Here is a 1,153,433-nt window from a genome sequence, read left to right as displayed (position 1 = left end):
CCTTCAAGATTTATTTATTTTTACTACAACTCCTATCAGCGCCAGTCGGCACAGCTGTGTTGGCTGGGGCTGACAGGAGATGTAGTACAAAACATCTAGAAGGCATTACATTGAGGAAGGTATTGAAAGGAGGAAAGAGTTTTGAAAGTTTTCATAATTCTGCAGACATAGCAGACCCTGACTTCAACTTCACACAAGTCCTTCTGATGCTATTCCCCCCCCCTCCCCATATGTTCAAAAGAAGGGTTGAGAAGCAAACGTTACGGAGAAAAGTCTACTTCTAGTAACTACATCTAAATACATATGGTGTGGTGCCAGTGAGGTGTAGTGATTAGGGTGTTAGACTAGGACCTGGGGAACAAGGGTTCAATTTGTCACTCAGTCATGAAGTTTGCTGGATTATCTGGGGCCAGTCACAGTCTCTCAGCTTAATCTACCTCACAGGGTTGTTTTGAGGATAAAATGGAGAGGAAGGAGAACCATGTACCTTGAGGAAGAAGAACCCTGAGCTTCTTGGAGGGAAGGTGGGATATAAATATAATATATATAATCTTGGGGAAATATAATCTTGGGGGAAAGCAGTATGCTATCAAACCCATTCCACAAGGCAGAATTATCCTTGCATACATACTGACACCTCCCACCAGAACCTGACTGCTTTGACAGAAATACTAAAAGCTATCAAAGCCACATGAAAGCTACAGAGGTAAGCTAACTGTAAAACTGTAAGCCAGTACAGAATTAGAAACGCTATTGGTGGCAGGCCACACAGGCATCCCAAGGCTTTGTCGATCAGTAAATTGCTTAGTTGTTTCGTGCAAGATTGGTGAGAAGGGGTGATGGGGAATGACAGCTACACAGTGCTCAGGGCAATGATAAATTTCCCACTGCAGGAAGCAGGGAAGTACAGACACCACTGACTTCTTAAAACAAAAAAACAAAACAAAAAACCCTGAATACATTTTCATTGTGGGTGAAATTGCAGAGTGAATGTCACAGAGAAAAATGACTGGGATTTTCAGACAAAGGCAGTTAGACATCTACTTAAATTTCAACCAGAGTTTCCCTGCACCAGCTTCCCCACACACAATCACCCCGTCTAGAAATACAAGGTTTCTCACAGCAGGTTTATCACTTCAAGAACTTTGGTTTGTAGGAAGCGTATATTTTCAAAATAAATATAGAAATTTATATAAATATTCTATTTGAAAATTGCTAATAATCACACATTTTTTATAACATTAGGATATTTTATTATCTCCCCCACCACACACACACTTTCCCCCCTTCAAAAAGTGGCTGTAATTATCTGGTAACACCACTAAAATTAACATTTTTTAATCCATTGTCTCTCCCTTCCCACAAGATGGCTTCTGGAATCATTGTTCCATACTAGTATTTTCTTCCTGCCTCCCACAAACACTCACATAAACTGTCAAAAAAGCATGAATATTTGCCAATAATGCTTTGTAAGTTGTTCTTTGTTATCCTCTAAGCCTTTTAAACATTCTCTTCAAGCCATCTCTATTCCAACACAAATAGCAGACACAATGGTTTTATCATTGTTTTGCAAATTGTGTTGAACTAATTCTATTTTATTAGAACCATGCTGTTGTGAACTTATTAAATTCCCAAAAGCAGATACACATATGCAATGTAAGTTGAGCTGTTAATATGCATAATAGTTGGCCAATGTGCATATTCACCTCAGGATCATGGAGAATATGCACATAATCTGTCAAAGAAGAGGGTATTGTGCACATTTCATGGTCAATGTGCATAATCTCCAACAGACTTTGGGGAAACAAAAAAATTTTTTCCTTCCAGTAGCACCTTAAAGACCAACTAAGTTAGTTCTTGGTATGAGCTTTCGTGTGCATGCACACTTCTTCAGATATCTGAAGAAGTGTGCATGCACACGAAAGCTCATACCAAGAACTAACTTAGTTGGTCTTTAAGGTGCTACTGGAAGGAAAAAAAAAAATTGTTTTGACTATGGCAGACCAACACGGCTACCTATCTGTAACTGAGACTTTGGGGAATGTACATTAGAGCTTATTCACAATTACCTTTTGCTAGGGCATTTTTTCAGGGGGAACTCACCAGAAATCAGTTCCGGAACCTCTCAGGTGAGTTCCGGCACCTCTCTGGTGGGCCTGAGATAGGCCCACCTGAGAGGGAGGCATTCATGATGAGTTCCGGCACTTTCCCCCCAGAAAAATAGCACTGGCTTTAGCTCAATCGGAGCAAACATCAGTTCAGGTTTTCCATAGATTGCCATTTGCCCCAGTTGAGCTTTAAAGAGCGGGTTTTCACAGGGAAAGCTCCAGAGCAAAAAATAAAAATAAATCCTTGGACGCTGAGCTTGGAAAGAGTGGAGGAAAGGTAATCTTTAATTTTGGATCTTGTGTTGAAGGCTTCTATGTGATTACGCTGTCTTACTGCAACGGTATGTAGTATTTTACTTTACCTTCATTAATAGTTAAGAGTTTTCCAGCTGTGCTCTAGAGATTCCTGGGAAGCTTTGCAGAGTGATCAGTAATGGAAGACAAGCTTCTTGGTGAGGCAGCTTGTCTCCCACTACCAAAAATTGGTGCAACCTCCAACTGCATGGGGCAAACAATAGTGAAGTTAGACCAGGCTGGTGTTCTTCAACAATGATGATCCTTCGCACGCCCTCCCCCCCAATACATTGTGGTTCTGTGTCAAATGTGGAAAGTTTATTTGATTGACTGAACATTATAGAAACAGTTCTCTGAAGATAAGAAGTCTGAAAACCATTGGATTATAGCTTGTCATGTCAGAGTTAGAGAGCACACCAATCATGAAACAGGAGAACTTCACCCTCTCTTCCCAACAAGAAGAGAACAGACACAGGAAACACCTGATTGAAAACAGAAACAACTAAGTTCAGAGCAAGCTACTGAATAAACTACATAAAGGGACTGTCCACACAGGCTTTGATCTCTAAACAGTTTCTCCTTACTTTCTCTGGAAATGCAGACAGTTCCAAAGAGCAACTCAAGGGCTCTGTGATAGTCTTCTTGGAACAAGCGATATTACTTTCTTAGCTGGCTATGAGCCCTCCAGCACTGTGCTTGGGACCAGCGGTGCACCCCCCCCCTTTTTATTGTGTAAATGCTTGCTTCTCATGGTCCTTCCATGTGATCTCTCTCTCAGAGCCTCAGGCAAAAGCAAGTGTTTTCTTTTATTTCTGCAGAGGGTAAGAGCTAACATTTCAGATGGGTTTTGCATGTTTTAAGGACGTGTCTAAGAGATAAAGTCTTTCCTATTTTTCACACCTGCTAGCTATACTGCATGGGACTCTTATGAAATGCTATTAATTAAGACAAACAGAAATTGTCTTAGACCCCAGGGCATTCTGTCATACCTCAGAAAGGTGCCGGCCAGTCTGTAGCTGTAGAAGGAAGTGATTCTTATAATATAGACACTAGATAGCTCATATATCTGGATGCTGGGGTGTCACTGACACAATTTAAAATGCAGTAACCACCTGATTTATGATACACTGCTGGTGACAACCACTCCACATCACCCTGTTTTACAGTTCTTTTAGAACATATTCTACATGATGCCATGTGAAAACAAGTGGCACATTTTATATGTCCAAAGCCTACTTTTCACATTACTTCCAAACAATAAAAAGCAAGGCAGCTAGTCAAAATATACAAGCAAACAACAGGTTAGGAATAGGCTATAAATGCCTATAACTTATTTTTCATTGCAGCAGATTTGCTTCCATATAACCATGATAGCAGTAATAATAGCAATTAGATATCACATCAGTTCTATTTATTCCACAATTCAAGTTTGCATCCAAAAGCACCATTGGAAATTCACACTGCCATTTCCTTGATGTTGTCCTCACCACCAGGAACAACAAAATAGTCATGGATTTTTACACCAAACCTACTAATATACCTAACTAAATGGAAATCCTGCTTCTCAAACATCTCAAGAGAAGCAAATGAAATGCATATGGAAGAACAAAGAAAATTGCAAAAGAGGAACCAGAAAACTTAAAGAATAACTTCAGCACAGTGGGTATCCTCCACATATCAATGATTGAAACACCCCGGGCATACATCTTTTTCTAAAGAGGTTCTTCTTCATGAAAGTGAGGCATCAATCAACAAGGAACCATATCCCATGCATGAGATATTTTCATTCAGCACCTCCTGTCACCTAGCAATAACAGAAAGCTACTCACTGAACATCTTGCTAATGTAATCAGCAAATCTCCTGTTATAGCATTCTGCAGATGACCAACTGAAAATCACGTTTTTTGTCTGGTTTTGACAAATTTGTGGCAGATAAAGTAGCAAGATTTGCAGTTGCCGTCCAAAAATTGAGGAGAATGTTCATTGGTGCACTGTAAAGATTTAATTGGGAACAAAATATAAAAACCTATTTGTATTCGTTTATGTCCATCTATCTATCATCTATCGATCTATCAATCAATCAATCTAGGTTGATATTGTGTTTTAATGTTATATCGATGTATATATTGTATAGGATGTATTTTCTTTTTTCGGTGGTTGATAAGACCATGATGGTTGAAACAACAACAAACAATAGACAAGACAAACAGAAAGCTACTCACTGATGGTGAGCACTGAACATCTTGCTAATGTAATCAGCAAACCTCCTGTCATAGCATTATGCCAGCCTTCAAATCTATGCAGGCCGTTCAAGACAGCTGTACTTAAACCATCAATCAGAAACACTGGCTCACATCTACCATCTGATCTAAGTAAACTGGAAACAATAGAAAACTTCTTCATCTATAGACTTGACATTTTACCACATAACTTCAACTAGGAGGATACTTGACATCATTCAGCTATAGTAAATGCAACACACCTGAATACTCCATTCTCAGTGCTCTGAAAGTGCCATCTTCAATATACCAGCCTTTAATTAACAGCAGAAAAGCTGAAAAAGCCAGAAGCCAAAACAGTTTGCTATAAGAAATTAAAAACTTTGTTTTGTTAGTCACTAGAACACATGTGTTTTCTGCAAAGTTCACGTTTTCAGCGTAGACATTTAATTACATTTGAATCGATATAGTAAGCCCACATGCAAACTTTTAAAGTGTATTCCCTTTCTGAAGCTACACATTTTAATCATCCTTGTTACAGACAAGGAAAAATATCTCTGAGACACACAGAGGAAAATTGGCTATTAGCCAATGAATGTTCCTCAGAGAGTGGATAAGAGATAGACAATCAGAGTTAAAGGTTTGGCATTAGAAGCAGGTGCTTACTAACGGAGGAGTACATATTTCTTCTAATGCATTTGTAATCAATTTTTTGCCATGATGAAGTCCTCCTTTGCAGCAGCAAAGAATTGATGGGGGGATGTGGTTTTCATATGGAGATAAACTGAAATCCTTTCAGACTAATAGCTGGCTTAAAATGAGCATCTGTTATAAAATGGGAAGGCACAGCTCTGAACATATCAGTTGTAGTAAGGTGGGTGGAACTTCATATAATAAACACTAACATGTGGATTGGGCCCACAGGGAGATGGACAGTGGTCATGGTGGCAAGAAGGAGAGGGACTTAATGAGATAAGCCCAATCCCCTCTCCAGCTCGGGAACCAAGATTGCCCAGGCACCAAGCCATTTGTGGCCTTAAAAGTGACCATCAGCACCTTGAATTAAATCTAGAAATTCTTCCCATTGGACCTATCTCAGATAAGAAATCAACAGTTTGGCCCAACCAAAATTTGCAGATGCTTTGGCTACAGATTGCAGTAGTCTGGAGGTAGTCTGGAAGATGAAAGACCACAGCCAGATCTACTTTCTCAAAAAAAAAAGAAAGAAAAAGGACCGTGTTTTAGCCAAGCTGGTGAAAAAAATAAATCAAGTCCAGTCACCATTAACCCTTTGTGTTATAGGGAGACTTTGAAATGAACGGCTTTGGCTAGATCTTGCTCTAGTGACCAGGAAAATAGCTAATCCCTTGTATGCGACAGAGTTACAATGCCAATGGCTCTGTGAAAGAACACCCCCACCAAAAAAATGTTAGAAAAAAGTATAGAATTTTTGAAATAAATGCAACAAACCTATGGATGGTAGATGCAGGTTTCAGAAAACATTTTGTCTCCTTTATTTACAGTTGTGGCAATATCAAGTTAAAGTGAATTTGCAAGGTATTGTGAGGCATGTTGTACCATTCTTGTCAAGATTGTACAGCCCAGGGTATGTGTCCAGTCCAAACCTCTAAAGTCAATGGACAGTAAGTCTAGTTAGGCCTCAACAGTTCCATAGTTATAAGAGACAATTATTTACTTTAATGTATTTTTCATCTTCTGTTGGAAGCCGCCCAGAGTGGGTAACCCAGCCAGATGGGTGAGGTATAAATAAATATAATGATAATGATAATGATAATGATAATGATAATGATAATAATAATAATATTGAAGTAGCATTGAGATTCACAAAAAGAGGAGGGCACAATGGAGGTAAAACTTGCCTCTTGGTGGACAGCTACATCCTGTAGTAGTGTTTCGATTGCTATGGTTCAGGTAGAACAGGGTTTGGGTTTGGTTTTGCATTACCACATCTGGCCAAGAGCCATCTGATCTGATGAACACTGGTTTCCTGATATCTCAGGCAAAGGTCTTTGTTCCAGCCCAGCTGAGCATCTTTCAAATGGATGGAACCCAGGAGCTTCTAAGTGAAATTTGTAGCTGCTGTAAGGCGAAGTGACACAAAAGTCTAGAAAAGTGGGGGCAGAGACACCTAGCTCTGTGGAACCTTCTATTTGAAGTTCTCTGGAATCACCATCATCATCACCCCACTTTTCTTCAAAAGCACACAAGGCAAACTTAGACAAAATTGACACAGTACAAAATAAAAATATAGCCTTAAAAAAGACAAACTAGCAAGCAGAGCCAATAGCAGTTATAAAAGCAGAGTCACACATAATGTGGGACTGTATGTGTGAAAGCTGGTGATGCTGCAACCCTCTTGGTGTGTGCAGTATTAGAGAGAGAAGTGTGATGCCAAGGACTATAAAAGTGTACACATAAACTATTGTGGCATCTTAAAGACTAACAAATTTATAATGGCATAAGCTTTTGTGGACCACTTCATCAGATGCATGGAGTGCAGTCCTGAGTGGAATAAGTGAAATAAGAAGTAAAATGAAAAACAGGGTTTATGGAATGCACTCCCCAGGGATATCTCTCTGACCTTCTTTACTGCTTGCCTAATGGTGAGAAATGAAAACTTTTTCACATGAGTAGTGCTATGGCCACTGGTAGATAAATTGAAGCGCTTGATAAAAGGCCTTTAAATAAACAGGTTTCATCTTGGTCATTTTTACTCACCATATATTAAGCTAAGAGTGATAAACACCTACCCCTCTTGAGTACTGCCAGGGTTACCCTGTCAGAATCCACACCTCAGCAGTGGGTGGGGGCAAAGCCAGTGGTGGGCAGGGCAAGAGCAAAAAGTGAGTGGCAACCAAAATCGAGCATGACGTCTTTCCCCTCTCTGTTTTTGCCACCCACTCTTCTCTGTGTGTGCCACCCCATTCTTTTTCCGCCATTCCTTTTCCCTCTGTTTCCCCCTCTTTGCCACTACCTTGTAAGTAGGCTGAGAGTCAACTCATTTGATCCTGGTTTAAGCAAACCACAATTTTCCAAGTCTGGATATTACAAAGAATTGTGGCTTGTTTAAAACCAGAAGTAGATGCTTCCAGTTTCATCTGGCAGGCAGAAGAAGAGAGAAGGAGCATGCAGGAAACTGTGGTTTGTTATATCTGAAGCAGCCCTTTGCACTTGACTATATTAACTCATGTGTTTTAGTTGCTGAAGCATGACGTGACGTGACTCTTACAAGGTAGCAAACAGGGCTTTTTAAATGTATCAGATTGGTTGCACACAGAACTTGTGCCCTTATTATGGGACTTCTTTATGAACAGCACAGCGTAAGTGGTTTCAGCTCCTCTGCTGGAGGCTGTCTATCTTTATCTGTGGTCTGACTCTTTTCCTAGAAATACAGTGGCCCTGGACTCAGGGAGATAGTTCACGGTGAGTGGCTGAAGAGCATTCAGTATGGAAATAAACAAATCCATTTTCTTTAAAAAATAATAATAGGGAACTAATTTGGTGAAGAATTATTCCCTTATGAAAGGGCACACCATCACACGAAAACACCATGAAAGTTCAGCAACATAATAAACATTATGACACATGGTTAAAGCAGGACCTCTCCATCTGTGGTTGCCCTACCTGTCACCTCTACAGCTAGGCTGTGCCTTAACAGGCAACTTCTGGCCTTTAGTGAACGAATCTTATTAAAGAATCCTCTTTTAACGAACCCATTTAAAGCCTAATGACTGCTGGCTGGCTTCACTTCCACTGCCCTCCTCCCCTACCTGTCACCTGCTCAGTGAATGGATGTTGGAGTCAGCTTTGTCTGTGCCTGCCACTCGCTCTTTATAAACACACATAATTGTGTGTAATAAGCCCATAATTCAGCAGGCACAGTCTCTGCCTGCCAAATCCCTGCCAAGACAAACTGTTTGTTTTACACCAGAGCCAGTAAACCCTTATCACTGCAGCTGTCCTCTCCACTGAGCACCTTACTGTAAAAATTTGGGGGGTTTACCCCATCTTAAAATCCCTTTGATGACTGAATATCTTTTTGAATATTGTTATTTTGGGTCTTTATCCCACTGCTAACTATCAAACAATGGTAACCTGAAGTGGGACACAGGAGGATTGGTTCCATCAGCAACAAAAAAAGGTTACAAGGGAATGATTTTGATGGCTGGGATTGTTAGACATAGATGTGGTATCATGGCCGGTTTTCTGAGGCCTCAGTGAGAGTTTCAGGGGCTCCCCTGGGAAGGGGTTCCATAAGTGAAGCGCCACCAGGAGTGATAGAATCTCCGTTTCTCACATTTCCAGTCCTAAACTCATTTCCCCAGATTTCTTCTGCAATTCGTGAATTTATTTTTTTTAAAAAATATATAATGGAAAATCTTTGGCATTTCACACAGGCACAATTTTTCATGCAATTGTAACCAATCTAAGCATTTTCACATAATATGATGTATTTTCCTGCTATTTTCAGAAAAATATTGATTTTTATGCACACTTTTGGCTACAATGTGCATCTTTTTGTAAATATTATCTGACTGGAGAGGTGCATTGCAAAATTCTGATATGTGCTATTTTGATGAATGGCTGAATGTCAGTTCTCATATTAATTTGGAAATTGCAAATTGGAAAGATTTGGTGGGGCACTACTGCTCTCCCAGCTTCCAAGCATTGTGTGTTACTGGCACTTACTGATGGGAGAGGTGAGACATGGGAGGTTTGCTGCTGTGCAGTGCAGCACGGCAGAGCTAATTCTGGCTATTATGTGCCTGTACAACATCAAGTTCCCCATGCCTGTTCCCAGTAAGTTTCAGGGCATGTTGTATTTGGAAGCTGGGAGAGCTGCGTTGTCCTGCCTCTGCCACCCTACCAGCCACTACTGGAACCTGGTCCTGAACCTATCCTAGCAAAGTAATCATTTTGGCCTACCAAGGAACATGAAGGAGTGGTGCGGATTTCTATCATGAGATAAGGCGAGCCTCTTGCAATTGTAACAAATTAAATTCTAACCTTTATAGGAGACAGTATAATACTCTTGATGGGTACTTGTCTGAACCAGTATAAAATGAGTAGGCAATAGCTTTGGATTATTACATTGGCATCAACCTCTGTTGAATTCCACAGTGCAGCGAAGTGTCATCTTAACTATTGGGAGTTTCGAAGATTGGTAATGGCTTCAAAGGGAAGGTAAAGTGTGTATAATTCAGTCTTTTGTAACCAAACGTATTAAAAGCAATTATTCCAAAATTATATCTGCAGTCTCTTTCCAATCTGTCTTTGAAAACAAATGGAACTTACTCAAAAGAGAGAGAGAGAGAGAGAGAGAGAGAGAGAGAGAGAGAGAAATAGGTAGGCCATTTTTATACTTGTGAAATGGAGAAAGTGTCACTCTTCAAAGCAATTTATTCCTAATTACAAAATTACTTTATAAAGAGGCCCTCTTGGGAAGAATACAAGGTATAGAACCAGGGTTTCAAAGGAGGATGTGAATCAAATCATCTTTTGTTTAAAACACAGATGAGCCAAAAGCATTTAAAGTATTTTATTGCTCTGGTGCTTGATAAAATTAATTTATATTGTGTAAATTAATTTTCTAATTAGTAATTAACTTTTTTGTAGAATAAATCTCTTTTAAATCCTCCAGCAGGTTATTAAAATCTAACGTATTTGAAAACCAAAAAAGTCCATATTCTCCTAGAGATTTTAAAGAAACTGGAATTAAATGCAGTTTGATCAAATGAGCTGAGGTGAGTGGAAATTAGGCAAGGTGGAGATGAATGGGCACCCAAACTATCATCAACACAACAAAAAGCTTCTTTGAGAATTAGACTAATTGCAGTCGGTATCCTGAATTTGGAAGTTTAGCAACTTAGTGGGGGGGGGGGAGAAATCTACTCTTCAGATTTGCAAACCTTTTCAATTATATTATGAAACTCAAATACCCAATGCCAACCAGGTCACTGTCTCCAAGGCTTCATAAGCTATAGTACCATATCATTCTTCATTTATATTATGTTCAGTTGTGAGCATTACAGTCACATACCCTCCAAGTGTACTTATTTTCCAGGGACAGTCCTGGAATTACAAAATCCATCCCGGCTTCCAATTTGATCTTGGAATGTCCTGATTTCGCCCACCAGTGCCGCCGCCGAGCTCATGGAGGAGGATGAGCTGGCACTAGTTCTGAGAAGCAGCAGCAGCGGCAGCAGCTGTGAGAGAGCATCCTGTTGCCTCTCTGTGGCCTTGTTAGTATCTCATGCAGCCGATGCTGCAAAAGTGACTGGTGTGAATCACACACCTGTCTGAGAAGACTGTGGGAACAGAAGACAACCTTATCTCTCTTCCTCTGTATATACTTTGTAACGTACTTTCACTTTGATTGTTCTCTCGGAGCTGAAGAGAACGGGCGCAATTATGCTGTAGTCCAGGGGTAGGCAACCTGAGGCCCAGAGCCCAGATGCGGCCCATTCGCCTTCTCAATCTAGCCCGTGGATGGTCCGAGAATCAGCATTTTTTACACAAGCAGAATGTGTGCTTTTATTTAAAATGCATTTCTGGGTTATTTGTGGGGCATAGGAATTCTTTCACATATATTTTTCAAAATATAGTCCGGCCCACCACATGGTCTGAGGGACGGTGGACTGGCCCATGGCTGAAAAAGGTTGCTGACCTCTGCTGTAGTCTGTATATAGTATGTAAATAAATAATAGCTTAGATCTACGATGTCTCACTCTTCTTGCTGTGTTATGCCAGAAGATTAGCGTGCCTATATCAAGCTGATATATGTCGCTGAGCGCCCTGGAGAAGAAGGGAGATGCCTTTTCCAGTGCTGCACACATCGGAGGACACTTGGAGTTCTGGAGGTTTGCAGGCGACCCCAGGGCGTTTTCCAGCAGGCCTCTCCACGACTGTCGCCGCTGGCCTCCTCCCTTGGGCAGCTTGTAGTGGCTGCTGGAGAACAGATGAGGAGGAGAGGCTGCTGCTATTGAGGACCAGCCTCGCATGATGCAACAGCCCTGAGGTGCAGGGACACCCTGGGCAGGAAGAAAGGAGGAACAGAATGGAGTCTTGGTGTGTGTGCGTGTACACACACACACACACACACACACACACACACATATATTGCACATTCAGTCTAATCTTGCCTCTTTCTAAAAATGCATTTATCGGCATGTGTGTTTCTTCTTGTAAACATACCAAAGAATTAAATAAAATCTGGATTAAGGGCTTTTCTCAGGACTGTGGAGTGTGTGTGTCCTGTTTCCTGTTGGTGTAGTGGTGGTGGAAATGCTCAGTGGGGAGGAGACAAAAAATGGGGGGTCAAGGAGGATCAATTGGGGGGGGTAAGAAATGTCCCTATTTCCATCTGAGGAATTTTGGAGGGTATGCAGTTGAAAAGAAAATGCTGACAAACTGGGAGGCATTAGCTAGAGAGTTACCAATGAATAATAAAAAATTGATAGCAATGTACGGGGGGTGGGGGTGGGAATGGTATGAGTACAAGCTGAAGAACGTGCCCATATTTTGCATTGCCAGAAGATTAATCATAGGTTTACTGACAGCTAATTCAAATGCCTCAAAGATGTTAGATAAATCAGGAAATATTTGTTCAACCTATCTTTCCAGTGTGGACAGGATAAGAAGCAATAGTTACAACCTACACAGAAAGAGATGGCCCATCTCTGACATACATCCTAGAGTCTTTCATCTTAGATTACAAAAACAGAAAATAGCTGTAAAATGAGGCGATTGTCCTGATCTGATTATTCATCATAATAAAAAATGAGATGGAATATTCCAGTAATTATTTACACAGTGCATGACAGGTACCCTGCATGGAAGCATGTATTTTTCCTTGTCAAGTTACAAGTTTATTTGTATATGGCACATACATTTGGGCAGTGCATTTATCTCTTTTTTAAATGCATATTTGTTTTATTAAAACATTTATATCCCACACTTCTGAGGTAAAAATATAGGTGCGGTCACTGAGAAGGTGCTCTCTCTTGTCCCACCCAGCCATGTTTCCACCCATTTGATCTTAGGGAGCTTTTGGTGTTTCAAAGATAATCACCAACAGTTTGAATTGTATATTAGTAACCAAATGAAGTTTCCAAAGACCTTCAAAGGTAGCCCCATACAGAGTATGCTACTGTAGTCCAACTTGGTTGTAACTAAGGCATATATTATTATGTGGATCCAGAGCAAGTAGTAGCTCTTAGGTCCCACAGAAATCAATGAGAACTGGTAGTCGTGAGTATATGTTTCTGCTTTTATCAGTGACAACAGATTATTCTTTATGAGGATTTAGGTGTTATGTTTTTGCTTCCTTATTCATTTCTTACCTTTTGTATTATTTGTGTGCTGTTACCTACATCTCTTTATTTGCCAAACACCCTTTATATGCTTACTTTGAGCATCAGCCAAATATACATAACATGATAGCTTTTATGCAAAGATATTTTTTAATACCAACCAGGAGGATTGTCCCAGGGAGATGAAATAGTTTAGTAACCAGTACAGACCTTTAATTCTCTATTTCTGCATAAAGTTTGCTGATTTTCATGCAGGCAATGGATCTTGCTGTGAACAAGGAAAGCATTCACTTTTCAAAATCGTTTCTGCTTACTACTAATTCCAGATGCTTCCTCCACCACACTTTAAAACCTGTTCTAAAACATTTACACACCCTTCTTTCCATCCATCTGCAGGTTGGACAGAGAGCTGTCAGGGAAGAATAAAGAAGATATGTGCCAACATCTCTAGAACAGGAACTGATTCACAAAACCATCTTTGAGCTGGTAAAAATTGGAATGAGGTGACTTCTGACTTGCATTTTAGTCCTCTTCATGTGTTCAGAAAACTTGGTTAAAATAGCAGGTGCAGGGAGCGATGCAGGAATACTCTGCCCTTTGTCCTTGCCAACCCCTCATGAGTTGAAGGGCAACATTCTGAAGTGAGGAATTGCTTCAACTCATATAGGCTTCCTGTGTGATGCAGAAGGTAAGTACTGATCTAAAAAACATGGGCATATCTCCCTATATACCACGTGCAGCCATCCAACTGAACAGAGAGGATGAACAAAAAAGATAAAAGAGAAATCCCTACAAATATCTTGTAGCAGGATTACCAAGGGAATGAAAAGAGCAAATATGTCAGATGATCATAATCGTGTGCAATCTTCATAGCTACAAACCATAAAGAACTTCTAAAGGAGCCACATTTGGAACATGGAATAATGATGAAAAGGGGAACATGGGAGGCTGCTATGTGATTTGGCTTCTGCATGTCCTCCTCTGGCAGCACCAGATACTCATGATGTCTCCATTGCAATCAGTGCTGTGGCTGATGCACCATTGCTTTGGAGATGTCATCAGCTCTCGTAGGAAGTTATGCTTCCAGATAGATAGATAGATAGATAGATAGATAGATAATTTATTACGGTCGGAGACCAGCTTATAAAACACACTTGGGGGTACAATCCCAGAAGGAAAACAAACATTTAAAACAATGTACAACAATATATACACTTAAAACTTTAATATAAGCTACCGCAGAGAGATGACACAGATTCACTCATGGGACCGAGTTTGGGGATTTTCTTAGCGAACTAGTTTGGGTCGGGGGATGGTCTGCACCTACAGATCTGTACACATGTATGCTTCTAAGTCATTGCTAAAGCTTAAAAATATCAACCCTGCCAGGTTTGAATTCTAGAATGAAGTCTGAATCTTTGACATGTGTGTTTTATGTCTAGAAGGTGGACTGTGAAACTATCGTGCAACTGACAGTTTTTTTTAAGAATATATATTTAAAGGAATATTTGCTTCTTCCCCACTTTATCTCCCCTTCAGCTATAAAACAGATTCAAAAAAATTCAAGGAGGTATTTAATGAAATAGTTGTAGAGGCACAAGAATTAGCATTAGAACAAATGGATTTCCCCTCCCCTCTCCTCCCCAGGGAGGCAAAATGGGAAGGTGCCACCCTGTGGATACACCACACACCTGTCCTTGCTACCCCCCACCGAAGCCTTGCTTACTGGAGTCACATATCTGTGGCTTCCAGGTTCATGTGAACTTCCCAAGACCCCAGTAAGCGAGGTAGAGTTCCTTGCTTACCAGCAAGGTAAGGTCATGTGAGGCCTCCAGAAGTCTCCACGTAATCTCGTTGGAACCTGGAAGCTGCCACAGCTGCTTCTCACTTTTTTGATGGTTGCAGGAATGTGTGAGCATCTGTTCATACACATTGTGGACAAAGCCCCTATTTTTCTTTTAGCAGAGTCTTGTACTGTATCTCACAAAATAGAAATCAGTCCTTAACTAGAGAGCTGACTTTGAGCTACCACAAAGATCCCTTTTTTTCTGAGCAACTATTAATTTGCAGGGTCTGAATCTATATTCGAATTCTGAAAAGCAATATGCAAAACCGTTGTAATAGAATGAGACAAGATAATCTGCTCCCCAGAGGCCTGATCCTAATACCTCATATGAAATGATTCGTTTCAGCCCTGCAGTAGAATCTTTTGTACCCCTTCCACAAATGTCATAGCATTGACTCCTGCATTCATATGCTCTTGCCATTCTTAGGGACGACCAATCTGTCATTGAGCAGATCTACATAATCAACCAGCCATCATTTTGAGTTGTGATACTATTCTTCCCTCCTAGATAAACGTAATGACTATGTAAATAACATCACCCAGGCCATTAAATGTATAATAAATATTTGGATGGGTATCCATCCAACATACAGAGGGAACTGAAAGCCTTGTTAATCCTTATCAAGCATGGATCTTCTGTTCCATTATGCTTATTCGGAGAAATCTTTAATTCCATTGAGAATATTGCTTGCATAAGGAATTCAGGACTGAGCCCTGTTGTGTGGAAATATGAAATTTAAATGCAGGGCATATTTGAGAAACTTAATTTTAATCTCTTCTTAAACCATGTATGTGGCTAGTGTGATTAGAGCTTCATTTCAGATAAAATCCCGTAGGTAAACGACCAGTAGCTAATCTTGAGATCAAAGGGCCTTGGTTAATTTGTTTTCTTACTCAATATACTGGTAAGATACACACTGGATGGTTTCCCACTGTGTATCTGTGCAGCTCACATTTTAATGGGAGAGAGTTACAAAAAGAAGCCTACAGATAACTACATGCATAAAGGACAACAAAGGGGATTGTGGCAGTTCATGAAACCTTCTATTATAATAAATTTGTTAGTCTTTAAGTCAGGGGTGGGGAACCTCTGGCCCTCTAGATGCTCCTAAACTACAAGTCTAATCTCCTGTGACTGTTGATCCTGCTGGCTGGGCTGCCTGGAGTTGGAGTCCAACAACATGTGGAGGATCTCAAGTTTCTCACCCCTTATTTAAGGTTACGCAATACTCTTTGTTGTTTTTTGCTTCAACAGACTTAGGTTGCATGCACATAGCAGTTTATTTCATTTCCACAATGTTTCTCTCACTATTAATATCTACCTTATAGCTGAGCTTTCACACCATGTAAAGCTAATGGAATATAGTGCATTTTAGCACTCATTTCAACATTATTTAATTCAGCCATATATCTTCACAATTACTAAAACAAAGGCATCACAACTAGTAGCCTTATCACATTTCATAGCCTTTACTTCTATGAATTCATCTAATCCGCTTTTAAAGCCATCAGAGTTGGTGGTCATCGCTACATTTTATGGTAACATATTCCATTGTGTGGTCCTTTTGTTTTGCATGCATGCATTGTATAAAGGAGTACTTCCTCTGGTCTGAACTGAGTCTCCCAGTATTCAGCTTCATTTGGTGACCCCTTGCTCTAAAATATTATGGTGGGGATGACTTTTCCCTTTCAGCTTTTTCCATAACATGCCTAATTTTGTACATCCTAAGTTTCCCTTCCTCTACTTTCCTGTTTTCTAAACTGAAATTCTTCCTTAAGTTTAATTCACTGCGTTTTAAATAAACCACAAGATTCTGATACTGCAGTGTTATTTCTCCCTCCTCCCAGATAATCAGATGCCCTTTTAAACTCAGGTATATTGGCATTGGTGTGTGATTAATTGGCACTGGACAGGATTGCTGTCTAATCTCATTAGCTAATAGAGTTTCTGGTTGACTAGCCTGGTGTGCATAATTATCATTAGATTTCATTTTTATGGTAGCCTCTGTGTCTACCATGATATGTTTTAGCCTTCTTAGTAATCTAATAATGTTTGCAAAGTCCAAAAAGCCACTTGACTGATATCGAGAACCTGAATAGGTAATGAAAATATTCACAGTCTTTACCCTCAATTTCATTAATCATCACTGGCCCACACAAGGTTGTGCAAAAAGTTGTCTAGTTCCACAGCATCTGCTTCCTCATCACAGCTGGGATTTTCTTTCGGACATGGTAGAGCCAGGAAAACTTTTCAGTCCCTATAGCAAGTAAAAATCTACAAGTTTTATTTCAAAAAGGTGAAACTAACATGTGTTTAAAACATAACGTAATTAAATCTTTACAAATACAGACATCACCATGATAAATGAGGCTTTGAAGTTCATTTCTCTTTATCTTGGAGAGTTGTTGAAAATGAGTTTCATTAGCATCCCACTCCTCCTTATTGGAACAAAAATTCCCACTATTTTGGAAGTGGGAGGACATTCTGGCACCAACAGCAGGCATGTAGAAGAAGATAGCATCAGGCAACACTTACTAAAAAATAAAAAAAAAATCAAGCAGGACTTGTAATCCAGCTTTCACCTAGGATAAAAACTCACCACTCTGTCACCTGCCTCCCACCTAGCAAGGCCACTGTTCCATGCAATATTAGACTCTCACTTCAGTGGCATGAAACCACTTTCTATTAACACACATAATCATGGGTGGACATCTGTGGACATACAGCGCCTTGAATAAGGCTAAATGTAGTGCCCCAAAATGAAACTTCTCAGTTATGGATGTTCTCAGTTTTGTGCCCCATTGGCATGACACCCTGTGGGGGGGGGGGCCATTGCCACCCTAAATCTGGTGCTGACGCCACTTCAGACCATGTCCAGCCTCTCACACTAGAAGCGGCCTTGAGAAAAACACAACCCCACAGGGAAAGATACAATGCCAAATAAAAAACCATGCCCAATGCAGCTATGAAAAGGGGGTGGGTCCTTGCCTTTGCCCTTCTTTGGCATTGCTCCTTCAGGACCACCAGCACCCCCTGCCCCAGGCAGGCTTGTCTTACATCCTGCCTTCCCAGCACCAATGCAAAGTGTGCTGGTTTGGAATGTGTCCTGAGCAGCAGATGCCACTTAGCCAGATAGTGTACAGCCTTGACAAGGCCTAGATCTGATATTAAATTCCTTTCAGAACAGCCTCTTAGACATAGCTGCTTCTGCAGGGGGCCTGATGTTAACCTGTACCTTTCCCCACTCTTTCAGCTAGCTGTTTTTTCTTCCACTTCCTTCCATCTGCTGCTGCCTTATGTACACTAGAAGGAGGAAAGAGAATGGAAAGATGTGGCAAGTTCAGACCCTCCAAGTGTCCCTAATTTCCAGGGACAGTCCTGGATTTACAGAAGCTGTCCTGGTTTCTGATTTGATCCCGGAATGCCCCACTTTTCCTTAGGATGTCCCTATTTTCATTGGAGAAATGTTAGCGGGTATGGAGTTATCCAACCCCCGCACCATTCAAAGGCAGCCCTTCATAGGGAAGTGTTTTTTTAAATGTTTAATGTTTTATTATTTTCTTATATTTGTTGGAAGCTGCCCAGAGTGCTTGGGGCAACCCAATCAGATGGGTATGGTATAAATAATAAAATTATTATTATAGGAATAGGACGCCCCCTATTTTCATTGGAGAAATGTTGGATTGGTATGCAAATTGCTTTCACCACTGCTGAAGTTTATTTTAGAATTCTTCTATAGAGCTATGAACAAATGAACTTTTGAAATTGTCCATTCTATTTGTGAGGAGAATTTTTCTTTTCATTGGTGTTGGGAAAATGGTGGAGAATATTTGGAATGAATTTGTCTCATTTTTCTGGGACAAGGGGTGTGAGAAAGAAAAATCTCCAAAATCATTGCTCCAGGAATTGGTCTTTTTTCAAAATGTTGACTCAGCTCTAGAACAGGAATCTGTGAGGAGTGGGACAAAAGCAAAACTTACACAACAACCAAGGAACAGGCTGAAAAGGGTGAAATGCCCTCATCTCTAGCTGTAAGTCCCTCAGTGTCATGCAGATGTGGAAAGCAGACCCTGAATAGGTCTAATCTTCATGCCTAATATTGCTAAAGCATAATGAATCAGACTTTTTCATTCTCTACCCCAAATTGGTACTATTAATGAGTCCTCAGCTATTATTGTCATCCAAAATTCCCCAATTGTTTTTTGTCAAATTTATTGCCTCTGCCACTTCCTGTGACAGTGAATTCAACAATCTAATTACACATATGGAAGGGAATTTTCCCTTGAAGTGGCTGGCTTTTCAGTTTTATCAAGAATCCCATTGTTCTTGTCTTCAAACTAGAGGCAAGAGTAGCTTCCAAATTGCCTTTCTTCCTTTAAAACGTCTGCCTGGGTGCATGTAGACTGTCATTTTACAAAGCTGTGAGTGTTTTATGGTGCAGTTCATTTTGAGAAACAGATCTCTCATTAGATTATTTCAAAACTTTGAAGTATTTGTAGCTGATTTCAGATTGAAGTGGTTTTGATACAAAACAGAACTTTCTGACCACTGGAAGTGACCCATTATCAGTCAGAAATGTACTCTAGCTGAAATACTGCAGGCACATCTATCTCATCACATTTAGTTTTCTTTTCTTTTCTATTTTCTAGCTCACTAGGCTCAGTCCTATGAATTAAGACCAATTAAGGAGCTTGTATGACTCTTCTTTCACACTTTTTTGCTGCTGCAGCCACACAAAAATTGCCTATGAAGCTCCAAAAAGTTCTTGTGAACTTTTCAAACAAAACTAAATAAAATATATTTTTTAAAAAACAAAATCCAATTAAATTCATTTCCTAGTGTGATTTTCTCTTGCAGGTTTTAGCCTGAAGAGACAGTGCACAGAAAGGAGTCATAACTTGCAGGCATCAGTTATCAGACAGGCACATTGAGTGTCCTTTTTGGAACCAGTTTGAAACATTTTTGTTTAGGCTAGCCTATCCAGACATGTAGAAGTTATATCTCCTTTTATCGCTTTTTAGCTTTGGTTGATTTTAATTATCTTTTGAGAGTTTTCAAATACCTGTTTTAAACTGTTTCTATCAATCATTTAAATGCTTTGTTTTATATTTTTGTAAATTGTTGCAAGGGTTGTTGTTGTTTTACAATCAAGCAGTATATAAATTTGATTAAATAAATAAATGTGTCGCAGGAGCTTTGAGAGACAGTGCCTTTTATACTTTTACTCAAGAAAGCAGGGCACCATGGATTTGGTCAAGTAAGTGATTAGGTCAATGTAAGGTAAAGGTAAAGGATCCCTGGGCAGTTAGGTCCAGTCAAAGGCAACTATGGGGTGCAGCGCTCATCAGTGGAGAAGAACACCATGTTACAGTGTACAACATAAATTCCACAACCAGGGCCTTTTTCAGATGGAACTCCCTGGAACTCAGCACCAGCACCTCTCAGGTGGGTACCATTGCCATTTTAAAAGAACAAAGAAGGTATTCATGGTGAGTTCCAGCACCTCTTTTTCTAGAAAAATAGCCCTGTTCACAGCCATCTTCAGAAAGATTACTTTATGCTAGCTGGTGAATCTTCATGCATTTAGCTTGTCTTGTGGTATATCTAGAGCATCAGTTATGGTCTGTTCAGTGCAGAAATTTCTGGAACCAAATGAAGAATCTGTGGCCCTCCATCTGCTCTTGGACTGCAACAGTCATCATGCCTCATTGCTGATGATACTGAATTGTTCAGGGTTGTTAAAACAAGCAAACTGAGTGAATGGGTGGTAAAATTGCAAATGCAATTCAGAGTAAACAATGGGACCTTGAAGTCATAATAGCTCATGGAAGATGCTGATCCAATGTGATGCAGTGGTGAAGAAAAGAAATTCCATGTTGGGATCATTAAAAAAGGAATTGAAAATGAAACTGCTGATAGCATAATGTGATAATGCCATCATATACATCTATGCTGTGATAGAATCTATGGTAGCATGAGACTGATGTTTAAAAATAAAATAAAAATGGCCTCATTATAGTACTTTTATTTACAAAGACCTAAGAGGGGACACTCTTAAATGCAAGACTTATACTAAGTATGAATCTGACATAATACTATGCATTTACAGCAATAAAATGTTACAATGAAGATATAGCAGACAGTGTTTCAAACTAATCATTCCATTTGCAGACATGTGCAGGTCATGAATAGGCTCAAAATATTATCTATCCACATATTCAACTCTTTTGTTCAGCACTGCATGTTGGGTTGTAATTCATTGTGCCTGTAGTTTATTTTAGTATTTGTATACAGAATAACTCATTAGCACTGAAGTAAATGTTACCATTAGCACACTTTATTCAAAAATAACAAACTACCATAGAGAAGCTTAACAGCAGGTGTGCGAACAACCACCAATTTTTTTCATGTTAAATATATTGTCAACTTGAATACCTTCATTTGTTGCTGTGGTGTCCTCCTAGTAGAATTAATGACACAATGTGCCTTCATCATCACCAGTGTTGCCCCCCACCTCCACTCCAGTATCACTGTCATTACTGGAAGCATGTCTGGTAAAGTTCCATGCCGCCGCCGCTGCCACCGCCTTCTTCTTCTTCTTCTTCTTCTTCTTCTTCTTCTTCTTCTTCTCCTTCTCCTTCTCCTTCTCCTTCTCCTCCTCCTCCTCCTCCTCCTCCTCCTCCTCCTCCTCCTCTGGTATTAGTTGAAGTTTGTCTGGAATCCATGTATACATCAAGTATGAATTAGTATTCTGGTAGGCCATTTCATACCTGGATTGCTCTTATGGTCTCCATTGCAGCCTGCAGCTATCTAAAGTGCACACAGATTATTCTTGCTAGCTTTGTTCTTGCTAGCTAACCAGTACTTTTCTCACTCTTACAGAGGCAAAGCAGAATGAACACCCAGAAGTGGGCAGTGTTCAATGCATTGCACATGATTCGTGCTGCTTAGTCTCACAGGTTTAAAGAAATTGCAACCATTATCGGTAGCAATACAGCCCTTCACTAAAATCAATGAAGTCACCCAGTCATCTATCACTTCCTGCAACTGTCTGGATATATTGTCACCATCGTGTGTTGCAGAAAACAATCCAAATGTCACCGTTGCAATTTTGTTTTTGGTTTTTTGTTAATAATGACAGGAATCAATGAAGTTGCACTCCAATGCAGAGGTATGATTTCATCTGGTTACCAATCCAAAAGTCACTTGTGAAGTAGACTGCTTTCTCAACTGATTTCCTTAATGCATTTTCTGTTCCTCTTTTGTTCTGTGCTCTGTGACAGGGCCAGCAATATACTGACTGCTTAGTAGTTATATGAAATTGGAGCCAGGGTGTGCTTACAAACTTCTTAAAACCTTTGCTTTCCACAATGTTGAAGGGCAACATTGAACTAGCAATGCATTCTTTTCAGTTTTGCGGCTTCCAGGCTGTGTGGCTTATCTATTTTTTTCTGCTTCAAATATATATATGATTGCTGATCTGCTGGTTGCTGCTTTTGTGTTCTTATTCATTGATAACATCTCTGATTGTTTCAATCTTATCCACACTAGAACATGATCAGGGAGTCAGCCCTGCTGTAGTTGATTTGGTGAAGGGGCAATCATTGGCAATTTACTATGCAGCTTAACCAGAATCCAGTTGCATTTATCTTCACTGGACCTAGACTTCTTGTCATTAGTTATACTGGAATTTCCCATGACCCAGGTCTCTGAATTTGGAAGCACCTCTGGCAGGTTGTCACTGATGGTTTCATCTGTCTACATTCCATTAACTGTTCCTCTGTGGTCAAAGTATCCAGTGTCTTCACTATTCCTCCTCTGGGCCTTTTCGTTTGGCTGGTTTTATGACATCCTGTTAGCTTCTTCAGTGCCTGTTGGTTTTTTCACTGGTAGCACAACTTTTAATCTCTTCTTTAGCCTTATTAAATAAAAGATCGTGCTCACCCAGCCACACCACATTTTGTTACAATATTTTCTCATGGTGATAGAGAACGCTTGCAGAGAACATGACTACACAGTTGCTTGGCAAGGTCCCGACCCCCCCCCCCCCCGAGGTTGAATAAAGACACTTGACACCAGTATTTTAGGTTAATGGGCTTAAAAAGGCCACAACTTTATTGGTTGCAGATTGTGAGTGGTATTGGCTTAGGCTAACCGACAATATCTGACTCCCGCCCATCTGCACGGAGTCTGTGAAGGGTTAACCACCAGTAGGGGGAGTCCTGTTGATGCACATCAACTAGGAGCTCCCTTGGGGCCACCGATAGGGGTCGTGCCTTAGGTCCTAGCCTCCCCAGGCTTCAGACAGGGCCACACTCCCAGAATCCTTTAACAGAATACCCTTCAATGTGCGGTGGAGGTGATGGCACTAACTCCCCTCCTCTCTTCTCCAGCAATATTCCAATGCCTAACTGCCAAACCTTACAAAGTTGTGACAATTTGCTATGTGGTTGGCGAAAACCAAGTGGTAGAGCCAATTTGCCAAGTGGAAAAAGTCCTACCAGGCCCCTCAACGGCGACCAACCAGAGTCCATAACAAGGTCAAGAGATGAAATAAAGGGTGGGAGGGTGGGAAAACCAGAGCAGCTGGAAGCGTGAAAAGAGGTGAGATTTCCGCCGCGTCCTGCTTAAGTCAAGCAAGCCGCACCCCCAGGGCAATCGGCTTGGTTGCCTGGGCAGTGACGCAGGCAGGAATACCCCCAATCACGCAGCGCTGACCACACGCCTGTGCACTTGAAGGGGTCGTGAGTGCCCACAACTCCATCTCCTCCTAAGGCAGAAGTGGCTTTGAAGAACCGCCCAGCAAAACAAGGTGAGGCAGTGCATACACACATGAACTGAGTGCAAGTTGAAGTTAGATCTATTTGCTTTATCTGTTTAACTGTGGAATGGGAAAAATTGGATTAAATGAGAGAAAGTGATCAGGCAACACAGCTTCATTTGTTGTTAATATTTATGCTTTGGTGCAACAATGAAGATGTGGGATGGGACATGGAGCTTTGCAAAAAATGTATAATGCTCTTATCCATTTTTCTGTATACAGCCATGCAAAAATGTTTGTAACACGCTAAAGACATTATTGATGATCTGTCAGATGTCTGTGCACTGAGATCTTTTGGTTCTAATAATTAATATTAACTTAATATTAAGTTTAAAATCATGTGAGCTCAACAAAGGGCCACAAAGGGCCAATGTGAGCATCCCTCACACACAAGAACAGTCACCATGTAAACTGGTCAAGGGGTGCGCATGAAAAACATATTGAAAGCCAATCATGTACTATTGATTAAAGGAAACATGTCCAAATAAAATATTATGGGTAGAATTCAATGTAGTGCTAAGGAGATCACTCCATCATTCTGCTTGCCTGATGTGAAAAGGCCTGTTGTGTTAGTGGGAGTCCTGGTGCGAGCTTCCACTAGCAGGACTCATTACTTGAATCTGGCCATATGTACTGTGAAAAAGAATTCCTGGCTATTTACAATAATATGTTTCCCAGCGTGAAAGAAAAGGTGTACTTTTCATACTGCAGTAAGACGCTTCAGGGAAGACAAGGGTGAAATAAAGGCAAGAAAAAGGAGTTTAGGTTGCAGAACAAAGAATCAAAAGGGGTGAGAAACAGACACAATGACTGTATCAGCAGGAGGACTAGCCAACAGCCATGAGTTGTGCAGTGGTGCTGTTGCACATCTGGCTTCCCAATGCAGAGCATGACTGTTGGTTACTGAGAGGGACACTGGAAGAGGCAAGGCACAGGGAGCTCAGCCCAGGTGCAATGGCACATACAACCAGATGCTCCTGCCACTATGCTTGCATCATGCTGAGCTCCCCATGCCTTGCCCCTCCACCCCTCAGTGACCAGCAGTGACACTCAGCATTGGGAAACCAAGTGTGCAGTGCCAACGTGCCTGCACCACCCTAACCATTGCTGGGCAGAGCTAACTCTGGAAAGCAATCTTTACAATATTTTTTGATAGGACAGAGTCTACCACATAGGAAAGATCACACAGTGGAAACAGCCAGTGAGAGAATGGATGGGAACGTGAATGATGCATAACATCTTGCTGTACATTATGATGCTACAACTTGTTCCCAGCATTAAACTTGTAAATGTGCACATGCAGGAATTTATTCTTGCATGAAACTAAATCATTTATATGTCATTCTGCATGTTATGAACAACATAGAGTAATTTCTTCATGAACATTGTTTTGTCATCACAAAGAACCCACAAAGGACCTCGTCCAAACATTAATTTAATCGGACATGCTCTAAAAATGTACATACAACTTCATTTTGGCACATTATGTGCAATGTATAGCAAGGTATAATTCACCAACCAGGAAATTTATCAGTCAGTTCACAAAAAAATGATTTCCCACTTCCAAGACACAGCAAAGTATAGAGAATTTCAGTTGACTGATGGGACAGCACAGGACTGATCTGCCCATCATTACTTTTTTATATCTCAAAACTCAATTTACTTCATCCACATCTATACATAAAGCATACCAGAGAGGCAGTAGAGACATCCTGTCAAATTCAACTCCTCAAATAAAACGTACTAGACGATGAACCATTAATGGCTGCATTAGCTTCTGGTGAGATAAAATTCATTCCAATCAATCTCCTAATGAGACCAATCTCAAAAACATTTACAGTATAATCAATATATTTCCAATTTAATCTATCAATAGCCCTTTTTTTTTTTAACTTAACAGAAAAGACCAAGATCTGGAAATGGAATAGCTTTGAATTTGACTATAAAATGGTTTCAGTAACTCACCTAATATTAATCAGTCATTCCCTTGACCAAAATAAATCCGTCTGATTGACATAATTATAATTAGCTATGAAAGAGTTTAGATGATTAGGAAAAATAATTAACTTTGAAATGCTGTTTCAATAATAAAAGAATCCAATAGGATGATTCTCATCTGATAGGATAGTGGGTGCTTACCAGGCTATTCAACAGAAAGTTTATGTTCAGGAGTGAATTAAAGCACCTTCATGTTATTTGAGAAAAGATATAGAAACACATGATTTACGAATACTTAGCAAAGTTGGCTTTAGGAGTTTGCATAACCAGGTGTCTGCCAAGGCCCTTGCTGATGCCACCGGGCCCTTTGCTCCTTCTCAGGCCACTGCAGTGGGAGTCTTGTTAGAATAAAGTTATATACTGAAACAAAAAAGTAGCCAGCTTAACCATCTGAGTTCCTGGCCTGCCTCCCCCCCCCCCCCGCTGCCACTGCACAGGCTTGCTCCTTCCCCTTGCTGTCATTTATAGCTCTGAGTGAGCAATCAAGGAGATAAGAACAGGATCAAGGAGAAGCAGCAGCAGCAGCCCCCACTTTCCTGGCTCCTTCCCTATACACACTGGTGTGGAATGGGACCAGAGCACCTGGGCAGGTACTGATGAGAACCCACTGAGGCAGACACATCTCAGCAGGTGGGGTTGAGCCACTATACTAGGTTCTCAGCAGGTGGGTTGCTGCTGCTTACCAGGAGGGAGAGGAGTAGAGGCAAACTGGCAAGGAGGTTGGCTCAGGCACACCAGCAGGAATGCCAGATTGGCTCCACCGGTGCATTTGCACTGTGCCAATCTTCCCTACTACCTCCCACACTCACTCCCAGTAAGCATCAGTGACCCACCTATGGGAAACTGGCACAGCAACTCTGCCCCACCCAACGAGCCACTTCTGCACTGAGGACATCTTGCCAAGAGACCCCTAAATCAGGTGCTGGCTCTGTCTGGTAAATAGAATTGTTGATGATACATCTTAAACTCTGAAGCAATTTTCAGTTACATGGTAGCTAATGGTTTCCAATTTTTTTCTTTTTTAAAAATTGGAGATATACAATGTTCAAATTTTAACTTTACTAGCAGATTAAAAACATTTAAAAATATTTCATTGAAATTCTCAAAAAAGGGTGTGTGTGGGAGGGTGGGTGGGTGTGTAGCACAGCCTCTTTCTGTGCCCTAAAATGCTTCATGCTTCCACTTTAGTTTATATTTTTCTTCCAGTTTCTTGGTTTCTTTTAGGCAATTGCTTCTATTTCTTTAACAAAATTCCTATTTGGTTGAGGTCTTTTCTGCCTCCCTCCCAAACTTTGGACCTTGTGTGTTGTTATTATGAAAATCTTAACCTCTTTGATAATTCTCCTTCTGAAAGATTGTCATTTAAAATATTGTTTGTCATTTAAATATTGTCATTTAAATATTTTCATTTAAATATTGTTTGTCATTTAAAATATTTTCATTTAAAATATTGATATTGTTCAATCACCATGGGATCTTCTCAACCTATTATTTTCATACTGGCACCAATGACAACAGAAAACACAAAAGAAGACCTTGGTTATTTTTCAGGTTTCTCATTTTCCAGATCTAGCCTTGCTGGTGTCTTAAACATCCATAAAAAAGTTTATTCTTGAAAAAGAAGAATGATCCTGATGAGTAAAAAGTATAATCATTGAGTTATGGATATAGCTGCGCATATCTTTTCTGTTATACTCAGTTATCTAACTTGTTTTCAAAAAGAATTAGGTAATAAAAGTGCTAAATAGACCCAGTTCCATAAAATTTACTTTGTTCTTCATTCTAAACAGCACTGGAGCCCTCCACTAATATGATTGTTTCATCAAAGAATTCCTCAAGCTCCTTAAATAATGCTTTATAAAAAGCATGCAGACCAAAATCTGAGGCATCAGTGGATCCAAGTATGATTAATATGAGCACAAGATTAGAAGTATGAGTAGAAGTTAATACCAGTTCCCTTTTGCTTCTCAAAATTCATCCCTTATTGAAAAGAAGAAACTTGAACTGATAATTGCCACTCCACAATTCCTTTTATTCAGCTGAGAGGAGAAACAGTAACAAGTCCTTGAATGCTTAAACATATTTTCCATCTTTTTGATAACAAATGTGTCTCCTACAAAGTACAGACAAATTATACCGCAGATAAGATCTCAGTTCAGCGCTACACAAATTATACTAAATAGTTATGTATTAACTGTAAATAAGTAATTCTACAGGTAACGTTTCAATCAATAAATGGCTTTTGCTTGAGAACATGCAATACGGTCCTGATCCAGATCTGGTGCTCTGCGCTTGCTATTTGCATCAGAAGGAAAGCATCCATTGCAGCAAAAGAGATATTTCCTTCCATTTCAAATAGCAGACATAGGACAAGGGTTGTCCTCTCCAGCCTTCCTATCCAAATCACCCCCATGTGCCTGCTATTTACTTTTCAAAAACCCAATCACAAAAAAATTAATTGCATGACTGGTATCCATGTTTACTTTGGCTCATAAAGAGTCTGCCTTAGTATTAGGGAAAGGTAGCATCTGCAGTGGGAATTTGTTTCATCTTTCTTCTGATAGAGCTTTTTTGCTCACAGCTTCAGACCCTTTCACAAAGGGGTGTGGAAAACAGATCAATGGATGAGATTGTTGAAACAACAGAACCACCACTTCACTGACCACCACTTCGGTTTCACTTATCACCACCGATCTGAAACTTAGTTACCTTGGAATCTTCTCATCCCACGTTTCCCCCCCTCTCCCCCCACCACTAGTTTTCTTTTGAAACTCATAGCAGTAAAGGTTGGGGGAGTTTCTCTATATCATTCCTAGAAGCTCATTTTCCAGTCCAATGTTTGTGGGTCTGCACAACTTCGTCCCAGCTCCTGCAGCATAATATGTGAGATTTGGATAGCTTTGTCCTATCTAGATCACCAGCTACAGTGAAAGAAAACATCATTGGCAGACCTTTGGACGAGCAGCAAAGAAAAGCATGAATATGATGCTTGAAGCAAGGGTGATCTTGACCATTTTGAAGAAGTCAGTGCCCTCCTAGTTATTGTGTCCAGAACTACCTTTCCCAGAGATAGTTAAGATCTACGTGCTATGAGGGAAGCCAAAAGCCAGGAAGCCTAGACCATAGTTTTCATGCCATATCACCTGCCATTAGCCTGAAAGAAATCTTTTGTTCTATATTTTTGTTCCATTTGCTGTTTTAGTGTTTTAAAATTGCAAACCTGCCTTGAATGCCTTGCTTGAAAGGTGATTTAGATAATAAATATTGGAATAAACAATAAAATTGTGACCCTTTATTCATTCCATATATGCTTTGATCTTCATTCCAGGGTGTTTGTGTGAATGAAGGGGCGTATTTAAGGTGTAGGCCTTCATGTTTATTGCTCTCACAGGCTTAGTAAGAAATGCAATGTACCAAAATTATCAGAAGACAAAGAACATAAAGAATAAAGTACCACATTTTTCTTTATCCCATTGACAATTTAAATATACATTTCCGGGGGGCACCAAACAAAATTGGACTCCTTCACAATGAGCCGTAAATCCTGAGACCCAAGAGCTGCTTGGTGGCCTGGAAGGGCCCTTTATATGCTCAATATGCAAGGGCTGAATAATGGTGGGAAATTATTCAAAGGATAATTATAGCTGTTGGTCTCAAGATGTTTTGTGGCATCTTTCATATATCATTCTTCAAAGCTCTTTCTGAGGAATGGTTTCTTATTGAGCTCGCTGGAGGCAAAGAAATTTGCTCATCATAATTAAAGACAAATAATTCACCCAGTTCTGCAGTGGGATTTTATGAATAGGGCAGTGCTGAATATTTTCCCATTTGATCCTGGGACCAAAAATAGTTATTTCTTTCAAGTGAGTAGGAAATATCCCCCCACCCAAATGTTTGAACTGTTAGAGTATTCAACTTTTTAAAGAATCCTGTCTCCCACTGCAGATACGAAGTCCCTTCATTCAAAAGGCATTCTCATTCGTTTGAATGGAGAAGAAAGGTCAACCTACAGAAAGGAATACATTCCAGACTGGCATGTTAGGGTGGTGCTGCAGAGGCACTCTATTGACACTGGCATAGCTGCCAATTACCAGGGTGGCAGCAATGTCGGGGCTGCATGGGCACACCAGTTGAGCTATCTGGCACTCTTGCCAGTGTGCCTGCACAGTCCAACCTGGCTGCCACCCTGCTTTGCCCCCACAATGTCCTGTTGTGTGGAAGCAAGGCTAGTGTGGGAGGATGGCTCTATGACACCACACCACCAGTCCTGATAAATGCAGACCGGTTTGTTTCATTTTTACATTATTTTTATTGCAAAATCATGAAGAAGCGGGGGGGGGGGAGGAAGTAAGTAAGAAGAAAAACACAAGTAGAAGAAAAAAGAAGGGTAAAATACCTGCCCACCAGCTCACATTAGCAATGCTTTCAACACCAGTGCATCAATCTCAGCTTACACATCTAGATCAGTACGTGCCATTTAAATGTCCATATGTGTATCGAAGTGAAGTCAGTATTCATAGAAAGTATGTTCATATGCAGCAAGGGCATTAATGTTTTGGGACTATTGCATGATAGACAGCATAGATTTATCCAACCAACCAGACTTATGCTTTACGTCTCTTTGTGACCATTATGACACACAAGACTCATTCTTGTTATCCTGCCATCTACTCCTGAAAAGGGAAATCTGGGGTACCCCATAAATTTATCTTAGGATAAGCAGATGGATCAAATTATAACTGAAAATATGCTTGGGGTGGACAGCTACCAAGGACTCAGCTACATTGACAAAGAAAAAGGGCTTTATATGTGTTGTTTATATATTCTAACACTGTGACATCAGATGGTGCTGTGGAGTTTCATTTTTGTCAACCCAATTTCTCATACAAAATTTGCAACACGTTTAACTGAAACCCTTCTTTGATATGTCTAGATCCAGTTCAGGTGCCCTCTAGCATCTACTACATTTTACAGTTAGGAATACTGGGCCTTTGTTGAAAATCAACATAGCAGAATTTAGAGACAGAAAGAAGTGTTATAGTGAAAAAGAGCAAGAATGTCAGGTTTCATATCAATCCTAACATGTAATAATTCCCATATCATGCTGAATAATTATTTTGCATGTGTGAAAGACATGGCTTTAAGCTATGAATGAAATTACAGATCTGAGGGTGATGTGCTTTGGTCAGTATATCAGACTTGTTGAAACTTCATCAAACTAAAATGGTGTGTTTGGACTAGAGATGAAGGGGGAATTAATTCACTTTGCATTTAATACAAATGTACCTAATTCACATATACCAAACCAACCAAAAGACAGCTATTATTTGAATTTTACAGCGCAATTTTTGCAAGCAAAAATGAGTGCAGAAAAACATGTATTAGGAAAAAGCATGCACCGAAATGATTATATTAGTGAAAATAATGGATCATTAGGAAAGGATTGCTAGAAAAAATGTATTTTAGGTGAAAAGCATGGAAATATGCGTACACATTTTCATGCAGGCTTTAAAAAACACACGAGCTGATGTGGAAATGAAGTGAACTGAATTTAAGAGTGAAAAAATGAGAAACTGAGAGAAACTGAAATTATGTAACAGATTCATCCATCCCTAGTTTGACAATGCATGGAGCCCATCTCCTCTATGAGGTATAAAGACATGTGAATAACATTTGTTGAATGTTGAATATTCCAATCTTAAAACTAGGACTAAGAAGCTAAAGAAAGATATGAGGAAGAGCAACACAGAGAGAGATGTATAGAGCAAAGGTAAAAAAGGAGGTGCATTAAAAGCTGTTTCAATTTAGAGAGCATATCAAATGTAAAAATAAATATGAAACCTGCTAGAATACATGTTTATAAATGGAATTGTAGCCTGTTGTAGGGTTAGTGAAGTCACTTTGAGTAAGGCTCAAACGATGCTGGCTTAGATCTCCCCCAACTTCTTCTGCAATAAAATTTCACGGCACAACAGACGAAGCTAGGGGGACTCATCTCTTTATTTAGTGATTCCTCAAGAAAAGATTTGCCTCATGGAACCTTTCCCCTCAAGAAAACTGAGTAGAGTAGAACCCGAAGCCCTCAATCATTTCCCATCTCCATCTTTTTTATTTCTCTAGGAGGCAAAAAAAGAAAAAGAAAATCATCATGCAAAAAGCTTTGGCTATATTTCCATACAGAAATAGAATTAGGAGCTGATAGGAATGAGAAATATTAGCCTATAACACTGAGTGCTTCATCAAAAGCCCAGCCTTGAGAAATGACAGCAGACATCAGTAATTGCCAAAACACAAGACTTATTTATAGATTGGGGGAAGAGATAAATACAGTACATACAAATTCCAATTAAGGATAAACCATCCCAGCTTACAGAGCTACTGCATCTCATTTACAGCTGGCAGAAATATGGTCCTTTGAATATTCTTTCTGACTTGCTCGAGATACTTAAAAATAACGCAGTGAGGGAAGGTGAGATATTAATATAACAAGCAATATTGTTGTCTCATCTTCAAATATGTTGATCAATTAGAACCCGACCATGAAAGTCACGGAGCCTGTGTTATATAGCTTCTTTTTGACATTGTGGCTATCATTGTTGCTTCAGAATGGAAGAGTTTTATGGGTAAAGCTGCTCCATGTCCTGTCCACAAATAGATTCTTACGGATTAATACTATTCACAGAATATTTTCCATAAATCCAGATGGCATCTTAATGATGCTGGTTTTGGGAAATATTAATATATTTTAGACTTCAAATAACTATCAATATGTGTCTCTTTGAACTCAAAAACACAGGAAGGGACCCAGGCTATAATATAGATAAAGCCAGCACTTCCTGTGTTTTTGAGTTCAAAGAGACACAAATCTTAGGTCAACATCACATTGTTAGGCCTAAAGAAGTTATAACTAGATAGGTCTACTTGGTGGGGAAAAGCACAGATGAGTTTGAAGCAGCTAATGAATTAAATCATTATTTAGCTGCTAGTACATTAAGCATTAAAATGACCAAGCTGCATTAAAATGCAAAAGACTATGAGGCAGTACTTATAAAAAGAACATATTATTCAGGTCTGGCTATTTTATAACTGGTTGTTATCATTAGAATTGAGACTACATCACTATCAAAATTATATGGTGCACAAAACTCTTATCAGTTTATAGCAGTGGAAATCACAGATGAAAGGTACTGGATGCATATTAGCTCATAAAGGGTATCTAGTGCCTACAATCAGAACTTTAAAACTGCCCTGTAGAAAATCTATGGAAGTTTTTAAAAATAGTTTCAGCTACTAGACTTATGAAAATGAAACCAATCCTTAGAATCAACGATGAGTAAAGATTTAAAGACTGGAAGTAGGACTCTTAAGTTTTAAATATTAGTCATGCATTCTTTCAATGTCTCTATTGTGGCCTAATAAAATAAAAAATTGGCTATGGACAATGACGTGATTGCCCTGGCAGATGCATTCTCTAACCTGGGCAAGCTGTGAAATAACTGAAACAGGAATTGCTTGTTAGTTGAAATTCAGGCCAAATCTTTATTGACTACAATAGGTAAAGCAGGGTTGGCATGGCAGTAGGGCAAGGATCAGTTCATCATTCCCCTCAGCCCCCTACTGCTGAACTGAAATTTGCTGGGGATGGGAAGCGACAAACTCCTTCCATGGAAATTGCCCAGTGTTGAACCTTTTCATGGTGCAAACCAAGCTCCCGGGGTCACACTGGGTGACTAGGGTGAAGATTCCAGCCAGGCAGAGACCTCAACATGAGCTTAGGGCATGCCATAGCCAATCATCCCCTGAGACCCCTGAAGGGTTGGCCCTTCACTCTGTTGATCTTGTCCAATGTCATTTCCACCTTATCCATAACAAACATTATTGATGCCTAACAATATAAAGACATACGCTTCACTGAGGGAAAGCTGAAAAAACCCAACCAAGGGCCAATTAAGATTGAGAGGGAAAAAATCTAACCCAAGTGTGGGTGGAAATAAATAGCCTTGAACTTCTGCCCACCTTCCCTCTCTTCTGAGATCTCATGGAAAGGACTCCTCTGTGGGAGGTAAAAGCCTAGACATGGGGAATGAACTCTGCTCTCCCTTGCCACTCTCCAAGTCACATGCCACTGGACAAAGTCACCCTGTGTTTAATGTGCCCAGAACTCGACTTACAGCAGTATGGCTGCTTTGATAAATACTAATGGATCCCATTATATGACAGAGGATGAGATGGTTGGACAGTGTTCTCGAAGCTACTAACATGAGTTTGACCAAACTGCGGAGGCAGTGGAAGACAGGAGTGCCTGGCGTGTTCTGGTCCATGGGTCACAAAGAGTTGGACACAACTAAACGACCAAACAACAACAATCAGATTGTTACACAATATACAGTTCATGCATGCATATGCACACACACTTCTTTGACTAAAAAACCCCTGAATTTAAATTCTAAATTCCTGATGTTAACTTTGAAAAATTAAAAATTCTGATTTGCTTTTGAGTTCTTCTGTGCTCCCCTCACTTTGATTTGTAATTCAGGCACCAAGTCACTCTGTTTATAATGAAGCTCCATGTTTCCTCATTCTCTGCAACAGGGAAGCGATAACTTTGTCCCCCTTTGGCCATGCAGATGAAATGTAGTAGTCCAGGAGGCCCCCTAGAGTGGATGAAGCCTATCAAACTGCAGACAAATAGGTCTTGCCAACATACTGGGAAGATGACTCAGCATTATAGGAATAGCTTACATTTATAAAATATAACAAATTAGAGAATTTGCAAGCCAGTCTAATTAAGCCAAATCAACCAAATCAAAAATATGGTGAAGTGAAATATATGAGGGGATTCCATCCCTGCCGTCTTCTGGGCATGTTTACAGCTGCACACTGTGGCCACACAGCAAGGTTTTACAATAAGTTTGTGAAGATCCTGATCTGAGTCAAAGTTTATTGACATGGTGTTTCAGCTTGGTAAGGGGAGAAGATTCCGGGACCACTGTGATTTGCCTCATTACATATTCACTCCCCACACAGAGCCAGTGCACATCCTTGGTATATGCCAATCTTCCTGATAAGTGAGACCTTTCAGAGAAGGGTTTGAAAAACATAGCCTGACAGAGAATTATCTTGAAATTTTGAAGTCTTTCTTATGTGCAGGCTGTGGGGAAACTTGAGAGATTGCTAGTAGAGAGAGCTTTATCATGAACTGTGGTGGTAGAAGAGTAATTCCACTTGATTCATGCTTAAATCTCTGGAATAGAATCAATAACAGGGACTTCGCATGGCTATTTATTCAATTCAGCTATTGGCCTTTGTCTGTGGAATAATTCTTGCATAATCATTTATAGGTTTTTCATCTGCTGTCCCAGGTGTTCTGATTGGGATAATTTATTTTATTATCAACACAGCGAGCAAAGGAGTAAGGGAGCTCATCCAGTCCCTTTTTTTGGCTCACGACCCTTTGTCGCACACAAAGGGAATACACCAGTGCTATTTTTCTAGAAAAAGAGTTGCAAGGACTCACCATGAATACATCCCTTGTTCTCTGAGAGGTGCCGGAACTGAGTTCTAGTGAGTTCCAGCTGGAAAAAAGGCTCTGGAATAGACCAATATTGTAAGCACAGTCCGCAAGCTGTCCATGTTGTATTTGTCCGGAAAGTCTGTGAATCAAAGTGCGGTGACTTCTGATAAAACTACCTCATATGAATCAATCAATGAGGATGGTTGCTAAGGAAATGTCAGGTAAGTAAATTAGAAGTCACAGCTCCTGTCTTTTCACAGGATTGAGACATGTGTGTCAAAGCAGAATGAAAGACAAATGACAAGCACCAGAGCTGATTTCTTCAGACAAACTTTGCTCTTCCAGCACAAACCAGGAAGGTCAAATCTTCAAGCAGGGCAGAGAAATTTGGAAGAGCATTTCCTTCATAAATGTAAGCATATAAATAGATCTGGACTAATTTTTCCTCATATTGTGTCCCTTACCTAGTTTAGAGACTAGCTCAATCCTATCAAGATGGGACAGTGCAACGATTCTAGCCTTGAGGAGTGCTATCTATCAGAAGCCTGTATCCCAACCCTACAGAGCACAAATTCTGCAGGGTCATCCACTTCAACCCCAGAAGACTAGGAAGATGTCATGAATTGACATTCACAGTTCAATAGGAGGCTTTCCCTGCCAGCCATAAATGCCTATGGACCAGAAACTACTGTCAGGTTTGGGATTTATCAGACACTTGACAAGTCTAATTCTACTCTCAGCTGGTCTCTTCCTCTTCTTCCAATTCTTCATTTCTGTAATGAAGTGTGTGAAGCTTGAATAGGTGCCCCCTTCCTGCTCTTAACACTGCCACCCCCACGGCCCATCTTTGCAACCCATCTTTTCAGTCACTGCCACTTTTTCTACTCAAATGAGATATTTGGTTCCTTTTCCACTAATGGAAAGGAGAAAACATGGATTTCTCTTTGCTTAAACAATTTGTGTCCCATACAAGCAATGCTTGCAGTGCAGTTCTATAACAGGTCTACAGAAATTCAATGGGACATACCCAGATAAGTGTGTATAGGAGTGTAGCTTGAACGCATTATCACACATACTTCCAAATAATAATTGTTATTATTACTATGACTTTTACTAATTTAATTTATTACCCATCGTTCCCCATGAGGTCCCTGGATGGGTTGCAACTATAGAAAATACAATATTAAAAATAATTTAAAACAAACTACAGTCACAAGAATAGGGTGGGTCCTAAAAATGTCCATCTCAGGTGTCAAAGGTACATCTTCAGCATACAACAGAAACTGTATAATGAAGATACCAGATGCACCTCAGTGGAAAGCGAATGCCACAGCTGTCTGTGTTTGTGGGATGGTGTCAGGAGACAGTCAGGGGTGGATCAGTAATAAAACATGTCAATGAAGTTAACTCTTTATTCAAAGAAACAAAAACTGCACAGGCCTAGTGATCACAACAACTCTTCCCAGTAGGTCTTGCAGCTGTGAGGACAAAATCCCCAATCACTTCAGCTGGGCTCAGCAGGAAGATTGTTCCACTGAACACAGGTGAAGCCCTATGGTTGATCCTGTTGCTTATAGTGCCTGTTCTGAGATGTGGCTGATATATGATTGGTCCAAAAGAAAATTGCTAGTTAGTTTTAATAGAAGTTGTAATTTGTGATTGCTGACAATGGTATAAAAATGTTTGCTATTTTAGGTAACAATTTATTGTAAATTTAATAGTATTGCCTTTTGTGTATTTCTGAATTGTATGCTGAGAACATTAAAGAGTTGCAAAGCTTCCAGTTCAATCTCTAAAGGAAACGGTAGGGGGAGGATTTTAACCTATAGAGAGCTCAGAGCTCTTCTGTAGTCTTTCATTTCCATCAGCAAAAGAGGTACAGACTTTATTGAGTAGAATACACAGTACGTTCGAGCTGACAAATAATTGTTTATAACTATCCTTGCTATGATGTTATTAACACAAACCAGTGACTTAACAAAAATAGTATTCTCTTTTGGACTCAACAGAAAAATAAATTATTTTTAGTGTTAATTTGACAGTCCAGTTGTTTTAGTGATCTGCATGTTTGAGCTTTATGTAGATTTTTACTATTTCTAATATGCCAGTGTTTAGTCTGGTCATCATCATCCTATTGTTTGTGCCTCTTTTTTTAAAAAATCTGCCTGTCTAAAGATTGTGTTTGTGTGTGGTCTTAGCCATGAGTGGCAGTTTTGCCAGAACACACAGACTACTAAGGAACTGAGGTAAAAAAAAATGTGAATAATTTAAGTAAACAAGGAGAAGAATGCTAAAACATCCAATATAAGTACTAAACATAGCATAGATAATAGTTTTCCTGTAGTCCTGCTCCTATGCAGCATGACTAGGGTAGGCGACTTGGTGTCCTTCAGAGGTTGTGGGCTACAACTTTCATCAGTTCAACCACTGGCCATGCTGATAGGGGCTGATGGCTTACAGAGTCTGACAACAGCTGAAACACATCACATCGGCCACCTCTGTATAAAGGGTGCCAGTCTGAGGTTGTAGATAGAGTGCTGGACTTGGGCTGACCTGAGAGAAAATCTCTATTCAACCAGGACACTCAGCAGATGACTAGCAAGACAATATTTCACCCATTCTGCCTTCAAAGGTTGTTGTGGGGACAAAATTGGGGACAGGACATGTATGCTGACCTGTATAGGAAGATTGTGATAACAACGTAATCAGTAAATAAAAAATATTCCCACAGGAAAAATTCAGCCACTGGATATAGAGAACAGCCAGCTATTCAGGACTGAACTACTCCTATAGTTCTGTGTGTGTGTTGGATAGTAATGCATACTGAATGAGGCATTTAGAATTGGGGGGACGGACGAACAACAAATGTTGAGAATCTTGGACTTTGGTGGGAGGTGTTTGACTAATGAAATTGATTAGTTCCACGATATCACTTCAATCGCCTCTTGAAGACAACCCAAGGCTTTCATCATTACCCCAGTCCCACAGAACATCGAGTCACACACCAGCCTCACTGAAAGACTTGTCAAGACTGCAACAGTAATTCACAAATTCACTAAAATTCCCTGCTCCACTGAGCAGCATGACAGCTCTGCCGACCGCAGTAACATTTCTATTCAAACTGGCTTTGGTGCTGAAGCTATAAATATCCTTGCAATATTTCCTGCTTCAGAACATAAAGACAGCTTTACAGCACTGATAAAATAGAAATTACTTTCTCTCTGAGGTCTTGCTGGAATTTTAATGTCTGTTTTGCAATAAAGCAGGCTTCTACACATTTCGATTTGAGGGAGAGAAAACAAACGGTCTAATTTAGTTACAATAATGACTCCTCTTGCGTTGTCAGCCCAGGCTGGCTCTTTGGTTGGAGGGCTGTTAAGGTTTGTATCGCCAAGTGCTGTGCTGATTTTTATAGTAATATTAAATTTGTCCCCCCCCCCCCTTTTTGAAGGTGCATAGACCTGGTTAATTACAACAACCAACAACAAGGATACAGAAAGAAAGAAAGGGAGAAAAAAATCGTTAAAGTTTACAACCCTTAATAGTGTTTCTGTTAAAATTACTTGTCACAGCTGTAAAACTAGTGACCAAAGATGACAGGGATTTAAAAGGGTTATTGGAATGAAAAGGGGGGAAAACACACAACTATTGCTGATCTCATCAACATAACCTTTAATTATGCTGTACCTGCCATTTCAGCCCTTGTTAGTGCTTTCAAAGACAAGTAAATGGTTTTTCCATTTCCCTTTATGAACACAAAGTCCTCTGTTTCCTTTATAGGCTGTGCATTGGCGACAGTGGGATTGGGTGGGGACACGAAATGGAAAGGGCCCCATTGAAATGAGTGGAAGACCACTTCCCAGTGGGGATTGGGCTCAGTGACTCTTCATTTGCATAGAGGGCACATGGCAGAAACAGACGGAACTGTGTAGCCAGATGCCAGTAAATACCACTAAGCACTAAAATGGAATTAGACCTGCTCAGATGGCAAATTAAAGATGCTATTGACCATGGCAGGAGAGCTACAACAAAACCTGAGCCAGGATGTTATTGAGCCCCAAAGACTGAATCCTTAGGGTCACTGTTTTGCAGCAATGATGAACAGGAATATTACTAACACAGGCTGCAGCACTCAAATTACTTTTGTTTTCTGTTTATCAAATAGCCTTCCACAAGACTTCTATGAGATTATTCCAGAGAAAGTATTCTGCAGACTGCAGCAGAAGTTACTTCAGAAGCAAGTCTCTTGAAAATTGGTATGTGGATAGTTGTTAATCACTCAAAAAAAAAAAAAAAAGTTGTGTGAGCACTTGGGGATGAGAATTTTATATTTTCCCTTCCCAGCTACAATCCTGACCTCCCCCCCAAAAAATCAAGTGCTTAAAGAATTCACTTTTAAAAAGAACTCATTCTAGTTCAAGTTCATCCTGTCCCAAAAGGAACTAGTTTCCCTTCAGGTTTGTCATTTTACAAAATGAACTAGTTCAGTTCAAGTTCATCCAAATGAACTTTTAGTTCATTAAAAGCTCACCATAGCCTTCAAAATGTTAATACAAGCTGTTGTGATGAAGTATAGGGTCCAAAAGTATACCAGGGACACCATACAAGTTATTTATTTATTGAATTTATTTCCCACCTTTCTTCAAAGAAGCTCAAGGTAGTGCACGTGGTTCTCTTCTTCCTCATTTTATCCCAAACAACCCTGCAAGAAATGTTAAGAGACAAAATTTTGCACTTAAGACACATGAGAGCAAAAAAATGTATAAGAATTTTGTTAAAAGGTATTTTTAAAAATACAATTTTAAAAATGATCATACAATAAAAATTGATCATAAATAAAAATTGCAAAATTATAATGACATTGATCTCATCTATCCAAAATGATGTCTATATGTCGAACTTATATAACAAACAATAACTAGAGACCAAATATGTTATGACAAGGAATTTGTAACACTCAAAAGTTATCCACTTGGCTGATCTATATCGATGAGGTGAGCTAACCACATCATATCCATAAGGTTACTATCCAAACATGGTAAACATGGAGCTGATAGAACAAGATGGTGCTTTTTTACTAGGGATGAATCATGTTTTAGGGAATCATCCAGATTTCAGATTTTAGATGCCAGCTTGCCACCCAGAAAGGGACGCGGGTGGCGCTGTGGGTTAAACCACAGAGCCTAGGACTTGCCGATCAGAAGCTTGGTGGTTCGAATCCCCGCGACACCCAGAATGTCAGCAGGTGAAGCTTTTCCCATAACCGTATTTCCATAATTAAAAAGACTTACCCTGTTCAATTTGTGCTAACCATTCAGCTGATTTTTTGCTTTGCTCCTGCAACTTTGGGAAGAAAGTGAATATCTTTAACAGGGGAGATACAGGAAATGCTAAGCAAACAGCTGGAAGCAATGTGAAGCAACAGTAATTAATTGACTAAACATCCTTAGGAACAGCAATACCTCTGCTGAAAAAGCCTTAGTTTGTGGCCTTCAGGGTTTGCTTTCTAACTTTCTTTATAGACGTCCAATTGACTTATGGTTATTAAAAAAATAATTCCCTACCTCCTGCTGGGGATGGGGAATAAACATGAAGATGAACTAGAACTTACTTTGATTTTTTTATTTTATTTTATATCTATATGCTACTTTTCATTAAAGGAATTCCGAAGCAGCTTACAAACAATAAATTAATTATTACTATTACTATTACTATTACTATTACTATTACTATTACTATTACTATTACTATTATACTCTGCCCTCCCTGGCCAAAACCGGGCTCAGATCCGCTAACATCAAATGTATAACACATTAACATAAAATCAGGCAATCACTTAAAATACATCCTAAAATCAGATCAGGATCAGAATAACATGCTAGAACATAATAGAGCATTACAAATACAGCATAAATAATACAGAATAACTAACTAATCACCAGGAAAACAATTACAATCTATGAAACACTGTTAACAAAGCAACAACTAAAAAATAAGCTAAAAATAAGCTAAAAAATTAAAGCAAAAGTCATCTCATACGATTAACAAATCAATACAGCATTTATAATCTATAAAACAATACTGACATTAACAAAATAGCAACCAAAAGATAAACTAATCACTATTAAGTTCATATACACATTTCCCACACCCCCATGACATAATCTTTCACTTTACTCAGCTCATTGAAATACAGATGGACAATACTATAGGTGTACTACTCTCCTCTTATGATCACAATATCTCTACAAAAGTTTTTCATTGGGCTTCTGCTTTTTGCTATGGCTTTAGTATATGTTTCTCTCTAACCAAGATGTATTCAGTTTTGTATCCAATGAGCAATATATACCAGTGGTGTGCTTTACTTAAAACAACAAGCTGTTGGCTACGATACAAAACAACAAACCCAAACCCTTGCTGGTTGCTACTTAAAATATCTGTGTTTTGCTGAAGGTCAGATTAGCAGCTGACAAGAACGATCCCCTTTGGCCTTAACATCTATTTAAAAAAGAAAGTTCAGCCAAATGAGGGTTTCACTAGTTAGTCTATTTGTTGCTTCTGGGTGTAAAAGATGCATATTGTAAACAGAGTATAATTATGCCACAAATATAGTCTTAGGCCTGGAGCAAACTCATTAGAACTCAGTTTGGAGCCCATTAACGTTTTGGAAACCTAGTTACCTTAATTGGTAAGCCATCCATCATACTTTATGCACTGATAATACCTCCAAGATAGCCCACCTTCATTCATTTAAATAAGATTTATTAAAATGGCCTCTTGCTGGCTTGCTTCAGTCCATTTATATGGTAAAATCAATAGTTATTGTAAGGCTTACATCACTATCAGAGTTTTTATTGATAACACAGTTACTTACATTTCTTCTTTTGCTGGGGTTAGCTCCTCCAAGGGATCCTAAATGTAATTGTTGCTCCCCCACCACACACCATCAGATCATTTGCGTGAGAATGGTTTTGCATAATTCTGCAATTTATGTAAGGAATTTCTTTTGCTAGCATAAGCCAGGAGGAACAGAAAATGAGCTGAACCAGCAAATACGCCACACAAGCTTAAAGCCATATGGAACTGCAGTGATTTGTGCATCCTGAATTGTATTGCATGCTGAAGCATAGGTGCTGTAGAGGCACACTTCCATGTTAGAGGAGGAGATGCACTCAAGGGGAATGCGTGAACATCACCAACACATCCAATATTATATCTGAGCTATTTCACACAATTATTGGGGTTTCTCTGTAATATTGCTTCAACTCACCCACAGCAACTAGCAATAGGAGTAGTAGATAGAGGCAAAGCAGGTTGCACATAATATATTTTCCTCTTCAACAGATGAAGGTGGATTGCCATAACTTTTATCTCAATACTACAGGGTCTGTTCCACTAGCAGAAAATCCAGAGGAATCTAGATTTGTGCTGAGTACAGTAGATCAGATTGCTGTAGAGGCAAGATTCCTGCCTCATTCTCCAAAATCATGTACAAAGAATCTATATCTTTGCCTTATATTAGTTACTCATGTTACTTAGTTACACTGTGGGTTGTGGGTATTGTAGACAAAGCTATCCATGTGGGAGCAGAATGAACTTCTTTTTTTTTTTTTTTTAAATATTTTTATTTTTCCATAAAACACAATACAACAAACATAAACATACAAAAACAAAAACAAAACAAAAAACATGTATCATTTCATATCCTAATTTCATATCCTATCTTCCCCGACTTCCTCATGCTTCCCCTTTCTGTATTCCAAATTCTTATCGATTGTTCAGCAAATCTTCCCTTGTTTTAATTTAAATTTAGACTAATCTTCCTTATTTTCCTTGTCTTAACCATTGCTAATAGTAACCATTTACTTTCCAGTCCAACATCATTCTAACTTTCATTAACTTTATGATATTTCTTTAAATAGTCCTTGAATTTTTTCCATTCTTCTTGCGCTGCTTCTCTTCCCTGGTTTCGGATTCTGCTCGTCATTTCTGCCAAGCCCATATAGTCTATCACCTTCATCTGCCATTCTTCCAGTGTGGGTAGTTCTTGCGTCTTCCAGTACTTCGCAATGAGTATTCTAGCTGCTGTTGTAGCATACATAAAGAAAGTTATATCCGTCTTTAACACCCCTTGGCCGACAATACCCAAGAGAAAGGCCTCTGGTTTCTTGGTGAAAGTATATTTAAATACCTTTTTAAGTTCATTATAGATCATTTCCCAGAATGCCTTAATCTTCGGGCAGGTCCACCAAAGATGAAAAAATGTACCTTCAGTTTCTTTACATTTCCAACATTTATTGTCAGGCACATGGTAAATCTTTGCAAGCTTGACTGGGGTTATGTACCACCTATATATCATTTTCATAATGTTTTCTCTTAAGGCATTACATGCCGTAAATTTTATCCCGGTGGTCCACAACTTTTCCCAATCAGCAAACAAAATATTATGACCAATGTCCTGAGCCCATTTAATCATGACCGATTTGACCGTTTCATCTTGTGTATTCCATTTCAGCAGCAGATTGTACATTTTGGACAAGTTCTTAGTACTGGGTTCTAACAGTTCTGTCTCCAATTTTGATTTTTCCACCTGGAAGCCAATTTTACTGTCCAGTTTAAACGCTTCATTAATTTGATGGTAGTGAAACCAATCTCTCACCTTCCCTTTTAATTTCTCAAAACTCTGCAATCTCATTTTGTCCCCTTCCTTTTCCAAAATTTCCCAGTATCTTGGCCACTTGGGCTCCATATTTAACTTTTTAACTGCCTTAGCTTCCATTGGCGACAGCCACCTTGGAGTTTTATTTTCCAGCAAGTCTTTATATCTGTCCCAGACATTTAGTAGTGCTTTTCTGACAATATGATTTTTAAAACTTTTATGTGCTTTAACCTTGTCATACCACAAATATGCATGCCACCCAAAAATGTTATTAAAACCTTCCAAATCCAAAATGTCTGTGTTTTCAAGAAGTAGCCATTCTTTCAGCCAGCAGAAAGCTGCCGCTTCATAATAAAGTTTAAAGTCTGGCAGGGCAAACCCCCCTCTTTCCTTTGAATCCGTTAGTATCTTAAATTTAATTCTGGGCTTTTTGCCCTGCCAGACAAATTTAGATATGTCTTTTTGCCACCTCTTGAAACAATCCATTTTATCAATTATTTGCAATGCTTGGAACAAAAACAACATTCTTGGCAATACATTCATCTTTATAGCTGCAATACGGCCTAACAAGGAAAGCTTCAAGTTGGACCAAATCTCCAAATCTTTTTTCACTTCTCTCCAAGTTTTTTCATAATTATCTTTAAACAAATTCACATTTTTAGCTGTCATATTTATACCCAAATATTTCACTTTTTTAACCACAGTCAACCCTGTCTCATTCTGGAACCTTTCCTTTTCTATCTGTGTCAAATTTTTCTCCAAAACCTTTGTCTTAGAGAAAAATTTGAATGAACTTCTTGTCAGGAGTGCGTGCAGGAGCCAGGCCCTGTGACCAGTAGGGCTTCACAGGACTGGGGCCTTCCTAAAGTTTGTTCTGGAGAGGCAAGGCGCAGCCGCACAGGTGAGTCCACTTGGTAACTCACTGCAGCTGGTGGCAAGAGCCAGGAAGAGATATAAGGTCAGCATTTCCCTTTGGCTCTTTGTCACAGCAACTCGTTTCCTGCCTTGCTGCGTTTGGCTTCTTGCTTCCTGATCCTTGGACCTCGGCTTCTTGACTCCTTGCCTCTCGACCCTCGGACCCTTGACTTTGTGACTCCTTGCTTCTCAACCATCATACCCTTGACTTTGTGACTCCCTGTTTCCTGACCCTCAGGTCCCTGGCTTCTGGGCTCTCGTTCCTGCTCCCACCCCACCATCTCGCCCTGGTCCCGAGGTCCTCAGCTGGGACCTCAACCGCCCGTAAACCGGATCAGGACACTTCTGCTAACACAGGACTTTGCCTTCCTCTCCTCCTCAGGGTGACAGAAGATTAAGCCTGCACTAGAGGGTTATGCCTCTCCCTTTGCATAGTGCCCACCTGGCCACAAGTGTTGTGCCAACCACTTCCCTTTCCTGTACACACCTGCCAAGTGATGAAACCAATCAACCTATTTATTTAGCTCCCATCTCTAGCTTCTTCAACCCTTCTCTGTGGTGTGGAGCAGGTGGGAAAGAAGCCTACAGCTGGTGAATTGCAGAAGAGGGCACACATACAAAAATCCAAATTGGCCCCATCACTGTATACAGGGAGGGAGGGCTGGGTGCTGCTCAGAAACTTGAAGGTTCAATGAACATGTGGTTTAACCTTCAGTGTTCCCACTCAACCCCACCCCACTCCTCCACAGTGCTGGTGAAGGTGCTGTTGGAATGGAAGTGGCTTCTTTTCCTACTGGAACCAGCAAAAATGTGCTTCTGTCTGGACTGGGATGGAGGAGTGTGATTAGTGGATTTCAATAAATGCTTTTTTAATGGGTAAGAGTAGGTGCTGTAGGAGAGGAAACTGAGCAGATGCTGTAGTGATTCAGGAGGCAGTGAAACTAGGTTTTATCCTCAAGAAAGCAATGTCAAAACAACTAACCTTCAATCAGGTGGACAGAGCACCGTGTTTGTAATCTTGGTATTAGAATGTAATGGTATTAGAAGTGGATTCTGCCCCTACTTTGATCCACACCAAGCCACTTGGGGTACATTAATCCAGGACTCAATTCATTCTGGCAGGTCCCATGTCCAGCTCTTTTTCTAGAAACAGCATGGCATTGCTCACCTTCTCAGCAACAGGATGTTTTGTTAAAAGAGAGAGAACAAAACAGCATGAATAAAGCTGTAACAGCAAGAGCAACCGCTGGTTAAAAGAAACCAAATGATAATGCTAGCGAGCAATGTAGTGCCATAACTTTACATAGGAGAGGAAAGCAAGCAATAAATTTTTACATATCTTTGCATTCCTGTGGAACCAGGGAAGGATGCCCAGAAGGAAATAACGTCATGAATAATAGACATGATAACAGCTGTATTCACCCGCTAAAACAAGATATGGTCATCATACATTTAAAAACAAGCCACGAGCCTTCAATTGAAAGGTTTATTTTCACCTTAGCATATGGATGAGAAGGCTAAAATCCGCTGAAGGTACAAACATGGTACTACCTTTGAAAGCAAGAAATGCGGGAAATTGCTAGATACAAATGTAACAAGGGTATAACAAAAGCGGAGATCCATCAGCATTCAGCATCCTTTTATCATAGAAGTCCTGTCAAAATGAAGATAAATCCCTACAATTTAAAAATAAATTCCCTGGCAGGCATCTCAAAGAATACATAAAAAAATATTTTTTGGGGGGGGCAGTAAAAGTTGGAACTGAAGAAATTCCTTGAAAATGTCAAGAGATGCAAATTCATTATATTGAAAATTTAATATATATTGATGTAGTTAAAATAATGGGTGTTTACCTTTTCTGTGACAAGTAACTATTGATTCAACTAAATATCAGGTTATTTGAAAAGCTATAGAACAATAAATATTGCATTTTTAAAAATTCAAATCACAAGATCCAACTTTAAATCATCAGTTAATATTTTATTTTAGGAGGAGTTCATGATTCCTCTTGAGTGATGCTCAAATATAACATTCTTCTGTATTAGTGCTGTCAAATTCCCAGTTCTGAGGAACAGGCTTCTGTACAGGCTTCTAAATGTCATGGACCTCTAAGCAGCAAGATGTGCACACAGACTTCCCACTTGTCAATCACCTGATGTGAAAATAATGCCAGGTGACTCTCTTTTGCCCACACAGTTCTTGTGGAGCACTTTCCAGGGGGCTTTGCAAGATCTAAGGATCAGTTGAAGGTTCGGTCTTGCAAAGCCCTGTTCACAGTTTTTGGCATAGGGATTTGCAAGTGCCACCAATCGGTCGGTGTCCTGTAGGCTGAATCAGGTCTTTACCTGCTGCAAACCTGACACCATGGGCTAATTATGGAGGGCCGGTAAGTCCATGGGGCTGAGGTTTTCTACCACTGTTATAAAGCATATTTAGATGTTTTATTCTAGCTGACAGAATACACATGTGCAATCACAAAAGAAATGATGCTTGTTTTTGCAAGCATCATCTCTAGTTAATTTTGAAATGACAAGATAATTTTTCAAGACAGAATTCAAAATGAATGAACCTTCAACATCTAGCCCCAAATTGTACTGTGCTTTCGCTTTTCAGTGTTGGCCGTAAGTCTAGATGACATGCAAATGATCAGTTTTGGATTTTTTTCAGTAGGCAAAATGAGAGATGAATGAGTTATTTTAGCTGGTGTACCAGGCAAAGGCAAGGTAAACGGCATTTCCATGTCCTCTGGCACTCATCACGGTCTTCCGTGCACCAGTAGCAGTTTAGTCATGCTGGCCACATGATCTGGAAAGCTATCTGTGGACAAATGCCGGCTCCCTCAGCCTGAAAAGTGAGATGATTGCTGCAACCCCATAGTTGCCTGACTGGACTTAACCACCCAGGGGTCCTTTACCTTTACCTTTTCCCAGACAAAGACATCTGAAAACCTTTCGCTTTTCTGGGATATTGCTATTAAAACAACTTGGGAGAAATGAAACAATAAAATATTAAATTCCAATACACTGAATGATTATCCTCAGGATCTCTTCCAGCTCTACAGTTCTATGATTCTATATCCAGTTGTGGTGCCCTGCTTGCACTATGAACTTCTACTTGTACAAAGGGGTCAACCCTTTCTCTTCTCCTTCCTGCAGCACCTGGAACACACCCAAAATCTTCTCCAGATGCTTGGCAGAGCAGATTGGGACATTGGATCTTACCCATTACTTTTAAACACCAAGTTTCACCTACCCAAACCTGCCCTGAAGTTTCTCCAATGGTCCATTAAAATAAATGGGACAGTGCTCCACCAACCTCAGCCTCTACCTGCCTTCTTACATCCACTCCATAGGGTGGTCCTGATGTCAGCTTCCTCCTCTGAAGTCTCAGCTTTACCCTTGTACAACTCAGCCTGAAAAAGGACAAAACTGGAATTAGTTGGTTCTGCCTGTCATTGGCTCTGATTCCACATCCTTTTTTCTGTCCCGCCTTCCACCCTACCACTATTAAAGGAATCTCATCACTGGGATTCTCCACATTCTCTAGCGCAGATTTAGGTGGGTGCAGGAAGTGAGAGGGGGGAAGTTCTGTTGTGAAAGTAACCGTCTTGCGCAAAAAAAATTAAGTCTTTGCAAATTTCATTTTATCTTGTTCCTTTGAAACCTGGCCATTATTTTGGACATCACTTATTTGCACTATTGGCGAAGTGATGAAACTTTGTTTCTGAGTTCAGAAGGGCATGTTTGGCTTTTATGCTTTGAATTTTAGTGGACTGCATATTGATCACTTCTGGCCAAGCAAATCATCATATTTGTATATATTTGTATAGCCCCTCTGGTCAGAGAAGATAATGCCCTTAGAGTGTTGCCCTTTAGCCTGCTACATGCTGTTTTAACAATTCTAAATTGTTCTTACTTGTTTTAACAATTCTAAATTGTTCTTACATTTAATATGTCATTCTTACATATCTCTTCAGTACCTTCTGTGCTTCTCTAAGCTGTTTGCAATATACTACACTAGTGGCCAAAATTGTGGAAACCTTTTGGGGAAAGTGTATTTCCGAGGTATTCTGGCTCATAACACCATTTTTTTTTGAAGTATTACCATAAAATTATATATCAACGGAAAGATAATTTAATGAAGAATATAATGCAATAACTTTTATGAAGGATTATTTATTACAACAGCAGTCATAAAGAAGAAACGTGAAACACAGAAAAAATGAGATATACAAAAGTTCTCACCGTGTCAGTTAATACTTAGTTGGGTAACCTTTAGCTTTAATTACAGCCTTAGAACACCCCAAAAAAAGTGGTGTTATAAGCCATCAAACCTCAGAAATACACTTTCCCCAAAAGGTTTCCACATTTTTGGCCACTAGTATATAGTCCCAACATGGCCTGCTAATAAGGAGTTTATGGTCCTTAGGACAGGATCATAGCTGTCAACGTTTCCCATTTTTTAAGGGAAATTCCCTTATTCCAAATAGGATTCCTTGCAAGAAAAGAGAAAAGTTTACAGCTATGGACAGGAGTGAACTATATGACACATAAGTTCCCTAATCCTACCTATCAATGAACACCAGCATGCTGAAGCAAGCTTTTGTATGTTTTCAGCCATTACAGATGCTCATCTAGACAACTTTGAACAGAATAGCAATGTCTTTTGATGCAGATGTGCCTACACATCCCATTTTGGAGTCAGCACTTGTTGCACATGATTAGAGCTAGATGAGAGGTTTGCAATACAATCCCACAGTTGTACGTCCCATGTGGTATTTGTGTATGGTGTAGATGCATATCTAACATTGTATGGTTTTAAAACTAAAAATAAAGTTTGAGTCACAGAAATGTCTAGAGGGCACACATAAAACATAAACAAAATAGAGGCTATTTTGCCCCTTTTTCTTATTTTTCTTCATGGCAAGATGCTCTAGCACTCTCCTGACTTGCAGCCTGGATGCAAAATGTCTTGCATACTTTAAACACTGCATAAATAAATAATAATCATTACTAAGGATATTTGAACAGAGACATATATCACCTTTCCTTTATAAATGTAAGGTGAAATTAATGGGGGAGAAATCAACACTTATCACACTGACAATACAGCATTAAAACAACTGTATGGGGCTCCGGTGGAAAATATTGCAAATGTTCCACATTATTTCATTTCCCCCCCCAAATTAGCATCTATAGTGCTGCTGTGAATACAGATTTATAGGCTTTTAAAATCTCCCTTTATAACTTTTATTTCAAAAGAGAACTTGCAATGATGCCTTCCAATGTGTTAGAATAATATTGTGCAGAGCAGTTTCCACTAGATTCCCCCCCCCCTGCCCCCAGAGCTGTGGCATCAAGCAGCAAAATAAATTAATAAGGTGCCATGAAATCCTCTTGAGGAGACAGTTATGGCTGAAGACTTTTTATTGCAACCAAACACTTAATTGAGGAGGGGGAGGGGAGATCATATCTATCATTTGTAGTATCGTACAAAAGGATAGTTTTATGGCACAGGAGGACTGCTTGTTGGAATATTCTGTAGAGTTGCTATGCTCTCTGGACATATGTGTATGTTGATTTAACAATAAAACCATTAAAATACATCTATGATCAACTTATGGGTGTTTAAGAACAGCAGGAAGAATTCATCTCCCTATCTAAAATATGGATGGGCAGATCTGTCTATTTGTGATCTGTCTCTGATCTAAATCACTTTTTGAAGCAAATTCATTCATAAGTCCATTCAATCCTGCTTCTAAATTGGTTGTTGTGGTTGTTATATTTATTTATATCCTGCCTTTTCCCCAGACCAGGACTCAAGGCGGCTTACATAAAATCAAAACAGTACAGATAAAATACAAAAAGGTAATTTAATTCTAATAGATTTAAAACAATATTAAAAACAAATCCATTTAAATAGAGATAATAAGAAACAGAACAGCACTATTAAAGCCTTTTCCACACCAAAAAAACCCCCAGCTCCCCAAGGCCTGTTGGAATTAAACAGTCTTCACCTGCTGGCAGAAGCACAAGGAGGGAACCAGGCTAACTTCCCTAGGGAGGGAGTTCTGAAGTCCCTGTGAGAAGGCCCTGTGCTAAAAAAAAAAAGTCCTAAAAGAATTGGGGGGACCCAATATTTTCATGAGGAAATGGGAAAGAGACTTGGGACATAAAGAATGAAATGGGCTAAAATACACCCAAGTTGGATCTGTACAAATACAGTATCAATGGTATCTAACATTAAACAGATCAAGTTGGATTTATCCAGCAACTAACTCTACAAGCAGATTTTATACATATATTTTGAAACCTACAGAGTAAGCCACATTGGATGCTGTGTGACTTGCATCTGGGTAGAATCACACCATATGTCTGTTTATAAACTTTGTTGCTGTTGTTTAGTTGTTTAGTCGTTTAGTTGTGTCCGACTCTTCGTGACCCCATGGACCAGAGCACGCCAGGCACTCCTGTCTTCCACTGCCTCCCGCAGTTTGGTCAAACTCATGTTTGTAGCTTCGAGAACACTGTCCAACCATCTCGTCCTCTGTCGTCCCCTTCTCCTTGTGTCCTCAATCTTTCCCAACATCAGGGTCTTTTCCAGGGAGTCTTCTCTTCCCATGAGGTGGCCAAAGTATTGGAGTCTCAGCTTCAGGATCTGTCCTTCCAGTGAGCACTCAGGGCTGATTTCCTTAGTTAGTACAGTACAGCATCTTCAGTACCACCTCTGTATATAATATGGGTGTTCAAGCCTATTCAACCCAAATAATTTTTAGATTACATTACATTATACAGAAAGTGGCAAATAATCATTGCCGTCTTTGACACTCAGTATAATACCATGATGAATTTCCCCTTTTTCCTACAAGTGGCTGCCATACATTATTTCAGCCACATTCCATTGTCATGCAGAATTAATTAATGTACATGGCTTATCAAGTGTTACTCAGTTTTTCTATGCATATGGCTCTTTGCCAGAACTGTGTGGCACTTGCAGCCTTGCAGATCAGAAACACTTCCTGGGGAATGTGAAAAGTCAAATTGCATTCACAGAGTCAGTGGCCTCCTGTGGCTCTTTATCACACAAATAGTTCCTTCTTCCTAAGCTAGTCTGCTGCTAAGCTAGTAATGAAATAATGTTTGCCATGGGAGCCAAGTCTGTTATGAGCAGCAGTTGCAGATTCTGTGCAGATGACATGATGAGCTCCAACATTAATTCTCTTTCTATGACCTTCCAGGATCCAATATATTCCATTGCATGCTCCCCTCTGTGTCTCCTGATTCAAACTGTGAAGTTGAAATACCACAAAGGGAGAGACAATTCATGTGGTGTTCTTAATTCTGGTGGAATCAGCAGACAGGAGCCCCCAAAGTTTCCAAAGACAACTTTTCAAATGGGAGTATTTGATATTGGATGTTTATGCTAGGGCATAAGAGGCATAAGAGAAACATAAGAAGCATAAGAGAAACAGATAAAAACAAAGCTCAAGTCTTAGAAATTAACAAAAATGTAAGGAAGCTATCTGTGGCTGGTTTTCAACTACCATTACAGAACATGTGCCAACAAGGTATTTTCACAAGTGACACCAAGAAAGTATTTAAATGTCCTGCATTTATATATTAAATGGGTGCATTGATCAGAGTGTGCATTTGATTTAAATTAATGTATTTTTTTAAAGAACACACTTTAAATTGGATAGAACACCATCCCAAGGTGTCCTTAGTGTCACTTGTAAAAATGCCCTTATTGCCAAACAGCAGTTGAAAGCCAAATGTACACTTAAGATTGATCCAAATGAGCAATTCTTTGGCAAGATGCAATGCTTTCATGTGATGTCTAATGTTAAAACAAAAACAAAAACCTTACACAGGAAATCTTAAATGATGTTGTCATGTAGTGCACATTTGAAGCAGGCTCAATGAGCAGCACTCCCTTTTCTAAAGGAGATGTCAGCTTTCCCAGAGAAAATATGATGAGGTAGTGTTTTGTACCACAAGGTTCCCTGACTACATCTTTTATGCTAGATTCTACTACAACATGGGGAAACTGGGAAATTTTCAGATATATCAGAATGGCTACTCTGTGGTTTTTTCCTTTTGATTCCATACTATTAACTCTCGGCTCTTCAGAAGAAGAGTGTGACATCAGTGTGATAACTTATACAATCATAAGTAAATTCATGCTGAATTTACTTCATTCCACAGAAATGAGTAAGAAACTCCTAAGATCTGAACCCATCCCTATGTTATGCATTCTTATAATGCCTTGGTCAAGCTGGAGTCTGATCCTTTGGTGTTTCCAGGGTAGCCATTTTTTATTTTCTGTAAGAGAAATAATGTCTACAATTAATAAATGAAAGCATAGTGGAATATTGGGAATGGACATCTCTCTTTCTCCCTGCCTCACCCTCATGAGGGACTACAGGTGTTCTCCTAGGTGTCTCTGCTTTCCTTTTGTTTATACAATCGTATCTTGGTTGACAAATGCCTTGCGAGTCAAATGTTTTGGCTCCCAAATGCAGCGAACCTGGAAGTGAGTGTTCCAGTTTGCGAACTCTTTGGAACCCGAATGTTCGATGCAGGTTCTGTGGCTTCCTGCAGCCTATCGGAAGCTGCACCTTGGTTTCTGGACATTTTGGAAGTCGAACGGACTTCTAGAACAGATTCTATTTGACTTCTAAGGTATGACTGTAATGGAAAAAGGAAAGGGCTGTGGGATAATTTTGTTCAGTCTGAATGTTTATGTGAGCTGACCTAATTCACACCTCCCCATGAGGTGATTGTCTTGGGGAGGCATTGCCACACACCTGACCTCCCACCAGCCATGTCACTGTGCTTACTAGGAATGTATGAGAGGGACGCAGTGGCAGGAACATTGCCACAGTGCAGGCACAGAGGTAGGCGTGCCAGATTGGCTCCACCACTGTGCCTGAAGCTCACCAATCTTTCTGTTGCCTTGTCCTTCCTCCTCTAGGTAAGAGCAGTGAAACCACGGACAAAAAGCCAGGCACACAGCATTTCCCATCACTGCCTCCCGCCTTTGCCCCTGTACCTCCTGAACAAATACATGAATCCAAATGTAAATATCCTTCACTGGTCTGGCTGTTGAAATTTTCAGCTCTCAGCTGGAAAAAGTACTGAAATCTGAAAAAGTGTTTTAGAATAAAATAATTTTAAAATATGTGCATTTAGCAAAGATATATTTGCAAAAAAATTTTTTTACATAAAATATAATTTTATATACAAATCTAAATATTAATTAAATAATTCTTGTATTTTTTTTAAATCACTAATCCATGTGGATTTAGGATGCAATGGACTTACGAATGAGGACACGCAAAATTTAGATGAAGTGGGAAAAATGGGGCTGTTCATCTCTAGAAAAGGCATGTTCAAAAGGTGCATTTTGGATATGGAACAAAGTGTATTTCAGCTAGTCCTTATTTCTGTATGAATCTGTGAACACTGTACCCAAGCTGGGTGTTTTCAGGACTTTTTCTTCTGGGAAAGGAGAACCATTAAAATCAAGCAACTAATTAACCTGCATAAAGCAAGGGAACAGACTTTAGCAGTGAGGGGGATGAGGAATTAACTAATTAAGTGTGTATGGAGGCAACAAGCACAACAGAATGCATTTGGGCCCCGTTGGGTTCAACACTTGACAATGTTAGCATCATTTAAGTTTCATGGCTGAGAAAAAGCATTCTCAGGTTGTCTGAATAAATATGGCATGTAAATGAACATTCACATTTTAGTCTTGAGGAATGTCTGTAGGTGGGGAAGCTGGGGGGGGGGGCTATTCCAGAGCCAGCTATATAAACAAGCAGTCACTTCAATTTGAGTGAGAAACATATTGTTGGAAGCTAGCAAACAGTTCACAAGTCTCCCTGAATTCACATATTTGTGCTATGAGTTGACGAGTTATCTTTTACTCCAAGTTCTAATGAAAAAAATGCACCATTGATATGCAACAATTTCTGCTGAATGGACAATATGTATTCCTCAACACTTGGGAAGCCATTGCTTAGCAGACTGGGATGCTTTTTGTATGATTCCTCCTTCCCCATAGCCTCTGCTCCATAGGACTGAGGGACCCTTCTGGACAGATTTGGGGTATGAAGAGATTTATAAGAGGAGGAGAGATCAGCAACAATCACCTGGCATTTCCACCCCTTTTCTATCAGATCTTTAAAATATTCTAGACATTAAAATATTGCTAATTGCTCTGTTTTTATTTCCTGGTTACTTTGAGTACATGGTTCCCACCCCCTTTAAATATTAAAATTTAGTCAACTGCTCTGGAAGCAAATCTAAATAAAGTCAATAAATAAAATCAGTTCTCCAAAAGGAAATCATAACCACCATGTGGGTACTTCTCACCTGTGGAAAAATAAAGAGAACACAACAGTACCTCTCTTATGACAGCTCTCATCTTTCCATTAGTGGCATGTTTATTGGAGTGGAGCTGCTCTACCAGCACCATTCACTACAACTTACCTGGATGGAGCAGTGTCAAGATTGGTGGTTGTACCAGTAGGACCACCAGCAGCCAATCCAGCAGTCCTTGGAGTGTAACTGCAGGACCCTGACCTCCTAACCAACCTGTCCAAGTAAACATCACTGATGCTGCTGTCATGGCTCCATCTCACCAGATGCACCGCTACTGCATCTTTCCTAATGTGATCCACTTTCAATGCAGTATAGCTCACTTGTTTCTACCTTCTCCAGGTCTCTGTGGAATTTCCTTCACACATCAGTATTCCCACAGGCTTTAGTTGGTCCATATTTTATTTTTCACACTGACCATTTTACTTTCAGCGCTCTTCTAACACTGTTGAATATTTTTGTTGTTGCGAACTTTGTAAAATGATGCCACAGGAAATTATAGTGCAGAATTAATACACTTATTGCTGCAACTCTTGCAACAGCAACTAAAAGCATTGCCACCCGCAGTGATAATTCTCCAGTGGTGTACCCCCCAAACCGTATCCCTCCATGCACCCACTCACTACACACTTGGGTACTATTTTCTTTATACGTATCCTCACAAGATATAATGATATAACATGACCTGTGGAGACCCTCTTTATTTCCATGGCTACAACAATTATCAATAGGTTTTGCATTTTGACCTTGTCTTCTCTCTTCAAAAATCTGATTGTCTATAAACCAGGAGGAATGAAGTGAAGCAATAGGAGGCTTTCAGAAAATATATTCACTTTTTTTGTTGTAGTTAATGATTAGCCATAAGCTGAGGTATGACATTGACTCAAAGACGTTTTGCCCCGAGGTGCAGAACAGCCGCTTCTCACCAGCAGCCAGCGTGTAGAGCTAACATGATGTAAAAGGAGCTAATTAGCATAATTTAAATCCATGATTTTATTTTATAGCGGATTCACTTTCTGTGTTTTATATTCCAATTTTCCACCTTTTAGTCTTGCTTTTCTTTTCCTGACTGCCAAAACCCTATCTCATATAGGAGGGCAATTACTGGGCAAGCATGTAGCTCTTTAATTGAAACACTTACAGGTGTACACTAGTAAACTATAAAGACTTTTAAGGAACGGCAAAGCTTTAATAGCTTCTTGTTTACGCATGTTGTAACCTAATTCTGTACTCTCTCCATATTGCCGGGGGAAGATGTTAATTTATAGCCGTGATGAGCAATAAAGCAATAATAGTAATCTAAAGGTGCAATATTCCTTGTTTAGGGGGCATTTATGGTTATGTATTAAAACTATAAATACTTCAAGATGCAGCAAAGCTGATCTATACAAAATGAAAGATAAGATTTTGTTGCTTTAAAAAGTGCTTTTGTAGCAAAATAAAAAGAGTGGGGAGGGTAAAGCTTGCTTTTTGTTTATGGCTAAGAAATAATAAACTAAAAAGATCAGCAGGCATGGTCATCTGATGGTATTCATGGAGATACCCTTGGGCGAACTTGACTCCTTTGCTACTTGTGTCCCATTAACACCTTGCAGGCAGCAAAGAAGAAATTATTGTTTGTCAGAAAGGTCAACTGTTATTATGTACTTAGATTTACGTCTAAAATAAACATCAGGAGCTCATTCTGCATCAAGGCTAGAAAGAACTCAGCCAGATCTACACAAAAAAAGAGCCTGTTTTCTTGATTTAAGGAAGATCTCTTGCTCTCTCCGTGTGTGTGTGTGTGCACATTCACAAGCACGTATATTTACATTTCTGTAGATATGTAAATGTCTTTCTGTGCTGGAGAAGAATTCCTAAGTATCATCATTTCTAAAGAAGGAACTTGAGTCTTGAATTGAAGCCATTATTATTAGTCCACTACCAGTACATAAAAGGCACTCCACAGTGGCTGACCTTGGGATCTCAAATTTCAGTGGCACCCTGTGTGATGCCAAAATGTGTTTCCCATGTCTCACCTTCCATTCTATGTCATAGTTGTGGTGCGCCCTGCTGATGTTTACTTGCACATTGTGCTGACAGACAAAACATTAACCACCAACAGAAATTGTTGTCACAGGGGTTACAGGCTTGACTCTTGATCAATTATTGGATTATTACACTACACAAATTAGAATTGGAAAATGTATTCTTCATAAGCTCATATCATTGAAGCAACATAGATGAAAAAAAGGTATTCATGTACTTAACATGGTTTGTGGGAGTGGTGAGGAACCTTCAGCCCACAGGCCTAATCCAGTTCACCAGGCCTCCCTGTTGGTCCAGCAAGCCACACCCACCTGCCCTACACCTGATTTCATACATGACATCAGATGTGGAGCAGGTAAAGAGGGGGATTGGCTGAAAGGACCCAGGAGACAGCTGGCTTTCAGGCATTTTGGAAGCACTATGCAAGGACATCCAATGACTGTCAGGTTGGCCAAAATGGTTCCTCATTCTTACTCCATGGCATTAACATGATTAACAACATTTTATTATCTGAGGTATCTGCCAGTCTCCTTTGAATTTCAGATTGTTCTTCAAAAGTCTGCAGTGTACCAGTTGTGTTGATGGCCAAATTTAGCATACCATCTATACCGTCTAAAGGAATTAGAAGAACACTGATATAAGGTGGGCCACAACCAGGTCCACAGTGCTGTTTTTTGCTGTTAGACAAATAATCCCCCCCTTTCTTTCTTTATCTGGCTTCAAGAACTGCTCAACAAAAGTATTCCTTAAGACACTGGTTAACAGACATTGTAAAGAAATACCTGTATTTCCTTTTTATGACAGTGTAAGAAAGGGTGATGCAAGGGATAATTACATTGTCTGTGTTGGGTTTACAGATAGTCAAAATGTTTTCTGACATTTGAGAAATCCAGATGGTTTTGTTGAGTTATGATTAAAAAAAGGAATAGAGGGCAAATCCCTCTGATATTAAAGACCACAGACAATTTCATGGTAAAGATAAGCAAAGAGAGTGAGTCTTCCCGCAAAGGGAATGCAGTTCTCAAGATGGAGTATGTGCTATCTCTATTGAACTAGCTAGGACTGAAGCTAGTGGTACTTTAAGCTAGAGAGAGAGAATTGAGAAAACAGGCCAATTTAATGAGCCAAGCTGTTGTAAAAATGAATCATTGCAAAATTATGTTCCACATCTTTTCCACTTGATATTTGTTTTGTTTGTTTCATGATATTTTCAAAAGCCCAATAAAAATGGATAGAGTTTGCTCGATCGCAGCTCCTAAAACCGTAACCTTCTCCATTTTCATCACAGCTATCCAGGTCATGAAGCATATTAGAATAATAGGAATTTCTGATTGCAAATTTAGCTTCCAGAAAGGAAAGAGCAGAAAGTTCTTTACATGGCTTCTGGAAATAGCTCCCTTTTGTTGTACACTTTCAAGGAGCCTACATTATTTGGAAGTGTTGTGAGGTAAAGATTTGGTGAAGCACCCAGGCAATCCAGAGCTTAAAGTTTATTAAACATTATTAAAAGTTTATTTTAGCCAGATGGCCAGCAGTCTAGTCCCGAAAGCTATTGATCCCATCTCTTCAGATCTATATGCAGTGCCTCCTGCACAAAAAACATACATATCTTCATATGTACATACAGCTTCATCAACATCACATCTTATAGTCAGACACAACCAAAATCTTCTCAGATTTGATATCTCCTCCTCTCTTTTCTGTCACGGATTTTCCTGCCCCTTAATAGCATACACTGTTCCCCCCCCACACACACACCAGAATGAAGACTCTTTATTAAGAACATATTCTGGAAGCCCAACAGTCTGTTTCAGATGCTTTATATATACACTCCCAGCTATCATTTTGAGGTGGGTTTGTTCCACCCCAAAGAACTAGGAAGCTGAGACTAACCCCTGGTGGGAAATGTGAGGATCTCCATCACATGGCCCTTGAATGGACAACAGAATTGGGGGAGCAGGCTGACAAAAAAGGTAGCCCCTTCCTCCTGCAGCTTCCAGATCAACATCCCACCCTTTGCGCAGTGTAATCTTTGCCAATTGCTATCTGGGACTGAATAGGAATTTTTGGGATATATCTTGATTGGCCTTTTGATATACAGTGGTACCTCAGGTTAAGAACTTAATTTGTTCTAGAGGTCTGTTCTTAACCTGAAACTGTTCTTAATCTGAAGTACCATTTTAGCTAATGGGGCCTCCTGTAGCTGCTGCGCAATTTCTATTCTCATCCTGAAGCAAAGTTCTTAACCCGAGGTATATTTCTGGGTTAGCAGAGTCTGTAACCTGAAGCATCTGTAACCTGAAGCTTCTGTAACTCGAGATACCACTGTACCTTTCTTAATTCAATTGGTCTGGCTCATTATTTGGCTCTTTGGTTTGTTTCACATTTAGTGTGGTCAGGACAGTGGTGTAGGAGATGGTCAGCACCCTGAAACATGTTGGGTAGAGGGTACTTCACTAACTGCCTCCTATTGTTAGATGGCTTTTTTGTGGGGGCTGCTTGATTCAGTGCTCTCAGGTCCTGCAAAGTGCTGACACTTGTCAGGTAGCATGCCTGTAACTTTGTTTTACAGGAAGATGGCTGTTTGCCTTCCATCATGGCAGCTAGAATGAAGGAGTTTTATATAGGGTGGGTTGGCCCTTAGCTGCAGGGCCAAACTACCAGCAGGGCCTGTTTAAGTTTTACCTACCTGAGCTTGTGATCTGAAATTGGTGTACGTTTCCTTTTAATAACTGCAAGCTTTCTACCAATTCCTATTGTCAAGTATTCATTACAGGTATTGGGCAATATAGTCTCATTTATTAGTATTGATGGCAGGCTCAGGGGGGGGGAAGGCAAGAGCTGGAGACTGCCTCTGTCACACTTTATGGCCAAGGTCATCTCATGTGTAACACAGATGGACTTTGCCATCTGTTGTGGTAGTATTGTAAAGCTCTTGATAGCAAAGACATTTCTATAGAGGACAATGTTGGCTCAGAAAGAGTGTGTGTGTGTGTTTCTGACGTTTGAAGAAACATACAATGCAACACATCCTCAGAGGGGAAGACTTGAATGTACAGGGATATGATTGAGGCAGTTGCAGATGAGTTGAGAGAAAAAGACTGTCTCTGCTGTAAGTTTCACTTGATTGATCATTGGTAGTGCACTCTGTACTCCAAATGCCTTTGTTGGTAAATAAAGGAGCTTTCTCTTGTTCAGGGAAGGGCAAGAAGGACAGAGAATCAGTCTGTAATCTCACCAGTGATGTTTTCCCATCTTATTGTCTGTGGCATGGAGGAGTTTTTCAAGAGTATGTGTTCCTACTTTAAGCATTCATGTTTTTATTTCTTTCGCACCAAAGCCACTGAAATGCAACTCCACTGTTGCTTTCAAAGTGAAGAGAATTAATCTCCTTTTCTTCTGGCTGGTAGGAGCACAGCTATAAGCTGCAAGTCCTTGTGTTAACTTACACTGCGCTGTGTGGCTGCACTTCAGTTTTGTTGCACACATAGCAGCTCATAAGTGACCTTGTCCTTTCAGTTTGTACCTTCGCTCTGAGTGGCTGCTTCCTTGGCAGAACTTTGGGCAAAGGTGATTTCAATGAATGACAAATCAGAGGGCAAATGGCAGCAGATCTAAAAGGACGAGGTGAATCTATCAAAGAAAGGAATATCAAAAGACAGAGTATTTGGACTATAACTGTTCAACCCTATGAAGTTTATATTGCCCATTCCTAATCTTTAAACTGCTAGATAATGAAAGTGGGTGACTGTTATACATGTCCCCTATGTTAGATCTGGCCACTCATATGGTCTAGGCTACAAGAATCATTCGTTTAATCCCATAATTCAAGTTTTCCATGAAAAGATCACAAATATTCCTTCCTAGATCTTTAAATGACCTTGCCTGAAAACAATGGCACGTTTTCACTATTTTCCCATGTGCTGAATTGAAAGGCAGTGATACAGGCTTCTTTTTCCCCCTTTGAATGAGAGAAGCTACTGAAGATTTATGGTGTCTTTTTCTTTTATTTACAGCTATAAAATCAGAGAATTGTGGGAGAAAAATATATGAATATCTGTGACTGACATAAATTAAAAAATTGTCCAGTAGCACCTTAGAGACCAACTAAGTTTGTTCTGGGTATAAGCTTTTGTGTGCATGAACACTTCTTCTGTGACTGACATGTTTGGGGTAAATAACATGGATTCAAAACATGAGGCTAAACTCACTCTCCAGCAGCACTCACAGACTCACAAAGTCAAGTGTCAGGAATGTAGGCTGTTAAGCCTTTTGCATATCCTGTTCAGTCAACTTGTCAAGCGCTCCCCTCTTCCTCCCCCTCTTGCAATGAACTTACTGCCAAATAAAATTTAAATGCTTTATGACCTGTCCCAATTATTTCCCACTGGCAGCCTTGATCCCAGCATTGTCCAGGAATTCTAAGAATTAAAACATAAGTGCTGTTTTTGAAGGTTTCACTCCACCAACTTAATTCAAAATGGCACCCAGTTGTATCTAAATATGGACAGAAATCTGGTTTGTGGTCTCAGGAACCAACATGCAAATTTTGGTTTTGATATCTTAAGAGGTGTCCAAATGCATACAGAACAAACGGCTTTCCAAAATATATAGTAGATATAATTGCATGTCTTTCTGCTTCTTTTCTCATCTATGCTGCCTCTACACTCATAATTCTATTGGCAGCCAAATGTTTGGCACAGAGTTTGCCAAATCAACAGCTCTTTCTCCAAAGCTTTCTCACCAATGAGAACGAAGAGAATTCCATCTGTTTCTGTCAAGTGCTAACAGTCTTATAATTGGACCAGTGTTCAGGTTGTATATTGTCTTGTTTCAAGAAGCACTTTGGGAATACTTGTTCTCCCTTTATTGTTTCCTCCAACCCAAGTGACCATATTTCATATCCATCTGAGACTTAAAGCAAGAATAACCAAGCAAATTAGTTGCTTAATTATACCATTGTGCTTTCATAGTACTGTAAATGTATCCTTGGAAATCTGAAGAATACTTTGATGCACTCCCCCCCTTTTTTTCTTTTTGGAATGATGGACACTGACTCTTTGATATAAGCCCATTTTGTTGGATAATCTAAAGCAGTGTTCTTCAACCTTGAGTCCTCAGATGTTGTTGGATTACAATTCCCATCAACCCCAGCCATTTTAACCAATGGTGAGGAATGGTGGGAGTTGTACTCCAACCATATATATGGTGACTCAAGGCTGAAGAACACTGATCTAAAGTAAACATCATGGTATCAAATTATATTGCATCTAGAACTTGGACAGAAGGTATTAAAGTACTGTTGCTTTAGACTGTGCCATAGCACATATTCACCTCTTAGTCTACAATATAGGTAAAAGTAAAGGTAAAGGTAAAGGACCCCTAGACGGTTAAGCCCAGTCAGAGTCGACTATGGGGTGCGGCACTCATCTTGCTTCAGGCCAAGGGAGTCGGCGTTTGTCCACAGACAGATTTCCCGGTCACGTGGCCAGCATGACTAAACCACTTCTGGAACAATGGAACACCGTCACAGAAACCAGAGCACATGGAAACACCATTTACCTTCCCACCGCAGTGGTACCTATTTATCTACTTGCACTGGGATGCTTTCAAACTGGTACGTAGGCAGGAGCTGGGACAGAACAACAGGAGCTCACCCCGTTGTGCGGATTTGAACCACCAACCTTCTGATTGGCAAGTCCAAGAGGCTTAGTGGTTTAGACCACAGCACCACCCACATCCCTTTTGATATTATATTTGGTATTATATCTACAGTATATAAGGCATTAGCCCCCAGAACTACAGACTGTGAGTTTGCTCACCTTGGTAGATGCAATCTTTAATTCATGAATTATTATAAGAACAGTACAGTAAAGGCATAAGCTGCCTAGGGAGGTTGTGGAATATTTTTTCTTAGACACTTTCAACATTAAGTTAGACTAACTCCTTTCAGGTATGTTTTATTTAGCAAATATTCTCTCTTGGAACAATTGCTGGACAAGATGGTATCTTTCAACTCTGGCATTCAGAAAGGCCCTTGGAGTTAAAGGGCATACCCATTGTTGAAAGTAAGTGGAATAATTTACTGGCATTGAAAGCAAAATCCAGAATAATAGTCCCGTTTACAATTTGGTTCACACATTCAGCTGAGAAATGCTGATTTTCTGCACATGATTATCCTTGGGTATTGAATGCCTGAACAGAGAATGCTCCATGAGACCAGCAGTTATATATTTTAGGACCTGCCCTATGCTCTTGACTGTAGTCTCGTCTTGTAACTGATTTTAATATTGTATTTTTCAGTTGCTGTATCGAGGCTTGGGACCTCATGGTGAAGGACACATAAGAAATATAATCTCTTGTTATTCTTCTTGGTGTTATTTATATTTGAACATTTGATTTGAACAATTGCTAACCCTCAGTCAAAGCAGGCTGCTCAGAGGGATTTTGAGCTTGTCAGAGATGAAGTGTCACCAGTACAAGATGGTATGAGCTGAAGATGGGGGGGGGGGGAGCTCTGAAATACTTTGTGATACCTCAGCAATCCAGGAAAAAAAGCTGCAGAAAGGCATTGTTTTTATTATTATTATATACTTATGTATTCCCCACCCTTTTCCTTGATAGGACTTAAGGTGATTTGCATATAAAAACAATAATTGCTAAACACAATAATTAAAAACAATTAAACATTAATAGAATTAAAACTATATACATATACAAAATCTGTTTAAAATGTACAAATATCTACAAGCATTCACTAGCAACAAAACTGAATTTCCCTATGCACTCTAGTGTATTGCAAGGGGACCAGACATGTGCCTTAAAAAAAACAAGCCACCATATTGAATGTGGCCAATATTCTGTCCCTCAGAATGGGGAAGCCCAGTGCAGTAATTATTCTTCATCTCTGCCAATAGATAGCAGTGATGTATGGAAGTGAGAGCTGGACCATAAAGAAGGCTGATCGCCAAAGAATTGATGCTTTTGAATTATGATGCTGGAGGAGACTCTTGAGAGTCCCATGGGCTGCAAGAAGAACAAACCTATCCATTCTTAAGGAAATCAGCCCTGAGTGCTCACTGGAAGGACAGATCGTGAAGCTGAGGCTCCAATACTTTGGCCACCTCATGAGAAGAGAAGACTCCCTGGAAAAGACCCTGATGTTGGGAAAAATTGAGGGCACAAGGAGAAGGGGACGGCAGAGGATGAGACGGTTGGACAGTGTTCTCGAAGCTACCAGCATGAGTTTGAGCAAACTGTGGGAGGCAGTGGAAGACAGGAGTGCCTGGCGTGCTCTGGTCCATGGGGTCACGAAGAGTCAGACACAACTAAACAACTAAACAACAACAACAAAACAGTATACCATGAATGCTGTTGGCATCCATCTGTCTCTGGAGAAAATGGAAAAGTGCACCTTCAGGGATCAAGTCAAACCTGCTGTGGCTGTAGAGACCGATATGGGAGAGACAAGCTTTATTTCAGGTGGGGCAGATGAAGGCACCTAGTTGTGTTGCTGCAGAAGTACCATGGCATTTCTTTTTTCTGCACTCCTCCCAGCAGTCATTCATCCTCTGGTCACTGCTGTGGATACACGACCTGACTGTCTGTCACCAGGCACTGGGATCATCTGCAAGGGATTCCCATACAGCGAGGTTAATGTTGCCAGCCTTCATGTCACGTTCTGAAGTTGCAAGGAGACATTTCTTAGAGCTGAGAAAATGGGAAAGAGAGACCTGCATCCATCCCTAATCTAGAGATTTAAAAATGATTTACAAGTACCAAAAAGTTTCAGTGAAGCAGGGCTGGCTTTGACCTTCAAGGACATTGGGCAAAGTGTCCTACAGTGGATCCCATTCACTGTAGAAGAGCCTGCTGGTCTTATGTGGCATCGGTGGTGGGTATCAATGGCGCTAGGCAAGATCTAAGCATCACCAGGAAACTACACTACATCAGAGGTCACATGTAGAAATTAAAAGAAAATGACATCTAGATCCAGTTGTCCAGTGCTGTCTGGGGAGTAGGGAATAAGGGGAACAGCACAGGTGATGGTAGTAGGGATGAATAAAACTGCCAGTTTTCTCCATTTATCATTTTTCCAATCTTAAATCAGTCTTCCACATTTTTGCATCAGGCTGTGATTCTTTGTTTTTTTAAAAAAACCACGTTAGCATTTTTAGTAAGCTTTCTTCCAATACATCTTTTTGCCTAATATTCAAATCTTTGCAAGCATTCTCTCCAAATAGAATGCAATTTGTGTGCCATTTTAACGAATGTACAGTATGCATTTTTAAACATAATTACGTCTCACATACACACTTTTTTGGGGGGAGGGTTGGATAACGGCTTTACGTAATTCAAAGAAGTGTGGTTTTTGAAAGATGGGAAACGCAAACCAGGAAATGCAAACTGGGTGTTCACTTTAAAATGTGAACCAGACCAATTTTTTCCTCCATTCTTAGACAGCAGTGGTCCCTGAGAGCAACCTGAAGATGCCATGTACTGATGGTGACCCAGCACTGACCCCTAGGTTTGCGACATGCCTTGAAAATGTCACCCACAAAGGTCCTTTGGGAAATGTGTAGTGATATATGGACAGCCAAGGATGGCAGCATTTAAATCATTTTATGTGTTTCCAATATGCTAGATGGTCAATCGAAACAGCTAGCATAATAAATAAATAAATAATACCAGCCAGCAGATATTTTCAGCATTTACTTTCCCTCTCCTTCCCTAGGAAATATGAAGCATTTAGATAGTAAATTTAAATGGTCTGACCACTGTGGATAAAACTAATTCCAGACAGGCCCATTGTGCAAAATAACATCTTCATTTTATAGGTTTCTTGCATTAATTTTATTCCAGCTATAAATAATGATCTTGTGATATCACTTTGACAAAAGCGTGGAATTATGGGTAGAAAACATTTATGATCCTGTTTTAGGTCAGATGCTCCCAGATGCCATAAAGAGGAAGGCAGAACTCAATTTATTTACTTTTTTAAATTTTTGCTTTTTATATTATTCTCTGTAAAAAAAGTTGTCATTAAACATCTTTTAGGGCTCATCCAATCTCTGAATGGCCTCTATTCCTATTAGAATATTGTGAAATCAGCATTTATATTGTCTATTTACAAGAAATAAAATTTGATTTAATACGAGTAACAGGTATAGTTGGGGATATGTTCAGCTAACTAGAATAACAATTAGTTACCCTAGAATAATTTCCCCAAACCTTCGCCTTTAGTTTGTATTTATGTTCAAGGAATGAAGAGAATTAAAAAGAGTTGACAATCCCTGGCAAGACTGGGAGCTCCTGACACTCTCTATTTAACCTGTAATAAGCAGCCATATAAACCAAGGAGTGGAAGCTGTGGCCTTCCAGATGTTGTTGGGACTCTCAGTCAGCCCCAGAACAATGTCCAGGGGTGGTAAGAGTTGTAATCCAACAACATCTGGAAGGCCAAAGTTTCCCCAGCCCTGTGATATAAACAATAAGAAACATTTAGTCTTGACTGGTGGATTTCGCAGTTCCACAGAGAGAGACACTGTGACCTGCAAATGATCCAAAATAAAAGCAAGATGTGTATGGGTATAACATGCTGGGACTCATTGCTCATGTAGGCAGCAGTAACACTCCTGAGATGACAGCCTCTAAAATCTGTAGATGAGCTGTCAAAAACTCCAGCACAGAGGAGAGTCAGAGACTCTGAAGGATGAGGCAGGTGAGTGAATATCAAGGTAGGCATGATGGTTGTATAACTCTAGTTTAAATCCTAATCACAAATAAACAAAGTGACTGGAATTAGGCATGCGCACCAGCCTCATGTGTACACCAAATTATGAGGTGAATGAATGTGATTCAGGAAAGGTTCTCATTTTCTGAATCAGATCACGCCTTTAACAATGTGCAACCAGTCAGATCAGGGACTCCCTAATCTTCTGTGGGACTAGGAGGCCTTGTCTGTTCAAAAAAACATACTGTCAGGTTTTTTTTTTTCCTTTACTGAGAAACAAGCTGACTGGAAAAACTCTCAGAGCTTGAGAAGGGAAGTGGTGGAGAGCTGGGGACTTGTTTCATCGTGACAGACAGGTGTAAGTTTTAATGACACTGGATACTTTCCCCAAGACATTCCAATCACAGTGATTTGGAGGAAGGATTAAAAACAGTGTTTGTTTTTCATGTGGATCTTTGTATTCCTTATATTCAATGAATATATCTCCATTGTACAGTGGTACCTCATGTTAAGTACTTAATTTGTTCCGGAGGTCCGTACTTAACCTGAAACTGTTCTTAACCTGAAGCACCACTTTAGCTAATGGGGCCTCCTGTTGCTGCCACGCTGCTGGAGCACGATTTCTGTTCTCATCCTGAAGCAAAGTTCTTAACCTGAAGCACTATTTCTGAGTTAGCAGAGTCTGCAACCTGAAGCGTATGTAACCTGAAGCGTATGTAACCCGAGGTACCACTGTATCTGAAAAATGCATAGAAGGCAAAAGCCCCCGCCCAGAGTCGTGGCTAGGTGATCTTGCGCCTCTGGCAGGACTGTCCAGCTTGCGCCTCCTAGCAAAGGACAAATTGGCTCTTCTTTCCGCCTCTCCTACAACCCCACCCCCTCCACCCATTCAATTCACCCTCTATTTCAAACCATTTCTTATGAGGCAATAATCAATATTTATATTTATGAACATATCTTTTAGCTGATTTTGCCCCCCCCCCGCCTGCGCCCCTGGCAGGGGCCCACCTCACCACTCCCTAGCTATGACCCTACGCCCACCACACATTCACACAGCAACAACCCTAAGGGCAATGGAGTCCCTGCTGGGAAGGTGATATATTCCCCACTCTAGTCATTCCAGGGAATCTCAAAGAAAAGAGACTATATCCAAAAACCTATGGTGGGGGGAGAAGGGCACCACCCTCGGTAACCCTTGGGTTTGAAGGTTCCTTGCTGGCAGAGTGACATTTTCTCCCTGCCAGTCTTATTTGAGGATCCATGCTACTGTTTTTAACTGATCTAATTAACAGACATGAATTGATTGGAAATACAAAGAGCAGCTCCTAAACAGAGTAGGTTGCTTCCCAAAGCTATGAATACAAAGCCAAAACCTGTTCCTGTGCACATTCTTAGCTAGAATGCCATTCCCCCTCTTGAGTAGGGGTGAATTTGCCGCACCCTCCACCCCTACAATAAGAGGAAAGTTGGTTCATTCCAGTGTGGGCTGTGCTTTGGCCACACGTGGGGCAATTCACCCATGAGGGAAGAGGTGGAGATCTGGCTATTTAAGCTGGCTCTACTCTGCACTCATTCCACTTCACTTCATGGGCACCCTTCCCTCCTTCCTGGCTTTGCTATTTTCTTTATTAGTGGTTTCACTGCAAGATGCATTGCTGGAAACATCTATGGAACAGGATAACCTATTGTGGTCACTACAACTCCTTACCACATATGGTGGTTAGAAGAGTAGTAAGAATCATCCACTCTGTTTAGAAAGGGTGGTGAGGCTTCTTGTTTTTTACTGTTTTAACAATGCCCAAGTTTTCCCTTCAGCAAGGTGGAATTTATAGTTCCTGTCTGGTAAATTGTTTTTTAATTAAAATTTTATTGAGTTCCTCAAATCCTGAACACATAAATAGCTAGTGTCTGGGCTAGAAGAACACTTGTGTGCACATGTTTAAATCACCCCTCTCTACCTTGACCCTGAACTGCTTCTCCACTGGCTGCTATATTTGAGACAGTAAAAGGGACTAGAGCAGAATGGTACGTATGAATGAGGAAATGGCCTACAATGTTGGGTGTGGTCAATGGCATCCAATCCTCATGAACTGGAATTGTGCATGGTGGCAAAGCAAGGGCAGGGGCCCAAGACTTCAGCTACCATATGAATCTGATCTTGGGATAGAGATATTTAGGTAATTTGATAACATGACTTATCAGCTGTCTGCCTGATGTAAATGACAGGAGAAATGCTTATTTCCATTTGATCTTATTGTAAAAAACAGATTATACCTACTTCCTATTTGATAGGTAAGAAAACTCAGTTGATTTAATATATTTTATTTGAGGAGAGTTATATCCCACTTTTCAACTAGTGACTAATACATTGATGAAACACAACAGATACGCCAAGAACCACATGCCACAATAAACGCTCCCCACATTAAATGGGGGGCGCCCTTTGTGTGGTCATGCGAAACCCCCTGGACCCTATGCAGCACCATTAGCACAGGCTTGGCTTCACCTTCCCCAGGTGGGATACCTGGAGGTCTCTGCCTACCTCAGGCAGTTGCCCAATCCCGCCTGTGGAGGCGTTGCCAAGGTGATCGGGCCAGGTAGGGGGAGGGACCACCTGCCCACACGATAGGGGGAGGATCTTACCTGGGAATCATCAGTTGGCTCCAGAGCTTCTCCCGTCCTAACCACCCTCAGTTAAGACTTCTTTTTCTCCACAGGTACGCAGGCGTTGCTACGTCAAGGTCACTGTGGAAGGGCCAGAAAGGAATTCTCCTGCATTGGCAGGTTTGCCTTTCCCATAGCAAAATTTCACAACTTTGATGGTATCAGGCCTTGGGCGGAATTCTTTAGTCTATCTTCCCTAAATGGGGGTGGGCATGTAGCGGTGACCCACACCCCCCTTCTCTTTGCGGTGGTGATTCCCAGGTTCCCTGTTAAAGGGGTTGTTTTGAGGGGAGGCTTTGGCCGTACGCTGTTAGGTTGTCATTGCTCTCCCCTGCGACGGTGGTGTAACGGGGGTGGGCTCTCTCTGCTTGAACATATGTTCTCCAGAGCCAGCCCATCCCCCCACACACTGAATAATCCTGATGTTCTCCAGATCCCTGGTGGGGGACTGGGAGGGACAAATGCCCAATGCCTGAGCAAAGGTCTACCCACATCTGAAACATAATAAAGTTGTGGCCAATTTTAATCCATAGCACTTTGTCTTGAGTCGTTATTCCACATGGGGGCCGCCCAGGGTTTGGGGGACTCCACCTGTCCACACAATGCAAAATAAGCAACTCCACTGAACAGGAGTCAGCACCGTATGTTTCTTTGCACAGGCCTCCTGCTGTAAGTTGGTTCTATGGGGGTCAGGAAGGAGACTGTCCAACTGGGGCAGGCCCTGATGCTGTCTTTACTTGCTGCCCCTCCTCTCTCTTCTTCTTATTTGTACATTTAGTTAGCTGTTTGTTTGTTTGTTTGTTTGTTTGTTTGTTTGTTTGTTTGATTGACTGACTGACTGACTGACTGATAGATAGCTACCTAGGAATTAGAACAGTTTCTTTCCAGGCACATACAGGTAGAGAGTCTCATGCAGGTATTTCCAGGCAACATGGCTCTTTATATTTTTATTTTTACAGAGATTCAGCAGTAGTGAGTGATATGGCTGGATGCAAACAGTATGCAACATAACCTATATTTATTTTCAAATGTACTTGTAGAGCTATGATTGTTTCCCACAATCATCTTGATAACATGGTTCCTTTTCAGTTTGCAAGGCTATGATGACTTGGCAACTGAGCACTGTAACCCTGTGATGTTTCACATCTGCATTTCTCCTAAAGATGTTACCCGAGATAAGGCTCCCAGTCTCCCACAACCAGTATCAGCATGCCGCTGCCCCCAGCTATTAGATTAGCAACCTTCTGTTTTGGATAAGAAATAGGTTTTGCCTGCAGGGTAGGAAATGCTATGACTGCCGTTTACTGTTTCTGCATAAATTTTCATGGAAGAAAGCAGGAAAGTTGCAAGATAGCTGTTCCCATTCCATATAAGCCCTTTCCAAACGTCCATTGTCTGTGCATGTCGAGGGATTCATGGTTGGGCATGCTAGGCTGCCTCCCATCATCAGGGATAGTATGAGATTCTGAGTCTTAGGGTCGTGGGTTCAAGCCCCAGGTTGGGCGAAAGATTCCTGCATCGTAGAGAATTGGACTAGATGATCCTCATAGTTCCATCCAATTCCATGGGTCTATGATCCTATTATCAACTTTCCACACAGTGAAAGGGGAGGACTGCAAGTGCATTTGGCTAAACACAGCCTCTCAGTTTTCTAGAACAGTAAGATATGGACACAAAGACCAGGGTACCTATAAAAGTACCTCTCAATATACAGTGGTACCTCAGGTTAAGAGCTTAATTTGTTCTAGAGGTCCATTCTTAACCTGAAACTGTTCTTAACCTGAGGTACTAAGTTAGCTAATGGGGCCTCCCGCTGCCGCCACACGATTTCTGTTCTCATCCTGAACCTGAGGTACTATTTCTGGGTTAGCAGAGTCTGTAACCAGAAGCTCTTGTAACCTGAAGTGTCTGTAACCCGAGGTACCACTGTATATCACTGCTTCAGAAAGAGCAAAAAGTTTGCCTTTATTTTATTTATTTTCTACCAGATTGCCAGAATCTACATTAATTATGCATGTTCGGAGTGTAGCGCACAGTTGGGAAGCTGAAATTAATGTTTTGGGATATCGTTAACCAAGTTGCATTGCTTTATCTTAGTCTCACCATCACTTTTCTCACTGTTGCATTTTCAGTTCCCAGCATATGGCAATAAGGCAGCTAATGGGAAAACCAATTTTGTGTAACAGGATAAGTTTCCCTGCACTGTAGTTTATGACCATAGGTAGCTTTCCAGTGTTCTCTGTTCCGTTTTCATCTTTTCATTTCTAAAGGACTTTCACATGAACAATTGATCATTTACAGAGAACATGTACTCAGAAAAGTGCTTTGTTTCCTAACTCCACTTTTAATGTAGGATCCTGTTATTCCCATTTTATTGATGATGAGCCGTAACAGAGTTGGGACAGAAGAGAAGAGATATTTCCCAGGTCTTGCTGCAAATGACCAACATGCAGGGAATACACAAGGAAGGTAAAAGATATGCACGTTTGCTGATAGCACACAATAGACACAAATATTTCAGCTATGTAAAAAGAGCATTAAACATACATTTTAAAATAGTTATGTTTCCACATCAGCAAATGATAAAATAGAATACAAACCTGTGCAAAAACCCAATTCAGTGGAATGAAAAATACCAGATGAAACCCTGAATTAATATAGGAGCAGATTGAGATATGTTTGTGCATCCCTAGTGGTAACCCATGAAAACTCCCAAAATGAGGCATTCTGGGGGCAGGGAAAGGAAGGGACTGAGCTTGTCTGGCATCCACTGGATTCTGAAATGGCATCCCTCCTATCACTCAATCACAAGAGCTTTTCCAGCTCTAGGCTGAGGTAGTATGGAGCAAGGTTTTACTTGCTGCTCACCTTCTGGCCCAGCTGACTTGAGCAGGAGGGCTGTGGTTGCGGTGATCAACTCCCACCCGGAAACCAATGTCCCCACTGTGGAAGGACGTGTGGATCCAGAATTGGCCTCCACAGTCACTTACAGGCTCATTGTTAAAACCATGTTTATGGAAGACAATCTTACTCAGCTACGAGTGATCGCCAAAGAAGAAGAAGAAGAAGAAGAAGAAGGTGGCAACACTGCTCTGTCACACTCCACAACTGCCCAGCTTTGCCCATTATTCTCTGAGCATTACCCTGGTATATGGAAACCAGGCCAGGTTGTATCAAAATGAACAAATCTAATTTCTCAGACACCCCTACTTTAGAAACATTTCTTCAAAACCTGTACTGTCTGATGTGCACAAACATGAAGTTCATGGTAAATCTTGTGTATTAAACTCAGTGCTCATGTGTGAGAACTGTCCACAAAGGCAAAATACTTGTTTCTTTATTTTGGTACCTTCACGGGAATTTTTCACCTTATCTTGCATATCTTTTCGCCCCCTCAGAAATGGTGTCATAAATGTATTGATTTTATTTTTGAGTTCTCACTGTTGAAGCACTTCTTTAATCAAAAGTAAATTATGTAAAGGCCATTTGGGTCAGCTCAGCCAGCAAAATGAAAAGAGCAATGCATCATTTATTTGTAAATGTCAGTGAAATCTGTAGATCAATATCTTTTTCCAACTTGGATTATATTTATGATTTTGTGTAAATTTCAGGCTAAATGTCTTGTTTCTTGAGCTAATTCCTGTGCAAAATGGCAGGCTGAAGCACATCTGAACTCATCTCTGCATGAATGCCTTTTTTACCTTTTTTTAACCCATTTGCTATTGGAATGTTCATTTGACTGTATTTAACCCTAGGGGCCCTGTGCACATCTGTTTTCAGTTCAGCATGACCCACTCCGGCATTGTAGCCTCTCTGGATATGTTGACACTTGAGGGTAGATTCTGTGCTTCAGCTCCTAATATGCACAGCACAGATGGTCCATGCAGGAGCAGCCTCCAAAGCTAAGCAGCCCAGTACCTGGGACAGTGTCTGGGAACATCATGCATGTATTTCAGACTTCCATGGAAGAAAGATGCCATAAAAATGTGAGGAACAAGTAAACAACCCAAATTCAGACTTGGAATCATAGCCGTTGACAGCGTCATTAAGAATGCATCTAAGCATAAATGCAGTTTACTTCAATTATGTTGTTTGTACGAAACAATAAATAGGAGACATGAATGGGGAAGTATCAAAGTACAACAGTAAATATTTCTAATTAAAAACTATCCAACGGGCTGCACTACATTTTTGAGCTATGCTGCTTTTCATCTGTGGAACTTTGATCTACTTAAAACTTTCCTTTAAACACTCCAAAATGAAGCTGAATGGCACCCATAGCCTGAAATTAGTTGTCTCTATTCATACGACAATTAGCTACTTACACTGATGGCAAAAAATATGCTTGTCATTTGCCATTAGCGACATGACTAATGCCTTCCTTTTTTACCATGAAAATGAGCTTGTAACAACATCAATGCATCTTGTATTAAAAGGATGTTCTGTGTCTCTAGGTAAAACAAACACATCGCCCAGTACTTTTAAAGACAACTTCTATTGGAGACGCAGTTCTGTTCATGCAATAAAATGTGGCCATGCCCTCCAGATTCTCGCAATCCCCCTATGCCTTTTATTAGGTAGCAGTACTTTGCTTCTTCTGCTACTGAACAGAATCCACAAGTCATTTCGATTCAGTCAAGAAACCTGGAGCACAAGAAAATTTAATTCTAGGTCTTTAAATTTGAGCTGCGATGTATGTGCAATTTCAGTGCACCCGTGGGGCTCATGGAAAATTGCCAGCATGGTCCTTCCTGATTTTTTGGACACCTCTGGCTTAGGCATTTAAAATGGCTAGTGGCACTGAAATCTCATGCATTTAAATATTATTGTATCTTGCATGACTAAGAGAGATTAAATAGCCTTCAATGACAAGCATCACCTGGTAGCGAAAATTGTCATCTTGAAAATGCTGGGGGCTGTATGGGTGGGTGTGTTTATATATAAGCATCAGATCAAAGCCGACCTTGTTAATTAACACTTGGTATCCTGGTGTACATTATCAAATCATAATAGGACCTAAAAGGCTGCCATCTAGTGACCAAAAGAAACTGAAAACAGGATCTATAATATATAGTACTTTCATGTGTTCAAAGTGCTTCGCATCAATTATCTTGTTGCAATCCTTGCAACAGCTCTTTAAAGTAAGAAAGTTTTATTATCCCTGTGTTGCTGATAGTTGAGAGAAGGTGACTTGTCACAGCCCACCTAGAGACATCATGGCAACAGGGAGGTTAGAACTGGTGACTTTCTGATTCATGGTTCAGTCTCGTAGCCATTATATTACATGCAGAGTTTCAGAAAACAAGAGGCAAGTCAGTATCATTTTAAGGTTAAACAAACCCATAAAATCATGTACCTAGCACAAGCTGCCAGGTTTCAGGAAATAAAAGGACATAGGAGTATCACATTAAGGTCAAACATGATGTAATCCACAAAGTGATGCAATTTCAAATGCTCATCCAGACGTACCTCCCTTGAAAATAGTTCAGTATATACAGCTGCCTCAAGCATTTTGGCTAGGATGTTTGCTAACATGGGTGTCCCTGGTTTATTGAAAAGAGGATTTGGGGCAAACAAGCTTGTGCTGATCCTGTGAGCAGCCTTAGTTTAAAGCCATGGAATCTACCTTGGTCTCAGTCTTAAGATGGAGAGGGGGAAGAGTTAGCAACACATTAAGCTCCTGGGTGGCCAGCAAGTTTCAGGTTACCCCAGGGATGCTGGGAAGAAGAACCACACAATGGCCAATTCCCCCATTTTTTAAAAAATGTAAAGTCCAGTGGTTCCCCAGACTTAAGCAAAATGCACAGGTTCTTTGTAGTAGAGGACAGGAGTAAAAGGAAACATTGAAAAAAAAATCTTACCAAAGCCAATATTAATTGTAAGTGGTGAGCACTGCACTAGGTAATATGTACTAGTTATATTAGAATGAGCCCTCAGGGAATAAATGCCTTCTTTAAGTGATGTAAATTTATCTTTCCATCGCAAGACTGAGACCAATGCAGACTTTACAGCTTAAACACTGCCAGTTTTTTTCTTCCCTCCCCATTTCCTGATTTCCTGAACACTAGGTATGATTAAGAGTTCAGGAGAACTCACTCACTGTTTTGTAACATGTTGGTCGGTCTAATAAATGTATTATCTTATTATGGATTTCAGTATATTATAAACATTGCCATATGGATGGTAGGAAAACATGGATATTTGCCCTGCAAAGCAAACTCTCCATCAGCATTCCACTTGCAAAGACTGTAACATTTTTGCCATTTGCAAATTAACATAATGATATGGCAAGTTTTAACATCTAGTAATGTGTTTTAACAATAAGGAATTTTCTAAAGGACATATTCAGGATTTGGATCCAAAGCGACTGAAAAGAAAACTGCCAACGTAATACAGGCAATGACTGACTCACATGCACATGGTGCTGAACCTAAAACATAGGCTTGCCATCCGTATGGAAAATTCCTGACAGGTCCTGGTTTTGGGGTGTCTGGTGGGATTTTTGCTGAATTGGCAAATTGCCAGGGGAAACTGGGATGTACAGTAATGGAAAAAGCAGCAGAAACAGTTCCAAAAGCTTAAAACTGCTATTATGGGGGGAGGTTTCCCAAAACAAGCTCAACGATTTGGGTAAAAGTTCAACAATTTTGGGATCTTCCTAAAAATTTGCAGGTGTCAGGAATTGTACTTTTTCAAATACGGCAAACCTACAAAACATAACTAAAAGGGTGGAATGGGGGCGGGGCAAAATGCTTTATGTGGGCACCAGCAATGCATGCAGGGGTCTGGAATGTACTCCCATGCCTGTAATGACATTGTGCAAATCTATGGTGTGACTGCACCTGGAACATTGTGTACAGGTCAGGTGCCACACCTCCAAAATGGTTTGTAGAGTTGGGAAAGGTTTAGAAAAGGGCAACCATAATGACCAGGAAAGGTTACATGGTGTGGAGACATGGTGTGGATAGTCCTGTCATTACTAGAACCGACAGCTCCTACTGAAGCTGGGCACTTGAAAAATCAGTACAGACAAAACTATAGAAGATTCAGGACAAATTACGGAATTTGCTATCAGAGTAGCATAAGATATATCGAAGGCCACCATCTTCAATGGCTTTAAAAGATGCTTAGACTTTGAAAGATGAGGCTATCAGTGCCTACTAGCCATTATGGTTATGTACCAGCTCCAGTATTAGAGGCAATGTTCCTCTAAATGGCAATTTATGGCAATCACCACTGGGGAGGGAGCTGTTGCACTCAGATACTACTTGAGGGCTTCTCATAGCTAGCTGATTGACCACTGTGAGAACAGGATGCTGGACTAGACCTTACAAAGCAAGGCTCTTCTTAGGTTCTAACAGATACAGTCGTACATTGGTTCTTAAATGTCTTGTGAGTTGAATGTTTTTGCTCCTGAACACTGCAATTCCGAACGCCGTGAGTGTTCTGGTTTGCGAATGTTTTTGGGAAGCCGAACCTCCAACACCACTTCTAATTGAGTGCAGGAAGCTCCTGCAGCCAATCGGAAGACACACCTTGGCTTTCGAACATTTCAGAAGTCGAGTGGACTTCCAGAACGGATTCTGTTCAAGAACCAAGGCACGACTGTATTACAAGTTGACAATCCTCCTAAATTAACAAAATCCTATAAACATCATTACTATTACAGTGGAAGATTGGGTTGCAAACGTGATCCATGCGGGAGGCACGTTTGCAACTCGCAGCGGCGCATCTGTGCATGCGCGGGTCACAATTCGGCGCTTCTGTGCATGCGCAAAGCACGATTTAGTTCCGGTACTTCCAGATTCAGCGTGGTGCGCAACCCGAAAACATGCAACCTGAAGCGTTTGTAACCCAAGGTATGACTGTACTATTCTTGTTATTTTGCAGAAGAGCTGGTCATTGGCTTTGAATGTAATGTTCTGAATCCACATCAGGATTTATAAGGCTCAGCTCTAATCAGCTCCTTTTTCATCTGTAATATGAGTATTACAAATCTGCAGTATCTGTTCTCTCTTACCTATGCTCACATAGGCAGACATTACTTATTCCCCAGAAGGAGAGAGCAGCTTCAAACCCTCCTCCTGTTTCCTTTCAAAGTCAGTGCTAAATGGCAGGGATACTTACTGAGAGGCTCTTTATAAATCTGACCTCGAATCATAGTCACTAAGAAAGGTAAGGAGTGAAACTACTATATTAAGAATCCTGCGTTAATGCAACCTACATCAGTGATTCAGTGGGAGGAACTGCCAGCCAGCTTCCTTGATATATGGCATCCTTTTAAGGATGGAATAACAGGAGTCACAGTGGTGCATTTTGGCTCTTGTGAGGGGCCTTCTGTTATACCTAAGGGGTGGTTCCTTGATGAACCAGAGGCATTAATATTCCTATTGTGAGGGAATAAATATAATGAGTGCCAAAATGAAAGACACCAGAAGTGGATCAGATATTTGCAGCCAGGGAATTCTGTAGTGAGACTGTCAATTACACATTTCATTTAACAAAGGAAGGTACAACACCTCAAGGAGTTGCTGTATTCATTCAGTTATTACAGTGGTTGGGAGTTGGAACGGGTGATAGGAAAAAGAATTTCACTTAGGAACATAAAGGAGAAATGCAATTTGATGGAAGGCTCTAGAGAATAATTACCAGTGCACAGCTATAACTTATGCATAATCAAGGTTCACTGGAGCACATGTAGACAATGGCTTCTAGATCACATGAGTGATGCCATGGAATATCTTGAAGAGAGACGTACCATTGACATAAATTCAAGAGCAGTCCTGTTTCACCTCAAGATCCAAAAACAAGGTGATTCTTAGAAGTTCCTGTCAAAATATACAGCAGCTGAAAAGGCCTCACCCCTCTCCAAAACTAAATTATACAGTACTGTGATGCATAGTCAGTAGAGGTGTGCATCATCTCTTTGTGTACCCCAAATAACAAGGCATATTGCTGTGACTTCAGGCAAGATCATGCAGCTGAGTCACATCGCACCATTAACAAGATGCATCAAAGCAGATCAGGGAATCTCCACCTTTCCTAGTAGCTATGTCATTTCTCAGAAATGTACCAATCTTCTAGGAATCACCCCAATTGGCCTAACATTTCAGGTTACACACAGAGATGATGCACACCTCTCATATCTATCTAAGGAATCTCTTAAAAGTAGGGAGTTTCATTTTAGAGTGGATCTGGTGCATGTTCAGGGGTTCCCAAATATTTTCATTCCAGAAAAGAAAAGAAAAAGAAAGACTGACAGCTGAAGCCCAAACTTTTGATTCTGAACAGAATAACACCAATAACTTTTATAAAGGTTTTTTTTAAGTAGATTTGTGAGTAACCTGGGCTGTAAAAATACTTCAAACATGGCTAGCTGTTAAAAATGAGCTAATTCAGAAGATGCACATTTAAATAAATATAATGCAATAGCATAATGGCCCGAGATAATAGTTTTGAATGGGGAATGATAATGACATCGAGTGCATTTTACAGAGCAATTAATACACAGTGAAATGGTGTGCCATTTGGCTGATAGAAGACGAGGTGGGGGGGGGGGGAGACATAGAGACTTAGGCAAAAAAGGAGATGGTTGCACCAGATAAAAATAGGGGTTGATTTTCTTTTCAGAAGGATCACTGCTTACAAACATAATAGGAGAGAAGAAACAAGCATGTCAGGTTATATAATGCAGCTTGTAAAATCCAGAATGATTAGTTTCTAAAGAGGGCAATTAGGCTGCTTTTGCATATGCATGTGACTTCTGCAGAGAAGACTGCTGCCGATTCCGTTTTTGCTCTCCTCCCGCCCCGTTCCCAATAAAGTCCCTAAAATATATCTTATCCTCATTAAACCTCATGTATCATCCCTTTCATTTCATGAAAGAGACTATTGCCAATGATTGGTGTATGCAAATACCCTGGACGCTCTTAAGAGATTATTAGGTTTTATTGACTCCAACAGAAGGTAACAGATGAGGGAACATAAACTGGGTTAGCTTTAGACGAGAGAAGCCTTAATGATATAAAATGGAAATATTTCACAAAATGACTATTATTCATCACAAGGAAGAACTAGCAACCGTCTTGTGGTGCTAGAAAGCCTATTGACCACCCAGATGGACAGCAGCTATTATGGACTAATATTCCTAAAAGGAGTGGACTGTATATATGAATTTAAACTCTATAAACCCACCCTCCCTTTTTTGTTCCATATAGAACTTTTCTCTCAGAATACCTTGCTCATGCTCTGCCAAAAGTTTCTTTTGACCTCATAAACACTGCTGCCATCCCACCATGCAACAACACACACCTTTCAACTTTCACTCAGCTCACAATTTTCTCCTTAGTTTGAAGTGTAGGTGGGTTCAGGCATGATCCAAGACTGAGATTCAGCTCAAAAAGAATTTATTGCAACATCAGGAAGAAGAAGAACAAGAGTGACAAACAGGGGCACTTGGCCCAGTATATATACTTTAAGGCGGCCCAGGCAAAACACACACACCGCCTGGGTTAGCTTAAGGTATATATCCTGGGCCAAGTGCCCCTGTTTGTCACCCACCAACACAGCTTCATGATATACCATTGTTCCCAGGGGTGATTCTGGAGAAAAAACATGGCTGCCCTAGCTGGCATTGTAAAAGTGTCCACTTTTCTTTTCTTATGTCTTTGCTGATCCTTTGCCTTTTCATATGCATTAGGTTGCACTGCTGGCTCATGGAAGAATAAATTTAGTGCATCTGTAGATTCCCTTTCTATTCTGCTCTGAAATACCCTTATGAAATATGCCTTTTCAGAAGTAGCATAAGCAATCTTGGCGGCCCTCTTCTGATGGCAATAATCTTTTACACATGATCCACAAATAATCAGGTCCAAACTTATGTAATTAAATTTCAGCACCAGAAAATAATGCATGGCATATGAACACATTTAATCTACACCAGTGTTCTCTGGTGGACCTCAAAGGATTGCTGAGAGCAAAAATAAAAGAATTGTAAAGCATGGAAAAACTGTTGGAATAAGAGTTTTTTAAAAATACAGAAAGATCATTTGTGAAAAAATGAGAAAAGTTGCTTCCAAAAGTTCACACTTTTGGTCTGGAAGCCCTATGACCTAAGGATAGATGAAAAGCCTGTGGCTTGAATTATGCAGTAAGGCAAAAACTGTCCCTTCATGTTGCTGATCTGTGAACTTTACTCTTTCTGCCCATCCCTACAAAAGTACATAAGATGTCAGGGGGCACTCTTGAAAAATAATAAGTCATCAGCTCTGGATATGGTGGTAATGGTGTCCTTCTCTGAATCTCCAACTAAATATTACATATGCTAACAGATGGTCCATTGCCCAATTGTTATGGCAAGCTGCATTTCAGCAATTAATATTTTCTGCAACAACTTAAAAAGTATGACTAACGGGAGCATGTACATCTACACAATACTAAAATACAGCAATTTTTCAAGGGGAGGGGTAGAGAGGATGAGCAAAGGAAGCTGTGACTGGGGAAGGAATTAGCATGTTAACATCCTTTCCCTCTCATTGGCCAAGAAGAAAAGAGAGCCTAACCTGTTAAATTATTAATAAAGGTCAGAACAAAGCATCATAAATTTCACTTTTGACTACTAAGATGACACATTTAGCCTTCCCAGAAATTATTTTCATATAAATTGGGGCATTACCAAAAAGATTATCATGAAAATCCAGTTTACCAGAACGGAACATATTAGCACGTAGGGAGAGAAACGTAAGATGAGCTGTGCATCTGGATTAATAAACACAATTTACCGTGATATTTCTTAGCTACTCAGAAAGATGGTGGTGTCTTCAGTCTTTACCAGAAACGAATAACTGTAAATGTCACAGTTGGGCGCTTTATCTTTTGGAGGGGAGAGGGAAAAGGAAAGAATCATTTCCCATTTTTTCACTTGGTTTCCAATAGCAAAATAAAAATAAATCTCTAGTTAAGTAAGTTATAGATATAAGGCAAAGATTTCTCAGCAGCTGTAATTAGTGACTGAAAACCCAATGGTGTTCTGTAGTGGAAGCCTGAGTTCTAAACCTGTTGACACTGCCCTTTCCATCCAAAATTACTCTTTTCTTTTGACACCGACATACTCTTTTAGCAGAAATACAACCAGCAGCTCTTACTCCCTAGAGGAAGTATCTTTTCTACTAGGGTGCCAGCCAGATCAGTTTTGTCTTCTGAAACATTTCATTTGTAGGTGTAGGTGTGTGTGTTTAAGAGTTTGTTCCTTTGGTTCTCCCTCATCCCTTGCACAGTGGTTGATTCCATCACAAAGAAACCAATACAAATCTATCCTGTTCAGTTTTGTGCATATTTTCTGAAGGGAGATTGACGAATTAAAATAATTCTTTCAGGGACTTGACAGGGATCTTCACTCTCCTCATTACATGTAGACTCTGTGTGGACTCTTCTTGGAGGTACCCTTGCACATTGCGATTGGAAAGGATTCAGTGGCTACCTCTGGGTATTGTTACTACCACTATACAGTGGTACCTTGGGTTACATACGCTTCAGGTTACATACGCTTCAGGATAAGAACAGAAATTGGCCTCCGGCAGGAGGCCCCATTAGCTAAAGTGGTGGTTCAGGTTAAGAACAGTTTCAGGTTAAGAACGGACCTCCGGAACGAATTAAGTACTTAACCCGAGGTACCACTGTATATAACTTGGTATCTATATATCGGCATTGTTGGAAATTGTTGCATGTTGATTCGTTCTTTCCATACATGGACAGTGGTGAATGTGGTCACAGTTGTTAGATGGTGAGAGAGATGCAATGAGAATGGCATTTGGTGTTGATTCTAAAGCTGTTCTTGTGGTTTTGAATGTGCTGCTGGAGGTGTGTAGGATACTAATGTTACAGAATCATCAGCCTTGGTGTCAGGCTCTGGTGTAGCTAGACCATAAATTCAGTCTACTCAGCACATGCCCGTTAGTTTCTTTGTTTTTGTGTTTTTGATGTATAGCCTCCTGTGGCTATGGACTGCAAATCCAATTGCAGCAGAAAAGTAAACTTTCAGGTTTAGCAGTTCATCTGTTCCTCTCTATGTTCTCTTCTGAACCACTTAAGAGAGCAAAAAATAACTCCCACAGACAATCTGAACAGATTATTTTAATGAGAGCTGGGAAGTGAAGAGCAAATGACTCAAAATAAGCTTCTTGAACATTTCTACATATGTCTTTGAGGAGCTGTGCTATGTTTGAGTCAGCAGGACTGTGGTAAGAGACTGAGGCTGGCAGGGGTTTAGCTTCCTTTCCATTCTTAGATATTGTCTTCCTCTTTCTCTCTCTTTCTTGCCACCCCACCCCCATTAGCTGAGCATCCCATGCAGAAGCTGCATGTTATCAGCAACTCTATTTTCTGCTTGTAATTGTCCTTTTATCTAGTACAGTCAGCAATGTCCAGTTCACACTTGTTCTTGATTCTCCCCTGGAAATATCAAATGCAGAATGATTTGATCTTCCTATCTGTACAAGACGGAACTTAATATAACTTCTCAATGTCTATTCCTTTTGAAATTCTCCCAATTATTTATCAAGTGCACTCCCTTCTCCACATTTCCCAGACATGACTTTGCTCCTCTTTCCCTCTAACCTTTTAATGAGTGAGAAAAAGAGGAAAGCACGATGGTCTGCACTACATGAAAATAAGCATCACCCAATTGTACAGCCTCTTTACCAAGAAACAAATAAGAGCAAATCTGAAAAAGGCCTTGAAATTAATTTCTAAATACAACTGAAGCTATGGAGTTAAGCAGTAAGGATGTTTTCTTTATCGCTTTGTTTGTTTGTCAGTTCATATGAGGTAGCATTAAGACTACTTTGCATCAAAGATGAAGGTCCATGAGGGAAATCCCAAGGTTCTTAGTCATATTTCCCATCTCTTGTAACCTCTGGTGGCATTTGTTCCATTAGTTGTTAATAGGAATGAGAGGCTTCCTCATTCATTATAGAAACATGGATAGAGCTACCCAAACTTCATATAATTTCATATATATTTTCATAAGGTGACATTCATCTGAACATGCAGCCCATTACTTTCTTGCCTAAATATGTCACATTACAGTGTTTATTATATTAGAATTTATAATCATAAACAGGGGCAGGGGGATCAGCCCCCAAGAATACTATTAATTGGCTCACAGTGCAATTGAATGTTTACTCCAGCTAAAGTCCAAGTCACCTCAGCAGGCCTTATTCCCAGACAAGAGGATATGGAACTGCAACTTCAGAGTAATGGCACAGTGAAAAACATAAAATTTAGCAACATTAAATATATTTTAATTCTTGCAAACTGTCTGAGGGGTCGATTTTTTAAGATAAGCTTATAAATAAATGCCTGTGAAGAAATACATATTTATTCCTTTTTCTGGACAGGTTTAGGCAGTAATGGCTTTAAAAAATGATGAAAGATAGGCTGAGAGCAAGACAAATGTTTAAAAGTCTTCATTGTGATGCTTCAAACTATAGGCATGTCATTTTCCCTTCTGGGTGTGCCTCTGTACAACCATTTCTCTTGAAAACATGAAGACCTCCTGCATCTAACAAACAGCTATCCAGTGGTCAACACCCTCTAGCAGCAAACTGGAAAAGAGGAGACAACTGAATGAGTATGCAAGTGAGGAGCAAAAAGGATCTGCATTGTTAGCAAGTGCAGCTGAGGGTGGACCACTAGTTGAGGTATTCAAATGGCACATTCCACCTAGGCTATGAGCCCAGTCCTGCATGAAATTGGTCCCCAGATTTCTAAGACTGCACAAAGTAGTCAGTTTATGATGCCATCTTCTGAAGTAGCCCCAAACCAGGATTTTATTAGGGGTCAGGCCTTCTTCATTCCTTAAAAATCAAAACAGAATTGACCATTGCTCTAGCCACATGGAGGAAAGAACTTATGATTTGGCAGTGTGTCATGTGTTTCATGTGACTATGATGTATATAAAAGAGTATGTTGGTCTTTAATGATGACTGATTTAGTTTAAGACTGATAAGTTTACCAGTGTGGTAATATGTAGTGGATTTATTTGATCACAACTCCTGTCTTCCATGAGCGTAGTGACAACGACCTCTTGACTCAAAGAAAATGTGTGTGCAATGGTGGGGATGGCTGGCGCGGCTGCGTTTGAGCAGCAAGCCACGCCCCCTCCGAGCTTCCCTATTGGGTGCCCAACTGGGGAGGTGCATGGTGCCAGCCCTGGAGTTGAAGCAGGGGGCGGAGCGCCCCCTACGTGACGCGGGAATCGTCTCCCACTCACAACCCCTCCCCTCCTGGGAGGAGGAAAGGCTTTACCAGTGTGGTAATATGTAGTGGATTTATTTGATCACAACTCCTAATTCTTTTTTAAAAAATTGACCTATTAGTCAAGAATTATGTTTTGTATATTTGCTGTTGCTAAATGTGTAGGGTTGGGTGGGGTTAACCAAGACTCTGTTCTCTTCACTGGCCAGACTTTGCCTAACTATCAATGTTTGTCCCAAAGTTATTTTATTAAGTCTTGCTTTCAAGACTCTCTGCGTGAAGTGTCTTACTGCTTCCCTGCTTTAGATCAGAAATAGCAAAGTCCTACAGAGAGATGTACTTTGTGTATTGACATTGCCTTGGAGGCAGAAAGCAATAGAAAGATGCATATGAACACTACTGGGATTGTACTAGAATATTCCACTCTCTGTATAATTCCTTCTCTTTCCCTGTTTACCATTGTGTGATGGAGAGCATCAGATGTGGCATGTGCTTTTCACATTTACATTTTCCTCTTCAGCCAAGGTCTTCAGGATAGGAGGAATGTTCAAGCAGCTTCTCATCCTGATGCCATACAGGTGATCCCCAGGCCTGATTAACTTCAGATCTGGAGTTACACAAGGAGCCTTCAGACAATTCTCTGTGCCTCAATTAGGCATAAAGGAGGAATGCATTTTAAATGGCTGTATACATGAGTCTTGGTGGTTATGACAGGATTGAGCTGTGTCCAACACCTGCCTATGTCTGTGCTGCTCATACAGCACCAGGGTGGATGGTCTTGCTTCTCACTGAGATTAAGGAATGAGGTAGGAATTAGAAAAAATCCATGTGCCTAAGTGTGACACCAAGGTTTTCAGAAGATTTCATCCCTGGTCCCAATATAGGCACAAATGTTATTAACCACAATCATAAAATCATCTAGACTATTTTAAGAAGCCAGTGCATTTGTTTGTCTCTTTCGCAATTGAAGTCTGCAGTGCAATGCACACACTTAGGAGTAAACTTGTCACGAAGTAAGCATGCACAGGCTGCACATATGTTGGAAGTGTAAAAACCAGATGGCTTAAGGAGATCTAAGACTTTTTTTCTCAAGCATGTGGGAATGTCAATATGCACATACAGAAGAAAGATAGCTTTTTAATGGTCAACAGTAATAACAGACCTGTTTAAAATTTCATGAATAAGATAGATACAATCTATGGCCTATGAATTATGCACATGGCTCATAAGATTAGGATATTGGTCCAATTTTGCATTCCAATCTCTGTTCACAATCACTCACATACACATGTTTTTGAGATGGCTCCTGCCACTTGTCACATGAGTTCTCTTGGTGGTTAAACACTCCTTACTTCCCTACATGGTAAGCAAGTCGGGGTTAGTGCAGCAGGGTTTAGTTTTCTTTGGAAGAGTGTGTGCTGGAGTCACATGGCTGGGGATATTGTGAGAAATGGAATATGGCCACTTTCATATACAGTGGCCATGTGTCCAACTTTACAGAGGAATTGTGCTATTAGAAGGTGTTCTCTGTTGACAATGCCATTTCTTCCATGTCTGATTTAGAGATAAATAACCATTAAAAGCCAGAGCTAATGAAAGGGCAGGTATGGGGCACACATGGGAGTAGGAGGGCAAAAGCCCCATAGCATTGGCAGAAGTCTTGGTGCCTGCTTCAACTAGTGGGACCAGTTAGTTGAATCTGGACCACTGTATTTCATTTGTAATTATAGTAAATATTTCTAAATTCCCATCTATAATACAAATTAGCATGTGCAGCTTTTGTGTGTCCTTTTCCATACTCCTTTTTGTTGATGCATTTCCTCCTATTTTGATTATCTGTAACCGGCCACCTACTCACAGATGTCAACACTCCTGCACTGTTTCTGTATGTAGAATAAGCCACACAGCCCATCTCAAGGTCACCCACCCCAACTCCATGGACATACGAGGCTGCAAACACGGCAGTCATCTGAAACCAGGACATTCAAGTTGAATTGGGAACAGCTGCATACCCTCCAAGTGTCCCTATTTACCAGGGGTGTCCCCGATTTATAGACGCCGTACCAGTTTCTGATTTGATCCCAGAATATCCCGCTTTTCCTTAGGATGTCCCTATTTTCATTCGATAAATGTTGAAGCTTATGGAGTTATCAGACCTCCGAACAATCTGAAGGCAATCCTGTATAGGGAAGCGTTTTTTTAATGTTTTATGTTTAATTATGTTTTATATAAATGTTGGAAGCTTTCCAGAGTGATGGGACAACCCAGTAAGATGTGTGGGGTATAAATAGTAAAATAATAATTATGGAATGGGACGTCCCTATTTTCATGGGAGAAATATTGGAGGGTATGCTGCTTCAAGTACCCCATGTGATTTTAAATAAGATCCGAAACCACAGGGCTAGTGTGACGAGTCAGACATGAAAAGATGGTCTAAAGGAATAGGACAGCAATAAGAGAGTACACACATGCTTAACAACAGAAATCAGTACTTCTTGGAAGGACTTTTGCCTGATTGTCCGCAATCATAACCAGTTATTTCCGTCTGCAGAAGAACTTGCTGTGTACTACACTGATTGGCTGGGAGCTTGTGACACCCCAAACCTACTTCTACTGAGAGACATTTTTGCCAACTTCAAAAGACAGGATTCTTTTTTAAAAAGAACAAAAAACCACAAAACAATTGTAAGATGTTACAAAGCTAAATCCATGACTGCTGTTTATAAATGCTTATTGGAGCTTTGTGAAGTGGATGGTCAGGAGCTTAGATAGTCATGGAGTGGGGAATTAGAATGTGCTATATAACCTAAACAATGAGGGATTGCTATAGAATCTGTTTGGAACATTTCTCTAGATTGGAAAATAAGACTTATCAGACAAAAATTGTTTTGAGAGTGTTGGACTCTACAATGTTTGCCCATGAAAGCACTGTCTAATACAGAGACATGCTGGAGGTTTAATGCTGAAAAGGCCTAATTGAAAAGGCATTTCCAGTGATATATTCTTTTTGGTTTGAAGTTCTCTTTGATTTTTACAGGTGTTAAAGTGCTTTGAAACTATATTCCTATAGTGTGGGGATTAACAGCAGGACAACAAAAATGGATGTTGTGAGCCCTTGTGTGTGCCAAGAGATTTATACTTCAAGCCTGGAAGGGTAATGTCAGGGAACTGCCATCGGAACTAGAGGAGGAGGCGAGGCCCCACAACGATGCTGGAGAGGGGCCAAGCAGGGAGAGAGGCAAGTCTCCTGTTGGGGAAGAAAATCAGCGCTACACCAGGGATAGAGGGGGGCCAATGGGGGAAGCAGAGAGCAGGCTCCGGGACTCTTCACTGGACACCAGCGGGGAGAGCACAGGTCCTCCGCTACCCACGCCCTCCCTGCGCAGAAGACTTCCGCGCAGGGAGAGTAGGAGGAGACTGGGCGTCAAACAACTTTTATGTTGGAAAAGGTTTAAGAAACGCCCACTGACGGATTCTGCCAGCGACTGAACAGCCACGGAGTGGATGGCTGTCCAGCGAGAAATGGTTTAACCAGCCAACCTAGCCCAGAGCGGCGGCTATTTACCCACAAGCAACCCCTAAAGCCATTACAGGTAAATACTCACCATTATACAATGGTACATTTGAACGCATGCACACACACACATATGCCAATTTCATGTTGATACCTGTTTGGACATCTGGAGGTTTTATACCACCTTATATGTTTAATTTTAGGGTAGCGTACTGATTGTTGTTGTATTTCTAGTGTGAACTGAGTGTGTGTGTTGTTATCAAGCATGGTATTGTGTCCTTTTAAAAATCTATGTATGTTTTCTTCTTTGTTGAATTTGGCACTTAAAAATAAATAGAATAAAATAAAGTATTTCATTATGGCAATGTGCTCTATATGGAATTACTCTTCCGCCTGGTCTAGAGACTCCAGATGACGTAAAATGCTGCAGATAGACTGCTGATGAGGACAGATTGTCACCAGCACTTAACTTCAGTGCTCAAAATATGGCACTGGCTGCCCATACACTACCGGGCCAGTTTCATCATCATCATCATCATCAAATTTATTATTTATACCCCGCCCTTCTGGCTGGATTTCCCCAGTCATTCTGGGGAAACATCATTGAATTAATTTACAAGGCCATTAACAACTAGGGTCAAGGACATGCCTTCCAAGTCCGCTGGAAAAAGAATGGGACACCCCCTTTTTTCTTGCAAGATCTCAGCAGCCATTTTGGGTGCCGCACTCTCGTGCTGCACTCTCCCCAAAAAAGCTCTTTTTTCAGAGCTGTGATCTCGCACACTGCCCCAAAATGTGCATTTTTAGGCACTGTGCAAGATCTCCCCATCCCCAAGTACTTTTTTCAGGGCTAGAGCAAGACAGGGGTGATGCAGCTCACCTAAGAGAGCATCCCAGAAGGCGTGCATCCTGTTTTTGAATCAGAAAAGGTTGGAAGATACGCAAAGATACCTCCTGAAAGACTGCTTGGTCTGTTATATCCCTTGATTACTGAGGTCTTCGGGAAGTCACTGTTTGTGGTCTCCACCCCACCCCACCCCATGGTTTGGAGGCATAGCTTGTATCCACCAAGAGCTGTGCATTCAATATTGTGAGCCCATTTTTATGCAGTTCCCAACTGGGATCAGACAGAGCCCCACCCTGTAGAACTTATGCAGAAGACTTCTTGATTCTCATAAGCACTTCAGCTGAAATTTGATTGTATAGTTTTAACTGACTTTTATTTCCTTTGTATTCTATTCCTTGTACATCGCTTAGAGGTTATTGTAGTTAAATGGTGTAAGTAAATAAATAAAACTAAAGCTCTAAGCAATGCACTCCTTTTTGATCTGTAAGAACTTCCACCCCCACCCCTTCTCTGAATGAAGCTGAATTTCTTGGCTAGCTCACAAAGTTCCAGGAGCCCAAAGCAAATGACATTGGGAAAGCTACTCTTAAAACCAGCAATTTCTCTCTCTCCTGGAGTTCTTTCCTAACAGATTGAATAGGCACAAAGCAGCTGTTGCATAATTCATGAAGAGCTATAGCAGGATCCAACAACTGTTGGGAGATAGGAAGCTGCAAGTTTAATGAGGTGGCGACACTTGAAAGACATACATGTGAGCATGGGACAGAGGTTGCAAGTAAGTATTACAAAGAAAAGTTAGCAAGTCACAAGCGATATATATTGCAGGAGAATGATTTTTAATGCAGTTCTTGTCTCAAGGAGACAACTTCCAGGGCTACCATTTGGAAAAACCAAGGTGAAATGCCACCTCCATTTCTTTAAACATAAAGCTAGCTACATTTCACAGTTTGACACTCATTTTCACAAGCATAAATGGTGCCAAAGTGGTATGGGACAGAACCAGGCCCAGTGTGAAATGTCATTGTAATTGTTTGTTATATATAAAGCATCTAATTTCTGCTAGGTGTTGCATAGTATTTGAATGAGGGGAGCTTCAGATGCAAATTGAGAAGTTTGGCCTAGAGCCTTTCAAATTGTGCTGAATAAAAATAAGGCTCATACCTTACCCCTAACAGTAGCAAGCTTTTCCTGAAAGTTTCCCCTTTCTATCTTCTGCAAATAAACGAACAACAAACAAACAAACAAAAACATTGGTAGGGAGAAGGAAGGAACAGATGGTCCTGAGGGCTTGCCACCACACTGAATAGGCCTTTGGGGTCTCTTCTGATGTTGTGTACACACTATTATCTGTAAGGCACATTTGAAAAACATTATTTCCTTCAAATGGTTCTGGGCAGTGTATTTTTTATTTTTTTATTTTTGTTTTGTACCATTATCCTATTTACCCACTGAAGTTCAATCAAAACCTGCCAACGGATTGATCTTTTGAAAATGTTCTCTTACATAAACTCTATAAATATCCCACTCTCTGGAGAAGTTTTCATCTGTAATGTCTCTTAACCTTGCTGATAACCTCGCCAGTTCAGCGTATACTCTTATTTTATTTTTCCAGTCTGATTTGGATGGGATATCCTCTCCCTTCCAACCTTTTGCTATTAGAATTCTGGCAGCAACTGTAACATACATAAAGACTCTCCTGTACTTTATTGGGATTTCATTTCCCATAATTCCTAGCAGTAAGGCTTCAGGGCTTTTTAGGGAAGGAACATTTGAACATTTTCTTAAGCTCATTATAAATCGTTTCCCGAAATTGTCTGATCTTTTTACAGCTCCACCACATGTGGATCCATGTACCTTCAGCCTCCCGTGGGCAGTGCAGTTTACCCCTCAAAGTGTTCTAATTCCCAGCAACCCTTAACAATCTACAGTGCCCAGAATACTTCAAGAGGAGTATGTTCTTTAATGGTATAGTGTGTACCCATATTTGGAAATGATGGCTAGAGTGCCATTTCCAGCCAGGGATCATGGGATTTGGACTTTTCAAACCTCTCTTCAGTGAGTTGCCCTTTTCTCTTTATCCAGGCTAAGGTTTTTTGTTTTTGTTTTGGCTTGGGCAAAACAGGGAGAACTTGCAGGAAAGAAAGGTGCACTAACCTAAGCATTCCTGTTGAAGTTGCTTGCAGGGCACTCTCCCATTAGGAGCATAGCCAGGATTTATTGGGGGGAGCAGGACTGAGTTATCTGTGATGCAATTGGTCAGTTAGTTAAGTATTTTTATTTATTTACTTGATTTAGGGTGGGAAGCTGCCCCCCCTGCACCCCCCTGACTATTCCCATGGTAAAGCAGATGCTTCAGGTAGCAGATTTTGGGTTCCATTAAAAGGAAGGTTGCCGTCATTTGTTATTGGGACTATACCAAATAGTCTTGAGCATGCCCTGTTCATAAATGAACCAAAGTTTTAGCTATTATGAATTGTAATCATGAATAGGCATGACATATTCCTCCATGGACTATGTTAGCTATGTCTTATCCATGTCACTAAACCAAGACAGATGATTCAGCCCAATTTACTGTGAATGACAGTTTCAGCTCAGGAGACACCTGTTACCCAGTTACCATGGTGACAGAACTCTATCTCTTCACTCTAGGTTCGGAGGTGAAAATCTCTGAAGTCTCTCCACCTCAACATTTCCCCCCAAAAATACTTTCTTTACTCATTATGCAAAGAGACACACAATGAACAGCACTGCAAACAAGTAGGCTCTGTATCCTAGACAGATATTGTCAAATCCTATACTTGCCTATCTGAGAGTAATTCTCACTGAACTTAATAGGACTCCATTTTGAGCAGATATGCATAGGATTACACTCTAAGTAACTCTAGATGAAAAATAAGTGAATAACAAAACAGAGTTATATCTGCAACTGCTTAGTTAAATATGTCAGCTTCTGCCTTACTCAGCAACACAGCTGGGAAACTGAGAGCCAAGATGACAATATTGAGAACACTCAGGATGGAATAATTTTAAGGAATGTAGTATGTGCAAAAGACTTGTTTCATTTTCTAAGAAAAATAAGATTTTATATGAGTGCTAGGCAGGGCTTTTTTTCTAGAAAAAGAGGTGCCGGAACGCAACAAAAAAGTGAGTTCCAGCTGAAAAAAAGCCCTGGTTCTAGGTTCTTGAGAGTCTATAAATTCAGAAGTTCTCTTTCTTCTATTATCTTCTTCTTCTAGCATCACTGGACAGTTGCTCTACAAGGACTATCCAGATCAGAGTGGTTGTGGCCATCAGAATTAAGATGTTTTGAAATAGGTTGCTTAATAATTTTAGTTAAGATTGCTGTTTTGCATTTTATAAACCATGTATGAAGATTAGTACAGTGGTACCTTGGGTTAAGAACTTAATTCGTTCAGGAGGTCCGTTCTTGGCACCAGCATAGGTCAGCCAAGGGTGAACACCTGGGTAGGCGAAAAGCTGGGAACAGACTATGTTCACCACCCAGATGCTCCCCTGGACTCAGGCATGGGCACAACCCCCTCTCAGGGGTTGACCAAACCAGTTGAGTCCCTGGATTCCTTTAACGGAATACCCTTCACATAGGGATGGCAAGACCGCTCTCCCATCCCTATCACCTGAACCAGCGCCTATCCACAACCTTACAAGTTGTGACGATTTGCTACACGGCAGGCGAAACCCAAATGGCAACAGCCAATCAGCCAAGTGGGGAAATTCCTGCTGTGCCCCTGTCCCAATGACAGACGGCACACAATGGCGTAGCAAGGTCAATTGCACAAAGCCCTAAAAGTAGGGAGAGGTGAGCGGGTGTTCTGAATGCCCGAGCCGAAAGAGAAAGCTCTGGGTCATGTGCATGGGTATATATAGGTCTCTCAATCAGTTTAGGCTGCACCCCATTGGCCAGATTGAACCCAACATTGAGGGACCTACCAATCGGGTGTTGTGGCTAACCAATCCAACCCACCCACAACACAGTGTGTCAGTCTCCAGGTCTAACCGCAACACATGCCCTCTTTTAGGGAGGACATGATCTAGCACCAACATGGTGATAAAGCAGAAGGAGAACTTCATTGTGACTGAGAGGTCAAGCTTGTAATAAGAGGGAATGATTTTGCTCAGAAAATGAAAAGCTTTTTTGTTCTTTCCATCCCCAAATCAACTTTAAAGATGCCTAGAGCAAAAGCTCCTGGACCTATTTATTTGCAATTTGTCAGATTTATTATCCAGGGACAGCTATCTCATGCATACAATTTTCAGACCAATTGCTCACAGAACATTACATGATACAAAATAATTCCCTTTTTTTAACCACAAAAAAGCTATACTAGAGCCTTTGTGGGGAAATCACTGCAGCTATCTTGCTGAAATTTGGCAAGATTCATGTCCCCGGAGTTGCTCTACCTGTCCATTCATTTCTGCCCCAAAGTAAAAAGTTAGAAATGTGTTGCTTTTTAATTTTCTTCTTTAAAAAAATCAATTTTTAAAGGTGCCCAGTCCCCAAAGCCCCTAGATCCATTTGCCTGTAGATTGTCTAGCTTTATCTACTCTGAAAGGCTTGGTATGCCTGCAAATTTCATCCACTTCTGTGAAAAGCAAAACTGTTATCCTGAATAAATGAATTGATTATATTTTTATGAACTGCAGAGTTTTATTCATACTTCCTTACTTTTGACCTTTCTAATCTACCCTGTTTTATTAAATGAAAAGGAATATATGTTTTATAATAAAAAGGATGAAAATAAGGAAGAACTATTACTGTTCTGATTGTGTTTAAGTGTACTCTGTAAAAGTCATCCTAACTAGGTAGGGCCTTTATCATATTAGGGAAAACTGGGACACTTTTGCTTTGTTGTAGGCCTCTCAAATTCAAAATAAAAAGGCTTTTCACCCACTAGGAGATTCACCCTTTGACAAAGGTTTAGTTGACAACGGACCCAGAAAACTATTGAGTTAACCCTTCTGTCCTAAATCTGTATACCTACTGCCAAAAGAATTAATTATAGATGCTCGAAGTAGATATATGTAAAAGCTCCTAAGTAAAAGATTACTTGGGTGTATGCAAACTCTATGAACTATGAATGAGAAAGCAAAGAATTTGGTGAGCACTCTGAGAAACTATGATGAAAGGGCAAACCCAAGACTTGGCATAAATGATCCCTGGGGTCGGTAAAGGACCCCCTGTGAAAGCCCATTGAACCTCACACCCAGAAACAAGGGGTCTGGGGAGTTGGGAGGGCTTCTCTCAAGCAAGTGGTGGATGACCAGGTCCAAATGGGGACATCTACAACCAATATACAGGGCAAGCTAGTCTCCATAACATACAGTTGAAGAGGGTGCAGCAAGGCTACCCCTGCTTTAACCTCTGCACACATAGTTATTCAGGTTCTTATTGTAGTTGTATGCTTGTTACAGTTAAAGAGTCATGGCCATTGGTTACCCCATATTTGCGTCTTGCCTTTTTATTGCAGGTTGTGTGAGAAACCCAACAGTCTCAAAGTCTAGGAGAAAGAAAATGAACACATGTTTCCAGACTCTTAACCATCTATTAATTTCTGCCTTCTGAGGAAGCTTTGACCCTCCCGATGCTGCTGGATCCCAACTCCCATCCGTCCCAGTCAGCATGGCCAATGGTCAGGGGTGATGGGACTTGTAGCCCAAAACTTCCCTGTCCCTGGCCTACAGAATCATTTCAACTGAGTTTGCCCCTTTATTCTTTGTGCAATTTAGATTGCTTTCTCCTATCTCCAATGTATGGTGCTGTGCATGTGTGGTTCATGTCACATCCAGAAGGTTTATCACTGGGCAGCTAAATGTCAGTGACTCTTTATTCCTCAAGCTGTAGTCAACAAAGGGGAAGCGGTGGGTTGTTTCCAGTGATCTTTCAGCTTTGCCATCAATAAAACTGTCCCACAGTTTCCCTGTTTATTTATTTTTTAATTACATATCAGAGTTTCTAATTAATTTACCAGGACCCAAGATTGTTATCCCCTGTTCAGGACAGGAGCGATAAGGAAAAGTATTCTAGATGCTTGTGCTGATAAAAGTTCATCCTCTATGTTGGTGATTAATAAGTCTTTCAACTAGGATGTACTAGCCAATAAAGCCATTTCAGAAGGGTTATCAGGACAGTACACATTTTCATCTTAGTTGGACAGATTGAATGAAGCACATGCATAACCTTTAAATGCAGCTCATGTGTAAGCTTATGTAGACAGAAGGCAAACAAACGCTTCCCAGCAGAAGAAAATTAGGGCTTTCTGCATTAAATCAATCCTGAATCTCTATGCAAAGAGTAGAAATGTAAAAATCTTATGCACTGGTTAATAAAATCAGCAATGCGTTCATGGTGTCTCTGTTGTATTCCAGGTCTGCAAAGCTGGCAGAACTGAAATTCAGAAACTGTCATACGGCTGGATCCTATCCACCCCAGTCCTGTCATAAATGTGAGTTCTTGGCCTCAGTTCCTAGAGCCTTCACTTAAGGAAGCACAAGACAGATATAAAAGAAAATGTTACACAGATAAAGCATTGTATGTGACAGCAATAAATTATAGAAGGGATAAAATGAAACTGAGGGGTAACAAATTTAAAAAATTAGTTTTCCAAGTGTGTGTGTATTTGTCTAGCAGGCACTGGACCTGTTACAGATGTAACAGGCTCTACTCTGCCCAAGATCTTACTTGCCCAGGTTTAGATATGCTGTAGCCTGAATTAAAGTATACTGAGGTTTATCTTCCAAATACAAATAGCAGTGCAGTTGCCCATAATCAGTGGAGGTCATGTACTTTTTAATGTGCACCCTAGAAATGGCACCCCCATTAATCAGTCATTTATTTCGCTCTTTCCCCCATTACTTTCCTAACTGCAAAATGCCCTTTAAAAAAAATAAAGAAGTGGATTGGTGGTGATGGAGAACGTCAATTCATTTTAATTGCACAAACCTAAATGCTTGCTGTGCAGTTCATGTTTCCTCTCTAGGCACTTTCTGTAGGCTCTGTTGAGCCTAGTAAGGTGAGGCGATAAAGGATGAGTGGAAGCAGAGGAATGTGGTGACTTGGCAGTAGATGCAGCTTGAGAATCGCTTTGGTACCTACCATCATTGCTCCTTCAGCCAGCATGAAAACGTAAGCCTAGGCTAAGCCCACTGTATTTGCCAACACCAGCCACAGGAGCAACAGCACACAAATATATTTCTGTGCTAAGTAGTGCTCCTTCCAGCCCACCAGGTTCTGCCCCACTCAGACATCAACATTTTTGAAAGCGAAAGGTATCTAAAGGACACAGCACACTATGTTTCAGCACTGGAGGTGATTTCTCTTTGGCCTCTGATCTTTAGATATGTTGAAATAATATTTACTCTTTAAGCCTTTGTACATTCTGCTAACCAATGAGATGCATATTAATTGTTACTTCTTTATATAAATTTCTTTGCAAAAAAGAAAAGCCCTTTTTAGTTTTTACCTAAGTGTAATATTCTGCTCCTTTTCATTATTCCTCATGGGTAACAAGGCATACTTTGAAATCATTGCTTAAGAACATCCTCAAAAGACAACCCAACGCTTAACACACAAACATCCAATTTAGTGGGTATTACAAGTCACATCTCTATCATAAATTCATTTTCTTGGAAATAATTCCTATCAGCTTTTTGAGCTTCCTTCTAAATGAGTGGGGTTAAAATTCCCACTCTTCTGTGAAATATGTGAAGATGGCTTATAAGGCTCTCCTCTCCACAAAGTCCATTACAACTTTCATTATATTGCAGGTTAATTATGAATTGCTGAATATTTCACTAACATTCCACCCCCCACTTGAATGTGGTGAAGATTTGAACTTTTATCCTGTGTGTGAAAAGATCTAGCTTGGCATTAGAAATCTCCTTGAACCATGCAGTCCCTCCAGTAAAGCTTACTGCACAACATGGAAGGAAAGCATACAGAGCAGAATATTGGTTATTTTGTGGAACAGAAACAGGAGATGAGAAAATAAGTGAATTTGCTGAATGAAACAGAGCAAATTGAGGGAAGGGCTGGCCTTTCCTGTGCCCTTGCTGTATTTCTTCTCTGGATTAATAAAGCATCTTGGTCTCCAGGGCTGTCTGCAACATTACATTCATTTTAAAGGGATACAAACACTCACACGGAGAGAAAAGCTTCGTCTTGACTTATTGAGTAAATTCACTAAGGAAAGCCACTGAGGGAGAATAACTTCCTCAGCATGGAATGTCATTTCCTGGCACTTTAATAGAGTAGAGGTAAATGTGCATGTGCGGTGCGGAAAGAAAAGAGCCATTTTAAAAATTTAACTGGTTTGTGCAGAAAGACTAGCTATCTGTAAAAAGCATCTGGTAGAATACAATGGAGAACAGCATCTTCTGACAACTCAGCTCTAAATCTATTGGTATGGAAATGTGTGTTTAGGCGATTAAAGGGGATGAGACACGCCATAAAAAAGTTACAATTTAGAAAGGGAGCAGTATTTGTATTTGCATTGCATCTGGCAAAGTTGATAGATGTATTTCAGATTGATGTCAGTGGAGTTCAGGGAAAAGTTTAGCTCTTCTGCCTAAAGAGCAATAAAAATTGGGTGAAGGTGTGTGTTAACCTGGATTCTCATTAATAAATAATAACAGCTCAAGTAAAAAGAAAAATATAAAAAGCAAATCTATAGTAGTTTGCATTGAGAAATCTAATTGCCTGGAGCAAATTGCTTATGAATGTACTATTAGTATGTGATAAAAGCAAGCTTGGGGAAATTGAGGTGGGAATCTTTGAAAGGCTCAGAGAACAGGTAATAGGATAAAAGTCCTTTTTTACCTTCAAGACATGGAATCAAAATTGGTCTGTTCTAGTTGTGATGGGAAGCTGCTCACATGTGATGCTAATGTCTTGGTGTGCCTAATATACCGTATTTTTCGCTCTATAAGACGCACCAGACCACAAGACGCACCTAGTTTTTGGAGGAGGAAAACAAGAAAAAAAATATTCTGAATCTCAGAAGCCAGAACAGCAAGAGGGATCGCTGCACAGTGAAAGCAGCAATCCCTCTTGCTGTTTTGGCTTCTGTGATAGCTGTGCAGCCTGCATTCGCTCCATAAGATGCACACACATTTCCCCTTACTTTTTAGGAGGGAAAAAGTGAGTCTTATAGAGCAAAAAATATGGTAATTCACTTTTGAATTCTTGTTTGGAATTTAAATAGGGTTGCTGTTTTTATTTTATTTATTATTATTTTATTGTGCGTATGTAATATGAAATGTTGTTTCTGGCATTACAATCCCTGTCCAGTATTTTAAAACATGCAGACTACTGGAAACATGTTATCCCTTTGCTGAGAGAACTGCTCTGGTTTGCTAATGTGCCAGAACTACTGGTTTTCATGTTATACATAAGCTTGTTCTATATCCTGTACAAGTATGGTTATAAATAAAAAGCTTTTTCAAACATGGGACTTTGCAACCCTATCTGTGTTTATTTTGAGGTAAATACCACAGCAAACTATGGCAAGTTCTTAAAGAAATGGGAGTGCCTGATCACCTCATCTGTCTCCTGAGAAATCTCTATGTGGGACAAGAAGCTACAGTTAGAACTGGATATGGAACAACTGATTGGTTCAAAATTGGGAAAGGAGTACGACAAGGCTGTATACTGTCTCCCTGCTTATTTAACTTATATGCAGAATTCATCATGCAAAAGGCTGGGCTGGATGAATCCCTAGTCAGAATTAAGATTGCCAGAAGAAATATCAACAACCTCAGATATGCAGATGACACAACCTTGATGGTAGAAAGTGAGGAGGAATTAAAGAACCTTTTAATGAGGGTGAAAGAGGAGAGCACAAAATATGGTTTGAAGCTCAACATCAAAAAAACGAAGATCATGGCCACTGGTCCCATCACCTCCTGGCAAATAGAAGGGGAAGAAATGGAGGCAGTGAGAGATTTTACTTTCTTGGGCTCCATGATCACTGCAGATGGTGACAGCAACCACGAAATTAAAAGACGTCTGCTTCTTGGGAGAAAAGCAATGACAAACCTAGACAGCATCTTAAAAAGCAGAGACATCACCTTGCCAACAAAGGTCTGTATAGTTAAAGCTATGGTTTTCCCAGTAGTGATGTATGGAAGGGAGAGCTGGACCATAAAGAAGGCTGATCGCCGAAGAATTGATGCTTTTGAATGATGGTGCTGGAGGAGACTCTTGAGAGTCCCATGGACTGCAAGAAGATCAAACCTATCCATTCTTACGGAAATCAGCTCTGAGTGCTCACTGGAAGGACAGATCCTGAAGCTGAGACTCCAATACTTTGGCCACCTCATGAGAAGAGAAGACTCCCTGGAAAAGACCCTGATGTTGGGAAAGATGGAGGGCACAAGGAGAAGGGGACAACAGAGGATGAGATGGTTGGATAGTGTTCTCGAAGCTACCAGCATGAGTTTGACCAAACTGTGGGAGGCAGTGGAAGACAGGAGTGCCTGGCGTGCTCTGCTCCATGGGGTCATGAAGAGTCGGACACGACTAAATGACTAAACAACAACAACAAAATACCACTAATTTTAATGGGACTTACTCCCTAGTAGGTGTGCAGACTGAGAGCAAACTTCATCTCACATTATTACTTTGCATGTCTGAACTTTGCTAATTCAGGGCAGAACACTAAACAGAGACATCTTTTAAATGCCAAGTACCTTCTAACCAATGTAGATTTTAACATTTAAGATGCCAATGTATGAAATGCAAAAACAAATTTAAGGCCCATATGTGAAAACAGCTTTAGATCTTAGAGATATTGCCAACTACTGAAGTGTTGGTAGGACAATTCATGTTTAGAACATTTCATATCCACACACTATAATGAAGAGTTTGGATTTGATACCCCGCCTTTCACTCCCTTTAAGGAGTCTCAAAGCGGCTAACATTCTCCTTTCCCTTCCTCCCCCACAACAAACACTCTGTGAGGTGAGTGGGGCTGAGAGACTTCTTTGAAGTGTGACTGGCCCAAGGTCACCCAGCAGCTGCATGTGGAGGAGCGGAGACGCGAACCCGGTTCCCCAAATTATGAGACTACCGCTCTTAACCACTACACCACACTGGCTCTCATAATGGAGCTAGAGTGGGCCAACATTATTTTCTGTGGAACTTTCTGAGCATTTTTTAAAATCTCATGAACTTCTAGAGAATTTCAGCCTGTTGGAGAATTCCACTGAAAATATTCAGGTACAGTGGACACTCGGGTTACAGACGCTTCAAGTTACTGACGCTTCAGGTTACAGACTCCGCTAACTCAGAAATATTACCTCGGGTTAAGAACTTTGCTTCAGGATGAGAACAGAAATTGTGCTCCGGCGGTGCAGCGGCAGCGGGAGGCCCCATTAGCTAAATTGATGCTTCAGGTTAAGAACAGTTTCAGGTTAAGAAGGACCTCCGGAACGAATTAAGTTCTTAACAAGAGGTACCACTGTACATGGAAAGCTTAGAAGTGGTAGATGTTGGTTTGTTCCTGACATAGTAGCAGATTTTAAGACTCATAAAATCTGAATGACAAGGAACTGGCCATTCTTTATTGAACAGGAGTAGAGAATTGTGCTGCCAAACCAAACACCAGAGAACAAGAGAATTAAACAGCTAGGAAGGAAGGTATGGAGAAAATTTGGCCTGCCTTTGTGCTGCAGTTAGAAGGCACCAGCCTTGAGGCACATCTGCCAGCACTAAGAGACTATTTACTTTAAAGTATGATATAGCAGCAAAGCCATCATGAACAAAAGGAGGCAAGGATTACTCTTCCAGGCAGAGCCTATTCAGAATCTTCTTTTCTCCCACGCTATAATTTAACTTCTTTTTTGCCCAATCTCTTTACCTCATTCTCTGACTTCTGCAGGCGTTGTACATGTTATTCCCAACAGTTGCTTTGACCTTGTGTTCTCATGCTAGAGCTTCAGTTTCGTAACTATATCTATTTGTTTGCTTGCTTGCTTTCAGATGTGTTGTCTTTATTTCTTTTTAAACGATAGGACTGTAGGGACTTAAACTTTGCTGGTAGTCCGTATTGGGAGATGAGGTGGGTTTCTTGGATAGATATCTATGAGCAAACTGTCTGAACCCACTCCAGATAAATATTTCTATTTAAAGAGTTCTGGAAATCAGACCAAGAAAATTTATAGGATGAACCCTCTGTGGATCAGACACAGAGGCAAACACATCATTTACACACGCCAATGTGAATCTGAATTCTGTACAACATGATTTCTTAAATGCAAGTCATAGCAAAGGCTCCTGACATTGGTAGCCTTAATTAGTATGATCTGCTAGAAGAACTCCTGCCAGTCTCCCCTAATCATTTTTCAAAAAGTGTGTGCACACATGGGAGCGTGTTTGCTTTTCATTTCTCTGCTATTTCGTAGACATCAACTCTCTTCAAAGCAATTTCTAACCTGCTGACACTGGTGAGACCGAAACAGAACAGAGAAGATCAATACAAATTAAAAGCAAATTAAAAAATGTGCAGAGGGCTGAAGCATGTTGTTGAAAATCCATTAGCCTCTGGTTTATGGTTTTGTGACCCATGGTTGTTTGCCATGGGATAGAAGTGATCACAACATCTATTAACTTAGTTGGTATGTTTGGAAAGTCTTGTCCCATTGCAGGGGTGTGTGTGGAATCTGTTCCCTCCCCTGGCTTTGGTGTCACCCACACTGCAATATGGCTTCTGCTCTAATCCTTTGCTGAGCTGCTGTTTCATGCACAGCAGCCACACTAAAGATACCTCATGGCAGCTTGCCAGTGGGGGCAAATGAGACATGGCTTGCCAGTTTGTGTGTGGTGGGGGGAGGTCCTACTCAAACTCGCCACAGCAACTGTCAAATGAGTCAAGAGAGAGCAGACTGGATGCCAGCCAGAACTGAAGAGGCTGAGAGGGAGGGTGGAGGTGACTTTTAGGTCTTGGCTGGTTTCCACACCATGCATCAGCACCACATGTGTCTGCACATCACATCTGCCATCGCTTCCTGATTTCCAACCCCACCCACAAATAAGCTCCCACCAACTACAATCCAAAGCAAGATGGAGGAACTACATCCTCCAGTTTCAGGTTTGCCGGTAAACCCTAGCAAATGGATTCTATGATATGTAGGGTGTGTGAGGTGTTAGGGGAGGAACAGTATCTCTGGTGAGGAACATGTTGTGCTCCTTCTGGGAAGTTCGTCCACCATTGGTCCCTACCTTGCACTCAGCATGTGACAGTGGCAAGAAATAAAATCCACCAAACTTTAGGAGAAACAGAAGTCTGACCTTCCTGTGGTAAAACAGTGTTCTCTTGGAGAAAGAAATCCTGACTTGGAGTCTGCTGGCTTTGTTGCCTTTGCCATTACATCTGAATTGTTTCATATTATTATCTGCTCTAGTAGAATTGTGTGTATTAAAACATGTTTGTGATCTGATTATCCCCTTGCTTGTTGATCGTTTTATGGCTTTTCTGTATTGTTTATTAATTGAATTGTCAGATACTATTTCATATTGTTTGATTTTTGCTATTGTGCTTGTTTTTGTATAACGGTAGTAGCTTTAGGCTTCCCTTTGGATGGAAAAGTGTAATGAAACAATGAAAGAATGATGAATCCTTTATCCTCAGTCCTAACAGCAACCTCATTTCTCTGAGGGTGGATCTCAAGCAGCACCATCCATGCCCAAGAGGTCAGTATTAGCAGACTTGGGGGAATTCTAAGATTTACAGAAATGCAAAAGAAAGCAAATCCACCTTAACGTGAGGAGGAGAAAACTCCAAACAGCCCGCTAAGGAATGAGCATACACAGGCCGTGTTCAAGTGTTAGTCTCAACACAGGATATTTAAAAGCAGGGGAAATGGCAGGGATATGTATAGAAGCCTCACTTCCTGGGGTCCTATATATGTTGCCCCTGTGTGGGGAAAGTGTACAGGGAGAGTTACTGACATTCACTCATATAGAAGGCGAACTACCCCCAATGAAGAAGCAGACCTTTCCCATTCGACATGTTTGGGGAATGAGTTGGCAAGACCAGCATGCCTGAGCATGGCCTCAGTGACCAACCACAGATTGCTGGCTTATTATTGGCTAGGGGAGGGAAGGAAAACCAGCATATATCCTGGACAAGGGCGTGCCTCACTGGCTAGGACCCTCTACAGAAGCACTCACTTCCTGGTCTCCTGCTGATTGATGAGAGAGAATAGGGTGTACTTATCTGAAAGGAATCATTCTGCACAATATGTGGCTACCCACTGAGCAGACTGATGGTGAAATCAGAGCTCTGTCTCTTCCTGGTCAAACACCTTTTCTAATATTCTTGCTATTGAACATGTGCCATTTTTTGATGCCTGAAATAAATCCAACATAAATCCAACATGCAAAAACAACCTCAGAATTTGCTGAGCCTGAGTTCAGGGATTTGCATGTGAATTCCACAAATATGTATGGCTTGTCAAAAATAACTTGCTGACCTCCCCTCACCCATGAGTAGTCTGATGGAAGGCGTTGTGGGTGGAAGGGAATTATGAACAAACTGTCTTACAGCAACATTTCTTCGTTGTCTGTTATGGTGATTTTCTACCAAATGGTGGCCTGTGCATCATAGTGGTTCAAGGCAGCAATGTGGGCAAGACTAAAGAACAGCAAACAAGCACATCATGGCAGCTAACCCAGCTTGCTACCTGTTATTCTAATAGTGATGCTGCTACACCTTTTCATTTTTCATTTAGTCACCTTTTAGCCATGTAGCTCTCCATCATTTTTTAAAAAAACATGTATTAACAACTTGACAGAGCCACACTGCTGCGCCACCTAATTAAAAAATCTCCACAGAGCGCTAGGATTTTTTTTCTCTCCCCTTACATTTTTGAGATGCATGTGACATTCTGAATGCAACTTTCATCTCAAACTCATGCTGTTGCCATAGAAATTGAAGCAAGAGCGTCTCTGGGTTGTTCATTCATGCCCTCAGGGATTTAAAATGCTCTGAGACCTTGTTGCTTGATGCTTGCCAAGCTCCCTGCCATTTACTTTGGGGGAGTAACCTGCCAGGTTCAAGCCACACACTGAGCAAGAGGCAACTTTGCAGATCCAGAGAGAGGGTTATCTAAACACAGCAGGTATGACACTAAACAAAACTCAGAAATAGATAGAGGCAGGGACACAAACACCACAGACCAATTTTAAAATAGCAGAGATAAAAAGAACATTGGATGGTGATGATTTCATTAGATCAGAAATATCTATATCAGGGTCCATTTTTGTTGTTGTTGTTGCTTCATATAAAGTTCATTTGCCTGGCAATTTGTGGCTGTTTTTACTCTGCATGTCTTCTTCTCCTTGACCACCCACTATGCTAGTTTCCCAACTGGTAGGTTGCTGTTGCTTACCGGGAGGGAGAAGGCAAGGAGGTGTGAAGGTCAGTGCAGTGCAAACAGGTGTACCATATTAGCTCCAATGGTGAGTTTGCACCTCACCAATCTCCTTGCTGCAAATCACCTGCCAGGATGCTTGTGTGGTGGCTCTGCCCCACCCAGCAAGCCCTTCTGGTAAGCTTGAGTACTTTCATAAATTGCCCATCCCTGCCATACTACCTTCCCACTTAACGACACGTGTCTGCATGACCAAGCACAAGGGAAGCAAGTATTAATTCTGCTTCTGAAATATACTGGCAGGTATCCGATAAGGCAAAGTGAAAACCACATGTGGCCAGAATGAAAAGTTAGAGACTGAAACTTCATCGAACTAGATGGAAATGGCATAAGATTTGGTTGTAGAATTTATTATGTAAACCAAGAAATACTCTTAAATGCATCCTACACAAATTTCAACTGTTCAAATGGTTTTAGGCTTTAGCAAAACCAAACTAAAATAAAAAGGAATTAGTTGGGCTTTTCTAGAATTTTATGGCCTAATTGCAGCTCTATAGCTTTCTTTCCCACATAGAATTCCTTATCAACAGGCCCATCTCTTATATCATAGGATAACTGCTGGCCAAGTGATTCATTGTGAGTCCCTCACATCAGTATAGCCATCTTATGATATAAAAGCAAGAATGCATGCAGAATTGGATGCTAGGCCACCTAATGAGCAGAGCTATTCATTTGCATGTTTATCTCAATTATTCAGGAAATGGCAGGAATGTTCACTGACTAATGTGTTACGGTTAGAATTTATTTCTATAATCTTTATAGTCTTACTTCAGCTATTCCAGGATGAGATGGTTGATTGTTCTGGCCCTATTATTACAACCTTGTATATTACTGGAATGCCCTTATGCTTTGAGAAAATCATGCTTGGACTCATGTTGCTAGATATTGATTAACCCATATTGCATACCATTCTGTTTGTCAAACAGTCAAATCTGAATATTGGGTTACTATTTCCTGTTTCTCTTTGAATAGATTACAAAACACATGACATTAATTTTAAAATTTTGTGGGGACCAATTGGGCACTTGGATGTCTATAGCTATCCATCTAGCTTATCTTTGCTTTTTTAATTTGGTCCAATGAGGGGCCACCATTACATGTTAAATATTTATTAAAATTTATATCCTGCCCTTCCTAAAAAAAAGAAAAAGAAAAAAGAAAGCCCAGGTTGGGAAATGTGCCAATACTGAATCAAAATATCTCAAAAAAATTTCAAACTCTGAAAAACAATCACCTCCTCTCAAACTAGTAATTTCAAGGTTACCAGGGGCAGGATTTCAGCCATCAGTGAACAGGAATGTTCTTAAATTAAGCATAAAAGTTAATAGTGAGGGAGAGTGATACCGCTCACTAAGGAAAAACATTCCACAAACAAGGTAACCACTACCCAGAAGGCTCTATCATGGCTTACTGCCAACTGGGCAGCCCCCAGTGGTATCAGCAGGAACAGGGCCTGCCGGGCTAATCACAGATTCTGAAAAGAAGGCAGTCCTTAGACCAGGGGTTAGCAAACTTTTTCAGCAGGGGGGCGGTCCACTGTCCCTCAGACCTTGTGGGGGGCCAGTCTATATTTTGAAGGGGGGGAAATGAACGAATTCCTATGCCCCACAAATAACCCAGAGATGCATTTTAAATAAAAGGACACATTCTACTCATGTAAAAACACGCTGATTCCCAGACTGTCCGCATGCCAGATTTAGAAGGCAATTGGGCCGGATCCAGCCCCCGGGCCTTAGTTTGCCTACCCATGCCTTAGACCAGGCATCCCTAACCTTCAGCCCTACAATTCCCATCATCTCTGACCACTGGTCCTGATCATGGGAGCTGTAGGTCAAAACACCTGGAGGGCCACAGGTTGGGGATGCCTGCCTTAGACTGTATACCTGGCTCTTATAATTGAGCTTCTGACCCAAGGGTTACAAATGAGATTCCCTGTTGTGTAAAACCAGGCCTCAGTCTGTATGGAGTTTGAAAGGAGAAAATTAGCCCTTTCAAGCATGATTGAAGTGATTGATTGATGTGACATTGTTCTTCTTATGAAGCGTTATGGACGAAATCACTGAAAAGGGAAAACACTGTACTTTGCATTATTGCTTCACTGTTTAATCCATGATTCTTTACAACTGCTCTAGAATAATCATCCATTGTGCACCTCTCCTAAATGCTTTGACTCTCCCAAACCTAGCAAGAGCTTCTCTGGACTTTAATTAATGAGATAACAAAAGGGAAATATCCAATGAGAAATCCTCTCTCCCCCCAAGTTGAGGACTTTATCTGCTTTTTGCAGCTGCATCTTACTTTCTCTCCCCCACCCCTTTTAAGCTGATTCCAAGTCCCGTCAATACCATTTCCCATTAAGTTAAATAGCTTATTGACTGGTGTGAGACGTAGCCACGAGGCTGATAGGATCCGCACGCAGCACTTTCTCAGTGCAAACAATCACAGGTCACTGCACAGTAAATCAGTTGGTAATGGAGTTTGAACTCAAGGAATCAGTTCTGTGTACCCTTTTTATTTGTTTTTAATTTGTATCAATGGTAATTCTGTCTGTTTCAATTTATATGATGGCAGCAGGTTGAGGAGCAACAGAAATGCCGTTTGTCTCCTGTATAGCCATTGGGTACACAACCTCCTGGCAGCCAAGGATTTCAAGGCATTCTTTGAAGTGTCATGACAGCCCTCAATGCAACAGATTCTCCATTTAAAAACTGAACATTAATGGGGCAGGCAATATTTTGGCACAGTGAGATAAACCCCTAAACAAGGGATAGTCATCACAGTGCCCTACAGATGACTACAGTTCTCATCATGATTTGGAGCCGCTGACCACAGTGGCTATGGAATTGGAGTCTACACCCTTTGGAGGTCACCCTGATCTTGGTCATGCTTCCAGTCCCTCAAGGATGTGATGCATATTTGGAACTCTTTGTGCATTGGGTCTGCTCTATACTTTTCATTTCCCATTGTACGCAGGATGTTTTTATTAGTTGCCGAACAGGCAAACAATAAATAAATGAATAATGTCTTCCCCAACTCATGGAGAAAAATGGGGAAGTTAGTTCCACTAACGAGCAACAGTGTACTTACCAGAGTCGCTGTATCATTGCAACTTGTTTGGAACAAAGTCCCATTGATTTCAATTGAATGCACACCTGCATAAGCAATTTAGGATTGCAAACTGGCTGACTGGAAACCAAGAAGATGCTGTTAACTGTGTATACTCAAAAGCACAAAGGATGCTATAAATACAGCCAGTTACAAAATCAGAATTCCTTTCTCAGATCCATTAAATATATTTATCCGGGAGATGGTTGCTTTTTTATTAGCAGTGTCATGGCAATAATAATTATGTGCTCTTAACAGTATTTTAAATCTAGTAGTAAACCCATGAGGGGGGAAAAATCTTTTTTTACTTTTTTTTCCAGTCTTCGCAATTCACAATAGAGTGTGGGTGGGAGTGAAATAAGCATTCATAAAAATAACCAAGGTCTGTAAATGAAATGAGAAATTGATAATATTGGAAATATGGCAGAACATGTTGGACAAGGTGGAAAGTTGAAAAGGCAGGTGGCTTTTCCTTTGACTGGGTTGAGAGAAACTCATTTCAAAATGGAATTCCTCCTGCAGGTCTTATACATTCCTGCCATGCTTTGATAAATGGATCTCTCTGCATTTAATATGCACATTTTAAACAATGCAAACAACAAGCTGTTGGGGGGGAGCTGATAATTATCACAATCACAGCAGATGGGATGGGCAGATTTAACAGTTTCATCACCTACTGGGTCTTGAGTGTGTTGTCTTCAGCTGTTTATGTAGAAACTCACTACAAGCTGATTAACAAACTTTATTTATTAAGAGGCCTGGGAACCTGCACAGAGTGGCAATAAACTTATTCAGCTAGGCCACACCTCTGATTCAGCTATGCATGAGCTAAGTCTCTGGGGTCATAGCATTTTTCTTAAATGGACCACTTGCTAGATATTTACCTGATAATGCATATGTTACACTGATGAAATCACTCCTCTGCTGGTATTTGCACTGGAAGGAATCCCTTTTGGCTATTTTGAAGGGAAATTGGCCAAAGCGATTTTCTGCCCAAACACTGCTTCTGACTGCAGTATTCTGGGTATGTCCAGGAAATTCCGGACGTATGGCAACCCTACTTAATGCAAATAGCAGCTTCAGAAGAGGGTTTTTAGCTAGGACCAAAAGGGTATTAGAAGGTGAAACTGTCTCTTATTTGCCATGATCCTGATAATCGTCACTCACACACACTGTGGTTACTATTTCATACCCTCCAACATTTCTCCGATGAAAATAAGAATGTCCCATTCCATAATGATAATTTTACTATTTTTACCCTACACGACTCACTAGGTTGTCCCAGCCATGTTGGGCAACTTCCAACATACAGTGGAACCTCTATTTGCAACCATAACCCATTTCAGAGGTCCATCCAGTGGTCAAAACGGGTGGCTGGGAGAGGCGCCATTGTGTGTAGGCGTGGGCACCGATTGCCTGCTTCTGTGGATGCACAAATGGCAGCAAACCTGCCAGTTACTTCCGGGTTTGCCGCAGTTGCGTCTTGGAATGACCATAAGAGAGGCAGTGGTGAGTACAGGTTTGACTGTATATAAAAACATAATAAAGCATTAAACATTAAAAAGGTTCCCTATACAGGGTTGCCTTCAGACAGCTCAGGGGTCGGATAACTCCATACCCTCCAACATTTCTCAAATGAAAATAGGGACATCCTAAGGAAAAGTGGAACATCCCAGAATTAAATCAGAAACTGGGACGGTTTCTCTAAATCAGGGATACCCCTGGAAAACAGGGACACTTGGACTAGGGTCTGCTATTTAGCATTACGTTTTCCTCCCCCCTGACTGGAGAACTCAGAGGAGAAAAGCAATGCTAAAAAAGATAGAGCGTGACTAGCGCAAATGGACATCTGAACTCTTGGGGAAGATTTCATGCAAAATTCATGTGATGGACAGGAAATGTTTCTGGAGATTTTGTAAACCCTGAATTTTATAGAGGGTCATTTTTCTACCTGCATAGTTAAATCAGGCTAAAGCTCTTATTTCAGTAACATCACTGCAACTTTCCTGGTTTTTTTTTTCCCATATGAGCAGAGACTCCAGTCTGTCAACTGATATTTTGCTACCTCACCTTATTTTCAACCTCAACATGTTTCCATTTTTCCGGCATTACTCTGGTCCATTAGTTTGGTCCAAAGAGCACATCAAGATATTTTAAAAGAGCTGGGAGGAGATCTCCTACATCTGGCACTAGTTCCATACATCTGTATCAGCAAACACATTCTTGAGTAATCACCATTGGAAGAATCTTGTTGCTACTTTTTTTTTTTTTTTTGCAAGGAAGTCTTTTTTCCATGGCTGCCATGTGCTAAAATGCTCATTTGAAGATGTCCATAATAAATGTGAATAGGTTGTTGCTAGGCTAGAACATTTGTCTTCTTTCTTGAGCTATATCATATTGACCAGCAATAAATCACCTAATATACTCTGGGTCTTAAGAGAGTTGTTTTATTATTATTATTATTATTATTATTATTATTATTATTATTATTATTAAAAAATGAGGCATTCCCTGGATTAACTGTAGGAAAGATTGCCTCACTTACTGCTCATGCATCCAGCTGCTGGAAACCTTTAGTTGCTTAATGGCTTGACTGAAGTGATAATATGGGGTGATTGTGTGTCAGGGTGTTAAAACAGTGATAAGACATTACACTTGAAGAGCATTATCTGCAATAACTGCACTATAATGGTCAGTGAATGCCTATGGAAGTACAGGTTCTATTTCCATGTACAAAGAAGCAGTTTGTTATAGCTGGCTTGTTCATTTAGTGGGCTGTCAAAGCAAGAAGCATCACTGCATCTTCATGGTGTTTTTTTGCATTGCAAAAGGAGATATGAGATCTGCCTGCTATGTTGATTCTCGCACATAAAGACAAAACACACGGTGCTTCTTAGCAATATTTTGGGAGTGTTAGGAAAGCTGTCACTTGTCTAACTCCTCTGAAACCAGGGTGTGATTTTTCATTTAAACAATGTTATCAATCATAAACCAAAATGGATTCAGGCTGGCAAAAAAACCCAAACAAACAAACAACAACAAAAAAAGTAACAAAGTAGAGAAAAAGGTTTCTGGAATGAATTAAAATGCAGGGTGTATTTAACCAAAGTTAAAGTTTTGTAATATACACAAACTTTTCCGATTCAGGTCCAAGTCAGAGAGGAAAATAAAATCCCTGATTCTGCCAGGTTTCTTATTGTGGATATTTATCAAGTTAAATGGTTGAGCAATTCACCAGAGCAAATCAACAACTATTCAAAATAAATGGCTGAAATTACAAAATGCAAATTATGATTGGTTAATATAAAGTGATTAATTGAAGTGATGGTATGTCATAGTTAACCAGAAGGCAAATCAGAACATGTTAGGAAACAAAAATTGAATTACAGAAATTTTGCAGGCACATACTTACATACTGATAATCCCTGTCCTACAATAAAAGCCTAAGCCATCTGCTTTAAACAAAAAACGGGGGAGGGAGTATTCTGTATGCGGACAGGTACCAACTAATTTCTATAATGCGTAAAAGAGCTGTGAAGCTCCTAAAACATTGCACAGAGCTCTAAGCATAATGATTAAAGTGTGTGCATTCAAACACCCTGAGACCTCCAGGTATAGGGTGGTATATAAATAATAATAATAATAATAATCACACATACACATGTTTCTCTGCAATATTATTCCTGTCCATTGCTGCAACTATTATATCCTGCATACATGATACAATTTGCGTCAGATAGGCAAATAAAGAGACAGACCCATAAGCTGGGGTTGAACTGGGCCACTTTTATTTAAACCTCAAATTAAAATCAACAGAGGGGGATGACCATGTGGTGGAACTAACTTCACTGTATAACTATAGCCCTTCCTAAGGAATTAGGGCATGCTTTCCTAGCCTGCCCCAATGCCCAGGCCACACCCTGAAGGTGAGAAGGGAGGCCTTACCTTGTCACCACCCCCAGGACCACAGAACCCCCGATGGATGAGGGAGTTTGGCCTAAAAGGAGGCCCCTATCTCACCCTCTGAGTTTAAGAAGTGAACCTTGGGGCCAACCCATCACCTGGCTAAACCAAACTATTTCTTTTCCCACACCTAAACTGCCAAAAGTGACCAAATCCAGAAGATTAACCTATTTAAAAAACACAGCAGTTTATCTAACACTCTGTCCCACTATTCAGTGTGAAGTAGACAAAAAACCAATCTAAGATTCCTGGTCTTCCCTAGGCCCAGAAATATAAGTACCCTTGAGCCCTTCTGCACAAAAATAATGAGTTCTACCATTATGAATTAAGCTGAAGTGAACTCCATAACTTACTATGAGTTAGCTAAAATGACTATGATTATGTAACTATTTACCACTTAGGACATAGTTGTGTAAAATTTGCACCAATTTTGTTAAATCACTGCATAGTGATACCTTTTTGTTAATGGGTCTTTGCATGTCAGAGGTAAATATAATTCAGCACTTTATAGCAAATCTATTTTTAAATCACTTATCAAAATTTGCAACAATTCAGTAATGTTATTTTACTGGAACAAAAGAGCTATTCTAAATGGAAAATGTATGGTGTGGAGTGCTTCAGTTCAGGATTCCAGCACCCTATTCCATTCCCCTTCAGTGCTCCCTCCAAACAATGCTTTATAATTTTTTTATTGTTATTTTAATTAATGTTGTTGTTGTTGTTGTTGTTGTTGTTGTTGTTGTTGTTGTTGTTGTTGTTGTTGTTGTTGTTATAAACTGCATTCCAAACCCAATGAGCATTCTCAGGACTGTTTTGGGGTTTTCCCTGAGGGATTTTTCCTAACTTTTTTTGTACTTCTGCAACACCAGACCTTCGGTGTCCTTGTTTTCCAGGGACAGTTCCTGATTTACAGAAGCAATTCCAGTTTCTGATTTGATCCCAGAATGTCCCACTTTTCCTGAGGACGTCTCTATTTCCACTGGAGAAATGTTGGAGGGTATGAAATTAGGCAACCCCCCCAGCCAAGGAGATAAGTAACTATGCAACCTTTAGAAGACATCTGAAGGCTGGAAAGTTTTATAATGTTTAATGTTTTGTTATGGTTTAATATATGTTGGAAGTTTCCCAAAGTGGTTAGGCAACCCAGTATAAGGAAATAGTGATGGGAAGTTTTGCTTCTGCACATGACTCTGGCAAACCGTTCTAAGCTGAAGCATTCCTTCCTCACCCTAGAATGTTCAGTTCACATTGAGTTCATGAAACATTGTACCCTGACCTGTTCTTAATGCATGGTTGACCACATCTACGGAATGCGATAGTTATGTTCTTTTAAGTCTTGCTATATCAATCACTAGTAATAGTTTAATAAGGAGGTTTTCATGCCTGTCCAATTCTGTGTTCCCTTTCCCAACCTTTAATCTATTGATGATTAATGCTTATATGCAACCTTTGCATTGTATTTGTGTTAACCAATCAGCAACAAGCACATATGTGGCAATGCTGTAATATTCAATAAAAGGGACTCCCCGAGACATGCTCGGGAGATGCCTCCCATATGACACTTGTCATTCGTCTGTCGTTTATTTCAACCCAACATTGGAGAAAATAGGTACCTGATACCTCTCTCTTGCACATGGATGGCACTGCTTTGGTTATGCAAAGACAAGCTGCTAGAGAATTGAGATTTTATCAGTATATATGATATACTAAGGATGACAGCACCAGCTTGTTCTCTTAATAAGATATTTTAATGGTAGATGATGTGTATATATACCTTTAAGAGAATGCAGCATGGAAAGACAGGCAATGGGTTGGTGGAAGGCCAGTGATATTTGTGAAATAAGCCTCAGAAGATTGGAAGCTTAAGCAGGTGGTGATGTACACAATAAGGCTTACGTGTTATTCAAATTTCTCATCCTCTGCTTACTATATATACAGCTCAGTAAGGACCACAAATCTTCATCCATCACCCAAGAAGTTTAGAAAATAAGACCCCTGCCCACGGAGACTACAATATTTGGTATCCATACTGTGCAAAACGGCAGTTTCAAATATCTTACCAAGACTCCCTCTTAGTTGTTGAGCTTCTGAAGGCTCACTGTATATACTGGCAAAATGCTGAGGACAACACACTAAAGATGGTGGTAACCGATTCAAACTCTGGATTTTTACCAGATATTAGGAATTATCTGACAGCACCACTCAGTAATGACCGGTATAGTGGGGCAGAACTGTGAAGCCACCCTCCTGACACCAGTGTCACTACAGCTCGCTTGGAAAGTGCTGGATTGGGGCAGGGCAGAAGCAAGGTGAGGCCTGCACAGACGACTTTCCTGCTGCACAGCTCTGACCTCACTGCTTCTGGGGTTGGTCCATGATACTACACCACCTACTAACCACATTCATGACTGGGCTCTGCAATCCCTGTGAGCCTGTATCTTACAGGCAATGGAAGCTGGTCTTATTAGGGCAAATGGATCACTCGCCCACTAACCTCAGTCTACCCTCAGTCAGGCCTCATCGTCCTGCCTCATTGCTTACAACCAGTTCAGGAGATGGCACTGCCTGTTGGCCTCCTCCGCTTTCGTTTCAGTGTTGCCCTTGGAGAACACAACAGGGAGGAGGACGGGGACAGTTGGCTTTTCCTGCCATTAGCTTTGGCTTCACCTATTTTTGGTCTCCCTGGCTTTCACCTGACCAGTTCCAATGGGCACCAGCTTATGTGTGTATTGATGAAAGCACTGATTTGGTGGTGGAATGAACAATACTATGCTTGGGATATTTCCTGGAGACAATTGCATGCTTCAGACCTTATTGTAATAAATTAAAATTTATCTTGCATGGGGGGATTTGGCAACAATAACCATATTGTTTCCATTACAATATTTAGTCACAAAGAAGGTTTAAAGGGAAAAAGCTGTGCAGCTTCTAATGCCATTGCAGGAGTAAAATGATTACTGGTTACCCATTACCCAGGCCACCTACCCCTGCACCTACCATATGCTGCAAGTAAAATGTGCTTACTCAGGTTTGGGGGTGGGAAGAGACACACTAGAGGAGGAAAAGTGCTTGTGTACCTCTTGGGTGGGTACAAAGTGTGTCAAACTCAGAACTAAAACGCATATGTGAACTATTTTTGGTCATTCAGTCAAGAAATAATGAATATAGGTGTAATGTCTTAGTAGCAGATCCCACCCCAATCTTCGTGCATTCATTAGAGCATCTGAAGAGCGTGCCCATGAATACAGTTTGTAAGCACCGAGTTCTTTTCAGATTATCTAATATATCTAATTAAAAGTATAAACTGGAGGTGTTGTGGATCATGTTTTGGGGCTAATGGCATACCTGGTTTCCTGTTTGAAGACAATATGTTTGTGTGTGTGTGTGTGTGTGTGTGCGCGCGTGCGTGGGGGCACCCACACTTTTTACAGCCTGTTTTTGCTGTTCTGAATGCATAATATCACCCCTGTGCAATTCTGCCCCTGGCTTTATAGATCCAGCCATCTCTCAGGCAGATAAGTAACTCACTTTCCTCCAACAAGAATAATGTTCCAAGGCACAGCCCTCAGGAAATGTGTTTCATAAAACCTTCACATCAGCAATCTGTTCCCTGTTGAGCATCCATGTCAAGTAAACAAACAGGATGCAGATTTGTCATGGCTTGAATAATAATTCTTGTTTAAGGGACATAGATGCCCCCTGTGCCATCCAAGTGTGGACTGTGGCTGCTTTGTGTTTCCTTTCCTTTCATGTAAAGTGGGAAAATGTAAATTGAGAGCAATGAGAGATACAAAAAACCAGTCATCGGGCAAACCTGCTAGGATATTTGTGCAGGGGTGGGCAGGTGTATATGGCTGATAGTTCTTTGACTTGCTGGCTTGTCACATCAATAGAGCCCCACAGTGCAGTGAATTCCACTGCCTCCCCCCCCCCCAGTTCTTTTCTTAAAAAGGAGAAAACTGGACACACACATGTGTTTTGTCCCCATATACTGGGAATCTCAAAAAATACAGCCAAAAACATGAATTATAGAAGCTGAGCCAGGCTGGGAAGTTAGAGGGCAACGTAGATATGATACCTGCTCCATAGTTTGACCTCACATAGCTACTTATTCTTTACCAATACCTGATGTGAAGAAAAGTGAGCTGGATCAGGTACATGGCAGGAGAGAAAGTGGGCACTAACCCTTTGCCTCTGCTGTGGTCCCAATAGGAACTGGACCTCTCCCTTGCTCATCACAATTCGATGAAAGCCTGTCTCCCCTCAAGTCACACACACACAAACACACACACACACACACACACACCAGCTATTGGCTTAAAAACAATCTCGAAACCATAAACACACAGCTTCAAAGAACCAAACAACACAAAAAGTGTCACATTAAGCATGATCACATCAATGGGGTCCAAGGATTGATTTGAGACTGTGGATTGCTTGACTGATGGACCTGCCCCCCATGTAACTGTTTTTCCACAGATGTCCATCTGATTTCATTTAGAAAATAATTGAAACAGCAAGTTCTCCAACTGAGCAGGGGTGGGGAAAACCTTTTCAGACATTTATTAATTATATCCATTGAGACCAGTTACATTGGTCCTGCCCCATCCAACCTGACATTCTTCCACTGAGCAGGAAGATCTCAAGTAAGATAGTACCGTAAGTCCCCTTTCATACATTCTTGCAGAAGAACCACATGGTCAACTGTTCTGGCCTACCCCAGTTCTTCCTGCACTGAGCCTGCTAAAGATGTGTGCATGGATGTGTGGACTGTGAGACAACTAGTACTACTGCTGCTGCTACTACTACTACTGCTGCTGCTGCTACTACTACTACTACTAATAATAATAATAATAATTTATTTATACCCCGCCCATCTGGCTGGGTTTCCCCAGCCACTCTAAGGAACATCCAAATAGGGCAGAGTTTATGTGTATACAGTATATATTCAGACTATACTGAATGTGCATAAGAAGCAGTACTAAGTGTAGAGGCTGTAAGCTATAATGATCCACCTTACTTCCATCACATTCAGTTAAACATCTGAACACTGTTAGGATTTTCACTTATGAATCCCCAGGTATTTTTAAACTGGGGAGGGGGCTGCTTCTGCTGTTGCCACAGTTCTCATCGTAATGCTTGTTTTGTTGCTATGGTATTGTTAGCAATTTCTTGTAGCTAAAGGCCCTGTGTTCAGAATAAAAGATGCCTACTAGACTTTACAAGTGCAGCTACCCAGGCATCTGTGAGGCAGGGTCATCCATTCACCGCCATCTCAGATCAATCTGTGCAGTGCAGACCCCTGAGTGCCAAAAGCAGGTGCATGGCAGAAAGATGCTTGTACAAGTAATAGCTTCAGATGCCTCAAGCTAGGAAGTCAAATCATACACTGCAGGACAAATCAAATCCAAATTTCCTCAGTATCATACCGGATAACTCATATTGGACAACTTGTGTTTTTTTTTAATTCTCAGTTCTGTGCCAATTATCTTTCCACTCAAAGTGAACCTTCAACGTCTCTTCACTAAAACCTCTGGCAAAATTTCAGGATCAGGGATGGCTACTCTGTGGCCACCCAGATGTTACTGAAGTACAGCTCCCATCAGTGCTTGCCAGAATGGCCAATAGTCAGGGTTGATGGGCATCATAGTTCAGCAACTTCAGTGGGTGGGGGTGGGGGTGGGACAGGTTAGGCACCCCTGTCCTTCATATTAATCCAAGAAGCAATTTCTTAACCCAGGATATATGAGTCATATAAAGAACGGAATGCATGGAGACACACAATTCTGGAAACAACAGCAGAGAACTGAAATCTAAGAGAGCAGCCATTTTGCACTGTCATTGTGAGAGTTGCACAGAATTAAGTAAAACTTGATTTTCTACACTTCAGTTTCCCATGCCATAATTTTATAAAGTTCGTAGCACCAGATCAAATTGTAGCTATATCTCGCCTGTCTAAGACAGTTACTTTCTTTCATCTAAAAATGAACTCGTTTCTTTTCATCACATTGCACTTTTGGTTTGTTGACAATGTTTGTTTACAATGTAATGCCTAATAGAGAAGAATGGAAATATTTTACCCTTTGATTACCTCTGCTTCACTTAAAAATTTCTAGACAGTCAAGTAAAGGATTGTGGCAAGGATAATTCAATGGTACGTGGGACAAGAGAAAGGAGTCTTTGCCAACATCTTTTCGCCTTCCCCTCCCAAGTCCATCTTTATTGCTAATTGGATGTCCGTGCCCTTTGAAGCCAACAGAAAATCCTGCCTGAGGGGATGGGATAGGGGACCAAGCCCCTAAATACCTGATCTTTTTCATGTGATCTAAAAAAGGAACATCCTTGCAGTCATATGCACACAGATGGGCAAGCTAACTTGTTTCAAAGTGCTCTGTGCTACAAATGATTTGTGGCATAGAAATGTTTTAAATAAATAAAATAAAATATTCACTCTGTTCCAGTAAAAATGAAGGCAAAACTGTGTTTAGCCTGGAGAAAGTGAAGCTAGCAAAACAGCATCTCGTGATAGTCTCAGTGGATTGGAAGCCATTCCTGAAAAATTACTAGAGATTTTTGGCTTTATTAAATAGCCTTAAGTAATCTTTGCAAAAAGCGAAAACAAAGATATGGAGAAAGCAAAGGGTGGGGTTGGGAGAAAGCTTGGCTCTTTAAAATTAATATCATCCTTAGAGACCAGCATCTGAAAGTGGTTGGATCCCATTCCTATGTTTATTCTTGAATGAGACCAACTTAACTTACTGTCTGCCACAAATGTGTGAAGTATTTTTTATAATATGTAGAAACAGGGCTGTATATAACACCTTTTCAGATATGAGTTCTTAAAAAGCTTGAAGCCATGATTCCTAATAAGGACCAGCATTTCAAAATCAACAACACCTTTTAATATTGGATCTCTAAGTTGGCACGTTCCCTTATGCAGTTAGCATCCCACCTGCACATATATAGATGTACCATCTCTGCAGCACTTTTAAAACATGAGTGGCAACATTCTCAAGAAAAAACACTGCAGCCAAGTCTTTTTGAAAGGCCCCATATTAGATGCTCACCAGCACAGCTGACTGAAACACATTAAAAAAAAAAGTCTGGTACCCAGAGAGCCCTGGCAGTAGAAAATGGTTTGTGAGGTTTCTGAACATCAAAGATTCCTCCTGTGTTGCTCTTATTAACACCATAACTCAAGGAGCTTTGCCTAGTCTGCAGCAAAGCAGTCAGCAAATTGTAGAGGTTGTGGCAGGCCACCGCAGAGTATATGGGCTTTGGTTTTAACAATGCCATGATCAATATTTAAAGAGGATCCACAATGCACCTCTCTCCCTCCAGCTGCTGTCTTGAGATAAAAATGGGGGTGCTAATTTGAGCTTCATTAAAAGCGACTCGGAACCCTTCCATGTGGTTGGGCCTTGGCAACGTAAATGAGTATTGTGGAAGCCTGAAACTAGAACTAAAAGCATCCCTTAAAAAGTTCATTCATAGGACTTCTCTATACTAACAGCAACTCTAGTACTCCCACATGAGCCTAGTGCACTGCTTTCCTAAACCAGCATGGAATTTTGTTCCAAATAATAGTGGGTACCAGCTGTTCTACTGGAATAATCCAATATTCATTGCACTGGGTCGGTAAAAGAACTATAATTAGCTCCATGAATTCATAATTTCAGCCCCCTTATGGTTGTGTTCTTATAGCTCCAAGTGCTTATTTTGAATTTATGGAACTTGGACCCCCTTAGCTATGCCTACAAGAGAGACTTGCAAGATTCCCAGGACACAATCTGTTTAAGGGATCCACTTCACAAACAGACCACTTTACCTCTTGCCGATTTCCTTTTTCAGACTTGGTATTTTAGGATAATATGAAAAAGCATTAGGAAGGAGTGAGGATAAGACAGATTGGAGACAGAGTTTCAGTATAAAGGCTGGACATTTCTATCATAGAACCATAGAATTGCAGAGCTGGAAAGGAACCGAAGGGTCATTGAGTCCAACCTCCTGCAATGCAGGAATCTCAACTAAAGCAACCATGACAGATGGCCATCAAACCTCTACTTAGAAATCTCCAGTGAAGGAGAGTCCACCATCTGTTGGGGGAGTCCGTTCCACTGTCAAACAGCTCTTACCATTCAGGTCCTACTCTCTGACACAGGAGAAAATAAGCTTGCTTCATCTGCCATGTGACTGCCCTTTAGATATTTGAAGATTGAGATCATATCTCCACTCAGTCTCCTCTTTTCCAGGTTAAACATACCCGAGTGTCCCTCAACCATTCAAGCCAAAGTCCCAAGCCAAATTTTGATGTGTGCTCTGGCTAAGGATCATATTTCTGATTGCTGACCTTTAACAGTGAGAAGCTAAGCATTTCTTTCTCATGAAAAATTGGGTGTGAGGAGAGATTTTGCAAAACAGCAACTCATGTTGCCTCCATGCTTTCTGCCAGTTACTATAACTACAGACTGGTATGAACATTGAGGCAATCCACATTTGCTTTCTTTCTACATAGACACAAACAAACCTGACTATGAATGAAAGCTGCAGCAAGGCTGGAGGATGAAAAACCATGAGTTAGAAAAGAAAGGAAGTAAAAAAAGAAAGGTTGGGTAAGAAAGCAAATCAGCACAGTCAATATTCTATGGAGCATCCAATATTCCTCAACTTTTGGAGAACTGCCAGTTAGCAATGGGGTAATGGCAAGGAGTGATAGGATTAAACAACCATTCATTAGCAAGATGCTCTTCCCAGAATCTCCATTTGTTTCTGGAGGAAAAAGTCTCATTTACCCATCCAATCCAATCCACCAGTTAAGAAGCAAAACTGTTAAGCTTTGTTTCAGCATGGCATGTGAGAGCTGCAAAGTTAATGGTGTCAGAAAGGCCTTATAGGAGCTGTGTTTGTGCCAAAAAAACCCACTATCATCCATTAAGGGGATGAGATGGTATTGTTTTTCCATATACCATTGTGCTGAAGGGAGTCACATATTAAGTTCAAATTCACTTCAGAAAAAAACAAAAGTGTGGGGAGGGAGAGGAAACTGCACATCAGTCTCTGTCTGATAATTATGCGTGGCATTTAATTAATATAAGCACTTCACATTCGGCAATATATTTATCCTCACAGTAGCACTTTTGTGGAGCTTGGGAAGACAAATAATGATACCATGCCTCTGGCACGGTCAGTAAAAATCAAAGTTAGGATTTTCAGTATTGGAAAGATGACCTATTTGGATCATCAGAAGTGTGTGTATGCTGTGATTGGACACAAGCTTTACACAGATTAGAATACCAATAATGTTTCTGGAGTTCAAAGAGATTGCAGTGCACAGTTCTCTCCTGTATAAATATTTGGAATAGTCGTACCTTGGAAGTTGAACAGAATCCATCATAGTAGTCCGTTCAACTTCCAAAATGTTCCAAAACCATTATGTGGGACATAATATTCAGATGACAGATTGGGAAAGACTTTGGAAGAATGATCTAAAATTTGCGGCCTGTACCTTACTTAAAGAGAATTATATGAAAATGATGTATAGGTGGTATTTAACAAAGGTTAAATTGGCAAAAATGTATAAAACAAGAGAAAATAAGTGTCGGAAATGTAAAGAAATAGAAGGTACGTTTTATCATATGTGGTGGCAATGTAAGGTTATTTAAAAATTCTGGGAAAAGATATAAAGGAATTGAAAAAAATGTTAAGAATAACCTTTGTTAAAAAACCAGAAGCCTTTCTATTAGGTATTACAGGAATGGATCTACCTAAATAATATAAGAATTTGTTTATGTATGTAACAACAGCCAGCCAGATATTGCTAGCCGAACATTGGGAAGAAGAAGAAGTCCCCATGAAAGAAGATTGGCAAATTAAGTTAATGGAGTTAGCTGAAATGGTTAAATTAACTGGGAAACATAGAAATCAAGATGACAACAAATATAAAAAAAATGGAAAATGTTTACTGCATATTTACAAAAGCAATGCACACAAGTTAATACATTAGCAGCATTTAAAAAACCCCAACAACACCTGTAATATTATAGACAGTGTACAAAAATTGGAAGTAATCAGAGATAAAGACTTTATTGACAAGCATGAATGAAAATATTATAAAGGAACCGGGGGTGGGGGAGGGAAGTCAGGGGATTCAAGCAACTGTGGATTCAGTACTGATTGTGTATATAGTTGTTTTAAATGTTTTATTTTATGCTTTTTAATGTAATGTTTTTTGTATTTGTGAAAATCAATTAAAATATTATACAAAAAAAAGGAAGGCCCATCAGACATTCAGCTTCCAAAAATAGTTCGCAAACTGGAACAGTAATTTCTGGGTTTGTGGCGTTCAGGAGCCAAAACATTCGAGAACTAAGCTGTTCGAAAACCAAGGTGTGACTGTACCTGCAACATCTTCAAGAAAAGCACAAAAAATGTGCCTGTTATTGGAGATTGCTGAGATCATCTATGGGTTTATTTTGCTTAATGGTTAATCCAGCCCTGGCCTTGCCTTGGATCTGGTGACACTTTACACTAGACTTCACTGGAGTATCAGACTTTGCTCTTCAAGATGTGACAACTTTGTACTAATAGTGAGCACTTGTGTTTCCCTAGCCTAGCCTCCCCTGGGATCCCAATCTGGGAGAAGACAGGACAGTCTGTCAGGCATCACCTATCTGTATTTGCACCAATGCACAGTATCCATTAAGCACACAGTTGCTCAGACCATAATGATTCTATCTGGCAAAGCTAACTATGTATGACTATTGATTGTATAGCTTTAAATACACAATGATTGATTGAATCACCAGCATGTCTCAAGGCCTGATATTTGTTCAGGTGGAGCCAATCAAGAATGATTTTTTCCCTTTTAGCCACAGGACATGATCTATATTAAACTTCCATTTTTTGCTGCAGCAGAATAATACTATCGGGTATGGTTTCAAAACAATACCACTTCATGCATTCTGATGATGAGCTGTTTACAAAGAGCCTTTGAGCATGTGAAACCAGCCCTATTAGTGAATCACAATGACTCAACTAGGGAAGTAATCTTAGGACTAAGTGGATAAAACATAGGAAGATAAGCATCAACAATGTTGCTAAGGATAGTGCATAGTAGATCAACAATAAACTGATAGAGCTTTGCGGTCAAATTATTCAAGTTATAAGGAGCACAAGTGGTGTTTTTCCGATATTTTCTGCATTGAGTGAGCTAAGGAGAGGCTTTTGGGCAGAGTTAATGAGCTGGTACCTCAGCTTCAATAGAACTTCAGTTTCTGTACTTTGCTGAACTAGGCTTGGATAAAAACTCTCCTCATGTGTTCTGTGGTTCTAAGTGGAGAGAGAGAGAGAGAGAGAGAGAGAGAGAGAGAGAGAGAGAGAGAACAACCAAGAACATGGGTAGGCAAACTAAGGCCCGGGGGCCAGATCCCGCCTAATTGCCTTCTAAATCTGGCCTGCAGACAGTCCAGGAATCAGCGTATTTTTATATGAGTAAAATGTGTCCTTTTATTTAAAATGCATCTCTGGGTTATTTGTTGGGACTGCCTGTTGTTTTTACATGAGTAGAACGTGTGCTTTTGTTTAAAATGCATCTCTGGGTTGTGGGGGCATAGGAATTCGTTCATTTTTATTTTTTTTTCAAAATATAGTTCGGTCCCCCACAAGGTCTGAGGGACAGTGAACCGGCCTTCTGCTGGAAAAGTTTGCTGACCCCTGACCAAGAAACTCTACTTCAGATGTTTGTAGCAGCAAAACTACAGCTTTGACTCCAGGTTCTACTCCAAGAGGAAAGATTGCCAAACACAAGTGAATTTTTCTTATGAAGGGAGGGAGTAATGCTTGGGAACATAGACTTTCACCCCGTGAATAGAATAGTGATTTCTGGCATTTCCCCTCACAAATACAAAGATGGTTCAATGGCCATCTTTGAATTGCTTACAGCAATGGCCATCTTTGCTGAAAGCAAATGGCCATCTTTGAATTGCTTTCTGAACAAAGGATGTCAACAAATTCCCTCTCAAACAATCTGGACTGAATTTTGGTACCTTTGCTGGGGAAGAAGTGGTTCTGGATCAGGACAAAGTACTAACTGAACCCCAGTTGATTCTAGTTTCACTATAGACACAGGTGACCTCTGAACATATACAAAGAAAGATGTGATGGGGAGCAAATATTGCACATGTCCTGTGAAGGACAGCACATCCTGGGGTTGTGAGTAAACCATTTGGGGCTTCACTGAACACTTGAAGCAGTCTGTGGCATATCACCGATCAATGAGTCCAACAATAAATCTATACCTTCTACTGCAACATCTTTCAGTGATCCTATTATAATACATTACTACTAATATATTTTAATATTGCAAATCACTGGGTGATTAGGGGTGTATCAACAAAAAATGGTTCTATGGGAGACTATAACCAATCCTGACTACCTCAGCCCCCTCTGTTGTTGTTGTTGTTAATATCTATCTAATAAAACCATACAAAAACCTCTATGCCCTCTCACTGTCCTTCTGGTCAATGTATTATGCCCTGACTGTTAACTGCAGATTTTCTCCACTATAAAACAGCAACCCACAATTCTTTGCTTCTGGAATATCTTAATGGGTCAAGACATAGTGCCACCGTAAAACCATGGGTCATGCTTGCACAACAGTAATTGTTCTCCATGCTATACATTTAGTGAGTGTAGTGGGGCAGGAATTCTTTCTTTGTCTCATTCTTTGTTTCTTTCTTATTTTTCCACTGCACAAAAGAATAGTCTAAGCCTTGTGTTGATTTCAGACACTAGGGATGTTACATCCAATTATTCTGAATCCCATTATCTAAAATATACTTTGCTGATTAGATTTTGGAGAAGTGAATTCCAAGCTAAACTTGGCTGCTGCTTCTTGCTGTCTTTAACAAGTGGATTACTCATACATCAGATCTTCCTTTGTACACTGTAAAAGTTCTGCATGAATTGCTTTCAAGGCAGGGCTCATCCTTAACTTCATCCAAAAGAACCACAGAGCATTTAGATAATCAAACTCAATTCTGATAAAAATCCATACCATGCAATTACTTCTTTCAAAGTGATGTTATCATTTAAATGCTTCTGGTGAAGGCTGGGGCCATAAGAAAGAGAGAGAGAGGGGGAGGGAGGGAGGGAGAAAGAGAGAGAGAGAGAATTCTGCAGGTATCTATCACCCCCCCCACACACACACAGACACCCCCCCTTTTTGAAACATGCAAATATAGACTAAGGAATATTGGTTGATATTATGAAAATGGAAAGACATTTCTTAAGGTCTATTTGAATGTGGGGGGGGGAATGCCTTTAAGGTTCATTTTCTAATGCTAGAAAAAATATATTTGGAAATACATTTGGGGTACCTGCTATGGAAATTGCTGGTGTGCTGAAGCACTTGAAATTAACTTGCGGGGTGGGATGGAGGTGTTGTATGAGCAATGATCCAATAGGTTTTCTCCACAGCCTTAATTATAGAAATGAATATGTGTTCTCGCTGTCTGTCTTTCTATCGCACACTCAACATTACAGGGTACATTTCCTTTTTAAGAAAGTTTGCTTTGAGCTAGGGAGGCCAATTTACCATACAAAATGTCTGGCCTGTCCCTTTGTTTTTAATAGCAGCCAATTATGCAGAAATCAGTTGTTTAAATCAGCTAAAGGCATAGAGGCTAGATAAAGAACAGAGGAGATCTGAAAAATACCGTATTTTTTGCTCTATAGGACGCAATTTTTCCCCTCCAAAAATTAAGGGGAAATGTTTGTGCATCCTATGGAGCGAATGCAGGCTCCTTGGCTTCAGCGAAAGCAACGCGAAGCCTCCAAAGCACAGAGGGAGCGCTCCCTCCGCGCTCTGGAGGCTACGCGTTGCTTTTCGCACCGACCCCTCTCGCTCTCCAGGCTTCAGGGATAGCCGCCTGAAGCCTTTGGAGTGCAGCGGAACCTCGCACTGCCCTCCGGAGGCTTCTCGGGCTGTCCCAGAAGCCTCCACAGGGCACGGGGATGAAGGCTCCCCGTGCCCTGCGGAGGCTTCGCGCAAAGCTAGACCAGCTATCCCAGCGGCTATCCCAGAAGCCAGAACAGCAAGAGGCTATCCCAGAAGCCAGGTCCCTCTTGCTGCTCTGGCTTTTGGGATTCAGATTTTTTTTTCTTGTTTCCTCCCCCCCAAACTAGGTGCGTCCTATCATCGGGTGCGTCCTATAGAGCGAAAAATACGGTATATACTCCCACCTAGGGGGGTCAAATTCAGAAGTACCACTAGGCATAGCAAGCTGGCTATCTCCAGCAGCTTATTTTGGGTGGCACAAAAGGGCAACAAATTGTTAGTTATTTTATTTAGTTTTTACTTCATTTTTAATCCCAGGAAGAGGTGCTGTCTCAGGTGCTAAAATACTCTGGACACTCTTGGGCCCTATGCACCATGACTGAGAGGAGAATACTGCCCAACCTCAGACAGCAAAATTTCTTGGACAATTACTATACAGAAGGTGTCTGCTTATATGTAAAAGAGAAGGTAGGGATCCTGATCACAGATTGATTCAGATGCATACAATTGTCATGTGGATAATGTGGTTATCACAATTGGTGTCTGCCTGTTTGAAGCTGTTATCATATGGTAATGTATGGTGAGATGCCATTTAAAGTCTTTTACCAGAATTACCTATTAGTGAATCAGATGAAATCATCACCATTCAAATTGATTGGTAACAGATCACATCGTTCTACCTTAGGATGCCTTTGTCTCAGGAGTCTCGTTTGACTGTAAGCAACCTGATCATTAAGAGCTAATAACATTGGTACTGGATAAGATTCAGATCCTTCAAAACTCTTGCACCAGCGTTATAAATACAACTGGAATGAACAAAGCTGATTCTTATAATTAGCATTGTTTATTCCAGCTGCAGAATTGAGAGTTTTGATACATAAAATTCCACTGCCTCTGGCCACATCTCTACTGAAAATAACCCAGATATGATGCTGTTTCACATTCTTGATCTATCCACCCATAAAGTTTAGTAATGTGCTTAGTAGCCAGATGGAAAATAAATTGCATACTAATCTCAAGATGACAAGGATAGCATGACATTGATTGAAAATCTTTCTGTGGAGTGGCTAATACTTGTAATAATAAAATATAATTCCCTAACTGAGCCTTCCGTTCCTTCATCTTTTTGGGAAAGAACTACATTCATATAATGAAATTAGAATGGCCTTAGCATGTAATTAATATTTATTATTAAGGGTTTAGTGCAGCAGACCTAATCTGAATAGGGGCCTGGATATTGTTTTAGTTAAAATCTCCCTATATAAAACCTGAACTTCTGGAGATACCAGTCTGCAATTCCCATGTCAGGCAGCTGAAGAAATTGGCTGAGAGGGAAGGGAATCCAAATTGTTCCCTAAAGTTCTTGGAAATTTCCATTTTGACAGGGACAGATCCCACAACTTTCCCCATCGGCTTCTCTCAAACACTGTCCCCTGCAGAGGCTATATTTACAGACATGGAGCACAATCTGCAACATGCTTGCTGCCCATAGTTCCTTTTCTGAAATTCACCAATTATGCAGCCTTTGGGGGGGGGTTACTTTATGAAAATAGCATTTTGACAGTTATGTTCATTAGAGATTAATTTTTATATAATAGCAGTTTCAGTAAAACAGATCTTGTTATAATATGGAATGAGCTAACAAGATGTCCATCAAATGATGGAAAGGGAAATGGAACTATAAAGGTGGGCGGCAGCTCCAGTTTTCCTTTGAAGTTGGTACTTTCTTGACATCTATTTCCTCCTAGTAACATAAGAGCCTGCGGGATCAGGCCTAAGACCCATCTAGTCTGTCTCACAGTGATAAACCAGAATACCATGGGTAACCCTCAAGTGGAAACTGTGTGCAAAAGCATACTTCCTACCTGTAGTTCCCAGCATCTGGTATTCAGAGGCATGCGGCCTCTTGACAGTGGAGGGAGAATGCAGCCATTATGGCTAGCCTTATACTCCATTAATTTGCCTAATCCTCTTTTAAAGCCATCTTCCATCCATTGCATGCTATATCTCAGTCAATTCTTTCCCAATTCTGAAATGGTCAGAGTCATACAGTTGTGCTTCAGGAATGCAACTGTGCTGACTGTTCCTAATCTCTGCCTACATCACTTTGCAAGGCTGGGATCCGGTAGGGCAATATAAGAAGAATGCAACAGCCATCTGCCCTTCGATCCCAGTTCAGTGTAACATGTGAACAAGCCTAACGTCTGCCTTGAATATCCTTGTATTTTTAACCTCCCTATTCCAAACACACTATCCATTTAAACAAATAAATACGAATAAGGGGCCATTCTAACGTAATATTTGTTTTCATACCCAATCCTTTCTATCCTTCCATTATTCACAAGGTATGAAACTGAGCAAGATTGCATGAGAATAGCCCTCTGCAAGTAGGTGGTATTTGGGGAAGAATAAAACAAAGTAGGAGAGGCAGAACTGTTTGGACTGAGTTTAGAATTCCTTTCAGTGCAAAGTGATGCTTGAGAAACATCCCAGTGCATACAAATGTGGGCTTTATCTTCCTGTGAGAAACTTGGCTATTGTAAATACCTCATCTTACTTTAGTCAGAGCCTCAGTGTCTATTGCTTAATGGCGAGTGATCCGACGGCATGTTCATCAACTCTACGCCTGCTGCATAATTTCCCCATTGAAAAAATATTGAGAGATGGATGGGGATAGAGAATGAGGAAACCGTGGCATGCCCATGCAATTGACTGGTGTCCTCTGTATTTATTTCAGTGTCCTTGGCTTTCTATTGTAATGCTATTCAGAATAGCAATACAATCCTTGATATCTCTCTTGCACAACTTTTCTCCAATGTAAAGTAATGACACCCAGGCCCATTCAAGAAGTTTCCAAAAGCAGAAGCAAAGTGAAAACTCCTGAGCTCTTTTAAGACAGGTCATAACTGTGCATATCAGAATTAAGATACTGCATAAAGGTAAAGTCACGAACTACTCTGGGGTTGCGGCGCTCATCTCACTTTATTGGCTGAGGGAGCCGACGTTTGTCCGCAGACAGTTTTTCCAGGTCATGTGGCCAGCATGACTAAGCCACTTCTGGCGAAACCAGAGCAGTGCACGGAAATGGCATTTACCTTCCTGCCGGAGTGGTACCTATTGATCAACTTGCACTTCTGGTGTGTTTTCGAACTGCTAGGTTGGCAGGAGCTGGGACCGAACAACAGGAGCTCACCCCGTCGTGGGGATTCGAACCGCCGACCTTCTGATCGGCATATTCTACATATTCTATCCCAAATGTATTAGTGTCAGGCACTAAATTGTAGAGGATATCTGAGAGCAAGCAAAGCATGTGACATAAAACAAACCAGTGCTTTTTTCTAGAAAGAATAAGTGCCGGATCTCATCATGAAGTTGTTACAGTATGTGCCACACTTTTTAACAACAACCAAAAAAGAGAGGTGCTGGTACTCCATACCCTTGACTACCCCGTGAAAAAAAGCACTGAACAAATCCCAGCTTGATTACAAGTAAGATCTCTCAGTAGCAGAACTGAAGTGCAACTTCTCTTATGGCAGCTGGATACTTAGCTTTACAAAATCGCGTTTAAATTTTAGAGGACAGAGGAGCAACTTTGAGCCGTTATAGATATTACAGTAAGTAAGACAATGGACCTGCTTACATCTCACACACAGAAGACAACGGTCCTTAGTTTTCAAGCTTTTAATTTAAAAGCTATCAAGCAGAAACCAGGTAAAATGTAGTGCTTTCAAGTCTCAATGATTGCAGCAGAAGATACGTTTAGCAATGCTATTCAGTTAAATACTCTTTAAATATCCTTACAATGCAATCTTATGCATGGTTCCTCAGAAGTAGGTACCACTGTGTTCAGTGGGGCTTACTTCCAGGAAAGTGTGCACAGGATTGCATTGTTGAAGGTGCTTAACTTTGGCAGCTCCATTCATGCCCATTTCCCTTCCCCCCAGTTTATATTACTACATACATGTCAAGGCCATAGTAATGTTCCAGCAGAGGAATTCAATTTGTTGTTGTTGTTGCTGCTGTTGTTTTTGCAGCAGATAGACCCAATCCAAAACTCTGAAGTTGCTTGCAGGTTGGAAAGCAACTCCTCATAAGATCACTTCATATTTTGTTCAGATGTGTACACAGGCTGTGTACACATTAATGCTTACTCCAGCTTGCTTCTGCAGCTGTTACTCAAAGCTGAGCACAAATTACATTGGCCACAATCCACAGGTCTTATTCTGTAGCTTCTGAAGAAATACTCCTGTTTGATGCACTTCTGCTAAAGCCAGGTTCTGCTGATTTGAAAATGGAAGCTGCAGGTGCGTACCTTTCAGACATCTGTTGAACATGTGCAGATGACAATTTCAGTGAATTGAAATTCAGCACAGAGAAACAAATCAGGAAATGGGCATTGTTTGAAGACATCCCCTCCACCCCGGTCTGAACAGCAATGAAAGAAAGAGACTTGCAATGCCACAGGAGGAAATGACCTGACTGCATTTCAAGCTGATAAAGTTTACATAGCCATAGTTTGTTTGTTTGTTCATATTTGTAGACCGCCTTTTCTTCCACAGAGCACAAGTTAGCATACATGGCTCTTCCTTTCCTCAACTGATCCCCACAACAACCCTGTGAGGTGAGTTAGGCTGAGAGGTAATGTTGCCCCAAGTGAGCTTCATGGCCAAGTAGGTATTTGAACCCTGGTACCCCAGGTCCAGGGACGCGGGTGGCACTGTGGGTTAAACCACAGAGCCTAGGACTTGCCGATCAGAAGGTCGGCGGTTCGAATCCCCACAACGGGGTGAGCTCCCATTGCTCGGTCCCAGCTCCTGCCAACCTAGCAGTTCGAAAGCATGTCAAAGTGCAAGTAGATAAATAGGTACCGCTCCGGCAGGAAGGTAAACGGCATTTTTGTGCACTGCTCTGGTTCACCAGAAGCGGCTTAGTCATGCTGGCCACGAGATCCCGGAAGCTGTACGCCGGCTCCGTCGGCCAATAAAGCGAGATGAGCACCGCAACCCCAGAGTCAGCCATGACTGGACCTAATGGTCAGGGGTCCCTTTACCTTTACCCCAGGTCCTAGCTGGAGCCTCTAACCACTACACCACAACAGTTTGTGTGTTCAAATAGTGCACACACAAAATAGCATTTTTCATTTTAAGAAGTGTACAAAATGCGTATTCTATAGATGAACACTGGAAGCATTGAAAAGTGTGTATTTTACATAAAAAGTGCATACAAACGTAATATAATTTAGATGCAAACTTTTTGTGAATTCAAAGAAAAAAATCTTCTCAAAATGGACAACTAAGAATGAAACAGGCTGCTTTGTCAGTTCCTATTTTCCTTTAATTAATTGAAGGTGCAGGGGACCCTGGTTATTATTGTGACAACACTGTGCAGCCACGATTGAGATGAAAAACTCATCTCCATCCCCCATGCTATTATATATCCTGGCTGGGAAGGGAAAGGATAAACCTCTCCTTCCCACACACTGTGGTCTCAATAATTAACTAAAGAAAAAAAGCCCCAAAATGTAGCTACACACTTGATAACATGCAGTTTGGCCCCTAGTGTCTGCTCTTATTGAGGTTTGCCTTCAAACAAAATTAAGTATAGTTCTCCCTCTCTTTAGTGTCATTAATCTCTACGCAAATATAAATTCCTCTTCTCTTCTCCCCCTTTTTAAAAGAATAAAATCCAGCCCTAAAAATAGGATGAAAATATTCTGCTTATAGGTTCTCTCCTGCTTGGAAGCTTTCATGAGAATTCTACAGAAGGTGGTTACCAGTATGTTTTAATTAACAATCTGCACACAGTCTAGCTGTTCGATTGTTGTAGCAAGGCTTCTAGAAGCAACAGGGGAGGGTATTTTTTCCTCTCCAATTTCCACACTCCTGCTTTAACTCTGCCCACATGCAGTTATACACCTGAATATGCTTGATATTCACATTGAATCAATACTATGATTTATGCATGGAAGCCCAGAAACCCAGTCACACCATTGTGCAAGTAATTTTTCATGAAGCAGACTTTAAGCACTTGCCAACAGGCTAAATTACGCTCTTGTTAAATGTTCTGTTTTGCTCCTGCCTTTTTCTTCTCTCCCATGTACTCCTTAATATTGATAAGTGTTCTCCAGCACAGAGGAACATCAGCATTTGGAGGGGGGGTAAAGATTGTGCTGTCAGATGCACCAAAAGTTTCTTTTATTAATTCTTTTCTCTCTCGCGCTCTCATTAACTTTTCTGAAGTTCAGAACTTAGTCTGGAAGATAGCTCAATGTGACAAAGTAAACAAAGTTGCCTTTTGGTTATAGACGCTGAACCAGCTGTATTCATAAGCAGTTATCCACACATGTAACCAATAGTGGCCCAAGTGCATAATGAAAAATAAACTACATTCCCAGCCAACTCAAAGAGGGCTTCCCCTGCATTGCTATGCAGACGGTGGTAGGCATCAGGAACACACATCAAAGTCTACTTTTGTACTTAGATTTCTCTTGCTGGATAGGGATGACTGCTTTCCTTCTGGGTTGCAGGGGGAAATCCATACCTAAGGCTGCACCTTCACTATAGATGTAAACAGTGTTTTTTTTCTTTCTTTCTTAAAAAATGTTAAACGTTCGCTTCAATCTGAGACTCAGGAAACACCATAACAGGAAATGAGGCTGCCATTGGGGATAGCAGTGGAACTGACGATTCACTGTGCTATTCAATGGAACTGACGGCTCACCATGCTAGAGAAGAAACTAATTTCTTTTAAAAAGTTTCTTCTTCCATTAGATTCACAGAATGTTTAGGGGTATGTGTACCCTGCGTACCCCCAGAAAAAAGCACTGGATTTAAAGCAGTATTGTGACACTTTGAACAGTTGTGGTTTCCCCAAAAAATGCTGGGAACTGAGGGTGCTAAGAGTTCTGGCAGGACCATGCAAATGTAGATGCTGCTGAAAACCCATTTATGAAGGGTGCTTCAAAATTCACATTTTTTAAGCATCACATATTTTTTTCTATGCCTACTCTTCAAGTCAGGTGCTACTTCTTTTCTAAACATGCAAACATTTGCATACAGTAACATAATCAAAAAAAAATTTCTGGCAGGCCTAGGGATCTCTCTTCTGATCCCGTGTGATCCCCCAATTTCTCTCCCCCATCTTAATGTTTCATTAATGCACTTTCCATCAACGCACTGCAAAAACATAGTGTGAACGTATCTTATGAGATTTCTTGCAAGCACTCTAGTTCAGGAGAAATAGAAAGAGGCTTCACAAGTCCAGTAATATACCGAAAAAAAGTTAGGAAAGCTGTTCAGGGATTAGTAAGTGGTTCACTGAAGTACTCAGGGCTCTTTGAGGCTTGTCCTACTGAAGGCAAAGACAACTGCATGCACAGATCTATCTTTTATCTGGTTTTGGAAAAGTGGGAAGACCTGTCTGAACAGGCCCCACCACTACCAGTTTAAAATGTTTTTAAACTGTTTACCATCATACCACTTTAAACTGTTTACCATCATACCACTTTCCCCAAAGAATCCTGGCACCCATGGTTTGTTAGACCCCTATTCCTCTTACAGAACTACACAGTTCAAAGTCAAGCCCTCTTTCCCAGGGAACTCTTGGAATTGTAGCTCTGTGTGTTGAATAGAGGTCTCCTAAGAATTCTCAGTACCCTCAACAAAATTCAGTTCCCAGAATTCTTTGGAAGAAGCCACAAAGTGGCATGATACTGCTTTAAATCTATATTTCAGATGGGCCCTGAGGCATAGTTCTTCCCCGGCAACCCAGAAACAAAAATACTCACCCCTGATAAGCATTACAGAGCTAGAGGCCAATGATGCCTTCATTGTGTGTCCCTGTCTACTAGGGAAGGTATGGTCATTGGCTGTGTGGTAAGAATGCAATGCATAATTTGTTGAACTCTGGCTCTTCCTCAATTTTGCATATTAAGATAGCTCAGCTGGTAGAGCATGAGACTCTTAAGCTCAGGGCCATGGGTTTGAGCCCCATGTTGGGCAAAAAGATTCCAGAATTGCAAGTTGTTGAACTCTTTTGGTCCCTTCCAATTTTACAAGTCTATGATTATTTGCATACATAGTTTACTGAGCACCTTTGATTTAAATGAGTGTGCATAATCATTAAAGCTACCCCCCATTTCTTGTTACCACTGCTGGTTAAGACTGTCCTAGTCAGATTGTGTATAATATTCCCCAGCCTTTTAAAAAGGGTAGGTATTTTCACAAGTGCCACAAATTCTCCCCTTTATATTTTGGGATATACATAACTTTTTTTTTTTTTTTTACAAAGGATAGTGTATATATTCTTTTCAAAGCAGTCAACTCAGTGCAGGTTTTTTTCCCCATTTCCATTTACTGTTGTGGGAAATACTAAACTATTTAAGAGCTTAACTTGTGAAAACAGCTAATATTTTATACACTGCTCCAAGGACATTTGCATTTCCTTCTGATTAGAAAATATATATCAAGCCTCAGTTGGGTGTTTAGATCCTACAACAGAATTTCAGGCTGATGTGGTATTTTGCTACTTTACATCCTAAGAACCTGCTCAGGATTTGCATGATCTGCAGAAGGAAATGTGCAGCTGCCTTCAGCTACAATTGGATTGCTAATTAGGTTCAGGCCGTTAAAAGCCAAGGTCAGTAAAATGATCTTGTAGTATCATTTACGATGACCTTTTGGGCTTTCCCCCCCTTGCTTGTGGCTTTTTGCTCGTAAGTGGCAAGTCGATCCAATTTTGCTAAACCCTCTGAATTCCGATCACAATGCTGCTTATTCTGGTTGTAGCATGCTTTATCTCTAATAACAAACTTGTGCTTAGCTTCAGGCTCTTACAATATGAAACTAAGAAGATTCACCAAGAGATTTTCATTCAGTGGGAAGTAGTTTAAAATAGCATTGGGCCACTGAGCTGTAATCAGTCTTGAAGGAGCTGGTTTTTCTTTTATACCACCAAATTTGAAAGAGGGTAGTGATGAGGAAGGCATTTGGTTCTCACTTCAAGGTGAACCCACCTAATTAACATTTTCGGGGGAAATATGTTGAACCAAAACACAGCTGTTCTTCAAAATGCACACTTCTCTTAATTTTCAGTGCTGGTCTTCATTCAAATGATGTGTACAGAATGCTTATACCAGGATAAAGTGCAGATTCAAAAATGCATGTCTTATTGAAAAAATCATGAAATTTGCTTTGTGAATATGTGTGTATCAGGTAAATTCACATGCAAAAATATGTATGTTGGGAGAAACATGCACAAAAATGGTAACAAATTTTTATGAGGACTTTAAAAAATACAAGGTGATGAGAAAATGTGGAAAACTGAGTTTAAGAGTAGGAAAATTAGAAATTAAGAGAAACCAGAACTGATGGATTAAGTTGAGAGTAACATCTGTATACATAACAACAGTAGAGAATAGAAACAAATAAAATTGCAACTTAATTAACCACCCAATCTGATATTAAATTCCAAGGAATTTAAGTGAAGAATTGGTGCCAAAAACTCAAACAATCCTGCATCTCAGAGCAAAGAGTGTTCCAAATCTGGGGCGCCACTACTGAACCAGTGCTCACATAACAACAATCCCTATGCAATATTCAAGTTCCTTTCCTATAGGGATTTTGTAATGTGTAAAGAAGCACCATTTCACAGAAAAGGCATTTGAATACTGTGTAGAGATTATCCCAGGCGAGGATGTATGAAGTGTTGGGGAACCAAGAACAGTGATAGACCATTCCTTACTGTTTTGTCATTGTAGAGTACCTTGCAACAAACAGTTTCTATTGCTGGATGACAGTTCTAAAACAAAACAAAACCCTGCAATCTAAATAGCAGTATCTTCTTCAGTGTCATTGGGTGGGGTAATGCCTTCAACTAGGGTGTGCTAGAACATTTCTAGGCCATTACTGGGAACCAAAGCTTCAAAAAAGAAAACAGAGGGAATGCATTTTTTAAAGGCGTGTTAAGAGCATTCTTCTGCGTTAAGCCACTCCATCAGTAGCATCTATCACTGCACAAGCTAGGTTAGAAGCTAAAGACGGCTTGTGTTTGCCTCGGGCAACTTATTAGCCAACAAGAAAGCTTATTAGGCTCCCTAGTACCTCCGGCATAGCCACCACCTCTGGGAGTGCAAGGAGACATTCCTGCTATGTGATAAATGCTAATGGGATCTAAGATCACTGTTTGAAATGAAGGGGAATGTTATCCAGTGATTATAGAAGTTGTCTAGCCTGGGATACAAATGTAAAATGTGAATGATAAAGGAGAGCCCTTTGGTGACAGGATTAATGGTAAGCTTTTTCGTATGGCCAGATCTTTTCTTTAGCATGTCTTTCCTCCAGTTTTGTACAAGCTGAAATGCTTTCCACAGTTTGCTGAAGCTAGCAGAACCCCAAAGCAATAGCTACCGGAGCCCTGCTCTTTTTTCTAAATGCATTTTGTGTGGGAATTGGGCCCAAACAGGAAAACAACTTGCAAGGTTTTCTTTTAATTTTAGCTGCCACATTTTGAGCAGTTATTATTTGTTATTTCAGAAAGCAATAAAGCCTGTGCATTGTTAATATGGGTAGCTTTAAGTTAAGACTTGCTAATCTCATAGCCCTCTTTGCATACATAAAATTAGACAAAATTTGTAATAATGTAAGATACCCCGAAGGAAAGTAAGCATGGCAATGAGTCCAACTGCCACAATCCCTGCACTAACTCTGACAAATGGAAACTGTTCATTAATGCGAAAATAATTCTGAAGTGGGGTGGGATGTTACAAGTGAGGGGTATTCAGCCTCTTCAAAGTAGCGCTTAAAAATGCTTCAGAAAATCGATCTCTGCTCAACTGAATACAAACTGACCTGATCTGCAATTTACAGATTGAGGTGTAGATTGGAATTTTTTCTCCACGGGCCTTTGCATGTTGCAACAATAACAGCAACACCCAAAACCTATTTAAATATTTCAAAATGCATTTAGAAAGCCATATTTTGAAAGAAAATATATTTATAAATGTGTATTTAAATAGTATTTTTGTGCAACTTTATAATAACAATAATAATAATATTATACTATGGAAATGAGAAGCAGTAGATTTATGTGCGAATGCATGTAAAAGTGGTATCCGTATGAATTACAGAGGAACCCAAGCCCCCTTTGTGCTGGATGGGAAAGGAAGGTTAGATTGGGCAGAAGTGTCTCCCACCGCCTTGTGAATTTCTGTTGGCTCTATAGCAGCTACTGCCTGGAAAGAGATGTCCACACAACTTCACCAGCATGCAGCTCCCCCTTCCACCTGCCAAATGTGTGGACAGATGAAAGTGCTACCAGTAGCAGTCAACAGAAAGACATGAAACAGGAATTTCCAGGGCAGGGAGAGAGCAGAGCTGAACTTGCTCAGAATCCATTGAATCCCAAGCCAGCCCCATAGCTGTCATGTGGCAACACTGTGCCCACTTCAGGCCTGGTTGCCGCACCAGCTCCAGGTTGGTGTGGTGATCTGCCTGCTCCACCCCAGATCAACAGGTGCTGTGATGACCATGCCATTCTGTAAAGATTGCTCCCTAAATATTGTTTACTTTGGTGTCACACTATTTTGGCTGAGGTTTCCTGGTGTTTGGCTAGTGCCAGAACCATTCTAACGAAAGGATGGCGCTGACCACTCTTTGTTCCAGCCGTGTCTTGCTTCTTATATGCTCTGCAACAGAAAATGTGATCACAGAATAACTGTAATATTATTAAGCCACTTGTTTATTCTATTTTACCTTACCTTTCCACACAAAGGGGCCTCAAGAAAGCTCACAGCGATAAAGGCGACATCAATGCAATGCAAATATTAACTTTGCATAAGATAATAAAACAACTACAAACAATACCATTACTATTACAGTACCTCCCCCCTCCCTGTCCCCATCCAGGTAAACAGCAGTGATACCAGTGCTGGTAGACTGACTCCACCCCATGCCCCCCCCCCACTGCCTGACACCTAGGCCATGGTGCCAAGATCAATAGAAATATTGAATGCCATTGCCACCTTGACTGGAGCTGTCTCTGCTGCTTAAGAAATTAAGCTCATTAATTTCATCTGCTGTCATCACATGGTATAATTTTCTATAATTTACAGAATCACACTGGAAAACATGGCATTTCAAATGCAATCCACATTCTCACCCATTAAAAATGTGTTTATATTCCTTGCTAACTTATTCACTGATTTCTGCTCTGGGATGCAGAGAAAGTCAATGAAGAATGTTTCTGTTCTTGCTGTCACTGATACAGTTTATCACCCCCTTTCAAGGGGATTTGTTTTTCTTCTCTGGGCATTTTACTTTTGAGAAAGCATTGATTCTTCTGAACATCTGAAATGCTGACAATGGTACGTAGGATTTATTTTGTTCAGAAAAATAAACTTGATTGCTGTGATGTGTGTGAACCCAAGAGACCTACAATTCACTTAAGTTACAGGGACAAAAGATTGCAAGGTTGTCCATTTAAGCCAGCTCTGAATAACATCTGGCCCTTTTCATTATGGAAACTTCTGCCTTTACCTGGCTTTACTCAGCACTTAATATTTATTTATATGATGGATTTTGTTGACAGCCTGAATCTGTGCTTCGCTGCACAGGAGATCATAAGATCTGGTGCTGCTGTTCCAGAACATTTTATCCCTAAGTGCTGGCTGAACTTGTGCAAAAAGCCCCAAGCACCTCTTTTGGGGGGAGAATTGCAGCCCCCTGTCCCATGGAGGCAAACAGGGAGGCAATTGATCCCCACAGCTCAGTGGCAGAACATACGCTTTGCATACTTAAGGTTGAATACTCATAATCTGAATTTTAAGGTATCTCAGGTAGCAAGGCTGTGAAATATATTGGGGAGTCCTGAAATAAGGAGGGATGAATTAGCTTTTTCCCAGTCTGTCTCACTTAATAAGTCCAATTTGTACTGTTTTTGCATCATTCTGTGATTTTTCAAAAGGATGAAAATTTGCATCTTTTAATGTTGCAACAAAAACTTATTTTTGCTTACATTTTACCTGAAAGAGTGCATGTTTGTCTGCATTTAAACATAAAATATACATTTTCTACTCTTTTACATAGGGCTTTTTTCCAACTGAGAACTGTATTTTAAAAATTCAGAGAAGTCTTAAAACCGAATGATAAGTGTGTCGCCTAGGAGATGTAAAACAAGTGTGTTTGTTGAAAAATGTGTTCTGAATAAAATCCTTGAGTAGTCCAATCCTACAAGGCCAAGTAGCCCATACAGGACAAATGTGTATGCAGTACAAGGCAACTTCGAATATTCATGTAAGTTTAGCCATTACTCTGCCTCAATTGCCAGGATATGGTACTGTTTTAACTGTTGAAGCTGTGCCAATTGGGCTAATATATTGAGTAGGAGGTCTGTATAAGAGACAAATCATGAGCCAAACTTGAGTGATTTGGGGTTCTTTTCCTTCCACCCAAGCATCATGTTTCTATACTTTTTCAATGCTTCTGTAACATATAGCTATATTTGTTGTATTTATGGTTTTGCAGGAAGTGAGCCTGCCCAAAATGAATGAATGCTGAAGTGTGCCAGATTATTGTTGTTGTTGTTAAAGCACAGCAGAGGATTTATTTATTTTTTAAGCTAAAAGATTCATTTAAGTTTGTCTGTTTTTAAGTTCTGCACTGTTCTTTTTTTGAAGGGGAAAACCCAAGCAAACCCAGAGCTCTTCGGAACTCTACAGGCAGCTTTCTAGACAGTCTTTCATTTTAGGGCCTACTGGAGATATGCAAGGTTTAGCACCAGAAAGGTCAGAGTAAAGCTGCAAAGCTTCAGAACACAAGCAAGAATAGGCACTACTTGGCCACCTCTTAAGTATCTTAAGATAAGAAAGAGCAAGGGACAAACCCCTGTTCCCCCCACTGAAAATATGACACTAATATGAAGGACGAGGAAAGTGAATCCCATTTACTTCCCCCACAAAAATCCCATGAGCCTATTTTTCTGCAGTTTGGCAGATGTAAACCACCCTGGAGGGGCACCTCCGCTTGTAAATGTTATCCACTTTGTTTAAAAGGCCCAAAAGTTACAACCATGTTTAGATTCCCCATTATAATAGAAGAAGAGCACAGACCTTCATTTTGTACAGTGCAGCTTGAAACCCAAAACACCTATCACAGTGGAGAGAGAGCACAGAGCAGTTCGAAAACATTTTGTTGGTCATGGAATTTATGTCAGGTCGACAACAACAAAAAACAGTACAGAGGGCAAAAAACCACTTTTTCCCCAGACATAATTTGCTTTGTAAGTAGGGTGTCTCCTGCACTTTAAAACATTTATAAGAAAATATGAATATTACAATCTGTTACATTTTTAATTTCTTAATTGCACTCTCTCTTATTTGCTCACTCAATTATTTAAAACACACAAAAAGATCAGCACAACATATAAACACACACACAGGTTTTTTACAAGATAAAAGTAATGTAGATTGGTAAAACTAAAAGAACTTCTTTATATGTTTCTTTCCTTCCCTGAAATTGCTGTGGAAGCAACAAACAGAATAGTACTTAAGGCTGCTGTATATTAAAATGAGCGGGATTTATCTTAAGACACAATTATGCCAATCTGCTATATGGATTATTATCATTATTAGCTATAGGGATTATTATTGCTATTAGGAACATCAATCATAAACAAGGACCCCACTGCGCAATCACCTCTAAAAGATATTTAACCTACTTAACACACTTAAAACACTTTGGGAGGAAAAGCCAGCCCTCTGCCTCGTGGAATTAACAATCTAAATTTGAAAACACAAGGCAATGCAAGACAGAACATAAGAGAGAAAGAACAATCAAGTAATAAGCACAGTACAAGCAGTGGGTGCCTCAGCAGTTCACCAAGCCCTTCAATAGAGCCATTAATAACATTTTTAGAGGAAGAATTTGAAGGACTGATAAGGAGCTTTGTGGTTGGTTAAGGTAACGCATCCCAGGCTTAGAAAAGCACGATCCAGAGAGGGAGGGTGGGATCTAAACATGCTTCTGGGAAAATTCATTGTCAGAGCAAAGACACACACACACACACACACACACACACAACACACACACGCACACCTCGCCATAGTTGTCAATTAACAGGGGAGCGGTGTGTGGAGAGAGAAGACAAAACACCCTGCCCTCATTTAGTGGCTAGTTGTCACAAAAGGGGGAATACATTTGTGATGTGTCCCTAATATTGGCAATTGTGGTGATTTCCAGTGGTTCCACACAGGGAAATGAGGTCCCCATGAAGTTTTTACTGTCTCGGATTTCAAAGTTTACATTACCCTCATTTCTCCACACGCCAGTTTGTACTCAGAATGGGTTTGATTGCCACGAGTATCAATCCTTCATACAAATTTCTTCCCTCATTGTTCCAAGCATGTAATGTCATGCCCTTCGTCCCAAGACATATGCTGTCTGTTTTCTATTTGGTTCTGTTTCATAAACTATGGTAATTTTATAAATGGTGGAAGGGAAAGATCCAAAAATTACTAAAGGTTAATTTTGGAACTAAAGGTTGATTTTGCATATGCAAATAAACATTGGGTGGAATTCATTGTCACATTTTCCCAATCATTCCATCTGAGCAAGCATTTCCTCTCCACCCCTCTTCTGGGTGCTCTCCCAACCACTGCCACCCTGCCAATTTCAGTGGGTTGGGTGGGCAAACAGGGAAGGAGAGTTAGAAAGCTCTGTTGTGCAAGTGGAAATCATTACTCAAGGCTTCAGCTGATGGGTGCTGCTTAGGAGACTCCTGCCCATTGTTATTTTCAGTGCCGTCATACGGGTTGTAGTCATAGAGTTCAGCTCAACTAATGGAATTTTACTTCCTTTCCTCTCTCCATATCAGGGCTGGCTAACCCATGAAGCAAGGTGAAGCGACTGCCATAGGTGGCAGGATCCACAGGGGCAGCAGATCCCAATACATACCTTTATCCCCAAACCCCATTCCTAATGTAGATCTTTATCCCCCCCCACACACACACTTTTTTCTGATGTAAATCTTCACTCACCCCTTCTTCCCTGGCAGGCAGTAGGGGCACCATTTTGTGGTTCCCCTCGGGAGCCAAAATGTCTTGGGCCGGCCCTGCCCCATGCTCACCAAAAATTTGCTCTGGAGTGTCCCCCAACTCACTACAGTAGATTCTTAGGATATACTAGGGGTTGCAGCATGGGACACTCCGTTGCACAAGCAGATGTGTGCTGCATGAGCAGAACAGTACAGCTGCATATAACCCTATGCATATATACCCTAAAGTAAATAACATTAACTTAACTTTCTCCAGATTAAGTGGTTTTCGGATTGTAGACGATGTAAAGTAGTTCAGGTCATTTTTATATTTTATATTTCCTGCATTCTATTTGTATAGTAGCTGTGTGTGTGTTTCTGCGTGTGTGCTTGAACATTGCTGTGGCTTTTGGGAAGTGCAGTAAAGAATGACTAACTGACCTTCATTCACTGAATCCACCTTTTAGCCTGAATGAAGCGTTCTCTCTTTCTCCCTCTCTCTCCCTCTATACGGTTTGAAGTGACTGTTGCTTTCCCCCCTACTGTCATCTCAAAGCCCCGGGCATCAACACTCCCTTTAAACCTCACTGTTGCCCTCTCTGAACCCTGAGTTCTCCTCCCTTCCTTTTATTTACCCAAGCCTCTTAGGCTTAAGTGCAGGTATTATATAGACTTCCAGCAGTGGAGTCGGCGCATTTTTAAGACTATAAAAAGAATCTGCCTTGGGGACCAAAGTAGTCAGTTGCAAAACCAGACGGTCAAAATGGAAATTGCTTTTCTCCTAGAAATTCCCTTCAGTCTCTTGCCATCCCCTCTAAACATTTGCAGGAGTCCTGGAAGCTCACGTGAAGCTGACACTGTTAGCATTTTGCAGTCTATTCAGAAGGTTGGCATTCATCTGACAGAGGCCCTTTGTGCTGACTTTGTCCTTTTTGTTTCTTCTTTTGTGACATCCAGAAGGTGGATACTTCAATGTGGCTGAGAGTCTGCAGGGAAGTAAGCTTGAAGGCTGCTCTAAAAATGTCTGCCGGTGGCTTTGCAGTCAATAGTTTAAGTATCCTTAAATGTTCAGTCCGATACAGAGTGTTAGGCAATCACTTTTCCCCCAGGAGATGAGGTAATTTCCCACACCTTTATTCTCACTCCTGTTTCACTAGAATAAAGGGGTAGGACCTTATATTCAGCTAGTGGGAAGAGTCATGGGGAAGTCTACTATACAGACTAGTGATGGTGCCAGATATTGATGCTATACTGAAGGCCCCCTTCCCAAAGCTGTTCCTAGACACTGTCCCTGCACATGCAGTGAGGACTCATAAGGCAAACTGTTGGTGGTGGTGTTTAGTCGTGTCCGACTCTTCGTGGCCCCATGGACCAGAGCACGTCAGGCACTCCTGTCTTCCACTGCCTCCCGCAGTTTGGTCAAACTCATGCTGGTAGCTTCAATCCTCTGTTGTCCCCTTCTCCTTATGCCCTCAATCTTTCCCCAAAACTGTTGGTAGGAAGGTCGTATTGATTATTTATATTTATATTTATATTATTTATATTTATACCCCGCCTCCCCGGCCAAGACCGGGTTCAGGGTGGCTAACATCAGGTATAAAAACAATTGATTAAAATACAACTTAAAAACAAGATTATAATACAACTTAAAATGCAGCCTCATTTCAGTGGAAGTCCAGATCAAAAACTGTTTGGGGGGAGAAAACGTCAAATCTTCACCAAAGCCAACTATCCAGACTGGTCCTACGTGGGCCAGAAAAGCCAGGGAAGTCTCCAAATAGGGGTTCCATCACAGAAGGAAGAGGAAAGAGGGGGAGGGGATCAGGCTGATTCCAAGCCAAAGGCCAGGTGGAACAACTCTGTCTAACAGGCCCTGCAGAAAGAAATCAGATCCCGCAGGGCCCTGGTCTCATGAGACAGAGCGTTCCACCAGGCTGGAGCCAGTGTTGAAAATGCCCTGGCCCTGGTTGAGGCTAAACTGACTTCCTTGGGGCCTGGGACCTCTAGAGTGTTCTTATTTATGGACCTTAAGGTCCTCCGCAGGGCATACCAGGAGAGGCGGTCCCGTACAACCATTGGAAGAACTAAAGAACTAAAGAAACAATTAACCAAATTCAGAAAATATTGTTAGGTTGTGGTTTTTGTCTAACTCGGGTGGGCAACTACTCTCCCCAGTCCCCTCAGCATGTGAACAGCCACGGTCTATGGCTTCCCAGGAAAGGACTGGCCTAAAGGGTGCCTCAGTATACCTATCCTTTAGTTGCTAACTTGCTCACTTGCTTGCACTGAATTTCAAACGAACAGATCACACAGGTCCATATGAATCACACGGGTTCATATGAATCCATCTACAATACCCCAAACTATTTCTTTTTCATGATTTTCTTTACTTCATAGATTTGACAATGAAAGAGGAACACTGATGGCTCATGGCAGAAACCCATCTGTAGGAAGCTGCCAGTTCTCCCAAATCACCACGGCACTCATCCTTTCCGCTAGTCACGCATAATTTCACTGTCAAGATGTATGCATTAAGCCCACGTTACTAATTGTTATTACTCTTGACTGTCAAATGGTGGTTTTTTTTATAATAAAAGAAAACCTCTTTAGAGTGGATGAATGGGGGAAGTATAGTTGGTACTCAGTGCTCTGGGTCTTCTCAGTTTTTAAAAGGGTTGTTTGTTGCTGCTAGATGCATCTTAGTGTAATTAGCTAGGGGGAAAGGTCCAGCCATATCAAATTGACTGAAAGAGAAGTGACAGCCAAGCAGAGCTGAGGAGGTTGCCATTCAAATTAAAAGGTGATAGAGAAGAGCATTATTCACTTCTGTGAAAGTCCTTAAGCAAGAAGGAAAAACAGGAATTCTGAAAGGGCTCTGGAGAGAAGTGAATTTACACTGTATAACTGAATGAACATTGTTACTTTTATGTGCTGTTTCAAGAGGATGCAATTATTGGCTTTGGCTCTGATGTTTCCAACAGATTTCAATTCCACTTGATGTATGTTTCTTGAATGTTTTTCTCATAGTTTTCACCAGGGCCGGATTAAGACCTTTAGAGTCCCTAAGCACCTAAAAGATTTTGGTGCCCCCATATACATCTAATTCAAAATATAAACAATAAAAAACTATAAAATAAAATATTTTATATACACACGCACGCGCACACACACACACACACACACACACATATACAGTGCTTTTTTCTGGGGAGACGCAGGGGTACGCATACCCCTAAACATTTTGTGGATCTAAGTTAGGCCTCATTGAGGGGCAGTATTTCAATATGAGTAGGAAAATGAGAGTACCCCTACACATTTTTTTTCCAGAAAAAAAGCAGTGTGTGTGTGTGTGCGTGCGCGCTTGCGCGTGTGTGTATAATTCTGTAATTTATTGCGGGTGCCTTTTTTGTGGAACCTGGTTCAGCTGTACCATGTGGTCCATAGTAAATCCAGCAATGGAAAATATCAGTGGTGCCCCACAGAGTTATCAGCTTAAGAACAGGACATATGAATTACTGCAATGAGTGTCACCTTGCCCCCAAACTGTGTGGTTAAGGTGAGCATATCGCTCAGCGTGCACACATGGCTGGTGCAGATTTTGGGGGGGGGGGATTCCTGAATTTTTGGAGGGGGCTTCAGCTGCCCAGGCTCCCCCAGACAGCGCCTATGGATCTGAGGATATCCAGAGATTTCCTTCACAAATCTTTATCCAGTTGTTTCCCAATGAAAACGGTACCAGGGCTTATGGAATTTAGTCTCCCAGGAAATATTTGGAAAAAATAAGAAAAATCTTTAAACATTTTAATTTCATTCCTCTTGTAATTAATTATTGTGCTTAATTAATGCTACTGTCCAGTTTTAATGGGTCTGTAATGTGCCTTTAATTGGACATTTTGTTTTGTTTTTGTTTCGTTATTATTATTAGAATCTTGTACTTATGGAATTTTGTGCATGATCTAAGGAGGGCAACTTCGTCCTGAAATATAATGTATAAATAAATAAATGGTAGTAGTATTACTGCTTCTAATACCATGTTACACTCTACATAATAAAAGCCGAACTCCGTGTGTGATCATTCGCATTCCTATGTGACAGAACACAAATAAATACGTCATGATACTAATATCACTCTTCTGTTACAGAGGTCTGTTTCCAGCAGATGACTTCCATATTTACATGGTACAATAAATCTGACATGAAAATGTAAGACCTGGACGTAGCTGAACAAAGGGTAAAGAAAACCAAATTTAGCTTGTAATAAATGGATTGCTTTGTAAAAGAATATGTCAGCCACTGAGTAATATGGAATATATTTGACTGGGTCATTTTTTATGCAGTAGGAAACCACTAGATGGCTTTCACTGCAAATTGCTGAAGCATTGTGCCTTAATACATTATCCATCACACAGAAGCAGAGAATACATATATCTATATATCAATAGAGAGACAGACAGACACACAAATAAATAGATAGATTCTCCTCCCTGGTGCATGGCATTGAAAGAAGGGCATTTTCTATTACTTAAAAGGCTAATCTCACTTGAAAACAGTTCGGGGAGGGGTATAGCATCTCTTATTTACTTAGATTTGCAATCCTTCCGAGTTCTATGCCTGTTCAACGCCTTTGTTCCCCCAATCTGTTGCACATAAGGGACGGGTGGCAGGGAACACATTTCTGTTGCCTAGGTAACCAGGCCTGATACTTCCTGCCTTGGTATACTGCGCTGGTAGCTTCATTGCTTGAAAGCATTGAAGAGCCATTCTTTCACCTCAAGCTAGTTTAAATCATGACGTTGTAACACATGACTTGTTGGGACAACAGGTGGCTGGCCATGTGAATTTAGGTGCACATCCAAATCTAAATTGCATGGAAAATAATGCATGCAGGTGGACAGCCTCTGCTTTTGGGTGTGCTTCCACACGAGGAAATCCAGTCCAGATAGAGGAAATCAACTACCAATCCTGTGATGTGCCCAAAAACTGTTTTGAAGGAAAATCTCAAGCAATTTACCACTTCATATAACATATTCTACCAGCAAAACAATTAAGATCAAACATCCTATTAATAACTATTTCAACCACACCCCGTCACCTTCAGAGACCTAATAAAACCACAAAGATCTGAAATCTCATATGCCATATGAATAATAGTGTTCTCCCTGTCAGCCCAATTGACCAAATCTTATGAAACAGTAGTACAATATACATATAAAAATTGCCATTAAGATTAGTTAAGGATTAGAAATGATATGGAAATTTAAATGTAATAAAATTGTCAAAGATAAACTCTTCACCTAGAAGCCATTATCATTGCCCATAATCAGGGCAACTTTTTTCGGGGGGGACGGGACTTTTCACACATCCATAAAGCCCTGGAAAAAGAGGTTTTTTTGTTTTTTAAATGAAAAAAATTGCAGTTCAAAAAATCTACACGAGCTATTTGACTATTTGCCTGTATTTAAGTTGGGGGTCTTTGGGTTGGATCCAAACTAAGGCTACAGTGCACTCCTAACACCATTTACCTGATAGCGAGTCCCACAGCATTCAATAGGACTTACTTCTCAGTGGACATTGTACTGTAAGTCATGCTTTGAGTAGACCCACTGAAATTAATGGGACTCAAGTTAATTCTGCTTAAATCCAATTGATGTCACTGGGTCTCCTCAGAACTTGTATAAGTCTCGATCCAACTCTTTGACACTTTACTAGACCACCAAGCTACACTTATTATGGTTAGATCAGTAGTTCCCAACCTTTTTTGGCCATGCCCCACCTAAGCATCTCTAAAATCCTGCCCCCTGCCCCTGTGACATATAATTCTTATTATTCAAAAAGTGAGCTCCTATTCATGTGGATGAAGCCTAAAAGGCCATTAACTTGGTCTAAAGAAGTTTCCAAATTGCCCCCTTTAAAAATCAAATTGCCCCCCCCATGGGCGTGTGCCCAACATTGGGAACCATGGGGTTAAAGGGGGGAAAGACTTGTGTGTTTATCCCACAATAAACACCCACCTGGAAGCACCCTAAGGCAATGAATAGTGCCCTACTAAATTAATAGCGCAACTTCAAATCACAGTTAATATATACAAAAAAGCTAATTAGTATCTATGTCTATATTAGGGATGGGAGATAAATTCTGTTCATTTCACATAGAAAGGTGAATCTACTTGATTAGCACTTACCAAAGCAACACATGAACCAAAACACTGGTAAATTCACACTTCTTCAAATTTTGCCATGTAGTTCTTAAGCCAAGTGATGTTTACAAAGCTATATATACCAGGGTAAAATGTGCCTCAAAATGCATACACTAAGAACATAGGAAGAGCCTACTGGATCAGACCAGTGGCCCATCTAGCCCAGCATCCTGTTCTCACAGCAACCAAGCCCATTCCTGTGGGAAGCCCTCAAGCACAAGAACACTTCCTTCCAGTGGTTTCCAGCAACTGGTATTCAGAAGCATCACTGTCTCTGTGGAGACAGAGGATAGGCATCATGGCTAATGACCATCAGTAGCCCTCTCAGTTACAAATTTGTTTAATGGTGGCTGTCACTGCCTACTGGGGGGCGGGGTGAGTTCCATAGTTTAGTGAAAATAACATAGGAAAATATGCTACAAAAGAGGGGGTCACTTTGCAAGAATGTATATATTAGGAAAAAATGTATACAGGCATCTATATTATGAGAAAATTGTACTACTGTACAATGCTAATGAAGTCACGGGGGCTTTTTTATTTTTTAATTCACAAACTAATGTGGGCCACTGAGTTTAAAAATGGAAGGATGAGAAACTGAGAGAAACCAAAATGGACAGATGTACCCATCCCTAGTATCTATAAATGTATCTATGTCTATCCATATTTTCACTATTGTTATTAGGTTTCTGAAACTTCATTGAGTATGTGGTCCAACACCCTTTCATTCGAAATTGCATCAGTCCTTAAGAAAGAAATTCCCAAAACTTTATTTTTAATTAAACATAACACACACACACACACAGCAAAAGTTACTAAGACCTCACAATTTTATATGGTTTTCAGAATAGCTTCAGTATTCCATCAGGAAACTGGAAATAGTGTGTGGGTTGTAGACTTCCTTGGGCATTGGATTTCTTCACTCAGTTTTGATTTACAATGAAAAACTGTTGCTAAAAGGTTTTAAAGGCCAATGAGTGATCAACTTCCAGAAACAGAAGACAATTAAGAACTGCCAGATTGGGTCAAAGCAGGGTTCCATCTGGATCCTGTCTTTGATAGTGGCCTCTATAGAAGACTTCATAGAAAGCAGACAAAAAACAAAGCTGCTTGCGGCTAATCCCAAACTCTGTTTTTCTTTTCTATTAACCAAAGCTTTAGAGATGCTGTGAAAATAAGGTTGCATTCCCTTATGGCTCATGTACTTAGCAGCCAATAATTTATTTGTCTTCCACGAACTTGCCTAATCCTTTTCAAACCTAGCTCCTTAAAGATTTGTTTTGAGAAACAGGAAAAAATATTAACCCAGGTGGAATAACAACAGATTAGTATAGAACAAAACAAATAAATAGAAAAATGTGTTTTTTAAAAAAAAATAAGAAAGAAACTTTTATAATACAACCCGATACATGATTTCTCAGAAGTAAGTGTGTTAAATCAGGCTTTCACCCAAGTAAGTATGCATAGTTTTGCATACTTCAGGGGAAATCACCTGTTAAGAAGTACCCAACATGGAGGTGCCCTGAATAAGAGATATCAACAATGCTAAAGAGGAATCAAAACAGGACATAGGGGGTTGACTGGGATGCATGCCAAGATTATCATAGCCAAGGGTAGACCAGGAGTGGAGACAGAACTGGCTTCAGCAAAAATATATCAAATGGGAGCTGTGAACAGGAAAAAGAGCCAGAGTTTCAAATATGTTGCAAAAAGCCTATGGGGTCAGTGCTACTCCCAAAAAGGAGGGTAATGTTAACCCAAGGTTTCAAACTGTAGATTTCCCCAAATAAAACAAGCTGCTTTTGAAACAACCTGTGAGCCATAATGTGGCAGTGTAGACAAAGTTTTAGTAGGTGGACTAATGGTCTAACTCAGTTTAACCCTGTATACCTGAAGGAGCGTCTCCACCCCCATCATTCAGCCCAGACACTGAGATCCAGCGGCGAGGGCCTTCTGGCGGTTCCCTCATTGCGAGAAGTGAGGCTACAGGGAACCAGACAGAGGGCCTTCTCGGTAGTGGCGCCTGCCCTGTGGAACGCCCTCCCATCAGATGTCAAAGAGATAAACAATTACCTGACATTCAGAAGACATCTTAAGGCAGCCCTGTTCAGGGAAGTTTTTAATATGTAATGCTGTACTGTTTTTAACACTTGATTGGGAGCCGCCCAGAGTGGCTGGGGAAACTCAGCCAGATGGGCGGGGTATAAATAATTAATAATAATAATAATAATAATAATAATAATAATAATAATAGGTAGTTTCCTATGCTCCTGTGAATGGCACCCGATGAAGTGGAGTTGCCCACAGGAAGCCAACAGCAAACAGATTTAAACCTAAGCTATTTTGTGAAATGTGCATCAAGTCAAAATGGATTACAATCAATAGTTAGGCAGTAGTTCCAAATAAAATAGGGAAGATGTTACAATACTAGAAGATCCTGTCCTTCGAGTGAAGAGGCCAGCCGCACAGATGGTGGTGCAGAAACTCTGTAATATCTGAAGATGCCAAGAAAGTTGAGATGACTCAAACTCTTTGACTATTGCAATATGAATGTAAAATTATCTTGATCTGAAAGAAAATGAGACTGTATACATAGATGAGATTCTGGAATGAAAGCATTTACTGTACATATGTGTATAAAAAACCAAGGCACTATTAAGTATTGCTGAGGAAAGCCTAGTCATAAAAGTACATTGAGCGTTAAATGAGACACTCAGAAGCATTTTGATATTGTTAATAGAAGTGCTGTAGCATCGAACTCAAAGTTGGTCCGTGTTGTAGACCTGTTCTTACTGTATACCTACTTAGTCAAGCAGTTCCATTGCATGGCATTCTTAGTGTAATTGAGGGAAGAAAGATGGCAAATAATAGTCTCCTGTAATAACAGGTATTAGAAGTACCTGTTGATTTAGTCTAAGTATGGAAAGCAGGTTCTTGAGACCTCTTAAGAAGGATATCAAGAAGGCCTGTCTAATAAGGGTGTGAACTAGATTCAGCCGAATCCTGAATTGTGGGGTGAAGCAGGATATGTCAGAGAGAAGTTAGTCTTATCGGGGCAAAGTAGGATCTCTACAAAGTGGCAAGAGGGGAAGCAGGGCCTCCTGGAACACTTGGTGGTAGCTCAGTGATAAAAACATTTTTAAAATGCTGCATCTGATGTAAGCAAAAGTAATGTCTCTAAGCTTGTCATGAGAACAATCACCAGAATAAGGAGAAGGTGGAAAGTAAGCTTTGTTGTGACTGACAGGTCAAAAGTCTGTAATCAGGGAAAATGATTTTACCTGAAAAGTGAAGCCCAAATAAATACCTTTGTCTGTAATTTGGCAGGTTTCTTACCCAGTGCTTTTTTTCTTAAAATAATGTTTAGGGGTACTCTCATTTTCCTACTCATATTGAAATATTGCCCCTCAATATTTAGATTCACAAATTGTTTAGGGATATGTGTACCCCTGCGTTCCTCCAGAAAAAAGCACTGTTCTAAGCTAAGAACACCTCTTCCCTTTTTGCAGTTTTCAGATCGATTGCTCCCAGTGCTAAATTATTCCTTTTCTATTATTGCCAAAGGAAAATAAGGTTGCTTGGGATGTGGGTCAGGGCCTTTTCAGTTATGGCACCCAGGTTGTGGAACTCCATCCTGCAGAGAGGTTTGATCGGCTCCCTCTTTAGAGGGTGTATGGATATGTTTGGTCTTGCTATTATTTTTAAAACTGGTCTTTTATTGTTGGTTTGTAGCTTTTCTAAGCTACTCTTGTACCTTTCATTAGGGATCTTTTGGGGGCCAAAGCCAGAGTGCAAATCATTTTTAAAAATAAATGTCAGCCAGCTCTGGAGCCTATTCTCTAACTATTTTTGCAGTGTTTGTTTTTTTGGCTTTCCTCACAGTATAACATATGCCCTCAATTTGGGAACTTGGAGATTTCAGCTGCAGCCACATTTATGATGAGGAAGGCACTCAAATTGACAGTGGAAATTGCTGCAGCTTCAATCTGCAAGTTCCCACATTATACTTAATATGCAAATAAACTGCCTGGATGAGAGGTGAAGGGGAAGGAGGACAAAGTTGCCTTCAAATGAGGAGGAAATACAGAGATTAGTTTAGCAACCAACAGGAGACCACTTTAAGACTGGAATCCTATATCCATGCACTTGGGAATAAGCCCGCTGAACTCCGTAGGACTTATTGCTGAGTAGATACATAGAGGATTGTGTTGTGAGGCAGAAAACAAAACTAGCCAGAGACTGCAGAAGCATCTGCTGGGCATGGGTTAATAAATTCAATTAGACTTAAACCAGAGAATTAGAGTTATTCCGCCTCCCACCACACCAAAAAAAAAGGGGGGGGAGATGACACATCACTGGAACAAGCTACTCCAATTGAATCTGGTACAGTGAGGCTTGAGAACAACTTCTCCCCATACTGCAGCTTCATAAATCATCCTGCCTTTAATTACTGAGCCATGGTATTACATACGTAAGGTACTATATGTAATAATTTTGAAACAGGAGGAGAATTTTCCTGACATTAATACCAAGCTCCCGTTTTGCTGATCTTTTCTTTCTCCAAGTACTCTGATCTCATGTTTACTCTGATCTTATGTTTCAGGCTGCGCAAGGAACCCAGCTTGATTTTAGGAGCTGCATGCATAATCAGAATTGTGTGAGGGTTTTAGACTTGTTGCAGGGGGAGGATGGGGGAAGGCAGAAGGGAAAGCAAGGAGCGAGATTTAATTTAGATAGCAAGGGAAAGAGAGAGAGAGTTGCTACATATTTTTGTTTGATAGTAAAATTTTCACATTAAGGACTAACAAATAAATAGATTGCAGTCCACGGCAGGAGCAAGATAAATGCAGAGACATGAACAGCGTTTTGGAGAATTACACCAATAAATACAACTCACATCTGGATCATCCCTCTTGATTAAATGTAAGCCAGTTAGCTACTCCATGACCTGGAAGTTTATAGCCATTGCTCTATGTGCTACTAAAGATCTAATCAAACAGTCAAATGGAAGCAAAGTTTTATGAATGCTCCAGACTTTCATATGCATGATGCCCAATTACCATTCACAGCAATTGCATGGAGGTTGGTACTGGTGGGATTCCATAGGGGTATGTATAACCCAGTTAGATCATGATTTTTAGTATGAGTACAGACTGCAAATGCAGGGTACACCTGTCAAACGGTAATACAGCTGTCCTAAGGTGAGCTTGGCAACTTCCATGGAGCAGAATGGCCAAAGCTTGTTTGAGCTTGATCTTCAGTATGAGCCTGTTGTTGTTGTTTAGTCGTTTAGTCATGTCCGACTCTTCGTGACCCCATGGACCAGAGCTAGTATGAGCCTAGACATTGCCAACTCCTTTAGGTCCATGAGCACACCTGAGTTTTTGAGCAAGTGGCATGGGAACCACCTCTTCTGGTCATTTCTGCCCCCCCCCCTTCCAGATCAGCCACCCTCAAAAAGAGATTAAAAGGTGGGAACTGTGCATGGAATCACCCTAAAACCTGTGGATATAGGGCGGTATACAAATGTTAATAATAATAATAAATAGGTGAATGTTATAAATTCCATCTCTGTACATTTCAGAGTAGCAATTCACTTTTGTTCTTATTTATCTTCATTCTCATGTTAAGGGTAAGGAGGTATAGTTGAGAAAGAGTGACTAGACCCATTCTCCATTGAATTTAAGCATAAACTGGTATTTCAGCTCAGAGTGAAGTCCAACAATCTGTTAAACACGCACACACACAACTGAACACATAAGGGGGGAAAGTCTGTTTCATGTTTTCCTATTCAATGGATATTTTTGAAAGTGAAAGCCAATTGCCACTGAGGTGTACGTTTTAGGAGACCTTGAACCTTGTGGCATACTTTCTTAGAGATGCCTTCAAAAACCGTGGTGATATGTGGTCACTATGCTTCATAACTTTGAACATACCCAGTTAAGAGGGGGGAAATTGGCTTATCAGCAAATGCCAAGAAGAATCAACGCCTCTAGCACTAAGGGACCAGCTGCAAATTGAAGCACTATGGCTTTTCTGACATCTCTTTTATATACAGCTATTCAGTGCCTTGGCTTAGAAACTGGTAAGAGGGAGAAATAAATGGCCTAAGCCATCTACATCCTAATAGATTTCCTATAACTTAATGCAGGAGCTCTTCAATCACCCTATTAATGTGCACAGTAAATGCAGTGTTGAAAAGAGACAGAAAAGAATAATGTCGTACTCATACTCAAATGTACATGTGTTAGACTTTCTTCCTGCTGTGTGATGCACATCCTGTGGTGAAGGAATGGTCAACCCTGTGATGCCACATTACATTGCAATGTGGACACAATGTATTATTAAGCACTCAGCAACAGTGAAAGTTCCAGGCATAGTGCCGTAGGGTTTAGTTTCTTTTACTATGCAATGCTACAGCAATGTGGAGGAGGAAGGCAGAATCCAAAGACAGTTGTTTCACCTTATCTAGCTCCTTCAGCAGGGTGGAAGTGAGAGCAGAGGTACATTCCACAGTCCTCCATTTTTTCTCACATTATTTCCCTCCCATTGGGAATCACGGCAGAGAAATAAAAAACATTGATTTAGCCCTAAACAGCCTTGGCCCTGTATACCTGAAGGAGCTTCTCTACCTCCATCGTTCAACTCAGACACTGAGGTCCATCTCTGAGGACCTTCTGGTGGTTCCCTCATGGTGAGAAGTGAAGTTACAAGGAATCGGGCAGCAGGACTTCTCAGTGGAGGTGCCCGCCCTGTGGAACACCATCCCATCAGATGTCAAAGAGATAAATAACTATGGGGTGCAATATTCCACACAAACACCTGGGTGCAGGGTTACCTCCAGGAAACCTTGAGTTCAAATACCTGTTGGTCACTGCTGATGGAAGCTACATTTGGGAGAAAGGGAAGGGATGAAGGGAGGAGGCACCTTGTAAGGGTAGGAAGAAGAGAGAAACCAGATGTGAGAAAGACATGGGGCAGCAGAAGGATGGCAAGGAAACAATGAGATGGGTCAGGTCTATCTGATACTTTGTAGCTCTTAAGAAAATGTCCAAATGAGATGGGGAGAGTTTCGTACATCTCTACTGGCATAGTAATTATGAAAAATATTAGGGGTCAGCAACTTGGTGCCCTCTGGGTTTTGTGGACTTCAACTCCCTCCAGGCTCAGGCAGTATGGCCCGTGCTCAGGTTGAGGTTCACAGTGTCTGAAGGGGTCAGCAAACTTTTTCAGCAGGGGGCCAGTCCACTGTCCCTCAGACCTTGTGGGGGGCCAGACTATATTTTTGAGGGGCAGGGAGAATGAATTCCTATGCCCCACAAATAACCCAGAGATGCATTTTAAATAAAAGGATACATTCTACTCATGTAAAAACAGGCTGATTCCCGGATCATTCGCAGGCTAGATGTAGAAGCTGATTGGGCCGGATCTAGCCCCCGGGCCTTAGTTTGCCTACCCATGGTCTAGAGTGCAGCACATTGCCTACCACTGAACCATATAAAAAAGTCATTATGTCTTTGCTTTCTTCATTTGAACTTCCTCTGCAGAGTTGGCTGCATCTCATCCCGTTTCACTCCTTGTCTACCAAATGTATGTTGTTCTTCATACAAACACGGCCGAGCACCAATTGGGCAGCAGCGGTCCCAGTTATGTGTCCTGCTTACGTGCAAGATGTGTGCACACGCACAAAGGCTGCTTGTTAACAGCCACCATTCAAAAGCCTATTTGAAGTCCCACATAAACATTCAAAGTTTAACTAAACTTTCTGCTGCTGCTGCTTCAACATCCCCGTCTTCTTTAATAACCTCAGTGAAATCAATAAACATGACTGATTTTGCTAGCATAAATCACAGATGTCTTACAGCTCAGATATAATGAGACTAAATTGGTTTTGTTTTTTGGTTTGTACATTCCGCCCCCCCCCCCCAATTTCTGTTTGCTGTTTTTCATGTTGAAGAGCTCCTTCGAGTGCCTCACTTCACTTATGAGTGATTTAAACAGAGATTTGTTTTTACAAATGCACATCTTTGTTGTTCTGTTAGGACAGCACTTTTTTCTGCACGCAAAAACTGCTCTGTTATGGAATAATATATTGTTCTTCATTTATTTAGCATTTATATCCTGCTCTTCTACAGTAAGTACCCCAGACAACAACTCATAAAAAGAATAAATAAAAATGTTAATATGTAAATAAATGAACACGACCAAGAGCCAACTTAAAAACAACAACATAATACTAATATAGTCTGTAATGTGGATCTCATATCCAAATCTCAGTTTATCAGAAAGTTTTGGAGTGGTGTATATATGGTCTAGAATTTGCACAGCATTCAAAAATGTCCCATATAGAATGCCTAAATCTTTCACCAAGTTTTCAACTGTAGAGGCATAGCTCAATCGGTAGAGCATAAGACTCTTAACCTCAGGGTTGTGGGTTTGAGTCCCACATTGTGCAAGAGGTTCCTGCATCACAGAGGGTTTGACTAGATGACCCCCATGGTCCCTTCTAACTCTACAAGTCTGTGATTCTATGATACAGCATGTTGCTTGTTTGCACTGTGTGACTTCATTTGTAAAATAAACAAAAAATCTGTAATTATTAGGGTTAGGGATGGTGTTGCTTGCTGCTGCACCTTCAGGTATTTAATTTCTGTGACTTGGGCTCACAGGCATCTAACAAAAACCATCTCTCACCTATTATAGGTGCCTCCATATTGCACCCACAGGGTGTGAAATAAATCCTGAAATGAGACCAAGGGTCAAGCAAGGTTCAAGATGGAGAATCTCATGCCATATTTAAGCTATGTCGATTTTATATCCATGTCATGATCTACAGAGATAGATCATACTGCATGACACACACCTGTCCACACCCTCTACCATCTAGTAAGCAGCAGTGGTGCAACCAAAGGTGAGGTAAACGTCATCCATGCCATCCACTAGTGAGGTTAGCCTAACCCTGCCTCAATCACATGCAGTCAACCTCCCCACTTGTGCCTCACTGTCCATGTCTTGCTTGAGGGAGGCTTTCCCACTTCGCTCACTTGATAGGCAGGAGAGCATAAGAAGAACCCTGTTGGATCAGAACATCCTGCTCCCTGGGAAGCCCACAAACAGAACATGGAGCCAATAAGCCTCTCTTGCTATTGCTCCTCCACAGCTGGTAATTTAATGACATACCGCCTTTAGCCCTGGAGGTAGCAGATACCAGTTACAATGACTTGAAGGTAGCAGATACCAGTTGACTTGGAGGTAGCAGATACCCTGGAGGTAGCAGATACCAGTTACAATAACACTGCCATTGCAGTGGAGGTTGGTTCATTAGAACTAATACGGCAATGCCTCAACCAACATTAGCCTGCTATCAGCCAGGCCCCACCTGCCTGCCTGCCTGCCTGCCTGCCTGCCTATTTACAACTAGCCAGGGGACAGCTCTGCTTGTCATTGGCTGTTTCTGCACCTATTGTTGGTCTCCCTGCCTTGCCAGTCCCAGTGGGCACCAGCCACCATTGGTTGCCTTATCCTCCATGAATTTGTCTAACCCCCTTTCAGTGACTAGTGGTCAACATGTTCTGTGGCAGCAAATTCCATAAGTTAACTATGCAATCCTTCTGTCTGTCCCCAAACTACCACCAAACAGCTTCACTGAATGACCTCCCAGTGTTATGAGAGGGAGAAAAACTTCTCACTATCCAAAGAACAGGTAACACATATGTATTGCTAACTTGTGTAGTCCACCTTATCTTTAAAGAGCAGGACAAGCAGCAAAATGTCTTAATTTCATTCATCCTGATAACAGCATTGTGAGTTTGGTCACTTTCCCATTTTACATCAAATGATTAGTAATACATGCTAAGGAGCATTTCAGCGTGCGTGAATAGTCTAGTATTATTTTATATTGCCTTACTGTCTTCTGAGGTAGGTTAAGCTAAAAGATAATGACTTTTTCAAGGTTACTTGGTGGGTTTCATGACTGATGGGGGATTTAAACAAGTCAAGTGTGAAACCTGCCACAGGAATTCATAGTTCCATTTTCTGCCTAGGGTGTAAGTAAAAAATTGTCCAGAAATTCTCTGAGGAAGTCCATGAAAGATCAGGCCATTAAAAAAAAAGTTAATTTTTAAGGTGCCACGAGAATCTATGGGTGAGATGTACCTAATGAGCCCCATCAATGGAAGCCCTGAACATGGACTTCCACTTCTGCAATGGGGCTTTCCCCACTCTCCTCCCCCACCCTGTGCCCCCCACCGTTGGCTCAGGAGGATCAAGAGAAATGTAGTGGGCTTACATCAAGAAGACCCTGCATGGGTAGTAGTTCATTCTGCACCAAATTGTATGAAGTTTAGTCATTAAGTTTAGTCATTAAACTTCATAGACACAATTCAATGGGTGCTTAAGCTCATTGATTTCAATCAACTTATGCACACTTACTTTTGTATTGAATGTTGTCCTTTTTCATATGCGTGTTTCATTACAGCCACCGCAGGCATAGTGGTGAATGAGGCAGCCACGCAGGGTGTCCAAACTCAAGAGATGACCCTTTCAGCAATGTGTACAGTACTCATTGACTGGGCAATATTCTCATTCCAGGGGACCTTGACAGCCTTCTGATCTCCAATAGGGCTAGACAGTGCAGTAAAAAGAAACCATTACAATGTGACTAAGATGAAAATGACAGTGGGAGGACAGTATCTAGCTAAGTCTTGATCATTTCATGTCCTGTTGGTATACTGCTCAGCATATGATAAGGAACAACAGTTGTCAGGCAAAATGTTAATTCCTCTAGCAACAGAAAACCTTGGGCCAGCCCCGTAATATGCTTGAGGTCACACCTGATATCATATTGTGGGGTCCGATGCTTACAGGGGATGGGCTGGCATGGAACTATCAAAACATTGCAGAAATGCAACTATCTTCTTGGTCCAGGGTGAATGCAAATCCGGGTGAGAATAGTATCCTAATTTGGCACCCAGACTAAGTGGAACAAAGCTGTTTTTTGGCAAAAAGAGCCCCTTGTCTTCGTTTTGCCAAAAATTTCTTCACTGCAGCACATACCACAAGGAGAGGTGGCTTACATTTGGAGCTTTCATTATGACTAAATCCTATTTATACATGCAGAAAGGATTAGATAATAGGCCTTTTATGCCAGGAATTCCCATGGGGGCATCCCATGAAACAGGGCTTTCACGGGAGCAACGATACAATGAAGTAATTTCTCTTGTACAATGGTTTGTTCTTTTCCCAGTGTTTTAGAAGAAGATAGAATATAAATATATATCCTCCAGTACACCTAGCCTCTGAACAATATACTGAGGAACATTGCATCTTGACCCCAATCTCTTTATGCCCTGAAGCATGGGGATGATAGAAGTTGTTAGGTTTTTATGCTCACTAGTACAGCTGAGGAAGCTACTGCTATTATGCGGCTTCTCCATATCGTAAGGAAGCAACACACACACCCTAAAACAAACAAAAGGTTGGATCCAGACCCAAGCTATTAATGCTTTAGTCTCACTGTAGTCCCATTGGAATTAACAGGCAAACTTAATTGGGACTAACTAAAGTGTGAATAACTTGGATCCAATGCAGACTATTAAACTTGTTTTCCTTGGCCCTTTAGCGTTTTACCTTGAATCTCCCCTCTGTATGTCATATTCATACACTCCCTCCCAAACAACTATAGAACATTGCTCCTATTCCATTTAGCAAGGAAGTGTACAAATTGATTTCCATGTCAGCACCGATCAATATTTATGTGCATTAATTTTTTATTTCCTGCATCTAGCCAACGAGGACATGAATCTTCAGTGTGTTCCCCTACACATTCATGTTCTGGCAGCACTTTAATCCTCTGGCACCACCAGTCATGCAACAATTATCCAAAGATCAGAAAAGAATTAGTTAAATGCTCAGCAAACCATGTTATATGGTAGCTGGCTGATATTAAGAGCACTTTACTAGGGAAGGGAAGCTTAACTAGGCGCTCAATACTTCATGGTATTCAAGGACATTTCAGTAACAAACAGCCTTTACAATATTCCATCACCATTCGCCCATGTTAATAAATCGGATTATGATACTTGAGAACTGATCTGCTAGGTGGATGCACAGCTCAGAAGTGGGCAACATATATTTATGTCCTGGCTAGCATACTGTTCAGTTGCAGCAATGTTCAGGCCTTTTCTCAATAGACATTTCCCAGCTATCCCGCTTTACTACAGGTAAAGTAAACATTTACTAAGACTGAAATCCAAACACTTCTTCTTTGAATCCTTTCTCATGTAAGTAGAAAGATGGTGTAGAGTGGCTACAAAATAGCTGTCTTCATCACCAAAAAAGAGGAATAAAGAGGGCACCAGCTTGCAAATGGCAATTTTTAGTTATAGATCCAAATTTAGAAATAATTACTGTATTTTACGACTTAGCCATGGTAGTCCATGCATTGGTAACCTTGTGGGTTACTGCAATGCGCTCTTTGTGAGGCTGCTCTTGGACAAGGTGCCTTAGCTGAGACAGGGGGTTAACTCCCATACATGCAGATATAGGGGTAACTCCCCAGGTTACAAGTACCTCTCCCAACATGAGGTAGCTTCACACAGTTTCTATGAACTCTGGTTTTGTAGATACTTGCACATCTCACCTACAGTGAATAGTCATGGATCTGAAGCAGGATTCTAAAAAAGCCTGACTAGTAAATGTCCAGATCAGCTTTTATACTGTTCACTGTTAATGCTTTGCACAATGCCTCTACTGAATCACAAAGCAGAAGCCTCGTTGTCTTCGTGTTGGCTGGACTCAGCCCATGCTTCCATGTCTCCTCCTCTTGTTTATTTTCAATGCCTCCAGGCGAAGGGAAAGACAACAATTAACCTTCCCACAGAGTTTACTTTATGTCTTCACCTAATCTATTCTGTATGTCATTTTTATTGCTTATTTATGGCCTGCTGTTTATCTTAGATGTTCTTTATCCTCAGCATTTTCCTTATTACTAGATAGCTCACGGGGAATGGTAATTTATGAGATATGGAGCCTTTCACAGCAAGGTCAGTGGCTCAAAATTAGCCTAGTTCAGTGGCAAGAATATGTTACTAGAAAAGTGAGAGCTGTGAAACAAAGCTGTAGGTTCCAGCTCTTAATCAGGGGATAGGACAGTCTATTCCAGAAGCTCCTGCTTGGCCATTAATTTTTAACAGGAGCCATATTTTGAATTGGACACAGGCTAAAGGGACAGGAATATTGGCTTCTCCCAGTGACTCACTCCTACATATGCTGAGGCACTCAAACAGTGGGTTATCAACGCACCACCTCCCCAGTATTCAGTACCAGAGGGCTTTCCTTATTGCACATTTTAGCAAACCATACTAAGATGCAGGCAAATAGTTCCCCACTCCTTGAGTGTAAACTGCAACAGAGGCTTCTTTAAGATTCTCTCCTTATAGAGCCCAGCTTCTCTCCCTCCCGTGTTTTGATTAAACTCCCATTGAACTCAGTGGGGCTTAATTCTGAGCACATATGCAGTTAAGCATTCTTTTTGGCTGGTCTTGCAAAATGAATTTTCTTCAGTGAAACAATTTACTCACTCTAAACTGATGAACAACTTTCTTTTATCCCCATTCATTTGTTCAGGTGATCTGGTTTTACAGGATCTTCCCACTGGATTTAATGGTTCTATTGTGGGGGTCTCTTTAGATGGTAATGTTTTAATGAAAACCATTTTGAGGTTTTTTTCATTCTTGGTGGGGAAAGTGGGTGTATAAGAACACAAAACAAACACAACATAATGCAATATTATATTGCTTCACTTTCAAAACCAGTCCCGTGGCCTTTGAGAACCCTCTTGGTAATTTGGCTGCATGTGGCCCAGGACTTCTGCCCCCAGGTCCTTCCCTGAGTGCACCACTGTGATATCATAGTTTGGGATACATTTACTATATGCTTTGATTTACACATAGGAGTAAGTGACTGAGGTTCATTCGGGGAGATAAGTCTTTAAGTCCATGTTGCAGAAAGTAAAGTGATTTTCTTTTTTCCACAATCCCTACCTCATGTGCAGTAAGGAAACTGCAGGCTGCTACAAACTCATTTTCTGTAGTTCTTTGCTCTTCTCTGATATGTTAGAAACAGCTTTAAATAATTCAATTCCATGAGTTTGTTTGTTTTATATTTAGTTGGACATGGTCTGAGAACTGAAGTAATTTTCTAACTCACTGAATGATCCCCTTTTGCTCTCTTAAGCACTTTTCGTTCTCTTGAAACGAGTTTTCAATCAATGAAACAAAGTGCTCACTTGCAACCGATGGACTATCCTTTATTCCCTGGAAATGTAATCTTGCAGCCTTGGATAGATTTCATTTAAATATATTTGCATGGCGACGCCAGGTTAGCCTTTGGCTTAGGGTGAAATCAACCTCTTTTCCATGCAAATATATTACAGATGGAAGTGACCTCGCTAGTGATTGGGTTAAATATGCTTTTGCATAACAGCGTGGGCTGTGAAATGAAATTAGAATCTCACTCTTTTGTGAGTGTGTGTGTGGTGGGTTTGGGGTCCCCCCCCCAAAGAAAAGGTAATTTAATGAAAATGTCTCAGTGTTTTTCTCCATTCCACATGACACTATATAGATTCTGCTGTAATTCATCAGGGTGCTACCATGCTGATGCTGAGAGAAACTCATTCTGCTCAGGGTTCTCTCACTGAGCAATCCTGACCCTTCTGGAGTCAATGTCACTAGCTGATCTGCCATTCCTACTGCTTTGCAATTCATTGATACAATTGTGTTTTATCAAAATAAAGAACACACAACTTTACCAGTTTTTAATAGTGTGCCCTGGGGTGATACACTTTTAGGGATGTAGTGAGAAGGAATATTTCCCAGTTATTCCAAATGGTAGAAAAACACCAAATGTAAACATTGTTAACATTTTTTTAAAAAACCAAAAAGATACCGCAGCACAAATTCTGCACCAGTCAAAGTTGAATTTGCATCTATTTGCTTCCTTTGCATAATTTATTTGGTTTCTGCTAGCCAAGGGGAGGGGCAAAAGGGTATGAAAGACATTTAGGTTCTGCCTCTGACCTGAATACTCACTTTTTAATGCAGATTTCACTGGAGGTCATCCACCTACTATTCAGCAAGACTGGACCAACAATCCAGTCACAGCATTTTGCACTGTTTGGAGCTTCTGGACCAAGCCCAAGTGTAACCCCACATACAGTGCATTACAATAAATGGTTTAACTTGAGGTTTAACTTGAATCACCTTGATCAGGCTATTCTTGCCCAATAATGGCCATAACTGCTACTAGCTACTGAATTTACCCAAGCCTCCACTGACAAAGATGGATCCAGGCTCACTCTCAAACTACAACTTTAGTAGTAGCAACTCTACAATAAGTGTATTGAGGAATTAATGCAACTGGTCCACCAGCTGTAGCTTGGCCTCTTCCATGCTCACGAAAATATGTATTGCGTTGAACTAAAATGTGCAAATTAGCAGCTGCTCTCCAGTCAGCCTGGAGGATGCTTCTGTTTGCCAAAAGTCTTCTTCACTTTTTGAGGAGCATTTTTTACAACAAAACCCACCAAATAAATGCAACAAATAAATGTTCTTCTCTTAAAACCATGGCACCCAAACCACAAGGAAACATAGCTGTTCAATGAAGCAGAGATGGAGTCAAATATTCCTCACTTAAGTCTGATTCATTCCATCCATTTGTATTCCATAATCCATGTTCTTTCAGTAGATCAATTGCTTAACCCCAACTTTGAGAATGATACAACATCACCATTTTAATCTACCTAAACTGGTGAAGTCTGAAATACCGGGTCAAAACTGAAGCTGAGCTAATTTAATATGTATTGATTTCTTGAAAGCCATACTTGTCTTGGAAATGCTATGGATTTTCAAGAAACATTCTGCTGTCTCTATTTTCTAGTTTGTTTGAAAACATAACTGATGTGTTTTCATGTCCTGAACATCATAATTTGCTGTGTTTCCTGTATGGTCAAAGTAGGGAAAGAGATAAAAGAGAGTTCTTTTCTGCAGCTTGTAAAAAGCCTATACCTGGGACCATCCCAGAGGAAAGTAATAGCTTGCTCCTAACTTCTCATAATGACAGCCGCTGAATGCACACTTGACCTTCTCAGAAAATGTATCACTTTTAACTGGGACACAAAATACTTCCTGCACAGAAGACAGAACATTCTTTCTAAAGGCCTCTTCTGGTGACATGCTTGACAAAACATAGGAAGACTCATAGCCAACATGTCCTTTTTGCTTCACATTCATTATGTAACAATATGGTGTGCTATATATACTGGCATCCTAAATGGCGCCTCCAAGTTGAGGGTGGCTGAAGCTCAGTGGTAGAACAGAAGCTTGGAATGCAAAAGGTTCCAAGTTCAACCCTCAGTATCTCCTAGTAGAGCTGGGAAAGACCTGTGCCTGAAGCCATAGAGAACTACTACTCCTGTACAATGTAGACAATACTGAGCTAGATTATTCAAGCACGGGGCAGCTTCCTAAATTCCTACATTCCTGAGGTAAAGTGTTGCTTCACCCAGACAACTCATGCAAAGGGTAACTCCTATTGCCACTATAAAATGGATAATATTTATCCTGTAGTTATACATTCTACCTGATAAAATTCAGATCATGTACCAGATCTAGGGAGGGCTGAAAGAAAGAGCAGACAAGAGGACATCCGTGTCTGAAATGTGCATTCTTTCCCTTGCCAACGTACCATTTTGCATTTCCAACTCATGAGACACACTCTTTTCTGGCGCTGCTGTAACTGGAGAGAGTCAAGCCAGTACTTGGCATCTTAGGACTCTGCTCTGTTCCAAAGGTTGTCTCTGACAGATTCAAATCACGCTTTATTTGCTAAGCTCTCAATAAATTATCCTGCCTTTGGCAACCCTTGCTCAAATGGTGAACATCCAGGTAAATAAACAATGAGAAATGTTTGCCTCTGTGTACACTGTCAAATCTATTGAATGTATTTGTGCTTACCTCATATATCTCTTTGACTGTTAATCTTCCCATCAGATTCCATTCCAAGGCAATTAGAACAAATGGAAGAATGGAAGCCTGCAAATTTTTACATAAAAAGAGGGAGAGAAGCTTCTTTCTAAGACTGGGGAAAACACAGATTTCCATTAGTAAGAACATATGAACAGAATAAGACCCTGCTGGATCAGACCAATGGCCCATGCAGGTTACATTCACACAATACATTTAAAGCACAACTTTTAACAGTCATGGCTCTGCCCTCCCCACAAAATACCGGCCATTTATTAAGGTTGCTAAGAGTTGTCAGGAAGCCCCTATTCTCCTCACAGAGCTAAAATTCCAAGAGTGGTTTAACAACCAATCCCAGGGAATTATGGGAATTGTTGCTCTCTGAGCAGAAGAAGGGTCTCCTACCAATTCTCAGCACCCTTAACAAACTACAGCTCCCATAATTTTGGGAGAAGCCATGATTGTTTAAACTGCTTTAAATGTATATTGTGAATGTGGCCCTAATCCAGCATCCTATAATGGCCAACCAGATGCCTGCTGGAAATCTGTAAGCAGGACATGAGCACAAGTGCACTCTCCCCTTCTGTAGTTTCAAACAATTGCTATTCAGAAGCATACTCTCTCTAACCTTGGCCGCGGCGGAGCTAGCTGCTCGGGCACCTGGAGTGGTGCCATGCACCCAAGGGTGGGGTGATCCACACAGCGGCGATTGTGCCCGGCCAGGGGGTGCAATCCGGCGCGTCGGCGATCGCACCTGGCTGGGGGTGTGACCTGGCACGACGGGAATTGCGCCAGGCCAGGGTTGTGTCACACACAACCCCGGGATGACACCCAGGCGGGCCACCCCCACCCCCCTTCCTATGCCCATGAACCTTGAATAGTCCATGGAGGCAGAGTATAGCTTCCATCATAGTTGGTAGCCACTGATAGACTTATCCTCCATGAACTGAACGAATCCTCTTTTAAAGCCATTCAAGTTGGTGGCCATCAGTGCTTTCCTGCAGTGAAGAAGTACATGAACTGTACACTGTTAACTGTACATTGCTGGGAATTGCAGCTCTGTGAGCTAAACTTTAGTTCCCAGGGATTCTTAGGAGAAAGCCACATGCTTTAAATGTCTGGTGTGGGTGGAGTTTTTGGATTATAAAATGCTAAGTTTAGTGGAGAAGGTAATCTTTTTATCTCTTGGCTTTAATTGTAGCTTTATTTTTTAAGTTAGGTATGGTTTTAATATACATGAAACCTACCTTTAACTAAAGGTAAATGTAAAGTTACCCCTGACCATTAGGTCCAGTCGTGACCGACTCTGGGGTTGTGGCGCTCATCCCGCTTTATTGGCTGAGGGAGCCGGCGTACAGCTTCCGGGTCATGACTAAACCGCTTCTGGTGAACCAGAGCAGCGCACGGAAACGCCGTTTACCTTCCCACCGGAGCAGTACCTATTTATCTACTTGCACTTTGAAGTGCTTTCAAATTGCCAGGTTGGCAGGAGCAGGGACCAAGCAATGGGAGCTCACCCTGTCACGGGGATTCAAACCGCCATCCTTCTGATCGGCAAGTCCTAGGCTCTGTGGTTTAACCCACAGTGCCACCCGGGTCCCTACCTTTAGCTAGATTTAGCTAAATTGAAACATTTAGAATGAACTTTCTCTGGCTACACTACATCACTATAGGATTTACAGTGGTACCTCAGGTTAAGAACTTAATTCGTTCTGGAGGTCCGTTCTTAACCTGAGATACCACTTTAGCTAATGGGGCCTCCCGCTGCCCCTGCACCGCCACTGCATGATTTCTGTTCTCATCCTGAAACAAAGTTCTTAACCCGAGGTACTATTTCTGGGTTAGCGGAGTCTGTAACCTGAAGTGTATGTAACCCGAGGTACCACTGTGTTAGCATTCAAATGGCAGAATATACTTTATAATCATTCAGACTTGGCAGAAAATAGGACAATGCAGGACATGCACATACCAGAGACTCCCAATATTTGCCACTGCAAACAAGAAAAAGGAAATAGTTTGGGTGCTATAGTACCATGTGCTAGTTATTGGTGCAGAAAGTATTTGTAGAGCAGCATCAATCTGGAAACTGAAAATTTGGCACACTCAATATTCTGTATTATATTTGGAGATTGTGATCCAGTTCTGTGGTAAGCAACAGGCAAAACAATCTGCTTCAAAATATTTATCAATGTTTCACATCAAAGCAATATATCCAACTCTGTTTAAAATAAAATAAAATAAATTGCAACCAGGAAAGGGCTGGGTGACTCTACTGTATTTCCATCCCATGTCACTTTCACGTTTTTTTAAAACCCACAGTTCTATTTCATTTCATTCTGTGCTAATTTGTTTTGTTTTTTTGGTCTGTTTAGATGTTTAGATACGTATTTGGATATCTTTAAACTGTCATGAATGACATTGCAACATTCTAAAAAGGTGCAAAATTTGTTGAATAGCTAAGTTCCAATCCACACATTTGTCAGTGAAGTGTGGAAATTCACAAAGATCTCATTCTCTGAGCCTCCACAGCCCTGGACACTTTACAGACATGGGACGTAAATGGAAGGAATGGGGACAGAAGAGATTTTACATCCAATCCATTAGGAGTAGAAAACATGAAACACCTCCAAGATAAGAAAGGGCTCGAGGAGCCAGGACAAAAGAGATCTCTGGTAACTGTTTTCAAGATTTGTTATTGAATTTCAAAACAGCTCATTTATTTGTTCCCATTTCCCAACAAATGTACATACAAAGAGGCAGTGAATTTGTCCTTGACGTTGTATTCCCACTTACAATGAAGGGTTAAAAAGCGTGATTTCCTTCTGTAAAGATGAGTCCCCCCCCCCTTTTTATTTTCTGGGGAGATTGGACAAGCAATGCTTTAATTTAAACAAACGTTCTGTCTGCTATCCAAGAGACCGACTGAGCCAGCAAAATTCAATGTTGCATCGAACAGGCGCCTCATCAATTTTGCACCAGAATTTTAATTTTATCTGGGAATAAAGAATAAACTCACCCATTTTGCACCATCCCTCCCTGCAAAGACAAATACCTGTAAAAAGCCCAAGGGGTTTAACAAACTAAGAAAATCAATAAACTTTCTTCCCCCTACCAATATCTAAATGGACGGTGTGTGGGTGTGTGTATGTTATAACTCAGTAACTGTTGAACAAAGGTCACTGCTGATTTGAGTCAGACTTTATAACCAAGATTGCTTTTTTAAAAAATAAAAAGGAGGGGGGGAGAAAAAATAATAAAGAAAACAGTTCTTTTTCCCTCCCGCACTGGGAATGCAGAAAGATAGAATTCATATAAATGTTCGTATGAGTTTGGAATGTCATTACACACTGAGCTGTTGAAAGAGCCCTATAAACTGTTAAGGGATACTCAAGATATTGCGATACAGCAATGCTAGCAAGGTTAAGTCGGGGGCTGTAAAACAGCCTCCACGTACGACAGGAATCTAGCTGATAAATGCAGTAGCATCATCAATCTATATGAAACAGAGACACACGTGAAAAATTGCCGGACCAATGATCTTTGCTCTGCTTTAATGTTTGCATTGTTAGAGTGCATTTCAGTCCTTCCAATGATGGATATTACCCATTGGAAATTTATCTTCTCAAAATGAATCCATTAGAATAGAAATGCTGGGTGAGAGTGACAATAAAAGTAGGGAATGGGGTGAACACAGGGCTTCCAAGCTGATTAAAAAATAATATTTGGTGTCATAGCTATCACTGCTTTTGCATAATGTTATTCGCTCAAGCAGGCTGCCACACATATATGGAAACTTGTAAGATATGTGATGCAAATGGAGGTTCCCAATCCAACAACTGGATTCATTAGCATGAAATTTCATTGCCTAGGGATACTCAGTTAAGATAAAGAACGAGAGCTTATGGAAAGTATCCGGAATTTAACATTCAGTCCCACAGATGTTTGAACTGGAATATTCAGTGGTTTCAGAAACCTAGTGTTGACCACTGAGAGCATTGCAGAAAGAAGATTCCATTTAGCTCAACAATGTCAAATCTTGTTATTTCAGGCCCTTTATAAACATGCATATATTAATCCCATGCCTATTTATATTCATACTTCCGTTTTATGTAAATAAATGTTATAGGAGAGCAAGTCACCTCCCTACTAGCTACTTTAAAATATGGAATAATAATGAATAGTCCATACATTCCTGAATATCTGACACCTAGATTTTCAGAACATTTTTCTCAGAATTTGTGGAATACTCAATAGATCTTTACTTGCATAGATAAATGCACATGTTGTCAATAAATCTGGTTGCATGACTGATTTATAGCCACTCGCAGCAAAACAGAACCTGATTGTCTTCTGTACAGTGGGCCCTTTTTCACAGGAAAATTGTCACTCAATCTACAATATAAATTAAGCACAGCTGCCTTCTACCTACTATCCATGAAACAGATACACCAGTAACAGTAAAAGGGCTTGTACACATGATTAACTGTCGTATATGTGCAAAATCTATGTCATGTATGGATCGGATACTCTTGAAGATGAGTCCACCAAGTTTCAGACTGTACTTTGGCAGCTCGGAGCAGCCTTTATCATCATGGTTAACATAAAATTATACTAAACAATTTCTTTGATTTTGGGCTTCTGCAGATTAAATTGCGCTTTTACTTTTCCAAAGCAAATTACAACTGGTTTCCACAAAATACTTTTTTGGGACTCAGGGGAAAATAAACATTTATTCAGCAGGATAGTTTGTTATGGTAGTTCTGTTCTGTTTTTTAGCAAGGCATTTTATGTCCCTCCCTCCTTCCTTTATTTTACCTCTTCTGCAGCCTACCAGGAAAATCCTTAACTATCTTTAAGAAGATGTACTCAGTGGTTGGTATATTGGATGGTGCTGAGTTAATTTTGTCTCCCACCAATTCTGTTGAGCTTCTTTTGGATTTAGCAGAAGGCAAGCTCCATAGGTGACAACTCATTCAGTGCTTTGAAAATACCTTTCAAGCAATTCCAGTAACTTGTCTGGAGACCTCTAACCCTTTTTGCAGAACTGTAGTGCATTAAAGTGAGATCCAGCCATTTTGTTCTAGGGAATGATAGATAATTATTTTAATAAAAAGGTGTGGGAGGATTCTAAGCTCATCCAGGGACAGAAAAGTCTCATGGCTCCCTCAAATATGGGAATGGCAACAATCAGCTGCTGATTTCAAAAATATCAGTTCTCCAAGCAAGGCAGGTGGAGTCAAGGAAGAGTATGATAAGTTGGAAGCAGAGAGAGGAATTCAATGTAGCTCTAAGCACATATTTTTATCAGAACAAGAATTTCTGCTTGCCTGATAAAACAGTCTGCCCTCTCTTCCTCTTGTGCATCCAAATGGGTATATTAAAATCTCATCTCAACACACTGAATTCAGGGCTGAACTCTTGCATGTACTGTATGTTGTTTACATCTGCAAGGCTTTGAGCCTTCACACATGGCCCTGGGGCTGGAACTGGCTCCATTGGAACTGGTGCACCAAAAGTAACCATATGAAGCCAATGTTGAAGCCAATGGAGAGCCAGTGTGGTGTAGTGGTTAAGAGCGGTAGTCACGTAATCTGGGAAACCGGGTTCGCATCTCCACTCCTCCACATGCAGCTGCTGGGTGACCTTGGGCCAGTCACACTTCTTTGAAGTCTCTCAGCCCCACTCACCTCACAGAGTGTTTGTTGTGGGGGAGGAAGGGAAAGGAGATTGTTAGCCGCTTTGAGACTCCTGAAGGGGAGTGAAAGGCGGGATATCAAATCCAAACTCTTCTTCTTCTTCTTCTTGTTAAAACCATTTATCCATTTATGCACAATGCAATTGGAGATTTAGGACCCTAATGTGGGATGAAATATGAACTCAACTGCCAGTTTCTGGTGGCCTTGTGATTTTATAGAGAGAGGACTGTGGAAATAGAGAAAGGAAGACTGAGGGAAGAGGCCAGCTGAGAAGGAAAAGAGGACAGAGAATTGCAAAAATAATGGAGGAGGATATTTGGGAGGAACCAAGAAAAGGCAACAGAGGAACAGGAGGGTCAGAGAAAAAGGAAGTCAGCATCAGAATGCACCCAGGCAAGTGGAGAGAAGGTGAGTTTTGGTGTAAGTGGAACTTGGAAGAAAGAACCAAGGAGGAGGAGCAAACAAAGAACACAGCTTAAGAGGAGACTTGAGATTGGGCCTAGAAATCCAAAATGAGAGGCTAACAATATTCAGGATCATGACACTGGGTGTTTAGTTATGAAGCATACCACAGTGTGAGGAGAGATGGGAAAGCAAGATAACACTGAAAGAACCACTGTCTGCAATTCATTGTCCAAATAAGATACTGACCTATTGCTTGCAATATGTGTACTTTTGATGTTGATCTGCTCCTTTCCCCATTTAGACCCAGCAGATGTGGAAGTCACAAAGTATTCACAGGCTGTACATATTTTACAAGGAAGGAGTGTTGCTCTTCAAACCTCCTTACCACATAAGGCTAATTTTTCCTAGTTGCTGCTTTAGTGAAAAAAAGCAAGTACTTTATATTTGTACAACCGGAGGGTGTGAAAGCATTGATTCCTTTTGTTTGTTCTGTGTCATTTCTTATTGTAAAGAAGATACATGCATAAAAGTGGGAGATCGCTTATAGTTTGAAAAAGGAAAAAAAAATATACACCTTTAAGCATCTGCAGTGAGCTATCCTATTAAGGATAAGAACAAAATCATTCTGTGGGGGAAATATCCATTAGTGACATCTTAATGCATCCCAAATAAAGTAGGCTCTGAAATGCAGTATGTGGCTTAACCAAGGAATCAGCGATATTAATCACACCCTTTATAGGCATTTTGCCGCCACATTCAGGATTGGTTCACTCTAGCATGATTGCTCTGTCTGGTGGAAAAAAACAAGTGTAATGTGACATCATCAATCTAAGGCAGAGAATGGAATAGATTTTCTGATTATGGGGTTAAGTGATGCATCAAGAGGGAGCAGAGCTTGGTCATTGCTAATAATTTAAATTTAGGAAGACCGAGTGCTATGACATTATCTGAATGGCATTAAAGAGGGACTCTTTGATGCCAGCAATTTATATGTGTCTTTTCTTTGCTATGTCTGTATTTATTATCCTTAGAAGGAGGAGAATCCAAGCTAAGGCAAATTAAACAGTTCTGCCCTTTGGGCTCCCTTCACATGTAGATTTGATTCAAGATCAAAGCAATCCTTTCATGAAAAGACTTTTGGACACGAAGAGGCAGCTTCTTCATCCACTTTTGGCTGTGCAAGGCCCACTGAAGCCAACTGTATTCATTGTATACATCCAACATATAACAATTGGGGTGTATTAAGTATCTAGTTAGCCTGGGAGCATAGTTCAGTGGCTGGTAAAACTGATGGATGTGATAGGGGGATGTTCATATGTAGTGTAATAGTTAATACTGTAAACCATGAAAATGAAGCATGAGACTTTTCATGCAACCAAAGGAATTTAATTTTAACCCAGGAAATTACAGTCATCTTATAAAATGTCCACTGCTCTGGTCTTCTGCTCCTTGCTTGGTGTTCCTCATGGAACCTCATGAGATACAAACACTCATCATGGATCGCTTTCCTTGAGTCACCATCTCTGAGTCACCATCACTACATGAGGGCATGCCTTTTGTATCTGTGTTGAATCAATTGCATATATTTAAGCATATGTGTTGGTTGGTTTTCTCACATTGGCTTCAGTACGTGAGAAGCAAACACACAGAGACATACACATGCACCCCATGGTTTGCACAGAATGTATCCCATCATTCTTGTATTTGGTGGACGAAGAGTCTTGAATTCAAGAAGCTCCCTCGTTTCATGGGAAAATGATAAAGTTTGCCCAAGTTGTGACCCTAACTCTCTAGCTTTGTACTATCTAGTCATGCATAGATCTTTGTCCTCACAACTCAGCCCCTTGGGAAGTTCCAAATGGATTGCTCAGATTCATAACTTTGATGCACTCCAAGAGAATAAAATAAAAAGTGAACTGCTTCTTATCCTCATTTTTTATTATTTTATTTTGAAAAAAATACTCCAGCAGAAAGCTTTCTTTTCAAGCCTAATTGTTGTGTGAGGCTGGGAGTCTTCCGGAATATTGCAGCCTGGAAGCAACAGTTAAATCTTACCTCCCCAGCTGTACCCTCTAAGAAGATCACCCCTCATTAGATTTGGGGTGGGGAAGTGAAAATACTTTTTTCAAGCCTAATTGCTGGTGGGTGGGGGGCAGACAGTGTGTGTATGTGGTGGTGTGGGAATAGTTGCAGTGTGCATGTGGTGCCCATGACAGCCACTCTAGCTTGACAGCCCTGAAAGGTTGCCAACAGGGGCTTCTCTCTTTTGCCTCGTGGCAAAAAATAGCCAGCCTTACATTTTATGTTTCATTTGCCCCTAAGGTTATTCCCACAGTTGTGAAAATGCTTCTTCCATCTTTGCCGCTTCCTAAGGACATAAAACAAGCCTGCTGCATTAGGCCAATGGACCCTCTAGCCCAGCATCCTGTCCTTCTTTAGCTAAAAAAAGATTTCCAGCTAATGACATGGAAGGGCTCAGGTATCTATAACTTAGTATTTCTTCTCTCCGGATAACAGATGGCTCTGATTCTGAAAGTTGGAGTCAGAAAATGGTGTATCAAAATATGGTTGCAGATGAGCTGCAAATAACTTCAATGCTATGGTGCTAACCCCATTATAAAAAGATTGAGGAAAAGAATCCAGACTTCAGAGATATTCCTATTTCTTAGTTCCACTAATGCACACATTGAGCACACATAGACTATGTATCCCTTTGTATGCCTCATTTTCTGAAGTTTCCAGTTTCCATGTATTTCTTTGACTCATTATCATTGCCTCTAGTTCACCAAAAGTATGCTTCAAGCAGAGCATTTTAAGCTTGGAATGTTCCTTGCTTAATAATGCCATTATGGCTGAATGGTTGACTTCTCTCTGTGGATGGTGAAAGACCGCCCTGGGATTCCCCCCCCCCTTTGAAAAAGAATATTTTCATCTAAGCATAAGACTGGATAATTCATATATATATATATCTGAAAGAACTGCCCCTAAAATGCCATCATCTTACTGTTTTATCCACCACTTAAGCACACACACAAAACTTCTTTTCATGCCAATGCAGCAGTTTCTCACTATGCTCTCTGTTTTATGTTTCCCTAACATTTAGTAGAGGAGAAAAGTTATATAATGTCAGTGTGAGCGTGTATATATATTCCCTTGGCAATGTTCCCATCCGTAGTGGTGACTTTCCAGATTCCAGGGCGTCAACTCACGGGGGGTGGGGCGGGGGGAGAGAACAAATTATTCCTTTAATTTCATAAAAGATGATGAGGGGAAAGAGAAAAGACAAGGTTTTAACCTTCAGAATGATTTTTATTTTATTTTTTTCTGATCTGGCACATCTGATCTGGAAGGCTAAAAGTTGGTGGCCGAAAAGGCATGGGGCACATTGATATGGTATAACTGATTTTCTCAAATATAAATATATAAAGCTGATGCTTCATAACATATAAATATGGCTAGAGGAATATATCCTTTGGATGAGATATGAGTGTGAAGGTCCAAACTCTTAAGAAAGAGCTTACCAATGGGAGAGTCTGCAGAAACTAGGATCTTCGGCAGATGAAAGATGGTTCTAGGGCACAAGAAGAAGGGATAAGAACCTATAGGATTTGGGGCTAATTTGATGAAACATTTGCAAGGGAAAGAAATGACTTACAGTTTTGCCTTTGATCATTGTATGAGTGTCTTGTGCTCTTTCTTGGTGATGTGTGTTCCTTTAAAATGGGCAGCCAATACCAGTTTGATGGTAAAAAGCAAGAAATACTAGAATATAATGCTTGAGAAGCACCATATAGATGCTTCACTTTTGCCCCACTTCCTCAGTTCAGCACACGGCATCAGGGTGTAATTCATCTCAGTTTGTACTATGGGACAAGCTGTATCGGCACCTCACTGATGCAGTATGAGGGCAGAGTGGGATGGCGGTTTCACACAGCGGTATATCACTGGTGAAACCCCACAACTCCTGAGTCCCTATGCTAGCAACACTCGCTGAAGGAAGTTGGTAGCAGAGGGACTCAGGAGCGGTGGTGGTTTCACCAGCGATATATCGCTGAGGGAAGCTGACATCACAGTCTGCTCCTCCTATTGACATATCGCCCAGGCATAACACATTCCTTCCTTCCTGAACAACTGATTGCCTTCCAGCTTTTTCAAAGCTAATAGACCAGTAGAGGCTGGTTTATTAGGGCAAATGGCACACTGCCCCTAACTTCCGTCTGCCTCAAGTCAGCTCCTATCTGCCATTTTACAACCAGTCTAGGGGGTGCCTTGGTTATCAGTTTCCTCCTCTTTAGCCTCAGTTTTGCCTTTGTACAACTCAGCAGGAAGGACAATGGAGACAAACCTGGAATTAGTTCTCTCCATCATTCTATCATCTCTGCTTGTCATTGTCTCTGGCTCCACCTACTGTTGGCCTCCCTAACTTCTGCCCAATGGGCACCAGCCACCACTTCAAAAGGACAATTAGCTACCAGCTGGCTAATTGCAGAGGCCCTATGCCACCCATTTGCAAATGTGATTCCCCATCCAGCTTGGGGTATGCATACAAAATCAGTATATTTTGGAGTGTATATAGCAGTACTGGGCTGAAAAGTTCCTTTCCTGTGATCATTACATTACTTCTTATTTAGACATTTTATATTACCCTTTAGCTGGTTCATTTATTTTGCCTGTCCTATAGCTTACCACAATTTTAATTTTAAGCCCTGCAAAATAAAAAAGAAAACCTATCAAGCAATTAACTAAACATCAAATCTGTGACACTGGAATTGATCTTGTAACAAGGAAGGCATAGCTAAGTTGGGGTCATCAGTTCAATTCTGAGCCATCAGGCATTAAGGAAACACCATTCTTTAGATGCAGCTCGTGGCCACATCTGGTCTGGCAAAACATTATAGCAAGCCTGTGTCCACTTTAAATACTGTATAGCAAAGCCACAGTTTGTCAGAATAAGGAGTCAGGGGATGAGAACTGACAGCTGGCCAAGAAAAACCTGCCTGGGCATTTCTCATCTCTGGGATGTTTCTGCATTTGACGGCTTCAATCTTTCATTCTGAGATGTGTATTGATTGGCTTAGGAATTACTGTACACACATATCTCTACACAGTGGAGTGATAGAAAAGCAAACTTTCCCCCAAAGTGTCATATCCCAATGGGATGGGAACGATTGATTTTTGCCCATTGAATGTCTGGATTCTGCACGTTTCTATCCAGCCAATTTTCTTTCCAGAGGCCCCACTCTAGTTCACTTAATTGTGTTTTCCAAGCAAGGAGTCTAGAGGGATATGTCACTGTTTCTGTCCAAGGCAGGCACAAATCTCTTTAACCCATTTGGGTGTGTGTGCACTTTTTCTGCAGAGTTGATAATGTGGTTAGTGAATCTGTACCTGAAAGAACTATTAAATATTCAACTGAATAATATGGGGAATGTAAAAGATTGATAGAAGGAGAACTGTAAGGGCTGAATGAGGAATACACACACACACACACATATATAATTTTTATTGGGGTGCAATTACTGCAAACATAGACTTCCATTTTGGTTTGGATAGTATATTTATGTCTGAATCTGCTTTTAAGATAATAGCTTAGGAAAAACAATTGAACTGGCTATTTCCCTCCAAGTTTATTAGGACATTTTTCTTTGTATTTATAGTATGTGTCAGTATAATAGCATCTAAAAGCTTCAAGATTTCTTGCATATCAAATCCATGCATATGAAACTGAGTTCAAAATGGAGACCCTGCTAAGTAGTTTTTCAGGAATGAAACAATTCTTTTTGATGATTCAACCATTAGGTGGCAACAGTTTAATATAGCTGGCTGTATTTTGTTAATATTATTAGCACTGCAACTCAGCCAAGTACCCCTATTTAAATATGTACTGACTGGAGGGAGCATGCTTCCAGGAGGTGAGAAAGGATAAAAACAAGGGATATGGAAGCTGCATAGCTCAGGCAATTCTTCTTGACTCAAGACTCAATGGGGAATTCTCAGAATAGCCATCCTGTTCTACTATATGAACACCTGGCTGGTATATCCAGAATCATTTCCTCCTGGATTTGGCAGCAGAAGTGTCCTTCTTTCTGGCCCACATTATTTTGGGTGAACTAGGGTGATACAAGGCCTCTTAGAGTCCCAAGGAGCAGTGGGGAAACCTACAAACACTACAAAAAGAAGGCGTATCTTTGCTCTTCTTCATTCCACTTTGGAATCATGGATTGCACCGCTTCTTTGCTTTCAAGGCTGTGAAGCCTTCCAAATCTTGTCTTTGGTGCTTAGTTCAAAAATTGACCGTCTTTCTGATCTCCAAGGGTGGGAACATCCTTGAATATTTGTTAGAATTTTTTTTAAATGTGCACATTCTGAAGGGTTGGCCAACAGGACAAATCAAATGGCGAAAAGAAACCACCACATAGACCCAAGTAGTGTGCAAGCTGCTTTGTAGTACACCACCTATCACCTCTGCTGAGAGCAAAATTAAATTCGGTTAACAATTAAAGGTGACTTTACCTAATTTGCAGTGTCTGAAACACTATGCAATCGGAACCCAGCCTTTGAAATGTTCACTTTTCTGAATTTTGTAATGCAGTTCCAGCTAAGTAATGCATACATAAATGCATTACTAGGGTGAAGTCTACATATAAATGCATATATTAGTGAAAATAATACATAAAATGCATTTCTGGGGGGATGCTGCTCCGCAAAAATGTATTTTGTAGGAAAAATTCCCTTCAAAATGTGTATATTAAGAGAAAGTCACACTAAAGTGCTGGTGAATTTTCATTATGACTTTTTAAAATGGCAAACTAGTGTGGAAATCCAGACAACTGAACTTATTTGGGGGGGAAATGAGAAATGGGGAGAAAGTTAAATTGGCAGATTTGCTCAAACCTAGCCTCTGCTCCCTCAAAATAACTGGATGTAAGATTGCTTGACAAGGATTGCTATGGTAGAGAACCAGCTGTAGAAGATCAAGGCATAATAACCACAGAAGAGATTCTGTAAAAGGCAAAAGATTTATACGATCTGAAGAGAAACCAGAGATTCTGTAGCCACGTTCATTATTGCCCACTTGGTGAAATCCATGGACAAGTAGGCGGGAAGGGGAAGCCCAAGCCCCAAACAGTATAGGTTTTGCCTGCAGAGAGCTCCAAGTGGTTAGCATGATCCAATGATAGCTAGTGAAAGCCTCTGATTCCCTGTTCAGAGGTGATGAGAGTGTTGGGACTAATGTGACTCTCTTTAGCTATTGCAGATGAAACCAAGGAAAGAAAGCGATCAAATCCATTGCAATCCTACCCTTCAGGAGGAGGAGGAGAACCTGTGGTCTCCAGATATTGTGGACTACAACTCACATCATGAGTTGTAGTCCACAATGCTGGCTGCGGCTGATGAGAAATGAAGTCCAAAAACATCTGGAGAGCCACAAGTTCTCTATCCTTGCTTTACATTACCTTGAAGACAGTTCTGTTGAACTCAATGCGAATTACTTGTGAGTAGATATGTCTAGGATTGTAAGGGCACGAGCAAGCACACTGCATCTGTGTAGAGACTTTTAGCAGCTGAGATGGGTTGGGAGCTAGAACACTGTTCTGAGCTACTTAAACTGAAGGTGTCTGTCTGAATCCCACTATTGCAACAATTTGCTACAATTCTGCTTATTTCTTTTTATATCTTTCTGGATATATACTTTAAGCCAGCTTTCCAACTGAGGCTACCGAAGTGGCTCAAACATAAAAGCTTTTCAGTATAATATACAATAATAAAATATTCAATAAAACAAGCAGCCAAATGGATTAAAAACAATAAACATTCCATCAATCATACATAATATCAGCTAGCACTAAAGCTCAAATATTACCTTGGACATAACATGGATCCAGGAAGCTGGATATATTGATCAGTCTGGAATGTATAGTGTAGTTTCAGTCTGGAGGGTATTATTCCGTTCCAAAGAAATGGAGGGCAACAGCTCATGAGCTGACTTGATTGCTTTTGAGCACCAGAGAGATAAATTGTTTCCTTTTTATTTTTGAATCTTTTTTTGAAATCAGCTCCTAAAATGTGCAGGCTAGGAATAGTATTGTATGTGTTGTCCATTTACAGAGGGGGCATTATTTCATCAGATAAGGTTCAATAAGTGCATCAATCAGAAAACAGTGGCAGTTATGTGCCTGCTTAGGGGGTAGAGAGAGAATTAGATCACAAACAGGCAACCCACTGTCCACTCTAACCACAGACCCAAGAGCTGGTTGATAGGACAACCCAAGTTTGAGGGAGGGCTGGCACACAGCATATTCACTAACTGATTGTGCCATGTGCTCCTTACCAGGCCTGCCACACCCCAAAACCATACCTCCCTCACCCAGAACTACTGTGATTGCAGGAGCGGGGGCTGCTTCTCTGAGCTCTGTTAATGCCTCCCTAAATATCTATAATCTCTCCTTCCTTGTTTTCTGTTTTGCACCAGAACAGGACTGTAGCAGGACAATAATGGGCAAAATTTGTGAATTCATCTTCCTCATTAGGGGTTAATACAATAAAGATGGGCTTATTGATTCAATAGTTTCCACCCTTTGAGCACATGTCACTGTCAGAGATAGCTGGGGATTGCATTCTTCCTTATCTGTATAGTAGGGCAGACTATATATTTAATATTTTGACAGTGGTGCCAATACTAGGAACAAGGACACAAAACCGGCTTTTAGATTTATTGTCATTGATCAGGAATGCTAGGAGGGCTTTTGTAAAGACCACAGAGATAGTCAGTAATACTTCCGAATACCAGTTGCTGGAAAGTGAGTGCTGTTGTGCTTGTGTTCTGCTTGTAGGTTTCCCATGGGCATCTAGTTGGCCACAGTGAGAACAGGATGCTGTACTAGGTGGGCTACTTGGTTGTCCCAGATGGCCCTACTTATGTTCTTACAGGAATCTTATCCCTTATGTAATGAGCATTTTAAACCCCTTTGACATGCACTGACCATAATGCTGAGTTTGGTTAGGACAAAACAACCTCCGATTGATCTACTGTATGAAAGGTTTGCTGGATTATTGGCAAAGTGCTCTGTAATCATCCCCCTGGAACAAGAAAGGAAACGGGACAGGCCTGAAGAATGGAGAACAGATCAGATGTTTGTCACATATTAAAGACCCTATCACTGTGCCTGCACGCCCGATTAAAAGCAATATTGGAGAAGCAGTCAGGCTCTTGGCTGTAAATGTCTTAAGCTCTCTCTTTTTTCTTGCTATACTGCAGGGATTCTCATAACTCTGACAACTTGCTCTTTCCCTGCTCTCAACTCTTACCCATCACAAGGACAAAGCGAGATGTTTGATTCAGGAACATCCCCAGGCGTATTTACTTTGATAGAACCATTTTTTTCCCTTTCACAAAAGATTTTATTTGAATAAAAGGAGGATTCTTATTCAGTGTGCTAGACTTGAAAGCATTTCAGGCATAGAAACATCATCAACTATAACTCTCACTGTAACTTGCACTCTCAAACACACATACCAGCCCCAAAATATGATGTCATTGGAAATTTTTTTAAAAAATATATATATTAAAATATTTATAGGCCACCTTTCTGAATACAATTCTTCTGAGGCAGCTTACATGATAGAAATATAACACATAAAACAATATTAGCACAGTCTGACTCATTCCCAGGATCTGAATCGGGGGGTGGGAAAAGCTTCTTTCTGCCCTGAGGGCCACGATCCCTTCTGGGCAGCCTATGGGGGCCACATGCCAATGGTGGGCAGAGCAAGAGTAAAAATGAGATAGAACAACAGATCCTTTTTGATATTCTATTCAGGCAAGTAAGGACGCATCCCAGCCAGGCCAAAAAAATTATCTAGGAGGGTGCAAAGCATGTTGGGTATGATGTATTCCTCAGGAGGGTAAGTGGCATGGGGAGAGTCCTAAGGGCCAGTTAGGGAGGCTGGAAGGACTGCATTTGGCCCTAGGTCGGAGGTTCCCTTCTGTGGTCTGCAAGTACATAAGGCCACTTCTTTATTGAAGCTAAGGAGGACAGCATCTAGCAAATGCCTGAATGTTGCCTTTCCACTAAATGTTGTTCAGGCTCATGTTCATCATAAGTCACACTGCACTGGCACCTGATTAATTGCAAGAATACAGAAGAGAAGGAGGTAATAGCAGCTCCAGTGGCCTTGGCCATGGCAAGAGTCCCATCCAGAGACGCTATGCTAGAGCAGAGATCTGTTTCTGTGGTGTGCATCTTCTACTCTTCTGCCACGCTTCCTCCCCATGTGAAACTGGAGCCTAATGCTATTAAGTGATTGTGTAGACTTTCAGTAAAAGTGGGAATCACAAGAATGGATGATGCGAATCAGCACTGAAATCTAAGACTGGATTGGCATCCAGCTGTTAGAAAGGATAATTTCTCAGACTGAGCAAGGGGCTAAAGAAATCAAATTCTGACTATGTACCAACAGTGAGTAGTTGACTTACCGACCTAGTATCAGAAAGACTTACTATGCGGGTATGTTGAAGCAGGACATCAGTTCATAATATGCCTTCTTATTAATTACTAACAGGGTAAGAATATCATGGTAAAGGTCCCCAACTCACTATCAAAATGAGATTTTTTGAGCATTGAAAATTTGTATTGGGGGCCCGTTACCCGTAAACCTTGTCAGTACTAGGGGAAGACATGTTTTCTTTTTTAAAAAAGCATGACATGTTAGTGTCCCAAATATCTACCTGAATCTCTCATGCATTCAGCCTCACAGTTCTGTTTCTTCTGTGAACTGCTGCAAATCCTAAAGCCAGTTAACTATTAGAAATTGGTTGTTTTCATTATATCACTGTTAATTTTTTAGTAGAGATGCATTAGCCTCTTTCAAAGCTGCCAAAAAACCCCTCTTATGCTGCCCACATGCCACCTACAAAATCAAATCCAACTTTTTGGAATAGAAATGTCAAAACATAAAGAAGAAAGAGGCCTCTTAACCTTAGCAAGTAATTATGCAACCACCTACAAGGCTCACACCATTTGTTAATGGGAACAGAACATGAAGTGCTGGATTTCATACATTTTATTGGATGCATAAAGGTATCATGAGCCATGGCAATATATTAGCACCTAACAGCAAGCAACCCAGCATACTATAAGAGGATTTCATTTGTATGGTCATTTGTTCCATGAGATACTAAAAAAAAGCACTGAGAAAATAAAGACATGTTTGTTCAGAACAACAGAAAACATTTATATTGCAAATATAGAAAGAGAAGTTCTGAGAAGTCAAGGTTAAGGCAGGCCTCTAAACCTATTTCTTTTCCAGAAGCAAAGTACATGTTTTATAAAATGAGCCTTTCTTTGTATTTTCAGTTTCAATGGACATTTGCAACTTATGTATTGATTTATTTTTGTGTTTGTTTCTTTTTTATTCTGGCTTTCCCCCGTAGCATGAATTGAAACAGGCTTATACAGTGGTACCTTGGGTTCAGATGCTTCAGGTTACATAAACTTCAGCTTACAGACTCCGCTAACCCAGAAATAGTACCTCAGGTTAAGAACTTTGCCTCAGGATGAGAACAGAAATTGCATGGCGGCGGCGCAGCGGCAGTGGGAGGCCCCATTAGCTAAAGTGGTGCTTCAGGTTAAGAACAGTTTCAGGTTAAGAACGGACCTCCGGAATGAATTAAGTAAGTAACCAGAGGTACCACTGTATTGGGAGATACAGTCTTCAGATAACCTGGACCCTAGTCATTTTAGTCATAACCAGCACTTTGAATTGTGACCAGGAATGACCCAATAGCTAGTGGAGCTGCTGTAACAATGAGTAACCTGCTCCAGTCAACAATCTGGCTGCAGCATCTTGGACCCACTGAAGTTTCTAAACACTTTCCAAAGGTAGCCACACATAGGCATGTATTAACAAAGGCATGTACCACCGTGGCCAGATCAGATATCTCCAGGAATGGGCACAGCTGGTACACTGGTGTTATAAATGTGCAAATGCACTCCTTGCCAGGAGTCACACCTAAACTGCAAACCTGAGTTTTGAGAGGGAGTGTAATCCAATCCAGCACAGCTTGAATCCCTATTTCCTGATCTGCCTTTCAACTCTTGTCTTGTCAGTACCGGATTGAACTATAAGTCCATCCTCTCTGCTATTTCCCCCTGCTATCATTTCTACAGAGAATGAGGGCCACTTTCCTACTGCTTTATCTGGCCTGCCTTTAAATCTCTCAAAAAATGGGGCAGGAGCTGCTATTACTACCTCTAAACTTGGAAGGTTCTTCTTTATATAAAAAAAACCATACAGCACCGGGGAAGTGAAATGGAACCTCGTTTTTCACTGGGTCTCAACTGGAAGCTCTTGCTAATTCAGTTTAAACTCTTGCTATCCACAGGAAGTGTTGGTTTTATAAAAAGTGTTGCAGGACCATTCAAAAATACTGTCTGATTTCTGAACTCTTTTCCCCAAATAAAGCAACATTCACTGCTGCGAAGTGGCTTTGTTTTGCATTTCTCCCCAATAGCTTCTATGTACTTAAAGAATAAGAAAACAAATATGGCTATTTCCAGCCCTGGAAACCACTTAGTTTTACTACTGCATGTAGATAAATTCACTGTGAAATTGAGTTTGCACAGCGATGGCGGGAAGTGGGGAGAAATAGTCCATTGAAAGCTGGCAGAAGCTAGCTAATTGGTCTCAAACCAAAGGCTGCAATTCACAGGACATTTACTCCAGAGAAATTCTGTTCTCATCACTAAGACTGCTCTCGAGCAAGTTGTGTTCTGAATCATTAAAAGACCTGTAATTATACTGCTCAGAATTAACCCAGAAGGCTGTTTTTAAAAGTCCATTTTAAAGTGAATTTATACTATTATAAGGCCTGTCGACTCTGAGTAATAAAAGAGGAGATGCTAAGTTAAGCTTTGTGTTATCCTGTTTGCTCAGATGGTGCTTATGGTGCTGTATCCCGTACAAAAGCACTTTTCAATTTATTTTTATTGCTCTTCTCTAAAAGCATTCCATTAAAGGAATATTACACTGTATGAAGTTTCGAACCACCGTCGGCAGTTTATTTGCTTGTTTTGCCAGAATGGAATAAACAGTTATTCATGTAACTGTTATTGCTGCTTCATGCTTGCAACACTATAGTTAAGGGTCAATTGCTGTTTGTTCTTTGTGCCATTGTGCTTCTAAGCCACCCATCTTCCTTTTCTTCTCAGGAAATTTTTAACTTGGCTCATTCACCAATCACATTCAGCTGGGAATTGGTCTTGAGTTGAAGGTTGCCTGCTGAGAAGGGACTTTGTTGAAGCTGCACAATTTAATTGGCATGTGTAGATCTGACTGTGAAACTGCACTCTGGTGGGAGAAGCAAAAACCACAAACTCAAGATTGCATCTCACATAAACTAAGTCAGTGGTGGGGAGTCTGCAGTCCCCAGACTCAACCCATGCAGCCTTTGGGGTGCTGTATACCTTGTTTTGGGACCACCCCTCTGAGAATCTTTTCTTCTTCAGTATCATGGCTGGTATTCAACAAAATATCTCCACTAGTGTAATGACTTTGGGCTGCACGATGGCATTTCCCCTCCCTCTCCTGCACATGCCATACCTCTCCCCAGTCCTGGGGTTTTCCCCAACCTTCTGGAGCAGATTTAAGGAGGTTGTGAGGACATGCAGGAAGAGGAGAGAGAGGGAAGGGGTTCTGATGCACTCTTCCTGCATATCTTATTTTCTCTGTCTGTTTCTGTTCCCACTCTCCTACTAACACCTTGGCGGTACTTTCTGGTGTTGTGCCTTTTATGCAACTTTTGTGGATGTCCAGGAAATGCTCTGGTCCAGTGGTTCCCAACCCTTATTTTGGCCATGCCTCACCTAAGAATCTCTAAAATACTGGTGCTCCCCCCACCCCCGGTGACATATAATTCTTATTATTCAGAAACTGAACTCCTATTCACATGGAGGAAGCCTAAAAGGCCATTCACTGTTAATAACTCATTCTCGAATTGTCCCCCTTGAAAATCAAATTGCCCCCCTGTGGGGCGTGTGCCCCACGTTGGGAACCACGGCTGTTGTCCTAATGTCTTCCAATTGTCCCTTCCAATTCACCCAGGAGAGGAGTGGCACAGCAGCCAGTGGCCAGCAACCTCTGTGTCCTTCCAAAAATACAAATAAAAGAGGAGGGTAAAATCTTGACAGCAACACCCCAGGTGAGATCTAGTAGTTGCCCATTATTTATTATTTCATTTATTGAAGCTGTTTATATACCATTTAATTACCAAAATTTCTAAGTGGTGGAACTATGGCAGCAAGGATGCTCAGTTAACTTCCTGTGCCTTTGCAGGCAATCTAAACTGTGCTTGATCAGGGTTGAATAGGATTCTGAAGCAGCACTGAAGGCATTGTTTTTGCTGTCACATATGATGTAAAGAACAATACAGGCGGCAATAATTACATTCAGCTCCTCAACTTCAAGTCAGATGACCAGCCAGCACTAACAGTTCTCTGACCCACATTTCCACCTGCCCACCAATGAAACACCCACATGGGCATATATCTGGTTTAGAAGGGTAATTATGCTTTTTTAAAAAAAAGCTATTGAGGTGCTGGAGGAAAACAGGTAGAAGAATGAGAGATTCAGGCATCTTCTAGCACAGAGTCCCAGTGCAGAAACTGATGAGGAAAAAACACAGGATGAGCATATTTATGTACCTTTAATTAGGGTCTGTAAAAGACCTAATTGTTTTAAAAAAACAAAAACCATGAAGACTGCTTTAACCTCTCTCTGGTTACAGCATCTAACTTTAGAGGGAATTCTATCAAATCTGTCACTTAAAACCACTGAAGATAAAACATTTCAACATACATAGCTCTTATGTACTTAGGCATTGTTTTAAAAGCATGCCTATAATTGACAACAGCTACAATTCTCCCAGATAAATGTGCCCATTTATTAAGATCCATAATGGAGTCACTCCAGAGTGTCCCTTCATTCACTAAAATATGTTTGGTTGAAACCCACTTTGTCAATGGCTTTTGCCACATACTGAAAATGTTTCCTTTTTAGGAAGTCTTTGGCGGCCTAAGTTTTCACATTCTGCTGGAACTGGCTTAAGTGGAAGCTTTCTACTTCTTATTGTCTTCATTCTACTTCATACTGTTCTTATTTTTGTTGCTGTTGTATTTTTATATGGTAAAAATTCCAGGGATGGTTGTACCATGAGCTAAGACTTGGCTGTGGTGGTGGATCAGGAGAGGAGGTGAATCACACATACCCATCCACCACCCCGGGGCTGCCCAATAGTCTGACTTGGTATAAGGCATCCTCTTATGTTCCCTCAACAAGCACTTTTAAAGCAGCAACAGGGGGTTATTGCCTTATGGGGGAGAAGAGAAACAGGAAGCTCTTCTGCTGCAAATGGCAAAATGTCTTGCACCAGATTGTTAGTTGAACTGCTTCAGGATTGTATTTTACTTGTACCTTGGGTGATGAATAAACAAATTATGTTTTCCCTTTCTTCTAATTTTTAAGTGTGAAACACACACACACAGAGAGAGAGAGCATTGCTCACATAGCCATGCCATTACCGCTAATAAGATTCTGCACAATAGGAGCAAGAGGCTCCTTCAAGTCAGGATGTGGCAGCTAGCCCAAGAGGCTCTGAATTTGCAATCTCATATATGCCATTGATCTCAACAGTAATAAAGGGAAGAAAGTGGAAGGAGTAACCAGGAGACACATTGGGGCCACGATGTCACCAAAATCACAGCTTGCAATAGATACCTGCCATATGAATTTGCTATTTGGCATGGCCATATTAAAAGTCTTGCAAAAACCATGCATTACATCAACTTTTGTGGAATCGTCTAGGCATCTACAAGAGCTATTTTACACACACACACACACACTATAGCAACTGATCTAATTGCAGGCTGGGCCTAATGCTGTTCTACTCTGAGAGCAAAATGAGAATCAGGTGGGAGAGGCCAAGATAGGTTGTTGGCTGCCTTAAGGATTTTACCAGAATTATTGTTTCTTATGTGTTCAAAGGCAATTTCATTTTCAACGAAGGAGTGCAGAATTTGGGTATGATAAACACAATACCAAAGGGATGCAGTGTGCAAGGACAAGACCATTTGACCTAAATTCTTGCAGTAGAGCTTGCTATAATGAACCCTGTCTTATCTCTGTGGATAGGGAGATGATTTGTAGACATCAAATTCTGTAATTCAGCGAATGCTGCTCTAAACTTGGGAGACCAGCACATATACACACACAAAAGAATTGTTGATGCAGAATAATATACTTGCACATGGTAAGCAATAGACAAGCAACTATATATCACAGTGAGCAATAATGTCAGGTTTGGGAATCAGATAAATTGCAAATAACAATGGAGAAGACAAGTGACCCTTGAGGAGAATCAGCTGATAGAATGAGACGAAGTGGATGTAAAGCCCTCTTCTTGTTTAGTGAAGGGGGATGGGTGCCAGTAAGGTGGAGGATATTTTTGCAGAAAGTGGGGTAACGATGGACTATAAAGCTGTGTTGAGGCATAGACAAAATTATCACAGCTGTTAACACAGGGAAGTGGGGAAGGAGAGAAACCACAGTGTCAAGGAAAAGGCAGGAATGTTCTAAGGCCTATACATAGTACAAGGACTTGTTCACATTTCTGTTTTCCTGTGTCTAGAAAGCATGGCCCCAAGAGTTCGTCTGCTTGACCCACACTTTCTAGGCACAGGTTCATGTGCCTCGTCTTTTTCCTTTGTATTTTATTTCTTAAACTTCTATACCACCCTTCATCAGAGGATAACAGGGTGGTTTATAATATAAAAACACATAACATAGTAATGAACAAAAACAATACCCTCACACAAACATTTTTAAAGGCCTGAGAGAAAGGGAGTGTTTTTCGCCTGGCGCCTAAATATATGTAACAAATGCACCAAGCAAGCCTTTTACATAACAGAATAATCGAACAATCTGGATCCACAGGGCTAACCTCCACAAAATATGGACTGACACCTCTTCAGCCTTATCTGTGCTTTCAGAGAACTTGATCTGCACCTTCACCATGTCTGTCAAAGCTTAGCTAACAGCCAGATTTCACACCTTCCCTAATGCTGCAGTGCTTCTCCTGACGGTATTTATATGCATTGAAATAAACATATAAAGTATTTTCAGTGTGGATGGGGACACACATCTCAATATTGAGATAACATGCACATTTAAATATGTGTTTTGAGAGAAAATAGATGCTTAAATATGTACCTTGAAGGAAAATACACCTTTTAGTATGATTTAATTATGCATTTTAAGTGTGGCTGCTTTTGGAAGATCACAGGCTAATGCAGAAATAGAACAGAATTCTGAATAAAAACATGCAAAAGTAAATGGACCTGGAGTAGACAGATCACCGATCCCAAAAATCACAGGAAGCAAGAGAGTGAGTTATCATAACACCTGAAAATATTGCTAGAAGCAAAAGAGAGTTGAGTCAAACTACTAATGGTGTTTCACAATATTCATAGCAGCACCAATTCTCTTTTGATTTTTTTCAGCAATAGCTGGAAAAAATGTTTCCTTGTTCAGTTAGATCTCCTCATCTTCCAGTTGCAGAGGAATATGATAAGTTATGTTGCATTGAAATGTCACCATATGACATTATTTGCACGATTGGCTCCGGTATGCTTGCTTTCTCTTTACTGAGTAACTATTGGGGGGAGGGGGGTTCCCAGTTTGAAAGAAAGAGGTTTTAACTTTTTATCCCAGTTCAAATCCAGATGTTCTTCCACTAGAGATGGCGGTGATTCAATTCAATTCACATTTAATGTCAAATCTTACACCTTATGAAACAATATGAGAACTGAAACACAGCCTTCCTCCAAAATTCACACTTATCAAAAGTCTGCAAAGCAGTTCTTTTAAGACAAACATTGTTTGTTTGTTTGTTTACAAAAATGCATCTATTAGAGGAAAGTGTGCATAAAAATCAATATATTACTGAAAATAGTTTACAAAAATGTGTTCATTAGTGAAACTGAATTCAAAAAAAAAAAGGTCTTTATTAGGAGAAAGTCACATTAAAATGCTGAAGAATTTTCATGAGGATGCATAAAAAAGAAATTTGGAAATCAAGAACTGTAGAGAACTTATTTTGAGACTGGAAAAATGAGAAATATAGAGAACCGAAACCTTCTGTTGGAAGCCGCCCAGAGTGGCTGGGGAAACCAGCCAGATGGGCGGGGTAGAAATAATAAATTATTATTCTTATATTATTATTATTATTCCTACCTTCCATGCTCCACATGCAGCTGCTGTTCACTCCAAGGGGGAAGTTGCCATGGGTGTAAACTTCCATAGATTTTCCCAATCTGATAATGGAAGAGTAATCAGTTTTTCAAAATGTATTTGTGATCATAATGATGTATTGATTTTTAGAAGAAGAAGAAATATGAATACTTTCAAACCAAGTTAATTTTATCGTATCAATTTAGTTTTGCTCTCACAAGATGTGAGGACCCCATAGTTAAATCTCTATCACTGTACACCCCTTGTATTCTCCTACATGCCCCCTGAATTATATTAAAATCTAGATCATTTGTTACTGGTTAAGTTGGACATTTTTTATCCAACTGTATTTCCATATTTCCATCCCATACTTAAAAAAATAAATTAGTTAGCATTGTTTCATCCACAATATTGCTCCTGGAGTCACTTCCTGCATTTTGCATTGCTTCTAATGGAGAGGAAGATTCAAACTCTAAAAGGATGCCACAAGACAGAAAATGAGAAACATGTTCCTTCTTGAGATAAGAGGCAATGGTTAAGATAATATAAAGGGGGGGCAAGAAAGCAATAACCAAAACACCTGTTAGGAAAAATGGAACAAATTATTAAAATAAACACTTGAATCTCCTTCACAAATGGCATTTGAGATAGTTTGTGACTGCATTATGTTCAGAAATTTCTGGGGTTTGATTCAGTCCTTTTATTCTGAAGATGCTTAATACATAACCACTTTTGTGATGTCCTTGGTCCTTGCATTCAGTAAGTGAATAGGAAGGGTGAAAGCATGAGATTATTCTAGATCTTTATTATAACAACTGGGTTATTTTATAACACCATTAACTGAAATGCCGTTCCACTGAGACTGCTGCCACCAGTTCCTTCACCCAGCCAGTGGGTATGATCTGATTGTTTCACTTTGTACATGTCCAGCAGAAGTCAGTTTCTACAATGGCTTGGCTGAGCATGTCAATAGAAGCACTAGTGAGCACAGCAGCAAACAGGATAAGCTGGGTGGGGGTGGGGAAGGTCACCACACAAGAATTGCCATTCAGTATTTAAATCTATCATCACAGCTTTAGGCAGTGCTGGGTAATTACTTTGACTTGGTAGGAGACGTGTGGCACTATGCTGCGCAAACACATCATGCTCATCAGAGTCAAATAATTGATCCAGCACGAGACCACTGTCTCATACAGAATCCCCCCAACCAAAGGATGCTTCAGCCAGTTTACATTGCAAATGTGACTGCCTATGTCCCAGAAAACTGTGTTGCCTTTCCTCCTTTCTTTCTCATTTATGTACTTCGTCTCTATGCACACAGTAGCTGGTGGGTCATTTTTCAGACTTGGTGGTGGTGGTGGGGTGTTTCTTTGTCCAGAAACAATTCCACTTCAAGCCCATAGGGCTTGTCGGTTGGCCCTTTGCCCAATTCCTGCTCCCTTTGCTGCAAATTACCAGGCAGGGAAATAAATGACAGTTTTCATCATTCCTGCGTAAATGATTCCGTGCTGAATCAGCCATTTTGGACTCTGACTGCATTGCCTGTCTGAGAAGGAAGGGCTGCATGCGTGGAGATGGCATGAAAGTCAAATGAAAATCTCCCAAGGAAGGGGGAGGGGATAAGAGGTTTCAGCTTTTTGTTGTTCCCAGGCCTAAATAAATACATAAATCCTCTATCCTTCTCTCCTTAACTCCTCCATCTTTCAAAAGCCCTTCCTTCCTTCCTTCCTTCCTTCCTTCCTTCCTTCCTTCCTTCCATTTTATTTTTTTTTAAATCGGTTTTGTTGTGACAAAAAAGGGGACAGTTGAATTTTCAGGGGCAAAAGAGGACCAGACTCCTGCATATTTCATAGTCACATAGTTGACAAAGACTGAAATCTTATGTTGAGCCCAATGTGCCTTACTTCTGAGTAGACATGTATAGAAATGTGCTATTAAGAAGCAGTATTTGCAGAGATGGCATCCATTTCACCTGCAGTGGAGTGTTTACAAGGACTAACTTTGTGTTCATTTAGTGCCAGTGAGTCAGCACTAGACATTTCCTTCTTGTCCAGTGAACCTTGCTCAAGAGTAGGTTTAGACTGTAACCTTAGAGTGTTAGGTTTCTTTGACAGTTACATTTTTGTTTGACAATCGGGTGGGGGGGTATCTTTTCATATACTGAGCTGTATATTCGTCACCCTCGTGGGCTCACAGCTTTTGAGAATTGTTAATGTACTGTAATGAATGAGTTGCCAAAAGAGTTTGCCTGGCAACATTTATTAGCAAGATTGTAGCTGACACAACAGAAGATGACGAACCTTAGATTTATTTAGTGTAATGGGGGGGATACATGAAGTGGCTGTTAAGTTTGGAAAAGAAGAAAGGCATAATTCACTAGAGCATTTAGTAAGCCATTCATGATTTACTGTTAAAGCTGCCTGCCAGATTGACCTTTGGCAGACCAGTTCACTTCTCTGGGACCTAGCTTACTCTCTGCACAAGGAAATTAAGTAGTCCCTCTTAAGTCCCGCATAGAGAGCACTGAAGATATGCAGTCCTTACAGACAGTCAAACCACAGGAACCATCCTGTCAGAAACCTGCTTTACAGGCTGGCTCTTTAATTTATGCTTGAATCAATCCACTCCAAGAGAAGAACATCCACAGGGACTGTCTTGCTTATGTATGCCCACCTGGGTACATTCTATCACATAATTTCCCTTTATACTTTTGGATGCATTGGATTTTATTTTTAGCCCACTGCATTCCATCCTGGTGTTAAACATAGGTGTGTCACTGCACATAAACTCATAAATCTCCACAGGTGAGGCGTGCAGCTACTGAGAATCCATCTGTGGACTTGCTCCCTCCTTCATCTAGCAGCAGCCTATTCCACCTGGCTGAAGGAGAGGGAGAGATTGGAATCACGGCAAGGTAGTGAGTCTAAGAACTTTGGATTGCATTCAGCTGAGGCCACATTCATGCCATACATTTAAAGCACTATGCTATTACTTTAAGGAGGCATGGCTTCCCCCCTCACAGACCTACAATTTGTGAGGGGAGCAGGGGCCTCCTAACAGCCCTATAGTTCTCAGGATTTAGGGTGAAGCCATGTTCATAGTGCTTTAAATGTATGATGTAAATGTGGCCAAAGCTCTACTCAGAGAAAACCCATTGAAATCAATGAACCTAAGTTAGTCATGGCCATTAACTTCAATAGATCTACGCTGAATTAGACTGCTGCTGGATGCCACCCTTGGAAATTAAAAAACTGGTGCCTGCATTAGCTTTCCTCTTTCCAGTTTTTCATTTTTTCCCATTTTCTGAGATGTCTTTTAGACCGTGCGCCTGAAGTCAGGGACTGTCTTGTGTGTCATTGATCTGAGGTAAACAGTTCTGGGAACCTTTTCAGCTGAAGAGCAGGATAAAGATGCTTTAAATAAATCAACACATCTTTGTGTTTCCTTGAAGCCACAATTGGGACACAGATGGCAACCTTAAGAAGCCACTCTCAAGATGGAAACAGGGTATGATGTTGGAGGTCATCATCTGGATTTTTCTTCTTCTGCAAAATTGTAGTACTGCAAAGGACTACAATTTTACTCAGAGCATCAGAACATTTGTGACAATGTTTAGTTTTTTAACTGGCACAAGGGTTGGGGTATTTTGACAGTGGCTCCAACTCTCTCACTTGGGAGTTATATTTGGCTCCCTCCTTTCTTGTAGTTGGGCATTGAAAACATTTGTTTCAGATTGCTTTTAAATAGCGTTAACTAGAGTATTTGAGGTAAGGTAGGGTAGGGTTTTATTAAGTTGTTCTCATGGCTCTGCTCATATTTTATGCTAAACTGGCTGTCTAATTTGGAATGTCTCTTTTGCTCCATGACAGCTTTTTTATTATTGTCCTTGTCTCTCTTTTTTAATACTCATGTTGATAATGGCGTTAACTTTTTTGTTATTGCTTTTTTCTATGCAGTCTTAGAGGGAATTTTGTCTTGGGGGGGTTAAAAGGTCTAAACATAAGAAAGAAAGAAAGAAAGAAAGAAAGAAAGAAAGAAAGAAAGAAAGAAAGATGCCCAAATCACAGATTTTTTTTTTAAAAAACCACCAAACAAGACTAATAGCAGCAAGTGGGAGTGGGGAGCATAGGAAGAAAGAATTTAGCATCTTCTTCTCCAGTATTGCTGTTCCAATCAAAACCACCCATCCATACCTGTTTTAAAACAAAAACATTTTGGGAGATCCAGGGATAGATCTCCCCCTACGTTGTGTCTGCTTTGGTCTATCAGCAGAGCAAGCCTCATTGTTAGGGAGAGTGAGGTGGCCACTTCAGGTGATAGATGCAGAGGGGTAGTATGCAGTCTGGGCATACAGGGCTGTGTGTGTCACAGGATCTGCCTTGCCCCTCCTAAGGTAGCCTACTGCATTCAGGCACAGTGGAAGATGCTGTGCTGTTACTAGTGTTGAAGGAAGATTGAAGTTCCAGACTCCTCAACTGCCTGCATGGAAAAATAGGAAAGGGCACTATTTTGTCCTTCACCTTTGGTGGCAAAATGGTCCTCAGCTCAGTTATGAGGGACCCCATCAACATGTTTATACTGTATCAACTGAGTTGAGCTCAGGGAATTTAGGGCTTTACAGATTTATACAACTTTCTGCCAAAAAGAAAAAAGCTTTGATCAAAATTAATTTTTGCACCTCTCATTTTGAGCTTCTTTCTATGCCACTGATGAGTAAATGCAATTTAGTTTATACTTATGATTTGTATTATTATTATTATTATTATTAATTATCATTTCCCTTTCTGTGCTTTCATCTGAATGTCTTTGAGTAACGTCAAAGTCCCAGACCTATCTGTGTGCTGAAACTTCATTGAAGAATAAAAATGCTACATTAGACATTTTACATCAGTGTAAAACTGATTACGTAATTATTTGCCCAGGGATTTTGAATTTCAGTGTCCTGTTACCATCTTGAAAACCCTATTGAGAGGGATTGTTTTCCCCAAATCCTCATTTGTAAGCAGTTTTGTTGTGATGCATTTCTTAAGTGCTTGGATGTTGAAGTGCACTTTGCAGAAAGGAGGGAGGACGATTGCCTCAATTATGCCAGTAAATGCATCTCCATAGTAATTACAAGCTGGTCTTCATTTTTTATTCTTAGCCAATTGCCCTTCATCTTTTGCCTATTCGGGGAAAACAGCAGACGACCCAACATAGGGGTGCAACCAGTAAATCCAGGGTAGTCACAGCTGCAAAACTGCAAAGTGGCAGCTCTTAGGTATGTAAGGAAGCAGCTACATGTGCCCCAGTACTAAAGAAACTCTAACACCTCTAATACAACCACATCCATTAGACAGAATCCTGTCCTACATCTGGTGAGCATTCTCTACAAAGGTCACACTCACACCATCCATTTACGAGCCTCTTATCCCACTTTAATAGTTATGGGAACTGGGAGTTGTAGTTTGTTAAGGGTGTCCCTCCATAGGGTATTAAGGCTACCAACTTGCAGAAGAATAGGTCCAGGGCCTTGGGAGGGGTGTATATAAGATTTCCTCCTTAATCAGAGGGGAAGCAGGGGTTTGTCTCCTGTTATTCTTTACCTTAAAATAATTGTGAATTATGGTGCTGGAGGAGACTCTTGAGAGTCTCATGGACTGCAAGAAGAACAAACCTATCCATTCTTAAGGAAATCAGCCCTGAGTGCTCACTGGAAGGACAGATCGTGAAGCTGAGGCTCCAATACTTTGGCCACCTCATGAGAATAGAAGACTCCCTGGAAAAGACCCTGATGTTGGGAACGATGGAGGGCACAAGGAGAAGGGGACAACAGAGGACGAGATGTTTGGATAGTGTTCACGAAGCTACCAGCATGAGTTTGACCAAACTGCGGGAGGCAGTGGAAGACAGAAGTGCCTGGTGTGTTCTGGTCCATGGGGTCACGAAGAGTCGGACACAACTAAACGACTAAACAACTACAACAACAAAATAATTTGCATACTGCATACTGGTTATGCAGTATGTTTTCCTGTCTGCAGATTTCTAAAGTTTTGCAGCTTCATATTGGCTTTTCTGGTGCTTGTTTGTTTCCTCCAATAGGTCTTACAATATGAAGCTATCCTAATGTTCTGATGAGCTTTTGTTGTTGAAGCAAAGCAACAGCCCTTTTTTAAAAAACAACACCTTAAATGAAGCTTTTAACTTTAAAAATAATCCTGTGATTGTGTTCATTGACACACACAAAAGACAGTAACAATGCTCTGCTAGCATTTTAGACAGCTTCACTTCTTGCAAAGCCCATGGGCCTAGAGAAACATAAGAGATATGGAAAATACAGGGCAGTGTACAGAACAGGAAAGCACAGGAAAAGAGAGTGGCACAAGGCTTCATAGGGGGCCTGATCTGACTTGGGGGGAGTATTGACATCCTGCTTTGACTCTGACAGGGTTAAAAGATCCCTGAACCACCCCACCGTGCCTCATTATTCAACCCCCTACGCCAAGCTAAGTACATAACCCTACAATTTACCCTGTTTAGGGAAGTTTTGAATGTTTGATTCTATTTTTAATATTCTGTTGGGAGCCACCCAGAGTGGCTGGGGAAACCCAGCCAGATGGGCAGGGTATAAATATATTATTATTATTATTATTATTATTATTATTATTACCCAGTTCAAATCAGGAGTGGACAAAAAAAAAATCAATAGTTGCTTTGGTTTTCTGAATCTGTTTCATTCAGTGTTCAAAGACTGCCCTTTGCATGATGCACATGAATTTGGCCAGATCCAGTGAAAGGAATGGAAAACTTTGTTTTGGTTTCATTAGATGCTGATGCAATGCTGTATTCATCTTGGTTTCTGGCAGTATAATTAGTTAAAATAAGCTTTTAAAGTGGTGTCCCCTGCCCTCTTTCTGTCAATGCTGAGTCCTCAGTTGCTGTGATGTCATCATATGTCAATGAGCATTGGCGCTGCAGAGAGAGTAAGATGTGAGCAATAGCTTGTTGAGAAAACAGCATTTTTGTGAGAGAAATTAAAGAGCCATTTAGCCAGGGACTGGAGATACCATGATGTCTTGGAATGAGATAAGTGACAGAATGGATTAAGGAAGAAGGGCAGAGCAGAAAGTAGAGAATGAAGATGGATACGTGGAGGAGGTAAAAGCAGGAAATTTAGGAAAGCATAAAGGAAAATGGGGTTGGAAACTTCACACAGAGGGTCTAGGGAAGAAAGGTCTTTAAGTTGCTGATATGAGGGAAGTGAATGAGCAAATGAATTTTTCAGAAAAGGGATTGTGGGGATGCAGTTCAGGTACTTGTTTTTGCATTTTGATTTGAATTATTTGGTGAAAAGTTAGCAATGGCTCCTTAAATGTGTGCCAGAGCTAGCAAATGAATTTTAAGGAGATTCTGAAAAAAATCCAAGAATGAACTTTTTAATTTATTGCACATCTACAGACCATAAAGCTTATTAAAGAAGGGGTGTGACATGGTCCAATTGTCCTATATGTCAACATTAGAAGATTATTATAATCAGTGAAAAATGAGAGAGAAAGTAACTAGGGAAATTTACAATCAAGATTCTTCTATCAGCTTCCCTAATAGCTCCATCTCTTCTCAGAAGGACTGGAGCATTATTCTGGTAGTCTAGCAGTCTAGCAGTAGAATAGCAGGCCAAGTCCAAAGGGGCCTCTACTTAGTCAATTCTCCATCTGTAACAAGTTCTCCGTGAACATGACAGAGATGTATAAAAATCATGCATAGTGTGGAGAAAACAGAGCTCTTGTCTCTCTCTCATGATTCTAAAACCCAGAATAATCCAGCAGAACTGAAAGTTGAGAGATTCAGGACAGACAAAATGAAGCACTTCACACAGTTAAACTATAGAATCCACTGACACAAAATGCAGTGATGTCCACTGATTTATATGGCCTTAAAAGAGAATTAGATGAATTCATCGAGGATACATGTATCAGTGGTGACTAGTCGTGATGACTATATTGTCTTCAGTATCACAGGCAGTATATCTCCAAATACCAGCTGCTGTGGACATGGATGGAAGCATGTTATTGCATTCTTGCCCTGCTTGTACACATTGATAGGTATCCGGTTGACCACCATTGAAACAGGATGCCAGACAAGATAGGTTTTTGGTCTGAATCACCTAGCTCTGAATTCCTGAGGTCTTTCTGGTAGTCAGATGGCTCTCTCTTTAAGATGATGTAGAAATGCCCAAGCTGGCTAAAATAGAAATCCACAAAGCAATATCACAAAAGAAACAAAATATACAATAAAATTCATGGGGGAAAATAAACAGAATACAAACAGAATAGCAGAAAAATATCATAAGACCCTACACCATACACTTTCTATTTCTGTAATAGGTCTGAGTGTGATTCTATTTTGAGAATCTTTTGTAAGAACCCCTCTGAGAATCCCTTGGGGCTATAAAGTGCCATATAAGTATTCTAAATAATACATACACAACTATGACATATTTCAGTAGTACTTGGTTTGCTTTCTCTAGTGATGTGTGCAATTGGCCCACCAATCTAAGCTGGGCAAAAGCACTGCTAGCTACAACCCCCACATGCACATCCAGATCGCTCATTTCCACCATCACTGATGACAAGAAAAAACTGGAATTTTTTATCCCAAAAGGCTGCCATGTTTGATAAGGTGCGTAGACTGCCTTTACTTCCTGGATCTGTAATACAGACACTGCTTCAGTCCTGATTACTTGCTTTGTGTGCTATTGGTAGTTAGTGTGTGAAGCTGTGTTCAGTGTTAGAAGTAACATTTGGGGTAGGATGGGTTCTACCAAGAGGTTTTTATTTGCAGTGTCAAAAAGAGCCTTAGTAACCTGTAACCTTAGTAACCCGTGTCCTGATCTCTGTAGGCTGAGCAAGTCTCACAGGTGTAAGTTCCATAGAATTTAAAGGATTATAATCCCACATAAGTATGCATAGAAGTGCAACTATAGACTGGAAATTGATCTTTCTGTTTCCCACCCATAAGCAGGCACAAATACAAATATCCTCTGAGAACTCTATTTCCCTGCTCTTATTTTCCTTATGTTGATTAGGACATTCCTTCTTTAGGCAATGCTTTGAACCTAAATAATAATTCATTTTAATGTAATGCTGCATTTTCCCCCTCCAGTCCCCACTATACAGGGAGGAAGCAGAATTAGTAATGGAAATACAGAATTTTAAAACAAAACTGCTTTTAAAACTGCAGTATACAAAAAAGAGGCCATAAGTACATTTTGCTTGCAAAACAGAGTAGTAAATGTGATTTTTCATTTACTCACATTTAGGAGGTGTTAAATGTACTGGAACGTAGCAATAACCATAGACTGCAACTGTATAGCAAGCTAAAAAATGTTACTGCAATCAGAGCTGGGAAAGTGACATAAGCTCTCTCCTCTCCACAATACCCTAAAGGCTGGTGCTGTTTAATCCAAGTGAAGGACTTAACTTTTAATTGGAAAATAATGTTCCTTGATAGAGGTATCCAACATGGACTGACTCCAGACCACAGAAATTGTATCTCGCTTTCTGCCCTCTGACACAAACCTGCCAGATTTCTTCTGATTGGATGGTCTTGCTCCAAAATGAGAAGCTTCTCCATGAATCATCTAAAGCCTTGACGGGATCTTTGAAGTGGGTCACTTATCTCAGGTGCTTGAAAGTTGGCAGAGTAAATCTTTTTTGTGTGTGCTACTCTTTTGATGTCCTTCTGCTGCTTTGGCTCTGAAAAGGCATTAGCACACTCTGCATAGTATTTAGCAGGCCAAGATTAATATCCTGAACTTACACACTGCTGCTCTTTCTTTCTTTCTTTCCTTCTTTTTGCAGCATCCTTTTAAAGTCATCCTAATGGAACTCTTCATAAACTTTTACAATCAACATGGCATGGCTGGTTCTGCTAAGGAAGCTAAAATGTGACACCATTATCATACAATGTGTGGAGAGATCCCTGAGCTCAGGAAATAGGGCTTGCTTCATTATGCCATCCAGGGCATAAATGGCAGTCTGCTTAGCACAATGAGTTCAGTAATTGCATTTACTTGTGCTAGGTCCACACTAAGTTTTCAAATAATGCATCCAGACCTAAACATCTTCTCCTCCAGCAAGGTTTGGGTTGCAAAGAAAAGGAAACAATGTTTTCCCTGAGTGCCCAGAAATCAATCCATTGGTCCAATATTTACACTCACAGGGAGCAGCTCTGCAAAATCTCAGACAGGCATCTTTCCCAGACCTATCTAAAAACTATTATTAATTATGATATTTACTATATTTATAGTTGCTTTTTTCAAAAATGAAACTCAAAGTGACTTACAAAAAATGATGGCAGGAACTGAAGCTGGGATCTTCTATATGCAAATAATGCACTCTGACATTGAGCTGCAACCACACCATCTACATTGCTTATTTGCAGCAACCGTCTCCTGCCCCCCCCAGCCTCTGAAGCAGAACTGCTCTCTGCCCCAGTGTCTTCCTGCTCACTAAACCCTGGTGTCTCTTCAGCTTCCAGCACCTCCCCCCCCCCCAGTCTGCTCCTTCTTCTCCCTCTGACCACTCATTGTCATCCTACCACCTCTGGCTCTGAGCCTTCTTCCCTGGGGATTGCTTAGCTGGCACCTCTCATCACTTCTCTGCATCCAGCCAGTCCAGGGCACATGCATATGTGAAGCAGCCCTTAAAAGTCTGCCCAGAACTGACAACAGGTCAAAATCTTTATTCACCATTTGACTACACTGAATTCCTAAAAAATATTGTTAACTATTCTAAATAACTGAAAACACCATCAACCTCTTATCTTGAGAAAAAGCAATGTTTCACCTTTATTCTGATTCACAAGCCATCAACAGCTGTGGAAAAGTCAGAGATTCAACAGGAAAATGTTCACATCACTGTGACATGTTCAATTTCTGCCTATCATTCAGCTATTAAAAGCATGAGAGTCCTTCCAGAAAGAAAAGGAGGGGGCAACCCCATCTACTGGCTGCTGTGCCTGTTCAGTGACAGAATATCTGGTCTGTTCATTTCCATTTCAGATTGTAGTAAATGGGAGCATTATTATTATTTTAAATCAGTGCAAGCAACAGGGGGTTTCATCCCAACTCATACTAGAATAATATAGGCCAGTCATAATGAACCAGTTCCTGGGGTAGAATTAATGTGAGATAGTAACGGTGATTAGGTAATTATCAAGCACTGTAAGTATTTAACCTTCCCTATGACAGACACATCTGGCATCACCTGAGCTCACACAGACTCTCTGAAAAGAATTATCAGTTTTAAATTGTGCCATTTAAACTATTAATCAAGAAATCAAGAATAAAGCAGGTCATGCACATATTGTCCTCATGTTTTTAGTATTTTGGCATCACTCATATCTAGGTACTTCCTTTCTGCATTAGTATATAATGAAAATGGGATTGCAAGCATTTCAGGTTAGATAGGCAAATTGGCATTCACTTCCATAAAGGAAGGAGGGATACAGAAAGCTGCCTCATCTTCCATCAAACTAACAACCCGCCTAGCTCAGTATGGCTTGCTTTGATTGGCAGTGGCTCTCCAAGGTTTCAGAAAGGAAGTATTTCCAAGTCCTACCTGGAGATGCTGCGGATTGAACCTGGGACCTTCCACATGCAAAGAAAATGCTCTAGCACTGAGTTACAGCCCTTCCCCCTTTTTTTTCTCCAAGGAGCAGCAACACCACATTCCACTCTCAGATATTCACATGCAACATTTCTGCACTGTTCACATGCCTCCAAACATGGTGCTTGCAGGACTGATTGTTGGAATGGTGCTTTAGAGATGAGACTCTTTCAAAGGGTGAATATATCCCTGAACTATCACTCCCTTCCTGAATGAGGTTAGATTTCTGCTCGGTTAGGGGAGAGTGACTCTTACCCTAGCAGAAGCAGGTACACAACCCACTCCTGTATAATCTATGAATCAGGACTATTAGGTTCATATTGGCCAGCTAACACCACATAAAACTACACTGATCTAACCCCTTTCTTTTTAATTCAACTCATTTTACCTCAGTACTGGACTACTTGTACAAGTGGTTCACATGCTAGTATTTCTCAATAGCTTGCATACAGCTTAACTGATCAACTAACAAGTGAGCTGTCCATGGTTCTGATCTCCTGCAAATTATCTGGAAACCAAGCCTTATGAGGAATACAGTGGTACCTTGGGTTGCAGATGCTTCAGGTTACAGACTCCGCTAACCCAGAAACAATACCTCGGGTTAAGAACTTTGCTTCAGGATGAGAACAGAAATTGTGTGATGGCGGCGCAGTGGCAGCGGGAGACCCCCATTAGCTAAAGTGGTACCTCAGGTTAAGAACAGTTTCAGGTTAAGAACGGACCTCCAGAACGAATTAAGTTCTTAACCCAAGGTACCACTGTAGTTTAGAGATTTGGGTATGCTTAACCCAGAGAAGAGAATACTGAGAGGTGATATGATAGCTATCTTCAAATATCTAAAGAGCTGTCACATGGAAGATGGAGCAAGCTTGTTTTCTCCTGCTCTGGAGAGTAGGACCTGAACCAATGGATTCAAATTACAAGAAAAGAGATTCCTAACAAGGAAGAAGTTTCTGGCTGTAAGAGTTATTGGACAGCAGAGCAGATTGCCTCACAAGGTGGTGGACTCTTCTTCATCTGAGATTTTTAAATAGTGGGTGGATACCCATCTGTCAGGGATTATTTAGTTGAGATCCATGCATTGCAGGGGGTTTGGACTAGATGAACCTTGGGGTCCCTTCCAACTCTGCAGTATGATTTTTTGTATGGACTTTTTGTGTGCTTGGGCAGTTTGGCCCTGCAGGCTCTAGTTTGGAAGAAGCAGCTCTCTTCTAGAATTGGTTCAACCAGGATCAGTCAGCATGATATGGCAGTGATGCAGAGCTAGCCTTTCAGCAACAATGCTATTGCCATTTTAGTTTAGGTAAATAACTGGACTTTTGTGGAACTACTTTTTCATTAAAGTATTAGTGAGGGAGGTTTGTAGAAGAGCAAAGTCTGTTTTGAAAATATTTGGCACATGTATGTTTCTAACTGAACTTTCTATCATGCTATGTGTGCACAATTAAGAAACATCTCATGGCATGATGAACATTTTTTACAGAAATTCTGTCTGAAAATGTGAAAAATATCTAAGGCAGGCTTCCTCAACTTCGGCCCTCCAGATGTTTTTGGCCTACAACTCCCATGATCCCTAGCTAGCAGGACCAGTGGTCAGAGATGATGGGAACTGGATGATGGGAACATCTGGAGGGCCGAGGTTGAGGAAAGCCTGATCTAAGGCTTTCAAGGTACCTTAACCCTAGCTTGCTGTTCAGAAATTGCATGATTTTAGTCCAAATATAACACCTGTAAAAAGATTACATGCTGTTCCTATATGCCGTCCTATTGGTTGTGCTGAATCATAAATGGTCAATCAATATAATGGTACATGAGAAATTGACACATGAAGTGCTTGCATTCCTGAGTGCCACTGCCTAATCTGAGATAAAATAACACAGTGAATGATATAAGACACTGACAATGAAGTGCCATATTACATGGTGATATAATTATCTGATGACATCACTGGATCCTCACAATTCAAATCAAAATAAATTAAAAATCAAAGTGAAGGCTGGTGAACTCAGCTATCATTTTTAATTAGAATTGTTCCAGCTTGGCTTCTAACCATCTTTTATACATATAGTTGCAATTCTCTTCACATTGAAGACAAAATGCCTTGCCGTTGACTTCAAAAGAATGAGGTTTGCTCCTTCATCTTCTAGTTAAGAGACGTCTGCATTCAAGAATCTCCTCCCTATGGAGATCAAATAACATCTTAACCTTGTCTTTGAAAAAAAATAATTAGGCTGACAGCTCAGTCGTCAAAGTTCTACATGGGCCAAGTCACATTACAACAAATGGGTCTAAGACCAACAGAATACTTTGAAGAATACAGCAGATTTCTGAATAAGAAAGCTTGCATTCCAGTGTTCTTAATATTCTATTAGTTACTTCTGAATTTCCCTCAATTTCAGAGTTTAGTAAAGTCATAAGCAGCTAAAATAGCTTGAAAGTATTTGTGGTAGGTACTGTATCAGATTTGGTCATGGCCCTACATGTATTCATGTATTTCTTTCTGTTCCATATGCATTCTCTCTAACACAGAGTTTTTGTATTGTGCCCACAGTGTGGAGTGAGGAACAGGAGCAAATAACTACACAGTAGACTGAAGTGGAATTAAATGGCTACAGCTCATAGGGATCGGCATTGCACAGGGCAGAGATTCATTCATTGGGCAGCTTGACTGCTGACCAATATCTCTATCCCAGCCCTAGTGCTGGGATAACATTGGGAGTGGAATGAATCTCTGGTCAGTCACAGCATAAACTCATACTGTAATCTCATCATACAACTGGAGAAGAAATCAGCTGATGCTGAGGATGAGGCTTTGAAGTGTCACCCCCAAGACCCCAGGGTATGTCTACTCCCACTTGTCCCTGTTATTCATCCACTCCAGTGCCACTAGAGAATGGTTCACCTGATTCTGCATCCAATCTAATGCAACACAACAAATGCAACAAGCCAGACTGAATATTTCCCAAGAAGTCATCACTGCCAATCCTCAAGAGCTGGACAAGGAGACATACGTATATGCACCTTGGAGCTTCTCCTATAACTTGTATTTGTGTATCTGTTTCTGATCAGTATGAGCGCTCTCCTATATCATAGTTTTAGCATTCATTTTGTATTCTTCTCACTACATCAAAGAGTCTCTTTCTTTCTCTTTATTAGTAGCCAGTAATATATTAATGCATTCCTTGGTGTGAAATGTGCTCTTAACTATTACCTTGGACACTCATTTAGCTGAATTTGATAGTGACAACACATTGACATTGGTAAGGTTAATGATCCAATCTTTTATTTCGTTGAACAAGTTGAACAACATTTAGTACACTGTTTCACGATGTCCTAGAGAGCTGTCTTGGCTATTACTTTAATCGTGCTATGGCATCTATGCCCTTTAAGTAATTGGCACCATGAAAATATTCTCTAAGTCCTGTCACAATTGATTAGTATTGTGCTGAATTACAGCAAGATTACTCTCTTTTTTTGCTTTTTACTGGAAGATGGCGAAATTTGATGCTTCAGTAAGTGCAACGTTGTTGATTCCAGTGTAAACCACCCAATAAATCCTTACTAGACTTCCAATATCCCACTTAATAACATCACCAGTATCAAGTATGGATACCATTACCCACATCTCACTTACACGTTGTGGACACAGAATAATTTGCCAACCAATTCAAAGCACTATGGCTCAACACCACCTTTTGCTATGTTTCTCAACCTTTGACATTGTTGCATGTCTGACACAGTATCTCAAATCTGATGTATCCCATAGATCAGTGGTTCCCAGCCTTTTCAGTGGTTCCCAGTCTTAACATCTATGAGCATCCCGTGGGCAAGGCTGGGAGAGACAACTGCCATCTATTGTTTTGATTCCCTAAACAAAACACAGAGACAAACCTATGTAAAATTAACATCAAAAAGTTTTTAATGCATCAGCACTGACTTCTCTTATGTATCACATAATCACCCTTCCCCCCATTGTACCCTATATAGTGCTTGTAAATACTAGAGGTATATATAGTCACCACTTAATTATTTTACTTTTATTACCACTTGTTTATAACCATTGTTTCTATCTTGCAATAAATCACATATCCTTTGTTTCTAGCCTTTGTTGTCTGATTGCTAATGCCCCCAGCTAAAAGTGTATAAGGGTAATTTGACCTACGATCCCAAAATGCATGTGTCAGTTGAGCACATGCATCTCTGCATACATGAGTAAAGGGGGTGGTGGTGGGAAATGGTAATGTGTTTCAGCTCACAGAGTTCAAAATGTGGTAAATTAGCCCTGGTACATTTGTGCGTCTTCCTGTTCATCTGGTCTCCTAAGCCAAAAACCTGCCCTGTATGCACCACTGTAGATGAGTTAACACACTTCACTGTGCTGTGGGTCTGTCTGTCTTGCAAGGAATTTCTGTAGGTAACCACTAGCTCCTTAGTTTATCATATTGTTGTAAATAAAAAATTGCCCTTTTCCCTTATAGGGTATCCAAGAGCCCATATAGAGTCCTTACATTGGTAGGAGAAAATAACAGAGGCCAACCAGAGAATATTGAGAAGCAAAGCAGCTAGTAAACTTGATCTTTATTGATCTGTTGCAACAGGGTGCTCCCCTCACACGCAGGAAAGGAGGAGGACCCAGAAAAATGGTGTGCAAGGCCTTATAAAGACTTTTGAAATTGCCACCCCGTAGATCAAGACCACCCCCAGAAACATCATACATACATCACAGAAGGGGCGTAACCTAAGACCACCCTCCAGATACATCACACCTACATCACAGAAAAGGCAGTCTAAAACAGAAATTTGAATATTGTTTTTCTCGTGTTGTTGTTTATCTCCTGTCTGGCAGGTTACTTGATTGGATTTCCTGGGTAGACTCGCCAGTCTTTTGTAATGATAAATACTTAGTTCCTGGACCAGGTCACAGGCTCACACCCTATTCAAACACAGACATACCCTTAAGACAGGATTTGTGAATGAAAAGACAATGGGAGGTTTCCCATTTTGACCTTGCAGAGAAAACATTTACTCAGTTTAGGAATCAAAATGGCTCCAGGTTGGCCTTCCTGTGCTGCTCTATGTACGTGCTTGGTTGGTACACTTATAAACATTACCATATATCTAAGACCATAAAATCCCTATCACAATATGGTTTCAAGAAGACATTCCTGAATGTGTGTCCAAAATAAGCATTTTACGTGGATAACAAGCCAATGGAACTGAATGTGCCATTTTTGAAAGCAACGTATCCCATTCAATGTGTAGCATAGAGCAAGCAGGTTGGGAGGGTGATATCCCATTCAGGGCAAGGAGCCAGGAGCAACAGTATTGAAATGATGACATCTGGAAAAAGAAGTGGCATTTGGTGGCATTGATTTGGAATCTAGCCAAAGTATTCACTATGGGACTTGGAGACGCAAACACAACAGCATAAAACAAGAAAGACAGATCTTAACGGTGGCTGCTATTTGTCCTTCCACCACCTTCTCTTTTTCTTTTAAATTACCCTTGATTGTGTAGCATCTGCTCCTTTCAAGCCTGCATATGCTTCTCTTTTTACATCTGCATGTGTCTGTCTAGAAAAGGCATAAAAGCAACTGAAAAACAAATATCCATCAGAAAGTTTTCTTTCAAAGCCTACTGTAAATCAAATAGGCTGGCAAACAGAGCAGCTCAAAGCCTTACATACAAGTACTGAGTAATCTTATCTATCTAGGTAATCATTCTGAGAGACCAGTAACATTTTTAGAAGAGGCAAGACCCCAGGAAGAGATTTGTAATTGAAGTGGATTTGGCAGGCAGAATGGCTTCTCGGCAATGGAAGTTTAGCTGAGGTACCTGAAGAAAGAATTTCATATCTACACAGAGGCAGCCACCACAAAATACAAGTATATTTGCACCAAGGCTTTGCTTACCAGGGTCAGGTTTTTCCACTGTTTCTCATAAGGTGGACAGTGAGTCCCTGAACAATTAATGATGAAAGACAAGCCTCTCTCAGCTTTCAGAGATGTTTCATAAGTCCAGACATCTACAAGTTGATCCCCTGTTGAAATACTGTGAGTTTCTCCTAGACATGGATCAGGGGTTCCAGTGGCCCCATGTAACTGAGCTCATAGCCTTAAGTTATGTTTCCCTTCTCCACACCTGGTAATTGAAAGCTTCAGACAGCTTTACCTGCTACTCTCTGCTTGTTCAAAACTTAACAGGTGCACAAGCAAGTTCCAGTTCTCAGCCAGCCTAGTTTTTAATTTTAGTAATGTCTGTACGTATGTATATATGTATCCCACCCTGCATCACATATGATAATGGTGCAGGTCACAACAAATAGTGAAAAACAGATAAATGTAAAACCAAATCCATACATTCTTGAAGTTCTGACATCAGCCTCCTGTACTCCCTGCAATGCCTAAGGCTACTCCCATCTTAAATCCTAGGGTCAATGTAATATCATGTGATTATGCCCTGGAAATGTCTGTAAGTAAACACGGGGCAAAAATGTGAGCTCACAAATATGAGCCGTTCCTCCGCTGGAATCGTTGAGATTCATTTTAAATATGGTCCAGGTTCAGCTGAGCCTTGATAAACCTCAGGATGAAGTTTGCTTTCCACCCAACCCATTAGGCCTTCTTTCCTTGGGGAAAAAGTATTTGGTGGTTTCAATATAATAGTGTTAGTCATGGAAACCTCACCAATTCTAGGTTGTACTGGTGCACCAGCCACTTAACTGACCTTTCTATCAAAGAAGAGTTGAAACAGCTTTATGACCTTTGACTGGATCCCAGCTCCTTATATGAAAACCCAATTAGGATACTCTCACAGTTTTAAAGCAGCTTTTGCCATTGAGAACTTGAGGTTTGGACTATTTTCTTCATATGACAGCACAGTCGCTTCCAGCCATGACAGGCTGTTTCATGATCTATGGTGTTATAATAGCAAAAGCTGTTCTTTATTGCTAAAAAATCCAAGCAATTCCATCTCCAATGCAACACAGGGGCTGAACATAAATCAATTATATATTTTTTGTTATCTCCAGTTGGTTCTCTGACAGTTCAGTCTCATAGAGTTATATAGCTGTACAATCCAATGCAAAAGAAGATTTACCTTAGGTCTTAAAGTGATCCCCATTTACAAACATCAAGATATATTTGGGGTTTTTCCCCCAGCCCACTTCTTTAAGGTACTTCCTTTCCTGACCTTTCCTATAGCAATACCTGCAAGTAGATGAGCTGCTCCTTTATTGGAAACTTCCTCAATCTCCTTATCTGTATTCCTGTCGCCACTCTGGCCTTCTTCCCTTGTATCCTTCTAAGGCTGGATAAGATACAATTTTGAAGCTGCAGCTACCCAATTATGCATTGGCTCTACAAGGTTCCTGGCACTTTATGTTGTCCATATCTGTTTTCACGCTGGTAAAACCCATGATATTTGTGATTATCAGTTTACATTTCAAAATATATTCCTGTGCTACAGGGATTAAAGGCAGGACAACATTATGTAACTGTTTTGCAGAACCCAGACAGATGAAAACTTGGAATATATATTGGAATGAATGACTCTGAGAGTGGATTCAAGTGTAATTATATCCATTGCTTCCTACTCTTCTCACGAACAAGTTTTTCTATTAAAAAAAAGTAGCAGTCAGTTGCAAAATTGGATATGTAATTTTTAAAAAATTGAATCCTTGGGATAAAGGGAATAAATGAATATTGTATTTGTCAAATAACTCAAGTACACACGTGACAAGTGGATTATTGAGTAACTGGACAGGCTTGATGTTAACTGTAGACTAAGGTAGTAAAACAGAGATGGGAAACCTGTGATCTTCCAGACATTGTTGGACTCCATGCTATCAGCCCCAGCCAGTAGTCAGGAATGATGGGCCCTGTCGTTCAGCAGCTTCCCAATCCCTACATCAGAAGAACAGATAATGCCAAGAGCTGTTGATTTCAGGGGTTGCAAGTAGAGCAGCAGCAAAAATAAAGAGTGCAGCTAGTATGAGGAGCTGCCATTCCTTTAGCTTTAGTTGTTAAACCCCTAGTGGAATCAAGATTGTTCAAGTGAAAGACACATGAGCCTGATATGTTCATGTCTGCTGAAACATTGTAGCCCATCACACAGCAGGCTGTGAAAAATAAAACCCTGCTTTTAAGTGATATTCTTGCCTTTTAACACCAGAGTAGACAGGGTACATTCAATACATAAGCCCAGCACCAGCAGTCAACCAGGATGGGCACTTGGCAAGGTCCCAAGGGGCTTAGAAGTGTCCCTCACTGGTACGACCTGGCTTTGCTGCCTCAGACTGTTTTAGCAGTGGGTCAGTGGCAATGTTGCTTTTCAGTGGGAGCAATTCTCAGGTTCCATCTGCAGTGGCTGCCTGCCATATGAATTTACCTAAAACATAATGCCCAGCCTACAGATCATTTCATAGATTTTTACAGTGTTAGGTTAGTGTTTTTTGTTTTTTAAAAAAGGAAATGCTTGATGTCCCCTAGTGCTCTGTGGGCATTTGGTCTGAAAATAGACAAAACCGCCAAACTCCAGACAAGTAGATGTGGGCACTTCAAAAATGTGCGTGTGTTGTTGTTGTTGTTTTACTAGGGAGAAGTAAAAGGAATTCAGTTACCTTCCTGTGTGTTTGTGGACACCAGTTCAATGGCATAAGTTGCCCATATTCCAAACTCAGTTCAGGAGCCTCTAGAGGTGTGGGCCTAAGTTTTGAGATTTGGGCCCTAGATAACATGGCCAAGCTAAGCAGAATTTGAAAGAGGTGTAAGTCTATCCTTGCTCAAGCCCACTCCACCCCTGGAATGCCCCTTTTGTGGAATTTATGCCTACATAAATTATGCTAGCAGAGCCACGTAAAGGACTTATGTTGTCGCATCTGCAGTTCAACTGTGGGTAATAAATTTATGTTGGCAAAGGCCTGGCTGAGCCCCAGCTCAGCTGAGAAACCTAAGCATCCACTGAATCCAAACTCTTTCATCCCACTGGATCTTGTGTTTGGATTGTGCTGTTTTTGTGTTATTTTTGTATACTGTTTCAAGTTTCAAAGTGGTCTAGAAATTATTTTAATTAATTAATTAATTAATTAAATTATTCATTTAAAGTTTAAGACAAAGGTCCACTTTGTGAGCTGCCAGCAGTCAAGACAAAAACTCTTAGTAAGCTATATTACATATCCAATCAGAAAAACCATAATTACCTCAGGTTACAACCTAAATTATTATGTAGCCTGTGGCTGGCTGCTTCAGGAAATAACAATAAAAAAATAATTTTGACCTAGCTATGAGAGAAGATAGCCAATAGTGTGACAGAATGATAATGACAGGTGTCAAACAGGGACATTGAAAATGGTCATAAAAGACCAAAAGCAGCGATCACAGCAAACAGCCACAGTTGGGAGCACAATATTAGGCTTTTTCTTTTCTTAATCCACAGAGATATAAAATGCTGGAAAATAAGACGAAAGTGTTTCTTGTCTCTGTGTGAAGAATCCATACAATTAACATGCTCAGGAGGTCTCTGCAACAGATGCTTGTTAGCCTAAACCGGGCACCAAAGAGCTTCAACAAAGCACAGAGTCATGAGCAGATAGGTCTTTAGTATAAAGCCGTGTTTGCCTGCAAGCTGTATTTAATGAAAGCCATTCTCCACCACCACTCCTCCTTTGTTTTTTGTTTGTTTGTGTGTTTGTTTTTCCTGAATCTGAGATATTGGCAACCATTTCCTACTCTATTTTTTTAAGTATCCCTTATAAAAAGATACGGCATTATTGAATAGTCCCCTACAGCAGCTTGTGACAGTTTTACTGCAATTTTTTGTTATCTTGCAGGAGGGCACAGCTGTGTTTCTCAATTGAAATTCAGGTTGTAGATTGAGCAACACAAAGCAAAATATGCCCTTTTCTAAAGCTAAGGCCTGTCCAGTCATGGGGACAATAACCCTAGGCTGGTCTGACACTAAGGTGAACAATGAAAGGTGTTTGGCTGTTTGCTATAGGAGTTTATGTGCAGCTGAGAAAGCCCCTTGAGGTGCATGCAAAGGCTTGGAAACAGGCACAAAGGTTTATCAGCTGTTTTCTTCTTCACATTCAGTTTGAGGTCACTTCTAGAGATGCCCCTGAATTTTGCAGACAACCATGCAGCACTGTCTTTAGAAGAAGGAATTCAGGAGTTCTGTTACATGCATGGAGCCGTTACACACACACACACACACACACACACACACACACACGGATTAGTAGCCCTATGCCCCACACCCAGAATACATACTTTGTCTCATACACACTTTCCATATTTCTTGTTACCGTAGCTGGGTTACCATCCTTTGCTAAGCAGATTGCTTGCTAATAACCAGGGATGATTGATGTTTCCTCAACAGATGCTACCAACTAGGGATGTTTTCCTGAATGGGCAATTTACCTGCAGGGTTGATTCTAAGTTGAGTGTTCTGTCATTGGGTGAAGCTAAGGCAGAGGAACAGACAGCTTTTAGCTTGAGTTTGCTAAAAATGGGGCGTCCATGGGGTGTAATTAGGATACAGCATTAGCAGTTGTGCTATGTGTTTTGAGGCATCAGCCTAGAGGAAGGATTTCACCTGTATCATTCATCTGATGAAGTAATGTACCCTGAAGAAGTGATATGTTCTCACAGGATGATTAACTGTGGAATGATGTGTTTGAAATGCTATCCCATGACATTGTTTTAAATTACAGTTGCGTTGTCACCTATCTAGAACCCCATGTAGGTATAGGATTCATATGCCCATGGACTGCTATAGTAACTTCATTTTAATGAATGCAAATCTTTTTGGATTCATGGGTTGCACTGAAATCAGTGCCACAAAATCTTAGCAGGTGGGGAGCTCCCATCTGTACCCATAAGAAATCATTGCATCTGATGCCCCAGTTCATTTTGCAATGTTGTGCTTCATTCTCAGATGACCCTGATTTGGGACATAGTATAAAACTACCAAATTTGTCAAGTATTAATTTTCCGGTATGTGTTGGATTCATCCTTCTCCTGTTTCCTATCCCTCCAAGTCTTTGTGTCTCATTCCCGCTGTATAAAACTGGGTTCTCCTTGATTGCATGGCCTTGGCCCTTTCTCCACAGGTCCTCCTGAGTAGTTCCTGCTTATTACTTTCAGTAACAGCTTTTCATTTGCATTGGCTGCACCCACTTCCATCAGCCTTGCCCCAGCTCTGAATGCACAAAAGCCACATATGCTTATTTAGAACCATCAGAGACAAATGAAATGACCTCATTAAAAAAAATGTTTTATTCAAGTGTTTTGCAATTGCTCTTCCCTGCTCTCCTCTTGCCCTCCCTGTAGGCCTTTCCCTCCACCCTCAAGTTGAGTCTTCCTGGAACAGGCTACATATTTGTCTCTTGCTTCCCTGCACACCCATTATTATGGGGGATGCAGGAGTTCAGCTCAGCACCTCTGCTCAGTGGCTCGAAGTGGGTTGAATTGTAGCCAGCGGCAGGGGGGGGATAAATGTAGCGTAAGATGCCTTTTTCCATAGCAAACTGCAAATTGCCTCAGCAGCACGGTCCACAAAAGGTTCCTGCAGAGCGAATTTATCTCCCATTGTCGTCCCGAAGAGGGGAGCGGATAAGACCAGGCATTTTATTTTTAAAAAGTCACATTCGATCTTGTTCAGCTTGGAGTCCACAGCACTTTAAAGGACTTTCCACGGGGAAAAGTACAAGAATGCAAGCCCGAGAATGCGGCAGAGATAAAGGGATTTATTTTTAACAGCAGACAGGGTTCATGACCATGTAAGCATTTCAATTTCTAAGCCCCTCTCTTTGGATAATATAGTTTGCCAATGTGAGTGTTATGTCATCTAATGACCCATGGGGCAGAAGGAAGGTTGGCAGCAGGAGAAGGGGAATAGGAGGAATTTATCCAGTAATGATTCTCATATTCTGCCTTAAAGGGGGGAAAGAGACATGGAGTTTATCTCAGTCTCTTGATCTCCATTACTATAGTGCCACAGACATGGCAGTTTCCAACCAATCCTGTTCACAGTCTCCCTAGCTCACACTGTGATGTTACAGATAAGCACAGTTACTGTGCCACACACAGTGTGACTAGTAATAGCCACAGTGAGAAATATCACCTGAAAATGCTGTAACACAAAGACTTAATGAAATCAAAAGCTTTGCATTTCTAAAAACAAACATTTCAATGTTACATAGCAAAAAAATAATAATAATCCTACAGTTGGGCAAAAGCAGCACAACATTGCAAGCTACTAAGAACAGAAATCCATTAATATAGTCCTCATAGGAAAGATCAAGGAATGGCAACTATGAGCCAAAGATGGCATAGCCAAGAATTGTGACAACCAAGGTCAAAATGGTTGAGCCATAATGGTAAATCATTAAGTAGCCTTCCCACAGCTTATTTTGACCTGAGCTCAAAATCCAGAGTTCAGGTTTGACTCATAAGTTATTTAATGAGGCACAATCACATCTTTGACAGTGAAACTGCTATATTTCTTTCCCACTCACCTGACAAAAATGATATTGGGGGCCTTGCAAAATCTCCCTTCCTTCTTCCCTCACTCTCTCCATCTTGGATAATGTCAAACTAGAAATCCACAAGAAACAATATTGAGGATTTACAGCTATGACATTACTCTTGTGATGTATGTTTATTGTATGTAATATTGTTTTTAATATTATGTTTTAATGCTGTAACCCACCAAGGGATCTTAGGGTGAATAATATTCATTTGCTTAGAAAATTGTTGTTACTTTTCACTACAGAATGGCTTTCAATGTTATAAGAAAAACAACTCAAAAGCCCTCTTTAAGCATACTAGCTGGGGCTGGCTTTTTGCTGCCTGAGGCAAAGGGCATGATCTTCCCCTTCCATTCCATGTACAGAATCCAATTGGCAATAGAATCATACCTCAACACTGCCCTTCACTACACCTGTGGGTAGCAGGCTAGCTTTAGGATCCTGGGGGAAATAGAGGGCTTTTGCTCTGCCCGCTCCCTAGCACCTGCAGCCTGAGGCAGCTGTTTCAGTTTGCCTTATGGTAGGGCCAGCCTTTGTAAAAGTGACATGTAATATCTTCTACAGTTCTAAATCACTCAGGACACCTCCAAGGGGAATTGACCCTCCAACTCATGGGGGCCCCCGTCATGGGGACAGTGGTAACAGAGCAGAAAGCACCCTTGCTTTCCCTGATGTCCCTTTGTTCCTCATGCAGTTGGGTTGTCTGAAGAGGGCTGGCATAAAAATACATTCCTATATTTTATGACTATCTTCCTAACTATATGAAATGTAGGACTGTCATCACACAGCCCCCTACTGGAGACTTTGTAGTGCCTCATAACAATCCTGGGTTTGCAGGATGCCAGGGTCAATTAGGGGAACAGAAGAGAAGGCAGGTTGCATAACTGAAGTGGTTGCCGCATGGGAGCTAAAAGGGAAGGAAGAGTGGGATGTAGTGGGAGAGGTCTGGATAGATAGGCAAGGGTGGGTTGTTGTTGATGATTCAAAAGACGTTAAGGAAAAATAGCAGAGACTGCTACAACACAGAAGCTCGCACCAAAAGGCTAACACAACAAAGCTTTTCCCAACTCACTTTTTGCTGTATGGAAGCCTTGTCTAAACTGCAATTCCACCCACCCACCATCCTACTGCCACTTCCTGACATTGTGAGGATGCTAGGAAGCAGCCATTGACAAAGTCACTGACAGAGCCAATGCAGCACTGAACCGTCTTCAACCAGATTTCAAAAAAAAATAAATAAATATCTTCAAAAGGCAAGTAAAAATATTGGACAGAGGAGAGAATGGAAAGCCAGCAATGCTCAGATTAGCACTATCGGTCAGCTTTCCAGCATCAGTCTCTCCTGATAAAATACTGCAGCTAGATCAGATGTCAGGCCACTTTAGCTTGGAGATATGCACACTACCCATCCGTAGGAAGGTGGTCAAGGAAACAACATCTAAGGCAATTTTCTCCATGTATTCATTTTCTCTCAGGCTAGAGGAAAACAGATTGACCTTTTTACAATTCATTGTGATATTCTGGGAAAAGAAATACCCCGGTGTGCCATGTTATTATAGTGAGAAATACATTATGCACATTTTATGTGCTTATCTTTATAAAGGAACATTTGAAAATAAGAGAGTTTGCTCAGACACTGTAGCATTGGTAAATGACAGCAGTCAAAAACTATCATCCTTATGTTCAACAAAATATCCCACTCCACTTCCACTGAAAACAACCCAGTTTCCTTCAAAGCAGCAATGAGGAACCAAATGTCGTCCATATGTTGAACATCAGCTCCAGCCAGCATGGGATGATGGGAGTTGTAGAACAATAACACCTGGAGAACACAGGTCTCCATCCCTCCTATAAATAATTTTGACCTGGACCTTCACTGTGGTTCCTTCTATTAGGGCAGTATTTCTTGAATCATCTTGTAAAAGAGAGGGCACAACCTGAAGCTCTAAAGGTCTTTGCTACAGCTTTTTAGAGTACTGGTTTTCTTTAGCAAATAAATGAAGAGATTGAAGGTGTGTGTACATCCTCATAATTACAAAAATAAGCTGGCCGTATTTTACTGTGTGACTGTTTTAAAGCTATTGCTTGTTTTTAACTGCTCTTGGTCTTGTATTTGTTACTGTTCTGGCTTGTGAGTTTTTGCAGAAAAGTAGGGTATAAATTCATCATCATCACCACCATTTGCAAATATTTATAATGTGGCTTAAACAGCAGAATCAGTTATCCATCCCTGTCATCAATAAATGTATCAATAAGAATATCGACTTAAAGCAATACAACTATCAATGTAGTTTTGTATCATAAATATTGTAACATAACCAACTTTTTCTTAAAATGACGGTTAGTTCAGCTGTTTATTTACCTATATGTAGAATGTAAAATCCATCTACATCTTTGCAGACAATGGGTTTTCACATATTAGATTTTTGCCTAAGAATCAGAGAGAAACCCATGAGCTTCAGAATTCATTTTTTGAGATAGAGCTTACCACTGGTGAGATATATATTTTAAATTAATTATTATTTCTTTGTGAAAACAAACTAATTAGTGGTGTAAAATTCCTGCACATCATGGAATTGGGTGGACTACATCCATGTGACTGAAGCAAAAATATGAAAAAAGGAATGTGAGAGTTAAATTGTATAACTAGAGTTATACAAAGTAACTAGAGTTCCTTTGGAAGATACATGTGAATATTCATCCTGAAGACTTTAGAATAGTTTATTCTAAGAATAGACTTTAGAAGAATAGTTCTTCAGATGAAGAAATAAATTTTCTTCAAGTCTTTCAGCATCCTTATTTACTAATAAGTGCATGCTTGTCAAAATGTTTTTTACAAGTGTATTCTCTTTTCACATCTACTCCGTTGCTAATTGCTCTAAAATGCTATATGGCTTAAGCTTTGTCTTTAAGTTGGAAAAATCACTTCCTGCACAATAAATAGCATTCATTCTAACATCTCAACTGAGAGAACATAAGTGAACAATTAGAGCAGAGCACAAATAATTTTTAAGTCAAGACCTTGGCGGGTCATGGACTGTAAAGTTTAATGTGCCTGTGGCTCCTGGCTTGATGGCAATTACATATAGTGAAATGAGAAGTGTCTCATAATTCTGTTCAGAATTGGAAACGTCTTCCCCTTCTTTGGCCATTAGTATTCTATGTAGTGCTCAGTCATTTACTCAGAGGTACATGTAAGTGGTTGTTTGGATTGGTTCTTTTAATGCACTGGTGGTTCTTCTATCTTTTCATTCATTACTGGTCAGTGAGATTCCCAAACCCCCTGCCTGTCTATATTGCACTGGCTGAGAATATTTCCCCAAAGTTTCAAAATTAGTTCAGCTTGTCTAATTTCAAAACCAAGCTGATTATTTTTTTTAAATCAACCCTACCCTATAAACCAGGAAACCCATTTGCTCTGATCCATCAATCCACACAGGCCTCTACCATATCACCTGTCTCCATCCATAAAAGGAAAATGTAAAATAAAGACCATTAGTTATTGGTCTGAACTCTGAAACATCAGACTAAAAGTTGATCTGCACATTCAGAACACTATTCTGTGTTCAAAATTCAAACTCTGGTGGTCAAAGATAGAGAAGACATTTCTCATTTTGCCTAGAAATATGGGGCTATTTCCCACATTTTAGTGGAGGCAATTACTTTGAACCTCTGCACCCATTTTCAAAGATCCTTGGAAAGATGCGAAGCAGACAACAATGTGGGACATGCCTTGTAGATAGAATCAGTATCAGCATGGAAGATGCCGTGCATGTTCAGGATACTATTCTATGTTTCACATTCAAACAAAGCTCATCCCTCTACACTTGCTTTATAGATGTCCAGAAACAACACAGATTGTGCCAGAATGTTCTCTCTCTCTCTCTTGAGCATAGAGATACCTGAATGAAAGTTGGCACACACATTTATGAAATTCTTTATTTGATGTTCAATCACTTTCTCAAAATCTGTGCCCATTTTCAAAGGTGGGACATATGCAAAAACTATTAATGACATATCAGAGACAAAAATCTCTAAAACATTGTTAATAGAAGTTAACAAATCCTGTAAGCATTACAGTCCCTAAATCCAACACTGTGTGACATCAACACAGCAGGAACCTATCTGTGTCACTAATTATATAGTTCTCTGGCTCCAAGACATTATCAGTGAATAAATTATAATAAGGAACAGTTAGAGTTCAATAATGAACTTAGCAAAAGATAATAAGATAGTCATTAGACTGACAGAGCTTTGCCTGGTATTGAGGAGAGAACTGTGCTCTCTTAAGCAGTTCTTCTGCTAATCGAGTGTGCCATCACATGCAGGAAAACACATATTTCAATTAGTCAGGAAGAAAACACCAAGGGGAAGCCCTCCACCCACTGAGCCAGCCCTAGACTGGGATCCAGATGATTTGGCCTATCATCTCACTTCTGCAATCAATGTGTGAGCAAAATGCTTGGGGAAAGACATAGGCAGCCTGGGGATGATGAGCGATAGATGGATTAGGCTTTCAGATGCTTAATATCATCACAGGATTTTTCTAAAGGATCCCTCTGGGAGACCTCATGGGAGAGGAGTGGGAGAGGACTAAGTGTTCTGACAGATGTTGCTGCCAAGAGCAATAGGGTATACTGGAAAGTAAGAGGAAAGTACTTACAGGGATGAGTCACTGCCAGTGTCTTGGAGCAATGATTGCTCTGTTGATTTTACTAGCCCAAATGTACTGGCAATAATATACGTTGAAGCTGTGGCCCTCCAGATGTTCTTGGACTCCAGCTCACATCAGCCCCAGCCAATATGCCCAATGCCCAGAGCTGATCAAAATGGTAGTCTAATGATATCTGTAAGGTCATAGGTTCCCCAGTTTTGCCATATGGATTCTAAATGTTCATCAAGGTGATTACATGCACATTTCACTCATTAAACTGTCTACAAGTGCTCCAAATCAACCTTCAGCTGTTTTCTTAGTCATCTTACTTCCACAGATCTTAAGTTATTTTGTTTGTTCTGGCTTCCATAACTGACCCTTCAGATGGATTGAAATCTTTATGGTAAAAAGGAAGCTGGGGAACAGAAGGAGCAGAATGTTTAGCCTGTGGTCTCTGTGACTTACAGTGTGCTGATGAACTTACAACAGGGATTTATTCACCCAACTAAGATATAAAAGAAGGCAGAATAAATGTCACTCAGATGTGTCTGGACAACAATCTGGACTAGTGTTTGCCAGGATGCTCAGGGATCATGAAAACAAATACAGAAACCTTGGCTTAACAAGAATATCCAGGGCCCAGAGCCTCCATATACAGCAAAGTCTAAGAACAAAAGATATTAGAAATGGTATCTCATGAATTCCACAAAATTATGCCTTATCACTACTGTAATTTATATCAGGCAGAAAACATTTCTTTGAGCTCTAAATCCATGACAGTTTGCATACTTTTGGCTATAACATCAAGTTAGTGAAATATAGGTTTCTAAAAACAATGCTAGCAGGCAGGGGTGGTGGGTCCCATTTACCACTTGAGGCAAAACAGGAAGTGCTGTCCTGTCCTGTCCTGCCACTGCCGCCGCCACCACCACCACTACTACCACCAGTGCTATCATAACTGAAACCACTGAGACCACGTTCACCACCCACACTGCCATGTCCACTGTCTGCCTCTTTATTTATCTGGGTAAAGAGGATACCTTTGGTGCCTAAAGACATGCAATGATGGCAGCAGGTGAGCCTTGTGCTGACAAGATGGAAGCAGGGGGGAAGCAGTGTTCTTGCACTTCTCCATCCCATTCCCAAATATAAATCAACAGGAAAACACATTTATTTGTAATGTCAATGGGAATGTTGTTTTGTGTTTGTGGGGGAAGGAGAAAAGTCTGCTTGGAAATGAGTCATCTCTGCATGCAAGGAAGGCAACTGTTTTGGGGGTGGGAAGCCCTTTATGGATTTTCCTGTCCCTTGCCTGGTCTTCTAAGTTTAGAATCTGAATCGAGATATCTTGTTTTTAATAATAGTAAGCACAATTAATTACAAGTAATTTAGCAAATGTCTTCATGGCCACAAATGCATTAAACGGAACAGATTAAATGTGATTCTGGGAAATCATACATTTTAACTCCATCTTTGATGAGTATGTAATACATAAACTCCCACAGCACCACACAGTATTTTGAATTGGGGGTCTTTTGAACAGGGAATTGCCATGCAGAGTTGCACTGTAACTGAGCTGGTTTATGAAGCCAAAAGGAATGAAGCACAGAAACATGTATTAAAGGAGGGGAGAGAGAGAGACTCAATTATTTGATGAAATTAAATGTATGACTGTCAAGTAAGAAAAAGCAGAAGTCAGCCATTCTCTGTCTTTAATAAATGGAGGCACATAATGGAACAGTGTTGGTGAGTTCGGAAAGAGCATTGCTTTGTACACACACACAAAGGGGGAGCCTAAAATACACTGGCATCTAATTCAGCTAACATCAATCTACTCAACTGAATGTATTCCATTTCCCTGTTGGAAGAATGTTTCATTGCTGAAATGTCTGTTCCTATTGTTATTTTAGTCATAAATTCCTTAAAGTTTATTGAATTGTGATTGTTCTCAAATCAATTAGATGATTTGGCTAGCTGCTGTTGAATCAATACACAAAGCAAGCAAGGTACCCACAAAATGGTGGCAAGGGGCCTATTGCTGAGTAGACGGGCAAGACCTACCACTTCTCTCCTACTCCCAATGACTTTTGACACACCCTCCTTTTCTTTGGCCCCTGCTTCTTTCAGTCCTCTGCCCCTCCCTTTCTCAACCTTGGGTTCCCAGGTATTGCTGGACTACAACTCCCATCATCCAGTAAAGAATGATGGGAGTGGTAGTCCACCAACATCTGGGAGCCCAAGGCTGGGCTAGAGAATGCACTGGGACCCAGTGATTCAAAGCCACCTGCACATTCTTCCCTATCTGCCTTACTCTCATGGAAGCCCATGAGTTTTGTCTGGACTGCGAAGGGAAGAGCAACACCAGCTGTGACTTATTGACACCTTCTTTTTCTTTTGCGCTTGTGTCTTGCTTTGTTGTTACTATAGACAAAGGGGGGAAGGTTCTTGCTGTGGATGCTTGTGGACAATGACTCAGGCGTTAGAGCCTGGATGGGCAGGAGAGCAGGGGTGAAAGGTGTGAAGTTGCACAAAGATCACACAGCCAGAATCTATTGGCCAAGAGTGACCTCCTTCTTTGTGTGAGAGGCCAAAGGCGAGTGAATGGGTTGTCATGAGTGAAAAATGAGGTAGGAATTGTTGCTAAAACCATTGTTGGTTAATCTGTTTGAATGTCCCATTATTATTATTTTTCTAGGCATTTGATTAAATGGAAAATTTTAGTTTTTATCTTCATTGTGATTTTGTTTATTTGCCTTAAAGAATCGTTAATTTGCTGTTTATTGGACCTGCTGATATGATTTTGTAATTTTTGTATATTGCTTTTCTCTATCTCTCTATCGCTCCCTCCATCCCTCCCTCTGTCCCTCCCTCCCTCTCTCTTCATCTTTATTACTCTGCTCCCTGCCTCTGGGCTGAAAATATGCAGTGGAGAGTTGGCAATAAATACTGTAAATAAATAAATAAATAAATCTGTACCAGTGTGATGGCTTGTGAATGCTCTTCGCAAGGAATGCCTCTGCTCACTCAGAGATACATATATACAGTCTTTATTTTACATATGTACAAGCAGCGCATTACAATCATGCATCCGAATCCTCCAGCTCAGATTCTGGGAGTGACTTATGCCAGCCCCTTCTCCAACAGAAAAGGCAGGGAAGTTTCACGTGATACCTCTGCCCCCTCCTCTTTAACACTCTCCTTTCTTTGGCAGATGGAATAGGCATTGTTTCACTGTCTGTGCCAGAACTTCCTGTGCAGTGTTGAGGCTCTGGTTCAACATCTGTGAGCCGTTCCACCCCCTGGCTTTCCCCTATTTCCTCAATCGCCACTTCCTGCCCCCCTTCCTCTGCCTGTCTCTGCTCCTCCCCTTCATTCTCTGGCAATACCATGACAACCAGTGATGTCCCCTCAGTCATAAGTGATTAAGTGGACATTTACTGGAAAGCTGAATGGTACCTCAGAAAGGAGAAGAAGAAGAAAAACTCAGCTTATCATATATAGCAGCACTAATAGCAAAGTGAAAATGATGCCTAAGAAGCCAAAACAGCACTATCCAGGCACAAGAGGGTGTTGTCTATATGCATGGGGTAACTCCAAAGTATGCAGAAGTATAAAAACATCTACGAAAAACCTTTTTGTCAAAACCTACCAAAGAAACTTGGCCAACAATGAAAACTAACGAGCTGGATCTGTAAATAAACTTTTTCACTGAATCATCTGTGATTCATAAGGGGGGAATAAAACTTTCCAAATGGTGCTACAAAAGAGAGAGAGAGAGAGAGAGAGAGAGAGAGAGAGAGAGAGAGAGAGAGTTTACATCAGCCCCACAGGATAGAATGAAAGGGCTGAATTTCTTTGATTTGTTTGATTCACTGAGAGGATATAAAAGAGAAGCAGCAAACACCTGGCCAGATTATCTCTGGCCAAGATACTAATGGAAAGAAAAATATCAGAACAGATGAAAATTAGGTTGTTTCTCGCTCAGGGAAGTTGGCAGAGGAGATCAAAGTGCTTCTGTCAATGGTGTCTGGCCTTTCATTAGTGGCAAAAGAATGCCCTGATTAATGGATATGGGGCAAGGCTGCCATTGGCCTTGATGAACTGGGATACACTCAACAGAGTTCAGGGAGGGGAATCAAACTCCAAAGAGTTTTCAGCAATCACAGCCAAGATGCTGACAAAACCTGTAACTTATCATTGTCTGAGTTCAGTCTCAAAGGGGAAAAAATGTCAGAGCCATTTCCAGATTACTCACAAAGAATCAATAACCAAACAGGAAGACTGCGTGCCCAAGAAGCCTTCTTCTAAATGGAGAGATTGGACTGATCAGATGTTCAGCTAGAGAGCGGTCTGAAATTCAGGCATTCCTTACTCCCACCCGGACAGATTTCTGAAGAGGAATCCATACACAACCTAGCAGTTTCATCAGAAAGAGGAACCCTTCCAGCAGCAGCATTTGTGCATATCGTTCCTCTTTCAGCTTGGAATGCCTGCTGGAAACCCACTTCTGTGCATGGATGGCCCTTTGGTAAACAAGGGGATGTGCCATCAATCTGATGTATACTCTCACTTTCGCCACAGACAACAGGTGTGATGCTTATCTTACTCAACAAAAATCACGAATAACAGATTTTTATTAATTTATTTATGCTGTACTTTGCAGATCTGTACCCAAAGCGGCTAGCAAAAATAAAACAAAACAAAAGCACACAAAGCAAGGAACTAATAACAACAAAAGCTGTCATCATCATGTAAGTGAGTAACAAGGAATCCCAGTGCCCATGGGTAACCTTTGTTGGCCTGTCAGAGTCCCGGGCACAGGAAGAGAAGCTGAACTAGAATACAGATACTTAGAAAGGTATATGACACACTGGTTCCTTAAAAAGCCGAGAGAAAGATTTTTAAACATTTCTACTGCCAAAGGATTCAGGATATATCTGCAAACATTAACTCGTATCATTCTACCATGAGACAGCTTGAGATTGGAAAATGTGCTGGTCGCTGATTCGAAACTGACCAGATGGAGCAATAACTTGAGTGGGTGGATTAGCAATTCATGGGACTCATCATCTATGTTTGGGGGATGAAAATTATTGCAGCAGCTGTTATTAATAATGAGATATTTTTGTGCTGCATATGGCACTTCTCTTACTTTTATGACACCTGACACATAGTACATGTGTTGGTCAACAAAACATTATTGAAGGAGTCATTCATCATTTGCACTGTGTGCAAAATTCCAATTAACATTGAGCACAACTTGAAATTGTAAAATATATTCCTCCGTGAGCAATCAAGGGTGCCAAGTTGCAGAAGATCACCTTTGAAGCATTTCTGATAGAGGAGGAGATGGAAGCAAACAGGATATTCTACAAACTCAGAGCTGCAGTGAAAATAGGAACAAAGGACTCTCGGAATTTTTCAATTATTGCTTAATTTCATGAATTCAAAATGAGTCAGCCTTTTTTGGCAGGGGGTCAGTGGCTAATGATGATGATAATGATATGCAAGATCACACTCTTGTATATGTTTCATGTTAATTAATTGGGACCACTTCTTGGCCTCACACAATTGCTAACCCAGAATCCAATTTTCCACTTCTATATTTTTGTTATCATATTTTATATACCTAGATTGTAAGAGCATCAGTTATTGGACCATTGTGATAATTAAATTGCCCCTAAGGTACAATTAAGGTTAGCGAGATGCCCACCATATGGTATACTGTAAATGTCTATGAAAATGTTGTCCTAAAGGTGACTATAATTGAATAGTCTCTGTCTTCTCTATTTGAGCTATCATCAGGCTTTGCCCTACCTTTCTCTCATTTAGACCCTGCTTCCTTCTCTCATCAGTCTCTTGGTTTCCTTGCCCCAGAAGCTGAGTACAACAGCACACTCTTCACATGTGATTCCTAAAGGTAAAGGGACCCCTGACCATTAGGTCCAGTCGTAAACGACTCTGGGATTCCTAGCAACTGGTATTCAGAGGATCATGCCTCCAACAATGGAGGTAGAATATAGCCATCATGGCTAGTATCCTCCATGAATGCCACAGATAGTGCCAGAAGAGCAACTTTGAAAAAGATTTTCAGCTTGACTGAGACTGTAATCCATCTCCAGTCTACCCTTACTCAAAGAATGGAGACTTTTAGAAATCTAAATGCCTGGTCTGGAGATGGACACTTCTTCTGCATTCTTTGACCTCCTGGAATGTTCCCTACACCATTGAGCAGGTGTGAGAGTGCAAGAGGCTCTTGGTTCCTCAGGCTCAGGGGAAGGTGCATGTGAGGTTCCTAACTCTGGTTCAACACCTGGGTGAGCTCTGGCCTGATGGGCTCAGGCTGAGTGTCAGAAGCCTGGTCCTGAGAATGTAGAGAACATAGGAAGCTGCCTTTTATCAAGACATGCCACTGGTTCATTAACCTCAGTATCGTCTACACTGACTGACTCCACGCTTGAGACTGGGACCATGTCATCCTTGCTCCTTCTTATTCCTCTGCCACCACAGATCCTCTGGATCCTTCATGCTTTCTTGCCATCTTCCTTTTCCTACTCAGCTAATGCTGAACTAGGGGCTTTGTCAACCTGTAAATATGTGCTGGGGGTGGAGGGAGAAGATTGCTCCAGTGGCTGTAACTGTCACAAATGCCAGCCGTGTTGTACCTTTTTTATTTATTTATTTATATAACACATCACCTCCTGGCACATAAAAAGGGGAAGAAATGGAGGCAGTGAGAGATTTTGCTTTCTTGGGCTCCATGATCACTGCAGATGGTGACAGCAGTCACAAAATTAAAAGACGCCTGCTTCTTGGGAGAAAAGCAATGACAAACCTAGACAGCATCTTAAAAAGCAGAGACATCACCTTGCCAACAAAGGTCCGTATAGTTAAAGCCATGGTTTTCCCGGTAGTGATGTATGGAAGTGAGAGCTGGACCATAAAGAAGGCTGATCATCGAAGAATTGATGCTTTTGAATGATGGTGCTGGAGGAGACTCTTGAGAGTCCCATGGACTGCAAGAAGATCAAACCTATCCATTCAGAAGGAAATCAGCCCTGAGTGCTCACTGGAAGGACAGATCCTGAAGCTGAGGCTCCAGTACTTTGGGCACCTCATGAGAAGAGAAGACTCCCTGGAAAAGACCCTAATGTTGGGAAAAATTGAGGGCACAAGGAGAAGGGGACGACAGAGGACGAGATGGTTGGATAGTGTTCTCAAAGCTACCAGCATGAGTTTGACCAAACTGCGGGAGGCAGTGGAAGACAGGAGTGCCTGGTGTGCTCTGATCCATGGGGTCACAAAGTGTCGGACACGACTAAACGACTAAACAACAACAACAACAATCCAAGGTAAGTGTGTTTCCTGTTGGCAAACAACTGATGCAAAATAGGTTTTTAGGCTCTGAGCTTCATCTTCTCAGATGCAACTGTTGAACCACCACTATGATCAAAGCTGTGTGCCTGGCATGCTCTGGTCCATGGGGTCACAAAGAGTCGGACACGACTAAACGACAACAACATAATACACTGTTCCTAGCAGGAAGACGTATGTGGTGACTAAGCTTGTTACCTCCTCCCTTTCAACTTTCAGACCTCTGCACACTCATATTGGCAAAAGTGCATAGATGCACAAACAAATGGGGTTTCGTGTAGGCAACTGGAAGGTCAAGTGCTCTCAGGTACCTGAGAACACTCAGGACAACCCAAGCACACCTGACACCCCTGTTCTAAAGTTACATGAAAGTAGACTAAGATGAAGTGTCACTGGCATTTATAAGCATTAGCAGTTCAGGATTATTTTCAGGCAGGTGCTTGTCAGATTAAAATGTTTCTTGGGGATGGTGGCTTATTTCCTTTCCCAAATCAAATAGACTCTGCTGCCATCAGGGAGCAGAAGGGGAATCAATAGATTCTCTTTCTTTCCTCTCCATTCCCTTTAGAGAAAGGTCTCTGTATTTGCACAGTGGTAAAGTGCATTTTGCACATTTTTTTCCTGCAAGGTTCAGTCTCTAACTAAAGAATATCAGTTACAGATAGGTAGCCGTGTTGGTCTGCCATAGTCAAAACAAACGTAAAGTAGAGAATATCAGGTAGACAAGCTTGGAGGTTTATAGATGATTGATTGATTAATTGTTTGTATTTATATTCCACCTTTCCTTCAAGTAGCTTAAGGTGATGTTGTACATTGTTTTTCCTTTCGCCACCACCCCCATTTTATTTTCACAAATATTCCATGAGGCATTATAGACATAAAGTGTGACTGCCCTAAAGTCACCTAGTAAGCTCAGTGGGGATTTGAACCCTGGTTTTCTAGGTCCTAGTCTAACACTCTGTTCACTACATCACTACCATATCTTGGAATACAGTTCTGGGCTTGGTGGACCAATGGTCTGAGTCAGTTAAATGAAGCTTCCTTGTGTAAATAGGGTCTCAGATTATTCTATAGTTATCATGCAGTGGACAGAACATATGGGAGAGCAATGGCCAAAGCAGGACTTGAAGTTCCATGTGGAAATCTGAAAGGAAGTGCACTTCATTTAGGCTTCAGGTTCTAATTTATGGCCAGTCCTAAGACATCCAATGTTGGCTGAGATATATGTGCTGCCAAGTGCTATGAACTGAGCTAGTTTTATTTTCCTGCGGGTTCGTGATATACAATGGCATTAGTAGATAAAATGCCCCTGATGATTCTAATAGTTGTTCATGGGTGCTATACTGTTAACAAAAAGGACACTCCAGTGAAGTACTTCTGAATAAACTTCTCTGCTATAACCATCAAGAGCTGTTCCATCGAAAATGGTCATAAAATGGTATTAGATGCTCGCAGGCATTTTAGGCACGAAATGGGCATTTATGTTTCATTTGCCACTGGCATGCTTTTTATAGCAGCACTCCTTAGGCTGCTTTGATGTCTGGATGTGTGAGTTTTTCTTTGCACACACAGATGCATCTGAATTATTATAGCACAGCTACAAGGCAAGGACTCTTGAACATCCGGTTCTTTAAACAGCTCCTGGGAATTGCCTGCATCTAACAAAGGAATCCACCAAGATTACCTCCTGTTTGGATAATATTCCGCTAATTGTGCTGTTTTATTTTCATTGTCATTTCTATTATCCCATGTCTGGTTCCCTGTCAAGTAAAGCATTTGGCTGTGTTTTATTTTACTACTTTGGCTATAAGGCTGCAAGATTGCTGACTCTTTTATTCCTAAAGATGGTCATTTTCCAGAGCAAGATTGCCAGCCTCATCCTATCACAATGCTGCAACGGGAAGAGAAGCTGGCCCTGCTGAAGTCCCTTTTCTAAGCCCTTGTCTAATATCTTGGGGCTGGGGATTCACAGCTTAGAGGTTCAGTCCCTAACACCTCCATATGAAGGCTCTTGGAAAGCAGCTGAGAAAATCTCCACCTGAAATTCTAGACAGCCTCTGCCAAACAAAGCAGTCAGTGTCAAGCCTGACTATAGATGGCCTCATTACTATAAGAGAACTTCATACAGGGTGGACTTGTGGCTGGATTGCCAGGCTGCAAACTCGAGAATGCTCCTATTTCTTTAGAAGCAGAGTGACAAGATGCAAAGGATGGCAAGACCACAGCACCTGGAATTGTGGTGATGAAGAGGGAATTTCAGCAGGTGTCATGCAAGCTACACCTTCTTCTGCAAAGCCTTTAAAAGGTCTTACCACCTTTCCCATCTGACCACCCTATGCAATGTTGGTATCCCCTGCCATATTTTGTGGCACCCACATAGATCCCTGAGTAGGACTCCTGCAAAGAATGCACGCAACCCTTTGGGGACAAGGGTTCAATATCCACCCAGGATTCCACAGGAATGCTGTACAAGGGAATTTCGTACATCAGCAAAGGCTCTGACTAGATGCTCTTTGGAAACTCCTTTCAAACATCAGCCAACATCCCCTCTGATCTCTTGAACATAGAGTGTGCCCACAGGAATGGAAGTGACTAAAGTGGGGTGCTTTGATGAGATCCGTTGGGGTCCTCATCTAGGAAGAGTGCACATCCTGTCTTAATCCACCTTCTCTGTCAATCTCCCCTGTGCCTGGAGAGAGCAAGAGGAAAGGCAAATTACAGACTCTTCTGGGTCTGAGTCTTAGCTTGGTGGACCATCAAACATACATGAGCCTATGACAGCTGACTGACCTTGCTGGATGTTTATATTCATCTAAATCCCAGTGAAAAATTGGTCTCCTGGGAATCTGGTGTTGCTTTGCATAGGCATTATATAAAACCTGATGCAATTGCTTAGCCCCTCTGCGCCCTGAGTACCTTTTAAACAAAATTTAGGGACATTAAAGATGGTACTTCTCCTGTTGGGATGCAGATATACAATAGCTGAAGGAGGGGGACAGAGATCATACACATAAGTGCCTAGGCAGCTTGAAACTTAAGGCTTGGTGCTTCTGATCACCAGTAGAGGGGGATAAAACAGCAGCAGCTGAACCTGGCTTTGTTTCTTTCTTCCTACATCTGGAGAGAGGAAGAGATCAAAATCCTCTTCCCCTGTTTGTTTTGGTTTTTTAAAAAGATTCTGGCCTTTGTTTTGTTGCCATATATAGTAAAAGACCTTTTCTCTCTCTCCTGGACATTCTCACTGCCTGTGGGCAGTGAGGAAATACAGTGAAAGGAAAAAGGAAAGTGTTGGAAGAATTAGCAATGAAATGAATGGGATTTTATGACCGCAGGGGGGGGGGGAGCGTTACTGGTTAGCCATGCTCCTTTTCCAGAATCCTTTCAAGTAAATATGGAACTCAAGCACTGATGTTAATGGAAGACATTCCACATTTAATCCTGCATTTCATCTAACCACAAGGTTGCGTGACTTCTCATTTATATGAACAGATGAAGTAAACTCTGTTATGTATGTATTCCTTATAAGTATATTTTGTAATGCGTTCGTATGGTTCTAACCTCAATGTATACACGATTTTACAGTTTCGTCCATAAAAATGTCCACACTAGCTCCATTAAGCCTAGTGTAAAAATAACCAACAAATGTCAATGTAGCTGTAGCAGCTTTATTCTCTCTCTCCCTCTCTGTGTGTGTTATCTCCCCCCACCCCTCTTTCCAGGAAGAGCTGATGAAAACCAATATGTTATTCTAGGCTTTTTTAAGGGTAGTCCCCACTTTAGTACATTCATGTGAATCCATATTGCTTTTGGAGAACAGGCATTGGTATCTTTAGACAAAACTGGGATACCCTTGGTTTTTAAAAACACTGCTATGCTGTTTTAGGGACGCGGGTGGCGCTGTGGGTTAAACCACAGAGCCTAGGACTTGCCGATCAGAAGGTCGGCGGTTCGAATCCCCACGATGGGGTGAGCTCCCGTTGCTCGGTCCCTCCTCCTGCCAACCTAGCAGTTCGAAAGCACGTCAAAGTGCAAGTAGATAAATAGGTCCCGCTCCGGCAGAAAGGTAAACGGCGTCTCCGTGCGCTGCTCTGGTTTGCCAGAAGCGGCTTAGTCATGCTGGCCACATGACCCAGAAGCTGTACGCCGGCTCCCTCGGCCAATAAAGCGAGATGAGCGCCGCAACCCCAGAGTCGGCCACAACTGGACCTAATGATCAGGGGTCCCTTTACCTTTTTATGCTGTTTTCCTCCAGGCTCCCTCCCCCAATAAACGACTGCTCCCTCCTTTTGGCATTCATCTCCACCTACCATTAGAATTAAATCACTAACAACAAACTGCTGAGCTCACAACCATCATATATTACTATATATCACTTCTCTTCAGCTAGTTTGATAATACTGGTTAACTAGCTGGAAACCAGTAGAATCTCCACAGGGATGCAATGGTTATTTTTTCAGGGACAATTTGAGCTGATGTTTTAGTTCTCCTGAAACATGCACAAAGAAGCAAATTTCCAACACGAATTAACTCTGTTTAGAAAATGAAACAGTTGCTGCTGCATCCAATTTTTGCATAAGTACCTAAGTACACATCACAGCAAGATCACCTGCACTCTGAAAAAAGTGTGAAAAATCATACTAAACTTGCCGTCAATGCAACATTCACAGATGTTAGTTTAACAGAGCAGCTCTTTCCGACAGAGGAATTCAGAAGTTTGGCCGTGAATATGGCACAAACAACAGATGTTGCTGTAATGGACAATATTTTGCAGCTCAACATATTTTCTGCTAAGCACTCTTATGCTACAGTGAAATAGATTCGAAAGTAACTTTGCCCTAAACTCCACCTGTGAAACCTTTGAGTAAGGATAGTTTATAAGGAACTCAAGTGCATGACAAAGAAGAAGGAGTTTAGTGGATTCATTGCTAAGGTATGTCTTTGTCGAGGCTTTGCCAGGTCTCAGATATACTAATCTGAGATACATGATGCTACTGAGTTGGCCCAGATCTGATCCCCTACCAGCAGAATTGCAGGCAGTGTGGGTGGCAGAGTTCAGTAAGGGACAGAGAGATCATCAAAACCCTGCAAACCTTGTATTTATAAAAAATCATTTATTTATCTAAGGTTCTTATTTTGACTTGCTTTTATCTGAAGTTGCGCTGAATTTCTATTTTTTATTACTGCTGCTGCTGAACGCTTTTTAATTCCACAATAGTTTGCTGATCTTTGCTATATATATATATATATATATATATATATATATATATATATACACTGTATATACCGTAATTTTTGTTGTATGGCTTTATAGTCTTAACTGTTGTAAACTCCTCTGATTCTGTTTCTATGAATAGCAATATATAAATATTTTATAAATGACTTTGTTTATATGAGTACTGTGCTCTACAGTGATTGCCTCCAGACTCTCAGTATTTTGCAGGATGGATCGAGCCGCAGACTTTCTGTACATTAGCATAGCTGAACACTACAAGGCCTGGTCAAGTACAAATAAGTTTCTACTTGGCACTGAAAAGAAAACAGAAACAAGACAGTGCAACTTCTCTAAAGAAGCCATTTCAAAGCTAAGGTGCCACAACTGAAAAGGCCTTGTCGCTAGTCAGTACTCATCCCATTTCACAAGGTGGAGGAATCCAAACCTGAGCCTAATCTTAATCCCTGGGCTTTATATGTAAAAATCTGAACTTTAAATTGTGTTCTGAAATGAACTAGAAGCCACTGTTTAGCTTTCTGTGTTGCATCTTATATCCTGCTAAGGCACTAATTCAAGAAAAAAGGAAGGTTAGACATGTTTTGGGGGTAACACATATCAACACCACCATGGTATTTGGGGGAAAACAGGAAATGTTTTGTGGGATTCCATAACAGAAGTCTTGTCAATAAAAAATGGTTGTTTATCTCTATTTGCCAGTGGCCAAGCTTGGATGGAAATATTTAGGAAAGATGGAGCCAAAGCTGGAATCGATTTGAAGTATGGAGAAAAGTATTCATGTGAAGTCAGTAATAGCATTTTGACATTTATCAAGAGTGACTGATAGAATTTAGCAAGTCCAGTCTTCAAAAACTGAGTGGAGAAGGGGCATGAAAGCAATTCAGATATATAGAATGAGTTGTACTAAACAAGTTCAAGGTTGAGCTTATTAATATTTCAGGAGGAAAGCATTGGGCATTGGAAGGAGGGAATCTAAGGAAAATTGTGGCACTTACACCAACAAAATGTTTTTAAAAGACTCTGGCTGCAATCCATGCTGAATACCTGAATTCAATGGGACATACCTGTGGGCAGGAGGCGGGGGAGATAAATTAAATTCAGTTCACATTTCAAGGCAAACACCTAATTCACACTTTATGAAAGAAGACAGAGAAACGTAGCCTTCCTTTGCAACTTGTACATTTCTGAATTTTGAAATGCAGTTCTGCAACTCGGTAATGTTTACAAAAAAAATTATAGATGAAACCGTAAAAGCATATATTAGTGAAAACAATATAGAAAATACATTGTATTATGGGAAACTGCTTTGCAAAGATGTGTGTTTTAAGCAAAACTGCGTAGAAAATGTGTATGCCAGGAGATTATTTGCTGGAGGATGAATTCTCATGAGGAGATGAAATAGATATAGATATAGATATAAAAATGCAAACTGATGCAGAAATATGGAGAACTGAATTTATGATTGGAAAAATTAGAAACTCAGAGAAATCAAAATTGACATATTTGCCCATCACCTAAGTAAAGGTAAAGTAAATGAGGATAGAATCAAACTGCATGGCTACAATCCTTGGCACAGTTGTGTACATTTTATTCCATTTGGTAGGATTTATGAGTGAGTAAAATAGACAGAATCACATTACACATAATTGTCTAGAAGCAGACACAATTAACCAAGAAAGTTTACTGATTCTAAATTTGTTTTTCAGTTATAAAATGAAATACTAGTATTCTTGTCTCTCAAAAACTCAAAGAAATTTGTAAGGATTCTACCGTGATGTAGGCATCATTACTGTTCAGCACCAGCATACTGTAAATAGAACTAAATTGGGTCAGTTGTGTATGTGAAAGAGCCTTGGCTCAAGCTGGGCCCTGCCAAGTGAAATACAGGATTTGGTTGAGGTCCTCAAAGCTTCACATCTATTTCTTTCAGTGGCATTTCTTCACAAAGTCACAAGCTCTGATTTGTTTTTTTAAAAGGGACTGTGTAAGCACTTAGGTTTCTAGAATTCAGCAATAAGCTTTTTTAAAGTCTTGCCTAATTACAACCTACCCAAAATTCTGGTGCACAATATTTAAAGCTGGAACTTATTGCTTTATATCCACCTTTAACTTAAAATGATAGTCTAGGTTACTGGACAAAAAGTCTAAATTGTTAAGTGCAGCCTGCTGAGTTAATTTTTTCCAGTTTATAAAGCATAGTTTTTATATTGAATGTAATGAGATGCTTACATTATGGAAAGCATTTACTTATTAAAACTGAACTGCAGTAGATGTGGGAATATTTCTGGTTGTTTTTGAAAAGTATGCCGACATCCCAATGAATAGTTGCAAGTTATCATTGAGTGGTGCTATTTTCTTCCTTTCAGCAGGGTTGCCCAATCTTCCAAGTACAGTAGGTTAAGTGATTTCTCAACCTTCTACTTAGTGCAATAAACTTTGTCAGATGTTGTTATTATTATTATTTGCTCTGAGCACTACCCAGAGTGTAACAATTTGCATAAAATTCCCCTCTGACTTGGTGAGAATTTTAAATAGGATAGAAACAAAGCAGAGTTTTTAAAAGGGAATCTGGCAAGGTGGCTTTTATTTAATTTAGGTAGAACAGCATGTAATAATAGATGTTTAAAATGTCAGTAAAATTCAGCAGGAAATTGTTATTTGCATTGACAGTGTAAACCAAGTGCAATGACGGTCAATTGCCCCCACCAATTCCATCCTTGTACTGCAGCTGAAGGTTTTAGAGATGGATCAAACTGTTTTGATTCAGAACCTGGTAACATTTTTACTCAGAGGTACAGATTTCACTTTTCAACAAGGTTAAAGGAATATCCAACAAAAGCACATTATCTGCAGCACATTATGGATTATCACAGTTAGGCTGTAGCAAATTGATGCAAATGTCTGGGAAACCTATGGGGGGAAAATAACATAATGCACTCATGCTGCTTCTGAAATCATACAGACAGCAAAACAATCCTGCACAGCAGATATTCTAAAAAGTAAACCACATAGAAAACATCAAAATATTGTAAACCCCCCCCCAGGGGATTAATAGATGTCACTATAGTCCTTTGGAAGAGCAGAGTGGCGATGAGAACTCAGTATAGATACTTCTGTCCAGGATGCCCTTCTCAGACCCATTTCACTAGGGGGGAAAAAGAAGAGTGAATCTCGTGGTTCCAATTCAAATAAGCCAGAACTACCAGATTTCTTCTGGATTGGTTTCCCTTGCTGACATGGATCAATGACACAATCCATTGTGGCAATAAAGGCTTCCCGCCCAATAAAAAAAAACTATCCGCTTTAAAGGCCTGATTTGTGCCAGGACCATGACAAGGGAAAAGGTTTAAACTTTCCTTTCCCATCCCCTGTGATCCAATATTGGTCAACAACACACGCAGCAGTTGATATAGATAGAGGGGACATACACACACAAGAGAGAGAGAGTCAAAGTTTCCCCAGAGAGAGAGAGCCAGTTTGGTGTTGTGGTTAAGAGCAGTGGACTCGTAATCTGGTGAACCAGGTTCGATTCCTTGCTCCTCCACCTGCAGCTGCTGGGTGACCTTGGGCTAGTCACACTTCTCTGAAGTCTCTCAGCCTCACTCACCTCACAGGGTGTTTGTTGTGGGGGAGGAAGGGAAAGGAGAATGTTAGCCACTTTGAGACTCCTTAGGGTAGCAATAAAGCGGGATATCAAATCCAAACTCCTCCTCCTCCCCCTACTATCCTTACTGTCTCCGACACTGTCAAATTGCATTATTACCTATGACACTGAAGCAAAGGACAATATGAAGCCTTTAACCAGAACAAATGCTGCTGCCACTTTAGTCTTCCCAGCCTATTGGCTTCATTATATGCTGGCTGAAGAAGCATAGGCACCACCGGTCCCACCCATCATCATCCAACTCCACCTCTGATCCAGGTGTATTTACTTCCAACTGGAGAAGGAGTGTAGCAGCACAACAAGTCCACTTGTTACTAATCCTTGACACATGGTACTACCAGTCATAAAGAACCTTTGATAAGATAATGTATATGTGATGCATAATGACCATTAAGTCAATACAAGCTTAGGGAAGAAGAACAATAATACTGAAGAATAGTTGCCAATGTCCCTTGCTCATTTTGAAAAAGCCACTATAGCATACTGCCCTCTCTTAAAAGCAGAATAGCAAATGAAAAGGCTCCTAACTACACTGAGTGTGATGGACTCCCAACTGTTCAGGTATAGGGGTGGGTGGGAGTTTTAATGGTTCTTTTCCCATTACTCACTGACAAGGACACCATGCCATGTGAGCAAGGGCTGAGGAAAAGACATGTGCTTTATACTTGAACTGAAGAAAGATTTGAATGCTGTTCCATTAGAATGCTGTTAACATGCAGGCCCTGTCCTGTTTTGACTGATAGCTCCGCACAAGAGCAGCTGCTTTTGACTTTATGTACAGTAGACAATGGATGAAATGCCGCCTGTAGTGTTCAGCTGCTACACTTGAACAAAGAATAAGCCATAGTTGCCCCTGAAATAATGGCAATTGGTAAAGCACAATGGGTCTAGGTAGGCACTACAAAGTGAGAAGGCTCTTATCTTTATGGTGTTTTATGTACACTGCCATGTTATATCGTATGAAGTGGTGGTGTATTTTTAAAATAAGACTTTAATTTCTAAAACGATTTCACTCCAGACAACCAAGACAATTTACATCCAACACCAATGTACTATACCTTTTAACATTTCCAGTTCTATTTTTTCCTGCCCTTCCTCCTGAAGCAAGGAAGGAATAAAACATATCCAATAAGACAAACTAATAAAATACTAATTCAAGGTGCTAAAAACTGGCATTTACAGTCTGGGCAAATAGATAAGCACCCCCTAGTTAGAACTTGCTTCATCTCCAGCAAGGTCATTCCGTAATATAGGTGCCACCACAGTGAAGACTCTTTTCCATACCATCATAAGGCAAACCTCTGTAGGCTGTGTATTGTGGTTAACAGAGGCTCCTCTGCATATCTTATTGCCCTGGCAGAGTTGTACAGGAAAAAGGCATGATCTTACATATCTTGGTCCCCTTTTCTTTATGGCTTTATAAACAAACAAAATAACCTTAAGATTGGCTTGGTAGTACATTGGCAGCCAGTGCAGTTTTTTTAGCATAGGTGTTATGTGTGTTGTAGGAAGCCCCCGTAAGCAACTGAGTCATAGCATTCTGCACAAACTGCAGCTTCCAGACCTACTTTAAAGTCAGTCTCACAAAGAGCACATTGCAATGGTACATGCAGTGTTTTATGTTTTTTCAGGGGGTACTCAAAGGTACACAGTAATGGCACCTCTTGTTGTTGTTGTTGTTGTTGTTGTTGTTGTTGTTAAAAAGTGTGGCACTTACTGTAACAACTTCATGGTGAGTACCAGCACCTATTTTTCTAGGGGTGAGTACCAGCACCTATATTTTTCATACATGTTACCAGTGTATGGATCACAGTGGCCAACCTATCCCGGAATGGTCATTACTGGAGCACCATCCAGAAATGGTAAATGGCAACACAGACAACCATTTTTACCTATCAGCCCAGAGTCAGGGACATGGAATATGAAGCTTCCCCCACTGAAAAGCAACCAAGGTGAAGCCACCTCCCACAATGCCTCTGCTGTAAAGGTGAAAGAGGCAGTAACCAAGACAGAAAGACTCTGTTTGCATTGCACAGGAGCTAGTGAATGCAGTGCCTATGTGGGCGCAGGGTGATGACATCATGAGGATATGAAGAGCATTGCTAGGCATTTGACAGCCATATGCAGACACAGTGCTGGCAAATTGCTGCCAGTTGGGTTGCCAGCATATGCCTCTCTCCACTAAGGGCATGTTATCCCTCTCCCTTGGACAGTACTCAGTGGTGGTAACTGAAGACTACTGCCCACTCCATGGCTCAGCATCCTTACTCTAAAGTTAAAGACAAAACATTTCACTAGGTTGACAGTCCAGCAGCAATACTTGCACAAGGTCATATAGTGAATCCCAAATGCTTGCCTCCCAAGTTCACTAGACCTTTAAAGCTTGCATCACTTCTTAGCTTACATCTCTTTACATTCAGGACATGCAGACACCCTCATTCTTCCCTGAGTTTTCATCTTTTAAAATGAAGCCTTCTTCAGCCATTGTTATGCAGCAATGGGCTGTAATAAGCTCAGGCAGTGGGGGAGGCAGAGCTCCCACACTATCCAAAGGATACTAGAAGGCCAATTGCTTAGGAATGAGAAAATGAATTAGTTCCATGGTAGTTGGGAGAAATTTGCTGGTGGGCTTTAATTGGGGTTAAGGTTGGCACACAGGTCAATTGAATGGTCAAATGTTGTCAATCGACTGGCTTATTGAACACATTTGACTACAGTGAAATATTGTTGAATATTCCACAAAGCCACAGTGCTGACTAGGTGGCCTGCTACCTAATTCATCACACCTGACTTTTCAAAATGACATAATAAATAAATAAATATGTAGGCTGAACTTAATGCTCCAGGATAAACGCCAAAGCGGGTGACTTGTCTAGCGAATCATTCACATGTATAGAAACACTTGCCAAATATTGCTAAAAGATATAATAAAAACTCATTATAATTTTTTAAAAGTTACTTCCAATGTTGTACAATAAGTTAGCTAATTTGTTGCTGTAATTAACGTAAATATCAAACACGATGATTAAATTGTCTTTTTAATTGTCCCGCTTTGAATCCTGCCACCCCCGCCATGCACCTGCTGTTTTATGTAAGGAGAACACTGGCTCACCACAAAATCATCTATTTTTGGCTGAATGTGAGGATATTCAACAAATGGAGGAGTGAACAGGAACCTGAGAGTGACCCATTGCCCTGTGTGGAACCTTTGTGTGAACAAGCTGTACACTTAGGTTTCCCCCCTAAGTTCTGTTTCCTGCATTTTTTTTTTCAGGGTAGAGAACACATGTACGGTGCCAGTGCATTTACAGCTTACATACAGCTTGTATACATGCTTAAGAGATCAGGGCTTAAAGAGCTGGCCCTACCATTAGACAGAATGATGCAACTGCCTGACACAGCTGATACTGGGTGTCATGAAATGGCTACAAATTACTAAACCATTTAGGCTGCAGTCCTGGGATATAATCTAACTCAGTGTTCTGCAAAAAAATATGTAAGAGATTGCACTGTTAACATTTTTCCTGACGTGAAGTGGGGAGCGCATCAGGCAGCAAAATGTTTTGGACTTTGTCAGAGGTAGAGACAACAGGCTCAGTTCTGTGTGCATCACCACCACCACCTTATGTCTAGCTGACCAGTGCATATGCCCTCAAAGTTTAGTACAATACCTACTGTTCCAAACAATGTTGTGGCTGCCTTATGTTAGGGGCTAGCTTTAATTAGGAGAATTTACTGTGAAGTTACTGGGTGGTAGCAAGCTAAATCAACTCAGAGCAGATCCTTTGAAGACCCTTTAAGTATGACTAATATTGGATATCACCCACAGTATTGTTAAGGCATTATGTGTATGGCAGGGTAATTAAAGTTTAAAAGCACATAATTGTTAAAATATAACATATAATTTGAGGGAGGGGGATATCCATGTATTTTATTTTCAAAAGAGTAGTTGTAAGCATCCGCTTATTTTATTAAATTCTGTAGCTATCACAATTATTCCTCTGTGGGCTGACAGCTGGGCAACTTGAAGTTTCAGCTTGATTTGAAATGGCTGAGACATAGATTCCAAGGCAAAATAACCCCAGCTGCGTAATGGACATGCTGACAGAGCCTTTAACTAGGATGTTGTTCTCCACCTTAGCAAGCAGCAATTGTAATTATAGGTCAGGAAGGAGAGCTGTATTTCATGTGATTAGAACCTGTTTGCATTTCTCCTGGCTAGAAAACAGAGAGAGAGAAAGAGAGAGAGAGAGAGAGAGAGAGAGGAAGTACAGGGCATATGGGAGTTTAAACATCTATTCTATGCCGGATTTTGGGGGGGGGGGTTCAATTCTGTGAGAAAACAATCTTGTGAGAATGAAGTTTTGCCATTTTTGGAAATGTATATGAGGTGTGTGTGTGTGGATACCAGAAGAGTGATGGCGGTGACTTGTAGCACTAGCAGTGCACTTAGAAAAATCACAGATATTTATTAAAGTTTTCAGGCACAAGAGTGGGGGAGGGGCAGGCAAACCTGAGGGTTGCATTCTCTTCAGAGCAACCCTCGGGATGGGGTGTGGGGGTTACATGCTTCTGCTGTTTCGGGTCAGAGGCAAAAAATGGCAGAGCAACTGTAATTTTGCCCTTGTATAGTAGGCAAGTTTCTACACACGCCCCACACCTCTTTGTCCTTCATCCAGGCAAGCAAGAAGCATTACTAGTATTCCAGGACACATTACAGCCTTGTGAAAGCATTCAGGACCAGTCAGGGGTGTGGCTGAGGAGCAAGCATGACCGGGGGGGGGGGGCATGTACTGGGTGCCACAGAGGGGCATCTGTGAAGACTATAGAATGCGGACCAGAGATTATTTGTGAAATGAAAGAACAGTCACAAAAAAGCCATCAACCAACTTGAAAGGTAAGCTAAGACCAACACAAAGCCCTGCACCTGACATGTGATACTTTCTCTTAATTTTTCTCCCCTCTTTAATAATTTTTGAATTCAGATTATTTTCTTATTAATTGATAGGGAATGCTTTGTGGGGGAAATGTGGAATTTTTTTAATTTAATTTTTTGCACAAGGTTTGCTGCTCAGCCCTCATCAGAACACTAGGAAAGGTGAGGTGCAACACAGCTACAGCAGCAGTGCTGGGTTGTAGGCAGCTGCCAAACATGGCATTGATGATGCCAGGCCTGGTTATTCAGGTTTGGGGGGGGCAGGGAGAAAACTGATTGGAATATGATAGGGAAATGAAGTAGTTGCAGGAATAGCACTGGCTGCATTTTGACTTCTACTGTTATTGATTCAAACTTGAATTATGCAAAAAAACCAAAACCATCCTGCTTTAAAACTGTGTTGTTTTAAACAAACACATGTTTAAAGGAAGAGGTCAGCATACTTCTCCACAAAAATTCAATATAGATCTCCACAGCTGCCCACTAAACACCACAAGATAAATAAGGAATTGGATTGTGCCACTTAGGCCTTTGTTTATTTTTCAAACACTAATGCACAAAAGAACACTAAATGTGGGCCCCTTGAGGTCTCAGACCCATAGGCCTTACTTTCTGAGGTAAACATTATTCTTGAGTGTATTAAAGTACATGGCAAAAGATTACATAAGCAACAAATAAGATGAAAACAGCCATTGTGTGCCAGCATTTGCTTGCATTCTAGTCAAAAGAGTACCACAACGCGAACCTTTATTCCTGCTCTAAGCAACAGTCAAAAGTTAACAGCCATTCCTGAATTAGATGTCTCTTCGGGTTGAGAGGAATTGCTTCCTGCAGCAGAAATATGAGTATTACTTCTAAGCACTTGGGTTGTGCAGTACTTTATAAAGCCACATCTTCTTCCTTATATGGTTTGACTCACAACAGGCTCATCTGAGTTACTCCACAGAAAATTGAAAGAGGCATCGGTGGCCATACACATCTGAACAAGGGACTGAGTTCGTTATTATTTTATTCCACCTTTCCTCCAACAAGCTCAAGGTGATTTAATGTGTGTTCTATGGCATTTAATTTACTTCCTGTTGTAGTAGGGAGAATATTACTACCCACCCTGTACCTCTCAGGTATGGCACAGTTCCCACTAGCTTAAACAAATAATTAAGAAATGTGAATAAGAACCTGACAGGACTAGCCAGACTGTTAGGCCAAGTAGGGTGGTCACCTCAGGCAGCCAAAGTTGTAGCGCTTTTTTGGCAAAATTGCAAATTGCCATTTTTGAGCTATTTTTATGGGCTGCCATAAACGAACACACCCAGGCCACTAAGCCACCCTGCTGACATCTGCTGAATATACATGTGGGCAGAAGGCCCACTAGTGGTATCCCTGCTTGCAGAAAGCCCAGGATTCCTTGGATCCCAGACTGCTCTCACACCTGAGGCTGGCCTGCATTGGGCTCAATCTGCTTGCCCCCCCCCCCATTCATCATGAATGTCTGGGCTGCCAATGTGGTGGGTCTGGCACAGCCTTGAGTGCCAGCAGCAGTACACTGTTAGGATTGCTCTTGCTGGAGATGCCTGTCTATTCTGGGGTGAGTAAACTGTAGATGAGCGCAGATCAGCATAGTTTATCAAAGAACACCCCCCTCGGTCCATGGTGGTGCTTGTTTTAAAAAAGCAACAACCATAAATTCTGTTGTATATGAATAGGAAAAAAGGAAAGGGAAACATTCATTTTTATTTGCCTCAAAAAAATAGGAGGTGGCAAGAGGCGCAATAGAGAAAACTATGGATGAAAAAAGGAATCTTGCGCAGTTACGTGAGATACACTAGCAAGTAGCTTTATATGTCTTTATATTATTATTTCTAATATTAGTTTGCTGTTTCTCCATGAAAGCTGATTTATTTGAAATGTTATTACTTGAGAAACACCCTAATCTTTTTGTAATAATTCATATACTGGAGATTACAGTTTTGGAAGGCAGCCCAGCTCTGGCTCCAATCCTATTTATGGATTAAAGGATTTGAACAGCCTTGCAAGCTAGATCTCCAATAGCAAGGATAATGTAAACCTGGTTCCATATAAAATGCTTTTCCTCTGCAATCGTAACCCCATTAAAGGCAGATTGTTGGAGAGCACTGGACAAGAGGCCTTTTTCATTACAGCAGAAAAGGGATATCTTCAGCCCGCAAAGAGCAGGATTTTTCAGAGCCCTTATTAGGATCCCTCTCAGCCTTCTTTTGTGGTTAACTATGGACCTGGAAGGCCATCAAGGCAACTAATTACAGAAGCTTTGTGGCAAATTCTGAAAAATCTTTTGTGTGTCTTACCCCCAGGAAAAACAAAACAAAATGCCAATTGTTCCTTTGGGGAATCCCTAATAAGGAAAAATACCTCCTCAAACTGCATTTATTTTGAGCACTTGCCAGGAGATTGCAAAGGTGCAACATATTGTTGAAGATTTAGATGCTTCTAGTTAACTTCTGCACCAGGATTGTTTTCTGCTAAGATCAGTTCAAGATGCTGGTTTTATAATATGAAACCAGGTCAATGGTAGCGCATCTGCTTTGCATTCAGAAGGTCCCAGGTTCAATCCTTGGCATCTACAAGCCAGACTGGGAAAAATTTCCTGCCTCGAACTCTGGAAATCCCCTGCCAGTCAGTGCAGACATACTGAGCTATATTGACCAGTAGTCTGACTCAGTATAAGGCAGCTTCCTATGTTCGTATGAATCGTGTTTCTGATGCCAAGTGCAACTTTTGAGAGCCAGTGTGCTGTACTGGTTAGAGTACTGGAGAAGGACCAGGGAAACCAGGGTTCAAATCTTCATTCATCCATGAAGTATACTGAGTAACCTTGAGCCAGTCACTATTTCTCAGCATAACTTACTTCACAGGACTGTTGTGAGGCAGAAATGGGGGAGAGGTGTTCATATCACCTTGAGCTCCTTGGAGAAAAAGGGGGGTATAAATGCAACAAATGTAATGGTAAAAGCTTTGGCCCTGCATATGTTGGAGCCCATCTCCTTGACTCTTTTGCTGTCTTCCATTATAATTAGGCCAAGAAAATCTTCATAATGATGATTTCATCTTCGTGTCAAGCCTGCATAATGAGATTACCCAGGAAGGTCCTGTTGCAGGTAATTGAGGGATTCTCTTTCTCTGAATACTCACCAAGTGCAATTGTTTTCTGGAAAATCTGTATTTTCTTGTTTGGGTTGAAGCTGGTGGTGGGAAACTATAAGATATATTCATGTTGTTGCCACCTAGTAGCCAAAGGGCAGATTTGTTTATTCTGAAAAGTTTAAGACAGAGCATACTTCAGGGCTCAAGCTGTTTTCTGAGATGGATGCCAGGCTGAGTCGTGTGTGAACAGAGGACAAAATAAAACCAAGTTGCCATACTGTTACAGTTATGGAGGCTATACCAGCAAATTGATATGTTATACGAAATGCCACCTTCCCCGCTGCTCAAACGGGGCACTGTGCCTTTTACATTTCAAGAATCCAGTAGGTAGAAGCAAAAGGACAGTACGTACAATATTCTCTGGCACTGTGATACAGTGATAGAGAATGCTGCATCTGTAAAATTTCTGCCTGCTGTGAAGGCACAGAGTTTCTGCCAGGAAAAAAGATGCTAGGATGACCGAGACTGATGCTATACATTTCAAAACATTTGACCATCTGTTGATGACATCCAGTTTGGTTTCTTGTTATGATAGAATAGTGTGCCTGTGTGAGTGCAATCATGTGAGCGATAAACATGCATGTGTTCTCAAACACAAATGTTCCTTTGTCCCCCTATCCTGAGTGGCTACATGCACAAGGATTAATGTTTCCATCGAATAAATTAATGTTGGCGATCGTTCTTAGAAATCTCTTCAGCTAATAAAAAAAATAATTGGCAGTAGGTGAGTGCATGGAGAGGGTGAAGGAATTAAGAACTGCAGCATCTGCTTTTGGTCCTGAACTTCATGTATTAATGTGCAAGCTCCATACAGACAATCAGATGACTGTGCAGGCACTCTGGGAGAACAGAGACAATCCCTGTCCCTCCGCATTCACGAGCTCACTAACTATCCCAGTGTTGTGCTACACCTGTTAACCACATGTATAGTGGGAGGAGGGAGCAAGACCATGCCAACTGGCCCTGCTTCTGATATCACATTCCCTGCTGGACACTAGCACTGTGATATCTCTGTTTCAGAGAACATATGTAAAGAACCTATGTGCATATAGGTGCACATGTCACACTTCTTTTTATAATATTCCGTAAAATGTGTGGATGTTGGCGGGTAGGACCAGCAAGTGTGGTCTCATTTTCTCCTCTGCGCAGCGTAAAGATACAGAAGGGGCACCAAGTGAATAGGATTGAAAGGCAACAGCAACTCTAGCAATTTTTTGGCCCATAAAATGTGTCCAGGATTAGAAGGGTCTAAGGTACATATGCTCCTCGCAACAAATACAAGGCTGTGGGATAGACTTTGACAGAGGGAATGCTTTATTCAGGCAAAACTAGAAAAGAAATTACAGAAAGTCAAGAATAATTATGGGTCCTCCAGCAGCCAAGAAATGTTGGCATATTTTATTAAGCTCCCATATGGTGTAAAAATCTGTCTGTAAATAGAAGGTTGTGGGTTACTGTTTAAATAAAGAGGAGGGATGCTAAGACACCAGTTAAAGTTTTAAATTTCAGCTTTGTAATTTCAGCTTCTGCAAGTAGGCTACAATCTATACCTCTGTAGAGAGGATATGACAGGGCCCTGTTATTTGAATTGTGATCATTCAAACATTATGACGGAAAGAATCACTGACTAGGTTCCAAAACGCCATGTATTTTGCATGCAGAAGCTTTTCCATTCTCTGCTGCAGTGGCAGACCCTGCACTTTTTCCAACCAAGCCCCTAAAAGGTTGGGGGCACCATGGGGCAAAAGTCGCTTTCACTGGACAGCACAAATAAGCTTACCACCATTACTCAGTATCTGCACTGAAACACTTTGGATTCCACCCGTCTTTGCTACCTATGTAATTCTGATCAGGCTGTCATGATGATGAGTTCATAGACTGATTTAAAGTATCCTGAATGGGCCATTCAGTGAAGAATATACTGCCCAGAGGCTTGTGGTTGGAGCCTGTCTCTTGATTGGAGCCTATCCTCCCATGCTGTTTTTAAAAGATATATTATACAGAAGAACATATGAGATATACAGTGATAAATGAGTTTGCCTCCATTGCCAGAACTGGACATAGACTACCACTTTGTGCCAAATGGTCTCTTGCAAATGTGAGAGAGCTTGCTCTGCCGTTAATACATCACCATGACTTACAAGCAGAAAATTCTTCATTTTATTCCTCCTTTGTATTTCAAATGCACCCAAACACTACGGCAGACAAAATGATTCTGTTAATGCTCCCTAAATGCGTCTGTAATCATTCATGCCGTCTTTTGATGCAGCCATGTTCTGGCTGACAGCCCAAATGTTTAATGGAGTCTCAGATGGAGCTTTGATGGGCATTTGCATGACTTAGGATGTTTCTGAATGTAAACAGAACCAGCATGGTATCCCTACTTGCACATGCACATGACCCCAGGAAAGAAATCCTAATTTCACTTCTTCTCTGAGTAAGGGGGCTCTTAAACTTAGGCAGGGGGTGGGCTCTTAAACTTAGCCAGATGGAGTCTGTTTCCAAGCATTTTTTCTGTCTGTCTAACCAGGGGGAAGGTGGGTGGAAGCAACCTTTCCAAGACTTAGTGAACACTTACACACACGGCAGGGGGTTCTCTAATCACCGCGTTGTGCAATACAGCAAAAGGCAATTGATCTAGCTTGCAATTAGATGCTTTTCAAAATATCTTGTATGCTTATTAGAATGACGATGAAGGACAAAAAGGGTGAAAGTTATTCCTGTGCAAAAGACAAAACTGATGCTCTATTGATCTTTCCAGTTCACCATGCAAAACTTCATTCTGGGTGTTCCTTGTTCATGCCAGCGAGTCAAACAAATGTTGTGTTTGTTCAGTTTGGAAGAACATGGGTTCCATTTACCTCAGCAATGTATAGTCCCCCAATGAGTGCTGAGAAAGAGAATTCATTCCCATCCTGTCTCCAAAATCAGATTTATTTTAATATGTTTTGAATATTTAGATCCTACCCTTCAACAGGATTCTCAGTGTATCTGATAGTGTCCTGTTTGAAATACAAAATGCAGCATGCCAATAATATAACATAGAAAATACAAGATAAAAATATAGCTGGTAAAAATGCAGCTGCTGCCTAAAACCCCACTTTGCAGTTAAAAATGATTTAAGCTGAACAAACAAATAAATGAAGAGGCCTGGGAAAATCTGGAGCAGCTTTTGGGGTGGTGCAGGGCACACACTGAGCGGAGGAGAAGGGGGGGTTCTGTTGCGCCAGGGAAAGTTGTTCTACAGAACATCATGGAAGAATGGATCGGATGTCACAAGGGGAGTTCAATGTAATGTCTATAGAAAAATGTGTAAAAAAATGAAAATTCAATAAATCAAATAATTAAGAAAGCGGGGGGTGGGGAGTTGTTCTAGTTGTGCAATTGTTTAGTTATTGCCCCTTAAATTTGGCTGAGTAGCATACTGGCAGCCAGTGCAGGTCTTTCAGCAGAAGTGTTGTATGCAATCTATGGCCCATGCCAGACAACAATCGCGCTGCTGCAATCTGCACTAGCTGCCCATTGACCAAGATGCTGACTATATATAACAAACTATTATGGAATAAAGGGATACAGTGTATAGCAAGCAGAGAAGAGCCTTCTGTATAAGAATGAAGAGGGCACAAGTGCAGCAGTCCTGTGTGTGAGAGGAGGGATGTAATAATGGCACAAATGTGCCCACTTTTATCTGTGAAATGTTGAAGGGATATGTAACCTAAGAGAATCACACTATATTTTCACTGGCTTCTTTTTGTCCCCAAATTAAAATTCATCTACACACTACATGTGGTTCTGTGGCTCTTTCCCCATCCCCACTGGCTCTGGGAGGCTGAAACCTTAAGCAGAGGACTGAATAGGGGATCTCCAGAAAGGGAGAAAGTGTGTTGCATAATCCACTTCAGGAGATGACTATAGCTCAGTGGTAGAGCACATGCTTTGAATTATTTTGTTTTATTTTACTTATTCATTTAGTATATTTATGAGATGCCTCATAAAATCAATTCTCTAGGCATTGTACAAATAAAAGAACAAAAACAATAAAACCACAATAAACCTAAGAGAATGTCATCAGAAAACCCAAAAACCAAATGTAAAACTAAAACAGCTACCAAATACATAAATATTAAATTCACCAATGGATACCACAGGGACTTAAAAGGCCTGGTAAAACATAAAAGTCTTAAGCTGATGTTGCAAAGACAGCAATGTGGGCACCATACAGGCCTCCTGAAAAAGAACATTTCATAGCCAGGGGGCTGCCACTGAAAAGGCCCTTTTCTCTCATGAATGCAAACTGGCCATGTTAGACTTGGTATAAGAAAGTTGCCTGTATTCCTCTACCCTTTCCTTGCCAGCCACTTAAAACTCATCCACGCACAATCATACCTCAGCTAATTTCCTATCCATGGGCAAGAGATGAAAATATGGATTATTAATCTTTTCCTATGTATGAAGAAAAGCTGCCTCAAGGTGGTGTGATGTTGAGTGGACCTTGTCCGGTAGGAAAAGTATTAAGTAGCTTTTCTGCCAGCCCTACCTCACCCACTCTGTCTCTCCTCCTCTTCTTCCTTCTAGCCCACTACCACATGACTAGACTCCCCTATGCCCCTAATTAGAGACAAATTTTTGGAATTAAATAATTCCCATCTTCAAAAACAGCATTATATGTTCAGTATCAATGGTAATCCTATTGTGTACATTCTGTTTCCAATATCTATGACCACAGAATCATCTGTAATGGATTCAGAAATAGATCAGAATACCAAATTTGTATTAATGTTAATGGGCTATTTTTCAAATTAGTTTTATATCATACAAACCCTATTATTGTGGGCTGTTCACCCATTCTTGCCCAGCACTACATAACTGTAAGAATGAAACATGATGCCTTGGACAAAGCTCATACAAAGGGAGGCTTTCAATTGAGAAACGTTTGATCTGTGCATGCCATTCTTGCAACAACCCCCCACTAAACTCCACTCTCTAAAATGAATACATTTGGTGGAATCATTTGCTTGAATTTGCAGGGAACCTGGGGGTCAAACTGGACAGGAAAGATCCATCCACGTGTATTGTGGGGCTTCCCCCATGTATAAAGCAAGATTGGGGGGGGGATGAAAAAGGCTTCACAAGTGAGCCTTCCCAGAATTATTGTTCCATGTTCTGTTGCTTCAAGTATTTTGCTGCCGAGCTTGGCTTCCTTTTGTTATCTCAGCCGGGTTAGAACAACAGGTGATAGGCAGCTAACCTGTCCTGTTTCCCAAGGATTTCCACTTACTCAATGGGACTTCCTCCCTCTCCCCCACCCCACTGTGCCTTCCCAGCATCCTCCCCAAATCTGCTCCAGTGCACTGAGGGAACCCCAGAACAGGTTTAAGGAGTCCTATTGTGCAAGCAGAAATCCTTCCACTGATATGAGGATTACGTAGTAATACTTTGGATACTGTCCTGGGTGCCTGGGGCAATGAAGCAAAAGTAGAAGTGGTCTCTCCCTTTGCCTGTGGGCCAATTTTCATGCTAAAATAAAGCCCTCTCCTTGCTTTATATGTCAACACAGAAGGTACATGAGCAATAAACATGGCTGTATTGCCACATTGACTTTGGTCCTGAAATAATAACCATGGATAGTGGTAAACTATATCACTGGTTCCTCAAAAGCCACCTAATGTCTCATTAGGACTAAATGAACTGTGTATTGCAGCCTCAAGTGGCTAATTGAGCCCTTTAAATGTCAAGAAAGGAAAATACCATCTTACGAAGATCTATCCAATCTTTTTGCTTATGTCGCTTAAAATAATGCATGGCAAAACCAAAGCAGATACCATTACAAACTGTCCTGCACAAGTTGCTCTCCTCTAAACTCAATTCACGCATTCAGAAGCTTTCACCCTTGTGCTTTATGGTATATAATCTAGGATAGGGGTCTCTAGCATGGAAACATTACCTCCTATGGTGCTTGTGAAAGGTCTCATTAAATATCCCCTTAAAAATCTACAATGACCATCTTCTGGTATTCCTGTCTGCATATGGGAGGAGCCAGGGGTGACTCTATTGTGAGACAAAATGAGGTAATTGCCTTGGGTGGTGGGGGTGGCATATTTGCATGCCCAGACACCCTCCCCCCCACTTCCTTGCAGCACCAGCCCAAGAAGTTATCCAAGTGCCAGCTATCCAGATGGGACATGACTCCCTTGAGCCTTCCACTCTCTGCCACTGCCATAGCCTCTGTTTTCTCACCTCCCATCCCTTGTTCGTTGCTTTGCTGCTGAGTGCTGGCCACATCTTGAACTCCAGCTCTTGCTCTGAGGAGAGGCTGAAGGTATTCCAGAGGAAGGCATTCTGGGCAAAGTGGCCTACGAGATTGCCTGCCCTACAATATCTAGAAATTCTCTTTTGAATTTAGTTAAATATTTAAAGCTACTAAAGTAACTTTAAACTTAGGATTGGGTTGCAAAGCGTATTGAAAAGCATCATGGATCACATTTAGTGGCAAACTGCAGGGAACTGCTAGATCCAAAAGCTGTGACCTTCAATCAGTGTTGCCTAAGCATATTTAAACTGTTCTGGGACCTTGTGGTGGGTAAGAAACATCACCATCATCATATTGTGTATTCTTTAAAGAAAATTCAATGGTTATATATTTTGTAAGTATAGTGGATAGGCCTGTGGTAATTTTGCTAGTGGGGGTGTGGAATCAGTCCACTTTCAGCAGCTTATTTTGCCTGGTTTTTTAAAGTACAAAACAAAACAGAAAGTTGGTATGTTCTGTCTCTTGAATAAGTGCGGAGAGTAGTGTTCTACAGAGATTCTGTCTTGGCAGATTGGAAATCATAAAGCCATTCTTTGCAGTGTCTACAGAGGAATCACAGGCCGATCTTGATAAATAAAATGTGACATTCATAACACACCAAAAGAAAAGAAAGATAAAGGATAAGAGCCTTAACATCATTGCTTTAAAAAGCATGGTGATAAATAAGGGATATTATAATTCAGAGTCACTTGTTGGGGAGGGGGATATAATATTGTCTGAGAAGAAAGATGGATCATCCAAGTTGTTTGCCTGACAGTAAAATAATGGCTATTGGATGAGATGTTCAGTAGCATAGCAGAAAATCAGTGTTAAAAGAGAAGACAATATCCAGATAGGCACAGTATTGTACAGTTAGTATCCTGTTCGTGTATTGAAAAGAAGTGGGTGCACAAAGAAGGAGGAGATAAATGGGCAGAATGAGATGCTGAGCCTGGGTACAAATGTGTTTTTCCCTTCACCTCCAAGATAGGCATGTAGTGTAGAAGGTTATGGGTTGTGGTATGCCTGTGTAAAGTTTTTTTAAAAATACATTTATGTATACATATCACATGTGTTAATCCCTCTTTAAAAAAATGATTTTTACAAGCAGTTGTAAAACTGATGTAAACTGATGTAGACTTGGTTTGTGTGTGTTCATTCTTTGGTTCCAAATGATGACATGGACACTAACCAATAGGTGTCACCAACAGCCATACACTCCATTGTTGAGTTATGCCACTCTTCATCTCCCATTTGAGAAGATGGATTGGATCTCCCCAGGTTCAGCCTGAAGAATAACAGAAACCAGCAAAACTGGTTTTAGCAGAAACCATCATGCAATGTGTGTGTGTGTGGGAACTATTGTGTTGAGGATAACGAGGGCACTGGCACACAGATTTCTACATTATTTAGAATCATAGAACCATAGAGCTGGAGGGACCTTGCAGGTCACATAATCCAACCCCCCTGCTCAGTGCAGGGTCTGCATTTCAAGTTGCAACCATAGCATCCCTGACAGGTGGACATAAATCCTAGGGAAAATGTAATGAAGTGGCAAGACTGCATAGGAGATAATGGCAATCCCCCCCAACCCCCAATACTACAAAACATTATTTCATCTCCCCAGATTTCATATCCAAGGAGCAGTCCATGGCAGGATTTATCGGTCCAACGACATGTGTACGGTTTGATGACAATATCAAACAACACTTGCCTTACTCTTCTATAGAGGAAAAAATGCTTATATTTGACATCTACTTGTAATGGCTTGCAGTTTGCACTCATTTCAGAGTCTGGAGAGCTGGGTGGGTGTGAAGGTCAGAAGGTGGTGCTACAAGAACAGAGGAGTCCATCTGGCAGTGAGAGTGGGACAATGTGATGTGTGAAGCTGCTCAATGATTTGATTGGCAGGCAGGGCTGTGGCTCCACCTGGTCCGGCTGTCTAGCAGCAAAGCCATCCCAGGAATGCCATTGCCTCTTCCATTCTGAGCACTGGGAGTCACGGAAATTTCTCTCTGTAAAGCTTCTGTGAAACTGCTAATGGCTGTAGACAAAGCCAGCTTCTGACGACTTGGACTTCACTTACCAGTTGGTCCCTTTCATTATCAAACAAAAACTCGCTCAACCATCAAAGTTATGCCAGCTGGGCAGTAGGGATTGTGGGGGAAGGGGGGGGGAGAAAGCTTCTTCCAACAAACTCTAAACAAATCCCTTTATTGGGGTGGGGGTAGGATTCTCAGCTGCCCACACAGTTGGCCCAACAAAAAATCAGTTTCTCACCAGCCTGAGGATAGCTACTGCATGTGTTGGTAATACCTCTTTATAGTAAAAGGAAGAAAGCTGAAACTACTACAGTAGTTATTTGGTCTAGGATAGTCAATATTTCAGCATGCTGCCATTAGCAGTTTTGCAAGCATTTTAGCACACATCCAAACAGCAGAAACAGGGTTGTTACTATTAAAAAAAGAAGACTATATTAAATATATGCCTTTTGCCCTTTATATGTTCTTAGGTTTTCCAGTCCTATCTAGTCCTACAGTGGCCAACCACATGCCCATAGGAAGCCCATAAACAGGATATGAAGGTGACTAAGGACTTCCTTTAGTTATCAGGTTGGATACTGTGAGAACATGATTTTGCTCTGATCCAGCCTGGTCTTATTATGTTGTTATGAGGGCATAGCTTCCTCCTGTTCTTTTATCCAGAGCAACTGGTATTCACAAGCATCCTGACACCGATCCTACAGCTAACATAAACTCATCACTATTAGCCATTGATAGCAATATTGTTCATTAATGTTTCTAATTCTGTTTAAAAACCATCTGACCTAGTGGCTATCATCACATCTTGTGGCAGGAATTCCACAAGTTAACTATGCACTATGTGAAGGAGTAATTGCTTTTGCCAGTCCTGAGCCTCCCACAATTCCGCTTCAAATGATGAATTGTTCTAGAGCTATATTATTATTTCATTGTGAATTTAAATGGTTTTTAACTGCCCTGAGTGGTATACGGGCACCAGAAGGGTCTGCAGATTGCAGATCATGGATGAGATGATTTGGAGAATGGAAGGAAGAAGAAACTCCTCAACCATCTCAAAAGTAAGATAAGTGCAACCCCACCCATGAGAATTTAATCAGCATTTTCTTTTCCCTTTGATAATTTCAAATGCAATTTCTTTTTTCACTTATTGATTGAGAATGGTCAAAATAATGTGGGAGAAATTTTCAACATAGCAGTACTTCCAATTTGATGTCTCAAATTGACAATGACATTCTGGAAACATCAAATACAAGAATGTTCTAAGTCTGATGGTTCATATAATAGCTATTGCTGACTCCAAGAATAGCTAAAATGATGTGATATTTTGCAGTGTGATCAAGAAGACATTGACAGCTTGGGTTTCTTGTCATCTCTAAATTGGACAGTAGTGAAAACTGTGTCTCTGGGTATCCTACTGAGCTCAGGGGTGGAAACCAAAGACAGAAACGATGTTCTTTTGCAGAGTCAACCCCACCCCACAAATAATAGAGTTATAGAATCAAAGAGTTGGAAGAGCCTATTTAGTCCAACTGTGCCAATACAGGAAATCAACTACTTGTCTTAGTTCAGTGGTAGATCATCTACTTTGCATGCAGAAGGTCCTAGGTTCAATCTCCAAGATCTCCAGGTAGGACTGAGAGAGAATCCTGTCTGAAATTCTGGAGAGACCCTGCCAGTCGGTGTAGAAGATGACACTGAGCTAGATGGACCAGTGGTCTGACTAAGTTTAAGATGGTTTTCTATGTTTCTATCCAACTTCTTCTTAAAAACCTTTAATTAAGATAGGGTCACCACCATGTGAAGGAATCTGTTCCACTACTGAGCAGCTCATGCCATCAGGAAGACCATCCTGATGCTTGGTCTAACTGGTTTTTCATGTCATTCAGGCTCAACCCTCTGGAGCAACAGGAACCAAATTTGCTCCATCATATTTGTGGCAACCCTTCAGATATAACCTCTTAAACATCTTCACACCCACCAACTTCAGTTTTTCCTCATTGGATTAGGGATCTGTGGACTCAACTCTGAAATTCAACTGTGATTCACTTGGGTTGCCACCTCATATCAGAAGGGGTGTGGCCTGGGGAGTGTGGGTGTGACTTGGGGTAGAGGCATGCCATGGGAAGAGTCCTGAGGGCGAGAGAGAGAGAGAGAGAGAGAGAGAGAGAGAGAGAAAGAACTAGAGGGCCTAATTTGGCCCTTAGGTCTGAGGTTCTTGAGTGACACCAGTGCTATTTTTCTAGAAAAAGTGGTGCCAGAACTCACCATGAATGCCTCCCTTGTTCTCTTATAATTGCAATGGCACCCACCTGAGCAGTGTTGAAACTGAGTTCCGGCTGAAAAAAGCCCTGAGCGACACCATCAGTTACATCACAGTTTTTAAAGGAAAACATCAGAGACTCAGCACCTGCCACTTGCATTACACAGCAGGATTTGCAGCAGGAGTGTGGAAGAGTTTATGAATGGATTTTTCTGCCTAATGCATTCTCACATGAAATGACAATCTAAAAAAAAAAAGCATTTAAAATCCTACAATGCAATCCAGTCTTCAGTTGGCTGGGGGACTTACAACAAATTCAAACACCTGTGTAGCAGAGGAATGCACCTGCTTACTTCATTGCCGCTGATCAGTCTGAAGGTTAGGACACTGTTTCTATTAAAATAAATAGGGTTGTTGTTGTTTTTAACCATGAAAGGATTTTAGTTCTGTTGGAACAACAAAACTGGATTTGTACATTTTCTGTATGAGTATTCAGCAAAGCAAGGCCACTCAAATGTTAAATCATATAAATTCACTTAATGACAGGCTGCAATCCTAATTACTTTTACCGAGGAGTATTCCATTGAACTCAGTGTGGCTGATTTCTGAGTAGACATATATAAGATTGCACTGCATTACTCTGATCTGTCCTCCGGGAAAGGAGATTATGATGATTATGCCTTATTACCTGCCCTTCACCATCTAACTTCCCAGGTTACAGCAATTAAAACACACCATAAATATTAAAGCACAATGTTACACAATATTTTAAACAATATAAAACAACTGTGTACTGTATAACTGGATAATGAATATGTAGGAGGGCAGTATCTGGACAATAGGCTTCAGTCTCATCCCTGCTTGCTCATCCTGATGTATGCATATACTTCTGAAGAGAGTCTTCAGCATCAGATGATTTTTCATGCAGCCTTCCCCAACCTAGTAACCCCCATGTGCATTGATACTACAAAACGCCAGGAATCTACAGCTGTTAAGGGACACATTATTCAGGCAACATAGGTATGAAATGGCATCATATATTGTGACTAGTTCCAGCTCCATCACTGCCTTAGAGTTAGATGGCAGATGGATGAACCTAAGTCTAAGATATGTCTGTTCGCTGGAATAGATACATGGAGTCTATGATACTGAAGCTATAGAATCATAGAACTGTAGAGTTGAAAGGGACTCCTAGGGTCATCTCCAAACCCCTGCAATGCAGGAATCACAGCTAAGTAATCCCTGACAGATGGCTATCCAACCTCTGTTTAAAAACTTCCAATGAAGGAGAGATGATCACTTTTTGTGGTAATGCATTCCATAGTCCAACAACTCTTACCACCAGAAAGTTGTTCCTATGTTTAATTGGAATCTCCTTTCTTTTAACTCATTGGTTTGGGTTCTACCCTCTGGAGCAGCAGAAAACAAGCTTGCCCAATCTTCCATGTGACAGCCCTTTAGAAATTTGAAGACAGCTATCATTTCACTCTAAGTCTTCTCTTCTCCAGGCTCAGCATATTTAACTCCCTCATCTGTTCCACATTACAAGTGCCCAGCTGACAACAAATGCCATCTACCTCCCAGGTTTCTTCTTATAATGGCAGAATACAAGTCAGATAACTCAGCCTTAGCTAAGTCCCCAGAGGGAAACAAGGGGCCCATTGCCTCCATCCCCAGGATGAACCATAATTTCCAGCTTTCCCAGATTTTTTAAGAGAGGGAGAAGGTTCCTCGCATTTGTAGAACATGAGATAGGAAAAGTGTACAGCCACTATTCTTAGCTTTTTTTGGTGAGAAACTAGCCTGTTCTCTCTCGGTATTTTTCCTTTGCCACCCCTGCTGGAAGAAATCCTGCAGACACCCATGCCTATAAGAAGAGCTCTGCTGGATCAGATACAGTCGAGCATCCCATCACCCAAAGTGGCCAATCAAATATCTCTGCAGCCCAGTAAGGCTGGTTGAGTTGAGAAATGCTAGCTTGCCCAAGGCTTATATAAGATGAGAAAACTATAAAGGTGCTGGATTTTTCACAGCGAAGTTCAACACTCTGACCAATATATATCACATTTGCTATTATATTATATTTATTTATTTAAAAAAACTGTTGTGAAATGTGCAAAAAAAATGTTTTTATGTTGCTCCAATGCTTCAAGTAAGAGCAGTAAGACTAATGTGTATCCACTAAAACAGTAAAGAACTTTGTACCTTTAGGAAAAAATATGTCTTCTCTGCTTCATATATTTTTAATTTCAAATTAATTGAAAGAACATTTATCAAGGCCTTAGTAGGAAGGAAATTAAATATTTTATATTAATGGAAGTATTCCTATGATACAAAGTTTGGAAAGCTTTAAAGAATAATTTCTGTTTAATAAATAATAAAACTACACTGGTCATTTAGGTGTACAATTAAATCCTCATTAAAAAGGTATACATTTATCATATTCTAGCAATAAATTAAATAGACAATTCTCCACTATAATTTTATGAAAGCTAAACAAATCTGTATTTAATGGCTGGAAGATGTGTAATCAGCATAATTGTCTTCTTAGCTCTAAGTGCAGTCTTTATTGGTTTCATGTAATTTAGAAGTATGACCTTTATTATGTCTTCCAAACTCAGCAAAACCTCCCTGTTTGTTTTTTAGCTGCAGGCATTTCTTTCCATTGCATTAATAAAATATTGAGTCCCAGGGATGGTTGTACACAAGAGAGCAGTCACAGTATATGGCAGCAAGAGTTTTCCCCCTCAGATGTCTCTCAGATACTTAGGTCCCTGCCATACCCTTAATCCTCCACATACTGTATTCACTATTGTATCATGGGATTCAATAGGCGGTATTCCCAGATAAATATACTTATTTATTTGTTCATTTTGTACTCATCTCTTCTCAAACAGGCACCATGTTTGACTTACACAACAAACCTGTGAGGTAGGTTAAGCTGAAAGACTGATTTGCCCTAAGCTATTCTGCAAGCTTAATAGTTGCAGACCAAAGTACATGAGTCAATGGCAGGTCAGGATCCAATTTTAGGAGCAAAAGAGGTTCATTGTGTGGATATTAAAATTAGACTCAAAGAAAAGTGACACCAAGGGAAGAAGTGACACAGGTAAGGAAATGAAATTACTGACAAGGTGAAGGGATGGCTCTTAAAATTATATTTTCCCATTTGTTGCTTGAGGCAGATCCACATTTAAAAAGACAAAACTACTGCCACATTTAGTTTGGGCGTGAGCGGCAACCTGGGGTTCCCACAGCCATCCCCAGCCATCTAGCTACTATCCCACATTGCCTTAAGCTTACAAAACTGAAAACACATATGGCTGTGAGATCTAACTTTATATGCTTGAGTTAAGATCTACATTCCAAGTAGGATATGTCTTCTTCAGTGTTGGACAGCCCCATCAAAATGGTGTCAAATAGAACAAGGTGTCTGGCTAGGTCAAGAGGCAGAAAGTTTAGAAGATGGTATAACTTCATAAGAGCTGAGAAACAGACTCAAATGAGACATTGTTCGTCTGAATGGAAATGTAGAGAAAATGGCTAAATGTTTATCTCCCCCTGCAGGCCACATTTGGTGCCACAATGTCAGATGACGTATTTTTGCCTTCATGGTTTGAAATCAAACTATGTGGGCAAAGTCAATGTGCTGATTGTCAGGCCTATGCAAATGATCACACACTTGAAATCATATATGACATTAGGTGTAGGGCAGTTGGGTATGGGCTTCTCCAAAATGGCGTCACGGGACAAATACAGAAGCCAATGGGCCAGAGTTTCCCCACTGCTTGACTAGAAAGAAATTATTTTCCCCACTCCCTCGCAACACTAGAACCAATTGAACTTATTGATAGTGGTTTCAGGGCTAACCAATAAAATTTTCACACGGAACAAAATATCTTGCGGAATTCATTGCTTTGTTATGAGGTGCCTTTTTAAAAAGTCATTGGATTAAAAACTGTAGTCATTAGATCAAAAATGCAACCTTTACTTCACAGATCTTCTGGGAACTTGCCTTTGATTGCCATGGGACGGGGACAATCAACAGGGTATGGTTGTCATTGTCATGGCCTGCAGCTGAGAAGTGTCTGCCTAGCCACAGTTACAAGACAATGTAGCACTAGATGTGGAATGATGAATCTGTGGCCCTCCAGATGTTGTTGGACTACAACTCCCATCAGCCCTGACCATTGACTATGCTGTCATGGATTGAGGAATCCCAACATCTGGAGGCCGCAAGCACTACACCTCTTCACCAGAGGGACCTGTGGTCTTACCCAGTGTACCAATTCTTACAATACATTAAATGTCAATGCAGAGAGCTCCTTATACATCTCAAAACATGCCAATTCAACTACTCATTCCTTTGTAACATTTAATTATAGGAAGGATACCATCTGCGAACAGTTTATGACAGACAATATAACATAACATTCTTCTCCTTGTGTTTGACTATTATTCAACAAGAATGTCAGCAAGCTCTAGTTTTATTTTTGGTTCACCTATTCTGAAACTGTGATATTATCAATCCATGGAGTCACAGAGTCCCATAGTACGTAACAGATAAATCTTCATGGAGGAAAAACATGTCAGCTATCAAAATAGACTACATTTCCCAATATACCTTTCAACTTACATACATGCTCATTTTCCACTGCATTGAGTGGCTGCAGCTCCAGTCAAGACCTGGGATTCAGCTACATTAGTCAAGAAACAGTGTTTTGAATGGGTTATAAACATGCAACACCAGGTGGCACCAGAGAGCAAAAGAAATTCTAAGCGATTTTCCTTAGTGTTTGTTTTTCTTTTGTTATAACAATTTGATTTCAGACTTACAGGGTTTTTCCCCCCTGTATGTAGATCCACCCCTGGTTTTCTACAGTCAAGAACATTGTGTGAGACACACAGCAAGGAGAAAGCACATAAATATAAGGGAGTGTGGTGGGGTCAGTCTTGCCATTTGCTGGTTCCCAAAACAATTTGAATGTCCCCAACACTACCCTGGCACAGCTAGGAACCTTTGGAGGAAAGCTCCCAGTGGCATCAATGGCAACATTTCCCCTTAGGCTCTGAGCCACGTGGGAGAGAGGCTTCATTCTGGTCAGCTGTGTGTTGCATATCTAATTTTGCCCTTCTGCTTAGATAGATGCATTTCACTTCATAATGCAACATATTTTCAAACCAGCCAATCTCTAAATGTATTGATTCTGCTATCATTTCACTTGGTCGTCCCCCCCTCCACACACCTTTTTCATTTGTCACTGATCTCTGTGTAAGAACACATTCAACTTTCAGTAGCAGATTCTTTTTTATTCTGTGCAAATGTGATTTGTAACTGAATGGGTAACTGAAAATCCTTTTGGCACAGCATCATAAAACAATAGAGCATGTGTTGCTAATACCATTTCCCTCTTACAAAGAAAACTTTTCCAAGCCAGCCAATTGCTGAAATGTCAAGAATTTGATCCAAAAGCCTCTTGGGGGCCAGGAGCACTCCTCCACAGGGTGCAACACACACGTTGCAACCTGGCATTTAAGCAGCTGCTCCTATAGATCATGTTCTTAAATATTCACTAGCATTTGTCAAAGAACCTGAGAAATATGTTTCAGTCTTGTAAAATAGACTATAGAAAAATACCTCTCTCCTTAGTACATCCACAAAACATAATGAATTATGAAAAAGAGAACCGAGATGCATAGCATTGTTTATTTGAAAAATCAGTTCCAACTTCCCACAGTTTTCCAAAAAAAAAGCATGGGTAATTCTAGGAGGAAGGATAGTTACTGGATAGATCAGTGGCCATCTTGAGACTAAAATGTTTGGATGGTAAATATAATTTGAAACTTGATAAATTGCTGAGCCCAAATAGCTGTAAGGCACAAAATTAAATGAGACCAGTTGCAGTATAAGGGCAGAGGGCTGTCTCGCGAGTGGCACCTGACCTGTGGAACGCCCTTCCATCAGATGTCAAGGAAATAAATCTAAAAGATGACTTTTAGAAGACATCTGAAGGCAGCCCTGTTTAGGGAAGTTCTTCATTTTGATGTTTTATTGTATTTTTAATATTTTGTTGGAAGCCACCCAGAGTGGTTGGGGAAACCCAACCAGATGGGTGGAGTATTAATAATAATAATAATGTGGTTTCCCGGCTGTGCTGCCTACCTGGCTAAGAGGGTACGTCACCCCTGCCCTTGCCCCACCCCATACCACTACTACCAATGGCTCTCCACTACAGCTGGGGAGCAGAGCAGCAGCAGAAGCCCACTTCATCTGCCGCCATTGAATGAGATCGTACAGGAATGACCACCAGATGATCCTGGTGAAAGACAGAATGCCATCTCCTGAAGACAGGAGCTGCATCCTAGTGCCCCGATGATTTGCCACATATTTGTCTACCATTATGCTCAAAATGACAATTAGTATCAGCCTACCACAGAGAGTAGGGATGTATACAACTCCAGTGTCTGTATACTGTATTCACAATGTTTGACCTCAAAAAGCAGGTGTTTTTCCCATGCTGCTTTCCTTTCCTAGAAAAACAGCTTTTAATGTAATGTATTAAATAGGTGATCACAGATTCACTTTTGCAAGATTATGTTTGTATTAAATCCAGGTTTCATTTAAGACCAGGTAATTTCATTTAAGACCAAAAGTAAAAAACAAAGGGAGGGAAAATCACAAGATTGTGTATGTTTCTTTATACTCCTCAAGTAGGATTATTGTTGGTTTTATGGAAAGTTCATCCTGAAGGCACATGGCAGTTGCATTAGTTTAGCAAGATTGAGCTGTTTAAAATTTCAGGGTTGTCCGCCAAAAAAATAATAATAGGAAGTTGTATGGAGAGGAATGTGCTGACAGCAGTAATGTTTCGGTAATAATTCATGTGTTGTAGATGATGCTCTGGAAAGCAGCCCAGCTGGCTAATGCAGATTGGTGATGCTCTCCTGCTGATGGCTGTACAATTGATTGGCATTTCTGCTCCATCATGAAATCAGCTTGCAAATTAAATGGAGATAGTTTGGAAAGGGGGGAGCGAGAACAGAAGAAGGGTCTCACTGCCTGAATGTGTTGCGTTGGATGAGGTTCAGAGGGTTGGGTTCTTCTCAAAAGAAAAAAGCTGGGTTTGTCAGCTCAGTTTGATTTCAACTAGTGCTCAATCATCCAGCAAAAGAAGCACCCTTGCCTTCTGCCTGATTCAGTCCCTCCTTCCTTTCCTCTCTTCCTCTCTCAATAATACACTGCTGATATTATATAGATATGCCCATGAAGTCCTATGCTCATCTGACTTTTCAGACAGCGCTCAAGTAGGTACTGAAGCATGGAGGTGAAGGCTAAAGATAACACATCATCTTGAAACTTGTCTTAGGACAAGAGCACTTGACTATGGCCAAGTATATTGAATATGTGGATCTCCCTCAAGTTCTCATGCAGTGGTTCACAGCACCACTCAGGAGACTCTCCCACCATGACAGACTCTTCCTTCTTGCCATTTCCCATTTGTAGCAGCATGAAGAAAACAGTCCTATTTGTGTGGTGGGCACCACAGAGATAGATTGCCCAAAAGCAAAGGACTGCCACATGGTGACAGTTGTCATGTCAAACAATGTAAAGCAGCTTTCATGTGGCAGCCACAACAGATGCATTGTATGGCAGCTGGAAGACATGCACGTTTTGTTTAGGCTATCATGGGACAGCAAGAAAATATGGAGGGGGTGGTACCTTGAAACATTTTTTTAAAAAAGTTATTCACCATGAAATCATCAGACTCTTGGCCCAACCTTCTTCTCAGGGTAGTTTTGTGGATAGTAGGGGACAACATGTGTGTCACTTTGATTGGCTTGGAAGATGGATGAGATATAGAACATAATGTAAATGAGACTTCCTTATTAAAGATCTGGGCACATTTGCAGATGCATCCATTAGTGGATGCTATGAGTATGAAACAGTTGAGTGTAAATTATACAAGTTCAGCAGAGGTGAGACTCTTCTGTGGTGTGCGGTAAAAATATCACATGTTCACACTTTTTTCAGTACCCAGAAATACAACAAAGTAATGTCTCTTTCCACAATTCACTAGAATGAAAGTGTATCCAGCTGTAGCTCAGATATCATCACTTTTATATAAAATACAGCAGGACATTTACCAACATTCTACCAAGCATTACTGTAAATAATTAAAACTGAACACTTAATCAAAATTACTAAATGCATTTGCTGCTGTAACATACTTGCTATAAAAAGAAACTTGTTTTCTATCTCTGTCTTGCACAGTAATATCTTCATTTATTTAGACTGCAATCTTACATGCATATCAGTACAGTGGTACCTTGGGTTAAGAACTTAATTCATTCTGGAGGTCTGTTCTTAACCTGAAACTGTTCTTAACCTGAAGCACCACTTTAGCTAATGGGGCCTCCCGCTGCCACTGCACCGCTGCTGCACGATTTCTGTTCTCATCCTGAAGCAAAGTTCTTAACCCGAGGTACTATTTCTGGGTTAGCAGAGTCTGTAACCTGAAGCGTCTGTAACCTGAGGTGCCACTGTATCTGGAAATAAGCTCCATTGAATTCAGTGCGGCTTGCTTCAAAGCTGAGTATAGGATTGTACTGCTTTTACTGTACTTACATTAACATTAACTTTATCTTAAAGGTTCAAAGCATGTAAGGTTTAAAATTTATATTATGCTTATCTCAAATGCCTCAAAGCAGTTAAAGTGATCTCCAACTGAGTATGATGAAATGAAAAAGACTCACAAGCTCCCAGCTGCTGGGCACAAATAAATGTAGCTTGAGGTCCACTTAAAATGGATTCCGCATCCCTTTGGTTAAGATCCTAAAGCAAAAAGTGGGGGCAAAGGTAGTTTGCCTGCCCTATCCAAACCCTGTCCAAAAGATCCATAGAATTGTTGTGTCCATTTTTCTCTTATAATCACAAAGTAGCTGAAAGAGTGATTGAAGAACGGATAAGATTTCCAGCTTTTTAATGTGTGATTAAGGAAAATGCAGGTTCTAACCCACATGATAAGCACTAAGTGAAAAAGCAATGCTCATGAATTCTGTTTTAATGAACACTAAGTAGAAGAACATAATCTCATGTATGTGGCATTATACTACTTCCATATAATGTGATTAGCAAAACTCCAGGGAAGGAGGGATCCATAGCTGTGTAGTTTTAGCTGCCAAAACTGCAAAAAGGGCCAGTTATTACTATAATTTTTTATTTTTTTATTCCTTATTTACAAAACACACATGATCTCATAAGTAGGTTGTGGGGTGGGTGGAAGCTGCAACACTATTTTCACAGCAGACAGGGCACTGTTGCCTTCTGTGAGAAAGAGGGTGAAGGCATCAAGGAGGTCAGCATGGAGGTCACTGGTGTAGACATTTCCTCCAGAATGTATCCCAAAGAAGTTTATCAATCCATCCATCTTTCCTGGGAACACTGTGAATTGAAGCTATGTGAGGGGAATAGGGGTCTCCTGACAACTCTCAGCAGCCTTAAACTACAGTTCCCAGGATTCTTTGGGGGAAAGCTATGACTGTTTAGAGTGATATAATATTGCTTTAAATGTATAGTACAGATGGGGCCCATTGGTATTTTGCAGAATGGAGAATTCCCAGCAACCTTGCACTAAACAACTATCTGACTTTTAGAAGACATCTGAAGGCAGCCCTCCAGAGGGAAGTTTTTAATGTTTGATGTTTTAGTGTTCTTTTATAATTGTTGGAAGCTGCACAGAGTGGCTGGAGCAATCCAGTCAGATGGGCGGAATAATAATAATAATAATAATAATAATAATAATAATAATAATAAGCTGGTCATTTAGTGGTTTGAATAAGGAACAGTGATAAGAAATATTCAGGTATTGTATTCAATTGTTAGCCAAACCATGAGAAGTTTCAATTAGGTATGTTGCTTTAAAAAAACAGCCTAATACAAATATATATCTGAGTGAAGAAGAGTTTGGATTTGATATCCTGCTTTATCACTACCCTAAGGAGTCTCAAAGTGGCTAAAAGTCTCCTTTCCCTTCCTCCCCCACAACAAACACTCTGTGAGGTGAGTGAGGCTGAGAGACTTCAGAGAAGTGTGACTTGCCCAAGGTCACCCAGCAGCTGCATGTAGAGGAGCGGGGAATCAAATCCGGTTCACCAGATTACGACTCTTAACCACTACACCACACTGGCTCTCAGTGTGAATGGATGTGCCTGTGCAATATTAAAACAAAAAAAAAAAAAAAACAAGCAACATATTTAAGACAAGTGAGTGAATCTTTTATAGAAAACAGTGTACAGTAATGCTAGGATGAAAAATAAATGTGCTAAATAATTCAGAAAAACCCCTCCATGTTAAGAGTATATATTTACTATTTGCCATTGCAGAGAACACTGCAACAGTACATTTTAATTATATTAATACAAATAGAAAATAAAAATATAACACATATTCAATGAGATAAAGTAAATAAAACGGGAAGGTTCTTTGCTATACATAACAAGTGAATTGTTAATATGCACATATATTATCCCACATTTGATATCATACCTAAATTAGCAATAAATGTGCAACAGGAAAATATAAATCCCAATAAAGACTATATACCATGCCAATCTTAAAAATATCATATCACTCCAAGCAAGACATATAACTGAACAACAGCTATATTTTATACAAAAATTGTACATATAACAAAATAATGCACCTTACACTAATTAAATCTAAACAATTTCTCTTATACTTCTAACCTCCTAATTCCACTTATATTTTCCCAGTGCATCAAAAGAGAGGAACCAATACATGATGCTAAGGGATCCATATTTCTTTTCCTTCTTTTCCTTCCTTCCTTCCTTCCTTCCTTCCTTCCTTCCTTCCTTCCTTCCTCTGACCCTAACCCTAACCCTAACCCTAACCCTAACCCTAACCCTAACCCGGAACCATATCTTTTCATATGATATACTACCCACCCAGTCTATATGTTTTCTGTCCAAAGGTGATTAGACAGGGCAATGTGTGGACCTTGCAATGATATTATTTGGTAGGTGTATTCGGGACTAGGGAGGAATATTTCTTGCAAACAAATTGGCTGGCCTGCTGGTTTTTGCCTACCTCATAGCAAATGTCACAACTTTGGGTTGGGTCCTTAGCTGATCAGGTACCTCATTAAAGAGGGGTCAGGAAGGGGTATCTTTGTCCGGGAGTCCACATGACAGGAGGGCAATGAGCACCTTTCCCAATTGTGGCCCTGGCATGATCATACCACCTGGTGCATGTCAAGGGATGACCCCTCCCCACACACAGAGTTAGGGTGAACCTCATCCTATTTATCAACCAACAGACAGGCGGCTTATACCAGACACATATCAAATGCCTTGGCCAAAACCTACTTGTTGTGGCCTCTTTCAACCCAGTACCAATGCCCTGTATCTTTTTTCTGTGGTTGGCCCCTCACCAGGCTGCGGGCATCATGTGCCTGGGTATTCAAACATATCAGAACTAATGCCCACAAAGACCAGCTACAACCTGACTTCCATATAAGATTTATGCAAAAAATTCAGATGAATGCTCAATAAAATGGTTGTCTGGAGGAGCCCTCTGTTCTGCCTATTAGCAGAAAGGTAGGAAATAAAATAAATTAATAAACAACAAAACACAGGATGCATTATTTCCTCCAGGGACTGGCTAGGAAATGGTTTTCCTAGGTTGTGAATGTTTTGGTTGGTTGTATTTGTGAAATTAGAAAATGTTCAGGATTTCAGAATTTACCAGAAAAAATACTTTCCTGCTGTCCTCTTTGAACTGAAATGGGGAAGAAATGCACTTGATTTTTTTTTCATCTCTCTCATCACATTGGAACATTTCTAAAGAACAATAAAGCAGTTCTGCTACACCAGCCACTACTTCGTGCTTCTCTTCTGCATTAGTAATTTAATCTGGCATTCAATTTATGCATCTACAGACATCTGTAACAAAACCCAAGGTTTCTTCCTACACAGCTTCTTTTGTTGTTATAATAATCTGCTTATTGAATTTTCTTCAATAGTCATAAAATAGAAAGGTCTTGGTAAGAAAACAGGCTATGCTACGTTAGCACAATTCACTTGATATTTAGAAAGAATATTGTTGGGTTGCACAAAGTACCTTCATGTCTAACTTGCCTAGAAACAGGTAGGAGCAAGAGCTCAACTTGTCTGTGCGAAGTCTTTAGCAATAAATGAATGTTCAAGAAGCCACAATGCAATAAAAGAACTGAATGTGGCATATAGACAAAGCAAGAGAGAATGAGGGGAAGAGGGGGATATATCTATATATTCATTTTTTGGAATACTTTATATTCATACACACACACACCTGTATATATTCCAGTAAAAAGGGCATTGGAGAAAATCCACACCTCAGCTCAGGTCAAGGAGCACATAACCACCAGCTCCTGAAAGGACCCTCAAGAGAGAACAGTCCTACCATGACCTTTCCTGGGGCTATTTAAGACATGTGTGTCCTGAGGGAAAGCAGAAGAGGAAAAGTCCAGCCCTGGGAGCTAGTACCATCAGTTCCTAAAATCAGCATGAGAATATTTTGTTGTTTAGGTTAATATTTAAAATACAAAGAAATGTTTGAAATATAAATGCACAGTATCTAAGTATCTGGAATACCACCTCCTTTTCTACAGATCCTTTCAGGTGTTGAGATCAGCAGAGGAGGCCTTCTTGATAGTTCCAGCATCCTCAGAATTGGCCGGGGAGAGGGCATTCTCTGTGGTAGCCCCTAAGCTGTGGAATTCCCTCCCCACAAAGGGGCATCTGGCACCTTCATTGTATAGCCTTCATTATATGCTGAAGATGCTGTTTACCCTGGCTATAAACAGAAACCCTGTGCAATGACTTCTGTTTGCACAATGGGGCTTTCTGCCCTTTTCTTCCTCCTGTGCACCCCTCAAAATTGGCTTTGTTTTTTTCTGCAGCCAGTTAAGATGGCCCCTCCCTACCCAACTTACATGATCCTGAAACTGGATTATCCCAGAGAAAAACCTCAGCAGAATTGACAGGCATTTGCAAATACTCTCTCTCTATTTTTCAAAATGCTTTTGGCTTGAGATCTATGAATTATTAGTGCATTGAGATTTTGCACACACTTATACTACATGGTTTGGGATTATGTTCAACTCTGTTGATGAGTGAGGATCAAGTATCACAGTATACTGTAAGGGAGAAATGCTCCAAAGACTTTTGAATTACTTCTTTCAGCATTAATTCTATGACATACTGTTAGGGACTTTTTCAGACTGGTCTGCTTCCATAAGAGATGACGAGGAATCTTAAGAGATCAGTTTGTGGTACAAGGAAATAGCATGGAGGTAGAAAGGGAATGGCTATAAAGGTGGAGTTATCACAACTGAGAAAACTCACACCACACACACACACACACAAAAGTTTTCAGGTTCTACCTAGATACATAAAAAAATCCCAATCTTTGGACAGCAGAGATGGGGTTCTTTTTTAAAAAGGTACTTTGCACATGCTCATGGACACTTTAACCATTCAACTTATTAGTCTTGTCAACACAAGGATTTTTACTTCTACAATGAGACTTTCACCTTTTCCTCCTTCCATGCATATTCTACACCCTCCTCAGATTATGTGGGAGATTCCATGTGTACCCTGCACCCTCCTTGGATATGTTCTAGAGGCTTGGGAGAATCCACAGAACATATTGGGGAGAGGGAAGATCATTCCATTGCACAAACAGAAATCCTTACACTGACAGAAAATTCATGGGGTGGTATGTTCGATATAACTAATATTCTTTTTAAAAGACTTCTTTCACCTTGGAAAGGAATTCTGCATATGTTCAATGGCACTCAGCTGTAAGTGCCAATGTGTTGGAAACAAAATATGAGAGCATTGCTCAAGATCAGAATTGCTCAAGCATAAGCCCATTGCATCTGCCATGGAGAGATTTGGCTTCCATGAGATCTGGTGTGATCCAGACATTGTACACAGGAAGCTGCCTTATACTGAATCAGACCCTTTGTCTATCTAGTTCAGTGTTGGTTACACTGACTGGCAGAGGCTCCCAGAGTTTCAGTCAGGAACATTTCTTACCCTTACCCTGGGATTGAATCTGGGACTTTTGCATGTTCTCTACCACTGAGTTTCAACTTACTTCCCCATGAATCTTACTTCAAAATTTGAAGGGCTTAGAGCTGTTTTACAAATACTGTAAACACATAACATCTGTAAGGCTGCAACAAATGTTACCAACCTGCACATACCAGCATGTTACTAGGAATGCAAGTGTGACACGACAAGCTATTTTCCGGAAGAAAACTGTTACCCTGTGCATAAGGGAAAGTGTCAGTCTAAAGATAGATCCCGCGCTGTCTGGAAACAATTGTGCAGATCAGCATCCTTACTTTTTAGTACATGCATGCACAATATTCTAATTCTGTTAGCAAAAAAATAAACATAACATCACGACCACCAATTCCTTCTCCCTTTGAGACTTCTCAAGTGAAGAAAAGTCGAGTATCAGATTCTAGTCTCAGATAAATGAACCCTGTTGTTCCATGTGGCTTCACTATATTGTGTGCTGGGAAGGAGCATAGTGGTCCCTAGACAAGGAAGTTTTTAAAAGGCAGCTGGTTTTTGAAATGTTTTACAGGCTGCAGCTGCCTTTGTAATTGCTTACAGAACAAAATAAGCACCAAAGCAAACAGACACACACACACACACAGAGAAAAAAAAATCCATAACTGGTTTCTCTTCCAAGAAACTGAATACAAGATCAACAAGCAGTGAGAGCCAAGGAGTCTAATTCCCTTCCATTCATTGCAGCCCATTATCATACTGACCCATTTGACGGTGATGCTTGTAATGAGTAATAACTTCTGAATCGAAGAGGGTGACTGTCAGTTTGAGGGAAGCCTGACGGGAAATAGCGCTGAAGCATTACTGTCAACAGGTCTAATTGAGTCTTGATAATTTCCCCATCTAAAGATATTAGCTAGGGCTACTTTGCCATGTGGTTTTGCAAACCTCTCAGCTGAAGAGCGGAAATATTAGTATGTGAGCTGCTTTGGGAGGCATTAGTTGTCTGAAAAGTGGGATAAAATATAGTAAATAAATAAAAACAGTAGATCCACTGCTTTGAGGGTGTCTGCTGTTTGTTAGTAAAGCAAAAAGTACGAAGATGACAGAGGTTTCCAGCCTTTTCCCATCCAAAGAAAGCCTAATGTGAAACCCCTAGACTTCCAACTGTGCAGAGATTTGTTAAGCATCTAACAATATTATTGAAACAGACTGCTCCACTTAGATCTACTAGTAGACATGTGTCATGCCAGACAAGGCGTTATGGTGACTGAGGCAGAAAATCCAAATAGCACAAACTGGAGATTCCTCTGACAACAGCTTCACTGAACTGAGCAGGGTAAGGACACTAATATGAGAACACTACTGAGTTCTTGCACTGCTCTGCTCCTGTGTTTTCAATGCTGGATTTATGTGGGAGAGATTCTTCATGGATTCTGATCAATGTGTCAGATCTGTGTGATACCCTGGTGATGGCCACACCTATCCCAAGAGACCTGCCTCACCTTACCTCAAGTAACTTATGTTGCCTATGGCTTCCTTTCTTTATTAAGATGTGCGAAGGAAAGGTTCGAATTCTCAGCTGAAGCTATTTTTCTCAGTATCATTTCTTAATTCCAGTCCAAGATTTCTGCTGTTCATCCTCAGTAAAATTAGATTAACCTGGTGTGTGAATGTTCAACTACAACAGATACAGCGAATTCCTGGGGAAAGTGAAAGCTCAGGGTTTGTCTCACCATGAAACATCTCACTGAAGAGGCTTTAAAAAAAATATTCATCCAATAAAGGAATAGAAAAAAACATTAGATGATTATTTTCTTCCCACTCTAAATTGAATCAAACACTCGAAAAAGATTACAGTTCTTTGCCAACCAGACTAAATATGCTTAGTGTACATGGGAAATTCAAATCATTTTAAATTTTATATGGAGTTGTTGTTTTACTCAGGCCTGTTAAACTATGCAACACTCCAGAGTGACTTGCTTATGATCTTTTAATATTTTGGTCTCTCCAATGTGTTGTTATTATAATTAATATTTATTCATTTAATGAATTGCTTCCTGTGCAGTATCTTAGAATGGTTTCACAATAAAATCACACACACACACACACATATAATTGCATATATAAAACCAGTAGTTTTTAGTTTTTTAATCATTTCAGTCCAATATAGATACCTACTGGGAAAAAGTCTCCAATTAAAAGGCTTGTTGAAAAAGAAAAGACAACAGAGGCGGCAGCTCTCGGGCTCCTCCTCTGTCTATTACATACCAGGGTTGTTGGGATCAACTCCCATCATCCTTCACCATTAGCTACATTGGGAATGGGGGATAGAAGCTGGAGTTCAGCAACTACATTGTCTGCCCCTGGAGTTTACAATATAGAGCTTCAGTACTTTTTAACTGGACCTCTAATATGGGGCTACTAGAGTCAGGGTTCATAGTTGGCATGGGTATACAATATAATAAACACCTATATGGCACTTTCAGTGCTAAAAACATCTCACACACTTTATTCTCAGTTCACCTTGCAACACCCTTCTAAGGTAGGCCAATATATTGGTGATGTGGAGGTTGAGTTTGAAAAATTATCTTGCCAGAGAATGGCAACAGTGATGTAAAATGGGAAATTCCAGCTGATAGCTCATACACTGAACAGGTAAGTGTCACCAGATCCCACCTCTGTATATTATGTCACATCACACTGAAATCAAGAATAGAACATTCTAATTTTGCCAAATTATGTTGCTTCCTTTTTACAGTGCAAGCCTAACCATGTCTACTCAGGAGTAAGTCTCCCTGTATTCAGTGGGCCTACTCAAAGTAAGTGGGGTTAGGATTGCTGCCCTAGCCTTACAACTTTCATAGGATCAGTCACAAGTAGCCCATACTGACAAAGTCTGAGAAGTTGTTTGCCTAGTTAGCTGGCACATCCCACTTATACTGACATCACATTTAAGTAATCACGCTGCAGCCATTTGATCTTTCGCATCCCTGAGTGTTTATTCCTAGCTATCATTCTTCACATTAATACAGTCCATGTTAACCTATTTGGCAACTCTGTATGATTCAGCTATTTGTCCTGATAAATACACCCACATACATAACCTCCGCTGTAACAAGTGCCAGCAGTGAAAGCATCGATTTTATGCTTTTTTGCTTTGCTACCTAGAATGCTTTCTGCAGAAAGAAGACTCCCAACCCAGAAGGTCATGTTTGAAACAAGGATGACGGTAGAGACTAGCACACCAGGAGAATGGCCGTGAACTCCTACCCAAAAAAAAGCTGCCATTTACAAAAGCTTATACCAGTCCTGCTTTATCTATTTAACCTTTTCCTCTTTCAAAACGCAGTTGTTATTTTAGACAGGCTAAATTGATTTCACCACACATTTCGCCATGACATTTGCTTCTTTTATTTTGGTGTGTGGGACTGAGTTCTCACCGTGTTTCCAGCGCTTTGACCTCTGTGCTTTTAAGCTTTTTCACCTTGAAAGAGGGAAGCTCTTCCACACTTAACCAATTAAATATACATACCACAGTGTTCTCAAAAAGATCAGTAAAAGTGTGTACACCGTGAAGGGAAAGCATTTTAGGATGAATTATTGATCAGAATTTCAATTAAAACAACAACAACTGTCACTGTGTCCTGTTGGGCCAGAGAATTGTACCATCATGTAGCATTCATAGGGTTAAAGAAAACGGTGTCTCTGGCAACTTCCACATTTAAAGCATTATGAAGCATTTAAAGCATCTTGGGAACTGTAGTTTGTTGTTTGGTGCTGAGAGTTGTTAGGAGTCATACACCCCATTCCCCTCATAGAGCTACAATTATCAGAGTCCCTCTTCCCAAGGAACAATGGGAATTGGGAGCTCTGCGAGGGGAATAGGAGTCTCCTAACAAGTCTCAGCAAATTATACTTCTCTGGGGAAACCATGATTGTTTAGAGCATAATTTTAGTTCTTTTGATGTACAGTTTGAATGTGGCCTCTGCCTCAAGGTCTATTCATTAGCTGGGCAGCAGTGGTTCATTCACTAACCTCCTTAAGATGTATGGTGGTGATGCATCGGAAGATGGCTGACAATAACATCTCTCCGGCCCACACGAGGTAATTAAGAGGCTGTGATGGGAGTAAACAGCCTCCCGCCCCCCCCCCAGCGTGTGGGGGGGGGGACTGCCCTTGCCTGCTGTGCCCTATACCACCCCCAAATTTGAGGGGGTGGGGGCACTAGGCAGAAAGCCCTTGTGCGGATTTCGGCGCTCCTGGACGCTGTCTCTGATTCGCGCCTCTAGCTGCAGCAACTTCAAAAGAAACAATTAGGAGGAAGCTAATGCACATATTTCAAGGAAGAATGGGGAGTAAAGACTGCTAACTGAAGAGATCTCTAATAAACAAGACGGGTCGGAGGAACAGGAATAAATCATGAGAAGACACACCAAGGCTCGGTATGTTCGGCAACGGGACTGGGTGGGGGGGGACTTTCCTTTCTTTTCTCTATGTGATTAACCAAGAATCCCCCCCCCCACAAGTCACAAGTCAGAAATGCTGTTTAAATGACTTAAGCTGTGGATTTAAGACTGTGTGGAGATAATTTTCTAACCAAAGCATGTTTTAAGGAGATCGTGGAAAGCATAAGAGCTTTGGAATGACGCAGCAAAAAATAGCGTCGCCATTTTGGCAAGTTCTGTTGAAAGACTTATGTCTGGGAGGAGGAACAGATCTGTTTTCATATTGTGGGTGAGCCTCCTCAGAGGGACTAAAGAAGGCAACAGATTTGCGAGACTAATGATGGAAAGAGTGCTTTTATTTATGAAAGTGATGATATATGGAAACCATCTCGACATGATGATTGGACGAACGGAAAAATTCACACAGGATTATAACTGGTGTTTACCTGCTTAAGGAGATTATCAGAAGAGATCATAAAGAAAAAAAGAAAAATATACGAACAAGATGAGATGTGAGAACAGCAAGATAGGACTGGATAGAATTATGAACATTATTTGGACAGATTTGTGGATATTAATGCAACAGCAAGAAGATGATCGGAATCCCCTTCGGAACTTGAAATATGGGTCCCCGCAACAAAAAATTTAAAATTCGGCTTTGTAATTCAGAATTTATGTGATTTGCTTTGATTTGATTTGATTGGTCGGTTAATAAAAATTATTTTTTTAAAAAATGTATGGTGGTAAGGAACAGGAGCAATAGCTTACTCATCAGCTGTCTGCCTGGATAGCAAGTAGATGGTAGCAATGATTGGGGAAAGGAGCAGCAGCCGTAGTTACTGATGATGACATTGAGGAGCTAGGCTCAGTGAGGCAGGGACCAGGGAACTCACAGAGGGTGTTTTGCTGAAGGGTCCTCCAAAATCTGGAGCCAACACAGCAAGGCCTTGAATTCTTCTCAGAGAGATGGAGGGGGGAGAGAGAGGGGGAGAGAGAGAGACTCTTAACTGGCTGAAGCAGCAGCAGCTGTGGTTTGGGGGACCACAGGAATATATGATTGCTCCTTCCCTTTCTGGCACATTGGTAACATGTCAGGAAGAAAAAGTAGCAGAGGAAATGCAGAAGAGGATTGGAAGAAGGCATGGACCTGAAGAATCCATAACCTTCCTAGTCCCCTAGCATTTCCCAAGTCATGCTGAGACTGCAGCAGTTTTGGTTTTGGAGCTGGTGTTCCCATCATCCCTTACCAAAGTCCAAGCTGTCTAGTGCTGATAGGAGTAGCAGTCCAGCAATACCTGGAGAGCACCATGTTGGTTATCTTTGATGCGCCCTTCTATTCTGCTGGAAGAAGTCTACCAGGGCGCTGGATATGGTGGTTCAATAATCCACAATTCTCCCTCCACTATTTAGGATTGCAACCTGAATCTCCAGAAGCTAGCACTATGTCCAGACTAAAAGCCTTCACATTACAATGCACATTTGCAAATTCTGACTGCAAAATATATGGCAAATATTATTGGGGGCAAATGACAATTCATTATCTGGGTAGAGAACAGGAAGACAAACTGAACAGCATTTTGAACATGGATTAGCTGCAGAGAAGACTATAACATCTCCATTAGCAGTACTGTTGTTGTTTTTCTTTAGATGAGTCATATTCATTTGCAATACAGAGATTCAATGTCCCTTACCTCCATACATCCTCTTTGGCTTTGTGGACCATTAAATAAAATTAATAATTAACCATGTTGTCAAGGACTTAGATTAATTTCTGCAGTAATGGCCAGGTTGAAAACTTTCCTGATCAAGCTGAACTGGAGTAGGTTTCAGCTGAAGTCCCTGAACTGAAAAGATAATAGATTAATCTAACTCATTACATGAGTGAGAAATGTATTCTCTCGCTCACTTCCTCTTTCACCACTTTATGATAAAGTATCTTGTTATCGGCTAGAAATGTGAGTTACAAAAATAGTGATGCATGATACACCACTGAATGTCTGCTTGAGATTAACGGGGAAGGCAAATGGCTTCCATAATTATAGTTTGTCAAGATGACCATGATCGGCCTCTTTACTCATAAATTTGGTTTGATCAAATGGAGATTCTAGTCATATATTTGCATCTGTGCATATAAAACTAATGCCTTCCCCAGAACGTTTTTCTTACACACTTGTTGGCTGTGACCTTGGAATAGGGCATATCCAGTCAAGATCATTAATATATAGCAAGTTTCACTGATCTGTGCTGCAACATTCTTAACAAAGGCAGGTGCCAGCCAGTACTGCCCCATTGCCAAACCCTAACACTGTGTGGTAGCTGCTCACCCAATATGTTGTGCTGTGCACCAGCTCCTACCCCCCTGATGATAGAGCAGTTGCACCATTCTGCAATGTATACAAAACACAGAGCATGCTGTGGGGTGGGAGAAGCATCTAGGAGGGCCAGAGGAGAAGGTGGGGAGAAGGTGGGATTTCCGGTCAGCTGGGCTAAAAGTTCCTTCCTCTTCAAGCCAAAGAAAGACAGGAGGGAAAGGGCAGCAGGGGCAGAATGGAACCTTGCACCAGAGTTTCGGGAGCAACCTGCCCTGAGGGTAGGGCAGCACTGTTGGCTGCCTGTAGTCTGAGGTTTATACTCATGAGCCAAAAAAAATCGCAAAGCTTAACAACAACCAGCAACAGGGATCTGAGAAACCATGTTTAATTCCCTTATATAAAATAAGCACATCATTAAAAATACACCATTTTATTTGAACATACTGCATAAACATCTCACATTTCTCCCAATTGTCAAAAGTAGTTGAACTGAAATATTTGAGGGGGGGGGATCAATAAATCTCACTTAATCTTGTTTAATTTGTGCAATCACAGGAATATTGATTTTGTTTTTTACCTACAAATATATCAGTTTGAATAAAACATGACTGAGCTTCAGTTTTGATGTAACTTGCAGCCAGTCTGGATAAATTTTAACTTCATTTTTGGTTTGTTTTATGTCTACTTTTTGTTTTAATTTACTCCTCTCCTCTTTACAAATAAATGGAGCCTGTATGTGTTTGAGAGAGGTGATTATATTATAACCTCCCATGGATAGGTATTTGGAAAACAATACAACTTTGAAACTGCCAGATTTAAATAATGTTATAACCATTCATTTATGTTACTAATAAATTGAAGAAACAATGGACTTTTATAAGTAGAATATGTTGTGTGGAAAAATATAGCACCAGAAATCTTTTCTACCCCACATCATCCGTGAGAAGGATTCTGAAGTACAGAAGCTGTAAAAATGGGATGCTTTTAATGCTTTTAATGTTGGGCATAGGCAGAATTAAAGGTAAAGGGACCCCTGACCGTTAAGGCCAGTCGTGGACGACTCTGGGGTTGCGGTGCTCATCTCGCTTTACTGGCCGAGGGAGCCGGTGTTTGTCCGCAGACAGCTTCCAGGTCATGTGGCCAGCATGACTAAGCTGCTTCTGGAGAACCAGAGCAGCACACAGAAATGCAGTTTACCTTCCCACCAGAGTGGTACCTATTTATCTACTTGCACTTGATGTGCTTTCGAACTGCTAGGTGGGCAGAAGCAGGGACTGAACAATGGGAGCTCACCCTGTCGCAGGGATTCGAACCGCCAACCTTCCAATTGGCAAGCCCTAGGCTCAGTGGTTTAGACCACAGTGCCACCCGCATCCCATAGGCAGAATTAGCAAGGGCTAAAGGAAGGAACTTGGCTGAATACAGAAGTTTATCACTGCACCTGCTCACTGACAGGGCAGCCCTACCATTAGGCAAAGGGCAGCAACTGCCTCAGGCAGCTAATGCTGGGAAAGGAATGGCAACAGTGTTGGAGGACAGAACTGTGTGTGCCATGTGACCTGCCCTGAGCCGCCTCAGCTAGCTGGTCTCCTTAGGTACAGTGGAGGACACTGTTACATAACTGGTGCTGAAGTTTGATTTACCTGTTTTTAGGTGGTTGCTTTTACTGGGTTTTTTGAAGTTCTAATTGTATTTTAGTATTGACATTTTCTCCACCCTGGGCTCCTTTGGAGTTTGTGAGATGTCCCCATTAGGAAATGCTATCATTTAAGCTATAGCTGAATGATTGTCTCACCCCTTATATGCTTATAAAATCAAATAATCATCTCACTTGGAACATCATCTCACCTCTTATATATGCAATCAGTCTTGGTGCTTTTTAGGTGAGCACCTCCTGCAGATACCATCTTACCAGGAGATTTGTTCTACACAATGTAGGAATCAGGCTTTTGGTGTTGTGGAACCTACCCTTTTGAAGTTCCTCCACTTTGAATATATCTGTTATCCTTTCAGAACCTACAGCAAGCAGTTTAAGCTGAGATCTTTCCCAGTCTGCATCAGTACTGGAAATATTTTTAAAACATTTAAAATATATTTTTATTGTTTTATCTCTTGTTATTTGCTGCCCAGGGTTCTTCTGTGATAAATAAATAAGTTCCTTCCCTTCAAATTGCATTGAGAGCTTCTTCTCTCCAAGAGCCCACTGAGGTCAAGTCAGCAGATCAAAGCTCAATGAGCAAAATAAAAAATATGCAACTTAGGTAACTTTCAGATAACTTTCGAAGCACCAAAATGAGCAGTCCGAAGGGAAAATATATTGAAATCAAACAGAGAAGTCTTGGAGTGCAAGAAAATTAAATGTATTTTTTGTGATGGTACTTACATTTTTATATATTAAAAATGAATAATATTGTTTAATAAAACACTTAAAATGAGATTTTTAGGATATTCCATTGGTAGTTTGACATCAGTAGAAATTCCTTGCTGGTCATTAGATGGACCAGAATTGCCAGATTCATAATATCAAAACAAAAGATGCAGTTTATGTAAATATTCAGGATTTTATCTATATTCATTTACCTTGGAGCTATAATTACAGGATTTTCCAGGCATATAGTCAACTGGTTTCCTTTTGAAATCCTGTTTTTATTAGAAATATATAAAAATGCATAGAAGCATCCTGTGGTAGACATATAATATTTCTACATCAGTGCTTAAATTTTTTCAGCACGCCACCACACAGGAGGCGTGGTTATGTTGTTTTACTCATGCCCAGTTGGCTTCACAGCCTGTGTTTTGCCACTTGTGCTCTCGCTGTCTGGCCTGTTTCATTGTGCTTAGTGCGCTGGCGTAATAAGGTGCAGAACAGGCTTCACGATACCAGAGATGATGATCAGGGACAACCACCTCAAGAACAAGTGTGATAAGCACTTCAACAGGTTCACCAGTTCTATCTACTGGAAACCCCCTCATGGCATTCAGGATTCCGTTACTCTCCAGGGGCAGACCATCTTAAGCTGCCCACCACAGATCCTGCAGGGGAGGATCAGTGCTATAAATCCAAACTTCTGCCAGGAAGTGATCTGACCATGACAACGACGTAACATCCACCCCCACTTCCATCTCCAGATCACCCCTTCCTCCATCTGGAGCAAACATTAAATCAGATACCGACTATTATGTAAAAATAGTTTCTTAATTGCTTACATAAGCCTGGCAGCATATATAGATTTTCTGCAGATACTTAAAGGTTGAAACACAAGGTACCTGCTGATTCAGCATTGGAAGAGCATTTCACAGGACTGAGCCAATCACACTAAAGCAGGCATGGCCAGACTTGGCCCTCCAGCTGTTTTGGGACTACAACTCCCATCATCCCTAGCTAACAGGACCAGTGGTCAGGGATGATGGGAATTGTAGTCCCAAAACAGCTGGAGGGCTAAGTTTGGCCATGCCTGTACTAAAGACTCTGTTTTGTGTTCATTTCAGATGAGCCTCACCTACTCAGGAAACTGAGTAGCAAACACCTGCAAATTTTTACAGTGATCAAGTTAGGATATAAGGGTTTATCCTGAACCCGGGTTGTTCAGGGCCTTGTAAATTATTGCAATACCTTGAACCTGGCTCAGTTGTTCATTGGCAGCCTGTGCTTATGCTTTAACAGTGGTGTCACACTTGATCTTAGCCAATTGATGTAAACCTCCAGAATGTATTTTGTATAGTTAAGTTTTTACCCCTATCTTCTGTACATTGTACTTTATTTTATTGCTATGGCTAGTGGCAGATGCAAATAAAGATTCTTCTGGTTCTGAAATGGTGCCACATGTTGTCAGCCAGATGCCTCCTTCAGTCAGTGTAGATAATACTGACCTAGATGAACCAATGGTTCGAGGGATGCCTGTCATGAAACAGTACTCAGGATTTCTTCCACCTTAGATACTTTTCTTCTATCTACCATGACAGGATAAGGCATGATGCCTTTGTGGGAAACTTCAGTCAAATATAACAAGCAAGCTTATGGACCAGTTAATGCATGGAGAGATTGAGACCACAGAACTGCAGAGTTTGTAAGTACAGTGGTACCTTGGGTTAAATACTTAATCCATTCCGGAGGTCCGTTCTTAACCTGAAACTGTTCTTAACCTGAAGCACCACTTTAGCTAATGGGGCCTCCTGCTGCCACTGCGCCGCCGGAGCACGATTTCTGTTCTCATCCTGAAGCAAAGTTCTTAACCTGAAGCACTATTTCTGGCAGAGACTCTGCACTAGCAGAGTCTGTAACCTGAAGCGTATGTAACCTGAAGTGTATGTAACCTGAAGTGTATGTAACCCGAGGTACCACTGTAAAGCATTTAAACTTACTAAACAGAGGGGTAGAGGAGGGCAGCACTGTAAGTGGCTAGAACAAGTTATTTATAGCCTATAGAACAAGTCTAATAGCCTTTTATTCCCACGCTTCACCATGCTGCATGATTCTGTTATTTTAATACTCTGCTGGGGGCTCTCTCTTGCAGGAGAGTGTGTTTAGACCCACGCTTTGGATCCAGGGATCCAGTCAAGTCTCTTACTAACTGCCCCACATGGGTCATCTATATCTATCCCACCCCCACACCACCCTCCACAGCCATTGTCCTCTAGGATATAGTCAGAGTGAGGAGGTGAATGAGATGGTTAGCTATTAATAAGTTTATACTCAGAAGTCTAGGACTTTTTTTCAGTGGTAACTCACAGGAACTCAGTTCCAGCACCTCTCAGGCAGGCGCTGAAGTCAATAAGCAAATGACTGCCATTTTGTAAAACAGCATGAGGAGCAGACTCCTTTATATGCCATCTTCAAGACCTACCAAGATTGTGGAGCTGCAGATATCAATATGGCATGCCTTGCTCTTTCCAAACATGTCATTGACACTTGTCAAGCCGTGCAAAAGTCGGGTGTGTGTGTGTTCTGTTTAAAGTTCCAACCCAAATTTAAGGAGAATTCAAAAGAGAACTCAGTTGCCATGAAAGTCAAACACAGCAATGAGCTTCAATCTGCGCAGAAAGAAGAGTGCAGATGGACTGCTGGGATGGCAGGCCCAAAACTCCCCTCCTGCCTGCTCCTCTCAATCAAGCTGGTCCCTAAATCTGTGACTTTAACCAGACTTCATGCCCAGGAGCTCAGTCTGGGTGTGGCGGATAGCCAAATAGGCAAGCCAAGAATAGCATGCCTGTTTATATAAGCCATTCCAATGGGCCAGAGCAACTAGCATCTGTCCCAGCATTAAGAATTTGTCAGTTATCCTCTTGTCTGAGCCAAATAGCCTCTGGAGCATGTTGTTTTTAAACATCTAATTCTAATTTCTTTTCTCTTTCATTTCATTTATCATCTATGTAGCTGCTGTAATGTTGAAAGTGCTTTACAATCTGTGTCTTCCCTTCTCATGAAAGTACTTTGTGGAGTGTCTAGGCCAGTGCTTGTGGCATATTTCATTTTATTTCGCTTTTGGCCTTAGTTATATTTGCATTCAACTTTGTGCAATTCCCATTAGGAAGCTCTTCCTTCTCCTAGAATTTCTGTAGAGTTTGGTTTTTATTTTTATTTAACAAATGCCAAAATGCAGGCATAAATCTAAACAATCTGATACAGCTTGAATAGTAACTGAATAGATATGTGCTGTTGAAGGAAAAGAATGAACAGCTGTGGTATATCAAAAGAACCACACCTTAGACAACATGCAAACTGAAACACAGCTATAATTTGAAATTCACACTGTTCTGAAATTTTGCAATGCAGTTCTATAGCCAAGTAATGTTTACAAAAAATGCATACACTGTGATAAATTGTACATAAACTGCAAACAATAGTGAATTTAACCAACAAAAATGTATCACATATGGGGAAACTGGTTTGCAAAAATGTGTGTATTAGGCAAAACAGCATACAGATATATGTACATTTGCAGAAATTTGCACTAACACTAATGTTTAATTTTTACAAGAATGTTTTGGTTTTTTTTAAGCAGACTGGTGCGGAAATGTGGAAAAATGGGGAAATGAAATAAATAAAAAATGACAGATTCACCGGTCCCTACCTACAGAATATACAAATGCACACACTCAGAGCAACAGAGCATGGCATAACACCCAATTTAGGGCTGCTTGTCCTGTGCCTGGAAACAGTGTTAGAAACTGAGATATGAAAGCTAGGAGCCAAATGGCACCTTAAACTCAGGTTATGGGTGCCGCAACAGAGTGCCTAGGCGCGCTTTTTTATAACAAGAATACAAAGCTGAACATGAACTGCTTTTAAAATCTTATGTTCATTTTCCGCATGGTCTAGTCCTCATCTGAAGACTGCAAAAAACAAAGTCATACTTCCCCTTCCCACCCACCCCTAATATTCTTCTGAAGGTCCCTTCCCCAGTCTTCAGAGAGTGCCTGGAAGTGAGGAAGCAGTGACAGTTTTAATCTGAAATCTTAGGTGCAGTACTGCGCCCAGAGCTCAGAAACTGCTCGCATTAATGAAATTCTCTGTCACAAAACGTGCCTAGCACAATGGGAGTTTCCAACGCTGCATAGAAAGCATGGGTCCACATGGTTTTCCACTCTGCGGCTCTACCCACACTTCCTAAGCATGGGTCTGAGGGGTTTTCCCTTTGCCCCACTTCTTTCCCAGGGAAAACCTGCTCTTTAGCTCTAAATCAGAACAAATGGCAATCCGTTGAAAACCAAAATTGCCATTTGCTCTGATTGCTCGCTAAACAGTGGTTTTCCCTAGAAGAAAAGAGCAGGACAAGAGGAAGTGTGGATAAGCCCTTAGTCAGATGGTGGTCGCAGAATGTGACTTCCTCTCTGCTAATATTATGTTCCATCAGTTACCCTGGCATCTTGGCATTCTGGCAGTCTTATTCTGAAAAATGTCCCAGAGCTAGACTACACCACTGCATGTACAGCATGATAGTATGCATGTTTACTCACAAGCTTACTCCGAAGAAAGTGAGACTAGGATTGCAGCCTTATTTTTTTTTTAATCCACTTTTCTATGCACTGTGTACACCATCCTCAACCAGCACTAGAATGACCATCTAAAGACTCCTGAAGCAGACCTGATTTAGTACTAGTTCCTCTATAGTTGCTTCTTTTTTGTTACACAGAAATAATAATATCTACCTTAAAGGCCATTTCCAATCAACCTTTTGTTTCCCACTTGTAAACATCCGTCTGGAGATTTCCCTGCCCTAAATGCAAACATATTTGCAGAACAATCATATCAGACTCTGCCCATGCAGATCCTGCAAAACAGATATCTTCATAGCCTTTGTTGGCATCAGGCTGAAATAGAGACTATGGTGATCAACACCCCAGCTGCAAAAATTGACTCTAGAATTGAATATACATAAATATGTGAAATCAATCCTGTTATCAAAAGAAAACTTAGCCAGATTTTGAATACTACTTGTGTTTACTTAGCTTCCTTAACAAGGAGCCTTTTAAAAACTTACGTACATGAGATTAGCTCTCGTTTAAAACTTACAAAATCATGCATGTGTTCCTAGGTGGAGGAATTTAGCCACCACAAGTTGCTGAAGTCCCAGGCACTCTCCTGTGTTGTGTATGGGTTAGAAAGTTGGGAGAAGGACCAGGGAGATCCAGGTTCAAATCCCACTCAGTCATGAATCTCACCTTGGGACAATTACTAGCTTTCATCCTAATGTACCTCAAACACTTGTTTGAGTTTATTTAAGGAAAGGTGGGGAAACAATTTTTTTTAATGCAAGCAATCACCTTCTACAGCAGTCACAATGGGCAGGCTAATGGGGCGATCACACTTTCCACAGCACCGAAATATCACAGTTTGCTTTTCTAAAAAACTAATGTAATATGCCTTCAACTGCAATGTTACCTTCAGGAAAGGGTCTGTCAGGATCCCTACAACTTTGCTTGGGGGGGGCAGGGTGGAATCATGTGAAAAAGTCCATAATAAAAAAGTTCCCCAGAGAACCTCGGGGGCTTGCTGCACTTTGATGCTCATTAATGAGCTGCCAGTTTTTGTACAGAGGCCAGGACTTGCATGTACAGAGATGACACTGAACAGCTAGAGGAGGCGGCAGGGTCCTGTCCACCCTCAACACCACAGCACAATCAAACTCTGACATGATCTGCACAGTGCTTGAAAGAAACAGCCACTCATCAGCTCGTGTGTCAGAAATCAAAAAGAATTGGCGTTAGCACAATGGCATTTACCGGTGCTGTTGTCACTGGTGCAGCAATGCCCAAGATATTATCAGGAAGAGGAAAGGAGCTTTGCATTTAACTTAGTCTCAGAGATTTCTCTGCAACAGTTCAACTGATCGTTCAGTGCCACTTTCAAACCTTTCCTAGAATGTATATCAAGTTGATTCCCCACGTCCTGTGAGCCTGCAACCCATTCATCAGTGTTTTCTCATCAGTGCCGGTGCTACCATGTCCAGCTTATCCAAATGAGAAGCTAAACAAATCCTCAGAAACACATTCAGGGTAGGAATACCTGGGCTGCTACAGAGGTAAACCAAATGCATATTTTTAAATTGAAGCCTCTTATTTTGGCAAGGCTGGAATGTAGCCCACTCTAGAGTGGTAGGAGTTACATCTATTTCTCCATCCACTTTTCTCTTTGACCCAAGCCATCACTAGTTCCCCACAAAAGGAATGTGGCCCTCTTGCTGAACAAAGATACCCACTTCAGAATCAAAGCCAGCAAGCAGAAGATTCCCTGGCTCAGGATTGTTTACATCTGGCCTTAAACATTCACAAAATGCTTCTATGCATAGGTGCCAACCCTGTGGAGCTGAGGTCACTTCAGCTGCCCCCCAAGTATGTGGAGATGGGGCTGAGCACCCACAACCTTGAGGGGCCAAACCTCACTGTGGCAGCAGCAGGCCCCTCTAGGCCTCCCCACATCGAGGGAGGACCTCATGGCCTCCTCCTAAAGCATGTGATGTCACACATGTGTGACCCCACACGTACGTAATGAGCAACCCCCCTCCCAATATCGGATGGCACTTGGCCCCTCTGCTCCTAGGCATCAGCTTACCTTACGGCTGAGTAATGTGAGGGTCATTTAAATCGGTGACCATGTGACTGTGTCAGATGATGCTCCACTAGGCCAGCAGCCCACAAGACTGCATCACAAATGGAAAGCGATCAAAGCTTTGATATATGTGTTATTTAATATATTAAGCAGTATAGAAATTATGTAATCTATCAAAGCTTTGATGGCTTTCCATTTGTGGTACAAAAAACTGAAGCAACAACATTCAACTTAAACAAAATATTACAAAAATGCACAGCTACATATAAAAATGCTACATTGATACAAAGTTATATATATATATAATTCCTTTTCCTTCTGACATACCTTCCCTCCCAGCCTCTGGATTCTCAGCTAGGGTTCAAACAAACTCTCAGCTTACCCACAAAAGACTCACCCTGAGAAGAGTTCCTGGGAACAGTGGACATCTCCCTAGTCTCTTACTTTAGACTTACTGTACTTCTTATGGGCAGGCGCCAGGTCGATGGTACTTCCTCAGGCTGCCCACAGCTGTGTCCCATTCAGCTGCACTCTCCACACCCAGTTCCAGGTGCAACAGATTTGTTGCGTTTCCTAGGGACAATTCCACTGTAAGTATATCCCTCCACAAAAGTGTTTTTTAAATAAAGACTCCTATTTTCTCTCTCTGCAGGACTAATAGCACCAGGAGTGAAAGGGATGTAGATTAGGAAGTTGTTACAGGAGGGTTAACCCCTTCAGATGCCAAAGCCCCAAACACCACTTCTCTAATCAGATTTGGATCCTACACACTGCAACTCATTTTAAGTAAAGTATATCATGGTGGGAACAACGTGGACTCTCCTTCCATGTATAATTGCTGCTATGGAACCATTTCTTTTAATGACCTATGCATTGTTCTAAAGAATTTTTTTTCATCCAGTAATGGGACATTTTTTAGATTTTTAAAGCCCTTAACAGCATCTGAATGTCATTTAATGAATGCTTATTAGGAAGTGCTACAGACTGAGCATTTTGGATCCTATTAGCCCAGTGGAAAATATGAAAGAAAAACAACTTTGCAATATGCATTTCTTGTGTGGGCCTCACCTGCTAAATCTTATATTTGATGCTGTAGCATGCCTTGTGTATGGGATATCATATGTTTTATGAGCATTCTGACCAGATTCTCACATCTTTGACATGAAAAGACGAGAGAAATGAGCAGTTTTCAACTTGCAACATGATCTCTCCCTGATGATACGCACCACACTGAGGTCCTTCTAATAATTTTTACACTTTTCAAAGGTTTGACATTTCCCACACAAAGTCTCTTGAGGTGAGGGATGCTTAAAAAGGAAACAGGGAAAAAGTTCAACACTGAAAGTCAGGAAGGAACTCTCCATCAAATTCGTATTTTCTCCACTTGGATCTGTAAAACCAAATTATATCAAAGAACAGAGGTCAGCATCAAGACACCTTAATAAAAGGCACAGTTTCAAAAGCTTTCAGTATGCAGCAGATATAAGACTGGATTTTCCAAACAAGATTACTTGTACTATGAATTTTCACTGTCTAGCTCCAGAGGACCACTTCTGCAAATCTTATTTCAGGTTACAATGGCATTAAACTGTGGCATAAATTTGAAATCTGTTAGTGAATTTTATAAACTGAACACATTTTCAGTTATGAATTTATGTATGCAAATTCAACATTTGCAGTGCATCTGCCCCTCAGTAACAAGTAATATATGTTATCAGAATATATAGTATTTCACACAATAGAGAGATGCAGGGCAAACCTAAGCTTGTTTACTCAAAAGTAAGTCAGATTGAGCTCAGTGGGGCTTACCTCTTAGTATGTGTGCTTAACTTTATGGTCTTACAATACAACCCTATACACATACCTGACAGTCTATTTGAACTCAGTGGAGTTGAATAGACAAGTGTAGGATTGCACTAATTGCGTCCAGGTTTCATAAACCACCAGTTTGGGCTAAAAACAATTTCATTAGGGATGTGTATACACTTTTTGTATTCCCTCACTGTACATTTTAAGAATGATATGTGATTTTTGCAAAATGAAACATTGCATGGCACATACATATTAGTGAGGGCTGGACCTTTTAGTTGATAAATTGGTTCAATTAATTGATTAAAAACATTATGATTTTGATTAAAGAGCTGTCCATAATTAATTTATATCGCTCAGGAGGGACTGTGTCTTCTAAGATTACGTCTGCTGAGACATACATCATCTAAAACAAGCCTATGCTTGCTCTCCTTTAAAAAAAAAAACCCCACCATAAATTGTATTGCATTTTTTCATAACAAAAAGCATATTTAACAGAAAACTCAAGTATAAGTCATTGTGTTCATGTTGCATGCACCTGTTCCTTTTTAGGATTTTGTAGTGCTAGCGTCATGGTGAAAAAAACCCTCCAGAACTATGTAGCCCACTCTATCAATTGCATAAGCTAAAAAGGGAGACCAAATTTGCCATATTATGGGAATCTAGCAAGTGCCATTTCCAGTGTTTGGCTATTTTCATACAAACTCCATGTCAGCATCATAAATAAGAAACTCTTGTGAAGGATTTTTATCTGCAGATCAGATATAGAAAAAATTGTGATTGGCTGCATCTCAATCAAGTTCTTCATTACCGGTATATCTGTGACCAGTATCCAACATGTCTGAACTGAGGGACACTTGTACCATCAGTTTCCACATCCCCTCCACTCCACAGATGATAAGATTTTATAGATATACACTTGTGCAATGTACAATATGCACTGATTCACTGAGGTCAAGTGACAGCAATGTACAAAAGGTCAGCAGCAGATTCCTATATCCCTGCTTATGGAATTCACTTGGCTCACTTGGTTCACGTTCCATCGCATCTCTCCTGTGGGATCTCAGTACCACTTTCAGATCCGTTTTCATATAATTCAGGTTGTATGCCCTCTTCCTTAAAAAAAACTATTAGCATATGCAAATTTGTGCAAACGTACTTGATTGATTAAGTCTCAGTATTAATCAAGTATTAGCATCCGGAGCAGGCTCAGTTGTTCCCATATCAACATTTTTACTTATGCAGCACCCTTCAACACCTTCCACTGAATTTGCAGAGGTCATGGGCAAGGTCATCCAATGGATACACTTTCAGAATGAGTGAATGGTGCTTCACTAGTCAGTGTACATGTTAGCATTTTTATTGCAGAGTCTCTGCAAGGAACAAAGCATGTTGATGCAAGCATTTCATGTCGGAGCCAGCATTTCCCTTCCCCATCTGCTTTTCCATGGTGTGCCCATATTTGCACAACTGTCACCTCTATCTTCCCTGCATGTTTTCTCCATCTTCAAGCTTGTTCCTGTCATGTTTTGGGGGCTCTAAAAGTGGGCAGAGAGACATTTCATTCACTTCAAAGAGCGAATGTCAATTTCCTCTGTTTCGAAGGAATTGCTTTTCTGCTAATGATCAGACAAAAAGACAAATGGCACTACTTTGCAACCTTATGGTTTGCAAGACAACTTCATCCTAGATTTATTCATATTCTCCTACTCATGTGTGCTTTGGATATGAACATGATCATTTCTACAGTCACTTATATGCATGTACACGCACATTCACCCATACAGTGATCATGGGCCAATATTCACACATCTGGTATAGGATTGCTGGTATAACAGCAATCCAAATCACCCTTATGCCAGGCTGCCCGGGGAGGGGGCTGGATTGGGCAACACCTCCATTCAGCACTGCTGGCTGAGCCCTCCTGCTGACACTTGCATGCCTCCATTGGCACCAACTTCCACCTTCCACTAGCTGAACATGCAGGTGGAATGCTGTCAGGTTCTTTGCTGCCAGATGCATCTCTAAGGTGCGATCATTCCAGATTCAGGGCCCTACCATGGAAAAGGCCCTTCTTTGTGTCTCCACACCTGACTCCTGATGTTAAACAAGGCTTGAGCAGTTCAATTGTAAACCTGATTCCATGCTCTTCTCCCCAGGTATGATGAAAATCTTTGCAGACTTGCTATCTGTTATCCATAGCAATGAATATGTAGGATTTATTTCAGGAGTGAAATATCATGCCTATTAATGGTTCTTCAGTGCCATCAAATTCCTAACATTGATATATTACAATTTAACCTTCTTTATTATGCTTTGGCTGTCTTTACCTTTGCTCAAAGTTCTCCTGCTAGGATTACTCACATTTTCTGCTTCGTAGAAGCTACCAAACCTTTCCTCAGTTATCTCCATAGGCTATCCTTGACCTTTCACATCCAGAAAATATTCTTGTCTTTACATTCAAGTCTTTCTGTGATCCTGCCCTGTCCTGTCCTTTTGGTTTTTGTTTCTCACTAAATCCATGTCTGAGACATTTGCTCTTGCCAACCCCCATCATCATTTGTGAAACCGCCTCCTCACTTGCTAAGAGAACATTCAGATGCACGATACATGGATCTGTCTCCTCCTTCCTGCTCCACTTGTTCTATTTGCATATATCTGTTTCTTGCCTTAGATTTGTATACAACTACATATAAACACTTGGAACACAGGAAGCTGCCTTATACAAAGTTAGGCCATTGGTCCATCTAGTTCAGTTTCAACACTCGGGGTGGGGACCCTCTGGTCCAGGGGCCATATGTGGTCCTTCAGAACTCTCTTTCTGGCCTTTGTGACTGTCCCCAAGCAACACACACCGTCTAACCTGCTGCATCCCTCACCAGCCCAACTTTGAACCCTCCCCAAGTGGTTTTGCATCATCACAAGCAGACCTTTGCCACAGAACATGAAGCCTTCCAAAAGTTTTAGGACAAAGGTGTGCAGCTTCTGAAGTTTGGGGGGAAGGGGAACTCCCTCTCATTCACAATGGAAAGTAAAGGGAGATTTCACCCATCTTAATTTCTAGGTATGCTTTAAAGGTAAGGTGTAGATCTTTTCTGTGATACTGGTTCTGTCTCTGAACATTGGGAAAGGAGGCCTCCCTGAGTCTGCAGCTTAATTTGGTCTGCTGTTGTTTGCATTTTTAATATGTAACAACACACAAATCCCTGCATAGGATCAGCCTGCAAGGCTACATAAAGTCCTAAGCATAATGACTTGGAAGTAAGCCTCCTTGAAATCAATGAGTAAACAAAGTTAGCATTGGGCTGAAAGCTAGCTACTGAGCTTGTTCCACTAATGAGATTGGCTGTTGTCCCCCTCTCTCTATGAAAATAATCATCCGGTTGCTTTCTCAGTCCTCTGCAAGCAGTTTGCATTCATTTAAGACAAGGAACTTGCCAAACCTTGAAACATGAGCAATAAAAGGGAAGGGTGAGGCACAAATTCCCTTGATAATCAATTTGCAGAAATTGAAAGCAGAGAATTAACTGCCATTTCAAAACCCAGACGTCTCTTCTTGTTTACAATCACCCACCTCTATAGACCTTAAGGTTTCCTTTTCTTTAACTGCCAGCCAGTCAGTGTCCCTCAGTCTCACTTACTATAAAGTAAAAGGGCTCTGAGATCTTTTGGAGAGAGCCTAGTTTTGCTGCCAATATCCTTTTATTTAGAATATTGCAGTCTAAGGAATAGAGGAGCACAGGTCCTTTCCAAACTATAACTGGATTAAAGTGCTGTGGCACAACAAGGCTATTTGTAAAAAAAAATGGACGTTTTGCCGTAAGGAAAGTGATGGGGAAATGTAGTAGAAAGTGTACTATAAAACTCAATCAATAAGAAGTTTTATAACTTCTGTGCAAACAAATCAGGGTGAATACTCAAGAAACAGTGGGTATTGTATAACCTCCGTATGAGCTTTGCGCAAGCAAATCAAGATTGATGCTAAATAAACAGGCCTGCCCCACAAATATAGACTGCCCCCAAAACAGCAACCCCTTCTCAGTTATTCTAGACACTTTCCCAAGAAAGAAGCACCAGCTCTTGCCTCCGTTTGTTAATGTAACTTGGCTACAAACATCTTTTTAATAACAGCCCCATTAACCTCTTTGCTTGTCATGCAACTTGGAATGCTTTCAGCGCCACAAGTAGAATAAAGAAATCTGACACTCATTCTTTAAGCAATTAGACTTTGTAAGATCAACAGTGTGCATTTCATTAAGGAAATGGATCCATCAGCCTTGGGAGTGTCACATGAATATTTCTTCATAGTGGAAAATGCACATGTTTACAAACTGTGCCACTTGAAATAGTTCTACAAACAGCTGTTTAACTGTGTTAGCAAAATTACTAGCTGCATTCCTTATTCATTTTTTTAATGTAGCATTTAGTGTAAGTTGATATTTTCCCCCAATTAACTTTCACAAAAGAGAAGCAAGTTACTTCTACCCATAAAGGATGCACTCAGGTCTCTCTCAGGGATCCCATCCCAAACGCTACCACAGAGGTGAGTAAGAAAGAAAGCTTTATTCAAGGCTCGCAACATTATAGGTTATGGTATAGATACAGATCACCTCAGACACAATGAGTTTGAAACGAGACATCATGGGTCCAAGGCCAGACAAAAGCTGTGAAGATGTCTCAAGAAATGGCCATGCCCCTCCTGCCAGCTTTTAATGATGAGAAGTGGTGTGTTCATGAGTGAGACCCCCTCTCTCTCTAAGAGACATTTGTACTTGGAGACACACTCTTACTTAATGGAGGTTCGACTGAGGAGGTGGCATAAAGTTGTTGATGATGGGATACAGCTCTGCCCCTCTGACTGTCCATTCCACGGTGATGGGATGGAGGTCAGCCCCTCCAGCTGTCCAGCCTCCCCTCTTGGCTGGTCAACACCCTAACCCATTGCCAGGGAATCTATCCATTCCATGGATGGGGCAGGACAGAGAACCAGTGAAACTGCTTCCCCCAACCTCTAAAGGTGAAAGAGTTGGGGGGCATCTTTCATTTTGGGCTGCTTCCCACAGAGAGCATCCTCAACATCTTCCTTCTCTGCTTCCTCATCTGGCAGCAGCTGCCATGACAGCCCCAAGCCAACTCAGATCATGGGGCTCACTCCAGTCTCAGATAAAAGAATATAAACTTCAGGCACTGTCTGGTCCTCACCATGGGATAGATATGTTAAATAGTGGGTGGACATAGCAGACAATGCAGCGATTTCTCCAAAGCAGCTCTTTATTTGTAAGCTGGAACAGAACTGAACTGCAAACAGGTCGGCCGGCCTGCTCTTATAGGCAGCCGGTGTCAACATTGTAGCAACAACAACACAGGGTTCCCGCCTAAAGTAACTGACATGAACCTGAGTGAAAACTATATACACGATACTCCTGGTGACCAGGGTGAGAACTTCAATACATTACAAGATATATATTGCATTTTGTCACTTAAATGGTGCTTTGAACAAAGTACTCAAACACTATCCTTATGGAGGGCAACATTTGATTCTTGGAACTACAGCGTTGCGCTGATAGCTTTAGATACTCATGGGTTCGTAACCCCATCTTCCCCTTGAAACACAATGGTTCATATTTCTCCTATGATGCCCAGCCTTTGGAAACTTCCCCCCTCCTCGCTCTCACCCCAGGTAGGACAGTGCAGTCTTTGGCATCTTTTAAAGATTCATTTGTTCAATCAAGCTGACTTTGCTGACTTTTAATACCAGGCTTTTAGTGCTGATCATTTTTATTGATTTGTTTTCTGCGGTGGATTGTTGTTCTTGTAATTTTGTATTTTAATGAATTGTAATTCTGGATCTGAATGTGTTGTCTTGATACCGTTGGTACACCATCTAGAGATTATGATGATGAATGACAGTACATCAATATTTGTAGTAGTAGTAATAATAATAATAATAATAATAATAATAATATATGTAGCATGAAATTAACTTCCAGATTGGCTGTGACTCAAATCTGTGGTATAGTGCTGTTCCTAGAACTTCTAGAGAATTTGCTTACTGCCACAGAATTGATTTGGAAAGTCCAGCAGCCACACTGGAGGTTTTTGGTTAAATAAGTGCATTTGAAATTCCTGTGTTTCAAATGCTTAGGGCAACCTATGTCCACATATTACCTTCTAGATCTTGCTGAACTACAATTCCCCTTAGCCCTGACTATTGGCCATGCTTGCTGTGGGTGATGGGAGTTTACCTCAAAACATCAGGAGGGCACCAGGTTGCTGAAGACTAATTTAAAGCATCTTCTTTCCTGTTGGTCCATTCACAACAGATTGTACAAACTTAACATGTGATGGACACAGTTGTGTGACATCTTGCACTCCTGTTTCAAGTTGTAACATCTGAAGATTGCACATGCATCCCATGTGCATGATTCTTACCCTGAAACAGTAACATATATGCATCACTCCTGGACTAACAATGACAGGAATCATTTCAAGGGATTTTTTGGTGTTGATCACATTTAGACAATTTACATCAAAGGTGGGGAAATGGGAATGGTCCAGATTGGGACAGATGAGCACATAGTCCAATGGCTAAATATTGTTTAGTTTACACAGGTGTAGGCCTTCATTCTCAATCTGCTTCCCAAGTGTAGATGGTTCATTTTTCTTGAGGATGATGATTGGCAATGACATCTTTCACATTAACATGATAAGTATCATGAATGCAGAAGCCAGAGCTTCTCAACCTACTGTAGCTGAAAAACTCATTTGTAAATGTACCTGACCTACTGGGACCGGAAAAACAATCACAGTGCTGTAGAAGGCAGTTGAATTTGCAATATATTCACAGCATCCAGGGGAAGAGAGGAATTGGTGGAGAAAGGACAGGCATTCATGGCCCTTCCAGACTGTTGCTATTTCGGGGTGGGATTCAATCATATACTAGCAAATTCAAGTAGGACAATTAAGGCTGTTTTAGAACTCTTGCACAGACTTTTATGACCAGAGAAGTGATGGGAAAATGCAGTGGAAAGCCTGTGACAATGCCTGATGCAATGTCATCTAGCCTTCCTGCAAACAAATCAGGATGAATGTTCAGAAAATTGGCTGTCTGGATCTGACTTTAGTGTACAGAATTTATCTGGGGAATTATTTCATCACAGAGGAGCTATGTGCTTCAGGATCCAGGGGTGAAAGTTACTACAGAAGACTTGAGCGCTGCTGATACAGCTCTCTCCAAAGATTTCTCCATCCTCACTTTGGTTCAACTGGTTTTTCTCTAGCCGACTGACTCATTTTTCTCTTTGGCTAGACACCATGTGGAAAGTTCCCTGGGTTATTTCCACTTGACTACACAACAGCAGCTGGCAACAATGACAAAACTGCAGCTAGTTGGTTGTGGAAGGGCAGTTTTAATCTGTTCATTGCCCTCTTGATGAGCTCAGCCATTTGGTGTTTTGGGACATGCCCTTTAGGCTAAGAAGCATATTCCAAAAAATCACTTTCCCCCATCCCTCAATGAATTTCTGTTTCTCCTGATTACTGACTAGATCTTAGAAGAACTGAACATTTATGCAGTTATAGAATTAGGAAGGGGTAGAAAGTTAAAAACAACTTTGCAGGATAGTGTTCCTGTGGAAAACTGAAATATTTCATTGTTCTTAAAAAAAAAATGTTCACCACACACCATTGTACTGTGAATGGAGCTCCCTTCCCCTGAAAGTTTTCCTCCATTCATAATTAAAAATCAGTCTATATTTCAATTTTGTACCTGTATGATCAGCATTCATCCAAACACTGTTGCTCATTGCTGGTGCATGCTCTGAGGTTGATGCTCTAATGGAAACTGTCTTTTATTTGCTGAACTTGACGTAACACTTTAATATGGAAATATATTTACAGAATAATGCCTTGTCTTCTGGGCAATCAGCCAGCTTGGGGGTGTCATATACTATATTTCACCAGGGATTTTGAGGGCAGCAAGGTGGAGTATGAATCAATTCTGCCTCATACTCATTGCTGATTTCTGCTACTAGGAAGGTTCCTTGGATTTTATAGGGAAGATTCTTGTGTATTTCATGGCTGCATGAAATTGTTTGTGCAAAGAGCAGGAAGAAAGGTGCTGAAAGCCTTCTAGATCACTCATAGTATGAAGATTTGGTATAGGTAATGTGCTGTCTTGCCAAATCCCTGCACTACAGTGTCTAGGTAGCATTGTGATAATGTGCAAAACAATTTAAGCCAACTCTTGAGGAAAATGACCTTAAATAATTATTATTATTATTATTATTATTATTATTATTATTATTATTATTAATATTGACTGATATACTGACATTGTCATAACAGATACACATGTTTACATGAATACAGACAGAAGGATACAGATAACTCTATTATGAGGATTTCTCTTTCACTTTGCACTCTTGTTCCTTCTCACTCAGCTGTTGCACCCCCTCCTTCTCATCCCCCATTATACTGTTGTGATGTCTCCTCTCAGACAGAAGTAATTATCAAATTGATGAATTTTATGTATTTTTGTTAATCTGTGTATTTTAAAATTTTTTAAAGCACACGACTTTTGGCTGCACGATATCTATTAATAAAGACAGGTAATTGTGTGATATTTTTAGAATGGATGAAAAATGTCAGAAAACACTCTTGCCTAGATTTCTGCAAGCATTTAGTGAATATTTAACCTTAAAATTTGAACAGAACAATTCCATTAAATAGGATGGAACTACATGGAAGCTTTCCATAGCGCCTTGCATAGAACATACTGAAGTGTCCATTCAAATGGAACTGAATAGCCCAGAAGGAAATAATCACTTTCTCTAATCCCTTTGTTCTTCTTTTTTCCACTCCCTGCCTCTCACTAGTATCATAAATAGTGAAATTGCTTTAAAAATGCTAGGGATGTTTTATGACCTGGTCACTAGTGGTGCTTACACTGATGTGTTAAGTTGTACCTTGGATACTGTTGCTAGGTGGAAATGGAGCAGATAGCAATATGTCACCATGTTCCTTTGGCAGCACAATGACAGAGCATGTGTGGGAGAAACCAACTGTCTTGCTCTCACTATGTGTGGGTTGCAAAAACAAAAACTTTACACAAACTCTTCTTTTCCATTTTAATCTTTCACAGCTTTGCAAGTGCCACCTCCTCCAATTTCTTCCTGTTGAGTTGTTGTTGTTGTTGTTGTTGTTGAGTTCCCCTAGACTTCATTTTTGGGGATGGAGAAAAATACTGTGGAATACAAACAGTGCTTCAGCCTGGGCACAGATGAACTGCACTATCTTTATAAGAATGCTTTAATCCATGGAGAGAATTTGCAGTTCTGAAACCTTCCATAAAATATGCTATGGGAATAGGCAGCAGAGTTCTTACAAAGGAGGGGAGTTCAGTCGTTAAGCAGCTACTCTGCATGCAGAAGACCCCCAGGTTTGATTCCAGGTAGATCCAGGTAGGACTAGAGAAGACTCCTACCTGAAACCCCAGAAAGCCACTGTACTCAGTGTAAACAGTACTAAATGAACCAGCGGTAAGGTTTCTATGAACATATGAAGGATTAGTTAAATGGTTGCAAAGTGTGACTAAGGGACAGCTTGCCAAAGGCTTAAACAAGTATGATATACTTTATGGATTCATGTTGTGATATCTGAGAAAGTAAGTTGCACTTACAGAGAACAACTACACAGGATATACTCTAATATGATCTAATATTTAACACAGAGTAGACAACTGGAGAAGAATACTGGTTGCTAGAAGGCACAAGATAGGAGAGTACTGTTAAGCTTGGGCCCTGCTGGTGGGCTTCGCAGAGGCATCTGTTTGGCCACTGTGAGGACAGGGTGTTGGACTAGATAGGTGACTGGCCTGCTGCAGTAGGTTCTTGCTTTGTTCTTATGAAGGTGCAGATGAAGGCAGGGCTAAACAGATTCTTTTCAAGGTGGTCTCTTTACTGAGCACAGCACTGTCTAGCTCTCCATTCTGAAAGTTATTATTCATGACAAGGGTACAGTTTCTTGGGATGTCATATATTCCATTTCCTATGCAGCTGACATTTAGTACACAGTACACACAACACCAGATACTCAGAAAAAAATCATAAGAACAAAGTACAGTGGTACCTCGGGTTACATACGCTTCAGGTTACAGACTCCACTAACCCAGAAATAGTACCTCGGGTTAAGAACTTTGCTTCAGGATGAGAACAGAAATTGCGCAGTAGCGGCGCGGCGGCAGCGGGAGGCCCCATTAGCTAAAGTGGTGCTTCAAGTTAAGAACAGTTTCAGGTTAAGAACGGACCTCCGGAACGAATTAAGTACTTAACCCGAGGTACCACTGTATGGGATTTCAAGGGCAGCTGACAACATTTAAGCCCAGTTTGTGACACATACACACACACAGCTTCCTTTCTTGATACTATGTTGCACAACTCAGTCCATTTCAGGGCTTCTTTTCCTTGGTCCCCAACCCTACTGCTATCCAGATTCCAGAAGGGTTGGAAGGAAACAGATCTAGCAAATAGTCTGGGTCTGAAAGAGAAAACAGGGAACAAATAGGGAGATTCTGATCCAGGGATGGGAACCTGTGGCCCTCCTGATGTTGTTGGACTTCAAGTCCCATTATTCTTCACCGTTGGCAGTGCTGTCTGGGGGTTATGGGAGTTGTAATCCAACAACATCCAGAAACCCACAGGTTCCCAATATTAACAACCCAGCAAACAAGAGTGGCCAAATACAGGTCTTTCAGGACCCTGGACAGGTCATGAGGACAACTTCCAACACCTGCTTTGTTTAAACTGAGTTCTTACACTCTCAGACCACTCTCAGACTTTGCCCCAAACAGAAAGAAGACAGTCCTTAAATGGAGAGTCCTTTGACCCCACCATCACCACCCCCCACCTCCCCTGGCCCTCTGCTGACCATGCATTAGGAAGAACATATTTAAAGGGCAGAATTTTCTGCACACATAGACTGTCCCTATGATTGAGAACCATGGTTGCACAAGGAATGCCTGAATGTGGAGCAAACACCCAAATAAAGTTATGAATTCTCAACATTTTACTAGGTGATGTCTGAAAACACTCCTCTTACGTGTTCATTTATCTAAGTTGTAATGGGTCATTTTAAAAAAATTAAAGTTGTAGTGACTGCCAGGTTTCTCAAGATGATGATGATAGTTGCTATAGTTGTTATTTAAAAACATGTATTATTCTTTATGCCTCTCATAGGGAATAAAAAAGTTTTTTTAAAAAACTATGAGGCTAAACAAGACACGTTAATTAAATTCTAAGCAGTATACTCTCATAGAAACATGGTACAGTGACTTTATCATATGGGTAGAGACACTCATCTCATGCTGAGCTTTTAGTGACAGCACTGGGAATCTACAGATTGAGACAGAAAACTCCTAGCATTTCATATATATAGTGTTCTACAAAAATCCCAGCAATTAAAGACACAGGTGGCACTTTCCCCAAAAGGTTCAAGAGAACATTGTTCAATTAAAACAAAATCTGGTATGTAGAAAGGATACATTAATCCATCTCCTGATAATATTGAATGTATATATTTTTTAAAAGAATTGCAGCAAATGTCTCTCTCTCTCATTGATCATATAGCTCTGCTAGTATCACCCTTGAAATGGCCTGAATCTGAAACTTTGATAGACAATTTGAAATCAGGAAAAGCTCCAGGGCTAAATGGATTTTCATCCGAGTGGTACAAAGTACTGAAAAATAAATTTGGATCTTGCTACTTAAAGTTAAGAGCAAAGCTGAAAAAACTAATCAATTGCTTGATTCTATGCAGGAGGCACATATTTCTATTTGGTTTTAAAAGGATAAAAATCCTATAAACTGCTCAGGCTATAGACATATCTCTGTTGATAGTAAGATTCATGAGGCTGCTGTCTGAATACTTTTTGTGATTATCACTATGGGCTTGTGTGATGGGCAGGTCCCAGCCACCCTCTGGGTCCTGTGCCTTCTGGGGAAGAGAGACTGGCCACAGCACACTGTGTCCCTCTGCTGTGTCCCCTCAGCTATGTCCCCCATTTGAGGTACTTGTTGCCACCAGATAAGAGATTGTTTGCCAGGTTGTTCCTTAAGCCTCCTTAGGTAGCTGCAGGTTAGGGCACTGAGGCGTGAGAGTGCTTACGTTAAGCTAAAACCATACTGTTTTATGAAACAATAAATTAGTTTACAGAGATGGAAATAAAATGGAATGTAAGACATGCAAACACTAGAAAGAATGAAAAATGAAATGCCCCAAAATGAGAAACCCAAAATATTTCCTTTGGAGCAAAACAAACCAAAATTGGGCAAACACAATTCTCTATCCTTGGTCTATACAGACCCTAACTTACCTGGGTTCCTTACCTGCAAGTAAACCCTTTGTGCCTTGAAGTCCTCCTCACCACCTTCAAAACTTTGGTTGTCACACTTGTTGAAATTATTGATCTAATAGTTTCCAGAATGACAACTGGTAGTATAGATTCCCCCTGTCAATTATAGACCCCTCCTTTGGGTTTCAGGAAATCTGATGATTTTAAATCTCCCACCTTCAAATGAGAGATGTGCAGTTCTGCATATCAGCAATGGTGCACCCCTTTGTCTTGATGTTTAGAGCCTCAGGGCACTTGCAAGGACTTTCAAGTTATCTCTACATTCCCCCTACAGGTTGTGACAAGACATGCAAGCAAGGCATACATTCCGATATAATACACAGACAGTTCAGGGTAGTAATGTCCCATACATCTGCAGTTTGTCTGAAAGTAATGCTGAATCATGGCATGCAATTGGGGGAAAATGAGAACGGCCCAGAATAATTGGTAGATGTTACTTTAATGGGAGCTAATGATTAAGAAATAGCCTCTCCCAATTTAAATGCTTCAGAGGTATCTCCAGCTATCAGAACTTGAAGATGACACACCCATCCCTCAAGCTAACTGGAGATGGATGATGTATACTCTGTTGATTGGCATCCGTTTGTCTTGGGAGACAATGGAGGAATGTGCCTTTGGGGGTGAAGTCAAAACTGTTGGAAGGTTACAGCGCATTCTGTGGCTGTAGAAACCAATACAGGAGAGACATGTTTTGTTGCAGCTGGGGCAGATGAAGACATCCAGTTGTGCTGCTGCAGATGCACCATGGTATTTCTTCCCTCTGCACTCCTCCCTGCAGTCATTTCTCCTCTGAACTCTGCTAGGCATGCATAATCTGTCTCCAAGCACTGTGGTTTTCTGCAAGGGATTCCAACACAGCAGAGTTAATGTTGCCAGCCTTTGTGTCACATTTGCAGACAACTTTGTAACACAGTGTTCGGCTGTCAATGGGCCTAGTGCCAGAAGCCAGCTCCCCATAGAGCATGTCCTTGGGGATTTGGCCATTATCCATTATGCAGACATGACCAAACCAGTGTAGATGTCGCTGAGACAGGAATGTGAACATGTTGGGAATGTGATCTTGGAGAGCATATATTTGTTTGAGACTGTCCTGCCATGTGATAGAAACACTGCATATATGAAGGAAATACCATTTTGGGACAGAGAAACAAAGAAGGAAGAGAGAGCTGTAACTTAAAGGCATAGCACCTGAAGAGTGCACATCTTTCTCTCTGGGGATATGGTGGGAAGTAGCATATAGGCTGCTTGGTAGGTCTTTAGAATGGAGAAGAATTTTGTTCTTTCCACATTTTTAAGCGAACCAACCTAATCTGCACCTTCTGGACTAATGCACAGACCAGAATGTAATTCTCCTTTGGATTTTGCGCTTCTCTGAGTTTTGCAATACAGTTCTCAGCTCAGAAAATACACCCAGATTTATTCAAAATGTATATTTTAGGAGAAAATACATTTAGAAATTCCTACATTGAGAAAAAAATACACAATGAAGTACGTATTTTGTGATTATACACACACACACATACATATGCGTGTATCTAAATATAAAATGTCATACAGTTTTTTTAAAAGAAAACAACAAAAATTAATGCAGAAACAGGATGAAACTGCCATAACCATGTATACATTCAAAACTGACAGCGACTAGAAATAGCATGCTGCTTGCCTTCTATTTATTTTTAAATAAATCAAATATTACAAAAGTACCACAAGTCTCCAGTACTCCCACCTCCAAAAAAACTTCAGAGCTCTGGAACTTGCACACACACAGGAAAGCAGACAGCACATAACAAGATCAACATGACTTTATCGAAATCTGCTTTTTTTAAGGGGGGAGGGTTATCAGAAGACTGGGTTGTAGACAGGGTTCTGTCATCTCGGGAATTTAGCTGGGATACTGTCTACAGCTGAAATACAGAGAAAACCTGCATTTAGCTATAAAAGATATGGGAAGATTTTATATAGTGCCTTGGCAAAATATGCTTTCTCAGGGCAAATTGTTAAACCAGCAATTGTATTATGTAAAAACATATTGGATAGCTTAAGTGACTGTATTGAGAGCAGCTAGAGTTCAGTGGAATGGATCCAGGAGTCTTGGCTATTACACATTCATAAAGAAAAGTTGCAATTAAATCTATTACATCTACTTTAATAGATTTATATCCACAACTCATTCAAGAAAGTATTATTTTGTAAGTATGGCAAGTTCTAATTAATTTTTGAAATTGGATTAGTAACACAAAATAATTTTTAGCACTGTGAGAGGTCACCAGCAACTTTAGTACACATTATAGAATGGCCCACTGCTTGTGCGAAAATGTAGATCAGGCATAGGCAAACTCGGCCCTCCAGATGTTTTTGACCTACAACTCCCATCATCCCTGACCACTGGTCCTGTTAGCTAGGGATGATGGGAGTTGTAGGCCAAAAACATCTGGTGGGCCGAGTTTGCCTGTGCCTGATGTAGATATTAACATGATCCTATTTTATGTTTCTCATTTCTTATTCTAGATTATTTTCCTAATGCTCAATAGTAACTATGGTTACTATTGACAGCTGTTCTGGTAGCCGAAGGTAGAAAATCTTTCTACTTTCCTTATGTGGATCAATAACCTAAAGACCTACTAGATTCGGTCAATTAAGCAAAAGTTGCTTGCAACAGAGAAAATTATCCAAAGAAGTTTGATCTAATTTGGAAACCATTTTCAGAGCTTTATAGAGATTGAAATATCTGAATGGCTTTGGAGGCATCAGATACCTGTGACTTTACTCTGCATTACTTTATTTAAATATGTTCACATTTAAAAAGGAAGAAAGACAAACTATTGCAGGATGCTTTTAATAGGGCAAAACTAAGGCTGCAATCTTATTTACACTTCCCTGGGAGTAAGTTCCACTGAACTCACCGGAACTTACTTCTGGGTAGATTGTTCTGTAAATTATTTATGGTTTGTGGGTGTGTGGGTGTAATGAAGCAACAGAATACCCATTAAAAGCCTGTGTGGCCATATCTGTCTGCCAGAGGCAAATTGTAAATGTGGTGTAAGTTGTCCAGTGGCTGTTGTTGTTTTTATACCCTGTCCATCTGACTGGGTTTCCCCAGCCACTCTGGGCAGGTTCCAACAGAATATAAAAACACAGTGAGACATCAAACATTAAAAACGTCCCTATACAGGGCTGCCTTCAGATGTCTTCTGAAAGTTGTATAGTTGTTAATCTGTTTGACGTCTGATGGGAGGGCATTCCACAGGGAGGGTGCCACCACTGAGAAAGCCCTCTGCCTGGTTCCCTGTAACTTCACTTCCCGCAGTGAGGGAACTGCCAGAAGGTCCTCAGAGCCGGACCTCAGTGCCTGGGTTGAATGATGTTGGTGGAGACGCTCCTTCAGGTATACTGGGCCGAGACCCAAGTTTGAGAACCTACAGCCCTCCAGGTGTCACAGGAATACAATTCCCATCATCGCTGTTGCTGGACTGCAACTACCATCATCCCTGAATACATGTTTGAGTACAACAACATCTGGAGGGCTGCAGGTTCTCTACCTCTGTACTAAGCAGCAGATAACTCAGACGCAAGGAGCAATTTGCTGTGCTGTAGAATGTCACTGTTCAGAATTGTACACTATTCAGATACCAGCATCTTTACAGCCAAGTATTTTGATGCTTTGAGAAAATTCTGGCCACTGTTCTTTTACAAATCTGAAATATATTTAATCAGGAGTAAAGGAATATGGTCCTGGGCTTTAATTTTTACACTCAGACCCCTATCTACTATAGAATCAGATGGTGCAGGTGGGGAGAGAGATTTCTGAATGTGCAAGCTTACTCTCCAGGGTGCTTCAGCTGATGAGGAGTCTGTAAAGAAAATCAACTTTGGAAATCATTGAGAGAGAGAAATCCTTCCCTCCCCCCTGTGCTGCCTGCCAGGTGATTGATCTGGTCCATTCGGAGCATCAGATCATAGCATTCTGTAATATAATTTGGCTTATGTGATTTGTCTTTGTATGTGATCGATATGATAAATACTATTTAAAAATATGTATTGCAAGGCAAAGTGTGTTATTTCTCACTAAAGCAGGCAGCCAAAGGGGCATGCTCTGCCCCCGTGCTATGTGTCTCATGAAGCAGAAAAGCAATTCAGTCAGACTAAAGGGCTACAGACAAAGTGGTATATTCTTGGCAATAAATGCAAATGATTTGAATTCATTTCCCTGCTAAGAGAGAGAGAGAAATTAAAGCTAAAGATATTGCAGATCAAGGATTTCAACTTTAAGCTGGCACAAAATTATCATAAAAGAAAACAAGTGACTAAAGAGGGGGGAAGAGGGGGAGATGCCTCTGAAATAATCTCTGCTAATGAACAGACCCCTGCTCTGGGTTTGAAGTACCTCTCTGCTCTGCAGCTCCCCTCCCCCCACCCCCCACCATGCACAATAGCATCAGGCCTTTGCTGCAATCAGTCGGCTAAGAACAGCTTGTAAATATTTGGATGCTCATTGGCCCATGAGGATAAATCGTCCTCCCTTAACATCAAAGAGTTCCTTTGCTAGTGCCTTTGTTAGGTAACAAATGGTTGCAGTTTCTGAAGCACATTCAGATTTCTTTTAATGAGTTGTGACATTTTTCTTAGCCTTTTTCCCCCCAGAAGGAAAGTGAAGTGGTCCATGCTTGATTATTAATCATGATGAAACAAAGAATAATAATGCTGATTTCTTTCATTCTGCTTGCAAAGACCAGAAATAGACAGAAGTTCGCCAGTGCAAAGATAAACGGATTCTCTTATATAACAATTACCGGAGTGTTCTTCTGTATACCAAGAAAGAACACAAGAGCCACTTTGCCACAGCATCCAAACACTTCATTTATCTACAGTGCAGTTGAGGAGAGTCACTACCCTTGTTGAACTGAAATGTTGTGCAACTGTTGTCACAATTACTTTGTTTTCCCTTTTTCCTGGTTGGATGTCACCCAACAATGAGTACACTGGGATTTTTGAGGAGGTCCAGCCCCACCGTGAAGGAACTGTAGAGCACTCGACAGAGTTTTGACCATGCTCAAAATTGGAATCCATAATTGAGCTGTGTCCTTCAAATTTCAGCTGTTCAGTTGTGGCATCCTTGGGTAGTCATGCGTGGTAATGGAGTGTACCAAAGGGACAGTGCAAGCCAGGATCAAAGAAGGTGAACTGAGGGTGGGAAGTGAACCGGGGATCCTGTTGAAGGCATACAGCCCATTTCCCCAGTTCAGGAAAGCTTTGAACTAGAGCCTGGCACTCTTAAAGCAGTTATTTCAGCAATGAAACAGCTTAGATTATTCTGAGAAGCACATGCCAATTAATATCTGTTGGTGCCTGCTTGCCCCCCCCACCTGGCCCCTTCCATTGCCCCCTCACTCAGAGCAATGAAGCCTCAGTGGGGTGCCATGGCCCTGCTGAGCATGGCCAGGAGCCAGCCGTATTGGAAGACCGTGGGGCAACCAGAGGGCATCAAGTTGGAACGGGAAATGGACCTTTTGTGCACTGGAGCACCATTCCTACCAAGCACTTCCAGCCCAGCCTGCCCAGATTGCGTATTCCAAAACTGGAAGATACTATCAATAGATATTTAGCTGCTCAGAAGCCACTATTGAATGAAGAAGAGGACAGAAATAGTGAAAAAACTTGCTAGAAAGTCTGAAACAGGAGAAGGGAAGTTTATACATCCTGCTGTTCTGGAACATGATAGAATGAATAAACATGCAAGTTATTTATCAGGCCAAGGATGTGATCACCAGTGACTTACCCTGAAGTATTCCTGGAAGTACCCTGAATGTATTCCTGATCAAGCCTACAAGAACATAAACCATATTATAGTAGTACATTAGGCAGTGTAGCAGTTATTCATGGTGGGTTTGGACGAGTGGTGCTAGATGGTTTTGCAGTTGGATACAATGTGATGATTGGATGGGAAGCAATATAACTAGCTCTTTAGAAAAAGACTTAGAAGTTATAAAATGCCTTGAGTATACCTTAAATGATATATCTGACATCTTAGAATGCTGAAGTCTTAAATTAATAGTACAGTGGTACCTCAGGTTAAGTACTTAATTCATTCCGGAGGTCCGTACTTAACCTGAAACTGTTCTTAACCTGAAGCACCACTTTAGCTAATGGGGCCTCCTGCTGCTGCTGCACCGCCGGAGCACGATTTCTGTTCTTATTCTGAAGCAAAGTTCTTAACCTGAAGCACTATTTCTGGGTTAGCGGAGTCTGTAACCTGAAGCATCTGTAACCTGAAGCGTATGTAACCCAAGGTACCACTGTATCAGACTTCCCATTATTTTGAGCTAGCAAAATAATGACACAAAATAAACATTTTAATATTGTGTGGACTACCAGGAACTGCAACAGTTAGAAAAGGAACTTTTCTTGGACACTGTAGAAATCCCAGCAATTCAGACAAAAAGTTAACGCACTTCTAGGTGAATGACAATATGCTAATACTCTAAATATTTGTTACTGTATATTATTGCTGTATATTATTGCTATTATTGATTTTATAATATATAAAATTAACAATAATATAATATTTTTCCTAGTTTTTTATCTCTTCTGTTCCTGTGGCTGTGTGTGTGTGTGTGTGTGTGTGTGTGTGTGTGTGTAGGCCAAGAACTGGAGATTGAGCTTCAACCCACTGAGCTACGACTCCCACAAATTAAGGGAAACTTAAATTAAGGGGGAATTAATGGAGGTTAGCTTACACCAATACACTGCACTTGCTTTTCTTCTTATGAAGCAATTTTAGCCACAACATAGCATTATTTATACACCTTGGAATTTGAGGAGCTGGTAACCCAAGAATTTCCTGCACTAAAATTGTTCAGAGATTTGAAAGTATTGGCAAGCAACTCTTTGGTTTCCCCTGTTGCCAGTCCAAATTTGTTCTTCCCAGTCCAGAGAACATCAAAAGGCATGCAACAACAACAGAAAAATCTCCAAATATTTGTAATTAAAAGCAGTCCTCTCTCTTCATCGGGGCCAGTGTTGCTAGCTCACTGGGTGCCAGAGCCAGCTAATATTTGCCAAGGAAAATATTCTTGCTAAAACCTTATTCCTTATCTAAATACTGAGATGGCCTGGAAATGGAACTTGGCAGAAACCCACAAATTTTACTCATAGGATTTAATCATGTGTGCATGGGGGGGGGGGGAGAGGTAAATGCCTAACTTTGATCCAGTTGGTTTTTTATAAAAAAAATGATTGAAATAGGTGGGTAGGCTGCTTAGCCAAATACCCTACAGGTCACACAGCTTGAGGAGCACATGGAATGTTGCACAGTGCCAGTCACTGTAACACAGTAAACACACTTTTCTCTTCCTTTATTTTTAAAGCTGTGTGCTCTTTTACCAATCTGTACACTGGTCACCAAATTACTGACAGGTGACTCTACCTAATTCATGTTTCCTTGTCCTCCATTTCTGAATTTCCACTACAGTTCTCCAACCAAGCAATGTGGGCAAAAATCAATATATTAGTAAAGAAATAGCATACAAAATGCATTATTTTAGGTAAAATTGCTTGCAAAAATATGTATTTGGGGGCTAATGAATTTTTGCAAGGGTTTCTTTAAATAAAATAAAATAAATTGTAACCTGATGTGGATAGGTGGAGAGCTGAACTGCAAATTGGAAAAATGAGAGAAACTGAAACTGACAGATTCACCTATCCCTACCAACAGGTTTGATTAGTGTTTATTATATCAAGCATCACTTTGCACCAAGAATTGCCCCACTGTCATGAAGATCATGATCATTACAGAATGGAAAGAGCAAGGCAGCAGTGATCAGCTATGACCTGGAAAGCCTGAAGCTAAAAATCTCAGCTATAGCCCTAAGCGGCCATAACTGAGGCTGTGGGAAAATACATACTCAGCCAGAGGCCTTTTGAAACTCTTTAATGCTGCCAGTCATCTGACTGTAAATGGAAGAGGTGCAATAAAAACTTTCAGTACTGTCTAATATTTCACACTCAGTCTAAACATTTCAACCAGCAAAGATAAAAGATCTACATATTTCTTTTAATTAATGTAACTGCCTTTGCTGCCATGTGAGTTTCTCACAGCATTTAATGCAATTATTGCACAAGCTTTTAATGTAAGAATAATTCTCTTTCTATGGGGGAAAGTATATGTGGTTTGTTTTAGCTCAGACAAGCTAATTTTGTTGGAGCAAAGACAAAATTAATGGGTTTCAGCCAGTGGTGGCTTTGTACTAGTGGAAATCATTCTGCTCATACACGGCAGGTCACCCAGCTTTTGCCAGTCCTTTTTAGTATTGCACACATACACACACACACACAATATCTGCCTCTGAGACTCTGAAGGAATATAGGATATGGTGCAAATGGGGGGATCACAATATGCAAGAAGAAGCATTTTCCACTAGTGCATAGCCATCATTGGATACAACCCAATGATTTTTGCTTGAATTCCAAACAAGTTCTCTGATCGTGTTTGGAACTCTGTCCAGGAGACTTGGCCAAATGCAGCTGTTTTAATTCAGTCAACGCTTAACCTGACACCCCCTCCTCTGTTTTCCTTAACTCTGTCTCTGAATTTGAACCTTGTGCTTTGTTCATTTAAATTGTGGAAGCTGCCTGCCCAGTCTTTCTCTCTCATCATCCTTTCCTACTTCTAGATCTTTTGCTTTAAATTGTTTTGCTGCTTTTGATGTTTTAGTTTCCTTTCTGCTGCATTCCTCTGGGGTTTTTTTCTCTCTTGGTGCTAAAAGTAAACCTAGAATTTGTTTAAATATTATCATTCCAGCAGCTCCGGATCCTGGTCCAAAATTTCATTCCAAAATATACTATGCTCCTGATAAATCTGCTGTGCATTTACCCTAAGAACATATCTCCACTGCAGATTAAATTTCTCCTGTGATTTTGATTGCATGGCTTAGTGTGCCAGTTCAATTGCTCCTCATTAGAGAAACATCTTACGTTTTCACACATTTACTAAGCCTGGAACATCTAGATTACCCTTCAGGATATATGGATGCAGGCTTGATTTCTGTTATGCTCACAAGTGCTTCCCACTTTGAAGAAACCCTTCGGCAAGATCTGTACAAATCACAAGTATTGCCTAGTCCGTTTATGATAGACGCCTTTTTATTGTTTCTCATAACTAAGACTGTAAAACATATGAAGTTGTCTTGCTCACCCACCTCCCACCAGACTGAAGACACAAGACATTTAGGGATAGACCAACCAAATGGCTGATCTGTGTCCTTCATCACCGACTCACCAAGAATGAGCAAGGGAAGGCCATAGAGGAGAAGGGCTGTAGCTCGGTGGTGAACTTCGGATTTGCTTGCCTAAGGTCCCGGATTAAATCCCTATCATCTCCAAGTAGAGCTGGTAGAGAAATCCCTGTCTTATAGAGCTCCTGTCAGTCAGTGTATGGAGCTAGATTAGACCAAAGGTCTGATTCAGTATAAGGCAGCTCTCAATATTTGTACCGTAATGCTTTCTTCTAAGCTGCTTTGTACATCTTCAGACAGAGTAGGGTAAAGAAGAAGAAAATCTGCTTCCAGGGGAACAAGTGAAATTAGGAGAAGTAGAGGAGACCTAACCCTTTCGTCATCCATCATTTTCCCACTCCAAATTACCTCCAGAGGATTTCCCTTCCCCTTCCAGATTCCTGTGTTCTATTTGGGCAAATATGCATTGAAACCCTGTGGAAGGCAGAAACATTGAAGTAGATACGGAGTTAGGGAAAAGCTAACCTGCTTTTCTCCCCTCCTCCCCTCTTTTCTGATACCAAGCACTCTTCCAGTTGTGGTTGTCTTTCCTGTTTAAAAGGGGCCACTGGGGCAATATTACATGCATCTGCATGTAACATCTAGATTTACTCTTTCATTTCAGATCAACATCACAGATGCCTTAAACTGACATGGTAAATAACCAGTGCAGATAAGCACGAAGTCATTTGTTTTCAGTAGTTTCTATGACAGAGATTGCAGTTGCACATCCTGTTTTCTAATGAACAGGAATATAGCTAAACAGAAAGCTGCAGAATGTGGTCAGTCAGTTTCCTTAGATGACATCAAGTCTAAAGACGGTTGATTATCCCCAGATAGCATCACCAAAATGATTTGTAAGTGTTCTCTAAACTTTAGAGAATTGATTTATTTATGAAAATGTTTGGCTAAAAGAATTGTGTCGAGTCTGGTTTTTTTGCTTGGAAACATTTGAAAGCCAAGACATTTATTGTGATTTGTTTTTGTTACCAAATGCCAAAATGTTTGACTTTTCAGAAACAAGTATGTTAGGTCTTAGGGCAGAAGAGGAGACTGTAAATTACACAGCAAACAGCAGTCCCATTCCTTCTGCAATATGACACTATGTGACATGATGGCATCAGTTTCCAGAGAAATAACTAATGAAGTATTAGTCTTTTGCAACAAAACTAAACAAGACGCTTGTGACATTTTAAAAGATTTGCTTGTAGGCTATTGTTCACTTCTCCTTAGTCTTTTCTTACTTACCTAATTTTTGTACAGGTGATATAGCTCATTGGGGAGAGACAGACAGATGGATAGATCTTGGTTATCTTCTTGTAGATATTTTGTCTGTTTGCTACCTTGGCTGTTTTTTATGGAAAGGCAATATATAAATGTACAAATAAATAAACATGAATAAATAGAAGGAAAGGTGTTTCGGTCAGATTCTTAGAGTGATGTCAAGTTTAAAGTCTTTTGAACATCTTAGGTGATCAAGTAGAGCAAGGCAACCATATCTTGCCCTCCAGATCTTTTGGACTGCAACTCCAACCATCCCTTACCATTAAGCATGATGGCTAGGGCAGATGGGAGATGTAGTCCACAGCATCTGTAGGGCACCATGTTGGCTATTCCTAAAGTATTTCACATGTGGTGTGGCTGTGGGCTTGTGGACAGATAGATAGATAGATTTCCAGCTGTGGATAACATTTCATGCATTTAATTTAGCGAATTCCAACTCAAGAAAATCTTTGCTACCATTTAATTATTAACCTTACAATCTCACAAGACTCTCTCCTTTTCATAACATCATCACACTCCATGTTTCTCTGTACCTTCTCCACCAGGCAACTAGAAAGGTCAGGGACAGCCCAAGTCTATTGTGCTGTTATAGGCATGGTTATTGGTGGGTTCCTGCTGAACCCCTCCTTCACCCCCAGTCTTGGAGCTGACCCTGTTAGCAGAAGTAGCTGCTGTCCTCTTTCATGAGTACTGTCTCTGAGGTGCTTATTTCACTGCAGGAGTGGAATATTAATGTGAACAATTATTTGTACGTATGACCCCACTCTAAGAATGTATGAGTCCAAACAAACACCATCTTTGTTCAGGAGCTGATTCAGAGTCTTTTGAAACAAAAGGGATAGAAGCTGCAAATTCACCACTTCTACCTCAAGGCCTGCAGTGGCAATGAGCGAAGAGGAAGCATTACTTTTGGAAAGAGCATTTTGAACCAGAAAGGAAGACCAAGAAGAGAAATGCTCAGATCCCTGATTTTAAAATGCCCTTTTATTTCATTATAATTTTTCTTGGTGCTTTGCAAGGGAAAAAAAGCAAAAAGACCAGCTGTATGGCCAGAGCTCCATAGGGACCATTTCCCCCGCACTACATTGCTATTACTTTTTTCCTCTAGACCCCCAGAAAGAGCAATGTTTAATTGGTGTCCTGGTGAAATAAAATATTTCAAATGGCTGAGTTTTCCATCCTTTGCTGCAGAACTAATCCCCCCAATATCCAGGGGCCCCTCACTGAGTATTCAACTAAAGAAAGGAATCGGCAGTGAGCTCTCCTTAATACATCTGGCCACAATGCTCAAACTCCCTAGGTACCTTTATCGTACAATAACCCAATACATCAATTAAACCCAACAGACCTTTCTTCAATAATCACCACCTCGCACAATAAATCTCTTTCAGTGATCATTTCTTTTCTACTCACAGCAGACCCTTTTGCATATGGGATGTCTTAGTGGACGTCTCTCTCCTTTTTTTCATGTTAGCTTGGTGGCAGGGATAAAGTGAGAAATAATAATTCAACGCATAAGCTGGAATGTGGTATCTGTTTTTGATGTTTTCTACTTCAGCTGCCCACTGCCACATATGCACACCAAATCAAAGGGCAGCTTTTAGAAAGCAGGTGCCTAATAGAAATGATGGTTTCAGGTTATATTATAATTTGAAATAATGTGCTTTTCCAGCAGAAATCCATACCCTTAAGCTTCTGGACACAACCCACCTGCACATTTTCCTAATATTCTGCTGTGTCCTTTTGCAGCTCCTGTTCATTTAAATCAGAAAGAAAACTCAGGTGGATTGTGCCCTTTATTAGAATTTGTGCAACAAAAGTTAAAAACAGAGAGATTCTCCTTCAGGTTTTTAAAGCATGTATTAATGGCTATTAAACATCCATCCAACTGGCTGTAGAATGTTAAGCCAACAGGAGATATACCTAATATTTGAGAACTGAATTTTTCTTTACTTTTTTAATATTTTTTAATATTAACAACAAAATCTAACAATATGCCAAAACACAAAAGAAACAATTCCAAATCTTACAGATTAAGACACGAAACTAAGAATGAAAGAAAATAAAAAGAAACAAAGAAAAGAAACAAAGAAGTAAGACAAAGAAGAAAGAAGAAAAACAGACATTTTCCCAACACCATATTCATCGTTACATAACCAAAGTTGATAAAACAAAGACTTCCACCGATCTCACAACACTTCATTTCAGTCTCGTTATATCTTTCTGTATTTCCTTATTATCTCAATTCATGTGTGTGTGTGTGTGTGTGTGTGTGTGTGTGTGTGTGTGTGTGTATCAATATTCCTTCCTCTTTCTATTCACAAGAAGTGAATTTTTCTGGAGAATGAGTCTTGCTACCTTAGTTTTATTTTCATTCGCGCCCCATGCTTCTCTCTTCCCCCACATTTTCTCTCTAATCAACATCATTCCCTTCCCACTGTCTGCCAAGAAATACCTTTTACTAGAGGGGCGAGCCATGCCTTCTGGCTGGCAGGACATATCTCCCTACCCCATTGGTCAAATTTGACAGGTGAGCAGGGTCTCCTACTTGTCCATCACCTGATGTCAGGTGGCAGAGTGCTTTGAAGCCCGAAATGTTGAGACTTCAAAGCACAACATGGGACTGTTTGAAAGCCAGTTTGAAAACACACACACCCCGCCGCCCCAGAGGTTTAAAAAGCAGCAAAGTTCAGAAAACCAAGATAAATGATGCCACTCAGTGTAGACAATACTGAGCTAGATGGACCTTTTTTTGATGTTTGGATGTAGGATCAGTGGTGGGCCAAAGCTTACTGTGGGGTTCACACCCCAAATTCCTTATTTGTTATGGGCATCATGCTTTCATGAGCACTGTGAAAACATGAAAATTATGAATGAAGAAAACTATTGTGGTTCATGAAGGAGACAGTTGTCTGGTCATTAAGATATATTACAGGGTATTCCAAAGCTTACTTCGGGGTTTGGCACTAGGCCTGTTAGCAGACCAGCTCTGTGTTACAAAGATGTCTGCAAGAGTGACATGAAAGCTGGCAACATTAACCACACAGTGTGGGAATCCCTTGTGGATGACTACCATGCCTGGAGACAGGCAGACAAGTTGTGTATCCACAGCAGTGACCACAGAAGGAATGACCACTTGGAGGAGCGCAGAGAGAAGAAACTCTATAGTGCACCTGTAGCAGCAAAACCTTCACCTCCCCGACATGCAGTAAAACATGTCTCTCCTGTATTGGTCTCTACAGCCACAGCAGGTACTGTTGCTCTTCAGTGGATTGACTTTACCCCCAAAGGTATATTCTTCCATTGTCTCTGAAGACAGACGGATGCCAACAACTTTGGGGTTTAGGGACACACTATATGCTTTAGTTCTATTTTAAGTTTTCTGATTGAGCTGCATTTTCAACTTTCAAATAAAAGATTGAGAACTTCTAACCAGCTTCAACACCATAAAAAGGGAACGTGATCATTGCAAACAATGGAACTGTATGCACTACAAGAGCTTTTATCCCTGCCCCTTCAGAATAATGCTGTCTGAAACTCCTGACTGAGAGCTACTAGCTCAGGCATTGGCAAACTCAGCCCTCCAGATGTTTTGGGACTACAACTCCCATCATCCCTAGCTAACAGGACCAGTGGTCAGGGATGATGGAAGTTGTAGTCCCAAAACATCTGGAGGGCCAAGTTTGCCTATGCATGTACTAGCTGATATATCTTCACAGCTTTGTGGGGAGAAAGTATGCAACCATTTATCTCTTGTTCTTGAGTTTGCTTCAAAATCTCTCTTTTGGCCATCCTTCCCCAACCTGGTGCCCTCCAGATGTTTGGGACTTTAGCTCCCATCAGCATGCTAACTGGGGATGATGGGGTTGCAGTCCAAAAGATCTGGAGTATTCCAGCTTGGGAAAGCTATTTAGAACTTAGGAGATGGGTTTTATGAAGATGCTGCGTTGCACAGAGATCTTTTTCATGAAGTGTTCAAAATATCTCCGCATATAGGCGTCTAAGAACAGTAGCTAAGTGAGCCATGACAAAACCTGAACACTGCTTCCTTATAGGAAAAAGCATATTCAATATGCTGTCATGTATGAATTATGGACAAGGGTCTTTTCCCCCTTTTCCTTTTTTTTTTTTTTTTTTGTATGTATGCATGCATTGAGAAAACGCAGATGTCCCTGCCTAATATGCTCCAATAAGGGTTATAAGAGCTATAGTGCTTTTAAAGGAGGGACATCCATTATTCTCAATGAAACTGTCACTTTCTGAAATAAGGGGTGTTGCTTTAAAATAAAGGACATCTGGCAACTCTGACACTAGCACCCCAGCCCACGCACACATACATATTCTGACAGCTGTACAAGTTCAAAGCTGAATGCCTGATCTGACTATTAGAAGATGATGAAGCCTTAAAAGAACTAGAATAACTCTGCTTGTCTGTTTCTCCTCAAGGACTATGTGGAAACGTCTTAGTTAGTTAATCAATAATTGACTTAATAGCCCATAATGGCTCATTCTGATCAGATACAGTCCATTGGACAAATGTTCAGCAAATTACAGTCCTTTATGTTCTCCATTCATGTACGGCTGTACAACTTTCATTCAGTTGCTTTATTTTAGACAAGATTCCATAGAGAAGCCAGAAAAAATAAGATTTATGCATATGTGCATTGTCTAGACCTGACATATCTCAAGAATCACCCTTCTTTTATATATACCCACTCAAGCCCTGAGATCAGTTTCAGAATCCCTGCTTTGTCAGAGATTCAACTGCCGGGTTAAAAGCAGAGGCCCTTTTCAGTGATGGCCCCAAAGTCTGAAATGGCCTCACTACTGAGAGGGTTTGGCAGAGCACCAGTGAATGGGTACAAGGAGGAAGGCCTTTTAAGTGATGGCACCAAAGTTTTGGAATGATTTTCCTAGTGAGCTTCATTGATCCTTGAAATTTCACCATTTTAATGCATAATACTTGCTTATTAAAGATTGTTTTACAGTTTGCTTGAAATTTCCTTGAAATTTCCTTGAAATTTCACCATTTTAATGCATAATACTTGCTTATTAAAGATTGTTTTACAGTTTGCTTTGTCAATTTTATAAGTATGGTTTTGATGTTTGCATTGGGCTGTGCAATTAAATTCAACTCACAGAAGACCAATTTAAATGAACCTGTTGGTAATGCCCATTAATTTCAATTGGTCTACTCTAGGTATGATTAATGTTGGAAACAATCTATTGTTCTAAGCGGTTCTTGTTTTATAGTTGGGTGTGCATTTTATAGAAAAGATGGGTACAAAAAAAGAATAAATATGCCCAAATTAGCAGAGAGGAAGAAGCAAAACAGTATTGCAGCTACCTGGAATAGACTTCTGGGGGTATTTTATTTTATTTTTTAAGCATCTACAATTTCACAGCAGCAACATCTCAAAGGGAGTGACTGGTTGCTGGGGAAAAACAGGAAAGTCTTTTGCTGATAATGAAGGTGTGTGCTTTTTCCTGGGTTTGTTACCTGGCCCAGTAGAACTGGGTGGTTGTTTTGCAGCCTGCGCAGTATTTGTTTTAGCCTAACTTCCATGATAAGCAATGTACAAATATAATGTGTGTATATTTACATTAAAATACAGGGGTTGTTAAAACTACAGAGTTGTTAACAGGCCCTAAGAAGTGTCTACATATGAAACACACAGAGGGACTTCACTCATTCACCTGCCAAACAGCAGTAGGGGTAGAAGGAACTGTCGCTCACCATAAATATGTGGCAGACTACAAGACTTTGACTGTAGCTATGAAACAGCAAATGGCTTTCTCCATCACTTCTCACTCCATGAGGAGGTGGTAGTTCCAGAATTCTTATTTCATCTCATTCACCAGAAAATTATTTTATTTCCTATGATGTGGGGAGGGATCCCAGCTGGTGGTTTCACTCAATCCTGTTTGCTAGCACATGGTATTACTGATCCACATTCCAGCACATATAGCACATCCTTGCTACAGTCAGTAATCACAACGCTGACTTCAGACTGGGCATGGTCTTCTTCACTGTCACTACTACCTATTCACTTTCCCTTCCCCTCCAGGCTCAGTTTATGCAATGATACAGAGGGATTGCAGAAGGGAAATGGAGGCTGTTGTTCCATCTGCTTATTGTTGCAGCAGTTTGGGTGCTCAGGAAGACTTGATCAACAAGCAGTATGGCCAGAAAGCTCCAGTGCTTGGCTGTGGGGTCCCTTTTTGGTGGAAGGAGTGGAGACAGAGAGAGAGACACTTGGCAGGTTCCCAACAAGGCTGATCCCTGATGTCAGCCCCAGATGTTCTACTTCCACTGTCAGAGGCCGCATCCCTGTGAATGCCAGTTCCTGAGAATCATAGTGGACAGAGTGCTGTTGTGCCCATGTCTTGCTTGTAGGCATCCCACAGGCATCTGGTTGGCCGCTGTGAGAACAGGATGCTGGACTAGATGGGCCATTGACATCACCCAACATGCTCTTCTTATGTCCATAACAAAAATCACAGTTGACCTAGAAAAGACACAAATATTTTGAATGAGCTACTGGTGTAAAACTCTCAATATTCTATGGAGAAATGAAACTCTAGAGTCTAGGTCAAAGCTAAAATGCATTATGAAGCTTTTGTGCCAGTGTGACTTGCATGATGTGTAGTGCAGACTGCCCATCTAGCAGCACCTTAGCAGAGAAAACATGTCAAAGCACAATAAAGTATTCACTCATGCTATGTGTGTATGTATTTATGTGAGCATATGCATTTAAATTACTACCTTCCTTCCCAAACAGGGATTTCCACAAGGAAACAGAGTAGATGCAAAGCCCTGACCTGCCTTTAAGAACAGCAAATGGCAATGGGGAAATATAGGGCACTGTAGTGCTGGCATTGTCCTCTCAGGATTGTTTGCAAGGCCCAGGAGTGTAACTAGCAAGGATGCAGAAGGGTATTAATGAAAAGAGTTATGAGGGCCTGTGACACATAATGGTCACATTACTAGACTATTTTCCAGGCTGGGAATGAAGTGGACGTCTGTGTAACTGCAGTGAAACCTGGCATGCAGCTTCCTTGCTGTGTTAAGTTCAGTACCTAGCCAAGCTGGAAGCTACACTGATTGGACTTACTGGCATTAACAATATGATGATGGTCAATGAGTATTACTGAACTAAAGCAGCAATAATGATCCTGATCATGATGACGATCATGAGGCTTAATGTGCTTCAGGCATCAACAAATAGTGGTTGTCAACTGGCTTTTGGAGGCTTGTTACTAGGAATGGCTGATGGAGGAGAAATGTAGCTACGAACTCCAGCATCAATAAGAGAAGCTTGGCAAGGGACAAGAGAAAGGCATGGATGAATCAGTAGCCCCAGTCCATTGGGATTTGGCAGCATGGAGCTCCGAGGGGATGGGGCATGACTTTGGAAATGGACAAGATCTGTCTTTGGTCTTTGGGTCTGTATGGAAAGTGGGAAAGATAGTATTTAAATTAGAATAGCTGCATAACACATAAATCTTGTTCAGACCACAATCAATCATGAATGCATGGATAAAGTGGGGTTATGCTAACTGTCCCTGCCCACTGGCATCCATGGGTTTGGTGGAAAGGCTGAACACAGCAGCACTCATATCGCTTTATTGGCTGAGGGAGCCGGCGTACAGCTTCCAGGTCATGTGGCCAGCATGACTAAGCCGCTTCTGGCGAACCAGAGCAGCGCACGGAAATGCCGCTTACCTTCCCACCAGAGCGGTACCTATTTATCTACTTGCACTTTGACGTGCTTTCGAACTGCTAGGTTGGCAGGAGCAGGGACAGAGCAACAGGAGCTCACCCCATCGTGGGGATTCAAACCGATGACCTTCTGATCGGCAAGCCCTAGGCTCTGTGGTTTAACCCACAGCGCCACCCGCGTCCCCATGGAGTTCATAGCCATGGATAAAAGGCAGAATCCTGCTTCCCCCTTCTGCACATTTGGTGAATATGTGAACGTGGAAGGGGGTATAGGGTGCTGTTGTTCTGTGACAAAATGGTAACAAAATGCAATAAATAATTTGTTTCACTTATAGCTCAAATCTTAGCATCTAAGACCGAAGCCAGCTCAATACATATTGGCACCTTCTCCCCCATTCCACATATAGATTAGCGGACTGGTGATGGGATGGTGTCCTCTATTGCATTGCACCTAAGACATCAGGCCAGGTCAGGTGGCATACATTGGCCTGTCCTCCCACAGAAGAGAGTAGTCAGGGGGCTTTAAGTAGTCAAGAGGCTTTGGTGGAGCAAGCAAGGGGCCACCTCCATTGATATTCCCTCTGCAGTGAAGTGTGACAGTTCCCTTAATTTGCCCAAAGCTAGCCCTGTCCAACACCCCAGAGCTGATATGCTCTTCCTCAATATTATTATTATTATTACTACTATATCACTCTTCATCTGAGGATCACAGGGAAGTTTAAAGTACAAAAACACAAAAATGCATAATGTTGTAACAAACAAAAGCAATGCTCCACCTGCTTTTATCCATCCCAAAACTCAAGCTTTGGCAGGCTAGAAAGCTTTTCATAGGTGATTTCACATTCATACCTGGTATCCTTTTTGCCCCCCTCAGGTGACATTGATCTTTGAACTCTGATAATGAGAGAACCTGGAAAAAAAGAGAGAGAGATCTGCATTAGCATGATGATGTATAGGAGATCTGACCATTTTTCCTGTAATATGACTGCATATTCTCTTTTGTATAATATTTTAGTTTTCTCTTTATAGCATACTTTTTTTAATAAAAAAAAATCTCTGACATGTATCTTTAATACCTTTCTGCACAATGGAAACCCATGCATTAAAAAATACAAACAAATGTCTTGGTATGAGTTACTGGCACAGCAAGGAGAACATGCCAAATGAAAATGTTCCATCTGCTAAACCGTTACCTCACTTTTAATTGTGGAGAACAAATAATGCAAATTAGAATTCACATTTTCAAAAAAAATCTGGCATAACATTCATCCTATTCTTTCAGTGTCTCAGAAAACACTATTTAGGATATTGCAGAATTCTAGGATAATTCTATCCTTTTCCAATGTATCCCGCCTTAGTCCTTTGGAGCCATTCTTAAGTAGCTTATGAAAGCAGGTTCAAAACAGCATATTATCTGAGCCTTCAATTTTTGGTATCTGAGCAGAAACTGTTGGCAATTGTGTTTTTGACAGTAACAAGACATCCTGTAACTCAAGAGTCTCAGGCATTCTGTTCTTCTGTCACTGAACTGAATGAAAACATATTTAAATGGGGGTGGGTGGGATCCCTGTTAATTTTTTCCTTCATTCAAATGGCAGGGTGCGGGGGAAGAGAAGAAAATCTCACATTTGCCAGGATCTTAGAGGGGAATGACAACAAACTGGTGAGGCAAAGAAAGATCATCTTCCATCTTCCAAGGATTAATCTAGAAAGAGCAAAATGAATGTGAAATAGCTTAATGCCATTTTTGCAAAAGAAGGGGCAGGAGAATTATAAAGTAAAGGCTCCCCTCGATTTTTTTCTCTGTTTTGCATTCACAGATTTTCCTGTTTGATGTTTCAATTCACCATTGAAGGTAATAACTGAGTAGAACTAATAATTTTGATATAATTGCCTGTGATTCTCCTATAGCAGTGATTAAGGTTAAATTATTATTAGCTCCCTTGAATGTTGCTTCAAAGTGGTGCAATGCCTGTGAGCACAGTTTTCCATTGTAGGCCTGCCTGCTACAGCAAGGAAGCTATAGATGGTGCTGTTTTCTTTTCCTGTGATTTCCAGCGAAGCATTCAAGAAATCCTAACCAGGCACCCAGCTGGTTTCTTGGACAATATCCAAAATGGCTTTGTGTAAGAGAGAAGGGTCACTTGATTCACTGGAAAATATATCAAGATAGGGAAATATTATATGTTTTCCCTTGTGAAGTACAGTACAAACATTTGCCTTACTGCCTAACTATTGTGGTGATAATGGTGACACCACTGAACTCTGTCACAGCCTTGATGTGCATGCAGGTTGTGATGTGCATGCAGGTTACGAAGTAGAAAAATGTTCAAAGTGAGAGGTGATCCAGATAGTTGTGAGCTTTGATTTTGACATGTTCTTCTCCTCCTTCTCCTTCTCCTTCTCCTTCTTCTCCCATCACTTGTAGCTGAGTAAGATTGTCTTCCATGAAAATGGTCTTAACAGTGAGTCCGTAAGTGACTGTGGAGGCCAACTTTGAATCCACCCATCCTTCCACAGTGGGGACATAGGTTTCTGGGAGGGAGTTGATCACAATGAGGGTTTTCCAAACATGCCTTCCTCTTAGCTTGTTTTGTGCTTCTTCAAAGTCCATGACACCTTTGGTAAAGGCTGTTCTCCAGTTGGAGCACTCTCAAGCCAGTGTTTCCCAGTTATCAGTGCTTATACTACATTTTTTTCAGATTTGCTTTGAGAGCATCTTTAAACCTCTTTTGTTGTCCAACGGTATTTTGCTTTCCATTCTTGAGCTGGGAGTAGAGTAGTTGCTTTGGGAGACAATAATCAGGCATCCAAACAACATGACCAGTTCAATGAAGTTGATGTTGAAGATCATGCACAAAGTTCCCACATTGCTGGCTGTCGCATCTCAGCAACTGTCAAGCTCCAGACAGTGAAGCAGTGTTCCAAAAAATGACAGGGGCTGAGCTCTGGAACAGCAAATATAATCAGAGAGAGTACTTACCACTCAACATTCTCGATTTGAGTGGGATATCCTGGAATTACAGAAACCATCATGACTTCAGAATGGTTCCTGGAATGCCCATTTTTTGCTCCAGCGCTCTGGCAAGTCACCTGGATGATGCCAGAGTGCCAGACCAAAAGACACTCAGTTTTTGGGTCTCACACAAGTCACCTAACTTCAGCAAGGACTCGGGACCAAAAATGAACATCCTGATTTTGATCAGCAGGATGTTGGTGGGTATAGGAGTAGGTGCACTACAAGAGATGCTTATAAGAGTTCATGAAGAGAGACAACAATGATGTAATTTATGCTCTGCTCAGTGGCCACCACCTCCTCTGCCACCATGTTGGCCAAGATGCAGCTGAAAAAACTGGAGCAGCTGCTGGCGGGTAAACTGCAGTGTAGCAAGAGCATCCTGTGCATGGAGACCCTGCTGGGCTTCTGGTCAACCTCTACACCAAGTGTAGCCACAAGTCGCCACTCCAGAGAGACAGGCTCATGTCGGACTTCCTTAAATGGAATAGACCTCCTGATTATTGAGAGTGATGTAGGCAAGTTCCTCATCAGTGGCACCTGGGCAGGCTACCCAGAGTAATCATCCGCCATCGCCCACTACCCAAGGACCCTAGTCAGTACAACATCTGGCTGAGCTACCTTAACAACAGGCATTGTGTGTATTTTATATACACATGTATCAGCATGGTCAAGCAGTCAGAAATTCTCAGATTCATGCAGTAGTATATTTACCTACACATAAAAATGTGTGCACATAGAGGCATAGTAACACAGGGAGAAGTATTGGAACTAAGGGGACACCCACGCTTAATAAAAACCAGATACAAACACAGATGGGCATGATGTGTGTAAGGGATTCTCACACAGCTTTTCTCCTGATTCAGCTCACAAAATGAGCTCAATGACAAAGAGAGGAATGGGTGCACTGGCAAACAGAGCCATAGCTAGGTGATCTTGCGCCCCTGGCAGAACCTCCAGATTGCGCCCCCTAGCCATGGACAAATTAGCTGTTCTTTCCACCTCTCCTCCAACACCCCCCCATTCAATTCGCCCTCTATTTAAAACCATATCTTATGAAGCAATAATTTATATTTATATTTATGGACATATTTTTAGCCGATTTTGCAGGGGGGGGGATCGCCTGTGCTTCTGGTGGGGGCCTACCTACAGCCCTGCTGGCAAATCGGAATGTCCAGCTGCTATGACTTCATTGTTTAATTTCCACACACACACACACACACACACACACACACATATCACTTTTGAGATCATGAAAGCTTCTTAGAAGATATCTGGAGATTGCCAGTTCACATATGACACTATCATCTTATCACGCTCTTTCATAAGCTGAAAGAAGTGGGGGAGAGATGTAATTGGATATAGCAGGTGAATTGACTCATACGTTTCCCATAGTTTAATTAGCTTGTGAATGGCCACCATGGCTTGCAGGACTTCTCTCCAATCTTAAATGTCCTTTTTATGTCATGGAATTAATCTGGGAACATTATTGTCTAGAGCACAAATAATTTTTTGGGTTATACTCCTAATATGTCATGCTATCATCAGAACTTTTAATGCGACTCACTGGCCAGATAGAGTTTCCTTTATTCAGCAGTTTGATCACTTCACCTTGCACTCCTGTGGCTAGATTGCTTTATCATGTACAGACCATGGAGTTGGGAGTCAGAGGAGAAGGAGAGGTGGTTCTTTCCCATTCTGGCCTGCGTGCTTGTGAACTCTTTCTTTGATCAACAATGCCGCTTAAGAACACAGAGAATATGCATCTTGTTTAGCCATTTGCCTCTCCAGGCCTTCCAGATCCTTCTGATGTATAATTTCCTCTTCTTAAATCAAAAAACAAAAAAACCCCACAAAACCTGTGATAACATGGTTTATCGCTCCCACCTTGCCACCTTGTGCTATCCTAGCTATGTACAGGCAAGGTTTTGACAGAGCAAAATGTATTGGCATTTGCACCTGAGGCTACTTCACAAAGGATTGTTGTTGTTTAGTCGTTTAGTCCGACTCTTCGTGACCCCATGGACCAGAGCACGCCAGGCACTTCTGTCTTCCACTGCCCCCCCCCCCCCAGTTTAGTCAAACTCAGGGTGGTAGCTTCAAGAACACTATCCAACCATCTTGTCCTCTGTCGTCCCCTTCTCCTTGTGCCCTCCATTTTTCCCAACATCAGGGTCTTTTCCAGGGAGTCTTCTCTTCTCATGAGGTGGCCAAAGTATTGGAGCCTCAGCTTCACGATCTGTCCTTCCAGTGAGCACTCAGAGCTGATTTCCTTAAGAATGGATAGGTTTGATCTTCTTGCAGTCCATGGGACTCTCAAGAGTCTCCTCCAGCACCATAATTCAAAAGCATCAATTCTTCGGCGATCAGCCTTCTTTATGGTCCAGCTTTCACTTCCATACATTACTACTGGGAAAACCATAGCTTTTACTATACGGACCTTTGTTGGCAAGGTGATGTCTCTACTTTTTAAGATGCTGTCTAAGTTTGTCATCGCTTTTCTCCCAAGAAGCAGGCGTCTTTTAATTTTGTGGCTGCTGTCACCAAAGGATGCCCACCCCAAAATATGGATATACATTTTTATAGAGAGAAAATGTGTGTTTATTCTTACTTGTGAAGTGCAACTTGAACGTTTGTTTTGCTTTGCTTTATCCCAATAAGTTATGTATTTTGGCTTCCCAATCTGTTTCCCTTTGTGTGGAAATAAAGCTCTATACCAGGGATAGCCAATGGGGTGCCCTACAGAGGCTACTTGGAGCCGTTGGATTCCAGAGGGCCACAGGATTCCCATCCCTGCCCTAGGAGAACCTTGCTTTCTTGGCCATTGCCATACATAGCAGACTAGAAATCTTGTGAGAAATGATATTCTGGGACATTTCCAATGAACACCTGGGCATAATGACACTAGAGGAAATGAAGTGGTTGGTAAAGCTTCAGGAAAGGACCTGCTGTGATTCCACTCCACAGCTTCTCTTCTATGCCCAGAGTTAAGCTGTGGCAGGAGCATTAGCAGCAGCAGATGGTGCTGTGGTGGTGTTCACCTGACCTCCCAACAGCAAAGTCACTGCAGCTTACCAAAGAGACGAAGGGGTGAATGGGGGGAACTTGGCACAGTGTAAATGCACCAGCAGAGTCAAACTGGCACTTCTGCTAGTGCATTTGCACCACACCAACCTCCCCACTTCCACAACACTCCCCCTCTCCCTCTCAGTAAACAGCAGCAGCTCAGTTATCAGGAGGTCAGGTGGACACTGTTACCCCACCACATTGTCCACTACTCAGTATTAATCAAAAATATGACATCTGTCCCTTTGAACCTTGCAATTCCTATCACAAAGATCACAGGGAAAATTATATGTCCAGATGCCCAAGTGTTCCTTTTTAACACTTGCTTTTACAAGCAGAACCAACGTGTAAGGTGTATATAGTGTAACTATAGCCTCATACCCTGCAGCATTTTCCCTCTTATTTGCTCCATACTGTTCTTGTGAGTTGCATTTATTTTTTTACGGAGCCAGTAGAGCCTTGGACACATAATTACAATGGTTCCATTTCAGGATGATGCTTTTTATTTGTTTGAATTGACTGGACGGCTTGACAAAATTTGAGCGTTGAAACAAGAGAGATCTGTTTGAGGATGTACTGCCCTGGTTCTTTTCAGTAAATGCTTTTACTGATTCTGTGTATACCATAATACAGATGTAACCCCAAACCTCCAAACTACTTGGTGATAAAGCAGTATCCACGTGTGTGAGAGAAAGAGAACTGGGAATATAAGGAAAGACAACAGGTGCAAAGTTTAGATCTTACAGACACAATTTGGAGATTGCATTAAATTGCTCCATATAGCAGGCAACAGTACACCATGCGAATTACGCAATTTGTCTGTGCTGCTGCCATTTTTTAAAAAGCTGTCTATGGGGTGTAGAGAAAATAGCTCTGGGCCATTAGGCTTGTTTGACCCCAGATGTCACTGCAAAGTGTTCAGATCTGGGATTTTGACTATCTCATGCATATGTATTTGACTGGATATGCAACAGAGATACTTCTTTTTCTGTCACTGGTGATGGGATGAGGAGGGGGATTGCAACCCAGGATCAGGCCTCTCAATAAACAAATGTTTAACCTTATTCTCTCCTGAGATGAGAAATCGCCTCAGGCAAGCTAACAATCGGCCCCTTCCAGTACACAGCAGGCAGAGGAGTGTGTGAAAGAGAGCCAAAAGTATTTTGCTTTTCTCGCTCACTCATTTGCGTCCTGTTTTATTTATTTTAAACATTTGCATCCTGCCTTTCCACTATTGAGCCCTCAAGGTGGCTCACACAACATCAAAAGCTATGTTAGAAGAAACCAAAAGCTCTCCTGGAGATTTCAAAAATCCAATCAATATCAGCTAAAATAAAAAAGCACTCTATAACACCCTCCCACACCTCCTTCCCACCAAACAGCTGATCGGCACAATTGCTCATACTTGACAGAGCTATACACAGAGAGACCTGCATGCACATTTGTATCAGAACTGCAGAAGCCTAACCACTCTCCCTCTTTATTTCCCAACTGTACGTGCATGAACAACAAGCAATAAATATTGGCACCAAATGAGTGCCAATTTGTACCGAAAAGTGTTTTGAGTACTAATGCTTTCTCTGGGGGTGGGTGATGGTCACCTCAAATTATATAAATCTTCTCTGTTTGGGGTAAAAGCATGTTCATGTTCAGATTGAAGACGAGTGCCAAATAGCCTTGAAACCTGATTAGGCAAGCTGCAGTATTCATTGCTTTGCATACAAGCAATCCCGGTTTAATATTGCAGCCCACCTGAGCTGTTTTCTTCCTGCCTGCATAACATCCAGCAGGCTGTGAAATAGGCTGCCAAGCTGCCTTCTCGGAAGCCCAGGCTAGATCAACCAGCTTTCTGTGAGCCCAAGGAAGAGGTGGGAGGAACCATTTGCAATCAATATATAACAGACAGGATGTAGGATGCAGACAGTCATGCAAAAAGGGAAATATTGGTGATGCTCTAACTATCTTACTGCAGAAGGAAAACATGCATTAGTGGTATATAGATATAGATCGTACTTAACTATAGAAGGTTTTTCAGTGGAGGTCTAGAATAGAGTACATGTCAGTATAAGATGGAGATGTTCTTTCACTGCAGGGAGCATTTTGGAGACACCTTTATACTGCTTGGTTCAGAGCTCTTTTTCTTGGGCTCTGGTTTTGGCAGGGCCAGATTTAGGTTTGATGAGGCCCTAAGCTACTGAAGGTAATGGCGTCCTTTATATGTCCAGCTGTCCTTTGTCAACAACAAATTGTCGCTGTTTTTTGTGTTGAATATATGCTATATGGTAATTTATAGAGCTAATAGGTATCTAAAGCCATTTGCACATAACAAAGTATGTATTTTATCAAAGTAATTGTTGAAAATTTTTCCTTTACATATTTTTGGGGGCCCCAAGAGAGTGGGGCCCTAAGCTATAGCTTGTTTAGCTTATACGTAAATTTGACACTGGGTTTGGGTCCTTCAGACCTTCTTAGTTTTGCTGCACCTCAAATGTGCTCCTCATAAATTGTCCTCAACCCAGTTTTGGTTCATAGGTGATGGGAATAAAACTGCCTGAGGCCCTTTTGGCTATTCTAAACAACACCTCATTGTGTTACAGTGTGTTTGGAATGGCAGGTTGTGTGCCTTAGTGTTCATGTGCATACATTTACATGCAAGTGCAATGCCTTATTGTTCACATGTGTGCATTTATTATTTGCTTTCCACACACATGCCTCGGAACAATGTAAAAAAATTCATTAGCGCTTAAAACGAAAAAGGTTAAAAGCAACATCAGATAAACATATTTGCATACATGTGCAGTACCACCTGGTGGCTTCTGCTTCTTTCTAGGTCTTTACAGAACTCTTAGCTACAAGGGACAGGTGGGCACATGTGCACTGTCTCTCATAACACAGAGCCAGAACATATGTCAGAGGATTTCTTCAGTTCTTTTGCATCTCTTTTGCATGGTCTTTGTTGATGACACTTCTATAGCCCTTAACTTGGGCCCTAAAAACATAGCAATGGAGACTTCATATCTACATGTTAGAGAATCGTTGGTCTGTTTTTAAAAGCATGGCTTTCCAAAGGAATCATAATTATTTCATGCTATTTCCCCACATTTTTAGCACCAAGAGAGAGCAGATATTTATACACTTCTTCTGCCGTTTTATGCACTTCCTCCTATTTCATTGAAGTCACTTCAATTTGCATCCTGAACATATTGGCAACAGAACAGCAAAGCAAACAGAGACAAACAAGACAAATATTAAACACAATTTAGACTTAATAGCACAGTTTTTACATTTAGGGTAATGTTTATGAGCTATACAACAAATACAGTGAAAGGATGGGAAATTTGTGCACCATTCAAATAAGTGTGGGGGCTTTGTATAGCATAAAGGATTCAATTTGCAAACAAAAGGACTGCATTTGCATCTATATACTTAAGCTCTTCTGAGGAGCAAAATTAGAAAAAGAGTCTGGCTGTTTTACTTCATTTTTCACCCTCTTCTCTTCCAAGCAACCTTTCATGGCCAGGAAATGAGGCTGGAAATTAATGAATGGGATCCACGCAATAGCTGCTTAAAAGTTTAGCTTAACGTGTGGAAAGCTCAATATTACCACGATCACCAAGCTACCACCAGTCCTGAGTGTATTCAGAAGTGGTGGGGTGAGTAGTTTGCTAGCAACATGACCAGATGCTCAAATGTTACAGATAACTGCCACACACACATACCAGTAGTAAGCTTTCAAGTGGCTAACAGGCAATTTGACCACCCTGCAATTTTGAGCCTAACAGGAAGAAACAGAAACCTGCTCCTTTACAAAATGGGACAAGTATCAAGTTGTTGATCATGGGTAGGCAAACTAAGGCCCAGGAGCCGGAGCCGGCCCAATCGCCTTCTAAATCCGGCCCGCGAATGGTCCAGGAATCATCGTGTTTTTACACAAGTAGAATGCGTCCTTTTATTTAAAATGCATCTCTGAGTTATTTGTGGGGCATAGGAATTCATTCATTTCTCCCCCCCCCAAATATAGTCTGGCCCCCCACAAGGTCTGAGGGACAGTGGACCGGCCCCCTGCTGAAAAGGTTTGCTGAACCCTGATGTTGATGATGGATCCAGGCTGTCCCTTCTGTTATAAGAAGAGACAGGGGCTTACTTGGGAGAGTGAGACTCTTAACACCAGTTTAGATCCCATTCAGTGTATGGATAGTGCTCCTTTTTATTGCTGCAGGCATGCAACCTACCACTAGAGGGAGTCTAATGCACCTTTACAGCAGAACTCGCATCTTCCCCAAGACTGTGTCAAGAAAACGAGGCTCTGTGTTCATTGTCGTGGCAAAAATAAAAGCAGCTTCTTTATTCATGTTTATGCTGTGGCTTATTCCATATCCACCAAAATAACAGAATGGCTCTGAGTAGCGCAGAATCACCTGGGCAGGGCACTTCCCACGTAGTTAGCGGCAAGAGTTGACCTGAATGTCAAAACTGCAGCCGTTGGCACCTGCTCTCTGCTACAAGCATATTCAAGAATTGTGGGCTGTTAGGAGGAGGCCATCAAAGAGAGAACTGCCTATTGCGCTTTCCCTCGGGCTTGGCTGGCTAAAAACCTCAGCTGCTCCTGCACATATGGCTTGCCTTTTGTCATAATTTGTGTTCTTTGTGCTTTCCGAGATGAGAGATTTATTTACATCAGTCAAATCTCTCGAGTTCTGGGAGGCATTTTTTGTTTGCTTCCTCGGCTCGGCGATGCATCTGGAATCAGGTTCCTGCAAAGTTAGCTGGCCTTTGTTTAGTGCCATATTAATATCACTTTTGACATTTGCAATGAGGCAGCACCGTCTACTCCCAATCACTTGAAATTACTATGATCATTACAAGGACAGACATTCACAAGTGCTCAGCTCTCCTCTGGCACTTAAGTGCCCCACAAGGTCACTGGCGGCTTCAGAAACCCTTCCTGTTGCACAGGGTCTCTCTGTCAATGCTGCCACGTTCCCTTTGGTCTGGCTGGAAGGGATGCAGGTCGGCTCCATCAGCAGAGATTGCAGGGGATTATTTCAGTCTGACCTGCTGCCTTGCCACCTACAGTAAGTGTGAATGCACCCTATAACTCTGCCTGGAAACAATAAGCAGGTTGCAAGTGTGGAGAATGTAGCACGCTGTCAGAGAGACATGCTGCTTACTCAGCAAGCTGCTGAATGCCCCACCAGCTTTAACTTCTTCAGGGCCAAAAGTAGTAACCCCTGTACAAGCACATTACATTAACCTAATCTCATTTAGAAAAGGCCACTCCACAGGGCACAGGCTGGCTCTAGAGTGGTCATCTGACCCACTTTGGAGGGGGAGAAGGCTTGCTGCATTTCCGAAATGTACGTCTGCTGTCTGAACCTGTTGTCTCTCACCTTACATTGAGACTTTAAGCGTAATGGAACAAAGCAATCTTTTTATTTTTATTGTCTTCTTTGGATGTGATTTGGCTGTGATTTGACACATAGAGAAAAAAACTCTGCCCCTCCCAAAAAAACCCCAGATTTTGGAATGCAACTGTATAGAGTCCCAGGGTTTTAGATTAAAAGCAGGAGTGTGACATGAGTATGTAAGGAAAGCCCAAAGTGTTGACTCCACAAGGACAATTGCTTAAACCCCCTTAAAATGGCTTCTTCTCAGGACTGGGCTCCAGGACTTTGGAATTCCTTGGGCAATAAACCAATCCTTGGGCAAGATGCCAATCATTAATTTCCCTTAAGGGAAGCTCAGAGTGATCTGGGTGGGTTCCTCCATCGTTGTCCTCCCCCAGAGGACTCTGGGAAAATTGAGTCCTTCAATTTGCTCTGGGTGTCTGATGAAGCCAGAAGCAGGACCCAGCACTTGCCTGACCCTGTTGAACTCTAGTGCTGCCCATGTCTCATTCCATCAGCCTATATGCGTGCATGCATGTGTTCATAATTTGCCCTGCCTTCCTTCCTCTTCACAGACACTGTTTTCTATCCGGTGAAGATCTCCTTTGTTCCTTGCTGTCGCTGCACCTTATCACATCCCACTCTTCCCCTTAGAAGAGTACAGAGCAAGTTGCCTACAGGTAGGGGTGGCGCTGTGGGTAAAACCTCAGTGCCTAGGACTTGCCGATCACATGGTCGGCGGTTCGAATCCCCGCGGTGGGGTGAGCTCCCGTCGTTCGCTCCCAGCTCCTGCCCACCTAGCAGTTCGAAAGCACCCTTAAGTGCAAGTAGATAAATAGGTACCGCTTTATAGCGGGAAGGTAAACGCCGTTTCCGTGTGCTGCTCTGGTGCCGGTTCGCCGGAGCAGCTTCGTCATGCTGGCCACGTGACCCAGAAGTGTATGCGGACAGCGCTGGCTCCCGGCCTCTAGAGTGAGAGTGAGTCTGTCAAGACTGGCCCATACGGGCAGGGGTACCTTTACCTTTTTACCTTTAAGAGGACTTCACCACCAAATAACATCTATATAAGAAAATATTGCCCTTATACATTTCTGAATAGAACATAAATACATGTTCCACTTCAGATGACTGACTAACATTTGCTGCTTTAGCTATCACCTGAAGGCCAGCTAACATTTGACATGATGTAGCCAGTGTACACCGATGTTTACAGCACTGGAGTACCATATTGCTTAAGTTACAAACTCATTAGATAGCTGTAGGCAAGCCACTAATTCTGTCAGACTCCATATGGAGATAATGATAGTGGCCTGACATACAGCCTTTGTTAGAATTACTGCAGTAATGTATAGCAGAGTTGGGGACCCTCAGGCCTGCAGACCAAGTGCAGCCCTCCTTCCAGGCCTCTCCACCTGGCCCTTGGGATTCTCCATAGACCACACAACCTCCCAAGCCACACTCCTTACCAGCTCTGCTTGGACTGTTTTTGCCTGGTTGGAATATGTCCTTGAACTCTGATAATGTTTCTTGCTTGTCTAGGCGGAGGATAGGGAAGGGTGTGTGGTCGTGAAAGAACTAGTCATACCTTGGGTTATGAACACTGTGGGTTGTACGTTTTCGGGTTGCGGACCATGCCGAACCCAGAAGTACCGGAACGGGTTACTTCCGGGTTTCGGTGCTCGCGCGTGCACAGAAGCGTAAAATGACGTCATGCGCATGCGCAAAAGTGGCAAATCGTGTCACACACGTGCAGACGTGGCACTTCAGGCTGCGAATGCTGTGGGTTGTGAACTTGCCTCCCGCACGGCTCACATTCACAACCCAAGGTATGACTGTACTGAAAAAAAGGTAAAGTTTATATCCCTTGCTCCACTCACTTCTGCCTCTGGCCCTGCCCACCACTGGCCTGTGGCTCCTGAGCAGCTTCACAGAATAGAATGTGGGCCTCAAACTTCAACATTATCCCCTCCCAATATATAGGAAGGAAAGTTCTTAGCACATTCCAAATGTGCTATATAAATAGGTGGTGGTGATGATGATAAAATAATATTATCATCAGGAGGGAGACTGCTTGAAGAACTAAATTCAGTAAAATTGTGATGGGGAAATTCAAGTCTCCAAGCAGTCGGCGGTATCAGTTATAGGCTTGCACCAAGTAGCCACAGTAGCATATTGGTATTCAAGGGAATGCCTTAAAAATCACTTTGCTTATCACTGCCAAACCTTTGATAATGATATCAGCACTGTCCTATCTGATTCACACTGCCTTTCTTCACAAGGGAGACATCCCCTTTAATGCCTTATAGCTAGTCATGCTGAGGAATTTTCCACACTTGGCCTAGTTTTAGAAATATAGTGGTATTCATGGTGGATGGGAAACCAATATTGACAGAGGGCATCTGTTCAGAGGTGATACCAAAAGCTCATGAAGGTTGAAATGGGAATGTAACTTGATGTAGGGTAGCGTGACTGGTTCCACCACACTGGGCACCAAGCCAGGGGTGCTGCAGGGCATTGCCAACTAAGACATAGCAAACTGAGCAGAACAGAAGGAAAGAGGAGGGAGGACACAGAATTTTGGGCTCACACAGGGTGCCACTGAAATTTGAAAGACTGAAGTCCACCCCTGAACCTTCGCACACTCTGAAAACTTGTGCATGGGTTGCAAAGCTTCACAAATGTGTACACAAACTGCATAAGAAAACCTAAAAGGTGCTTTGACTTTCACTTGTGAAAATGTCCTGAATAGTGACTGTCTTGGCCCAGGGAAGCAGTAGATTCATAGACTTGAAAGGCCTACCATTGGCACTATTGAGCATACAGACTGTCAGAATGTCTGCACAGCCTAACTCTCCTGTGAGTGGTGAGTCTTGGATGTCCAATGGAGAGGAGAAGGACGACCTTTCCCAATTTCGTGGTACAGTCATACCTCGAGTTACAGATGCTTCAGGTTGTGTTTTTTCGGGTTATGGACCGCCGAAACATGGAAGTACTGGAACGGGTTACTTCCAGGTTTCTGCAGTCACACATGCGCAGAAGCGCTAAATTGCACTTTGTGCATGTGCAGAAGTGCTGAATCGCAACCCGCGCGTGCGCAGACGCACAGCTGCAGGTTGCGAACACTGCGGGTTGCAAACGTTCATCCTGCACAGATCACGTTCGCTACCCAAGCATCCACTGTATTGCAATGTTTCTGCACTACCACACTGAACAACTTCCAGAGGGGTAACTGTTAGTCTGTTGTAGCAAAAAGGTAAGAAATGGTGACAGTCTCAAGGTCACCAGTGGGCTTCATGGCTGAGTAGAGATTAGAACCTGGTCTCTCCCAGACACAGTACAACATTATTGCCTCTATACTATGCTGGGTACATACACAGCTATAGAGGAAAATGTAAAACAGTGAAACCAAGTGTATTTGCTGTATTTGCATTTCATAGCCATTTGACACCAGTTAAGTGTGTACGTGTGTGGATAAAACTCAATCCTAGTCCATGAAATCTTATGCCATAATAAATCTGATGATGTTTAAGGTGTCACTAGAGTGCTTAAACCGAACAGTCATACCTTTGTACGCCATACCTGATAGCACCACTTAAGAACCTTGAGAAATGCCTTGTTGGAGCAGACCCAAAATTCATCCAGACTTATCCTCCATTGATAGACTTATCCTCCATTAATTTGTCTAATCTCTCTAAAAAGCCAACTAAACTAATGACTAGGACCGTGTTGTGGTAATGAATTCTGTAAGTTAATTATGTGTTGAGAGGGAAGAGATACTTCCTTTTGTTTGTGGTTAACCTATTGGAAATCAGTTTCGGTGGATGACCCTGTAGAAAAGGGATATACAAACTGGGAGAAAATTTGGCTAGGATTTTTTTTTAAAAAAAAAGAAAAGAAAATACAGTTGTGCTGCACAATGTCCTCACTGAAATGCAGTTGGAAGGGAGGTCTTCTAATAATGAAGTGCCTCTTTTTTGTCAAAATTGTCTTTAACTTTTTCAAGGATAAGAGGTTTTTTTTAAGGTGAGTCACTTAAAAGGTTTTACTTTGGTGGAGGGGGCAGAATGCAGCCTTTCCTCAAAATAAAAATGTCAAGGAATCATGTTTCATAGGAAATAAAGGAGGCAACCCTACACTCACATACAAGTGAGGGCTATTGAACTGAATGGGGCTTATTTCTGATGTATAGGATAGCAACTCAGCAAGGAGTATAGCTCACCAGATCATAAGTGGTTTTAGAACCATTAACTTGTAATCACCTGCTCAAATGCAGCTTACGTTGGTAGCAACTAAAAGTTTTTACTGTGGACTGATAATTTAGTGGTTGTGTGTGATAGCTTGAGGACATCGTTTTAAAGCTTTATTGAAGCAAGTCCTGTCTTGACTGCATCTCATAACTGATTCATGCATCCCATGTTGGAGTTATTTTTTTCAACCAGGTTGATTTTTTAAAAAGAAACATTTGAAAGTGCTGGCTGTAAGAGTGACAGATGAGTGGGTTCACCACATAGCCAAATCATTGTCATGCCTTGGGGAAATAGGGCAAGAGCCACAGAGATGTCGGGCTAAGCATACAAAGCACTTATTTGAGAGGTTGCATATGCTCCTGCTGGGTGTGTACATCTGCATGCGGCAGAGGCTTACTCCTTGATCCCATAGCTCAGCAATGGGGAACCTCCATCCCACTGGCCTAATTAGGCCCACCAGACTAATTGGCCCATAAGATCGTTTTGGCCAAGGCATGTCCACCTGCCCCACAATTTACATTAGATGTGAGGCACTGATGTTTCCTGGGCTGAAAGGAGATTTCTAGGCACTGTCGATCAGTAGCTTGCAAAAATCCATGCACAGTGCTTTGCAACTAAGTAGCCCACACTACTGGTTTTCTGTTCTTGGTATGGGTAGCCTGCGAGAAAATGGTGCCTGTCTTCTCCAGGAACAACTTCCATTCTTCAGACTGCACACTATAGTGCTCTGCCAGGAACATTTGCAGCTGCTTCATATGGGGGTGGGGAACAAATGCAGTTCCTTGCCACAAATGATGAACTAAACACTGGTGGCACTTCTCCCATGCTTATGCTGCCAATCTCAAGCAGTAGGAGACTGTAGAGTACTGTAGATGTTTTCTGTGGGGAAAGAGCACCACATAAGGCAGCAACAGAGAATCGGTGGTCCTCCAGATGGCATTGGATGCCAATCAGCTCCAGCCAACATAAAGCTCTTATGGTTTTGGACGAGGCCTGCCCGGATGGCAGACTGAGGCAGCTGCCTCAGGCAGCAGAATCCAAGGGGTGCCACCATGGATGTCCCTGCCACCACCAGAGAAGCGGCTGCAGCAATGGTTTCCAGGTTCCACAGTGATATTGTGAGAGCCCCATGAAATCTCATGAGATCCTTGGGGAGTCCAGAAGTCTCTGCCACAGCCTCATGACCCTGGTAAATGAAGCTTTGGCGGTGGCGGCACATCTCCATTTTGCATCAGGAGCCAAAATGGGATGGTCTACCCCTGGTATGGGACAAAGTATCCTTTCTCCCATGCAAATGTCATCTTTCTGACACTGCTGTAGGTACCACTGCCCTCAGAGGTGAGACAGGTGGTAACCTGAAAAAGGGCCTATCTCTTTTTGCTGTGGCACTGTTTACAGAACTCACTCCCCAAGGAGATTTGCTTGGCATCTTCCTTGCTGCCTTTCAGGCATGAGATAAAAACATCCTTGTTCTCCCAGACCTTTTAGGTGTTCTTTGACATTTTTAATTTTTATTTTAGGCTGCAATACCATGCACACCTACTTGTGAAGGTGTAAAGTCTCATTGAACTTGGTGGGCAGAGAATTGTACTGTTAAAACATGTTCTGCTTTCTCTCAACTCTGTTGTCTTAAGCCTTTTTTACAGTGTATTTCTTAGTTAGAACCCTCTAGGTGGGATTCATCCAATCCTTCCCATCAGCAAAAGCTCTGTGGTAGGACTTCTACCTGCCCTGGCATCATCTGATGAAGGATGGTTTAAAAAAGCACAGATCTTTACACTGTACTATTTTGCCACTGAGAAAATGCAATGTTTTCCCCAGCTTAAATATCAGTTGTAAAAGGTGGTACTGTTTGGAATATCAGCACCTACTGGACAGTACCTGTAACATCTCCTCGAGCATGTTCAGCTTTATGAAAGCATTAAAAAGATTTGGTTTTTAAATTATTTAAAGGGTGAGTATTACACACACACACACACTGCTTAAGCATGTGGGGAGGGTTTGTGCTCATGTAGCCCATTTTAAATAAAAGCAGTGCTCCCCTGTCTTCTGACATGGAAAGGCCCTTTGAGTGACACAGTAGAACTATTCTGAGTAAAAAAAAAAAGTGTGTCAACCAATACTAATGTCAGCTACTCTACCAATGTGTAGCATAGACCTGGGTGCAAGCAGCATTGGAGCAAGGAGACATTATTCTCTTGTTCTGGCATGGAGGTTGCTGTGACAGACCCTGTGCTGCAGCCTTTTTATAACTATAATAAATAACAGGACTGCTGGGATTCATACTGAATGTTTGCTGGACTTGCTCTAGTCTTTAAATCTCCCTCTAATTGAGCCCAAAGCTTCTGGCTAAGCAGATAATTTGTGATGACTCAATGCCAGGAATTTTGAGAGAGCCAGTGTGATGTAGTGGATAGAATGCTATGTTTGAACCAGAAGTACCCAAGTTTACTTCCCTGGTCACTCATAAAGCTGAGTCAACCCACCATCTCAGTCTATTCTACCTCACAAGGTTGTTGTGAGGATCAGCAGAATAACCCGCAGGGATGCTTCTCCGAGCTGCTTGGCAGAAGGCTGAGATAAAAATTATGATGATCATTAACAAAGCATACTTCACCATTCATTATTTTATTTCTAATTCAATTTCTAAACTGCCCTTCATCAATTATGATCCCAGAGCAATTTATAGCACAGGCATCAATTCATTAAAACAATGAATTCTTAACTAACAATTTTTAAACAGCTTAAAACAAACCATATGATCAGTACAGAGGACAACCCTCATCAATTTACTGCTGGACTTGTAAAAGAAATTTTCACCAAAGGCCTGGGTGAAGAGTAGGAAGAGAGGAGAAATTCGTTTCAGTATGCATTTACAGTTGGATCTATCAAATTCACATTTTCCAAAACAGTATGTGAACTGAAAAAGTGTTCTTGAAAATTTGCAGTTATCCAGATTTTGTGATGCAGTCCTCCTAACAAGGGATGTGTACAAAAATGCATACTACATATTAGGGGAAAGACTGCATTAACAATGAAGATATTGGTGAAAATAACATACAAAAATGCATATGGGGAAACTGCATGAAAAATGTGTTTATTAGCGGGAAATTTACACTAAAACGCTGATAGATTGTCTGGAGGATTTGCTGTTTAAAAAATTGCAAATTGCTGCAAAATGTGGATAACTGAATTTAAGACCGGGGGAAATGAGAAACCGAGAGAACTGAAATTGACAGAATATTCCATCCCTGATGTGGAGCTCCATCTTTAACTGGCACCAAAAATGTCAAGGGAAGCCTTACATTAAAGCAATCAGATGAGGGAGTTAGCAGAGCATGGATTACAGAGTCTTGGTAATCCAGGTCCCAAAACAACCCTAGCTGACAAACTGGTCATAGCTGGAAATAGCTACTTGGGTCTGCAGAAACATGCTGGATCCATGAGCCCCATCCACTGCAGGCTATCTACCCAATTCCTCAACACAAGAACCACCAACCCACAACCCCTCCATCTTGTTGAGTTTCAACTTTAGTTTATCTTCCAGCCCCATGAACATAGCCATTATTGTATCAGAACTTAGTGTCAGCTTTAAGATTTGACACAAAAGCCAAAATGATGAAGGCGCTCCTCTTCAGCCCAAATCCTGGGACATACATATATATGGAACTATGTCAGACAAAGGCTGGAGACAAGGAAGTAGAACCCCCTTCATAGCTTGGCTTGGACAAGAAGAACACTGTAGGCAGGATCTGAACACCAAGGATATGATTCAGCCCTTTTGGGCAAACATTGTTCAGACAGCATGACATCTGGTACTGAATTCTTCTTCTTTATTATTATTATTGTTAATAATAATAATAATAATAATAATAATAATAATAATAATAATAATATACTGCCCTATACCTATATCAGGGTGTATACAGAATGCCTGAATGCATAGAAGAGGAAGCAGGATCTTAACCTCTGGCTCCTCCTCTCAGCCTTCATGTGATCTTATGCACAAAAACTACACAAGTGCAAGTGGTACACACAAAGCATCTCTCTGCACACTCTGCATGTGTCATTTGATTACACTGTGTACAAAAGGACCACTGAATACATGGAGGTCCCTTCAGTAGAAGAGCCAGGCAGCAGATGCTGCGAAGTAGGGGGCAGCAGTAAAGTCTTAAGAGAGGATGGAGCTTTGTATGCCACACAACTTGATCTGCATCCCCTAAGCTAGCCTATTGTCCTCAGGTGCACTGTCCTATCACCAGAGGCGAGGTAAGACATAGCTGCCAGCCTGTTGGCTTCTGTACATGGAAGGAGTGGGGAGCTACAGTGGTACCTCGGGTTAAGTAACTAATTCGTTCCAGAGGTCCGTTCTTAACCTGAAACTGTTGTTAACCTGAAGCACCACTTTAGCTAATGGGGCCTCCTGCTGCTGCTGCTGCTGCGCTGCCACGTGATTTCTGTTCTCATCCTGAAGCAAAGTTCTTAACCCAAGGTACTATTTCTGGGTTACTGGAGTCTGTAACCTGAAGTGTATGTAACCTGAAGCGTATGTAACCCGAGGTACCACTGTATACCCAATATGGAATCAGCTTCCACAATTATGGTGCAGGAAAACTGTAGTGTGAAAACTCACTTACCCCTTCAGATCGCATCATGTTTTGCTGTATGGTTCCCCCTCCCCACAGCAATATGTGTAATTTGGATGTGCTTTTCATTGGGGAAATGGTGCAAGACTGGGGGCTGACCTCTCTTGCACACTCTTTCACATGCACAGTCCTACACAGATTCAAGGCATTCCTGCAGCTGTTTTGTTCCAACCGATTGCTCACTCAGTGAAGGAAAAGATACAGCACAAATTTCCTAGGCAGGTACAGTGGTACCTCAGGTTAGAGATGCTTCAGATTACAGATGCTTCAGGTTACAGACTCTGCTAACCCAGATATAGTACCTCGGGTTAAGAACTTTGCTTCAGGATGAGAACAGAAATCTCGCAGTGGCGGTGCGGTGGCAGCGGGAGGCCCCATTAGCTAAAGTGGTACCTCAGGTTAAGAACAGTTTCAGGTTAAGAACGGACCTCCAGAATGAATTAAGTTCTTAACCCGAGGTACCACTGTAGTTGCAGTGATGATTTGCCTTGCGTATGTTACATTTGCTCCCATATCCTACCCAAAAGATCACTGAAGAGTCATCTGAAATCAAAAAGTCTTTTGGGGTGTACCAGCAGATTCATCACTGCCCACTCCCAATTCCCATGTTCAGAGATTGTTAGTGAATATATTTAGATCCTGCCTTTCTTTTGAAAGAATAAGAATCCCCCCTCCCTAGATAATTACTTACTTACTTACCTATCCTGCCTGCTGCACAAGCCACTGGGCCCTTTGAGACAAAGTCACCTAAGGTAAGAACAATACATAAAACTCCATAAAATAACACAGCCCTTAAAATATTCCATACAGCAACTCAACAATAATTCGCTACATTGCAATTTATTAATAGCAGCAGTAACAACTAATTGGTTTGTCTCCTCCTCCAAACGTCCTCTGAAAAAGGTGGGTCTTAACCACCCTAAAGCTATCAACTTTACAGTTAAGAAATGGGGCCTCAGGAGGGTGGGAGTTCTTGGTGGGAGAGGGGCCACCACTGAAAAGGCTTGCAGCACTTGTCATAGTACTAGACCAATCACTACCTACATTTCCTGTATAGAAAGATGGATATCTAGCAATATTTTGAAGGAAACGGACAAACGTCTGTAGTTAAAATGTGTTAGCTTTCTTCTGCGGCACTCCTGTGCCCATTTTATTAGGGAGGAAGGCTTACTTCTGAGTAAGCATGCATCGCCTTGCCCTGTTCATTTCTCTGCTTCCCCTGCCTAGAAATCTGGTGGGAAAATACTATTTCCCCATGTTATATTGCACCTACCCGCCGCACCTTTGCACTCCCAGGTGTGTCTGTGTTTCCTGATTTCCGCACAGGAATTTCCTGAATTGATACACATCGAATATGACACGCCGTCGTAGCTTAGCTTGACACTCGCCTATATGGAAACCCTGAACCCTACATTCCATAATCGCAAAACTCTCTCTCGAGAGACTTTCAGCATAATGTGCAACAGGCCGGAAGGAAGAGCTAGGACCACTTTTTTTTCCTTTTTATTTGAAGGCTGCGATCTTGCGGTCACTTACTTGGAGCCTGCCTCCCGGGGGCACTTGCCGCAAACCTTTTGGTGGTATGGGTGGGGGGACAAGGAGAAGAGTGAAGGAGAGAGGGAGGTTCCCCCTTTCCTCCCTCCATCCCCAGGATGATGTCCCACCTGTGGCAACGCACCTGTGCGCCTGTTTTTACCTGGCCCAGCTCGTGCGGCTCTGGGATTGAGCCCCCTGAGCCCCCTTGCCCCTCTTCAGGCTGCCTTGCCGCCCCCTCTTTCGCCCGCCAGCCACGGACGCAGGAGCCGGTGCCAGCCACCCCGATTCTTCCTCTTGAGCTCTGAATTCTGTTGCTTTTCCACTGGAGTTTGGCTTTCTGTTCCCTCCCTCCTCCCCCCGCCCATCCACTCCCTTCCCTTAGGAGCCAGCGAGGACCCCCCACCCACCCCCTTGACAGGTAGCATCCCTGCTGTGGATGAATGGGTGGGGGGCGACAACCCCGGCTGCGGATCTATTCCAAAACATATACCTGCTTCCACACACGCCCACCCCCCAAAAAATCATCCCCGTTCCTTCCCGATCCAGCCAAAATCTCCCCCCTCCCTCCGACGGATTCCTTGATTTTGCTTTGCTCTGACGTTGCCGAGGAGAGAGGAAGAGGGAGAGAGAAGCGGGCGTGGGGGAAGTTCCAAAGACTGCAGCAAATTGGGGCAGGCCTGGGATCTGTGGGCGCTGGCCGGGGAAGGGTTAATCCCCGGTGCCTGTATGTTAATGAGCTCCATGGTAATGCAAGGAGGCCGGCTTTCGCGGGCAGGCTGCTGGTGATGGAGAGAGGAGGGAGGGAGGGAGAAGGAGCGCCGTGCCAGTCTAGCTGCTGTGGTACTGGCAGAAAGCGAGCGAGAGCGAAGCGCGCGGAGTGAGCGAGCGTGAGGGAGAGAGAGAGAGAGAGAGAGAGGGTGGGCGGGAGCGAGAGGGAAACGCCGAGCCACATCCATGAAGGAAATGACAGCGTGAGGCAGGCGAGGCAAGGCAGCCCTAGCCAGCCAGCCAGCCAGCCAGCCGCCGCCAAGGGGAAGCCTGCCGGGGCTCGCCGATGCCAGCCCGGAGTCCGAACGGATCCCTGAGGTGGCCAAGCCCCGCCAGCCAGACGAGCGGGAAGCAGCCTCGGGCACCGCATCTCGGGCACAACAAGCGGGCGAGGCGCGCGCCGGGCTGCTGCCGCGGAATGACTGACTGACTGACTGACTGACGCGCGGACTGAGTGCCGGAGGGGCGGCAGGCAGGCAGCGGCTCCGTCAGGCAGGAGGAGCCGCCGCGCGACTTTCGGAATACAGATCCATGCCAGGCTGGCCGGGGGTTTCATGAAGCCGGGCTGTGTGTGGATTACCTCGCCGTAATTCCGAGGAGGGAGAGGGCGACGGGGAGCGCCCGGGGAGCGGCGAGGCGAAAGAGTCCTTCTGGAGCCTGGGTAAGTCCGCGAAGGCTGCCCACCGCGGAGCCCGCGCCTTGCCCGCCAGCACCTGGTTCCCGCCCCGCTCGGCTCGCTCTGGAGCGCAGCAGGGCAGTCTGCTTTCCTTATCGATTCTCGCCGGGTTTATGTTAAATATGATGATGGTGGTGGCTCACCAGCCACTTTCCCGCCGTCGCGGCGGAGGGGGGGGGGAGGTGTCGCCTCTCTTGACAGCGCGATCCTAGTCGCCGTGCCCGCTCCCCGTGGACTTCCGCGGGACTCGCTCCCAGGTTGGAAGGGGGGTGTTGCTGCATATAGAGGATTGCAAGCCGTCCAGGCGCTTCTCCCTTGGCGGGAAGGGTGGCTCGGGGGTTTGCCTTTCTAGCCGTGAGGACGCAAGACAGGTGCGTCTCTGGAGCCCACTCCCCTCGGGCCGTCGATGACGGCAGGAGGTCGCTCCCCAGATCTCTGGGATCGCTGCTTCCAAACGGGCTCGATCTCTTCGGGATTCTGCTGCTCCTTCCGGAAGCCCACTCCGCGTTTGGCGGAGGCAAGTGCGCTGGAAGAAGCAAACAGGTTCACCCTCCCGAAGAAAAGTTCCCACCGAGAGAGACTTGGAAGTGGTTTCGATTTCCCTTTGGAAACGTCTCTCCCAGTGTCCCAGCAGCTTTGGGAGGGCGGGGGGTATGACTTTGTACCCATGGTTCAAACCCTGCAGAGATGGTGATCTCCCCCCCCCAACCCAAAGTTGCTTGCTTAATAGAATATCCCACCGCTGAAGCTTTTCTGTCTGTTGCATTCCTCCTTATAATGCGGGTACCAGCCTCTCTGGGACCCTCTTTTGCAATGTGGCTCGCTGCAAAACTTCGTGTTTCTAGAGACTGTGGGTTGTTAAGTGCTGCCACAATAACTCCCAGTTAGATGATGAAGCCCACGGAACCACAGTGAACAGAGAAGGAGTTTGCATGGTAAGGAAAGTGATAGGATCTGCTTTGGTTTGGGAATTCTGCAGGTGAGGAGGGAATAATAAGGGATACATCCAATTAGTAGACCATTGAAACCAATGGACTAAAGTTATGCCCAATCATGTCTACTCTGAGTATGGTCAGCATTGGAACTTACCCTGTGAATGCCCCCCCCCCCGTTGTGTTTACAAGCGTTCTCCCAGGATTTGTGTAACTTGTCAGTAAAATGGGTCACTTTAGCAGCTCTGACTGATTGTGGGTTATGAGCTCTCATTGACTGGGCTGCCTCATTGATGACATCGTTCCACCAAGTTAAGTCAATGACCTACTTTTTTCTATGGTCAGGAGACTGATATAACTATTCAGCAAAGACCAAATGCCATTCAAATCCTGCAACGTCAATACCTTCAACACTTAATTTCCTTGGTATCCCCCTTGGCCAGCTCCTCCCTCCCTCTATGAAACTGCAGACTTTTTATAACACAGTGTTTTGGTATCATTCTGTTAAAACTGAATGAAAACAACCAGTGTAGACTTGGGAAGTAATATACAGTTGAAAGTTTCGTGCAGTGTGGGTCTTGAAATGGAACATAATAGCAAAAAAGTGATTCCTTGCTCCTATGGACCCACTGCAAGAAGATGAAGGTAACCCCTATTTATTCGCCATTCCCTGAATCACTATTTTCAGTGTATTTATTTGTTGAGTCAGCCCATCCCAGCACAACTTAAAAGAGGTTTGTGCTGTGGAAAGAGGTAACAGATTCTGTTTCAGAATCTGAACAAATTCCAGAAATGTAATAGACACTTCCTTTCTCTCTTGACACACACACCCCTCATCCCTGATCTAACCCTGCCTGATACTTCTCTTTAACCCTGTAATCTTCTGGACTCCTCAGCTGAAGAATATGAATTTCCTAGAATACAAAATTTAAACAAAGAAACAAATCCAGCAGTTCCAATCACTCTGATGGTAGAGAATAAATGTTTTCCTGCCTTTGGCTCTCTCTGTTTGGCAAAATTACATTTAACACAGGACAAATTGGCTTGCAGTGCAGCAAAATGGAAATGGCATTTGGAATGGGTTTTGTGGTGGAGACACAGGGACCACAGGGTTTTTCAAAGGTGTCTCCTGTAATCTGAAGCCCCCTGTGCTGAAAGGAGCAATGAAGAACTTTCTGCTTGGTTGCAAGGTTTCTTGAAGGCTTCGAAAGTTTTTTTTGCTGCTTTCAGGCTATAGGCATCCCTCATGTTCCATTGCAGTGTTTTGGGACTTGCACTGAGAAAGTTGCAAACAACTCTAGGGAAGTCATTTGGATGCCAACATGCAAAACTCCACAAAGCCATGGTGCAAGTAATTTGCATGTTTAGCCAAAACTCCCTGTAGTATTCTGGTGCACCAAGGAAAGTTATTCATGTGAGTGATCCCCCCCACCCCCCGCAACCCAGAACTTCATAACTGCAGGTACACATGACTGTCTGTTTCTGCCCACTTTCACAACTGTTCCCAAAGAGAACTATCTCCTCAGTAGCATCCAAAAGGCTGTCATCCTCCACTGGCAAAAATAAAAGTATTACTCTGTTGTTTCCACTCACACTTTAACTCTTGTCCTGGATCAATGTGTGCTAAAAGTTCACATCCTCTACTCTTTTTGCAAACACCATTTTGCCAGTCTACCTGCCCATCTAATTCTAAGCAACTGAACTAGTAGGGATGTGTCCTCCTGCTTTCTCTCTTCTGATATTTCCATTCAGTCCCTGGAACATTTTACTCCTTTGCCTGTCAGCCATCCATAAAAGAATAATGGTAGCAGCAGCAGCAGCAATAATAATAATAATAATAATAATAATAATAATAATAATAATAGCTCCCCGCCTCTCTCCCAACCTGAGCCAGTGGGTGCTCTTGAGACAGGCCCTTTCCCCCCATTTCCAAACACTCTTGATTATTCAGCTAATCTTTATTTCATGGGCACGTTACAAGAAACACACAAACAGAGGGAGAGAGAGTGGAAGGCGGTGACATGTTTAAAATACACAAGAAAGGCGCTGGCAGGAATATAATCGTCCTTATTCTGCTGATATGAAATATTTATGGCTCTAAGTTGCGGCGAGGTTCTCTCCCCCTTCCCCCTTCCTCTTTGCAAACCTTTCAGCACCACCCCTCCCCTTTCTGCCTCGGTAAAAATCATATTTAAACAATTCAGCACGGGGCCCTTCATTCTTACGCTTTACCCCCTCACCCAGCTGTCTCTTCGTGTAGCTGCGCACAGCTGTCTACACGCGTAGCCGGGGGGTACAATGTACTTCTGTCCATCACTACAAATGGGAAAACCAGGAATTGCTAGCCAAGCTACTAACCAAATCATAAAGAGACCCACGCATTGTGTTACAGTCTGTTAACTAGAAATAATTCACAACCATCCATTTAGCCAGGCCTGGGAAGGAGGGGGAAGCCCCTCACACCCTCATTTCCCTCTCCTTCCTTCATCCAAGGTGCCTGTATTTGATAGCCAAAGCCTGCTTACCCCCTTGGGCATTCTGTTATTAATTCATTAGATCTGATCTTACTTTATTTTATTTTATTTTGCTCCCTCCTGGTATTCTCCCTCCCCACCCCCACCCCCTTCTCACAATTCAAACAGTGGTGAATGGACAAAACTCCCTCAAGGGAAACATTTTTTCACTTAGTTACAAAGATTTCATGGCTAATTAGAGTAAATGTGGTTTTAAGAGTGTTAATCTCTTAACCAGCTTGGCTGGCAGGCCAGGGCGCTTACAAAAGGAAGAGAAGGATGAATAGAGGAAGAGGGGGCTGCTTCTCAGGGTTCCACCATTATTGATGACAGTGTCCATCCTATCCAATAAGAGCCCTGTAGATGGTCAAGTTAGGCCCACCGCTCCTCTCAGTGAGGGATCCCTTCATAGAACAGGGCTCTGTCTTGATGTGGTTTGTATTTCCAGCCCTCCCCTGCATGACCCCAAATTAGTGCCTGTGAAACTTAAAGCCTCAGAGGCTGAGGCAAAGGAAAGAAAGTTATTTGTCCTTAGAAAAGAGATTTCTGGAAAGCTTCGATGATAATAACATCAGAACAGAAAGAGGATCAAGGCAGTGTATTCTACTTGGCAGGTACAGGCTGCTGCCTTTCGTGTTTTATGGGCAAGTTCATCCAATGCAGCTGAAAAAATAAACTCTGTAGGATGTTTCCCCAAGCTCCACCAGCCCCAACTGGTCCATGGTTAGGGATGATGGGAATTGGAGTCTGGCAATGTCTGGAAGGGACCACAGGTTACACATCCCTGTGCTATATATAGCCTATGAAGTGTGATGAGAGGGAGGGTGCTGACGTATGATCCAAAGACTTCTTCTCTGCCAAACATTTTGCAGGGAAGTTTTCTGAAACAGTTGAACCCTCCCCAGTCTCTTCAGTGGAGGCCCTTCACCCTCTTGTCTCCAAAAGATGGATCTGAGGACACATAGACAAATAAGGAGAGTTGTTTGTGTGCAGAATCATTCCGTCTCTGCCCAGCGTATCAGTTTTGCTCCAAGGTCAAATGTATGTTAATGATGGGGAGGTGAGGCAAGTGCTTCCAATTTTTCTTCTTTCTGACATCGTTTTCAGATCCAGAAGTGTTAAGGAGGGAAGGGGGGAGGAAAGAAGGAAGAAAAAGAAAAAAGAAATCTCCCTGTCAAACCACTTTGGCATGAGCAGGAGTTAGTTGTGGGGTGGGATTTGTTTGTTTGTTTTTTTATTTATTTATTTAAAATAAGGTTCCTTCTCTGAAGCAGATGGCTGCTGCCAGACCTGCAATCCATCTTCTCCTTGATACCATTTTGACATAAGACCCAACACTGCACTAAATAAACTCCAGGGCGCTGCAAGCCAAGGACTTCTGAGCTTGGCAAAAAAAAAAAAAAAACAGAGCCACTGATTAAGAATGCTCTGGATTTTCTATTGAGCTTCTTGTTTGTTTAAATGCGCCTGCCTTTTCCTTTTCTCTATGCTCAAGACATCCCAAAGTTTTCTCCAGTGACTTTCATCTTTTCGATTTTCACATGAATGGGTTGTGAAACCTGCAGTGCCACTTTTCCCCACTAGAGGGGGGCTCCTGCAGATAAAGGTTGATATACTGGAAAGTAGCTTTTGTATAGAGCAGTGGGTGGGTGGTAGTGGTGCCGGGAGCGGGACACTCTGCTATGATCATGCCACTGTTCAGAATCTGCTAAAAACCACCCAGTCTTTTCCTTCTGTATAGCATATGGTGAGGCAAGGCATGCCTGTGCAGTTGTGTGCTTAAAATGTGATATACATCTGGCCTGCGAAGTCCTAGCTGTGAATGGCAGTAGCAGTGTGGGGGGGGGGGAGTACTTGAGTACTTGAAAAGCATTCCTGGTCATGAACCAGGTTGATGTTTTCTCCCCTCATTTTATCAGGGAGAGAGACCTGCTTTCAGAATCTTCTCAGCATGGTTCCATCTTTCTATCGCCCCTGCTGTGGCTGGAATGTAGCTCTGAGAACAGCCACAGATGTTAGTAAAACAGCATTAGGAGGACTCTCAGAAATATAAAAATGCAGCAACCCAGAAAACCGATGTCAATTGTGAGGTCTCTCTCTTTCGTTCCCTTTCTCTCTATAATCCAATATACCTTGCACCATGTCTGCTCCGCTGCTTGCTGTTTTGCCTGAATTAGGTCCCATCCTTGTGCTTCATTGGCTGGGAGAATATAGTGTGGCCTGACTCTGTTGGCAAACGGGGATACTGCTGGCATCTCTGTGGGATGGTGCATGCCAGCAGAGGGGTTCTGGGAAAGCGCTGGCCTCCCTCATTCCAATCTGATCGAGCCCAGCTCGTGTTTCTGAGTTTAATCTACTCTTCTCTTTGGGCTGAAATTGAACTGGGGGGTGAAGGTGGCAGAAGGGGGGTGGCAGGTGGAGGCTGGAAATATGAAAAGAGAGATAAATGTATCGTGTTATGAAAGTTTAATCCTGCTTTGCTGTGGCTAAAATTACATTCAGGGCTGGAGATAAAAGGCATCGGAGTAACATTATAAAAAGGCCAGATCATCTTAAAAGGCAGAGCGATAGCGAGCCCAAGTCAGACAAGCCATCAATCCAATGCTCACACACAGAGGCAGTTCTCCAAGGGAGCGGAGAAGCAAATGAGGTGTGCTGCCGGTTCCCTCCTGCCTAATACTGCTGACTTGCTGCAGTGGGAAAAGAAAAGGCACTTGGCTCAGAATGTCCATATCTGAGAAACAGCTGACCGGCTGCCTGGTGTGTTGCTTGTCGGCCACTTTCTTCATGGGCTGGAATGGGCTGGCTGGGGGAACCTTGAACAGCAGGATCTCAGGGACCCCAACAGTGCAATCTGGAGACGATTAGCCGCACTTGGAGGATCACAGAAGGTTGAGAGGTCTGTGAAGTTTTGGCACATGCACGATGCTGCTCAATAAGGCACACTGGAGTGAATGTGAACTATGGTGGAAGTGAAACAGTGGAATGCTGTCAGCAGCTTGTGTGTTTCAATAGATGGGTTGCACAGGGGACCTGAGTTCAAATGCTGCTCTCCTTAGATCCTGTGTATATTTCATATTATTAAATAGCAACCCCTTTGCTATTGATTAGACATTTGGGAAAAGAGAAGGCCAAACCAGTTCTTTATCTTTCTTGAAGCACATGCATTCATCAGCCCTTTCTCCACCTGCCACCAATGATTTCATGCTGTTCGGGTGCTTCATGCGTTCAGTACCTCTGAAGTCCTCAGTGACTCCTTTACATGTGAACTTTCGGGGTTAAGGCCGGGAAAGAAAGCGAATTCAACCCAATATTCTTCATAATGTTGCACAAATGGTTAATGACCGATGAGAATGAGAACTCTGGGAGAAGAGGAGCCAAATGGCAGTTGGTATAGGCCTTGCTGCATTACTTCTTTTTGCTAAGGTAGAGTGTCAGCCAAGAGAAGAGTTAATAAGCACACTCTTTCCCTGCAAAACAAAATTCAAAAATAAACACTTGAGATATAACTTATAACTGGTTCTCACCTCCATATTAGTTGGAGTTTCTGTTTATTGGTGGGGATGGAGCAAGACTAGTCAAAACTATTTACTGCCTGAGGCAATGAAAAGACAGTGCTGCCCCTTCTCCCCAATTCCACAAGCTGAATGAATCCTATTGGACTGGAAGTTGAAGGGACTGGAGAATTCAGAAAGAAGCTTTGGGAATTGTCACCATTCAGCTCCCATAGTGGCCTTTCTCTCCACACACCCCAACTGCCACCACAGGAGCATCTTGCCCTGAGGAGAGGGGAGAAGAAGCAGTAACAGCTTTTTCTAAACAAACAAGTTGTCTTATCCATTCTATTGTAACTTTATACATACAGTGGATCCTTGGTTTTCTAACATAATCCATTCCAGAAGTCTGTTTGACTTCCAAAATGTTTCAAAACCAGGGATCAAAGGGCTGTCAGCAAGTTCAATGGGGAAAATTGAGAAACACGCCTCGGAAGCCATTCAACTTCCGAGGCATGTTTGAAAATGGAAGCATTCACTTCTGGGGTTTTGGCAGTCGAGATGTTCGAAAACCGAGGTTTGACTCTGTGTGTGCGTGTATGTGTGTGTGTATATATATATATATATATATATATATATATATATATATATATACACACACACACACACACACACACTTTGCTTGTAATCATCTTACAATTGGACAGCAAATGTATGCAGCAATCCCCCCCACATCCTTTGCCTGATTTTGGCCATCCGCTCTGGGCTGGAAACCTGAAAAGAGAACTTATTGTGATTGTTCTGTCTGCTGACAGACTTCTTTTTTTCTGACCTCACAGTGACCACCTGTCCTAAAGACTGAACTCTATCACTGCGTCTAGGTATAGTTTCTCTTTCTAGTGTCTTCTGACCAGTATCTCTTAGTTCTTTCATGACACCTAACACCCTTTTTGCCCAATCCATATCACCAGTATATAGAATTATCCACCCTCCCTTTCTCTGGCAGAAAACCCCACATACATTTGTTGTGTCCAGTTTTAGACTGTAGTTTTCCTCAGCCCACCCTGAGGTAGCATTTTCTGTGCATCTGCTCTTCTTGTCCTTATGCTGAGTTTCCAACAAGTCATTTCTGCCAGTTTTCCTAGCATTTGCACCACTGATTTGAACCCATAGACCAGTGTTTCTCAAACTTGGGTCCCTAGCTTTTGTTGGAATACAACTCCCATCAACCTGACAATTGATCCTACTAGCTAGGGATGATGAGAGTTGTAGTCCAACAACAGCTGGGGACCCAAATTTGAGCAACATAGCTATAGACAGAAAGTATGAGGGAGAGCATCATTGTAGTAACAAGTGTGGTTTTCCCCTCACAGGCAGGCAGGCAGGCAGGCCTTCTTCTCCTTTGAAGTAAACTTCAAGAAAGTGAAAGGTGACATCTGGATAAATATTACGGTGACCTCTCACCTCCCATTCCTCCTCCAGCTTCGCCTTTCTTATCACTCCCTAATGAATCCATCAACGTGGCAGCAGGAGGGAGAACAGCTCCTCCAGGCCAAAGCAAATTTTATTCCCCCAGCACCAATTTCCTCAGGGGTGGGTAAAGGGAAGAAGTGTTCCAAATTTTGAGGAATACTTCAGTTATTTTGAAGCCAACATCCAAACAGGAAAGGAAAGTCTCCTTCCTAGTTGCCTGGAGTGACCGGGAGGCTGGGCGAGTGTGAGATAAACATTTATTTTATTTTATTTTTGCAACATCAAAGCACTACTGGAGTGAGGCAGTCTGTACTCCCCAAGCTTGTTGAAGGCAGCTGAGGTCTGAGGTTATCAAACACTCAAAGTTGGCTCTTGGGAAAATCACTGTAATTTTGTGATAGTGTTGTTTTCTCACCCCGTCTCTCTGCTCTTTGCAATAAATATTTGAAAGCTAGAGTAGATGGGGCTTTTAAAATATCAGCAATGTTCACATTGGGGCACCTTGGTCCTGAGCTTCTGGGGGATTCCTGTGTCATTCACAGGTATGCAGGAGGGCTTTGTTCTTTGCAAGTTTTGATATGAATTCACCTGATCTGCACCTCCTGGACTAATGTGCAGACTGGAATGCAATTTACCCTACAGATTTTATATTTCTCCAAATTTTGAGATGCAGCTCTTGACTTAAAAAAAACAAAACCAAACTGTACATTAAAATGCATATTTTGGGGGCAAATACATTTAGAAATGTGTACTTAAAGAGAAAATACGTTTAGAAATGTGTATTTTGTGAGAAAATATGCATTTATTGTTTTTGTATAGATTTAAAAAACACCTCTGATTAATGCAGAAATGGAATGAATTTATGAATGAACACATGTGAAAATGACTGTTCCAGCCACCATATTCATGGGGATAAAAATGCAACTAGTGATAGTGCAAGGCATAGTTCTTCCAACAGTGTAAGGCAATGCTCTTCAACTTTGTACCCTCTGATGTGTGGGCTAAACTGATTGGGGATGATGGGAGTTGAAGTCCAGCAACATTCGGGGACCCAAAGTTAAAGAATGATGATGTAAAGGTCTTTGTGGTATGGAATCAAGGCTGACGATAACTGGACTAAGATGAGACTATAAGAAAAAGAAACAAAAGGATTCAGGCAAGACTATTGAATGTGTTAATACCAGCAGCAAGAGTTAAAATGGTCCACTCATGAAGGGCAGCAGGTGGGTGATTGGATAGGAAAGGTAGATTAGGATGGAGGACAAGTACTATGCAGGAGCAAGGCTGAAATGTGGGAGCTGATGGTGGGTCACAAGGGAGAGCAGATCAAGGAACCATCCAAAACAGAGAGAAAAACATGACAATGATAGTGGAAATATAGGGAGCTTTTATAGCAAGATCAGGGATTCACAAGGTCCTAGCTGAGACTTCCTTTACTGCTTGCACCCCTGAGCTGCTTCCACGAAATTTGCTTGGATCCTACACCCATGTTCTGGAACATGATACTCCACGCTTACCCAGGCCCATTCCTCCTGTGATTGCGACTGTTCTATCCCTCATAAACCCTGACTTGGATATAAACAGGGTCTGTTATGATCACAGTAAACCCCTCAACAATCATGTAAAGTAGATATTATGATACCCCCTACAGATTGGTGGGTGCTGAGTCTACAAGAGAGATTGGTTTGCCTAAAACCACTGAGTACGTTCATAGCTGAGATGAGAGTTAAACCAGTGGCTTCCCCACTCACACACTTAGCTGCAACATTGCACCAGTTCTTATCAGCTGCTGGGAAGCCAATTTTTATGTTTCTCCCTTAAAGCACCAAGCAGCATAAGGCAGCCAAACTCCCACTGCTCTTTACCAGTTTTCAGGAAGCTGAGAAAAACAGGAAACTTCTAGGGAGCAGTGCTTAGTCACAAACTGTTCTACATATGGAGGCTTTCAAGGAAGCTGACCACTGTTATGTACAGGCCTTAGCAAGACGCTGCTGACTCACCTTGGAAAAAATCATTTGGGTTATTTCCAGAGGTGATCTCTTTAGGAACAAATGCCTCTGAGAGATGTTTGCATGCTTGCTTGAGACTCTCTATATTTCATTACTGGTCAGTTACCTTATTTGTAATCAGGGAATCCTATAAAATCCAGTAGAGGTTTGCCTTGCCTCTTCAGTAAGTAACACCTGAACTGATCTTCCTCTTCTACCTTTCTCCCTAAGTCCCCTTTCCTTATCTGCCTTTGTCTTTCTAAGCCTGATGGCAGCTCCCCCCTCTTTTTAAATTGGCATTAACTGCTTTGGGGGATATTGTTTGAAAAGTGAAATATAAACGTTGAAAATAAACTGGAAAATGGGGGTCCCTCTAAAGTTGGAAATCCTTCTTTCTCACCTAAAGTTGTTCAGTGCTATGTAAATGGATAGTCTGGCATTCGGGTGGGGGGAGGGGAGACACATTAAGAGAGTGAAGGAAAAGATCCATACCTGTCAATTCTACCACTTTCCAAATGAACCAGAGCTTCGCCCATGGGAAGTGGAAACACATTCAGTAGATCTCATTGATCTGATCTGTTACGGTTAGATGAACTTGACCTGAAAGTGACATCGGGTCAATGAGATTTACCAAACAAAGTCTTCCGCTTCTCATAGGTCAGCCCTGTGGTTAACCAAAAGGCAGTCAGGTTAGCACCTCAACATTTATTCCTACCACTCTACTTTGATCTTTGCCCTAAAAGTGGAAGGCTCAGAAAGACATGGTCGCATAGGGTCTAGGCATGCAGCGACAGATTTACTATTTTGTTCCAAACCTCACCGTGCTAAGCATGGAATGTATCTACATCCAGAATAATTAGCCTCTGAAGCCCTGTGTGAGTGTCTCTGGGAATTAATGGCATCTGGTCCCCATAGCAGACTTCTTTAAAATGCTGTTGAATCCCAGAGCAGTAGCTACTATTCTCAGAGGAGAGTAAATTGAAGGGAAGTTTATTTAGCCAGCATCAGGAGCAAAAATACTGCCACCTCTATACAGTTCATGAATAGAATGGACTGTAGCAGTTTAGAGGACCTAAGATTGCTATATATGTCCTTGGGTGGTGGTCTTTTGCATGTTCCCCAAGGACAGATGTATGGAAAGAAAGTCTGTCATTCAGCCTCGGTGTGATTATCACTAAGGTTGCAATCTTATGCACACTTAACTGTGAGTAAACCTCAATAAACACAGTGAGGATGTACTTCTGAGTAAACAGCATTGAATTATGATGAACAGCTCACACTCTTCAATCCATTCCTCCCTGCTCCTGTTCAGCTGTAATGTTTTCTTTTAACAGTGTGAACATCCCCATCTTTTCTTTAATGCATTTTAGTGCTGTTCAGATAACCTACCGCACTTAGACATAGAGTGCCGGAGAAATGCAGGGCATGTTTTAATGGCTCTAGTGCAGGTGTACCAGGTTGCTAATGAGACCTTAATGTCGGTGGCATCATCATTGCCATGGAGAGGCAAGGGGACAGCAGCCAAAGCACGCTCCCTTTAACTGACATAAATGATCCATTAAATATTGCTGTGTTGTAGGCCTGCACAACTTGTGACCCACCAAGCCAAATGCCCTGTTTTTTGAAGTCTCAACTGAAAAGCAAAACCAGGAGATTTATCAAAGCCCATAGTGGACTGTAATGTGTAGACAGGGAGTTGAACTTGACTTAGTGCATCACACAGTGCTAATCACTGCAAAAGGGAAGAATGCCATGTTACCCTAGGATAACCCTCTTGTTACCCTCTTGAACCTTGAGTCCCCAGGTGTTGTTTAACTACAACTCCCATAATCCCTGGCCATTAGCTAAGCTGGTTGAAGATGATAGGATTTGTAGTGCAACAAGAAGTTTGTATTCCAAGGATCCAAGAACACTGCTCCAGGAAGTCAGTGCCATGATTATATTTGTTTTGAGCCTTGCCCCTGATACAGCCTGGATCATATTGATGGCCTTCATGCAACACACAGGGTGAAGTGTCCAAATGGACAACATTGTGCTGTCCTAGACACATTCACCAGCACATTCCTCATCACACAAAAGTCCAGCTGCATCCCTGAGGATATCCTTCAAGGCAAACTTTTGGAAAGTGCTAAATGTGGTTTATGGTAATCCCCACTAGAGGACTCACAATTATTCCATAAATCCCCCCACCCCAGTACTCACAACTTTCATCCTCATTACCAAATGTTTCAGTGGAAAGAGCCTGAACTAGGGAATCCTGTACATACTTTGGCTGCACCTTTGATATCATTGCAATGGTAGACCTAATATTGCGGAAGGCCTTTTTTCCAGCCATTACCCTCGATCTAGAATCAACCTGGGAGCCTCTGGAAACATGAAGCTTGCAAAGCTCAGTGTGCTGCTACAATCTGCCTGGGCTGATAGATGCCAAGACTGGTCCATGTCAGCTTTAAAGCTGTGTAGCAATGGCAGAGAGCCTGCAAACCCAGTTAAAGAGCAAGCCTAGGAGTTCTTATTTGCTTGGTTGCTCTCTGTGTAATAATGTTCTGATCGAAGGGCTTGTGCAATGCAGCTTTTCAAAGCATAGAAATCACATGGCATGGGCAATTCTAGTGCATCAGTTCCACCAAATAAATTCTCTGACTTGGAGGTGGTCACACATTGTGGCAGCCCAGGCTGCAAAGCACCAGAACAAATTTTTGGGAAGATGCAAAGACAGCTGCTGTTTAAGGACTCCAAAGCCTGTTTCAGTATTTGTTCAAAAATGGATAAATAAGTAGAATATGCCATAGGGATAGTGGACCAGTGTGAAGTTTCTTTCTTTTCTTTTTAAGTTTAGAAACCCCGATTGATTTTTATTTTATTTTTTGGCCTAAATTTTACCACTCTTCATCTAGTTTTCAAGAGGCAATAGTTGGTATTTTTGTCTTCCCAACCCCCAGCCCACCTCTGAAAAGGAATCTAGGCTTTAGTTGGTTTTAAAAAGATTATAGTACTCTGGTTTTCAGATTTAAGGGGCCCTTATAATTGACATTTAGTAGCCACATCTTCAAAAAGCTCTGCCAAGTACTTTGGAAATTTTGTCTCCATTAGGAGAAATTGGCCTGTGCAGCCCACAGAAGCTAGAAACTACCACATCTGTGTGCAGCAGAGAATAGACATAAAGGACTCCCATGGATTGATTTGAGGGTGTATTATGCTGCTGTGTTGTTGAAGTTTAAGCAGGTCTTTGACTGGTTCTTGCCAGGGGTGGGAGGCTGCCTGCCTGTGTGAGCCACAACTGAGATTTCTGAAGGAAGAGCAGAATAAAAGTGCCATAAATTACAGCCCCATAAGAGATATGGACATCAGTCGTTACGCATTTGTTACACATTTTTGTTCCCTGCATTTTCTCAGCACTGAAAACGTAGTATTTTGTTACTAAGGAACATCAATTCTTCTATTGCACAGAATCATGTTGTGCAAGTGAGGTTGAGCTGGGCTGCAGAACATATATATAAGTGCTGAAGACAGCTTCTGCATAGTGACTATGACATCAGTAGTGATAAGCAGAAAACTCTCCTCTTCCCACCAGTTTTCAGAACTTTAATTGTTCAAGTCTTCCATAGCTTTTCAGTCATCCAGCACTACCACTTTTTTTTAGAACTTGAGCCCGAACAACAGCAGATATTTTAATTTAAGCAAGGGCTAAGGTCTTGAATTGGTTTTGAAAGCCAGGGAACATGTAAGGTCATGATTAAAAATAAACAAACAAATGTGCATCCTACTTTTAGATGGACACATCTTAGGTGGGATGTGGAGTGCTTTGCTGTCAAAAACATGACCAGGTCCACACTTGTTTAGTTTCAGCAATGCTACACCATAAAGTGTTCTCAGGCTACTCATAGCTCCCACATAGCATCTAATAATAAAGGAAGTTATCTCTGGGCACATGCAGAGTGTACTTTCATCATCATTGAGTAACCATAGCTCAGGAATTAGAGCTTTCTCAGATCAGAATGTATAGCTTCTAGGCAGGTTTTTGTGCCAGAAGTTTTCTCTGTAACAATTAACTACTGCATACTAGAATGTTTTTGCATCGGCATTAATTTAGCCAGTAAATGACTGTATGTTTGAAAACAAACATCCTCTAATACATCTGACACTAGTTCCTTCCTCTGTTTGTTTAAATTTGTTTTTAATGATGAAAAATTGAAATGAGAAAACTCACAAAATACTGACTCATAGATGCGGTCATCCCCAAACGATTCCTTCTCAGTTCTGTGATAAGCACCAACTGTAGATAACAACATGCTAAATTGTGTCATTATCAAACTACCTTTCTTCTTGTGGATCAGTTTTTCCTATCTAAACTTTATTATGATGGTTATTATTTTTGTCTGTGCAACACTGGGGATTTTATAACTCTTCAAAAATACTAAAAATACTAAACGCCTGGGTAGGCTTGCATTAAAAATAGAATTCTTCAGATAAATATGCCAAACACTGACATAGGACCATCACTACTGTCGTTTAAGCTGTGGTAGTGGAGGCAGCACAGACACACACACACACACACACACACACACTCACTTATTCTTCATGTACTGGCAAAGTTCAGCAAAATTACATAATGTGGACTGTTGGCTCTAAAAGCAAGTGAGTTTTGACTAAGCAACAGGATGGGAGAAGTGTTCTAGGCATTTTGGAATGAGGCAGGTTTTCCTGTGTTCCTGTGAAGAACAGCCCCATGAACAAATATGCAGGTTCAGAAAGATTTATCAGCATCCCAGGCTATCCTGGATTCAGTTTCTAGGGCTAGATGTAGGAAGGAAATGACTCAGTGGCTCTACAGGCCAAAGCAGCTTAGAAACTGACAAAAGACTGAAATGGAGCTAACATTCCCACACTTGCTTTCTTTGAGACAAATGTAGGAAATAGTGGTCCCACTTAGCAGATCCCAGACCATCCAATGTCAGAGTCTGAACTGTGAGACAAGAACAATGTTTTACTTTAGCCTGTAGGACTAAATGGCAGCTCTGTCGTCTTCCGGCACATGGAATAAAATGTATGCTGTCCCTTTAATTACAACCCAACCTCTGGATTCTTTCCCCACTCTACCCCCATTTCCCTTTGACTAGGTAGGCGAAACCTTGTTGCAGGCCTGTATTTTGAGCCCTTCCAGAGAGCTGCTCCACCTGTGTGGAGCCTGAATTCAGTAGACATTGCTCACCAGAAAACATGTGGGAGCTGTTCTCTGAGAATGTAAGGATGCACATCAAGAGGCACTGGCTCAGTTCAGATGTCATATTAAACTACAGTTTATTTAGAATGGAGCCCAAATTTAAGAAACACTGGCATAGTCCCCATCCATTTCTTGGTCACACTAAAATGTGACAGAGATCATGGAACCAAGGAAAGGCATTCAATATTTATTATCATCCATTTTTTCTATAATGGCTCTCTGGACAACATGTGTGGCGTTGCATCCAGGCAGTGACAGATCTGGTCTTGCTTAATTTCACAGGCTTGTTGCATCATGCACCTTTGGACCATATCCTGCTCCAGCAAAGGCCTTTACAGTGTTAACCATAAGTTAGGGCTTTCGTTTTCATTGCTTTGCATAAAATGTATTTCGAGTTATTTACTGGTATTCCACCTACAAAAATGCTGGTTGTAATTTGAAAATCAGGAAGGTTTTGTATTTAATTGAGCAAGAGTGTCAAATTTTGTCACAGTAGGTCTCCCTAAGTCCCTCATGTGTAATTGCATTTCCTTTTTCTGTACTGGAACCAGAAACAGTCTATTGCTGCCAGGTAGAAATGAAGTGCTTGGCTTGTGTCAAGGGACAAACACCAGAGAAGAAGGATTGCAAAAATAAAAGGTCACAGACCCTTGCATTACACTGAGAGGGAGGAAAAGCTGGTCCCAGATCGGTATCCTGCCATTTGAATGCTGGAACAGCACTTGTTCATTTTTGCATTGTGTGCACATTGCTGGGGATGCATTTTACTTGGTTCGCCACAGTGTCAGATACCATGGGGTGTGTGTCTGTTGTTTACTCACTATTGCAATTAAAAAGTTCCTTAAGATCTCATTCTATGAGCCACTGCACAGCAAAAGTGAACATACAAGGAGCTGCTGGCGTAACACCATGGGACAAGGTTTCCACATTTCAAAAAGTGAAAAATCAGTGATTTCTGCCCGGACAGCTGAATCCTGTCTATGTCCAGGAAATTCTTGACCTATGGCAACCCTACCATAGGAGGAATTCAACATCACCCTCTTCTGGTGATTCTATCAGCCTGCCAGGTGGAATGAGCACCCTCATCTCCTTTCATGTACTCTTCTGGGGGTTCTCGTGACTCTCCAGAGTGGATTTGAGGGAAGCATGGGGTGTGTGGGAGAAGAGCAGAGGAAGCCTCATTGCATTAGCAGGAGCCCATGCACTGGCTTCTGCTAGCACACCAGGTTAGTTGAACCCTGAGCCATGTCCTGTTTGCTTTGCACCAGTGTCACAAGCCAAGCCAAGTTCTTGCTGTGGCACACCAAGGGAAATAAGTGGCTGAATTTAAGGAGGAATGGTGTTCTGGGAATAGTAGCATGCTCTTTAGGCCTAAAGCTGAGCCTACACTGAGCTTGAACTGAAAGCTAGGTCTACACCAGTATTTTATAGTTTAGTCTTTCCCCACTACCTAGCTCTGCATTTTGACCTTGGTCAATATATATATATTGAGTTTAGTCTAGGTATCTGGCTGAAGATGTAACTAGGCTTCTAACTTGGACAGCTTTAAACAGATGAGACAAATTCATGGAGGATAAAGCTATCGTAGGCTACTAGTCATGATACCTGTACAATGTCAGTATGCCTCTGAATGCCACTTGCTGGGAAAGATGTGCAAGAAAGGTTGTTGTGCTCATGTCCTGCTTGTGGGCTTCTCATAGGCACCTACTTGGCCACTGTGGGAACAGACTGTTTGACAAAATGGGCTTTTGGCCTGTTCCCACAGGGTTCTCATGTTCTTATGATACCCACCATCACAGCAAATTGTATCTATACTACTATGAGGTTAGAGAGTAAAGCATAGTGTTAGGCAAGCATGGCAATGACCATCTTTATATAGAACCTTCTACACCAAAGTCTTGCAAGATAAGTGACATCTGGCAATAGGGAAGAAAATGAGACTTCATTCCAGGCTGCCAATCCTCTCAGAGCTGAATGATGCTTAAGGGCCTCATCATATCATCACACTGACTGGTCCTCCCTGTCTACATCCAGTCCATTTCTCATGGCAATCACTATCGTGTGGAACTCTCATCAGCTGCATCCTCCACCCTGTTAGCATGGCTGGGGAAGAGAAAATGGTTTTGTTTTTTTAATGACAGGAACATCCTTAGCAAAGAAGCAAGAGTCAGTGTTAAAAATAAAAGAAAACAAGACAGCTTGTTTCATCCAAACAGAGAGGTTATTAAAGAAGCTTGAATTAATCAGTGATCTGCCACTGCTCTGAAATGGAAAAGCAGGGCTGAGAACTGAGTGGGAAGAAAGTCACTTTCCCAGGTACACATTTACATTAAATTATTATTGAAGAGGTCATACTGTGCTCTGTTGTGGATGCAGATATGGTCATCAGCCCTCTGCTACTTGGGAAACAGATGCATAGAAAACACTTCAGTCGGGGGTGTTGCCATTACCAATGATCTGAGTACAAGACACCCATATTGCCAAGCATGGAAGCATTCCCACCTGCCTCCACTTCAGCTCCCAGTAGAATGGGTGCAGATTCAAATCTCAAAGTGTTCAGAATAGCATGATTACGTCTGCCTGATGTATCATGTGACTCTACACAGTGCCTAGTAACAGATCCTTGGCATTTATCCTTGATCAGAGTATCCATCCCAATGCCAGACCTCGGAAATCAGAGCAAAGGACTATGCCTCATGCAGTGTATGGGCTCTATACCAGGGATGGTGGCTCCAGAAGTTGTTGTCCCTTGCAAGGTCAGATGCTGGGGCTGCTGGGAGTCCAGCAAGATCTGGAGGTCCGCATGTTCCCTTTCCTGTTGCTTAGTTACCATGTCAATTAATTATCATACCATTACTGACCAACAGGAAACTAGAATGTAATTGAGTAACTTGTTCATAGTTTATTCACAGATGAGCAAGTACAAATCTTAAAAGGTATATAGGTTTCAGTTCCTGTGCTTGCAAGCATGTTTTCCATAGTGTGTGTGTGTGTGTGTGTGTGTATATATATATATATATATATATATATATATATAAATACAGTTTTTACAAGCTTATTTTGATGTGTGTACTGCCTGGACCAGTGTTGTCACATTTATTTCCCTTCTAAGCTAAGCTACTAATTCTTCTAATTCTTATTATTATACAGATCTATGTATTCAACACTCTGAACAGTTTGTACAAATTGCCTCCTTTTAAGTGGAAGATAACCCCACCCAGAGTCTCATCATACATTTTTTTGCATGTATGTAAATCTGTATAGAACTGCCATGAATTGAGCAGTTATAAAATGCAGAAGGCATCATAGCTCAGTAGCAGAGCACAAGTTTCGCATGTGGGATGCCCAGGTTCAATCCCAGCATCCTCAGCCAAAAGGCCTTAAATAGCATAGCTGTGAGACTCAGCCTAAGAGTAGCATAAAAGGTAAAGGTACCCCTGCCCGTACGGGCCAGTCTTGCCAGACTCTAGGGTTGTGCGCTCATCTCACTGTAGAGGCCGGGAGCCAGCGCTGTCCGAAGACACTTCCGGGTCACGTGGCCAGCGTGACAAGCTGCATCTGGCGAGCCAGCGCAGCACACGGAAACGCCGTTTACCTTCCCACTAGTAAGCGGTCCCTATTTATCTACTTGCACCCGGGGGTGCTTTCGAACTGCTAGGTTGGCAGGCGCTGGGACCGAGCAGTGGGAGCGCACCCTGCCGCGGGGATTCGAACCGCCGACCTGACAATCGGCAAGTCCTAGGCGCTGAGGTTTTACCCACAGCGCCACCCACGTCCCTTCAGAGTAGCGTATACTGGGCTAAATGGACAGTCAGCTTCATGGGAAATATAGGAAGTTGCCTCAAACAGTGCCATACTATTTGTCTATCTAATCTGGTAGTTTAGTTAGTATAGTGAAGCAATTCTTTTGTGTTTCAGGCAGAGTTTTTTCTTTCCACCACGTCCTATTAAGGCATTGTCTCTTGAGAGACCAAGGATCGAACCTGGGACCTTCTGTATACAAAACATTTGCTCTACATTCCCCCTCCCTATACTCAAACAGACCACAGAGAGCAGAGTAACGTGACTTAGTTTAGCCACAAAGTCAGATCATGCATGTACCCAGAAGTATACAACGCCATATGCTAGCTTCATCTGTTTATGGTAGATGTTTCCATTTCCTGTCTCTGATCTAACACACCAATATGAACCCATCAAGATGAGATAAAACCTATATAAATGGAAATTAACATTTCCTATTTTTTAAAAATCATGTTAGTACAAAATTACTAAATGGTTAGCATTGGCCCAAATAAAACTCAGGTCTAGCTATACTAATTGGTTTCTACACTGCTGCATACAAAGCCCTGCCAAATGGTTTTCAACATTACATTTTATTCACATATCACTAGAATAAACAAGAGGTTTGTTTAGTTGCTCTAGTTCATTGTAAGCATACTTATGAACCTCTGCTGTTTGCATGCAGGTGATACTCTAGTATGGGGGAGGGTTTCTATTTTCTTCTTACCTTCCTTGTTGATATGTTGGGGTACTGTCTTTGTTTCTCTGAGAATAGTAAGAACCAGAATGTTGACAGCAAGGGTTTACATTCCTGTTGATTTTGCTTGGCGCTTACTGCTCACAAGCTCTGAAGATAATCCCACACCTGGAATAGAATTATTTATCCAGTAACTAGAGAGAATATTTCAGGGCTTGTGTATGTGCGGGCTTTTGCTGCTGCTTGTTCCTAATAATATCAATGCCGGCAGCAGAGTGAAATCTATAGCTGCACAGTCGGGGATTCGGAATTTCAGAACCTAATTTAAACAAATATACAATTTCCGGGTTTACTTATGTAACAGCACTGTGGCTTCTGTGAAGCCACCATGGGGAGCATTGAGGATTATGAACGCCACTCTCTTTTAAAGGGCTGGCACGGCCAAGGGCTTGTGTTGTTTTAATGGGGTGCCTGGGGAGTCATTTAATTTGGTGCTGGGTGGGTTTATCTGCTGCAAGGAGTTTTTCCAGCATACGGACGGGGGGAAACAAAGATCCTCTTGCACTTGCTTCTGTGCTGTGCTTTGTGGCACGCAGGCAGCTAGTGTGCTGAACTTTGACACTGAAGTCTTAAATTCAATTCATTTGAAGTCAATTTTTGATACAGAGCTTCTCCATAACCTTGGACAAGGTTATTCTACCTCATGCGCCTGTTCCTTTCCTATGCACTTTTTCTACCTACCCCATCAGATCAGCCAAAGGGCTTCATGTCTGAAGCACTGAGGGTCTTCACAAAGGTGTTGCATTCATTGTGGATGCAGTACTGTTGTCATATGGGCTCTGCAATGTCTGTTGCATAGTAAGTGACATTAGGATTGTGCTACATTCAGGAACAGTATGAACTGTCCCATTAGCACAAAGCAGCAGCCCATTATCCAGATTCTACCCCTTCGTTGGCCTAGAAAAACCTTGCAGCTGGTTTCAGCCCTATCAAGGAGTTGTATAAACCTAATGCACATGCTGTGTTACCAACACCAGTGAAGAGTCTGACATCAGTCATTCTGATCCACCAGCAAATATGACACACAACTCCAATAAGGGGTGGGGAAGAAACCCACAACCTTAACAGGATGTGAGATTTAAATTTCAAAAATTCGGTTTGTGGTGAAGCATGAAAATTCACTATATAAAAACTGTTTTGCCTAAGCCTATGCTTCAGTTGCAACCATTTTAACTCTCCTGCATTGCTTTGGTGTTAGTAAGGATGAGAAGTGGGGCCGAGTTACATTGAATTAGGTCAATGTTCCATCTAGCTCAGTAATGTTTATTATGACTGGCAGTGGCCTGCCATGGATAAAGCAGAGGGCTGTGTTTCTCCCAGCCCAGGTCTGTTATGCAGGATTCTGCTCTTTAAAATTAAAAGGAAGTTAAACCTGAGACATTTTCTTATCTGTTTATTTAAATGTTTTCAGGCATAATCCCAAAAGGTGGCTTACAGATAATCATAAAATATAGAATCAAACAAAATACTATTCGAAGTTAAGACAAAGCCCAACAGGTTTAAAAACAGGATCTTGAAATTTCAATTAATGGGCCAAAACTATCCAATCTAAATTTCATATAGTTCATGCCATCCAAAGGTGGAATGGAACACTGAAAAGATTTCAAGGTACCCTTTTAAACACAAATGTTGTTTTAATGGCCATTAGCAGGCCAGTACTGTAGGTTACATCCATTAGATGCATTCATCTGTTACACAAGCACTGAGTACTGTTCTTCCCCAGTCTAGAGTTGGGAGTTGTCTCTAACTATTCAGAACAAGGGATTGCCATTTCACTCAGGAATAACTGTAGCAGAAACATGGGAGGTAGCATACAGGGAATAAAGAGGTGCTCCAGGGTGTTAGTTTCAGCCAGAGCTCAGATCTAGAAACCTTGGACACAGAACCACTTTTAGTATGGGTTAAATTCCTCTTCCTAACCCCGTCCAGCCAATACACATATGGGAGAGACACAGATAAGAGAACAAGTCTTATTTTGATTGCAGTAATCACAAATGTGTGCTTGCCAAATTCAGGATATAGGTATTTTCTTGGATTTTATAGCTTACAGGGAAATGTAGCAAATTCACTCTTGCTCTCTCTCTCTCTCTGGGTTTGGTTCCACATGATCCTCACACATGAAGATTGTTGGCTTAGTGTTTCTGGAAACCAATTGGCTATCCAGCTTCACAGTATTTGCAAATAAGTGATTGAGAAAAAGAGAACATACCTGATTTTCCCAGCATGAATGTTCCACTCTTCTGAGATTTGTCCCAGCACAAGCTTGACTCCAAAATGATGTGATGCTCTTTCTAGGTGAGTCTGAATAGAGTTTATCTATTTATCCATCAAGGGCTGATAATTTTGAGATGAAAGCCATGCATGGGAATCAAGGCTGAAATTTCAGTCTGGTTTCTCAGATGAAGCTCAAAGGATCTCAACGGGCATGAAGCAGCATATATAATTACTATTGGGCTAGAGTTCATGGAGCTAGTTGTGCCTTTCTTCAAATTATTGTTTATGTAAATTCCCCACTGTGCTAAATATTGTATATATCCAGATCACTAGACTGAGATTATAACCTTAAGTCCCAAGTCACACTAATGTGTTTGGATGGGAACCTGTGGCTCAGAAAGATACAGTAGTCATTCTGAGTCATGGAACTCTTTCCAGCGATGAGTTCTGTGATTTAATGAAATCTGTGGTAGTGAGTCCTCTCCATTATTTTCACGATAGGGCTCCTTAGTGCCAGATGGCACATCACCCCAGCCCTGGAAGAAAATAATGCCTATGTGTGTGGGTGCCTCTCTGTCCTAGACAATACTTTTGGCAATCCCTTTTGGATTGCAGGAAGGGATGCAGCTCAGTAGATGCTCTGCAAGCAGAAGGTCCCAAGTTCAATCCCCAGCATCTCCAGGCCAAGATAGGACAAGACCCCTGACTGAAACCCTGGAAAGCTTCTGCCAATCAGTGCAGACAGTACTGGGTGAGATGAACTAATGGTTTGACTTATACCCAGTTGGGCTTTTGTTCCATCTGGCTCAATACTGGGTTTCGGGCAGATCCCACATGGGATCAGGTGGTGAAGATCTCTGGTATAACCCAAGGCACACATACCACTTCTTGTCTGCATCTCAAAGCATTTTCATTCTTTTCCATATCAAGGAAGCTGAATCACAGAGAAGGGAAGTAACTCACTCACAGAGTTATTTAGTTAGTCGGTGGCAAAACTGGAGATAGATTCCACCCCCCGCCCTCCACTTTGGCTGAAAATCACTATTCTTCCAAACCACTGTCTGCAGCTAAATGCTGTCATAACTTGCAATTTGCCCACAGTTATGCTTCCTCTTTTTCCCCAGACAATCTGACGTGTGTGAGGCAGAGATATGGGGTAGCGGGTGGGGGAGGAAAGAGAGAAGGCTCATCCGGTACACTTGTTGGATAAACAATATCTGAAACTGGGACAATAAGCGAGAATTAAGTCCATAATTCATGTGATTATGTTTGTTATCAGGGAAATGCCTTTTCACAGCTGGGTTTTATTCTTTCCCTCCAGCTCTCCTCCTCTTGAACCCCTCCTCCTCCCTCCAAATTTGGCAGGAAGCAATTATCGGAATACTGTACTTGGCCCTCCTAGCTATTTCTCAGATTTGTGAATACAATATTGCAGAAATATTATCCCTGTGCGTACATAAAGGGCAGGAGGAAGATGGGTGGGCCAACAGGTCCTGGACACTGACATGTTTTAGATGTGCAACATTTCCATTCCCGCTACTGGTACTGTGTATACAACATACATTTAAAACATAGCACCTGGCACCCCCAAAGAATCATGGGGACTGTAGTTAAGGGTGCTGGGAATTATAACCCTGTAGACTACAGTTCCCAGTATGGTGTGCACACAGCCACTGGATATGGTCATACCAGTAGTTTTATTGTCCGCCCGCAACACAGCTAGTTCTAATCCCCTGGAACTTTGGCAATAAGTTAGCATTGTCCATTGCTGGCTCCAAAACTTGAGGAGGAGCTTTGAACGAGATTCCCTTAGTGGGGAGGGGTCTCTGTGACACTGTGTCCTCCTTGCCGCTTTCACCACGACCCCTTTTGCCCCTCTCCTTGTGAGTCCAATCTGCAGCATTGCCCAGAAGGAGAAACCAAGACAAGTGAAGACTGACAGTCCTTCTTGCTCTTGATACTATTTGGACACTTAGAGAGGACAGTTGAGCAGGCAGCAATTTCAAGGAGGAGGAGCTGGGTAAGAGGGTACTGGGGTCAACAGTACACCCCCCCCCGGGTAGGATATGGACCTAAGCAGGTACCAAGTGATGACAACCGCTGGTGCCAACTGTGTATTTCCCTCACCCTTCTCTTTTTACTTAGTTTTACTTATATTTATTGCTCACATTCAATGCTAACTAAGGGAAAACATTTAAGCATGCATACACTTCAATGAACAGTCATATGAAAATCAGCAAACAGGGCCCAATCCAACCTAACAGAAGCACTTTGTTATATTATTAGTTTCAATTGGAGTAGTAAACAAGTCTTTGCTGAATGGTAATTGAAATCAGTGGGACCCCCTACATGGTTACATGGGGCTGGATTATGCCCACTGTTTCTCTCTCTTTGTATGTGGATGATGCATTGGCACAGCCTAGATGAACTGCACCCTTTCTCTCAAGCCTTATAAAAAGAGGCAGACAAGTAACAATCAAGGCAGTGGGTATATTTCATTTGCCTTATGGCTTGGGAAGAAAGCTCCTACCTATCTTGGCTGCTGCTGCAGCCATGTCTGGATCCTATTATCATGGCTGCCTTAACAGATGGGAGCAAATGACCATGCCATATTGTACAGACAAGATGTATGTTCTCCTATGTATCCTAAGCTACATCTCCCTCTCCCCACCTCAATTGACTAGCAATAGCTTTATGTGCTCATTTCTCCCTCATTCACTTGACTTACTCTGCATTTAGCTGTGTTAGGAATCACTTCTCAATTCTGTTCTGCTGGCTTTGCAGTGCAACTCACCTGGGACTAATTCATCTGCTTTGATTTCATTGGTTCTAGCCTACCAGCTGCCTTTGTAAAACCAAGTAGGGTTAAGTTGTGTGACATCCCCAAGGTCCAAAGTTTAGAGAGGTTGGGTTCAGATTGTTCTGTTTTTGTGGGTGGAATTTAATTGTATACCAGCAATTAAAGTTGATTTGGCACGTTTGTGAAAAAAACCAGCTTCACAATACACCCTGCCAAAAAGATGACTTTCTGAAGTAAGATGAGTAATGGGGAAATGCCCTGGAAAGTGCAGGATAACAATTGCTTGATGCAATGTTATATAACTTCCCTGCAAACAAATCAGAATGAATGCTCTATAAACAGGTTGTCTGCAAGTGACCAGAGCCTTTACTCTGCTTCCTATGCTGGCACCCCAGGGGGTTACTGGTAAAATATATTTGATGGTGATCTAGTTAATCCAGCTTTACCACTGGAACTAAATGTACTTCATACCATAAAATAGAGATTCTGCCACCACCTACAGCAGAGATTAAAACAATTAATGTGGGGAGCAGTTACTTTGGTTTAGAGATCTAGCTAGTAACTTTTCCAGCTTTCAGCCTCTAAGTGGCCAACTCTCCCAAAGTGTTATTGGTGGTAGTAACTTGGTCAAAAAGACTACAGCATTAAATGTGGGTGAGATAATAAATACCATTGGATCATAGCACACAAGTATACCTGCCCAAGAAGTTAGGTTGATTATACAGCATAAAAACAGAAATTGCAGTCAAGGAAATAAATGTGTGTTTGGCAGAGTAATCAAAACCAGAGCTGGGAGACAGTGAGCTATGACAGGGAGGCATAGCCACCACCCAGTCTGCAGGCCCCATTGCTAAGCCAGTTCTCAGCTGGCAGAATAGTCTGGTGCCAGTTTTCATGTCCCCTCTGCCTTCTGCTGTGGGATTGTTATAGGTGCATTGCATATTGGAACCTGTAATTTAATACATGAAAATTATTTGGGAGGAATGGGGGGAAAGGGCGAGGTTGGAGTTTTTGGAGCAGGGCAGAGTTTATGTTTAGTTTCGTGTTTGAGTGAGTTGCTGGAACAAAGAAACTTCAAGCATTTGTCTCTGGCATTTTGGATTTCTTATAATGCAACTCTCTAGCAAAGTTGAGCAGTTCTAGAGGCAGTGTCTTGTGCCCCAATGCAGAGCACAGGTCAAGGCAAATTCACACTTGTTCTAGCAGGACAATGCACATTTTGATAATTTGCTTGTGTCTGGAAATACCAACCAAAGGTGCTACATGGTATCTGAAATCTTTGCATTGGAGGCAATCTAACCAGTGTGGGCATAGAGTTACATGCAATATTATGCACTGTATTCCTAACTTTGCATGATAGCCAGTTGATCAACATCCAGCATCTAACATTCCTTGGCTGTGCCTGTACCTTTAATCCCATTATGTTATTTTATTTCTTGGCCTTCTTGGCCTGCACTGCCCCTTCTATTATCCCTTTCCCCTTACATGCTGTTGCCTTTGAATCTTGCCCAATCCTAAACATATGTACCTACCTTACACTGAGTCTACAAATTGGTACCAGTAGCTCTCCATAGTTTCACCAGCACTTGTTGCCTGACCCTTTCACTCAGGCTGGTCCAATGTGCAGCCCAAGGGATGACTCAGTGCCTTTTGGCAACATCTGACACGCGCGCACACCCCACACAGCCCTCACATTGCCTTCCCAAAGTCAGGTAAGCATAAGCAAGGCGCTGGGTTTTGGGGAGGGAGGGTTCTAGGACCCTGCCAGAGCCTTGTGCATGCTGGCTATGGGAAAGCAGTGTGAGGGTTAGGGGGTGTCATATTTTGACCTTGCACCCCACCCCCATGCATGACAAGGCAATGTGTGGTCCACAGGTTCCATGTTCAAGTACTCTTTCAGCCCAATTGGTATGAAAAGTTGGATTGCCAGACTTTAACTGAAGATGTCAGGGATTGAACCTAGACCTGCTACATGGAAAGCATATGCTCTACCATTGAGCTATAGCCCCTTCTGCTTATCTCCCTCGCCACCCATCAGCTAAGCCCTTTCTATCCATTTGAGCCACTAACAAGCCAGAGTGCACGGGAACAGATAGTGTGGTTTGATAAATAGGGGGATGGGTTGAGGCTGGTTCAATAGGATTGCTCATAGATATTTTTTTTTTAGCCGAAGTCATTGAAGCTTGTAAGATCTGCCCTTTTGGTGACCCTTGTTACAATATATGGAATTCTAGGGAATTTGTGACAGGCTGGTGACATATAACTGTGGTCAGTAGGGTGAAACAGTGCCTCCCCCTGTTCTTTGCAAGCCCATAATGAATCTTGCTTTGACATTGCAAAGTTGGTGAGGCAGAAGTATCATCTGCACTCAGAGAAACCAACCCCACCACCTCTACCTTGATACAGATATGTGATCTATCTATCTTGAGGCCCTTGATGTTGCTTCTTTTCTACCTCCTGGTGGTTTGCTTTCCTTCGGTTTACTTTTTACATTGATATTACCACATGTTTTCTTCCCTGCTGACATTTTCCAAAATCTTGGCTTTTAACTAAGGCAAGACTGCAGGGAAAACGTAAGAGCTCTTCTATGCATTCATTAACTTCAGTAACAAAACAGCAATTTTATATACCCAGGGAGCAAGCCCCATTGGGTGGCAGTTACTTCTGGCCAGACATGGATAGGACTACACTGTAGATTTCTAGGCATTCCAGCTGAAATTCCAAGTTTAGATTAGAACAACAATGCAAGGAAACTTGTTTCTTCATATATGAGAATGTAAAATAGCTTGGAGTTCTTGAGACTTTTATGTCATTTTCAGGAAGCTTGAACACCAGCAATCCCTTTAGGGGCAATATTTGGCTGCAGGTCCTGTTTGTAGATTTGAGGTGCCATTTTCAATTAATGAAAATATGAAAATACCCTTTTTAAAATAGGTTTTATTTTCAACATGGATAAGATGGTGGGGACTTTGAATGTAATGGCGATTGGGGGACTTTTAGAATAAGAATGGGTATAGGTAGGCTTTGGGAAATGACCCTATGTCTTAAATTCTCCTTTTGGATTTGCTTCTGAACAAACTCGCTTAGGGTTGCCCTCCCTGTACATGTGCTTTCTCTCTCTGATGAATCCTTGCACATTTGTTTTCCAAGCATAGGTGATAGGACAATCTAAAAAGCACCCAATTATCAAATATGATGGGATTAGTCTTAAAATGCCAGCTCTCAATTAGGTCATCGTCACACTGTGTCTGTGTTGATCACGGTTTATAACATGGCCAGCCCTCCAGATGTTTGAACTCCCAGCTGCCATCAGCCCCAGTCAGCATGGCCAAGAACATCTGGAGGTTCCTCCCATCTGAGTCACAACAGGTTCCATACTGCTGCCTTACAAGCTTCAAATTCACTTTCATGATTACTTATTTTGCTGTTGTGTTTTGAAAATTTTAACTCAAAGTGAAGTGATGGCTGCTATGACAAAGTCACCATAACGTCATTATTGGGTCCCTGTGATTGATTGTTTTAATATCATGGCGGGTCATGTATGTGTGATGAATGGAAAGCCCATCACTCCTAACTCAATCCAAATTCTCAAGGGTATAATGAGCTGTGACTAAAAAAGGGGGCGGGGGCAATTAAGCCTGCTTGTAAATGGTTTAGAACATGTAGAACAATTCAGTGCCATACAATCATAAGGTTTGGAAATGTGCTCAAAGGTCATCTGATCCAACCTTTTGCTGATGTAGGAAAAAGGCTGCAAAGGCTTTCCTGATAGATGGCCTTACAGCCTCGGCTTAAAAATATTTAATGAAGGAGAGCCCACCAGCTTCCTAGCATTCTGTTCCACTGCCAAACAGTTCATAGCATACCACCTGGACCTTTTTTGGAGCACCAGTTTGGAGAAGGCTGATATAAAAGGTTCAGGGATTGGAGTTACCTATCACAAGGGGACTAGAAAGAAACCCAGCAGTAGGAGCTTCCAAAAGAATAAAAGGGATTTACTGATAAATTACACCCTAGAAAGCGAAATGTATCCTATTTTCCCAAAGAAAGCAAACTCTAGTTTAATGAAGCATGCACAGCTAAAGCACATCTAAATGTTTCTCTTGTTCCCGTTGTTATTTTTGCAAGAGATTTTCTAATTGTCTGCATACAAGACTGATGGTAGTCCATAGCATCTGTCTACTACTAACAGCAAAAATGAGAGAAAAGACTAATCATGCCTCCTGCCATCACATGGAGATTAAATGACACTTCTACAACTCCCCCCCCCCCTTTCAAACACCCGTTCCTGCTTTTCCTTCAATGAGAATCACAGGCATTTGAATAATAATACTATGGTCTCCATTAAGATGACAGTGGCGAAAAAATCAGCTCAAACCCTGTGATTATGCCTTCAATCTAATAATTATTTAAATACCAGATAACGCCTTTCAGACTAATTGAGGCCTTTCAGCTGCCTGCATTCGATTGCACTGCTGCATTTACTCCCTCTCAACTTCCTTTACCAAATGGGTCCAAATTGCTTTTAAAATTGCATTTATAGGCTACATAAATTACGCTGCTCTCTTCTTCCCCCATAAGCCACCCCACAGAGTGGACAGGCAGTATAAATGATTTGAGTTAACTTGCTTGTATTATCCTTGTTTACACAATAAGACAAACGGAGAGTGAGGGCATGTTAGGGTGCTGTAGTGAAGGAAATTTGCAGGGGGCTAAGACATGTGGAAGCTGAATTCAAGCTTAGGAGGAAGATGCAGTAACCTGATCCTGCACATGGCTGTTCTGTAGTACCTCCCATTGAGTTCAGTGGGGCTTATTTCAGGATAAGTAGGTGTAGGGGTGCAGATCAAGAGCTAAAACTCTTCTGGATCTAAAGCTTTTATGCAGCTACTGCCTTTGTATCAGAATATGGAAATAGCTATTTGCTTTTATGATGGAGTATCTATTTATGGGACGCGGGTGGTGCTGTGGGTTAAACCACAGAGCCTAGGACTTGCTGATCAGAAGGTCGGCAGTTTGAATCTCCGCAATGGGGTGAGCTCCTGTTGCTCAGTCCCTGCTCCTGCCAACCTAGCAGTTCGAAAGCACGTCAAAGTGCAAGTAGATAAATAGGTACCGCTCTGGCGGGAAGGTAAACGGCGTTTCCGTGCGCCGCTCTGGTTCACCAGAAGCGGCTTAGTCATGCTGGCCACATGACCTGGAAGCTGTACGCCGGCTCCCTTGGCCAGTAAAGCGAGATGAGCGCCGCAACCCCAGAGTCGGTCACGACTGGACCTAATGGTCAGGGGTCCCTTTACCTTTTTATCTATTTATTTGTTTTTGGCCACCTTGCATATTTATAGTTAAAGAAAGATGAGGTATAAATTTTGCTAATATATCAGTAAGTGAAAATTAAAGAGAATAGGTATGTTTCCCGAAAGAAGAATTTGTGAAATCCTCTATGATCAAATGGGCACAAGATGTGGGTCATAATATTGATTTGAATCTGTGGGAACAATTGTGGAAAATAAACTTAAAATTCTCTGCTGGTTTTTAAGGAGAACTCCTTAAAAATGATCCACAGGCGGTACTTGACACCAAGCAAACTAGCCAAAAAGTCTAGTGACTTATGTTGGAAGTGCAAACAAACAACCAGCACATTTTACCATTCATGGTGGTCTTGTAGAATAATAAAAGAATTTTGGGAGATAGTGTATAATGAACTTAAAACATTTAGAAGAACATTTTCCCCAAACCCAGAAGCTTTCCTTCTAGGAATAATGACAACGGAAGACTCGTTGCAGCTTTCCCTAATCTGGTTCCTCCCAGATGCTTGGACTACAAATCTCACCATTCCTGAACATTGATCAATGATAGGAGTTAAGAGTCCAACAGCATCTAGAGGGCCACAGCCTCTCCATCCCTGGTATACAGTCATATTTTTTTACTACACCCTAGAAGAGCAGAGTAAGAGCAAATGTCCTACCATGTATTTTTCCTATAGTGTCTACGTGTCTGTCTGTCTGTCTGTCTGTCTGTCTGTCTCTCTCTCTCTCTCTCTCTCTCTCACACACACACACACACACACACACACACACACACACTCCTTGGTATCTGCTTTCACGCTGTGCTGTCATTTTGCCATTTTATCAGAGAACAAAGCTACTTAGATACTTTGGTTCTCTGTTCCAGTCAGTGGTGTTTATTACAGGTTATCATGCTCCTTTTGTACACTTGAAAAGCAGTTAGCAGCCTCAAGTGTCTTCCTTAGAGCAGGAGCACCTGAGCCACTTGATTTTGCCCTTTGGAAATGATCTTACTCCTGTAAGAAGGAAGGAGAGTTTTATTTTGTAAAACTTCACTTGGGAAATTAATGAGAGGAAATATGTGAGTGAGGTTGAGCTGAAAGGTGAGCTGGTAACCTTGCGTTCCAGTCCCATTCTGTTTCCACTCTTTAATTCATGTTCGCCTCACGGTAACTCTCCAGCTCCACTGCTGCAATCTTCCTCCTCATAATAGGAACTGTTATTTGCCTTTCATTAACACTGAGATAGATACAATGGCTGCAAATGAAAAGGCCTCCAAGAAGAGAAGGAGTCATCACTTAACTGAACTGGCTGCCTGTTACAATTGCCCTTTCCCTCACCTCCCCCCTCCTCCATCGTGTCACTGTACCCCAGGAGCATCTTAGTTACTTTTGAAAAACACTTGTATCTTCAGCTTCCCTGTTTGGAGGAAATGTTAGCAAACTTAAAGTGAAACTGTTCTATGGTGCTTGCCTATCCGCCCTGATCAGCTCCTGATTTTGATGTGGCTCGCTTGCAGCATCTTAAATTATTTTTAAAATGGGAAACAAGAACAGAAAGACTGGACAACTTGTACACTTTTTCTTTGACCCATTAGGGAACCCTTTTCTAAGATCCTAAGTGTTAGCAACTACACACACAGACACACACACCCTTGGGTAGATGGCTAACATTGAATTAACCCTTCAGTTGCACACTGAATGACATTTGCTGCTGCTCTTCCAAGAACGTAAGGGAAGCTTGCTGAATCAAACCAGTGGCCCACCTAGCCCAGCATCCTGATCTCACCATGGCCATCCAGAGCCCTATGGGAAGCCCATAAACAGGACTTGAATACAACACCATTCTCCCCTCCTGTGATTTCCAGCAGCTGGTATTTAGAAGCATGCTATCTTTGACCGGGACGCAGGTGGCGCTGTGGGTTAAACCACAGAGCCTAGGACTTGCCGATCAGAAGGTCAGCTGTTCAAATCCCCGTGACGGGGTGAGCTCCCGTTGCTCAGTCCCTGCTCCTGCCAACCTAGCAGTTTGAAAGCACGTCAAAGTGCAATTAGATAAATAGGTACCGCTCCAGTGGGAAGGTAAACAGCGTTTCCGTGCATTGCTCTGGTTCGCCAGAAGCGGCTTAGTCATGCTGGCCACATGACCTGGAAGCTGTACGCCGGCTCCCTCGGCCAATAAAGCGAGATGAGCACCGCAACCCCAGAGTCGGTCACGACTGGACCTAATGGTCAGGGGTCCCTTTACCTTTACCTATCTTTGACACTGGAAGTAGGACATGGCCAGCCAGCCAGCCATACCTTACCAGCCCTATTGCAATGATATTAATAATCCAGTAGAACTGGCTCAGCAAATTAGTACCTTAGCCAAACCACAGTGAACTACCTTCTATAATTTAGGACCTATAATCCAGATAGTGGAGCATCACCATAGGTTTCTCAGTAGAAGAAACAGAGCCCAGACTTTCTTTTTACTAAGAAAAGCGTGTTTTGTTAGAAGAATAGCAAAAGAAGCATCAATTTATGAGTTGGAGCAAATGGAGAAGGGGGCGGGTTGTAAGGGAGGGGAAGAAGATGAGCTGAAGTAGCAGAGAGAGAAACAGGGCTTGTTTCTTATACTTAGTCCTCTGAGGAAAATGGAGGAAAAGGAGTTTTCAATGGTAGATTAAATTCAAAGAGTGGGAACATCAGATGTTCCCAAGCCACAGTGGGGTTTCTATTGGACAGAAGTTTGGGGTAATAGGGCACAAAGGCAGGCACCCAACTGTGAGTTTCAAGAGTCAGTGAGACAGAGTGTCTGCCAGCAAGACTGCTCTCAAAGGCACACAAAATGCAGAGGCTCAAAGGCAGTTGTACTTTAAAGAAAACAAAAGACCAGGGTGTCAACTGAAAAGGGGCCAGAGATTCCAAGACAGTGATTCCAAGACTACTTTTTCAAAAGGAGGCTGTAGATGGGTGAACTCGTACTAGGCAGAAAAATCCAGCCGTGCATGGGACTCAGTGTTGTCAGAGAGTGGCAGAGTATTTCCCTAATCCCAAGCCTGATGCTTACTGCTGATCATGCACATGCATGATTTAGTGTTATGTCTGAATATGGTGATTGTTGCTTGCCAAGGCCACTCAATGAAATCATGCTTGAGCTGAAATTAGAGCAAGGGATGTCTAGTATATAACTTGTGTTCTTAACCACAGGTTGCTCCAACTGTTTGCATATTTATTCAGCAATTCCTCTTGTGTAAAATAAAATTCTACCCTCCTACACTGTTCACTTGCATTAAGCCTCAAAGGATTTCTTTGTCTACTGGGGTCTTAGTGTCAGACGGAGGTTCAACTTTAGTGGTTGCAGTAAGGTTTCAGCAATCGAAGAAAATCTGTAGGCTCTTTCATTGTCAGAGATATCTATAAAGGTGTTGAATGAACCTCTGCAGATTAATCTCAACATCACTAAACATTAACTTCATGAGCCCTTTACATCTGGCATCGTTTTATGACATACAGTATTTAATAACAGAAGCAGAATTAATTCTAGTGCAGGAGAGAATCTCTTTGCTGGACTACACAGCTTATATATGTTTGTGAAAGCTGACAAGAACATCTGCTTTAAAAAAAAACAACTCAACAAAATGCAAAGGAATGATAATATGTATATTATTGTGAAACCTAGAGCTCAGATGCAGGTTCCTTAAGGTAGTGTTTTCAGATAGCATGCTAGAAGAATGTGATGTCTTTAGGAATTCTGCAAATTGTGATACAGTGGTACCTGAGGTTACATACGCTTCAGGTTACATACGCTTCAGGTTACAGACTCCGCTAACCCAGAAATAGTGCTTCAGGTTAATAACTTTGCTTCAGGATGAGAACAGAAATCGTGCTCCGGTGGCACGGCAGCAGCAGGAGGCCCCATTAGCTAAAGTGGTGCTTCAGGTTAAGAACAGTTTCAGGTTAAGTACGGACCTCTGGAACGAATTAAGTACTTAATCTGAGGTACCACTGTATTTATATTTTCAGCAGCAGTTGAGTTGATCATACTCACTTGTGGATTTCAGCCTTGTAGGTTCAGAAAGTGGTATATCTGATTTAAAAGTGAGTGAACTGAAAGGGAAAAGGCTTGATTAAATTATATAGCCAAGCAATCCAGAAGAAGTTTCTGAAATCTACTAAATCTCTACGGAAACAGTATATGATAATATTACTCAGCTATCCATCTAGAACTTTAAAGTATTTAAAGCATTTCAAAAGGCAATTTTAGGCACACTTACCACAAAGGTGGGTCACTTATTATTCACATATTGCAGAAAGAAAATGAGACTGAGTGAATGGTGGGTTGCCATGATTTAATATGTGGGTGGTTTTTTTGAATCAACGATTTCTTCATTCCCAGCACTACAACATTACACCAGTTCTCTACTCTTCAGGTCTTGTTAGAAAGGACAGGAGAGACCAAGTGGAACAAGTGGGGGGGGGGGAGTATTAATATTCCATTTCCATGCAAACATCTAACACTTTAGTACAGAGTTTGCCCTGGTCTGGTGTCAGCTGCCAAGGCCCATGCTGATGTCTGCCCTAGACTTCCTGAACTGGGCAGCTGGGTTTGGGAAGCCACCATTTTAAATCTTTAAGGTCTTGTTGTCAGAGTGGGCAGCTCAATTCCTCCATACACACTGCCCAGGCTTGCACTCCAGGGAAGTCATTTTGGTGCTGTTAACACAGCAGTTTGACTTCACCCCTGGAGGCATACTCCATTGTCTCTCAAGACAGATGGCTGCCAAAATGCATGACATAGTATCACTGCAAGGCGTTGTGGGAAATTTAAAATAGTGGCCTCCCAGCCATCTGTCACTGCCGCCAGGTAAGCCTGCAGTAGGGGTGACACAAAAACTTTCCCAAGAACCTCCTTGTCCCTGGTTTTGCCCATGCGTCCAGAAACCCTATGGCTAGTTCTCACTGAGATAGCAAGATATTCTTGCCTAGCTTTCTTCCTGAAATGTTATTTTTGTTTGTGCTTTAAGTCATATAGGCCTACACCTACAACCTGAAATTATACAACCCAAACATAGGTTTATTTACCTCAGTGTGGACTAGGCCTCTGTGACAGCCGTTTGAAGAGTTGGACAAATCCATGATACCATCCTTCCAACTTTATTTGTTCTCAGACTAATAGGAAACACACATCTTCACTACCACTTCCTTAAATGACCTAATTTACTTGCTGCTTCCCCAAAGTTGACTGTCTCTCCCTTACGCTGCTTCTTAACCTACTTTGCATCAGAACTGCTAAGTCATGAAAATCAGGTTATTACAGAAGGCAATTTTTATCTTGAAGCACTAAAACCTGTATTGTGGCTTCCTGTATTGTACCTTCAGTTCATCTCTGCTGTGTTTTTAGCCTGAGGGGCAGCTTAAAGCTACAGGTTTGAATGCGGCTTAGTTGGTTCTGCAGGGAGCAATCAGATTCCGGTTGGGTTGACTCACTCCATCTTTCTAAGGAGGCTAAATAAAGTAACTAGTGCTCTTCTAAAGGGGCCCATCTGTATCAGGCATTCTGTTGTGCTTAATATCTAAACTGAAGGGTCAAAAGGCTCAAATCCCACATTATTAAAAACCATAACTTACAGCTAGAAAATATACAGTGTATTTCTTAGAAAGAAGGATAAAGCCTTTATGGCTTTTAATCTAGAAAACAAGGTAACTGAATGTAAAAGGGGGTTATCAGTGTAGAGACAATGAACATACACTTCCCCCTTCTTCTATATAACATTAGCAGATTAGCTTTCTCATAATACTAGAACCCAAGATCATTCAGTGAAGCTGATAACAAGTAATTCACACAGCACACAGGTAAACTACAGCATTTGCTTCCACAAGATGTACTGGAAGTAATGAAGGGATAAGTCTATCAATAGCTATTAGTAATAATAGTTATTTTCTCAAGTATCAGAGGCTTCTTAATATCAGTTGCTCGAGAGAGAGAGCTATTGTCCTCATGTCCTGCTTATAGGCTTCCCAGAGGCATCTGGTTGGCCATTGTAGGAAACTAGATGCTGGGCTAGATAGGCCTTTGGCCTGATCCATCAAGGCTCATCTTATGTTCCTAGGTAAGGACTATTGAGGATGGCAGCTAAATGGAACATCCATATACAGCCCCAGTATACCTCTAAGTACCAGATAATGGACACAAATGATAGGGATGGTCATCATTTTCATGTTTTGATTTTGTTGTTCCAAAGATATCTGCTTGTCCCCTGTTGGATATAGAAAGCTGGATGAGCAGAGCTCTCTGGTGAGATTTAACTGTGATTCCTGCATTTCAGGGGGTTAGACTAGATGACTACAGTTCTATAAGTCTATCATTCTAAGAATAATGTTTCATTTTAGTGAATAGTTAGAGATTTTCTGCAAGAGGAGAATGGCCTGTTGTATTTTTGAATTGGCACCAACCTTCCTCTCCCTTTGTACCACCACATGCCTATTGACTGGCTCTCCCACCTTCAGAAAAGAAGAACCAGGGCTGCCTGAGTTACAGCAGCAAAAATTGTGCTCCTCCTTTGAAGTTTAAATGTTATTTTTGGCTCCTGAAACAGAAAAGCACATTTTATGGAATCCAACAGTTTGACATGCAGCAAAATATGACAGAATGGGATGCTCCTATCCAGGGTTCCAAGTCCAGCCAGGCATGCCCTCTATATTTTATTCATTCCCCCTGTCTGCTGCATGCCCTCCAACATTTCTCCAATGAAATTAGGGATGTCCCATTCCAGAATGATAATTTTACTATTTATACCCCACACCTCTTACTGGGTTGTCCAAGCCACTCTGGGCAGCTTCTGACACATATAAAAACATAATAAAACATTAAACTTTTTTTTAAAAAAACCTTCCCTATACAGGGTTGCCTTCAGACAGCTTAGGGGTTGGATAACTCCATACCCTCCAACATTTCTCCATTGAAAATAGGGACATCCTAAGGAAAAGCGGGAAGGTAAACGGCGTTCCGTGTGCTGCGCTGGCTCGCCAGATGCAGCTTGTCACGCTGGCCACGTGACCCGGAAGTGTCTGCGGACAGCGCTGGCTCCCGGCCTATAGAGTGAGATGAGCGCACAACCCTAGAGTCTGTCAAGACTGGCCCGTACGGGCAGGGGAACCTTTACCTTTTGAAGGAAAAGCGGGACAGTCCGGGATCAAATCAGAAACTAGGATGGCTTCTCTAAATCAGGCACATCCCTGGAAAATTGGGATACTTGGAGGGCCTGCTACTGGTTTTCAATTTCTCTAGAGCAATCAGTAAGCATGTCAGGGCCACTGAGCACACTCAGTCGTAATTAGGCTGTTCTGGAGTTATTGTACCTTAGGATTCCCCCCTTCCATTTTATGTACTTCTGCAATCCTGGAGGTACCTCCAAACATGGTGATACCTTCCTGTTGTGTGTGGATTTAAATTCAATAAAAACAGAGATATTTATATACTGTAACTGATGGCACTAAGAGAACTTTTAGTATGCATATGTATATATTCTTAGCAAGTATTTCCTCACCTGCAAAATACACTGCACATAGGATTTAGAATCTGAGGAGAGATAATTCTGGGTAATATACTAAAAAAAGGGGGGACAATGGGGGAGAAAAAAAGAACTGCTTTGTTTGGATGAAATATTACATGTATTGAGGACTCCTGGGTTTATGGTGGCAATAATTATAGAACAAAAGCTTCTCATTTCTTATGCTCTCTGTCCATGCAATTCAGTGTAGCCAGAACTTACTTTATCCCATTAAAAGAGGAGCCCTCAGATTGTATTGGAACTGGCACTTGGATAACAAGCTTTTTGGAGCAGTTTGGTTAAAGCGTTTTCACAGGATTAAGTTAAAAGAAGTTCTGGTTCTCACTTAGCAGAAATCATCCTGTAAATAGCATTGTGTAGCTGTATTCCAGTGTTTCAGGTAAGTAGGGAGTTCTTAGGTGAAAAGGGGATTATGAAGCATAAAGCATTTTGTCTCTCTCTTTTTTCATCCTCATGGTGTAGCTTGAGGAAGGAGGTGGTTATTTCAGAGAAGGAAAACACACAGAGACAGCTGGCTTGTAATAACTTCATATCCCGGAAGGGTGGATAAAAGGCTCTCTGATGTAAGCCTGCATCACATAACCAGTGCTTTTCTAAGGCAAGCCTCCTATTTCCTAAGGAAATCCCAACCTTATGACTCCTAATTCTACTTGACAGTTGCCTGTGTTTGAAAGGGAAGGAGAGGAAGGTGGGCAGCAAAAAGGATCTCTTAAAGGTCCTACTCCAGCCCTTTGCCAAACGGCTTGCTTATTTCAGTCCACACAGTGTTAGTTCTGTTAACTCATACAACCATCTAGGCACATCATTGCTGATTGAAAAGTGTATTACTATTAGAAGAGTTTGGATTTGATATCCCGCCTTTCACTCCCTTTAAGGAGTCTCAAAGCGGCTAACATTCTCCTTTCCTTTCCTCCCCCACAACAAACACTCTGTGAGGTGAGTGGGGCTGAAAGATTTCAAAGAAGTGTGACTGGCCCAAGGTCACCCAGCAGCTGCATGTGGAGGAGCGGAGACGCGTACCCAGTTCCCCAGATTATGAGACTACCGCTCTTAACCACTACACCACACTGGCTCTACCGTATTACTACCGTTATTATTTTCTTACCCACATATCACCATATGTTTCTGGGACAGGTTGCAACAATATAAAAATCTGATATTACTTATTTATTAATTAAATTTATGCCCTGCTTTTCCTCCCAAAGGATAATTTTAAAAATCAGTTACAAAGGCACCCTGTTAAAGAGGCCCATCTTCAGCATATGATGAAAGCTCTACAATGAAGGTAGCAGACATAGTGTATCCCCACCAGCAGCCTGTTTCAAACAAGCCAATGATTTGCAGCATCTGGATTTAAGCATTACTTGGCAAACACTGGCAAAAAGCTTGTTACCAGGCTGAAACCATCCTAAAAATGATTTGATGGGAGTAGATGTGTGGGCATGCAGCAGAGGCCGAAGGACTTGCATAGGCAGCATTTTCAAAGCAAGCGCCACTAGCAGAGCTCACAAAATACACAAAGCAAAAAAGAACAATGGAATAAATTACTTCAACATCTTTTCTTCCAAAGCACTGTGTTTGGGCAGCTCTGATGAAATCAGTCCCTCTGATTAGGAGCTAGACCTGTAGTCACAAAAGACCTCCTACGCTCCCTATTCTGATGTTTTCTTTGTATGGCAAGCTTGCAGAGAAATGCCCCCAGATTAGTATGGAGCTCCTCCCTTCAGTTTGGGCATTTTGAAGAGATTGTTCTTCAGCTCAGACAAGTGCTGAATCTGTCCCCAAAAAATCCCCTGCTTTGGGCTCACCCACACTTCCATTTGCTCTGCCGCTTTCTTGCAGGAAACCCCCCCTCTTTACCACTGAATCAGAACAAATGATGATTGGCTTTCCATAGATTGCCATTTGTTCCAATTCAGCAGTAAAGAGCATGTTTTCCAGGAAAAAGCTGCAGGGCAAATGCAAACCCATTCAGACCCATGCCTAGAAAGTGCAGGAAAACCAGAAAACCACTCAGACCCGTGCTTTCTAGGCACTGGACAAAGAGAAGTGTGGATGAACCCTTTGGGGATTTGTCCAAATCCAAAACACATCCCTATTAATGAAGAATCTTGATTCAGAGCAGGAGATGGCCAAAAGAAAGAGAGAACGGAGGGCTCACCAACCATCATCTCCAGCCCTAGGTTGAATTTCCCTGTGGATCCACAATAGAAAAAAGGTGCCTCATCCTTGGTGTATATGCATCTTTAAATGCACATGCTCCAAAAGTCTGATTAGCCCCCCTTTCCAATAGGCATCAATATGTGTGCTAAAAGATGAAAGTATTACTTCCATCCCTCACATATCTGCTGCACAAACACTGGCATAATACTGATGCTTCCAATCACAACATATAGCATAGCTCCTCCTTTAGGTTACCTGAAATAGATGCTTTGAGCACTGTGTACACCAAAATCCAAGGGCTTCAGTGTGGTAAGTGGATGTCCAAAACTACTTGAATGAGAGCCACAGCAATTGCAGACTTTGTGTAAACAGCACTTTGCCTTGTCTGAGTCCATTGAGTGCTTTTGTTGGAAAGGAGAATTGCAGCTGCTGAACTCGACCCCCTTGCAATGAATGTTCTTTCAGACAGGTACTATGCACAGCTGATGGGCAGCGTACAGATCAAAAAAGGGACAGAAGCAGGTATTGAAAAGAGCGTACAGCTGCTGCCTGCCAGAACCAATCAAAGGCTGCCCTGCTGTGATAACAAAGAGCAGGGGTTGAGCTGCTCCTAGTCAGGGTGAGTGTCAGCTAGCTGAAAAGAGAGGAGGTGGCAGAATTGGGAGATTCCACAAGGCTTCAGCGCAGTGTTCAATGCTATGCAGGTTGTCACTGACAGAAACCCTAGGATACTGTTTACAAGAGGAGCAAATAGCTTTCAAATAAAGCACTTCACTCATATCTGACTAGCGGCAGGAAAACCTTTCTTTTTACAGAGGCTCCTTCAGTATCTCTCAGAAGTTCATCCCCAACATTTGATTTAAGCTCCCTGACTTGCCTGGTTCAGTGTTATTCAGTCTTATGTTTCTGAAGCATTAAAGACAGAAAAAGCAAGTAAGAACAGGGGAGTATATTAAGGAGCTTAAGACACACACACACCAGTGGTGTCAGCTCAACTATTGGACTGGATTTGATTGATTATATTTCTATGCCGCTTTTCATTCAAATGAATCCCAAAGCGGCTTACAAACAATAAATAACAATAACGTGATTGGACATAATAGAACATCACAAATACAGCATATATCATATGGAATAATTGGATGAAGCCCTGAAAGGGGTGCCCCAGTGATGCATAGTGACAAAATACTTTATCCTTGTTCTAGATGGACAATTCACCTGGCCTAGGGAGTGAATGCGATGGTCAGGGAATGTCAGATAGCAACCGGACACAGTCTGCAACTGTTTTCAGTTTAAGCGCAGGTATTATCAAAGGTGGGACAGTAAAGTGGGAGAGAGGAAAGAAAAGAATGAGGATGGTAAGAGGGGAAAGGCTTTGGTTTTGTTGAGAAGCAACTTCAGTGCTTCTTTCCACATGGCCCATTTATGGGAAAGGAGCGGAATGTGAAAGGTCCCATATTCAGTTCCAAGCATCTCCAATTGAAAGACCCCAGGCAGGATGGCAAGGAAAGATGCCCACCTGATAACCTGAAAAGCTAGTTCCAGGAAGAGTAGATGGTACCAAGCTGTGTCAACCAATGCTGCGTCTTGAAAGAAGCAGCTTCATTACATAATGTCTGTATGATTGTGCCTTTGTGGGAGAAGGCCAAAGAAAATACGTAGCGGTAGCCATGGGGAGAGTAAAGGTTACATGGTTATCTTCTAGGTAACTGCTTCAACTGAACCTAGTATCTAAATAAATATGGTGCTCAGATGCATGGCTTGTTCAATCCATGCTCTTACTAACTAGACATGTTCAACAGATGTGCAAACTTTGCACTTCTTCTTCTGCAGAAAATGATATGCCAAAAAATAATTTTGCACCAATCTCCTTGATCAACACAGTTCTCTCCTCACTTCTTGCCTTGCACAATGAACAGACATGAAAATGCTCTGGTATCGCTTTCTAATAGCCCAAGGCTCTGTCTGCACTTTCCCCTGCTGCCCCTCCATGCAAGAGGAGAGACATGGCAACACATTGTACCTTACAAAGCAGATATTCCCCACGAACATCACTTTTCACCTCAGAGCAGACCCCAGTGGTATCTATGAAGTGAACCATCAGGCATTCACTAAGGTTATAAATGAAAGCTCACACTGCAGTAAGTTGAATTCAGGTCTCCTGGGACTCTTTGTCTTCAGCCAGGGGTCAAAATTCCCAGCATGGTTGCATATTGGTGAGTGGCTGAGGCCACTTGATGCAGATTATGCAAGCAGGCATGGAGCCAGCCCTCTGTGGGCTTGCCAATTACAGAAGGTGCAGACACAGCCTAAGGCACCACAATGCCTGTGCATGTGAGGAATGTAGAAACAAACAGAAGGTGCTGCAGACATGTAAGCCATCTCTTCCTGATATTTCTTTCTCTTTAATTACATTATAACCCTCATGGATTTCACAGAGAGGAAACCCTTCTTATTCACCTGTCAATTCAACACCTTGTCATAAGCCCCCCTCCCAGCCAAGGTTCTTAGATCTGATGCCTGGGTAGGTGAACTGTCTGCAAAATACTTGTCTTTGGGCTGAGATTGATTATTCCCTCCTGCAGCTGAATGAACTCATGACTCAGAGCATATTATGAGCAGTTAAACTGCGTAACAATTAATGCACAGAGGCGGAACAGAGTGCTAAAGCCTGCAGTGTTTACCCAAATGGGAACGCTGTTCATGGGTTTAGAGATGTCCTCTTTTGATCTCAAGGAGTTTTAGTGAGTGGGTAGAGGAGTGTTTAAATTCTTTCTACATGATATTTTAGGTCTAATCTCCCCCCCCCTCTGTTTTTTTTTTTTCTTTTTTCTGTAGAATCATGTGAGAAACACTGCTGTGGCAAGAGAGACACACAGGGAGTTTTGAGGTTCGCACTCCCTTTCCTCCTCACTCTCCACCACAGGATGGAACAGAGAAAGATCTGGCCTCGGATATGGGACTCCGAAGACTCATCGGTAGCCTTGGTGTTTCTTTGCCTGGTTTTATTTTCATGGAATGCCACTAGCACTCCCGTCTATAATACCTTCCACTCTGAGAACCGTGATTGGACTTTCAACCATCTGACTGTCCATCAGGCCACTGGAGCAGTCTATGTGGGAGCCATCAATCGGGTTTACAAGCTGTCTGGAAACTTGACCATCTTGGTTGCTCACAAGACAGGACCAGAGGAGGACAACAAATCCTGCTACCCACCACTCATAGTGCAGCCCTGCACTGAGATCTTAACACTGACTAACAATGTGAACAAGCTGCTGATAATTGATTACACAGAAAATAGGCTATTGGCCTGTGGGAGCCTCTACCAAGGAGTCTGCAAGCTGCTGCGATTGGATGATCTCTTCATCCTGGTGGAACCATCTCACAAGAAGGAGCACTATCTTTCCAGTGTTAACAAAACTGGCACTATGTATGGAGTTATAGTTCGCTCTGAGGGTGAGGATGGGAAGCTTTTCATTGGTACAGCAGTAGATGGCAAGCAGGATTACTTCCCCACTCTCTCCAGCCGGAAGCTGCCACGTGACCCAGAGTCATCAGCTATGTTGGATTATGAACTTCACAGTGACTTTGTTTCATCACTCATAAAAATCCCTTCAGACACACTGGCCTTGGTCTCACATTTTGACATCTTTTATATCTATGGATTTTCCAGCGGCAACTTTGTCTATTTTCTGACTGTCCAGCCAGAGACTCCTGAGGGTGTCTCCATCAACTCAGCTAGCGATCTCTTCTACACATCTCGAATTGTGCGTCTCTGCAAGGATGACCCCAAGTTCCACTCCTATGTTTCTCTGCCATTTGGTTGTGTCAAAGGTGATGTGGAATATCGCCTCCTACAGGCAGCCTACCTTTCCAAGCCTGGGGAGGTGCTGGCCAGGTCCCTCAATATCACTGCCCAGGATGATGTCCTTTTTGCCATTTTCTCCAAGGGACAAAAGCAGTATCACCAGCCCCCTGATGACTCAGCTCTTTGCATCTTTCCCATCCGTGCTATCAATGCCCAAATTAAGGAGCGCTTACAGTCTTGCTACCAAGGGGAAGGCAACTTGGAACTCAACTGGCTGCTTGGGAAAGATGTTCAGTGTACCAAGGCGGTAAGAATGTTCACAGTATTTCACCTAGATTTCCTGCAGAAGAAGATATAGAAAATATTGTAGTGAGCAATATTGAGTAGCAACAGAAATTCTAGAGTGTAAAAACTGGTTTCTGTTTTCCTTCATAGGAACTTGGAGAACATCTCTTGAAGAATTGTTGCCTTCTAATTAATAATAATAATAATAATAATAATAATAATAATATTTATTTATACCCCGCCCTCCCCAGCCAAGGCCGGGCTCAGGGCAATAATAAAAACAAGTTGAATGAATACAACTTAAAAACAAGATTAAAATACAACATTAAAATATATATATAATGATTATTTTGGTTCAAGTAGGTTCAAATCATAGGCTTCCTCTACGACCTTGAGCAAGTTCTGTTTTCTCATACTCGTATGGAAAATAAGAACACCAATAATGATGTATCAGCCTCAGCAGGTCATTGGGAGGGATAACTAGTTATGGAAAATCTTTTTAAAAAACATTTGCCATTTATCAGCATTCCTGCATAAAGCAGAGGTATTATTGAGTTATTTCTGCCATTGCTCCCCAAGTATCAAACTGAGAAATAGAATCCATTCATTAATCACAATGGAAAGGCAAATTCTTTTATGGCCAAGAGTTGTTCTTCTGTTATAGTAATGGAGGGCAAGACTAAGATGTAGCTGATTTGGTAGATTCCATTTCTTCTTGAAATCTGGTCTGAAGCCAAACCTGAAAGTGCAGCAAAGAAGTACCCTTCCTCCCTGAGCAGGAAGGTTTCATGCAAACAAGCCTGAAAGATTAATGGCCAATTTCAGTTGCACATTTTGGTCTTCTTGGATATTGATTAATGTAGCTGGCCCACTTGGATAAGTGCAGAAGATCCAAGACAGAGAAAAATCAATTTATTCTGTAGCTTATTGTGGCAAATAAAAGAAACTGGGGTGTTAAGAGACATTCCATTTAGTGTGTACATTCATGCAGCTAGTTGTGCCAGGGTAATTAAAACATTTTAAAGACAAGGTTCCTTAATTTCACTGCAGCTAGATAGTCACCCTGTTTGGTCACACTCATCATAGACAGAAGATGCTATGTAGCATTCACTTGTTGTTCAGGATCTTCATTTTCAAAAATGCTCAGAGTTTTTATAGAGGGGGTCTCTTAACATTTATTGCAGAGGTGAGGAACCTCAAACCTGGAGGGCAAGTTGCAGCCCTCCAAGCTGCTCTGTCTGGCCCTTAGGACCCTCCCCAGGCCATTGCTCTCACCACCACTGTTTTGAACCACCGCTTTAGCATTTTTGCCTGGCTGGAAAGTGTCCTTGAATTCTCATAATGCTTCTTGCTTGCCTGGATAGGGAATAGTAAGAGATTTGTGACTCTGTGTAGATACAAGGGTACTATATAGAGGTAAGATTTACACCGGTTGTTCTATTCACATTTGCCTATTTACCGACATGTGCCTCCCCCAACCAAAAAAAGATTGCCCAGAAAGCAGTGTGGCCCTTGGAATGGGCCATGCTCCTGATTTATATGGGGGAAGGGAAATGATAGACAGAAGTGCCAGCTTATGAGGCCGATGGGGAAGGGGGCGCAATGTTGCACAAGCGACATCCCGACATTGTACATGTGGTGTCAGGATGTTGGGAGGAGCCAGGGGAGGAGCCAGATGCAGCAGCTGCACTGTTCACTGACTGGTGGCTCCTCCTGGGACCACCACTGGTGGGAGGCTGTTTCGACCCTCCTTCCCCTCCATGGCAGGAGGAAGAGAAGGCGCTTCTGTGGTTTTTAGGCATGGGGAGCCCCGGCCCCGATCCCAAAAATGTAAGGGTTCCCAAAAGTGCTTGGCCTCCTGGAGCTGATCGCAGTTCACCAGGTACTTTGTGGGAAAGCTCTCTTAAAAGCAAACTGTTAATTCTTGTCATTAAAGCTGGATTGTGTGGAGATGACTGCATGAGAGAAGGAACCAAACACATAGAGAAAATCAGTTTCTCCCTTCAGAGTAAAGAGACCTGTACTTTCTCTGGCTGTTTTTGATTCTATACTACTAACAGCTGAATCTTTTTCTTTCTTTTGACAAGTGGGGAAAATGATATAGCCAATTTCAGCCATCACCCCTCTGCCATGTCATTTGCAGAGGAAGAGCAGAATGAAGAGCTCTGTGTCTGAATGAGGAAAGTCCAGTGTACTAAGAATGGTACTAAATTCAATTCAGGGCTGATAAAATGGCTTAGGAGTTAGCTCTCTGCTTGGCTGGCTTCCTGGGTCTGCTGAACTGTGGAAGCAAAAATGCGAACAGGTGATGGAATAGGGGAATGAGGGTGGGGTGCATTTCAGGAAGCAATGCATCCTAAGGACTTTGAATAGCATTTTGCTTAGGTCTATGTACACTAGCAGCTAGTGAAAAGACAACAAAGCTTTGAGGGTCAGTTTAGAGCTAGGGTGGGGAACCTGTGGAGAACTTCCAGGTGTTGTTGGATTATATCTCCCATCAGCTCCTGTCAACATAGCCAATGTTCAGGGAACATGGGAGTTGTAGTCTTTCAACATCTCGAGAACCACAGGTTCTCACCCCTGTGCTTATGATGTTTCAAGGTGTGTGCAAGGCCTCCTCTTCTCAATGAAGGTAGGGAAATTATGAAACACAGAGGAATGTGAGTGATCAATCCTTTTCTTGGGGAAAAGCTATAGCTCAGAGGTAGAGCATCTGCATTGGTTTAGGGCTGGGGATATTCCCTCTCTGAAATTCTGGAGAGCTACGCCAGCCACTGTAGACAATGCTTAGCTAAACAGGCCAATGGTCTGACTCAGTATAAGGAATCTTTGTTCCTTAGGTCCAAAGTCTGCAAAATGTAATTGAGACACCAATGGAAATGATATATGCAGTTGTGTGCATATGCATATGCACATGTACATGAGTGCACTTCTGCAAAAGGTTTTGTAAAACATGTTCTGAGGATGCCACCATGAACTGAATCTTCCAGGCAAGTCTTATAAGAGATCTAAAAAGGATCTGGTCTCAGATTTTGGAATGCTGCCTTGGGCCCAGCTGAACAAAGATTTGTTATACGCTAGATGTTGTCAGGTGTTGCTTAGGGAGGCTTAGCCTTTTGAAGGTTGCTTTGTCTCCACTTTCTTGCCTGTCATCCACACTCACCAAAATGTCTTCTCCCTTTCAGCCAGTCCCAATAGATGACAACTTCTGTGGATTGGACATTAACCAGCCACTGGGAGGTTCCATACCAGTAGAAGGGGTGACTCTTTACACATCCAGCCGCGATCGGATGACTTCTGTCACTTCATATGTCTACAATGGCTACAGTGTGGTGTTTGTGGGCACCAAGAGTGGCAAGCTGAAGAAAGTAAGTTTGTTCTTTTGGCTCTGGGGAGCCCAGACCATATCTCTTCTTTTCACTGTCTTTTGCTGGAGAGTATAGCTGGCTTCCAATAGTTGTAGAGGCCGGTTTACTGATAAGTATAAATGTAATTTGAAAATAAAAAGGGTATACTTGAAACCATCAGACAGGTAAGTGTAATTTTTATTTGCTGTCAGTTATGCTCTAAAGTCAAAGCCCAGCCATTAAAAGCACTACAGAGATACAAAAGCCACTAGAAATGTAAAGACTCTCACACATGCACAGATTCTTGTGGGGTTCTCGTTGCTTTACAAAGGGAAAAAAGTAGATTTTATCATTCTCCTGGGGGGATGCAATTCAATATACCTGAGACTGCATGGTCTGCTTAATAACCACTTTCTCCCACAATTCCATGTAGCTGTAAGAGTCACATCTGGATGTTTAGATGTTCAGTTCATAAGGATTGCCTTAGACAATACGCAAGGCATCCAAAATTGTTTGCACTTGTTTCTTGAAGAAATGTGTTCTTTCACATAGAAATGTGATTCTTTACTTAGGAAGCAAGAAACTGTCCAAAACTGTCTTCAGTTAGAGCGAGTGAAAGGGCATCCTTTCCAGAGTGTCTGTTTAGTGATGGTAGGGCAGAGCAGTGAACATGGATTTTAACAGTAGTAGATGGTGCCCATCATTTACGTTCTCTTGCTGGCTTTTTTCTCACTGTCAACATAGACTTCTGGAATATAAATGTTCGTGGGATTGGATTCTGCTCTTCTCAAGTCACCCCGAAGGTTATTGTGATCAAAGATCTTAGTGGGACAGGATTCATGTGTCATGTTTGCTCAGTTCATTGTGGCAGCTCCTCCTCCCTGTACCTTCTCTACTTGTCTCCTTGCTGACTGTATTCATTGAAGAGTGCTTATTGACCCATCACAGCACTGATAAGTGTCATGTCCTATCAAGCTGGTTCTACCTTCAGAAGTTGTCAGGAACACATGCTTCTCATCTCCCATAGCCTAAGCATGTGTGGTGCTTCAGACAGCAGTGGAAGGAATTGTATAAGGTGGGCTGTGCAGTGTGGCTGGCTGGCTGACTTCCTCAATGAGTGTGGTTGGATGTCCTGGAAGAAAAGGGGGATATTTGCTATAGTAGGAAGCTCCAGTAGTAAATGGAGGAGGGAAATAGTGCAAACCTGTGCATTGACATCAGTTAGCTGGCTTTTAAGTCTGAAAGAATTTGGCACAGTGTGCAAAACACCTGGTGTTTTAAGGTATTCAATATTAAAATCACACTTGGGTAGTTTCACAGTTATGCCACTACCAAGAATTAATGTGTTGCACTGTATTTGAGGTTCATGCATTTATTCATGGCCACAGATTTTCACTGAGAACTGATCTTTAATCTCTTTTGGAATACTATCTGTATGTTTACCAAAGCCTGGTGAGCAGGCACTCTTGACAGCACTCCTACTGTTTGCTAGTAAAAGTCCTGCTTGGACTGGACAATATCTCTTCTCTCTGGTGAGAAGGGAGCGGGTTAACTGGCAGTGGTAGCCTCTTGGGCAGCCCATAGCCTGAGGTAAGCTTTGCTTTTCTGAATGTAGTCTTGCCTCTCACCTTCCACCCTTCTTACTGACCTTTGTGTGATAGATTGACTTCATTAGATAACATTCCTTCCTGTTTGCATCACAGAGGAAAGGCTACTTGCCTGAGGCAAAGAAATATTCCAAATTCCTTTTGCCCTTAAAGAAAAGCCTTGTTTTGTGGAACTTAGGAGTCAGTGATTAAGTTGGACTTTCCATTCCATATATCCATGTCAAAGCTCATTGCTAAATTAGTGTCAGCAGTCTCCAAATACATTGATCCATTCCTTTCCATTGAATGATAACAAAGCTGGTGATTTTGACCTGTCCTGGGCAGGTACCAGTTTTCATTTTGAATGGACAGAAAGCAGCCTGGTACCTGTGCATAAAAATGCAACATAGTACAATATATCAGTGGGGCAACATTTTTATTATATTATATGAACAAAATAGCCCAGCATTCTGCCGAAGAGCTCAGGGTGGCACGCATGAGTCTCTCCCTTCCCCATTTTATTCTCACAGCAACCAGTAGGTTAGGCTGAGGTATGGCCACTGCTTCAAGCTCACCCAGCATGGCTTTATAGCTGGGTGGGTATTTGAACTGTGGTCACCTAGGTTCTCATCCAAGGGTGGAATTTAACAAAGCATGCCAGACAAGTGGTACATGGGAGCAATCTCATACTGACAAATGATAAAATGATAAACTGGCCATTCAGGGCAGGGCAATCCCATGCACATTTATTCCGAACCTGGGAGGCCACTGGATAACCTTGGGCTGGTCACCATCTCTCAGCCTAACTTACTTCATAGGATTGTTTATTGAGAGGATAAAATTGGGATAGAAGAACCATTTGCACCACCTTGAGCAACTTGGAGGAAAGGCAAGATAAAAATATATTAATAAATAAATAAGGAGTAAGTTCTACCATGATCAATGGGTCTTGTTCCCATATAATTATGTATTCATGTTTACTCATAAGTAAGTGTTAATTAGGCCGCAATCCTATGCACATTTATCTGTGAATAAGCCTCGTTGAAGACACTTCTCAGTATTCATGTGTAGTACCTAGCTGCTTGAAATCCAGGGCAGGAAATGGTTTATCACTCTATAATTGCTTCCTTTGCTTCCAGTACTGCACTTAGTACAGACTCCAATAGACTACTAGCAGCATTGTACTCTGTGAGCTATTGGCCTAACCCACTATATAAACGACCCCCCCCCCATTCATCTGTAGCTTTGAACCCCGCATTCCAGGATAACATATTGCAAATATACCCTAGATGAGTAGACAGTGGGTGGTGAGTGTGTTGTACTGCATTAGTGGCTGGGGAAGGCCTAGCTTTAAAGGCACTTAAAGCAAGCAGCTTGTGCTTGCATGTTAGCTGTTTAATATACCAAGTAGAATTGTGTCCCATTAATTATGTAGGATTACTAAAGGAATGCTCTTTCCGGGTTGGTTTAATCCCCGATGGCATTTATGTAGTGGAGGCCTTTTAAACATCTACGATTCTGATGCAGAGTAGATCTATATATGGTGTTTGGCTTTACTGCAGTCACAGAGTAGAAAAAAGAGAGGGAATGGGTTTTTGTGTTTATGCCTCCTGTGTTCCAGAGGTCTGCAAACATTTGCTGGGAATTTAGATTAAATCTCTGGTTAATTTATCCCAAACATATACTGAAACTAATCCTTCATGGCGTTTAAAAGATGATATTATTTGTAGTGCTGTTTAATACTATTATTATGTAACAGAATTCTCCATCATGCGTGCCTGATCTGAAGTTGCTTCATTTTACTATTCCACTAAAATTGCCAGCCATCCAACAAGAAGGATTGGGTTGACAAAGAGTCATCACAGAGGATTAGTTGATGCGTCCCAGAACCTGGCTGTTCTTCCTCCGTAATGGTTTTAGCTTTACTGGTGCATCGTGCTTTACATACCTTCCGGTTTTTGATACTGTGCGGTAGATAAGACAGCGGAACTATCAACATTCTGTAGGGTGGGAAGTGGTGCACTAAGGGCATCCTTAGTCACATTCATACATAGTGGGCAATCTATCCCAGAGTGAGTGGACTCACCTCAGAGAAGTTGGGTCAGCTGCATTGGTTCATTGCAAACTTGCCAGCCTTACTGGTACACTTACAGATTGACCTGCCTTACTCTTTTCTCCAACCAATCCATCACATGGATTATCCAACCAATCCATCACATGGAAGCGAACTGAACATCCAAGTGTTAAGTGGGACAGCAGCAGCTCCGTTTTTGGGCTGAAAGCTCTGTGTGCTTTTAGTAATGGCAGCTGGTGAGGCGAGGGTAGTAAGACAACACAGCCACTAACTACCACCGAGCGGGAGGATTCATAGTTCAGGAGCAGAGTATGTGTTGTTCTTTAAGCGATCAGGTAGACCTTTCTGCCTGAGACCTTGGAGAACTGTTGCTGGCCAGAGTGGACAGTACTGGGCGAGCCAGACGAACACTCTGACCTTGTAAAAGACAAGATTCCTCTGTTCTGTGAAGTGGACCCTGGTCACCTTGGTTGCTGCTTAGTGGTGGCTAATCTCCACTCCAGAACACCAGATACAACTACCATTTAGGCCAGGGGTCAGCAAACTTTTTCATCAGGGGGCCGGTCCACTGTCCCTCAGACCTTGTAGGGGACAAGATTTAGGCATTTCCTCCCTCTCTCTTTATGCAAAGGAGAATTTCAAATTTAATATATCAGTCACCATGACAGGAGCTTGAAAAAAGGTGAACTACCAGCCTGTAGTGTTTCTACTTTGGATTATTACTTTGTTCATTGGGGGGGGACACCCGGGGGGGGGGGACACCCTCTGTATATCAATCTGATTTTACAGGGCAGTTGACAATCATGTAAAAAAAAAAAGTTTAAGGGGGGGGGGAGGCATCTCCTATCACCTTTCTAAATGAAATCACATACTCTCCCCTAGTTTGCTGTGGGTAATCAGTCTGAAAACTGTGGGCAGAGGGCGGTGCCCCAGGTAAGTCAGAAAACTAGATCTCAGGGCTATTGTGCTAGTTGATTTTATCTTTGTTATAGAAAAACTGGAAAGGTTATCATCTTGGACTAGGACTAGTCAGCCAGCCTACCTTACGGGGTTGTTATAAGGGGAAGAACCATGAAGACCACCTTGAGCTCCTTGGAGGAAAGGAAGGAGATAAATGTAATAAATTAAATAATTCATCAGATGAAGAGGGAGCTAGTTGGGAAGAATTGCAAAGGGCATCCTAGAAAAATCAGACAGTGTTGGTAAAGTTTGTTTTGGCTGAGCATATCTTATTACAACTTTGTGTTTTATTGATATTAATGACCTTCATGTGTCTCTGATCTTAGGGCTGTGACCGCTTTATTCATTGCCCTTCATAAGACATTGGTTACTCTGCGGGTGGGGGGGGGGAGTTTCCTCCAGGGTTGCTAGCAGCAATTTTGGAAAATCTAGAAGGCTTTCAGGAAATTGTGTTTACACAGGGGAAAAAAGACAGGCTGTTAACAATGGATGGGACACTAACCTGCTATTGAAAGCAATAACACTTTGCCATAGCATTCAGGGGATGGAATGCTCCCTACCTCAGTTTCCTGCCAGTAACACAATTGTCTGCCTGCCTTAAAGCATTGTGGAGGAGAAGTGCATTGTAAAATCTAAACACAATTTACAGGGTCACCACTTTGATTACCAGTCTGAGCCAATGGGGGTGAAAAGCCAGGAATCCTGATTGTATAGCAAGCCACCTCATAGCTATTACTCGAAGTCTCCAGATGAATGATTTTCCCTCCCTTTCTTTTTGCCCTGTGGGGATTTCCCTGCTAGAAAAAAGTCAGGATGCTGAATGTATCATTTTTCTAAATTTATCTGCATGTCCTCTGAGGATTCATTATTGGAAACATTACATTCCTTTGGTGGTGTGCTATTTCCTATTAGCTAATTAGCCCATTCCTGTGAAACTCTTTGGACTAGTCTGTCTCTTTTTCTCTGAGGATTTCAGTGTTGCAAGGACCCCAGTACCGCAGAAGAGCTGAAGAGATTCCTTATTTCTGGCTACATCACAAACCTGCTGGGTCTCTATATTGCTTTTGCAACTACTGAGTGAATACTCTTAACCTCAAGTACAACATATTACAGCTTAACAGTCAGGAATATATGATTAGACTGTTAGACCGGGAGACCAGGGTTCAAATCCTCACTCAGCCAAGAAGCTCAATGGGTAATCTTGAGCTAATCATTGTCTTTCGGCCTAACCTACCTCAAAGGGTTGTTGTGAGAATAAAATAAGGAGTGGGGAGAGCCATGCATACCACCTTGAGTTCATTTAGGTAAAGGTGGGACCTAAGTGAAATTATGTGTGTGTGTGTGTGTGTGTGTGTGTGTGCGTGTGTGTACACAGAGAGAGAGAGAGAGAGAGAGAGAGAGAGAGAGAGAGAGATTGACAACAGCACAGGCTGTGCATATCGTAACCAAATACTGTATGCATTTGAGTGTAATCCATAAACGTGCTGGTTATGGCAATCTTAAAATGTCCCAGGAGCAGATAATACTGTTACATAGCCTATAATCGAAATAGTCTCTAGCTCCCCAGCTATGCTTAAGGTTGGGGACTGGAGAGGAGTGCTGCATCCATGCCAGGACTCCACAAATAAATTCATTTGCTGTGATCACTATGGGGAATCCTTAAGCTGAGCGTGGGCAACATAACCCCCTTGCCTCAGCTCAGAGCAACTGCCCAAGGTGATCATGATACGGATGAGCCCTCATCCCCTTACACATCAGCGTGGAGTAAAGAGAAGTGCAGGGCCTTGCCCCTGCAGTCATGCTGGGCTTTCGCAGCACCTGGAGCATTTCCCAAACTCAGTGTGCCATCACAGACAGGATGCTGGCCCTTCATTCAAGAAGAAGAGGCAGGATTGATGGCAAATCACACATCTGGGCTCTGCGACAAAGCCAACCGAAATTTGTAAAGCCCTGATGAGTGCAATGGACCACTTTTCTGGAAGGCATCTTATGGTAGCCAAAAAAAATAAAAAGGCACAGAAATTCTTTGCTCATTTTCCCTCTGTGAATCATTCTGGGTGGTTGCAAACCTTTATTTCCAGCAGCTACTTTGCTGTGTAAAATCAAACTGAACATATTTATTAACTTCCTGGCATTGGAGCACCTCTTGCTTTTCCATAAAGCTAAGGAAAGCTCTGTTTAAGACTGAAAAGCTAGCAGTGGGTTATGGTCAACCCAGACTCCTTTTGCAAATTGAAATTCTGTCATGGTGATTCAAGCCTGACCGTTCTGGACACTTGGAAATACTTCATTTCTGCTGCAAATTGCAAATCTCTGTACACATACACTTAGAGACCTGCCATTGGGTGCTGTCCCCTCTTTGTCTACAAAGCCCCCTCTCCCTGCCCCCCCATTCCCCACACTACTTTATTCCAGCCAGTCACAGCTATAACTGACTTTTGGAAAGGAGGGGGGTTTGTCTGCTTTAAAAGAGCGAGAGCTTAATGCTGCTTCCCCTATAATGAGATTGGCTCGCTTCCCAGACTCCTGCTAGTGAGCTTGCTGTTTGTTTTGTTGTTTTATGAGCCCCAGAGGGCCCGGCGAGCTGGGCTTTTGGAAGCTGGGCAAGGCCAGTGTCGGCAGTTTATTTACAGTTTACAACCAGCCTATGGGGGAGCTTTATTTTTGTGACAAGTCTAGAGAATGCTGGACCCTCCAGGGACCAGGCCAAATTTTATCCATGTCAAATGCCAGGAGGATATTTGGCTATCCTGAAGCAAGGAATGAGGTGGACAAAAGCTAAGTATCTGGCAAGGGGATAGAGGTTTTGTTGTGATGTTTGGAACAGGACAATATGACACTATTGGTGTATTACTTTTTCAGGATCTCTTACTATGGGCTGTAGTAGTTCTCTGGCATGTCTCCACATGCACACTTAAATAAGACAGTTTCAGCTGAATTTTACACATGGCATAAATGCAAAAGTGGCCAACTCTTAGGTTCAAAAGTGATGGGAAGCACTTATTTAAGTCCCAGGGGCTTTTTATTAAGATTTAGAACCCTTAAACCACTTATGCACTCTAGAAAATGGTACCCATGGTGAATTTAAAACAAAACAAATCCTTTGCAGCCTGATAGATTTGCATTAGTTTCTAAGCAGGTGAAACAATAATGGACTTCTGAGAAAATTCTGCCACTAGAAAACTTTGGCAATTTTGGACAAGTCAAAGAAGGCTTGGAGTTTTTTGCTCAGTGATTCAAAATCTGAGATTACTCTCTAGAGGAGAAAAAAATCGTGAGAAAGTTGTTTCAGTAGATAAGGGCAAAATAAATTAGGCTCCAGCAGAAATTTTTGTGATGTTGATTTAAAAGAAAGAAAGAAAGAAACACACAGGACATTTTATCTCTTAAAAAAAAAAACTGTTTGTGTACCAGCCAGCTCAAAGCTTTCCTCTCTTTTTACTTCTTTCAACTCTGTACTAAGCTATTTCCTCTTGGTTTACACCCTGCAAGTCCAACATTTCTCTGATGAAAATAGGGACATCCCATTCCATAACAATATTTTTACTATTTATACCCCACACATCTTACTGGGTTGCCCCAGCTACTCTGAGCAGCTTCCAACATATATAAAAACACAGTAATTGCCTTCAGACAGCCTTCAGACAGCTCAGGGGTCAGATAACTTCTTACCCTGCAAAATCTATCCAATGCAAATAGGGACACCTTACCATATCCTCCAACATTTCTCCAAAGAAAATAGGGATAGCCTAAGGAAAAGTGGGACATTCCAGGATCAATTCAGAAACATTCTATGTCCTTTTAAAGGTGTTTGTGGAAGGGGAGGTGTTATTGGTTTGGTTTGGTTTGGTTTGGTTTGGTTAGGTTTAGTTTTAGTTTTAGTTTTTATTATGTATCTTGTGTTATCATTTTGTATTTTTATGTTGTGAGATGCCCTGTGATCTTCAGGTGAAGGGTAGTACACAAATTTTAATAATAATAATAATAATAATAATAATAATAATAATAATAATAATAATACGTTGAAGGCACTTCTCATTGTAGCAGAAAAGAAAAGCTGTCAGTTTAACCACCGCTTTTTGCAGCTTTTGCAGGGGGTCTAGATTGATAATGCACATTTAGTGCTGGATTTTCCAAGAGCAGTAGCTGGATGCACAAAGGAAGCAGAGAAGTGCGGAGAAACAGCTTGGGGGGGTAGGTGGGGGGAATTATATGCACAAATTTACAGAAGGTATTCCATGGATAACAGAGACAGCCTACAGAGGTTTTCCATAGATATTGGATGAATCTTGGATGGAACAGTGTGTTGGGGGCGGGGAGCTTTGGGGAAATAAAGGGACAAGTTATTGTCCTGTTGTTAGACATGTAACAAGCCACTGTGGAGATCTTGCATGGTTCCTATTAATTCCATGTGAACAGTCTGTAGTGATCTTACAAATAGTCTTATAGCTGCACAGCTGCCATCTGATGAAGTTTTGTGAAGGAGAAAATATTTGATGCCAAAATCTGAATTCCAATGAGCTGGTTGCTTTAATGGCATGATGCCAAGATATATTCTTTTAAAAATAAGAAAATGTGTTGCTGCTTATGCATTTAGAGGTATAATGTCCCTCTGTCTGGAGAATAATGCTTTGCTTTACTAAAAGCACCGAATGCCTGAGTTGATTCTATCCCATCAGTAAAGGTCAGCTTTAAAAGTTGCACTTTTGCTAGCATGAGTCATGGGAACAAATATTTAAGGGACTGGGCACAATCTGAGCCTAATTTAATCCTGCTGTATCAAATGTTTCAAATGACATTTAGTTAGCTCTAATGCTTTCTAACCATATCCTCTTGTTTGATATATCCTTGCCTAAAGTGGAATGTGATGGCCTTCATTAGAATAAAGAATCCTATTGTTGGAGTAGTATAGCATGTAGATATTCTTCTGGGAAATGCTTTCTTCTGGCTGCAGCTGAAGGTAATGAAGGGAAACCTGTACTTAAACTGATGCGCTCCTTGGTGCTCATCTGAGACTAGCAGCAAATGCATCTGGGTTACTAGGTCTTTTCCTTCCATCCCAACCTGTTAGAAAGAATTTATTGAATGAAAAGCGTATTACCGGTTTACAGGTGGTAGGTGAACTAATGCTCGTTTCAGCTTTGCAGATTATGTTTCAGTTAACCTTCCATTAAGATGTAGTTTTTACATCCATCCCAGCCCGAACCACCACCACACCGATCCACACATGTTTTGCATTCCTGACATTGGGGTCGTGTCCCCTGTCGTGTCACAGCAGGGCAGATGGAATGACTAGGGTAGATTGCCTGGTTCATGGGTTAAAAATCAATCTTGTCTTTCATGCCAAGAAGTGGTGTGTCATATTATAGCTAATAAATCAGTGAAGTGCCCTTCATCCAGCTTGTCAGTGGAGGACAGTGTTTGTGTGATTGAGAATAAATGAAGGCCAGAGTGCTGTCAGGCATGGAGAAGTGTGTGTATAATTTTGCCATCATGCTGTTTATACCTGCTACTATAAGAAAAATGAGTTTGCTAGGATAACTTAGAGCCACACACTGCAACAGCATGTGGTCAGGGGCCACAGAAACACCCTAGAAAGAAAAAACAAACCGAAGACTGTAGCTTTGCCAATGGGTCCCCCCCCCCCTTCTTGTTAGCAAAGAATTCATACCATGGTACAATTCTAGTTGTTTTTGTATCAGTAGGAATGGACAAGTATTGTGTATTAGATAAGTCTAAATGTTCTGTCAGTTATTCCATATGAACAGTCTTGTCCTCTTGATTCAAAAGGTCTTAAGCTTTCAGATTTTCAAATCCTTTGATTAAAAAATAACAGGTCAGATATGAACAAATTTATTAAGATGTAAGCTTTTGTGGACTACAGTCCATCAGATGCAACTCCATGAAAGCAGTTGTCCATTTTAGAGGTGGTAGGTGAACTAATGTTGTTTCAGTTACCTTGCATCTACAACACAGTAAAACTGTATTCTTTACGGGTAAGAACCAGAACTTTGCATTCTGCTCAAAGACAGACCAGGTGCCACTGGATCTTTTTAAAGAGCTGTGAGCTTTTATCCCAGCTGGAGTCATGAAGTTCATTGGGTGATCTTGGGTCAATCACTGCCTATCTGCCTAACCTACCTCTCAACATTGTGAAAATAAAATGTTTTGCCACCTTGAGCTTCTTGGAAGAAAGGTAGAATTAAAATGAATAATGAAACAAATAATTATGTGCATGCACACTGATGATTGTATAAATAATAGTTATAGTTATTATTATACTTAAGACATTTAACTGTTCACAGCATTTGATGCTGATTATATCAATGATCATTTCAACAGTATATTGCCACTTTTCACAGTCCTTCAAATTGCACATCGCAAATCTTGCATGCCAACCCTAGTTCTTCCCTAGTCACAGACAGAACAACATAATTTTGCTCTAACCAATATGTTGCAAATGCTAAATCATGCAAAGCTGACTAATTTGCATGCTTCTTTTTTAAAAAAACAAAAACAAAACAAATCTGGATTTATTTTTCATTCACAGTATTTAGAATCCAGTGAAATCCTAGACAGCCATAGTTCACTAAAATCGATTCAGTCAGGCTCTTTTCCAGACACTAGTAAATATTTTGTTTAACTGAGAAGTTAGCTCATTCTTGGACATTGTGCCATGAAATATGTATTGTGGGCAGTGAAATAATCAATTATATGTTGTATGAAATATGGCCAGTTTGCCAAGAGAATTAGCAGAACTATGGTTTTTGTGTGTGTTGGTAAAATCATGTATTTCTCCTGTGAGAAACTAGCAATTTGGTCAGCCACAGTATTGTTTATTTCCTATTGTAAATCTTTGTTTTCTTTCTCCTCCCCTTTTATTTTGCTTTATGTTGCATAGTTGTTGTCCTTTCACCCATTTGTGATAATAATCCTAGCAAGTCCTGCACGTGATTTATTTTTTATTTCATTTTTATTTCCGTTTCTCCATGGAGTTTCCTGGCTTAGTGGCAAATTTAAATCTGTTCATACTCTGTTACCACTGTACCACACTAGCGCTCTCTCTTATATAATGGGCTATGGATAGAGGTTTTCCCGTTTCTCTGTAAATTCACATATTATTTGGAGTCTTGGAATATTTCAACCACAAGGGGCTCAAGCCAAAGACTCATGCAGCTGGGAGCCAAAGACTCATGAAGCCCTGGCTCAGCAGTTCTCAAACAAATATCTGGAGAGTGAGAAAGACCAAACAAATTCAGGACCCCTCCAAATGACCTGCTTTTTGAGCATTCATCCTGATTTACTAATACAGAGTTAGAGTGTTTCCAGGCTTTATTGGGCATGTATTATATGTTCATTCTCTTAAACAGCAGTGAGCATTCATCCTGACTTTATGCTCATTTGCTTGTTGGACACTTATACATCTTACTGGTAGTCATCCATCCATCCCACACATCTCACTGCATTTTCCTATCATTTTCCAAACCACAGAAATTCTTCTTTTTGAAAGTGGATTTGTTGTTCTAGGAAGATTTTGCACTTTAATCTACAGTACTTTCATTGCACAAACCTTACATTCCACTATTCACTTGAATCACTCCTACAAAATCATGACAGTTTAAGGGAGGCATCCTCAGCTGTTTCAAGTGCTACTGGTCACTCCATTCTAGCTCCTCACCAGCATGTGTCCCAGCAGATAGTACCTGGAGCACCCTGAGGGGAGGAAAGCAAACTTCGTTCTCCCCATTTCCCAGGTTGATTGTTTTCCTCTACTAGCCTCAGATTAGTATTGGACAGAGTTGATCAGATAGGATTGCTATGAGGAACCCATGAATGCTCTTTCTCCACATTCTTTGCAACACTAAGTGGCTGAACAAAGTTGTGCTGCAACTCTGGAAATGGAGGAAATAATACTAAGAGTGCAATCCTAACCATAACTACCCAGATGTAAGTGCTATGGAATTCAGTGAGGGTTAATCCCAGGTAAGTGGTGTTAGGATTGCAAGTTTAAGACAATGGGGAGTTGAACAAAAGGGATTAGGTGTGCGAGTCATTGCTAAGAAAGAGAGGCTCTGGTCCTTGCTGGATAGGGAAGCCTTTTATGCTCTTGTTTTTGATTACCTTTCCTTGTTGTTTGCTTGAGGTAATTCTTCCATACGTGCAGCCTTTAAAATGTGATTCTGTTGAGACATTTGTATTATTACAACTCCAAGACTCTGTGCAGTTAGCTTTATGTACCTATTGAATATTTCAATGCACTGTGCATAATGCTATCTATATTCATAAGCCAAGCAGGCAATGGACAATGGCTTTATACCCCACAGAGTTAAATAATAGTAGTAAGGGATCACATTTGCCTGGCTCTCCTGATTGGCTAGCTTCAAATGTCATGACTTTCACTTGAATGTGCTGATTTTTTATGCAGCTTACCTGGGTGTGATTTATTCAGTTGTTGATGATTCCATTGGCCTGAGGGGAGATGAGAAAGTCTGGATGCTGGTCAGGAATCCAGGCAGTTGCTATGGGGACCTCCAGTCCTAGAGCAGGGATGTCCAGATCAAAGGTTTCATGGCCACTGGAATATAGAAATCTGCTAGAGGGTTCTACTTCCCACAGTAATCTTCAGTTTCAGCAACTAGGCGGGGGTGAACTGTGACAGGCCAGCATCCTTGTCCCCACTGATCACATGCTCTGTCACAGGCAAAATGCCCTGTGAGACATAACAGAGAGCTGACAGAGTGCTAGGCTTCAAACAGGAGGGCTTTCCCTTTAGAAAGCTGCATTCCTCAATAATGCAGCAGGACCTGAGAGAAATAGGCAAGAAATACGGAGTACTCATCTTAACAAGTTGTCTGCTTCTAGGGAACTGTCCGAGGTACTGAAAGACCTCTCTCCCTCCCTCCATCCTTATTTCCTGGTTCTGATTCTCAGTCTTGATGAGATACAGAGTGAATAGATGTCAAGTCCCCCGTCCTTGTTATCTGTTCCAGATTGCTTTCTCCAAACATCATTTTAGGCTCACCCGCAGCAAGACTGAGCAGAATATTCCCCATAGTTGGGAATGGTTAAAGGAATTGGCCCTTTTGCTACACCAAAATATTTGTGCCCACCATCTAACACTACAGAAATACAATCTAAGCCCTATAGTCACATTGATTGCAGCAGCTGAGATTTAAGCATGTGCTTAACTCTCCCATTGAAATCAATTGGAATGGAAAGTGCTTAACTTTGGCTGACATATGCTTTAAATCATTTTAAATATAGAATTACTGTTGAGGATTGTGAACTCTCCTATGGTACGGGCAAATCCAATAGCAGTTACCATGAAAAATGTGCAATAAACTGCCACATGAATGCCAATACATTTTACAGAATTTACTTGGAAAATATACATTGCCCATGGCTTGGGCTATTCTGCCCGGCGTTGTCTGTGCTAACTGTATTTTATACCAATCCTGTTCTGTTAGTTGGGGGGGGGGGGGTTTGAACTAGACAATCAGAAATCACCAGCATGTGTTCCAAAATCACAAAATGGATTTAACAAGTGAACTGTGATTCTTTTTCAACTGATTTTCTGGTTTCTGGTATTCTTGAGGCTAGACACAATATAGGCCACATTTTCAAGTATTTCCTCATGATAATGTAAGCTGAAAATGAGTTTGTTTGTTTTTAACTCCTTGACTCACAAAATTATGGGCTTAATTCACATCCCATTGAATTTAATGGCAATGGTGTCATAGTTTTTAATAGAGCTTGATTGTGCCCATTAAAACTTGGAACAGAAACATTTAAAAATAGAATAAATATTACAAGACTTATTCAAAAATGTTTGAGTTGGCAAAGGAATTCAAGCATAAAGATGAATCACTGTATTTTAATCGTAACACACAATAGTGATAACTAAAATAGAATGAGAAAGATGTGCAAAAAACGGATTAATTTAGCAAAATGTGGAAAACAGAAACCTCCCAGTACTTTTAACACCTTTGCAGATAACCAAAAGCAGCACTATCCTTTAACCCTAATGATAGTTTTATATGCTGCACCCATATAAAATATGGCCTTGCTGCAAAAGCAGTAGCAGTGCTGCACATTTGTCATTTTTAAAAACCAATAGGATTATTGTACACTCTGCACTGGAGCACACAAGCTCAGAACCCTAGTAGGTAATGTATGGGAAATGCATCCGGAAGACAAAATTGTATCGAGAAGTTAGTGATCTAACGCGGAGCCCTTCCTGCCACTGTTCCTCCCCCTTCCCTCACTCTTGTTAAGTTTTCTGATAGTGTGAGAACAGTCTTTAATGCCATGAGAATGTTGGGAGGAGGTGAAGCCCTACACACAGCTGCCTTAATCAGTTGTGGAGGATAATGCTGGGTACCTTCTTTGATGTTGGACATTGTTTTGAGAAAGTGAGGCATTGGGAGGGGGTTGGCTAATGGATGATCTGCACATAGCCAGTCTTGGAAGCCCCACAGGCTATCTATAAAATTGGACAGTTTGGGCAGAGTTTCTTTGAAGCTTGTGCACGGACTGATTGGTTGCAGGGCCGTTCAAACTGAGGCTACCTGGGGGAGTTGCTTTGCCACTTCTTGAGGGCTTCCAAGTGGCAGGTTGAAGTGCTTGCTTGGTATGTATACATTGCTTGCTGTTTTAGAATAAAATCTTTAATCTTCTCACTCACTTGTGTATTTTGTATTGCTTCTGAATCTCATTTTAAAAGAACCACCTTGCCTTTGGCAAGACAGGGAACCAGTGGGGAAGACTGGTTCACACAGCTTCACAGGACTGTTGCTTGGTGATGTTTGCCAGGACTCTTCTTAAAGTTTTTATAGCCTATGGGCACTTTAAAAAGCAATACATTTATTGAAAATCTAGGGAAATGTTCTTGTAGATATTTCAGTAATGTGATCTTTACCTAAACTGACTCTGGAATTTCCCATGTGCAAACTAACTGAGGACCAGTAGCTGTTGGCATAGGGGTTCTGCTATGATTTTGTCAGTGGATAAGTGACCACCTTTTTACTGGTTGTGTAAGTTTTGATATCAGGGATGTTTGAATAGCATGGATTAAACTAGCTTCTACTAGTTCTTCACTATTTCTGCTACATTCTTCTCTTGCATGGTCATAACTAGACAACATAACTATAAATTTACTTAAAAGCTCATTCTGAAGTAGAACGTATTTTCTCAAGTTCCTTTTTACTGCCCCTCTAAACTTGTGCCATGTTACACCTGTTCATGTATCCCACACAATTCTCCTGAATCAAGCACATTGTGTGATGGAACAAAGCTGGTGTTTCCACATCTTTTAGCTAGCAGCTCATTTTGCCAACGTGCAGGCATCCCATCACAATGAAAATTGATTAGCACTAATGTAATTAAAGGAATGGTTGCCAAGGTGTTCTTCATAATGTTTAAATTATCCTCCTTCCCGCCCCCCTGGTGCCTCTCCACATATTTACGCTGCTTTTGCTGAAGACAAATTTCCTTTTCTTCCATATGTTCTTATTGGAACAGAGTTTTATTTTTGCCTGTGAAAGTTCACAATACGCACCAGATAGACAGCATTTGGAGCAAAGCCTACAGAAGTGCAAAGCATGTTGAACATTTCCCTAGACCTTAGGAAATTGATTGCCAGATTAAATGAGTTCCATCCTTTCTTTAAAAAAAATTTTTTTTACACATGCCTGCATGCAAAATGCACCTCTGATGGATGTGTTAGTGTAGAATTAGCTGTGTGTGTGTCTTTTAAAAACCTAAGAAGTGGAGACTGAGAAAGGATCAGTATGTAATTTTTTAAAAAGAGAGAGAATTTATCCTTTAGTCTAACACCATGTCTTCAATTATAGGCAATACTGAACATTTCATAGGCAAACATAAAACATTTGTTCTACACAGGTAAATAATACTGTTATCTCAAGCTCAGCTATCCTTAAAGGTTCTCATTAGAGAATGCCTTTTGAATCACTCATGGGGTCTTGCTTCCTTTAAATGATATAATTGTACTAATTGGGTGGCGGGTGGCGGGGAGTAGCACAGCTACAGTATTTCTTTATTCCGAATATTATTCCTGAGGTTTAGAGGGAGGTTTGCAACATCAGCATGTTGCAAATATCAACATAACATTTCCCAACATAATACAAATGTAAAACATCATTTCTCCCCCTGCCTGCTTCTCCCAAGCCACATCAGCACTGTGGTTTTGATGTGGGACAGGTGTACATTCACTAAGCATCTAGATTGCTTATGACTTTATCCCATTATGATCCACTGCCTGTCCTGGCTCATTCACAGTGCATGTGACAGCAAATGCAAGACCACCACAGACTGTGCAACCTGTTCAATACTTTGAAACTGTAGAAAAAGGTGTCTGTTGTATCAAAGTACCTGCTTCCTTCTCATATTTCCGGGTTAGTATGAAGTCAATAAGAAAGAAGGCAAACCTGTGGTCCTAAAGAAGTTGTTGTGACTACAACACCCATTATTCCTCACCCAGCAACCTCTGAAAGGTCTAAGGAAGCTCACTACAATTCTAGAGGGCACGTAACAAGGCAGCATATAGTTTTACTTGCACTTCTTGTGTGAAGTTAGGGCACAGCTGTTATGATGTTATGCTCAAGACAGATGTACAAAGAAATCATGGAGGAACAGAGAGAGAAGAAACAGGCTCTTCTCTATATCAGTTTCTACTATAAATGTTTAAGGTTTGATTGGTAAGCACGGGTTTCTGCTCTGTCTGTTTCTACCAACCAGCAAATCCATCAGGGACTCAAGGATGAAAGCCTGGTGTCCAATTCAAGATCCATATTTTCTTTTTTGTCAAAGGCAAACTCTCAGACAAACCATGCTGAAGTAAGACTGCTGAATTCCCACTGAGACTTGAAAAAGTAGAGGGTGGCCCTCACCCTTTGCATCATTATTAGTAGTGACCGTGCACACTTACATCATGTTTGGAGATGAACTGTGTGTATCTGTGTAGGTAAACTAAAGCCTGCTGTTTCAAAGTCCTTGCCCAGGGTAGCCAATGTGTGCCCTTTAGATGCTGGCCACACTCATTGGGGCTGCTGGGACTTGCATCCAATAGTACCTGGAAGATCTACCATGTTGGCTTCCTCTGAATCTTATCTGTCAATTCAGAGAGGCGGGCTTGTGCAGGTCCAAAGTGGAAGGTTTGGTTTTTAAAAATTATTCTTGACCTTGCCATCCTATTCTCATTGTTGGAGGAGTGGAGCATGATGAATTTGCAAAGATCCTGATAATATGCTGCAGTTTCCCCACCACCACCACCACCAACAACAAACCTGATTATCAACTTAATGGTTTATGTGTGCTTGTGTGTGTGTGTGTGTGTGTGTGCGCGCGCGTGCACACACACACACACAAACACAGAGACTATGATAGTGACAGAGGTGTAAAAGCTGAGCACAATCCCTGCAAATATAAGACAGAAGTAGCTGTGGGCAAGTCTCGGTTTCAAAGCTATTCTGGAACACAGCATGCCTCCCTAAATTGCTGTTTTGGTTTCTCATCAAGTGTGCTGTGGATTATTGTTATCGTTCCTGAATGCTGCCAGCTAGTGCTGCTCCAGCAGCATGTAGGAAAATATAAAAGGCCATAGTCAAAATTATTACATGTATTGAGCATGCAAATTCATCATATAAGCCTCTGCAGGGTATTTATGGCCATATTAAATGGGCACAAGCTGGATGCAGCCAAACTTTATTTTATGGCAAGTCTATTGCATCCCTCATGATACATAGTCCCTTCCCCCCTTTTTGATTACTGCCCTTTGCATTTCTGGAAATAGATGCCTAGAAAGGCAGATGCCATCTTTCTCAGGCCTTAGCTAGGTAATAAACCAAGAGTGATAAAACATGGTTTGTGATACAAACTATCCTAGAGGCAGGAAGGTGCAGGCATATAGACATTGTGCTATAGACATTACTGCTTCTATGTTAGAGAATGAATGGAACAGCATAAATATAGGATCTGCTGTCAAAAAAAGGATGCAGGAGATCCCCATCCTGCATTAATTACTGTCTTAATCCGGTACATCCTAGCCGGCCCAAATCCTGGAATGCCTATGCTGAAGCTTTTAAAACATAGCCATTGCTCTATGATTTTAGTATCAGTAGAGCTGCCTGCCAGCCATTAGGGTTGGTCAAATGCCAGGCTGGTACTTTGGCTTTTCTGCATAGCACCTTCCAGAGTACATTGTGGCCTTCATTGAGATTATTATGCGTTGCAATCTGCCCATAGTTTTTCCTTGTTCCCACATTGGTACAGCATTTTCTCCCTGCTAAGGAAATGTTCCAGACCCTTGCTGTTGGATCTGAAGCTGTTGGATTGCTTCAGAATTATACTCCATAGTTCTATTATACACTAAAATTGGAAGCTCAAAAGACAGCTAGGTGGAATCTACACATATACAAAAAACGTTCTGAAAATGCTTTTTTAAAAGCGTTTTAAAAATACATTGAATTTTCCATAAGGCTCATCATCGCCATCTAGTGTCACATTGTATATTGCACTTAAAACACACTTAAAACATTTTACTTGCAGTTGTATAGTGTGGTGTCTTCCTCTTCCTCTTCTTCTTCCTCCTCTTCTTCTTAATTTCTAAGTGGTTTAAGTATTTTTAAAATTATGTGTAATTAAAATGCACAATATAATGTATATGATCTGCTATTTTAATTTTGGAGACTAAAAATGTGTTTTTTTAATGTTGTGAATAATAAATTAATTGATGATGATGTAAACTTACTCTTTTCTGTTCCTGCAGTCCAAACTATGCATGGTTTAGACTATAAATAGGAGCCACCAGATCTGGGATGCGGTGGGGGAGCACAGGTGAAGTTTGTTTTTTTAACCCCTTGGGCACTTTTTCTTAATTGGGAGCACAGTGCTCTCTCCAGAGCTGCTATTTGTGTGGTGTGGAAAACTATTGCCATGGCTGGCAAAATGAAGATGCTGATCATCCATTCTGCCTGCCTTTTTCCACTCTAGATAATAGCATGCTTTGTTCAGAGCCTGTCTTTAACTGTAACACCTCTCACAAATGGGGGCCTGACCCCATTTAAGGCCTCTAGATAGTGGTGTTCTATAAATAAATAATATCAGATGCAAAGTGTTCATGATAATAAATGAACGAGGCACTTTCTTACAAAATCCAGCAGGCCTAAAGTTAGACTTAAAAGCTCACTTAGCATTCAGCTGGTTAATCTTGTAGTCAATGAGCAAAGGGTGATTGAAGCCCACTAGTTTCATTCCATAAACATAGATGGTTTAAAGGGGAAAAACAGTCTGAATGAATAATTTGCTAAATGAGGAAGTAAGATTCTTCCAACATGCAGATCAGCAAACAAAATGCTGAGAAACAGCAGCCCAGAATAACAACACGAAATGACAGCAAGTTCAGAATAATTAGCGTATGAGTCAAATGTATCCTATGCAATTATCACAATGCCTGCTTCTTATCCCTGTTGCCATTCTAGTTCATTATTGTTATCATTAATTTAAGAAATGAAGAAGAAAAAAGGTGACATACATGGTCCTCCCTGTCCCCATTTTATCTTCACAACAACTCCATGAGGTAGGTTAGGCTGAGAGGCAGTGACTGGCTCAAGGTCATCCAGTGAGCTTTGTGGCTGAGTGGGGATTTGAACCCTGGTCTGCCAGGTCTTAGTCCAACATTCTAACCACTACACCACACTGGCTCAGTTATTTGTTCAGTTATGGGTGTTTGCATCAAAAAGGCACATGGATGAAAGTGGAGTGCATTTAAAATATATGTAGACATCCTATTGCTTGAGAGAGACGCTACCTTAATTATTGTATATTGGACTTCATTAACATGCTGCCTACAGGCTTTAATTTATGCCACCCTCAGCATTCTATAAGGCATGTGCATGGTAACACCATAACATTTTGACTGGTTATAGTTAATAATTGTTCATCTTAGCATGGACTTGGTTCACCCAAACCTATCAGCTTATTGAAAACAGTTGTGTATGTTAACTTATGAGCTGATTTGCACCTTTGGCATCTAAGATCAACTAGTATAGCAAAAATCTAAAACAAATTGTTCTTTCAAAGAATTTTCTAGTCTTCCTTCAGCTGCTTGGCAGTTGACGTGTCGTGTTTGACAGTAAACATGTTCATTGGGAGCTCTTTTTGGTGGGGCTGATTGGGACATAACCCTTTTTTCTGTCTGCTATTTCCCTTGCTCCAAGTCTCCTTTTCACCAAAAGCTTTCCATCTGAAAATTGTGCATTTGAAAATCCACAGGGGAAAAGCTAGGGAATGAGCAATGTGGAGCCAGGTAATGTCATGTGGGAATAGGATGGGGGTAGACCACATGGTGCTCGTCAGACATTATTGGACTCCAGTTCCCATTAGCTCCAGCCATCATGGCCAATAGTCAGGGATGATGGGAGCTGTAGTCCAGCAATATCTAGAAGGCTTCATGTTGGCTATACTGGGAAACAATGAAGCACATCCACCACACCCATTTCTCCACTCCAAACTGCCCATTACAAGTGACTTTTTTGTATTGTAAAACATCTCTTGGGTTACCAGAACACAAGTTTGAGCCTCAGCAGGCAGCTTCCAGCTGCCTTACGGGATGCTTACATTGGGTCTCTTTCCTGCATCCTACTTAAATAAAAAAGTGCTAAATTTGCTGCTTTCTGTAGAAGGAGCTAGCCTGTGTGCGTAACCTGTGTACATAAATGAGTAATCTTTGGGGGACCATTCAGGCCTTTGTTCACTGACATTTTAGTTTATTGGCACATTATGGGAGGCAAGTTTTGGTAAAGCAAATAGATTATAGAACAAATGTCACAACCTTTTCTCCAATTCAGTAAGTGAGTAACAGGCCACTTCATATGGATACTTCCCACCCTGTGAAGTTCATGACCTGAAGGCAAAACATTACACAGCATAACCAGGATCTCAGACTGCATTCACTGCATTATCCAGTCAAGGCTGCAGAATGACACCACACCACTCCATTGCACCAGGGAATGGATTTAAGTGGGGGCTGCACAAACACAAGTGTGTTCTATTTGGCTCTCCCATACACACCTGTCCACAACTGAATGCATCATCTAACAGGGTAGTGAGAACTATTTCATACATAGTGCCAGCTTGTTTATTCAACCAGTGGAGGTTCTGAACCCATAGCCTGTGTGTTAGTTGTGTGATGCTTTTACTCCAACGAGATTCTGCATGTTTAACATGCCATCACAAACTACATCAATGTGGGTCGCAGTGGCATGGAAATACCAACTTTGGTTCCTTTAATTTGTTTGCACAATGTACTCAGCACAGAAAGAGAGAACTGCCACAGGTAGAATGAAACAAGTGACCGCTATGGATCAGTAATGTGAATTGGACCTGACTTTCAGGTTCCTGCTATCTTAGCAAGTGATAGTGAAAATTAACGTGCCACAAATGACAAAACACCATTATAGAAGTCTGGGAATGGTACGTCCTTCATTTTAACCAATCCATGAAATGAACAGGCAAGTGAAAGTACTTTTTCACACATTGCATACTTAAAAGGAGTGGAATCCATTCCTCCAAGAGGTGGTGATGGCCACCAGCTTGTATGACTTTGAAAGAGTACTAGACATTTCATGCAGGATAAGGCTCTTAATGGCTACTAGCAACAATGGCTGTGTTTTGCCTCTAGTGCTGGAGGCAATATGCCTTTAAATACAATTTGCTGGGAATCACAGGTTGAGAGGGCACTGTTGTATTCAGGTTCTGCTTTCAGGCTTCCCATGGACATCTTGCTGGCCACTGTGAGAATTTGCCCTTAGAATATAAGAATAGCCTTGATGTTTTAGGCCAATGAATTGCATTTACTAGGAATCTGTGTGCTTTATTTAGCTGGCACAAAAATGGTTTTCTATAAGGGCAGCAGGATGCACTGGTCTGTGTGGGATTGTTGTTGTTTTTTCCAAGAAGTGATAGTTTTGAGACTTAACTGGCTATAAAGAAGGATGTCTATCTTGATCCACCACCCTAGTAGAGGGTCCCATTCCTTTCCAGCTTGTAGACAGCTTTGCAGCACTCACCATCATGGCTATGGGGACAGGGAAGCATTATATCAGTGCAGAGCTCCTGATCAGCAGGCGTTTCTTTTGTTTAACAGACTGCTGGCTGGAATTCAGAGCCCCTGGGGAGAGCAATTCCCCATCATTGTCAACACTACTGTCCTAATTATGCTCATAAGAAATAAAGTGAGCACAAGGAGATTTACACTCTTTAAACTCTGTTCCTGTTATGTCTGAACAGGAGGGGACAGATGGAGTCTATTTCAACATGAAAAGACCAAAAGGCAGAAGGGAGGAGGGAAAATTCCTTTCCACCCCTACAGCTGATACCAAAGTGTGTTGGGTCTGCCCAGCTCATAGAAGACGGAAGGCTTTCTGCACCTTTTTAATTCTTGGAAAGCTGACATCCTAATCTTCCAATTGAACATCTCTGGGGAAGATCATGCCATTACCAGATGTAACTTCAGAGGAAGCCGCTGCTTGTCTATCCAAGAGAAATTTTGACATGACTTGTTCACATGTAGCATTATAGCTTGGGATATTCCTGGTGAATTTTGAATGCTCACAGAAGATGCACATAGTTACCCTGGCATTACAGACTCCTATCCTGTAATCACTTTGCCATGAACAGTTTTCTCCTCTTCTGTGACACTGTTTGACAGGTAAAGAGTGGGAAGCATCTGCAATACAATTATAAGGGGTTTGGAATCATGTATGATTTCTAAAGATGTCACATTTGCAGAAACCAGAGGGTACTACAATCTATTTGCATCCTGAAGTAGGAAAGAAAGCAATGTATAGGTTTGGAATACCTATCCTGTTCACATTGTTTTCTAGCCTTCTGCCATGAATTTATCAAAATACAATCAGTCAGGTAGCTAAACTGGTGCAGTTAAATAATTTAAATCAGGGCCAGCTAGGACTCACTCAATAAATTTTTGGTCTGCATGCAGGTGCCCTTTATAGTGAACCACTTGAGACTGTAGAGCAGAGAGGAAAAGGACAGTATCATCTTCTCCAAACTCTAGAGTTGTTCCAGCCTTAAACAATCCATTGATTCTCCCTGATCTGGAATGACATATATATACTTTAAGGGCAAGCCTGGGTCTTTGCCTTGGCCAAAACAACTAGTCTTGACAGGCAATCTTCCTACCTTTGCCTTCAATCTACCTCCTTGCCACCTTACCCCTTACCCCTTAGTTTTGTGGCCTCAGCCAGTGAATTACTCTATTTGGGACTATTTATGGCTTTAAATTATGTCTAGTGGTCTCTGGGCTTCCTTGGCCCCTTGCTCTGCAGAATTTGCTTTGGCTGCTGTGGCATTAAGCGTATGATATGCAATTCAGATCTTCCTTCCTCCAAAAATCTATTTTAAAATCTTGGTTTTTAAATAAACTAGCCTGGCTTTTTATTTTATTTTACTTTAACAATAGTAAAGCAAAGTATGAACAAAACACAGCGGGAAATACCTCTGTTTTCATTAGAATGCAAAAAAAGGAATTCAGCAAGTGAGAAATAGTCTTCCGGATGGGTAGCTGCTTGAGTTCTCTTTTCTTTTTCACTCTCTTTATTTTAAATCATAACTGATAAAAGGCTCCCATTAATCCAAAGGGTAGGTTAAAAATAGAGAGCAGCTTTGATTTGGGCAGCTGATAAGGGCACAGAGGGGACCTGAAGGCAGGAGAGACCCGGATAAAATTGCATCTGTTAAGATCCCCGGACTGGATTAGGGCTTGCTTAGCTTTCCAAGGGGGTCCGGATTTGCAATGCGTGATGGGAATATAATTACCGTGAAAGCGGATAAAGCTTTTCTTTTACTTTTGCAAGATTTTTGTCACTGTCCCAGCAATAAAGGAATTAGCAGTTCTTTCTGCCACCAGATCTTTCATCTCTCTACTAACCCCACCTCTTCCCCCACCTTCAAATCAAGCCTGGCCATTCTTTGTAACAAGAAGTTTAGCTCAGCTTTAAGAAGCCATTCAGAATGGAAGAATTAAGCTGATGGATGCTGCTACTTGGGAATGAAGCGTGATAATGGATCAGAAGTTCTGTTCTTATCCCCTTTCCACGTCCTTGGAGCACTGGGGTTACCTTTCACATATGAGAGTTATCACAGATTTGGAGACTGCTGATACCAACAAGGATCTAAAGATCTAGCCACATTTGTTCCAAATTTCCCAAAATTCACCTAGTTGGCTAGGAGCCAATTTACAATTTGTCAGACGTATGTCCTTAGGAACATAGCTGTGTTTTGTGTGCCCATTTTTAAATGTACACTTTAGCATGCTGTCATCTTGTGTGGACCAACAGTGAAGCTAAGATGTCTTGGCAGATGCTTCACATGAACTAAGAATATAATATAGAAAGTGCCTGGAAATTCTTTCCAACCTGTGGTTGTTTCATCCATGCCAAGCATACTGGAGTTCCCCAATAGGCAAAACAATTGGATCAGATGCTTGAAATCTGCTTGGCTAAGCTTTTCGGATGTAGGGTTAGTTAAGAAGAAGTGGTCTTCCTCCTAGGCTCCAACTGATTCAAGTTTTCCTTTCAGTATTAGAAATCATTGCCTCCAACAGCAGAGTGTATAAGCTTGTTATTTTTTGCAGCACTTTATCTTTCCTTGACATGCTGTTTTCTTGAACACACTCATCATCATTGTGTGGGGAAAGTAGGGGTGTGAAACAGAGGTCCCTGGAACACTTTAGCAGTGATTTCTTTTATCATGGTTAGATATATTGGTGATAATATGATGGCAGAAATCAAAGTTTGTCTGTGTAGTTCGATTTCGCAGTGTTATATGCAGTTGTGAATCTGTGGTGCGGGAAGCAGATTAGTGCCCCAAGGGTAAAAAAAAAGAAAAGGAGGGGGTCATCACGGACTTCTAAGTAACCATGTTCAAGACAATAGTGCTGGCAGAGTTATAGATGAAGGATGAGCTCCAGGAGCTCCTATGGAAAGGTCAACAGCAAGCTTTAGCTAAAAGTGATGTGTTGCTTGCATCTTTCTGTGTTCCAATGTCAGGGGGGAAAGATGATGCTTTCCATTTACTCAGCTAGGAAAAGACCTGCCAAGTTTTCTTATTAAAGAGAGAGTAAGAAACAGCAAGCAGAGTATAGCCTTCAATCACTATTTCAACTTGCAGACAGGTAGGCCGTTGACAATCTATATGCTGACCTGGCATTCTGAGCTCTCCTCCTTGGAATACCAAGAGCTCAGGAGACTTGATATGAATTTTCATCCTAGCATCAGACAGCAGCTTTAGCTAAGCCTGAGGCTGGGATCCATGGCCCTTATGCTGAATATTCCACAGATCAGAACCCCGTTCACAGACCCTCCAAGTGTCCCAATTTTCCAGGGACATCCCTAATTTAGAGATGCTGCCCTAGTTTCTGATTTGATCCCAGAATGTCCCACTTTTCTTTAGGATGTCCTCATTTTCATTGGAGAAATGTTGGAGGGTATGGAGTTATCCAACCCCTGAGCCGTCTGAAGGCAATCCTGCATAGGGAAGTTTTTTAAAAAATGTTATAAATATGTTTTATATGTGTTGGAAGCTGCTCAGAGTGGCTGGGGTAACCCAGTAAGGTGTGTGGGGTATAAATAGTAAGATTGTCATTATGAAATGGGATATCCCTGTTTTCATTGGAGAAATGTTGGGGGGTATGTGTTCAGGCATCCTCCCTCCCTCTGTTAACAATGGCATAACAAAAGAGCAAAGTCACTCTAGTTGGCTCCAACCCCACTGTTGTGTCTCCACCCTCAGTGCCCACAAGTTGCAGTCTGCAGTGGGGAAGCCTGCCAAATGCATATAGCTGCCTCCTATCCCATGATCTGGGCTCTGATCACACAGGAGGCAGTGAGGGCTTCTAGATCATGTGCATCCAATATCCTTCCCCATTGTAGGCATTTCCCCCCACCATATGGTTGCTAGGGAATGGGTGGAAGGGATGCAATGATCAAAACGAGGTGACATAACTGTTTTGTAGCATTCCACTTCACTGTGGAGCCACACAGCAAAGGCACAATTCATTGGATGCTTATAAATCATTTTGCCCTTAAGATGTTGTTCGCTCACTCCGAGGATGTATAGAGAAATCATGCAGGAGGTTTGTGGCAGAGAGAAAAGGGCACAGTTCCTTTAAGTCCCTGGTTGTGCATCTTCCCCTCTGATTGAATTGCCCAGTGAGATGAGGTAGGGCATTGTATTTTTTAAACTGTGTTGCAGAAAGAGCAGGAAGAAGCTGCAACACAGCTAATAGGTTGATTTAGAGAGATGCAAGCAGTGGCTATTTATGAATCCCAGCAAGCAGGTGTAACTATAAAAACCCTTTGTCTCACATAGCAGCTGGGATCGTTAAGAAGCTGTGATCAGGGCTGCTGCAAAACAGGTTTCATGATATCTGTGTGTGTTATTTCTCTAGGAACATTAAAGAGCAGCTGACACATGCTAGAAAATGTTGATAAATAGTATTCTTTTCTTAAACTTTTCTGCCTCCACAGCACAAATGCATTTTAAGTTGGGTTCGCATTCCTTTCCCTATTTATCTGAGATATTTGTGTAAATGGTGTAGAGAGATGGAAGCCCCAATCACAAGTTGGCCAAATCAGGAGGAGGAGAAAGGATTACAGGGAAAGGTCTAGTTACAGGGCAAGAGACTGTGAGAAATTCCATAAGAGGGAGAGTGAGGAAGAAGAGGGTAGTGTTTCATGAAGAAGAGGCTGTAAATCTTGCTGAAGAAAGGAGAGTGAAGCCCTTACTGTTGATGCAGGGCCAAGTTGGTGGCTAATTTGGCCTTAAGGGGTTTGAATCTTCCTAGAACTTCAGATTATCGCAAGCAAATACTTTCTTTCTGGCTGCTTCTAGAGAGGTGGGAACATTTTTCAGCCCAAATTTCCTCTTGAGTAACCTTCTGGGGGCTACTTACCAGTGGTTGGTGTGTGACAAAAGTGGCTGTGACCAGACACACACCTTTCTCCATCCTGGAAAGGAATAGGAATCATTCCACCCAGGTGAAGCAGAGCCAGTAAGTCCTGTGGCCTGTTGGGTGTATGTCTGTGGCCCAGGGCTAGTTACAGAGGCCTGGATATTCTAGCCCATTTTGCCCTCCCAGCTGGGTTCAATGACCAGAACATCCTTGGGGCCATTTACAGGAGAGAGGCAAAGGAAGGGCCATCGGACCTGCAGCCAGAGGCGTAGCAAGGTCAGGTGGTACCCGGCACGGAATTTTTTTGTCACCCCCCCCCCACACACAAACATCAATGGTTCGGGGTAGGCTTGGGAGTCGTGGGTGGGTGGCGTGCCAAATGTCACCCCCAGGCACGCTGCCCGCCTGCGACTCCCAAGCCTCCCCCGAGCTGTCAGAATGAAGGCAAAGCGGTTCAGCTCCCCCCTTACCCCGATGGCTCTGGGTAGGCTTGGGAGTCGTGGGTGGGTGGCACACTGAATGTCACCCCCCTCAGCGATAATACCCGGGGTGGTCCTCACCCGCCGCACCCCCCTTCCTACACCTCTGTCTGCAGCTCTTGCAGCAGTCATGTTACCTTGGCAAGCAAGGACTTGTTAACAAGGTTTTGCTGAAGATGTTTTCTCCAAAGACACAGTGTCTAGGAACATTTTAGCTTGTAGGGTCACTATTGTGGATTATTAACGAAAAATAAAATGTACTGCCATTTTGGCTGCACCTGGAAAGTTCATGCTACGGGGAAGATAGGAGGAGTGCATTCTCTAATACAAGGCACATTTTTATTACCATATTCATTTCCAGACCCCTCAGAATCAGTGAGATGTTCCTAAGTTGGAGAGGATTCAAGCAAGCAGTAAAAATGTTGAAAGGGCTGGAATTAGCTACTGAAGATGAAATATGGCTTGCTTAGCCAAGTGATGAGTAAGCAGGACTTGACAAGCATCTGCTGTGAACGTGTTTGAAATGTGCTACATCCAGACTTTCTGAGCTCACTGCAAGAAGTGCATGGAAAAGTTTGTGTCTTGTTACTTAGTTGATCCTACTAGATGGTCATCAAGATGCTTCAGACTTTAAAATATGGAAAGGCGTTTACCAACAAGCACACACATATTCTCTCTCTCTGTCTCTCTCTGTCTGTCTCTGTCTCTGTCTCTCTCTCTCTCTCTCTCTCTCTCTCTCTCTCTCTCTCTCTCTGCTACTCACGGACAAGAAGGGAATAATTTAATAAGATGTGAAGAAATGTAATAAACCAAGGAGGTTACTGTTACACTGCAATCAGTGTATGGAGTAGTCCATCACAGAATAATGTAACATCATATGGGAATTTATAAGATCCAGTTTGTGCTAGTCCTATTTCTAAATGAATAGGTGCAATGAGAAGGGGATTGGTGCACAGTCTGAGCTAGGGGGTCCCCTCGCCATGCAATGCAATCCATTCCTCATGGGACCTCAGAAGTAAGCCCAGTTGACTTCCATGAGATTTATTCCTAGGTAAGTGTGTAAAGGATTGTAGCCAGTTAAAATCTTTAATGTCTATGTAGCTTTCGGCAAGCCACTATTTGCTCAGCCTCAACACTCCCTGCCTCTCAATAATATTGACTTACCTTTTCAATTTGTTGTAAGGATTCCTGAGATAAATGTACGCAGTGCTAACAACAAAAAAGCAATATTATTATCTACTAATTTGCTGTGAAACTTGGGGCAGCTCTTTTATTGGTTTCTTGAAGCCAGAGTAGGTGTGGCAGCTGAGTAGGAGTATGAAGATCACAGGTCTGTCCCTCATTGCTTGTTGTCAACCAAATGGCTACAGAAAAATCTCATTAGATACAAAACCTATGGAGCTGCCCCCCCCCACCAACCTCCACAAAATACTGCAGATTTTCATGTGTTTATAACACCACACCACAGCAGGAGCAGTGATTTCTATAACAGGACTTCTCGGTGGTGACACCCCACTTACGTTACAATTAAGATGCATCATGCACCGATATTGTTTTCATTCCTCCATCTTGTGAAGATGCTCCGCTTTTTCTAGGCCGTTATAAGGCCTGGAAGGTGTGGTGTGTTGAGGCCTGGGAGTACTGCTACTTTGCTTCTGCTGTCATGTGAACACATATGTTTAGTTCTAAGTATTATGTTGATAATGTGTGTGTGCACCGGGGTCTGGGACCCTCAGATGAGGGGTGGATTATAAATAACTGAAATTAAGAAGTAAACAAAAGATAGCACAGACCAGGGAATCGTTTTTCAGCCCAAAGGCCGCTTTCCTTCATACAAAAACTCCAGGGGCTGCATGCCAGTGGTGGGTGGAATGAGGAGCAAAAGTGGGCGAGGAATAATAATAATAATAATAATAATAAATTTTATTTATATCCCGCCCTCCCCAGCCGAAGCTGGGCTCAGGGCGGCTAACAACAATAAAACAATACAAAAGTACAACACAAACAACACTCTAAAATCATTCATTATAAAATTAATTAAATTCAAGCCACTGGCCACTATTGGGCCAGAGCTCCGCGAAGATTGCCGAGGGAGGGAGTCAGGCTGTGCCCTGGCCAAAGGCCTGGCGGAACAGCTCTGTCTTGCAGGCCCTGCGGAAAGATGTCAAGTCCTGCAGGGCCCTAGTCTCTTGTGACAGAGTGTTCCACCAGGTCGGAGCCACAGCCGAAAAAGCCCTGGCTCTAGTTGAGGCCAGCCTAACTTCTCTGTGGCCTGGGACCTTCAAGATATTTTTATTTGAAGACCGTAAGTTTCTCTGTGGGGCATACCAGGAGAGGCGGTCCCGTAGGTACGAGGGTCCAAGGCCGTATAGGGCTTTAAAGGTTAAAACCAGCACCTTAAACCTGATCCTGTACTCCACCGGGAGCCAGTGCAGTTGATATAGCACCGGATGAATGTGATCTCGCAGCGAAGACCCCGTAAGGAGTCTCGCTGCAGCATTCTGCACCCGCTGAAGTTTCTGGGTCAGTCTTAAGGGCAGCCCCACGTAGAGCGAGTTACAATAATCCAGTCTGGAGGTGACCGTCGCGTGGATCACAGTGGCTAGGTCAGGGCGAGAGAGGTAAGGAGCCAACTGCTTAGCTTGGCGGAGATGGAAAAATGCCGCCTTTGTTATAGCTGCAATCTGCGCCTCCATGGAAAGGGAGGTGTCGAAGATTACACCCAAACTCTTAACGGACGGTGCTGGCACTAACTGCGCCCCCGCAAGAGATGGGAGTCGCCCCCCCAATCCCATATCGTCCCGTCCCAGCCACAGGACCTCTGTCTTCGAAGGATTTAGCTTCAACCGGCTCCCACGTAACCATCCAGCCACAGCTTCCAGACATCTGGTCAGTGTGTCTGGGGCCGAGTCAGGATGGCCATCCATCAACAGATAGAGTTGGGTGTCATCGGCATACTGATGGCAACCCAGCCCAAAACTCCGGACAAGCTGGGCGAGGGGGCGCATAAAGATGTTGAAAAGCATTGGGGAGAGTATCGCACCCTGAGGCACTCCACACACCAAGGAGTGGCGCGATGACAATTCCCCCCCAAGCGCCACCCTCTGTCCCCGACCAGAGAGAAACGAGCGCAGCCATTGAAGGACTGTGCCCTGGATCCCCACGTCGGCAAGGCGGTGGTCCAGAAGTTCATGATCGACCATGTCGAAAGCTGCTGACAGATCTAGAAGAATCAGCAGCCCCGACCCGCCTCGATCCAGCTGTCTACGAAGATCATCTGTTAGGGCAACCAGAGCTGTCTCGGTCCCATGACCAGCGCGGAAGCCAGACTGGAATGGATCCAGAGCCGATGTTTCATCCAGAATGTGACTCTTACCTGTGTACTATACCTGTACTATACCACAGAATGTGACTCTTACCTGTGTACTATAAACTACATTCCAGCAAAAGCCAGAGATTTCTCACACCCACATCCACCTGCCATGTATCACTTCAAGGGAACCAGGGGGATTATCAGAGGTTAAGGAACATCCCAGCTAGGCAGATACATTCAAGGAAGGTGCAAGGCACAGCTAGCGAGGGGTATGGCCTGAGGAGAGGGAGTCTGGCCAGAGGAGAGTCCCAAGGAGCCTGGAGGGCCTGAGGTTCCCCACCTCTGTTATAGACACAGGCTAAGTAGAAAAGGGGACTGTTTCTTTTTAGTGAATAGAGCAATGCGTGACCAAGCAGATGCAAATTCTCATTTCTTGCTGCCCTCTGGCATATGATGCTGAGAATTTTTTTATGAGTTGGGTTAGAGAGCTACCCCAGCTGTTGCTTCTTCCTTAACTGGATTCAGTGACTGCTGACCCCCCCCCCCAAAAAAATATGATAATATTGCTGCTCAGATGAACTGAGCTTCGCAGGGAATTTTAGTTGGGGCCAGGCCAGCCGAGCTGTTAGTCTATTAAACAGTGATAGATAAACAGCATGCTGGGTTTCTGCTCATTCCCTTGTGCTTGGGGTCAAAGCCGACTGGGGCTTTGATGGCGCCAGACACAGAGAGAGAAGGAGAAGAGCACCCGTGTGGCCCATGCAAAGCACAGAATTCTAATGTTCGCCCTGCCTGTGGAGAAACTTAATAAATCTGACAGTTGTAGCTGTCATAAACATCAGCCGCAGAAGCAAGTTGTGGAAGGCAGAGGAAGATAGCTCGGCTTTCACTATGCACTAGTTGCTTTATGCCTGTTTGAATGATCCTTCTGGGATGTTGATGCTACTGGGATGCTACTTAGCGGCTAGAGGGTGGGCAGTTTTAAAGCTCCCTCAAGTTCACTATCTTAAGAACTAAAATAACTCTAAAATACTAAAATAATGCTTAAGTAGCAATTATTTTAGTGGTCTTATGAGTGGTCACTGTACTTACTTTGCATACATTTAACCTTTACTTGAAGTATTTATTTATTTTAACAGTACACACACAGACCTGCCAATCCTGCCAACTCAATTTAATGTGAGTTGCATAGTTTCAATAGCAGCCATAGTGCTTGAATTATTGGAGGGGGGAGTCCCTCCGTATACTCCCACCTTAACCCCAGCTCTAGCCTGATCCTGTCCCCACTTTAGCATTTGTAAAATATCAACTTGAAAGAACCATTGTAAAGTGTAATGGATCTTCTGCCTGCCCACCTCAATGTAATCCAAGCCCTGGTGGAGAGTCCTTGCATCTCTATTGCCAGGTGGGATCTGTACTGTTCCCACAGACACTTGGAGCTGGGATTAAATTCTTCCCCTCTGACTCTACTACGTTTGTCCCAGGTGACCTCGAAATTTCAGAGATGACCTTTCCATGATAGGGGCATTGGGGTGGTGCGGGGTCAAGCTGAAGAGCTATTTGAAAACACCAGCAGTATGGAACAAAGGGCAATAATGCTGAGGGTGGGCTGAGTTTGCAAGCAAAGCTACATGTGTGCTGTGGAACCAGTGGGCAATTCTCCAGCAGACAGTGTACACACATGCACGCACACACACACGCGCACACACACACACACACACACATTGGTACATTTAATGTCCTGAAATGTAAAACATACAGCTGAGTTCTTGCTTCAAATCAACATTACCCAAAGTTTTCACTTTCTTTCTACTGTGTTGTTGCTTGCATATACCGTATTTTTCGCACCATAGGACGCACCGGACAATAGGACGCACCTTGTTTTAGAGGGGGGAGAACAAGGGAAAAGAATTATTCCGCTCTCTGCCCAGCGCCCCTTCAGCGAAGTGGCAGGAGGCGCTGCGCAGAGAGTGGGAGCATTTTCCCCCTCTTCTTTTCCCGCTCTAAAACAAGGTGTCGTTTAAGGTGCGTTCAGGGGGCTACCTTGGAAGCCTGGAGAGCGAGAGGGGTCGGTGCGCACCGACCCCTCTCGCTCTCCAGGCTTCAGGTTCCTTTCGACCTGCTCTTTGGGGCTGGCGGGGGAAGCCCACCACCAGCCCCAAAGAGCAGGTCAGGGAGCAGCGGAAAGGCGCAGCGGAGAGGCTGCTGCCATAGTCACGCGTCACTTCTCCAGCTGGGAGAGGGTCGCGGGGGGGCTGCTTTAGCCCTGCGCGCGGTCTCCCGGGTGGAGAGGTGACGCGCGCCTATGGAGGCTCCTGCCATAGGCGCGCGTCACCTCTCCAGCCGGGAGAGGCTCGCGGGGGCTGCTTTAGCCCCGCGCGCGCTCTCCCGGGTGGAGAGGTGGCGCGCGCCTATGGAGGCTCCTGCCATAGGCGCGCGTCACCTCTCCAGCCGGGAGAGGCTCGCGGGGGGCTGCTTTAGCCCCGCGCGCGCACTCCCGGGTGGAGAGGTGACCCGCGCCTATGGAGGCTCCTGCCATAGGCGCGCGTCACCTCTCCAGCCGGGAGAGGGTCGCGGGGGGCTGCTTTAGCCCCGCGCGCGCTCTCCCGGGTGGAGAGGTGACGCACGCCTATGGAGGCTCCTGCCATAGGCGCGCGTCACCTCTCCAGCCGGGAGAGGCTCGCGGGGGGCTGCTTTAGCCCCGCGCGCGCACTCCCGGGTGGAGAGGTGACCCGCGCCTATGGAGGCTCCTGCCATAGGCGCGCGTCACCTCTCCAGCCGGGAGAGGGTCGCGGGGGGCTGCTTTAGCCCCGCGCGCGCTCTCCCGGGTGGAGAGGTGACGCACGCCTATGGAGGCTCCTGCCATAGGCGCGCGTCACCTCTCCAGCCGGGAGAGGGTCGCGGGGGGCTGCTTTAGCCCCGCGCGCACTCTCCCGGGTGGAGAGGTGACCCGCGCCTATGGAGGCTCCTGCCATAGGCGCGCGTCACCTCTCCAGCCGGGAGAGGGTCACGGGGTGCTGCTTTAGCCCCGCGCGCGCTCTCCCGGGTGGAGAGGTGACGCGCGCCTATGGAGGCTCCTGCCATAGCCGCACGTCACCTCTCCAGCCGGGAGAGGGTCGCGGGGTGCTGCTTTAGCCCCGTGCGCGCTCTCCCGGGTGGAGAGGTGACCCGCGCCTATGGAGGCTCCTGCCATAGGCGCGCGTCACCTCTCCAGCCGGGAGAGGGTCGCGGGGGGCTGCTTTAGCCCCGTGTGCGCTCTCCCGGGTGGAGAGGTGACACGCGCCTATGGAGGCTCCTGCCATAGGCGCGCGTCACCTCTCCAGCCGGGAGAGGGTCGCGGGGGGCTGCTTTAGCTCCCCGCGCGCTCTCCCGGGTGGAGAGGTGACGCGCGCCTATGGAGGCTCCTGCCATAGGCGCGGGTCACCTCTCCAGCCGGGAGAGGGTCGCGGGGGGCTGCTTTAGCCCCGCGCGCGCTCTCCCGGGTGGAGAGGTGACGCGCGCCTATGGAGGCTCCTGCCATAGCCGCACGTCACCTCTCCAGCCGGGAGAGGGTCGCAGGGCTATGGCGTCTTCGCTCCATAGGATGCACACACATTTCCCCTTCATTTTTGAAGGGGAAAAAGTGCGTCCTATAGAGCGAAAAATACGGTAATTCCTAGCTTTCTTTGGCATATGCAAAGACGGAGATCTAAACCCCCAAGAAAAACACAGTTTTTTCTTCCTGTTTGCTATATTGCTGAATTTCCCCTAACAATCCCCCCCCACACACACACACATACACAGTAGCAAGGTTTTATTATCACTTATTTCAAGATAGCAACTGCATAGGCTGCACAATCAATAGCTTTATCAAAGCTCAAGCAGGTTGGGGCATGAAAAAAAGAGCCCTGAAATAATCCAAATATGCAACGGACTTGTCATTTCAGAGATAGGTGACCATGTAAGTGTTAATATCATCCCAAAGCAGCAGGCAGGCAAGGAAGAGAGAATAGCATGCACTCTGCTGGAAGCACATTTGCAGATGTTACCATTTATAGCACAATCCTAACCATGTCTCCCCAGAAGTAAGAACTATTGAATTCATTTGAGCTCACTCCCAGGCAAGTAGGGCTAGGAGTGCAACCTTATCCAGTATGCAAGGGTCTTTTTGTGGCAGGGTGTTTGTGAGAAAGAGAAATGCATGTTGTGCACACGGGCTCCTTCACAGATTACAAGAAGCTGGCAGGAACGATGAAGACATACTGTGTACCTCTCTACATGGTATAGAAAAATGTGCTCTGCTGTTGCTGAATCTAACCTGAAGCAGAGACTCTCACCCTGTTGACATCATCTCCCCGCCCTAGCCCTAACGGGAGAACAGTTTCACAGATGCCAGAAAGCTCATTGTTTATCTAGATATGTCACCAGAACCTCGGGTCAGAGAGGGGCCACAAATCTATCACTTTCCCTCCATGGGTCTGGATGAGTTCCTCTGCTGACAGCTCATGGGCAGAGCTATTCCCCCATCCTTCTTTCATCTCAACTCTCTCTCTACAGTCTTAATGGCTTTAACACGTGGGAGAGCTACTGCTAACAATGCTAATGCCTTCCACCCTGCAGAGAGAAACACCCGTCATGTGTTCCCTGAGTGATATGAGAGCATTGCTCTTGCTTCTTGCAGTATGTTTGCAATAGCTACGGTTAAAACGTTGCTGCTGTTGATCAGTAGAACTTTGAGAAATCTGCTCTTAGCTTATTAACAGAGGGCACAATTCACCCAGAGCTCTCCAGCAAAAGTCCCATTTATACGAAAGGGAGCTACTTAACAGAATCACTGGTGGTCATCTAGTTCAACCCCCTGCAATGCAGGAAACTCAACTAAAGTATCCATGACAGTTGGCCATCCAATAGTGGCGGACTTTGGGCTTTCAGATTGCTGCAGCACCCCGTGCAACACCAGAATTCAGCGTGCGCGCGCACACACGCCTCTCACCTTCCGTTCTAAGTCACTGTTGTGGCTCTTCCTGGGGCACCCTCTTGGCTCACCACCCAGTGTGGGCAAAACGATCACACTCTCCTAAATCCAACCTCTGCTTAAAAACCTCCAAGAAAAGAGAGTCTACCACTTGGAATAGCATTCAGTATAAGAATAGATTGCATTGCAGCAGAGAATTTCATGGTGGCAGCAGCTTTTGGAATTTGCCTCTTGTATTTATTCATACCCCAGCTCACAGATGTCATGCTGCTTACATATGCTTTAAATTAATAATAATAATAATATGAAGGTTACCATAGTGCCTGAATATGTCACAATCTGTATTTATCCTTATAACACCCTTCTAAGCTTGGGCATATGTGTCCTTATCCATAATGGACAGATGGGGACTGAAGCACATTCAAACTAATTCTTTATAGCAGGATTTTTTCAGTTAATTTCATGTAGCTGTGATTTACAACATATTTATCTATTTAATGTGCTCCTGATCTCATGCACATTTTCTTTTATTCTTTCTTTAGTATGTTTATATCCCACCTTTTTCCATTGTAGGGCTCAAGGTGGTGTACAAGTGGTCTCCAATCCATACACCAACCTAACACAGACCTGTTTAGCTTTAGCAAGGTGACTGCATCATTTCCTCTTAGGGTCAGACCATGCCCTGATTTTGTTTTATTATCTGCACTGTTGAATAGTTCTGCAGTTAACTCAGCATCACTTGGTGTAAAGTAGGGGTGAGCAGAATGTAGATCAGACTCTACCGTTAGATAATTTTGCATGTTGCTACACACACAGAGAGAGACCTATTACTGCCTTAAGTAGTAAAAAAACAAAAACAAGAAGTCTCCACACCTGCAGTAAAGGAAAAGTTTGCTCATTTTATTGCCCTTCCACCTTTGAGAATTGCACAGTTCCCTATTCCCACAGGTAGGGGTAGATGTAGGGGAGCGCAACTGGTTCAGACGCACTGCGCACAGAGCCTCAGAGGCACTTCTGGGATCCTGCAATTATTATTTACAGTGGAGCACGAGAGGCAGAGTGGCACTGGATTTGGGCACTGCCCTGGGCACTGCTGAAATTTGAGACCTCAAGATCTGCCACTGCCACAGGCTGATTGTGAGCATGGCATAGGAAAACTGTAAATGAGCAAGAGAATCAAAGGTTTGTGCAAATCCAGTTCAAAAGAAGCGTACCTATGTAGATTATCACCATTCGTAGTGCAGCAGACTACAAAATGCAGCAGGCTGCTATAATATCAGGGATGGGGGGGTAGTGTTACAGTCCCTGGTTAATCTCTTATGCACAAAATCATGAGAAGTTATTTCTATGACCTAGATCCAAATTTGGGTCTGGACATACTTTGTAGTGCTGTAAAATGCATAGTGCAGCTTGTAATCACTCTTCACTCAATTCACTATGCTGTATTCCAGCTGTGCACAGTGCAGAAATCACAGGCATTAAATAAATATGCATAATAGGGGTAGGGTGCTAGTTTAGCTGTGCCTCTGTAGGTTACTTGAAGAAGCACAATATCTGTGGGGAAAGGCATAGCTCTCCCAGTGCTGGCCATATCCTGCTTCCCAAGCTCAGTTCCTTCTTAAAAGCATGGAGATCAGATATGATTTGAGCGGTTGTTCAATGTGTTGACATACTTTGACACAGCAAGCAGTAGGCTCCTCTTTGCAAACACCCATCCCTCAGTCATCTCAGGTGCAATCAGCTCATCTCAATTCTGGGAACCTTGCCCAGGGAGAGAGCAGCAGGACCCCAAGCACTCTGGGCCTCTGCAGATTTGAGTTGGCACCAAGCTGTCTGTGTATGTCTTTAGTACTGTGAAAACAAGTGTCTCTGTGCCATCCTGCTGCCACAAGAAGGCTTCTTTCTGACAGGTGCTATCCTGATTGAGGCGATGCTCCTGGAATGCACACCGTCGTAGGGAGCATTCAATTTCCTCCCTGACAGGTAGGCTCTTCCTTTAATAGAATCTTGCAGTATTCATTATACTGGCAAAGCAGGGTTTAGTATCGCACAAAGCTTCGCCTCCCCCTCTTCACCCCATGTACACAAAAGCCCTGTGTGAATAAGAATGCAGTAAATGTCTCCCTCTCCCAGATTTATTCCTTCATTAGTAATTTAAATAAATTCCACTGTATAGGAGAGACTTCTATAAAACTGCTGCATTTTCTTTCTCCCTGCAGAATAAATACTGGGGCTGCATCCCTGATAGCACACATCTCCTTGGGATTTTCTCCTGGCACAAAGTAACAAGGAGAAAAGGAGATGTGTTTTTGGAAACTAGGCAGGCTCTTCGGATTCAGTACAGAACAAGATCTGCATGTCTTCCTGGCTGCTGAAAAGGGAGAATTTTTGCACGTACACTATAGTGGTTCAGTAGTAGAAAAAGCTGCACCTGTTAAAATGCTCTCATCTATGCATGCCTTACATAATTTGACAGTCCTGTTCTTTTGCCAACCTATACATACTGTTTCAAAGGATGCATTTCCTTTGCTGGGCACACTGTAGTTATCACAGAACAGGTGGCAAATGGGAGCTGATGGCTAGGAGATACTTGGGAATCTCTGAGCCTGGCAGTGACTAGCCAAGAAAGATATCTTTGAGTGACAGCTTAGGGGAAACCTCAACTCAGTATACAGTTCTGGTAAAGGCAAATGTCGGAGATCATTAGGAAAGGGACTGAAGAGAAAACAGTGTCATAATGGCACAACTGGAAAGCTGTGCAGAGTTTAAACATACCATGGTGCTGGAAAGCATACCAAATAGAGCAACAGAAAAGACCAAAGGAATGGAGTACATTTCATATGCAGGAAGACACTTTTTAGTTTAGAAAACATATATCTAAGGGGAGATGATAGAGGTTGCTTTTGGGGGATAAAAAGAAATGATGAATGATGTAGAGAAAGTGGGCCTTCTTCTCCCTCTCTGGGCACCTAGTGAAGCTGACTCAGTAGATTCAGGACAGACAAAACAAGCAGCTCTTAATGAACTGCATAATAACTAAATGATGTAGTTTGCTGATTCAGGATATGGAGATAGCCACTGAAATGCATGACTTTAAAAGGGGAGTAAACAAATTAATGAGGGGTGGACCTTTCAACATGCTTTCTAGGCACAGGTTGGCATTTTAAAGCTCTGTGTCCAAGCATTTTTATTTTTGCCCTGCCAATTTCTCCAGGAAAATCTGCTCTTTAACACTGATGGGGAACAAACAGCAATCCGGGTTTTCCACAGATTGCCATTTGCTCTGGTTCAGCAGTAAAGCGTGGGTTTTTGTGGGGAAAGCACTAGGACAAAAAGAAGAGTGCCTAGACATGGAGCTTTAAAGAATATACCTCTTCCTAGAAATGCAGCCCAAAAGGAAGTCTGGATGAGCCCAAGTCCACTGCTCACTTGCCCTCATTTCAGGTGCCACTTCCTCTACCAGCTGGATTGGGCAAGCTTCCAATCTCCACGGAAGCTTCTCTGCCCACCTACATAGGGAGATCTCAACAAAAACAAGATTTTCCACCATCCATATCTTCCATCATCACAATATCATTTCTTTTATTTAAAACATTTTGGTATATTGTATGCTTTAGGCCATCCCACATGAGCTTCTGGGTTGCAGTAAAGCCATCAGCAGCTAAAAGGCATGAGCAGTCAATGAACCAAACAGAACAGGAGTCAACAGGGAAACTAAAATTAGTCAAAGCTGCCTTAGGCACTCTCTGGCTGGGGGAATCTGCTGATTTATTTATATATTTATTTATTCCTTCCAACTTGCATCATCTCTATTTAGAATTTATAGGTAATTGATTCCCCCCTCCCTTCTCCTTTCTCTATGTGACAATGAAGAGCATTATTAGCACTCGATGGAGCAGCTTGCATTGCACCCTAGGTGAAGAGATAGCAACCACCACCCAGCACCTATCCCTCAACATATGCTGCTATCTCTGTTTTCTCACTATGTGTACAAGTTACTGGTGGTGAATGGAATTTATACTTAATACCAGAGGCTAAGAGCTCTGCAGGTATACAAGAGCTTTGACTTGTTGAAAGTGATTGCAGAGCTGATATGCATGACTCGGTATGGAAAACAGATATTTATTTTCTAAATATGTATTTAGACGTGATTGTAGAGAACAAGAAAATAGTCCTTTTTGAAATTAAAGAGTGAAATTGACAATCCAGTGTAGCATACTCATGCCCCTTGTTATCTACTGCTGTCCATTTGTGCTATTGCTCCTCAATCCTGCTATATTATTGCATGCCACAAACGTATTCAGTATGTCGTATTTCTTCCAAGAAGGTCGTCATGTCAAATATGGCTGCCTCTCACACTTAAAATATTACACACCTTACGATTTTTGGTGTAACCTCTCTTTTAGCTGAAGAACCCTTCTACTCTAAGACTTTTATTTCCATTTAAGTTACATTTCTTCTGTGTTGTAATGTGCACTTTCCAAGCTCAGGTTCTGTAGTGATACTTGGACTGTCCACATGCTGCAGAGACTATGATGTGTACAAACAGTGTATGTGAGAGAGAGCCCTGCTTTTTGCAGAACTCTTTATCATGCAAACAGAGTCTACACCAGGAGTGAGTAGCTGGATCCAGCCAGTGGGCCAGATCCTTATCTCACCCACTCCCAACCTGTGAGTCAAGTTTAACAAGAGGTTGGACCACCCACATATCAGTCGCCTGATGCCACATGACCCTATTTTTTCATAGTGCATTGCACAGCCCTTGGCAAGCCCTGATGATGAGTTGCTCGTTAATGCTTGCAAAGCTCTATGCACAATCCCGTGCAAGCCCCAACAACCAGTTGATTGCTTGTTAGATCTCAGTTTCCTACTAAGCATAATGGCTAGCTTCTACCTCCACTGTTGGAGTTTGGCTCTCAATACTAGTTGCTGAAAATCTCAGGTGAGGAAACTGTTGTTGTGCTCATTTTCTGCTTGCCGGCTTTTCAGAGGCATCTGATTGGCCACTGTGAGAATGGGATGCTGGCACTGTGAGAATAGGATGCTGTACTAGATGGGTCATTGGTCTGATTCAGCAGGCTCTTACTATGTTCCTATGTAATTTGGTGTTAGCTATACAAGGGGTTCACAGCAGCAAAAAACCTCGATGGGTTGTTATCCAATTCCAAGCCATCTACCATTTAACATTTTATAGAATACCATGTCTTTATCATAGCATCACTCTGGAGCACTGGAGAACATTTTAAATGCTGGATGGCTCCCAGCCAATCATCATGCAATGTACCGTAGATTTAATTGTAGGGAAAAGGGAAGGGCAGGCAGGTCAAAGAAGAGCAGGCAACAACCCTTGGGCCTTGGCAGCTATCTAAAGATACTGGGTGCTAATGCCAAGCTTGAAGAAAACTATCATATCTCTCTTATGATTCATAAAGCTACATTGGTCTTAGTGCCATAGATATTTTCAAGAGTCAAGTGGGAAAGGGATTATTAAATGTTCAATGAATATCAGATAAGGAGTTATGATAATCCTGCTTGATTATTTAAAAAAACTCTAGAAACTGGGCACAATGAGTTCCAATTAGATTCAGTGAGTTTTCAACTGAAGGATTTTTTTTCTTTTGGGCTTCAAAGACCAGAGTTTTTAGTCCAGCTTGAGGGCTCTATATCCTGAAGCTTAGAACTAGAGTAAACAACTTCACAAGAGCCGGTAAGAGCCTTCTTCACAAGACCTGCCCCCTAGATCCATTGTGGAAACTTTTTCTTAGAACCACATAGGTTAAAAGTTTAAAAGCTTAAGGTTTCATTCATAATTCACATATCAATAAGGCTTTGATTCCTCCCAGGGAAAAGGGAGCCTTTATCTGGAGTGCATGCCGATAAGGTTACTACCAAGCTGCAGTTCAGGACCTGTTTAGGGTTTCTTTGTAGGGTTGTCTTTTAAGAAGCAAAGGCAAATTGTGCGCAGCTCCTGGGGGCTGGTGAAAGGCTAGAGAAACTACTCTGGTTTGGGTCACTGGTTTGACCCTTGCCCAGGTCAGTAGTTGTCAAAAGTCATTACTGTCAGCTTGATGTTCACTGGGCTGTGAAGAATGAGCCCCTGGGTCTCAGTTGAGTCCCTAGTATGGGCAGATGTCCATGTGATGGTTTCCATTTTAGCTGACCAGGCAGCTACTCAACTGTTGCCCTCTAGAACTTCAGCCCAAGACCTGCATTCAGGGGATGGGGCCTGTAACAGATTCACATTCTCTTTTGTGATAACATTGTCGGGATGTATTACACTGGGAATATATATACACTGGGAAGTATTAATTAATGCTATTAGATATACTCGTGGCATCTACCTGCATGCTTACTCTTTTTCAATTACTTGTGTAGCATGATAAGGAGGCATGACTGGAAAAAAGCAAAAAAGATGGCACAAATGCCATAATAACAATATGACTATGCAAGAATAGAATAAGGACCATGGGTGAAAAGCAATCAAATTCTCCCTCTCTCCCCAGGTCAATACTATTTTATGGACTTCTACAACTGTGTTTCCTACCTTCCAATCCAATGATTCACAAAGTAGCTTATGAGCAACTGGAAATAACACAAAACAAAAACAAAAGACAGCACATACACACGTTTACCAATGGCCTGTAGGCCTCTGGATGATGGAAGGGGCTAGTGCTAGGTCAGCGGGCAGCTGGAGCAGAGTGTACTTTCTGGCAGGGAGGGGGAAAGCAAACTCCCAGAAGCTGTGCCTTCTGTGGATGACAGATGGAGCCAAGGTGCCACTCTCCTGGGAAGCAGATGGTGAAACCTACCAGAGGTCTTTGTTCACCTGGTTGGTGGTACTGTTAACTTTTCTCTCCTCCCCCAATGCAGTTTTGTTACCCAAAAGTAATGGGAGGACTACCAGATAGCATAACTGATAATGCCTGGAAGAGTGACCTAGAGCTCCAGATTAGTTCAAATATAGCTGGAGTACTGCAGTAATGAAGCTGAGTTACTCATTCTGGCTGTGGAAACTTTACCCCGTGTCCTGGGGTTACTCGTGTGGATCACTGTGGTAAGATTTTCATTGTCCTGCAACACCTGTAGCTGTCAAAGCAGCTAGAGTCATGCGCCCTTACTGTGGCGGCTGTTTGGGTATCCAATGATAATGATGGCTCTAGGAGCACCCTCAGACTTTGCACCCCTTGTTTCAAATGCAATGCAACCCCATTCAGAATAGGCAAGCTTCCCAATTCTTAGATGCAGTAACTGCCTACCCATAGAACTCCTGTCTTGTCAGGATTCATCTTCAACTGGTTAGTCTTCATCCAGCCGATGACTACATCCATGCATTACTTTGAGACCTGCATATGCTTCACCTGATTCAGTTGATTCAGGAAAACAGAAATGAGCTTCACATTGTTGCCACTTGATTGGGACTAACAGGATAGTGCATTGAAATACTTCTTTCCTCCATCTTTGAAACCTTTTGCTGTGTCTTTCTGCGAAGCAAATTGCCTGCCTCTCAATTTCCCACCCACCTGGAACTACTCCTGAGCACATGATCCCAGTGCATGGGTTGCTGTGTCTTATGAATGAATGTTTTCTGGCAGTTTCTAGTCTGTGGCCCCAGCTGGAATGGTGAAGATTACAGCTGAACTGGCTTGGACTAGCAGATGCTGCTGTTAGTTGATCCCCTTGGCTTTACTTCATGACAGTGAACCTTCATGCCCATTCCTTCCATTTTTAAAGGGTCAGGCTGATACTGAAAGGATTAATCTAATCCTCCCTTTACCCACACCTTCTCATGCAGCTGGTCCATGCTGTTCAGCTGTTAGTGTTTTTATTGGCACGCATACACACACACACACACTTAACCAAATGTTCTGAAGCTTGCAGTACCATGAAACCTCTCATTTGCCATAATAATTCTGTGATAATTCTTGCTAAATGTAGCCTTCAGAGAGACTGGTATAAGCATTTTCAGACACTGTGTGATGGGGATTTTTAGGGAAACCTGACTATCACTGTGTGTTTTGGAAGAATTGAACCATAAGCAAGCAATGAAAAGAACAATGAAATTTGTTGAATGACACATAAGACTAAAATCCCAACTGCTTCCCGAAGATTCCACTGCGCACCTGGTAGGTTCTGTTGCCATCACACTTCCCCTCCCCTCCAGATTTGTAAACCTCATTATAGATTTCTCTGATGACTAAAGGAAACATAATCCTTTTCATAGAAGTTCTGTGTTCAACACTGGCCAACAAGGACTGTCAAAACAGCCACTTGGACATGTTTTTTTAAAAAAGATTTATCATGACGTAATTTGAAAACTGTGTTGTGTGCTAAAAAATAAAGATATTTGAAGTTCCAACATATACTTGACAGAGTAAACCTACCTGCTAAAATGTCTATTATTATTCTCAAGTCCCTGTAAGACATGGATCAAACTATTTCTGGACCCTTTGTGGGTCTATCCATAAGTCCGCTCCACTCATTTGCAATTAATCTACTTTTTTATTTTTTTTAAATGCAAATCTGCTTCTAAACATATTTTAAAAGCATTTAAAAATGTATCTCAAAAAGTATTTTGATAGGTTATCTGAGTGGATCACTGAAACAGATAACTATGTTCTGATCTGCACATTAATTCAGGAGGTGCAGATCAGATGAGTTTATATTAAAATTCACAGAGATCAAATTCCTCAAGAATCCTCATTGCCTGCGATTTTGGATTCTGCATATGTGTGTGTATACAGTTCTCTTTCTCAGAGAAGATCTGTGCTTTTTGAGATGTTGCTTATGAGAGATCTAATTCAACTTTGCCTTGAGGATTCTCTGACATACCGAAAGGGAAATCATGACCTTTCCCCGCCCCCTGGACTTTACTGCACAAAGCACATAATGGGAAACATTTTGCCACCTTTTCCCAAGCCCGGTAGTTTTATTAGTAGAGCAGTTAATGCCATCCCTTCAATGCATACTTTAAACTTTGCATTGCAACAAGAATATGCTGTGTACTTAAGACTCTGTTCCAATTAATGTTGTGGATATGTCAATTATCTATTCTTGTGCAAAGAAAGAGGCCTCTGAAATTCACAAGTAATACTGGGACATTCCTTTTATGGCACCATTCGTTAGCCACAATGATGTTGTCTTTCCCACCCACTTTTCAAGGGCCTTAAGAGAAATTCTGACATGTAGGGCATTGCATAAGTCACATTTGAGCAAATCCACATATCCCCAGCAACATACTGTGCTATCCTATGAATGTTTAATCAGAACTAAGTCTGAAGATGCTGAAAACATAGGAAGCTGCCTTCTACCAGGTCAGACTATTTGTTCATCAAACCCAATATTGTCTACTCTAACTGGCAGTGTCTCTCTAGTCTCAGGCAAAGGTCTTTCACATCACCTGCTAACAAACCTCTCTTTTTTTGCAAAATGGAATGTGTTTATCACAGTAGAAGCCTCTTATGTCTGTGGTAGGGCCCCTTACCTCCCTGCAGGCATAGAAAACGGCAACTTTAAGACTTTTGGACAGCAACACATTTCTAAAGTAGACATATGGCTTGTGCCACATTTCTGCAATAAAACAACATGATCAGAACTGAGTAACAGAGTGGCTGGAATTGGCAACTCCCATGCCTATAATTTAGTCTACATATGTGGGCACTGTGTTCTCCCATTTCCACTTTTCTCTGTCTCTATCTGACTTGTACAAAGAGCAAAAGAGGACAGCGAGTCTTTTGAGGGGTATTTGGAAGTAAGGTCCAGATGGCAATGGGCTTAAGGTTGCTCAAGAAGCACTGATTCCATAAGAAGAACATGGACCTAGAAACAGATAAACAGCAGGTGTGCATTTTGTAGGCTTTTGCTTCTCCAGATCTCATATTAAATGCTCTAGGCATCTCTGGAACATCACACAGCCAGAAAATTGTGCTGCTTGTTTCACTAATTCTTCTGTGGTCAGGTCTCCTAATTCTAATAATCTATACAGAACTTGGCAGGGCACAGTTTAATTTCATTTGCATGAGAAATAGCACATTGCAAAATTGGCTTCACACAAAAGGCTCGTGCTGGGATTCTGATCTTTGCTATAGTTGTACCCAAGACTGCTATGCTGTCTTCTGGATGGGGATATAAAGGTTTGGGGATCCAATTTGAGGGTAGGAGGAAAAGGAATCAATAACATTCCATTAATAGTCAGGAAACAAATACTGGCAAAGTCAAACAACCATCTTACAGCAAGACCTTATCAGATGCCAGTTTTTTCTCAACCACAACAGGCACTTTCTTTGCATGAAACAAAGACTTTATTCATGAAGACTGGCGTGCTAACTCATTTTACATAATTTGTCTACTGTATTACAGTTGCAATTACTGCATGAGAAACCAGAAAATATGGTTATGTAAATTGCCTTCAGTTAAACCAAAACAAAAGTCTTGTTGATCGATGCAGTGTTAACCTCCAAGTTATACTACTTTAGTACAGTCTACATAGCTCTGCCTTTGATGACTATCTGGAAACTGCAGTTAGTTCAGAATGTGGTGACTGGGGCTGCAATCTTAACATCACTTACCTGGGTGTAAGCCGCATCAAATTCAATAGGACTTACTTCTAAGTGGACATGGTTAGAATTATGTTGTAGATTACTAACTTTGACAGGACATTATGGTCATATTACACTAGTGCTATGCCAATTGCTGTCTCTCAGTCCCTTTTCAGGTCCAATTTAAAGTGACAGGTTTTTTACCTTTAAGGCTTACAATTTAGGACCGGAATACTTGTAGGATCACCTTTCTTTGAATATGCCTGCTGTTATGTCTAAAGCAAGGGGAAAAGAGGGTCTTTTCAATTATGGTGCCCCAATTATGGAATGCTGTCTCCAGAGGACCACCGGGCACCTACTTACCTTGCTGTCCTTTCAGTACATGGCAAATATCTTTATTAGTCTTAATTTAGTCTTAATTTTAAGCCTGCTGCCACATGTCTGGCATCTGGTCACCCTAGTGGGTGGGAATTCTCTAAATAGTATATGCAGGTAAAAACAGCTACCATTGATTTTATTGTTACCACTGGTAACCCATCCTCCCTAATCCAAGATTATTTCAAATATCAGATGCAGGAAAATTCACAGTCATTTGTGTGTTTTAGTCCTATGTGGAGGTAGAGGAGAAATTCATTTGGCCTGCATTTTAAAGCGAACCAAACTTTAAGCAGGTGATGAGCACAAATATTTTTCCCTAGTATGGTGTTTTGTTTTGTTCTGTTTCTTGTTTCTCTTGTTGGAAAATAGGAAGTTTCCTTATACAAAATCAGGTCATTGGTCCATCCACTTCAGTATTGTCTACCTTAACTGGCAGAAGCTTTCCCAAGGTTCCAGTCTCTACCAGTCCTACCTGGAGATGCCATGGGTTGGATGTTCTGCATGCAAAGCACTGTTGAGTTTGAATGGTTTAGTGTTCTTCTTTGTTGCAGTATTGCATGTTGGTTTTAGAAGTTTGTAAGTCACCTTGCATTCTTTCTTTCTTTTAAATTGAAAGACGACCTACAGATGCACAATCAAATTGATTTTAGTCTTGCATTGTGTCTCCTAAGAGCCTACTTCTTCAGTGAATGCTGTGTGTTGTGGGTGACGGAGGTTTTATCATCCATCTTGAACTTCTTTCAGATTAGAATAAACACTGAAACACATCAGCTGCTCTCTGCTGTTTTCTAAACTAATCTGCCCACCTCATTGCCACATCTCTCAGGATACTAATAATTGCTCCAAGACACTTCAACTCTCATTAAAGTTCCTTTCCTGAATTTGACCAAGAAGCAAGACAGAGCTGTAAGTGGAATTTTGGAGGGTAGGGAGAGGGATATGGAAAATAGAATAGAGTGGGGAGGAGGGTGGGAGGGAGAGAAAGAGAGAACCTCCATGTTATTAGGAGAAGGAAAATCATTTGACAATCAGCCTCTGGCAATCTGGTGGTGCTGTCTGAGAGAACAATTTACCTGTCAGCACCCATCAGAATGGGGGAAGCTAGGAAAAGAATGGCAGCTGTATGGAAGAAGGTGGGGAGGGGAGAGGTTTGTGAGGAGGTAGAAGAGGAAAAGGTGAATCACTGATGAGCACTGTACTGTATTCCCAAGAGGCTTTGGTATGTCTGGGGGGGAGACCTTCTGTGGGTGCTTACCAGTCTTTGCATGATTCACTAGCATTTTTCCTCTAGAGGCAGGTGATGTAAGTTTCAAATATGGAGATTCAAGTTATTCCGCACAGCAGTGGGAGTTCCCATTTCCATTGTGTTTGCTGCAGCCCAGTCCCCACTCCCCCCCCCCCCAAAGCTCATCTTGCATGAAGAAATAGAATATGAACCCTGTGGGGAAACTTCTGACATGCTTAGCTCAAACCTCGCTCAATATTTCCCAACCTAGTGCCCTCCAGATGTTGTGAGCTACAACTTCCATCGTCCCTGACCATTGGGTATGATAGCTGTGGCTGATGGGAGTAGCAGTCCAAAACTTCTGGAAGGCACCACCAGGTTAAGAAAGGCCGGGGCGGGTCAAGGTCACACGCAAAGGATCTGTGATATTATGCATGGGCTGAACCTGGGGGCTTGTGCCCAATTTACTGGACTCCTACCTCCTTCTCTGCAGACTGTTTCTTCCCAGGTCTCTTGCTTCTTTGCTTTATCAGTTTTCCCTCTTTCTCAGACTGCAATCCATCCCTATCTTCCCTTTGCAGACTGCTGACGTGTAGCAAGTCTATCTAATAATCCATCTCCATGTTCCCTCCAGCACTTATGTGACTGGCTGACTGGAAACTGCCAGCATTTGGGGGGTTAATGCACCCAAAATAGCATACTGACTCTCTTTAGGGTGGAAAATTAAAACTGCCACAAATAAAGCCCAAGAAAGAAAGAAAGAAAGCCCAAGAAAGAAAGAAAGAAAGAAAGAAAGAAAGAAAGAAAGAAACCTTTGTAAGTCAGTGGTGTGTCTCCTCTGAGTTATGGAGGCTTCCTCCTTTATAAAAGGCATGCCCTCCTCACAGGTGAGGAATTATAGCAACCCATAGATGCCAGCATTTATTCCACTTCTTTCCCACCCACCCCTCAGTGCAGACAACAGGTGTCTTATGATAATTGATGCCAGGCTTTTTTGGCACATCTAACTAAGGAGCAGACTGTACAAGGAATGCAAGTGATGTGACTTATTACTCCTTGGGCCCCAGAGAGGAGTTCCTGACTCCAACCCAATCAAATAACAAAGAAGAGAGGCAGTAAAAATCCATGAACAAGTCTAGGCTTGATTAACCACTTGGGCTAAAAATATCTCAGTGCCGCCTCCCACCCAATGTTCAAAGCAGAACCAAATCCAGTGTCCCTGTAGCATTAGAAAGGGCAAGTGATGGGTAATGTGTTAGGAGAATGACTTGCATCATTATGTTATGATTGTTCCCAAGTACTTTCTTATTTTCTGTATACTCTTTGCTGATATGTACTGCATTTATATCTAACGTTGGAGCTGCAATTTAAACATATGGAGCTGGCTTCTCTAAGAAATTGACAATGCCCTCATGTTTCAGAACATTCCCAGAACATAGGAACATACAACAAGCCTTGCTGGATCAGGCCAAAGGCCCATCTAGGGAAATCTGGAAGCAGGACATGAGCACAACAGCACTCTTGTCAACCAGCAATTCCTAGCAACCGGCATTCAGAGGCATACTACCATCAGTGGGTGTAGAAAATAGCCATTATGGCTAATAGCCATTGATACCCTTACTTTCCATGAGCCATCTTCGCCCTGGTGGTACCTTTCCTGATCTCCTGTACACATTCCAGCTGAGCTTCTAATATGGTGGGTTTAAACAACTCCCAAGCATTTATTTTATTTTTTTTTCGAGAGAGAATTGACCCATCATTTTACCATTGCCCTCATTTTGGGGAAATTTGCTCTTTTGAAATCAAATGTGACTGTGTTCGATTTTCTTGACGATTGTCCATTTACATATATATAGTACTGGATAGCACCATGGTCACTGTTCCCAACCACTTTGACAATAGTTACATTTCAAACCCTGTCCTTACTAATAAACTCTATGAACTGCTATTAAACCCACAGAGAGCACAAGGTGTTTCATAACATGTATGCAGACAGGATGACAGGGTGCAATACAGGAGAGGGTTCCTGTACCTTTAATAATTGTGGAATCCAGATTCCTCATGTGCCACGTGATTGCCACTTCAGCAGAAATGTGGCTGCATGGTAAAGTCCGACTGGGTGATTATGATTGCTGGTGCAATGCAAATAGCAGCAAATGTATCCCACTGGAATTAATTACCACCATCTAAATAAACCACTGTAAATCACACTGCTGCATTCAAGCCATTTTTGGAACCCATCCACGGATGCCTGTGAGTTAGCAGAGACCAACATTTGACAGAAATGTGACTGCATCCGAACTCTTGATATGAAATCACAGATTTGGTAACTAAGCAGCTGCCATTTCAAGAGAATGCTGAGGCTCCGTTCCATCTCAGCTGAGAGATTTGTGTCTGTTGTCACTGGAGCCTTCTTGTCTGGTGCTGCTTGTAAACTTTCCAAATGAATTACCCTGTGTAAGTCACACGCTCCTCCTCCTCTGGACAGCCTGCACTCTGATCTGTCCTTGCCCAACCTTTGGGCACTGCAGTCCTTTTTTGCTATTTCTAAGGGGCATGTGAGTTGAGGCAAGGTGATGTCTGAGTAAATTGACCTTGACAGAAATCTATAACTACTGGTGCCCCAGAGGTACAAATGTCTGAAGATGGAAACAAACCGGTTGCATTCTGGAATCTATTTCCATCCTTGCATTTGCACAGTTTTAAAAATATTTTAAAAAAATGTTATCAGAATCATCTTTCTACATAACGATTCCGCTACATAGATTCAAGAGTTCTAACAATGTGTCCAGCTGTATTTACTGCTGATTTGGTTCCCTGGTTCCCATTATCAATTGTGTGGGTGGACAGGGAACACCATGAAGTGTAGTCCTTGACGTGTTGACTCTAAGTGACTGAATGCATCTGAATGCATCCCTCTTCAAGTCAGACACTACAGACTTAAATTGCCTTCATGGTTGTTTCCTCTTTCTAGAGAATCATGGGGACTGTTCTGCGGCATGCGGAAGGGGCTAGAAACCTCTTAGCATAAAATTCTCAACACCTCACCATTGGGTATTTGGGGAAAGCTATGGCAGCAGAAGTGATATAAAGCCAATATAAGTTTGTAGCATAGATAGGCTTAGAGGACAGTCTGTGACAGTGACAGCACAATGCTTTTGAGGAAAGATGTGGTATAACTTGCTCCATTCCACCTAAAATTTTGCCATATTCTCTGAACTACTAATATGGTGTGACAGATAGTTCAGCATAGACCAGGAAGATTTGGGTTGAAGTTCCACCTTTCTTTAGGCAAGTTACTGCCCCTCCCCCCCAGACTAGCATTGTTAAAATGAGAATAGTAGCTGGTTGTATGCATGAGGATCTGTTAAATGTGGATCACTAAGAATATTGGCCCAAGTCTTCCAGACTCCATTTTGAACTCCTTACTCCTTACCTAAGCAGGTGGCTTCTACAATAGCTTTTCCTCAGAATATTGCCCATTTCCATTTAGCTATCTTTCACAACTCCAAGTTCTCTTTCCAACAACAGTGACATTTATATCCCAGTCCCACCTTTCAAAGTGGAACATATGGTTCTCCCCTCCATTTCTTCCTCACAACAACCCTGTGAGGTATGTTAGGATAAGAGACAATGACTGGCCCAAGGTCACCCAGTGAGCATCATGGTTGAGTGGGGACTTGAACCCTGGTCTCCCAGGTCCTTGTTCAAGATAAGCACTACACTGCAGTGGATTAATTAGAGTACAGTATGTTAAATGAGCACACCTTTAAGAATAGCAGATTGGTGTTAATTTACTTAGCATTGAGGAAATGATTGTAATAACATTTGTAAGCGGGCCAGGAACCCAATCAGAAGAAACAGCCATCAATAGTCCAAAGGTCTATGAAAGCTTGTTTCATAGTTCCTAGTCTTAAAGCTGCAACAAGACTCTTTGCTGTTTTTGCTGCAAGAGACTAACATGGTTACCCCTCTGGAAATTCATAAAGGAAAAGTAATAGTAGAAGGAATAAATATTAATTGATCTCACACATGAAGCATTTTTGTCCAAAATTTGATGGCATGGTCTATTATGTTCAAGATAATCCTCAATCAAGTGAATAGGAACAAAAGAAGACACTGAATCAGACCATTGGTCCATTTACCTCCATATTGTCTGCATTAACTGGAAGTGGTCCTCTAGTGTTTCAGTCATGAAATGTTCCCAAACCTACCAGAAGATGCTGGAATATTCTGCATGCAAAGCAAATCCCTCCCCCAAAGTGTATCAGCAGTCCCTTGCTGAAATTTATTTGACTTGGCTGCATCTGTGGCAATAAGTTCCAGGGTTCGGTGCCCAAGTTGACAACCACAGAACTCTGCTTCATGTCTTGCCATTCTCATGTGACTGGGGGATATGTAGATGTTGTGGTTTTGCCTTCCCAGCTGTTTCCCAGCTGTACTGCAGCCTGAGGCAGATGGATATTCAACCAGAGTGTTCTTTTTTTCAGACAAGTTCTGTCTTTTCTTCTGGCTTTTGTTAAGGCTCAGCAGTGAGGAGAATTACAATCCACAAACATTCCATCTAATTTTAAACTGTGTAAATTATTTTTAAAAAATAAGCAATGAGTTATTTTAGGAACGGGTAGCATGTTAATTTAACCAGGATGGATGGCTTTGCCTTCCCCGACTTAACGGCTTTTGTATTGTGCTTGATTATTTTCCTTTTAAATTGATGGTCCTACCCTGGCTGCCCCATCACCCACATCTGCACAACTATTCTTTCCTATTTTGAACACAGACATAGACTGCCAGCACAGCTGTGCTTCTGGTGACTTATTTTCTCTCTTTGTAAACAGAATCACATAACTATCTCCCTTACATGTACAATATATGTTCTGTAATTGTTGCTCCTTTTTAGTTGACTAGGAAGCTGCTGCAGTTTAGCCAATGCAATAATTACTGGGGTTCTCTTATTGCTCATAATACTGAAAATTGACCATATGTGTAGTGGGAGGATGTGTCATGAAGGTGCAGCTGTAGCCCAAGGCATCCTTAACGCATCAGTCTATAAATAAACTCAGAAAGCTACAGCAGTTGCACAGAGTTTACAGATCCTTCTTCTGTTTTAGTGTATGGGTCATTGCTTATTTACATAGTACTATAGTGATCTACCCCAAATTGTACTCTTGCTGCATTTTGTGGAAAATATTCTGAATGTTGCTTGCTCTGAATTAAAAGCTAAGCAAATTTCCTCAGACGAAAATGCTGGTGAGGTCATAAATGTCTGTTTATAATTCCCCACTCTCTGTTCACATTTTGTTTTCATTCTTTTCAGTCTGTTTTATTTTTTTATTTTTCCATTTGTTGAAGTGGTAAGGGGGAAGAAAGAGATGTAAAGTAGTAGGTAATCAGAGCTGCTTCAGAAGTTCCAGTTTGTTCTTCCCAAGATTGGTCCTGCAAGTAAATAATCCCTGTACAATAATTTATGTCTTATGAAGGGGTATGTGTATATGTGTATATACACATGTGTATATGAGGATCAGATGTAGGGCATATTGACAATTATGGAATGGTTTAGCATATCCAGGTATGACTTGTGCATGGCTGTGGGTATAAAGCTTTGCCCACTATTATTATCATCACTTGCTACAGTGCTCTTGTTAGCAAGATCCTTTTAGAAAAGATCCATATAATTATGGAAAGTTTGCTGGCATGTCACATGTACCTCCTGGCTTATGTGCAATACGATGTATTATAGGAATAATATAATAGCTCTTGGATTTTTAACTTGATTGGGTTTCAGCTGCTGGAGTGTGACTGGCCATCTTTGTGGCAGTTTCCAGCTGCTCTATCCATCCCGAGCTGTCCATCTCACCCTGATATTTTATGAGAGGGTGATATTTAATTTGGGCTCATTGCTTGCACCTGATACTGTCACCAAAATGCTGTTGAGGTTGCTCATAGTACTGGTCCATAATCCTTAGGAGTGGGGTGAGGTATTATTGAGCTGCTCTTGGCTGGAAAATGTCATTTGGGTAGTTTTGATGCCAGTTTGTGCTAAGTGACAACATGGCCATTCAACCCCTATTCTCTATTGCTTTAATCTAGGTGGAAAAATAATTTAGTGCTTTGGAGAGCAGCAAGCCTACGTTTTGATTTCTTCATTGTAATACATCTAGCCTCCAAGGATTCTGTTGAGGACTGTCCAAAATAAATAGATTAAGATGAGGAGGGTAGGCAAGGGACTCCATGCTATACAATGTAATTCAGTGCTGATTGCACTGAGCAGGAGAAGACCCTCCCTTGGTGACATGGTGCAGCTCATTCACTGATTATTCATATTCTATGTGAATTGTGCAGTTTGCATAGTAATTTATTCATTTTCTTCAAAGTATCAAAGATGGGATGCCAATTATTATTTATTTTCATTTACAATCTGCCTAAAAATATACCAATCCTAATGGGCCAATCATCTGGTCTAGTAGTGAGAAGCCAAGGTTCATGTGTGGAATTTAATTAGCTCCCAGGTGTTCAAAATGAAAAGCAATCCATACATTTCTGGTAAGAAATGTGAACGAGAGTCCATGCTTGGCATATTATATTAAATTATATATGTGTACACTTCAGCATGGCAAAGAGAGTAAAATAGACAGTTTAGCTTTTCTAAACTGGGTATCCTAAATGTTTTGGAGACACATTAAGGGAATGCAATTTTTTAAAAATAGGTGCTTTATGAAACTTAACAGGTAATTTATCATTTCCTTTGGGAGATGCTCAGTTCAGTGTCACAGTTATCGGGGCCTGATTGTATACAGAACTAGGTGCTGAATCGATGGGCTTACATATGCCTAATTCCACATTAGATTGCAGAATTGCTTTATGTAATACATTATTTATGTGTGGGTGTTTGGAGTAACGACTCTGTGTGGAGACATCTAGGACTACTTCCTAATGAGGTTTGGACTGGGCAGCTGACCTACTTCCTTAGCTGGGGGATCCAGAAGACGGTGTGCTCCTGGAGACTGGTAAAATATGACCCTCAAGACTGAACTATTTCAGTGTGCTCTATGAGTACTTCCTTTGAGGTTGGTCTGGAAGCTACAGGCAGTAGAAAATGCAGAGACAATTGGATGGCATCTTGTATGCCTCCTTCCAGCAACTCCTGCAGCCAAGCTGATGCCATATTGCTTTCCTTTCCTTTCATATCACTGAGGCCAAGAGTGGGGTCTTGTTCTCTGGGCAGCCCAGGACCTCCATACACACTAGCTAGGCTTGCACCCTAGAGAGGTCACTTCAGGGCTGCTAATGCAGTGGTTTGACTTCACCCCCAGAGGTGCACTCAGTTGTCTCTCGAGATTGGTGGGTGCCAACAACAACAACAACAACAACAACAACAGGCTACTAGGTACATGTTCCCCAGTTCTGAAAGTGTTTTACTGGCTATCTATATGCTACCAGGCCAAGTTCAAGGTCCTTCTGCTAACATGCCAAGCTCTATATGGCTCAGGACCTGTGTCTGATGAAACACATTCTCCTATAAGTACCTGTGCCCAGAAATTGAATCCATCATTCTCTTGATGCTGCTGCATTTGCCCTGAATTCAATATGCAGCAACCCAAGACAAACCATTCTTGTTACAAGCTATGAAACTCCCTTCCCTTCCCTTCCCTTCCCTTCCCTTCCCTTCCCTTCCCTTCCCTTCCCTTCCCGGTAAGACCTGTCGCAACCCCTATGAGGCTTTGCCACCATTTAAAATTATATATTTTTGCTCAGGCTTTTGGTTGATTTCCCCCCCCCTCCTCTGCCATTTGTCTTTCATATTCTTATTTTCAGTAGGTGCGGTGGTTTCTTTGAAGTGCTGTGGATTGTTTCAACCCCGTAGTGTGGTTTTAAGTTGTTCAGATTGTTGTTGTAAACTGCTTTAGTGGGAACATGACGTCAAAAGTGGTCTATAAACCTCATATATAAGCATGACTAGCTCTACCACTTGAATGCTGCCCGGGACATGATGAAGCACTGTATGGGAACTCAGGAAGTTACATTATGCTGAGTCAGATTATCTGGCTCAGTGTTGTATACATCTGCTTTCCATATGTTTTGGACCACAGCACCCATTAGCCCCAGCCAGTCCTGATGTGAGTTGTAGTCCAACACATCTGGAGAGTACCAGGTAGGCAAAGGCTAGTATACACAGTCTAGCAACAACTCTACAGGAGTTCAGACAGGGTTCTCCCTGTCCCCAACTTGGAGATGCCAGAGATTGAACCTGAGACTTTATGCCTGCTATAGCCCTTTCCCTGAAGATTATTGGTGATAAATAGCAGTAGTAGCAGTGGTGTTTCTGTTCTATTACAAGCAATACATTCCCAGTATTTGGGGGTTGGTTTGCATGTGGATAATGGGTTTTATTTTAATGAAGTGATTGATATTTTTTTTGTTAGCGTAATGCCATGTCAAAAATCCATCTGTGCCAGTACTTGGTCCAAAGGGTGGGATGGAGCTCTTGTGGAGTGAGCTATATAGACACACACCTAAGAAACAGGGGTATGTGTGAGAAGTGTACATATTGGAGAATCTCCTTGCATATTAAAGAAGGTGGCTGCAGTAGAAGATGCTAGGGGACCTGAGATTTTGCTATCCAAACCAATGTTTAAAAAGAAGAAGCCTGGAAGCATGTTTAAAATGCTATTGGGAGATTCTTAGGTTCACATCCTAATTAACAGAAGCAAATACAGAAATGGTGCTAAGCAAAGGCTACATGTATTAGCATTTAATTATATAACAAAACCCAAGTCTATTATAGTCACTCCTGGGAACAAAGATAGCAGGCAATGTAAGGTGGACTGGAGTTACATTTTTTTAATAAAAAAAATCTGTAATGAATTCATTTAAATATATACTATATTGCCTGTCTCCATCGGGGACATCTGAAACTGTAGATGGACTACAAAGCTGAGTTATGGTCAGGTTAGTTAGTTGCCTGCTCCTTCCCTGACCTCTGTTCCACACCCAATGATAAATTTGTCACTATTTTCACATAGGGCCAGTAGCTGTGCTTCTCTAAGGATAGAATGAGTAGTTTTAAGAAACAGATTCAGTGGCACTTTTTCATCTTGTCAAGAGGAGCACATTGAGCTCTTTGGTGTGAATTGCATTCATTGTGATTAACCCTGCAGGTCCTTGTGTTAATATCAACACACTGATAGTTTTCATAGGGTTTAGATGGCTAGCAAATGACCTACAAGCTACAGTCCTAAACACACTAGGAAGCAAGCCCTATTGAACATAGCAAGCATGAAGAGGATTGTGCAGTTAGAGCTTGATTGATTAAGCAATCTATTTAATTAATTAATCTTCCTTATCACCTGCCCTTCACTGAATGGTCCTAGGATAGGTTACATAAATATCATAATTAAAACAAGTACAAATGATACTAAAATCAAAAATTGAAACCACAAAACTAACCAATGTGTCATAATGATGGCAAGAATCTCTTTCCTCCTGTCTATTCCAGGTAGGAAGGGATTAAAAAAAAAAGTTGTGGATATGGTTAAGTGGATGTAACAGGAGAAACAACTATTTTTGCTTAGAATGCTGATACCTGGATATGTGACTATGTAATTCCAGTGATCTGGTGGGAATGTATTTTCATGCTCCTCTGAATAGATACATTCTTTAAAATGTGAATTATCAATTACTGATTGCTATTTTTGCCTCAAGCGAAACAGCATAAAGACAATCCTTCTTGGGGCATGACCTTTTTACACTAGAGAATGATTGTGGTGGCATTTCTGAAAGTATGAAATGTTAACTTTTGAGCATTCACAAGCGCGCTTGTGTGTATAAAGGGGGACTCATAAGTGTCCCTTTGTGAAAGGAACCTTTGTTACCATGGCTTCCGTTGTGAGTTGTGAGCTCTTTGAAACCAAACAAATATGGTGCTCTAAACCTGAATGGGTATAACCCAAGTCAACTTTGATCCTGAACCACTGGGGAAGCTTTCATACATTGTTTCCAAAACTATACAGATCTGGTTCAGGGAGATGTGGTTATTGATCATTTCATTACATTACTGATCATATTGCATTGCACTTCTGTCCAATGAAGGTCTATATTGATCCATCAAACTGAATAGAAAAGCATATGCCCAGGAGAGCTCTGTAACATCAAAGCATGGAATGTCCATACTTTTGGATCTCCTTTTCCCATCTTCTACATGTGCTACCTGTCTTGTGTGATATCTCTGCACTCTGAGACGGGTTTTGACTCTCTTAACACAGGCAGATAGACTTATCTAGGTGAGAATGCTCTGGGGCTTTATGATGTAGGATGTAGTTAAGGACCAGTTAGGTAGTACTTTGGCTTGAGGTTGTACAGTCTGACCACTTCAAGCTCCATGGAGGTCTAAATGTGGAATTATCTTTGTGTTTTATTTACCCCCCAAAATTAGTAAACATAAAAAAAGGATTGGGAAAGAGATCCTTATATTAGCAGAATATTCCAAGTCTTGCTGGCACATAGAGTCCATGGCATGTGATTTTACCAGCACAAAAGACTTAATATGAGGCATGATACTAAGCTAAGATGACGGAGGGTCTGATCAAGCCTTGAATCTCCTATAATGTTCCTATGTCAATAAACCCTTGCAGAAACAAATGGTGCACTGAGCTAAATGCTCTTCTTCTCTTCTCTGGGCAATCAATATCCCTGAAGAACAGAATGCAATCCCTTGCTGTTTGAGAGATAATTGAAAAAGTCCAGGAATGTAAATAATTAACACTATTTGTAGGATATGGTGAGCTCTTTCCCTAGTGCCTTGTCAGAGTAAGTTTGTACCATCTGATTGATCACAGTTTTGATTGATGTCTTAGTAATTATCGAAACCTCCCATTCAGGTGACAGTACATTGGCCATAGAGTGGTTGTCTGGACCCAACTGATGGCTTGCTTACAGAAAATCAACTCATGGCTCTGCTTTTGGGGCACTATATGTGTGAGGGACAGAGAGAGGGAGAAGTATTAAAATGGAAAGTGTTGTAATGACACAGATCTTCTAAAGGATATGTTGCTGCTTTTCCTGTTTTCTTGTACGACAACACTACTGTGGTGCACAAAATCGCTGAATTATAGGACTGGAATGGATAGTCCTCAAAGTCATGCGCTTGACAGAGTGAGGGGATTTGGAGATGTATAAGCAAGGGCATACCATAGATCATTTCAACAGCATGTCAGGATACAGCCCCAGGAGTATACACAAGCCCAAGCCCCAGACTGTTTACCTGTGTATAATCTGTGCAGCCTTCACACACACATAAGCAGAAACGTCCAGGGTGTGAAAGGTGACACAAAAATGCAAGTGGTTCTAAAACTGTGGCTCGAATGACAGGTTTGTTCTTTACAGCATTTCTCACTGAAATAACATCCTTTCCCCTTAGCACATAGCACATAGTTATCTTTCTCTGGCATGTTGATTTTGTAAAGAACAGGTGATCAAAAAAAGCAACCTAACATATTTACTGTGCTTAGGGGTAATTAAGTTCAATGGGACTTCAGATATTAGGGTTAAACTGTTAAATTAGATATATAATCCATAATAGGGAAAGGCCACTGGTTTTAGGGTAGCCATGTGTCTTGCTTTACAGAGGACAGCCCTCTATTTGAAGACATCCTCTTGATAGCCAGTTTAAAGATAACTACAAGAAAGGAGTATAGACTCTTGAAGTTGGCTGTCAGCAGTTACCAACTGGACAGCAGACTGAGCAGACAATCAAGTTACTTCTAAGTGGCTACAAGCCTCTGTATACCAGTTGCTGAGAATCATATGGGGAGAGTGCTTTCTGGTTGTGAGCTTCTGGTTGGCCACTGTGATAACACAGGATGCTGGTCTACATGGGGCTTTGTTCTGATCCAACAGACTCTTCCTCTGTTCTTATGAAGTGTCATTCCCAGAGGCATTTAGAAGGGTGGGGGACTGATGCTCGCCAGCCAGGGTGGCACTGTGGTCTAAACCACTGAGCCTCTTGGACTTGCTGTTAGGAAGGTTGGTGGTTCAAATCCCTGCGACGGGTTGAGCTCTAGTTGCTCTGCCCCAGCTTCTGCCAACCTAGCAGTTCAAAAGCATGCCAGTGCAAGTAGATAAATAGGTACTGCTGCAGGAGGAAGGTAAACAGCATTTCCGTGCACTCTGGCACTTGTCGCAGTGTACCGTTGCACCAGAAGCGGTTTAGTTATGCTGGCCGGAAAGCTGTCTGTGGACAAACGCCAGCTCCCTTGGCCTGAAAAGTGAGATGAGTGCCGCACCCCATTGTCACCTTTGTTTGAACTTAACCGTCCAGGAGTCCTTTACTTACTATTAAGTGTCATTCCCAGAGGCATTTAGGAGGGTGGGGGACTGATGCTCACCAGCCAGTGGTGTCATGTGGTGTGCTGCTGCCACTGATAAGATCTGCCTGAACTCTCTCTCTCATATACACACATCACCAAAATGAATTGTAGCATTATTCCCAAGGGCATTTGGGAGAGGTGAAAGGTGGCTACTATTTCATAATTTCTGGAAGATTGCCACTGTAATGGTGGTGGGGGAAAAAGAAGCTTAAATTTTGCTTAAACCCCACCCCCACCCAACTGCCTCAAAATTTAAGCAGCCTTCCAAGCTGGCTGCTGCCAAAACAAAGGCTAAATTTTGTTTTGAAATGAAGATGGGAGTTTCCAGAATTTGGGGAGCTCAGATTCTCAGAATAAACAAGTGATTAGGATAAATGCAAAAGTTGGCACTTGCACATTTCCCCTTGCCTTCTATGCTCATTGCTCCTACAGATTTGGCCCCAGTAGGGAACAAGCACCTTAACCCCTGCATCAAAAGCTTTGTCAGCCTGAGAAAGAAGAAGAAGATGATGCAGCTATTGATGAAGAAAATGCCTAACCCACTGCAGTGCAATGAAAAGATTAAGTGTGGGGACTTGGCTGAGATCAATTGTAATGGCTTTGACCCTGCCATGTGTAAAGCATCTAGGGCAAATGCAGAGTGACAGGTTAGGGGTCACTGATTTGGAGCATCAAGGAATCAGAAGAGATAATAAGCAGACCCTCTCCCTTCCAGGTGAGTGCCTTGCAGGATCAGCCACAAAGCCAAATTTACCAAGGCAGAAAGACCCATGGCTGAGCTTAATGGGGCATGCCAGCTACTTGCGTCATCTGTTTTCAAATAAGGGCTCTGTGCTTCAGAATGGGGGGGGGGGGAATAGGAGGGAGATTTGTTTTCTTATTTAAATCACTGGAACTAGTTTATCTAGAACTTTCAGTAATGCTCAGATACAGTGATTTGGTCTTGCTGGGTTGAATTCTTATATGTTACATGGGAGATGAATGAAACTGCAATCACTATGAAGTTGTATTCCTTTGAAATGTTTCGGGGCAAAAGGACAAGGCCTTATCTGTGCTGGAATAAGTGATCACGTAGCTACACTAATGCAAACTGATGAGGTGCAGGCCAAGGGTACATAAGAACTCCATGTATGACCTCAAATATTTAGACCTATTATTCAGCATAGGATTGCCTACATTTTTTCAGAGACTTAAATTGCCTTAGCAACCATCAGAAGACTGCACAGTATTTATCTTTCTGAGAGGCAGACTGCAATCAGATCCTTAAGGAATTAGAATTACCTGTGCAAGCTCATCAGGCATTTGAGGAGGGGATAGGCTGGCAGAATTGCAACAGAGGGCAGTCCACCCCTAGTATTTTGGTGCAGGTGAATGCTTTTTAATCTATCTCTGCTTGCATGGTGGCACTTTTTTGATATTTTATGCTAATTTCCCACCCATCCCCCACCAAGGGTACATAGGGTATGTTTATGGCATCAAGTGCTTTTCCAACTCCATAGGATGACACTCTGAAGTCCCTTCCCAGCGTCTGCTCTGTGCAGCTTGTTTGCTTAAACAGCTGCCACTTATTGCCCTTGGGGTAGCAGCACATTATGGGCTAACTGATTTCGGTCCTTTAAATCTATAAAGAATAGGAAGTGCTATGTCAATATAAGTCAGTCTTGTATTATTAACAATAAACGGTGTAGTATGTACTGTGGTATATAGACTCATAAAAATAAAGTAGCTACACTCCATAAGGAAGAGGAATAACCGACTAGATATAACTATAAGGTGTCTACTTACATACTCATCTCACTAAGAAATATATTGATGGTTTTCTGCTGTCTGGTTAAAAATCATCTTCCTCGAGTAAGACTCTACTGGTGATATCATCATGTGAAAGACTCCCTGCGGGGGATATTTTGACAGAAAGTGTGATAAAGTATAATACTATGGATATCTCCCCCATTTGCTATTTATGAGGGATTCTGTTACCTAGAGGGATTAATCCTCTATCGTTTTACAGTACAATATAGATTTTCCCCACTGTTTCTCTGCATATATAATAAGCTAACATTCTTAAGCATTGCACACTATGTGACATGTTTTTGTGGCAGGGTTTTTTTTTTTTTTTTGCAAACTAGCAGGGTATTTCCCTTCTCCGTCCTGTCCCAAATCATTACTACCCTGAAAACACACAAATTTCAGCGTTTTTTTTAAAAAAGAGGATTGTTTCTATGTGGGTTCTTTTGGTTTTTAATTCAGCATGGAAGCACAACTGTAGAGATAAAGAAAATGTGCAGCGGTTCCTTTTTCCTTTGTCAGAAATATGAATCTTGTCCTTCATACACTGCTTTCCCTGATCCAGGGATCATCCACAGACAAAAGATAAAACCATGAGAACAGCTGTTTAAAAAAAACAAGGAAAAGAACCCTATAAACTTCACTAAAATCACCACCAACTAGATGCCTTACAGAAATGGAAGGTTTTTTACACTAGAGTTTCTGTCATATGTTGGGCATTTATTTGATTACTATGCTTTATTCTCTGTTGGCTGCACAATGGACCTTCCTCTCCCTGTGCACAGTCTAAATCTGTTCTGGGTTTCTCCTTGCTCCAGGGTTTCCTCTGGAGCAGATTTGGGGAGGGTGCAGGTGGCTCATGGAGAGAGTAGAGGCAGGAGTTCTGCCATGGAGGTGGGCAGTATCCAATGAAGTGCTTCCATCATTGCTATTTATGGTATTCGCATGCCACCAATTTACAAAATGTTCCCTGGGTAGTTCACCAGAGGAAGGGAAGCATGAATAAGAAAAGAAAAAGTAGCAGGATAAAAAGAATGTGTAGCAAAAGAATAACAGCAAAGTGGATACAGCCGTACCTCGGGTTACAGATGCTTCAGTTTACAGACTCCGCTAGCTCAGAAATAGTACCTCGGGATAAGAACTTTGCTTCAGGATGAGAACAGAAATTGTGTGGTGGTGGCACATGGACAGCGGGAGGCCCCATTAGCTAAAGTGGTACTTCAGGTTAAAAACAGTTTTAGGTTAAGAACGGACCTCCAGAACGAATTAAGTTCTTAACCCGAGGTACCACTGTACTAAAAAGCAAGGAGGCTGAGGTAAGAAAATGGGAGACCAAAGAGAAAAAGACTGCAGTAGTCAGAGTGAGAAATTACCAGGGCATGAACCATATATTTGCAAAGAAGATAGAGAAGAAGGATTGTACTGTATATTTGTACAGTTGTAAACAGAGGTGGAACATTATCTTCTTCCTTCACAGCTCCTTTCAGATGTTTGCCTTTTAGAAGGTGGTTTTCACAAAATCTGCAAAATAGAATTGGGATATGAAATATTTGGAGTACAAAATGAGTGGCTTTCCTTTTCCCATTTTACTGTATACAAGACAGGTAGCACCTTGTCCTTGTTAACGCCTTTGCTGGTCACTAATGTTCTTTTAGTATGAACTCAGAAAATATGGTTTGAATTAACACTAGTGAGTTTGACTCTTTTTTTCAAATCTACAATGAATAAATCTGGGCAAGCTGTAGCAGTACAACAGCCTTCCTTATGAGAATGTTGGCAAATTCTGTTTTCACCTGGGCCAGAAACACTCTTGAAACAGCTTTTCTTGGAGCTGCTTATGGCTTCTAACCCAACAGAGGCCAGGCCACACAGAAGGACGCTGTAACCGGTACAAGTCATATGTACAGGTGGACAATTATTTTTCCCCATTCCATTTCGTAATTCCTCCACTGGTTGGCTCTGCCCCACATTTCACTTGGCCCGTGTTTCCATTTTACATGGAAAATTCCTGTAATTTCAGAGGTAACACATGCATAGCTTCCACTTGCACAGATTTCCATTTATTGTGTTTGTTTGTGAATAATTTTCTATGTGATTGTGTGCATTAGATCACATATCCATATGTGATCATATACACAATCTCATCCTTTTCGTGCAATCTTGACTTGCTAGTGTGGATCCTAACATGAATATAGATCCCCCCCACCTCATTCTCTTAAAGGCACAGAGACGGTTTGTCCAGTTTGACAGTACTGTACTACTTCTAAGTTCTGCATCTAGAAACCTTCTCTAGTAAGAGGAGAAAGAGGCACTGTCCATTTCTTTCTTTCTAACCCAGTGCCATTGAGGCAGAAAACCTACTAATAGTAGGTAAAAGCCACTATAACTGTAGCTGTGGCTTAATGGTATATAGTGATGTTTGTCTCTGAGCAAAAACTCTACACAGAGCAATGCAGAACTCTGCAGCTGTTCGCTTTCTATCCTCAGATTTGTCTAAGGCTCTCCTAAGAAAGGAAGGTGCTGTGGTCAGAGGTTCCATTTTTACCTCTGCTCTCAACTCTTTCAAAGTTCCCAAGGGCCACCATGACCCCCCAAGAGGCTGTTCTTACCCACCACAAGGATCACATTATACGAGGCACGGGCATTTATTTGAGCATTCCTGCTCCTGGTGCCAGGACTAGCTAAAACCAGATTGTCTAGCATCTAGTATTTTTGAGATATTTTTACACTTAAAAGGTGTGCACAGATGTCTCAGTTCCTCCATCAGAAAAAAAGATACCGGTATTTTACTCAAGAAGATTTCAACTTCCAAATTAACGTAAGCCCGTTATTAGATCAATCAAAATGGCACAACATAGAGTGCATGCTTTTGAGTTCTCAAGTAGATTCAATTCTCACTCACCAGGGATTCCTCTTAAGGCCTAATTCAGCCGACTATGATGGGGGTCCTCAAAGTCTACTTTCTGCAAGTTGACAGACCTGTCGCTCTAATGTGTGAAAATAATTAAGCATTAGGAAAGAAAATTCAATCACAAGGGGAGACAATTTCATTTCTAGCCTCATCTTTCTGGATTGGTTTCCTGGCACTCTACTGGAAGCCTCAAACACATTTTCTTTATACCTTATGCCATTTATCACTTTAGATTTTTGGCAAATACCGGCAATCACAAATCAGCACATTTTTAATTTGCTGGCATGTTTCAGGCACATAATCATACTACATAATGAAGCAGCCTAGGCTAACACCTAAAACTTAACCAGGAATTCTTAATATTCAAAGAACTAAGGACTGGGGTGTAGTTCAGTGATGGAGACATGTGTAAGGTTAGCTGAAAGAATGTCTTCTCCTACATGTGCCTACCTGAGCCTTGATATCTCTTCCCTGCTCTGGATTCCCCTGACAAATGAAGTGAGGCTTCTTTAGTAGTGGCACTTCAGCTATGGAATCATATTTCCAGAGGTGTACCTGGTGCCATCTGTGTGGTCTTTTCAGCACTAGGTGAATACCTTTCTATTTGCCAGTAGTGGGACATGTGGGATGGAGCCAGAAAGCCACTCTCCCGACATACATATCACTGCTGCTTACCTGGACAGGACTGGGGCGGGATGATAGCAAAGTCACACCACCATACAGCTGAACTGGCACAAGCGTCTGGTTAACCACAGTGTTTTTTATGATGGAACTACATGCCCCAGCTTCACTGCTGCCCCACCCATCCAGGTAAGCAGCGGTCACACTGGCATGACTACAATACCACGCACACCACTGCAGCTATTCATCCAAGCCTTTTAAACAACTTAAGCTTCACATTCTGGACCTCTCAATTTTAAATTGTTATAAATTGTGCCTTCAAGTTCACGTAATTTTTTAAATAGTTTTATTGGTTTATACTGTATTTTGATGTTGCATTTATTATTTATTGCTTTGTAAGCTGCCATGAAAACCTCTGTTATAGGGTGAATATATAAATGTAGATGATGAAGATAATGTCATTCCTAGTTCAAAATTGATATCGAGAGGTTCAGAGGGTGGCAAACATGAGAACAGGCCTTCTCTGCAGTGTCTCCCCATCTATGGAATGCTCTCCCCAAGGTAGTTTGCCTGGCGCCTTCATTATACACCTTTAGGCACCAGGCAAACATGTTCCTTTTTAAACCAGGTTGTTTGATCTTATTGACATCCAATGCCCTTTTAGAATGTGGCTCTTTTTGGGGTTTTTAATTAGGTTATTGTTTTTTGTTTGATTTTATATGTTGTGGTCTTGTTTGTGAACTGCCCTGAGACCCCTGGGTATACGGCAGTGTATAAATTGAATAATAATAATAAATTACATTGAGAGCTGGAGAGTCGCAGCTAGCCAGATTTGACTCTGTTGGGCCAAGTGGGCCGAATACTCTGAGATATAAGATACAGTAACTTCCTTTACATTTCTGGAGCTGCAGTACAGTTTTGAACTACAGCTTCCATCACCCTGATCATTGGCCATGCTGGCTGGGGCTGATGAGATTTTGGAGTTCCAAATGTCTAGACTGTGTCAGGCCAGAGAAGGAGGTTCAACTACATGGGTGAAGTAGATGGTTATTAAAGAGGATTACACAAATTCACGGGGGATAAAGCTATTGATGGCTATGTTCTATTTCTACTGATGGAGGCAGTATGCTTCTGAATTCCAGTTGCTGGAAACCACAAGAGAGTGGTGCTGTACTCAGGTCCTGCTTGCAGATTTTCCATAGACATCTGGCTGGCCACTGTGAGAACAGCATGCTGGACTAGATGGGCCACTGGCCTGATCCAGCAGCTTTCAGCTTATGTTCTTAAGTCTTTCCTATTCAGCTAACTTTGCTTGCATACATGACCTAGTTTGCCACACATATATAGCTAACCATATGGAGAGGTAGCCCTGCAGAGTCCTTTGCACCAACTATGTATCTGGGGTAATGTTTGAATTGAACCTAATCAAAATGAATGAAGAGTGTGTAGAGTGTGTCACAGCACATGTCTCCATTTGAACTACTGCAGCATGAAGCACACAAAAGCCCTCACTTGTCCCCAGTTCCTTCAGTTAGTGTCCCTTTGTTCTCTTCATACTTCCCTCGCATAGTACATTTCCAGCAGGACCAATGACATTGGGTGGACTCTGGGCTGGAAGGCTACTAGAATTAGCTTTCGCATTGTGTTTGTTCTGGAAAGATAAGAGGGAAAAGAGTGAGCGTGGAGGGAGGGAGGGAAGGAGGGAGAGAGGGAGGGGAGCAGTGCGGAAGTTATGCATGAATCCATACTGTGAAATTAATACCAAGAGATATGCTCTAGGCTAGCAATATTTCTACGGGATTTATTTTGGAAATGGAATATTTTTACCTCAGGCGATAGACCTGTCTCCCTCACCCCACTGGCTTCCAATCCCGGTGCTGAGGAAGCCAATGGATACATTTTCTGTCGGCTCTGTGGAACAACTCTAGCTTGCAATGTGATACTGAGGAGGAATTTTAATTTCATGCTGTGTACGGCAGGCGCATGCACCAGTAGCAGTTGTATAATTTCAGATATGAATAGATGTACAGTATTCATAAGATGAACAAATGTGTTGCCTGCCATGCAGCTTTCATTTCTTCCGGCCTCTTTGCCATGTGCACATCACCCTTGTTGTCCACTCGTCATTGCTCTTGCTAAAATCGAAAGTATGTCTTTGCCAGATGGACACGTACAGCAGCGAGAGGAGTGTGTCTCTTGGTTACACTACGAGCAAGTTCACGGCCCTTTTGTTGCTTTAATTTCTCTGAGAAGATCCAAACATGATGCTGTTTTGCTTGGAAGGTGATATTTTTAACCTCCTGCCTCTCTTGCTTAGCTTTACAAGCTTTAAACGAGAGCAGCGGTAAGACAGCAGAACCCATTAGTGCTGCTAGGATTACAGGGAGGTTGTTAAATAATTAGCTACTTTATTTTCTTAAGTGAATCACCCACTGGTGGAAATGGTTGGGCTGATGGCCCTGGAGATGTAGGATACTTATTTCCCTGCTTGACAAATCCGATGGTAAAAGCAATTCTGTTGGTGTTGTATAGTCTGTGTGCAAAAGTTTAGGACAAGGGAGTTTCATTCTCTGCATCACTATAAAAGTGTTGCACACAAGAAGAGCCCTGGGTTGATGGCTGTTCTGGCTGAAATCTCAGCTGTAAAACAAATATGCCAAAGCCAAGAAAAGCTTTAAATGTCTTCTAACACCATGTCTGAGTTGAACAACTTTGCCTGTTCTCATACTAAACTGTTTGTAAACACAACCACGCATTTCACCATGTCCATCAAAATCAACAGACTTTGTTGCTTCACAGATGAATAAATCTTCAGCTGTATGGAAGCTGTATGGAAGTATGCTAATTTGTCTATGTGATTGGGAAAAGATGAATACCCAAAATCATATGCTGCAGTTGCCAGAGAAGTGGATACAGAGGCAGAAAGCCTAAGGTTTGAGGGATTTATCAATAAAACTAGCAGAATTGGCTGGGATAGGTGGGTTTGTAAATGAGACTAGAAGCATTTGCAACAATACAAATGATCCTTGCTCCTTTTCTCATCTTATCTACTTGACAGCCACTGGCAATGCACTAAGTTGAAACCCAGCAGTGATAGAGCTAGCTATTTGCATTTCCTGCCAACCTGCTTGAAGGATGGAGGAACCCGGCAGAGTCACCAGATGGACCTTGCTTTGTAGAAATTAACAATCCTGATGGGTTTGTCAGGCCACCACATCCTCTCTTGACTCTTAATTCCCATCCTGTAATTTGTTTTCAACCCACCAGGTGGAGAATGATTATTGTCATTGTCTAAAAGCACTGTTGGTCTTGGTTTGAGGGCTATGTATCCACCTAAGAAAGAGATGCACAGCTAAAAGAGTAAGGTGGTTCATAGATAGGATGTTCTCTAATCATCAGCTGCAGGATGTGATTGATTTATTTAGGACAAGCATCACTCATGCTTGATTTAGAGGCTTTCTAGTCAGAAATAGGAATGTTGGAGGAATTCAAGTTCTACAAGTTCTTCTGCAAACTGCACCCACTAGATGAATGTGTGGATCGGAACAGAGTTGTCCTTTGCATATCTCTAAGTTTTGAGATAGTTTGCAACTCAAGAAACATTCTGAAATGCTTTGAAATGTATATTTTAGGATGAAATATGTTTAGAAATGCATACATGGGATTGAGTGGGGAAATACATATTCAAATATTAATTTAAATACAAAATTCAAAATTGCAGATTGGTGCAGAAACGGGAAGGAACAAACCTATGAATGAACACATGTGAAACTGGCATGGATTGAAAATGGACGGATCCAGCCAACCCTAGTCAGAACCAAAAATGCTATTTTTAGTGTAAGAAATGCACATTTCCAAGCTAAGCATGAATTTGGCAATGGCTTATCTCCTAATGCTATGTTAATCTTTGTCTTTTCTTGAATTAGTTATCCTGCAATAGGAGATACAGCTGATTAAGATGACCACTCTATCCTTTGAAGGGTCTTTCAAAGGGCAGCTTGTGGTAACCATGCTTTCTCCCAGTAGAAAATGGGGGATTAGCCTTACCCCTTCACCCTTCTTACTTCTATGTCATATTCAGACCAGTTATACAACTGGCACAAAGCTGAACTCTCCCCCCCCCCCCAGTCCTTAGAATGTGCATGCCCTTCCTCCATGCACAAGCCCCACCTCATAATGATGCCGGTTTTTCTGCTTTAAAATAAGGCACTGTGTCTTCCTCCAACTTAGCCTGCAGCACAAGCATTGTAGTTAACATTCTCAAACCTTTCCTTGACAACCGTGTGGGTCCTAAGCTTTCCTTATTCTACAAAAATGAAAGTTTAAATCCTCACAAATGTTATCAAAAGGCAAAAATGGCTTCATGTGCAGCTGATGAGCTGTGCATTCTTGTAAACCTACATGCTTAATTTCTGGGTGATGAATGCATTTTAGCCTAACTGTTATCCGTGCACGCACACAAGCTATTTAGACTTAATGGCTATGGATTGATACAGCTGGGGAACTCATTAAAGAGTTCAGCAGCAAAGCAGACTCATAATTAATAAAATACAGACTTTCATTTGAAATCATTGCCCAGAGTAGCTTGCTAATAGCGGCAGAGCCGTCTGCTTGGTTCAGTCAAGCGCTCAGTTTGTCACCATTCCTTTAGAAACCCACATGGCCTTGAGTTGGTATTCTCCCCCTAGATGTTAATCTGAGGTGCACATCAAGTTCAACAAAATTCCCATCAGCGCCGCTTCATTGATTGAGGTGTTTTCTCTGGGGTTTTGTAGTGGTTGTGGTAATTCAAAAGAAAAGTAGCAACCCCTTGCTCCTCAGACACCTGGGATGAACTCAAAAGAACCTAAGCAGCCAGCAGTTTTGCCTTTCTGGAAGAAAAAAAGAAATTGGGCATAGACTGCAAGTTTACACTTGACCTTCTAGTTGTTCGTATTTGTGGGCCAAGAAAACCAGGTTCAACTTCCCCTCTGCATGAAGCTTCTTCATACATTTATGATGTAGAGTTTCGTATTGTGTGGCTCTGAAATGCATGAGACCACCTGCTTCCCCACAGTGAGTGAACTCAAAAGGTTCTGGCAGGTGTACTCTCTGCCGGCACTGCTACTAATACTACAAGTAGCCATGCAAGCAGTGTCCTTGGCAATAGAGATGCCCAGTGTGATGCCCTCCAGAGGTTGCTGGGCTATAGCCCAGATCACCTCTCACCATTGGTCATGCTGGCTGGGGCTGATGGAAGTTGTAGTCCAACAACATCTGAAATATACTACACTGGCTACCTCTCCGTATATCAAATCTAGTGTGTCTTGCTTTAGTTTTCAGCACTAGTGCTTTATGGCAGGAGCTTCAGGTAAGCACTATTGAGTTCGAGGATTCAAATAGTATTTATACTGCTTTCAGACAATAGTTGGTTAAAGCAGTGTCATTAGGTAACAGTAGACTGGCTCTCTTTTAATGGTCCTGTGAATTACCTTGCTTGCTTCAAAATATCATAGCTTCATGCTCGTTCTGCTGAGTCCCTGGACTTCTTCCCCAAAGTCCTGCCCTGATGGCACTATTGGTTAGTTGCTACATTGTCATCTAAAGTACACACTGAATGAGCTAGGCTGAAAAATAAACTAAGTGCTTGATTATTCCAACTGTACCTGTTGACGATTTTGAATCTTTCAATAATTTTTGTCACAATAAATGGTTCCTAGCGAAACACTGCAGTGGCTCATATTGTTTCTGCTGTTCCACAAACACAATAAAAATGGATTTTCTTTTCTAATTTGAAGTATAATGCACAGCTGCTTTTTAGTAGAATCAACATGATAAACACTCATAATGGCTTGTGCACACTATGGCATAGCAAAAGATTTGCTACCCCATGCTTTGTCTGCATTCAAAACCACAAGACACTGAACCCCACCATGTAATTTGTCTACAAGTCCTTTGTAGGCCTCAGTTCTTTCCCTTAGAGACTTCTGCAGTACACCAGAGGAGCTGGAATCCTGCAGTTTTGATCACCAACCGCATTCTCAGAAGCTGAATGCAAACCACAACATGCCTAATGAAATGTGACATTGCAGCAAAGCATTGTTGTTATGAATCTGTGTGGGCTTTTAAAAACAAAACATGGAGAAGCTAAAGGATGAATCTCATGAGAAACAGCAATAACCAATCTGGATGTCCTGACAACAAGTATTAATAGGGCATTCAAATTGGAAAAGAGGTTGTCTGGGGTGGAACGAGTTCCTTCAGTTAATATTCCAGGCCAACCCAGATCAAAATTGCAAATATGCTGAAGGGGGATGGCTTATGGGATGGATTTTTATTTTTAAAAAAAAACAAGCATAAAACTTCAGTAACTTATATGGGGGAAATAACATGTTGGTGCGCACCTAAACATAGTGCCACTCTTACTTCCATGCATTCATCAAACATACGGATGTCTAATGCTGTGTATCACCATTGACCATGCTGGATGGGGTCAACAGGAGTGGGGAGTCCAAATCTGGAGCATCACATGTTCCCCACCACTGATTTAGAGGTTGGGGAAGGCATTTGTGAGTGATGAATTTGTGGGGACAAAGTATTACTGGAAGTGCTAGTCAAGGGAGGTTAGGGTAGTGTGGGGTAGGGCAGCCCTCAGCAACATTTGACACCCCCCCCCCCAGCTCTCACACTGCCTTACCAAAGCTTGAGGGCTCTGACAGTGTACTAGAGACCTTCCCAAAGCTTAATTTGCACTTTCCCAGCTTTGGGGAGGTGGTGGGAGGGCTCTTGGACTCTGCCAGAATCTTGTACCTCCTTTCCAAAGCCCAGCCTTGCTGCCCCCACCCCCATACAACAATTTTTGGCCTTGCTTCCCACACCCATGCATGACAAGTCAGTCTAGACAAAGGCACTTAAAGACGGAAGGAGACACATATTGCAGAGTAGTTTAAGGGAGTGCTATTCCATGTATAAAGGAGCAACATGGCAGGAAATACAGAGATGAAAGTGGGAAAAGAAAGCAATGGATTCAGTAGCGAATGACCTTGTGTGCAGTGCAAAGTAAAAGAAGGGATCATAAGATAGGGCTGAAATTAATTTCCTAGTATCCAGCCACAGTCCTAGTGTGGGCAACAATGATGATCTGCTTTCTCCAACATCTCTCCCCTTTGGGAAGTTTCTATAAATGCATGTCATTTGTGAATAAAACTTCTCCCATCTACTTTAGCTTCTGAGCTCCTTATGAATGGCAGCAAAAAACTGGAGAAGGTGCAGTTCCATGATCCTCCAGTTCAAATTTCCTTGGAGCTACCATATCTCACTATTGATCATTTTTTAAATCAATCCATATAATAGTGATTTGCTTCATTAATTTGATTTATTGCTATTAGATAGCACACAGAGAAAAAAGGTTAATAGCTAGTTAGCAAATAACTGATAAATGGCAGTGAACAGCTATGTCTTAAAATGAGCTTGCCACACGTGCACAACCCTCTTTAGGTTGTGCATATAGCAAAGCCTGGTCTCCTGCCTGCAATTCTTCTTTAGTGAAGAAGTCACACCTCTTCTCAAATCAACAGTTTACTAATCAACTCTAGCAGAGAAATAAATCCAGTAGCCATTTTCACCAGTGCTAGCAATCTTCTCCAGCTCCTCACCTGGCAAACTTTAGAGGACTTGTGATTGGCTGGAAACAGCAGGCAGTCAAAACCAACATGGGTACCAAACCCTTAAAAATGGGCTGTGACCATATAGCTTTGTCCCTCACTGACCATCAGAAAACCTGCATCTGACTGTAGCTCACTGGTGGGGCATCTGCCTTGCAAGCTGAAGGTCCCAGGTTCAATCCCTGGCACCTCAGTGTAGACGCTGAACTAGATGGACCAATGGTCTGACTCAGTGTAAAGCAGCTTCATATATTCCTATCTAACCTGTTTTGCTCATTAGGAGACCAGAAGCCTGTTGGCAATAGTAAATGTTAGGATAGTTAGGCTTGAACTAAAAAGGTTCTTGTAATTTATTTTTTTGACACAGCGTTTTGCTTTCTTCCAGTTGTCCTCTTCTTCCTTTATTATTATTATTAATAAAAATAAACTTCACATAATTTGGCTGTTGGAGTCTTGGGTGTGTTATTGTAATCTCCCATGTGCCAAGTAGCCGGGCACATACTACTTGAGTTGGGACTGAACAGGCGTTCCTGTTAAGTGCAGTGATGCATTTATGGGAGGGAAAAGGGGAATTTGATTCACTCCAGGGTGGTGAATTTGAGGAGGCAGCATTTGCCACACTAGCAGAGGGCCTGGATTCTTAATTTTTTAAAAAAAGTTTGCATGTGCTCTAGGAGAAATGCCATAAGCCTATATGTGAGCCCCTCTCCCTCACAATTTCTGTGAAATGTGCTAATGTAGCTTGGCTGCTCTAAATCACCCTAATGAATGAAGCCAGAGCTGTGGGCTTAAGGGTTCAGGAGCCCTTTCTAGGGACCCCACATGTGTCTCCACTAGACAAAGCCAGCAGCTGAGGTGGCAACAGTTCCTTCCTTGGGGGCCCAGGACTTATTTCTCCCCACTACTCCCTGCAAGTCAGACAGGATCTTTTCCTCTTCTTCCTCTTCCCCTTTCTGGCAACAGGGATGATAGTAGAAGAAGCAGGTAAAAATGGAGCAGGATGGAATGGACTGTCTTGACCTGAGCAACACTGGGCAACAACAGGTTCTGTTGTTTATGGGGCAATTCTCTTCTTCCTCCTCCCTGCCTCTACCCACTGAAAGGGGATACTGGTTTATGATTCAGAATCTGTAGGAATCTGTGTCCCACTTATACTCCTGCCCCACTGCTCCTGAAACTTCCCTATCATTTACTGCCCAATCCTATGCAAGTTTACTCAGCAGTAAGTCCCACTGTATCCAATTAGACATATTCTCAGGTAATGCATACAGGATTGCAGTCTCAATGTTTGGGAGAGGAGGGGAGCTTCACCAGTTAAGTTTCAGTAACCCTGACACACCTTGATTCCCTGGGTAAGGGAGGGCAAAGTGGTGTCCCAAAGAGCGTTGGGGTGGTGGAAGAGGTGCCTTTCTAGGAACGTGTGCCCCTGAGCTGCAGTAGCACTGTCTTCCTCATGTCTGAATGTGAGTTAATATGTTAAATAGTTTCTCTTTGGAGCAAGTGGGTGATGGTACAGGCACTATAAATACATCTCTGGATACATGCAAGAAGTGTAGGGTCTGCTGGTTCCCTGGAAGTGACTCTCACCTATAGTGGGAGGTTGCTCAGGGGCATGTGGTGGCAACTTAAGAGATCACTTTGAGAGACCTTGACTGGCTGTTGTGAACGGAAGGGAGGCAGAGAGTAAAACTAGGATCTTTGCCACCACCCCTTCCCTTCTGTTACACTGCATAATATATAATTTAAGCAAGTCTAGTTGTGTTGCATATAGAATTTCTATGATACAAATGTTTCTGGCTTAAACTGACTTGTCTTCCAACTGTGGCTGATATGGTTCCTCACTCACATTCTAGAGATAATTAGTTCAATAAAAATCATAGCCTTATCTATTCTCCTCACATGGTATCAACCCTATGAAAAAAAATGTAGTTGACAGCTTTAAGTTAATGTAAATTAACTTAACGTAAATTAATGTAAATTAATGCATTAACTTAATGTAAATTGAGTTATTAGTATAAATCAGTTTCAAAGAGGCTTGTGGGTGTATTTTGCCATTTAAGAGGAATCATAGCTGGGGACAAGGCATAACTCGCTCAGTTGTAAAGCACGTTCTTTGCTTTCAGAATGCCCCAGGTTATATCTTTGGCATTTAAACTCAAAAGGCAGTGCTGGAGTTTTGTAAAAGTTTGCAAAGGATAGTAGGATGTTTCTATTTTCTTCTTTTAATTGAAAAGGGAAAATTACAAACTAAACATCCCTCCTCCTTCTCCTCCCCCTTTTCCCCTACCTAACAGGATAGCTCACATCTAAATAATAATAGTAAAATGCCCATAAGCACTGTGGAAAGAGGTCAAAAGTTGCTGAGGTCAATACAAAGGAAGATATTAACACAACCATATATTACGCAATGTGGCAAGCGCAATTCATCTTGTAGGGTTTTTGTTCATGTGCTGGGTAGAGAGGCATTTCTAATGCAAATACAAGAACTTGTGCTCCTTTCCCACTCCCCTCCTTTAAAATGCTTCCTTCAGATCCTAGCACAGAACTTCACTTGCTTCCTGATATAATTAAGGGGGCTTATTGCCCCTTCTAACCTTTTAAAGAGAGAGAAACCCAGTAGACTCATCACCTTCCACCGCCGGGTATATCTCAACAGATCAAGTGAATGCTTGTCCCTGGAATCCAGAGACAGTTCTCAGCAACTGCTAGCTATTTAATGTTTAAATAGTCGCATGTCAAGATAGTTGTGTGGCAGCCGCTAACCTTATGGCTTTTGAAGTGTGATTTGAAAAGCAGCCACAATCTGTTGTTTTGTCGTCCCCAGGACTTGACTTTAGATACAGCTCCACTTGGATCATAAATCAAGCACAAGTCAACTCCCGGTTGTGCGTTTGAGACATCTCCACCATCCTCTAGATGTTGTAAAAAAGGCTGTTGAAAAATTATTGAACTGATTTGATTGTGCTTGCTGCTTTATCACCTGCCAAGTGGCAGCACAATACGCAGGAGAGAGAGAGGTCATAGCCAGTTACCCAAGCTTTATCCATTCTACCTCAGCCTCCAGCCATCTGGCTAGTGGTTTGGCTTTCTCTGACTAATCTGCAGCCCCAGACCTTTATTATGATTCAGAGGCAATAGAGGGAATCTCCCGCCACCGACTACCACCACCACCACCCCTGGAAAACTAGTAGAAAAGTTGTGGTCGTGGATGGAAGCCGCCTTCTACAAGCTTTACAACTGTGTGTCATTTTCTGCCAGACATGTGAGATAAGGAGTGGGGAGGCAACTTTGCAAAGATGACTTTGAGGCTGAGAGACCACAAACCAGCCAAGGAGCAGACTCATGTTACATTGGCATTCCATGGTGGTTTTGGGGGGCAGGAATGATTTCCCAGCAGCTGAATAAAAGGTGGAATAATGGCAAAGGAACAAAAAAACAACAACCCTCAAAAACCTCACCCTTCTGAAACAACCCACCCTTGCAGCAACCACAATGTGTAAACTTGATATCCCAGCTGGTGTTCATTAGCAATTCAATTCCTCCATAGTGTGTTTAGCTTAGCATGGCACTTGTGGCTAGAGAAGAAAGAGGTGAAATTTATCAAGTTTTCGTTTGGGCTGTGGAGAGAATGACTCGCTTGTAAGCTTCCTCTACTGTCTGCTCCTGAAATACCCCAGTCTGCTGGGAAGCAGCTTGCTCTGGACCATTTTGCATTTGTTCTCCCTCCCCTTGCATTTTCCCTTTTTCTTTTGGCAAGTGCAGGCAAAGGCAAAGTCTGTCCTCTGTACATTCGTCAAATTACACTAAACTACGAAGGTTTACAATTCCAAGGAAATGTAAATGGTTGTGCATCAAAGGTGTCATGTATCCTCAAACAGAGGGGGATCTCTTGGTGGCTACCTATACAGTTACAAAATCCCACTACTCTACTTGGAAACACTTTCTTTGACTGAGTATCTTTCAGAATTATTTAAGAACCAGCTGCTTGGGCTAGCTTTTAGAAATTAGGAATAAGCCAGTTTGGGGGGTTAATGTATTTAAACCCTGTTTTATTGTATATTTAGGAGAGTTTATATGATTCTTTTTGTTCTAGGGATAGGATCCTATCTTGTCATGTCATAAATTTCACTGAATACATTTCCAGCCCAAAAAAATCTGCAGTGAGATTTAAGGAAAATCATGCAATTTGTTTGGATAGAGCTTTTAATGCCTTCTGTCGCTGTTTGGTATGAACGCAGCTGATTGAGAGCTCATCCACATTTTCACTTGTCCCATGCCTAAAATGCACAGGTCCAAGCAGTTTTCCACTTGCCCCTCTCCTTTCCCAGGGAAAACCTACTCTTTAGCTCTAAATCATAGCAAACATCAATCCATAGAAAACCCAAATTGCTGTTTGCTTCAATTGAGCACTAAAGAGCAGTTTTCTGGGTTGGAAAGCAGTGGGACAAGAGGAAGCATGGATAAGCCCACACTTCCACATGTCCTATGCCTAGAAAGCATGGGTTTTTCACTTGTCCTGAGCTTTCTGTGTGGATGTGCAATAAAGGCAGGGCTTTTTTTCAGCCAGAACTCAGTTCCGGCACCTCTTAGGTGGGCACCATTGCCATTCTAAGTGAATGAGGGAGGTGTTCCATGGTGAGTTCTAGCACCTCTTTTTCTAGAAAAAGGTTTAGCGTGTACACAACCTATGTTAACATTGTTTGTGTTTCAGGGAGCCTCTAGACGAGCAAATGGATCATTCAGCTAGCTAGTTTGCAACAGTATTCTTCTTCTTAGTTATTGGAGTTTGTAATTCCGGATTAAAATGGGGGAAGAACATAGGCTGACATTTTGATGCAGCTAACATGTAGATGCTGTGAAATACTTGCATGCATGAGGAGCCCTGATCTCACCATTTATACGCATCTGGCAACATTTGCAGAAAAAAGCTACACCCCACCCCCTTTCCTCCTGTCTCCATGGCTCTTTCTGCTCTCCTATCTAGGAACATAGGCAGCTGGGGCCTGGATATATTGTATCACTCATGAAAAGTTCAAACTGCTCTGGCATTATAGACCAGGGGAGTTATGTACTTTGGACTGGTTGCCCTTAACCAGCCATGTTTTCAGATATATGACAGTTTATAACTTCATTCCGCCCCCTGCCCCACCATCATTCTAGCATATATGATGAGCCGTTTTTAATGAGGTTTGATCCACTCTGTTGTATTTTTATACTGTTTTGATATGCTGCTTTTTTGTTTCATGATTTTTATATTGACTTTTGATTCTGTATGCTGTCCTTGCAGAGGGTTTTGTGTATCTTCTCCCTTCTCTTTGTTGTCTTCTCCACTGTCTGTTTTCAATTGCAGACTCCTCTCTAAAGCATAATGTACACTGATAGAATATTAGTAATGGTAAACATTAGCCAGTTGCATTAAATATGGACCTTGCTCTGACACTATCAGCTGATGCTGACAACAGCAGGCAGGATAAACTAAACAGATGAACCCAGGCTCAGGCTACCCTTCTGTGTCCTGCAGGCATGCACAGCTTAGTTTTTGCCTGAAGACTGCAGATCAGGGAAACTGACACACTCCAATGTTATCCAAGCTTCAACATCTTACACCTGGGACAGCTTGCCTTACAAGCTGATCTGTCCAAACTCCTCTGGGACGGCATGTTTGAGTTTATTTCTGATGCATTGATGGCATGGGAGGAGTTGTTACATATTTGTTGTTGCAGGCTAATGCCCTATTATTGAAGTTCTGTCATCAAGCCAGAAAGCTCCAGTTGCAATCAATGCCTTGTTCCTGATGCCTCCCTTGTGTGGGAAAGCTGAACTTTGAGGCAGGGGATTGGTTTACCTTGTTCAGTGCAATGATGGGTGTCAGCTGGTACATCACATAGGACTTCACTGTAAGATGAACTTTTGTGTAAAAAAAGGAGTGCATTATTTTCCTATAACTGATTGTTACAGGGTTTAGTACAATGAATGTATCTGCCTGCAGTTTCTGCAGACTTCAATATGGTAAGGAGGAAGAAAATGTTTGTCAATGAGAATTTTAGGCCCATAAGCTCACACATGTACCTATCAAAGCAAGAAGATTTATTTTCCTCTACTTGTATGATTAACCTAACAGCCTGCTTTTCAGAAGGGGTCATCCATCAGAATTAAGAGACAGTACTTTGAAAATGAATCTGGTTAGGGTCTTTTGTATTTGAAAGAATACACCACTGGGGTTAACTTGCACAAACTTAGAGTGACACAATTTGGCTGTTAATGAAAGGGATGGGGTTCCTACATCAGAAGAACCTTTATCTTTTGTAGGAAATCCAATATAGCCATGACTTGAAGATGGCCTACTGCACTATGGGGAATTGTGCTAAAGAGCTATGAAAAGTTTGTCTTGTGGGAAGACTTGGGAGCTAATTGAATGCCATAGGGTTAAGAAAAAGCATTTTCCCCCAGGCACCCAAGGGATGAGCCATGAGGAGAGAACATTTATTTCCGTGTGCATTTTGCATGACTCACTTATTAACACCTTCTTTGTGTTCATGTAATATTCCTTCTGGAAGATGGATACTCCAGTCCAAGAAACTCCAGTCCATTTTCTCCCAGGCTCATTTCAAATCTTCCGTTTCAGACATCTGAAATGGGTCTCAAAAGAAGAAAAATTGGTTGATCTTTTCCAGGATCCAGCCCTTTGACAAGCCTGATGACTGCATCATTGGACACACAAAGACAGCCAGTGGCCACCTCATCTACTACACCCCTTCCAACCTGCATATAGGTTCAATGTCCTTCTACTGCCCCCACCAGTTTAATTGGTAGAGATGGTGGTCCACAGGAAGGTGCCTTCAGTCTTTTGGGTTATTATCTACATTGACAGATGGTGGCTTTCCAGGGTTTCGGGCAGGAGTTTCTCCCAGTCACACTTGGAGATGCTGATGATTGAATCTCAGACCTTTTCCCACTCAAAACAGATGCTCTGTCACTAAGCTATGGCCCTTTCCTGAACCAAGATCATGAAGCCTTGGATCAGGCTATGAGCAGAGTTCTCTAGCTCCCATCACATGTTCAACAAATAGTCACAAATAGTGTGAAATAGAAGAGGTAGAAGGGAAAGCCTGATCTGCAGGGCCAAGGGCCAGGGGATCTACACTTGGACTGTTCAAAAAGACTGATCCTTAGCCTTTTAAATATATATAAATATATATATGAATGTTTGGACATTCAGCAGATGTCCTCTTCATTATAACATAGCTAAGGATCATATCTTTCTTTCTTTCTTTCTTTCTTTCTTTCTTTCTTTCTTCACTAAGGACCCATCTATCAGGGAGATCCTCAAACTTATATTTGTGGCATCTTCTAATCTACACAATGCAAAAAGAGTTGCTTAAGAATGTTGTGAATGGATGACCCTGCTCAGAACAGGGTTTGGCAAAATGACATAAAGTCCATTCCAGTTCAATAATTCTATGATTGTGTGAATTATGGGTTCCCGAGAATCAATTATGGCAGATGGAGCTGATTATAGTATTTTGTTTTCTTCTGTCCCTGCAGAAGTTTGAATTAATGCATGTTTAAATAGAATGCTCCCAGATGCAATTTTTCTCTACCAATTCCCCAAGTATATTGAGTGTTAAGCTGATGAAACAAATGGTTAGAAGCAGGGCCAGCTCTACCATTAGCTGGAGTGAGATGACTGCCTCAGGCAATAGATGCTGGGGTGAGGGTAATAGTGGCAATTCATCTTCATTACTCCCCCCCCCCCAGCCATTCCCCTTTGTTGGTGTGGTAGAACTGTGCCACATGACTGGTCATGTCCCCATAACTAGTTTGTGGCCTTTTGCATGTTAAGAGGTTACAATCCCATTGCCAGTGTTAAAATAAGATACAACTGCCAGTTGAAAGGGCTTTCATACATGAAAGAGGGAAGGAGTGTCTCCCTGCCCTTAGGTATTCAAGAATTGTATCCAATTCAAGTCCTGCTCAGAATAAACTCACTGAAATTAATGAACATAACTAACACCAAATCTTAAAAGGTAAAGGTAAAGGGACCCCTAACCATTAGGTCCAGTCGTGACCAACTCTGGGGTTGCGGCACTCATCTCGCTTTATTGGCCGAGGGAGCCAGCGTACAGCTTCTGGGTCATGTGGCCAGCATGACTAAGCCGCTTCTGGCAAACCAGAGCAGCACACAGGTACCGCTCCGGCGGGAAGGTAAATGGCGTTTCCATTTATCTACTTGTACTTTGTGCTTTCGAACTGCTAGGTTGGCAGGAGCAGGGACTGAGCAACGGGAGCTCACCCCGTCGCTGGGATCGAACCACCGACCTTCTGATCAGAAAGTCCTAGGCTCTGTGGTTTAACCCACAGCGCCACCCGCGTCCCTTACATCAAATCTTAGCTGGATACAATTCCAAATGTTCTGGGTCTGGCCCTCTTTAGAAGACTCATAATTTTTTTCTGAAGTAGCCAATGTGTATGTGGTTTTTGACCTTTAAAATGTGTCCCATCTACATCTTCATTTGCACCCTTTTCAACTTGGAAGAACACACGAGAATTTTTGAATGCCAGTATGATGTTGTGATTGCATTTTCTCTTTTCTCAGCTGACACTCCCCTGCCCCAAGCCTGCCTGTTTTAAAAACCAGGGTTCCAAAATTCACAGCTGGGCTTCCAATTAAAGTGGCTAAATTCTCCAAAGTGTGGAGCATCTGTCACTCTTACCATCTGAAATCAGTCAGAGCTGCCTCAGCTTTGAAGCTCTGGGAAGCCAGCCACTTTTATTCACAGGCCTAAATGTAGATTCTGGAGCCCAGCTCTAGGCAGACATGTTTGCAGGGTGGGGAGGGAATTGGCCTGAGAAAACTGATGTTGTTCTCTCCTGATGTGTGTGTGTGTGTTGGTTTGCAAAGTTAGAAGTGCAGATGGGGGGAAAGTTGCCCAAACTGGCAACTGCTACTACCGGTACTTGGTCTGCCAGTTTTCTTGCTACCCCAACAGGGATGCGGTAGCAGCCTTTTTGTCTGGATGAGATGAGCCATGCAGTATTTTGAGAGATGTCAGGCCTATTACACTCAGGAAATCATTTGGTGTTGTCTAGGAAAACAAATCTACAAGGATAGTAGGGAGGGGAGGGGAAGACAATTGGTGGTGGGCTGTTTCTTTGTGAAAACCACTGAACCACACACTTGTATTTTCCTAGCCAAATAGACCTGAAAGACTATTAAAACAGTGTTTTTCTGCCTGACGTTGGCAATGAGGGAGCTAATTACGCTGGATTAGAGTTTTCTGTTTAATTACATGAAAAATGTAGTGCAGTTAATAGTCTAGAGGCTGTAAGGAGGCTAAAGGAACATCCTTGTGTTTATCCACTGGTGGGTCAGGTAAGATTATGAAATGTGAAGAATAGAACTTTTGCCTGTTTAAGAGTCATGTAATGGAGAGGGGGTTTTTATAGCCCTCTTCTGAAGGCACACGAGGCTGGCAGCTTGCTGAAGCTAAGCAGGTCTGGGTCTGGTTAGTGCCTGGATGAGGGGGCCACCATGAGAAACAAGCATACACCATCTTGAGTTCCATGGTGGAAGAAGCGCAGAATATAAATGTAAGAAAGCAAATAAACAAACCTGATACTTGTTATTTAAGGGTGAGAGAAACTGCACCTACAGCTATTGCTCTTAAATGTACAGGAGCATTGCCGTCCTTTGCATCTGGTCATTTCAAAAAGATGTGAGGGGGAAGCTTTCTGCAGGATCAGAACCACAACTGCTGAGGACAGGCAAAAAGAATGAAGGACACGTCTGGCTTGATATATGCTATTATTATCATTTCATTATTATTTATTAAATTTCCATACCACCTTTCATCCAAAGATCACAGGGTGGTTCGCAAAATATGCTAGGGAAGTTCAAGAGAGAGAGGAAAAAGTTAGAAGAAACAACAGCTGAAGAGAGGGGTTCAGAGATGCCAGGTACAATGAATTTGATTTCTGGGACAGGTGATTTTTCAGTTGAGTCTTCGGCAATCTTTCCCAACCAGGTGCCCTCTAAATGTTTTGGACTACAACCCACATACAGCCCCAGGCAGTACAGCCAGAGTAGGCTTGCCTATGGCATATTTTAATATTCATACAATTTGAGATGGTCAGAATGGCATCTACCAAAGCAGGCACCTGCCTCCGTTTTCTCACAGAGAAGATTCTGCAGAGTTTTTACTGTTTCCTTCATGGAACTGTGAGGAACTCCCAAAAGCTTGCTGTAATTCCTAGTGCTGATGACTGCACCATCTAAAGCTTGGCACTCCGGGTCACTGCCCTGGAGGTCATGAGCAGAAAAGCCATCAGGTTTAATCATATTATCCTGCCTGAGCAGGCTTTGAACCTGACCTCCTGACACTGGACATCTGAAACCTGGACCACAGGAGCCCAACCTAATTGCTTTTCTCCTCTAGCCTCCTGTGTTAGTACGGCTTGCCTATTGTTATCCTGACCCAGTTCTGTCCTTTGGCTGCATTACTTACACTGGCTTCCTTCAAGGAAGAATATAAGGGATGCAAGCTGTATAAGCTCAGCCCAGCAGCTCATGAGAACTGCATATTCAGAAAATCCTGCGCAGGATTCTCACTAGCACTGTACTGCATCATTAGACCCAACTGCTCATTTTGTTTTCATGGATGAGAGAAGACTTGGCCCTGTTTCCACTTAAGGACAGTCTCAATGTGATGGTGAAGACAAGTAGAAGATGAGAGCTGTCCAGCCTCGCCCCCAAGTGTGTTGTGCTCTTCTCTGCACAGAACTCTGTGCCCAGTTTCTTGTTAATTTGCTACAGTCGCATGATTCTCAACAAGGGAGACAGATTACCTTAAGAAGCACAAACAATTGTTTGGGAATTCAAAGATTCTAGCAGTTCTTAAGTTTGCCTCAGGATTCTAAGTGTTGAATCACTACCTCATTTCCTTCCTAACAATACACATGAAGCATCTGTGGTCTAAACAACTAAGCCTCTTGGGCTTGCCAGTCAGAAGGTCCGCAGTTCGAATCTGCATGACAGTGGTGAGCTTCAATTGCTCTGTCCCAGCTTCCTGGCTTTCTGTTCTTTTTCACTGAACTGCTTTATGTCATTCTCCAGGAGCAGGCATCTACTAGGCTAAAAATCCACCCCAGTTGTTTATTGCCATTTTGCACTTTGGAACTTAATCTGGAACCCATAAGGCTTCCATCTGGGAATACACATCTCCTCTCCCTATGATCTAGGAATCTAGGACTCCATCCAGAGATGGGAGCGGTGGGCAGAGACGGCAGGCAGCTGGATTAGTTTCCTTAATTCACATATGTTGCCAAATCCTCTGCAATGCTGAATTGCAACACTCTTATGGGAATCTGTTTCTGGTTCCTTGGGGTCCCAGATGCTTCTGGATGAACAAACTTTCTGATAAGTTCTACCCTTCAAGGAATATGCTTCAGAGACATATACTTGTGTGGCAGAAAGATGAAAGTGTCTGTACTTGTACAGTGGTACCTCGGGTTAAGAACTTAATTCATTCCGGAGGTCCGTTCTTAACCTGAAACTGTTCTTAACCTGAGGTACCACTTTAGCTAATGGGGCCTCCTGCTGCCGCCGCGCCGCCGCCGCACGATTTCTGTTCTCATCCTGAAGCAAAGTTCTTAACCCAAGGTACTATTTCTGGGTTAACAGAGTCTGTAACCTGAAGCATCCGTAACCTGAAGCATCTGTAACCCGAGGTACCACTGTATATTAATATTGTAAACCAGAATGGATGCAATACAGTTGAGCTTTCCAGACCCTCCTGTACTTTGTTCCTGAATATGTGTAGGAGCAACTATCACCTCTTCTATCCCTTCCTTTTGCATCAAATCTAAGCTTTCCTGTTGCCAATTCTGAATCAATATCTCAATAGCCACACTGCCTAAGTATACTAGTGGGACTTGTAACATGCAGCCTTCTTTCCCTGTGTAAGTTTTCTACTAATTGCCAATTGTTATATGCAAACTTCAAAAGATAGTTCCTTACCCACATGGGTTTGCGACATCATCTACTTCAAAGAGTTCATTTCTTTGATAAGGGAGGAATTTTCTGTGACTTGGGTTTCAGCTTCTAGCCTGACTGACCAATTTCCAAAGAGGCATACTGCTGACAGCCTCCACCCAGCTGAGACACAGGCAGAAAACATTATTGGTTGGAAGAATGATCTAAGTAAATAATTATGTTTGGCTTTTTACACATAAGCTAAATGTATGCAATTAACAAAATGCTATTTTATGTGATTATAAACTAAAAAATGGCCAAATGTCTGAATTTGTTCTTTTTTTCAAGGCTCTTGCCAGCTACAACATCTCAGTCACAGCAAGTTTGAATCCCTTTATGTGTTGCTATAAAATATAGGGTAGGGGAGACACATGATCTTCCAGAAAACCATGTGCATGAAGACAGAAACCTGTGTATGGTCTTAGGCAAGGCAAACTTCTCCCTGTGGATCCCACAGGGTACAAAGTAACTGGAAGTTTCCAGAGTTAGGCTTCAGTGTGAAAGCTGCTTGGCATAATATCATTTGCAAGATGATGGCATACATTCCAACTGGTACCTGTCCCAATAAATCACTCTCCCTGTTTGGCCCCTACTTTGCTTTGGGGAGATGCCTAATTAAAATGTTCTTTACGTTTCTAACTGCCTGTCCAGAGGATACATGTTGCAGCTTGTTTATAACAAGATTAAACATTCCAGAAAATGTTCTTAAGTGCTTAAGGAAAGCAATGAGCATTTTACCAACACAAAATCAGGTTCAGTTTGCCAAAGCATCATGAGCTAACAAACAGATATCAAACAGGCAGGGCTTGGAGAGACCATTGCCTTCACCCCTGGAGAGCCATTGTCCATTCAAGCAGACTTCAACTAATAGCTGGCTCTTGTATAAGCCAGCTTCATATGTGAATGTTAAAAGTCACCCTGGCATGAAGCAACAAGCATATGGGACTGCCTAGAGCAGTGTTGAGACCTGTGGCAGATTTCATTATTTATCCAAAATGACTGCAGGTTCAAACAATTGAGTCCCACCAGTTCTTCTTGCCAGCCTCTGGGGCACAAATGCTTTCATCCATTGAACCTGTTATAAAGATTGGTCCTCAGCTACTACTTATACATCCCAGATTTGTTCATGATGCTCAGTTTCACAGCACATCACTAATCCATGCAGTTACAAACTTGCTGGATTGCTATCTCTTTGCTCCTCTTCCAGTTCTGCTGCTGTGAATTATGTCATGGCTTGGCTTAGTGTGTCATCTGAACCTGAGCTTGTGGTAAACCAAGAGGATACTCTTTTTTACATACCATAGTTTGTCTGAAATGAGACAAACCACAAGCCCAGGTACAGCGTACATAGCTCACAGCAAGGAAGCAGCAGTAGAACCAGAGAAGGAGCAAAACAGCCATGATCTCCTTGCTGCCAACCTGCATGTTTGTGTGTTTTTTCCAAGCCATGGTTTGGCTTAGTGTTAGAAGTGAATCAAGTCACTGACTCACACTTCTACTGCTACGACCTATCCCCAGTTGAGACCTGAGGTATCCCATGACGCCTAAGCCAATGTATTTACAGGCCATAAAAAAAAAGGTATCCAGAATGGCATTTCTGAGCATGAGCCTCAGTTGCAATATGATAAATAACAAAGAGTCTTGAGGCACCTTAAAGACTAACACGTTTATGATAGCATAAGCTTTTGTGGACTGGAGATTTCTTCAGCAGTTGCATCTCAGGATGAGATCATTTATCAATGATTAAGATGCTAGAAGACTCTGTTGGGTGTGTTGCAAGCAGACCAGCATGGCTACCCCTCTGGAAACTGAAAGGGGCAGGTCCAGTCTTTGCAAATTGTAGTCAAAACACACACACACACACACACACACACACACACACACACATTTTAAAACATAGAGCATATTCCTAACATGGAACAGCCAGTAATCTTCTGCACTGTAAATGGCAGGTTTCCATCAACAGCCAGTGTATTATTATTAGGTTATTTTTATTAATACCCTATCCATCTGGCTGGGTTTCCCCAGCCACTCTGGGCAACTTAGAGCATATCTAAAAACAAAATAGAAACTTCAAGCATTAAAAACCTCCCAATACAGGGCTGCCTTCAGATGTCTTCTAAAAGTTGTGTAATCCTTTATCTCCTTGACATCTAAAGGGAGGGTGTTCCACAGAGAGGGTGCCACTACCAAGAAGGTTTTGTCCATTTTGACATCCTTGCACCAATGATTGGCTCATGCAAGGTTTTCCTCAATTTCTTTTGGCCTTGAAACAAAGCCACTCACAGGAGTTAGCAAGCTCCTCTGCAACTGGAGGGGGAAGAGTGGGTGTGAAAACTTCTGTCCTGCTACCACACCAAGAGATTTCCCAGGAAGTTATGGGTATTCAAGATTGGATAATTATCAATTAGGAAAAACTTCTGAGCAACTATTAATTATAATAATATTAGTAAGATTTCCAGCTATTACGTTTAATTTAGATCCTTAACCACAGGGAGTCTGGCTGCATCAGCAGTTTCCACTTGGATGCCTCTGCAACACTTTTACAAAAAAAAAAAAAACTCCAAACAAACAAGAAAACAAATTTAGCATTTCAAAGGAACCGTATAATGGCTTGCAGTCCAGCAGGAACCATTTAAAAATGCATTGTGTTCATAGGTTCACAACAATCATTCAATGGTATTTCATAGATCTCTGACGATATTATGGAATGTATTCATTCCAATGCTGTGCTAAGAACAGAAAGAGAAATCTTTATCCCATGAAAGTCAACAGTAAAGATACTATTGAGATCAGCCATTGTGCATGCTTGTGCATTGTAGTCTTGTACGCGTGTGCATCAAGATTATCTTGCTGCAATTTACCAGTTATGATACAGGGGAAAACACAGCTCTCCAGAGCAATCTCTGAAATTCTGATCTAGCTTCATCTGGCATGGAAGGATCCCCCAATTTACGTTTTTATCCTTGATGATAACTTGTCTTACAATTTCCTATGGAGATGAATTGCCCCGAGCAAATGATTCACACTTGAGCTATTGTCAAACAGTGCTGTGAACGGCTATTTATTCCATGTTTCCTGGTCATTCAACCAAACTCAGCTAGTTTAGGCTGTGTGCTGTCCTGTCAGCTGTAAAACCTGTTACTGTGAAACAGTTATCTTCTGGGAGAAAAATCGGCACTGAAGGTCAGGGGATTAGTCATGTCGATGGGCATGGAGAGGCATGAATGGACAATACTAACAGGGCTTTCTGTAGAACTTCCTAGCAAAAAAAGGGAAAGCCGAACACCAATCTAGATGTGATAAAAGAGCTTTCTTGTGGTTCTGCTGTTATCAATAACAATACATTTCACCGAATCACTCCCATGCTTCTTTATAAAGGCAGGACTATCCCAAGAAACACTGCTGCCTGAAGCAAAAGACAGGTGGTGTCGCCCATCCTTTATATAGGACTTGTTCAAATTGGCAATCTTATTTCAACATTAGTGATAGGACAGTGTCCTCCCCATAGCAGAAGTCTAGCTTAGGGGCTCATGTGGCCCACACAGCTCTATCCTCCAACACATTTCTGCTGTTACATACTCCCCTCTCCCTCAGCATTTGCTGTCTGAGGCAGCTGCCTCCCTCTATGCATTGCTAATGGTATTGGCAACATAAGGATTGGTGTCAACAGGTTTTTAAAGTTCCTGCTTTAAAGGTACAAATTTCCCTGCTATTGGTCTTTCCACAGAAGCGAACATCAGTTGTAGAGAGTTATGCAGAACTGCAAGCAATGTTCTACTACATTTTGGGTTTTTGCACAGCACTACTCAGAATTTGTCATTGGATATGTTATTCTGTGCATGCACTATGAGCCTTGAATGTCTGGGCTGCTTTTAGTTGTTACTGTACAATGGAAGGAAGAAGAGTGTTGCTCTTGCTGTTGTGCAAGGCAGTGTAAGGCGGCAATCCTTTACACACTTATGTTCAAAGGAGTTGGCCCGCAGTTAAGGCAAAGGGACTGAATTATGAGTTTGGCTCCACCTACTGTACTTTGTCTTAAAAGAAGGGAGGTCATACCATTTTGATCAGTTGAATCTCTAGTGTCCAGACTCGTGGGGAAAATAAAATACCAGATCATGATAAAAGAAAAACCAACCTTGTCTGCCCAGCTCCCCAAATTTGATTCTAATGAATCTATCCCCAGAAGAATAGTACTTAATTAATTAGTAGCTCATTTGCATGGAGGTGGCACATTATTAAAGTTCCTCTTCTGCGAGCAGGGATATGACAAGGTGCAGGATGACAGCTTTTCAAATAAAAAATCTTTCAAACGAAATGATCTTCCTGAACTGCTGGTTTTGTTCTCAGCAAGTATTCTCAGGCAGAAATAAATTAAAGATGCTATGGCAGCTGATTACTCTTGGTGTAGAGCACGTCCATACCTTTCGTGTGTGTGTGTGTGTGTGTGTGTGTGTGTGTGTGTCACTCCTGCTGCAAGTCTTATCTAGAGGCACCTTTTTCAGGACTAGCTAGTCCAGCCCACCCAAATTGGTGGCTAGGAATACCACTCTCTGCTTACTCCTAACACCTTTTGACCATTTCATGGGCTCCAAAAATGGCAGGTAACCCTCCCAGTGGCTCTTGTCCCCCAAACCCATGGGACCTTGGGTGGCCCTGGCTGCTGGAGCCTGCTTAAGGGCTACACCCAATATAGGGAAGGCTCCTCACCCCACAAGACCATATTGGGACACTCAATGAACAAAATCATTGGAGGGTTTTTATCTCATCCAATTCAGCTCTGGGAGAAGGGGTGTGATTCCACAGCTGGAGTAGGCTTGTAGCAGGTGAGGCTCACATGCCTCATCAAGCCCAGATGCTGCAATCAGCATGCAAAGTACACACAGGAAGCAGAGCTGAAGTTCTGGGTCTGCTCAACAGCCCTTGTTGATGCACCTTAGCTTGGATTCTCCTGGACCTCCATGGGACTGTATTCTGACTGCTGGACTTCAGACTTGGGTTACTTGAATTGACCCTAGACTCATTTCCTTTGGATTTTGGACTTTGCTTGTGTGGATTGACACCTGGACTTTAAACTTTGGACTTGGCATCCTGCCTTGCTGCCAGGTAGGCCAGAGCTTCAGAACAGTGTTGTTTCCCACCCTCCTCCATTTTGACTCAGGCACACCTCACTCACAGGCCCTCCTTCTGGAAATATAGATCCGACTTACGACCCCAGTGTCACATGTCGCCCCAATCTCCAGGGCAGTGTAAGATCCCAGGGTTTCCTGGTGCTTACCCAGGGACTGTGTTTCCTTTTGGAAATGAGTCACAGCAGAAACTGTGGTGTCTTTATGATATATGGTTTATTTACATATATATACAACCTCAGTCTACTACGAAGTGGTTCACAACATTGGCACCCAAAGAAGGTATTGTTTCTCCCATAGCTATGGATTCAAACAGAAACCAGCTGTGACTCTGCCTTTCCCGCCTGCAGCTTTCTTCAGCTTCTGGCTAGCATTGCATTCTTCCCCCTACTTCTCTAACCCTTGGCTTTATCTGTAGAGTGAAAGGGAACCCACCTCTTTGCCATCTCACATAGTTCCTTTGAACTTCTGTTGCTCTTAATGGTGCATTCCCCTGGCTATCACCTCACACAGGAGGCTAGTCTGGTTTAATTAGCTTTTAACAGATGCTGATTCCAGAGGATTTACAAGTGTCTAGTACACAGCCTAATACACAGGGTCTAGCTGTCACCTCACACAGGAGACTAGCCTAATTTAGTTAGCTTTTGACACTCAACACCTTAATTAAATTCTAGCACCTACTGGACCCAGGGCTTTAAGGTGTCTAGCACCCACAAACTCATAATAATAATAATAATAATAATAATAATAATAATAATAATTACAGCATATATAAAAACACAGCATATATAAAAGCAGTTCATTTAAGTTAACAATAAAAGTATCATGAATTGAGGGTGAGGGTGAGCCCTTGCAGGGATAGCACAAGGCAAAGTATAAGACCCAGAGGGTGGGCCAGCATGTCAGATCTAAGCCTTGTTTGCCTGGATGGAGGAAGGGGAGGGGTGTCTGAGTGTGTGTAGAAACAAGTGTACTGTATGAAAGGTAGGCTCAGTCCATTTGTGCCTCTGGCTTCGCTCACCACTGGTACGCGACCCTGGAAAGCTGCCTAGAGAAAAATGCGGCGCTCAGGCTGAAAACGGTTCCTTACCCCTTTCCTTATAGATTGCATTGGGCTAGGCATTTAATGGTGGCGAGGAATCCTCTTTGTTTCTGAAGTTCTTATTTCTGCCACAAGGCAGAAACCACGGGAATGGCACCAGTCAGTAAAGCATTCGTAAAATATTTAACGAGACAAATTCTTCCCTTTTTCGTTGCTTCAATTATGTAGAGCTTGAAGTGAATAGCTTGAATATTACATTTTGCTCTAGAAATATTGACTGAAAGGCAAAGTTAGTTCCATAGCTGGTTGTATATTTGCAGCTGTGAGAGGATACATTCATTGCTTCCTTTTGTGCTCAAAATCTCTCTGATGTGGACTTTACCTCTAACTTCCTTACTGAGCCTGCACTGCTCTTGCAGCCATGCACAGCAGCCTGATGACCTCCCATGCATAAATTTTCCATTTCCACTACAGTGCATGAGACAGATCTAGATTAATTTCTTGCTCTAGGATCAACTGTTTTGCATTGATATATTTATTTATTACAGTTGTGCCCTCTCCTCCACAGAGCTCAGAGTGGTATAAGTTATCCTATTTTATCCCTGTAATGATAGCATGGTGCAGGTTAGGCAGAGGCACTAAGCTTCATAGCAGAGTTGAAATTTAGCACTTTAATCACTGTGCCATATTATTACTATTATAATACAATCAGTGATAATAATTTATATGCCACTTAATTGCCAAGATGGCGCCTAAGCAGTTTACAAGTGTAAAGACAATGACATAAAACACCTGTAATTAAAATACACAGAAAAACAATTTCATCAAACCACTAAACATCCACAATTAGAATGTACAATGCCACAATCCCATTAAAACAGCAATGGAAACAGGAAGTTTAAGTTGAGATCAGGAGAAGGGTTGGGCTCATCCACACGCCCACTTATCCCAGGGGTTGTCAACCTGGTCCCTACTGCCCACTAGTGGGCATTTCAGGATTCACAAGCTGAATCCTCCTTCCATCGAGCACTGGTGGGCGGTAAGGAAATTTTACCATCAAGGAAGATGCATTAGTGGGCGGTAGGTATAAAAAGGTTGACTACCCCTGACTTATCCCATGCTATCTAGGCATGGGTCTGAATGGTTTTTCATTTACCCCACCAATGATCAGAACAAATTTCAATCCACAGAAAACCCAATTGACATTTGTTCTGATTCAGAAGCAAACAGCAGGTTTCCCCAGAGGAAAGCAGCAGGACAAGCAGAAGTGTAGGCAAGCGCTTGACCACACAGGTGTGTCTTCAAGCACCAGTGGAACGCCAGTAACAATGGGGCCTCACCTGTTTCAGCAGGGAGAGCATTCCACAACACTGGTGCCGCCAGTGAAAAACCCAGCGCTGTGGTACCACAAGCTGGTAATCATTAGGCACATTAGTATTTTTCTTTTTCTTTTTTTGAAGAGAGCATTTTTCATTATGAAAGGACCCTACTTGGGATGCAGAGGTTGGTAGGAATAAGCATTCTGTTTTGCTTGTCTCTTTGAGTCCCTTTAGACAGCACTTTTGTAGGGACACTGATGTGCATCATATGCACATCTGATCCCTCACACAGCTGTGACTACATTCCATACTGGGGTCTGTGCACTGCGATCACAGGGCAGTTTACAATATAAAAACACAAAAATACATCTCATAGTAACAAACAAAAACAAAAAAATAGTTTCAAAGGCCATAGATTGTTTAATCCACCGCTTTTCAGCTAGGATACTTTCAAAGGGATTCACAATAAAAAAAGTCTATGTAACACACACACAAAAGACCATAAAAGACTATTTTAAAAGTGCCAACTTTGTTTTGTTCCTATACTTGTGGGTTATTTCACTGACATGCCAAATTAAGAATATTGGAAGCTTTCCCACTGTGTTGGATATGTATTCATCTCATTTTGTAACTAGATTATTAACTCTGAAAAATTGCCAGCAATCTCAGCATCTTTACAGTAAGGAGAGAGAGAAAAAGCGAAAAACTAATCTAAAACCTCCTTACTCACTGAGGAGTCTAGAGCTGGTGATCAGTAGACCCTATGGTAATCCACTTGCATATGCAGTTCTGTTGATTTTGCAGCAGTCCTGGATTAAGAAATCTGCCCACTGAGCTTCAGCAATTCATAAGCAGCTCCACCACAGCAAACATGCAAACCCCATCCCTTTGGGGCAGCAAGCTGTTTGTTATGCAAAGTATTGTGTGCCCTGACAATTTCCTGTAACAAACGGTACATAATAATTTTCTCTAATGAACTGCAGAGTAACAGCCTAGCTGCATATGAAGCAAAATGTACAGTTGTGTGTACAGGCACTTGCATGCATGTGTTTATTGGGTGGAATGAAAAGACATTTTTTGGACTGACTCAGTTTCAGTTTCCAGCTTCTGTTTAATGAAAATGTTTTCATACCCAAAGTAAGGAGCACTGCATATGCTGGATCCATCTCCAAGTTTTAGTCCCTTCCCAGAGCTGCAACTGTTCAGGCTCTCTGGTGCCAAAAGGGAACCATGGGCTCTTGGTAGAATAAAAGCTGTATGTGGCATCTGCCTGTCTGTGTGCCCATGTCTGGACTCAGGAGGGGTCACTTTGTCTCAATCTTTGCCCACACCAAAGTGCCCTTGAAGGGATTTGGCCAGAGCAATGGGAAGAGGCTTAAAGCAATCCATGCCCTTTCAGTTTTTATGGAACACGATGCGCTGATCTATTTTCCTAAGACAGAACAAAAGGAATGTTGTGTCCCTGTTTTACAAAAGGAGAAAAATGAGAGAATTATCGGACTGCCACATGTACCGTTTGTGTGCCACACAAAGATTGGGATACTTAGAATTTCAAGTATTCAGTCATTGTGTTTCTTACACACACACACACACACACACACACACACACACACACATTTTATGCCAGCAGGTTTCTTGTGTCTGAAAGTGCACACATGTAATCATGGTTCTGCCAGTAACATATAAGTTTCCACAACCTGGTTCCCTCCAGATGTTTGAACTACAATTTTGATTGGCCCCAGTGAAAATGGCCAATGGCCAATAGTCAAGGATGGTGGGATTTATAGTCCCAAATACCCAAAATACTTTTTTTAAGAACAGCCCCAAATCACAAAAGTATTATTAGGAAGACTCCAAAAAGTATAGTTTTACCAGCCCTGTTTAGAATTTTTCTAACAGTCCAACCTCTCTGCCAGTGCTTTTTATCTAGTTAGAAGCAAATTGGTTATACTGGATTTTGTATACCATGCCGATACTCTGAAATCTCAAGGAGACTGACCTGCAATATAGGCGACAGTGAAATCCGGATTATCACTTTAATTTGTAATTTGCCAAACAAAACTCACACTAATTTCACCGGCACTTATATGGGAAGTAAGAAGAACATCACACAGTAAATTGAACCTCAGAGCCAATTTAAATTTCACACATTCACAGCTTCTGTGAAGAGACTGTTCTAACCCCCCCCCCAGTATAAATATTATTATTTATACAGGTTTCTGTCCTAAGGGACTTGCAGTATAAAATCTGATACAGGGCCTCAGCACATGGGTTTGCAGCCATTGTACCAAGAACGTCTGCAGTGCCTCTGAATGTTTCTGGAGGAGGCAACATGGAGGTGTGTGTGTTTATTTATTTAAATATGTATCAGCAGATAAGACTCAAAGTACAGTAACATGAAAAAAACCTACATCTCATGCAAATTCACAAAGCACCAATAAAACGAACATACACATACACAGAGTAGCAATCACTGCAGGAAGCCATGACAGCTCTAGCATGGAGCATCACATATAGCCACAGTTTAGCCCAGGTTACACTAGGCTCATGTATTCTCACCATGCCACTTTTGTCTTGCAAATTGGTCCTGGTTTACCTACTCTTGTAACAAAGCATGCCTATGTTTGAGCAAAGAGCTGAATCAAGATTTTCTCAGGACAAGATAGCAAATGATCATCATAATACTTTATTTAAAAGTGTGTGTTTGTGTGTGCACTGATTTTTTTCTGGCAGAACACTCCAGAATAGGATACTGGCACTTTTGTTCAGGATGCCACTGCTGCCTGCTAGCCAGAGGTGGGTACCTATTTTGCCCAATGCTAGGGCGCGCACACACACGCACACACACACACACACTGTGTGTGTATCTTGGAGATGGAAAGCAAGAGTGGCAGGCTTATCCCTGCACACTCAGGCCGTCAGTGGTGGGTGACTTCTTCATTTCATGCTGGGACTAGATGAAGGGTGGGGACAGTGGGCGGGAGGGGTGGCAGGGTTATCCCCACATGCTAAGGACTGGTGGGTACCTCCTTTGCCCTATGATTGGCTTCTCTGTGTGTGATTGAGAGAGCTGTGCTTTGTGTGAGCGCAGAAGAGATATATTTGTGGTGTGTGTGTGTGTGATGGAAGTGGGGAGAGAGCTCAAGATATTGTCTATGTGCATGTAAGAGAACAAGAGGCATGTGTTGTGACGTGGGGTTTGTGATTTCAGCTCTTGACATAATATGCTGGAGACAGTTCTGTAGTAACACTTCTTTATTAAAGCAAACAAGACTGAGAACTGAGGAGGGGAGAGCTACATTTATAGGGACAGGGAACTAGCTAGAAAGGATACATTTTGGAGGGAACAATATCAGGCAATCACAGTCCTGCCTTTTGGAGGAAACCAATAAGACAGAGGATCCAAATACAGCAGCTTAAATGAACCAATAGTAGCTGTACCCTCTGGAACCAAAAGGCAGTTACTTTACCCTAATGCAAATACAGACAATAATAATACAGATATAAAATCCTTTGACTCAATACACAACAGCATGTATGTGAGGTCTGTGGTGGGGAGGTGAAGTTGGACAAAGGAGATATCTGTGTGCGATGTGGGGGGAGGAGTTGCATGTGCATCTGTAGTCTATGTGTACAATGAGCACATGTATGCAGTGTGTGTGTGTGTGTGCAAGTGAGAGTGTGGCTAGCCAACTTGTCTATTTACCCTGGCACCAGGGAATGCTCCCTGTTATTAGGCAGCAACAGCATCATTGTATGTGCAGAGCAAATCAATATTGTGTGATTGCCACAACCAGGACCAGCAGGATACAGCAGTGACCTCCTATGGTACACATGGGAGATGAGGCAAGGGCAAACATCAGTGACTCTCCTCTTTATGATTTTGTCCATTGCCACACATCCTATAGTAGTCATTTTGTGACTGGTGCCTTTGGCATCAATCTTAATTTTTAGTTCTTGATAAATCAAACTAGTAAAATCTATTAAAAATAAAACATTTGGCTTTGTGCATGTTTTATTTTTATTATCAACTCTTAAAAGCTCACCACAAGTTCAATAGAAAAGTGGGGAGCGACACGGGAGGAGGGGAGAGGTGGGAGAGGCATTTTACAATTTATCAAGACATAAATACTAGCACCTTGTTTATTTATTTTTAACAATAACAACAAGCACTGCGCATACAGCATAAGAAAGCTGTCCCCAACCATTTCCAGTACAGTACAGCATTAGCAGGCAAGGCAGCTGCATGGAGAGATAGTTTAAAGTTTTCTGCCCTCCCTTACAATTATCTTGGCATTTAGGGTCAGACTATGAGCCTTCCTCTAGGGAGCTTCAGGCTGCTGAGTCGAGACTTTGAACATTTAGTTAACATTTCCATCAATAGGGCTTGGGAAGCCTGGGTGTGAGTGCATGTGTGCCAGAGAGAGAAAAAGAAATACACAGCCAAACATTTTGACACGAGTGTTGAACTTACAAAAGACTTGAATCTATAAATAATTTGGGTCATAAAGCCTTATGAAAATAAACCCTGTGGCTCTTTTTCTTTTTCTTCTCAGCATTGAATGTGGTGCTGCACTCCCAATTCTGCCTCATTAGTTCACTCTCCAGCTTCTCAGATCTAAGTCCCAGCTCTCCTCCTTTCACATTCTCTATGGCTTGAAGCTCCTCTAGTGATTCACAGAACATGCATGTGTTTTTTTCACACAGACATGAACACAGGAGCCATCTCTTCACCCCTCCAATAAACTATTTGTGGGGGATGGGCCCACCAAAGTTGAGGGCATTGCTATTCAAATGGTGTGCATGCACCATGTCATGTGATCAATAATGCAGGGTGGGGCTTACATGCCCTCCCCCACGGGGAGGGGGGTCAGATGATGAAGCTAAAGCAGCGGCATCAGTGTGAGATGGGCAGCAGAAGCAGCAGGGCAGGACAGTTGCTGGGGGCCCACCTTGGCCTGTCCTAGCTGTTCCTCTGCAACTCGCCTGGTCCACCTGCCATCATACTGCTTTGCCATTCACTTGCCTTCCTGCTGGGACACCTATGTGCTGCTCTGTTGTCGTATTGCAGGAGGCATGGCTGCCAATTGGCAGCCATGCAAACTGCAGTTTGATGATCATTACAGACTATATACTATACTAAAGAGTTAAGGCAAGCTTCCTCACTTTGTAGGCCAGAGCCTGCCAAGACACTTTGGCACCTGACATGAACCACAGCATGGTGGCGGTGTTCCCCCGCCCCTGCCAAGGAGGAAGGGTGAGTGAAGATCTACATCTGGAACAAGGAGGGGAGGAGACCAGGAGCACTTTCTATTCACCAAAAGGTTGCTGTAGAGGAGGCAGAGGGAGGACTGCTAATCCAACCTCCAAGGAGTGTGCCGCAGCTGTTACTGCCACCATGGCCACTGCCATAGCAATGGGGGATGCATTCCTTGGAGGCTGGATCTGCTGCCCCTGTGCATCCTGCCACCTGAGGCAGTTGGGTAGTTCACCTTGCCTCATGGGTAGGCCAGCCTTGTTGTAGACCCAGGACAAGAGGCTGTTTATTGATGAACAGAGTAACACAGACAACTACATAGGAAAATGAAAAGTAAATGAAAGTGACCACAAGAATAAGTTAAAGGGGTGGGGTCTTAGCCCCAACCCATAATAACAGAGGCAATATTTAACTCTCTAATTACTTACTACAGCTGGGAAGGGGGGTGGGAAGTGGTGGAATCATTGGATATGTATATTTGCAAAGAGCATGTGCCTTAAACAATAAACAGGAAAAAATGGGAGTAAGAAGGAAGGCATATGTCAAAGAATGGTTAGGCCTGAAAATCAAAGCAGACAGGCTTGCCTGGCCTCATGCTGTGTTGCTGCTTTGTTTATCTTATGCCCAGGAGTGTGAGAAAAAGCCTGGGATGTCAAGCTGGATTTGCTGTCCCAGCTCAATTGTCTGTCCTTAGTTGCAGCCCCAAATCACATGTTAATGTTCCTGGTTGTTGTGCCTTCAAAAAGCTATTTCAGTGCTAGGGTCACCACACCAGTGCCTTATATTTTATACATGGAGGTCTGCCAGGTTTCATACATCTGTTTGTTTCTTGTCTTCTGCTAATATTACATCCACATCTGCTTGTGTTTTAATAAAACAGAGCTTTTGCTGCTCAAAACATTGTATTTCCCACCAGTTAGGTGAAGCTTAATTCTAAAACAGGAAGGAGAAGCAAGACAACTGCACGCCCTGACTTGGAAACAATTTCCCAAGGCTAGATTTATGGTGCAGTTACTTGGTAGTAAATGGAAGGCACTCTGAGTATGAATAGGGGCTTGCTTTTTCACAGCTCCTAGATGAGAGGGAGCTGGCACTGGAAACTGGGTCTGGTGCAGTGTGTCAAAGTTTCTCCCGAATTGTGTTCTTATGGAAGACATTAGCAGGTAGGAGAGAAAGGGTGAGATGGTGATGTAAGCATGGCAGTTGCATTTCCTTTGGAACCTGAGACCCTCCAGATATTGTTTGACTTCAACTCACATCAGCCTCTGCTAGGGTGCCCAGTGGTCGGGGATGATAGAAGCTGTTAGTCCAGCAACATCTTAATGCCTACAGGCTAGTCATTGTGATGGCTTTTATTGTACCAACGAGTACAGCTTCTAGTATGTCTCTACACCCCACCCCCCAAAGCAGGGCTGTTGTACCTGTAATACACGTGTCGTAGAAATCCAGCAAGTAAAGCTTTGTTGCATCCACATGGTAGGAAATGTTTTGCCATCAACTAAGCTTCTTAGCTTTCACTGCCCATTTGCAGCCTAAAATGGATGATGGTGTTTATTACTACCATGCATACGTAGCAGCCCATCACAATTTAGTTGATACAAGCCTTTATTATGAGGCTGGTTTATTTTCTATCCCATTTGGAACACTGGGAAAGAGGTAACCTGACTAGTTTGTTTAATTTCTAATGAGGTGAAATGGCTTCTTGGCTTTGTGTTTATGGCTTTCCTTTTGCTTTGGAAGGAGCTGTGCCTCGTGTCATACTCTCTCACGTACAGCAGATTCTCACAGAGCCTTTAGAAAATGAACCCATTTACTGATGCCCTCACAACAACAAATGGAGATGATGTCCACTACGAATTACTCTATTCCACAATAATTTAGGGCTAAATAGAGGAAGTGTGACAGAGATGCTGAGATGAGGGGGCCTGCAGGTAACACGGTTAATTGGATACGCTGATTTGAATTGAATATGCGTGTAAAGAGTCATCATTAATTTCCTCATGGACATATCTGTGATTTAAGGGGAAGATTTTTAATAGGATTACTATTTCACTTTAATTTCAAAGGGGAAGCTTCCCACCCAGAAGACAGGGCACTAAATCACACCAGTATTGCTCCTTAATGTATCAGAACACAGGATGAGGTGTGGAAGCTGAACAGCAGCCTTTGGAGAGGCTGGGTGTTTCTGCTGTATTTTGTGATAGTGAAGCTATTTATATAGAAGCCTTAGCAGATGCCAAAGTTAGTAGCAAAGAGAAATGTTAAATTAAGTGATTGCCACCACGTAGATGCCGAAGAGCCCAGGATCCAGCGATCCTTGCAGCTTCACAATAGTGGAGTAAATTTATGAAATATGCCTTGTGACTCTCTTTTCTCATTTTGTTATCATGGCATTCTGTAGTCGTAAGGTTTCTTTCTCTCTCCCCCCCGCCTCCTGTCCCCAGTTATGGGATCCCTTCACTTTCTTCAGCTATATCAGAAATCATTACAGCTAAAAACATGCAGGTGTTTCAGCAGCATAACATTTCTGGGGGCATGTACCCAAAGGATCTGACTAATGAGGTTGGGGATTTTATTGTATATCGTACTGGACTGCAACTTTTGGAAGAGGGTGTGTTTATAGCTTGGCTCATTTGTTTGCACCATCTACACACTGATGCCTGAATTGTGTAGCCTGCAAAGAACTCTGGTGGGTGGGTGAGGCAGGAGATAACACCCTCGAAAAGGTCTGAATTAAGTAGGGGTGTCACCTGCCCAGATAAACAGCAGCTTGACAGAAGCAGCTTGCCAGGTGGGACAGAGCTGCTAAGCTAGCTTCACAGCAGCTGCATTACCCTTCCTTCTTGGGAGGAAGAGGTGGCTTAAGAATCCCTGTATATTAGGGAGCAACAAGCCATGACCCCAGGTTCACATTTCATGAAAAGCCAAACTGAACTGCAAATTCCTGCTTGGTTTCTCCTGCGTACACCAAATGAGCAGCAAAGTTAGAGCAATGTGGTCATGTCCATGAGCATGTTGCTGGTGCACAATAAACCATGATAAGCCAGTAACATAGGCCAGGGTGGAACCAATGTTGCTGGCCTTTCAGCCCTTGCTCATTTTGAAATATAGTTCCCATTTTTCATTATCAGTTTTCAGGCCTACCCTTCTGGTTGGGCTAAGACAGTTAGTGGGGCAGGGGTCTCCTGGAGGGAGGGGCACAGAAGGTACTGGATGCAGTTCTTCAAAATGCCAGATTGGATATTCCCTTTCTGTATGTCTGAAGACATGGGAAATGTAGCCATGGTTCTCTGGGAATTAAGAGGAATAAACCTTGCTGCCTTCATGATATGAAGCTCGGTGTGCAGGCACTTATACAGCTATTTTTCCGGCACCTAACAGTTTGTCATGAAATTCTGTCTCTCTGAAGAATTCATAATGAAAAAAGACAGGTAATTTAATCATGAAAAGTTCCCACAAAGAGTTTTTAACGCCCTTTAATGAGAGCCTGCGGAGAGGAACTGGAAGGAGATGCTGACCCATCATAGCTTAGTTACAATGACAGTTGTGATTGTGAGTAAAATACTGAGAAGAATCAGTACTATAGGCAAGTGGGGGCCTCTGTGTTGTGTCAGAGACTTGAATGGATCAGACACTATCACCAGGGGTGCTATGCTGCAACATATACATGGCACAATATGGTATTTTACTAATCTCTTAAGATAATGCAGAGCTTATGCCTGCAGTCTACATTGTAGGAGCATTAGCGAGACAAATCTCCACCTTGCCTTTAAAGAACTGAGATTTCCAAATTGGAATGCATTCTGCTTGGTCACATGCAAATGTTTTGCTGGCCTTGAATGCTCTGAGCTGGTGCTAATATTTGGATTTGCAGATTATGCTGTTAGGCTCCTTTCAACCAGTATTTGCAAACACACATCAGCATTGATTGAGAAAACAAGCTTCTTCCATCCCAGGAGACTCCTCAGCATCACAGCTGAGTCCTAGTGTAGGCTTCTTCTCCATCCTCTGTTTCATGAACTGTTCTGTGAGTTTCTACCTGCAGATATGTCTTTTTCCATGGAATTTCTGAGATTCAACTGGTCACTTATTAATTAATTAATCTTTCAGAATCTGCATAGCCCCGATAAATGATTAATGGAGACCTTTGGGGGAAAGGTTTTAAAACTGTATTGCTATGAAAGTGAGTTAATGCAGAGAAGGTACCTGTCCCAAGATGCCACTGTGCAACAGTTGTCCATCTGAAGCCGAAGTCACACTGTGGCCCTCCAGATGTTTTTGGACTCCATGCCATCAGCCCCTGAAAGAATGTCTAGTGGGCAGGGATGATCGGAGTTGGAGTCCAGCAATATCTAACGCATCTAAGGCCTCCTTCAAAATGTAAGAATGGCTTATGGCTCTAGAAACCCTAAATAATGCATAGCTTCCACACTGGCATTTTTAAAAACTGCACATTCTAGTTTGGATCAATGGAAACCATGTAAATGCTTGCAATTGCTTTAGGAAGCATGCTTTGTTAACAAACATGTGAGGGGGACAGCAGGAATGAGCATGCTGATTCTGCCACCTCTATTGCTGTTACAAGGTGTTACTCTAAAGCCATGGATGTACCAGCTACATTTTAGAACCTTAATAATGCAGGGTTCTAAAATGCACAGGGAGCCTTCAAAGCTCTCTTCAGATTGTCACCTTCTGTGAGTTAGATGGTGACCAATACAATGACAAAGGAGGGTGAAACTAGCATGTTAACCCTCTTTCTCTTCCTCATGTGTAACACCTAAGCTTTTTTATTTGATAGTCATAAGAAAATGCACAGGAATGTGCTTATTTTTTCCTTTACCATTTATTATGTACCTAGTGTTAAAGACAAGTGCCTTAATCCAACAGCAAGACTAGCTGACACAGCCAAAGTCATACAGAGAATTTGTGGCATAGGAGAGCATTGAACTGCCTCCCTAGCACCATAGTCCACTCAGGGCATTTCTTCTGACCTGAATGAGATGAGGATATCCCATTTTATGAAGGATTTGTTGATTATCTGCTCATGGAAAGAAAAGGCAATGTGTCCTTGCCAGAAACTCCAACTCAGTCATGTCTCAGTGATCAAGAAATGCCACCACGCCAGGCCTAGAAACACATTGCCTACTGGCCTACAAGGATTAATTAAATTACAATCAGACATTTTAATGGAAGGACTTTGGAGGCTGTTGTCTTGGCAACTGTTTTAAACAGCTGGTTTAATGATGGGTGGAGAAGGAGGTTGCTGGGAGAGCTGGGCTTGGGGACAGAGCAGCAATCTGCTTTCTTAAATGTGGCAGAGATGTTGAGCAGAGATGGGGCTTTTGGAATTAGTTTTGTCTTGTCTTACCCATCATGCAACACGGCACACTTATTTTCCTTTTGGAGCTAAACCAACATTATAAATTATTATGATTGTCATTTTTGGGGGGAAAGGAAAGTGTTCTGCAAATGTTCTGATTCTCTCCTCGGCCCTTCTCGACTTCTCTCCTACCTTTCCCAGAAGCTCAGCCATCGCTAACATTTTCTTTTCATGCTTCAAACATAGCTTGACAATTAGAAATTGAGTCACTGAACAGCAAGATGGGACAATGAGTGACAGCCAGGCAGGAGGCTGCAGCAGATGGCTCCTTTGTGACAAGCTCTCCCCCCTCGCAACAGCTCAGTCTCTGTCCCCATCCTCCTAGCATGGAATCTCATGCAAGTGCTTTGAAGCGCCCCTTCGCACACAGCGGTTTTCTGGCCAGCAAGTAACAGAATCTCTGTCAGTGAGTGCCACTGGCCCATCAGGCGGCTTCATGGAGCCCTTGGTTCACATGGCTGGTCTAATCTCCCAGCCTGATGGTTGCCAATGTTTGCAGCTTGGTGTTATGTAGACACCATGTTGTAATCAAATGGCTACTCAAATATGCAAATCCTGGTAGGGAAAAGACAATGTAATTTGTTTGTTTATCCCTCCTCCCCCCTCTCCCCAAAGGCCATAAATGATTAACATTGGAAAAGAGACCCGGGTGTACTCAAAACAGTTCTGTTCCTGCTGTGTGCATAGGGGTCTGTTATAATCCAAGCAGAGTTTTCTTGCAGCAGGAGGGATTTGTATAATGAAGCCTAAAATATCACCCACACCAACAGGCCAGGAGGCCTTCGTACAGAACAAGCCAAATAGCCTTCTGCTTCATTTGTTTATCAGCCAAGGACTGTATTTTCATTTATTGGAGTCGGCAAACTTCAGGAGGTGACCCGTATTGGATAAAAATTTCAAACTTGTTTTTAGGTATTTCATTCTAGTGCCCAAAGTTGACAAATCCAAATGGCACTCCTCACAATGGTTTTAAAAAAGACATAATAAATGAAATAGCTCACAATTTGCTGCTTGTAACAACACCTCAAAATCTTCTGCACAAGCTGGGCAGCCTCACAGGGCTGATCTAATTCACATTTTCATTACTGATTTTAGGTAAATGCCTAGGCGTTGCTGGTTGGTAAACCCATGTCAGGGTTGTACTGTTTCATACTTTATGTGGGGCTCACATGCTTGAATACTCCTTCATTTAACAACCCCCCCCCAAAAAAAACCCTTTAAGTGTTAGAGGGGAGACCTATGCTAGAATATTTCTCCCTGATGTTCTATTTTTGTGTGGATGAACATTCAATACTGTGATTCTGCTTAGTCCTACCTACTGGATAGCTCAGTTAGTTAGAGCATAGTGCTGATCCTGCCACGGTTGCAGGTTTGATCCCCGTAAGGGACAGCTGCATATTCCTGCATTGCAGGGGGCTGGATTAGATGATCCTCAACTTCCTTTCCAACTCTATTATTCTATGGTCTGCCAACTAAAATAAAATATTGGGGGTGAGGGTGGCTTGTAAGCCCTGGCCCAAATAATTGCTCACAAGACACAGTGCACACACATGCCCATCAACTTGGGGAGGGGGGCAGCCCCCTCAAATATTCTATGGGGGGGGGACGACAAAGGAACTTAGGTCCCTAGGAGTTGGCTGCTATGCTGCCGATACCTATAGCCCAAGGTGGTGATAGCCCAGACACAGGTTTACCTCTTCAATGAGAATCATTAAAACAATGGGATGTAGGCTTCCGCTAACTAAATTTGAAAAGTCATTGTTCAAGTTTCTAACTATTACCAGCCCAAGCTGCAATTATATATGTAATTGCTAACTCAGACTGTGGGCTGCTATGCCACTCAGTGTACGCCATGTATAACTGATGGAAGGTTTTTGCTCTTATGTAATAAAAATATTGTTTTATTTACTTTTATGTTTTGATACTAGAATTTGGGGCTTTTGAAACACTTTATTGCTTTGGAAGATGTTGCCTGTCACCTTGGAAGGCGATAGGCACAGACATGCATGGGTGGCAGTTAGGGTTCTCTTTCCAATGCTTATAAGTGAGAAATTAATAGTTGGGGTTTTTCAGAAAAAAAGGGGGGATAGGTAAAGGTGCACTAAAGTGTTGTTTTCAAATTTGGAGCAAATGTACAAAGGAATAATGGAAAATAACCTGGGAATCGGTGATTAGAGCCCCTACCTACATTGTCTGCTTTTCCATCCTCTCACAGTGAAGGTACATTAAGGGTAGAAAGCCCTAGGCCTGGGCCCCAAATACAATCCTCCAGGCCCCTCTATCCTCCCTGACAGCTATAGCTTCCAATCCAGGCCAGAATCTTGCCCAACACTCTCCAATAACGGTAACTGAAAAAAGCAATACTTCAACTGTGGCTAACAAAGAGTTATTCCCCTCATAAGTGACTATCGTGACTTCAAATTGCATTCACTTATGTGGGGGGAAATGCAAGAAGGTTATGGCTGTTTTGGTTTCCCAGTGCAAGTGAATGGGAGAAACACAATTTGAATTCAGGTCTGAATCGATCTGGATCAGATTGGTGTCCATTCTGAACAACTGAATCAGGTCCTGCATCAGATGAGAGGGGGTATTTGCAGAGGGAATAAAATACAAATAAAGTACTGATGGTAACAGTTGCCATTCTCTCTCACACAAAGTTGTATAAATAATACAAACATTCTGGCATTGTTAAGCCAATTAACACACATAGCGTGATAAAATTAAATTTTGCTGATTCAGTCCACAAGTGAGAACCTCTTGATGAATTGTAATTCAGCAGTTTCACATTGTAGTTTTGCTTTGAAATTCCTTTGTTCCAGTGTGGAACTATTTGTTCCAGAGCATTCTGAAAGGTTGAGATGTTCTCCCACTATTTTTATTAATATTGCTTTTGGTGATATTAGATTTGTTTCTGTTTGTTATTTAGTGTAGCAACTGGTCTATTTCTCCTATGTTGAACACAGGAGGGCATTGTTGACAGGTATATAGAGTTATATAGAGATATAAATATACATATTTCACATTGGAAGATGAGTTGATGTTGTGTATGACATTATTCAAACCTGTAATAGTGTTGTCAGTGTAGACAAAGGGACAGAGTTGGCACCTGGGTATGCTGCAGGGTCTGGTTCCTGTATTCATACCTCTGTTATGTGGCCTGCTGCTCACAAATTAAATGAAGAATTGTGTTTGAATGTCTATATTCTGTTTCAAAGGAATGCATGATCAAACAATGCATTCAGGTCAAGCCTGTGTTCTGCTGACATTTAGAAGTGACACACTTGCTTTTTCACTTGGTGAAATTGTATGAAGAATCAACACATAGTGGGGTGGGAATGAGCAAAATCATTCAGCTTCCATATATTCATTTATTATGTACACATAAAGCTGGGATGGGAAATCTGTGGCCCTCCAGATGCTGCTAAACTATATCTCCCATCATCCCTGACCATTGGCCATACTGGCTGGGACTAGCTGAATTCCAATACTTGCAGAACCAAAGGTTTCCCATCCCTGACAAAGGGCTTGCATGCATTCAAGTTGTAGCTGCATGGACACAACTGGAACCTGAATAGTGGGGGCCCCAGTCATGAAGAAAGCCTATAAGCATCCAAATATTCATTTATGCTCTGTGCACACAAGGTCAATGGACTTGTGGAGATTGGAGCAGGAACTCTCTGTTTTCCTTTCCGTTCTGTGTGCAATTTAACCATTGAATACCTAAAATGCATTCCAAATGTTGTTTGTGAATTCTTCACAGCACTCTTATAATATGATTCCATTTGGATGTGCTGGGTATCAAACCAGCCACATATTTATTTTCCATCGTATAACCACTTGGTTAGGATCTGCCTGTATTTCTCCCTCACATTTAATGACAGTGATTTAACCTGCAGTATGTCTTTATTCCAGATCCGAGCAGATGGGCCTCCTCATGGTGGCATTCAGTATGAAATGGTGCCAGTTTTCAAGGACGGGAGTCATATCCTTCGTGACATGGCCTTCTCCACAGATCATAATTACCTCTATGTCATGTCAGAAAGACAGGTAAGCCTTGCTCTTTAAAACCACAGTAGGCTTTAAGCTTAGCCCCTCTGCAATGGGAAAGCCTTGCATATTCCAAAGGGCTCTTAACATTTGCTTCAGGTATGGATAGTGCCAAAGGTAGCTTTATTTTTATCTGAGTCTGGCCAGAGACAACTGTCAGTGCACCAGGGGAGGAGGAGTTTTCCTTCTCATCAGCACACTATTGTCTCTAAGAAATGGAAATTGGACAGTGCCACTATGAATGAAATATGGTTCGGGGATTTGGACTTCATTCTGCTATCAAATCCCATCCCTAGCAGAAGCCACTTCCATTCATTCCTCTCCTTGTGTTTGGCAGTAGGCTACTTTTACATAGAATTGCCCTTTGTTGTTTATTCTTCTAGATTTCAAGGTTGTGTTTGTGTGTGCAAGAGGCTATGAAATCACAATATTGTGATCGGAGATAAAATGCGTGGCAGGTGGATAGTGTTCAAGTATGTGCAGGATACAGTTTTGTTACATGTGTCTTCTGTCCAGCCATATCCTGACCTTCCCTTCTTTAGTGTTAGAAAATATAGCAGTGGCAAGGATTCTGGATAGCACTTCTGAATGTTGTTAGTGTAACATACAAAGCATGTTTAGATTGAAAGTGTTTTGAGACTTTGGTACTTTTTATTTAGAAATGTAGGAAATTCAGATACAGTCCCATGACCAAATGATCAGCTTTACAATAAGTTTGAATGATTCTGTGATCCATCTCTAAACCTTTAAGAACTCATTTGCCTTGGCCTTTAAATGTCTAGATATAACCAATACATTCAATCTTTTGCTTTAAATTTTACCCACACAACGCAGTTATACACCTGGTTTTAAAGGGACATGGGTGGCACTGTGGTCTAACCCACTGAGCCTCTTGGGCTTGCCGATTGTAAGATCAGCAGTTCAAAACTGAACGACAGGGTGAACTCCCGTTGCTTTGTCCCAGCTCCTGCCAACCTAGCAGCTTGAAAGCATACCTGCATGAGTAGATAAATAGGTACTGCTGTGGGGAAAAGGTAAACAATGTTTCTGTGTGCTTTGGCATTTGTCAAGGTGTTCTGTGCACCAGAAGCAGTTTATTCATGCTGGCCACATGATCCAGAAAAAGCTGTCTGCGGACATATACCGGCTCCTTTGGCCTGGGATGAACACTGCACCCATAGTCGAATTTGACTGGACTTAACCATCCAGGGGTCCTTTACCTTTAACTTACCTATACCTAGTATTAGAGCAATCCATACACTAATTCCCCACTGATGTGCCTTTGTGGGGCAGTGGGGCCACCACTGCATCCACAGCCCTGGTGTTCATCATGGCTGCATCCAACAGCGATCCAGCCAATGTTCCTTCCACCCAGTAGCATGGTAGGCAGGTAGATGGGGAAGGTTGGCACAAGGAGAGCTGGGTGGAAGGACACCCCTGCTCATTCCAAACCCACCTTCAGCCCAGTGTAAGGAAGGTTTGGTTTGCTCATTTAGTGCTACATCTGTGCTATCTTGAGATGGGCTGATGAGGGAGAGAAATTGTCTCCGAGTAGTTGCAAACAGGTTCTGTGATGGGGCTCAGATCTTATCCATTCACTACTCACTAGGTTGTTCAGTAATTTTTCAATTCTGTCTGATAGGTTCAGTCTAAGACTTTACCCAAACAGGAAATAGTCACCATTTGATTGAAGACCTTGGCAACATGTGCATGAATTCTACTGGAACTAGATTGTATCAATAGATGCAATCTAGATAGGAGGTTTCTTCTTAGTGTGATACCACTGTTGTCTTCACAGGTTTTTCTCTTTCTTATGATCAGGCACAATTTATCTGTGTTGTCCTCCATGAAGTGTCACTTTTAATTTTCTCTACTTCACAATGATCCCTCTGCAGTGAATTCACAATGTACATATCTCGGTTGCCCCAGGCTGTTTTGTCAGTACTTCTCATTTATCACATTTACCCTACAGCCATTGAGAATAGATGTGGGTGGTGATCCACACAACACTTCAGCTGGTGGAGCATGCACTTAAGACAGCACAATTCCACTTGGATGGTATTTAATGTGAGCATGCAATTTTATGAAATGGATGGTTTGCTCTGAACTTTCTTGATGTTCAAAACTCATTTCACTTGAGAGGAAAGAGGAGAGTGACAAACTCCCTCCCTCTAAACCAAATTTTAAACAGTGAGCTGGTAGCTGAGTCACTGCTTCCCAGGTTGTGTCAGCTGTTCGATTCCCTGATATTTACTGTCTTCATGGTCCTTGCTCTGAACCTGTTTATGAGTGTGATAAACTGTGCTTCTGAAAAAAGGAACCAGATTGTACCCAGCAACACCAAAATAATTATGATGGAAATTTATTGCCTTTGCAGTCCACTAGAGTCTGTTGCTTAAGGGAGCCAACACCATGTAAATAATCCAGAACCTCGACTGTAACAGATCAACTGCATTCCACTCCTGTCGCGGATGAGAAAATGCAAGAGGTCCCAGCCATGAAGCCCTGCTCTTGGGTTCACTGATTCAGTTAAGCATTTTAGTGGCTATCATTCATGGCTCTGTAATGGTGAATAATTCGTCTAGTGCTGTGTGTATGGCAGTAGATGAGGGTATCATCTCAAGGAGTCTGGTTTGTACTACATTTTTATTTGTAGAATTTAACTCTTTGGAAATGGATTTTCAGAAGGCAGTACAAGGGACTTGATTTTCCAGTTTTTTTATTTTCTACATTAGCGCATATTGAACAACAAAAAAAAGACTCATAGGGTTGTATTCAATGTAGTTCTACTCAAAGTAGACCTCTTGGGCCATATTCAAGTAACCAATAGTCCATAGCTAGCAGTAGGTTGGCATTTATGCATCATCAAAAGGCAGAGAAGAACAGGCATGGACTGGCAGGGCTCCAAAAAGTGTGGAATGGAGGCAGGGAGCCAGGAGTGTGACCCAGGAGTGGGAGCTAATGATTTATGGGACTCGGTGCTGCCTGCATGGCAGGAGCCAAGTCAGGGAGAGGAGGAAGAGTCAGGGCAGTTTGAGACGGAAGAAGGTGTGCAGGGTGTCACGGAGGAAGAAGAAACTATTCAGACAAGGGAAGGGCCAGTCGACTCTTTACTTTCTCCCACCCCGCTGTCTCCTAGGACCAGGAGGGGCTTGAAAAGGGAAGAGCAGCAACAACTTCCATGCAGGCGAAGTCTCAGGTTGCAGTTATGCAACCCCTCAGAAGACGGTATATAAGCTGGAGGAGGGGAGGGGCCCCACTGTTGCTGCAACCTGTGGACAGCTGCCTAGAGGTTAGAAAGTGTGTGTGTGTGTGTGTGTGTGTGTGGAGCACCGTGTGAGCTGCTTCTCTTGTCATTAAAGAGTTAGCTATCAACTTCTTTAGCAGGGGCAGCAGTCTGTGACAGGAACACAGAACTGCATTAGATTTGCATGGGTTAATGTGTACAGATGCAAATTTGGAAATTATTATTATAATTTAAATAGAAACACATTGCTTCTCTGCATTGTGGGGAAGACTGTGGCCAGGTGATCTGCACTGCCCAGGTGCTAACTCTTGATGTGCAACATGCCCTCTCACCTTATGGTTCTTTATCTGTAAACAAGACATGGACTGAACAACCCTTCAAATGAGACAATTGTCCGCTGACAGGCCTACAAACAGAAGACTGTCCTCTGAAAAGTCGGACACATGGCCATCAGAGATGACAATCCTGCTGTGTGATTATTAAGTGAAAAGAGTTATCCACCCCTGCCTTGGAGCTATAAACACAGAGTACAGTGTACCCCAGGCAGCTTCGTGAATCATCATCTTCTTACAACTCATATTACAGATGGTTGTGCTCTAAGCCCTTTACCAACATCTTTCTTGCTTCTCCCCCCTTCTTGTTTGTTTAACATCCAGCTGTAGGAAGAGTTCAATGAATCACAAAAGCTAGCTCAGCACTTCATGACCTTCAGTTGCTCCTAATAAATGTATTATGATACTGCATCTTAGATTTTTTTCCTCCTTCTTCAACATGACTTCTTCTATTCTATTTTTTGTCAAAGCAGCAAATGGAGGTGGGCCCAGCTGTGAGGTGCAAGAGTTGTGCTTCCTCAACTATAATGTCCCATTGTAAATTTAAACTGGCTGATCATTTTTGCAAGGATGCCTTATCTCTAGCTTGGCAGGAAGAATTCAAAGAAACTGAACCACACACAAAGTTTCCCAATAGAGATGGAGCAGAGATGTCTTCAACTCATCTGTTATGGGGTGAGAGGGCCTAAATATTCATCAGAGCTGCTAATTCTCTTAATTGTGAATTGGGGGGAGTTACTAAATAATGAAAAATACCTAAAGTGCAATTCCATTAAGAACTGTGTTTTACTCAATGGTGAAGTGTTTTACATGTCTCCTTTGTTGTTAACCTGTTCGTGATTGTTTCTATACCACTGTTCCCAGTTAAGAGACTCTTCTCACAGAGATCTTAAGGAAGTGAAACATTTTTTGTGCAGAGTGCTTTTTAATGACTAGCAGGAAAAAAACATAGGTTATTTCATTGGGGACTAAAATAGAGGAAAGTTAAAAAAAAGACCACCAAATTCAATCTGCAAAAGCAGCTGGAATCAAATATGAAATTTTGAAGAGACTTTGAAACTTCACTTGAGTCTTCAAAAAGAGAAGCAAAGAAAGCTGAATAAAGTTCTTCTGCCTTCACAAGTTTTGACAGAGAGATATCCTGTACTTCACTGGCTTTGAAGTTCTGTTGATGCAGTGATGTATGGGAGAAAAGTGTGGTCCATGTCTTTTTTTCCTATGATTTCTATTCTGCCATTTGCAATCAAAGACCCTCCTTCTGTTTTTGGCCTATTCGCCATATTAAGTTATTTATTAGCAGATTACATTCCTTGACTTTCTTTGGTGGTATGCATGTGTGTATCCGCAAAACTAGTAGAGAACACTAGGAATCAGTTATTTTCTTAGGAGTAACTTTTCCTAAGAAACAAGAAGCTTTTCTCTTAGGTATTAAAGGTCCAGAGATCCTGAAGGACCAGATTAAACTATTTATGTATGGGACCACGGCCGCACAGATTCTGTTAGCCCAGAAATGGAAGGATGCTACAACTCTGACCAAGAAAGAGTGGCAGATAAAATTGATGAGCTATGCTGAAATGGCAAAACTTACAGGAAGAGTTAGAAACCAGGAAGAGGTGGACTTTAATAACGAATGGGGAAAGTTTACAATCTATTTGAAAAACTATTGTAAACAATTACATACATTGGTAGAATTGACAGAAAACTTGTAGCAAAAATTTGAACTATGGAATGATAAAGGATTTATGAGAATAAAGTTATGAAAGAGATGCAGAGGGGAAAATAATTATATTAAGATCTACAATGGGGGGGAGTGAAGTCAAAGGGGATTTTATGCTTATGTTTTCATTTCGCTTGTATATGTAAAATAGAAAATTCAAAAAAAGGAATCAGTTGGTGAAATTGATGGTTTGACCTTTATTCTCTAGGAAACTGCCCTTAAGCAGTTATCATAGGTTGCTGATGTCACCATATATCTTTTTATCTCTATTATTTTCCTTTTGTACAGCATTTGAAACTGAATCTGTAATGTTTTCAGCTTTGGTCTATTGAACGTAATATCTGTCTGTCAATAATTTGTCACATCTGTTTAACAGATATCCTATTTATAGGCTAATTGTCCTGAATAAGAGAAATTGCTCTTGTTGCTTTTAACTCACAAGCTTAACACAACTGCTTTGTACTATTGTGATCTGTTCTTATGGGCCACTTTGCATGCTATGAGACAGAAATGCTCTTTTCCTCACTGAGCATTGCAATATGTGGAGGAGAGAGGAGTGTCTGAAAATACCTGGGAGATTCAGTTGGCCCAAGTTCCTGAGCTCTTGGTGTATTTTCAAACAAATCTGTGTTTCCTTGCAGATCTTTCTCACTTGGTGCCATTGTCTTTGCTTGACGTGAGCTGTGAGCAAGCCTCTCCAACTGTTAAGAGATAATACTAAATCAATCATATGAAGAGAAACAATTTTAGCTTGAAATGTGTCAGGATAAGCCATGTGCTCTATCTGTCAACCAAGCACCGTTCCCAAAATTTTGTCAAGCGCTGGAATTACAATGATTGGCGCCTAGGATAAGACAATGTAGTTGCAGCAAGGTGCAGTGAGGCAAATAGGACAGGGTTGATTCTGAGAGGCTGGGGTCACAGGCTAAACTTCCACTGCACCCTTTTATTTTCTCCCACATGAGTGCATCTCATTGCATTCTACAGGGACAAGGAGTACAGCATGACTCTCGTCACATTATGGTAATTGTGTGAGGGGCAATGCCTGAAGAGTGCTACGGAACAGTATTTTCTGCACATGTGGTCACTATACATATTCCTAGGAATCCTGCACGGGTTTGGAGGTCTACATGAAAAAATGGAGTACCATTTTACACCTGTGCTATTTTGAAAGTTGTTTCACAGCATCCATACTTAAAATAATGCACTATAAATTGTCTCTGACAGAGAAGCAAAGCCGTTTGTGCTTCTGCATATGTGGAATAGCAGCAGGTGATTCTGCAACTCAGGATGAAGATCGCTGACACAGGGTGATATGCTGTGTCAGAGAAGCTAGAAATTGCAGCGACTGTTGCAGGCAAAACTGAGGCCCACTGGCACATCTGCACTGAGAGAATTTGTGAGGAGCCATTTTTAGCTCACTTCCCAGCATGAGCTGCCCTTGCGTTTCTCAAAAACATCCAAATTCAATTAGCATGTTTTTATGTGTGTGCTTTCTAAAGAAAATACAGCGCTGAATCCTGGGTCCTTGCTGCTATTTCTGCTAGTGATTTATTTTTATTTTTATTTTTTGCTTGCTTCTGCAGAAATTAATGAGCCCTGAGGATACACAATTGGGCATGTTGCACCTGGAGTCGCGCTCAGTGATTATACAACAGTTTCAGGGGTTAAAGAGAAAACAACAGCAGAACACTTGTAAATGTCCAGGGATTGCCACCAGCCCACATAGTGGAGGCAGATTCATCCTGCTGTGGTCCCCAACCTCCATACTGGGAAGCAAATCCCACTGATATTAAGTGGACTTCCTTCTGAGTATACTAGTGCTGTACCAAAATCTGCCTCTGGTTTTGTGGAGGTTTTTGTCCACTGTGAAAGAGGCTTAAACTTTTCTGCCTCATTCTTAGGACACTTGAGGATTTCTCTGGCGACTGTGGGAAACCATGTATTAATGCTAGTTCTGCTGTGGTTTAATGCCTTACCACCACCACCTTTATAGAGTTTTTGTGATGGATCACTGATCTGTCATTTGAACAACTACTTTCTATGCACACAGTTCCTCTTCTGTATACCTTACCCTTAACCCTCCTTTCCATATAAAGCCTCTTTACATCACTTCAACCTTTGAGCATGGCTTGTTCACACTGCACGATAGCTCTTTTCCATTGCTTGAGTAGCTCAAAGAGGCTGTGCTGTAAACTTGGGACCTTGCTGTTCCCAAATCCTGCCTAATGCTTTATTTAGGAAACATAGGTTGTTCTCATTCCTTGGCTTCACCTGTGGAAATAATTCTTGAAAGAGAGAGAGAGAGAGAGAGAATAAGTGAACAATAGAGCACCTGAAATGATTTCTCATGGCTTATGTGACATTTTTACACTGGCTTGATGTAGTTCAGAGACCCTTATGCAGAATATTATGAACAGAGCTGCACTCACGCCTGTCACTCGGCGGGAGGTGGGAGAAGATTAATGCCATGCCCTAAAGATTCTCCTCACGTTGCAGGGAGAAGGGCAAGACAGTCAAAGCAGAGGGAAGGCTGGGCCCCTGCCTGTATAAATGATAGGCCTTCTTACACCAAGCCTAGGGGAGGCAGGTGAACTCTGTATGGAAGAGGTGGGAACATTGACTCTTGAAGGTTATTTGAATTAAAAGGGTGGAGGGGCGTTCTTCTTTTAACTGCAGCCAGAGAAGAGCCACAGAAAGGTTACATACATAGTTTAGTTCAAGGAAACCTTATTGCCATGAAAAAACTTTACATAAATTGCCAAGGTTTGTGAAAGCGATAGATCCCCTCAGGCCAATCCCAGGAAGTTTTCATTGGACCAGGTAATTAGCATTTGCTATGGGGGAGTCATTCCAAGAAGTTGTGAAAGGGAAGACATGAGGGAATAGATGGGTTTTCTGCTCATTACCCAGTACCAAAGTTTGGTGTGCAATTTATTCCAGTACAGCTGGAGGGTATCTCTTTACCCTCCTGAGTGAAGCTAGGCATACTAATCAACATCTACATAGGACTGCCACTTCGTCCATGGTGGAGCTGCCTCCTCACCAAGCCTGCTGTTGTGTCTGAATTTGCACACGTGAATTCATTTAAATTTAGGCAAATTTAAAATCGGTGATTGCCGAACACCGCCTCTCAACTAAGATAACCCAAATACTGCAAGATGACAGAGCCAAAATAATGAGGCTATTTTAAGGTTGACCTGATCAGAGTTAAGAAAATTGGGTGGGGTGGGGGGTTACTCAAGCTAGCATGGAGAAAATATATTGCCCTTGTAATGCATAATAGTACTAAGGAGAATTGTAAGCATTGTATCCGTTTCTATCCGTTTAAAGTTTCATAATTGCAGGCAATTATGAGATGTGTCATTAATTGTTTTAATTGCTATAAGGGCTGAAGATTAAGAGTGCAAGGTGATATTTCCCACTATCAACAGAGCAGTGCTTTTTCACAAACTTCCATTAATTTCAGTTAGAGATATAAATTTCTGGAAATTTTGAAGCTATTGTGAATTCCCCCCCCCCATACCCTTTTTTTAAAGGACATGTTGAGAAAATTTTAATATATGCAGTACATTATTTCTTATTAAACCTGGACTTATTTCACTCCATTTACAACATAAAGGGGGCTCATTTGCAACTTAATAAGAATATGAAATTTGGCTATATGGTTGGAACAGGGAACAGGATATGGCTGTGGGCAATTAGAGAAATTGTCTGGAAGTTTGCTTAGAAATAATAACCTCTTCGTATAGTGGCTCTTACTTCCCAACAAACACAAATACGATGGCAGCCTTGAAAGTATAAATGTTCTTGGCTGCAGTCCTAGGGGCCTTTTTCAGCCTGAGGACCATAACTCCTTATGGGCTACACGCTGGTGGCAAAAAGTGGGTGAAGTAGTGGATGCAATTCATACCTATGTATAGTGGGCTACATTCCAGTAGTTACACGCATCAGAGGTTTCTACATGCCTACAACCATCTCTCTATCCAGGCAAGCAAGATGCTTTATCACAGTGCAAGGAGACATTCTAGCTGGTTGAGGAGAACATGGAACAGGACCAATAAGAGATTTGGGCTGGGGGAAGACAGAAGAGGCTTAGAGGGCTACATGTGGCCCCTAGCTTGAGGTTCCCAACCCCTCTTATATGCACTTACCTGGGGGTCCCATTGAACCCAAAGCAGACATGCATTGGATTGTACCTTTGTACCAAGATGCCTATGTCATAGCCACTGGAAGTGAGAAGTGTGAAGATTAACCCCAAGGGAGCGGCCAGGTCAATAAGACATCAGATTCAGGATACTTGCTTCTAGAATCTCCAAAATCACCAAAAGAGGGCAAGCAGCAACTTACAGAAAATGAAGGCCCTGTATGCTCATCTCATGAAGATGGCAGCCTCTTGTATCTTGATTCTAGTGTGGCATAAATCTACAGTATAGATAGGAGCTTTAATTTTCTGTAGCTTCTTCATTTTGTGTTGGGGCAGAGCAAACTTAAGTGGGGCTGAGGGGTTGCAGATCCACTGCTGCATCGCAAGCCTGGCTGGCTTGTTCCAGGCAGAGTGGAAGACAGGGAGGTGGTTCTTTTGTATTCAGTTTAGATTGGAGGGGTGTGTGGAGGATCAGGGTCCCTGGAGGATTTCTGAGGATTTGGTTCTTGTGGATCCAAAACTACTGGCATATTGCCCTGCATCAGCCCTTTCAGAACTTTCTGCCCACCTGGGCATAGACCATGGCGTAGCAGATCACCATCACAAACTCCTCTCTTTCTGCAGAGGCTAATGGAGATGTACCTACAGACCATGCATAACTAAATATATTGCTGGCCCAGTTAGCTTTTAGTGCTGGGATACTTGTAGAAATAAATTTGTATTTTTATTTTGTATTACTGTTGTACCGTGGATGTTTTTCATCATTAAAGCTGTGTTGTATGTACTTTGCTCAGGAAGTCAGCCAATAAACATTTTGAATAATAAAAGCATGTGACGTACGACTGTATTATAAAACCTTGTATTAAAACAGATTCCAGTGAGTCCTCCCACCATGTCCCCCCACCAAATACCAATATTTTTCATCAGAAAAGATGGAATCAAGACACACTTGTGTGTGTAGTAAAGACGGTAAATGGGTTTTAAAAGCAATCCAAATCCCCAGAAATCCTCCAAAAACAATCTAAACTTTTCTTGCTAGTTTTTCTATTCTGGGAACGCTTGTGAATATGTTTGTGTAGCATTCATCATTTTGTCTATCAGTAAATTTCAATTGTTATCAAGGGATCTGTTTCAGTGATGTGTGCAGGAATGTGGGAATTGACATTTACTAATAAAAATAAAATCCTGCCAACTCTATACAGAAAAGCTCCATAGGAATGCGAGTTCCAAGAGCCTGTAATTAGAACTTGCACCTGGTGCCCTGTCACAAAGTCTCACAGCAACTTACATTGATGTTGACTTCATAGTCTTGTTGCTGTTTTGAAAAGTAAGAAAGAAAAGTTCTGGGAAAGACAAAGAAGTTTTTGGACTCTGTTATGTTTGTCAGCAAGACCATTCCAATAATTGGCAGGGCTGCAAAGAGATTAAAAGTGTGTTCCCAAAATTTGGAAATATTTAAAGATACAGGGGAAACACTATATATTTGCATAGGAGTGCTTCAATCTCAATCTGAAAATATAGCAAATAAGTTTTTTTTTCTTTACTAGGACTGTCACTCACTTCAGTAATAAATCTTGGTTCATTTCAAATGAGTTTTAGTCAATTAAATTGGATTATCTGATTGAATCTGTTTATGAATAAAAAGAATTATAAAGATAAATTAAAAGTGTGATAAAATAACCTTTCCGGCTCATCATATCATCTGCAGAGTCCAAGATATTATTTTACCCTTACATGGTTTCCAGTCTTGCTGCTAGTATTCAGAGATACACTCCCTCTGCTTATGGAAGTTCCATTTAGCTGTTGTTGCTAATAGCCATTTATACTTCCTCCAGTTTAATCCAGCAGATCCAAGTAGGATGAACTAATGTCAAGAAGGTGGCTTGGTGGCTCTGTCCCATCAGACCTGCCACTACTGTAAATGTTGATTGATTATTGTATCTTATTTACTGCATGGTCCAAAATCATCCTGATACTAAACTGCAAACTAAACTTCAACAACTGAATTTCAGTGCCTCTCTGGGCCCAGATTTTCTCCCACAACACACACACAATCCTTTTTCTTTTCCTTCAAGGCAAATAATGCTGTTCCTTGGAGCTTATTTCTTGCAACACTTTTATTAAACACAACACAAAATGCTTAATCAATTAATCGGTTCAGTTAATTGACTAATGTTGCTGCTCCACTCTTCAGGGGTTTCTGAAAATACAGTATGTGCTGTGCATTTTCAAGATTTAGTGCTAGTCTGAGGATGAATGTACAGTACTCAGGGCAAGTTGTCGTCAGTATCTCCCAGAACACTAGTTGTTAAATTTTATTTTCATGAACACTACTGCTCCAGTTTGCTTATTCTTGGCAGACCACATTTCTTCCTTTATGGCCTCCATGTGAGAAGCCACTTGAAAGACCTGGATTAAAATCCAACTTCCCCTGCCCTTCAGTGGAAGTCTGCTGGACCCCTGGGCTAAAGGGAGAGGAGAATCATTGCTATCTTGCAAGTGGATGCTATTAGATTTATACAAGATCCATTGAGCTGCAATTGCAGTGTGTGCATCTTGTAGATGTGCCCATGAGTGCTCATATGACCAGAAGTGGAGCCTATTGCTTTCTGCTGTCTGTGTGGAGTTAGAGCCCTACTGTGTGACTTGGCCTTGACTTTGCATGATGTACCATACCACCTGCCTCCAATTTCTAAACTGCTCTAACTCATCTTTTTCTGAAATTTGGACAGCTTGTACCTCTTACCTAGGAAATGCTCCAGACCATATTTCCTAAGACAAATGTTCTTAATTTTATTATTGGCCCACTGCTACACTACTGTTCCACACCACTCTATCAGAATTTCTTGTAAAGAAAGCTATTGTCATATGTGTACCTATTTTTTGTCACCTCTCAAAGCACCCTTTGCTGGTTGTGAAGTAATTGCCTAGCAAATGTTTTAGTGTCAGGAGCCACAGAGGCACAGGAGCCTCTGGAAGTAAATTGTAGTGAAACTCTGTGCCCTATAACCCTAAAATGTGTAAGTCCCATGAAAACAGCTTTGTGTTTGAGCTGGATTTTCTGGCTGGTGAGTCCGGCATGGGGGTGGGGTGGGGAGGTTGGACAAGGAGTAAATGCTAGATGCCCAGATGATTTACAAGCATTTAGGATTGGGTTGAGGGCTAAGAAAAGTAAAGAAGGGCCATCAATTGATCAGGAAGGCCATAAATGTTCCTTGTGTCCTGAAAAGAAGTGAGATGAACCAGCAGAAATGCATAAGGATGGAAAGAACTGGGAAATAAAGTGAGGAGGGTAAAACGCAAACCATTTTAAATTTGAAGTTAAATTGCTTTTCCAGATGGTTTTCTATACATGAACCTGAATATAGTTGCTGCACTGAAACCAGGGAGCTCTGTTGTTGTTAAGTTAATCAAATATATTTTGCTCAATGTTTACACCCATTCCGGTGAGATATCTCTTCTGATAATGATTATGCTGGATGGGTGGAATACATAAGGTTGAGATTGATTGCAGTTGGAACAGGCTTTAAAAAAGTAACGGTTTGGCTTATGTATTGAGAGCTGAAGCTATAGGCTCTCTCATCTTAATGGAATTCAAGGCATACTTTAAAAAAATGAAATACCTATATATACCTTTTCCAATCTTGCCAAGTTCTGTGTTAAGGCAAGATGTTAAGGCACTTACTGGTCATGTACACACAGTTCAGAATTTAAATAAATCTGCACTTTGTGTAGCCGTGCAAAAGAAAAAAAAAGAATTGTAATTGGGTCAGAAACCTGCATTTACAAATGTTTCCCCTTGAGTGGAAATTAAAATGAACATTTTCAGATTCTGAGCATACCCACCTGCAGCGTTTAAATAGTTTTGAGTAGAATTAATGGATCCCTTAAAAGCAGCAGTCCATCTCACCCCTGCCTAACCCTGCCCATCCACCCCCACCCCAGTAAGCAGCGGCGTCAGCAATGTTGGGAGTCTAGTGCCGTGGCACTACTGCACTCCACTACTGTTCACACAAATGTAGAAGAGGCCAAAGCAGATATCCAGAAAGATATCATGGAGTCTTCTGACTGATACCAGCTGGACTACAACTCCCATAATTCCTGACCACTGGCTATTCTGGCTGCAGTTGATGAGAGCTGGTGTCCAACAACATCTGGAGGGCCACAGGTTCCCCATAACACTAGTTTAGAAGAAATTAAACTACAGGAAATTAATCTTATGACAGGGGTGGCTTGAGAACTGCATTATCCCGATAAAAAGCTTTGGGGAAGTAGTGGACCTGGTTTCCCAGTGTGATGAGGATGCCATGCAGTCACTCCTGCTCTTTAGAAGGGACCCAGTCCTCTAAGAAGGTCTTTCCTGCTTCACAGAAGACACTGGGTTCGTTTAAAAAAGAAAAAAAGCTGTACACAGTGTGCATAGTAGGCCAAAGTGCGAACAAGATGGATCCCCCTAGGAAGCGCAGAGGACAGATCTTACTGTGTGAGCGGATCCACTCAAGAGCAGTCAGTCCTAACTCCTGTCAAGTCCTACTTTCATGTCACCTCATGATCAAGTGTATCGAAGAGGACTAAAAAATCGAATAGGCTTAGCAGGATATAATTTCCACTGTCAGTTTCAAGATACAGATCAGTGACTACAAGGATGCTGCTGCTGCCTTATAGGGATGAAAACTGGGCTGGTATGGCTTCTTGTTGAGGAAGTCCTTGGTTAGAGAGGGATTGGCAAAGAAGGATGCTCCTGTTGGCTCATTACTGCCCTTTCCCCTCTCATTATGGCATTCGACTTTTAGATTAAACTTCCAGGTTCTCTTTTTCCTGTAATCACTTACACGTAATAGAGAAATCTGGCTAAAATTAGTCTGAGGTCATTTAAGAGAAGCTACCTGACAAGCAAGACGTTTTAATTACTTTTAATTGATCTAAAAAACGAGCATAAGCAGGTGGGATAACATACTGCTTCATTTTTCTCTGCTAGCAGATAATTTGTCCGATTTTAAGAGCGCTAGCACTTGTCCTTGCCTAAGTCAATCTTAGGACATTTCTGAATTGTCACTCAATTTGCACACGCATGCACACAATCACAATATCCCATGGACATTATTGTCTATTCAACAGGGGCCATTCAGCAAAGTATTACTGTAAGCTCTGCGTCTGTCTTTCAAACTGCATGGCTGTGTGTTTGTCTGCGTTTAATATTATCACATAATTTGCAAACTACACGTGATTGAGGGGATGAGAGGTTAAAGCTGGTTTTCTCCTTTTGAATGAGGAAAATCCAACATGAATTTATTCTAGCAGAAATTACTGTTAATGTCTTTGCTCTGAGTGCACTGGCTTTTCAGAAAGTGCAATGCTTTATGCAGCATTTCAGTCTCTCTTTTTAATGTTGTTTAGAATTACTCACTTTTAATTCCCTGCTTAATCCTTTCCCACCTGCCTATCTGAGCCCCAAGGTTCCCAGCATGAACTTGCCTTGATGTTCATTTCCTTTTCCATTTTTAACACATTCCTGTTGTTTAATTGTCCGATCAGCAGTCACCACACTGAAATGTTTCTAGCTTTCTCACAAGGGAAGCATAGTTTCTACCAATGCCAATGCAGAAGTAATGGCGAAATGGCTTTGGCTTTTCACAATGGATAATACTTAAAATCCATGTTTTTCCCCTACAACCACCTGAGTCACACCCACACCATACATTTAAAGCACTTCGCTTTCCCCAAAGAATCGTTGGAACAGTAGTTTGATATGAGTGCTGGGAATTGTAGCTCTCTGGTGGGTAAACTGCAGTTCCCTTGATTCTTTGGCAAAAACCATGTGCTTTAAATGTATAGGATGGATGCATGTCTGGGATTTGGTATACAGTCATACCTCATGTTACTTCTGCTTCATGTTACGTTCTTTCAGGTTACGTCCCGCGGCAACCCGGAAGTACCAGAAAGCATTACTTCTGGGTTTCGCCGCTTGCGCATGCGCAGAAGTGGCAAATTGCAACCCGCGCATGCACAGGCGCACCGCTGCAGGTTGCATTCTTTTCATGTTGCAAACGGGCCTCCGGAACGGATCCCATTCGCAACCAAAGGTACCACTGTACTGTGACTGCTTTGATTTACTTTCTTCTCCCCTTTTCTCTGGCAAAATGAGAACAAGGCACTTTAATGCAACCTCATACATTTAACTTACAGCTGCTGTTGTCATTCTTCTAAGAACCAAGTCAAACCCTAACAGCAGCAGTTCCACATGTTTAAACACAAAACTACTCTGAAAAGACAGTTGGGTGCCCACTTTTATTTGTTTATAATTTGAAGTATTTTTACCCTGCTGCTTGGCTGCAAAGGGCTCTCAGAGCAGCTTACAAGATAAATAAGAAGACAGTTTCATGCCCTCAGGTAGACAAAATACACAAAACAAAAGGAAAAGCCATTTGAAAGGGAGGTGCAAACTCAGGACCACAGATCCCCTTACAAAGTTTACTTAACAACTAGCTGGAAAGGAAATGTTCAAGGAGAGGAGCCAAAGATGTCTGGTCTCTCAGCAGATCCAATGGAGAAGCGCTGCTTCCCCTCTTCCCCTCTGCTATAGGCTGGTGAAATGGCGAATGTCAGGTGACTGTTGATGTGGGAAGCAGATGGTGCTGACCAGCAACCAAGAAGATGGCAACACTGCTTCCCTTCCCTCCCTGTGCTGTAACCTGTTAGAACTGGCTGCTGCCTGGTAACAGCTGATGGAGGAAAAAGCTTGATGGAGCTGGCAAAGTGGGTGGGTGAATAATTTGTAACTCTTTACACTTCTGTGGCTTATATCCCCTCTCCCTAGATGCATTTCTTTCAGCCAGGACCATGCCTATTGTCTGTTCTGGTTCAGGGAAAGAGAAACTGGGATGAGAGGTTGTGGAGTGCTAATAGCAGCAAGTAGAATGAGGGTTCTTTACCGTATTTTTCGCTCGATAACACGCACCTGACCATAACACGCACATCGTTTTTAGAGGAGGAAAACAAGGGAAAAAACATTCTGAATGAAACAGTGGATGTATCATTTTTGTGCTTCATGCTGTGGCCACAGACATGTGATCTGATGGTGAATTTGGGGTGACCCAATGCAAAAATCCTGAGAATCCCTGTGGATCCATGCTTTGTAACCACGTTTTTGCACCATTGCAGCCCCAGGCAACAGTGGGTGTGTGATTTTGGGGGGGGGGCAGGCTGTAGCCATGGACATGCTATGTGCTCTGATGGTGAATTTGGGGTGACCCAATGCAAAGATCCTGAGGATCCATGTTTTGTAACCACGTTTTTGCACCATTGCAGCCCCAGGCAACAGTGGGTGCGTGATTTGGGGGGGGCAGGCTGTAGCCATGGACATGCTATGTGATCTGATGGTGAATTTGGGGTGACCCAATGCAAAGATCCTGAGGATCCATGTGGATCCATGCTTTTTAACCACATTTTTGCACCATTGCAGCCCCAGGCAACAGTGCGTGTGTGATTTTTGGGGGGCAGGCTGTAGCCATGGACATGCTATGTGATCTGATGGTGAATTTGGGGTGACCCAATGCAAAGATCCTGAGGATCCATGTGGATCCATGCTTTTTAACCACATTTTAAGTGGGGAAGGAAGGAAAAATACAGAATGGACAAGGAGCACGAGAGGGGTGTGCAGAGAAGCAGCTGGCTAAGAATGCAGGAGAGGGGTATAACGGGAGGGAGGAAAGGAAGGTAAAAGTTTTCCCTCACCTACCCACCCAAGCCAGCCAGCTCTCTCTCTCTCTCGCTCTCTCTCTCCCTCCTGCATGTTTTCAGCAGCACCGGAGCACAGAGAGGACACTCTGCTTTCCCCTCTGCTTGCCTGGAGGGGAGGGGCTTTCCCTGCTCTTTGTTCCGTTTGAGCAAACACAGCAAGGAAACAGAGGAGGGTGGGCAGTAAGACCCTGAGGCAGAATGCAGGAAAGCAGCCACTTCCTCTTTTCAGGTTTCCCTTCTCCGAGACGCGCGATTTGATTTTTGCCTGATTTTTTTTGCCATTTGGCTCCAGGGACCACACATTCGCTCAATAACACGCACAGACATTTCCCCTTCCTTTTTAGGAGAAAAAATCTGCGTGTTATATAGGGAAAAATACGGTATTTCTCTTCACTTGGGCACATTTTTTGCTTTCAAAATCAACCCACCCACTTCCCTATTTCCTAGAGGATGGGGCAGTTCTTTGTTTAAATCAGGGGTCAGCAACCTTTTTCAGCCATGGGCCACCGTCCCTCAGACCATGTGGTGGGCTGGACTATATTTTTTTTTGGGGGGGGGAGAACGAATTCCTATGCCCCACAAATAACCCAGAGATGCATTTTAAATAAAAGCACACATTCTACTCATGTAAAAACACCAGGCAGGCCCCACAAATAACCCAGAGATGCATTTTAAATAAAAGCACACATTCTACTCATGTAAAAACACACTGATTCCCGGACCATCCACGGGCCAGATTTAGAAGGCGATTGGGCCGCATCCAGCCCCCGGGCCTTAGGTTGCCTACCCCTGGTTTAAATGAAAGGGAAAGTTTCCATCTCAAGTTGTGGGACCTGGAAACAGTAGTAAGCAGGAAGTCCCTTTCGTTGAAGACTTCATAAATACTGAACTTGCAACACCCTATTGATTTCTGCATATGAATATAATTTCTTAGGAGCAGAAGTGGGAAGCAAACTGAAAATATTAGCATACAGGACTTACATTTTTTAAGGAAGGGTCTTTTTTTCCTTAACAGCTTTCTTCTATTTGAATTTAATTTATTTACCTATTTAATGTGTTTATATTCCATCTTTCCTGCAAGATAAGTGTAGGGCTCAGCTCCTTTTCCTGTGATCCTCACAACAACTCTGTGAGGTAGGTTAGGCTGAGAGCCAGTGACAAGCTCAAAGTCACCCAGTAAGCTTCATGGCTGAGTGGGGATGTGAACCCTAATCTCCCAGGCCCTAGTCCAATACTCGGACCATGACACCACTTAAATGGTGCTGTGCTTGTGATGTATGGGAGGGGGGCAGGAAATAACAGTAGTATTGCTCCGTTTATTCTCATTTTTGAAATTGAACATTTTAAAACTTTAGTTACACATTCCATGGTAACCTGAATAAACAGCAGCCTTGTTAAGTGGTAAGGGTGTGGCTTGACCAAAATGACCTGGTGGGCCAAATGTGGAGGCCTAGAGGACATAGTTCCCCACTGGGATATATGAAAACACACAGTGACTAGCAGCTGCTAGTTTAGAAAGTGATAAACAGATCCATTTTTACTGTCACTCTCCCTCCCTTTTCATAAGAATAAGAATAACAAGGTAGGAAACTCTATTCTAAAGTCAGGTAATTACTTAAAGGACAAAGCTGAAATGTCCCATTGCCCAATTCAAAAAGTGCTCAACTATGAAATTTAAAAGCAAACCTCAGACTCCTTGTTCTCTCTATCAGGACTTCCTTTCCTATTCCTTTTCAGTACTGTACTGTTAGAGGCTTTTCAGTAAATGAGTTTGGCGGCTAGTCAGCCGGTGAGGAAGGGGAATTGTTCACGCTGGGCGCTAACAGAAAAGAAACATAACTCACAATATGGAGAAGGGAGCTTTGAAATTGCACAAATTATTCCATTTTATATTTTAATTAGTTTGAATTAGCAATGGGAATAGATGCATAAAATGATCCAGTGAAGGGTGAAATGGGAAAAGGGATACGGTATAGTGTATCACTTTATTATTATGAAGTTTGCAGGGAGTGAATGTAAGAGGCACACAGACCCTCTCCTGGTTGCTGAGACTCATCAAGCTGATCCATGAAGACTCAGCAGGGATGCATGGAAAGTTGTCATATGCAGAACCACCTGCAAGTTCATGGAAACCAAAGGATCACCTCTGGCCTGGACGTTCTTTCCTTCACTACTGAGAGGAGGGCATTTCCTTTACATACTGCTAATACATGTTGCTGTTACTGGCTTTCCCCCAAAATGCCATTCTAGATGCTGTGAAAGTCCCAAATGCCATGTAAAACACTAGCATTCGGTGTAGAAACAGTGAGATGAGATCAAGCAGATGGAGAAAAAAACATTATTATTTTTTTAAAGCAGTCACTTTGCTCTCTGTATATCTGTTAATGATTTCAATTCCAAAGGACAAAGGACATGTAAAGATTTAGTGGCTACTAGAAAAGACACTTCAAATTGCATCCTTGAGAAGATTTTGAAATACTTTCAGAATTCATGTTTTAGGTAAAAACGTCTTCTTGAAGTAGATTGAGGTCGGTCATCACATCTTATCTGAGATTAATTTTACATCATTACTGTAATTGTCATATGTATGCATACATTTTTGAAAGACAGTGTGGTCTTACTATCTCTATCTTTCAAAGGGAGAGAAGAGTACGGTAGTACCTTGGGTTACAGATGCTTCAGGTTACAGACGCTTCAGGTTACAGACTCTGCTAACCCTGAAGTAGTACCTCGGGTTAAGAACTTTACTTCAGGATGAGAACAGAAATCGTGCGGCGGCAGCGGGAGGCCCCATTAGCTAAAGTGGTTCCTCAGGTTAAGAACAGTTTCAGGTGAAGAATGGACCTCCGGAACGAATTAAGTTCTTAACCCAAGGTACCACTGTAAATGACTGTTTGTGCATAATGATGAGCCATACTTTTTGGTTTATTGTAACTGATGCTGGCTGATCACTCTCACTTTGCTCCTCATATGGCATAATAAACAAACCTGCTCCTCATATGGCATAATAAACAAACCTGTAAACCTTGGCTTCCCATTACAACCAAACCAGGGATCATGGTTTGATGCTGCCTAAAAAGATAACTGGCCAACCTTCAAATGCAGTCTAACCCCCTGGACAACCACAATCGGGCTGAATAGAGTGGCATATCCACTGACACATTCACAGCCCCACTGCTACCAGGCCAGTACGGCAAAGAGTCCTAGATTGAACTCTATGCCACCATGTGATGGCAACAAGGTTGGCTCAGCATCCTGCTGCCCCTTACCCACCCCAAAACAGCCTGTTTCAGTAGTTTCTTTTGACTCCTTTCAGCAGGGATACTGCTGACAATTGCACTCACCGCTTAGGCAAATGCATTGGGGGCACTGCTTTCCAGTGGGGCTCTGCTGCTGGTGAAGGCCAGGGGATTAGATTGCTCTGCCTGCTGTAGTCTATTTTTTAGGAAGCCACATACCACAATCCCTGTTCATAACAGAAAGTCAAGTTGTTTATCCCACAGAAGAGCAAACTGGGACCTACAGTGTATTGGGCAGCATGCAGCAACACACTTCTCATCCCTAAAACCACGATCAGTCAAAAACTTTGGCTTATCGTTACATTTGAATGCAGCCACTGAGTGACTTGACCAAAACTATTTAGGGAGTTGGTGGCAGAGAAAAGATTTATGTCTGCAGCTCAGTCTTATTTCTTTTACACCAAGCCAGCTATTGTTTTGGGAAGTCTTCTGAATTGAGGCTACAAAACTTCTGCAGCTAAAACCTGGGTTAGCAGTCGAGATCTATGTTCCCTCCAAAGTGGGGGGGGGTGAGAGAGTTTGCTTATATAAAGAGTCACTCTGGACCGTACCCCACAGAGCTCCCGACATTCTTCAGGAGGCACTTGATAACTTTGGCATCTCCTGGCGACGTTGCTGAGGAAAAGCAGCTCCATTAATAATCTTCTATTTATTTTAGCAATCCAGGAATGTGCCAGGCAGACTAAACATTCTGGCTTCCCCTCTACCTCAAAGCTCATAGGAGTAAGGAAGTGAGGAGGGCAGGATGCCAGCATCAACAGTGCCCACTGCTAAGCCTGCAACTTTAAATCTGCCAAGTTGCTAGTGTCCCTGCTGAGAGTGGAATGTAGTGTTCATCAGAAGGTGTCTGATAGGACAAGAATAGTAGCACCGTGAGAATCTTGCTGGGCCTTAGGCACACAATTTTAGATTTCAGATTCAGTTGGGAAGGGAGGAAGGAGGGAGGGAGGATGAAGTAGTAGTACACAATTTGCCACTAATAGGCTTTGAAAGTCATTTTCTCCTTTTATAGTAAGAATAGCAGCCAACTATTCCACAAATGTATAATGATACCATCAGCCGTCACCAGTCCTGTGCCCTGCATATGTTGTTGGACTACAATTCCCATCAGTCCCAACCAGCATTCCATTCTGGGTAGGGCTGGTGGGAGTTGTAGTCCAACAACATTTAGAGAGCCCCACGTTGACAAAGTGAAGTGATACCTCGCTGTGAACACATAACTAATCTATGGCGTGCTTTAGAATTTTGACTTATAAGTTATGTGTTGGAAGGACTGTCAGAGGATGTGCCCAGATGTTGAGAGAGTAGTAGTCATTGTCTAAAACAAACAATGTCATTCTAGCATACTGCATTTTCTACAGACAACAGGAGCTCTGCTCAGAGAGTTGGGCATAATGTTTCTGTGTTTAGCATGACAAATGATGGATTATGATACCTTTGCAGCATGCTACGATTGCTTTCTGATTGGAACCATGGCTGGCTGTTGTTGTTTTTAAATGCACGCACAATTTATATATGAAGAAGTCCAACACAGAAGTAATTTTGAGAACCATTTGCTGTCATTGTGTAAATCCCAGACTGAATGTTGTAGATGGAAAGGGTTTCTGGAAATCCTCTTTCAGTCCCCAGGGGCAAACCTCTGAGAAAATTCTCACTGAGCAGATGATTTAAGCCTTTTTGGATAAAATTCAAATTCCTAATCTTCCTTCTCCCAATTTAAGAGATTTATTAGCTCAGACAAACACAGCATCAGTTGGAGTGTTCTATGCTAATACTGTTGCTTTGAAAGGAAAATGCTCTTCTGGTGGTGAGTGAGGCAGTAGTGAATATGTAATCATTGCAAGACAGTTTAGAAATTGTATAAATTCCCTCTATCTGTGATACATTTAGGATTAGCAACCTGTCTATGGATATCTATAGCATTGCCTGGAGATTTCAATGAGAATTTAATACATTGTAGAACATTCTGATTTCTTCCAGCCTGATATGAGACTGGCAAAAGACACACAAATCACTGGGAAAAAACAACTAAGCACAATTCTGTGGGTATTTAGTCAAAAGTAAGCCCTGTTTTATTAATTGGGACTTACTTCTCAGTAGGTGTGTTTAGGATTGCAGCCAGAGACTGCAATCCCATACAAGTCTACTCAGTAAGTCTCATTGAGTTCCATAGGGCTTTACCAACAGGTAATATACGGTAATTTATTTCTTTCGAAACCATTGCCTTTGTCCACATTGCCATAAGAACTGCAATAAGATGTGTTAGCAATAAGATTGGCCCCACCAGCAGTTTAGCTGCAGCATTTTGCATCAGCTGAAGCCTCCAGTTGAGGACTCAGAGAAGCCACACATAGAGTACATTAGAAGAATGTTGGGATGTAGGCTGATGGAACATAGTTGTTAATGTCTAAGAGTACAGTCGTATCTACTGAAAAGCAAGTTCTGTTGAGTTCAGTGGAGTTTACTTCCAGGAAAATGGGATTCGGATGAAGCCGAAGTCCCTTTTTATGAGCTATATACCTGTGTTGGCCTGGTAGGACATGGGAGAGTGTAAATAAAGTGGGGAATAGTAAGAAACTGAGGTTAAATTATTAAGCAGAATTCCTAACAAGAGGATTGGAAATGGGGGGGGGAGGGTTTATCCCATTTTTCAGGTATAATGAGGTTAGACTTTCAAATGAAATATTGTCTGGTGAAACCTTCATTGCTCTCTTCTTCCACCCATCCCTCTCCCTACCTCAACCTTCTGCTGTGCTGTCTGAATTGCTCAGAAAGCACTCCCTCTCTCCATCACTTCAATGTCATGTCTTTATCAAAGCTCCTCCTCAAGATATAGAGATAGTCTTGCACAGCTCATATTTTGCAAAGATGTATGCAATGATCTATATTCTTGGCAACACATTCATTCTCAGGATAAATCTGGCAGTGCTGTCCTCACTTAGTAGTAACCCCCACACAGCATGAACCATTTCGTACCAGCAAATTTGATTCTGCTGTGCTCATGAAAGGTTATGCAATTGGGCAAGGCTACCATCTAAAATCCAATCTTCCTGCCGTGATTGCTCGTCTCTCCTTGTTGGACAAAATTGGGCTATTTTTGTACATCCAGAAGACAGCAGGAAAGAGATTATGCATCAGATTATGGTTATCTTCCAACTCTGAGGATTGCCAGCCCAAAAGGGAATTTGTCAGGGCACTCAACTGCGGAGGAGTCACTACCAGCATTTCAGAGTAAGCTGGGAGCTGGAGCATAAAGGCTGCTTTACATGGTCTTCAGCAGAAAGAAAATATTATTTCTTATGTATGTTACTGACACCAAGGCAATGGTGTGTGTCACAAAAGAGGGGGTGGAAGATTGGCAGGCATAAGAGGAAGTCAAAATACATTATTTCATGTTAAGTCACACAGACTTTGAAATTGGGCTGGTTTATGTACATTCTGAGAGGTGATAATAAGGCCTTACTGATAACATTGCCATCAAAGGTATGGGTGAATATATTTTGGACAGAGTTCGCCAATCCAATCTTTTTAGCTGTTTATATTTTTCTTGCTCTGTGGTCTTCTGTTTCTTTATTCAGTATAAATGTTTCCTTTTAATGAAAATCAAGCCAAGTACAAGCGTGTGGTTTCTCAGCTCTTTCAGTATAAATACATATGATCTGATACAGTTCTGGAAACTATGCTGATGCTATAATTTAAAAGGAATAAAGGGGATTATTTTTAGGATTTGGAAAAGGTCAGGCTGTAATTTCAGAACCTACCCAAATACAAAGCGATGAATGAAAAATGTGTGATGATGATAGTGCTGATAACACTATCATTGATACACTATTGAGAGGGCACTTTTCTCATACTGGATAAGCTTTCTTGGACAGGCTGGGCACTTCTCAAAATGCCTTCATTACTGGAATGGGATTGGTGTTCATTACGTGGGGGAGCTCCTTATTTTGTATGCCAAAGGTCCCAGATACATCTCCAAGTTGGGTGAGAAGGACTTTTGTATTAAACTCCTGAAAGCCACTGCCAGTCAATGCAAGCAGTACTGAGCTAGATGGACCAGAGACCTAACTCAGTGTAAGGCGGTTTCTTACATTCCTAGGTGTGGGACTTTTTTGGAAACCTGCCCTATGAGATATTCTCATCCCTGAAGTCTGCAAGGCAAGCTGAAACAGGTTTGTTCATTCTGGCATTTGCAGGAGGTTAATGTTTAGACCGGGCATCAAAATGTAGTTGTCTTGTTTTATAGGCACTTATTTTATTGCTCTGGGACGCGGGTGGCGCTGTGGGTTAAACCACAGAGCCTAGGGCTTGCCGATCAGAAGGTCAGTGGTTTGAATCCCCGCAATGGGGTGAGCTCCCGTTGTTCTGTCCCTGCTCCAGCCAACCTAGCAGTTCGAAAGCATGCCAAAGTGCAAGTAGATAAATAGGTACCGCTCCCGCGGGAAGGTAAATGGTGTTTCCGTGCGCTGCTCTGGTTTGACAGAAGTGGCTTAGTCATGCTGGCCACATGACCCGGAAGCTGTACACCGGCTCCCTTGGCCAATAAAGCAAGATGAGCGCCGCAACCCCAGAGTCAGTCACGACTGGACCTAATGGTCAGGGGTCTCTTTACCTTTACCTATTTTATCGATCAGTTTTATCTGCTCTAACTATTCATGCTATTGATAATGTATTTAAATTGTTCCTTGTACCCTGCCCTGAGATCACTTGCAGTGAATGGTGGCTTAGAGCTATTTTAAATAAATAAATTTACTGTGGTTGTTTTAGGAAGCAACCATAGAATCGCTGTTGCTGCCTTTGGATTATACTAGCATTTAGTAATTGGACAGAGTTGAAGTTGGGAGTGGGTGAGTTTCAAATGGATTTCTGTGGTCCATTCCTAGGTTCATTTTAGATAGGATACACAAAACTAGGCACATACTACATGAATGCCCACTTGGAAATAAAGGAGTCCAAGCTCCCTTAAAAATGCTTTGTTTTGCCCTGCTAGCCCCTAGAGGTTTGTGGAGGGAGGCAAGGAAGACTCTTGGCAGCTGTATGACAGGGGAGGGTGCCAGGAGCAGGTCAGCAATAACTCGCATGGTTTCAGTGAAGTTAACTCTTTATTCAAAGAAACAATGCAGTCCAGAACCAGGCCTAGTCAGCACAGTAACTCTTCCCAGTAGAACTTCCCACCTCCAATCCCCTGACTCTGAGCCTTCTTCCCTTGGGGGTTGCCTTGAGGGTTCCCCAACAGGTACCTCCCACCGCTCCTCTGCATCCGGCCAGTTCACTCTAGGTCTCAGGTTTCAAGCAGCAAGCATCCAGATATGCTTGGAATGATGGGAAATATATTCTATTGGACAGCTGCCCTTATGCACAATGAATATTAGGAAATGTGCAGACTCCTTATCTGCCCGTAATCCTGTATGTATCAGATCAATTAACTTCCACCTAATCCCGTTCTCTTTTCAGTCTTGTGTGCACTGTCCTATTAACATTGACTGGAATAATTAGTACCCTTTTGGGGGCCTGGAGTTATGGGCTACGGAATAGGTTGGCTGTTGCCATTGAATCAGTATACTATTATGCCCATGCTTGGCCTTGACTTTGGCCCTGTCCAAAGGGTTGTTTGCAGGCTGTAAGCAGAATTGAATACCTTTCCTAGGGGAGTCCTGAAGCTGTTGCCCACTGGCATCAATTGCTGTCTCCCCCAGTCTCCCCATGCACTGCAATCTCAATCAGTATGAGCAGTCCCACACCTAGGAAGGATTATTTAAAAAAATAAACACAGTCATGGTTGCTAACCACGCAATAAAAGTAGTCTCTAGGTTGGCCCTGAGATGCTTACCATGTGTGAGTCATGCAATTTCTTACATGGAGCTGACTTCCAAGTGGGGAATTGATCTTGTGTGAAATGACTATTAAGCGCAGGCTGCGTGTACGAACAATACATCTCAACTATGCTCAGACTGTGTATAACACAAGGAGAATGGCAAATGTCATTTAGCCTCCCCAAAGTTGATTTGTGTTTTTACACTCTTCTGTAATGGCCTGGCTTTGAGATGGAGTGGCTTCCTGTAACTCTGAGGGTCAGCTGAAATCAAGCTGTAATTCTATAGAAGGCCGGGCTTTATTTCATTGTGCAGTCTGTGTGTAATCACATTGATGGCAGTGGCATAACGCGTTTGAATTATTGGTGTCTCCAGAAAAAAAAGGCAGCATCTCCTTTTGCTCTCTATTGTTACTGTCTCAGGATATAAGGATTGAGAACTGTAGGCTCCAGGCAAGAATGTGTAAATCTAGATAGAAAACCATTCCTAGATAATGAAACCCTGGGAGAGAGGGATTCAGCTTCCCACCCTTAAGTCTTATATAACAGAGGTTGAGGTGAATCCATCGCAGTTACTTGCAGTCTGTTCTCACTTTTCTCATGGTTTTGCCTCTACACATGATTGTATTAGCTAGAGTAGATGAGATGGTGCCATTGTTCTTGAATATGAGCCTCAGGGCAGTAATTTTTTCATGTATGCTTCTGTGAAAATTACAGTTTGTTTGTCTGCAAAAAAAAAATAATTAAAAAATCCACAACATACCAAGCAGGATGTGAAAATGGCTAACAAAATAAGTCAATTAAGCTCTGCAGTGCTTGCCTTTTTTTGTTGGTCAGCCTTTTTCTGTGTATAAATTGAAGGAATGGGCCCCTAAAGCAAATCATTGAAGCACCGTCTCCCAAATCTATGTGTTTAATTTTACATTTTCTCTGTTGGCTGGGACTGTCCATGGAGTGGAATTGGCTCCCGTCCAGAGTTGTGTTTGCTTAGACCCTCACTTTGCTGCTAAGTACTGACGTGGCAGCTCCTATTGTGTGAAACAGGATTATCTTGATTCTTTCTTGTTCAGAGTCCATTATGTGTGCTGAAGTTTATGTGTGCATCTGTTGCATTGTTTGACTTATTAGAATAAATCCCAATAAACAGTTGTGAGCACAAAGGCTCATTTTCAGATCCAGACCACACACAGGCACCAGTGCCTTTCTCTGGAGATTTCCGCTTTGATAGAGTTGGGAAACCCCAGGCCACTATTTCTAGCCACTATTTGGAGTGGCTTTGGAGTTCCTGTGATTGTGAGTTGTATCCTTACTTACTGATGCAACACCAGGCTCTAAATGATGGTCATCATATTATCCTGTCTGATTGCTGTAAAAAGGCAGGACACAGCAATAAGAGGCAATAAATAACCTTCCTACATTCTGAGGATTTGGAGTTACTCTGTGTCTTTAGTTGTTTCATTAGTTCTAAGGACTGCAATACAAGAGTTGAAACTAGTACTAGAGGCTTAAATAATAATAAAAAACAGGTATCTGTAATCCTAGAAGGAAATCTGTCAAAAATCAGACAGGCAGGGGGACTTGAATAATGATTGCTGTGTTTTCTGCTTATGCCAGTGAAGTACCCCCAGTGGCTGAAGGAGCTGTGGTGTCTGATAAGCCAAATCAGCACTTCCTCCTTCAACTACCAGCTGAGGAGGTGTGGGAATCTGACAGCTCTAGCCCATGCTAAGCAATCAAAGAACAATTCCTCACTGGTGCACACATCATGTTCCTGTTTTGTGAATTAGCTTCCCACATTCTGCCATGCTTTGTCTTATCCACTGGCTATTTAAACTTGACCTTTGTCTGACTATGAATATTGATCTCTAGATCAGGCACACCTTCAGAATGACATCCTGCCCAGTTCATTCAACACCCACCATGACTGCATTCTCTGCCATTCCAAAATAGATTTAGGCAGTTGATATAGACAACCAACTAAATAACCTGTTCTCGTTATTATTACCTTGTCACATATCATGGATACCATTTTTAGAATGCCATTTCTTTAAAAAAAAAAACCACTGTGTGATGAACTGGGCTAAGTATCATACACTAACGGAATATAACAATAGTTATTTATAAAAATATTAATATATCACCTTTAAACCCAGGTGGTTTACAACCATAAACATACATTCTAATACAAAAAAAATTGAAAGCAGTAATTTTTTGAAGCGTATTTGTTTGTTTGATTTCCTGCCTGTCATTCACAGTAAGGTCCCAGGGTGGCTTATACCAGTACAATAATACAATGAAAAGCAAATAAAAGAAGTTAAACAGTATGGCTACATTTATTAAAACAAGCATTTAAGGAATAACCAGGACTTTTTCAATTCAGTATGTGGAATAGATAGGTAGATATTATGCTAGATATTATGGAACAGAATAGTACCCACACTGACCAAATTCATTTTTAGGAGAGCTATTGGAGGAGCCCATATGGAAGTGCCTGAGAAATTATTGTACGTAGTAGCATCTGTATGGTGGGACATAAGGTGATGTGCTGTGCTTTCTGCTTCAGTAAGCCAATCATATAATGTTTCCACGATTGCAGCAACTGAGTCTTGCAGAAGACATGTCCACTCCATTGGCCTAGGAACCTTGGGGTTAATATCACACCTTTACTACCACCTTGCAGAAATGGTTTTCAGCATTATCTATGTGGTTCCTTAAAATACAAAGGGAGGTGGGGTTAGCAAGTAACAGAATGGTTGTCTGAATCTACCCTGGCATAAACTTAATAGCATGTATGATTTTAATAACAAGAATAGATCCTAGAAATCATACTCTTAATACTTTTTGCTCCTGTGCATTTCTTCCAAAGCACCTGGAACTCGGGTGCTTGCCGTTTGTGGAGAAGTGGGCAGCCGGCATCTCCAGTGAATGAAAACGCCACCCTTTCAATCCTCCCAACTGTCCCTGGCATTGGGGAGTAATTAAAATGTTCAGTCGGTGCAGCTGGCCCGTGCACCTTTCAGTGCTGTGGAGCAAGGAGCAAAAAAATTCCCATTAGGCTTGTACTGCTGAGAGGCAAACCGACCACTGCATGGACTAATGAAAGAGTAATCTTTTTACCCACTTCCCAGTGCTCTGTTGTAGGAAGGCTAATCTTCTGCCACTGCTGCTCCCCACACCCCTTTGCCCAGAAAGGCAGGCAGTGCTCATACGTATATAGAGGTGGCCAATGGTACTGTGCCCTCAAACCTGGAGCCAACACTGCTGGAAGTAGATTGTGCCAGAGACCATGTACTTAAGCCAGATGGATCTTATCCAAATGGGAGTTTCCAGTTTATTAAATATTACAGCCATTTCTAAATATATCCCCTTCACTTTTTCAGTTCAGTAAATTCTATACGTTTCTGGAACACCTTTACGGTATTACTATACAAAGCTGCCATGTTTAAAAAATAAAGTCGATTGTTTGTGGCTAATTAAAAGTAAATAAAGGAGATAAAACTGGTAACACCTGACTGTAATGTACGGGCAAAAGATTATGATTTATAAACTCCATGTGTAACCAATCAAAAATGCATGTGGTGGACAAGATACAGAGGCAGTATAGAAAGAGCTTTCCATTTTGCTTATAGGACGTGGAGTTTGCATTGTTTTGCATTCTCTTCATCTCCTGCCTGGCCCAATGAGAGTTCGTTGTCCTTTGCGTATAATGAAGGCTTTGAACATTTAATACATTTTTTAAAACGCTAACTAATCTTTCTTAATGTTCCACAGTTGCATGTTCTGTAATTGAATGTGTTTTATTTAGAAAATAACATTTAGTGCCACTTTGGATTCCAATTATTTTTCAATTGGACTTTGAGGGTCTGATTGCTTTGTCGTTTCGATATGCACAAAAGAGGGAAACATCAGAGAAGGCAAACAACAAATTATTTCCGGAGCTGATTACTGGGGGAGCTGATAAAATGGGATGACACAGAGCCAAACAGACTTCATGGGACAAACACATTGAAGCAAGTAGAATTTGAAGTCAGGGATGAGCTTTGGTTCAGCATCCAAAAACCGTCAGGAAGAAATTGCAGCCCTGGAAGAAGAAAAGGCAAGGTTGACATAGGTGTGACCTACTGACAAAATGAAAGCTAGTTTTCCTATCAGTGTTTTAGAATACTATTGCAGGTACCTTCTGTTATACTTAGCTGGTGTAACAGAAACCTGCCATGCTGAGTCCAAGTGGACCTGAAATGTCAGACTACAGCTCAAAATTTGTGAGCTTCAAAGCAACTAATCAGGAAACAAGATGAAAGAGTTTTATAATTTCTCCAACTGATAGTTGCTTGCAGGAGTGCCTACGGGGGAAATATTAGACTAAGAGTGATATTGGACTAAATCATTCTCTGAATAGACCCACTGAAATAAGTGGATTTATCATAGCCAATAGGTCTACTCAGAGTATCCTAGTCAGATACCAGCCTTAGAAAATAAATAAGGGATTAGTAGGGAGGGGTCAGTGTTTTATGAAATTGCTAAAGAAAGATGGATTACTGAGTGAATCTGAACTGTCAATTTTAACTTGTGTCATGTTTATTAAAGGTGCCTGATCAGAGCTTCTCTTCTTATTTTTCAGCTTCTTAAAAGTGATACTGTGTTTAACAATTAACAACAAAAAACTTTTTAAGTACCATAAATTACTGGCAGAATATGAATAGGGCTTGAGGAAAATCAGTTGCCCCTTACCCTCTTCCTGGACCTTCAGGGAATGCAGATTAAGCCTGGGCTCTTTAGTGGACGTAGCCCTTCAGAGTATGGTAATTGTTCTAGACATCAGCCAGATATTCTGAAAGGCTTCTCTCTGTCACTGTTAGATTCCTGATATAATTTCTTTTTCTTCAACTGCAATAAATCATGTAGGGAGCCTTGCTTGAAATAAAGGTCTGGCGGGAATAGAATGAGTAGTTTAATTTTATTTCATGTTGGGAAGACCTCAGGGAGCTTGAGTGGTTTGAAACTTTCTGCAGAAATAGGTGTAAAGTTTTTCCTTGACTTACAGCTCATTGCATTGTGGGTAAAAGGAAGACTTCATTTCAGAGCTGTAAGGAAGTTTTTTATATATACACAGTGGTACCTCAGTTTAAGAACAGTCCGGTTTAAGAACAATTCAGTTTACAAACTCCGCAAAACCGGAAGTAGTGTCCCGGTTTGAGAACTTTACCTCGGTCTGAGAACAGAATACGAATGGTGGAAGGGCACTGGCGGTGGGAGGCCTCATTAGGGAAAGCGTACCTCGGTTTAAGAATGGTTTCGGTTTAAGAACGGACTTCCAGAATGGATTAAGTTCGTAAACCGAGGTACCACTGTAGAGGGGTTTTTAAAAGTAAATTTTTTGTAGAAACATACAGAAATGCAGAAACATTCAGAAATACAAACAGAAGGTGAACTGCTTTTTAAAAAATAAACCACAATTAGTAGGAAAAAAATCCAGTTGTTTTAGTTCAATTTTTAGTACTGATATTTCACTATAAATATTTGGGCTAAAACAGAGCCAACCAGCTTTTCATTGTCCATATACCCCCAAAAGCTCAGCAAAACACAAGCATGGCTTGTTCTAAAACTCAACACTATTTGTTTCTGGCTTTAGTTTCAGTCACTTTCTAGAACGAAATCATATTAATTGTATAATGAAACTAATTAATTGTGTGTACTGCACTGCATGGGGGGTCTGCAGTGCACAGCTGGTTTCATGAAGCCTGAATAACCTTGGAGATGCTGCAGGGGTGAAAACTGTATTGTGTGCTGCCCTTTGCCAGAATAACAAATTGGCAAATCAACATTTCTATTATTAATGTGAGTATTTTCTGCCAATCTGAAAAGTTAAAAACACAATGTTTTCATGGGGCAATATCGTCAAAGAAGAGCCCATACAGTTGACCAAAGTATCCCTGAGTGAGCTACCTCCTACACCTCTGTATAATCCTGCTAAGTGTTAAAGTAAATGAACCACCCCAGGTTCACCTCAAAACAATCAAACCTAGCTGTGAATGCTTATATGTTGGGCAGAGAGGAAAGGTTGTCACATGGCACTTCCAAGTCCTCTATCAGTGAGCATGTGTTGATAGGCATAAGTGCTGTGTTAATAGCTGTTGCTTCTGCCGCATTCATTCCAACCATACTCAGTGAAGCTTCTTTAATTCTCTCTGGAAAGAGCAGCAAGCCAAGTGACTGCTTTTGGTGAATCATTCCTGAAGGTGGTTACCAATGAATTGTTATTAATGGGTATATTATTTGGATCCATCCATAAAGCAATTAAATTGGCACAGCTTTTTTCTTCCAGTGAAGTCACCTGTCAATCCCTGTGTCTTTTGCTCGTAGACACTGCTCAGTGTGGAGATGTCCTTAGCTATCTAGCTACAAACAAGCTAGTTCTTGGGTTCTCCAACATTTGAGAGAAACCAAGTGCAAAGATCTTGCAGAACCTGTGGCAATTCCCCAGTTATTTTAATTTTATTTCATTCATGGCACTAATATACCACTGTTCTTTATAATTACACAGGGAAGTTCTTCTCAAAGGCCTAAATCATAGAGAGGCTGGGGATTAGATTACAAATTATTCTCACACTGATGCAAGAAGGATAACACAATTTGCTGCCAAACCCTGATTACCAACCCTTTTAAAAGAAAGGGCCTTGGAACCACAAGGGTATTGCAGCAGCATCTAGGACAGAAAAGTAGACGCAGTCCCCCCGCGTTTGCTTCAGAAACTTGTATAGGTGTTGAAAAAGGCACCTAGGTTTGTTCACAAACACTTCTCTTTGGTGTAGCACAGTCCCTGTATTTCTCAGCTGAGATTTCACTTTTTCAGAGATTTGTTTGGGGCATTTTCAACAACATTCATCTCCCGTGGAATGTAATTAAACATCCAGCAGTCTTCCTTCCCAAGCAGCTTCTGTGCAGTAACCAGCTACTGCAATGCTACAGTTTTCTGCATGGATATCTGACAAAGGTTCATTTTTCACAATGGCGGTCAGGTTCCTAAATTGCTTTTGACAGCTAGACAAGCTGATATATAGAACTGGGCGGAACAACAGACAAAAAAAAAGCGTGAGTGCTCAAACAGGAAGGGTGATAGAAGGTAGTTAGAAAATGACACCAAACAGTTCTCTACAATAGAAGTATGTCAGGGGTGCAATCAACCCAAAGGATGGATGGCCAAGTTCTAAATTCTCTAGCAGTGTAAACTCATATAGCATCACCATTCAAAGTGTCACTGGGAAATGGCATGGAAATTGTATTCAGTGCTATAATTATCATGTGCATGCATGCATGCCTTGGGCATTTCTGTAGGATACATATGTATTGGGGTGGGCAGTTTTTTCTTTTGAGGGCTACAGAAGGCCTTTGTAAACACACACCAGTGGTAGGCAAAGCCAGAGAGCCACTAAGAGGTGAAACCAGAAACAAAAGTTTTCTGGATTAAATAATCTTGAATAAAGACCACGCTACTTCACTTTTTACAATTACCATCAGATTAGAATTCCCAATCCTATGCATGTCTATTCAGAAGTAAACCTCCAGGGTTTGATGCAGTTATTCCTGATAAGAGGGAGTGGGGGGCAGGGAGATTACAGCAGATACTGATTTGGAAAGCAAGTGAAAGTAATTCATTTATGATGTCTGTGTGCTACGGGTCTTAGGGATTGCTTTCTTCCTCTCCCTATCTCCATCCTGTGCTTCTCACTGTTGTGTGCGCATGTGTGAGATACAGACAGGGAGACCAAGCCTTCAGCTAGACTACATTTTCTTTTAGATATGGTACATTTTCTTAACCTTTTCCTACTTGTACACATTACCACCTTTTGGATTATGAAATGTAGTTTTGTGCCTTCAATGCTACATATGTCTTATGGGCGAGAAGGGATGGTAATTACCAGATGGAGTTAATGAACAATGTGACCTTTTTTGATAGCCCAGTAAAATTATCAGCCATATTGACCATTGGTAATGGGTAGCTTTCAGCAAAACAAAATGAGAACAAAAATCCCACACCCTAATTATGTATTTTTAAAAAGTAATATACAATTTGGGGCTATACGTTTTATACCCCTTTGCCCAAATTAGGCTCAAGTGGGCTCAAATTGATTGGAGAAAACCCATAATATAGTGAATTAATTTTTGGAAGCATCACTGAAAAGATGGTGAACCAAAGGCAAATAACGTGAAGGGGAACTTATTTTTCAGGTTTCATTTACAGGTGAAATTGTTCATAGGTATGGTCTCTGTAACAAGGCAGGTAAATAACCGACTTGATACCAATTTCTGGACATGCGAAAAGAATGTGAGAAAAGCTGCCAGATTCCCTTAGTGCACAACAAACCCCCTGCTCCCTTTTGTCTTAGATACATATGCTTCTCATTTTTCATATCCTGCTTTCCTTCTGCCGGCATTTTTCTCGTGAGAAAAGAAACAGATAAGTATGGAGGTTCATTTGCCAATTCCTGATTTACTCCATTTCTTCTTAACCATTTTTTCCTCCCCTCCCATTAGCAGTGTTATTTATTTATGCCCTGTACGAGCTACTGAGGACACTTGCTGCTTTGCTCCTGCTTTCAATCGCCAGCTTGGCCTTGATTAGTTGCCCAGTAAGAGATGAAAAGCAGGATTCGTGGTCTCCCTTTGCTGTACCTGAAGGGAAATTCCTTCCTTCAATCCAGCAGGTGGCTGCCAATCGATCAGTGAGAGAAGAGCTCGACTTGGCAGGGTGGGTCCACTCCGTAGGATTTCCTTTCTTCCCTTGGCTGGTAATTAGAGGTTTCGGAGTGAGAAAGGGGAGGTCATACATGGGGCAGGCCTATTAACCTCATCCCTGGCTGATTGTCCTATGGAGAAACCTCTCTGCAGCACTGAGTTTTCATCCAGCTTTGAAGGGGAGGTTAAGGGAGGGAAGTCGGTGCTTCACTGCTTCCTGTGCCCCTGCTGTCTACAGAAGAGAAGAAAACCAGCAAAAGAGAACTGGGATGAGCTTAGGTTGGATACTGGCTGAGTTAGGCAGTTATTACAGAAGGAGTTTTTCTTTACATTTTACCTATTGCCTCTTTTCAAACTCTTGAGGCTTAGCTACATACCTGATTTATTTATAGGGCTATAGGACATTTTCTGACACTCCCAGTTGTGCCGCATCTTTTAGTGGCTATTTTTATCATGATAGTTTTATTTGTCATTATTTCGTTTGGCAGATAATTTATCGTATTTATAAAAACGTATTTAATATATAGTTATAAAAGCATCAAACAGCACTTCATGCAAGCTGGCTCTGGATCCCAGCTAGAATTTAGTTATTCATTAAAATAATATATACATTATTGTGATTAACAAAGCATAATATTTTATTTATGTGGCAAAACTTTTTGGCTTCCCCTTTCATCAGCTGCTGTGATAAAAATGAAATTATACTGTTTCCTGCTCTGATTTCCACGATCATTTGATTTTTATCAGAGAAGCCAAAAAGGTTTTGCAACATAAATTTAAAAACCCTGTTTTTGTTAATCCCGGTAACATATAATATATATATAGAGGGGGGGATTAATACTCCAATAAAGAGCCATCAAGATTGTTTAATCAAATTCAAATAATCATAATTCACATTAGCAATGTGTATTTTGTTGCAATATCACTTGCCACAAAGCTGCAAATATCTCCCACATTTTAATGTGCTGTTGATCTTTGGTATGCCTGACCAGTGTAAACAAGCCCCATAGCGTCCTGAGAAATGCAGCTTTTTTGCCTGGTATAACTCTATATTTTTATTCATTTAGAAAGATTTCTAGACAGCTTAATCTTAAAGGTCATACATGGTACACACAATAAAAATATTGGTAAAGCACAGCTAAAACCCACAAAACTTTTTTTAAAACCCAAATGTCCAAAGATAATAAAACACAAAAATAAGTCAGTAAAACTTTGAAAGCAGATGTAGATTGTATGTCTGGATAGGCTTTCTAAAAAGTGTTCAGGAGACAACTAAAACCATATAGTGACGGCTCATGCCCAATGTCAACAGTTGCATACAATGTTGTGAAAGTGGAAGGGAGCTAACAAAACTGCTATTTCCTTTCCCTCCTCATTCCCTGCATTCTTCCCCAAAATCACTATCAAAAGGGTAGCAGAACTTGCTTGAACATTATGGGCTCTGCTATGAGAGGGAGAAATTGACTGGAATCGGACAGAGGAATCTTGCGCTACACACACAAGATTCCCTGTTTTAGACCGTTTCCTCCTTCCACTGCATTGCTAAAAGTTACATGAGATTTGGTAGGTTTCCCCTGACCCTTTGATAAAATTTCAGGAAGGTAGGGGAGATGTAAGGTGCCATCACAGAGCCATTTTAAAGTAGTTATCTCATACATTCAACTGAAAAGAACGATTTCTTTAAGAGTTATGTGGGTGCATCAGGGCAATCTTTACTCCATCTGGCACATTACGATGCTTGCTAATATTCATAAGAGTTAAGTAAGAGGCTGTATGTTTTTTATAACAGTTTTTAATAAATGCCTCATTGCATTCCCCTAGAGGACCTCCTGCCCACCTGCCTAGCAGGCAGAAGGGGAAGGTTGGTGCTGAGAGAGTCAAGTTCCCATCACTCTATCAGCAGCGGGAGGCTAAGAGCCAGCATTGCTGAATGCAGGGCCACCCTATGTGCTCTTTTCTTCCCATGGTCAGATTTAGTAGTTTTAACTATTTTATTGAGCGGTTATTAAGTAATGATGATTTTACTATTAATACATGGGATTTTTCTTATTCTTTATGAACCTATTTATTTCTGCCACTTAGAGAACATATTTTCTTCACATCAAACTAACTAGAATATTTTGAAATAAAACTGTTTGGTAATATAGTACATTCAGTTTTATAGTATTGATATTTCCTAATGGTTAAATATTAAACATGATTAGATATTGTGTAATAGTTTTTAAAACATGCAAAATTATTTCACACACACACATATAATGACTATTGCAAACAAAATTACAGAGAATGAATATATCTTTATTATACCCTGGTTTAATTTGGATTCGGAAACAGAGCTGTTTATCAAGGCTGAAGCATTAAGTAGATAATCCATTTTTGAAAGGATTCACCAAAAAATAAAAGCTCTCTAGCCTATCAAAGGCTTTTTCAGCCTCTAGAAATAAGAATGCAATTTAACTTATGCTTTTTAACATATTTCATTATGTTACATGTTTTACAACATTTACAATGTACTAAACATTTTGCTTGTGCATATTGCCAACAGCTAATTATTATGCTTATTCTTGGCCAGTTCTGTCCCATGGAAAGGAAATCCCTAGTTAGCAGTTATAGCAAAATAATAATATTATTTTATAAAAAATCAAGTATTGTTTCTATTCATAGAGCCTATTCAATAGAGCCTTTTCAGGATCAATGTTTATTCCTGAACTTTAAACATTTATTATTTGACATCCTACATTCCTTATGGCAGAATTAGTTCATACAGTTTTCCTTGGTACACGCAAAATATTGCAGTTTCTCTTGATTGAGGTTCAAGGTTGAAAGTTGATCAAGTAACACAAGACAGAGATACATGGATTTTTTTTCTGTTTGAGAAGCTTTCAGGAATTGGATTTCTCAAAAGTTTTTATAGTTTTAGTTTTTCTCTAGTTGTTTTATCAAATATAAGAGAAAGCAAAACCTATTTATCTAGAATCCTTTAAACTTGCAAAAAGTATTGTTGTATTAGTATCTCTTCTAAGCAGAAAAACATTTGCTCAGAATAAAACCCTAATAAACTATTAATAAGAGAAAATAATGAGTGATCTAAACAATAACACTGTGTGCTGTGTGAGACCAATACACTAACCTTATTTGACTGGCTCACGGCTGAACTCCTTGACCAAACCTCCTGTGGCTCAGACAGCTGTTTCTATTTTTAAGTAGGCTAATGGGAGCTTCTTGTATGTTCTTTCCCCTAGTTCCCTGAGGCACTTCTAAACCACAAACACTAGTACTTGCTCTGCTGTGTGCAGCAGAATAAAGGAGAAGCCAGGAACTTAAATGTACTTGACTAGCTAGCTTGTGCGAATGAGAGCTGTCCAGCCTCAAGAGGAGAATGGGATTTTTGAAGAGTCAAGTCTTGATGGGATGCTGCTAATGTCGTTGTTGCCATAGCAACATATTTTCCCACTCCTGGCCAATGTCCCTCAGTTAGGTTAACAGCCTGGAATGGTGAATTGATGTCTCTTGTTGAGAGATGGTCTCCTGAAACCTTGGTGACCCTCCTTTCCCCCAAAGAAATGTGCAAATCAATTTCAAATAGATGGGGGCAAAGTGAGAACAGAGTGTTGGCTGAACTGAGAAGCACCTTGGGGTGCAGAATATCTCTTTCTGGATCTGTGGAGTACAGCGGTAGGTCTGCTGTCTTGTAGAAGCTGTTTGCTTCTACTTATGCTGCATTTGTAAACCAAGCAAACTCTACGAAGACAAAAATGGTTTCATCCAAAAGAAACCAAAGCTAGGTAACACTGTTGCCCCAGACACCTCTCACTGCTTGGGAATGTGGGGAACATGCCATATTAAAGTGTGTTCTTACTGTTAAGGCTGAGTTAATCATGTCATAATAATGAAGGGTGGGGGAGGACAGATACAGCTTAACTTCTTTGACCCACCCACCCCCTTGATTTGGCAAACTAGTTGCTGTTTCCAGGGCTCCTGTCATTCAACCATTGGTTTAAGAGTTACTGTAGTTTTAAGAAAAAGAATGTGGAAGGTCTATTATATGATCCACCCTTCTGTCTGCATGCTCCAAGCGCTGAGCATAAATCTCTTGCGGAAAATTATTTAACCTGAGCTTACTCATTTCTTTTGTAAGAAGTTTCATTACTTAAGATTTATAAAGGTACTGAATTGGAAAGGTCATCTGTCTCCTCAGCTGCAGGAATGATAGTTCATGTGACTCTTCTGCCTTCCTGAACATTTGGCTAGAGTGGGAAAATCAGAGACAGTGGGAAGTTAATATATATTTTCCATAAACATGCATCCCACTTCCCCAGTTTCACTCATGGTGCCTCTGTTCCTTCAGTGGCATTCTATAGAGATGCCTGCTTTTGGACTTTTCTGAAGGAAGTACTGTGTCAGGAATGCTGGAGTGTGTAACTAGGAGTCTCAAAGCCTGCAGTGTGTCTCCATGCCTGACCCCGGCTTGGTGAGCTACATAGGAGGACACTGTGTGCACAGGCAGGTCTAATAACTCTCTCCAATCATGGTAGGAAATAGAGACATGCAGCATCCGCCCCTCTGGTTGGCAGATAATATGGACTAGCCAGGTCTGATATAAATGCTAGGAGTGAGATCCAGCGTAGAATGAGCAGCTATCCACTCACACAACCAGACAAAATTGGAAGCAGCTGAGCGGGTGGAGAAGAGAAACAAGAAGTCCCACTGAAGAATAATTTAATAATAATAATTTTATTATTAATACCCCACACATCTGGCTGGGTTTCCCCAGCCACTCTGGGTGGCTTATAACACATCTAATAACATAATAAAAACATCAATCCTTAAAAACTTCCCTAAACAGGGCTGCCTTCAGATGTCTTGTAAAAGTCAGAGAGTTGTTTATTTCCTTGACATCTGAAGGGAGGGCATTCCACAGGAAGGGTGCCACTACGGAGAACCAGGTTCTCTGCCTGGTCACTTCTCGCAGTGAGGAAACTAGCAGAAGACCCTCGGAGGAGGGCCTCAGTGTCCAGGTTCAACGATGGGGGAGGAGACGCTCCTTCAGGTATACAGGGCCGAGGCTGGAAGTGAATTTCCATTGTGCAAGTAGGGATAACCAGTAAAGCTAACACAATAAACTGCATGTCTGAATGCAGCCTCTATCTTCAACTCTCTTAAAGAAACAAATATTGTATTTCTCGAGCCTTATAATGCTATCAGAAATAGGATAGGAGAAACCAAGCAGCTGAAAGAATATGCTCTAAAATATACACTGCTAATACATGTTTGTCATATACTGCAGCATTTCTCAACATCTCTGTGTGTTGCCTCTTTCTCACTTTTCATGAGATTAAAAAACTCCACATCTCTTTTAATGGCTCCAAACAGCAGCAGAGAAGAATTTGCTTCTACATGGAATATGGCCTTGTTATTTATCGATGAAGAGTAATTGAAATAATTTTATAGAGTCTGCTAATGCAGTATCCAGGGATCTAATCTATCTGTTGGATATTTATGGGTAATATTCCGGTGCTTCTTTCATTCATTACTGCTTTCATTAAGGCTCTAATCCCATTTAGAGGCTTGTTTGTCATTTTAAACTCCCCGGTTTAATCATGGCCTGCCCTAATCCTTTTTTAACAGCACAACTGAACTTAGGGGTTTCTGGCAGCCGCAGGCAGGGGGGAGGGATTCCCTGCTTCCTAACATATGGTACTTTAGAAACAGCGGGTCTCTTGTGAATGGATCGGCCTTTGTAATTAAAGGCAATGGGCCAGAGGAGCTCAGCTCCCTTTAACTGAGCTTCTGGAAAGTTCAGTGATATGGAACACAGTTGTGATGATCTATCATGGTGAAAAACAGCTCAGCATAGTCTTGTAATGGCAGCATCGTGAAGGTGGTCCTCTAAAAGCCTGTTGACAAGGTCAGACCATTTTCTGGTAAGGTCTGGAGTGGTGGCAGCTTTGCCTTCCTGTAAGGGTGGAAGATGCATTAAGATAGTCCATCACCAGAGAATTAAGGAAGCTGATGGTATCCTGAATGTTTTGAGGGAGTTGAGTAGAGCTGGGGATTCTTTTGAGATTCTGGTCTCACTGTGGAATGGTGGGATGAGAAAGGTCATTGATGGAATCCCTCCCAGGTGCCTTCTCTGACATTGTAGAGTACAAAATGCCCTCTGGATTTCCAGGAAGCTTTGGATGATGAAGTAAATTGGACAATGGTTGGAAAGCAAATGGCATGAACTCACCATGAAGATGACTTAACATGGGCTAGAGCACATGTTTCTGTGCCTATCGTGTGGCAATGAAGAGGTATTATTACTTTTTCATTTTTAAATGAGGGGTGTATGTGACCACTACTCAAACGCCTCCACTGGATCTGGAGGTTTGCAACAATTAATGTCCAGTTGCAAATACCATTTCCTTAGGAAAGGAAATGCGTTTCCTCCAAGCACACTTTGAGGAAACACATTACAGTCTTGGTTCAGGCCTGATTTTGGTACAGAATCAGCCTTGGTCACCCCGATGAATGACTTTTATTGGGAGAGCCAGAAAGGAAGTGAAACCCTGTTGGTTTCCTGGATCTGTTGGCTGATTTTCATAACATTAACCATGATATCCTTCTCATGTGGATCTCTGGGTTAGTAGCTGGGTGTTTGCTAGTTCCCTATACTCGCCTACATCCTCTGTGCTAGTGTATGCCAGAACAGTCACACTTATTTGATGACTATTCATTGGGGACTTCAGCTGATCTCTTGCCACAGTAATTTTGAATCTGTTTTGTCTTCTGAAACAATCCATGTGTTTTCAAGCAGAGCACTTTCTAAATCTGTTAATGTTGATGAGAAGAATTCTTGTAGGTAGCCTGGGCCTTAGTGGAACTATGGTGGCCAAAAATACTCTCTTCTTCCAGCATTCTTGCTTGAGACACAAAGTACCATACAGATTCTTCCTACACTTCTGTTGTATTTTTGGTTTCTTTTAGTCTTCACTGACTTATTGCACATCTCTTTTACAAAATCACTCCCTTTATTTATTATGTGAACATAAATACATATATAATGCTAGGTACTAAGTACAAATACTCAGTGCTTTTTTTCTTAAAAAATGTTTAGGGGTACTCTCATTTTGACTCAAGAAAATCATTATTTTATAGTTCAAATTGGGGAAAATAAATACAGCTAATGGACAAAAGTACAAATATTCACAAAATGTTTAGGGGTATGCATACCCCTGCATCCCCCCCCCCCAGAAAAAAGCAGTGCAAATACTGAATGATTAGATAGACTTCCTTTTATTGTTGGTGTTTCCAGAAGGTATGCTTCATAGAGAACATTAGACTTATTGAAAATGCTCCAAACCCAACCCCCCGTTTTGAATATTTTCACCCTTGTTTATAAAATGCCTAAAGATCCCTGTAGGTGGGTGGTATGCAAATATAGAGCCTATTTGCTTGGAGATGCAGATGACCTAAAAGCAGAAGTTGTATGCAAATCTCAGAACCAGAAGACATGTGCATTATAAATGGGCAAGACAAAAGAAACTAGGCCACGATGCATAGATATGCGATCACAATGATTTCCATGGGTTCCAAATGAAAGTAAACTGAAGCCCAATCCAAAAATATCTGGGGTGATTTTTCCATCATTAAGCTCTGAAGCCCAGATAAATTATGAACACATTGATATTGGGTTGTATCCGGCGCTGCCATTCTACTTGTGCAACAGACTTCTACCCGCAAAACAGAATATCCCCCTCCCTTGCAGCCCCTGTGCACCCCCAGGAGCAGATGGGAGCAGGGGCAGAATGAATAAAAGGTAGTTCAAGTGGAACTCTGCATGCACAGTGTTGGAATCAACCCAGTGCCTCAAGGACTTCTCCTGGGCAAGGGCCATCCAACAATGCTCCTATCTTGATTGCTCCCCTACAAATATTGGGGAGTGAGACTATGCCTACGGACCTTATAGCTCAGTTGGCAGAGCATGAGGGTTGTGGGTTCGAACCACGTTGGCCAAAAGATTCCTGCATTGCAAGGGGTTGGACTTGATGATCCTTGTGGTCTCTTCCAAAGCTACAATTCTATTAGTCTATGACCTGGTAATTACATCTAGTGCAGCTCTCTCACTGAATGCTCCTGTGTGGGCATTAATGCTTGAAGAAGGATATACATCCAGTGTGGTTATACCCAGATCACGTTGGCAGTTTCCTTCCCAGTAACCTTCATGTGGCTTACTGTGTGCAGACATGGTGATGAAGAAGATGTTGCAAAACGTTTTGAGAACAGTTGTTACTAGCCAAGTGCAATAAAACCCATGCAAAGCAGAACTGCACACAAAATTTAATTGGCATATATATTTTGGGAATACAGAAGCTAACCTAACTGCTTTGCAGAGGGTGGATGTTAATGTGCTAGAATCCTCTCTCTCTCTGTGTGTGTGTGTGTTCTAAATGTGTTACTGAAAATAATATCATGCATATGAATAACTGCACAGTTTAGCATGTTAAGTGCATGTTCAAATGTGCTCTCAGCCACAGGTGTATGATCTTGGTGCTCTTCTGCTTAAAGTGAGGTGCTGAATTCTGGCTTGAAACAGCAGCTATTAGTGGCACAAGGCCAAAAATGCTAAAAGATGGAATTAAGAAAAGTACAGACTTCCCTGCCTAGAGCTATACGAAGCACAGAGGAGAAGCATTAAAGGAGTTAGTACAAAGCAGCCAGAGATTCTCCCTAGTTACATCAGGAGACAACGGCATTACAGAATCGCTTGTCTTGGGGTGACCTTTGCAGTCTGACCAAAGAAACCAATTCTTCAAACTAAAGTAAACACCTGATCTTTGATTCCTTCCCACTCCTGGAGGCAATAGAGTGAGATTCTTTAATATTTCAGAACAGCCTTTCCCAACATTCCTTTTTTGTTTTTTTCAGACTCTTCTGCAGCCACCGCTCACTACCTCTAGCTGTGGTCTGCAAAGGAATGTTTGGTGAGGTCATGACAAAGCAGCATCAATCCTTTTGTCCCACAGGGATTGGTTGTGGGGGGGATAATAATTCATTACCTATAGCACCAAGGCAGGATTACATTCCCCAGGTGGTGAGGAGTCTGGGCCTAATTAGAGTTCCAGGGAATCAAACCATTGTGCTATTAAAGATTCTCTGGCAACATTCTGATTAAAACAGTAATTTTAATAAGCATAGCTTGATTGTTAAGTGCTCACTGAACACCTAATTACATCGGTTATAACTCCAAAATTATTTAAAATCCTATTTTTGCCACTTATACCTAGAGTGGGAGGGACACCTGCCCAATAATTATTCCCCTTAATTAAGTTTCTGTCTTTAAATGACTGTAAGGCATTGTTTTGCAGGTTACATGGTAGGAGGAATAACAGCCATGGGTAATGCTGTTATCCAATGTGAAATCTAATTCCAGTTGCATTGGATAGTTCTCTACCTGGGCTGAGAATTTTCTTCACACATTTCCCCCTTTCCCATAATAATTATTTCCCTTTGAGGTCTGATGGATAAGATTGGCGGGTACCTGATGGTATATGGATGCAGTGCATGACTCTGAATCTATTACCAGGTTTTAAGAGAACAACTTATTTGCAAAGGTTAAGGCACTGCATGCTTTGAAAAAGACAGTTCAGGTGGGACATTAGAATAGGTCAGATTGGATATTCTGCCCTCTGCCCCCCTTTTTTGTCTTTGATTGTGTCTGAAACTCAAAGCATCAATGTTTCTCCCTTCTCAACAAAATGTCAATGATGCCTTAATAAGTTGAAAAAAGAAATTAAAATGAACATTTCGGTCTTTCAGAACAAAGTGAAATGTTTTCAACTTTTAAGAGGGGCCATTTTGCTTCAGTATAAATACTTGGCATTTTCTCTTTTGGCTTTTGACCCAGAAAAGTTTAAGAAACAAACTGACATTTTACTCGTAACGGAATTGTGGTTATCAGGCCTCATGACACAGTGAATCATCAAGAGTTCCTTGAGGACCTCCATCCTCATTGTCCCTCGTTCCCTCTTGCATTGAACTTCCGTCTCTCTTGCCTACCTTTATTAGCCTTTAGACATCCAGACTATGGTTCGCATTTGACTTCCAAACCAAAATCAGAAACTCACTTCAAACCTTGGTGTCTGATTCTGGCTTGAAGGGCAGATACGCACCAGACCAATTCAGATGTTAGGGCAAACCATGGTTAGCAGTAGCAAGCAGTGTTTTTTTAAGGAAAAGGGGTGCCAGTACTCACCATGAAGTTATTACATTAAGTGCCACACTTTTAACATTCGAAAAAAGTTGTCAGGAAAAGTTGCCCCAGAAAAAAGCCACACACAAGAGAAGGAAAGTGTGCAAGCCACTGACTTATTACTGAATATGATTGAGTCATGGCTTGTTTGAGCACGAGTCTTTCCTTCTTCAGCAAAGTTTCCTCTATGTTATGTTGGGCAGGTTTATAATTTTAGAGACTTGCACTTTTTTATTTTACTTTTTATTATTTGTATTCCTCTGCTGTGTAACATTGCCCATTGTGATGCAAGCACTTTGCAATCTGTAATCAGCGATCTCCTTTTACTCAAATTATATATCTCCACAAGATTCTCACAGGAGCGTGGGCTGAGTCAGACAGGGTGTTTTCCTAAACAAAGAAAGGTCACTACTATGATTGGGGGGGAATATGTAGGGGGGCATTGGAAGATGAAAATAAGCTTTGCGGTTCCTGCGGTTCCAATAGTAGGTGATTTGCAAAGAAAGGATTTATTTTGAAATAGTTTACTAAAGTTTTGCTTTAGTCTCTTGTCCCTAGCTATTACAGCCTTTTTGGAAGAGGAGAAACTCTGTCTCCCTTTTTCAGGAAAGTGAAAAGGTTTCTTATTGCATGCATAGATTCGAGAGCCTAGTGCTCATGTTGAAGAGATTGTGCAGAATTGGCCACTGTGGATGATGTGCCATTACTCTGTCCTGACCCGATTGAAAATCAACAGAGGCTTTATGACCTTGAACCGTGCAGTCCTAAATCACTGCATCTGGGGCTCAAGCTCTCTCATTTCTTCACCCTAGCACAGCTGTTAGTTCTGCACTGGCTTTATCTGTGACATGTACATGCACAGGATAGCTTAAACAGCAACGCCTGTGGCAGAGCCAGGATACTATAAAGATTTCAGCAGCTTATTCAGGTTGTCTGAGTGATGTGTCTGGAAGGAGCCATGTGTTTATATAAGGCCAGAGTTTGTTCAGTTTATGGAGCTTTTCTGAAAATGAGGCCATGGGTGGCACAATGGGAATTGCTGAGGAAATGTTGACTCTTATTTGATATTTATATGAAATTTTAGCCAGCTAGAGTATATATGAGCCATGCACCAAGTTTTCAGCCAGGGTGGAAATAATAATGATAAACTGCAGCCAAATATTTGACCTGTAAGTTCCAAATGAGTGATGTGAAATTCTCCCCTGCCTCACAGATTCCTGTCCACTTCTCCATGCCCCTCATCGCTTCCCAAATTTCCCTTTTCTTTTCATTCCACTTACCATCACAGAATTATTCTGGGTGACTTTTTCTTTCAGCTTGTCTTTCCCACTGAACCATCACCAGCTTACTGTCATTTGTCTCTCTGTCCTTCCTGTGCTTTTGCAGAAGTAAAGGATCCCTTGATGAATGTGTGTGTGTGTGTGTGTGTGTGTGTGTGTGTGTGTGTGTGTGTTCTTGAAGTATCATGCCTTGTTGTTAGTAAAAGACTTAAGAATCCTGTATTGCACAAGAGACTACAACTATTATTTTTTTAAGCATTTCACTTCTTCTTATAAGGCACTCCAAGCAGCATACATGTCCCTGCCCACATATAGTACATGCAGGTTTGGTATCTTTATCTAATATCACAAATATATTCTTTGAACAATGAAGTTGGGAGGATAGTTTCTTATTTTCTGGTGGACTCTTGACATGTCTTATGCTGACCACTGCCTCCAAACATACAGAATCTGCTCATGTAACTTCTGTAGATGACATCTTACAGTCCACATAGATGCTGTACCTGGAGATCTGCAACATATGCAATGTTAGCTAGTCACACCTGGAAATTTTATTAAGATGCTGGAATATTTTTTGTTTTGCTGTCCATTTCAGATAGATGGGAATCCATTTTTAGCAGATTCATACACGGAATTTGGTAGTTCCTACTCAATAAAGCTATGGTCACATCAGACCACCTCTTGCTTGAATACCTGGTTATGACTGTGCCGCTGGTCCATTGTCATAAAATTCTAAACTAATCATATGCAGCCTTGTACACAAAAATACGCATACTGTTTGCACAATACATACAGTGGTACCTCTGGTTACGAACTTAATTCGTTCCAGAGGTCCATTTGTAACCGGAAGCCGTTCTTAACATGAGGTGTGCTTTTGCTAATGCTGCCTCCTGCTGCTCCTGTGCCGCCGGAGTGCGACTTCCGCTTGCATCCCGGGGCAAAGTTCGCAACTGAGAGCATCTACTTCCAGGTTAGCGAAGCTCATAACCCGAAACATTCATAAGGAGGACGGTACGTAACACGAAGTTCCACTGTATATGAAAGTCAAGCCTCATGTGGTACTTACTATATACAGTAACTGCAGCCTAATTGTTTAAGTATTAATACAAAAAAGTATTTGTATAGATTTATATGCATTGTTGTGTGTACCTGTTTATGCACTAGTTACTTAGGAAACCTGAAGTGCATATGTGCATATAATATTATATTTATAAGAATGTGTATAATGCAGAAGCATTGTTCACATTTTTAGAGGAACTAGCAAAAAATAACCTCACTTATTAATAAAAGGAGCGAGATGGGAATTTGAAAAAAAATTATCTGTGCAGTTAACCTCAACATTAAAATTTTCAGAGAATTCCACCCACTAATTCCATCCCTAAAGAGAAAATTCCATCCACTAATTCTATCCCTAAAGCATAGGATACTTTTGGTGACATGAATAAATGAAGAGGCTCTCTCCAGTTTCCCTCAGCTCAGATTCAAATGCAGCAAAACAGAAATGAATTCAAGTGATCCTCAGGGTTCAACACTCTGCCTTGTCAAACACATGCTGGATAATGAAACAGACTTTTGCAGTATCCTCTGAAAGCTTCATTGTAATTGTAAATTATGGACAGAAGTGATTGGGAAAAGGTGGGGAGAATCATCCGGGAGCTGCATTGGTAAAAGTGTCGTGGATAAAGCCAGTCTCCATACAAGAAAAAGGCAGGTATCAGACTGGACCTAGGCCTGTTGGGAAAGAGAAATGGACAATGGCTGACTCCACACCTCTGAAAATACAAAAAGAAAAGCTGTTACCCAGATGTGTTTCCATCCTTAGGTGAACACAAACAGGCTCCTTTGTAGGGAAAACCAGAATACTTGGTAGGTACATTAGGTACATTAACAAAGTGCAGATTAATTACAGGTGGTGTGCTATATATATATATATATAAAGGAATAGAAATAGAAATCTTGGAGGATGCAAAAGTTCCATACTATTTTGTGACATTTTGGTTGGCCTAATAAAGCCATTTCCCTAATATGGATTTGAATGGTTCTTGTTTGCATAGAAAACTCACATTTTCCCCTCATTTCATCTGAGAAAAGAAAAGATAGCCTTCCCCAAGTTCACTGTTATTTCAGCATGTTTCACTGGAGCTCCTCAAGGAACTCTGATGATTCACTGGAGTTGTGGCAAGCCACAGGCAGTCTTTGGTTTCCCCTCAGCATTCATTTGCTCCAACCAGAATGCTTACTTGGTGTTCTGAATCTTTCCTTAAGCATTCTGTTCTGTTTCATATTTTCCCTTCGGGGAACAGCCTGGGCAGAGTTGCCCTAAGATGAAAGAACTAAGATACGGGAGTTGAATTAATTTATGGCATTCACTGCCACAAGATCTGATGATGGCCACAAGTTTTAAATCCTATTTATTAAAATGGGATCAGACAAATTTATGAACGGTAAGTCTTTTATTGGCCGTGATAGCTAGATGAGACTCACATATTTATAGGCAACATTTCTCTGAATACTGAATGCTGTAGGGTAAGAACAGTTAGGGCCTTGCCCTTATTTGGTTTTTCCAGAAACATGTTGTCCACTCTTGGAAAAAAAAGATGCTGGACTAGATGCATCCTTGGTCTAATCCAGCAGATCTCTTTTCATGTTCTTAAGTTGCTCTTTGAGCAAAGTAGAACTAGTTTCATCAGAGAAATTGAATGTGTGTGCTAGGGAGGCCATTTTTTCCTGAATTTGGTTTTAGTAATCCATTTTTAGTTGCGCCCCAAGGCCCCTAAGCCCTTCCCCTGAAATAGCTTCACACTGACAAGTAATTTTAGTTTAAGTTATTGGGCAGAATTTAGGCCACAACTTTATTGGTTACAGCAAAGTGAGCGGTGTTGGCTTAGGCATTGGCAACAGACTATAACTGACTCCTGCCTCTCTGTCTGGAAGGGTAAACACCAAATGAGGGAGCAACATCGATGAAGACCAACGAAGCTCACCCCGGGGTTCCTGTGGTCCTGGCATGGCCCTAGCCCCTCAAGCAGACTTCGGATGAGATCCAGAACTCCCAGATTCCTTTACCGGAATACCCTTCTTCATGGAGGGGCAGCACCTCCCTTCCCACACACTTCAATAAGCCAATGCCTAACTGCCAAACCTTACAAAGTTGTGACGATTGCTAAAGGGGTAGGCGAAAACCAAGTGGCTATATCCAATCTGCCAAATGGAAAAATTCCTACCCAGCCCGCGCTCCAAAGCAGGCGACCCAATCCAAAGCAAGGCCAAAGCAGCAGCACCTAAAATTAGGGAGGGAGGGCGGGTGTTCGGCAGCGTGATGCAAGTTCCCTCAGTTACGCCACGCTGCTGCTTTTATAGGCCCCAAGAATCGCGCCAACTGCCCCGATTGGCCCAAACAGCCCAGCACGATCCCGGGGCCCAATGGTTAAGGCTTGGGCCACGCCTGGCAACAACTCCCCCCATGGGGGTTGCTTTAGGGGCCCGCGTGCAACCAGGACCCTCATTAAGGAGGATCCCATTTGCGCCCCGAGGCCCCCAAGCCCTTCCCCTGAAATAACATCACACTGACAAGTAATTTTAGTATAAGTTATTGGGCAAAATTTAGGCCATTTGGTTTTAGTAATCCATTTTTAGTTATGTCTGAAGGAGTACCTCCCTTCACACTGGGTGTTTAGATCAGCAGGAAAGGCCCTGTTGGCAGTGTTGCCGATCTCTGTGGTTCAAGTTGTGGCAAAGTGTGAGAGGGATTTATCTGTGGTGGTTCCAAGGCTGGGGAATGCCCTCCCCTCTGAGGTGTGTCCTGTGCCATCATTGCATGCTTTTTGACAATTGGTCAAGATGTACCTCTTTAGACATGGGTATTTAGCCGAGTGGATGTCTTCCTTGCTCCTGCATTGCTGTTCTTTGCTTTTGCTTTGTAGTCTTACGTTATGGTTTTAATGTAAGTTGTGCCTGTTTTAATTGTGGTAGCTTTGTTTCCCTCCCTGAAACCACTAGGTAAAGAGCAGCTGTAGGTACAAATGATAAACGAATGTAGGAATTTTTTTACTTCAGATTTGGTATTTACCCTTTGATGACGCTGCAGCTTATAAGGGTCATCTGTGGATTTGATTTCAGAAAATTGCCCAGGCCACTGGGACCAGTTGACTTAAAATACAAGATCCAGCTTTGACTCAGCCTCTTGTCCTGCTGTGTAACCTTAGGTCATTTATTTCATGCTTGGGGATAGTGTTTTGATCTCCAATTGTACAGATTAAAAACAATACATTGAATTATTTTCAGATTATGTTTGTGTTGTCCTAAAGCCAAATGCTCTTCTTTTTGTCTCACCATCAAACTTCGCACTATCTGTCCACATGCAAATTTTGAAATGAGTCAATATAGCAATGAACCAGCTAGATATAAAGAAAGTCAACAGATGCTCTGAAATGTACCTGCAGGTGTTAGTACATGGTGGGGAATCTATTTGAAAGGCAGATTGTGTTTGAGGCCATAAAACGTCATACTTTGTGAAAGAATGGGTCCAGATGCCTTTGATTCTTTGACCCAGTGGAGTTAACTATGCATCTGCCTCTTTGCCTTCTGGAAAGTCAAATCAACATCCTTCATGATGTGCAATGCTTTAAAAGTTCATGTATTATTTTCCAGGGGTGATCGGAGATGTGGTTGATGTTTCACATAGTTTCATAGGACCACTACCATCTGCACTCTATCCCCAATATACAGACACGTTAAGCCACACAACTGGTTTCATGTTGCAACATAGTCAGATACTGTGTATTGCATAAAAATTACAGCACGGTATATAATTCCAAATAGTCTATATACCAATTTATTTATTTTGCAAATATATTAACCTTTGCCAAAGGTGAGGTTAATGAAACTGTGTACAATAAGATAAAATTAGGTGAAATACAAAAGTTACAAACTCTACAAACAAATAAAATCACTGCTCTAATTATACAATTATCATTCCATAAAAAGACAGGGTCACGCTTCAGGGGAAGCCTTCTTAAACAAAAATGCCCAGTAGCCACCTAAATATCAGGATGCTAGGCACCTGTCTAATTTCAGCTGGCAGATGATTGCAGAAGACTGGGGCTAAAACACTAAAAGCCCTGTTTCTAGTACAAACTAGAAACACCATCTGGTATTGTGTTTACTGTGCAGCTTTCGTGATCCATATATTGGGAAGGAATCAGAAATACTCCAACAATTTTATCAGGGAACTGAAGTTTGTTTGCTTTCCGCAAACCTCTCCTAACAACCCCATTCATGGATTTCAGCTATGGTAATCAGATATGGTCTAAAAATGAAGATAACTCATTCCCAAGGAAATCTGGAAGGTATAGCACCACACCACGAATATCCTGTTTCTATTGCACTCCTTGATGGCCCAGGGGAAAAAATGGAATACCTTTTTAATTCTAATGAGCCACAGTGGAATTGTCAAAACAAGAATCATGTGTTATATTTTAAAATTAATCCACCTTTGGTTTGAACCAAGTGAGGTTAGCATAAATATGCATATCTAGCAACTGCCATAATGTCAATGTAGGCAATCATACAATTACTGTCAGCTATGTGGAAACGTTGACCTTTAAGGACCAGTCAAAAGAGTGTTGGATGCAAAACTAAAATAACTGCCATTTGGGGCCCAGCAGCCTTAATTCCATGAAGACCCATCAAAGCAAGACAGATGAACCCCTGTAGCTTGATGCCATCTTTTTTGTGGGTCAAATACTGATCCAGAAACACACACACAACATAGCCTACGTTGCATATGCTCTTCTGTTACAATGGCCTACGTAAATGAACAGATTTTTTTTCCAAAGTGAGAGTGTTATCCAGAGGCACCTAATATGTTTCAGCCAGAAATATAAAGTGTTGGCCCAAACCAATGATCCAGCGTTAAGTTATCTGCACTCTAAATTACAGCAGTAGTCACTTGCAATTTGACAGTCATCACTGCTAGTCTAGATGGACGGAAGGATCAGTAAAGTGGGATCAAACATTTTGTTGTTCAGCTCAGCACTGACAAAGACATATTCAAATCTGTTGAGACCCCTAGTGAGTTTGATACCCATCAGGCTGCAGACAGACAGAGGCTCACCCTGGCATAGCACTGGACCTAGCACAAATGGACCAGCCTCTCTTCTTCAGCTATTTCTCGGATTAGAGTTGAGGAGCAGCGGAGTGACTCGCACCCACTCCCTCTGGAAGGAATGCAGAACTTGTCCTCCGCAGGTCTTGAGGGTGGTTTGGGCACTTCCAAACTCAGGGGATGAGTCTCCTCCCCTCCTTTCCAGCTGGAAATTGGAAGTGGAGGAGTAAGGCTATGTTCCTGCAGTTGTACTAAGCATCAAAGGGCAAGTTCCCTGAGGATACCAAGGCCACTCAAAATGTGTAGACCCCTGGCTATAAAAATCTACAAAACTCTTGTTTGAGATGCTTCCTTTTGCAGTTCTTGGTTGATGATACTGACATTGCAGGGAACAACTTTCTAAAAGTGTTCCTAGAAATGAGGAACTAAAGTTGAGTGAGGGATAATGGCTTGAAATCAGGCCTCCCAGTTTCTTTCTATTGAACCACAATACCTCCTATATTTAATTATAGGTATAAATCTTAAATGTCGTGAAATGTCTTTTTAGCTCAATGCTTAGAAACAGGCTGCACTCTCTTTGTCTGGTTTAGCTGAACTTTTATAAGGCTGAAAAGGAGACATGGTGCCCTTACGTTTATTTTCTCTAAGCTCATGCTTTATAACTGCTACAAACTGATAAGTTGTATATACAGATACAGATATATCCCAATTTTATGACTCCTAACAGAGCACATAGTTGTGTGTGTGTGTTTAATGAATGAAAGAAAATATCACTGAAAAGTTCATCAACTTTCAGCTCCTGCTCACTGAGTGATAGATAGCTTTAATTACATTGAATTACTCAGCATCTCCCCAGAACTCCCCAAAGTCATTAAAAATAGATTTTCTGTTTGAACTCCTCTCACCACGACGGGTCTCCAAGGCAGTGTGCCGCTGACGGGATGCCCCATGGGTTGGCTCCTAGTCAGAGAGGTCAGCAGCTTGTTTTGGTAGCAATCACAAAGGCGGGAATGGAGGCATAAGGAGGGGAGAAAGGTATTCAGGATTGCACCAATCATCCCTGCTCACACAAGGAGCAATTTTTTATTATTTAATTAATTATTTCTAGGACCATATTGCTTGGCGTATTTGTTTTATGGCTCTGATGGCTAGTCAAGGAAAGACGTAGATCTAAACATAAGGGGTTGCGGAATGTCCCCATAGGTTTTGTAAAACAGAGCCAATCAGGCAATCAAGGAAAACAGTAATGAGTCTTTATCATTTAATTACTGGGTAGGAAGTTCTGTAATTAGGGAAGTGAAAAGTGAGCCCCAGAGCAGCTATGTCAAACAAACAAACAAAAAGGTTGGTGTGCCTTGAGGTTTCTGTAAAAAAAAGTGGAAGTAGTACCAGGTAAATGCTGGTATCCTGGTACTTGTGAGAAATAATATTAAGAATTGATTTTGAAATGACTTAAAATGAAAACTGTGTAAATTATTATACTGGTATACATTATTTGACCATCATTTTTTGTACTCATTCCTATCATATATACTTATTCATCGGCTTTAAAAAAGAATTATGAAATACAGTATGTAGAATACATTATACTAATAATTTAATATGTAGTCATGCTGAGATGACATGTTTCATTGAGGTTGTTGCAGATACAATTTACTGTTCACCCAGCTGACATCAAGCTATTCTGTCATTGGTTCAGACAGTCATATGGCAGCTGGGCTGCCATGAGCTCAGCACAGCAAGTCATATGACTGCTGACCCTGTGTGCTGAAATTGGCATGGATTGGCTTTTTAGCAGTTGATCATAACCTCTCAGAAGCTGCAGATGAGGACCAAAAGCTAAGCCATGCTCGAGTTACATGACACTGTTAGCCCACAAGAGACAGTATGGTGGATTGTTTCTCACATATGACCTGGGAAAACAAGAATTCTCCTTTCATCCATGAAGCTCACCAGTTGACACTGGCTCAAAAAATACCACGCACCCTACTGCAGGGCTGCTCTGATTCCCCAAGTCTGGAGGAGTTGTAAGACTGACTCCTGTGTCCATTGTGTTCAGGTGAGAGCAGTCTGGGGCACAGGGACAGATCCAACTATGTTTGTGTGATGCATGCGATTTTATGTAATTAAAAAGAAGGGCAGGGGGATATGGAATGGGAAGGTGGAAGTGCAGCTGGTTTAGCAATTTAGAACATTTCAAACTGTACACAGATGGGAATGCTGCGTCTTTTCTCATCCTCTCATCTTTCTTTCTCTGGGACCCACTGTAGACAGCTGCAAGTCAATCCCCTTCCCTGCTACTTTGCAAAGACAGCTCTGCACATATATCCCATTACAGGTAAAGAGACCTGCTTTTTCCCTTGAATTTACCACTCGTGGTATAAATGTGGAGGTGGGTGAAGGAGATATGTGGAAATATTCTCACCCCTCACCACACACACACTCATGCTTCTGTCCTCTCTGCCCCAGGTTTTTGCTGTATGATCTTCGCCCCGCAAATCCTGTCAATCTGTTGTCCATTTCTGTTAGAGAGCTTTGGAACCTTAGGCAGGAGCAGGTAGATATGGACACGCTAATGAGAGGAGTCCATCAAAGCATAGCAGAGAGATCTTGAGACTTCTTGCTCTACTTGTCAGGAACCTTTCCCTGTGCCAAAAGTATTTCTGATTGCCAGGGACTCAGACAGTTAAGTACTAGGAAAATATGTTGTTAATGGGGGTAACACTAGATAGGGTTGTTGGAGGGTTTTCTTTATGAGCTCAAGGCTAACTTACTATTAACATTTCTCATCTAAGCTCGTTTATATATTTGTATTGTGTTTTATTAATAGCTTTAATGTTTGATGTGATACTTCTCCCCGTTTCCTTCTCTTCTGTTGCTTTGCAGCATTCTTTATCTCTTACCTTTTTTTTCCTCTTGGAAAAGTTGTGCAGGGTTCGTAGGAGAGAACGGGGATAAGAAGGGGTGGGATGTCAGGTTGTTCGTGAATGTTCAGTTGATCATAAGAATCAGTCTGTGCACATTCACAACTTTCACACCTTGTTTGTACACATGTACTGGAAACCTACTTAATCCAAGAAAGGTGTGGGTATGGCAGGCCCCTCTGCATCTGCACCACATTACTACCGTATTGTAGTAATACTTTTTGAAAAGAAGATTGATCTAGTACTTAAGTGCTGATTCTCACATGTGTCTACCGGTCGCATTTATTCTTGCAGACTTCTTTCAGTGAGGTCAAAGTGGCATTTTAGCCTCACGAAAGCTATTCAAGATAAGCTAGGCTGAGAGAGAATGAGCTTCACATATGAGAGAGGCTTTCTCACATCTCCAGTCCAACAGTCAAACCACTAGATTTGATACCTTGCAGCTGAATGTGTGAACTGCCATTATGTAAAAAATATTGACAGTAGAATGGATTCTGCAGTAGGATCCTTGCGAAGTGTTGCTATATAGGCGGAGCCTGCTCTTAAAATTGTAAATACTTGTAATGTGTTACCTCTTGTAGATATTATATAAAACACTTGTAATTTCATTCGAACACAAGTCAAAAAGTGCAAGTAGATAAATAGGTACTGCTCTGGCGGGAAGGTAAACGGCGTTTCCGTGTTTCTCTGGTTTCTCCAGAAGCAGCTTAGTCTTGTTGGCCAGATGACATGGAAAAACTGTCTGCGGACAAACATCGGCTCCCTTGGCCTGTAAAGTGAGATGAGCTCCACAACCCCCCACGTCGTCTGTGACTGGACTTAACTGTCAGGGGCCCTTTACCTTTACCTTTTTAAAACATGTTCATTAAAACTTACAAACAAAACTTCTACGATTATAAGTATTTCTTTTTTCAAAAAAGTTTATTTTGATGTTGCTCACTCCCAGATGACCTGCTTATTGGTCATTCATGCTGATTTCTTTGCATAATTTTTTTGGGGTTGTTAGACGCCACTGGCTATTTATCGAGCATTTATTCTGATATGTTTGTTTGTTGCGTCAAGTAATTTTAAACCCACACTTTCCAGTTCATTTTACCTTCATTTTCCTTACTACAAAATAATTTAATTTGGGGGAGAAGTGGGCTTTTTGCAGAAGAGCACCTAATTAATTTTAAATGGTGCAATCTGAATTTACTTGAATCCTAACCAAAGAGAGCAATGCCTCGGAAGCACCTCTTGTGGCAATGAAATAAATTCAAGATGTTTATTTGAGATTTTAAAAAAGGTTGAAACACTCTGCCCAACCCCCAATACTTGCATCTCCTGTTGCAGGTGGAAGGATGTTGCAGATAATTTTCATGGCGGCTCTTTCAAGTTACTTTGGGTTTCTGCTATTATCCTGTTTTCCACATTTTCCATTTTGCACTGGTTTGAGATTCTTCTTAAACTTCCTGATTTCATTGCCTTAAGTCAACAATGATACATATCATTCATCCTACAGTCTTGTATTTCAGTCACACTTTTCTTTTTTGTTTGTTTCTGCCTCATGTGGCATTCCACATGCAAGAGCACTTTGATCTCAGAACGATAATTACAACGGCAGCAAACAGTATAAAAAACAATTAAGACACAAACAAGTGTGCTTTCATTTTCTGCCTTTGTAAAGAGCAAGAACACACACACTCTTTTTCTGCCTTTAGTGCTGTTAAAAGTTTCAGAGCCCAGAGTGGTGAGATAGAACTACATGATAATATGCAAATTCAGTGGCAGTTCTGTCCTCAATCAACTAAATTGTGTGTGAGAGGCAGAATGGAAATAGGAGGACATATTTAAATTGTGGATTACAAGAGCAAACACAGACAAACAAAATCAAGAAGGGAACATTTCTTGGTTGTTAAAATGAATCCACTTCAGCTATTCTTTGATGGAGATCTTCAACAGTAACTCACCTTCTCCCTGACAAAGATGTGGCTATTAGAAAATGGTGGAGCTAAACATATGTCTGGCAGAAAACAAAAGAGAAGCACCTGCCATGCTTGTTTGTGGCATAGGTGTGGAGTCTAAAAGAACCATATTTCTTAATATCACAGAGTGTTCAGGAGGCAGAATGTGTACATACTGAGAACAGTACCACATTAGGTTTTAATCTAGATTTTTTTTCTTACTCTCAATCTATTCAAAACACTTTAGTTATAACATAAAGAGACATGTGCTTGCACTGTATGCACCACTAGGACTGCCATGTGGGTGGCGCTGTGGTCTAAACCACTGAGCCTCTTGGGCTTGCCGATTGGAAGTTTGGCGGTTCGAATCTGTGTGACGGGGTGAGTTCCCATTGCTCTGTCCCAGCTTTTGCCAACCTAGCAGTTTGAATGCATAACAGTGCAAGTAGATAAATAGGTACCGCTGTGGTGGGAGGGTAAACAGCATTTACATGCGCTCTGGCTCTCGTCATGGTGTTCCATGCACCAGAAGCGGTTTACTCATGCTGACCACATGACCCAGAAAGCTGCAGACAAACGCTGACTCCCTCAGCCTGAAAGCGAGATGAGCGCTGCATCCCATAGTTGCCTTTGACTGGACTTAACTGTCCAGGGGTCCTGTATCTTTCTACCTTTTTTTTTTTTTTTTTTTTACAAAAAGCCAAAAGTTGCTGAGCTTTTTTTAGACAAACCCGAGAGTGCCACTTTTCTGAAATTCCGCCTTTGAAATCCTGGTAATGTCTGGAAAAATCCAGACATATGGCAGCCTTATACACCACCATTAACCTTTGATGGTCTTTCTTAAAAGGCAGGACAGGCAACCTTTCTCAGGCTACACATTCAAAAGTATCACACTTCCACACAGCTGGTTTCAGCATAGCTCTGTTAATGTGCACAGGACATGGCACTGAGTGGGTGGCATGTCCTATAAAGGCAAAGGAATCAATATGGATTGCTGAGAGTATTATCATTATCATCATCAGTGCTTTTTTTTAAGGTGCTGGTACTTACCTTGAAGTTGTTACAGTAAGTGCCACATTTTTAACATTTTGGAGCAGGGGGGAGTGCTGGTACTGTGTACCTCTGAGTGCCCCCAGAAAACACTGGTTGTTGTTGTTTCTATCCAAGGACCACAGGGCTGTTTACAATATAAAAGCATGAAAATACATACCATTCTAACAAACAAAATCAGTTACCCCCCCCCCCCAAGTTTAAAAGGCCGTAGATTGTTTCATTAACCAAGGGCCTGAGAGAACAGCAATGTTTTTGTCCGGTGCCTAAAGCTATGTAACGAGGGCACCAGGTGAACCTCCCTAGGGAGAGCTTTCCACAAGTGGAGAACCACTGCAGAAAAGGCCCGTTCTCATGTTACTACCCTCCAGAGCTATCTTGGAAGGGGCACACAAAGAAGAGCTTCAGATAATGGATGCAGCCACTTATGCATGTACGCCCTGGGGCACATTAAAGGTTCTATGGATTGTGTGTGTGTGCGCGCATTAACAAGGCACATAGTCACTATGTGTGCATTCTACTTGCTGGAGCCATGTATGAAACATCCTGAGGAGCTATACTCAGGTAATATGAAGCCTAACATCTTGGAGAGGAAATGCATATAGGACAAAATTCTAGAAACAGATCTGGACACAGGAAATGACGTACATATTAATTCCACTGTTAAGATAATGGATCTTTAGTGTGTGACACTAATGACATGCCTGTCTTTTAAACGCAACATGTGAGAGGATCCTCAAGTTCTACAGCATTGAAGAAACACATGTTCATGAAGCCTGTGAACCTCAAAGACACTGCAAGAAGGGAACTGGGCAGTGCTTTGTTAGCTGATTAATTCAGTTCCAGTGCTATGCTCCTTCCCAGGATAGCTTGTCCAACCCCATCCTAGTTATAACCTCTCTGTCAACTGGCTTTGTCCACAAACACTGCATGCCTAACATTCTCCCAGCAAGGTTTGCAAGATCTAATTTATTGTGCTTTGAGATCCTTGATGAAAGGCGTGACAGGACTGCAAAGTGTTCCGTCATGTCAAAAAGCCTGGGTTATAAAGCCCCCAGTGGCCTTTGGCAGGCGTTTCATGTGACGGGCTCAGAGACTTGCTTTCCTGCTCTCTGAAGAAAGAAAAATCCACCTCTTGCATAGTGTCCCATGACAATCGCCTTAATTAAAACACTGTAGGATGTCGGTGAGCATGATGTTGCCGATTGAGAAGAATTCTGACGCTGAGATTCAGCAGCCGTCAGGGTGACAACTTCAGAGAGAAGGGAGGGTGATTTGAATCATGGAGCTGCTCTTCTTTCTGCTTTCAGAACAATTTCCGAGAATGGGGGCTGCAGATTTTGTGTAGGGCTCGCTCTGTGTTCCACAAACAGCCCTCTTGTGTGTCCAGTTTCTGTTTTCTTTGCAGCCTGTCTGCTCATTTTCAGAGATGATGTTTGCAAAAACAGGTGTCCAATCTGAGTGTTCTTTCTGAGGAGGCACAGGGAGGGAGGCAGATTCCAGATTGGAGATGGGATTAAGTTCTTTCTTTCTGGTTGTTTTTCATTCCTTTGGAAACCTCAGAGAACTTAATCCCACCTCTTTCACCACCCCACCTGATTTCGTAAGTCCTTGTGCCAATGCAACATTCCTTTCAAGCATGACAATCAAATTTCCCAAAGAAAAGGAGCTGGGAAGAGAGAAATTCTAAGAAATTGTAAAGTAGGTAATAAACACATTCAGGAGTGGAAATGAAGCACACCACATAGAACAGCATAGTTTAAATGGGATTGGAAATGTACACAAACATCTCTGTATGTGTGTGTGTGTGTGTGTGTGTGTGTGTGTGTGTGTGTGTGTGTTTGGGCAAAATGTGCAAGTTACTAAGGATAGCAGTCACATCAGTTTTTGGTGTGTGTACCTGGTTAGAAGGGCTGTCCATTGCATGAATACAAATGTTATCTGAACACACCATTTGAGAGTGGGACCTTTTACTACCTGTAAGAAAGACTTTATTGCAGGTTCACAAATAATTTCCCAAGAGTCCAGCTTCTGTAGTGATTCATTGCCTGAATTGTATTTAATGTCTGGGTTTAGATGGAAACCCACTGGTACCCTGAATTCTTTAGCTCTTCAAGATCAGTGGTTTCATGCAGTTCTTCCAATAAATTATAACAGAGCAGTGCATTTTAAAACTGACACAGAGGCAGAAACTAGTGCAATGGGTGGTAGCTGATTATGTCATACTCAGAGGGCATCCATGGAAATAAATGGTATTCAGTTAATTATGACAGACTTCACTGGTTTTAATAGATGTACTCCAAGCATGATGTCGCTGCAATTCTAACTCTACTTACCTGGGTGTAAGTCTCATTGAATTCAATGGGGCTTATATCTGAATACACATGGTTAGGATTGCTGCTTTAGTTGGATACCATCCAATGTCTTAGAAAAAAATATGAAGCATACAAGGTCAGCCACTTAAACATTCAAATATCAGTTTAGATATTTGATATCTGGGGAAAGACTGCAAGCGTTTGGTGCAACCCTATAACAAGAGTGGGGGAAATGGGAGCACAGTAAAAAATCAATTCACAGGTAGCACTTGTCATCCAAGCACCTCAGAAGATTCCAATCATACGAGGACATAAAATTCAAAATAAAAGTAATTATATGGGAAAACTAAGGTAGAAGATCCTACAAAATGGGTCACTCCAACAGTGATCTGTGGGCAAGTCTGGCAAAAAAAGATAAGAATATATATGGGCTTGAGATAAGAGCAAAGCTATTCTAAAAGAAACCGTTCTGTTGCCTACTGTACAAGAAATCACCAGTCAGTTAGCAGAACTATTTATAGTCTTTGATGCCAGTACTGGATATTGGCAAATTCAGCTGGATGACACAAAAGTTCCAGACTATACATTCAATTTATTTTTTGACAGATACAGGTTTTTGGGAGGGGGATGGGGCAGGGTTGTACTTCTGCGAATCTTTGAGTTACACACACACACTGTTTCCCTTTCCTCTTGTATGTGGGTGATGGTATTTTTAGTGCCATGTGGGAATTTGCCCTCCAATTTCTTGAAAGTTTTATTCCCCTGTGAAAGAGGCATGCATTTTTTATGCTTCATTCTCAAGGCACTTTACAATTTCTTTAGGATTTCTGCAATTGTGTGGTTTTAAGCTTACCTTAATATTGCAAAGTGGACAGGGATAGTGTGTGTGTTTTATTCCAGTAAATGTTTTTACTCTGCAACCTCTCCAGCAACCCACACTTCCTTATGTGGGAAGAGCTACTCAATTATGTCTGCCCCTGGGCATTAACAGAAACATAGGCACTGGGGAAGGCTGCAGAGTATAGACCAGGGGTCAGCAACCTTTTTCAGCAGAGGGCTGGTCCACCGTCCCTCAGACCATGTGGTGGGCCGGACTATAGTTTTTTGGGGGGAAATGAACGAATTCCTATGCCCCACAAATAACCCAGAGATGCATTTTAAATAAAAGGATACATTCTACTCATATAAAAACACGTTGATTCCCAGACCGTCTGTGGGCTAGATTTAGAAGGCGAATGGGTCACATCCAACCCCTGGGCCTTATGTTGCCTACCCCTGGTATAGACTATTGACAAGATGTTTTGTTGAATGAAGGGATACTCACAAACATGCACCCATCACCTCATAATTAAGGTAAGCACTACAGAAACCCTGTGTCCCACTCATGAGAATTTCACCAAATTTTTCTCTCCACTTTGATAATTTATTAATGTGATTTCTGTTCTTACCGAGAAATTTTCAGCTACATAAGGATTGACACACAGATAATGAGTTTGCTATTAGTAGCTGATGGTGCTATTTTTAGAGATTGGGTATGGTAGCCATCTCATGTAATACTGTATCTGCTTTGTAAAAAGATGCCACAGGAGACTGAAGTGTGAAACAAATAAACTCTACTTAACACTTCTGCATTTCTTATGTAAGAAAAGCCCTGCTGGATCAACTCAAAGGCCCGTCTAGGCCAACATTCTGTTTTCAAAAGATACCCTTGCTTATTGAAATTCATTTTGAGTAATTGTATACATGATGGAATCACTTTTTTAGAATAAGAGAATGGCCTCAAGACTTAATATAATGAGTACTGAATATCATACATGACAACCATCTGCAAACTGGGGTACATAAAAGAAGGACACATATAGGCATAGGTTCTCGTATAGGAGAACTGGAACAGACAGGTATCAGACGTCAAACCTGCAAGAAAAACCAGAAACTACTTTGCCTCATGAAATTCCAAAAGGACCCAGTTACCGTCTGTCAGAATGGTGTGTAGAAACCTGCAAAAGTGACTGAGCAACATGTGACCCCAAGATAATATTTGGTTCAGACTGATGGTTCAGCTGTCTACAAGAGCAACAGAAGAGATCTGCAGAGCATTACAAGTCTTGAGCCGGTGATGGATGAAACAACTGAGAATGCAGGCATACCTATATCAAATATAGACAAGCGAGAGTCTCAAGACAGAACAAATGGAATTCTTGTAACTGAAAAGTGCCAGAGAGACTTCAGAGAAACTTTTTGACAGTGAGATGCCTGTGAGTACACAAAATGGCAGAAAGATAAGAAAAACTACAGATCATAACTACTTCCTTTAAAAAGAGGAGAGGAGTTACTGTGTTACTCTAAGTTATTCTATATTACTATAGTATGTATTCTTGTGTTTGTATATTGTAAACTGCCCTGTGATCCTTGGATGGAGGGTGGTATAGAAATTTAATTAATTAATTAATTAATAATAGGACAGCAGCAAGGTTCCTCACCTGACAGAAGGTAGCATAAAATATAGTAATTTATGCTATTTCAAACTCAGGTCTTACTTGATATAAAATGTGATTTCTTTTTTAACTTTAAAAAAGTTGTTCCCCACCACCACTACCATCCTCAATATTACATATGTGTGTGCTTGTGACTGAGAAAGAGTCGTTTATAACAGCCCTGCAATATAGTCCAGTTAATAATACAGATTAGAAGTGGGTTGAGGTGGTATGGATTTTCAGCGAAAAATCTATATAGAACATTGCTCAAATTGCTGCAGAGGTAAAACTAGCTCAGTTGCCCACCTCCAAGCTCTTCCCACCCCAATCCTCCACTCAGTTGCATGCAGACATCTTATTTACTTGCATGCTGATGTGCTGCATGTTTGGATACTTAAAACAAAGACAAATAATTACATTTTCATTAAAATTAAGTGTAAAGTTTGCAGAATTAGTAAATTACTTTCACAATATGCAGATTAGGCTTTCCAAATATGGAGAACTTTAATGCGGCAATCCTACCATGGTAAGCTTCTTTTCCTTGCCTCCTGCAAGATACCGCCTACGTTTTAGTCACTACTCAGCTCTATCTACTTTATCAGTGCATATATTTTTGCCCGACTGCCAAATATCGAACAAGAGCATTGTTTCACCTAGCAAGTGACTTAATGTCACCTTTCATTTAACTTGGGAATAGAGTCAGACTATAGAATAAGATCCAAGAATCTTATGATAGCTACACCTGCTTGCTTGTTCCAAGGGGACTTGAGCTGCATCTGACTTCATACCCTTTTCGTTTTACTCACTTACACACATCCATTTTTTTCCTCTGGAGAAATCTGTTAAGTAGGGCCCAGGAAACAAGAAAAATAGGGGCCTTATTGATTTCAAATGTAGAGAGGAACTGAGTTCCCACTGTATCAACAGTATTTGGCATGAAAGTGGCCTTTGTTCCAAGGCACACTGATTCCTTTCAGCTTCTGACTCTCCAGCTGCTGGGAGCTGGGCAGTGTTTTGACGAACGGAGCAAATGCAACGCAGACAGTTGTTTTAATTCTTAGCCAGTTGCCGACATCACTCACAAGGACCAGAAAAATTAAGAGGGGGAAAAGAGTCTGGATTCTTTCCTTTAGTTAACTCGGCACAAGAACTATATTTGGATAGCAAGGCAGAATGAGAGCCCATTGGTGAGTGTAACAGATACAGCAGGCTTTGCTTATGCATGGAAGAGGAGAACTGGAGCAAGAATTAAAAAAAAAAAAAATCTCAAACCTACTGGAGCACAAAGCTTTTTGAGAATGGGAGGGGCATAAAACTTTAATTTTCTCTTCACTTCCAATCAAAACCCCCGAAGCTCATTTTCTTTTACATTCTTCCTAGCTCCTTGCCTGCTTCTTTCTCTTTATTATTAGCATTGTGTATATAGTGCCAGAAATACACAAAAAGTACCTGTAACTTATTCATCTTCCTTTGCAGAACTTCATTTTCCCTGTATCAAGTTCAAGTAGTTCAACAAATGTACCATCCAAGGAGAAATGTGTCTTCCACATATATACATAATATTTGAGTCCTCAATCGAATTAACTAGCCTATGAACTGCAAATCAGTTGATAGATGAACAGAAAAAGATCCGGTTAAGTCAGGACATGAAGGAAAAAGGCATCTTGATCTTTGGTTAAAGGGTGGTATATAAATTCAAATCATCATCATCTTGTGCTTCCCCAGTAATATGTCCTGAAGCATGTTGCTGGATGTAGGATATATGTATGATGACTAGTAGCCATTGATAACTTATCTTCCATGAGTTTGTTCATGTTTTAAAACCATCCAGGTTGGCAGCCATTGCCACATATTGGGCAAGCAAATTCTATAGTTTTAACTATGTGAAGAGGTATCTACTTTTGTCTGTCTTGACTCTTCCACCATTCAGCACCATTGGATGGCCAGGGTTCCAGTATTATGAGAGAGGAAGAGAACATTTAAAGATCCCTTTCTTAACACCTTGTAATATTTTACAAACTTCTATCATACCACCCTCCCCCCATTCACCTACAGACATTGCAATCTTCCCTTGTAAGGGAGTTGCTGAATCCCTTGATCCTTTAATCTTCCTCTTCCAGCATCTTTCCCAACACTACATTATCAACGAGTGCATGGCTCTTTTAATCCACGTCTTGCTATGACCCTTCCCTGGAGGAAGTCTTGCCTGAAAACAAGGCAACGCAGAGTGCATTTTCTCAGATCCATGTGGAATACACAGCCATCTCCTGGTCACACCCACGTCTGCTGTAATTCATGTGGTTCGACATTTGTGGGAACAGCTTTTTGATCTGGAGCTGTGCCAGGAGAAGTGTTGCTTGAGGCATTAGCAGACAGGTTTCCCTTGCTCAAGCCAGGAATCGATCCTTGATGTGTTCAGCTTGGACTGCTGGGCCATCTGTCAGCACAGGCTGTACCCTGCTCTCTGGCCCTGCTAGGCTTCTCTGCAGTTACACAAAGTACCAGCAGGCAGCGAGGAGGTTGTTGGTTGATGTACAGCTATCCTTGTGCCGATGCAGTTGAAAGGAGTAATCATGATGATTGTTATTTTGTTCAGAGAAATGTTTACAGGCCCCATAAAGACACAAATGCAGCAGCCCTCATCTATAAAATGGGTATTTGATTTATTCCAGCTTGTGGCGCTTACTGGCCAGACTTGGTTGCCAGCTTTCCATCCTGTTCTGCCACCTCTTCCTTTGAATTTACCCTTCTATCATAATTACATTTTCAAACACAAAAGCTGTAGCAGTTCTTGCTGCATGGGCTACCCTGTTGCTAGGCTTCATAGAGCATGGCTCTTCTGGTGCTTCATGTGCTGCCTGAAATGTCAGTGGAAATCTCTGGAATATGTGCTCCAACGCAGCATTCTGTCTCCAACATTCTCCCAGTTTGGACCCAGCAGAGAATTCCTTCACCTCTACAGATTTGTGATCAAGGACGCTGCTTGTAAACATATAAAGTAATACAGATCTCTGCGTGGTCCCTTTGTCATCTGAATAGACATCTGTGCCACTCTGCGGAACTGCACTGCTGCCTAATGTGCCCTCCCCACTAATGAATTATTTCCCCTGGCTTTTGATTCTTCTTCATTTGGGAAGATGAAAATTCTGCACCACTCAACAGCTTGTTACACTTCTTCCATGGGAATGGCTGTATATGAACAAAGGCAGATTTAAGGGAGTGCAATGAGTTTGGTTGCACTGGGCACAGCGCCTCAGTGGTGCTGCAAGGAACACCACAACTATTATTTGGAATTGAGCTCGAGAGGTGGAGGGGCTCCAAATTTTGGTGTCACACAGGGCGCCACTGAAATTTAAGACCCCACAGTCTGCCATGGATATGAATGTCCAGGAGTTAATGGGATCCTTTGAGGGGGAAATCTGATGTGGGTTGAGGAAACCAGGAATTCTCCTTAGACACGAACTCGTTACTTGGTCTTTGGCAAATCATTTTCTGTCAGCCTGTCTGTACATTATACATGGAAAAGATATTGAATAAATTGATACACTATTAATAATCAATATTTTGAATCCTATTGCTTTCCTCTGCTTGTCAAGATTGAGGGTTTCCATTTTATTCTTTTGACTTTTCCCTGCCTTGCTTCAGTCAGATAAATTGTTCAGATAGAAAGCTCTGCTGATGGACTCTGAGGAAACTCTAAGCCCCTGTTGAATGACATCAGTGGGTAAAATAAGCTTGGAAATGGTGAAACAGAGGTGGCCTTGCCATTTGGCAGACTGAAGTGGCTGCCTCAAGCAAGTGATTTTGGGTGTCATGAAAGGGTAGCAAATTGTTAGTTACCGTATTTAACTTATTATTATTGTATTTTTACTATCTCCTGTGAAAAAAATAACTTGGCCAGTCTTGGATACTATGCACTTTGACTTGTAGGGGATGGCATTTACTGTTCCATCTCATGCAGAAAAATGTCCTGAGCCAGCTCTGAAGTGTCTATTCTAAACTGTTGCAACCTGCAATATTTTGAGAAGAAATCAAAATCAGTTGACTAGCGGTGCTCTGAGGACTTCATTCAGCCAGGGCCTGTGTATCAGTTCAGAAGTACTTTGCTATCAGTAGGCATATTGGCACAAGGATACTAGTATCTTAAACAGAGGTGTAGCTAAGGGTCCCTTGCACCCTTGGCTCATGGTGCCACCCCCCTTTTTTTCCAGGAGCAGGCACACTTGCTTTAAGGGCTGCAGCTAATCATCACCCACAGAGATGCATCCATCACATATTGGGCCCACATTAAAATGAAAGCAGTGGTGGGAAGCGGCAATCCATTCCTAAGAATGTTACGTGTTTTAATTTTAAAATTTATGTGCTCACTCACTGCAGAAAGTTCAGCAGTGCATAGCTTGTTTTCTTGATTTATTGTGCAAACAAGACGAGTGAATGTTTGTTTTATTCCCTTTCTTTCTAGGTGTCTCAGGTTCCCGTTGAATCATGTGAACAGTACACAACCTGTGGAGAATGTCTGAGTTCAGGAGACCCTCACTGTGGTTGGTGTGCTCTGCACCATACGTAAGTTCAGCATTAACTGGTGATTATTATCTTAAGATCAACTCAAATACCTCTTAATTCCTTCCATATGTGATGCCATTATTACTTAATTAATGCAGTTCTAAAAGCCACCATCACTATACCAGTTAAGGGTTGTTGTTTTCTTTCTTTCTTAATTCATATGATAAAAATCTTTCAGCTTTTAGAGAATACTGTTTTCTGTAAGAGAAAAATTAATGCAAAAGAGCAAGGCAACATGGAATGTTCCTTCAGGACACTAGATCTTGTATACACACAGATTTTAGGCATCTGAGTGATCCCTAAATCTTGCACTGTTTTCAAAAACATTATGAGCAGAATCATTTGCATTTTCACAGGCAGTCACATCAGCACAATAATCCCATTTTCATTTACATCGGTATTGTGATGTGGCTGTAAAATCTGGCCAAATAAATGAGATAGAAAAGAAATGATATGAAACTTATGATGCTTTCAAATAATAATAGTAATCATTTTCAGCTTCCAAGTTACATAGACATGTGTTTTTTCCCATTAATGGGATGCATTCGTTAGACATTTTCTAATATCAAACTCCAGAAACAGCCACAATCTCCTCTAAAACCTGCTTATTTTAGCCCAAGATTGTCAGTTCAATCTTATTGCAATGTCTCTCCTGTACTTTGTTTTCTCCTTGCTTCTATTTCTTTTCTACAAAACAAGCTACCGCACACCTGCCAACAGCCTTTCCTGGCATCAATCACTTCCCTTACATTGTAACCTAACAGAATCACTGTTTAAATACCACTTAGAAATTTCAGAAAGGCTGTACACTTCAGTCTCTGGCTTAAACCCTGCAAAGTAATGAAATTGTCCAGGCTTCCTAGCCTAGCTATTCTCCACTGAGCTTGTCGGTGTCTGCTGGGACAAAGGATAAAGGTTTTCTAGGCAACATCCTGGGGAAAGCTTAGGAAGCTGTGCCTCTGAATTATTGAGGTGTTTGGCATCTTTCTCTCTCCCACAATGGCAATGCTGCCTCAAGCGGAAGGGGTGCCCAAAGTCTGAAGGAGGGAGAGGCCTGGAGTTCACTTACAGAAAGGAGTCCAAAAAACCCCTTGGGCCTGTTGCCAGCACTCCCATTAAATGTTTAGCAGTTGGGGTGGAGGCAAAGGGTACCCACACAATAGCAGCTGGCAAAATGCCCATGCAGCAGGTGTTGAGAGAGTGACAGGGAGAGAGCAGAGGAAGGCTCTGATGAAATATCCTGATTGGATCAGAGACCTGCATATAGCAGGCTAATTTCTATGCCACTTTGTCAGAAGGCATTTAACTTCCAAGGCTCGTTGCGACATTAAAAAACGACAACAAACAGTTTTGTCTTTAACCTGCTCCTCGTGCCATTTTGAAGTCAAAGTAAAGCAAATGCAGATGGGTTTTCCATAAAGTGCAGCTTCTGTTTGGGCATAAAAATAAGCACTGGGTTTTCCAAAATACTAAGCATCCAGTTTCATGCAGCCTCTCAACAAAAGCTTTCTGCATCACAGTTCTACCGGAACTGGGGAAGCTGCGGACAGAAAGGGTGGTTCTCCCTCCCTCCCTCTCTCCCTCCCTCTCTCTGCAACTTTTAAATGTGTAAAAGTTGATTAAGAGCCTAGATTTGGCAAGTGAAAGCAGTATACATAAGTGCATAGGTGCTCAGAAGGCTCTCTGAAGGAAGAAACCTACATTGTTTTAAACTGAAGCATCTTGGGATCACATTCTGCAACATTCCTTTCCCCCTCCCCTTAATAATTTTTTAATTATTTTCAATTAATTCACATTACATCTTAATTGCCATACACCTTCAACATTGTACATAACATGAATATATTATTTCTGCACATTCCCCACATCTAACCCTGCAACATTCCTATTGACCTGATTCTCAAGTTTGAGGCTAAACTCACTAGGGTTGTTGTTAGGGCAGTGGCAGGGGCTGCTGTTAGGGTTTAAGCCATTTTAGAGCAATGTTTTGTGCATTCTGATCAGCTCTGGGCTCATTTTGATTGCCTGGGTTCATATTGATTGAGAGCCAGTGTGGTGTAGTGGTTAAGAGCGGTAGACTCGTAATCTGGTGAACCGGGTTTGATTCCCCGCTCCTCCACATGCAGCTGCTGAGTGACCTTGGGCCAGTCACACTTCTCTGAAGTCTCTCAGACCCACTCACCTCACAGTTTGTTGTGGGGGAGGAAGGGAAAGGAGAATGTTAGCCCCTTTGAGACTCCTTTGGGTAGTGATAAAGCGGGATATCAAATCCAAACTCTCTTATTTTCTGTCCTCCCTCCTTTCTTCTCTACTGCTGCAGTCTACTGGGAACTACCTCTTTGTGTAAGCCCTTTTTTCTCCATAGTTTTGTGTAGTGGGTGGGTACCTTAAAACAATGTTAGCAAGGGTGGTGACTTCCATATTTTGTTGGACTGCAATTCCCATTATCCCTTACCATTGACCATTCTGGCTAGGGCTGATGAGAAGCTGAAGTCCAACAGTATCTGAAAGGCACCATGTTGGCTACCTCTCTTAAAACATGTCATAGGTCCATCCTACCACTACATAGGCTAGGGTAAGCTTAGTGACCAGCTTCGCTACATTTGCAGAGGTTCAGCCTATAATCCTAAACACATTTGCCAGGAAATAAACTTTATGAAGGCAGCGAGACTTACTTCTGAGTAGGCATGCATAGGATTGTGCTGTCAGCTGTTCTTTTTTTCTTGACCTGCAGAGGCTCAGTATGAAAAGGTTTGAGACTGTGTGGTTCAGACTCTTATGTTCCAAGACCAGAACGAAAGATTAATAGATTAGTTAGCCTGACCTCCTGCATTATACCTTGCACAGACCACAGATGTTGAACCAGTAACTCCTGCAAAATCCTTCTAATCACTGCAAAACATGTTTTGCTGGGAGTTGAACCTTAGACCCTTTGCTCTTCCAGATGGATTCTTGTTCTTTGACCAGAAAGTGTGGCAGGTTCACTGCTTTGTGTTGTTCAGACAAACAGGGAATACCTAGCTAATTGCAGTCTCTTTTGATTAAGCTGTTCAAGCCATGGCATAAGGTCTTTTCTAGCATAATATTGCCTATATTTCTTTCCCCTGCCCCCATGTGTCCACAATAGAGAGGTCAGGAGTCATTTGGGAGATGAGGGAGGCCAGCAACGGAAAATAGACCAGTGCCTGTTCAGAAAGAGATCTCAGAGAGCTGTCTGACAGTGCCTTCTTGAGGATTAATGGGCAGACAGTCAGCAATGTATGGAAAGTAGCTTCCAACATTTGGCCAAAGAAGAAAAGGGGATATGCAAGACTGATTCATACATCTATTTTTCATGCATCTGGTGTAACATTCAAAGGGAAACGAGCACACCTTGACTGCAATGCCCCTATATCTGGAACCTGCACATTTGTCACAAGGAAATGTCCCCCGCCCCTCACTTGAAGCATGAAAAGCAAGTGTGAGAGTCAGTGGCATATCTGCTTTTCCCACTTAGGCATGACATCTGCAGCTGCTGTCAAGTTCACACCTACACAGATACAAAAACACTTGTGATTCATGAAGACAGAACAGAAACTGCAAGCAAGAATACTCACCTCCAGAGAAAGTTCAGTATGGTGGTACCTCGGGTTACAAACTTAATTCATTCCAGAGGTCCATTCTTAACCCGAAACCGTTCTTAACCTGAGGCATGCTTTTGCTAATGGGGCCTCCCACTGCCGCCATGCCACTGGTGTGCGATTTCCATTCTCATCCTGGGGCAGAGTTCTTAACCTGAGGTACTACTTCCGGGTTAGCGGAGTTTGTAACCCGAAGTGTTTGTAACCTGAAGTGTTTGTAACCCGAGGTACCACTGTACTTAATTTGAGTCAGGCAGAGCCCCACTACTGAGCAAGAAAACCTGTTTTTAAAGCTAGCATTCATCCCTGAGTTGTGTGAAGTAATCTTCTGAAAGAATCTCCCTCTGAGTAAACGCAGAGTGGCCACAGCTTCTCCCATTAAAGGGCAGAGTTTTTAGACAGACTCAGGTCTTACTTATTTTGAAAGCAACCACTGGATAACATCCCTCTTGCTCCTACTTTCTCAATAGACTTGACATCAATCAGCTTTGTCAGAGGTGATCCTTAGTTGTCTCCATTGGAACAGTGTTTCTCAGCCAGCTGTGGTGTACTTGAAGCAAACAGGAGTCTCAAGGAAGGGTCAGGATCCTTCAGTCACTGATACTTCTAAGGTTGCTTCCAGATGACCTGTTTATTGAGCATTCATCCTGATTTATTTGCACAAAGTTAGTGGGGAGGTTATAGAATGTTAGTTGTTTCCTGGGCATTCATTTTGATTTGGTTGCAATAAGTTTTTATAATGCAATAAGTTTTTGCAGGCATCTATCACCAGAAACAGAACACAGCAGGGACAAGAATTGATGAAGCACCATTGCAATAATTGTGATGACTTACTAACACCACAGAGCCAGTCAGTGGCAAAGGAACATTTCAGCCTCTGGGACCCTTATTCCCAGTTCTGACATGCATCTATTCTTAATATAACCCCAAAATCCCTTCTTAGGTAACAATTGAAATGCAAGGCAAGATGTGACACTTTGTAGGTTTACAGATCAGAATAAAAATCTACTGGTCCCAAGGCAGCCAAATGCAGCATGGAGTTGCAAGTTTATACAGAACATGCTGCAGTGGCTCTGTTCAGTCTAATCATATTTTATCAGCCTCTCCTTAGAATTTTCCTGCCTCAAAAATGTCTTCTTTGAGCACTGATTATTTTTTAAGCCCTAGTCTGAACCTTATGAATAACTGTGTTAATCTTACTGTTCCCAGAGCTGCTCTCCTATTTGCTTGGAGGCTTTTAGCACATGAGTGTTTGTATTTTAGTTGTCAGCTCTTGCTTCTAATTGTTATGTTCCCTCTGTCAGATGGGTCAGTTGCCTCAATGATCTGCACAGAAGAGGTTGGAGGTCAAGGCAGTGTTGTTCACATTGCATTTTTTAGGTGGCTGATAAAGGCAGATAAGAATATGGACATTTGGGATGGTGATATCATTTTATGGCCAACTTTTAAATGCTTGAAGCTCCTTGCCATGATTCCTTGGATGATGAAGTCAGGCAGATTTATAGGTCACTCAGTATTCCCAATCTGTGAATTACGGGCCACCTCCTCTTCAACTGGGGCTCTCAAAGTTCACATCTGATTCAGCAGTGCATGCATGAGTGCACTTTGCTTCTTCCAAGCTCTGGACACATGCACAGTGTTCATTTCCATTTTTGTACAGATGCAAAATAGCTCATTTTTAGGATTTGGAGAACTCTTTTTTCCGCACACTTATAGACAAGTTGGTGGTGGGTGATGATAGTGGGAAGCAGGTGAAAAGAGAGGAGGTTGGAATATGGAACAACCTTCACACTGTCCCCAGGGGCCTGCTTGCTGCTGTTAGAAACAAGGGGTGCTAAAGCCAGGAAGTTGAGTGAGGAAAGGGGCCTAAAAACAGCTTAACTAAAATAAGAGGGCAGAGTATGGAGTCGGTTCTGAAGCAGGAACCAGAAGATAGTGTGGCACAGGAGTTCTGCTACAAAGAAGATGGTTCTTAGAATCATAGAATTGGAAGGTCGCTTGAAGATAATCTAGTTCAACTTCTGCAGATGCAGAAAATGCACAGCTACTCCTACAGCATCTCTGATAAGTGACAATTCAGCTGACGAATGAGAGTCCACCTTAAAGAAGATCAGTTCCCAAGTCCTATTCAAGATTGCTACCTTTCTTCCTTTTATGGACATTGAAGTGATGCTGAAAACTGCTTTGTTGAGTCCCCACCTGTCGCACAGCTTTTTTTTTTTATAAAATATTTATTGAAATTTTACAAAAACATAGATTTACAAAATACAAAAAAAGAGAAAAAAACATACAAAAATACATAAAAAATAAAAAATAAAAATAAAAATACAAAGTACAAAAAACAAATAGATACAAAAGAGTTAAAAACAAACCCATTTTTTGTAACTTTAAACTCATTAGCTTATTTCCTTGACTTCCTCACACCTCCCCTTTTTGTATTCCCATTTAAATAATCAAATCAGTAAATCCTTACCCTCTTTCATTTATCTTAACTCTATATCTTAACATATTATAGCTCTATATTTTCATCCATTATCAACTCATTTTTGCATATTCTCATTAACCTTGTTGCTAGTGCCTCTTATTTTCAATCCAACATCATTTTTAACATTCATTAATTTTACAGTGTTTCTGAAGATAGTCTTTAAATTTCTTCCAATCTTCTTCCACCAACTCTTCTCCCAGGTCTCGGATTCTGCCAGTCACTTCCGCTAATTCCATATAGTCCATCACCTTCATCTGCCACTCTTCCAGGGTGGGTAAATCTTGTGTCTTCCAATACTTTGCAATCAGTATTCTTGCTGCTGTTGTTGCATACATGAAGAAAGTTCTATCCTTCTTTGGCACCAATTGGCCGACTATGCCCAGGAGAAAGGCCTCTGGTTTCTTCAGGAAGGTATATTTAAATACCTTTTTCATTTCATTATAGATCATCCCAGAAAGCCTTAATCTTTGGGCACGTCCACCAAAGGTGAAAGAATGTACCTTCATTTTCTTTACATTTCCAACATTTGTTATCAGGCAAATGATATATTTTTGCAAGCTTGACTGGTGTCATGTACCACCTGTATATCATTTTCATAATATTCTCTCTTAAGGCATTACATGCCGTAAATTTCATACCGGTGGTCCACAACTGTTCCCAGTCCGCAAACATAATGTTATGACCAATATCTTGTGCCCATTTAATCATAGCAGATTTAACCGTTTCATCCTGCGTATTCCATTTCAACAGCAAGTTATACATTCTTGAAAGTATCTTAGTTTTGGGATCTAACAATTCTGTTTCCAATTTTGATTTTTCCACCTGGAAGTCAATTTTTTTGTCCAAATTATAGGCCTCTCTTATTTGATAATAATGAAGCCAGTCTCGCACTTTATCTTTTAATTTCTCAAAACTCTGCAATTTCAATTTATCTCCTTCTTGTTCCAATATTTCCCAATATTTCGGCCATTTGGCCTCCATATTGAGCTTTTTCTGAGCCTTCGCTTCCATTGGTGACAACCACTTTGGGGTTTTATTTTCCAGTAAGTCTTTGTATCTTATCCAGACATTGAACAATGCTTTCCTGACAATATGGTTTTTAAATGCTTTATGTGCTTTAACCTTGTCCTACCACAAATATGCATGCCACCCAAAAACATTGTTAAAACCTTCTAGGTCCAAAATGTTCGTGTTCTCAAGAAGCAGCCAGTCTTTCAACCAGCAAAATGCTGCTGATTCATAGTAAAGTTTAAGGTCTGGCAGGGCAAATCCGCCTCTTTCCTTTGCGTCAGTTAATATTTTAAATTTTATTCTGGGCTTCTTGCCCTGCCAGACAAATCTAGAAATATCTCTCTGCCACTTCTTGAAACAGTCCATCTTTTCCAAAATTTGCAATGATTGAAATAAAAATATCATTTTTGGCAATACATTCATCTTTATAGCTGCAATTCGACCCAACAAGGAAAGCTTCAAATTTGACCATATTTCTAAGTCTTTTTTCACTTCTGTCCAGCATTTCTCATAGTTATCTTTAAATAAGTTTAAGTTCTTAGCAGTCATATTAACCCCCAAATATTTTACTTTCTTAGCTAATGTTAAACCAGTCTCCTTCTGAAACCTCTCTTTCTCAATCGGTGTTAAGTTTTTCTCAAGAACTTTAGTTTTTGACTTGTTCAGTTTAAATCCTGCCACATGACCAAATTCTTGAATCAGTTCTAATACTCTTTTCGTACTAGATTCTGGCTCCTGTAACGTCAAAACTAAGTCATCTGCAAAAGCTTTCAATTTGTATTGTTTGGCTCCGACCTGAATACCTTTAATCAGACGGTCCCTTCTAATCATATTTAACAAAACCTCCAGGACCGAAATAAAAAGCAATGGGGAAATTGGGCAGCCTTGTCGTGTCCCTTTCTCTATCTTAAATTCCTCTGTCATCACATTATTGACTATTAGCTTAGCCTTTTGTTCTGAATAAATTGCACTTATACCATTTTCAAACCCTTGACCCACCCCCATCCCCCGAAGATTTTTCTTCATAAAATTCCAAGAAATATTGTCAAAGGCTTTCTCCGCATCTATAAAAATTAAAACTGCTTTAGTATTAATGTTCACTTGCAACTTCTCCAATATGTTAATTATGTTCCTCGTGTTGTCAGACAAGTGTCTACCTGGGAGAAAGCCAGCTTGGTCCTTATGTATCTCTTCCACTAATACTTTTTTTAATCTATTAGCCAAAATATCAGCAAAAATTTTGTAATCCACATTGAGCAGGGATATGGGGCGGTAGTTCTTAAGTTGTGTCTTTTCAGACTCCGTTTTCGGTATAAGTGTAATGTAGGCTTCCTTCCACGACTCTGGCGCTTTTCCCCCCTCCAAAATTTCATTACAAACCTCCTTTAGTGGCTGAATTAACCAATCTTTCAAAGATCTATAGTATTTTGAAGTTAAGCCATCCGGCCCTGGAGATTTACCCAACTGCATATTCTGAATGGCACCTTCTACCTCCTGTTCTGTAATTTTGTAGTTCAGCATTATCTTATTTTCTTGAGAGATTTTTTGTAATCCATTTGTTTTTAAAAATTGGTCTATATCAAACTCTTTCTGTGGCCCTTATGTATATAACTCTTTAAAATACCTCTGGAAGCATTTTCTAATTTCCACTGGATTCTGAATGTTCTTTCCTTCCACTTCCAAATTAGTGATAGTATTGAGCTTTTGTCTTTTTTTCATTTGCCAAGCTAATAATTTTCCACATTTATTAGCCGATTCAAATGTCTTTTGTCTCATTTGTTTAATTTTCCATTCAATTTCCTAGTTCATCATCTTCATGTATTGCACTTGATATAACTTTATGTCTCTCAGAATCTCTTGTGACTTTGGTTTCGCTCTTAGTTTCTTCTCACTCTCCTTTATTTTTTCTAAAATTTTATCTTTTTTTCCATTTTGGGCTCTCTTCTTTATTGTATTCTGTTGGATCAGAAACCCCCTCATAACTGCTTTACTTGCGTCCCAGATTATTCTTTTTTCAGTAGTAGTATTCAAATTTATCTCAAAATAGTCTCTCAAGGTTTTTTGGGCCTTCTTGATAACCTCTTGATCTCTAAATAAGGTGTCATTCATCCTCCATCTGAAGGAACCGATTGGTGTTAGTTTCATCTCCATTTTCACAGCATTATGGTCGGAGCAAGTTTTTGGGCAAATTTCCACTTTTCGAGTCTTAGGTGCCAGTCGCACAGCTTTTTAATGCACAAAACCTCTGTCAGGAAAACTACTCTGGGTGCTTTCACTTAGAGATGAATGATGATCTTGATTTTATCTCCCCCTAATATTTCACCACGGCAAGATCCACCAGCATCAAATCAAGGGTGAAAGTTGGTGGCAACAAAGATGTTCCGAGCCCTGTGAGAAACACTGTTCACCTCATCTCAACCTTTCTGCCTTGGATTTTGCTTTGAGCAGTATTCAGCAGCATCTCTTCATGCCATACTTCAGAAAGCCTTGGCTTCTCCATAAAATCTCATTTTAAAAAAAAATCGATGTTAAAATGGAAGGAAAGACTGTTGTCTTGTGTGCAAAGTATCCAGCAGCTGGTGTGCCTCCTAAATGACAGTGTCTCCATGTTAAACTGAAAAGAACGGAAGATCTTATTCCTCCTCCTCCTCTTCCTCCTTCTTCATTAGCCACCCTGTTGTTCTGGTGGCAGGTAGAGCCCACAAGGAGACTGCTAAAGAGTCTCCTTGGTCCAGTAGGATCTATAACCTGCAGGGCTCCTCCATATGCTGCTGTTTGCTACTATGTTATTGTCTCCAGACCTATTTATCTCTGTTAGGTCTGTTGCCATAAATAGTATGATAAAAAAGAGCCATTCCAGCAAGTCAATGAGATAAAGGCTCCAGTCAAGAGCTCACTTTAGAGCAATCTTGCCGATTCACTTAAAACACAATAATTCTTTTCTTTGGCAGCATTCATATTTTGGTCCATTATATTAAAGTAAAGGAGAAGGGTGCAGGGAGAAAATAGCGGTATCAATTGCCAGGTATCACTGTGGCTGTTTGCAAAGGGAAAATGGTTAGTACTCCCCCACCCCACTGCAGGGGGGGAGGGCTATTGAGAAGTAAATGGTTTTTCAGTGAAGATTCCTGGTTTTGTGAGCTGTTCTTGTCACCTCATCTGGAGGAAGTTTGTCACAGAAAGCTTAAGACTCTTTGTTAAGCAGTCAGCATGTCTGCTTATGTAGACATTTAACGCTAGCTTGAATCCAGCCATCACAAAAGGAAAACATTGAAACTGGTTCTTTTGCAATGTGCATTGAAACTGGTTTTTTTGCTATGTGCTTGCTTTTCATTACATCTGGTCTCAATAGAAAGAGAAAAACTAAATCCTCTTGCTCTACTTACAATGATAGCCAACATGGAGGCCTCCAGAGGTTGGACTACAACTTCCATCATCCCCAGCCAGCATGACCAATAGTTATGAATGATGTGAGCGTAAGTTCAGTAACATATGGAGGGCACCACATTGGCTACTCCTGGGTTATAGTAACAAAATGCTTCTAACAGTAGTTTGAAGAAGGAGTCTATAGAAGGGCATAAAGTTCTGGTGTGGAGTTCTGGAGTCTTTCAGCATTTATTCATAATTATGCCATATGTCCAGAGTGGCTAATGTGCTTTCCAGATGTTTGGAACTATAGTTGCCATTGGTCACATCTGGATGGCACTATACTGGCTACCCCTGCCATACTGATTTTATACCAAAACATTGTACCTGATGGAATTCATATGTAGTACTAGTTCCCATGTGTTTGTCTAACACACAATGCAAAATATTTAATCAAAATGGCTAGAAGATAGACACACATCTACCATCTTAAAGAACTGTTGTATGAAAACTGTCTTCCTAGCAGAAGGGGCAAACTGGCAACTCTCAGGCAGAATGTGTGTGTATGTGTGTGTTTAAAAAAATAAAAATCATATTGTTTCAAGGGGTGTGTGTCTGAAGATCATCTTGTTCGTCTTCCTTGAAAACTAGTAGCAGAGCAGTCTGTAGCTCTGAAAATGTAGACGTGTCTTGCAACAGCTGAGAACTGGCACCATCAAGGTTCACTGTGCCAAATTCACCTGTGGGGATTGAAACATACCAGATAATTCAAATAAGCCAAGCAAAAGAAAAGAAAAGTGCATGGTTACCTTACACCCCAATTTCCTAGAAAAATTCTTTTTTCTTCCTCTATTCCTTCAAAAGAAACTGGGCAATGAGCATGAAAACAGACCCCATTCCCCTCCAGATAAATTTGTTTTACTTTCCTCTTCCAGACAAGGCCATGAACCATGAATGCCACCTTTTGTTCTGGGCCTCCTGCCCCATCCTCATCATGTGCCTTGTTATTTACCCTGAATAGCACTGCAGGCAGAACTACAGCATCCGTGGTGCTTCTTTAGTAGCACTCCTTCTTCTTCTCACTTTCTCAAAGCTGTTTCTTAGTGTGCTCAATGACCTCTTAGCCTCTCGTGATGAAGAAAATGGAAAGATGGAGGGACGATTAGCCTTTTCTCTCCATTTTTCTTCATTTTGATAGGCGCTCAAGAGTTTCAGCCTGCTCTGGGGGCCTTCTCAGATGAAATGGCTTTGGTGATGAGCCAGGTGTCCAACACATGCCAGCTGCAGTGCTCATAACTCAGCTTGTGACACGTAATGGCTTCTGTTCAAAGAGGAGCGTTGGGGGGAGGAGAGAGCCTGGGAGACTCGGGCATGATAACAGGCCTTAACTCTAGTGTCTCCAGTGTGAGGGAGAGGAATTCAAGCTTCAAGCCCCTTCACCTCTCTGGGAAGGAGATTAATTAGCCACAGGTTTTGTTTTTAACTAAAGCATAGGTGTCACGCTGCTCTTGCCTTCCTCTGGCATTCGGTTCTTTAAGTCTGAGTGGCTGCATTTTCTAATGTTTAGAAAAAAAGAGAAAAGGGCCACAAGCATAGTGTTAGCTATTCACTTTCCATAACTGAGGCTCCGTTTCCAACTGCTTAGCATACAAAATCCATGTCTCCTTCAGTTTTAGACTTTAACCAAGAGAATCTTTTTGTTTGATTGGTTCTTGTTTTGTTTAAAGATTGTATCCTCAGAGGTTTCCATTGCTGGCATCCATCTGTCTCAGGAGACAGTGGAGGAGTGCGCCTTTGGGGGTGAGGTCAAGCTGTTGGACAGTTGCAGTTCTTGGTGTGGCTGTAGAAACTGATGAAGGAGAGACATGTTTTGTTGCAGCTGAGGCAGATGAAGATGTTCAGTTGTGCTGCTGCAGATGCAACATGGTGTTTCTTCTCTCTGTGCTCCTCCCAGCGGTCATTTATCCTCCGGTCACTGCTATGGATACATGGCTGGACTATCATCTGTTAACTGACTTTTTGAAAAATTTTAAAATGGGAATATCTGCTTTCAGCTGAAGGTGCTAAGACCTATCTGGTGCTGATGGGAGTTGTAGTTTAACAACATCTGGAGGGCACAGTGTTGGCTAGTACTGCCCTTTGCTCACCATCACCTGAGTCTCTTTCAGACATTTATCATGACATTGATATTCATGGGCAAGATAGTGTTTTTAACTGTGTATGAAAAATTAGCAAAAAATAGCAAGTCTTCTTTAGCCCACTCTCAGCCCCAGGCAACAAAGCCCAAATAAATTAGAATATGGGGTTTTTCTAAAACAGGGCTGGGCAGTTTCTCTATTCAGGTGGCTCGTTTTTCCATAGAATGGTCCAGCGACACACACAGGCCAGTCTACTAATGATCAGACTCTATAGTAAAATCAGCACCCTGTAGCAGTAAAAGCTTCATAATTATGAAGCACAAGCATTCAGGCATGCCTAGGACATTATATATAAAAGGCAAATGCAGCTATAACACGAACTGTTGAATATCTCTTATCTCTCATTTTGAAAACAATTTTGGTTATAATCACAACCTTGATTAAAATCTGTTAGGGTCAATGGGAGCCAAATAAAATTGCTTTATTGACCAGATAGCCCACAAGCCCCTTTACTGGCCAACCCTGCTCTTTATTCAACAGATTATTCTGGTTTCAGCTGATTTTCACTTCCTGATATTCCAGACTTGGATTCCCCGTAGCTGAGGCATCTGTGCCTTGACTGATAATGCTTTTTCTAGCTATTGGGAAGACTGACGCAGGATGCAACCGATGGGTTTAAATCGTGAGTGAATTGGAGAAAGTGAACGTTACGTGGGCTTTCAGAACCAGTGATGAAGTCCGTTAATTAATACGGAGGTGGTGCATTAAACTAAAAAACAAAAAACTTTTTTCCTCCCACAGTAGACGGGTGAAAGGCATTTCAATAGGACTAGGCCTCCTACACACAGACATTCAAATTATGTAAATTTCTATCAGAAATGTAGGTGTATGGCCAGTGTATGCAAAATGTTTTTCAATATCTTATTGCTGTGTGGATGGGAATGGATGGAACTGGCCAAATACAAGGCTATATGGCCAAATTTTGAGAGTCTTGCTTATCTGCTTCCCCTGTACTTTTCATATCAGGTGTTCCCGGAGGGACAAGTGTGAGAGAGCAGATGAACCATATCGATTTGCAGCCAGCATCAAGCAATGCATGAGCATCATTGTGCAACCTAGCAGCATCCCGGTTTCTGAGCACAGCCTTCCGGTAGGTAGCCATGGTGGGTGGTTGCTTGCTTGTTTAAAGAGCATTTCCTTTGTTTATTCTCTGAAGTACTGCTAGAGTATTATTGATTAATTAACTATTAAATTTCCATACTGCTCTTCACCTGAAGTTCACAGGGTGGTTTAGAATATAAAACCTCAAAAATACATACATACATACAACAACAACAACTCTCCAAATACAGCACCATTATATGCAGCATGATGTGTCATCAAAGAAAATGGCACAAGAATGATTTTGCTTAATACTTCCTACTAGAGCAGCCTTCGCCAACCAATCCACCCCCACCAGATGTTTTAGATTAGAACTCCCACCAACCCCCAGCCACCACACATTGGCAAAGGCTGCATAGTAGCCAAAAAGAAGAAGTCCTTTTGCAATCCCCACCCTCAAAGCAGTGGGGTGGGCAGTGCAAAGCTCTAATATCTTTTCAACTTGGAATTGTGAGAAGATGGACGCTGTAAGGTTACTTACTCTGTATGGCAAAAAAGAAAAAGAAACCCTACATCAGCTATGACATTGATTTTAAAATCATGCTTAGTATTGCCAGTTACAGAGTTATAAAGGCTACTCCATAACCCTGCCAGAGGGTGGAAGCTGCAGTTCGAATTATTCTCTGTACACGTTCAGCTACTGGTGCTATAGCTCTGAAGCAGCCACATGCAACTCAGTGATAATTGTCTTTTTACAGGCCACTGTGAGTTTGGCTTCTGGAGTGTTCCCACTGGTGGATAAAGAACCAATCCTTGCTGAGTTCTGTGTGTAGCATTGGCATCTGTTCTATAACCTTGCTGTGTGTCACCAGTGGTTGGCCAACAAAAATGTGCTTGTTGTACATTGGGACCTGAGCGGTTAATGGGAATAGGCCCTAAGCAGATATGATTGGCTGATCAATCACTCATTTTGAATGGAAAATATAACCTCATTATATTTTCAAATGGCAAGTGCACAAAAGTTCCCCTGGTTGAAACCTGAAGTGCTTGCGATTTTATTAAAAGATTTGAACTGTTAGGCTGTGAGAAAATAGTCAATTCCACCTCTACCTGCTGGTATTATGACTCTTCAGGTCTGTGGAGCAACTAGATGCTAACTAGTGATTTTGGAAACAGTTGAAGAGCAGCCTGCATCTTTGCTTCTCATCTCTTTGAGAAAGAAAGAGAATAAATGCCCCACTTTCCCTTTCCCTTTTCTCTTATGCAATGACAGGTGGTGATCTCTTTCCCTTTCTGCTTTTTGGTTTTGTTTTGTTTTGTTGTAGCTCAGCTTGCTGGTGAGAGACGCACCTGACCTGTCGACTGGTATCACTTGCGTATTTGGAAACCTCACTGAAGTTGAAGGCCAAGTTTTGGGCAACCAAATTGTATGCATTTCACCAGCATCAAAAGATGTTCCTGCCATACCTGTGGACCAAGGTGAGCTGGCTTATGATTTGAGGTACAATATAGGCAGGCAACCCATCGTACACACTGCAGGAATTTGTGGCACAAAAGGACAGGAGCTGGACGACTGGATTTAGATTTAGGCCTGCACTTTTGCCTTCCCCTGCAGTGATGTGTGGATAAAGTTATTTTTCCCAAGAGCAGGCAAGAAAGGGATATCATCCACAAACCTGGCTTCCCAGTAGTGTAATTCTACCCAAATTTATGTACCACACAAATTTAAAAGTCAGTCTCCAAGCCATCTGCTTTCTGGGCTCTGCATCATTAGGGGTCTCAGTCTTTTGTTATCTGAGGCGGGCCAGAAAGGAGGTAGTGTGGGTGTTACTCACACTCTGAAGTATGACTCAGTCACCATGAGTGGGTGGAGAAGTCTTCTAATTTTTGGGCTGTTGCTTTGCTAATGCCATGGCTGTCAAACTCTCTCTGACATACACAGTTACCAAACAGCTCATTGTTTCAAACTTGTTTTCTCATTGGCTGATTTCCAAATATCCATACTTTCTTCTTATCTGTTTTATATGCAGAAAACACTTAATGAATATGCACATAAATCCAGGCAGCCCTGAAAGTTCTGAACAGGGCTCAGCACAAACTCCTGTTGCAGCTCAACTAGCATATTCATTTTTCTGATGATTTCATCTCCTCCCCCTTTAATGCTGACTTTGGAGCCATCAGAAGAATACATTTCCATAAAGTATTGGAAGCATTAGCACACCTTTGTTCATATCCTTCTAATAAGTACCTGGAACGTATGTGAAATAATCAGGAAAGCATGACCTGTCAGTCTTAGGCACGGTATTTGTGTTATCCCAATGTTGTGGGAGTTTCAGCATCAATGGCACTTCTTACAGCATTGGGATAACATGAGAAGCCCCTGGACCATGCAGCAGTGCAACCTGTCTTGTTAGCATTATCCTTGGGAAACTGAGTTATCATGTAGAAAAGGTGCAGCCTGGTATTTTTCTGCATGGCCCTCTGCTTCTCACATAGCCCTAGTGGATAGGAAGGCTGCCTTATACCAAGTCAGATCATTGGTCCATCTAGTTCAGTATTGTCCCCACTGACTATTTGTGGCACTCCAGGGTTTCAGACAAAAACACACACATCCCCAGTCCTTTCTGGAAATACCAGGGATTAAACCTAGAGCCACTGCATGCAACACAGATGCTCTACCACTGAGCCACAGCCCTTCCCCATGTGAGTATCAGGCCTTGAGAGATGGTGACAGGACACAAGAGAAGAAGTGGTTTCTTAGGTATGCACAGTTCAGTCGTTTTAAGGTTTTATAGTTCAGAAGAGTGCCATTTACTAGTATCTGGAAGGCATTAGGGATCCAGTGCTAAAGCACCAGTGGGCTGTGACCCAGTATTCTCTTAGAGCAGGATGCAGGTCACTGTACACTGTCACAGCTGAAGATAAAAGCCTTCTGTTTGGCTTTGAAGCTCTAAATTATGTTTGCCACATCCAAGTTAGAAAGAAAAAGTTGCAAGGATCTCACTGGAGTTGTGGGAAAGCAAACTTGCTTGCAACTCAAGTCCAGCAAAATGGAGGAAAGATGCCCCAAAGATACTGAATGATATATGCAGAATCTGAAATATTATATCATTATGTTTCAATTATCTACCCTCTCTTTCTCCAGATTGGTTTGGGATAGAGCTGCTTCTGAAATCCAGAGAGACAGGCAAGATGTTTGTCAGCACAGAGTTCAAGTTCTACAACTGCAGTGCCCACCAGCTGTAAGACACCCTTTCTTGTTCTTCTAATCTATCAGAACCTGAAGGCTTTAGCAATAATGCTAGATCTGTACTATAAAGGTTTATCAGCACAGGAAAAGTCTCTGTCTGTGCAGAACTATATCTGTATCTATTCAGAAACAAGCCCCATTGGGTTCTGTGGGGGTAGGTAGGTAGGTGAGTATAAGATTGCAGCCTGTGTCAAACATTAGACTTGAAGACCAAGATAAGATGGATAAACAATATCCATCCACCATCTATACTAGGCAGAACAATTATTTCTCGAGTGTGTCAGGAAAACTATTTATTTTTAGTTGCACCCATATATTATAAGCACAACTTGATTATCTTGTCACTAATGGAAGTATAGAAATGATTAGATACTAATGACAGGCCAATATAACATTCTCATAGCATGAAGGTGTAAATCATTATAAGCTGCCTCAAGCATTTTTGTGAGGGAGGGAGTTCTGTAAACAGACAAAATAAATAAAACCAATAAATCAAATTTTGTGGTATTCTGCTTGTGCAACTATTGATACGTCTCATGTTAAGCCCTTATATACTAGCTGTTGGTTTTGAAGATCCTGAACCCAAGTCTTGCTTTCCTTAATTACTGTAACCCACAAGCTTGATGTTAATCCATCTCTCCCCAAAAGAGGTGAGCGGTTCATCAGAATGACTGCTCACCAGTGATATTAGAGCAAGCTAGGCTTGTCATCCAGGCGTCCAAAGTGATGCCATAAACTTAGCATAACTAATTGTTGGGAAAGTGGTCAAGCTGGCAGGGAAGCAGGAATTCTATGAAACAAGAGCTGTCCTAAACTGGGAGAGAGGTGGGAGTCATGAGGGGGGAAATCCAAACTGAAATTCCAGACTGCTCCAGCGGAAGGCAAAGAGGCCAACAGCAGGTAGAGAAAGAGCCAATGGCAAGCAGAGTTTTGCCCCCATTCTCCTAGGGCACCACTGAGACTAAGGAAAAGGAAGCTGACAGCCAGTGGTTGTAAGTGAGAAGGCAGGCAGGTAAGGGATGGCTGACAACACAGTGAGGTTAGTGAGGCAGAGCCCCATTTGCCCTAATGGAGCTGCTGGCACTGGAAACAGGCATGTTCATGTTTGACAATGGGAATAGCCAACACTTCATCTTAGAACTGATATGCTAAGTGAAGAAAGCTGCATTTCCATCCTGGAAATGGGAGCTGAAAAGCAGGCGCCACACAGATCCCTGCCAATCTGAGAAAGGGGGAGAGAAATGGGTCAAATAAATGAGTAATTAAATATGCTCATACTGCTTAATATTCCTACCCCACTCAGATTTGCATTTGTATGATTAGAATAAGCTTCCTTAGCTATTAAGGTCATTACAGAGGAATCAAAAGGCAATTACAATTGAGAATATAAGATGGAAGAAGATGGTTAATGTGTGTTTTAGCACAGTAAGGGGTGGGGTGGAGGGAGCTGCCCACACTCTCTAGCTTGGCATTGAAGTATCTTCTGTTTGTGAGGTGGTGAAATTCCTCATAACTCATATTAGCTTTTTAGATTAAATTAGTTTTCTCAGTGGTAACAGAGAGACTAATAGATCATGCTGACATTAAAAATATCTGCCTGTCCATACCGGCCTAAAAGAAACAACCTCTGATTGTCTGTTCCATTGCCATTGCTTGCTATGGGAAAACAGAACCAAAGGATTCAGTGCCTTGAAATGGGGAAATTAGCATGAGGAATTGAACTCTTACACCACACAGATGCTGTTGGCCTCTGAAAATATAAACTTCTCCCTTTTCTCCCACGTTGTTTATTATTAGAAATAGAAGAAATGGCTCTTCTGTGTGCTAGAAGCAGAAATGCTCATGATTCAAATGCTGTTTAGAAGTTTGTCCCTTTGGGAGCAGCTGCTCTCAAAATATCCCAAGGCAAAAATTGGATAAAAACACCATCTCAGTGACAGGCAAAGAAAAATTGCATGCATTGCAGAGGCTAACCAAAGCCCTGGGCAGATTCTGAAGCAATCATAGCTGTCTTTGCTTGAGCTCTAGCTGACCCACTAGATGGCATTAAACTATTGCTCGTGCTGTCACATACCAGTTATAGACAGAAACTTTCCAGGTAAGTGGCTTGCCAGCACAATGCCCATCTGGAGCTACATGAAACCTGTAACTCTCAAGACAGAAGGCAAATTTATACCAATCTGCCACCAGCAAAGACCTGGGACAGAATTATTTTTCCCCTCTGTGTGAATACTTAATTGTATTCCAAACCATTTGGCCACATTGTAAACTTTCAGCTCTGATACTACAACCGCAGAGGAAAAACCCTCAGTACACAAACAGTGAAATTGACCACTCTTAATTTTGCACTGACCAACTGAGTTATGCAAACCTAAGCTCTGCAAAGTTAAGGGAAGGGAAGATAGTCATTGTGGGCCAAAAATAATTTGACTCAAATTATTTTGGCATGGTTTTCCTTTTTCTATGTGCAGCGGTAGCTATCACATGAAGGCTAGCCTTGAAATTGCAATTTACCATACAAAACCAGTAGTCGTGGATCAGAGGTTGAACACACTAGGATGCCTTAGGCAAGTCGCTATTCCCTCTGACTCAGTCCTGCACTGCAGTATGGAGATAATAATACTAACCCACCTTACTGTGTTGTTGTAATGTTTATTGAGATTATGTATGTAAAGCACTTAGAACACTTAGAAAGTGCAATATAAATGCTAAGAACAGTGGTTCTGCAGTTTGCGAACTTAATCTGTTCCAGAAGTCCGTTGTTAAACCGAAACCGTTCTTAAACCGAGGCTCGCTTTCCCTAATGAGGCCTCCCGCTGCCAGTGCCCTTCCACTGTTCGTATTCCGTTCTTAGACCGAGGTAAAATTCGCAAGCCAGGACATTACTTCCGGTTTTACAGAGTTCGTAAACCTAATTGTTCGTAAACAGGGCTGTTTTTAAACTGAGCTACCACTGTATTACTATTGCGTCCTATCATTGGCGTAGGCCTGTCAGCATAGGTCTGCAGTGCAGAAACATTATTTTTTCTTAATTCTTAAGTTTTATTTAGATAATTTCACATTATTCTGCAATCCCACTGCCCATCTGTTGATTTTAAATTTTGACACTTGCTAGAAGCAAGGAAGAAAGACATTTGGCAGTCAAGGCTGACATTAAAAATGAAAAAGTGGCAATATCATGGACACAAGAATGTAATAAATATTCACCTAGTAAATCATATTTAAGGGTTAATTATGTTAACCAAATGTGTAAATGTTTAATGAGCTTTCTATCATCCATAAATTTTGTTGATATGTCAATAGTATCATTAACTGGCTCTTCGGTAATAATTATACATTTGTCAATAATAAACACACTTGCCCAGACTGAAACCTAGAGGTCCTTTATTCCTTTCTTGGCAGGTGCCTGTCTTGTGTGAACAGTGCTTTTCGTTGCCACTGGTGTAAATATCGAAACCTCTGCACTCATGATCCCACAACGTGTTCGTTTCAAGAGGGGAGGATCAATGTCTCTGAGGTATGAATACTGGGTTTAAAGAGCAGCACCTTTGAGTGCTGTTCTTAGATGTTATCTTCATGATGGTGCCTGACTCTTTCCCCCCTCCTTCCATCCCCACCCCTGAAAAAAAGTCTCAAGATTTCCCAAGGTGAAAAGTAAAGGTGAGTAGTTTGGTTGATGAGCTCATTTCAGCACCAGGGGTAGGCGGGCTAAAAGTAAATGGAAGGTGCGGGACTACTCAGGTGCATAGCATGACTCAAGTCAAAGATGGATGTATATTTATAAGCAGAAGGCTTGTGAAAAATTCTCTCTATTGGAAGCATGGTAAATAGCACCTATTTGATTGATGCAAAAGATAATGATCCCTATCATCTTCTGTTCTAGTAAAAATTGGGTTCTGTAACTTTAGGCGGCAATGTACCATCTGCTTATTCAAGCATAAATCTCAGAGAAATAAATGGGGTTTATCCATTCATAGCTGGCAGGATTCCACCACTTTACATGAATTGTCACAACCATGCAGTGCATATATGTTTACAATGTGTACTTCTGACATGATAGCTCAGTCACAGAACTGGCAATAACAGTCTTTACAGAGTAATTGGTGCAGAGTAGTTTAGAGAGAAGGTAAAACTGTTGTATGCGTCATCTTCTGTGAGCGATGGAGAGAAATTTTAGATGCATTGTTTCTTATCAATGTTTTTACTTGAATTGTGATTGATGTTAACCCAAATGTACTTACCTATCTGTAAATATAAACATACTTGTGAATACAGTTGTACCTTGGAAGTCGAGCAGAATCCGTTCCAGAAGTCCATTCGACTTCCAAAACATTTGGAAACCAAAGCGCGGCTTCTGATTTGCTTCAGAAAGCTCCTGCAGCCAATTGGAAGCCACAGAAGCCCCATCAGATGTTAGGGTTCCAAAGAACGTTCACAAACCAGAACACTCACTTCTGGGTTTGCGGCGTTTGGGAGCCAAAATGTCCGAGTACCAAGGCATTCAGGACCCATGGTACGACTGTAGTGATGTGGATTCATGTTATGGATATCTGCTGTTTGTCTCTAGGCTGAAACTAGGTAATCGCAAACATGAACACCCTGAAGCACAGGTTTGAAGGTCTGCTCCCACATTTATAGGGAAGGGCCATAGCTGAGTGGCTGAGCCTCTGCTTTGCATGCAGAAGGTCCCTGGTTCCGTCTCTGGCGTTTCCAGGTAGGACTGGGTCCTTGAAGAGCCCCTGCTAGTCAATATCAATGGCCTGACCCCATATAAGGCAGCATCCTTTGCCCCTAAGAAGGGGCTGAGTAAAGGGCAAGAGAAAGAGTGCAGCCAGGTGGCTTTTCTTGCTGCATGGAATAGCATACCCAGGCACACCAGCTCATGTCACCAAGCATGTCCTCCTCTAAGAGAAAGCTCCCCTCTCATCTGTTTGCTAGCAATATGGTGGGAACACACTCTGTCTATCATCTGTCTGTCTGTCCCAGCTTTCTGCCAAACAGGTTTCTGAGGTTGCTGAGAAAGAGTGAAAATTAAAGCATGATAAATATAAGATTCTTTTTAAAGGCAGTGATGACTTATGATTGCTAACAGTTTTAAGAGCTGCCAGGCTCTGTGCAGCTCTGTGCAGCTGCCCCACGTGGCAGGCTACTGAACTTCACATTGCAGCATCTGCCTAAGGTAGTTTAGTATACTCTGCCCCAAGACTGATCCCTCCAAAGCTGACTAGTGGAACCTCCTGGACAGGAAGCACCATTAGTTTTTCCCAAGCAAGATCTTTTTCCCAACAAGATCTTCCTGAGCATTTGATTGTTCCTTTATTATTTAGTTGCTCTTCAGTCCTGACTTCTGGCTTACTCTTCAGTTCTACTTCCTAGTTTATCCCTTAATGCCGACATACTGAGAGGGTCTAAGCATTAGTGTTGGGTTTTGCTAGAGATCTGAGGCCCTATCAGCTGCCAAAGGATGTCAGGTCCTGATGCTGGACTTGAGATTCACAGGTTGTTCTATTTATTAGGGAAAGTGTCTCATTGAAATTTGGCAGCTGCATGACCTTTGAGTTGTTGGTCATTCTCTGGCCGAAAGCAGTTGAACCTGAAAGGGCCCGTTTTGTAGGTCTTGTTATTCGAGTAATGGTGTTCAGGTCGTGTTGTGGATGGAGATTATTTGAGGGCTGTGCTGAAGAAGTGCTATACCCTTCTAGCTGAGAAGAGTGAGTATTTGAGGGAGGAATGAGGGACAGGATACTATCCATGAGATCAAGGGAACACTTGCATTTTCCTTCTGACATTAAGAACATTAAGCCATCAGCATTTTTAAAACATTGGAGGTGGAGAGCGTCTACATTTTGGTTGAAAACCTCACATATATTTGACATTGCAAACAGGAATAAGTGGTTGTCATTCAGCCTCATAAAGATGGAGCCTGACCAGCAAGGAAATGAGATTTAAGAGGGAAAAAAATGTTCAGCAATAAAAGGGACCATCAAGTTTCCTTTCTTCTTATCAAGTAATGATGCTCCATGCTGCATCAACAAAAAAAGCATCAAGCTGAAACAACATGTGTGCCTTCCAGGTTAGAGAAGATGCCAGGAAATAGGTAACATAAAACTAGACATAATATATGTATATACATGAGCAGGGCTTGGCAACAGACAGGCATACATGATTGGAAGCCGCCACTGCCTCGCTTCTGCCTTTAACCAAAAGTGACACCAGGTGGCTTATACTGTTTGAACTTTTAAGTGTTTCATCAGAAGCGAGAGAAGACACTCGAGGGGTTCTCAACTCTGGAGACAAAGCAAAAGCTTTAAATAGCTTGATACAAAGGAAGAAGCATCTTTCCAAACTGGCAAGAGGGAGCTGTTATCTTTTATTTTTCCTGTGCTCTAGTGAGGATGGATTTTCCTTCCTATCTGGTGAGGTTGCCTGCATTCCCTTTGCTCGACTTTGGAATTCGGTTTCTGCACTTTGAAGGCAGTGATGTCAAAGTTCCCCTCTTTTGTAGGTTTCTCTTACTACCCCCAGTGGGAGGGAGCGAGGGAGAGAAACAGGATTTGTCTAGACCAGGAAAAGGAAGCGAATGAGTGGCACAGCTGGAAATCCAAATCCAGAGGGAATTCTGGCTCTGTGTCTTTTCTAATTGCTATTGCAAAACCTCTTCATGGTTTTGAGCAAGACATTCCAAAGGGCCATTTTCACATTGTGCTAAAGTATCCTAAAAGTCTGTCAATGTGGAAAGTCCTGACGGCTGCAGAAGCATGCTAATTTTTGTTACCTATTAAAAATATATTTCTAGGACCTAGTTTGGGGAAACCAAGGTGCTTGGAAATTCTGCCTGTCACTTCCTGCCTGTCCTTTATAGCTGGCAGAACTTCTGTTAAGCACTCTTTAGTTAGCTTATGTTGAGCAAACTATGCTGTTATGCTGTTCCTCTTTGCTCAGCATAGCCATGATGACACAAATGAAACACTGTTCCTCTTTGCTCCACATGCTTATGTGCTTACACTGACCCAACTAGCTCAGCAGTCTAATTTGCTTAGTCTCTCTGAAGAAAATAAAATGCTGTTTGTCCAAACAAAAGTGTAATCCAGTTATTCTGTTGCAAAAGCTAGTTTGTAGATAGTAATATGGAGGGGGGGTGTCTCTGTAAGGTTTCTATTTTCAGCACCATCCTGTTAGCAAAGCTGTTCTTACATCTGCCTTAATATATTAGCAGAATATTCACACACAAATAGACGTTGTTAACAGAAGATGCATTGCCCTTTGGAAGCAAAGCAAAAATGATAATATTTCAATCAAACTACTTTCTGTCAAAGAAAGAAGTATATGCACAGTCTCCCACATGGATACTTGCCGACTGCAGTTCAGTATCAGGATGTAAGTGCAGCATCCTGCCTCCACAACCATTTTTATGCATTAGTTAACACATCTGTTCTGAAAGGTTAAAATCATACCCTTTGTCAGATGTTAACCAATGGTAAGAACCATGACATGTTTCTAGCAATTGCTTGTTTGTGCCAGTGTGAAGGCAACCTGAAGCTTTTAAAGTAAGGTTATACTTTGCAAAATGACTGAAAAAGTGGCACTTTCATGTTTCACCACTTTGTTCCCTGTTAATGCTTGGAGGCAGAACTATAGTTTACAATCACTCAAGTAAATTTGCACTGCTTGGCTTCTTTTACTGTTTGCACTTTGGCAGAATTAATCTTTAGCACAGTTAAACAACAGTGCACTTATGCCTGTGCAAACCAACCTGCCATGGCATCAAGGAAGTGAAATACATAATTTGTCTGAGGGATTCACTGACAACAGTATAATTCATCTTGTGTGAATCAGTTGTCACAATATTTGTTGACAGAAACATTTCTAGCCTACCTTTCCATCAAGCATCCGCAAGGCAGCTTACAATATAAAGTTGAAGAATTTAAGAACAAATGGCAATATAAAATAGCCACAAGAGAAAATGGAAATCCCCCTATTTTCTTCTCAGTGTTGCTGCACCCTCACTTTACTCAAATTTCTGCCATTGTTTGAAGCAGCCAGTTTTTTTCCCTTTTCAGTGTCCCTCTCTATTTGCTGTGCTCAAATCTCCCTCTTCCATTCCAGCTACTTCATGTAAAGATAAAGGATGCAGAGCCGTCAAAAATTCCATAGTATTTTACTCAAACTTCTGACTTTGTTTAAATCCACCATTTCCCTCTCAGCTCCCTCTTTTACTGACTTTTTAACTTCTGCCATTGTTTTAAACCACTTCCCCCTCTCATTGTCCATCCCTTCTTGCTCCTAAGCCATGACCTCTGCTGTTGTGCAAGCTGCCTTGTCTTTTGCCTTCTCTCCAACCCTGATTTCACGCAAATCCAGGATTGTGTTGAGGCACTCCAAAACCTCCAATGGCGGCTTGTGTGATGACATTAACATTTTTATTATATAGAGAAATTAGGATAAATATTAATGCATAATTGAACTAACTAAACAGCTCCCTAAGAAAGCCTTGGTGAAAATATATTTTTAGGCAGCGCCCCAAAATAAGCAATGTCAGTAGCAGCTATATCTTGGGGAAGAAATTTCCCAGCCAATGTACCACCACAGAAAAAGTTCTATCTTATGTGGTGGAACTATAAGGTAAGGTAAAGTAAAGGACCCCTGGACTGTTAAGTCCAGTCAAAGGCAACAATGGGGTGCAATGTTTGTCTCACTTTTCAGACCGAGGGAGCTGGCGTTTGTCCACACACAGCTTTCCAAGTCATGTAGCCAGCATGACTAAACTGCTACTGGCGCATAGAGGACCATGATGAGTGCCAGAGTGCACAGAAATGTTGTTTACCTTCCCGTTGCAATGGTACCTATTTATCTACTTGCACTGGTGTGCTTTCAAACTGCTAGGTTGGCAGAAGCTGGGACAGAGCAACGGGAGCTTACCCTGTCACATGAATTCAAACTGCGAACCTTCCGACTGACAAACCCAAGAGGCTCAGTGGTTTAGGTTACAGCGCCACCCGTGTCCCTGATGGAACTATAAGACATCAGGGTGATATAAGGAAAGGCATTCCTTCAAATAATGGATCCAAGTCTTTTATGACCCAACATAGGATAGCAATGATATCATGCATGTCTTAATGTTTCATCCAATTTCTGGGTTGTTATTTAATTCCTGCACATGGGCAGCAACCCAATTATATTTTTTTGCCTATGAATGTCTTCTGTTCAGGCGATTCTCCCACAGCTCAAAAGAAACACCAGAGAAATAAAAATAAAAATGTAGGGAAGGTGGACTACTGTGAATATACAAACACTGGCTTGGAAAGTGGAAACAGAAGCAGTGTATTCTCACCATGAATTCAAAGTTAACATGAAGCTCAGCATCAAGAGAAGACGCAGTTTGAGATTGGAGTGTGGCCTAGAGACTTGCCATCTCTGTTGATAAATTGAACAGCAGTAAACCCAGCTTGAATCTAAGATCCCCACATTGTTTTCAGTGATAGCACTTAGGGGGGGAAATCATTTTATTGTAACAGAGTCATTGGAATCAAGGAAACCCTTGATGCTAACAGATCTACATTTAAGCAGAGAGCAGACATGCCATTTAATGGAGACTGGAAGAAATGAACTTGGGCCACTGTCATAGCAATCCATAGGTGGCCAAACAAGACTTCTAGGATGTAGTTTCCATTTGCTTTTCTTCAGGGATTGAAAAAAATGCACTACAATATTAAATACTTGTATACTAGTGTAAACTAGTGTACACTTGTTCTTATTAATATTTTGAGAAATGGAGTTAACTAAGATTAAAAGAAAAGGAACATGGAACATATCTGCACCCATAAAAGCAAGGGATTTGTCTGATGAAAAGGGCTTATAAGAAAGGACCTTCACCTTGGATGTCACTTTCAAATGAGCCCTATAACATGAACAATTTATGTAAGAAAAAGAAAGTTGTCATAAAGCTGTGCTTGGGTGAGATTTATGGTAATAAAATAGTTTAAATGGGGGAAATCTTCAGATGACAGATTTATATATTTCCCGTAGTCTCATCCCAGTGGGAAGATAGGAGAAAATAAATTCAATTGTTCTCCCAAATTTGAACATCACCATTCTGCTTTGGTGTTCAGTTTGTACAGATAATGTTGCTTCCACAGGGGTAGCACTGAATCAGGCAGGTGGAACATTCACAGGCTCTGGAAGGTTAAACTGGAGGTGTGTTCTGGTTCCTTTTAGTGGAAATGTTTAGGTAATATTATCACCTGGCTAATCCCCATTCCTGATCATGTTTTCAGCCTGTTTTGAAGTTTCTTGTAATTATAGTCATTGTCAGCAGCAGCAACAAAAACTGAAGCATCTGGGACTTCCGGGTTAGGGCCTCCGGCAATGGCGGAATTCCTCTGATCAGGAGGATCCGCTCCGTGGAAATCAGGGTCTGGCTGCCACGGTGAAGGCGGAGACCCACTAAAAACCACAGGCGGGAGAAGCCTGTGGACGTGGGATTCGGCTGGCACCTTTTGCGCCTCCCGTACTCGCGGGGAAACCCAGTTTTGGGGATCCGGAGCGACGTGGGGTGAGTGGCGCAGTGCTTTGAATTGACTGGTTCTTTCACGGAGTGAAGCCGCATTGCTGTTGCCGGAGAGCGCTGACTTTTTCCTGTGGACAATTGGACTTTAAACAACTACCCGTGAGTAGAATGGAAAATTGGATCTTTAAACATTTTAATTTGGCACCGAAACGGGAAAGTTTCAAACAGGAAGTCCGCCTTCCTCTTTTGTAAATAGATTGAAGCAAAGACGCTGCAAGCTAAAGTCTTGGAAAGCCTTTCGTAAAGGATTAAATTTCCATCGGTTAAAATCATTAAAGCCCCCTTGGAAGCAGGGGAAGAGGGGGGAATTTTGGACCTAGTAATCCTGCAGGAAAGAGTGATGAAAATCAAATTACCACCGCTCTGAACCTGGAAACGGGCTGCCAGGAAGATTGACGTCTTGGGAGAGTTCATTGACTGTGAACAGAACGTATGTTGACAGCTAACTAAATAAGAGAAATATATTGTTTCCATTGTCCTCTTCTGCGTTTAAAAAGGAGGAAAAGTAACTGAAAATTGAAACTAATTTTATTGCTTAAACTGTGCTTGAAAGGATTGATACAAGTGGAGACTGTTTCCCTCTAGAGGGAGCTTTAGAAACTGTTACAAGAGTGGAGCTGGGGAATCTCCACCTGCAAGATAAGAAACTGTGAGAATTAGAGATTGACCTTGGACCACTTAAGAATGTCGACAGAAGAAGCCCTAGTGACTGCATTTTGTAAGATAAGCTATTCGCTGGAACAGCTCCACAAGAAGATGGATGTTATGACTACTAAAATTGATAACTTGGGACAAAAAGTGAACATCAATACAAAAATTATTCAGGATTTGACACAGGAATCTACTTCGACAGGACAAATTGGGGAGAAGACGAAGGAGAAAGTTGTTGTTGTTGAACCTAAAGTAATACAAGTGGGGGCCCCAGCCTTACAGAGGCAAATTGAGGACTATAAATTGAGGCCTTTTATGATTGAATATAGAAAAAGTCAGATTTTGAGGATCGGAGCCCTGCTTGGACTGGAGATGGAAAGTTGGCTAGATCCTTTAATGCAGGGATTTATTGACCGTCGGGACCTGGATTTGGGTCTGGAGGTGATTGGAGTTGTGGGGGCCTTTGGATTTGGAGGAATTTTGAAACATGTTCTGAAATATTATATGGACCTCAGTTTTAACTATGGAAAGTTGGCTGACCTGTCGAGAAGGAACAAAAGCATTGTTAGGTTGGAGTCTCCCCGAGATCTGCTCTTCAGCATCAAAGAATATGAAGAAGACCTGCAGAAGGGACTTGGAAAAGAGTTAAGAGCCTCGGATAGAAGATCTCCAGGTTGATGAACTATATGGAATTGACGGAAAGGACTGGCAGAATCCGAGACCAGGGAGAAGAGATGGTGGAAGAAGATTGGAAAAGTTTAAAATTTATATATAGAAATACTGTAAAATTAATGAGTGTTAGAAAAATGTTGGAATGAAATTTTATGGCTTTAGTAGAAATGTTATAAGGAGTTAAGCATAAATAAGTACTTTAGCATTAATGGAAAATAAGGTTAAAAATATGTTAAGATATTTATATGACAAAAAATAGAGAAAGATGGAAAGGAATTGCTGAAACAATTAACAGAAGTGGAATACAAAAAGGGAGGTGAGAGGAGGTCAATGAAACAAGGGAATGAAAGATAGAGTATTGAAATGGTATGATGTATGTTTTTAAATTGTTGTTGTTTTGTTTTGTTTAGTTTAATGTGTTAAGGTTGCGTTTTGTATTGTTTATATATTGTATTGTTTTTTATCTCTTTTGTTGTTTTTTCTTGTCTTTTTTCTTCTCTTTTTTCCTGTAAGTTTTAAAAGTAATAAATATTATTTTTTAAAAAAAACAAAAAACTGAAGCATCTGCCTGATCTTTAAATGCCTAGATTTATTTACTAGAGGTTGGAGTCCAAAGTCTTGTAAAGAGTTAACTGACTTATTCATGAGTTTTTGCTGATAGATTTTGCATATGAACAAAACATTAACATGGGCACATGTTTATGTTAAACAACACAGAAAAACAACACAAAAATCACAAATGCATCCACAAGGCTTTTCATGTGCATGTTTCCCTCTATTTATTAGGCAGTACATGGAACCATGTACATGAAAAGACCTGTGCATGCATTTGCGATTTTTGTGTTGTTTTTCTGTTCAGCATTCCTTTTTCCTTCCTGGGTAGAACTGAACCACCAAAACATGTTTTACATTTCTTCAAGATTGAAAGGCAGATTGTAGCTTTGTGGCTGAAATGGAAAGACTTCAAAATCCAGCTAGGTGCATTATGGGTTTCGATGGTTTGTAGCTTCATACTCTGCTGAAACAAGCTTCTACTTCTCAACTGAAGTCATGTCTAAGTTCTTTCTTGTGAATGTGGGTTCATTGCCCACCAAGTCCATGAAATCCCTTTTGCTCCCATAGAAAGGGAGCAAGTGTACACATTGTAGGGTGGGATGGCAGAGAGACAGAAGAGAGAGTTTGTTGAGGTGGCAAGGAGGAGGCAGAGATCCTGTCCCTACCTTGGCTGCAGAACCTTTGCAATGTGGGGCTGGGATTGAGGTTGAATTCATATCACCCAGTACTGATCCTGCAAAGGAGCCCATGAGGCAAAGCAGCATGGCAAGTAAGCTGTCAAAGGCAGATCTAGGGGAGCATGACCAGTTTGTTTACACTGGGCATAGAGCTTCTGGAATACCGCAGCTTGCACTGCAACTGTTCTATCCGATGGAAAGTTAGAGATGGGGGGCACCGGATTCTGGTGTTGCACAGGGCACCACTGCAATTTGAGATGCCAAGGGCCCCCACTGCCTGGTGCACTTGCAGCTGTTCGACTGGTAGGATCCTGCAGGAGGCACTCAGTTCCCTTCCCCCAGGGGAAGGTGTCTGTGAGGGTCTTGGCTCCAGTACTGTGTTATGACAGCCCTGATGCTATGACATCTGCTTCACTAGTACCTGCCTGCCATTCCCAGGTTCAGTGCTTTCCCCATCACCAGCATTAGACTCAGAGCCATGGATCCAGTCTGGTTCCTTAGCTGGTAGAATGGCAGCCTTTCCTTAGTGTCATCTTCACTGCTGGGCTTTGGGGTCATAACTTCTCTATAACTATTGTCCAGATATTGTGAGATTTTTCTGGAGCTAATCAGACATTGTGTTAGAACAAAACATGTAATTCCAAAAAGAGTCTAGAACAAGGGAAGTGTGTATGTACAATTAAACTAGGTAGGATTTGTAGTTTTACAGCAGCCATTTTGTGGCAGTGCAAATGATACTTTCTTAAATTTCCTGTTGTAGTCACAAACGCAAATAGGTTGGAGACCTAGGATGTACAGCACAAAACCTAAACGTCCTGAATATCTGTCTCATTTAACAGAGCTAATTAACATTTCACTTCACAACACACGCAATTTGTAATCTAATTCATGAATGTGCCGTTAGCATGAAATATACGGCATGTTTTGTTGAATTGCAATTCTTGAAGAGACCATATTTCTGGAAATGCAAAAATCTCTTCTTTTAACACATTTCCTATCATGTAAATTGGGTTTATACTACCTTTTTCATGTTAGGGCAAAATTAAATAATGTAATACATGAAACCAAAACATTGATTTAGTTCTCATCTGCACATCCCTCTTGGGAAATGTCTTATGTAGTTTCACACAGTGCAATTGAAGTGCGATTTTCTTTTGTGGCCTACCAAAACATTGTTTGGGTTTTGGGGCGGGGGATTCATGTCCTCGGAGAGAAAGCGACATCAATTCAGAATGCAATCCTGGAGGTATGCTGAAAACAAAATCCTTATGCTCCATGTCTGTCAGTCTTTAAGGTTCAAATGTAGCTTTAAGGGCTTGTTGTTTTGCCTTGGTAGAAATGCTGACCTCGTCGTTTTTTAGCAAGCTCCGTTCAACAGACTTCAGAAATACATAGCAGCTCTAATTTAGCAAACCACCTAATCTAGAAGTTCCTGCTCTACAAGGCAGCGGCAGAGGAAGCGGCTTGGGCGCCAGGGGCAGGGTGCCCAGCGGCAGGGTGAGCTGCCTATAGGGGCGGGGTGCACCACGGGGCCTCCGGGGTCTGCCTGCCTCTTCCCACTCAGCCACCCTACAGCTGGGGGGGGAGGCAGTAGGAGAACCATTTGGGCAGCGTGAAGCTTGTGTGCGCCCAAGCCACCGTGTCTCTTCCAGGAGAGACATGTGGCTTGGGCACGGTGCAGGCCCTGCGGTGCGTGCCGCCCAATATTTTGTCACCCCCCTCAGTGGTGACACCCGGGGCAGCCCGCACCCCCCTTCCTCCACCCCTGCTACAAGGTTTATTTATATATCGTGTCAAGAGCTGAGTTTGCTGATACATAGGACAGTGTTTTTGCAACATAGCTCAGTTCCTAATTAATCATTCAAAGAAAGATTGGGTGGAGACATATAAAATAAAGCAGCTTGTCAAAGAGCTAAGCTGTGGTGCCAAATGCTTTGCAATTTCAGCTATTGGACTACTTACCATAATTGCCACTAATGCCATTTAGGAAACCTCAGAGAAAAACGTAAAACATACCAGAGCAGATTCAGTAGACTACATATCAAGATAGGAGGGAAGGAGATCAGACGTAAAACCAGATATCACTTGCTCAATGTAGAGTGGGAGGTCAGTGTTCATTGCCAGCTTCCTAGATCAATTGGGGGGGGAGGGCTGTTCATTAAGGGCCAAGAGTAGCAAAAATACATCAATGGTTTCTTTAAGGAAAACAATTATTTCTGGAATATTATGTAGATGGCATCCAGAGAAATACGGGAAAACCTGACGCCATGGAGATGATATGTACCACTATGAAATATGCATTCCAAATTGTAGCTTTGTAGTCTGATTGACTGCTCATCTATTTTTTTCCTGCCAAGATCTTAGATATATTTTGTAGAAATTATTTTGCTGAACTTTTCCTCTGTGTATGAAATTTATTCATTTCCCTAGATGGAAACCTGCTTCAGGTGGGGATTAAAATAAGTACTTTGTGTTCCCTGAACTTTCATTATCTGATTTTCATTATCCTAGGCTGGCTGTTAACTTAAGCCAGTAGCAGTCAACAAATTACATTGTTAGCTATCATCAAGAGGTGACAAAAAGAATGTCATACTCTTTGTTTCCATAATGAATTTTTCCTCTCTTTTTTCCCTATAAAGAAGGATAAAGAAGCCAGTATCAACTTTTCCCAGTTCTCCTGAGCTTGTCAGGGAAATGATTTATTGTTGATTAGATTTGTGCTGCATATTGCCTAGAGTTCTGTTGTGTGTGTGGTATTTTTTATTTTTTGAGGGAGAGGGATTTCAACCTCAAGGGGGGAAAATAGATTTTAAAATTTACTGGCAGTGGAACATTCCCTCTCTCTCCTCCCCCTGCCCACCCCTTACAACACTTCCAATCTATCCTGGAGGGCTGGGGGGAAACCCCAAGCAGATATTTTTTGCAGGAGGAGGCGGAGTACACTGGGAGCAGATTAGGAGGGAAAGTTCATTTGCTTGAGTAACAACTTTGTTGGATACAAGCCAGAATGGCCTGGGTTTGTTTGCACTGGAAAGAAGATGCTGCTTTATACCAAGTCAGACTTGAGCCATTGAACCTACTACTATGTGTTTGACTGAGCACCTGTGATCTCCTAATGATCACTACAGTGGTACCTTGGTTCCCGAATGGCTTAGTTGTCAAACAATTTGACTCCTGAACGACACAAACCCAAAAGTAAGTGTTCTGGTTTATGAATGTTTTTCGGAAGCTGCACTTCCGACACAGCTTCTGCAGCTTCTGCTTGAGTGCAGGAAGTTCCTGCAGCCATTTGAAAGCCGCACCTTGGTTTTTGAACAGTTTCAGGAGTCAAAAGGACTCCTGGAATGGATTAAGTTCGAGAACCAAGGTACCACTGTATCTAGTTTCACTTGTACACACATAGACCTTCATTATATTGGGATCTTTCCCTTTTACAAATTGGGCTTTTCTATACACTTTCCTTGATTTTGTCCTTTCTCCTGCAGCTTTGTAGTGTAAGAGTTTTCATTTTGTTTTGTGTTTGTTTGTTTTATTAAAAAAAAAACCTGCTGTGAATCTGATTGATTTTTAAAAAATGTAGGCTGTGGAGTTTCAGTAACTTGGCAATGGGGAGATTTGCAACAAGATAAGAGAAGTTACCAACACTGTGTTTGGGAAAGGAGCACAAGAGGGTGACTCACATTTTAAGGCAAAATATTGACAAGAATCAAAGGCATAAATGAGATAAAGCTGAGGTTGCAGGTGCAAAGGGACATATTTACTCAAAAGAAATTGGCTGACATGAACTGCATTTTAAATTATTTGTTATGTTTAATCATCGTGGTAAAACTGAGCTTGTCTGTTTGCAAAGCAAAGGCCAGAAAACAACATGCAATAAGCAGTTGGATTTCTTAAAGGAATATGAGATTACAGCAGCTAAATTCTTTGGCTTCTATTGGGTTTTGGCTTTTTAATGCCAAGGTTCCAAAGGATCACATTATTCTTTGGATTCAACCAGTTAAATTAGCAATTATGTTAGCAAAATCAATGAAGCCATCCACAATGTACAGGGAGAACAGAGTTTTAGATCACATGCCAATTCTGTTAGTGTTTATCAATGTGCATAATTAGCTAATGCTTTCAAAGATGCTTGAGAGAAGACAGCCTGTAAATAAGGAGCTTGTTCCTGTCCCTTGGGTTCCAAATCTTCTTTGCTTAGAAAGTCATTCTCAAACATTAGTGACTGTGATAAAATATGTTTTCAAATACCCCATGATGATCTTCTTGATACGTTCTTTAGAAAACTTTCAACATATTGGCTCAGCTGGCATGTGCTGCTATTTCAAATCATGGTTTAATGTCAATGTCCAAGGGTGTGAGATCCAGAGAGGAGATTGTGGCTGCGGAACGGCAGTGAGCTATGCCATGGTTTGTCTTAGCATCTCATTCAAAGTCAGGCTCATGGTTTGCTGGAGTCTGGACAACATGCTAAGCCAAACTCTGTCAAAGGATTGCACCCTTCAGAACAAGTGAGTTGCAGTGGAAAGAGGGAATTGATGAAGTTTGCTTCAGTCCCTCTTCCACTGGTGGTAGGCTGCTCTGAATCAATAAGACTTTTGTCAGCAGAGGGACACCAATTTCAAAGAATCATAGAATTGTAGAGTTGGAAGGGACCCAAGGGTCATTTAGTTCAACCCCCTACAATGCAGGAAGCTTTTGCCCAACATGGGACTCAAACCCACACCCCTGAGATGAAGAGTCTGATGTTCTACCGACTGAGCTATCCCAGGACTTGATACAACTCTACTTATTTTCTAAATGGATAATATGCTAGTATCCTTTTGGAACAGATGCCCAACTTTCATACAAAGTCCAGTGATGTACGTTATTTGTTTGCGTCCCCCTTGAGACAGCACATCACATCACATCAACTTTTAAAGTATTATTGTCTGTTGCCAATGAAAAGGATAATGAGTCATGTGGCCAAGCAGTTTATTTTAACTGGAAAGTCAAAAAGGGGAATAGTGCAGTTGGTCTCTCATGGCATGCAGAATTCTTTCTTTCTTTCTTTCTTTTTTGTATTAACACCCTGGCACATCAGTTCTGTTTACCTAAGCCCTTGCATAACATACATGTGTGAATTCGGCAACCTTAAAACAAATCGCCATAAAGCAAAAAAGAGAGAACCCAATATGCAGCAAGCCATCGCAGAGCACTATAGAAACACTCAAGAGTGCTCTCCGTAATATATGTCTCTCCTAAGCAAACCCAGTGCTATGCACAAGCCCCTACAGGTTCTGTGACTTCATTCACTCATCTGACAAATTCAGTAAAAATGGCCAGTAGCAATGCAGTACTCACAAGTGCCCTGTGCAGTTGGTGATGTTGCATCCTGTAGCATATCCTTCCACATCTTGGATGCCTTTATTAATGCAATCACTGAAGCTGTCAAACAGGAGAAAGGTCCTACAGTTACTCTCTTCTCCCTGGAGTGGAGCATACATGCTGTCTGAATCTTTACTTTCACTACAGTTCCGATGTGACATTTTTCGCCCAATGAAACCTTTGCTACGAGAAAAACTCCATTATAGCCTCCTTGTATGTAACAATAATAGAAATTCTTTTTGCCAGCAGCATTTCTAACCCTACAGTCAACAGATTTGGTTTGAGGGTGAAAAGGAAAGGGAACTGTCACGCACTTTGCCATAGGGAAAAGCTGTTTTCCCGGCACGCTTCAGATCTATTAAAAGACTAATCCTGGAGAATAGTGGGCCATATAACAGAGTTCTTTTTCAAGACGTAAACTCTGAGGCTATACAATGACTTGCCTACAGGGTTTTTATATCATAATCGTTGTTATATTTCAACAAAAGAGCAGATCATCTTAAATGTCATGTTTTGAATCTTGAAAAGATCATAATTATACACCTGTAATTTTGGTGCCTATCTCATCTCATGATGTTTTGAGGACCGCAGTCTTAAAAACAAAATGAATGAAATAAAATCAATGCTGGCAGTAGACTAGCACCACCAACAAAAGTGCATGATAGCCGATTAGTACTGCAGTCTGTTTCTATCTTTCCTTTCTCTTCATCTGCAATCTTTCAGATAGCATTTTGTTGTTGTTGTTGAAATGTGTCGATTTCAAGAATCCCTCACAGTTCCACTTTTCTGGTACGTAAGTCCTGCTTTTGTAGTACAATTATAATTTGAACTCTTATCAACAAAGCAGAAAAGACAACAGTGTCACCGGAAACTAGAGAATACAGCAACATTGGCAGCCACACCACAGTGTCTTTGGTCACTGTGTCACAATATCACATTGTCATGATACTTAAAATGCTTCCACTGTCTACAGTGAAGACGACTGTGGAGCAGTCGCCAACCAAGGGAGACAAAATTGCAATCTGGGTCCGGGAGGTGGAGAATTCGGACGTGGTCATCATCAGGCATGTAATACAAGGAGAGCCTGGGCCTGTCTTCAAAAGTGGTGGTTGGTTATGAGGCTCATACAGACATTACCACCAAGAGTGACTCCCTCATGAAGAACCAGTTTTTAGTATGTGCAGCTAGGATGGAACTTTACAGTTGACAGGATATCTGGGGAAGTAAGATGGATAGTTAGGATGTGAATTTAGTCACAAGTAGTGGACAGTGGGGTCAGGTGTTGCTGCTCATCTGAACTCCAGTCAGTTAGGATAGGGTAGGATAGTCAGCATGGTGCAAATGCACCACAGGAGCTAATCTGGTGCTCCTGCTGGTGTGTTTGGACCATGACTTCATCACCCTCTCCATATGCCTCCCAGTAAATGGCAGTAACGTAACCAACCAGGGGTCAGAAGAGCAGTGCTCCCCCGCCATGCCACTCACTAATGTAAGTCACATAGCTTCTGTCTGCTTTCGACATTATTAAAGTGTTGCAACCAAAATAATTTTTTAAAAAGCAAATTGTTGTATATTTGTTACTGTTATCAGTATCACATGTGAGGTTTGATCACGTATATTGAAAATTCCTTTGTATGTGTTCCCTACCATGGTTACTGATTTGTATAAAATGAGTAAGGTCATATCCCCCCTGGCGACAACGTGCTTTCCCCCCCCCAACTGGATTTGAAAATTATTTCTTACTACTAATCTGCCCAAAATCCCTCTTGAAAAACAAAATAAAATATATACCAGAGGTCCCATAAAAAGTTTATGAAGCAGCAGGACAAAGCTTCTGGCTTTCCCAAAGAGGAAGGCATCTGTTTCCCGTTTATCCACACCTGAGCTAGTCAAAAAGTTTGAATCTTTAATAAACGAGGTCACGAGAACACAGACACATGCTTTATACTGAATCAACCACTGCTCCATATAGTTCAATATTATCTGCACTGACCTGCCCTCAGCTTTCTGGGATTTCAGACAGCAGATGTTTCCAGCCCTACCTGGATATGCTGGGAATTGAGCCTGGGACCTTATTCATGCAAAATATATATGAAGAAGCATCTCCACTCCCATCGTTCAGCCCGGACACTGAGGTCCAGCTCTGAGGGCCTTCTGGCGGTTCCCTCACTGCGAGAAGTGACGCTACAGGGAACCAGGCAGAGGGCCTTATCAGCGGTGGCGCCCGCCCTGTGGAACGCCCTCCCATCAGATGTCAAGGAAATAAACAACTATCTGACTTTTAGAAGAAATCTGTTTAGGGAAGTTTTTAATGTTTGATATTTTATCGCTTTAAAGTATGGAGCTAGTGTGAACACACAATGGTACTAGTGAAAATTCATGTGGAATGGCCAAAAGAGGACAGAGTCAAGGGTGAGACATGGACAGCACAAGAAGAAGAAACACACTTATGCTGTTTTCGGTGTCTTGTGACCCCTTTTTTTACAAGCCATGAAAAATGTGAGTGGAGAGATTTCTCTCCTTCTCCATGGTTGAGCTCAAACTCCTTAATGTTTAATTTAAAAAAAAAAGTTTCTTAATGGAAAAAGATTGTGACACCAGGAAACAGAGTATTACATAAATGGTTATGTTGGAAGCCCAAATTTTCCATTTCATAATTAGCAAATATAAGTGTTGTCATTTGCTGTTAACAAATCATGCTTCAGGGCACAGTATGTAACTGGATGAGTGATTTATTTTGAAAGTTGTGAGTGCTATGAATTATATATTTTAGCTTTCTTGTTTGTGAAGCCAGACAAATGAAACAAATTATTACAAATCAAAAAGGAAGTTCTCAAAGCAGATTAATATGCTAAGCCAACATATTTGTCAAAAGTTTATATTTGTCAGTTTGAAAAGCCCTATTTGTTTAAGCCCTAAATAGAAAAAATCCTTATTTGAAAAAGACCCTTTGAAACTGTTTTCCTGATTTTTTTTTCAAGGGGCAGTCATTTTTAGAGCAGCTCCAATTTGGTTGAGAAAGCAAATGCGGAGTTTTGACTTGTTTGTTGCTCATAAATTTTATTCACTAAATCATCTTCCAGGAGCTGTATTCCTTCCTAGCTATCTGATTGATAAGTTGTCTGTCTAAATCAGAGATGTTTTCTGTGTTGACAGGCTGGTTTGTTTATTCCCGTGCTTAATAAGAAGTTGTTCTAGGGCATCAAGAGAGATTGCCCCAGAAGATTTTGGGCTTAAATTCACAAGACCATTAAAAAAAGGATAGATGTGGGTGGTTGCTATAGACAAATTTGTTCTTCACAAGGAAAAAAGTGATATTCCTGAATATGAGTTGTATGAGGGGACAGAGCTTGTTACCTTTTATAGGTTTCTCAAAAGCCTCTAGCTGACCTCTGTTTAAAACAGGGTGCTGTACTAAATGCCCTCAGGAATCTCCTAAGACCTTCACCAACCCTCATCCATGCCCTCCTCGAGTGCTCTTAACTTAGTTGGAATGTGTCTTTGAACACCTCTTGCTTTTCTGAAAGAAAGATGCATACATGGTTGTCTGTTAGCGTGTATAACCTTTGTTTTTTTCATAGCTAGACTGTGGCTGACTATACAAAGTAGGAGACACACCCATTTCTGTGTCTGCTTTTTGCCCCTGGCCTTGTCCACCACTGGGACAAGAGCGCCAGAAGGTTACCTATGAGGGATTGTGGCCTTTCAGCTGATCAAAGATTCCCTGCTGCTGTCATATAGGTAAAAATGTAAGAACCCTTCTGGATCAGGTCAAAGATTCGTCTCAGCTAGAAGAACCCTGTTCCCAGCAAGATTTAGTTATTTCCTTTTTGTGCATTTCAAAATGAATACCCTTCATTCTAAGTACCTGAGAAACTGTGGCTATTAACTTTATTTATATATTTGATTTTACCGAACAAAAGAACCCTGGGTTTCCTTTACATTTCAGTTGCTAGAAAGCAAAGGCTGGCAAAAATATTACAAAGGAAAAGTATGAAAATAATCCAAAGTTTTTAGCTGAAATGGATGTTTTCATTTAAAAAAATGCCTTCTATCTCTCTTGGGTTTTTTGTTTTCTTAATGTAATTCTTCCACCTGCTCCAGTTACAATTACAGGTGAGTCAAAATGCCTCTCCCAATGCCTTTGTATGCTACACTATTGGGAGCAGGATTTTGGCCATTGCGTGGCTGGGAGAGTGGCATGAAAGAGGGTGAAGTAAATTTATCACTGGCTGCAGTGGTGATACCAAAAGTCCTGATAGCTGCCATTTTACCCCCACAGGCCCTGAAAAGACTAGATAACTAGCAAAATGACTAGATGAAGATACTTTGGGATCAGAATAAAGTCCATGTTTCCTGCTTTCACTTTCTCTGTGGTCTACTGGACAGGCCTTTGCCTGTACTGCTAAGACCACAAAAGACATGGCAGTGAAAAACATTTTTGTGAACTGTCTTCTCTCCCACCACCTCCCCTCAGAATCCTTGAATTTAAAGTCAAAGTTTTAAGCTTAACCCTTGTTGCAACCATTTTTCAGCTCAAAGGCAACATTTCTTTCTGGGAAACCTTCCAGGGTTCAGTGCCCATGGTGAATGGGGCTGGAGGTGAAAATAGGCAGAACAACAAAAGTGAATTCTACCATTGTATAGTAGGCTGGTTTCTTCAAACTCACACATCTCCCTCTATCACCCATCTAAGCCAGCGAGACATTCAAGCTATGTTCCAACCAGGCAAAAAAAGAAGGGTGTAAAGCAAGGCTGGTGAGGGGGTGGCCTAGAGAAAGCCACATTTGTCCCCTCCACCTGAGGTTCCTCATCCCTTATTTATGTTTTGGATCTACAACAGATTTCTGCGAAATAGCCGAACCATAATTGTATCTGCATTTACATTATTGATATGCAATTCCCCAGAGTCCACGTGTGTCTTCAGGAAACAACTGTATTCAGAGTACCTTGCCTAATACATTGCTGTTTTCAAATATGTTTTCCAGGATTGCCCACAACTGTTCCGTACAGAAGAGATTTTGATCCCTGTTGGTGAAGTGAAGCCCATCACCCTGAAGGCTAGAAATTTACCTCAGCCTCAGTCCGGCCAGCGTGGCTACGAGTGTGTCCTCAACATCCAAGGGGTAGTCTATCGGGTGCCTGCTCTGCGCTTCAACAGTTCAAGTGTCCAGTGCCAGAATAGTTCTGTAAGTTGATGGGGGATGAGGAATAATAAAAAAAAGGAATAGCTGGAATAGAAAAGGTTGTGCATAAAAGGAGTTGGGGATTTGTTTATTTGCAATATTTCTAGACTCCCTTTCCAAAAAAAACAGTACAAAGTGGCTTTAGAGAATTTTTTTTAAGATGGGAAGTAGAATATAAAATCAAAAGAGTAGAAGGTAGTAGTTTAAAACTACATAAAAGCAACAGCAAAAATGTCCAACTAATTCCCAATTGCCTGGGAGAACTAAAAAGCCTCCCTCTGCTAGGGGAGCACTGAAAACTAGGTTTCTACAGGCTTCCTACCCTAGCGTTTAGCTCCTGAGTTATATGGTATTACAGGATTTGGCTTCTAGCACACAGTGACCCTTCAGTGATCTTATTAGTCTGAGTTGCTTTAATTGAATAAATGAGTGATACTTACCATCCAATCACTTGGCTGTTTAACTCATGATCCCTGTAGCTTGCTGAGCGGCTTCCGCACACTAGGCATAGGTGCCAACTCCCTGGAGCTCTGGGTGCCCGAGCACCCACAAAATTCCCCATGAACGGCCCAGGCACCCACAAATTTTGGTGCCAGGGACATGCACACTGGATGGCACCCACGGCCCCAGGCACCCATGGTCGTGGGGCCAAGCTGGCACTCCTTTCCCTAGGTTATTCTGAATTTATATGTTGATAAATCTGACATAAAACACATATGCATATACTGAGGCTGTGTCCTCAGTTTCAACATTATTTCAACAATCAGTAAACTATATGAAGAAACTTCATAGATTACCTCAGAATAGTGCTGTTAATGCATTACTTTGAATGCATTACTGTATTTTAATATTTTGTTGGAAGCTGCCCAGAGTGACTGGGGAAGCCCAGCCAGATGGGCGGGGTATAAATAATAAATTATTATTATTATATTATTATTATTCATTCACTAGGAAAACTCACCCCCAAGACTTTTGCATCCTTGCCACTGCCCTCTTGAAAGGGTCTGGGGTACAGATATAGTTCAGGTTTTGTATCTAGGTCTGCTGTAATAGTAAAAATCTGTTATTTGGAAGGAATTCTCTTTTCTTTCTTTTTTTGCCTGACAATTAGACAAATATTTAGAAACTAAGAGATCTCCCGGGAGTGCTTATACAAAGCACCATGCATGGAGCATTTACCGCTTGCATCCATTCATCATGACTGCCCATTCCTTAATGCCACAGCAGGCTGTTACACAGCACAATGCTAGCCTTTCTGTCCAATCCCTTTGAATAGAGCACACTCAGAATCTCTTTTGGAAATGAGAAATTTCTTTTATGGTGCTTGATAACTGCAGGAATATCTTGCTCACGTATGTTTACTCATGTTCAAGGTACTGAAGAGGCTGCCACCCTAGAAAGCAAAGCTACAAATGAGGCAAAGCTACAAATGAGGAAAATGTAGATGGTAGAATAAAAGGCATTGGGAAGCATTATTCTGGGAGATGAAACAAAAGAACCAGGGGTTAAGCTAATCCTGAATTCCAGACGGGAATGTGCTACAGGCAAGTGAGGTGTTTAATTAGAATCCTGGCCCCAGAGAAGATCTTTTATCTGTCAGCTTCCCAGTCTGTGACTGTGGGGGGTCAGGAAAGGGGGAGCTGGGGCGGGGATGTGACAAAGGTGTTAAGGCAAAGCTAATTCACACAGGAGAGATAAAGAGAATTGCAGGCCTCTTATCAGGGAGCTGTCAAATTCCAAGCTGCAGTAGCTTGATAGAATGTGTAATACTGGAAAGCTGCCTGTTGCTGGGAGAAGAGAAAGAAGGAACTGGGATGAGGAGAGGGAAGGAAGATAAAACAGCCTCCCTTAAATAAGCATAGTCAAGGAGGTGACTGCAATGCTTCTTGCTGCGAAACGGGAGTTCTTTGTCCCACAGGAGTGTCCAAGCTGACAAGAATAATGTTGGAATCAATCACACCAGTCAGGGCAATTAGCCTTTATTGCATTCCCAAGCCCCGTAAAAACTGCCGTCACTGTGGCACAGAAAAACAACTTTGCAGCCTTCAAAAGCAAACAAACAGACAAACAAATGTGGGACTAATCCAGCTGGTTCCTTTATATTGTGCTCAAATCCCACTCACATATACGATTTCTACAAATGCTATGTATTTCCTATATTCCTTTCAGGTAAGGAAAATGAAAGCTTATAGAACATTACATGGGATGAGCAGGCTCACATCTTTTTCACTGCAGCCAGTAGTAGGTACCTGTGCTATGAAATTGTACAGAACTACTATTCCCTCAAGTTAAAAGGGAGTAGGCTTTGTGGCACCTACAGTAGCAAGCTGGATGGCTGTGTCTCACTTGCCTGCTTAGAATGCCACTTTAATTGCAGAGGCAGTCAGATCTGTGTGCTAAGACTGGACTCTTGTAGTGCTCTCTGGGAGTCACAAAGAACAGGAGAGGGGAGGAAAAGTCTACTTACACACTTACTGTTCATACTTTTTGACTTCTGCCATGGATGGTACTGCTGCTTTTTCCCGACCTGGGGCTCCTTTTCCCTGTGGCATTTTTGGCCCTAACTGTGCAGTTCAAAAGTACCGTGTCTGTAAAATCAAAGAGACACTTGCTTCATTGTGCACATATTACAAAATGCACAGCTTTTTCTAGATAATGAGCCTAACCTTCTCATTTAAAAATGTAATTTGAGGCATAGACTTTTTTTGAAAGGGGAAGGGAAGGACAGGCTAGCTGAATTATAGATTTTGTTCTTCCACACAGGCAACCTGTAGAGGCATTGGACAGCCCCAATACTAGTCCTCTATCGGTTAGGCATGAGAATTCCAGCTCTTGAAAGCCAATACTTTTCTTGAAAAATGGGGCCCGCAACATTATAGGGTTGCCATATGTCTGGAGTTTCCCAGACATACACAAATACTGCAGTCAAAAGCATTGTCTGGGCGGAAATTGGGGAAATGTCCGGGGAAATCCTGATGTCTGCCAACCCATGTCAGCAGTGTCATTTTTCCTTTAAAAATAGCTCAAAAATAAAAAAAAATAAAGCTCAACAACTTTTGTGTTCAGATTTTCACTTTTTGAAATATGGCAACCCTACACAACAAATTTTGCAGCATGGAATGCTCTTGGCCGGAGCTCCAGCCAGCTAGCCATCCCGTCTTTTATGATGCTCCATTGCAATCCTCCCCTCATCAGGCTTCTTTCCTACCTCCTCCAACAGGCACTCGGCATTTTATGGACACTGAGCATGGTTGGTTCTCATTGGGCTGTTTTGTTTTGTTTTTGTGACACCTTAAGGTTTTCCCCCAAAGTTTTTTCATTCTTTTCTTCTGCCAACCTCAGGATTTTTCTGAGCCTGCTGATAACCTTCCTCTACTTCATGGATAGTGCCACTTAAATACATAAGGATCAGCACTCAGAAAATGAGTTTGCTATTAGTATTGTTGTAAACTGTGGTGATGGGTTGAAATTCAGCCCAGCTTTGCTTTTTGGTACAGAAAGATGGAAAGATTGGTTTTCAGAGTTTATAATAGAGAGTTTTTAAGGGTGAAAGTGGTGATGTTTTAAAGCAGAGCTGGTGATAACAAGCATTTGAGTGATTATCTAAACAGTATATACGGTGATGGTAGTTGAAGAAGAGAGGAGAATGCAGTTCATATCAACCCAGCAAGCTTTGAGCCACTGACCTTTGGATGAAAACTTTTCCTAAACCTATGGTCATATGTATTTTCCTTTGTACTGCCTAAAGCATCGCTATGCCAATGCCAATTAGAATATATTTTCCAAGTAAGTTCCATAAAATACTCTGGCATGTTTGCATATAGTAGAGCCTAATGTGGCCTCCTATAGGAGTGTAGAATTCTCTTTTTCATTTCATTAATTCTTGGTGATGGGGCTTTATTGGCAAACCAAGGGCTGAATGGTGAGAACAGTCTGCATGAATTGGATAATTAATCTATTACCTCTCTCCGGGCCCATCAGCTGATTTAATTATGCCTCTATGGCAAGCAGAAGTGTCTCTCCATGCAGATAATGGAAATATATGTTGCAATTCAACTCTTGCCACCCATTCCTAAGTCATGTATTGTCAAAAATCTCTAAACAATATTTGTCCATTCTAATGGCTCTTCCTTTTATTTTCACACAAAGCCTTCATATTTGTATTTCATTTATTTATTCCTTAGTATCTCTATGATGGCATGGACATAAGTAACTTAGCAGTAGATTTTGCTGTGGTTTGGAATGGAAACTTCATTATTGACAACCCAGAGGATTTGAAAGGTAAATAATATATTCTTAGTTTATTTTGATATATTTTCATTTTCATTAATATGTATTGTGGGAATTTTTGAAATTTTATTTTCATCCAATTCAGATCATTTGATGCTTTAAAATAAATCCTGTTTCACTAAGAGCAATATGGTTATATTTGCCATTTCTTAAACTCTGGAAGACCAGACTCTTGACAAAGGGGGTGGGTGTGCAAGATCATATATATATATATATATATATATATATATATATATATATATATGCGCAGCATTATAATTCTCTTATCCTTCGACCTCTCCAAGGATGAATGTAAATTTGCTGTGGGAAATTTTTATGTCATTGCTTGAAACAATCCAAATGGGATGAGTGTGTGCCACATTTCAGTGGTGAGAGGGAAAATAGATTAAGAACTACACAGACTTTATGTAAATATACATTTCAGATAATTTATAGGAAGCAATTTTCTGCTGTTCAAAGCTGTATATGGTATTACACCCTAAACTACAAATATTAAAAAAAACACCAAAAATACATAAAGCCGCCAAGGCCCATACTGCAAATGTTATCCATACTGTTAGAATTCCAAAAAACAAAAAAGCTTTTGTTACTGCCCCAGTGACAAAAGGCAAGTCATCCTATGAATTCCCCATGTTCCACATGGTCGCTATTTTCAGGTGGGAGTCAATCACATACCTGCTGTTGAAGGTTGCCCAATTAAAGATGATTTGATGCTCTTGCAGAACAAATTGACCTCCCCACACACCAGAAAAAAATGGAAAGTGCACTGGAAAGTATGGAATAACCCTCGCTTGTTGCAATGTCGTCTAGCCTCCCTGCAAACAGTGCAAATCAGGATGAATGCTCAATAAGCAGGTTGTCTGAGAGTAACCAAGGAAAATATATTCCATGTCCTAAGTGCACGGCAGGGCCTCTCCGGCTGCTTTCAGGAAACAAGGACAACTTGATTACAAAGGGTATCAGGATTATAATTTAAACCCAAACTGGCATAAACATAACTGAGATGGAAATGTGCAGCTGCCTTAAGATTCCTTTTACATTATTTCTTCTTAAAGGCTTGGGCGGGGGTGAGGCGTGAATCTGGCATTAACAGTCTGAAAAAAATGAATCTCTCAGCCTGCCATAGAACATAAGTTGAGCTCTAAGCTCAATCCTCAAGACATCTGGATGTAAGCGGGTTATAAGGCTTTACAATCAGTGTTGGAGAGGTCTGAGGGTAATAGGCTTACAAGGTTGTATGCTTGTTTTTTGCAATACCATGTTGCCATCTATTGCCCTGTATGCACTATTTATGACCTACCTGTTGGGTTAAATGAGATTTGCCAGCCTCTATGACTCACTTGAGGTGTGACATCCTTAACCTCCCATGGCTCTGATTCTAACTCTCACAGAATCCCTTCTGCTTAATGTTGACGTTATAAAGGTGTCAGGCTGGAGACAAATGGTTGCTGTTTTCTGAAGCGTTGAGGGTTGTTAGAAGAAGGTATCACTGCTCATGATGTCCATGTTTTGCAGGAATCTATTCATAAGAGATTTGGTTTATAATGTCTTCAGAATTTATCAACTGGAAGGCATTGGGAATTACAACTCCCGTGTACTCTGGAGGGAAAGAGTGTCCTAGTCCAGGGTTTCCTAAACTTGGGTCTCCAGCTGTTTTTGGACTACAATTCCCATCATCCCTGACCACAAGCCCTGCTAGCTAGGGATGATGGGAGTTGTAGTCCAAAAACAGTTGGAGAACCAACTGGCAGAAAATCTATTACAAGCCAAGCCCAGAGTTTGCAAATTATTTGGGCTCAGTTGATAGTCAAACCAGGATTTCTGACATGGGGAAGTTTACTGCTTCAGTTATGAAGCCCTGGTTCAGATGGCATGCTAAACCAAATCAAACATTGCTTAGCACAGTGCAGCAGCAAAAAGATCCAGGGAAGATCAAAGGAGCAACATGCTAACTCCAAGGTATGAATCAAACTAGTGATTCACAGCACTTTCTAGTGACAGATGAACTCACAAGAAAAGTACTTGCCCCCCCCTTTTAAAATTGACATAAGTTTCTATTAGGACATGGTTTTTTTGATTATGGTACAGTCGTACCTTGGTTTTCAAACAGTTTCGTTCACAAACAACTTGGAACTCAAACATTGCAAACCCGGAAGTAGCTGTTCCGGTTTGTGAACTTTGCCTTGGAAGCCGAATGTCCAGTGCGACTTCCAATTGGCTGCAGGATGCTCCTGCAGCCGATCAGAAGCCGCGCCTTAGTTTCTGAATGTTTTGGAAGTCAAACGAACTTCTGGAATGCATTCTGTTCAAAAACCAAGGTACGACTTCACACACACACACAAAACACAATATTTTCAGGCATGAGATCCCCATTGTGGAAAGAAGAAGACTTGATATAATTGACCCATCACATCTTCAGATCTTGAACCAATCCATATTTGAAAGACTTTAAGACTTCTAAACATGGGTTAGCAATTGGATTGACCCATTCAGTACATAATCATATGTGACTCAAGATGATTGAAAGGAGTCAGCTAAATTGGTCTAGGATGGCAGCCTTAGTTGGTTGACTCTGCACATTAAAGAAGAAAGGATGCTTAATGGTAACTGCTGCTACAGGTGACGTGTCTAGAAAAATACACATGATGCCAGGGTCAGTTATTATATGACCCAAACAAGCCCTGTGAAAACAGCAGGCTTGGTCCATGAAATGAATACCTATTAAAGAATCTGGTTTTTACAGCAGCAAGGACATCCATTAAATGGGTTCCCATTTGTTCCCCTCTGAGCTATATTTTGCTTTCAAATGCTTTTGAAGTTTACTGTGGAACCTGATATATTGTGAGTATTGCCAGGTTCCCTGGGAATGGAGACATTGTTTTCAATGAAGTCTTTCTTGGTTGAAATCAGTGGAGGAAACTAAACAAAGAGGTTTTGAAGGCTGTCGTCCAAATCAAGCATGGAAGAAATAGTATCTAAGAACATCTGCAGAAAGGTTCAACAGGAAGGAGAAGGGTTTATATGTCCCCATTGTCCAAACTCTTGTATGCAAGTACAAATCTTGCTTGACCTTGCCCAAAGTACTTCAGTTATGCTTTCGGTTTCATGCTGGCTAGTACTATTTACTAATATCTGGAGATATTAGTATCTGGAACCACTAAATCAAAAAGGAGGAGGAGTTTACTCAGCAATCTTTTCAAAAGTGATCTTGATCCACAGTTTGTATGTCCTTAGTCTAGCGAACCTTAACAATCTGAGATATAAGATATTGCTCTGAATGTTCGGGGGAGGGGGAGCCAAAGACTGTTCAGATGCGTCCGAATATTGTATATGGAGCATGGATATCCAAATTAAAATGTTTTGTAAAAGATGGGGAGATAGAGAGTAAAATCAATAATATGAATGCCCATCTTTAAACAGAGGTTTAGTACCGTAACTAAAACCTACTAATCCTGAAAATCAGAGTCATGAGTAAAGTTTGGTTGATCCCTCAATTCAGACTGCAAGTATCAAAGCTGCGTTCACATTAGTGGTTTGCCTCTAACTATATCTGGACACACTATCACTATTAGGTTTACACTTTACCAGTAGTTGGTTTGGTATTAAATTACTGCTGGAATATCCAAGTATCAGGGGAACCAACAGTAAAGGATCAGTGTAAACTGTTCTTAAGCATAGAACAATTAGTTTTGTCTATCTAGGCAAAAATAGTTGTACTGGTGATCATTTTCAAAGTCAGGATGCTTCATTCTCCCTTGCTCAAACAAGAGAATATGAGGCCAAAGCAGCAAATAGAAACAATAGTGACTTAACACACACACACACACACACACACACACACACACACACACACTGAAGTTGTAGTTTGGACAGTGTGAAAGTGATTAAGATATTTGGAGAAGTAGGTGATAATGGACCTGTTCCTTTTACAAAGCAAATTTACCTAACAGCTTTAATTCTATTATCAAAACATTCTCTCATTTCTGCCGTATGACTTCTGTGCTATCAATTCTTTCCTTTTAAGGATTATGTATGCATACATTTTAAAAAATCCCAAGTATTCTGGCATATTAACTACTAATATATCCATAGTCCAAAAAAGTTTATAAATTTATGCTGTAATGAATTGTTCGTCTTTAAGGTGCCACAAGTCTCTTAGCTGTTTTTGCTGCAACAGGCTAAAATATCTACCCCTCTGAAAATTGTTTTATGTTTAAAGTAGAGGTGGGTAGCCTGTGGCACTGAGAAGATGGCAAGCAGAAAGAAAATGGGAGGGGGCACAAAGATATAGCAAAGGGTGTGCCCTGTCCTCTTCTGGTCTCACTTCCATCCACCACTCGTCCTGGCCAGTGGCGTAGCGTGGGTTGTCAGCACCCGGGGCAAGGCAAGTAATTTGCGCCCCCTAACCCGTGGATTTTAGTAGGGGCAGAGAGCTGCAAATGCGAGCACGCCCCCCCCCCCGATGTTGCGCCCAGTGCGGCCGCCCCCCCTGCACCCCCCACGCTACGCCACTGGTCCTGGTCCTTTCCACCACTGGCAGATACCCCCTGAAAAAATGTGGTACTTGACACACACACAAAAAGGTTCCCAACTCCTGCCCTTGTTAAAGAGTAGGAATTGTGGGTTTTGTTTTTGTTTTGTTTTTTGTTATTATGAGAACCCAGAGATATATCGAGATATGGACAGGGACTAAAGAAGCTGGTTGTAAGCTCTTACCTTCACTTTGACCAGGGTTCAGTGCCTACCCAGCCAAATAAGCTGACAGAGATGGCTTCAGTTTCATAGCTCGGTTGCATTTTGCCAGCCCCAAGTACTTTAGTACCTAGAAAAGACATTTACATTTTGTAGTACAGGGATGGGAAAACTCTACTACTAAGCCTCAAAATGTTGATGAACACACCTTACATGCAGGCTGTCCTGTTCCGAAAGTCTCCATTGGTCTGAACTACACATTCAAGCCATGCAACTCCTCTTCAGGTATTCAGTCCGCATGCACGAGAGCAAAAAGTGTGTTGGGAGCGGGTTAGTCCCACCTCAGGGTCTGAACATGATTAGAAGCCTCCTCACAATTGGGAATCCTGGAAATGTAGGTTTCGGGATCACAGAAAGGCTTCTAAGCACATTCAGCTAAACACACTTACAAGCCCTTTTCCAATCTTTTGTCTAAAGTTAGCAGCGAAGGGGGTTTGGGATGATACATAACTCTCTGCCCTCTCATGCTCAGACCAGATACCTGAAGATAGCTGAAGAATTCAATCTGGACAAGTCTTTATTTGTTCATTTATTCCAGTTTTCTTCCATCATTGGCATTCATACTAGTTTAACAAAATCTCATAAAAACTTCCATGTAATAAAACATAAAACAGCATATAAAATCAGAGAGCATGCTATTATGCATAAATGGCAACAATAAAAGGACCAGTTTAATCATTAACAGTTGACAGAGTAACCCAACACACATCCACAAAAAAAGCAGTGTGAGTAAACAGGACAGGCTTTGCTTGATGCCTTTACGATTCCTACAAAAGGGCTAGGCAGGTTTCCTTCGGAAAGGGGTTGCAAAGTCAGGGCACAACCACAGAAAAGGCCCTATTTTCAATAGTCACCCATCTAACATTGGCAGATGAGGGTACCCAGTAAAAGGCCTAAGATGGCCATTTCACCTGGTGGGCAGATTTGTATCTGGGTCAGTACAAGCATCAGTTCACACCTTCCAGCAATGTGAGCAGGTGTATCTCATTTGATCTGTCAGGTGTGGGCTGTCTCCCACTCTCTGCTCATGCTCCCAATCTCTGTCTCCACAGTTCACCTGTACAAATGTGCAGCCCAGCGGGAAAGTTGTGGGTTGTGCCTGAAAGCAGATCAGAAATTTGAATGTGGCTGGTGCACTGGAGAAGGGAGGTGTACTCTGCGTCAGCACTGCCCCTCTCCTATTGGTGGATGGGGAAGGTGGCTCGACTGGTCAAGCAGGAATGTCAAATGCTCCAACCCACGAATCACTGAGGTAAAGATATTTAAATCAATTGGATTTTCTTCCTATTCCATTCACTTCTTTGCTTGTTTACTTGATTTATCTTTCTATTTTTAAGCCAACCCCCCCTTTTTTTTGTATATCACAACTACCTTAATATGCATGTTTCAATAATGTATAATAATCAGGAAGAGGCTTTTTCAGTGGTGACACCCTGGCTCTGAAATGTCCTTTCCAGAGACACTTACCTGATGCCTCGTTTGATATCCTTTCAGCACAGGGCAAAGACCTTTTAATTCTGTCAGGTCTTTCCATCTATTTTATTGCCAGTTTAAACCTGTTTTATCTCTACCATGGAATTTTAGGCTGATGTTACATTTTCATGGATTTTTAAAAATCTATTTCCTGTATTTGATGATTAGCCATGCGGAGATACTTTTAAAGTAAGGGAAGTAAACACCCAAAATAAGTAAATGAATAAGCTCTACAGAAGAGAGACCCATTTGTCTGCTTCTTCTCCGCCTGCCTGATCAGTGTGTCTCCTCCTCCCACCACCATTTAGCAATTGATGATTTGGGGACTCCACAGAGGGCATATTGATCCCACCCCTCCTCCATCCCGCCCAAAACTTGGCAGAACCACCACTTAATTCCACTGTTTCACTTCCATACGCTTAGGAATTACCTGTTCCTGGTTCCACCTGGTTTGTCCCGATATAACATGTTCTCCTTGTTGCATAAAAGTGGAAAATAAAGTGATATGTGATTTCCTATTAAATTAATTGTGCAGCATCTATGCTTCACAGCCAACATGCACGTTTACTGGCCTTGATCACCCACTCTCGGTTGTCAGGCTCAGACATCAGTATGAGGGTGTCCTCCCTGCCCTTCGGCAGGCACACTAATTAAAACAAGGAAGTAATTAGTCCGTAATTGATTTCTCTGGATTGCAGGCCAGTGCAGGGAGCAATAGTCTTATGAAAACTTTGTTCTCTCTGATGCTGTCATTGGTAGAAACTGACAATGTTTAGCAGAAGCTTTCAGTAGTAAAACTACAGACTGAGATAATCACTGGTCCTCTGCTTGTTGATTCCAGACACTGAGCTTCCTTTATTCATTACCTTGATATTTATACCAATGCTTAACCCTGGTTAAGACTGATAATTCTGACGGATCTACTAGTGTAGCCCATCAAAGACTTGTTACTACTCACCTCAATGAACAGCATCCGACCTCACCAACTTTGCCTAATTCTTCCTTCCCGGCAAAGCCCTTCCTGCCTGTTAATGTTACCAAATCATCGATACAATTAACACAGAAGAAGACCTTATCCGCACAAACTAAAATTACCGATTTCCTTATGGGTCCTCGTTCTACCTCCAAGAACCCATTAAACAACTCAAAGTGACAATTACCGGGACAGCACAAGGACTCGACATTATCAATACTTAGCTGGAACATTGCTGGTTGGAGAACCAAAAAATCAGACCCCGAATTCAGGAAGTACATAAATTCATTTAAAATCATTCTATTCCAAGAAACATGGGATGAGGAAGAGATTACCATAGACGGCTTTGATCTTCTAACACTTCCGGCCTCCCCTTCTTTGAAAGGTGGTCGCCCCAAAGGGGGCCTTTTGATTGGGATTTCACTCCAACTTCGCGCCAAATTCACTCTGGTACGGGCTTCCCCGCCTTTTGCTCTATCTGGACTGATCACAGAAGGGAAGTCCTCATTACTAATTACTAATGTTTATCTCCCCCCCGAAGGCTCAGCGCCTGATCTTGATTGGAGATGGGAATCATTTGAAAATCACCTACTGTCATGTCATACTAAATGCCCTAACTCGTACTCCTTAATTGGGGGAGACTTTAATGCTCGTATTGCCACAAATTGGGACTTACTAACCAAGTCCAAATGGTGGACTCCCCCATGTTTGGACAATTTTGACTTGGAACATGCCAGAATTAGAACTTCAAAGGACAACAGAGTAAACAAAGCAGGAGTGACCCTTTACCAAATGGCCATTCGCCTGAATCTAGTATTTTTGAACGGCACCTTCCCCCCCGATATACCGGGGGAGTTCACTCACCTGGGACTAACATCTAACAGTGTTATCGATTACCTCTTGATCTCCGCAAATCTGGCCGTTAATGTACTTTCCTTCCAAGTTGAAAACCAACATTTCAGTGATCACCTCCCAATAGTGACCACTCTGTCATTGTTCCGGTGCCAGAATGACAATAAACACTCAGTCCTTCTGGAAACCTCATCATCGATCAAAATAAGAGGGATCAAATGGTCGGAGGCTGTGGCCCAAAAATACCAGGTTTTCTTCCATAGGGAAATCAACGCCTATTTACCTCAAATAACTACTGATTTACAAGATTCCAATTCGGTTTTGAAACTTTTTAACCTTCTTATAACAAACCTTACCACTTTTTTTACATCACCTCCTCAAAAGGCGAAAGTGGCGCATTGCAGTGCTGGGGCCCCTTGGTTTAACACCTCTTGCAAACAAGCAAGATCCCTTCTTCGTTCCATCTATAATGAATACAAAAACTCTAATGCTCAGGCTCTACCATCTTCCTATTTACAAGCCAAAAGAGCATATAAACAGACTTTAAAGCTGGCCAAACGCGAGTGGTATCAAAAACGTTGGCGAGCCTTGATTGCGGCCTCGAGATCCCGCAGACCACAGGAATTTTGGGCTCTGATAAACAAAAGAGGAAGGAAGTACCCGCTGACGATTATCCCTGCGCCCACATGGGAACAATTCTTGAGTAAATATTTCTCCTTGGCAGAGGAATCCAACTCATCCACGGAACTCCGAGCCGACCATCTACCTTTGTGGCCCTCCACTGACCCAGACCTGATAATGGACTTGATATTAGATCTGAAAACGGGCAAAGCCCCCGGGCCGGATCTAGTCCCTGCTGAGGCTATTGTTGCGCAACCGAGGTGGTGGGCTGAAATTCTGGCCAAAGTCTTTGATGCAATTAATTCTACGGGGCTTATCCCTAGGTCATGGAAGGAGGCCGTGATCGTGCCAGTCCATAAAAAGGGTCCCCCTGCTGACCCGGAGAACTATCGGAACATCAGCCTTTAGTCTATCATCGGGAAAATCTATGCAAAATTTTTGCTGTCCAAGCTGTCCCATTGGGCAAACGACTCAAATTTGATTGGCCATGAGCAAGCGGGCTTTAGGAACAATTACTCGACCTCTGACCATATGGTAATCATGTATCATCTTGCCAGAAAATATTCTGCCCCGAGTCGGGGGCGCCTATGTGTCGCTTTTATAGACCTAAAGGCTGCCTTCGACAGTATCCCAAGAAATTGCCTATGGAAGAAATTAGAGAGATGGGGCATAGATAGAAGGCTGTTATGGCTTATAACCCAATTACACCATGGGTCGTCAGTTAGAGTGAGACTCACACCAGCGGGAAACCTATCCAACGAGGTCCCAATAAATAGAGGTGTGCGCCAAGGCTGCATTTTGGCCCCACTCCTCTTCAACCTGTTTATTAGCGATATGAAGCTCTTTCTGAACGAGTCTCAAGCCAATATTCATGCCCCCCGCCTAGCTGATTTTCGCTGCCCTTTGCTCCTATATGCCGACGATGCAGCAATCCTTTCCTACTCTAGAGTTGGTTTATGCAGAGCTCTAAAGATTTTTGCGGCTTATTGCAAACTTAACCATCTGACAATTAATCATGGGAAATCTAAAGTCCTGGTCTTTACCAGGTCTCGGAAAACTTACAGCTGGAAGTTAGATGGAGTCCAATTAGAACAGGTTTTCAAATTTAAATACCTGGGAGTCTTTTTTCATTACAATCTAAGCTGGAAGCCACAGATACAGTATTTACTAAACAAAGGGAAAACAATACTTTATACTCTACTCCAATTTCTTGCGGCCGACGGAGCCTCTCACATCCCTTCTGCATTGAAGGTATACCACGCAAAAGTGGTTTCCACCCTCTGTTATGCTGCCCCGCTCTGGGCCCCAGGGTCCAATTTAACATCACTGGGGACATTGCGGAATCAGTTTCTCCGTCGCCTTCTGAAACTCCCCATGTGTGTGAGCAATGCAGCCATACGTCTGGAGTTAAGGATTGCATCATTGGAGACTGTCATCTGGAAGCGTGTCTTTGGCTATTGGCTGTCCAGCTGGCATAGGCTTCCCGACCATTACCTTTTTCAGTGCCTCTGGCGGGACGTCTTTGTCAATCCGTGGGTAGGAAAAATCCATGCCAAACTTCTGAGCATCGGAATTTCCCCAGCGGACTCCTTAAAGATGAACTTACGCTCAGCCAAAAGCCTTACTGAGCAAAGATTAGCGGACATTGAAAATCAACACAACCTCGCCAGGGGTGGGGGTGTCTGCTCCCCCAGGTATCACGGAATAACCCCACCACTTGGCCTTCCATCATACATGTCATCTCTTTCATCAGTACCACACCGACGTGCATTTATTCGTGCAAGGTTCAATGTCTTTCCATCGAACCTGCTGAACCACAGATTTTCCAAGGGTTTGGTGTCTCCGCTATGCGTGTGTGCCGGGGAAACTGTTGAATCTCTTTCACATATAATGTTCAACTGTCCCCTACATAGCATAGCCAGGGCTAAATTCCTGGGTCCTGCTTTACTGCGCTTGGTTGGCAGGCCTGTTGAGTCACACGCCGCACTGCTTTTGCAGGATACAGATTCTTCTGTAACTCTGCAGGTGGCGAGATTTCTGAATGCGGTTATCTCACACTCAAAAACCACCAAAAAACAACAACAACATCAAAACTAATCAGACTGTTACGATGAGAGTGCATGTCGGAGTTCGTCTTCAGTTTTCCTTTTCTGTGATCCGTCCCTTGGAGCTCTCCTGGCCCCAAGCTGTCACTTGGCTCTGCTCAATGACCCACCCTTGCATCGTGGTGCTCACCTTCTGTTGTCGGATATATCTGTTTTTATGTCCCTGTGTTTTTATGTTTGTACATATTTTATGGGCTAATAGCCGTAAATAAATAAATTGTAAATTGTAAATTGCTTCAAAATTTCAGAATTGTGTAACTTACCAGAGAAAGCCTTAGAGCAGTGCCAGAACTTGTAGCTATAAAAGCATCACCCAGTTAAAGACCATAGTAAATATATATATATATAAATAAAAATGCCCTGTCAAATAAGTATTCTTAATGTTCTAGTTAATTCAAATTTGGTGTATAACAGAGGCAGAATAATCTCTACTTAACTTCTGACCAGAGATTATATAGAATTAGTTCAGCCTTGTAAACAGGGCCATAAAAATTACTAGCCTGCAAACAACTTTACTAGCCTGTGGGGGGCTGATGAAGCAGGCACCGAGAGCTCTGACCCTCCTCTAGCTGATCACTGCATGTTCAGCCTCTTCAAGCCTGCTCACTTGCCTGCATAGAATTACATGTGCTAGCCTGTATTCAGTACCTTGTTTGTGGCTACTAGGCAGATGCTTATGTAGAAGGCTGAGTTTGTTACAGGAAAAGATTTTGGCAGGGACTGTCTTACTGTTGATCTTTGTAAGTCACTCTGGGAGCCTTTTTAGCTAAAGAGCTCTGTAAAAATGCTATAAATAAAGAGCCAGATTCAGTATCAGCCTCATTGCAGAACTGCAGGAGTAGTAACTTGGTTCTTTAGTGTCAGTGTTATAAAGTCCGGAAGTTTGCTATAGAGAATTTTGCCATAGAGAATTTACTTCATCAGGGATTAAGCTCGGCCAAATTTCAGGGAGAAAATATAATGAAGACTGGCTTGTTGGTGGCAGTTTTAGAATTTTGCATTGCACTCTAAGGGTGACATTAGTCCCCCTCCCCTTTCCAAAACATGCTTTAGATTTTTCTCAGCTCATAAAACATACTTGGGCAGTTTAGATTTTATTAAATATTCATGCATTTTGGAGAAGGTTTGCTTTTCATTAGTTTGGTGAAATCCATTGTGTCTTTTACAGGGTCCTCATTTTAATCAACATGAAATTATTTAAGGGCAAGTTGCGCATATTGTCTAGTGCTTTATGGTGGTTCATCTTGCCACAAATGGCAAATGCATCAGGAAGGAAGTAGCTTGAAGAAGCAGAGGCAGAAGGCCAAAACAGATGTGATGTGGGAAATTCTTGTTTATAAAATGCTATGTGTGTTTTAATTCATATATTGATTAACTATGATTCTTACTGTTAATACCATTTAATACTTACCGGTATATAGTATTAATAAAATTAAATATATTAATTGATGTGGAGTGGATCTGAAGGACCAACCACATCTGCTATTGGGTCCCCGGAGCACAGATTCACACAAAGCGGCAAAACGTCCTTGCAGGTTATTAACAGGATTTTATTTGAAGTGCATATATGCAGAACAAAGGTACAGGGCGATAAGTTCGCAACCTGCACACCAAGTCAGGGTGTGCCCCCTTTTTATAGATTTGCAGAATACAATACCACCTGATTTCTTGTAAACCGAAAGTTATGGCAACTTCCTATGTCCTTACATGGGCTTGCCCCCCGTTTCCTTCCTGCACCAGCCTCTCCACGCCATGAACCTCGACACGTGTTCACATGTAGAACATGTGATTTATACTAATAGCAATAAAATGGGGCTTTGTCTCCTGCGTTACCCTCCTCCCTTTCAACTCGCCTCCTTGTCTTCCGTCTCCCCCCGTCTGGGGCCAGAATAACACCCATTCAACCTTGCTCTTATCTTTCACCCGCCCAAGCTAGACATTCCAACGAGAGGCCCATTTGCACTGTAACATTTAAGCAACAGAAAAAACCCTGTCCTTCTGGTTGGTGTAGAAACCTCCCCCCTTTGGGATAATAATAGAACAATATTGTAATATGCCCCTTCAGATCCATCATGAGGAAGGGGGTTAACTGGTAACCCCTAGGTTAGATTTACTGAAGGCAGTTCAGAAACTTCAGCTGGTTCAGCAGCCAGGTTGCTTATGGGGACAAGATGGTGAGAATATGACACCAATCCTGTCCTGACTTCACCGGCTGCCAGTTAGTTTCCAGGCCCAATTCAGTTTGGTGGCTTTGAACTACAAAGCCTTAAATGGCCCAGGATTGCAATTCCTCAAGGATTGCCTGTCCCCATGTGAACTGACCCAGACCCTGCAATCATCATCTGAGGTCCTTCTTTGTGTGCCTCCTCCATGAGAAATCCAGAGGGCAACACAAGAATAGGCCTTATCTGCAGTGGCCCCATGTGGAATGTTCTCCCCAGAGAGGCATTGCCTGGGGATTACATATCTTTAGGCGCCGGGCAAACATATTCCTCTTTTCCTAGGCCTTTGGCTAATTAAACAATCTATGGCCTCTTGATTGCCTGGATGGGGGTATGTGTATAAAAATCTCTGATTTAACACAACTGGGTTTAGTCTGCTGCACAAACATATGAGTCACATCCATGGCTCCACACACGTTTTGTCCTTTGCCCCATCTGCCTTGTGACCCCCCAGAGAGTTGTCCACAAGAGAAAGCCATCCTGGGGGTAAAAAGGTTCCCCATCCCTGACATAGATAATGATGTCTCCTTTTTTCAAGCATAGAATCATAGACTTGTAGAGTTGGAAGGGACCACAAGGCTCATCTAGTCCAACCCCCTGCCATGCAGGAATTTTTGAAATTCTCTTCCCTGTAGCTGAAGACCACCCCCCAAAACATCATACATACATGGGGGGGGGCAGTCTACAGCAGAAAACCTGTCGGTCAGGATACCTGATAATTGTCAACCATTGCTCAACCTGGACAGTCTGGCCATTCTTTTGTGATGGTAAATACTTTAGTTCCCAAATCTCTTACATAAATTGATAGTTTGCTCAGCTTAACAGATACTTGCCAGACTGTATTTGCAAAGGGAGGTGTAATGCCCCTACAGTCCAAAGACAACTGGAAAGCTTTCCCCATTTCCTTCCTCCTTGCAGAGGAATATTTGAGGTCAGTTTGGGAGAGTCAAAATGGCTTCAGGATTGCTCTCCTGTACTGTTTCAGACACTATACTTAAGCACATGTGTTTGCCTTGTACATTTATGAACATTTGTTCTATATATATATATAAGACCTTAGGATTCCTATAACAATTGCAAAGAACAATTGGCTGTGGAGTTCTCAGTAAGTACTGCAAGATGTTTCCTTTTCGCTCATTCTGCAGAGCAGTGGCTGAACAAATGACTGGAATGGCTACTTGAACAGAATATTCTTTTCACCACTTTTCCCACATTCCTCATTAAGCTCCCTTGAATCACTCCTCACCCTCTTTATGGGTTGTTAGTTAAAAACAACAACTCCTAGTGCTTCAGTTTATTACTTTTTGACAAGAAATGGTACCCATTTATTCTAAGTAAATGAGTCTCAATTAACTTTACTCAATCATCCCCAAATCCTGACTTGAGAGCTCTTGTGAAAGCACATACTGTTTATATGTCACACAGAGACACCAGTCAACACTCAAAAGCCCTATCAGCCCATTTGTTGAATGAGATCCTGTAACATCTGCAGCAGCCTTGTTTTGGACTACAGCTTCCATCACTCCTAGCCAACGTGGCCAAAGGTCAGGGATGATGGGAGTTGTAGTCCAAAATATCTGAAGGGCCCCAGGGTAGGGAAGTTGATCTATAGTACATCTTTTGCCATTGCTTGAGGTGGAGACCAAAGAGGGAATGGTTGCAAAAACTCAAATGTGTACATGGAACTGAGACACACATACCAAGGATACTAAAATGGCAGGAAGAATAATCTAGGATAATTGAAATAACTGATTTTAAATGAAAATTATACTTTGTGGAGAAAATGAGTATTAGATAGACCAAAATGGGTGTTGGATATGGATCAAATGCATTTCCAGAGAAATACCACACTAAGTCCTGGTATCAATTTTGTTGCTGTTAAGCTTCCTCAAGAGCCGGGGGGGGGGGGCGGGGGGGAGTGACAAGTAGCAACTGATGACTTAGGACTTCCTGGCTCCTAGTGTTTACTTCAGATGTTTGTTTCATAAGCAAAGTAGTTCAGTCTTTGTTTCTCTATGTTCTTGTTTGTTTGTTTGGCAAATGTATAGCCTTTTCAACAGTTGTTCTCAAAGAAGGTTATAATTAAAGAAAAATAAAGTATCAATACAATTATAGCAATAATAAATAGAGTATTAACAGAGGCACAGAGTAGGGTAGAAATGTTATATATAAATTGCAATTATGCAAAAACCCAGGCAATTATGTTAATTTACTTTTATGGCTGACTAATACAAGAAGCGTAACCAGTGGGTTTTTTAAATCCATGGCAAAACAAATGGGCAAACATTCACACCATTATGAAGCTCATCCCACTATTAAAATGAATATTGTGTTTGTAAGTGATTATTGAAAAATAGTACTGCAGATCTTCCCCTCTACATAATCAGGGACTAAATAAAGCTCCCTGCCCCACCCCCCATTGTTGCTCTGAAAGTACAACATGCAAGCATGTGTGAAAATGTATTTAGCTAACTTTGGTATCCCATATTCACTAGGTTTTTGGTGCTGTGTTAGCCACAGCCTTTCATTTTCAATAGTATTTAAGCAAAGCACAGACATTATGCTGGCTCTTTGCCCAAGACTGAACTTTTCATCTCCTTTCTACAGCCATTAGAACCAAGCAATGTTCCTCTCTTTCAGCTTGATTCTGTGTGACACTAAGACCCGCCCTTTCTGCCAACCTGATGGGCTTAGTGCATTTTATTTTCATCCCAAGGGGTTTAGTTTCCATTTTTTATTTTTAATCAAAACCTTGAGCCCTTCTATAAATAAACAAACTTGCCTTCTCAGCATTTTAAAGTTGTTCTTCTCACAAAGATCTCTGTGCTGTGTGCAAAGACCTGGGGGTTGCAAGTCACCAGGAGCAAGAAAAGGAATCTGAGAACAATTCTCCCTTCCAAATGAAACATTCAGACAGATGTAACATTTCCAGAAATCAGAGATTTCACTTCACTTCCTTTCCTCAAGCGAACCAGAAGGCAAAAGCAATTCCTTGACTCAACAAAGAAACATCTCACAGCAAATGCTGGCCAAGTTGTTTCTCCAATATCATCCTTGAGTTAAATTTCAAAATCTACAATATCTTTATTGGGACTTTAATTAATTCTCTGGAATTCTTAATCAGACAGGATGTTAATCCAAACAGAGAAAGTGAGGATAGAAAAAGCTGGTTTGATGTTGACTATTCTCAGTTTAGTCATGGTCATAAGACAGAATGTGCAGGCTAATAGTGCAGCCTGTATGTGTCTACTGAGAAACATGCTCCATCAACACTTACCTGAGAGTAAGGCCCATACGGTTGCATCCAGCAAAGCCATTCCACAAGTCAAACACCTTCTGTACTTACACCAGAACTTCCTCTTCTTCTTCTGCATATCCCTCACACCACAAACCTTCCCTGAGAGTTCCCACAAACCTCCAGACCAGATCTGTTGGGTGGATGTGCTTGTGTACATGCTTGTGGGGTTTACAATGAGTAGAGGTGGGATGCAAAGTTCTGTTGCACATGTGGAAATTGTTCAGTTCTCACAATGACTTGGTTTCAGCCTACTGATAGCAATATAACTTGCTACCAAGCAGACATGTATAGGATTGTTTTGTGAATTGGACTGGACTCTACTAGGTGTTACAATGATTTCAGATTGCCTATAGGACTGTTGTGGAAGAGAAAAGCATAATGGTTTAGCCTCTGTTTGGGGGGGAGCATAAGACCCCTTAGTTATGAAAGAATGGTATAATTGGTTTGATTGTCTAGAAGGAAATGAACACAACTCATCTTTGTTAACAGGAATTCAAATTAGAGTTAGGAAAATCTTAGGCCACTCCTCTTCATCAACTCTCAATGTTCATGGTAGATAGGAATTTGTATCAATGATTTCCATGAGTGAAAATCAGTGAGGCTACTTAAGTTTGAATCAGCCAGTTTATGCAGCCAGTTTATGTTCTTAGTTCAATGGTATGAACTCATCAAGTATCTATGTGCAGGCATAGATACTTGATGAGTTCATACCATTGAACTAAGAACATACTCCTGAGCACCAGTACACATGTAGCATTTCGTTTCTTAACCATAGGATTGCAAAATCTCTCCCCATCCTCTGCATTCTGGAGCACTAATTTGAACTCCTAGTCTAACGTCAGTTATGCGTTACTCCAGCAGTATCATTAGATATGGTTAGAGCTACCCAGGATTCCCATTTAACCCAGGTCCTGAAACAATGCTTTGAAAACCGTTTTGCCCAACCTGGGGCTTGAACCCACAACTCTGAGATGAAGAGTTTCATGCTCTACTGACTGAACTATCCAGGAGTGCTGTACCAGCCCTCAAAAATGTATAGGACTGCAAGTGAACTTTCTGGGAAATAGAGGAAGAGGGTGAAATTTCATCAGAGGAAGATTACTATTATTTCCATGAAGTGCTTCTCAAATGTGGATCTCCAGCGAATGTTGGACTACAACTCCCATCATCCCTAGTCACTGGTGCTGCTAGCCAAGGATGATGGGAGTTTTAGTCCAACAACATACTTGGAGGTCCAAGTTTGAGAAACACTGGAAACAGATCAAGGAGATGTAAGCTTTTTTAAAACGGTAATGAGCCAATGGGGAGTGGAGATTAGGGGGATCTTTACTTGTTGACGTAAAAGAAAAATCAATAATGGTGTACATGTTAACATGAAATCTTTTCCATCCACACAGTGCATCATTGGGATCTATCCCATGTCCCCCCTGACAGCATAAATCTTCCCCTGCTGCCCACAGCATCAGTGATTAAATAAATAAAAAATCAGCTTCCTTATGAACAAGCAGTGCTCTGATCTCCTATTCATTTATTTGCAGGCCTCATTAATATAACATCACTGCAACAAACAGCTAACGGGGGTTGTGCGGGGAGGAGTGTCAGGCTGAATAATGGAGTTGCTCTGCTGAGATAACAATTAGGTTTGGAATGTACTATCAGCTAAGACAGAGACAAGGAGTGATCATGCCAGGCTGATGAACTAGCTCTGTGGATGTGCTGAGCCCCTGCTGGGCTCATCTACTGGGATGGAGCCAGCTACAAATATAACCATGGAACAAAAAGCGTATGTTATTCGTATAGCTTTGAAAGGCCACAACTTTGCTACTCTCCCCTCCCCTCTTTTGTCAGATATGGTGCTATTATGTTCAAGATGGCTTTTATTACAGGACTTGATGGGCTCATTTTTCCCCACCTGTGATTAATTGATTTTATTTATCCTCTCCTCTCTCGCTTGCTGTTCCGAGACCTTGGAATATATTATAATATGCTCAAAACAAAATTCTAAAAATATCACACACACACACACACAACACCTGTTCTCATCCTTTTGCAGAGTATGGACTTGTGAATGTCAGTGGGATGGTGTCTGTGTTAATGAGGTACATGCATCAGCCCAGCAATGGCAGCTGTGTGTCAGTTATGTTTGTTTTGCTGAAGAGGTGCTGCTTGGTTTATGGGGTCCTGGTACCCACATGTTGGAATATTACCCCCTTTTGTCTTTGCAGTCTAATTGTGCTGCAGAAATTGAGTTTCTGCTTAGTTGCTGTTTCTTGTATTGTATCAGTGCAACATCATGACCTGCAAAGCTGTACTGGCCCATTTACCCAGTGCTATCCAGTTGTTTGTTTTGCACAGCAGACCACAGGATTGAGCTAAATTAATGATGATGGGAGGTAACTAAGAGGTACAGGAGCATGATGGAGTCATTGGCAAAGGCTGCATATAGAAGGTTTCAGGTTCAATCCCTAGAATATCCAGCTAGAGCTGGGGGTGTCTCCTGTCTGAAACCCTGAAGAGCTTGCTGCCCATTAGAGTGGAGAATGGTCTGACTTATAACACATGTGTGCTTATGTAGTCTTGCTTTTCAGTTCCTCTTCTGCACCTGTCCTATAGGAAAAATGTTTTTAAAAGAACTCCTGTTTCAGTTTCTGGGCAAGCAAATAAGGTTGTTCCTATTATCAGCGAAGCCTTGTGATGGGTAATTAATATTTTGGAGCTTGGATGACAGGATTTGAGGAGAACCATTGGAGGATGTTTCCTAATATATGTTCGTCCCCATAGATACTTCTCCTGACTGACACCTTCATAATGATAATATAATACTTTGCCTTGCGTGGCTTCTTTTATCCAGTGATTGTAAAGGGCTTTAAATATCAGAAGCAGCTGGAACATTGTGACATGCTGGCAGAGTTGGGATTAGAACTCACAAGTAGCAAATTCCAGGAGTTGGAGGTTTGTCCTAGAAACACCCTCCTTCCTTTCCTCTTTGTTGCAACGATGAATGCAGTAAGGATTACTAAGCATCTTGTGTATTAACACACCAGCTAACTAGGGACTATGCATTAATAGAAAAAGGCTCTGCATATATATCCCTATCTGGATAGGGAATTGTATATGCAGCAGGGTGCTATTCATGTGATTTCCCAGCTCAATCTAGTATTCATAGCTACTGCACACAATCTTTTTTTCCTTTTTCTTTTTTAAGCTAGGATCCCAGTGATCTGCTACCTGGGGACTGGATTCAATTCCGTTCTCTCCCCCTTACCCACCGATCATCAGTACAGCTGCAGCTTTTTAAAAGGGCTCTGTGTGCACATCTCTGACTGCTGCGCACATGCTTTGCTGGATCAGAGCTGTAAAGTGAAATATAGATGATAATTACAATGATCTGGCTGTAATTTGGTTGCTGATGCTAATAACACCCCTCCCCTCACCCAAAGCAAGCATTTCTATGACATATTTAATTAACGTCTTCTGACACCACTGATCTTGTGCCTTTAGCAGCCTGACACACAGAATTTTAGTTTTTTCCATCATTTATCTCTGTTCTAGGAAAAGCGTCGCCTGCTAAATTTCTGTGTGATAGGCTGCTGCTATACTAACTTCTGATGTGTGGGAAGGATTCCAGGAGCCAGAAGGAGCCAGTCAAGGCTACCTCAGAGCCAGTTCCAGCTAGACGTTCCCTTCTCCACCCTCTCAGGCCTGCCCTGTTGGAAGGATTCCAGGAGGGAGAGGGAAAGAGGCAAAGGTTGTAAAGGGAAGGCTATGCTCTTCCTCTTCTGTTATGACTGCCAATCTGCGTAGGCCAGCTGTGAAAGGAGGGAGGGCCCTGAGGTAGGCCTTCCACCATACTCCCCTTATGTTTCTTCTGAACCCCAAGGGAGCAAAGCAAATACTTTTGTGGGGAGGCCAAGGGAATATCCCATTGTCATGCAACTCCAAGATAGGTTGGTTTTCTCTGTCAAATCCCACTGATGCACACATGACTCCAAATGGACTAGCCACATGAAGGGGCAGAAAGGTGCTTTAAGAAAATAAAAATGTAGCCTATGAAAGGTATGCCTACACAAATTTAGGTTTCTCCTCAAAAGCAGTGCAGCATTTTGGAAGAAAAGGGGCAAAGAAATGTTGGCAACATTTAATTCTTAAGGGCTCTTGACTCAAGTTGGGTTCTGATGGATTGGCTGGACAGAGCCACCTGTCAGATGGAAATGTGCTGTTCTCGCCTTTTAGAAGTTGGTAGGTGCAACTGTCAGGGTGTTAACTACTGCAGGAGTTGCTCAATTTCCCAGAAAACCAGCTTGTATATTGGGACTTAGAAGGAGCTACAATGGTCTTTTTGCCTCTAGGGAATGGAAGCTGAGCAAACTGTCAGTTTTTGAAGAGAGAAGCTGTGAGTAGGCCATAACCATGTCACAAAGATCACCTCGGAGCCTGCTGCTCTCCCACCCCATTTTACCAGTTGTCCTGTGGGAAGGATTTCAGAGAGAAAGAAGAGGCAAAGACTACCTCAGAGCCTGATTCAATTGGACCTTCCCCTTCCCAAACCACAGAGCCATTCTACAACCATCTGCCCAGTGAGAAGGATCCTGATGACTTTTTATATGTTGATCTTACTTATTGTGGCTTTTAGAGCTGTAGTTTGATGTTCCTTGGAAGAATTTGTATCCTGAAAGGTAAAATATAAATAAATTAATTAATATTATAGGTGATTATAGTAAAAGGATAGCAACTGTGTGGCTGGTTTTATGTCAACATGGTAATGCCAAAAGAAACCTGAAGTTGGCCCCAACTCATATAATTTACCTTGAATCTACATACAAATAGGATCTAAAAGCTACTATTTTTCTTTATAAAAAAATGCTTCTAGTTTGGATACCAGAGACATGGCAGCTGGCTGGACTTTGGCCTGGTCTTGTTATGTCTAGAGAGGTCTATATAACTGGACCCTTTAAGTATTTGCTGCCTTCTGTGATTATTACTGAATTTCCCCAGCTGTAATTAATTGAATGCATCTGTTCTAACCCCGCGGCTGCATTGTGACACAGTTCCTTCAAAACTGTTCAATTAGCGGCCACTAAAATCTAGGTCGAATGGGAAGTCTGGTTCGGGTATTTTCCAGGTCAAAACATTTGGAAAACAGAAAAGCCACACTGCGTGTTTGACATTGTAGTAAGGTTTTGTTGACTCAAGTCAGATAAGAAACGTTCCCAGTATCTAAATAAATAAATAAGTGTAAGTGTGTGTGTGTGTGTGTGTGTGTGTGTGTGTGTGTGTGTGTGTGTAAAAGCCTTGGATCTTTATGGGAGGGGCAAAGCACCTCAGTTTGTGATGCAAATGCTGCAGCAAATGCATTTTTAAAATAACATACAGATGTAAGGGAAATAACTGTCAAGAATCGTGAACCATAGTGTACGGGTGACTTGTAAACATGAGCAGCAGCAGGCCTTCAACAGTGCTTAGTATAATATAATGCAATTTGATTTTTGTATCGTGTCCTTTGTAGACACATGATGCTTTGCAAAGGAAAATGATACAAGACACACTGCAGAGTGCTAGTTACAGAAAGCAGGAGTGTAACAGACGCTACACAGTGAAGAGATTAAAGCTTTTAGTCCCAGGGCTGAATGCAGAGGGGAGGATGGGAACTAAAGCAGAGGCAAGAGAAAGAAAGGAGTGTTTTTTAGAACACAATGCAGCCCTATACATAATGGTACCTGCACAGTCAAGTATATATTGAGATGTGTTTTGCATTAAAATAATAATTTTAGACTTGCAGAGTAAAGGAGCAGAAGTGAAGTGAGAAAAATTAAGAAACGTAAGTGAGAGAGGAAAGAATTGGGTTTGGCTGTGATTTGATTGAGGGCATGAAATGGGTGAGGAAGGCTTGCATTCAGAGAAGTCATTGGGAGTGTCTAGATCCCATCAGAACACTCCTCAGTTATTCCCAGGTGGACAGCAAGAAGAAGAAAGCACATGGTGTGATAGGGACAGCTGATGAGTGTTGCCATAGGAGCACCTCTCCACTGCTCCTAGAGCTAAGCAGTGGAAAGAGGTCCTGCATACCTCACAGAAGTTGGCCAAAGGCTGCATGTAGCCCATGGCACTCATATGTGAGCTAGAAGACCAACGTGTAGTGGGAGTGGAGAGTTATAATTTGAGCACAGTACACTGAAGTTTAGGCAATGGTGTACTGGAGATGGTTGGTAGTTGTAGATCAGTGGTGGGCAGAAGGGAGATCAGGATCTACTGGTAAATCTCTGGGTGCTTTGCAGTAGATCAGGGTTCCTGACTCCCAGTTGCTTTATCAACAGGAACAACAAATTGACTTTCCCCACCTAAATTAGGCATCTGCAGACATACTTTTGTGTGAAAGGCTGGGACCTCTGTTCAGTTCTTGAACCGAAAGCAATTTCTTCAGCTCAGAATGTGCTTTAGAGACAACCTGATGTTTAATTCTGACTATATATCCTTTACATCTGGCTCTGCTGGGTAGATCTTACGGTCCTAGTGAATCTGACATGGCTGTGGTTCGCCCACCCCTGTTGTAGAGGGTACCTTTTCCTAGAATAGTGCTTGTGGCAGAGGTATACTATAAATAGACAGGTCATGAAGTAAACCCCCCCCTTTAGTATTTCAAAACGACATTTAAGGAGGTGTGAATGCTTTGCTCCCTAATAAAATGTGGTATTTAACATTCAGTGCCTGTCCAAAGCGGAGCTTAATGAAGTTCTCCAAAGTAACTGTCAAGCCTTTTAAGGTTAGTAGCTTTTATAAAAGTCTATAAAAAGCCAGTCCTAAACCTCCCAGCAGACATTTCTGCCACTAACAACCAGCTGTAGCCTCCCACCAGCTTTCTTGTGTTCCACCATAGTAGGTACGGAGGTTGCCTCCCACGCCTGTAGGTTGTCAGGGCATGATTCAGAAGCTGAGATGTAGATGCTGGGCTAGGAGTGATTACGGTAAACGACACAGCCTTCTTAGCCGGACAGAATTAGTGGGTTTGCAGTGTTTAGAGCGCATGTGAAAATTGCAAGAGGAAATGCAACAACAAAGGCTAAAAGGAATGATTGGATTGCTAGCGACACTTTCTAAGGATATGTTGTGAATATCTCACATTGGTATGAATTTAACTTTCACATCTGGCCTCCCACAGCTGTGCAAGAAACAGGTGGCAATTGGCACAGCTGTTGAATTATTATATTTAAACTTATACTGGAGTTACGGTCCATTGGTGCAGGGTCATATTATATATTACATAGCCATATAAAGTACAACAGAATAAAATAACACCTTAATTCTTAAGTTTCTACCTTCACAGTTGCTGCATGAGATCATATGGAAAGCTCTTGCTTTCTCATTTCCTCCCTTCCTTTCCTTCTTTGTTATCTCCCCTGCTGTTAAAATTTATTGTAACCTCCTTAGGGCAGAGATCCCTACCCACCCATTTTTATTTTTATTTTGCCTATGCTCTTCTATACAGCACCATGCAGACAGATGGCATTAGAGAGACAGAGAGAAGTAATAATCTTATATTCACTGGGTCTTCTCTTCCTCATATCACATGTGCTTCTTGATTATACAGTAGTGCTGCAGTGGACAAATACATGATGGTCTGGAAGGAATAAAGATTCTCTCTCTCTCTCTCTCTCTCTCTCTCTCTCTCTCTCACACACACACACATACACACACACACACACACACACACACACACGAGTGCTGCAGATGTCTCCTAAGATGATACCAAATACTGTGCTGGAGGGGGTTAGCTATAGTCTGTTTTATGGTCCATTTGTAAAACAAATAAACACCACACATGCATCCCAGTGAAACACGCTCAACTTTTGGGGTGATTTTTCACACCCCTTTGCAAAAGGAAGCACAACTATTTGCAGAAAGTGCCTCAAAATCTGGCCTATTCCTAGTTCATAAGATGACAGCCACAAAATTTGCCAAGCAGTAGAGGCAGTGGAAAATTATAGAAATTTCTGGGAATCTGTTCAGTTCTTCAGTTGTTGTTTTTTTAATACTACATGCTGAAAATGTGAGAATCTCAGTTTTCCCTTCTTAATAAAATAACTTTATCACCTCTACAAATGTGGGAGAAAATTCAAATGTGGAACTATATCACAAGAGTTAGAAGCACTATAGTGTAAAAACATAATATACTAGGAACTAGATGTCAATAAAGGGCTGTAAGATGTTAGTCCTTTGCTTTGTGAGTTAGCATCCTATATATTTGGAGTTTGGGAATGACACCTCAATTTTGTTAGTCTTATTATCTCTTATTAGGTGAATATGTTATTATCAGGGAATTGTAGTATAACTTACATAGAATTTATTTTCCATTGATGAACTGACTGGAGATCCACTAACTTTTACAGAAAGAAATTGGCCTAAATAATCAGTTTTAGGATCCTACTTTTGACCAATGCAATTCAGGGTTCTCCAAGATACACACAAAGTAGAGAGATTCAAACTGGTCTGTTGGGGGGGAGGGGAATCTAATTCTACAATCAGGAAATACCTTTATAGGACCAACAAAAATGTCGCATTAACTTTTCAGGGTTCTATGCCCCCAAACCTAATTTGACTTATATGGACTTTGTATCTAGTACACAAGCTAAAATTGTAAGGTGAACATTTCCCCCTGTACTTACCTTCACAAGGAATCTGTGTGTTTTGCTTAGAACTGGAGCCAAATTTGGATAACTGCTAGATTTTACATTTTCAAAATGGGGAATCAACCATTATTTGCTTCTTTGACCCAACAGCCCTTAGTAATGCCTGCCTGGATCCTAGCAGCATGTAATCCAATTAACACAGCAAGCCTAGCTATAGAAAGCCAACGTTAAGCTGCTAGGTCATGTGAGGAAGCTGCCAAGGAGTTTGGAAGAGGTGTAAGTCTCACCTTGCCCTGTCCCACCCCCCACCTTTCCCCTTTTGGGGGGACAACCCTGGCTCAGCCAACTGAACCCCTGCTGAGCTGGGACAAGGGGCTTACACTAGTTGAGACCCAGTTGGAAGAGCCCAAGATCCACCAAATCCAAACTCTCTCAATCCCAAGGTTTAGATTGTGCAGTCAGTCTGCAGCATCCTCTTACAAGCTGCCTTAAGGCTAAATGTAGGCTAGGCTTCATGCTTCAACACCAAGCCAGCTCTCCTCCCTGTTCCCTCTATTTTGCTTAATGTTAGCCCAATGAAGAGCTCTGGAGAACTTGAGTGTTTGCTCACCATTTTGTGGCATTTACATTGGTCCTCATAAAAGTATAACTCAGCTGTGTATTTAGACTTTTCACAGTCACAGGCCATTAAGTTGTTTCTGCTACTGTAATGTTCACTGAGTATATTCAGATGGGCAGATTTCCTCATTACTCATACCTGGAAACACTGCAGATGTCTTGAACAACTTACACTTCACTGAATATTCTGTTCCAGTTAATGCTTCATTTCCAGGTATCTTTGCTTAGTAACTCATTAAATAGGCACTAATCTCCCTGCAGTGATCCTCCTTTACATTTGGACAAAAGCAGCTCTGTCCAAATCTTAAAAGGCAATTTCATGCACCTTTTTAACAGTGATTTTGCACATATCTATACCAAACAGGGGGTGCATTCTTCTGGGTGGGGGTGACAGGAGGGAGAATTGCTTTTACATGCATAATGATACCTGGTCCATAACCTTTTTCTTCCCCTCACTAAGCTTTCTGGTATACCAAACCAAAGTTATTGTGGTGGGGAGATAATTTTTGAATATTTAAAAAAAAACAAATTTAATAATCCTAAGAAGATGGTGGTTTGTGTACCACAAACTAACAACAGTACATTGACAGGGATAATTAATGACAAATTGATTTCCCCAGCCCCTGCGCTCTGGTTTTATACATTACTTTAGCCACCTTATGCTCCTAAATTGTATGCTCATTTTCTAGATGGGTCACTGGGGTCTAGAAATACTGTAGTGTGCTCAAAGTTGTTGAAACAGTATTCACAATAGATGGTGGGGGGTGTTGTTTTTGTTTTGTTTTTTAAAGCTAGGCTTTCTACACAAACACATGCAGCTCCAATCCTTTTTTGTGTGGCCATACAGCTTTTGGCTTTCTGTGAGATATAGTTTGTTTTTATTGTTGACCCTGTGCTCTGCTTCCCTCACCAGATCCTAACAGTGTCAGGCCCACCAGAGGGAGGAACACGAGTTACAATTCGTGGTGTTAACCTGGGCCTGGATTTCTCCGAGATCGCCCACAACGTACAAGTGGCTGGAGTGGAATGTACACCATTGGAGGAGCAGTACATTATTGCTGAACAGTGAGTTGACGTGGCGCCACCTGAACCTTTATGCGAGCTAAAAGTCGCTTACAGCATTTAGCATAAATGCTGTTACCCCCTGCAACAAAGGGGGAAAGTACAACTGAGTATACTTATGCTAGGAGGAACAACATGGCAGGTGATTATATTTAAAAGTTGGAATCCTAACTGGTTATCTGAAGAGGATAAACCTGTAAGCCTGGGTGAGGCATTAGCGGGAAATGTGTATAAGCTGTGACATTTGCTGCTTTAGGATTGTAATAAATGTAATAGTAATGTAATGTGCAGGACCCAATGTAACCCTCTTACATGTGTAAAAAGCACTTTACTTCTCATATATTGGGATCAAATAGACCCCAATTAAATCACAAGTTGTGGGTTGGTGGGGGTTTTTTAAGATGTATTTGGCAATTACTCCAGTGTAATGTAAAATATGAAATTGTATTCAGGATTATTGTTTATAACACAGGGGAAAGTACCAACCTGCGCTCTTCATAGAAATAGTATCTGGTGTCTTTAATGACTTCGCCATTTGAATTCATATGGAGTCTAATTCACCCCAGTAGCACTTGTGTACTTTTCTCTTGTGACCATGTGGGGGCGAGGGGGTGGTGAATGTGAACATCTCATTATGTTAAGTGCATCACCAACAAGACATGGCTATTGTGAAGTTAAGTGACAGTTTTCACCTGGTTGAAATTATTAGACTCTCTCCACCACCACCTCATTCCAAGTCCATCTTCTGTGAACAAAGGGGTAAGCATGGCTTCTCCAACTACATAGGAAAACATAACTCCTATCAGGAATGTGCTTCCTTTAATAAGCTTTCATATTTTATACAAAGTCTCAGTGCGAATACCTTTCAACCAAAGATGTGCTCCAAGTATAGGTTATCTTAACAAAAGTTAACCTCTGTTTCTGCATATAAAACTCTGCATGTTAACAGCATGCAGGTGAAGGAATCATGGTTGTATTTTAATATTTGGTTGGGAGCCGCCCAGAGTGGCTGAGGAAATTATTATTATGATTAGAAAGGGGTCCTGTTTCAAAACCTTCATGCACATGCATTTTGAGATTGTATGGTCCCACAGGCTTTTTCTCAGGGTGCAAATAGATTCCTCCTAAACATTCTGATGCAAAACCATACTGCTTTTCTTAAGGCCAACGTGACCTAAACAGCATATTGTGTGTGGCGGTGAGGAGGGCAACAACTCCAGTTAATAGTTTATGCTTAATTAACCCTGCCTCGGCGCTGAGATGATTTCTGGGGTCACCTTCCCGCATAACACCTCGCATAGTTCTATATTCCTGTCATTTCCTCCCTTCGCGTTCCACAGCACTGCACAAAGGAAAGCCCCATACCTGTCAGGCCAGATTCTCGGCGAGTATAAATCAGCAGCGCTCCAAAGATCTAGGGCTGTCTTGCACCAACTAAGAACGGAGAGGCTGGATTTTCTTTCTTTCTATCTTGCGGATTAAACAACCCTTTAAAACTTTTATTAAGCATTTTGGTTCCTTCCAAGCCTGGGCTCCTGCTTTGCTAAGCAACTTTCCTGATGAGCACCTTGCAGTTTGCACTCAGCCTCCTCCCGGTTCCAATTGGAATGCGTCCTGCCGTGCTGCCGGATGCAGGCAGCCATTTGTTAAGCGTGTGAGGCAGTGACAGCAGTTTAATCCGAATAGGCCTCTGCTGGAGTCAATTCATTTATTTCACTAAGAAAAATGTCAGCTGAAAATTAGAAAATAGGCATGTAACAAAGGATGGGCAAACAACCCTTTCCCAGTGACACATGTCCTCGTGTTAGCTGCTTATTTGTTTGTTTTTGTGGAGTTTCCTATGGGGGGGGGGGGAGTCAGTATACTGAAAGGAGGAGCATGTCAGTAAGTGCTCATCCATGCAGCATAAGGTAAGAAAGAAAACATTAAGCATTGTTTTCACCCACTGACTAGAAGGTTTAAGAATTTACAGAGGGACAGTCCGTGGCAGGAAAGAACAACAACGAAGAATACTGTGGCACCTTTTAAATGGACACATTTATTATGGCATAATCTTCATTGACACAGCCTGCTTCATCAGATATGTGACGTAATACCCTAAATTACAGAAATATGCACACATGGTTGGGCATTTGTATGTAAACACTGAGATCAGAAGGAAACAAAATGCAGAAAAATTCAGATAATGCTAATTGTTTACAGTGGCCACACAAAAACAGTTGTTGATAACAGGCATTGGCAATCCAATTGACACATGTAGTGTGATTTTAAAAACAACAGCCTGCCTTTGTCCCGATTCAGTCCGCAGGTGATAGTACTGAACATTCTGATGCATTGTAATTTGGCAGTGTCATATGACAAGTCTCCGTTTGATGTTCCATTGTTCAGGATTGTAACTTTAAGGTCAGTTACAGAAAGTCCTCTTTGTGTGAATAGCCATTGTTAATAAAATAATTGTCATCACCTGTACTTTCTGCATTTAATTTCTTTCTAATCTCACTGTTTACAATCCCACTCCTGTCCCTAAACGTTTATATTTTCCTGTAACTCAGGATAACATTCCATATCCCAAGTGGAATGTAGTTCATGAAAGTTTATTTGTTATTTGTTAGTCTTTGCCACTGGCTTTTTGTTGTTTTTTCCTGCAACAGACTAACATGGTTACCCCTATGGAAATTAATAATAGTACAGAACTACTAAGCAAGATAAAGCTCTTTCTTGGTAAAGGCATAGAGCAAAGCACAGGATAATATTCTCAGCTTGACTTCTCCTTTGAATAATCAAGTTCAATGAGGTTTAGGAAGATTCTTCAGACAATCTTGCTCCCTATAGGTTACTGCTATCAGTGTTCATACTTTGGAATAAACTCCTGTTAAGATTTAACACCTGGCCTATATACAAAGCAGGATGAGGTAGTAGACCACTACTTTCGACTGCAGGTAGGAGATGCCTTTTTATTGTTTCTCCGCATAAAGGTAAAGGTAAAGGGACCCCTGACCATTAGGTCCAGTCATGACCGACTCTGGGGTTGCGGCGCTCATCTCGCTTTATTGGCCGAGGGAGCCAGTGTACAGAACCAGAGCAGCGCACAGAAACCCGTTTACCTTCCCACCGGAGCAGTACCTATTTATCTACTTGCACTTGATGTGCTTTTGAACTGCTAGGTGGGCAGGAGCTGGGACCGAGCAATGGGAGCTCACCCCGTCGCGGGGATTCGAACCGGCCAGCCTTCTGATCGGCAAGTCCTAGGCTCTGTGGTTTAACCCGCAGTGCCACCTGCGTCCCTTATCCTTATCCTTATCCTCCGCATATCCTGCTGCAAATAGAAAAGTAGCATTTCTGGGAGGGAAGTTTAGCTCTCACTCTGCTCTGCAAGATTTCTATTTACTGGGAGCTGCTGCCTTTTGAAAAATACATGGAAGCATTTAAATGTAATTTCCCACTGACAAAGCTGCAGCTTAAGAGAAGAAACTTTATGCTGCAACAATTCTGTATTAAAGTAGATGCTAATGATTGTAGGATATATGAAGGGGGTGGGCAGAGGAGACCTTCTTAGTCTTGTTCTCTGATGGCATGCTCCCTGAAGATTAAAGTGATGTGGGTGGAAGCAATGGATTTGACAGTGCTAGCAAATGTTGTACAGTGCAGGACAAAAAAAAATCATTCCTGCTTTGGTGAAGGCAGTGCATTCAAATGGTTGCACCAGGAGATTCTGCTCCTAGCTCTAACTCACCTTGGGCAAATCACTAAATTACTAAGTGCCTTAGTTGCCTCCTCTCGAAAATCAGCATAGCTATATTTATCTATTGTTCTTGCCTGTGGTGGCGTGGGTGGCCTAGTGCTTGAAAAGTACCTTTAGATCCTGGGATAAAAGATTCTATAGAAGAGCAAAGTAACATTATTATTACAGTAATAGCTTGAGGCCGTGTACTAATGCCATCATAAGCTGTAGTAGGAATGGGTTTGCACAGCCATTACACGTTATAAACTGTAATATTCTGTTTTATTTTTAGGAGAAGGGATGGGGGATTATTGAAATTATCCTCTTTTGATGGTGGCATGAAACCCTGATTTTATAATCGCAATTCTAATTAGAGCTCTCAAGCTTTCAAAGATTGTTAACATCATTAAAACATTTATCCTGGGCAGATAACAGCAAGTGTTGGCTGCCTTTTCAATAGGAATCCAGATAAAAGGGCACTCTTAAGGGTTCTGTGGGCAGAATGAATCCTGAGACTGTAATGATTTGCCATGTTCTAGGCATGCTATCTATCAGCCGGCAATTAGGTTAATATTGGTTAAAGGGCCACTTAACCTAGTAATCGGCTCCCTATAGCTCTTCTAAGAGTGTCGGGTTTTTTAACATGATACCTGTAGTTTTGGCCTGGATTAGGATTTCTATTTTGGATTAGGTTGACCATAGCAATTAATATCCCATCTTTAATTTCTTACTTGTCTGTGGGTGTCATAACTGTGAATTATTATTCAAAGGTATAAATTCTGCCTTTGAAATGGAAGAATGAAAAGGTAGCTTTAACTAAAGGCTGCTAAAAGGAATGGAATCTCACTCGATGGAAAACACAAGTTGTGTTTTGTCAGAGACACAAAAGGTAGCAAAATTTACAGCAATGCTTTCTTATGTGGTTTTGAGACCAGTGGAATGTTTGAAGTACCTTTACTTCAGAGTAAATTTGGATAGGGTTTTGAAAAACTGTGAGAAACTACATGGTTTGTATATTTTCATCAAGAGCATTATATAATGCACTTTCCCAGGAAGTACCTGTCTTGTCTATGGGTACTTAGAAATCATAGAATTGTAGAGTTGGAAGGCACCTTGAGGATCATCTAGTCCAACCCCCTGCAATGCACAAATATGCAGCTGTCCTATACAGGGATCAAACCTGCATCCTTGGATGGATGTGATGTATGCATAGGGGTTATGTTTGAAAAATCAAACATGTGTAGGCCCAAACCACATGATGGTTAACCTACATTAAATACAGAAAACAACCATGCAAATTTTGCAATCTAAATATGGGCAGCTGTAAATTTGGAGGAGGGACAGACATACCAGGGGCGGGTGCAATCCTGCTAACCCATCACAAAGTTTTTGCCAATTCATCTAAATCAGCTCATTTACCTGCATGCTCAACTAGATTTCAGAAGCTCTGTAGGGTATGGCATGGTGAATTTAGGATAGGTTGCAAGGTAAGTGGAGGTTAAACAATCGCAGAAGTGTCCTTAATATATCTAATTCACACAAAAATGATGCTGATAATACAGTTTTAAAACACATCATTATTTATTGAAGTCAAATTAAATCAGCATTCAAATATACTTGAGAAGAAGGGGAATTTGTGGGAGATTCTTTACCTCCAGTAGGTTTTTATTCTGTTTATATACTGTGACCAAAATGAATCCCACTGAGTTTAGTGCGTAAGCTTGGAGAAGGAAGAAGCTCTATTTTGATCAGAGAGAAAGAGAGAGGCACGCACATAATCCATGATTAAGATGATGATAGAGAAGACCATACAAAGGATTTAGGAATACAGGACAACTGCTATGATTCTCCAAGGGCAACAACTCTTTGAGGAGCTTGTGTTGCTGTGATGTGCAGCGATAGCGGATCTCACATTTGGTAGCATTTACGTGTTTAATGTTAAGCCTCTTTCAAAGATTCTGTCTAAAGTGTTTCTTTGTGGTTTATTTAAGTTTCTTTGTGGAAGGAGATTTGACTAAGGCTGCAGAAAATGGGAGGGTGGTATAGGGTGCTGTTGTTATTGTGCTTTCACAGAATGAGCTGCCATCAGTACAACAAGCAGGGGTGTTGCAAGAAATCAAGTGGGTCTCTCTCTCTCTCTCTCTCTCTCTCTCTCTCTCTCTCTCTCTCTCTTTCTCACACACACACACACATACACACACACACACACACACATACACACACACATTCTATATATATATATTTGGCACAGTTGCACCATGAAGTACGGACAGAGTTTGCTAAAGAGATCTGGGCTGTATCTGGTAGTATAACCACCCCTACTTTAGCTGTAGATCCACCCACTCAGTTGTATGGCACAACATGTGATACATTCTTCACTGTGGGTTACCACCCTTTTTCATTACTTTGAATCCCAACTCACCCTCATTTCCAATACGAGCTCAGATTTTGTAAGCAGCCCTATTTTAAGGAGCATCTCATCCTGTTTCAGCCTAATGGACAGCCAAAATAATGGCAATGAAAATAGAAAGGAGACAGAAAGAGACGTACATGTACTAGTTGTCTGTTATCCTCCCTCTCAATCAGGGCCAGATTTAGGTGAGGCCCTAAGCCAGGCATAGGCAAACTCAGCCCTCCAGATGTTTTGGGACTACAACTCTCATCATCTCTGACCACTGGTCCTGTTAGCTAGGGATGATGGGAGTTTTAGTCCCAAAACATATGGAGGACCGAGTTTGCCTATGCCTGCCCTAAGCTCCTGAAGGTAATGGGGCCCTTTATATGTCCTGCTGTCCTTTGTCAACAACAAATTGTTGCTGTTTTTTGTGTTGAATATATGCTATATGGTAATTTATGGACCTAATAGGTATCTAAAGCCCATTTGCACATAACAAAATATGTATTTTATCAAAGTAATTGTTGAACTGAACTACAATTAAGAAGAAATATATCAATAGTGAAATTTTTTGGGAGGGAGGAGCCAAGAGAGTGGCGCCTTAAGCTATAGCTTGTTTAGCTTATACGTAAATCTGGCACTGCTTTCAATGCATTCATTCCATTCAGTCAGTCATTGTGGCTGGTCCCACACCACATCTGTGCATATATTCTAGCCCCCACCCCCCCCAATCTCTGGTTTTTTGGAGGGGGGCATAAGAATGGTTCTTGATCACATGTACAGTTGTGCACAGGGTCCATTTGTGCATAATGCCTGTTGTATGAAAAGTGGGACCAGCAGTCACAATTATCTCCTTCGTGCATTGATTGAACATGTGGAGAGAGAGAGAAGAGTAGCTGTTTTATCTGTGGATACTATATCATTGTGCCAATGTTATGTTCCACTTGCCTCATGCTCTCATCACTATCAGAGCATTCTCTTGTGATCAACTTGCAGAGTTTATCGTACCCCATTGGTGTATGTGTGCCTGTTGTTCATTAAACTGTGACCTGCAATGAGAGCCATTCCGTTAATGAACTCATCTTTTAATTCAAGGACTTCACACTTTCTCTTCTATAGGCTAATATATTTGCCATTTGTGCTTTGCTTAGCACTCAAGTTTACAGCTTGCAATAATTGTAACTAATTTTGACTTTCTCCCCCTTGAATTACTGCATGGCAAAAGGGAAAAAGAAAGACTCTATCATTAGCTCATTCAGAAGATGAGAGAATCAAAGTTGAAAATGATGGGGCTGGGAATGCAGCTAGGTAGCTAGGTACAACTTCCCTTCTTTTTGTAGGACTCACTATTAATTTTACATTTTCAGAATTGTGTGCGAGATGGGACAGGCTGAGCCCGACATCAGTTCCGGCCCTGCACTTCTCTGCATCGGAGAGTGCAAGTCAGAATTTGTGGCCAAGTCTGCACAGCATTACACATTTGTGGTAAGTACCAGTGCAGTCAAATTCTTACCAAATACAAAAAAGAGTCATTTCCACCTCTTACAAATTAATATTTACTGGGGATACAGAATTTTTCCAAAGGTATATAAATGGTTTATTAGCCATGCTTTGATGATGATTCAGCAAATGTTTAGTTGATAAACTGTAATCATGTTTAGCATACCAGACATCACATACCCTCCAAAATTTCTCCAATGAAAACAGGGATGTCCCATTCCATAATTATAATTTTACTATTTATAGCCCACACATTTTACTGGGTTGCCCCAGCCACTCTGGGCAGCTTCCAACATATATAAAAACATAATAAAACATTAAACATTTTTTTAAAACTTTCCTATACAGGATTGCCTTCAGGCGGTTCAGGGGTCAGATAACTCCATACCCTCCAACATTTCTCCAATGAAAATAGAGACGCCCTAAGGAAAAGTGGGACATTCCGGGATCAAATCAGAAACCAGACTGGCTTCTCTAAATCAGGGATGTCCTGGAAAATAGGGACACTTGGAGGGTCTGCTATCAGGATATGATTGATCATTTGCTTTTCCATTAAAAGGTAAAGGTACCCCTGCCCGTACGGGCCAGTCTTGACAGACTCTAGGGCTGTGCGCTCATCTCACTCTATAGGCCGGGAGCCAGCGCTGTCCGCAGACACTTCCGGGTCACGTGGCCAGCGTGACAAGCTGCATCTGGCGAGCCAGCGCAGCACACGGAACGCTGTTTACCTTCCCGCTGGTAAGCGGTCCCTATTTATCTACTTGCACCCAGAGGTGCTTTCAAACTGCTAGGTTGGCAGGCGCTGGGACCGAACGACGGGAGCGCACCCCGCTGCAGGGATTCGAACCATCGACCATGCGATCGGCAAGTCCTAGGCGCTGAGGTTTTACCCACAGCGCCACCCACTTTTGCATTACTGTCATATTATTAACTTGGATATGTCTTCTTCAGCTTCTTCTCAGCATGGTCTCGGTTTAGTAAAGTAGTATTTGAATGCTTAGGTAAAGGTAAAGGGACTCCTGACCATTAGGTCCAGTCGTGACCGACTCTGGGGTTGCAGCGCTCATCTTGCTTTATTGGCCAAGGGAGCCGGCATTTGTCCGCAGACAGCTTCCGAGTCATGTGGCCAGCATGACAAAGCCGCTTCTGGCGAACCAGAGCAGTGCACAGAAACGCCGTTTACCTTCCCGCCTGAGCGGTGCCTATTTATCTACTTGCAGTTTGACGTGCTTTCGAACTGCTAGGTTGGCAGGAGCAGGGACCGAGCAACGGGAGCTCACCCCGTTGCAGGGATTCGAACCACCGACCTTCTGATCGGCAAGTCCTAGGCTCTGTGGTTTAACCCACAGCATCACTACAGCACCACTACATTTGAATGCTTATGCCACAATAAATTAAATGTGGCTCCATTGCAGTGCCATTGACTGTCCCCAAATTGTAGCTTCATGTGATATCTTGATCTATGTGATAAGTTGTTAAGAAATGTAAAGTCTGTTGTGTGAGAGGGCTGTGGAGACGTGTTTTCTAGTGACCAGCACATGGAGGGGGGGACATCATATTTGAGCTCGCCATTAAGATTTAATGTGTAACAACTCCTTTTGTATTTTGAAGGCCTTCAAATTCCTGATGTATTTGTCCATTGTATTATAGGAGAAGCAATTTTCCTCCCACTGGTCATGCAAGGCTTTGCATTTCTAGAGCAGTGTTTTGCAAATTGGGGTCTCTAGCTGTTTTTGGACTACAGTTCCCATCATTCCAGACCACTGGTCCTGCTATCTAGGGATCATCGGAGTTGTAGTCCAGCAACAGTTGGAGAGCCAAGTTTGGGAAACACTGTTCTAGAGGTTGTGTAACTCACGGGAAATGAAGAAGAATTAAACGAAGACTTATTCAAGGGTGAGAGAAGCAGTGGATAAAAATAGTAGAAAGAAATATAATTTCCAGCATATAAAAAAGAATCATGGAACAACTTTCTCCCTAATGACTACACTATTCTATACAATAAAAAGACGTTAACTAAAATTGGGATTTAGTACTTAAACGTTACAGTCCACATTGTATAAAGGAAACTCGGTTCTGATCCAGACTAATAGTGTGTCCATGAAGCCCTCTGTTAAGCCTGACTTAAGCCTGCTTAAAGTGGTTTACAAATAAAAAGGAAAATTAATAATCCAACCATTAAAACACAAATTAACAAACTAAAGGTAATGTGGGGCCCTAACATCAACCAGTCTTAATAACTTTGGTTGTATCTAGTGATTAATTTGTGGGCCAAATATTTTGTCAAACTTAAATCTCTCATTGTCCCTAGACTGCTTATTATCAGTTTATGTGTTATGCTTATATTGTTGCATACATAACAGTGTATGTATTATGCTTACACTATTGCCTTGTAAAATCATGTTATATCCTCACCCAAAAGTAAGGCTGACCCTTACCGCTTACAGGTATCTTCTGTGCCAAAATGTGTCTTTGCAATGTGAGTTTGCAATACTTTTTATATCTCTCTCCCTCTTTGTCATCCTGCCGAGGATGCATAATTCTTTCTTTCCCCACGCCCTACTTTCACAATGGAAAGAATAATGAGAGCACTTATTACTCTGGAATTTAATTAATAGAATTAATCTGTGGAGTTGCCTCTTTCTATTATGTTACACATGCATTCAGAACACTATGGAATAGTTTTGTGTAGCTGCTAAAAACAAAGTTTTCTTGTACTGCTTACGCTGAAAAGTAAAGATTTCTGTCTCTTCTATCTCTCTCCTCAATCCTCCCCCACTTTCTTTTGCATCTTTGCTTGATTTACAATGGTATTTCTCCATTTAGGTAGCAAATGGATGCTAATTCAATAGAGGTTCCCTTTATCTGCTTAATCCAGAGTTCCTCATTGCAGCCTTCCATTCCTGAAGCGATCATTGCACTCTTCTGTTATTTAATTATCAACCATTTTGTTCATATGATTGCAAGTCACACCTGGGGCTTTTCTGCATTCCCCCTTTTGCCTAAACAAGGCATTTTATCCAGCCTCATTGATTTTGTGTTGACTGCATGCTAGTGCTTACCAATTGTCCACAATTTGTATAGTAATTGATAGATGAGTCAGTTAGCACCTGCCTTCCCATCACTGTTATGAGCAACATACTAGAATGGAAACTTAATTTAGTGGTGGCAAAATATTACTTTAATGGTGGCACATGAACAGCTTGCAGAAGACAAGGAGTCAAGAGATCAGAGTTAGCAGAAAACATTTAATTATTTTTATTTACTTATTATATTTTATTTTATTATGCCTTCTAATTTTATTACTAAAACACCAAGGCAGTGGTGGAATTGTTTTGGTGACATCTTGGTGCATTTGGTGCTGCATCAAGAAAGCTATATGTAATGTGATGGGGGAGAGCCCTTCACAGAGGAAGCACACAATCTTTCTTAAGCCTAAAGAAATCCTGCTAAAGCCTAAAGAAATATGCACCCATGGGTGCTAGAGATGAACCAAGACATAACTTTAAAGGCTGCCTCAGATGCTAAGGACAAAATTGTTTAAAGAGCTTAAGGCCTGCTTTTGAAGATAGTTTCAGGCATATTTTTGAACTGAGAGGTCTTGCTTGTTGATAAACATAGAAGTTTTACTCAGAGTAGACCTGTTTAATGGACCTAACCTAGTCATGTAACTTAATTTTAACAGGTCTCTTCTTAATAAGCCTTAGTTGAAAACCATCCATAGCAGGGGTCAGTAACCTTTTTCAGCCATGGGCTGGTCCACTGTCCCTCAGACCATGTGGTAGGCCAGACTATATTTTTTTTTGGGGGGGGGGAATATGAATGAATTCCGATGCCCCACAAATAACCCAGAGATGCATTTTAAATAAAAGGACACATTCTACTCATGTAAAAACACGCTGATTCCCGGACCGTCTGCGAGCCGGATAGATAAGGTGATTGGGCTGCATCCGGCACCCGGGCCTTAGGTTGCCTACCCCGGATCCATAGTGATAATTATTTCATTTTCTCCAGAGTAACCATATAGGGCTTGCATGAAGCTGCTATTTTTTTATATAGAGTAAGTGCTTCCAAACATCCCAAAATGAATCCAGAGCAGTGCCCAAAATGGCCGCTGTGCTCTCACAGGGAAAAAACAGGATGTCCCGGTTTTTCTAGGACAGTTGCAGGGTATAGACTAGTAATCTAATTTTTTCAGCCTATGTAACCTAGGCTTCCTGCCAACCTAGCAGTTCGAAAGCACATCAAACTCCCGCTCCGGCGGGAAGGTAAACAGCGTTTCTGTTCACTGCTCTGGTTCGCCAGAAGCTGCTTAGTCATGCTGGCCACATGACCCGGAAGCTGTAAGCCGGCTCCCTCGGCCAGTAAAGCGAGATGAGAGTCAGGCACGACTGGACCTAATGGTCAGGGGTCCCTTTACCTTTAACCTAGGCGACATGCACTCACACACTCCTCTGAATCCTCCAGGTAATCAAAAAGCATTATCAGAATTCATGGACTCATCCCAGTCAAGCAAAAACACTTCAGGTGTGAAGCAGGGCCAGTGAGGAGTGTGGTCTGGGGAGAGTTCTGAGGGCCAGATAGAAAGGCCCAGAGGCCCCAGGCCTGAGGCCTGCCCCCCTCCCACTCTAGGAGAAGCAGGCAATATATGTGAGCAAGAGGAGTATAGGGTGGCTGTGCTTCTTGAAAGGAATGAGAAGGAAAAAAAGGAAAGGCAAATAGCAAATAGTCATAGCTGTCAACTTTTCCCTTTTCTTGCGAGGAATCCTATTCAGAATAAGGAAATTTCCCTTTAAAAAAGGGAAACGTTGACAGCTATGCAAATAGTGCCTGCAGTGGAGGCAGGTTTCACCTCCATCAATTTATTAGAAAGGGAGCTGAGACCATTCACAGTTTCTTACGTAAGGTCTCTAAATAGTCTAATAGAAGTAATGATATTCTGTAACATAGTCTGCCGAGTTTGATCTGGCAAGCCAACCATAGGACTTCCTCGCCCAGCTTAGAACTGCCTTTTGTATTCAAACCCTTCAGCATCAGAAGAAGTCATGTCGCTAGTGCCAGAGGCACAGAGTATTCATTGTATTGGTCCATGTCAAACTGCTTGTTGTTGAACAACAATTATTTTACTGTACAGAAGGCCAACTGTCTAGGGCCACGTAAAGTAATAGCCAGTGCATGAGTGAAGGCAGTTGTGAAGATGAAGCTCCATGTAACACCTTGCAGCAACTTGTTCAACATATGTTGTAAGTTATCATCCTTTGCATTGCAAGGCCTTTTTATGAATGGAAGAAGCCTTCTCCTGTTGCCTGGATATATTTTTTTTGCTTCTCTGTTGGCACAGGCTTCATAAAGGCAAGTCAGTGGTACTTAAATATTGTAATGAGATGGAGAGATTGCAGAAGGTGGGGCTCAGCTTCAACACTCTCTTCCTATACTTGACACTAAACAGATTTTGCTTGTATGTTTTACGGCCAAACTAGATATGATGGCAGCTGCCCCATTTGCTTGTTCACATGTCTTTCCCATTCATATATAAAGCAGAGAGTGTCTAATTTGAACATTAAAGGCAATGTGTAGGTAAGGGGAGCAGAATTACGACCACTGTCTTCTCCTTGCACTGCCTTGATTCCATGTAGTTAGTCCAGCATTTGTGTTCTTTTGTCTAAGTCTTCCTCTTCTCTGGTATTAAATCCGGCAGGAGAAAAAGGAGCTTGATCAAAGGGCCAGAGGAGAAAAGGTTTAGCTCTCCACACCAGTGCTCCTTTTTGATGTGACAGTTAGACACCCTTCCCACTTTATACATGTATGTGTGAGCAGGTTAGACGTGAAGTAGCAAATGTAAAATGGCCACATTTTATTTGGCCATAAGACATCAGTTATATTGGGTTGACAGTCTTCTGAGTCTGATTCAAGAGGTGAGTAATCAACTGAAGCAAAATAGGAGTCAATCACCCCATGCAAGGTAAATTCTGTCATCCTCCCCCTTTCATCCTTGGACAAACCGTTACGTAAGCAGCAGCAGGGTTGTGACTCTAGGTGAGATGTTCACAATTCATAGAGGAAAACAGTGATTTAAGAGAGTCAGTAAGGGTGTCTGACTGAAACACCCTGAAATTCCTTGTTTATGTAGACAGAGCTTGTTATCCCAGCATAATAATCGGTAAGTGTATCAGAAAATACATGGGGAATCACGGTGAAAAAATTGGCTGCTAGCCAAAACATGGGGGACTGTTGGCTCAAGGAAAGGCGACTTTGTTTAGCACCAGAGGATACTGCGAGAGTCATAACTAATTTGAATACTTCATTATGCGGGATTAATCTAATTTGCACATTAGCTTCAAGAATGGAGAACTGCAGCATGTTATGTCTCTTACATTTAATTTACAATATTTATATTCTGGGGAGATACCCTCAAAAACCTTGCTCTGTCTTTGAAATCATAACAAGCAAAAATAATTTGAGCTGCTTATTACTGTTCCTCATAATTTTGAGCCTTTTCCTTATTTTGGCTTGATATATCATGAGGGCCAGAATCTTCAAAACTGAAACAAAATAGCCTAACAAACTAAGACACCTTGGAGACCATATGAGACCTAAAGTCTGCCAGTTTCTGCAATAGCCATCCTGTCCATTGTTATCTAAAATTGCATAGAATTGTGCATTTTACATTTCTTAGGAGTTCAGGGCTGTAACCACCCTGTGTTAAGTGCTATTTAATATTAACGATGCTGTGCTTTTCATTGATAGATTTCAGAGCATTTTGCTCTAGAAGTCAGCATCATTATCTACATTGTATAGAGGAGAGAAATCATGACACAGAAGAGCCATTCAGTAGGCTAGGCAGGAACTGGGATAAGCACTTATTTATACTGAGTTCAATCACCTACCTAGACTACAATGCTGTCATTAGAGCATCATTATGTAGCATAAAACTCAGGCCCAGATGTAAGTCTCATATCTGGATAAAACCTATCCCTCTGATTGTTCCTTATATAGCCTCTTTGAATGCCTTCCAATCCCCCAAAGCTGAGGAACGCATATCTGAAACATTCAGTGTAGGTCACTTTTCAGAGCCAGGGCACTGGATTAGTTTGACCACTGAGTTGATTTTATATGGCAGTTTGGATGCTGCCTTCTGGGAAATACCATGATCTGAGAGTCTGTCATACTATATGTAGTATGAAGTGTGTCATATTCACTGTACTGTCTGTTATTGAACAAAGATGGTACTGTTCAGGGAATTCAGAAGGGATGTTGCCCAAGAGTGGATATGAGTCATTGTGGGGAAAGGACTAGCTAAACAATTTGGTTATATCCATGGACTAAAAACAAAGCTGTGCCTGATTTATTCAGATTTATTTAGTAAGAATAAGCAGCAGTCACTAATTATGAACACGTTGATTGACACGTTAATTCTTTTAGTTCTGCACGGGGAGAAATGCAGTCTCTAAAATAGTTTCATTTCAAATCCTAACAGTTCATAAAACTTCTATGTTTATGTATATTTTTGTGATCTGTGACATTGATGGTTTTATTTTATTGTTACTATGTCTTCCATTGCTTTTGTCCAAGGAGTCCAAAGCAGTGTTTTTTCCTCACGAAAATCCTGTGACATGGCTAGGCTTCACAATAGTGCCTAGGCCCAAGCTAAGCAACTTTTATTGTTTTGTGATGTTTTGAGCCTCAGGGTTTATCCACACTTCCTTTTGTCCCACTGCTTTCCCCCAGGGAAAACCCTTCTTTCGCACTCAGTCAGAGCAAACAGCAATTTCGGTCTTCTCTGGATTGATGTTTGCTCCAATTTAGCACTAAAGAGTGGGGAAAGGATTAGAGCAAAGGGAAAACCACTCAGATCTGTGTTTTTGAGGCACAGGATAAGCAGAAGTATGGATAGCAGTTCCCCACATCCAAGCACCAAATTGGGGGAGTTATTTACATTAAAGAAACTTGAGGGGAGGGGCAGAAAGAAAGAAATACAACTGGATGCAAACTCTTCCTGCTAGCTGTATTTGGTCATGTATTTCATGTCTTCAACCAAAGGACCTACCTTCACATAGAAATGCAACGTAGTGCTGTGGTCTTATATGCAACAGCATCACACCATAGCAGATTATCTTGTTCTTTTCTTTCTTTCCAAGAACCCTGCAGTGAGCACCTTGAGTCCTAGCCGTGGACCAGAGTCAGGAGGGACTATGGTGACCATCGCTGGCCATTTTCTGGGGGCTGGCAGCAGTGTATCGGTGTTGCTGGGTAACCAGACCTGCGAGTTTTATGGGTAAGGGGGCTGGTCCATGGATATCAGTGTGTGTTATTGTAATTGTGCTTCCATGGGCAGCGTTTCAGCTACTCCAGCTATAATATGCCCAATATCTTCTTAATCACCTTAAGCTACCCTGTCACTGACAATAATGAGCATTGCATAGCAATGAGCCAGTTTAATGTTTGTTCATATATTTTTTTAATAATATTTATTACTTTTGAAGATTACAGAAAAAGAAGAAAAAAGAAAAATAAAGACAAGAAAGAAAGAGGGGGGAAAAGTGAAAAAACACCACACTACAATACAGTATACAAATATTATAAAACCCAACCCAAACCCATTAGATTAAACACATAAATTAAAACAAAAACAGTTTAAAATACATCTCTCCTTTTCCATATTCTATCCTTCATTTCCTTGTTTCCTCGACTTCCTCACACCTCGCTTTTTGTATTCCAGTTCTTCTAATTGTTTCAGCAAATCCTTTCCATCTTTCTCTGTTTTTTACCATCTTGTAAATAACATATTTTAACCTTATTTCCCTTTAAGACTAAATTACTTATCTATACTTAACTTCTTCTAACATTTCTACTAAATCCATATAATATCATTCCATGGTTTTTCTAACAGTCATTAATTTTACAAAATTTCTAAATATGAACTTTAACTTCCCAATCTTCTTCCACCCTCTCTTCTCCCTGGTTTCGGATTCTGCCAGTCCTTTCCGTCAGATCCATATAGTCCATCAACCTGGAGATCTTATATCCGAGGCTCTTAATTCTTTTCCAAGTCCCTTCTGCGGATTTTCTTCATCTTCTTTAATGCTCAGGAGCAAATCTCGGGAAAACTCCAACCAAACAAAACTTTTCTTCCTTCTGAACAGCTCAGCCAAGTTTCCATAATTGAAACTAAGGTCCATAGGGTATTTCAGGACATATTTCAGGATTCCTCCAAATCCATAGGCCCCCAAAGCTTCAAGCTCCTCCAGGCCCAAACCCATGTCCCAAAAGTCAGTTGGTCCCTGAATAAAGGGATCTTTCCAACTTTCATTCTTCAGTCCAAGCCAGGGTCCAATCCTCAAAATCTGGCTTTTGCTAGAATCAATCATGCAAGGCCTCCATTTATAATCCTCAATTTGCTTCTGTAGAACTGAGGATCCTGCTTGAACTACCTTAGGTTTCGCAACGGCATCTTTCTCCTTTTCCTCCACCATTTGTCCTACCAAGGTATATTCCTGTTCCAAGTCCTGAATTATTTCTGTATTGTTGCTTGCTTTTTGATTCAAATTGGTCACTTTCTGTTCCCGGCTGTCAATTTTGGAAATCATGTCATCTGCCTTTTTATGCAGCTGTTCAAGTGAATGGTTTATCTTATATAATACAGTCACAATACCTTCTATCAGCATTTTGAATAGTCCAAGGTCAATCTCTGATTCTCAGAAACTTTATCTTGCAGCTGGAGCTTACCCTGTTACACTCCTGTAACAGTTTCACATGCTCCCTCTAGAGGGAAACAGTCTCAACTTGTATCAATTCTTTCAAGCACAGAAACAGTTTCGATTTTAAGTTATTTTTTTCCTCCCTTTGATAAACTCAGAAGAGATCAATGGAAACAGTATCTTTCCAATTTTAAGTAACTGTCAAATCCCTTCTGTCAATGAACCTTCCCCAAACGTCATCAGGCAGACCGTTCCCAGGTTCAGAGCAGTGGTAGTTTGCTTTTCACTCTCTCCTGCAGGTTCTCACTAGGTTCACGACTTCCCCCCTCTTCTCCTGCTTCCAAGGGGGTTTTGTATTTTTAACCGATGGAATTTTAATCCTTTAGCAAAAACTTTCAGAGACTTTAGTTTGTAACGACTTTGCTTCAGTCTGTTTACAAAAGCGGAAGGCAGACTTCCTGTTTAGAGCCTTCCCGCTTCGTTGCCAAATTAAAATATTTGAAGATCCAAATTTTCCAGTCTACTCACGGGTAGTTGCTTAAGGTCCAATTGTCCACAGGAAAAAGTCAGTGCTCTCCGGCAGCAGCAATGCGGCTTCACTCCGTGAAAGAAGCAGTCGATTCAAAGCACCGTGCCACTCACCCCACGTCGCTCCGGATCCCCAAAACAGGGTTTCCCCGCGAGTAGGGGAGGCACAAAAGGTGCCAGCCGAATCCCAAGTTCACGGGCTTCTCCCGCCTGTGATTTCTATGGGTCTCCGCCTTCACCGTGGCGGTTAGACCCTGCTTTTCACGGAGCAAGTCCCTCCCGATCGGAGGAGCTCCGCCATTGCCGGAGGCGCCAACCCGGAAGTCTCTAATGTTTATTCATTTTATCCATTGCTTTATTTTCATATAGTAAAATCCTGCCCCTTATGCAGATCCCAAGCATGTTCTGCTGTTGTAAAAATCCCTTTAAAGTATCTCCACCCCCCTCGTCTCATGAGTAAATGCAATCCTGAAAGAATTATAGGCATCTCTTTCCACTTTGGTATCCTGATTGTAGATGTAGCAGAAGATTGGCAGTTGCCAGAATGGTGGGGAAAGTTCTAATTGACAGAGACTAAGGATAAAGTGTTACTCTTTTCTTATTGAAACTTGAGCTGTCACCAACAAATACCTGTTTTTATTTCTGGGATGAATTCCATATTTCACCACTTTTACTCTTTATGGAAAAATGCATACTATATTATTTGTCATTTTTAAAATATACAGTACATTGATAGATACACCCTGATTTATGTACCATTCATATGAGCTACAGTGATCATTAATAAGCATCTGTTGACATATGCCTTTCTGCATTGTAGTACTATTATAGCTTTTTATCAACTGTTCCAAATATTTCATAATACGAAAAACATTCTTTCCAGTCTTCATGAAGAGCTATGGAATTTGGGCTAGTCACAAAGGCTCTTATGCTCAATGGCATTCCATCCTCACCTCAAATGTCCTAGTATGGGGGACATGTTCATATGTTCACAGTAAAAGTGCTCTCAGGGCCTAGTCTGAAGTCATATGGTGCTGCAGCTCAGTGGAACAGCATGTGTGTGGCACACAAAAGGCCCCAGATTCAGTCCCTGGTATCTCCAGGCAGGGCTGGCAAAACACTAGACAGGGACTGCCAGTCAGTACTTGTGCACAGTGCCTTGAGTTCCATGATGGAAGAAATGTAGGATATAAATGTAACTGCAGTAAAAGTGATAAAATAGTTGCTCAGAGGAGTAGGAAATGTATGTGCATTGTTCAAGAAGGGATGTGGAAAGCCAGGTTCCACCTTTTGGTCTATTTTCCCCACTTGGATCTGTTGCTTGTTCGTAGGATAGAGGGAACTTGGTGAGATGAGGAAGTACAATGTCACTTGCCTGTTCTGCTTTCTCCTTTCACCTGCTATAAAACCAGCTTTTCCCAAGCTGTGTTATGGAGGCATAATATATGGGAATTGCTGCTTTCTGCAGCCTCTGAAGAGATAAAACAGCTGAGCACCCATTTTATGCCTGGACTGGGAAGCAGTAGATTAGGGACAGCATGTTAATGAGTGAGTAGGATTTAATTAATTAATTTTATAATGAATGATTTTAGAGCGTTGTTTGTGTTGTACTTTTGTATTGTTTTATTGTTGTTAGCCGCCCTGAGCCCAGCTTCGGCTGGGGAGGGCGGGATATAAATAAAATGTATTATTATTATTATTATTAATGGACTTAGTATTTCCTCATCTCATTCAATAAAGGGTTCATTTATACCTTTGGAACAGATAAAAAGGAAAACAGAATATGCTTAGTTAAACTTTACCACCTATTTCATTTCATATCTGTAGATGAGATTTCTTCTTCACAGCCTTTGGTTCCCCAATGTCTTTTTAAGTCTTGACTTGTGTAGAAGCTCTCTTGGAAACTAGTGCAGGGACGTAGCCAATGCTTTTTTCCTAGAAAAATAGGTGCCAGTACTCACCATGAAGTTGTTGCAGTAAGTGCCACACTTTTTAACAACAGCAAAAAGAGGTGCCGGTACCTCATGCCCTGGAGTACCCCCTGGGGGCTCCACTTTTGTAACAAGAAGTAGAAGGGATACGTTCTTTTAATTTTCTGGCCGTCCAGGGCTCTGGAATGCTGAATGTCCCATTCGAACAGCTTAAGGTTTCAAGGGCATAGCTACCAGTAAGCCTTTACAACTCTGCTAGAGGGAATAGTTTTCCTGGTAATCAAAATTATTATTTTATAATGGTCTGTAGGTAGAATTTTTGTAGAATATTTTATTTTAGTGTGCTGTTCAAGTCTGGCTTCCAAGGCCAGACTTGGTCCAGCATAATAATCCATATAAATAAATGGTTATATTTAGGCATTGCTCCTAATTCACTGATCTAATTACTCCATATAACCTGTAAACTAACACTGCTGAGAATCCAGCAGTATGCTGTTTACTCCAGCCTTTCCATACAAGGTCATAACATGGCCTGTTTCTTCCCACCCCTTCTCTCTTTTTTATTGCACGGTTTGTAGGTGATGAACTTGGCATGTACTCATGATGTGCAGGGAGACTGATTAGATGAAGCAGTTTCTAATGAGATTCACTATAATTACAGCTTCCCTCTATTCTCCTGCCTCTGATCGGAGGAGTGGGGAGATTCACCATGACGACATGGTAATAGCGCAGAAAGCTAATTAACTGATCACAGGGAGCTTGCAGTAATTCTTTGCCAGCAGTGATGTGTCGCTTTGGATCTCACACAAGGGCTAAGCAGACTTCTCTGAAGTCTGATCTCTAGCATGCTAAAATGCCTGTACTCACATGAGGCCACTGGTGGCAGGGAATAGCTAGGACATGACAGAGAATAGCTAGGAATCATTCAGCTCTAAGCAGAGTTGACTTATTCTGAAGCCCAAGATAAATAATTGTAGCTGTTTCTACAACTCTACTTAGTCTTCCTTTTTTACTTTGCATCTTCCATTCCTTCTCTCTCTCTTGTTACCCTTTCTTCCTCCTTCCTCTTCTATTGTCTTCTCTCTCTCTGTCTCTCTCTCTCTCTCTCTCTCTCTCTCTCTCTCTCTCACACACACACACACACACACACAGAGAGAGAGAGAGAGAGAGAGAGAGAATGTACTGACTCTTGCCAAAAACACATCAACAGAGGCTCTTAACTGCACATTAGAGATCTTTACTCAATAGCAGTGGGATTCAATAATTCAGGAGCCAGGCTAGAAACTTAGAACTGAGCAGAAACAACAAAGATGTCCCAACAAGTCCTCACACCCCTCCTGTCAAGTTTTTATAGATGAGGTGTGGCAAGGTTACTCATAAGACTCTTTTGCCTTGCGAGAATGCGTTCTGTCTGGGCGAGTGAATCTGTTCCCATCAGTTGAAGTAGTGCACAGTGCTTGGCAAGAGAAATGCACTCATTCTTCTGACTCCTATTCAGTCCCTGCCACCTCTGGCTCAGCCATCCCTAATGGGTTGTTCCTAATGAGGCTCTACACTCAGCAGAAGAGGTGGAAATGGGAGAACCTTCATCCTCCATACCCGGTCCCCACAATTCCCCCACTTCTGTCGCCTCCTCCTCAGTCTGAGACTGCCAAGCCATGGCCTGTCCCAAAAGGGAAGTGGGGCTCATGATACACACATATAAATTTGAATTGTATGATCCTTAAAACAGAATGCTTACTGGCTGTTGGAAGGGGAAGCATGAGAAATCTTTGAACCTTTTTTGCATTGGAAGGGGAGAGTTTGGCTTACTTTACTTAAAAATGAGGTGGTAATATTTCTTCCTCTTGCTTTTTTTAAGTCTGAAAAGTCTTACATAGCTGCTCCTGTCTCATTTTCTGGCTTGGGGCTGGCCAGAATGCCCATGGCAGGATAAGGAAGTCCTGTCACATCATACACTTGCTGCTGTCACACCTCACTTTTAAGTAAAGTAAGCCAAGCTCCACCCCTCTGAAGTATTCATGAGATTTCTCCTATCCACCCCAGTTTTTGAGGGCAGTTTCTTTTCAACCTCCCTCTTTCCAAATTGCCCCCCCCCCAAAGTTGGGCTGAAACTATTGACCCAGCTCCAACATGACCTATGTTTTTATCACTGTAGACTAACTTGAAGCTCATACCTTGTACTGAATCTTCCTGCTGCTTTTGTGTGCCAACATCACACTTGATCCAAGCAGTATTACTATTAATATATTATGGTTAATCATGTTTATTACAGCTTTTCTTAAGAAGGCCAAGAACCTTCAGAATTCTAATTGTATGATTGCACATTTACACATCAGGATTGTATTTCTGGGGCATATACTCACTGCGGCATGCAATTCTTCTGATTTAACTATCTCTTTTCCTGACATTTGCTAGCTCAGAATCACTCCTCTCCCCTAGCTGTTTTCCCATCCTTAGGGGAAATGTACAGGTTCTCCATATCTTTTGCTGGGGTTGATTTTGAGCAGACTAACAGCAGAAAGTGGTCACTTCTAGACAACCTGCTTAATGAGCTTTTCGCCTAATTTGTTCATGGAAAGATTAGGCAACATAGGCTATTTAATTCATCTTGATTTGTTTGCAGGCAGATTAGATGATGTGGCATCAAGCAAGTGCTATCCCACACTTGCCTGTTCATTGTCCCATCACTTTCCTTATCATTAAAAGTTCAATCTTTTTGAGGAAGCAGGTTTGTTTTGCAGCAGCTCGAAATCAGCTTTAATTGCGCAGCCTGGAATTTGTCAGGATGTGATTGACTCCCACCTAAATATAGTGACAGTCTGGAAGCACCCTTAATTAACCCTTCCCTGCCCATTTCTTTTCTCAAACCTAGACCCATCCAAGGCTGTTTCCGTTGAGAAACAAACTGTCAGGAGTATAGAGGCATGCAAACCTTCCTTCCCAGCTTCTTTCACACACATACACATTAGTCAGTCTTTTGCCTAACCTCCATGAAAAATGGTTTTCACACAAACATGTTTTTAATCCAGCAAGGACCCACATGCAACCTGATGCTGAATAGATAGGACTCTACCACATGCTTGGAACACTTGAAACACCACAGCAAATTTAAAACTCTGAGCAAGTTCCAGTCTTAATATTACAATGAGTTGTATCATTTGAATGCAAAAAGTTGCAATGCCTTCAGTTGGTTAGTCCTTGTACTGCAGCATTATTTGTCTTGTGCCTTCAGGTAGCTACCATATCTGTTAGGTAGGCACTACATCTCTCCACAAAGGTTGTCACCCATTTGTTTTTGGTAGAGTGAGCCCAATGAATTCATTTTATCTGTGGGTCATCCTGAGTGCTTGTTGTTAGCTGCCCCTTGATTGCCTTCCTATTTGTTAAAGGTTCCACTTCTCTCTTCTCTTTTACAGGAGGTCCATAAACGAAATTGTGTGTGTGTCGGCACCTTCCACTCATGGCCTTGGCTCTGTCCATGTCTCAGTCAGTGTGGACCGGGCCCAGTTAGAGAGCATGTTGCAGTTTGAGTACATTGATGACCCCAGAGTTCAACGTATTGATCCTGAGTGGAGCATTGCCAGGTAACTGGAGTCTTTTAACAGCAGGAGCACCAGGAGAGCAAATGGTTAGAATTAGGACATGGCTAATCCCCCAGCTTCCCAACAGTGGTGAAAGTTATCAAAGCTGGTTGTAGTTTTGGAAGGATTGCTTCAAAGCAGAGCCGTCTTTCCTATTGGGCTTACTGGCGCATTGCGCCAGGGCGCTGGCCTCTCAGGGGTGCCCCAGTGAATGGGGGAGCTGTGCAGCTTTGCTGGCAGCCTCCCCCTTTCCCTGCACACCCGCCAGCTGTGCTCCATGAACCATATGGGTGGCGAGTGTGCAGCTTGCCTCCCAAGCCTCCGCGGGAGGAGAACCATCCCCGCAGAGGCTTAGGATGGAAGCTGTGCCCGCCAACTATATGGCTGGTGGGCGTGCAGCTTCTTTCCCAAGCCTCCGCAGGAGGAGGGCAATCCCCACAGAGGCTTGGGAAAAGCTTGACAACTCTGGGAAATGGGGGGGGGGGGCTGGAGGGATCTTTGCACCACAGCGCCGGATATGCTTAAGAAGGCCCTGGTTCAAAGCCACAGTTTTTGCAAGGACTGCAATGTTTTGGGAGTCAGTGGGGCTTCAAGTGAGTCAAAATGTATTGAAATGTCTCCTTTTGGATCATGCTTCAGTTCTATGAGAATTCAACCATTCTGTGAGGAAGGTGCTCAGTGAGAGAGTTGTCCAACCTCATGTAGCAGTTAAAAAACAGAGATGATTGTGCGGTAAAATTAGTCAGACTACGTTTCATGTGACAATACCATTTTGATACCATGCTTTAGGTGTGTAACTGGGACTTGAAATAGGTTGAAATTGCAGATTCACTCTGGTATCCTGGGGTATCATAGTTCAAAGTAGCATACTTGGCTACACAGCTGATAGCATGCATACTATGGGTGATGAGCAGTGATCTTCTCAGTCTTGGTGCTAGGGTTTTCATCAGATTGTGCCTCTGGCTAGGCTATTGCCTGTTCCAAGCCCAAAAGGCACAAATAAAACAAATATTAGGTGTGGAGGAGTGGGAAAGAATTGTCATTATATTGGCTTCTTCTCTAGAGCAGATATAAAAGGCACACATAATACTCGTCTCCGCAAATGTCTTTAATAAAAGGGATAGATATTAGTAATCTTAAAATAATTTTTTTGCAAAACCCATTAAGCATCTTTAGTATCTGCTGAAAGTGTTTCATCGTTTGAAAACAATTGAAACAGTTGCTCATAATTGCTATACTGAAATAATGATGGGGGGGTGGTTGTTTTGTTTTTAATTCATTCCAAGTTCCTCTCTAAATGCCTCTTTCTATAAACCAAGAAGGGAAAAATCTGATTGAATTAGTTTCTTGTTGAAGATACCTCTTTGCAGATGCAAATTCTATAAATTTATTTGATAGACATGACAGTGCAAGAGTCCATTCAACTTACTGTTGTTTTTTTAAGTACAACAAAAGTTTTAAGGAATTATGAAAGCCTGAACTGTGTGTCACTTTCTGCAGATTCTCCCACTTCCTATCCCTCTCAGCCCTTGGAAACTTATTAGTGATGACTCTAGAATCAACACTAACTTTAAAAACACTAATTTAAAAACACACAGAGCAAAGAAAACATGGTCTATGACTCAGTTCAGCAAAGCCAAATCCCTTATGTGAAGAAAAAGGACTATTATCTATAATTCCCTTCCATTGCTTTGCTCGCTATTGTCAACACCCAGCTTCTCAGGCTCCTTGGGGATTTATTCCACCTGTGTAAATACTGCAGATTTATGGATGAGGTCTGATCTTCCAAGAAGCTTGGGACATCCATTCTTGTGGATTTTCTGGACTCAAATGACCTGGGCATATTGATGAATTAGGCCCCTCAAAGCAATGCACTATGATTGCTGGGCCTCTGAACAGTAGTTCTGTATAAATTAGCTTCCTATGTTCCTACGTAGTTGCAGAAGCTCAGAAGTCTCTCTGGTGGTGGGGGGTGGGGGATCCCACTTCATTCCTGTTCAACATAATGCAAAAGTACAAACTATCTGGAATAGTATGTTTCCCATCCACAGACCTGCATTCATCATTGCTAGGCAGTTAGAACATCCCTGTTCCCTGAGTTGGAAAATAAGAGTTATTAACTCAATTGTAATTACTGAGGCAATTACAACCATGGCAATCTGTGACGAGATTCTGGGAGAGCAAATGGAGCCCCGTGATCACTCCCATCTGCTGGAGAAGTGCACAATTACTCATTAAGGCCTCCTTCTTAAGAGCACCAGAGAGTCAGGATTTTTTTAAAAAAGCTGATCAAAACATATCAGTTGCCTAAAGATTCACAGCTAAACATTCCAGGAGCACTCTAAAGTACAGGAGCTGATAGACCACTGTCTAAAATGCTGGGTCAGTTTCTTCACTGCTGTAACTTTTTTTAGCTTTTGTAGAGCTGCACGCAAAGGATGAAATGTTTATACAGTAGTTTCACACTGAAAACAAAACTGGACATCTGGGGAGATGGAAGTGTTCCCTACATAAATGAGCAGAAGTGAAATCTTAAGAGGAGATTCTGCCTTGACTCTAGACATCACTGGGAACATTGTGTACGTCATACTGGAGGGGAAATCAGTATGATAACTTTTTAAAGCAAGCCGGGAAGGGCTGGGCGATGGGCTCTGCGGGGTGGTGAATGCTTCCCTCCGTGAGGGAACATTCCCAGATCCGCTGAAAGAGGCGGTCATTAAACCGCTTCTTAAAAAACCATCTTTAGACCCGGCCAGTATGGCCAACTATCGCCCAGTCTCAAATCTTCCATTCTTGGGCAAGGTGATTGAGCGTGTGGTTGCTGAACAACTCCAGGCACGCCTGGAGGATGCGGACCATTTGGATCCCTTCCAATCAGGATTCAGGCCTCATCATGGGACTGAAACTGCCTTGGTCGCGCTGGTTGATGATCTCCGGCGAGCTAGGGACAAAGGTGAGAGTTGTTTCCTGGTTCTGCTGGATCTCTCAGCGGCTTTTGATACAATCGACCATAACATCCTTCTGGACCGTCTAGAGGGGCTGGGAGCTGGGGGCACTGTTATGCAGTGGTTTCGCTCCTTCCTCCTGGGCCGTGTTCAGAAAGTGGTGGTGGGGGATGAGTGTTCAGACCCCTGGGCCCTCACTTGTGGGGTGCCTCAGGGTTCCGTCCTCTCGCCCATGCTTTTTAGCATCTATATGAAGCCACTGGGAGAGATCATCAGGGGGTTTGGACTGGGTGTCCATCAATATGCAGATGATACCCAGCTCTACCTCTCTTTCAAATCAGAACCAGTGAAGGCGGTGAAGGTCCTGTGTGAGTGCCTGGAGGCAGTTGGAGGATGGATGGCGGCTAATGGATTGAGGTTGAATCCTGACAAGACAGAAGTACTGTTTTTGGGGGACAGGGGGCGGGCTGGTGTGGAGGACTCCCTGGTCCTGAATAGGGTAACTGTGCCCCTGAAGGACCAGGTGCGCAGCCTGGGAGTCATTTTGGACTCACAGCTGTCCATGGAGGCGCAGGTCAATTCTGTGTCCAGGGCAGCTGTCTACCAACTCCACCTGGTACGCAGGCTGAGACCCTACCTGCCCGCGGACTGTCTCGCCAGAGTGGTGCATGCTCTGGTTATCTCCCGCTTGGACTACTGCAATGCGCTCTACGTGGGGCTACCTTTGAAGGTGACTCGGAAACTACAACTAATCCAGAATGCGGCAGCTAGACTGGTGACTGGGGGCGGCCGCCGAGACCACATAACACCGGTCTTGAAAGACCTACATTGGCTCCCAGTACGTTTCCAAGCACAATTCAAAGTGCTGGTGTTGACCTTTAAAGCCCTAAACGGCCTCGGCCCAGTATACCTGAAGGAGCGTCTCCACCCCCATCGTTCTGCCCGGATGCTGAGGTCCAGCGCCGAGGGCCTTCTGGCGGTTCCCTCATTGCGAGAAGCAAAGCTACAGGGAACCAGGCAGAGGGCCTTCTCGGTAGTGGCGCCTGCACTGTGGAACGCCCTCCCATCAGATGTCAAAGCGATAAATAACTACCTGACATTCAGAAGACATCTTAAGGCAGCCCTGTTCAGGGAAGTTTTTAATCTGTGATATTTTAGTGTATTTTTGGTTTCTATGGAAGCCGCCCAGAGTGGCTGGGGAAACCCAGCCAGATGGGCGGGGTACAAATAATAAATTATTATTATTATTATTATTATTATTATTATTATTATTATTATTAAAACTTCCACTTCTAGCACCTTAGGAAAACTAGTTCTGTGCACTCAGTGGCACAGGGACTGTGCTTGAAGATATGTGGTTTTACTTACACATATACACAGCCTGAGCATCGGATGGAGGGGCTTAGAGCATTTCACCCCATTAATATATTGCTTCTCTATTAGTCACAGCTTTCAATCCAGCACAGAGCAAGACATGTCCCTATCATCAGCTCTTGTGGCATCTCCCCTCCAGCTTCCAACTCACTCAACACAGCAACTTTCCAGCCCAGCCCCATTTTTTTGCCCTTTTGGTTGTTTCTCACCTAGATGCAGCTGTTGCAACCTAGCTCATTGCTTTGAAAAGCTCATCAGGGCAGGGTACTAAAGTGGCCAGCTGGTCTTCATCTTCAAAGAAACTTGCCTGACCAGTTCCCCAATCTCCTCTAACCTCATAAGAATACTTTAATGAGCCTCCCTAGATCATGTCAAACTTTGGCTTTTTGGATGTAGGGAAGACAAAATAAAGACTTGGCTAGTAGTGGCCAACCTTCTCATCAGCCTAAGGCCAGAAATAGGGTGAAGGGAGGGAGAAGAATTTGAGTGACTGGAGCTGAGCAGATCTCTGGTACACTATAAATTCATTGCAGGAGAAACTGAAGATAACATTTATTGCACAGAAGTGATTCAGTAGACTGCCAAGTCATAGACTCAGACTGGCCTAAGTGTGATTTTGAAGGCACTCATAAGTTGCATAGGAATTTTGAGAGGCTGGTTTTCTCAAATACAGCAGGGCTGTTGTCTTTTTTCATATGTTAAGGTCACTTCCAGGTGCTTAGCCTATTCCAAAGAAGCTCTGCATAAGGTCAGCGTTTATAGCAGGCTGGATTGGCTGTGGATCTTTTTTTAACTTCTAATGTGGAACAACCATAATTCCTCACTCCTCCCTGACATCTCTGCTACTGTGGAGGTTAAAAAGAAATTTACTGGTTGATTTTCAAATGAGCTGAGCTGTGCTAAGCCGTGCTGAGTGTTTCAGCTGAGGAAATGGTCTCAAGTTCCTTGATGAGCAGCTTTGCTGTCACTTGCTTTGGCCATCATAGTCCTCTTTTCACTTATTTGACAACCATTTCTTCCATGTAAATTCTTGCCCTGTGTGTAATAATTTTTCTGGAAATTACAGAGGAAGGAAGGCTAGCAAAACAGCAACTTGTTCGCTGCAAGAGCTATATAATATGACACTTCTCTTTCTTCGGAGCATGCATCACTGTATAAACCATTAAGCACTCTAACAAATTCATTGTTGTTATTTATTTAGTCCTCGATCTTTATATTTTTCCTCCTGCCAACCCTAAGAAATGTTACGGGGAGAGGTGACTGCCCACTAGGGGGACAGATGATACTAGAAAATCCAATTAACTTGCAAGACAGCTCTAGCCAGAGTCAGGGTGGTGGTATATTAATCCGGTTTGTCACCTAGTTCCTATACAGCCTGGAGAAAACATATTGCTGAGTTCAACAAGCATTTGTATTTGCCAGAAACATGGGCAGTGGGCTCTGCCCCAGTCCCCCTTGCCAAACCTTGTTAACCCAATGTCATCTGCTTCCCCACAGTGGCCACACACCTCTGACTGTCACAGGGTCCAACCTGGATGTCATACAAGAGCCCAGGATCCGAGTGAAGTACAATGGCAAAGAGTCTGTCAATGTAAGTAGTTGCTCTTGCCAATGGTTTCATCTTGCCTTAATCCACTCATTGCATGGTTCTTTGTGGACATGGCCATGTCATCATAAATTGTATTTCTACAGAGGTTTTTTTACTAGCTTGCTTGCTTGCAAAAAGTTTCAAATTTACACTTACAGTCCAAGACATAGAGACATGAATCCAGTGGCGTAGCGTGGGGGGTGCAGGGGGGGGCGGCCGCACCGGGCGCAACATCTGGGGTTAGGGCAAATCCATGGGTTAGGGGGCGCAAATCCATGGGTTAGGGGGCGCAAATCCACGGGTTAGGGGGCGCAAATTACTTGCCTTGCCCCGGGTGCTGACAACCCACGCTACGCCACTGCATGAATCACAAGCGGTCATGTGCATAGAAGTCCTTTGAACAGGAAAACTAACAACCTGATCCTGTAGAGTTCAGTGGCAATTATTCCCAAGCAACTGTGCACAGGATTTCAGCCTCAGTTGTCTACATTCAGTGGGAGAATTTCAAGCATATTTCACTCTTATGAACATCACTTCTCTACATGAGAAGAAAAGTATTGTGAAGTGAAATCTAGATGATGCACCATCTTAAACTCCCTTTGGAACATACCTTATTTTAATGTAAGTCATTTGACTATAAGGTAAAATGTAATATAAATACTTAGTAATAATCAGGGAAGCCATTACTAACTTGTCCGTTGATTTCAGCAGGTCTGATCTGAACATGACTCGATTGGATACAACCCATAGCTTCTGCAGACCTTTTTCCAAACACACATAAGCAAATCTTTTTCAAACATACAATCAACAAAACAATTATTTCCCATGAGCTCCAAAAGTACAAGGGAAACCTTCCAATTACTGTCTCATTTTACATTTACACTGAAACTAACACTACTTTAAATCTTTAAAGCCATTTAAATAAAAGTATCTCTGTATTAAAAGGTTTCAACTGCCATTGTTTATCATTCAGATGATTTGTTTGTTAAAACTGGATTTTAAAAATAACACTTCAATCTCAGGTGTAAGTAACATGATTCCAAAGAGTCCAGACAGTAGATGCATTCACACAGCTTTCTGTTGTAATAAAAGGGATCAATAGGATAGGCTATTAACTGTGATAACCTTTGACATTTTATTAGAAGATGGATAATCAAATAACGTTATTTCATTTGGTGGGGTTTTTTTACCCATTAGCAACTAGCACTTGACTTAACTTGTCCATCGGCCCTTGCAGATTCATGCATCTAAACCCTACAAATTTACAAGTTCCATTTGTGAACATTAATGGTTCAGTCTCACATAGTGGCTATAATGTTTGATTTCACTACGAGAGAGGGAAATTCAGATTGAAACTCAGCTGTTAAATTCCCTGAATAGTTTTGAGCAAGTCACAATTGCTCAGCTTGCCCTACCTCACAGGGTAGTTGTGAGGTAACTTAAGAGCTCAGTGGGATAGAAATGGAATAAAAAACAACTTTGTACAGTGGATGGAAATACTGTAATTCACTACCATATGATTCATATTTGCATGTGGCTACTTTTTCACTGGTTTCACAGAGGCACTAGAAATTTTGCATAGACAGCTACCTGGAAGGCACATGCCTGTGCATAATGACTTTTTCCAGGATAAGATCCACTCACTTGGCCACGCAGTGCCTAAGCTAAATGCTGAATTCTTCTTCATCTGGAATTGTGAGGTCTGTGTGGGCAGTGCAGTGCACCCAGAAAAGAATTGTGTTTGTGCAGAATAGTTCACTCTACATAGTACCTTTTCATAATATCTGAAGAGTGTACCCTACATCACCAGTGTGGAGTTAAACTGCATGAGTGACCCCCCTGTGCAGTCACATCTTAGGGAACATCAGGTGAACCTACTTTTTTAGGGCAGGGAGTCATTATCACAGAGGGCTCATTCCTACTTTGCCCCACAAAGCCCTGTCATTTGGAGAAACTGCATTAAGCAGAGGACAATGGAGACATATGGGCTGGTGTCATTGGTGAGGCCCCACTATATATCATCCAAGACACACACAAAACCCTCAGCAGAAGGGAGAGGTGCGCTAAGTAAACATGCAGAGAGGGTTTGAAAGCGACACAATGGAAGTGGTGTCTCCGCTGAGTCCACCCCTCCTGAGCACCTGCTTTATGAAAAGAGGCTACCCTGGGGGCCATTGTGAAACTATCAGAGCCTCATAAAAACAAGAGATGAAGAGACTTTTTAAGCTCACACATTTGCCCTGCCCCAGGTCAGCGTGAAAGATGGCCCATGGGCCTTGCAAATGTAGTTCATGTTTGCATTTCCCCATAGTTTCTCCTTGCTCTTAGGATGCCTTCCGTGAGTTCAGTAACTAAGGGTCCACACCTAGAAGTCCGCTTTCATAAATCCCTCTAAAATGATAATAATTGTACCACTGCAAGTTCTTGTGAGCTCCTTCCCTTTCATAGCATCCAAAGAAGTTGCCGCCCTAGCTCAGTCCCACCCCCTTAACAAGGTACTCTTGAGGTGCTTTTGTTCAAAGCAGGTTTAATTTTTAAACATGGTTTGTGTTGCTGTTCCATTGCCAAAAAATGTGCACCTATGAGCCAAGACAAAATGCAGTAAAGGTTTCTGCAGCTGCTGGTCCAGATGTTTCTCTGCATCTTATGAGAAAATTAAGAAATTACATATGCAGCTGTGCATGGTACTTACACAACACAATTGAAGGAAGAAGACCCGCAGAGAAGGAAGGAGTGTAAGAAATTGGTTTATGCACAATGCTGTTACGAGTACAGCATTCCAACCCAAACGGCCTTCATGCTTCCCAGATGGTACTCTTGGTTAGTCTTCGTTGCCACATCGAGATTCTGTGCTTGTGCAGAATACGCGGATGTTTGTAGTGGAGGAGAGGTGCAATTTGCCTCCTGTACCTTACTGACTATGGAACTTCAGGAACTTGAAACCTTAAGTAAATATGACATTCTTTCCTTTCCTTTCCTTCTATCTCTTTTTATTAGCTCTATATGGCCTTTCAAACCATTTGTCCCTCATTTTATAAACCACCATGAATAGTTAAAGCCAATAAATAGGGTTGTAATCCATTTTATCTTTGGGTATAGAATGTAAATTGTGATCTCCCTTGACTCTGTAATTCAGATATTGCAACAGCTGCCAGGGTAATCAGAATTCACAGAAGAAAGGGGCAGAGCTCACTCAGTAGCAGACATGCTTGGCATACACACAGCTCCGTTTCAATCCCTGACATCTCCAGGAGGGGCTGGGAAAAACTCGAGCCAGAAGAGCCAATAACAGTGTGAACTTACGGTAGTCAACATGGTGCCCTTTGGATGTTGGATTGCAGTGCCCATCAGCCCTGACTGTTGGCCGTTCTGGCTGGGGCTGATGGGAGTTGGAGTCCCAACAACATCTGAACAACATCTGAAGAGCCACAGGCTACCCATTGCCTCCCCCCACCCTGGCATAGACAATTCTGAAGCAGATGGATCAATGGCCGGAGTTAATATAAGGAACGTTCCTGTGTATTTATGTTCAGGTGACATGTTTCCATATCAGCGAACTTTTAAATATATATTCTTTCTTTCCTTCAGTTGATAATGAGCTTTTCCCTGCCCTGCTTCTGTTCTGTGCCAGTGTCTATAGGCCATATCACTAATGCATTTTTACCATATTTATTTATTTATAAAATTTGTATACCCCCTTCATCCGAAGATCACAACATAAAAATACAAAATGGCAACAAAAGATCATGAGAGATATGGGTCATTATGTTTTCATCTAGATTCATCTTTCTCTTTGTGTTTTTTTATTTCTCTGAGTACTAGAGTAGGACTATTAGTGTTGCCTTGAGTACTGATAAACCCAAACCATTGCTCCCTGCAACCCTACCTGGACTGCGATAGTCTGGCCTCAGTCTGGTCTCAACCATGTTAATTGTTTTTACCGTAATCTGGCTTTAAGATTTTGTTCCCTTTGAATCCTTGTGATTTATGACTGTTCAGATTATTTATTGAGGACTGGTACAAGTTGGTGTGAAACTTGGAACAGTGAACACACTTTGGTTTAGATGCACAGCCATTCAGTTTTCACAATTAAATACTTGTTTGGGTCCCTCAGATGTTCCCATCTCAAGACTAATATTTGATTCCAGTTGTAGAGTTGCAAAGACTGTGTACAACTGTTCCAGCATTGGCCAGCACCAGAAATTCATTAATGATATGTCAAATGCACACACCTTATACCTCAATGAATTGTGGTGCTGTGGGATGTTTTATGTTTTTGAATATTGTTGTTTTGCAAGGAGCTTAGAATGCCATAAAGGAAGCAAATTTACTGATGCCTTTAAGTGACTTTCAGGAGCTGTTCTTCAATAAAACAGCTGAATTTTACTACATGGCAACATGACTTTGTCTGTGTGCATGTTACCGGCAGTACTCAGAGTTCACAGCCGATAAAAAGATCCTCATACAGGATTGGATATTGACTATTGAGGTCATGAGGAAGTCTAAGCAAGATGTCACATTGATGAAGGGCATGTAGATACGTATTGGTGGGATACTGTGCTGATGAGCTGTGTGCTTTTATGATGCCTGCCATTTTTCAGGAAGGAAAACCACATAAATCTGTGAAAATGTAGCTTTTGATTACTTACCTTTTAAAACGCACTGCTGAGGCAGTTCCCCACAAATGTCAAGACTTGAAATGGTAAAACTGATGACTGCAGTTGTGCTTACAGTTATTTGCTCTCAAATCCATTAATATAAATGAAATTTAAGTGCACTTAAGTGAGCGCAGTGTTGCTGCTGAGATTCGTACGATTCTAAATGGTAGCTATAGAGCAATACTCTGAAATGGTCTGATGTTTGCTGGCAGAGCTTTCTTCTTCCTTCTCATTTGTTCTCATTAGGGATGTTATCAAGGGTCAGAAAAAGTGCTCAATAGGGATACTTCTGAAGCTGAACAGGAAAGTGGAATGGCATGTTCCTTGGTCCAACTACCTTTCCTTCTCCTCCTGCCTTTCCCCATTGTTGTATAATTTCAGCAAAATGATGTACAAATATTTAATTGATTGTGTGTGTGTGTGTGTGTGTGTGTGTGTGTATGTATATATATATATATCAGATGGTCTAAACTTCCAGACGCTTACCTAGGGTTCAGTTTCTGTGGAATGAAGAACATTAGAGACTGTGGTGTCATTATGATATATGGTTTGTTTACACACATATACAACCCAAGCCTATGATGGAGGGGCTTAAAGCACTGACACCCCAAGGGGTTTTTGTTTCTCCTATGGCCACAGCCTTGGATTCCAGTAGAAATCAGACATGGTTCTGTCTCCAAGCTGCCTAATCTGCAACCTTGCTTGTAGCTTCTACCTTACACACACACACACACACACACACACACACACACACACACACAACTCTGGCCTTTGTCTTTCTAACTACCAGTGAGTTGAGGGAGGCCCATCCATTTGCTGTCTGACAGAGAGCCACTTCCTTTGTTACCTTAATGACCCATACTTAGAGGGCCATTACTTCACCAGGAAGCTAGCCTGGCTATTCAAGGAATTGAATCTGTTCTGGATTCAGGAATTGGAACGGGGCTCAGGCATACAACCTACCCCTGCCCTGCAACTCATAACACTATTTTTAGATACAATTAAAGGTTCAGGTGCTAGGGGGTGACTTGGAATGCTCTTGTCTTTTCAGCATTCCAGCTACATACAATACATGCAGGTGGGTTCCAAGTATTACTGCCACATGCTTTCTCACTGGCTCTGGAGCTCTTCAGGCAGATTGACATGATGGCTTCAGTGGAAGCCAGCATAGGAAAAGGTTTGCATCCCAGACAAAGATGTGGCTGTTGTGGATTCCTCATGGCAAAGCTCTCATTTGTAGACCTGGCTCTGCCATTACTGTTGGATTCTCACTCGCTGGATCATCACCTTGTCGTGGTGAGTGGGTTTGCATGTTCCTATGACCCCTGTGAGCGAAGCTGTTGGGAATCTCATACTCCCAGCAGGGTCACCCAAGGTGGTAAGGTCAAAGGGAAGGAGCTAGACGAAGAATGACCCAAGAAGCCCTCAATGGCAGAACAGGCGGATGATAACAAATGGTATGTTACAACAGCTGTGAAGGTGGATGAAGGCTGCAACAAATAGGAATCTACTGGTCCGTTGTGACTGTTCATGTCATTGGAACAGAGCCCTACTGCGAAGACTGTGCGTTGGTCAGCGTGCACTGATCTACACACATAAAGCAAATTCACGCGCCAGCGTCTTCCAAAAACCCATCCCAAACGCCAAAAGTCCCGTGGCGATCGGCAAATGGTAACAGGCAGGATCGTCAAATCTCGAAGCTCCTAGTCAAGAACTGGCATATGGGTGGTGGATAGATTCACTCGTTCTGACTCAAGAAATGAGGCAGTTGAGCAGCTCGGCAGCTGTATCCATGACTGAGCAGCCCTTTTTAGGATCTACTTTGCTCATCCTGAAAAGTAGGAGGGGCTAGAAAAGGTTCCCTAAACATAGTCTGCCTCCCTTTCCATCCTGACTGGATTAGAACCATGTTTATGGAAGACAATCTTACTCGGCTACGAGTGATCGCGAAAGAAAGAAAGAAAGAAAGAAAGAAAGAAAGAAAGAAAGAGAAAGAAAGAAAGAAGACTATTGAATTAGATGAATCTACAGGTCTGAGGCACATGTGCTTTAATGCACCATTAGTTTTAAAAAACAAAAAACAAAGATGTAAGCCTACCTTGAATCATGCTTAGAAAGGTATAAGCACCTTTCAGTTGCTTATAGACTCCAAGAGTAGTAGCCATGCTCTGCTTCCTAATGAACTCTTCTTCCAGGGGAAGAAGGGAACTGGACTGCCAACTTTTTACCAGTGGGACATAACCTTCGTTTTACCTCAAATCCCTTGTGACCTACTGATTGTTCTATACAGCTGGCCTGGGGAAATTGCTTAGATTTGTCACCAGAACCAGACATTAATTACAAGTTTAGCTGAAAGGCATATGTGGCAGACAATAGCACAGCATGGAAGTAGTGTGTGTATATAGAGCAGGGGGTAGAGGTCTGGTTCAGAACTTGCGTTCTGCTACTGTTTTCAGTTTCAAGTGCTGTCTGCTGACCTAGTGATTGGCTGAGGACAAAGGGAGAATATAACATGCAGAGCTGAGCTCATGATACATTTGCTGCATTTCATGTTAGAGAACCTAAGGAGAAATATCATTTGCCTTACATCCACCAGTAGCAGGTCTTTCGGTGTTGTGGCCCCTTTAATGTGCAATTTATTACTATTGTGATAAGGCTGCTCCAACAATTGAGGGTACAACCTAAACCTCCTTTTCACCAGGTTAGAAGGGAGTATTGGGCAAATGTGCCCATCAGTCCACCTCTGGTGGCCTCCACCCACACTTCGTTGACACAAACGTGGTCCAGCTAGCAAGATTTAGTGAAAAGACCAGAAATGAGGCAGTCAGAGGCTGGGCTGACCTGCCCCAGGGTCCACTGGATTGCAAGCTGGCCCAATGGCAGTGGGCCTGATAAGGGCTGGATTGTTGCACCAGCTCCAGGCTGCCTAGCCTCCTTCTGTCCAGTTGGTACATGTGGCAGGGCTCCTGCTTTAAGAATGCCTGGCGACAGCCAGGTTTTGTCTTCCACCTTTCTTCTTTTTGATTCTACTCTTTTCTTTTACATGCATACTCAGTACTTTTTTATTTACCCAAGACTATACTGAATGAAATTCTTAATGATTTTCCACTGCTCATCTTCTAGTGTTATTTGTTATTTTAACTCTATTACTTTTGCTGCAAGTTTTATACTTACCTTTAGTTTTCTATACACCGCTATGATATTATAATGTGAGCAGGTGATGAATAAATAATATTCCAAACAGGTTTGATTCAACGACTCAAGAGTTCTTCACATTTCTTTCTGTAACCATTCTGTAACCATCTGTTAAAATGAACCTGAACCTGAATAGATGCCCAGTTTTTGATTAACAAATTGTTAGTTTGGTGCAGTTTTTATTGTATGTTCAGTACACTTATCAAAGTTCCTTGGTATTGCCCCAGGCTTTCCTGAATTTTTCTTTATGTAAGAATTAGGGAGGGAGACAATGAGTTTTAGAATCTGGAGTTTTCCCATAAATACCAATAATTTAAAGAATTTTGGTTTATTTTTGTTTTCCTTTTGTTTGTTTCTCTTTCTTGAGGATTAATCAGCATGTGAAATAGAAAAGAGTTCCACACTTTTACAAAACTTTACTGCAGTCAGTTGACTTTATTACACAAATTTTAATTTTGAAACTGTTGTGGCAGGGGATTATAACTTTGTGCAATGAGAACTAAATTGATATAGTGCTATATTGTTAAATCTTTCTGCATAGTAAAATAGGAAAGAGAGAGATGTGAACCAGATATGTGTTGTGGAAACCACTTTTCTACTCAATGCCTGTGGTTACACATGCTTGTAAAAGTGAAATCTGTAGTCAGATAAGTGTGATGTTAAAACATGGAAGAGAGCTTGTGAGCTGTTTCTTGTAGTCTGCAAATACAGTGAGAAAACATCTTCATGTGTCCCTGTATTTATTTCTTTACTTAGGTAGCATATCCCATTATTTCCAGCACACTACAGCTATGCCAAATCTTCCAGTGTCATATATCTCTATTAGTTATCTGTGACTTGCAAGGACATTTTTTTAAATCTCCTGGCGAACAAATGCAGAAGAGAAAATGGTCCTCTTTCATGTACAGAGTCAGACACACACACCAACTTAAGTCTTGTCTGTAGACAGTTGGTGCAAGTAGCACATGGATTGGAACAAGTTCTGATGTTTTGTTTGTGTCCAACTCCAGTGACATCAATAGAGATACATGAAATATTTGGGCACTTCCCAAAGACAGAAAGGTTTTATTCAAAGCATAAAATCCTTGGTTATCTGCTTCCAGGTATGCAAAGTTGTGAATTCAACCACCCTAACTTGCCTGGCTCCCTCCCTCACTCTGGAGTACCGACCCGGTTTGGATGCTGTTGAGCGACCTGATGAGTTTGGATTCATCTTTAACAATGTTCAGTCCTTGCTGATTTACAATGACACCAAGTTTATCTACTACCCAAATCCTACCTTTGAACTTCTGAGTGCCACTGGGGTGCTGGATCAGAAGCCAGGCTCACCCATAATCTTGAAGGTAAGATGATGAACACAGCCCTGATAAGAGCACAAACCCAAACTCATTGGAACACCACATTTCAAATCTTGCCCTCATTTGACAAATCTCCCTATGTATTTATTGCATTAGGACCACTTAACACTTTACATTTTTAGGTGCACACATTGGATTTGTTAAATGTGCATCTAAAATTGTAATGTCCAACAGAGGTCTCCACTAACGGAAGAGGAAAGCAGACAGTATTTGATGATTCCCCCTGCACCACCCAACAACACTTTGATGTTGGCCTCCACTAGATCAAAGACTTCGGCAAGCAGAAGAACTATTTAGTTTGCACAAGAATGCTGTTGGATGCCACCCTGAATTTTGGGAGGTGGAGGAAGGTCCAAGCTTAAATGCAGCAGACATTTCATCATGTACCTTTCCATACTAGGAGTTAGCTCTCATTAAACTGTGCAGTTGATTATCGAAACATATACCATTATCACTAATAGCTATTGGAAAATAATTATACACGGAATTTGTTACAGCATATCCTTAAAAGTACACAGCACACAATATGTCATAATTGTTGATTTTGTGCTGAAAAGCTGATCAAGAAGAAGCCAGGCATTTACTAGGATCTTCATAGAACCCTCTCTCACTTATTTCCCACAGGGTAAAAATCTGTGTCCCCCTGCCACTGGTGGAGCAAAGCTGAATTACACTGTTCTGATTGGAGAGACTCCTTGTGCTGTCACCGTCTCTGAGACCCAGCTGCTGTGTGAACCGCCAAATCTCACAGGGCAACACAAAGTTATGGTGAGGTCCAAGAAGAATACTTTTGTCTACCCATCTTCTGATTTTGATTTTCCCCTCTTAGTGATGATTTGGAAATAGTATCCCTTTCTGCTCCATCTACTGTTCTGGCTTTTGACATGGAGCTGAGATAGGGCGCAATCCTTTGATGTGAGTGTCCCAGATTTTTCAGAGATACAGGAAATCCAGATGCATGTCTTTGCATACTCCTATGAATTTTATTGAAGGATGACATGGATATTTTTCTAAATAAATGAATGAATTTGATAACACACTGCAATAAAACATTTTAACTTATACATGTAAATATATAATGAATATAGAAGTTATTGCTGCAGGGAATAGACTGTGGAGGAAAGGGATATCAATGACTAATCACCATGATGGCTGTGTTCTATTGCACTGCTGGGGACAGTGTGACTCTGCATACTGGGAATGACCAGTGGGAAGAGTCCTGTTGCGCTCTGGTCCTGCCATTATAGCCTTCTGGTTGGCCATTGTGGGAATAGGATGCTGGACTAGATGGATCTGTTGATTGATCCAGTAGGGTTCTTCCTATGTAGACAGGAGGTTCTGTATTTGTAGAACCGTTTTTTTTGTTTTGTTTTGTTTTTTTAGCCACACACACATTACACAAGCACACTCTGGATCAGTGTGAATTTTGCATGGTAATATATAGCAGCAATGGATAAATCAGATTTAGCTCTGACCTTCTACCTGATAAGTCTGAAACCCCATAGCTGTTGAAAAATAAAAAGTGCCATTACACTTTTGAGCCTAGCTAGCTTTATTGCAGCAAGAGGTTTTGCAGACAGCAAAACATGTAAGTGGGTGTGTTGGGCTCTCAACACAGTGGGAAGCGAACCCCTCATCTCAGCTCATGCTAGCATAAGCTATGGCTGAAGACAGGATTAGCTTGTCTGTCAGGTTTATTGATGAAAACCATTTATTCAGCTTTATGCTCTAAGGGCACGTCTGCGCCAGATACATCCCATAACAAATAAGGCACAATGATGGCAGACAAATAACCATTTTAAAAATGGTACAAGGACAATAGTGTGGACACAAACTAATTGTTGTTTGTAATTTTGCTCCACTCAGATGAAAAAGTGATGCATAATTCTGTGAGAATTTTTACACACTTGTTTTAGTAACTGGTTTCTTAAAACAAGGTGATAGGATTAGAAGTAGATGTTTTTCTTCCAGCTAGTCTCAACTTTAATAGATATGGTAGCAAAGTGCTAGTGTGTTACCTCATTTTTAAGCTACGGTAATCTTTTCACCTAAAATGAATGAGCCAGGGAGCACAAGGGAAATTACAGTTGTATGATAATGCCCCATTCAAAATACTGCCACTGATGTATAATATAATACAGTTAATGATCAAACAGGCAACCTCTGAAGAGTTTTGGCAGTGCTTGCATGATGCTTTGGTTCCAGATCATTTTCTCAGGTTTACCCACTGAAAAGGATTGAACTGAAATGCAGGGGAAAGGTGTGTTTATTGAATAAGGCAAGCGTCTCTTGGGACTCTTATTTATTGTATTTGGAGGACAAACCAGTGAAGCTGGTATGCTTACATTTCAATTCCCCAAAAGAAGTTGGTCCTTTAATCAAATCTGCCTAATGATCTTCCAAGTTTATTTTGCTGGGATCTAGTAAAACCTTATCTGCTTTGTGTCTTATACTCTCTGGTGCCAAGTCATAACAGCTCCCTGTTGAAATAGCACTGTAACATAGCCCTTTCCCATTAGTATCTGCACTTATCAGAGGCCATGGCATGTTCTGCAAAACTTAGTCCATTCTTAACTGTCTATCTGTTTATTCTGCCACAATCCCATGGTTTACCCTAGGCCCCCGCCATTCCATCTCTTTTGTTTTTCCTCTCTTCTTTCCTACTTCCTCTTTAAATTTCTTGGTCAATGAAATTGTCATTCTGTCTCTAATGTCCATGGTTTACAAAAGGAAGCTGAAAGCTTGTGAAATGAAAGTCAAATGGAGCCATCAGATAATCAGAACAAAGCCAGAGATAGTGCCGGGATGACGCATTTATCGCAACTTGAAGCCTTTTCTGTGTTTCAAGTAGGCTGTGCCCTTTCTCTGTGTAGATAGACAAGACCATGCAAGCGGTGTCTGTGATTTGGCAGACCAAACTTTAGACTATGTGCCCTCTGAAGGCATAGTTGGCTCTTTGGGAATTATTCCCAGAGCAGGTCTGACATGGGCAGGGGACCACTGTCAGGTACTAGTCCTTGATGACACACATTTCTAAAGAAAAATCCTGCGAAGATGACTACTGGAGCAAAAATAGAAGTTTATTTCCGTAGATCAGCTCCTATGCAGATAAGCAGAGAGACACATTTAGAGCCTGTAATAGAAATTCTCAGGGTCTTTCTGGGGGTGGCCCACCCTGTTTTAATGCTCAAGGTGAAATGGGAGGTGCCGTCCTGCCACTGCTGCTGCTGCCTGAACCACCAGCAGAGAGGTTGTGCTGGCATCACCACTGATTTCAAGTAAGATGTTGCATGATCCACAAGTTCCTATGTGATTTTGCCGAGCTCTCTCCTGAAATCAGCACCAATGCAGGCACTGCTTCTCTGCCAGGAGCGGAGGTGGTTGGATAGGCAAGGTCAGCCCTGAGGTCTTCCTCAGAAGCAGGTTGTTGACGCTGTTTGATGCTTTGCACAACAGTTGGCATGACCTCCTTCCTAAGTAGGTATCTTCTCCCTAGACCACTCTACTTGAGAGCACTGCGATAAAGTTTGATGACTATGTCCAATGTCTTTTGCTTGACTAGGTGCATGTAGGTGGCATCATCTTCTCCCCTGGCTCAGTGAATGTGATCTCGGACAGCCTCCTGACCTTGCCAGCTATTGTCAGCATTGCAGCAGGAGGCAGCCTTCTTCTCATCATCGTAATTATTGTCCTCATTGCCTACAAGCGCAAATCTCGTGAAAACGACCTAACCCTCAAGAGGCTACAGATGCAGATGGACAACCTAGAGTCTCGGGTGGCCCTCGAATGCAAAGAAGGTCAGTAGTACTACCCCAGGTATTCTCCTCCACTAATCTGGTAATGTCTAATGACACATGAGAAAAGGTCTACTTAAGCAAGGGCTTGTGCATGTGTCTTTCACAAAAAGTATATTCGCAGCACAGCCTAGCACAATTTGACAGAGGCATCAGAGGGATCCAGAGAAGTTCCTTATCAGTGAAAATGAGTTTCCCTTGTTGCACTGACAGTGGCATAATTTGTGAATGAAGGAAAGTGCATCATGGAGATCACTTCCAGAAGACACTGGAAAGCTGTATATTCTTGATCTAGATCCTTTCTCCTCAGGTTATTGCTAATATGTGATGTCCATTAACAAATGACTAAGGCATCTGTTTCATGGTCTCAAACTGATGGTATCAACGTCCCTGGCCAGCAGCAGCTTGAGCCAGTCTTGGCTGGACAGAAAACCAGGTAGAACATAGGAACCAAGAATTGAGACATGTTACCACAAGCCGATAATCACCAGCCTATGGCAAAACTACCGTAACTGGGTTCATTTGCTAATCTTAATTGTCCTTACTGAGCAATGAAGGGGAAAACAATTTCCCAGGTAACCTGGTTCAGAATGATTTCTGGCTTTGTATGTACAGAGTCTTAAAACTTGCTTTATTAACACATGTCACGGGGCCAAATTACTGAAGTCCAAAAATGGCTCAGTTGATGCACCAGCTGTGGCTGTGGATGGGCATTCTTTGCCACAGAGGACACATGAGAGTCCATGGACAAATATGGTTCCAAGAGAACCCCTAAACTGTGTATCTGTTCTTTCAGAGGGAGTGCAGTCCCATCTAGAACAGCCAGACTCCCCAGTCCTTAGACCTGGGAACAACTTACCCACAATGCTCCTTCTTAGTATGTTCCATCTTCAGTCTGCTTTTCCTTATCCATTTCACCATTCCATCCAGGTGCTAGTTCAGCTTATGCATGGTTTCTCCTGACTCATATTTAATAGAAAAGTAGAGCTGAGTTTCATAGTGCCCCATATATCCTTCCAATGACTTCATATAGATGCTAAATAGTATTGGGGAAAAGCAGTGCACAATATGTAGTCCATCAATGCTAGTCTCTGGTAGTGGCCATGCAGATAGGAGCAGAACCACTGTAAATGGTGCCTCTGGCTCCCTACCCCCAGAGGTGGTCCATGAAGATACCATGGGTTGATGGTATCAAAAGCTACTGAGATCCAATAGTAACAGTAGGGTTGCACTCCCCTACCTGTCCCTTGAAGGAGGTCATCTGTTACAACCACCAGGATGATTCTGTGCCAAACCCAGGCCTGAACCCAGACTAGAAAGGGTCCAGACAATTTGCTTCCTCCATAACTGCCTGCAGCTGAACTGCCAGTCAGCACCCCACAAACTTGTATGAACAAGCCAGGATGGGCAAGGGTCAAAAGGGCAAGCAGTGGGATGGACAACCAGAAGCATCTTATCTATATCCTCAGGTCTCAATCACTGGAACTGATCCCACAGAATCGGATGAAACCATGCACAGTATGGCTTACTGGCCACAATATTAGCAGCTTTTTGTCAATGACATATGTAGCTGATAATGGGAAATAATGTGTGTGCACGGTAGGTAGGAGTGGAAAGTCGCTGCAGGTGTCAGACCTTAACTTATTTCCCATTATCAGCTACATACGTCATTGACAAAAAGCCATGGACATTAATTTTATATTATCTTTTGTCCTCTTGGTAAGAGTTATTGCCATAGCATACTTTCTGCCTTGGTGTTACTGACTCCCAAGGCTAATTTAACCTTTCTCTTGTGTAAACTGTATAAATCTTTGGGGAAAGGGTATCATTTTGCCAATACACATGACATTCAAGCTTCAATTGAAGGGACACAAATGCAGCAAAGCACTAGTGTCTGAAATGGCCAGGGCAGAGAAAAGACCTGTCCCCATAATTCCACAGTGCTAAAAATTCCACTAGCCCACAACATAGTAAAGGTAAAGGGACCCCCTGACCATTAGGTCCAGTCGTGACCGACTCTGGGGTTGTGGCGCTCATCTCGCTTTATTGGCCGAGGGAGCCAGCATATAGCTTCCGGGTCATGTGGCCAGCATGACAAAGCTGCTTCTGGCGAACCAGAGCAGCACACAGAAACGCCATTTACCTTCCCGCCGGAGCAGTACCTATTTATCTACTTGCACTTTGATGTGCTTTCAAACTACTAGGTTGGCAGGAGCAGGGACCGAGCAACGGGAGCTCACCCCGTCGCGGGGATTCGAACCGCCGACTTTTGATCGGCAAGTCCTAGGCTCTGTGGTTTAACCCACAGCGCCACCCGCGTCCCTGTATGGTATTGTATAAACACCAACAATTGGGAAACACCCGTGTCCCAGCCCACAACATAACTTTGTTTAAATTGAGCTTTCCTGGAACAAGGACTGCTCAACTGATGAACACAGAAAGAGAGACAAGACCACAAGGAAACACAAAGCAATGTACTCATAATCTTATCAATCCACTATGTTTTAGGATTAGACAGACTCAGACAAAAGAATCATTAACTTTTTCCTACCCTTGCACTATATACAGACTTTACTCCAAAGTAAGTGTCTGAGGATCATAATCATGGCTGTAACAACATTGTTATAGAAGATGATAGACTGCCATAATCACGCATTAGGTCTGCATTCTCCGCACACTTACCTTGGATCAAAGTCCACTGAATACTGTGGAGCTTATTTCCAAGAACATTCATCAGATCAGGATGGAAGAACCCTGCAGGCACTAGGATGAGCCATTTCACACAAAACTTTGTCATTTTCATATATACACACATATTTCTTAGCACATCTGTTTTGCCTAACATAACTTTTCCCTGTTGACTGAATACATCTCCAGTACTGAACAGTACCAAGTCTTGTTTCCGTGGTAACTGCCTCCTGCTTACCCTGTTGCCTTTGATCTGGTGTGAATTTAACAGGGCCTAAGCTCACGTACAGCTGTCAAATAAACATTTGGTCAATCTCTCTTAAACACACCCACTCATAAAATGCCCTCTTTTGCAGACGGAGAGGCTCAGAGCTCTCCTGTGAAGTCTGTATGCGAGGGAAGACAGTAACGAGTGTATTGGATGCAGAGACATCCATTGCCTGACTAATGTGTGGAGAACAGGATTAGCCCTTGATCCTATTTAAGCAACATGTACAGAGTTTGTTGGTGCCAGGTCATTAGGCCTTGCTGTCTGCTGACCCTTTCCTGAAGGCATTTTATGTGGATGTTAGGAAAGCCAGAAACCTTGCAATGATCCAAGTGTTACATGGCATGAGTTAGAACCAGGCAGAAAAATAATTTACAGCCCTCGGTGACTGACAGAGTTAGTGAGTGAATTCACACATTTTTACACTTCAGAACACTGAATAGGAGCGCAGGCCACCCAGTGGAGGGGGAAAGGCCAAAGTCTGGAAGTAGATGTGGAGTTTCTTGCCTGTATTTTGCGCACACACACACACACACACACACACACACACACACACAAATCATTTCCTATCTAGTATTCCTGCTTCACCCCAAAGCAAACACTGAAAGGGATTTTTTTAAAGAAGACGAAGAAGAAGACAACATTCTCACTCTTGACTACTTTTTAAATACTGTTTAAATATTTTTCATTGGGAAATAGAGATGAACACATTCCATGTTGTAACGTTCTGAATGGCAAGAGAGATCGGTCCTCTTCTCAAACCAGTACAGCCAGGATAGCTCAGTTAGAGTGTGGTGCTGATAACGCCAAAGTTGCAGGTTCAATCCCTGTATGGGACAGCTGCATATTCCTGCATGGCATGAGATTGGACTAGATGATCCCAGGGTCCCTTCCAACTCTAAAATTTTATGATTCTTTGATTCTATTATAGGCTCCACGATGCATCAGGGCTTCCATAGTGGTGCCATCTTGGGATTTGTAGTCCTTTTAAGGGACACTGAGATTACATTTGGAAAGTTGGGGAGGTTGCTTTGCGGACAGGGCAGGGGGCCTTCTATGATCTGGTTATTGGTCTGAGCCAGAAAAGGATTTGAACGCTTTTGGGGGTACTAAAAGCCCATTTATCCTTTGAAGTGAGCTTTTGAGAGCCCAGGAGTTCATTTCTGAGCCATGGTTGTGAACAGTTCAAAGGCAAGCTAGTGAGTGCCATCACTTCCCTGTTCTTCTGCCACCCTGTCTTGGGCAAAGCAGGCGAGACATTGGTGGAAGGTGTTTTGTGGGGGGGGGGACCAAACTTTTTTCAAACATTCACTGTAGAGACTTTTTTAAAAAAAGAAAGTTTGAGCCATTACAAGTGTTCATTATGACTCTTTCAGGTGAGCAGCAGATTCATGTGGGCATGAAGAGACTTATTGTGGTTACTCAGCAGGGTACATATAACTCTGGGAATGTAGCACTCAAAGGTGACTGTTTGAGATGTGCAATTTATTGGTTTGGGATGTTTTCTTTTTCAAATGAAACACATTTCAAAGCTAAAAGGACAAAGAAGCAGAACACTCTTGTTAGACTGAAGTCTAATTAAGAATCAAGACATTTATTTTCAGACAGTGCTGTTGCAGATCAAAAACTAACTTCTCAGCAGTAGTCATGGGTGAGCAATAGAACGATTTTTACAGAGTTGCCATATAAATGTCAGTCCTATAAAAGGAAGCACCAGTAAATTTTCTCAGATAAGTTGAAATCCTATACCCACTTACCTGGGAATAAGTCCCATTGAACTCAATGGGGCATGCTTCAGAGGGAAATGGTTTCAGATTGCACAGGACCTAAAGGTCCTCTAAAACATTTCTGAGATCTTGGAGATTTGAAAACTCATTATTGCAATCACCCCACATCTTCATATTTTACCATGCCATCTAGCTTCTCATCCAGGTTTCCACAAGCAAGACAAACCCAGTGTGGTCTCCCAAGCAGGTTTATAGAAACTAATTGGAATGTAAGCTTATCTCATCAAGCAAGAGCAAGCTGTCTTGAGCCACTCTGCACTGACCAAAAGTCTACAATGGACGACAATAGCCAAGTGTGGGTGGGCAAGTTCTGGGTATCTAGACCTCTCAGGGTTTTAGTTAGGTCCCATCCTGAATGTGGAACTTTTATGGGGCAGTATTTTATCCAATTGATCACTGGGAAACAGTGTTACTCCTGCCTTCCAGTGTTGTGGCAAGTGAGCACAAACAATGACAAGCATCAGGCCCTTATCTATTATTTTTTTCAAAAATATTTTATTTCACTAATTCTTTAATACAGCTAAAAATATTAATATGTTAGACTACCTGGCGTGGTTATTCTGCAACAATTGCTTGTTCCCTTAAACCCCCTCCTAACAAAATTCCACCTACAGGGTATATTGTAGTGTTTTCCTATTGTATATTCTTGTCTCACTGCAAATTGGAACTGAATGCTCAAGAAATTATTCACCAAAGGTTAATATGCAATTTTCACAAGGTAGGATTCTCTCCCCCGCCCCCAGCAAAAGAACCCTGCAGTTCTGAAAGTTATGCTATCCCTTTGTCACATGACAGGGAAACACTAGTAGGGTGATCAATTTTGCATTGCTAAAAAAGAGAACAAGAGTTCTAATTTATATATATAGATGCAGATTTAGGGGGGAAATTACTATAATTTATATAGAAATAAGATATATCTCCCCATAGTAAAAACTGTGACCCATGGGCTCCCTGGTGAGGAACTTCAAGGTCCCTGCTCATTCTCCTTATAGATCTTAATCTTTTATACCTTCAAATACAGAACTATCCCTTACATGACACCCAACGCACCAGCAAATTTCTCATTTGTGAAGAAATGTAAATAACATTAACTTGTTCAGCAGGGAAGTCTGCTGTCTTTTACCATAGCAGATTTTAATGAGAACAAAGAAACACCCCCTAATCAGCACTGGTATTTTTTACAAACAAGTATGCAATTATGTTTGCATCTTAGGGCCAGTTTACATTCACCAGAACAAGCTTCTCCTGTGTGTGTGTGTCTTAGGAGAGCATCCACATTCGCACAGTGCCGCCATGCCAACACTTAATGTGTTGGAGGCATGACAGGTGATGTTGCCATATGCGCAGAATGTTTCTGCAGTCCTTCCTCCTTGAAAAGGGGGGGAGGAAGGACTGGATATATTGTACATGCACACTACCATGAAACATGTTGCACTGCCGCCAGCATTTAGAGTTTTTGTGCTCTTTCCCTATGCACATCAAAAGCCCATTGCATGAAGCCTGTTGCAGTCCTTTACACCTGCAGTTCTCTAGCCCCACTTGAAAGCATTGTTTTCTTCCTGGGCACTGGCTAATGCCATTTAAGCTGCAGAGCATGGGGAAGGAATCCATGTGCTAGCCACTGCAAAAAAACAAACAAAAAAACATTTAGGGTGAGGTGTAGATACAGTGAGTGAGTGACTGTGAAAGAAGCTGCACAGTACAGTGATTTAAAAATAGGATCTTTATTTTTATCTAGTGCCTTTCAAGGCATTTTCAGTGCTTACATACAAGGTGTGAACAGCATACAAATTAGCAAGTCTGTTTTGTTCTCAGCATCTGTTCTTTGCATTGTGCTTCTCTTCCTCTCTCTCATGCTGGGGAAGTGGCTCCCAGCTTGAGGGCATGTCTGAGTGACACAGAGAGGTCTAGAGTAAACGAGCTTCCCTGAGCTGGCTCATTTGCAGTCCTTGATTGCTTGTACTGCAGCCTGCATTTCCAGTGTTCACTTCTGATTGTCTTGTCTTTCTCCCTCCCTTTCTCTAATAGCTTTTGCAGAGCTGCAGACAGACATCAACGAGTTAACCAGCGACCTGGACCGCTCAGGGATCCCGTACCTTGACTATCGCACATATGCCATGAGGGTCCTCTTCCCTGGCATAGAGGACCACCCTGTCCTGCGGGAACTAGAGGTAATGGAATAGCAGCACATTCCCCCTGTCTCTCTGTTTCATTAGGTAGCAAGCGTTGTTGCTTCCCAGGTTCCCACTAGGAAGCTAGATTGAAACCTACACAGCTGTGAAAGCACCTTTCTGCCTCCCACGCTGAATCTTATTAGAAGTGCTGGGCTAAGCACATTGAACACTCAAGTTCGCTGTAACAAAAGGCTCGTGTTTTGTGTTGTTTACACGCTGTTTGCTTCCTCTTGATTTCTTCTGTGTGGCTTCAGTCCTACTATTCCCCACACCCCCAGTTGCTGAAGCCCCATGACCAGCAGCTGTTTAAAGGTTTCTTGAATTCTCTGTTTGTTGAAAGAAAACCAGAGAGTGGGGGTGTCTGGGGAAAATTACACTCTGCTTGTGCCCCAAGGAAAACAACTCTCCTGTTTTGCAAAGAACAAAACCCAACAACTTCTCAAATTTTCTACATCTCTTCCTCCGCTTGGCAGAGCTCTTGGACCTTGGGCACATCCCTTCGGCTTTGTCCGCTGAAAAATTGTGTTGCCAGCCATCCCAATTTTGAGTTACTTTTTATATAGATAAAGCAAGTGCAGGAGCAGATGGAACCCATTATTCAGTATGAAAATGCTGCTGCTGGCATTTGACCATGGAAAAATAAAAGAAGGAGCATTGCCATCCGTTGCATTTCTGTGCATTAGTCGCATATGCTGCCTTTGTGAGAGTAATAACATGGAAATGCCCATGCCTCAATAGTCCTGTGAAGCTGTTCGCATTTCATTTTTCCTGCTGCTGGATCCTGTACAAACATTTCCCTGTCCCCTTTGCCTTGTCAGTCAAGATTCTTCTGTAGAATGTAAGGAGCTCTGCAGCCTGCCTCTTCCTACCCCCAGTTTGCAAAAAGGTTACACATGATGGCAGAGAAAATTCAATGTCTGCATATAGGGTAGATTAACAGCTTTGCTGTCCTACTATACTTCTGCAGTACCCTGCCGATAGCTGTTAACTTATTGATCAATATACGAAGTCCTTCTCTGGGGCTCTAATTAAAACAAGCCTGGTAGCTACTGTTCGTAGCTCAAGTGGTAGTATTTTGAAGACCTGGGCTTGGAGGATCAGACCTAAGTTAAGTGAAAGAAATATACACTAGGTTTTATTTTTCAAGTGTGTTTTTACAATAAAAAGAAAATTGACCAAGCCCAATGGCAAAAATGTGCTGTAGTACAAGTCTCATGGGTTCTGACAGGCTTGTACAACACTTCTTATTTTACTACTAAGCCTAAACAGCTTGTATGCAAATCTCTTTGTCCCTAGTAAGACAGCAGTTATAGACTAGTATGAAAAGGTCATGAACAAAGCTAAATTTGATTGATTGCAAATTAAGCCTAACTAAAGCTTAACCCATTCATGCACTTTTTAATTATTTATTGCTCTAAAACATTGGTCTACATATGGGAGGGTTATATGACGTGAATGGCAGGACCTCTTTCAACCTACATGATTTGATTTTTTTCAAGATGTTTAATGTATATTATAAATTGAAATAACTTGCAGTCAGATAAAGACGAGTTTTACCCCCCAACCTTCCTGTCTCACAGACTTTGGGGCAATTAGCCGAGCCACTGGTATTGCACCTGTGGAAATGGGTGTTTAAGTAATCAGTCGTGCCTTGCTTTCTCTATTTATATCACAAAATAGCAAGCAAATATTGATGCTAGCTACTTCTTTTATTTACCATTTCCCAAAAAAGCTATAGTAGTGATGAATGTGCTGCCAATTACACAGCTGCTTAGTTACATAACGTGAGCAACTTGAACACATAAGTCACTGAAAACTTTGGAGAAGAATTATGCTCAGTGCTTTATCATTTTGACTCATAATGAATTACTTACAAACAGGACTAGTGGGAAAGCCTGAATGTTTTTTGTTGTTTTACTGCCATTTCACAATAAAGCAGTTGCCTAAATTAGTAATTAATTTGCCAGTGGGAGTGTCACTTTTGTGCAACCGATGCACAATTCACGTGCCACTTAGTGGGCTTTTAACCTAAGTGCACAGACAGTATAATGTACTTCTTAGCAATAAGGTCCCATATGCGAACCAGCTTTGTGGTCAACCTTAGGTGGGAGACATCACACTTTATCTGCTAGCTCGCCCCATATATAGAGAGGCAAGAGATCACTTTCTGAAACCTTTGCTCACACAAGCAAGCAGGTAGACCCTAGCAGAAATAGTTCAGTTTCTTCTGAGTGACAATAATATATTTGTAACACACAGAGTGGCCCTGTATGCATTGGCTACCCCCCCAAAAAAAAAAACACAGGAAAAAGGAGTTAGATAAAATCACTGTAAATTGTTGTGCTGATTCAGAAGTTTAATTTAAAATCAAGCTGGATTTGAGTTTGTTGGTGTCTCTGATAACCTTTCATGGATGGTCGCTCATATTATTCATGTATGGTCTGCATTGGTACTGTTGCTGCAGGTTTGTCATGGCCTTTGGCTAGAACAATAAACTTATATTGATTGATGGATGGATGGATGGATGGATGGATGTACTTTGTAGGGCTACACTCTGAGCTTTTGGAAAGTTGAAGCCAGGCTGGAAATAGGAGGCATTGCTCTTTAAACTGATCCCTGAAGACACACTTCCCATTTTACAGGTGCAAGGGAATGGACAGCAGAATGTTGAAAAGGCCTTGAAGCTATTTGCCCACCTGATCAATAACAAGGTCTTTCTGCTGACATTTATCCGTACCCTGGAGATGCAGCGAAGTTTCTCCATGCGTGACCGTGGCAATGTGGCTTCCCTCATCATGACAGGACTTCAGGGAAAGCTAGAATATGCCACTGACGTCCTGAAGCAGTTGCTCTCTGATCTGATTGAGAAGAACCTGGAGAACAAGAATCATCCCAAGCTTCTCCTGCGCAGGTAAAAGTGAAGAGAGAAGGTGGTTTGATAGATGTTGTTACCTTTTTTGGAAAGGCTGTGGTTCAAGAATGCAATAGCCCAGGTGTGCTAATGTGAAGGGCATGGGGTCTGGAAAAGTGAATGCTCCCTAATGTTCCTGAAGTCACAAAGTTCACCCACCAGACTTAACCTTTGAACAGTCTCCTTCTTTGGCGATCACTCATAGCCGAGTAAGATTTGTCTTCCATAAACACGGTTTTAACAATGAGTCTGTAAGTGACTATGGAGGCCAATTCTGGATCCACACGTCCTTCCACAGTGGGTACATTGGTTTCCGGGTGGGAGTTGATCACGGTGTGGATTTGCCAAGTGTGCCTTCCTCTTAGCACATTTCTCCCTTGTGTCCTAAGTTCGAGTGTCTTCAAAGCCATGACACCTTTGGTAAAGGCTGTTCTCCCATTGGTGTGCTCGCAGGCAAGTGTTTCCCAATTGTTGGTGTTTATACAATACCATACAGGGACACGGGTGGTGCTGTGGGTTAAACCACAGAGCCTAGGGCTTGCCGATCAGAAGGTCGGCAGTTTGAATCCCCGCAACAGGGTGAGCTCCCGTTGCTCGGTTCCTGCTCCTGCCAACCTAGCAGTTCGAAAGCACTTCAAAGTGCAAGTAGATAAATAGGTACTGCTCCGGCGGGAAGGTAAACAGTGTTTCCGTGCGCTGCTCTGGTTCGCCAGAAGTGGCTTAGTCATGCTGGCCACATGACCCAGAAGCTGTACGCCGGCTCCCTCAGCCAATAAAGCGAGATGAGCGCCGCAACCCCAGAGTCAGTCATGGTATTGTATAATACCATGTGCTTAAAGACCTCTTCCAAAAACCTTTGCCTGTACCATTCTGGTTTTGCCCTGGAAAATCTGGTGTCTCCATTAGAATGTTTGATATCCCAGCTTCCTGCCTTTGTTCCTCTTTCCCAATGACTGCTGAGAAAACTAACATGTTATGTGGATGACTCTATTTGCTTTTGTATAGACCAATCACAAGCAAGGAGGGCGGAACCTCTGCCATAAGTGTAAGATTTTAAAGTGGGCAAGTCTGGAGCAAAGTGGCAGTAGCTACAAGAGTAGCAAAGGATAACACAACTGGCTAAGAGGAAGCCATGGAGGAGGAGCATCATTCAGACATAGTTATGGTAGCAAAACTGAAATGTTAGCCTCCTGGCTACAGTTGATGCTATGGGCCAGTTTCCTGCTTAGGGGCACCAGGAAGGCAAGTAACAGAGGGCAAAAAACATGTCAGTTGTATCTGACTATTCTATCTTCTATTAAAGTTATCTGCTGATTTATCTTCTGTAGCACCTCAGTTCCTATGTAATCTCAAGTTTAGTGATGCTGCACTAGCACAAAACTTGTGCTAGACCAGTGAGTCTTAGAAATTTGCTGTACGTTCAGAGAGACTTCTGTAAAGAGTCTTTGTTCTGAAAAATCTGAGGACAGAGTTTCAGGCAGTAAAGAGCAGGGAATTCTCATTGTGGTAAGACACACCAAGACCCCATGTGACTTTCTTGTTTTTTTATTAATTACTTTTTCATGTTGCCTTTAATGTCTCAGAAACTGAGCCAGGGATCCTTGCCTAAGCTTTTCACCTGACCTGCACCAGGAGTGCCTGGAGGTCTCAGTGTTTTTCAAGGAGCAACTCCGCATGGGGTGACCCTAGGTGACAGTAATAAGTAAGAATATGCAGCAGAGGTTTTGACAACTTGACAGTTTAAATGCATTACTCAGCTTCAGCAGCCTGACCCTGACCTACAGGGACATTAGCCATGTTACTCTACATTTTCCAGATGTCAGGTTTTTATTCCCAGGCACACCATTTTTAGCCTACCTGGTATGCTGGTAGAGATTCTCTCACCACTCCTCTAAGCTAGCTATTGTGAATAGACAGGAAATCAGATCCACCAATTAAGTCGTGTCCATATTGAGTAATTGCCGGGTCTGAGAGGCATCGTTTTCAATATGTCTTCAAGCCACTGGGCAACTGTTCCAAACCGTGCATATCTGTTTTAATCCAAATGACAGAAAAAGGAAATAGTAAGGTCACTGTAGGTGGAGCATAGCACACCAAATAATGTTGCACAAATTCTGCATAATTCTACCTACCTTTTGTAGCAATATCTTCTATTTTATTCCTGCATGGACACACTTTGACTGACACAGAGAGCATCAGAGCCTGGAGACCAATGCTAGCTTCTCATTTTGCCATCACTCTTGGTAGTGATGGCTTTCTCTGAAGTCTGAACATTCCATCCCTCTGCTTATAACAAGTCCCATTTTACTTGCTAGGAAGGCGGTATCTAGGGTACAAACCCTACAAAATTCATTGGATAGCCGCATACAGTTAGGCCTCATCTATGCTAATGAAAGGAAAGGAAGAAAGGAGCAGAAAGTATGTCAAAGAAAAGCACTGGAGGCAATCATTCTCTTATATCCAGTTTAAGACCTTGCGCAGCCACCCATAAAATCATACGATAGAGTTAACCTCATGTTACTGGAGACAGGAAAGGGAAATGAATTGGCTGCTCATGGCCCCTGGTAGAGAATAGCATTTTTCTTCATGCCACCAGCCTTGTATAGCACAACTGGGACTTTGTGGTGAACTGGCTCCTGAGTCTTAAAGGGGTTCACTTTGATAGATGGATGAGGATAGAATTCCCGAGTCTACCAGATGGGATCTGTGCTTTCCAAAATTCTGACCTCTTTCCACAGAGGAGGGGTTAAAACACCAGAGAACCACCATTCTCACCACTGTCATGAGGTTACACAGGTCCTTAGGTATCAGACACACTCCCTGCCTTTCCAACCTCCACCTCAATTGCAACCTCCACCTTTCTCCAACCTATTTCATCTTCTATTTGGTCGAGCAAGAGAGTAGCTGTCAAAAGGAGGGAAACAAGATGAAGGGCAAGTATACAGGAAAACATGTTCCCTCAGGAGTTAGGTATGGACAGGAGATTAATCTGAGGGGAGATTCAGGTCAAGGATTCAATACACCTAATTTATCTGAATCTTTGAAGTGACATAGTCCTTATGACAAAGCCACTCGGTGTTATGTTTCTTTGGCCTGTTTCTCACAGAACAGTAGTACATGGGCTAATTTTCGCAGTCAGCAGTAATCTTACAGCCTTCTGTCTGAATGATATTCCACATAACAGCCCCCCAAAATAAGAATTGTTGTGTTCAAATACTTTATTAGGTACAGGTTATGCCAGGGAAAGTTAACTCATAGGTTGAAAAGGAGGAAAAGGCATTTACCAAGGCATTTCCCCATGATTTTGTGCAGATGCATGCCCATTTTTTGAATGGCAGCTATTCCACGAGGGCAAGACTTAATGAATGTCATGTTGCATTGCATTTTTACATCAGATATGTATCCTAGCCTCTTTGAGTTCTATTTACTCAGTGTTATGACAGAAACAAAAAGAGCACTATGAAGAGTGAGAGCTCAGTTCCTGCCTTTTTTAAAACTTGGCCTGGTTCTTTCTTTGCAGAAGATATTTTGGACTAAAGGTTGCAGTTAAAAGTTTAAGAAACTAGAGTTTGGGTAACACAAGAGAGTATTTGCAGCAGAATATATCTAATTCTCTCCTCCCATTTCTATGCAGAGTGAGAAGGCCCTATGGTTCATATATGTTTGTATTTTAAATGCCATCCAGTGTTCAGCAAAGTGGTAGTTTTGGAACAATGCCAGGGGCAGAATTTCCTTTCTCTTGTGTCTCTGAATTGTCTAACTATATTGCATGTTACCTAACTTCTTGTTTGGCTCCTTACTCTGGCCCTGCTCAGACATTACAGAAATTGAAAAGGCATAAATAACCAGACAGACAGGGGTAATTTTAGCTCATAGACTGCAATGCTGGACTGCCTTGGTGCTTGGAATAGGTATGTTACAGCACTGCTCCAACACAATCCTGTTCTTGTTCCTATCTAGGAATAAGAAAGAGGTGTGATCTTCAGAGTCATGAATGGGACTGCCAACAAAAGATATTCTAGCTATTGCTGTAGTGTAACTACTGTAGTAGTAATAGTAGTATGAATTCAGCAACCTGAGAATCTTTGCTTGCATGGATACAAACCCTATTTCTGATAGTGGAGTGGAACATGGTCATAGAAGGAGTAACTCAGCTCAGAAATTGAAGTGCTCTGTCATTCCCCAGCCCCCAATAATTTTTGCAGCTGCAGAAAAGGACTGAATTCTTCTGGCAGAGCTGTTAGTAATGACTTTTCACTGTTCTCTAAAAATATAAGGCTGATGATCTCAGCATTTCCTTGCGTCCTGCCACCGCCACCAGCAGGTTTTCTTAGTAATCCAGTGCACCACATCAGAGCCAGCCTGGCAGCTTCATAGCTTCATTCCCAGAGAGACAGAGCACGAGGCAAGAACAAGCCCACAGAGGCTGTGTGTGGCAAGCTGTCCTACTGCTCTTGTCTTCTCTTGCCTGCCTAAAGTGTACATGACATGTTTTATTTGACTTTTTCCATGCCAAACCCAGAGTCTTCAGTGCATCCAGTTATGAGCTGTGAAGGCGTCTTGGAGCTGAAAAGGGAAAAGAATTAAGTCAGAAGCAGATGTTTCTCTGCCTGAAGAAGGCTTAGAAAGAAATCCTTGACAGCCTTTCTTGTGGCAGAGTCAGATGCTGGGAAAGTCAACCCTCAGATAACACTAATGCTACTCAAAGTAAAATAAGAACTACTAAACTGGGACAGAGCAGTAGTCCACAGCCCAGCACAGGATCCTGTTGAGCAGTATAAAGCTAGCACAGGAAGCTTTTTGCAGCCTGAGAGACACTTTCTTTTCTGGGCAATCATATAGGGGCCACATGCCAGTGATGGGCAGGGATTGAGGCAAAAGTGGGTGGAGCAATGAATGTAAATATTACTTTTGTACAGTAAACTAGTTTCTACACATACTCACACACCCCTTTCTAGCCTTCATCCATGTAAACAAGGCGTGTTCGGCCCCTTAGCCTGAGGTTTCCCATATTACTGGTCGCTCTGTGTCTTAGAGTTTGCATGGGCAGAAATCAAGTACTGTATTGCATGGCTGGTGCAGTTTTATTTTTTTAAGTTACTTATTTTTTTAAGTTAGGCTTACTTGATAGGTATGGCTCAATTTCTATAAGCAGCTGGGTCCTTTTCAGGTATCCCTATGGAGTGACCCTTCAAAAGCAGAGGTGGAGCTACACACTATGATGACACAAATGGTTGTTTTTACTCTCCACTTCAAATACTTTAAAGTATGACCATATTCATACCATGTATTTAAAGCTCTGTGATTACACTTTAAGCAGTCATAGCTTCCCCTAAAAAAATCCTAGCAACCGTAGTTTGTTAAGGGTGCTGAGAGTTGTTAAGAGACTCCTATTCCTCTCATAGAACTCTCAGTTCCCAGAGTGGTTTAATAATCAATCCCTCTTCATATGAAACTCTGGGAATTGTAGCTCTGTGTGATGCACTTTTTCCAGCATTAATCATACAGTGTAGTTTCCCCTAGGATGCATGAGAAAGCTCCAGTTCATGCAAGACATTGCCTTATGCAAATTAGGACTCTGTACAGGCTTAAACTTCTTGTGAGCTCTCATCAAAATCAGCTGCAGAATAGGTATCAATTTTGAAGTAGTTAGATTGAGGAACAGGAGGTCAATCCTGCATGATTTCCAATCAACCCCTCAAGTTTCACATATAAATTTGTGAAACCCTATTCTCTTTTTGCAATGGCGCCGTTGGTAGAGAATGAGACTCTTAACCTCATGGACTCGAGTCCCACATTGGGCAAAAGATTTCTGCATTGTAGATTCCTACAAGTCTATGATTCTATGAACACAAGTTCAGATTTCTAAAATGCATCTTTAATGGAGATTTGTTACCACACCCCGGACTCTGAAACACCTGACCAGACAGAAACCCAAATGAAAAAATAGCATTGTTTGCTGAAGGTGAAGGCTGCCATTCTAACCCCTAAAGAGAGTTAAGATTAGGAGTAGCGCTCTGCTAGCTGGCAGGTGGGGAGGTGTCTCCACTGCGAGTGTAAAGCCTGAAATGGGGCTCTGCGGGGATGAAGCGTGGCCAGCAATGCGTAGGTCTGTTTCCCGGAGAGTAGCCCAATCAGAGCCCCTCTGCTACACTACCCTGGGCCTGGCATAGCAAAAAAGGAATAAAAAAAGCCTAGCCACCTTCTGACCTGGACAGTGTGAGCAGTTAGGCTCCAGATGCAGTACACTGCTCCATTTGGTTTGCTCTGCTCATATGAAGATTCTGTGTGTCTTGTACTAGGAATGTTCATGAGGCCCCAAGGAGAATAATTCATCTCTTTGTTGGACTTCAAGCAGATTATTATTTATTTATTTATACCCTGCCCATGTGGCTGGGTTTCCCCAGCCACTCTGGGCGGCTCCCAATCAAATATTAAAAACACAATACAGCATTAAACATTAAAAACTTCCCTAAACAGGGCTTCTTTCAGATGTCTTTTAAAAGTACGATAGTTGCTTATTTCCTTGACATCTGCTGGGAGGGCGTTCCACAGGGCAGGTGCCACTACCAAGAAGCCCCTCTGCCTTGTTCCCTGTAACCTCACTTCTCACAATGAGGGAAGTGCCAGAAAGCCCTCAGTGGATCTCAGTGTCCGGGATGAACGATGGGGTGGAGATGCTCTTTCAAGTATACAGGACCGAGGCCATTTAGGGCTTTAAAAGACAGCACCAACACTTTGAATTGTGATCAGAAATGTACTGGGAGCCAATTCAGGTCTCTCAGGACTGGTGTTATATGGTCCCGGCAGCCACTCCCAGTCACCAGTCTAGCTGCCGCATTCTGGATTAATTGCAGTTTCCGAGTCACCTTCAAAGGTAGCCCCATGTGGAGCGCATTGCAGTAGTCCAAGTGGGAGATAACTAGAGCATGCACCACTCTGGCGAGACAGTCTGTGGGCAGATAGGGTCTCAGCCTGCGTACCAGATGGAGCTGGTAGACAGCTGTCCTGGACACAGAATTGACCTGCACCTCCATGGACAGCTGTGAGTCCAAAATGACTCCCAGGCTGCGCACCTGGTCCTTCAGGGGCACAGTTACCCGATTCAGGACCCACCTGCCCCCCAAAAACAGTACTTCTGTCTTGTCAGGATTCAACCTCAATCTGTTAGCTGCCATCCAACCTCCAACTGCCTCCAAGCACTCACACAGGACCTTCACCGACTTCACTGGTTCTGATTTGAAAGAGAGGCAGAGCTGGGTATCATCTGCATACTGATGAACACGCAGCCCAAATCCCCTGATGATCTCTACCAGCAGCTTCATATAGATATTAAAAAGCATGCTTCACATGCAATCTACAGTTTCAGGCTTTCAAATTTAAGAAAACGGTGTGAATATTAGAGTTCAGGGTTAGATCTAGCATATAAAGAACCTCTGATATTCACGTGCCACCTTTTTCTTTTGCAAAGAATTCTGGTCTTCAGTGGAAAAAAAGTCAATGGAGTGTAGTTATGAAAGTTAGAGTAGTTTTCTAAACACCTGCAGAGGGCAGGTGAGACCTGAATATTGCAACCCTAAGCGATCCCCGAAGGTCTCACTATGCAGAATGCTTTCCAGCTGTGCATTTAAGACAGTCACCTTCTCCTGCACTTCAGCGCACAGTGTGTTGCATTTCACCTCTTCTGTCCCAGAAATGCAATGCCGGGAGTGCTATACCACTCTTCCCCTTGCTCCTGCTCTGTTGTTGACTTTGATAGATGACACGCTGCTGAGGTTGAGAGGAGGAACCATGAGGTCTGATGAAACCACAGCAGCAGCTTCAGAAGGGTTAATGAGAAGTAGCAGTTATTCATAAGGCAAGGGAAAGATGCAAGGAGGGAACCAGAGGGAACAGCGAAACAACTTAAAAGCCTACTCCACTGTGTGAAGATCAAACATTTCAGACAGAAAGCTACAAATAAAGGCCTGTTCCAGCCCTGTGGATCGGCAGACTCCTTGAGTTTTATTTAGTATGCAAAATATTGTGAGATGGAACATTTTGTTCTAAGTTAATAATGAATGAGCAGCCACAAAGTGGGAGATTATTTTATTTTATTTTATTTTTGAGATCTGGGATGGAAGCACTTTCTAGCTGGTGTTTGTTTCCCCCCTTTCCCACCCCCCTTCCCCCTCTGTCTCTCATTACACTTTCCTTTTCAGGAATCTGGGGAAAGTTGATACTAAATGAAATTGCTATGCTTGTACTTAGAACAAGAATCAGACAGGCAGTTCAGAGTCCCAGACAAACCCAAGAAAAATTAATAAAATACACATTGATTTTTCAGGGAATCTCCTAAACCTCTTTGATTGGCTTAGTATTATTCCCCTTGCTTCTAGACAGCCAAAGGGCTTTGGTTTCTGGCGTCAGGCTTCCTTCCCCCCGCCCCAACTTTTTTTTAAGCTGGCTCATCTCTGGAGTGTGATTTGCTGTCGTTATGTGGTCAATATGAAAAGGATTTTCTTTGAGTCTGGGGATGGTCCCATGCTGCTTTAATCTTTCAGAGCTTATTTAATATTTTTAGAGGCAGATCTATAGCAGTATTTTCCGAGTCTGTGGAGCAAAAAGCATACCTGCTGTGTGGGTCAATGCAGTGCTCCAAAGGAGCTAGCTTTCCACATCAGAAGGTCCTCTTTAGCAGATGAGAGAATAGCAGAGGTCCCTCCAGAACATGGCAAGAAAGCATTAAGGGAGTGCTTGTGGGACCTCCAGTACAGGCCAGATTTCAGAGATTGCTGAACACAGTAAGATGTGGGTGGCAAAATGATATGCAGAAGATTAGAAACTTACTGTGGGAGCTCAGCGTAATGGGTGAAGAATGTGTATATATTTCTTGCTGGAACTCAGGAAATTAGCACAGATTTGGGTGTTCCTTTTTGAGTGATGACATTCAAAATCATTACAGTGGCAACAAAACTATAGTAATGATTTTATTTTTATTTTTTAAACAGCCAGTATCCAAAGATCCTTCTCTATCTAGCCCAGTCAAACTTATGGCCTTTCCCCCCTTTGAACAGCTGACTCGCATGGAGTTTCACAAATTGCTTTATGAGATGCCCTAGAAAAGCAAATTACCATGCATCATGGTCAGGGAGTTGGGCTGTGAGAAAAGCCCCCTTGGGTTCACGCAGTTAGTTTCATAGTTATTTAGATCATACCTGATATTTATTGTTTGTTATAGTGACTTTCAGTCTAAGGCTGCAGTCCTCTGAACACTTACTTGTAAGCAAACCCCATTGAACACAGTGGGATTTACTTTTTGTGCTGATTCAACACATACACAGAATCAGGCTGCACACCTGGTCTGATAAAGGTTTCTATAAAGGCGGGCTCTGGATCCAGACATTGTTATGCTTAGAGCAGACTTGTTGAAATCACCCACTGAAGTCACAATTATCTCAAGTCCCTTTGATTGCAGCAGCTCTGTTCTGAGCTAGTCTGATTTCAGTTCAAGGGTGAAACGTGGTTAAGATAAACAATAGGATGAGAAACATCATACCTAACAAGAAGGATAAAGAAAGAATATTAGGAGCAGCAGCAATCATAAAGAAGTAACAGGGGAAATATGTTAAGTGCCAAAACAAGTTTAAACTGAATTCTGTACAGAAAAACAAAAACAGTGTAAAGTCACAAGATGAGATGTGATATGATCAAATTGGAGAAAGCTTAATACTTCCCCTCCCCCTGGGCCTCTGTTCAAACTCAAAATTGTTGAACAAACAGTTGGGATAAAGATGCAGATTATTTGCTTGTTTGGGACCTAATGGTTCGAACTATTGCGTGTCTAGTCACAGAGCCCCCATTCTGGCATGCCATAAGTGGACATGACAACTGTCTGGGATTTGAAATGGCCGCATCTTTATTGATTTCAGATGTAGGAAGCCTTGGCATGGGCATTAAGCGTATATCCCTCTCAGCCCCACCCTGCTGGGAGGACTGGGGCATGAGGGATTCGGGGGTGGATCCATCGCAAAACACAGGTTTACGTGGATGGCTCCCAAATGCTGAGGAAGGAGCTCTATGGCCCACTAGCCCACACAACTGACTCTTTGGACAGAGACTTCCCTCCAGACTCCTCTAATGGGGTATGCTGTCAACACCGCCACAGGGAGAAAAAGAGGGGGATGAGTCACCACTTCACCCCCACCCACCCCCGCTTGGATGAAATACTATAGGATTCCTCCCAAGACCTAAACCTAAACTGCCAAAGTTGTGCCTAGTGCTATGGGGAAGGCAAAACCTGCCATGCAGGGAATATTCCTTCCTGGCCCCAAATATGGCAACCATCAACAGACCACAGCAAAGCCCAACTAGCTGAAAGGGATGAGTTAGCAGAAAGCAGCTACTAATGAAAGGAGGGGGAAGGGTGGGTGACGCTCCTGGTCAACTGGACTGCCGCGTGCAGGGTTGGCCGGGCTAAATAGATGGCGGGCAGATCTGAGGGAAGCCTGCCTCCCTCAGGTCCGCTCACCAGGCCACACACCCCGGACACCACAGATTGGCTCATTTGACTCCAGCTTTTGGCAGGAACCCAAGAGCCTCTGCAGTGGCCAGGGAGGCTGCAAGACAAAGGAAAATAGTGTGATGCAGCGGGGCAAGGTGAGAGAACTGAACCAGGTCGCAACTGCTGCTCACCGCGGATAGGACGGTAAGCGGCCATTATCAGGATTGTTACAACTTTCTCTCTGTATGGCTTTTTAGAGCATTTGCCTAATGATCTGGATACTTATTTTTTATTTTTTTCAATGGACTGGTATATTTGTTTACTGTTGGCTGCTTGTTTTATTCATGGTGTTTCATAGAAGTTAACTATTATTTTTTCTCATTATCAGAAGCATTTTTTTTTTAAAAAAAGAAGGCATTAACAAGATACTTTCCTCTCATCAAATAACAACTATTTGCAATGTGGAAATCTTTTGTCTTCACAGTTCCCTACACATTTTATACATGTATCTGTCTATGGAGTAAAAAACCAAACATACAAAAATAGATGGAGCTGCAAAGCTATAGTTAATATTTGTTCTGAGGGTCTGTGAATTGTTGGCAAAAGAAACAATAACACATTCCATATCACTATTCCTGGAATGAGGGGCAGACAGGATACATAAAAACATATTGACCTACAATTTCATATAGTATATGACAAAGAAAAATCTCTAGAATATCACCTTCACTCATCAAGTAGCAAAGAGTCATGCCTGAAATTATTTGAAAAATGTACCAGTTGTAAGGTAGGAAAAAGTGTTTACTGGATCTCTGGTGACCAGTTACTCTGCCAAAAACGGATTCTTACTAAAGCACTGTATACTTCATTGTCATTTGAGAAAGATGCACCCTAGCATATAATTTTAGGACAACGTGCAGCTGAATGATGCATAGCAGCGCTGTTCGTTGCTGGTGGGAAAGTCAGATGGTTAAACATCGCCACTGATCAGTGTCCTATGGAAGAAAGTCTATAGACGTTCCACTTATAAAGGATATCATCCTGCCTTGAAAAAGATTCATTTGCAGCATGTTTTCGGCTGGCACAGCTGGTAATAAATTAAGTAGCTCATCTACAGCTGCTCTATGAACTCCTGGCTCAGCATGTAGTGAGAACAGGAACTCTACTCCTTTCATTGATGCATCTTTCAAAATCTTCCCCATTTCCCAGGAACAGAGGCTGTATCACTTTTAAAGAGGAATCGGCAATCCTGCCGTGCCAGCATTAAAAACTATCATTAAGAACCATTGTATTTAAATTAGAGATAATCTTGGACACAATGTGAGGAGCTAGTGCTGGGTGTGGCCCTTGAGAAAAGCAGCAATTTCCCCTGCCATTGTCACTCTGCTGTCCTTGATTGCCACCAGCCACAAATTCCAGTGATTTACTGAGCTACAGGGTATAATTTGCACCAAGTGTGAGGAGTTACAGCTCCACCAGGCATCCCCTTCAGAGGGGCTGCTGTGATGGGCTGTCAGCTGGGCTTTGTTACTTTCAGTTCATGAGCAATCTGCATTTTACTTCTTGCTGAAAATGTGGGAGGGGCAGAGCAAGGGACAAAAGCTTCAGATTGACTTTCCAATTCCAATTGATCAAAAATCAAGAGTGGGACCTTCCAGCATTCATAAACGATGGCATTAAAGTCAATTTTTCTTGTTCCTTCAACCCCCCCTCCCCCACTTTATGCTGGAATGCATTGCAATCACATTTTCAGACACCCTGAAGGCGGGAAACTGACATTTCCTAACAATTACTATTATTATAGGTATTCCATTGGCTCCCACCCTTCCACCAAGGAGCTCCCTGTGGCATTTCAGTTCAGCCTTCCCCAGCCTATTGACCACAAGATGCTTTGGGTTATACAACAGCTATCAGTTGTGCTGGCTTGGGCCAATAGTTGTCGTAGTGTGGAATATCTAGGACGCAACAGGTTGGGGAAGGCTGTTTTAGCCCCACAGCAAGTCTTGTCAGGTAAGCTAGGTTGGGAGAGTATGTCTTACCCAAAGGCCACCCAATGACAGAACTTTGAATTCCACAGGGATTAGGACACACATTCTCTGTATCAAAACAAAAAAAAAGTTTTCCTTCCAGTAGCACCTTAAAGACCAACTAAGTTAGTTCTTGGTATGAGCTTTCGTGTGCATGCACACTTCTTCAGATACACTGAAACAGAAGTTGCCAGATCCTTCTATATAGTGAGAAGGTGGGGAGGGGTATTAATCAGAAGGGTGGTGGGAATGGGTGATGGGCAGATAGCTGTGATGAGCCTGTTGACGACTCTTAACGACTGCAATAGGTCTTACAGGAAAAAGCAAGGGGTGAGAAGGTGAAAAATGGCTTTGTCATGTATAATGAGATAAGAATCCAATGTCTTTGTTCAGACCAGGTCTCTCCATGGTTTTAAGTTTGGTAATGAGTTGTAATTCAGTTCTCTGTATCGTGAGCCCCAAGAACATCATCTGCTGCTTGGACAAATGAATGCATACTTGCTGTTTCTAAGATTAGCCTTGAAAAATGCACCATTTCTGATGCGATCAGGAGAGGTGTGGTGGCCTTAAAAAGCTCAGCGTACCATTTTCGTACTTCCAAACTTAAAAGGGCTATTTAACTCTTTGGGTGCTGTTGCTCACATAGCAGGTACAGTATTAGGAAAACAGAGTGTCCCTCGCCCAGCAATTGTTAGTTGTGACCAAGGCAGCAGCCCTTCTCACAATAAATTGGGGTTCCAACTTGCTTTGTAGTAAGATAAGGCTGCATGTTCCACTGAAAGGAACACTGAAACATTGTAGTTCACAGCTTGATAGATATTAGCACATAGCATATGCAGCAATGAGTATTGCAATAGATTCCTACTGTAGTTCACGTTTAGTTTTGCCCTCAAAGTACATTGTGGAGTTTATGTTTATCTTTGTTTGAACTATTTTTCTTGCAGCAGATGGCTTTCTGTTACTTAGCGTATTGTCTTCTGCTGTGGCTTTTGTCCATTATTTCATCAAAAAGTAGAAAAAATTCTAAAAAAAATAAAATACAGACGGATACACAATTATATTGTGTGATGAAATGCCACATTGTTTGAAATCTGCTATACAATTACATTAACTTCATTTTTCTATTGCATTGGTGCCCTGGCACTAATCACCTGGTTCTGCAAAGAAAAAGATTGTAAAGGGAGGAGTCTTTGCAATCATATATTTTTAATTGATTGATTGATTGATTGATTGAATTTATATACTTCCCTATACCCGGAGGTCTCAGGGCTGTTCACATAAAAAGATACTGTGCTTAATTTATGAGGGAGGGAGAAGTTAAACTAGTCCTTACTTTTGGGTTGGGGTATTGTTTAGGTGGTTTGGTTGTTGCTGCTGTTATTGATATTAATATTTTGTATCTTAATTTTTTGATCTTATAATGATTTATGTGGTACTTGTTGGAATTTTTCAATTATGATTGTGTGCTTTTTGGTGTGTTTTATTTATGACTACTTTTGTTATGTTTGTAATTGTGTAAATCTTTTCATGTTTCAAGCAGCCTTCAGCATGGCTCTAAAGGCAACATACAAATTAAATTAAGATGATCTATTCATTTTTTTAATTTTAATGTGGGCTTAATAAAACTCCTTCTAATCTCTTCCCAGGACTGAGTCAGTGGCTGAGAAGATGTTGACTAATTGGTTTGCTTTCCTTCTCCACAAATTCCTAAAGGTAAAGAGTCAGCTGCTTCTACCTTGAATCCATTTCCTTTGTTATGTTCTTTTCAAGTTCTTGTTTTCTGTGGTCCCCTCCAGAGCATCAGTATTTTGCAGTAAGGATGCAAACTCATGCCAGAAATGTAGGTTTCCATAATTAAAGTGGATTAAAGGGCTTTGTAACCCTAGCACACACAAAAAACAGACTTTATGCAGTTAGGAAAGTAATGGGGAAATGCGCTAGAAGTGTGGGATGGACAAATAATTAATAGGAAGGTGTAAAATCACCACATAAGCAAACAGGATGAATTCTCAATGTTGTATCACAAATCAGAACAAAAGCTCAATAAAGACCAGACATTGTCCAATCTGCATGTAAGCTTTGTCTTAACTCTTCAAGTTGCTGGAGGAAGTTAAACCCAGAGACAGGGAGTAACAGGAGGAAAGTGTAGAGACCGCCCAGTCCTGTGTACAAATGCATCTTTGGTTCTCTTATCTGTGGATGGGTTTTTTGCCCTCACTACACTCTGCTATGCATTCTGAGAACTGTTACTATTTGAAAAGGCCATAATTCTGCAAAATAATTCTCAGCACTTTCCCTAGACTCACATGGGGGAAGTCAGGATGATTTAGGATTGTAGTACAGGTGTGTTCTATACTGGTTCCCTTAGCACATGACTTTCTAGATTACATTACAAATCTGAAATGTCACACATGTGTACTCAACAGAGGGAAATCAAGGCACAGATACAACAGATTAAAAGAGAAAAGGGTAGGAAGAAGAAATACTTTACTGGTCTCAAGCCAATGCAGTTCAGTTCCCCATTCTCCTATACTGTATCTAATGCATTATCAAGAGCTGGATATTCATATTTTATTTTAGACATTGAATACAGTTTATGGCTACTTCATATGGCTACAAAGACCTGTTGGCGCCTGTTTGATCTTGTGGTGTTTTATAATGAAGTCCAATAGACAGTTATTCCCCTTTTTATACATTTGATGATTGTGATCAGGGCTTTTTCCCCAGCCGAAGCTCACTGGAGCTCAGTTCTGGCACCTCTCAGATGGGCGCCATTGCCATTCTAAGAGAACAAGGGAGAAGTTCTTGGTGAGCTCCAGCACCTCTTTTACTAGAAAAATAGTACTGATCGTAATTATTGTTTACACAGCACCATCTATATACTTGATGACTTCCAGAGTCCTATAGGTAAAAATAGTGAGGTCCCTGCTCTTCAGGAGCTTGCAATCGAAAATAAAGTGGGGTGGGGGGAGGCAATAATACAAAGGGTTGAATATGGAAAAATGCAGTTGCACATCTAGTGGATGGATTTGAAGAGTGGTGTCATGGAATTGTAGAATTATAGAGTTGGAAGAGACCAGGAGAGTCATCTAGTCCAACCCCCTGTTATGCAGGAATATTTTGCCCAACGTGGGACTTGAACCAACGACCTTGAGATTAAGAGTCTCATGCTTTACTGACTGAGCTTTCCTGAGCTTCCGCATCATGTGGGTTGAAACAGAATAATAATTTTGACAGCAGAGTTTTGGAGCAATGTGAGAAAACTTAGGTATAAAAGGCGGGAGCCAGAGATGAGAATGTTGCAGTAGTCAAGGCTGGAGATTACCACAGAATGAATCAGAGTTTTAGCCAAGGGATCAGAGAGGAGTGGGTGAATTTTTGTAATAACATAAAAAGAAAAGTGTCTTTGTAGCTGATTGAATGTAACAAGGGAGATATTATGTGGCTTCTTTTTCTTGAATTTCTGGTTTATTTAGATACTTTAGTTGTGAATGTTTCATATTTAATGCTTTATTTTATTGCTTTACTATTAATGCTGCTGACCAAATTGAAAGAACACATGTTTTGAACACTATTTAGTGAGGTACATCCCCAGTAAATTGAGCAGTATTATGAACTTACCTCTAGGGCAGGGAATTGGATCTAGCCGGAGTCTTGGCTCCAAATGTGGCCAACCCTCCACAGGTCATTTTGACAGATGGGCAGGATCACCCCATTGTCAGTCACTTGACATCACATAACACCTATAATGAAACTGACCAGTATAGATGTTAGGTGTAAAAGCCAATGTTTGCTTTTTCCTTACTAAATGGTGCATAAAACAAGGACACATCCTTTCTGGTTACATATTTTTGCAACACATCCTGTAATTTTTAGAAACCAAAACCATGCAAACTCAAATCAGCCAACATTGCTTGTGAAGCTCAATGAATTTAAAAATCAGGAGGGTTGTGTAGCTGCTTTTAAATTATACTTGTTTGCCATGGTTTCTCTGCCTTTGACAAGTTCTATCTTTATCAGTGTGCAAGTTCTCTTGTGTTCTGTGTCAAACAGGAATGTGCTGGAGAGCCACTCTTCATGTTGTACTGTGCCATCAAGCAACAGATGGAGAAAGGCCCAATTGATGCCATTACGGGGGAGGCGCGTTATTCCCTGAGTGAGGACAAGCTGATCCGGCAGCAGATTGAGTACAAAACTCTAGTGAGTGGGTGCCTTCTCTGAACAATTTTTGGTTGCACCAGCCATCAGCCATCATGGGGAACATAATCCCCAGGGCTGGACGTAGATTGAATGCGGAAGTTAGGTGGCAATTTTTTCCTGTCCCAAGTGCTTTATATAATAGAATGTTTTCATGGTGATTCTTATTGTGGAAACTCTGGGTCCATATCCAAGCAGAGAAGCTTCCTGAGAAAAGATGTGAAGCCCAGGCACCTTAGTGAATAGTAATACAAACTTAGTACTTTTACTTTTAAGCCAGCCCATTGTTTTTAATGGTAGGGGAAATGCCTGAAGATTCCATATAGGGTGGAAATAGGCAGTTAGCCATCTCAGCTAGTTCCAACCCTCATTTTCAGAATTGTGGCTGATGTTCCATGATACAGGGTGAGTCTTTTAAAAGAGGCCCCGTGGAATATGTGTAATCTGTATCCATGGGGCCTCTTTTAAAGGACTCGCCCTGTAGTATAGTATAGTTAGTATAGTATAGTATAGTATAGTATAGTATAGTATAGTATAGGTACAGTTGAATTACAAATGGGGAAGGAATATGGGAGGGGGGAATCACATCCCAGTGTGGACTCACCTGTACAAAACTCATAGACCAATGTATACATTGTCCCTGGGAAGGACATTGGACAAATGTATGGGAGGGGGGGACATAGTGAATACCATGGGTTCAAAGTGACAATCACATTTTTCCTCAGACAATATCCCTATGCAGGGCATCATATCCCAACACCAATATTGCCAGGAGGCATTTGCCACCTTGTTTGCTGCCTGTGTGGAGCCAGTCACACTTCCTAGCAGTTCCAGGTGGCTAGGTCCTGTTGCAGAAAAGAGGGAAAAGATTGTAAAGCCCCTAGACCAGGCATGTCCAAAGCCCACCGGTCGATTTAATCCGGGCCCCATGTCCTGGGGTAAAATCCTTTTAAAAAGCTCAGCAACTTCAGTCGGCCCTCATACATGTTCACTTCATCAAAACTGGCCCTCTTTGAAAAACGTTTGGACACCCCTGCTCTAGACCACCTCATTAGTTCCTGTTTTTTAACTACATCTGTGTAGATTTGTGTTAAAAAAACCCAAAAACCTGCACATTAAGCTGCAAAAACAGGACAGAGTTAATCTGTTAGTGTCTAAAAATAAAACATGCTTAAACCGGACAAAGAGCAAGCCATCCATCCGTAATCTGAAGGGATGAACCAGGCTTTCCAAAGCATTATGTACATCACCCGTGGGCATCATCCATGCACAAATTTTATCCACCTTCCCAAGGGACAGAGAGAGCTACAGTAATAGTATGTACGCAATTGTCTAATTATGTAGACTACATCTCTGCATACTTACAGATCTAGGTCTCCACATGCTTTCTGTGAAATGGAAAATCATTTTTTTAAAATCAGTTTAGCTTCCCTGTCTAAATAGGACTTAATTGTGAACAGGCATTTTTATACCTCCAGCTTAGGTTGAGAATTCCTGTAATATGCAGATGATTTCTTCTTAGCTTTTCTGAGTTCATCTTAATATTCCCATTCTTTTCTCTTCTCTAGATCTTGAACTGTGTGAATCCAGACAATGAGAATAGTCCTGAGATTCCTGTGAAAGTGTTGAACTGTGACACCATCACTCAGGTCAAAGAGAAGATTCTGGATGCAGTGTATAAAAATGTCCCATACTCACAAAGGCCACGAGCTGTTGACATGGACTTGGGTAGGAACATACTTGGTTTGGGAAAGAGCTACTTATGGAAATGGGGTGGGAACAACAGTTACACAGGAATCAATAGAAGAATAATTTAACCCATTCTTCCTTTCTTGGAGGTTCAGCATTGCAGAGAACCATCCTACCAATGAGATGACTGTGCCTCTGTCCTTGATTGTCTAACATTGTCTTCCTTCTCCTGCAGAGTGGCGGCAAGGCCGAATAGCACGTGTGGTCCTTCAGGATGAAGATATCACCACCAAGATTGAGGGTGACTGGAAGCGGCTAAACACCTTGATTCATTATCAGGTAAGCAAGTAAAGCCTAGAATTCAGCCCACAGAAATCAGCTGAGCGGAAGACAAAGCAAAAAAAAAACCACCACAGAAATTTAATTCCTCTGTATCTCCTCTAACAAGACAGGCAGAGAGAGTCACATTCTTATGATAAATCAGAACGGCTCAATGTGTTCACGTATTAAAAGGGAAAACAGCCCTGACACACATCTCACAGGAACAAGCAGAGCTGAAAATTGACTAAATTAAAAATGCCAGCCGTGTTCACAAGACAGACAGCATATGCAGAGGAGCTGAGCTCCCAGCGCTAAGGATACCGAGGCCAGTGTAGTAGCTGCCCTGTCAGAAGCGGAGGGCTGGAATGTGACAGAGGAGTGTGGGGGTGAAATCTGCCACGGGCTGCAGATCATGCAGCTGGGTAGAGCGATAGTCAGAACAAATGTCCCGAGATATCAGGCTGCATGGGCAATTGGTTTTCCACCAATTCACACATACAAAGCTCTGCTACAGCTCAATTTAGGGAGACTGGCCCATTTCATATGTCACTGTCTCCATACTGTGAAGATCTGGGCTCAGTTCCCTGCTCTGCCACAGAGCCAATCTGTGACTTTTGAGCAAATAATTGAGGAAATAATTTGTCATGCCATGCAAATTCAGTGTTGATGAAACTTGCAAAGGCTGCATAAGCCAGAAACTGGTTAATTATGTTGCATTGCAGATCACCAAGTATGAATACTCAACCAAGCCCATCCGCTTATCTGAGTCTGGAGTGATACACAAGAAATGTGTGTATTGGAATGGAACTGTATTAGCCCTAGGTGGTGGAACAGCATTCCTAAGGGCAGATGTGCTGTCCTAGTAATCCTATCTGCTTTGTCATTTGTTTCAATTGACACTTCCATTCCTTTACAATGAAACCTCCTACTTAGTAACTTTTCTAATTATTCATCAAAAAGGGTGGGAGATTGACTCTTGCTTAGCCAGATGCTTGGCATTTAAAGTAAGAAGGTCATGTGATTTTTATCAGGTCTACAATTTTCAGATCATTTCAAAGGATATTGTTAATCCCTCGTGGCCATGAATTCTATGAATTGTTTGATTTTTCTGTGTGCAATACAGTCGTACCTTGTTTTGCGGCCGGGATCTGTTCTGGAGCCCCGGCCACTAGCCAAAAAGGACGCAGGGCAAAGCGCCGTGTCTGCATGCACGTGCGGAGCGGTTTGCGCTTCTGCACATGCGCAATTTAATGCTTCTGCGCATGTGCGAGCTGCAAACCCAGAAGTAACCCATTCCGGTACTTCCGGGTTTGCCATGGATGTTCACTGGAATGGACGCTAGACTAGGCGGATGTTCGCGGAGGTATTACTGCATATCCTAAAACAGAACACTTGCTCCTTCAGAAGTCCTTTTCAGTTTGTCTTAAATTTAGTCCATTACACAGCCATGTGGTGGCTTTCCTTTGCAATAAGACTGGTGGTGGGTACAGTAATCTGCTCCTGTCCATGTCACAAATGCCATCATCTCCATTGGCTTCTCAGGAGGGAGGGGTACTCAGGACAATTCAGCTCTTATCCTGTGGTTATGTCCACATGCCCATAAGCATAGAAATATAAGAGAGAAAAAGTAAAACTGTGTTGTTCTTCCCAATGAAAACATAATACTTCTTGAAACTGAATATCAGAAATGCTGTTTGACTGCATGTATATCCTCAACATAAAGCCCCTCCACATGTTAGATGTATGAAGGGTCTCCTGTAATTACCAGGGAGTGAAGCTGTATCACTTGCTTGTTCTGCCTAGCTCCACCCATCCATCCATGATTTCATAGATTCATAGAACTGTACAGTTGGAAGGGACCACAAGGGAATCCTTTTGCCCAGTGTGGGGCTTGAGCCCATGACCTTGAGATTAAGAGTATCATGCTCTACCGACTGAGCTGTTGTCTACACTGATTTGACTGGACATCTGCAGGAGGAAAACCTATACATGCAGACCTCCTTTTGTATAGATTTCCTCAGAAGTAGAGCCCTAACCGCACAAGGTTCACATTGAAACCTATGCACACTGTTGTCTATGCACATAAACATTCCCTGTTGCAGATGTCCATGCTCAGTACGTTGACTTTGGAGACAGAGAGAGAAAGCTATGTGATTTGGGGGGGGTAGGGTCAGCTCCATAATAATCACACAAACACCCCTTAAATTGCAAAGCATTTCCATTTTAGTCACAAAGGTACACCCCTGAACTGCCACGTTGCTTTTCCTTTTACTAGTTCTCAATATTATTAGATTGTATCCCTCATAATGCTCTGTACTGCACTAGCCTCTTAGAAACAAGACAAGTGGACACACAGCAGGCACGTGGATTTTTTTCCAGAAATTAGGTTCCCAACACCCTTCTTTTACTGTAAATATTATCATTCATTTGTGTATATCAGTTAAGTTATGTGCTTGCAAATGCTACACTGGTTAATTGAAAAGGCATGACAAGTGTACAGTGGTACCTCGGGTTACATACACTTCAGGTTACATACGCTTCAGGTTACAGACTCCGCTAACCCAGAAATATTACCTCGGGTTAAGAACTTTGCTTTAGGATGAGAACAGAAATCATGCTCCGGCAGTGCGGCAGCAGCAGGAGGCCCTGCTAAAGTGGTGCTTCAGGTTAAGAACAGTTTCAGGTTAAGAACGGACCTCCGGAACGAATTAAGTACTAAGCCGAGGTACCACTGTATACCACTTTACTATATTTAGCAAACTTAAAAAATAGTTTTTCTAAATCTGTATGTCCAGGAAGCTAAATGCATGTTGAATCCTTTGCATGATATGGGTCTGCGTGGATTTCAATATGAGCCAAGTGAATAAATTACTGTCTCTTTGTGATGGTCAAAAAGCACCCAGGTGAATCCTGTGCAATCTTAAGCATGTTTATTCAGAGGTAACCCCAACTTTGTAAAATTAAACATTCCTTTGTAAGTGTAGTTTGCATTGCATTGCAACCTAAGGAATGGTAACATATTCTTGCCTGCTGTTTGAGCAGGAGGGTTTGTGTCTACTACAGGGATTTTGGGGGCCACATATACTGTTGGTGTCACATGCATAAACCATTTATTTATCTTCAGTCAGCAAATAAACGAGCCAGTCTCCTAGATGCAGCTTCTGGCAACCTCTGCAACCCTTGCAATTCACTGCTTGATAACCCCATTTCCCCAAAGGATTCAGCCTTGTAATGTGTGCAAATGACATTGTCCAGACAAGGATTGCATGGCAGAGGAATTCAATGAATTTTCAATTGCAGGTGCTGATTAGGGTGAAATAGAGAGTGCACTAGACTGAGAGCAGATTTAACTCTTGCTGAGATAGGGTTACCTCACCACCAGTGAGCCAGTGGTTAGGAATATTTGACAGGTGAGGGAAGGATTGGAAGAAGGGGCTGACTGATCATGTTGCAGCTGCTTTACATTTTCCTGTGGGAAAGGAAAGGAGCTTGCTAACAGGTGGCTGTCCTCTGGCTTTATGCAGTTTCCGATTAGGTTTTTTTTTAAAATATCCAGATGTTTATGGAGTGAAAATTCTCTAAAGGGTCCTGATAAAGTTCTGTTTCTGAGGCCAAACCAATATCTGGATAAAAGATATGCAACCCCATGTACTGTCCTTATTAGTTACTGTATTTTTATAGACCACCAATGGCATAAGTTCTTGGGCAGCTTATAAGAAATAAGAGTCACAGTGATTAATAAAAATGAAAGAGCAAAACAAATAAATAGCATCCTAAAAACTTTAACCCACAGAGAAAGAAATAAGACCAATTATATATCAGTCTCTGAGTCCAAATTTTAAAATCACAAATTATTTTAAAGACTTGGGCAATTAAAGAAATTACATCTGTTGCTAAAAAGACCATAAAGAAATTGTCAAGCAAGCCACTCTAAGGAGGCTATTCTACAGTCAGGTTGCCACCACCAAGAATGTCCTGTCCATAGTAGCCACTCATCTTGCGTCATTTGAGCAGGACCTTTGAAGAGGATCTTAAATTCTCAGTAGATATACACAGATGGAAAAGCTAATCTTTTAAGTGATTTGGCCCCAATCTATTTAGATATAAAGGACAACACTCTGAACTGGTCCAGAAACAAACCAAGAGTCACTACACCTGATAAGGCACTGACATAATATGATAAAAGATATCTTGTGACCATATTATACATATTGTGGCTCTGTTTTAAACTGAACACACACATCTGTGCACACAGTTCCCCCTACTGTGCTAATTATTAGCTCCTCCAGCCTTCCAAGAGGAAAAATGGACTTAAAATGAAAAACCTGCTTCCCTCCCTGCCCCCAACTGAGATTCAAGAGTAGTAGAGAGTTGGAGCAGCTGTACTATCAGTGGTCTATCATAGAGATTCATACCATATATGTTAATCAGAAGATCTCAGGATTCCAGACTGGAAAAGCAACTAAAGAAGAGAGGTTGCTCCATAGAAGGAGAAAGCACTAGGTAAAAGGGGGGAGAGTGCAGAGTTGAGAAGGATGAAGGGGAAAGTAGTAAGGAATTCTGGACAACGATGAAAAGTGAAGCTTCAGTAGTTAGACAAACCAGAGTTTTGCTTGGGAAGAAAATATTATCTGATTGAGGGGAATGCAGCCTATGCACCCATTACAATCCTTCTGATTCCCTCCAACCCTACAGTCCTTGGATGTAAGATTGCTGATTAACCTATTTCAGCCTGTCTGATTCTCTTGAACTTTCAGCTCAGAATAAATATTGCTTCTTGAAGCCTTTCAAAGGATTCCCCCTGCGCACTGTAACCCCTTCTCTATATGCTGTACAAAGAAGAAAACACTTTAAAAACATTTCACTTTAGAAATCTAGCCTTCTTCAATTGCTTTCATTGTTATTGTTATTGGCTTGAAGGAGGCCCTCTTGACAACCTATCTGCTCACAAAACCAAGCTTTAAAGCCAGCAGCACTTAACTGGCCCAGGACTGCCACGGTTCTCAGTAAAATAAAGAGCAGATGGGGGGGGGGACTCTCCCTGTAGATCTTGAGAAGTGGGCAGGTCCATATGACATAGCATCAGTCGTACTATGTCCAGTCTTCATAAGGTAGCTGTTGAGGTGTTCATAAAAACTTTCCAGTTGGTGCAATCACACAGCTACAGTCATGTATCACTCACCATAGAGGTGCTTGCAGGGGGCTGTGGGGGACAACCACGGGGATAAAACAATGGCAATTATTGTCACGAAAATTTTATTTCCTTGCAATAACATTTAGGGAGGCTGGCAAGAGAGAAGATGTTTGGATCACCTAAAACAATTGCAGAGTGCATGTTTTTCTGCAACAAACTAGTAACTTAGAAAGGCCTTTAAACAGGGTGGTCCCCTTGTTCCAGTTATAATACAGATTGTTAACCCAGGCCAGTATCCTTGACTGCAGTGCAGTATGTGAGGAATTAATATACCTCATAGGCTACCAAGAAAGACACCCTGGACTGTAATGCATCTGTAATGCCCTGTGCTTCTGTTTTGTCACGTTCCATTTTGGCTGGAGAAGGAAGAATCCATTGTAAATTTTGGCTGGAGCAGAAGGGCACGGCAACTCCTGTGACAGTGCAGGGGCATCATCATGAGCCAACAGCATGATGGCAATTGTGGCAAATTGCACAGAAAATCCTCTTGCCTGTTTGTGTTACTGTGGAAGTGTGGTCAAAGAGTTCTTGCCAGTGGTACAGGGTCTACACCCACACACACACCCACACACACAAGCACAGGAGTGTATTCCCACATGTAATTTGTGAAAATAAAAACATGAGAAGCAGTTGTATCCATGACATTATATAAGTCAGATGCAGGTGTGCTGGGCTACTTCCAGGATTCTTCATACAGACAAACCCTTCCTTGTTTGAAGCTTTTTCATGAATTAAATTCATACTGTTGGAAGGAGTTATGTCAGCAGCATTTTTCAAGGTGCAGAGTGCTTTACAGCTCTCTCCTGTTTTATCCTCATGGCTGCTCTGCAGAGCAGGTAAACCTGAGAGATCATGACTTGCCCACAGCCACCCATGGAGCTTCATAGCTAAGCAGGGCTTGAGCTGCTTTCTGCCCTGTCTAAAACCAACATTTTGCCTACAGATCAAAATGCAGTCTTCTGGTCGTAGGTTTGCAGACTGGTATAATATAGTACAAATGCAGGCTAAGATTTCTGCAAAGCCACCTCAGCTGTTATTAAAGGGAATGGAGAAGTGGGGATTTTCACAAGCAGCTAAATAACTAAAAAGCACAAATTCCCTTCACTTTGAAAATCCCGGCCCAGCCTCCATTTAAAATGATTGGGAATCAACTAGTATCCAAATCCCTTTGGTAATGTGGAAAGTCTCAGCATTAATAAATAGCTGGGGCTATCACCCGCTCTGCCAGGATCATGTAAGGGTTTAAATGCCCTGTTCTTTTGTTCTTTCGCTGTGCTAAATCAACCTCTGTTGTGGGGGCATGTGTGCTGTCGTATGCATGTATTCAGTAGCAGTTGCCTAAGGCATGCATTTCAGGGATGCTAGCATTTTGCTGTGCTCCTGGTTTGTCCTTTACATTAATCAGCCCATTGCCCCAACTGACAGTAATAGCTGTTTCTATTTCATGAGTATGAAAAAGCAATAATTTGCTGCCAAATGTGCACAATCCTTTTTTAGCGTATACCAGATCATTTAGCAACCCAACTAGAGATTGCTTAAGCTGCATAGAGCAGCTGGCCTTTCTGCGACAGAAGTCTTATCAAAGTGACACTCTACAAATGCTAGTCACAATTCTGAGTTCATTCCTAACAAATTTTCTTTTCACTTTCAGTAATAATGTTCCTTTTAGTTATCAAAATTACAGAAGCTTCAGGACCGGACAATGCAATGAATGCAGGTGTGTTCTAAACAGGGCAGTCATCAGGTGTCCACAGTGTATTATTCAGTCCTGAACTGAGGACAATTCATTTTCCTGCAATAACTGAGTGCCCCATACCATTTAAAAGTGACACACATTTGTAGCAAATTGATGCTATTCTTTTGAAGTACCAGGTGCACAGTCTGAGGGTGCTGCTGGACCAAGTATTGCTTCTGGAATCTCAGGTGACAGCTGTGACCAGAAGTGCCTTTTATCATTTTAAGTTGATTTGCCAGCTGTGGCCACTAGGAAAAGATCGCCATGATGCATAGCTTGGTAACCTCCACATTAGAGTGCATAGCACACTCTATGTGGGTCAGCCTTTGAAAACTATTCAGAAACTTCAGTCTACCTTGCTGGTGACTGGGAGACAGTGAGAGCACATTACATGTCTACTGGAAGTCTGTGGTGGCTCCCAATCGGAATACAATTAGAATAGTTACTTTTAACCTTAAAAACCCACAACCTTGATAACACACATGAACATAAGAGCAACTTTGCTGGATCAGGCATCCAAAAACATACAACATTAAGCTCTTAAGATGAGGGTTTTGCTCTGAGCTCTTTCCTAATCAGAAGAGACATACAGCAGACCCTTCTCAATTGTAGCACCTGTATTATAGAATTTCCTCCCCAGGGGAACTTGGACACTCTAGATCTGTTCTTACTTGTAGGCACCTGGCCAAAACTTCTTTTCAGCATGCATTTTGGAGGTGCTTTTAAAAGCCTGATTTACCTTGTTGTTTTATGGGGGGGGGAGGTTACATGTGTTGATTTTAATAGTTAAATTGGTATTTCCTTCTGTTGGGATTTATTGTTTGTTCTCATCCTGAGCATAGGTGAAATGACAAGATATAATCTGAAAACAAGCATTCATACATATACAGTGGTACCTCGGGTTAAGTAGTTAATTCGTTCTGGAGGTCCGTTCTTAACCTGAAACACCACTTTAGCGAATGGGGCCTCCTGCTGCTGCCACACCGCTGGAGCACAATTTCTGTTCTCATCCTGAAGCAAAGTTCTTAACCCGAGGTACTATTTCTGGGTTAGCGGAGTCTGTAACCTGAAGTGTATGTAACCTGAAGTGTATGTAACCTGAGGTACCACTGTATTTTGTAGTCTTCCCTTTTCTTCCTGCTATAGCAATATACTAGGCTTCTGTGAGGCTTTGGGCCACCACCCCGCATCTCTGAGCCTAACCTTGAAAAACATAACGGTGCATTTACAGTAAACCCTGTGGCCTCAAATATGAGAGCGAGAGTTTAAAATCTTGCCCATAGCCTACTGTTTACAGGCGCTTAAGAGGAATGTCTGTCCTAGTTGCTCCCTGTTCCTCTTGGAAGTAGGCATGGCTACCCTGCTTAATACTGTGCTCCCTAGATATGGTCTGCCTCCTACAGAACAAGCCCAGGAAGAATGGCTGCAGCATCCCCATTATCAGGACAATCAGGCTATCTAAGCTCTTCATATGGCCTAGGCTGGTTCCCACAGGAGGTGATAAGCCAGGCTCCTAGCTACAGTCCTTCTGCAGAATCAAAGTTTAGCTCACAGGTCATTCCTTTCACATATGCAAATGCTAGGTGCAGGTCGTGATAGTGATGCTGAAATACAATATCAGATTGAATTTTGAGAGCTCTAACTTAAGGAGTTACTTCAGAGCTGCGCTATCCAATTTTCCAAATATGTCTGGGTCTTCCTAAAAAAAAACAAAAAAAAAAACTTAACAACTTTTTGATGGGCGGATGGGAGTTTAACCAGAGGGCAACATAGGTTATCTTTGCTTTTGTGGATTTTTAATGCATGTGTTGTATAAGTGACTCACACAGCTGTACGGGACTCCTCTGGTGCAGCAGCTCTCCAAATAGAGATGCAGCTGAAACACAAATCAAATACAGTTGAGGCACTGTAGAACTGTACAGTTCAGGTCAGTGGAAAGCTACAAAATCTCCATTTACTGTTTCCAAGGGCCAGCATATTGCAGCATGTCGTTAACTTCAGATTAGCAGTCCCTTGAAATGTACACCATTTATTACCAATTGCAATAAATAAAACTGAAAATGTAAGTGCTCTGAAAACAGATTGAAAGATTCAAGAAGATTGAAAGGGGGAAATATAGCTTTCACAAATGCATCCTATTACAAGAAAAATGGCTTGCCCTCAATTTAACATTGAACAATGTATAATTGCATGTGTAAGGTTAATTCCAAGGCGGCAAACCAAGTCAATGGAAAGCTGAAAGCACTAAGGAAAGAGAGATTAGAGACTATTTCCAATTAAATATTAAGGATAGGGAAGAATAAGCAAAACAGAAAACAAAACCCAGATGCCTTATCCAGTAGCTCACTCTCATCATTTCATGCACGTGAATGGAACATGTATTCCCCAATTATTTTTATTGTTTCTTAACCTAGTAGGTTTTTTAAAAGGACTAGGAAGAAACTTCTCCACTGAATAACTAGTGCCTTTTGCATGCATTGTTTGGACAGTTCTGAAACTAAATGAGCTAATGAGCTTGGAAGAATCATATAATTGTAGAGTTGGAGGGGGCTACAAGGATAATCTAGTCCAACCCCCCACAATGCAGAAAACTTTCACCCAACATGGGTCTCAAACCCACGTTCCTGAGATTAAGAGTCTCACGCCCTACCAACCAAGTTATCCTAGAGCCTTCACTACATAAGGTACATGTATAGAACTGGCAAGTAGGGCCCATGCATGAGTCAATTCACATGACAATATGAATCAGATATCATCTGTTAAAGAGATACTGTTAGGAACCGCTTTAGGTTAGGTTTGGGATACATCGTTTTACCCATTCCTGTCATAGCATTCTGATGTTACATGGCTCAGGTGGAAAGCGCAACACTCTGTTGTAAAATATGTGCACCAGCTGCCACTAATGTCATTGCACTGAATTAAGTATACAGGTTCTACAAAGATACAGATGAAAACTGAAAGACACCCATCAGTTTCTCCTTCTTCACCAGATTTTATGTTTGGATGGATATGTGTGAAGTGGGCTGGAGCATGTGCATCAGATATTACTTTAGCTGACAAGAACAAGCCTTCCACCGAAGCCTTGGATGGATGCAGAGCTGCAAAACCACTAGGTGTTTGGTTACCCAGGAATTTAGTACTTTGACACTGGTGGCTAAGAATTTGAAGTATTTGTCAAACCCTGTTTGAAGTGGGAGTACGTGTGCGCATGTGTGTTGTATCTGGATTTTTTCTTTTTCTTTTGGTTAACTACAGCTCTGAAGAAACTCTGCAAACCCAGAAGCCTGGGAGTGATTTCTTTTGTGTGTGAACTGCCTTTTGTATTTCAGCTGCTGGAATTAAACCGAAGTGGCAGCTAATAACATCATAAGAAAATAATATGATTGTTGATCGTTCCTTCTAGAGACTTATAAATTGGGTGAAAGGATGTGGAGGAGGAGAAATAACAGAGGCACAAAGTGTTGTGCTTGCCAAATATAAATACATTATTCTTGCTGCATATCATGCTAGGCCCTATTATTAATAGAAGGAAAAAATAACATTTATAATAACTTCTGTAATGAAGGGCTTCATGGGCCTCCATACATTAGTAATCGTTTGCCTTTTGCTGGGAACTCTAATGCTTATCACTGATGTAGTGCTTTGACTACACAATCCTATGCGTGCCTACTCAAAAGTAAGCTCTGTTGAGTTCAGTGGAGCTTTCTCTCAGGTAGTATGTATAGGATTACAGCCTAAACTCACAATCTTATGAATTCTCACAACATCCCTGTGAATGAAGCAAGGTGTTGGGTTTAGACCAAGGGTTGTTAAATTCAGATCAAAATATTTACTTGTTGTTGAGACAAATAAGCTAAAATAATGTAAGGCACCCTTACATGCTGTATTCTAGATACAGAAATAATAATTAAAAGAGGGCTGTGACATCCTTGAGTCTGGTTTATTTCTTTATTATAAGTATTTTTCTACCACCTCAGGGCAGTTTACAAAGGAATAACGCAATAAAAATGTAAATAGATTAAAAAAAAATGCACAAAATTATAAAAGATTCATAAAACAGAATGATTATAATGGCATCTAAAAATAAATATAATAGGACTGAGACTCTTGTAGGTAAGAGCAAGGCTGGTGTCAAGACCAATATGCAGCATTTCAAAATGTGAGTCTGCCTAGTCTTCCTGTTTAAACAAAGATATATCATTGACATCATGTCTGCACTTCAGCACTCTATTGACTGAATTGTAGAGTTGGAAGGGAACCCAAGGGTCATCTAGTTCAACCCCCAGCAATTCAGGAATCTTAACTAAAGCATCCATGACAGATGGCCATCCAACCTCTGCTTTAAAACTTCCAATGAAGGAGAGTCCACCACCTCCTGAAGAAGTCTGTTCACTGTCGAACAGCTCTCATTGTCAGAAAGTTCTTTCTGATTTTTAGTCAGAATCTTTTTCTTGTATCTTTAAGCCATTGGTTCAGGTCATACCCTCCTGAGGGGGAGAAAACAAGGTTGCTTCATCTTCCATTTGATAGCCCTTTAGATATTTGAAGATGACTATCATAGCTCCACTCACTCTTCTCTTTACCAGGCTGCACATGCCCAACTCCCTCAGCGGTTCCTCATAAGCATGGGTAGGCAAACTAAGGCCCAATTGCCTTCTAAATCCAGCCCGCGGACGGTCTGGGAATCAGCATGTTTTTACATTAGAATGTGTCCTTTTATTTAAAATGCATCTCTGGGTTATTTGTGGAGCCTGCCTGGTGTTTTTACATGAGTAGAATGTGTGCTTTTATTTAAAATGCATCTCTGGGTTATTTGTGGGGCATAGGAATTCGTTTATTCTTTTCCCCCTAAAAATATAGTCCACCCCCCTACAAGGTCTGAGGGACAGTGGACCAGCTCCCTGCTGAAAAAGTTTGCTGACCGCTGATAAGCCTTGGTTTCCAAACCATCTTGGTTGCCCTCCCCTACACACATTCCAGCTTGTCAATATCCATCTTAAATTGTGGTCCCCCAAACTGGACACACTACTCCAGGTGGGGTCTGACCAAGGCAGGATAGAGTGGTACTATTACTTCCTTTGATCTGGAGACCATACTTCTATTGATGCAACCTAGAATAGCATTAGCTTTTTTTGCTACTTGATCACACTGTTGACTCATATTAAGCTTGTGGTCTACTAAGACCCCCTAGATCCTTTTCACATGTGCTAATGGCAAGCCCGGTTGAGCACCTTCAAAATGAACAGGTTTTTAATGATTTAACACCAGCAGTGGGGTGATTTGAAAGGGTATAGGCCCATCCAAACTCATATAAGTCAGACACAAGTCAAGAGAGCATTCCCAGTTTGAATAGCTTGCCATTTAAATTCCCACAACTGTTCCACACTAGGAGGCTGTTAATACAAATCTCAGAGATGTAAAGGTCTGTTAATGAAGATAAGTTAAAAACTGTATGACTCTCAGATTTATAGGGAGGGTAAAATTAAATGCTACCACTAAAACCTGCTATAACAAAATCTCGTTAGTGTTAATGTTCATTTATGGTTTGACTTCCCCAAATTTAATTCACCCCTCCTTTTTGGTGCATTTGTGGGACTGACAATTTAAGATCTTGAAAGATGATTTTATGACTTGTTCTGCTGTAAATCAAACTTTTAAAGTTCATAAAAATGGTTAAAATAAAAAATGGTTTAATATGAATGTTTTATGGTCCATAACATTATTATAGCTGTTTTATTCCCAGTGCGTTATTGCTTTAATTGGGTTGCTACAATTCTTGGGAATCTCAATTTTTATTGGAGTAAATGTAATCCTAAATCAAATGACCAAGAATGCCCTCAATATGTTTCCCCAGCTCCATTCTCAGTCATTTTCTTCAGGGATAGAACAAACCAACAAGGGAAATATCTCCTTTGTTTTCTCATTGGTCCTCTGGCACCATGTGCCGTTCCATATGTTTCTGCCAAACTTTCAGTGTTCTTAGCTAGCTGGACTCTGTGAACATCTTTTAGGGCAGAATTTCTTTACAATATTCCATTGCTTTGCTTATCTTTTGTGCTCCTTTCTCCCAACAGGTGTCTGATCGCTCTGTAGTGGCCCTCGTTCCCAAGCAGACCTCATCCTACAACATTCCCGCCTCTGCCAGCATATCACGGACCTCAATTAGCAGATATGGTAAGAAGCAAAGTGATGTGATGTAAACCTTCCTTGAATTTCCAGATTAGTGGTCTAATCAGCTAACTGTGCCAGCAAGCTTATTAGAGTTCTTACCTCTGGCTCTGAGGCATGGGACATGCTATCTTTTTATTTTTTGTACACACAAAAATCACTGGGCAATCACTGGGCGCAGTCCAAAGCTGTACAATAGCTTTGATGCACACATAGATCACATCACATACCAGGATTGCCCCTTTCTGTCTTTGAGGGCTTGTCCACACCTCTGTTTGCCTTGCCACTGTCTCCCAGGAAAACCAGAGTTTACTGCTGAATCAGACCAAATGTCAAACGGATTTTCTATGGATTGCTGTTTGTTCTGATTCAGCTGTAAATAGCGTGTTTTGCAGGGGAAAGCTGCAGGGCAAATGCAAAACTGCTGGGACCTGTGCTTTCTAGGCATGGGACAGTGGAAGTGTGGGAGAGCCCTGAGTTATGAGTTGCTGTGCCTATGAAATGGGACTATCTGTGTGTATACCAGAACTAGAAGCATTCTCTTAAAGCAGTTACTCCTACAGAGCTGCTGTTTCTTCAATGCTCTATTTGAAATTTGTTGCAATGGGTGCAAATTTCAAATATCCAGGGTTCTCAGATGTCCCCCCTGAAATTATCATAAAATTAACCAATTTGGTAAGAAATTAGGCCGGCCAGCAAAGGACCTATTCAGATGTTATCCTTTTGATGTGTGCATCAAAACTTGTGCAATTCAGCATTCCCGACCCTGCTGTCCTCTGGATGTTCTGAGCATCAACCCTGGCCATTTGCCATGGCCATGGGTTGGGCTGCTGGGAGATGTGGTCAAAAACATCTAGAGGGCACCAGGGTGGTACTGTACACCTAAAATGTAATTTGTGACTAGACCGTGGCTGTTTGGGAAATGGCTGTGTCTATTATTCTCACGTTTTGGTTTGGGGAAGAAATCAGTGGGTAATTTTGACTCAGCCCTAAAGTGGAAACTTGTGTATCCTCAAAGAGCCGTATTGATTATAGTTTGCTCTCAAGTGTGCACTCAGTCATTAACCCAGATATGCTGCTGTTTTGTTTGCAAGATACCAAAGAACTACATATTGCAGTAAAATGAGCTGCATGCCTATCCATTTTTAGAAAAGTTGAATAAATTATAATTGGTTATTGGTTATCTTTTTCTTGCAAGATAATTAATTATAATTTGGGCTTTATTATATTGCTTTGTTATTTGCTATCATTTATTCTCCTAATTTCCTTATGGCAATTATAAAAGGAATGTTGGGAGGTGATCAAGTCCTGATTGTGGAGGGCACAACTGTTTTATCAAAGAATCAAACTGGGATTGAAATTAAATAACAAATTTGAGAATTTGGACATATTTATTTTTGCCATCTGTTTCTGGCAAAAGTTTGTGTTGAATGAAATAATTGCTGTACATTTTTCTGTAACAAAAATGCTGAAATGTTTTGCTGAAGTTACAAGTGAAATGGATTTTCAGCTCTTTCATTCTGCTGGCTAGTTTGTGAGGAAAAGGTCTAAGTACCACCGACCTCTATTCATAAAAATTTCAAAATATTTATTTCAAAACACCAAATGAAAACTATGAAGGGAATACTTTGTAGAGACAGCACCATTACAACTATCTGCAACAACTTATCTCTGCTTGCAATTAACTGGGTTTGCATCCACACTATACCTGTAAGGCACATTCTTTCCCTCAAAGAATTCTGGGCCCTGTAGTTTACCCTCCACAGAGTTACAATTCCCAGCAATCCTTAACAGTGCCCAGAGTTCTTTGAGGGGGGAATGCTTTGAATATGCTTTAAAGTTATGGTGTGTAAAGGTAAAAGGTAGGTAAAGGACCCCTGGATGGTTAAGTGCAGTCAAAGGCAACTATGGGGTTGCAGCGCTCATCTCGCTTTCAGGCCGAGGGAGCCGGCATTTGTCCACAGACAGCTTTCCGGGTCATGTGGCCAGCATGACTAAATCACTTCTGGCGCAACGGAACACTGTGACGGAAACCAGAGCACACGGAAATGCCGTTTACCTTCCTGCCACAGTGGTACCTATTTATCTACTTGCACTGGTGTGCTTTCGAACTGCTAGGTTGGCAGGAGCTGGGACAGAGCAACAGGAGCTCACTCCGTTGTGGAGATTCGAACCGCCAACCTTCCAATCGGCAATCCCAAGAGGCTCAGTGGTTTAGACCACAGTATAAAGCCCTTTTGAGAGTTCTTCTGGGCAAGGACCCCTGATTTGGAGGATAGAACTCAAGCTGTATTCAAGCAATATCAATATTGAACTATTCAGAGTCAGAAGTTGCCATTAGAGCATTTGCACACCAAGTCTCCACAGTTGTTGCTAATATTGATATTGATATCTCTGATTGCGCAGATGGCATGCAAATGAAGCCCTATTTACTCTCTCTGCATTTGCATTATGTATTGGTGCAAAGCTAGATCTAAAAATAGAATGATTCAGTGCTCTCACCCCTTAATTACATCCACAGGAATATTCATATTTATCTGAGCATTAATCAAGAGTGAAGCTTCAGAAAATTTTGTAATGATTCACTCACTCGCCTCCTAATTTATGGGGATCCCTTTAATCCTACTGTCACCCAGAAGGGAAGAACAGCAAATTAAGAAACTAGCCTGAGCTGGTCATAGCAAAACAAGGATTTGCTTAAAAACAAGGCATAAGAAATATCAAACAGACGGACAGTGGCTAGTCTAGCTTTCATCTACTGCCAAAACAAAACAAAACCCTGTTCCAATCCCCTGGTGAATAATAGTAGACTCCTCACATGGCATGGGCAGATACTGCACAATTTGTCATCTTACATTAAGCTGCTACTGTGTGTAGTAGCTATAGTAGCCAAGATTACTTAGGTTTAGAAGGTTTTGTTTTCAATTCTAACTGGATGGCGACTGTGTTTCACCTAATCAGTTCTTTTATCCAAGGTCGTGTGGTTGCACATAATGGTGCCCATATCCATCATAAAGTACAAAAAATATCTGGCGTATTTTGCAATAGAATGGCAGACTGTTTGTGAAAGACTGTGGCTTGATAGTGTGTTTTCATTGCTCTTTAAATAAGCCACTAAATTTGCCTTCACTGTTAGAAAATTGTGGACGAAGTAAGACAGAGATATAACCAAGCCTGTTTTCCTTTTGTGCATCACCAGCTTCTTTTTCCTCCTGCCCAGATTCCACATTTCGGTACACAGGCAGCCCAGACAGTCTCCGTTCCAGGGCTCCCATGATTACCCCAGACCTAGAGAGTGGGGTGAAAGTCTGGCACTTAGTCAAGAACCATGACCACGGTGACCAGAAGGAAGGTGATCGGGGCAGTAAGATGGTGTCAGAGATCTACCTGACAAGGCTGCTTGCTACAAAGGTAATATCAATTTCTGTTGCAAAGCTCCCAAAGCACCGTCCATGCAAAACTGTGGTATATTAACCAGTAATGTTAACAAAGAAACATCAAAATCTGTTTGGGAAGCAGCATATTAACTGGCCACCTGTAGAGCTTTGTGAAAATGAGACCATTGTTCTCATTATGCTTTTGGGTTGCTGATGAACAGGTGAAAAAGCAACCCTCTTGCACCTTAAAGCTTCTTGCACCTTAAATGTCACCCCAGGGTCCCATATTTTATTAATACTTGACTGGCTGGTCCAGCACCAGAGTTTTGATCCTGTATCTCTTTTTCATCAGTGCATGAAGCAATGGTAAGACACAAGTGAGTTAATATTATTATTCTTCCGGGGCAGTCGCACGTGATCTCACTTCCAATACTTTTTGCAAAAGTTTTGGAATGATCACACTGCTTCATTTCCAATCAGTGTCTATCCTGTAACTTCATGCTGAAAACCTGTAACTTTTTATATTGCATATATTCTGGTTTGCTTTTATCCTGCTTTTGTTGCAGACAGCAATGGGGAAGCACCTAAAATGCCAAACCACATATATTGCACTATTATTGTATCAATAACATGCTGTAGAATACACCTGCAATTAAACACCAGTTTGGATAATATATATAAATTTTTGTGCTTTCTTTTAATGTTTTTATTTGCCGCATTCTGGGATTGTTTGTAACAATGAAGACTGAGTGGCACATATATTTAAAATAACTATCAGTTAATAATAACAGGGACAGCTTTACAGTCTGCAAATGAGTCTGTGACGTTACTGAGGCTGGTTCAGCTCAGCCCTGCCTATCCTAATACTGTCCTGCAACTGCCTCTGCTGATGATTTGTGGCCAAATACCCTCACACTCTCGTCTCTGCTCCCATCAGGGTACGCTGCAAAAGTTTGTGGATGACTTGTTCGAGACCTTGTTCAGCACTGTGCACCGAGGCAGCGCTCTCCCACTGGCCATCAAATATATGTTTGATTTCTTGGATGAGCAAGCGGATAAGCACGGCATCCACGACACTGACGTGAGGCACACATGGAAGAGCAACTGGTGAGAGGGGTCAAAGTTTATGAGTGTGGACAAAAATTGCTGAGATATGGGAATGTGTAAGCCCTTGTGGTCAGAGCAGGGTTTGTCTCATTCAGTTGGAGGCCTCCTGAGCCTATTACAGAACTGTCTAGATCATGTCCAGCTTGCTTTCTGAAGGCAAACACAGTTTCGGATTCTCCATATTGCTCTAAAAGTAGACGGAGCCATTTTTTTACTTGTGAACTAGCATGTTTTGTTGCATTTCGTGGGGCCTTAGGCATACATTTTTCACAAGGAGAAATCCTTCTGCCAGCAGATCTATTTAGTTAGATACCGACCATTGATTTGAGATGCCTGAAACACCCATGTAGGTTTAACAGTGTAGCTCTGCTCCTGACTCAGCCATTTCATGCTGCTTTGCTACGCTCCCTCAGCCCTATTCATTCCATTCAATCCATCATGCATATGTGTAAGCTCAGTCCTGATTTGAGTCACCGATGCTCTAGCCCAGCCATTTGAGTTCCAATGACCCAACAAAAGCTATGCCAGCACAGCCCCACGGTGCCTTGCAGAAGCTTACATGGTGCCACAGAAGAAGTCTATATAGCAGAGTCTTCCACAAAGCAGTCCCCTTCCTCCTTAATTTAAAATCATAATCTCTTACTTTTTAAAATGGGAAACATCAGTAGGGCTGCCATACATCTGGGTTTTCCTGGACACATCCAGGAATTCGGCTGGAAAATGGCGTCCAGGCAGATTTTCAGCAAATCAGAAAAATGTCTGGGAAAACCCAGATATATGGCAAGATGGGTTAATTTTTTTTTTAATCCTTTAAAAATTCAGGTGTGAAGCAGGGCCAGTGAGGGGTGTGGTCTGGGGACAGTTCTGAGGACCAGATAGAAAGGCCCAGAAGCCCCAGGCCTGACGTCTGCCCCCTCCCCCACTCTAGGAGAAGCAGGTAGTATATGTGAGCAAGAGGAGTGTAGCTGTGCTTCTTGAAAGGAATGAGAAGGGGAAAAAGGAAAGGGAAAGGACTTTGTATCACAGGAAATAGCCACCAGGGAAGCTGCAAACCACCTCTGGTATGACTTGGAGATAATAAAAAGATAAAACCAAGGCAGAATGTGCTCTCCTTGATATAGCTGGGCATTTCTGGGCAAATCTGAACTGTATTGAATTGCCTTGTTCAAATTCATAGTGCAGTGGAGCAGGGGCAGCCAAGGGAAGGCAAATTCAGAGACTCAGATTAAAGTCTGTTCATTGTCTAAAAGCCTTTCAAGCTTGAAACAAACAAAAGAAATAGTTCTCCTGAAAATTCTTATTTGGTTACTCCTGAAAAAGAAAGTGGATTTCATTGTGCTCAGATCCATTTCTAACTAGGTACTTATTCTTACTGGAAGTATTTAAGTAGAGTTGCTGATTCTTTTCCTGTTCAGCTCTTTTTTTCTAATATTTTATGCAGCTTTATAGTTGTAGCACCATCTGCTTCCCTCGGACAACAATACAAATTACGTCCTTGGTGTCTTGTGCAGAATTTACTGTGTTTAAAACTATTTCTCTAGCACAGAATGATCAGATTTGCTTAAAGAGCAGTCACATAAAAACCTGCCAGCCTCCCTATCAGATCAGCACCAAAGCTACCAAAAAGAAATACAATTTCAATTTGTGGTCTGCTGGCCTGTCAATACTCGCATAGCCACAACCCATATTCTGGTTGATGGCCACACTGGCAGAAACCTAAGCTGATAGTAGCCTAGTTCATCTGAAGCTGTAGTGACCATTTGCTCAACAACCAATATGGAGAAGTATCTGAATCAGGAATGATTTTCAATGTTTGAAGTAATGAAAATAGACTTCTGAGGCTTTCAGGACTAAAGGTACAATAAAGGACACACTTATTTCTACTCCATCCAGCAGAGGGCCCTGCTTCACCAGATTCACTATTTTGTTCTTGACAATGATAAAACCCTAACACTTCAAAGAAAGCACAAGATTTGTATTAGGAAAGTGTGGAATAATTTGACCTCAACGTCGCTCAGTATATAGCCATTTATTTTCAGGACAGAGGCTTGGGATTGATTCCTACCTGTCTCTCTTTAATTATTCCAGCCTTATTAATTATTCCATTACTTGATAGTGTTATCACATCTAGAGCTGATTGAGTGATGCTCTCTCAGTCAGCAGAGCCAGAAACACAATCCATGTTTGCTGAATTTGCAGAGAGGCGCCTAAAGGGCAAAGGCAGCGTTCTCCACTTTATCACTGAGAAGAGGTGACAGGTTTTGGAAAAGGCTGGACAGGAGCTGAGGAGGGGAAGCCAACATGAAGTCACCCTAAAAGTGCAGTTGTACCTAAGACCAGGGAAGGACCGGAGCTCAGTGGAAGAGCATCTGCTTTGCATGCAGGAGGTCTCAGGTTCAATCTCCAGCTAGGGTTAGGGGAGATCTGTATCTGAGATCGCAGAGAGCCACTGCCAGTCAGTGTAGAGTAGAATATAGACAAAACTCAACTCTATGGACCAAGGGTCTGAATCCATATAAGGCAGCTTCTTACGTTCCTAAGACTCTGCCAAATGTTCATTTTAAACCCTTATCACACCCCTGTACTTGTGGTAGGGTGGGGCAGGCTGTAACTATTTTGTAAATAAATTTTTATTGGTTTCCATAGATGCATTGCAAGATCTAAGTAGACAAACTAAACATTAGCATAACAATTACTTGGTTGCTGGTGAGATCCCAAGGGGGAAGCCTGTTATTATTAACATGCATGTTTGAGAGCTTCCCCACTCTGCAGTTTGTCTGTCCAAACCCCCAAAACCTTAAAAATGAACTTTTAGGAGATGAAAGAAAAGTCTCAAAGGGGCTATTGGAAGTAGAACAAAAACAACTTGAAAGGATAGTTGTTACTTACCTTAGTTGTAACAACTACTTAGTTCAGTGGTTTCCAAACCCTTTTATTGCACATGAACCACTTGAAAATTGCTGAGGGTCTTGGAGGGCCACTTAATAATTTTTTCTGCCTTTTGTAGCAATTGTAATGTGCAATCGTATTTTTACAGACGCACTACAGATCACCTGAATGTGGTCCATGGACCAGTTAGGGAACTCCCGACTTAGTTTGAGCATCTAACAGATGTGACTGGTCAAGTACCCACTTCCCAAGTGTGTTTGATGAGTTTCACCCAAAATCTTGCTTACGAGATAGGGTGTCTGAGAGGAGGTCATGCTTCAATCAAGTACAACTGATTCAAGCAGCAGTTTATTCCACACTTTCAGAACAATTGCTGCTTTTACATCTTTCTCTTGGCTTTTATTTTAGGATTAAGAATTCCCTGTGTTAGAAATTTACCATTGGAAGGAGAATAAAAGCTCATACGTATACCAAGCATGAACCCCAGACAATGTGTGTGTTGTGTGTGTGTTCTTCAATCCCTTGTGGTTTGAAAAGCCTCTAATCATCCTGTCTGCCAAAGCCAGATTCCCTGCTAAGGCAGTAGGGAGCTAAAAACAATTTAACAGAAGCTTTAGAGGAATGAGTTATTAGGATAAAATGTTGGAATCTGGAATAAAATGACACATCTTAATGCTACCAAGTGGTGCTGATGAGGAGAGATTTCCACCCCCTGTGGCTGCCAGACCCCATGAGCCTTCAGTACGGAGAGATCCTCAACCTGATCTCTGCATACAGCAGCTGGGGGGGGGGCGGAATCTTGAAAGGAGAGACAGACACTCCTGTGTCCAAATTCCAACCGGCATCCAAATCTTCCCCTTTCAACTGTGATCATGCAAACACACAAAGCTGCCTTACACTAAGTCAGATCATTGGTCCATTTAGCTCAGCAAAAGTGTCCACTTCCTCCCTGCCATCTGAGATATTTTAACTGGAAATACCAAGGATCGAACCTAGGGATAGATTAATCTCTTTCCAGCTCATGTCATTTTTGCATCTTTTTTAAACATACAGTAGTCCCATTCCATCTCTGCATTAATCTGTGAATACATGTCTTAATTGTCTCAAAATGCATCTTGAAATACATATTTCAATATCTATTTAATTGTGCAATTTCTCTCAAAACACATTGTTTTGATTTATCTCAAAAATTTATTTTGGTTTTAAAAAAACAAAAAACTTATTTTGGTATGCTCAAACTGCTAAGAACTGTCGCACAACATTTGGAGAAGTGTACAGTGTATTGCATAGCTAGGTTCCAATCCACACATTAGTCCAAGAGGTCATTTGGTCAGGGCAATTTGGTACAGCAATTTGTGAAGACAGAATTCTTCAAATCATCTTAGTTGGGCCTTGGATTTTCTACATGCAAAGTTGGTATCCTGCGATTGACCTGTTGCCCTTTCCCGAGCACTCAGATCCTGCCACAGCTGGACTCAGGAAAAGGAAAGCAAGAACTTAATATTTATTTCATGGTTTTAATTTGTATGCCTGCCAGATTGCAGAGACTTGCAGGAAGCATTTTTGGAGTGGGCAAGTTCCCCTTTTTGACCTGCTTTTTGGCAGCTGCTGAATGATAAATTGAGGGGTTTTTTCCAATCCTCGCTGCCACCACACTGCCAGCAGCAACTTGCTTATGTGAGACAGAACTTGCCTCTTTCCAAATCTATCTAGTCCTTCCTAGTATCACCCCCCCCAGTACATCTGCTACATTTGGAGCTGGCTAGTAATTACTGAATTTAATGATTGAATTTAATGCAGAGGGTATCATAAGTGATCTAGAAAGAAAAGCATGTTGTCCCAGGCCTTCCAAGAAAAAAAACTTAAGATGCCTTGCACCTTTTCTATGGGATTCTCTTATGCCTCTTTTGGATTCGTTCATTCCCACAGCACATATACAGCCTGGCAAATAGTGCTATCAGCCAGGGGGAAGCAGTGCTGTTTTTACAAATGGGGAATCAAACTCACTGAGATTTAGGACCATGCCCGGCATTAGCAGCAGATTTTGGCAGTTGACCCAAGCTGCCCAGACTATTTAGTGCTAGTGCACCATCTTTTTTCTTTCCTGGGTGTTGTCGCTCCACTGAAGGAGGGGTTACTCTTATCCCCTGATTGTCCCGAAGAAAGAAAGATTTAAGCATTATAGTGTTTTGTAGATTGAGGTGTTTTACTGGTGCTGTGAAGGTCAGTCAGGAGAAGTGTTGAGTGAAGTAACTGAAAGTTACTGAAAGAACAAGGTTGGCAATTTGTTGGGAATTACACTCTTTTGCAGACTGGGAAATGCTTATTGGACAGAATCCAAGTTGGAACAGCAGAGAAACAATCTAGCTTAGCGTTGGGTGCACACAGTAGTTCATCTTTATTAAAGCAGGATTCCCTGTCACATGCTCAAAAGCTAGCAGGAAGTGGCAGCTTTGTTTTGATCCTGCCACAGAGGAAAGTGAATCATATATTGCAGATGCCTAGGATTTAGAAGGAAAGCCTCTAACTCGCTGTCCAAGAGGACAGGGCAACAGGCAGTCATCCTCTGCATTTTGTGGCAGGCATCTGGCAAAGCAGTAAGAAAATGGCTAAAAGTGCCCTATGACTTTGTAGTGTGAAACAGACGCTGCAAGTCTTGAGCTGCATGAACAATTGGGAGAAAGGGTTCTAGAGATTTGTCAGAAACATGTCTCAGTGTTGCACCTCATCATGAACACAGTCAAAAGAAACTTGCCTGTGGTTATGTTCCACTGCTGACACAATTTAAGGAAAGATGCAAGGAATTAGCCCCTGTGTATTAGTAAAATGCAGTGTGCAGGAGTTTAGCAGCCAGTCAAGTTTCCTCAAGAACAGCAGTGCTGTTTGTGACTTATTCCTGGTTCAGCTCATGTATTTATTTCTTATGTCTTTAACACAACTGATCTATTCACTATAGAACAGAAGCCCAGAGGCAAAATCTCCCTGGACAGGTATTCAGGAGGGAATCAAGCCCACAGTGGGCAGTAATTTCCCCTGGAGATTCATGATCCCTCTAGTACATTTTATGATTGTGTTTGTCAAACTGAACTCTTTTTAAACACTGGAAAATAACACATTTTCAAGCCCAACTATGACCCAAAATTGGGCATATGCTCTTAAGTCTGCATTGATATTATCAGAAGCATGGCAGAATCTAGCCTGTCCCTAAACCTCTCATAGATACTCAGGATCACTACACTTTCCCCCCCAACCTTACCTTACCTGCTGACAGGTTTAGGCTTATTCAATTTATACTTCATTTCCCACTTTAAAAAATCTTGAAGTGATTTACAACCCAAGTAAAAAAATAAAAATTGCATAAACATTATTAAAAACAGATTTCACAGCACAATAGCATATAATTGCAGCCTAAATCTCCAGGAAAACATAAACATCTCTGCCTGACATCTGAAATGATGACAAGTTTGGCACCAGGGGAATTCCCTGGGGAAAGCATTTCTTGTGGTCTGCCAGAGGGAAAGAAGCAACTCAGTTTTCCCTCCTGGCATAGAAACATAGGAAATAGCCCAATCTATTCCGACTTGAAGTGGCTCTCCAAGATCTGAGGCCATCCCTTGCTTAAGATTGAATCTGAGAGACTGAATACTGAGCTAAATTAAAAACCCATTCCCTAGAAATACTCAGTGGTTAAGCAGTAGTGGGCTGCTTACCAAGAGGGGCAAGGCAGCAGAGAGGGTAGCATAGTGCAAACACACTGGCAGGAGCACAGGGTTGGCTCAGCCAGTGCATTTGCACTTCACCACCACCTCACCTCTCCTGGTAAGCAGCAGCGACTCATCTGCCAAGAGATTGGGTGAGCACCTCTGCCCTACCACACCACCTGCAGCTGTATTCAAGGCAAGAATTATAAGTCACCAAGTTTACTTTCTAAACCAAGGAATTATCAAGTATGGCAATATCACTAATTTTCTCCAGCAATGGATGAAAATAGCTGTTGACATGCTTAGGACCAGCCATTATTCACAAACTTCTGTAAAGAACATTTATGCAATCAAAATGTATAGTTCTCTTTCTGAGGATGGTTACCTGGAGTTTGAAACAGATACTCATTTTTTTAAAAAATAGGAACACAGAGTTTTTGTTTTTTCTCAGAGGATAATGTTGGCCTTTATGAGCAAAAGAGACAAGCAAGTAAATGAACACAACACCGGCTCTCTTCAGATCAATTAAAAATTAAAAAGAAGGGCTGACACTCTCTAAAAAAACTTATTGTGAGTTGGCTCTGGGTACATAGGCGAGCCTATTGGCACAATATATGCAACAGGAACCTATTAACATATTAAAGGCAAACACATACCCATTTGGAGAGTAGCCATAGAACAGGATTTGCACAGAACTGGCTAGAAGACATAATCACTCTAGTGAGTGTTCAGCACAAAAAAAACAACAAAAACAGTGCAACAAGAAAATCGCTCAAATTTGATTTTGTGTACTTTTCCTAACATCTTACAGGAAAACGATTTTGAACTTGGCTGCAGTTTACTTCCCATTGTAATCTGGTTCTGATTCTTTTTCTGTACTGCTTGGAGCCTTTCTTACTAAACATATACCCTTAATTTTTTGTGGGCATTGCATGCTATTTTGTGAGGGAGAAAGGAAGGAAGGAAGGAGAAAGAAAGAAAGAAAGAAAGAAAGAAAGAAAGAAAGAAAGAAAGAGAAAATTTTGGTGAGAGAAGATATGTTATTCTCTTCCTTGAACTTGTAATGTGTGCTTATGTTTCTACAGCCTTCCCCTCCGTTTCTGGGTGAATGTAATTAAAAATCCACAGTTCGTCTTCGACATCCATAAGGGAAGTATCACAGATGCCTGCCTCTCAGTCGTGGCTCAGACGTTTATGGATTCTTGTTCCACCTCAGAGCACCGTCTGGGCAAGGACTCCCCCTCCAACAAGCTGCTCTATGCTAAGGACATACCCAGCTATAAAAGCTGGGTAGAGAGGTAAGTGGGGATCAATGAATGCCTACTATGTTGTGAGCTGCTTCCTCCAAATTTCTCCCAAGTATGCAGTTACTGTGGTACTTTCACTGAGAACTGCTGCATTGGGTTAGCACAGACAGAAAAGTGTTGTCTTCTTGTGTCATCAAATATCTATTTGCACATACTGGAAGTGTTGTAGTATTAACCACAGTGTCCTCTCCCATTCACGTTCTTGTTTTGCTTCCTAATGTACTTTCCTCTTTTTCTTTCAATTCATTCTAGTGCTGTTTTAGTTTTTGACTGAGCTTTCACTCTTTGATCATCAGTTGCTCTTCTCTCTTCTCAAGCTCCAAAAGTATTTCTACAAGTGGAGTTGCTTGTTTCGTTTTCCATTACTAAGTAATACAGGGTTGCTGTTTTTTCAGAAATAAGCAGTTGCTAGTTTTTATGTAATGCTGTTAACATGGCATGTGGCAACATATCCATTATTTGAAAAAATGCAACTTACTTTAAGCTTCTTTATAAACCCTACAAGACCTATCTGTCTAGCAATGTACACATTCCTTTCTGTTTCCAAAGTACACCATTCTCATGTATTCCTTTCCATTTCTTTTGCAGGTATTATGCAGACATTGCAAAACTCCCAGCCATCAGTGACCAAGATATGAATGCCTACCTCGCAGAACAGTCACGCCTGCACTCTATTGATTTCAACATGCTGAGTGCACTCAATGAAATCTATTCCTATGTCAGCAAATACAGTGAGGAGGTGAGGAAACATTTCTTCCCTGGAGGGGCCCAAGGAACTATTTGTCTCATGAGGCACCTGAGTGTTGTTGCCATAACATGATGGATAAGACACACAAGGCCTATTCAGTTACTATTCAGTGGGGGGGGGCATAGTGGAATCATGTAGGGGGCACAAAGATATAAATGCTGTCCCTTCAACACACCCACTACAACCCCACCAGCATCATTCCTGGTCTTTCCATGCTGAGCAGAAAGGGCTTGAGGAAGGATATAAATACATTTGACTGAAGCTCTAAGGAGCCTGTTCACACTTCTATGCTGCAGCACATAGGACTAAGCAGTTGAACCACCTTTGGATTTCACACACACACCAACACCGAAAAGAAAATATTTTGGATTGCAGCCTTAACAAATTACAATATTAAATATTAGTAGTAACATTTCATAAACAGTGCATCGCAGCTAAGAAGGCCCTCTCCCTAGTTGCTTTCAACTCAGCTGGTGAAGTCTATGTGCACAGTCAGGCTTGTACCTTGTCCCAAGCCATGACGGGCTTTAAAGGTTAGCACAAGCATATTGAATGATGCTCAGAAATGAGTCAGGGATCAGTGAAGATAGGGTTGCGCTACGTCCAGAATTTCCCGGACATACTTGGAATACTGCAGTTGGAAGCAGTGTCCAGGTGGAAATCGTAAAAATGTCCAGGAAAATCTGGCAATCTATGTCGGCAGTGTCATTTTTGCCGACTTTCCTTAACAGTAGCTCCAAAATTACTTTTTCAAATATGGGAACTCTAGTGAAGATACTTAAGAAAAGAAATTGGTCCCGGTCAAAAGCCCTTCAGCTGTATTTGAACAGCAGACACACACACACCCTTATCCCATATCAAAAGATGTGTTTGAAACACCCGAGTTTTAAAAACAGCTTGCCATTGTGGCATTTTGTCTGTGAAGGTACATGTCCAGTTCTTGCGATTCTGGTCCGATATATCATAAACATATTCTTAGTGTAACTTGGAACCAAAAGAACCCAAACCATGCATGCTCCTAGTTTTTATGTATCGCATCCTAATGGTTTAAAAACTAAACCATTAAAAGCCTGGGGAAATAAAATGAATGGTGTCAAAAAGAGAGAAAAGTAAAGGACTCTTCCTGAATTCCATAAGCAGAATGCCACAACCAAGAAGTCCCTAATCACAGGCACCAATATAACATGGGCTAGTTTTTAATCTTGAAATCTAAAAGCAGTCATCTCTAAATTTCTATAAATGAGCTTGTAAATCCCTGTAGTATTGTAGATTTAAAATATGTGTTGTAAAATAGCTTTATTGTGAAATGTGGGGTAAAAACCCAAAAAACACCCTCTGAAGTGCTATTTGAGACCTGTGATAATTTCTAGTTATCTTTGTCAGGTTGCCTCATTTGTGATTCTATCCACTATCTACCATTATCAAAATTTATTTCAAAAAGAATTGAATTAGTGACTACTCTTCATCATTATGTAATTACATCACAGTCGTCAGAGAAAGCAGAGTTGTGGTTTAAATGTTTATTTTAAAAACGCTGCTTGGAAAGCCGAACTGCTCTCCAAATGCTTTCAAAAAAGCATTCTGACCTTTGGTGCTGTCCCACCATCCCTTTCCCCCCAGAAATGAATAGTATGGCACAACTCAAACACAATCTATTTTGCAAAGTGTTGCTGGCAGCATCGGCTCTTCTGATGGATGCATCACTTGAAACCAAGTTCCCACCATCTGTTCAACCCTTTAATTTGCAGTGCAAGAAAAGCCTATTTTGCAATTACAACCATTAAAAGCAAGGCTTTTGTCATTTAATTGCATGTATAAGCGTGTGGTACTGTGCAGCAGCCATTTGCCGATTAGGGATGAGAACCTCATTACTTTCTTGTTAAATGATACAGGAAATGTAGCATCCAGAATATGATTGTGTTTTTTGCTGGTAATGTGCACCACTGTGATAACACAAAAATGCGTATGGGCTGGTGAAGGCAGTGGCATTCTTCTGCTTTGCAGTCATTTTACCCTTAACCTTTTTCTTGGGGGGAAATACAGCTAAAGGCTAGGATTAGGTTGGTCATCTACCCTCATGCATCTTCCAAGCTCTCTAAAAAAAGTAACAGGTGTGTATATATCGTAACTACTAACAAAGCTAGACTGAAATGTCAGAACATCACTTCTGTGTATGTAACTGGTTGGCCACTGTGAAATCAAGGTGCTGGACTTCTGGTCCAGCAGAACTCCACTTTTGGTTTTATGTGTAATCCACAGAATAGAATCGACGCAGTTTTCTTAGCAGAATATATATAGATACCAAAATCACCTAGATTTTCTAAAACCATTTCTTTGTTTCCATCTTTCCTTTTTCCCATCCCTCTCTCCATTTAATCTGACTCACTATATTGGCTGTTTTTTATTATTAGTTCTGCTCTTTCTAACGTGTTGGCATTATTTTGGTTCTAGATCATCGGGGCTCTGGAGCAGGATGAGCAGGCGCGCCGGCAGCGCTTGGCATACAAAGTAGAACAGCTTATTGGTGCCATGTCTATGGAGAGCTGAAGAAAGGAGCAGGAACTCCTGGAACAAAGAGATGGAAGTAGTTGCCTCAAAAACTTCTGGGAACTGAGTAAAACCAGCAAGGAGGCTGCTGGGAACACACCTAAAGTACTGTGACAACCTCCACCGAGAAAGAGATGTTAGCCCAGATACGTAGCTCAAAATTCAATCATCAGATTTCAGTCAAAAGGACAGGAGAAAACCAGTAACAATGGCGCATCTAAAAAAGAAACCAGTTGGGTTTGCCAAGAAGTTCAGTTCCTCAAGTTGTACACCTAGAAAGGTTCTGGGAAGCCTAGATTCCTCCATGACTGCTGCTTTGCATGAAAGTTGTTTGATGTATATTAGGAGATAACAAAAATGCTATTTAAAGTTTTGTTTTTTAAAGAAAAAGGAAAGAGAGAAGAAAAAAAAATGAAATGTAACAAAAACCACAGTGGCCACATCAAATATCCCATTGAAAAAATTCCGCTGCATACACTGCCCCTCCCATCTCATGAGATCCCTGTTGTCTGTGGCTCAGATGGATGGTTCGCAAGTGGATTTTCACTCCTTTGGGATTGTTTGAAAAACTCCATTTATGCCTCTGCCTGGGAACTTACAGAAAGCCCCGCAAGCACAAATTTGCACCAAACCTTTCAAATAGTGCAGCTGGGGAAAGAAAGTCCAGCAGTCTGTATCTGCAAGAGGCACTTAGCAGAAATGTACCTGAGTGGAAAAGCCATCCAGTCCTTCAGCCCATCTGTCTTGAAATTCATCTTCAGCTGTGTATTTATAGAGTACAGATATTTTTTTAATACTCCTTATTTACCGTTGGAGGGGCATATGATTTTATGAAAGTCCTTCATTCCTCTTCTGCATTGATACAAACCTTCTCCCTGTTGAAGAGATTCCTCCCTGTCTCTGTGTATTTGACAACTGTGTTCCTAAGGAATGTCCTGTCCGTTTTGAAGCTAAGGAAATTGTGAGTGGTTTAAACTGAAACTGGTGCATTGTGGGCTTCTGCAGGTGCAATTTGTATAAAAACTAATTGGCTTTCATAGTTGCTTGGGGTGTGGGTTGGTTAGCTTTTGGGTCGTTGTTTTCCTAGTCACCATGTGATTTCTTGCAGTAAAGGAAAAAATGTTTACAGCAAGTAATACTTGAACAGCGTAGACCTAGTGAGGCAACATATTTATTGCTTTCCCACATTGGATTCACTGGTGCTTATGCAATCAGGACAAATGGCATTTGCATTTTTTTTCCTCACACCATATGCAAGGTCATGCAAAGGTCGAGCATAAGACTTCTATGTCTAGTGGGAAGGGAGACAAAGGGAAATGGCACACTCTACATGCCTGTTAATGGCTGTTGTCTTTGTCTTTGTCCATGTGTCCTGTCTTGGGTTAGGTTTCTTAGCTGACCCTAACAGCCCATTTCTTAGTGATCAGTTGAAGGCTGGTGTCTGTGAGTTGTTGTTGTTGTTGTTCCTTTTTTAAAAAAGAAAAAGACCAAAGCTTTCTTGTCCCTTTCGAGAGTGCCAAGTAGCAGGTGGGATGCTGTAAATATTTCTCTCTGTAATAAATATTGATATTTGTGCAGGCTGCAGCTAAGAAGGGTGACTGGGGCAAGACAATTAGGCCTAATGGAAGGCAGGATTATCGACCACACTGTTTCAGATCCCGTGACTGGAATCAGAGTCGGATTTGAGAGAAGTAGAATGGTTCCCTCAAGCAAGGTCTAGGAAGAAGCTGGTTGTGACACCAGCTTGTATGACCATTCTGACTGTGCCACCACTTCCCAAACTGTATAGCATTTTCAGCATAAGACAATTAAATGTCTAGGATTTAAAACAGCTGCTCTTGATGGATTCAGTGGATACTATCGCCTGTCCGTTATAGGTTGCCAGAGCAACAGTACTGTACTGGAAAACCTAAAGGTGTTTGGGGAGGATTTGTCATGAAGTAACCATTTAGTAACTTTGTATAGCTGTTTGATGAAGGGAATTCTCAGAATCAGGAAAAACAAGGGAGGAATTCAACATTGTGCTAAGGTGAAAATTGGCTCTCTTCCCCCCACATACTGTTCTGGGACACACATACACACACACTGAATCAATTTTGGGGAGGATAGTGGCAAGCATGGGGAGGAGAGGGTTAAAGCCATGTTGCACAAGTGGAAGTCATTGACAGGAGGAGTCATTAGGTGAATCCCCACCCCGCCCCAAAGGCTTTTGCTCCTAACTCACTTCTATAGCACCTATATATCTCAGCTATCTCCTGGGCCTATCCTTGCCACATCAGTCCAAAGCAGGATTTAGATTTCAGAAGCACTGGAAGGTACTATTATATGCATGAAGGAGGCTCCATGCAATTAGGAGGTGGGGTGGTGCTGGTGGCCCTACCCATGACATTGTACACCTCCCTGCCCCCACGTTGAGCATGAACATCTGAATAGGGGGAGCCTATGTTTCTAGAGCTCTATGTGCACAGGCTTCCACAAGATATGGAATTCTGCATGAATGGGTTTCCAAATTGCGTGGAAGTGCACAGGCGTAGAGCTGTCTGTTTGTAGGCTTCCTCTCTTCAGTTGTCCATACTCACTGGGTCAGGGAGGCTTGCAGTATCAGGGGACGGACCACCTCAGCCCTCTTTCCTGTTTATTGAGTGGAGTCCTTTCATGAGCAGGCTCATACATTATTAAGATCCTGTCCACCATATGAGGAAGGAGCATCTTCTCTGGTAGAGCAGAGACTTCTTGCCACTAAATGGCTTGGGCAGCCATGCCACTACCCCTATTTCCTATAGTGAGAGATGGAGCTGCTTCCACAGAAGGCTGAGGGTGAGTGGGTTGCACGTTAAATTCCTTACTCTGTGAGAATCCCCAACTTTTACTTTCTAATCATTATCCTGAATGCTGCCAGCAAAAGGATAAAGGAAAGGAGCAACTTGCTGCTTTAATTATAATTCATTAAAAGCTGTGCCAAGCCCACTTCCCCCTGATAATTCACTTTCATAAGTTTCCCTGGGCCCTATTAATAGCCTGAAAGAAATACTAATGACTGACCTTGTGCAATAAGCCGAAGCCTTTGACATTCACAGCAGCCAAAGCTTTGCAGCCAGAAAGCTCTGATTTACATTGACTTGGCAGGAACAGGGACCAGGAGCCAAATGAATGGAGGCATCTCAGAAGAAGGGCAGTTTGGTTTCCAGAGCGTTACCTCTGTACTGTCTGGCAGTGTGAGTTTGATTGCAAGAGCAGATTTGTCTCCTTTGTTCCTGAACTTAATTGTTAATGTTTAACAGCCAATTTTTGTTAAAAGAATTTCCACTTCACCCAATTACAGGTACTTCACAATTAGATCATGTTAGGTCTCCTTCAGTGCACTTTCATTTTTATTGGTTTTCACTTTTTACAGATGTTCTGTATGGGCGTACCTTCATCTTTCCAAACTGAGGCTGCAGTTTCTTGTGTATTTAGTCAAAAGTAGAGGAAGAGGTAACTAACCCAGAGGTACTATCTAGAAGGGGTGGGTAACACTAGAGTTGCTGGTTTAGGTTGTGTAGCCATCTAGTGGCAAAATGCACATCAATTGGCTTGATCCTTTTGTTGTTAGCAGGTGTCAGGCATGCTGATTCAGGCACTGTCTGCAAGTGCCCCCTAACTATAAGCATTGCTTCCTACAGTTACACTTTTCCATTGTATACTGATGATCTCCACACACAGTTTTTAAGGCTGGAAGGGATCTCCTGTGTGGTATCATTTCTTCTAGTATTTTCTGCCCTCTGGCTGGATGAAATTTATCTAAAGCTGAACTGGGGATACAAGTCGTTCTCGAATTTCTGCTCCACAATTAAATAAATATGGAAACCAAATGGCTACCAAACAGTCCAGTTGTGGCTGCTTCATAGCCTGATTCATGGATGGCTTTAGTATGGTGGGGTGAGATTCAAATACTGTTTTCTTTGGACAGCGGCAGGGTTTGAGCATTTAAAAGCCATTGCATTTGCCTTAGGTGACATTCCCTATCTGTGTCAGTGACTCCTTCCCCTGATGTTTGAGTCCCAGCCTGCTCTGTTTCAGGTGTTTTCACATCAAAGCCAGAGACGTCATTTCTGGAATTTCTGTGCCTAGCACGGCCGTTTGAATAATTCCATTTAATCTTCCATTGATGAGTGCTATCCAGAGCCATCAAAGAGCCCACTGCAAGGGGTAGTGATGTGCTAATCAAATGCTTCTTTCCTTTGAAGGCCTTCATTTTTAAAAAATAAAATAAAATTCCATCTAGTTAGCACACTTGCCTGCCCCTGCTGTAGTGGGTTTTTTTCCCCCCACCCAGCACTAAAATTCTGCATCTGCTTCACTTGCCAAAGCAATGGACCCTTCTGTCAGTAATAGGTTCCATGATCATTTAGATTGTGGTAGAAGGGGTAAACAGCTAAAGTGCTACAGCTGTTCTGAGAAGAGCCTCTGGCTAAATTAACAATTTGTGTTGCAAAAATGTTTATTATTTAATTTATTTAAAACAGGTTTAGGTCACCTTAAAAGATAGAAACCCTCTCAAAGTGGTAAAAACAAGGTAAAATCAAATACAGTACAGTCACAGTCTGAAAATACATAATAAAGGCCAGCAGTAGTTAAAAAACAACAATACCCGTCTGACCCAAAATTACACATATTGAACCAGCTATTGAACCATGAAACAACCAAAGGAAATATCTCATGTAAAAGCCAGGTCTTTAATGTGCTCCAAAAAGCCTGTAACAATTAAGTCTTCCCAGTGGCGAAGTATACCAGCAGTGCAGGGCCACTGCAGAAGAGGCTCTCTCCTAAGAAGGGTGGTTGGTGATCATAACATGTAGGCAGGCTGTTATGAATGGAGGTAGTCCTTTGGTTGACTCAGCCCCAAACTTTTTTAATGCTTTAAAAATTAAAAACAGCACTTTAAATTTGGATCAGAAGTGCACAGGCAGCCAGTTCAGCTGTTGCCATGTGTCACCTGAATTGACCACCTGGCTTCCACCAGAACCTGAGTAGTTACATTTTGCAGTAGCTGAAGTTTCTGAACTCTCTGCAAATGCAATCCTACAAACAGCACTGATGCTACATATCTCGATAGACTGCTGTGCCAACAGCTACCCTAAGCTGACAAAGAGCACAGTTTTCCACCTCAGCCACCTAAGCTTCCCTATTTAGTGCCTATTTAGTGTGGACTTGGCTCTTAAGAGGGAGTACAGACCCATCTAAGCTCAGTTGTAAATCTCCTTCCAAAATAGTCTATTTCCCTACCTGTTGTACCTCTGTGTTTTCTAGACTTAGTATCATTGTCATGGGCTGACATCATAAAGTAGGACTTTTTATCAAAGTGTCCTCCCATTCCTTGCTGTTAACAATATTTTGGGTCAAAAGAATGCCTGCCAGGGCAGCTCATTTCTGCCCTCTGCCAAAGTGGTAGAAGGGCTCCCAGACCCCTTTAGCAGCAGATACTTTGCTAGAATGGTCCCACTTACTCATTTGAGTTTACTTCAGTTTAAGTGAAATCATTTGTCATCATAGTCTAGATGAACTGCCCCAAAGTTTCATCAGCCCAACAAAGGGGCCAAAGTTTTGATTATATATCATTTGTGCATCTCAGTGCAGTGTCTATTCTCTTAAACTTTTCCTCCCACCCAAACACAAGAGCTGCTGGTACTGTGCTTCAGTTCTTCTCCAAGTAGCCCTGTTTGTTCACCTAAGCTGCGTAGTGTGTGGATGGATGGAACTCATCTGCAACCATTCCAGTTAGAGGTAGACAACGTCATAGGATGCCTCCAGTGTGCAAATGTTGCAATAATGGAAAGGCATAGTGGCATGTGTTTTGTTGCTCTTGCTTGCTATGCTCTACACCTGGATGAAGGACTGAGAACATCCCCGGAAGGCTCCAGTTTGAGAGAACTCTTATTTCAACTTGCGTAAGAATGAGAGCAGTTCCCATTAGCATCGCCAGGTGTTGTGATTTCCCCTTCAGCCCTCCTTTTAGGCTCCAGTATTATCTACAGTCACCTGTCAATGGGAGTCAGTTCAACAGGCAAAATGAAACAAAAATAGCCTGACCTGATTAAGCTTTGGGGGAGGAGAGAGAGGCTGAGTGGAGACTCAACCCTGGTGAAAAAGGACACAGCAGCAGGAGCAGTTGGAGAAGAATAAATACCCAACATGAAAGAGCCATTTAAACTCCAGCAGAGCTAGAGTTTATCAGATTTCAGCATTCCATTTGTACTATAAACCACAAGCCAGTAACAATACACAGAGATGCTAACTGTATATGTTTACTTGCTAGTGAACAGTCTGATCTTCTAAATAATAAATGTGTTTCCAGAGATAACTTCTCTCTCTTCCCCCAGTTAGTTCTGGTTCCCATTAACTGTTACCCATCTGTCCAAGATCCCATCCAGTGAGCACAGCAGTGGGAGCTAAGTGAAAAATATTCAAGAGACATGCATCATTTTTCAAGATACTAACTGAATTTTCCAAAACAACAGATCTCCTTCCTTTTGTATCTGTGTGTGATGACTACCAATCAACCTCATACCTTGCCAGTGTAATGCAGATAAGGCACCTTACCTTTGTAGACAAGGATATGTATCAAGGGATGTGAATTTGAGTTCGATGCATTAGCTAACTCTTAAGAGTTTCTGAAAGAAATCATAGCCCATAAACCAATGTGCTGAGGAAAGGCCACAATCTAAATGCAGGTCATTCAGTTTTAGAAGATTTTTTTAAAAAAAGTTTTAAAATTGAAACACCTTTTGAATGTATTTCCTTTTGAAAGACTTCATCGGAATTTTAAAAATGGTTCTGTGGAATTCCAGCAAAATATGTCTCTGCAGGATTTTGTAGTGTTTTGAAATATTCTTGAGATCTTCTGTGACTTTCCTCCCCCCTCCCTTCCAAATGTACATCTTCACTTAGTATATATAACTAGCAGTGTCTCACAATACTAGGAAATGAGAAGAAGCATGGGGCAGCCATTCTTTCTCTTTTTGGACTTCTTATGTCACTTCCAAATGGGGACCTTTTTCCTCAGTTCTCTCAGAGTGAGAGGAATGAGCTGGGAATCAGGTATCTCACCAGAAGAGAGATTGCAAATTATCCCTTGATACATTACATCAGAAGTGCAAGAAAGAAAATGCACTCATTCTTCCTCCTAAAGCATGGGTAGGCAAACTAAGGCCCAGGGGCTGGATCCGGCCCAATTGCCTTCTAAATCCGGCCCGCGGATGGTCTGGGAATCAGCGTGTTTTTACATGAGTAGAACATGTCGTTTTATTTTAAATGCATCTCTGAATTATGTGTGGGGCCTGCCTGGTGTTTTTACATGAGTAGAATGTGTGTTTTTATTTAAAATGCATGTCTGGGTTATTTATGGGGCATAAGAATACATTCACCCCCCCAAAAAAAAAATATAGTCTGGCTCCCCACAAGGTCTGAGGGACAGTGGACTGGCCCCCTGCTGAAAAAGTTTTCTGACCCCTGTCCTAAAGCCATCCTGGGAACCATAAGCAGTGTTTCCAGACAAATTGAGGATACAAATGAACTCCAGAACCCTGTGTGCATCTGTAAGCCAGGGATGGTGAACAAGTGACCCCCTAGCAGTTGTTGAACTTCAGCCCCAGCCAGCATGGCTGATGGTCAGAGATGACGGGAGCAGTAGTTCAACAACCTCTGGAGGGCCACAGCTTCCACAGCCCTGCTGTAAACAGATCTGGTGACCATCTTGAAGGGATTTCATAAGGAATCGATGTCGAGAGCTCCCCACATAACATTTCAAGGCTCTGTGGTACATCTGTATCCTTACCTCAGATGCAGGCAGTGAGAGAATCTGCCTAGATGCTGTGTTCAGCTCCTATTAGCAACAAACACAGCATCAGGAAAATTTGAAGAACATAACGCAATTCATCTCATCTAGTCATTTGAGACTGCCATTGTTTTTCAACATATGGAATCAATCAGGTCACTGAAACACAGTTTGTTTTCAATGTGGTTAATGCTTAGGTGTCTGTGTTTGTCTATTGTTTTTGACCAGAATTTCTCTTTTTTGTTGTCTGTGTTTTGCCTTCTTGTCTGTGTATTTCCCCCCTTCACATATGAAACCTGATGAGGGTCTGAGTCTGAAAAATACATTTATACCAACAAACAAGCAGAAGTGTGGACACTTTAAACCTTCCATATCTTTTGTTTTGTCTTGTTACAAGGCATGTGGTGCTTCAGAGAAGTCGGCAAAAAATTTAAACCAACTTTTCATATGGTTGTGTTTTTTTTAACCATGTTGTTGGCCAAAAATGGACACTTTTTTAATAGGATACTATAAAATTGGGGAGGGGGAGATACCAAAATACACTTGACAACTTGTTCATAAGTAAAAAGGGAACTTTGGTACCTGTCAGTTTTAATTCTCCAAAATTTAGTACCATTTCTGAAAAGTAAAAATAGTTGGCATTTCAAAATTTGCTGTCAACATTCTGCTTAGATAATGTCCCAGTGATCTTGGAACAAGATATTGGAAGGTTTACAGGGACCGTACTTTGCACAAACAGTTTCTGAAATGGTGCTTTTGTTTTGAAATGTTCAAAACACTTTCTAGATTTATTGTGAGCATGATATAGGTCTTGTCCATAAGCTTTCATTGTGCCTGACAGCAGGATGGGGGTTATTTACAACCAAGTATGTTCAGACAGCACTGGCGGCCGAATCCACCGAGCGGCTCCTACCAAGCCTTGTTAAAATGGATGGGGGCCCTGAAGTTGCCATGCTCGGTGGATTCCTTTCCAGTGTTGTGCTACAAGGAATCTTTATTCTCATTTGATGTTTCGTTCTGTAACTGCACTAATATCAAAAATAATAATAGAGAGGACCCAAATCTTGTGGAATTAATCTGGTGGGATTTCTAATAATGATCCAGTTGAGTACTGTAAGGAAGATTTGAGGTGGCATGAGAAAGGGCTTCTATTTAATTTGTCCCATTCCTGGAACTGAATTGCTGCAGCAGTCTGGTAAGGCTGTTGGACTGCATAGCCTACATGTACCCACTCTACACTACCCTAAACATTTTCTCATCCTCTTCCTCCTCCTTTATACTTGACACACTGGAGTTCTGTATTATATTTTTTTTTAAGATGGTTGTCTGGTTTTTGTTGTTTTTACAAGTGTTGTGGGGGGGAATGTAAGAAAGCTGAAGTATTTAAAAAAATGTTCCAAGGGGGAAAAAGGTTTTTGTTATTCTAATATATTATTGTGTACCTATTGTAAATATGAAACACTCCTATTTTGCAATCCAAGGACTCACTTTGTACTGTTGTTATATATAAATAAAGTTTACTGGATAAAAATATCTGTATCTTGTTCCTGAGCGAGCTTGGCTTGGGATAGGTAGGATTTACTACTGCTTGCACTTGCTAAACCAGTGAGGGATATTTACTTGCTGTGTTGCACCAGTAATAAATCAGTAACGGGAGATACGAAACGAAATATTTAATCTCCAATTTATTTTTGCAACATGCCAAGCACTTAAAACTCAAGAGGCTGAAGAAGAAGAAGAAGGTTAAACACTGCCATCTAGCTACATGTACTGATTTTTTTTCCTTAACAAAGAAACATTTCCCCCAGCAATAACTGTTTTCTAAAAAAAAAGTCATACTACTGAGAAATACTTGTGAGTGTCAAATAATTAAGAGTGAGGAAATACTTGTTTAGGTTGTGGAATGATAATGGGGGAGATTTTGTTTTCTGTACTGACTCTCCTTTTAGGGTATGGGCACATTCATTTGTACCTGGCCTGCTATATGATCCTGAGGAGGACATTTCCACGATATCTCTCCTTCTATAGCCAAAGAATATGCATCATCACATTTAGCCCTTTTTAGCGAGAGACTTGTGTTTTAATTCACACCCTGATCAGATTCCCAACTCTCTATGGCATATACCGGTATATGCTTCCTTCTCTAAATGAGGAGCTGCATGCACAAATGGGTGTTGCATAGAAGGTTTATAGGGCTATGTAGGTGCACAGCAGGTCAGAAAATCAGCAATAACCTGAACAGCTGGATAACATCACCAGTTATCTGGTGCAACATGTGAGTATCTGCAAGTGTGCTCATATGATGCTGGGTGGTGTTGCTAGTGTGTTTGGTGATTTTCTTGGAAGCTATCTCCATCCCCCTTATTGGTTCATCCAGAGAAATCTGATCCTGCATGTAACTTGGCATCATTCATAATTGTCAAAGGCATAATCTTCAAGGCAAGACATTGAATGAGCTGCTTGATTAAGCTGAGTACTTTAGATCAGGTTTCCATGAGAATTTAGTATTCATTTGACTATTTGTTGACTATTCCGTCAATCCTGTGCTTGTTCTAAACATTCTATGGGACTTCGAATTAGCATGCAAAATCCTCTTCATGTTGAAACAGTGAGTAATGCCACCTCAGTAACATAATACTTCTCTCCATGTGATACCAGTGCCTCTCATGGAGAGTACCCACAACCAAGCTCTCCAAGTCTACACAATAAGTCAGGCTTGTACAGAGAGTGGTGTTACATGATGCATGTTATGGAAAAGACACCAAGCAGAGGCTGTTTCAAGTGACCTCTGAACAATAGTCATAACATCTACACAGATCCTTTAATTATAAATTCTGGCGTGTAAGATCGCCACCAAGACAGTTGTGAGCTGCCATTCTTCACTGAGCTGTTTCCCCTGCTCACATTGTGTATTAGATTCCATATATTTACTTTCTCTAAATTATTAAGCAGGAAGCAGTAATCAGAAGAAACTATTGATGGATGCTGGGGGGAGATTTTTTGTTTTCGTTTCTAGAAAATTGATAACATATCCATGTGTCTTGCCTGTTTTCTGTTGTACTCTGCTGCAATAGCCCTTTATTTGGACACCAGAGAAATCAAGCTTGTGTCCACCAACAGCATAAAGTAATCTTAGATGAAGCTAGCAAACACAGTCAAATTACAACAAAAAGAAGGGTACCACACTCAGCAATGATGGGTCTTACCACAAAGTATGCCACAATTTTTAATGCTGTAAAAAACTTGTCACATGGATGCTTTAGTAGAAGTTGGACTACATGACCTTAGAGGTCCCTTCTAACTGTACAATTCTATCATTCTATTGTTTTCCTCTCCCCACTTAACAAATACTGTGGCCCATTAGATATTATAACATGCTTTCATTGTTTTATCTCAGGGTTCTAGCATAAAGGCCCACCACCATGTGGCTAATCTCAAAGTCCCTTAGGACTTTCAGAAGCACTTAGGGATGGTAAAGTGTAAAAACACACACGTATGGGCACATAAAGCTTTGTGTTAATTCACAGGAAATAACTGATTTCTCATTCATTTTGTCGTTGATCTACCAAGCAAGAAATGCTGGCTACAGCCCTGCTCTTGAATCACAGAGGACCCGGTACTCACCATGAAGTTGTAACTGTAAGTGTCACACTTTTTAACATCCAAAAAAAGAGGGGCTGGTACTCTGTACCCTTGAGTACCCCATGGGGAAAAAGCTCTGTGTCTCTCTCTCTCTGTGTGTGTGTGTGTGTGTACACATACACACACACACACACAAAATTTCTCATGAAAATTGAAAGGGTGGAGGGAGGAACTGTCAACCATAAGAGTTTGGGGGTGCCTTGAAAATAAGGTGGCCAAGTGCAAAAAAGAGAGGGTTCCTGCACCTGTAATAGTTGTTTGGAAGAGGTAATTGCAGCAGGTGTTGCTTATTAATGATGCAAGCTACACCTGCTGAAAGTCCCTTCAACTCAGCTATTCTAGGTATAGGAGCTTCCTCCCCCCTCTTGTATCTGGCCACACTTTTGAAAATACAATTGGAACTGAGCTGGTACAGCAACATTATTCTGCTCCCCTGTGAAAGAGGTCCCTGGTCCAAATCCTGTAGTGACAATTCAGTTAGATTTCCCCAGGGGGAAGTTTTATAACTTTTAAAGACAGTGAACAAATACTTAGATCAGGAAACTTCCTGTGGTTGCTGAAACCCCTTTCAAAAAAACCGGGCTTCCAGTGTGGATATTTAACTGTACAATCTCAGGCATTCCAGTTCAGAAGAAAGTCCTACTTACTCAACAGGAATTGCTGCCAGGTGAATGTGCATGGGGTTGCAACACCTAACCTAAAGCCTCAGATTAAAGGTGAGCAAACATTCATCTCAGTCTAGTCATTGTGAGCTATTTTTGTGGTGGTGTGAACTGGTATATATTTCCATGATGTCGCAAAACAGGTTCATTCCTGAGCTGCAGGTTTCAAATCTGTGTCACTGCAAACAAGTGGAAGGGAGGGCTCAACCCATCCATTTTCATATTATTAAATGGATAAAAGGAGCTAGGGAATTTCGCTTCAGAAAAGCAATCTCAACCAGGAACTGAGAACCTATGCACAATGCATGGTATTCCTGTTTTCCTAAAGATCCTGGGAGGTAAGCTGTTCTCTCAGCTGCAAGGATAAAGCATAATCTTTCAAAAATGCATTACCAACTTTGTACCATAAGAGAGAGCTCCAGGGGAATCTTTCGTTTGCTGACTAGTCTGGCTTGATTTAGCAAAGCTGCATGTGAACCTTGTTTACATATGAAGGCATGAGTTCTGAGCACGTTCTCCCCCCAGAAACTATTGTTCCTTGAGGTAGAAAGAATGCACTGCCTTTCCCAGCTTGTCCTTTGAGCAGGCACTGGGAGCTGCTTCTGAGTGGCAGGAATCAATGAGCGACTTTCCCAGCAGCTGTCTGTCAACTTTAATGACCAATCTGGTTGCAATTACAGCAATGAACTTTCTCTAACAGCCCCAAATTACTCTGGGTGATGAGAAGAGACAGAGAAATGGAGACCCTTTGGGGAGGGCAGAAAGGAAATATGCTAATCCAGGACAAAGGTGGAAGGGGGGGGGAGTTGTTCACTCATCTCAAAATGAAGCTCAGATTTTTTAATATATTTTGAGAGACTCTGCCAATAAAAGCTCCTCATCAAGTTCCAGTGTGGCGAACAGCAGAGAGTTAATGGATCAGAACATTGCTTTATTAGGGGATACTGTCCAATTTTCAGAATGTAGAAATGACTTCATTTAGAAAATAAACTTACAGCCTCACAGCAGTCCAGCATAGTGATGGGTAAATTCTCCCAGACTGATTTGGATTGGAAGCAGTGATTTACAATTGAAAGTGCACCAAAAAGTTTTCTTTCTTTCTTTTGCTACAATTTGTAATTGTTAAACCCTTCAACACCCACCTACCCCGGCCTACTGCAGTGGCAACTGCCCCCCTCTGCCAGTGTAACAAGGAGAAGGGCTGGTGGGTGCCCAGAACCTCCAGCATTGTTGCAATGTGTTTGGGGGGACAGTGGTGAAGTGATGAATTCTAAAGCACTCTTTAGCCACAGCCTTTTTAACACTCAACAAAACTAAATGTTTTTTGACTAATGGATTCACCATGTCTTAAAAACACCAAACTAGCCTTTTCCTCACTCCTCTTTCTTAGCAGTCAGCCTGAAGAAGCACTCCGATGGATTTTGGAATTTTAAAAAATGAAAATTGTAGCTTAACCCCTAGCTATGTATGCTACTGCAGTTTACCTCTTCTTTTAGCTTAGCTTATTTGGTGTGATTCTCTCTGAGAAAAACTTGTTGATTTGACATGCAGGTGACTGGCAAATAGCACCCCGGAGATGCTATCATTGTTGCTGCTATGAAATGTGGCAGTGTGTCAGCCCTTGCACATCCCTGCTCCAACACACCGCCACTGGAGGATGAGAGGGGATCTACCTGCTGTAACAGAAGGGTGGGAGACCTGATATTCCTTTCCTTCCATAACTGCTAGACTGGGTAGGTCAGTCTGTACCAACTTGCCACCACACCCATTGTGCTTCCTCTAACCCTGGATGGGAGTGCTTCCCAAAGATCCGAGACAGTATCCACCCTCCCTTCCCCACATGTGGGCGAGGTTTGCGGCACTGAGCGGGGCTCACCCGGGCAGGTGCCACCCACCTGCTTGAGCCGGCCTTTGACCCGCCCTCAGCCAGGGAGGACAATGAACGGCTGGCCGGGGGTGGGCCCAAGGCCAAAAGAAAAGAGGCTGTCTCCATTGACCAAGCCTCTTTTCCTGTTCTTCCTTCCAGGATCAGGATCATCAGGAGCCTGTCCAGGCAGCCGGATTGAGGTAAGTAACCGGCCTCTTCACATTTTGCCTGGATGGGGGGCCTTGGCCCCTCCACCAGGCTAGGCTGCATTTTTGTGGCCTTCTTTCTTTCACTAGGCCGCATTTTTGTGGCCTTTTCAGCTTTTGCCGGCTAGGCCGCAGGGGTGGCCTACTTGTTTTTGCAGCGGGGGGACATGGCTCCCCTGCCTCTGCCAGCCGCTGATCTGGGGCGCTGCCAGCCCGAGCGAGTGGCACAGCCCCTGACTAGGCCGCAAAGGCGGCCTGCTGGGCCCCTGGCTAGGCCGCAGGGGCAGCCTGCTTGTTTTTGTGGCGGCGGATACAAGGGAAATACAAGGGGAATCAAGATGGCATCCAGCTTAATGTGTCCCTCCCCAGAGATAAAAGTAGTTTGCTTTTCTCTGTCAAGCGCCACTCATACATATGTACCATGAAACAATTGCCTAAGTATAAGAGAGACTGGAATAAGTGTATTAAGAATTTAAAAACAAAACAGGAGGACAAAGGTTAAAACAGAATGGTACATGAAAAAGAAAAAACATGTTTCATTTTAAGGTCATACTGAATATTCTGTTACAGCTTCTTACAAACAGGCTTCTGGTTTCCTTACAAGGAGCCGTGTTGACAGTCATTTAAGGGACAAAGGACTATGTGGAAACAGTCAATTTTTAAGAGTGTGTTGACCCAGATGGATCTTGACTGACAGCTGGCATTGTCCTGCCAATCACAAGGCAGTCAGTAGCCAGGAGAATGCTCAGCGTAGAAAAGTGGCAATAGGCTGCAGATGGGCTACAAACAGAGGCAGATTTAGGGGAGCATGATTGGTTTGGTTGTACTGGGTGTCAAGTCTCAGGGGTACCACAGAGAATGTCACAACAATGATTTAGAATGGAGCACAAGAAGTTGGGGGGAGGTGAATTTTGGAATCATACAAGGTGTTGCTGAAATTTGAGACCTCAAGGTCTGCCACTGCTCTGAAGCTACAAAATAGCAGGCTTTCCTGAGCTCTTGGTGGTTTCTCCTCCATTGATAGAGAATTAATGACTAGGGAGACTGAGCAATCTTAAATGGGTTGGGGAGAGCAGAACTGCACCACACCTGCTAGAGACATTGAAGTAAGCTGCACAGCTGAGCAATTCATAAGGTGGAGAGGGAGGGATGGGCTTGAAATCCAAAGTGGAGAAAATTCAGGAGCCACAATATTGAACACAAGCATTATTAGTCACAAAGGTTCATTCAAATGATGTGAAGAAGGAACCTGGGTGAATTAGCACCTTGTACTGTATGAAGTAGGAACATGATTCACATTAAGCATGTCTGGAAGGTTTGTCAATCTCTAATTTGCAACCATACCATGTTTTCAGGAACCAGAAGCCTTTGCATTTAAACACCAGCGTTTTTGGCAATTTCTGGGCTCTGTTATTGCCAAGGGGAACAATCGTACAGAGAATGCTCATGTAATACTTAATGTATCTTTTAGTCTTCCATTCATTACTTCTGAATGTTGTTAATGGTGAACTGTGGAAAGCTGAATATATATTTTCATCAAGGTAGTCTTTTCATTCTTCTTATGAACATATACCGTTCTTAGTACCTCTTTAGTGTGGTCGTTCCAATGACATTTCAGATGCGGAACAAAAAGTCATCTGGTGATGACAAATTAATTTTCTGAAAACTTTGTCAGATTTTACATTCATGCAGGATGCTTTAGGCCTGCCTCCACAAACACCACAGCAGGTGTGTACAATATATTGTTACACAAGGGGTATACTCTGTGCTGCTCACTGTACCACGGCCAAAACAAATCAGGATATGAAGTGTCTTTCTCAACGAGCCAAATAAGTGATGAGAAGGGAACAGAACAGAAGCTCCTACAATTCAGTGCTCTGGAGAAACTAAGATACGGCTGTGAGTTTCAGGGGCATCTCAGTAGTGCAGGCAATCAGATACCAGAAGATGAAGAATTCCTTCTCCAAATCCTTCCTCAGGGAGGCCATTGTCTCTTTTGGCCTTGTGGGTTACAAAAGAAATTTTAATGGGAATAAGGAGGATTCCGTGGTGGCAGGGTCATTTGTATTCCATGCCACCTTGGCCGGATATAACTATACTTAATTAAAATTACATTTTGTCTAGTGTGCACTTCACAGGGCTTTATCTGCACTGACAAGGTCAAATGATGCTTAGGAAAGTTAATATAAAATGCAGATAGTGTGCTCTTCTCAAAGCCCTCACCCTATCAACCTCTCCTGTCGAACATGGCGAGCCCAGGACCTGCATCCAGAAGAGCTTCTGAAGGAACTTCAAAATGCAACCTGTGGAAACTAGCCCTTTCCTCATATTTAAGGAGCATGTTTAATCCTGCCTGAACAGGATCACGATGCTTGCTTTAATGTTGCACAGTTATCATATAGTTATAAAGACAAGCTCACACAAGAACTTTGAGAAATCCAGCATTTAGAAAATATGGTTTTAATTGTCAGCTTTGCTTTTCCTTTCCCATCTTCTTCCTTCACTTTCTTATGAACCACCTAGATGAAAATCTAGGTGAGGATGGCATTTCAGAATTTGATTTTGTAAACCTTTCATGAGAAACAGTCATCCAATGGACAACTTCTTTGTTTGCTGCCCTAACCCATCTCCAAGCTCCCTCATCCCCAGTGCTGTCTGTCTCCCTCCTGGATTTTGTTTAGGTAAAGAAAGCACGGACTAACTGCCACCAATTAATATGTAGCAGACCCACCACACAGTACGCCAATTAAACAAATTTCTACAATTTACCACAGGCTATCTTGGGAGGGGGGGTTCTTGTGCAAGGGAAACTTTGATTCAGGGCGTCTCCAGCAGGAGTTGAGCAAACAAGAAAAGTTTTATTTACCAAAGGGGTTCATGAAACAAAGTTGGGTCACAAGATGTGTTCTTTCAGGTAGAAGTTAACTTATTATTTTAAATATAAAGTTGTCACATGCTTAAACACAATAGTATATGCTCAGCTTTTCATAAACTTCCCTTGCAAAAATGAGTTGTTACACTTCAAGAAGATGTTCAGGTTTCTAGAATAGGTGGTAAAATGCTCAGCTCGGTTTCTGTTACTTCACTCTCATTGCTTTACTTAGTTCAACTCAAATCAGAACCAATTCTCCCTCGGACAAACCCTATCCTAATGATTAACTCCTATCTCAAATCAAGCCCTATCTCTCAAACTAAACCCTATTTCACTGCAGCTCTTTCCCTTCTCTATTCCCCTCTCCAAACTCCCTCAGAAATTGCTCGTTTTATTCTCCCTCCCAAAGTGCTGCTCCACACACCCTTCTAGCTAGTTGTCTTGGTAGCCAATCAGAGAGAGGCTCCAGCACTCTGGTGGGATTCTGAGGGACTGCGTCAACAGACTCTGGTCTGGCTCTCCTGTTCATCACAACTGGAAAATCCACAATGCTGCTATGCTTGCCACATCACACTTCCCAAAGGCCTATCCTGGCAATCAGAAACCAAAATTTCTCCCCACCTCCTCTCTTCTCCTTGCAAATCAGCAGAAAGAGAAGGTGACAACTGTAATGATCTCGCGGAAGAGGGAAAGAAAGCCCATACAGGGCAAATGGCAGCATTCTCTGGAGAGGAAGGTTCCGGAAATCTTCTCCACCACTTCTCACAGGCTCTGTCAACCATTATCAATCTTAGGCTACAGTGAAAGTGGTTGTAAGGTTTGTAATCTACATGAAACTATTTTTCTCTCCTATGTCTTTGAGCTCTTTCAAAAATATAGGTTCTTGCATGCCTGGTAAAATATGAGTGTTTATAAGCATTAAAATGTCTGGTTGGCCATTTGGGCACAGTGTTGACATGACAGCTCCACTGAAAGTCAATTGTTTGTTTTGGTGCAATGATCAGTGTGTGCATGGTGAGTACTGAGACCAAGACTCAGGATATCCTGGAACTGCCATCAGAAAGCCAGGAGCAGGGATGCTCAAATTAATTATTCTCCCTTTTACTTCATGTTATCATAGAATTGTAGGATCTAGTGAAGAAAACTCATGCCACAAAAACATGTTCTTCTTTAAGATGACACACAACTCTGCTGTTTTCACTACATTCAGTTTCACATGGCTACTCTTCTGGAATTTTCCCATAGGTATTTCCATTCTTCATTGCCAGTCTCAGCTTTTGTTTAGCCTTTTCTCTGTCCTTTTAAGCTGCATCGTATCAGGAACATTTCTCAGTTTCTTCCTGCCTGCCTTTCAAGATAAGCTAATAGATGTGGCATTTTTAATCATCAAACATAATCACTACATTAATTTTGACCTGCAGTTGTTGAAATCCCAACATCTTTCCATCTCTACAACGCTTTGCTGGAGGGTGTCACGTAATTGGTTTTAATCACAGATGGTTGTTTTAAATTGACAATAATAAACCCCCCAAACCCAGTGCCTTTTATTCCAATAAGTATTCCTTTGAGTTAACACGTATAGATGGATCATTTGAAATTTAAATTTACCAGTGGCATTCTAGTGGCAGGCAGATCAATGTAGTCCATAGTACTCTGTACCACATAGATCTTCAGAGCTTTCTTTCTTCTGCTTGGAGAAAGATTCACAAGTTGAATATTTTATTCTCCTAATAATGAGTTTAGCTTTTGGGCCGGCATATAAGCCCCTCCTGAGGCCTAATGAGTGAACTCCCCAACCCAACCCAAAATGGCTTATTTATGGAATCTGATTATTTGCATTCCCTTGTGGGAAATTCCAGACTCATTCAGCAGCTAGGATGCACCGAGGACATCATTAGCAAGAGAGTAAGGTGATGGGAATGTGCTTTTGCTTATCCCACAGTGGTTCTAAAAGGAAAAAACCAGCTCTATTGTCCTCATCTGAGTGCAGTATTCCACTAATTATGCACATCTTGCCAGTGGTGTACTAGGACCCAATGGTGAATTTAAGTATCAAAAAGGTCAGCAAAAAATTGCTGCTCCCCATTTCCAAATTGGGCCTTTATGACCTCCCATTTCCCACTGGAGGATGGGCCATTTGGAGCATTAAGTATTTCTGGCATGCTGACTTTCCCATGTGTTGACCTTTAATTCTGCCCTTGTAGTATGCTCCTACTGATAGAGGCTCCACTTCTCATCACCCTGATGAAATTCTAATTGCCTGTAACTAATTTAAAAGAATTTGCAATTGTATAATCTTTAGCCATCTCTGTAATCACACACGTAATTTTAGGGAAATTCAGATCACATATCTCATAGGCAGCAACTCTCATATAATGCATAGAGAAAGCTGGCTTTGAATATGGGAGACTTAAATTTAAGTCAGGGCCAGATCTCAGAAACAGAGCAGATGCTTTGCCTGAGCAGAACTCCCTGGTTCAATCTCTAGTTAAGAAGATCAGGTGGCAGAAAAGTTTTTTGCCTGAGATCTGCCTCAGTCGGAATAGACAATATTGGTCAAGATGAACAAATGTGTGTGGCATGCTGATAAGTAAGGTGCTAATGCAAGTAAGGTGATCAGGCATTCTCTCCCTGAAAAGTCAAATCAGAGTCCAGTTACCAGCACCAACCCAGAATACTTCAGCTTATATTGGACCTACTCTTGCTAGATAAGGATTACTACAATGAATCTCACTAAATGTCCTGTTCTGGTCCCATAGAGGAGCACATGGAGAGAGGCAAGTGTTGCAGCACCAACAGAGAGCTGCTAATAATAATTTAATAATAATTTATTTGTACCGCACCCCTCTGACTGGGTTGCCCCAGCCACTCTGGGCAGCTTCCAGCATATATAAAAACATAATAAAACATTAAACCTTAAAAAGTTTCCCTATACAGGGCTGCCTTCAGAAGTTTCCTAAATGTTATATGAGATAATAACAATAATTTGTTATTTGAGCCACTTGCTCCAACAAGAGATAAAAGTGAACTGAGGCCTTTTGAGCCTCTGCCTCCAGTCAACCTCTTATGCTGCACCCTCTTTGTTGGACAGTCCTTAAAGGGTCAGCCCTCTGGCTTGAAGGTGGTGACTTTTCCTGTGCTTCAGGGCCTCCCATTATGCCATTGGACTGGCATAGTAGTATGGTAGGCCAGGGTAAAGTGCCCTTGAGAGTCCCTGGTGTGGTTCTGTGGGTTGTCACATCTGATTCAGTGGGCTCCTACCAGCCAGCCTCAGGTTCAGATGACCCCTGATCACCTGCTGAAGAGGCAATGTGGCCCAGCTCATCAGATAGTGGCACTCTGATTCTGTGACCTGATTGTTGCCAAACTCCATGATCATAGCACTCATTAAGCTCAGCTCCTACACTTTTGAGTAGATTCTCAGACAGGTCTATTCTTCATCAGTTTAAGGTTATGATCTTAAGTCAAATCAATTTCACTGAAATCAACAAATACTACATAAATATGTTATGGCTGTGGTGAAAGGGTTAAAGACTACACAATCTTCAGTACCCAGAAGCAACTTTGAGGACATGTATACCAGGAGCTTCTTTGAGAATTGCACATTTGTGTGCCGCAATCTCAGTGGGGTATCAGAAATATGAATGATACTCATATAAATGGAACAAGCACTTTCATTCACCTCTAAAAGTTAACTCCTCTTCAGTGTCCATTGATATGTATTTCAGGTGCCAAACTGTGAAATTTCAACACATTCTTCTCACTGATAAAGTTTTCATTTGGACAGAAGGACCTACTGTAATCTTTTTGACTCAGGGTCCTGCTCATGTATCAGGCATGGTGTGGATGTTCCCACTTTCCTGGGCACGTCAAGGGGCCTTGCATTGACAGAACTTTAGTGGCAGAAGATTATGGTGTTTGGTTGCTTAATATGAAATCTGTCACCCAGGAAACACTGTGCTCTAAGACAATATCAATAGAAATACTTCCCCAGAATTTGAAGGGATTATTTTGCAATAAAAGAGGAAAAGCCTACTTACTCTGCATGAATTCCCTTTCAGTCTTGCAAGTCTCTTTCCATGAGTTAGGGAAGGGGAGGTATTGTGCATATGCAGGTCTGCCTAGCAGGAAGACTAGAATGATTATTTTCTGAATAATGTGTTTGCATGGTCGGGGCTAGTGTAATGGAGGAGTGTTCCTCTCCATTGCTGGGAGTAGTAAAGTTCCAGCTATGTTCTAAGTGAAGGTTGCTTCTCTCTTTATTTTATTGGTTAGAAATATGAAGGGGGGTTATTCTTTACAGCACTCCCCTGTGTCAGTCAGGGTGATGTCCTGATGCATTAACCAGACATTGAAAACGAATGCTACAGACATGGAATTAAAATTGCAGAGGAGGTGTTACAAATTTGTAATATCTTGTGTGTAATGCATTCAGTGATCTCTGGTAACTCTGAACAGAAAATGTGTGAGTGAAAATTGGAGGCTATGTTTGAAATGAGTGGTTAATAGAATGTTGCTTAATGTATTGCTCTTTTGTATTTGAAAAAATATTCAAATAAAGTGGTTTCACCCAAAAAAATGCAGAGTTGTAACTCTGGGCAGAATTCAGTGTGGTATATTTATGTGAAACTTAAACGGGAAACACTGTGTTTAAGAGAGCTGCCTGCAAGTGGATTCACATCTCATGGTGCATGCACACATTTCTTTTGTTCCACTGTCACATCTGATCAAACAGATTAGGAATTTTTTTTGAAGCAATACAAGACCTGCCAAACTTGTTATCAGAGGCATAAGGGAGATGACTGTACTTACCACGAGCAGCAATCCCTCTTTCAAATTGCCTCCAGCTCTCTGAAAAAAACCACTATTATTTGACTTTCCTTTCAGGACTGGTTCAATACATTTTGCTGCCTAAGGTTAAAGACAGGAGGGCACTTTCTCCCCAACCAGACTGGCAGCTAAATCGTACTTCAACACTGATGACACTGCATTACACTGAACCTGAGCCCTTGCTGCCTCAACATGGCCTTCACCCTGCACCATTCAGGTAAGTGGCAGTGATGCTTGTGTCAGGAGGACCACATGCACTGATTATTTCTGCAGCAAACTTGTTTAAGTGACTCAGGTCAAGCTGTGTGGCATGCATAGCTCTGTCCTCCAATACAGAGGAATGGTTGGGGATGATCAGAAGGAACAGCCAGGGATTTGTCATCTGCTGCCTGAGGCAGCTGTCTCATTCTGATCCTGTCTCTTTGGGAACAGCAATGGAATTGCTGCCTAATATGTCCCTAGAGTTGTGAGAAGGCATTGATTTCTATTTCAACTCATGTTCAGTACATGCAGTGCTGTTTCTGTTCCACTGCAATTTGACTTCTGACAAAAATTTCATTCATCAGCTTGTGCTATGCAATCAATTACATTGTAATTATGTTATTCCACACCGTTCATTTCAGTGCAAAGGAAACACAATGCAAATGGGTGGGATCATCAATTATGTGTCAGTTGTACGAATTGTATTCACTGGATTGATTTCCATTTCTGGCATAGGACAAATAAGCAAACTTCAGCAAATTCTGCCAGAAATCTCTGACATCCCTAAATATTACCTAACAGTTCTGTCAGTAAAATATCTTGATATGTTTATTTGTTTCTCCAAATGTGTGCCAAATCATTCACGTCTCTCTCCTTTTCCCCCTTGTGCATATTCCTGTACTTTATTCTTTACACTTACGGGTTGAAATGCACAGTTGTCAGTGGAGGGGGAGTCGCAATACCTTCTCCATAGCCATTCTCCTCCCCAGATCCACAAACCAAAACCCCCTCACAGCTCTATTCAGCCCATGCACACTACTAAGTCCTCCATCATCACTCATACACAGGCTACAATGAGCAATTTCTTCCCTTTTCCTTTTCTTTCCATCATTCTTTCTCTTGAAATGACATTTCAGATAAGATATATGAGCTTATATTTGAGCTGCAGCAGACAGCATTAAGGAGAGGTTGAGCGCAACATCCTTTGTTAGCGCCTGGCTCCCTAGTGTAGTTCCTTGCTTCTGCAGCAACTCTTGCAGCCTTTTACTACTGAAGCAGCTTAACCTCTTGCCTGTTTCATCCTTAGGTCTGTCCAACCCCTGGCTGACTATATCCCTGGAACAGTGCTCCTCTATCCAACAGAACCACATTTCTTTAGGTATCCCCATTTGCATTGTGGGTTCTCCTTCTGAGCAGAGCCAAGCATAATTTTTTAGTGTGGCTAGGTGGAACTGATGACAAAATGCACCACTCCACATGTGGCTCTTTCATGTACTTCTATGGATCTGGGGCTTAATATTCTTCCGTCAACAAATGCTAGATCAGTCTAGGGCCAGAATGCTTATTTGAAGTCATGCACCCAGTGTTTTGGAGCTGAGAATTGCACATTGGGTTCTCGCTTTGGGAAGCAGAGCTGAAGGTCGTTCATTAAGTAACGAAGCTAGATCCTTAATGAATGGAAGAGTAGGCTGAATAAGCCAGAGTAGCTACCATGATTTGTTGTCGTGTTTGACTCCTGAACCATGAAAGGTTAGGGAGAGCCACTTTTTTCCAAACTACTCTTCTCAAGAGCACTGCAGCCTACATAACTGAAATGTGGCAAGAGATAGCTCTCCTACAGTGAAGCAGCAAACACATCCCTGGGAGTAAGTCCCATTGAAGGGAGTGGGACTTCCTTTCAAGTAAATATGTAATGGGTTGCTGTAAGTGTGCCCTCTTTGTACAAGCATATATGAAAATTGGGAACATTCACAAAGGTGATGTGGTTTTTTTAAAAAAAAAAATCTGTTCCTTATCCCTTTTCATACAGTAATGAAAATTATTATTATCTAGTAAAACAGAAGTCCATCAACATTTGCTGTGCCCTTATACTTATTTCCAGTGGTGGGATCTACTCTCAGTTGTTCACCAAGTCAATTTGAAGCAAAATATCCGTAACTAAGAAGGGATGGGACACCTACCCAAGCTTAAACAATTACATTAGAATTAAATTCATGGCTCCATTTGATAATTAAGACAGACATCTCCTTTAGTTTGTCATTGTATTGATGAATTGAGCTATTGTTTTTACATTTGATTACTGAAGTCTTATGGCTACCATTTCACCCTTACTGCTCTTGAAAATTGTCTTCCCTAACTACATGGGCAAGCCCAGAGGGTTAATGTTGGGGGAGATCATAATTGTTATTTTTGTAAGCTTCTTATACAACATTTGCTATTTTGGTCAACCATATGTATTAAATGAGTCTGTTCAGAATCATGTAATTATATACACATGGTAAGCAGGGCCTTTTGTTTTGTTTGTTTTGAATTTCAGTGTTTCCTGAATTACAGCATATCATTTCTGTTTTAATGGGAATAAAGTCAAATGTAAGTCCCACTATCTGGATATGAAACATGGATTTTAAAAAAATCAATGGCAGGTTTTTCTTGGTATTTTCATGGTTGCGTCAGCTGATTTTAACTCATAGATTAATTGGGTAAAGTTTTAATTGCTCTTGTCTTCTCTCATTGAAGTCAATGAGGCCTGTGCTTGCTTGCTTGCTTGCTTGCTTGCTTGCTTGCTTAGAGCTCTTTTATCCTCTCAGTTTGATAACATTCCTAAAGCAGCAGTATCATTCATACCGCATAGAATTCATGCACAAAATAAAACAATAAATAGCAGAAGACAGCACAAGAGATATAGAGCAGCAATATAATTTAAAAGCCACCCAAAGTCACCACCCCCTTTAACTGGGCATTGAAAGATTAATAAGGCTGGCACAAGGCAAGGAGATAGGTGGCCATGACTGAGAAAGCTCCATCCTTCTAGAGAATTGTTGTGGATTGTGCTCTGTACTAATCAACTTCCATAGCACAAGATCTTAATTATTCTGTTAATTATAATAAAAATACTCTATATTCCAGATTCTCAAGTCTATGGGGAAAAACATTACGTGAGCTTTTCCTTTACATTTTTAAGGTATCTTACATAAGGAACGAGTCCTTCCCTTCACTATCCTCAAAAGGGTCCCTTAAACTCTACAGTCTATGATCGATGAACCCTGTTCTGCCATCGCAGGCCTCTGAATACTTGTTGCCTCTGAATACTTGTTGCTGAGAATAACAAGTGAGGGTGATGCTGTTTCACTCATGTCCTGCTTGTGGGCTTCCCAAGGCAGCTGGTTGGCCCCTATGAAAATAGGGTGCTGGACTAGAAGCCTTTTCAAGCTTTTGGTGAAACAAGTGTCTGACTGGGTGCTTCACCATAAAATAGGAGACTCAAAACACTTTTGAAAATACTCATTTTGGTCCAGTTTTGTAGTAGAGGGGTTGCAGGTACATGTAGATATGGGAACATTTTTTTTTCAGAGCAGTCTGCCAGAGTGCCAGAGTAATTGACAAACTCTTCCTGCTCTGGCAAGTGAATTGAGGTGATAATGAGGCTTTCATTGTTGTTTCATGATTGTTTCATGATTGTTTCGAATTGGTGAGCTCTGTTTTAGTGTATTTTTGGTTTCTATGGAAGCCGCCCAGAGTGGCTGGGGAAACCCAGCCAGATGGGCGGGGTACAAATAATAAATTATTATTATTATTATTGCTCTGTCCCAGCTTCTGGCAACCTAGCAGTTCGAAAGCATGCCAGTGCAAGTACCGTAGATAAATAGGTACTGCTGAGGCGGAAAGGTAAACAGTGTTTCCATGCCCTCTGGCTTCCATCACGGTGTTCTGTTGCGCCAGAAGCAGTTTAGTCATGCTGGCCACATGACCCGGCAAACACCAGCTCCCTCGGCCTGAAAGCGAGATGAGCGCCACACCCCATAGTTGCCTTTGACTGGACTTAACCAACCAGGGGTCCTTTTCTCCTTTTTTACCTTTTAAGGCAGATTAGCATACAGAAAATCAAACAAGAAGGAAAATGTTCAAGCAGAGGCTAGATACAACTATCCTTTTCTTTGATGGAGTTCCTACCTCATGCTAGCAGTTTACATAAACACTTCTTTGCAAGATTGTTTGTTTGTTTTTAATTAAAATCTAAAGTTTCATTTCAGCTGGTTGATGTTTTTTCCTTAAAACTCAATGTGTTTTACGAGCTAAACCTCTGCAATCAGAAGTAAGCGTCACTGAGTTAAATTCAGCTTACTTCCAGGAAACTATGCAGAGCATTTCAGTCATGCTGATCCTAATAAACTGAGTATTGAGCTATATACTGCTACACTGGGGGGTGGGGTTGGACACACAGCTATCTGCATTTTTGGACTCTTCTTGGAACATGGCTATGGACATCCCCTTAGGGATCTGGCTGTAGGGACTATCAATATGAGCCCTTGCCCTTCAAAATTTATCAAAATTGCTCCATGTATTAGAATTACAAAGGTCTCTATTAGGCATTCACATTTTTTAAAAAATAATCCACACACCTCAAAGGCTATTTAAGCTGCCTGTGAGAAACCACCTTCCCTTTTTTTCAGGTGAGGCTGTTGCTTAATGCTCTCCAAATTGCAATTCCAGTCCAGCTCCTGGTTTCTGAAAGAAAGAGGAAAGCATTTTCTCCCTTTTTAGATCTCAATTAGATTTGGCTTTGAAGGGAACATATAAAATGCTTAGGTTCACTTTTTTCTTTTTTAAGCCATGTTCAGCTTCTCCAAAGGGATGTTTGGGGAGGGGGGCACTGAGTGGGGAGTGCTCCTGAATGAGGTTTTTAAACATCCCTTTGACAGAGTCATTTGATTTTTACAGCAAGAACCCACAGTCGGCCTGAGCTCACCACAGAGGCATTGCCTCAGGCAGTACAGGAGTTTATAGCCTAGGTCAGGGATCCCAATGCATATTTTACAAGTACTCTCAAATGGCACTTTAGCCTTTGGCAGGCAGGTGTAAGTTGGAAGAGGCTGCTGCACACAGAAGAGAAAGAGCATCATCCCTGTTATCTGCAAGGGCAAATGAGCAGCAGATAGAAACCCAGGAAGGAAATGTGAGAGGACTTTAGGCTGGGGGTGTGGAAACACAGCACTCCTCAAGGCTAAAGAAAGTGCACAAAATATTGCTGCCAAAGAATTTGTTCAGCAGTCTTCCCTTTCATATGAATAATCTCTTTCATATGAATATTAGCTAAAATATTGTACTACCTAAAATAGTATTGTTTGTATCCAGTTGGTGTTGATATCAGCTTTGGTTAGTTGGACTTAGTTCCCCAAATGCTTTCCTATGGATAAGGAGCCAAAACCTGCTCCATTCCTGCTCCTTGTCTTAATATCAGCAAGGATCTTTCCACACCACACATTTTCCATAGTTGCACTATGCTCACTCAATTTTAAGAGGTCTTCGTGATACTGTCATCAGTGCCCTTCTGTTCTTCCATCTTTTGTCAAACCACAGAAAATCCAACTTCTTAATTAAAAGTGTGTAAATACCTGATGATGTGCTTTTGACTTGTACAGTGATGTAAAAGGTGGATGAGCCTATCACCTGCATCCATGTTTTCATGCACCTTCTGGTTACCTTGTTAGTTAAAAATACAGTTTTTTTATTCAATCTTGTGATTTATTTGGGGGGGGCAATTTTATATTTAGAAACTATTAAAAAGTTCACAGAATAATGTAAGATGAAAATATATTGGTGCCATTTTATTCAAATTTATAACATTATTGAAGTAATCACATCAATCATGCTGTGCTTCTTTTCTTAATGATTTAAAATTTTGATGGGGGGGGAAAAGAAAAATTATTAAAATGGGGTGCTCGGGTGAATTCTCTTTCCCCGTCTATAGAGCCATGCCATGCCCTGTATAAGAAACACAGTAGGATGTATACCACACAAAATGCAGTATTTTTCAATTTGTACAGCTACAATTCTGCATGTAAGTTACAGTGGGAGAGAAGGAATTGGATAGCATTAGGAGCCACCAGGATAGAAGTGCCCTATAATTCTGAAGTAGGGAAGAATAAGAATTACTGGGCAGGGTGGTGATGGATCCCAAGTACAAACAGCGCTGAACTAGCTGTGCTAGCTCCAAGTTGCTGGATAGATCTAGGATCCAGTGGATCCTTGGCTGGCCCAGCTCTGCCCTGCCCTCATATAGGGGCCTTAGTCTTCCAGTCTGAAAACTGCTGGTAATAGTTTGGCAACAGCCCATTTTGTTGGCAGGCAATGTGGGGCATTCTGTGATAGCTGAGCCTTGCTCCTCACTAGCAGGTATGGGGAAAACTTCCAACACACAGCAGCACCAGCTTGGGTGGGGTGGGGGAGGTCAGTATTGCTCTGCCCGTTGTGGAAAGTCATACAATTTTCTGTGACTCAGTTTTCTACCTGTAAAACTGAATAACAGCATAAAGGAATGATATTAAAGCAGTGAGTACATCTACTACTAGATTTATAGCTACCTATACAGAAAGCTGTACTAAAATGACTTCATGTCGTAAAGACTTATTAATCACCCAGTTAATAAGTAAGGAGCAGCACCCTGATGGAACTGTCTCCATCCACTCCCTGTTGGTTATGCTCCAACGTTACAGTGATACCTCGCGTTACATACGCTTCAGGTTACATACGCTTCAGGTTACATACGCTTCAGGTTAAAGACTCCGCTAACCCAGAAATAATACCTCAGGTTAAGAACTTTGCTTCAGGATGAGAACAGAAATCATGCTCCGGCGGCACAGCGGCAGCGGGAGGCCCCATTAGCTAAAGTGGTGCTTCAGGTTAAGAACAGTTTCAGGTTAAGAACAGACCTCCGGAATGAATTAAGTACTTAACCCGAGGTACCACTGTATTCTGTTTAGAAATGGAGGAATCCAGGCAGAACCTGCCAGGTAACAGTTGAGATCTCCCCAACCTGGTGATGGTAGGTGACCATTGTTGCACAAGACCCAGAAACCATGAGGTTATGTCAGTAAAAGCAGTTGCCATATCTTCACTCAAAACAGAAGAAAACTCATGGCCAAACAAGGGCTGCTTCAAGGGGATAAGCCCCAGGTAAATCTTTGTCCTGCTTTGGTCTGGCTCATGCCAAGAGGCTGAGAAACCAAGTTTAAATCACAGGAAATCCTCACAAAGCCGCCTTCAGTAAGCTGTGTGCGCTCCCAGAGTTTCATGTTCCGACACACCTCCTCTCCCTGTTTGTAAAACAATCTTTTTAATTTTCTGGTTGGCTTGGCAAATCACAGCTGCTCGTTCCCCAGAGCTGCCGAGTGCATTTGCTCAGGTTCCTATTTACATACAGTTGGGCTTTTAATTTCCTTCTCACCACACATTTTATAAAGAAACCATCTGAAATGCTGCAGATGGCTGAGAGGGGGGAACCATCTACAGGTCTCAGATCTGAAAGCCCAGCGTGAAAAAGGCGAATTTCACTTAACAACAGAGCCCCTGGTTTGTTGTGGATGCCCCATGGCGAGGGTTGGCTTTCCACTCATTATTTCTTTAACTCAATAGCTTTTACAGTTACCCAGTCTGAGCCAAGGTACTTGAGTAATAATTGATACATGCCACTGAGAGAGGCTTATTAAACACTAGCTTTTGAAGGGTGAAAGTGGCTGTCCTCACAGGTGGTAACAAGCAGAGAGAAACCCGGGACTGGAGGGAAAATTAGCTCTCCTTCAGCATCTGTTATCACAATTACAATACGAAAAGGGCTGCCACAAGAAGACTCCTCCTGCAAACGCCCCCATTCTAGAAAATGATAGGGATTTTCTCAGCTTGCTGCATAATGCAGCTGAGTTAATTACTGCCATTTTGCAGAGCACTGCCCAATCCCACTACCAAACAAATCCTGAATAGAAACAGAGGGTAGCGAACAGGAATTGCTAATTCACTAGCAATGGGGTTGATTGGCAATAGGGATTCTCCTTTGCAGGTTGGAGGGGGGAACTAATTGGCGCACTGTAGTGATTAATACACTACAATTTGTACACATGGTGATTATGGAGATAATTTATGCATTCCACCAATGATTATTTCTGCACTATTAAAATCAGTAGCACTATTAAAAGCAGTTTGAATATATATATAGAGAGAGAAAGAGAGTTCATCTCCTTAATACAGATATTTGAATTTCACACACCACATTAGAAGTGCCATATAGATGATCATTGCCTGAAACAGATTACACTTTTAAAAAAAAAAAAGTATCTTGGCTATTCTGTTTTATGAAAGCATTCTTGAACCTTTTTAACACTGTTAATTAACAGCAATAGAGCTCAAACTCTCAAGAACTTTGAGCCATGCTAGGCTTCAGACAAGTCAAAGAAGAGGCAAAAATCTGGTCAGCCAAGCTCTTAAAATATTCACCTGTTGCCTCTCAACTCATATACAGGCATAAAATATTTCTCAATGTGTTTATAAAATCATTATTTGTTTTGCCTCCATGTACCCCTGCTTTATATTTAAGAGCAAAGTAGGTTAGAGATCCATAGTGGCATCTGTTTGTGTGTAATTTCATTTTGGCTTAAGAGCTTCGACAAGTCCCACTGGAAGCGGTTGGAATTTAGCACACATGGATAAGATTGAGCTACACAAGTATGTGATCTCAAAATGTGTTTGGACAGAAGATCTGTTTTTAAAAGGATATCTTAAGAGTAGTTCACAAGGCAGAATTAGCCTATTGAAAAGATAGGATGGGTGCCTGCAAAAGCACAGGTTGCTTATCACATGCCTGATTCAGACCTGATCCACAAGTACTCAGTCAGAAGTAAATTCCATTGAATTCAGTGAGATTTACTGCCATGTAAGTGTGTGTAGGATTCAGACATTAACAACGACAACAATAATAATAAATAAGTTTATTATTTATATGCTGCCCATCTTACTGGGTTGCCCCAGACACTCTGGGCGGCTTTAGAAGTGTGGTTGTTGTGCAAACTGATTCTATGTATTTTCAGTTGGAAGTAAGTCCTCCTACCTAAGTTTGAAATCCTGTGCACACTTACTTGTGATGGGAATAAGCCCTATAGACACAGTGGGGCTCACCTTTGAGTAAACATGCAGTTGACTGAGCTGTTAATAAAGGTGTGAGCCTAAGCTGTTCAATGGTATTGACTCACTGGTAAGTCATAGGTTTGGGAGAGAACTAAATAAACAGTTTGGATCTAAACTTACCTATTTAAAAATATATTATTGACTCAGCATGCACAGTTTAGTTATACTCAGATGCACCGTATTCTTTTGTCAGTTTCCTCATTTAAACAGGACCTGTGTTAAGCGTTGTGATAATTGGTTCATTAAAAACAGACACCCATTAATGAGAAAGGGATAATAGCTTTAATACACAGGGGGAGTGATAGTGTAAGGCACATGTCTTTATTCTGAAACCCTAACAGCTTATTTCTTTTACTAATAAGATTGGTTTATTGTGACTCTGCATGTTTACAAATCCCATGCATAAGTTATTGACAGGCTCTGAAATGCCATTAGGAAGGCACACTGCTCTCAAAACATTGGAGCCTGGCCTTATATTTGCCCAGATACTCTGGGCACAACCAAATGTCATTCTGCTGTGGTATCAATATTTGAGCAGATCTGCTTGTAAATGGCCAGTTCTAGGCATAAATGTTTCACAATTGTGACAGATAAACTCAGCCCTGCACCCAGTGAAAGCTTCTCTGGATGTTAGCCATGACTTTACAAGAAGCCTCTGCTGAGACAGCAGGAGGAGGAATAAATGTTCATTTTGGCAAAGTTAGCAACTACTTCTGTGGTGCTGGGGCAACCCACAAGACCTCCTCTCCCTTGGAGATTGTAGCCATCCTTCCTCATACTGCAAGCTTAGCAAGCTTGATCCAAGTTCAGAATTTGGACAAAAGATTGATAACGACTCAGGTTTGTTTGAGAAAAACTGTGTGACTTGTTTTTTAACATCACCTGAGATGAATGTAGGATTGATTTTGGTAAAAAATAGAAACTGTGGAAAACCGCACAGGTGCAGAACAAAAAATAGCTGAACAAATAAGGAATGAAATGTGATAAACGTGATACGTGTTTTGAGTATCAGTCTTCATCATTCCTTATTTGTTCAGCTACTGTATTTTATGCTTGGGAACCTGTTTTATACTGAGTCAGGCCATTAGTGCATGTAGTTCAGTATTATCTACACTGGCTAGCAGCAGCTTACCTGAATTTCAGATGGCGTCTCTCCCAGCCCTACATGGAGATGCCATGTTTTTACATTTTTTGTTGCAAATGGACTTGCAATGGAAAATTTCTGTGGTGCCTCACTTCCCTTTATGTCCTAAGCACATGCTTATTTTTCTTAATCCAAGCCTGGGTAGATACCCTAAAGGTGAATTATCTGATGTTGATCCATGGCCCTGAATTAGGGCAGGGTGGGGAACCTGTGGCCCTCCAGATCTTGTTGGACTCCAACTCTCACCAGCCGCAACCAGCATGGCCAACAGTCAGATAGGATGGGAGCTGTATTCCAGCAAGTGTACCAGCTCAAAGGGACTGAGCCCTTTTGGCCCTCCCTATATTTTTGGTGTCGGGGCTGCCCTCACTCCATGTTCCAGAGGTGAAGCATGGAGCCAACTGTGGTGCGGCTCCAGGGGCTGGTTCCTTCTCCTCTTCCTACTGTGGAGGGGAAGGAGGGTTGAAGTAATCTCCTGCTGGAGGGGGCACCAGGAGGAAGTGAAGAAGGAGCCACCAGCCAATGAAGGCACACAGCCGCCACATTTGTCTCCACCCCGGCTACTCCCAACGTCCTGACACCACACATGTGACATTGGGACGTCACAACATGACGCGCATGGCATTCCCCCCTCCCCCCCCGACAAATCGCCCTCATAAGCTGGACCTCTGATCTGGAAAACCATGTTCCCCCCTCCTGGCCTAAATTGTTGTAGAGTAATACTGTTTGTTTCTGTATTTATTACATTGTGTAAGGGGCTTTGCAATTTGTTGACAGGATGAACCAAATATAAGAACCTTGCACTCAAAATAGGGCAATATTGCAGCATGAAGTATGCAAGAAAGAAGGTGTATGTCTTAAGCAGAGGTAGGAAGGCAAAAAGCATTAAGGTGAAAAACATTCCAATGATGTTAGGAAGAACCTGCAATAATATTTCACACAGAATGGGAAAGTATCTAATGGATGGATATCACTTTTAAAAGAGTGAACAATGGGAAAGGCTTACAATAATATTTCACAAATTGGAAAGAAAAGGTCTCTTAAAAGTGGTAACATTTGAGATGAGTGGCACAGTCATTTATGAAGCACTTAGAGCTTAAATTTCCCCCAGACAAAAGTTCTGTCATTCTTGCAAAGTGCCTCATGATGACATATAATGTGGGCAAAGTGGCATGCACACATACCCAAAGGAGAGCAGGAACAGCATCATAAAAAGGTTTTTTATTGACACAAGATAATAAGGGATGATAACTCTAACTCTGCTTGCAAATCTATTGTCCTCTAAGAGGCTTGCTCCTTTCCCATCATTAAAAAAGAAACCTGCAAAAAAGGTGCAACATTTGTGATTCATGCTATTATTCCTAAAGTTTGATATAATATCATCTTAGCTAGATTAATGATATATTCCTGTGAAAAGCATAGTTAGGTTTATGACTCTTGTTAACTTCATCTGGTGTAGTTGGATCCTGTTCACTGTAAATAAAGAAATTGCAACACTGGAGTTTACTAATGGTGTGGGTGGGTGTGTACACACACACACACGAAATCAACCAAAGCCCTCTTGAAGTGTTCTTCATCCATGTTAAATAAATGCACAGGGAGCCCCCAAGAGTAAACATGCTAACTCCACTCCAGCACCCTGCACAAGTTGGAGGGTGGCCTTCTGAAATGGAGAGCTTCCTATAATTGTATAGACTCCCTGTGAATTTTAGAACCTTGATTCTTCCACAAGTGCAGGAGGCGCCACCAGCACAAGAAGTTTGCCCTCCCATTTGTGGAGGGCAACTGGAATGGTGACAGTAAGTGGAGACACTAAACTTGTCCCCACATCCCCTCTCAGATGTTTACTTCTATCAGAAAATGAACATGTGGAAAGGGCTTGGGAACCATAGTGGATAGCACATCTGTGGCTTCTGTTTATGTGTGACCTGGGAATGGTCACCAGCTCATACCTTCCCGTTTCCTATCTGTAAAATGTGAACAATATTTCATTGATCTTTATTTATAGGCTGCTTTTCTTTTATATGACACAGTTCTGTATTCATGTTGATCACTCACTCATACAATGAACAATCAAAGCTGTATCTTCATTATGTGCTAAACAATTTCCAAGCACAGGAATATATAATATGTGTTGCAATAATTTAAGTTTCAAGGTTTAAACAGCATAGATAGATGACTTTTGGTCCCTATTAGACAAAAGATTCCCCTCAAAACTACTAATTAGATTGGTAATTGCTAGATAATATTCCTTCTTATCAAAAGGCAAGCTATGGTACACTATGCCTTATAGTGACAGTGACTTTAGAATAGCTTTGTCAAGTGTGGACAAAAAGAATGCTAGTATTTGGGTGTGGTGTGCGGACCAGGCCAGAGGGAGTGTAGGGTTAGAGCCAATGGCCCAGCCTGAAGCAGGTTCAGTTGCAGCTCAAATGTTTCAGGTATAAGGGCAGTATGTGGAGTCAGGGGCAGAGAGCAGCAGTCAAGAGATTAGTGTAAGCGTTTGAGGGAAGAAACTATCTGAGTAGTAATGATTACACAGAGTTTTTCACCTGGGATAAATACCAAAATTCAAAGGGCATAGCCCCCACAAAAGGTTTGTGCAATATGTGCTTACAGGAAGTCCCCTGACACCAAGCAGCACATCTGTACATGATAGAAGTCCAACACAGTTCTGCTTAACACAATCCAGATTCCAATTGTGCCACATGCACAAAGCAAATAGTTGAAAGTCTGTAACTCAGACAAGTTTATTTGGATCATTTGGCAGAAGGAGTTTTGTCTGTTGGCTGGATGTTAATTGTATGATTTCAGTGTGTACTTCTGTGAAGACATCATCTTACTTGTAAAAAGGTAGGAGAGTGTTCAACCAGGACAGGTTTGATGTTGTTGGGGTTTGTTGCTTTTACAGAGCATTGGAAGTATTTTATTTTCTCTGTGCTGGCTTTCATATTCAACAATAGAGTCAAGTGTTTTTAATCAATATTAAAGGAAGATTTTAGCAATTCCCTCCAGAAACTATTTGGAACCAACGTTAGGTGACTGTGTTGCCAGACCCAACTTCTGTTACAGCATGGAAATAGTCTCAGTCTCAGAACAAAAACAAGTCTTCATACTTGCAACAAAGATTTATTACTTTGTAATACAAGAGGGGAAGAACCATCAAAAACCTGGGTGGCTATCAAAGTGCTTAACTTTATGGTACCCGATCAAAATAAAATAATTGTTCTACCTAACACCATTACACTGACATTTTTCTACACTCATGCCACTTAATGAAAATAAAGGGGCACTTCTCCCTTTATAATGAACTACATCTTCAATATTTCAGAAAGATTTTTATGTCTCATCTCCACCACTGGGTTGTAAAATTCATGCCACTCCTCTGAGAGTCGCTGGGCAGTGGGCAGAAAGACAGAAATGGCAGGCAATATTTGGGCTGCAGTATGTGTTCTGTTGCAGATTGGCTGCTGTGATGTTGTAATTCTACTTGGGTGTTGTGCTAGTCCAGGTGTCAGCAACCTTTTCCAGACGTGGGCCAGTCCACCATCCCTCAGACCATGTGGTGGACCGGACTATATTTTTGGAGGGGGAATGAATGAATTCCTATGCCCCACAAATAACCCAGAGATGCATTTTAAATAAAGGCATACATTCTCTTCATGTAAAAACACCAGGCAGGCCCCACAAATAACCCAAAGATGCATTTTAAATAAAAGGACACATTCTACACATGTAAAAACAGACTGATTCCCAGACCATCCACAGGCCGGATTGAGAAGGCAATTGGCTGCATCCAGCCCACAGGCCTTAGGTTGCCTACCCCTGTGCTAGTCCATGCTTTGCAATCCTACCTGAAACTCTGGAGAGCTCCTGCCAATCAGCACAGATAATACTGAGCTTGACAGACCAATGATATGATTCAGGTTTCAGTAACTGTCATTCCTGGGCAGACGCCAGGTACCTGGATCCTTCACAGAACCCACTGTTGACACCTGCCCAATGGCCACCTTTTCCAGTACCCCAGTGAGTGATGGGGTTGTTTGCAGCCACCATTTAATCTCTGTACAATGCCCCAGAGCACCCCAACATAGTGTCACTCTTTGGGGCCACTGTTTAAATTTCCCAAATGTTATAGAGCTGGTCATTAAAACCTGAGCTAAAGATCAGGATATCAGCTGAGAAGTTGTTGTTATTGTTGTTGTTGTTGTTTAGTTGTGTCCAACTCTTCATGACCCCATGGACCACAGCACGCCAGGCACTCCTGTCTTCCACTGCCTCCCACAGTTTGGTCAAACTCATGTTGGTACCTTTGAGAACACTGTCCAACCATCTCGTCCTCTGTCATCCCCTTCTCCTTGTGCCCTTAGTCTTTCCCAACATCACGGGCCTTAAGTAAGGTACTCTGTCTCAGCCTCAGTCCCCTAGTCTGCAATATGGGGGATAATAATACTGACTTAGCTTATGAGTTTGTAGTTAAGTACATTACAGGTTTGTTGTTAAGTACAAGGTGTCTACACCTTAAAGTCAGAGGAAGCTTGACTGGTGGTTCTCTTGCAGAATGAGAACTGGTGGAAGGACCTTTTTGGTGGTAACACCACATCTGTTGAACACTCTGCCCAATGAGGTGTGCCTAGCCACACCATTGTTTTCATCTATAAAGTAAGTAAAATGCACTGCTTCTGGTAGATAGGAACTGTGATGGCAGGGACTGTGACTATAACAATTTATTAGTAGTTTGATTTTGATACTTGTATTATGAGCTGCATTGAGATAATTGTTTTTAAGTTCTTGTGTTGTAAACTGCCCCATGGCCTTTGGGTGAAGCCCAGTTTATTTCTTAATGAATAAATTGCAACTTGATCATGTATGCAAAGCATTTTGATTGAGCATTTCAAAACAAAATGAAAGTAAGCAAACACCAAGCAGGAGAAGGAGGATGGGTGCTCTGGTACATTTGAAAGAAATGCAAATGGTAGCTTCAAATGGTCCCAACACTCCCAACATGGGAGGCATGAGCAGAAGTAGGTTCCACCAGAGGGCACAGTGCCAAGCACCCCCTCAAACCTGGAGCCAGTCCTGAATATAAGGCAGCATACCGTGTTCCTGTGCTACATCAACTGTCAGTACCCCACTGGAAGCATCTGGTAATTGTCTAGGGCTTTTTTTCAGCTATAACTTTTTTTCAGCTAGAACCTAGAATTACCATTCTAATGGAATGAAGGAGGTGTTCATGATGAGTTCTGAACCTCTTTTTCCACTGCTAAAAAATGTTAAGACATCAGTAGCCTGTAAATAATAATGTTTTCTCTAATAACTGTATTGATGAGGGGATGCTATTGGGACACTCTTGTTTTTTACTGCACGACATAGAGAACATGGGAAAGAGTGTTTTGAAACCCTGAAACTCTCTATCTTCCCAGGTTGTGAACATCTGCACTAGAGTATCCTCGGGCTAAAAGTGGCATTAACATTTGTGTTTCACCCAAAGAATGGGACTATTTAAATTCATGGGTTTGGGGGGGCTGGTGGCTTGTTTTTGACTCAGACACCTCAAGCTAATACACCCAGTCTGAACTGTGAGTCTTAAACAGATGACAGAAAATGAATTATTTCTTTGGACCCTGGGGGACCGTCTGTAATAGAACAAGGTTTGCACAATTTATTCCTGGATAAAGAAATACCTCCTTTTATCTTCCTTTCTATTTTTCCGGTTCGCTGCCAAAATTGCCTCTATAATATATAATTTTTTTTAATTTAAAAATTCATTTTCATTTTTCAAGACATAGGGAGCTCACCACCAGATAAGGAGCTCCATCTGTCTTGAAGAAAAAGGATACAGGGTTTTTGTGTCACTAATCCGGTAACGTCTTAAATGATTGTGCCACTTAGAAATGCTTTCTTCATATTTATGAAATGATTATTTGACAGAGAGAGACATTTAATATTGTTAAAATAATTACTGTGCCTGTTTAATACATCAGTTTGAATTGTTATCAGGCAAACTATGAAATGTGGGATAATTTCATAAATAATTATAAAGCCTTTTACGAAATGGCACCTTAATGCAAAGCATTGTTGCTAATCCTTTTTTTTATTCACAAACACAGAAATAACAATTAGTTTCATGAAATGAAGAAGGGCTGTATGTGGCACAAGAGAGAGTAGGCGAGAGTACAAGGCTGGAGTCCATCTTCTACTACATGTCAGTCTTACCACTGGGAGAAAGGAAGCATCAGACCTTAAACTAATGTCCATCACCTTGTTTTTCAATACATAGATTTTTATATCACAGTTTGCCTGCAGCTTTACTGAGAGCCAGCTGAGATTCTGTTTCTCTAGAAGTTAAAAAACAAAACAAAAAGCCATTCTCAAGTTTTTTATGGATGGCTGCTCTGACTTCAACAGATATGTGACATTATCCAGTGCACTCTCATTCATAGTGACCTTTTACTAGCTATTTTTAGGGGAAACTACACAACACTTTATAGTAGCTAGAAGGGAGTGGTTAGAAGGCTGCCTTGATATGAAACCATGTACAAATATTTTATAATGAAATGTTGACCACTCCGAGTAGTTTGTCCATATATTTTCACACCATATATTGTAAAACAATAAAAACCACATAACTGATATAAACAGACTTACAACATAACAAAATAAATGAAGATGGCTCAGCACATGCAAATGTAATACCAATAAGAGCTATCCTAAATAAAAGGGTTTTCAAAGCATGCTTTAAATGCATAGCCTGCATCCTAAGCACACTTAACTGAAGTTCAAGGAAGTAGAGTTTGCTATCCATTTCTCCACTCTATAACTATCTGCAACCTTGGGGGGGGGGTCAGAGGGAATGTATGGGGTGGGCTGCTGTGGGAAGGAAGGAAAAGGAAACAGGAGTGCCAACTTGGCTCCACAACCATGAGTGTCCAGAATTGTGGGTGCCATTCAGCATGCATGGCCCTGGCACCAAAATTTATAGACACTTCGTGGGGAATTTTGTGGGTGCTTGGGCACCCAGGGCCCCAGGGAGTTGGTGCCCATGACAGGGAATGTTCCTTCTGTAAATGCCCTTATCTTGGGATCCTAGACATAGAGAACAATGAAGGCTTCAGAACCAAGCAGCACCCTAACTTGAAACTGTAATCAAATTGATATTGTGACTGGCAAAGGATAATTATTTTATCTTACCAACTTTTACCATCCTGGCAGATGCATTTTGAACCAATTGAATATTCTGAGTTGTCTTTAAGAGTAGCCTCAAGTAGAGATAATTGCTGTATTCCAATCTGGATGTCACCAGAACATGCGTAACTGAAGCCAGGTCTTCTTTCTCCAAATAGGGAGAAAATCAGCCAAAGTGAATAGAAGGCACCAGTGCCCCTTGAGCATATAAAGTTATCACTGGGTTCTGCAGAGTCCCCAAACCACAAACTTGGTCCTTTAAGGTGTGACTGTATCTCCATCCAGAATGGCTTGTATATCCCCATCTTGTATTGCATAATTTCCCACTAACCATATTTCCGTCGTGGCTGTACTGTCTTCGGACAATGCTTCAAGCTTTCCACCCCTCCCTGGGATGGTATTGGAGGTGGGAGCTGAGTGATTTCAGCATATTGGGTGGCCCTTTGGACCAATGGCTTCATGTAGATTCAAAAAGCATGGGTGACAAAATGGAACCATGCACTACACCATAGGCAAAAGGTCATGGGGGCAGAGTACCATTCTCTCAGTATAAACTTCATGGATCAATGCTTCAGGAAGGGCCAGAGCCACCAGAGGTGATTTCATTTGCTGCCCAGAAGTAAGAACAGAGAAGCACTCTTGACCTCCTTTCTCCATTTTTACTTTTGTTTTTCAAAAACTATTCCCCTCCCATTGGAAACATTAGGAGGGAAATGAATGGGATTTATTTATGCCAGCACCTGGGATGATGTAATTTTTTTCTGGGTTTGGGGGCATGTTGGAGGACAAGGAAGGTATTGGATCCTTCAGATCAAGCCTTGTCTGCCTACATGCACCCAAACTTCCTCTGACAGGCCCCCTTTCTGGTGCTACTGACATCAGTGCTACAGTGTCAGTAGGGCCAGGGTCATGAAAGTTTCCACAGTGGAGGAGAGGGGAAAGTTGACAGTTAATCTTCCTCTCCTACATCAGAGCTCTCTCTCCTGTCTGTCTTGTCTGTCTGTCTGTCTAGCTAGCTAGCTAGCTACTTTACTAATATTTGGACATAGCCTGTGATTATTATACTTGCGTTTTGATGCCCCTTATAAATATATTATAGTCAAATTAAAATAAAATTCCTTATGTGTCCCAAACTGCTGTCCTATCCATTTTGTTTATTGCCAGAGCCTGAAACTGCTAGTAAGGACTGATTCAGTACTTATTTAGGAGAAAATGTACCACCAAAGTGTTAGATTTCTTGTCTAGTGTAAACCTCCTTGTTGATTATATACAAGCTTCTACTAGTCTGAAAATAACTCAGCAGGTTCTGATGATGTTAACTTGGAATTTGGTGTCTGTCTTCAAAGTAACATTTAGTGACTGCTTTCACAGTCAGTTCTTCTGTTCTATACGTTGTGAATGTGAATTTTATTATTTCGGTCACAGACCAGTTCCAGCCCACATACAATATCAAGGAAGTCATAAAACACGATAGGGATACATTTTAATTTGCAATTAGGTATAACGGGGACAATACAGATATAGCAACACTTAAAAATATATATAAATTAAAACTTAGCGCTCTATACATTTTAAAGTTGATACTTGCTTAATATGACACCAAGTAGTTAGGATAGGTGAGACAACCCTGGGAACCAAGATGCCAACTTGAATAAAATATTGGGGGGGAGCGGGTAAGCACCACCCTGCATAATTGATCACATGGTGTGGTGCATGCACACAATTTGAATAGCAATGCCCATCAACTCTGGGGAGGCCTGGCCCCCTGAAATATTTTATTGTGAGGGGCCAAAGACCCCTTGACCCTTAGGAGTTGGCTTCTATGCTGGGAATATGGCTGAAGGGTTTTTTTAAAAAATCCCTCATAAATGGAAATCATTAGTGCCCCACGAACAGTCCTCACTCCAAGATTGCCTGGCACTTCCCATAAGTCTCTTATCTGGCCCAGAAGTTCTAATGCTTCCTTACCGCCAACACTACTGCTGCAACTAACCACCCCACTGTGGACAAAGGCTGTGAGTGAGCAAGTAACCCTATGAATCAGCCAAGTTCCTTCCTGCCCTTGCTTTTGGGGAATGGAATCCTAGCCATAAGGTGACTAATTTAAATTGTGTACACACTGGGAAATCATTGCAGAAGGTAATCCAGTGAACCTTCCCTTGTCTGGCAACCAACCCAGAAGTTCAAAACTGGCCAGGCCAGCCACAAACCAATAAGCTGGTGATCCTAGTGCCTTCCAGGTGGTGTTGTCCAACTACCATCAGCCTCAGCCAGCAAAGTAATCAGAAGTGCATTGCAGGGTGCTGTAGAATTTGCATTAGTAGGACTATTTTCTTTCACACTAAATACCAAAGGAGGGAATGATGAGGGCTAGAAACATTTGGTTTTTTAAGACCGCTGAGATTCTCAGGTTGCCAAACAGACTTCCTTTTCTTCCCCCAATAATAGTCACAGGTTTTCTAAATGAAACCCAGGAGGAATTGCATATTTTGAAAGAAGTTTAGATGCTGTGCTTAACATTATTCATGGGTTTTTCATGGAGGAAGCAAATGTTAACTTTGGGTTAAAGAAATGTGTAAGTTGTTTTTTTAGTTTTATTATTTTAGTAATGGTTTTCTCCTGATTTGCAAGAGAGCATCTGGAACTGTCAGCTGAGCAGTACATCACATCTTGGTGACGCTGTCACTGAGAGACATGGTGGAACGAAAACAAAAGAGGTGACAAATTGTGCCCCCCCTTCTCATAATTAGCCAAAATATCTCAGTATGAAGCAAAGCATGGCTCTTAATTAAGAGGCAGGCGGGAAGTTATTTTTCAAAAAATTGCCGTTCTCTCCCCCAACCCTCAAATAATTATATTTGCAAGGGAGAATTATATTTCAGTTAGATGCACAGACTGAACGCCCAGTCCCCAGTGTAGCAATTAATATTTCACACCTGCTAAGCAGAGCGGTGGCAGAAGGAGAGAGGGGAATAGCATTGAAAAGGGAAGGTTGAAATGTGAGGGTCCAAGGTTTTTTAAGTGTGAAGTAGCAAAAAACTAAATGCCTTTTGTCACACAGCGAACTGTGAGGTGATACCATTGTTACTGAAGCCTGGACAGTGGGAAGAGGCTTTGTAAAAATGAATGTCTGTGAAATAACAATTTGGGAGGAAATAGCCTCTGAGCTGGAGCATCTATAAGGATCAGATGGAACATCAGCTCTGAAATGAAAGGAAAAGCTTTCTGAAGATAGTTTTTATGATCAGCAAAAAGTACTGTGTGAGGTATCCTGAAGCCCTCATAGTCACTTGCTTCATTTTACCACATTGTTTGAGTGCTTTGGGATTTAAATACCACAATCACCCCATGATATAGGATGTGCTGTAAGCCTCATTAAATGGCAATTTGCACAAGCAATAGGGGAGCTTGTATTCCAAGCAGAGTGATAGTGGGGGAAGGCCCCACATGGCCCATGTTAACAGTCCCACAGACAGCCGTCAAACTCAATGTCTGCGCCTCAGACATGTTACCTCGCAAGTTGTGTACTTCTGGTTCACGTTTCTTGTTTCTCCCGTAACCGCAGCCTTGGACTCAAACAGAAACCATACATTGCTCTCAAACATTGTTCTGTCTCTCTCTGTCTGTCTGTCTCTCTCTGTCTGTCTCGTTTGCTGCTTTACCTCTAGGTCACATCACTGCCACTTTCAACTCTAAACTCAAGCTTTGTCCTAACTATCTCTAAGTTGTGGGAGGGATCTCACACGGAACCCATTTCCTTTGTTTCCCAACAGCCAGGCTATCACCTCAACACAGGAAACTAGCCTGGCTTATCTTTTAACACTTGCTGGATCCAGGGGCTTGAAGGATCTCGCCTACAGCCTACCACACCACCCCAACTCATAACAATATAGACTTTTTGCAGCTTCCATTTCTAATTTTGCATATGCCATTTTCTTTTGGATTTCTCTGTAGAAAAGTCTTCAAGGTTTCTCTAGACTTTGGTCCAACAAAAATGTATTGAATCTCAGTTAACAGGGGAAGAGTGAATGCCTTTATACTGTAATCTGTGTATAATGCCCAGAGCATGCAGAATCAAGATACCTAGACAAATAGATAGTGTGTGTGTATACAGTGTGTGTGTGTGTGTGTGTGTGTGCGCGCGCGCGCACGCGCGCACGCGCTCAACAGAAATATATTGTGGACATAATCTAAGGAACTTCTAAATTTCACTATGAGATATTGTAAATAAGCTAGAGAATGCCTCTAGTTACTTACTACTGTATGCAGTGAATTTCTTTTACATCGATGTCAACCCACTTTTAGCAGTAAAGTTTACATAATTAGAATTGTTTCATTTTACCTTCTGGTAGCATTTGCTAATGTGAAAATCACCAGAATTATATTTAACCACTTTCCAATATATTTCCATCTTACTGATGCAGAAACTGAATTACACCTTAGTTAATGTTTATCACTATGCTAAGCTCAAATGCATCAGAGATGTTACACATTTTGTGGACTGGTTAAGTCAATAAGATTAAGCTAGTTTGGACACAGAAGTGGGAATGTGTTTATTTGCTATGTTTATTTTTCTGTCAAGTGCCTACATTGCATCACTCTGAAAACTTGATACTATCATTTTCACAGATACCACATGTCCTTAGCACTATTCAAGTATTATTGCTTCCTTGTAGAGCAAGGGTGGGAGGCAAGAGTGCCAACCTGGCCCCTTGAGCATGCATGGCCTTGGCATCAAAATTTGTGGGTGCCCGGCCCCTTCGTGGGGAATTTTGTGGGTGCGGGCCCCAGGGAGTTGGCACCTATGGTGGGAAGCCTCTGATCCATGGACCACATCTGGCACAGCACAGGGCCGAATTTGGTTGGTTAGACCACTTTATTCCAATATGTATTTATTTCAACAATTTGTATTCTACTTAATCACAGTCATCTCTAAATATGTGATGTCGGTTGTAGGACAGGGAGAGATATGGCTGTGCAACCAAGTTCCCCACGGGGACAGGATTACAAAGCCGATCCCTGCAGAAAGCAGATTGGCCAGTTCAATGCTTGGTGCCAGCAACCATAGTTTTGGCAAAGACCCTTGCACTGTGGTTCTCAAGTGCCCAACAACCAGCTGGCTATCAAATACTTAGGAATCACTTCACAAAGGACTTTGACAGAAGCAGGAAAGCAACTAGAGAGGTAGCTGGACTGCAGAATGACAAGGGAGTTGAAAATGTGCTAAATAAGGATGAGGAGATGACAGAAAAACTGAATGACTTCTTTGCACCTGTTTTCACTGTGGAAGATGTAAGACAGAAGACAGAGATACCTGTGCCTGAACAGATTTTTTTTTCCTCAGAAGGGAGTCTGAAGCCTCTGAAGTAATAAGACAAATAGCAGTGACAAGAGATGATTATTTAACTTTATTAACAATTTCAAAAACAACAAATCACCAGATCCAAATGGCACTGACCCAAAGTTTTTTGGGGGAGGCACAAAAGAGATCCAGGATTACAAAGTGCAAAGTCCAGCACGTACACTGCCCCTTCTCCTAAAATGTGCAGCTTTAAAACGTGGGATGGGGATGGGGAATACCCCCCCAAAAAACCCTTTCTTTTCTGGCAACTGACCTAAAAGTGAATCAAAAGCAACTAGACAAACTCAATGTGCATTGTTTTTCCTGATCCCCAGCACAGAGGGAAAAGCACAGAGGGAAATTCCTGATTGCAATAGTTCTACTAATAACTCATAAAGCCTCTGAGTTAATAATAATAATAATTTATTCTTTGTACCCCGCCCATCTGGCTGGGTTTCCCCAGCCACTCTGGGCAGCTTCCAACAAAGATGAAAAATACACTAAAATGTCACATATTAAAAACTTCCCTGAACAGGGCTGCCTTCAGATGTCTTCTGAATGTCAGGTAGTTGTTTATCGCTTTGACATCTGATGGGAGGGCGTTCCACAGGGCGGGCGCCACTACCGAGAAGGCCCTCTGCCTGGTTCCCTGTAACTTGGCCTCTCGCAGTGAGGGAACCGCCAGAAGGCCCTCGGAGCTGGACCTCAGTGTCCGGGCAGAACGATGGGGGAGGAGACGCTCCTTCAGATAGACTGGACCGAGGCCGTTTAGGGCTTTAAAGGTCAGCACCAACACTTTGAATTGTGCTCGGAAACGTACTGGGAGCCAATGTAGGTCTTTCAAGACCGGTGTTATATGGTCTTGGCGGCCGCTCCCAGTCACCAGTCTAGCTGCCGTGTTCTGGATTAGTTGTAGTTTCCGGGTCACCTTCAAAGGTAGCCCCACGTAGAGCGCATTGCAGTAGTCCAAGCGGGAGATAACCAGAGCATGCACCACTCTGGCGAGACAGTCTGCAGGCAGATAGGGTCTCAGCCTACGTACCAGATGGAGCTGGTAAACAGCTGCCCTGGATACAGATTTGACCTGTGCCTCCATGGACAGCTGTGAGTCCAAAATGACTCCCAGGCTGCGCACCTGATCCTTCAGGGGCACAGTTACCCCATTCAGGACCAGGGAATCCTCCACACCTGCCCGCCTCCTGTCCCCCAAAAACAGTACTTCTGCCTTGTCAGGATTCAACCTCAATCTGTTAGCTGCCATCCATCCTCCAACCGCCTCCAGACACTCACACAGGACCTTCACCGCCTTCACTGGTTCTGATTTAAAAGAGAGGTAGAGCTCAAAAAACACAGTGGGATAGATGTGTCCTGTGTGTAGCCTTATGACTTATAAAAATACAATTCCTTCACAACTCCTGTGGTTACCAAGGCAACCATTCTCTCCCCCACTCCCCAAGATAATGTTGGGATACTGAATATTTCACATCTCTAAATAATAAAAACCCTATGAGAGACAATCTCCTCACTCTTTTCACTGGTCTCTCCAGCAACAAAGTCTGCCAGAAGGAGGGGTTACTAGTTCCCTAGCACAAGGAAATTCTATTCCAACAAAAACATCTGGATGGCATGCATCACAAAAGAGCTAGAATGTCCATGGAGACCCATCTCATGTTGGGGAATCTCCCCATTCCTGGAGGCTCTCCACCATTTTTATTGCACTGAAATCTGCTCATTTCTTTTTCCTTGCTGAAGCTAAAAATGTTCAGAGATGTGTGTATTAAACCACCCTCAGGATATATTTTCTTCATTCCTCATAGCAGCATAGAACTGTGAAAAATCTCGTTTCTTATGCATTTTTAATGTTCCCCATTTTACAGAGTTCCATTATAGAGTTCCTACACCAAATTTCAGTCTTTCTTGTGCCACAGAGCAAGACAGGGGAGGAACAAGATATCTTACTGAATTAGTGTTTAGTTCTCTGATCATTATATCTGTAAAATGGGTTGTTAAAGTATGGGAAAGTTGGTCTCAAGCTGTGGTAGGGGGGTGCGGAGAAAAAGCAGATACTGATTTCTATGTTTGTCTGTGTAAACATAACCTCATTCAACCTAAGATACTTCCCAAACAGCACATTTGTGGGTCCAAACATTTCTGATCCTGATAGTCTTCTGATTAGCAGATATTTTTTTTGTAACAGAAATGTTCAATTTCTTGGGTAAGGATTCTTCACAGGAAGTGAGCTTTCACTAGTTGCTAACTGGATGTGAGGTGTGTTTTTCTTTTTCTTTATTGTTGATGATGCTAAAAAAACATTTTTCCCCAAAATCGAAACCTTTGCCTGGGCAATAAAAATCTGCCACAATACCTTCCAAGAGAAGGAGTAGGAATATTCAACTAACATTGCATGCTCAGCACCACTGATACTGCTAATTGCTTGATTAGCATCCCCATAACACACTTCAGCCATCATTTTGGAATGCAGCCATAATATTTAAAGAATTATAAAATATGAAAGATAAAATGTAAAAAGTGTTTATTTTTGCTATTATTGCAGTGCATGTTTCTGGAGGATTCAGATCAGCATCAGTGGTTGTGAATGTGGAAAGTGCGGTTGGTGATTATTTTGGATGAATTAATCCAAACTTGTGGTCTAGTGCATCCCCTTTTGCATTGGGAAATGAATAGTTTTCTTATTCTCAGGCATTGCTGATCCCAGGGGCATTTCTGCATTTTTGAGACACACTTTAGGTCAGAGATGGGGAATCTGTGATGCTCTAGATGTTGCTGTGCTATGGTTCCTATCACCCTGTTTGTTAACCATTCTGCCTGGAGCTTTTGGGAGACACATGTGAGCTGGTTTTCTGTGGGTTCATCTCATAATGTTACCATAATGTTTAAAGGCCTATGCAATCAACCAAGTCATTATTGCCTGATTGTTGCCCCCATGCCACCCACAAGCTGGACAGTTATTCTGTGGGAGGAATTGGAGCAACTGGTTGCACCCTTGTGGTAGTGAGGCTTTAAAAGTTACCAAAACTATCCTTTGATTAAAAAAAAATCAGGAAGTGGCTGGGCTCTTGACAAAGCAGGAGTCTATCATCTATACATGTGATTATAAGGAAAGTGTCATGCAAGAAAACAGTGCCACCCTATAAAATTGTGACAAAATGAGCTTTTGTGCTGTGCTTCATGTGAGAAGGTAATACTTTTTCCTGCATGAAGATTATCTTAGTATAGGGGAAATGTCACATATGAAAAGGCTCTGAAAAACAAACAAACTCTCTGATTGTCATCTGGTTCGAAATAAGACCTAAAAGAATCAAGCAACTCTATCAATGCAGATTTAGGTTTTAATTATCCTTGAAAGCAGGTGAGACTAAGAAGACTCATGTGGCATAAATATGCTCCAGGCTCATGATCAAATAACAGAAGGGATTATAGCAGATGCACACACTTCTGCAGAACTGCACGTTGCTAATGTTCATTACCAGTGAGGGATAAAACCCTAAAGATTTGCAACAGGAAGAGTATTTGGCAAATATCTGGGGCATTCGGCTCTCTCTAGGTATTTGTGTAGTTCTCATTGCTACAGTGCTGCAACATCTGAATATCACATTATGCTTAACTTACTTTACTCACATAACCTCAATGTTGTGGTGGTGCCCAGTTTGCTGTTTACAAATGGAGGAAGAGGGAGAATGAGTGCAACCAAGAGAAATAGGGACTTTTGGTAAATATAATTGCTCTCACACCAAAGCATACATCAATTCTCTCTGCTTGGGAAACTTCTTACACTATGACCAGTTCATTCAAGGCTATTATCAGTTTTGTCGTTGAGCTGCTAATTCAGAGGTGCCTAACTTGTTGCCCTCCAGATGTTGCTGGTCTACAACTTCCATTGTCTGTTGACCATGTTATCTGGGGCTGATGGAACCAACAACATCTGGATGGCCAGATGTTCTCTACCCCTGCTCCAGAGGCTGATGTAGTGCCCGATAGGTAGGCAAGTTCTAATTTCGCATAGTGAATTTGATAACTGAAAATGGGAAGATCTGATAACTGCTCTGGGAAGCAGAAAGAGGGGGGGGGGTCATCAAACAGCAATCATTTGTCTCTGCCCTGACAGGATTCTGTCAGACTTTGTAGTCAACTGACCTCCTCAGAATCCTTATCAACTGCTTACTTATTGTCCTCACACAAACATTCAGCTAATGCTCTGTGTCAGAGGTTGGCATGCTGTTTACTTTCCTAAACATATATTAACCACTTTTGAGGGTCACACTATGAAACTGAACCATGTTTTCCCAGTTCAAGCAGAGCCTAAAAAAGAAAACCCTGCCCACAACATTATCATAAAATTATTTTCCAATGATTTTCACCTCACTAGATGTTGTTGGATAAAGGAAGCTATAGGCTAAGAATTGAATGTTGAAAGGATTTGGACCAAGTCTGTTGCATCCTTTAAAAGTATTAAAATAATAAGTCAATACAAAATTCAGAGAAGGCAAAATTGGGATTTATTTATTTATACTGTCCTAAACCTGTAGAACGCAGGGTGGTTCACAACATAAATTTTACAATATAAAAAACATAAAATTAATAGCAAAAACAACCACCACCACCTAATTATCCCCCCCCCATTCACAACATATTTAAAAGAAGCTATTGGTGACTTGTTTTCCTTCAACTGAGCTGGAGATTCCTGCAGCCCTGCCATTTGAGGACCAGTTGTGACAACCCCCCAGCAAAGGCACACAGTTATCTTCCATTCTGCACCTTCCAATGAAGTATTCAGGGCTATTGTTCCCTTACTCCATGGGAGAAAATCCTTTCCACTTGATCTCCAGAGGTACAATATTCAGCATGTCTGCAGCATTCACCTTGCCATAGTGTGGAAGACACCGTGTGGCTTGTTGGCTTGTTCAGTTTGCTGAACAGGTGCTGCTGGCTGTTGATGGACATATTCAAGGCTCCTGCTCTCCTTTATATTTAAACCAGATTGAAGAGTCCACAAATGGAGGACACTTTCAAACAGAGAACTGTCTTTTGACAGCCCTTCAAAATAGAGGACTGTCATCTGTAAGATAGGACAGGTGGCCACCCTAGTTCTATATCATGAAGGGTGCCTGCATGGATAGAAAATGCTCCCTGATTCAGAAGTGAACCCGCAACACAAGAGGCGCTAGGAGAAGCCACATGACCACAGAGACAGGATGAAACATGCAGCACTTCAACCCCTTTGTTATCAGTTTGCCTAAGTAATGTGTGAAGAGGGTGAATATTAACAGGTTTGGGCTTAACTACATCCCACATAGGTCTGAAAGCGCAAAGGGAGAGTTGCAGTCCATAGGGGTTTCATGAGCTATGCCATTCTGCCTTGGTGCTTTTCCCAGATGACACATCTCTGACATACCAATGTCATTTGGCATCACAGCAAGGTTAGGTTGGATCAGCAAGCTGTTCCCATCACTCTTGACTTTGCCCAGAAAGATCTCATTGGCATCCCTTGTACCTGGTACTTGACAATCTCTGTAACAGTCAGGGCTCTTCAGCCGTCATTGTAATGCTAGGCTGTGCTTGCAGCAAGGTGGCTGGAGAGAGCACAACAGAATAAATAGGACCCTTTGCTCCCTGATAGGTGCCTGGAAGGGGAAGCCTTCTGGGGCTGCTTCCTACCACAGCATCGGAATTGGCACTATATAGCTTTTTGATGAGAGCCCTGATTGAATGCCCCCTCTCGTTCATATGTTTTTCCCAGATCAGGTTCAGCTGCAGAAGGACATGAAGGGAGAATTGAAGGTTCTCTAAACAAACAAAGCCACATTTCTCCCCTGATGCAAAAGGTGATCTCAGCATTGTGTTTTGAAATGGCTTTGCTCCCAGTGAATGCCAGCTTGATGTTTTCTGACAGCTATGACAGGCCTCAAACGAGACAATTAATATTTCACAGCTGCCAGGTTTAGACGGTGACAAGAGAAAAAGGAAAGTGGGAGGGCATTGAGTAGGAGAGCTTGCTTAAAACATGCAAACAAAAACAAAGGCAAAAGTAGTGAGTACTGAACTCATGAACAGGCAACTTGATTAATTGCTTTAAAGGAATTCTTGCTAACTTTAAAGGGGGGGTTACACTTGTCCTCATGTAACATGTTGCAGCTCTCACCTCTGTACTGAGAACTAGTGTGGTGAAGAGTGTGGGTAATAAATTGAAAAATGCCCTATTCCAGCGTGTTGTCATGGTTAGAGTGTTGCACTAGGACTTGGGAGGTCGAGATGCAAATCCCCACTCAGACATGAAACTCAGTGGGTGGCCTTGGGCCACTCACTGCTTTAATGATAGTCACAAAATGTCTCATGTCCAATGGACAGAACTAAAGGTGGGGATCAACATACATACAGCTTAGTCTGAGCTCATTAAAAAAAACCCCGCACCATCTGATAACTCGTAAATCAGAGTAAGAATTGACTGAGGTATAAAATATATATTTTGAGGTAAAGAAACTCAAGTCAACACCAGGGCCCATGACATTGAAAAGAGAAAATAATTTATGTTTGCTTACAGTAAGGAAAGACTGCAGACATGACATCATGGCACCCTCCATCAAGAATGGACAGGGATGATGAATGTCAGAAGAGACAAGAGTTTCACAAAATTGAATTGGTAGATGGAAGGGGAAAGAAGAGTGTGTGGGCTGGGGAAGTGAGGAAGGGAAAAGAAAACAAGGTATAGGAGACAATCAGACAAACTCATTTTTAGTAATGCTAGTAGAATCATCAGTTTTAGAAACAAACCACATGCCATGAATTACCATTTCATCTCTGGGCTAGTTTTGTTACACGTGAAGGTACAGGTTCTGGTCTTTTCATATTACAAATCTCTGATGACTGCTAAATAGGGAATCCCATCAAGATAGATTGAAGGAAATATCTCTATTCATGCCTTGATTCTGTTCCTCACTACACTGGCATGTCCTCTCCCATCCCTACTTTTTGTTTTTGTTTTTTATAATTTTTTTATTGGTTTTTCAACACATATTAAAAAACAAAACAACACAATACATTAACAAACAAACAAACATATAAACACGTATAATTTCTTAACCTTTCTTTCCTAAAACCTTCTTTCACCGACTTCCCCATACCTCCCCTTTCTGCATCCCTGTTTTAAATCCTTCCAGCAACCCCTAATTTCAATTTCTCATAAACACTTTCTTTAACTCTTTTTTCTTTTTCGTAACCAATTGTTTGTCACTGCAATTCTATTTTGCATTACCCAAGACATTTTAACATTCATTAATTTTACAACAATTCTTAAGATAAACTTTAAATTTCTTCCAGTCTTCTTCCACCGTCTCTTTCCCTTGGTCACGGATTCTGCCAGTCATCTCCGCCAGTCCCATGTAGTCGATCACCTTGGTCTGCCATTCTTCCAGTGTGGGTAGTTCTTGTGACTTCCAATACTTTGCTAAAAGTACTCTTGCTGCTGTTGTAGCATACATAAAGAACGTCCTGTCTTTCCTTGACACCAATTGGCCTACCATGCCCAGGAGAAAAGCTTCTGGTTTCTTCACGAATGTGCATTTAAGCACCTTTTTCATTTCATTATAAATCATTTCCCAGAAGACCTTAATCCTAGGGCACGTCCACCAAAGGTGGTAAAAGGTACCCTCAGTTTCCTTACATTTCCAACATTTGTTATTGGGCATGTGGTAAATTTTTGCCAGCTTGACTGGGGTCATGTACCACCTATATATCATTTTCACCCATCCCTACTTTTTGATTGGGAGTGAGGAGTTAAGCCAAAGGCCTCGAGGGAAGAATGGGTTTGGGAAGGTTTCATCTTTTGCTAGCTGTAATCTCTGAAGTCACCCCTAATTTCTATATTGTGGAACTCCTGCAATAATTTCCTTTCCATTCTTCTGCACTATGTACAGATTTCAATATTTTTCCTCCCATTCCCCTGTGGTATTGAAACTCTTTTCCCATGGTGTCGTTTGGCATTATTCATATTTGGAATTTTCAGGAGAACAGTGAATTCCTAAAAACCTGCTGAACAACGAAAGCGTCAGGTTTACACATTGTTCCAATAAAGCATAAGATCTTAGCAGCCTTGTAAATCTCCAAGGTTTCCATTGTATTGAAATGCTGACAGACTTTGTGGGCAGATTAATCCTGATCACAGTTAACACTGGCACATACCACTCATCTACATAACTGATCAGAGATTATTATTATTTTAAAACTAAACACTGATTGTATGAATATATATACATATATATGACAGCGGGCAGTGAATTATTAATGCTTTAGCTCTGATTTCCTAAATGTTAACCCTGCAATTTCAGTAGGTTTCGCACCCAAGAAAAGATCTTGCTGTCTTCTGTAATTTGCAAGCAATAACCTGAAAGGGGGACAAAAAGGTCAGAGACAATAGATTCACAAGAAGGGTATTTTTAAAGGTCATACAGAGTCCTTGCCTTGAACATGCCGTTCTTGAATCCCAGCAATAGCAAAGGCTCCACTTTTGCCTTTCCCAAGACTGGAGTGGAACCTCCTTCTTCAGGCAAAGGCAACCATTCCCCAATAGCAGAAATTATGGGTGCCTTGTATCCAACCGTCTTTCCCCTTTCCAGAAACACATCCAAGTTTCTTCAGCCTTTCCTGATCTTCATAGTTTTCAAAGTAATTCAACAAGGCGCCACAAAACCATTATTTAAAAAGCCTGTTTTTTCCTAAGGAATTTAGAAGAATGTAAATAATGCTTTAGCCCAGAAATGAGGAACTGGATCCAGATGGTGCACCAGATCCTTATCCCATCACGCAAGGGATTTAATGGGCTTCACTCCTAGGTAAATGTGCAAAAGACTGCAGCAGCATTAATGGTAAAATTAGAGGGCCATATGACTAAGGCTGAAATTCTAATCTCATTTACCTGGAAGTAAACACCTTTGAGTTCAATAGGACTTATTCCTCAGTAGGCATGGTAAGCATTGCACTATTAGTTGAAAATCAACCTTTGTTCTGTTACTTTGTTATGGCTTTTGCTTAAACAACTAAATCATTCATAGTGTGTGACCTTACAGCGGCTGACTATGGTTGCTCAGTGGTGAGATCAGAAGATGTATTTGAGACTTTTCAGTTTAAAAGTGAACTTTATCACACTACACAAAAATGAACTGCTGCCAGTTCTGTTTTTACCATAGAAATCCCACTGACCAAATTTTAAAAGTTAGAGCATATATATCTGCCAGTATTTGAAAATCCAAGATAATTTTTGGCTCCTGCTGAAGCTGATTTTTCCCAATCTCTGTCATGCATATCAGTCTTCTTTGCCAGAGAGAGAGAGAGAGAGAGAGGAATACGTAAGTCTCCTAATAGTGTTTTAATTTTTGAGTTGGACTAAATTGTTTTTTTGGGGTCCTCGCCAAGCTTGTGATTTTATAGCTATATGATTGCATTCTACAGAAGAATAACTCTAAGGAGGTAACCTGGATGGACAGGCTTGGCCTGGTAGATACACCTGAATTGAAATAATGGACCTTTACCTTACAGAAGACTTGGTGAAACACAGGTGGTTAGTTGTCACAGAAACTAATAGTTGGAAAACCTCCTGAAAGGGGACATATCTTCTAAATCTTCTGGCTGTAGGTAATGTCATCAAGGTGTGTCCATATGAAAGAGAACAATGGATTGGTAGTCTTGGGAGTGGAGCTGGAAAGAGACAGAATTGCTTTATGTGCAAAACCGACAGCTATGGCTGTGCTATGCCCCTGTAGAAACCTAATGGAGAAGCAGGATCTGTTGGAATGTTAATGCTGTGAGCCTTCTGTCTTGATATATGTGTGCAGAAACCTTAGAACACAGAAATGTCACCAAACTCTAGTGATTTCTGTTCCAAGGAAACCAAACCCCAAGGTACATGCAGGAACCTCTGAAACCCCTCATTGCTCAGATGTCACAGGACATGTAATAATAGCCATGGTCAAATGAATTATTTTCCACCTTGAAAGGGTTGAGTCCATTGTTCTATTTACCAGCCTTTCTTTTATTTGGCATTCTTGTTATATGATCAGCCTATTAGAAAAGGACAGAAGATAAAAGGCTGTATTCAACTAATCTTTACCCAGAATAAACCCATTGGCATCAATGGCCATTACTAACTTAGGTCCATTGGTTTTAATGGGTTTAATATGCATAAAAATTATTGAATATAACAGTGCTTTTTCTGTGGGGAAGTAGAGGTATACATACCCCTAAACATTTTGTGAATCTAAGTTTGGCCTCATTGAGGGGCAGTATTTCAATATGAGCAGGAAAATGAGAGTACCCCTAAACATGTTTAAGGGGGGGGAGCACTGAATACAACCGAGTTTTGCAGCACAGCTAACTGAAAGGGCCCTTGGGAGAAGGAGCATGCAGTCAATGCGCTAGGGCAGAGGTTTTCAACCTTTTTGAGTCCACGGCTCCCTTGACCAACTACATCCTTTCTGTGGCACCCACATGGGACTCAGGAGCCCAGTTATGTCACCCCTTGCCTGGAGAGCTGGCAGCCTCTTACCCTTTTCGAAAACCACCCCCTTGTGGAGTGTTCCCTCAGCTTCCTCTCCTCTCTGCTCTCCTTGGGAGTCCTCCGGGCAGCTGCTGCTGCCATCCCTGGTCTCTGAGCTGCCCTCCCCCCTGCCCCAGAGTGATGTGCCCTCCCCCCTGCCCCACAGGGCCCTGGGATTTGTCTGTCCATTCCCAACAGCCAGGACTGGTGGACTAGCTGGCTTGGCTGCCTCACCCCCCCCCCCGCTTGCTTACTCTGAGGCCCCCTCAGCTCCTGGCAACCAGCACCCCCTGACCAGCCCCAGGGGCATCATTTGCCTATGGAGCTTGTAGCCAGGGCCTCTGCAACAAACAGCTGTGCAAGCCTTTGAGAGGCAGAGATGCAAGAGGGCATCAGAGGAGGGAGGGAAGGAAAGAGGGACAGAGGCCAGTGTTGCCCGTGGGACCCCTGACCATCTTTCAAGGAACCCCAGGGTGCCGTGGCACTCTGGTTGAAAACCACTGCACTAGGTAGCTCCCTGTCATGAAATTGGTCCTGCAGCCAAGGAGGATGGAGGAAGGGGCTTTGATTCATAGTGCTTTGCATTCAAGTTTCTTCCTCAGGCAAGAGGGAGAAAATGCTCTATTTGAATGCATAATCCTATGGATACTCACTTGGGAATAAAATCCATTGAAAATTGTGGACATTATTTCTGAGTAAACATGCATAGTAGGATTGCACTGTAAAAGTGATCTAGTTTTAACCATTAAATATTTTTTTTTGTTTGCACCTATGCAAGAAAGAAGAGGAATATTTTGATGGGTTGGATTAATGTCTTTTAATGGACTGAGTTGAACTGGGGTTTTTTTATTCTAATATGTGCTATTTGGCTGAATAACAGCAATGATAATTTTCTTTACACCTTATTCATCTATTCATTTCAAAAGCTATTGACAATGTTGTTGCAAGCTGTTCAAAATGTTTCTTGTGGCTTCCAGTTTTAAAATGAACTATTTGACAAGAGTGGAGTTGTCCAAATTTGGATCCTAGCATGCCATGTTCAATTTAAAACAGCAAACCTATTATACCTTCTACAGTTTGGAACAGAACATTTAATTGCCCTCTTGATTTTGTTTTTATCTGATTTGGGAAGTTTGATTTTATTTCCCAAGCTTGCAAGACTGTGCAGTCTTAATTTAATTTGCTTTCACTTTTTACTAAGGAGAGAGCTCAGCATTCCCCCCTGCCCCCAGATTCAACTGCAAAGTAGTTGATCCATTGTGTGCTTCAGCCTGTGGGGAAGAGAGAAGTAAGGAGATGAATGGAAGCAGCCAGGGCAGTGTGTGCACAAGCAGCTGCTGCAGAGAGTTCTGCCACAGTCTTCTTATTCCTTGCTTGCTATTAACATTTCTTATTGAATTTACTGGAAGCCAGAATCACACACCGGATATAGGGATGGCTTCCTTCCTCCTGTTCTTTCTTTCTCTAAATATGGAAGCATATAACTTTAGTACCCTTTGTTTCTGCTGGTATAAAAATTTGCTGCCCTTCTAGGCTACCTTTTGACATTTCACTCTTCTGTATCTTTTGAAGGTGAGGGAGCCCTTTTCTCCTTCTGCTTCCAAGAGTTTGTGATGTGCAAAACAGAAAATCCCCTGACATCTAGGACAGTCCTAGTTGTCAATATGCTGCACACCCTGCTCCATCTTAAGTTCTCATCCCCAGAAGTGACAGTACTCTGATCTTTGAGCAACAAATAAACAATCTAATAGCAGCAAAGCATATTAATCATTTTTTCTGATTCAGTGTACGAATCATAGAATCATAGAGTTAGAAGGGTCCCTAAGGGTCATAGGAGCCAACTGAGGTCCCTTGGGAGCACCCAATAAAATATTTTAGGGGGCTGCCATTTGACATTTCCCCATGCGCTTTGCATTCCTTGGAGCAGGGGTGGATTAACCATTAAGCAAAACAAGCATGTGCTTAGGGCAGAGGCTTTCGACCTTTTTGAGTCTACAGCTCCCTTGACCAACTATATTCTTTCTGCAGGAACCCTGTGGGGCTCAGGGGCCCAATTATGCCACCCCTTGCCTACAGAGCTGGCAGCCTCTCACCCTTTTTCGAATACCCTCCCTTGTGGAGTGTTCCCTCAGCCTCCTCTCCACTCCCTTTCCCTTGGGAATCCTCTGGGCAGCATCCACCACTGCCCCGGCCTCTGAGCTGTGCCACCTGCCCCAAAGAGAGGTGCCTGCTCACACGGCCCCACAGGGGTCTGGGAAGAGAATGCCCCCAGCCTTAGTGGCCCAACGGAGACTGGCCAAAGTTGAACATGATGCCAGCACTTTATTGTGGGAGGCAGCAGTGGCAGGAGCAGGTGCTGGGACTGCATGGCGGAGAGGCTCCCCTTCAGCTGTCAGCTCCCAGGCAGACCTTGCATACAGCAAGCACAAGTAATGCCAGTGTCGTGCCTGTTGTCGGTATGCAGAGGGTCGCAAGGCCAGCTGGCTAGCCCCAGCTGGGTCGTCTCCTTCCAGCCGCCCCTCTGCAAAGACCCATCGGCCTCTGCTCCGACGTAAATCAGCGACCCAGGCTTCAAAGCCAGGGCACACTATATCAGCCAAGCGAACTGCGCACACAGAATAGGCGTGAGGCTTGTGGAAGCATACTAAAACTACAGATTTATTAATCATAAATCAGGACAAAGAAACATGTCATCTCTCTCTTTGCCTTCTCAGAGAGAAGCAAAAGCTATACGCACAACGGAAGTTCCCAGCAGACTGTGCTGGTATGTAAACAGACATGTGACATGCAACAGTTCCATGTCTGCAACTAAAGGTGGAATGGAATTTTCCAACAGTGCCCGCCTGCCTGCCCTCCCACTTGTCTGTCCATTCCCACCACCAGGGGTGTGCGGTTGGTGTGCCTGGGATTTGTGATGCATAGTGATTGGCTGCCACTGTGGTGAGCATCACTGTGGACATGGTGGATACTCCATCTCCTGTTTGCTTCCATTCCTTTGCTGTGCCACTTCCCATGAGTTATCTATAGCCAGCCTCACAGTTTGTACACACCTGATATGGGTGCCTGCAGCCAGTTCAACTGGCATCTCCCCTTCCTGAGCCTCCTGAGCGAGCTCTAAATCTGGTGTACTTTATGCTGGCTGTACTTACGCCAGCATAATTTACTCCAGCTTCCTATGCTCCCGTTTGCCCTGTAAGCTTCGGTAAATTGTGCACCTATAGCCACTGTTTTCCTGCTTTGCACAGAGGCAACTGGCTTCAGAAGTATTTCAGCAGAAGTAATTTTAATTGATCAGCATACGACCCTAACAGGGCATGTGTAGTTGTTGCTGAAGAGAAGCAATGTACCTGAAAGAAGCTGGTGGGGGGAGAGGAGGAGGAAGCCAATGCAATTGAATGGATGGTGCTTTCTATTTAGAGTGGCATAGGGGCAAGCCATCCGTAAGTCCCCTTGGAAGATTAAACATGCTTTGTGGGTTTCCCCCTCCCCATTCTCTCTGTAGCAACAGCGTGTAGCAGAGGCAAGTCTCACTGGAGGTTGATGGCTTACAACAGGTCAAGGTTAGTGGAAATGGGCTCCGGGTCTCTGTGCAGCAGAGCGTACCACATCCATGCTTGTACTCATTGTAACACCAGGTCGTACATGAAAATGAACAGGCTAACATGGTCAGGTGGGTGTTTGGGGGCAAATGGAGCAAGCAAGGGGAGAAGCTGCCAGAGTTGTCGTCCGTCCCCCCCAGCTTATTTGTTTCTTTTCTTATTATTTTCATCTTTTGCATTTTCCTGGAAAATTAAAGTATTGTTTTTTTCATGTGAACAAGCAGGATGTCTTGACCTTTCCCCCTCCTTTTACAATAAAAACAGAAAGCAAGGAAGCATTTAAGCCAGTGACTTTAAAAAAGCGGCACCTGATTCATAGTTGGTTTCTTTGTTTTGTTTTATGAATTGCAGCCGTCGAAGCTGCAAAGAGCAGTGGAAACCCAGCACAACCCTTTCTCTGGTGCTATTTTTCTGCTGAAATCTCCCCAGCTGCTTTTTGCTGGGGTATGTATCTCTACCTTTGCAATGCAAAAAGCAGTTTTGATTTTGACTGGGGAAACAGCACATTTCACCCCATGCTGTTCTTTTCCTTTGGTTTGAAGAGAATAGCTGCATTTTTAAAGCAGAAAGAACAAGGGGGAAAGACTTTCCCAGGGATAAGCTACATGCTACTGAGCTTGTCGTGTCTTATGGCCCTCAAGGATGGAAAGGATATATGTTGAAAAGAGAAGAGTTCCTGTTTACCCAGCATGCTGACTACTTAAAAAACCCCACTGATAATAAAGGGCACAATAAGACTGCAGTACTTTTAATTTGCAATGGTTGCTTCCATAGAGCAGTGTTTTGTGGATATAGTGCTGCTCATGCATGGAGGTTTTCTGCAGTGTCCACACATTGAAATACTCATTGAAATGCTGTCCGATATTATTTTTCCATTTAACCCACATTTACTGTTTCTGCAAAAGAAAATTAAAAAACAACATGGAAATAGTGCATCTGCATTAAAGAGGGAGGAAAAGTGGATTGTTGTTGGGGTTTTTTGTTTTTTGATTACCTGTCCTTCATCCTAATGTCCTAGGGTGGATTATAGCATTAAAAAATTTAAAAACAATATTAAAATCAATTTAAAACAATTTACAATCATACAAATAAGGTGGGTCCTAAAAACATACACCTCAGATGTCAAAAGCCAGGGTAAAGGAGTACATCGTCAGCGTTCTGCTGAAGCTTTATAATGAAGGTGCCAGATGCCCCTCTGTGGGGAAGGAGTCCCACAACTTAGGGGTCACCACAGAGAATGCCCTCTCCTGGGCTGCCATCTCTCGATCCTTTGAGAGCAGAGGAACTACCAAGATGGCCCCCTTTCAGCACTCAAGTGGGTCAGTAGGGAAGGAGGCTGTCTTGTGGGTATTTGGGGCCCGAGTGGTTATAGGTTTTAAACACTAACATCAGCACCTTGAATTGGGCCCAGAAACAATCTGGCAACCAGTGCAGCTATTTTTAGTTCATTTAGAAAAGTACTTACATATCACCATTTTGCAAAGCATCAGGGTGCAGATAAATAAATGGATAAATGTGAATGGTCTCAACCAGTCTATATTGTCATATCCAGGATACTAAGATGGTGAGTACACTATTTCAAAAATAAGAGAATTTAGAAATCTTTGACGCTGACTCCACTAGAGCTGCAGTGTTCTTACAGGAAGGTAATTTGTTTAAGAAGCTGCAGGGATCTAGAATAAGGGTCAGTCCTATCAAATAAGAAGCACCTGGCTTCTCTTCTGTTGCATCATGAGAGGTGGCTTTTCCAGCAGAGTGAAAGATTCCCTGGAGTTAGATTATGTAGCAAAACAATTAACCTTTTCTCTGTTGGAAACTATTCCTTGCCGATACCTATTAATTGTCATAACCTGTACGGAAGGCAGAACAGCAATGTCAATAAAATATACCCTGTATTACTGCGAGTGTTTGGTACAAGTATGACTTTAATGTTTAGCTGCTGAAAAGATGCCAACCATGAGCAAAGAAAGGACAAACTTGTTTCACCCAGCAAGCATCCATCAGATCTGACATCCATCCTGTATCTCTAGACAAATTAGGAATCATTAATTCTTCATTATGCTGGGGAGTCTTATCCTACCTCGAGTATTCATAATGTGTCTATTATTCTCACCCACTGCAAATACAGTTAACCTCAAGGCCATGGGACATCAAGATAGATGGCAGTCAGATGAAAGGGACAAGTTAATGGTTCTTCATATGTCTCATTATAGTACACAAGCCCTGAACATTTTGTTTTATTGCAAAATTATTCCGGCATTTGTGAATTCCATATCCTGTTACAATAAAATATTTGACCTCCTGTGGTGGCCTCACTTAACCTGGAAGATAGTAGCCTGGAGACTGATTCGAAAGATTCCAAGGAAGAAGATTTTATGTATAAAATGACTACGCAAATGACTATATAAGATGCAGCTGACAAGGTTTCATAATAATTTTTGCACCAAAAAAGGCTAAATTCATTCCACCACTTTTCACCTTTTAACAGTTAGCTGCCATTGATTTTTGCACTTTGCTTACTGACGACAATTCAGTGTAGTCCATTTTGTCTCTAGCTAAGCAGTTTTCATTTATCCTGAGGTGTAAACAAGGGAAAGGTGTTTTGTGTATTTCGTGTATCTCATCATACAACCAGTTTTTTAGTAAGTATTTGCACTTGTTAGTTAGAAAAATACTTTGTCTAGTTCAATGAAGCAAAGTGTGTGAAGTTGGAAGGCAAGCATGTTGGGAAGACTGGTGATAAAATCAGGATTGCATACCACAGGAAAAAATGGCAGAGAAAAAAATGACAAATGCTTGGTTTACGTGCTTTGAACACTGTACCAAGGCAGGGGTTGCCAATCTTTTTAGAGCAGTGGGCACATTTTGAATACTGAGAAAATGTCATTGGTACCAGTTACAAAATGGCTGCCATGGGAACATGGTGTGCCGACATGTTGCAACACAGAATGAAGGAGAGTATAGTCATTGCTGCCGCTGCTACCACCTAAACAACCTTGTGCTTGGGAAGCAAGGGAAGAAAAGAGAGCAGCAAATAACTGAGTACCAGTATCGATGGAACTGTCTGGAAATTTTGTCTGACTGGGCTAATAACGAAGGAAAGAAATGTTAAGAGGGACAGGTTGAAAGAGAGCATGCCTTGGTCAAAGGGAGACAGAGGAATATGAGAGAGTTCACAACCAGAATAAGGAAAAATGGAACAATAACCAACAAATTATACCCAGAGAACTATTGTTATTGGCTGGCTTATAAACTGAATTAATTAATATTTTTTTAATGCATTAAAACTTTAAAATCTTTTCTCACTCTCTCTGAAGTTTTGTTTAAACCCTCTTGCAACACCCCCTTCCTATCTTTTGCCCTTCTAATGAGATATTTAACTACTTCATTTTTTTTTTGTGCACTTTGATTTGTGGAGTTTCTAGGAGCTTTTTGTTCTATTATTCACCACAGGCCTTTGTGAGTATGTGTGTGCGCATACACATGCAAGTCTCCCCCCACACCTGTGCTTATTATGTGTCATCAGAAGGTGCTTGGCAGTCCGCAGCCTTGCCAACTGCCACTAATATATAAACACATCAGTAAAATATATAGGGTCGTCTGATGGTTTAGAAGGTCTTTTATTTCTCACTTCCGTAATCGAAGTAGAAGGGACAGATTGATTTTTTCCTCTTCTGCTTCTAGAGAAGAAAGATAGTTCAAATGAGTTGACTGTACTTCAGGTGACAGACATTACTAGGGATAAACAACACCAGTGAGTCAAGAATGTTATAATCAATGGGTGAGCAGCTGTTATTCTGTTCAAGTGGTTTTCTTGTGCTGTCTATAGACTGCTCTCCATCCTTTGTGTTTGAAAGTCCAATTTCCTTTACGTGATACATATTCTTTGTGGATGTCTAAGTGGTAGAAGGGGGGCAGTATACAAGCTGCTAATTTGTTGGAAGAACAAATGATGTGGCGTCTATATAAGGCTTTGTGCATAGTGTATTGCACAGCTGCTGTTTGTTGTGGTATTTGGGTGCATAGCATTAACATGTAATGTGTTGCTATGGGGCTATGCATTGACTGTAAAGGTAAAGGGACCCCTGTCCATTAGGTCCAGTTGTGGCCGACTCTGGGGTTGCAACGCTCATCTTGCATTATTGGCCGAGGGAGCCGGCATACAGCTTCCAGGTCATGTGGCCAGCACATGGAAGAGCAGCACACGGAGACGCCGTTTACCTTCCCGCCGGAGCGGTACCTATTTATCTACTTGCACTTTGACATGCTTTCGAACTGCTAGGTGGGCAGGAGCAGGGACCGAGCAACGGGAGCTCACCCTGCCGTGGGGATTCGAACGGCCGACCTTCTGATCGGCAAATCCTAGGCTCTGTGGTTTAACCCACAGCGCCACCCACGTCCCAATGCATTGCATTGACTGTACTGTACTATAAATGGTATACATTTTGGGGTTTGGACTCAAGAGAGCTAGCTGTGCCAGAAGGATTTCTTAAAGCTGATTAAACCTGCTGGCCAAGTCTGGTCATACCTTCCTGAGGCTGCTGGCGTTTGGCTTGAAATAGTGAGGAACAATTTGAATCTTCCTTAACTTTAAGGAAAAACAACAGACTGCAGTTGTCAAGTTTGAGCCAGAGATTGAGAAAAACCTGGAGACAGAGAGATTAGTTTGGTCCCTAAACTAACAGCATTTGGTCTGGCTGGGACAGTGAGTTTACTCTGGCTGCTTGTTGGAGTGCTCAAGGTTTTGCATCCACCTATGCCTAGCTAAAGATTTGTAAACAAATTCAAATATTCCAGTGACATCCTTCCAAAGGAAATTAAACCCACGTACACATTGAACCCCTGCAACTGCTCACTGCTCAGAAAAGTAAAGTAAGAGTAGCAATACTCTTTAATGTAATATTTTGGGGATGTCATAATTTTTAGTACTTGTGTTGTGCCAAGGAGAGGTCCTGGTTCTAGTGTCCCAGAAAAGATGTCCGATAACATTGCCAATCCTGTTCCCTACAAATGTCATGCCGTGCACCCTTTTATATACTGTGCAATGGCTTGAACCACACAGCTGTACCTAGGCAGTTTATGCCCCTTGTGCAATACAAGTTGCAGCAATAGACAGCTGTAGCTGCACTCGTAAATGGTGTCAACTAACAACACTTCATTTGCCAATGTAAGAGATTAGATTCAGGCTATAAAGTAGTCAGTTATGAAAGTAGTGTCATACCAAACTCTGCAAGAAATATACAAGCTTCCATGTTGCACAAATCAGGCATGATCAAAGCGTTCTCCAGACTTACTAACCCATGAGGAAAGATCATGGGGATGAGTGCATCAGCGCCATGCTCCCCTCACCCTCCACAAAATTCTGAAGTGGAGACCACCTGTGGTGTTTCCTGGTGTATTTTAAAACCTTCTAAAATGTGTGGGGAGCCTCCATGAATATAGGGGCTCCCCACTTCAGAATTTAGGCCTTCAATTCATGTAGGCTGATGGATGGCTGCAGCCAGTATGCTCATTTATTCCCACAGCCCCCATTGTGTGTTAGCACCTAATCCAAATACCTTGATGAGGCCTTCTGTCTATGAGTCTACAAAAACAAACTTGTAGATGAGTTGTTATGTAGAAGCTTGATTCATCACATGTGGCCTGAATCGAGATAATGGATTTAATTGTTTTAGCAATATAGTTATTTGTCTTATCAGTGCCAGTACCAGGAAGCTTGTGTTATCATCAACACTGCTTTGTAAATCATCGCTACAGTATTTATTTTCATACATTTTGCATTTTATGCCTAACTTCTGGCCTCTCTATTAAAATTTTATATCTTTTACATCAATGCCCATTTATATATCTGCCAATTTGTCAAAACCTTCCATGCATCCAATGAAGTGGACTCTAGTCCTTTAATGCTTATGCCATAATAAACCAGTTAGTGTTTAAGATTGCATAAGAACCTTTTGCATTTGTTGCAACAAAACTATCAACAACTACCCCTCTGAAACTTGTATGTTGCTATTCCAGCAGGAATCGGTCCAGTGAAATAGATATATAATACCTTGTCATTCCTATTCTCTTGACAGCAAAAACCATGTATACTGAAAGGGTTTGCAGAATAGAAGATATTCCCATAATTGTAATGGCTGTGTATCTTTTTACGACAGACAGTTGTTGACATGTTGGTTAGGAAGTCACAATATGTACATTTTATATGTTTTATTTGAATAATATTTGTAAGAGTTCATAGGCTTTTGAAACACCAAGCCAACACAAACATTGGCCAACAGAATCTATGCACAGAAGGAAAAGATGCCACCTATTTTGTATGCCTCTGGGCTGAGCCTGGCACTGACATGCAATACGGTGGGCCTCCTATTGAGCTGCCGGTGCCAGTAACTCTACATTTCTCTCCTTTCAAGTACTGTCAGCCTCTACTAAGTTTTGCTTGCAAGGTTCATAAAGACTGTCATTCATTGTGGTGTAGCTACATAAACACCGATTTGTTGTGCTCTAAATGTTAGTGACTTCACAGCGAAGCTGTTCTAAACAGTAAATCTCTTGTAGAAGAGCCACACACTCTTTCCTGCTGAATGATATTGCCACTGCTTTAGACTGTGCTTACTTTAAATAAACTACAGCTGGAGGGGATCTTCCCCTTTTGAATGATGGATTCTGAGGGGTGTTTTTCTCCCCCTAATCCTAGTTAATGTTACTTTTCTGACTATGTCAGACTATCCAATTAGGCCTAACGATCAGTTACAAGCACCAGCACACTCAAGTGTTCAGTTTTTCAGCCTCTTTCTTTCTTAATGCACACACCATATTAAATTAAACTCTCTTCCAGTCTGCAGCTTTTACAAGCTAAATGAAGAGACTGTACTCTTTCTTTGCAGCTCTTCATCAGATGCAAGAGAATCGTGTGCCCCTTGAGTTTCACAAGGTTATTCAAGAGAATGTTTTTTATTCAGTGACTGGGCCTGAGAGACTTGCAGGCAAAGGACAGTGTATAGGTGAGCTATTGAGCAAGTGATATAAATTCTTAGGGGTGCTTTTGGCCCCATAATAAAATGGTGGCAAAGGTAATCATGCAATATTGACATGGTTATTGCTCAGGTTGTGGTTATATCACAGTTTGTATTGTGTTGCAGTTAATGCTCATGTGTCCTTTTTATATGAATCTAACAAGGGCACTCCAGCGTGCAGGTTTTTTGTGTTTTTTAAGAGAGCTGGGATGCAAATTTACTGCTCCTCTATTCACATTACTAGAGATGCTAGTGTTCCCAACAATCCATGTTCAGGAAAGCATTCAGGAAAGTAAGAGGAAGGGAAGGACTTCACAGCTTTAGCTTTGCAAATGTGAAAGGGGAGGAAAATGAGTTGTCTTTTTGGAAGAGTCCCTTTTGCGCACTTGCATCTTGATTTGGAAAGGGTGATGTGGGTGCAGCAACAGATTTCGATACAATCCTATATCCAGAATGGAATTGGAAGGAAGCTGCTTTACACCAATTGTCCTTTATGGTCTATTCTGGGGTAGGAAACCCAAAGATCTGCCTCTGAACTGTGGTCCTGCCCCACAGCTTGAGATGCCACAAGTATGATCCATAGGGTAGGCACCACATGCACATTACTACTACTACTACTACTACTACTACTACTACTACTGTTATGGCTTGTACCCCATTGCCATGGTATATATTTGGTAAGGGTTAGCACTCACTACCCCGGCTGAAGTATTCTGCACAAGCTGCAGGACCAGCCAGAAGAGAAACCTCATACAGGGCACATTACAGTAGTCTAAATATGATTACCAGCACCTGAACCTGTAAACGTATCACAGCAGGCCTGGGGTTCCAACATCCCATTCGCTGACTATTTGAGGGTGCAACAGAGACAGCAATTTAGGTATTTTTTGCTGCCTTTGTTGCTATATCTTAGGCATGGTGGCATGTTTTAAACACTGTTCCATTGGTTTCACACTTGATCTTGCACCACTTCTAGTCCAGCCATCCTCCAGCCTACATCATTGTTTGTAGCTCTGAGGAAAACCAAGGAGCACAACAAGCTCCATAGTGTTGAAGTGGGCACTCCCAAGCTGAACCTCATCTCATTTTTCTACAATAGGGTAAGTGCATCAACAAGAACGACAGGATTTTTATATCAAGACCACAGTGCCCCTGGTTTGCCACCACAGTGCTAAATCAAATGTGCAGAACGCTTCTGTACAACTGAAAATGAGAATTTGCTGTCAAAAACACTTCCAGCTAGACATAAATTTTTGGATAGTGTCCCAGAATGCTCTGGGTGGTCTTTTAAGACTACAGAGCACAGACCACAGTGGGCTATACATTTTGGCAGGGCTATCAGCTTTTTTCATGTCTCCTGCCAGTGATAGGATGGAAAACATAACCAAAGATTTGTGAGACTTTTCTTGAAAACATGCCATGAAGTAAATAAAGGAGATGAAGAAGGAAACATTTTGTACTAATCCTGTACAGATGCCAATCTACTTCTTAGTGAGCACCAATACCCCAAGGTAAAATTGGATCTTAAAGCATTCCTCCCCTTGACTATGTAATCTGTGTGGAGTAACACTGTGCGTGTGTGTTTTGTTATATCATATGGAGTTATTTGGTTACATATTTATGTTGTTCTTGCTGGAAATGTAATGTAAGCTGTTTGTCCCAAACCAGCTGAAGTTAATTGACTTTAAGTTCCAGTGAGGAGGAGCTCTAAGTACTTACATAACAAAGGGCCTCTGGATAGCTCAGTTGATTAGAGTGTGGTGCTGGTAACACCAAGGTTGCAGGTTTGAGCCCCATATGGGATAACTGCATATTCCTGCATTGCAGGGGGTTGGAATAGATGATCCTTAGGATCCTTTCTAGTGCTACAGTTCTATGATTCTATGAGACTTGTCCTGAAATATGCCATGGAGCAGCTGCAACAAACTGAACATGTTGGACAACATGAGCCCCTCAGAAGGACTGTGGTTTCTGATGGGTTACCTGGGAAAAAATGTGACCCCTTTAGAGACCGTAGCTGGCTAAGGAAGGGCTTTCCAAAACAATTGGTTGGCATGCTAAGCAGCCAGTTCTGGGCACCACAATTTAATAAGGATATTGACAAGCTGGAGCGTGTGCAGAGGAAAGAAACCAAGATGATCAAGGGTTTGGAGACCAAGCCTTATGAGGAACTGTTAAAGGAATGTTGAGCCTGGAAAAACCTGGAAAAGAGGAAATACATGATAGCCACCTTCAAATATCTAAAGGGCTGTCACATGGAAGATGGAGCAAGCTTGTTTTCTCCTGCTCTGGAGGGTAGGACCCACACCAATGGATTCAAGTTACAAGAAAAGAGATTCCGACTAAACATCAAGAAGAACTTTCTGATGGTAAGAGCTGTTCAACAGTGGAACAGACACTCTTGGGAGGTTGTGGACTTTCCTTCATTGGAGGTTTTTAAGCAGAGGTTGGATGGTCGTCTGTCTTGGATGCTTTAATTAAGATTTCCTGCATTGCAAGGGGTTGAACTAGATGGCCCTCAGGGTCCCTTCCAACTCTACATTTCTATGATTCTTTGCACAGCCACCTATGGAGGAAAACAGAAGAGTCAAGGGGTTAAGAGGCATGCTCAGATTGCCAACAAGACTGGGCACCTGGAAAACACCTTGACATCTCCTGTTAAAACAGGGATGGGGAACCTGTGGCCCTCCAGATATTGTTGGATTCTTAATGGTCAGTGGTCAGGTATGATGGAATATGTAATTCAACAACCTCTGGAGGCCACAGATTCCCCACCCTAAGTTGGAAGGATCAAACGGCATAGGAATTGATGCGAAAAGACCTCTGCCCAAGACCTCAGAGACCTCCTGCCACCTGTCAGAGTTAACTATATAACAACAACAACAACTATATTGGGCTAGTTAGACAAACAGTCTAACCTGGTATAAGGCAACTACCTATGATCCGGGAATTCATTCTTGCCCTCCTTGTACCTGTCACACAGCAATGCCAGTCGTGGCAGACAAATTAAGAAAAGAGAGCACCATTTCACTTTCTCAGCACAGAGCAGGCTCTAAATCCTCCAGATCTCTATTACCAAGGAGATTGCTATGACTAACATATGCTTTCACAAATAGCTTTGATAATCATCACATCACTAACAATAGAATGCGCCTAGACTATCTTAGCTGGGATTCTAGCACCCCCTACAGTCTGTCCCTTAATTAGCAGTTTATCACTTTTGTTTTCTTGTGTTATGGTAATTTTAAAATGCAATATTAAAAACAGTTTGAAGCAAATTGGTTTTTTTTTAATGTTGCAGAGATGTTCCTTAGATACTGTACACCATGATGTGCTTCTTTGGATAGACATGGTATTTTTTCAGTTAAAGTTGTGAGGTTTTTCCATAGACATGGCTCTGAAGCCTTAATGTGCTTCGGATTTCCTTTTTTAGGCATTTGCCCTTTTTAACAGATTCCTGTCCCTTGTCCTTAAATCTTGAAGATCTCTCTCCCTAGACAATGTATGATGGTGATGTTGTCCCCTCTCCGGTCGCATGCAGGCCTGCAGCACCAATCTACACCCTGGAAAAGAGAGAACAAACCAGTGCAGCACTATAGTAACAGAGGACTGTAAGACTTATTTCTTTTCTTATTCTGACTTTAGGTTTACCAGAGTTTTAACACCTCTTTAAAAGCTCTCAAGTTGGCAGTCATTGAAGGCCGCTCAGTGGTGTGGGTGGCTTTCCTACTTTTCAATGTATTAGTACTCTCTTCTTAATCATCCCTCTTTCCCCTTGTCTGCTACTGTCTGCCATACTGTTCTGTGGCTATTCTGTGGTTTAATAATAAGCTGTTCACTGATTTAACAATGCTAAGCTGTGTTCAATAGATCCTAGTTAACCCACTGATCAGTGGCCTACCCTCTGAGACAGTCAGTTGATGGATGACAAGAATTCTTCAATTAGTGTGTTCTTAATAAGCCAACTAGCCCTGCTGCAAAGGCCAATCAAGTTAGGAATTATACAAAGCAGACTTCAGGAACTGTCTTACCAGCAGCATCGGGCTAAAAAAAAGCCTGAAGCCCAATGATGAAGCACATTCTAGTGGCCATTAACATTTAAGTTACAGAATTCACTATGTTCCGCTTATTGGCTAGACTATCAGAATCTTAAATTTGCCTGCAACTGGAAAACAGGCTATTCTTCTCTAATGTTTGCTCACGTAGAAGGGCATGTAGCTGAAATTTTGTTTTCTAGTCTCTCCCTCACAAAAAGCACCTGAAGGCAGGAGGAAAAGCTTGTGTATTTAAAATTAATAATTAATAATTAATTTCATTTGTTTAATTAAATGAATGCATTTGTTTAAAATTAATATTTGTTTTATTATTCTGTGCATGGATACAGAACACTTGCAGGCACACCAGAGATTGGCCCATAGCATTGTATGTTTCCAACAGTGGGAGGAAAAATGCAAATTCTTCCTTTGCCACTCCTGATTACTTCCCTGCCTTGGAGCTTCCCATGGGCCACATGGCAGAGTAGTGGTGGTGGTGAGAGCAAAGTCTGGTGAATGCCTTAGTACCCTCTTCTTCACTGCTCATGGCAGCTGCAGTGGCACCAGCAGAATTATGACAATGATGCCACCTGCCACCATTGCAGGGTCAGATTGGACCTGGGTCAAAGATGTTGGGACAAGGAGATGACATGCTGGATGGACTAGCTCTTCCTGTTTGTTGCTCCATTTTCTATTGGTCCAAATTGTCTCTGTTGCCAAAGTGCTCTCCAACCATCAGACCCATGTTAGCCAGAACCAACACAGTGCAGAACTGGCACAGCAGCCACACTTTCAGGTCCCAGGAAAAAGTCTTGTATGTGTTGTGTGTGCGCATGCGTGCGTGCGTGTACATACATACATATGTACAAAAGAGTACAGTGGTACCTCTGGTTACAAACTTAATTCGTTCCGGAGGTCCGTTCTTAACCCGAAACCATTCTTAACCTGAGGCATGCTTTCGCTAATGGGGCCTCCTGCTGCCACCGCACCGCCTGCGCACAATTTCTGTTCTCATCCTGGGGCAAAGTTTTCAACCCGAGGTACTATTTCCGGGTTAGCAGAGTTTGTAACCCAAAGTGTTTGTAACTCGAAGCGTTTGTAACCCGAGGTACCACTGTATGCTGTTCATACTCCCATGTCCCTGACTGTTGGTCATGCTGGCTGTACCTGATGGGAGTAGAAATCCACAACATCTGGAGGACACCAGGTTGCAGATGGTTAGCCTAGACTATTCTTCAACCTTGAGTCCCCAGATGTTGCTGGTATACAATTTCCATCATCTTTGTCCATTGGATAATGTAGAAGAGAATAATGAGAGCTGTAGTCCAATAACATAAGGGGATCTTAGATTGTAGAACTCCTGCTGTGTTTTGAGTTGTGGCCATGCTAATATTGGGCTTTCCTGTGGCATCTACAACTAACTTTCATAGGAAAGGAGCACAGACAATGGGTACCCTACTCAAGCCTTCTCATTGTCTAATTGGCTCTGTCTGCTTACCCAAATGTCAGCCTTTGCCATGACTTCATTCATTGGCTAAAAGCATACCGTCCAAACTTATGGAAACTCAGAACTGTGATGCACATCTTCCATGATGCACTCCCGGGAGAATCACATGACCCGCACCTTGATGTCACCCTGAAAAGAAGCATTTTTTTTTTCAAAGTGAGAGTGCAGTGTGAGAGTATGGCATCTAAAATGGCTGCCGCAATCTCATGGGAAAAGAACAGGGCACAGGTATGGAGTAGGCTATTTTTCTTCAGAGAACAAATGAGGAGCATTGTGGCTGAACATTTTGCCTCAAATCTCTGTTTCCACCTGTGTTGGAAACTTACATTGATTAAAAAGAAAGCTGGGAATTTGGGAGCTTATGACTCAGCCAGGAGTAATGTACACAATCCCCCTCCCCATGCACACTCACCACAGATTGAAGATCTGAAAGGGGCTATATTGTGATCTAAATGGCTGACTGACAATCACTTCAAAACAAACTATTTTTTGAGCCCAGGATGGAATCAAGGAAGCTCACCACCACCATCAAAACACAACAGTCTGAATCAATTCAATCTTTAAAATGAGCTTATTTACCATTGTGAATTTTTGCTCTGTTCCTCTCAGCAATTTTCACCATTATGGCTGCAGTCCCAATGAAAGTAGTCCAGACTGCATAGTGTTGCTGTCACAGCAACTGCTCTCAAAGAGCTCTGCACAGAATTCAGCACATTGCTGCTGCTCCAGAAGACAAGTGCTAAATAACAGCAGCAACAGGCATGAGGGCACATGATACAGCTGTCTTGCTGACAGTAAACAGGCTTCTGCCTGGTCAGTACTTGGATGGGAAGCTATCTGGGAACCCCATGTATGCTGCCTTGACCTCCAGGGTGGAAGGAAGGAAGGCATGATATAAATCTACTAAATAAATAATAGGGGTAATATTGCCGACCAGATATAAATCAGGGAAAGGACAAAGTATCTGTTTTACTCTCAGTATAACCAGGAGCTAAATATATAATTTTCCTCTCCTTTCTTCCTCTCACTTCATTATGTAAAATAGGATTTCCCCATTATCTATTAAGGAAAGCCTATGTGATAATCTCATTAATCACAAAAGAGTTCAAGGAAAGAGCATGAGACTGGAGAAGACCAGCACAAAATTAACCTCATCCATGAACTGGTTATCACTGCTGTGTTTGTGTTGTGGTGATGCCAATAGTGTGTCTTCTAGTGGCATCTATAATTTTCATAGGAAAGGAGGGAAGTAAAATTTCATAAATGATGCACTTTTATATTATTGTGAAAACTGAAGTAATAGCAACACCTACCACAAGGGGGAAACATTGTGCCATGTAATCCATATTCTAAAACTATGGATATAAATTGAGACGCTTGCAGAATTATAATGCAAAGTAACTTGATTCTCGCCTCCTGCACTAATGTGTGGATCAGAACATAATTGTGCTTTGGATTTCACACTTTTCCCAATGTTATGATATAGTTCTTGGAAAAAAACAAAACAACACCAAAATGTATTAAAATGCATATTTTATGATAAAATACACTTAGAAGTGCATTCACTGAGATAAAGTACATATTTAAAATAGTATTTGTGATAAAATGCATAATTAAATACATGTTTAGGAATTCTCATGCCATTTATTTTTTTTAATCAGATACATGCAGAAATAGGACCTAAAGGACTTTTGAAGGAATACAAGTGAAATTCACTGGAAAATATGTGGACTAGAAATATATAGATTCATCCATCCCTAAGTATAAAAGGCTGAAATAACTTGTGTTCTGAAAATGAAGCCTGGGTGAATAGTAAAATGTTCCCTTCTTCAATTTAGTGACTTCAAGTTCACTATTCTCTTGGTAGCACTAAGAAGATCATTCTGTCTGCATAAGCATTTCTGTTTGCCCAACAAAACAAGCTACCACCTCCTCCCCTCTCCCCATGCTATTTTCAGGGTTCAGCTGGCACTCCCAAGAGGAAGGGAGGGAAAGGAGAAGCCCACCACACTCGTAGGAATAATTGCACTGGCTTCTGCTAATGCAACGATTTAGCTGAATGCAGCCCATGGAAATTCATTGGTCAAAATACATTTCTATAGGCCTCTGTTTCGTTGGTATATAAATGACAGCCACCAGTTTCAGTAATGTCACACATTTATATTTATGGATACTAAGTAACAGACCTAATGTCCAATGTGATTGGTTGAAAGAAAGTAGGTAGGAGATTTTGGCACTGGGGCAGACAACCATATGTGGAGAGCTTATAAAAGGGGAAATAGGTAAGGCAGTGGGGTTTGTATTTACAGCAGCACATCTTTAGGGGATATGTATTGATCCCCAGTTCCTGCGCCATTCATTAAAAAAAGTCAATAGATAAAAAGATATTATAGGAAGGAATAAAGCATTTCAGCAAGGAGTAAAATAATGACAAAGTGGTATGAAGAAGGGGAAAGGGAATCTAACTACCTATCAAACCACCTGAACCACTTAATACAGTTCATTGTGACAGCTGTAACTGTGTGTTTATACAGATAGGTCTGTTCAGCCAAGGGACAAAAATGCCTGGTGGAAATAATGATCATTTATTTTTGAATGTAATGGATCCTTTTGCCTGATGGGAATTGAACAATCATGAAAATAAGGCACAAGCCATCTTGTTACTGTTAACATTCACCCCTCCCAAACCATCACCCTAGGCATGTCCTAATTTATGGCCATGTTTTTACTATTTTATGGTTTTACCAAGGCTTCACATGCTCTGGTTCACTTTCTGTTATCCTAGTCCTGGACCCATCATAGCTCCACCACACCCAAGACTGGGGCATCATTTCCTCTTATTCTAATCCAGAGCTGCCCTTCCCTGTGCTGCAGCTTGTGGCATTTAGATCTTTCTCTAATAGTTGCATGTTATCAATAACATTTGCATCAAAATCTGCTGCTTGTAACTGCAAGATACTTGTCAATATGCTGCGGTTTAAATCTTGATGAACATTGCCAATTTTTAAAATAATCTTTAAAATATATGGAGTGGCAAACAAGCCATTTATTGAAAATTAAGGTTAAATTAAGCACCCAACATCTATCTCTGGTAATAACTGCCCATTTTTGCCAGTCAAACTGTTGATGGATGAAATATCACCGTAATAAATCTAGTGCACGCCTTCATGTGACATCCATAAATGGGTGGAATAAATCGCAATCAGCAATCTGCACATCAAGTATGGAGAGGCTAAACTGTATGCTAAATTATGAAGCTTATGCTTTAATGATTTTTATTGGTGTTTTGTTGTGATGCTGTTTATTATAGTTAAGTACTTTGGACAGTGAGGCATTGGAGAGCAGTCAGTGAAACCAGCCAAGTTAATGGGACTCCCTGACACCTTCCAAATGTACTGATAAATTATTAGGGAACCTGACCAGTTAATCTCTGTCTTCCTGTTTCTTGTTCTTTTTTGTCACTGTACCTTCAAAAAAAAGAGCACACCTCTTTGTTCTTTTAGCACTGACCTTTGTGGACGGACTTTGACTAAATCTGATCTCTCTGCTCTCCCTGCCTTGTCCTTGTCCTTTTTTATTTGCCAGTGTCCCAGGAAGTAGTATATTTGACATATAAACAAGGGGGCTCCTCAACAAACTGTTGCATTGTATCCCTGGGTGTGAGCCTGGGGTTGGAAAAAACAAAAATTAGCATCAAAGGCAGGAATCCTTGATCTAACTTGAGTCCATGTGCAAAGCTTGCTTGCTTGTTTAGAACATTTAAAAATGCAGACCAGTCACCATGCAAGTCAATGGAGCACAAGGCTTCTGCATGCAAATGAGTCCTTGATTTGCCTGGCAGGAGGCAATATTAATAGGTTGCCCTTTACTGCAGCCTGAAAGATATAGGGAACTTTTGCCTGCGAATCAGCTAGCCAGAGTTTCGCCTCTGAACTGCAATGTTAGCAATGGATTACTTGGCAAGACCTCTGTATGCTATTCTCTCTCATCACAGCTCTCCAACACTGCAGCATGAGTGCAACAGTATACTGCAGCGCTGGTGGATGCAACTCTCTCAATCTATCCTGCAACGGGGGAGTTAAAAGCAACAGATGATTCTACAAGGTTGTTGTACCTTCTCAGCTTCAGCCCATGCTCCAGCCTACAACAGAAGCCTTAATACTTCTGGACAGTATTGTAGCCCGAACCGCAATATTCAGTGTGAACTACAGTGCATAGTTCCATGGCTTTGTCTTCATGCATTCCCTCCCCTACCCCCATTATCAGTTTAAAAGCAAATACTGCTTCTGACTCTACTTGTTGCATGAATCAGCTGGAAGGGTGTGTGGGATGGGGTGAAGTACAAAGCAGCACAGTCAGGTGGTTTTGAACAGAGGCATCTAAAATAACTGGATGCTCTGAAGCTTTTTCTGTATCTTCTTTCCTTCCACCCACTAAAAACAGGTGGCTGGCATCCCTTACCCTGTAAATGTCAGGACTGGTTAGATGGTTTGAAATGCTCACAGGGAAGTCAAGCAATTAATTCCCCCCGCCCTTCACACATTCTCAGGGGTCTGTCTTGTCAGACAATTCAGCTGTATCCTTAAAGAATTTCACTTCCCTTGCTGTATTTACCCCCAAGGAATAGCTAGTCTCTCAAGCGAGATTAGGATCACTATAGGCTTCTCCCTCTTGTATAAAGTCTAAGCAAGCAGGGCTGGGGGAAGGAATCAACCTAGAGATGTGAAGGCCCAGGAAGGGGGGACGGACAGGGGAGGGTGTTTCCAGGCCTTCACATCTTTACACTGAGTTTCCTGAAACTTAGAATGTCTCTGAGGGAGACAGCAAGTACTTAAATGAACACTACCTGCTAAATACCGGATGAACAAGTTTCCTAGCATTTCTGGTATGGCATCTGAAGGTAACTTCACACATACACATTCATCACTGACTGAAACATCATGATGACTTGCATGTGCAAAAATGCCAAATGGCACAAATAGATCTTTCATTTTACCTGTCATGACCTCAAACAGTATTTTTCAATTGAGGTACTTCACACATTCAGCTGTCAGTCTCTGAGTGATGAGATTTGCTTCAGCAAACGTCCTATGTCAAGTGAAATAGGGTATACTTGTTTTCATACATTTGTATATCCAGGGATTTATTAAATTTTTATTTTCAGCTTTCAGTCCAGTGGAAATTAAATGCGAACGATGTAAACAGATTACAATACATGTCTTGATTTTGCTAGCAGGGAATAAATAATTGTGGAAATCTTCAAAACTTTTCATTTCCCTTACAGCAAGAAAACATATTTGTAGATTTGGTTTTTGTTTGCTGTTATTTTGTTTGCTTTTATTTTTGCCAAATATTATAAATTTTAGAATTACAAATCTTAAGGCCTAAAGCAAGAAATCCTCTGCCAGTCTGATCTATTATGACCCCCTACCCACTAAATTATGCTGCTGAAATAAAGGAAGTGGAAAGAAGGGTTCAATCAGTAGTAGTTTGGTTTTGGTACTCAAAACAAAGTCCTGGGCTCAGCATTCTTTAATTCTATGTGCATACCTTTGGCACCTGATTCTCCTTGATGGATCTTGGTGTTCTTGGTTGTTGTTTTTTTTAAAAAAAAAAAAGATCCTGCATGCCTGAAATCTGCTCACCCCATAACAATGATGACTTCAAAGTTGCAGCTGGGTTAGAGTTCCTGTGGAAAGAGGGGACAGCCATTGTTCCTTCAATTACAGTTTCCTACTCGTGAGACAGTCATATAATGCTTGTTTGTGGTTATGCACTAAATATCGATTCAGTGAATCAACACAGGGCAGGGATGGTGACACACAAATACAGCCTTCAATTTCCCATATTATTTAAGTAAATGCCCCTGAAATGTTTACTTATATTTTCTCCCTTTCACAATACTGTTTTTAAAACTAAGGAGTAGCAGAGGGGTAAGACTCCAGACAATAAAATACACTCCCTTTGTGCATTTGCACACAAAGGCAATTGCTTCAAGATGCCTTTATATATGGCCAAAACTGGCCTTTAGTTCTCAGAAGCAACAGGAAGTGAACCTCTGAACAATAGGTAATCACCGGAGGTTCCCTGCCTCCCAAACAGATGCTTATCTCCTTCTCCCAGGCTACCAACTGGGGCTTCCGGAGTCAGCAGAACTCTGAGACAGATTAGTTTCTTACACACACACACACACCAGCCACATCATGTGAGAAGTGTTCAACGGGTCTATCTTTAGAACTATTTTCCTCAAATATTTAAGATGATTTTAAAATGCAAACCTAGATACACATGCAAAGGAAATAGTTGTGTTGATCTCAGGGGAACCTACTTCTGAGTAAACATGTTTAGAATTGTGCTGCATAGCCTTGAAGTCCATCTGATTAAATGGCGCATTTAAGTTCTGGTTAAATTTAAGGTGCTTCAGATTAAGCCAATACAGCAGCCTTCTTTTGAAACCCTTGGTAATGGGGAATATTTAGGGTTCTTCTCCCCACACTTTGCACCTTGATGGAACTGTAGCACCTGAGGTCTTAATTTGTGAATTGTTGGGACAAGTAACCTCCTTCATAATTACCCCCATTCTGACGATGTTTCAATATCAACCTCCCTGAAGATAAGATTGTTAGCACATCTCTGATGAATGAACTACAAACCATAATTCATTTAGTAGTGAGTCCTGTGTCTCCTATAATACCTACAATTGATATTATTAATTTATTTATACAATAGCTTCCTTATGCACCATTTATTTGGTTTTGTTTGTTTGTTCATTTCTATACCGTAAAACTGTGTGTGTGGTGTCAAGAATATCAAATAATACCCAAATAACAAGCCACAGAGAACACAACAAATACATGGTGCTTTACAAAGAACAAGAAGCATAGTATAAAAGTAAAGGGACCCCTGACCATTAGGTCCAGTTGTGACCGACTCTGGGGTTGCAGCGCTCATCTCGCTTTATTGGCCGAGGGAGCTGGCGTACAGCTTCCGGGTCATGTGGCCAGCATGACTAAGCCGTTTCTGGTGAACCAGAGCAGAGCACGGAAACGCCGTTTACCTTCCCGCTGGAGCGGTACCTATTTATCTACTTGCTATTTATCTACTTTGATGTGCTTTCGAACTGCTAGGTTGGCAGGAGCAGGGACCGAACAACAGGAGCTCACCCTGTTGCAGGGATTCGAACCACCGACCTTCTGATTGGCAAGTCCTAGACTCTGTGGTTTAACCTACAGCGCCACCCGCATAGTATAGGAACTGCTTTACTATTTGGAAGGTGTCTACGTCTACTGTGCTAATTGAAAAGCAGACATGGTTTCTCTGACTCCTGATAATTGGGTTATCTCAGGCAAATTGAGCACAACATTCCAGTTTTCTAGCTAGTACGGGAGCTGCTTAACTGTTTGGGGGATGTCCATGTCCTCTGCTTTGGGAACCTGTTTTCAGGGCCTTCTAGTAATCAGTTTGTCCTGAACAAGATTTCAGCTTCCTAGTGGGTGTGCAAGTACTGTAATCATTTGTGGAGCTGAGTGGTAGAGCACATGCTTTGTTTGCAGAAGGACCCAAGTTCAATCCCCAGCATCTCCAGGTAGGGCTGATGTAGATCCCAGCCTGGAGAGCGGCTGCCAGTCAGTGCAGAGGTATAATGTGGGGTTGCCGTTGTCCTTGGAACATTTTCTGGAGGGGGAAAATGACCAGGCACCCCCATAACAGACTCCCATCAGATCCTGGCTTTGGCATGCAAGGGAGCTGTCAAGGCAGCTTTTTCGCATCCAGCCGCAGCTCCGCTTCAGCACCACTCTGCTTTAGCTCCGCTTCTGACCCAGGGGCAGAGTGAAGAGTTGGTGGCAGAGAGCTGCCGCCCTCTCCTTGGCTGGGCTGCACCGTGCGCAGCTCCACAGCAGCGGAGAGAGGCTGCCGGCCGTGGCAGCTCCATCCCTGTGTCAAGCCTGACCCGTGTGTGGAGTGATGCCGCAGAGTGTGACGGACCTGCTGCTTTTTCGCACCCAGCCCAGTGGCCCCAGCAGAGAGAAGAGAGTGGGTGCTGCGTTTCCTTACGGTCCACCACTGAGTCAGTGTAACCAATACTGAGATAGATACATACATATCAACAGCCTGATATGTACCTATATCCCTGCCTTTGGGTATTATATATGCTGTGTTTTTATGTCTATAGCGTTTGGAGTTACATTTATACCAACTTTCTGCATTCTAGGCAGCGTGGAAATACTGTACTGTAACCATTTGAGAGAGGGGGTAACCTTCTTGCTCCTTAGTTCCAGATGTCATAGCTAATAGTTATGTTTGTATGTATACATACTTAACTTTCTCATGGAGTGAATCGAAAGGAAGTGTCACGTTTGTGTGATAAGCAAGGACTGTTGTTGCTGCCTAAGATTTTTATGGATAATGTTGCAAGAGATTTAGCTTGAATTCAGATACAGCTTCCTTTGTTCCAGCGCAAGTGGGAAGTCGCCACCACCAATCCTTTCCTTCTACAACCCTTTTTCTTCCCACACTGCTGGGAGCATTTTGTGTGTTTGAAAGAACATTACTGCAAAGTTGAGCAATTCACACCTCCTTTCTCAGTTTCTTTCAGGCAGTTCTTGCTGGCTGGCCATCCCTCTCCTTCAAGTCTTGCTGTAGTCAGTTTTAGTCTTAAAACAAATCTTTAGAAAACTATATTCATTGAAATGTAAGGAGCAGTGTACCAAGCTTTTACCGACCTCTGATTCATTTTTGTACAATAAGCTGCTTTTACCTAATTCACATAAGAATTACATGAGAAATATTTTGAAAAATGGTCTTTCTAATCTCTTTTTCACTGTTCTTTACAATATCCATTTGAAAGCTACTAACTTTTGAAACCTTGGGAGTATAATAAGGAATGTCTCCAAAGAAATGACCCTTTCTTCGTGTGGGGAAAAGATTGGGCCAAAACTATTATGCACCATCTGTCTTGCAGTATTTAGCAAAGGAACTTATAGAAAACATGTTTTCTGGCAGATAAATTCCTAACCATATGTCCATTGCATCATTTAGTGTGAAACTAAATAGACTTTTAAATATTTGGACAAAATCCTAGTCTATTTGAATTAGTATTCAACACAAAAGCATGGGAAATCAGTTAAGCTGCCTGCAAGCTCTTAGCACCCTATTACCTACCAACCATTGCTTAGTGTTTATAGAATCAGATTACTTTCTACAAAGATTTGAGCATCTCCAAGACCAGATTAAGGTGATTGGGGGCCGGGGCCTGGTGCTGTTTCCAAAACAGGACCACTCCCCTTTCCAAAAAAGGGAACACATGAAATAAGTTACCACAATAAACGTTTTGTGGTATCTTGAAGACTAACATGTTTAAAATGACATAATCTTTCATGTACTACAGAAAAGAAATGAAAAACAAGGAGCAGATTATGAAGCAAGAGGAAAATCACTATGCTGCATCTTTTTCCTTTCTCCTCTGCTTCTTGGCAAAGCAGTGAAATCTGCCTCTCAACACAACCAACACATAGGCAGGCAAGAACGAAAAAGATGGAAAGGAGCCTACCAAGTCACTGCTTCCCTCCCCCTTCCAAGGGGTTAGATTAGAAATTTACTTTAAAAAGAAAAAAGAAAGCTCAGACTCTGGGCCCCCTTACAGGTATAGGTCCAGACAACTGTAGCATGAGTATTCAGCCTTGATTATCTCTTGTCCCTGTTTGTACTGAAAACGGCAAAATAGATCTGGCCTACACTGGAGCGTCTAACATAAAACATACTAGATTTTTTAAATAAAAAAATTATGAGTGGTGCTGAAATTGTCTGGCAGTAGATTATGGAAAAACGGAACAAGCTGTTTTTACACAAACAAATGCACAATTAAGGATGCAATCCTGTGCCTAGGGCCGTCTTAAGCATATCCGGTGCCGAGGTGCAAAGCTCCCTCTGGCGCCCACCCCACCCCCTGTTTCCCAGAATTTTTTAGGGAGGACGGCACTGCTGGCAGGGCTGGAGGAGGCAGGCAGCGGCTGGAGGGCAGCTCCTCCAGCGGGGAAGAGACGGAGGCTGGACGCGGCACCTCCCAGCTCAGCTGGCCACTTTGTGCCACAGTGGCCATGGCAGACGGGGGCTCCAGGCGCGGCGCTGCTTTGGCGCGGCATGGCGGAGGGCGGCGAGGCACTGTGTGCAGCCTCCACCTCTTCCCTGGTGCCCTCCAGAACTTGGCGCCCTTGTTCCCCACGCCACTAGCTTCTATAGGTAAGACGCCCCTACCTATGCCTGAAGCCCCAATGAATTCAGCTTATCTTCTGAGTAAACATGTATAGGATTGTACTGTAAGTTAAGATTCGGTTACTTTGAAAAGTACATGGAGCTGAAGAACAAAGTTAGAATAGTGAATCAGTTTCCCACTTCCGTTTTCAGCTCTATTTGCTTTTCAAGACTCCACTCGGATTCCCACATCCCTAGGAAAAGTCCAGTATGTGTCCATGTGCTTGTTCTCTTTCTGTCTTTTGAGTGGAGGCAGATCTCATAGGAGGAGGATAGGAGTGACCAGAACCGGTGACATGCATGGCACTCACTCAAAACTGCAAATGTCATCCCTTTCATTATTGTTGTTATTATTATTTGTCTATCTGCTGCCTCCAGTAAAAGAGGTTGTTGAACCTTGCAAAAAGTATTTACCAGAGGCAAACAGGAATGAATATACCACCAAGAGGAGCAATCACTCCTTCACCAGCCTTCAGTTCTGGTCAATATCAGACCATAATATTTAAGAATTGAATCCTCTGCTTCAAAGGGAATTTCTCTGTCTGCTGGAAGCAAGAGAGCTCAGGTCACTATACTGGGAACAATGGGGTCACTATACAAATACCCAATTACTTTAATGCCATTGATTTCAATGGATGCTAATTACAAAAGGAAGAGCCATGTTGCGTATTGAAGTTTCTGCAATACGCAACTGCCCACTGCATGGTTGTATATCTTAATATTGCTACTGGGGGTGAGTTTGCCCCCCCCCTCCAATTAGGGCTAGAATAAGCATGTGAGAAGGAAGCATGCTGTGTCTACATCCTGGATGTGACTATCTTTACCTTTACACAGCAGCCCTATGCCATCTCCCCCACTTTCAGGTACTAACCCATCCTTTGGTTGATAGTGGGGGCTATGGTTGATTCCTTTTCGTGGGGGCTGCATATAGAAATTCTCTTGGTGGGACCTTAATTGGCCATTGGGCAATATTATTATTTTTTGCCTACTTCGTATGCCTTTCGGGTGATGCTGTTTTGGCTCATAGGTCCAACCCCCCCCCCCCAGTCATGTTAGGGCATTCAGTGGAGGCACCTGTTGGATGAGTGGTGAACACATTGAGGCCCCTGGAGGGTTAAACAAAACCAAGGCATCCCACCTCTTAGTGCCTGCTGGCTGAAACAGAAATCATAAGGCTAGGGTGGCTTTGGCTAGGGTGGCTTTCTTCTTCTTGAGTGGAAGAAACTTTCACTATAGCACGTTAAGCAGATGTCTACTAAAGAAATAACACTTATTACTTTGTTGTTGTTGTTTAGTCATTTAGTCGTGTCCGACTCTTCGTGACCCCATGGACCAGAGCACGCCAGGCACTCCTGTCTTCCACTGCCTCCTGCAGTTTGGTCAGACTCATGTTTGTAGCTTCAAAAACTCTGTCCAACCATCTTGTCCTCTGTCGTCCCCTTCTCCTTGTGCCCTCAATCTTTCCCAGCATCAGGGTCTTTTCCAGGGAGTCTTCTCTTCTCATGAGGTGGCCAAAGTATTGGAGCCTCAGCTTCACGATCTGTCCTTCCAGTGAGCACTCAGGGCTGATTTCCTTAAGAATGGATACGTTTGATCTTCTTTCAGTCCATGGGACTCTCAAGAGTCTCCTCCAGCACCATAATTCAAAAGCATCAATTCTTCAGCGATCAGCCTTCTTTATGGTCCAGCTCTCATTTACTTATTACTTATTACTTATTAATAAGTAAATTAAAGTTATCGAGAAGGTTACATTTGAATTACAGTATCTCCACTCACACTAGTGAAGAATAAACTTTAAAGTTTCTGTATCCTAAAGGCCTATAGGTTGCTTTCTTACCCTATTTTTGGTAGAATGCACTATTTTTAATACCTTTTTTAAAAAAGGAAAGGCGAGTCAAGGTCAGTAGCTATAGTCCGGATGGGCCTGCTATTTTATTCCATTCAAGCCCACACTTCAATGAAATGAAAGAGAATGCCAGGAAACTGGGCAGCATGAACAGGAGTGACTGAGAGGGGCAGCCAGGAAGAGAAAAGATGTGGGTGACGTGGTCATTATTCTCGGTGCTCCAGACCGGAACTGACATCTGGTTTGAGGAATTCACCTTTGCATTTAAATGGCTTTTGCCTTAGCTTTGATTGACGCTTCTGTTACAACTGTGCCTCACTTTCCAGGGAGCAGATGTTGCTTTAGCTGTTCGTTGCAGCACAGCTACAAAGATGACAGCAAATTAGGCTGCTTGTTGTAAATGAAACCAGTGAGCGTTGGGTGTTTCCTGGAAAAGAATGCTAGTTATATAAAAACAGGGGTGGCCAGTTTCTGAATACTCCAGAACAAGTTGGTTAGAGTGTGCTGCTGCTAATGCCAACGTTGCAGGTTTGATCCCCGTATGGGACAGCTTTGCAGGGGGCCGGACTAGATGATCCCCGGGGTCCCTTCCAACACTACAATTCTATGATTCTGTGAACTCTTATTTGCCAATTATCCAGAGTCCAGATTACACCAATTCTTAAAGAATTACACTAGGTGGTGATTTGCTTCTGGGCCCAATTCAAGGTGCTGATGCTTAACTTTCAAGTTTGTAAGCAAATTACCTAAAGAATGTGATCCTTGTACAATACAGTCTTCAAGTGAGGCAAGTGCTACCATTCGTAAAGTGTCTTAAACAAGCACAAAGGAGCCTTTTCTGTGGTGGTACTGTGACTTTGGCTCAACAGGCAGTGGCATGAGAAGTTGCCTCTCCCCACATCCCACCCAGACACTTAGATCTGTGAATTAAAGGTTTGTTGATGGCACCACATAATCCCACAGTAAAGCTTGTTGTGATTCAAGCACATGCTTTTAGCATGCATTATGAAGATCTTTATTATGTTTTTATATTCATTTTCTGTACACCACTTGGCTATTCTCTGATATTCTCTGTAGAGCAGTTCATAAATTCTGAAACAGAATAAATAAGAATATATTTTTGGCAGCAGGTTAAGAGTTTCTTGTTTACCCACACATTTCAGAGTGATTACTTTTGTCTTCAGTTTGCTTTTTTGGCTTACAGCTGCTGTCTGTGAATTTTTATTGTTTTGCAGTGGTTATGTTTTCTATTTATTGTTGTTGTTTTTTATTGCATACCACCCTGGAATCCATTTGGGTGAAAAGTGGTTTAGCATGGTTTGAAAATAAATAAATAAATAAAAAGAAAGAAAGAAAGATTACTGTACAAACTGGCAACCCCCTGATTGGTCTATAATAAAGTTGCTGCCATCTGGAAAGATTTCACTGCTATGGAACACATGTGCTCAGGAAACCAATATGCTCAGATATCTGGATGTAGATATATTACATAGTTGTTAGATAGAGAATCCAGAAAAGAGACGTAACATTGAAGTTGTGTGGAATAGCTCCAGTCCTTACAATGTGAAAACATTTCCCTTTAACTCTGAGTGAATCAGTGGACAAACATTTGAGAAAGACCACAAAAAAACAAAAGGCCCAGACAAAATATCTGATGATCCTACAGCAATCTCTCAAACAGGCAGTTTAGGAAAGGAAAGAGAAAGTGTGTGACATGATTTGATAAGGGTTGGTTTCAAACAGGCTCAAACAACATACATCCGGTGGGCAGATTGTGGTCCTTGGGGGAATTTCAACTTTGGTCTACCATCTCTTTAAAACTGGAAGCTGCTGAGAGCACAGATGCAAATTGCATCTCTCTCTGCATCTCTCTCACATACAAACAGCGTTTCAGACACATATGGAAACAGGTGCAGCAGTAGAGCAAACTTTTACCCTGACTGCAGCTGTGCAAAACAAACACAACTTGGTTATAGAGGGCCAGTTGGTTTACTCCTGTTTGCTCTCCTTTGTGAAAGAGAGTTCCTTCTTGCTGCGGCCTTGGGGAGTAAAAAAGGCAATAAGACTTTGGGCTGAGACAGCTTGACATTTCTTTTTTCTTTTCTTTTTCTTCTTTTAAAGGAAGATCAGTATTACTTTGATCACTGGAATGGGATGCAGGGCAAATGTTCTGGTTTTCTTTTTCTTTTTATCTTAAAAAAGGTATTTTCTGCTTCTAGGGTAAAGAAGCTAAGTGAAAGTAAAATAAGGTTCTAATGCTGTTTATTTAACAAGACTGATCAAGCAGTTACCCTTTGGCTGAGATTGCTTCCACACAACTCGTTTTCTCTAGAACTGACATAATTTGTTCACTGCCAGTGCTTCCGGACAGCAATTTATTGTGGAATCAGCACATGTAAGTTTTGTTGTTGTTGTTTTTTGCAATGGCCACACATCATTGTCTTCAAAATACCAGCCTGTATTCTGTCCCCACCTGTAATCCATATTTACATAGGTGGCTACGAGCCACCTATATAGAAGCAGCCACTGACCAATATCCTCTAGGAGCTGGTCAGAAAGTTGCTAGAAAATTAGAAAGTGCACAGAGAGCTCCTTGACTGCATGTGAGTGTGATTTCTATCACCTTCAGCTTTCTCTGCTTATTGATGATGAACCCTTCCATATTCTCAACAAGCAGAGGTCTCATGTGGTGAGTGTAACATGTAGCCAGGCTCGCTAAGACGTTAACTTCTGGCCGTTCATAAGATGGTTTCCTTTCTGGGTGATCCATGTTTGTTACATGTATAGAAACTTAAACACATGGAACATGAATACTAGCTGCTGATATTCTAAGTGACTATTCAGTGCATTTAAACTAAAACGCTCAGAAGAGACATTCAGACATTATTCCACTTCCATGGATTGCCCCAAAGATGAAGAGCTTTCTGACAGCAACTGCAGTAAGCGAATAATGTATAACAGATGTATGTGTGGTGTGAATCCCGGCTGTAAAATAAGAAAATTTTCCTTAAATGTTCCTTCATAGCCTCAGAAAGGAGTGACTGAGCAACTACAAGTTTTCTAACCTTGTGAAACATGGGAAGCTCCCTTATTCTGAGTTGAGACAATTGGTTCACCTTTCTCAGTGCTGTCAACATCGGGTGGGGGGAGCCAGTGGACTTCCAGGTGTTGCTGAACTACAGCTCCCATCAGCATGGGAAGCATGGACCATGGGAGTTATAATTCAGGCACATCCGGAGTTCCAAAGGTTCCCCACACCTGGTCTTCTCTGGTGAGCCCTGGCTATCCAATGTTTCAGACAGGAGTCTTTCCCAGTCCTACCTGGAGATGCCAGGATTAGACATGGGGCCTTCTGCATGCAAAGCAGATGCTCTACCACTGAATGCAGCAGGGAAAGGCTCAGCCATAAATAAAGTTATCAAGAACTCTTTGTGGAGAATATATGTGGGAACCTGAGAGGCCATCATTAGAAGCTGGGCGCTGGAAGAAATTGTGTATGAGTGTTGTGAGTGCAGGGAGCTGGCAAGTGATTTGTGGTTGATGAGGGAAAATGTCAGAATTTGGATCCTTTCAGTTATAAAAATCTTCTGTTCCCATACAGTTCCTTTCCTCCACCCACCCCACCATACAAAGAATCTAAAGCCGATTCCAACATAATATTTTGCTCTCACATAATTTGTTTTGAAGTGATCCCAGGAGCTCCTACACATGGAGAGTATTGCCTGGGAATTATAGCTTTCGCTTGATGTACTGTGAAAGGTTTCTTAGGCTCCTGCCCAGTGCTGTAAAAAAAACAACAACCGAGAATATAAAACAGTATGTGGGAAAAGACCTCTAGCATATTTGGATGAAAACGAAAAACTTATAAAACTGTGTTTCAAAAACTTAAATTTAAAGCGTAGATCTATAGGAATGAAAACAATAATCACCTGACAAACAATTTTCACTTAAAAGTGAAACTTATCCAATGAATTATTCTATTTGACAAAGAGAGATAATCAAATCCATACCAAGGTGACATATGGATCTTTTTATCCTTTCAAGCAGAGGTAGCCAATGTGGTGCTGAATTCCAGCACCAGATATTGTTGAAATTTAGCTCCCATCAGCCTTAGCCATAGTAGCTGATGAGCAAGAATGATGGGAATTGTAGTCCAACAAAAATCTAGAGAGCATCTTGTTGCCCATCTAATGCAATTTTAAAGAAAACCAAACTTTAACCTTCAGGTAGGTAGCCGTGTTGGTCTGATGCAGTCAAAATAAAAAAAATAAAATAAAAAATTGTCCAGTAGCACCTTAGAGACCAACTAAGTTTGTTATGGCTATAAGCTTTTGTGTGCATGCAGACTTCTTCAGATACCTTCAGATACCTTCTTCAGATACTTTAACCTTGTTCTCATATAACACTGGGCAACAATTTTTTACTTTTTGAATGTTGTCTAGATTTCTTCAACTGATTTAGGGTATTTTTACACTGCTGAATCAGGAAATGGCATCCGTTTCTCTCCATCAGGTCAGGTTTTTGTGCAATGTTGATTTGAAAAAAATCAGATCTTGTGACAAAATCAATTACATTTTTGTGGCATTATCAGCTGATTTTTGTCAACACATATCATCCTAAATATGTTTTTAAGAGAAAAAAATGTTTTTCCAACAACATGTATTGATTACCTGATAGAAACATTGATTACTGTAAACTGAATGGTGGGCATTGATAAAGGTAAGTACACGTAAATTGCATGTTGCTTCACCATTTTTCAAACTTCAGGGCTTGAACTTCCGTTTCTTGGAACTCCTGGAATGCTCAGCGGCAAGGAGGTCTCTCTTCAGAGTCCAACAGTAGTCAGCCATCATGACTGCATCCCAGTGACCCTGATACCTGGTCTCCATCTCTTTCATGTCCTGATGGAATCTCTCCCCCTGCTCATCACTCATTGAACCCAGGTTCTCAGGAAACCGGTCCATATGTGAAAATAGGTAGTGCATCTTGACACTCATGTTGCAGCCCAGGTTTCTGAAAGCAGTCAGCATGTTGTTGACAAGTTCTGCGTAGTTTCTGGCCTTATTGTTGCCAAGAAGGTTCTTCACTACCAGAACAAATGCCTTCCACGCTTCCAGTTCCACTTCGTTCACTGAGTTTCCGAACTCTGGATCTCTGATGAGCTGACGGATCTGAGGACTGTCAAAGATGCCAGCTTTCAACTTCTCCATGGTCAATCCTAGAAAAGCCTGGCACAAGTAAGTGAAGCATTCACCATCCTTGTCCAGAGCCTTGGTGATTAAGCCGAGCTTGATGTGCAGCGGTGGGAAGAGTATTCTGTCTCTGTCCACCAGAGGGTCGTTGATGACGTTCCTTTTTCTGCAAGGCACCAATTCCTCCCGCACAGGCCAGTCCTTCTTCGTGTAATGCTGAACACAGCCCCTAGTATCCCACATGCACAGAAAACATGGGTACTTGGTGAAGCCAGACTGTTGTCCCAACAAAAAGTTCACCTTATAAACCACTTATGCTGATCATAACCAATTTTCTCCAGAACATACTTCACCCCTTCATAGTTCTCCTTCAGTGTACTCGAGTGAGCCAGGGGTTTTGATCCCCCAACTTTATGCTTTGCCGCACCAATTTATGGAAGATTTCGAGGTTTTATGACTTCAAACTGATCCCTTTTCGACAAAATCACCCAGAACTATCGAACCTGAATACTTCTTGACATTAAAATAATCATTTCCAATCAAAACAATTATTCGACATGGCATTTTACCCCCACCAACTTCTTCTAAAATGCTCCACACAAGCGTACATGTGAACAAAAATGTAAAAAAACGACATGTGGCCATAACTCAAAAACTGGACCTGATTGAGCAAAACCAATGTGATTTTTGGATTCAGCGCATCAGATTCATCCTAAATCAGCTGAAAAAAATGCAGACAACAAATTTGTTGTTGACCAGTGTAATCTTTTCTTTAATGATTGGTCCATCAAAAAATGGGCAAAACTAAAATTTATAAAAACCCACACCATTAATCATTTATAGGGTAAAATTAAAACAAAATGAATGTTCTCAGATCCAGAGTTCCTAACATTTAGTGGTGCCTTTATTTAGCTGCTTTGTAGCACTACAGGAAAGAAATGCTTTTGAAATGGGATGGAGCGAATTTGGACAGGAAGCTAGTGGGCTCCTGGTCTAGCTCTCTATCTTTCCTGCTGTCATACCCATGGGGATAATATGCTGGTGCCACTTTTCTCTGTGTGCTGAGCATATGCATGAGCAACCAACATGGACTCGTCTCAGGGCATGTGTTGCTTAGCATTATTTACTCCTGTGATGCATTGATACCATGAGAAAAATCTTCTAAACCTAAGCGAGGAGACTTGTTTTTGCTGTATTATTGCAATGCTTCATTTTAATTTAAACTGCTTTTAAAGCCCAAGCTGAAAGGTGCTTAAATACAACAACTCTTAAATAAAACCTACAGAAATGCTACTGTTTTTGGTTCAACACAAAAATCCCAGTTTCCTAACTGTGAAGCACATGAATAGCTTTGAAGTTTTAGGGAATAACTGGAAAGGTTCTACTTATTTGAAATGGTTTCCTTCAGTAAAAGAATAATTTACAACCAAACTATGAAACAAAACAAAAATTATCAGTTGCATGTTTGGCAACTGATAAAAGCATCATGTGCCACATTGCTCTTGTTTAATGGCTTGTACTGTGTCCTTTGGCATATACACTTTTTGTGGCCTCTTCACCTGTGTCTGGTCTGGGAAGATGCAGACACACAGCAAAAAATGCTAAAGAATTCAGTCCATATTATTATTGGCTATACACTAAAGAGGTTGTTTAATTCTTGAATTTGTAATGCTTATTTACACATTTATGTTTCAGAAATTATTATCTTTGGGGGTGGTTCCCAGTGGATTTTCTGCTCACCTCATTGACCAAGTATATGTTATATCTTTTGACAATATCAGGAGAGACGTTGATTCCTCAGTTTTATGTCCTTCACCCTTCCCAGTGTAAAGAACAAGGTAGGAAATGGACTGCTTTTAGCGAAAGGGCTGGTGCAATGATGTTTTTATCGTAAAGCAATTTGTATGTTTTAATCATATTTTATATACATATAATTTCAATTCTATTAATGTTTAATTGGTTTTTAATTATAGTTTTTTCTATGCTTTAGCGATTCTTGTTTTTATCTGTAAACCGCCTTGAGTCCCATCAGGAGAAAAGGCAGAGAATGAATGAATGAATGAATGAATGCCACTAGTCAGAGCTACACCATGAGAAACAAGCCAAATGATTCCTTCGGAAAGACAACAGGAGTCCTTTTCAAACAACTGTTAATGATAGTCTTTCTACAGTTCTGATAACATTTATTTTATGCTGTCTCCTGTTGGTTTTATCTCTTCTATTACTACCATATTGTGGGTGATATAATTTTCTTGATATAATTGTTTTAACTTTCATTAAACACTGCTCTGGAAACTGCTGGGTTTAAAAAGCTGCCTATAAATTGAAATAAACAAAAAAAGACAATGGATGTGGGTGGGAGGCAGAGTTGTGAACAAAGTAGGCAATTTTATTTATTTAATTTTTCACCCCATCTTTTCTACAAAGAGCTCATAAGGCATATATATATATATATATATATATATATATATATATATTCCTCCATTTTGTCTTCACAACCGTGGTGAGGTGGATTAGGCTGAGAGAGTGGTTTGTCAACATCATCCAGTAAACTTCATGGCTGAGTAAGGATTTGAACTCTGCCCTAAGTCCTAACTTCTACTCATTGCATCATACTAGCTCTAAATGATACCTTACAGCAGTGTTGTAATTAGCTAGTAGTGACAGCATTTTTACCTGTCACTAGAAAACATTTTTCTGTTAATATTTTCCTTTTAAAAAGAGAGGATATATTGAGCATTCATCCTTTGCTCAATTTCATTTCTCTCTTTAAAAAAAAAAAAGACTTTCCCATTGTGGAGAGCATGTCCTCAGGCAAAGTTCACCAGTTCCTTTTCTATAATATGGGACAGAACTGTCATAAGTGGAAAGGCCCATTGAAACAGCCCAGAATTCAATGAACTGCACTCATTATGAGAGAAAAACACCTGATGTGACGTTTTGGAGAAATACTACAAATCTGTGAAGAAACTCAGGGGAATGTTCTCAAACATTCTTGATCTTTTTTACTGGCAGATTTGGCTATTTCATCTTTATCCCATCTCAGAGCTAGACTCATTATGAACATGAAAACTTTGTGACGGCAGCAACAGCCTGGGGATCAATACCAGTGGCACCTTATTTCTTCCAGAGATGGCCTGCATATATGAGGAACAAACATTCCTCTCCAATCAATGAAGTCTGAAAACCTTTCTCAGTAAACAGTGGGTAGCAATTAAATGTGAAAGGTCAATTATCATCCTTCCCTAAAACTTGCCTGTGCAAACGCCTTTCCTAAAATCTGCTTGTTTTTCTGAAAACAGATTGATTTTTCCCTCAGCAAAAACATGTAATAATTTCTCAAGGAGAATTTACAATAACCCTGAGTTGCAACTCTACAAACACGACAGCAATTACAAGATAATTCCCTGGCTTTTCCACACTACCTGTGGGTTGCTAACAGCAGCCAGAGAGCTGGATCTTTTAAAATAAACTAGTATGGGTAAGAATCTTAGCAAGAGCTGAGGTTTCCAAGCAGATATTGACCTAAGATCCCATAGAAACGAAATATCTACCTGGGCTCATTGCCTGACTGATGTGTCCATGGGAATAAATGGCCATTCATTGAAGGGGAGAGGTAGGTAATGCAATTCTAACTGATTAAAGCAGGATTAGTCAAAGTGGTGCCCACCAGCCAACATGGTGTCAGCATCAGCCAGCATTGACTAAGGGTCAGGGGTGATAGGGCCAAATGGGTGATAGGGGCCAAATGAAGCCCTTCATGCCTCTCTATCTGGCCCTTGAGACTCTCCTAGGCTATGCTCCCTCCACAGGCCACGCCTCTTCCTGCTCTCTGCCCTCCTTGAATAGAATGTGTTCTTGAATGGTGAGAATACCTTGTGCTTGTCTTGACAGAAGATAGCAAGAGATGTGTGTGCACTGTGTAGAAAACCAGTTCCATACACTTGCCATGCCCACTTATTGTACCTGCCCCCGTTGTTGTTTTTAACAATCTGACATTTTCCTAGGTAGTCTAGAAGCTTTCATAGTTATAAACAAACCTTATCTTTCTTATTTAGCTATATTTCAAAACTGTATTAGAGTATAATAAAATTTATGTTTGAAAATACCTAAAAACCACCAATCACAGGGTGAAGTTTTTATTGTCCTAAGCGCTCTGCAGAGCCAAACAGGAAGGGCATATGGATTAACACCAAAATGGCTTTCAGTGATTCAAAGATATGGTCCTCTTGGCTGACCCCTATAACTATAGTGTTTTGCTACTAGACGAGTCTTAAATTAATGGGCCATAGCTGGCTTTGTGTTTTATTTGGGAAACCTGATGTGAGTGGGTGACAATTAATTCTGTGGAGGGCAAACCTACAATTGGCATGTACCAGAGATCACTAACATGTTAGTTGTGTAAGTTAAGAAGCTGTGGGAATGAGGGATCTTATGCTCTTACTCATGCCCCGCTCCCTGCTTTTAAGTACAAAAACAGGAAGACTATTAAATTCTTAGGGCAGAAACAGTGCCTTGAATTTATGATGTGGGTGGTATACACCATGGGGTGTTTTTATAATATTGGCTATGTAATGTCAACATGTTCCATGCAAATATCAATGAATTAATATGTGGGGCAGCTCCAGGAGCAGTTTGGTGTGAGTACCAAAGCAGAGGGTGTGTTAGCTGCAGGAAACTGCACTTGACATTTACCAAATCAATGGGATTAATGATGTGGCTGTCAAGGAGATACGTTATGCGATAATATCATATTTTTATTTTGCTGGTATGTATGAACTTAAAAGTCAACATGACTTCATGTTTTTGCACAATCTGGGTTTTGTGTGTGTGAAAACTTCCTTGTAGAAGAACTGTGGTCCCATCTCAGACTTCTGACCTTACGTATAATTTGTTTGAAGTGCTGAATTTCTGAAAAGTAAGATGCCCAAGCCCTTCTGGTCTGAACACTCTGTTCCTTAATCCTGAATGTGTGGAGATAGACTGTGATTACCCAGCAGTCAGAGAAAGGCACTCTGTGCATGCTCAGATTGTTTTTTTTCTTTAGTATTACTTTGTGTGTTCCAGGACACAGCCCTTATACTGAAACTAAAACCTGATTCTGAACCTTTGCATTAATCAACTCTTGCTTGTATAATACACTGGGATATTTATTAAAACAGGTGGGGAGGGGGAAGTAGCATGAAAATGTCATACAGGTTCTGCTTCCTGAAGTTTACCCTGCATGACATTCCTCTCAGAAATGGACTTGAATGTTATAGAATCATAGCATTCTTTCTAAGAGAAAAAAATGCATTCTAATTGTCTCATCATAGGGGCAAAAATTGGGGGGGGGGAGTTGCCACAATTTGTCACATGGATAATTAATGTATACTATATTCAATTATTTAAAAATGATCCATTTGCTGTTATTGAAAATAAGTTAACATTGTTGAGCCATAAAGAAACCAGAAAGCAAGGTTTTGAATAAACTCTGCTTTCTAAGTATCAGCCAATGCAGGGATCTGGTTTCTTGCATTGGCAGAGATTTGGAGTAGATGATGTTTTACGGTCCTTTCCATGATTCTAAGCAAACAAGCAAAACCAAAACTGTTAAGGTGGCTTTAAAATTGCTTAGTAAGAAACTGTCCAAAATAATGCAAAAAAAATGGAAATATACTGCCTGCCTGCAGTATATTGAGCCATCTGGGTTAGAAACAAGGAGTGCAAATTATGTGGCAGCTGTCTAACTTTCACTGTGGCAGCAAACTAGTGCAAGGACTAATGGTTTTAGGAAATGCATTGAGGATGAAGGTTTAACTATCACCACAGATAGTCAGTGAATTAGTGTGGTGTTAACCTAAATGGAAGGTGTGAGTCATAGGACAAGGAGCTGACTAACATGGCTTTCATATATTTCAGTTCAGTGATTTTGTGATTGTAATCCTATGTCACCTACTTGAAAAGTACATTCAATAATAATGAGAATTTAACTGGTTAGGTAAAACCCTGTTCAGTTGATCTCCATGCATACAAAATATGTGTGAAGAAGAGAGCAATAGGACCATGGTGCAGGTTCTGCCTGTGACATTATGCAAGGAACTAGTCCCAACCCCTGGACATTTGCACCCAAGTGCAGATAGTCCTATGGGATCCTTTATGCATAGCTTCTACACGGTGCTATTTTTATCGAAAAAGAGGTGCCAGAACTCACCATGAACTGATTGGTCTCTTATAATGTGGCAACCTAAAAGCAACACGACAGACTAATAATTTGATTACAACACTTTATATAGCTACTAAATCGTACCTTCATTCAGAGTCAAGTGGCATACAATATATACAAGGTAACACCAACTAATGTGACCCTTCAGAGAATTTCCCAGAGTAGGGAATTTTTTCAATGGTGTAACAAACAGAGAATGATTCAAGCTTGAGGCAACATGCCTTTCAAAATAAGTATAAAGTCCCAACCACAGCACGGATTCGCCTGGTTATATTCACAACTTATTCATATATTTAGCAGTGAACACACTGAAAGAAGTTGGTGCTCCACAGGTTGGGAATTTATACTTATTTTGGTGTTACCTTGTATATACTGTATGCCACTTGACTCTGAATGAAGATACAATTTAGTAGCTATAAAAAAGTGTTGTAATCAAATTATTAGTCTGTTGCTTTTAGATTGCCAGATTTTTCTGTTTGCAACACGGGGGATCTTTGCTGTTCTCTTATAATGGCAGTGGCACCCACCTGAGAGGTACCAGAACTGAGTTCCAGCGAGTTCCAGCTGAAAAAAGCCCTGCTTCTATGCATTGAATACAACTGAACAACTTAAATATATGTTAGATCAGGGGTTGGCGACATTTTTTGAGGCCGGGCCAATCCACTTCCCCGTAGACCTCTCGTGGGCCAGAGCATACATACCTGTGCGCACCCGCTCATGCACACATGCTATTTCTGGCGCTCTTCCGACCTGGAAGTCAGTCCCCGCAGTGAGAAAAGAAATAGTGCCACGGGGGGGGGCACAAAATCCCCATGCCGTGGGCCGGTTCCAGGAAGCTCATGGGCCGGAACCGACCCATGGGCCTTAGGTTGCCGACCTCTGTGTTAGATCTATCCCTCCTGCAACTCTCTTTTAGTGAATGACTAAAATAGGGGTAAGGAAAGCAGATGAAGTAATGCAGTGGAGTACTTATGTTTAGGGATGAAACAGAGGCACAAGCCCCCAGTGGAAGATCAGCTCAATGTCCCAGTAATCAAACATCCTGAACATTTCAAGAATATTTTGCTTCTGATCCACATTAATTTCCTTCATTATACAGAGACCTAGAGTCATCATTGTCATATCTGATGAGCTTGAGGTTTAATTGTAGCAATTTTCCCTCTTCTCTTACCTTAATAAAATAATGAAGCATGATTCTTCTTTCAAAAACTGGGATAAGACCTGGCATTTTTTTAACACACTTGACAAGCATTTGAAATGTGTGCATCTTAACCCATCTTGAAGACACTAGCTTCACTTTTTATTTTTTAATTATCTTTCACTCTGTCCTCCTTAATTTGGGATATTTATACCTGTCACTGAGCTGTGCCAGCTAAAAGAAAAAGGGAGTATAAATCATTCTTTCTCTCTCTCTCTCTCTCTATATATATATAAACTGAAACAAAATATTATAACAACAGATGTTTCCCCTGCAGTGATAGTTTCCGGTCCTAAGCTAAAAATAAAAGCTATTATGCCAGTAAATGAATATAAATTAAAAAATAATCTACTAAGGAATTTCCTTGCTTATCATGTTTCCATAAAATAAGTGAGTTTATCTTCATGGTTATAACCGTATATCCATGATAATGATGTTTTCTCAGTTGCAGGAAAGTGTATTCTAATTTTCATTAGGGAGTCTCTATGAAAATTAATTTCTAGGTTGAAAAATATAGGATGGCCTACTAAGTATGGGGAATTCTGTTCATACTTTTCAGGTTCATGTAATTATTATTACTATGGTTTATTGTAAAAAAAAAATTTTGCAGTGCCCCATGTACCGTATTTTTCGCTCCATTGGACGCACCGGACCATAGGATGCACCGGACCATAGGAGGGGGGGAACAGGGGGAAAAAAATTTTCTTGTTCTCCCGCTCTAAAACAAGGTGCGTTCAAGGTATATTCACCAGAGCTTGTGGGGCTGGCGGTGGGGGGAAGCGCTGCTTTCCCTCACCGCCAGCCTCAAAGATCCCTGAAGCCTTTAGAGCGCAGCGCCCCGCTGCCCTGCAGAAGCTTTGCGCGCAGCCGTCCCCAAGCTAGAGCAGCAAGACGGAGCCCTCCATCTCGCTGTTCTGGCTTGGGAACAGCCTTGCTAGCCTCTGCAGGACAGCAGGGTGAAGACACCCCGCTGCCCTGGGGAGGCTGTGCGCGCAGCCGTCCCCAAGCTACAGCAGCAAGACGAGGCCCTCCATCTCGCTGTTCTGGCTTGGGAACAGCCTTGCTAGCTTCTGCAGGACAGCGGGGTGAAGACACCCCGCTGCCCTGGGGAGGCTGTGTGCACAGCCATCCCCAAGCTAGAGCAGCGAGACGGAGCCCTCCGTCTCGCTGTTCTGGCTTGGGAACAGCCTTGCTAGCTTCTGCAGGACAGCGGGATGAAGGCACCCCGCTGCCCTGGGGAGGCTGTGCATGCAGCCGTCCCCAAGCTAGAGCGGCGAGACGGAGCCCTCCGTCTCGCTGTTCTGGCTTGGGAACAGCCTTGCTACCTTCTGCAGGACAGCGGGATGAAGGCACCCCGCTGCCCTGGGGAGGCTGTGCACGCAGCCGTCCCCAAGCTAGAGCGGCGAGACGGAGCCCTCCGCCTCGCTGTTCTGGCTTGGGAACCACCTTGCTAGCCTCTGCAGGACAGCAGGGTGAAGGCACCCCGCTGCCCTGGAGAGGCTTTGCACGCAGCCATCCCCAAGCTAGAGCGGTGAGACGGAGCCCTCCGCCTCGCTGTTCTGGCTTGGGAACAGCCTTGCTAGCCTCTGCAGGACAGCAGGGTGAAGGCACAACGCTGCCCTGGAGAGGCTTTGCGCGCAGCCATCCCCAAGCTAGAGCAGCGAGACGGAGCGCTCCGCCTCGCTGTTCTGGCTTGGGAACAGCCTTGCTAGCCTCTGTAGGACAGTGGGGTGAAGACACCCCGCTGCCCTGGAGAGGCTGTGCACGCAGCCGTCCCCAAGCTAGAGCAGCGAGCCCTCCGTCTCGCTGTTCTGGCTTGGGAACAGCCTTGCTAGCCTCTGCAGGACAGCAGGGTGAAGGCACCCCACTGCCCTGGAGAGGCTTTGCGCGCAGCCATCCCCAAGCTAGAGCAGCGAGACGGAGCCCTCCATCTCGCTGTTCTGGCTTGGGAACAGCCTTGCTAGCCTCTGTAGGACAGCAGGGTGAAGGTACCCCGCTGCCCTGGAGAGGCTGTGCGCGCAGCCATCCCCAAGCTAGAGAAGCGAGACGGAGCGCTCCGCAGTGCTCCGTCTTCCTGTTCTGGCTTTGGGCTTAGCGGCGCAGCCTGCATTCGCTCTATAGGACGCACACACATTCCCCCTTAATTTTTGGAGGGGAAAATGTGCGTCCTATAGAACGAAAAATACGGTAATTTTGAATCACATAAATTAAACTTGTGTATCCCACCTCACCCTCAAGTTCAAATATAAACCTCCCAGAGATTGGGAAGGGTATTCACATTAATCTACAGCAATAGAAGATAGTAGATAATCACAGTAGGTACCACTGCAGTGGGAAGGTAAACAGCATTTCTGTACACTGCGGTTTCTGTTGCGGTGTCCTGTTGCACCAGAAGTGGTTTAGTCATGTTGGCCACATGACCTGGAAAATTTGTCTGCAGACAAATGCCGGCTCCCTCGGCCTAAAAGCAGTGTTGAGTGCCACACCCCATAGTTGAATTCGACTGGACTTAACCATCCAGGGGTCCTTTACCCTTAACAGCAGTAGAAAGATGCTCTTCCAATAAAATATTTGTTTTTGCATTTGGCCAGAAATGCTAGAATCAGAATCTCTGTGGTAACATAGAAATTGTTGAGACTTGCAGGTGTATTTTCAATTTACTGGGCATCATACTGGGGGCGGAGAGCAGGCGGGGGCGTGGCTGGAGGGCATCCCGGGGGTGTGGCGTGTCGCCCACGGGGGCATGGCACCCGGCGCAGTGGGGGGTGCACAGCGCATGTCCGGGGGGGCAGTCACGATGGTACCCCGCTCCTTGGTGGTGCTGGGGATGGTGTACTCCCTGCGCGCGTCCCCATTCCTCGGCAAGTGGGCAGCAGTGATGTACCTTTCGCAAAGATTAGAACTACCTCATACCTGGCAACTGCCCCAGAAAAAACGGGACATCTCATTTTTTTTCTCACAAAAGGACGGTGGTCAAAGTGGCTGCCATGATTTTACATGATTTTGGGCTGCACTTTTTTCAGGCATGGCACCCAAAAGCGCACACTTTGGGGTGCTGCCGAAGATTGCTGCCCTGAAAAAAACGTTTTTGGGGGGCAGCGATCTTGTGCAACACCCCACAACACTCATTTTTGGGTGCTGTGCCAGGAAAAATTTGCTGTGATTTGTGCAGGAGGGTTGATCTGGAAGATAGTGTCCTGGATATGGGGGTGCATTGTATTGGAAGAGCCAAACTAGAAGTTACACAGGTCAGAAACTTTGGCCTTCCAGATGTCACTGGACTACAACTCCCATCATCTCTGATAATTGACTGTGCCAGCTGGGGCTGATGGGAATTGGGAGTCCAATATTATTACAAGTTCCCCACCTGTCTTACACTTAACATGCGGTTGCTACCAAAAATGGCTGCTTGTCTAGATTCCCCCTCCCTTTCCCTGTCTAACAGAACCCATCTGTGCCTAGATGGTTACAATGCTGTAGTTTGCTCTGATGCTGCTCTCCAACATTAGCTGCTACTTATTGGGTAGGGGGAGTGCCACACTGAATGTCAATGTAATATATGAAGCCTGCTAACATAAAATGATGATGGCATGGGAGAATAAAGTGTGGAACAGAAGATGGACCACAGAGGTGGGAGAAAATACATATGCAATATAAGCTCTTCTGGTTCTACCTCTGACTTCTGTGCATTCAGCAGAACCTCTGCCTAGCGCCTATGTGCACGTAAGCTTAATGCATCTAGACTCTCTGCATAGTCAAGGACCCTGTTTTTTCCAGGGTTCTGGTCATGTGTACAAGCCCATATACATGCAAGATGAATGCATGAAGGTTCACATCAGAGTTTCTACTGCATTGATAGAGGTCAGAGCATAGGGCTGAAGCTTAGTGGTCCAGCATATACTCTAGTTACATGTAGGTAGCCATGTTGGTCTGCCATAGTCAAAACAAAATAAAAAAAATCCTCCCAGTAGTACCTTAGAGACCAAATAAGTTTGTTATTGGTATGAGCTTTCATGTGCATGCACACTTCTTCAGCATATACTCTGCATGCAGAAAGTTCCTGGTTGAACTCCTAGCATCTCGGGTGAAAATAAATATAGCAGGAGATCTCAAAGACCTCTCTGTGAGGCAGACTTTGGGCAGCTAATGCCAGTAATAGGAGGCAATACTGGGCTAATTGTGCCAATGTATAAGGCAGCTTCATATGTGAACCCACTTCCTCTCTAGTTTGTGGCTTTGTTGTGTGGAAGAATCCTATGGAACTTGTGGCTTTGTTGTGTGGAAGAATCCTATGGAACTTAAAACAAGTATGAGTTAACGTTAACACTTGTATGTGTGAAGTAATTAAAAGAAGGGCAAGCAAAATGTTTTTAGTGTAATTTATCTCATTTAATTTAGAGAAATCCAGTGACATGAAGCTTCTTGTTACTTGCAGTGACACCCAAATAAAATAAGGACTAATTTCACTGGTTTTGAAAATCATGCTTGCTTACATTTCAGAATGTTTCCAGCTACAGGCAATGTCCCCTCCTGGGTTAACTTGATGTTAATTCACATTAAGTTATTCATTTTTTTCCTTCACTCTACCATTGCTTATTTTGTAGTACTAGGAGCCAGAACTGGATTCTTGTAAGGTTTTCCCCAAGTTCCCTCCGATGATTTGTGATCTGTTTGCAGTTTTTAAAATTCTGACATGCACCATGTTGCTGTTATAACACATGAAATTTGTATTTACATTCTCTACTTATGTAGTGTTCATGTTAGATTACCTTCAAAAAGCTTTCTGTGACATTTTTACACAGTTTTAAATTCTGGGAATGTCCTGTCCACAGTGATAGAAAGCAGTTTCCAGGAAAGAGTTAAACTGATGTAATATTGTTGGGCGGAAGTTTAACAAATGTGAGAACTATATAAAGCTATGAGATCAGAGGTTTGGAAACATCTTTTAGAAGGGAATCCTATCGAACTCAGTACAGTACTGACCTCACTTTTACTCATAGGCACTGCTTAACAGTTCACCGTTGGAAATAATGTTACAGTGGAGTTTTAAAGTACTGAAGGAGAGGCATTTATTCTGGACAGTGTTCTGTGCTTTGAGCCTGCTGGGTGAGTATTCGGTATGGGGGGTGGGACCCAACCTTACAACTGCTGTGTTACTTGCAGACTGAAAATGAAGAATGGATTTTGTTCTGCCTGTGCCATAGTTACTGAATACTGAAAGAAGTTTATCTCTTGTAATATCTGTTAGATGGCTAGATGCTAATAACATTAGAAGCAAACTGGTAAACAGAATGCATAGCATGTAAAGGAATAGTGCACACAACTGAAATACTCTAATTGGTGGCATATAGAATTTTTGCAGGTTTTATAGTTGTATAGTTGCCCATGTGCAGAAGTGGCATGCAGAAGGATATCAGATACACACATTTTATTCATGGTTTTGCAATTCTCCATACCAGATATCTCCAGTGATTGTTAGCAAGGCTTCAGTATCCCAGAGACTAACATACATTATTTTTATTAAACATAATATCCTAGACTGTTTAGCTGAGAGCGTCTGTTTGTAGCCTGCTAGCCTATAGTGGTTGGCACAACTGACTACTTTTGGTAATTACTGTTACTATTTTTGAATGCTTATGCATTTTGTTTGTACAACTTAAAAAAGTAATGATTTGGGAATGTTATGTTGCTATTTTCTAACTTGAAGGTACTGCACAGTGTATGTATAGCACAACTGTGTGTTTTGCACACTTTTGCAGCCAGACTACTTTAATTTCTCTTTATCCACTAGACCATAAGACCCTCCGTAGACAAGTCACTGGGCTGTATTCCTGTCTTTTTAATGTTTATTGCACTTTTTAGTACTCCCCAAAGGATCGTGCTTATCCTGCTCTGAAGCTGGCACGGCCTGTTTATTTATTTTGCGGAGTTTTGTTTTTCCTTCTTACATCTACTGGCCAAGTCACAGTTCATATGGCAGTTGTATTTGCTGCCCATGTACATCAAGTGAGCAGGAGAGATGTGTGTCTGCAGCTGGTCACAGCATGTTTCAGGGACATCACTTTGGTGGCTATGCAATTAATTGCCCTCATGTTTTAAACCATTCAGGTTTAAAATTCAAAGATTTTGAAAGGAAAAAGCAAAGTAAGGCCTAATTTGTGAGGCTGCAATTAACTTTGTAAACAAATAAATATAATATAGTCTGCTTTTTCAGTGTTGTGTGTGAAAATTGTCTTGTAGCTGGCTTTCTAACATCCAGATATAGGTTTTTTAAAAAATACATGTGGAATTGCTACTGCTGCAGTATCTGCAAGTTCAGTGTTGAACTTTATTAAACCCTTTTGAAATTTTATCTAATTTTATCTAGTAATTGAAAAAGCAATATGATACTCTATTCCCTTTAAAAAGTAGGCTTCACTCCACACAATTACTTGATCCAGCTAGGGAGAAAATCATGTAAGCACATTTACCAATGAAGTCCAATGTTGAATAAAGATAGGAATCGGCATGCATCTGTCTATTGTGACTCTCATTCATACTACATTGAAAGGCTTCTAATGTGAATGAGAAGGTGCATCCAGGGCCATTAGTTATGTACAACCAGAGCTGGATTTCCATCGCAATTAGAGATGCTTTCCAACACATGAATTAGCATTTTGAAGATGCACATAGGGTTCTGTTTTTGGCTCCTGTCTACACTTGGCAAATATTTTCAAGGTAATTTTACGCCTGTGTGTCTTGGCTTCGTCTTCTGCAATAATACTTTATCTTCTTGGGCATATTGCCTAGAAATGTATGCATGAAAAGCATTATGTCATAGTTAAAGCAGTGGTGGAATGCAAGCATACGAAGCTTGCTTAGCTGCCTAGATATAGCCTCATCAGTGAGCTTGCATTTTCTATTAGGGAAACATGGTTTTTGTTTTGGTAAGTAAAGCTAGTGGTCACCATACCTTGGGCTGTGAACGTGCTGGATTTCCCTCTCTAAAGCATGAAAAACAATTGGGTATATATTTTAATTTGTGTTCTATCATGGCATGCAAGTAAATCCCATGCCAAAATCTCCGTCACCTTAGAACGTTCAGCACACTATTACTAACTTTCAGAACTATACTAATCAAACTGAATATGGTTCAGAAGACTATCAGCTAAAACCATGCATTTCTCTGGAGATGTAATTGTTTTTATTTTGTATTTTTATGCTGTGAACCGCTCTGAGATCTTCAGACTTAGGGTGGTATACAGATTGATTGATTGATTGATTGATTGATTGATTGAATAAATAAAGTTAGTTAAACACATTAAGAACAAGCGTAATTTACAGATACATTCCTACGGTGACAGTACTGTGAGGTGTCACTTGGTAGTTGAGGAAATGTCCCCCCCCCCCTTGGTCCACTGGCTGTGTACACAACATACATTTAAAGCACCCCACCCCCACAAGAAACCTGGTAGTTGCAGTTTGTTAAGGGTGCTGGGAATTGTAGTACTGTGGGAGGAGGTAAACAACACTTTGTTTGCATGTTGGATAGTATGTCATTTTCTTGGTACAAAGGTCAACCACTTTTATGTCTACTTCCTGTTCCTAATTTTCAGCATCAGTTGTGTTTTCCCAGGCTACCTTGAGGTATGTGTGGGTAAAAATATTAAGTGCAAAAATGAATTATACACATCCAAACGCACTGTAGACTTGAACTGGTAAACCTAAGCCAGTCACATTTTTCCAGCACATGTTCTCTGCATGCCCACAGCTCTTAGGTCATACATAACTCCCTTTCACACATTACATGTTTACCACAGCAAACAGAAATGTAACCATAGCCTACACGATTGTGAAGCAGCTTTTAGGGTTTTTGTTCTGCATAGATAGTAGTACACGTGATGACATTCAGAGGCATCAAGTGATACATTGATCTGATCCTGCAAGGTTCTGCAAGACATCTATTGTGAGATGCTAGTTTCTCAACTCCCACTGATTTACATGAAAATAAGGTCAGTTTTCCCAATTACCAAAAAGATGGCTTATGTTCTGAGAGCATCTTATTGTAACTTTATTTGCTTATTTATTTAACTTGATTTTCACTGTGATTTCATAGTTCACACACACTGTTAACAAAGTTACACTGTTTTATGTGCACATGTTAAAATGTAATGTATGAATGCAACAAACATATTTTTATAAACATGCCTATTATATGCTACTAGGGAGCTAGGATTGCCTATAGCCCCCCTCCATGTGTGTATGCTAAGAAACAAATATATGTTTACCACTACATAATGTCTGAAGCAAGAGAAAACTCCTACATGGAAACAACTTCAATCTTGCAAAAAGCATGTAACAACAACAATTTATTATTTATACCCCGCTCATCTGCCTGGGTTTTCCCAGCCACTCCGGGCGGCTTCCAACAAAATATTAAAAATACAATAAAACATCCCTAAACAGGGCTGCCTTCAGATGTCTTCTAAAAGTCAGATAGTTGTTTATTTCCTTGACATCTGATCGGATGGTGTTCCACAGGGTGGGCGCCGCTACTGAGAAAACTACTACCATGTCATATGTGGCAATCTCAACCATGTCTAAATATGATCTGCAAGTGTGATTTTTATATACAGGAGTAGTAACACAGTGCCCTCCTTATATTATTGAACTCCAACTCCCATCATCCCTGACTATTAGCCATCCTGCAGGGTATCTAACAACATCTGGAGGGTGCCATGTTGTCTGTCCATGCTATGTAGGAAGCTTTACCCCTTGAAGTGTATCTGACATTCCAGATTTCAGTCCTGATGACCACCATGTTTGTGGTCAATCTGTTTTAAATAAGAATGTTGCAATCACAGCTGATTGTTAATTATGTTATTTAGAAAACTATATCAATATACAAGCCACTTCTGCTTTTCATGTCAAGATAATGTTTTTGATGTTGCTTTTGGCCTCATAAAAGATGCTTAAATATTAAATTAATGGTTCAAGAAAAGTTTCCTTTGGCATGAGTAATGGAATATTCAAGTAGCCTGAACCTGACATTCCCTACAAATTAATAATTATACAGTTTGGATGCTAAATTTCATTTTGACATTTACAAATTAATTTTATTAGAAATGTGTACCTATGAGATGGTGTGCTCATTCAGTTAGACTTAAGTGCAGTCTAGAAGAGAAAATTCATAATGTGATTAATCATTACAGATTTAAATTCAAATAGTTAATAAACAACTAAAAGACAAATTACCTGAGCTGAAGTGAAATATTCAAGCAATTACATTCAAATTATTTCAGTCAGGCTTCAAAGTTTACAAAGATTATAGAACCCAGATATTCATATAATTTAATCCATTGTCTGAAGAATAAGATATTGAAATAGCAGGCTAGCAGCCAAGCAAAAATCTCTTTTATCAGTTTTGTCTGAGTGTTGATTAGGTGAGCATGCTTGCAATGATGTAATGGCTTAAGCTGTCATCCTCTCTCCTTCCCACATTCTCTTCGCCCTTTTTTGGCATTGTTCGTGACTGCAAAAGCCCACACCCAAATCCTGTCTGGGCCATATGGAATAGGAAAAAGGGTTCAGGAGGGGGAAAGCATAGAATTTTATCGGATATTTCCAGAGGGAAAGGGACTCCACCCTTTGAATTCCTGCCACATGGCAGGAGAGGAGCAAAGCTAGAGATTCATGAGTAATGTAGCTCAGAGTCCCCAAAGGTGGTGCTCGTTATAACTGCTGGAAGAATAAAATATAAATACTGATGGAATTCGTAATCCTGGCCTCTCAGTTTCAGTTATTTCCCATTTCATCCAAGATATGAAATTCTGGATCTGAGCATTATCACTTCTAGCATGCTATGGGATCAATATGATATTCTTTGGCTTACCACTACCACCCATTTTCATTTTTAATCTCATTCAATCTATCATTATAATATCCAGTTATAATTGGGCAATCAGACAAGTGGACATACCATTTAAGAGGGCTGCAGCTGCTTTTCATGTTGCTTTTTAAAGTTGCAAGTTCACCATCTGGAAGATCTGAGAAGACACATATAATCATTATGTGAGACTTAACTGAGCAAAGTGTTCCTGAGCAAAGACTTGTGTTCAGCATGTCTCGGAAATTGATTCAAAAGTCTATGGAATCTCTCTCAGAGACATACATGTTTATAATATTACTCATATTTCCCCATGTATCATCAGATACAAGTGTAATTCCCAAAAGTATATCCATGCACTAGAGACTGTGAGACAGTAAACCATATTTATTCCCCCCCCCCTTTGTGCATGTATGTAATTTATTTAAAGCAGTATATCAAGCAGCTTCAATACTTTGGCCACCTCATGAGAAGAGAAGACTCCCTGGAAAAGACCCTGATGTTGGGAAAGATGGAGGGCACAAGGAGAAGGGGACGACAGAGGATGAGATGGTTGGATAGTGTCTTCGAAGCTACAAACATGAGTCTGACCAAACTGCGGGAGGCAGTGGAAGACAGGAGTGCCTGGCGTGCTCTGCTCCATGGGGTCACGAAGAGTCGGACACGACTAAACGACTAAACAACAACAACAATCAAGCAGCTTATTTGCCGTTACAAAACAATGTACATTTTGAACTTTATGGCATGAAACCTGAAAGTTCATATGAATGCCTTATATCTTCACCATGGATTTAGTGTGACAGTATGCCTTTATTGGTGAATAAATTTACACAGATCACATGCTGTTTCATGGGCTCTGGGCAGCAGGGGTGGCCCTACCATTATTAGCCAGAGCATGACGGTTGCCTCAAACAGCAGATTTTGGATGTCACGAAAAGGCAGCAAGTTGTTAGTTATTTAAATTATTATTATTGCATTTTTACTACCAAGGAGGAAGAAGATGTGCTTGTGGTACTTTTTACCTCAGATGCTAAAACAACTTGAATGGCCTTGGGTACTGTGTATCTTAATTTGGTGGGAAGGGTGCCATTTATTGCTCTGCAACAGGCACCCAATCTTGGGAGCTGGCCCAAGCAGCTTACTGGGCAGCTTACACCAATTTCATCACCCATCTTATTTGTCACTACCCCAAAATAACTCATATTATAGATACTGGGTATGGAAGTTTTGACCGGACCAAGGAGGTCATAATTAAACAACAACAACAAATGTCATTTCTCTCCATGAGCACTTGTGCCTCCCTTTCCCTTCAAATTCTGCTCTTTGACAAATGTACGTTATTCAAATTCTCTTAACCTTACTTAGATTCCTTCCTGCCATCTACAGCAGAAACAAAAGTCAGGTGTGAGAGGAGGCAGACAACTTTCACAGAGAGAGAGAGAGAGAGAGAGAGAGAGAGAGAGAGAGAGAGAGAGAGTTGCCTGCTGTGTGCATGAGGAACCCCATTCCAGCTGCTGGAGCAACAGCAGGTGGAGACATCTTGGTGATAGTTTCCCTTGCTATTTCTTTTCCTCTTCTTCCTGACAGGGCAGTTTCCTAAATGGCTACCATGTAAGGAGAGTTGCCTATATACGTGCCTGGGCTATAATTTTTCTATAGCCACAAACAGTGGCGATGGGAACACCTAAGATGTGGTAGCCAATTAATAAAGCAATATTTACTTAACAATTGTTAACAGGTTTCTGTGCTTGAATCAGAATAACACATGTGGAAAGCCAACAAGGGGGTGTGGGTGTGGGTGTGTCTGTGATAGGGAGGGAGGAAGGGAGGGGGAGAGAGAGAGAGAGAGATTCAGCAACCAACCTGTACATCTTATACTGGTGCGCTGAGTGGGGGAGCAATATCCAAAATACACTGGCCCTGTCTGAACAGTGTGGTAGCAATATGAAGAGGATGAATGACATTATGAAAAGCTCATTAAGCAGTATTATTCCTTATTTTAAAAACCAACATTGCTAGGCAGAGTGCGTAGTTTAAAGAACAGGATGGTTAACAACAGTAGTAATGAAATTTATCATTTCTATAGTGGGGTTATTTTTTTGGTGTTCAATGTTATAATTATCTCAACAATCCTAACAACAGCCCAGTAAGGTAGCCTTTGCCAACTTGATGCCCTCTGGATATTTGGGGCTACAACTCCCATCATCCTCATCCAGCATGGCCAACAGCTGATGGGAATTGTAGTCCAAAAACATCTGGAGGGCACCAGGTTTGTGAAGGCTGTTGTAATGTATATCAGTATTATTCAGAAGTCCCATGGTGTACTTGCCGTGAACATTGTGATGGAAGAGTATATTTATGGGTGCATTATAGTCTTTTGGTAAAGTTTGCTCTTTTTATTTAAATTACAACATCAATTAAAGCTGTAATTCTACACCTACTTACCTGGGAATAAGACCTGCAGCATTCAGTGGATCTTACCTCTGAGCAGGCATGTCTAGAATTACCTGTTACATTACACTCTCAGGGAGTATGAAAAATAGTGTGCTCACGATTGATTATACAGAGGAAGCTAAATATACAAACTCCCTTTGTTAGCCTCACAGCTTACACAGTTTCACCCAATAAAGGTTAAGGTCCTTCCATTTGTTTCTGTGGAGACAGATATTTGAGTAGCGTAGGTAATGATGTAGAACTTCCGTTTGACTGTGTGAGGACAAATCATTTTAAAGATGTGTTTATGTTGCTTGGGGACTATTTGATTTGATTTGGGACAAATAGTTCTCAGTTAATTGTCTTTGGAAAGCCAAAGGGGACCAGTACTTGGAGCAAATGATATTTTACTAAAGTTTGCAGAATGCAAATAATATTAAACTTGGCAAAATGTCATTCCTCTCCAACAACTAGTTGATATAAACAAAGGGTTTTTTTTTTTAATGCAAACTGTAACATGTAGCTGCTTCAAACACCAGTGGTTTTATGTTTATTGTGTCCACTTGGCTTCAGCAATGCAGTGCAAACTCTCGGTACTAATAAATTCATACAGAGTTTCCAAAACTAATGAAAACAAGCTGTGCATAAAATTGTGACAACTGAGGCAAGTTCCATGCCCATGTGCGCTGTTAAGGATCCTTTGGGCTCTAACGATACAGAACAATTTGAAGTTTCATAGTGTGAAGTATCTACATGAAGTGTAAAAGTAGGAAAATTTGGGTGTGGCTGTGGCAGGGAAGGAATAAATAAATAAGAAATAATTAGGACCTTGTTTTACAGTATTTGAGGTGGAGAAAATATTTTCCAAAATGTTAAGGTGATTTCTAAAACATCTGGAAAAATTCAGAAGTTTTTGTTTGGGTGGTTGTGGCACTTGGGGAGGCCAAGTGTTAGGAACTATGCCATTGTAATGAAGTAAGACTTTCTGCTAATGTCCATGTAAACAATGGCACACACTCATGAAGGCTTATGAAAGCGGTATATGACGCTGATTACTCTATTTATCCTTTGCCACAAAAATCTTGTCTCCTGTTCTTGATTTGATCTAACTTGTTCTTGGGGAAACAAAATGTAGCAACTATTTTTTATTTTATTTTTTTGTAATCAGGCTGTAGAATGCATTGTAAGTTCTTTTCGTGTACAAATCAGGTCTAAAGAATTATATCGGTGGAGCAATTTGGATTGCCAGATAATCAGCTTTGCAAGTTGATTCAAACATCCCTTTTCTACTGTCCTCAAAGTGTGGTGCATAATTAAGGAGTTACTAGTAGAATACAGAAGTTTACAAATCTTTCCTGTGCAGCATGTTGAACATTGTCTTGAAATCTGAATATGTACATCTAATGATAGCCAACATATTTTGCAAATGAAGATAATCCAGTCCCTCCTTACAATGAAACATGGGTGAGAAGTACTGCTTGGTTGGCTGTTAAGTTCACCCTATACCCTTATATTTAGATAGATCTGCCTGCTCTGTTTATAAGGAGACAAAATATTACGATTAGAGTTTATTTAAAATGCTACCCATTTAAATCTTATCTCTTTTCCTGTAATTCAATTTCCTTCCAGGCACCTTCATCTCATGGAACTAAGTAATCTTTTTTTATTCTTCATTGAGGTTTTAATGCTCATTACTAAAGGGATGGCTTTTAATGGATAAACAATTCTTTTTTCATGAACTTGGGCAATCAGGATAAGCAACTTAAGGATTTCTAAAAGGTGGCTGCATATAGGTTTTACAAACTGTACAGATATAACTATATATCTGTAGCTAAAATTTCAGAGCTTTTAGCAGTGAAGACCCCCTTCCGGGGTTTTTTAAATTTCTATTATGTTAACCAAAATAGAGGATAAGGCAAGTGCACGAAAGAGATAATGATCAGGTTGGAAAGCAGTTTGTGAACCTTGAGTATTTGGATGGATTTTATTTATTTATTTATATCCTGCCTGGTGGAACAAGTAGGTCTTAACTGCCCATCTGAATGAATGGAAAGAAGAAGCCTGGTGGATCTACCCAGAAAGGATGTTGCACAATAAAGATGCCACCACATAAAAGGTCCTGTCTCTCACGCCTAACTTCCAAGCAATAGAACAGAGAGAATGGCTTCTGATGTTGATCTCAGTCCTTGAGCAGACTGGGAACGAATGGTTTCATCTCAGTGAGTTTAGCTGTATTAAGAGACATTTATCTGATTTATGCTGCAACCCTGAGTCCATTTATCTGTGGGTACATCCCACTGAACTCAATGGGACTCTTTTCTGAATAGACAGGTCTACGTTTAGTGCTGTCAACCCTACTATTAACTTAAAATCGGTTGGTAGAGCATGAGACTCTTAATCTCAGGGTCGTGGGTTCGATTCAATTTAAATTAATTTATTCAGTTGGCTCTGTGTAATTTTCCAAGTTGTTGTTTTGGTTTTTTTACATCAGCTTTGGCTTCTGTTAAGTAATAAACGAGGAACTCCCTTTACTCACATGGAGTTATGGCTGCTGTGTGCACAGCTGTTCCAGTATTGTTCTTAATGTTGTATGCTGTCATCCTCCTTTGGGATTCAGAGTGGAAGAAAGACTATCCTCCTTGTTTGTTGCTGTTAAAGTGTTCTACAATAGCAATGCAAAGGAAACGCCAAAACAGGGTGGTTTACTTGTGGTTTTCTGGATGGTGTTGAACTCCAAAACCCATCAGCCTCAGCCGGCAGGGCCAGTGATCAGGGAGAGTGGGAGTTTATCTATTTATGCCATCATTCTTATATCCTGCTCTTCCTTCCTTAGGAAACACAGGGCAAATTACAATAAAGGCAATTAAATATTTTTGAAACAGTAATAAAAAAAGAAGCCTTTAACATAAAAATCAGGGAATCATTAGAAACAGCAGTAGAGTCTACAGAATCGGCATTTACATTCAAAATGCCTGGATGAAGTTTTTAAATGCACCTAAACATGTTTACTGTGAGGGTCAGCTATATCTTACAGGGGAGGAAGTTCCGTAAATGGGACAGTGCCGCTGAGAAGGATCTGTCCTATGGCCCCAACCAGCAATCAACACCTGATGATTATTATTATTATTATTTAGTAAATTTCTGTGATGCCCTTCATCTGAAGATCATAAAGCAGTTTACAATATTAAAACACAAAAATACATGCCATAACAACGAACATAAACATGATAACAAACACCCCACAGTTTAAAAGGACATCGATTGTTTAAATAGCCGAGGGCCTGGAAGAAGAGGAATGTTTTTGCCTGGCACCTAAAGACATGCAATGAAGGCACCAGGCAAAGCTTCCTGGGGAGAGCATTCCACAAGTGGGGAGCCAGCAAAGAAAAGGCGCATTCCCATATTGCCACCCTCCAGGGCTCTCATGGAGGAGACAACTATCAGGGCTGATGGTATTGGAAACACTCCTTCAAGTACTAGGATTCTAATTTGTTCAGAGCTTTATACACAACTACCAGGGCCTTGAATTGGACCTGGTAGTTCTCTGGCAACCAGGCCAAAGTTTTAAAGATCTGCGTGATAAGAAGATCCTCCATTGCTGCCCAGTGTGACAGTGGTGTGTGGTGCTACCTGCAGCTTCTGGGGTGCCTTCAAGTGGGGATGTCAGAAAATTCCAACAGAAACTGGTGTGTCAATTGCCATCGTTCTCTTATCTATCCCATGTTTGGAAAGGAAAGCAACCCAGCTAATAAGATAAATATCCACTGTTGTTTTCAGGCCACAAATGGTACATAACACTATGTAATTGATTATTCCCCCCCCCACACACACACACATTTGTATTGTGTTTCCTTTGCATTCTTTATCTTCAATCCATGGTGAATGACAGATAGGTAATTGACCCCTACATGTTTCCACCACTTCGAGAAGGAAGCATGCAAGCATCCATAGAAGGCTCATCCTCCTCTCTTAGCAAAGTCAGGAATAGAATGCACAGATCCTTCTTTAGTCACTACATCACAGGCCTCCCTTGTGATTAAAGATCTGCTTCACACAAAATAAACTGTACTTGTGCCATTGGCAAGAGCTATTTTAAATAGTTCCTTTCCCTCAATATGCTTTTTTGTTTAAGGCTTTCTTATACTCTGTTATTTAAGACAGGATACAGTTCTCTTGCTACTATTTAAAGTGTAAAACTAAACATAGTCAGAGTTGGGTGCCAGGTCTCAGCATGGCATTAGTATAACATGCTTGGCATGTTTTTCTCATCTTGAGGACACTGCAAAACATGGCCTTCTTCTCTTCTACATCTCCTATAGAAGGCCTAAGTCCCATTACTGCTGTCAGAGGCTGATGGACCCAATGAGTTTCCTGACGACTCTGGGGGATTTTCCATCTACGATGGGCACTCCTGTTGAAGCCCTGGCCGAACTCTAAAACTTCCAAATGGTTTGGGCCATTGACACGAGCACCTCTAAGTGCCCTTTCCTGCTTCCTGGAGCCCACTTGGCTCCCTGGTATATTCCAGAACTTAAGACAAGAAAACAAGTTAGGAGGCGGTTCGAACGTGAGGGGAGGGAAACTCTGTTCAAATGCAATCAAATACTGGTGAGGGCTCTTCATCAAGCCCACCTTTGGGTTGTGGCATACTTTGCTGCCTCCATTGCATCCTCATTGTGCCATCTGGCAGAACTTTTTCAGGTTGTGTGGGGCCTCTTACAGTCTGATCCGAAGGAGGTGACAAAACTGGTGGTAGCTTGCTGGAAGTTGTTTGCAAAGCATTTTAAGGATAAAATTGCTTGCATCCACCAGGATCTTGACTGTTACAGCAGATGAATCTGAAGGAGAGTCCATAGCACTTTTTAGTCTTGCTGTTTCGGATGAGTTTCAGTTGGTAAGGCTTGCTTGAGGATGTGGACAAGGTGCTTCAATCAGTCAAGGTGACCACTTGCTCTGGACCCTTGCCCCTTGTGGCTGATCAAAACTAGCAGGGAGGGGACAGCTGGCTGGGCCAGAGAAGTGATCAGTGCCTCCTTCAAGAGGAGTGGTCCCTGCCTGCTTGAAGGAGGCAGCTGTCAAACCACTCCTAAGAAACCATCTCTGGATTTGGGAAATCTAGCTAACTACTGACCAGTTGCCAGTCTCCCCTTCTTGGACAAGATTATTGAGCGGGTAGACATGGATCAGATTCAGGTGCTCTCGGAGGAAACAGATTTTCTAGATCAATTTCAAATGTGGTGTAAGTCTGGTTTTGGTGCAGAAACTGGTTTGGTCACCCTGCATGATGATCACTGTTGGGAGAGAGATGGGAAAATGTGTCCCTGTTAATTATTCTCAGCCTCTCAGCAGCTTTCGATACCATCAACCATGGTATCCTTCTGGAGTGGCTGTCCGAATTGAGTGTGAGTGGCCCCAATCTGTGGTGATTCTAGTCCTATTTGGATGGACGTTTCCAGAGAGTGATGCTTGGGGAGTGCTCTTTGGCTCTGTGGAGCCTTCAATTTGGGGTTCCTCGGGGTTCAATTTTATCCCCTGAGCTGTTTTACATCTACATGAAATTTCTGAGTGGGGTTAACTGGAAATTTGGAGTGTGTAGTCGGCAGTATGCTGATGACACCCAGCTATTTTTCTAGAAAAAGAGGTGCCAGAACTCAACATAAACACTTTCCTTATTCTGTTATAATGGCAATGGTGCCCACCTGAGAGGTGCTGGAACTGAATTCCATCTGAAAAAAAGCCTTGGCTCCTTTACATCTGTGGGTGTGGCAGTAGATGTGCTGAACTATTGTCTTGTCTTGGTAATGGACTGGATGAAGCTCAATCCAGATAAGAGTGAGGCACTGTCAGCGGGTGGTTCCGTAGAGTAGGTGGATGGGATGTTGCCTGCTCTGGATGGGGTTACACTTGTAGTTTGGGGGTACTTCTGAATCCATTGCTGTCACTTGAGGCTCAGGTGGCCTTGGTAGCATGGAGTGCCTTCTGTCAGCTTCAGGTGGTGGCCCAGCTGTGCCCCCATCTGAGCTGGGAAAGCCTAGCTTCTGTCATCTATGCTGTGGTAATCTCTAGATTAGATTACTGCAACCCTATACATAGGGTTGCCTCTGAAGATGGTTAGGAAATTTTAGCTGGTGCAGAATTTGGCAGCTAGGTTGCTCACTGAGGTAAGATGGTTTGAACCTGACCCAGCTGCACTGGTTGCCGATTAGTTTCTAGTCACAATTCAAAGTACTAGTTTTGACCTATAACGTTTTAAACAACTCAGGACTGCAGTACCTTAAGGACCACATCTCCCCATAGGAACCTACCTGGACCCTATGATCTGAGGCACTTCTTCTTCCACAATAGATCTGGAGGGTGGCAACACAAGAAAGGGCCTTTTCTGTGATGGCTCCCCATGTGCAATGTTCTCCCCAGGCAGGCTCGCCTGGCACCTTCATTATATTTCTTTAAGCGTCAGGTGAAAATGTTTCTCTATAATCAGGCCTTTGGCTAATTAACACTCTATTGCCTTTTTGATGTGTTTGTGGGAGTGGGGTTATTGGCTTGCTTTTGTTTTATTTTGTATTTTGTGTTCTCATTTTGTATTTGTATGTTGTGAACTGCCCTGGAAACTTTGGATGAAGGGTAGTATACAAATTTAATAAAGAATAATAATAATTACTGCAGCTGCTGCTTCTGCTACTCTCCTGGTTTGGCAGCTGGGGGAGCCAGTTTTCATCAAAAGTAGATCATTTCCGCATCCCTCACACAATGTGCAAATAAGTCCTGATGGCAATAAAGGACACTAGTCCTGTAATTGTACTTACCGATGGATACTTGTGCTGATTTATGGCTATACCTATGCTAGTTTTGACCAAACTCAGGCTGAAACAAATTGCCCATTCTCAGAGTCTTATGGTCTGATGATAGACAAGTCATTGATGCCCAAAGAAAATACAGCAGCTGTCCTTGGAGAAAATCCTCCTATTAGCTACGCATATCATTTTTGCTGGAGGAAAGCCCTAAGGGAAAGGATAGCTGTTACTTTGTGCAAGTCTATTTGTCCTTGAACATGTAGCACATAATAATATTGTTTTACAGGGCGCAGTTAGATGAGATGGCAAGAGATTTGTGATTGGATCTCCCACTGTTTTTTAAAAGAAAAAATGCAACTGCAGGTGGGCCTGATTCATATTAGGAGTTACATAGCTTGGGAGACGAGACTTTAAGCTTTTCTCCTTCAGCCAAGGTGAAACATCTGGATTGGATTATTGCAGTGTACTCTGCATGAGACTCCATTTGAAGAGTCTTCAGAAATTGCAATTGGTCCAGAATGAAGCAGTGAGAATAAAGGTGGTTGCTTGCTTATGGGAGGCCTGCAGGTGGTGATTCCAGGTGGTGATATCTTTAAAGCCCTAAATGGCTTAGGTTCAGGATACTTATGCAAGCACATGATTAAAGGTGGCCAACCTTTAATATAGCTGATATAAACGAGGCCAGAGATTCTGGCGGTGCACACGCTGCTTTGCCTGTTGACCTCTGATTTGCTGTCAGATGTGTTCAATCTTTACACAGTTCTGGAGTCAATGGTGACTGGCCCATGGCCCTAGCCACATCTTGGTCAATCTCTTTGGCATGCTGTTCTTCTTCCACTCAACAATTGCTCCTTTGCCCTCCTCTGCCAGGTGCTGCCACAGTTCTTTGCTTCTTGGGTGTTGGGGTTGTTATAGGGCTGTTTTTAGTGCCAAAAGCCCTGTGTGTAGTTGTCTAGCCTTGAAGATAGGTTTCAGAAGGACTGTCTGGGGTTTAACAGTCATGTTTGGTCAACTGTGTCAGTGTTTGCACACATCTGCTTCCTCAGATCCCAACATCCCTTTTTGTCTTGTTTCTATTTGTCTAGCATCTCAAAGGTCACACTGAATCCCTTAGCCTTGTTTTCAGCCTCTGATAAGTAACATCAAGAATACACATACATACACACATACATCCTTAACAACTGCAGAAGACGTGCTCATGGACCTTCTGCTGTCAAATCTAGTTTGGCCCACAAAATCTACTCTGAAATGGTGTAGGATGCTCAGCAAAGGGTATGATTCCATTTGTTCAGTAGCTGAAGCATGGTAGCACTAAACAGCATAGAGGTGCCAACTTTGTTCTACTAGAAATAAGTCTCAGGTAGATTATTTTTGGTGTCTCAAAAGGGCAGCAAAGCAGTAATTATTTAATTTATCATAATTGTATTTTTAGTGTCCAATGAGAGGAGCTTGTGGAATTTTCTGCCTTAGATGCCAAAATAACTTGATAGCCCTTGGGTACTATACACCTTGATGTGAGGTGGGGTATGTGCCCACTAAGGCACTGAAGGGTCTTGGACCAACTCAGGTATGGTGAGCCTGCAACCATATGAAATACACACATCCTGGGTAGTGTCATCTAATACATCAGTCATGCTGTTTCAGGCGCTTGGCTCTGAATATTTGTTCTAGATTAATTTTAAGATAATCCAGAATTCTTGGCAGAGAGAGTGTATCCTCTTGCACAACAGACTGTTCTTTTAATAAGGCTGGTGGGTATAAATAAACAACTTACTGAAACACTGGGAAATAATTGATTTATTGTTCTTGTTCTAACCTTTTGACCTGAAGAGAGAACAGGGTGGTATGGAGGGACAGAATTAAAATTCCCCTCAAAACTACTGCCCATATTCAAACTAAAATGCATGTAACTGTTTTCTCTTATCTACTGCTATATTAAATGAAATAATAAATATCCAAGGCCTTTGCTTATAGCCTTTTAAACTCTGTTTAGGTGGTGGGGTTATTCTTTTTGCTTGTTATCATGGTATGTATTTTTATATCTTTGGATGAAGGGCAGTATAGAAATTTAATGAATAGAACAAAAATAATAATAAAATAATTAATGAGGAATTTATAAAAGCAATGTATAGTACAGGAAGTCTTGACATATATCAGAATCACCCTTCACTAGTTGGAACATGGAATTGTCATATTTTAAAAGGAACAAAAATGCAGCTTTTGCAAAATACAAGGAGGAGAAGGAAGGAGATTTTAAACTTATTTTCTTGCTGCCTGTGTTCCAAGATCTGGGGGTCCCTGCCTCTGAGACAAACCTGTCCTCATGTTGAAAGAAAAGGTAGTTTAAAAAGGCTTACTTAAGGAAGAAAACAGGATTTGTCTCCATCAAACATGCCAAGTTTGAATGGCCTCTGCTAGTAGTGTTTGTAATTAGTTACACTATTAATAAATTGCCTAAAAGAAAAACAAGGCAGCCCTTTTTTATCTAAGATGTTGACAGATTATGGCAAAGTCCTGGCCTTGTCATCTCTCGCCTGCCTTGACTACTTCTTGTCTCTCATCTTCCCTTGATCCACTTGGCTGCCGAAATTATTCAGCTCTCTCATCACTAGGACAGTATGACATGGACACTTCTCCTTCCATCTCTACATTGGGTTCCTGTCTCCTTACAGATACTGCACAAGTTGCTTGTCCTTAACTTCATAACCCCTCATGGCTTTGCCTCTCTTATCTATTCAATCTTATATTCCATCACATCCCTTCCAGCAACCTTTGCCCACCCAGCTTCATCATTTTCAACTATCCAGAGTTCCCTCACACCCTGAAGTGATTATGCCCTTTCTCTCTTCCTGGTCCTTATAAAAGGAACTGCCTTCCAGAATGCCACCAAATGACTACCTATCTTTCTGCCTTCAAGCTCTACTTTTAAACTCTACTTTTTACAGGGAGCCTTTGAAACAGTCAATAACCTATTGTAACTAAGCCACAGTATGAGTAATTTAAACAATAGTATGTTTTTACCTGTGCCTCCATTCTCCCCACCCCCATGCCCTGTATTTCCCTTTGTTTATTTTAGATTGTAAGTCCCTAGGGTTGGAACCTATCAGTCCTGTTCTTTGTAAAGTTTGATGTGCATGGACGTAAGGGTGACTCAGTTTGTAGAGCATGAGACTCTTAATATCAGGGTTGTGGGTTCGTGCCCCATGTTGGGCAAAATATTGCTGCATTGCAGAGAGTTGGACTCGATGGCCCTTGTGGTCCCTTCCAACTCTACAATTCTATGATTCTATATATAAAATAAATTAGAATAACAATAGTCTGTTTCAGTTTCACGTGGTGCCAAACTATAAAAGGAGCACAGGAAACTTTGATTTTTGTTGGGAACAATGCTAACTCTCTCCATTTTGGTGACAAGAAAACTCTTTCTGTGGTGTCTGGACTGTGATAGCGCTTCCACACCTGCAGTGCTTTAAATAATGAACATGCAGCTAGGAACAAGGCTGCCTTCTTTGCAGCACTTCTATTCTGAGCCCCACCAGAGACTCAATGACCTACAGTGCTGTTGAGCTATAAATCCTTTTCCTTACTTTTCCATATGATTAAGCTGCTGGTAATGAAGCCATATCAACTACTGCACCAGCTTCAGAGAGTCCTGCAGTAATACCCAGCAATACAACACAGCCATTGACAAGCAGCAACACAACAGAATTGCCATCTGGGAACTTCTCCATCTCAACTACTAAATCAACAGGTAAAAAGGCACTGGTATTGGTTTGATACTTAGGATGATTCTATACTAGGCATTTAGTATGGAATCTCCCTGCATCATTTATTCCCTTTCTTATGGGATGTCCACACAATTGCACCATCAAATTATTGTCCTCCTGTGTTTTCCCAGTGCTTCTCTCATATTTTCTCGGACCAGAGAAAGTCCGATGTATTGGAGGGTGGGGGTGGGATGGGACAGGACAGTAAAGTGGCCAAGTAGGGCAGCACGGGTGGGGCTCTTTCAGCTTCCCAACACTGCAGGTCATGGCTGTTTACCAAGAAAAGGAAGGGAAAGGTGTGGTGCAGCATAAGGTGGCTGGAGTATGGCTGATTCTCAGCACTGTTCTTCCATCTAAGAGGCATACTTTCCACATTTGCCTTGATGAATCAGCCACTCAGCACACTTTCAGTGCATCTTTTAGTGAGTGTTAAATTTTATGTCCTTGTGTGTTTTTTTGTTTTGTTTTTATAATCAATATATTAATTAGTGCGAAAGCACTTTCCTGGCTATATATATTTTTAAAAATAAAAAATAGTGCACTTCTGCTTAAATAAATGAGCCAACTTTATACTGTTATAATGCTACTAAAAATGGCTTTTCTAGCCACCTTTATTTTGGCCAATCTGTATGTCTGATCCAGAACAAGCAGTAAACACTTTGGGTTGTGACATTTCATTGGCAGTAATTGGGCATCACTCTTGAAGTGTTTTAGCACTAATTAAATTAACTGGGTTAAGTTAAGTTAAGTGCTTTAGCACTAATTAAGTTAACTGGGGTGTTGTTGTTTTTAAGGATGTGCCTGGGGAAACCCAGCCACATGGGCGGGAAATAAATAATAAAATTATTATTATTATTATTAAGGATCAGCCAGGCACTTGGGTGAATTGGTCCCTCCCCACCTACTGTACCCAAGTTGACAACAGGACCAAACTAGATAAAATAAAGGGAGAGCCATGGCATTATATCCCATGCTTTGTTTTGGGGATTGTTTTTGCTTTTAGTTTCAAGCAGCAGGGTGGGGTTGGATTGGCAAAGTGCTCCCAGGGGTTAGGATAGGAAGTGTTTTGACGCTTTCCTCTTGCGCTATTTCCCATATTTATGTCAAACGGAAGTAAATCTGCTGTGCTTCTGGAGACATGACACAATCCTGATGCCATTTATCAAGAAAGATTCCAGTAAATGCAGATACATGGTTTGGTTTTAGAACTTTTCAGGCATTCCAAGTGTGTCTGTGTGTTCTTCCTTGTAGATCAAATATTTTCAACTGAGGCAACAAATGGTACAAATGTCACCACCCCTGAAACACTCACTGCAAAACCCACTTCAAATACAACAGTGCAAGCATCTACAACACAGGGCAGTTCCAGAAATGAGACAACTCAAAACACAACTTCAACACCACTTCTGACATCTACTTCTACAGAGCTGCCAAAACATACGTTTTCAAATACCGGTACACCTACTGCAACTGAAGCTGGTGACCGTAGTGCGATGGTAAGAAGCATGAAGGATTTAGATTGCTGCTTTGGGTGCAATGAAATAGTAGGACAATCTGATTTCTATATTCAAAGCTAATCCCACTAACTAACCAATTCATTGTTTCAGTCCTATTGGAAAGCGTCTGCAAATTGTAACTCTATATTCTGTTTCTCTGTCAACTCCAAGTAAAACCATTGGAATGGGGATGGTTCCACTGGGATGGCAGTTTCAAAAAGAGGGGGTTGATGGGATGGTTTGTCCATCTGGAACACCTCTAGTGGAATGCAAACATTGCCTAATACTAAACCCAAGGATGGGCAGCTTCCAGCTACTTAGGTCATGTTAGCCCACCAGAAGGTACATATTTGGCCCACAAGGCCTTTCCCCCAAAACCATGCCCACCTGCCAGTGGGTAGGGCAGCTGCATTCAATCCTGTGGGGTGCTGCTTCATCAGTGCATTTCCTGTGGGGAACACCCTGGCAAAGCAGACCCCTGGAGAGAGCAGGACTGAACTGTCCATTCATCAGCTGGTGAGCAAAGAGTCCAATCCCACTGGGTGCTCCCACCATTCTGCAGATCAACTTCTCCCACCAAGCTATCAAAGTTGCCCCAGAAGATGGGGGGGGGGAGATAAGGCTCTGGCCCTCCAGGCAAAAAAGATTCTCTACCCCTGCGCTGAGCATGATTATGTACCCACTCCTCCTGCCACAATGACAGTGCTTCTTCTCTTTCTTTTTGTCAGGTTAACATCACTTGCCTCAATATCAAGAACGTTAAGACCACTGAAGTGATATGCTTGGAAATCAATGAGGAATACTCTTGTGTAAGTAACAACCAGACCATAAAGAATTGGCAGGGTGGAAAAAGGCTTTTGGGAAGAGCCTGATGCCTGTTCCAACTTGGAAAAAGGAAAAAGTGGTGCCCATCCTCCATTGTTTTATGTTTTGAATGAATATTTGTGCAGTTTAGTTTTTCATGGGTGATCTGAGTTCCTTCTCTTACCATCACTACTACTACTACCATTCTTATTATTTGTTAGTCACTTTATGAAAAAGCAACTTAACTTTACATCTGTGACTTAACAGAATACAATATAAACGACTTAACTGTGACTTAACAGGATACAATATAAACAGATAAAATCCAGTTAAAGGGTTTTTTTGTGTGTGTGTTTTAAGACAATCCAATGTCATCTTCTTGCCTTTAATTCACCTGGCTTAATCCATCTTCTATCTCCCAGGCCACTGTATTTAGCCTCTCTTTTTTTAAGTACTTACTTCTTATTAAATTTTACTTTACCGTTGGTGCTGCTCTTAAACATGAGGGTTTGACAGTGGGAGAAATGTGTCCCCCTGTTACTTAGCAATAATGATAATAATAATAATTTTATTTTTATTTATTATATTTATTATTTTTATATACTCTGGGTGGCTTCCAACACATATAAAAATATAATTAAACTAGAAGTTGTTGCCAGTGTTTTCTTTTGGTCGGACAGAGGATACTTTCTGCCAAAAAAAAAATACATCTCAGTTGGGACTGCTGTATGGTGCAAGGTGGAGGCTGGGATGTGCAGAGAAGGGGCTGGTTTACAACATAATCCTATACATGTTTACTTTGAAATACGTGCCACTATGCAAAGAATGCAAAGAACTGCAGTCTTGTGAAATCCTATGCATATTTACTCAGTACTAAGTACCACCATGTTAAATGAGATGTCCTCCAACTAAGCCTGCTTAGCATGGAAGTTTCATTCACATGTCCAGAGAAGGAGAAATAAATCAAAGAATGTTTCGGAGAAGGATTAAGGAGTGCAGAAAAGCAATTGCAGAAAAACAGACAGGTGAACGTTTTTCTCAATTAAAATTTATACCCCACATTCTATACTCAAGTGAGCTAACAAATAATAAATTGGGGGGTCATTTTAATAATAATCATCATCATCATCATCATCATCATCTCAACATCTTCTTCTGAAATAAATAGTCCTACATCTAATTCTTATCCATGTGTATTCAGAACTAAATTCCACTGAGTTAAGTGGGATTTATTCCCCATTCCAAAGCAGTGTGTTAGGAATGCAGCCTTAATCGAGTCTTAAAAGGAACAATTTCATTTATATTTGTTAAGATGCTGGTGAGTCTTACTAGATAAATTATCCCAGAGTATGGTGAACACAACAAAAAGGGGTCTTCTACATTCCCAAGCATTCTGACCCTTCAAGATTAAGGGAAATCTAAGCAAGGGCATATTTTAGTGGGCAAGGAGGCTCAGATGGCTTCTAAGATCAAGGAAGACAGAGCTAATGCAGAGGTTCCTCGGTGTCCGCTTGAAGCCTGGCACCACTTTCACTCTCTGAGTGTGCTTGCAGTAATGAATGAAGAGATGGAACAGCACCCTCCCCTTGCCTTTCAGTCCTTCTCTGCTTCTGCTTCTTCTTTGGCGATCACTCATAGTCCTTCTCTGCATAGTTATGCTGACTGGATCCAGAATAAAAGGGCAAGAAAATGAGGAGTGACTGGCTAGGACAAGGTGGGTGTCCTCAAAGAGGGTGGATCAGTGAGGGCACCTTATCCCAGGGCCCCCAAAACTAGAGTTTGGTGTTGCAGTCAAAGTAAAATAATTGCTTTGGAGTTTTAACAACATCGGTAGGGCCACAGCTTATCCACCCTTCTTTAGAGGAACCAGCTGCTGTGGAATAAACTCCTGCTGCTCCGTAGCAATGGAAAGTGGCATTGGGATGGGATTCTTAATCTTACTGTGTTATTGGCTTCTGTCCTGTAAAGCACACACACACAAACTTGAATTTATGCCTGTTTACATATACTGGAAGCATATCAAGGAGAACTATGCTGAACATCTGTTGAAACAAACTCCTCAGGGACTTTACAGTTTAATACTGGAGCCACCTAGTGGATGAAATATCAGCAGGAAAACGAATAGCGTGCATATGTGTAGATGTAATACGGTACATTTTGTTTCATGATCACAAAATTCAGGCTAGCTATACCCTAATTCTATTTATCTGTTTGCTGTACCGCTTTGGTGTTCATTGGTGTGTAAATTTTTAGGGCTGATTATCATCATGTAAAACTTTATCCTAAATATCTGTGTTACCTTTTCAGCCAGTCAGGCAGCATTGCAGCCCTGTAATACTGCCATAATTTATATATTGAAATTAATGGCACTGCCATTAGATCTGGCTGCTAAGCTTTGATTCTTTGTATTGAAGTTGCACTTTGAGTAAAGATTCCAATTCTGCCCCAAATGATTTATCTCATCTTTTTATATAGTTGTGCACATTCCCTTAACCTTTAAATCACTAGTGATACAGATACCGGTTATGGCTTCTAAGTGCTTTTAATAACATAATTAATAGGTCTGAATGTGCTCAGGCTAATGTTTCAGAACACAGAGTTCATATAATGATCAAAGTGATGGTTAATTGATAGTTAATAATGAAATACATGTCAACGAGGAGCTTTATAATTTGCACAATTAACAAGGTGCAGATGGGAATCAACAAATCATAGAATTGTAGAGTTGGAATGAATCCCAAGGGTCATCTAGTCCAACCCCCTGCAATGAGGGAATCTAACTCGATTATACATGACAGATGGCCATAGAACCTCTGCTTAGAAACCTCCAAGGAGGGAGAATACACTGTCTCTTGTGGGAGTCTGTTCCACTGTCAAACAGCTCTTACTGCCAGAAAGTTCTTCCTGATGTTTAGTTGGAATTTCCTTTCTTGTAACTTTAACATTAACATCCACCTAACTTTATTGGATTATCCAGCTGGAAATGGAAAAGTTTAAGAGTAAACTTTGTATTCAAAAGTCAGAGACAGGCATATGACAGGCCATTCATGCAATAGCAACAGCTCTCCGACCTGAGGGATGCCCTGTTAGGGGTGCTCCTAACAAGTACTCAACACAAACATGAATACAAACTTCTGAAGCTACTGTGAAGAGTAGAGTAGGCCCTGTTAACTATACTATGGCCTGCAGATGTCTACTTCAGAGTGGACTTTCACTGTGGTGGCACCTGAGATTAGGCAGGCACCAACTGCTAGTTGATTTTGTCAGCAACTGGAAACATACCCCCACATCCCTAGGTTATCCCCGATAGTCAATACAGGCTCTTGCCATCTCTGGTTATTGTGGCATAACAATGATTTTAATCAATAACAATAAATATTATGCAGAATCAATGTCATTAGGAAAAGTTCCAGATTTAATGTATTCATAAAAATTGACATTGCTCTTAGCCATTCTTTGAAATTCCCACTCTTCTGAATTTTGTAATGAAATTTTCCAACCAAGTCATGTGTGCAAAAATGCATTTACTAGGGTGAAATGCATGCATTAGTGGAAATAGCATAAGCAAATACATTTTATTATGGGAAACGGTTTCACAAAACTGTGCGTATTAGGCAAAGCTGCATACAAAAATGTGCATGTAGGGGGAAAATTGTCCTAAAATTCTAACGGATTCATGAGGACTTCTAAAAATATTTTTCACAAAGTGGTGTTGTAATGTGGATAACTGACCTTAAGTATGGAAAAATGGGAATTCAGATAAACCAAAAGTGACAGATTTGCCCATCGCTAGTCTGAGCTGCTATTTCTGAGAAAACTGATAACTGCATCTGAGTTGTGCGTAGATAGAATAGACTGAGGTATTTCTCTGTTTTCCTGTTGCCCTTTCCCAGTAAACTGCTTTATATCTCTGTTCTGTACAGAGGAAACTCTGACATTCTTTCAAGAGTTCTTTCCACAGCAAAGGAAAAACACTACAGAGGAGTGTTTTTCCTCAAACCTATCAAACTAATGTTTATGGGAACAGTTTGACTAGGTTTTATTTTAACTTCCATTTTCCCAGGCATAAAGTATTCTGTGACAAATAATGTCCCCCCCCCCAAAAAAAGCCATTTGTAGTGATAGTGAAGTTTGCTGCATATATATTTTAACTGGTCTGATACTTGGGCTTGGAACCTGCCTATCTAAAAAGATCCTTTCAATTAGAAATCTAGCAAGTGGGAGACAGCTGGGCTAGAGTCTTTTTTCCTGATGTGCTGGAGTGTTTGTTTAAAGAAGATGTTTGTTTGCTGTTTTGTTCCTTTGTAACATGGTGAAGCATTAAAAAATGACACACACATACACCAATCCCCTGTAACTTAAAGTAGAAAAATGCTACTCTGTCACTTAATTCAGCTGCATATAGATCAGGCTTGAAGTAGCGGCCATCGCTATGCCTTGTGATATTGAGTTGCACAATATATGTTTATTGCACAAACATAATTTGCAGTTTCACCAAAATTTAGGTAGGTCACAACTACAATTGTTTTCTTTAATGAAATTTGCAAATACAAAAAACAAACAAACATCAAGTTAAAAACGACAGTGGCAGCGATGATTCTAATAATTTGTATTTTTACTCCTCTTGCTCTTGTCACAACTACATTTTAAGGAGAAGTTGGAAAGAGAGTGTAAAACAGAAAGCTGGAGGCATGAAGACAGATCATGGTGGAGAGGGAAGATGGAGATATGTAGTGACGAGAGAGAGAGAGAGAGGAGAGAGAGAGAGAGAGAGAGAGAGAGAGAGAGAGAGAGAAATGGGTCTCAAGTTGTAAGTTGGGGTTAAATGTGGGTGATGACTACTAAATTATATGTTGGGTGAACCTTTTCCAGTCAGCACCATTGGGGTGACCCTGAGTTCTAGTCCTATAAACGAATATCAGCAGGAGTCTGATTCCAGAGAAAGATCAGGACCACCATGTTGTTGGGGGGGGGAGTATTTTGCTGTACTGGGCCCATGCCCAAGCTAGACTTTGACCTTTCAATTTTAAGCAAAGTCTATAGCAGGCATCCCCAAACTCGGCCCTCGAGATGTTTGGGGACTACAATTCCCATCATCCCTGACCACTGGTCCTGTTAGCTAGGGGTGGTGGGAGTTGTAGTCCCAAAACATCTGGAGGGCTGAGTTTGGGGGTCTATAGTCTTGTAGCATGACAGTTACAAAGCCAAACATACCATTCTCTCCAACTGCTTTCTGAGAAACAAGCCTGCTCCCAGTTTGGGGGATTTTTTTAGCTAATGAGTTAAGCCATAGCTATGATTGATCGGCACTTGCTATAGAACAATTCAGAGCTGAGTGCCTCAGGGCAGATGGAATGAATCAGGAAACAACTCCAGACAATGGAGAAGGAACTTCCTAGTTCATTTTGAAGTCATTTTGAGTTTTTCCTTGAGGTGAGTGTGTGCGTGACTCTAGTTTTTCTTGAAATTCATACAGAAGAATGGCTCCCTGGGTCATTCTGAAGGAGCTTTCTGGTTCATTTTGAAGCTGCTGTTTATATTCCCTGGTAGAGGAGTGATTGCTACCCTGAGGGGGCAGGATTCACCTAACAAGCCCTGTCAGAGAAAGCCCCGTGCAAGGACTTGTACTCAAGAAATGAAGTCCCCCCCCCCACTCTGTCTTCCTCCTTCTAAAAGGAAATGCAGTTGAGGGTGGGGGCCTATAACAGCAACAAGTGGATTTGCAGGCAGACATTCAACAAGCTAAGCTTATATTCTAAAATGGAGATACAGTTGTGGAAAAGATTTAAATGTCAATCAGATTGGATCAGTTGGTCAGATATCTTATTACTTGTATGTGGCCTCCAAATTATTTGGAGGACCCGCCACCCTCACCTGCAAAAGAGAATACAAATTTGCATAAATATGCAGAAGAAACAAATCATACAAAACAATGTGTGATCTCTTGTGAGATGGAAAACCTAATCCACAACATACTGAGCCCAGAAAATCTTGTGCACCCCTGGGGATTATGACGTCCTATAGAGGACCAGGCACTTTAAACCTTCATAGGACTGGAAAATTCAAGATCAAATTTGTAATGATCACAGCCTGATAAAGTGTGATTTATCAGGCCAGGCAGGTTGTTTATTTCAGCTGTATCATTTCTGTTGTTTGAGGGAGGAATCAGTTGACTGTCTGGCTGCCAGTTGGGAATGTGTCGAGGTTCTCTTGGGTAAAGTTTGTGTGATACAGATTACTCCAAGTCAGATGGTCTTGACACAAAAAAACTACATTACTTGTGCAAACAAAGCAATATTATTCATGTGAGTGATAGTGTTTGAACCATGCATCAACAGAAAATACCACTAGGCATTGTGATTGCAGCTGCTACCAATTCTATTCAGCTCAGTGTAAACCGTTGATAGAACAGAATAAAACAGCCAGCGGCAAGAGTGTGCAACTCGAGTTAATTTGATAGGCCAAGTTCTAATAAAAATTTCCCATGAATCCAACCTTATCTCAAGAAAATGCTGTAATCTTTTGTTGTGGATTCCAGTTCTCTCTAGAATGGGCAAATATTAACAATCTCATGTTTTGGTTGGAGATTGAAATCTGGATCTTGAACATAACCGGAAAAATGGGCAAAGAGCATTTGCCAAATGACATAATCCCTTCAAAAACAGATGTTTTCCCTGATGTACACTTGGGAGCATTAAGTTTGTTGTTCTCTTAGGAATCATTTGCCCCAAACCATGCTGTGAAGGCATGATGGGAATAAAGTTACATACTGTATATAAAAAATTACAGGAGAATAATGAAAACCACAAAGGCTATTATATCATAATGGGTAAAAGACTGAGCCAGCTGAGCCAGGAAGTCTTGAATTAAAATTTTGCATCTATCACTAGTTCATTCAGTGGCCTCCGGCAAGCCAATCTTACTCAACTTCAGCTCCCCACCTGCAATATGGGCATAACAACAACAACAACAAAGGGTTGTATCCAGCCAAGTCTTACTTGGAGTAGACCTATTGAAATTAATCAACCTAAGCTAGCAATGCTCATTAAAATTGTTACAGATCTGGGGCTACAGAGTTTGAGGGTGCAAGGGCACCCATAACTGCTAGAGTTTGTGAATGTTAGAAAGTAATAAAGGGGTAGGATTTAACTGATTTTTTGAGTACAGTCATATCTCATGTTACGGCCGCTTCAGGTTATGTGTTTTCGGGTTGCGGACCGCGGGAAACCTGGAAGTACTGGAATGGGTTACTTCCGGGTTTCGCCCTTCGCACATGTGCAGAAGCGCCAAATCGCGCTGGCGCCTGCGCACACACAGCGCTTCAGGATGCGAATGCTGCGGGTTGTGGACGTGCCTCTGTCACGGATTACGTCCACAACCCAAGATTCCACTGTATTGAAGGGAAGATGCCAATCCAGTGAAAAAATAACAGGCGGAACTCCATTTCCATGCCAAGGCATCACCTGGGATAGATGGCAAAAGGTGCTGATGGCCCATCATAGAGAAATCCTTGGGTCTCGGCCAATGGAGGTTGCCAAGTTTACACTGAGCGATGACATAGGTTGCAGGAAAATTGTGACCCTTCAAAGGCTTGGAATAGCAGAGGGGGGGGAGCAGAGAGAAGGGGAAGAGTTACTTGGCATGGGACTTCTGGGAAGGAGAAGCAGGAAGCAGTGAGAACTCCATGTGGGAGGCTGAGGTGTGACACTCAGAAAGCCTCTGAATGCAATGCTGAGCTCCTGTGAAAGACCAGCCGCTCCTGAGATGCGAATGCTGTAAACTCTGTACTCTCTACACAAGTTGTGATTATGTGTTAATAAACCATATTTCTTAAAGACCCGACAGTCTCATCCACATCTTAATTCCCAGTGGGAACTCAACCCTGGAGTCCCTGGAATCTTACTACAGTGGTACCTCTGGTTAAGAACTTAATTCGTTCCGGAGGTCCGTTCTTAACCTGAAACTGTTCTTAACCTGAGGTACCACGTTAGCTAATGGGGCCTCCCGCTACCACCGTGCCACCGCACGATTTATGTTCTCATCCTGAAGTAAAGTTCTTAACCTGAGGTACTACTTCCAGGTTAGCAGAGTCTGTAACCTGAAGCGTTTATAACCCAAAGCATTTGTAACCTGAGGTACCACTGTACCTCCCAACAAAGATTGAGGGTGGCGCGTAACCTTTGGAACAATACAAGTAACTCTGCTCTGAGTAGGACTACCATTTGATACAACCATAAAAATCACTTAGAAAACATACGCAAAGAATTTTCAACATTCTCTCATTATTATTACTACTGTTATTTATTAGACTTGTTAGCTGCTTGGTACCAAATGACTTGTCTTCAAGTGACTTACAGCAGTTGGAGAAACACAAACATATTACAGGCAGTGACTATTTTACATGCATCTGATTGACAAGCAATCACGCACATGCTCATCTCTGCCAACCCAAAGTGGCCTGAAAACAGGGCGGAATGGGGCATGCTTATGCGCACTCCGCCAATGCTCATGAGGGTCAGAAAAGGGACCCCCACACACAGAGAGACACAATAAATGGTTGCTGCCTGTATACCATTATATATATATATATACACACACATACACATACACATACACGGGAGCCTAGGACTTGCTGATCAGAAGGTTGGCAGTTCGAATCCCCGCGACGGGGTGAGCTCCTATTGCTCGGTCCCTGCTCCTGCCAACCTAGCAGTTTGAAAGCACATCAAAGTGCAAGTAGATAAATAGGTACCGCTCCGGCAGAAAGATAAACGGCATTTCCGTGCGCTGCTCTGGTTCGCCAGAAGCGGCTTAGTCATGCTGGCCACATGATCCGGAAGCTGTACGCCAGCTCCCTCGGCCAATAAAGCAAGATGAGTGCCGCAACCCCAGAGTCGGCCACAACTGGACCTAATGGTCAGGGGTCCCTTTCCCTTTCCCTTTAATGTACTCTAGCCATATATAAATTAAATAAAAGCTTCTGGTGGAACATTTACTGACTCATTTCTAACTTTCTGCCTACACATGGAGCTATCATCTGAGAATTGCAGAGTTTCATAAATGGATCCATGGTTGGGACCCTAGATTTCTGACCACTGATAGCTTGTTACTGCTTACCTTGGCTGAATTTACATAAAACAGAAAACATAACACTTGACTGAAATACTTAACACCCACTCTCAGGCTTCTGATCCACCAAACCTGCCTATTCTAGAACTTCGTGTGACTTCAGAATATTTATTTTTAGCTCTGTTTCACCAGAGTCTGGCCCTGACCCATGACCCACATGACATGTATATACTGAATTCCAGAAGCTCCATCCTGTTTGACGCACAGATTGACCAAAAGGAGGAAAAAGCTGCAAGGCCCTAACTTTCTCCTCAGTCTCCTCCCTCTCAAGCGCCACAATTGTTTGGAAGAGGGATCACCTTATTTCAATCTCTGTGTGGGAAGATTTTATCCATTGTGAAACCCGCAGTGAAAGAGCCATCTGAAATACGGCATTTCCAAAACAGGAAGGCCAAGTGTTTCTTTGTTATTTCCCTCTTCTCCTGCCTGGTGACAATGAAAAAGGAGGTAGCGCTTACGATTTCAAAACAATAAGAGCTGCCTTGGCTTCTTTCCCTTTAAAACCTTACAGAAAATAATCCTAAGTAGGATCCACTTGGTCACTATGTAATATTAAAATGTTTTTCATTATAATGGCATATATTGATTATAAAAGTCATCAACTTTAAAACTGCTTTTATGGAAAATTATTATTATTTATTTGCCATCAATATGTACAGATGTGAAATTGTTGACAAATATTTTGGTTCATGTTCCCTCTTTTTGTTAGTTTATCTTTTATTGTTTAACAACTGTGCTCCTGATTCTGTTCGTCCAGTGTAGCTATCACAGGGCAAAGTACGACTTTCATTGGCACAGATAAAGCGAAGCTTAGTCCAGAGCTTAGTTTTCTTAAGACCTGTAGCTCTCTTCTCACTTGGCATCTCATGATGAAACATCCACACCCCAGTACCAATGCACCATCATATAACATTCCAATGGCCACTTTGGGCAAATTATACCAATTAACTAGAAGAGGGAATCTGTATCTATGTGGGTTATAGGCAAGGAACTTGACCTTTGTGGGACTGCTTCACCCACCCCATGGAGTCCTCTGCTCATGAGGTCCGCAAGAAACTGCCACTGACATTGTATTCTGTTTTTTTGGAAAGCTTTTGAGTTCTACAGGAGCCAGTGGCAGCCTACTTGGCTAATTGATATTGGTATAGTATAAACTAATGCTGAAGAGAACATTTGTTTAACATCTGTTTGTTTGACTTTTCTTTTCTGGCTTTTTGCAGCACCAGTTCAAAAAACAAAAAGGAATGGACCTAACAAATGTAGTTTGTGAAGAAAACCCATCTCAATGTGATATCAAACTGTCAGAATCAGAAGTGAAGCGCAACTGCATACTGCTGGTTGAGGCAGCAAATAAAGGTCAGTTGGGTAAATTGGTGTAAAACTTATGTATAGAGCAAGATATGGTTTTACCAAGATTGTGTATATATGTCAGGGAGTGAGCAGTTTGTTGTAGTTAGATAATTTATGTTTCAATGAGTTCTTTTGTCTGTTTTCATTACTTCACACATGGGCGGGTGGTGGGGTACGGAAAGCAAAATTGTATCTCAGCTTTCATCAGTAATCACTGTTCGTTCTCAAAGAATAATCTGTTCCTTAAAACATAAGATCCTCCAAATCAAGGTACAGAATTCCACAGTCACAAGAATATCCCATCCAATATCTCATGCTTGAAAAACATAAAACAAACACTATAGTACTAATCTACAGCTGTGTGTGATGGGCATCTGGCTGTGAATTTTATGTTGTTTCTTCCCTTCCAGTTGTTATTTATTGAAACTTTGTTATGAATTGTACCCACGCCCAAAAAGATGGTGGGCATTTTTACTGCTGATATTTAAAGCAGTTCTTGCTGCAGTTGCTATAATACAGGAATGGGGAAACCTTTTCAGCCCGAGGGCCACATTTCATCATGGGCAACCTTGACGGGAGCACATGACAGAGGTGGGTGAGGCCAGAGCCAAAAGAGGGCAGAGCTGTAGGCTGTACTGTAGGCTACATTCTGTACTGTAGGCTACATTCCACTCACAAGGTCTGGCCCAAGACATTTTGCTGTCTGAGGCAAATGACAAGATGGAGGTACAAAAGCCAACCAAAGTGGCAGTTGAAATTTACTTCAAAACTGGCAACAGGATACATACCCTCCAAGTGTCCTGATTTTTCTGGATGAGCCCAGAATTCCTAAAGCCATCACAGCTTCTGACTTGATCCTGGGGCACCCCAAGTTCCCCCAGCCACTGGACAGGGGCCACAGAAGCACCTCCTGGGGCGGCTGCAGCATTGGGAAGGAAGCATGAAGGCTCCTTCCCAAAGTCTACTTAGCACTTAACTAGACTTTGGCAAGAAGGTGGGTGGACTCTTGGACCCTGGCAGAGCCCTCATGCCTTCTTCCCGAAGCCATACAAGCCTCTCCGCTTGCTGCTTTCTTCAGGTGAGGGAAAATAGGCTTTCCCAGCTATTGCACCGCTCCTGTGCCTCTGATTCCAGACTGTCCAACTATAGTAAAGTTTTCTCTGGCAGGTTCAGTGTTTTGTTTGCTTGTTTCTAGTTACCCCCAACTTCATTGCTAGATGATAACCAATTCATAACCTGCCAAATGTAAGCCAACTAACAACACCAAGAAGAACAAAAACTATGTTTCCCCCTGTTTGCGTTCAGCCTTTGAGTGTGACCTATCACTTTCCTGGCTGCATTTGTGGCATTGCAGTAAAGTGGTATGTTCTCCTTGATCCGTAGCCCAGAGCTTTCCAAAGGTGCTACTGGAAGGAATTTTAAAAATTTCTTTATTTTGTTTCAACTACGGCAGACCAACACGGCTACCTACCTGTAACTGCTCCATACCTGGTAGTGTCTTCCACCTGAGGCGGCTGTGTCCCTCTGCCCCAAGGCAGGGCCAGTTGTACCAGCCATGCAAAAGCCAGAGGATTCTATACAAACACATCTCTCTCTCCAATCTTCACCCAGATAAACAAAAGACATTAGCACAGTTCAAGGATACATTGCGGCCAAGCAAAGGCACACATGGACAATGCAAAGCCAATGAGGGGTGTGGCCTGGGGGAAGTCCTGAGAGCCAGGCAGATAAGGCTGGAGGTTCAGCCTATGGACCAGACCCTGTTTATAATATATTTTATAATATCAAATATTTAGTGTTGCCCAGAATGCTCATCCACAATACAAACAACGTTTCCTCGGCATGAGCAATCAGGTGCTCTTATAAAAAGCACAAGCAATGTTTTGGTGATATAAGCATGTGTGTGAAAATGCTTGTTGTCCTCATAGTCTCTTCCAGTTTTGCAACAATGAATACCAAAGAAAGGTAATAGATGGACACAAATTTTATTGTGTGATTGATCTAACTTTTGTTTGTTTTGAAATCAACAGGTCCAAGTGCATTAGAACCCGTTCTTCACCAGAAGGCAGCATTTTTGGAACAGGTAATAAATGAGGGGTAGGTAATAAATTAAGAATGTGGGGGAGCTGAGTTAGGTACAATAAGAAACTGCAACATCTAAAATATGTTAAAATCTGGACAAAATATGTGAGTGCTAGTAACTCTCTGTCGTAGAAATCATATGAATGTCCAACTGTCTCATTAAGATGTTAGGAGAGCCCCTTTCCCTCCACAGAGCTACAATTTCCAGACTTCCATGGAAAGATGAATTGGCTGTTAAACCACTCTGGTAATTTGTGGCTCAGTGAGGGGAATAGGGGTCTCCGAGCCACTTTCAACATGCTTAACAAACTACAGTTCCCAGGATCCTTGGAGGGAAGCAATGACTATTTAAAGTGGTTATGATACTGCTTTAAATTCTTTTAACTTTGAACTAGGCCCAGTAACATGTGGGTCACTGCTGCCACTTTTTAAGCACTTCCCCCATCAAGTCTAGCCACAGCATGTTGCCACTGGCTCAGCATTCAAAATATCTTAACCAACATCCATCTATCTACCTATCGATCTATCTATCTTTCCATCTCTCCAGTGCTTTTTTCTGGGGGGGGGGACGCAGGGGGTATGCATACTCCTAAACATTTTGTGAATCTTTGTACTTTTGTCCATTTACTGTATTTACTTTTCCTGATTTGAACTATAAAATGGTGGTTTTCTTGAGTCAAAATGAGAGCACCTCTAAACATTGTTTTTAGAAAAAAAGCACTCTATCTATCTTATTTCTCACTCTTTCATACACACACAGACACACACACACACAAACAAACAAACACACATACATACACACACACATATATAATATGTCTGCATATGATTTGCTTAGATAAATTCTGTGGAAGGACATGTGGATCCAGAATTGGCCTCCACAGTCAGTTATGGACTCACTTTTAAAACCGTGTTTATAGAAGACAATCTTATTCGGCTACGAGCGATTGCCAAAGAAGAAGCGTAACATTGTTCTGTCTAAACAAAGCATATAACAACATATTGAGAGAGATATGCCACAAGTGGTTTCTTCTTCTTTATTATTATTTTATATTCAACCTTTTCCCCAAAACCAGGCCTTAAGGCAGTGCACAAAAATTAAAACAAACATGAAAAGCTAAAAGCATAAAGGATAACAGTTAAAAAGCAATTAAACTATAATAGAATTAACATGTCATGAAAACAGATCTATAAAATCGAGCAAACAAAAGTATTTTCCTTAAAAACAGTCTGTTCCCAAAAGCCCACTGGAATAAAACAGTCTTCACTTTGCTGGCAGAAATATAAGAAAGAGGGAGCCTATTTAGCTTCTCTAGCAAGGGAGTTCCAAAGTTTGGGATCAGCCACTGAGAAGGTTTTATAAAGTCATCACCTTTGTGCAGTCATCACTTCTGAGCCCAGTCAAGTTTTTATGCTGCAGGGGTTTGGCCAATTATATTGCTAGACCTACAGTACTATTATAGTTTTAATAAAGGTCTCCAGTAGTAATTCATTGCACATTTTGGCACTTTACATCTTCAAAGTGTAATAATACATTAATTAATTAATCCTCACTATTCTCTAGTGAGGCAGGTCTCTGCTTGTAAAGCTGGACTCCAGGCACCTATAAAAATAGCACTGAAAAGCTAAATGTGCACATTGCTGCCACAGCTGTCATGCAGTAAATCTCAGGGAAAAACCACTAGGTGAAAAATTAATTTTGGAGATAGCTGAAAATTAGATGTGATGCAGGAAGCAGTAAAATGTGAGACATAAGGGTCTTATGTACTTCAGGGTCCCACACAGAGTGGCTGGGGAAGCCAAGCCAGATGGGTGGGGTATAAATATTATTATTATTACTATTATTAATAATAACAACTTGATTGTGGGTACAATTCATAGCACTGAAAAGGGGAATTGAATCATTTCCCATATGCTAATATACAGGATGCTAAACTGAGCATCAGGGCAGTGTGATATGGGATTTCCATGCTGGTTGATAGGGGAGAAATTCTATTTGGTCTGCATTTAAAGGCAAACTTACCCAATTTGCACTTTTCCAAAACAAAATGCGAACCAAAACACATCCATCCTTCAAAATTCACACTTCTCTGAGTTTTGCAGTGCAGCTCTTGATCACGTAATGTGCACAAAAATACACATACTAGCTGTGCTTTTCTTCTGGAGAAAAGGTGCCGGTACTCACCATGAAGTTGTTACAGTAAGTGCCACACATTTAACCAGTACTTTTCTTCTAGGGGAAAAAAGTATGTGCTGGTACTGTGTAACCTTGAGTACTCCCAGAAAAAAGCACTGCATACTAATGTAAAACATATATTAGTGAAAACAGCATACAAAAATGTATAGTGTTAGGGAAAATGTAATGCAAACATCTGTATATCAGGTAAAATTGCATTTAAAAAATGTGTATTTTAGGAGAAATCTCCACAAGCTAGGACTCATTTTCAAAGCTCGACTGACACTTTAAGCACTTTGAAAAATCTGTGTATGTGTATTCACAGGGCGGCCCAGGTATTAGGCAGGGTGAGGCTGCTGCTGCTGCAGGTGGTGGAAGCCCCTTAAAGGGCATCCCCATGAATGCCCCACCTGCCCTACTGCCTCCACCATTGGCAGAGAAGTAGCGCTGATTTCTGGTGAGGGCTAACTGAAATAATCTCACCCAAAATTGGCACCAGTACCAGCACCACTGATGTGCTGGTGGTGGAGGCAGCAGGGTGGACAGGGCAAGGGGGCATTTCCTGTTTCTCCTCAAGTGTTGAAATGGCACCCGCCGCCCCTGTGTAGTCAGTTGAACAAATTTCCTTCAAGAAGAAAGTAAACCCAAGGGTGGATAATATTATATTCAAAGTTGTAGCAATTTAAGATGCCCCATAGAACTGTTCCACTGGTTTTCACTAGGGGCTGCATAAATACTTCCCTTTTTTAGGGAAGAATTTTCAAAAACGGTACCTAGGCTATGGTTTAATCTTATATGTGAAAGTAAGTTCTACTGTAAGTACCTTGCAGTGCGACTGAGATAGTAAATGTGCCTGTAAATTTTATGTTTCACCTTTCCCCTCCCAACCCTACTTGAAATTGAAAAAAAGAAACCGAACTGAGAATTTTGGGTGTAAATGGGAGAGCCTCTGAATGTAATATGCTTCCTGTTTGTGTTATTTTTGGCTCTGTTCTGTATTTTTTCAGCTAGGGATAAAGCCCCACAAACAGGAGGACATTTCGAGTCACAAGGAATATTCCCGGAAGACACTTATTGCCTTGGTCACCTCTGGTTTGCTGCTGGCATTTCTGGGATTGGCTGCATACTTCCTTATGAAACGACAGAGCTGGAGCCCCATGGGAGAGAGGCTGGTTAGTGCTTATAGCTGGCAAAACAAGTAGAGAGATCTCTAAGTTCAGCAGGAGTGTGAAAGGAAGAATGGGGGAAGCTTTGTAGAGACCGCTTGCTGGCTAAGAATTTCAAGTAGTTAGCTGTCTATTTCAGGAGTTTAAAGAGAGGCGCGTGATGGTGAAAAAGATCTAGTGAGCTTACTTTTTAACAAGTTAGCTATTTTCTATCAATGAGCACATCTTGTTAGACCGGGGGGGGGGAGTGTGGTTGTTCCAAAAAAGTTGTCCCCTACCATTCAACCAAAAAAGTTTAATGACAATAAAGAAATGAGAAAAAACATTGTTCTTTGATACATAGGTTGCCTTCCTGTTTATGGTTCCCGCTTTATAGCTTGCATTGTGCTGCCAACATCCAACTTCTAACCCTACCAGTTATATTCAATTGTAATTACAGCTGTGTTTACAGTTTAATATTTTGAGATGTTCATATATTGGTACACAAATTCAGCAAACCGAGAGCTGAAATTTGTATTATACTTGTTTGCATGTATAAACAAGACAGAAGACCCCCCCCCCTTTTTTTAAGGCAAAGGAGCTGTAGAAGGAGGCAATGCAAGAGGGAACAATATTTTTCCCAATAGCAGAAATGCCTGAGTTAAAGATCAAATGTTTCTTTTTGGTGTGAAATCTAAACCAATTTGTTGTCCACTTTATTCAATTATCTAACTTTGCATTTTGTTATTATTTACTGCCTCCTCCATTTAGGGTGAAGATCCATATTACACAGAAAATGGTAGCCATGGCAACACTGTGGTTTCTGTGGCCTCTCATGAACAGTCTGACCTGCAGGATAAACCAAACTTCAATGGAGGGGCTCGGGAAAATGGAACTGGTCAACCAACCTCAAAAAATGGACATTCAACCAAGCCCCATGTTGTGGCTGACACTGAACTGTGAAAAGGATATGGCCAAAAGTCTTATTAACATGGCTTGAAAGACCAGAGTGGAAATATAGAGGAGCTAGAGTGCAAGGGTGCCATAAATGGAATCATTATCCTTTTATTTTTACAAAGAATTCAAAAATCCCATTCCAAAGCATACATTTTTAATGAGCTGCCACAGGACTTAGTGGTGTGTACAAGCTTTCGTTTGTACACACTTTCGTTTGTACAAGCTTTCGTTTGTACATGAAGTTAGCAAGCTGCTTCAATGGGATTTGGCTTGTTCATAGTATCTTTTTTTGCTCTCTCTCAGACCAAAATGAGATGTGACTGTCCCTTACAACCATCTATCTGGGGAAAGGATAGGGGTGCTTCTCTAGAAATTTAGAGTAGATTTATCATAGTTAGGAATTTGATTTTCAGCTCCAGTGCTGATTAGGGGGAGGAAGGATCTCTTCACAGTGAGAATAAATAAAAATAATGAACAATAAGGCATTTAACCACCTAGGTCAACAATTCTGAGTACTGATTCACATGATGACCCTTTTCTTATGACCCTTTTCAACACAAGAGAACCGGTGAATGCTCAAACACATGGCTGTATTTTGCCTCAACCTAGCTCAACCCACATTTATTTTTTTTCAAGATACAAAAAATTGCCATTTGGATGCATGTAAGCTGTATTTATTGGTCCAAGTCACTATACTAAATCACTGAAAAGGCAACCTGAGAGTTAAACAAATTGTGTGCATCAAACTTCAGGAAACCCGCCAACATTCTTACTTCTTTGGTAGGTACCATTTGTCATTCCCACATCCAGACCCAGCTCAGACATCTCACTCCAGCCTTTCTACTATGTGATACAATGCCCTTAACACATACTGACAGGAACTCAGCAGCCAACCCAGCAAGCCTTCTGAAGTACCATTTGGCAATCACCAAACAACATTAAACACTTCAATAGACTTGCTTTCAGCAGAAAACTAGATGGTTTTTCAGGTGAAAAACATTCTAAAATATTGAAGGGCAGTTCCATATTCAGCTAGGAACTGGCATAGGCAACTGGCCCAAAACTACAAATGTTGCTCATGTCAGCGAAATATTTCAGCTAGGAGATTCTGTCTCCATTATTCCTAGAATAACATGTAAACAGAAGCAATGACATAAAGCAAATGATGTTGGCTAGGAATCAGGGGTGGCTAATCAGTGTCCCCCAAGATACTGTTGGGCTCCAGCCCCCATCAGCTCAAGTCGGCATGGCTGATAGCCAGGGATTGTGGATTTTCACAGAATCATAGAATTGTAAGGGATCCCAAGGGTTAACCCCCTGCCATGCAGGAATCTCAACACATGGTCACCCATCTAATTTAAAACCATACAAGACCCTGTGTGGCTTTGCAAATGTGTTAGCAGTTTTATTGTTGCACCATTGTAGTCCAACAACACTTGAGGGCCACAGGTTACCCTGCTATAAAGCACAGAACAAGTCTTAAAAACATTGTCCTCAATCCTAATGAAGCTAGTCCTGTTGAAATTAATGGGACAAAGCAGTTACAGTTAAATTGATTGTACTGTCAGTTCTCTTAAGCCTGCAGTCTTACGTGGAAATAAGCTGTATTGAACTTAATGGGGCTTAATTCTAAGAAAACTTGTATATGACTTGTGTTGTAAATGAAGTAAACTGACTGTTTGGATCCTTTGAACCCTGTTTCCAAACAAACAAATGAGAATATGTTTGCAAATGTAAATCTTTGTCTTAATCACATCTGGTGTCTCTCTTTCTATATATTTGTTTTGCTCTATATATTTGCCTCACCCGCCAAAAAAAAAGAATACTAGGAAGCTGTTTCCTTATGTTGTGCTTTATTATTCCTATCCCCCATGTTAAATGCCATTCTGGGTTTTGTTGACTCTGTATTATTATTTTTGTATGTTGTACCATACAGTACAAAATATGAATAGGCTTTGAAATGAATTACCTTTTCTTCCCCCAACCCAGTCAGTATGATCATTATTATTTTACATTTAAACTTACAGATTATCAATAGGGATAATACAGGAAATTCTAATATGAATTATGCTTGGATCTTGGACCAAATAGTTAAGGGATAATGTGTCCAGTGACTTAGGCCCCATCTTCACAACACATTTTAAGCAGTACTGTAGCACTTTAAACAGTCACGGCTTCCCACAAAGAATGCTAAGAACTGCAGTTTATTAAGGGCATTAACAGTTGTTAGAAGACCTCTATTCCCCACACTGAGCTACGATTCTGAGTGGCTTAGCATCCAGTCCCTCATTTGGGAGAACACTACAGTAAGCCAAAGGAGCAACAACCGGGTAGGCTACTGCCACTGCCACCCCCCATTATCTGTCACCTGAGGTGGTTGCCTTGCTCTGCCTAATGGTAGAGCCAGCCCAGGTCATAATTAACTGGTATTTTACATTTATTACATTAAAGCAGGTGTACTGTAAAACAAAGAACTTTATTTAAACAAGCTTTCTTTGACTCCTAACTCTCTCTGACACACCTGCTCTCTATACTGAATCACTTCGTGGTAGCTGTTCCCTTAACCTGTGCCTTCCCTCTGTTTTATTAAGTTTCTCCTGCTGACATCCTCTTACTTAGTTCCACATACATTGATACAGTGGGTGGGTGTATATTAAGAGTGCAAACACCTGGGGCATGTGGATAATGACCTAATCTATGGGAGGGTTTTCAGATGTGTATCAATTAACCACACCCACTTTTGTGGCCAGCTGGATCTATAACCAATCTGAATTGAAAGCAGCATGTTGAGGAGGAGCAGGAACAGGAACAATTCCAGATTGAGAAAAGGTACATTTTTGTGTTGCAAATGGGTTTATTGTGTATGTGGCCTGAGGCAGCTTTGTGACTGCAGACCAGCACACTCTCAAGTCTCTCAACTGACAAAAGGATTTGAAATACTTAGCATTTAGCCGCTTTGATTATGTTTTATACTGAATCATGAGATAGAAGGTGTCAGGAGTAAATTGAATTTGTGTAATAACTTTTAAGTATTCAAAACAAATGCATTGTCTGTAAAGTAGGGGTGGGGAACTTCAGGCCTGAGGCCCAACTGCAGCCTTCCAGGCCTTTCTATAAGGCCCTCAGAACTCTCCTCAGACCAGAAGAGAACACAGGCCCTTGAGCTGAAAAAGGTTTCCCCGCCTGTGCTGTAAAGGAAGGATTTTCATTCTCACTTTACAGATTAAAACAAATAAGAATGCTGAGGCCAGGCCTTCCCAATTCATAGTTCAGAGATTTCGCACAGATACAATGAAAGCTTTCTGTTAGTAGGGATAGATTGAGTGCTAGAGCCAGATGGTAGTCACTTGATCTTGGCCTTAACTTATGGCATTGTGACTAAAAATCAGTATAGCACTGTCTGGGCTGAGGCAATCATGGGAATGGACCCTGAGTTGTGTCAGGCTCCCTTTCTCACATTACATTAGTGGTGCAGGAACTATTGCAGTACAGCTTCTTTCTATGGCACTCAGGTAAAAGGAGACAGTCTAAGCCAAATGGAAGGTATTTTTTTGCTGAGACTCCTCCCACTATCTCTGCTAAAGCCAGGAAGCACCCAGCTTCAGCAGAGGTTCCAGGTGAAGAAGAAAGGAGGGCACCCTTCTTCCAGGTTTTCTGCACATAAACCTACACACACACACAATTCTTTAAATGTCAAGAAGCATTTCTTTTCAGAACCTTTGACCTTCCAGATGTTACTGAATTCCAACTCCCATCATCCTTGGCCATCAGCCATGCTTGCTGGGCCTTGTGAGGGTTGGAATTCAGCAACATCTGGCGCTCAGTAGGTTCCACACACTGGGTTTAAAGGATCCTGAGGAGAGCAGTGCAGTGACTGACAGGCAACTCCCAGCCCAGCCAAGAACCTGTGCCTGCTTTCAGCTTTTGGGGGCAGCATGAGGGCAGCCCTTTCCTTTTCCCTCTGCAGTTTTAAGTGGAGTAGAGGTGAGGAGATTCTTCTGCTGGTGTAGCTCCCCTCTTCCTCCACCAGTTTTTGCTGCTGGAAGCATCTGCCTGCTAGCTACTCACATTACTAATGCGGGTAGTTTTATATAAGATGATATTCTTCTTGGAGGCCTTTAGGAGTTGCAATTGAACAAACTATCACATGTCATAAATTAAGACTGTGCCTACAACTAAAGTAAGAATCAGGAAATAAATTCATTTCCTAGAACTTAATTTTGCTGTTCATTTTAATGAACCTTTTGACATACCTCTGCTCTGTCTCAGGCAAATTTCTCAGCTCAGAAAAAAATAAATATAGCCTGATCTGTGGTGACAAAAGAAAGCAAATGCTGTTCCCAAACAGTCTGAACCCAAAGGAAATACAGTGCATTTTTCCAGCAGAGGTGCAGAACATTAGAGAATTCCAGTCCGGAAAGGCAGTGCTCAGAGCTACAGGAAGTTTCCCCCAAGTGTGTAAACACAGTCAGGCTTGGCTTGAACAAAACTGAAGGTGCTATTACTCCTTCCTTATCAATCTACATACATTTCTTCCTTGCAGAAATTCCTCCTTAATCTTTTGCTTTGAAAGTTCTGAAGGTGATAAGAGTTTCTCCCTCCCTAATTTCTTAACAGTTTCTCTGCTATAAGAAAGTAATGGAAGTAATCTTAATACTTCATCTTATTTGGATCTATAGGTGGCTTCTTACTATTAGAACTGTTAAAGCCTAGTACCTCGTGGAAAGAATAATATGCCACCTATTGCAGGGAGAATTGTTTCATTGAACTACACTATCCTGTGCTGTGCAATTATTTAAGTGGCAGAGGTCAAAAACGCAGGGTAATAGGTTCTATGATTGCCAGATGCAAAAGAGGACAGGGGATTCCTCCTCTGTGCATGTTGAAATTCCTCCTCTGTACTACTACTGGTGATGCAGAAATCCTTGTCGTCTTTTGTATCTGGCTACTCTGTGAGATTCATCCCATCTCCAGTTTGAGGATTCTAAGTAGCATGGGCTGGGAGAAAGATTTCTATAGAGTCCCTGATGAGTCTCTTGCCAACCACAGCTAAATAGGCCAATGTTCATAACTTACATTTTATGTCTGATGCATTGTGAGAAATGTTGTGAGGCTAATAATGGCTTTCTTGAAGGACTGTTACAACGCATAGTGAAAATGTGTGCAGTCATGTTCCCTTAGGCTGATGGTTCCAAAATCAATGGGATTTTGCTCATTTTCTGGACCAGCTAGTCAGCTCCAAATTGAATTTCTATCTCCTCTGTTATCTAGTTGCTGTGAGCTACAGGTTGGTCACGAACCCACCTTGCAAAAAATGGATAAACCACCCATTATTTCAAAGATAATTTTCTTTAAATAATGACTTTGTTTTTACGGGGAAATGTGATACATGGCAGTTCAGTGAGCATTTTCATTCAATTACAATTGGAATTGTCTGAAGAATTTAAGTTAGCCAATTAGATTTCTACACGAGTCAGTGAACACATTGACCTGCTCTAGAACTTCAAAGAGAAACCGGGAATGGTCAAATTCACAACTCCTCTGGACTGGGCCAAGGTTCGGAATAAATTACCAACACCTGCATAGGGCTTTAGACTTTAAACCAATTACAAGTGTCTAACTCAAATTCTACTCTTAACACCAATGGTTTTTTTTTATTACTTCTTTGGAAACTCTTAATAATCCTTCCTCTTGGTGGGATTGAAGGCTATTAGGATTTTCCCAGCTGGGTGTAACTGAATAACTGTGTCTGTGAGATCTTGTTAATAACACAGTTTAAGGGACCATTTCCAGTGTAAAACATTAAGAAGCTGTAGTTTCTGGCAGGCCACAAACACTCCACCCTGCTGGTGTGAACAGACACACTGGGAGTCTCATAAGAAAGCATAAACACGTTGCTAGTGTTTCCATAAGATCAACTCATTATGCTGCAAATGTCATTCTATCTTTATCTTACTCCCCCCCCGCCCCCCGAAAGCAGAAGTGCATTCCAATCCTATTAATGTTTACTCACAAGCCACACTAGAATTCAGTGGGACTTAGCCCTAGTAAGTGTGGCTACGAATGCAGCTTAAATTCCTTAAAGGACTTTATAAATGTATGGGTTACTGATAGCAAAAATATAAGTTTTTAATTTCACCATGTCCTTCTCTCCTACACATACTTATTTGCTGTGAGAATTTTATTCTCTTCACTAGTATTCTGGCAGATCACAAATGCTGGTAAGTGGCAGCATTCTGCCAAGCTGGCCTAGCAGTAGCATCCACAGAGTCAGAGCCCTCCTTGCCAAGTACAAATCCAAAGATCTCAATAGAGAGTCACCTCCACCTGATCCTACCCCCACCCCCAGCAACATAGATCAGGGGTTAGGATTTCACTGTAAGCATGCTTAGGATTGCAGCCTTATTTTCAGTTTCCCTCAATATTAGATTTATACAGGGCTGCAAGTTCTTTTCCCCCCTTTGGTGAGGCTCCTTTGCCTTTGAATAGCTGCCTGTTTCCTAGTTTAACTGCGACTTTACTGCATATCTGGAAGTTGTGAGGACACAGCAGCCCTAAAAGTTAACAAAACATCGTCTATACTCAAGGATCAATATTATGTATTATAGTGTGGTGCACAATTGGCCTGGGGGCGGGGAGGCTAGTTACAATATTAGAGCCAGAAATGATGAATACCAAAGTCCTTTTCCTGTCTTATGTTCAGTCTGAGGAAAAGAGGTACTAAAGCTGCAATCCTAATCCCACTAAACAATATTGAATTCAATAGGACTTCTGAGTAGACATGGTGAAGGCTGTGTGCAAACTACAGTGGTACCTCGGGTTACATACGCTTTAGGTTACAAACTCCGCTAAGCCAGAAATAGTACCTCCGATTAAGAACTTTGCTTCAGGATGAGAACAGAAATTGTGCTCCGGCGGCGCGGCAGCAGCAGGAGGCCCCATTAGCTACAGTGGTGCTTCAGGTTAAGAACAGTTTCAGGTTAAGAACGGACCTCCGGAACGAATTAAGTACTTAACCCGAAGTACCACTGTATACTTTTAAAGTATACCTTTGAAGCACACCCTCAAAGAATTCTGGGCACTGTAGCTTACTCTCAGAGTTACAGTTCCCAGCAACACTTAACAAACTAGAGTGCTCAGAATACTTTGAGGGAAAGAATGTGTTTTGAATGTTCTTTAAAGGTACGGTATAGATTGTACAGTAAGTTGCTGCCTGCCTCCCTTCATTCTTTACATATTGAAATAAAGAAAGCTAGACAGGGTGGGGGGACCTTTTTTTTTTTACGCATGTGATTTTGTTTTCCTTTGCACAGCTTGGCTCTGCTATAAAGAGCTGTATCTTTAGAACCACATCTGTGGTATGATAAAGTGCATGCTTGAATTCAAGATGTTTCCCTGACATATACAGACAAGAAAAATTATTATTAGACTTGGATCAGTTGAACTAAAGTATTTGTGCAAGTTGCAAGTCAAGGAATCCACATAAAAATGTTGGGGGGCAGATTCAACTAGAAAGCTGTGCTGGCTCCTGCTAGTACAATGGGCCCCACTAGCACATTGAGGTTTCCCCTCCTTCTCCCATGTGTCCTTGCCCCCCCCCATTGGCTTGGGAGTTCAGGAGAACCCTAGAAACAGCACACAGGAAGAAGAGATGAGAGATCAATCCACCTGGCAAGCAGAAATGCTTGTGCTGATAGTATGACATTGAATTCCATCCTAAGACAATGGCAAACTCATAAACTTTATTCAGTTACTGACAACCAAGAGGAAATGGGGGCAGCTTCAAACTTCCACTCACCACCTTATAAATTGTAAATTTCTGTATCTGTGATGTGTTGACAACTTCATGTTAGCTTAGCAATGAGGTTTTTATTGGGGGCCAAAATTATATCAATAGCTCACTGTGACTTTTCCAGGCATAGTAGCCAACTCCTCGAGGCCAAGGTCTCTTCAACCTCCCCCCATAAAATATTTGAGGGGGTAGGCCCCCCCAAAGTTGATAGGCATTCCCATTCAAATGGTATGTGCATGCCATGTCTTAAGATTATGTGGGGTGGGGCTTACCTGCCCCCCCCATATTTTATTCAAGTGAGTACCACTTCACAAAAGCAGCCAACTGCAGAGAGAGTCACCTAGGCAGTTGGGATTCCTGGGGAAGATACGACAGAGTCCTAGGTTTTGACCTCTGGATCTGAGTTGGCGAACATGGTAGACTAGTCTTCTTACTGCTTTACATTGAACCAACAAGTTCATAAGATTGTGGTGGTCTGTTCCTTCCTTTTCTTGCTGAAGTGATGCATTGCAGCCTGAACGCAGAACTTAAAGGCAGTTGCCTTGGGCCTACCCTGAACTTTCCTTTTCACTCAAGTACTTCAGAAGAACTAACTCCTGCAGGGCAGTGAATTATCTAATCCTCACAGCTCACTCTGTTCACAGACCAAAGGCACTGTGTCTACCTCACAGAAGCTGTGTATATCAAAGGGTAGGTTGTGCTGACAGTAATGCTGTGGGTGAATCCTGTGATCTCTCTGCAGCCATAAGGCTCTAACAGTAGAACAACAAAGAACGATCTTGGGGTGAACACTGTGGCTTTCAGTATTTCTTGGTGTCTTGCAAAATGTGTTTCTCTGCCTTGGGATTTTGAGTAGACATGTAGTTGTACTGTCAGTATTGCAGCTTTTTATTTCACAGCTGACTCATGTATTTTGCACACTTGGGGGGAAGGTTTCTTCTGTGTTTTTAACTGCAGTTTGCAGGTATTATCCGGGGATAATGTGTAGTTCCAGGACTATGAAAACATCAGCTTCTGATTTCTACTGATCAGGCTGCTTTAAAAAGCATTGGAGCAGCCCTGGATATTGTTTTCTCATCATTTGGCAACCCTAATTTAGAATCTCTCTGTTTTTCTATTTTTCAAAAAACCGAAGCAATGTTTCTATTTCTCTTCTCTCCAATATACTTTTGTAAATCTAAGGCCCCTTAGACACCTTGTAAGAACTTTATCCCATTTAATCTAGCACAGGAGTTTTAATTAAATTGCATTCCTTATTCTTCTAGCAGAAACTGCTCTGCCTGTAGCCTGAAAAATTGGAAAAGCACACTTCATTTTGATCTTGGAGTAAAAGTCAGGATCAAGTGCAGCATGTCAGGAAAATAATATTTCTTTTGCTTTAAAATTTAGGTCGTTTTTGAAAATTAAATTAAGACTAGAAAAATAAGCGAGAAAAACTGGAAGCACTGCCCTAAAGACAGAAAGCAGCTTGTTGTTAGACAGGTTTGATAAAATTACCATAAAATGTGTTACATGCAGCATTACCAACTTCTAAACAGGCCCTTGTTGCTGCCACTTCATGAGCAATTTGATCTGCAGCCATTGACAGGTAGTGTTTATCTCCATGCCATGGAATGCTTCACTTGCTTATTTCTGCAGATCAAATTACTTGCGAGAGGCACAGGAATAGGCTAAGCAGCCATTACCTTTTCTTGGCCAGTTCACAACCACCCTAGCCATCTTGAACAGTTCTTGTGATCTTATTCAATGCTTTGACCTTACTCAGCTCATGACATCCTCTCATTCTTACACTTTCCCTGAAAATAAGCTACTATTATAATGCCATCTTCTCAGCCTTGGAAGAAACATCCACCTAGAAGAGTAATAATCTAACATAGCTTTAGTGTCCAAAATGTATCTAGAGTACCTGGTGCAAAAAATTCTTGTTATTAGATATAGCCCATGTTTTCCCCAAGGAGCAAAAAGGTGGCACACATCATTCTTTACTCATCTTCATCTTACGCCATAACAGCCATGTGTGGTGGGTTAGACTGTGAGATGGTGACTGGACCAAAGTCACAGTGAGTTTAATGGCTGAAGGGAAATTTGAATGCAGAGTTGCAGTCTGACCACAATGCCATAGAATTGCCATATTGCTCAATATTCATCCCTGATCTAATTTTGGAATAGTCATATTTGCTTAAAGATTAAGGTATCAATTGATCTTCATTACATTCTCTCCATTGATTTCTTTTCCCATACTGTACTGGCACATAAAAGCCCCCTCCTCATAATAACTTGTTCGCTGGAGACAAGGAAAATGGATTGATATGTTTTCACTAATAAATAGATATTTAGTAGAATATCAGACTTAGTCACTCATAGTCAGCATCATTCTTTCTAGAGGTATGCTTGGCGGTAATTGTCTGGTAAAGGAAAACCAGTAAGATTTGAAGCTGCTATGTGGTACAATGCTGCCATCTGCTGCACACATTGATATTTAAACATTTGAAAGATGAGGGGATATGCTAAATTACTTACATGAATGTTCATTTGCTTTTATATTAAATCAGTTTTTAAAAGAATTATGATGGAAGATACAACTGTAAAAACTAAGGACAGCAAAGGAACAGTTTTTTAAAAGTGTATATCAAATTTTCAAAAACAATAAGAAAGCAAAGAACAATTGTGTGGAGCATAATATTTCAGTGAGAATAAAATAAACAAAAGGTTAAGTAAACTTTTGCAGACATTACAATAAAACAGATTCTTCAAATGAACATTTTGTAAGAGTTACATATCAATATATGTATTCCCTTGCCACATAGAGAGATGTGTTGTTGGGGGCCTATGCAGCACATTATTATTTTTTTACTATGAGTTATATGAACAGAGATCAAACAACATCAAAAAGGCTTGCTTCTTAACTCCTCTTAGAACCCTCATATGGTGGGTTAAATGCTCAGACAAGGCAGTGTCCCACACCCTTTCAAATAGGGGGCAATGCACCTGTTTTGCCACTTGAAGGGAAACAGAAAGTGCTGTCCTTCTGCATCGCACCACCCTTACCTAGGTTGGGCAGTGGCGGTGGCAGGTTCTGGTGAGATCTCACTGGAAATCAGTGCCAGTGCCATTTTTCCACCAGTGGTGGAGGCGCTGTGGCAGGCAGAGTGCCTGTGGCGGTACCACCTTGGGGGCTTCCATTGCCCAAGATGGCTGCTTCACCCCACCTTATGTGTGGGTCAGCCTTGTTCTCAAACTATCTGTCTCTAGAAGGACCCAATGCAGACTTCCAGGGTTTGGCAATTTAGAGCCTGACTGCAGCCAGCAACAGAGCTAGCAGCTCCTTGGGAGCAAGAGTGGAAACAGTGCGTTACATAGTTTAGCCTTATAAACTACACCTTGTTTTATTTTACAGATGTTATCCTCACACAAAGGAGATCCAATATTTCACTTAGACAGTGATTGACTAAGGAGTGAATAAAAAGAAACTTATCAATCTGAAATAATCTTTTAGACTGTTTCGAAGCTTTTGCCAGATCAATTTATATTGTCTTGATGTTTGTCTTCCCATATTTGGTTTATTTGTATAGGCTATGAAATCACACTAGGTAGGTTTTTTGATTTAAAAAATCCTTTCTGGATTTACCTCTAAGTACTCTTAGTGAATTTTAAATCCCATAGATGCCACAAACCATAATTTTGACCACCATTTATCCAAAGTTAAACCTTTGGCGGCAGTTTTCTTTTGTTTACTCTTCACTCAGTTTTTTGGCCTCAGGAATTTAAGGAGGAGCAAAACCATAACTTAAATTCTACGCAGAGTGCACTAACATGAAGAAATTGGCTGATGCATCAGCTTCCATTAGTGTACCCTCTCCAGCTGTCTCTATGATAGCGAACACATTATGCTCAGGGTGTCAAACTCTAACAGCTTGGAGGATCAGCTAAGTTACATACACATATTATATCACCAGTTTATGATCCCATAGGGCTGTTAGGATCTCATGACCATTTAGGCAGTAAGCAGGGGAGGCCCTACTCCAAGTACCCCTTCCTCCTGAAGTGAAGTAGGTTGTGACAGAGGAGCCAGACTTCCCTGTTGTGGCACACCCACTCTGGTATGTCCTCACCCGGGCCATGCACTCAGTGCAAAAATATTATTTACCCAGGCCTTTTAATGTTGCATATATTACGCGGTTGTATATGCTCATATGCTTTAAGCACTTATTTTAGTTTTTCTCCTTTTGTTGTTGTTTTAGCACCTCTTCCCCCCCCAAAAAAATATCATTGTGTTTTGTTTAAATTGTTTTGCACTGTTTTACATTGCAATCCTACAGTGTCTATTCAGAAGTAAGCCCCACCAAGTCCTAGGTAAGTAAGCGTAGCCTTCAAGTTAATTTTGTGAGCCTCTAAGAAATGTATTACATAATTAATCTAAGTAAATAACTGAGAACTCTCTTAGGCCCAGGTCAAAATAAATCCAATCTCAACAAGACTTAGAATTGAAGGTGTATACCATGACAGTATTGGTGGTGAAAAAGGTTTACTTCCTAATCAACCTTGCATCTGTTCAATGCCATTCAAATGAGCTGTTAAAAGGGTTGTATGGCCACCCAGTTGGTGAACCCATGGAACCCTCAGTTGTAGCCCATTGTGACTTGGTAAAACTTGGATGCCGAATCAGTGTCAGGAACTAAACTGAAAGTCTTCATGGGCTGTGCTAGTCGTGACTGGCTGTATAAGCTACAGTTGATTTCGCCTGACAAAGTGCTTGGAAAAATTTGCCTCATGATGTGCTTCCTCAGCCTTTTCCCTTTCTGACTGCTAATAGCATACATATAGCAAGACTCTGTCAACCTTGTTCATCATCATCATCAATAAAATTTATATATGGTAGTGAATTGTTACTTAAATTTGTGGGATGCTCTCTCTAGGGAGGCTCGCCTGGCACTATTATTATATATCTTTAGGCACCAGGCAAAAACTTTACTCCATAGCCAGGCCCTTGACCTTTAACTATATGTGACCTTTTAGCAGTGGGTATGGGAAACGGGTGGTGCTGTAGGTTAAACCACAGAGCCTAGGGCTTGCCGATCAGAAGGTCAGCGGTTCGAATCCCCGCAACGGGGTGAGCTCCCGTTGCTCGGTCCCTGCTCCTGCCAGCCTAGCAGTTCAAAAGCACGTCCGGTGCAAGTAGATAAATAGGTACTACTCTGGTGGGAAGGTAAACCGCGTTTCTGTGCACTGCTCTGGTTCGCTAGAAGCAGTTTAGTCATGCTGGCCACATGACCCGGAAGCTGTACACCAGCTCCCTTGGCCAATAAAGCAAGATGAGCGCTGCAACCCCAGAGTTGTCAGCGACTGGACCTAATGGTCAGGGGTCCCTTTACCTTTAGCAGTGGGTAGGATGTTTGTAATGTATTTCTTTTTCCCCTTGGTTTTAATGTGTCAGAGTGTCTTTTTTTGTCTGGTTGGTTGGTTATAAGTTGCTTTGTGTTGCCTACCCCATTGAAGGAGTGGGTAGCAAGATTCTTAATTATGAAACCGTCTTTGAGTCCTACTGACCTTGGCAATTAGCAGTTAACTACATGGAATTAGCAGTTAACTCACCTGGAATAGTTAGAATGGAGACTGATAAGAACACCCATATTCTTCTAGAAGAGGTAACCTTACTGAGTATTTATCACTGTCTGTTTGGGGTTTCAACCCAGAAGTATATGGAATATACTTTAGGGAAGCTTTTAATGTTTGATGGGCTATTGTATTTTAATATTTTGTTGGAAGCCGCCCAGAATGGCTGGGGAAACCCAGCCAGATGGGCGGGGTATGTATAAATAAATAAATAAATAAATAAATAGGGATTGGTGAGAGCACACTAGCTTCAGAAGGCTTTTCTTAAACTCCCCCGTGTTGTGATTTATTCGTTTTATTTAACAAAAATTATATAAAGCTTAATTGTAACAAAACCTATAAGTGGTTTACAAGCAGTGATTTTGCTGTTTTGCTTCCTGACTCATTCATGGTGTTTTATTGTGCTATGTACTGTTGTTTTAATATACTGTTTAATATGCTGCACTGGGAGCATACATATATTGTAGTAGTAGTAATAGTGCATTTTCCCTAGTATGTGCATACACATTTTCTTGCTTAAGAGTCACATTCCAAGGTATTTAGAAGCCTACACAGAGTGGGAGAAAATACCCGGAACTGGGAATTTGTAGCACTCTTGCTGAAAAGTGTTACAGTCAAACTTCAGACAAAAGACATCATAAACTGTCTGGGACCAGTTTACTTGCTGGATTGCCTTATTCTTTCTTTTTAAAAAAATAATTTTTACTGAATTTTCAAATTATAACAACAAATATTCCACAAATCTTAATTGAACAATTTATATATCCATATTTCTCCCCTCTCCCCTCTTTGGCTTCCCCCGTATTTCCGTATTGATTTATTAAACAAATTCTATACCCTGCTGGTTTTACCTCTTGTATAGTTGTGAAAGTTTAGTCAAAACCTGCCAATGGGTCCAAATCTTTATAATGTCTTTTTATATAGTTTATAAATGGCTCCCACTCCTTTTTGAAATCGATGTTGTTTCTCTCATGTATCCTCTCTGTCAGCTTAGCCAGTTCCACGTAGTCCATAAGCTTGGCTTGCCATTCTTCCTTTATTGGCGTTTTCTCTGTTTTCCATACTTGTGCTAATAAAATTCTTGCAGCTGTTGTCGCATACATAAACAATCTCCAATTTCCCCCTCTTATATCATGATCTAAAATTCCGAGCAGGAAAGATTCTGGTTTTTTTAACAAAGGTTTTTTTCAGCATTTTTTTCAATTCATTATATATCATTTCCCAATATTCTTTAACATTCTTGCATTTCCACCTTACGTGAAAAAAGTACCATCTTTCTCTTTGCATCTCCAACATATCTTAAGATCCTGTTTTATACATTTTTGCTATTTTTTCTGGTGTGATATACCATCTACAGTATATATCATTTTCAATTAATTTTCTCTTAATAATATACAATCTGTAAACTTTAAATTTGTTTTCCATAATCTTTCCCATTCCTCCAGCAGTATATTATGCCCAACATCCTGAGCCCATTTTATTTGTGCCGATTTTACCATCTCATCTAAAGTCTCTCCATATAACAAAATGTTATATGCTTTCTTCAGTAATTTGGTGTTTCCCACCACAATTTCCTTTTGGGATTTTGAGATAGTATAACTGAACCCCCTTTTGCTATCTTCTTTAAACAACCTAAGGACTGTGTTCCTTCATAGGAGCTGCATGCCAGTGTTAAGTGGGCCAACAGATGTCCCTTTTATATTTGTATTGTAAGCCACAGCCCAACCACGCAAATCCCAGCGGTTTCCACATGTGCATCTCTCCAGCCTGGCAAGCAAGAGGCATTGTTACAGTTCAAAGACACATTGCAACCAGGCAAAAGAACTGGAGGGCTATGTGGTGCAGGGCCAAGGAGGGGTGTTGCCTGTGGGAAGCCTTGGGGGAGCGGCATCCTGGGCTGGTCCCTAGAGTCGGCTAGACCTGGAGGTCACATTTGGCCCTCAGGCCTAAGAGATATGGAAAGGAGAAAGTTTGCAGAAAGAGAATGTCAAAGGGAAGGTATTTCCCTAGATCATAGAATGTAGAGTTGGAAGGAACAATGAGGGTCACTTAGTCCAACCCCATGCAATGCAGGAATCTTTCCCCCAACATGGGTATGATTATTAATTGCATCCCAGTGTGCATTTTTATTAAAATAATAGCAAAATATTGGATAATGGAAAGTGTTATAGCACCATAATGATAATCTAAAAACACTACTTGGAAGCAGCCTCAAGTATTGAGAACTAGCATCTTATTTCCAAACAAAATAAAAAAATTCCTTCCAGTAGCACCTTAGAGACCAACTAAGTTAGTTACTGGTATGAGCTTTCGTGTGCATGCACACTTCTTCAAATACCTTATTTCCAGTCTTTCAACCCTCCGTTATTGAGATGAGCAGAGAAGGTGGGAATTGGACTTGCATCAGACACATGGGTTTAGAGGAGCTATGGAAAGCAGCAGCCACATTGAGGAGAGACAGTAGAGCACATGCTTTGCATGCAGAACGTGTCAGTTTCAGTCTCTGGCATCTCCAGTTAAAAAGGATCAGGAGTAGGTATTTGTAAAATTTCTTGCCTGGGACCCTGGAGAGAATAAGACCAGATAATGCAGGAGAAATGCTCTGGCATAAGTTTCCTAGGTTCTTTAAAGGGGAAAACTATCCTTCCGTTGTGGAGATTAGGCTGCTCATAAGAGAGAACTGGGAAGAAACGTAGGAGATGCTAGCTTTATTCTGACTTCCTGATCAATGCTCTCCATGCTATAGTTACTTCTGTTTTTAAGGCAGCATATGGATAAAGTTAATAAATAAATACTTTATTTGTTTACAAGGATCATAAAATTGAGAGGGTTACTTCACTTCTCCCTCTCCCCCACCCATTTCCTTTCCTTGCATTTCTCTTTTAAAATTCCAACATTTCCTTTTTCTTTGTATCTTCTTTCCTTTCCTAGTCTCTTTTTGGCCCAGAGGCAGTTTTTTATTTGGGAACATGCTATAATGTGGAAGGATGATAAGGTGTCTAATTAATAGATTAATTAGTCGTACAATGTTCTTAATGGCCTATTACAGGAAAAATCATTCAGACATTTCCCCCTTGTTGTGTGATATAATTTATGGCTGGGTCATAACATGGTTTATCAGCTCTTCTGCATGCTAAAGGGATGTTGCCAATTTAAGGTGGTTGTTGTTTCTGTTAATCATATGAATAATTATTTTAGCAAGCAAATAACCTTTAGAAATTTTTTTGCAATGGTAGGAACATAGCTGGGTGTGCTGGCTGGGGCTGATGGGAGTTGTACTTTCTCATTATTGCATGAGACCCATAATGGGAGACCTATAATACAGAGGTATTTGCATGATGGGAGATGAACCCAAGAATCTTGTGTACATGAAGTTTTTGCAGTGGGGTGATGTTATATAGCAGGCATGTCCAACAGGTTGATCGTGGTATCAAGTTAGTGATTGCCTTAGTGTTCCTTTTGTCAAATCTCTCCTAAAAAAAGTTCAACAACTCCTGGCAATGACAATGGGTAGATCATAGCTAGTCTTTTTATACTGTGAGTAGATTGCAGCCTCTTGGGAGTTGGACGTGCCTGACCTACAGAGTCATGGAGAACTACTGAAGTATATGAACTACACAATAAATTGCTTAATGTCGATATAACAGTGATATTATCACAGTTGGATATTGTTAATTGCCATGTTTTATATGCTTAGATGTACTAGTAATTATCGAACTGCCTATATGTTATAATGTAACAATATTGTAATTGTTATGTATGGTGTCTATGGATATTGTGCTCTTGTATTTACGGCTGCAATCCTAAAACTTGGGGCAGGAGGGGGATACAGAGGCTATTAATTCAGCTTTTCCTATTACCTGTTGTTTGGAAATGAGGACAGTAGAGTTCTGCAGATTTTTCTGCCTCTCTCCACCCCATTTCCTTTCCATTATTCCCATTTCCTCCAACGGGAGCTAAATAAATGGCAAAAAACCAGTGCCAGCTTTTCTTTCAAAAGTTTCAAGACGGCTCACAATTGAATAATATATCGAAACATATAAATTAATTTTTAAAATTAATGAACAAAATGAGCTACTACTGGAGAATCTTAATTATTTCAATCATGTAATTGTATTTTTGTCAGCTTTATTATGGCTAAGTTTTCTTACTAAAACTCAAAAGTAGTATGGTGGGACTTTATATCTAGATACATAACTGATTAAAATTTAAGGTTGTCTTGAATGTTAGTTCTACTCAGATAAGACACAATAAAAGTAATTAATATGACTAACATAGATCTTTTAATTTTAACAGGTCTGCTTTGAGTAGAACCAACATTAGAGTAGAACCAACCCTTAGTAATTATTTTATTCATTGGATTGACAACCAGATTTTAATTGTTAGGTTTTGTTGTATTTCATATCACATTTATTTCTCATATCGTGTCTATCTCCCCCTCCTTCATATTGTAATGACCTATGGTTATAAGCAACACATATGAACTAAACTGAATAAAACAAAACAAAAACCAGAATAAAAAAACTACATACAATCAGACGTGTATAAATCATAAAAATGGAACTAGTAAAAAAGAAAAAATCACAGATATCTTAAAAAGACCAACTCAAATAGCATTAAAAGCCTGAGAACACAATGGATTTTGTCTGGCACCCAGATATGACATAGGTGGTAAGCGCACCTGCTTAGGACATAAATGCTATAATTTGGGCACCATTAAAGTACCATAATCACTGGGCAGGTTTATACATACTGTACTTAGAAAAAAACAGGAAAAATAGAAAAAAGAAAACACAGAAAAAAACACTTGTGAAAAAAGAGGCTGGGGGATCTTTCTGCTACCTTTTGTTGTTTTTTAGTTGTGAAAGTTTATTTTATAATGAAGTTGAAAATACTAGGAACAAGGAACACCATGCACACTATTTAAAATATCAGCAAAATGAATCCATCTGACAGCATCAGGCACACACACACACACATATATATATATACATACACAGTGGTACCTCAGGTTAAGTACGTAATTCGTTCTGGAGGTCTGTACTTAACCTGAAACTGTTCTTAACCTGAAGCACCACTTTAGCTAATGGGGCCTCCCGCTGTCGCCATGCGATTTCTGTTCTCAACCTGAAGCAAAGTTCTTAACCTGAAGCACTATTTCTGGGTTAGCGGAGTCTGTAACCTGAAGCGTATGTAACTGAAGCGTATGTAACCCGAGGTACCACTGTGTGTGTGTGTGTGTGTGTGTGTGTGTGTGTGTGTATCTGTCCTGCATAATAAACATAACATGCTGATGCTTATATTTGAGGATTTCTGCTCAATCAGAAAATGTTCCTGAGAACAGCATTCTGAGAACAGCATAATATGAAGGAGGAGCTATTCACGGGGACTGAGAAAATTATATTTATTTATGTATATATGTATGTATTTAATAGATTTGTATGCTTACTGAGGTTGATGGGAATTGTAGATCAGAAACATCTGGACACCCAAAGGTTCCCTACACCAGCTTTAATATGGTATCCTGTTACTAACACCCTGCTCTTAAAGTTAAAGGTCCCCAACTTCAAAATGCTGAAGGTAGAGTCTACCTCGATCATCACTGCTTTTCTTTCAACTTTTTTTGTTCATTCTTCATAGAATAAATAAAACCCCTCTCCACAGAGGAAAGATGGAGCTCCTATTTTGAGTGTGGTTAAGCTTAAAAATGAAATCCTATTCATTTTTCTGGGAGTAGGCCCCACTGAATACAGATCTACTGTGAAGTAAACCTGTCTCAAGGCTGCACCAATTTGAACCACCAGGTGGGACTGAATGCTATTTCATTTTTTAAAAAAAATAATTCCTCATAAGACACAATGCTGGAGAAAAGTTTTATCCACCTGCTCTATATCTTGCTAGTTTTCTTTCTGCAGGAATATATCATTTTTAGTTTTATGGCTGGTGCAGCATATTCAGTTTCCCACATTCAGTCATGACCCTCACCTTCAGTGAGAACTAGGCATAATTGTGCGGCTGCAATCCTGACCCCATTTACCTGACAGCACGCCCCACTGAATTCAATAGGTTTACCACTGACATGGTTAGAATTGCAAAGAATTGTGCAGTACAAAAGTTGCAGAGTCATGATTCTGAAATGCATAATCTTTGGAACTGGGTGAGGAAAATCAGCTATTTCATTGGATTAGCTTTTTCCATCTGCTCTTTAAATCTTTCTAACTCCAACTGCTTTCCTCTCCCCCACCCCCTTCATTTTTACTTTTGTATTGTGTATATTAAATTGTGTTCTTGTGGGCAGAGACTAATATTTTAGTATCTGAGAAGCACTTGGAAAATTCTGTGTGGTATGTAACAATAATAATATAATACTATATAATGCAATCTGATTATAACTTGATATAATTCTGATTCCTGTGCGACTATTACAATATCTGAGTTTGTTTAGTTTCTAAGCCCACTTAGAACTGATCGCTTTTTCCGTTCAGCCAATAAGTATACGGAGGTGTACCGTGCTGAGCCAATAGCAGAGCTGGGTTGCTTTTGCAGCACTTTTTCATTCCTGAAACAAGCACACTCAGAATGGTGGGAGGCAGGAAGTTCTTGTGCTTAGCGGGGTCGGAGTGTACTTGCCGAAGAGCGGTACATCTTCGCCTCCACGCATGGACATGCTTAAAAAAGACAAGACAGAAATGAATACAGCAAGTAGGCGGCATAGAAAAAGGAGACCTTGATCGTCATCTGACGCAGTTTGCATTGCGGAACAGTGGAGGGAGCCAGCGAAGAAGCCGGGAGAGGCGCGTAAACAAAACATATGCCTGCGCCTCGTTTGGATGGAGTCGCCGGGTAAGGTTTGTGCAAAATCTCATTACCGGAGGCTTGCGATGAACTGGCACGCAAGGAAGTAGATTTGATAATTACAAGGGGGACCTGTAACTTAAAACTGCATGTAGGCGGAGGAAAGGAGAGGTCTACTGGAATGACGCTCCAGGAATCTGCAGTATGTTGGAAGAGGCGACGTGGTTGACCTTGCGAAATATGCCCTGAACAGTTCAAGATGAAAAACAAATGAACGCCACGCAAGGAGGTAAGGTCGTCGATCCAGTGCGTTGTTAGGAGCCTTTTAAGAACGTTAGAAGAACAGCTGTTGGTAGTTTTGACTCGCCCCGTGATGATTTTGAAGATCTTCGCCTTAATTTTGCTTGCAGCCTTCCTGGTTGATGAGGAAAACCTTCCACGTGATGTGATTTGAAGGGTTTCAAGCTGCTGTTCCCAGCACAAGGACATTCTGTGCGAAGGCCTTTTTATGTTTAGCCGCTTCCAGGTCTCCCTTTTGGAATATATCTGTGGCCTTTTTTGATGCGTGCAAAGTGGGGGGGGCGGGGGGTCTGTTTTGTTCTGTTGTTTTTCCGAAACTAGCGTGAGCGGCAAGTGACCCACTTAAGACGGGCAGCCGCGTGGTGGAGCCGCTCAGAAAAGCAGGGAACCGCTCCTGCTGCCGTCCTGTTGTGGGAGAAAGGGAAGAGCGCTCTGCAACTCCGAGGGAAACGTTCTGTTCCGTCCGCTGCCGCCGTTGCCGAGGCAATGACAGCGCCGACGATGATGCAAATGGTGTAACCGGTTCAAGAGGCGCACAAGCGCCGCCCACCTCGCCAGGAACCTCCATGCTGGGCTCTCAGGCGCACTTTCGACGCTTGCCGAGCTGGGTTGCCGGATAAAAGTCGCATTTCTGTATTGCTATGGGGAGAGAGAGAAGGGCGGGCAGTCTTGCTGCGGAACTGCGGCGGCTGCAGTTCCAAAGTTCTGTTTCTACAGCATTGGTCCCTTTCCTTAATACCCTGAGTTTCTGGGAGTGCTTTAAAAAGCATTTTGACAGCCATGCAGCGGAGGATCTTAAGAGTTGCATGGCCTGGGCATGTTTGGTAGGAGTAGTAAATTCAGTGGGACATACTCCTAAGTCAGCGTCTAGGCAAAACATTTCCTGCCCAAAGATTTTAGGAGCAAATTTCCGGGGGACTGCAAAGTGTAGACAAAGAAACGTGCAATTGTTCTGCGGTTTATCGTGTGCTTGTTGGTAACATGAGGCATAAGCAAGCTTTCCAGTAAAACAGAATTCTTTGGGAGGTGTAAGGAGTCTGTGGTGTGTTTGTTTTTTCCATTATTCTTTATTGTTAGAGATTTAGAGGGTGCTTTCCGTGGACATGAGCTTTTAACCAAGGCCACATTGCTTTGAGCTTTCTAGAGCTGCTTGTAGGCCAGCTGAAACTGGCATTGGCAAAAGTAAGCTGCTTTCAAAAAGTTGCTTTTTTCCCTCACTACAGAAATGGTGAGTTTGAGGGAAATTATTGAAGAAGATGAAAACTTGCATTTATCTGAAGATGCACCACCCCCCACCCCCCAGCGTCAGAAGAGCTGACATGTTGGCATTACCAGGGAATAAATACTTTTATAAAGCATCTTGGCAAAGTATTAGGGGTGTTTTTTGTTCAGTGCCTAGCAGACCACTCAGAATCCACCCCCAACGCGTTCTTTAACTTGCACAAGATTAGGAAAATGCAATGTAGCAGCATGGTATCACGTATATAGAAAATATAAATATTTGGTCCTGGTGGCTGCAGTTGATTATAGCACAGAATCTAATACGGGAAGTTAGTTTGGTTACCGTGTCTTTCAGTTTATTTTGATGACTTTAGGGTGGGGGCATTTTCAACAGAAACCCAAAGTCATCTGGGTCACTTATATCTCCATAAATGCTGCTGACAAGTGCCAGAGTCAGTCTTGCGGAATGGAGACAAATTCTAGAAGAAAGGTGATGTTAGTCAGCAGTATTAAGAGAAGAAGACCTTTAGTGCTACTAAGGAAACCATGTTGTTGGTTGTGATATGAGCTCTTATTGTATGAAGGCTTCATTTAATGACGATTAGACTTGTTGATTAAGGCACCTTGTTTTTATAGACAACAGACTTCAGGTGCCTCTGAAAGCTTTATTTTCTTAATATTTTGTTTTTTTTCTGTGGGGAACTGAATAGATGGTTCCGTCACTAAGCCATATTTTGAGTTACTATTTGTATAAACAGGATCTATCTTGTATTCTAAATCTAGTTTCTGTCATTTTGACAGTGGTTTATTCCTATTTACCGTTATGTCACATAGTTGAGCTTCCTGATTATAGGAAAGGGTACATTATATACAATTTCATTGTTATAATTTTTAGTAATTAAACCTCATCAAACTAATAAAATAGTAGAAGTCTTATAAAATATTTAATATTGCAGATATTTAGGATACAATCTACCCATATTTTATCACTGATAAAACTCACTGATTTTGGGAGAGGCAGCATTAAGCCAGTTAGCAAGTTCCAAATTAAAAAAACATTAAGCCACATTATAAGAGTATGAAACATTGCAAACAAAAAAACCTAAAGGTAATAGTGACTTAGTTAAGGGACATGTTTTCATTCTCTGAATGTTTCTGACTTGCTATTTTTGAGAGTGATTGTTTCCTATTCACACTACTTTTAATAAGAGAGTAGGCTAGTTGTCTGCAAGGAACCCTAATTTTAAAAACAGGACCTCTTTAATCGTTTATAAAGCTAGTAAACCTCTATATATCACTGTGTGTGCTAGATTTTCAGAATGATTTCCTAACAGTACTGTTGGTAGCATTGAAGAGCTATATTTCTGAAGTACTGTAGGTGGTTCTAAAAATCACCGTATCAGTATTGTGCCAATGTACAGAACGGATGCTGCTGCTGTCTAATAACAACAGCAAGCGTTCGTCAGGAGCAGGAAAAATATACAAGGTAGCTACACCACCCTCATTTCACAGAAATTGCTTAAAAGGTACCTGCAAATTTTGCCCTGTAATTTTCTTTCTAGGAGCTCTAGAGCCTTACTTTTTTAAAATGAAAGCTAAGAGTCTGAGGCACTTGCCTGGGGCACCACTGGAAGCCCTTGTGGGCACACTGGGTTGGTGACTGCTGCCTTATAAGAACCAGAAGCAAATGATAGTCAGTGCAGTTAGCGTTCACTTTTCTTTATACTGTACAGTCGTACCTTAGTTGTGTCGGAAACTGTGTCGGACGTTTGGCTTCTGAAAAACGTATGCAAATCGAAACATACAATTCCGGGTTTACAGTGTTGGGGAGTCAAATTGTCCTGAGTACCAAAGCATTCGAGAACCAAGGTATGACTGTACTTTATTTATCAAAGAGTTCTTTTCAGTATGGTCAGCTTTTCAGTGTTTAACGGAAGTAGAGGCTGGCAATAAGGCTGACCAGGATTTTAATATTTTGGGTCCTACACCTTTAAACTGTTGTCTTGCATGGCACCTGCCCAAATCTCCAACTTTGTGCACAGCGGTTCCAGAAGCCTTGATATAATTTTGCTTGGTTTTATCTAGTTTTTAGGAAATTTTATTGAATATTATTGTTGTATAGTACTGTATGTTTTTTGCTTTTGTGGAAACGAGTAGATATTTGTTATTATAAATAAATAAGATGATGTGGATAGCTTGGCTACCTCAGGTTTGGATTATTACATTTCCTCAAATCAGAAACAGTAAATTTTGCCATAGGCCCCCATCACCATAACTTTTTGGTATAAAAATATATGCATTCAGGTTGGCAGTAGGATACACTGACATTTAATAAAGAGAGAAGTGGTCTTGCGTGAAACCAGCTGCTCAAGACAAAGCAAACACTTGCTTAGTTGATTTCTATCTCCTGTCCCACGGCTACCAGCACTTCAGCCTTGGCCGTTTGGTTCCAGGACAAATAACAAAGCCAGAGGAATCAAAAACAAATCATGTAAAAAGCACTTGGGGGGGGATGTTACCATGGCAATAAGAAAGTCAAGTATTATTTTTCCCATGAGATATTGGAAGGTTGTAGTTTCAGTTCTGAAATGAGTTTCATTTCTTTCTCCCCCTGCCCAATAGTGTTTAACTGTATTATTATTATCATTATTTATTTTATTTACTAAATTTGTATACCACCTTTCATTCTAGGATCCAAGGGCAGTTCACAACAGAATAATACAAAATGAGAACACAAATTGCATAATAAAACAAAAACCAATAACCCCCCCCCCCCACACACACAAACATATTTAAAATGCCATATAAGGTTAATCATTCAAAGGCCTGGTTAATAGAGAAATGTTTTCGCTTGATGCCTAAAGGTGTGTAATGAAGGTGCCAGGTGAGCCTCCCTGGGGAGAACATTCCACAAACCACCGCAAAATGCCCATTCTTGTGTTGGTACCCTCCAGACCTCTTGTGGAGGAGGCACACGACAAAGAGCCTCAGATGATGATTGCAGGGTCTGGGTCATTTCATATGGGGAGAGGCAGTCCTTGAAGTACCATAGATTCTGGCGTAATAGGCAATTGGGTGTATAAGATGACCCCCCAAATTGGCAGCTACCAATTTGGGGGGTTGCCTTACACGCTTCGGCAGCTTCGCTGGGCAGTGGACGGCGGGCTCCGCGCCGGAAGGAAGCTGCCCAGTGAAGCTAAGCCAGCTTCACTGGGCGGCTTCCTCCTGGTGCGGAGCGGAGCCCACTGCCCACTGCTGCTGCCCAGCAAAGCTGCCGCCGCCGCAGCAGTGAGCAGTGGCCTCCGTGAAGCTGGCTTAGCATCGCTGGGCAGCTTCCTTCCGGCACGGAGCAGAGCCCGCCACCCACTGCAGCCATACCTGGCGTATAAGACGACCCCTGACTTTTTAACCTCTTTTCCGGGGTTAAAAACTCGTCTTATACGCCAGAATCTATGGTATTGTGGTCCTGAGCCATTTGAGGCTTTACAGGTCAAAACCAACAGTTTGAATTGGGCCTGAAAACTAATTGACAGCCCATGCAGCATCCCTAATTGCCCAGTGCCAGAAACACACACTCTAGATCGCTCCCGCCTCCCAATTGGACAGAGAGCCTAGAGAGAGAGATGGAATCTTTCTAGACTACAGTGGTACCTTGGGTTACATACGCTTCAGGTTACAGACTCCGCTAACCCAGAAATATTACCTCAGGTTAAGAACTTTGCTTCAGGATGAGAACAGAAATCGTGCAGTGGCAGCGCAGCAGCAGCAGGAGGCCCCATTAGCTAAAGTGGTGCTTCAAGTTAAGAACAGTTTCAGGTTAAGAACAGACCTCCAGAACGAATTAAGTTCTTAATCCAAGGTACCACTGTACAACAATTTCCCCTCCCCGACCCTCAGGTCTGCCCTGCTGCTGCACCAAATACCCAGCCAGGTGAGCACAGTTGGGTGAGACCAACATCACCCTGTCCGCCCACCCAGATCTCTCTGATACAGACCAAATCAGCCTCATCCACAGTCAGATCCTGGATGATGGAGGCCTTACTCAGAACCAACCTGGCATTCAGCAACAGCAGCGGCAGACCTGAGAGCTGGTTGACAGGACATTTGCAATTCCCCAGGTTGGAGGAGGGGCTGGTGCATGGCACAGTCACTCACTGCCTGTACCATGTGCCCTTACCTGGCCTGCCCCAAACCCATTCCTACCCCATGCCTTCCCTTGCCCAGAACCACTGCAATTGGGGTATTTAAGCATATTAATTCTCTTGCTTCCAAAACTCAGCTCTGGGGGAAATTACTTGGTCTTGATGCTCATGTCGAAGGATGTGTAGCATGCGCACCTGCATTGCCAGTCTTTATGTGTGCCCTGTGTCTGAAGGATTATTAGGTCTCTGTGCTTGTGCTTCAGTTGAAACCGCCTGTCTTTCAGGAGTAAAATCGTAAATTTGAAGTATGATCTAGTGCCAGGCTTATGGTAGGAAGAGTTTCCATGCTACATTAGCCTTATTTCTTTCCAATACTTTTCACCATGTGGAGAGTTGTAAAGTCCCTGGAGGGGTTAGCTGTGTGCCTTATTCTCGTGCTATACTCAAAAGGTACCACACATTAGCAGAAATTTTGATAGAGCTGCTTTCTGCATGCATGATTATGTGTGTATTACCAAAAATAAGTGCAGTTAACTTTTCAAGGGATGCATCTGTTTATGTGGTGAGCAGCATCCTAGCAAAATGCATCTGCAGCACTACAAAAAGTTGAATGTTTATATGTAGTACATTTATTCCCCTCCCCAAGTGCTTAATCTGCATCTTACATTGAAAAGGCACACTGAATCCAAACAATGCTGATGGTCTACATCATATAGGGGTATATCGCAGAAATGTACCATGTGACGTCTTAGGCTATAATCCTATGTACGCATGCCTGAGAGTGATCCCTATAGAACTGGATGTAGCTTACTTTTAATATGCATGGATAGAAGTGCACTGTTAACGAGTTAAGCATATTTATTTGTCCTGACCGCAGCAATATTGTATTGATGCCTCTGAGTTTTTGAATGAAAATATACTTAGTAAGACCAAAACTAATGATAAAAAGTGATAAACTAATTAAAACTGACATGTCTGGCCTTGAAGGGTGTTCTATTGCTTTTGCTACCTGGGTGATGGAAAAAGAAGCAATTGCAGGTTCTTTTTTTAACACTGATAATGCAGTCATATAACATCATTTGGAATGGCAAGCAGGCAGTCTATATCACTTTTTTTACTCAGCAGTATTTTTACTGCTGATAGTCACTGCTGTTCCTAGTGACTAAATCAAATACTCTTCTTAAAGCTCTACTTTCAAGCCTATTCTGTGAGCTTCCAGAACTGTTTCTTGTATAATTGTAACCAATTTTCTTGACACACCTCTTTCTGGTTGCCAAGTAACCAGTCATATTGCTAGGAATCCATATTGCTATGGTATCCTCATTTCTGTTTCTCCCCCCCCACCCCACCTCTATTTAATTTTCTGCTTTAATTAGTCAATTTTATAAAGCAGAAACATCTAGGTTTGTCCTTGTGAACACAAGACACTGATATAATATATGTAAGAACGACAGCTGATGATTAAGGATATGATTTTAGGTGACGTGTGTGTTGTAATCAGCTAAACAGGCCCCTTGCTATGAGAATTCAGGTTGCTACGGTTACCTATAGAAACTAGGACTTTGGGTTAACTCAGGACATCGATGCACAAAGCTCAGTATCTCACGTCCCTCTACACCAGCACAGATAACGTGTCATTGCCTCTGTATCTGACTCCATATCCAGTACATCATTTATAGGTTAGCTTTCTGAAAATTACTATATAGAATTAATCATATAACAGTTTGCAACAAAACAGAACTGGGATCAGTTTAAAAAAAACCAAAAAGGGTCTGGACTGACCAACTGAAGTACTTAAATTATTAAAGCCAAGCCTCTGCTTCTTTAGTGTTCAGCTGTGTACACCTTACCATTTACTCCAGTGCACTTCCACTGCTAGTTTTTGAAGCCACATGACATTGGCCACAATCCATCTGTATGCCGTAGTTTCCTGAGAAGTAGTGCTGATTGATAATGTTTTCTCCCAAACCAGCTTCCAGCTGATTTGGAAACGTAAGCCCTAGTTAAGGTGTGTACATTTTTGTGTGCCTCCTCCACGAGAGGTCCGGAAGGTGGCAACACAAGAACGAACCTTTTCTGCAGTTTCTCCCTATTTGTGGAATGTTCTCTCCAGGCAAAAACTTTCCTCTATAACCAAGCCTTTGGCCTTTAACTATTTGTGGCCTTTTGGAAGAGCACAGGTTACCGTGCATGTGCAAAGGACAACTTCATTGAAAAGGGGTTCTGGGGCAGAGGGTTATAGCTGAGGGAAACCAATCAGGTAATCAGTAATGGTGTGTACAGCAATGTAAACAGTGGGGGGAAACAACCTCACTGTGTTTTAAGCTGCTAATATGTACATGCCCTCAGACTTTGAGATCTGTATCCCAGTATAACAAGCTGTCCCTGGAGGGAGTTGAGGTATCTTATGGGTGGTCTTGATAATGTGATTCACCACAAAACAAGATCACAATAGAATTTTAAAGACGTATAAATAAAAACTAATTGAGGCAGTGAGAAATCAAGCAAGGATTAGATTATTTACGTGCTACACATTTCTTAATAACTACACATTGGATTTCAACATCTTTCCGATTAATTAGTTAATCTAAAATCAGTATGTCAAAAATGAGTTTAGCTTTGCAGTAATAAAAGTAAAATAGAACACATTTTAAAGTAACCGTTAACAGTTGCATTTTTATCATTGGTTAATTATGTTTATTTGTTTCAGCCACGGGCCATAACAAAATTACAAACAAATTCAGACATAAAATCAGAGGCAGAAGTACAGCAGCAGATAATAAACCAAAAGGGGGAAAATATTATTAGCACCACAGGAATAACTTAAGGTTACCAGACGTCCCCATTTTCCAGGGACAGTCCCCGGATTTACAAATCAGTCCCCATACAAAATCCATTGAAGTTGAAAAGTGTCCCCGGATTCATTGAAAAAAATCTGGTAACCTTAGAATAACTGTCCTTGGGGAAATCCAGGTTATATGAAATTACATAATCATCTGGATCAGTGATTGCCAACCTTCTTGAACCGGTGGACAAATTCTGAATTTTGAAAGAGTGCAGTGGGCACCAGTCCCAAACTAGCTGCCATGGAGGTGTGGTATAACGCAAAATGGCTGCTATGGGGACAAAGCATTACATAGCATGGCTACCACTGGGGAATGTTTGAAGAGGAAAAGGTATACTACAGGGGAAGCATAGCCTTGGAAAGTATTACCATTCCATCATAAATATCTAGTGCTGTTAACTGAGGTTTGTGTAATAGAGTGTTTGTTTACAACCATTGCTCTTCTTGGTAGTCTTGCTAGTCTTTATTAGCTGATGGTTGCTTGACCTATAAGGCACTGACTCTGGCTGGGACCCAAAAGTGGGCCATGGGTTATTTTGAGATGGGCCTCAATGCCACAGCCAGACCAGTATCTCCTTATTTGCTTGTCCAACCCTCTAACATGCCATAGCCTTTTGGCTGAACCAATGCCAGCACCAGCAACTCATTGTATGCACAACAAAGGTGGCTAGGAGACAGAGAAATGCCGTTGGGATGAGGAAAGGAGCGTGTCCCTCCTTTGAGGGGAAAATATGCTAGAGGAAGTTTTGAAGGAAACTGGAATAAGATGACGATTATTGTAATACATAAACAGGGGAAAGAGAAGAGTATAAGAGAGGAAAGTTGTTATGAGGAGAAATAAGTGAATGTCCCTCAGGGAGGAGAGATAAAGGGAGCTGGCAGTTTGGGCAGGGGTGTGGTATGAGAATAAAGTATAAATTGAGTATGAAGGGGAGATGGAAGAAGAAATTACCAGAGGGAGCTAATGATTTGCAAGACATGGGGGATGGGAAGGGAAAAGTGTAAAAGAAAAAACCTTCTCCATGTAGAGCCTCTGGATCTGCAAATTCTTCCTAAAATAGAAAGGCTGTCACAGTACCCCCTACCCAGAGCTCAGTAATTTCCAACTGATCATGTCAAACTCTGCCTCAGTCTGTCATGATTTTGTGACAGGACCTGCTCCTACACCACCATTTTGTGATTGGTGGGCCTCATTAATTTCTGACTGTCTTAGTTGGGCGCTAGGGGTACAAAATTTGAGAATCCCTGTTACAAGGTTCAAAATTCAAATAATTGCCAGATGGGTGCAATCAAACACACATTTAATCAAGAACTCACACACCATAGTGTGAAATAAAACTTTCATAATATTTTTTTATTTATAACCTCCCATCTGACTGGGTTGCCCCAGCTACTCTGAGCAGCTACGTTATCCTTCCCATTTAACTGTTCATAGCCTGATCCAGCATTTCTCAACTTTGGGTCTCCAGATGTTGTTGGACTACAACTCCCATCATCCTTGACCACTGGTCCTGCTAGCTAAGGATGATGGGAATTGTAGTTCAACAACATCTGGGGACTCAGCTTCAGAAAGGCTGGTCTAATCGCTAAGTGAATCCCAACAGATTTTATTTTTCTACCCTACAAATTATTTCACCATCAGAGGGCGATAAGAGGAATAACAAATAAAGATGGGTTTGGCTCCAGGGTATTGATTTATATCATTTATTAATAATAGTGCAGCAATCTCTTCTGTCTCAGTCACAGCAGCTTTATATTGGGGTATACCCTGTGAATGTGAGCTAAATCTACGATGTAAAAGATTTTCCAAGTTGGTTTTGCCGCCATGTGGATGACTTCATACAAGACTTAACAACTGTATATGTATTTGTCTTGGAAGGCAGCACTTTATGTTTGGTAATTATTTTCAAATTTTTCAATAACATTTGTAAAAACAAAATGTGGGGGAGAAAATTATACGTTGTAATCTTCTAAATCCCAGTAGAAATGCTAATTACTCCTCTGCTTTTCCAACATAAGCATTAAAGCCCCTTTCCAATAAAGTTACTGAATTTAAATAACTATTCTTCATTAGTTAAGTTGCTGAATACTTAAGTCCTTCCATATAACAATAACATCACTTGGGATAATATAGACGCTTAACATTATATAATTAAATTATTTCATTTAACCTTTTATAATTACGGTAAATTATTTTTTTGATGTGTAACTTCATGATCAGAATTTATTAACCATAATTAATTGTTCACAATCTGTTTTCAGGTCATCAACACACACACACACGTCATCAACATAAACACACACACAATCTGGGACCTCCATACCCACTTGCAGAAAAAAACAATCCAGTGAGTTAGGATCTTATCCATTAATAATTGTATAAGCTCAGTTTCCTAAAGACGAACAGCCAAACACAGTATCATATTTCATTAAAAAAGAAAACCATACCCTCCCTCCCAACACATATTGTTGGTGTTCCATTTCTCCAGAACAAAAGCATAACTTTTGCTTATCCGCAGAGTTTGGGGAAGTAGAGGGCCAAGTGTAATTCTGAGTTGTTTGGAAAACTATATTTATTTTCTGCTTACAATTGTTTGACTACCGAACAGAAGATCATCATCTGAGTCCTTCATTTCCTAGTATGCGGCATTTTGTGCCCTTATTGTGCTGTTTGAGAGGACTGAATTTGAAAGTTTTTCATCTGATCTGCTTGGATCCAGAATCTCATAGCCCAGAAGGGTGACTTTGGAAAGAGACAATATGTTATTCCATTGTATAGCTCTGTCAGAAACTTGTGTTCCTTCAGTTAAAATACAAAATCAAGTGAGCTCTAGGGACACACACTTTTATCTTCCTACCCTGTCCATTCATGAGCTTTCTGTGGGCTCATGAAAAAGGAAACCTTGAAAAAGTAGAAGTGTGGCTGTAATTGGGATTATTCTATTTTTAGCCCGTGAAGCAAGCCGTCTGCTGTCCTGTCCGTGTCCCAGCAGAGGTGTTACATAACTCTGACTTAATTCTCTGTATCTGCTGCTACATCAACTTCCCCTTTCCTTTGAACTTTGCTTTTAAAACAAAACAAAACACCAGGCCTTTAATTCTTTAAACTCTTTACTTAACAGGAATATTAAGCACTATGTTTACAGCAGCTCCTTAAGGGCATTGGGAAGTTCTGAACAGAAATTAACCAAATGATTTAAGAAACAAAACAAAACTCACACAACCTTGATTATCTAGCAATAACTTCAAATATGTTGGACACTCTACTACTTTCAAATTAAGAGATTTCTGTAATTTGCTAATTCTAGAGTTGTCACCTGTGTTTATTTAGGGTAAAAGCATAACAGACAAGTACATGATCATGATTGTTCTTTGATATTCTTTTTAAGTGTCATTGTGTTTCCTGCTTAGTTAATCTGTGAATCTGGATGCTTGTGCTCAAGTTATGGCCTTTGTAGCCTGGCCATTTTCCAGATTCCAAGAATGGATAGTGCATCTGGTTGGTGAGATAAACCCAGGATGTACTCTTTAACCTACTCTGGATTAACCAGGAGAAAGGGAAAGCAAGGTGTGTAAGGAACAGATGCTGAGCAGCATAGGAGAAATTTAGAAAAGATGTGTAGTGTCCTCAAGGCATCATAATGTCTAGGTCAAGCCCTTTTTAGGCTGAGTATATACTGTATACTGTGGGGATTGGGGGTTTGTTTTGTTTTTTTACTTAAATACATTGTGGCAGATTAGTTCATTATACTAGGCTTGTTGTATATGTACAAAGCTGATTTGAGACGAGTGGAGAGCTAAGAACATAAGATGAACCTGCTGAATCAGGCCAATGGCCCATCTGGCCCAACATCCTGTTCTCACAGTGGCCAACCAGATGCCTGTGGAAGTCTGCAAGCTGGACATGAACGCAACAGCATTCAGCCTGCCTGCAATTCCCAAGAACTGGTGTTTAGAGGCACAAATCCTCTTGACAGTGGAGGTAGAACATAGCCATTGTGGCTAACAGCTATTGATAGCTTTATTCTCCTTGAAAATGTCAAATCCTCTCCAAAAGCCATCCAAACTAGTGGCCATCGCATTGTGGGAGAAAATTCCATAGTTTCAACTATGTGCTACATGAATAAGTACTTTCTTTTGTTCATTCTGAATCTTCCAACAATAGGTAGTCACAGGCCCTACTTTTTGCAAGAATTGATAATCTAGAAAAAGAATGTTCCTTTTATATATGTATGGCTCCTAGGCATCCTTGTGAGGCAAGTTGCTTTACTTTTTTTCTTTTTTTAAAAACGACAACCCATTTATTGTTTTATTACAACTATATGTAACAGTATATTCAGCATAAATATATATAGTACATGTTAAAAGAGTTCTCAATCAAGTAAATTCGATAGCAAGATACTTCAGGATAATCTATATATAAATGTTAAGCATGGAAAGACGTCCTGTTTTGTTTGCTTATCTAAATTCTCCATGAAGTAAAGTAAAATAGCCACTAAAGTGCAAAAAAGGTAAAGAAAGAAATAAGAGGTTAAGGTCTCCCCTTGCCTTGCCCCCAGGTGCTTAGATTGTTCCTAAAACAATGTATGATTGGACCGCATCTTGTACTTCTTCATTTTACTTATTCATTATTGAACACCAGTTATTTATGAACGAATTATATTGTTGCCTTTTAATTTTTATAAAGCTCTAGTTAGTAAGTTAGTATTTATTATAAAGTTAGTTTGACCATGTAAGCCAAGTACCAGACTCTTAGTTAGCCAGTCCCCAATAAAGGGTGGATTAATCTTATAACTGATAGTTACCAGGGTTGCTGTTGGCAAATAAGTGATCATTGATTTGCCACCAGGGGACAAGGCGGCTTTTACATAACCCAAAAGCATAATTAATGGTCCATGGGCAGTTCATAAGCAGTCATTATTTTTAGTTTACTTACTATCTGGACTTTGATTTTAGGGCATGCCCAAAATATGAGACATATTGACAGTGCTTTATCAAACAGCTATTTGTAAATATTTGGGTTAATCTTTGTGATATGAGGTACCATCTAAAAATCAGCTTGTATTTTTTTTATTTAAGATCCATGCAAACCATAAAGGTACTCCAATGTTTTTCATTCTATGGCAAAAAGTGCTTAATATTCTCAATGCATCTTTGTCCTTGCAGTAGTTTAGCCTCATTTAGGGATGGGCCAATCTGTCAGTTTGGGTTTCTCTCAGTTGCTCATTGCTCCAATTTTTCTGTTCTTCACATTTCCACATTAGACTGCATTTTTTTCAGTGTACAAAAAATCCTCATGAATTCATAAGCATTTTCATATTTACAATATTGGATGTAATTTTCCATAATACAAACATTTTTTCAAGGCAGTTTACCACAATATAACACATTTTGTTACATTATTTCCACTATTATTTTTATGCACATTTTGCATTATGCATTTCTGTGCACATTACTTGGTCAGAGAACTATAATACAAAATTCAGGGAAGTTGAATTTTGAAGGATGGCTAGGATTTGGTTTGCATATTCTCTTTGGAAAGTGTGGATTGGGTAATTCACCTTTAAATTGAGTCAAATTTCTCCCCTAACCCCACCATGTCAGATCACCTCGTGTTGTTAAATCCCACAGTAAGATTCACTGAACATTCAGTCCCCTTTGAGGCTATATGTCTTGCCATGCAACTGCAAGGAATGTGTGCATGTTGAGAATTGGGGGGGGGGTTACTTGAAGCTATGGTTTTAAGAGGAAATAAACAGAATTCTAAAGTACTAGAAAATGGATTTCAAAACATAATTTATCCTGCAGGTTTCAGAAATATGGTAAAAAAATATGGTAAAAACTGTACAAATAATTCTCTTGTCTCTCCGTCCCCCCAATTTGCATTGCTTCCCCCCACCTTTTTATGTGGACAATATAAGGAATTGCATGCTGCCTACACAAGGATTAAGAGAAGTAGGGCCAAAGAACCCTACTGCATATTGTACCTTCTTTTCTGAATTATTTCTTCTTGGACATGTAGCTTATGCTAATGCCATGATCCTGTGCGCTGTACACACTGGGACTTCTATCTGAATAAACATGAATTGGACATGAAGAGGTTATATGCATCCCTTGGATTTATCACATTACTATACATAACACTATTACCCTGTGTCTCCCAAGCTTCCCTGGGAACATGCCTCATAGCATGTGCTTGTGTCTTGATCTTGTATTTTTATTTTTCTTGTGCTTTTCTCTTGTATTTATTCCATGACTAATGAAGCACAGAATGTCAAGCGTAGAGAAAGGCTATTTATGGGCTACCAGTGCAATCCCTGCAACTTCCAGTTATGTTGTCAAGTGTACCTTCATGTTACGAGGCATCCCTGTGGTCTCTATTCTTAGCAGCTAATCATGGAAATAATTCTCTTCAGCATTACTGGCTTCTTGGCTTCAGAGGTTCGCCAGCTCTCAGGCTTACAGAGGCAATCAGCTTCCTGTCATTTGCCCCACCTGCAGAGAGTAACGGTACTAGATATCGTATCACTGCCCACCCCAGTATCTTTAAAGAGGCCCCCATTTCTGATGCTGTCACACCCATCATACTAATACTAAAGGTGATTACAGATGGTGTATGTTTTATGGTTAAAATGAAATGTAGAACAGTAATATCCTATGATGCCACAGAACACGATTGAAACCCTCAATTAATTCCTTGCGTGTGATTGCATAATTGTCTCTTTAAAATGGAGGCATAGGGTGCTGCATTGTCTCATCAATGCTAGGACTTTGTGTTCCCTATATTAATGCCTGCTGTTTAGTTCCACTCCTCAGTTTTATCGCTGTTTGTTCCTGTGTGTGCAGTTACTTGTACTTGCTAAAATAAGTGTGCAAGCATTTTTACAGCAATCCAATATGCATGCTTTGTAAAACTCACTGTCAACATACTGAAAATGAATTCAATACTGCCAGAGAACTTGAGGGAATAATAGGGAATAATTGAATAATAGGGACCAGGCCTTAGAAACATGCTTAATGTGAAAGGTAGATCAAAGTACTTTGGAGTTTGTATCTCATTAAGTTAGCATTTGTCTGACTGCCTTAAAGTGTCACTTTTAGTGGTGTGGACTGAAGACAACATTCAGTCTGAAATCCCTTTAGTGCTCTAACTGCTTTAGAGGAGAGCGCCTTCACTTCAGCCTGAAGCAGAACCTGGTCTTGGAAGTACCAGAGCTTTGTATCTCCCTATTTAGTATCACGAGGAAATGGCTGGTGGGTGGGAGAGACGACTCCTCACCAAGGACCTTTAGGAAAATGGGGGATCCTTAACCCCCTGTTAGATGTCTTTGAGCCTGTAGAAAGCTAGCAGGGCAGGGTCAAGTGGACCTCCCAAATTCCAAAAATTTGTTGCTACTGTAGAAAACGCTCTGTTCAATGTATCTCACATCCCAGCAGACTTGGGAATGGAATGGTGTGCAAAAGAGCCTCTGAAGATGATTTCAGTGCCAGGGTAAGCTCATACCCTGGGCCAGGTTCAAGGTGCTGTTATTCGTATGCAAAGCCCTTAATAACTTAGGACCAGTTTACCTACAAGATTGCCTGACCCTGCATGTGCCCACTTGATTGCTTTGATCATTGGAATTGGCACTACTACAGGTGCCACATAATACCCATTCCAGCATATGGATCTTGGTGACATAAGTTCCTTCTTCACCTGATTTGCTGCTTGGTGAGCTAGCTGCATATGAACCAGTTCTGCTTTGTAGTCAGTGAGGAAGAAGCCTGTTCCATACCTGATTTCAAAGTGGATCATGCAGCAAAGAGCATCTGTTTTAGCATGTGGTTTCCTTGTTGTGGTTTGGTCGTTCTGCTAGTAATGCTAGTTTCACTATTTGTACAGGGTCAAAACGTAATGCATTTATTCTGTCTTTCCTCATAACTAATGGTTCTTTCTATCGTGTGCCCTCTATCCCTTCCAACGCTACTAATTCTTGTGGCTGCACACAAAATAAGACTCATAATTTTAGTCCCTGTCTTTGTTGTTGCTTAGTCGTTTAGTCGTGTCTGACTCTTCGTGACCCCATGGACCAGAGCACACCAGGCACTTCTGTCTTCCACTGCCTCCCACAGTTTGGTCAGACTCATGTTTGTAGCTTCGAAGACACTATCCAACCATCTCGTCTTCTGTCGTCCCCTTCTCCTTGTGCCCTCCATCTTTCCCAACATCAGGGTCTTTTCCAGGGAGTTTTCTCTTCTCATGAGGTGGCCAAAGTATTGGAGCCTCAGCTTCACGATCTGTCCTTCCAGTGAGCACTCAGGGCTGATTTCCTTCAGAATGGCTAGGTTTGATCTTCTTGCAGTCCATGGGACTCTCAAGAGTCTCCTCCAGTCCCTGTCTAGAGTCCCTGTCTAGTAGTGTTGAAGATAAAGTTTTTAACAATTTGAGGGATACAACTTTCATGCTCCCCCCCCCGACCCCAATATTCAGTAAGAGATTTTATGGCTTTAACAAGGACCTGACCAATCCCCCATTGCCATCTTGAAAGCTGGAGCTTGTTTTCCTCATTTAACTCCAGCAGTAAAGTACTTTTTAAATGCTTGCAGTGTTGGCATTAGACTACTGCTGTTCCTCTTGGCTTTGCCCCCATGCTGGGAAGAAAAGTAGGCCTTTTTCTTTTAAGGGTTGTGCAGAAGAGATTGCCTTTTAAAACACCACCCTACTATTTTTGCTCAGTAGAACAAAAGCAGCCATATCCCACAACTGTCTGCACTGTCTCTTTTCTGAGGCTTCTCAACGGAAACAGTGATAAACTATTTCTGGCTCTTTCAGCAGTAATTCAATACCAAACTACTGCTGGTCAAATGTGAACTTTAGTCACAGGGACACATCCAGTTGTAGGTTTAGCAGTAAACTGATGTCTACTTCCAGCATGAACCTGCCCTCACTTGGATGCTCAAAATAATCTGCGTGAGTGATAGACATTGCATGTCTGCTTAAACATCTTTTTTTTGTAAATATCGTTCACCAATGCTGTTGCTGCCATTCTCCCATGTTACAGCTCAAGGGAACACTGTAGTGCCTTTTACCCTGTAATTTGTACATTACAGGTTGCATTCTAGTTATAAATAAAGAAATATGTGGGCATGGTTCAATTTTGGGAACAGTTTGTACTCGTAACACATGTGAAGGCAGGCAGTCGTATTGTGAAGCATCCTCTGATGTGCTGTAGCCTTCCTCAAATGGAGTGTCCAGGAAGTTCTTGCTGCTCCAATCCCTGGGGAAAGCTGCTAACTGTGAAATGAGCTTCAAATGGGTCCACACCAGTTTTCAGGTTACGGGATTCAAACCCTGTAGGCATCTTGTGTACAGTTCTGGCTTTTCCAAGCAAAGAAAACTAAGCACAGTTTCTTCATAGCAGGAACAATGTTGCCTTTCAAATTCTTACTGCTGTTGTACTGCTTTAAAAAGGTAAAGGACCCCTGACAGTTAAGTCCAGTCACGAACGACTCTAGGGTTGCGGCGCTCATCTCGCTTTACTGGCCGAGCGAGCTGACATTTGTCCGCAGACAGTTTTTCCGGGTCATGTGGCCAGCATGACTAAGCTACTTCTGGCAAAACCAGAGCAGCGCACACCCAGTCGCGGGGATTCAAACCGCCGACCTTCTGATCGGCAAGCCCAAGAGGCTCAGTGGTTTAGACCACAGCGCCACCCGCGTCCCTCTTACTGCCTTACTAGTACTTTAAAATAGTCATTTTTATTTTTATTTTGGTAACGTTTCCTAGCCAAATACAGACTCACAAGTACCCAAACAGAAACCCCCTCTCCCTTGCCCAAACCCATTTAGTCACCATTTAGCATCCTATTTAACTCTTCTGAATATGAATCAAATAATTCTGCATATCAAAACAACAAGACAAAAGCTTTGAAGGGAAAGAGTTGAAAGAAATGCTGCTGAATCAAAGACATCAAGGAAGTTCACTCAGAACTCTTGCGAGTCTTGTTGGGCCTTGTACTTTATCGTTGTCCAGCACTACTCCTTTGCCTTGCCTCCGCATACATTTTGAGCTCTGCATCTCTGTGTGGACTTTTTTAGCATTTGGAAGTTTTGCGATTGTTCTTGCATGCATCTGTGCACAACAGATGTCACTTTCAGGCAGTGAATAACTCTAAAATAACTCTGTAAAGAACAGGGAGGGGGAGAATCACTGGATTCTTCAGCTCTGCTAGAACATCGAAATTGTGCAGTCAGCCTTCCAGTACAAATTTAAGGCTGGCATGTTTCTGTTTTGAGGGGCTCACCAGAGCCTTTCTTTTATCTAGTCTTTCAGAATTACCCCAACAAAGCAAAATATTCCGTCTTTCATATTCTGATTTTCAAGAATCGCTCCCCAAATGGTCCTTTTGTCATGCCTTGGTGCTCCTAATGGTTTCCTCTCACAGCTGAGACAGGCCATTTGAACTCCAGTAAACTTATCAGTGGGGCAGAAAGGGTTAACACAGCTTGCTGCCAGGGGAACACACACCCCTGGAACATTTTGGAGGGAAAACCATTTGCTCCTCTCACCATGCTGAAGTGATTAGCTGTTGTAAGAAAAACCCTCTCCTGAGGCTAACACTGCTGGTGACCTAGGCCTGCAGAGTTTCATGCATCCACAGAAACAGGTTGTTTTTTTACCCGCCCCCCCCCCCAAATTAACAAATTTCCAAAATGTATTTGAGTGGAGTGTGGAAGGCTTGAAGTTTTCAGACATTTGCAGAAATGAAACGGTTAAAAGCATGTGCTCGGGTGTGTGCCTAAAAGCAACTGTCTTTTCCAAACTGCAGTGCCTTTGCTGCCCTTTGAGTTAAATCAAAAATTATATTGCATGTGTCACTGGGATGTGCACTAGCTTTTCTCGAGGACTGAAAAACATCTGCTTTGTGCTGCTTTATAAACGGGAATGAGCTGGTGGGGGTTAATGACACGAAACTTTGCTCTGTTTTTAAGCTGTGCCTCTTCAGGAGATGCTTGCCAACCCTGAAAAGAGTTAAGCTAGCAAGTGTAACTGTGGGAGAGCCACATGAAGCTGACGATGCGAACATAAGAAAGGGAAAGCTTGGAAATGAAGCAAAGAAACCAAGATGAGGAGGGAGCGCAGAGATATGGGTGCTGAGCCTGGGAGTGACTTTCTCTTGGTTTGTCCGGCCCTGGTAGTGCTGGCATCGGCTCTCTGGGGAAAGCTGCAGTTCTGCTGTTAAAACACAAGGAGCAGCCTGGAGAATTTTGAGCTGCGTCACACAGCTCAGAGGGGGAGAGAGAGAGAGAGGGAAAGCAAGCTCTGTCGATAGGTCTACTAGCAACAGCCCTGCTGCAGCAAGAGAGAGAGAGCTCATGAAAGAGAAGTCATAACAACATTGGGAAGCATGCTTCCTTTACCCATACAGCATATTTTTTTAAAAAAGAACCGCTATTTTGAAGCTTGTTTGGTACCAGCAGATTTTGTCCACTGATGATACCGGAAAGATGCAACGCAGTTAATCCCGCAAGGGGGGGCATACATAGGAAGGGTTAATGGGAGGAAAATTCTGGAATGTTCTATCCTGCGGCGGCGCAAACAGAGGGTTGAGGACTGCACAGGTGTAGATGAACAGAATTCGTGGTTCCTCTTTTTCCTTACGTACGTATCGGATTGGGATGTGGGGTGGGGGAGTTGAACCGACTGTCTCATTTGTGTGTGTGTGTGTGTGTGTGTGTGTGTGTGTGTGTATTTGTTGGGGTTTCTTTCTGTCCCCAAACTCTCCACCCCCAGAACTCTTACACCCCATGTTATTTTTCTGTGGCTAGATACTGTTGGCTGTGTCCTGCGTCACACCAATGGAATGAAGGCACAGGTTGTAAAATGTCACTGCGTAGCTGTAATGCAGATTTGGGGAAGGAAGAGAGAACAGTAGTTTTTCAGAGGTTAACATCAAGGAGTTGGCAGAGGGGTTAAAAAGACAGTCTCTGGATTTTTAAATCTGAGGGACTGTATCTGCATAGTTCAGAAAGTGGTGAATGATGACGCAGTGATCTTTGCCTAGCATGTTACTGGGTTTAAAAAGCATCAGGGGGAACAGGTACACTGTGAATCTCCAGGCCAGCTGAAAGGGACTAAGTTAAGAAGGGAAGATAGCGTTTAGGAATTAAATGTCATCATTTTGGCGTTGGAAAGTTGTTTACCTTGCTCTCTCCGTGTCTCCATGTTGGCAGTCTTCCAGCTCACATGTGATAGTCTTCCCTGTACTGCTGCATCATTAACTGAGTGCCTGAGCCTACACATGATTGGCTGGGGAGGGCTCTTATTCTAAACACACATTTCCATTGGAGGGAGAGGCAGTGGCAGGTGAAAAGCTGCCTCAGATTGGCTGGGGCCAGGATATCAAATCTAAATGTTCCATTCCTCTTGCTTTAAAAGGGGGTCTGAACAATTTGTGACTTAAAATGTTGGCTGTTTGCTTCTCTCCACCCCTCCTTTTCCTTAAATCAGGCATTTTGGAATGTGTCTGTGTTCTCAAGGCTGGTCATTTAAAGAGAAAAGCAAAAAAGCAGGAACTTGAGTATTGTGGATTAGTTTAGTTTATTACTGGTTCAAGTGACGCAGAAGGAAAAACAAATATTCTGTGACTCGAGTTGCATCAGTAACAGGCGTGTTTCCGGCTGCCGTGAGACAAGCCACGATGACGTGACATTATTATAGGCTTCAGAAGAGACAACAAAAAAGAGACTTTGGTGGGTGGCTATCTCTGTCTGTGAGTGGAAAAATTCTAACTAGGCAGAGCTATTTACATGTATTGTAAACTATTTGGGGCAGTGAGAGTGCCTGCCACTGGTATATATGTAAAAACCTGGACTGAACCAAAACTGAAATGTGTCCTAGGTTACGTCAGTGTAACCTCAAAGTCAGTGCTGTGATGGGATTGAATGGCAACAGAACATAGTGGTAAGATATATGAGGCTTGCTTTCTGTCATTTTGTTTTGTTTTAAAAGGAGGGGATGGAGAGTTCTAAGATGGCTGGAGAACGATAGGTGGACGGTCAAGAAGAATAAACCACCAGATCAAGCGGGGGGGGGGTGAGGATCCGGCATATAGGTAGACGTAGTGCTTGCTTTAACCATTTCATGAATCAGATTTTCCATTCTGGACTATCCCATAGCCAATCCTAGTCAACCATTTATTCTGTTCTGGAGGATGGGGTCTATGTTCTCTTCTCTTTGGAACCTGCCATGAAATCCAGAGTAACTAGCATTATCACATAACATGAGAGGGTGAGTTTCTTGTGGCGTTTTCTCATAAAATGCTCCAATGAATTGAAGGGTTTACGATGGTAAAAGGATTTGTGTTGGTGACTCACCGGCATAGAGAGAGTCAAGTACAGACAGTCGTTCGGCAGCAGTTTGCTGGCTTTGGAACCAGATCAGATGCATTTTGATTCTCCATCTTAATTTCTTTTAAAGTACTCTGTCTTCTCAAGTGTTGTTACAAGATGTATTCTCACCAGTAGGCTATAAAAGCCCACAAAAAGGTGAATATGCATAGTCTTCTATTCACATTTGCTAGCTCAGAGGAGCAAGAGGCGGAGGGGAAGGAGAGAAATAATCAGGAAGCCATTTCTGGAGGCAGACATGATGCGTGGAAGGAGGAAGGCAAGGAGACACAGCAAATACACCCCTCCTATATTATCCCCTCATGCACACCTTCATTTTTCCTTTCTGATTTGCCAAGTGTTATGCCTAATTTGAAATTCTTTCATTGTAGGTGCACCACTTCTCTCTCTCTCTTTCCCTCCCCCTCGCCCCCGGTGTGAGCCCTTGCTCTGCAGAGCTGTCTCCTCCAGAGGCAGTCTTGCATCCTGCAGTGCTAGTTCCGCAGAGGAGGGCAACAGGAGGCACAACTGCGATGGCCGCTCCTGGGAAGGGACCGACTCGGTGCTGAGATCATGCTTGTTCCTGGCAGGACTTGGAGACTATAATGCAGCTGGGTAGGTTGGGAGAGTGCTGGGTTAAATTCATTTTGACCGACGCCATCTAAACAAACACCTCTTGTGTCTTCTAGACATGACCACTAGGGGTTACATATCCATAATGGCGTTCCTTAGTATTTTGGGGAGTGAACTGGATTCATAAATGAGGAATATGGATGGAACAAACTCCTCTCTTTTCTGTATTCCCTAAAACACTTTTCTGAATGTTTAGGACTGAGCATGGAGATAGATTTGCTATTTTTCTTACCACGCTCAGATATGTTGGTGTTTGTTGTTTTTTGTGAATCTGGATTAGGGGGCTTGTTTTTTTAAACCACTTTCTTTGGTGATCGGTGGCTGCTCCTGCAAGGGAATCTATGGAACCTGAAAGCTACAAGGAGTGAGAGGCGTAATATTTCTGTAGGTTGAGGAAAGCAAGACTGTCCATCTCGTGTGTCCGGAGTTATTCATACAGGGACACTGGAGGCAGGTGAGCCTTGGCTGAAAGTAGTTTGGAAGCTTATGTGGTTTACTTCGAAGTCTGAAAATTTGCTGTTCTCGGCTGAGCTTTGTGACCTTGGGCTAATTTGTTTCTGCTTGCGTCCGTTTTCTTTTCTGCAAAGTGGGCATGGCAAGAACTGATTCTGATCAATGTTTCAAACTGTATTTCTTTAACAAGGAATACCTCCAAGTCTTTACCGAGACCATAATTCTCCCTCATAGGCCTGGGATTGTTCCATTGCAATAAGACTCCGCAGTTTTTGTGAAGTACACTGAGACATGATAGAACATATCAGGGCAGTGTAACAACTCCTATTCATTTTTTAATTGGTGCTATCTAAGCAAACAGCTGGACATGATTCTGAATGGTGTTATTTTTGGTAGTGGTCCATTGTGATGCATCTGTATTTTGCTGTTCTTTGAGAAGGCAGAAAATGCAAACAAAAGTGAGCGTGAGGAAGAAAACATTTTAAAACCTCTGTATTAAAACTACACGTCATTACTCAAAACAGTTTGTGGTGTCTGCATGTGTTGCTTTCACCGCAGCTAACAGCAGAAGAATATAGATGGCGGCAACTGCACTCCTGGCCATTTTGTTGCTGGCAGAGTAGATTCAGTGCTTGCAGCACTGCTGCTGTTAATTTCCACGTCATATCAAAACAGTATTGGGTTTTGTGTCGGGAGCTTTGCTGATGCTATGAGGAGAATAAAGTCTTCTTGAAAATTTCGTTTACTCTATCGCTTTTCTCTCTCTTGGTTTCTTAAGAGAGCACGTAAAAAAACAACAACCCTACCCTTGTGCTTATAGAACTTGCTTTTCCCCGACCCTTTGAGCCCCTCCCTTGCAAAAATAAAAAACAACACAGTTCCACTTTGCAATTTTTTAATCCAGCGCCTGGGAGTGTTTTGCAGTGGTTTGGGTGTGGCCTTTGTCGACTATTTCCACCTCCCTCCCCAACCTTGTCAAGGGTAAGAAAAAGAAGGTTGGGTTTCTGTTGTGGTTGTGATGATAATGGAAAAGAATGAACTTGAAACTGTTTATTAAGGAGGGCCACATATAAAGTACAAGTGTCCCTGTATTAAAGATGGCAATGGAGAATTGTGTTTCTGAATAGGTTAGGTTTGTTGCCATTTTTTAAAAAAAAATTAAAAGTATCTTGATTTTTAAAAGAAATCTCTCTTAGCACGACTGCTTCCCCTCACCGAATTGCTTGGCTGAGCAGGGGCAATGCCACGCAGCTGCTTGGGTGGCCATTTTGCTGCATCACCATCTACCACTAGCGTATTCCAGATCCCCAGATTATGTTTTACTTGTGGTTCTGAGACATACGCCCAGAACCAACATCTTTATTTTGTTACCAGCCATTCCTTCTGCAACAGTCTGAACTCAAATATGAATTCAAAAGCAATGTGAAACCCTAAATTATGGTCAGAATCAGATACGTGTTTTACCAAAAAAACAACAACCCTATAATTGCTTGAAACTAAGTTAATTGGGAGTATTCTAATGACTCACTCCATTGTGTTGCATAGCTGCATCCTGCAGTCTCTTGAACTTTCTTTTGCAGCATTGTATGTTTACTTGCCAGAGAGATGGGATACTAAATTTAGAAGGGGCATGAATTCCACTTCAGGTGTAATCATATGTAATGATCTATCCCAAATTATTTACTTGTGTCACATTGGAACACACTGCTTGGTATGACTTGTACAACAATGGAGCCCAGGTGGTGGGATGAGACCCACTAGGGGATAATGGGAACTCTCTGGGTAGTTCATTAGCCTGCTTGTAGTTTGAACTGACAATAATATAGCGCAGGGAATAGCAATAATGTAGCACACGGAATAGTAAATAAGGAAGGATTTCGAGACTTACATTTGGATGGAAACGATCACATTAAAAAAAACCACCAAGCTAATACTTAGAAAACCATATAGAAAACATCGTTGTGGAATAAATGGATGTTTTGATGTCAGGTCCCCAAAATATTGAGCAATTACCTCCAGGTAGAAAAACTCTTCACTCTGTTTTCTTGTCAAGACGGCAGTGCATCTTAAGTTGTGCTTTTCTCTGTGGCTGCCATTATCATAGCATTATTGGTAGTTTCTGCCATAGTAGCAGCAGTATATATGTATACAGATAACACACACAGAGAGAGAGAGGAAAATGCACTAGCCCTCACTTTTGTTTTGGTACTTTCCTTGCCCTTCCAAAGAAGCAGACAGACTCTCTGGTCTGGCAGACTTTATCTTCCCATGAACTTGCTGCTACTATTTTTCACAGTTTTTGCAAATCTAAGGACCTGATATATTGCATCTGCTGCCTTTTTATGGTTGTTGGTGGTAAGATGTCCTCTGTAGTCTGTGGTCTGCATGTTAAAATCTGACCCTGTAGAGAACTAGCAGTTGAACATGTCTAATCTAAATGCGTCACAACATCTTTCCTGAGTGTCATTGTTTTGGGGAATCCTGTCAGGCTACCATGGCCACTTATTTGGCTCCAGATAATTTCAGATCTGCTGCTAAATTGAATGGCAAGCAGGAAGTGTAAAGGTTGATTGGTGTGGCCTTTGACTAATATAACTGGAATAATATTGCTTGTTCTCTTAATGCCTTCCTTATTTGTTTAGGGAGTTAGATTAAACGCTCCTAGTATTTATTCACAAGTGGAATGAAAGTCTGTTCATGTCTCAAGAACAGGTAAAAATATTACATGTAGTTCATAGGTGGCCCTGTGATGTAGACTGTTGCCTTAACTCAGTTAGGGCGTATCCATATGTGGCTGTGGCTCTGGTCCAGACATTTATGACTGTAGCAGAGGATTGTGTGGTCAGGGCTTAGTTCATGAAGCCATTCATTTCTCCCTTGTGTTGAAGTGTGTTTGAACTTGGGGCAGATATGCCCTTATCCTGTCTTGCAGATGATGCATTTGACAGAGTCAGAGGCCCTGTTGGTGTTGCAGATCATGGATTGAGGCTGAAATAATTCATTGATCATGGTGTCAGTGTGAGACAAAACAATGAAGGGGATTTTTTGTGACCCAAATGTTTAGCTTTTGATTGATTAATAAGTAAATAAATCAGACTTCTTTTATAATTTTGAAAAATAAAAATAACACAGGGCTCCAAAGAACCAATTCTGTGTGCCTGAGAGATAACTGCAGCCTTCTGGTTCATGTAAAGAAGACCTTGTTTTCCACATGGCGGACAGTTCTTGAAACGGAGTAATGGGGTTGCAAGAAGAAGAAGAAGAAGACCTCACAAGGCATGTCCAAGTCCTTGTGTGTACCTAAAGTAGCTCTTTAGATCCTGGCTAACCAGTATCGACCTTTTTCTCACAGTTGGCTTCCTTCATATGTTGCATGTACATATTTTAAACAGTGTTGTGGGGGATGTGTAAGGAAGTACATCTGTGCTACAGAGTAGAAGGGGAGTGGAAACCACATGGTATCATTGCCCTCTTTACACTGGTAATGGTAACTCCCCAAATGGACTGTACCACTCTAGGCCGTTCTACCTCCTTTTGTGCTTGTGCCCTGTGGTATGGGGTAAAGAAGAGTAATTTTCTTTAACTCCCACTGCTTTGATACAGTGAGGATTTCAGTGCGACAGTCAGAGGCAGATCTGATTGCTGTGGCGTGTAGCGTTGGATCACCAGGGCTTCTCCCACTACACCCTCATTCACCCTGCAGCCAAAGTTTCAAAAATGTGTTCCATGGATGTTTCAAAATCTGTGACGAATTTCTAAAAGGGATAGTTTTCTTTGCACTGGACCGCGAGGGTGGGGAGTGGCATGCTGTGTGCACCAGCAGGGCTGGTATCAGAGGTCAAGGTCATTGGGCATCTGATGAGGGCCACATCCCAGCAAGGCCCACTGTTGACTCGCAGTGCCTCCCTATTCTTCCTCTTCCTACTTGCTGTTTCTGTGCATTTCCCAAGCATGCAAGGCCTGGTAAGAGCAAAGTGATGAAGCAGCTGCCTCCACCCAGTGCAGATCAGGCCCAGTGCCTCGCCACTGCCAAAAAAAGCTGAAACCAACACTGTGCACCAGCAGTAGCCATAATTAATGCTAACCAGGGTGTTCATCTTCACCAGGATTTGAAACTAGGATTTAAAGTGGATTTGCAAGCTTCGGTTGTGAGAGAAGCTGGCTAGCATGAGGTAAAGAGCCAGCTTTGTGTTAACTTTCATAGGTGATTTAATGAGATCTTTGAAGAGGGAAACTGCATCTGTTGTAGAACATGGTTCAGTTGGAACATTGTCCTAGTCCATGTTTTTTAAATTCCTGTTAGGGATGGAAGAAGGTACCTCTTTCTGTTCTGCCCTGTTTTCATCGCATGCGTCACTATTTCCGTTGTGCTGCTGTTTGTCTTCTGCCAAAGACTACACTATTTGGTTTGCTGTTTGCTGTGGCGAAGTTACGTAATCTGCCTAATGTACGTAATTAACTATGTAATCTACGTAAATCACGTCATTACGTTCTTCCATCCCATTTGTTTCAATGCAAAGGAAACGCAATACAAATGGGATTGGGGGGCGGAACATATCATTGGTGGCCAGAAAGCAACAGCAAATACTGACCTTATTTGCTGGATTGATTTCCATTCTAGACATGATAAATAAATGGGCAATTTCTGCTACAGTCATACCTTGGGATAAATGTGCTTCAACCTAAATATTTTCGGGTTGCGCTCCGCGGCGACCCAGAAGTAACGGAGCACGTTACTTCCGGGTTTCGCCACGCGCGCATGCACAGACGGTCAAAATGATGTCGCACGCATGCGCGGAAGCAGTGAAACACGGCACGCGCAGACGCGGGTTGTGTTCGCTTCAGGATGCGAACGGGGCTCCGGAACAGATCCCATTCGCATCCTGAGGTACCACTGTATTTCCATTTTCATCAGAATTTTCCTAGTTGGTATCATAATAAGACAAGTGGGGATCCAAATGCAAAATGTGGTGGGGCACTGCCAACACCTCACAGTTCCTGGGGGTGGGGGAGAGTCTTGTGACATTGTTCAAAGCCCAAAAAGGACAGCGAGGGAGAAAAAGGATGCCATCCTTCTTTCTCACCTTTTGAAATCTTCCCTACCTATTATTATTTTATTTTGCAGCATGCGTTCCTGCCAACCTAATTCTCACCTTCAGAACAATATAAGATGTTAGAGCATCAAGCAGGCCCATTTCCCACCTCCCTAGTTCCTCCTCACCCACCTACTCAATATAACTAACGTTTGTGATGTTCTGCAGCTGCTGGATGCTAACTGATTATGCTCAGCCTTCTTCTGGCCTGGGGAGGAGATATTAATAATTTTTCAAACGCATTACTGCGCATCTGGGAAGTCCCCTTTTCACCACCAAACTGAAAGACATAGTGCCATCAAGTTCAGCATTATCAGAATGAGATAAAGCATAACTTCTTTCTCTCTAAGCAATGTTATGGTTTTTTAACATTGTCAGTCATGTTGTCTGTCACCACACATTTTAATGTGGGGTGTTTAGCTTTTCCATTTTGGTTTGCTCCAACTGGCTTGTCTATTGGGGTATAAATTCCTTTGTACTGGACCTTTTTCTAAATGCTACCATAGTTCATGGTGGCTTTTGCAAGGCAGGAGAAGCCCTGCAAAGGACGTCCTTTCTTTTGCTTCTGAAAATGAGGCACTGGGCTGCAGTAGAGCCCTTTTACCAGCACCACTCTCTGCAATGCAGCAGGTATTCATGACTGCCACCCCTATGGTCCCTTAATTGGTGCAGTGGGAGTAAATAAAACACTTAAGGATGTGCTACATTTTCTCCCCCCCCCCCCCCCGCCCATCATTAGAAGCAGCTGAGCAACATGGCTTAACTTTTGTAAAAAGCCCAACCCTTTCTTATCAGAAGTTGTTTGACAACATTGTTCTCATTGACTTCAACTGACGGTAACTTCTATTACTTCGCGGAAATATGGCCCTTTGATGAAAGAGGGGGAGTTTTAAAATCACGAGTCAGACGTTCAAGAATGTGATAAACACTACAGTTTTAAATAAGGAAACATAAATGTGGGGAATTGGTTTTTTACTTGTGTGCTGTTTCTTCTGTTGATGCCAACTTCCTTTTGCTTTATTTTCCCAGAATTCTTACCTCATGAACAATCTTATATCAGATGCGCAACAGACCACAAAGTTTGGAGAGAATGATGCCTAATAGCAGGAATTCTGTCTCGTCTGGTAGATGATGCTTGCCATTCCTTCGTCCCATCAAAACCTGATGTGGTAAGGCACAGGAGTGCACATAAGCTTCTGGTTTTCTGTTATTTTAAGATCTTGCTTTTTCAGAGTATGATGCAAATTCTTATGGACCCAAATAGAATCATTGAAGAAAAGAATTCAGCATAGAAAGTATGAACAAATGAGATGGCATTATCGGCTGTAACTCTTTTAATTTGTTTACAGTTATTAGCTCCCTTCTTTATTGATACCCATATTATTCCTTGCAACTACCATCTCTGGGCACATACTTGATAGTCATTACCCAGTGAAAACATACTTGATTTTTCCCCCTAACAAACGTGGGATAATTTTTTTAAAATAAAAATATAAAATGGGGACATAGGGTACTCTGTTATACTAAGACAGACCATTGGTCCACCTAGCTCAGTACTATCTTCACTGCCTGACTGCAGCTGCCCAGGGAGCCCACCTCTGGGATGTCGTGTGAGCAGAAGGAAAGGAATCTCGGGACCACGTCTTGGATTGAACTAGGCCACAGATAATGCAGAAAAGAAAATACTTGGCTCCTGGTTGCATAGCAGGTCCCTTCAAGTTTCCTCCCTTCCCAAATTTATGTGTGTGTATCCACTTGGAATAATTCCTATAAAGCTCCAGTTCCCATCCAGTGGCGTTTACATATCTGGGAACGTAACATTTGGAACTGATGGGTGCACTTCTGGTTGGAAAAGTTCAACTGCGGTAAAGGGTAAGGAGGCGGGCCTAATTTATGTCTGGGAATAGGACCAGAACCCTGCAGGAGTCTTCATCAAGCTCCACCCCCCACTGTGCCAGCCTCCTGAGCCTGCCCGTAATTGGTCAGTTTCACAGGCAGGCTAAATTCAAATTTCTACCCCACACCCTCAGCCAGCGGGGAGAGGTCATGTCATCTCCCGCCAGCTGCTGGAAGCAGAGAAAGGAGCCTGGCGGTGGCAGTGAGCCATACCACAGCTGCCGCCCACGATCCGGGTGAGCAGAATTTCTGGCAGGAGATTTTCCCATCCCTATCTGGAGATACCAATAGTTGGACCTAGGACCTTTTGAATGGAAAGCATGTGCTCTGCCACTGATCTAGGCCCTTCCCCACATAAAATTAGCTTTCCTGTGAAGTCATTCTTCATTGACCTCTCTATCTTGGTCACGTTGCCAGAGTTTCTTAGGCTCAGTATATAAATGATTAATCTTTAGATCAAATTGAACAATTATCCTTACTCTTGCAGATGAAGAAGAGCGGTTTGATTTTCAAATTGTTGTGTTGGCTCAGGCTCCAGAAAAGTAAAGAGACTGCGGAGTGCTTTGAGAAAGAACGTTTTGAGTTACTTGCCTTTGGGCCAAATGACACATTATGTGTGGTGTCCTTCAGATGATGTTGGACATCAACTCCCAACATCCCTTACCCTTGGCCATGCTGACTGGGACTCATGGGAGTTGGAATCAAGCAATAAATGTAGGGCACCATGTTGGCTTTTCCTGTGTTACATTATTCATATGGTTTGCTCTTGAGGGCAACATTTTCCTAGCACTCAAGAGCAATATATAGTGTATTCCCTGAGTTGGATCAGTACCAGGGAGGGTGTTAATCCTCCCCCCCCCCACAGTCCCAATAGAAACTGGGCCTAGTGTTTGCATGGGTGGAGCTCCATTCACTCCACTGGGAGCTTTTACTCCCATGTAAATAGCTACAAGGGAAGCAATATGGCTCAGAACTGTAGCAGGAGAAATGGTTAAAGCCACCTACACATTGTGATCCCAGTCATGCTCTCTCCCCTTTCCCTAAGCACTGGCTATTTGTAAAAGACAAATTGTGAACGCAAGGCTTGTTTTTTAGTCTATACCCGTGGATCTCGTTTTTAACAATTTTGGAGCATACACAAATTTAATTAATAATAATAATAATATTTTGGATAGTGCTGAATGCTGATGCCTGAAACAACCGGCAAACAGCCAATCAATCTCTCTCTCTCTCTCTCTCTCACACACACACACACACACACATTTTCTCTCTCTCTCTCTCTCTCTCTCTCTCACACACACACACACACACACACACACACACAAACAAACACCCTGTGCTTGGAGAATCTGTAACTCAACTTGTGTCCCATAAATGACTAAAGAACTTCACGTTCTTATTTTCTGTATGATTGTGCACCTGGGTGTTTCTGCCTAAGTAAAAGTCTGAACTTATTTACAGCACAACTTTATGCATACTTACTCAAAGGGAAGACCCATTGTACTTAACAGGGCTTGTTCCCATGAAAGTGTGCACAGGACTGTAACTTTCTTGTAGTAATGGTCTCATCAGCAAGTCTTTAAAATGTGTGATGGTGAAAAGGAAGCAGAAGACTCTCCTTCTCTTCCTTTGTGTTCCCCACCCATGTGTACTTCCATAGTTTGACTAGTCTGTAATGTCAGTGGTGGCTGTTCCATATGCCTTCCTAGTCCGTTGAGAATAAAATGATGCCACAGAGGCTCCAGTACACATGAAGCAGTGAGACAGAATTGATACAGAGACTGTGTGGACTGCTGGTATTGGCTTGCGAGAAGTGTGTTGGCTGCACTGAAGACAGCAAGCTCCAAACATACTGCAGAGGCTTGGGTTGCACTGGTAAGAAAACAAAACCAGTCTTCCCTGCTCTGGTCCTCCTCAAGCAATCTTGGTTATGGAGACTGGCATGAATGTGCTAGAATGAAGGCACATATACGAGTTATATAATAATAATTTATTATTAATACCCCTCCCCTCTGGCTGGGTTTGTCTGGTGAGGCTGATAGGCTGAAACAAACCCCTTTACCTCGTTGACCATTCACATAGTTGTTTAAGGTTGTTATTACTATTCCGTTTGGGGGTTTTGTAGCCTGTGGTGGTAGGTGGGAAAATGCATTCCTCGTGAATAAAGCCTCCTGAGTAAAACAAATCCATAGCCAAAGCACATGAAAACTAATTTCTGTCTTTCAGGAAATCCATGGGATTTCCCCTTGCCTTGTCCACCACAGAAGTACAGCACCCCCCACCCAGGGGCGTAGGAAGTGGGGGGTTGGGGCGCCCCAGGTTCTTACTGCCCTAGTAGGGCAGTTCATAAAAAACTTGGGGGGGGAAGCCTGCTCCAAAGGTCTTATCTTACTACACTAGGGATTATATAGCTATATATGAAATTTCATGCATATCAGTTAATATCTTGACCCTCCTCCACGAAAATAGCTGTTTACTTGGCCATTTTCCTATGCCGTGAAGGCTGAAATTTCAATTCAGTGGAGCACTTACTGTTCCCAACCTTAACCCTGCAGAAAGCCATCTAATTAGACTTCAATTTGATTTTGACATGTTTTTAGGAGGTAATTATTGTTTGATTTTATACCAATGTTATGTATCTGATGTTAGCCACCCTGAGCCCGACTTCGGCCAGGGAGGGCGGGATATAAATCAAAGTTGTTTATTATTATTATTATTACTTATTATTATTCCTTTGTAAGAAAATATGAAATAATGTAAAACCATTTTTGCAGGCCCCCCAAAAAAACAAATGAATGGGGGAGGGTGACAAGAAATTTTCCGCACTGGGTACCATCTGACCTTCCTACGCCTCTGCCCCCACCCCCACTGCAACAAAACTTTGAACATTCTTTAAAGGATTTCCCCTTTAAAAATTGCACACAAATGACATTGAGCCATTTATGTGTATACATGAAAACAGTACAGGACAGAAATAGGTTGACCCATTCATCCCTATGTGCAGTATACAGGATGGTGAAGACTCTGGTCCTACTTTTGTTTTGAATTGTTTGGGGGTGCTGGTAGTTTAGGTTCTGTTTCTGATGGCAAAATAATCAGATAATGCTTAGAATAGCAGGAGGTAATTTTATTGGTTACCGTGGAAAGTTGGAATGTTCTTTGTTACACTGCTACAACCTCTTTTCCTCTCCCTTTTCCCCACCTCCAGTTTAATTATGCTGTTTTTATGAATAATTCACTGGGCTTACTACCTTGTTTCTGTTTTAGAATATTACTGCTTCTAGCACAGAGTTGGCTTGTGTTTTAGGTAAGACTGGCTTGTGCCATATCAGTCTGGTGGTACATGTTTTAAAAGGTTCATGGCAAATTTTTAAGAGGGGATGCCACTTAAAAAATACAAACATATGTGATAAAGCTAACTATCAGTCAGAATTGGCCCTGAAAGAAATGTGCAGCCTAGCATAGTTAACTAGTTGATGTAGAGAAAATGGTTGCTGGGTACAGTAGAACTGTATGTAGCTATGACTATAATGGTGTGCTCAGGCCTCAGAGACGGAAAAGAGAAGGGAACAGAAGCGATTGGCAGGTAGTTTGAAACCAGTGGATTGGTCAGGCTTTGTTGTGGTTGCCTGTTCGTTTTGCAGTGCCTATTGAATCCCAGGGTACATCTTCACCCCGCAGGGTCATCCTTTCTGCACTGGATCAGCAAAGTATTTACAAAAACCCCAGCTACAGAAGTGCGGTTTATGAACTTAAGCTGTAGAAGCACAAGTCCCTTCATTATGGATGTCTGCAAAAATCTCTTAAAACCCCCAACTGCAGATGTCTTCAGTATTACCTGCTGGGACAGTTCTTCCACCTTACCTACCCACCAGCAGACTGGAAGTTGTTCCCTGTCTCATTTGTTTCCTGGTTCTCTCCATTTAGAGTGATAGTCAAAAATGCGAGATTCCGTTTTTATTTTACTATTTTTTCCCCTTTGCTGTTTCCAACCATTGGCCTAACTTTTCAAGGAGGTACTGGTTGTTTCTGGAGAGCCTCTACAATTTTCAACCCTTCTCATCTTAAGAAGGTATTGAATTACAGGCGGACTTGAATTACAGAGAGTGACAAGTCAGCCTCCAGGGGAGGAAACAAAAACATTGCTCCAAGGTTTGTGGAGCTGAGATACTGAAAATGGGGGCAGTGATTAATGGCTGATAATTTTAAACCAGGGTCCTTATATAACAGCTGTCAAGTTCTCAAGAACTGGGTCTTACAGACAAGTAACCTTACCTAACATATTTGCCGGTCTCCTGTGGCACATTCAACAACAGGATACAATTGAAGCATTCCTTCGTTAGGCATCGGGAAAAGAGAACATTGGCATAGATACCACTGATTTAAAGAACGGAAGTGCTTCATGGTTAAATACTTTATTAGGACATGAAACTCTGAAGTTCGGTTCCTTGCTTTGCTACAGAACCCTTTTGTAGTTCTGGAAATATTAAGCCTCTGTAAAATTGGGATAGTAGTGCTTCTCTGCAGTATTTTATAGTGGTGACTTGTGTGAACGAAAGATGCTGGTCAAGCAGTCCTTACATTTCCACATATACTTAGAGAGTATTAAACTAATTCCAGAGCTGAATGGATTTCAGATAGCTTTGTAAAACCAACTGATGGAAAGGGAAAGTCTTATCACCTTCTGCTTTAGTTGACTTAATATTACATTTAATACCTTTTTTTCCATACCTGGAAAAGTACCATGTGCCCTGTAAAATAAATTTTAACATTTGCTATCCCTATCTTGACATAAAGCAAACTTGGACAACTAATTTTCCACTTGGAAAGAACAAGCAATCGTTTAAGCCGAGTATAACCAAGGCATGTGGTATGAAACCTCAATTTACTTAGAACATGTATGCTTTGGATACAACACATAAGATTAATTATTTGCATAGCCTTTTTACTGCTGATTATCTGAATCTGGCCAATATATAAATATGCATTTTATGTAAGGAGGGAGGCAAGTAATAATTTATTATTTAAAAGAGTGAGATTCCTGGAACCAAGAGTTTGTGGAATAGAGCTCCTTATAGTATCAATGGCCCAAATTTAGTTTTAACTTCAGCAAAGTTTTTGTGGTAGAGTTTTACGAAGTATTTAGCTGGATAAACTTTATGCAGTGTAAGTGCGCACACATACATCAGTAGCCACCACTGGCATATTTATCACTAGTTCTCCACGCTGTAAGGGACATTTTATTAACATTTTACAGAAGGATAGTGAAGGCTCAGAGAGACAGTGTAACTTACCTCACTGTATATAGGAAATCCCTTGCATGCAGGCTAGATTGTCAGTTGAGAATGTTTTGTTCTCAAATAGGCTTTGATTTAATTTTTCCAGCTTGCTGAGTTGTTCTAAACATCAAGTGGGGGTGGGGCACATTTGAACATTTAGAATATGCTCTTCTTTTTTAGTGTCCTGTAGTTACCACCTACCCCACCTGGTATACAAGGTCAGCTGAGTCTACGCTTAGCAGTTCATTCTTAAACAAAATGAGTTGACTTATCTTTATGTCTTTTAGCATATTTAAATGGGAAGAAATCTTACTATATTAGGTGTAAATTGGCCTGTCTAGGATTGTGCTGCATGCAACAGTTCTTACCCTTATTTTGCTATGATGTAAGAGACATTTAATATAATTGATAGATGACTAAACTTCTTTGAAGGGTTGTGTGTGTTAATGCTACTATACAGTGTACACTTATTTCGGATGTAATTCCCATAGAACCTGGTGAGACTTCTGCATATGATTGTGCTGCTAAAAAACATTGTTACAGCTTAAAAAATGTCAAGCTTAAATTTCAAACTAAAATGGGGGCAATGGGAAGTCTTTTATGTCTCAGTTGCTCTTTCATTCGGCACATTGCATCTCTTTTCAGCCTACATTTCAGCTTGGCCTTATTTAGCTTGTGCACTGAACTGATCCAGTGAACCTGGAGATCAGGAGAGGACTTGGGTCTTTGAAATTTCAGTGGCGTCTTGTGCAAAGCCAAAATTCAGTACATGCCCCCCCCCCGTCACCACCTGTTCTGCTCAATTCACTGCATCATAGTTGTGACAACCTGCAGTGCCCCCTAGGCTCGGTGCTCAGTGCAACAGAACCAAAATCCGCCTCTGTGGAGATGTTATTGAGTCAGCCTGCTGTATACAGTTTCAGAGATGGAATAGATAGTGGGAGTTTGTTTAGTGCAAGAAGGTTAAGCATATGAACAGAATGGGTTTCTTGGGCTTTGATTCTGAAAAGGGCTAAAACAGGCTCATCTATGAGAAGTGCAGGAGCCCATTTCTAATCCTACCATTTCCTAGAGTTATACCTGTTTGATATCAGACTTTGTGCCTTACAAAGTTGAAATGTAAGTGGGAAATTGTACAGTAAAAGAAGGGAAAGCATGAGAGGCGTTTCAATGCCAACTCCAACGGCAACTCTGAGGGAAAGTTTCTTTACTTTGTGAGCTTCTTTGGCAGCATTCACATAGGTATTTATTTTCTGTTGTGTGAAAGCTCAAATATAATGTGGAAATTAACAATTACGGAAATGTCAGGAAAACAGAATAGAACTACTATGTGAATACAGCCTTTGTCTGCATCAGTAGCTGATTTGAACAATAACAGTGCAGTACTCATTCGAGCCCATAAGTGTTGCAAAAACAGAGATGTATGAAGTTTATAAAGAGCTCTCTGATTAGGAGCTGAGTATCATAAGAGACATTGATTTTGGGTAAAAATTACTTACCAGCAAACTGTTGAATAAATAGTTGTGACCTCCTTTTAAATAGTGCAAGCAGCTTGTCTCTGAGCAGAAGTGGAAGCAGACTTGTACATTGTGTTACAGGTCAAGACTTCCATTCTCATTCACTGCGAATCTCGTTCCATTGGTTCTAATTTGCTTCCATTTACTTTGAGAGCTTTATGTTCTGGATGCTGCCGTTAATTATTTTACATTGCTTCATCTTATAAAAATACACTTAAAAATAAAGTAGTACCGTATTAGCCCAAATATAAGCCGCACCTTTAAAACTGGAGGAGGGAAAAGAAAAAATACCCGAATATAAGCCGTTCCCTTCCTGTCTGCATACTGGGGGGGGGGGGGAGCCGCGCTGCATTTCTGGCAGCCTTTCCCCTTCCTCGCTCTTTCCCTTCCCGGCCTTGGGGGAGAGGAAAGGGGACTATGCGTGGGGCAGGCGCTGCTTTGATGTGCTCCTGGCGCTGTTTGCCCCGTGCCCCTGGCTGCATACTGTAAGGTCGCGAATATGAGCCGCACTTTAACTTTTCATGGTCAGAATTTGGGGGGAAAGTGAGGCTTATATTCAGGCCAATACGGTATTTTTGGAAGACTATTCGAAGGCTGCAAAAATCTACTGTATGAATAAATTATACAAGTACAGTACGAATGCATCTTATGTTCAGTTCCAAGCGTTCTGGGTATACACGAAAATTGCATATACTGAAGCTCTTGGAACCACCCCACAGCTAGTGGGTGTTTTGGAGAAAGAGAGATTCCTTCATACTCTCAGAGCCTGCACATCAAGCAGGCCTTGCCCGCTCAAGTAAGGCAGAGAGCTTAAAAGCTCTTTTCATTCCAGGTAACCATAGCAGACGTAGCACAAAAAGAGCTTTTTTAGGCTATCTGCTTTGCTTGACGCCTGCTCAGTATGCTGGTTTTGGGATGCTCGCACGAGATTTTGCAGCAGCTTGCACGGCCCTGCATGATAGATGTGTACAGACAAAAGAGGAAGAAAAACTAGAGAAACTGCTAAAAGACAGAGGGCTCTTTTAATCTTTGAAAGATGGAAGCTCTGGCCAGTTAAAGTTTCCATAATAATATTTGCATTTTAAATATCGAAACAGAAAGCAAATTATCACTTAGTAGTTGGTAAGTTCAATGTGAAAATTGTATTATAATTACAGCTGCAACATTTAATTGCTTGATTAATGGGTTACTCAATTTTTTAAATTTATTATAAATGAAATGGCTAGAAATATATGGAATGTCCATATTAAAATTACTGACTTTAGATTGCTCTGCCGAATGCACTTGGTTAAATACCATATCTTAAATCTATTTGTAGTCCTGATTCATATCCATAAGAATATAATCACAATCCACTCATTCACTAGCCTGTTGTTCGTAACTTGTGTTCAAATCTTAGCTTTTAAAAAAATAAGTATAATTAGTAGCTACATTGGGGGTGGAGAGTCAGATCCCGTAAACTATATTAGAAAGCCAGATCGTAGTAATCAGGGTGGAAATGTTTATAGATACTGTTGTCTATATAGGGTGTACAGGTCACATCAATATGATTTCTCTGCCCAGAGTAAAATGAGAAATTGTCACCTCTTACTTTCATATCTGACTATTATAGGAATTAATGGGATGGGAGCAGAGAGTAAACCCTATAGAATGTACCTTAGCCAGAATGGTTACATAGCTGGATGCATATTACTTGCCCAGCAGGTCATAGGAAGCTTCTGATGGAGCCAAGACTTGAATCGGGAGTTGCTAAATCTTGGCCTATTTATATATGGCCTATGACATTTCCCGTAATAATCCTGGATTCTCATCATACATAGTGCAACCAAAATGCCATCTCTGCCAATTCTCTTTGAGCAATAAAGGCTGGTGGGGGAATCTGGCACTGGGCCATCATGTCCCTAAAATATATCACTGAGGTACTAAGAATGACACACACATCATCAAAAATATTATTTGTCTTGCCATTGATACTACATAGGAATAATTCAAACATCACTGCCCCGTAAAGAGACTATAACTTTTTAATCAGCCCAAGGTGGCGAATAGGACTTACATGGATGACAATGTTTTTTGCATTTGTTCATGGCCTGTGGATCAAGGGAAGATGGGGGTGAAGCTTGTTGATACTTTTATTTTATTTTATTTATTTGTTTATTTGTTTATTTATAGAAATATATAGTCTGCTCACATTATACTATTATCAGATCAGTGTACAGAAAAACAGAATGTAAGGTATGCATTGAAACTAATATTTAAAATGTCCAATGCTATAGGATGTATCACTGAAAAATAATTTAAAATTTCATTCTGAAAGGGAGTAGGTAAATCTAAGTGTCTTAATGCTTGTTTCTATATTGTGCTAAATGGCTGCCCCAGCAGGATTTCCACTTGCACAAAGAGACTTCTTCACTCCCACATACACCCCTCGCCCTCCCACATTTGCTCCAGAATGGATTTGTGGAGCGTGCTGGGAAAGTGGGCAAGTCCTGTTGCACAAGCAGAAATGCTTGTGTTGATGGGATGGTTACTTAGCACTACATTGGCTGCAAGCCTTAAGCATGCATCTGAAAGACTGGATTGCTGGAGCATTCCTTATCTCTTAATTGTATATATTCCACATTAAAGGGACCACAGCACTGAAAACTGTACTGCAGGTGGACATGTTAATTGCAGGAACTCTTTGGACTACCAGGTCATCTTTTGCAGGGAATGTTGTGGCTGGGCCGGAGCAGAAGAGAGGTGGTATTTTAAGAAACCTGGTTCCAAGTTGTTTAGAGTTTTGTAAACTAGAAAAAAACACCTCGAACCCAGCCCAGTAGTATATAGGCAGCTAGTGCCATTGCTTCAACTAATCTATTGTAGAAGCTTTGAAGAAACCCAGCAGATGTTTTGCTGAGGATGTCTGGGGAATTGTTGAGTTTTTTCTTGCACTAATAGTAGCCAGTTTTCCAAAGAGTCACCACAGGGAAACAATCCTTTAGACTGCTTGGGCAGTATAATAATGTTGTGGTAAAGTAGCCAGAATTGACTGGAGTTTCTTGCTAATCTAGTTTCTGAAGTTAGGCTGTCATGTGTGTTTATTAGTACATCTATTTCAAACAATGTATGTAGCTGTGCTGCAGAATGGGTATCTTGAATCGTAGACAAATGGATGGATGGGTTGAATAGCAGGATAGTATGAATGAGTGGGAGAATCCTAGAGCTCTTAGTGAGAAATTTCAGGCATGCCTGAAAGCTAGAAGGAGGAGCTGGAAGAGCTGATACCTCAGTCCCATACTGTATTTCTATAGCACACTGTTGGAGTGACTGCTTATTTCAGCTCCTATTGTACATTCTTGCTAATGATTAGAAGACAGGGATGTAGCCTGACAGCTGTGCCACAGGAAAGATGAAAGAGCAAAGGAGAGAGTAAGGGTAGGAAGTGTGGTAGAAGTTGCGACATAAAGCTCAGGTAAACAGAGCATGGATTAGACAATGACCTGTCAGAACAATAGAAAATTGGGCTTGGGTGCTTAATTACAGACAGAGCTTAATAGATTCAGAACAGAGAATTAGGATGTGTTCACATTACTGCCTTAGAGCACAGAAGTGTTATTTTTCACTGTGTTTCACAGCTCTTCCCCCCCAGCCCCCCCCCCAGCTCAACTGTTCATATCAGCTTAAGGGCTCACATGGTTGTGAAGCTGGTTTGAGAAACAAAGCATCAAACATTAGCATCCTAGAACAAAGTACAGGATATATATGTTATGGATAATGTGGTGTGAACATGCGTTAAAAAACCAGCACTAGAAATGCAGTGAGTGTTCAGTAAATGGGTGTGTGAGTACAGCCTCAATTTCAAAAGATGACAAGTGGTAGCAGCAAGAAAACATTGGATTGTAGCCTCACTTTCTAGTGCAGCTGCCCCTGTAGAGGGTTTCACCAACCAGCCATGCCATCTCCCAGAATTCTGTAAGCTAACGCAACTGGTGCCACACCCATTTCATACTTTCCAACTCTCGCTCTACACTCCATGGCTAATGAGCATATTCAGTCCTTATTGATGGGGGTGGTGGGAGCTTGCCCGGTTACATTTTTCAACAGGGTTGGTTGTACTGGTTTTGGGGGGTGTTTTGTTTGTTTGTTTTTGGAATTCTGCAAAGCTCAGGGTATTCCCAAGTATGAGGATACCTTCATCTTGTTTTTTAGTGGCTATGTTTCTATCAGCATTTGCCCCTTGAATTGTTAGGCAGAATGATGTCACATCCAGGAACACCCATTTCACATGTTATCATGGTCTGTGTCCTTGCACTTCAAGAATAGCTAAAGAGAAAGAGTACATCGAAACAGCTGGGTGATATCTCTTTTTCTTTAACGCAGTGTGTACATGACTGTCTCCAACACAACTGAGATTATGGTTTTCTGGACCTCACCAGAATTAATACATTGCCAACATGTTACTTTGCTCAAATGGCTGCATGTGGAATAGCATCATGGAAGCATTTGTTTGTTTTCACAGCACAGAGTAGAATCTTACTGTGATGGCTCATTGGCTTGTGTGGAATGATTATCTTGCTTTTCTGGCATGCTTGACTACCTCTTGTTTGATTTAGGAGGAATAGATAGTGAAACAGTAGAATATCTCTTCTCAGCACTGGCTGACCAGAATTTGGCAGGCTTTCCTGAAGGAAACAAAATGGATTCGTGTTGATTCAGGTTCCTTTCAATAATACATCTAGCAATCCGAAAATGTATGACTCATCTCACTTCTTAATAGCCAATGTGTCCTTTTTGTCAGAACTGAGTGAACTTTTAAAAAAGAATCTCCATATGCAGCCATTTGAGCAAAGTAACATTTTACTCTTTATAGAAGGGTGGTCCAATGCTCTGCTGGCCAGCAAGGTGTTTTTTGGCAGCCCCTGGCAAGGCAGGGAACAGAAAGCGACTCCTGGGACAGGAGGTATGAGGGCTCTGACAAGGTCTGAGTCCTTGTGTCTCCTTCCCAAAACCTAGTTAGTGCTTTCCCAGCTGTGGAAAGGAGGTAGGAGGGCTCTAAGATCCTGTCAGAGCACTCATGTCACCTCCTCAAAGCTGGGCAAGTGCTTACTGGGCTTTGAAAAGGTTGTCCTTCAGCTTGATGCCCAGTGCAAGCAAACCGGTCACACTGCCTTAAATCCAGTGCTGCCCCTGCCCCTCAGTGCAAGGAAGGAGGAAATGAAGGGCTAGTTGTCCCTGAAATGGCAGAGACCTGGAAATGGTGGTGCTGCTGGTGGTGGTGAGTTGGGGGAACTCCTCATTATCTCTGGAGCTCATGGGTCAAGGGCCTGGCTGGGGAAGAAGGGATCAGTGGGGTGGGAAGGAGCAGTGGAAGTTTGGGGCAATCGGGGTGGGTAGATCTTGGCTGTGTGGAGTGTGAACAATTAATTGTAAGGCTTCCACAATCCTTCCATAGGTACAGTAATACCTCCGCAAACGTCCGCCTTGTCTAGCATCCATTCTGGCAAATGTCCGCAGCAAACCCGGAAGTACCAGAACGGGTTACTTCCAGGTTTGCTGCTCACACATGCGCAGAAGCAATAAATCGCGCTATGCACAGAAGTGCGAACCACTCTGTGCGCATACGCGGACGTGGCGCTTTGCCCTGCGTCCTTTTTGGCTAGCGGCCGTGGCTCTGGAACGGATCCCAGCCACAAAACGAGGTACGACTGTATATTTTCTTTGCCCTTTATTGTCAATTTGTGCTGCCTGCCTCTAGTTGGAATCACTGTTGGTGAGTGTAAGAGAGAAAACAGATGGGGGTAAATAATATTAGGGCAAAGAGGAAAAAATTATGCATGCTTCTCTGTTGTTGTTGTTTAGTTCTCTGCAATGAGAACAATAGTAGTGCAGCCTCTGCAGCAAGAAAACAATAAAAGATAACTCCACTCTTCTTCATTCATTTCTGTGCCCTTGAATAAGGTGATTTTTGTGGCTCCCCACCCCCTACCCTTTCATTTAGACTGAGATTAGGAAGACCAACTATGCATATGTCCCAGGGTATGGTCTGAAGGCACGCGAAGCCACCACTTTGCTGAAACAGAATAGATCTGGGTGCATCTGGTACCTGGATCGGAAAGCTCCTGGGAACTGTATGCATGCCACTTTGGGATCCATGATGTAAAAACGGTGGGATTTAAAATTTAAGAAAATGCAAGTGAGTGATACCTTCATTCTAGTTCTGCTAGTTTCCATTTATGTTGTATTAAAAAGATCTCTAAGGAAACAAGTTTTCCCACTGAATTCAATGGAACTGAAAACATAGATTTGGATATGTACAATAGTTATGACTGTGGTACACAAGAAGTATCTCTCTAGCAAATATCACCCATCAATAAAATCAAAAGGGTCCTACTGTGGGATTCCCGGGCTTCAGAGACACACAGTTTTGCCCTTAAGCTGCGTTGCTCCCTGTTGTCATATTAGCAAATCCTCTGTAATCTGCTCCTGGACCACCATTTCAGGAATGCTAGGTTAACTCTGGCTGAAATGTGTTAGATGTTTCAATCATTATGAAACATTTTGTTGAGAAAGAAAAAGGGTTTCAGTTGTTGAGTCACTAGTAAAATATGTACCTGTTGAGTACCTGTTGAATATGAAATGTTATTTAGCTCTAGGCAAAGGTAAAATAGCCCAGTGCTAATTATCTTGCTGTGAACAGGAAAGAATGTGAGCTGACCTACAGGTAGAAGCCTGTGAATAACATCCTATGGCATGTTTAGTACATTATAGCTGGAAGAACAGCAGTGAAGGGGTTGAATAAGCCTGTTCTCTTGGACATAGCAAACAAGTCTCCTCCTGTCCATAAATGAAGTTATTAAGAGCCATCTTGGTCAACTGACTGATGCAATTATTAGACAAAAACTATGTAGATCACTTATTGTTAGCTATTGGGTGCTTCTTGTCCTCAGTGGAATTATGCCTGAGGATAAGCTTATTTCAGTCTTGTTCTTTTTTTTAATCCTAGAATCCCTATGGTCCACCAACACATTTTAAATCTATGAAGCAAGAGTGTATCTTCAGTAGTCCTTAACAGTCAATGCATAACTAATGTGTATTAAGAGATCTTTAATGGGCATTCTTGCTTAAGAATGTGTCTTGCTGAATCAGCTTAAGAAGCACCTGGTCCAGGAAACAGGCTGGTATCACAGATCTCAGCAGCTGCTAAGTGATCCACTGGAGAAGAAAAAGCAGTGTCTCTAGATTGTATTCATTTGTGCCTATTTCCTAGTTGGTCTACAAATATTTATATTTTGGTTAACAATTTTATTTTTGTAGTGTGTAGTTATTTTTGAACATTTTTAATATAGACAACTTGCATGAGGGTTAGGTTCCAGGGACTGTGCAAAATTGCTTATAGCTGGAACAACCCCACAACTGAACATGTGCAACCATCAGTGTTTTCCTTCTAGAAAAAAAGATGCCAGTATGGTGGACCCTTGAGTACCCCAGAAAAAAAGCACTGGTGACCATTCTACCTTTCCGGAGCTGGCACACAGAGTGGATCTTCCCCCCCATGAAGGCAGAGAGCTTTTAAGCCCAGAGGCCTGGTGAGACTTTTCCAGAGCCTGGGAAGCAAGGCAGAGAGCTTAAAGTTTTCTGCAGTGGGAGCTTTCAAGCTCTCTGCCTTGCATGGGAGTGTTTAATTTGTGCGATTGCATGCTGCCAAGCTGCCAAACATGTAAAGCTATAATTGCACAAGTTAAATGTGCGCAGGTTGCAAGTCAACTGTATTTTCTGTCAGGTTTTGTACACAACTTAGGATGCAATTTGTAGAAACAGAGTATAAAATTAAAAGCAAAATATCCATTCGTGGGGGAGGGACATATGGCATGCTTATCTCCCTACACTACAGCAGCCAGACTTAGGAGAGGTGAAGGGAAGAGCACAGGAAGTAACTGCATCATTCACCCCTCCCATGTGGTTTTCCTGTGACTGGTCTTCCCAGAACTGTATGGAAAGCAGCCAAAGGAAAGCTGTAACCATTCTAGATAACTTAAGAACCAACCAGCCACTTGATGGGTTTGGGTGCTCTTACCAGTACTATGTTAATTATAAACAACCTCTTCATTTATTATTCTGTGTTTTCCACACTTGCCAGAGAGTAGTTTCCTCTAGGAGTGCTGCACTGGAAGTCCTCAGGAGGAAAATGTGAATGCTTATGATAAGCTTTCGCTTCATTTCTTTTTCCAATGCCTTATTACGGCATTTCAGCCACAAACACAAGAATAGAGCACAGAGTCCTTGTGTTTCATAATCTCTCCAGCTGGTCCTATTTCAATTAAAGAGGAAAAATGAGGTACTACATAGCTGTTACAAAACATCTTACGTGGCAGCATGATAATTTGCATATGTGGTAGGAGTCCAGGAAGGCACCATCGCCTGGTTCATGTTGACATTTTACTTGTCCTTAAAAGGACTTGGTGGAGGGCGGGGGAGAGAGTGAAAGAGCTGGCAGCTTGCTATGAGTATTAAAAAGAAAGAACGAACGCTATTTGCTAATAACTGTAGTTTGCAAGGTGAAATTAAAACATTGCTTCATGGAAATTGTTTGGTTCTTTAAAAATGCCATCTGTCTGAAGATTGGTGGTTTTAAATATAGCCTCCAAGCACCTTTTATACAACCTCCAGTGCTGATAAGGAGCTTGATAAAAGCTTTTATCTATGCCAAAGGGAGATGTTTCATGCTAACAAGTTTAAAGCCATGTAATCTCTACTGTCCTTAACACCCTAGTAGGAAAAGGGCACTTGTCTTGAGATTTGTATAATATCCAATAATTTGCCTTCCTCCTCCTGTTTTTACTTTGAAAACCTGCCATATAGAGTATTTCATCTTTTGTCATGCTATTAAAAGAGAAGTTGGCTCTTTTTAGTTTGTCTGAGTTTACTAATCACCAGAGCATCCAGATTATTGTTCACTAGGCTTGGCTTCTTTGTATTTTAAAGTAACCTCTATACCAGGCTTCCTCAACCTCGACCCTCCAGATGTTTTTGGCCTATAACTCCCATGATCCCTGGCTAGCAGGACCAGTGGTCAGGGATGATGGGAATTGTAGTCTCAAAACAGCTGGAGGGCTGAGGTTGAGGAAGCCTGCTCTATACTGTCTCTCATGAATGTTCAGTCTGAGATATCCCATATTATCTCTAGGTAGTTAAAATACTGTTTTTAAGTTCCATATATGACTGCGGCAGGAAAAAATGTTGTTGCACTAGTGTTTCCTGCAGTAGCAACAGGTAATATAGATGTCATACACTTGTGTACACACATCCTTAAATTTTCATGTACATGATCTGGGAAATCTGATAGGATAGGGTTCTCAAATGCATACATATAGCTGTTTAAAGATTTGTCTCTGTGGCAGAGAATTCTTTGTTTGGGTTATGTTGATCTGAAAAGTGCAATTTATAATTTATACTGACAGTGTTATCCAAAAATCATAATAGGCATTATTCTTCCTTACTCCATAGGTTGGCTTTACCTTGCTGTTACAGCTCAAGTGGAAAGCTGTCACGTATCTTTGCTGAATAAATCTAAGGACGAGAAATGTTCAGATTCCATTAGTTTTGCTCCTCAAGTTTCAAGCAGCTGAAATACCAATGCTTGTACTGATACAAGGATGGCTACCTTCATTGTTAGTAAGTATAAAACTGCAGATCACACACAATGCCATCCACAAACAATTGAAACAGGGTGGCTCAGCCCTACTCCTGGAATTGCCCATTTTAGGGCCATTTGCAGGACTCTGTTGGCAGAGATAATGCTAATGAGCCTTCTGCTTACATGTGGCAATGGTAGAGTGACACTTGTGGCAGCTGACAGTAAGGTGGTTCAACTGATAGAAGCAAGCGTAGAAATGCCTCTGCTCAATCCAACCCCACCCCCCAGCTTGGAGTAAGTGAGGGTTGGACTGCAGCCTAACTTGTGGCCTCCTGATATTGCTACACTGCAACTCCCATCATCCCTAGCCTGCAAGGCCAATGGTCATGTATGATGGGAGTTGTAGTCCAATATCAGTTGGACAATTCAGTTCCCCCAATTCCAAATTAACAATAGTATGTTTGCAGCCATGCGAGGATAAGCAGCTTGTAGATTGCAGCCTAAATAAATTTAATTTAACTAAAATGACAGGGTAGATAACAGAAATAGCGTATTTTTCACTCCATAAGACGCACCTGACCATAGATGCACCTAGTTTTTAGAGGGGGAATGCAATAAAAAAAGTATTTAAAGGGAGCGCTGAGCAGAGCCTGTATGCATCCCAGGCTCTGCTCAGCTCTCCCTTTCACGAGCCGCGAGGAGCGTGTGTGTGGCGCTTGCAGGCTTTTCCCCAAGGAGGGAGAAGGGCAGCCTGTCACTGATGGGCTGCCTTTCTCCCTCTTCAGGGAAAAGCCCCCAAGAGCCACACACATGCTCCATGCGGCTCTTTAAAGGGAGCGCGGCTCTTGGGGGCTTTTCTGGGAGGTGGGGGAAGGGACAGAGCTTTTGCGCTCTGTCCCTTCCCCCACCTCCCGCAAAAGCCAGGGATAGCCCTGCGAAACCTCCGCAGGGCACGGGGATGAAGGCTACCCCGTGCCCTGCGCAGGCTTCACGCGGCTAAGCCAGAAGCTAGAACAGCTGTGCAGCGCTCCCTCTAGCTGTTCTGGCTTTGGGATAGCTGCGCAGCCTGCATTCACTCCATAAGACGCACACATATTTCCCCTTACTTTTTAGGAGGGAAAAAGTGCGTCTTACAGAGCGAAAAATACGGTACTCCATTAGAATGTGGAGAGGGGAAGGTGCTTCATCAGATGAAAAAGTAGGAGGAGCTGGTTGCAAAACATTTAAATTCTTCACAACTTTTTAAGTTTTACTGTGTGTATTACTGTCACTAGGTGCCCTACAAAAATTGACGTATGAGCCTGTGGTCAATTTATAAGAGACCATCAAGAAACTGATACAATCAAGAACAACAATGGGATCAACAGAAAGTTAACACTGGTAACAATGCTGAAACCTCTTTTTCAAATCGCCACATTACAGCTGGTTCAGAAGGGTCCCTTCATAATTCTGCATTGATTGAATGAAGTTAGCAACTTAAGTGATTTATCTGATACTCTCCTAAAACCTAAAGTACTCCATGTGAATAAGCTGTAACCTGACATTCAAAGGGGAAATCTAAATATGTCTGTGTGCACAAAAGATAAGGAAGAATGGCTATGCCTTACTTGTATGCAAAAAGCACAAAAGATGAGCTACATGCAGTGGCTGTGGCACCAGTCCAGGCAGCTCAAGCTAGCCAAAATTTTATTGCGCCATGCCACTTGCTGCTTCTAACAAGCCAGGCAGAACCACCCCTGGCTACCCCACTGAATCCTTCTGCTCAGCCACAGGAAAGCATACCAAGTTGATTGCATGAGAAATAAATCACATGTCAGCTCTCCATTTGATAGTCAGCACTTTCACTTTGTTGCTGGTCCTATCTATAAGTAAAATGCATTTAGCCAAGCAAACTACTCCATGCCAAGGCTAGGTGAACTTAGACAGACTAGCAAAGGGAAGGCAATATCGCCACCATTTTCTAATGGTGTACTTTCCTGAGAAATACTGTTTGATGTGTTTACCCTCAAACCAGCTTCAGTCCAAAAGGAGAAGTTATGCCACGTTTGCTTTGTAGTTAAGGCGAGGTGTGTATATTGGAGACAACCAATGGGGCAGTTGCAGGAGTGGCAAAGCAAATAGGTAACACAACTTGAAATGCAGTGAGGAAATGACCTTGCGGTGTTTTAAGCTGCTAATGTGTAAGTAGCCCAAGTATCCTACAGCCAAGCATGGTGAATGTTTGATGATGAAGCCTGCCTCATCTCAAATCCAGAACTAGCTACATCTAATTTTAATGCATCCATCATGGTAAAACCAGCTGTCTGTACTACAGAAGCTGGATCCAATGGGGTGATGCAGATGCTGGACAAAATAAGCCCATACCTGTAGAGTAGGAAGGTCAGGCCACTTCCCTCTGTGCTGATTGCACCTCAGCAAAAACTCCTATATAAAGCTGCTGACATGGCACCTGCAAGAAAAAAGTGTCAGTATAAAAATTAATGACTTGCTCTTTAAATGCAGATGCATTGCAGCCCAATAAGGAAGTATTATAGTTAAGTATTGAACCGGTCTGTTTTCCAAAAGAAAAGAGGTTGCTAGGGACCCACTTTGGTTTTAGATTTAAAAGGTAAAGGGACCCCTGACCATTAGGTCCAGTCGTGACCGACTCTGGGGTTGTGGCGCTCATCTTGCTTTATTGGCCGAGGGAGCCGACGTTTGTCCGCAGACAGCTTCCGGGTCATGTGGCCAGCATGACTAAGCCGCTTCTGGCAAACCAGAACAGCGCACAGAAACGCCCACCTAGCAGTTCAAAAGCATGTCAAAGTGCAAGTAGATAAATAGGTATTGCTCTGGCAGGAAGCTAAACCGTTTTAGATTTGGATTGCAGCTAAATAGCTACTCACTGCCTGGGTAACAGGACTTCCACACTGGATGTCTTAGTCCCCTTATCTGGAAGAGATTTTATTGCAGCAATACTGATTTTTGCTAGCTTTCAATCAAAACACAATGCACAAAGGAAAAGCAACTGTAAATATAACTCTGTTATTCAATAATTACTATCATTTTTTACTAACTTCTAATGCAGGAACAGAACAAACAAATTGTGGATGGTGAATGAACATTCCTGGCATTTGCAGCAGAGAGATTAAAATAAATAGCGCATGAGAAATGAAATTAAAGAAGAAAAGTAGTATTTCAATAGACTGAGAAGGAATACACAGATGAGAGGTGTCTAAGATTATGGAGACACTTAAACATAAATAAAGGAAACGTAATTTTGTAAAGAAGAGAGAGACTATGCAAGCAAAGGAGAAAGAAGGTCCAAATGAGAGGAAAGAAGAAGCAACCTGAAGAACTCAAGATTGGGAAACCAAATAAAATCCCAGTAATCATAAATAAACTAAATACATTTTTAGGGATTCAGCATAGTTGTAATATTGTTAAGGAAGTATTGTTTCATTTTTACTATTATTATGCAGTGCAGTCAGTATACATAGCACTTTAAAGAATAACAACAAGAAAGGATCTCAGGGACTTACAACGTAAAATTAAACAGTAGGAGCAACAGGAAAAATAGTGAAGTCAAGAAAAAACAGAAACGATAAAAGTGAATGAATGAAGAGATTACTAAAGCAAGGCATGACCTACAGGATCAAATCCACAAGAGGGGGGGATAGTGTAAGATGCTGTGGATTTACATGCAGGGCAGTTACTGTAAAATGAGGACAGAAAGCAAACTAAAAATGATCATGTTAGATTTTACATTAGAATAAGCAACCTCAGGCAGCTTTGAAAGGAATTTAAGAGAAATAGAAAGATGGGATCCAAACACTAATTTTTTGAAACAGAAGAAATGATAGCTGCTTAAGGACCAATCCAAAAGATTAAAAAGATGGCTTAAGAGGAATAAACAGGAGGAGATATATTTATTTTATGTATTTATAGGCTGCCTTTCAGAATTGCCTCTTGAGGCACCCCAACATGTTAAAAACAATCTATGATGTTGAGTAAGAAACCAAGGCAGGAGAGGGTGAAGAGGATGGGTTGTGAATACAGGAGAACTGAGAACACAAAGTAGGTTGAAAATAAGTAGAAGAGACAAAAGAAGAAATAAAGTGGTGGCAAAACACAACAGTAATGAAGAATGAATCCTTGAAGTTTCATCAACAAACTATATATTAATGTGTGGTTGGGTGCTGGTGGCTCACTCCAGGAGTGAGCAAGAGGACCATAGGACTACCAGACACGCTGGTGTAAAACAAAAATTTTGGGGGTCCACCAACCTTTATGGCAGGTGCCAGGAAGGTTCAGGATTTAAACCTCGGTATTAACTGGAGCATACAATGAAGATTACAAAAACTGCGGGAGAACAGCAGTCAGTAAGAGGGTTAGCAAGAAATAAAGACAAAGGGTGGATACCTGTTCCCTCATTGGTTTCTCTGTGTGCCCTGGTTTCTATCTGTCCTTCACAAGCTGTTCTTTCCCAGGGTCAAAGGATAAAGGTAGAGCCCCAAGGGACAGCATGTTCTCAGGCCCTCGATGCTCTCTGCAAGTCTTGTACCTGGTTCCCTCAAGTCTCCTGACCCTGTAAAATGAGAACAGAATATGATAGGGCAGTTAATGGGGGAAGAAAGCCTCAACCCTTTCTGCTTGAAGCTGCATCATTTCTTGCCTCTTGGGCTTCAGTGGCTAGCACTATGTTATAAGAGGCGGCGGCAGGCCTGTCACACCCAACAAAGCTGGCTTCCTGAAGTAGCATGGCAAGATGTGAGAATTTCCGCCCTGACCGGCAGAGTAATTTGCCACTTTTGGTGTAATTAAGAACATTTGTATCAAGAAGATACAGAGAATGGTGAAGAGAAGAATAAGCAAAATAATCAATATAAGAATTAAAAGGTCCAAGAATAAGAGAGGGGAAGGAATTAGCTATGAGCCAAAGAACAAGAATAATGCAGAGAATAGAATATGGAAAGATATGAGTACCACAAACTTTGAAATGCACAAAGAAATGAGAGGCGGGGGGGAGTGGGGAGAGAATATGAAACTGGTAAGGAGGGGGGGGAAGTAACTACAAGCACGACCATGCTCTATAACATGAAATGAGTGGGAAAAGGGCAAGCAGATTAACTAAAAAGTAGTAGAAGTAACTCAAATGAAGAGTTACCTGTCTCAGTAAGAGCAAACAATGACAGAAACTGGGATTAAAACTGTGTAAAATAATTGTTTCATTTACTGCTGAATGGCAGTTAAAGCCAAAATATGCCAGTGAGTGTCATTGGACAGCGATAGTATTAGGAAATGAGATTGAGCAGGGACTAAGATTAGGTAAAATATCACCAGCAATAAAAAGTAAGAACACCACCCCTCATAGAAAAACTGCAAAAAATAAGTATCAGTAACTATGGCAAAGGGTAAAACCAGTGAAAGGATCACAAGACATTTGGTACAGTAGGGGAAGAGGGTGGAGGAAATCAAGTGTTCCAAAAATGAGGGAATTACTTGGGACTTTCCTTGCCTCTCCTCAAAAGGGGTAGTAATGAGGACTTAATTGTGATGTAGCTTACTTGCTCCATTGACTTCAATGGGTTGTACGTGATTAGCTAAAATGGCCAGACTGTTAAGTTAATAAGATAAGGTTTAATGCAAGTAAGAAACATAGCCATCCATTAACATTAAACTATGTAAAATAACAGATCTTCTTTTCTTACTATATAAATAGGTAAAGAAGAAAATGAAAACTTTAATGGATAAAATGTTTTGGGGTATCTTTTTCTTGCTTTCAAATGCTAGCATATTTACCTTATAAAATATTCTGGATTCTTCAGGTTTTATGCATAATAGAATGTTGGCACACATTTATGTTCATATTTTCAGCATTTGTTTTATTACAGTGAAAGTAGAGCACATGTTAAACCAAAAAATAGGCATTTCCTTCTAGGAAACTTGAAGAGCAACTTTCTTTACAGTGCTTGGATTCTGAAGATGGTACCAGCACAAGAGTGTGTCTTCCTCTGGAAGCTGGTTTCACATGGTGGCTTAGATTTTCCCATCTTTGTATCTAGCACCATTTGAAATCAGTGTTCTAGGAGCAAGAATTACAGCACTGGATCCAGGGAAGAACAGGAAGCAAGAGCACAGTGGTCACCAGATTTAATTTGGTAACATTCACATGTCTTTCTCTGTGTCTCAGCAAGAGATCATGTTTCAAGATGTAGCTTAAGTTATGCCTAGAGTACAAGAAGATGCATTGTAGTACAGAATGGATGCCATTCTACTGCTTGCATGCAGCAGTGAAAGCTGCAAATGGAGAGCCCACTGCACTTAGAGAGACATGCAAAGAAATTGGGCTTGGGGGAAGCAGTCTATGGTGGAACTTCCTATGAAGGGGTTGGGATCCAGAGACACCTGGTGAACCCTTTCCCACCCCATCAAAAGCAGTACATCTATGCAGAGCTTTCCACAGGTGTACTGGGGACTCTTGCACACTCTGAAGAACCCTCGGCCAACTTCTGGCTAGCTGTCAGATTGCAGCATTACAGTTATACTCCATAAAATATGGCTAACTTTTGCCATTTCTCTGTTCAATCTACATTGGTCCGTGCTATTCAGGACCACTGCCACTTTTCTAATCTAGAAAGGATTCTGTTAATTTACATTATTTTATTTGCATTAATTTCACCACCTTTCATTTTCCTGCCATAGTTATTTGAATTCCATCAGCTTTCACGCTAAAAACACTGTTGCATGCAACTTCAATGGTTATTCCATAAAAATATAAAAGTGAGGAATATAACATTTTGAATATAACATCCTTCTTTTTGCTTCAAATTAGTGCATGCTTAAGTACCAATAGTAATGTGGGAAATTTATATTTTACTTTTGGCTATTTGAATGTTGATGGTGATAAGTCATATAATTAGGAACATAACATTTATTGAGCAGTAGTACTATAACTATATTTTTTAGGCCAGCTTCTTCCAAACTCTTTCAAAGTAAATACCTAGTATTGCATTGACTAATAAGATGCATTGACTAATACGACCATTGTTCAAAGTTTCATAGGCTATGATCTGAACAACTTGCAAGTACTCTTAACAGCCAATATGGAACTGGAAAAAACATCTCTTACACAGGCTGACCGATTTCTCTTGGTGTTCAGAGTCTTAGTTTTTGTCTAGCACCATTTGAAATCGGTTATGATGTAGGGGGAAAAGCAACTGCAATGCATATGCAGAGTGTGGTTTAAAGATGCTCTCAGCTGAAAAAGCTCTATGAAGAGATGCCTTTGAAACAATGATATGACTATTGGTTTTGTGTCTCTTGTGTGGGCAGATATTGCAGTAACTATCTGTAAGTTCCATTGCAATAGATATCTGTGGGCTTCACTGTCTAAATCCTCTAGCTGGAGTAGTTGGAGATGATATTCTGGCTGTAGACTTCAAAGTGTTCTGCTAATCCAGCCCTATTAGTAGAATTGTAAAAAATGTTAATACGCAAACATTGGGGCTAGATTATTCCTTGAGGCTTATTATTATTTCCACCTTGTTTTGACTACCTCGTTTCATGCACCCCCTCCCTTCAATATCATTTTCATTATTATATGCATAATAAATATATATTTAATGCTGGACAAGCCAGTTTCACTCACAGATTGGATAGACTTTGAAGAAAATGGCTTGAGGCAGGTAATACCATATTGGCCCGCATATATGCCGCATGCTCCCTAGCTGGTTGGCCTGACACGCTCCCCCCCCCCCCAGCTGGGAGGCGGGCACACCACTCCCCCCCCCAAGCAGCTAGGGAGCGTGTACCACCAACCAACTGGGAGGTGAGCACGCTGCTCCCCCCACTGCCAAACATCTAGGGAGTGTGCGCTGTCAGCTACCTGGGAGGTGGGCATGCCACTCCCCCCACCCCTACCGCCAAGCAACTAGGCAGCGTATGGTAAAAAGTTGCGAATATAAGCCGCACTTTTAACTGCTCAGGGTCTGAAATTGGAAAAATGTGTGGCTTATATTCAGGCCAATACGGTACATGATGGTGGACTAGACATGTCACTGACCATTCCTCTGCATCAAATGAGAGAAGCACTGTAGTCGGTTTGTACCAGAAACAACTATGCTGCAACTGCAAGAGACTTTAAAAAAAAAAAAAACCATGACGAACAAATACTTTGCGGGGGGGAGAGACAACATGGGAATACAAAAGTTTTGAATGAACGTTGTCCAAATTCTTAGCAGTAAAAAATAGTATGGAAATGTCCTGTGTAAAACCAAAATAGCACCAGTATTTTGAATCATGCACTACTGCTGACAGGCAGCAGAGACAAAGTTAAGGCTGCTCACTCAGCCAAATCATTTTTTATATTCCATTTGGTAATATTTATAAGGAACAGAATTGAAAATAAAACAACTATAATGCCCTAAAGAGGCCCATCAAACCTCCACTTTGTGGAATGTCAGTTAACCTTTTTATTTACCCAGGCTTTTCCTGTTTAACTTTACTGCTGTATTTTTAACTCTTCTTTTTGTTACACTTTCATTGAGTTGTTGGTTTTTACTGAAAATTGCCCTATGTTATAATAGAAAACATTTAGAAACATAAAGTATTTGTTTGCTTGCTTTAATCTGCTGCGGACAGAGGCTTAATGTCACCTCAATGTTCCCATTGCTCAAAGTTCCCACAGCACTCCCCCCCTCCAGCCACGTCATAGAAAAAAATAAGCTTGTGTTGTCCAGAGCTGGACTTCTGATTGGTTTGTCTCTAAACAAATCATGAGCAATAAGCTAAGAACAAACCCTGGAAATTGTTTGGAGCTAAACAAACGCAATGCAGACCCTGGCTCATCTGCTGTACGACAGTAGCATGGGGACTTTGGAGTAGCATGTACCAGCACTCTGCAGTTTTACATTAAACCATACTCTCTTTAACTATGGTTTAAAATGTAATGTGCAGACTGAGCCAGACAGGCCTTTGTACAAGAAAGACATTTAGTCTGATGTAATACGGTAATTTTTGAGGTGTTTTAAAATAGGAAAAAAACTTGAGGTTTCTTCCTCTCTCTTTTCACAACAATGAAGCAGTATATAAATGTTGTTAAGCAAATAAAAAAAATAATTTGTAAATTCTGCTATGTGCAGAAAATGCAAAATGAAATCAGCAGAAATGTTTAAAGCTGTGATATAAACTAACACTATATGGCACTGCTGTTTTACTTTTGTAAAAATGTGTGCTTTGTATGTAGTTTACAAATCATTCAGTTTTGCAACCCCATCGATTCCCCAAACTCCATTTTATTTTTCTTTATATTTTTTCTGGAATGTAAAATCACATTGAGAATGATGGTGCCTATTAAAGTAAATGAATTCTATTGCAAAATAATACAAAACTGAATTTGTTGTCTCATTCCAATCTGTGTGCACATTTCCTAAGATTATAAGGAGATGCAAACAAAAATACACTTCCTTTTTTCTTTTTTGCAATAGCTGCTGGGGGGAGGGATACAATTTTAATCTGAAAAACAGATTAGTGCTATCAGAACTGAATCCAAGGCCCACTTTCCCAAAAATGCTATTTGTGTTTTCAGAAGCTTTCACATTCAAGTGTTAACAATTTATTGAACTTTGCACACACTGTGGTTCTGCAGCCTTCTTTGGTATCATCCTAAGTTCATTATTAAATAGGATGAGAAACCTCATAACAGCACCTCTCCAGTCAGAACTGTTAACCTGAAATGTAGTCCTTGGGGAAATGAATTCTAGAATTTTGTTGGAATCTGCAATATTTTCACTAAAATTTGTTTGAACTAACCATGACAACAGGCAAACAGCTTTTCCAGCTTTTTTTCTAGTTATGCGGCATGATGTACTTTAAAAACTGGTTCTATGTCTCAGCAAGTATCTCTTGAGTTGCAATGGCAGGTGTTCTACTAGGTGGAAGTTGGGAACTAGACAAAAAAGGGGGGGTTGGTCTTACCAGCGAGGAGTTCCTTTTCTACAGTGGTAAGGGTTGTCTGGGTTTCTCTTCCCACTTCAGAAAACAGGACTTACGCAAATCAGGTATCTGCCATGCCCTGACTGGAAGAGAGCACCCTCCCTCAGTGCTGGGACATAGTCATGAGTCTACAGAGTATAGGTCCCTTGCTGTGTAGCTTACTTAGAAAAGTGTCTAAAAGAAAAAAACATAGAAAGTAGAGAACAAAATAACAGCCTCCAGAACAGAAGAAACGGACAAACCTCCTCAAGTCCATTTTCAATCCATTCTCACCTGCCAGGAAAGCTACCCTCCTACCACTGACTATGCCCTGTCTGGGGGGGGGGGGGGAGAGCAGCATTTCCTTGACTCCTGATAGTCTAGGGTCCAAGCTGTTCTTCCTACTCTACCTAACAAAAGCCAGTCAGGCAAATTTGAAGATGTGGTTAGTGGATTATTTCCATGATTTCAGAATGGTGTTAAACTGCTCTTGTCTATTTCTAATCTACGGATCTCAACACTCTTGGGGTGTCTAAGAAAATCTAAGAAACTCGTGATCACAAGAACTCGCATTTCATAGAAGAAAAATAAGATGCTTAGAATCCCCCCCTTTAAAAAAAGGCTAAACACATACACTCTTGGGAAAAAGAAAGCACCCCCTCTTTGGATTCTGTGGTTTTACATATTGGCATAATAACAATCAGCTCCTTAGCAGGTTGTTAAAATTAGGTAAATATAACCTCATATGAACAACTTGACATATTACACCATGTCATGATTTAACATAAATAAAGCTGTTCCCATGACTGTACACTCCCCTTGCAACAGAGAAAACCCCCAGTAAATTTCCCCCCTAAAAAAGGAGCTTACTCCCTTCATCTAAACAAAAAAAATGTATATTAGTAACTTCATTTTATTTTTAAATTTAATTGGATACTGGGGGCATGGGGCGTTGGGTTGACAGGTGTTACACTGGGATCCCAGCTATCATTTGAAAAGCAAGATATGGTCTTGAAGCCAAAAAAGATTTGGATGATGAACTGCTGTTCCTTGCTGCTGAATGGCTCTTTTGGTTGGTATCTGCATGGCTCCACCTGACTTGATTTTAGGCCTGAAATCCAAGCCCTCTTTGCCCAATTCAAGGCTGCTATTGCTACTACTACTACTACTACTACTACTACTACTACCACCACCACCAGATGTACTACCCACCATTCATCAGAAGGTCTGAACACAGGTTACAACAAATTAAAAACAGCTGAAACAGATTATAATCACAAGAATAGGAAGGGCCTGAAAACACACAAATGTCAAAGGCCAGAAATCTAGTGAGGAAGCCAGACCCACCAGGGGTGTGGAATTCCACAACTTGGAGGCCACCACCCCTGAACTTTTGAGAGTGATCTGTGTTCTCTCAAATCTCATATTCAAAGCACTCTGGCTAGATTTTGAGGGGCCTAGATTAGTACAGTACAGCCAAGGGCTGCTGACACAATTCAACTTCACTTAAATTTGCACAGCAATTCTGCCTCACACTAACGCAAAATGGTAAATGCAAGCAACAGCTGCAAGGAGGTGGGATGAAAACATACCAAAATGCATGAGATATTGCATATTACTCCACTTGGCATATTACAGACTTGTGTTTACCCTGCAAACAGATGTGCAGAGGAAACTTTGGATTTTCTTCTTGGGGTTGTTGTTTTTAGGTGTTTTAATAGAATTCTTGCTGTTAGAAGGTAAGAGTTGGAATACTGATAGCTGCTGAAAAGCAGAAACTGAGAAACCCAGGACTATTTTTTTGCAGTGATTTAGCAGAGGCATTTCCCACCCTCTCTTCAAAACAAGCAAAGACAGTTCATAGTGAAATTTGAGAAAAATCTGTATTGCAAATGCTTCCTTCAGTAGATTTTCTGGATGAGTCTTGAGTGTGTTTCACAACAACCCTGCCATGTAGGTGGCAAGTATTGTTATTCCTAACTAGCAAAAGGGGGTCAGAGAGACCAGTTCTACTCAAAGGGAGACCCACTCAAATTAATTTAGAAGGTGGCCCACAATAATCTTATTGTTTAAAATTCCCACTGCAGGAATATATGCTTTCAGCTGTTTCGTATTTTAGTTGAAAGGCACCTTGAGTCCCGCCAGGGAAAAAGGCGGAAAATAAATAACTAAATAAATAAATCTACTACTACTACTACTACTACTACTACTACTACTACTAATGGCAGCCATGTAATGCAATCTAGCATTATTGTCCTTACAATGCAGGGAGATCCGTGATGCAATCCAGTGTTTCACAACCAGCATGGGCGGGGAGAGGATGACAGAAAATAGCTTGCAACAGACCTGTAAACGGCAGAATGCAGGAACCCTTCAGTCCAGCCACTCGAAGCTCTCACCCCAAGGAAAGGCGAGAAGAACCTGACGACGCCCCGCCGCTCCTCCTGGCGGCAGCTGAGGGACGCAGAGACGGGAAACGTCAGCGCGGTCCGCCACAGAGATAATAAAGAGCAGAGTGGACTTCACTGCCTTGAGAAGGTATTTCCGGGTTCACGCGCAGCCGTGATTTTTTAACTTCAGAATCCAAGATTCTACTGTGACAGTGGCAGGGCAATAAAATAGACCCAACAGATAGAGGAGGAGAGGAACAGGACAGAGATTTAATTTTCTTCCATTTGCATTCCAGATGGAGTTTACTGCACTTAATAGAAAAGCAATAGTGTTATTTAAAAAAAAAAATAAACAGATTTTCCACATCAGCATTGGTTTACTAATGAGCTCAGTTATGAACATAAGGTAGACATCAAAATAATCACAGTTCAACTCTCCCAACCTGACCCGACCCTTCTTACTGCACCTCCGCAAACAAAGCAATTTTGTGTTTTCTGCTTCTTTTACTATTGTTCTTTCCTCCAAATTTCTTCCTCCAATAACTTTTGAAAGAGTGATCAAGGCTTGGATTAGCAGAGAGCCCCCCCACCCCACCCAGAATAAAAGAATACCTAAAACCTGAAAGCGAGAAACATGCACACTTAGTTTTTCCTCTGTTTTCAGCAATTCACCAATGGGGTAGGGGATGGAGGCCACAGTGGTTCTACTTACTAGAGTTGTCGATCTGCTAAAACCATGTTTAAAGATGTGAGATGCATTTTCATGATGAGAATCTAATACACACTGACCGGGCTTTCAAAATGCTTTTGATAAAGTTCCTTATCGAAGACGAGAGTACACCAAAAAACAGAAATAAAATTAAAAGGGTATTCATGCATAGAGATCTGTCTGTTCACTGGAAAGGCTCCAAAGCCCAACTGGACCTACAAAGGCAGGCCACCTGTTGCCCATATCCCCCAAACATCACTGACAGATGTAAATCGTTAGAATTAGCCAACATATTCAAATTCAAATCGTAGCAATAGACCCTGCTTCACTATTATACATGCCATATGCATGTTGCTGTTTCACTTTGGAAGCCTTTTTAGCTGAAGAGTAGGTAAAAATGCTTACTACTAATACTAATAATTAAAATTTGCAGTCAAATATTGATATAGCTGGAAAGGCACAACTTTCGTAGAAATAGATGAAAGTGGGATAGATCAATTTGTAGAACATGACACTCTTAATCTCAGGGTCTGGGTTGGAGCTTCACAATGGGCAAAAAGATTCCTGCATCGCAGGGGGTTGGACTAGATGACCCTTGAGGACCCAACTTTCCAATTCTAAGATTCTATGATTCATCTAAGCTTGATCTCTATGGGTTGGAGATTAAAATGATGTGTTATGGATAGTAGCTTTCACTGCATGTAGCTGACCACTAGATAGCAGCAAATAATTATCCAGAAGCCTTTATTTTGGCTTCTGGGGAGTCTTTTTGAATGCAATCTTTCTTTCGTTTATTTTTCCAACTCTACTGGGTGTTCAGTAGACAGGGTTTTATCCTTCATTGCCTTCCGATTCCAATAATTACCCTTCCTTCTGATAAGCAGCTACCCTGATCTAATAATTCTTCCTTACCACATATCTACAAGTTTATTTTCCTTATAGCTTCAAATCCTTGTCCACCAACATGTTTGTACATGTGCTATTACTCTCCAAAATTTAAATTGACTACACATGGTAATCTCTGGGTATAATGGGTCCCTGCCATGTGTAGGGTTGTGTAAATAAAGTTTTGATTTTAGCCTTGTGACAGTGTTTCGGTGGACAGTTTTTTATATGACTGCACCTTATAGAGACCAAATTGCAAACATGCGCTGGATTATGGAGAAAGCTAGAGAGTTCCAGAAAGACATCTACTTCTGTTTCATTGACTATGCAAAAGCCTTTGACTGTGTCAACCACAGCAAACTATGGCAAGTTCTTAAAGAAATGGGAGTGCCTGATCACCTCATCTGTCTCCTGAGAAATCTCTATGTGGGACAAGAAGCTACAGTTAGAACTGGATATGGAACAACTGATTGGTTCAAAATTGGGAAAGGAGTACGACAAGGCTGTATATTGTCTCCCTGCTTATTTAACTTATATGCAGAATTCATCATGCGAAAGGCTGGGCTCGATGAATCCCTAGCCGGAATTAAGATTGCTGGAAGAAATATCAACAACCTCAGATATGCAGATGACACAACCTTGATGGCAGAAAGTGAGGAGGAATTAAAGAACCTTTTAATGAGGGTGAAAGAGGAGAGCACAAAATATGGTCTGAAGCTCAACATCAAAAAAACGAAGATCATGGCCACTGGTCCCATCACCTCCTGGAAAATAGAAGGGGAAGAAATGGAGGCAGTGAGAGGTTTTACTTTCTTGGGCTCCATGATCACTGCAGATGGTGACAGCAGCCACGAAATTAAAAGACGCCTGCTTCTTGGAAGAAAAGCAATGACAAACCTAGACAGCATCTTAAAAAGTAGAGACATCACCTTGCCAACAAAGGTCCGTATAGTAAAAGCTATGGTTTTCCCAGTAGTAATGTATGGAAGTGAAAGCTGGACCATAAAGAAGGCTGATCAGCGAAGAATTGATGCTTTTGAATGATGGTGCTGGAGGAGACTCTTGAGAGTCCCATGGACTGCAAGAAGATCAAACCTCTCCATTCTGAAGGAAATCAGCCCTGAGCGCTCACTGGAAGGACAGATCGTGAAGCTGAGGCTCCAATACTTTGGCCACCTCATGAGAAGAGAAGACTCCCTGGAAAAGACCCTGATGTTGGGAAAGATGGAGGGCACAAGGAGAATGGGACGACAGAGGACGAGATGGTTGGATAGTGTTCTCGAGGCTACCAGCATGAATTTGACCAAACTGCGGGAGGCAGTGGAAGACAGAAGTGCCTGGCGTGCTCTGGTCCATGGGGTCACGAAGAGTCGGACACGACTAAACGACTAAACAACAACAACACCTTATAGAATCATAGAATTGTAGAATAAGTTGCAGCTTATTTGCAGGGACAGGGGAGTAGGCCTTTTGCTCCTCTGCAAATCAGCTATAATATTAAACGAAAAATCTAGTAACTAGCAAAGACTACAGACCAAAGGACAGTACTGTAATATGAAAATGTGATTTTTAAAATATATATATATATTATTTATTAAATTTATTAGTCACTTGTCATCCAAAAGTCTCCAAGTGACTTAAAGTAAAGAGCTCAATTAGGTTGTGGTGAAAGAAAGCAAAAATGAAAACATTTAAAAGGAACAGGAGCAAATCAACATATGCCCTTGAGGTTTTTAGCAATTTATACTTTCTCAACGAGAAGCATATTATATGTCAGACAGTTATTCCTAATGGTTTAAATAACAGTATTTCTGCAAGAAGATTAGTTTTACAGAGTCTGTTTCTACTTAGGATTTTTTAAAATACAGGTATTCATGTTATTTAAAAATCATATGGCACAAATGTGGCATTGTTCCTTTAAGGGAGCAGGTGAAGGCTGCCCCAGTTAATATACAGATGAGATCTGGGGGGAGTGTATCATATCTTTGGGCCAGTGGAGTTATAATAGCATTCCAGACATTTTGTGTGTAAATGTTTTGAAATTTTAATGTCATATAATATGCCTCAGCATAATTCAGCAGAGAATTATGTAGTAGGAAGTAATTTCCTTTAAAGGAAAATGGGTTAAGTTGGAAGAATTAATGCAGGCAACTATCCTGGAAAGAGTAGTGCACTTTGTTCTAGGTGGAATCCGATGAAGTTTTTTTCTAAAGGAATTAGAATTAACTTTCATCTGTAGGAGATTGAAAATGACATCGTTGAAGCTGAGGATTTACTGGTGATCTGTGGTATGTATTGTTGGTTTTTTGTATATGGCTGAAAACTTACGTTAGTATATTAGGATTTCATTTGTGGTGCAGACTACTCTTGCAAGATTCTCACACAGTATCATTTTAGTCAAGGACTAGTAACTGCCTAAAAAGGTACAGGGACACACACTATCTACACACCATTTATAAAGCAGAGATTTAACATATCACATTGATACATATGCATTATATTTCCTACAATATAAAATCTTTGATTCACAAAAGTACAAAATTATCTTCATCAATTTATACAATTCAGATTTAAAGCAGTGGTCAGTATAAACCAAGTGCATCTCAAACATGAAGTCTGACCCCAGAATGGCATTTGTGAACTTCTAAAATCCAAAGAGATTTTGAAAAAAGCAGCCGAGTGTTGCTCTGGAAAACCATCATGGATAGTAATGACATTCTGTTTACAACAGAAGGACTACTACTGTATTTTGATATATTGGATTGTAAGAGGTTTTTAATTAATTCAAGGTAACCCCTTTTCATGACAACGGAGACTGACAGTGAAGCAGTCTCAAAGTGGATACAGCCCTGGTTTGGGTTTCTTCTGCTCTACAGAATTTAATGATGTGTTCAACATCTTTATGCTATACATTTCTCTAACAGCAGAAGACAGTGACAGTGCAGTTGAGCATATACACGGTGTAATGACATGATTGCATGGGGTAAGTTGCAATGACTAGACATTAAGGAGAAGAAAGAATAAAAGTCAGAACAGATGTGGCATTTTCAGAGATAACCTGGATTTCTTTTAACATTTAGTTCCATCCTTAGAGGCTGTTGGGGAATGCAGCAGTTTGTTCATATAGAATTCCACAAGGTGCTGCCACAGCAGCATTTGTCATTACACAAGTCACTTTTCCAAAGAGGTATGAAGATTCAGGAGAGCTTAAGCATCTTTGGTATTCTAGTATACTTGGTGTATCATCTTAGCAGTTCTTTTAGAATAGCTAGAGTAAATGAAAAAAGAAAATAAGATTTTAAGCTTCGTATAGCTCCTACAATTAACTGCAAGTCCTATACTTTAGCTTGAGGAAAGTAACAACAAAACAGTACACTTTTAAGGGCAAGTAAAATAATTTTGCCACATTAGTACTATTTTTGCCAAAAGTTCTACTTTTGGGTTTTTTCCAGAGCAACTGAGTTAGTAACTTAGAGCATGATTCAACCTACAAGCCCTGCTAGAACAAGGATAGTTCAGTTGGTTAGAGCATCGTGCTGACAACGCCATGGTTATAGGATCAAGGGGCTGAACTAGATTATCCTCAGGGTCCTTTACAACCTTACAGTTCTATGATAATGACACTGGGCAAGCTCCTGACTCTTAGGTATCCTATTTCTCAGGGATGTTATGTTACTGTTAATTTATATGCCGCCTTTCAGCCAAAAGACATACCCAGGGTAACTGTTGCAAGGCTAACACTCTCTCAGATTCCTGGAGTAACTTCAAAACTTCTAACTCTGAGAACTCGAGTAAAGACACAGAATACAGTCGTACCTCTGTTTATGTATCCCTCCGGATACGTAAACTTCAGGTTGTGAACACGGCAAACCCGGAAGTGTATATTTCCAGGTTTCGCTGCACGAGCATGCACACAAGCACTGAATCGCGCTGCATGCATGTACAGAAGGGCGCCTCTGGTTACGGACTTTTCGGGATATGGCCAGGCCTCCAGAATGGATCCTGTCTGTAACCAGAGGTACCACTGTATAACTTTGTACTGTGAAAGATTCTATAGAAACAGCAGAATAGATATTCCAGTATCTAATTGTGGGATGTAATCCATTGGTACAGTTAAGTGCAACATTCCTTATTTCCCTAGAGTGGGCACAGGCAGGGGGACATCCAGTCAGTGTAACTTCCTGTTCCACTGATCTGGAGCATCCTCCCCCTGCATGTGACCTGGAAGATGGACATGGCGCTGGCTGAGTCACGCAGCCATTTCCTCAGTCCTTTCTTGCTCTCTTGCTTGCTGATCTTTTGCTGCCATGCTGCTCTCCGGCAGCTATTTTGTTATCTTAATGTAATTTTGCACTTGAGTTCAATCTCCATATGAGACAAACTCAGACTTTCTTGTGTGGCTATTAAGTAAAGCCTGCCTTTCAGGGATCAAATCATGAACTGAAATGTGAGTAAACTTTTTGTTACTTTACTCAGAAAGACTCTTGTGTCTTTATTCTTGTAAGAGGGATTAAAGGGGACACCAGGAAATAATATTAACTAAGGGATTCAAACAAATCTGCAAACTAGCTTCCAGCTATATTGAGGGGAAATTGCTCTGCTACATCACTCACTAGTGTGAGTGAAGAAGGATAATACTTATTCAATATATCCTTTCCTACTATCCTTAACATTCCCACACTAATTACCATATTTTTCGCTCTATAAGACGCACCAGACCATAAGACGCACCTAGTTTTTGGAGGAGGAAAACAAGGAAAAAATATTCTGAATCCCAGAAGCCAGAACAGAAAGAGGGATTGCTGCGCAGTGAAAGCAGCGATCCCTCTTGCTGTTCTGGCTTCTGGGATAGCTGAGCAGCCTGCATTCGCTCCATAAGACGCACACACATTTCCCGTTACTTTTTAGGAGGGGAAAAGTGAGTCTTATAGAGCAAAAAATACGGTACCTCATTTTATCCCCTGTTGAGGGGATAAAATGGAGAGAGGGGAAACCATGTACTGCACCATGAACTACTTGAATGAAAGGTGGAATATAAATGAAATAAATAAATGAATAAAGCTAACCAACAAAATAAACTGTGATAGTTCTACTGGCAGGTGCATGTAATTAAACCATGGTTATAGTGTCCAGTTTTTAAGAAAAAAAGCTTGCGATGGAACAATTTAGAGCAGACATGGGGAGAGGTGCTTAACTCTTACCAGTTCTGCTGCTTTCCTACCTCAAATCCCTGCCTCTACCCCATAGAGAGTTCAGATTCCAGTTTTTATTTAGGGCAGAGAAGTAGTAGGAAGGGTTCAGCGTCTCCTTTTTTTCTTTATATTGCCCCATTCCAAAATATTTTATTTTAAAACAGCTGTTAGATTTAATTACATGCTTCACATGCAAATGCTTAGTTCAGCCCAGAGTCTTCCATTTAAGTATTAGTATTGTAGGAATTTAATTTTAAATGTATTTATTTAATTTTATTTATATATGATAATGATTTTCACATTCATAACTATACATACATTTTAAGGTCAAATAAACACTCTGAAATAGAGGCTTGCAGAACTCTCAAAATAATGCTTACTATATTATAAATGTAACCCAACTAGGTGGGCTGGAGGGAGGCTATAGGCTTGTCTGATAACATTTTTATCATGCAATTAGATCTACTGCATGTGTTTATGCTGAATAACTAGAATAAAGCCTTGTTTTAACAAACAATGGGTTAAATGTTAAAGATTAAAAACACTTGTTTCAGCATTATTATTTTTGTTGTTTCTTGAATCTGTAGCTTTCCCTGGCATTTAATATTGTGGGGGCTAAAATATCAAGGGCCCACAAGCTTAATACAGTGGTACCTTGGGTTACAAACACCTCGAGCTACAAACACTTCGTGTTACAATATCCACTAACCTGGAAGCAGTACCTCGGGTTAAGAACTTTGCCCCAGGATGAGAACAGAAATCATGTGCTGGCGGCGTGGTGGCAGCAGGAGGCCCTATTAGCTAAAGTGGTACTTCAGGTTAAGAATGGTTTCAGGTTAAGAATGGACCTCCGGAATGAATTAAGTTCGTAACCACTGTACAGTGGTACCTCAGGTTACATACGCTTCAGGTTACATATGCTTCAGGTTACAGACTCCACTAACCCAGAAATAGTGCTTCAGGTTAAGAAATCGTGCTCCGGCGGCGTGGCGGCAGCAGGAGGCCCCATTAGCTAAAGTGGTGCTTCAGGTTAAGAACAGTTTCAGGTTAAGAACGGACCTCTGGAACGAATTTAGTACTTAACCCGAGGTACTACTGTATAGGAAAATTAAAAAGACCCTGGAAAAGTAAGCATGTATGCTCCTCAGATTTCATCAATTAAATCACCTAAAGGATTATTCAGTCATCAACTAACTGAAGTGATTGAATCACCAAGCTCTTACATGCACAGGACTGGGCTGCCTTACTTTTTTTCATTAGCAGTGCCTTATGCTACTTTGGAGGACCTGCACCACATTTAGGTGTGGGCTTTCTGGGAGCTATAAAGCTTTATCCCCAAAAGAAAGTGCTTAAAAGCCACTGAATGCATACACACTTTCTCAGATAAGAGATCTGGTCCCCCAGGCCCCCTTTTCTGTGTACATAATGTGTGTGATGGTCCTTAGAGGTGCAAAGAAGAAAGGAGAGTAAGAGGTTGGTAAAGTCTTACCTTTATCCGGAACACAAGGCCGCGTAAACCGATTGGGCTGGCAGCCATAAGAAAATAAGCAAACATGCTTTAAAAAAAAAAAAAAACAGGAAAAAGTCACCTTAAGAACCCATTCACTGGTTTACTTTGAGATAGTAAAGAACAGAATGCACATGGTGATTTCACCACATTTATTTTCAAATATACGGAACCATTTGAAATAGCTGCTTTGCCATGATTTCCAGAGATAGTACTTCATAGACAATATTGTGTGAATTCCCCATAATTTTGTAACCATATGGTAAAAACCATAAAACTTCCTTGTATCATTTCTTCTGGATGGAAAAAATACAGCAACGGAATTAAAAACAAGAATGAATATTCTGTACAACAATAAAGCTCCTGAACAAACATTGAATAATATTGTAGTTTGCTTCAAGAAATGATTGGAAAACCATCCATGAGGCAATACAACAGAGACTATTATTCAAATTTTGGAAAGAGGCAATGTTGATTCTAATAATTGAATCAGGGAAACATTGCCCACACCCTGAGTTTTACAAACGAGTTCTGCTTCTTAAAGAAGAATTTATTATAATACAGTTTCATGTGTTAACTCAGATTAGGCAGAATTTATTCAAAATAGGAAAATATCAGCCAATATATAGTGACATAATGTCATCAATCCAGCAAATACAATCTAGTCAATAGTGTACATCTATTTCATTTTTTAGAAAAGGCAATCAATCCCAGGGTGGTGCTTAATAAGAGTTTTACTAAATTTCTGTTCTGAAGGCCAGTTCAAAGGGATGCTCATCAGGCCAAGTGAGTGTTTCACATATGCCTTCCAAATTGCCTTTTCTTGTCACAGTGGATTAGAAAAGAGTGCCCTATTCATTGCCTCACTTCTATAGTGGAGTCTGGAACTTGAGACCCCAGGGCCAAGCGTGACCCTTGAGGCCTTATCTGCCAGGCCACAGCCCTACATTCTAGTGCCATTGCCTGCTTGAAATGATACCTCTGTCTTTGCTGGATGGTGAGATATACTTGTAAGAAATCACTGTTTTTTTGCATGGCTGGATTGTGGAACATTTGAACAGGTGTCTGAAAGCAGTTGGGGGGGGCAGCACAGCAGATAAACTGAAGATTAAGATAGGATTGAGATTCTGTGAGTGTCTATTGTTTTGAAAAGAGGTATTCAACTGGATCTGGAGATATTTAAACTCATTCTGAAAGTCCAAATTTGTAACTTGGGGGTCCTCCTAGACTTAGTGTTATTTATGGAAGCACAGGGAACAGAAGTGCCTAAGAGTATGTTTCATCAATTTTGACTGATGTGCCAGCAACATTTGAACCCAACCCATTGGACCTATTTGCTTCTGAGCCCAAATAAAGTGTGGGTTTTGACTTTTACAACACTAAATGTTTTGTGGTCGAGTCACTTACCGGACTGCCTATGCCAGGCATGGGAAACCTCCAGCATGTGGACCAATCTTGGTCTATCAGGTCTGATTTGGTTTGTGAGGCCATTTCCCCCAAACCACACCCACTTGTTAATCAACTGTTTGTTGCAGAGGTAGGATTCAGTCCTACTGGGCACTATTTTGCAAGTTCTTTCCCTGTGGGGAAAATACTAGTAATGCATACTCATCCCCTCCCCACCAGCCTGCAGGTCAACTTTGACAGGTAATTGGAAGCAGCCACCTGTCAAAGTTAGCCCATGGAGTGGGAGGAAATGAAGATCTTTCCCACTGAGCCACAAGCTTTCTCCACCTTGAACATCTATTGACAGTTACAGAAGCCCTATTTGAATGCTCATCAGCGGAGTCAGGTAGGTTGGTGGGCAGAACACAGAGTATTTATGACAGTGGGCCCAAGGATACAAAACTCTCTACCATGGGAGATGCAGGCTTGAAAACATTTCTGATGCAGACCATTTTTTAAGTAAGAGGTTATGGTTTTATTGCGTTATTCTAATGGCCATGGTTTGGATTTTATGCTGAATTGACACATTAAATTAAACCAATTTTATGGCAGAACTTTATTGGAATGATGGAACCTCCATCACACCTTCACCTCAAGTTCATTTCTACTACACCCCATATTGCTGCCTTAGCAACCATTTGCTCTTTCCCTCATCAGGAAAAAAATGCCAGTGCCTGTTTGCATTTGTTCCTCTAGACAAAGTAAACAGTAGTTGAAATGTGAAAGTTAAAAATGCTTAACATCTGTTGAATAGTGCTCAGCTTTCCTATTGTAAAAGTGTGTAGACTCTGCAAAACTCTGGTCCTTGCTTAAGAAATTTGAAAATGCATTTTCAGGTATTTCTTATTCAGTTTCAATAAATTACATACCAGCTATAAGCAGTACGAAGACAAAACCTAGAAGAGAGGGGAAATGATTCTGATAAGTGAGCTTCTCTGCCAATGACTATTAATTTCACACTACAGCTTGTGGACGTATTTCAGGGCCAGAGTAGATGTGATGCTAAATGTGTCATGTTATTGGGTCTTGTTCTTAAAAAGGAGGCATGGGGGTATTTTTTTGTCCACTTGTGTGGGGTGTAACCCTTTCCCCCTCTGGTACTGTCCTGATGAAAATTACTAGCTCAGTTATTAGCCCCACGAGGAAAGCACCAAGTGGCACCAATTACATGGTTTCAAAGGTATCTATTCCACCTTTTAAAGCATTGTAAAAATATTTCTGTAAGTCAAAACAATGTACAATCACTATAAGAACATTTCAATAGTATTAACAGCAAAGGATAAAAGCAGAACCAGGAGATTACAACCATCTTAATTAGTTACCACTGAAGGCCAGGAGAATTAAATGTGTTTAATTCGCACTTGAAGTCTATCAGGGATGCCACTCATATTTCAGGAGGGAATTTCAGAGATGGGGTGTTGCCACAGAGAAACTCTAAGTGGTGGGGCAAGAGGACTCCAAAGATGCAACCTATATTCAGGTTTGTATTGGAGGAGGCTGTCTTTCAGATATTTTAGTCTCAAAACACTTTAGAGCTATAAAGGTAAAACCAGCACCATAAGTTGAGTATGGAAACAAATCTGAAATCATTGCAACTGATGTAAAACCAGCATACTATGGTCTGAAAGCACATGCCTGCCAACTATGTTTGCAGCAGCTGCAGTTTCCGAAAACTTTTCAAGGGCAGCCCTACACCTGTAAGTGACCAAGGTATGTGTCACCATGGCCAGAGCTATCTTTTCCAGGAAGGTAAGTAACTAGTACACCAGGCAAAACTATGTCACAACCCTGGAGCTGGATTCCTTGTCTTCAATGGATGAGGGCAAGAACTCTGAAGCAGAAGGGGAAAGACCTGCGGGACCAATCCTAGAAGCACTTCCATCAGATACGTCTGTTGTGCCAGTGCCACTCCAATTTGAGGATACAGTGTTGCCATCTTCATAGTCTAAGGACTCCATCACAGAGGCCCCAGTTGAGACCAGGGTCTCCCCTGCTCCACTGGAGTAGAAGACTGATGGAACAGGCTGGGGGCCTTTAATTGAAAAGGCAGCTTCCAGTGAGACAGGGCTAACAATGGGGCTGCTGCTGCTCCTGCTATATATGTCTTAGTCTCTGTTTGATGCTTGCTGAAATAACACTTCCTCCTCCTTGAGCAAGGTGGGTGGTGAGACCACATCTTACTCAAGTAAAGGAACAACTGGGAACTGACTTTAAGTACCTGCCTCAAAACTGACATCACATACAATGTAAAGTGTAGATGGGTGGACATATTTTCTTATTGCCGGGGGGGGGGCGGTAATGCTGGTGCAGACCAAATTTGGAACCCTGGTGGACCAAGTTTGGCCAGCAAGCTAAAGGCTCTCCACCTTGGTCCAATTCATTACTCCAAAGATCTACATGGTCACCTCGGTCCTTAATATCCAAAAAGAACCCAGGATCCAGTGAACAGGTGGTAAGTCTCAAGCCTCCAAGAAGCTTCTCTACATCTTAAGGTTGGAATACATGACTAGATATCATTGCAAATCCATCCATCCTTCTTATCAAACTCTGACATCCAAGTACAATAGCAATTTTATCCACAAAATGAAACACAAACTAGGTTTATGACAGTGTATGCTCATGAATGTAGTAGTTCCTTCCCCATCTGGCCATTCGTTTCTGTTTATAATAGTCTAGTTTCTTTTTCAATGTGGCTTATAAAATGAAAGGTAGGAGAATACTATTTGCTTCTAATTGGTTTTAAATATTACACTTCTTAAGGAGTTGGTAGAATGGAAATTTACTTTACTTCAGATCAGGAATGGGGAACCTATTGACCTTCAAAGTTTGTTAGGATTTGTTACGAGTTGTAGTAGTCCAGTAACACGTGGAAGCCCTATTCCTGCTTTAGATTATCCACTGGTGTCAGGAACAGGTTCCCTAGCCACCTATCCTCTTTCCTAGCTCACTCACAGGGACTCTTAATTATTACAGAGGGTGCTCCCAGTGGCCTACTGCCAGGTGAACTGCCTATATGCATCAAACTCAAGCTAGTAATAGAAAGAAAATCTCCTGTATGAGGAAAAGCAAGAGTGACACCTGAAAAGTGACAGCAGTGTCAGATAAGTGTTGCTATATATCTACAACTTCATACGTACTCAGGTAACAAGATGGAAGTTTAGGTGACCATTGCTTCCCACCAATGTAGCGAATCTCAGATGGCCCTGCTAATGTATAGCCAGCAGAACATCGAATAGTAACTGTATCTCCAGGCTCATAGCTGGTTTTCTTCCCCCGGATTATTCTTGCATTACGGATAGACAGGTAATAAATGTCTGGTGAAGTTCTAACTGAAAACACAAACTATTATAAACAAAACAAAGCAACACTAAAGCACACATTATTTTCCAAATATTTCATATTTTAGCTTAACAAAGTGTTGTTGTGGTTGGAAGGGCTGTAGCTCAGTGGTAGCACACTTACTTTGTATGCAAAAGATCCCATGTTTAATCTATGCTATCTAGGGCTGGGAATGCCCCCTGCCCAAAATACTGGAGAGCTGCTGCATGTCAGTATGGGTAATACTGACTTAAATGGCCCTATAGTCTGACTTCGTAAAAAAGGCACAATTTAATTTGCAACATGAAAAGTGTTTGTCACCAAAACATTAAGAAAACATTGCAATGTACAGGTGAAACTAAAAAAATTAGAATATCGTGGAAAAGTTCGTTTATTTCAGCAATTCAACTTAAAAGGTGAAACTAATATATGAGATAGACTCATGACATGCAAAGAGAGATATGCATGCTTCTACTTCCCAGTGGTCCAATATTGCTCTATTTGCAATCCTTGTTTTGCTGATTTCATTTAATATTCTAATTTTCTGAGATTGTTAATTTGGGGTTTTCATCAGCTGTACGCCATAATGATCACAATTATAGCAAATAAAGGCTTTACATATTTCTCTTTGCATGTCATGAGTCTATCTCATATATTAGTTTCACCTTTTAAGCTGAATTACTGAAATAAATGAACTTTTCCACGATATTCTAATTTTTCGAGTTTCACCTATTAAGCTGAATTACTGAAATAAATGAACTTTTCCACGATATTCTAATTTTTCGAGTTTCATCTGTATAGTGTTGTAAATTCTTAATTCTTGGTTTGTATACAAAAATCCTTAATATATATATATATATATTATTTGGCACTTTCCACAATGTCTCAAAGCAGATTCAAGATTCACATTTAAAAACAAATACGGCAAGAAAATACAAAAAGCCAGATTTGATCTAAAAAGTGATAAAAAATATTGTAAAAATGATAAAACCTACCACAGCCAACTAAAAATTACAACTACAATCAGGCCAAATATGGTCTTGATCCCTGCAGCATGATTCCATTTAACTAACAGCCTGGATAAACATTAGTGCCACAATTCCACAAAGGAGGAGTAACCACTTAAAATGCCCATTCTTGTGTTGCCACCTCCCACACCTCCCCCAGAGGTGGGTACACTGAGGAGGTCTCTGATTATAACTACAGAGTCCATGAAAGTTCATATGAGGTGACGAAAGCCCCTAAGGTATTGAGGTTCTGAGCAATGTAAGGTTTTATGGCTCAAAATTAGCCATCATCCTTCCTCTACCATCAAGTTGTCAGTAACAAAGTTCATTGAGTTCTATTTCTTTTTATATACTGATCTGATTTGATGTCTCTCCCATTCTTTCAGTTTCTGGAATTGTAGTACATACAATAATGAGCAAAATAACAATCCCAACTGACTGTTTTTGAGCAATGTTGTGCTGCGTATACTCCCAGATTAGTTAATTCAAAAGGAAAGGATGCAACTCTCTGCTTTAATCCCATGCAATACATTTCCTTGACAGTAGGCAGACACCATACCACTTTAAACAATTGTTCTGATTAGTTCTACTTTTCCCCTAGACTATCCTTTGAACGTAAGGCAAAGCAATGCCTTTTGAATCCAGCTAGAAATTAAATCAGTGTAGCTCCTCTTGCATTATATGTGAGCACAAACATAGGGAGGTATTAAAGTAGTAGCCCTATGATGAGGTATTAATTTTGTGGTAAATAAACACAGAAATCACTGAATACCCCAAAGCTATATTTATACCTACAGAAACATGCTTGCACAGGAGGATACCAGGAATTGTAGCCTTGGCATGCTACATTCATCTCCATGGTTTCATCAGGAAAAGAATACTGCTTATTACAGGTTACAACAACACTTGTTCCAATCTTATACTGATGTCGCAATGGACGCACAGTCCCACTTGGAATTAATGGGGCACCGCATAAACCTGGATCAACTGCAACAAAAAAGTCCCCATAAAAATAAACATTGTGTTCCATGAGGGAAGATGAAATATAAATGTAAACAAACAAACTTGTTCTAGCTAATTAAAGATGAGAACTTACAAGAGGGAAACTGAAAGAAGAACTGGCCCTTTATAAACACACATTCCTCAAAGTGCATTCTGCCAGGATGTCAAATATTCTTTTAACCATTCAACAGTCACACATACTTTGTTAATGCTATTCAACAGGATAAAAGTAGGAGAGAATTTGGGAGATGTCCCTTCTGATGTTGAATTTATAAAGTGAATTTATATAAAGTGATGTTGAATTTATAAAGTCCACATTTAGTAAACCATCTTTTATCACTGACTGAGGAAGCATAATTGCTATTTGAATGCTTTGATATTCTTACTTTCTTTACATGAAGGCAGTGCAGGATACCAGCTACTGTTCGCTCCGCATTTAATTAAATAATTTCCCATCAGAAAATATCCAGTTTTGCATTCAAATATAATAGTGTTGCCATATGTATACGAATGTCCAAATCCGCTTAATATTAATCCATGTTCAACTACTGGATCTTTACATTTCACCACTATAAGCAGACAGGAATATTAAAAAACAAAAACTAAGAAATAGAACATTGCATATAGTTTATTTACATTTTCTCAAATGTCAGTATATTCTGCTGAAGCCTTATTAAAAAGTTAGTTTTCTAAAAAAAAAAAAAAACCTGATACTCACTGTCTGGCTATATGTTACTCTGTGCCCTATGTCACACGTTCTCTACAAAAGCTGTTACTAACTGCCCTGGATATTTAAAATAAATAAAACTAAAACGTGGTGTCACTTGTATTAGAATTGCTGATCTGTATCTAATGTTTAAATTGGTATTCCAAACAATTACAGTACATATATATATAGGAACATGTGCACGAAAGCTTATACCCAGAACAAACTTAGTTGGTCTCTAAGGTGCTAATGGACAATTAAAAAAAAATTATTTTGACTGCGTCAGAGACCAACATGGCTACCTACCTGAATATATATAGGAAATAATCCATTAAGGAGATCACAGGTGGGATCTTCTAGAAACCTCTCCAAGGTTAACAATTTATTAGCTCCAAGTGCTAATAAACATATGGTGACAGATCCAGTACAGAAATGCTAAACAGATACTATGGAAGGCCGATCCATCCACTGACCATTAGACCACAAAGCATGATGAATGGATCTCTCAAATGTTTAGATTTTGCAGAGAAATGGCTTTATTCACAGCTTTAGTCATGATTTTTAAAAAATGAACTTCTCTCCCAATGCAAATAGAAGCCATATAAGGAAACAAAGTGTGAACCCCACTCCCCAGGCCATGATCGTGCATCCAATCTATCTCCAGCCCCCTTTGTGTGTATAACCTGATAAGTGAGTCAGTGAAGGGTTGTGATTTGAGCAAACTCATAAATTCATTAATTTAGCCAAAGCTAGGAAATAATACTGGCTAGCTTCCTCATGAGACCAGCGTGGCAATGGCTTGCTGGGAGTGCATCTTGAAGAAACAAAAGGCTGATAGTGGTCTGGTTTGTGCAGCCATGCAGGCTGGCTGGACCAGGTTTTTACAGAGACACGTGGGGATGGCACTGAATCCAATGCTGTGCGGCTGGGAAGGACAAGCCCCTCTTGAGATTTAAATGTTGTGAACTCTCTCTCCATCAAAACCCAGGTGGTAAATATGTGTAAAATAAAGTCTCTGCTGTGCCTCATTCTGAAGGAACACAAACTGTGGTCAAGTGCCCCAAACCCTAGAATCTTGCATGCATTCAGCAGAGGTTAGGGGTGACATGTAAAACTGTCACTGTGGGTACCCTGACTCCACAAAGTTTCTGTGTACCCTGACCCCCTCTAGATTCCTGAGTGGTGGGGTTTAGTCAGTGTTTTGATTAACATGGTGAGCTAAGTGGCATTGGATTTAACAGTGCAAAAGGGAAGCTAAGTTTATTTTCCAGTCCAGGGCATCACCTTGGTGGAGGGGGTAATGCTGGAAGTGGAAAGGGATGGGTTGGTTTGAAATTGGAACCTAGAAACAAAACCACATTCTCTCTGAAAAGTAGCAGAGAAGGAACGGCCTGTAGCGCTAATAATCTGCTAATGCACGTTAACCAAAATCAGGACCACTAAGATAGCCAGTTTATATAAAACCTAGAACTGGGGCATGGGCATGGGCATGGGCATAGCAGGGGGCACAGGGGGGCAGCTGCCCCCCATAATAAATAAAAATCAATGAAAATACTTAGCAAACTGATGTTCTCTCCCTCCCCCCCAACAAAAATCCTGGCTACATCCATGAACTGGGAGCGTGGTATATAGCCTCACTGCTTGTAAACATTGGGGCTTCCCCATTCGCTTCTGTATAGCACAAAAGTGAAATGCAATGTTTACTGAGATAGAGCACAAACATAAAAGGAGAACAAAAGTACCTCTGTCAATCACTCCACACATAAAATATCATTAAACAACTTAGGGATTCTGAACATGAACAATGAAGCTTAATATCAATTCAAAGCCAAATAAAGGGAGGGACAAGAGGACAAGTAAGGTATCTAGAATAAAGTTCCCTTTTAATATGTTATGAATCATAATATATCATGAATCAAAAGAAAATGCAACCTTTGCATTTTGGGGGCTTTCCCTTCCACACTCCTTTAGTATCACCATCCATGCCACAGGAAATAGAGTGTGCTCCAATAAGAGAGAAATTATCAGGGCAAGTGTATGTTATCACTGTTCCAAGAGCATAAAAACGGGCTCCAGTCCCATTGTGAGATCCATTAGAAATGTTTGGAGGAGCTGTACAGAAGAAACCTAGAAACATATCAGAAAAAGTTCATATTCATAATGCTATAATGGTATTATATTTTTGTTATTCAATTCTTGATGCTTTAAAATATTAAAATTTATTTAAGCATATTGTTGGTTGACATCCATCTATCTTGAGAGACAATGGAGTGTGCCTCCAAGGGCAAAGTCAAACTAGTGTGTTAACAACACTGAAGTGACCTCCCCAGGGAAGTGTGTATACAGGTCCTGTGCTGCCCAGATGACAAGTAAATTTCTATTTTATTTTGTATAATGGAAGCAAAATGGTAATATTAGACCAAAATTGGGGGAAACCAGTAATTATTTCTCTTTAAATAGTTATTTGCAGAGTCATACATATGGGAATTTACCCACAGAGATAGAATCTTCTGGAAAGCTCTAAAATGATGAGAGAGGGAGCTCACTCCCTGGTTTTAGGGCTGAGCAAAACTAGTTCAGGGAACAGTAGTTCGGTCCCCAAATGGAAACAACTATCCCTGTTTCAGGGAGGGAGTTTTTACCTTTTAATGCCTCCATCCCATTTTAAAAGCACTCTTGCCTCTCTGTAAAGGCACTCTTTCTTGGAGAGGCTTTCTACTGGCCATTACAGTATTCTCCTCCAAAAAAGATGCAAGATGATGCAAGTTGTAGCACTGTGTAACATTGTCACAGTGCCTTCTAGGAGGAGAATGACTGCCTGGAGGAATGCTCTCCAATTCCTGTGCAGCTACAGAGAACATTACCGTAGTTATTTCCCTTCAAAAATCTTCCCCAGCTTCAGTGCCATTTTTAAATCTCATTTTTATATAGAAAGAAATGGTGCTTGCTGAAGCATTTGGAGGGTAGGGTAGTTGGGATACAGCAGACAGAAATCTGTTCTGGTTGCTCCCTCACAACAGGCATCATTTTTATATGGTTAACAAAAAGATGCTGCCACAACAGGCAACATTTCATAAGTGTTAAATTCAAAAGGAATAAAAAAAGAGAGAAGGAAGCCTCTACTACTGCCATGGTAAGTACCTCTCATCCAAAACACTTTGTTCCCAACCCCAACCCGCCCCCCCAAATAACTGAAATCTGGACCTGGCTACTTATGAACTGGATGGTCATTTTGTCTCAGCTCTGGAAATTCACAATACAGTCATACCTTGGGTTGAATGTGCTTTGGGTTGAGCGCATTCGAGTTGCGCTCTGCGGCAACCCGGAAGTAACGGAGCGCGTTACTTCCAGGTTTCGCCACTCGCGCATGCGCAGACACTCAAAATGATGTCATGTGCATGCACGGAAGCGGCTAAACGCGACTCGAGCACGAGCAGACGCTTCTTACGTTGCGTTCAGGATGTGAACGGGGCTCCGGAAAGGATCCAGTTTGCATCCCGAGGTACCACTGTACCCTGATTTTATTACCTTTGTAGAGTCTCCCATGTGGAGACTAGAGCTAATTCATCAGGAAGCAAGTATAAAAGTGTGCCAGGCATACATGCTCCTATGCCATAGGGTTGTCATACGTCTGGGAAATCCTGGACATGTTCTCTTTTGGGGGGGCCAACATGCCCATCTGAGGGGATTTTTATATTTTAAAGGAAATGTCCATTTTTGAGGGGGGGGGGTGTATTTATTTATTTATTTATTTATTGTTTTGGCTCAGGCAGCTCAAGCACATTTGGCTTTGCACACCACAGCTGCTGCAGCGTAAACTGGGGAAAGAGGCTCGTGGGTGCAGGTACTTTGCATGGTATCAGGGAAAGGGAATTGCAACCTGGAAAAGGAAACTTGAGAGGAAGGAGTAGGAAGTAATAATAATAATAATAATATAATAATAATATCTTTATTGTCATTGCCCCCTCTCAGGGACAACGAAATTACTTGAATGCTCCATAAAAACACTAATTAAAACAATACAGTATAGTACAGCAAGGAAGATTAGATGACTTTCAAAGTCCAGGCTTCCCATTCAGGGCTGAGATCGCTCTGGAGAAGAAGCTGTTCTTAAGACGGCTGGTTCTTGTCTTCATCGTCCTGTATCTCCGTCCCGACGGCAGGAGCTCGAAGAGACAGTGACCAGGATGCGATGGATCTTTTACTATGTCCAGTGCCTTCCTATGGCACCTTGTGGCATAAATCTGCTCTAAGGTGGAAAGTGGGCAGCCAACAATGCTCTCTGCTGCCTTAACAACTCTGCACAACCCCATCCTGTCCTGGGTAGTACAGCTTCCGTACCACACACATAAGCCATAAGTGAGCACGCTCTCAATGGCACAGTGATAGAAGGCAAGCAGCAGTTTCTGCGGAAGATGGTTTTTCCTTAGAATTCTCAAAAAGTACAGTCTCTGCTGCGCCTTCTTCACAAGCCCCCTTGTGTTGACACTCCAGGACAGATCCTCTTGTAATTCAATGCCCAAAAATCTGAACGTTGTTACCCTCTCCACACAGACCCCATCAATCAAAAGTGGCTGGATATTGCTCTTCTGTCTCCTGAAGTCCACCACAAGCTCCTTTGTCTTCCTTGTATTTATGAGCAAGTTGTTAGCTCTGCACCACTCTGTCAGCCGCTCCACCTCATCTCTATAGTCCGTTTCACCCTCCCTTTCAGGGATGAGCCCAATCACGGTTGTGTCATCTGCAAATTTGACAACCCTATTACTAGGGTGAGCAGCGACACAATCGTACGTGTAGAGAATATAAAGGAGCGGACTGAGTACGCATCCCTGTGGTGTTCCTATGTTAGTCTTAAGCATTTTAGAGGTATAAGGGCCCAACCGAACCCTCTGGGAGCGGTCTGACAAAAAGTCCAGTATCCACCCACAAAGTGATAACGGAAGCCCCAGATCTTCCAGTTTAGACATCAGACGTTGTGGTAGAATGGTATTAAATGCCGAGCTGAAATCTAAAAAAAGCAGTCTGGCATAACCCCCCCGCTGCTCCAAATGTGCAAGGACGGCATGGAGGGCAATCGCCACAGCGTCCTCTGTCGATCTTTTCGTTTTATAAGCAAATTGGAATGTGTCCAGTCCCTCTGGTAGGCAGGCAATGACATGATTTCGTACCAGCTTTTCAAAGCACTTCATGATTATAGGTGTGAGTGCTACTGGACGAAAGTCATTCAGATCTTCCGGGTTAGGTTTTTTTGCTATTGGAACGATAATAGAGGACTTTAGGCAGGATGGAACAATAGCCTGGGCTAGGGATCGATTTAAAATCCCGGTGAAAACTCCTGCTAGTTGATCTGCACAGTCTCTCAATACCCTTCCAGCTACCCCATCTGGCCCTGTGGCCTTCCTTGGGTTGATTCCCTTCAACACCTTCCTCATCTCTTCTTTTTCCACAGAGACTGCTACATTCCTTTGTACTGATGATGGTGATGGTAGTGATGATGGCAAAGCCTTCCCAGGGAGTGGTGGTGGTGGTGGTAAAGCCTCAGCAGGTGTTGCTGCAGATGTTACTTCAAAACGGGCAAAAAAGGCATTCAAATCCTCTGCGAGGGATGCCCCTCCCTCGTCTGCCAGGGAATCCTTGGATTTATACCCTGTTAATTCTTGTACACCTTGCCACACCTGCCTGGTGTTGTTACTTTGTAGATGATTCTCCAGCCGCTGTCTATACGCCTCCTTTGCTACACGGATACCTCTCTTTAGATCCGCTCTAGCTAAGCTGTACAGCGACTTATTTCCACTTCTGAAAGCAGTATTTCTTGCCTTTAGCAACCCCTGGACCTCCCTTGTCATCCAGGGCTTCCTGTTTGGGTAGATCTTTATCCGGCGCCTCTGTGTTACATTGTCAGTGCAGAACCTGATATAGTCCAACACTTGCTCAGTATGAGTCTCTATATCCTGCTGGGCGAATACCTCCCAATCGGTGTCATGAAAACAGTCTTGTAGTTGTTGGGATGCTTCAGCTGGCCATATTGTAATATCCCTCTTTATAGCTGGAGTCCGTTTCCTCAATGGAATATATTCAGGAGTCAGGAGCAGGGACACATGATCAGATTGGCCTAGATGTGCCAATGGTTCGGCCTTATAGGCCTGTTTGACATTTGTATACAGCCTGTCCAGAGTCTTTTCTCCCCTGGTTGCACACTTTATGTGTTGATAGAATTTAGGTAGAACCACTTTCAAATCTGCCTGGTTGAAATCCCCGCATACAAGAAATGCAGCCTCGGGATACTTGCCTTGTTGTCTGCTAATGGCATCATGCAGAAGACCCATTGCCTCTTTGGTGTTCGCATCAGGTGCAATGTATACTATAGTTATCAGTACTGCTGTAAATTCTCGGGGGATATATATAGGTCTGCATTTAAGCGTCATAAATTCCACAGTTGGAGAGCAGTGGCTAGCTATCACAGCGTGGTTTGTGCACCAGCTGTTATTCACGTATGCACACAAACCTCCCCCCCTTCTTTTACCAGAGTCCTCTGTTCTATCATGGCGGAACACTGTATAGCCCGTTAGTTCTATGGCTGAGTCAGGAGTAATTGGTGTCAGCCAAGTTTCTGTAAGCAGCAGAAGACAGCATTCACTCACAGTTTTCTCCGTTGCTATCCACAATTTCCACTCCTCCAGCTTATTCCCCAAAGATCTCACGTTCGCATAGAAAATGCTGGGAAGCGGTAAGTTATAATGTTGTGTTTTTAGCCTTAATTGCCTTAATCGCCTTCCTCCTCTGCAGCCTCTCTTCTGTTTACGGTCTCTCCTGTGTCTCTTTACTCCCCAGTTCTTTGAAGTCAAAAAATCTTCCTTGCAGACGCGGAGACACTCACAATTTGTGCAGCACTCACTCCGTAGCCGAATAGATAACATGTCCTGCCGACTATAAACAAGTCTATTTTGGCAGGACAAAAAAGCCAAATTCTGAGTTAAGGAGCAACCAGCCGCTGCATCTACACGCGCCGCCATCTTAGCCCTTAGATCAGTATTTGAGCCATAAGATCCCTGCCTTTGTAACCTGTCCTAATAATATCCACGGGCATGGAAGGCAGATTGAGTATATGGATAAATAATAATAATCAGGGACCTTACTGTGAGTGTCTGCTATAAATTGCCAAGCCAGACTGAAGACTTGGAATGATGCCTTCCTAGAGCAGTTTACAAAATATTCAAAAAGGAGATACACAGTAGTCATGGGAGACTTCAACTGTCTTGATATCTGTTGAAACTCAAATTCTGCCAAGAATTAAGGTTCAGCAAATTTATCAATTTCCTCAGTGACAAGAGGCATGTGAATTGGGTGATTTGCCATTGTCTCTGATAACTTATTGCATTCATAGTTTGTGGCAATATGCCAGTGACAAACTGGTATGAAAATATGGAATAATTGAGCATGAACACAAAATGAGCCAAGGGTAAGTATCTATTTCGAAGAGCATATTCTAGGTTCTTTGGGGATTGTTGTAGTTGCTAAAACACAGAGAAACCTGTTTAAGTAAATAATATGATGAACTACCTACCCTCTAGTCCACAATACTTTATATTTCCACAACAGTCTAACTACACGTTTTGTAAAATGCACGGCTGGCAGCTATTGGTGGGTACCAAACACCGCATTAAAAAAAAAAAAACACCCCACCAATGCAGTCTTTTTACATGCCAAAACACTCTCCTTGCTCCCCCCCCCCCGCTGGCAACCAAAGTATTCCTCGAGAATCTTCCCCATGCGCGCTTACTCCGGAGTAAACGCAGCTGGCTGGGCAGAATGGCAGCCTGGCAGAGCCAGTCGCCTGAGGATGTGGAGCCCAATTTGTTCTGCTTTCAGCGGAGGGGGGGCGGGGCCTCGCAGCCGAGCAAGGAAGGACAGCTCGGCGCCACCTGGCGGTAGGCGGGGGAGAGATCCGCGTTTACCTCAGGCGCCTGGAAAGACCCGCCCATCGCGCGCCGCGCTTCGTGAAGCCTCTGGCAGCACGAGGGGAGACGGCGGGAAGGCGAGCGGAAGGGGCAAAGGGAGGCTCAGCGGCCCCTAGAGGCTCTGTCGTCGCCTTCCTCCCTTGTACTCACGCACGCTATCCTGAGGCAGGGACCACTGAGGGAGCAGTAGTATCGATATCCCCGTTAACCAGAGAGCCCGCAGAATCCCCCACGACGGCCGTTGCATAGCGCTGGCCTGAGAAGACGGCGACGAGTCAACTGCGCATGCGAGGGTTGGGCGAGAACGTTGGGAAGGAGCTGTGCGGTGGTGGCGAGACGCGCGCGCGCTCTACGTTTCTACGGGTCGCATCCACCCCGCGCGTTAACATCACCTGAAAGAGACTAACAGGTGGCTCCCATACGACCTACTTAATAGCTCCTTTGGAGCTGGCACTTCCTTGTTACGTCTCCTTCCTCTCCAGGCCCGCGACAGCTGCAGTAGCTATTGCGGTCAAAGTAGCTGATCATTCACGGTTGTTCATGTCCCTGTATAAAGGACCACCTTCCTTGTAGAAATCTGCTACCTTGTACCCTCTAGCTGACACATTGAAACTTTAATCTGTTCTAATTTTAGTTCTATCCATCCTTGAAGAGTGAAGTTTTACTGATTTTCAGTAAAACAGATTGTTTTCTAAGTATTTTTAACCAATTATTAAATGCTATGTCTATAAAGGGAAAAGGATACTAGAAATATTGTGAGATGCTTATGAATAATTTAGAACAATCCTTCAGTGTAGCTTTATTTAAAGCATTTTTATACTAGTTTATTTTGTAATCCAGAGTTGTTACATATTATATAACACGAACATACTACACCACAGCCACCCATGCACAACTATTAGGATTGTCCCACCACTCCACTGCCTGTGAACTGTTGGCCATATGGTATTTCCAGTGTATGAATTTCTACAATAAACACAAATTGCTTCTGTCACCTCCCCGTCTGAAGCCTTTCCTCAACTGAATGCAAACACTATTACTTTTATTCATCTAACATGTAAAATGGAGGTGCCAGATAAAAGCAAAAGGCAGAGAGCATGTGCTACCAGCATATGGGATGTTTTAAGATCCCATAAGAACTGTAAAGGAAGCAACATAGAAGACAATTGTATTTTTTCAGGAAGGAAGAGAAGGTAGGAGGGGATGGGTAGAGATTAATGGGCTTGACAGTGGTTTCTTTACTTCATTGCAGCTGTTCTCTAAGGAACAGCAGAAGTAACAAAGACAGTCTGAAGGGAACATACACAGTTGTACTATTCTGCTACAGAGGAGCAAGTACCTATAGAGAGAGATGTGTGGTTCTTTACAGAATCCATGACAATATTGTGAACATCTCATGTAGAATGAATACTGCCTGCACATATCTTTGATGCAATGGCCATTAATTGGTTGTAGTCTGTTGCAATCTACTTTCAATCTAGTATGCTTCTGTTTCCTAGTTTAGATGTAACAGGAAACGGGCTTTAATAAAACATGGTCTTAGCAGAAAAAACAGCATACAATAAAAGAAAATTGAAGTGAGTAGGGAGTGTGCAAGTATAATCCTTGTTCTAAAACTGCCAAATTGTACTTTATTTAGCTGGGATAGTTGCATTTAAATTTGCCCAAGCCTAAATCGGAACTATCTTTAAAAAACTACTGTATTTAAAAAACAATAAAAACATTTTTTATTACTTTACTGTAATTTATCATGATTAAGTTAGAGTTGAAATATATCCTGAAATACAAACTAATCATTACTCATAAACCTCACACTCATCTACTTGCCAACACACAGCACATTACTCACACTCATCCGTTTTTACCTTTTGTTGTCTTCATCATTATCAAATTTTGCAAGTTCTCAGGGGTAGGGAACCAGCCATTTGTTGCTACTGCTGCTTATATTATTCAGGAAAGTCCACACCTGAAGCAGATTAGTCAGCTGCAGTTTCTCCTGCTCAGTTTTTTCCCCTGGTCTTGTTCTCTGCCTAGCAGCTATATTACATATCCACACAGCACAGAGTTTAACTATAAAACTCACTCCTATAAAAGGCAATGATGGCCAATGCAGCAAGGCAAATACTTTGTTCTTATGTATAAAATGGGTTGAAACTGAATACAATTTCATTTCACTATAGATTACAGTCTATCTAGTTTACCCACTATATTTTACATATTGAAGAATTCTGATAAACCTATTGATATTTGCACCCACTGAATGTAAGCAAAAAAGGCTCAAAGTGGCACAGTGTCTAATAAGCATTTTAAAATGTTGAGATTTGTATTCATGTATATGCTTTATTTCTTGCAAAATAATATATACAACACAAATTCAACCTCAAAGTATTTGATTCACATAAGTACAAAATACTCTTCAGAATTTGCATTTTATCCCTTGTAGCTTTAAGGAAGTGGTCAATGTAAGCCTAAAAAGAAAATAAACCAATATAAAATATTATACAACAACACTGGTAAGTTTCTAAAATGAAAAGTGACTTTAAAAGAAGCAGCTGAGTGTAGCACAGCTAAATCATAATGAGCTGTGCTGATGTGCTTATGTTTATAACAGCAGAACTACTAAAATGTATGGGCATATGGGAATAAAACTATTTGTAAAATCAGGAAATTCTTCCAAATGTTTAGTCAAAATTTCCTTGAACCTTGAACTTGTTGATAATGCATCATCTATGTAACAGGGTTTTATCATGTCACCTGTTACCATGTCTCTTCTCTAGCCTAAGCATACCCAACAGTTATTTGGGACTGACAGTTAAAGCAATGGGGTCTGAGCTCACCAGAGGGCAAGCAGGTGAAACTAGCTATGAAACATAAGTGAGCACCTATAAACTTCAAGTGACACATTGGCATCAAGTGAAGCTCTGGCTTGTGGAACATGATTCTGAGGACCTCACATGGGAATGCAGTATATGCTGATGGCTGGTGCTATGCTGGAATTGCCTTGTTGACCAAGATGTGCAGCAATTATTGTGTTGCATTTTGTGAAAATTCTGTGAGCTGTGTGGCTAAGAGCCAAGCACCAAAATTCTCAACTGAAAGCAATGGTCTGGAAGGAAACACAAATGCTTTGGTTGAATTGAGATATGAAAGCAGACATCTTTTTGGTCTGTTGAAATAAAGCCTGACTTGATAAGGAGAAATGGGAGGATGCTGCAAAAAACAGCAATCTAGAACTTTTGGGGGTTTATGAAGGAAGAGAAAACCCAAAGTGTCATGCATCTGCTAGAGGTATCTTTCTTGGCAATGGGAAAATTCTTTGAAGGGTACAAGCCTTTGTACCCTGATCTCTGTTTCTACTGCCCCATTGCAGAAGAGTTTTTTAATCCTCCTCTAAAGCCAAGTATGAAAATGGAGAATGACAGAGCCTTACATGGCTCTGGAGTCACAGTCCATCATATGATTAAAGGTATAGATTTCTTGCTTTGCAAGGAAACTAGCCTCATGCTGGTTGTGTGAGCCCTCCCCTGTCATCTAGGAGATGCTTGAAGAAGAGAAAGGATTTCTCCCAGAGATAATGTTGATGCTGAGATACACAGGCATGCACTGCAGAGTAAGAATGTGGCATTAGGTTAAAACTTTCAAACCATTACATCCACCTTACATCCCTTCTCATTTGTCTGAGCCAAATGGGATTGTACATCAAGGGGAGCAATAGTTAAACCACATGCATGGAAACTAGCTGACAAGCTCTCTCTCTCATATGTTGCTCCAATGTGCAAATAGTTGCTGCAGGGACAGCCATATTGGCTGAGAGGGACAGTAGCCCGGGCAGCAGAAGAATAATGAACAGAGGTTTTTATTATGTATAAATCCAGCAGAACCCAAGTCATTGGTCTGTTTCCCTGATACTTTTTCCGCCTTGCTTGCATTCTGAAAATATGGCAGTCAAGTTAGTCTAAATAGGTGCACTGCCTCACAGTCAAAGGAGCTGCCTCCCTGGCATGGTCTGGAACTGAAACTAGTGTTAATATGAAAGTAGTAAGACCAGACTCAAGGGATGTAGAAGTTGTCAATGGCCTGGGTCCCAAAGTGAATAGTAAGGCTCAAGGGGACTGTTACAGTGCTTGCAACTGAATTATATTGGAGAGGCCTGTGAAGGTGAACTCAATTCAACAGCAATGAAAAACACAGAGTTTGAGCTCAATTGCATAGCCAGTTTTTGTGGGTGTGGGGATTGGGTGACTCCAGCAGAGTGAGATTGCTCTTGCAAAGTAAGCCAAAGGCAGTGGATGTATTTTGGTATGCTGCTCTCATAACATTGACACAGTGGGGCAAGTGTCCAACACCTGCCCCTTTTCAAAGCCAAGAAGCAAACAATTATGACTATCTGAATGACAAAGTTTGCTGCCTCGGCTTACGTACTTTGAGAACCAACACTGAGGTGTGCTAAGAAAGCATGGAGAGAACACTGAGGTAAAATGAAATGCAACATTTGAAAGGAAAAGAACTGCATAGAGATAAAATAAAACCGGGGGGGGGGGGACTTTTCAAAGATGGGACCAATGCAGTGGTCAATAATGAACCAAGCAGGAAGACAGGGGCATACCACTTGAGGATATATATTAAGGGCTAGAAGCAGACCTGCCACCAAAATGTTTTAAGTGCCGTCTGCATGAACACCCTTCTGCACATTAGTGTCCTCTAGATGCTTTCTACTGCAACTCACATCAGTCCTAGCCGGCTTGACCAATGCTCAGGGATTATGGGACTTGCTGTCCAAAGCATCTAGAGGGCACTAAGGGAAACCTGCTCTAGAAAGTTGCAGATGCTGCTCTGTGCAGGCACAGAACCCATATGAAGGACTGTACAGAGACCATAGAAGAATCCTGAGCACAGATGCTGGGGACAAGCAATAGGGGAAAGCTATCATCCTTATACTGTGCTTATGAGCCAGTTGCTCCTAGAGAAAAGGGCCAGACTTCAAGGATTTCAGTTTTACCTAGGAATGCAGTTCTTATGTTCTTATCTGAGACTAAACAAAGAATGCAAATTATTCAGTTTTATGAAATGTTTGTATAATTCACCAATTTAAAAAACAGATGAGTGTGATAATAATAGTAATAGTAATAGTAATAGTAATAGTAATAGTAATAGTAATAGTAATAATAGTGGTTAGAGGTCTGTCAAGACTTAGTAGGTTTTCCAGTATCTAGTAATATTTTTTTGCTTACCAATGAAGATCACATGGCACCCTTGAGCAGGCACCCTACTTCACAAAATGCCTCACTGGATTCCTTGGAGCACCTTCAGAAAATTGTAGTCAAAGAACAGCCGGAGGACACTATGTTTGCCATCCCAGTTTTAGATTTTCAGGTGTTGAGAAGCTTAACATAAGCTTTCATTTATTGTCTAAGCCAATACAATATTTATAACCTTGTGAGAAAACAAAAGGGAGAGGGACGGTGTCCACATACAGGTGTGTGTAATTAAATTACAGTGGTAATTCCAGTTTTGCAATTGTTTTTAAAGCAAAAGCAGCTTGCAGAGTGAGGGATCTAGAGCAGAGAAGAGCTTAACTCTTCCAAAGCCTGCTGCTTCTCTACTCCATATGTCTGCTCTCATCCCACATGTGTTCAACTCTGAAGACTGATTTAGAGCAGAACAGTGGTGGGCAAAGAAACCATCTTTGTTCTAAATTTCCCCCTTCTGAGGTAGCTTTTTTCTTCCAAAAAGTAACTGTTGGGATTGCAGTATGTGCATCTGCATCTAAGTTTAAATTGGCCCACAGACCTCTACTCAAGCTGATGCCTACTCTTATGTTTATATATTACTACACTTACAGAATTTCCATATTCATTACTTAAACATTGAAAAGTGGAATCTGAAAGAGATACCTACCTGTAACTGTGTAAATTACAGGTGTAGGTTTGAGGAACATTGTAATTAGTGAATTGTCATACTTCCATATGTGCTTATTTACTGAATGACAATAAAAAGATATAACATTAGGAAAAAATGAACAAAAACGATTCTGGTGTTAAAGAAACCAAGTCAGACATTTCACTGATACAATTATAGTTTTATTTTTTAGAATGATTATGGCTATAGAGTCAAAATCTTGCCATTTCAAAATGGGCTACTGCGTGATATGCGCCATAAAAATACACATAATAACACTTACCTGTAGTGTCAAGGGTCTTACGCTCAGTCCACAAGAGAAAAAGGAGACTCACACAGAGGGTTCCTGTGGGATACAGCACTATGAAATTCTACTTGTACATTTGGTGCAGTGGCCTTTGCTGAGCATCTCAGCAGAGGACTGCCTCTGTCTTTTTACATGTAGAGGGGTATTCAGGGTCAAAAGAACAAGAAGAAAAAGAAAGAGAAAATAAGCAGAATCTACCCAGTTGCCTCCACTGATTGGCCCCTCTTCATGCAGAGATGATGTTGGGTTTGCTTCATCTGTTGTTTCCTTGGCTGTATTAATGGGAAGCTTACTAAAACTTACTAGCTTCTCCTGCTGCCTTCCATTTTCTTTCCGGTGTTCTAGCTCAAAGTTTGCCACTGACTCTTCCAAGGTCTCGGGCAACAAAATACCTTCTTTGGTTGCTGCTCTCTTTTGCTCTCTCTCTTGCTCTCTCTTTACCATTAGGCTGCTGGGGAATGAAGGTGTCAGGGTAAATCTGATTAAAAATCTTTGGAAAATAAAAAATAAAATAAAATCACATGGTACTGAAATTCTATCACTGCATGTGCCAGCTGAGCTTTCATTCCAGAGAAGGCTCTTTCCTCATTATGCACATTTCAGCTGATTCAGAAATGAAAAGTGCCTGTACATAATATATTAGGTATAGACAGACACATATATAGACAGGATAATCCTTCAGGTACCTTGTCCCATGAAGAACAAGCCTAGAAACAGGCTTGGAGGCACAGACACTGCAGTTGTTGAAACACTGGTATAATACATAATCCCAGTTAGCAATCCAGCAGGCACATTTTAAATTATCTGAGGTTCTGAATTGCCACCATTTTGCATATCGGGAAGCTACTTTATACAACAGTTTCCCTAAAGGTATGCTCTCAGCAAGCTAAATATATGGTTTCACATTTGACAGTGTATGCTGATATATCAGTAAGATGCTATGTGTTATATGTGGCCCTTAAGTGTTGCTATTTTAAAAAAATACATTTTATTGATTTTCAAATATAGTGAAACAAACCATAATAGAAATAGAAATAATAGAAATAGAAATATATATATCCCCATGTACAACAAATAGTAGCATTTTACTATTTGAACACCCATATACCCATATCTCAGATCAGCAACCCAGTCAGGTCATTCATAGGAAAAACAAAATTTGCACTGCAGTTCAGATGATAACAGCATGGAGTGTTTCCTCTACATGGAGATAATTTCTGTGTAGTTAATGTATAAGGTAGACCTTAGAAATGTAAAAGAAACAGGAAAAGGGGAGTTTGATATTAAGAAAAAAATTACCTTTCTTGTGAACAACATTTCCTATGAACCATTTTACTTGCCACGAGTACTACAGGCATTATGCATGCTAAAAAAGAAAAAGAACACAAGAAAAATGGCTCATGAAAGTCCAAGAAAACTGATGTACAATTAAAAACAGCCATTTTGGAAATTTTATCCAGTGTTACCTGAGGCATAAAGAACAGTACTACATTATTGAATACTGTTAACAACAATGTGACATTTGGTGATCACTAGACTATTAGTGGCAAAGATTGGTGAGAGGCAGGACTTTTATGTGAATCATCCTACCAATGTTAACTCTCAGAAAAATTAATGGGTCGTTAATTCATCACTCAGCAGATATGCTTGCAGAATACTTACAAATCCAGTCTTCATTGAGCAATTGTTCTGATTTGTTTTTGGAGAAGTTTTGCAAGAATGATCATTTATCCTGATTTGCTTGCGGGGTGTTTAAATGTCTTCCCACTAGTCATCCATGCATCACACACCTACCTTTCAATGCATTTCCCAGTTACTTTCCAAATAATAAAAAGTCTGATTGTTTTTTAAAGTGTATTTGTTGAGCCTTTTAATCCATGTTAACTGCACAAACATACAGTTCCAGTGTGCAGCTGCAGTATTCTGCAAAATCTAGAGTCTAAAGGCACACAACCAGTGCTATTTCTCTAGGAAGAGAAGTGCCAGAACTCACCATGAGCACCTCCCTTGTTCTCTTAGAATGGCCATGGCGCCCACCTGAGAGGTACCGGGACTGAGTTCTGGTGAGTTCTGGCTGGGAAAAAAGCCCTCCACACAACTTTATTTGTTCCTGGGGTGTGTGTGTGCAAAATACTAATTTTCTCTCTAAGAAGATTAAAACTGTAACTCAAAAAGAAAAAAAACAAAACCTACAAGTTACTTGTAGGTTTGTGTTTAGATAATGATGACCAAAGATTTGAGCACTGGTGAAAAACTTCTGAAATGTGGAGGACTGTGAACACAGCTGGTGATAGTTAAGCATAGGCTTATATCTCTCTTATAAAATAAACTTTAAAATGTGTATTTCTGGCTGGAGAGTGCCACACTTTCTATTTTGCTATTGTGAAAAAAATCTATGAACTGGTATAAAACCTTGGCATGCAAACATTTATAATGAATCTTTTTATTTTCCCCATTCATATTCAATAAATTACATACCAGCTATAAGCAATCTGAGGAAAATACCTAGAAAAGAGGAGAGGAAAGACTAATTATTGACAGGTTACTTATTTAGACTCAGCCACATCAGAAATGAATTATAAAGGGAAGTACTGGAGCTCAATATAGATCTCATATCACAAGAGGTGGATTTGAGCACAAGAGCACTCACCCCTCCTGTGGTTTCCAGCAACTGATATTCATTTTTTAAAAATAAATTTCATTAGAGTTTATAAAGAGAAATACAAAACTTGATCTCAAATATCTTTTTTGTCCAACATTAAGATAAAAACATGACAAAAAGTAAAAAGATAGAGAAATAAGAAAAAATAAATAGAAAGCAGCTTTCAATAGGAAATAGAAACGATAAAGTTCAGAGATTAAAGAACTTCCTATTCTTCATCTGTCCCCAATATATAAACAATGATCACTTCATCTATTCCAATATAACACCAAACAAAACCGCTTTCTATCAGCAAACCTTATCTTCAATCCCCCATCCATTGTTTATTTTTATTTTTCATGCAAAAAGTCTATGAGAACTTTCCAGTATTTAGTAAATGTCAACAATGACTTCTATCTGATTAAACATGTCAATTTTGCCATCTCAGCTGGGTCCATTAATTTAGGCTTGCCATATTTCAGAAAGTGACCCAAAAGTTGTTTTTGACGGCCAAATCCTGGCAATCTGGGAAATTCCAGACATATGGCACCCCTAGTTAAATTTTAAAAACCATTCTTCCACTGTTGATAATGATTAATCTTTCCATCTTTGTACATATAATAGTCTCGCCACCGTAATCATATATTGAAACAAAGTTCCATAGTCCTAATTGTGTATCCATGTCCAAGCAGGAAGAGTTTCAGCCAGCAACTGATGTTCAGAAGTATTGCTGCCGCCAACTGTCGAGGGCAGAGCATAGCCACTGTGGCAACTAGCCATCGGTAGACCTCTCCTCCATGAATTTGTCTAATCCACTTTTAAAGCCATTCAAGTTGGTGGCCATCACTGCCTAGGGGAGTGAATTTCATAGTTTAACTGAACACTGTGTAAAGAAGTATTTTCTATTATCTGTTCTGAATCCTCAAGCATTCAGCCTATGAGTTCTAGGGTTATGAGAGAAATGAGAAAAAACTCTCTATCCAATTTCTCCATGTCAATTTTTATAAAATTATATCATGTTGTCTCTTACTTGCCTTCACTCTAAATTAAAAAGTCCCAAAATGTTGCAACCTTACTTCATAAGGGAGTCGCTCCTTCCACTTGATCATTTTGGTTGCCTTCTTCTGAACCTTTTCCAATTCTACAATATTTTTTGAAGTAAGGTGACTGGAACTGTACACAGTATGCCAAATGTGGTTGCACCAAATATTTCTATGTTGCCATTATGATCCTGGTAGTTTTATTTTCAATTCCTTTCCTAATGTTTCCTAGAATGGAATTTGCCTTTTTCATGGCTGCCACATACTGGGTCCACATCTTCACTGAGCTATCTACTATGACCCCAAGGTCTTGCTCCTAGTCTGTGACCTCCAGTTCAGACCCCATGAGCATATAGGTGAGATTTTTTTTTTGTCCCAGCAGGCATGACTTCATACTTGTTTACATTGAATTGCATTTGCCATTTTACCACCCAGTCACTCAATTTGAAGAGGTCCTGTTGAAGCTCTTCGCAATCTCTCTTTGTTTTAACAACCCTGAAAAAATTAGTATCACCAGCAAACCTGGTCACCTCACTGCTCCGTCATAATGCTAGACCGTTTATGAAGAAGTTTAAAAGCACTGGTTCCAATACTGGTCCTTGGGAGACTCCGCGTTCTACCTCTCTCACATTATGGTTCCCTCTCTAGAAACCTAATGGATAACCAGTATTGGTTAGAGTGCTGATGTTGTGAGCCTTATTTCCTTATGCTCAGTTAGTATATATGCATAATTAAAAGTCTTCAGTAACTTTCATTCTAATGAAACCAAACCTGACGTAAGCACTGGCACCCCCAACATCTCTTGGCATTTTCACAAATATTATACTTACTCAGTTTACAAACTGGAATATTAGGTGACCATTTACTCCCACCAATGTAAGTAATTGTAGATGGCCCGAACAAAGTATACCCAGCATTACATTGAATAGAAATTTCATCTCCAGGGGTATAGTATTGTTTCACCCCTTGGGTTATTCTTCCATTATGGATATAGAATTTAGAAGTGTCTGGTGATGTTTTTGCTGAAAACACAAATAACTATTATAAATGATAAAGCAATGCTTTGTTTCTTTGTACAGTGGTACCTTGGTTCTCAAACTTAATCCATTCTGGAAGTCTGTTCCAAAACCAAAGCGTTCCAAAACCAAAAAAAAATCATACTTGTGCAAGATGCATAATGTTCTACACCAAAAGGTTAAAAAAACCTCTCTGATGTATATAGATTTGGAATATACTAAGGGTTTAAGCATAAGAGTGTATACAAATATTTTCAAATTTAATAGGAGAGCTGACCTTAGCCTGTCTTGTTCATGACGTAAAATGATTCAAACAGGATCCACTCTAGCTGGCACCCTCCTCTACGCTCTCTCCCTTCTCACAGATGTATTCAGACTGTTTTCCCAAAATGGTAGCTTTTAGCAGGGGAAGGAAGAAGCTTAATTGTTTCCAAGATGACACCAGCCATAATGGCATGTAGGCTTTTGGAGCAGCTACTCCAGAAAACATGCTCATAATACATGGATTTTGCAGATTTTCTCACTACTGCATGAGGCAAAAGTTGCAAGGGTAGCTTTGGATGGTCCCAACATTTTCACCCCTCTAAATTAAAGGTAAAGGACCCCTGACAGTTAAGTCCAGTCGTGAACGACTCTGGGGTTGCAGTGCTCATCTCGCTTTACTGGCTGAGGGAGCAGACGTTTGTCCACAGACAGTTTTTCACGATCGTGTGGCCAGCATAACTAAACCGCTTCTGGCAAAACCAGAGCAGTACACAGAAACATCGTTTACCTTCCCGCCGGAGTGGTACCTATTTATCTAATTGCACTTTGATGTGCTTTCGAACTGCTAGGTTGGCAGGAGCTGGGACCGAGCAACGGGAGCTCACCCCGCCATGGGGATTCGATCTGCCAACCTTCCGATCGGCAAGCCCTAGGCTCAGTGCATCCCAAATTTGCGGTCTGAGGCAAGGGACTGAATCTGTTTCATCATCAGAGTGGCCCTCTTGCCTCTTCCTCCTGGGAGGAAGGCCATGTTTGAAAAGCTGAGTGTGACGTGTCTTATTAGAAACCTGGGATAGCCAACTTTAAAGCAATATGATTGCACCTTCTCTTAACTTCACCCAAAAACCTCAACAAGGTAGTTATCTAGTAATATACACAGCACTCTGCTTTCCAACATGACCTAAAAAGCCATTGTTCTAGTCCCATACCAGTCCTGCATTATGAGGAATGAGAGGATTCAGAGACTATAGGTATTTGCCCCAATAGGATTATACAAGGGGAAGGGATGTAGCTCACTGCTCAAATCCCAAACAAAATGTTTACTTGATAGCAGACTAGGTACTGCATCACTTAAAATAATTATGCTCGTTTTATCTACTTTTTTTTTTTAGAACGGCCTCACAGGGCTGTAGATGGGGGTGAAGATTGACCATCTGTGATTTACAATAATGGGCAACATCTATCTTGGGTATGGAGCAACTGAGGAAGGAACATATTTGTGTGCTTCTCAAACTGGTTCTATACATACCCAAACATAGTGGTATAGAAGGATCCCACTGATTGTAGCCTTGGCATCGCACACTCATCTTTGTGGTTTCATCAATGAAAGAGTAGTTTTGATTGCAGTACACATCAATGACATCTCCAACATTGTATTCAGATAGCAATGGATATACATGTCCTTTGGACACTACTGGGGCACCACAAATATGTGGAGTAACTGTAACAAGAACAATAAAGCTGCAGAAGATAAAAATTATTGTCTGTATAATATTAGCCTTGCTTTTGTAAGTTTGCGGTAAGAGTCAAGTTGTAATCATAATATCATGTATCTGGATTTTTGAGCGTGGTAAGAAGACAAGGCACAAAACACAGTTTACTACTGATTCCTTCATGGCCAAACCAAGTAACCTTGTTCCACAGTACACAAGAGAAAACAGATTTGATTTTTAAGAAAATTCTCTTAAGTTTTTTGAGCAGTCACACATAGAGCAGACTTATAAAATAACCACTTGATCAGTTGTGGTGATGAGTAAGAAAAGCTCACAGGCAATCAGGTGAAGAAGCGTGATCTTTTCAGACACAAATGAATAACCGACATCCGTGTGACCACTGAGGCTACATATACTCTCTTTTAAGGTAGACATTTTAATAGATTCATTTGCAAGGCTGATTTCAGAATGTGCACATACTAGGCATGCACATGGGAAGGTTCCAGAACTTTGAAAGAAGGAAACATTCTCATGTCATCCTCATTGGCTGTCTAATTCATATTGGCTGGAATTCAAACTGGTGCTAAGGAGTTCACTCTGTCAGCACATTTCTGCTTGCCTGATGAAATTATCTCCCCTCTCCCCACCCCCGTTGCCCCCTGTCCAGGACTCCAACCACTACACACAAAGCCCCAACATTGCCCTGCTTGAACAGCGTCCAGGTAATCAGCAGTGACACCAGCATCAGGAGGGCAGTTCCACTCAGTCGCATGAACTGCTACTCTCTGTAACCTCACTGACTGAACTTGCAGCTTTGTTCAGTGACCTTATCTGGAGTTCAAAGGAGATAACGTAAAAACAATGCAAAAATGAAGATTGAAGGTAAATACTGGCTAACAACAGAGAAGATGTAAGGAAAATAGGTAGAAGGATAAGAGCTGCTGGCTGAAAGTAGAAGTAATGTGGGAGTGAAGATAGCTGACTGCTTCACTACAAGGCACGAGTGAAAAACTGGTGCTAGGAGCATCCCACTTCCCTGAAACCTTTTCGCTCCTGCCTTGTCCTGGACAAGGGTTATCGCCCAACCCAGTGCCTGAATGACACCAGAAATAAATGTGTTGAATAAATATTTTTGATTTTGGGCTGCCTCTCCTTCTGCATTAGTGCACCATTTTTACAATAGTGTTCTCTGAACTTGGCCAAGATCCCTACATGAGACATAATAGAGAAGAATGTCAATATATACACTTCAGCTTAAAACTCTACATGATACATTATTTACTCTTTTATAACACAGCACTTCTCCAAGTTTAAACAGCTTCTAATTGTTGAATCATAAAATATAAATGTAAATCCTGTGATTTTTTCCAAAGTCTTACTTTTTTTGCAGGATGGCATTTTAGGGACCCAAGTACCGTTCTTCTCACAGAGAATGTAATGATTTCCAATCATGAAGTATCCAGTTTTACATTCAAATGTAACACTGTTGCCATAAGTATAGGAATCTCTTAATCCACTTAATTCTATTCCATTTTGAACTCGTGGATTTTCACATATAACCACTGAAAGTAAGATTAAAAAGCAAAACTCCTTAAAAAATAGAATCTGTGCATTTCTATTTCCTTAAAGATGGGATATTTTCTGATGAAGCTTATTTTTAAAAATACTCTCCTGTTTTCCTGTTTGAAGAATACTTTTGTAGTGTCTGTGCAGGATTAGTGGTTGTGAAAATTAGTCCATCTCCTGCCAGGGATCCAGATTATTTCCCCCTCTAATTAGCACTTGCACAGCTGAAAAAATACATATTCCCAGCAATCAAACAGTTATTGATCCTTGCCCATCCTGGCTAATAAAAGCAAGCCGGGAAGGGCTGGGGGATGGGCTCTGTGGGGTGGTGAATGCTTCCCTCTGTGAGGGAACATTCCCAGATCCGCTGAAAGAGGCGGTCATTAAACCGCTTCTTAAAAAACCATCTTTAGACCCGGCCAGTATGGCCAACTATCGCCCAGTCTCAAATCTTCCATTCTTGGGCAAGGTGATTGAGCGCGTGGTTGCTGAACAACTCCAGGCACGCCTGGAGGATGCGGACCATTTGGATCCCTTCCAGTCGGGATTCAGGCCTCATCATGGGACTGAAACTGCCTTGGTCGCACTGGTTGATGATCTCCGGCGAGCTAGGGACAAAGGTGAGAGTTGTTTCCTAGTTCTGCTGGATCTCTCAACGGCCTTTGATACAATCGACCATAACATCCTTCTGGACCGTCTAGAGGGGCTGGGAGCTGGGGGCACTGTTATACAGTGGTTTCGCTCCTTCCTCCTGGGCTGTGTTCAGAAAGTGGTGGTGGGGGATGAGTGTTCAGACCCCTGGCCCTCACTTGTGGGGTGCCTCAGGGTTCCTTCCTCTCCCCCATGCTTTTTAACATCTATATGAAGCCGCTGGGAGAGATCATCAGGGGGTTTGGACTGGGGACAGGGGGCGGGCTGGTGTGGAGGACTCCATGGTCCTGAATAGGGTAACTGTGCCCCTGAAGGATCAGGTGCGCAGCCTGGGAGTCATTTTGGACTCACAGCTGTCCATGGAGGCGCAGGTCAATTCTGTATCCAGGGCAGCTGTCTACCAACTCCACCTGGTATGCAGGCTGAGACCCTACATGCCCGCGGACTGTCTCGCCAGAGTGGTGCATGCTCTAGTTATCTCCCGCTTGGACTACTGCAATGCGCTCTACGTGGGGCTACCTTTGAAGGTGACCCGGAAACTACAACTAATCCAGAATGCGGCAGCTAGACTGGTGACTGGGGGCGGCCGCCGAGACCACATAACACCGGTCTTGGAAGACCTACATTGGCTCCCAGTACGTTTCCAAGCACAATTCAAAGTGCTGGTGTTGACCTTTAAAGCCCTAAACGGCCTCGGCCCAGTATACCTGAAGGAGCGTCTCCACCACCATCGTTCTGCCCAGACGCTGAGGTCCAGTGCCGAGGGCCTTCTGGCGGTTCCCTCATTACGAGAAGCAAAGCTACAGGGAACCAGGCAGAGGGCCTTCTCGGTAGTGGTGCCCGCCCTGTGGAACGCCCTCCCATCAGATGTCAAAGCGATAAATAACTACCTGACATTCAGAAGACATCTTAAGGCAGCCCTGTTCAGGGAAGTTTTTAATCTGTGATATTTTAGTGTATTTTTGGTTTCTATGGAAGCCGCCCAGAGTGGCTGAGGAAACCCAGCCAGATGGGTGGGGTACAAATAATAAATTATTATTATTATTATTATTGTTATTATTATTGGGGAAACGAGAAATGTCATGTAATTCTGCTTATGTGGTTGTCATTGACACCTAATTAGCTAGCATCTCTTTGAATCAGGAGTAATGAGAGAGATACATTGGTGGGCAGCAGGTGAACAGCAATTCCAATGCCCTATTAGGAATGTGCCTTCTGTTTCCCCCCACCTCTGGTCTACTTGTATATTTGACAATAAACAAATCATCAATGAAAGAAAAACTGCTATAAAAATGACCTGTGCATTTGGGGGGGGGGTTCCCTCTCCACAGTGCTTTACCATTATTAGCAACAATATCACAAAAAATGGAAGGTGTTTCAATAAGCAAGAAAGTATCATTGCAATGGTATTGTATCACTATTCCAGTCCTGTTGTGAGATCCACCAAGAATGTCTGGAGGGACTGCACAGGAAATTCATTTTTAAAAATGAACAAGTTAGCAAATAAGTGAAACTATTACCAGACAACATAGAAAAATCCAAAATATATCATGCAACTATTCTTGCTTTAAACACATTAACATTTCTTTTTAAACCATACAAATAATTACAATAAAAAACAACACAGCCCCAGACCTTTTATTAAAAGCAGTCAGTTCCCAAAAAGTATTCACCTGCCAAGACAACAAGGAGGGAGCCAGTCTAGTTTCCCTAGAGAAGCAGTTCCGAAGCCTGGGAGCAGCCACCAAGAAGCCCCTCGCCTGCATACCTACCAAGCATGCCTGTGAGGGTGGCAGGACTGAGAAAGGGCCTCCCCATAAGATCTCAAAACCAGGCATATTTGTATGAGGAAATATGGTCTTTCAGATAGCTTGGACTTAAGCTGTATAGGGCTTTATATGTCATAATCGGCACTATTAATTCTTCCTGGAAACAGAGTAGTAGCCATGCAGCTGTTGTGACAGGGAGTTGAATGCTCTCTATAACCAACCCTGATCAACAATCTGGCTGCAGCTCTTTGAGCCAGTTGGAAGTTTCTGAGCACTTTTCAAAGACAGCCCCACGTGGAACATGTTTCGGTAATCCAAATGGGATATAACTAAGGTATGTGTCACTGTAGACAAAACAGGCATCTCAAGGAATGGGAGCAACTTACTAGATTCCACGAATAAATTGTGGAATGTTGTGTTCCACACCAAATGGGAACAACCATAATAAAACAGACTCAAAATTGGCAGGGTTGGGTAATGACCAGAAATTGTGATTCTTTAATAGGTTACATGTGGAGTCACGGATTTGGGAATATTTGGGAACACAGATTACAGAGCTTCAAGAATGAGGCAGTAAACTTCACTCCATATTCTCATTTATTTTCCTAGAATGAATTTCCTGGTTCAGATGTTAATAGGGAACTCTGGCTTATACCAGCCAGGATTGTCACATAGAAGCCTGAAAAATTAGAGTAAGCTTTTTGAAATAACCAGTTTTTTTTTAATAATAATTAAGCAGCACATACATTTACATGGCTCTTCCAACTCTGTCCAGGAACCATCACGACAGTAAGTGACGGTGCTTTTACCAGGCAATCTTATAGCACCATCTTTGCATTGGTATATTACAGCAAAGCCAGTAAGTTCTTCATACACCTCAGAAAATGTAAACTTTGGTAAGTCAGCCATGTTGCAGGCCTCTCCACACACTTTAAAAAGACAATAGTTAAAAATGTTACAGAAAACCTTGGAACTGATAATGTTATTTACAACTTTGCTATATTTAATATTAAGATTTTTGTCATGTCAACCAACAGAACAAATATGGGTGGGGGGTTATAACTAACAGAAATGAACATGTAACACTTCATAATACCCATATGAAAGTGTTTCAAGATGAGTGCATGAACTACTGTGTATTAGCAGACACCTTCAGTTTAAACCTCAGTCTCCTTGGACCTCTTCCTGTGTGAACTCCAGCAAAGCTAGCACTGATGCTCCCTTATACAATACACGTTTTCTTCATTTCAAATGAAGAGTTCCTGCTGGAAAGTCCCCCAAAGGAGAAGGGCAAAGCAGTCCTAATAGCGGGGAGGAGGAGACATGTGCTGGTGCTACCAGGTATGTATATCTGCAATGTGGTAAAACAAACAGCAAAGATTTGGGCATGGACAAGTGAGGCACAGCAAACAAGAGAGAGAAAAAGAGAAGGTCAAATATTTAAATAAATGAATAGATCATAAATGAAAGCAAAAATAAAACCAAAGTCCAAACACAATAAAACTTCCACAAAGTTTTGAACTGAAATGTATCCCACCAACCGATTACAAATATAAAACATTTCTGTTTCAACCCATATATGTATGCTGGGAAGTCATGACTAATTACTATTTCCAGCCTCAGTGAAACAATGCTAAACAGATGAGCATGCACTTCTCACATATGTTGCTATACACATTTGATGTAGAAACATCACCATTTGCAATGCAGGTCCAAGGCTATAATATCAAAGCAGGGTTCTGTGACCAACAACACAATCCATGCTTACTTTAAAAATAAGCCTCACTCTGTTTCACTGAAACTTAGTCTAATGTTGCTATGCATAGAATTGTAGTCCAAGGGAATGTATGGAATATTAGACTGAAAACTAGAAGCCAGTTACAGCTACATTGCATATATCATCCAATCTGAAATTGGATTACTGGACTACTATTGCAAGTATTGGTATTGAGAGGCAATTCATATCATTTCCACAGAACTTATTTTTTGAATGCACGGATAATCAAACAGACTCCAATCAGATTTAAATAAATAATGAAGACATGGAATATTATTTAGTAATATTATTATATGTGGATTGTAGCAATGCTTCACTGACGAACTGGCATTCCAACATCAAAATAAATAAACAGGATACTGTAGCTGTGAATGGATACAAAATGAGCAAGGTTAACAAGTACCTTAACCTTAACAAGGCTAGTAATGGGTATAACACTTCCACTATCTGAAGCGTATGGCTTACAATAACACCTGCTGGATATCACCAGCAAAGAGTATTACTTCACTGTTTTTGAGCTCCCAAAGCTATTTAGATGGCCACTGAGAAACCAGAATTGGAAGGGGACTTTTTGTTGTTGTTGTTGTTCAGATGATTTCATATACAACAATATATTTATTTTAAAAAATCAAAGTGGTGTTGCTTAACTCAGCAAAGCTTTTCTTACACAAGTTTTGCAATCATGTAAAAAATGGTCAGCTCCATGTTAAAAGCTACAGGGGCGCCTTGCATACTCGTGACCATTGATGTTCATCACATTTCAACACTGCTTGAGCCTGCAAAGTTTTCAGCCAGTCATACTCTTTCTCTTCCAACCAATATGCAAACCTGTAACTTCCTGCTGAAACCCCCTGCCACATAGAATCATAGATTGTAGAGTTGGAAGGACCGTGAGGGTCATCTAGTCCAACCGCCTGCACTGCAGGAACCCAACTAGATCATACATGGCAGACAGTTGTCCAACCTCTGCTTAAAAGCCTCCAGTGAAAGAAGGACTCCCTTCCACTGTTGAACAGAAACTTATTCCTGATGTTTAGTCGGAATCTCCTTTCTTGTAACTGGAACCCACTGGGTCGGGTTCTACCATCTGGATTAGAAGAAAACAAGCTTGCTCCATCTTCCATGTGACAGCCCTTTAGATAGTTGGGAGATGGCCAGCAAATTGGCGGGCATCAAAGAAATACTTCTTCGGATTGATCTCTTTGATCTCAGACTCTCCTTGAGCCTCTGCAACACTGTTTGTTATCTCACTAGAGAATTTGGAATAGGTCATCCAATTTATACACCGCTAATGAACTATTATTGTGTCAATCGCCCTAAAAGACCCCTCTGGGAGGCACCAAGGTCTTCCCCATGCGTGCTTCCTCGGGAGTAAGAAAGGCCGCCTGGCAGAGAAAGCCCCCTTGGGAGGATGGGCAGCCCAGTTGGCTCTGCCGACGGAGGCCGCAGCCTGGAACGCGGCGGGCGGCGCGCAACCGCCTCGCGGCTGAGGAGGACGGACACCTCGGCGCCACCTGGCGGGCTGCGGGGGGACATCCGCGTTTACCTCAGGCGCCTGGAAAGACCCGCCCACTCGCGCGCCGCGTTTTGCGAAGCCTCTCCAAGCTCGAGGAGAGAGGACGGGAGGGGAAGGGGCAGGTGGCGGGGAGAAAGGGAGGCTCAGCGGTCGCTAGAGGCCGCTAGAGGCTCCGTCGTCACTCGCCTGCCTTCCTCGTACTCACCCACCAGTTCCTGAGGCAGCAGCAACAGCATCAACAAACCCAAGGGCCGGCGGGTCAACAGAAGCCCCAACAGCCGCAGCATAACGCCCAGCTGAGAAAGCGGCGGCGAAAGCCGTGTACCTCAGCTGCGCATGCGAGGTGGGGGGCGGGGAAGGACGTTGGGAGGGAGCCGCGCGGCCGTCGGGAGGCGCGCGCCGAACGCTGCTCCGCTCGCGCTACCGGCATTTCTGCTTGGCCTTAGAAAGGAAGCAGGCTTCCAATTCTTGGGTTTTGCCGTGGCTCTGGAAAAAAATAGAAGCAAAGATTCTCACATTGAAGCATCGTTGCGTGTGGGAAACGTGGTGGTCTTGGGAGTTTTTTTGTTTTTGTTTTTTACAGAGTTTTGAAACATTTTAAATAATTCCTTACCAGTGCAAATACAATGCATAATTTTATCGCGCTGTTTGTGGGGCAGGAGGCAAACCTCTCTGGCTAAAAGGCGGCAGGTTATGACAGGACATCCGAAGTAATTCAGTGTTGTTATTGCCAATGTTGCTTCTCCCTCGTGTTGTCTTCTTATCCCCGAATAGTAAAATATATTCCTTGGACACATTTGCCAGGCTCCATTCATTTTGGTATTGAGGCACTTAGAAACCTTGAGCATTTCAAAATTGAAATTCTATCTCAATTTTGAGATATAATTGAATATCTGTTTTATGAGTGTCTTAAACTAGATTGTTAGGCAGACTGACTCTAACTAGAAAAGCAGGCTATACATATTGTGGGAGAGAGGCTGAGGAAGAATAACGTTTACACTCAGCGTAGGTTTATTATGTATATACTAGTTTGTTTTTGCAACCATAGCCACACATGTACAACAGGGGTTGTTAAAAGTGGTGCCATTTCCCCTACCTATTCTCCTGTGAACTTTTGGGTGTATGCTATGAAATTTGGTTCATTACAGTTGTTTTCTGTGTAACAGTAGAAGCAACAAGAAATAACAGATGAATGAAGCAGATTAATGTAGTTCAATAGATGATTCAGCCATAAAGGAGCAAGTTACTATAAAGATAGCCAACATAACTAACCCGTAGGTATGCCCTTGCTGGCACCCCAGAGAGGTTACTTTGGTGCTGCTAATGCAGCAAAAACAATGAGGGAGACATACTGCCACAGCAGGCACTGTAATTCCAATGGTTTGACCTCATCCCTGAAGGCACACTCTTCCATTTTCTCCCAAGACAGACAGATGCCAACCACATGGCCACATTTATCATCATACAGTTGCACCAGGGCCCAAGCCTGCAATGGGACCCAAACTCTGAGCATTCACTTAAAAAGAATAAGTAAGTCTCTAGCCCTAACAGGAGGAAAGCTATAAAGCAAAATGTGCAGCAGCCCTTCTAAGCCATTTCTTTGAGGTAAACCAGTCTGCACCTGCCTTCCTGCAATGAGTAAAATCACAATGAGCGCTAAGCTAAGTCTGAAATGTGATTGTTGAGTGAGTTATTGGACACTAGGCCAGGGTCATAACAAGCTGCTGTTTTCTCCCCTTTAGTGCTCTTTTCAGCTGCCAGATTTTCTAATAATCCTTAGAATCTCCAAAATACCTACTAGATTCTCCCTTTGCCCTTCCTTTCTTCCTAACAACCAAGATGTATCTTTCCTCTTGTTTCAAATATGGGGCCACTGCAGTGGTTAAGAAGGAGCTGAGGGAAAACAGGGCATACTGCTTGATAAGGTGAGCTGAAATGAAATCTCAACTGCATCTCAACTGCAATCAGATCTAGCCAGCATGACCAATCCTCAGGGATTATGGGATTTGCAGTCCCAAAGTATTTGGGGGGCATGAAGTTAGGGAAACCTATCCCAGAAGGTTCCAAAGGCTACCCTATGCAGACACAGAACCCATATGAAGGACTGCACAGAGATCACAAAGAATTCTTGAGTACAGATTCTGTGGACAAAAATGGGAATGGATAACATCATCATACTGTGTTTCTGAGCCAGCTGCTCCTAGACATAAAATGCTGGACTTCAGGGATCTCAGGAATGCAGTTTTTATGTCCTTATCAGAGACTGTAAGTGAAGAATGCAAATTATTCAGCTTTATGATATATTTGCATGAAGGAATTCCTAAATTTAAGAAAGAGGTGAATATAAAAAATGTAGACAATATGTAAACCAAGGGCACTATGTCAGCAACCTCAGCTTTAGATTTTGATTAAAAAAGAGTTAAAGGGTGCGGGTGGCGCTGTGGGTAAAACCTCAGCGCCTAGGACTTGCCTATCGCATGGTCGGCGGTTCGAATCCCTGCAGCAGGGTGCGCTCCCGTCGTTCGGTCCCAGCGCCTGTCAACCTAGCAGTTCGAAAGCACCTCCGGGTGCAAGTAGATAAATAGGGACCGCTTACCAGCGGGAAGGTAAACGGTGTTCCGTGTGCTGCGCTGGCTTGCCAGATGCAGCTTGTCACGCTGGCCACGTGACCCGGAAGTGTCTGCGGACAGCGCTGGCTCCCGGCCTATAGAGTGAGATGAGCGCACAACCCTAGAGTCTGTCAAGACTGGCCCGTACAGGCAGGGGTACCTTTACCTTTACCTTTTTAACTTTCCCCAAAGCCTGCTGCTTCTCAACTTCATATCTCTGTTCCTATTTCACACGTGTTCACTTTTTAGGCCTGTTTTAAAGAATTAGTGCGCAAGGGAATCCACTTCTTTCCTTCCTTCTCCTAAAATACCCCTTCTGAAGTAGTCTTTTTCTTTTAAATAATGTTGGTGAGGATTTAACTATGTGCAACTGCATCTAAGTTTCCATAGAATCTGAACCAGGCACTTACCTTTACCTGAGTAAATTAGGTTTAAAAGATACTGTAATTTGTGAACTGTCATACTTCCTTGCATGTGTGTTTTTACTAAATGACAAGAATAAGACACTATTAGCAAAAGATGAAAAAAGTAGGTTTTAAAGAAACAAAAGGTGGACACATTTTAAAGGAAGAAAAGTAGATCAAACTGAACAGTGTTTCACTGATACTATTATTTTATTTTTAAGGTGATTATTGCCCTAGATTCAAAATCTTGCAATTTCAGAAGGGACTATTGCATAGTATGTACCTTTGTTGCTTTCTTCATAAAACTACATGTTGTAGCATATACCTGTCAGGAATCTTATGCTCAATCAGCAGGAGAAAGGGGCAGTTCACACAAAGGTAGTGGGATGCAGCACTATGAGATCCTACCTATACAGTTGGTACAGTGGTTTTTGCTGAGTTCCTCAACAGAGTTCTGACTGTCCTGTAACATGTAAGTAAAGGGCCAAAGAAGGGGAAGGAAAGAAGGGTCAAAAGAAGGGGAAGGAAAAGAAAGAGAATAATAAGATGCGTCTACCCAGTTGCCTCCACTGATTGGCTCTTCATGTTGTGAAGATTATGTCAAATCTGCCTCATACACTGTCCCCTTGGCTCTGTTACTGAAAACTAGTCATTGGAGAAGACTGGTTTGGTTTTCCTCCAGACGTCTGCTTTCTATCTGGTATTCTTGCTCTGTTTCTGCCTCTCCTTTATTTCCTGCTACTGCCCAAGTGACAACATTAGTGACTTCTGTGACTTCATTCATATGCCACATTGTTCTCTTTTGGTAGCCTGTCGGAGAACAGAAGTGGCAGAGTAAATTTGATTAAGTCTTGGAATTATTATTTTTTAAATCACCTGGCATCAAAATTATATCAATGAACACGTCAGCTAAGCCTTCATTCTGGATAAAATCACTTCTCCAGTATCCATGAGACCTCAGATAGTGATGAAACTCAGAAAAAGGCCTCCACTTCAGAAATTTGTGTATGGACAGGACCATGTACAGACAGGATCATCCTTTTGTACCTGGTCCCAAGATGTGAACAAGCTTAAAACAATTTGGAATTGTTGGAGGCATTGGAATTGTTGGAGGCATTGCAGTTTCTGAAGCACTGTAGGGTGAGAAACTGCTAGCTATTCTAGCTGGGCCTGATAGGACTTGAAGTCTATAAACATTTGGAGGACCAAAGTTTCCACACTCCAAAGGTGTTATGTACTGAAGTTCTCACCCTGGGCCAGCAGGGGGGTACTGTAGATAGTTATGCAAATGAAGGATCAAAAGTGACATTCAGTGATTGGATAGTTTGTATGCAAATGAAGGATCGAAAGTGACGTTCAGTGATTGGATAGTTTTAGAAAATGGCAACAGTTACATTGTTCTGGAGCTCTATATAAGCAGGTTGACTGAGCTCCTCAGTTCAGTTCTGTTCCAGCTTACAAATAAAGAGCTGCTTTGGAAGAATCGCTGTGTCGTCTGATATGTTTGCCCACAACTTAACAAAAGGAACAACCAGTGACAATGCTGAAACAAGGGGCAACCCCGGCCTGCAACCAGGAGCCATGTGTCCCATTTCGCCACTTGAGGTGCAATAAGAAGTGCTGCTTGACCTGCCGGTGGAAAAACAGCACCAGCATTGGCACCAATTGGCTTCACCCTGCCTCATGTGTGGGCTGGGCAACCCCTTCAGAACAGAGTGAACACCAATGCCTAGGTAGATGAAGCATTCAGATACTGTAACTTGACCTTGTCTGGATATTCAGCAAAAAAGGGGAAATTAATACATTTTTTGTTAACAATATTTGGTAGCTCTGGTTTAATAAAAAAAGTATATTGCATTTCCTTTAAAATTTCAAAACAGCCCCCATAGCAAGGTTGTGAGAATATCAATTTATTATCTATAAGGAGAGTATATTTATTTAGATAAAATGTTGTGGACCTTAGAAATGCAAAACAGAAAGGAAAATAGGAGTTTGGTGATAAGAAAACTTTTACCTTGATTGTGAACATGTCTTATAAGCCCATTTAAGTGTCAGGATCAAGATAGGTAATATGCTTGCTAAAAAAGAAGAAGAAACACACACCACCATTCTAGTAAAAAACCCCACAAAAGGTCAATAAAACTGATGCATAATTAAAAACAGCATAGAAAATGCTCTGCAAATATTATTAAGAAACATTTCACACTTGAATGTACTTAACAATAAAATACGTTAAACTGTCATTTGGTGGTCACAAGACATTCTAAGACCAAACCACTTATTATTAGGGTGTAAAGATGGGTGATTTGTTGTCTTTGTTGTTTTGTTATGGGAACCTATCTGAAATAACTATGATGCCAAAATTCTAAAATTACAGTTTCACAGACAGGATTATTATGAAATTGATTCTACCTCTTGGAATGTTAAGGTAAAACTTGTCAGAAAATTCATTTGGATTGCTTCCATAGGGGGGAAATACTAGCTGTACTTGGAAGTAAACTCCACTGAGTTTAAAGATGTATCACAACCCACAGAGGATGAGCAAAGATTTGAGCATTGATGCCAAGCTTTGGAAATATGAAAAATTGTGCACACTATTGGTGCTTTGTAAATGTTTGGAGTAAAGTGTGTGTGTGTTTATATGTAAACACACACAAACAGTCCTTGAATAATCCAGAGTCAGTGCAACAAAAAGAAACTCCTATTTAGGAAAAAAAGTGGGGGGGGGGGAATCTAGAATCATCAACTGACTGTAAGCACTTTTAAGGCCCAATTTCTTAAATCTCTACAATGAAACTTCAAAATGCTTATCTTTGGCTACATAGTGCCCAGCTTTCTATGACCCCATAATATTATTGTCATTTTTCACAAAGCAATGTTTTATACCATTTCATATTTTTTGCATATTAAATTGTATAAAATATCGGTAAGTAAAAAACTATAATGCATGGCCATGTTTCCCCCATTCATTTTCAAGAAATTACATACCAGCTATAAGTAGTCTCAGGAAAACACCTAGAAAAAAGGGGGAAATGGTTCTAATAAGCAAACGTCTCAGAATAAAACCTTGTAAGACTAATTATAGAAAGGCTACACATTTGGACTGGCAGCCACATCTGAAATGGCTTATAAACCGAAGTACTGCAGCTCAAGGTGGATTTTGTATCAGAGCTGGTGGGTATTTACTTAACTCATTTTCACACACACACCATACATACATGACAGGCACTTCAAAAATTAATATTATATTAAGAAACCACATGGGGTTAAAAGAATAAATGTTGACTTTACATGACTCAAATCTCAAATCATAATTGTTTTTTGCTGTGGTAAGAACTTCCTTTTAAAATACTAAAGTTGCAAATATCATTTTAAAACGAAATACTTGAGGATTATGCAAACCATTTACAGATTTTCATAAACAGGAAAATTAATTTGTTTTATTGCCTGTCAGCTACATCAAACAACTACTTCAGAAGCTTTTGAGAATGTGTGTTGGGGTGGGAGAGGAAGTGCAGAAACTGTTGTTTGCTTTGCAAATCTTTGGTTCTGACATGTGGGTACACACCCCACAGAGCAACAAGCTTGGGAAGTGTGGGGCACATGGTTTGTTCATGGGGTACGAAAAAGGTGCATATAGGGAACCATTAGGTTCACAAAGAGTGTTGAGTACAATCCTAAGTGGGGGGGAAATGTGGGAATTTTCCAGAGTTACCCAGAGGAAGATGAAGATGATGTGAAAAAAGAAGATGGTGTTGAGGAAGATGAGGATGTTGATGATCAGAGTTCGGATTCCAGCTCAGTGGGCAGCGCTGCTGCTGGTGTCAGCGACAGTGATGGCACAGCAGACTACAAGAGCGCAAAGGCCTCAGTCAGACCATCTGATGCGTCTCACAATGAACTGGAAGAACCACTGTTCACCATTGGTCATTTTTCTCCTAAGAAAGAGGAGATGAGTGCAGAAGACTTGCGTCTAGTACGCAGATCTGAAAGGGCCACAAAAGGCAAACCTCCAAAGAGATTTGCTGATGAGTTTGCTAAGACAGCAACTGCTCTTAGTAGCTCAGAGAAGGTGTGGGAACCTTCAAGCTTCAAAGAGGTTCAGGAGTTAACCTCTAAAGATGCTGAGCCATGGCTTAATGCCATGAAGGCTGAAGTTGATTCCTTGGATAGGAACCAGACTTGGGAGCTGGTACCAGTAGTCCCAGGAATGAGACTGGTTGGCAGCAAATGGGTCTTCAAGGCCAAGACAGACCAGAATGGCAAGGTTGTCAGACACAAAGCCAGATTGGTTGCCAGAGGTTTTTCACAGGTACCAGGACAGGATTACCACGAGACCTATTCACCCACCGTCAAGTATGAGAGCATTCGGCTAATGCTCAAGATTGCTGCAGAGGATAAACTGCATGTTTCCCATCATGACGTTAATACAGCTTTTTTGTACAGGGTTTTGGGGGAAGAGCTGTATATGCTTCCACCTGACGGGATGCAGATACAGAAGGGAATGGTCTGTAAACTGCGGAAATCCTTATATGGTCTCAAGCAGGGTGCCAGGTGTTGGAACACAAAACTCACTGAGACATTGCTTTCTCTAGGGTTTCAACAGGGCAAAGCTGATCCATGTGTGTTTGTCAAGGAGGAGGGGCAAAACAAACTGTATTGTTTATGTTTTGTTGATGATCTTTTGAAGTTTTGGAAGAATCAGGCTTTGTACCAAAGCACCCTCGCTCAGCTGAAGGAGCACTTTGACATGAAGGATCTTGGTGAGGTATCCAACTATCTTTCTCTGCAGGTGGAGAGGGACCAAGCAGGTAATTTTCTGGTACACCAAACACAGAAAATTGCTGATGTATTAACCAGGTTGAATTTGGTTGATGTAAACCCAGCAGACACACTGATGGTGACAGGTTACCAGGTAGTACTGCTGAAGCGTTTTCTGACACTACACTGTACAGATGCATTCTAGGCAAGCTGAATTTCATTGCTAGATGTTCAAGACCTGACATAGCTGTAAGCACTAACCTGCTTAGCAGACATGCCAACAATCCTACTGTTCAGGATTGGAAAGCTCTGAAGCGCATAGCCCGCTATTTGAAAGGGACTATGCACTACAGGCTGAGGTTCACCAGTCAGAAGACTGGAGGTCTTGAAATCTTTGCAGATGCTAGTTTTGGAAGTGACACCACGGATGGTACAAGCACTTCTGGAGTGTGCTACATGTACAACCACTGTCTGTTTGACTGGCTGTGCAAGAAGCAGACAGCAGTAAGCCTAAGTTCCTGTGAAGCAGAACTCAATGCTCTGTCATTTTCACTCATGGATTGTGAATGGTTGATGCAACTGTTTCAGGACATCAGAGTTTCTGTGAAATGTCCTATACAAGTGTATCAAGACAATAGATCCTGTTTGGCTTTGCTGAACTCAGAGAGTTGCAAGCAAAGAACCAAGTACTTGCAGATTAAGCTACTTGTGCAAGAGAGTATATTCAGAAAGGACTCATTCAGGTGTCCTACATGCCAGGAAATGAAATTCCTGCTGATCTGTTGTCTAAGGTTGTTAACAGAGAACAACTTAAGGATTATGTACAGAGGTTGTAATTGGGTTGAACCACAGGTACTATAGGTTACACGGAAAGGGGGAGGATGTTAGGATATTTCCGTTCCACCTTAAAAGGGGACAGGCTGTTGTGAGTCACAGCCTGCGTATTTCCTGTTCACAGGAAGTTTCTGTTTTGTATATAGCTGTTGTTTCTCTCTCTGTGCCTTGACATGCAGGCAGTCAGTCATGTTTTTCTTTGTTCTGACCGACGCTGAATAAAGTTGTAAATAATGCTCTCCTGAGTGCATCTTTCGTTGTGCGAACTCTGCGAAAGGGCGTGTACCAGTCCTTGGAATGTGGACAGATGTTTCTGAGGCTTGTGTCACTAATTGACTGATACTGCGTTTCTACGGGAGGTTGATGGATCGTCCGGAGTCAACGTGGGAGCATGATGGCCTTTGTCTCCCTGGCAGTATCCCAACAACAGGGACAACACTAGTTTCTATGTCATGTTTCAAATGACCACGTCAAAATTCTACATTCTGACTAAGGAGATAACACCTTGTGATCCAGCACCAGGAAATTGGGATGCAAAGAGCAGTGCCTGTTCAGAAGTGCCTAGTGCTGACAATTTACAATATAGCCTTCAGAGAAGGTTGTTTGCCCCTGAATATCACCTTTGGGGTGGGTAAATTCAGCTTGCAAGATCTTCAGAGAGACTGACTAGGTACTAAACAAATATTACCTGAAAGATGTTATAAAAGTAAGAGGCAGAATAAAAATTCTCAAAGACTTCTGGAAGCTTGACTTCCCATGGACTAGTGGTGCCCAGGATTCATTCCATATCCACATTTTGCTCTAGAGGGTTGCAGTCCAGAGTTCTACAACCAAAAGTACTTCTACAGCATGGTTGTGAACACCAAGGGCCACTTTATGGATGTCAATGTCTGTGTTGTTGGGAGAAAACATGGTATAGATATCTTCCGGATGTCCCGCCCTTGTTGACAAGCCAGAGGCTGGTCCGGTCTTCCCTGGCCTAGTGGTGCTTGTCAGTGATTTTTCCATGTGCCCCCTCAACTTCACCATTCAGGCATTCACCTTCAAACCGTAGCTGATGTCTTCCTACAGGTCTACATGGATAGGCATGGACTGTACCTTCAGCTACTACCACAGTTCAGCTTGGCTGCCTGTGAAAAGGCTTTGGCCATTTAAAGTTAAGGTGGAGGTCCCTCTATACCTTGCTAGATATGGATATCATTGTTGTCTCCTGTATCCTGCTCAAAAGCTGCAAGACGGGGGCCGGTATCCTTCTTGAGAAGCACCCTGATATGTCTAAGCTTGGAGATGAGATGGATGCTGTACCCATGGGCAGAGACCAGAATGTTAACACAGTTCCAGTTAACCGATGACAAGTATGTATGCATGTGTAAATAAAACCATGTATGTTTTTGCAGGTACCACCATCTTAGAGGTATGCATTTGCACCCCCAAATCTCTCACCGGTCAGAGATTTAGCATTTATAACAGTATTTTCAGAAATATAATGCTTACTCAGAGCACAAGTTGGAATATCAGGCAACCATTGCTTCCCACCGATGTAATTAATCCTAGGTGATCCGATCAAAATATAGCCAATATCACATTGAATAGTAACTTCATCTCCAATGTTGTAGTATTCTTTCTCCCCATAGATTATTCTTCCATTACGGATATAGAGTTCAGTAGTGTCTGGTGATGTTCTAGCTGAAAACACAAAAAAACTATTAAAAATAATATAAAGCAGTATTAAACTGCACACAAAATAGGAAAAAAATTCATACTTGTGCAACTTTATTTTGCAAAATGCAGAATGTTCTATACAAAAAAGTTAAGAAAACTTCCTGATATTATGTATAATATTGTGCTATTTTACATCTGTCAGAAGTGTCTGGGAGCTGCCATTAGGAGATCTGGAGTGAAGTGTCAACAATAAGCAGATGACACCCAGCTCTGTCTCTCTGTTCTAAGTGAACATTCATTCATCATCCAGGTGGCATTGTTACTTCTTTCTCCTGGGATGGAGCTAAAAGGAAGATTTTTAGGTCATGTTTGCAAAGCTTGGTGTGATGCATCCTATTAGATACTGATAGCTAGTTTGTAGATCCCTGGAAAAGGTTAAGAGAGGGTGCAATCCAGTTCACAGCCACAGTATGGTACCTTCTCTTTTACTTCTTCCACTGGTCAACTCTGCAGCCCTGGCCTATTTGTCATGGTTCTAACCCCATCCCATTCTTGCATTGTGCAAAATGAAAGGATTCCATAGTTGCAGCTTTTGCTCTATCACTCCTATGGATTTTTTCACTAATGATTTGTTTTTATATTAAAAACATTGTACAAGAACTGAGTGGTTTGGAATACTTCAATTTCAGGCCTTCTGCATGCTGATGCTATTGCAGTTATCTCTACCGCATTAATTGGAATATGGAAGTTACTGAGCAACTAAGTTTTGTATGAAACAGCACCTATTATTACTGCAAAGACTAAAATTCTAGGTATTGGCAAGAAGAAAGCTCATATATGGAAGCTGGGCAATCCCATGGCCAGCCACATTCATGTAAGCCACATTCAGTACTAACTTTCATGCAAAGGGACCCAGAACTGAATCTCTAATCAGGGACAGGATATGATGAGGTGCACACAGCAGCTAGCATACCACTAAAATAAAAATATCAACTGTAATTGGGATTAAAATATATCATTTTTAGTCCAATAGACCAATGCGGCCAATGTTCTGGAAAGCAAGTGAAAGCATTCATGCAAATACACATGACAGAAGTCTGTCAAATTGTATTTAAGATACCTTTGCGGGGGGCGGGGGGGATTAGACAAGGACCAGGTTCAAATCCACAGTAAGCCATGAAGCTACCTAGGTGACCTTGGGCCATTTACTGTCTCTTGGCCCGAACAGCATTCCACTGTTGATGTACAGATAAAATTGGGAGACATAGACCTATGTACACCACCCTGATCTCTATGGAAGAAAGGTGGAATATAAATGTAATAATGAACAAAAAAGTAAACAAAAAACTGCTAGAAGAATGAAGCCGCTTCAGAAGATGTCAAGACCACATATAATGGTGTGGGTGTGTCTGCCCATCTGTGATTTACCTATAGATAATGGAAAATATCTGTCTTGAGTATGGCTTTAAAAGGAACATTTATATATGGATTTATATACATACAGAAACATGGTTGTATAGAAGGATCCCACTGATTGTAGCCTTTGCATTTTACAGTCATCTTTGTGGTTTCATCAAAAAAAGAATGGTTTGGATGGCAGTAAACTGTGATGGTATCTCCAATTTTGTATTCAGATTGTAATGGATACACACTCCCTTTGGGCATTACTGGAGCACCACAATTTTCCGGATAAACTATAACAAGAAAAATAAAACTGGAAGATATAAATGCAAGACTAGTAGTATACAATCTGTCACAAGATTCAAGATGCCGCCATTGTGTCAGGTACCTGGATTTTTGAGCAGGCCGTCCTAACCATTGGCGCTAGGGGTGCATGGCACCCAGGTGCCAGGCTCCTAGGGGTGCCAGACCAAGAGTCTGGGGCCGAGTGTTGGAGTCCGGGGAAGAGCTGCCAACAGCCGGACTCCAACGCTTGCCCCCGAACTTGCACTGAGCAGCCCGCAGCAGAAGAGCCTGCGGCGCTCCGACAGGTTCTGCTCCGCTCAGCTGTCAACTCTTCCCCCAGCTGCATGGCCGCTGTTTCATTACCGTGCCCGGAGCGCCATATAACGTGGGCGTGGCGCGGTGCATCCTGTTGCATGCGCCAAGCTGCGGGTTCCTTTGCTGGCTTTTCCACTGTTGGTGCACACTCCCAGCACCACCCAACGTGGGGTGCCAGTGCAGAACAATGGGGAATGCAAATGGTATCTCCAGACGGGATCTGCCACGCGCCAACGGCAACAACAAATCCTGACAAATAGGAGCATGCGGATCCTGTCCGGAGATGTTTCCTCTGCTGCCGCTTGAATTCCACGTCATTCTGCACTGGCACCCCATATTGGGAGGCACTGGGAACATGCGCCGACAGCGGAAAAGCCAGCAAAGGAACTCGCAGCTTGGCGCATGCAACAGGATGTGCCATGCAGCGCCCACAACATTTCACGGCACTCCAGGTGCTGCATGTCCAGCCAAAACAGTTAGCCGCCATGCAGCAGGGGTGTGTGGAGGCAGCGGGCGGACAGCCCAGTGACTGTGCCACCCATCATTTTGTCATCGTCCCCAGCATGGAACCCCCACCCACCTTTGTACACCCCTGTGCGTGGGGCGCTGGCACCCCCGTTGGTTGGCGCTTTGAGTCCCTGCATCCCACAACTGTTCTAAAGGTAAACAACTATTTCCTTAACAACTTTGGGGTCCCCCCCTTAAAAAAGGTTGACAACTCTGGGCAACCTAGGAGCGCCAGGCGGATCTTTGCACCCCGGCACTGTATATGCTTAAGACGGCCCTGTTTTTGAGCTCTGTAAGAAGGCACAAAACAGTTTAACACCAATTACGTCATGGCAAGTCATGCAAACCTTATTCTTTTGAACACAACAAGAGAATAGTTAAATTATTCTTAAACTTTTGTTCTTGAAATGTTTTCTGTGCAGTCACACATTGGGCATGCTTGTAAAACAAATGCTATTAGGCAAACGGGATAAGAGTTACCCTTTCAGAAACAAATGACTAACATCTATGTGATGAGTGAAGCTACAAAATTTCTGTGTAAGCTAGATTTCAATGGACTTCTTTAAAATATTGCACTTGGGAAGGTGTAGGTCCTAGACCATTTGGCAAGGTGTAGGTCCTAGGCCAGGAGTAGGGAATCATCCACCCTCCCTTTCTCTAAGGAATGTGTATACATGCTGTGGTGGGTATAAAGCCAAGGTTGGATTCACCAGCACTGGCTGAATGTGAGGTACTTCCAAGTTATCAGCAGTCAAGCTGAAGGTAACATGCTATATGGCGATAACATAGCATGGTAAAGTGCTAGTGGATTTCTATAAACTTGGGTCTTTACAAGATTTATTTCTAAAACCACAAGAACTGAATTATAGTAGATTAGTTCATGATGCAGCAGCATCTCTTAGATTTTATGTAGCTAGTGTGCTTATTTTTGTCTTGTGTCGTGAGACATTGAACAGTTTATATAATTTGAACTGAACTGTCTGAGCAAAGAGTTTTCTGAACTGGGAACTCTGGAAAAGGCTGACTACTGGAAAGCGGGAAGAACCTGACATTCTGCTGGATGACTCTGCTAGAGCTGTGCAGACTCTGCTGATCACACTGCTTGAAGCTTGGTATAGTATCAACAAACGGATGGTGGGCCCAGTATAACAGGTTATTGGCCAACTGACTTCTATAAGTCTAGCAGCGGTTCATGTGATGGGGCGGATGCTGAACACCAGAATCATTCTTGCTTACCTGGCTAGCACTAGGGCAGCAGCAAACTCAGAGCTGCACAGGTGCACCAGTGAGGCTGTCGCTGCCACTCTAGCAGTCCTGCGATTACACACACACAGCCCAACCTTGCCTTTGCTGCTTGTAACTTAGCTGAGCTGAACTTGCAGCTCCATACAGCAGCCTCTTTGGATTCCACCTTTTGATTACCTTCTGCCTTGGATTCCTTAATTTTCTCCTCCTAGCATTGGTGAACTCCAGACACTACTTCCTACTATGATTTTACTTTCTGCCCTCCCCACTGGAGTAAACACATGCAAAACTAACAAATGTGTTCTCAAATTTGGGCTGCCCCTTCTTCTGCATTAGTGTACCATTATTATACTAATGTTTAAGCAATTAAAGCTCAATTGGTTCTCTGAACTTTGTGAGATATAACACAAAAATACACCTTGGTGGCCAACATTCTTTACTCCTTTTTAAACATGTCAGTTCCCTATGTTTAAATGGCTTTTTATTGTGGAAAGAGAAATATATATTCTAATCCAGTGCTTTTTTCAAAGCCTTACTCTTTTTGCAGGATGGCACTTCAGGGACCCAAGAACCGTTCTCCTCACAGCGAATAAAATAACTGCCGATTAAGAAGTATCCAATTTTACATTCAAATGTAATACTGCTGCCATAGGTATAGGAATCTCTAAATCCACTTAATTTTATTCCATCCGGAACTACTGGATTGGCACACATAACTGAAAGTGAAAAGTAAAATTAAAAAGCAGAACTCCTTAAAAACTAGAATATTTACATTTCTGCTCTCTTGAGAATGGGGTATTTTCTGATGAAACTTATTAAAAATTATTCTCTCCTAAGTCATTAATCTAGATCAGGAGTGGCCAACCCCTTTTTGGTTCAAGGGCCATGTTTACCATTGGCCAACCCAATAGCTGAAGTAACATATATTATGATTAAAAAAGAAATGTTTAGACTCACTTTATGTATCGGGTTGCTATAATTTTTTCACCATTTATAATTGTGCAACTTTAGTATAATCACCTAAAGGAACAGCCACTAAGGGTCAAATGCATGTTATGACAAGCACACTTTTCTTTTAAGTGGTCTTAGAACCGGCCACTTTCTGCAGGTAAAGCAGTCTCACTAAGCTTCAATTCAGATTAGGATTGCAATGTGGATGGGAGAGTGGAGGTTTAACCCCACACCATTTCCCCAGGCCCACCAGCAGCTTGTCTTTGCCCCCTGAATACATTTTTTACTGCATGAAGCACGTTTCTGAAGAGGAACAGCTTTTCAGACGAGTGCTTTCCTGTTTGAGGAATACTTTTGTAATGGTTGTGCAAGATTATTGGTTGATAAAATAAATCCATCTCCTGTGAGGGTTCAACATTATCTTTCCGTAAATTAGCTTTTGCACTATTGGGAAATCAGATTCCTAGCAATCAAACAGTTAATAGGAAAACATGAAGAGTCAAATAATTCTGCTTATGTGATTGTCATTGACAACTAGCTAGCTAGCATCTTTATGAATCAGGAGTGCTGAGAGATATGATGGCAGGGGCAGCAATTCCAGTGGCCTGCTATAAGTGCATATTCGGTTTTCCTCCATCATTATTCTATTTGTTCTTTTAATGTTTGGCTTATTTTCAAATATACATCTGTCTCCAGTGATTTCTCCTTCAAAAGGAAGACAAACTTGGCAAAACACTAGAGCAGTCAGGGAAGTAGGAAACATACACAACACATGTATTTATAAAATCCTATCACTGATCTGGACATAGCAGCACACAGCTTCCTAGCAAGTCAGTAGGCTTTTTTAATAGCATCACTGCAGATATAATTGATATGAAAAGAAAATCAACCTCCACATGTGGGTAGAGGGAATTCCCCTCTCCACTGTGCTTTACTGTTATTATCAACAATATCACAAGAAATGGAAGGTGCTGCAATGACCAATATAGTCTCATTGCAATGGTATTTTATCACTATTTCTTAAGGATAAGTCCCAGTTCCATTGTGAGAGCCATCAAGACTACTTGGAGGAACTGCACAAGAAATTCCTAGAAAAATATTGAACAATTTAGCAAATAGGCAAAACTTGTATAGAAATGTTGGGAGTCTGGTAAATATGCTGCACTGATGTGCAGAGAGAAATAGTCTGGAGTGCATGTTGAGAGCACAAGAAAACAAAGCCATCTTGAGTACAAATATTCCCCACAAAAAGGGGGTCCTGCAGGCCCCAGGCATGAGTTGGCCACCATTTCTGTCACCTGCTGTCTTTGTTTAGTCGTTTAGTCGTTTAGTCGTGACCCCATGAACCAGAGCATGCCAGGCACTCCTGTCTTCCACTGCCTCCCGCAGTTTGGTCAAACTCATGTTGGTAGTTTCAAGAACACTGTCCAACCATCTTGTCCTCTGTCGTCCCCTTCTCCTTGTGCCCTCAATCTTTCCCAACATCAGGGTCTTTTCCAGGGAGTCTTCTCTTCTCATGAGGTGGCCAAAGTATTGGAGCCTCAGCTTCAGGATCTGTACTTCCAGTGAGCACTCAGGGCTGATTTCCTTAAGAATGGATAGGTTTGAACTTCTTGCAGTCCATGGGACTCTCAAGAGCACCATAATTCAAAAGTATCAATTCTTCGGCGATCAGCCTTCTTTATGGTCCAGCTCTCACTTCCATACATCACTACTGGGAAAACCATAGCTTTATTTATACGGACCTATCTATACGGACCTTTGTTGGCAAGGTGATGTCTCTGCTTTTTAAGATGCTATCTAGGTTTGTCATTTCTTTTCTCCCAAGAAGCAGGCGTCTATTAATTTTGTGACTGCTGTCACCATCTGCAGTGATCATGGAACCCAAGAAAGTAAAATCTCTCACTGCCTCCATTTCTTCCCCTTCTGTTTGCCAGGAGGTGATGGGACCAGTGGCCATGATCTTAATTTTTTTGATGTTGAGCTTCAGACCTTATTTTGCGCTCTCCTCTTTCACCCTCAAAGGGTTCTTTAATTCCTCCTCACTTTCTGCCATCAAGGTTGTGACATCTGCATATCTGAGGTTGTTGATATTTCTTCCAGCAATCTACTTCTTCTTATTTCATTAGAGTTTATTTCTAAGTAAGTGTGGGTATGATCACAACCACAAATTAAGAGAAGCTTGATATTTCTTATGTTTAAAGCATTAGAGTAACTTTTTAGAAATCACCAAAATAAACGAACACGTTTAGAGCAACACATACCATGACAGGGGTCTGACAGCGGTGTCCAGGAACCGTTAATACATGTAGTTGTGTTAGTTTTATCATGCACTCTTACAGCACCTTCTTTGCATCCATATACTGTGAAGCGGCCATATATAAAGATATTGACCTCAGAAAAGGGAAATATTGGTAAATCGTCAACATTACAGGTCTCTGGGTTCACATAAAAAGACAAAGATTAATATGACACATAAGCCTTTGGAAGTAAAAATCCTGTTTACAGTTTCACTATATTTGTTCTAAAAAACTAAATATGGGATAATTATAACAAACAATAATGAAAGAAAAACACTGACAATGCAGTGAAAGTGTTTTAAGTTGAGTTCATTAAACAGTGTGTATTAGCAGACACCTTTCACACTGAGGACTCAATATCCTTAATCTTCTCTTCTGCAAGCTCCAGTGAAACTAGCTCTGATGTTCTTACACAGTTCTTGTTAATTTCAAACTTACCACACTTACACTGTCATGTCACAAACATCCCAGGCCTCCCAGCCTATGACAAGCTCTGCAAGGTTCGTGGTGGTGGTCCTAAGCCTTGTTGGTTTGTGCCATCCTTAGCAACTAGTTTTTCTGAGGTGGGATGGCTTTCTCCAGTGAGAAGAAATTACAGTGGTACCTCGCAAGACGAATGCCTCGTAAGACGAAAAACTCGCAAGACGAAAGAGTTTTTCGTTTTTTGAGTTGCTTCGCAAGAGGAATTTCCCTATGGGCTTGCTTCGCAAGACGAAAACGTCTTGCAAGTTGATTTCCTTTTGATTTTCAATGCATTCCTATGGGAATCCGTGCTTTGCAAGACGAAAAAACTCGCAGAACGAATTAATTTCGTCTTGCGAGGTACCACTGTAATTACCAGCTCTCAGTCTAGCACAGTTTCAGGTCTCTTTGGCAGCTTGTCAGTGGAATGGAGGAACCCAGGATCCTCATCCTTCCCAATGAGTCATCAATCCACCTTTGACACAGATTTTTTTTTTTTTACATCTGCCGCAGGTCTAGGACAAAACCATCTTAATCTGATCCCTTAAAAAAAATCCTCCAGCTAACGCTTTTCAACTGGAGTTTTTCCACAGAAAATTAAGAACATGTCTCTTTACTCTCTGTAACACTTCTCAAGCTAAAACCTCTGTAGCAGTTGACAAGCAGTAAAATACATACATACAGATCTTGGGCCCTCCTAATAGTAAAACGCAATAACAGGTAGACATGAAGCACATACATACACTATCATAAAATAATGAACCCATAAATTAGCCAGGAATGAATCCAACATTCTGCCAGGACATGGGCTCGAGCCTTGCATTTACCCAGATTAGTGAATGAGGTGTGATACTCTTGACAGGGGTCTGAGAGACCTCCTCTCTCCCCCCCCCCAAAGGTGGTACCATTGTGTACCACCAGAAAAAAGCACTCTTTTTTTACAGAGATGACCAGGAAAGGCTCACACACCATTAATCTGAGATTATCTGATTCACTTACACAAATAACAAAGGCTGCAGCCAGATGCACTTTGGTATCTGTGCCATGTCAAGAATAGAAAGTCTTATTTTAGATGTGATGTAATGGAAACATGAATCTCATTTTTTGTTGGGGTAGTTTTATTTCTCATGTTGCCAAATATCCCGTGTAGAATTTATAGGCTTTGCAATTTATGGGCTGCAATCCACAATCACCCTATGCCAGGTTGGTGTGTGTGTGTGTGTGTAGATTGAGTGAAGACATTTCTGGTGGCTCCTTTTGCTGACAGTGTGCCACTTGTGTCACTCTGCCAGCAAAGATCTCCCCCTTTGCCCACTGAATTGTACTGGCAGGTGGAATGCTACTGGTGGTATTCCCTCCACCGGAAAGCCCTGAAATCCTGAATTCTGGTGGATCACCAGGTGCTCTCAAAGCACTTAGCTAGATAAGCAACTAGGTATAAAGACCCTGCACAGTTTGTTTTGTCTTGTCTTGTCCATATGATTTTATGTATTGATATTAACCTTAGGTTCTTCATTCTACAGCTGCCCCCCCCATCAAGTAAGTAAATAAATAAATAAAAATAGTTAACTAACTGACCTATGCGTTGCAGCTAGCTCGGTTGTGTATGTGTGTATATATATATATATGTATGTATGTATATATGTATATATACATATCTCTATCTCTATCTATATAATGAGTTAGTGAAGCACCACAGAATAAAGTAGAACAACCCCACCGCTAATGCACTATTATTGTGTCAATCGCCCTAAAAGACCCCTCTGGGAGGCACCAAGGTCTTCCCCATGCGTGCTTCCTCGGGAGTAAGAAAGGCCGCCTGGCAGAGAAAGCCCCCTTGGGAGGATGGGCAGCCCAGTTGGCTCTGCCGACGGAGGCCGCAGCCTGGAACGCGGCGGGCGGCGCGCAACCGCCTCGCGGCTGAGGAGGACGGACACCTCGGCGCCACCTGGCGGGCTGCGGGGGGACATCCGCGTTTACCTCAGGCGCCTGGAAAGACCCGCCCACTCGCGCGCCGTGTTTTGCGAAGCCTCTCGAGGAGAGGGCGGGAAGGCGAGCGGGCGGGAGGGGAAGGGGCAGGTGGCGGAGAGAAAGGGAGGCTCAGCGGTCGCTAGAGGCCGCTAGAGGCTCCGTCGTCACTCGCCTGCCTTCCTCGTACTCACCCACCAGTCCCTGAGGCAGCAGCAACAGCATCAACAAACCCAAGGGCCGGCGGGTCAACAGAAGCCCCCAGGGCGGCCGTTGCATAACGCTGAGCGGCGACGGCGAAGAGAAGGCAGGCTCACGACTGCGCGGGCGAGTGGCGTAAAAGCGTTCGGTGAAGGGCCGCGTTGCGGGGAGCGACGCACGATGGTCGCTGTTCAGCTCTCTTTCCCTGTTTTCCCCCTATAGCATTTCCCACCTAGAGTGCGGGATGGATCCTTTGCAGACTGTACTTTTTCGCTACGTTTTATTCCTCCCCACCTCAGTGGAAGATGACAGCTTGCTTGCGAAAGACAGCGGGGAAAATCCAGGATTGTATCGCATCTGTGATATGTTGGTGGACTGTGCCATCACTTTGAAAAAAGTGTAGAAATCATGCTCTCTCACATCGAAGTATTATTGAGTGGGGAAAATATGGTTCCTGCTGCTTTTTGAGGTTTTAAAAATCAATTTCTTTTAAAAAAAATCCTAGACAGTGCAATGCAGAGTTTTACTACGCCATGTGACAGGCTGGAGAGAGGGTCTAGACGTGGCTGAGAAAATGTGGTTAATGACAGCTATATAATGCAGTCCGGTATTATTATTCCAGTATTGTGGGGTGCTGCTTGTGGCTTATGACTAGTCAAATATGTAACTGACGGCTGTATCTCTTCATATCTGTTGCAGAAATCTGCCAGGACCCATCTTTTGGGGGTGTTTAGGGGGAGACACTTGGGCTACTGGAGAGCCATCTCTATTTGAACAAGTATTTGTCTTTTGGTTATTGCTGCTTCGGCTCTTCTATTTGATATATTGAAGCTGACATTGTCTTTTGTTTTATCAGTCTTTCAAGGTTGACATTTTACTGATTTTCAATACAAACTAATGTTTTAACCAGATTATTAGGCACTTGGAATATAAATAGAAAGACAGGGTGCAGCTTTGAGAGAGTGGCTGGGGAGGAATAATTTAGAAGAACCATCCAGTGATGATTTATTAATTTAAAGCATTTGTTAATAATAATAATAATAATAATAATAATAATAATAATAATACCCCACTCATCTGGCTGGGTTTCCCCAGCTACTATGGGCAGCTTCCAACAAAATATTAAAATACAATAGTCTGTCAAACATTAAAGCCTTTCCTAAGCAGGGCTGCCTTCAGATGTCTTCTGAAAGTCTGGTACAGTAGTTGTTTTTCTCTTTGACATCTGGTGGGAGGGTGTTCCACAGGGCGGGTGCCACTACCAAGAAGGCCCAGAAATGTACTGGGAGCCAATGTAGGTCTTTCAAGACCGGTGTTATGTGGTCTCGGCGGCTGCTCCCAGTCACCAGTCTAGCTGCCGCATTCTGGATTAGTTGTAGTTTCTGGGTCATCTTCAAAGGTAGCCCCACATAGAACGCATTGCAGTAGTCCAAGCGGGAGATAACCAGAGCATGCACCACTCTGGCGAGACAGTCCGCAGGCAGATAGGGTCTCAGCCTGCGTACAGTGGTACCTCGCAAGACGAATGCCTCGCAAGACGAAAAACGCGCAAGACGAAAGGGTTTTTTGTTTTTTGAGTTGCTTCGCAAGACGATTTTCCCTATGGGCTTACTTTGCAAGACAAAAACGTCTTGTGAGTTGGCTTCCTTTTTCTTAAAGCCGTTAATACCCAGGGAATCCGTGCTCCGCAAGACGAAAGAATTGCAATACGAAACAACTCGCGGAACGAATTAATTTCGTCTTGCGAGGCACCACTGTACCAGATTAGTTAATTTTTTTAATCCAGAATTGTTATGTATTGCAACAGAAATCTATTACACCATAGCCATATACAACAACCAGGATTGTCAAAGTGCTGCATTTCCCCCATATCCCGCAGAAAGAATTTCTCAGATAAATCAACACAAACTGCTTTCCTCTCTCCCAGCTAAGCCTTTCCTCATTTGAATGTAAGCACAGTTGGAATAAAAAAAGAGACAGTGTGCTGTTAGCCTATGGGATGTTTATGTAGTAGAAGCAACATAGAGAGAAGGGGTAGACAGAGATGGGTGGACTTGACTCAAGCTTGTTCTCTAGAAAACAGTAGAAGCAACAGGAAGTACAGAGTCTGCAGGAAATACAGTTGTACTAGGAGCAGCTGTAAACAGGACTATGTATCAACAGCTTCTTTAAAGAGAAGCTTCTTTAAAGAAAGTCCTTAAACCCATAACAATTATTACTGCCTACATAAATATTTGATGCAATGATGAATAATTAGTGGCTGGCTGACTGACTGTTGCTATCCACTTTTAATTGCTACCTCTCCCAGATGTAATGGGAAATTGTGGCTTTAACAAAGCATGATTTGACAACCAAAGTCAGTGTGCAACAAAGAGAAGATGAAGTAGGGAAGTGTGCAGATATGATGCACATTCTAAATCTAACAAACCGTGACTTACTTAGCTGGGATAGTTACATCTGAATTTGTCTGAATTTGCCTATATCTGAACCTTTGTTTTCTTCAGCACACTCAGATTTTGTAGGCTTCCAGGACCTGTCCTTTTTTACTTGTTACTTAGTAGAGTATCATAAACATTGATGGTGTTACTTAAATAATAATTTTAAAGTTTCAATATGAGGATTAAGTTTACTATCCAACCAGATGGCAACACATGACTTTTAAGCACGTAGCATGGAAGTGTATCTAAGCAACTGCAATCAGGTCTTGATATCCGAACACTATGTTTTCTCATGAAATTGTTTGTTAGGCAAGCATTTACACGAGTTGACGATTTCCATTGATTGCTATGAGGAAATTGTTAGTGTGTTCCCAACCATGGAAATATGACCCCAAAATGGTGAAAAAACCTGGGAAAACCCTCTGAAACATCGAAAAAGGCAAACAAGGAAGGCAAAAATGCTATTACAGTGGTACCTCGGTTTAAGAAGAGCCCTATTTACGAACAATTTGATTTATGAACTCCGCAAAACCAGAAGTAGTGTCCTGGTTTGCGAACTTTACCTCGGTCTAAGAACGGAATCCGAACGGTGGAAGGGCACCGGCGGTGGGAGGCCTCATTAGGGAAAGCGCACCTCGGTTTAAGAACGGTTTCAGTTTAAGAACGGGCTTCCGGAACAGATTAAGTTCATAAACCGAGGTACCACTGTATCTAATCTCTCCACACACAACCACCCCCATGGTTTCTTGAGAAACAGCTGCCATAGATCGGCCACATGCAAAAACCCAAACGCTTATTTAAGACTGCTTATTTGTTTAAAGTAACACACACAGGTTTGGCTGTTTATATACTGTATCTGAATATGTGAGGTTTGGGTACTAATTCTTTTCAAATAACATGTCATGAATTGGCAGGACAATGGGGAGGAGAAAGAAGATCCTGGCAAGGGGTATAGTTGTGACTGGTATACACCAGGGCAAGCTGGGGGTGGAGGAGGGGTTGGGGGCATAGAAAGTACTCACGGAGTGACAGCGGTCAGCGATGTGATGGGAGTCACAGCACAGGAACCAGAGGAGCAGGACCCATTACCCAGAGCCAGAGCAGCCCCCATCTCCATGAACATGGTGGGCTCTGAGGCGTAAGTAAGAGGAGCAGGTACACTCCAGGAGGCTGAGACAGACAAGGGCACACAGCTCAGCTCATTAGCTGGCCAGGTGGGGTGCATTAGCTCTGGGAGGAGGTGTGTGATTCCTCAGCAGGAGTAGCTCTTAGGACAGGTGAGGGTCACATGCCCCATCAAGCCCAAATGCAGAATTCAATGATGAGATTGGGGGGCGGGACTAGAAATAGTTGGCTGTGCCTATCATTGGCTCCAACTCCACCTACTGTTGATTTCCCTGCCTACTGTTCCATGAGTACCAGTCGCCACTAGGTACAGAATCTATTTTTAAAAATGAGATTTATGATCTTATATTCATGTATATGCTTTATTTCTTGTAAATTAATATATAATACAAATTAAACTTTAAAGTCTTTGATTCATGTAAGTGTATAATTATCTTCAGAAATTTACAATTTATCCCTTGTAGCTTTTAGGAAGTGCTCGTTTAATCAAGTGCCTGAAAAGAAAAGAAAACCCATCTCAAATACGAAATATCATTATACAGTGACATTTGTAACTTTCTAAAATGCAAAGTCTTTGAAAGAAGCAGCTGAACATCAACAAAACCCATTATGATTTACCTGTCATTTAAAACAGCCAGACAACTAAAACATCTGTCTGGGCATACACAGTAAGCCAGCAACTTGTGTGCATTCAGCTTTACGTGCATGGCAAAAAAATATTTACCAAATTTAAAGGGGGCAGGTTCTGGAGGAGCACTAAGATGTCTCAGATAGTCTAGAGCAGGGGTTTTTATAGCCAGAACTCAACAGAACTCAGTTCTGGAACCTCTCACGTGGGTGCCATTGCCATTCTAAGAGAACGAGGGAGGTGTTCGTGGTGAATTCCAGTACCGCTTTTTCTAGAAAAATAGTACTGGTCTAGAGAGATCCTAGAGATGAAATAAAATACAAAATTTGAAAGGGAAAGTACTGTATAGAGAGAAGAGAAAATAAAACAGAATAAAGTTTGGGTTTTTTATAAAGAGGAATGGGGGAAGGGTGATAAAGTTTCAAAGATGCAACCACTGCAGTGGCCAAGAAGGAACTGAGGGGGATGGGAGCATACTGCTTGAGAATACATCATGTGGAATGGAAGCAGACCTACCAAAATGTTTTTAAGAGCCCAACTTTCCCCCAAACTGGTCTCCTCCTGACTCTTTGATGCTAACTCTGATCAGCCCTAGCCAGCACAACCAAGGGTCATGGAATAGGGACTTGCAGTCCAAAGCATCTGAAAGGTACCTGCTCTAGAAGGTTCTTAATACTGCTCTGGGCACAGAACCCACACAATGGACTGTATAGAGACTACGAAGAACTCTAAGTACAGATGCTGAGGACAAGCAATAAGGGATGCCTACCATTCTAAAACTGTGGTTGTGAGCTGGCTGCTTCTAATAACAAAATGCCACACTTAATGGATCTCAGTTTGAACCACAAATGAAGTCCTTCTGTCCCTATCTAGGACTGTAAGCAAAGAACATAAATTTTTCAATTTTATGAAATATTTTTGTGAAGTAGTTCCTCATTTTAAGTATCAGGTGAATTAAAGTATCAAAAAATATTTAATTGAGGTTGGAAGTTTGCCAGGAATTGGTAGATTTTCCAGTATCTAGAAATATTTTCTTGCTTACCAATGAAGATCATTTGGCAGATTTGGGCAAGCATCTATTTTTCAGCTATCTCCCAGGGCTGTTGTGAGGCCAAGATGGCGAAGTGAGTTCTTTGGAGCAACTTCAACTTCAAAATATGAATACAGTAAGCACATATGATGTCATTCATAGTAATTTATAGGAGAACTGAAACATAATTTACAGTGAAATCTTATTGTTTTAGATCAGGAGAATCCAACATAGTGCCCTCCTGATGTTGTTGGACTAGAGCTTCCATAAGTCCCAGGCAGCACAGGCAGTAGTCATAAACAGAGCTGGCCTGCCCATGAGGCAGGGTGAAGTGGCTGTGTCAGGTGAAAGAAGCACAAGAGGTGGTGTCCCAACACTGTAAGAGCCCTTGTCGGGAGCACTCCAGCATGCTGCATTGCAGCTTCTCTCCCCAGTCCCTGGGACAGAGAAGACAAGCATCAAGCCCTTGCAGACTTGCTCCCACTTTTGCTGAGTTTGGTGAGAGAGGAGGGCATTCTGGTGTGTCGCTTCACTTTTCTTCCTCACCCCTGGAGAAGAAAAGCGACAAAGCCTTGTGGAATGAGTTCAGCATGACCGGGGGTGAGAGCATTACAGTGTGCAGCAGAAGTGGGGAGGGTGTGGCAGGGGGCACAGAAAAGCACATTCTGTTTTTGTCCCATGTGGTGAAATGGGATAGGCCATCCCTGGTCATAAATGACAGTAGTTGTAGTCCAACAATCTGAAGGGCACCGTGTTAGCAACCCATTTCAGCTTTTCAGAGAAGACTGCTTAAGCCTTCTGCTTCTCTGCAACGTATCTCTGGCCCCAGCGCATACTTTGGGGGCCATTTTAAATCAGAGCAGTGGTGAGCAAATGAGCACTCTTCTTGCTTCTCAATAATTCCCTTCTGAAGTAGCCGTTGGGACTGTGCTAATAAGCACCTGCATATAGGTTTTAGTATAGCCCATATTCTTCTACTTGAAGCAAATATCTACTCTTTAACTTATAGTTGTTCATAGAATTTTCACATTCATTACTAAAATGTTGAAAAGTGGAATCTGAAATAGGCACTTTCCTGTAACTGTGTATATTATAGGCACAGGTTTGCGGGACATTGCAGTTTACTGTGTGAACTGTCATACCACACAAGCATCACCCCATTTATGCACATTTCACTCATGCCCAACCACGTATACATGCAATGCCAGGAAATAATTAAATAAAAAGATTTAAACCACAAAAAGGGCAGAAACAGCCAGAAAAGAGTGGGGAAAGTGCAAAAATGGTGCAAGAAAGAGTGGGGAGATGGCTAGCAATCCCAGGTGCCTTTGCACCAACCTTTGAGGCCTGTAGAGAGCTGGAGTTTGAGAAAGGAGGTTAGGAAGGAGCGATTGTGGTGGAGTCTAAAGGGTGTTTACAGGCTTTTTATATGGTGTTCCCCACTATACGTCATTTCATATATACATGTGGTACTCAGGAATGTAACCGGCGAGGTACCTGTATTTCTTTGCATGTTTATTTACTGAATGTGAGTGCAGAAATGCAGCATTAGCTAAAGATTAGCAAAAAGAATTTTGGCTTTAACACAATTTAAATTCAGACACATGTTAAAAGATGGGAAGTAGATCAGATCACAGATACAATTATTATTTGATTTTTAAGATAAATATGGCCCTAAATTCGGTATCTTGCAGTTTTTGAATGTGCTGTTGCATCGTATGTCCCTTTATTGCTTTTTCTCATTAAAAATATATATGTAGGAGCACATATCTTCCAGAGACCATATGCTGAGTTCATAGAGATGAGGGGCCATAAACAGTTATTTGCTGACCACCGTAAACAGAATACTGCCTCTCTCATTTAACACATAAGTAAAGGGTGATAGGGGTATTAAAGGTAAAAGAAAGGGAAGGAAAAGAAAGGGCAGAAATAAGCTGAGTCTACCTAGTACACTGATTTGCTTCTGAAGCTGCGGGGATGGCCCAATTTTCCTTGTACTGCTATCCTCTTGGATGTGTCACTTGAAAGGTCATTGCCGAGTAGGTTAGGACTGGCCACTGCTACTTTACTCTTTGGCCGCAAACTAAGTTCTTTGATAGCTGTTGTGCTCTGCTGCATCTCTCTGCTCTCTGTTCTTGCCCTGTCAGGGAATGGAAGTATGGTCAACCCACTCTTTCAGCTAACCAATCTAGGCCTCTCCACCTCTCTAGGCTCAATGGAGAGCTCCACCTATATACTTGCTCCATGTCTCAGGGGGGTCATCTGTATGGAAGTATATCACTACTGTGAGGTGACCAAAACTGCAGCAAGGTACCAAACAAGGTGCAAAACCTCTATCATTCTATATAAATTGGTGGGAATGGATTGGAACCAAAACCAACCCAATCCACCACAGCATAATATAAAAACCACAATATCATTGCAGACAGAATACTACAGTGGTGCCCCGCAAGACGAATGCCTCGCAAAACGAAAAACGTGCAAGACGAAAGGGTTTTTCGGTTTTTGCGTCGCTTCGCTAGACGATTTTCCCTATGGGCTTGCTTCGCAAGATGAAACGTCTTGCAAGTTCTTGCGAGTTTGTTTCCTTTGTTCCTTTGTTTCCTTGTTTTCTTAAAGCCGCTAAGCCGTTAATAGCCGCTAAGCCGCTAATAGCCGTGCTTCGCAAGACGAAAAAACCGCAAGACGAAGAGACTCGCGGAACGGATTAATTTCGTCTTGCGAGGCACCACTGTATTTTTAATTTTAAAAGATGCTGCATTTATCTTTGAAAAGTAATTACAGAAAATAGGCTTCCTTCTCCCTCATGGAAGTGCTTTGTGGATGCACAAGGCCTTCTTTTCACTGTAACCCCCTGCCCATTTATCTAAGAGCAGGTCCCATTGGACTCAATGGGATTTACTTCTGAGTAGACATGTACAGGATTGCACAGTTAATCACAATAGCCAGTAGATTGTTTTTTCACTATTAGATCTCAAGACCCAGTGATGGGGCTCTGCTGGAGATGTTATCATATGGACAGGCAGACATAATGATGTTTCAGGTATCTGGAGACAACAAGCTTTAACAGAAGCCATGAAAGGCTTTAAAATAAGTACTAGCAATTGAATGCAGTTTGTGAAACACTAACATAATATGACCACAACACTTAATCCCAGTTAGCAACTTTGCAGCCCCAGATTGAACTAATTGCTGTTTCTGAATTGGCTTAATCTTAGTCCAATATATAATGCAGCACAAAAGTATAAATCTGGAGCATGACCACATGTGTTGGAAAACATGAAATTGTAATCAAAAGGCAAGTATGGCATCCAGCAAGATGTCTCTTTATGTCGAACCTGTATAGAAGGTGGAACCAGTTCAATATCTATTATTAGATCTTGAAGGCTGCATCCTTTAGGAATTGATTGTGTGTATTGTGTCATAAGAAAAGGTTGTGGGCTTCTAGGAAGGCCACAACATGAGACAGTACAGTATGGGATGGTGGGCTTCCCTTAAAGGCACTGGACTGCTGCCCAGTCATCTTAGATACACAAGGGTAGCATAGGAGAGATGAGCTATCTTCCCTTTTTGGGGTTTTCCTGTTGTTATTCTGTCTCTCATAGCTACAATAAACCTACCATTAAAATTATGGACTGGTCATTTCTTCGTCAGAGGGCAAATGGGAAAATTTAGCAGGGGATCAAATACTTTCCCCCCTCACTGTAACTCCGAACAGCTTGATTAAGATGTATAGAGCAGAATCAGATATGTTCTGGAAATGTAAAGAAATGGAGGGAACATTTTTTCATATGTGGTGGACATGGAAAAAGGTAAAATAATATTGGGAGATGATCTACAGTGAGTTGAAAAAATGTTTAAAATAACTTTCCCCAAAAAGATCGGAGTCCTTCCTGCTGGGAATAGTTCAGACAGAAATTCCTAGGTGCCAGAAAAAATTAATGTATGCAACAATGGCGGCTTAAGTTTTGTTAGCCCCAAAATAGAAAGCGACAGAGGTCCCAGGCAAGGAGGATTGGCAACTTAAGATGTTAGAATACACAGAACTAGCAGGTTTAACACATAGAGTAAGAGAGCAAGAAGAACATGTATTCAAAGAAGAGTGGAAAATATTTATTGAGTATATGGAAGTAATTGTATACAGCTGAAAACACTGGCAACATTAAGATAAATTCAACAGTGTAATGAATATTTGAGTGATGTAAGAGTGGAGAACTGATTAAAATGGTTAAAGTAAAATGTGCAGGAATGATAGACAAGCAAAATGAACCATGGAAGGAGGAGGGAAGTCATTGGAGATAAAATAGTATGAAAATTTTTTTTTGAGATGTAAAATTGAAAATTCAATAAAAATTTAGAAACATAAAACAGAAAATAAAAGAGGAGTTTAGTAATAAGAGATGTTTTACCTTTTTAAGTAAAAATTCTGATAAACCATTTTGGTTCCAACAATCAATACAGGTAATAGGCACCCTAAAAGGAAAAAAAACACACACAAGAAAAATACACCATACTATCCTATTAAAAAAGGCTCATGGGAGGCCAAGAAAACTCATGCATAATTCAAAACCAGTTTTGAAAATGTCCTTCAAATGTTACTCAAAGCATAATAATACCTCTTGAATGTTAACAATAAAATGCAATGATTTGTCATTAGGTGATCATAAGTTACTCCAAGACAAAAAAACACCAATTAGTATGATGGAGTAAAGGTTGGTGATTCACTGCCTACACTGCTATTTAGTACCAGAAATAATTTTAAATTATTACCAGTAAATACTGTGTGTGTGTGTGTGTGTGTGTGTGTGTGTGTGACAATGTACTTGTAGATTTTGGACCCAAGGATGAGATTCATCAATTGATGAGCAAATATTTGAGCACCAGTGCTAAACTGATAAAATGTGGAAAATTTACAAAGCACCAATGGTGTGCACAATGTTCAGAGTCAATTCGACAAAAAGTAAATCCTGTCTAGCAAAGAAAAATATGGGAGAAACTTCTAGGGGCATGAGCTGATTTTTAATCCATGCTTAATTTTCCCTTTTGAAAACCAGGGGACTTAATTTAATAAGGAGAATTAAGCATGGACTTAACTCTCTCCAAAAAGTGAAACTTCAAAATGCTTATCTCTGACCCAGTATTTTTTGCTATTGGTAAAAAGCATCTGAAATTGTACAAAACACTGGTATTTAAACATGTTTAATACATCTTCCTGTTTCTCCCATTCATTTTCAATAAATTACATACCAGCTATAAGTACTCTCAGGAAAATACCTAGAAAAGAAGGGGAAATGGTTCTAATAAGCAAACTTCTCAGAAAAGAACATTGTAAGACTATTTCTAGAAAGTCTACTCATTCAGACTGGCAGTCTCATAAGAAAGTACTGCAGCTCAAGGTGGATTTCATATCACAACTGATTGATATGCTTCGCTTACTGCACGTACTCTCATATATGACTTGGCCATTTTAAACTTTCTCCTATACTAATCTAGAAATCATACAGGTTTAAAAGAATAATCATTGACTTTATTTGACTCATTAATTCCAAATCTCTTTTTTCTTTTTTCCCTTTTTGAAAGGGTTAGAATTTCCTTTTACAATGCTAAAGCTGCAAGTCTCATTTTAAAAATAAGTACTTACAAATCCTCACATTTCATGAAAACAGAGCTATACTCACATCCTCAAGCTGCTTAGAGGAAAGGTAGGAAATAAATGTAATAATAAAACAATGGTTTTAAACTCATGATGCACCAAAATACCTTAGTCTGTTTTAAGAAGCTGTGTGGAATTGGTTCTAGAAATGTGAAGGGGATAGCAACAGATACATATAAAATACTTGATTTTTCAGTTTAAACATGGTAGATAAATCACTCTAGGAATCAGATCTCAACGTGAGTATCACAGAGGGTGAATGGGCACACACCTCTTTTTAAAACTGTTCCCACTAAAATTAAAGAATCAACACTGAAACTTATTCATAGATGGCACTGGACTCCAGTATGCCTACATTACATTGACAACTCCATTCCACCTGTATATTGGAGAGGTAACCAAATATTGGAGACCTTAATGCATCTTTGGTGTGAGTGCTCAAAGGTACAAGTTTTTGGTGATTTGTGTTCATGACCATATCTGAACTGCTACACTAGAAGGTTGAAATGAAAGCGGGTCTTAGATCCATAGAATTAAAGACTTGGAAGGGGCCACAAGGGTCATCTAGTCCAACCCTCTGCAATGCAGGAATCTTTTTGCCCAATGTGGGGCTCAAACCCGCAATCCTGAGATTAAGAGTCTTACAGTATATTCTACCAAATGAGCTATCTCACAGGCATAGCTTTGCTCTCTCTTTTTCAAAGGCGAAACAAATATCTGTTATCTAAGTCACTTGTTTGTAATCTTCTGACTACTGTGCATGTGTAGAAGGACACAGAAGGCTGTTCATTTCGTAAATGGTGTGACAGAGTGTGGCATCTGGCGCTAATGGACAAGATCATACAAAAGTGTTAGCTAGCTAGAGGGGAAACTACAAACGACATGCTTGAAACAGATTGGTTTCAGTTTATTTCTTTTACTAGCTCCCAAACAGAAGTGCTCAAACCTACGGTATCTCACAGCTCCTTCTGGAGAGGTTCATTGGCCATCTTCTTCAATACATGTTTATATGATGAAAATATACTTGTATGTAACTGGCCATAAGGATTAAAACCAATGACTATTTTTGTTTGTTTTGTTTTGTTTGCTTTTCAATAAAAACAGTATTACAAAAAAGTAAAAAAGCTAGTTGGGCAGGGACGTGATGGGGTAGGTTCACCTATGAGGGAATGGTGAAAGAAATGGATTCTCCAGTCTCTCAGAATAAATAACCTTCTTCCTAGATCATTATATCAAGTAGTAGAGGAGACTCTGAAGTGACTACAAAGAGGGCCAAGCTAATCCTTTAAATTTTGATGCACTACTGTGAGATAAACTGTCTAGATTCTGTACCTCTATGAAAGCATATATTTAAAAGAAGGCAGTCTCATATCAATGGAAAAATATTTGGCATGTTACATTTTCACAAGGATTAATACTTACTCAGATAACAACGTGGAATATTAGGCAACCATTTTTTTCCACCAATGTATTTAATCCTAGATGATCCTTTCAAAAAATAGCCAGCATAGCACTCAATAATAACTTCATCTCCAGGGTAATAGTATTCTTTTTTCCCTTGTTTTATTATTCCTTTAGGGATATGGAGTTTAGCAGTGTCTGGGGATAATCTAACTGAAAGCAAATAATGATCATAAACAATAAAGTAACACAAAAGTCCACACAGAAATAAGATTATAAAATTGTAGGAGAGCTGCCCCCCTACCCCTTTTTGTTGCTTAGATAAAAAGCTGCCAAGCAGGCTCCACTCGAATTGGCCCTCTCCTCAATTTCTCCCTTCTCTAAGAGCAGGTCTGTCTGTTTCCCCAAAACTAGTATCTGTGAAAAGGGGCAGGAAGGGGCATAATTGTTTCCAGGATGGCAACAGAGGTAATTCCATGCAGAGTTCTTAGGGGAGCTACTCCAGAAAAAAATGAACACAATAGACACCTTGCATAAATCTTTTCTTTCACGACTGCATGAGGCAAAAGTTACAAGGGTGGCTTTTTTTACTCCTTTGTTATGCATCAATATGCTATCTAGTGCTATTTTTCTAGAAAAAGAGGTGCCAGAACACACCATGAGCACCTCCTTCATTGTCTTTGAAAGGCAATGGTGCCCACCTGAGAGAGGTCCTGGAACTGAGTTCTGGTGAGTTCCGGCTGGGGAAAAAAGCCCTGATGCTATCTGAGCCAGGGTGTTGAGATTTTTGATTCATCACCAGAGTAGCTTTGTTGCTGCTTCCTCCTGTGGTGTGGCTGGACTCTTAGGCCATGGTTGCAAAGCTGTGTGTGTGTGATGTATCAAATTATTGATTACAGTGGTACCTCTACTTATGTTCACCTCGGGTTATGTATCCTTCAGGATACACATGCAATGAACCTGGAAGTATTTTTCCGGGTTTCGCCACGCGTGCATGCACAGAAGCAGTCCCTCTAGTTGCAGAAACCTCGGCATCTGACTGGAGTTCCAGAACGGATCCCATCCGCAACTGGAGGTACCACTGTACTAGTTTGTGGATCCTTAGGAGAGGTAAATGGTGTGTGTGTGTGTGTGTGTGTGTGTGAGAGAGAGAGAGAGAGAGAGAGAGAGAGAGAGAGAGAGAGAGAGAGACCCAGCATCACCCTCTTTTTACTTGTCCCAACAATTCACAAGCTAGCTATTGAGTAAGACACACAGCATTCAGCTTTGCAACCATGGCCTAAACACCATCATTTTAGCTTCATCCCAATCCTGCATTACAAAGAATGAGAGAATTCAACAGTTGCAGTTTATAGTTGACACTACACTGGGCATTTTGTTACTTGAAATAACTATTATTTTTACTTTGTCCCATTGTTTGTAGTCTTTGCTTTGCAAATAAAGTAAAACAATGTACATTTAAATCCATCAATTAGTGTATTAATGCATTGCCTCTTCCATAAACATTTAGCACAATACTGTCAAATGAAGCAGCACTATGTTAATATTAGTACAGTAGCACTACCATTTATTATTTATTTATCAAATTTATATCCCTCCTTTTCTCCTGAAAGGAACCCAGGTAGTAGCTTCCCAGGTAGGAGGAGATGGGTGAAATCTCCTTCCAGTAGTATAAAAACTAGTTGACTACCACCCATTATATTTCCCCCCCAAAAGCAGGTCGGGGAAACCGAACCAGGTCGAGGAACAGCGGGATGGTGGCGCTGCGCCTCCCTGCTGTCCCCCGAGCTTGTGGGGCTGGCCGATGTCTGCCCGGTGCGAGGGGTGCTCTGCTTCAGGGTGCCCTGCCCGCCGGGCGGCAGGCTGCTATCCGCAGCATGGGGAGCCCTGCGGGGAACTCCTGCAGGGCTCCCCACGCTGCGGATTTCTGTCCGGCGCGCGGGGCGCTCTGCTTCAGGGTGCTCCGCACGCCAGGCGGCAGGCTGCTATCCGCAGCGTGGGGAGCCCTGCGGGGAACTCCTGCAGGGCTCCCCACGCTGCGGATGTCTGTCCGACGCTCCAGGAAGCAGGCTGCTATCCGCAGCCTAGACAACCCTGCGGGACCTCCCACAGGGCTGCCTAGGCTGCGGATGTGTTCCCAAAGCGCCGGGCACCCTGAAAGCAGAGCGCCCGATGCTCCGGGAAGCAGGCTGCTATCCGCAGCCTAGACAGCCCTGCGGGAACTCCCATAGGGCTGCCTAGGCTGCGGATGTCTTCCTGAAGCCTGGAGAGCAAGAGGGGTCGGTGCGCACCGACCACTCTCGCTCTCCAAGCTTCAGCGAAAGCCTGCATTCGTCCCATAGGACGCACCCAGATTTCCCCTTCATTTTTGGAGGGGAAAAAGTGCGTCCTATAGGGCGAAAAATACGGTAAATCTATGGTGCAACAACACTTTGAATATTGTGTACAGCTCTGCTTACTGCAATGCAAAAAGAAGTATTGTAGAACTGGAAATGATGCAGAAAAGGAAAAGGAAATTTCTGAATGGACTGGAGCAACTCTTTGTGGAAAGGGTATAATATTTAGGGTATTTTAATTAGGGAAAAAAGATAAGGGGGGTCATTATAGAGGTATATAAAGTGATGCATGGTGTGAAGAAAAATGGATAGGGGAATATTTTTCTCCCCTTCTCATAGTATACTAGAGTCCAAGGTCATCAAATCAATCTGAATAGGAGATTCAGGACTGACAAAACAAAGCGCTTCATGCAACACAGTTAAACTATGTACTGTATTTTTCGCCTTTAGGATGCACTTTTTCCCCTCCAAAAATGAAGGGGAAATGTGTGTGCGTCCTATGGGGCGAATGCATGCTTTCGATGAAGCCTGGAGAGCGAGAGGCGTCGGTGCGCACCGACACCTCTCGCTCTCCAGGCTCCAAGAAGCTATCTGCAAGCCTTGCATGCCCGGGGGGAGTTCCCCCAGGCGCGCAAGGCTTGCAGCCGGACCCTACAGCGCGGAGCACGGGGCGCCCTCCGGAGGACGCCCCGTGCTTCGCACAGGTGTCCGCAAGGCTTGCACGCCTGGGGGGAGATCCCCCCAGGCGTGCACGGCTTGCGGGCAGCAGCCTGCAGCGCGGAGCATGGGGCGCCCTCCGGAGGACGCCCCGTGCTTCGCGCAGGTGTCCGCAGCCTGCCGCCCGGCGCGTGGGGCGCCCTGAAGCAGAGCAGGTGTCCTGCTCTGCCTGAAGCAGAGCAGGTGTCTGCTCTGAAGCAGGTGTCCACAAGCCTTGCACGCCCGGGGGGAGATCCCCCCGGGCGCACACGGCTTGCGGGCGGCAGCCGGCAGCGCGGAGCACGGAGCGCCCTCCGGAGGATGCCCCGTGCTTCGCTCAGGTGTCCGCAAGCCTTGCACGCCCGGAGGGAGATCCCCCCGGGCACGCACGGCTTGCTGGCGGCAGCCTGCAGCGCGGAGCACGGGGCGCCCTCCGGAGGATGCCCCGTGCTTCGCTCAGGTGTCCGCAAGCCTTGCGCACCTGGGGGAACTCCCCCCGGGCACGCACGGCTTGCTGGCGGCAGCCGGCAGTGCGGAGCACGGGGCGCCCTTTGGAGGACGCCCCGTGCTTCGCGCAGGTGTCCGCAGCCTGCCGCCCGGCGCGTGGGGCGCCCTGAAGCAGAGCGCCCCTCGCGTCGGGCAGACATCGGCCAGCTCCACAAGCTTGGGGGACAGCGGGGAGGCGCAGCGCCACCATCCCACTGTTCCCCGACCTGGTTTTGGGGGGGAAATAAAGGAAAAACATTTTTCCTTTATTTCCCCCCCCCAAAAAAAGTAGGTGCGTCCTATGGGACGGAGCGTCCTATGGGACGAAAAATACGGTAATTCATTGCTACAAAATGTAGCTATGGAAGCCAACTTGGACAGTTTTGAAAAGGGATTGGATAATCTGATGGAGAATAAGGCTATCAAGGTTGATATGATATAGTCATAATTGTTATATATCAGCGGCAACATGCCTCTCAAAACCAATTGCTGGGGGTCATGAATAGGAGAGTGCAATTGCACCATGTGCTGGGTGAGGGCTTCCTATAGGCCACTGTGTGAACAGAATGCTGGACTAGATGGGTCTTTGCCGGGCTTATCTAATTTTATTCCCCGGGGGCAGACCCAAGCAAAGCCCATTGGTTGGTTGCCCCCATCCCTGGGAATCCCCGGGTTCGGGCCTGCCAGCCAAAGGCCAATCTGCAGGCAGGCCCGCAGTCCTCTCCAGCTGACTGCTGGATCACTGACCAGGCTGCAATGCCGCCTGACCGTCTAAGGTAAGTAGACTTGTCTACCTAGTAGGGTTTTTAAGTTTTTGTCTTCTTTATCAACAGACGTCAATACCACAAAGCTGGATTTGTACATACAGAAACAAAGTTGTACAGGGGGATCCCACTGATTGTAGCCTTTGCACTGTGCTTTCATCTCCATGGTTTCATCAGGAAAAGAATACTTTTTATCACACTGCACAGAAATGATACTTCCAAGGTTATAATAAGGTTGTGGTGGATACACACTTCCTTTTAGAATTACCGGAGCACCACAAATATCTTGAGAAACTATAACAAGAAAAATAAAACCACAAAATAATATAAAATAATGTCTACATAATTTTAGCCTTGCTTTTATAAGTTTGTGGTAAGATTCAAGGTATTACCATAATATCACCTACCTGAATTTTGAGTAATCTATGAAAGTAAATCACAAAATGCAGTTTACTACTACTGCAAACTACAGTTTACTACTACTGTATGAGGGGAAATGTGTGCGCGTCCTATGGAGCGAATGCAGGCTTTCGCTGAAGCCTGGAGATTTTTATAATTTTTATAAAAATAATTTTTTCCCCTTTATTCCCCCCCCCCTTAAAAACTAGGTGCGCCCTATGGAGTGAAAAATACGGTAATTGCTTCATGGCCAAGTCATGCAAATCCCATTCTTGTGACATCACCAAAAGTAACTTCTGCTCTCTGAGCATTTTCTGAGCAGTCACACATTGGGCAAGCTTGTAAAATAGCCACTTGACTGGTTGTGGTAAGCACAGCTCACAGGCAACCAGGCTAAGAAACTTTATCAGGCAGCTTCTTTCTTTTTGGGCAGAAATGACTAACAAAAATCAAAGGAGAGGGTGCCCAAATATATGTAAGAAAAGACAAAGTAACAGATGGGGAACTACCTTCATAGATGACAGCCATAGATCCCCTTTAGTACCTCAGTTTTTTTCTATCTTACTTTCATACAAACACGGTGCAAAATGTTAATATTTGTTTAATAATATTGTTATAGGTTGCTAGGTGCTATAATTTAATTAAGGCTTGCATGTTAAAACTGTGTATCAGACCCCCAAATGTTAGAATGTAATCAAGAATGTAATCTTAGAACAAGCCTAAGATGTATGTTAGAACCCTCTGAAATTAGCATTTATGAAAAGCTAATTATGTCAGGCAAACTTCCTAGATTGTATATTAGACATTTCTAAAGCCTGGGAGATCAACACGTGTCAAGAGCTAATTAAGTCATTTAATTTCTTTTTGAGGTGTTAGCCTGGGGCACCCTTATATCGTAGACTCAGGTTGTATATTTGTGTAAATAAACCAATTATCATAAAGACACCCTAGGCTCCACTGTGCTTCATTTTCCAAAAGGAAACACGGACCCTAGATAAGTGTCTGGTACTCCCTGGACTCTGGCACTGCTGTGGTGTTTAACAATGTTATAATATGTACATATATAAAATCACAATAATATGACATCTCCTTTGTTTCTTCTGTAAGCTCTAAACCATTTGGATTCAACCAAATGGTTGAATATTACAAAGGACTGTAATAAAAATGAGATTCAAATATAAAAAATGAATTCTGAAAAACTTCCTAAGATAATGGAATCTGAACATTCAAATTCAAAACTGCAATCCAAGAGGGAAGAATTTAGACTCCTGAGCAAGGTGTAAGTATACCAGTATGTTGCTGCTGTTCAAAATTTGGCTGAGGTCTTACAAAACAGAGGACCATCTATGACTGATTCTCCATTCTGATTTTGATGAAATATGAAATGAGATTTAATCCTGGAAATCTTGTCAGTTTATAATCTGTATTGTTTGCAGAATTTCTTTGTTTTATAAACAGTGACGACAGCTTTGAAAACCTATTTGTATTTTGTAATTTTGTATGCTTTGTACACATATCTACACATGTTCTCATATGCTCAAGTTCTAATAATTATTATTTCTGATATCTTTCATTTGAGTTCGTATGACTTTGGCTTTTGTTACAAATAACTAACATACATCTGTGGGACTAGTGAGGCTAAATAAGCTCTCTTTAAGCTATCTGTTTCAACATATAGTACTTCTTCGCATGCCTGCATTTGGGAATGTGCACGCCCTAGGCATAAATGTCATTTTAAATGGGTTCTTCTTGTTTAATGCAGAAACATAAATGCTAATATTTTTCTTTTTAAAGAATTCTTACCCTTTTTGCAGGATGGCACTTTAGGGATCCAAGTATTGTTCGCCTCACATCGAATGAAATAACTTCCGATCATGAAGTATCCAATTTTACATTCAAATGTAATATTGCCCCCAAAGGTATAGGAATCTTTAAACTCACTTATCTTCTTTATTCCATCTTGAACTACTGGATCTGCACATATAATCACTGAAAGCAGAAAGTAATATTAAAAATCAAAATCCCTTAAAAACAGAATCCTTACATTTCTACGTTATTACAAGTTATTTTTTCTGCTGAACTTTACTAAAAAATAATATATTCCGTCATCAATCTAGATCTTTGAAAATGAGACTATAAATGCTTTTCTGTGAGACTGTATAGAACACATGATGAAAAAAGGCTTCTGCTATCTTAAGGCCTCTTCCAACAGGTGTTTTCTGTTTGAGGAATACACATTATTTTAGTAATGGCTGCTGCAAATCAAAGGTCTCCAAAATTAGTCCCATCTGCTGAACTAATCCTTAGAAGGCTCCAAATATATTTCCTCCAATTAGCACTTACACATACAGTATTCCTAGCAATCAAACAGTTTATGGGGAAATTATCTCTCCAACAAGCACTGCCATGTAGCTGTGGCTATACCGCAGCATGTGTGTGAATCAAGAGAGATGAAAGACATTATTACACAATCCACGCAACATTTTCAAACTTTCTTTAAGAAGGAAAATAAAGCCCTCTCTGAAGCACAGCAAAATCCTCTGTGCCATACCAGTAGAGGTACATACTGGTGGAAATTATTCACTTTGTTAATGGGCAAGAGTTATCTTTCCTGCTTTTAGACTAACAGGGACTAAACCATAACCCAATATTAAACAGATAATTAAAAATGAAGCACTGTTATGTTTTTAATATGAAGTAGTGCTTTACTGTACTTCTCACTAGTCTATAACCCGACTAAAAGATTCTATCTCAGAAAGTGAGGAGAAAAAACAGACTTTTATGAAAAGTGTTATAACATCCTACCTCCATCCAGAGAAGAAAAATCCGTGTTAATTTGACCAGTTTACTTTTCTCTAGTGGGAATGTATCCAGCCACTGAATGTACAATGATAATTGGGTAGGCTTTAACAAATGGGGATGGTCACCCATTCTGTATGAAAAAACACCTGACTTTGTTTTACTGCAAGGGGTATGTAGACACACTCCTGTACACTAAAATCCTGGGTAAAATCCTTGTTTTCTGTGATTCAGCAATCACTTTTCTAACAATTAATGAACCAGGAAGTTAATGCTTTAGCCTTTTCCTAAATATCAATAATTGCTATGATGTCATTCATTGGTTAAAACTGTATACCGTATTTTTCACCCTATAGGATGCATTTTTCCTCCTCCAAAAATGAAGGGGAAATGTGTGTGCGTTCTATGGGGCAAATGCAGGCTTTCACTGAAGCCTGGAGAGTGTGAGGGGTCGGTGCGCACTGACCCCTCTCGCTCTCCAGGCTTCAGGAAGCTATCCGCAAGTCACGCAGCTCTCCCACGGCTTCCAGAGAGCTGCCTGCACCCTGAAGCCTGGGGGCGCGCTGAGCTCAGCGCCCCCCAGGCTTCGGGCAGCTCTCCCACGGCTTGTGGAGTGCTGCCTGTTCTGGGGGCTGGGGTCGGGGGAAGCTTGGGCTTCCCCCGCCCCAGCCCCGCGCCTGGGGGGGGGAAATAAATTTTTTTCCCTTTGTTTCCCCCCCAAAAAACTAGGTGCACCCTATGGGCCGGTGCGCCCTATGGGCCGAAAAATATGTGCCAGAAGGCTTTTTACACACAAAAAAGTAGACAAAATGAAGTCTGGACATTTTGACTTTTATCTCAAATTCTTAAAAAATGTAAGGTGGGAAAGGTCAACAGGTTTTGTTTTTTATAATCATCATGAAGGAAAAACTGGTATATATTAAAAAAATAACCTTGGCATCTCGGGGGTTTACTGCTCCACAGTGGTCTATTAGTTTTATCAACATCACAGTATATAATAGGTTCTCCAATGAGTGAGAAAGTCTCCTTGCAGCTGTATTTGAGCGCTGTTCCATAAGGATAAATAGATGCAGTTCCGTTGTGGGATCCACCAGGAATGTCTGGAGGGTCTTTACATATAGCTCCTAAAAGAAAACTGAATAATTCAGCAAAATGATAGAACTGTCAACAGTATACTGTTGAAAAATCCAAAACAAACCGTGTAACAACTACTATTTTAAATATATTTATTTAGAAGTGATATATTTTAAATGCCTATTGGATTTCTCAGTTTAATTTATTTTTTATTTTACCAAAAATGAACAAAATCATAAGAAGAGAGGCTCACATTTTGGCAGCAGGGAATTACCATTGGTTGTGATTCTCTGAGTCATTCTCTGGGGAGCTGCACATACAGGAACACATCTGCAGTTCTGTGCAGACAGGAAGACTTTTTGGAAGTACTGAAATACACTCAATATCCTGGCTTATTTTCCTGTTAGATTAATAGAAAGTAAATCAGAAGTTCCTGCTTCTTATGTTAACAGAGAACTCTGCCTTAATAAAGCCAGGATCTTCATACTGAAATTGATGCACAACCAAGGAAGGAGGAGAAGAGGGAGAGGGGAAGATGCTTGGGTCCAGCGCTCATTCCCAGCTTCATAGAATAATGGTCAGAACTGCCCCATTAATTTTCTGCAGCTGATGTTCCTTATTGCACAACCCGATGAATAGCCACTTGAAGAGTAAGCTCAAGATAAATGTGCACATTTAAGTGTATTTAAACCTAACCTTTGTTATTACACCACATTTTAAGTTACACTGATAATCTGCCTTTTATCATCATGGAACTCAAGGTAGCACGAATAGGGTAAGTACATATACTATCCAAGCACTGAGCAGATTCCAGACCAGTTGAGTTTTCTATATTCAAATACCTGCACATGCAAACATTCTGTTTTATACTTTAGCATGAATGAAGAATGCTATTACTGTTGAGGAATATCTATTTAGATCTCTATATGTAACCCTACTAACAACGTACACATTTACATTTACATTACAACGTACAACATTTACATGCAATCTGAATCTTATTCCTTATGGAAACACAGGGAAGATATGATGATAACTCATGACACCAGAACCTTGATGGACTGGTGCCTGATGTAAGCCATGATGCATTCTGGAACATAACCTCCTTTGTGTTCCCTACCCACCAGGCCCCAATCTAATTCTCGTCTCAACCGAATGCTACATGACATGTTGTACATACTCTCAACAAAGTTTTAAGATAACAATGCTAAGTGTGTCCTTTTTCCTTACACTAGCAACAATAATGGAGCAGGGCCCTTTGTCTTATCAATCGATTCTATACAGGGGGGTGCCTGTATAGGCCCATAAATGTGAACTAAAGAAGAAAGTAATTTGTGGGGTGCTGGAACGTAACCCTGTACAGCCAGTCTGTACAGCCAGCAGCACTTACCTTCTTCAAATGCCTTCTGGATGCCTTTGGGTGTATCTGTATATATATTCTCACAAAGTTCTTCCTGCTTTTTACCTCTTATCTGATTTAACCTATTCTTAGAAGCTTTTAGCAAATTCTTTTGTGAAATTTTCTAGACTGGGATCTGCCATAGCCACTTTGAGAGTTTTTTGTTTTACAATCAAGCTGTGTAAATTTTATGAAATAAAAAAATTCTTACCATAGTTTTTGTCAGTTAAACACTTGTAATGACAAAAGCCATTTACAATTGACGAGACATTATTTCTTTACTCCTGGCTGAATTAACATTACCTAAACCTAATCTGGGAGGTTCGTGTTGTTTAAAATAGCTTAAGAAAGTGCAAACCAGAAAATTATCAACAAGAAACAGGGCGGGATTCAATTACCTCTGGGTGTTCAACGTTCCATGTAATTTAGATATAAGTTGATTAGTCTAAACTTAGAAATCTCATTTAGACATCTACAATAGCATTTTAAATAACAAAACTGTAAACCCTATAACTAACATTTTTTATTTTCTTAATTTGTATTGTATGCATAAGGTACTACATTTTGAAAATGCTTGAGGAATTCATTCCTTGCAAATTCCAGTACCTAACTTGTTGGATTCACAACTTGCAGACTAATGCAAGGAATCAGAATAAAGTTGTCCTTCAGATTTTGCACTCCAAAATTTCAGATGTGAATTTTGATTTAAAAAAAAACACATGAAAACACAACTTTACGATAAAGTATGTTTAGAAATGTATGATTTGTCCCTGTATTTCTCTTCTTTTGATTGAATTATCTGTTTAATATGAGCTTTTAATGGATAATCTATGTTGTAATTTTATTTATTAAAATTAACAAAAATATACAAAAACAGAAAAAGTAATGCTTCTTTTTGTGAGAATATACATGTGGCTACAGTGGTGCCCCGCAAGACGAAATCTCCAGGACAGCAGGGAAGCGCAGCGCGTCTTCCCCACTGTCCTCGGACCTCCTCCGAAGGCTGGCGGTGGGGCGGAGAGACCTCCTCCTGCCACCAGCCTTCGGGAGGCTGCTCCGAAGGCTGGCGGTGGGGCGGAGAGACCTCCTCCCGCCGCCAGCCTTCGGAAGGCTGCTCCGAAGGCTGGCGGCGGGAGGAGGTCTGTCTGCCCCACCGCCAGCCTTCGGAAGGCTGCTCCGAAGGCTGGCGGCGGGAGGAGGTCTGTCCGCCCCACCGCCAGCCTTCGGAAGGCTGCTCCGAAGGCTGGTGGCGGGAGGAGGTCTGTCCGCCCCACCGGCAGCCTTCGGAAGGCTGCTCCGAAGGCTGGCGGCGGGAGGAGGTCTCTCCGCCCCACCGGCAGCCTTTGGAAGGCTGCTCCGAAGGCTGGCGGCGGGAGGAGGTCTCTCCGCCCCACTGGCAGCATTCGGAAGGCTCCTCCGAAGGCTGGCGGTGGGGCGGAGAGACCTTCTCCCCGCGCCAGCCTTCGGATGGCTGTCCTGAAGACTTGCGGTGGGAGGAGGGTTTTCCTTCCCACCACCAACATTCAGAATGCTGTTCTGAATGTTGGCGGTGGGGAGGAAAAACCCTCCTCCCACCGCAAGCCCCGGGAACAGAGGAGAAGCGCTGCGCGCCTTCCCCTCTGTTCCCGTACCTGTCCTGAAGGCTTGCGGTGGGGAGAAAAGCCCTTTTCCGCACCGCCAGCCTGGCAAGCGGTCTCCATAGGAACGCATTAATTGATTTTCAATGCATTCCTATGGGAAACCGTGCTTCGCAAGACGAAAAACTCGCAAGAAGAAAAAACTTGCGGAACGAATTAATTTCGTCTTGCGAGGCACCACTGTATTTTTAATTAGCAGGTTACTATAGAAATGAGACAGAACAGACTTATGAATAGCTGTGAAACAAACACAGAATAGGAACTAACTAATTTGCTTATTTTAATGACCATGCTTTACTAAATTTTAAGGCAAATTCATAGCCCAATTGTCCCACTGAGTTCAATATAGGGCTTTCTCCTAAGGAAGTGTTCATAGGAATGTAGCCTTCAGGTGCAATCCTCTATATCCCTACCTGGGTACAAACCTCCACTGAACACAGTGAAACAAATTTCCAAGAAAACAACTGTGCTGTTAATCACAAAAAATATCACTCCAAATTTGTAAATAATTTACGCTACTTACGCACACAAAGTGGAGGTGGATTACTCCAGTGAACATCACTTCCCTTTGCCTGACATCTGTTCCAACGTCTCCCAATCATTGTGTATCTGAATGTACAGGATAAAAAATCCAACCAAGTGATGCTCAATCCATATAAATCAGAAGTACAGTTGGTAGGCAGTTCATAGAGCGGTGCTGTTCAGGTCTACTCCAATCTAGACAAGGTCTTACTGCCCTTAAAATATCAAGATTACAGCTGGGAGGTACTGCTCGATCTAGCCCCGATTCTTCATGTCTTCTATGCTTATGGTAATTTTTTAATCTCTTGCTAATTATGCTGTTTTAAAAGTGTATTTTATATTGAACTTCTTTTTACTAATGTTTTCTTCTAAAATGTTTAAGATAAAAAATTGTTAACTTTGTTGTTAAATGTGCATTCTGTAGTCAACCTCTTTCATAATGTATTATTTTGAAATTTTTAGGATTATATTTAAGTTTCCTGTTAATTATGCTGCTTTGAATGTATCCTAGATGTTTTTCAGTAATGTTTTATTCTGCGTGTGTGTATGAAACTCTATTTTCTCCCTTTTTTAAAAATTGTTTTTATTTTTATCTGCAAGCCACCTTGTCCCTTCCCAGGGTAAAAGGCATGGTATACATATATAATAATGAAATTTATAATGATTATGATAATAATATATTTAGATTCTCCTCCTAAACTTAACTGACTGCATCTTCAGTTACAAAGTACTGCCAATTTTACTAGTTTCTGAAAAAACAAGAGCAAAAGTATATTGGAAATGTTATTGGTGGCCTTTAATGGTGTTTCCTTACCCTTGAATACACATATATAAAATGCTTGCTCCAAAGGTGTATTCTGAATTAAATGAGAAAATACTTCCATCTTTTACTGGTGTTGGTGTCTCACAAGCTTTTCCTGAAAAGAAACATTCTAGAATTAAACATACAAAACCAGGAAAAAACAAACAAACAATATTTTTGACAGGTCTGGCATTAATAAAAGGAGAACAGTTTTGACAAATTGCATTAAAAACATGAAGGAAAGCAAACTATATATAAGATAATGCATAAAACAACGTAGTAACATACAAGATCTCTTATGTCTGCAGTTCACAATCCTAGCAAATATCCTTTTTAAAACCAAGCATTATTCTGAATATATTTGCCAGGATCATTAACTACACATAAAAGATACTGTAATGTCAATGATCACCATGCGAGAGATCTTCAAAGTGCCATACTTTGTTATTTTACATTTTCCTTCACATATTTTAACAAAACTGTTCAAACAGCCCCTCACTGCTCTTTGAACCATCAACTGAACTTCAACTGCTGACGTACACCATCTTAAAATCTTATGAAAGCACAGATCAGCAAATGCAATGAGTAAACAAACCAATCTCTTGCACATCTTGAATAAGAATTTTGTTTCTGGATGCCTTTCCAGTGGAAGTGGGCATCACTCATATTTATTTAATCTTCCACAGAAGATTAGTACAAATAAAAAAAGTGATAGTACTGCACTATCACCTGGGTGGAGGAGGTGCTGCATGTTGTAAAGAGGATGCTCTGTGTGAAATATCCTGCCATAGGGTTACAGCATAGTTGTAACAGATGCCACAAAATTACTTAGCGTTAGGTATTTTAAAAACTTTGCATAAAATCTGGGATGTTTGCTTCTTTCATCTCTACAAGACTGCAACTTGCTATTCTTGACAAATTCAAAATCAAGATATTTATTCTTCTCTTGCCTGGCTGCCTCATCATGCAAAACTCAGCATAGATTAAGGTGGTTATGTAGTTAGTTTTTTGTCAGAAATAGCACTTGCCTTGTTACTGTAAAAGCAGTTATTTGTATAGCAAGTGTGCTGTAGGGGTTCGAGTGTTGAGGTAGGATTAGGCAGGTCAAAGTTCAAATCTCCTTTCAGGCATGAAGCTCACTGGGTGACTTAAGGACAGTCACTGTCTCTCAGCCTAACCTAAATCTACAGGATTTGTAGGATAAAATAGAAGATGAAGAAAACCATGTCTGAAGAAAAATACATATATGATATTCTGAGCTCTTTGAAGGAAGGCTTAAATGTAAATGTATCAAGTAAAACAGCTGCAGCATTTACATTCCCTAGCTCAAACATGTTTCAAACTGAGTCATATGGCTACTTTTTATTTCCCTGTTCACCAAACCACCAATACGTCTTTGTGGCCAAAACCAAAAAACCTTTCATTTTAATAATTTCCAAGGACCTGCATGTTCTGGGGACTTGATCTTTTTAAAAACAAAGTCCGGTTTTTGTTCATAAATACCTGCAAATCATTACAATAAATCAAAAGCAAAAGATGGTTTACCTCTACAGAACTTTGCAAGCGGTGACCACTTCATATTTTTACCACAGGTAATAGTATTCAAGATACCAGGAACTTGTTCAAATCCTGCCTTACATACATAGTGTACTACCATCCCAACAGGAAACAATACTGAAGTTCCAAACTTATCTTTTAGTTTAGCTCTAGTTTGCTTTGGTGGAAAGGGGCAGAATTCTGCAAACAAAAAGCAAGATAACAACTTATGACACCATGTTAGAAACTAGAATAATACAAACGTCAGAATGTTAGAAGATTCACCACTGTTAACAGACTGCCTACATCCTGCCTGCTTTCCTGTTTTATTACATGTATATACAGTGGTACCTCAGGATGCGAACGGGATCCGTTCCGGAGCCCCGTTTGCATCCTGAACAAAACGTAAGACGCGACTGCGCGTGCGCAGGTTGCCACTTCTGCGCATGCGTGTGACGTCATTTTGACTGTCTGCGCATGCGCGAGTGGCGAAACCTGGAAGTAATGTGCTCCGTTACTTCCGGGTTGCTGCGGAGCGCAACCTGAAAATACTTATCCTGAAGCGTATTTATCCCGAGGTATGACTGTACACACACAAAAACCAAGCAGACACAGCAATCTATGGAGTTCAATGAACTGAAAGATTAAGACCACAATCTATGCATGTTTACCAGCCACAATAGTGGGGTCAGCATGGTGAAAACACCACTACAAGCACCAGATTGGTTGTCAGTGCATTTGTAGTGCACCACCCTCCTCCCACTCCTGATTTAGTGCAGCAATGCTGGTGATGGAAGGTCAGGTAACTGCTGTCACTCTGCCAACTAGTGCTGATATTTACTCAGAAATAAACAGCCAGGTAAGTGCATACAGGAATACAGCTTAAATGTGCAATTTTCTGCTTGAAACTGGGAAAATCTAGATGACAGAACTGGCATAAGGAAAGTATATTCCATTTATCTTAATGGGGGGGGGGGGAGGAAATAGGCTGCAGCTGTTGATCTGACTGCTGTGGAAAAAAAATAGAATGACCATCAGCCAAGTGGCAAGCAATAGGATAGCTCCAATACCTTCATCACTTAGCTCCCTTGCCATGCCATCCCCTCAAGCCCAAAGCCTTCATCTTGTTTGTTTGTTTTTGGTTTTGACTGTCTGAATATACTGCCTTTCTGTCAAGGAATCCAATGCTCTGGCCATTTGTGGAATTTGCCAAGAACAATAAACCCATGATCCAGACCACATTCAGCCACCCCTGCTTCATCTTCAGTGCCTACTGCTGGAGGCTTCCTGCCACACCTTTAAGAGGTCCAGAAGAAACTTATTCAACACTTGAACTGTGCTAACAAAGCCTACAAATGCAGAACAAAATGGCATCAGCAGAACATATCCTGCTGTTTGAGATGAAGTATGAAATTCCACATAACATGTCTGATCCAATTTTTGCTATGCTAGATCATCAATAACAGAAGCTTTCCCAGATGTCTGGGGAAGGAAATGGTGAACTCAGTCAATGGTGAACACCTCCAGTCAACAGCTCATTGTGATTGTTGATAGCCAAGCTGTAAATCTTGGCAGTCAAATTCGCTCTGGGAAAAGAGAATGAACAAGGGATTAACCTCAGGTGCTCTGAAAAAGCAGCTTTCCATGCTGGGACCAAGCAGCTTAAATTACGGCTGAGATATTATCAGTCTGCCATTTGAAATTTACATCTGGATTGTGAGCTAACTGCTGGCTGAAGAAGAGATGATTACCAAAAGACAGAAAGCAAAACGAAAAGCATGTTTTAATTATTTGCAACTAAGAAAATTTTAGATAGCCAAATGGTATCCCAATTGCTAGAAATCTTTATTTTATTTTACTTTTTTATTTTAAACTCTCTGTTTGATCAATGGTGCTGACTTCAAACTGAAAAGTATTTTTTCTATGTCACTGTGGGAAAAGAATACGGCCCAATAAGGAATCCTGTGAAGACATTAAGGTGAAGACGGGAGACTGAAGCTCTTAAGGTAGAGACTGTGGAGATCTTAAGGTAGAGACTGAGCTGTTAATACAGCTAAGACCATTCTGTATGGCAAATGCATTGTTGGACACCCCATTGACTGTTGGCATATTACAGTAATTAGTGGATGAGCAATTAAAATAGTTCAGAGTTGAGATCCATGAAATGATGAATGGAAATGGACCACAGGAGGATGAAATGGAAAATGGAATTAAAGACACAGAAGCTTTGGAGAACAATACCAATAAAATGTTGCCAGAACAGGAGAGTGAAATGAAAGTTGGAGGCAGTAGATGATGAAATGGAGAAGTCCTTCACAAAAGTGTCTAGAGGGATAAAACAGCCAAAAGGCAGAATTATGATGTTGGAGGAGTGGAATGAAGTCATGGATGGAGAGACTAAGAGACATCCTGAGCTGGCAGGGACAGAGTTGAAGAGAAAGGATTCTACATATGATTTGGAGTGAATTTACAGGGGAAAGCTACCAACTCATGGAGAAAGAATGGAAGAAGTGGAAATTGAAGTTGTTGTTTTTTTAAAAGGATGGAAAATCATAGCTTGGTGAAGGACCCTGCGAGAGAGAGAGGGAAGGGAAGGTCTCCCAGGCTGAGACTGGGGGAAGAAAGCTAAACTCCCAGCTCTCACCTTTTTCTGTGAGAAAAGGGTTAAGATCTAACTTTGAGAGCTGACTCTGTATTTTCTTTTCTCTTCTTTATCTAGATTAATTTGCTTTTTATTGTATTGTATTATGAAAAAGTCTTAACAAAATTTTATTAGAAAAAAACCAGGGGCCTTTCTTTATTCTGGAACAGATCCAAGCACTTACAAGGTCCACCCAGATTTCATGAAATTCGACCTAGTCTTCCTTGTATCCCAGATAAACCATAACTTGCTATTTTTTCTGGTTGCATGCATCAGTCACCACCAACAGTACCTGTGCAGGGTCATGAGGCTTACTGGATTCTAGTAAACATTCTAAAACATCTTCCATGTGACAGCCCTTTAGATATTTGAAGATGTCTGTCCTATCACCTTCCAGTCTAACTCCCTCAACCATTCCTCATAAGACTGTGTTTCCAGAACCTTGGTCATCTTGGTTGCCTTCAACTGCACATGTTCCAGCTTATAAATATCCTTCTTCAACTGTGGTGCCCATGACTGAACAAAGTTCTGCAGGTGCGGTCTGACCAAGGCAAAATAGAGTGATACTATGACTTCCCTGATCTCGACACTATACTTCTGCAGCCAAGATCAGCATTAGCTTTTTTGCTGATGCATCGTACTGTTGACTCATTAAGAATCTATTAATACCCCTAGATCCACTGTTGACTCATTAAGAATCTATTAATACCCCTAGATCCTTTTCACATGTACTGTTGGCAAGCCAAGTTATTCCTCATCTTATATTTGAGCATCTGATTATTCCTGGCTAAGTGTAGAACCTTACATATGTCTCTACTGAAACTCATTTTGTTAGTTTTGGCCCAGATCTCTAATCTGTTAAGGTATTATGGAATTGTGATTCTATCTTCTGTGGTATTAGCTACCTCTCCCAGTTTGATGTCATCTCCATTTTAGTAGAGCTCACTTCTAGGTAACTATAGTTATAATCACAACCACAAAATAGAAGATGCTGAACTTTGAGTCTATAACATTACAGCAACTTTATATGAACAACAATAAGAACAACACACCACCACAGGGGTCTTCCAATGGCGTCCAGTTTCCATCAATGCAATAAGTCATATTTGGTTTTGAAGGTAATCTTGTAAAACCTTTTTTGCATTCATATACAGCTTTACCAGGTAGTTCATGGATGATCTCAGAAAAGGAAAACACTGGTAACTCCTCAATTTTACACCATTTTCGGTCCCCTTTAAAAACACAATAGTTAAAGATGTTAAGTCTTTTGAACTAAAAACATTGTTCACTATTTCACCATATTTGTTCTGATAGTTAATGTAATAAAACATAAGTAATAAAAGTATCTTAAAAAAAAGCAAATTATTATAACTAAGATATGAAAGAACAATTGAAAATACTCATGTACTCTTTGAAATTTAAAACTCAGCCTTCCTGAATCTTTTCTTGTGCAAACTCATGATACTAGCACTGATGCTATCTTATAAATTCTTATACATTTCCAAGCTCAAAATTCTGGCCAGAATGCCCCTTAAGGGCAGGGGTAGGGAACCATATTTAGCTTTAGGGCCACATTCCCTTTTGAAAAACCTTTCAAGAACACATTCTAGTAGCAGGCAGGGCCAGAGGCAAAACTGGGTGGAGTGACAAATACCAATAAAATCAGATTTCTCCGCTATTGCCTTTGTGCTATGAAATGTTCTTCCTCATGTCATACAAGAAGTAGCAACCATCAGATGCTTCAAACATCTTTTAAAGATGGATTTTGCCCAGGCTTTCCCTTACACGAAAGACCAGAGGTTTTTGCCAAGTTAACTAAGGAGAAGATCTCTATATCTGTATTGTGGTAAATCGATGAAGAATATGACTTGACACCAAACTGTATATGTGGAGGGGCAGCAAAGGAAAGAGAAAAGGGAGGATCAAATAAATCACACAGGAAAACACAAACATAAATAACAGAAGGGAGTGTTCAACCCATATACTGTATGCACGCTAGAAAATTAGGTCTAATGGTGGCGCTGTGGGTAAAACCTCAGTGCCTAGGACTTGCTGATCGTAAGGTCGGCGGTTCGAATCCCCGCGGCGGGGTGAGCTCCCGTCGTTCGGTCCCAGCTCCTGTCAACCTAGCAGTTCGAAAGCACCCCTAAGTGCAAGTAGATAAATAGGGACCGCTTTATAGCGGGAAGGTAAACAGCGTTTCCGTGTGCGGCGCTGGTGCTGGCTCGCCAGATGCAGCTTCGTCACGCTGGCCACGTGACCCGGAAGTGTCTTCGGACAGCGCCGGCTCCCGGCCTCTTGAGCGAGATGAGAGCGCAACCCTAGAGTCGGTCACGACTGGCCCTGACGGGCAGGGGTACCTTTACCTTACCTCATCAAAAAAGATTTTTGTGCATTTTTCACACATTTATTTGGTTTTTTAAAAACTGTATTTCCTCCCAAAGCAGTCCAGGGTAGTAAGCATCTAATGCTACAATAGTATGATTTAAAATTAAATTAAAACATTTCTAAAACATTTTAAACCATCTATACACATTTAAAGGGAATTGCATATCATCAGTTAAAATTTCAGTTGCCATGGCCAGCATTGGTGTTATATGCTCAAACCATATTTCCCTGCCGAGCAAGCTGGAAGCTGATTCTGCACCAAATGAAGTTTCTGAACAGTCTTCAGAGTTAAACCCCATATACTGTATAATACAATGCAATTATCTAACCCAGAGGTTACCAGAGCAGGCTATCCCTGTCGAGATAGGGATACAGCTGGGCCACCAGACCAAGCTGATGGAAGGCACTCCACGCCACCAACATCACCTGAGCCTCAAGCAACTGACAAGTATAGCAAAAATTGGTCTTTGTGAAAAGACTCATCTTCTCTTCACATACTATACTGGTCTAAAAAAGGACATCACACAAGGGAAAAGGGCCAGGAAAGGAAGAGGAAAATCAAAATCAAAACTCAGGGAGAGATGTTCCTATAATCTTTTTAAAATTAGTTTTTATTAAAGATTTTATTGTGAAAGAAAGAAAGAAAAGTACATACAGTGGTACCTCGGGTTAAGTACTTAATTCGTTCCGGAGGTCCGTTCTTAACCTGAAACTGTTCTTAACCTAAAGCACCACTTTAGCTAATGGGGCCTCCTGCTGCCGCCAGAGCACAATTTCTGTTCTTATCCTGAAGCAAAGTTCTTAACCCGAGGTAATATTTCTGGGTTAGCAGAGTCTGTAACCTGAAGCGTATGTAACCCGAGGTACCACTGTATAGTGTCTCCACTTTCAATTCATAGAATCTTTTTCATAATTCATTTACCTTTGGTATGAGACACTGTTGTGGCATGCATTATGCGGTGGGGGGAGAGGGGAAGAGAGGAGACACAGGGGAGATAGATAGGGGTATGATGATCTTTCGTTCTATTGCATAGTGTTTGTGTAGGTTTTTGTATCAGTGTCACGTGGGTAGGTCCGTATAACCGACCAGCGAAAACAGTTCTGGGGCAGGTGGTGCCCGATGGAGCTGGGCTTCCAGGTAAAGCAGCCCTGCTTCCTATCTTGATGGAATAGCGGCCTCCAGATGACAGTGAGGAGAGAGGAGGCCTGGTGGAGCTGGCTGGTCACAGAAGAGCGCATGGAGCGAGTTCTGCCTCTCAGCTGGAATGGCTGCCCCAGAGGACATCAATCTGAATCAAATCAATCAAACGACCAGCACCAACAAAACAAAATAGAAAGCACATAAAACACATTAGTCAAATGTGTAAGGTAAAGGTAAAGGGACCCCTGACCATTAGGTCCAGTCGCGGACGACTCTGGGGTTGCGGAACTCATCTCGCTTTATTGGCCGAGGGAGCCGGCATACAGCTTCTGGGTCATGTGACCAGCATGACTAAGCCACTTCTGGCAAACCAGAGCAGCACATGTGAAATATACTCAGAGTCGCAAAGTGATTTCATGCTCTTTATACAGATCATAGTGGTGAGGAGGAATGAATGAATGTCCCCTCAAAGTATCTGCTTTATATACATTATTTACACAATGGGCTGCACATGATTGGCTAATTCCGGAATTCTACTGTAAGCCAATCAGGTTGTGGATTCACTTCTATCTGGAGCATGATTGGGTGGTTCCTGCCAACCAATCATACTGCTGCATTGTTCTAGGACCAATCAGACTGCTGCCTTTTGGATCCTATTGTTCTAGGACCAATCAGACTGCTGCAGTTTGGATCCTATTCAACTCAGTACATAACAGCATGGAAACGCCGTTTACCTTCCCACCGGAGCGGTACCTATTTATCTACTTGAACTTTGACGTGCTTTCGAACTGCCAGGTTGGCAGGAGAGTCAAATGCGTACAATAGGGTAAAAGGGAATAAAATAAAACAAGACAGATGCAGGCTCGTTCCAACTTTAAATCGGTAGTTATCACACGGAATAGTGTTTAATAAGTTATTTTATATGTGCCTGAACAGCGCCTATGCCTTCGTGCCGCGGCAAGCGAGGTCCCTGCGGCGGCCTCGTATCTCACCTGCCGCCCGCTGCGAATCCTGGGCGGGAGAGGAGCGCAACTGCCGCGCGGCTGAGGAGCCAGGACTCGACGCCTCCTCGCCGGCGGCCTCTAACCCACATCATGCCCCGCTTTGCGAAGCCTCTCGAAGCCCGAGCGGGCGTGAGGGGAGGCAACGCGAAGGGAGAGAGGCCGCTAGAGGCTCCGCCGCCGCCTGCCTGCCTCGTACTCACCCACCAGTTCCTGAGGCAGCAGCAACAACAGCATCGACATCGCCAAGAGCCGGCAAGTCCGTAGAAGCCCCCACAATAGCCGCAGCATAACGCTGAGCTGAGGCGGCGGCGCGGAGAGCCCCTCATTCCGCATGCGCGGAGGAGGCGGCGGGAAAGAACGTTGGGCAGGAGCCGCGTGGCACTGGCAAGGCGCGCGCCGAACGCTGCCCTCAGCTCGCGCTACCGGCCTTCCCACTTATAGCCTTAGAGAGGAAGTAGGTTTCCGGGTCCCTTGTTACCTATTTTATAAGTGGCCGTCGAATGCCGGGTATCAGGACTGCGCATGCGGGCAGGGAGGCGAGGTCCAGCGTGTGCAAAACAGTTGAGCTCGTGCTGGGAGTTGGGCGCGGCAGGAGGCGCCGCCCCCGCCCGAGAGCGCACTACGATTGGGTGGGATAGGAGAGGTGGGCGGCTTGGCTAAGGGCTACGCCCCCTTTGCTCCGCCCACCTGCTTTCCAGGCTACAGTCAAGGCGAGAAAATCCGCACACAAAGGTGATTGAGCTTCTTTTTTTGTTTTGGCCAAGTTGTTGAGGTGTTGTTTTTTAGTTTTGCCCAAAGTTGTTTAGCTTTTCTTGCGATTTTTTTTGTGTGTGAAAATCGCCCAGATCTACACTACCGATATGGGCTGCATTATCTCCGGATTTTCATGGATATTTCAGCTATTTCCGCCCTTAGGCCGTTTACAAGGACAGAATACTGGCTATTTCTGGGGTGTTCTGGACATATGGCAATCCTAAGTATTAGACAGGTTGAGGAAGGAAAGGCAGCACGTAGCGGCAACAAGGAAAATAAGGTGACAGTTGAAAGGAAGCCTTGGCCTTCCTGATGGTGTGGGGTGAGACTTCCCATCAGCCCCGACCAGCATGGCCATTAATCAGGAATCATGGGAGTTGTAGTTCAATAATATGGTCTGGTTTGACCAAACTGCAGGAGGCAGTGGAAGACAGGAGTGCCTGGCGTGCTCTGGTCCATGGGGTCACGAAGAGTCGGACACGACTAAACGACTAAACAACAACAAACATGGGCCGGGGGACAGAGTGGGGCACACCTTTTATGTTCTTGGAGCAGCAAAGGGAGCTGGGTGTGTTTTGGTGTGGTGGGAAACCGCAGGCTTTTTTTTAAAAAAATAAATATCACTTTTTATAAGAATTTTTATTGTGCTAGCCACAGGCCATATGAGGCTATTTTAATCAATGAGTATTGCAGTTCATCTTTTGTTACAAGTTTATTTACAAAATACACCTAAGGAATCTTGTGGCATTTTTAAGTCCAACACATATTTTGTGGCATAAGCTTTGGTGGGCCACACATACCCTAGTACAGTACAAAGAGAAGAGAGTGGTGGGGAGAGAACCAATTAGGCCAAAAGCTGACAGAAACAATAAAGCTCAATGTTCACATCTGTAGAGTGACTTCATTGAGTAGACCGGTTATATCTCTGAAACTTCCAAGCCAAACTTCTCTTGCAGGCGTCAGCTCCATTTATGATACATACAGCTGTTTAATGAAAACAGCCACAATCGTCAAAGAATTTCAGTACCTGCTGCAATAAGTCAATTATGTCAAATGCAAGTTGGCTGTGAATTAAGAACAAAAGACATAACTTTTAAATTTTATTTTATTTATAACAGTTATTTATTTCTGATCTTTCAGAATATTAATCCTACAAGGTAGCTTACAAGTAATATATATATTTTGAAAATACAAAAAAAGTTATCATATCAAAACCACAGTGATTATTTCTATCTGAAAGGGGCAGTGCAAAAACTGAAACATGAATGTGTTCCTCTTCTGCATGTGGCAAAATATTTGTTTTCACTTTCCAAGCAGTGATTGTGTCAAGTGGTCCAAAGAAGCAGGTATATTTGTTGGCATCTGTTCATCCAGTTACTTTCACCTGTAATTTAGGTGGGAATAACAGTAGCAGTATTCAGTAAATGTTCCTTTTATGTATAGTGAATTTGCACTATTTCATCCAGGCACATGTTCACCTTGATGATTCTAACTGCTAATGTATTCATGAAGCTAAATCTGGTTACTTCAGAATTCCTTCTCAACGAGAGACCTCCTAAATGCTGGAGTAAGTGCCACATGAACAGTAGCAAGGAATGATGATGGGCAATCCAAACAAAGAGTCCCAGGTCTGAAGGGACATGGGGCCACTATTTAGCAGGTCTGAGTATCAGGTGTGTCTTGCCCATAGAGGCAAGTGTTGCAGGGCGCCAAGTTCTGGAGGGCGCCAGGGAAGAGGCAGAGGCTGGACACAGCGCCTCCCGGCGTCAGCTCGCTGCCCTTGCTCACCTCCGCCATGCCGTGCCAAAGCAGTGCCGCACCTGGAGCCTCCACCTGCCGTGGCCACAGGTGCCCTCGCCCGCCTCGCTGAAGTAGCGCCACACCCGGAGCCTCTGCCTCTTGCCCTCTTATTTATATATAAATAAATAAATACATTTTATCTTGCTGCATACATTTATCTTTAGAATGGGGGCAATATTACTGCATGCATTACATGCATATATAAGAAATAAAGGCATACTATCGGGGGCAGGGGGAGAGAAGGGAGTCAGCTGTTGTGAGGAACCTGTGGCCTTCCAGAGGATGTTGAACTCCATCAGCCCCAATTGTCTAAGTCAATGGTCAGCAATGATGGAAGTGTAATACAGCAATATCTAGAGGATCATAATTTCCCCACCCCTGTTTTTTAGCATCGGACTCACGGTCTCCTTTTTAACATTCAACTGGGACATTTTGAATGTGGACAAAATTATCTAAATCAAAGTATTACCTATTACTGCAAAAACGAAGCCTTTTTCAGAGTTGGATCATGCTAGTTGAACATCTGGACTTTCATATATTCTGTTGCTTGCAGGAGTATATTTACTTAAGAAATAGAAAACAGTATTAAAGAATCAAGTAGAAGAGTTCGGGATTCAATTAAATAAACTATTTTTTTTATAAAAAAAATGCTTGGGATCCAGAGTTCCTGTGAGTGGAACTCTGTTCACAGGACAATCCAGCTGGAGATGGGGCAGGAGGGAGGGAGGTGATTTTTGCAGCACAGATTATCCTTTCCTCAGATTCTTCTAACCCCATTATCTTTCCCAACATGGAGATGTGGCTGTTTGCCAAGGTAACAACTAATTCTTCAAACTACTGAAAGATCAGTGTAAATTTACAGAAGTGTGAAATCTTGGCATGCCCTGTTAATGGGGGTTCTATTTAAAAACATCTCTTACAGAAAAAGAAAATAATTTTAAATATATAGCCAATGTTCCTTTAATTACAGTGCAAAAGAAATGAACAATCTGATGAAGCAGGTGGGTTGATGCAAGTTATTGCCCAAAACACATGGAGGGCACCAGGTACAGCAGGCATCCCCAACCTGTGGCCCTCCAGATGTTTTGGCCTACAACTCCCATGATCCCTAGCTAACAGGACCAGTGGTCAGGGATGATGGGAATTGTAGTCCAAACCATCTGGAGGGCTGAAGGGGATGCCTAAGGTAGAGGATGGCTGATATCACCCCATGGCTATTTCCCCAAAACAGAAGGCAAATGATGCATTTGCATTTGTGTAAAAGGCTATGGCTTTTGTCCTGGTAGAGCTGAAAGACACCGCTTGTACTTTTGTGCAGGGGTTGGGACACGGATCGGTCAGCAAATGTGTGTAACTTAGTACCAAGTAATACAAATAAGTCATAAAAATAAAGTAATGTGCCTTACGCTTTGTTCCGCTTCAAAACAATTACAATTACACAGAAAACACCAGCAATAACCAAAAGAAGCAAGGCGCCAACCAGAGAGCCTGTTGAAACCAAAGAATGAATAATGTTTGTATCCCGTAGCTGCTAAAGCAACATTATAAAACCATAATATTTTGGAAAACAAACAAAAAGTTCTTTAATAAAAATACTATAATAATTCACCATAAATAATTTACACTACACAATCCAAAAGAAAAATTCTAAAACTTAACCCATTAATTGGCATGGTTTTCATTTTTATATCCGTGACAAAACATCTTTCTAATTTCATAGTCTGCAACCGTTATTTGAAGACAGCTATGAGCTAATTACAGTTTCTTGAATCCTGCGCTATATATGAGATTTATGAATATGAATGAGTGTGCTCTCGTAAATTTTGACATTTACAAAAATGTTTTTGGGTTTTGATAAATGTTCATTTAAATTCTAGATTAAATTATATATTTTTAAACAAGTTGAAATCCTAGTTTACCTAGAATTCTGAATATAACCGTTTAGGATTAGGTTGAAAGGGAAATAAAGCAATCCAATGCAACATTTCTGCTCTTGAGTCATGGCATGTTTTGACTCTGTTCCTGACAAAATAGCTGTATAATAAAAGTGGCCATCTGAGCTTCCTCCAGGTTGGTTTTTTTAATGGAAACCTAGAACAGCTCTTATAACTGTACTCAAATGTGTAAGACATGGTGGTGGTGATCTTTGCATATCTTCTGTATTTCTTATCTGAGAGCCAGCATAGTAGAAGGTGGGGTGTTAAGAGGGCTGGATTTGGAAAGGGAACCTCAGGTTTGAGTAACTTTAGTCAAATTACTCTGTCATGTTAAAGGACCTCACTGAGTTATTGTGAGGATAAAATACTTCTCTGAGCCTGTTGCTAGAGTAGAATAAAATACATTTAAAATACTTATTACATTTGTCTTTGAAGTAATATGTAACAATGAGAGGGAATAGAGACACAACATTCCTGTGATAGTGAAAGTGGAGTTGTCCCCTTCCAAATACTACTTCAGATGCCAGTCCATCATCATTGCTGCTGCTGTTGTTAAAATTGTATACCACCCTTTATCTGTAGATCTCAGGGTGGTTCACAACATAAAATTACAATATTAAAAACACAAATTGCATAATGAAAATAAGAACAAAAACAAACCAATAACCCCCTGTACTATATCTCTCAAATGTAAGTAATAGTGCACCCCACATTAGTGTACTCTCCTAAATGTTTATTTTCTACCTGCTATCTTGGTGTTTTGCCAGCCAAGCATACTGCTACCACCTCTTCTCGTTTCTCAGTAATCCTGCCTTGCCTCCATTGCTGTCACAATGCAGCACCTGAGTTTGTTATTAGTATAGATGATTCTGGAAAATATGTGCTAAACTATGAGACAGAAAATTAGCAAAGGCTGGACCATTAAGGAAAATGGGGTATTGCCCCACCAACCTCGGTCTACCCTTAGCTGGCCCCTGTCTGCCTGCGTTCTTACAGGAGGTGGCAGCAGTTATCAGCTTCCTCCTCCTCCATTTTCATAGAATTCAGTAATGAGGAGGATGAGGACAAAACGGATCAGTCGGTTCAGCCTCTCATTGGCTCTGACTCCACCTACTGTTGGCCTCTCTGCCTTTCACCCTACCAGTCCCAATGAGCCATCAGCCACCACTGGCACTAATAGGCTTAAGCCATTCTATGTATGTATTGTGGAGTTGTAGCATCCTACATTTATAAAGAATCAGATGGAATTCTCTGGAAGTTACTTACCAATGCCTGTGGCTACGGAGATATAAAAACCTAAAGTGCAAAATGAAACATAAGGAATGAGCTGTATTACTATAGATCAAGAAACACTGAGTGAAAGCTTTCTAAGCACATAGTTTTATAATTAAGAAACTGATTTAACTATCAAATAAAACTTAAAGTAAATATGTTGAGGGATGTAACAATGGCATTAGTAATTGTCAAGCAATGCATGTTTTTTTTTATTACTGAGGAAATATATTCACCTTAGGAAACGTAAATAAATGTCCATATGCCAGTCAATTGATCAATGGCCTCTTAATATGCCATTTCACTATTATTATGTCACTAATGATCAAATCAAGCATGATCAGACTTGGGCAAGTTTAACAAGTCTACCAAATCAGTAAGAAATACTATAGGAAATATACTATCCTTCTGCCCCTCCCCGGCAGCTTGGTATCATTTTGCCTCTAGCCTTTTTTTAGCTGTGAACTGTGCAGTAGCTCAGTAAAGGAGAACAGACGGGATTCAGGCCTACCGGCCCTCCCATTCTCTCCAGACATGAAGTATATTCTTGATGTATGTGCCACTTGTGGTGCCCAGAGGAAATCAAGACAGGGCTTTATTGTGGAATAAAGCCATTAGCTTTTGATGGTATTTTCTAAATTCACTTGCTGGTTGGCAATACAAATCTTTCCATCAATACAAACTTCAACGAAATTCAAATTTGTCATCTACAGAAACCCTTCCATTCTGTTGCTCACCTTGGTTACAAACTGGCATAGGAGGATCCCATGTGAAATCAGGCTGACACTGAACATGAGAACTGCCTTTCAAGACATAACCATCCTCGCATTCCAGAGTCACATTAGCTCCAATCTGAATCACAATTTCTGGGTTTTCCTTCTTGCCACCAGAAATCTGTGGGAGGATGCAGCCTACTGCTGAAAATCAAAGATAATAAAAATGGCATATCAGGAAAAAGAGGTGGTGATGGGAATTATCTAAAATTTACAAATACTTTTTGATAATTTACTTTTGCTGCTGTGACTGATAAACTTAATTCAGTGGTACCTCGGTTTAAGAACAGTCCGGTTTAAGAACGATTCAGTTTACGAACTCCGCAAAACTGGAAATAGTGTCCCTGTTTGAGAACTTTACCTCGGTCTAAGAACGGAAGCCGAACGGTGGAAGGGCACCGGCGGCAGGAGGCCTTACTAGGGAAAGCGCGCCTCAGTTTAAGAATGGTTTCAGTTTAAGAATGGACTTCCGGAACAGATTAAGTTTGTAAACCAAGGTACCACTGTAATATATTGTGAGTTTAGAAAAACTGTAGAAAACCCTTTTTTCCTCTTCCTCTAGAGTGCATGGCTTGGCTCACTTGTCCAAGTCATCTATAGCCATTTTCTTTTAAAGCATATTGGAGTACAAAACACTGATCATGCGTCTTACAGTATTGGGGCCTGCAAATTTCAAACCCTCCTTATTTTGGCAGTAGGAACTTAATCTGGAAATAATTTGGGATTTGGAGAAGTAGCTACCTGGAATGCTCATCAGGCTTGTTCTTGGAATTAGATTTGCAATAGCAGCTTTTCTGAGAGGACCTCAGAAAAGGAAGACAGTTTGATAAACTGGATAAATACTGCTGGCCAGCAGTGGCAGCCAGGGTCCTTTATGGCTGTGGAGGAATTATATACACACTTACCTTCACAGTGTGGGACAGGAAGACTCCATACACCAGATGCTGTGCAATTCAGCGTTGCCTCCCCTATTAGTACATAACCAGGTTGACAGCTGTAATTTATAGATTTTCCATTGGTATATTGTATTGATTCTGGTGCACTGTAATTTCCATGCTGGACATTTGGAGGCGAGGGGCACTGTATCACTGAAAAGAGAAATAGAAAGTCGTGTTCCTCTGCACTAGTCAGTGAGTGAGGGAGAAAATACCTGCAACACTATTATACATAACCTTCTGGACTGAATCCAGAAGGGATTTACATTTAATCAAGAATTCCAAAACTTAAGTTGTGGGTGAACATATCAGACGACACAGCGATTCTTCAAACAGCTCTTGTTTATTCACAGGCCAGAACAGAACTGAACTGAAGGGTTCAGCCAGCCTGCTTATATAGAGCTCCACTACAACGCAACTGTAACAGCTTTCTGTAACTATCCAATCACTGAACATCACTTTCAATCCCTTATTTGCATATGTGGACCTGAGTGAAAACTATCTACAGCCCCCTGCTGGCCCAGGGTGATAACTTCAGTATATAACACCAAATTCTTGCCATGGTTCTCATTTTGGAAAATGAATGGAACATTTCAGAGCATGTTATTTGCTCAAATTCATGCCTGCTGCCTTAAAAAATGGACCTCAAGTTCCAGGTGATGCCCATGGTGGTTTTGGGGGGGGCACTATAATAGGGTTTCATATGACAACAGTCTGTGGCCAAGCACAGGTGAAAGGCATCACACATTACTTGTTAATCTGCCTTTTGTACAGGGATCCAAGAGACCAATTACTGAAACTCTTGCTGAAATTCCTGGAAGCAGGTTTACTATGGCAAAAATGGTTCACTTTCTTTTGTGTGATGCTAACAGATTTGTGACACATAAAATGATACCTTATGCTCTGGGTTCAAGAAAGATTTAGAGAGCGAGAGCTAGACAATATTGCAATAAGTTGCACTGGGGATTCAGAGGTCTAACAGAAGTTAAGCTAGGTATGAACTCTTACTACCTTCCTTGAAATCCTTGATGCCCTGCATTATGTAATTGTTGTATGCTGTATGTTATGGTTTGCTGTTTGGCAAATTCCAATGAAACTTTTATGGCCTTTGGTTAATACAATAAACTCTTTGGTTGGTAATATACATAATAAAATAACTTTCAGAATATAGTATCTAAGTAAGGAGTCCAGTCGTTAAATTGTGCAGTAGTTTGGTTTGAGCCCTTTAAACCTTTTTCCTTTTCTTGTGTATTCAATAGCTGTACTAGTAATTATTTTTATACTTTTAATAAATAATTAAGTGGAGAAGCCTAACATAATAGGCCTGAAAAATCAGAAGGATAGCTGTTGCTTTAATTAAATTAAATTATGCTTAAATTAAACATGCTTTAATTTAGTACCAGCACCCACGGCAGTACAGTCAATAATATGTTCTGAGTATTGACCTTAGTAATTTAGGGTTTCAGTCACAGGCACCCCTGCCATTGCATAAATTGTTCCAGGACCCATAAACATTTTCAGAAGGGCATTAAATCATACAGCAGCCTCCCAAAATGTAACCTTTGTTAATCTGGCTGAACTCTTGTGGAGGCATTGTCCAACACACTGGTCTTGGCGGGACTTCCACTGATAAAGCAAGCACTTGCTTTCACCACTTGCCAATCTGGATTTGTCTTTCCTAAACGACAGCTCAAACCTTCAATTTTCCTATGCAAAACAAAACTCTGTGTGATACAGTTCCAAAATATGTCCTTCTAGTATCAGGAAGCATTAATGTAAGAATGTGTCCGAATCAAAAATTTTCCAATGAAGAGGGGAAGAATAATGGGTAAAGAACGAAACAAAATTTAGATGTTTGCACTCTTTGAACCATTCTGAAAGATCCTGAAATCCAGAAACCAACTTTTGCAGTGAGGAGCAGCGGCAGACATGTTTTCTACATGTATACAGTTTGGATCTCTTCTCCATCGGCTTGTAAAGAATACTGTGCCACCCTATGTCTTGTGTATTGCAATCCAGAAACCTACTTTTGCAGTGAGGAGCAGGGGCAGACCATTTGCCAGATGGGGTGCAATAAATTGTTGCCTCTCCATGTAGAGAGTAGCCAGGCTCACATGTGTAATTCACAGACATTCCACTGGTAAACACTGACAATTCCTGGTGGCTGTGATCCCCATTTTGGATTTTTGTGGGTTGCTGGCACTGAATCTCTGACAGAGGAATAGAAGTGGAATCTAGCAGAAAATAAATAAGAAAGATTCTTCAACTCAAGGAATCATAATAGTTTCCTATATGCAGATAGCATCTCAAATGACCTAATTCAGTACACTGAATTCAGTACACTGAATTAGGCACCCTCTCCCCCCAAATGTTTGCTTAATATCTTTAATGTATAGCTTTCGCCACATGCTGAAAATGCACTTCTTTACCATTTGACATTTAAAAATATTGTATTTTGTGGGTCCCATAACACTTTTTTTACTGAATTAGAGCTGTTCTGCTCCCTATCAAATGGTTTTGCTTGTTTTATCATTTTAAGTGCTTTATCTCTTTTTATAATCATTTTATTATTTTATTATATTTTGACAGTAGCACCGTTATTCATCTGGAAAAGCTAAATATATTGCCACCTACGTTGTCTGCTTTTACAATGAGGAACAGATTGATCCCATGTTCCAGAAGACAGACAGTGTATTGTCGCAGCTCCAGTAAGAAAGTAGTCAGGGTCACAACAATACGTCACAGAGGAGCCATAAGGAAAATCTTCCAGACTTTCAGAGTCACATTCCCCATTGGCAATCGCTTGAGGTGCAGGGCACCCTGTGGAGAAATGTTTCAATGCAGAACTATCATCAGAGCTTTTACTTAGATCTGTAAGACCTAAGCCAGGACAACTGCACTTTAGGCAGACGTGCATTAACTACAAGGGCTACAAAATTGTACAGAGTCATGTGCACATCTATGGACCAGGGACAGTGGTTGTACAACTGAATGAAAATAACCTTTGCATTTTGGAAGTTTAGTCCAGTTCACAGAGTTGGAGCCTTCTAGAATACAGGTAACCAGATGCTCTCCTTCGAGGGAATAACCGGCATCACAAATGTATATTACAGAACTCCCATAGGTGAGGTCTTCTCCTATATTCTTTCCATGTGCAATGCTTGGTGGCGGTGGACAACGCATTACTGCAAAAAGAAAAGAAAGTCAGAAGTAGCTATAATGATGCTAACTGAGAATTCCCAAGTATCACTTGCTCTGTGTTTTTAGCCAACAAGGGCAGGCAGGGAAATACACACCTTCACACTGGGGTAAAGGTTGACTCCAAGCTCCAGAGGCTGTACACTGACTGGAAGCCTTGCCACGTAACAAGTAGCCACGGTCACAGGTGTAATTTACGTATCTTCCTGTAGCAAAATGAGCTTCTCCGTGGCCATTGTGATCCCCATTTGGAATCGGCAGAGGAGGGGGACACTGCAATTCTAAAGCAAAACTATATGAGCATCTAGCTTATCTCAAAGCAAGTAGAAACCCTCCCAATTCCTGATCCGAGTATTACAACTCCTTCACTATAGTAGTTTCTAGTTTTTGTAGCTAGCATAAGCGACATATTTCCCCATTAATCATGGTTTGAGATCACAGGAGTACCAGCCCTCTTCTCCTACTGTTATGGTCTATTCTTCCAACCCATGTCTGCCATGTAGATCCAGGTTCAGAACGAGTATTTCTGGTCCAGAGGTTCTTTGTAAGGGCACCATTGTGTGCTACGCTCCTGGTAGCATGTTATGTCCCTGCTGAAAAAAAGCCACTAGTGCCTATGAGCAAGACACAAACCTTCACAGTGCGGGGCAGGAGCATTCCATGTGCCAGAGGTTGTGCAATAAATAGTTCCCTCTCCAGTAAGTGAGTAGCCAGGCTCACAGGTGTATTTCACAAACATTCCATTGGTGAACACTGATGATCCCTCATTGCTGTGAATCCCATTTTGGATACTTGGGGGTGGCTGGCATTGAATTTCTGAAAGGAAAAGAGTGTAGTTACAATGTCAAGACCATTCAAAGTTATTCTCCCATCATCAGTTTGTTTTGGGCCCCACTCATCAAGCAGGCCACACGCTGGATCTGATCTTTGGGGCTGGCATAGATGTGACTATGCTCCCCCCTGTGGAAGTGCCATGGTCTGATCACTACGCTCTGAAAGCCAAGATTGACTTCCCGCTCTTCTCCTGCTCGGGTGGCGAACCTATTTGGGCTCGTCCGCGAAAACAGATGGATCCTGATAGATTCCGACAAGCCTTGGGGGACCCTGCTCCTCCTGGCGACTCATTAGATGACCTTGTTGAGGACTGGAATAACCAGCTCTTGGCAGCCATTGATGAGATCGCGCCTAAGCGCCCTCTGCGACCCCGTCGAAACCGGGCCCCTTGGTTTACTGAGGAGCTCTGGAAAATGAAGCATGATCTCAGATGGCTAGAGCGAGTATGGCGACGGAGTCATGACGGAGCCTCAAGAACATCTTATAGGACGCTTATGAAAGCCTATGAGATGGCTATGAAAGCTGCTAAGAAATATTACTTTGCAGCTTCCATTGCATCTGCTAGCTCTTGCCCGGCACAACTTTTTAGAATAATTAGGTCAATAACGTCCTTAGGAGGACAACCAAATTTAAGCACAAATTCGACCCACAGGTGTGAGGCATTCGCGAGCTTTTTTGCAGAGAAAGTCCTGTTGCTCCGCCGTGACCTCCCTGCCAATTTAGATACAGTGACTGAACTGGAGGCCCCTCGACTGACATCAGGTCCAGTGTTGGACAATTTCGATCGGATACTCCCTGCTGATGTGGATAGATTCCTCCAAGTTAGTAGGCCCACCACCTGCCTCCTTGATCCATGCCCATCTTGGCTGATTAAGGAGTGTCCAGATGTTGTGCGGACCCCCCTGGTTGAAATTATCAATTTGTCCCTTGACACGGGGACATTCCCAGGGGAACTGAAGGAAGCAGTGGTGTGTCCACTCTTAAAGAAAACTTCATTAGATCCCTTAGACCTATCCAATTACCACCCAGTTTCAAATCTTCCATATCTGGGTAAGGTAATTGAGAGAGCGGTTGCTGAACAGCTTGGTAGGTTTCTGGAGGAAATATCGGCTTTAGATCCATTGCAGTCCGGTTTCCGTCCTGGTTTTGGGACTGAGACGGCTCTGGTTGCCCTTACAGATGATCTCCGTAGACAACTAGATCGAGGCGGGTCAGGACTGCTGATCATTTTATTTTTTTTTTTTTTTTTTTAAATAATTTTTATTACGTTTCTTTTCATAATTTTGACAATTCAATACAATACAGAAAAACCCAAATACAAGAAACAATTTTTGATTTTTTTAACAAAAAAGAAAACCATTGGACTTCCCCACACCTTCCAGATCTGCGTTCTTTGTAGTAGCAATATCAGCAATTTGTTACCTTATTTCAAACCTTGTTGGAACTTTCCATTATTATGTACCCATATTCAGTATATTGTATCTTAACTTTGTTACCTTTTAAAATAAACATAAAATGTTTGATTCACATTGACTTCTTTTCTCATTTGTCATTAATTTTACCATTTGCTTAATCATATTTGCTAAAGCGTAACCTTTCCAAAAACATGCACTGTCTTAAAGTTCATACAGCTTATAGTATTTTTGCAAATAGTCTTTAAATTTTTTCCAATCCGCCTCGACTGATTCTTCATCCAAATCTCGGATTCTGCCGGTCATTTCAGCTAGTTCCATATAGTCCATCAACTGCGTCTGCCATTCCTCCAACGTGGGTAAATCTTGTGTCTTCCAATTCTTTGCGATGAGTATTCTTGCTGCTGTGGTAGCATACATAAACAAAGTTCTATCTTTCTTTGACACTTTCTGGTCTACCATGCCCAGCAGGAAGGCCTCTGGTTTCTTGGGAAAGGTATACTTAAATACCTTTTTCAGTTCATTGTAAATCATTTCCCAGAAGGCCTTCACTTTTGGGCAGGTCCACCAGAGATGAAAAAATGTCCCTTCTGCCTCCTTACATTTCCAACATTTGTTATCAGACAGGTGATATATCTTAGCTAGCTTGACTGGGGTCATGTACCACCGGTATAACATTTTCATAATATTTTCTTTCAGGGCACTACATGCCGTGAATTTTATCCCGTTGTTCCATAACCTTTCCCAGTCTTCAAACATAATGTTATGTCCGACATCCTGTGCCCATTTTATCATGGCAGATTTAACTGTCTCATCCTGTGTATTCCACTTAAGCAGCAAGTTGTACATTCTCGATAATACCTTAGTTTTTGGTTCTAACAATTCTGTCTCCAATTTCGATTTTTCCACTTGGAAACCAACTTTTTTATCCAATTTAAAAACCTCTTGAATTTGAGCATAGTGTAACCAATCTCGCACCTTATTTTTTAGTTTATCCTTACTCTGCAGTTTCCAGTTGTCTCCAATTTTTTCGATTATTTCCCAATATTTCGGCCAATAGGCCTCCATATTGGGTCTTTTTCGAGCCTTGGCCTCCACTGGTGATAGCCACCTCGGGGTTTAGGACTGCTGATCATTTTAGATTTGTCAGCAGCCTTTGACATGGTCGATCATGATCTTCTGGACCACCGCCTCGCAGACGTGGGGATACAGGGCATAGCCCATAACTGGCTGTGCTCTTTTATCACTGGTTGGGGACAGATGGTGGCACTAGGGAGGGAAATGTCGTCGCGGCATTCCTTGGTGTGTGGAGTGCCGCAGGGCGAAATTCTCTCCCCGATGCTTTTTAACATCTTTATGCGCCCCCTTGCCCAGATTATCCGGAGCTTTGGGCTGGGCTGTCACCAATATGCTGATGACACTCAGCTCTATCTGCTGATGGATGGCCACACCGACCGGGCCCCAAACACACTGACCAGATGCTTGGAAGCTGTGGCTGGATGGTTTCGTGGGAGCCGATTGAAACTAAACCCTTCAAAGACAGAGGTCCTATGGCTGGGTCGGGATGGCATGGGGATGAGGGACCAACTCCCTTCTCTTGCAGGGGCCCAATTAGTGCCATTGCCTTCCGTTAAGAGTTTGGGTGTAATCCTTGACGCCTCCCTTTCCATGAAGGCGCAAGTTACAGCAACAGCCAAGGCGACATTTTTCCACCTTCGCCGCATCAAGCAGTTGGTCCCTTACCTTTCCCGCCCCAACCTGGCCACAGTGATCCATGCGACGGTCATCTCCAGGCTTGACTACTGTAATTCGCTCTACGCGGGGCTGCCCTTGAAGCTGACCCAGAAACTCCAGAGGGTGCAGAATGCTGCAGCGAGGCTCCTCACAGGGTCTCTGCCATGGGAGTATATTCACCCAGTGCTTTTCAAACTGCACTGGCTCCCGGTAGAGTACAGGGTCAGATTTAAGGTGCTGCTTTTGACCTTTAAAGCCCTTCACGGCCTAGGACCCTCGTACCTACGGGACCGCCTCTCCCAGTAGGCCCCACGGAGAGCCTCAAGGTCCATAAATAGTAACACCCTAGTGGTCCCAGGCCCTAAGGAAGTTAGATTGGCTTCAACCAGAGCCAGGGCCTTTTCTACTCTGGCTCCGGCCTGGTGGAACACTCTGCCTCATGAGACCAGGGCCCTGCAGGATCTGATTTCTTTCCGCAGGGCCTGTAAGACAGAGTTGTTCCGCCTGGCCTTTGGCTTGGAGCCAATTTGATTCCCTCCCTCTCTTTCTTTCTTTTTTCCTTTCCTTCTCCTCCTGCGATGAGGCTAAATTTTAATATTTTAATATTTCAATATTCTTATGTTGTATTTTAATTTTGTTTTTAAGTTGTAATCATTCAACTTGTTTTTATTATTGCTTGTAAGCCGCTCTGAGCCCGGCCTTGGCTGGGGAGAGTGGGGTATAAATAAAATATTATTATTATTATTATTATTATTATTATTATTATTATTATTATTATCTTAGTGTACTTCATGTTTTCTACATGTATACAGTTTGGATCTCTTCTCCATCGGCTTGTAAAGAATACTGTGCCACCCTTTGTCTCGTGTATTGCAATCCAGAAACTTACTTTTGCAGTGAGGAGCAGGGGCAGACCATTTGCCAGATGGGGTGCAATAAATTGTTGCCTCTCCATGTAGAGAGTAGCCAGGCTCACATGTGTAATTCACAGACATTCCACTGGTAAACACTGACAATTCCTGGTGGCTGTGATCCCCATTTTGGATTTTTGTGGGTTGCTGGCACTGAATCTCTGACAGAGGAATAGAAGTGGAATCTAGCAGAAAATAAATAAGAAAGATTCTTCAACTCAAGGAATCATAATAGTTTCCTATATGCAGATAGTATCTCAAATGACCTAATTCAGTGCACTTGTTTTCTCATTTCCATTACAAAGAGATGTGGGGGCAAGTAATTGTGACAATATTGGGGGGAGGGGTTTGAGCATGGATAGAGAGAAACTGTGGCACCCTCTCCCCCCAAATGTTTGCTTAATATCTTTAATGTATAGCTTTCGCCACATGCTGAAAATGCACTTCTTTACCATTTGACATTTAAAAATATTGTATTTTGTGGGTCCCATAACACTTTTTTTACTGAATTAGAGCTGTTCTGCTCCCTATCAAATGGTTTTGCTTGTTTTATCATTTTAAGTGCTTTATCTCTTTTTATAATCATTCTATTATTTTATTATATTTTGACAGTAGCACCGTTATTCATCTGGAAAAGCTAAATATATTGCCACCTACGTTGTCTGCTTTTACAATGAGGAACAGATTGATCCCATGTTCCAGAAGACAGACAGTGTATTGTCGCAGCTCCAGTAAGAAAGTAGTCAGGGTCACAACGATACGTCACAGAGGAGCCATAAGGAAAATCTTCCAGACTTTCAGAGTCACATTCCCCATTGGCAATCGCTTGAGGTGCAGGGCACCCTGTGGAGAAATGTTTCAATGCAGAACTATCATCAGAGCTTTTACTTAGATCTGTAAGACCTAAGCCAGGACAACTGCACTTTAGGCAGACGTGCATTAACTACAAGGGCTACAAAATTGTACAGAGTCATGTGCACATCTATGGACCAGGGACAGTGGTTGTACAACTGAATGAAAATAACCTTTGCATTTTGGAAGTTTAGTCCAGTTCACAGAGTTGGAGCCTTCTAGAATACAGGTAACCAGATGCTCTCCTTCGAGGGAATAACCGGCATCACAAATGTATATTACAGAACTCCCATAGGTGAGGTCTTCTCCTATATTCTTTCCATGCCCAATGCTTGGTGGTGGTGGACACCGCATTACTGCAAAAAGAAAAGAAAATCAGAAGTCGATATAATGATGCTAACTGAGAATTCCCAAGTATCACTTGCTCTGTGTTTTTAGCCAACAAGGGCAGGCAGGGAAATACGAATCTTCACACTGGGGTAAAGGTTGACTCCAAGCTCCAGAGGCTGTACACTGACTGGAAGCCTTGCCACGTAACAAGTAGCCACGGTCACAGGTGTAATTGACATATCTTCCTGTAGCAAAATGAGCTTCTCCGTGGCCATTGTGATCCCCATTTGGAATCGGCAGAGGAGGGGGACACTGCAATTCTAAAGCAAAACTATATGAGCATCAAGCTTATCTCAAAGCAAGTAGAAACCCTCCCAATTCTTGATCTGAGTATTGCAAATCCTTCACTATAGTAGATTCTATTTTTTGTAGCTAGCATAAGCTACATATTTCCCCATTAATCATGGTTTGAATATCACAGGAGTACCAGCCCTCTTCTAATATTATGGTCTATTGTTCCAACCCATGTCTGCCATGTAGATCCAGGTTCAGAATGAGTATTTCTGGTTCAGAGGTTCTTTGTAAGGGCACCATTGTGTGCTACTCTCTGGGTAGCATGTTATGTCACCACTTCACAATCTGGCTTTGACTTTCCTAACAGACAGCTCACACTCTCCATTATCCTATGCAAAACAAAACTCTGTGTGATAAAGTTCCAAAATATGTGCTTCCAGTTTGAGGCAGCATTACTATAAGAACGTGTCTGAATCAATGGTTTTCAATGTAGAAAGGAAGAATCATGAGTGAACACCAGTTCTAAATTTTGTAGCCTTCACTCCTAGAGCCATCCCAATAAAACTTATGACCAAGAATCTTACTTTTGCAGTGAGGAGCAGAGGAAGACCATGTACCAGATGCTGTACAGTGAACAGTTGCCTCTCCAGTAAGAAAGTAGCCAGGTTTGCACCTGTAATTCACATACATTCCACTGGTAAACACTGATAATTCATGGTGGCTGTGATTCCCATTTTCAATCTTTGCAGGTGGCTGGCACCCAGTTTCTGACAAGAGAGCAAAAGAGGAAGATATAAAAAAGTAAAAATAAATAAATAAAACATTTACCGCAAGGAATCATAATTGCTTCCTATGTGCAGATAGGAATGAGCTAAGCTGGTACGCTAGATTCTTCCAAGTCACATGATACAGAAGCTCTTCCTGTCAGCCATTAAAGGTCCACAGAGATCCAGGTTCAGAGAAAGTATTCCTGATTCAGAGGTGCTGACATTGTTTTAAAAGGGCACCACTGTGTGAACTCGTGTGAACTATTGCCTTTAAGGCAGCATGTACTGTGCCCTGTGAAAAAGGCCACCAGTGCCAGCGAACAGGAATATGGGGATTAAAACACAGAAAGTTGGTTCCGAACTTGTGGGTCAGGTAAAACCTGGGCAAAGACAAGACATCTGAAGCAACTAGTGGTTGTTCCCAGATCTAGGAACCCCCATCCACGGTCTCTGTCCAACCAGGGTTGAGTGCATCTCCCTTCCTTTACTAGTGATATTGCCTATCATTATTGGTTGGATTTCTATTTCAAAATTCAGTTCAATCAATTAAAAACAGAACTTGCTGAGTTTTCCCCTCTTGCGTTTAGGGGAAGGGCCTTAGCTGAACTGTAGAACATTTGTTTCATGAAGAAGATCCCTGGCTTCTCCAGGTAAGGCTGAAAATGCCCCCTCCCCTTGAAACACAGTTGTGTGACTCCATATAAGGCAGCTTCCCGTATTCCTAATTTGGGAGGGAAGTAAGTGGATTTTGTGTGTGTGTGGGAGTATGTCAAGTTAGATAAGTTTGTTAGATAATTTTGTATGTTTTGTGGCTCATATCTGGAAACGCCCAAGGAGGACTTCAACAGATTTAACTAACTTTTTTGCTTATCACAGAAAAATGAAATCCAGTCAAAGCTGTGCTTAGTACCTACCCCTTACACAGATGGGTGTGGGAGAATCCCATGTGCTGTCAAACTGGCACTGAATTGTATGGTTGCCTTTCAGGATATAGCCAGGGTCACATTCAAATGTAATTGTTTCTGTGGGCTTAACTTGCCCTTTAGATCTTGTTATTCTTCCATTCTGAATTTTTGGACTTACACAGCCAGTGACTGCAAAGGAAAATATAAAGTAGCGAGTAGACTACATAGTGTATGTCAGCTGCAATAAGGAGTATATTGTAGAGCCGTTTTCTTAATACATTTAATGTAAAGCTCAAAATTTAAATTGTTATATAAGGCTCTTTATGGATCAATAGCAAGATAGTGCAACATACATTTTGGAGTTAGAAAGTCTCAGCTTGGACTGCCTAGGAATAGCAAGGAAATGAGACCCAAAAAAAGAAAAGAATGGTCACTCCATTGGTCAGGCCTTGTTCCATTTACAGAGCTGTATATATGTGGCTCACACTTAATATTTGAGGTGCCCTTCCTTTAAGGACTTAACTGGAGCTATAATTTTCAATGCAGAAATAAGGTACTTGTATGAACATTCACTTGCATTTTAAATCTGTTTTGACTGGTTAGCCTATACAAAGCCAAAATGAAAATCCAGTGTAGCAGAATACTTGCATTCACAGCGTGGGACAGGGAGACTCCACACACCAGATGCTGTGCAATATATAGTTGCCCTTCCTATTAGCACATAACCAGGGTCACAGCTGTATTTTACCATTTTTCCACTAGTATATTGTTCTGATCCCACAGCCCTGTACTTTCCATGCTGGACTTTGGGAGGTGAGGGGCAATGTATCTCTGGAAAACAACAACAACAAGGGAAGAATATCTTGTTCCTCAGCAAGACAGACAGGCGATACATCCAACAATAACATACATAAGAAGTCAGTTTCCTACTTTAGATCATAGTATAGTGTGATTAAATTTGGTTTAAAATGCCTTCACTTCAGTTTTCAAACATTGCTGTATTAAACAACTTTAGTTGTGTGCTTGTTATTTCCCTTTGTGTTTTTGATCTTTGTTGTGCATACAACAGTAGTTGTTGCATGCATCCATAGCTGTCCACTTAAACTTCAGCCATCCCTATGGAAATCAGAAGTGCAGAATTTGAAATGTTTTAGGTACTGCCCTTCTGACAGCCACAGGGATGGTAAGAGAGCAACAAGAATAGTGGGTTTGCAAAAGGACAACAGCAGTGCATATTCACAAAAGCACCCACCCCAACAAACAGTGACTTAATGGACCAATACCAACAAAGCAACAATCAAACATGTCAGTGGGGGGGGGGGGAGAAAAATATACCGTATTTTTTGCACCATAACACTCACTTTTTTCCTCCTAGAAAGTAAGGGGAAATGTCTGTGCGTGTTATGGAGCGAATGCCTGCGGGTGGCGGGGGGATCTGCTGCAGTCGTGAGCAGAGGATCCATGGTTCCCCTTCCTTTCCTCCTCCGTGGTTACAAAGCATGGATCCACATGGATCCTCAGGATTTTTGCATTGGGCTACTCCAAACTCACCGTCAGATCACATGTCTGTGGCCACAGCATGAACCACAAAAATCATATATCCACTATTTCGTTTCGAATATTTTTTTTCTTGTTTTCCTCCTCTACAAACTACGTGCATGTTATGGTCTGGTGCGTGTTATAGAGCGAAAAATACGGTACACAGTTTTGATATGAAATATGAAGGATATTTTCTGATGGGAAAAAGCATGCAACACACCATATGAGGGTTAATGACATGGCTACACTTCTTTTTTTTATATATAATATTTTTATTTTTCCATATAAACACAATACAACAAACATAAACATACAAAAACAAAAACAAAACAAAAAACATGTATCATTTCATATCCTAATTTCATATCCTATCTTCCCCGACTTCCTCATGCCTCCCCTTTCTGTATTCCAAATTCTTATCGATTGTTCAGCAGACATGGCTACACTTCAGTCATTCAACAAGAATACACAGAGCTCACAAAACCCTAACCCATTATTTGTAAATCACCAACATTAGCAGCTACAGTGGACAGAAAACAAGGCTGCCCCCCCCCATTTCTGCATACATATTTCTGAATTATTCTCAGTCCTTTCAGAACAACTGGAACTGCTGCTGAACATCAAGGCAACTTCCAGCTTCTCTGTACAGAGGAAGTCTATGCTTAGGGGTTCATATTCCATACTTACAAACAATGCTGCTTACCTTTATATACTAAAATACCATGGACCTGCACCTCAGCATAAATGCCAATTCTGATCTCTCTGGTAAAGCAAGGTTCTTCCCTTCACCACCCAGATCTTGAGTAGCTTACGCAGTGGAAAGAGAGGCTTCTACGAGGTAGACCTCATTTCCCCAGCATGCTAGGAGAACTTTGAGCAGTCTGAGACTTCTCAAGAGATGTAGGACCAAGGAAAATACATCTAAATCTGTCACATTTCATTGAATTTTGTATTCAATTAGCCGATTGATGAAGCTGCTCCCCCAAGAGACAAATGTTTATTATAGAAAGCAAAACACTACTTGTAGACATATAAAGTCATAAATTAGCTATACTTTCTTATTTCCTTCCACTGCGAACTATTTTTTTAAACATATAGTGCGTCATGTATGAAATATCTTTCCTACCAATGTTTTCAGACTCGTCGTATGATTTGCATATGCTGCTTGAAATAAAAAGGCTGACTCACCTTTGCAGTTAGGCACTGAGGAGTTCCAAGACCCAGATGCTGTACAAAAAATTCTGGCATCTCCTATAATGCTGTATCCAGGATCGCAAGTGTATTCTACAAACCCCCCATTAGTAAAACCTTTTGCTTCCTGACTGCTGTATTTCCCGTGAGCGACCACTTGAGGTGGGGGGCACTGCCCTGTTGAAAGAGAGGGTAAAGTATATCAAGGAGTTAAAAAATGAAAACTGTGACAACACCTGGGATTGTGTCTCAGATTACATCTTCCAAATACAGACTATCTTATACTAGTGGCTGGAGGTGATGCTGCTCTGTATATCACAGAGGACATAAAGTTGAACACAGTGCCAGATTTAGGGCAGTGCAGATGGTTCTGTTTTTGTACTAATGTGAGGTTTCAGTGAGGCTGACATACCAGAAATCCCAAGAGGGGTGGACTTCTTCTCTGAATTGCTGTGGGTGGTGAGCTGCAGGCCCCAAGAGTAATTTAGTACTGGAGATAATACAAGCTAGAAGTTCCTAAAAGGGCAAACTCTGATCCAATCCCTGTGAGTGGCGATACTGTCTATGTAAGCAAGCAATTGCCAAGCAAGTCCAACACAATTAAAGTCTACTGTACTTCAGATGAGGAACTCAACCAAAGAAATGAGGGGATTAAAAAAAGGAAGTTGAATGGAAAAGTTGCAATATTCGCAGAATGCTGGGGAGGGGAAAGTTATTCAAAAACTACAGTAATAGAAACTCACTAGAATCTAAACAGCAGATCAGGAAAGGTACCACCAAGGAAAGAGGATGCCAGCATGGTTAAACAGCAGAGTCAAGGAAAATATTAGAGGCAAGAAGGCTTCCTTCAGAAAGTAGAAATCTTGTTCAAATGAAAACGAAAAGGGGCACCAATTTTAGCAGACGTGCAGGTGACAGTAAGGAACAAAGACCAGTGTTAACACCAGTACAGATGATAAAAAGCAATTATATCCTCTGTTGCTGAGATTGTACAAAATGTCATCTTAAATACTTTCACAACGTGGCAGAGGACTGCTCCACTCTCCAGAAGCTGTGCAGGAAATAGATGCCTTTCCAACAAGTGAGTAACCAGGATCACAGGAATAAGTTACAGACTTCTGAGAAGTAAACACTTCCCCAGGAAAGCCATTGTGATTTCCATTGGGTATATCCAGAGGTAAGGGGCACTGTGATACTAAAAGAAAAATGAAATAGGAGAGAACATTCACAATAGCATATTAATGGCACATTTAACTGAAAATGTATTTAAAATTTTTAAATTTTTTTTAATGTATTTATTTATTAAATTTCTATACCACCCTTCATCTGAGGATCACAGGGCAGTTTACAATATTAAAAATCAAAAATACATAACAAAGAAAAACAAACAAACAAAAACCATGAACAGTTTTAAAGAAACATAGATTGCTGAATTGGCCAAAGGCCTAGGAGAACAGCAATGTTTTTCCCAGGCACCTAAGGATCTATCACAAAGGTGCCAGGTGAGCCTCCCTGGAGAGAGCATTCCACCTGTCATCCAAGGAACAAGGCATGTTATGGACAAACAGATTTGTATCCAATGCTAGTCCTATTCTGAGTAGACCCTTTGAAATTAATGGACACTACTAACGTGTGTATTACAGTACTATCCATTTACTTGGATTTACACTGGACACTATTGTAGGTTGCCCTAACCATGGTTAGGGAAAATAAGCCAGCTTCAGTCTATGGAGCTGCCCTGTTTGAATTTACCATAGTTCACCTTAACCACAGTTTAGAATTTGGATGGAATGCTAAACTGCAGTTACTCTAAAACTGGCACCTCCAATTTCATTTGCATAGCTTGTGCTAGAGATTTGGGGGTGCATAACCCTGAGGGGAGACTAGTCCCTGTTAAACCATGATTTTAAGTCCAGTTATAGTCAGTGACTGGCCCAAGGACAACTAGTGAAGTTGATAGGATTGAAGATTTGAACCCATGTCTTTCGTGCATGTCCTGCTGTCTACGCCATACGCATGAGATCTGGCAATCTGTCTGCAAGTATAGCAATATTACTACTTGTGTGAACATTTACTGCAGATATTCCTGCTTTCTTCTATAACTAAAGAATTACAAATGCTCCCTGAATATTGACGTTACGAGCATGTATGTATCCGGCTCATATTCATGCTTGCATATATATGGATGCTTCTTATTTATACTTGCCCAGTTCACAGTGAGGTAGAGGAGGGTCCCATGTACCATCTACTTGGCAATGAATCTCTCTTGTTCCAGATATTTTGTAGCCAGCATTGCAGTCTAAAGTCACCCTTTGGTTATACGTGTAGGTGTCTGAATAACCAGTTACTATCCTTCCATTCCTTACTTGAGGGGGTGGACACCGAGTCACTGAAAAGACAAAGTTTCAGTACAGTACTGAAGGTAAAAAGGAATGTACCTGTTCTCTGCATATCTGTGTGTTTAGCTGGCAGTATTATAGACATGTGGATTATGGGCTGATAGAATAGGAACCTCAGGCTCAGGGCCCAAATGTAGCCCACCCTGCTCCTCTATTTGACCCTCAAGTCTCTCCCCACGCTCAGGGCTGGATTACACTTTAAGCAAAATAAGCACGTACTTAGGGCATCAAGGGAAGGGGGGCGCCACAAAAAAATTCCATTGCCGGATTTAACATGGACCATATGGCGCAGCTGAACCAGGTTCCACAAAAAAGTTTCCCACAATAAGTGAAAAATAAATACACACGGACACACACAAATAATGATAATAAATTAGTAACAATGAATTAGTAACAATAGAGAGTAATGACTGCTCCCCACATTAAATGGGGGGCGCCCTTTGCGTGGTCGTGTGCAGCCCCCTGGACACTATGTGGCACCATTAGCACAGGCTTGACTTCGCCTTCCCCAGGTGGGATACCTGAAGGTCTCTGCCTACCTCAGCCACTTGCCCAATCCTGCCTGGGGAGGCGTTGCCAAGGCGATCAGGCCAGGTAGTGGGAGGGACCACCCTGCCCACACAAACATTATTCTTGGGAAAACCACAAAATTAGAATCTGGTAACTGGTAAACTGCCACTCGGTTCACTGAGGCTCATGTAATTTGAAGGTGTTCCTTCAAATTTGGAGATTTTTAAAGGCCTTGGTGAGAATTGTTGTTATCTCCACAGCTTTTCTTGGGGTGGGGGGTGGGGATGGCAAAATAATAACCACATAGATTTGGGAGACAATTGATGTGTCAACTTACGATGAAATTATATGTGCATCACTATGAACTCATCAGTTTATTAATTTCTCAGCTGAGCTTCAGCAGCTTCACTCATATGTGCATTGTAAGTTCAGTGCAACCAAAAATGTAAAAACAAGATTCAGTCATGCTGAACTTTATAAAACAATTGTAGAAGACAATGTTGAGTCTGCCTTTCCAAATGCAGACATTTGCTTTCGTATATTTTAATATTAATGGTCACAAATTGTCACAGACTGCTCAGCTGAGTGTTTATTTTCTCAGTTGAAGTATATTAAAAATCCTAACAGAACAGCTATGCAACAAGGCGGGCTGGATGCCTTATCTCTACAAAGTATAGAAGCATGTGTGTTAGTTTTGAGATTAGTTTTGAGGATCTGATAAAAGACTTTTCCATTAGAAAAAGCAAGAGAAAAGTAGGAGAAATAGTGGGTGGAAGGTGAGTGGTGTCAATGGAGATAGTGATGGAGTTAGGATTCCTGCCTTCTCTTTCCAGACATTAAGCAGGAGTTTCTTCTCCACTTCCCTATTCATCCTACCAAAGAACTGCATGTTTCACCTAAGGAGGAATGCAGATCTGATTAACAACTGGATTTTGTATTTTCAGAAATGGGGTTGTTATGTTGAAATCAACCATTGTATGTCTTTTCATCCCAGCAGTCCTAATTATAGTTGCAGGTAGGCATTGCAGCTTGTACAATACTTGGGGACATTTTGGTTTGCCCCAATATGAATCCCCCACCCTTGCCTTTGCATTTTTTTAGGAATGCATATAGCTAATGATTCTTCTTGTTGGGAAGTAATAGAGTAATGACTGCTGTGATTTTGCCAAATGTTCATGCTTATTGATTAACACAACTTCCTGCAATTAACAAAATGGGATGGAGGATAATTAAAAACACACCTCCACAATATGCACGGCCACTCCAAACACCATTTACTCCATCCTTGGTAGTACAGTAAATAGTGGCATTTCCGACAAGGGGGTGGCTTTTTTCACAGGTGTATGATACAGCTGTCCCATAGAAATAGTCATCTATGTCACTGTGCTTGCCATGGGGAACATCTGGTGGTGGAGAACACGAAATAGCTAGAGAAAGGTAGAAGACAAACATATAGCATAAATGATGTATTCTGTTTTCTATTTCTGATGGCTACTACTGCAGCCAACAGATGAAGTTAACAGCATATGTAATATTAATGACTGCTAAAACATGATTATCCCTTGAATACAGCCAATAGTTAAAAGGAAGAAAATAATACAAGACATCCAGAGTTCCATAATCTGACATGGAGATTACATGAAACACAAGAACTACAATGGCTACTTATAAATACCAAAATAGAGAGATGAACTGTTCTGTAAGACACATAAAATAGATAATAACAATAACAGGACAGAGACTGACCACTTTCTTTAGGCTGAAAGAATTATCAGTTTAGGAGAAATACAAGTGTAAGGTGTAAGATATTCCATAATGGTATTCCATTATTCTCATGATTTCATTGATAACCTGATACTATATTCTGATACTCTTGCCACAGGATTCCTGTGCTTTATAACTTTGCCATGTGATTGTGATACTGATAATGTATGTAGGTTACACCAGTTTCTGTTAGTCTGGCATCCATCTTGGAACCACTCCCAAGAGCGCAAGCCTTGAACCTGTTCAGTTCCAACTTTTTCTCAAGAAATACTTTTGCCTTTTGGCCACTAGGTGGCAACCATATATCTTACAATCCCCCAACCCCTTCATTTATACTTTCAACATGATAAATATCCCTTGCCAGACTTCCTGTGCTATGTAATTTTGCTATGTGACTGACACTGATTAGGTTAGATATAGAAAAATGTGAATATGCTACCTTAACTAGATTATTCTGAATTCAGGCCTCTTGAACCATATGATTTCATTGATTGGGGACAACTGGTCTTTCAGTGCCAACTAGCACAAAAGTCAAAAGCACACTATTATATGAGTGCGAATAGTTATGTCCTTTTAAATTAAGTGTTACTTGTAAAAAATAAAATTTAATTTATCTGAAATCTGGTGAAATAGTAAAAGCACAAAGATATGTAGGCTGCTCAAAATCCTATAAAAATAGGGGCAAACAAAATTATTTTCACATTATTTGATTGAAATAATATAGAATATATTATTATATTATTTGATTACAAGAATCTCTTTAATTTTCCAACAACCGTATGGTTTTTGAAGGGTTGCTGCAGTGGTTCTCAAGAGTTGGGCTGACTGGCATTGACTCAAATATCCAAAGGCTATTTGCAATATTACAAATATCGGATGCTGCCCAAGGCACAAAAGACTGGAAGAGCTGCAGAAGTGAACCACACCTACTAGTTATTCACTGATTGTCAATATTTTTGTGTCAATGATGCTATTTTTACATAGCTAATAGTCAACCCTTGTGGTGGACGGGCCTTGAATCAGCCTCCTGGGGACCCAGAAGCCATTCAGAGCTGGGTGGTGTGTCATCCAATCAGGAGGGAGGGAGTGGAGATTTAAATGTAGGCCTGGCCCACTAACGAGGGCAAACAGATTTGTATCTAATGCTGCACCCGTCTCACTTCTTCCACCCACCCCAGCAGCACTGGCAGTGGCACTGGTCTGGGGCAAGATCTTGCCAAAATCTCACGAGATCCTAAGATCCAATGAGACTTTGGCAAGATCTCACAAGATCTCACCAGACGTTGGTGCCACTGCTTCGCGGGCATCGCCATGGCGCTGGCAGCAGAGTACAGCAGGTGAATGAATCTGTGATATTGCAAATAGCCATATTAGGTACTGCAAGCAAGGACAGTGGCACGCAGTTGACAAATGGATCTGTCATAAGATCTGGTCCCTGTGTCAGTGTCTTTGTTATGTGGCCTGTCATTTAGGTTTGGGGGCTGTCTGTAAGCAGATATGAGCCCAAGGCTGTGAGATATGTAAGCCTACAAGAGGGAAGTGTTATTGTTCAGGACGGGTTGTAGGTAATTGATTATACATTTCAGTGTCTTTAGCTGGATGTTGCATGTGACAAGTAATGTTCTCTTCTAGGCCTATCCTATAGTAGATTTTCCCTCAGTGCCAGCCTTACCTTGTCAATCTGTTTTCTCCCCCATTTCATTGGGTAGGTTTTATACTCTGATACATGTCTGATGCCACTGTTTAAGTTGTGGAGTGATATGGGTAGAAGCTGGAAGCATATGAGTATGTGCAGTGGCCAATAGCTTTCCATTATGTCCATTATGTAATTGCACAGCAGTGTCCAGAAAGTGAACTTGCATTGACTGATTTAGGCTCAGGTGAACTAAAAGTTATTAAGTCCTGGTGGAACTTCTCAGTTGCCCTCTGGAAAAATGATATGCAGTGGTACCTCCGGTTAAGAACTTAATTCGTTCTGGAGGTCCATTCTTAACCTGAAACTGTTCTTAACCTGAGGTACCACTTTAGCTAATGGGGCCTCCTGCTGCCGCCGCATGATTTCTGTTCTCATCCTGAAGCAAAGTTCTTAACCCGAGGTACTATTTCTGGGTTAGTGGAGTCTGTAACCTGAAGCGTTTGTAACCCGAGGTACCACTGTATGTTAACATGTGTTCTACTTACGCTGACAAATAGCAGTTTCACCAGTCCATACTGCTTTTAGGCCAGATATCACACACTGTCTGGAAGATAGACCAACTAGCCTGTACCTGAATTGAGATAGAAGCAATTATGGATTGTCAAATTCTTTATCCCAGGATGCACAGAATTAAATGCATATTACGAAATGTATGCACTGTGTTATTAGAGGTCACAGCCCACACACTTCTACTGCGCTTGCTGCTAGTGTAGTGGCTCCTCAATAAAATCGCTTTAAACAGCTTGTAGCAGAGTTTCTTCCTGGCGGCAGATGACAAGAGACTATGAGACTTGTGCAAAATACTCAGTCAAGAGTTACCTTTATTTCTTGGCTGGTTCACAAGCATTTTAGTTCAAACTACATACATCTTTCCACCATGGTATAAACTCACAGCGTGTGGGTACTCTTTCCTCGTGCAGGATGTTGCAACCTGCAACTTCCTCTTTTTATTTTCATCCCCAGCTGTAACCAATCAGCCTAGAATGTCACTCCTAACTATTAAAGAAAACTTCTTTAACGCTACAATAACCTTTTTTTGTTTCTTTGAAGAATGACTTCCTAACATGTGTACCCATTCACATGCTGATATCTCCCTCTATCTGTGGTTCTGTCTCCAATCCTACTGGCACTCCCCTCAGATGATTAGTATTAGGCTGCAAGACAAGTTAGTGCCTGGGACTGGCTAAATCTGTTGTCGCAGGGGTCCTGTTTCTTCAAAAGCTGCATTACAATAAGAAATTGATTTATGAACCTTTTCCTGCATAGGAGGTTAGGTGAGGGGGGAAAGTTAACACCAATGACTTGTTCTTAAATCGTTAAAGGAAGAGGAGCCCTACCAGAAAAAGTAACCTTATTGATTTCCTAATGCTTACCCTTCCTCGCAGGTGTAATTTATAGTAGAACCAAATAAAAGATCTTTTGTTACAATCAGCCTCCCATTATCTGGTTCTCCTGGATATCCGCATGATTTTCCTGTCAGAAAAAAAGCAAACCATACAGAATTTCTCTCTGTAATTTGTTTTAAAACAAATTTAATTAAAGCACAAAGGAAGAATGGCGCAACTTAATCAAACCACTTATATTAATATAACAATCAATACAAGGATGGTAAGAGACTCACTTTTGCAGAACTCCTGAACTCCTGACCATTCCTGATTTCTAATGCACATAAGAGAGGCCTTCAATCCGGGATGCTTAGCATAGCCTGGACGGCACATGTATTTCACAACTGAGCCAACGGGAAAGGAATTATTTTCTTTATACTCATTGAGAAGTTCAGCAAATTGTAAACTGGGTGGGGGTGCACAGCTACCTCCTGATGAGATGGAGGGAGGAAGTGGGGAGGAAGAGAGGGGAAAATGAGGCCAGTAGTTATTGTGAAGGTCTACAAAGTGTAATATTGTGCTTCTAACTTTAAACTAATCTCCAGTTCCTCCAACTATAATATAGCAGTGGTCCTCACCACTCTTTTCTCACCTGTACTGTATTTACTTATTCATTTGAATTTTATTTAAAAATATGCATATATTGCTATTCAGGAAAAAATATCAATGCAGTTTACAACAATTATACATACATAAAACCATATAAAAAGTTAAAAATTATTTATTTTATGCGTTTATATGTATGTGAAACATAAAATAGGATAACTGCATCAAGCAGGAAGTAATATGCACAAGACAAAAATGACAGAAGCAATTTCATCAGTGGGAACAAGATGTGATGTCCAGTTCCTTACTCAAGCAGATTAAAGAACATTCAAGCTGTTTTATTTCTTCTGTTTCTTGGAAGGTGGTAGTGCCTTCACTATTATAAGAAGGGCCTTCCTTCAACAGTTGCCAGTTTGACTTTGGGCAGCAGCCAGCAAAGTAATTGCATTCTGCTTGTGCAACGAAACTTCCCACCCCTCTCTTTTCCCTGTGCCTTCTCCAAATCTGCTATGGAAGGGATGAGGGAACCCTAGAACAGGTTTAGGGTATGCACAGGGGGAGGGGGAGAAGGGGCAGTTCTACCGCACAACCAAAAGTCCTTGCACTAATAGAACTACAGTACTTTGCAGTATTAAACCACAGAGCCTAGGGCTTGCCAATCAGAAGGTCGGCGGTTCGAATCCCCGTGACGGGGTGAGCTCCCGTTGCTCGGTCCCTGCTCCTGCCCACCTAGCAGATCGAAAGCACGTCAAAGTGCAAGTAGATAAATAGGTACCGCTCTGGGGGGAAGGTAAACGGCGTTTCCGTGGGCTGCTCTGGTTCACCAGAAGCGGCTTAGTCATGGGGGCCACATGACCCGGAAGCTGTACGCCGGCTCCCTCGGCCAATAAAGCGAGATGAGTGCCGCAACCCCAGAGTCGGTCACGACTGGACCTAATGGTCAGGGGTCCCTTTACCTTGCGGTATCACTCTTTGTCTCTTCTAAGGAACCCTTCAGAAGTTCCATTAACTTGCACAGAACTGAATTCTGTGTGACAGTTCTCTAAGTGTGTGCTTTCATTATAGGAAGCAGCACTACTTTAATTATTTGCCTGGAACCAAATTTTCAAGGCTGAATGGAAGAAATGGTGTAAACATTGCTTTGTAGCTTGCCCTGCTAGAGCCAATATGGACGATCTTATGGTCAAAAGATGTACCTTCACATCGAGGGGCAGGGGAAGACCATGTACCAGATGCTGTGCAGTAAATAGTCCCCTCTCCAATTAGACCATAGCCAGGCTCACATGTGTATTTCACAGACATTCCATTAGTAAACACTGCTGCTTCCTGGTTGTACATCCCATTTTGAACATGTGGGGGTGGCTGGCATTGAATCACTGAAAGGGAAAAAAAGGTGGTTACAATGGAAAAACACATTACAAACATCCTTGACTGTAAATTCCACATTTGTAAGAACTCAGTCATTTAGTGCGGCAGCACCTACACTTGGGAACTCCCTGCCTATTGATATCAAGCAGGTGCCTTCACTTTATTCTTTTTGGCATCTGCTAAAAGCATTCTTGTTTTGGGCAAGCCTACCCTGATGATTAGAAAGTTGAAATAATTTTAATCTGTTTTACAATAGTAACTTTTGTTTGTTTTAAAGTTGTAAAATTTCCTTGGTTTTATTTTTGTAAACTACTTTGAAATTATTGCTTTTTACAATCAAGCAGTGTATAAATTTTATGAAGCAAACAAATAATAAATACTGTTAATAAGTGTGTGTCAATCTGAACTTTTTCTTTGGTTTATTACCGTAGATCATGGCATGAGTAAAGGTTGGCCTAACTTAACATGAAAGGAGCCCCCCCCCATTAACTTTTATTGGCTCTGGTATCATTATTATATTTATGCTTTTTACAAAGCATATGCTAATTCAAATGAAACATGATACATATCTCTTGCACTTCTTTTTGGTCATGCAATTGCAATGGTCTGTCGTTATTTGTTATGATTCCTATTTCAGGTTTCAGTCCAATCAAGAAACCCCCAAAGGCTTATTTCCTCAATCACACTCTATTGCAGGCGTAGCCAACTTGGTGCACTTCAGTTGTTGTGGACTATATCTCCCATAATCTTTTACTATTGGCCATGCTCACTGGGGCTGATGAGAACTGTAATCCAGCAACACATGAAGGGCACCAATTTGGCTATCTTTATTCAGTGGAATGATTATAGTACTTACATACCCCTGTATGGTATTCATTTGTAGAGAGTGTTTAATGTGCACAAGCTCAGATACAACTTTCATTTTTTTTGGTTCATATCTGAAACTGTCAAAGGAGATCCAAACAAAAGGAAAGCATTCCTGACTATTAGAAGCAAATGAAACATGTACTGGTACCTACCCCTAACACAAATGGGCACAGGAGAATCCCATGTGCTGTCAAACTGGCACTGAATTCTATGGTTGCCTTTCAGGATATAGCCAGGGTCACATTCAAATGTAATTGTCTCTTTGGGTTTAACTTGCCCTCTAGATCTTGTTATTCTTCCATTCTGGATTTCTGGATTTTCACAACCAGTGACTGCGAAGGAAAAAGGATAAAGCCATTATTAAATTCTATAATATGTGAGACGATGGTTTTCCCAGTAGTGATGTATGGAAGTGAGAGCTGGACCATAAAGAAGGCTGATCGCCGAAGAATTGATGCTTTTGAATTATGGTGCTGGAGGAGACTCTTGAGAGTCCCATGGACTGCAAGAAGATCAAACGTATCCATTCTTAATGAAATCAGCCCTGAGTGCTCACTGGAAGGACAGATCGTGAAGCTGAGGCTCCATTACTTTGGCCACCTCATGAGAAGAGAAGACTCCCTGGAAAAGACCCTGATGTTGGGAAAGATTGAGGGCACAAGAAGAAGGGGATGACAGAGGACGAGATGGTACAAACATGAGTCTGACCAAACTGCGGGAGGCAGTGGAAGACAGGAGTGCCTGGCGTGCTCTGGTCCATGGGGTCACGAAGAGTCGGACACGACTAAACGACTAAACAACAACAACAATATGTGAGACCTGAGAGAAGGGTGTATTGCAGAAAATATAAAACCTTGATGTAAAATTCAACATTTTAACTTTCTAGGATCATAGACAACCTCTTAACACTTTCCTGATAATTAGGAAGTGTATTGGTTTGTACATGTCCACAGAATGGAAGATGGCAAGATCCCCAAGAACGTGCTCTACGGGGAGCTAGCTTCAAGCACCAGGCCTGTTGACAGACCAGCTCTGTGTTACAAAGCTGTCTGCAACCATGACATGAAGGCTGGCAATATCAACCTCGCTGTGTAGGAATTCCTTGCATCCAACCACAGTGCCTGGAGACAGGCAGTCAGGTCATGTATCCATAGTAGTTTCCAGAGGAAAAATGACCACTGAGAGGAGTGCAGAGAGCAGAACTGCCATGCTGCACCTGCAGCAGCACAACTGGACACCTTTATCCCACTGCTGCCAGTTATTTAATGTGGGCCTGGATAGCTCAGATGGTTAGAGCATGGTACCGATAACGCCAAGGTTGCAGGTTCAGTCTCCATATGGGACAGCTGCATATTCCTGCATTGCAGCGGGTTGAACTAGATGATCCTCAGGTTCCCTTCCAACTCTAGAATTCTATGATCTGCCCCAGCTGCAGCAAAACATGTATCTCCCATATTGGTCTCTACAGCCACAGCAGGTGCTGTAACTCTCCAAATGTTTGACTTTACTCGTGAAGACACACTGTTCCGTTGTCTCCCAAGACAGATGGGTGCCAACAGAACAATCTATTCAACATGAAGGCTGCAATCTTATCACACTTACGTAGTAGTAAATTTAACAGAACTCAATGGCCCTTACTTCTGAGTAAGCATATGTAAGATTCCACTGCAAGGTATTAACTATGTTTCCTATATATTAATGATTGAAAAATGAATTTATGGAACATTACATTAAAGCACTAGATGGTTTTCTCAAACAATTATTAGTGGAAACAATCAAACATTTTACAGCAAGTGATTTGTGGGTTGCTTCTAGTGATTTGTATGTTGCTTCTTTGATTACTAGGAACATAAACTTTAGGAGGAAAAGAAACCAGAAAGAGTCATGGGAAATTTCTGCTTATTATAGTTCAAAAAGGCATTGCCTTCTATTGTGGCTCAGGTTAAAGCCCTCATATTAGAAACACAGTCAGCAGCAGCCTGAAAGGGAAGTCTGTTTGCGGGTGAGGAGACTCATACGAAAGAGCTTCAAAGTGATACTTGCCCTGTTCACAGTGAGGTACTGGAGGGTCCCATGTGCCATCCACTTGGCAATGGATCTCTCTCGAGCCAGCTATTTTGTGGCCAGCATTGCAGTCTAATGTCACCCTTTGGTTATATGTGTAGCTGGCGGAATAACCAGTTACTATTCTTCCATTTTCAATTTGAGGAGCTGGACAGTGAGCCACTGAAAAGAAGATGTGTTTAATAAACATACAGCTACAAAGGACAAAGTAAAAGAATAGACCCTCACTCAGTGCATCTGTGCCTTTATCTGCTGCATCATGGACAGGTGGGTTGGTTTTGAAAATTTAGAAGTATTGATACCTAATAGTTATTCTGTTAGAGCTATCAGAAGAAAATGCTTGCCACATTACCAAATCATCATGTTTAGGAATTAACACAAATTGGACCTTTCCATATAAACAATAGAAGAACAAATAGTAACACTGGAAAACCACACCTCCACAATATGCACGGCCACTCCAAATTCCATTTAATCCATCCTTAGTAGTACAGTAAATAGTGGCATTTCCCACAAGGGGGTGGCCTTTGTCACAGGTGTATGTTACAGCTGTCCCATAGGAGAAGTCATTCATGGACCTGCCACTGTGCTTGCCATGGGGAACATCTGGTGGTGGAAAGCATGGAATACCTAGAAACATAAGCAGAAGATACATGCCAAAGACAAATATTTTAGTGGTTTTTTTTAATATTTATTGTGTCTTAGTTCATTTTGCATCTAAACATCTCCCTACCTAAGGAAACACTAGTGCTTTCATTTAATTTGAGGAAATGCAGTGGTGTTCAGTTATTATCTTTGTAAATTAGAAATCTGAAAGTTTTTTAATGCCCTACAGGAATTGTATTTTTGAACACTTATTTTTGTATTTGTGAATTGTTATATTGAATTTCTTTTGTAAGGCTGTCCGACGGTTTTGTAAGTGTAAGAATAATAATAAAAACAGAGAGTGGCACATAGGGAATTATTTTCTGGATACTAGATGCTAAGCAGGCATAGAAGGCTTGTGTGACGCTACAGAAATAGTACATCATACCTGCCAGTTACATCTGGCAATCATTAATTTCATCTTTTTTGTTTGAAAATTATATTAATTTCATGTAAGTAAGGAAGCCTACTTTTTCCTGACACATCCATGCCAAGTTCTTTCATTCACAGTATTTTAATCTTTCCCCTATAATGAAAATTTAAAAAGTACATCTACAGAAATTTAACTGTATTATATTTGCATAACTGTATTCATGTCAGTCTAATTCACTTCAGGGAACCTCTTCTATAGAAGTTAGTGGTAGTGAATCAGGACCCATTTTTTTTAGTTATTTATTTTATAACAAAGAAACATTTATCTGGACAGCATCCATGTGACAAGAGATGGGCAAAATTGCATTGTGCCATTCAAGCTAACAGGCAAGTAACAATTGTTACAGGCACAGGAGCAAACTCAGGGCTGAGGACCCTTTGCCCACCCCCATAAAATATTTGAGGGGGCTGCTCATCCCCCGAAGTTGATGAGAATTGCCATTCAAATGGTGCGTGTGTGCCGCACCATGTGAACAGTTAAGCAGGGTGGGGCTTACTTGCCCCTCCGATTTTATTCAAGTTGGCAGCCCTGGTTACAGGTAAGGCTGTAGGTTTGCAAAATAGCTTGAAGATACAGGAGTCTGCTTCACTTTTTCTTATACTGAATGCGACCAATATCGAACCATTGTCTATTCCTATGTTTATTTGCTTATTTCAGCAGAGTCTCAGAGGTTATCCCAAAGAGTGAGTTATACTACGCTTCGTGAAACAAAGCTTCAATGCCATAATTTGTTTTAGGTAAAGGTAAAGGAACCCCTGACAGTTAGGTCCAGTCGCGGACGACTCTGGGGTTGCAGCGCTCATCTCGCTTTATTGGCCGAGGGAGCCGGCGTACAGCTTCCGGGTCATGTGGCCAGCATGACTAAGCTGCTTTTGGCGAACCAGAGCAGTGCACAGAAATACTGTTTATCTTCCTGCCGGAGCGATACCTATTTATCTACTTGCACTTTGATGTGCTTTCGAACTGCTAGGTGGGCAGGAGCTGGGACTGAGCAATGGGAGCGCACCCCGTCGCAGGGATTTGAACCACCAACTTTCCAATCGGCAAACCCTAGGTTCAGTGGTTTAGACCACAGCGCCACCAATGTTGTATTTTCAGTTGCTGTAACCTGCCTTGGAACCTTAAGGTGCAGTATAGGTAAGAAATTAAAGTACAGTCATACCTTGGGTTACAGCAGCTTCAGGTTGCATTTTTTTGGGTTGTGGACCGCCGAATCCTGGAAGTACCGGAACGGGTTACTTCCGGGTTTTGGCAGTCGCACATGCACAGAAGCGCTAAATCGCGCTTTGTGCATGCGCAGAAGCGCCGAATCACAACCTGCGCATGCGCAGACACGGGTTGCGAATGTGCATTCCGCATGGATCACGTTTGCAACCCGAGCGTCCACTGTAACAACAAGAACAACATTTTGACACTAATTTACCTCTAATACTGCTAGACGAGAGCATGCAAATGTATTAACCCTTTACCATCCATACTAAATTGATTTTGAGGTGTTCCTGGTGCCATATAAGAATACTATTTACAAACATAGCAGTAAAAAATATGTTTTACTTACGCTGACAAAGAGGAATATCATTAGTCCACCCTACTTTTCGGCCAAATACGACACACTTTCTGCTGGAAGTACTACCAATTAACCTGTGCCTGTATCAAGAAAGAAGTAGCTGTGGGTTGTCTTGTTCTGCCTCGTGAGATGCATAGAACTGATGTGCTTATAATGTGAACGTTCTTCTTACTGACTTTCCACAAACAAATGAAATGCTTTTTGAAAGACAGGGAAGCACATTTCTTGTCAGCCAGGATTGTGCAGCTATCTCAACATATCTTACAATATTCATTTAATTAATATGTTCACCCCTCTTTCAATTGTTCTTGGTGTCGAGTGTCCCAGTTAACTAATATCCATTGAGCAAGCAATCCAGTACACTTCCTGGGGTAATATGGATTTATAACGCAACATACTTAATTTATTTTATTTGTATTTTAAGAAATATGATACATTGTCCTCTGAAAGGAATGACTGAAAATGGTTACATGCCAACACTGATGAAAGCTAGTGGGGCTGGGCCAGGGAGGTGATCAATGCCTCATAACAAGAGGGGGTGGTTCCTGCCTGGAGGAGGCAGTGGTAAAACCACTCCTTAAGAAACCCTCCCTGGACTCAGAAATCTTTGACTACCGGCCAGCTGCCTTGCTCCCCTTCATGAGCAGGGTTCTTGTCAAGGTTCTGGTGGTTGTGGACCAGACCCAGGTGCCTTTGGAGGAAACTGATTTTCTAGATCCATTTCAGTTGGGGTTTCGGCCTAGTTTTGGCACAGAAACTCTTTTGGTTGCCCTGCATGATGACCTCTGTTGGGAGAGACAGGGGAAATGTTTCCTTGTTAATTCTCCTCAACCTCTCAGCAGCTTTTGATACCATTGACCATAGCATCCTTCTGGAGTAGCTGTCTGAGTTGGGGATAGGTGGCACTGCTTTGTGGTGGTCCTGGACATTGCATTCATCATCTGAGGCCCTCCTTTGTGTACCTCCTTCACATGAAGTCCAGAGGATGGCTACACGAGAATGGGCCTTTTCTGTAGTCGCTCCCCCTTTGTGGAATGCTCTCCCCAGGGAGATTCGCCTGGCACCTTCATTATATATTTTTAGGTGTCAGGTGAAAACGTTCCTCTTCAACAAGGCCTTTGGCTGATAAGGAGGGCTATTGTTTTGGCTTAATTATTTTATCTTGTATTTTATTCTGACATCTTTTGATGAAGAGCGGTATGAAAAATTAGTAAGTAATTTTTTGCACATGGAAGCATGTGCAAAGACTTCTGCTTGTACAATGCGTCTTTCTCTCCCTTCCTGTGTGTCTCCTGAAATTGCCCCCAGAACAGTGGGGGGAGAGCCTGGGGGGGATTGATCTGCCTGGCAAACTGAAATGCTTCACAGTAGGAACGTTCCTGTGTGCTCAGATTCTTAAAAACAAAAATATCACCACACCCAGTACATAAGAGCTCTGCTGGACCAAACCAAAGAGCCATCATTCACCTATTACAGTGGCCAACCATATGCCTAAGGAGGACATGAATGCAAAGTACTTCATTCCTTTCTGAACGAACAGGCCTAGGGTTAAGTGTAGAAAATCGTTAGTCTCTAGGGTTACAAGCTCTCTCCTTTTCTATGTGTTTGGTGCCTTTAAAAACTGCATAGTGAACCAACAGAAATAAGTCAAATGAGATTTTCCTGATGGGAGAGAAAAGTGAGAGGAAAAGCTTTACCAGATTCTTTCTGCTTATGCAACTAGGGGAGATAGAGCAGCCCTAGTGGGAAGTCAGGCCAGAGGGAGCAGAGGAATTCTCCCTTCTTGGCTTTACTGATGCTTACCCTTCATTGCAGGTGTAATTTACAGTGGAACCGAATAAAGTATCTTGGGGCACAATCAACTTCCCATTATCTGGTTCCCCTGGATTTCCACAAGATTGTCCTAGCAGGAAGAAAGAGACAAAGTGTGCCTTAAAGTACAATGCTGATCTAAAGTTTCCATCTGCTTTTCGTTTTAAATTAATACATTCTCAAGGGCAGAACTGCACACCTCAATACATCTCTTGTATTCAAACCATTGAAATGATTCAGATTGGTACGCAGCATATTCTCACAAGTATTTCAAAGAATGTTATGACACTCACGTTTACAGAGCTCCGGAACTTTGGACCACTCCTGGCTTTGAAGGCACTTAATAGAGTACCTCAGTCCGGTATAGCCTGGACGGCACATATATTTCACAATCGAGCCAACAGGAAATAAATTCTTTTGCTTATACTCGTCAGTTAGCTCAGCAAAGTTTAACCTAGGTGGAGGGCCACAGCCACCTAATGATAAAAAAGAGGGGAAAATCAAGGAAATGTGAAGCTCTGCCCAGTGCAATTTTGTGTTTTGAACCACCATATCATTTCCTCCACCTCTAACATGGAAATGACCATTCCTTATCATCAAAAGTAACCACTGGGGCAGTAGCTGTACAGAACTGTTGGGAGCCTGATTCCTTGTGGGATATGCCACAAGTTAAATGTATTAGAATGTTAATGCATTAGGCTTTCTGTATTTATCTTCTAGCTGTTCTGGAATAATTAATTGCCATGGGCCTTTTTCAGGTGGCAGTTGCCCCAGGCCTCACACATGGTGGGACCATGTCAGCATTGGTATTGCTGTGGTGCTGACAACTTTTAGAAACAACAGACAGCAAGGGAACTGCCATCTCCACTCATTGCCTCTCTCACCATTTGGGCTGGGCTCCCCCCTCCCCCCACCAGAGGCCACTGGTGAGGAACTGTGAGGGAGAGCAATAGGATAACCTCTGGCATTGATGTTATCAACAGGACACCTGTGGGCCTACCTAACATGATGGGAAAGACAACAACCCAGCAAATTACAGCTAGGCAAAGACAAAGGCCTTACACCCTGAAAAGTCAACAACTTTGCACTGCATTCCAGTCTCTTCTGGGCAGGTTGGGCCACCAGGCTATTTTTCAGGCCTGTTTTACCTGTAGGCAGCTAATTTCCAGGAAACTCAGAGGAGAGGAGATAGGGAATTACTCTAATTGGATGCTGCCAGCAAAGATCAAAGAGAGACCAATTAGGACTCTTCCTCCTCTTCTCTCTGGGGGTAGTTCTAGCTGGAAAAAGCCTGTAGAGAGAAAAGTTCTAAACGGATTGCTGCTAGCATGCAGGCATGTGGACTTAGAGGAGAGACTAGGAGACAACAAATTAGCAGCAATGTCTACTACACCATCACCAAGGAAGAAATGTATGTAATGTGGCTGGGGGAAAGGACAATAGAGGATTCAGGCCTGTGGCTGGGAGAGGAAGAAAGAAGTAGAGCAGTCAGGGCCTGGGACATATTGGGATAAATATGTACATGTGTGTGCACTTTAATTTTATTTAGAGATGATCTGAGGAAATTAATTGCATGTTCTACTTAAGATGGGACATAGGAGCAACAATTGAAGTGAATTCTGTGTGTGTGTATGTGTGTATGAATTTTAGAAACGAAATCTTCATACACTGCTTCAGATGTCATTCATTTATTCATTCACACACACACACACACACACACAGAGAGAGAGAGAGAGAGAGAGAGAGAGAGAGAGAGAGAGAGAAAAGGATAATGTTAATACATTTTTAAAATATGCATGGTTGGCTAAGGGAATGGGGGCAAATGCTACATCAAGAAAGGCCCCTCAAATGAACTTTCTGCCTCCAGGCTTTTCATAATCACATCAGAAATGGTTACCTTTGTTTCATGCTTCAAAAGTTTTGGATCCATATGGAGGTTTCAAAGAGCATGTGGCAACAGTTCAGTGGGAGACCAAAATGCCCCATGGACCTAGCATGGGGACTTTCCAAAAGATCAAACTGATCCACACAATAGCAGCTTTCCAGAAGTTGCAATTGGCAATTAGGGATTGTCAAAAACCACGTTTCTGGAAATTTCAACTCCCCTGTGGATGTGCTGCCAGGCAAATGTAGTTTTTGACAATCACTACATTGGAACTCAGTAATTTCATTTAACCAAATGGTGCAAAGAGTTCTTACTAATCTGTATAGTACCAAAAATTGTACTAATTATTATTTATATTAATGGACGTATCGCTTGCATCTTCAGCCTTAGTGGCCAATGGCTATCATACTACACACACTTACCTGGGATTAAGTCTCACTGAATATCGTGGAGCCTGCTTTTGAGTAAAGTAAACTTGCATATTAATCTAAAGTAAGCATTGTGGAAAGTTGGCATGACAGCAAAGAGGCAAAATGTTGATCAAAAAAACTGCTAATAGAAAGATCAGTAATTATTTCTCCTAATTGTAGATTAAAAAAAAAAAAACACCAGCTACAACAAACTATTCAACAGACTGTTATACAAATTTTAAGGTGCATACACAGAGCAGGTACACGCGCCACAGAAGACCAATCCTTCGCCCTTCAAAAATTAGGGAATATTTCCTGAAAAAATAGACATTTGAGTTCACTGAGCAATCCCAAAGCCAAATTAATCTCTTAATGACCCCAAATATCATTGTTTTTTGCTGCAGAAGGAAACATGTTGGAAACACCTTTCCCAATAGATTGCCTGAGTTATTTTCACTTGCAAGTCCTTCAAATCCTATAGAGGTTTTCAACCTTTTTGGGTCCATGGCTCCCTTGACCAACTACATTCTTTCTGTGGCACCCCAGTGGGGCTCAGGAGCCAAGTTATGTCACCCCTTGCTTGCAGAGCTGGCAGCCCCTTACTGCTTTTTGAACACCCTCCCTTGTGGAGCGTTCCCTCAGCCTCCTCTCCTCCCCCCAAGAGTCCTCCGGGCAGCCACTGATGCCACCACTGAGCTGCCCACCCTGTCCTGAAGAGAGGTGCTTCCTCACACTGCCCCACAGGGGCCTGGGAAGCACCCCCTGGCCAGCCCCAGAGGCACTATTCAGAGGAGGAAGGGAAGGTAAGAGGGACAGAGACCAGTGTTGTCCACAGCACCCCTGAACATCATTCAAGGCACCCCAGGGTGCCATGGCACACTGGTTGAAAACCACTGTTGTAAATAGATAAACATATTTGTATGATTGGACCACTGCTCTGCAAAACCAGTTTCGCAAGTATCTGTTAAAAACAGAGCAGACCTGTCAAAAGAGCATATACCTACAAATAGGTGAAAATTCCTATTGGGGCCAGGAGAGACAATTAGGTATTGTCAGGTACCTTGACCAACAGGAGACAAGTCATACTCTCAAATTTCTATTGTAGACCTTTTTCTGTAAAGCTTGCATGATGATTTTGGGTGGTCTTTGGTTAAGGGGTTGGGCAATTTCTGTAGTGTCTACTGTTGTTGTTGTTGTTGTTGTTGATAGACTTAAAGGATACTGGGTCTCTTGATTGGGAGTTGAGCTGCAAAACACCGCATTTTTTTGGTATAATAACAAGAATTCCCTCCCAGGAAAGATCAGACAGTTCCCTTCCCTGGTCATGTTCAGGAAGAATTTAAATACATTTTATTGTTCAGGCCTTTGGAAGCTGACAAAAACATTTCGGCATTGTAGATTTTAAAACTGTCTTTAGAAATCTTTTTGTTATTGTTGGATATGTTGTTTGTTAGTTGTCCTTGCATCTTTGGGAGGGAGGGAGATAAATAAACTTAACAGATAAATAAATATTGAGACTTTACATCAGACAGCATATATATTGCAATTTTACATCAGATAGCACAATAAATCAGATAGCACAATAAAGAAATCCACTTATGCACTGCTAATAATAGTGTCTAGGACACATAGTGAAATATTTATACATAATCCATTAATGAATGAGGAACATCCTAAATAAGATTGCCATATATTAGGAGCATTGTTTTATTAGACAGCTCTCCCGCTCTGCCCACTTTCTAATACAAAAGTTAGTAATCAAATGGGACTTTTAAAAATTGTTTATTTACAAGAAGCCACTGAGGAAGTTTAATATTTTGCAGTTTCTTCCTTCAGAAACTTCCTCTTGCTATTTTATGTAATGGATTTATAGAAGTATTCAACTGACTCTCTTCATTCATTCACGGAAGAAGAACAATTGTAAAAAGAAGAATAAAAGAAGCATAATTGTACCAACCTGGCCACACCTTAAAATACCAGTGTTACTATAGGCTACATGCTGTGGTGGCTGTGTGTTTGGCATTAATGCTAAATGTAAGCATGTATGTCTCTTCAATGTAACCAGAAACCTTGACTGTCCTAGGTTTCTTGATTGTGCAGAAGAACCCTATGGACAGACACACAGTACCATGCACATACAACCAGAAGGGTCTGACCACAGACAGCATTAGATTTGGGATGTGTCAGTAGCAGGCATCGTCCCACTCTCCTCATGTACTTGGTGAACATGTGAGGGGGATCATCCAAACATTAGACTCTCTCACTATTTTTAAAAGCCATAGAATGTCAGCTCTTGCTCTTAAACTTGACTAATCTAACTAGACTAAACTAGACTAATCTAACTCCCTTTTATATAAACAAAACCCTTTCCTTCAACCATGAGCCAACTGGTTTTAGCATCGTATTCATATTATTGCAGCTGTTTACATGAAAGTAAACTTTAAATATGTAGTGATTTCATTTCTAAAAATTGCTTTCACTTGCTGTGTTTCCCTCATTTTTCCTTCTAACACTGTGGGCTTGGGTCTACCTAGAAAGATTTATACCTTGTTCTAACCTGAGATCTTAAGGCACTTAAAATACACTTTAAAAAGGATACAAAGCGGGGGGGGGGGGGGGGGGTTCAGCCAGAACTCAGTTTCGGCACCTCTCAAGTGGGTGACATTGCCATCAGAAAAAATCAAGTGTGACTTCTGGCACCTCTTTTTCTAGAAAAATAGCACTGATATATAGTAATCCATGTCCCCACAGTTCTCATAGTTTAAACATACTGTACCATTGCCATTCTCAGACCCCTGGAAAAGTTAGATAAGACACACTCCTGCCTGATATCTGCATAGCCACTACCAGTCAGTGTAAACAATACTGAGCAAGAGGGTCCATTGGTCTGACTATATAGTATAAAGCACCTTCCTATGCTCCTACAAGCAGAATTATACCAATCTGGGGTTGAGTTTCCTAGGTTTTACTTTGCAGTCACAATGGACTAGAAAGGCTGGAAGAAGCATAAAGTGAATCAGAAGTTTTCATATGAATGAGGCCAAGAGGAGATGCTGGACATGCTAATCAGTAGACCCAATAAATCTGAGTCTACCCCCCAAACAGACTGAACTTTTGCACTAGGCATAAGCATCACATTGCACAACAGAGTCTCAAGATGTGCTTTTCCAAACCCACAGACACAGTATGTTCACACTGCTCTCTCAGCGACATCTATGCTGGCTTAGTCATGAACATGGAATGGAAGATGGCAGGAAACCTGAAGGACATGCTCTACAGGGAGCTGACTTCAGGTACCAGGCCTGTTGGCAGACCAGCTCCGTGTTACAAATATGACATGAAGGCAGGCAACATCAGCCCCTCGTGGGAATCCCTTGCAGACGACCACAGTGCTGGAGACACAGTCAGGTTGTGTATCCATAGCAGTGACCAGTGGAAGAATGACCGCTGGGAGGAGTTAGGAGAGAAGAAATGCCATGGTGTAGCTGCAGCAGCACAACTGGACACCTTCATCTGCCCCAGCTGCAACACAACATGTCTCTCCTGTATCAGCCTCTACAGCTACAACAGGCACTGTAGCCTTCCAATGGTTTGACTTCACTCCCAAAGGCACACTCCTCCATTGTCTTCTGAGACAGATGAATGCCAACCAACAACAAACAATATAAAGCAAGGATTAGGAGCCATCCCTCCCCTCCCCATTAGCTACTCTCTTGAAATCCCCTTTTAACTGCTGATGACCCTTCCTTAAGCTCCTTTCTCCCAACAGAAGCGGAACAAAAATGTATTGCCAACTCAGGCAACACCAACTTTTGCCACATTCCATGGGGAAGGGAGCCTCTCCCCGCAAAAAAGGATGGGAAAGGAGTACAGAAGCTAGACATAAAGAGTCCCAATTCCCAACTTCTCACCTTGATCTTCCAAAGTAATGGCCAGAAGTTCCATCAAGCCCCATAATAAGGGAAGCATGCATGCAAGCATCATAGCTCTCACTCAGGTCACAGCAATGAATGAGAAGTTGCTGAACCTAATAGGGATATATAAATAAATGCAGAAGAGGAAGCAGCAGCAGCAGGCAAATAAATGGGGCTTTCACAGAAAAAACCCCAAAGGAAGCTTGACAGAGAACTATATAAAAGGCTTCCCAGTCTTTCTCAGCAATTAAAAGCATTGTGTAAGCTCCAGGCAGACATCAGCCCAGAGTCTGGTTTCAGTTTGAACATAGCAAATAGAAAGGGTTAAGTTGATGAGATTCTCTTTTGAGAAATTATGCACTGGTTCTGGTCATCCTACCTCCAAACCTATCTTACAGTTACTATAGTGCCACTGCTGAAAACTGTCCTCAGCTCACCCTCCATTTCTTCCAAGAAGATACAAAAAACTGTATTACATTAAGGCTGAGCTGCTGCCTTTGGACAGCAAAAAGGTTGGCATAGTCACTGGCTTTTAGAATTAGCACCCCTATTGTCCTGGGAAATACTGAAATTGGAAGATTAGGATGAGTTATGCTAGGATGAAGTTTTACTATTTGGCACCTTAAAATGCACCTCTTACCAACAGCTATGTGATTCCAGGGGCTGGGGTTTTTGCCTACTTTCCAAGCTGATTAGTAAGCACTGCATTTTACTGCTTACCATAAATCTACTGTCTGAATTCAGTTGTTTGCTTTGCACTGCAAATTCTACTCATGGGATTTGCTTGGCAAGTAAGGCACTGAGCTTGCTCAAAACAGAAGGACACCACCAGACAGAAACTGTTCTTAAATAATGGTACATGCCATTTACAATTAAATAATTAAAGGAAAACTGAGAGTGGATTCAGACATGAGTTTTCCTTTCCTTTATCCCATTCCTGTGTCCACATTCCAGTTTGGAAAGCTTTAGCCAGTTGTGGCTTCCCAGCATATGTTCACACTCGGATATGTGAGCAAGCAGTTCCCTTCTGCAACCTTTTACAGCATTTCCTGCATTGAAGTGTTCTCAGTGTATGAAATACATAACACAGAAAAGGATTTGCAGTACCAATGCAACTGCAGAGTACACATATAATTGCATCCCCTGCTAATCACCCACTGCAGAAGACAGGACCCAGTATGGTACACAACATTTTAGTGATTGCAGGGGATAACAGAACTATTATTCCTGCTTTTATTGTAGTAGCAGAGCAAACTAGAGGCTCACAGGCACATGGACTTACAATGCATGAAGGACTGGGTGGCCACAGGCAAGCTCAAAGTTAAACATTCATGTTTGTGAGGCTGATGGGAGTTGTGGTCCAAAATTATCTGGAAAGCTTTAGCTACTTTGAGTTCTAAGGGTTTTTACATAAAAAGCCGCCAACTTAAAATAAATTTCTACAGTCAGCTGCCAAGTACATTTCAATTAATGCACATATTAACAAAGCCGCTATACAGATGCCATTTTCCACAGCAGGGAATATGGATAAATTAGTTACAAACAATGCAAGTCTCACTATTACAAGGAAGGCCATGTTTAGTATTGCTCATTGTAGCTACCATAACCAAATGACCTTTAAAAAAAGGTATGTACTTTTATTTCAGCCAGTTAACACGTGTCCATCACATTCAACACTCAAAATTAAAGGAGCAACACTGAACAGCACATGGCCCACTTTGAGATGCTAAGAACACATACTTATAGCCAAGGCACCATCTCATGATACTTTGCGCAAAGTTAAAATGTGTGCACAGAATGCTTGTCTGGGTGCTGTAAAGGAAGTTACCAGGAAGTTTTTGCCACAAACATCTATTTTCACTGCATTGTGCATCTCTGCATGGTGAGAAACAGATTCGAAACAGCTATGTGCTATTAGCCGTATCAACACAAGCTGCACTGCATCACCAGTTTCCTCTTATCTCTTGGGAGTAGAAAGCTACCAATGATAGTGCCTTTTATTCAATATTTTAGTTTATTTGCACGCATTCTAAGAGAAACAATTTTTCTCTCTGTATACATACTACATAGTTAATCAATTTAAACAGAAGAAGTGCACAATTCAACATAAAATTTTAAAATAGCATATAACAAACAAGTTACCTTCATGACTGTAACAAACTATAGTTCAAACCATCAGAAGCACTGCACTTTTCACTCACATTGATCTTAACAGGAGAATCATTTTACTTGTTTCCACTGAAATTAAGCTGTTGTAAACGTGACCCTTGATTTTTTGGTTAAGTACACAAGAGTTTTTGTTTGCCTATGAAAATATATCAAAAAGAAAACGAGTATTTTCAATTAGGCACGTGTTACTTTTGTTCACACTTTTTAAGATCATGTAAGGAAATCAAGACAACTTTTACAATTCTTCCTGAGAAAGGTTTGTGGAAGTCAAATGTTTGGTAAATATTAACAGCTTTACTTGTCCCTCCCCTTCAAGCGATGAACAAGATTCTAGGAAACAAACTGTAATAAGTCCTTCTTGGTTCTGTATTTGATTGAGGCACTTTAAAACACATTCTGCAAACGAAGTTGCAAGCCAGTTCTATGCAAAAACAATAAGTGCAAATGAACAGAGTTTTCTTGGGGCCCAATACTGCTTCATGCTTCAAGTAGCTGAATAACCTGGATGTCCAGTTTTTAATGAAAATTGCTTTGGCTTTTTCCATGCAGATCTTCATTCAATTCTCATTTCCAGTTCTCAAAATAAGAACTGTTGGGAATTAATTATCAGCTGGAAGCTTACTGGAGCACAGCTCTACTGCAATCAGGAGGCTTTGGGTTCCAATCCTATTTCTGTGTGAGTGGCAACTGCACGGTAAGACTCAGCATTGCAAGAAGAAGGGTCAGCTTTTCTGTAAAAAAAAAAGTTACAAATATTTTTGATTGATTTTGATATGTTTGAATCATTATATCATTCTGTTTAGTCTTCCTGTCAGGAAGGAAAAAGCAACACACAAATACATCAGCATTCCACTGCATGCTATTGACATTTTGAAAGCAACTTTTACATTGAAGAAGCGGCCATACTGTTACTTCTTAGGAAAGAAAATTAGTTCTGGAAGCTATAGAAGCAGAAGTAATACATGGACTGTTAACAACTGCAGGATATTAGAAGTAAAACAGATAAAGAGAATTAGGATTATATAAACACAACAGATATAAGAGAGAGACAGCCTAAGTACAGTATAGAAAAATGGTCACTTCTAACATTCCTTGTAGAATCTGCCCTTGAATCAACATTCCACAGGCACCACTGTCCATGTGGGAAACTTGGACAAGTGTCAGCAATGGAGCTTCTGTAAACAAGGAGTACTGCCTTTTGAATTTACTTATGTCTACTTCTCTGCATAAAGCGATTACAAGTTGATGGAATAACTGTGTGGATGTCATGTGACCTACAAAATAAAATTTCTCACTGAAATGCTTCCACCAGGAGTGGTTGGTGATGAGGAACAGCACTATACACCTGGCCGCCAGGAGGCCAGGTACATGCACCAAGCTTCTCACTTACCACTTTATTTCCACTAGTGAAGAGTATTGGTAGTTCTCTCACACACCTGTAACACTCATGTATTTAAATGTGACTATAGTTATAATTCACGGCTGGAGTAGCTATTGCTAAATGACGTTTAAGAAGTGTCTGTGCCCAGGCAGGGTGCACTATTTGCTACACACTGTAGAAGAAGAGTCCTTTGCTGTCATATAACACCACAATTAACTATTTAAAAATACAGGTTACCATCTACATAAAAACATTCTTGACTTCAGGACAAAACATGCTAGCAGCTGAAAATATTTGACTGGTTGATCAGTTGAGACAGAAAAGAAAGAGGGTGAGTTGGGGAAAAGGGAACCCATGAGCCAGAATAATGTCCCTGACCCACACAGGTGATTCCAATGTCCTTCCCATTTCTGTGCTTTAATTAATGCCTGCTCACAGTTTGACATTTAACAATCATGAGAAAGAAATGTAAAACGCTTTCCCACAAACTCACTAGATCGCTCTAAAAAGAGAATCTTCAAACACAAAACATGTTATTCAAAGAATAATCTCTAGGTTGTTTGACTAAGATTGAGAAGCTTATTCAGCACATATAGTAGGATGACTATATTTAGCACTGGAAAGGCTTGACAATATTGTACTTTACAATACATTTAAAATGAGGCAGAGATGCTCAATATTCAATAGAAAACTATAAACATGAACAGCTTCAAGCAGGTAAGATGCCATTAATGGGTTTAAACATTCTCAAAGTAAATATAATATGATTTTTGAGTTGCTCAAACTAAGACCCATTGCAACACAACGCCATGGGTCCCCCCCCCCAATTCCTTAACAAGTATTTGTGCAGAACTACACACCTAGGCCTTCTACTGGTATGCACATTAAGGTGCAATTAGTTGGCAGTCCCAACAATAGATTATATTTATATTTCCCATAATCATGAGTATGAGGTTATATCAGTGTTGGGGAAACCCACACTGGAAGATGTATTTTGAGGAGGTAGGTTGGTTGGTACAATCATTCGTCCATGCCTGCATTGTTTGCTTTATTGCTTTGACTATTCCAAGGTTAGGTGTCTGCAGAATGGGGCAGGAGTCACTGTCTGAAGGTCAAGCGCCTGCCAGAAGTATTATAGCTACAGCAGGACCCCAAGGTTAATTATGCTGGCCTTGTCCATTTGCTTATCGTATCCCTCACGCCTTCTAAATAACAACTTCCAAAGCAGGTTTGAGGGCTTTGGACATTATGCCAATAAGTACACAGCTACGAAGAATTTAGAATACATAAATCTCCCAGATGCAAACATAAGTTTTGAGATTTGACCTAGGCCCAGTCCAGCTGGGTCCTGCATGTTGGCCAGAAAGGGTCTCTCCCTGGGGCTCCCGACAAATGAATGGGGAAATATCTGGTCTTGCTTATGTTATATTACTCTGCTGAAAGTCTTTTTCACTGATTAGTATTTTGTATTTAGCCTGTCACTTAATAAAATCACCGAACTTCTCTCCACTGGTATTGTTACTGCCTCTGAATCCAAAAGATCTCTTGCCTTTGACAAAAAAATCAGTATTCTCTAGTATCAAAACTGAATCTCAGAATATCTTAAAGACTTAAAAGACATGTGAACAATCTGTTACAGAAATTATTGCAATGAATATTCAAAACTAATAAATAATTATTGTATTAATCTACAGAAATACCTTAATTAGTGTTCACAAATTTAAGCAAACCTGTCTGCATACATACATGCATCATATTAAAATAGTAAAATCATGTATACAATGCCACAACAAAAATGGACAGTCCTGGACACAAAAATAGAAAGGTCATGCAAGATAAATGTTCAGAATAAATTATTGCTGCAAATTGTTGGCTTAGATTACAGGACCGGCCTAGATTCTTCCAGAAAAAATCTACTGGCTTCAGGCGGGATTGTTCAACAAATCCATTTTCTTACTGTGTCTGAAAGTAAAAATCACAAACAGCAAGTACCCTTGACGGTTCCAACATCTGTAGATTAGAGCAGAGTGTTTGATGACTTAATTTAATAGTAGATTGCAGGATTTTTAGTGCCAGAATATTCATTGTCAAGTCTGCATTAGGATGGACAGCTTCGGTAAATTGAGACAGAGCATTTCTGTCACTTCAGAACACCAATGGTGGAAATGGGATAAAATACTGACTAGCCGTTCTAGAAAAATTATCGTGTTTTAGTTGTTACTGTTTATTCTGTGCTGCCATATTAGTGCAACTGTTCACCAAATAAATAAATAAATAAATAAATAAATAAATAATAAAAATACTAAAGCCCTTTCTGAACACCAAGCACATTTATACGGAAAGTGTAAGTGAATAGAAGGCAAAGTGAAGCCAAGAAGCGTATATTAGCTCACACTGCCACAAACGAAGCTACAAAGAATTAGATATGGCTTCTCCTGAGCTGACTCACCCCTTTTTAAAGCAAGATCTGTATTTCCAACCTGCAGCAATAAGACAAATCCCCAATATAACAGCCACCACAGATCCTTGAAGGGAAGAAGAAGAAATCCAGTGATATACTGTAGTAATGATTAACAAGGCAAAGTAATAGTTTTTTTTCTGTTCAAGAAAAAACTGCCCCAGTCCTAAATAAAGACTGAAATGTAATCACATCAGTAGCTTCAAAATAGGTTTCAGACAACAACCCCCAAACAGGACCCAAATCCTACTGCAGACTTAACAAAAGATAGACAAACTATTAAAATCAATGAGAAAAACCTGTCAGTTTGTTTTGTACATGAAGAACTAACATAAAAAGCTGTGCTTTCAGTGTTTGACCACTTCCATTTGTTTCCACTATTTGTACTTTGAATCCAATATCAGACTTCGTAGTGAAGCCAGGAATCCTAGAAATATGTGGCTTATTAAACTACGTAAGATTTAAACAACTTTAATTAGCCCATGAAATAGTATGAACAAGTCACCAGACAAGCTGCTACCTTGTAATGCTCAATGGACATTGAAGCCACTCATGTGGATGAGTTCAAGTGTTACAGGACACAGCAAGTCTCTAGACACATACATATCTTGAGCAGCAAGTCCACTGTACATCTGCACTCACCCCTTTTCGGGCAGATATGCAGTCTTCCTCAGAGATTGGTTTTAGGAACAAGTTCTTCCTGTTCCTAGCAGATGTTAGCTGTGCAAACTGAACGGCCCTAATGACAATCAGAGAGCGACTCCTCAACCCAAGCAATGTGTCCAGCTCAAAACACCTTTTCTCTTGAAAAAAATTTAAAGCACGCCCAGAAGCTGGAACATTAAAAGCCACAACATAGAGGAAATCTGTGCTGGATTTGAAGCCAGCTATGTTCATTACAGGAGCAAAGGTAGTGGAGGAAATAAATAAATAAAAATACACTAGAACCTGGAAGAAAGTATATTTGTCTGCACCCTAAGAATTCTCGCAAAAGAATCAATGTTTTTATTCAAGTAGGAGTCTTCAACATTTAAACCACAAACTGGAGAAAAAAAGGAAGGAACACACACATTTCCACCAGGCAATAAAGTACAATGGTTGCTGAACTCCAGGATTTGGTACAATGAGGGATTGTACCTCATTCTGTAATTACTTACCAATAATAACTCCTGTGGAGTGGTTAGGTGCTAAAATGGAAGAAGAAAAAAGTTAGATGTTATGTGAGGGTGACAGATTCTAGCTCTCTCTCACTGCATTTGCATCTGTCGCACACTCTGAATAAAATATAGTACATTAAAGTATTACAGTGGTGCCCCGCAAGACGAACGCCTCGCAAGACGAAAAACCCGCTAGACGAAAGGGTTTTCCGTTTTTCGATGCGCTTCGCAAGACGAATTTCCCTATGGGCTTCCTTCGCAAGACGAAAGCCCATAGGGAAATCTCCAGGACAGCGGGGAAGCGCAGCGCGTCTTCCCCACTATCCTCGGACCTCCTCCGAAGGCTGGCGGTGGGGCGGAGAGACCTCCTCCTGCCGCCAGCCTTCGGAAGGCTGCTCGAAAGGCTGGCGGCGGGAGGAGGTCTCTCCGCCCCACCGCCAGCCTTCGGAAGGCTGCTCGGAAGGCTGGCGGCGGGAGGAGGTCTCTCCGCCCCACCGCCAGCCTTCGGAAGGCTGCTCCGAAGGCTGGCGGCGGGACGAGGTCTCTCCGCCCCACCGCCAGGCTTCGGAAGGCTGCTCCGAAGGCTGGCGGTGGGGCGGAGAGACCTTCTCCCCGCGACAGCCTTCGGAAGGCTCCTCCGAAGGCTGGCGGTGGGGCGGAGAGACCTTCTCCCCGCACCAGCCTTCGGAAGGCTCCTCCGAAGGCTGGCGGTGGGGCGGAGAGACCTTCTCCCCGCGCCAGCCTTCAGATGGCTGTCCTGAAGACTTGCGGTGGGAGGAGGGTTTTCTTTCCCACCGCCAACATTCAGAATGCTGTTCTGAATGTTGGCGGTGGGGAGGAAAAACCCTCCTCCCACCGCAAGCCCCAGGAACAGAGGAGAAGCGCTGCGCGCCTTCCCCTCTGTTCCCGTACCTGTCCTGAAGGCTTGCGGTGGGGAGAAAAGCCCTTCTCCGCACCGCCAGCCTGGCAAGCGGTCTCCATAGGAACGCATTAATTGATTTTCAATGCATTCCTATGGGAAACCGTGCTTCGCAAGATGAAAAACTCGCAAGAAGAAAAAACTTGCGGAACGAATTAATTTCGTCTTGCGAGGCACCACTGTATTAAAGGTTCAACTAATAACTGAAGATAATCTGCTCCAGTAGACAATGGAAGACTGAATGTTCTAATTACTAATTAGAAGCATTTATCTAGCTGATAAATAATTATAATTAATAAGAAATCCAATTGATCCAGCTGAAAACCAAGAAATGGGGTTCTCACTGAAAAGTCCTGGGTGGCAGACCAGCTTAATGGGTCCTCCCCAGTGCAGGGGAGGAGACTAGCAGTTTAGGCCACAAGACAGTTATGTAGTTATATACATAAATTTACACACAACACATATATACTATTATATACTATTTTGGTGGTAATAAAACCTTTAAGTGGTTTACCAAAAAACAACATTAAAATTATCAATAAAAGGCAGTTAAAAATAGGTAACATGCCAAATTAATCTTGCTTAAACAAAAGTGTTTTAAGTAGACCCCAAAGGGTGTATAGCGACTGATGTTAATAGGCAGGGAGTTCCAAAGTATAGGTGCTGTCATGTTAAAAGATTTATTATAGGTGTGGAATGAATAGTATGTGGCACCTGTAACAGTGTCAGTTCCGCAGATTAAAGAGTTTGAGTAGGCATATAAGGGTTAAGTTAGGGAAGCAAATAGGATTTCTGAGCAGAGATGAGAGTCTCACTTCTGTCAGCAACCATGCTGCAGCACTCTGAACTAACTGTAGTTCCCATATCAAGCACAAGGGAAGACCCATATAGAGTGCATTGCAGTAATCCAATTTCAACTCACCACTGCCTGAACTACTGTGGTCAAGCTCACCAGGGCCACAAATAGTCACAGCTGCCATACCGAGTACAGCTGATAAAAAGCACATCTGAAGCTACCCGGCCCTCCAGTGACAAAGCTGGATCCAGAAGCACCTGCTGATTGCATACCTGCTCCTTCAGGGAGAATGCTACCCCATCAAGGGCAGGCAACTGATCAGTTTCTCAGACAAAGGAACAACTCACTCACAGTACTGAATCTTGACAGGATTCAACATATGTTTATTATCCCCCACCCATCCCACTACTGCATAAAAGTACTGATTCAGATGTTATAGAGAAACAGAGGTGAGCGTCATGAGTATAGTGCTGGCACCTTGCCTGCTCCAACCCCTAATGACCACTCCCAGCAGCTTCATATAGATACTGAATAGCATGATGGACGAAATAGGTTCCTGTGGCACCCTGTAGCGTAAGTGCCAGGAAGCCCCAAAACACACTTCCAATGCTTCTCTCTGGACTCTGTGACTGCAACCATTAAGCAGTGTTTGGTTAGCTTTGGAGCAAGAATTGCACCACTTGTGCTCTAGTCTTCATCAACCTTGTTCCATAGCCCAAAGTTCCCCAGACTACCAAGGAGCCACCCTGGTTCCACGACGAGGAAATTTGGGGGTGAGCATGTTCACCACCCATTTCATCTCACCATTCTATTGGGAGACCATGGCTTCGGTGGAACTGTCAGCTTTCGGTGGAACTGTCAGGTACAAAATGCCCCAGAGCATTCAGGAAAAAGCTCCAGGTTCCATCACTCTCTGATAGTAGGTCATATGAAAATGGTGTGACCATGACAATGGGGTAATATGAACCCGCTCCCCAAATATTCAGGCCACCCTCATAAAGTAAAGGTAAAGGGACCCCTGACTATTAGGTCCAGTCGTGACCGATTCTGGGGTTGCGGCACTCATCTCGCTTTATTGGCCGAGGGAGCTGGCATACAGCTTCCGGGTCATGTGGCCAGCATGACTAAGCTGCTTCTGGCGAACCAGAGCAGCACACGGAAACGCCGTTTACCTTTCCGCTGGAGCGGTACCTATTTATCTACTTTCACTTTGGCGTGCTTTTGAACTGCTAGGTTGGCAGGAGCAGGGACCGAGCAACAGGAGCTCACCCCGTCACGGGGATTTGAACCGCCGACCTTCTGATCGGCAAGTCCTAGGCTCTGTGGTTTAACCCACAGCGCCACCCGCGTCCCTAGGCCACCCTCATACCCTGAGGCAAAAACTAAACTGAAGATATGCCCTGCCCATTGACCTAATGATCATTTTAGAAAGCCTTATGGCTGGGCATATATTGGATGGCATAAATCCCCAGTCAGAGGACCTTAGCGTAGGTATTTAAGTCCCTGGGCTTGTCCAAAACCACATTTGAGACTGTCTCTGCTTTAACAAGCACAGGGCTTGTTGAAACACCATTGTTATTGTTTGTCAACATTTGTCTAAAAGACAACATTCTCTTATTTCAGGTTTTTTTTTTATATGCTACAGCCTTCTCAGAAATCCTCTTCTTGATAATGAGAAGAAGCCCACTGGCACAGCCCATGAATCACTTGTACCAGGACAGCACACAAAACCTAGGAAACACATTGCTTGGGCTTTTGGAGTGCAGCCATCATCATGCCTAGCTACAGTGAGTTACAGAACTGAAGAGAACAATTATAATGGATTTAATCAAAGTCAAACTTAATTCCAGAACTGCACTGGGAATTCATGGGACAACAAGCCAACCATGGTGATATATTCAGCTGAGGATTATATGCAAGTTGAACTTTATGGTATGCAAGCCTCTCAAGAGAAATACTCAGTTTCAGAAAACAAACTACTTTTACCAGCTTAATCCCTTCCACTTTATACTAAGGAGAGAAATCTAAAGGGCAAGGGCCATAGTTAAGTGGTAGTACACCTGTTCTGCTGCAGAAGGTTCTAGGTTCGATGCCCAGCATCTCTAGGCAGAGCTCAGAATATCCTGTGCCTGAAAACCTGGAGAACTACCAGGCAGCGTTGACATTACTGAGCTAGATGGACCAACTGTCTGTGTAGAAGGCAACTTCCTATGTTCTTATGGGTACTTGTTTGCCAAACAGTGTCTCCAGATACTAAGCAGCAAATATGAGCTTTCCCCTCACCTTCAGAACTGCAAGGAAGAGACACCAAGACCCCAGAGATTGTTATACAGAGATGTGTCACTAGAGTCTAACACGCAGAATCCTTCCTTCCTCATTCTGCCACCGCCTAACAAACTGATTAGTAAGGACTGAGCAAGAAACATTCCTGGAATAATTCACAAGACTAGAAATCCTCCCCTACGTCACCTTGCCTTCTCAAATGGAATGTTCCCATTCTCAGCTCAGACTTTCTTGTGTTAGAAAAGCTGCCACACCCTGCAATAGAAGCGCAATAGCTAATCTAAAAAAAAGCTGATTAATTTGCTGTCACTACCACCACCACCTTTCAGTTTTACCTGTGTCATCTTTGGGCGGCTTTGTCTCTGGACTGTGTGTAGATCCTATGCAAAAGAGGGAGTTTATAAAACACTGGCTTTGGAATTCATGAAAAGCAGTATAGAAAATTTTAAAGAAAAGCAAAGGAAACTGGAAAGCTTTGCCAGAATTTCCTACACAATAAAAGAAATGCCTTGATGCACAGAAAAAACATTCCATAAATTACACAATTCACATAAAGCCAGGCATTCCTAAGGGACCTTCTAGCATGCAAACCAGCAAAAGGCCCCACAAAGAACTAAACGGAAGAAAAAACTCAAAGCATTTACCCCCCAAAAATCCTGAGTGATTGTCTGCTGTTGAAGCTGTCCAAAGGAAAATTCAGCATTTTTAAGAAGTAGTGAACTTGGGAGTTGGATTACATTTGACTAAGCAGTCAGAAGGCATCTGACCTCCTAAGAAGCATTAAAAGCCTAAGGAGCAATTGTTCTCTTTATAAAATTTACATTTAATGATAAAATAGAACAAATGTTCCCACTTCTTCCACAAGACATATTCTCACAATTTCCTGTACATTAGCTTTCCCAATGACATTTTTTCATTTCAGTTTTGCCTAGCACTATCACTGAACTTCTACCACCCTGTTTGCCTTAATCACTCTTAAAAGCAAACTCAGATTATTGAGTGTGGACTGTAACTGCAGTCAAAAGATCCATTGAGAAACAACAGAGAGATATTGGCATGCTTGGAGAAAGAAAACCTAAAGAGGAAACCCTTCAAAATAGACTAATGAGAACTGAGGGAACCAAGTAGCTGTTTAATAGAGTGACTGCTGGAAAAGAAAAACATAACATGGGACAGGACAAGGGAAATGGAATGCACTGATTAAGGGAAATAGCTTGCTAAATTCTGAACATGCAGTCTTTTCAGAAGGCAGGCCACAAACCACAACATTCTGTTGCAGGTTCTTCTTATGGTGTGCAATTCCAGTGTTTCAAAACGACTACTGCACTACCATGTACCCAAGTCTCCTCATGATATTCTTCTGATAAAATTAATCCTCTCTCTGCTGACTTATCAGCAGTAAATATTTTCAAGAGTCCATTTCCTCCACTCTGGTTCTATCCATAAGCTCAATTCTTGCTCACTCCCCACTTTTTAAAATGTACCCACCAATAACAGTGAAAAGCAAACGTTTACCAATTCCAGGGTCCAGGGTGTTACCTCCTCCTCCTGCTCCTCCTCCTCCCCCCGTTCCTGGACCAGCTGTGTAAAGAGACTGATATCAACATTCAAGTACTGACAGCTCTCCATTTATGCCCTTTCAAAATCAGGAGTCAGAAAAATCCATATGGGGTGCCATATGGTCTCAGGACACCAGCTCCTCATTGGTCTCAGTCTTTGGAATCAGCTTTAGGAAGTTAAAATGTATATATATTTTAAAACTGCTGATGCTACTTCATAATTTGATTTTTTTAAAAGCTGGCTTGTTTTTAACATCAGATTTTAAGTAAGCAAAGGAAGCAACTGTTGCTGTTGCAACCACTACTAGCAGTGTGTGGGTGGGGGTGAAAGAATGAAGGAGAGAAACATTTGAGCAGTCCAGCGGAGTAAGAGGAGTGGAGCAAGCAAGCATCCCAGGCAGCAGCCACCGACATGAAGAAGGAGGGGTGGAATGAAAGGGAGAAATTTCCAGATTGCTACCACCACCAATGAAGCCAGCACAGTTCACAAGGATTCATTTACATCAGATGTGGGAAACTGGATCCAATCAGTGGGCCAGTCAAAGGCCAAGTGTGAAAGGTAGTCAAACTTGCTAATCATTGGGGCTTTAAAGCAATGCACGCTGCTCTCTGCAAGGACCGCTGATCAACTGATTCTCAGGGCTTGCAAAAAGCCACAAGCGATGCTATGCAGGTGCCCAACAGCAGAAGCTTGTCCTGAAGCATGTTAACCTCCAAAGCTGCAAACCCTTTTTTGGCCCAGCTGCATCTTTACTTGCCCCACCCTTCACATCATATATGATGTGAAGTGTAGGGCAGGAGAGTGTGGCTTGGCCAACAGCGTCTTGTAACCCAATGGAGAGGCCTAGCAGGCCTAATTAGGCCCCTGGGCTGGAGGTTTTACACTGCTAGTTTACAGCAAGAATGTAGAAAATGCGGCCCTTCAACTTCTATCAGCAGTAGCATGATAAAAGATATGACTTATGAGTCCAACATCATCTGGAGACCAACAACTTGATATTGTAGAGGACCTGCCATATACTCGTTCTCAATTTTATTATTTTAAAATCAAATTTCTGCCTGCAAGCTTTTAACTTTAATGTCTACTAGGCAGCCTACATATTACTGAGAACCTACAGCATCAAAGCCTTCAGTTTTGTGTTTTTAAGGCCCATCATAGCCTCCTAACTAAAGGACACTGTGTATCAGGACTGAGAAAAGTATTTACTCCAAAAAAGCCTTTGAAAAGCTGTTGCTACTCAGAGCACACCAAACCACATAGGTGGAGCAATGATTTAAATTGTACAAGCATTTCTATCTCCCTCTGCATCTATGTACTTTGAGCTCAAGACACTATGACCAAACACACGAACAGACCTATAAATTTCTCTTGAGGAGCAGTACATAATTTCTATAATAAATATAATTCCATGAGAGTAAAAAGAAATTGTTTACCAGTTTCAAGTTTTCACTTTCACTCTCAGGTGCTGACTACTAATGCATTTATGCCTTCTTTCAAAATTAATAGTCAGAAAATTCTGTATGGGGTGCCATTAATGAGATTCACACAAACAGGTTTTTCTCGTGATATTGTCTGTGGAATAAGCTTTAGACAGTTAACATGCATATTTTTTAAACTGCTGGTCTTATTTGTATTTTGAATTTTTCATAGGCCAATTTGTTTTTAACATCTGATTTTATCTGTACCTTCTCTATAACACTTTATTTGTACTTGTACATTGTTGGGCTGGTGACCAAGTGCACATGAGCAGTCAAGTTTAAACAGGATGAGGAAAGCCTCAAGCGAGTGGAGCACGTGACCATTACTACCCTCATCACTAGCAGTGGGCGGAAAGAAATGTCTGAACAGGCTGGTGGAGTGAGCAAAGCAAGCAAGCTGCCCAGGAAGTTGCCGCTGCTAGGTCCACATTGCTGCCACTCTGGAGAGAAGGAAACCTGTATTTCAAAACTACAGGCTTTCTTCTCTGGGCTGAGGTGGAGAGGGTGAAGGAGAGAAAATGCTTCTGGCTTTTGACCTTCTGCCCATTGGTGGCAGGCAGCCCAAGCTAGCACAGTGAGTGAGTTGGTCACCCAAGCATGTGGAGTGGGTAGTGAAAGGGGAAAGCCACTTCTCAATACCACGGGCTGGTTGCTGCTTACTGGAGAAACAAGCTCCAAAGAGGTCCACCAGACACCACAATACCTGTGCCTCACTCTACCCGATCTTGACAAGTGGCTGTGACCTGAGAAGTCAGGAAAGCAACAAAGCCCCACTCATACTGCCTCACCAGATGCCACTGCAGAATGTAAGGAGCTGGGAGCATGCGGGAGATAGGTAGTGTCTGAAAGGTAGGCACACGGGGCTGGCGAGCTACACAAATAAGGGCACAGCCCCAGTTAATGTATATTTTTAGTAAACCACTTACAAAGATTTTAATAATTAAATATTGTTCAATTAAAACATAAAATATAAATGCTTTGGAAATTTTTGAACTCCTGATTTGATCATGTAGGATGGCTTACTTCACTTTGCAGCTGAAGAAGTTGACCCATGATAAACAAAAAGCAAAAAACTGAAAATTGAGAGATTGAAGTCCCATTTTTTCTAATTCACCTGTATTAGAAGTTGTATTTCCATGACCTGGAACAACAGTGGTGAAAATACCTGCAAGAAAAGAGAGGAGGCAAAGAAATATGGATGTTCTGCATTAAAGTGCAACACAATACCCCACTTTTCCACCCAAGGAGCCCTTGTGATACTTACCCTTGAGACATTTTGGAGGAGGAGGATGCCATACGTTGTCAGCCCCACATTTACTACTGTCGCTCCCCACCAGAGTGTATCCACGTTCACAAACATACATTATAATATTATTATATTCATATGTAGGTTGAAATGTAGTTGTCAATCCTCCATTCTTAATAGAGGGTCTACGGCAGCTGACAACTGAAAAGAGATGAGCAGCATTTTAAAATATACTTGGTAATTAACCTATGGGTTATTAAATCATGCACAATGGTTTAACTATGGTTTATTTACTGCCAGCAAACCACAGTCTGAAGTTTTTTGCGTTTAAACTCCAGTTTGTTTTAACTGTGGATTGGCATTACATGTGGGTGCAGCACCCTTTTCTTAACCGTGGCTTGTTTGGCCACTCCATCTCAGACGCTCACCAAACTGCAAAGACACAATGGAAGAGAGACTGGAAAACAAAGCAAACTGGAAAAGCAAGCAATGTGAGATAATTCGTACTTTACTTATGACTTGTTAACCAGTGGCTTCTATGCAAACCAGGCCAATGTCTCCACCAAAGAAGCAGCAGGGACTTTATACTTGGAAACCACCAAGAACCACCCAAATTTGGCAAAATGTTTTCTTTTTTAACAGAATCTGCATATTCCAAATTGGAAGTGGACACACAAGAGGATTCCACTTATTGTAGATTTAAACAACTACAGTGGAACCTTGACTTACATACGCCTTGTCTCGTAGACGTTCCAAGTTGCGTCCGAGGCAAACCCGGAAGTACACACCAGATTTGCCGCGATTCGCGTATGCACGGAAGCGGCTTCTGCCACCTGTGTGTGCACAGAAGTGGCTGCTGCCATCTGTGCATGTGCAGAAGTGTGCTACCGCCAAATGCGCATGCGCACAAGACGCTTCTTCTAGCGTACCGTTTCAACCAGTGGACAGACCTCCAGAACGGATTATGCCCGTAAGTAGAGGTTCCACTGTAACTGATTGAATAAAAAGATATAATCTTCATTATATTACATTATTTATTTGACAGGTCTATAAACTGCTTCAAAGACAGAAACTATTAAAGTGATAAAATCAGATTAGACTCAAAAGACTGTCCCTGCAATTATACTATTACAATTCCATAAAATAGTCTGGGTCACACTTCAAGGACGGCTTTCTAGAAATTGCTAAGAACTATTTAAAGCCCTCTATAACTTTGGACCAGGTTACACAGTGCCTCAGATTTGGATGTTAATTGTTTAGTACATTTATAACCTGCCTTCCTTCCATCTGGGCACTGAACTGACCCAGATCTGACCCAAATCTGCTTAGTTTCAGCAATGTGACTACATCACTGATTGGCTCACAGACATCTGCTGAAGTGATTTCACCAAGGCATACTTGACAATTTCTACCGAGTATTATTCTTAAAAAAAGCAACTCCATATGCAAGTCATTTCATATGAAGCTGAAATGCAGCATATAGTGTTATGCCTCTATACTAAGGGGTAACATTATTACGTATTTTAGTGATTACTGATTTCTTCTCAAAGCATTTTTGTTTAGTATAGATAACGCACAAAATGTGGACAGCCAAAAAAAAAAGGAAGAAAACCCTGCAAAGAATAGCAATTACTACTTAATACTCTTCCCTCCATGTATTGCAGGAAATTTATATTATTTTGATTATTCATTGTACTCTGAGCACAAAACCCCATTCTTGCTAAAGGTAGTAATGCTTAAGTCCAAATGAAACTAATGGAATAAATTAGGTAAAGGTAAAGAGAGCCCTGACCATTAGGTCCAGTCGTGACTAACTCTGGGGTTGCGGCGCTCATCTTGCTTTATTGGCCGAGGGAGCCAGCGGTACAGCTTCCAGGTCATGTGGCCAGCATGACTAAGCCGCTTCTGGCAAACCAGAGCAGTGCATGGAAACGCCGTTTACCTTCCCGCCAGAGCAGTACCTATTTATCTACTTGCACTTTGACATGCGTTCAAACTGCTAGGTGGGCAGGAGCAGGGACCGAACAACGGGCGCTCACCCCGTCGCGGGGATTCGAACCACTGACCTTCTGATCGGCAAGCCCTAGACTCTGTGGTTTAACCCACAGCGCCACCCGCGTCCCTCAATGGAATAAATTACTCACAACTAAATCTAAGTTTCTTTGTGACTTAATAGTGGCTATCCTTGACTGGATCAGGCCATAAGCTTCCCTCAAAATGACTCAGGTTAAAACAAGCTACTCATTGAGGGGGCAATGCTATTGCACATCTCATACTGCATCTCAATCCCACTGAAAACCTCAGAGGATGAATAGCAGCAGCAGCTTACAAATATAGTTCATTCTAGCAAGAATTTTATTTACATTAACGTATCACAAGGAAGCTACTTAGCATAAATTTCCATCACCTTTACATTCAGGTGCAGCTGGACGCCACTCTCCATTTATACCATCTGCAGCAGTTGAACACGTAATGGTTGGGCTTCCAATAAGGGAGAAAGTAGGGTTACAGGTATACGTTATTGCTGTGCCATGGTCAAACTCATGGAAACCTCTGCCAGTGTGTTCGCCATTGGCAATGTCAGGAGGGGGGAAACAGGGGATTCCTGGGAAGCAGAAGCAACATTAACAGTTCAGTTAGACTACAATTGCAAGAGCATCCCTATTAGGGGGGATATTTGGACTAAATTTATTTTCACTGAAAAGATGTATCATTTTATAAAGTAATCATTTGATACTTATTATAGGCATATGCATCCGTTTTGGATGACAGCCAAACATTGAAACAGTGGGCTGTTGTGAAGCTATTTCCACCACCTCCAAAGCAAACTGGGTCTTCTGTGAAGCAGGTTGCCCCTAAATATACACAGGGGAAGCTACCAAAGCCCTCATGCCAACTTCAGAGCAGGGACTGCTATAGAAAAAAGAGTTATCAAGAAAGCTGTTGAAGGGGGGGGGGGAGAATAGTACAGCCAAATAAATAAATAAATAAAACCAACCCACAACCAAAAACTCTGTTGCCCCAAGGTTCCTTGATGGAGAAAACTTCCTCCCAGTTTTTATTTTTACAGTGGGCTATATTTTCTTCATGGAAATTTATGGAGACAGTAAAACCAGGGAATAAAAGCTGTCCTCTGAAAACAGTTGAGCGGGAACCCCCGCTCCCCAGGATGGTCCTTGTGGCCCCTTGTGTAGGGATTCCACTATCCTCAGCTTCCTCACTATTACCAGGGGTACAGCCTTTATTTCTCCCCGTGTATGTCATAGAATCATAGAATCATAGAGTTGGAAGAGACCACAAGGGTCATCGAGTCCAACCCCCTGCCAAGCAGGAAAGCACTCCTGACATATGGTTGTCAAGCCTCTGCTTAAAGACCTCCAAAGAAGGAGACTCCACCACACTCCTTGGCAGCAAATTCCACTGTCGAACAGCTCTTACTGTCAGGAAGTTCTTCCTAATGTTTAGGTGGAATCTTCTTTCTTGTAGTTTGGATCCATTGCTCTGTGTCCGCTTCTCTGGAGCAGCAGAAAACAACCTTTCTCCCTCCTCTATGTGACATCCTTTTATATATTTGAACACGGCTATCATATCACCCCTTAACCTCCTCTTCTCCAGGCTAAACATGCCCAGCTCCCTTAGCCGTTCCTCATAAGGCATCGTTTCCAGGCCTTTGACCATTTTGGTTGCCCTCCTCTGGACACGTTCCAGTTTGTCAGTGTCCTTCTTGAACTGTGGTGCCCAGAACTGGACACAGTACTCCAGGTGAGGTCTGACCAGAGCAGAATACAGTGGCACTATTACTTCCCTTGATCTAGATGCTATACTCAATGGAGACAAGGCTGCCTTCACAGCTGAACACAGAGAAATAACAAAGCCTGAACCCCTGAAAACCACTGGAAGTAGGAGGGAATATTCCTACCCGGCAAAGCCACTTGAAAGCTATGTAAAGTTGTCAAGAAGGAACTGTTTCAGCTGAAAAGTTAAATGATGTTTCAGGAGGCTTCCAGTAATCAAGGTACATAATCCGGCCAATTCCTCCTCAATCCACACACATGTGGAATACTAACTCCAGAAGAAGATAGGTCCCCAAAAATGATATGGGGCAACCAGTGAATGACGCAAATTCAGACTCCTCACAGGCCACTGTTAAGTTTTAAACACCCAAGCAAAAAGGTGAGCCCAAGAAAAATAGGTTTAAAAAAATTGACTATGTTAAAGTCTAATAATTCTTTACTTCTTTAATCTGCTTAAAGCAGCCCTGTTCAGGGAAGTTTTTAATATTTAACACTGTATTGTTTTTAATACTTGATTGGGAGCCGCCCAGAGTGGCTGGGGAAACTTAGCCAGATGGGTGGGGTATAAATAATTAAATAATAATAATAATAATAATAATAATAATAATAATAATAATATTTTTATCCCACTTTTCCTCCAGGGATGGTTCTCTACCTCCCTATACAAGATCACCACAGAGAAGAGGATCTTCTGGACGTCCTCAAACTAAGCCCTTTCACCAGTGTGTGGATGTTCTTATATACACTGCTTTATTCCCTCAGATCCTCTCTGAATAATGATAATGAAGCAAAGTTGCTTCCATTACTTCCACTAAAACTTAAATACTAGATTGAGATGGACAAATCCTTTCTGTTTCTAGGAACATTGAAAAGTTGCTTAATGAACAGGCTGTGTAGGGTTCTTGATGAAACATACCCATTTGCAAGGAATGGCAGAGGTTCCCTGCTCCAATATCTTATGCATCTAACTCCTCTCTCCTCTAATACCAATTTCATGAATTCCCAGTAACATGTGATTTTGTCAACTAACATTTGTTATTTCATTGCACAAATTTCCTGCTCTGGGGAAAGCTACAAATACAGCCATCTGGTTGGAAACAACAATTATGGTGAGCATCTGGAACAAGATCAGAAAGTATCCTGAGTTTACATATTGGTTGAGGACACTTGCAATAAATAGAGCCACACTATAACACATTGAGATTAACCTTAATAAGCTAGAATTAACAAATCATCTTACGTTGGCAAAGTGGAAGATCTCTATTCCAAACAACTTTGCTGTCTATAAGGGAACATCGAAGAGTCTTTTGACCTATTATTCTGTACCTAAAGGGAAAGAGAAACCTTATATTTTAGTGCAAAGGGTGTAGGTGTGCAGATAGAGGATATATCTTAGCCAGTACATATACCTTATTTAGACTATACTCTCCCCTACAGTGTCACAATTTTGCTAGTTGACACAAAAAGAAAATAATGGAACCAACCACCACCAGTACAAAAGCAGAAAGAAACAACACAGCAGTATGAATATTAACAGCAGTAGTATTAAAATCTGTTCAAGTAATAAGTTCAAGTAAAAAGTCTCTGTTGTTGCTGAAATGTTACAAAAATATGGTCAGGAGAAGTTTCCTGAAGAGAGGATTCCATAGATGGGGTACTGCAACTGAAAAGTCTTGTCTCTGGTTGCTGTCAGTCTAAGTTGAAACAACCTAGCAATTCACTTCACTTTACAATACAGAACTATTTCTTTTTTTAAAAAGAGTGCCCAGATAAAGTCATACCAACATAAAAACCTTGATAGCTTGGATGATAGGCTGTAGTGCTTTCATAAGAGAGCCTGGGCTTTCTAATTTCATTATAGTGCACTTCCTCAGGTCAATATGGACTACTTGAAATGCAATTCAGGTATCTAATGAGGGTTTTGCACTGCGCTATGATGGGGAGTGGAATGTTACCTTAAAAACAAAGGGGAGCAGTAAAGGCAGGAATTCATTATCTTTTAAACATGTAGTATTTCATTAAAGCTATGCGAGTCCCCACCTTTGATTACCATTAAAAAAAAATCACATTACCAACACAACTATCTATAAAACCCATCATTATTTTACCATATTGCAAGCGGCAGGACTGTGACTGCAAAAGTGTGGGTTAAACAAGCCTTGCAACATATTCTTATATCTATTTTGCTATTTTGCTGGAGAAAGGGAGAAGTTAGAGTAATACATGACAACCCTGAAGTGTAGTCTAATAAATAGTAATAATAATAATAATAATAATAATAATAATAATAATAATAATAATAATTATAGTCTAATGGTAATGGTGCTATTTTGGCATATTGTTTTTCTGTGAAGTGAGCTGTGAAGTGGCTTGTAGCAGCAGTGCAATCACTTAAGGGCTGCAAGGAGCAAATGGAAACAGGGAAAGAATTGAGGATTTCAGTAGTGATTGGAAAGACATTCAGATGCCGTCCAACTATAGAAAGACAGCGGTTCTGCCAAATGAGCATTATGGGCAGCCCTGTTTAACCGGGGTTACGTTCCAAAGCACTGTGCATGCTGGTTAAATCATGTTTAATTAAAACCCATTGGAAAAAACCTGCAAACACCCTGCTCCACCCCATGATGTTTCAGTGACATCTTTATGATGTTTTTGCAGGTCACTTCCAGGTTCGGCGCAATGTGCATATACACAGTTGCTCCCATATTGAATGTGCATAAACAGAGGGCTGCCTGGAAACAAAATGAAAAATCTGAATACAAATTGCCACTGCTTAGGTAGTAAAATCAACCAGAAACAGTAGATCTGTTCCCTCTTTATTAATTTATTTGGAGCATTTACTTCCTTCCATACCCTCTCTGTGGACACCCATGATTATAATTATAAGATAGAGCTGATTTTTAGGAGTACAGTAATGCTTAATATGGTAGCAATTAATATGTGTCTGTCACCAACCCCTCCCAGGAGTTTTAAACAAAGCAAGGTGTTACAAACGTTGACTTAAAACTCACCCCTCATTACAGCCTAGAGTTATTTCATCACCTAGTCGCAAGTCTGTTGCTTTTATTATTCTGCCATTCTCAAGAGTTATAGCAGGACATAGCCTTCCTAAAAGAAAAATCAGAACAAGCATTAGCACATGCAACCTTGATTCATTCATTATTATTTTTTAAAGGGTATCCTATAGACAGATTAGGGACAGATGGGGCTCCTCAACCTTGGAAGGTAGCCCAAGTAGGAGAAGGAAAGCTCTGATCCTAAACCTCCGCTGCATTGCAGGAAATCTTCAGGAGAAGAAAAGGCTAAGGAGTAAACCCTATATGGAGCAGAGTCCCTAAGACGGTTGGATGGCGCCTTGTAAGCCTCCTGCAGCCAAGCTGGTGCCAAACAAATTGCTCCGCTTTCCTTTGGACCACATTAATGAGGCCAAAAGTGGGCCAATAGAAATAATAATAGTCAAAAAAATAAATAGAGGAAAAAGTCTGGCCTACACATAGAGAATTGTTAGAGGAGAAAGAAGGAAAATTGAAACTTAAAGATTTTGATGAAATAAGAGAACATGTTCAAGATTGGTTGCAATATCAAAAATTAAATGAGATATTTAAAGAAGATAACAAGAAAGGTTTTTGTTATACAGTATCTAGATTCCAGAAAGAAATTGAAGATGAAAATTTTAAACTATTAAAAAAAGATGCATAGTATTTTATTAGAATGGGAGACCAAAGATTAGGAGGTGAAATTCACAATGATTAAGTGGGCACAAGATACAATTAGAGGACTGGGAGAAATTATGGAGAGTAAATTTGAAATTTATTGACTGTATATTAATAAAAGAGAATTATATGAAAATGATTTACTGTTGGTATATTACTCCAATGAAAATGGCAAAAATGTATAGATCAAGCTCCAATACGTGTTGGAAGTGTAAAGAGAAGGAAGGCCCATTTTATCATTTATGGTGGAACTGTAAAATAGTTAAAAATTATTGGGAAATGATATATAATGAAATGAAAAAAAATGTTTAAAGTAACTTTTGTTAAAATCCCAGAAGCCTTTTTGCTAGGAATTTTAGGTCAAGATTTGCCAAAGGGGAAACATAGACTTTTTATGTATGCTACAACTGCGGCAAGGATGTTATTGGCACAAAGATGGAAAAGCGATAAAATACCAACGAAAGAAGAATGGCAAGAAAGATTTACAGAATATGCCGAAATTGGAAAACTGACAGACTAAGAAATAAGGACAAAGAATCCTTTAAAGAAGATTGGGAACCATTTTCGGTTTATCTACTGAAACAATGCAAAGAATTGGACTCATTAGCAGGTTTTGAGTAAACATTTACAAATAACAAAATTTATATAAATTATAAGATTAAATATAAAAAATGAATGAAAAGGAAATAAGCAGGATTTGATATTGAAAATAAACTAGAAAAAGGAGGTTGAGGGAAGTCAGGGGGAGGGGAGGGATAATTTGGGATTGGTGAATTATGATATATGTTATAATGTAATTTGGGGGGGGTGTGGAAAATTTAGTTAAATTTTTTTACAAAAAAAGAGACCAAAAGTCTTCTGGTCTGAGCTCCCCAGCACATCCTTACACACCACCCAAGCTTGCATCCCTAGGAGGTCATTTGGGTGCTGCTCACATGTCTTGAGACAGATGGATGCCAACAACACTACAGGAACCATGGTCATTTCCATGGTTCCATGGTTAGAGCATGCATGCTTTTTGTGTGTGTGTAGAGAGGTTATACAACATTGTGTCAAAAAACTGTTATACCACAATCTTCAGTGCACTTTCCTGTCACACGCTTTACGGCAAGAAGCCTATTTTTTAAAAGCAGCAGGTTTGCTGCACAAAGGCACCAAATACACTGTGCTGGCTGAATTTGTGGGTATTAGATTGGATCCCACCTGCAAAATAGAGACAGTCAGGAAACGCTCTTGAAAACACTATCTTCTCTAACAGGTATCCAGTTTTATTGGTTTTTCATAATAAGGTCATCCGTTGGCTGCATCTGGCCTTTAGGGTTGTTTCTTTTCTCCGTCATTTATAAGCAGCTGAAAGATCATTTCTTCCCTTATTGTACGCTTATCCTTTTGTCACCGCTGGCAAATAGATGTTCTAAGTTTTGTTAGTGCTGACACTGTCTAGTATCAAAAAAGAAGACACCTGAGATAATTAAAAATTCTCTTTTGTTGACTACAAAGTTGTAATACTGCTTCCATACCCTTGTGTTTATCTCAAATGGTTAAAACTAAGGCATTTTGTTCAAATAAATTTAACAGTTATACTTTAATTAATTAATTAAATTGATCTACCAGCCTTCATATGAATATGACAGGGCAGTTAAGTACAGTACTTTTAAGTACAGTAGTTTTGTGTGCCTACTAGGCTATTGTGCACTTATATTCTTAAAATAATGAAGTCAGATCCAATAAGAAAATATTGTGCATATTTTCCAGTCAGTCCACCTCATGCCTAGAATGTCAGCCCCCCCCCCCCAATTCCTTCAGCTTTTCAGAAATTTTACATCTCCAGCCATGGTGGGGGGAAAATCAGGCTGGGGCAGCATCTAGTCATTATTTTAGGTTGAGGACCTCCAAAATGCTAAATACACAAGATCCTTCCCACCTGCTTCAGGAAAACAGCTGTCACAGCTGACACCTCTCACCATCATGATATCGTAAGAATCACAGAATTGTAGAGTTGGAAGGGTCACCTAGCTGAACCTCCTGCAATGCAGGAATCTCAGCTAAAGCATCCAGCTAAAGAAGCTAGTTCAACCTTCAGGTCCAGTTTAAATGTCTTAGGAAAGAGGTTGCTATAGCAGCTGCCTAATACAATTTCTATTCACTATTAATTTACAGCTAATTATTGTCCAAGGCAGCTTACTATATATTTAATATAAAAATACAATAAAACAGAGAAGACTCACTAGGACAGGGCCAAGAGCTATATAGGGTTAACCCCCATTCTCAGATGTTCTGACAACCACTCTGCTGCTGAATCTCCTGGCCTGGAAATGGGTGCTAAAGCAGCCAGATACAAGTCCTTCATAGGCCAGGAATTCCCACAAGTCTGGCGTTGCTGCCGATGTCTCTCACAGCTTTGGGCTGTGAAATTGAGGTGAACCAACTATTAACTACTGGTTAATTTTTTGCTTTAATGAGGAAAACTCTGGTACTTGGAGAAATTAAATAGGAAAAAATGTATTATTTTACAGAACAAAATAAAACAAAGGATGTGTAAGGCGATAGAAATCTTTCAAGAAACAGACTATTTATATTTATATTAAATTTAGTGGATGTTATAGGCTTCCATACAAGGTGGCAAACACACAGCTTCTTTTCAGTTATTTCACTTCAGTTCCTTAAACTTAATTGTATAGATGTTACAGGCTTAGGTCTTAATACTTGGGTTCTTTGACAAGGTTTCCTAACCTTTTATAAATCACATTCCTGAGGCTTCTGACTGAATGGAGACCCAAGTAGAGTGTTCCCTAAAAACTCTTTCTCCTGTCCCCTATTCAATTTCCCAGTTTTTCTTGTTTTCTTTTTTCCCTGGATTTGATATCCCGCCTTTCACTCCCTTTAAGGAGTCTCAAAGCGGCTAACATTCTCCTTTCCCTTCCTCTCCCACAACAAACACTCTGTGAGGTGAGTGAGGCTGAGACTTCAGAGATGTGTGACTAGCCTAAGGTCACCCAGCAGCTGCATGTGGAGGAGCGGAGACGCGAACTCCTGCATACTCCTAAAAATGGCACTAATCACTATCTTTCAAACTAAGCTCAGAGACTTCCTTCTCTGGCTAAAGATATGATCATCAGAACAGATCCATCTCACACAGCTCTGGAGTTATGCTCCTATGTCAACTCTCAACTGCCTTTCCTTTTCCCTCCCAAAGTACTGACTCCCCCTCCCTCAGGCAAGCTGCACCTGCAGCCAATCAGAGAGAGTCTCCAGTCCAGCACCCTACAAGCTACACCACCCTGGTGGAATTTCGCAGCACTGCATCACCACACTGGTCTTTCTGAGCTTTACGTCACAGTTGTATACTATAAATACATGACACAGCCTCCTCAAAAATCCAATTAAGGTGTGTTAGGTGGGCAAGACAGGGACTTAAGATCAGACAGAGAAGGAAATGAGCAACAAATATGAGGTACTGGAGAGTGAGAGGTTGTTCAGAACATAACAAGGAGCAATAAATTCCTACTGGTTAAATTGTATGTTAATTGAGTAACCTTATAAATTTGAACAGAATTAGTCACATGAACAAAGCTTTGGAAAATAAGATGTTATAGCTAGTAAAAGTTATTTAATATGGCTTAACAATCAGAACAGTATATCAAACATGTTGACATCTCAAGGCCAGTTTTAAGCCTTTTTTGGGTCAATCTCATCTTTTATATATTTGGATTGCTTGAAGCAGAACCCTCATCTATGTGTAATCATTGTTAAATTTAAAAGGGAATATTTCAGAGATATGCAAGAAAAATGCATTTGAATGCAGAATGTGGCAGTGAATAGAGAACAGGAGCCTACCATTACATCTAATTCTAGAACTAGGAAGGACACATCATGCTTAACGTAACACAGGTTCAGTTTAAACACAAGGAAATACTTTTCTGTGTATGGAACTTTGGAATCAAAATAAATAATGGCCAACAGTGCAAAGGACTAGAAAGAAACAGCATTAGAAAGAACAAATAGGACCAGCTACAACAAAATGCTGTGATATTCCATCACCTTCCAAGAGAAGGTTGGTAGACAGCCAGTCAGGCCCTTTCTCCACCAAACAAATTCATCCTCTCCATTCAGTTCCCGCCCCCGGCTGTTAGCCAACCACCTGATAACCACCTTATCAGCTACTTTAAAATGAGGCTGCATTTTAAATTGCATTTTAACCTGTATTTTAAATTGGTTTTTTTCTTTTTCTCTCCCCCCCCTCTTTTTCCCCTATTATGTTTTTACTGTGAATTGATTGGTGCTAGCTGCTCTGAGCTCGGCTCTGGCTGGGGAGGGCAGGGTATAAATAAAATTTATTATTATTATTATTATTATTATTATTATTATTATTATTATAGTTCATGTTCCATCTTCATCAGGCTATTTTTGCCTATTTGGTTTCTTAAAAGTTGTTATTTGGTACTTCTGCAAACTTTGGGGTTCCTCCCAGGATGCTATTTCTCTGTTCTTGTTTCTTAGAAGCACCGCTGTGACTACAGTCCCAAGGGCATCCACCACCTAAGTCCACCACTGGGAGGAGTAATACTTAGAATATTCTAGTTTCCCAATTTAAGCCCTCAACATACTACAATAGAAAACCCTTCTGTATTATTCCCTAACTTTTTGAAGTGTCTGGATCTCCTCTAATCCACTGCTCTGATCTAAGGTGGCTGTTCGATAGTTTTACATATTCTGCAAAGTAAGTGAAACTCACCTTGACAAAACTTTGGATTTTCTGTTGACCATCTTGAAGTGGCAAGACACGTAAGAGAAAGAGTCACTCCAGGAATAGGCTCATAACCTGGAATGCAACGGTACTGCAAAACAGTCCCATCAGGATAACTGTCTTTTGGAACACCACTCCTTAGGCTAGCATTAGGTACATTTGGATGGGTGCAATCACCTGGAAATAAAAATTGATAGGAAGCTTAGAAGCTATGGGAGCGAAGTGAAGGTTCATTGTAGCACTGAACACTGGATGATTCATAAAGAAATGTCTACGAGATTTTCCTCTAATGGGATCTAATGAGAGCCATGTCCTAATAGATTCCTGGATTTCATTTACAGAGCATTGTTGGAACAAGACTGGCAACAGAAAGACTTACAGAGCAATCATAACCATAGCTACCTGGAAGTAAGTCCTACTGACTTCAGTGGGGCTTGCTTGAAGGTAAGTGAGGATAGGACTGCAGCCTTACTGTACTGGGCCAAAATCCTGAAAGATGAAGGGGACTATCCACTGAAGCATGTTTAATATCCCATTGCACACACTGCTTGTGAGTCTAGTGTCAGGTTGCCAAAGAATTACATGCTTTTCAAAAAGGCAGTAGCTAGCTGAAATGCTTTAAGAAAGAAAGAAACGTATTTCATCATACATTAAGAACTATTTTCTTCACAACAAATTTACTAGAGCTGTAAGCAATTAACTATTGCAGCATTGGGGTTTTTTTAAGGATCTTGAGTAGATGAAAACATTAATTAATTTTGCAAATTCTTACATCTATGTTTTCTTCTTCCAATCCTGTGATGCAATCATGACAAATCCCCAACAAAATCCTAGTTCATTTGAAACCTTGCCTGTGACCTTTTGGCTGACCCTAAAATACATATATTATTGCCAAAGTATGGTCTTCAGCTTTTCAAGAATTAATACACAATCCTCTTATTGGAAGTGAGGCGATGTACAAAAAACATATTTACCCTCAGCGCTTCATACTTGGCTATTCCTGCTTAGGAAGTTTTGGAAGCAACAAGATAATGACACCCTTAAATTTTAGTGACATATAATGCACCAAATAAATTTACATGTTTTCTAGTAACTGCAAATGCCATTTGGAATGTTAGGTAGCTGTCTCACAACTACTTCAAGTCCATGCAATAAAAATTGTATTCAAAGAGACAGCAAAAGGAAACAAACACATAGTATTCAAATGCCAGGCCTGTCCAGCACATGTCCAATGTGCTTATAGAGCATGTTGCAGTGTTCAAATCAAGGTATGTTGTGAATACCATGGATGCTCATTTATGACACAAGCTCTTGCATCAGGTAGGCAGGCTGTCGCTTTTTTAAGAGCCCTCCCCTGCATGCAGTGATCTTATGTGGCTCTGTGTCTAGCACTGCCTGGCTGCCTATCTTAGTACTGACATCATTAGTCAAGGAGGCTCCCTGTTATTTGCTTTTGACACTTGAAAATAGTACAAGACAAAGGAAGAAGAAAGCAAAAAGGACCCACAGCAAGGTCAGGGAAGCTCTGGGCTTGTCCAGAATTGCAACACATTATTCATATGCCCCAGCAGCATGTCAAGAGTAAGGCATCCAGTATAGTTAAAGGTCTTATGAAGTAAGGCCTGGAAAAAAGAAAGATTTAAGGGGAGACGTGGCGGCTGTTTCCAAATATCTGAAGTGCTGTCACAGCAGAAGGCGGAGCAGAATAAGAACAAACACGTGGGTAAGAGAGCAAACTTCAGGTAAACATAGACAGGCTCCTAGTTCCCTCCTGCCCTCCTTGCTCCCTCCTTGCTTCGCCCTCGGACATGATCCATCTCTGGAGGGAGGCGGGCCGCCTCCCATTTGACAGAAGAACCGACGGGCATCCCGAAGCCCCCCCCCCTCACCTTGAACTCTGGACAGCGAGGAAAACAGCAGCAGCAGCGGCAGCGCTAATGGAAACCGCCCCCCGCGAGGGAAGCCAGGAAGAGGCGCCATCGTACAAGAGAGAGAGCCCGGAGTCAGAGGAAGAGAAAGCGCCGCCGCAGCTCCCTCCGCAGCTGAAAAGCAAAGCGACGGAGCGGGCCCAGGAAACCACTCGACGGAAAGGGAGAGGCGGCGGCGCGCTTTTCCGGCCAAGGGGCGTGAGCAGCGGCCTCGCCTCAGAGGCTCCGCTGAGAGGAAGGCGGAGAGGGAGGAGCCACACGAGGAACCGCCTCCGCCGTTTTCGGTTCCCGGTATTAGCTAACGCCCCAAGGCGCGCGTGCTGGTTGGAGGTTGCGGGCAAGAGCGCGCTCGGGATTGGCGGGTGGAAAATGTGAGCGAAACTATAACTGAGGGGAAACTAACTTTCGGATAACAGCCGCGTGATGAGTCTGCTCTCTGACCCCTGAGGGGAAGAGATAACGGGCTCCGCGCATGGCAGCCCAAGCTGGGGCGTGTCCAGCTGCTCCTGGTGTTGGGACTGGGGGACCTCGAGGGACCCGAATTCATTCCCACATAAACTGTAATTCTCAGAGTGGTTTAACAATCAATCCCACTTCCCAAGAAACCCTGGAAATTAGCACTAGGAGGGGAATAAGAGCCCCCTAACTCTCAACGCCCTTCTCCCAACTACATATCCCATGACTGTTTAAAGTGTTATTTGTTGGCATCCATCTGCCTCAGGTGACAATGGAGGAGTGTGCCCTTAGGGGTGAAGTCAAAGTGCTGGAAGGCTGCACCGCCTGCCTATGCTGGAGTAGAGTATGATGCAGTAGAGGCATGTTTTCTTGCATCTGGGGCAGATGAAGGCATCCTACTTTAAATGTATAGTGCAGATAGGACCTAAGTGAACCCCACAGTATTGCACTCTGGTATCATTTCCAAACAGAGTCGCCCTACAGGGCCCACCCGGGCCTGGTACGGCCCGGCTACTGCCATGGTTTCAATGAAGCAAGTATGTAAAGTTTTTGTAATTCTCCTGTTCTTTTCATTAGTTTGGCTTAGAAGAGGATTGGGCAATTCTGACTGCCACTATCCATCCACAAGCACTACCCCTGCAAACATATGCACACAATCTGGCATCCATCTGTCTCAACAGGCAATGGTGTGTGCCTCCAGGAGTGAAGCCGTCTGCTGCATTAGCAGCACCAAAGTTACCCCCAGGGTGCAAGCTTGGGCAGTGTGTATGGAGGTCCTGTGCTGCCTAGACGATAAGACCCCCACCTTGGTCACGCTGATAATGGTCTAAAGGAAAGCAGAGCAGCGTTTTGTATCAACTTGGCTGCAGGAGTTGTCAGAAGGCGGTGTACAAGGCACCCTCCAACTGTCTTGGGGATTGTACTACATATTTCTGTAGTGTTTACTCCTTAACAGTTGAAGAGTAAACAGTTGGACCCTTACCTTTCCCGCCCCGACCTGGCCACAGTGATCCATGTGACAGTCACCTCCAGGCTTGACTACTGTAATTTGCTCTACGCGGGGCTGCCCTTGAAGCTGACCCAGAAACTCCAGTGGGTGCAGAATGCTGCAGCGAGGCTCCTCACGGGGTCTCTGCCATGGGAGCATATTCACCCAGTGCTTTTCCAGCTGCACTGGCTGCCGGTGGAGTACAGGGTCAGATTGAAGGTGCTGGTTTTGACCTTTAAAGCCCTTCACGGCCTAGGACCCTCGTACCTACGGGACCGCCTCTCCCGGTAGGCCCCACGGAGAGCCTCAAGGTCCATAAATAGTAACACCCTAGTGGTCCCAGGCCCTAAGGAAGTTAGATTAGCTTCAACCAGAGCCAGGGCCTTTTCAACTCTGGCTCCGGCCTGGTGGAACACTCTGCCTCATGAGACCAGGGCCCTGCAGGATTTGATTTCTTTACGCAGGGCCTGTAAGACAGAGTTGTTCCGTCTGGCCTTTGGCTTGGAGCCAATTTGATTCCCTCCCCCTCTTTCTTTTTTCTTTTCCTTTCTCCTCCTGCGATGAGGCTACATTTTACTATTTTAATGTTTCAATATTTTAATGTTGTATTTTAATCTTGTTTTTAAGTTGTATTCATTCAACTTGTTTTTATTATTGCTTGTTAGCCGCCCTGAGCCCAGCCTTGGGTGGGGAGGGCGGGGTATAAATAAAAATTATTATATTATTATTATTAACCTTTTCTTCTCCCAAATATATTCCATAAGGCAGTGGAGGTTTAGGAACAGAGTTTTCCTTCTAGATGGTTGATGAGGTTGATGTGTCTCATCTGCCCCCCACTTCCCTCTGAAGCACATGCAGAAACCACCTTCTTGACTGTTGGACCCACCATTGGTGTCATCTTCTCAATCTGCCAGAGCCTGTGTACTTCTGTTTGTCTATCTCAAGTTTCTTGCCAATCCCTGTATGTATAACAGAAGATTCTTTATTCCCTCTTTCCACACTCTGTATACCGCTTTTAGTACCCTTCTTAGCCTTTTGTTGTAAGCTTTCATTTTCTAGTACATAGTTTCTCATTAGTGATGTCTCTGAAACTGGTCAGAATTTTGCTATGGCAGTGGGAGAAAAGCAGGAAGTACAAATGCAACATTGTTCTTCTCATTTGTTTATCTTTCTTATGCATTTATGTTAGCTAACAGATAAGGAGTAATCTGATTAGTTGGATTTGCCTACTTAGGATAGAAAGCAGTATAAGTGATGAGGTCAAATTCAATTCCTTGACATAGGGACTGGCATGACAACCACATTCTTGGCAATCCTGCCAAAATAATTGTTGTTACTCCCTTTCTGAAGAACTGTTGCATCATCCAAAGCAAGGCAAGGTATGAAAGCAGGGTATTTTTTTTATTTGTCTTACAGCCTCACCCACTCTCTGCTTTGAATATTTTCATGTCTTTCACAATATGAGGAAATGGGGGATAAGTTTTATAAAGCAACATGAGGAAATAATAAAGAGTATAAATATCTCTAGAAAAAAATTACCAGTCTACCTTTATGTCATGGGTGCTGCTTAAACTGTTCTACCCATTCATTTTTCTAAGGCTGATACCTTCAGCTGCTTACCAAACCTTTGGCACTTTCTCTCTCTATATATACAATGCGCAGTTCTTGTTCGCTCTGTGGCATGAAACAGTAAATATAAGTATTGTCATTGGGTTGCATTTAATACTAGTCCTACTCCAAAAATGATGAACATGATTAACTTAGTTAAATGGGTCTGAGTAAAACTTAGTTATCTTTTAACCCTAAGATCAAAAGCACTTAATGAAATAAAACTTATTATTATCAGTTTACATTGAGTAGCAAGTAAGTCCTCTTTGTTGTGTAGCCTAATGGACCAATGTTAAGACTTCCCCTGGGATACCAGGCTTCAAACATTCAGCATGAAGCTCATTCACTTCCTTTGGGTAAGGCAATGTAACATTACACCAGGTCTAAATCTCATTTAGCAGTGGGGCTGCTGTTGCTTTGCCTATAAGCCTTGTAGACGGAAAACAAGCTTTGAAAATAGTGCCTATGCCAAGTTGCCAGGTCACATGACTGAGCTGAACAAGGTAAGCAGCCTAAGTCCCCACTCTCTGGTCCTGCCTCAGAATACCCCTTTTGGGGGGACTTACACTGGCTTCAGCGCAGCCAGCTGAACAAGTTACACCAGTGAATCATCTGCTGAACCAACATGGGGGCCTCAATGCTGGCTGAGCCAGGTATCAGTTGCATCCTAAGGTGCTTATCCCGGCAGACCTTGCCATAGCACTGCCCACTTAAGTCACTCTTTCACAGCCTAACCTACAGATAATGTAAGATAACCATATATTAGCATCTTGGAAGAAGGATCTTGATTTAATATGCTATAAACTGCTTTGAGATTTTTCTTAAAAATATAAAGCAGTATAGAAATAAAATAAATAAATAAAATAAAAAGGGTGGGATAAAGTAATGAGCAATAAATGAATTATCATCCTGAAGGTCTGTTGGGACATCCAGATTTTGTATAATCAAAAGAATTCTTCAGATATTCTGCTCTTTCCTGGAGCGTAACATTTTAGTTCCCTCAAAGCAGAACCATTTCATTGTGTTGTTGTGGTAATTGCTACAAAAGTATTTTAAATAAGATGAAAGCAGCTTTTCATCTTTCTAAATCCTTCACCTTTTTTAGAATGCTGAAATTTCATGGTGAAAGGAATTGTTCTGTGCATTATGAAATTAAGTCTAGCATCTTATGGGATTAATGAGTAATTTGTTGACACCATTATAAACTCAGGGAGTTTCCCCACGCTCCCAAATCTAATCCTGTATATAATGTTTTTAAAGGAAAAATGGAATAAAAATGTAAAAAGCTAAAAAAAATATGGATGGATATGCTCCCCCCACTCAGTTGACTATATATTTTCTCCCCCAGCGTGCGCGTGCACGCACACACACACGCACACACACACACACACACACCCCTGCATAAACACAGGAAGGCTGAAATTAGGGTGAAGGGAGGCTGCTTTATTGTTACTGAATAGTGCAGCAGGCAGACCAGATACACAAAAAATATATTTGAGAATAATACTTAGGGAGATTTTTGCCTAAGGAAAATCACTATTGTCAGCTACCCATAGGCACAAATGAGTAATTTAACCCTCCCATGGTTAATCTATTTCCACATAAACTAGCCCATAATGATTTTTAAAGTAAATATAGTTTATGACTTAAGTGCTGACTTCAGAGAGACTACCTCGTGGCACTGCAGAGGATGTGATTTCCTTTTACAAAACAAACAGTCTGATTCTTTTTATTGGACAGACTATTTAAAAAAATGATGTTATCTTTCTGAAATGTTCAGTACGGATGGGCACGGTACTGATGTCATGAAAATGCTCAGTTCCCACACCCTTTCCACTTCCTGACTTCTTCCTGCGGTTGCTGAACAGAGTATAGCTAATAATATATTAGCAATTGAAGAACACAAATGGATGTGTTCACACCTGCCTTTTCAAACAGCTTACTCCTGCATTAAGTTCAGCAGTAAAGTACTTCACTTCTATCATATTTGTTTGGCTTTCAGTGGAAATCAATAACTTCCTTTTTACTGTAATGCTGTCCCCATGCCAACAATAACAGTGACTTCCTGGTTAGAAGCCTTATTACTTGCTACAAAAATGCAAAGCAATGGAGAGAAGACACTCAAGTGAGGATAAAACACCCCTTTATATCTTGCTTGCGTGAATGGGGCAATAAATAACTAAATAAACATGCTGTGGTGCTGTGCATTTGACCCCACCCCTTATGATGTGCGGTTCCTCCTGGGCCCACTCCAACCTGAAGCAGGGAAGTCCTTATGCCTTTTCTATTCTGAAGAATCAGCCAGGCCATACCCTCTCCAAAGCTAATGCTTCCTCCCCAGCTCTGCTCTGTGCAATCTGATAGTGCTTTTGCCTGGCTGGAACGTGTTCTTGAACTGTGATAACGCCTCTTGTTTGCCTGGATGGAGGGCAGAGAGATGTCCTCTAACTTTTACGTGGCCGGAAAGTAGCCTATTGTAAAATGTTAGAGATACATCAGTTGCTCCATCTACTTTCCCTCTTGTCCCACCCACCATTGGCATGTAGCAATTTGTCAGGGCTGAGGCCAATGGTTATTACATTTACCTTTTTACGTTGTTGCCTCCTGAATTGGGAAAAGGAAACATAAAATATCTTGGAGGTATGAAAAAAAGAGGAGGGTTCAGGTTATTCCACCGAGTGGGCTATTCCACTATGACAAGGCCTTCCATAAGAGGGCTTCCAGCAATCCCCATGCCATGTGGAATCTACATAACAGTGTTTTCTGGTTCAAGCTGGTGGACCCCATATCAGGGAGAGGTCAGAGGGCCTTTAAACAAACAAGCCCTGCTTCCAAGCGGGACCCCTTACGCCATGTTTGCTGAAAGTCTAATCAGGAGGCCTGCCAAAGACCTCAGTGTAAGGTCATGCACGCGTGTGAACTTTGCCTCGCTCTCCACTCTCAACCCACTAGCACCTGTACTCATGCCCCCCCCAGCTTCTTTTGAGGACCCTGGGGCTGTGGTCCTGGGGGGACTAAGGAAGGATATTTGCACCCTGCCCCTTCCACTGGTGTGGGAGAGAGGGAGTAATCACCCACCCAAACCTCAGGTCCTATGCTCCCTTGCCCTCTCTCCAGTACACCCTGCTGCCTTGCACTTGCTTCTGTTTTTGTTCCCAGACTGCCAAGTGGTGGGTTAACTTTGGGAGGGCTTTACCAAGGGTCTTCACATAGGTGAGTGCAGGTATTGGAAGTGTCAAGCCAGAAAGTGGTTCAAGAGCTACCCAAAATTGCCACAGCAAAAATAAACAAGGAGCTAGTGGCCAACTGGATTGTGGGCCCCTTCTCTCAACCAGACCTTCAGGTGTCTCCCTAGCTACGGTGCCCAAGAAGGTACCAGGGGAATTCAGGTTAATACACAACCAAGGTTAATACACCACGAGGTTCTGGCAAAAGAAGTGGACTATAGGATAACTGGACCACAAAAGAAGCCTACTAAACAAGAATCATTCAGAACAAGTGATATGTTAAGCCTAAAAGGTAAAGGTAAAGGTACCCCTGCCCGTACGGGCCAGTCTTGACAGACTCTAGGGTTGTGCGCCCATCTCACTTAAGAGGCCGGGGGCCAGCGCTGTCCGAAGACACTTCCGGGTCACGTGGCCAGCGTGGCAAAGCTGCATCTGGCGAGCCAGCGCAGCACACGGAACGCCGTTTACCTTCCTGCCAGTAAGCGGTCCCTATTTATCTACTTGCACCCGGGGGTGCTTTCGAACTGCTAGGTTGGCAGGCACTGGGACCGAGCAACGGGAGCGCACCCCGCCACGGGGGTTCGAACTGCCAACCTTTTGATTGGCAAGCCCTAGGCGCTGAGGCTTTTACCCACAGCGCCACCCGCGTGTTAATGTTAATGTTAAATGTTAAGCCTAGATCCCTTTAAAAGCTTCTTAGGCCAACAGGGATACCTGGATGCATGTTCCAGATGTACGTCACTCCCAGGCCCTGGCTATGCCTATTTGGCCAGAACCAGGCCAGATGCCTAGCAACTTCATTGTAAACAAAACTGTGACCAGCAGGTTTGCCAGTTCTTGCGTTAAGACAATGGCTCAGCTTTTATATGCTCTGATGCACAGAGGAAATCTGTAACCTCTGTGCCTCCACCCTGTTCTTCTCCAACCAACCTTGGTGAGGACGACTAATTTTGCACCACAGCTGGGGTATGTGGAAGAAGACTGGTGGAGGTACAGCAGCTTCAGCATTACTCAAGGTCCAGTGTATTAAAAAAGTTTCTCATCTTGGGCAAATGCTTAGCAACCCTAGCCATTTAATCTACCCATAAAATTGATCCAATGTTTAAGTTAAATATAAGTCAAATATAGATAAGCTAAATATAGATTCAAAGTGCAAAACTATACAGGTGCACTCAAAAGTAAATTCAGTGGACTTTACTTCCAGGTAAAATGTGTATAAGATTGCAGCCTAATGGGTTTTCATTACAACACCATTAAATAGGATGCAGTTTATACTGAATCATTTTCATTGCTTAATCCTGGCACCACAGGGGTGGCAACCACCACCTTGTATATATAATTTGATTTGTTGAGAACCAGTTTCAACCTATAACAAAGACTATCCCAATAAAAATTCTCATTGGAAGAAAATTGCTTATAAACTCTATTAATGAGATATAATGTTCAATTGTTTCCTTTCTTAAGGCAGCAGAAAACAGAGCCAAACATTATAAGCACTTTTCCAAGAACACAATTTTAAAATACATTTAAGTAATCAGGGGTAAGATCAGAGGAGATAAAGATATTTAGGTGGTCTTGGTTTGCTTCTCTTCCCAAAAAATCCACTGTAAGCATTACGTTGGATACCTACTGTTAGTTCCTAAATTACTGCAATAATGTAATGAGTGAGCTTTTGAGTTACTCAAAACTCTTCTTCAAGGTGGATATTCAGTAAGGTCAACCCGCCAAAGATTGAGACGAGAAGAGAAAAATATGTTTCATGACATATGCCCATGACACACATTTTCCCTTTTCTTGTCTTTAATGAACATTTAAGCCTGAAGACAGAGTTCTAGTGAACCCAAATGCTTATTCCCTAATTTGTGATGTTTTAGCTGTTCCTTATGGTAGATGTGCAAAAAAATAGAAATAAATCTTAGATGCCAAAAAATAGGATGGGTTCTTTATTTATACAGTGCATCCAATTAGATTCTGTCCAAGACAATAAAAGACTTGACTCTCTATGCAAATCTAAGTCAAAGTTATGTAACATTTAATACCGTAAGTAGGCCTTATCAAACATGCCTTCAAAGTTCAGGGAAATGTTTTTCTAGCTAGGGAATATCTACATTTGCATGCAAAACCAGCTGATACAGAAGTAATCTGTTGCTTTTCTCATTTCTCCTCAACTCAACAGCTCCCTACTGTAGTGCAGTCTAAGAAGAGAAAACACAATATGATCCACAAATTGTATGCAGAAAAAGGAAAAATGAATATTAATCTTAAGTTTTTACTTCCAGTGTTATGCTTGCTAGTTTATTAGCGGTGTACAAATGCAAGATGCAGGATGCAAGATGCAGGATGCAGGATATAGAATCAATCTAGAGTGAAAACATTATGAGGACAAGTATGAATGATTTCGGATTGAAAAAAACATATTTTTTTTGCTACAAACAGGAGATTGTGTATGCAGCCTTGGTCTTTTAAAGCATTCTGTAAATAAATGTATAACCTGCAACTATAGAAATTTTTTATATCACCAAAGAAACAGGTTTAATGTAAACAGGCTCGTGCGAAAAATGTGTTATTTATGTGGCAACAAGTTTTCTTTTCTTTTCGCTGAAACAGGCTGCACCAACGGAAACATTAAGTTCCTCATATTTAAAAAGCAGTACAATTAGAGAACATAAAAGATAGCAGGTGCCCTCTATAGGAGGAAACCGGGATTTATTCATTCAACAATGGTCATATCTAACACACTTAGGTAACTCTGTGCTTCTAGTGGTTGGCAAAAAAATGCTAGCTAGAACACATTTCCCTCCATTTAGCCTGGATTAGCCCTTCCAGGAAAAAAAGGATTACTTTTTTTAGTACAGTAACCCATTTGTGCTATCTCACGACCAGTTTTACAATATTAGGTAAGGTAAAAGGTAAAGGACCCCTGGATGGTTAAGTTCAGTCAAAGGTGACTATGGGGTTGTGGCGCTCATCTCACTTTCAGGCCAAGGGAGCTGCCTTTGTCCACAGACACCTTTCTGGGTCATGTGACCAGCATGACTAAACTGCTTCTGGCACAACGGAACACCGTGACGGAAACCAGAGTACATGGAAACGCCATTTACCTTCCTGCCACAGTGGTACCTATTTATCTACATGCACTGGCATGCTTTCGAACTGCTAGGCTGGCAGGAGCTGGGACAGAACAATGGGAGCTCATTCCGTTGCGGGGATTTGAACTGCCGACCTTCCAATCGGCAAGCCCTATCTGGAAGCACCCTAAATCAGTTGTGAAGTCTGTATATCAAGTTATAAATATATGGGAGCAACTTTTTACATAACTATTAAGAGGCACTGGTTTCAATTTTGTCCCAATCTTTTAAAAATATACTTTTATTGTGCTTTCTTATATATTTTTTAGTTTCTTTTAAATGAAATAAACTCAGCTGAATGAAATCAAATATTTGTTCTTTTAAGATATGTGGACTATTAATGAACTTGACTTGATTTATTCTATGAATGTCTTCTCCAGGAGGCTTGAAATGTTATCAAACGAAAACTCGCCATGCAAGAAAATGTGTGTAAAAAATTTATGCTCTTCAAGCTTCTTTGCTCAGCCACCCGTCCCTCCTATGTTAAGCAATCATATCTCTTTGTGAAAATCTGCATGAGAATCAGCCAGCTTGCCCAGTATAAAGGCAGCATAGATATACTGTACTGTAATTCCCATAACTATTTTGGGAAGGGTAGAGGTACAGGAGCATGTATGATTCCAGAGTCAGGAGAACAAAGAGAATCCCTTCTCCCTCCCAAAGTCACAACTGCTACTTAATTTAATTTTCAACATTAAAATGACTTTAAAAACAATACCTTTTGATGCTAAAGTCAGCTGTGCTGTTTCCTATTTCTGCAGACCGTATTTCATAAGACTGCATGGTTTAAAGTTCCTTGATTCAAGTGGCTGAACAAGCAAAAGAAAGAGGCAGGCATATAAAGAAGAATGACTAAGAGCACAGCGCTATACATGCTTACTCAGAAGAAAGTTTCACAATCGGCAGTGGTCCTTACTCCCTAAATAAGGTGTTTAGATTTCAGCCTAACCTTTTATTTGCCAGGTTTCAAATACGTACCTCTCTGCTGTGTTGTGTAAACACTATTTTTTGCAGAGGATGAGTTATTCTCATCTCTAGGTCAAGGAATGTATTCCAATGTATCCCGTACAGTATGTTGGATTTAAGAATACTATTACAGTGAGTGGCTACAAGCTGTTCTCCACCCCCTGCTTTCTACATGCTTGTAAGAAGAAGAAGAAACCCTAAAGCGTCTACAAATGCATAAGAACAGATAAAAAAAAGTACGATTGCAACTCCCAGGCATTTGATATGTGTGATTTCAGCTTTATGTGGTTGAAGGATGGCCAGTTGAAATAAAACAAATCAAATGCATGAAAGGCAGAGCTTAAAAGCTCCTTTTGTGCATAGTTTTCCTGGTGTGGAAAGAGCTTTTAAGCTCTCAGACTTGCTTACTGGGCTCCGGGAGAGTCTTGTGAGTTCTTGTGAAAACTCAGATGGCCCCACAAGATTTCACAAAGCATCCCAGAGCCTGGTAAGCAAGGCAAAGAGCTTGGACCACTTGCTGCATCAGGTCTAGAAACAGTAAGGATGCTCAGAAGAAGGGGGGGAGTCAAGTTTTGTTTTGTTGTACACACCATCCCTCCCCAGATGTGACCCTGACACAAGACATGACTGAACAAAGGTGCTACAGAGAAGAAACTGGCAATGGGTTGGATATGAATATTGTGCTAAACAAGAATTTATGACCAGCTTACCTTCTTCTCTTTTCAAAAACTTTCTTTAGGAAAAAAATACCAACAGTAAGAAGAAATGCCACAACCAGAAGTGCTGAGAGATGGGGGAGAAAAGAAGGTGATGGAAACTATAAATGAAGTATTACCACAATGCAAGTGCTATATAGCACTAATTTAATTAGCAGCACTAATCTCAGGCAACAAATTGGGGAGGAGGAGCATGCAAGCCTGGGCTCACTGCAGCTTGTCCTTGTAATGCTAAACCATGGTTTAATAGTACATACAAAATTAAAGGTAAAGGTAAAGGGGCCCCTGACCATTAGGTCCAGTCGCAGACGACTCTGGGGTTGCGGTGCTCATCTCGCTTTACTGGCTGAGGAAGCCGGCATACAGCTTCCGGGTCATGAACCAGAGCAGTGCACGGAAACGCCATTTACCTTCCCGCCAGAGCAGTACCTATTTATCTACTTGCACTTTGACGTGCTTTCAAACTGCTAGGTTGGTAGGAGCAGGGACCAAGCAACGGGAGCTCACCCCGTCGTGGGGATTCGAACTGCCAACCTTTTGATCAGCAAGCCCTAGGTTCTGTGGTTTAACCCACAACGCCACCCACGTTCCATACAAACTTATCCTCTGTTAAAAAGGTGGGGACAAACCTAGAATGCCCAGTCCCTAATCTAAATAGAAAACAATAATATCGAAAAGGAAAATAACCAGAATATTATCATTACTAAGTGGCAAAGTTTACACTTTGCTTTCAATTCAAGCCCCTACAGAGATGAAAGCATTTGTGTGTATGCATTCACTATATAGATCCACAGATTTTCGCTACAAATGTAAATTGTTCGCTGTGATATTATGAAAAGTCTGAGATTCTATATTGGGATAGTCAAGGTGATGCCCTCCAGATCTTATTGGACTCTGGCTTCCATCAACCCCAGCCACCATTGCCAATGGTAAGGGATGAATGAAGCTGCAGCTCATCGACATTTTGAGGGAACCATGGCCTTGCAGGGGTGCCAACTTGAATAATATATTGTGGGGGCCCAGGTAAGCCCTGCCCTGCATAACTGATCACATGATGCAGTGCGCGCACACACCATTTGAATGGGAATTGACATCAACTTTGCAGGGGCCTGGCCCCATCAAATATTTTATTGTGGGGGCCGAAACTCCCATGGCCCCTAGCAGTTGGCTTCTATGCTGCCTTGGTCTTACTCTACATTCTTGAGTGACTACATTCAGATGCCATTTCACTATGGCGCAATAGCCACATAATTTGGGAGAGGGAGGGAGTATCCACATAATTTATTGGCGGTGGCTACCATATGACTCCTTGTTATGGATTTTCCTCTTATGAAACAGTGTGTTCATACTGCGCTATTCAGTAATGTTTCACTTTCTCACACTAGTGGGAAAAGAAAATCAGAGGAACACATAATAACTTACAGTACTATTTGTAAAGTATTTCAATCATAGTTAAAGAAATGCCTGATTAGAGTCAAACAAATGCATAATAAGATAACTTACAAATATAAAGTAGAGTTCGAAGTTGTGGTCCTTAAAATAAAATAAAATAAAAAAGAAATGTTTTTCAAAGACCATGGGTAACGCAGGGACATGTTACTTAAGGAGATATCATTCATTATAGGACCAAATCTGCTATAAGCTGATCCTGACTTACTGATTCAAAGCAGTAGACATGGGCAGTGTCGCTTTAGAGAGAATACACACACATATAATATAGATCTTATATACAAGATCTTATATACATATACAGTGGTGCCCCGCAAGACGAATGCCTCGCAAAACGAAAAACGCGCAAGACGAAAGGGTTTTTCGGTTTTTGCGTCGCTTCACAAGACGATTTTCCCTATGGGCTTGCTTCGCAAGACAAAAACGTCTTGCGAATTTGTTCGCTTTTTTCCTAAAGCCGCTTGAAGAGGCGCAGTTGCGACGGACCGTGCTTCGCAAGACGAAAAACATCGCAAGACGAAAAGACTCGCGGAACGAATTAATTTCGTCTTGCGAGGCACCACTGTACACACATACACACGCTCTCTCTCTCTCTCTCTCTCTCTCGGTTGCCGCCTCTGCTCACTCAAACCCTCTGCCAACCCCACTTCCCCCACACCTGACCAACCCCCTTGCTTATACCCTCATAGTGTGCCCGTCCCTCACTCTAAGCCCCACCCCCTTTTAAAGGAGGCGCTTCAGAGAACCATTTGGCAAACCAGTATCTGACATGCCTCCCTTCTCCATTAAACCTCACTGCAGGCGGATTTAATTGGGGAGGGCACTCCAGAGAGAGGTTTGTCTAACCTTCTTCTCCTCCTTTTGGTGTAAGCCACACCATGACAGTGTTCCATTTTTATGTATATAGTAATAAACACACACACACACACAGAGAGAGAGAGAGAGAGAGAGAGGGAGATTGTTACCGGGGAGAACAAGGATTGCAGGAGTTTGTCAGAGGATCTGGTGTCTGCACATGGAGAAGCCCAATTTAATCCCCATTCCAGACTAAGGAGCATCTATCACCATTGATCTCTCTTTAAAACCACTCTCTGTAGTGCCTCAATAGATTGTCCTTCCAAAAATATTTTAATATATTTAATGATGTGGCAGTTGCGTTCTCTGGTGTAGTACACACACGTACACACACAGAGAGACACAAATGCAAACACAGAAAACAAGTGTATCAAAGTGCTTGGTAACACAGCCTTACTACAAAGTACGATAAGCTGGAAATGAAATTAGTATGCAGCTACAGCCTCTGAACAATACGATCACAGGTATAAAGCTTGTATTTGAAACCACTTTCACTGATATGTCAATGTAAAGGAAACAATGTAAAAGAAACCCCAAAATCAATGCACATTATTGCTTCTATCATTGGAACACAGTGCAAGGGCAGCCAACCAACCACATTGGAACCAAATAACATGTAGACAAAACCTCAGATTTTGAAAACTTATGAGGCATTGAGCATGGATATTCCCTAACACTACATCCAAACACCAGGTGCAGTTCCCCAATCATTCTACATAGCACTACACATTGAATACACCAGTGAACTACACATCAAAACCTTAATCTATGTTCAGTAGTCTAGTTAATTCATCTCAAGAACTTCACTCTAGTAGATTCAAAGATGTGTGGAATAATTTTAGCAAAGAGGGTAGCAAATGGGAAACATGAATAAATACTCCTAATAATATACGATACAAGTCACAAAAGCAACTAAAATACTATGATTTCAAATTATTTCCCTAGCACCTTGACTCCAAAGCCTTCATTTGCTCCAGAAGGTATACTAAGCAGAGGGTTAGTCACCAAGACAAAGTTGTGGTGTACACTTGGCCTTCATTAATCTAGGCTGGAAGAGTAGCTCCACACTTTATTCAGCAGACCTGGGATCTTGAGAATATGCACATGCACTACTTTCCACTTGGTTCCTAATATAGTCAAATCACCCAAAGCCCTATTATTTTGCAATGCTGAACCCTGAGGAGAAAAAGCACCATGCATGAAGCCATATGCCACCTACTGGTAAATGCATTAGCACCCAAATGAAATCTCTCTTGCACTCTACATACCTTTACATTCATCACCAACGGTGGGAAAAGGTAATCTCACTAGTTGTGTAAATACTCTTCCACTCCTTTTTAAAAAATTAAAAAAGGAAAAGAAAAGCCCTCGTTGCATAATCAAGCTCTTAAGAGGAATCCAAAAGTAAAACTCAGCCTTCTACTTTATTTAATTTATATTCCACCATTCACCCAAGGGTCCCAGGGCTGCACGCAATAGACATTAAATAGACAGCTTAATAAAAACTGAAAACAGAATAAATCAAACAATATCACATGATTATTAACAACTAGCAGCCTCATGCCCAGCATCGCACAGAAATTCTAAGAGACCTAGACACCGCTGTTGCAGCAAGATCAAATGCAGAAGAAGCTTCCCATCCTTCTCACACTGCGGCACAAAGGCATGAGATTTTTTTCACCCTTCTCCCCTCACTCTGGATGCTTTGAGTACTTGGGTTGTGTAAAATGTAGTAGTTTCTAATGTGGCTATAGCTGTAAAGTGTTTTTGTTGGGGATGGACGCCAATGCTGCAAGGGACCCTAGGTACACCTCTGTATAAAGGCTTAGCCTATGCTTGAACCCGCATTACAGCTTCTTTTTTGTTTCTGAGCAACAAGCCACATATTGAGCTGGTTTGTAGGGCACACTGTGCTAAATCTGATAGATAGATAGACAGACAGACAGATCAGATGCGAACACCACGGACATGGTAAAAATCAAAGTTATCCAAGGAGTTAACAGGTATTCAAATAATTATATTGCAGGACAAGACAAAAAGAACAGAACATTCTGAAATCCTAATAAAAGCTCTGAATTAACCACTAGTACCACAAGCGATTACAATGCTAGCTACTGAAATGAAAAAAAAAGTTTTCCAACCTGTATTATTTGTAGCACTGCCTCCTGATGGTGGCACAGCTTGCCCTGTATAAGAGGCACATGCAGATGGATTTAAAGTTTTTGCTTTAAATGGTAATAATCAAAACTCTCAAATGAATTGACAGCTTTTAGAACAAACTGCAGAAAAAGCAAAAATAACAACATAATCCCAATAAAACCTAATTAAAAAATTCTGTGTTGACCACACAAGCTATTGCAATTAAATAATTTGTTTCTAACCTGTTGTGTTTGTACCATCTTCTGTGGGTTTCTCAATTAGCCCTGTATAAGAGGCACATACAGGCATATTTAGTTCTCGCTCTTATAAAACATTACAATTTAAAGCTTTTGCTACTCCTTAATCTAGTGTAACGGAGGGCTGTCAGTTTCTATGGCCTATGACATGAGTGATGCAATTAAAACTCTCTGTGGTTATCAAGCATATACAGACGCACGCCATATACATAAACAACAACTCTGTACCAGAGAAGATGAGCATGCCAGCTAGAAGGGTTTCCCTCTGCAATACTTCCTGGCATCCTCATATTCTTACTGCAGATATGAGAGTCTATTGGCATTTTTTTCTATGAAGAATAATGGCTTTTCCTTGGCTCCCCTTGGAGACTTTAGTTGCTGTTAGGTGGCACAATATAAGGTGGTCAGTCCTAATTAATCTGGTATCTGTCACAAGAGAATCTTACGTTGACATTCTGGAGGCTTCTGGCTCCATTCAACATGATCTTTCTTCCACTGACACTGAATAGTAGGTGATCCATTTAATGTGTACCTAAATAAAAGGAAAAGTACAAGGTACACCTTTATACATAATTCTTCAGCGGTTCCTTTAATAACTCATAATTTTGAAGCATGCACTTTACCGATATCAAAGAAGTTAGCTGTGCATCCTAACAGAGAGATTTTTATTGTCTCTGCATTGCAGTTTCAATGTTTTTTCCCTATTATTCCTCATAATTGAAGGTTCTACCATCTTTTTTTATAAACGTTATTGTGAGCTACAGTTCCCAGAGTTCCCTAAGGAAGAGGAATTGATTATTAAACCACTCTGAGAATTGTAGCTCTTTGAAAGGGGTCTCCTAACAATGCTCCGAATCCTTAACAAACCATGGTTTCCAGGATTTACACTGCTTTAGATGGACTGTGCAAATGGGCCAATGTATGGTTCATCATAGAATTCCTTATCACAGAGCAAGTGCTTCTGATATCCTGCTTCCCTCTGCTACCCTCTGTATCATCAGGCAATGCTCTGCCACTCCTGGACAGTTATGAGACCTATTAAAGTTGGCTGAAGGTCTCCCAAAACCTGATGCTGTCTCTGTCAAGTAATGATATGTAAAAAAAATACCATACAGTAAATCTTATACAATTTAGCATCAATCATCTGATAATAAATTTGCAAAATAAACCCAACACAAGAATAAGGCAGGGCCAAGAACCCTTAACTCTGTTAGATTAACAAAAAGTTTCTCTTTGGTCTATCTCAAACTCTAGATGCCTAAATTCTTTAGAATAGCAACTTTTTAAAAAAGTGGGTAGAGGAGAGCATTACTTTCCACTTGAAGAATGTAGCATATTCAACACCTGTGGAATGTATTTTATTGCATTCTTCCTGCGAGGTCCTTTGTGAAATAGTTGACGAGGAAGTTCAGAGCTGGTTTATTTTGCAATGCACCACATTTGGTTTGCTTATTTCAGTTTACTGAGGAAAAACTTCATCCTCTCAGAATAAATAGGAACGTATCATACTTACTACCATAACATTTATGGGAGAGAGCTGTGCTTAGCTTCTCTGAAGTTTATTTTAAGAAAGTACTATTGGCATGATTGCCTCAACTCTTAGGTTATTGGTTGTTGGTTTTTTTAAAAAAAGGTAAACTATAGATTTGTTCTCCAGAATTCACCCATTAAATTTTATGTATTAATTAAGACTTGCTAACAGAGCCAAGTCAACACGCACCCATCTTCACATGTGAAATTTACTTTTGCCAAATACAGGAGATTAGTTAGAATAACAGCATCACCATGTTCTGGTTTTCCTGGATCACCACATGATTTTCCTACAGAAAGGTGAGAATTAGCATATTAGGATTATATGGATATGGCATTCATTGACAATTTGATTCATCAAATATTCTGCCCCAGGGTCAAAGGGTAACTAAGAAAGCTTATGATCTGCCTATGTTTTCAAGAAGCAGCCCCTTACAGTGTTAGAAAAGTTGCCTTTTAAGTGAGAAGAACTTAACAAGAACGCTGATGCAGGGTTTGGAGGTGGGTGACAAAAAATACACAAGGCTTTTGGATATAAAAAGTCCATTGAAATTAATGGCTTTAAGCACACTCAATTGCTTGACAGATCATGGAATTGCTATTGTTAAAAGGCTGTTGTTGTTCCAACCAAATCAAAAGCAAATTAAATGTATTTCAAGTCTGTGGTTATATCCATACATCACATTAAGACAGTAAACAATGCTTTAGTGGTGCATGAATATGCTGAAGCAAACAGGCTCACACACTCCACCACCACAACAGCTGGCCTGCAGTTTGCAGTGTCTTGTACCAACTATAGGTTATCCTACCTTGCTGAAAGTAACCATAGTCAAGGTTACATGATGGGTCTTTGTTACATAGCATACTGTGGTTAATTGGAAATTACATGTGAAAAAGATCTAGGATCTAGTATACCACAAGCTTAACATGAGTCAGCAAGCAATGTGATGCAGCAGCAAAAAAAAAGCTAATGGTATTCTTGGCTACATCAACAGAAGTAACAGTCTGACCACACCTGGTGTACTGTGCCTGGTTCGGGGCACCAACATTTAAGGAAGACATTGACAAGATGCAATGTTTGCAGAGGAGGGTAGCCAAGATTATCAAGGGTCAGGAAACCAAGCCTTATGAGGAACAGTTCAGGGAGTTGGGTATGTTTAGCCTGGAAAAGAGAGACTGAGAGGAGATATGATAGCTGTATTCAAATATCTAAAGGGCTGTCATGCCACACAGAGGATGAAGCAAGCTTATTTTCTCCTGCTCTGAGGGCTAGGAGCTTCCTGCAGCCAATCAGAAGCTTCACTTTGGAAGTCGAATGTTTCAGAAGTTGAACGGACTTCCGGAATGGATTCTGTTCAAATTCTGAGGTACGGCAGTACAGTATCATACTCTTCTAAACATATTACAGATGAAAACAAGATTTCAACTGTGTGATCTTGAAGTTAACTGCAACAAGATACTGACCTTTACAAAAAGCTGGGATTTCTGTCCAAGTGTAATTCTCACGACAAGTAATAACAGGAGTTATTTCAGGGATAGTGTCGTAACCTTGGCGGCAGATATAGGCCACAGTGGTGTTGGCAATATAGTAATCCTTCCTTTGCCCTTTCTTTACTTGAGCAAATGCGGACCTTGGTGGGCTCATGCAACTGCCTGGCAACAAAAGCAGACAAAAGAATGGGGAAATGTGCTGGGAAGGATTTGACAGAGAGAGAGACTTTTCCTTTTGATTTTTGAACCTTTTGATTGCAATACTGCATTACGTGACAAATGCAGGCGACTGGCACTATCGGCATTTTGCTTCCTGATTGCTGAGCCATTTGTGGGCTGTTGGTATTACTCTGCCATTTCAATGAGGAGCTGAGAGTCACTCCAAGGAGTTTTAGCTGAATTTTAGGAAAATGTGGTTTTACCTGCCAATTTTTTAAAAAATATATATTTTTATTGATTTTTTTTTTTACATAAAATATAATAATATTCAGCTGCAGTTATTTAAGGCAGTCAGGTTGCAATCTGACAGCCGAACCCCACTCTCTGATTAGGAGGAAGTCAGAGAACAAACCTCAGATGTTCTGAAGAAACCTCCATCCATCATTATCGGGGAAAGAAAACCTCCGGTAAGCTGGATTGCAGAGATCAGCTTGGACACTGCTTAACTGCTTTTTAAAGAGTCCAGGACTGCACATCACATTCCGTTTAATTATTTCATAATGTTAGGCATATCTGCTCCAGCAAAACCTCATGCAGAATATTTTGGAGGGCATACACAATAAGGGGTTGTATCCAACTAACGTAGGTCCAGGAAATAACCCTAACTTCCTCCCTCCCTGAAAGTGAGGGAGGGTGACAAGAGGAGTCACTTTGGGCCCAATATTGGAGGGGCTCAGTGCCGTGCCATGCACCTGTGACATCAGAAGCGTGGGGCACGCCTGTGACGTCACTTGCACGGGGTGCAATGCACGCCTGTGACATCGCGCACGTGCACAACTGGGAGGAGCCCAAGCGCCTAGCCCAGCTCACCAAGCTTGGTGGTGGACCAAGCAAGCCTCCTGCCAGCCAGGCTGCGGCATGGCTGAGGCTGGCACGGCCAAAGTGGGAGCCACTACTGTGTCTGCCACAGCAGCAGCGGTCGGTGGCAGAGGCAGGGAAAACGGCGGCAGCAATGCAATTGTAAGACACCCTGAGAACCTGTAGAACAATGGGATATAAAACATTTGCTTAAAATCCATCAATACATGAATTAAACAAGATGTCACTCTTGGTTCTAAAACGAATAGTCATTTAAAAAGCCAAAAACAACCCCTTCTTTCCCCCCCATAACAATATGTCAAGGATAGGTACATTTAAAAAATAAACACTTACCCACACAAAACTGTTCTATGTGTGACCACTTTGAATCTGGAAGACATGTTACAACATCTACTTTTCCATAGACATTAAAAAAGTTGCCCAGACACTTGTAAATTACCGTTGAGCCTGGAGGGAAAGATGCGCCCTCAATATTCTTATGAGGGACTCCATTGCGAATGACTGGTGGAGGGCCACAATCACCTATGATAGGCATAAAATATGCTTTTTAAATCAATGCATTGCTGGTATTGTATTCAAAAAATATTACTATGGATTTACCTTGAGAACTGGCAGAAACACACATCATTACCTTGCTCAGTTTCATTCAGCTTTCATGCAGAATGCTGTATTTCGTTTTAGATGTATATTGCAAGGATGATCAAGCACTTATAAAACACCTTAAATGCACAAACCTTTTAACAACCAGTATCTCACCCATCCATCTTCCCAAACCTGAGACAGTCCCTATTTAGCAAAGGGGAAATGAACTAACATAGAGTCATTTATCCCAAGACTCTCAGCCAATCTAATTCTCTATTTTAGCCTGCAATAGCTGTAAGAATAAAAAACCAAACAGATCAGGCAAAGCTGACCTTACTATTAGGCAAAGTGAGGTAGCTGCTTCCTGTGGTTTTTATTAGTTCCCACCCTCAATACCTACATTTATTTAGCTTTTTCCAATCTCCTGAACTGGCAATGAAACTTGCTTGTTTCTGAGTTGGGCAGGATTAGCCGGTTTTCTCATCTGGTCACCTCCCAATATGTCATAGGCGGTAGTGCTGGGAAAGTCCTCTGTTTGAGTGAGCAGGCAGAATGGCAGCCAGCCCAGGACATGCACTTTAGCAAGCATTACATTTGTGCGCATGTTATTCTGCTGCCATACCGACCTACCATAGTTTCCAGATCTGCCAGGGAAATCTTGCTGGCGGTTCCCATGCCTAATAAGCACTGTGGTGCAGGGGCCCATGGTGGGACGTTCTCTGCTTTACCCTCTCTTCTGAAGTGTGTCTCACCACCACATTGCTTTCATTTTGATGGCAATACAGCTCTTCGCCTATGTCCTTGTGGAGGGGGAAAGTGTGCAAGGGATTTGTGTATTTTGGTTGGTGCTGCTGCTTTTCAGTCTTTGTTTTGGATTTTGTGTTCGGTTGTTTTATGCTTTTTTTAGATTTATGGTGAAGTCTGATTTTGAAGTTTTTGATTTTGAAGAGGCCTTTAGGTGAAGGGTGGATTATAAATACTTTTGATAAATAAATAAAATTGCTGCTGCGTTGTATACAGGTGACCATTCTGTGCGCACTTTCAGCCCTGGGGATGGAATGGGCTTACAGTCTTAAAAGTGTTGGAGGAAAGAACTGCCTATGTATGCCTCTGCCCCTCTAAGGCTACCAACTTCCCTCGGCGCTGTGATGGAACCTGTTGAATATCAGCTGCTAGTTCAGTGAGCTTTTGGGCATGGAATAATGTAGGAAGCTAGCCAGATCTTTGCCTCAGACAGCAAAATGCCATATCAGCTTGTGGTGAGACAAGAATGACAAACCACCAGCGTGCCCAGGAACCAGCTGTTGGCACAATGCCACACTTAACCCACATTTAAGATGCTGGCAAATTGAACTTTAAAAAAGCTGGGAGGGGGAGGAGAAGAAAATAAAACAAGAGTTAGCAAAATCGTGTTTCCTGTACTCACAATATTTACAGAAAAGCCACGGAGCTTTTTAATAAGTAATTTTGTTATTGCAGCTGGGAGAAACGTGGAGACAAGAGCATTACACTAACATATATGACTGCAGCGTTACCAGCCAAGCATCACAGGGCTCACCACAAACCTTATTTATCCAACAGTGCTGCTCTGCCTACACAACAGGCTTCCATGTGCACATCAAAATTAACTCTATTTTTCTGTCACCTCCAGCCCCTGCATGCCCTCAAAATCAGGTCTGTAGGGATAGGGGAGCCTCCAGAGCATACTGGGGCATGCCAAAGGTCAGGGATCAGCATTTGGCAAAAGCTGTAAGAATCTAAAAATCGTCTTGCTGGATCAGCTCAGTGAGACATCTAGTGCAGCATCCTATTATCACAGTGGAAATAGCCACTCCTAACCACCAAGTGTTTACGAGTGTTGTCAGCTTTGCAGACGTACAAGAGGCCATTGCCAAGGTTACTCATATTGGCCAAACATTTGTATCCAACCAGAACGCTGTCTCAATGCCACTTCTTCCCTACTCTACATGCTCTCTCTCTCACACAGTATCCAAGCATTAGGCATCTTGGCCAAATTTCAATACACCAAATTAGGCATATCAGAACTTTGCTCTCACAGCTTTTGAAGGAGTATTATTTAAGGATATAAATCACATGATGATGTCACTAGCGGGCTGTGCTTGAGTATGCATAATTACATATACTCTTTCCCCTCAACAGTTATAAAAGTTCTTCTTCAGCTTTCAATGCTGAATCATTGGGAGGATGTGACTAAACATACAGCAGTAACAAAAATATCTCTAAGTCAATGGGCAGTATCCAATGAAGTCGCTCAGGTAGCGGAAGGACTTCTGGTTCCGCAATATAACTTCCCCTTTCTCTCTCCCTGCACACCTCCTAAAGTAGTTTGGGGTTCTTCCTTTCTGGAGCATATTTAGGGAGCATACAGGGAGAGGAAAAGGAGAGGGTGTTCCACTACACCGTGCAAACAGAAATGCTTGGGCTAATGGAACTATTTTGTTGGATACTTCCCATAATTTAAACTCACCACCAGCACACAGCACCGGTACTTGAAAAGTCCCTACAAGTTCTTTGTGGCAGCTGTTGTAGATGCAACTGTTTTTTAAATTTAATTTTATTTATTTCTAATTTTAACAAAGTAATAATAATAAACAAATAAAAATAAAAATGTGATGGTCTGACCCCTTTCCTTTTTAACAGTGCAAATTCTACAAATACCTTCCATATCTCATCAAAACCATTTCTCCTGTATATTCCCCACCTTACCTTAATAGCACATGTTAATTTATCATTAATAGCTATATCCCACACCTCTTTATACCATTCTTCCATTTTATATTCACACAGCACTGGTACTTGAAAAGTCCCTGCAAGTTCTTTGTGACAGCTGTTGTAGAGGAAACTGCCTTTTCAGCAATTAACTTATCACTGCTTTCTGATAAAAAGCTGATTTCCGGCTGAGCAGTCTCATGCCCATGCTTAGCAAAGCTCAATCCAGATAAGATGTAGGCACAGTTTGTGGATGGTTCCCTAGACTGGATGGGGGGAAGCTTCCTCTTGATGGCATTACATTCCCTCCAAACAAGCAGGTAGTAGTTTCGGAGTACTTCTGGATCCATCACTGTCGTGGCCCTGGTGGTGCAGAGTGCCCTCCATCAGCTTCAGATGGTGGCCGAGGCCCAACTATACTCTTATTTGGGCAGGGACAGCCTATCTTCTGTTGTCTACGTTAGATCACTGCACATAGGACTGCAATGGAAGGTGATTCAGAAATCATAGTTGGTGCAGAATTCAGTGGTCAGATTGCTCAATAGGGCAAGACGGCTTGAGCACATAACACCAATCCTGGCCTGACTACACTGGCTGCCAGTTAGTTTCCAAGCCCAATTCAAAGTGCTGCTTTTGACCTAAAGCCTTATGTAGTTCAGGACCCCAATACCTCAAAGACTACCTCTCCCTGTATGAACCACCCTGGACCTGGCTTTCGTCACCTGGAAGATCTGGAGGGTGGCAATGTGAGAATGAACCTTTTCAGTGGTGACTCCCTGTTTGCGGAATGTTCTGGCACCAATATTATATAAAATCATTTTTAACCAGGCTTTTGCCTTTTAATTATCTTTGGCCTTGAGTGGGTGGAATGTTTTAATCCTGCCTTTTTAAAAATAGGATTTTCCTTTAGGGTCTTTATTTTTTCTTTTGTTTTATGCTGGTTTCAATGTATGTGTTTGTATGTGCATATATTGAAAGTTGCTTTGAATTACCTTGGTAAAAAAAGGTGAGTAATTTTAAATAATAATAATAATAATAATAATAATAATAATAATAATAATAATAATTTCACTGTCTTTTTTAACAGAATGGTACAGAGCACACTTAAATACTGTGCTAAGCTAACTGCCCCAGAACCATGTACTCCCTCAAACTGGATTGTATGAAAATAACCTCTGAACATCACCTCATATAGGCCCTGTTCTAAAAGAGCTGCATTGACTGCCAGTTCATTTCTGGGTTCAATTTATAGTACTCACTTTAGTGTTTTAAGCTCTAAATAACTTAGGCCACATAGCCTGAAAGACCTTCCCTGCAGAACCTCACAGGTGTTAAGATCAGCAGAGGGGAAGCTCTTGGGAGTTAAAAGCTGAAGATGAACCTCTCCACCTTTGAGATGTGTGTTTCCCGGGCCCACTCTATTCCTTTGATTGTTAACTGTTTTAACTGTTTTAAATTTTGAATTTTAAATTGTAACCCAACCTGGGACCTGTTGGTAGAGGGTGTGTAATTAATGACGACGACGACAACAACAACAACAACAACAACAACAACGTGAAATTGTAGAAATTGCTTTAGGAATGTGCTTTCTTTTTTGGTCACTAACACTAGTAATCAAGAGGAAAGGAGAGCAAAATTGTCAAGTTCAGATGTCAACATGATTTCCAGCACTTATTTCAGCCCTGATACCTATGGTTGGGGGGGGGGGTTGGGGGGGAAGGCGGGAGGTAGTTGATTCCCATCAAATTAGACGTGCTTCAAGAGTCAAGCAACAAACTACTGACAGTTGTTTTTTTTTTTCATTTCCACCATACTTTTCTGCCAAACATGCTCTCAAAGCAGTTTACAACACAAATGCAATCCATACAAACAGCGGATTATTTTGATTAAGCTGATTATTTGGATACTGTGTTTTTAGAACCAATTACTTGGTGAAAATGTAATACATCATCTTTAAATATCACATTCTAAGAAGGCCCAGTCCTGCCAAGAATCAATGGGACTTCACCTATTCCTGAGTTGCACCATATACAAAACAACTTAAGAAAAAGCCTGTTGCACCAGGCCAGTGATCCACCTAGTCCAGAATCCTGTTCTCACAATGGCCAAGCTCCCCTCCTGCAATTTCCAGCAGCTGACCTTCAGAAGCATACCACCAAGAAGTACCACTCCAGTTAGGGTGACTTTAAGTTCTATGAGTATATAAGTTCTATGAAACGATTTGGTATTTTCTTTCTTTCTTTCTTTCTTTCTTTCTAAAGTGTTCTTTGGGTGCGGCAAATTATATCAAATAAAACAAAGGAACGAAATATTAGGGGAGTTAAAAGGTAGAAACAGGCTTGACATCCACTTGGCTGGGAAGTTGTTTTGGTCTCTTTCTCCCTACCCCACCCCTCCATTCATACTATCAGTGACTGGATTAACTATAAACTATTCCATTCTAGATTAAAAATGTGCTTCTTCATTCAAACATCATTCAGAATAATACTTGTTAGTTTCTGCTTGGCATTCCTACTTATGCTGCTGAGTAAGATTTACTCAAATCCAGTTACCAATTATATAGTTAAAACAACAGGCATCTATGATGAAATACTACCTTTTCTCCCCACCCCCCATACCCACATTGCAGGAGGCTGGACTAGATGACCCTCGGGATTCCTCCCAACTCTACCATTCTATGATTCTATATGATGAAATACTATACCACATATGTGTGTGTGTGTGTGTGTGTGTGTGTGTTTATTTATTCATTCTATAAAATTTATACACTGCTTGATTGTAAAAATCCCCAAAGGGGTTTACAAAGGACAGTAAAAGCAAGAAAAAAATTACAACCCTACTTTAAATTGTACAAAAGTTAAAATACTAAAACAGATTAACATTACCTCAACTTTCTGAGCAGCTGGGTAGGTCTGTCTAAAAAGGAATGTTTTTAAACAGGTGCAGAAAAGTGTGTGTGTGTGTGTAGATATGTGCCTTTCTCAAACTCGAATCCCCAGATGTTGTTGCACTACAACTCCCATCCTCCCCAGCTACTACTAGCTGGCTCCCAGTGGCTCAAAGGGGCGGCGGCGGGGGGGAATCCCCTCTGTCGAGTGGCGGCTCCCGCTTTCCCTCCAGCTACTCACTCAGGACGCCGGCAAGTAGTGAAGAAAGCGCGAGGAGCCTCGGGCCAAGGCTGGGCGGCGAGAGCATCGCAGCGCGCAGCGTCCGCGCCCTCCAAGAAGAGCCTCTTCCAGGGAGCGATTAAGGCTTCCAAGAACGCCGCCGCGAGAGTCCGCGGGGCGGGGCCTGGAGGGGAGGAATCCGTCGAGGCGGGGAGAGCGGGAGGTTCAGGGGGTTGCGGCGGCGCGCGAGGGGAACCTCTGCCCGCCTCCTCCTCTTCGCGCTGGGAAGTGCAAAAGCTGCAAGGAAATCATTCGGTCCTCTTACACAGTTTTTGTTCCCCCCGCTATGACGTGAAGCCTGGGAAGTTCGGCGGTTCGTTGTCAGACTTGCCAAGGATGTTGCTACCACAGAATGAAAATAGTTACTCGTTTGGGGAATTTGAAAGTTTAAAGACCCTTAAGGCTCAGCCCAGAATTATAGCCTCGCTCGGTTTTCTAGTTACGCCCCAAAGCGGAATGTTAAGGTGTGGTGGTGATGTTGTTTTTTTGGCAAGGCGTGTGTGGGAATGCCGTCATGTGTCTTTTTCTCAAAGATATAAATACATAGACTCGTAGAACTCGCTTCAGAGCTGGAAGGGACACTTGGGTCATCTAGTCCACCCCCCTGCAGACCAGGAGTCTCCTATATTCATTCGTGCCTGAACAATGTTGTATTTCATATTAGATTAGTGTCAGGCCCTGGGGAATGTACAGAAGGCTTACTACACATAGGGAACCTCAGGCCCAGGGCCAAATGTGGCCCTCCAGGCCTGGCTGGCTGCTGGACCTCAGAATTGTCGCTGGGCCATTGGCGCGATACAGCAGGCTCTTCTTGTGTTCGTAACAATGCAATTACGTTAAACTGTGGAGTTCCTCTTTTTCACAAATAAATGAAATTTCTCCGCTTACATCCTGTTCTTCTGCCACATCCTGGGTGCTGTGAGCAGTTACAGTTGGTTGCCATGCTGGCAAATGTTGTTGCTACCTGCAAAATAAACATTAATACAGCAAGTCTGTGAGGTTAGACTTAAGTCACCCATGGAGGTTTGTGGCCGTGTGCTATTTTGGGTGATGATTTGAGCCTAGGTCTCCCAAAATAACCACTGCCCCACACTAACTAGAATCTGGCAGCCATGAATGGAGCCAGGACAGAATGGAATATGCTGACTTTTCGGATCTCAGCACTAAGGTACCAAACGTAATATGATTCTGTAAGCACAGTAAAATACTCCCTGACTGTCTGATTTAGCAGCAGTGCTGGGCCATTTCCAGTTTGCACAGAAAAGTCAAAACTATGGTAGCAACGTAATGCCAGTGCTTAGTTTTAATAAACAAATTGAGGATTTATGCATCTTAAGGGCATTTCCAAGCAGACTCTTTTTTTAAACGTCAAGTGTATACTGAGTCATCTGGTCTAGCAGTCAGAAGCAAAACCACATTAATCAGATACTTGTGTTGTGTTCCCTTGCCAAATGGCATGCAGAAACCTTTCTGCGTGTAAGTACACAAATGGTAGGCTAGGGCTTCACAGCATCAGCAGAAATCACATAGAACGCCCCCCAAACCCCCTCAAAGTATATTCACACATGAATGTTTATTTATAGTCAAATTCCAAAAAAACAAATATTTGATTCCATGCAATGAAGGGCAAACAAACTCAAAAACACAAGCCCACTAATAATACGTTTTTCATTATTAAAATTTTAAACAAGATTAGGAAAAAAATGAAATAACCAATACTGTACTCTTTATCAATTCCATGAACATTGCTTTCAAATCTTTATAGCTTTGACATAGCTTTCAATCACAAGGGGAGACCAACCTATCCAATTCAACATTGGCAGTGAAGAAGCACCTGCTTCTTTGCTTGTGTTTCCTCTTCCCTCCCCATCCTTTTTTCGCTCTTTTTGTTGTGTGGTGGAGGGGGAGGGCAGAGGTACTCTTTTAATATTTGTACAGTGCTTTGAAAATGTTAGGTGCTTTTGAAGTGTAATATTACTGCCAACTTTCTGAGGTATAAAAAAGAAGTTATTATAAAAATAGTGATTATTTTTCATTTTAAAAACACAGTGTTATAAAAAATTAAGCTATAACACAAAAAAGAACGTATTATCATTTGTGTTCCAACATTTTATAAATATCTATTTTTCTATCTCTCTGCATACATAAGAGATGTTGTAACAAAGTAATACAAACTTACGTAGGAGAGCAATCACAGAGGGTTTGATGATGGCACATTCTGTCATATGTCAAAAGGCATATTACTATTCCTCTTTTTAATATTTACCTAGGGAAAATTTCCTTATAAATTCTAAAGGGGGGAAAAGGATACTAGCATATTTTGCTGGAACTGTTTGAATATTATTATCATTATTTACAAAAAAGATAAAGCTCTATTCCTTTATATTTGTCTTTATCTCAGTCTTAATCTTGGTTCAAATTTTTCTTCCATTGCGACAGACAGTGCTATTTTTCTAGAAAAAGAGGTGTCGGAACTCACCATGAACACCTCCCTCATTCTCTTAGAATGGCAATAGTGCTCACCTGAGAGGAGCCAGAACTGAGTTCCTGTGAGTTCCCCCTGAAAAAAGCCCAGCAACAGGCCATATTTGATAAACTAAACCTCTTAAGCAAATTGCAATTTTTTTAGCAATAACTATTTGAGCCTCAATCAAGAAAAACTCAACCAACTCTTTATCTATTCATTTTTCATATAATCCATCCCAGAAACCTAACAATGCTAGGGAAGGTATTGGCATGAGGTCCTATCTAAAGAGTGAATTGATTTCCTGAAGTACCATATCCCAAAAATCTGCCAGTAGATGGCACACAAACCAAAGGGGACAAATACAGGTATGAGCATTTAATTTGTTTACAACACCATCACTGTGGTGAAAAGTGGAGGTTCATATAAGAGAGAGTTGGAGTATAGCATCATCTCTATATTGTTTTTAGCGCAGGTTTTGGATTCATGCTGAGACCATCTTCATAGATGCATTAATCAACTCTGCTTGCTTGTTGCTTAATGAAAGCTTTTATAATAAAAGACCTAACTTGTCATGCACTTGTTCTTCTAAAAGTTCACATCCTTATTTTTATTGTAAAAATAATAAAGCCTACATAGCGATTTATCACAAGATACTTTGGGATTGATTTTTACCATAAAATGTGGATGGTAGAGAAGTAAGTGGAGATGGGGGGGGGGGGACTAAATATTTGACCTTTGATTAAATTTCCAAAATTCTGTTTTTTTTAATAGGGGCTACAAACTCAGTTTAGGTTCCATGCCCCAAGTTTTTAATGAGAAAAAAAGCTGTTGTTACAGGAATTCCATCTAGACCATTGTTTTTCAGTATCAACCAGGGGTTTTCCTCATCTTTATTACCCAAAGGCAAAATTTGCCTCCCACTGGTTTGCCTCACAATAAGTATGTATATGGCCCTTCCACCCTCTCCCTTTAAGAAATAGCACTTTCTGATTCAAGCCCCGCTCTCAATATAAATCCTATCATTTTCTGTCAGGTCTGTAGTATTTTTTATTCTTTTTATAGCTTAGTTTATTTGTATCCTAGCCACTTTTTTTGTACTATTTGCGCTATATACTACATGGGAACCACCAAGGGACCAGATAACATTACAACCGTATTGTCAGCAAATAAAATTATTAAATGTTCCTTTCCCTTTACTGTATTATGGTCCTTTATTATTAAAGTTGCCTCTTAATGCCACCACCAGTGGCTTCGAAGCTAGAACAAATAACAGAGGGAAGGGGGAGCAATCTTCTTCCATTCCTCTGTATATTATAATGGATCAAGAGGCATGCCCATTCATTCTTATTGCTGCCTTTGACAATTGGTAAATCAGTTTGATGGCATGAATTATTTCATGCCCCAGAAATAAATTAGAAATTACCTGAAGAAGGAGCTTGCTGTATCACCAAAGGCCAGGCTGACACTGAGCATAGTTTTTGTTCTTCATAATGGTGAATTAACATTTAGAAAGCTCCTAACTGGATTAACTGTGTATCTGCAGTCTTTCTGTAAAGATCTGTTGGATCCATTTCTGTAAACGATTGGGTCAGAAACTATTTCATCTATGGGTGGATCTAGACACAGGTTAAAAATGCTATAAATAAGTCAGAAATTAAATCGTTACAACAAAAGATAAAAAGGCCTATGTAAAAATCCATATAAATTCCTTTTTGCTCTCTGGTGCCATCTGGTGTTGCATGTTTATAATGCATTCAAAAAGTATTGTGACGAATGTAACCGAGTCCTATCTGTTGACAATATTGCTATCAGTTTTTTGATGTAAACAAAAGACGCAATGCCACATGCCCTTAAAAGATACTGTGAGAAATTCAGTGTTGCTCTACAATGCTCATTGTATCTGAGCAAGCATTTTAGCTTGCCAGACAGAAAAACCCCCCTCTCCCTGCTGCATTGTTCTGGAGGCTCTCGTGACACCCCCAAGCCCATTTTGATGGATACAGGGGAAGAGAGGGCAGAAAGCGCCACTGCCCAAACCAAAGTCCTTGCATGGGGCTTCTGCTGATGGGATTAATTTGTTGAACCCCACACTATTTTTTGTCCTTTTGCTATGTTTATTCAATAGGTAAAGTGGACCTGATGGCGGCCTCTGCATCTGTTTTTCAAATGTCTGCTCTGTTCATGTGTACAGCAGGGTGGAGTAGAGGGTGGCTGCAGTTCCATGTCAACATAAAAAACAACATTAATCCTCTTCCTTCTCTGTTCTTCCTCTTTGCATTCCATTGCTTTAGATACTTTTCTCCCTGAGCAGCTCACTTTCACTATTGGAG

General features: G+C 41.6%; 7 protein-coding genes and 5 long non-coding RNA genes across 53 annotated transcripts; 6 read left to right on the top strand and 6 right to left on the bottom strand.

The window, feature by feature from the left end:
* Positions 1 to 239,257: 239,257 nt before the first annotated feature.
* LOC310764208 lies at positions 239,258 to 327,658 on the top strand. 2 transcript variants are annotated; one of them, XR_014549066.1, is made up of 4 exons: positions 239,258 to 239,327; positions 240,291 to 240,404; positions 242,420 to 242,500; positions 327,571 to 327,658. It is a non-coding gene; the product is annotated as an uncharacterized lncRNA (long non-coding RNA). The 2 variants fall into 2 exon arrangements; XR_014549067.1 differs by lacking the exon at positions 327,571 to 327,658 and adding an exon at positions 316,401 to 316,569.
* Positions 327,659 to 338,251: 10,593 nt separating this feature from the next.
* On the top strand, positions 338,252 to 742,893 carry PLXNA2 (plexin A2). Of its 2 annotated transcripts, none has more exons than XM_083617292.1 (32): positions 338,252 to 338,853; positions 381,885 to 383,161; positions 386,325 to 386,507; positions 494,376 to 494,510; positions 562,329 to 562,429; positions 576,076 to 576,199; positions 577,476 to 577,629; positions 579,296 to 579,392; positions 582,803 to 582,917; positions 602,875 to 603,075; positions 607,257 to 607,353; positions 613,167 to 613,366; positions 633,814 to 633,965; positions 641,446 to 641,563; positions 649,717 to 649,853; positions 657,155 to 657,322; positions 663,136 to 663,229; positions 672,183 to 672,422; positions 673,062 to 673,205; positions 676,000 to 676,234; positions 683,003 to 683,145; positions 685,791 to 686,059; positions 700,216 to 700,282; positions 702,623 to 702,769; positions 704,335 to 704,494; positions 704,691 to 704,794; positions 717,780 to 717,879; positions 721,094 to 721,284; positions 722,188 to 722,357; positions 730,033 to 730,245; positions 730,843 to 730,993; positions 733,454 to 742,893. In XM_083617292.1, exons 2-32 carry the CDS (start codon positions 381,974 to 381,976, stop codon positions 733,547 to 733,549), a joined length of 5,694 nt encoding a protein of 1,897 aa, XP_083473418.1. In that variant the 5' UTR covers positions 338,252 to 338,853; positions 381,885 to 381,973; the 3' UTR covers positions 733,550 to 742,893. The 2 variants fall into 2 exon arrangements, with proteins under 2 accessions (XP_083473418.1, XP_083473417.1); XM_083617291.1 differs by having other exon boundaries at positions 721,073 to 721,284.
* On the bottom strand, positions 450,511 to 462,991 carry LOC310764221. Of its 2 annotated transcripts, none has more exons than XR_014549081.1 (3): positions 462,900 to 462,991; positions 452,033 to 452,117; positions 450,511 to 450,651 (listed from the first exon to the last, which is right to left on the bottom strand). It is a non-coding gene; the product is annotated as an uncharacterized lncRNA (long non-coding RNA). The 2 variants fall into 2 exon arrangements; XR_014549082.1 differs by lacking the exon at positions 462,900 to 462,991 and adding an exon at positions 454,175 to 454,271.
* A 12,605-nt stretch (positions 742,894 to 755,498) lies between the features above and the next one.
* CD34 (CD34 molecule) lies at positions 755,499 to 873,641 on the top strand. Of its 2 annotated transcripts, none has more exons than XM_083617555.1 (8): positions 755,499 to 755,658; positions 852,358 to 852,504; positions 853,772 to 854,016; positions 854,745 to 854,825; positions 865,170 to 865,305; positions 867,330 to 867,382; positions 870,565 to 870,729; positions 871,474 to 873,641. In XM_083617555.1, exons 1-8 carry the CDS (start codon positions 755,634 to 755,636, stop codon positions 871,663 to 871,665), a joined length of 1,044 nt encoding a protein of 347 aa, XP_083473681.1. In that variant the 5' UTR covers positions 755,499 to 755,633; the 3' UTR covers positions 871,666 to 873,641. The 2 variants fall into 2 exon arrangements, with proteins under 2 accessions (XP_083473681.1, XP_083473680.1); XM_083617554.1 differs by lacking the exon at positions 755,499 to 755,658 and adding an exon at positions 834,576 to 834,767.
* Positions 873,642 to 910,089: 36,448 nt separating this feature from the next.
* Positions 910,090 to 979,648, bottom strand: LOC310764152 (zona pellucida sperm-binding protein 3 receptor-like). 7 transcript variants are annotated; one of them, XR_014549038.1, is made up of 13 exons: positions 974,447 to 976,116; positions 968,271 to 968,465; positions 966,019 to 966,201; positions 965,426 to 965,617; positions 963,443 to 963,634; positions 961,175 to 961,201; positions 958,842 to 958,908; positions 953,566 to 955,428; positions 950,523 to 952,398; positions 942,624 to 942,789; positions 940,587 to 940,671; positions 930,663 to 930,696; positions 921,231 to 922,361 (listed from the first exon to the last, which is right to left on the bottom strand). XR_014549038.1 is itself a non-coding variant. In XM_083617571.1 (9 exons), the coding sequence occupies exons 2-8, from the start codon at positions 976,178 to 976,180 to the stop codon at positions 958,844 to 958,846; spliced, it is 873 nt and encodes a 290-aa protein (XP_083473697.1). In that variant the 5' UTR covers positions 976,181 to 976,262; positions 979,528 to 979,648; the 3' UTR covers positions 954,599 to 955,428; positions 958,842 to 958,843. The 7 variants fall into 7 exon arrangements, 4 of the variants coding, with proteins under 4 accessions (XP_083473697.1, XP_083473698.1, XP_083473699.1 ...); XR_014549036.1 differs by lacking the exons at positions 921,231 to 922,361; positions 930,663 to 930,696 and adding an exon at positions 910,090 to 910,528; XR_014549037.1 differs by lacking the exons at positions 921,231 to 922,361; positions 930,663 to 930,696 and adding an exon at positions 920,832 to 921,075.
* On the top strand, positions 910,541 to 947,592 carry LOC310764192. 6 transcript variants are annotated; one of them, XR_014549045.1, is made up of 8 exons: positions 910,541 to 912,008; positions 914,128 to 914,350; positions 920,944 to 921,083; positions 925,824 to 925,962; positions 936,726 to 936,923; positions 938,093 to 938,260; positions 939,497 to 939,602; positions 941,290 to 947,592. It is a non-coding gene; the product is annotated as an uncharacterized lncRNA (long non-coding RNA). The 6 variants fall into 6 exon arrangements; XR_014549044.1 differs by lacking the exon at positions 925,824 to 925,962; XR_014549046.1 differs by having other exon boundaries at positions 925,078 to 925,962; positions 936,726 to 938,260.
* LOC310764134 (membrane cofactor protein-like) lies at positions 976,617 to 1,013,865 on the bottom strand. 4 transcript variants are annotated; one of them, XM_083617529.1, is made up of 8 exons: positions 1,013,631 to 1,013,865; positions 991,628 to 991,810; positions 988,275 to 988,457; positions 986,712 to 986,903; positions 985,013 to 985,204; positions 982,980 to 983,006; positions 981,801 to 981,867; positions 976,617 to 980,991 (listed from the first exon to the last, which is right to left on the bottom strand). In XM_083617529.1, exons 2-8 carry the CDS (start codon positions 991,788 to 991,790, stop codon positions 980,556 to 980,558), a joined length of 1,260 nt encoding a protein of 419 aa, XP_083473655.1. In that variant the 5' UTR covers positions 991,791 to 991,810; positions 1,013,631 to 1,013,865; the 3' UTR covers positions 976,617 to 980,555. The 4 variants fall into 4 exon arrangements, with proteins under 4 accessions (XP_083473655.1, XP_083473653.1, XP_083473656.1 ...); XM_083617527.1 differs by lacking the exon at positions 1,013,631 to 1,013,865 and adding an exon at positions 994,380 to 996,543; XM_083617530.1 differs by lacking the exon at positions 1,013,631 to 1,013,865 and adding an exon at positions 994,205 to 994,235.
* Positions 997,379 to 1,048,552, bottom strand: LOC310764102 (C4b-binding protein-like). 12 transcript variants are annotated; one of them, XM_083617416.1, is made up of 15 exons: positions 1,048,179 to 1,048,547; positions 1,044,498 to 1,044,677; positions 1,040,814 to 1,041,005; positions 1,039,281 to 1,039,383; positions 1,038,468 to 1,038,553; positions 1,034,767 to 1,034,958; positions 1,032,839 to 1,033,024; positions 1,030,708 to 1,030,930; positions 1,026,376 to 1,026,563; positions 1,008,734 to 1,008,913; positions 1,005,947 to 1,006,138; positions 1,004,277 to 1,004,468; positions 1,000,176 to 1,000,202; positions 999,202 to 999,265; positions 997,379 to 997,997 (listed from the first exon to the last, which is right to left on the bottom strand). In XM_083617416.1, the coding sequence occupies exons 1-15, from the start codon at positions 1,048,309 to 1,048,311 to the stop codon at positions 997,964 to 997,966; spliced, it is 2,172 nt and encodes a 723-aa protein (XP_083473542.1). In that variant the 5' UTR covers positions 1,048,312 to 1,048,547; the 3' UTR covers positions 997,379 to 997,963. The 12 variants fall into 12 exon arrangements, 9 of the variants coding, with proteins under 9 accessions (XP_083473542.1, XP_083473544.1, XP_083473548.1 ...); XM_083617418.1 differs by having other exon boundaries at positions 1,026,376 to 1,026,567; positions 1,030,739 to 1,030,930; XM_083617422.1 differs by having other exon boundaries at positions 1,047,967 to 1,048,277.
* On the top strand, positions 997,996 to 1,000,072 carry LOC310764216. The gene is made up of 2 exons (XR_014549076.1): positions 997,996 to 998,414; positions 998,713 to 1,000,072. It is a non-coding gene; the product is annotated as an uncharacterized lncRNA (long non-coding RNA).
* Positions 1,048,553 to 1,048,617: 65 nt separating the features above from the next.
* On the top strand, positions 1,048,618 to 1,069,448 carry LOC310764222. The gene is made up of 3 exons (XR_014549083.1): positions 1,048,618 to 1,048,710; positions 1,066,368 to 1,066,430; positions 1,069,363 to 1,069,448. It is a non-coding gene; the product is annotated as an uncharacterized lncRNA (long non-coding RNA).
* On the bottom strand, positions 1,049,819 to 1,094,530 carry LOC310764076 (complement receptor type 1-like). The gene is made up of 32 exons (XM_083617293.1): positions 1,092,678 to 1,094,530; positions 1,086,765 to 1,086,947; positions 1,086,463 to 1,086,562; positions 1,084,651 to 1,084,739; positions 1,082,453 to 1,082,644; positions 1,081,994 to 1,082,176; positions 1,080,103 to 1,080,282; positions 1,078,912 to 1,079,091; positions 1,077,406 to 1,077,600; positions 1,077,158 to 1,077,257; positions 1,076,270 to 1,076,355; positions 1,073,566 to 1,073,751; positions 1,071,622 to 1,071,804; positions 1,070,428 to 1,070,610; positions 1,069,413 to 1,069,592; positions 1,067,334 to 1,067,516; positions 1,066,695 to 1,066,874; positions 1,065,598 to 1,065,780; positions 1,064,563 to 1,064,745; positions 1,064,195 to 1,064,380; positions 1,063,516 to 1,063,722; positions 1,059,280 to 1,059,462; positions 1,058,745 to 1,058,927; positions 1,058,451 to 1,058,633; positions 1,058,083 to 1,058,268; positions 1,057,476 to 1,057,682; positions 1,055,419 to 1,055,601; positions 1,054,478 to 1,054,657; positions 1,053,735 to 1,053,764; positions 1,051,938 to 1,052,019; positions 1,051,001 to 1,051,095; positions 1,049,819 to 1,050,115 (listed from the first exon to the last, which is right to left on the bottom strand). The coding sequence occupies exons 1-31, from the start codon at positions 1,092,748 to 1,092,750 to the stop codon at positions 1,051,038 to 1,051,040; spliced, it is 4,890 nt and encodes a 1,629-aa protein (XP_083473419.1). The 5' UTR covers positions 1,092,751 to 1,094,530; the 3' UTR covers positions 1,049,819 to 1,050,115; positions 1,051,001 to 1,051,037.
* A 145-nt stretch (positions 1,094,531 to 1,094,675) lies between these two features.
* Positions 1,094,676 to 1,149,084, bottom strand: LOC310764108 (membrane cofactor protein-like). 13 transcript variants are annotated; one of them, XM_083617438.1, is made up of 19 exons: positions 1,148,598 to 1,149,018; positions 1,142,491 to 1,142,679; positions 1,141,093 to 1,141,281; positions 1,139,819 to 1,139,918; positions 1,138,545 to 1,138,630; positions 1,138,084 to 1,138,125; positions 1,137,844 to 1,137,888; positions 1,120,370 to 1,120,558; positions 1,114,933 to 1,115,029; positions 1,113,162 to 1,113,247; positions 1,110,535 to 1,110,732; positions 1,108,146 to 1,108,328; positions 1,107,996 to 1,108,046; positions 1,105,359 to 1,105,424; positions 1,104,488 to 1,104,523; positions 1,104,179 to 1,104,223; positions 1,099,846 to 1,099,875; positions 1,098,680 to 1,098,755; positions 1,094,676 to 1,095,580 (listed from the first exon to the last, which is right to left on the bottom strand). In XM_083617438.1, the coding sequence occupies exons 1-19, from the start codon at positions 1,148,662 to 1,148,664 to the stop codon at positions 1,095,493 to 1,095,495; spliced, it is 1,863 nt and encodes a 620-aa protein (XP_083473564.1). In that variant the 5' UTR covers positions 1,148,665 to 1,149,018; the 3' UTR covers positions 1,094,676 to 1,095,492. The 13 variants fall into 13 exon arrangements, with proteins under 13 accessions (XP_083473564.1, XP_083473569.1, XP_083473572.1 ...); XM_083617443.1 differs by lacking the exon at positions 1,104,488 to 1,104,523 and having other exon boundaries at positions 1,148,598 to 1,149,084; XM_083617446.1 differs by lacking the exon at positions 1,098,680 to 1,098,755 and having other exon boundaries at positions 1,148,598 to 1,149,021.
* Positions 1,149,085 to 1,153,433: the final 4,349 nt, after the last annotated feature.

Source organism: Podarcis filfolensis, assembly GCF_964270895.1.
Source record: "Podarcis filfolensis genome assembly, chromosome: 6".
Taxonomy (NCBI): domain Eukaryota; kingdom Metazoa; phylum Chordata; class Lepidosauria; order Squamata; family Lacertidae; genus Podarcis; species Podarcis filfolensis.
Note: the sequence above shows the minus strand (reverse complement) of the source record. Positions and strands in the feature narration are given on the sequence as shown.

Coding starts and splice junctions, on each gene's coding strand:
- CD34 (XM_083617554.1), top strand. CDS start 834,692: ATGTTACAGTGGAGTTTTAAAGTACTGAAGGAGAGGCATTTATTCTGG. Junction 834,768..852,357: donor CTGTGCTTTGAGCCTGCTGG/GTGAGTATTCGG, acceptor CATATGATTAAG/CTGCTGGTAATGAAGCCATA. Junction 854,017..854,744: donor CTGGTGACCGTAGTGCGATG/GTAAGAAGCATG, acceptor TCTTTTTGTCAG/GTTAACATCACTTGCCTCAA.
- LOC310764152 (XM_083617570.1), bottom strand. CDS start 974,543: ATGCAACGGCCGTCGTGGGGGATTCTGCGGGCTCTCTGGTTAACGGGG. Junction 965,618..966,018: donor ACTGCCTTCATGTAAAGAAA/GTAAGAATATCA, acceptor TTTTTGTTGCAG/TTGATCCAGGTTTATGCGGT. Junction 958,909..963,442: donor ACTTCCATCTTGTTACCTGA/GTACGTATGAAG, acceptor TTTTTTTTAAAG/CATGTTTGCTTATTTTCTTA.
- LOC310764076 (XM_083617293.1), bottom strand. CDS start 1,092,750: ATGATGCTTGCATGCATGCTTCCCTTATTATGGGGCTTGATGGAACTT. Junction 1,058,634..1,058,744: donor ACCTTTACCCCAGTGTGAAG/GTGTGTATTTCC, acceptor TTCTTTTTGCAG/TAATGCGTTGTCCACCGCCA. Junction 1,055,602..1,057,475: donor CCCTGCTCCTCACTGCAAAA/GTAGGTTTCTGG, acceptor TTCTCTTTTCAG/TGATACAGTGCCCCTCGCCT.
- LOC310764134 (XM_083617527.1), bottom strand. CDS start 994,461: ATGCTGCGGCTGTTGGGGCTTCTGTTGACCCGCCGGCCCTTGGGTTTG. Junction 983,007..985,012: donor TATTCCAGTTTGTAAACTGA/GTAAGTATAATA, acceptor CCTCTTTTCTAG/GTATTTTCCTCAGATTGCTT. Junction 980,992..981,800: donor AAATGTTGTTCACAAGAAAG/GTAATTTTTTTC, acceptor TATTTTCCAAAG/ATTTTTAATCAGATTTACCC.
- PLXNA2 (XM_083617291.1), top strand. CDS start 381,974: ATGGAACAGAGAAAGATCTGGCCTCGGATATGGGACTCCGAAGACTCA. Junction 676,235..683,002: donor GGCCCTCGAATGCAAAGAAG/GTCAGTAGTACT, acceptor TTTCTCTAATAG/CTTTTGCAGAGCTGCAGACA. Junction 704,495..704,690: donor AGCTGTTGACATGGACTTGG/GTAGGAACATAC, acceptor CTTCTCCTGCAG/AGTGGCGGCAAGGCCGAATA.
- LOC310764108 (XM_083617438.1), bottom strand. CDS start 1,148,664: ATGCTCTCGCCGCCCAGCCTTGGCCCGAGGCTCCTCGCGCTTTCTTCA. Junction 1,137,889..1,138,083: donor AGATGGTACAAACACAACAG/GTTAGAAACAAA, acceptor CCTCTTATACAG/GGCAAGCTGTGCCACCATCA. Junction 1,110,733..1,113,161: donor AGATCTTCCACTTTGCCAAC/GTAAGATGATTT, acceptor TCTGCTTCCCAG/GAATCCCCTGTTTCCCCCCT.
- LOC310764102 (XM_083617416.1), bottom strand. CDS start 1,048,311: ATGCGGAATGAGGGGCTCTCCGCGCCGCCGCCTCAGCTCAGCGTTATG. Junction 1,033,025..1,034,766: donor TAAACCCCCGAGATGCCAAG/GTTATTTTTTTA, acceptor TTCTGCTTTCAG/TGATTATATGTGCAGATCCA. Junction 1,006,139..1,008,733: donor AGTGCCATCCTGCAAAAAGA/GTAAGGCTTTGA, acceptor TTCTTGTTATAG/TTTATCCGGAAAATTGTGGT.